We start from the raw sequence: 1,153,433 nt of genomic DNA, 5'->3' as shown, positions 1-1,153,433 counted from the left end.
ACACGGATCACCTTTCAGAGGGAAATTTGGTCAAGGCATAGTCCACCGCGGTGACCAATCGCGGGTTAGTAGACTTCACACATCCTTGCGATGCTTTTCTTTAAAGGCTTGTGAGGCGTATAGTATAGATGATACGAGTATATTCAAATATTTTCAGAAAATCAAAAGTGCCTGGGATTTGAACCATGAATCTCCCAATTAAACGACCAATTTTAAAACAAACTATCTATCATATTATGTAACTAGAATAATTTAATAATTTACAAATTATAATGTTGTTGGTGTGTTTTAGTAACAACCGAATCTGAAATCATAAGCGTAGGTGCCTATTAAAATTAAATAAATACACAGTTATATTACACCAGGTATATCCTTCCACAAACTAAATCTATATTCGATGGTTCTTACGTGATGAGTTTGTTCAGTAACAAGATGTTTTTTTATCAATATTTAGTTTATTAGTATTTTTATGGCTATCGTCATGAAACAATTAGAATTCGATTCAATCATAAAATATCAAAGTAAATCTTATTGATTGATTGACTTTTATATTACGAGTATTTATTTATGAAATTCATTAGCAACGCATAGTTTAAAACAAAGTGACTTACATATGACTTATTTACTTGAATATTTTATCTATTCATTCATAGATTTATCTATTACTCGTATATATTCCGATTTTTATTCGACCCTCAAAAATGTATACCTAAACCATACCTAAACAAAAACTTCTGGCTAATTAGTAAACATATTCTTTACTTTAATGTTACATAAAATTTAAACATACTAATCATATTATTTTTATTTTATTGTCATTTTCAAAATACAGACATGTTCCATTTCATTTAATTTAATGCATAGAGAGGATACAACAAATTGACAGAAATTTATTCACTAGTGTAAAATACTGATAAGATAGCTTTGCCCGCGCTTCGTTCGTATTTGAGTGCTTTTAAGCTGATGAGCGCAATATCCAAATAGTTCCCGCTTATCAAAAACAAATATGTTAAACGCTTTCCTAAATAGCGACTAAAGCGATACTATAAATACGATATAATTATATATCACTAGATACTAAGTATAATATTTGGTGTAAATATATGTTTTTCACTGTTAATTATGGTTCCGTACCCGGGTAAGAATGGAACGCTTTTCCGTCTATCACAGGGCTCTATCTCTGGATCCGTAATAGATAGACAGTTGAATTTTAAAGAGGTACTCCTTACAACAAACCGCTATTTTTCTACATTTTTAGATCTAACTGTTAAACCGTGCTAGGAATTTGATTTTTTACAATCCCTTTACAAATACAAACAACAACATACAAAGAACAATAAACATACTTTCAAATGGTTACTTCATAAAAACAAGTTAAACATAATGAAGATTTGGTGATACGGAAGCCTCCTTGTGCGAGTTCCATTCGTATTTGGCGAATTTTTTAACGAAATTTAAGAAAAAAATGTTACTTTGGCCGAAGTTGATACCGTTAGGTAATTCCCATGAAAGCGTGACAAATACATATTTATCGTCATTATTCTTGCGTTTCGGTGGAAGGGAAGTTTCGGTTGACTTACATATGAGACTATCTACTTGGCAATGCATCTGAGATCGATTTAAGTGAGAACCCCCTGTTCTATATCGAGATGATTGCAGATGTCTGCGAGTGTCAATAATCTTTACCATCAGGTTATCTACATGGTTATTTGCTACTTTAGTATTTTAAAAACAGTTAAGTTCTAAGACATTATTAACCTACTCACAGCCAGTTAAAGTAACCAATCTAAAGATTTTAGCACCATTCCCACAATCATTGCTTATATTATGTATGTAAAGTAGAGATTACAGTGATACCCATTTCAGTTTATACCAATAATCCGATTATACGAACAGGCAACAGCAACTCCGAGCAATGCATCTTCACTTAGCTGATCCGGTGCACTTCGTTTGGAAAAGCCGATTGCATTGAGTTGAGAATTTACTCGGTCATAAATCAATTTACATTAAGTAGACAGATTATACTAGGTAGTTATAAACCAATTTTGTATTGGATCTAAATTTCGGTTATTATCTTGGGATCCTCAACCTAAAGGATCTAGAGAATTTGAAATTAAGATCGCATTTTGTACACCTTGTTTTAAAATGTTCTATAAATAAATACTATTTCCTACAAAGAGATACAAGAAATTTTAATTTATTGTGATAACGTACAACCATGAAAAAGATAAGTGTGTCCGCAAATAAACACATTTGAACTTTTTCCGGTAATGACAAAAGCACAAAACTTAAATTCCTTAAATAATTAATAGCAGGATCCATATTACCATACCCAATATAACGTAATGTTTATACTTATTAGCATAAACCTACAGTATTATAATCAACACTAATTTTCCTTAGATAGAATACGTTTTAGTGTGGTGAAGAAGATATTATTGCATTTACAAATACAATTCAAATATACTCGTAAACAGCCATCTACTGAAACACACGAGTAAAACTAAAGCCCGTTTTAAAATGAAATGTGTGGAATATGGAAATCTTTAACCATTTAACACCGAGAAACATATATCAGTGTGTATGAGACCATTATGTTCCCAAGTACAGGCAAAGTGTTATTTCGACCACGTCCCGAACTTGGCTAAGTGGCTTAATAAATAATATTTAGGGATTTAAATGCAAATGCATAAACATCGCTGCGAGGAAATTTGAGAGTTCATTAACATTACAAAAGAGTCGGAGAAGGCTAAATATGTTTACTGGTTTCTCGCGTACATAATGAAATTTTGTACCGAAAATCTGCATACCAATGTCTACGGAATGGGAATTATGTTATGTACAATGATATTTAATTTATGTCAATGTTACGTACTTAAAATGATGGTTAAATACGGATAGATTTTATACATGCATTACATATAGGAAGATCATAGAATCTAATATTAAAATCGTTATACAATATACCACTTAATTATTTAATTCCGCCAAATGTATATAACACAAAACGCTTTAAATTAACTATACTTAGTCACTAACTGTGGGTTCGCCTGAATCCGCATAATTTTTAGTTGAGTTACCTGACTACCGTTCAATAAAATGTATGTATCACTTAATGCTATTTAGCATTAAGTCTGCCTTTTGTACCACAACTTTTTTGGTTGATAAAGTATAAATAAATAAATGCAAACAGCTACTGAACCTCAATGGCGTCCTATGACATTGTACCAAAATAATAGAAAGAAATTGTGAATACAAGATAAACACAATAAGGATGAAATAACGAGGATAAAAAGGATAATGAGGATAAAAAGAACGAAATATTTGTGTTCTAGGAAACCGCGGGGCTGTTATTTCGACGTCTCTCGCTCGATGAACTGTGTCAAAACACATTGCTACGAAACTGCCTAACTTGTTTGCCACGTGTATGTAGTATTGCCATATTGAAACTGATGTAATTTGGGATCAATAGTTTAAAAAAAATCATAATTTCTTTGAATAATAGATTTAAGTTAGATAGACATACTTAAGGAAATCTTTTTGAGTGCGCGCTGGTGTCTTCTGTTTCAAAGATTTTAACGGGACTGAGAGAGAGTTGTATTTTAGTACTAGGCTGTAAAATATATAAGCAGCGATCTGTGAAAAATAACTTCATACATGAAGTCTAGTCTAGAATCTAAACCTCGTATGTACAAGATGTCGAATATGAGAAATATATAAAGGTGGAGTTCTATGACATGACCTTTGGTGCAAAAAGAGCTCTTTTGGAAAGCCGGCGATGCGTTGCATTAATGCAGGTTTAAAGTTCGTTAACTGAATCCTCGTGGGGTAGCAATGTGTATTCATCCGTATATCTAACCTAAATCATTTTAAAGCGATAACAAAAGTTTATTGCCTATAAGGTGCCGTCAAGACAAGGTGATGTTATAACATCCTTACTAATATTATTAATCCGAAACTAACTCTGTCTGTCTGTCTGTATATCTGTCTGTCTGTTTGTCTCTTCTTGACGCCTAAATCACTGAACCGATTTTAATGAAATTTTGTACAGAGATAGTCTGAGACTCTAAAAAGGACATAGGATAGTTTTTATCCCGGAAATCCCAAGGGGACCTGGGAAGGCGATCTAAGATCGATTAATCGGAGAATCGATCTTTTGGACCAAAAAGTCGATTATTTTAATCGATATTAGTAAGGATTGAATCGTAAATTATGAATTTGATCAAATGATGATCTTTACCAAAGTTGTTGTCCATGAGCCCACGAAGGTTTCAGAGTTGGTACGACCAATTTTCGCCCTATGGCGCCACAGTCATTCCAATGAAGGTACGAATTTTCAGTTTTATGTATGTTAGTACGTCATATTATTTTCTTTTAAACGCGGGCGAAGCCGCGGGCAGAAACTAGTCTTGTATAAAGTAAAAAAGAGTCACTACATTATAATTCAACATACTTAATTATAATATTACCACAAACTATGATTTTGCAAATATCACAGTAATTCTAGGAAATCTCGCACCTCACTTAGTGTCTGGCGACAGTACCCACATCAAATTCATCTGCCATAGTCGCCCACAATCCCTCCCTGTGAGACCGATAGCAGTACGCACATATCAACGTTTATATGAAGTGGGCTAGTGTACAAATGTTTACGCTTCAGAGCCCACGCGTGACAAACAGGAAAGAGACGAGATTAACGGAATGTTATTTCCGTGTGTAGAAAAAATGGATCAATAACAAAATAACTGAGAAAGTTTAGCTCAGTTTTATCTGTAGCTAATCTTTAACTTCGCTTTACATTGTTCTCTTTTATTTATATGTTATGCGTGTTTAGAAGTTCAATTTTTAAGAGCCATTGTTGACATCCAGCCAGCGGCACCACTGCCACACCTATTCCCAGCGGCACCACCGCGGTACACCTATTTGGTGGTAGAACCTTTTGTGGTTCGACTCCAGCGGCACCACCGCCACGCCTATTTCTACCTAATAACAGCAGTGTTAGGCGCTGCTGTGTTCCGGTTTGAAGGGTGTGGTAAGGGAGACAGACTTTTCCGAGGCGTTCCAGCTTAGTCCTCAGGGGTAGCGGCGCATCTGTGGCCGACCTCAGGTAGGAATATCTAATCCTATTTGAGGTGGATTACAGATGTCCATGGGCGGCAGTAGCCACTTACCATCAGGTGAACTGCATGCTCGTCTGCTACTCCTATATTATAAAAAAAAAACATATTAAATCTTTCATTATCCATATCTTATTTCTGACTATATACATATTTAAGAAGATATATGGCATGAACGATCACCATAAAGTGGAACATGAAGTAACTACTAAAAACAAAAGAATTAATATGTGTTAATATCTCATGTCATTAGTTTCATCATCGCTGTCATTATCATCATCAATAGCATCATCTCAATCTTCACAGTCTTACCATCATTTCTGCATATATGAGTATGATTCTTTGCATAGTAGGTACGAGTATATGAAATCACATAGTTAAATCGTTTGCATTAATTTTCTTCTGACTTTTCAGTAATTACAAATAATTTATTTTCCAAAGCAAACAATGCACACATTACCTTGATTTAACAAAGACTTCATTTATTGGCGCTGTCGAACCAATATACATTACATACTTTCTTCTACTTAAGAAATCGATCCATTTCTGAAACAAAGAATGCGCACTAACATTTTCTTGATTTAATAAAGATTTTATGTATTAGCACAGTCGATTTAATTGTGCTAGTAGCTTAGTTCAAATGAACGATATACATAGCAGGTACTTACTCCTATACAGTAATAACATTTAGGTAGGAAGCACATTAACCAGATTAAAGGCGTTAAAATGGTTATGACGTAATAGCCTGTGATCAACGGCTGTCGTAAAATGACACGCGCTGGTACTCAGATTTTTTTTGCCACCTTTCTAAATTACCTTCTACAATAAGACTAAACGAAAAAGGTAATTTAACATTATTAATATTATAAGGTGGCAGAACTTTTTGTAGTTCGACACCGGAAGCACATCCAGACCTATTTCGCTGATTAGCAGCAGTGTTTAGCGGTGTTGTGTTCTGGTTTGCAAGATGTACTTGAAGTGTGAAAGGCTTGAATTTAATCTTCAGGGGCAGGGCCTCAGATTCAGCCAGCGTGCTAATTTGTTACATCTTCTATCTCATAAGAAAACTCTGTTATACTGAGCTATATGGCCTATAAACAAGTCTATCATGCAGAGAGGTCTACGATAACACATATCTAATCTTTGAATTAATATAAACAAGAAAGAAAGATCTTGTAAATTTCTTAAGGCATAGAGTTACAAAAATTCATATTCTTAAATTAATAAATTATATTCAAGTGTATGTCTGTTACATTCATAATGAAAAGAATCCATCGTATGTTAATAACTCATATTTATTGTTAGTAAAACATCCACCGAAGTGAAGTCCGCTGGAAAATAAGTTCCTAAAACAAAATCATGTTTGCGCAACCCATACTAACGTGAGATACAGCCATCGCAGATTTTATTATTCAATTACCCATAACCGAATACAATTTGGGAAGGAAACTCATCCACTCAGTGTCTTTGGGTGTTTGTGCGATGGTTCCGTGCAATGTTTACGTGTCGCGTGACCGAGTCGTAAAGGGACACGCACTCACACTCGGATTAACGTTTCCAGATGATTACGATTTCAGGCCACAGACTCAATATTATGTAGATATGTACTTGGTAAAGTCTTTTAGTCATTTTAGTAATGGCATTTTTTTATAAGAGTTAACATACGGTTGCGTACGTTTGGAACGTAATTATTAATTATTATTCATGTATTATTATGAATGCTATTTTAATGCTGTTTCAATACATATACATATATATTTGTTATTTACTTGACGACAACCAAATGACGCATCCACAAAGAAACCGCTATTACTGATGCATTGATTCTCGTTTGGCAAAATTTTATAAGTTTAATTCTATAAAAATATTAAGGGAATATCCTTTAATTCTGGTTTACTGTACGGTATATGATTATAAAAACGAATACAAGGTCCTGATAAAACTCAGGTTTCCAGACGAATTTTTTGATGGCATTTCTATCGAACAACAATTCTATGACCCAAAAACCCCCGAGTCGACAATAAATCCGCTCACGCAATCTCCGTTACAACTCTGCGGGTATAAAATTTTAACAGCCCGACAAATCGGTTGCGATGTTAATCCTCTACCCATATTCCAAACTCGATAACTTTGAAATGGTATAGGTGTTATCATAAAACTTATCTTTATTTTTTTAAAACGCATAATCCTCATGGGTCTATTCCCGCCCAGGGGAGCAAAAGGTATGTTGGGAGTCCTACCGACTAAAACTACGCGACGTTCTTTAAGGCGCTCAGTGCCGTGTCATGTGCTGTGTCATGAGAAGCGTTAGCATTACATTCATGGCCTGGCAACATCTACCAGTGCTGGTGTTAACTCCAGCCACGTCCCTGAACAGATGTGCGTATAGAACGTATACACGACAACTCGACCCTTAAATATCGGATTTGGATTTTCCTTAAGGCGGAGACGGCTCTAATGGCTCGTAGGACAGAGAAAGGGTGACTTTCAACGAAAGTTGCCCTCCGGCGTTCCGGGCGTCTGCGACGATGTGAGGGGAAGGTGCATCATCCTACCTGGTCCTCTTCGCCACAAGGATCGCACCGAAAACTAGTATTTATATGTGTTAAGTATGTAGATAATTTTAAATAAATAATTAGCTGACCCGACAAAATGTTAAGGGTGAACAACCCTTATCATTTAGGGGTATGAAAAATAGATAGTAGCTGATTCTCAGACCTACTGAATATGCATATAAAATTTGGTGAAAATCGGTAAAGCCGTTTCGGAGGAGTACGGTAACTAACACTGTGACACGAAAATGTTATATATTAGATTAAATTTCTTTATAGTCAATGAAATATTTGTATTTATTGTAACCGCAGTGTAAGTAGGTAACTGTCGTTTTACCCAAGTAATGTTTCTCGGCGGAGGATCACGTTTTTCGAGAGAATGTATGTCTCATTTGTTTTTAGGCACCCTGTAGCCTAAATGGCTTGACGGATTCCAACATATGTGTCTTTGGATTCGTCTTGAATTGGGGAGTAACATAAATATATTTAAGCCGTCAGAGGTTTTATATTTTATATAATTTTAATGATTCTGTTGTTAATTTAAACCTCTTAGAATCACGATCAACCATGTTATCGAGTTTTCGCATACATTATTTAACCCTACGCTCGCTCTTCGTACAATCAGCATACAATATTCAGGTTGTTAGCGTTCCCGATTGGCTTAACAGTGTAACAAGAGTCTACGGGTATGTACCTAATAATATATTGCTTTTGATTGAACCTAAGTTAGGAAATTTAGTCACCGGGGTTACCGTAAGCAAACTTTATTTATGTGAAGGCAAATGTTTAAATTATTAATTTATAGATATTTTCAACTCCAACTGAATTTGTCATATAAGACGATAAAGAGATATAATTTAATGTAAAGGAAAACAAAAAAAAAACAGTTAAATATTAGACATAAAATGAAGTATTCTGAATGATTGATCAAATGAAAAGGATCACCAACCTTTTCTCTTGGAACTGTCTGACCGCTTGCTGGAAGTAGACTTTGATTTGAATAAAGCGAACTTGAAAAGCGGATATACGTTTTAACAATAAAAACCGATTCAATGGATCATAATACAATAGGTGCTTTATTATTAATGACAATAATGACCAAAATAACCAAAAGGAAATAATCAACAATGATAAATAGAAAAGACAGTCTTATCATAAAATCATAATCGCTTCCATACAAACTTAGCTTACGTTAAAAACATTTATAAATATCACAATTAGAATTAAGATTCTAATGAATGGGAGTTATATGTACTTGATTCTCTAGTGACTTAAAAAGTACGAAATAAGTCAACTGCAAACGAAAAACTACACCTGAAACAGATAATTATGCTGGAAATGGTTTATTGGCTAGTTTTAATATCTTTTTATTGACATTTTCCTAAAGCTGATTATCAATCAGTAAGTAATAGTACATAACACATCTTTTCGAGTCGGCTATCGCTTATTCAAATAAGGTGTGACATATCGATAACATAACATATCAATTCACACTATATTATGTATCTACACTCCGCCGTCGGGATCAAAGGACTCATAACTTATGATTGCATTAGCAAGACGAGCGTATTGGAAACATATACGGTAAAGGGATCAAAGACTCAGAAATACCCGATAGTCACATTACTTTTGCTATCTTTAGGATATAAATGTAGATTTAGAAGCCACTATTGAGGGTTGTATTTAATACGAGTATGTCGCACGTGGTAGAGATAAATCTTTTTTTATAGTAGGTATAGGAGTAGCCGACGAGCATACAGGCCACCTGATGGCAAGTAGCTACTGGCACTTATGGATATCTGAAATCAACACCAGATAGGATTAGATAATTCTACCTGAAGTTCCATAGATGTGGCCGCTATGATGCCGCTACCCCTGAAGACTGCAACAACTCGGAAAAGTATGTCTCCCTTACTACACCCTTCAATGCAGAACACAGCAGCGTTCAACATTGCTGTTATGAGGCAGAAATAGGTATGGCGGTGGTACCGCCGGAGTCGAATCACAAAAAGTTCTACCACCTTCAGTATCTGTATCGTAAATAACTGCGCCACTCATGGAACAACTCATATCGTCTTCGTCTTCAACCCATTACTATCCCACTGTTGGGCACGACCATTGTCTGCCGCGCTTAAGAACGCTAAGGCCTGTACATTTACTGATAATAATAATAATAACCTTTATTAATCAATAATAATTTTACATAATATTACCGCTTTTTATAATCATTTGCAATGTACATTAGGTAATAATTAGCTGACAATCTAGCCGTAATGTAACGTGCGATATACATCATTGTTAAGTGCTAACACATAGTGGTTAATAGTACCTATACAATTTTGATACAGAATAATCAAATCAAATATCAAATCAAATTTTTTAATTCAACATAGGTTCTTTACAGAGCACTTTTTGAATGTCAATACAACTACCACCACTTCAAAAGGTGTTTCGTTATGGAGAAGAAGAATTCAATGTTTTCCTAAATATGATTATTTGCTACTACGGTGGGGGATCCATAAATATAAATTGGTTTGCTATCTTGAGGCGCCCGTCATATTAGATTGCAAATGACGTCACTAAGCTAACGTCCTGCGTCATCCAAACCAAACGTGCATACAATATTTTGGCTAAATTCGCATACGAGTACATTCAGCTTCAATATTTGACATATAAAGGAAGTTAAATAAAAACCTGTTAAGATTAACACATTTATATATCAGACTGTACAACACCAATATTTAATAAAAATCACAACAATATATGGCTTCAAAATAAAGTAAAATAAAATACAGAGTTCATTAAAGTACAATGGAAGAAACTCCAGCCTTAACAAAACGGGAAGCACGAAGTATTCTCTTTCATGTAAAGACCGATATGGTGCCTATTGTCAGGTTCAATAATTCAATATCGGGAGCCTGAAAGAGGGAATGTAACAATACATTTCGAAACAAAAGGTCGGATTAACGTCGTTCACTTTATGATCTGGAGGCACGGCAGTGCCTCCGCCAAGTCGAGCCAAAGCCAAAAAAAGCGGCACGGCCGTAGCATACTTTTCTCGAAGCAATTCGGCCCATTTTCGACCCCCTGTAACTTCGTTGCATATGAAGCTAGAAGCTTGAATTTTCAGGAGCCAAGCAAGCATTGTGTAGACACGGTATATTTCAAATTTCATTAAATTTGAACCAGTAGTTTAAGAATTACAAGTAGTCAAAGTTCGTAATTTTGTCACTCACTCACTGACTGACTGACCGATCATCAAAACTTTAAGGCACTTCTAGCAGACATAGAAGGTTGAAATTGAGAATACAATTAGTGTTTAGTATATAACTCATGGGAAAACTAAAATATTTTGCAATTTCTGTCCAGTTATCTAGATACACCAACTACATTAAATAACTTTGTATCCTATATAAGTTATATAGGATGACAAAGTTACATTTGCCGTTAATGAATCTGTGTTTCTGTCCGCGAAATGTAAGAGTAGTAGGGGAGCCGATGATGTTAAATGGGTAGAAACTCGAGCGCCGATAGGTCCTATACGATTGTGTAGATTACACGTTAGAGTGAAGAAAAGGTTGTGTGATATTTTTCGATTCACCGTGGGAATAGTGTCTAGATGATTCGAAAGATGTTAAAAGCAGAGTCAGACATACTCAAGGCGCGGCAGGTTAGTGATAGAGTATATATCTCTGATGCCGGAAATATGTTTATCTGCTGGTTTGGGATAGTCATACGAGAGGTAAAAATGGAAAAAAAAGTAACCAGCGCATTAGATTTTCAAAGGGGATATGAAGCTACCTCAGATGAGTCGCCCATTCGAAAAACTGACGATTCGATTCGAAAGACTGTCAGTGACTCTTCGAAGATTATTATACAGGATAAGATTATTATACAGGAAATTCCAACTGATGTTTTACTTATCATAACCCTTCATCTGACGATTTAGTGGAGGGGTTTTCTATACTGACGATTTGAAAAAAAAATAGAATGAGAATGTATGAAGAATAATGTATTTTCCATAAAATTTGCCTTTTCCTTTAGTTTGTTATACACCATTACTTTCCAGGGATCCAAGCTAATAAATGGCGCTATCAGATAGTGCATATTTTCTAGCATTATTTCCTTTATATTAAAAAAATTACCGCACTCGAGTATGTCCAGGTATAGATTTTTTTGCAACCTTATTACTCCCTAACGCCGCCCTCAAATCATCAGATTATAAATTTATTGTTTTCAGAATGTAATTAAGCTACTATAGATAATACATTTTTTTATTAATAGTCTGATGGACTTCCCTGGTTGAACCCCCCAAATGGATAGTTTAAGATACTCTATAGGATGTAAGGTATCTCCCATATCTTAATCTGCCGCGTTCGAGTCACTCTCGAAATCCCGTCTTGGGCTCCCCTACTATTATAGGCGACGTCAATTGTTTTTATTCTCGAGACAAAAGACGTTTTCAATTCCAACTTCAATTTAAATTCAATTCAAATAATGGGTGAAGTGCGAATCGAACTCGTACACTGAGGGTTCCGTACCACAAAAACATTTGTTTATTTTATTTTTATTTTTACTAATTGATATTATAGCAGCCATATAATGCATTGTGAACATTTCAACTGTAACATCTATTACGGTTCAATAGATAAAATGAAAAACGCCAAAAAATAGCAGGTCCTTATATATTTGTCCCTGTAGTTCCTGGACTAAAAAAGGGCTTCGATATCCCGTGCCTGTCGTAAAAAGCGACTAAAAGGGGGCTTCCGGAGTTGGGAGTGGCAAGAGGGAGCTCGAACCGTCCAATAAGTGTCCGCGGGAAGGACGGCGGTATGTGTAGTCGCATACCGTCGTGAACAAAGTGTTTGAAGGTGATAGAACCCTTTGTGGTTCGACTCCGGTGGCACCAACGCCACACCTATTTCTACCTAATAACAGCAGTGTTAGGAGTTGCTGTGTTCCGGTTGAAGGGTGTGGTAAGGGAGACAGACTTTTCCGAGGCGTTTCAGCTTAGTCCTCAGGGGTAGCGGCGCATCCGTGGCCGACCTCAGGTAGGAATATTTTATCTTATCTGGGGTTGATTACAGATGTCCATGGGCGGCAGTAGCCACTTACCATCAGGTGGACTGCATGCTCGTCTGCTACTCTTACATTATAAAAAAAAAAAAAAACACCGGATAGTTTAGGAGGAGCGAAAACTGTTCTCCCAACGCAGAGCTCGATCGAGGCATCGCGCTTAGAGGACTTCGGTTGCGTTCAGTCGGAGATCCCGGAGTTCTCCGACAAACGTTGAGGACGGCCACCGAAGGATTTTAGTGCGGCTAAAGTCCCACATAACCCGGCGTCACTCCCACGTCGTTGAGTACCTTTTGAAGGTTTCCTCCTCTTCATAAAGAAAAAGAAGGTCTTTGTATGGCAACTCTCCTTTATTTGAAAGTTTTTCTTTTTACTTTTATTACTTGTTGTTAAAGCGGCCACCATTATAAATATGCCGTAAAAAAATTTAAGTTTCTATCTATTAAGGATCCAGAAATAGAGCTCTATGTCAGACAGACAAACGGACAGCTTAGAAATAGGGTTCCGTTTTTACTCTTTGGGTATGGAACCCTAAAAAGTTATATAATATCAAAAACATTCCGAATTTCTGACAAATGTCATAAGAAGAAAACTAGATGTTACGGCTAATGTGCCTAAATCAGTTAAAACGCAGATTAGCTTGTCCATTACCTAAAGTACAAAACGAAGATTGTATCAATTTTTACCCCTTGACGTCGACCCATGCATGCTATGATGCGTCGTCGTGTCATGAATTTACGACAAACTTTGTATATTTTCACGAAACAATATCGCTTTGCGGCACGATGTCGCTATGTATCACACTACGTCGTCGTGTCGTAAAAAGGCATGTGTTTTAGTCCTAAGAACAAGTCTGAAAAGATGTTTCAAATTTTAACTACATAGTTAATCTGCATATTTTCTAGCTAATCTTAAGACTGCCTAGTTAATGTGTATGCTAACGTATTCTACAATCTAACGGCAACATACACAAAATACAATAACTGTCGTGAGGTAAAGCAACTGTCACCGTATTATAAAATAATAATAAGTTTGTTTCCAAGGAAACAAGTGTTTAGGCAAATTTCGGCCTTATTGCGCATAAATAAATGTCTATGAAAATAAGCTTACATATAAAAATTTACAATGTTCACAATGGAAAATCCCTAATAACTTCTAAAAGGATTACCCTAATTACACAATTCCTTTTGCCCTATCCGTTTTAGACCTAAACCTACCAAATGGCATTAAAGACAAACCAATATATATACGAACAAAAAATCATGTTTTCAACTTACGTAATATTAGGTACCTAACATTTCAACGCAATATTACAAAAATTTAGTTATATTCATTTCAAGTGATTCGAAATAGGAAACTGTTATATAAATCGAGCTTAGATAGCCACTTTATAACATATTCTTGCCATGATCACCAAAAATATCAGCTCCTAGTGGCTTGATAATTGATAGCTATAAAAAAAACGAAAATCCACAGTTTAATGTTGAATTTAAACAACCGTCCATTGCACAATTAGGGTATTTTTTTGCTCCATTGCTTGCACAAAACAGTTACAAATGCGTGTAAAAATGAACTGACGAGTCGAGTCGAGTCCCCCCGAGATAACTAGTCGGTAAGTGGTGTCTATGTGTGCGTTACTCCAGCCCACTTTGTATGAAGATTGACTTCTGTTAGTTTTTATTTTGTGGTAATACCTACCCGGAAAAAACGTGGAAACTATTATAAGAAACCTTTTTAATATAAATTATTTGTAATCTATAATCTATATATATATAAGAGATTTCCACGTATATAGTCACTCATCACGATATCTCTGGAACCATTAGAGCTAAAGACTTGAAATTTGGTAGGAATATTCTTTTCACCGAGTAGAGGTCAGCTAAGAACGGATTTTACGAAATTCCACCCCCAAGAGGGGTTGCGGAGGTGTTAATTAAAAAAATTCACATTTTAAAACTACAGCTCTTATAGGTATGAAACTTAGTCAGGATATTCTTTTTGGCATGTTTGAATTTTCTACAAACTAATTTTATGATATTCCACCCCCAGAGGGGAGTGCGGGGGCGTTGAAATTTTTTTTTTTTTATCTTCCAATCTATCGCTTTTAAAACTCTGAAACTTGACCAAAAAATTTTTTTAGCATCTATGAGTTTACTAAGAACAAATTTTATGATGTTTCACCCCCAGAGGGCTGTGCGGGGGCGTTAAAAATTAAAAATGTTTTTTCCAATCTATAGCTTTTGGAACTCTGAAACTTGGCCAAAATATTTCTTTTGGCATGTTTGAATTTACTATGAACTAATTTTATGATATTCAACCCGAAGAGGGTTGTGCGGGGGCGTTAAAAATATTAAAAAATTGTGTCTTCTAATCTATAGTTTTTAGAACTCTGAAACTTGACCAAAACATTTTTTTGGCATGTTTGAGTTCACTAATTTCACCATTTTTGGAAAATCAACCCTTAAGTTGGTAAAATAAGGGTTGACAGCTTATTTTAAAATTTGCCAGTTTGAAAGCCAGCACTATGAAAGTTAGCCATTGCTCTACTGGTTAAATATAGTGGAACTTTAATTCCACTATTTATGGAAAATCAACCCTTATGTGGGTTAAAATAAGGGTTGTAAGTTTGTATGAAAATCCCCCAGTTTTGATGTAGACTGTATGCAAATCGGTATTTGGGTTTTCGATAGAAAATAATTAAACACCTATTTCACCATTTTTGGAAAATCAACCCTTAAGTTGGTAAAATAAGTGTTGGCAGCTTATTTTAAAATTTGCTAATTTGAAAGCCAGCACTATGAAAGTTAGCCATTGCCTCACTGGTTAGATATAGTGAACTTTAATTCTACTATTTATGGAAAATCAACCCTTATGTAGGTTATATAAGGGTTGTAAGTTTGTATGAAAGTCCTCCAGTTTTGTTGTAAACTGTATGAAAATCGGTATTTGGGTTTTCGATAGAAAATAATTAATCACTTATTTCATTGTTTTTGGAAAATCATCCCTTAAAGTCGTTAAATGGGGGTTGAAATTTTATTTCAAACTCCGTTAATTCGGAAGCAAGGACTATAAAAATTTGCATTTGGCTTTCCTTTTGGAAATAATAGAACTTTTTTAACACCATTTCTGGAAAATCTACCCTTAAGAGGGTAAAATAGGGGTTGAAAGTTCATTGGGAAGTCCTCAGATTTTAAAACAAAGTCTATGAAAATTGGTATTGAGCTTTCTGATTGAACACCTATTTTACCGTTTTTGGAAAATCAACCCTTAAGTTCGATTAATAGGGAATAGAACTTTATTTTAGAATCCGTTAATTTGGAAGCAAGGATTGTAAAAATAGCATTTAGCTTTCTGGTTCGAAATAATAGAGCTTCTTTAACACCGTTAATGGAAAATCTACCCTTAAGAAGGTAAAATACTGAGTCACTGTTTTTTTTAGATCAACCCTTAAGACGGCTATAAAAGGGTGTATGCATTATGCCTTTCTGTTTACACATCTGTTTCAGCATTTTTAGCAACTTAACAATCAACCCCATTAGGGTACTATAAGAAAAGAAAGTTTCTTTAAAAACCGTTATTGAAGTTATTTCCTTTGGCGTATCTGGAAAAAAAACAGAGTGCAGAGAACTTTAGTGTAGGGCGAAAATCCACGGGCCGTCGTAACATATGTTTTAAAGATGGGAATGTATTGCGCGTGCTGAAGTGCAGAAACCCTTAAAAACCCAGCGGTTTTTTCCGGTTCCGTACCTAAAAGATAAAAACGGAACCCTATTACTAAGACTTCGCTGTCTGTCCGTCTGTCCGTGTGTCACAGGTCTCCTCTGGAACCGTAATAGATAGACTTTTGAAATTCTTACAGATGATGCATGGCCGCTATAACAACAATTACTAAAAATAAAAAAGTTGAAAACAAAAAGGGGTCCCCATACAACAAACTGCTATTCGATATTTTACCAGCTAACTTTTAAACCGTTAGAGGTAGACAGTTCAAATTTTCACAATGCGTGTACTTTAATGGCTGCTGCAATATTAAATACTAGAAATAAAAAAAATTAGAATTTTGGTTGTACGGAAACCCTCCAGGTGCGGGTTTAACTTGCACTTGGCCAATTATTAGTAACGCGCAGACCCGCGGGCCACAAGGGAAAGTCGCGGGCCACACACAACCCGTGGGTGTCGGGTTGCCGACCGCTGGTGTTGAATATTAGCTTTCAGAAATTTGCTGATAAAGTATTTATTGATGCATATGTACATAGGAATGTTTTTGAAATTCTACTAAGGAGGTAAAAGAAGGGTTATATGTATGTATACGGGAATCTTTTAGGTTCGAAGTTAGAAACGTGAAATTTCAGATAACGTCTATTCAGACAAATACACGTCAACGTGGACGGGTGCAAATTTCATATAAGATAATGCGTAAGTTTATTCAAATTGGTCTACATTTTGGTATACTGATTAGGTACATCGCAACTACTTTGGACACACTGCGTGCCAACATTTTGTCCTGCCGTGGAGTATGGTTGTGGTTATGTGTGGATTAGTGATGGTGATGTGGTAGACACATAGACCTTAGATTTAATTTTTGGGCTAGAACAGGGCTAGGGAATTTTTGGGCTAGACAGGCAGGGGATACCCCTGCCTGTCTAGCCCAAAAATTCAGGCAGGGGATACCCCTGCCTGTCGTACGAGACTAAAAGGGGACTTCTGGAGTTGCGGGCGGCAAGAATGGGAGCTCTAACCGCCCAGCCAGAGACCCTGGAAAGAACCACTGTATATAAGGCCCGATATAACATGAACGGTTCCTATGGAATAGTGTAAATAATAATTATTGTATCCTACATGATACTTATATTTTAAAGAAAGTTTCATTACAGTCCACTAATTAGAGTTTTAGTGTATGTTTCTGAAGAAAGCTTGACCAATTTAGATACACAATGACGAAAAGAAAGCTTTTATTAATTAAATATTAATGCTACTTTATCGTTAAAATTGTTAAAGGTACAAATTTACGATTTACAAATTTGTATGTCATATCATATTTTTTTACGCGGGCGAAGCCGCGGGTTCTGCTAGTAGCTATATATAAAATTATATTGTACGGTGAGTTAAGTTTTAAATAGAAGTGAATAAAAATATAGTCTAGCTGAAAATATGTATTATTAATATACTCTGCAAATAATAATTCTAAAAATAACTACAGTTGAATGCAAAAGACAAATGCAGACTAATAATTTTAGTATGAATTTGTTAGCGGTGAGTAAACTTATTGAAAAAGGATTTACTGTTAATTTCTTGAAAAACGGTTGCACTATTAGTAACTCTATGGATAACATCATCGCAACTGGCCACAACGTACATGGTATATATAAATTTAAACAATTTGTCAAATCACCGATATGATATTTGACAATGTCAAATAAATATTGGCATAGAAGACTAGCCCATATTAATCCGGAATATAAGAATATTATGACCGGGCTTGATGATGTGAACATTACGACGGATATGACGACTAGTAAGAAACCATTTCCAAACCTCTGAACGCGAACGAACGATATACTGGAGATCGTACATACAGATTCATGTGGTCCCATGGAAGCTACTTCACTCAACGGTTCAAGGTACATGTTATTATTTATCGACTATTATTCACGAATGACACATGTTTATTTTCTCAAATATAAGAGTGAGTATTTACGAAATTTCAAAAATATAAAGTGTTGAAATGGGAACTAGCAAGTCGAACAAATGTAGGTATGAGATCAGATGGATGAACGAAATTTTGTAATAGAGCTTTCAATATTTTCTTATCAACAAATGGAATTCTACATCAGAAGGCGATGCTATATACCCCTAAACAAATTGTTGTGGTTGAAACAGCTAACAGAACTATTATTGTAAATGCGAGAAGTTTAAAACGAATGTTATCATTATTAAATAAACATTTCATTTAATTTCATTTCAGAAGTCAGAAGTATATTATAAATTGAACCGAATTTGAGCAAGAGCAGTAAATACTGTGGTTTATATAAAAAACCGGAGTCCGACGAAGTCAGTGAAAGATTACCAATGATTTTTGTCGGATATTCAGAAGAAAGTAAGGGATGTCGATTATTTAATACGAAGACACGTTAAATCACTATAAATAAATAAATAAATAAATCACAATCAGTAGAGATGTTTTTTCCTGAGGACAATGGGAATAATTTCAGTTGTCAAAATAGTAACTTTTTTTGATTTAATTTATTGTCATGTTCGAATGAAAGTGATGATGAATGGCAAGATTATTTACATAACTACAAAGACTAACTACAAAAATTTAATTGGCTTTAAAAAATCTGTTGTTGAGATTCAACTAGTAGAAGGTACCGGAAAGGAAAAGAGTAGAAATATCTACAAAAAGGAATGAGATGCCATCAAAAACAATGCTTGTAAAAAGATCCAAGTCTCGCCATTCAGTTCTTCTACCGTAAAAAGTTTTGAGATCTATGTAAAACCAAGCCGGTAAATGTATGCAGTCCCTACTTAAGGGACCTTCTGTCTTAAGGTATTATCTCACTATCTAACCTAACAACATCTCATGGGACCATACCAATATTAAAAATCTTTTATGTTCTAAATAAATCGACGTGGCAATCGTACTAATGTTACCTGTGTGATGCGATATGATAAGATGAAAACACAATGTGACTTGCAGTACGATTGCCACGTTAATTTATTTAGAACATAAAAGATTTTTAATATTGGTATGGTCCCATGAGATGTTGTTAGGTTAGATAGTGAGATAATACCTTAAGACAGAAGGTCCCTTAAGTAGGGACTGCATACATTTACCGGCTTGGTTTTACATAGATCTCAAAACTTTTTACGGTAGAAGAACTGAATGGCGAGACTTGGATCTTTTTACAAGCATTGTTTTTGATGGCATGTCTTTTTGCGGGTCTCTGTAATATGATAAGGCCGCGGATAAGCCTTCGTACCTTTCCTTTCCGAATATGCTTTGAAGCTTAATTCAACTAATGGAGTTCAGCTTTTTGGATTCTTTTACTTTTGTATTTAACTTGATCTTTTAGTAGATATAAACGTAAATTCGTTTGTGATTTTTGTAACACAAAATAAGCTGGGGAGATCGGAATTTGGTAATGTCATAAATGAGGTTACACGGAAATAGCTGCTATGCAGTCCAACTTGGCTGAATAATATAATAATATCCTACCAAAAATAAGTATGAATAACGATTAGCTCTACTCCCTGCTTAAATATAACCAATAGTACTAACTAATGTGCAGGTCGAATAGGTATGACTTTTAGTCTAAAATCATACCGCTAAGCCTATGTGGTTGTTACAAATGAAACTAATTTAAAATGCCTACAGTGCCAATATCTTTTTTACTACACTTTATATAAAGTAATATGGATGTATTAATATGGATATGAGTAATGCATTAGTTATTCAATGAGATGCATCCAGTTATATCACCGAAAAACGCTTTGAACACAAAGCGATGCTAATAGTATTGCCTATATCGATACATGAACAATTGTGCATGTATCTATAGCACTTTTATCAATTCAAAATATGCTTTCAATGAAAAGAGTGGAAGTGAAATATAATGGCTTCAAATTGGGCTATTCATCGCTGGTGCTATTGAAATCCATAGAGTAATAGCCAAATGGAAATTACTTACGCAACTCAACACTCAATACGGCAGTCGGTATACATTAGATTCGGATTTTGGCAACACTTAAATGCTTATTCAGAAATGCTCATTACGGCTTAGACTTAATTAAGTAATAAGAAACTACATTAGAGTAATTCGTTTTAAGACTACAGTCAGAAACAGCTGAATTAAAGTAAAAGCCTTAGTTATTTTCTCTAGCTAGAAAAGCTAAGGGCTCCCTGTTACAGGCTCTATAATATCCCATCGTCTTCGAATGAATACTGAGTGTATTTTAATGGATAAAACAGTGGCTTTATGTATACTCATTGAAGTTATTGGTGTACTTTTAAAAATAGTATAATGAGTTGTAATAAGTACCGAGTACACTTAACTCCATCTCTGATAATTTTTTCACCATTCTAAAAGTCATTTCTATTATGTATCACCTCTGTGTCAAATCAACCAAATCGTATGTTTGATCTATCTACGACACGTAACACGCAATGTTAATGTGAGTTATTCATGAATACGAATGAATTCCAACTGTATAAAGAATCATAATTTATTTTGATGCAGTCTTTATGTAAGCTATTCTCACGATACTTAGAATAACCGCCACACCTATTTCTGTTTTCACAGCAGTGTTTAGCTCTATTGTGGTCCTTTTAAGGATATTGCAAAGAAGATATTGTTAGCCGGGGTGTTCCTACTTGGTCCTCAGGGATAGCATCTGTGTATCTTAGGTAAAAATATAATCCTATGTGGGGTTGATTGCTGATATCCAAAGACGCCATTCGCCACTTACCATCAGGTGGACAACACTCATTTACTACTTTAATATTATAAAAAAACTTAGAACGGCTAGAAATATGTTGCTAAAAACTACAAGGGAAGGCCTTGTATAAGTGTATGCTAATAACAAACTCTTCAAACCAGAACACACCAAAGTAAAATTGAGCGTATAGAAAACAATTCCTATAAGAAAACATAAAACTCCATCACGACATAACTCAATTACAATTTAATTGCACATTAAAGCTACGTAAAGCAATACGTGTAATGTATAAATATAAATTGGAACTCAAATCCCACATAAGAAATGTACATCTCACAACGCTCGAGGCCTATTAGCAGATCGTACGAAAACAATTAGGAACGCTGCGGCATTCTTACTTTAACACACATCTTGCTATGAACTTCAAACGATTGAATGAAATATTTGGTGACCTTCATGATGAAGTTGTCATCATCAATCTGACATGCAGAGAGTTCCAGATTCGAGCCCCGGTCAGGCAGACTATTTTATTTTTTTGTACTATTGTGTGCAAGGCAGTAACAACCTCATTATTTGAAACTCCTTTTAATCGTGAGGTCCAAGTTCATATCCCAAGATCGCACTTTTGTTTTTTGTAGCTATATATGTATTATAAAATAATATCCACAGACCTGTATTTTTTTTAATATCACTTGCTTTAACGGTAAATGAAAACATCATGAGTAAATACACTACTGAAAGTAGGTACTATAAAGAAATGAAAGCGTGTGAAGTCTACTAATTCACACTTGACCAGCGCGGTGGACTATCAAATTGTGACCTAAGCCTCTCTCATGCTATGAGACCTGTACCTGGCAATGAACCAGTAATAGTAACAGGTTGAGGACGTTTGTGTACTCGTTAGAAACGTTTGCCACTTGCTAGACCTTCCAACTCTCCCAAGGGACCCTAACCAAGTGGAACATGTTTGCAAGAGTTTCGATTTTCTGTTTTCTATATCAACTTATAAGAAAATTGGGGTCCATTAAAAGTGTTTAACAATGAAAACAAGATCATTTCGATTTAATAGAACTTCGGACAGTTTTCGAAATATATCCTTGTAGGTACGAACCAATGAGTTGAAATCGTAATTCTAATCAACCTATACTTCATTGAACCTACTAAGAAAAAGAATCGCGTAGATTAGTCCTCCGTAATAGTTGACGATGAGACCCTTACCTAAATCCCAAGACAAACAGAGCTCATGTATGTTTAACGCAGTAATTGTAAATCGGAACCCAAATGTGTGTGTGGAACACGCTCTCAAACTCCTTAATACATTTTGTATTATACGTTGTGTATACAGCAGACGAATGTATATTTATTCGGAAGAGATATTTAAATAAATAAGTTCCAAGCTTTAAGCAACTAGTATGTACCGTTTGGTGTCTAAAAGAGCACCTTTTATGATATAAATGGTATAGACGAACATACAATCTACCTAACTAAGTAGCTACTGTCAATGGAACAGGAACAACCACTGCAAATCTGCAGTCACCTTCAGAGAAGATCACATTCCCTCCGATGCCACCTACCGTACCTCCTTAGGTCTACTTTGGGTCCACCACTTTAGAACTTTATATTTTAGAACCACCACTTTCTATTTCACGTCGTAGAAGGTATATATGGGTGTCGGACAGTTTATTTCTGTCAAAGTTTTCTTCTACTACGAACATCACGAAATGAGGCACCTACGGCACAACCCTATTTTCTAAGGCAGTCGATAGCACACAGCATTTTTAAATTTTCATTTTTAAATTAAAAAACTGTGTAGTAATTGCTAGGGTGGACTTAATCTAGGCAACGATAAAACGAATAGACCCGTGACCAGCTGTGGGATAAAAAAATACAATTTAATAACAACGCTTTGGGAACCACAGATATTCTGTTTTTGTGAATTAAGTGTATCAATAAGTTCTCCTGCTGACATTTTTACTTTTGCAAGATTTGCACCTGGGCTTCAAACAAGAAATGCCCAAACATCATTAAAATTGCCCGTTTTCTGTTCTATTAATAAATACAGAGCCGTGGGCTTAAGCTACCCTTGCGTCAGTCTGTCCCCGCCAATCAGCGCTACAGCCTACACGGTTGTCCACAAGGCCTACATTAATAATGCCGACCGCTTTGAATCTCGCCGCTTTGTAGGTTAGCCGACGAATTTGATGACATGAAACGTGTGGTGACTAAGAAAATATTGACCTCGTTTTGCAAGTATCACATGTAGTAAGACTGTGTAATTTTAAGAGTTATGAATGTATTTCAATTTTAATTCAGAATAGGTTCTTTACAGAGCACTTTTTGAATGTCAATACGACTACCACCACTTCACAAGTTGTTTCGTTATGGAGAAGAAGCGACGAAAAAAACTCCAAGAAAAAAATTAACATTTAACTGTTGTGATAATTATTATATTTGTGCTGCACTGACAAAGGTATAATTACTTACCTATTTTCAAAAATTTACTAATTTTCTAAAGAAATAAGATAGTTCTTAATATCATTTTGTATTTTAGTCTATACATTCTCGTCAATAGATATGGACGAAAAAAATGGACGGGCCCTTTTAAAGTCCATTAATTATGGTGAAATCATAGGCAATTCTTGCCATAGTTTAATTTAGTAATCTTTTTTCATCTGTGAAATTATGGTTACATTAAACATTCAACATCATATGGATTACCTGCACTCTATTCAAAACAAATATATACATGTTCCATACATGTTTCAAATTATGCTCTTACACTTCAGTGATTTGGTACTACTAAGTACATAGTATGTAATATCTGTTGCACATTATATCATTAAAAATAAAAAGCTTTACATAAAAACCAAGTCTAACATACTTCTTCCACTTTCACCCTCTGTTCTCCCAACCTTCACTCAGTGGCAAGTTCGTCCACACACCGTACATTAATAATGACGAGCGCTTTGAATGTCGCTCCGCAGATTAAACAGCGAATGACATGAGATATATTGTGTTGACTTAATGAAGATAACCGTATATTTTTGCTAAACCCTCAGAGATTAACAATTAGCCGGCAGACCGTCGCCGACGGTCGCCTACTGTCGTCAGCAATCGTAAACGATAGGCGGCGGCAGTCGCCAGCACGGGCTGTCACTCACACAGATTACACACACAGTCTTAAGTTTTCGCTGGCGCCCATAGACTTCTCTAATCTACTCCTCCCATTTGGGATGGAATTTCCATTTGAGGTTGACACTTTGTCTTACTATGCCCCCTTCAAATCACAATATACAAGCGGAAATACTGATATTTTAAAGACACAATAGGTATACTGTCACAGTTAAATTACACAGAGTTATATCAAAACAATATTTCCAAATCACTGAACTGTAAGAGCATAAGTTAATGTATCCGACGGCGTCTTATCTGCCTGACAGTATTATCGACAAAATCCTCTAAATTGATACAAGTATCTATAGGGAGATGTTTTGTTTTGTTTTCAACTCTGATCAGAATTGTATTGAAAACGTGATCAACTGATCCAATCATGTGAGAAATAGGCAATCTTTGGATTGATGTTTTTTTATAGAACGCTGTTGCCAATTGATATATTCATATTAGAACGTGTGTGTGATAGACGCGGTTCACCAAGAAAATGGAATAGTTCTTCAATGTAGAAGGTATGTTTACGTATTTTTACGGCTAAATTAGCCAATTACATTTTTCGGAAAGAAGAACTAACCATGAAATATAAGTATTAAGGGTTGATGTTAAAAAGTAAGTCTCGTATCATAAGTATCATAATCAGTCTCGAAATACGAACAGTAACAAAAAATCCTGTGGCGACCCCGTGCAACTCATCAAGATAGCGCTTTCCGAATCCGCTATCAAAGTTTTTTCAACATTTTGTTTATATACAAGCTCCGAACTGAATCAGTTGGAGCATAGCCGTGCTCCAAATTCAAAGGCGCTTTTGGTCAAAGGTTCTATCCAGAAAACGTGTTCCCTCGTAGAAACTTAATTACATAACAGATTGTGTTACATTCCTCGATGTGGAGCACGCCCAAGTATTTGTTAATTAATTCTATGTAACTTAAGATTCCAATCAATACAATACCACGTCGCAGAGGACATTATGTTTTCTTGAAAACAAAAACCTATAGTTGCTTATTATGAATCACAGATATAGTTGCCAACATGGGTTTGCTTTAGAAGCAGCAAGAATTTTAAAATAGTCATAGATCTTTAAATAAAACACATTGTTTAAAAAGGAAAAATCGTTACATTCTTTACACAATTCTTATTACCAACTCAATCTCATTGCCATAATTTAATAGAAAATAAGTCAAGAAAACGCGTACTTTAAAAGAAAGTTTTAAGAAAAAATCTGCTTAGACGTTAAAGCTTTTCGAGAAAGTTCATCTCAGTACTTAAGCTCTTATTGCAGCATCTTCTTAGCCTTTGTTCGGCGTAAGTACACTTCTTCTTTTTCCTATTCCCTTGCTTACTCCTTTGCATTTTCTTAGTTCATTGGATTTTGTGTGAATATAACCACTTTTCAATGTAAGTTCCCAATCGATATAATAAAGATAGACGAATATATTAAAATGTCTCATACAAATTAATGCAACTCAAAACTTCAGAACCAAATAGAAAAAAGCTTTCGTAGATTGCATTGCATTTCTGTCTTATAAAACCATTTTAATACCATTTTTAATTTTTATAGGACATGGCTAGGCGAGACGTTCCGAGTTATTTTCAAGGGTTCTGCATATGTAGCTGAATATTTGAGATATCCATGGGCAGCATTTTCCACTTCAACAAATCGCGGACGGCTCACGTGTTGTTTCAATAAAAAAATAAACCACCATCATACATGCTTCCGCCTCAGTTAACTGCAATGCTTGCTTGCTGTATTCTGAGTCAAAAGCTTGTGAGCTTTAGAGTACAGCTCATTTCGAGTCATTTTCAAGAGTCATATAGCTCTGTAAATACCTCAAAGGAACGTACTCCATGATTGGCATTTGAGTCATCTGGAAAATCCAGTGAGCAATACCCATGTATGACGTGTTCAATGTTTTGCAACTTGCAAGGGGTAACGCCAAGTGCCATTAAAAATTCAAACCCCGTACAGATTAATATCTGTACGAATATCCAATCTAGTGCCTATCAATTAAAAGTATAACATTTTGTAAGGAATGAAACAACTCTCATTTCTAAATAAGAAATAAACTGATTAAGTATTGGCATATATTTTTATTTGTATTTAATTTTCAGTAATCAGAAACAGATAAGCAAAATTCATACATGTTACATACAGCGTACAACCCTATATCATAGATGCATAATCACATAATTATGAAGAATACATGCGTACTCCCAAACTCGGAGAAGAAAATGAATTTGAACTGAACGTTTTTCTTGGAGGACGTCGGTTAAAAATACAAATTTACCGAAGTTTTCTGCAAAGAAGATTCTTACAAAAATTCTCACTATGCCACATTTTTATCTAATACTTAGTGTAACGGTGGTATAATGATTCTCACATGCATGATTACGGCTACATTGCCGAGACGTCGTAAAGTGGGCACTAGATGTGTCAAGAGGGTTGGCGCGTTTCCAAACGGGATCGTGGTCTAAACTGCCCGAAAACTCCTAATAGTCTAACTTAGTCAAGTGTTACGTATAGGCATGTTCCAGCTGCTCCTTAATATAAACCACCCTTAGTGCTGGAACTTACCATACACACATGATTCACGCTGATGATTGTGCTAGAACAGGAAGTTTGTTCAAAAAGCACGGAATGCGCTCCCAAACATCGGCAACGCATGTAGTACTGTATACCACGCGAAAGGCTTCCTAACTTAGTTATCGATGCACTTAAAGGCATGAAATTTCGTATATAAATTCATGTTAGTATTCTAAAAAAAGTTACAGAAAGTTATATCCAGTGGTTTCGGAGATGTAAATCATTACATGGCTGACAAATGCGTTTATCGTTTTCAAATGGATGTCGTCGTCATTGATCCATTACTTTTCCATAGTAGGTCTCCTCTCAGACTGAGAAAGGCTTAGGCCATAATCCAAAGCGCTGGCCAAGTTCGAATTGGTCGACTTCATACACCTTTGAGAACTTTTTAAGAACTCTCTATGTCCAAAATGTATACTAGAATGATGGTACAATGAGTTCTCTGTTTCCATGATGACGGTATCTGTTACAGACACTGGACGCTAGGTCTGACGAGCTGGTTGGCTTTCTTCCAAATGGAACGTTGTACGATCACGCCCCAAAAATTCCGAATGGTCAAAATACGCTGAGTTAGCCATGTCCTACATAAAGACACTGGTTCATTTTCGAATTATTTGTATTTGTTCCGTTTATTGTTATTGTTTTTTTTACTTATAACGATTGTTATAAGAGTATAAAGCGAAGTCTTAATAAGGCCACTGAATGAATCAAATTACCTTGTGCACTAAGTTCAACTTAATAACTAACTAATGTCTTAAATATCAGAAAACTCCGTTTGGATATTCTTTCACTGTTGTGCTTGGGTCTTCCCTCAGAGTGAGTTGTCCAATGAATCGGTAGACTTCACCTTTGCCAACTTCTTTTTTGTTTGTATTTCCATCACCATTAAAGCAAATGGTAATTTCTAATATGCATAAAACTTTGAAAATTAGATGTGAATGTCTAGGATTCGCATCTCTGACCTGCGATTGAAAGGCCAAAGTCCATTAGACTAACACTGTTACGCTCTGAATTAGGCTCCAAATAATCTACTTATTCACCGCATTTATATCTACGTACAAACCAAGCTATATTTTCTAATTACTTGTATATTTTAATGAATCAAAGTAACAAAGTTTTGACGGTTAGCTACACGTTACATCGTCATAAAGTGAGCGAGATGTGTCAAGCGGATTGGCGCGGTTCCAAGCTCGCGGTTAAGAAGTCCGAGCCTCAACTAAACGGTGGACAGCACAATAACTTGTACGAGTCAACGAAACTTCTATTATAAGACGCCAATCCCGGCAAGTGAGAACACAACAACACTCTGTTAAATTTGGCGTAAAGTGTTGGGGCGTTTAAAGTATTTTAAAGCTAGCCTAGAAAAGATATTTGTGTTGGCTTTCGTGTATTTTTATGATGGCTTAAAATATATTTTGTGTTGTTTATTTTTATATTGCATTCTACCTATTCAACATATGGTACATATTTTACGTCATCTAGCCGATGTATTTGTAAGAATAAATTAGTCAGCTTATGTAGATATCTTAAGCGATAAAATGGTAGTCTACACAACTATTGTTTTGGCGATAGTCACCAATGCTTAGTCAGTCTTAACAATGTAACATTTAGTTTCAAAATTGTAATCAGGAGTTAATTCACTTTCATCACTACATAGCCAGTTCCATCAATGTTGAAATGTTCATTTGTACATTTGATTTAGATAACACTATAATTAGGTTTACAAAAGCAAATACGATTCAATCACAAAATCAGGTTTTAGTTGAAGCCAATTACCAATTGTTTTGAGTGTTCACAGTATCGTACTTTGAAAGGTTAAGGCAGCAAGAGTAAAAGCAACTGCCCAGTCAGCACCTCAGAAACACTCAAGTTTCCGACCTTTAGGAACCTAGGACCTTAGGAACCTCAGGAAGAACTTAGGCTCCTTCGACACCCTTCCTATCCTATCGATCCTAAGTTCTTCCTGAGCCTGGCAGACACCGAGGTCTGAAGACTGCAGTTGCGTTCCGATGGCGAGTTCACGACTCGTCTACGTAGCGCCGAGAAAAGTAATCGAGATGAATTTAGTGTGGTAAAAAAATCCAAGCGGTCCGGTCGGTTTCCCAAGACAACATCGTTACCTTTTTAATGTTCTCACATCACCAATACGGGGTAAAATAATTACTTCCATTATTTTTGGAATTTGTTTACAAATGTATATCTGAGATCTCCACGCAAGAGGCAGTAACCGAAGAGGGGTAAGTTTGTTGTGAATAGGTAAAAGTCGAAGACCTCCCTAAATCTACAAAGTTTTCTTTCGTTGACAGCGTCGGCAACCTTTCTCTATAAGTTATGGAAGGGACAAGTACCTTTCAGGACGTGTAAGGAATTGTTCGTTGTGTTCAGATGTTTTAGACTTAAGCTTTGTACCTATTGCAAAATATTTTCCTTCATTCGTTTTTCATATGGATATTTCGCTACCCGCATGGTGGATTGGTCACCATGCTGGTTTACGCGAAGGCTTCCGAGTTTGGATCCCGGCTAGACGGATACTTAATGGAAAATTTTGATTTCTGTTCTAGGTCTGGTTCTCAAAGAAATCATCCTCCTTTGGGGCTCTGAGTTTAAAATGCGATATTAAATAAAATATCATAAAAATTAAGAAAATTAAAACTATTTATATATTGCTGTAATTATTATAATGTATCACAACTTTATACCAGAAATATCGAATACGCATGACATTTATTCCCGATATAACTATGTTATCATGATTTAGTTTGAGTTAGGGCACACTGTATTATTTGAACAGAGTAACTTTCCAACTGAATTCCCAGGAGTTATTGATTATACGATCAAGTTTAGAACTATGTTCTATCAAATTAACTATTCAACTATTGCCAATATAGATTACATCCATATTAAAGTAACATTGATTTAAAATAATTGTAGAATCAGCATCTTTCAACCTGGGAGGTATTACTGCCTAAACCTATTGTGAAGTTATTCTAGCGTTTCGGTGGAAGTGAATATCGGCTGACTTATATGTGAAGTAATCTTAGTCTTCAGGAGTGACAATGCATCTGTAATCAGCTTTAGATAGAACTGCTCTTCTTATAGGATGTCAGTTATAAGATGTTTATAGAAAGGAGTGGTCCCTTACCATTAGTACTGCACGGTCGTTTAAAATAAAGATGCAAATAAATTACTTTGCAAAACTTTTTCCAGAAAATACGAAAAACAAAACTAAAGGAATGAATGCAATAAATAATACAGGTCAAACAACCAACAACAGGACACATTTCATTAATATTTCCGAGAAAGTCAACGAAACCGCGACATTATTGCGAGCCATTCATAATGGGGAAGTATCCAGCCTGCCCACAGGACTGCCGACCATAATCAGGGATGAATTGTACGCACGAAACATTTGCACCATATGACTAGAAACACAAAGTGCGAAATCGGTTGCGTCGCAAAAAATACTCCGGCTACATTCAAAGGATATCGCTAGCTTTTTGGCTTTGCATACAGTCAGCCCGTAGTTTACTTTTGAATAAATAACGTTACGTTAAATTAAATGGTTATGCGCCTTTAACTTCCATTTAAACAATTGCAGCTGGAAAGCGCAAAGAACCGTCGTGTTGAATTTAAAGTTAAGTGTTCAGTCTCGTTGATTTTTCTTATTTCGACTGCCGAAGTTGTACGCATTGCAGTCTTTTCGTTTGAATTTAGTGTGAATATACTCCAAATTGTTAGAATCATAGATTTATTCCGATTGTTTAATACTTGAAAAGTTCTTTAAATGAATACTTCTTGTTATGTACATACATAACAATATGATACATTTTTATAAAATTATTAAATATTAGTTTATATTTTAGTGTTGGTACAATAGAAAGTATTTGTTGAAATCAAGCCTGAAGACGCACAAAATAGTGGAGCATTATACATGGCAATCGTTTCTGATCTCCGCCTCCGACCAAGCAGAACTTCAGCAGAAAAGATGCGACGATGACGAAGATGCGATGTAAAAACTTAGATCAATCTATGGACTACTTAGTAATTCACACAACAAGCAATTCACAAGTCTATATTTTTACTATTCGTGAATTCCAACGAGTATGCTGGCAATATACTTTTCCATTTTCATGTCAAATTATATATTTCAATATGTTTGACATCGATTCCTGGTACGCATAAAAGACATACATACAAAACACTTTATTAGCACGCCGTCGCAAAATTCCCATATCTACACTCTAATCCCATCGGTAGGAGCTAAAAAGGTTTCCTTACCGCTTCACATCATATCCGCACAACACTCGCCCTTATCTCCACGCGATTACGGCTAATGTTCCGTGCAATATAATAACGTTCCCAAGGACCTGAAAAACCCATCATGCATAACAACCGATGACGCAAAAGTTAATTAAAGGTTTCACACGATCAGTCAAAAATAAATTTGCCTTAAAATTTTAGTCGTCTGCTAACCTATAAAATGTACTCTATAACTAAACGAGTAAAGTAGGTACGTTTAGGGGCCAATAAAAACGTTAAACGTATAAGTGTTTGTAGAATATCATTACACGGGAGACGTCTTGATTTAAGGACTTACTACCACCTAAGATATCAAGAATCCTTTGTTCTAAGACCTGCATTATCACTACCGTCGACTAAAACCATACAAAACAAAAAACTAACTACCCAGTTATCTGATAGCACAAAGCAGGTACTCATTTCTCATATTCAATCGAACGCTAAAGCCTAAGTAGTGATTCCTCGAACGGTTTACAATTTACATCGTCATTTCCACACACTTTTACCCTTTCACTCGAACAGTACTATCATATTCCATTGTTCACAAAATATAACTTCGCAAATCTTCGCAAGAACCCAAAAGAGCTCCGAAGCATAATAACCGATGACGCGTCACTCAATAAGAGGGTTCCGGGTGAATTGACGCGCTGTCAGAGATAAAGTGCGTTCGATATATTCCCTTTGCAGTACATCGGAAAGGACTTTGCAATATATCGAAATTTAACAGGCAGTTACATTGTTATCGTTGTATTATTCTGGAGTGGAAAATGGCAGTTTATCTTGTAGAAAATATAACCTTTATAGTCAAATTACCTGCAATATTTGCCTTTTCGCTGTTATTTCAAGAAACCATCATTTGAACCGATTAATTGAAGTGTAGTTACGTATATATGTACAATATGCACCAGTTGTGTCGGGACAATAAGTTACATTAGATTTAACTTGCTTACATTTAAATAAGTTTGCAAATCAAATGGGTATGCCAAACTTCAGCTCAATCTGATGGGGTTACTAGTTTAAAATTCTACTGCAAGATTTGAGCCTTAAATGCAAACAAAGTCATAAAGCAAGTTAAATAAAAACATATATAAATGATAACAAAATTTGATCCACGCATAGCAAGTCAATAAAAGCTTTCAATAAAGAGAATCGCTAGTCTACGATATTCGAGTATAACCACAAACATTCAATTAGTTCCCACTGTACATCCTCAATACTCGTACAAGAAGAACGTTAGTATGCCATGTTCGCAATATACGAATTCCAAATAAAAAGAAAACTATAAACGCTCTTCCCTGGCTTTTACGAGGTATAAAATAAAACAGTAATACGCTGTGTACGATAGTTTTTAATAGTGCAATATGAATTTCGTGGTTTTTAGTAGCGGCGCATCTGTGGCCGACTTCAGGTAGGAATATTTATTCCTATATGGGGTAGAACAGATGTCCATAGGCGGCAGTAGCCACTTACCATCAGGTGGACCGCATGCTTGTCTGCTACTCCCATAATATAAAAAAAAAAACACGGCTATACATTTATAACAACCAAACCTAATTACTTATACCGAATTGCCTCAGAAACATGAAACCCATATGTATAGCTACTAGTGATGACCAATCAAACTCCTCACCGAACCCAATATTGCCGACTATGTAAATCAGTCACGTTATACGTAAGCCGCAAGAGAATAATTACACACTTTGAATAAGTGTGATTATTATAATTGTGTCCATAGTGAAAGGCTAGGAGAATATCTATCAGAGCTCTATAGTGTGAAAACTTAAATTCGCTTTAGCCTTAGCTATATAGACATTAAATCTTTCTTTAGCCAGGCCTTACCAAGCATTCAGCCCATAACCGTTATCTTTCAGCTTTTAACCACCAACAGATTTTTGTTTAATATCTTTGATCATTATTACAGACATGTAACACCGACCGAAATAGGTATAATAGTGATGTATATACGAGAGGAACAATCACCGCAACTAGACCATATACCTATATAAACTAAAGAAGACAACAGTAAAATCTGTTCTCTCGACAAAAATTTGACTTACGTCTGAAATTTTCTGCAAATAAACGAAGCGACAGTAACAAAACAGAAAGAATTTAATATCCACCGCAGCGCTCCGCTTGTAACAATTTGTTTTCTTCCCGCGAACATTCTTTTTCAGGGCTTCCACATACTTACTGGGTTTTACTCATCCGTTTGTTTATTACGCATCATTCGCTACATGCTTAAAATTTCATCAGTTAGCGGTATGTAGAATTTAGGAATTTTAATTTTTTAAAATGCATACTGATGGTGTTTATTTTTATATAATTGATGCTATTTTCAGTATATATTCTCAACCGAAATTGTCCATATATCAATATGCTGTCCGTATTCTTCTTTCCTCGATGTCTCAAAAAATATTGTTGTTGGAAAGTACCTGTGCCTGTAATGTAAAAGACGTTATAACTTACATTTTATCTTTTAAAATAACTAACATTTTATTTAAATATGTACGAGAACTTAGTTACTTTCATATTGATTATATTGATAACTTAAATATAACTTTGTTTAATGCAAATAATCATATTATTTAATATCGTCATTTTAAAGCGTCATGCCGCAAATTGTAAATATCAAGTTTCATGTTGCCAATCTATAAACCTGTACAAATTCGCAGGTATAATAAGTAAATATTCACCAAGCGTACCCTATTTGTGTAATATTAGGTATGTAAGAAACAGAAGCCCTGTTAAACCTTTATATAAATTGTTGCACCTCAGCACTAGGAATTTTCATCTAGCAAAATCAAAAGCGCGAGCTGCATCCTGATGGGACGCAGCAGAGAAAATGTAGCCATTCTAGCAAGAATAAAATACTTTCTATAAAGATGAAATTTATATTATACGTTCTAACTATATTTCAGATTAAATCTATTTCTGAATACATTTGTTTATTTCTATTTGTGTACTTGTCTTTGTTTTCATAAGTTTGCCATGGATATTGTAAAAATACTTACGTACGTACAACTAATTCAAAACATAAATAATTCACGATTACAGATGAGATTACGAAACCCCATTAATCTTCCCTGCCCAAAAATCTGAAGTTGATCAAAGCGTCTTTTCATTAAATTGTTTAGTTACATTTTGGATTTATATTCCGAGAACAATATACATATTTCATATATTTAGTTTCAATAAGATTACCATAAAGTTTACTTGTAAAATATCTTTGTGTACCTTCAAACAAATAATTCATTTATTCAATATTTACAAAGGATTAGGTACTATGTAAACTAAAGTCTATTGAATAATTTAGAAACAAGGTTGCTTTGTAAAACTCGTCTAGTCAGGTCTTCGGCGAAGTTTAAGTCAATTTCGACATCTAAATTGCGGCTTAGCTTCGTACGAAATTCTATCCAAGTGAAACTTGAGTAATGAACACGGTTCACCTTCACGCAAACTTTCAGTAACTTACAATTTCTAGACGCGATCTAACTTTATTTGCGGGTTGTTTTGTACTGGCAACAAAAGGTTGTGTCGTTATATTATACTAGCTATTTGACGCAACTGTACTCACATGTATCTATATATTTGCGCCTAGATTCTATCGTAAGGCATCCTGGTCATCATGAAAATAAGTTTTGGGTTTTCAAACAAAAACTTAAGCTACCTAAAACATGATATATAGGAAACACCACTGTCATACCTATGTATTTCTCCCTTACATCGTACATCACGTTTGCGTTCTAAGTTCAATTGACTCCAATAATATTTTCGTTTGATTACAGATGTCCATGGGTGGCAATGGCCACTTAATATCAGGATGTTTGTTAATTTAATGAAAGAAGTTAATAACATCGTTATTTTACTTAACAAGTGAGCCTAGATAATAATACTACGCCAGCTCCGAGTAAACAAGGTATAATTCTTCATTTTGCTAACCTTATTATCTTATTTTCGCTAGTATTTTCAATCAACGGAATTGCAAAGTCTGCAGATTTATTGAGAACAAAAACATTATTTTTTATTTCCTTACATTATAAAAGGTACATAAATATGTAAAATCGTAATGTATTTAGAATTATATGCATAACGGAATAAATATTAAGATTAATTCATTCTGTCTTCATCTGACATAATATTTGTGTATTATAAAATGAGTTATAATTTGTATAATATTGCGTATAAGAATCGATCATGCTATGAAATATCAAGAGAATTCGCCATGTACACTTACAAATACTTACATATTATACTATAGTTCGAATACACCCAATAAACGTAAAATATTAAAATGATTACGTGAACTGAATGATGTATCACTTGAATAAATTAGCACAAACTTGTATAGTAAAATTGTGAAACTCACGCATTTACTCCGTTTTCATTACCTGATTTCCCAAAGGCTGGCTTTTGAGCGCTGATTCCCACGACCAATTTCCGATGACCTAGCGTCACTAGAACAATTCCTAGGCATAAGGATCAAGCCAATTTACAATTGGCAATGATTTCTCTCGCTTAATACGAAACTTACCAGCCTACCTTTGAGACCTAATGAAAATGATCCTTTTAATAAATTGTTTTGTCGACAAATTTGCATGTCTACTTTTCAAGAATGATAAATTTATAAAGTTAGGAAAATAATTACTTGTGATTTAAGATTTATTAAACTATTAAACTTTATTAAACTCAGTTTGATCGTCACGTCAGTGTTTCATTTCTAAAGTACTATTAATTTATGAAAACTTATTTATTATTTTTTTCTTTAATAATTTGACAAAATTTGGTTAGGACCCAAGCATAGGTCAGAGTATAAACTGGTTGGGATGACTCCTTTTATCAGTCATTTGCTAGAAGATGCTCTATTTTGAAAGCATGAAAAATCGCTGAAATATCCCACCGATTTAGGAGGGAAAAAACAGCCTTACGTAAAGATCGAATTATACAACCCGAATTGTCGTCATAACGGTTACACATTGAGGCGGCGTTCATGAATAAAACACACGCGTCGGACGTAACCGCTTTATTAGCGCTCCGCCGCAAAGTACCCGGATCTGTGTGATCCATCCGGATCTAAGAGCTCCCTCGACCCGGTTTGACATATAAATCTGTACGCGTCACTTTCACCCTTAGCCAAACACAATCGGGCGACGATTGCTGAAACGGCTGAAAATATTTTGACAAGAATTTGTAGAGAATAACTTACTTTTTGTTTAAGAGGGGAGAAATAATATTGCCAGACAACACCTTACATTTAGACATGATTTGATAAAACAACGGAAATATCCTATGAATTTGGGAGGAAAAGATCGAATCTTACGTAAAGATCGAATTATACAATCTAAACAGTTGTCATACGGTTACACATTGAGGCGGCGTTCATGAATAAAACACACGCGTCGGACGTAACCGCTTTATTAGCGCTCTACCGCAAAGTACCCGGATCTGTGTGATCCATCCGGATCTAAGAGCTCCCTCGACCCGGGTTAACAAATAAATCTGTACGCGTCACTTTCACCCTTAGCCAAACAAAATCAGGCGATGATTGCTGAAACGGCTGAAAATATTTTGACGAGATTTCCACGGGAATTTGTGGTGAATAACTTACTTTTTATTTAAGAGAGGGGAAATGATACATAGCAAGATAACACCTTATGATTCGACGTAATCTGAAAAAGGAAAATGAAATATCCATCGATTTAAAAGGGAAACTTGCCATCAAATTATACCATCTAAACTGTTGTCATAGAGTTACACATTGAGGCGGTATTCATGAATAAAACACACGCATTGAACAAAACCACTTTATTAGCGCTATACAACAAAGTATCCGGGATCTGTGATCCGGGGCTAAAGACTGACCGATCGCGGTTAGCGTCCAAATCTGTACGTCACTTTCACCCTTAGCTAAAAGCAATTCGGGCGAAAATTGCTTAAGTATCTATACACGCGTGTAAAAGTTTTGTGATTGTTCCTAAGGATCTGTGGGATCCGCATAAATATCTGTTGCGAGTCAGTCAATAGTTTCGTCACTCGTCGATGTTTTTTCTTTATGGGGTATGGAGGGTATGAAGTTATGTTTATTTTTCCGCCTTACAAATCGTTTATTGGTAAACTTTGTTGTTTTGGCAGATTATTTTGCTGAACTGATCAAATTACGTTTTTATTACGTTATGACATATTTTTTTACTAAGTGTTAATCATTTTAGAAAATTTTACTTATTTTATATACAGTAAACATTCTCTTGTCTAGGTATTCAGAAGTAAACTCCGCAAAAGGACCGCCGTCCCTTAAATGTAGGTATGTTTTTATTTTACTTACTTATATTGAATTTATGCGCTGCGTACATAGACGTGAAATAGAATATTATATTCACTTACATCTATGGTTCTCGCCTACACGCTACCAAAGCTAATATTCTTCATTGTTATGAGTTACACGCAGGAATATTGCAGAGATATTAATGAAATTTCTCTATGTTATGTGACCTCGAAATATTTATATAAATGATTTTAGACTAAAATTATCGCGGAATTGAGACATTTTATTATGTAACGGGTACTCACGATATGCGTTTTTTATATAAATATGAGTATCTACGTCTCTATATACTCTTATTCTGGTGTTGAAACACAGACATTTTACAGACAGCAATTTCGTATTGCTAACATATAGTTCTCAAGAAAGAAGGATTCTGAAGTGTGTAGTAGTTAACTTCACTTTTTCGAGATAAAATGTACCAATATCAACATGTAATACAACTTTAGCCAGTATCACACTTTCTTTACCAAAGACATTGCAAAAATCAGATCACACTATATAACTCAAAGCAAGACTAAACTAAAATAAAAAAGAGAAAGTATTTAAAAGTGACGTAATTTATCTCCAACTATGTATAATCTTACATGAATCAGTGTGATGTGGTTGCAACAATGAATGCCTAATCAGGGCAGTGGTTTTGGTTCAAAGATGACTAGAGCGAATCACAAAGCACGCATTCCCCTTACCATGGATTTAAGAGCCAAAGTACGATTCGACTAATCAGTGATTGACTAACTCGTTAGCACCGCTTTGTCTGCGTTCAATTAAGCGTTCAACTGGTCTATCAGTTATACTCTAGTGGTAGCCTTTTGTACTGGATAACAATTTCAAACATGAATTTCTCATTTTTCGATAGCATGTTTTTTTACTGCCTGCAATATTGTTAAGAAAAACACTGTTTTATAATATAGGAGTAGCAGACGAGCATGCAGTCCACCTGATGGTAAGTGGCTTCTGCCGCCCATGGACATTTGTAATCAACCCCAGTTAGGATTTAATATTCCTACCTGAGGTCGGCGTGTATTATTGAGTACATGTCCTTTCCTCGCAATGAGTGTTCCAGGGGTCCAAGATATGTTGTATTTATGATAAAAAAAATACCTTAGTCATCATCATAATCCTTGCAACAAGAATTTTAATCTCTGGCATATGGTATTCCTACTTAATTCCCAGAAGTACCGACACATCCGATACATTTATTTATTTCCTTTAGTAAGAATATCCTCCTGATATGCACCATAATATTTGTATAAGACATTTGAAACTTGATTTTATAAAAAATGAGACGTTAAGTATAAATAAGCCTTTAAGACTGGCCAACTACGAGTAACTTTAGGTATATTGCTTCGAAATTCCCTCGTACAAGATAAGGGTCTGTGGCTAACGACGCCACGTGTACGATAGAGCAATTCAACAAGAGCATTATAGGCAGCTGGCCAGATGGTTCTACATGGCACTCTAAGGCCGGTACGGACACGGCTATTGCCCGGACAAGAACATAAAATCTAAAATCACTTACTTATAGTACTAATTTACTTTGTAGACTAGGTTAAGTGTATTAGGCTCTAGGGTAAGATCGAAGTAGATCAGAGTGCTATTCAGCCAAGTTGTGTTGATATGTCGAAAGATAGAATGTATTTTGTGTCCATTGTTAATCATCTTTATAAGACTAAATATTTACGATGATGTAGAATTAAACGATAATATAATGCTGAAGTTCGATGCTAATTAATATTTCATTTTCACTTCTTTACGTAGGTAAATGTAGTTTCAGTTTTCTTTACTACTAAACTAATGAAGAAATCGATTTATCACCAAATGTAACTGCAGAATTCTATTACCGAAGCCTTGAAGTTCATTTCATGTCACAAAGTACATATACTCGGTAAGGTTCGTCGCCACTTCGATGGTCACATTTTATTGAGTGAAGTGTGACAAAAGAAGAAGATATAATTATTGACACCAGTCCTTTGTTCTTAGTTCAAAGTCAGGTCTTTTAGCTGGTGCTAAAAGAACTACTTTGAACAAAGGCATGAAATAATGTATTAATCGAACTGCATATAAATGTATGTTTGTAATCAAATTACAAATATTTCATTACATTACAAAAGGAATGAAACGCAACAAGATGTCACAGCTCGTAAAAACGAAATATTCATCGTATGTGAATCAGGAAAAAGGCGTGAGAATTAATATATGATTACATGAATAAAAAGAAACATTGTTGCATTCATCCTATATGCATTGCAGAAAAAATATGTGTTACATGTATATGTATATGTATATTTTACCAATTACGGACTAATGTTTTTCGAGTATATGTATGCAATGTGCATGTATGTACATAGGTGTCTTTCATTGGCACGCCTTACAACCTGTACCCTTACCATGAGTTTTTACGTTTCGACAAATATGACTGTTTTGGTCTTTGTTTACGTATGGGCCAATACGATTTCCTAGTTCTGACACAATCCGATAGGGGCGCTGATTGGAATTTGTATGGGCAAATACGTACTGTACTTATTTTGTCTTGACTTAGCGGATTTTACCATTTTCTATTACAGTTTGACGAAATGAAGTAAGATGTGAGATTTGATTCATAATTTATTTTAGGTAACTTATCTAAAATTTACTATAGATATTTCGCCAAAAATAGAAATAAATTAAATTCCGAATGAAATACCAATTTGTAGTTAATATTATTAAGAAAGTAATGACATATTTTGGGAATCGCGCAAATACCTCAAAGGCAATTTGAGCCCTTATTACGATCCATTTAAAGATAAATTCAATTGAGAAATATTTTGATATACCATTAAATTAGTATCTCCTATAACTAATGCAGAAATTGGATATCAGTCACAGTTTTATAAATCTAACATAAATGTTACCCGTTTTATTAACACATTTAATTTGAGATTAATATGTTTATTTTTCTTTTTACTGACACCCCAATAAAAATGTATGCAGAATATCCTTCACGTGGACTAGAGAGAATCTTAATTCTGGCTATTGTTTAGTTAGAATTGTTTGTGTGTCGAGTTCGGGTACTTTAGAGTGTACAAACCTAGTTGGAGGCACGCCAAACCGCTTGACACATCCAGTGCCCACTTTACGGCGTCTTCCTGTAGCCGTCATGCAAAGTATGAGGGCACGGCCAGGGCCGGATTTGCAAGTCTGATACCTTATTGCAATGAAGAAGCGGAGGTCCCTATTTTTCGAATAAAAGTAAAAATTTTTGTTTTCTTCAAGTATTTTGAAATAATTATCGTCACAAAATAAAATTGTTTGAAACAAAAATGTAGTGAGTATGTAAGTGCAAGTGTTGTCGGTAAAGTGCGAAAAATACTGATAAGAAAAAAGTATTTGTTTATTTCTATTGTCGAACCCCTCTTTAGTGGATTCCTAACTCCCAAATCCGGCCCTGAGAACATCGCTATAGCATCAAAACTTTGTGTTCGTGTAAAATGAGATAGAATACGTCTAATGATGGTAGCGCTAGTCGAATAAATTAAATATTACATTTTGCGTATTTTGCATACCTATTATGAGAGAAAATCGTTATATACAAGAGAAGACCCCTCAGCCATGCAGATTATCTATAGATAGGATCTAACAGATCGGATATGACTTTTACCAACAAAAAGAGAAGAATTAATTCCAACCAAATTATATGAAGACACAATGACACTTGTAAATATAAAACCAAAAAATCCACCAACGACATACCTTTTGATAACTATTAATCTGGCACGCTACAGGATTTCGGTTCAATCCCCATGATTAAAAATTGGCGGCCGCGAGAACAGATGAGACCCTTTGGCTTTCAAATGTGTACGGGGGGAAAATCCTCATGTGTATGAAAGCGACTGCAATCAATACTCCCTAGATTATTGTGAAATACTTTTAGGAAACTGCTTTTTATTTAAGTAATCAGTTAAAATTTAGTAATTACTTCATTAGAGGGAAGAAACCTATGTTTAGAAAAGCGTCAGGTAGAAGTCAGATGGAGTGCATGATCTTTTGCGTCAATCATCTTAACCCGAATTAATATTTCAAATGGAAATGTTTGTTTGTTTGTTTGCTATATATACACGCCTTAACTACATAACAAAATATCGTTACCGAGGGATAGATAAAAACCTCTTACTGCAAGCGAAACCACAAGTAAAAGGTAGTATAAAAATATATATTCAAAGTTATGTCCAGTACAACTTGGATAATTTCATTTCCCACAAATATTCGCAATAAAGCTAAATGAAAACCACATAAAGTTATTTCCGGAACGAATAACCATATAACTATATACTGACTCCAATATTATGAATGGCCCGCAATAATGTCGCGGTTTTGGAGACTTTCTCGGAAATATTAATGAAATGCCTCTCGTAGCTTCGTTGTTATTTGACCTTAAATTATTTATTACATTCATTTATGTGCCCGTTCTATGCCTTTGATCTTCTTGAGAGGGAACGTTGTACATTTAATAAGGCCCTACAAACCAGAAATTATGCTAAACAAGGACGCACAATCCCTTGCTCTGTTTGCTCTGTAGTTTCCAAAATATTTAGGATTTAGATCCAAACACACAAAGCTCCTCTTGAATATGAATTTGATTATAACAACTCTCGGGAGGCTCTGCAAATAATTCTCATTTGCTTAAATGTTAATAAGTTTGCTTAAATGTTAAAATTAATAAGTTATATTCACATGTCTAAGTTAATTAAAATATAACGCAAATTATTTGGTACATTTTTATTATTAATTTGATTCATGCAAAATCATATAATCTTAAGAAGTAGCAACGCGTCTGAAATCGATTCATAGAAAAAAATTAAGATATTGATATGGATTATAAAATTAACTCTATTAAAGTTATCTATACTTCAAATGCTCAATTATTCCAAAAACTAAGTGATACGGATAAGAGCGATAGTAAGCTAATATACTCGTACATGCGACAGCCCACGCTGACGACCATCGTCAATGGTCGCGACCATCGTTAACGACTGCTACCGAGTGCATATTTCCATAATTAGAAGCTATCCTATTTAAGTATTACTTGGATCTATAAAACCACTTTAGTTCCACGCAATATTAAAAAAAAACTTATGTCACTGAAGAAATCTTGGCACTACCAGGAATATATATAGAAATACCAGTTAGATCACAGAATTAGATACATCAACAAGAAAGACATTAAGAATTCCTGCAATAATCTGATAATATACACAAAACATATTTGTTATAACGTACACAGCACATTCTCGCATGACAAAGCCCTTATCAATACGTTTCTAAGTGAATTTTATCCAGAAAATTCTCCTACGGCGTATAAAGTACGAATATGATACGCGAAATCTCGATAAAACAGCTCATATTGGCGACATGATATGTACTCGTATTATCATAATACTTGAGATAGAAATTGTGTGTTGACGTATCTTATTGGACTCTCGCTAAAATTGAGTTTTCTGTACGTTGGAGTATTCAAAATAAGTGCGTTATAATCATAGTCAAATAAGAATTACTTTATTATGTTATTATATTCAAAAATCAGGTATTTCGAATACCTCAGAGAGAGTATTATTTACAATTTGTAGGTACATTTTCTTTTAAGTAAGTTCTCATTTAGTTTTATTACTTTTTGTGTTATTCGTAAAAACTTTGCTAAAAAATTTCAAACCTAGGTACCTACTTCAGAGTCTTCGAATATTGTCGAGAATTTCAGGTCCATTTACCTTTATTTAGTATCCGTTGTTAATATTTTTATAGTAATAAACTAAACTTTACATTACTTAGGGTCAAATTAGTGTTTAATACTCATTTTATATTGTTTTAATTTTGATTTTTTTGAATATGATGACAAATGTATCGGAGTCTCTGTTACCAACCTTATTTTTAGTATAATGAATAGTTTAATTACTTTACTTAGAATTGTTAATTAACCTGAAGATTTTATATTTTAAATCGTATCTTTTGTAATTATAATGAAACTGTCGAATAATGAAAAATGTACTAAACAAAAGTAGCGCTCTCAGACCGCAATATTTCTTGTATGATTGAAAAACGTTGGCTTCGTCAACCACAGATTTAATATCATCTTATAAGTAGTGTGTATGAGAGACAAGATTCCTTACTTCGGACAAAATGCTTGGTATGAAGATAACATCATGTCTGACATGTGTATCCGGCCTAAGAATAGTGTTCTATTGAAAAGCTCGAATACACCATACATTCTCATGTTTTCTTTTCCTTTACAAGAGGAATTCGTATATTGCGTCTAAACAGCTATTTTACTATATTGAATCTGAGATTCTGAGACGATTCCTTCGATAGAATTCTTAAGCGAGTGTTTTTTCGAATAGTAAAACAAATTCTTTCGTTTTTGTAGGCGTTTATTGTTTTTTAACAAGAGGCAGAAGATTATACTGTTACGAACTTAAAATATTCTTTCCTTAGCCATGGGAAGGTAGACATGGAAAATTTACACAAAAATAGTCTTTGTTGCTTTGAACCGTCTCGTTCTAAACAGATTAACTTGATTGTCTGATGGCCATGGACATTGGACATATATAATCAACTTCATGTGATGTGATGGTCAAGTTTTGTTGAATATAAAATGTCTTAAATGAAAGGTAATTCTTCCTATACTGCTTATCCAAGATTTTCTGTTTTTTCAATTCTACGGTGCATTTGGAGGACATTCAATTACCGCGCTATGACCTTTATTTACGCGCCACAGGCAGTAAGGAAGTAGATCAAGCCGAATCGAATACATTTGATCTCGGTAGCAAATACAGTAAAGTTAACAGTTGATACTCTCTAAACAAAGAGTTCTTACTCTTTAAGAGGTTTTGCATTACCAATAAATCTATGATACACCATTCGTGGTTCCATTCCGGAGGCACAACCGTCACGCCTACTTCTTCCTAATAATAGAAATGAAAGAAAAAAATCATACGTATTACTAATAAAACTAGTTAGTACCTACCTAATTATTACAAAAACAAGAACAGGACTTAAAAATAATTAACCAACTAAAAAGGCAAGTAATGTAACCTACATCATTTCTAAAATTAAGGCAAATCTAACTACACCGTATGTTATGTTAAAATATATAAAGCCATTTGGATCCCAAAGAATTAGACATACATAAAAACTAACGCTCGAAAAACCTTACCCCCACTGTTGGGTAGAGAAGATAGTTATTTCAAAATTACAGAAAACACTAATTCATTTATTTATATGTAAAGATTACATATCTAATATAAGTACAGAGCAGAAATTGCATTTCGTTTGAAAAGGAGATTGGTTTCTGCTTGCAACTCGGTTTAACATCCTGTAGTTTGCGGAAACGCCTCTCCGGAACCGTGTTCTGCATCTCTGAGTAGCAATACAATTTGACTTTAAGAGTTATTCGGATTCAAAGAAGCGGCCTTTATCAAATTTTCAACTGGAAAAGTTCAATAGGTTTCATTTGTACCGTAAAGTAAATGGCAAAATAAGGAACAACATGTTTTAGAAGCAAGTGAGTCTTTAATAATAATAAGTTTTAATGTTACATATTATTATGCTAATATATTATAATATGTGAATAGCAAGCAAGTGTTTTGCACTGCTTTTACATTCCTCTAGAAGTAGTGGTATTTCTTGACTCCTAAAATCCTGCTACTGAGCTCCCAGTACACCGCTTTTGTCATCGCTAATTCAAATGTACTCGACATTTAAATTGATTGAAATTGCTAAAAAATAAAAAATACGTCAAAAAGTTAGCAGTTGTTAGCAAAAAGTAAAGAACGTCGTCATCTACATTATTGTGAATTGGCGAACAAAACAAGGTCATTACCAGAATGTTTTTGTAAGATAAATACCTAGTACTTTTCTTAACTAACAGCTGTTACAATAGCTGTTAAGTATCAAACATAATCTGCTCTGTTCCAGCATTGCTTATACAGTGAATCACAGAATAATAACTGTTTGTAGTACTATTATACTCTGGGTTATAAGACAATGCAAATTAATTCATCTGTTAGTGATCTCAGTTACATTTGGATTCCAATTCCTTATCTATGTGCCATAGTGGCTTTCAAATCAGAAGATTCTGGATTTGATCACCGGATAGGCAAAAATAAATTTAGTTATTAGTTTTGACTACACCAAATATCCTAGCGTACAGAGCCTTAACCTAATTTTTTATACACAGATTTTATTTTTATATTTTTATTTTATTACGGCAGATTTATTTCTAAAACAAAATATTGTATACTACGTCAGAAATCCCTAGTCTCACTGTACAATAAATGTAGTATGACGCTCTAAAAGTTCGCGAATACAAAAAATTGCAAACATAACGGTATCCGCACTGAATGTGAAACACATGACGGAAATGATTTGAATCTCGATCCTATGAATCCTGTCACGTTGGAAAATCAAGCGTAAATAATAAAAATTCATTTCAAATCCATTTTTTAAATATTGTGTACCATGTATTTTGTATTCGTCATGTAAAAACTATATCCTTTTGACGTTTTATGGGAATAATTGAACAATTGTTACAAATATCGCTCGTGGCGACATTGACCGTAACAAGTTGACATACAACTAGCAATCATTCTATAACTTTATCATAAACAAAGAGTTCTAGATAGTCATCCACGCTCAGGTAAAGGACTTTCCTAGGTCGTAGCCCAGATAATATCAATTAGTAATAAAGGCATAATTAACTGAGCAAACTCTCACTATATTGATTCTCAATAGATGGCGCAACAAAAGCGATATTGTTTTAATTCGTCCTGATAATTGTATTTTATTTATTTTATTTAAAAAAAAAAATCTTGAACATAAAACAATATCTAGATGCGAACTTCTTTCCAAATCATTAGAGCCAACATTGAAATACCAATTACATATTATATGTATATGTAGGTAGATATATAGAAACACTCGATTATAGTTATTACAAAGATATATAACAAAGTACCTTTACAGTATCAAAAAGATTCTCTATCTTCCGCGGGTACCTATTTTATTACACAGTGTTTAGCTGAATCAGCCGACGGGTAGGTTCGGGTACTTGAGACCACGACCCCGCTTGGACGCGCGCCAACCGCTTGACACATCTAGTGCCCACTTTACGACGACTCCGCAACGTGTTACCGTCATGCAAAGTATGATAACCACACCGAAGTTACAAGTTAAAAGGAATTAACTGTTTGCGTTGAAGACGCTTGTTTTAGTAACGCCTGCGTCTGATTATGGACTAGTTTTATTACTCTCACTTCTTTAGTTGATTCGCATTAATTCTCTAATTTCTAGACATATATTAAAATGTATATGCGAAGTCCAAAATTATATCAGGGAACTAAAATCTTCATTTCATCTAGCCTAAGATCGAATCATGAATCATGCCGGCTAACTTACGTATAGTATTGTCGACATCGAATTGAGACTTCTGTAGTATTCATAAGTGAACTTTATTTCAAAATATAATTTAAAAAAGTCAACGTATCATCAAACGTATTGTTCATTTACAAAGCATTTTTTAAAATTCAATTTGACTTCAAAATCGTAACAAAATTTGTATTTTCATGATAAGAAGCGCTACAATACAATTAAGACTGAACTCGGAATTTCTTAACAAAACTGGTTCCTTATTATTCTTATACACACCAATAACCTTTGATATCTGAATTTTATGCTAGTTTACCGTTCATTTCCGACAAGAAGACCTATATATCCTCGAGCCTTATCTATACTAACAGGGTACCGTAAAAAGGGCTAGAGTTTCGGCCGGTTAGCAATTTCTTACTTGATTAGGCCGCTTGATGGCTTTTCTAACAAAGAACTCGGCCGGATGGGAGACAAAACAAGTTGGGATACAAGTCGCTTCGCTGATACTGTAGGCAAAGGGCCAACCGACACTCATTTCTGTGCACTGGTGTGAAAAGAATGGGTAATGGGATGTTCATATACCGAACGAGTGAAGTTTTTTTTTAAACTGTAGTACAAAACGAACGTTCAGTGCATCTGATAGTTCCAATCGATGTTGTATTTTAACATCAGTAATCAACTCCCGATATATTTGGAATCCCATCATGATCATGATCATGGAATTTTTGCCAACCTGTTAGAAGTGATTAATATTACTGGGAATTAATTCATATAAGTGGACGATACCACGATACCAAATACTATGTTTGAAATCTAAGTAGTAATGTTTCCATCATACCTAACGTCTCTATCTTATACAATTTCAGATCGCTGTTAAAAAGCAGCAATATTTATAACATTGGTACTGTTACTATCTCTTATGATTAAATTACAACAAACCGTATATATACATGGCTGTACCTTACAAAACCCTTTAAAATAGAGCTCAACACATAGCCACGCATATCTACGTCGCTATTATAAGGCACAAAAATATATGACGGTGTCCTTTTTTTTTTTTTGTTTACGAGGGGGAAACCTTCAAAAGGTACCCGGCGCCGTGGGAGCGACGCAGGGTTATGTGGGATTTTTACCGCACTAAAACCCCCCCGGTGGCCGTCCTCGGCGCTGCGTAGAGGGCTCCGGGATCTCCAAAGGAACGCAACCGGAGTCCTCTTAGCGCGTTGCCCCGTCGGGCTCTGCCCAGGTGAGCTTGACGCTCGCCACACCGTCTGGTGCGTACGACGGTATGCGACCACACATACCGCCGCCCTTCCCGGGGTCGCTTACCGGGCGGTTCGAGCTACCCACTCTTGCCGCCCGCAACCCCGGAAGCCCCCTTTTAGTCGCCTCTTACGACAGGCAGGGGATACCGTAGCCCTATTCTGGTCCCGAAACTACAGGGACATATGACGGTATCCTAACAGTCGACTACAGACTAGACGGTATGCTCGTTTGGTGACTAAAAAGAACAAAACTCCGAAACACCAACACATTTAATTTTAAGCTAGTCCTCCACAACTCAACTCTGGATTACGTTCGGCTGGCGTCATTCAAAACAACTCAGCCGCACCAGACGCACGTGTGTTTTTATTTGACCGTGTTTTAAATTCTACACAAAGCTTAAAACAACTCTGCTAGCACAAACACGTCATATTGGTACTATAAATTAAAACATACATATTTTGTGCAGATAAATAAAATGTTCTCTACCTCTCAGCGTTGAAGCAGCGTGGTGGAATATGTTCTAGTGCCTCATGACTAACAGTGAGAAGTTAAAATGATTGCAGCCAAATAAAGCAAAGTCTATTTGTCTGTCTTTATACATAGCCGAAATGACTAAATTGATTTTGATGAGATTTTTGCACAATGATAGAGACAACTTTACAGAAACATATAATACATATAGATAGTCCAGAACAGGGAATATTTATCCCAAAGATACAATTACGAGTATTTCATATTACAGAAACCTATTGGAAATTTAAAATAAATTAAACTTTTCCCTAGACACAAATAAATTCTTAACTCCATTATCTAAATACGAGATATCATTTTCACAGAACAGTAATCCATAACTTACAAGAATAACATCCTATAACGTAACATTATCATATAATACGTATGTTTATCATACATTCTTATATGATTTTAGTACATAACTCCAGCCTCTTCATGGGCACTTATACGAGTTAATAGAGCGAAGAAAGCAAAAGATGAACGATTTTGTTTTTGTCGTGCGTTTAGTACTGCCATTACATACACTACTATTTCCTATAAATTACATACCATAAATTATTTGTATGGGAAATAGAGTGGTGGTTACTTCATATGTACTTATATTAAGTAATAATCCCTGTTTGAAGGTGGTAGAACCGTTTGTGGTTCGACACCTAATTCTGCCTAATAGTAGTGTCAAGCGCTGCCGTGTTCTGGTTTGAAGGGTGTGGTAAGGGAAAGATACTTTTCCGAGGTATTCCAGCTTAGTCCTATTTATCTATTGAATCCTATCTGGGCTTGATTATATATGTCCATGGGTGGCAGAGACCACTTACCATCAAGTAAGTGCTCGTCTGCTACTCTTATATTATATTTAAAGAAAAGTATATTTTCTGCTGATTTGACTCCTCTTGTTAAAGAGGGCATGCTCCAGTTAAGTTGAAAAGCCCCAAACGAATGTCAAAAGCTTTGAAAGCTCAAAAGGCGTATTATGTTCTAGAACTAATTATAGCAACTGGGACTATAGAATTTTTAAGCTCTTAACGACAAGAAAATTTCTCATTATATTCTACCCAATACCCATTCAAAAATCGCGGTCAATCGCCCACTTTTAAAATATTCTTTAGAATTTAGCAATCCTTAATACTTTATTTACCTGAATAATATTAATAGTAAAGAAAGGTGGCAGTGCGCCGCCAAGTCGACCCAAAAAAGTGACACGGCCGTACCATTCGTTTTTCGAAGCATAAGATACATACTTATAAATATCCAAATCTATTAAAATAATAAGCGTAAAAATATGAAACGTTAAAGACCTGCCACTTAACTAGGACATGAAGAACACTTCATTGTTTTAATGTGTTACTATTATTTGAAATCTATTACAGCTAGATGTCCATACACACTTCAAATCAGTGTTACTGCAAAAAATACAACTATCGTATAGTGCTTAACCAAACAATGATAAAGTTTCTATCGGTATCTACTTATATCAAAGGTACTATCCCTATCAAAACTGCTGCAAATATACCCTTCCCTTCGTGTTAAATTCTGTAGCCCTTACTTAAACAAGATATTTGACTAAGAATCTTGAATTGAGGTCAATAATTACGAAAACGTAAGTAACCTTTATGATGATTGTTGTGTAGCACGCAAAGTCAACATTTTGTTTATCGGTATGAACTGTTATATAAAACAACCACCCAGTTAACTTCTATCCGTTATTTATTCAAGTGAAATTGCAAAGAACCGGTGGTACTTTTTACTTGAATATTTATCAATAACAGTATCCATACAAAACCGTAGAAATAAGGACATTTGTTCTAAGCGGTCTAAGGCCTAACATATTTTATTTATTTCTGCCTATTTCACTTTCGTTCTCCTTCTAACAGAAGTAATACTGTGTTCAGGTATAAAGGAGATAGTAGAGCAGAAATACTTTTACAAGGACATCCAGCTTAGTCAGACACCGACCAATCTCACATAGGAGTACATTCTTATATAGCATAGATTATAAATAGGTCGTGTCCATTTACCAATATACCGTATATTCGTTATATAAATTTTTAGTAAATTATATATTATGTTTTGTGTTTTTGATTTTCACAATCTAATTAAAACACTACCAGTAACTATAAAGTGTTACAACATAAAATTAATCCCGCTATAGATACCTACTCGTAAGTTTAGGGCCAGTTAAATCCAAAAGCGGTACTTAAAGTAAAATATCTCGAATGTTCAGTCCCAAACTAAACTATCTAAAATTATACGAGCGCTAGTAAAACAGGATATACGCAAACAGCTAAGGGGTTCAATAGACAGCCCCTAAATCAAGATATGAATACAAGTTCGGATTAATGAAGGTTTCATGGTCGGCCCTTGACAAAGGCAGCGTGCTGTATTATCCGGATACCTCTATATAGATGGTTCCGTTGATAAAAGGGATGAATTCTTATCTCGATCTGGTCCTTCTTGGATGCTACGGTAATCGAAACTTTTGTTGTATGCTGATAAACAGGAAATAGATATATCTTCCTAGTACTCGTATTTCCTCGCTGTATCCATTTGTGTATTAAGAAAGATATGTCAACAATTTCACTAACAAACTATAGGGTCCTGTTGAGTACGAATATTAGGACAAAGATTCATAGAAATACCGCTTTCTATCCCACATCACAGGTCCACGCTAAGATTTTTCCCGCATTGTGGTTGCCGATAACATACAAACCAAGACTAATGCACAATTATTAATATCCAAAACAGAAATCTAAATTCATTTAGATCTGCCTGACCCAGTCTAGAATCCGGAACTCCTGCATGTTAGACCGGTATAGTAACCGTTCCGTCACACAGTGCTCCATAGTAATATGAATAATATTTTGCTTGCTTCTTTTCTTAAATATCAAGACTTATTTTTGCCGTAAGGAACTCCTCGTGCGCAAATTCATGACAACACACACCACTCGCCACCGATCAGCTGGATTGCATAATTCGTTTGCAACTACAATTTAATAGAAACTAAAGAGTTAATATTGCAGTTACTCCTTAGGTACACACACACACCACCACCGCCACACCTATTTCTGCCTAATAACAGCAGTGTTAGGCGCTGCTGTGGTCCGTTTTGAAGGGTATGGTAAGGGAGACATACTTTTCCGAGGCGTGCCAGCTTAGCTTACCTCAGGGGTAGCGGCGCATCTGTGGCCGACCTCAGATAGGTATATCTAATCCTATCTGGGGTTAATTACAGATGTCTATGGCCGGCAGTAGCCACTTGCCATCAGGCGGATTGTATGCTCGTCTGTTAGTCCTTTATTATAAAAAAAGGTACACGCTATTTGCATACGAGGCAACAGCCAGAAAATTAAAAGATATTCGAGTCAAACACATAAATTAGAGAGAAAACAAACATTTGCACGTAGGTGCAGTATAATTGCACACGCTACTAATTTACAGCTTAGACAAGGAGCAGTAACCTAAGTCCACATCGTTAATTGGCATCTGACTCGAGTACGGTTTGATTACTGCTTCTGAGTTAGCAATTTCATTTGAAATTCCATGCACTAACTGTAGACACCTCAGCGCAATTTGATTTGTAATTGCTTCTTGTGAATTATGTTGTTGTGAATTAAAGTCAACGAGGAACTTTATAGGATCAATTTAGTTTTACCTACCTATATTTAATATGTCAACTGACATGATTATTCTACACAAGTAACTAACATAGATTTTTATTAACGAATTGATTCGGCGGAGATGTGATTATTATCTACATGGAAGTGATTAAATCAACGTGTGATCGCGGCTTATACCGTGCTAAGGCTCAAATCTATTCGACTAATTTATTTAATTTCAATTGCAATCTTGCATATTCTGATATTCCTACTACTTACTAAAGTAAAATTCTGATATTCCTACTCGATTTTGCAGTATAATATCTCACAAGGTAACATGGAAATCACAAATATTTGTATACTTGCACTGGCTGTCTCAAAAGGCCAAAATCACCTGAAACGAACGTACACGGCTACACGTTCCAAAATTCCAGCTCAATCAAGGAACAGAGACCTAAGTCAACAGCGGTAATTGGCATCTCACTTGAGCACTGACTTTGAGAACGTTTTGATTTCAAAGTTCCTGAGTTAGCCGTTTGATTTCAATTTAGATGCACTAACAGTAGATGAGTGCTTTGCTAAGTGCACTTTGATTTCCATTTGCTTGCTAATAGGTTATGTTGATGTTCGTTAAACCTATGTTGAGGAATTCACTTGGCTAGTTTAAGGTTCAATCAATATTTTTACAGAAAAGATTAATTATAAGTCTTATACACTTTAACACCATCTCAGATATTTTTTTTATTTACACTTTAATTGTTGTTATTGGAGTGGTACGTTTTAAGTCTTCCCTACAATTCTATGTAGTTAGTGTAGTCTATGTAGCTTGCGATCTTGCATATTATCACGAGGCATATAATAGTAAAAGCAAAACTCAGGTATTCCTTCACAATCCACTTACGAATGAACAACACAAGCCAGTATAACAGATTGATTGACGGTTGACACGTAAGACAGACCGACTTACTTTTCCTCCCCATGTCCGGTCTGTTGTTACTATATTTACCAATATATGTCCGTTACCTTTGTCTTTCTCCACGTTTTTGCTTTTCACAAAATAACAGCCGAAACTTATTTTTTGTTTACGAGGGGAAAACCTTCAAAAGGTACCTGACGACGTGGGAGCGACACCGGGTTATGTAGGATTTTTACCACACTAAAACCCCCCCGGTGGCCGTCCTCAACGCTTGGAGAACTCCTGGATCTCCGACAGAACACAACTGGAGTTCTTCAAACGCGATGCCCCGATCGGGTTTTGCCTTGGAAGAGCATTTTCAGTCCTTCCATAGCATCTGGTGTTTACGACGGAATGTGACCACACATACCGTCGTCCTTGCCGTGGTTACTAGCTGGACGGTTCGAGCTCCCACTCTTGCCGCCTGCAACCCCGGAAGCCTCTTTTAGTCGCCTCTTACGACAGGCAGGGGATACCGTAGCCCTATTCTAGTCCCGGGACTACAGGGACAAACAGACAAAACCTTCAATCGTCGTTTCTTAAGTGTCTCTCAGAACGAATTATGTAAATTGAAAAATTAATTGCAATCTTCATTAATTTTATCCTTGTTGTTAATTAACTTTGCACGGCCTTTGGGTAAATTAATTAGAGAATGGAATTCTAATTCGCAGCACATAATTTGGAAACAGACATGGAATTTCATTCTCGATTTAAGTCAAATAATCAATATACCTCTCCCTACACCCTCTAGTCCTTTATCAAAATAAATAAATATAGTTTAAAAAACTAAAAAACACGCTTTTATGATAAAATCAACTAAAAGCAAAAAATAATCTTCAATATAGGAATCAATTAAGGAACAGTAAATAGTATAATTGTGAAAAGAGCGTGGGGTGCTCCATTTATCAGGTTCGAAAAGCGCCCCACACTTTTTCCACAACTATAATATTTACTGTTTCTTAATTGATTCCTAGATTGAAGATTATTTTTTGCTTTTTAGTTGATTTTATCATAAGAGCGTGTTTTTTAGTTTTTTAAACTATATTATTTTATTATTTTTTGTTTGTAAAAAATCAAGTGTCTATCTATTACGGTTTAAGAGATAAAGCCCAGTGACACACGTACAGACAGCGGAGGGTTTCGTTTTACCCTTTGAGTACGGAATCCTAAAAATCATTCTACAAGAGGGCGTTATAGATATGTTTCAGTGCATTTGAGTTATAGGGATATAACATTATTATTTTCTAAACTAAAAATCACGCTATAACAGTTATTGAAACTCAAAAGCAATTATCTGCAATCTAGTACCTTGCGATGAACTTTCTCACAGGCGCTTTAACAATCTCGCCTCGAAAAACGTTAATCCTGAGGATGTTGATAAGGACAATGGTAAAAAATTATTAAAATCGTGTGTTGTCATCGGTTTTTGATAATTCTTCAAAATTTTAATTATACTGAACGTTCAAAGTGGATAGAAATCGGGCTCAAAGATTCCGTTACTGTTACGTACATACATATATACAAACGTACAACCCAAGCTAATAAAAGCGTGTTAAAAATGGTATCAAAGGCATTACAAGATAATCAAATAACTTTATACTTTCATACAATCCGACGACACAAAAAATAATTTCTCATACGAAAGAACTCGTACGATTCAAATTAAAAATATCTCGACATCAAAGAGAACATAATACCTAATGACCATATAATAAGCGATGACAACACTCGCAAAAAGATCTTAGAAAAAAAGAGGGGAAATTTCCGGATGGAAGATTCGACCAAAAAAATGCGCATTACAAAAGAAATTATATTTAATACGTAACAGCCGCTTCTCCTGTAGCCTCGTTGAGCGAAAGGACGTTAAGAGGCCCTTTGTGACTGCCTCCAATGTTTTTTTATTATTTTTCTTTATCTCCCAACCCTCAGAAGTAGGGCCGCCTGTAAAATAAAATATTTGAACCGTGAAATAATAGCCACGGTAATTTTTAGCCCTCATTAAGAAACGCTTTATTATTGCAGAAGACAAAAAAGAAGTTTTCGTCGTTAATTTAGCGTAATTATTAATACGCCCTTGTTATTATAAGAGGGCGCCGGTATAAGTACACGCTTTGCCATAATGAGACTTTCTTCGTAAATCACGTTCTCGTTAAAAGTTTGAATTCTTTAACACTTTAATGATTAAACTTAGTCCTTTAACTCGCCTGATCAGTTTGTTAGAGCCAATTTATTTTGTTGTACTATAATTATTTTTAGTAACAAAATAATATTTAGAAAAAAATTGTATATAAAAAAAAAACATTTTTTATAGCTCACAAATATAAAAAAATGGTGGCACACTGAGTTACTGTTGGTCCGTTTTTCATTAGTTCCGTTCGAGAAAAACCCTAAGAAAGAAAATATGTAAGAATTTATTTGTCTAAGCTAATCTTAAAATAATTGCAAGTATATTAAGAATCTTGATTATATTTATATTAAGCATCCCAAATTCAAATTATAGACACCTGGTCTCTTTAAATAATTATTTTGCTTTCTTAAGAACTTCTAAGATTCATATAGTTCCTAAGGTGTAATCAAAGTGTAATTATAATTAACCTTTGTTAATTGTGCCCCGAAACAGGCATGAAAATTAATGCTTGACACCCACCTCATAAACCTTATTTTTGAAAAAGTCACAATATCAGTGCCTATATTAAAGCAGTATATATACATTTAGTTTTGACAAAATTCAACGATACAATAAAGCGCCATCTGAAATAAGTTCTACGAAGTTTTACACTACTCAACTTATTACCAAGCGAAGTGTCTTAGTATTTATAATAATTTTACTAGATGTCGCTATTTTCCCAGAGCCATGAAAACACAAGGTACAACGCTTACTGAACAAGAAGGTTGTTAATTTCTTCAAACGACAATAGATGGCGCTAGCCACTTGATTTTAGGATTTACAAAGCGAATGAAATTATGTTCATCATATAATTGTTAGTAGTGTTTGAATTTTAAAAATCTTAGCATTCTTGAAAAATATAACAATATTGAATTACTGTTAGATAGATGCTACTAGCATTAAAATAAATAGTTTCTTTAATCTTTGTAAGTTGGACAAATACTTGCCTCTGTTAAGAATGTACTTATGTCATGAAAGCATATAATCATTGTTTCTACAAATGGCACTTGCAATACTGTTATATTCAAGTCCAACCACTCTAATAACACAAGTATCACGTGATACAATCTAATCCACTCATCAAAATTGAAAATTAAATCGAAGCGTGACTAAATTTAGTTTGCACACCGGACATTGTTCGCATTGATGAGATCCTTGATAAGATAACCATGGGTTCCCGTACATTGAATATGTAAACTTACTAAATATTAAACTAAATCTACAATATAACTTATGCCATTATTACAAAATAGTTTCTGATAAATTAGAATTATAAGCAATTGGTAAGACTTTGCTATCGTTCAATTCTATGAAGGTTTAAATTTTTCGAACAAGATTTTTGGAATGAACCTAGATTCCAGTTACTATCAATGTTATCGATATCCTTTACCTCAAGTAAAGTAATTAAGAATAATTTGCTTGAAATATTGATCATAAGTTTTGAACTCGATCATGCTGATTCGTTTATCAAGTGAAGAGCTTCTAAGAACTAAAATAAGGTTTTTTTAATTATAATAGTTTTATTTTATAAAATATCAAAATTATCTCAAAGCATAATACACCTCTAGCTGTATACTTATACTTTCAATCCATCTAATTAACACAAAAATTTAAAAATTGTTTCAGTAAACTTGTGATATAGTTAATTTCTCTCCATTATAGAATCGCACTGTTCTTTTAAGCAAATGTGTATATTAAACTACATATACAAATAATTTAACTTTTTAAAATGTATTAATATTTTTATATTTTACTATTTTAAATATTCTTGTGCTCGTACGAGTATATCTGAAATACATTCATGATTAAATTTCGCAAATAGCACCAGCGATTTCAACCTGGTGGAAATTTGTATCAGTGGTATTATCACGCACGGGCGCATTACAGTAATTCATTTTAGCTCTAGTATCAGTATTGAGGTGGAGTGGCTGTGGGAGATAGTACCGCTTTGTGTTTTACTCACAATAAGGGAATTTCGTGTGTGGAAAATACCGCGATTGCAGTAATTGTGTTTACGATTCAAAATGTACTATCGTGGTACACGAATTTGGAGAGCATAAATATCCTGTTTAAGCGTTAGGAGAGTAAAATTTTACATTACGATTACAGTAAACAAAAACAATTAGATTAAGATTTCCCACAAGTGCACATAATATGTAAAAATACAATGTACATAAATATCAACATGTTTTTTTAAAATTAATGATTCAAATGTCTGAATTATTTTCTTATTATTATTTTTTTTTTATAGTATAAGAGTAGCAGACGAGCATGCAGTCCACCTGATGGTAAGTGGCTACTGCCGCCCATGGACATCTGTAATAAACCCCAGATAGGATTAAATATTCCTACCTGAGGTCGGCCACAGATGCGCCGCTACCCCTGAGGACTAAGCTGGAACGCCTCGGAAAAGTCTGTCTCCCTTACCACACCCTTCAAACCGGAACACAGCAGCGCTTAACACTGCTGTTGTTAGGTGTGGCGGTGGTGCCGCCGGAGTCGAACCACAAAGGGTTCTACCACCTTTATTAAGAGAATACTGCTAATAAAAATAACCATTACAGTAGAGTTGTGAATTAAATGTAATCTTATGACAAGTACATAAATAGGTACGCATCGCACTCATCTTTCATGTTAAAAAGTAGCAAATTATTTTTCATCTCACATAATGTTACTTAGTTTATATTGCTCTCTCTCGAAGAAGGCTAGCGTGGCTAGCGTGGTTAGTACATACCTACACTTTAATATTCTGGGCAACGGTACGTCAGTAATGGGTCGATAATGGTGTGAGCATATAACTACACATGAAACTTTACTTTTATAGCTTACTAAACTTAGCAATCTTGGTCGCCTTAACAAGTAGCCGTTTCTCGTAACTACATAAACGTGTAGCTACTAAACTGAACTTAAATTGCTAGACCGGTGCGAAAACTTTGTAATGTAACGAAGTTTGGTTAGCTACAAAACGGTACCAATTTAGGCTTTCCGTTAAGCCTGAGAACTAGATAAAACAAACCTTTACCCTTACCATGAGTTTTTACGTTTTGACAAATATGACTGTTTTGGTATTTGTTTACGTATTTGCCCCTACAATTTCCAATCAGCGCCCCTAGTGGATTGTATCAGAACTATAGTGTCAGTAACGTAACTTTAAATGTCTAAATTGACAAAATGACGCTTTATATTTTGTCTCTCTCTGTTTTTTGCGAACATGTGAGCACTTAGTTATTGTTACGTTTACTCAGTCTACTGAAGCAAACGTAACGTAAAATTGTGGGATGTTTTGAAAACTTATGGTAAGGGTACTTGTCAGTGCAATATTCAATATCCAACAAAATTATAAGGATAAGTTAGTTACACCTGAATATGTAGACGATGATATTAGTTTTGTGTGAACTTTGTCGCACTCAAGCTACGGACGCTACGGCGTAGCATCGTGGAAACTTGTATCGTCTACGACGAGCGAATGTGTTTAATTTAACTTTTAGATCTCGATATCAATAAACACAGAGTGTAATAAAAGTATTTTGTTTCATATTTACTTCGCCCGCGGCTCTCTGTTTGTTGGCATGCGTTTCAGTTTGACAACATAAAACAAGCTTAGTCAGTGCAATATTGGTAATACGACTAATTTATGTGAATAAGTTAGTCGCACGGGAATGTAGGAAGACGATATTAGTTTCGTGTCAAACTTTGTGGGTCTCGGGCTACGGATGCTACGACGTAGCATCGTAGTGCTCGTAGCGGTGACGAAGAGCGAATGTTGTGTTTAATTACTTTCAACTTTCAAGTACAAATATGTGGGATTAATGAAACATTTTGTTTTAGACTATATCTTTCCTTTATTTGTTTTATCTTTACAACGAGACCGTGGACATACAGTAAGACCTTGATTAACCGGACTCCTTGTTGTCGTTAGGCATTTGAATAATCATATATCCGGATAATCGAATGTATGAAGAACATCCAATTTTTTGTACATGTAGTACATAATGGTATGTCCTTATTAAAGACAACAATAACATATCAACGAAAATCGATGTCTATTAATAAATTATTAAAAGATACATTTTCCAACATAACATGTATTTATGTACATGCATATTTTCTTAGATTTTATACATACATAATTGGTTGCATTTGATAGTCCGGATAATCGCAAATCCGGATAACTGAGGTCCGGATAATCGAGTTTCTACTTAAAAATTCCGGAGCCCCTATCAATTATAAGCGACCGACTTCTAGACGAACTGTTTTATACAATATATAGTAGCATGGTAGCCACCCAACCACGTCATCAATAAACTGCGCTTATTCCGAGTAGGTCTTACACGTCACGTAAACTGCGTGAGAGCCTTACAGTTGAATGAAAGAGTGGAATCGTAAAAGGCTTTTGGATTGAGAACGCTGAATCATCGCGCGCCGAGTGCGGAACTAGTGATGACGCGGTGTAACGAGCTAGGGCGGGACCCGTTTATTATTTATCGATAATTTAAATATAAAAAATCGTAAATCGTATACACATTTATGCGTATAGTAGATATGCTATATTCCGATATGTTGCCGTGTTTTTCGAATTTTAATTATAATGCTATTGGGTGGCGTTCACTGTCTCTAAAGAGAATATATGTGTCTATATACACACGGTCCCAAGTCCTATCTGAAGTTGAATAGCGATACGTCGTAATTTCTGAACACTAAAATAGACCAAGAAGCATTCCAAAGCACTAATGCAGTAACACATCTATAATTAACTAAAGCCGGTCATTATTAATTGATCTATCCTTCATTATGATATGATTATATAATATGATTTGAACATCGAATTTTGACAATTTCTTCGTACTATACATAGTCATTTTACAATCTTTGGTAGTAAAAATAAGTATGCAGAATTTTGTGCACTGATTTTACAAATCGATACATACAAAGATAAGTTTAATACACAACTGAATTTATACGAATGTTCTTGGCAGGGAATATGAAAAAGTAACGGAAACAATCATAAAACGAGGAACAAACGTTGTCAAAGTACGTAAGTAGTTGAGCATACTGAATGTAAAGTTTAAAAATATAGGAATTGTTAGATAACTTCAAACAAGAAGTTAAAAATGAGGCAGTAACTCTAAAGTCGTGGAATGATAGCATAAAAGAAGTCTAATAATACTAACTTTTATGTTAACAATCATATTTACTGACGTTAAATAAGTTTGCGACCATTCAATTGCACAATAACTATTATAACTTTAGAACAATGAAAGTTTCGAATTGTGTTTTTATGTTTCATGAAATGACCGCAGTAAAGATATTTCTGTGTTTTAATGTATTATTTCAACGTTGTGGTTTTGTGTATAGGTCTGTCATACAGACAGTCGTAAAATTGTTTTTTTGTTTTATAATATAGGAGTAGCAGACGAGCATGCAGTCCACCTTATAGTAAGTGGCTACTGCCGCCCATGGACATCTGCAATCAACCCCAGATAGGATTAGATATTCCTACCTGAGGTCGGCCACAGATGCGCCGCTACCCCTGAGGACTAAGCTGGAACGCCTCGGAAAAGTATGTCTTCCTTACCACACCCTTCAAGCCAGAACACAGCAGCGCTTAAAACTAATGTTATGAGGCAGAAATAGGTGTGGCGGTGGTGCCGCCGGAGTCGAACCACAAAGGGTTCTACCTGTAAATTTGTTGAAAATACATTCAAATAACTTTATTTTTTTTCTATTAATCTTTATTTGTGTCCACAAATATGTACGATATTGTAGCACTTTAAAAATAAAGTGTTTATTTTTGCCTTATACATTAATGGGATATAAATAACTTTTTAACTACGTATAGACTAGTTTAAACTAGTTTAAACTACGTATAGTTTTCATTATAACACTCCAGATCACCTTCCATAGCTACGACAGACTGGCGCCAATACAATAAGCCATATATTGATCCTACAAAAAATATCGATACACAAAATATCACTTACAACACTGGCCGCAGCCTAAGAACTAGTGCCTAATCTTGCGCGGGATCTCAAAAGGAGGGCTTGAAAGCGGCACACTGGTGTCTCGTCGCCTGATGAAAAACCAGCTCGAGTGTCTGTGAGCCCTTTAATATTCACCCCTTGCTTTGTTTTGGGCGATTGACGAAAATCGTCGCTTGGCCTGTACCATTATGGGTGAACATTGGGTGGTTATTTGTATGAAACTTTCGGCCGGCGACTTACATGCATAACGTGTTACATGTTATTGTGTGCGTTATGTCGTCTACTAATCCGCGCATGGATAGCGTGGTGGACTAAACCTAACTTTCAACTCACAATGCCACGTGGATACTGTGATCCATCAAAATGAAAGTCTTCCAATTGTAACAATAAAACTTGAATACTCGTAATAGTTGTTGATAAATTGGATTTGTTGATATATTGGAAATACAATGGATGTACTCGTACATTGCAATACAATAATATCATAGGCACGTAAGTTGTATACTTGTCCTTTATTAAAATTTACATCACCTTCCCGTTAAACGTATTCCTTAAGGTAAGATCTATTTTCCTAATATATTGTAGGAGTGTGTAGTTATATTGGTTCCGAAAATATGTAAAATTGTAAGTAGAAAATTTATTTAATTATCCTGAATAATTAAGTCAGCGTGTATGAAATTGCTCCATTTAAACTGTTAATTAACTTTAATTCACCATTTAAATTTATATACATCCTCAATGAGAATAATTTATTTGTGATTACATATAACTAAGTTTAAAATTATAAGGAATTGGAATAAATTGCTCGTAATAACATTAAATTTATCAATACATACATGTTTATTTTAGTTTACAGCTTTATGGACCTATAAGGTCCACCTTGTAGAAACAACAAGACCTTAATTAACGCGACGAAACCCAAATATATTTGGTTTACATTTTTTTATACTACACCAATTGATAGAATGTAATACATACTAATATGTATTGGAGTAGCAGACGAGCATGCAGTCCACCTGATCGTAAGTGGCTACTGCCGCCCATGGACATCTGTAATCAACCCCAGATAGGATTAGATATTCCTACCTAAGATCGGCCTGAGGAGATGCGCCGCTACCCCTGAGGACTAAGCTGGAACGCCCCGGAAAAGTATGTCTCCCTTACCACACCCTTCAAAACGGAACACAGCAGAAATAGGCAATATGCAATAACATATTACATAATATGCAATAACTTTACAAAGGTTCAAGATTACTTTGTAACGTACCTTCTACTTCAAATTCTTTTAAGTAAGATGATAATTTTATAATTTTTATTTTTCATACCCTGGTAATGCAAAACAAAATGCTATATTTTATTGCGATTCTATACTTTCATAAATTTCAAATTCCTCCATATGTTTTTTTAGGTTTTATCAAAGTTCTATGAGAGCATATCTTAATCATAAAACCAATCGTGACATATATTAATTGCAATAAATTTTATGTATAAGTACTTTTCAGTTCCGGTTTAATAAATGAATCCTTTCCACAGAAATGAAATCGCTCATACTGTAGATAGAGACAGTACTACCACAGAATACTAAACAGTCAGAAAGGTTACCTTGTTAAAAAGGAAACAATGTTATATATTAATTTTATTTGGTTACTGTAATTTACTGAGAAACCGAGACAGGTATCACTTATTTTGACCTGTCAAGAAAAACAAACAAACATAAAACCTAAGAGTTCTTAAATAATATTTATAACAGCTTACATTTCCGTATAAGAACGGTTACTACAATATATTGTTACATTTCATATTTATATAAAGATAGATAAAAAATAGACAACTTGTATTTCCATCCGTCCCCTGAGCAATGACTCTTAAAGAATCCCCGTTTCATCATTTTAGGTTATTTATTCAGTATTATTGTTGATATAACCTCAAGGCTCGAATGACTGTCCCTGTAGTTCCGGGACCAGAATAGGGCTACTCTATCCTCTGCCGACGAGGCGACTAAAAAGGGGCTTCCGGGGTTGCGGAAGGCAAGAGTGGGAGCTCGAACCGCCCGGCCAGCGACCCCGGGAAGGACTCCGGTTGCGTTCCGTTGGAGATCCCGGAGTCCTCTACGCAGCGCCGAGGACGTCCACCGGGGGGTTTTAGTGCGGTAAGAGCCCCACATAACCCTGTGTCGCTCCCTCGGCACCGGGTACCTTTTGAAGGTTTCCCCCTCGTTAACAAAAAAAAAGTCTCGAATGACACTTCTACTGAAAATTCATTCTATGCACACAAACGCGTCGAAAAAATCTTAATAAATCGCAACATCAATCAAGTCGCAACCGCCAATGAAAAATGGCTAATACCATTAAAATATAAACGCACAATTATTCCCCGACACGCGACTTCCACCCATAATTACAACATTTAACTTGCATCAATCATCTAGACGATTTTGTTTCGTTTTTAATAGCCAGCCTTTTTTAGGCTGAAACGATGGAGCTATTACTAAAAAATTACAACCATAGATCATTAATCGGGTCGACAACCTAAAAAGCCGTCGATTTTAATCTACACATACACCATTAAAACTGCCTTTGAAACTTTAATTAACACACTAGAAAAACACGTGAAAATATCAAAACACTCAATTTCACAGAGATATAGTTATTATGAATTTGTTACAATATGTTTCTATGCTCATGATTCTATGCTTTCCACCGATGTTTTTTTTTTGTAAGGACGTTAGCGCGCCTGACTTTGATTTATCTTAATTGTAATGTTGTGCAAACCTATAATTTAAGTGCATTTTTTAATTTTTTTCTTATTGTCTTATTAATATTAGATTAATTTTTATGTACTTAGTTGGTATGCCTTCTTTAATAAATAAATAAATAAAAATAAATTTCATTACTCAATCAATATCACACTTTACTTTTTGGTATCGCGAAACAGTTCTTCCATTTCATTTTATGGGTATGAATAAAAGACGTTCATCTTAGAATTCAGGAAATCTGTTTATATATAGGTTAGGTTAGGTTAGGTTTATATATAGGATAGGTTTAGGGTACAACCTCTGTTCTATATGGAGTTGATTGGTGGATATGGTAACACGACATCCACGAGCAGCAATTACCGTTTAACATTAAGTGGAATGCTTTTACTTTTACTACTTCAATATTGTTAAGAAAATCATATATGCGCTTTAAATTTCAATAAAAATAAACAAGAACTACTAGGAACAAACAAATATTGTTATTTTTTCGTTCTTATCGTCGTACAGCAATTCCTGCAAAATTCAAAACCTCCATTTCTGTCGTTACAATATCGGTTTCATAATTGTATTCCGTGTCAATTTCCCAGTAACCGTAATTGACCAATCTAACATTACATTATCGTAAATTACATCGGAATAGCATACCAACCTTGCAAATAATATTGAAACCAATACGTTACAAGCACTATTTCTCCCGAAAAGAAGAAGTGAAATGTATGGCAATCGTTAAGGATGATTCAGACACGTGAAATTACGAGAGCATAAGTAACGTAGGCGTTGCGCTACGTTACGACAATTGAACACATAAACTACAAGAATAGAAAGGGTGGAAAATTCGAGATGCTGTCGCATCCTTTCTGTGTCTCAATGAAGCGAAAATTTTAACGAATACGACTTCGATTGATTTATAGCAACAATGTGACAGAAAATCCTTTATGTAAATCATGATCATCTTTATTATGTTTTTTGATTAATTAAATCGGACTTTTTCTTTATGCTTCGTACGTTTTTTACATGAAAATAGGTGCACGTTTTGCCTCAATCTCACCTAGTGGTCAGTTACAATAAGGCCCAAGATTGAGCATCCGTGCCTACTCATTCAGATTTTACTTAACGGTATTATTTTGCAAACATTCTGCGTACAATAATATTATGTACATTGTGAAACAATGCTTCAAAACTAGATGTATTTAAAGCATATAATTTTATGAAAATTCAACATGCTTTTATGTATTAATACCATGGTTAAATTAAATAGTAATGAAAAATTGAATCCACTTTTATATTTGGAAAGAACTTAAAATTTCGTACGTACAAAGCGCACAATTATGAAACCTCTATACAATATTATACATCGAATCGTAGTCGTATCGCAGAGAATAAATATTTACTTTAAGAACAATGTCACTTTGCCATTTGCAAACAGGTGCAACACTAAACCCTGACTCAAGAACACTCGCCGAATATTTATTAATTTGAGACTTAGCTGATGACGCTGATGTGCGTAACTTTATTAAGTTAACGTTTGTCAAAACAAAATTCCACACTTCAGTCCCTTCAATTACAGTGTAAGTTCAAGTTTTTAAATGCTCTCATACAAATGAAATGTCCCTCCTTTTTGATATAGCATAGAAACTGCGTTATTGTTCATTACATTACATTTTTTGTTTGACATAACTTATATTGCGTTACTGACAAAAGATGGCAGTGCAGTTGGCTAACACTTAATATTTTAAGGCATGTTCCACCTTAAAATTTTGGGATAATTAATTTTGAGTATTTCAAACATATTGTAACCTCAAGGGTAGTCTCTTGCGATAAGTAATATTTCTCTTTTGAGAAGACTTGTCTTTAAAAAAATAGAATAATACGTAATAATATAATAGATTAAAATACTTTGATAATCTTCAAAAAATGAACAGTATTTAAGTTGCACATAAATGTAAATGCAATTTCGACGTTCAAATTCTTTGTACAGTTGCCTGCAGCGCGGGGAACGAGTTGCGCGAACAATTTGTCAACAGAGAAAGCTCAATTTATAGTTCGCAAAAGAGTATATAGGTCAGATTAAGCGGGCACGATCCGTACATACTAATACAGGTGCTAACACATATCCCGAGGGGAAATCGGGGTGAAAGCCTTTGAATTATGCACTGCCACGTCAAAGGGAAACCTCGCTCTAACGGAACTAATAGAACCAATCTATTTCCCTTTACGGTACATTTATAACTGATTCAAATGGTAAGCAAATCACTTGCATTACTATATAAGCGGACCTAAGTGTGTTCGGCCTCTGCCTTATGTTATATTGAACGGGGCTATCATTACGTTTGTATCACATCCGCAATTGCTAACGGGTCCGTTTGACGGATTTTGCATAATTATAACCATATATTCATAGCTGTAATTCGCATTTGAATAACGTTAATATCGTATACAAGGTTTGGTCCCCTATTTAGCCGCCTAAGGGGATAAATTAACAAGAAAACCTTTTTAGTACTCTATCAATATCTAAAAATCGAATGAAACGTGGTTACTGGGTAGAGAAACATTTTTTACAACGTGGATAACCTGTTTCAAGAACATATAAAAATATTAGTACTGAATTTAATAATTAACAATTTACTTAACAAAACTAAAGTGGCTACACTACTAAGACAGGTAATTAGTATGTACTTACGTTGAAGCTTCCTATCAGGTTCAGAAACTTAATCGCATATGAAAGCGGCTAAGTATTCAGTACATCGGATATTAACGGGGTGTAAACTATCCTCGAACTTTGCACTAAGTTATTCAGTATTTGGCGAACTACCAAGACACGTTGAACTCTGCAAGAATGTCTCCTGGGATACAGGGACGATTTGCTCCCAATAAATTATGAATGCTGACATCAGAGTACGTCAAACTCCTAAAATGGATCGATTTATCGAAAATCTCGTTATAGGAGCATACGTGACTAAACGAGTTAGGACTTAGAAAGAGTAATTTTAAAGTTCCTCGTAAGTCTACAGCACGGTATAATAAAACTATTACGTGTGGAGATTGCAAAGCGTCGGAATTTCGCGCGACAAATGCACTGTCAAGTTCGTTCGAGTTTATGTAACTTTGTGATAGAATGAAGTCATTACTTTGTTCTCACGTGTACAATGGCGTACAAAATGCTCAGTATGCATCAAAAGTCGTAGGAAATGTACAATCACGTGCAGCGTGTTCGAGCGTGACATTCCGCGCTTCAGCCGCTCGGGTTTAGAACAAAGAACCCACAGGGTACAAGTTCTTTTTTAATAACTCCGCTTTTGCGCATACTTTTACATTGTTATTGACGCTTTCTGAAGTTGCCCTACAAAAGAAAATAATTCCCCACTTGAACAAAAATCTAAAATCATCATGTCTGCCTAGCCGGGAGTCGAACCAAAATATTTTTAGCCTACTGCAAACTGGACAAATAACGCCATTCAATCTATATGAGCTATAGAATAAATAGATAGAATTTATAAAATAATGTGTCTAAAATGGCTGTCTAAAGAAATAATTATTTATCCCATGCTCTCACGAGCTGACATTGTCTAATGATAGCCATACAAAAGTACAAAAACGAAACAATCGTTTCTTACCCACATTAGGGTTTTTGCTGAAATCTGCGTAGTAATATATCAGAAGTTCACACAATGGCATACAGAAAGCACTGGACCGCCAACAGTTAACCTAACTGTCCACAATTTCGACCCACGTGGAATGGAAAATCGTGCTCCGAATACATGAAACAAAATTGATATCAGTACTCCTTTCTTTTAGGTGTAATATCTTTTGTCTATGTAACGAAACATACATCATTTCGGTCGTAAAGTCAACGCCGAAGTACCGCAATAGTACCTTCCAGACATGTCCTTAGAGTTGGAGTTTGGATACACTTATGCGAATAGATGTCACTTGGCCGATCGCAAGACAATTAGGGTCAATACACACGCCAGTTATTGCTTCAGTATTGTAGTGGTCTAGTGCAAATGTGATTTCAAATCCCTTTCAGTAAAGGAGGAAAATATTGATATATTTGGATCAATTTCTCCTCAAATTGGTCACTTTCTATGCACTTTTGAAATCACCCAAGTAATATTAGACCCCTACCTAAGGTCGCTTAAGTACAATAAAAATACAGGTATGTGGTTACGTTGTTACGTTGTTCTCCATGAAAGCTAGCTGAACCCCTTATTTTTACATATACCATAGGTACCGGCGTTTTACCCCATTTTTTAAACCAGAACATGATAGCACTACAACTATAATATAATGGGTGTGGCGGAACTGCGACCCGGTCAAACCACATAGGAAGTTCTGCATCTTTAAATAATATCTTCCTACAAATAGAATAGGATGATAATAGATTGTAGGTAACCTAGCGACCGTGGAGCAAATATTATTGAAGTCAAATTCCGCCTTAAAATTCAGTATTGTAATGAGTTACTACGAATGATGCGGTTAGGGAGTTGAAGTTACCATCCATTCCGTAATTTGATACGAAACTTCATAATTGAGGTGTAGATTACTTCTGTCCTTTGTAAATACCTACGGGGTTTGTATTTTGAATCCCGAATTTAGTAACTTATCTCAAGGTCTGCCTCGGATTGTTCTTGTATCATTTTGATCTCACAAATAGATTGAAGTAATTTAATTTTTTTAATATTTTACTGCGATTTAAAAATAAATCTAGAAACAGCAGTGCGTTCACCAAATTCGTGGAACACACACAATTGCAGAGATTAAAATTTACATATTGCAGTTGGGAAATATGGAAAATTTACGAGAATATAATTTACAATATTCAATACATACTTATTCATAAAAAATAGGTACCTAGACATAGATTATTGCTATTAAAATGAAGTACCTTATTTACATAAATAGAATGTTTAATAATACAAAATTCCCTAGTGGTTAAGAAGCTTGGCCTTTCTATCGAGGGGTCCGAGGTTCAAATCCCAGGCACGCACCTCTGATTTTTCAAAATTATGTGCATATTAGAAACGAATTATCACTTGCTTAAACGGTGAAGGGACTACAATCACGTACAATATAAAGACGTACGCACGACATCGTGAGGAAATACAGGTATTTCCTTTTACCTAAAATATTTGAGTATGTGAAGTCTACCAATGCGCATTTGGCCAGCGCCTAATCCTTCTCATTCTGAGAGGAGACCCGTGTCCAGCAGTGGGACGATAATGGGTTGATGATGATGATGATGATGATGAATACAAAATTGTCAACTTAATAATATGAAACAGAATAGAGTTGATAAAATATCTTTAAAGATCGCACAAAGAATCCCAAGCAAAAATAGTCCATAGCTCTTTTGAACACGATGCACAACGTGAGAGCCAGCGAATAATAGGAGATTCCTTTAAAAAGGCTGGAGAAAAATCAACCAAAACCACGATTGCAAAACCTTACAAAGTCATTCATATCATAGTTGGGAGAAAATTAGTGTTGCTATAAGCAGGGAGCTTACAATAAGCTCTCGACGTGTTGCCAAGTGTACATGAGGGTGTGTTTCAGTCACCCTTAAGTATATAATGCGGAGTAAGCCACAGTAAAAATGTGGTCAAGGGGTGTTTGCCACTTGTAGAATGCTTTCCGACCGCAATGATTGCTTGTTGTTAGCGAAACAATGGGAGCAAATTAGTTATGAGAAATCGTTATGTTATGGGGTCTAAGTGTTTGTGTCAGCATTAAAAACTTAAATTAGTTCTTAGTTACCTTTTTGCATATATTATTTCTTTGTTAAGAATACTTGAATAAAGTTTTTTTACTCGACTGTAGAGAATAATGTTTTTAAAGCGTAAAGGGTGGAAAGTTTTGAGTGACAGTAATGTACTGACGACAATCCTTTGGTTATAATTATAGATATTTAGCTTACACAATATATTTTCTATATGTAGAACTCTTTGTGGTTCGACTCCGGCGGCACCACCGCCACACCTATTTCTACCTAATAACAGCAGTGTTAGGCGCTGCTGTATTCTGTTTTGAAGGGTGTGGTAAGGGAGACGTTCCAGCTTAGTCCTCAGGGGTAGCGGCGCATCTGTGGCCGACCTCAGGTACGAATATCTAATCCTATCTGGGGTTGATTAGAGACGTCCATGAGCGGTAGTAGCCACTTACCATCAGGTGGACTGCATGCTCGTCTGCTACTCCTATATTATAAAACAAAAAATATATAAAAAGTGACTTATCATTAATTAATAAAATTTTATGCAACCTCGAATTTCTTTGTACAAAATACAACTAAAATATTGCGATAGGTTTCATATTTTAATGAACGGTTGGGCATAAGTTGATTTACAGCTTTACCTCTTTATATTAGGGAGTCACATATTTCAGAGGCTAATGGACATTAAAGTGTGCTAGGGAATTTATGATAAAATTTTAGTAACAAGAGGAAATATATTTACGCGGTTTTAGTGAGTGATTTGAATTGCCTTTTCATCAAAGAAATAATTGTACTCGAACGAACTTGAAAATATATTAAACAGAAATAATTAATCTTATGATTATTTTTATGTTACAAGACTATATAGTAATATGAGTCTTTTGGTGTGTTTAGAAATTATAAGAATGACTTTTAAGAACACCGACATCTAAAAACCACACCATAAATGGCGCATGTTTTGCAGAAAAGGCTAGCGAAAAAGTAACGTAAAATTTCGTACTATACGATACGATACATACCAATCATTTTGTATTCATTTTCCCCTTTACAATAGTTTTAATTAGAACCGTATTATTAGCAAATACGCCCATTATGAATAATCGATTTCTTTTACTACCGAAGATCGAAATTTCACTATTTCTAGTATGTAGAACTTGTTAAATGTCGATCTCTGGTAAACAAATTAGATTGAATATTAATAACGGGCGATAGGCACTAAAATAAACGGCCATCTCGGTCGTCATTAATCTAAAGCGGTTCATGTAAACCGCAAGTATTATGTAGCGTTTAATTTAATAGGTCAGGCTGAAATATTATTAAAATAGGTCGCTTTGTGCGCTAACAAATTGGCGGCGAGTCAGTACACGGCCTTGTTTGTATACGAGCTATGAAATAAATTTACAACGTATATCATGTTTCTTATGTATTGTTAGTGCTGTTACAAGATGTATATATGAAAGGGTACATAGTCTCTCAGTTTGTGTAGATCAGAGCTGGTCTTCAAAAATAAATTGGTATCTGTCATGATTATGAGATGTCAGCTTGTGTTAATCCCTTTGTTATCATTAATTAGTAGTCATCAAGCCTTGTTAGAGGCCTGTGTATCTTCAAATCAGGACACTATAAAATAGTCTATTAAAAGAAGAACGTTAATCAAAGACCGAAATCTATTCAAAAAGTAATGTATACAATTTCTTATCCTGAACATATATAAAGGTAGCTTGAAGAGAATGATGTTGAACAAATCCGCGGTCAGAAATAAACCTTCCCTAAAATAGGAATAAAAGGCAGTATAGAATTTTACTTACTATACTTTTGTGAAAAATGTCCAGAAATGTAAAAATTGTTGTATAGCATTTACTAAACGTGATTTTGCAAAAATGTGGTCTCCACTGTGACGAAATATGAAAATCATACATCAAAAAGTTCCATGATATTAAAGTCTTGCATCCCCGCAGAATAGGGTATTCGCTAGTATATCGTAAGAATATAAACTAAGATGTTGCACATGCATGTTTCAGAAATATTCTGCAATATTCATCGTGAATAACTTATTCTCGTGTCTCAAAACCCAAGACTTGTTGGCCAATTTTTATTATCACCATCTTCATCCTATTACTGTCCTACTGCTGGACATGAGTGTCCTCTCCGAATGAGAAGGATTAGGCCATAGTCCATCGCACTGGCAAATAGCGAATCAGTAGATTTCACATACCTTTGATTTTTTTTAAGGTCTCTCAGGTATACAAGTTACCTCGCAGTTTTTTTTTTCAACATTAAAGCAGAAGATAATTAACTTCTAATACGTACATAACTTTAAAAATCTAAGGTGCTTCTCTAGGATACTGGTTCTAACACCTTCCTTTTAACCAGTTTCTTATCAGTTTCCATAATTTATTTCACCACCTATATAACATGTTCAAGGTCTACGTGTTTTGAATATTAAAGACATTGCACTACTGTAATAGCGACCCAGTTTCTTTAAAATTAAACTTTGAGATTTAAATCCATGTTCACACGTGAGAAATATGGAAGAAAAGAATGAAATTGCCGTTTTCATTTATATGAGAGCAATTCCGTTTCGCCGGCGCCTATAAATGTGAAATAAACTAACGTAGATGCTATTGTAAAATTGTTATTTAGTAGTCTTACCCGTGTTTTATTTTTGAAAAATATGGCCCGTAAAATTGACGTTAACAGGGATATAACAGGTTTAATCGAAAGCTCGCGAGCTTTATAGGTTATCTTATTGTATAAAAATGGTTTGATTGATTCTTTTTTATTATGATATGCGTAACATATGCAACGTATTGCAGCCGCTTAGTGGAGTGTGTTTCAAGCCTCTCCTATTTATTGAAAAAGATCCGGCCCTGCATTGAAAAAAACATATAAGAGTTGCTGCTAAAAATAGATGCTGACCTTTTTCTTAATATAATAACTTATTTGCTAAATAGCCGTCATCCACATTATAAAAGAAAGTGTCATAATAAATATCAAACATGTATGTAATGAAAATAAACCATACACATAGTAGGTACGCCGCAACACAAATACGTTATTATTATACAGCTATAAAATGAGTAAATCTCCAGAGCGAGATCGTTAGAAAACAATAAAGTATACGATCCGATCGTTAGCAGACACAACAAATGTTTCTGAACCGACGATACACGTGTTTTATTTATACCGCGATAGACTATAAACGTGGGAGATGAAATATACATTATAGATCGGGCCTCAATGACACGAATCGATATGTCATAATGCTTGGATATAAGATGTATGACAAAAAACATTTCCTGTAGACGTATCATTGATAAAACTATTTGTGCATCTACACAGTTTCATACAAGGACCGTTTTATAGTTATCGATCTGTCCAATGTTTTGTCTATTGAAAATTAAATTTTGATAATGTCTGCTTTAATAAGCGTTTCTAATCAAACTAAATGATACGTTAAAACATAATACATAATAATATATTAAATATGTGCGCGTGATATCAAATGGGCAGTTTAGTTGCGTTGTGTATATGTAGACTTGAATATTGTATAGTTGATATATAGTCCACTGAAATGTTACAATTTTGGAGTTTGGAGCGCTGTAACAGCATTTTGAATGAATGAACTTTAAAAAAATATAGGGCAAAATTTCTCTTATTTTGCTTATAACTTCCTTAATTTTGCAATTTTTTTGTAAGTCACATAGTTTCTGAGATATCGCGAAAAAAGTGTTTTTTCAAGGTAGCAGCCGGGGGACATAGGGTGGCGACCTCACGAACTTAAGGTTAAGCTTCTGTTGACCCCCACCCATGTGTAACATTTCAATGGACTAATATACTATATGGTATGGTATGGTACATATCAAAAAGGTGCAGAAAAAAAAACACGCTTTCTACACTCACAGCCCCACACTAGGATTCCCTGTATCATGGATGGTATGGACACACACAGAGACAAATACACATACACCCAGACCCAGAAACAGAAATCTAAATTCATAATTTAGAAATCTGTCTGGCCGGGGATCGAACCTGGGACCCTTTGCGCGTCAGACCGGCATGGTGACCGCTTCGCCGCGCGGGTCGTCACCTTTCGTAGATGACCACCATATGGTCGTCTACGAAAGGTGCTATACTGTTGAAATTGATAACGATATTCAGTAGCTCTTTATAGCTGTAATATATATAGTGATAAAGAGCTACTAAAACTCCTTGGCACATGAAGTAGTTTTCTAAAAGCTATTCCAACTATCGGAGATTGGTTCCAAGCCTTAATTTCTTGATTGCGTAAAATCATTCGCTTTGTAATTTGGTCCAGTTCTGCAAACTTATTGTTCTGTCTGGTGAAGCTGAAAAGTCCAATAATGCATTTACTTTTACAAAATAAAGCAGATCTACGACGCTACTATAAATCTCATCAAATTCTGCCTTCTAATAACAATGCATTGATGAATTCTCCTTTTAAGTGTGACAAGGCGAAATAACTTTTTCCTAGCGTTCTGTCTCAGACTTTACTAAAAACAATGCGTCTAATCGATTTCAAGTATCAGTCCTGTTTGTTTGTTTACAGATGTGTTACATGCCTAGCGACAAGGAAGATCGCTGACGTTGCCGTGTTCATCGGTTCACGTGTAACCCAGATGATGTAACGCAGATCGATGCATCGTTCGTGTCAGCATTGCATCATCTCTTTAATTTATTAGATTAAAAATTTATACATTATTACTTGACATACAGCATCGGTCAGACGATAATTAGGTGTAAGTTATATTGTAATTTTATAATTAATTAAAGTTAGTTTCAATAGTCTTTGTTATTTTTTTAAGTCTTCCGGTTGTCTCTAACGTAATTGATGTCCATAGACGGCAGCGATCACTCAACATCAGGTGAGTCGCGTACTCCTGTACTGTTTCTATTTAATAATGAAAGAAAGTTCACGGTAATACTGGAGCTACGATGAAACTACTAAAAGTAATATTGGAGGACATCACGTTTTGGAGACAATACAAGACTGACACGCAGAGCGTTCGATTACAGATTCGATTCCCAGCCAAGCACATCTGAAAAATGAATTTATTTCTGGTCCAGGCGTATATGTACACGTACTTGAAAGTCTCCACAACATCCGCGACCCAAGGAATTATACTACTACTACTCCTACTACTACTACTACTAGACTATGAAAGCATAGATCTAGGTAGAGAGTGTAGAAATCATCTCGTTAGGATTCGCCTTCAAATCATCTTCAGGATCTGTTAGTTATTGATCGAGTCACGTGCCTTGTTGATACCGTGACATTGTGGAACTAGTTGCGAAGTATCGCAATAGTTGTATTATGCACGCTTCACGCCGGATGGGCCAAGTTTAATTGAAGTCCGTGAGTATAGCAAGCTGGTCCTATTCAAACTATTCATCTGCATGTTGTATGATAGTAAAGCCTTGTTTATTATGAATAAATAGTTTCCTGGTTACTGCGGTTAACTTATATAGGAAGCGATTGTGATAGTCTTTAGGAGTGACGGAATCCTTCTATATGGAGTTAGTGAAAATGTGCATTGGCGTTTGTGACTACATTCGACATAGATAAGTAAAGATTACTCACTCCTAACAAGAAAATGTACCCAGTTTTGAGAATTGAAATAGTTGCGTAAAAATGTTTTGCCACGTCTCCGTGCTAAAATGTCCCTAAAATATTTGAAATAATTATTTATTTATTATGTAAATTACGCAGTATTAGTTATTTATTCGTAAATGTTCCCTAAAATTGTTTTTATTTGTGAAGAATTAAAAAAAAGAACTTACTAATAAGCCGTTTGTGGCTTCATTCAATTTCAAGGCGGCGAAGTATCTTTACTAATCTATGTCATTCGATTACTACTTTAATTTCTAATTTCGTAAAGAAAAGAGGTGCAATCACGAATTAAAATAAGACGACTTTACTTACTTACATTTTCAATGCCTAAATAAAAGCGTTGGTAATAGTTTTGTTATTTTTACATATGTGAGACATAACAATAACTTTAAATTTTTGCGCGTACATAATTGATTTTTCTTTCGTACTATCCTAGTAATGATATACATAGATAATTCTGTAAATATAGACCCATGTGAATATCAAACTCATTTAAACATTACCTTATGTTAATAAAGTAATTTAATTGTTAGAAGATAAGATTAAGCTCAGTTCGCGGAAGCACTACACGAGAATATCTCCTTATAAAAATTATCTCGTTGCGGATCCAATTCTTGGATCTTGGAGAACACTCGAGGCGCTTCGATAAAATTAATAATTTATTCCAATAGTCTGATGCAATGGAATACCGTCGCTTGTTCTTGCTTTGTCCTCTTGATAACAGGTAAAACTATGAGTAATATTCAATATGAAGTTATGTCTATAATACTATTATGTAGTAAACAGGGTGGAATAATAATCAATCTTTGAAGTAAAAGATTTAATAGTCTAAAAAGGCTTATGCTCTTTTCTTCGAGTTATATTTAAGACACATTGGGGTACTTTAAACAAAAATATTCTTTGTTTATATTTCTTTAGTAATGATTAGCAATGTAATACTTATACTTAAATGTTTTAATGAATTTTATCTTTAAAACGAAAATTGTTATCAATCAAAATGGAATCATCATGAATTCAATACAAAATACAATAATAAAATTGACCTAACATAGGATTTTTAACAAGTAAGCATAAGTTGAAACGTGTAAATACCCAATACTTCAAAATAAATGTTTGGATATCCATCAAAATGTATTAAATCTAGGCTTCGCACATCAATCATACGTAGATCCCTCATGCCACGGTAACATGACCAAAACATGCGCTACGAGCGGTCGACAGTCAAGTTTTTATTAATTGAATTCATGAAACTCGTTCCGCTGGAAAATACGCTCAAAAATCCCGGCCAGAGCCTTCTGGCGCAAATTAAACTGTGAATATCACAGGAGTCTCTGGCGCGAGCAATGCATTTCGCAAATGCAACGTACCTACCTAATAGATGAGAGCATCTATTTATGAAGGCGCGCCATCCGATCTGTTGTTGTATTTTTCTACCACTTCCGATGAAATTATTTCCTCCGACGTCTTTTGTAGGGTCGGTTCCTTTCGCTTTACTCGAAATCGGACTCCGTTTCAATCCATTCGGGCCACATTTCGATTAAAAGAAACACGAATTGCACCGAGACCAAGAGGACTGACGACCCGAAAATCAGAAAGGAAACTATACTTTAAAGAGCATTCGATTTTCCGGATATGTTCTAAATTATGCAACCATAGCATAGTAGCTACAAAGTTAGATTACCATATATAAAACTGTAATTGTACTCCAATATCTAATACATGCGATTAATATGTAGGTATATTTACAAATCGAAAAATATTTTTGTTGTCAATAATATGAGTATTTTCTTAACGCACTCAAGAGTCAAGTTCAATCTGTAAATTTATCTTTAAGAGTCGCAAGCACAGTTCCAACCTCGGCGAGGATTCTATCCATAAATTGACATTGTGTATATTCACTTAAGCTGTATGTCCATTTAAAAATACTGCTACTTAAGCTTTCATAGAGCGTTCCACCTTAGATGTGTCTGCTTTGATATGGGATTATTATAAGCTGATACAATGCAATTTCAAGCTCGCGACCGCATAATAAGCTGTTTACGTAAATCTGGCTTCCGATGAATGCATAATGTAATCAGTGACTAATAATATGCGACCTGCCAACGCTTACCGGTAGATGATTTAAACTGAAACCACGATCGTTTTAAAAATATTATTATGCCTACCTTATTTATAGCAGCATTACTTATACTAGGGCTTCAACGGGTGTGGTAAGGTTTTGTATGTCTCTTATGTAGGTCGTAAGTGTTAAAAATCTACAAACGCAAACGAAATAATTGCTGGTAACTTCATGTGCGAGTCTATGTTTTGGCGGGGACGCTAAACCGTTGGTCTCAGTTATTATCATTAGATAGCATATCAAACCTTGTTTTAGTCTCTTTTGTATATTTTAACACTTGTGACACGACCAATTTGCATTGGAACCGCATGGAGGAAACATCTGATATTCCTTGAGATGGTGAGAGACCAGACTTAAGTAGTAGTGAATAGCCACAAGGATGTAAGTACCTAAATTGTCTTTGGACAGCGAAAGCATGATAGCTTGGCTAACAATGTGAATCTGTTGTGTTTTAGTTTAAAGGATTAAGTACATATACTAACAAGAAGTGTTCCAATTTAATTCTATGTGCAACAAAGTTATTAGTGATCGACCACCAGTAGGACTTCGAATCTATTTGTTGTTATGTTTATACATGTATATAGTGACCGCTTAATATCAGGTAGTACACATGCATGTTGCTTATATTGAATAAAAATGACTACAGTTAATGAGCATATTTACGTTCATAAATGCTGAAATTTTATATAATTTTATCGATAATGTATGTCAACAGGGCAGAAAATTATAAACGGATAAACCATACGCTTTAAATTTTCGATGCGATAATATGACACCTTTGGGAGATTGCCGTACATCGCATTCGTATCAATTAATGTTCATTGAAATTTATGTCACTTTTTAAACACACTCAGTAAAAGTATGTATTATATTAATTATGGATTTGTAGTACATATCGTGTAAAAATCCAAAGTGGGTAGATACAGGGTATGTAAGTTGCAAAATGCGTTTGTTTCACAATCACTGTTTTATATTTTCAGTACGCTCTGAACATAAATATTTTGTTTAAGTCTTTAATTTTCTTGTATACATTTGAGTATTACAACGCAAAATTAAGACTACCCATAATACTATGAAGGTGGTCGAAGCCTTTGTGGTTCGACTCCGGCGGGATGACCGCCACACCTATTTCTGCGTAATAACAGCAGTGGTGTTAGGCGCTGCTGTGTTCCGTTTTGAAGGGTGTGATAAGGGAGACATATTTTTCCGAGGCGTTCCAGCTTAGTCCTCAGGGGTAGCGGCGCATCTGTGGCCGACCTCAGGTAGGAATATCTAATCCTATCTGGGGTTGATTACAGATGTCCATGGGCGGCAGTAGCCATTTACCATCAGGTGGACTGCATGATCATCTGCTACTCCTATATCATAAAAAATACGAGTACATTGATACAATAAATTGAAACAAATATAATAGTAATTAAAAATTATCTTTACGTTGCGTATTGCTAATGAAAATACTCCATATACAATATTTTAATTAAGCATTAATTCGAGTGTAATAAAGCGTAGGATAAACATAATTAAAAATGCCAGCAACAGCACCACCGATTTTCCCATAATATAATTAAACATAAATAATTGAAGGGAACCGTAATTAGGGTCGCCGCCGTATTGATACGAGATAAGAATTTAAATAAAAGCTTGTTTAATATAAAAAGTAAGATTGGACTTAAAGAAGCTATGATTACACCTTATTTCTTAAGATTCTAGTGTTTTAGTTTATTAAAAAGAGTTTACTTAAAAGTAAGCAAGAATCGAAAATAGAGTTAATATCATAACGTGTTTTTGTAATAATTGCAGAATACATATCTTCAGTTTAAATATTTTACTTTTTTAATATGTTACATGTAAACATTTGGAAATTAAATATTTTCTAGTTCAATATACCTTATGTTCAAGGGTTTCTTCGGTGAATTCAAGAACTCTCAGACACGTAGGTTTCGTCACGACATTTTCCTTCAGTGCTACAACAAATAACACTTAATTTCAAAATCATCAGAGGTGCTTGCCAGAAATTCGAACCTCGAACCCCGGATTCAAAGACCGAGTTTTAACCACTATACACACTACAAATATATAATTTCTCATAAATAGTAGCTAAACAATAAATTTTATGTATATGAATATATCCCGTCACACATCGTTATACGTAAACATACTGCAAACGATGGTATAGGTAAAGTTGTAATAAAAAGGCCAGCACTTCTTTATTTTGGACTTTGACAGAAATACGAAACGAAAAATATGAAGGTTTTAGCCGGACAGGCTGGACTCACATTAGCCACGTGGCTATATCAAAGCGATGTCTATGGATTAGTGACGGATTTAATAAATAGGTAATTTGCTAATGGCATCCGAGTGGCTCTCTCCATTTATACCGACACTGCGCTTCTATATTGGAGATTGGCAACGAAAAACAAGACCGGTTTGAAAAATAGAGTTACGTATAGGTATATGTATTTGTTGTCTGCAAACCGTTATTAGAAAATGGATTGAAATTCTCTTTGTCTTAAATTTCCTCTTTTTTACAATTCAATTATAATGATATTTTGAAAGTACTCTTTTTTATAAAGAGAACCTCTCTATTCTATGAATTAAAAAACATACATTCGACTTCTCTGTCACTACTAAGTAAAAAATAAGTTTAAGTTCTAAAGTCGGCGCACCAATATATAAAAAGCATATATACGGTCGAATTGAGAAACCTCCTCCTTTTTTGAAGTCAGTTAAACAGATTCTCGGAATTTGCTTCAACCCCGATCTAGATTTTTTGCAAGAAGCTTTAGTGTGGGTGTCGTAACAAACATTTTTTAGAGTTACCACAAGTGAAATTATTTGCTAATCTGCTTCTTAAAATATTACTCACCTCAAAAAAAAAAGTATCATTTTAAAATTTCATAGTCGACAACTATGGTAAATGTATAAACGCTATCTTAAATTTATTGACAATGAGAATTCCCTTTGAACTCAGTGGTAACGAATTTTCTCGGTATCTTTTTGCATAATTTTCTAGATTTTATCATCTGTACTAACGGGCTCACTTTAATTATACTCAGACAAAACGTGATGAGACCGATCCTTTTAAAATATTGAACATATGTATTTTTTCAAATAACTGTGTAGCTTAGAATAATACTTTTTTTTGGTGAATGTCGTAGGAGATGACTAAGGATTAAACCTACATATGTGCAGCTTGGGCAGAATGTGCAGAATGGGCTATTGTCACTCTGCGAGGTTTTTTGTACCTACCTACGCCATTCGCGATTACGGCTGAAGTCCTTCACCTAGGATCATTTGTAGCAGTGCAGTTTAGGGTATCATTCCACTAGAAATGTGGGAAGTAACCAAGCTTTGGATGTGCTTCAAATACCCCAATAGGATTGCTTAAATTTCATTCGTTAAGCTTAACTTAGCTCTGGTAGCCAAGCTATGAAGAGATTCTACCTAATGGTTAGAGGTACGGATGTGAGCTAAAGATCTTTTTATAGCACATCGTACTTATCTATACCATACTTTTTAGCTTTGCTTATCTTCGACCTCGCACACCGCCAAGATACCTCGAATTAGTGGAAAGGCACTTAAAAGCTGACAGATAGTTATTGAAAAAGAACTGTGAATTAAAGTATCTATATCTACTGCTAAAACGTTTCGTACTATTGGTATGGAGCTACCGGTAACGACTATGGTTATTGACGAATTTTTGTGTTGATTGTATTAGCATAATAATATGAAGAGAATTACTTAAATAATACAAGCAACAAACAAATATAACCAAACAAGATAATTAACAAAATTGTTATTTAAAGTTGAACCAAATTGCAAATTGTTTCTATATGATCATGACTTTATAGGTATTATTAATAAGAACTTTGTTCTACATATACTCATATCAAATACATACTATATACTTAATAATACACCTAATTATATTTTCACCAAGCACCCACAATACATACCAAACAATCACTTAAATCAACTGTAAAATGTAGCACGCAGAGAAGAAATCGTAACTCGTCTACGGAACGTAGCGTTATCGGCTACGAGTGTAGCAACAGTTGCATCTCCGCCGCGCGCCGCTACACTCGCTTTACGTCAAACGAAGTTATATTTCGTCGTTCTTCACTTGTTCCGCGTGAAATTCAACTTCATTTATTTGTCAACTTCACTTCAAACTGGATGCTTCGGACAATGTTTGAACAATGTTAGCTTGTGTAACGTTTTGAAGTGAGGACTTTTATACATGAACTTTAAAATGACTGATAGAAATTTTGTTGTACTTTTATTATAAAATGTTAACTTGCATTAAGCAATGATTCCTGTTATAATTATGAGTGACTGATTTACAAATGTGAGACAATGAAGCTTGTACTGGCAGTTAACTTCTTTCTCTACTATACAAAAGGTAATTTTTAATACTTTTTTGGCAGTAACTTTTAATATTAGCTTTCATTACAAAAAAAGTGTAAACATATGAAACAATATTTTTACATATCAGATTTACACACAACTACAAGGATTTTAAGAAAACCAACACTTTTTGTAGTTTTAAAATTTATATATTCTTTTTTTTTCCTCTTTATTTTAAATGCACATTTGTGTATCTAAAGTAATAAAAAAATACATTGCATATAATATAAAATAAACGACTAGACTCAGTGAGTCATTCTGACCACGTTGAAAAAGTAGTCTTGACCAATTAAAATTACAATAAACAAGGATTACTCGTTAAAATGTCTATCATTTTAAAGGACCAAAAAATAAGAAAAAAAAACTTTTAAACAGTTTTTCGATAACTTATTGTATACTAAGTTAATATTCTCATAAAAAATTAAGAAGAATTAAAATCGGCTTTTCAGATAAAATATACCTTTAATGGTGTATCGTATTTGCATGTATCGCGTTATAGTAATTCAAAATACATTAACATCAAGTATGTCACGCAGTGTCACGTAAGGTTTCTGTAATCTTGGCAGATTTAGGCCAAAGATGGCACACGACACTAGCGTTACGAATTACATATTCATTTTAGAACACGAGTATGTATTGTAGATTATCTTGTAGATGTAGCTACAGAGACAGCTATCGGAAATGAGGGAGTTTGGGCGCTTCCGTTTAAGCCGTTATCTACACATGCTTGTTATAGTACCTTGAATAGTATTATCTTCATAACATAACACCAATGCAATAGCGTGATGTAAATAATAATAAACATAGCTAGAGTCTTAGTTAGTTGTAATAAAAATAAACTTCAATAATATTAAGTCAGACCATATTAGAACAGCTTGTTGGAATTTGTCATCCCAACTGTGAAGAAAGACCCTCATTAAGCTTTGGAACATAAAAAATACAATTCAGTAATTGGCTATGCGCTTATTTCCTACCTCATTTCCATAAAATAAACTTAAAGATTTCTTTATATTCCAGTATCAATATGTCTACGGGTAGTGGGCGTATCAGTGCCCAGTCTGAAGCAGCGCGGCGAATCAGTCACGCTGACGTGTGACTACGACCTGGAGGGCGGCAAGCTGTACTCGGTGAAGTGGTACAGAGACAACGAGGAGTTCTACAGATACATGCCGCGGCTTACGCCCCCACAACACGCACACCGCCTCGACGGAGTGAGAGTTGATGTAAGTAGCTTGTGTGTGTGTGTGTTATATGTGTAATAATGATGACGTTTGACTACGACCTGGAGGGCGGCAAGCTGCACTCAGTGAAGTGGTACAGAGACAACGACGATTTTTAAAGATAGCTGACGCGGCTGACGCCCCGCAGCACGCGCATTGCATGCGAGTAGCTTGTATATGTGTTGTATCTTGTATGTATAGTGATGATGATGTGTAACTTCGAGGTTTTTTTTTATAATACAAGAGTAGCAGACGAGCATGCAGTCCACCTGATGGTAAGTGGCTACTGCCGCCCATGGACATCTGTAATTAACCCCAAATAGGATTAGATATTCCTACCTGAGGTCGGCTACAGGTGCGCCGCTACCCCTGAGGACTAAGCTGGAACGCCTCGGAAAAGTCTGTCTCCCTTACCACACCCTTCAAACCGGAACACAGCAGCGCCTGACATTGCTGTTATTAGGTAGAAATAGGTGTGACGGTGGTGCCGCCAGAGTCGAACCACAAAGGGTTCTACCACCTTCAAACGTGGAGACGTGGAGGGCAACAAGCTGTACTCGACGAAGTGGTACAGAGACAACGAGGAGTTCTACAGAAACACGCCGCGGCATGGAAATCGCCTGGACAGAGTGAGGGTTGATGTCAGTAGCTCGTAGCTTGTATATTAAGTATGTATAGAGATAATGAGGTATGACTTCGACCTTGAGGGCGGCAAATTATACCTGGTGAAGTGGTATAGTAACCACGAGGAGTTCTACTAATAACTGCCGCGGCTGACGCGATTTAGGGTTGATGTGAGTGGGTTGTAGTTGATGTAAGCTAGCTAACTTGTAGGGTACATTCATGTGTGAGCGTTGTGTGTATGTTTATTTATTTTTATTTGTATTTTAAATATACTTTTTATTTATAAGTATGCACTGAGTTTTTATAAATAACACTACATAATCTGAAGAAAATATATATACCAATTATTGAATAATCTTCTAACAATAGTGACTTGAAATGGTGGCAAAGCTATTATATGTTTTACTTGTCTCGCAAGAATTGCTAGTCACCATAAAATACCTATAGGAAAAATCTGTTAGCAAATATACACATATTGTTAGTGCTCTGATAGAAGCATCTTATTTATTACACAAAGAGATATTTATTTCGCGCTACGAACTTTGCATCTTTGTCGCGATTGGAACGAAATCCTTTGAAAAATGCCGTATTTTATAGCGAATTTTATGTTATTTTTCGCAAAGGTTGTATTTATAAAGTGTTAGAATTCTCGTTAAAAGGAAAAATAATGTCACAAGAAGACGTTTTTGAACTCTTAGCCCCACTCCTCTAGTCGTGGGTGCCATGAATAAAAACGAAGACAATAACACAAAAACAGACACAAAACTGAAATCTAAATTCAACAATTTATATATTTTACATGTATGCCTGGCCAGTGATCGAACCCGGATACAACAGTGAAGTAGAACATGTGGGTGGTGACGCCTTTTGATATCCAAATACTGGACACCATTACCGTAACCTTTATTTCTGAAAAAAACCCTTAATAGCTTGGAAAAGGGGATAATTGGTGACAAATAAGAATTAGTGGCCAATACATGTCGAATGTTTTAGACCGCCAATAAGATCTCCGACAATTTTTTCCAACTGCTATTCTATGTTAACTAGTAGTCACCCATCCAAGCCCGACCTCGCCCAACATTATTAAACTCTATCGATTCTATCTAAACAAACTGCAAATCTCTGCACACCTCTAAACGCAAACAGCAGTAAATAATTACAGAACACTCAACATTAACTGACACTACTGACTTAACATAGATTGACCCGATGCGGACACGTTAATGAAAGTCATTTGTGAACACCGATTTAGGATAATGTTCACGGACATAATGACTGAAGCCGCACAAAATGGAAACTGCGTTCTGTATGCGAATGAAGAGACGTTAAGCGGAATAGGCGAATGAACAAACATGCCATAATTATAATCTGTTGTTCAATGACGTAGGTATAATGACCGACACGACGCCTAATCTCATATATCTACCTTTTGTAATATTTCTTAATCTCAAGCTCTTTTTCTTAAGCGTGAGTGTGGCAATGATGGTGGTGTGTGTGGTAATGATTTTGAACTGAAAAAAATAAAAGCTTTTCTTTGGTAAATTAAAATGTACACTCGTAACATAATATATAATGATAGCACGGAATCGTACTAGCTTCAAAATCAACCATTACAGAATTTTCTTGCACTTTAGCAATAGCGATGAAAATTAATAATTAAGTCTGTCACTACTAACCCCCGAGCTGACCCACTCCGGTCAGGGAAATGCGAGTAATTTGTTAACTGTGATGTTAACGGTCTAACGCTGTCTTGGAACTCAATAGAGAGGGCAAATAAACAAAACAAAAACACAAACACTTAAACAAACCAAATAAGAAACAAGTAAAAAATTAGTTAATAAAAGAAAAGTAATTGCAACCTTAGAATTTATTTTTTATTTGGTACTTAATTTAAATGTTATTGCAAAATTATCGAAATAATGTGTAACTCATTTAGTTTTCTCTTTCGAACTTTAAATAAATAAACCCATATACCTAAATGAACGTTAATTATTTCAAACACAATCTTACAAATTGAAGCTGACTGCAAAACCTTTATTACATATTCCAAATAAATACTATGTTTTATTCCTGAAAACTTTAAGGGATTTAGATATAGTCAGTTCAACTTAACAAACCCAACCGTAAAGGTAGTAATGAATAAATACAACTGTCACAACAAACCGCACTGACTGACTGGACCAGTCACGTTAATGGAAGTCATTTGTAAATGGCGATGTTTACGACCAACGCGTACGCGGCTTAATGAAAGAGGCCGCACCAAATAGGCAACGGGCAAAATAGGCAGTGGGCAAAATAGGCGAAAACACCGTTGTTGCAAATGCCGTTGCATTTATCGATTGGAACACGCGTTTCGGCTTAACGGTTCGGCACAGGTTTGATTATAAACGACTAACGAATAGCGTTAAGTCGGATCATGTTATTGGAGCCATCTGCACAAAAGCTAAGATAAAGATTGAAAGGGAGGATTTATTATATATTTTATATTTTCTACGCATAGTAAATGTAAAGCCTTCGTCTTTAGTGTCAATTAATGTATAGCAAGGTGATAACATTTTTTATTTCTATTCCAACTGTTAATGTATAAACTACAAACGTTTCAAGGGTAATACCCTTGAAACTCAACGTACCTCAAATCAACTTTTATTAAAAGGTTTTTATAATATTTGAATTTATTACTTTACTTCTTAACTGACTTCCCAAACGAAAACAGTATGAGGTTGTTTTAAACGAAAGTGTTAAAGTAATATAACAAAATAAAAAAAATAATTGTCTTAAAAAAGCAATGGACTAAAAGTTTGCTATTACCGGTACATAGCTTTCTTATTACGCTATCTGACAAGTGGATAAAGGCACTAATATTTTTATGCAGTGCAATTTTCGTTTATTGCAATCCTATATGAAACGTCGTTGATTTTTTTATACATATTACTCATACACTTATTTTCAATAAATGAACTTTTTCGAATGAACAAATTACCTTTTTCGTGTTGTATTTAGTAAATTCGTTACGACTTATTTTGATACCCTTTAAACCTATTCGTTAGGTATTCTAGAGATAAAATAGATTAAAGTAAGTAGAGTTACAGAATATTATCTTTATCAGGTTTGTATAATCATTTCAACGATAAAGACTATTAGAATTCCTCGAAACATAATAAGCCCTTAAAATGTTATTCATACGAATGAAAATTGGTCTATTTAACTGTAATTTAATAAACCCCTGTATTTAAATGTAGACCCGGAAAGTAAATTAAATAATTTTATTACTTGATTGGATAATTAATTAATTAATTACAGTTTCTCTTCCTATGTCAAGGATGTCTTGCTTCGTAATAAAACTTATGAACAGTTGCTTCCCTTCTTTGAACATTTATAGTTATCAGAGAGCCTGAAATATATAATTAAAATCCGTTACGTAAAGCCACGCAACCTTATATTAATTATAGTATGTGAGTGTAGCTTCATTAGGGTAAAATTGATCTCTAAGCACTGGTTGTGTCTTTCATCGAAATCACAGCGTTTCTGAAATAAAATTGAGTCGCACTAGCTCAATAGAAGTCTAATTAATGATTATCTTTGAAAAATTGAAAAAGACTCGAGTTTCCCTTTAACAGATCAGGCGCTAGGCGGCAATTTAATATTTTAATTAATTTAATAAATTACCAATCAAATCAGAAAGTTGAACTCTTTCTGCCCCTGCTCCACTTATTTTTTTATATTATACTAATTTATATCAGAAATAGGTACACTCTAAATACTCTACATTGCTGGTGAGATTCCACGAATGTCGTACTTACCTACATATTATTGTTAATTACATTCCAACTCTATCCTCAATATTTACAACGAAATTGTGTTTAATGTCAGTTAAGTAGGTACATCCATGTTACCTAGTTATAAACGACAGTGACCATATAAAATCTGGTAGACTGATTTGTTATTTCCATTATAAAGTTCTAAAATAGATCTACTAGTCACCTATTTGTTTTTGTATTTATATTCTATTAAAATTAAAACTTGAAATTCTTCAAATGTTCCACAAAAGCTTCAAATTTATTGTACCAAATACAAGTACGAACTCAGTGTGCATGTTAGCTATAAGGCCGTCTTCAGTAGGTACTTTGGTTGCGTAGGTAGGTACTTTAGCAAAGCTTAAGACTAAACTTGTGACATGACGCTTAGCCGCTTACAAACTATGCGTGAGTCTTGTGGGCTTGCGGCTAATGAGGACTTCAGTTAGAATTCCTTTAAACACGATTCTAGGGTTCCTCAATCTTGTTAATAAATGTTAACAATGCATGTTCACAATTATTAGAAAGCAAAGGATTTTATATGTATATTTTTTACAGAAATACAAAAATGTGATCTAGCGGAAGCTAGACTAATAAGCAATTTAATTATATTTTAAACTTTTAAAACAACTATACGAGTATAGCTATGCTGAGTGTATATAGAAGTGAAATGTTAAGGTTAGTCCACCAAATGGCCAAATCCGGAATGGTAGAGTGATACATCTCTGACAACTTCATGCAATATTTTCTATCGTTTAAACTATATTTCCTCCTTTACAAACGCATACATAAAACTGAACAGAACGTGTTTAAATATACCCAGTATCTGTTCCCAGCTAGAAAAGTCGAGTGCCCGTCGGGTTCACCTCCGAGAAGTTACACTGAAGTCCCGCGGGCTGTACCGATGCGAGGTTTCTGAAGAGGCACCCTCCTTCCACTCCGCACAATCTGAGACTTTCATGGAAATATACTGTAAGTTTACGACTATTGAACTTTCTTACGCGTAACTACCTATTATGATACGGTGTAATGAACTTTCTTGATGATTTAACATATTGATACTAAAAGTAAGCAAAGAACTAGAATAACGTGCTAATTTTGATGAGTAGGCCTATCTACTACAACGAATCCAATAAATACAGCGAAGTTATTAGTAGATATGCTCTAGTATTGGGTAGTAAAGATTTCACATAACTTTAATATTAATTTGTACCTAAATTCGCCAAATTCGTGGTACAGCAATAGCACAGTGAAAATCAGAAAGGTCTGCTATGCAAAGTGTAGGTTGACGAGGTTGACCCCAGTGAGACTGCTCTAATTTATGAAATGAACTGTCCTATATGGTGTTTGTGTACATGTCTTTGTGTATCTATAACACACATAAAATTGTGTGGATTATACTTAAGTTACTTATTTATTACGTACTGTATAGAGAAATGTAAAAACTGCCAAAAACAAGGTCATTATGTAGGTAGTTAGGTATATACAAATTGCAAAGATATGGGATTTTATTTTTCCCAGAAATATTTCAGGTTGATGGTATGCAACCGAACATTTTTATTACAAACCAAAGCCTCCCTTGTTAACAGTACATAGGTATACCTACATACGCGTGAAAAAATAAAATTAAAATTCAACACCTATTGGAAATTCTTTTCACCTTTCACGCTTTGTACGCTTTCATTTTGAACGTGTTTCTGTTTTGTTTACATATACGATACACATCTCTATTCCTATCTCAGTGAATGAATACGTTGCTATTAAAACTTTGATAGAGGTGAAGCAGGATAGGCAAAATCTTTTCACTAGAAAAGATACGCTAGTCACATATTGTAATTGTTATAGATATTTTTATATTACGTTGAATAAGGTGCCATCGATTGTCGAAAGACGTTTGTATCACCCAAAGTTGCCAATACTTTGCTAATTCTCATAATTGTTAATTCATTGCGCCTTGTACCTATCTAGTTGTTGGTACCTACGCACATTATTTATATTAATTTTAGGTACATACTTAATACATTTTAGACTCCTGACCCAAATCTAGACTAAGCCTAAGGAAATGTCAAAAATATTTCAAGTAGAAGTACCTATCGTCAAGTTTTCTCGTTTCTTTTTTTCGTCCATAAAGTTCCGACCATCATAATTTCTTAGTAGATTTCCAGTCAGATAGGCAGCTGATCGTAAATCTCACATCTGAATGCAATGTTTGTATGAGAAATCATATTGCGACGCCAAAATCATTCCCATGGAAAGCATCTCGGCAGATAGGCGGCCGATCGTAAAAACAAAAATGGCGAAAATGCAATATGGAAATGAGTGTCATTGCGCCGAATAAATTTGGAACAGGATAAGAGAATGTTCACGCTTACTTTTAGTATAGGTATGATTTGTTTCAGTCTATTTATCCCATTAGGGAATAGGTTTTTATAAACTTTTTATTGGGTATGAATCGCCTATATTAAGTTTGCTAAGTGTTTTATTAACTCGAGATTAAGTAAATTTAGTCAGTAGGTACCTACTTATGACAGAAATAACCTTCTATATGAAATCAAACTCATCTTGAAGGTCTTGAAGTCATGTAATAATATAGTCACATAAACGGTACAGAGTAACGATATAACAATTATACGTAAGTAAGTTCACACTAGTGATTAGAAGTATTATAACTACACAAGTATCTCCGTTATTCGACTGCTCTTGCTGAAGTCTCCGACCAGAATGTCGCTCTCTGTTAATTCGAGCGCCGCCAAGGTGTCGTCCCCACTTCACCTACCCGCATCTGTTTTTAAACTGTAGTATCAAATGAGTCACTTATTACTTTAATGTAACGTTATAAAAATGTGATATCGTTAATATCCAAGCTTCTTATTAACGACGATAACATTCGGCCGTCCTGCTCACACGTTCGTCCTCGATCGTGTATGGTCTGATGCAAGAGCTGCAAAAGAAAACCAGTTGTTTAATGCCTAAGTCCAGAAGAGTTACACATTTTCTTGTAATACCGACTCGCACGTAAGAGGCCCGAACTGTTTATCAAAAACATGGCTTAAACTCTACGCATTTTCTTGCAATACCGACTCGCATGTAAAAAGCCCGAACTGTTGATCCGAACCAAGGCTTAAACTAGGTGATGTTCATATAGAATCACACTAGTTGTGTATTACCTAGGTTATAAATCTGCCCCAACAGTGTTCACCACGGATTTCTGTTGCAGGCATAGTTCATAAGGACTCTTTACATAAATGTCATATGCGCGACAGGTATTGAAGCGAATGCATTAGACCATTGTTAAATAATAAAACACACGGTTATAACTAGGTGATGTTCATATAGGATCACTCTAGTCATGTATCACCGCAGTTTTTATACCTTGTTTACGATAACATTCGGCCAGTGCTCAACTCAAATTTACTCTAAAAATGCAATATTCACTCAATGTAATACATCCACCCAACATACATACATACATACACCCAACCATATGCATCACCAAGAGACACCCGCGAACATTACACTGCTCGAGGCATCTGCACTAATCCATCTTAACTACAGATAAATAAAAATCAAACTAAAAAAGTTTCCTACACCTACAGTAATGACAACATCTAGCTGCCCACTTTACTTATGTCTGGATTCTAAGTCCAATAGTTAAATCTCTAACAACTATTGATTCGATAAAGTTACGCATCAGAATAACGACGTTAATCTTATTAGTCCATTTCGGAATGCTCAACAACCTGTTCAATAACTGTTATACTGATAGATAGATAGATCTATAGTTGGCCACTAAATGAATCTGTGCGACTCAAAATACTATTATAAAATTATTTTATTACTACTTAGTACTTCTTTTAATTATTACAATGTTATTTTATACAAATAGTTGCCTTTCCAATGTACGTCTTTTATCAACTGATGAAGCAGTATCAAAATAATAATATATCGTGAATATTTGAAATGAATGATATCAAAGTTAAAGACTAAATAATGGTAAACAAACCATGAATTTCACACAATATAACACGTATAAGTTGTATGAACCCAATTTTTTTACGTTATTTATCACAAATTCAAATTATTTCTTTCAAAGTAGGGCCACATAACCCACTTTTGAAAGTCAGAAAGAAATTTCATTACATTAAATTGAATTTATATTCAGTTATAATAATACATACTATTACATGAATTTCAAAATTTAATTAACAAAGCAAAGGACCCATGCGTTCACGTCAGCGACATACTTGTCAATTGTGTATGGCTTAACTACTTAACTTTTTTTTTTTTTTTTATTTCACCAAAAGTTTTAAATTAAGATTCCCATAAGGAAGTTATAGTTTGGGCTATTTTACTGTAAAAGTTATGCATTTTACTAAGGAAGATTTGCTAGACTTTACGCAAACGTAGTTTTTTAAAAAAAAAAATCAAATAATGTTATGGAAAGAATAAACACATTAAAATGGTCCGTTAATCTAAACGGAGTTTAAACAGACCTTGTCTTACATTGAGTTCCTCGGAAGCGGATTTTTTTTTTTCCGTAGGTAGTTATCAAACGGATAGTGTTATTGAATACACACTCGTAAACTACCTACCAAGAAAAATGACTTCAGAAACCGGCCATTATTTAACTATACTTATTTGTGTCTACAACTGATAAAAGATTTTTTTTAAACACGCTTTTATTTTTGCCACGCTTTTATTAACTTGACCTGTATGTATGTAACGGAATATTTGAATTCGATTTTTACCTACTTTGAACGGTCAGATTTATTTAAAAATTTTGAAATACTTATGACATGACATGATTTTAATAATCTTGTCCGATTCTAATTTTGTCTCATCACGATCGTCAGATTTAAAACTATAACTGTTTTACATAACATGTGGCTCCTTATCAATCACAACCTAAAATTTCTATGACCTGAAAAAGGTCTATTAAAGTTGATCATGATTTTATACCAGCCAGCCAAACAAACAGTTAGTCAAACTATCTTATGATACACCTTATTACCGAACAATTCATATTTATTATATATATTTCAAACGCCTCGGCTTCACCTGACTTTTATATAGTTTGTAATAAAAATTATATTAGTGCGTAATATCTGTATAGATTATATTAATATAATATGTATCATTTACAACCAACACTCTCAAGGAGATGCTCGATGTTTCTATAGAGAAAACCTAGACATGACGCAATTGTGAACCGTATGAAATTTATATGAAAAGTAAATTATTGTATAAGAAAATCCCATCGAAATGTACCTATGCTTTTATTTGATTACATTATTATTCATTTGGCTATGATATACATATAATAAGAATGAAATCTTCACGTGTTTACATCGAATATATTTGAAAAAGAAAAATTGTCTGTCGGTTTGTATGTTTGAAAATGCATTAAAACCAAAACTACGAAGTTGATGTCAAAAGTATACATTTTTTTTTTAAAAAACATTACATGACCAGGTAATGGAGAATTCCAAATTACTAACGTACTCCGTGATCTTGACAGAGGGCATTGTATAATTCAAATTATATTTTGAATCCACATGAACAAAGTCGCAGGCAAGACTCGTTTTAAAAATGCAATTCAAATTATATTCTGACTCCACATGAACAAAGTCGCAGGCAAGACTCATTTTAAATATGGTATACAAGAGACTATCTAAATTTATGTAGGCTTCAGTGACCGTTTCTCACTTAATACGTATAATAACTTAATTGCTGTAACTTGTAAATAGAACTAAGCTCAAGTTATAAAAGCATCAATTTATTATTATTATTATTATTATTTTACTTAAAATAATTTATTCTCAATCCCATACAAAGTGGATCCCGTTTATCATTTCGTAAATGGCTCACATAATTGATAATATCGATAGTCTAAGCGTCTCAACGTTTAAGGTACAAACTTCATTTACCAGTATTTGATAGTGCCCAATTTTCAAACCAAAAGGACGTGTAATGTGTCAAATTCAAATTGAAATTTAAAGATTTAAAATTACGAGATGTAAAGAAATATTAATACAAAACGAAACGTTGCATACTAAATTTAAAACAGACATTTAATATTATGTATAAGTGAGTCAGTCAGAAGTAGAATGGGAGATAAGAGAGATATTTTTATATATAATATTCCATGACCGCTGCGCATAAGTTTCTCAGTTTTCTTATAGATCATTAACTAATGTGCATTTATACTTTATGGGAGTCAAAACACAGTAGTACACAGTACTGCGTGAATTCGCCTAGAATTGATGGAAATCTAAATTTGGCAACGTACGTATGCTTCTTTCATAACAATTACGTATCAAGTATATGAAATCAAAAGGAAACTTTCATTGATTTATAAAATGAAAATGTGAACAATGTAGATGTGAATGCAAGTTTATTTTTAAATATAGTCAATTAATATCCAAAAAAAAAAAAACAATAAACCTTAAACTCATTTACCATTTCCCTCCTGGGTACACTCAGCCACTCAATGCCGTGGTCGTGATACTTTTTTGCAGGCAGTTAAATATGTACCACGTAGATATTATACATTTCTGTACAATTATGAATAATCAAAATTTTGCAACTTAATAAACGTGTCACTTATATCAAGTAGGTATACTGTACTCTGTAACTGCGTTTGTTGCTACCGCATAGTCCCTTCCATACAATAATAACAAACGCATATAAGTAAACCCCGTTTGAAACATTAAAAGTTATCAAAAATAAATTCAAATCTAACCTGTATGCAATTTCTGACGTACATTAGCCTATATTAACAACCATTAGGTTCCCATATCTATAAAGCCTGACATTTAAGATTAAAGATCCTTAAAATATTTTAATAAGTACGTGTATTTCTATATATTTCAAAGTAGGTGTAACTTTAGAACAATTAGGATTTACTTTTTACACCACAGAATTTAACCAAACGGACAGATTTACCACAAGAACTGCCTTGCAAAATTACTTTTAGACACTTCTTCACAGAAAATGCACTTATTTTGAAGTAAACACCTCAGTTTACAATGTTAACAAGTAATTTGATAAGAGTAAAGTTTGTTCACAAAATTTAAGTATATCATTTTCAGAGGGTATTAACATTTCATTGAATTACTAGTCTCAATCTATCCATTTTCTTAATTCAAATGAGTTTTCCCTTACATCAACGACATTTATCTACCCCCATTTTTACTTATTCTACCAAGATGAATTCACATATGACATAATAATGTTTTAACTCACGGTTTTTATTCCTGTGTCAAGTATGTTCGTACTTACGAATCGCCGTCCATGATTGTGAGCTGGTTCTTGTACACTTCTGATGAAATCAAACTCATCTTGAAGGTCTTGAAGTCATGTAATAATATAGTCACATAAACGGTACAGAGTAACGATATAACAATTATACGTAAGTAAGTTCACACTAGTGATTAGAAGTATTATAACTACACAAGTATCTCCGTTATTCGACTGCTCTTGCTGAAGTCTCCGACCAGAATGTCGCTCTCTGTTAATTCGAGCGCCGCCAAGGTGTCGTCCCCACTTCACCTACCCGCATCTGTTTTTAAACTGTAGTATCAAATGAGTCACTTATTACTTTAATGTAACGTTATAAAAATGTGATATCGTTAATATCCAAGCTTCTTATTAACGACGATAACATATATAACTCATTCTGTCATAGTTAGGTTAGTATTATTTAGTTTTAGTATTTTATGAATATAATAAAAATAATTACTGTATACGTAATACCTATACCAAATTGAATGACGGCAACTTTGATTTGTAATAGCGATTGTTATCTATTTACAGTTTTCCCGCGCGAGAGTCCTCGTATCGTAGGACATGAGCGTCCTTACGAAATCCTGGAGCCACTCGACGTTAACTGCTCTTCAGCTAAGGCGTTTCCAGCTCCTGATCTTCAATGGCATATTGATGGACAAAAAGTGGGTACACTAACAAACATCGTGTAGGTACATAGATAAGTAATGTGTCTAATTGTGTAGGTATGACAAAGTTTAAAAAGCTGTCGTTATCTGTAATGTTAATTTAGCTACTTCTTTATATTATAAAACTGTAAATCTGTAATGTATCTACTGTAAGTCAACTAAATACAAATTCAAGCCATCACGTAAAAATTCCCTTACAAGCCTATTATTATAAAATAGTTCGGCACAATTTTAAGGTTCATGCCTACCTAAGAGGGTAATTATCTTAAGATGTATTCATTCGTAATAATTACTGTAATATTACATAGTTGTATATAATTTTAAACTAAAATTATCGCGGAGTTGAGACATTTTATTATGTAACGGGTACTCACGATCTGCGTTTTAAAATTTCTTTATTGCCGATATTTCGACCCAGATGCATGGATCGTGTGCAAGTCACAAATAGTACAAAGTACGGTGCGTAAGGATACTATTAGCACAGTATAAGTATATCCTTATACTGTGCTATTAGTGTTGCGTATCATGATATGGAACCTACAAAAGAAAAACGAACTAGACGTAGAGTAGATAGATTAATCTACCACTAGTGCTTACTTGTCAACGGTTTCTCCCCGCAGGTCGTGAGTACCCGTTAGATAATAAAATGACTACATAGTTGATTGAAGGTGATTATGACAACGATGAATTACAGGTCACGGACCAATCATTACTGATCGCATACGGCGCTAAACCTGCGCCACAAGGTTTACTGGTCTCCACACTAGGACTCCGAGCGCCAGCCATGCCACATATGAAACTACGGTGCGTCGCCATCATAGGACCGCACAAACGGGAACGAATTGTTACAATAGGTACTTAGTATTTATGAAATAATATCTTAAGAACAATAAATGAATGTAGGTTTTACCTTTCACACAAGTATAGTCCTCGCGAAACTGCTAGTCCGCTCTGAAGTTGTTGCGAGCAGGTGTAATCATACAATTTGCTATGGCGACGCGATTCATTTATATATTCAGAGCGGACTAGCAGTTTGGCGCGGACTATACCTATGTACTAAGTCACTTCAGCCCATGAACATCTGAAATAAACCCCAATAAAGATAATTATAATAATAGAATATAGCAATCATACCAAAATCCAATAACATAATCTCATACCCCACATTTGGTAATTAAGTTGGAGCGGTTCACGTTCCTGACGTATTTAGAATATTAACTTGTATCATTATTTTAAGTCCAAATGAAACTTACGTAATATAAAAATATACTGAGTATTTACAATAAGCATGATTATGGTATTAAAGATCAAAGAATACTAAAGATTTTAAAAATACCTTAATCAATGATGGACTTTGAGATTTTTTTAATAAAATTAAGTTATAAAATAACTATCTTTGTATAAAATCCTGTAAGAAAGTGACGTTATAATACTATTTGCATTAAACCAATTAATTTAGGTACTGCCGAAGTAATAGTATTTTTTACGTAACAATAAACCTATATAAAAATATAATATAAGTAGTTAATACTAATTAGTCTTGTTCTAATCCGAATGTACCTAGTATACCCAAAATGAACTTGGCATAACCGTTCGCCTTTTTAAATTATTTTTTATTACTTTCCAGAAATCAGCTCCGCAAATCGTCACAAAACATCGACATTCGTGACCGCAGTACTGCTCACCATTATAAGCCTAATTTACCAAAAGATATTGTGATACTTTTAATTATGTAAAATGTAATTAATATTTGTACATAAAGGATAATTTAAAATATACTGTGTTCATTAATCCCTTTTATCAAAAAACAAACGATGTTTGTGTCGTTTAGAACCATATTTATTCACTTATTCAACAATACAAACATTAAGACAAAATATATCGTAGGTACATACACTAATTTTTCAAAATATAATTAATATACTTTTTTCGAGATACAACGAAACGGAATATAGTTACGTTAGTACAAAAATAACTTAAGCTTTATAAAAATAATCGTTAAAATTAAGTTCCGATAAGTCTAAGCTACGGACAGAAAAATCTAGATTAAAAATATTGAACCACATAACAATGTAAAATATGAGGGAATTTATTGACTCATATAATACAATAAAATAGTTCGTAATCAATCCACGTTGGAACAGGTATTCCGGTATTCCAAATCTCTCCCCTTGCAGAGAAACACCAATGTCCAGCAGTACATCATAAAGGGCTTGTAGCCTAAAAAATTTAAGCAACGTCGAATAAAATAAAGAATAAGCTTCCGCAAAATTTAGTTTCTTATATCAATAAAATAAATTCGGCCGTTTCCAAAATTTTGTCCGTGATAACAGATAGACATCACGTTTTGAAAACTTTTATGTTTTGGTATCGTGCACATATGGCCTTCCAAATTACATTACGCCGATGTGCCTCTGAGCTGATTCAAATATTCAGATCACATGAATAAGAGCATCGAGCTGTACCTCAATGCAAACTAATCGCTCATGGATTACATACATTACATACATAAATCGGTTTCATAGAATACTCAACAGTGACTTAATCTCATAGAGACTGTATGTTTTAAGTAAACGAGTCAATGTAACGTTGCAGGACTAAATGGTGCTAATAAATAAGCCGATTTAAAATTTTAACACAAGTTTAAATACTAGAACCATAAGCTGAGGTATTTTACGGAGTTTCCCACATCTATCATAAAAATAATAAAACATAATTTATAGAGAAGAAAGGTCCCCGAGTGGCGACTACTTTTAGGCAAAAGGAGCACAGGTCCCCGACCAGGTGGACCGAGGACCTGAAGAAGACGGCGGGAAACCTCTGGATTCTAAGGGCACGGGACCAGTTGGAGTTGCGCCAATTAAGGGAAGCCTAAGTCCAGCAGTGGACTTTAAAAGGCTGATGGATGGATGGATAGTATAAAAAAATTGGGCTAATCCAAAACGATGAATCTAAGCAGTAAAGTTTAGACTTATACTTTACAAAAAAATATGAATTTTATATAGACTTAAATAAAATTTAACTCGAGTTCTCTTAAACAATATTAAAGTAATTTTGAATACCAGCTAACAATTTCTATAAAATTTAAACATTGAATTTAAACAAGTGCATCATGATATAAATTAGATTCAAGATTTTTTCGTGGTTGAAGTTAAGTTTCATTATAACCAAACTTAAACATTAGAACTTTTGAAATAAAGAAATGAGAAGAGAAGGAGTATTCTATTAAAGCAGATCATACCGTAAATGGTCATTACAAAAATTTCCTGAAACATTTATTTCTAGACCACATTACATTTAAACTACAGGTTTTCAAATCTTTGTTTGATAAACGTAATAACAAAATAAACTGCAAATAAAAGGTGGATTATATCAATTGAATAGATCATATATTATTATTGGCTTCATTTTATTTAAAAATGTGTGTGGCGACCTCTGGCACCGGTTAACGCGACGGTTTCAAATATTTTTCTATACCAAAAATTACTTCCTATGGGCAATTTAATAACTTAGTTTATGTATTTACCACACTATAGTAACAATGAAAATTTTACTAGTAGAATTTCTTTAATGAATAGTAATAGTTAATATTTACTTTGCATTTAATTGAAGGTACATTATGATTACGCACGTTTATTTCTTCTCTTCTCCTTTCATAATATACATCATTCACAATACATATTGAACTTAATGTATTATAAAGTTACAGAATATTAAATTTTAATAACATTGCAAGAGATCTTACAATATTTTGTATCATATAGTATTTACGGACTGTAGACCTTGGTGTTAAAGCAAAAGCACAATTTATTATATAACCCTGATTAATTAGCATAGCAGACTTAAAGAAATGCACTTACTCACAAATTTTATGAACATCTTAATGTGACTATAAAATATGTATAATCATAATTAAATAAAAGAAATTTCATATAAAGCTCTTATCTCACACTGCCGAATATAAAAAATATACAGAATAGTGGCATATGATTGTATAGCCAATTAAAAACGCCATACTCAATTAGTTTTTTAAAGTCAGTACCCCTAGAACATTATTGGCCAATCTTAAAAAAAGTTAAATATTTAATCTCTTATCTCGCAACTCACTTTCGACAAGCTAACAAAGAGTATTTGGTGGAATATGATCCCTGTATGTTCATCCCATTTTATGCAAAATTTGATGACTTCTACATATTTTTTATATTCTAAGCATCATATCATGTGTTTATCATCTTATGTGTTTATCTTATTAAAACAGTAGCGACTTCATTATATTATTGAAGATGTGAAATAAAACAAGAATATGTCATTCAGCAAAATAAAGGCACTGTGCTTTAATACACTCTAAGATAGCAATGTTTTGTGAGCTCGAGTGGTTTCAACAACCTATAGAACCGGAAAGCCATAAATGAGAACAGTTAACCCTCCTGCCCAAAGTCTTCCATGAACTTCTTCAGCTTGATCATATCATCATCATTGACAGTTGGTTTAGAAGTCGCCAGAGATCTTAACATATCAGACATTGTTACTGGTGGCTCACCCAACTTATCGCTTGGTACATCCATCCAAGTCATCTCTAAAGCCCCTGGATCACCAGGAGAGCAGGGCGTCAATAGATCATTCACAATTACATTGGGGTCTGTTGGACTAGGACCAGATATCCTCTTAAAGTGTGTTGCAGACTGTACTTTTCTCACCGGTTGCATCAGTGCATCTCTGACAACAATACTTATATCTGCACCAGAATAACCATCTGTCTTTGCTGCTAACACCTTCATATCTTGTTCTGACAACTGGTGCCTTGTGTTCCCCAAATGCAGTTTAAACATATCCAATCTGGCGTGTTCTTCTGGCAGAGTAATGTAAATACGCTTCTCAAATCTCCTCCGGATAGCAGCATCGAGGACCCATGGGATATTTGTAGCTCCAAGAACCAATATACCATCCATATCATTACCAACACCTTGCATCTGAACTAGAAACTCAGTTTTGATTCTCCTAGCTGACTCAGATTCATTGTCAGAACGGGATGAACACAGGGAGTCTATTTCATCAATGAAGATTATACTTGGTTTGTGTTGACGTGCCAATTCAAACAAATTCTTTACCAACTTTTCTGATTCACCCAACCATTTAGATACAAGATCAGATGATGAAACTGAGAAGAATGTGGAGTTGTTGGCTTCTGTAGCCACAGCTTTTGCCAAATATGATTTACCTGTACCAGGCGGTCCAAACAAGAGGATTCCCTTCCAAGGTATTCTTTTACCTGTGAATAGATGAGGAAACTTGATAGGCAGAATAACAGCCTCCTTCAAAGCTTCCTTAGCAGCTTCAAGACCTGCAACATCATTCCATTTGACGTGGGGTTTTTCAACAATAATTGCCCCCTCAAGCTTTCCCTGTAATTTCTTTTTTTCTGGATCATCTGAGTCACTGTCGCTATCACTTTTTTTATCTTCACTCTTGGATTCCCCATCTTTGACAGGCTTCTTCTTTTTATCTTTCTTCAGATACTCCTTTAGCTTCTCAGCTCGGTCTAAATATTGCAGGCATTTTGCTCGAATACTTTCCTTAGCTCTTTCTCCTTGAGCTTCATACTTGACAGCGTGCAGGAAGTATTCCACGCCATGTTCGTAAAGCCGCAGTGCTTCTTCATAATTTTTATTCTTATCCTCCTCAGTAGCTTTAGTTACAAGATCAATAGCCTTCTGCAAGGTATTTGAAGATGCCATCCTTCTGTTAAAGTTTTATACCTGTAACCATACAAAATTAATTTCTTAAGGGTGTATTCAAAATATTTCACAACTATTTATACAATGTCTTTTTGTCAGAAGGGAATTCTTATAACTTCTAACTCTTAAGATATTTTGTATAAATGCTGCACATTGATTTGCTTTTAGTTGTAATGCAAAAACCCAAACACAAAATAAGTGATATTAATGTACTGGAAAATGTCAGTCAGAATTGCATCCTATGCAGTTTTCACATATTCTCAGACATGATTGCCATCATTTTAAGAATACTAATACAGTAATTATAAGAAAAGATTTATTAACGCTATCCTACTGCTAAGCAAGTCTCCTTTCAAAGTAAATCAAGGGCATTGGTAAATTTTATATACCCTTTATGATTCATTTTTTTTCTCCATAATACCAACAGATAATAATTTTTTTTTTAATTCATTTATTTTTCAAACAATTCATGCCTTTCTATCCCAGACCAGCATAAGTGGAAATATATTACCAAGCTCACATAACATAGAGAAATACACTAAACAAATAGAGCTTAGAATATTAATATGTACATATAGATATAAAGAACAGGCTCAAACTTAAGCAGCATAATGAACCCCTTATACCATATGTGGAGGATAATGATGATTGTAAGGTAGACCCAATCCTATGTGTTGATTACAGGTGACCATGGGATGTAGTGACTACATAAATTTAGACAATGTTTGTATGCTGTTGTCGAAAATGTAATGATACCTACATTTGGTCACACTCCTACTGTCTCATTAGGCCTATATACGCTATAAATACAATTAACTAGGAGCCATAATATAATAAACGACCTTTTGAATAAGGAAAATGAGTCATGGTCTAAATATTACAGTCAGGCAAGTACCATTGGAATACTTAACTTGTATTAACATAAACAAACAAGATAATTATAATGAAAATAAGCCAAAAGTCTCTTTTCAATACCTTATCGTAGCGTAAAACTGCAATAGCGTAAAGCAATGATGACAAATGGGCAGTCACGGCAAGTACAGACGTCACGCTTTGTAATACATATTACACAATTAATAATAGAGATAAGTTACTCACCATACGTTAGGAATATTAAACTGGAAATCACAAACTTAATAAACCTTCACAAATCAAAATATTTCGAGAACGAAAAAACATTAACTTTAATTTTAAGATGTTGTCGCTAAGAATGACATTGATGTCATTGATATTGATGCTCTCTTGTTGCTATATTAAAAAAATATTGGCTATGAAACTTAACCAATGATGTAATGTGTTAAAAATAAATAATTAAAATTTTAAATAACAATTACTCTAATATTGCTGCGTACTATAAACGTATTATTTTGTTGTGGCAAAAATAATATTGTCACAGTATGTATTTAGCAAGATTTGTACCACAAAACTCGATAGATACTTTTTAATACTGGCAATAAATCTTCTTCTTTTGTATACTAATTTAAAAATATAATGACCGCAGCACGCAATTAAGTTTGAGATAATAATGGTTATTATGTGACTGCGATTTTTTTTGCGGATTTTCCAACACATAACACAATTTTCTAACATGCGTTGAAAGTCACCACACTCGAATGATTAAGAAAAAAATTGTAGATGATTTTTAAGGTATTTATGTACAATATTAGCAATGCGTGTAATTACTAAATATACAATTAATAATATACATTACTAAATATACAATTACAATATTAAAATACTGCGTGCTGAAAAGCTTGTAATTTTATTACGAAATTAAAAATTATTTTCTAAAAGGGGTGAAATAAAAATGAACCTACATTATGTAAGAAATATATATTTATTTATTTAATTATAAATAATAACGCATTACCACAAAACTAATAAAAAATGGCTTTATGTCTTTAGAATTTCAAACTTCAGTCCTCCGCTATTGAGTTTATCAATAATAGTTGTATCACAAAAGGCACTTCCTAAGCTAAGGATGCCACCCCTGAAAATAAATAATAATAAGTAATACTATAAGTTTATAATGCGGGTAACTGCGTCCGTATATTATGTATTAATACAATTATTATGTTATTATTTTAAGAATTTTTTTTAATAACATCACAATTAATAAACAAAAGTATTTTAAGGGAATACATAAACCTTATTAAAAAATATACTCAGTTTAAGTACCTACCGGAGTAGATAACTTCGTGTGTATAAAATTCAGACGTATATTTTTCTTACCTTGGCATATGATGTCTTTCCGAAAGTATTGTTATAGCTGACATTAAGACACTCAAAGCCGTGGTCTCGTAAGCTGGGTCGGTACCAGAAACCTGCATTAAGTATAATATAGATAAGTTACTTGTTTTGTGGGTATAAATTAATAGCATCCACATAACTATATATTAATGACCAAAAACTATTTAACAAGCACTGAAACGGACCTAGGGTAAATGCGCAGATAAAATAATAGCCTACTAAATGGCGCATCTATTATTTTTAATAGTCGTCGCATGACAGCATCATACTTATATAGTTTAAGTTATTCTAAATACAATAAATAAGTCCTGTCCTGCCAGCCTTACCGCGTCCTAAGATTTAGGTTTTGGTAAGTTCCCATCTTTCACGTGTGGGTATACTGGTATTATATTTTGAAACGGTTGAATTCTACCCGTTTCAGTTTTATAGTGAAGGCACCCACTGAGCACTTACTAAGTCGCGTCTTCGTATCGTCAATTATGTCATGAGAAAATAATACAATAGGCTTTGATAGTACTGTGGGAAACATCTACATAATGTCATGTAAGTAAATTCCTAATTATGATTTTAATACGCATAAAACCAGGATTTACCGCACTCACATCTGATTAATACACATAGTATCTTATCAATAGATTTGATTTTTTCATTTTATTTGAATAAATTGGTAAGTATCATGTAAATACCTGTATCGTCAAAGATTGATTAGGATCCATTGAAGTATCCGCATTATCCCAACCTTTACCGGTCATCTTAAAAGAAAATTTAAGATCATTTCGCATTTGTTCCGATGGACCCTTGTGTGATATTAAGCCCAGGGTAAAGAAACGTGGAAATTTCCAGAGTAAGTTTCTGAAGAACTTTAAACGACTTGCATAGTAATAAAAAAATAACGCTGGAATGACGATAAAAAAGTGTATCAAAAGCGGCATCGTTGAATACATTTTGAAATATACTGGACGTTTTCCTTTCTTGGATTGTAGATATCGCTGCGACATTTCAACGATATCTAGGTCTGGGCTAGGATATTTGTACCACCAACGGCCATTTCGTTTGTGGAAAAAGCTCCTGGAAAATAAAACACGTCCTTAAATTTAAATGTTATAAATACCAATTATATTATGCCGAACGTAATATTTAAACATAGGTAATTAACTAAAATAACTTTTCATAAACCAAATCTTATGTACCAAATCTATACCTACATACCTACTTACTCGTAACTCGGTAAAATTTGTTTGATAAAGGTATAATTTTGCATATTATCTGTTTTGGTAACACAATAAATTATTGCTTGCTGACCTTATAGAAAAGCAAATTGATGAAAATCGCAATAATTATGTTAATGGACTAATTTGTTTAAGGTATATAAATAGGTCAATGCTTATGAAACTGAAGGCATAATAAATTTAAGTATTATTAAATGTATAACTATAAGACATAAATACCTAATAACAGGTTTTGAAGATTAATTAAAATGTTTGGACTAATTTGACAAATTATATTCAATTATCTATTCTATGTACTATTTGATTAATTTCGCATACATGTGTAGAATACTTACAATAATAAAAAATAAAATCATTCATTAACTTCCCGAGTAACTTATCTAATGATATAAAGATAAAAATAGTGTTTAATTGGAAGATGAAATAGAGACACTCGGGTCTTAATTTGCCGCCTATCATGCAAATATATATATATATATAAATAATTTAAGGATAACTTCAACTTACTTTTTGTTTTCTGGTTGCTCTGGTTCTATGACCGGTTCTGGAAATATTTCTTTTTTCAAATCTGTATAACGTTTATTATTATGCCAGTCGTATACAAACGATTGCCAAGTGCCGTAATGCACGACTGAGTTCTTGCAACCGCCGAAATAAGCTCGTCTTGGTATTTGTAAATCCATGTAACAATCGACACTGTGCAAAGTACCTGTAATGTTTTGAGAAATAACTCATTCAATGATATCCTCGGTTATTTAGGGTTTGTCCGACTAACGGTAGAGTAAATGTTGAATTGTAATAAATCATAGCTTAGCTATTTTTCAAACTTGCTAGGCAGATTTCAAGAGGGACATCCGAAAACCGTTTAGAGTCAGATTTTAATGTGTTTTTCATTTCCGATTCGAATTTAATCCACTAAATTTTATCGGTCGGTAGGTACCTGCCGCTACTAAAGCCTACAGGGGTAGACCAAGCTGGGAAATCTAGCTAAGCTGCATCAGACCCAAATATCCAGGCTGTTAATAGTTAAAAACTTACCCATAAAATGTTTTTCTAAATACATAAGCCCTGTGACAGCAGGCATGGAAATGAATCCACATGCTGGTATGATCAAAACCTCTGCGTCTTCCGCTGTCTTGTTATATGTTCTGTATATGTTAAGGATATGCTAAAACAAAACATTGCATCAAAGGGTGCTCGAGTTTTTAATCATAAGCTCTTAATATAAAAAACGAGTCAAATAAAAGTTACCGCTCTTGACTTTGTCCGGTGAAGTTAATTTTCTTTTTTCGATATCTCAAGAACTATACATTTCTTTGTATGAATTAATAATTTTTAATTATTTTTATAACAAGTCAGATAGACTATTATTTACAATACGGGTTTTAATTGCGAAAAATCCATTAGCACCGCCCGTTGCTACTCCAGATTCTTAGACAAGATCGATGTAGAGTTAAGACCAGTGTTGACTGTATGATTGAGTATTTATGATTATCTTAGCTGTACTTTGATTTTTATGAGTTTACTCATAAAGATATACTATAATTATTTACATACGTATAATTCAGCGGATATATCAACATAGTGCGTCCCCGTTGCGATGCAAGCCTTGACCACGGTCTCGCTAAGATCGGTGTTGGGGCCAGTACAATTTATGATGACTTTAGCACTCCGTGTCACCTTCTTTATTGCTTCTTCTTTTGTGACGTCACTTTCGAGAACCAAAATTTTTGAAGTATCAAATTCTACAAATATCAAAGATATTTTATGATTTCATACTAAAAGGTGATATGGACCTAGAAATTACCTACTTAAAGACACTAAACAATTAATTCGTCTTTATGTTTCGTTTTTATGTAGTAGGTAGGTATAGGTACATAAAAATATGTATAGGTATAATGTACCTAATCGTAAGTATTGTAATTACATATATGGTTTTTTACAAACTCTTCACAGACCTTATGTAGGTAATGGCACAGTATAAGGATATATGGTATGTTTTTACCGACACTCGTTATCCTTTTCAAATTATGAATAAGTAGGTACGGAGCAGTTTTAGGTAAGTATTTTAGGCCATTATATATTTTATAATGCATAGTTATAGAGTTTTTATAAATATAAAGCTTCAGAAAATAGTTATTGAGGTACATACCCAGTTCCCGAATTTCACTCAATAAATTTTGCAATTTATCCATAGACCGGCCGGAAATTCCCCATCGTATATCAGAATTAGATTTCAAATTAAACGACACCATTTTTTTCACGACATGCTTCCCTGTGAAGCCTGTGGCACCGAGGTCTTTTCCGAGGTCTTATCTATTCGATCCATTAGAACTTTGTATTTAATTAAACTATTATAATACTTTACTCCGTGTGTCCATTAAAAACACAACTAACACACTGTTCAAACATCGTATAACACGCTTCGAAGATATCACCTTGAGTAATTGCGTTACAAGTTTTTGCTGTACCTATGATAACATTATTGTTCTGAAGCCCTCCTAGTTTAGTGGGTCCGGCGTTCTTAAAACGATCCGCAAAGCTACGCAACAGCGAGCGCGATCAATATTTGGATCCAAAATCGTGTTTCGTAGTAAAGTAACTTAAAAAAAAATACTGCCTTAGTAAATTGTAGTGTAGGTCTGTTTTGATTTAAAATCAAATCATTCCTAAATAAAATCATGTGAAATTAATTTTATTTTGTAGTTTTTACTCACAATTTCACATCAGTTTTTCATAGCTAAACATTGTTGTGTACCGGAGCAGAGTTAGGAGATATGCTCCTTTATCTCTTTAAAGACCTGTGCCAATTAATTAGGTAGATGGTAGGTACTAATGTTTTTTTTGCTACCAGTATAACAATAAAATAATTATAGGCACTTTCCTACCGATGACCCCTACACTTAGTTTGAGTATAGATAGTATAAATACTTTACTGTAACGGTGTCTGACGGGTCCACTGATTGTGTACATAATAATATTATGTAAATAACAGAACCTTTCAATATTAGCTGGATCTGGCGTCTAGTCTCCAAAGACAGTCCTAGTTACGCCAATGATTACTTAATCATAATACTTATATTGATTAGGTACTTAGTACCGACTATAAGAATTAATGTTTTGCGATTTAAAAGGAAACCTTGCCTTGTGCCCTTCAAGCTCATATTTAACACTCATCGTACACTTGAAATTGCGTGAACCGTGAAGTGTTAAGTAAGTGGAATATAGTAAGTTGTGTAACCGACCTTCATTAACATTATTCGTACACCAGTTAAATGTAGATTAGAAAGGAATTCTGCTGAACTAAATATGCTTAATTGCGAAGCATTATATTCTTAAAGGTTCTTTCTAATAGCTGGACGCCTTTTTTTTTTTATCGAAGGGGAAACCTTCAAAAGGTACCCGTCAACGTGGGAGCGACGCCGGGTTATGTGGGATTTTTACCACACTAAAACCCCCCCGGTGGCCGTCCTCTGCGCTGCGTAGAGGGCTCCGGGATCTCCAAAGGAACGCAACCGGAGTCCTCTTAGCGCGTTGCCCCGTCGGGCTCCGCCCAGGTCAGCTTGACTCTCGCCTCACCATCTGGTGTGTACGACGGTATGCGACCATACATACCTTCGTCCTTCCCGGGGCCGCTGGCCGGGCCGTTCGAGCTCCCACTCTTGCCGTCCACAACCCCTGGAAGCCCCCTTTTAGTCGCCCCTTACGACAGGCATACATACCGTAGCCCTATTCTAGTCCCGGAACTACAGGGACAAATAGCTGGAGGCCTGGCATGTTCTTATTTAGATTTTGGGTCTGTATTTTATATGGTTTTGAAATCGAAATTTGCAGTTGTTCAACAATTCACAGGTGATTACTAAAATATGAGGGGTGCCATACCCACATAATAAAAGGAGTCAGGACCACTGCAAAACTAGTAGTATGTCATAATGAGAATTTTTAGTGATAATAGTGGGATGAGTTGTGACGTTGTCCCTATGATATAAGTACATATTGCCTAATAAGTACACCAGTTAGTGCCCACACCTTGGCTGTCATGCAAAAATGAGTGTTAAGATTTCAGTAATAAATTATATTAAAATTGTGCAAGAAAATTACGAATACTTAATTTACAAATAAACTGAATGTCATGCCATTTTTAATTGCATTTTCACTAGAGTCAATAAAATGTAACAGTGTTGATACAGCACATGAAATTTAATAAAAATTCTAGTTACAAGTCACTTGGAATGGTGACCATCAGAATGGCCGGTCACTACCCATATTTTACATCGAAATTATTACTAAAAGTTGCTACTAATCGTTAAATGATCGCTACCTTCGACTAAAAAAAATAAACTACTTTATAAGGTGACTGGTCTTTCCGACATCAGGATGGCCAGTCACCTATCCAGTGAGAAGGAACTACGCATACGAATCAGGTTTTTTTTTTAATCAATAGTTGCTACCAAATTGCTACCTTCATATAATGCATAAAATTAAAGGAGTAAATCCGAAATTCAATACATTATTCGTTTATAAACATACATTATACAGACATCGAAATAGTAAATCCTTAATATTTTTTATCCTAAAAAGCTATGAGGCTCAATAATATGTATATGAAGGTAGCAATTTAGTAGCAACTATTGATAAAAAAAAACTCGATTCGTTGGCACAGTTTCTTCTCACTGAATAGGTGACCTGCCATTCTAATGTCAGAATGGCCGGTCACCTTTAAAAGTAGTTTATTTTTTCCTAATCAAAGGTAGCAACTTTTAGTAATTATTTTGATATAAAATATGGGTAGTGACCGGCCATTCTGACAGTGACTTAGATTGGCAGGTAAAAACGTATAAGTATAGAAAATTATATTATTTATACAGGTAATTGTTAGACTGTAAATAAGTTTGATGCTTTACTTTATTTAGTATGCAGCAAAAATAAGTCATAACTGATTAAGATGGCGGTCCCATTAGAGACAAAGTTGTAGACATAATCTACTATACATTAAAACCAAAAATTATAAGCAATAATATGTATTATCTAATACAAATTTCACATTATTAGCTACCCATAGTAGCTTTATACAATTTAAATTTTCCTACAAACTTTTTGACTTCTTCCTTAGGATAAGGCTTAAGAGCTAAGCAAGTAGGGATATTCTCTGGTTGTTCAATCCATAACTTATGGGCTATTGAGTTCTCTTCTAATTTGTTCGCTACTTTTTTTAATGAGGCTTCATCAGGAACCTGAAAATAGTTGCAATGTTATATTCTGCTCCTTCATCTACCTACTATAATTAACACTATTCTTAAGGTTCCGTGGAATTCCATATTTTGGATACTGCATAGAAAGTATTATTCACACATAATTATGTACTACATAATATGCAGTACTTGTTCCTTTAAAATAGAAACATTTTAATGCAAGTAAAACTCTAAGGGATTATTTACAGATGTCCATGTGTCACTTCCTATTATGCAGACTGTATGCTTGTTCGTTTTATTAAAAATATGATATTAATGAAAAAATACATGATTTTAAGAGGTCAAAATTTGAAAACTCACTTCCAAGACCACTTTGTGCATATTATCTAGATCATTTAAATATTGAATAGTACATTCGTCGTCTTTGTATAAATGCAGAACAGCAGTCGAGGCATGGCAGGCCTGTGCCACCAGGGCTCCAATAGACCAACCTAATTCTTTCAGTAAATCGCTCCTAAGCAGAACATATTGAACAATTGTAGCAGACATTATTGGATATGAAAAAATATGTAGTATTTTTTAAATACAAAATTATTAACAAGTATATTTATGTTCTTTATTCACTGTTAGCTTAATATATTTATTTTCATTTTAATTATTTAATTTCTAAAAGCTATAATTGATAAAAGTTAAACGCTATTTGATTGAAATCCAATTGAAACTTGACAGATTTGAGAATGAGATTTGACAATAATTACACTGCAGCACTGCACTGACATTCAAAAGTTCCGGGGCTACCAGTAGAAAAAATAAATGAATAATTGGACGATGAAAATGAATAAAGAGTAAAAGTATTAAACTATGTCCTATGTCGGATGCATATTATCCTATATATATTATTCGGAAAATAATATATTAATGACTACAATAAATTAAATATTCTCAGTGTATTTTAATAATTTCATAAGTAAGTGTCCCTAACACTTATTGAAATGAATAATATGTATGTGCTGTGCATTACATACATATTCATTTCCAGGAATTTGGGGTATCTTACCCAAATATGTTGTTGTATGAACTCTAGAATCTTAAGGTCGGATTGTTATTAGACAAAAGTTTTCGCTCAACGTTGAGGTTTACTTTTTACCCGACTGCCAAGGAAGGGTTATGTTTTTCGCGCGTATCTTGTATGTTTGTCTTTCTTTATTTGATCCGATCTTACAAACGGCTGGATAAATTTCGACAGTTAAGGTGTCATTAAATTCGTCTCAATGACCCGAGTGTCCTTAGATAGGTGTTAGAAAAAAAAAATCAAAAGGGCGAATTTTTGGCGCGAAATAGTGACACATTTAAAAAAAAAAGTTAATGGAACCTATCGAGTGGGGTATCAAATGAAAGTAAATTAAACGTAGACTATAAAAACATTTTTGTATATATATAAAACAGCAAGGTGACTGACTGACAGACAAATTAAATGACTTTTTCAGTTTTTAGAAATCAAACTACCGCCAAAACCGCTCAAGTTAGAGTTCTGAAATTTTGCACAAAGGTTCACTATATAGCGTAAATAAGTACTAAGAAAGGCTTTTTGGAAATTCTTCCCCTAAGAGGGTAAAATAGGGAAAAACGGTTTTTTTTTAAATCCTTTAATTTTGAAGCAACTGCTACAAAATTTTGTATTGGGCTTTCTGAATAAGAACAAGGACACGCCTGTTTATCCCCATCCGAAAAATTAACCCCGTAGAGGGTAAAATAAGGGTTAAAAGTTAATTTAAACAATCGTCAGTTTTGAAGCAAACACTATGAAATTTTGTATTTAGCTTGTTGGATAAAATTCAATAAATAATGAAATTCTACCCAATACGAGGTAAAATAATGACCGGAACTTTGAATTACTGAAGGTATATATTTTATGGAGCGTAAATGGTGGATTGTTTTTGCGAAATAGTAAGATGTTTTAAAAAAAAGTTAACTAAACCTATCGAGTAGTATATTAAAATAAAGGAACTTAAAAGAGATTACACATACGTTATATAATATATACATATGTATAACTCATCGAGATGACTGTCTGACTAAATGAGTAGTGTTGCTGTGATAAAGATCAACGCAAAGGGAAACCGCTGAACTTAAGAGTGCTGGAATTTTAATCATAGGTTCTTTTTATAGCGTAAATGAGCGCTACGAGGACAAAATAGGATAATATTGTTAGAACATATTTTGTTTTTGAAGCAGATACCTCCTATGAAACTTTGTATTTGGCTTTCTGGATTAAAATAATAAAACGCCTATTTCTCCGTTTTTGGAAATTCTACTTCAGCTTGCAGTCGGGTTTTTTGATTTTTTAATAAATTACTTGTTTTAATGTTACGTTCTTCAATCACATAGGAATTAGTAATCGAAAGTTACGTTACATACTATATACGGATATATATTAGGCAGAATGCAGAGCGAATGCTATGCAATGCGAATGCAGTTGATTGAAGAATGCGTGCTGATGCGTTGTGGACACTTGTGGACCAAAGCAACACCATGAAGTTTTAGTCGGTACCTAAGTCACTTATACCTGTTCTGTTCCATCAAATGTTTAATATTATATAATAGTCCCTGAATAATTATTATAAGATAATATCCCTTTGTGCCCCTGTGCCTTTTGAAAACGGAATTAAGCAAGAACCCTGGGGCCTTAAACCCCGATGCGTTTAATCTTGACGTTTGAGCATCTAATCATCTTATCGTAGAAAGAAAGCATTTTCAGTTCAACATTCTGCCATTTATAACATACGTAATATTTTTATACAGAAGACTATAAAGTACCACTAATTAACTGTACCATTCATAGTCTGTGCTGTCATTTAAATTTTGTCCATGACGGTTGACATTGACATAATAATAAACATCGCGACATTGCTGTGGTGCGAATAACTTCAGTAATTTACAAATTTAAAACGATAATTCCAAGGGAAATAGATTACAAATATATTTCAAAGGAAGCCTCAACATTAAGTGAATTACAATGGCCTCTGGTTTAGAAAACTATGTGAACCAAACCGTATCAGTAATAACGTCGGACGGGCGAAATTTTATCGGCACATTGAAAGGCTTCGACCAGACGATAAATATAATTTTAGATGAATCCCACGAGAGAGTGTTTTCGTCTACAAGTGGAGTAGCTCAAGTGGTGCTTGGTCTTCACATAATTCGCGGTGATAATGTCGCGATAGTGGGACAAATAGACGAATCGATCGATAGCAGATTGGACCTGGGGAACATCAAAGCAGAACCCTTAGGATCTATAGTACACTGATGTATTATTTTTAAGTATTAAATTAGGTTTCCAATTTCTGTGTTTTATTTTCGTTCATAATATAAACAATAAGTTTATAACCTCAAAAGTTAGTTTTAATTCAGAAAATGATAACTGTAATCAATCACATCTTTTTACATTTAAATTATTTAAAAATGTGGCCGGTTGTGTACCTATTATGAGCATTTAAATGTTATTAATTGTGAGCACTGTATACTGTATATTGATATAATAATGACTCACTTAAAACATACAAACCAAAAGCTTTGGTTAACAGAAATGGATAGGAATAATTTGAATATCAAAAATTGCATTAAACTGACATTATAATAAACTATTATAGATATTGAGGATAGTGAAAATTATATATTTTCAGGTTTTACACTGATGCTTTCTATACATAATAATTATAAATATAAATTGTTAACAACGAACCTGTTACTAAATATTCCCCATCATATAATCCTGAACATTATTTATGATGGTAATTGTTTTAGCATGTGTTAAAAAATAAAACAATAATTTCCTTGTTACATATTTAATGAGTAACATTATATACAGCAACAACTTCAATATTTACATTCATATTACATTAATATTATTTACACAGCATACAATTTGGAACATAAGGCTTATATATAAATCACTAAATTTCATCACATCAATAAATTTGCAGTTTGGACACATAGGAGGTTAAAAGATACATGATAAATAAAATTCATAATTAAGATGTTAATGTAAATTACTTGAAGGTTTATATTATATAATAATTTAACTTGGCAGGATAAATAAAGACATACTAATAAAGTACATATTTATTAATATTAAAAACTATAAACAATATATTCAAATAGTAGGTATAATACCCGGCACGAGTCGTGAGCACAGGTGGGCAGTAGTGGGGGTAAGCTCGCGCATGTACACTTTTGGCACGAATGAACATGAACAGAATGACACGCGAGCCTCCAATAGATGATGTGCATTGACTGAGGAACCAATCGCGTGCAGCTCGGCACCCCGCCCCGCCCCGCCATGACCGAAACATTAACTACTGCGCAGCTGTCAGTTGTGCTCACGACTCATGCCGGTCACTATACTAGAATTTTATTTACCTCTATGAATCTATGAACAAACACCAACAAAAAGGATTGTCCCTTTTTTAAATAAATTATTTACTATGCTGTCTAGCAACTAAAATTGTAAGATATATTGATTCCTAATAATAAGCATAATATTACTACATTAGATCAATGTAAATTAAAGTATAATAACTAACCATAGTTTACCTTCACAATAAATTGAGTGTATGGGTATAATACATCTAGCATTTTGTGACACACTCATACAAGCAAACATAAGTATCATGGATTTACATATATTTGTATTGCATATTGACAGTGTACTAAATCTACTATCCTACTTTTATTAAAATGGAATTTGGTAACTCATTATCACTATACATACAAATTGTACTTCATTACTACACAATAACCAATGTTATTGTCTTTGGGGATTACGAATAATCATTATTACTTGATGACTTGCTCACTATAACAATATCTTGATGCCTGTAAAAACGAAGGCGAATCATTAGACATAGAAATTTTTATTTAAACCAAGATTGTTTACACGCTTAAAAAGTTAACATTGTGAAGATATTTTTTCTTAGGAATTAGGCTGTAAATCAAGTTTCTAAATATATAATTACTAGACTCATGTATTACTTTTTAACCAACTTCAAAAAAGGAGGAGGTTTCTCAATTTGACCGTATATATGTTTTTTTTATCTGTCAAAATGAAATAGGCAATACTGAGCAAAAATTGTCTATGTAGGCGTCACTCCTTTTGCTTGCCTGATTTAAGTGTGAAGCCACCTTATTTATAAAAATATAATGTTACACATTACAACAATTCTTTACGGGTCTTCTATAATACAATACATTAATTAAATACTTAAAATATACATAATTTCTATCTGTCTTTGTCAACTAAAATACTAACAAAATAAATTTATAGTAGTTAGTATACAAAAAGTTGAACTTTTACATTTATGTATTTTCTAAGTCTAGGTCTAAATATAACTATCATTAATTAGATACTAAAAATTTGAGCACATTTTACCATGTAACATTAGAATATGACATGTCTATGGCATAAATCACACACTCAATTATTCAGATTTAATTATTGTAATTTCTATCCCTTGTCTGAAATAAAAATACGAAAAGATAATACAAAATGTAAAACATTCAAATAAAATGAATTAAAAAGTAACAGAAAAAAATAACATACACTAAAATTAATTGACAGAATACAATAAAATAACATAAATACTTAAACAAAATAGATTAAATTGACCTCACAAAATTAACTTGTGCATTATTGCTGAAATTAGTTAAATTTAATTCCAAAGCATCTAATATTATAGAAAATACTGAATTTGTAGCTTTGATTTCGGTATAAATTGAAAGACATCTGTAATCAAGCATAAACAGGGCCACAAGAGAGATCTGCCCATGTGGACTAAAGTTGGAGTGGCTTATGTGTCTCTCCCTTACTACATACTAAACAACAGTGTTTGACACTTCAGTCTTGAAAATCAGAGGATTTTATCACGTTCGTTTAGTATTAAAATTTTATATTTATATACATATCATCAATTTAATAGATATGTACCTTAAACCTCATTATAGATGTTTTTTGGCTAAATCATAGATTAGTAAAGATTACTCACTCCTTATAAGAAAATGTTAACCAGTTTTGAAAATTGTAATAGTTGTGTAAAAAGGTTTTGCCATGTCTCCATGCTAAAATGTCTCTAAAATATTTGAAATATTTATTTATTATGTAAATTACGCAGTATTAGTTATTTATTCGTAACTTTTCTCTAAAAATGTTTTTTATTTGTCAAGAATTAAAAAAAAATTCTTCTTCTTCAGACTTCATTCAATTTCAAAGCAGCGAAGTATCTTTACTAATCTATAAATGTGTATTGTATGTTTGATACAACAAATTTTATAAAGCATTATTACCTTTGTAGTTTCTCCTTATATTTTTGAGTGTTGTACTTTTGGAAGAATTGTTTCCCATATTCGAATGTTGCTATCATGATGGCACAAGCGGGTGCCACTTTAAATATTCGAGGTAGCAATCCAGTGAACAAACCCTTAAAACCATGGTTTCTATATATATTTTTAGCTATATCCTTCATATTCGAAGCTCTCTGTCGTTTTGTGCCATCTGCAAAATTTAATAAGCATAATTTTTTATATAAATAAAGACGAACACACTTTTTCTTTTAATTTTTTTAACAAATTTAAAAGACTTCTTGGCATTATGCCACAAGAAAGAGTTTTGGGCGACGTTTTTATTTTTTTAAGTATAATTTATTTACTGTTTATATTTTAATTTTTAAATCTTAGATTATATTTAGTTTACATTTAATTGAATATCTTTTAGTATTATAAATTTTATAATAATAATAATACAGAGATAACATTGGCGAAGTGCTTCAATGCCACAGAACATAAACAAACCTGTATATATTTCTTTCTCCCCAAGCTCTATTTGTTGATGTGTCTTCACTACATCAAATGGCAAAGTAACAAATGCAGCAATCTGAAAAGGCGAAACAAATAACGTTTAACAAATCTTTTTTATAAAACAGAAATAGTTTTAATAAGACATTAAAGATGATACATACACTGCCAGCCACGGAACCACAGAAGAAATTGAACAAAAACGTATTTTTCTCTGAATCAGGTTTATTGAATACCCTCTTCGTCGTCTCAAACATAGTCCAATAGATGCCTAAAACACGAATTAATATGAAGCTACAAATATATAAAAAACAATTTGTAAAGATTGTATAAAGATATAATTCCAAAATTCCACGTTTTCACTACATATATAATATTTTCCAAGGTTTGCAAATTTAGAGCATGATTTTACATCTGTGTATCTGCAAATTAATCTTAGTGTAAGGCTTGAGTAAAAATGCATAATTAGAAAAGGGTTAAAATGAAAGTCCTTAGTAATCTGTTACATACCTGAAAAAGGTACATCTCTCAAGAGAGTGGATCCCAGTCCACGGAAGAGACCTCTGTATCCCTCATATTTTATTACTTGCCGCAATGCCGCAGTAATCTCTGAAAAATACTTTCAAATAAGCATGTACAATCTTACCTTCATCTCAGAAATTTTGAACAAACATGTCTTTAATAATGTAATCCTTTATTCAAGGGCCAAAGATAATTTATTATTTTATAATGCTTAATGCTAGCATTATAGGGCCCACAACTTAAATAGAAAATTATACTGTTACATGGCCATGTGGCATCATGAAATTCTTCAAATAAAGTAGGTATTCTTCTTTAGCATTTGCATTTAAATTACATAAATAAGTAATTAATTGATTAAATGGCTTGTTATCTATTCTAGTGTTGAATATTTATTAAGGATTAAAAAAACATATTATACATTGTAACATTTTATACAGAAGAATGAAAAACATTGAGTTGCTTAAACCTAAAAAATATTGCATCAACCATGATAAATGATATTAGTTTTATTAGGTGATTTATTCTCCTTGTGTGATCTTATCAGTGCCTGTCATACCGTTTGATAGTTGCTATATCATACATAATAGGATTTTCTATGGAATAAATTGAATTAGGCTTTGAAAGAAATAACTTTTACACATTTTTTTAATAAAGTTTCCTGAGTTTTCACAGAATTTTAATAGTAGAAAAATCTGGTTTTATTTAAGGTAGAGTCATAGTCTACTACTCTGAACGATGTCAACAATGTAGTTTCTTTAATGTTTTCCATTAATATTGAAACAAGCAATACTTAAATAGAATGACTATATGTACTTGAAAACATCCTCAAGAAGTAGTGATATTTAGTTATGGAACTTCAGAACTGAAGGCTGAAATGGATTTTATGGGATTATAAGATTACCTGAATAAGTCAATTTTTTAGACTGCATTTTTGTCCTGATAAGTTCTAAAGGACTGACTATAGTAACAGCAGTCATTCTGGCAGTAGCACCTGCCATCATCGGTATCCACATAGGCTGGCTCACTACATATAGAACATAAGAGCTCATTAATATTTATCTTATTTTGAAATTTTAAAGCTTTATTAAAATCAGTATTGAAGTATTTTTTAATATAAAGAAGCAAAAAATAATAACATAATTAATCTGATATTATAAATGCTGCTGCTAGAGGAGTGTGGACAATCTGTGTTCAACCCCAAATAGGAGTGAATTCTTATCTGAGATTGGCCTTAGATGCTTTTCCTGAAAACTAAAAGTGGAATACCAATCTTTGTTCTTCTGCTTCCGTACCCTCCAGGTCAAAATAAATCAAGATGTTATAAATTGGACATTGGTATCCTTCGACAGAAATAAATTAATATTGGTTTTTATATGTGCAAAACAGTAACTTGTAAATATTATTATACATATACTTACTATCCCCAGTCAATTTGTTGTACATAGTTTTCGTCTTATATCGTAGTTGCTCATATGATACAAAGTAAATAACAGTACATGGAAGTGCTAAAACAAGGGTAGGGCTCAAACCAGACCACAATGCTGGAACTCCTTCTAATTTTGCTATTTTGTAAAAGGCATCCTGTAAGAAAATCATATTAGTAAAGTTATTTTCGATTTTGAGGTTGAACTGTATCCACTATTTATCTATACAGATTAGGTAGAAATTTTAATAAAGAATGAAATTAATCAGAATGAAAGACTGAGAAAAAAGTAGACATGCAGTATATTTATAAACCGCAAACAAATTTTGAAAATATTGAATCTCACCATGGTTCCATGGAAATGTACACGTCTTGGTATCCATGCTGTCTCTCCACATGGGCACAGGTGTTCCATCAGGCCATTGCAATACAAGTAACACTTATTTGAAAGCAAAGCCTTTTGCTGTGCCTGGAGTCTTATTTTTACCACATCTAGTGGAGTCACTGTAGATTACATTTACTATATTATTTATAAAGCAACATGATAATTTTTATTGAATTTAATTTAAATTTAAATATGCTATAAATATGCAAATAGTCTTTCATGTAAATAAAATGAACCAAGTGCTTTTGAGTCCTGCCAATAAACGGTAGTCGAGTGTCATGCCAGAAAATTATAAAAAGTATTGTAGACAACATTGCGAATTAACTATTAATTAAATTACTAACAAAATATTACTGCGATGTTTTTATGTGTTTCGCACTAACTTGCGTACTTTCTCATTTAAATTAAAATTTACATAATTATAATGTGATGAATTAACGAAATAACAATCTCAAATAAATAATTGAATAAAACTTACTAAATAGAGAGGTTATTAGTGCACCAGAACAAGCTGATGCCATTTGCTGAAAAGGAGTTATTCGAAACTGAGGATCGTCTTCTCGAATCATGGCATTTATCGTTACAATCCACACTAATTTATAAAATTACAACGCAAACTTATGCACACTACAACCTCCAATTCCAATCATATGTTTTTTAATTTTGACAATACGCAGAAACTGTCAATTCTGACAATAATATTATTTTACCAAATCTTTACAGATAAAAATAATAGTTGTATGGCATATTGCTGGCAGCACACAGATAATATAGAATCGATAAAAAATCGATATTTTTAATATAGTAAGAAAAAATGATAAATTATGTATTTATACCATAGAAAAGTACAAATCACGCGGCAATTTCTTTCAAAACTGAAATCATTGCTTATTTGTTGTCTTTTGACAATCAATATATTGTTGGGGGCTGTTTCTTCTCCTCGTGCCATATTTAGATCATCTACAGACTGCATAATATAATGTACCTCTCTTGATTTGTCTATGACTGTGAAATCTGGCAACATTTTTAAATGTTCAAACATAATCATTCGTTCCATTGATGCACGGCCTCATTGCTTGACAGATAGACAAATTATCTCATTCAGAGACTCATTCTCACATTCACATCTCGCTCGAAGCTCGAACGAATCTGCACATTATACATGGAGGGCGTTACTACAATATTTTAAAAATACAACTTATTTATTGAACAGTGACACAAATTTTTCGGGACTCTCGAACTTGTAGATGAAAAATATTTTTTGAAATGTTTTCCTGTGTTCCCCGGTCTTTAATGTAAGTACCAATTCGTTTATTTTTGGAGTTTACATAACGTGACACCTGTATTTTATTCGATTTGTATACAAATTCTAGGCTGTCGTGAAGAAAATTCTATATTTAATCGTTTCTGTAGTTTACTACGAGTAAAATTGATTTTATTTAAACGCAGCATTAGGAGTTTTATGTGAAGAATTTGATTTTGATTGGTTACGATATTTACCGCGATACAGGTAAAAAAGTGAAATATTTGAATATTATTATATTCTTTTCATGCCTCGCAAATCCTAAATACCATTATTAACTTTGATAATTCTTCGCGTCTTAGCCTCCTTCATTACGCTATTCTGTGGAGTTATTGATCGATCGTGTGTTCGTACATAACGTACGCTTACCGATTTAACTATTATTAATATAAACATTTTATTTCAACCGCAAAACAGAGATGAAGATGTAAATTGAAGTTCAGAAGTTATCTATCTAATTCATAGATTAGTACCTAATTAGATAGTTTCGTAGTTTATTATTTTACTGACTTCATTTTTATTTAGTCTGGTTATAAAGAGTCGGGTTTTGTGTCATAAATAATGAATTTCCTTTATCTTTTAATATTTATTACAATTGACAATAAGGTTTATAGAGCCTTTATTATTGTAGCCCCATTAATATTTTAGAGAAAGACAGTCTTTCATTCACTATAAGCAATCATATCTATCACATTACTGAAATGTTGGAAATGAAATACTTTATTTTTTTTCCTATTGTGTATATTCTTTATTAAAAGAACTTACATTCTTTGTATATTTTAAAAATACGACAGTTACAGTTTTAAGCTTACACAAAATTGATGTATATGTTTGCATCTCAAAACAAACTCTTTGATGTAGTGTGTATTATGCCTAAAATTTTTTTTTCCTATATATGTCCTTTGAATGTTCTCATTTTATGTTTCTGTTGTAACTGTCATACTCAGCTGTAAAAAGTGTGAACAGGTGGTTTTAATGTTAAGTCATTCCAATTAATTAATATTTTAATTATGAGTGTTAACATAAATGTAAGTAGACAGTTAGCAATTCGAGAAAAATGTAGATAATAAAAATGTTTGCGATATAGGTATATAATTTTCAAATAAACTCTTTTAGAGTTCTTTTGAGCCCTATAAAAAACACTTCCTAAAAAAATATTTATTTCTATATAAATATATATTCCTTTAAATAAATATACTTGATTAAAAATATCATTTACCCAGCCACAGCAATTGTAACTGATAATCATATAAACAGTTACACTCTAAATCCTGCCATACTTCAAAGAATTTTCAGTGAAATCTGCTTTTCCTTATTGCTTATTTATTATTATGATTTCCTTCCTAGATGTAAGTGGTTGGATATGAAAAGTCTATGCTAGTTATTTATAATTAATCTAACCATTGTTTGTCTACCACAGATTGAAATTAAACTATTCCTGCCTGCTTTCTAGCAGTAAAATTCTACAACAATTCAATACAATTTCTGTTGTAAAATTTCGACCTTTCATTGGCAAACATTTTATAGTTTGATTAATAATATTAGGCGTTAGTAACTACATATAAATCCATATATTGCATTAACCAGGTGATTCTTTTTCTCTGATCATTCCTCTGCAACTTTGTTTGATACTTTACATACAACTATAGTTGTAACATTGGCAAAAATATTAATCTTGAACTCTTGTCTATTATTAGCTTGTGCCATTTCAATTGACTTGGCAACGTTTCTATGAATGTGCCACAAAATGTGTTAAGCAGCCCACATAAAATAGCTAAGATTTTAAATCTATTTTCCATTGTTTACTAATACACAAACATAATGTTAGGTATATATTTGTTATGTAAATTTAAGACAGTAAAGCTAAAAAAAGGGAGTTAAGCTTATTTGGTGCCAAATATATGTAATAAGAATGAGAGCATATATAAAACTCCTGGGTTTGATCATATATTCATTGGTACCTTTAAGGAGCTTAGTATTACAACATCTTAGAAAGTTCAACTTTACCATCAGCTCAGGCCATGTTATAATTACTGCTATAAGCAGAGACATGTAACTTCCACACCTGTCTATTTTCTTTCTGACCACAATGAATTCTACCACCTTCACAGTGACATTGTGGCAATATATCGCTTCTATAAAAAGCAATGTGAATATTCTCTTAATTTAACCATTGAAGTGGACTTGAGACATTGCTAATCTTTTTTGCAAAGACCTTCACTCCGACATTAATACCACGTGTTTACTTATGTTTGTGGTCGTCAGCTGATCGGAGCGTGAGTGCTCTGTGTTCCACAAAACACTTGTATAGTGTCTATTGAATTGTGAGGCGAACATATGAACATCAATGTAGTAGCTTGCGCAAGTACTAAGTAGGTACTAGTGCTTTTGGGCGAACGCCACGCTAACCATACATCGATCTTTAGTAAAAGAAATATACAATCAAAATCGTTATCAGACATGATGTCAGAACTGTTTGTATTTGGCCGCGACGGCATTACCATTACACCTGTTTTACCCTTTTACCGTTATTACAGTGTTTTAGTTTAAGGGTACGCAAACTTATGGTAGGCAGTGCATGTTAGTCCTCTGGAGTAAAAACGCCCATGAACTTCCTTTTACTAACGTTTCTCGACTCCTGACCTATTTTCGACGTCTGACCTATTTAGGGGTGGTTGAAGACGCTATGGGCGGCGGTGCTACAATAGCTATTACATAAGAACCTGAGCCAGTATTGATAGCTTAGTCTCATCTGCTCTATGTAAAAAGTGTTTACACGTAGAAATTTGATGCACAATATTAGTAATGGCGTCTATTATGCATCGTCTGCAAACAACGTTATTCTTATAGTCTGATTGTCATATTAGTGGATATTAACTGAAGAGAGGAGTAAATACAGCGCATTGGTTACAAAGGAATTTCTAGTCTGCTATAAAAAATATTTTGGCGTCAAGATACGGTCGTTGCCCGCAATACGTGTGCGGTCATTACACGTCTTAAAGCATCTTCATCATTGTCTTTCACGTCTCAGAGAGTGTGTTTTTTAACATGATTCTATTATAGTAACGATTCTGTGCTAAACTAAATTGCGTTTGCAGCTAATTTATATGATAACTACGTTCTTCCCGCGAAACCGTACGTGTGGGTCTAAACACCTATAATGATAATTTATGTGACGAGGTTGACACAATTTTGTGATGCTCCACTTTATTATACGTGATATATACATGGTTCTATAATATAAGTGGCAATAAAGCCCACCTGATATTTAGAAGTCATTGCCGCAGAAATAGACCTCAAAATAATTGTTGTCTAAAACCTCCAAAATCTAAATTTCCTCTGGAATAAAGTGCTATGTTTCTTAGAGTCTTTCTGACTTAACATAATTATAAGCAGCAAGAAGTCGCTGTTATGTAAGTTAGAAATAGGTGTGGTGTAAAGTTACGTAATTCTTCATCGCAGACTCCATGAGACCCACGCGAGCTCATAAAAAAGGATCTCGTCCAAATTATTTATCCCAAAAATATACTTGAGTTAAAGGTATTTTACTTCTATATATGATGATATGATGATTTCTCGTAGTAATTACTCTTACTTATGTTTAAAACATACTCATTATTATGAAATTCGGATAAGCTCGTTCGAGTTCCAATGGCTAAAATAAATATCCTTAGATGGGATCTCTTATGTTTTGTTTATGTGTAGCTTTTTATTATTTCATTCGAAAACAACATTATTGTTTTATTTGGCAATTACCTAATGTATTTGATCAATGATAGTGATGAAAAGGTTTAATGTTACGTAAGTGCCCTATGTAAGTACAGCTTACTCAAACTAATCTGTAATCATATGATAGCCATGATACGAAATTGCGCATTTTTATCTTACATACAAAATATTAATGCGATAAATATTATATCATAGATATCCATGTAAGTATCAAAGCATAATATACCTAATTTGAAGTACCGTCAAAGGGCTTAGTTACGTCACAAATTTATTTTGTGGTTACGTGTTTGAATTACTTCTTATTACACTATTGAGGTAGTTCAAATATACCTTTATATTAATAAATCAATAGAAATGATACATAGATATTTCTTCTATTTGTAAACAGAGCATTCGCGATGTTATTGATGGACGAAGTCGTCTCCGTTTCTTTGTTATCTTCACTGAAATTATGTAGAGTACGTCTTTTTTTAAGTCTGCCCTAAAAATTCTAGAAATAAGAAGCAGTTGAAAAAAGATTAAACTACTCCTCATAGTAGATATTAATGTGGTGAGATACTTATATATGGCTCAAACACTTTCTTTACTGTTTTCTACGTTGAAGGATGTCTTCTAATCTCGTCTCTCGTCCTGAAGATAGCACCGCATCTAGATACAAGTAGGAATTCCTGTTTGAAGTTCGTTGTAGATGTCCACGGGCGGCAGTAATCATTTAACGTAAGGCGGATTGCATGCTCGTTTGCTACTTTCATTACATAAAAAGGCCAGTGGCGCAATTACACGGATGAGAGGACGTTAGACAGGTCAGGATTGTACGAGACACCGCCATGACGTCAGATCTTAAATCATTCACCGTAGCTCTATCGCCACGTCAGTATCACGTCATCGGATGTAGTTCATACAAAGGTATCACTAACTGGTTTTGACAATGCCTAGATAATATTTCAATTTCGGTAAGAAATAATGTAATCACTACGTCGGCTTACTGACCGACGATTGCCGGTGTCAGAGTAAAGAACATCGCGAGATTCACTTAGTATATTGAATGTTGGTAGCCATTTTTGTGTTTTCAAGATTCGGAAGCCATGCCAAATCTTTTTACCTAAGATAGGTACGTTAATAGATGTTTAAATTTGATCTCAATTGATAGCAATAGTCTTTGAAAATCTCGTCCAAAATGCTTGACTTGGCCTTTATTGATAAATCCTTTTATTGGTCGATGCAATGAAACTTCGCAATAAGACAGATGACCCTTACGATAGAAAAAAATTGTAACAACAGAGAAATGCCATTGGATGACCAATGCCATGGCCTCGATTTTCTACATATGTATACGAGCTCTAGCTCGAGCTACGAGCTTTAGCTCGTATACTTGTTTGGTAAGCCCCATCAGCGCATCATGCTCTGACTAAAAATTGACGGGAAATCCCTCTTATAGTCAAGAGTACAACAAATAGTTGCGGTCAAGGCTACCATTACGCGGTTATTTTAGTTCTCTCGCGAAGATTACTCATCTAAAGTACCTACGTATCAACATGATGGTAAAGCCGGTACGTCCTTACAGGAAAGTTATTTTGGGGTATAACGAATAACGATTGACATTCCATGTAAATTTTGTAACAAAGTTATGCCAATAATGCCCTGAATTATTATTTTGGGTATCGGAATACTTTGAATTCGTAAGACGCGAATTTCCTACTTTCTTTGACGCAATTGGGTACTTGACAGTTATAACAATAAAATATGAAATATGTTGGATATGATAGCTTATAAGTAAACATAAATTATGCAGTATTTCGTTTATTTTTTAATATGTTCTAAGTATTTTAATTTTTAAAAAGAAATTTTCGATTTTTTATCTGTGGATTTTAAATCCCAAAACGGCGACAGTGCTGCCTCAAATGTCATGTGACGTCACTACATCGAAACCTGTCGATCACATCGAAACCTGAAGTATGTGTAACGTCGAAGTTTATTTCTATATTTTCAATGTGTTGACGTCACGCTACGAAATGACACTTGACCGCCTGTTTTGGCGTAACGTTCCGTTTACCGTAATAAAAATATGTTTTTTATTAATAAATAGCCCTTTTTCGAAAAAATGATCAATGAAAGGCATATATAATACGTATATGAATTCATTAAAACAGTTTCCCAAAAAGTGTCAAGTAGCCAATTATATACCGTTACTGGAACGCAACTTAAGGGCATAAGTAAAACAACTTTCGTTAAATTTTGCATAACGCGACTGACTTACGATCCCTGTAATTATATTTGCGATCTCATTAGAGCAAAGCATTCGAGTCTCTTACGATAATGAATTTTCGTGATCCCATTCCGTCAAAACACTTACTTCGCGAGCGTGGTCGGAAGACCTCGAAAATCTAATCGCTCCGTCAAGGTCGCGCCGTTATGTAATTGCCAAACGTAATTGGAACTATTGGTGACGTCATTCCACTACTTCGAAATTGGATAAAAATATTAGTAACGAAACTGGGGTTTTGCTCGCGACTTTGCCTGTATTTGAAGTTTGGTGCTTAAGGAAATGTTTAGTGGGAAAATGATAAGGATAATTAATAACACCTAGTCATGGTTAAATAATCGGATTGCAAAATAAATTATACTCATTGCAGTTTTTGAGGAAATATTTTTTATATTAACATCACATAAAGGTGATGGAGCATGCGGTGTGTCTGAGGAGGCCTCTCACTATTCACTGCCTCATATATTTCTGCCTTACACTGGCTGTGTTATAGGTCGATGTACTCTGTTATGATTGATGTGGTGTAGTGTTCTCATCCACTTTAAAGGTAGCAACATATCTTTCATCTACAACAGATTAAATCCAAACATTTTTGACTTTGATGACACGTGTCCTTGGGCAGCAGTAAACGCTTTCCTTCCATACATTTCTTTTTGGAATTATTTATATGAAAGAAACAAGAAAATTCAGGTTCTTATTATTATATAAACCTATAAGCATACTTAGTTCTCATTGAAAATCGTAAAATCTACAGTACGAATGTGCTAACAAATTGGCAATATTGCTGATAAAAATGATGACGAAAAATCGTGAGCAAGTCCATTGTCGCCTATAAACCTTATGACTAATGGTAGGTGCTGTTACTAACTGCTGATGATATATTATGCCTATTTATTTCGCTGACTTCATTAATCTACAGTTTATCACGGTTTGATCGTTTCTCTATTGTTTATTATTTTAATATTATGTACTTAAAAGTCATTTAATATTCAGGTAGATTATACTCGCACGTTTCTTGTAAAATATGATAGGAAAGTAAGTTATTTACAGGTCTAAAATTAATATTCACCGCGATCAATACGACAACCTTGCTACGGCTACTTCTGGATCCCTGATAAATTCAATAATGTCATATTATAATATTTACATCTAAATTATACACGTTCAAATTACAACTCATAAACAATAATATTAAAACTAAAAACATGGTATACCCAAAGTATTGCATAGATAAGACAGGTAATCGCCGAAAATTCCATTAGAGTAATGAAATCAATACGCATATGTACTGATAAATATTTAAGCTCATGAACACTCCCTTGGCGTGACATGAAGTACTAATTGCCAATTTATCCAACTAATTACACCGGGACAAATAAAGCACCTAATAGCGGAAAATTGTTATTAACGTATTCCGAATTACGGAATTTACGAACAACAGTTTGTTAGTTCAACAAGGTTAGTTGCATTGCATACATAGACTAAAAAAATCGATGTAGCGTCTGGCACTAAGTATCTGTTAGACATGCATTCTGCCGAATCGTGTAGAGTCTACACTGTAGACTTATGAATACCCACACTTATGTAGATTGAGTTTAATATCTCCAGAATCGAGAATCTCATAAGAGTCGGTACTTTATATAACGCCTGGGAAAACAAATATATTTGTGCAAATTGCAAATGTAATTCAACATACGTGAAATATATGAGAACATTTGAAAGTCATTGACACAAGTGGAAGTGTGAGGTAGTCTTTTTTATTTTGATCTAGAGTTAGGTATGAAACAGTATTGTTTGAACACGGTGGCATTGAATGTGAATGACGGACTCGTATTGATTCCCATCGGACATGGTATTTATGTCATTTTAATATTATACCATCGTTTGTGTGATTACGTCATGTTCCTACTGGTTGTTTTATTAAGCTCTAGGTTTTCTCCACTTTCATGTAGAGGTCCAAAAATAGAGCAATATAATGAGTTTAATTGTCTACACAAATTTGCTATTAGGTTAGAATATTAAAATTTGTAATATCATGAGGATAGGCCTATTAATTTTAAAAGCTTAAGTCACGTACTAAGAACAGGGTCTTTAGGGCTCGAACACAAAACTGCGATGCGACGCGATGCGAATTCGCAACGCAGAAAATTGCGATGCGAATTGCTGCGATGCGATATCGTGCGGCGTAGCGTCTCTCAGGGTGACCAACAACAACAACCACTGTGCGATGCGAATCAATTCGCAAGTTCTTGCGATGCGTCGAGGGAGCTCGCAGATTTTTGCGATGCGACGTCGCATCGCAGTTTTGTGTACGAACCCTTAGATAGATCTTTACGTTGTCATAGGTGACTGTGAGTAATAGTTTTGCGAATGACGAGTCTTCTTCTAATTCTTATCGTTGTAATATTCGTTTTTTTCTGCTGTCTCTCGTTTTATTTCATTTTTACTGTGCTATTAGCTCACGAATATAGGTTAAAAAGTACAAAGAAATACAACAATTTCTTCTGGCGTAGTCTCCTCTATCACACAGATCGCTTTACTACCTATGTTCTGCGATATGATAGCCATGCCATAATAGGTATACAAGACACGCGTAATGTTTGTCTACAATGTTATCATTTAACATCTAATCATACTAGGTGATATGGAACGTAACGTTATCTTACTATATCTCAGGTTATGAATCAAATTTCCTATACCTATTCAAGTCTTCTGGATGCTTGAGATCAGTTGAACGACTATCTTCCATCGGAGAAAATCGGAGAAATGAAAGTATTTTATTTAGAATAGGAAGTATTTTTCAGACAATTCTTTTTTAATATGAATAATCTAGCACCGTTTCCGAAAGTGCGCTTGTATTTCAGAAGAACAACCAGCGAAAGAAACTCCATATATGTTTTCCATAGAAAATATATTGCTATAATTTTAGCCAATGACGCCGTTATGTTTTTAGCAGAATTAGCATGCCATTTTAATACATAAACTCAAGTGCGTGAATCTCGAAGTACAGTAGTGTTATCTGCGACTTAAATATATTATCAGCTGATGAATCGTTACCAAGGTGTTGTGATTTACGTCCCACTGTAAATAATCCGGATTAGATCGTAGATAGAGAAGCTACCGCACCTGTGGATGCGAAATGATTACGTTCATTCACTGATTCTTTCTGACGCAAGCTAACTGTCGTGTTGTGGTATAGTTTTGAGTAACGCGCTTGTCTGGTCTGCTTTGATCGAATTGTTCAATTGGTTTCATCACAAGCCACTAGAATTTGCGATGTTGTGGTTTTGTCAGATATTTTCAACAAAATCTGGGATAATAAGTCTCCTTTGTCGCATTCATGCATTATATTTTTTTGTCTTCCTCCGAACTAAACATACTCTAAATCATAACAGTTTTATTTATAAAATCGCAGTATCAAAGGAGTGTGCCGTTCACGTGTCGTATCGGCAGTCAATTCCAAATAGGATCGGAGTCTATCAGACGCTAGCCTCAGATGCGTTGCTATGACTAACGACTATATCTCTTATTCCGTCATGTCGGAATACGTTTTAAGCGTTGAAACGTTTTAACGCGGATTGACGGTAGACGAAAGTAGGGGTGACGGTTGTCGGGATACCTGGAAAGATAAACCCTTGTTAATTTTAATGATTATAAACCTGGAAATACCTACTGAAGTTTCTGACGTACGTCTGATGATTGTGCTAACAGGAAGAACTCAGTGCGCAATATTTGAAGAATCTCACCGTCTAATTACATCTCTCATTTTTTTCAGCCAGCGACAAACACAAGGTTGGGTCACTGCCAGGTTTCGTTTTTAACAAAAACGGGTTATGCGTGCGTAGAGGGGAATATCTGCATTGTTGACGCAAACCATCACTATCATACAGATATTTACCCGCGTCATAATTGAATATTATCGTTTCTTTAATATCGCACACCTTATCAGATAATTTAATTTTAATCAACCTTGTACCTACTGTAGCGCAATGTTTACGTTTGTTTATTTTTTTTGTTTAGTTAGTACCTTTCTGTTCACGGCTTTGCTTGTCTGTGTCTAATCTAATTTCGTCTTCCAAGGAAGCTTTAAATCCTTATTTCTTCCAGTCGGTTAAGTCGATTGCAAATGAACTATAAATAAAAAGAAAGGTTTAAATCTTTTATTGTTTAAGTCTGTTCAATCGATTGCTAATAAAATAAAAGATGATGTTGTTACAACCTACGTCTGTAAATTTCACTAAACTAATACTGTATCGATGGTACGATTGAGCTACTATAAAAATATCATCGCGTTTTCTCACTATTTGTTTGTAAATATTTTTAAAGCAAACGTCATATAGACAGGATCTACAAAATTAATGCAGTAAGCTTATAAGTATCGCAATATGGACTCAATTTAAAATTGTTTAGAGAAACTTAAACGTTCGTAATTTTTGCAAACGATACGCGAGTATGCGATAACAACAACAACACCTTGAAATACCTACTACGCGCTAATTCAGTCGCCATGTGAAATGCATTATTCGTTATGACATTTTTTTCGAGGTCATGAAAATGTTATATCTTTTTAATGATATCAGTAGTCCAATTCCTTCACCAAGTCGCATTGGAGCAGCGTGGTAGAATGTATGAAGCTGCTTGGTATTTATTTATTTTTGTTGACAAGGGGACTCCTTCAAAAGGTATTCGGAACCGTGGGAGCGAATCTGGGTTATAAGGGGAAATCTTAATTCTCCGGCAGCCCTCTAGATTTCCTAACGAATACAATCGGAGTCCTCCGAGAGTGGTGCTCTTATCGGGTTCTGCCCAAGTGAGCATTTACGCTCACTACACCTTCGGGTGTATCCGCACAATGTGGATACTGTATTGACACATAATTTACATTTATCTTTTTGTCACAGATGTTGCACAAACGCTTTAGGCCCGAATCGGGCTCTAGCGTTCGCGCTAACGAAATGCCCAGCGTTCCTAGAACCCTCAATGCCCCAATGCCGGGAGTACCACGAGGTAACCGGCAATATCATCTGCCCCAATATGGTGAGAGGTATAGACCACTTGAGGGATCCACGGCTTAATAAGGTAAATCTTTACATAATGAGCTCTATTTTGTTTTAGTATAGATACCATGAAATAACTGAAGATTATTGAGATTATCATATTTGTCTCTACACATATTTCTTTGTTTTTCATTTTGCGTTTTCATTTTTGTACACTTGTTTTTTCCTTTTTTATATGAGGGATACAAGTGCCCATAGTAATAGTCTTATTGGGATTCCAAGAATAACAAAGAATGTGGTTATGAAACCGTATTCTTCATAAAGTCTTAAAATGAGCTAAGGGCAAGTCACGAAAACAATATTTATTATCCCCAAACGAAAACACGGCAGCGGAAATTGTTTTCATTCCATCTCAGTTGATACCAAAGCTCAGGATTTATAAGAATAACACTGTAGTGTAGTGTTGTTCAAAATGATTTATAAAATAATTTTCTTTGACTATAATAGAATTATTTAGACTACGAAAGTTGCGTTCCTAAGTAAAGACAAAACTCTTCAGACGAAATTATGGAGTATTTACACAGTTCACGCAGACCTTCGGGACCGGTCGGAGTGATTGCAACAGTTACAGCTAGGGGAGATCTGGGTTGATTACATAGAATTATTTTATATCCATGTGATACTTATCCTTTATACTTTGCAAGCTTTTTTAAAAACATATATATTTTTAGGGTCTCGCATTTACATTAGAAGAACGCCAAGCCCTCGGCATTCATGGCCTGTTAGCAGCAAAGTTTAAGTCCCAAGAAGAGCAACTGGACATCTGCAGGATATCCGTGGACAGATACGAGGATAATCTGAACAAGTACCTCTATCTCGTCGAGTTACAGGTGACTAAACAAGATAAAGGTACCATTGATTGATGAATTACTGCTTGTCACATTTGTATTGAAACTGGATTGTAATACGGGTTGCATGTGGCTGATTTTTTATGCTATTGTGCCTGCTAATAAAAGGTTATGAACCCCTGCTGCATAAAGGTGGATTTTTCAAACATTTTTAGCATGTATGATGATTGCATGTATGAGTGAGCTTATATCGGGCTTTATATTAACTTTTGATTTGAATGTGCAAGGTCATGCTTACGATTTATTAAATATTCAAAAATCGATTTGAATTTCCTTAACAAATACAGCACGTTTAACATTTTTGAATAAAAAAATAGTTCTTTTTTTATTTCACGTAGAAACTAGTTAGTAACCACCGAATTGACTTCCTTAACTAACAGTATAAAACAGGTTATAAGTTGCCGGTATACCTTCCATAAATATTTATTTGCTAGTTACCATTTTTATGACATTTCCTTTTAAGCGCTGAATCATCTTATTGCATAATTCGTAGCGCGATACTCGCAATAATGTTTACAGTTTGCTTGTTTTTTTGCAGGACAGAAATGAGAAGTTGTTCTTCAGACTTTTGTCGGAAAACGTAGAGAAGTACCTGCCAATTGTGTACACGCCTACCGTGGGTCTTGCCTGCCAGAGATTCGGGCTCATTTATAGGAGGCCTAGAGGTCTCTTTATCACAATTAACGACAAGGGACACATATTTAACATCCTAAAAAATTGGTAAGTAATAACATTACGGGAGGTCGCCCACGGCAAAACTTTGCAGCGATTAAGTAGTGCGTTTTTTTATCGCACGTGTGAATTGTTACTAAGGTGCGACTGTTTCGGGCGACATCGGCTAGAGCGGGTGACGCGACAGTATCGCGCTATTTTTGCAAATGTAACGCTACTGAATCGTTGAAAAAATTGCTGTAAACGATCTATCTAATAATTTAAATATACGTGGAATTATGTGCTTCAAAATATTGCAAATGTTTGATTATGAACGAATACAATAGCATAATAACATAAATAAACCTATTCTTTCATAATTTCTCCACTGTGTAAGAGTGTGTCATGAGTCGAGTCAGTGTTTGCGGATGTTGAGTCAAGTGACATAAGCATCAAATAATATAAACTAAGTTTGTATGTATATGTTATCCTACTCTGTGTAAAACACATCGAAGTAAGTGTTTTCCGCATAATAGGATAATCCGGAGTTGATCTTTCCATTTAATACATAAGTGTAATCCATGTAGGTATAGGAAAATGAATTATGGCTCAAGTTTTTTCAAACAGCGACCCAAACGTTAGTATTTATCCTGTCCTTAGTTTATATACGATATAAATCCGAATCAAATTCGAAGATTATTTTTCTCTCATTTTGTTCTTATTTAAATTCGAAGTCGAGAGTGCTTCAGTAGTAGCATAGCAATGTATAAGCCACTACGCTTGTGTCGGTCGGTCGAATCTTATTAAGAATTCACTTTGAATATAAAATTCGATACGGACGTTCGGTTACGGAAAGTATGACATTTTCCGTTAACCTAGAGCATAAAGAATTGTATTATCGTACGGTTATAGCGACTTCCCTAAAAAGCAAAAAAACTGAATGAAAATTGTGACCCCTACATTTCAAAAGTAGGATATTTCTTGCACATTTTTCTTCCCTTTTTTCATCTCATCTGATTCTGACTTTTTCGTCTAATTTTTATTATGAGTCAAATGGGACACGACTCAGTTTCACCTTCTGCGATATAGTCATGTCTGCGAAGGAAGACGCCGAGCGAGCAAGGGAGCGCGCTGAACCCGCTCGGAGAAGGAGTCGCCGCAGGCGTCGGTAACGCCCACCGGCGCGGTGTCCCTGTAGTTCCGGGACCAGAATAGGGCTACGGTATCCTCTGCCTGTCGTAAGAGGCGACTAAAAGGGGGCTTCCGGGGTTGCGGACGGCAAGAGTGGGAGCTCAAACCGCCCGGCCAGTGACCCCGGGAAGGACGGCGGTATGTGTGGTCGCATACCGTCGTGCACACCAGACGGTGTGGTGAGCATCAAGCTCACCTGGGCGGAGCCCGACGGGGCACAGCGCTAAGAGGGCTCCGGTTGCGTTCCGTTGGAGATCCCGGAGTCCTCTACGCAGCGCCGAGGACGGCCACCGGGGGGGTTTTAGTGCGGTAAGAGTCCCACATAACCCCGTGTCGCTCCCACGGCACCGGGTACCTTTTGAAGGTTTCCCCCTCGTTAACAAAAAAAAAAAAAAAAAAAAAAAAAAAAAAAAAGGGACACGACTCAGTTGAAGGTGGCAAATACATAAGTCTATTTTCTGGCAAGTTCCAAAGTAAAAATCGTTTAATATTGACCATAAGCTCGTAAATACGATTGATAAATATCAAGCCTAATTTCACGATGCATTTAGCGTTTGTGATTATTGATACGTCCTATCAATGAAACATTTGCGTCATATGCGTGAAATGTGATATTCCAATATTTACAATGAAAACGTCAATTGGTACGCAAATTGCGCACGCGCTTTTTACGTGTATGATAAGTTATTGTTTTACGTTTTACAATTGACGGCGTTTGATTGATTGTTTTATTATTAAACAAATCTATTAAGATGTAAATGATAGTTGCATGTAATATACTTGTGATTAGATCACTGCAGGTTGATTAGCGGTTATCTGGTGTAATTACATATACCATGGCCCTTATTTGCTACTTTTGACTTCACAAAAGCTTTTGGGCTTTGGTTTGAAGGGGTATACGATAGATACTATTCAATATAACAGTATAATAGGTATAGGTTTCATGGTTTGTATATAGGTACTACTCCTACGGTCTTTTTTTGTCTCAGTTAACCGTTATGTTAAAAGTATGAATGACTAAAATTCATTCTGGAATCGACAACGAAAATGAATATAAAATTATTACAATATGATATCACTTAAAATTCGAATGTTTTTTTTCCAATAAAACAGTCTAGGTACTAGTTGGAACCGTATAATTTTCCTTAACAGTTTTCTAACTACGTCATACGATAAGTCAACTCAAGAAACGATAAGTCATAAATTCTCCTTCTTTATTATGTTTGTGTGTATGCATTAATAGTTCCACTTCACTTTTCCTGATATTCACATTCATGAATACAAATATTGATATGTGGTTAGTATTGAACAACTTGTTTCTATCTACATTCTACAGGAATATAATCTACCAAGGATAATGGACCTTATAAATTAATACAAGTGACGATATTACTTAATATGATAAACTGAAAATGTCAAAGAAACTAGTTTTCTATGGCTCTTGATATAAAATAGCTTAAGTTAGCGAAATTGAAAAAAAACCTCTAATTAATCATAGTGCTCAAATTTCTGTACTTATATAATTATATGTTACAGATAGTAACAAGTAGTATGCGTTCAGTTCTAACGGTGTGAAATTGCACTGTAAGTTCTATGTACGAGTACAGCGAAATTATTATGGTTGTCCGCACATTGCGGTAAATAATTGCAAGGGGAATTTGGCTCTGCTATAGAATTGTAGCATTTCGTTCCGGTGTGATATTTTACATTTCAATAATAATGCAATAAACCATTTCCACGAACTATGAATGTTATTTTCTCAGAAGAAAATGATACATATTTGAGAAGCTCATTTAATATATCAAATTTCTATGGTAACATGGTATATGGTTTATGGTATATTTCTATGGTAATATGGTTCTATGGTAATGGATAACAAATGGTATTTTATGTGGGTTATGTTGCGACAAATTGTATTTTATAACGATGTAAAGGTGTACTAACTAGCTGTGTAAGAATCGAGTACACCTATCATCAGGTATCACCATGTAAACGTTTAAAAGCAAAAGGGTTAACAAATAACGGTGTTCCTATTTGCGTATGATATGTATAATAGAATCTGACTGATAAAAGATTGAGTGTGAGGCCGAATTGAATGAAGCATCATTCTCATTGTCTACGAAATTATATAATTACGCAATGAATGGCTGGGGGACGATAACGATCTCTATGCATGAGAGCACCTGGATCGCGCGTGACAACGATTTATGCGCTTTTAGCATTGACTTAGCAATAACATTGATATCGGGTCTAGTATTCATTTACGAGAAAATGTCTTAAGAAAACGTAAAAGTAAGATTTTGTTAGGCATACTGATAGAATACGTCATTTGAGCTTTTTATTTCTATTTTGTTGTTATAAATACAATTCGTAGCAATAAAGTATGTGCCACCAATTTTATACATTGTATTGGCGAATTATTGCATAATTTTATGACAAATAAGGACAATACGCATTGTAATACTTTATTTGGGAGGTTTTCCGGTATATGATTATTTTTGTCAATACAGTTGATAATATAATTATTTATTATATCATAATTAACAACTAAATAAAATATATTCTTTTGTTTTAGGCCAGAGCCCGACGTAAGGGCGATAGTGTTTACGGACGGTGAACGAATCCTGGGTTTGGGTGACTTGGGAGCGTACGGGATGGGTATTCCTGTGGGCAAGCTGTCTTTGTACACGGCGTTAGCGGGGATCAAGCCTCACCAGTGCCTACCCATTACGTTAGACGTTGGAACTGATAATCAGGTATGTATTATTTGTTATTACATGTGTACATTATGGTATATTATACACACATAATTAACGATCGTTGTCGATCACACGATCGTATTTAAGACGGTAAGTCTCATTTGCTTCCACCAATGTACTATAGCACCAACGGGCTGCAATAACCACTTAAAATGACATTTGGCTCTTTTTAAATAGTTTTTTTTTATTATAAAATTCAATTACAGTATAAAACTGATCTTACGATTCTCCAGTTATTTTCCCTATCAAGTGAATAGCAAAATGATGAATTTAGCGATCCAGAAGTATTTCTACATTCGTCCAATTACATTTGAGGTAAAGATTTGGCATTATATAATGATCGATTTAGGAATTAAAACTGTATAAATAAAAGATTAGTAAAGGGATTAACTAATTGATGTGTAATTGTACGTTTGGGACAGCTTATCATTATCACCATATTAATTGATAACACTTTTATTAAGTTAACAGTTAAATAAATTGATAATAAACATTATACCTAATTGTATTTTTATATCACCAATCTTTATCGTGTTTTTGCTGGGATTTGCTTAGTATTGGCATTTGTAAAGTAGCATTCTAAGTTAGGCCAAGGTTACTCTAACTGTATTTTGCTATCGAAAGGAATTGTTGAAATGCATTTAAGGCGAATTTAACATTAGAAAGTGTAAAGTAAATGGTGATTAAATATTCGGCTTGATCAAGTAACTATCGTAAGATAAATATTTTTTTATATTAGTAAATTTTAGTAAGACTGGACTGGTAATTTTTTATAGCTTTCCAGCCTTACAGCTTTGCCCGTTATCATATATTTTGAACAATAGAAAAAGACAATCCAAACCCAGATTAAATCAGTAGTTTTCGAAAAACCGTGCACATAAGCCCATCAAATGGTCGAATAAATAATTGTCTGTGAATTTTAATTTCTGTGTATGTTTACCAAGTGAAATGTATATATTTTTAATAACCTTTATAATTTTTTTTTCAAGGATCTATTAGAAGACCCGCTGTATATCGGTCTTAGACAGAAGAGGGTGCGTGGCAAGGAGTATGACGAGTTCATAGATGAATTCATGGAGGCGTGTGTTCAGAGATATGGACAAAATACGCTTTTACAAGTAAGTTATATTGATATATTGTTTCTTTATTTTTCATAGTTTAAAAATAGAACTATATTTATATATTGTAGGCATAGATTAGTAAAGATTACTCACTCCTAACAAGAAAAAGTACCCAGTTTTGAGAATTGAAAAACTTGCGCAAAAAATTTTTGCCATGTCTTCGTGCTAAAATGACCCTAAAATATTTGAAATTATTATTATAAATTATTTAATTGTCATGAAAATTACGCAGTATTAGTACGTACGTACGAATAAATACGTAAATTTTCTCTAAAAATGTTTTTATTTGTCAAGAATTAAAAAAAATAACTTACTATAATAAGCCATTTGCGGCTTCATTCAAGGCGGCGAAGTATCTTTACTAATCTATGATTGTAGGTAATATTATTAGGTATACCTTTATTACGATTAATACAACAATAGCGAATAATTACGTAAGTATCAAGTATCGTTCAATACTGATATTTTTTTGAAGTCTCATTTTTAGTTTTATGTACATTTTTCATACAAGTAAATGGACCGTGTGGTTAGATCTTCAATTGTAATTTATGGTATCAAGGAAAAAAAAGAGGATATGGATCTGCACCGAATTATTATATTAGGCGCACAGTTAAATTCGTCAGAAACGTAAATATTTGTGACCGGGATGCCGGCTATCGCTCCCGGTACAGTGGTATCGGTAAATTAATGTCTTATGTTTTCCTTGAAATTTGTAATACGACACATAAAAGATAACTTTGTCGAAGTAACTTACACCTTTCAACCTAATTCTATCTTTTGCTTTGGTAATTCTCTGAATTAACCTTCAAATTAAAAAAAAAACTTGAGAAAGTATTTGTCGAGGATAATGTGCCAAATGTTAGCAGTACTAAGGTCATTTGAACAATACCGATACTCGATCATGAGGAACAAACTCAGATAGTAGGAAGAGGAAACTACATAAACATTGTAGTTTGCAATCCTAATGCAATCGTATGTTTTCCGCCGTTCTAAATCGTTTATCCTAGTAGATTGTCGCTTCAATTTTCTAAAAGCAATTTTCACGTCATGACACGCGAATAAAAACAAATGATCTCTCATCGTGTCGCGTTCGCGCGGTCGCGTTGGGAGATGCATTTTATTTTATTAAATACTGTATATGTTAGGTTAGAAACTAAATATAGAAGTAAGTAACTAAAGTACAGGCTAATTTTTGTTAAAGTCACATGGTAATCATTTCAAGCCATTGATTACTGGATGACTAATGACGTAATGACTCAAAAAAATTAAAACCAGTTTTAGTTTTCGACTCACGAAATATCAGTCGTCATATCAGTCTGTCGGTTCCGGGTTCGCCCTCCGGTCAGACAGGTATCGATTATAAATTTAGATTTCTTTTCGGGTTTACCGGTTCCTATACTTCCAAATATCGGGCGGCGCTGTAATACTACAGCAGTAACAGAAAGCGTTATATTTAACAAATAACATATTATAAGTTTATAAAAGTTATTTGGAAATTGGCAAATAGGCACTTCCATTTAAACAGCAGCATCATTTGACACATAGTAACAGAATAGTTTGATAGGAAATCCCCTATATATGGAATCGGCAACAATCACGATATGCGTAGAAAAATCACAACAAATCTCTTATCTTCAAGTAATTGAAGTAATGACATAACGTATACTAGATAACCGTGGTTTCCTTTGAAGCTTATCACTACCCGTATGTGGAGTGCCGTTATCTTATCTTGATAATTCTTCGATCACTTACACTCATACATGTCATACTAACTACTGTTGACGTGTGATTTTAAATTGTTAATACGATAATGTAAAGATTTAACGGACTTTTTGTTGCATATTGTTGACTTTTCAATTTCTACTAATTTTTGAAAAAATATTTCAATAATCAGTTTAAATCGATCTAATGAGAATTTAATTTTTTAAAGAATTTAATTTAATTTTTTTAAGAATCCTAGCTGACTTTAAGATCATATCTTGTATGTTTTTAAGAATTACGCTACAACAAACAAACAACAAACAAGTCCGATTTCTTATAATTAATATAAGTAGTAAAAAAATATCCTGCACTCAGTAAATTAGTGACACAAGATTACACAAGATTATGTTAACAAGATTTCACAAGATTATGTTAACAGTCGATAATAGCGGAAGCCGGTGATTTGTTTTCAGAAAAAAATAGTTTAAACTTGGTTGCACTGCTATTGTCCTTTAAGAGAAAGAGCAATTACGTATTTTACGATTCATTGGATAATAGCTCATTATTTTTTTATTGTTAGAGGAAATTACAACGCCGCATTGTTTTAGTGCTATATTGCTCAATTATATGGATGAGATAAATGTAAATGACAAGTATATTACAATGTAAATAAATAACTCAATTTACATACATTGTGAATGTGCATGAATGTAAAGATTATTATGGCTTTACTTTATAATTATGTTTAAATGGCCACTTGTATTCGTATTCTATGTATAGTCGACTTTGCTAAGCTTAAGTCGGTTAATTAATCTATTATAGATCTATGTTTAAAATTTCATGTTGTAAAGTGGATAATTACTTTAGTAGTTGCGAATTTTTTGCTTAGCCGGCTGGTTGGAACAAATTATACTGTCTCGATTGTGATTGGTTACCTACCAAATTAAAATAAAATAAATAAATTGCTTCAAACTTATCTCTAAAATTGCTTGGGTATTGTATATATAAATTTACTACGTATTGTAAATTAGATATACAAAAAACAACGACAGAAATTGTACAATGAAACATTTTAAAACATACAAATAGGAGTTTTAATGGTATTCATAAAATTATTCATAATATTGATCTTTAAACACATATCTGATAACTGATTATTATGCGTCATACCCCACCTCACAAACTAAACCACTTCACTACATTGTTGCTCTAGGGTGCATAAAATATATGTTACATCAAAATTTGTGTTTTATTAATAAAATTTGCATCTTTTATGCACAGTTCGAAGACTTCGCGCTCGGTAACGCTGGCCGTCTTCTCCAGAAGTACCGTAATAAGTACTGTACATTTAACGATGATATCCAAGGGACAGCCAGTGTGGCAGTTGCTGGTCTAATGGCCGCTGTCCGGGTCACCAAGCGGAAACTCAGCGAAAACATTTATTTGTTCTTGGGAGCTGGCTCTGTAAGTTTTAATGAAATATATTTTATCGATATTTTAGAGAAGTAAAGAAATAAAGTCTTTCAATGGTAAACTAGGAATTTTGCTTAACAGTACCTACAGGGCATTGCCAATATGAATTTTGTTTTTCTTTTAATTACGGTTCTGTATGTTGTAGTGGGTTTAATATATGCCTCTTAAGAGCAGAAGGAAGAGGGAAGATTAACTTAAAAGGCGCATTCTTCAACTTTAAACTTCGCCAAGAGCTTACTTTAACCTTTTTTATTGTAAAGACTTATCGTTTTTTATTCATTGCATCTTACCCCTAGAATGACTCACTTATGGTTTTCACAAGGCATCTTAATATGCATCCCAAATACTTGCTAAAATCTATTTTCTCTTTACAGGCAGCAAATGGTATAGCAAACTTGACAGTGGCTGCCATGGTGGCCGATGGTCTTACTGAGAAGCAAGCCAGGGATCGAGTATACATGTTCGATATAGATGGATTACTGTCTACACGACGTGAAGGTGGTGTTCCCGAACACGCTAAGGCCTTTGGGAAAGACATTGAGCCCGAGAAGGACTTTGAGGCTTGCGTAGCTAAGATCAAGCCCAGCTGTCTTATTGGTAAGTGACATAATTATTAGATCAGTATTGTGGGTTCTTTGGAAAATATATTTCATTAGTTAAACGATGTTTATCATAGTACCTGCAGGTATATTAACATAGAATAAATGTAGTTAATTGTACGTAGTTCGAAGTTGCTAGTCACAGGTAGTTGTAGTGTAGATTTTAACAATGACTTTTTTAAACATTTAGTAGGACAATAGTGTCTGTAACTTATTTAAAAGATGTGGAGAAAAGTAGTCAGTGTAAGAGGTAATTCGTGAAAGCCGTATTTTTAAATTCACAGGAACAGTACAGTGCAATTTTTTTACGACAAGAATAGAAAAAGGTCATTTTTGCATATTTTATAATATTATGAACGAAGGCATTCAGTTTCTAGTATCCTGTAGCAGAACATAAAAAATAGTAAATTAGTATTACTTACAAAATAAACATATTTCCGTAACGATAACAATACCCTATTTAGTTTATATATAATATAATTAGCGTCGTTGTGAAATGTTCTAGTTCAACATTAACACAAGGAAGTTTTTCTTTTCTATTATAATATTATGCAACTGTTATTGTTACTAGTGGGAATACTGGTCGTATTGTTGTATACTTTATTCTATGGATTGTCTTATATTATGCTAATAGAAATAACACACACATTTGTTATTCTTTTGTTTTAGTGGATTGTATGGTTTTATTGTACTATAGTTATAAGTACATACACTAAGTGTTAATATATATTTACACATTTATTTAAGTGTCTATTGCTATTCAGCTGTTTCGCGTAAAGTACGTGTAGGTTTGTAAAATGTATGTCTATGACTTGTGAAAAGTCGTTGCATATCGGAAAATTATTTACTAATATTATATTTCTTTTCAAGTGCTCCAATAATATAGTTATATTTAAACAAAGTAGTGACTCGTGACTATTGTTATATCGTACGAATGTCTTACTACAGCAGCACTTGTAGTTATGTATGTATGTATGTTGTGTATGTATGTATGTATGTAGGGAATGGTTACAATGGATATTTTAATTTTAATTAAGGATTTATTATATCTTTCTAATCATCCCCGACTGTATGTAACATAGGCGCAGTTGTCCTTTTAATTGTATACCTATTACTTTGTGAATATTATGTGTATGCCATCTTAAATTATTAGAGGATTTCATAATTAATACTTACAAAAATATGTTTTCTTTTTTCAGGTTGTTCGACAGTCGGCGGTGCGTTTACACCGAACGTTCTGAAACAGATGGCCAAGAATATCGAGCGTCCTGTAATCTTCGCTCTGTCGAACCCGACTAGTAAAGCGGAGTGCACTGCTCAGGCAGCGTATGATAACACTGATGTAAGTAATAACTTTTGTAAATAATATTAAAATGGGAGTGTTGTGTTATTTTATTTAATTATTTAAAAATAAAAATGTTGTTTATAGGCATATACTGATAGCATCGGTAATTTTTACAAAATATGACTTATATATTTCTGTTTCAAATGTTCCTTTATTGTTCTAATTAATTTTGTAAATTTGTCAAATATCTATATATATATAAGAGATTTCCACGTATATAGTCACTCATCACGATATCTCTGGAACCATTAGAGCTAAAGACTTGAAATTTGGTAGGAATATTCTTTTCACCGAGTAGAGGTCAGCTAAGAACGGATTTTACGAAATTCCACCCCCAAGAGGGGTTGCGGGGGTGTTAATTAAAAAAAATCACATTTTAAAACTACAGCTCTTATAGGTATGAAACTTAGTCAGGATATTCTTTTTGGCATGTTTGAATTTACTAAAAACTAATTTTATGATATTCCACCCCCAGAGGGGAGTGCGGGGGCGTTGAAAATTAAAAAAAAAAATTATCTTCCAATCTATAGCTTTTGGAACTCTGAAACTTGACCAAAAAATTTTTTTAGCATCTATGAGTTTACTAAGAACAAATTTTATGATGTTTCACCCCAGGAGGGCTGTGCGGGGGCGTTAAAAATTTAAAAAAAAAATGTTTTTTCCAATCTATATTTTAAAATTTGCCAATGTGAAAGCCAGCTCTACGAAAGTTAGTCATTGCCTTACTGGTTAGATATAGTGGAACTTTAATTCTACCGTTTTTGGAAAATCAACCCTTATGTGGGTTAAATAAGGGTTGTAAGTTTGTATGAAAGTCCTCCAGTTTTGATGTAAACTGTATTTGGGTTTTCGACAGAAAATAATTAAACACCTTTTTCACCATTTTTGGAAAATCAACCCTTAAGGTCGTTAAATGGGGGTTGGAATTTTATTTCAAACTCCGTTAATTTGGAAGCAAGGACTATAAAAATTTGCATTTGGCTTTTCTGTTGGAAACAATAGAACTTTTTTAACACCATTTATGGAAAATCTACCCTTAAGAGGGTAAAATAGGGGTTGAAAGTTTGTTGGGAGGTCAGCAGATTTTGAAACAATGTCTATGAAAATTGGTATTCAGCTTTCTGATTGAAAATAATAGAACACCTATTTTTCCATGTTTTGAAAATCAACCCTTAAGGTCGTTAAATAGGGGTTGGAACTTTATTTTATAATCCGTTAATTTGGAAGCAACCACTATGAAAAATTATCATTGGACTCAATGAAGCATCTGAGTCACTGTTTTTTTAGATCAACCCTTAAGACGGCTATAAAAGGGTGTATGCATTATGCCTTTCTGTTTACACATCTGTTTCAGCATTTTTAGCAACTCAACAATCAACCCCATTAGGGTACTATAAGTAAAGAAAGTTCCTTTAAAACCTGTTATTGAAGTTACTTCCTTTGGCGTGTCTGGAAAAAGAACAAAGTGCAGAAAAGTTTAGTGTAGGGCGAAATCCACGGGCCGTCGTAACATATATTTTTAACATGGGAATGTATTGCGCGTGCTGAAGTGCAGAACAGCGGTTTTTTAGGGTTCCGTAAAAACGGAACCCTATTACTAAGACTTCGCTGTCTGTCCGTGTGTCACAGGGCTCTATCTCTGGAACCGTAATAGATATACATTTGAAATTGTTACAGAGGGTGCATAACGGTGGCCACTATAACAACAAATACTAAAAATAAAATAAAGTTGAAAACAAATAGGGGTCCCCATAGTCCCCATAAAACAAACTGCTATTCGATATTTTTCCAACTAACTTTTGAATCGTTAGAGGTAGATAGTTAAAATTTTCACAATGTGTGCACTTTAATGGCTGCTGCAATATTAAATACTAGAAATTAAAAAAAAAATAAAATTTTTGTTATACGGAAACCTCCAGGTGCGGGTTTGAGTTGCACTTGGCCAATTGTTAGTAACGCGCAGACCCGCGGGCCACAAGGGAAAGTCGCGGGCCACACACCACCCGTGGGTGTCAGGTTGCCGACCGCTGGTGTTGAATATTAGCTTTCAGAAATATGCTGATAAAGTATTTATTGATGCATATGTACATAGAAATGTTTTTGAAATTCTACTAAGGAGGTAAAAGAAGTGTTATATGTATGTATACGGGGATTTTTTAGGTTCGAAGTTAGACAACGTGGACGGGTGCAAATTTCATATATACGTAAGTTTATTAAAAATTGGCATTTTGCACATTTTGGTATACTGATTAGGTACATCGCAACTACTTTGGACACACTGCGTGCCAACATTTTGTCCTGCCGTGGGGTATGGTTGTGGTTATGCGTAGATTAGGGATGGTGATGTGAACTAGAACTAGGGCTAGAACAGGGCTACAGTATTTCCTGCCTGTCGTACGAGACTAAAGGGGGACTTCTGGAGTTGCGGGCGGCAAGAATGGGAGCTCTAACCGCCCAGCCAGAGAACCTGGAATGAACCACTGTATGTAAGGCCCCATATAATATGGTCGGTTCCTATGGAATAGTGTAAATAATAATTATTGTATCCCACATGAAACTTATATTTTAAAGCAAGTTTCATTACAGTCCACTAATTAGAGTTTTAGTGTATGTTTCTGAAGAAAGCTTGACCAATTTAGGTACACAGTGACGAAAAAAAAAGTTTTTATTAATTAAATATTAATGCTACTTTATCGTTAAAATTGTTAAAGGTACAAATTTACGATAACAGTTATTTCTATGTCATATAATATATTTTTACGCGGGCGAAGCCGCGGGTTCTGCTAGTTTAATATAAATCTTAGGAAAGTATTTTAAAGAAGTCTGATAAAAGTTATGGTTTATTGATGAAGAACATATTTTTCAGTGTACGCATTTATCAACGTATTTCATGTGAATGAAATCAGTTTGATTGTTCTGCTATTTTAGGTTATTTATCATAAGTTCATGACAAATATGTACGTTCTTACAAAAATTAGTAGCTTTGTTCATGCAAATACATTTGTATTGCATTAATAGTGACGTCCAATGTATTGGTTTCATTTATAGTCTGTTTCATAATTAGGTATCCAAAATGGAAACAAACAAAAATCACTGCCAAAATTAACAAGAAACAAAAACTTTCACAAATTCAACAAAGAACGAAAACTTTAACAATTATACACAAATTAACAAACCCGCTATGAAAACGAGAAAACATTCGAGTTCGATCACAATCACGAAAGTGAATAATATTAGCTACGAAACTCAAAAATGATGGCACAATAAATGTTTTGCATTCCGTGTGTGTTACTATTATCACATTTTAATTTTCTACCATAAACCATGTTTTTTATTATTATCACAATATGGAAAGAAATTGATGTAATATAAATATTAGAAAATATTATGTAATTAATTTTAATATATCTCGATTATTATTTTATTATTGTTGTATTACTTTAATATCGTCAAAAAGAAGAAACTACCATTTGAAACGTATTTTCTTGATAGGTCAACACCTTTGTTTACATTTTGGACACCTAATTATGAATCAGACTATAGGTATATATTTTCATAATATATAATACCTGCATCAGGGGCGTTGCATATTCGCGTCCGGGTCGCCGTTCCCACCGGCGGAGTACGGCGGCAAGCAGTACCACACGGGGCAGGGCAACAACTCCTACATCTTCCCCGGAGTGGCGCTGGGCGTCATCGCCACCGCTACACATCATATACCGGAGACTATGTTCTTGACTGCTGCTAGGGTAAGTGTATTAGATCTTTACATTTTTTATGTTCTGTATGCGTCGCAAAGTAGAATAAAAAAATGAGTTATTGTGTAAGTCGGACGGAAAATATAGAAAACAGCAATTGTGACCTAAATAATGAAAAAATAGAAAATAAATGAAACGTGTTTACATTACCTTAATTCTCTTGCCTTTTAAAATGTATATATTTTTTTTGTAAAATATGCCTTGCAAAGTACAAATAGAAATTTATATAGAAAACAGCAATTGTGAAGTATTAATAGAAAACAGCAATTGTGAAGTACGAGTAAATAATGAAAAACATGAAAATAAAAAAAATGTGTTTATTATTGCAATAAATATTGCCTTTTTTAAATCTACAATAAAATACATTACAAAATCTTTTTATAAAATGACTGTCTCTATATAAACTATAACTTGGATATTACAGTTATAATATGATGAGCATCTAAAACAATAATATTAGTTATATCATAAATTATTACAATAATTATTAAATGAGCTGGCTTTGTTACAAGTTCCCATGCATCTGAAAGCATTTAATAAATCTTCATCATGCATATCATACGAATTCCATTTGAATATTATTGCTCAGTATTATATAATCCCTGATGAGATATATATTTTTTTTTGCCTCTAGCATCATCACCTTCAATTTTCTGCCAAGTAATAGCAAAAGTTGGCAAAAGATTAGACGTTTGACGTCATTTGTATAACACTTACATTTTCTAATGTTCTAAAAATATGAAACAATTGTGTTTGTAAACAAGAATAATTTTAATGACCGTTGAACTAGTGTATTTCTAAGTTTGACACTCATTTCATGGCAGCCAATATTTAGTTTTTAACTTTTGGTTTCAATTTCTTGTTCCAACGGAATTCTAAATAATAATCACTTTTGGGTCTGTCTGGCAATGACCGGTGGACTGCATGCTCATTTCCTAAAAACTTAAGTAACATATAATATGTTGCATTATAGCAGATTTTATAGCCATATACTAATGAGAACTCTTTAATACTTCTAGAACCCATATCCTATATTATTTATTTAGTTCATTGAAACATACTTGTATTTTTTATATTTTTATACTTTTATTGCAGACTCTGGCAAATTACGTAAGCGCAGAAGACCTGGCGATCGGCCGCATATATCCCTCACTCGCTGAGGTGAAGGAGGTGTCACTCGCTATCGCCATCGAGGTTGCCAAAATGGCTTATGATGAAGGTATGTTTTGTTTATATACTTATTAAATTTTCTTATCATTAATAGGGATGAGTTCTATAATCTAATGTATTGCTGTTCTATTCATTACATCATAGACTCATGACTCATGATCGAACATGATTAGGTATTAAATATATCAAATCATATAAAGGCGATTTTTAAATGTTTTGATATATGATTTACCTGGTGCTTGGCAATGCCAAGAGAATTTACATTATATGAACTGCATTGGTGTTACTTTATGATGCATAATATAGTTTCCATTTGATAATGGGATAAACCATCCTTATTCTGAGAAATATACTGAAATAAGTTCAAATAAGATACATTAACTAACTTATTACATTATGGTACATATATTTTGTGTATGCACGTGGATAAAATGATAACGGTATATAATGCTGTAACCCGACTTTTTTCCAATCAGGGGAAATCTAAATGTAATTATTATAATCTTAAATACTTCTTACCTACATAATATATTGTCTTATTGTGGGTCCATGACATCCACAACATGTATGACATAACTTTTATTAACTTTCATTTCACCAGGTTATGCGACCGTTTATCCAATGCCTAAAGATATAGAAGATCGCGTTAAGATAAATCGTTACAATTATTGCTATCCATCGTACATGCCGCATATTTATACTTGGCCAGAGTGTACAAAAACTGAATGCAAAAAGAGCGAAGGATGTGTTGTTCCGTGCCATTATATGACATAAAAACTTATGTTGATAGAAGACAGAATTTCATTTGATTTTATGCAATATTTTTACATGTAAAGTACAGAATTTATATCGATATTATTGACAATATATAATTGGATGTTGAAGAAATAATAAATAATGCAGAATGATCGGTAAACTAAAACATTACCTATTGTATTACACAATTACAGTAGATTGAGTCACCTATTGTAAATGTTTTTAGAATAATTATTGTCATTAAACTATATTGCGTTGACGTAGCGTTTAGGTAGATATATAATATTATTAGTTTGAGTTTTGGTAATGGAAAAAATGTTTGCTTTTTTTAAAGTGTAAGTTTAGTTAAGTCCCTCTTTTAGACATAATATTTGACAGAGTGAACATCGAACTAATCATACACGTATAAACTTAACTCTTTGCAATTATGAAATACGGATTAATCATAGAAACCGCTGAACAGTTAATTGTACGATATGTCTTTCATTAAATACTTAGCATTAAATTTGTATATTAGGTTTTAAAACTCCTACGGTTTAAAATTAAAATTGCCTAAGAATTGATACATTTTAATATGTTACTTATTAATATTGTACAGGTATTTTCATAGTACTATTTTGGGAGACAAATATAAGGGATAGTTTTAACATAGATAGATAGTATTTAGCAGTATAAACTTGAGCCGTAAGAAAGCATTACTGCTTTCACGAGTACTAGAAGTAATTTATTTAATATATCGCGGATCACTTGTTCTACTGCAGCCCACCAGTGGTCAATGGGCCAAAAGTGTAGGAACAGTATTAAAGTATACATTTATAATCTGTGTTCCAGGCCTAGCTTCCGTCTACCCAGAGCCGAAGGATTTAGCCAAGCACGTCGAGAATCAAATGTACAACCACTTTTACGAGAGCTCCATGCCAGTTGTATGGGATTGGAAGCCCGAAGAGAAGTTTAACGTTAGACCCATCCAACCAGTACCTAAGAACATCTAAACAAATAGCTGTATGAGGTATATATCTCATGTATTTTCAAATTGGATTGCAAATCGTTCTTGATTGTAATGTATGTTAGAGAATCGCGTACGGTACAGATTGCATTAGGCGCACGTCGCCGAACTATTTAAAGAATAGTGTTCAATTTTATGTCCACTTTTTACTTTTTAATAATTTACACAAAGTATTATACCTCCGTATTATAAAGTAGTGTTTATAACAGTCGACTAATAAACAGTTCATGACAGCTTCGTAATATCCATTAAATGAAATGGAGACTTATTTTTGCGTAAATAACCAATCGTGACAGCGTGAGGTCATAAATGCCCTCTGATTGGGTACTAATTAATATTACTATTGTGAGGTTATGTTACATTATGTGAAATATTATTGTGGGTAAGTTTATAGAGATATAATATCGTGGATGCCGATGATCGATGGAGAATAATACGTTGTAATATCGGGTTCTCTATAAACGTGCCTTGTTTTTGAAGCACATTTAATGTAACTAACGAACAATAAATCGTGAAAATAAATACGTATATTAGATATTTAAAGTGTTCTCATGTAGTGCTTAGATGTCATTTCATGAGTATGAAAATTCGCGTATATGTATGTAGTGAGTAGATGGTTCAGCGATTATACTCGTATTATTGCAAATTTTCATTATAAGTATTGGCGGACTTATTATTATAACTTTCAAGTGTTCTCACGGGATATTCAAACGCACCAAACATATAATGTACATTACTTTCTATATAACTAACCTTTATGTATTGTATTTCTTTAGTAATGTTTACCTATGTTCACTAGGCAGGTCCCATTTCTATCTTAGCTGCTATATTTTGGTACAATGAGGCGATCCAGCTTGGTCCTCAGATTTTAGTTAATTATGATCTCCTAATTTGATGTATGTTCAAATGTTCATACGGATAGTTACATTACACGTGTACCATAAGTCCATTCGTTACTTCTATGAAATGAAATGGCGTATTTCATAAATCAATCTCCTATACGAAAACAAAGGTTGTATGTACAATATGATCGTAAATAATATTAATGAACCTATTTAATGGCGTGTTTAAGTATTACTTTTTAAATATGTTATTGCAAAGCAATGTACCGTTACATATTATTTTGTGTAAAATCATTTCTTTTCTGTATTTATTATGTTTAAGACGTAAATGTTTTATTGTTCATTGTTTTAAGGCGTTTATTTATTTATTTAAACTGTATTCATGGAACTGGCAGGAGATAACACGGGAAACGGGATACATAGTGAAAATCAAAGTCTAGTCACCACAGCATTAAAATTACGAATACGCATTGTATTCATGCATTCTACATGTATTATTATTAGGTATAATATACACAGTAAATGTGAAATAAAGACATTATAGAGAATGTAGCATGACTAGTATTGTATTTAATGGAAATATGTCGCCACCAATAATCTGTGGTGTTTGAGTATTCGAAAAAGAATTGTACGTTAATTATGGAGAAAAATATAATTTAATATGTCGATTATAAAAGAAACAAAAAACAAATTGAAATTCTATAATCCTTTCGATATAATAACTCGTATAAATTCTTAAACTAACGCTTTTAAAGTGTTATAAGAATGTTACATTATTAGTAAAATTTACACAAATATTTAAAATAATAATAACAATCAAATAACTAAATGTTAACAAGATTTAGAATATTATTTGACTATCTAATTTTGTTAAAACACCTCACGATGACAATTGATTTTTTTTTTACTTAATAGAAATAGAAACACGGCATTTTAGTCCAATTATAACTACTTTCTGAGATTTAATAACATGTGTATTGTGGCATATAACATTTAATAATGTAATAAGCAGAGGTAATAAATCTTAAAATATATTTAAACACTTAAATATAATATTTAATTTGCGTCAGTTACATATTGAATATAAATAGAAATTGTAAAAAAGCAAACACTAATTCATGTGTTTTTTTTTGGCTTTTCGGTTGGGAAGTGGTAAGATGGTTTCGTGAGGTGTCTAAATTAATGATTAATAGTATATACACTTCGACTTGAAAATATTTAAGTATGTATAATATGTTTCGCGTTCAGTATTTTATCAAATAGTGAGAGATAAATTATTTTCGCTGAGCGAAAATTAACTTTTATTTTGAGTTTATCAAATGTCATTGTGTAAGTAATTTATGTTACAATTAGACCTGGTATCTTTTGATACGAAGTGATTATGTTGCTGTGACGATATGTAGGTAATATTGAGTCCTCACTATATAACATAACATGTTATATTAACATAACAAAATAACACATTGTGTTATATTGTTATTACTAACCGTTAAACGTATTAAATTGAATTGTTTAACCATTTGTTATACGGTGTGGATCCATCTTTACAGTGTTAAACTAACGAACTGTACAAATTAATAAAAAATATGTTGAATTTCTGTTTGTGTGTTCTGTAACTTTACATATTTAAAACATACACTCTACGATTTGCAATGTTTTATTTTCTTGCGTTTTCACTATCAGGGTTTTTCTTTTAAGTTCATAATTATCTTTTAAGTCAATTATCTTCGATCTTTTGACTTTTCCCCTAAATGTATTTCTCCTTCGAATGCAAGACGTTATAGTGTATGTTTAGTAGGCTAATTGTTAAATACAAAAAAAGAATGGAAGTTACTAATTAAACATGTTCAAAACAATTGTGGTTTTATTTTACATATCCTAATGTCATATATTTCATAGATTTTTTTTTAATAAAGAAGTTTTTAATTTACATGTGTTTCCAGTGTAGAGTGCGTCAACATAAAAAAATATTTAAATTTATTTAACACTACGACGCAAATGCTATTAGATTAAATTTGTTTTTTTTTTTCATAAGTATATCCGAGTTTAGGATGTGACGTTTTTAAACAAATAACATAAGGATGACCGTTTACAATTGTGAATGATGTGGGTAGGATTAATTTAAATATTTTTTATTTACTACAGATCCTTTTTATCTTGTATTAAAATGAGACTAACTTAACGTTTAAGGGCCTTGTATTGTCACGCACGCGTGTCTCACCAGCACGCGTGAATTAACTCTGTGCTCCTTCGCGACACGTGAGGCAACCACGACAAGAAAAGTGCTTATAAAACTATAGGATGCAAGTGATACGCAGAAGAGCAGCTCGCAGGCGGACAGGACCTTTTCTTGCCTTAAAACAAAGACATTTTTTTCATCATAGAGTAAGAAAAAGAAGAAATAGTGATGATTAGTGATTGAAATTGATGTCCATAGATGGTTTATTTTGATTGATATGCGTCATTTTGGGCTTTTGCTAATGGGTGACATTCATTTTTGAAATGCTTTCTTCGATTTCGAAGGTATTTATGTAAGTATTAATTTGGTTTTGATATTTAATAAAAAATCGAAATGACTGCTTTTAATAAAATTATTACAATTAGTTTAATAATGATTTATTGTAAAGTTGTACGACTTCGTGGTTTGGCTTTGAGAGTATCGGGGCATATCTAAACACTAGACTAGGTACTGTAGTAGCTCTGCTGTATTTTGGTTTGAGGGTTAATGCTGGTAAGTGAATTCTTCCGTAAAAACACTACTTCCTTTTTCCAGACATGTAAAATTCCTTCAAAAAAAAAGAGTCTTAGGTCGTGTTTTACTGGAGTTTACTAGAGTTCGGGATTTAGATATAATTACAAGATATTTCAATGAAGTAACTGGAAATATAATATGTCCGAATATGGTCAGGGGTATTGACCATTTGAGAGACCCTCGTCTGAATAAGGTAATAAACTGCATTTATTAAACGTTCTCTGAATATGAACAGTACCTACTGTTTTAAGAAATATAATAGTATTGAAATGTAATGAACATTAATTAATTATTGTGCCTTAGAATTTACTATCTCTGCCGTTTATGCCTACACAGTAGGGTCGACACATCGCCTTTTTTATCATATTCATCCATATAGAAAATAGGTATATGTTTTCAGACGAAATCATCTTCAACTTCAATCATAACTTTTTCTTAGCATGAAATTGATTTACTTTGTTTATAATGTTAAAATTTCTTAACATTTTCATTTAATAATTAAACGTAAACAATCAGTCAGCCCTAACAAAATTATGTAATAACATTCGAGGATCTTAATTTTAATCGTCAGGGCAAATTAATGGCATACTTTGTCGCTCAGCTATTCAGTAAACGAAAATTCCTTATTGAGTAATTTTATTATTTCACAAGATTCTGCACGAAAATCCGCCGATTTTCCATTTTTTGTGATTATTAGCATAAATATATTTTGGATAAATCTGTTTAGCGTTTGCGTAAGGCTGAGACCGCACTGCGATTAAACGCAGACTGAATAAAAAAAGCTGAAAACGCCAAAACGCATACGAACACGCACTGCGGTTTTCTTTTGGCTTAATTTTATTTCAGTCTCATCATAGATTTCAGGCGAACAGCACGTGTTGTGGGGTTAGAGACTGAATAAAAAACCAATGATATTTAAAACTATAGATATGTTACCTGCCCACAAAACAACACAAATAAGTGTTACACTAAACACACAAATACACGTTTTTCTTTTTGCTTACCCGAAAGTAACTCATTCATTCATACGTAAATATGTACGTAAATTTTGCTTCTCTATTACTACTTGTGGAAGGAATACGTTATCTCTATTTTGTCAGTTACGTAATTATAGCGGACCAAGCACGAAAAACAATCAAGATATAATGATTTCTCCTCATTTACTTGTGAAATGTGATTCCATGAATCTTGGGTATTTTTTTGCATAATTTGTACATTTAAGCATTGCCCAAGAAGGCATTTTGAGGCTTAGAAGACTAAAATAATGACGTTAAACGTATACAGTGACATACATACGTGTCAGTTACTACGCCGCCGCGAGAGCGGCTGGAGTCGATTCACTCCAATTGGTGTATTTTGTATATTTCATGTTTTACCCACTAGTAACATATCTTTAGTTTATATCAGTGCCCCACCATACAATTACTATGGGAGACAAAAAACCGCGCTTTAAACAAGCCGCGGTCAAAATGTAACAATAAATCAGTCGACTGAAAAAGTCACTAGTGCGTGCACTTGTATAGAAAGCAATATGTTTTATATTTTAGCGGTTTCAGTCTTGCGATTAAACGCAGACTGAATAAAAAAAGCTGAAAACGCCAAAACGCATACGAACACGCACTGCGGTTTTCTTTTGGCTTAATTTTATTTCAGTCTCATCATAGATTTCAGGCGAACAGCACGTGTTGTGGGGTTAGAGACTGAATAAAAAACCAATGATATTTAAAACTATAGATATGTTACCTGCCCACAAAACAACACAAATAAGTGTTACACTAAACACACAAATACACGTTTTTCTTTTTGCTTACCCGAAAGTAACTCATTCATTCATACGTAAATATGTACGTAAATTTTGCTTCTCTATTACTACTTGTGGAAGGAATACGTTATCTCTATTTTGTCAGTTACGTAATTATAGCGGACCAAGCACGAAAAACAATCAAGATATAATGATTTCTCCTCATTTACTTGTGAAATGTGATTCCATGAATCTTGGGTATTTTTTTGCATAATTTGTACATTTAAGCATTGCCCAAGAAGGCATTTTGAGGCTTAGAAGACTAAAATAATGACGTTAAACGTATACAGTGACATACATACGTGTCAGTTACTACGCCGCCGCGAGAGCGGCTGGAGTCGATTCACTCCAATTGGTGTATTTTGTATATTTCATGTTTTACCCACTAGTAACATATCTTTAGTTTATATCAATGCCCCACCATACAATTACTATGGGAGACAAAAAACCGCTCTTTAAACAAGCCGCGGTCAAAATGTAACAATAAATCAGTCGACTGAAAAAGTCACTAGTGCGTGCACTTGTATAGAAAGCAATATGTTTTATATTTTAGCGGTTTCAGTCTTGCGGTTAAACGCGTGCGTTTAATCGCAGTGCGGTCTCAGCCTAAAGGTTACAAATAAATAAAACAAATTGGGTTTATTTATATTGTGACGGTGGAGAGCGCATTAAGAACTGAGTTTTGTGAGATTTGAAAAAAAAAAATCGTGAAGTTGAGTTGTGTAAAAAATTAAACTTGTGTTTAGTAAATAAATCAGCAGTTGATTACCACGATAACTGGGCCTAAATCCTTCTCATTATGAGATCCGTGCGTAGTGGGACAATAAGATGATAAATAATCATAATGTATTGGGTGTTAATATTTTAGGGTCTCGCTTTTACGCTTCGAGAGAGACAGGCTTTGGGTATTCACGGGCTATTGGCGCCTGATTATAAGACACAAGAAGAACAGCTCAATATTTGTAGAATTTCAATTGATAGGTATCAGGACGATTTGAATAAGTACCTTTACCTTGTGGAGCTTCAGGTAATTAACGAAATAGATTTTAATTAATGGTTAAGCCTATGCCTAGTCTAGTGTTTTAGTTAATTACATATAGTTGATGAGTAAGTAGGTACTTTCTTAATTATAATGTACATCATGTTTAATTTCTTTATTTGATATGAAGTATTGTGAGTTTCTTAAACAAAGTAATTATTTTCAATTTAGGAGATATATTTCACGTATCTATTATATTTTTAGGATACCAATGAAAAGCTTTTCTTCAGCCTTCTAGCCCAGAATATTGAGAAATATCTGCCTATTGTTTATACACCTACTGTGGGGCTCGCTTGTCAAAGGTTCGGGCTTATTTATAGAAGGGCAAGGGGCCTTTTTATAACCGTCAACGACAAAGGTCACGTTTTGGAGATTTTGAAAAATTGGTAAGGTTGCTACAGTTCCGTTCTAAATATAAAATAATAATAATTCAAAAAAATACATAAATATTCTCTGTGTACTTAACAGAGAATATTTATGTATTTTTATACAAATATCTTCTACGAGTAAGAAATATACAATTGATAACATGAATACCTATAATCCGTAGAAGATTAATGTGAATTCGAAACTGTCAGGTCAATTGGAATTGTCAATATGGATGATTGATACTCGTTGACGTTATGTATACAGTTAATGTTAGAAAGTTCTATGTGCCCTCAGTATAAATCGATCTAAAAGACAGTCCTACCAAGCAGTAAGACCGATTATTGTTTGCACGGTACCTATTATGATTGATCACGCTGTCAAATCGTACTGACGTCGCCATTGATCGTTTTGCTGTGGTTTTGCCGTGCAATTGACAATCGGTCGTTCATTCGCTTACCAGTCTAAAGATATGGCGGACGTATCGCACTCACAATCCAATATAAATAATGTAGAAGCGATTGAACCCATTACGGAGCGAGGGTTCGTTTTGCTTTTAATATCATTATATCGCGAGTGTCCAGAGTTATGGAAAGTGAAGTTAAGGGATTACACCAACAAAACGAAAAGGTGTCTCGCATTGCAAAAAATACTGAATGTATTAAAAAAATACAGGCCCGATTACGATGAGGACAAATTGAAAAAGAAAATCAATATCTTGCGAACGAATTTCAATAAGGAATGCCAGAAGATATATCGTAGGCAGTTACACGGCGGATCGAGTGATGACGCAGAACCAACTTTATGGTATTATAACGATATGATTTTTGTTAAAGATCAAATGGCAGTGGATGGTTCTGAAATTTGTGAGGTGAGTAAATTTAAAAGATAATATATAGGTAATATCAGTTATATAACAAAACTTTTATTTATTATAAAAAAACTTGGATTGTTTAACAAAAACTTAGATTTAACAAAAGGGGCCTCGACGGAAGACGCTGGCGCGCAGACGCATTCACTCGCGCGGCTCCAAAGCAACTCCGCTTTATTCTCAAAAACACGGCGCAAGGCATAAGCTCAGGCGCATGCGCGGTATCCTTGCACATCGTACGATCGCTCCTGATTGGTCAGGCGCCGGCAAGGACATCGTACGATGTTTGGGGATCCGTCGGGCAAATCGAACCTTCTTTTTTTTTAAATAATAAAACCGAAAAGTGTTCCCGCGCTACATCCTCCCCCTATAGCCCTACTTAGCGCCCTCGCAGTTGGGCTAGCATTCCGCGATTAATCGACGAGGCCTACCGCGCCTACGCTTTTCCCTCACTGGAGGTTCGATTGGACCTACAAATGGCGTTAAATGCGAGACGTGATATCTACCTATCTCATCATCGCTACGCGTACTTTGTAGCACGTAGGATGTGGGGCTTACTTTACATTTGATTTTGTATGGGCCGTCGCGACGTGGCACAAACTTCACGGACTGTCCGCGACCTACCTCGTTCTGCCCCTGAGTCCTTAGTAAAACTAAATCTCCCACTCGATACGCGGGCGGCGTCCTTCGTCCCTTATCAGCGTTCCTTTTCTGGGTATCCTGCGCTCTCTCATGGGTATCTCTGGCGTCTTCCAACGTGCAGGCTATCCTCTTCAGGTATGGAGTAATAGCTGGCACAAAATTATCATTCTCAACGATAACTCTCATATCCGACGCAGAATCTGATGGTGCTCTCAGCTCTCTCCCAAAGGTAAGATAAGCTGGGGAAAATCCGGTGCTAGCAGTGATCCCAGAGTTCATAGCGAACCTCACCGACGCAAGATGCAGATCCCACGTAGAATGGTCTTGACCTACGAGTATGGCCAGCTGAGGTTTGAGGTCTCTATTTTTCCGCTCAATCGGGTTGGCTTGAGGATGATAATATGGAGTGAGTGACTGAGTTATCCCCAACACGTGACAAACCTGCTGCGTCACCTCACTCACGAACTGCACACCATTGTCACTGATTAGACGACGTGGCACGCCATACCTAAGAAACACCTCGTTGGTCAAAGTTAGAGCGCACTCGGCGCTGGTGGCCTGCTGCAGTGGAAAAAGTTCCACCCAACGTGAACTTACATCTTCCACAATCAGGATCCATCGATTCTTCCTAGACGTCTCAACGAGGGGTCCGAAGAGATCCACAGAAACTACTTCGAATCGTCTGGACACGGCCGGAGTTTGCAACAATCCCGCCGGCTTCCTGTTATCCGCCTTATATCTCTGGCATAGTGTACATCCTTTTATATAATTAGTCGCAAATTTGCGCATGCCGGGCCAATAAAACCGCGCGCGCACTCGGTGCAATGTTCGCTCCACACCTAAGTGACCTGCTGTAGGTGCATCATGTAAATCCTCCATCACTTTCGCGCGCTCATGCTCTGGCACTACTAGACACGCTTCTTCATCTTCGTCGGACTCCAAGCTGTACCTGTATAAAATGCCGTCAGATATAGTGAAACCTTTATCTGACCAGGGTCTCCCCCTTGAGGGTTCGTCAGCTTCAAGATCGTCGATGATCTTGCACACCTCTGGGTCCTTTCGCTGGTTTTCACGGACGTCAGCTTTGCTTCGCCTCGGCATATCTACAATTGCCATATACATATCGGAGTCCGGGTCTTGCGCACATGCTGGGCGTGACAGCGTATCTGCCACTACGTTAGACCGACCGGGCGTGTATTCGATGACAAGGTCGAACTCCTGCAACACCAGAGCCCATCGAGCCAGTCGTCCGCACGGTGACCGTTGGCTCATAAGCCAGCGTAGTGGCTGATGATCTGTCCGAACAGTAATCTTCGCTCCTTCTATATAGCCACGGAACTTACCTACAGCCCATACGACCGCCAAGGCCTCGCGCTCTGTCGTCGAGTAATTTCGTTCAGCGCTAGTAAGGAGTCGGCTCGCATACTCTATCGGTCTTTCGTCAGGGCCCTCCCCCTGCATCAAAACCGCACCTAAACAGTATGCACTGCTATCTGTGCAAAGAATAAAAGGTTTCGTCTCATCTGCTTGTCGCAGAATTGGAGCACTTACCAAAAGATTTTTAATATGCTCGAACGCTTGTTTTTCTTCAGCACCCCACTTCCAGGAGCTGGTCTTCTTCAATAGGTTCGTGAGGGGTCTCGCCACCTCTGCGTAATTATTGATAAAACGACGAAACCAACTTGCAGTTTGTATAAAACACTTTAACTCTTTGACATTATTTGGGCTTCCCATACTCTCAATCGCAGCAGTCTTTTCGGGGTCCATTTGGATACCTCCCGGAACGATCACATGGCCCAAAAACTTTACCTGATCACACGCGAAATGGCTTTTCTCCCTGTTAACACGCAGCTTGAACATTTCCAGTCGCTCGAAAACCGCTTCCAGATCTGCTAAATGTCTCTCGAAGGGCCCAGGAGATAGTACTACCAAATCGTCCAAGTAAGCAAATAGTTCAATACCTTTCAGGTTAGATCGAAAACGATCAATGAGCCTCTGAAATGTAGCTCCTGAATTACGCAATCCCATTGGCATACGTTTAAACCTATACGTACCTAATGGACTCGTAAAAGCTGTCTTGTCTTGATCTTCAAGTGCCACGTTCACCTGATGATATCCCGACCTTAGATCTAATGTCGTCATGAAATTACTAGTCTTGGCTGCATGCAGTATGTCTTCCATGCGAGGGAGCGGGTACCGGTCTGGCTCGGTGACGGCATTGAGTTTCCTGTAATCAATACACAGTCTCCATCCACCCCCTTTCTTCGATACTAGTACGACATTAGAGGCCCAAGGGGACTCACATTCCTCGATGACGTCATCTCGAAGGAGCTTCTCTAGTTCGTTCTGTAGAGCTTCTTTCCTATTTTGGGATAAACGATATGGCGGCGACGCGATTGGCTCCTGGTTTGGCTTTACCTTTATATGATGTACTGCGAACTCCGTTGCAGGTCCATTCAGGGCGAACTGCGCGGTTCTTCGCTGTATAAAATCATCTAAAGTACGTCTCTGCTGGTGAGTAAGTTTGATTCCCTCATCGGCGCGCAAGGAGAGATCTGCGGAACTGGCGAACATCAATTCTTTCGCGGGGGCGTTCCGCGAGTGCTCTTGCCTAAAATAATAGTGACGATCGGGTTCGTCCGCGAATGTCCACTTACCCTGCGCAACGTCCATCACTATACCCGCACGGGACAGAAACTCGATACCAAGGAGTGTCCTAGTATTATCGCCAGGCAGTACCAAAAAAATCCGTCTGTATCTCGCGACCTTCTACGGTCACTGTAACGCTGGCTTCCAATAACTCCCGTTCTACTCGAGAGCCATCTGCTAAACGTATCCTATATTCGACATTCCTAAATTTTATGTTAGAGTCTAATAATATTTTATACAGGGACGGACTGGCTATGCAATGTGTAGCACCAGTATCCATAACTGCCACACCTCGACGACCCATAACGCTAATATTCAATAACGGTTGAATAGCACTCTTACTTGTAACGGTACTAAAATCGACATCAAAGTAGTGTTCGACGTCAGACTCGCATCTGACGTCGTACGTGCACTTGACCTCTGACCTTCCGTCGACATCAGAGTCCTGTACGCTGTCGACCCTATCATCGACGTCAGACCCGTGTCTGGCGTCGGACGTACACTCGAAATTATACCTACTTTTGACGTCTAACTTCTGTACATGATCAGACCTACCAACGACGTCGGACTCGTGTCCGGCGTCGGACGTACATTTACGGTCACATTTACGCGCGGTGTCCGAACCTAACATTTTCGTTCTCGTCGCTTCGACAACAGCAACGTGGAAATCTGTGGGCTTAGCGTTATAATTATTACACACGTCGCATTTCGACCTAATCACGCCTACTTTCCCACAACCATAACACTTAATTACTTTATTCGGTCCACCTACTCGTGACTGATTAACACACTCATCTACTGAATGCCCGAATTTTCTACAAGCGCTGCAACGCGGTCTCCTTGTATTACGCGGTAACTCAGTCGAATCAGTAAGCGCGGGAAAACTTTCATTGGACTTACCCGAGGTTCGCTTTGCACTTGCCTGACTGGATTTTACTTCTCGTGCCGCGTCTTCCGCTACCCGTGCCCTCTCAATCAAATGATTTAAATCTATCACACACTCGCGGGGAACACGTTTGCGAATACGCCGGTCTAGGAGTCCGTACACAATGTCTACTTGTAACTCGTCCGCTAAACGATATGGCAATTGCGCAATAAGGGACCTAATGCCATTAATAAATTTGTCACTTTGCACTTCTCTTTGCTCGCGGGCAAACACCTCACGCAACACTTTGTACGCTGGTCGAGGAGCACCATACATGGCCCGCAAACGCATCTTCGCATCCGCCCACGTAGTCACGTAGTCTCGTACGCCGCGCCACCACACGGCGGCGTCCCCGGAGAGGAGCATAGGCAGGCCTCGCAGCGCGTGCACGTCGGAAACATTGGCGCACTCCTTATACACTCCCACGGAGTCCAGAAACGCCTCCAGTACTTCTGGGTCGTTTGATGCGCCGTCAAACCGCGCCGTACACGCGGTGAAGTTGCCGCCTGCGGCCGGTACTGCCCCGTGGTCTATGAACGACGACGTCATCGCAGCCGTCGTCGGACTCGTCGGGCCAGCCGCTACCTCAGGAGACGACGCCTCGGAGTTCACGACTCCACGAGGCGCCGCGAGCAGCGCGTTGATAAGCGCCTTATTTGCCTCCGCTTGCGTCTTCGCGATGTTTTCCAGTAATGTGGACAGAAATTGTTCAGAAGGTCCATACTGCGTCGGCGCCGTCGCGCCGGTAACAGGCTCTTCCCCAGTGGAGCTAGAGTCCTCCACTGGAACGACGTCCTCCTTCTCCACAACACGCTGTCTCGTCGTCGGCATTTTCCACTATCCGAAACTAAAGAATACGTTCGGCCGCTGAGTTGGGCGACAATTTATAACAAAACTTTTATTTATTATAAAAAAACTTGGATTGTTTAACAAAAACTTAGATTTAACAAAAGGGGCCTCGACGGAAGACGCTGGCGCGCAGACGCATTCACTCGCGCGGCTCCAAAGCAACTCCGCTTTATTCTCAAAAACACGGCGCAAGGCATAAGCTCAGGCGCATGCGCGGTATCCTTGCACATCGTACGATCGCTCCTGATTGGTCAGGCGCCGGCAAGGACATCGTACGATGTTTGGGGATCCGTCGGGCAAATCGAACCTTCTTTTTTTTTAAATAATAAAACCGAAAAGTGTTCCCGCGCTACAGTTATTTTATTTAAAAAGGTAGCATTCGACGTATATTTTAACAGTCGTGTCGTAAAGACACACAATGTTACTTTGAGTGCTCTGAATTTCAGGCGACGAATGAGACATCTGAGATAATACAGACTGAATGACCACAGTGAATGTCATTGAAAGTAGGTAAATAAAATGGCGACAACACAGAGTTGCCGCTCTAAAAAATAGTTTATTTTATAATCATACTTGGCTAGTGTCTGTCTGTTATCAAAAATCTTAACTTACAAATGAAGATAGGTTCGAGTTCTTTATCAAACAAGTTTAATGTTTTAATTTTCTTATTGAAATATTACTTATAATGTCGTTGTAGTTGAACGATTGTTGAGATTAAAGAGTTGATTGAACTCTTATTGCTTTTCGATGTAACTTGTCTTGCCCTTATACGTTCGGCACCAAAAAAACAGAAATGACTAAGAAACCTGAGACTTAAATAATAGGTACAGGTATTACGTATGTATTTATTTTATTTGATTATTATTTTTGCACAAGGTCGGCATGAATCTTCGATCACTAATAAGAACTAGATACACAATCAGCGACAAAAAAATGCCGCGACGAAAAAAGCGCACCCAAATGTCTATTTGGGTGCGCTTTTAGATTAGGTCAGAATGTATAAACCATTTAAATTGTAAAGTCTGTTATTAAACGTACAATTCTTACTACTGCATGCCCACTTGATTTGTTCGGGTAACATGGTGACTCTGTTCTAACTTGAATGGAGACGCTATTGTTTTATATTTTTTTATTTAATTTAATTTTTTTTTTTCTTTTTTTTTGTTATATAAAAATATTTGTTTTGTATAATAATTAAACATATGCCCGTATTACCTAAAAGGTTAGGCAATGAGTAAATAGTAAATGAGTGAAATTAAATTATTAAGTAATTATTTAATATTTATATACAGTATTATTTAATATATTTTATGATGTCTTTTCATCCAACTGCTGCGGCAATAGTCATAGAATTATTATAATAAAGTCTATTGACGAACGATACACTAAAATAAGATTGCCAAAAAAGATACGAAAAAAAATAAAAATCCATCGAAAAGACTGTTTTCCAATAAACTCACTTTATTCAAGGGAATTAATGGCAGCCTGTTGATTCCGTATTTTTATTTTTACTCGACTGCCAAGGAAGGGTTATGTTTTTTGCACGTATCTTGTATGTATCTTTATAAGAAGACTTTAGCTGCATTTTATTCCCTCGGATATAACATACGGCTGGGTGAATTTCAACAGTTAAGGTGTTATTATATTCGTCTCAAATATCCAAATGTCCTTAGATAGGTGTTGGAAAAAAATCTAAATTTAAGAAAAAAATATACAACGGATTTCTGTCACTACAAAGTAAGCAAGTAATTTAATTAAAAAATCAAAAACCCGACTGGCTAAAACTACTACTACTACTGCTATAAAGGCTGAAGTAGAATTTTCAAAAACAGTGAAATAGACGTTTCATTATTTTTATCAAGAAAGTTTCATAATAGGTATATGCTTCAAAAACAAATGTTCAAACAATATTATCCTATTTTATCCTCGTAGTGCTCATTCACGCTATATAAAGAACCTATGTGTAAAATTCCAGCACGCTAAAGTTCAGCGGTTTCCCTTTACGTTGGTGTCTGGCGCAGCAACTTACGCATTTAGTCAGACAGTCACCCCGATGTGTTATATATATATATGTATACATCATATAATATGTGTGTAATCTCCTTTTAATTTCCTTTATTTTGATACCCCACTCCATAGGTTTGGTTAACTTTTTTTTTAAATATTACTATTTCGTGCCAAAAATCCGCCATTTTGATTTTTTTTCTAACACCTATCTAAGGACACTCGGGTCATTGAGATGAATATAATGACACCTTACTTGTCGACATTCATCCAGCCGTTTGTTAGATCCGATCAAATAAATAAAGACAAACATACAAGATACGCGCGAAAAACATAAACGCTGACGGCACGCGCACCGTCAGCGCTGATGGCCGAGATATATGAACTTCTAGGAAGCGTTTTTGAGTGACGCGTAGCTATCAGCGCGCACGGCGGTCAGCGCTGATAGCTACGCGGCCGCACGCGTCGCGCGTCGGCCCCGCGTAGCTGTCGGCGCTGGCGATCGCACGAGCGCCTCTGCTTTCAGTGAGCGTTCTAGTGACGAGCGGAGCGGACGTCGTCAGCGCGTACAGTCATGGCGAACCACGAAGTGGATACAGGTCGAGTTATCGATGAGGTACGCCTGAGGAAGAAATTGTGGGATGCATCCGATCCACTCTACAAAAACAAAGATGCAAGAAACAAAGCCTGGGAGGATATTGTGGACACATTGTTCGAAAATATTTCAGGAGATGAAAAACAACTCTCTGCTCAATCAATGGATGAACATGGAGTCTTCGTCGTCGCCGGTTTTTATTTTTTTGGGATAGATAGTACAAAGCAGCAATAATTAATACCCTCTGCATTTTCTTCGTCGTCTGTACAGTAAGGCGGTCAGTACGATACTAAACCCTTCCTTGGCAGTCGGGTAAAAATAATTGAAATAAATGTTGGTTTACTACATATTTCTTTAGTCGGCGGCAATATATTTCGTTGGGTAACGGCGTAAACAGCTTGTTGATTTTTTAATTAAATTACTTGTATTTGGTTATATTTTAAGTTTAAATTAACTTATAGTTGCTTATAGTTATAATAAATTGTGTCGTCATATTACTTTCATTGATAAATTATTATTATGTTCATTAAAATTAATTACTTCGACCTAATAAAAATATTAAGTTATAATTTATAATAACCGTATAAAGTAATCACAGTTCGTCTCCACTAATTCCTTGTCCAAGTGACAAACCTGTAAAAGTGATAGCTTATGACAGCTAGCTTATGTCGTAAAAATTTATTGCTTTTGGTAAGCAGTTTTTGAAAAACACCGTTATAAATAGTGATAAGGTTGATTTTGCATTAATTTTAGATTCTGTCGCTTAGAATTTTATAAACACGTTTGACGCCACTTTTTAAGTTCATTTTTGTATGGGATTATGTATTTAGTTGTTATTAATGATCGAAGGCATGAATGCATGTTTACATCGTGAAATTTTACTTGAAACTGAATGCATTTACTGTGCTCTGTCTAATATAAGTTTCTGTTCGACATAATGGTTAAGTGATGCTCAATTTGCAACATTCCAACTATTGAATCAATTGTCGGCAATCTTTTAGATATGTTCCTATGTTAGTTTAAATGGTTTAGTTTAGTGCGAATTTAATAAGGTGAATCATACACACTGACATGTTTTATACGAGAACTTTATTGAAATCATTAAATTATTTACGTCATTTTAATTGCAAATGGATTATATACATCCTTACTATTTACCTACTGTTTACTAATACTCTATTGTCATTAATAGCGTAACAATTTTCTTACAGCAAACATTGGTCGAAGAGTCGACGCCAACTCCACCACCATCGCTAATACCGCTTGGAAACCCTATTAGACCACCATCCTCACCTGAACATACCACGCCAAGTAAAAAAATCAAACGAACTCTAACTGCACCCTCAGAAGATCAAATTGATATGCCAACTCCGTCATATTTCAAAAGACCGGAATACGAAGCAGACATACTTGCTAAGGGATGGGCCTTAAAATTATCCCGATTAGCTCCAGAACAGAGACTTTTTGCTGAAAAGATTATTAACGATACCCTCTTCGAAGCCGAAATGGGGACGTTAACGCGAAACGGCGTGAAATTTCTAACGTCTTCAGCGCCAATCAAACCGCCACCCCCCGACGAATGCGGCTAGCATTTAAATCGAATTCTCAAAAGAACTCATAGAATTACCCACCCCGTCGCATGTTAATAAGCGGAATATGAAATGGACATACTTGTTAGGGATGTGGCTATAAAATTATATCAGATTAATTAGAAGAGGTAGACAGTTCTCTTCGAAGACACATCGAAGCTCTATATATTAAGACGTTAGGCTTATGGTTACGTTATTATAGTTGCCATTAGAGAATACATGACAATAAGGTGCATGTATTATGTGATACATGGTATAGGTATTGTACTTATTAAATTTAATTGAATTGAAAAATAAAGTGATATCAATGTTATAGTCTTTCATTTTATATATTCTTCCAATTTCTAATAATCTGTGATATGTGTTATGTTAAGTAGTAAATTAATATAAACACTTTACAATTCAAACCCAATTAATATTAAAATCACTGTACAAATTTCACAGATTTTGTAATATAGACTTAAGTATGTACATATATAGTAATTATAATGCTAATAAATGGTGTAGCTAATCAATTGCTATTTTGTTTCAATTATGCGTGTCTGTAAAACATGCTATAATGATTGTAGGCCGGAACATGACGTAAGAGCGATAGTGTTTACGGACGGTGAACGAATCCTGGGTTTGGGTGACTTAGGAGCGTACGGGATGGGTATTCCTGTGGGCAAGCTGGCACTCTACACAGCACTGGCTGGGATCAAACCACACCAGTGTCTGCCTATAACCTTGGACTTCGGTACTGATAATCAGGTATAAATTGTTTTATATACGACACAAGGGACAAAAAAGTGTTGACATGCTTATTTATTTATATATATGTCGATTAAAAATTACTAGGTAAAAAAAGTCCTATAAAAGTAAATACTATTAGATATACAAAAGTCATATAAAAGTAGAGATAGTAGATAGAGCACTTGCTAGTACGTAGAATCTGATGGCACCTTCTTAATAACATCGTGTAAATTACGTTCGCCTGCTTGAACGCAAACAAGATTAATGAGAATCTAATCCTAATAGACTCAGCTATAATCGTGTTTTCTCATTATTTTCCACGATCGGGATAAATACTGTAAACCATATAATATCAGTAGGCACTTAGGTACGTGTCTATTCCCTAGGGTCTATTCACTTGTAAATCTAGACATGGGGAGTTTTCTGCTGTTTTTCTGTGCTGATTTTCACTTAGCAACCTTAGATTTTATTGCGATATGTAGTCCTGTTGAATTGTCTACATTTGAATGATAGTTCGTTTAAATCAATTATATTTTCATATATAAACGCTACGAATACATAAAATCGTCTAATATTTTCGATTAAATATTCTCAGAGTCTTCTAGAAGACCCTCTTTATATAGGGCTGCGCCAAAAACGAGTTCGCGGCAAGGACTACGACGATCTAGTTGATGAATTTATGCAAGCCTGCGTTCAGCGATACGGACCGAACACTCTCCTGCAGGTAATTTATGTTTTACTCGTGGAAAATGGGAATTTACGTTTTCTTTAAAAGGTTTAATTAATAGTACCTATGTACTTTCACATAAACTATATATCTAAATAAAAAATATATACTTTCTCATAAACATCTGTTCATGTTTTGCGAAAACGTCAGAAAATTCTGCTCATACGATTGTACTCAATATCTATATGCCTTACGTGTAGTTCTTAAGTGTATCACGCACACACAAGTAGGTATGTACTATGTATCGATACGTTCATCAATTTTAAAAAGAAATATTTTTGATTTTATTTGGCGTACGATGTTGTAGGTATATAGACATTAAAACCTTTGATCTTTCTATATGTTCTATCTCTAATCTTTAAGTATTGGCCCTTACATTGTAAACAACGTAACATATTATTTAAAAAAAAATACTGTTTTAAAATAATATAAGCTCATAAGTACAAGATAACAACTAACTAGTTTTCATTGAACTTTCATAGATTCGTGACTGAGAAAAGAAAGTTATATGCCAATAAGTAGATCTGGCACGGAAGCAACTAGAATAAATAGTTTCCTTAAGGGAAGTCGAGTAGGTATTCGGACACTGGCCAAGTGTGGTAGTTCCTTATGAACAGAACTAGTTTGTATCGTAAATCTTAAGCGACGACGCTTTCAATTTGGTACACTTTACTTTATACTTAAGTGTCTATATATGTTAAGAACAGGACCTATGGATATATTTGTTTTTTTTTCCGACTTACAAATTCTCCATTGAATTTGGCCATTCCTAATAAAACTGACATTGGATTATTAAAATGTAAGATTAAAGTTTAAACAAGAAGTGATTATAAGTATGGGAATAAATTATTATTTCGATTAATGGGACTACCTATGTAGGTCCTCTACTTGTTCCTTTGTGCATATTTTGGATGTAACCGAAATTATGTGCGCAGCTCCAAAAAATAGTGATACAATAGAGTTCATACAATAGGTTAATTCAATTAATTTTCGCATGAATTTACTTATTACTATTTCGATTGACAAACAAAAATAAAACTAGGGTATTTATTTAATTCACTCCTTAAACGTGTCAGCTCTTCTGTAATTTCTAATAAGTGTTCAAAACTTCTCACATAACATCAGTATCCATATCCATTTTTCCAGTTCGAAGATTTTGCCCTAATAAACGCTACGCGTCTTTTGGACAAGTATCGGGATTGTTATTGCACCTTCAACGATGATATCCAAGGTACCGCGAGTGTAGCTGTAGCTGGTCTGATGGCGGCCGTGAGGGTCACGAAGAAGAAACTTAGCGAGAACATTTATATGTTCCTCGGGGCTGGATCAGTAAGTTGGACAAATTGGTACTTACTGTTTCTTTTGAAAATTGGTAAGGTTTGTTATTTGATAGAGCAGAAATTGGACGTGCGGTGTACCAGACCATACATATTCTACGTGGGCCCACGGCGCCCATTGGAGAGAAAATGCGTAATATTGGAAAGCAAGTGTAATTTTCACGTGATGTCATCCTAGTGAATAGTCATCCTTGCTAGGTCTCAGTCTTCATTTCGTAGGGCAAGTCCGTTTTGCAAGGCAAATCGTAAGTACTGGAATGTTTTATTATGACTGCCTTACAGCTAATTATGCCTAATTTAATTAAATGTCTTAACTACATTACGAAATTACGGTACCCCAAGAACCTCATCATTGAATAGGTTTTTTTTTTTTTTTTATAATAAAGGAGTAGCAGACAAGCATACAGTCCACCTGAAGGTAAGTGGCTACTGCCGCCCATGGACATCTGTAATCAATCTCAGATAGGATTAGATATTTCTTCCTGAGGTCGGGCACAGATGCGCCGCTACCCCTGAGGACTAAGCTGGAACGCCTCGGAAAAGTCTGTCTCCCTTACCACACCCTTCAAACCGGAACACAGCAGCGCCTAACACTACTGTTATTAGGTAGAAATAGGTGTGGCGGTGGTGCCGCCGGAGTCGAACCACAAAGGGTTCTACCACCTTCAAAACTGATCTTCGGTACTGATCAGACATGGTTCTAACTGACAAATGAAATAAATTATGTACATAGTTCCTTGGCGTATTTCCCACAAAATCGTTTTAAAAAGATTAATTGCTAAACCTTTTGAGAAATCATTTGGAGTGGTGTATTCGGTAGTAATTACGTTAAGCGGTGTTTCCTGGGCTCCAGCGCGATCATCTATTATTTTCAAGAGTTATTAACGTCTGAATATTCACTTTACTAGAAAAATAACGAAGATAAGTACGCCCATTGTTAGATTGTTTGTGGGGGAAGTTGTATTTTACCGCGTTCTTTTTTGTGTAATCAAATTGCCGGTAAACAAATAACAAAGAACCTCTTATGGAGTGAAATCATGAAAAATGATTCGAATGATATTTTTAAATACAGTTAGAACTTATACAGTTGTACAAAATAGTAAAATAATGACAAAGAAATTATTGCAGTTTTTGATTATTATAATTTTAATGCGTTGCATTGCGCTTACAAAGATTTTTTAATTAAGGACCCAAAACATCCGGGATATTTATAGTTTAACTGACTCCTTGTACAATTACGCGTAAATCTCCCTTAAAATTACTTATTACAAAGAAACATTTAATAAACGGGTTATATATAATTGTATGAAAGTACAAACATAATGTGTGTATTACGAATATTTTGGTGCTATTTGGTACATATTTGTAGGCAGCAAATGGGATAGCAAACTTAACTGTAGCGGCGATGGTCGAAGAGGGCTTGAAGCAGAAGGACGCTCAGAACAAGATATACATGTTCGATGTCGATGGACTATTGTCCACTAAACGCGAAGGTGGTGTTCCTGAACACGCGAAGAACTTTGGCAAAGATGTGGAGCCTCAGAAGAACTTTGAGGAGTGCGTCGCTAAGATCAAACCGACGTGTTTAATTGGTTAGTCGCCTGTCTTTGTGAGAGTCAGAATAGCATGTGTAACACCAGAATGTATTTAAAAACTTGTTATTACAAGCTCATAATCCCTATTCAAATTCCTAAAGCCCAGGTTTTAGGATGCTTATTCTAAACCTTTATTAGTCTTGTCAATAGGTACCCATTTGCATTCATTTTTTTTTCGAAATTTCTGACTTCTTTTTCCGCTGGTTTAGATTATGCCTTGCCATTTGGCAAACAGACAGTTAGAGCTGATCGGAAGCTAGAATAGTAATGTAGAAGTACTTACGTTACATTGCAATTTCTATTATTAAGTAACAAATTATCTAGTAAGAGTAAGCTTTGCTCTTTTGACCCACGGTCACATGTTGTGTATAAATAATTCATTCATACTTTTCAAGACAGTAGTTTGCATAATTTATTGTCAGGTCTTAGGATATAATTAAATTCCGCAAGGAATGCTAAGTGGTAGGAATGAAGGAAGAGAGAGTCTGGAATAATTTAAAGCTCTTAGTATAATTTATTTCACCATGAATATAAAATGTATTTTTTATTGGTTCAAAAGATTTTTATGATTATGATACTTCTAAGGATTCATTTAATTATAAGTAAGTCTGAGCTATATTTTGCATCAGAACGCCGCAGCATTAGTATTGTAAGCTTCAGGGGATTGTTTTAGTTTGCTATATATTATAGTATGCATAATATAGCATGGTTAGGATATGGACCCCGTATTTTTTATGTAAAATCCGAAATTCATACAATTTTTACTACCATTGCTTTCAAAGGACTGTTGAAAGATTCTGCAAGGAACTCCTATATTACTTTCTAGAATTAATTTCAACCGACTTTTGATTCTCATACCTAAAAAATATATAAAAAGTATGTCTATCTAGGTTGTTCAACGGTAGGCGGGGCGTTTACTCCCAACATTCTGAAAATAATGGCGAAGAATTCAGAAAGACCGATAATATTCGCTCTTTCGAATCCCACAAGCAAAGCCGAGTGTACTGCGCAAGCTGCTTACGACAATACAGAGGTTTGTTGGATTCTTAACTTATACGTAAATGGTTGATAATTCAATATTTCTTCTCTTTTTTAATTAAGAAGAAAACGATCTTGTACTTCAGCTGATGGTATGTGGTCACCATCGCACATGGATATATGTTGCCAACTTCATACAGAATAGGAGTTCTCTTGGAAGCCGATCACCCTAATGGCCTAACTCTAATTAATATTATAAATGAGAATGTAAGTTTGTTTCCTACGCTTTCATACCTTACTAGAAAACCAATTGTCATGTCAGGGCTCCTTAAATAGGGTACCCATAAGTCCCAAAAAGTGTACTGTCACCGACCACTTACGCGAGTAAAGCCGCGGGTAAAAGCTAGTATTATACAAGTCAGCCCATTGTACTAAAACGCAAGAAATCTACTACCAGCTAGAAGTATCGCTACTTCCTCCCCGATCGCACTGCACTAGTTCTGCCACATTTCAAAATCTTATATAATTTTAAAATATATAATGCACAGTTTATTATTCAAGGGTAAATGTATGTTTGCGTCGGGATCCCCCTTCCCGCCAGTACAGTACGGAGGCAAGGAGTACCGCACGGGACAAGGGAACAACTCCTACATATTCCCTGGTATCGCTCTTGGAGTGATAGCGGTTCGAGCTCATCGAATACCTGAGACTATGTTTTTGACTGCTGCCAGGGTATTTATAAAATCCTACCTCTCAGATAAGTTAGTTCCTTGTAGATTTTGTCTATAAATTTTCTTTATTAAATGTCGAATAGTTCTAGTTATTGTTGGCGACTATAGTGTAGAAATTGTATTAGCAAAGATCTATTGCTCAATAAAAAAGTATATAATAATTATACTAGTATTTGAAATATATTTCAAGTAGAAATCTTAAATATATATAACTCAAAGGTGACTGACTGACATAGTGATCTATCAACGCACAGCCCAAACCATTGGACGAATCGGGCTGAAATTTGGCATGCCAGTAGATGTTATGACGTAGGCATCCGCTACCAAAGGATTTTGATCAATTCTACCCCCAAGGGGATAAAATAAAGGATGAAAATATTACTTCGTAACGCGAGCGAAGTCGCGGGCAACAGCTCGTGCAATATAGACCTTGTCTATTCGTAAAATTATATTTTCTATTATTCATTAGTATTTCATGTTTTCCCACTAAGCACGAACACATACCAACGTACAAGCTAAATGTGGATTGAATTACTAAACTTAGTACATTTTCTGACATGAAGGTAGCGAAGTCCTAAGGACTTTTGGAAATACTTTCGCTGAGAGAGTTAAACATCTAAGCTTGTTTATTAGTAATGTTTCATATGAAGCAAAAGTTACGAACAGAAGCATTTATTGATAAAGTTAAATTTTTCAGACGCTAGCAAACTTCGTGAGTGAGGAGGATTTAGGTATCGGACGCATTTATCCTCCATTGTCTCAAGTGAAGAATGTATCGGTGAGCATCGCCGTGGAAATTGCTAAGATGGCCTATGAAAAGGGTGAGTTTTATAATAGACGGTTTAGTGGAAGTTCGTAGATCATTAGTTTATTTGACAGCTCAGTGGCTTGAAATGTTTATTTTACTTGCTAATAGCGCTGATTCTTGAATTCAGTATGATTTTTCTCAGTTTAAATGTTTTGACCACATAACTTCTTAAGTCTCACTGCAGAGTTTGAGTCTTTCTATAGGAATATCCATGCCCGGTATGTAGTGTACTTCACCATGTTTCTCTATGGAGGTCCTTCGGTCACATATATATCTTTATGATCCTCATGTGTCGAATGTTCTAAACACACACACTTATTTCGAAAAGTTTATTACTTTCTTATAAATTGGTTTAATTTAGCAAGCAAATTTTAATATTGAAAGTTTTAAGACTTTTAAGTATTACTCGCCACTACCATCGTAACACCTATTTCTGATACCTTTATATGTGGACGACATTGGGCAATTTATGGGCAGTTGTTACTTACCAGCTTCCTAACCTACCAAAAAATCGTTGTTAAACCTAAATTCAGTTTATTACCCACTTGGAAATATTTCTTGGTATTTATATGTATGCATATGAAACACCAGTAGAGGTCAAAATGCAATCTGTTTGCGGAAATTCGGTTTCCTGACGTACCCGGTGCGGCGGAAGGCGATCTTGGTATCTGGTTGAAAATTGTTGAGCGGATTCAGTTCAATATTGAATTTGTTGAAGTTTACGATGCTGTTTCCATCGATATTTACTTATTGGTGGTTGAATTTTACTTCCAAGAAACTGTTTGCCATGTCTATTTGTGGAGATTTGTAGGTAGTGGAGTTCCGTGCTTCAACGGTTTGCGCAGTGTAGTTTTGCTATGTTTGTGTTAAAATGTAGTTTAACGCAGAATTAATAATATAACGAGTTTGATCTAGTCCACAGTAGCAAAATCCAGGGACAGGTTAGATTTCATATTTTTGTAAAGTAACTTCCTACAGCAAATTTACAAAGAAGTATAATCATCTTGTCTCATCATTATATGTAGGAATCCTGCCAGAGGTTAATCGTAATTATGTTGTGAGGAATAATTGTTTTGTGTTAGTATCTCAAACTTATCTTAATTTTCAAATCAGAACATAGCAAATGATGAGTAAAATAGTAATGGTTGAAATCATTGATGGTAAAAATAGTTAGAGCTACGGTTTCGGCTCAATTGAACTATAAACAATTCTATTACCATCAAAATATTGTTATTTCATATTTTTTTTGTTTATTTTTTAGAAATTGCCACCGCCTATCCCATTCCAAAGGACTTCAAGTCATTTATATGCGAACATATATACCAATTGGAATACGATAGTAACCAGCCTTGTTTTTACGACTACCCTAAACTACCTGATATTCAAGTGAAGACTGTAGAAGATGCTTACAAAGGCATTATGTTAGTGTTCTATTTAAATGATAGTTGTGAAGTGGTAACTTTTGTGGGGTTACGTGAAGATAAAAAAAATCATTTATAGTTGATGTGCTGTTTACCAATCCGCAAAGAAGCATAAAATCCGCGTATCATCCGCATAAATAAGCAGTGATAGCCTAATGGTTTAGAAATTTGGCCTTTCAATAAAGGGGTCCGAGGTTCAAATTTTAGGCACGCACTTCTGATTTTTCAAAGTTATGTGCGTATTAGAAATTAATTATCACTTGCTTAAAACGGTGAAGGAAAACATCGCGAGGAAATCTGCATACCTTAAAGATTTATACAAAAAAATCTCAAAGGTATGTGAAGTCTACCAATTCGCCTTTGGCCAGCGCGGTGGACTATGGCCTAATCCTTCTCATTATGAGAGGAGACCTGTACTCAGCAGTAGGACAGTAATGGGTTGATGGCGACGACGATGACTTACCAATTCCCACTTGGCCAGCGCGATGGACTATGGCCTAAATCTCTTTCACTCTGAATGAGCCCCGTGCCCAGCAGTGGGACAACAATTGATATTTACATCTTGAATAACATCCGTCAAACCAGAATTACATGGTGTAAATATGTTATTCAAAACTGCGTAAGACCCCACAATGGACAGTCCTCTGTCCAGTAATGCAATTATAAGGATTGTTTTTAAAGGATATGTTATATTCTAAGGCATTGACTAATTAATATAAGAGGAATACGTGAATATACCTACTTGTGTTATATAAAAATAAAATTATTTTGGTTTTTAAGTGATGTATTTTTCTGATATATTTTCTTTTCTTCCAGTCCTGGACTAAAACCACGGAAAGGATAATAAAATTAAAAATGTTGGTTTTAAGAACAATTAAACTATTTTAAAGGAGCCAAATTGGTAAGTTACTTGCACGTTATTTGATATACTAACAGCCAACTTAGTTGATAAGTCATGGTCATATTTTGATTATTATGGTATACTCGTAGTACCATTACGTGTATGATATTGATTAAGGTATATTAAGTTCTTTAAACTTAGAATAGATAGTTTTTAGAACTAATAAATACGCTTTTTCAGGCAACTGTATATTGCACATTGAAGATATTGAAATCTCTATACATTAAAGAAAAAATAATCTTGGGACTAACGCGAAAATAAATACAACTCTCCATAATTGTATGTAACACACGACTCTTGATAACGAAGTGTTGAAGATTTACATAAATATTATATTTATTATGTACCTAATATTTTAGGTAATTTTAGTCAATAAATTAAGATATTATTTATGATGTGTTGTGACTGTTTCGTTAAAATATTTGTATGCAAGGTTATTAATTAATTTTCTTAAGGTACAAGTTATGCCTAGAATATCAATAATTTTCTTGTTTTGAGATCAAATACCAATATCGTAACGCTTATTATAGTACAACAACTTTACGCCAACAAGACGGATTAATTATTGGAGATTGCCAATAGAGGCTGTAAGTTTGCTGTCTGTAACTTTTTGGATTATGGGTATAAAGAATAACGCCCATCTTCTACCGACAATATTTATTGAACGAATTTATATTGGAGTACGTTTCAGTCTTCTCCCTATTTTAACCATTAAAATAACAAACGAGCATGCAGTTCACATGATGGTAAGAGATCACTTGCGCTCTTACGCCGTTTGTCCACCGCCACCGTCACCGAGCGATACCGATAATTAATGACCGCGCTGGAGTAGCGTACATATATTTACTATAGCACTATACTATAACATGGACAAGCGCCACGGCACGTCCGTCACCCGAGCACCGTCATCCCGGCCGCCGATATTTCGAGTAGATCGGTGTGACCGCTAGATCGGCACCGAGATTTTGACGGGCCGATGTGCCGGCAATATAAAACACATTGGAACTTGTCCATACACTGCTGTCATACGCGTGACAGCTGTAATAAATATCGGTCGCGGTGGACAAACTATCGCCGTCACGACATATTAAAATCGGCCCGAAATAATCTCGTTCTCGGTATCGGCTCGGTGACAGTGGCGGTGGACAAACGGCCGTAGACATATGCAACTAACTCTATACAGAACACGGTTCTATGTGAAGCTGACAATAGATGCGTGGCCACTCAGGACTAAGGTAGTCGACTCATATGTAATTCAGCCAGTATCTGAAGGTGGTAGAACCCTTTGAGGTTCGACTCCGGCGGCACCACCGCCACACCTATTTCTACCTAATAACAGTGTTAAGCGCTGCTGTGTTGTTTGGATGTGGTAAGGGAGACAGACTTTTCCGAGGCGTTCCAGCTTAGTCCTCAGGGGTAGCGGCGCATCTCCGACCGACCACAGGTAGGAATATCTAATTCTATGTGGGGTTCATTACAGATGTCCATGGGCGGCAGTAGCCACTTACCATCAGGTGGACTGCATGCTCGTCTGCTACTCGTATACTATAAAAAAATATCTACACTTACCACAAATATGTATGTGTGGTAGTGGTATCTCCCGGACGAACCGTATTGGTTCTATCACCTTTTAAATTATATTATGGAGAAGCTTCGTAGCCACAATAATTTAATACAGTTCATAAATATCACCAATACCGTAACAAAACAATTTGTATCGTTTTCATTTATAACGTAATTATGCGGTTTTTGAACATTATTCATGTTAGGTTATCCAATCCTTATTTATAGTTTAATTTGCCAAAACTAATCAAGTATTAGCTTGTGATTTTGTACAATGTTATCGCAGTTTGTATGCATTTGAATGTCGAAATGTTGACATAAATTCGCGTGGACATATTGAAATATCTCTGAATATGAATTTTAATGCTTGATGAGTTTTTTTTGTGAAAGAAATAGACGGAATTAAATTTTCTTTTTACTCAATTGTAATGTTTTGGAGCGTACTCGTATATAATAATATGCATAGCTCATTCTTTGACATATTCTGTGGCAAAATGGCTTAACAGATTTTAATATATGACGTGTCGTTAGATCGTCTAAATTGATAAAGTACATAAGCTATGTTTTCAAGCAGTCGTTTAAATACGAGTAATTCTGACTTACGTAAGTCAGAATTACTCGTATTACGGTCACCGTCGCTTATATCACAGTAGTCCCTATTGCTGCCGCCCGTGGTTATTTATATCCAGACCCGATACAAAATAACCCAGTCCCGAAGATCGATTACAGATACGTTACGTGAGAGCACTTTGTTAGAATTCTACGTGCAAGTGTCATAGTCTTGCTACATTCTGAAAATTGAGCTACCTCAAGCTTAGAGACTTGGTAAAGTGGGAATTAATACCTAACATATTTTGTTTATAGTCGAACTTTTAAAAGGTTTTTTATAGTATGAGTCCAAATTTAAAATTACCCAGCTAGTTTCGTACCATTCATAGTTTAATCACTTTGCGTATGCGGTTTGTGCAACATTATTCATGCAAGGAAGCGGAACTTCTATTAATCGTTCGGTTAAAATTGTTGATTGCCAGCTGTTTCTCAAGGTCTTGGGATTTTGATTGTAGGTTACTGTGAAACTTAAATCTGTTTTCCTAAAATTTTACCAACATAAACCCGTTAGTGTGCCACTCTAGGACATAGATCAATTAATACATGTTAAACCGAACTTAAATAATTACGTTTTCTTATAATAATGTGGATATATCAGCTTATATTAGAATGTCAAATAAAATCTTAAAATATCTTGCTAAAACTACTTACATTTTAAGTTGGTATAATATTCTGTGGCTCGGTACCCAAGCCTGTTTATGCATAATAACAGTATCACTGCTGTTATATCTGCGCTGCAGATAGCCATGGCCGGTAGTAGCCACTTACCACCAGGTAAATTTTTCTACACGCAGTCATAGATTAGTAAAGATACTTCGCCGCCTTGAAATTGAATGAAGCCGCAAATGGCTTATTATAGTAAGTTCTTTTTTTGAATTCTTGACAAATAAAAACATTTTTAGAGAAAATTTACGAATAAATAACTAATACTGCGTAATTTACATGATAATTAAATAATTTATAATAATAATTTCAAATATTTTAGGAATATTTTAGCACGGACACGTGGCAAATCTTTTTTACGCAACTATTTCAATTCTCAAAACTGGGTACATTTTCTTGTTAGGAGTGAGTAATCTTTACTAATCTATGCACGCAGTCAAACTCGCGAACAAAAAATTTGTCGTTTCTCTAAAAATTAAGCGTAACTTCATAATTTTGTCATCGCTCACCCCAACAAACAAAAGACAATCTGCAGCACCGGAATAATAATGCACCAAGTTATTTAATAATTGCTTGCTTGTTTTATTGTATTGCACGAATTCGTGACCGTAGCCAATCATCGCAGACAGAGAACACGAGAGACAATATTTTCCAATTAAGACTGTTCAGTCAATCCCGCCCGGCAATATTCATTTTAATTTCACTAACGAAAGTTTACAGACGGATAAGAAAACTTCGTCTAAATAATATGAAAATTTGCGTTATATAACAATGTTCACACTATCTTTACAAGATGTTCTGGCGTTCTTTAGTAAGCGTGGAGAAGAAATGTGAATCTATATGTTGTTTGCTTTATGCTATCTTTTTTAATATTACAATTAGATACACACGTTGCAATAGATATCATCATAAAATGCACCCGGCTTTTCACTGAATTAGTACAGATGACTTACATATTAATTACAGACTTTTATAACATGTGGACGCTATTTATTTAAACCCATCTGTCTCAAAATATCCCCAAAAAAGGTCGCTGCTGCAATTAACTTTCAACGATTTTTAAAAAGTTTAATCCACCCGTTCAATATACCCCTAATATAGTTTTCCGCCAAGGTTTATAAGCGTTTTGTCTACGCAATAAGCGTCTCAATTTCGGCAGCGAAACTTCACAGACGGGTAGTTGTGTTCGACAGGACAAGCAATGTTGTGAACATTTTCTGTGGCAACGGTCCAGTGCAATAGACGCGAACAGCTGGCGGTATAATCCCCGGATATTGTGCCAGCGGAACTGGGCATAACAAGCCTGATACAGCCGAGTGTTTCGCCGGTTTTGCACTTGCGATTGAGCGGTTTTTTTTGCGTGCTACATCGAAGAGGAATAAAGTGTAATAATTTTCGGATGTTATACTCGTAACAGAGATGAGCATCAGAAACCGGCGCAGACTTTCGGAAGTGGGCACTTATCAATAAGAATGTTTGTTAAAAAAAAACTCGTTAGTTTTTTAATTAATACAATCAGCAAATCAGATATGCAATCCACCAGATAAGATTATACTACTATTTGACGTCGGCCACTGGTCATTTGCTACCCTTGAGGATTAAGTTGGAATGCCTCTAATAAGTTGATCTCCTTAACTCTTTTTAAACTATGTACTAAACTTCCAACTATGAAGTGAACCTATCTTCTTAGTCTTTTCAATTTTAATATTAAGAAACATACCATTGTTTCCAAATATGGCAGTAGCGGAGCTTGCTATACTAATGTGAATCCGCCCTAAATATATCGCGTCATGTTTACAGTGTACGAACAATATCAACACGTGATGGTAGAGCTCTGCAAACATATGACACCACGTCAAACAAGCGTACACCCTTATCTTACTGAGTAGGTACTTCGTGTTGGAGGTCAGTCATAGTATGGGTTTCACGGAAATGACTTATGTTTCAAGTGTAAGGAACAAATCTGTAAACTTTTCGTAAGTAAATTATTGCATAATTTTATTATTGCACCATTGATAGCCTCTTGGTCAAGAAACTCGGCCTCCCGCTCGAGGTGACCGAGGTTAAAATCCCAGGCACGCACCTCTGATTTTTTAAGTTATGTGCGTATTAAAAATTAATTATCACTTGCTAACACGATGAAGGAAAACATCGTGAGGAAATCTGCATACCTGAAAAATATTTAGAAAAAAGTTTTCAAAGGTAGGTATGTGAAGTCTACCAATACACACTTGGCCATCGCGGTGGACTATGGCTTAAGCCTTCTCATTTTGAGAGAAAACCCGTGCCATGCAGTGTGACAGTAATGGATTGATGATGATGATGATGGTGATAATGATGATTTGTATATGAACTGATATAAATACACAATCAGGAATCGTACAAAATACAATGTAACGTCCAAGGTCTTAAATAGTGCTAGTTTAACAAAATGGAATGTAAAGTTTCATTTGAGATGTTGGTGAAACGCGTGGTACTCGTAATCTTTAGACTAGACGTAAGTCTAGCCAAGAGCCGAATATTAATTAACCATATCATGACTATTACTTAAAGATTTCTCTACTGAATTGGAGCGAGTATGTATTTGACAATGTATGTGTCCATGGCATTGACTGGAAAAGAAATCTTAGTGTGGAGCTATGAGCATAAAATGCATTTTATTTATTACAAACTAATGTTTTTCAGTAAAAGCGTATTGTATGGCGTAACATATTGTACATATACGAAATATGAAGGGTAGAACATTTCAGACATGCTACACGGTGTCAACAAGCGTACAATATAGTGGCGTATCCGTGTGAGGGCATGCAAATATGTGTTTGACTTCACGAAATATGTGTTTGACATTGTCCTCACGTTGTTAAAGGGATGTCAGTACAAGACGCTACAGTTATAAAGTATCAAGTTAAATACAGACAAAAGTAGTTAAGTGAATGTGGTAGAACACTTTACTATCTTTCTCGCGGGCTCGGGTAGGTACATTTATTTTTTTATATTATAGGACTAGCAGACGAAAATGCAGTTCACCTGATGGTAAGTGGCTACTGCCGTCCATGAACATCTGTAGTAGATAGGATTAGATTTTACCCGAGGTCGGCCACTGATACGCAGCTACTCTTGAGGACTAAGCTGGAACGCCTCGGAAAAGTATGTCTCTCTTACCACACCCTTCAATTTATACTACAGTAGCGCTTAACACTGCTGTTATTAGGTAGAAATAGATGTGGCGGTGATGCCGCGGGAGTCGAACCACAAAGGATTCTACCAGCTTTGAATGTTTAATTCTCAACAACTACCACTAGTTTCAAGATCCAGGAGTTTTCGTATTGTACCTTTTACGCTGGAGCTAATTATATTCGATTAATTGTAATCGACATTTTCTAAGATTTGCGTGTAACAACATATAATTTTTATAAAAAACTAAGTTTTGTTTTTACCAGCTTATACGGCTGTGTTTGGTCACGGGTTTACCTAGTAGTAACTCAAATTTAATCTAAAACGATGCACGTTAGCTTACATTCCTAGCCATTCTAGCCTTGAAAAGCTTCAGCGTCATGCACAGACTTGCAGAGAGATATGTACATACTTTGACGGTCTTGAATACAAAGGAGGAGGAAATTGCTTTGTCCGAGCCAATGGAATATCTACTAAGAAAGGGAGGTCTGCCGAAGGTCGGGATGACCGATTGAGAAAAGTTAGTGGTGGAGTTTAACAACCTAATTGCTTAAATAACCACTGTCCTCTGCTCATAGTTTATTTTTTAGCATCCTGCCTTTGTGGTAAAATATGGTAAATATATATTTTTTTGGCGGTAGAAGAATTATAACATATGTAGTACGGACCGTATGACTGGATGTAGTTATGTAACACAACCGGAGTCCTAACGCGATGCCCTTCTATCAGGCTCCGCCCTGGGGGGAGCAATTTAAACTCCTTTCACATCCTCTGGTGATTACAGCGATATGCGACCACATAAACCGCTGTCCTTCCCGGGGTCGCTTGCTGGACGGTTCGAGCTCCCACTCTTGCCGCCCGCAACCCCGAAAGCCTCTTTTAGTCGCCTCTTACGACAAGCAGTGGATACCGTAGCCCTATTCTGGTCCCGGTACTACAGGGACAATGCCTGCCATATGCCTATAAAATATTAAGTTCACGCAACTACGTATTCTTAATGTTTATACATATGGTAATGCCTATACATATGGTATATTTTTTTGTTTATTAATTAAATTTCCTTAATAAATTTAATTAATAACCCAAAAAAGTAATAACAGTCTAAAACAAATTGATAGTATTAGTAAGTGTAAAAGCATTAAATTCTGAGGGCAGCCTTGAAAGAGTAATAATTTATAACTGTACGGAATAAATAATACCTTCGTGTATATTTGTATGAGAGCCAATTTCAAAGCCAAATAAAGTGTCATATATTTAGTTCATAAGAGCATTAATACAGCGTAATTGCATGCAGGCGGTTTTTAGAACATTACTCACATATTGTTCCACGGTCCAGCCTCCACTCCCAGGCCGTTTCCAGGTCACTTCCTCGGAAATAATTATGTGGATATTCTGAATATGAAGTTTAGTATATACTTTGAGGTACTTGCCAAAATTATATTTGATATATTAAGAGGAATCATAAGGGTTATGGTAAGTTGCAATTGTTTCTATATTATACAGTAGGTTTCAGTAGAATCGAAGGCAATGTAGGCCTCGGTGATTCGATCACGAACTTAGGGCCAGGCACTGCGGGCGACTTCGGCTAGCACTATCAATCTGATGAATATTAAGTTGAAAACAGATGTCTATTCTCACTTACCAAATGCATATTCTCATCACCTTTTCGTATGTAGTCACTAAAGTTCGTGGATCTGTAATGGAGTCTATAATATGTTATCAACATGATGGTTTATGAATGTTGAAGGTGCGATCACATGCACATTGACGATGGTAGGACTGTCGTCATTTGACGTACTTGTCAAAATATAGTGCTCGTCTTTGTCGTCAAGTGGAAATAAGAGTTCGACTATAAGATTTGTGATTTTAAACTAAAAGCGCTTTGTATGCGCTGCTCGCAGAAGCAGACAGGTGCGAAGTGATGTATGACTGGTACACGCTTTGTTCTATCCACTGAAGTTTGAATTCAATTTTAGCGTTATCTCAGAAATAGTCTTTTGCATCCTAAAGTATTCAGTGATCAAGTTAAGCGTATGGAACTTTGTAGTAGTAACCTCACGACTTACAAGCTGTTTGTGGAGTTTATAATCAATGGGTTTTGGAGCAGAATGTGAAATATTAACGTGATTTATTCTCACCTTACTTAAACAACATCCTTACTAAACTGAATTCTGAAATCTTAACCTACCTGACTTTAAATATAGGTAGGTACTCTACTTTAATTGTTGTTATTGTAATTTATAAATCGAGAATCGTAAAATACTCATAAGTAATTAGTACCAAGGCAATAAGCAGTTCGGAAAACCGTCGGAAAACACGAATTTACTGAGGTCGCCGTATATGAATCACGGAATAAAAACAAAGCTATATTTTAAGCGTTGCATCAGATAAGTGTAATTTAACGGACTTAACGAATGGTCAAGCTTGCTTTGAAAATGTAATTGCATTGTATACCGGGTAACACAAGTTCTCACGTATTTTTGTAATTGCGCAACTCGTACGTGTTTTACACTAATGCATATAATAAAGTAAGGGTAAACTTTGTGGTTAAGGGTTTATGACGATGATTTCCCAAAATATTTTTTAACGTGGTCACCGCTCTTGTGAATCTCAGGAGAATCTCACGCTGCTTCCTATCTTGTGGATCTTATCGTCTGGTAACTTCCTACATGTCTGGGAATCCCTCTTCCTCTTTCTTGATACTATTTATGGCCACCACGAGGTACAATTGATTTTGGCTGACTTATTTTCCGTTATTTGATATTTAATCCTTATGAATTCATTCATATTCTGATCTATTTAGTCAATTACTTATAGTAATCAAATCAGTATATTCTATATCCTCATATAGCCTAAATTCTGAGATTCTGATAAATAAATAATTATTCCCCCTTGTGATATAAATTGTGGCTCCTACGTGTAAGTAGAGGTCAAATATCCGATAAAGCCATAATCGTGTATCCAACGAAGTATAACGATTTGATATTAAAAGGTTAGGTGGGGAACCTCTTAGCCTCGAAGAGCCTATATTTCATTAATCACTATAACAAGTGATTTATCGTCGTTTTGATGTATGCCATTATGTTATAATGTATCTTTACTAACGTTAAGGGCCTTCAAAGTAATGTGTTCAAGCAGTGCTTGCGAAGTTATTGATATATGTATATGTATATAGGTACGGTAATAATATCACATTAATTAATCGGATTACCTATTTGTAGTGATATTGATGACCATTGAGAAATAAAGTATACTGTAATTAAATTGAAACCAATCTCTATAAGGTACAATAAAAATGAATTGAAAAGAGTTTTAATACTATTTTTAAGTATATATATATTTTTTTTTTTTTATTCATTCATTGCATCAAATATGGTACATTGGATGGTATATTTTTACAAAGTTCTGCACATTTGGCCAATATCGGCATGCAACAATTTAACAAAAAGAAACTCAAAAATGGTAATAAAAAATAAACACCGATAAAATCTGCCGTTGCTAGACTTATGCCGTTAAAAATTATGAATTAAATATTGCTTTAAAATTATTAAAGTATAAAATATATCACAGTGGTTTGTAGAAACCTAATTAGGTAAATAATCTACCCATTGAGCCTGTTATGATTTTCACAGTCCGTAATTATTCAGTTCTATCGGTGCATTCACCCCTTTATGTTTGTAATTCGTTAACTGAGCATAAATTCGAATTTGCATTTTGGTATCAGCAGATTGTAACTTCGTGGAATATCAACGATTCTGTTTTAGCTCTATCTTTGCTCTTCCACAAAATTAATAAGCCCCAATATTGTTTCAAACTGCAACCACTGCAACTGAAGCTACTGATTTCATAAGAAATTTAACTAAATATTGTTGTAGTTTATCGGTTAAACATACTTAAATAAATATTATTTAAATAGTGATTAGTTAAAGTTACTTGGTACTTTCTGGTATGGTTAGTTGTTATACGTTTAATGTTAAATTCATAGCGAAAAATTGCTAAGTCTATGGTTTGTATTTGGCGTCCCTGTTAAATCTATATATATAAAAGAAAGTCGTGTTAGTTACTCCACTTATAACTCAAGAACGGCTGAACCGATTTAGCTGAAAATTGGTAGGGAGGTAGTTTAGAGCCAGGAGAAGGACATAGGATACTTTTTATCCCGTTCGACCGCGTTTCCTTGAAGTCATTTTATAACTCAAGAACGGTTGAACCGATTTAGCTGAAAATTGGTAAAGAGGTAGATTAGAACCAGGAAACGGACATAGGATACTTTTTATCCCGTTCGACCGCGTTTCCGTGAAGTCATTTTATAACTCAAGAACGGCTGAACCGATTTGACTGAAAATTAATCGAGAGGTAGCTTAGAAGCAGGAAAAGGACATAGGATACTTTTTATCCCGTTCGACCGCGTTTTCGTGAAGCATTTTATAACTCAACAACGGCTGAACCAATTTGACTGAAAATTGGTAGAGAGGTAGCTTAAAACCAGGAGACGGACATAGGATACTTTTTATCCTGTTCGACCGCGTTTCCGTGAATAAATAAGAGTTGAAAGTTTGTATTAAAGTCCCCCAGTTTTGATGCAAATCTATATGAAAATTGGTATTTGATAGGATTTCGATAGAAAGTAATTAAATATCTATTTTACGATATTTGCAAAATCAACCCTTAAGTTGGTTAAGTAGGGGTTGGAATTTTATTTTAAAATCCGTTAATTTGGAAGCAAAGACTGTAAAAATTTGCATTTGGCTTTAGAAGACACTTCGTTTAGAAGTCGGCAGATTTTGAAGCAGTCTATGAAAATTGGAATTTAGCTTTTTGATTCAAAATAATAGAACACATTTTTCACCGTTTTTGGAAAATCAACCCTTAGGGTCGTTTAATCGGGTATGGAACTTTAATTTAATATCCGTTAATTTGGAGCACTAAGAAAATTATCATAAGACATAATGAAGCATCTGAGTCACTGTTTGTTTTTTTAGATCAACCCTTAAGACTGTTATAAACCGCCTTTCTATTTACACACCTGTTTCAGCATTTTTAGCTATTCAACAACCCGATTAGAGTACTATAAGTAAATAAACTTTCTTTAAAAAAAACCGTTATTGAAGTTATAGTTATACAGTTATTTCTTTTCGCGTGTTTGTAAAAAAAATAACAAAAAATACAACCGACTTCTATGTCACTACAAAGTAAAAAATAATTCGAACGAAATATATTGAGCGCCGACTTCAGAAATATGTACTAAACCAACATTTATTTGAATTATTTTTTACTATATAGTGACATAGAAGTCGGTTGTATTTTTTGTTAAATTTTTTTTTACCCTTTTTAGTGATGACATAATAACATTTATATTAATACAATATAAAATTGTATAAACGTGATCATGAATTAAGGTAAGGTCTGAATTTACATTGATTGGAACCGCCCGCTCGCAGGGCGCTGCCGCGCCCTGCCCGCTTAGTTTTATATTGTCTTATGTGTTCCAACCTAACCTAACTAAATAGTCAATGATGAACTGGCTTTGCAATTTCATTAGAACCTCCTACACCAAATATCTTCAAACACGACTCAATTATTCCCATCGGTTGAGGAGTTACATATTTTGTCTCCGAGCCACATTATCAGACCCTTAAATAGTCAATGATGAACTGACTTTGTAATTTCATTAGAACCTACAATAAAAAATAACACAATAAAAAAAGAATTATTAAAATCGGTTCACTAACGGCGGAGTAATTCGTGTACATACATAAAAAAAGATACCGGCCGAATTGATAACCACAGATAACAGATAACACAGATAACAGAGTGCAGAGAGGTAGAGTGAATTTTATTTAATTGTATTTTTTATTTTCCTGTTCTCCTGTGGCCATTTCCTAATATTTACCAGTAGTTTATGGACATAATACATAAATTACACGAGTGAAACCACGAGGTACAGATAGTCACTCATAATTAGGTGCTACGAAGTTCACCGGGTCATCTATCTATATATATAAAAGAAAGTCGTGTTAGTTACTCCACTTATAACTCAAGAACGGCTGAACCGATTTAGCTGAAAATTGGTAGGGAGGTAGTTTAGAGCCAGGAGAAGGACATAGGATACTTTTTATCCCGTTCGACCGCGTTTCCTTGAAGTCATTTTATAACTCAAGAACGGTTGAACCGATTTAGCTGAAAATTGGTAAAGAGGTAGATTAGAACCAGGAAACGGACATAGGATACTTTTTATCCCGTTCGACCGCGTTTCCGTGAAGTCATTTTATAACTCAAGAACGGCTGAACCGATTTGACTGAAAATTAATCGAGAGGTAGCTTAGAAGCAGGAAAAGGACATAGGATACTTTTTATCCCGTTCGACCGCGTTTTCGTGAAGCATTTTATAACTCAACAACGGCTGAACCAATTTGACTGAAAATTGGTAGAGAGGTAGCTTAAAACCAGGAGACGGACATAGGATACTTTTTATCCTGTTCGACCGCGTTTCCGTGAATAAATAAGAGTTGAAAGTTTGTATTAAAGTCCCCCAGTTTTGATGCAAATCTATATGAAAATTGGTATTTGATAGGATTTCGATAGAAAGTAATTAAATATCTATTTTACGATATTTGCAAAATCAACCCTTAAGTTGGTTAAGTAGGGGTTGGAATTTTATTTTAAAATCCGTTAATTTGGAAGCAAAGACTGTAAAAATTTGCATTTGGCTTTAGAAGACACTTCGTTTAGAAGTCGGCAGATTTTGAAGCAGTCTATGAAAATTGGAATTTAGCTTTTTGATTCAAAATAATAGAACACATTTTTCACCGTTTTTGGAAAATCAACCCTTAGGGTCGTTTAATCGGGTATGGAACTTTAATTTAATATCCGTTAATTTGGAGCACTAAGAAAATTATCATAAGACATAATGAAGCATCTGAGTCACTGTTTGTTTTTTTAGATCAACCCTTAAGACTGTTATAAACCGCCTTTCTATTTACACACCTGTTTCAGCATTTTTAGCTATTCAACAACCCGATTAGAGTACTATAAGTAAATAAACTTTCTTTAAAAAAAACCGTTATTGAAGTTATAGTTATACAGTTATTTCTTTTCGCGTGTTTGTAAAAAAAATAACAAAAAATACAACCGACTTCTATGTCACTACAAAGTAAAAAATAATTCGAACGAAATATATTGAGCGCCGACTTCAGAAATATGTACTAAACCAACATTTATTTGAATTATTTTTTACTATATAGTGACATAGAAGTCGGTTGTATTTTTTGTTAAATTTTTTTTTACCCTTTTTAGTGATGACATAATAACATTTATATTAATACAATATAAAATTGTATAAACGTGATCATGAATTAAGGTAAGGTCTGAATTTACATTGATTGGAACCGCCCGCTCGCAGGGCGCTGCCGCGCCCTGCCCGCTTAGTTTTATATTGTCTTATGTGTTCCAACCTAACCTAACTAAATAGTCAATGATGAACTGGCTTTGCAATTTCATTAGAACCTCCTACACCAAATATCTTCAAACACGACTCAATTATTCCCATCGGTTGAGGAGTTACATATTTTGTCTCCGAGCCACATTATCAGACCCTTAAATAGTCAATGATGAACTGACTTTGTAATTTCATTAGAACCTACAATAAAAAATAACACAATAAAAAAAGAATTATTAAAATCGGTTCACTAACGGCGGAGTAATTCGTGTACATACATAAAAAAAGATACCGGCCGAATTGATAACCACAGATAACAGATAACACAGATAACAGAGTGCAGAGAGGTAGAGTGAATTTTATTTAATTGTATTTTTTATTTTCCTGTTCTCCTGTGGCCATTTCCTAATATTTACCAGTAGTTTATGGACATAATACATAAATTACACGAGTGAAACCACGAGGTACAGATAGTCACTCATAATTAGGTGCTACGAAGTTCACCGGGTCATCTAGTAAACATTAATTATGTACTTTAAATCAAATCAAATCAAATCATTTTTTTTATATTTAAAATAGGTTCTTTACAGAGCACTTTTTGAATGTCAATACAACTACCACCACTTCACAAGGTGTTTCGTTATAGAGAAGAAGCGGCGAAAGAAACTCCATAACACACATCTTTTAAAAAAATGTTTTTTACAATGTTAAACTTAACCTAATGGTACATGTGGAGCTGGAACTACTTCAGACTACACCGTTTTGTCAGTCAAATAATCACTTAGTTTATAGCACGCTTTTTTACATAGCGTTTGTTAAACGACATGTTTGAACTTCTTTTCTGTGAGATTCAAAATGTGGTCGGGCTTTAAGTTCGAAGAATACGGTTACACAGATAAGATGTGGCGTTTCACATTAGCCGTTAGTCCTTTATATAAGCAAAACACTCTAAAGCTAGTGAATTAGTTTTCAAGAGTTTCAAGGTGGTAGAACCATTGGTGGTTCAACTGCCAACGTTACATCATTGGGTTACAGTCTTATAACAAACAGCTACTATCTAATAGATGCTCTATTTTGGTTTGAGGGAATCTTGATAATAGAAAACGCATTTACGAGGTGTTCCAACCTTGCCCCTATGTGGTAGTTATGTATCTATGATGGACCTTAGATAGGGATACAATTAGTTTAAAGACAAAAATATGCTTAATGATTAAGTTTTTATGAATCGGTTTCATAAAATAATTTATAGGTTTACCTTGTTTTCTATGAATTTACATGCAACGTTTTCATTTCCAAACAAAAATCTGTCCATTATTTTGTGTTTACATATCACTAAGGAGCTTAATAGTGTGATGTGTGTGGGAATTCTGCCCGCTGAAGTGTCGTTAGCTTCGAAGTGGGTTCCCGTGTCTACGACTTCGGAGATATAAATTGTAACGCGTGTTGCTGAGGACTTGTAATTAGTTGTGGGTCTAGTGCCCACAGCGGGTGTGATTAAATGTTATGTAAGGCTGATGATAGTAAACAGTTTTAGCGATGAATTTTGAAGGTATTTTGGAACTCTTTGTGATTTGACTCTAGTGTCAATGTTATGCTATTTCTGTGTTATTTTGTAAAGTGCTGCCTTATTTGACTATTTACATGGCAGAGCGATTATGATACACATTTGACACGCAGAGATTTCTAGAGGCTGTATGGATAGACATCATCTTAAGATTTTAATATCAGAAGCCTTTTTAATATCCGACCGGATGGAGAGACACTCCAAAAGCAGCGTAGTAAGGAACTCAGTGTTATACTATTCTATGAGATAATATTTTCTTATTGGAATTTGTCTGTTAGTCCACATTCATGCTATATACCTACTACACGCTATTTTACTTAGAACGTATTAATTCTAATCGTTCCATGTTACGTAGTATCTAGTCTATTTGAAATATATTTTTTTTGATATTCTATGCTTTTGTTAGCTATTTATTGGGTATATTAATCTTAGTACACATACATAGTTACATACGAGTATATGCTGTAAGCTTCGACGAACTGAGCAAGAAGCCATTTCGATGGATTAGTTTATTAAGTGGAGCGGCGCTGTAGTTTGCTTCAAATGCCTTCACGAGATCTAGATATAGTACACTTCTGAATGTTCTAATGCTTTGTGTTAGGTTTCTTAATAAATTGTTATAATCTGTAGAAATTAAGGCATTTATTTAAATGGTAATTTTATTCGCAATACACAAAAAAGTAATGCTTATTAGGATATTATGATATGATTCGGTATTCTGATAGTAATTAAAACAAATGTATATTTATAGAGCGAAATACTTATTTTTATCAGAACGCTAATATAATTCAAGTATCTTAAAGAGTTCATAGAGGAACTGCCAAAATAAAACCATAACTCATGTTTTCATTACTCGTATTTGAAACAAAGTAAAACGTATCATCATGTAAATTGTATTAAGAGAATATAACTTAAGTTACACTACACACGCCTTAAGCTACTTGCTTTGAGGAAATGAACAAGGAGCTATTCGACTGACTATAAATCAGTTTGGAAACTGCTGCGTAGTTTGTACGGTTTAAATGTTTGTACAAGGTAAGTAGAAATCCCTCTCTCATCTTTGTTAAGTATTAGTACTGACCGTTGTTCTATTCTACACTCACAATAACTTAGCGTAACGTACACTTACAGTTCACAATTTTTTTGGTTTAAAAATCCGAAAGATATATTTTAAACTACTTTTTAAATTGAATACTATTTTAAAATTAGAGATTTCGTAACATAGGTACATACTTAAGTAAACCATATTTTAACGTATTTTTTTTCATATCTGAATACTTAAAGTTACAAATTTACATTTACAACATATGCATTTACACAGCTAGGAGCACGGTACTGCACCCGCCAATTTCAGCAATAAAGGGCACATCCTTTTTTGAAGCCGTTTCAATACCCCGGCTCTTATGTATGCACGCTATTTTTTCATACTATTTTTTAATCATTTACATAGAATCAGCAAAAATAATTTTGCATTTTTATAAACCTAGTATACTTAACATAGACCCTTAGTAGCCCACGTAATTTAAGTAATCGTGTTCAAAGCCACGCAAATGCAAAGAAAAATAAGACTTCATTTCAAGGTAATTAGCTGTAGAATAATACCGTTCCATTTCGAATACGGTTAAGTTTTTGCGTGGTACAAGTCCATTATGAGCAAGCTAGGAATAAAGGCTTCATATCCTGAGTCACACTACTGCATTATTGTTATCAATTCACTTTACAGTACGAAAACTACTAATAATTTGCATTAAAGAACGGAATGACAGAAAAGTTAGTACAATTTCTCGTAATAAAAAATAATGGCCGTGAGAAGTACCTAACTATTCGAGTCGTAAAAGAGTTTTATCCTGGCTAATGAATTTCATCTACTGATTTTTAAATAGGTAGTGAATGAGTCATTTGGAATTTGTGTTTTAAATTAAGGAGGAGGAGAGAGAGTTGCGTCATGCGATTGGCGGGCAATATGGTAATCATATTGTATCTAATAATATTGGTAAAATATTTATTTTTCCAACATCATTGTTGCTGTTGTCATTGAACTAAGCTGTGACAATGAACGTTCTAACAAGAGTATATAAAAAACTTGTCAGACTCTAACAATTACCATCATCTTCATTAATTTTTAATTTAAATTTACATTTATATTCAGGGTCTGGGTGTTCGTCTTCATATGTATTCATGGCGTTCAACACGGAAACAGTTGAAGTATGAGTGTAGAAAGCGATAGAAAACGTTATTTATTTTTAGTGCACCATATACTGTTACCCTTAGTTATTTTTTACAACAAACTAAAATCCACTAACATATTAAGTGATAATAATTTAAGTTCGTAAATCTTTTCGCTAGGTAATAAAAGTATAATGAGGTGGATATTAATTCAGTTCACGTATTAACTTAGCATGATCGCACTTCACTACGTTGCGTGAATGCGGCGCCAGAAAATGCAGTTACGGGGAAAATGGTTGCATGCATTGAGAATTATAGTTATAATCCAGCTAATTTATTTATATGACTGTAAATCAACTTTACTAAAATGAATATTGTCAAAGGTTTTGGCAAACGCAATCGTAATACATCTAAATGCAATATCGACATAAGTAATCATATTGCATGTACAAAGCATTGATAAAGCGGGCAAACATATGCAGGTAGCCATCTTAAAACTAGTTCTTATTAAAATTCAATATGAATATGAGTAATTTCGTTCTGAGGATACTACTATTTATACGCAACGTAAACTATTTGCAAATAATTTAGTATTGACAAATATATTGCACAGACAATATGTTAATTAACGAATTATTAGTTTGTATGCATTGTAGTAAAGTGTTGTATGCACAGTAGTGACCCGTACCAAGACTGTGATATAAAAAAGATTACATACAAAATATACGGTATGTGAACAATTTCTTCTCTCTTCTTCCACGAGAATAAGCGTCTTTCTTCTATAAGGCACCATATCAAACTTGGGGGTTTCTCTGCTTTGGTTGTGAGTGCTAAATATTTTATCGTCATTGCTATTAAAAGTAATACACGATAAATATGAGTGATTGCATATAGAGTGCAGCGCTTTAAAACTATTTATGTAAACTGGTCGCATGAAGAGGTTAACTATTCAAGAGCCATTATAGTTGTACTAAAGGTAGGTATGTAGCTGTCCCTGTAGTTCCGGGACCAGAATAGGGCTTCAGTATCTCCTGCTTGTCGTAAGAGGCGACTAAAAGGGGCTTTCGGGGTTGTGGGTCGTAAGAGTGGGAGCTCGAAACGTCCGGCTAACGACCCCGGAAAGGACGGCGGTATGTGTGGTCGCATACCGTCGTGCACATCGGACGGTGGGGTGATTTAATCTCACTTGGGCGGAGCCCGACGGGGCAGTGCGCTGAGAGGACTCCGGTTGCGTTCCTTTGGAGATCCCGGAGTCCTCTACACAGCGCTGAGGACGGCCACCGGGGGGGTTTTAGTGCGGTAAAAATCCCACATAACCCCGTGTCGCTCCCAAGGCACCGGGTACCTTTTGAAGGTTTCCCCCTCGAGAAAAAAAAAGGTATGTATATAGTATACTCCTTGAACTTTTAGAAGTCTAGACTATGCTCTTTAAACCTAGACAATTCTATGGTTCGACTGTTTGGTCCATCGTCACACTTATTCTGCTTTATAGTACACAATCTTAAATTATGTTGCAAATAAACAATAAATTATTTCTCTTAAAATAAAATAACATAGGTACTAGCTGACCCGGCAAACCTTGTGTTGCCATATAAATAAAAAAAATGTTTAGGGTGAACAACCCTTATCACTTAGGGGTATGAAAAATAGATAGTAGCCAATTCTCAGACCTACTGAATATGCATATAAAATTTGGTGAAAATTGGTAAAGCCGTTTCGAAGGAGTACGGTAACTAACATTGTGACACGAGAATTGTATATATAAGATATAAAATCTTAAATTATGTTGTAAATAAATAAGTTGTCCAATAAAACATTTCTTTTAATCAAAATAAATTACATATGTATTACAATTAAGCTAAAATATAATGTAACTGCTTCATCCATCCTTCTCTGAAGTACACACGTTCTATACAAACTAAGGTAATTTCGAGTTGCATAATGTATTCCGTGAATGTCATTGTATTGCAAATGGACTTGCGTGTAATTTGCACGCTTGCATATTAAACTTGCTCGCACGATGGCATTGTGTTTTCAAGTTTAGCCGCTAGAGCAACAATAGTCATGACAAATTAGGGGCAAGGCTAAAAGTAATCTGAGTATGTTACTTGTGTGTTAATATTACAATTCTATGAATACATGTTAAGCATTTAGTGCGGTTTGGTCGTAGTGGTGTGAGTTTGAGCTGTACTCTTGATTTAATTAAATTACCCCCTGTTTTATGGTGAAGGAAATCTTCGTGAATCTTAAATGTTCTATCGCGAAAGTGTATCGAATAAATCGTGAAAGTCTATAAAAACATTCCGAAGAAGTGTGAAGGCTACCAATTAATGCATAACTTGGTCGACTATCGTTAATAATTAATTGAGGCATAAGGTGGTTATAAATTGTCATAATATGTATTTGTATTTATTATATAGGTAAACTTACTAAAAACCTTACTCCTTAAAAACTTAGAAATCTGCTTTAATTCAAATAAATAACTTCAGAATACGTTACATTTAAATGTCCGATTGAAATCGCAACGTTTCTACCTATTCATAACGTAGATATGAATAGTCATAGATTTCTATTAGCCTTTGATCATAATTATGCTTCGTTACCAGCCAATCAATCTATTAATACTAATGTAGGTCGTATTATTATAATAATTTAACCAATTATCGAATAAAGTAATTCTCAGAGGAACTTACATGAGGCTGCGATTACATTATATTATAATGGCAACATTTATTTGAATACTAATAGAGCGTAAATTAAATTAATAAGGACAACAAAAAGTTCCAAATGAGCTTGCAGTCCATCTGGTAGTAGGCGATCATTGTCACATGGACATAGGTATCTTGATACCTTGGACATTGATACCTTTTTTTTTCCTAACGAGGGGGAAACCTTCAAAGGTCAAACTTCAAAAATGGGATTCTTACCGCACTAAAACCCCCCCGTTGGCCGTCCTCAACGCTTGTTGGAGAACTCCGTGATCTCCGACGAAACCCAACCGGAGTCCTCCAAGCGCGATGCCCCGATCGAGCTCTGCCCTGGGGGAGCAGTTTTCGCTCCTCCCTTCGCTTCCGTAGCCCTATTCTATTCCCGGAACTACAGGGACAACCCATTGATACCTATCAATCCCCAATACGATTAAGGTGCTACTTCGTTGTTGAGTAAGTTGGAATGCTGTTTGTACTCTTTAAATTAGACAAAAACAGCGCTCGACACGTCTGTTGTAAGTCTAAAATTGGTACTAAGGCTTAGTTAATCCCTAGATTGAGCTGAAACTTCAACGCCCTACATAAATCTACGTCTTTATCAACCTTAAATAAGGGTAATAACACAGGGTTTTCAATAACAGCCTTGCAGTTTGAAAATTGTTTTCTTACCCCAGGTTTTAAATGCAAGTCACATATATTTTTTCAAACTTATACTCTAGTCTAACGTATTATAAAACACAATTGTACACCACGAAACATGTTATTCTGCTGGCCGCGTTATCAAGCGATTGTGTTGTTGCTAATATAATATTAATTAGAGTGAGTGTGCGTGACAGGGGACACGTGAAAATGAAAACAGTTTGTGCTGCGTGTAGGCGACAGAAATGCGATTTTCATGTTTCATTCTCGATACAATCAAAAGGAAATAACAAAATCGAAAGGTGGGCTGTGACCACGAATTGAATTGGAATAGGAATTGAGGAAAATTATAATAATTTAAGTTGTGGTAATATGTTTCTTGCTATATTTATGGGTAATATTTTGCTTTGAAAAAGGTAGTGACAGACTAGTGGTTGAAATATGGTCTCACAATCGAGAGGCTTGAGGTTCGAATTTTAGAGAAGCACTTTTGATTTGTTACAGTTATATGCGTTTACAAACTCAATGTCACTTGCTATAACGATTAAAGAATTTGATAATGATTAAGATAATGACTGAGTTAAAAAAATCTCTAAGGTATGTGAAGTCTTCTATTTCGGACTTGACCATCGGTGGACTGCTGTTTTTGTTATATTAAATACTTTTCCGTTACGAATATACTTAGGCTTTGTAAAAAAGGGTTTCAACTTGAGGAAGTTGGTATAAATATATTGGTAGAAATTACTAATCAGTAATTTAAGTAAAAGTATTTCTAACTTATAGACAAAAACAATAAATAGGTACTATCACGTCATAGATGAAACGTACATTTCAAATATTAACCACCATTGAACTGAATATTATTTTACCATTAATGTCCTAAGCCCATAACCTCTTATTAAATACTTTCTTGTTAATTACTTTAATAGCATGTTGTGATTACGAGTGTTTGTAATGTAACTTATTTAATAAATAATATTAAAAACGTTACCTAGAAAATATGAATGAACAAATAATCAGTTTATTTTATAATTGCGAATAAATAATACACCAAACAAAGACTTCGTGGAATGCCCGAACAGTCACGCGACATACAATTCTATCAATCTAAATAATAAAAATATGAGACACTTGTACCAACGGAAAAGTCTAGCGAGTAAGCGAGCGAAATAATATCCTTTTTTTATAATATAATAGTAGCAGACGAACATGCAGTCCACCTGATAGTAAGTGGCTACTGCTGCCCATGGACATCTGTAATCAACCCCAGATAGGATCAGATGCGCCGCTACCCCTAAGGACTAAGCTGGAACGCCTCGGAAAAGTCTGATTCCTTATTTATTAGAATAAAGTCTTGCTACCTTATAGCCTAGCCACCTAACTTTAAGTTAGCTGAGCTCCCAGCTTAGCTGGGTTAAGATGTTGTTACATTAAAACTAATTTCTTAATAAATGTTAAATTTACGTGTTGTAGAAATTAATACAAAAACCTCAAGTTCTATGTGGTTTAATTGCAGTGACGCTACTGCGACATCTCATTCTTCTTTACAGCAGCTGTTTGTTTATACCCTATGAACATAAGACTATTGTACCTTTACCACCCATTATATCAAAAAGGCCACGTAGGAAGTAAAATGAAAAATCTAGTTATAAGAGCTAGTAACCATAATCTAAAGTCACTCTCAACGCATACGCAACGCATGATATTTTTGTATCATACAGCATTTAAATTGAATTTGTTTATTATTAAATCAAAAAAACTTAGCTTATTATTTTAACGCTGTTTGTGAGACAAGCTGGCAATGAACTCGTTTTTGTCGTGATTGATTGACAAATCAATAAATACGACAAACTCGCGCTTTCTGTTGAAGTACCTCTTCATAAACCGATAAAAGTTATATTAATCAATTGTTGAGTACTTTGTTCAACGTTTTTATTGTAAACATTAAAGGAAAAATAGGAAAATTATATTTATATTAATCACAATATTATTAGAACCTTATCGGTACAGTAATATTAATTCGTAAATATGTTTTAAAATAGCAATATTTTTTTTGTATTAATATAAAATCATATAAATAGCCGTTTATTTACAATCAATTTAAGTTATTAGCTTTAATTTAAAAAGGTGAAGGATCCCTTTACTTGCTTAAAATTTTGAATTTAAAGAATATTTTTCCAAAAGTGTAAGAGAACCAAACATAATATGTTGTTTTATCAAGCGGTTATTACAAGCTTATCCTAGCGTATATTTGACAATATTTACTGAGCAAAGTCTCCATGCAATATCCAACCAGTTTATTCAATGTAGGCGACGGAGAAATGCAAACAGGATTTAATTTATTTATCCAAGATGTGGTATAGGTATCGGTAGGTACAAGTACATAGTAAAACTGGTAGGGTTGTCTAATAAAGTTTAAGTAGTCGTTCATCACGTGGTACAAAGAAGTCTCAAGTACGGAATGCCTACTAATAGTACAAAAGTGGTCGAATGACATTCAGTGCTACGCGAACGCTACGACGAAGCGGTCGTCTATGCCGTCCGTAGACGCTCCACGTGTAGATGCGACGCGCGAAAAACACGAGAACTTTTTCCGGTGTAAAAACTTAATTGTAAATAGTGTAGTGAGTTATAGTTAATAGTAATATGTAGTTGTTCCTGTAAATTATGCTAGTAAAGTATTAAGTGACATTAGAAGGCAGTGGCTGAATAGTGCACACGGTAACCTACTTACATGCTTCGTTATAAAGCGGAGGTGAGTAATGACTTGAATAAAGTGACAGTATGAAATTTTTAACATTCTCATTCACTGAAATAAATTGTGTAATTTTAATTTTGAACATGCGCATCCTGAATGCAGGAAGTATTCTTTTGTTTTGTAAAGTGAAGATCAAAAGTATAAATATTTTTTATTGATAATAACACGTATGTACATACATTAAACATGTTTTTTTTTATAGAAATTGATAGCTTGTTATTGTGTCTCTGTGCATTTGTCATAGTAATATGTATATGTGAATATCATAAAGACAAAACGGCTAAAGTGATAATTAATATTCAATATTAATAAACTATAATAATATCAGCTGTTTATGTTTGATTTAGTATACTCAAGTAGATTTTTGACCTCAAATTAATATACGGTTGAGGAGACTAAAAACTGTTCGTAAATACTTTATCATATCTAATATCCCGTCCTACCGCTATAATTATCGTGAGATAATAATTATGATGAAGAAATAAAGAAAATTTGGCTCAAATTTAATATGTGTTACAATTTGTGAATCACATAAAATTCAGGCCAATAACTTTTCAAGTTATCGTGTTAAATATGTTTACATGTGGATGAATTAGTTTAATGAACATTAAAACATATTTTATAAAGTATATTCAGATAGCCTGGAAATATTACACTTGCGTAAAATGCTACCACGCATGGCACGGAACTTCTTATTCGTACGAACAGTCTTAGCTTCAATTCGGGCGAACCTGATCTTATCATGAATCATAATATCGGTATAACTTATCTGAATATATTATTATAAAACTATGTATTTTTGTTTCAGTGTGTAATTATTATGTTATTATTTTTCACCTTTGTTTCCAGTGCGTCCTGTTCCATTGCGCCCATCAGTAATAGTAAATTAAATAAATATAAATGTCAATCGTTTATACTAATAACATATAATAATATAACTAACAACGTTTATAGTAAATGGACTATCATTAACTTTGATAATAATCTGGAATGCCAACCTGCAATTAACTATTGTCATTTATATATCGATATACTTACGATGAGCTATGGAGTACATCGGTACTCAATAGCTATATAATCATAATAGCAATTAATATTAATGATATCGTATTTTAATAGATTATACTTTATCTACTTCAAAAGAAGAAGAGATTAGGAACCTTTTGAAGAAACGGATTGCGACATTTTATGCATTTCAAGCGAGAAACAATTCTTGTGTTTCGGCGGGCGGCTGGTGCCGGCTGATTTATATACCACCGACCATCTTTAAGTTTAGGAGTGACAATGCATCTGTGATCGGCTTCAATAAAAATCCCTATTATACATGGAAATTATAGATGTCTATGGATGCCACTGACCATTTAACATCAAGTGGACAGCTTACTATCTTAGATTTGAATACTCACTCTGAAAAATATATACAGTAAATAAAGTAAATGCCACAAAGCCTTCATTGAGAACAACACACTATTCAATAATATAAAGCAAATAACTTACTATAATAAGTAATTCCGCAATCCACTCTATAACTCTATACATAAACTTAAACTAATTCATTATAAACATTAAAAGTTAGATATCTGCACCTTTACCCACTGTTTTTCTTTCTTCAATCAGGCGCGAGAATAACTCTCTGAAGAACAGCTTCACTTCTTTGTTCCATTCCATTGTAATAATATTAGATCGTTTTGTACTTTTTGTTCATTTATAGTTGCTAGAGGTTGAACGTCAGCTCTCTGAAATGTATTTAGAACAAAGTGAGTTAAGATCTTTATGTTATGGAGTTCGCTACGTTTTAATTATATTATGAAGTTTGTTTCGCCGCTTCTGTTCTATAAGCACATTGCAAGTGATAGGTTGACTTTCTAAGAACACAGTGAAGAATTTCTTCGAAAAAATATTTTGATTTGATTTGACCTAAATATACTTAAAATATAATAAAGCGGCATATATAACTGAAAATACGATATAGAGGGACCTTTATCGTATTTGTATCATTTGTTATTTATTCAATCAATCCAATTTTTGGCTCCAAAAACGCATTTGATAATTTCTAGTGGGCAGAATTGTTAAATTTCGATGTTTCGGAGATAAAATTAGTAAATTGTATTTTATTAACAGGTGTAAGTAAATATGTAGTTTATATTCATCCGTATAAAAAACAATATGTTATTTAATTAATTTATCTAGATCAGGTTATACAAACCAAACAATTTATCATGTATGCGTTATACGAGCCAGAAAGCTGAATCCCTAACACATTGTTTAAAAAACATCCATCAATGAAATGATCACATTTATTACAATGCTTATTGTCGGAACGTCGTTGTATGGGTGCCAACTAACATGCCTATACATATATTTATAAGCTACACCAGTAAATTATGAATATGAGATAGCGAGATACTTAAAAGCTGTGTAATATTTGTTTGGAAGTTTATTTCTGTTAAAAATATTTTAAAAAGGTTCAGGGATTATTTTTTTTTTATCCTGTCTATTTATTTTATTTCCTTGCTTACAAAATAGTGAGAATTATCTACTTGTTCTTTATTTCTTCTTTCTCAAAAACTACAAACATATTATTACCTTAGCAAGTAATTTATTTTGTCAACAATACATTTTTTTTTAATTTTTAACAACATATTGAACATTTAATGTTTTGTTTTATTCCCGGAGCGCTATGACATGGGGCTCTTCAAAAAAGGTGCAAAAAGAGCTCTCATACAAAGCCGGCGATGCATTGGCGACTACTCTGGTGTTGCAAATGTCCAAAGGCGGCGTTGGCTACTTTCCATCAGGTAGCACGTCTGCCTAATCGTTAGGTTAAACTATATATAAAAAAATTCGTTTATTTTATTTGTGAATACTGTGACATTGCAATATCAAGTTCGTCTGATATTTGTACGAGTAATACCGAAAAGGAAATCGTATATCTTTTGGACTTAAACCAACTGCGATTGGATGAATGATCCAAGATAAACTTTTATTTCGTTAGTGTTTGTTTTACTAACTCAGTTTGTAGACTCTACTAATGCCTTTAGTCGTAAATCCGTTTCATTGTATTGCCCACATCGGCTAAATTGTAGAAACTTTGTAGACATAATTTAAGGGATAAAATAGGACTAGAGAAATTCGTAGCGAACTTTGTATTTACTTTTCTTATTATTTGGGGATAAAATACCCTTCAATAAGTCCCGCGGTTTGATAAAATATATTTTCATTTAATTATCATCATCAACCCATTATTGTCCCACTGCTGGGCACGGGTCTCCTTTCAGAATGAGAAGGATTAGGCCATAGTCCACAGCGCTGGCCAAGTGCGTATTCGTAGACTTCACATACCTTTCTAATACGCACATAACGTTGAAAAATCAGAGGTGCGTGCCTAGGATTTGAACCTCGGACCCCTCGATCGAGAGGCCGAGTTTCTTAACCATTAGGCTATCACTGCCTGTCCCTGTAGTTTCGGGACCAGAATAGGACTACGGTATCCCCTGCCTGTCGTAAGCGGCGACTATAAGGGGGCTTCCGGGGTTGCGGGTGGCAAGGGGGGAGCTCGAACCGCCTAGCCAGCGGCCCCGGGAAGGACGGCGGTATGTATGGTCGCATACCGTGTCGCCAGACGACGTGTGGCGAGCGTCAAGCTTACCTGGGCGGAGCCCGACTCTGGTTGCGTTCCTTTGGAGATCCCGGAGCCCTCAACGCAGCGCCGAGGGCGACCACCAGGGGGTTTTAGTGCGGTAAGAATCCCACATAACCCTGCGTCGCTCCCACGGCACCGGGTACCTTTTGAAAGTTTCCCCCTAGTAAACAAAAAAAAAAGGTTATCACTGCCATTTTATTATTAGTTACTTAAATAATTATTTTTAATACTTGCCTTTTTTTTGTTTACGAGGGCGAAATATATATAAAATCTGTTTATGCATCAGTCTCCAAAATGTTTTTAGATTTTACTTATAGCAATTTGTGACCAATTTTGAATAATCAGAAACTAGAAAACGAGATTCCTCCATTTAAACGAATTAGCTAACAGGTTTGATGTTAAGTTTGGTACATCGTTATATTTTTAATACTCACACGCAGCCCTTTAAACTGTAAACGTAAAAATTAATTGTCAGTATAAGGGATTCTTAAATGAAATTTGTCAAAAACACACGGCTAAAGTATAATTAATTGTGATTGTTTTACAAACTCATACATATTTAGAACAACGTTTTAATGACGTCACATGTTACTCTTTACATAAATTATACGCTTCACGATGACATGTTTTACCCTGTCATAAGTTGTTGACCTCGCTTTATGCATTGACAAGTATTGAATTAATCGCAATCAGAAACAAACATTATTCAACGTGCTGGTTACAGCGACTTTGAAGCGACAAGTTATTGTTGTGGCTAAGTCGTTAATGCTGTCTCCGCGTTATTAGTTTCAGTTGATTGACATGCTGGTTTATTGAGCTGATGTGGAATAGTTTACATTGATTGTATGAGCAACGTTCGTAATTCAAAAATTTATTTAATAAATTCAATAAATGTTTATAACAACGAAACTAACTTTCATACGAGTATTTTAGCGATGGTAAGTATGTCTCCCCTATGTAGGATATTCAGTTTATAGGTATTACACAAATATACAGTATTTATCAAAATCGGCCTCGTAACTCCTTTCAGCATTTTTCGCTAATCCCTATAGTTTCGGATTTGGCCCTGAAGGCCCGTTTGAAAAATTCACCCTGTATATGTCACATTTTACGAAATTATTTTACCATTTGAAATTATTTATCACTTTATTATTTAAAGATCCGTGTGGCGAGGAGCTAGCATGCGACACAGAGAAGCAAAGTATTGCGATCTAACAAATATCTACATTATGAGTATAGGAAATCATAGTGTAGGTTTATGAACGTAAAATAATCGTTGTCGTACCTTAATGATAAACATTTTAATAGAATCTACATAAGTACTTAAAATCTCTTCATATTTATAAAAGTGTGTTAGTTCACATTTGATCAGTGTTTGGGACTATGAGTACAACCCTTCTCAATCTGAAAGCACAGGAAATAGTAATTGCATGACGATTATGAACTCTCACTTAGCTTACTTGTATAAATGCATTGACAGTATTAAATAATTGTTATCTAAGCGAAACACACAGCATTATTCAATGATCAGGTTAGAGCCGACTTAACGGCTTAGCGAGTTATTGTTTGGAGACTCGTATAAAGCCCGCGTTAAGAGATAGAGCTGACTGACGTGTTGGCATATCGTGAAAATGCAGGACAGAATTAAATACATTTTATTTTCAGTATATAATCTTATACACAAATATTTTTTTTACAGGTTTTAATGTCAATTATTGATATCAATAGGTACATAATGAAAAAATGTATTTCACGAGCTTTTGCCTGCGGCTTCGCTCGCGTTACGAAGTAATATTTTCACCCCCAATTTTATCCCCTTGGGGGGAGAATTGATCAAAATCCTTTATTAGCGGATGCCTACGTCATAACATCTACCTGCATGCCAAATTTCAGCCCGATCCGTGGTTTGGGCTGTGCGTTGATAGATCACTACGTCAGTCAGTCACCTTTGAGTTATATATATTTAGATTATGGGTAGTGACATATGTTCATACGAAGATAACAATGCATTTTCTAATTCTATCACAAATATTTAAATGTGTTGTAATAATTTTGTTGTCACATATAAATCGTTGGAACTTTGTCCAATTAACTTTTAAGCGATCTTTCATTTCATTTTAAAAATATATTAAAAGGCATGAGCATGTATTTTTTTTAATTCCTCACGGTACGACAGCTCAATTCAATTAAAAAGAAACTCAAAATCAGTGCGTTTATAAAAAATATGCAATTACAAAATAATATCGCAATAGTTAAGTTCAAAATAGTTAGTGGTGGGCATTAACTTAGTCGATTAACACTAAACACGCCTAGGTGTGGTCGTTTAGAAGTGCACAGAAGTAGGTGCCGCCGACACTTAGGCGTTGGCGGGTTGACTTAGTTACAGCTGCTTCTTGGCTGCAAGCCATAACTGAAGTGGAGGTCTGCAATACCTATAGTTTGTTTGTTACGGTTAATAGTTGTTAAAATTGTAGAAAGAACACGAGTTATAAAAGTTGGGTAATATGTTTCCGAACTTAAGGAAAACACCTGTTTGTTTTGGCGTATATTTAAATCGGTGAAAGATTTGATTTGATGAGATTTTTACGGGAAGATTTTGTACTATATTTTGAGTAAAAAAAATTGTGTTTAGCGTATTTTATTAGTATGCGAAGTTTTAATACGTGTAGTAAGTCTTCTAAATTTCAATTTGTGTTGCATAGCTGCATGCGGTGCGTATTTACTGCTCATGAATAATAAAAAAATAACAATATAATATTATATGATAATTAGTTGTAAATACATTGCTATTAGATCGTTAAAAAGCTAACAAGACTGAGAGTTCTATTAGAACAAGTTCTCAAAAGTATGTTTAAAGTTTACCAATACGCTAGCTAAGTTAGCGCGGTGGCCTAACTTTTTATGAGGAGACCCGTGTCCAAAATTTGAACACTTATGTATTGATAACGAGATGGTTGACTCTATTGTAATTATTACTATTGCTAAAAGCGAATAATAAATTTTACGATAGACTTGTTGTCAACTTCAATTTGTGATGCAGCTTTGCATGAAGTGTATATTGCTGGTCAATAACTCCAGAATGGATCATTGTTTTCATCGTTGAGCTATTCCTATGGTTGCCCAAAGATTTGTGGCCGCAATAAATAATTTTCCATTTCTCTTCTAGACAAAATTTATTACCTGCAGCTATGTACGGCAAATTATTCCTTTGTTCGGTAAATGCCCGAATTTGTTTGGTATAGATTTGTTTAGTTCTAAATGTACTCGGCTATCCGCTCTAATGGTTAATCGCTCTAATTAATTGTAAAGTGTACGCTTAATTACCATTTGATTGTTGTACAAAGTTTCGATAAACAGATAATGATTTATTTTAGTTGTGATAAGTTAAATATACTCGTAGAAATTAAATTGTTATCAGTTATGGGGCTTTATACTTTAGGATACGTTTGAATTATGTATTTTCAATCGTACAGCGTTAAAACGGCCTAGGTGATTATTTACTTATTTTATCTATAAAATTTGTCAAACTTTCTAGTTGAAACAGACAAATCTTATAAACTCGCATAAATAGGTCATGTGTAATATTCATTCATTGAATTTCTGTGGACTGTTTTGTTCAAAACTTTATACCTTATTTTCGTTGCTTTATATTTTCAAATGAGGGCTCTGGTCTACAAATATAATTTGTTCTTTTAAGTACCGTATTCGAGAGATTTTAATTAATTTATTCGTTTATTTCTCTTTTGGTGAGCATCATAAGTGCATCGTATTCTTGTCATATAAGTCAAAATTATTATCAGTAAGTTACACTTGACTTATAACTTCACGTTTAAACAGGTGCATCCTTTGTTCAGCCGTGGCCCGGTTACGTTGCGCGTCGCTTGCATTGTGCACTTGATATTGTGATACAATAACTGTGTCGCCATTCACGATGAGTGTGTGTACAGTTATGTGAAGTTACTCTGTAGATAAATCTCGTACATTTCACTTTTTGCCACGGTGTGTTACCATTTTCTACAGTACTGAGTCTATAAAAAAAACTAGGTACCTATTTGGTTACTCACTAGCTAATTTATTCAAAAATGTCTGAAGACGTCGTGTACTCACAGTCTAAAACTATGACTTGTATTGTGATTGATAGACAAATACCACATTCGTAGCCGATAAATTGACCACTAACATGGTTGCTTAACTCAAAGTTGATCAGATCTATTGCTTACAAGATATATAGATACACTTTCAATAGAGGCTTTTCTACGTACTTTTTTTTCTCATATAAGTCAAAGTTATCTATTAGTTAAAGTTCTAACTTCCAACCTAAAATTACAGGTCCACAGATCACTTAATGTAGTTTACCGTTAAGTTAATTTTTTTGAATTGTTCATATGCAGTATGGATTCTAAAACATCTATATATATAAAAGCGAAAAGATACTCACGTTCAAAACGTATTAATTAAGGTTTTGACTAAACTACTGAAGCTACAATCATGAAATTTAAAATATAGCTTCATTTTATGATGTAGATGCGCACTAAGAACGAATTTTTTGATATTCCACCGTTAAGGGGGTTAAAAGAGGGTTGAAAGTTAGTATGAAAGTCCGTCAGTTTTAAAGCATTCTGGATGAAAATTGGTATTTAGCTTTCTGATTTAAAGTAATAAAAATCTAATCTAAGGGTTTTTCCAAAATCAACCCTAAAGGTGGTTAAATAGGGGTTGACCGCTTATTTTAAATTTTGCCATTTTGGAAGTCAGCACTATGAAAGTTAGCCATTGCTTTACTGGTTAGATATAATAGAACTTTAGTTCTACCGTTTTTGGAAAATCAACCCCTATGTGGGTTAAATAAGGGTTGTAAGTTTGTATGGAATTCCCCCAGTTTTGATGTAAACTCTATGAAAATCGGTATTTGGGTTATGGATAAAAAATAATTAATCACCTATTTCACCATTTTTGGAAAATAACCCTTAAGTTGGTAAAATAAGGGTTGACAGCTTATTTTAAAATTTGGCAATTTGAAAGCCAGCACTATGAGTGATAGCCATTGCCTCACTGGTTAGATATAGTGGAAGTTTAACTCTACGATTTTTGGAAAATCAACCCTTATATGGGTTAAATAAGGGTTGTAAGTTTGTATGAGAGTCCCCCAGTTTTGATGTAAACTGTACAAAAATTGGTATTTGGGTTTTCGATAGAAAATAATTAAACCCCTATATCATCATTTTTGTAAAATCCCTTAAGTTGGTAAAATAGGGGTTGACAATTTATTTTAAAATTTGCCAATTTGAAGGCCAGCACTACGAAAGTTAGTCATTGCCTTACTGGTTAGATATAGTGGAACTTTAATTCTACCGTTTTTGGAAAATCAACCCTTATGTAGGTTAAAAAAGGGCTGTAAGTTTATATGAAAGTCCTCCAGTTTTGATGTAAACTGTACGAAAATAGGTATTTGGGTTTTCGATAGAAAATAATTAATCACCTATTTCATTGTTTTTGGAAAATCATCCCTTAAGGTCGTTAAATGGGGGTTGGAATTTTATTTCAAACTCCGTTAATTCGGAAGCAAGGACTATAAAAAACTTGCATTTGGCTTTCCTGTTGGAAATAATATAACTTTTTCAACACCATTTATGGAAAATCTACCCTTAAGAGGGTAAAATAGGGATTGAAAGTTTGTTGGGAAGATCGCAGATTCTGAAACAAAGTCTATGAAAATTGGTATTCAGCTTTCTGATTGAAAATAATAGAACACTTATTGTACCGTTTTTGGAAAATCAACCCTTAAGAGTGTAAAATAGGGGTTGAAAGTCTGTTGGGAAGTCCGCAGATTTTGAAACAAAGTCCATGAAAATTGGTATTTTGCTCTCTGGTTGTAAATAATATATCACTTATTTTTCCATTTTTTGAAAATCAACCCTTGAGGTCGTTAAATAGGGGTTGGAACTTTATTTTATAATCCGTTAATTTGGAAGCAACCACTATGAGAAATTATCATTAGACTGAATGAAGCATCTGAGTCACTCTTTTTTTTAGATCGACCCTTACGACGGCTATAAAAGGGTGTATACATTATGCCTTTCTGTTTACACACCTGTTTCAGCATTTTAGCAACTTAACAATCAACCCCATTAGGGTACTATAAGTAAAGAAAGTTTCTTTAAAAACCGTTATTGAAGTTACTTCCCATTGGCGTGTCTGGAAAAAGAGCACAGCGCAGGGTTCCGTACCTAAAGGATAAAAATGGAACCCTATTACTGAGACTTCACTGTCTGTCCGTCTGTCTGTGTGTCACAGAGCTCTATCTCTGGAACCGTAATAGATAGACATTTGAAATTCTTACAGAGGATGTATGCATGCCGCTATAACAATAAATACTAAAAATAAAAAAAAAGTTGAAAACAAAAAGGGGTCCCCATACAACAAACTGCTATTCAATATTTATCCAACTAACTTTTGAACCGTCAGAGGTAGACAGTTCAAATTTACACGATGTATGTATTTTAATGGCTGCTGCAATATTAAATACTAGAAATTAAAAAAAAAATGAAAATTTTGGTTGTACGAACCCCTGCAGGTGCAGGTTTGACTTGCACTTGGCCAATTATTAGTAACGCGCAGACCCGCGGGCCACAAGGGAAAGTCACGGGCCACACACCACCCGTGGGTGTCGGGTTGCTGACCGCTGGTGTTCAATATTAACTTTCAGAAATTTGCTGATAAAGTATTTATTGATGCATGAACATAGGAATATTTTTGAAATTCTACTAAGGAGGCAAAAGAAGTGTTGTATGTATGTATACGGGAATCTTTTAAGTTCGAAGTTAGAAACGTGAAATTTCAGATAACGTCTATTCAGATAAATACACGACAACTTTGAAGGGGTGCAAATTTCATATATGATAGTGCGTAAGTTTATTCAAATTGGCCTACATTTTGGTATACTGATTAGGTACATCGCAACTACTTTGGACACACTGCGTGCCAACATTTTGTCCTGCCGTGGGGTATGGTTGTGGTTATGCGTGGATTAGTGATGGTGATGTGGTAGACATAATAGACCTTGGATTAAAATTTTGGGCTAGAACAGGGCTCCAGTAACCACTGCATATCGTACGAGACTAAAGGGGGACTTCTGGAGTTGCGGGCGGCAAGAATGGGAGCTCTAACCGCCCAGCCAGAGACCCTGGAAAGAACCACTGTATGTAAGGCCGCATATAACATAGACGGTTCCTATGGAATTGTGTTAATAATAATTATTGTATCCTACATGAAACTTATATTTTAAAGAAAGTTTCATTACAGTCCACTAATTAGAGTTTTAGTGTATGTTTCTGAAGAAAGCTTGACCAATTTAGGTACACAGTGACGAAATAAAAACTTTTATGAATTAAATATTAATGCTACGTTATCGTTAAAATTGTTGAAGGTGCGAATTTACGATTACAGTTATTTGTATGTCATATCATATTTTATTACGAGGGTTCTGCTAGTACCTGTATAAAAACGAGTGGCAGTTGATAAATAAAACTATCCCAATATCCTATATAAAGAAGTATTCGAAAGTCGTGGTATATCTTATCCCCATTTATCCTAAATCACGCAGTTTCATCACAACCATCTTTGAAACTCATCATAATAAATTGGAGGAGGGAAATTAAATTCCGCGGCATCCAAATTAAATAAACCCAACTTTTGAAGTTTGCAACTTTAACTACTTCTGTGATAACTAACTACCTAACTAAGCGTGAGCTTAACGTTTTTAATACCTTCAAACTTCGCAGTTACGTGTATTCGAAAATTTACTACCCTCAAAAACTTCTGAAGTTGAGCTTGTGCTTATTAAGCTGTCGAAAGTCGAAAGCTCGACTGCGAATGGCGCAGGCGGTCAATATTTGTCAGTAGGAGCGCCAGTAGTGCATGTGTTATGATTGTGTAGGTATTTTTAATGTTTTTAAAAGAAAAATGATGTCGCAGTACACCGTATTTGTATGGTACTTATATACGAGATGTAGCAAAATTTGTACCTACATCGATTTAAATTTTATATTGTGGATGTATTTTTTGCTTGTGGACTAGTTTTTCAACTTGAAGCAGGAATCCTGAATATTTTCAGACCAATAGCCTTTGTCACTTCCAATGAAGTCTCCCAACTGAGCGTGAAAATACGGTCAACGTCGCTCAGTTATTTTGTATATACAAATAACAATCATAAGTTACTAAATAGAAGTCAAGTTTTACATATTTGTAAAAGTGGTGATGATAAGGCAGTGATAGCCTAGTGGTTAAGAAACTCGGCCTCTCGATCGAGGGATCCGAGGTTCAAATCCTAGGCACGTACGTCTAATTTTTCAAAGTTATTTGCGTATTAGAAATTAATTATCAATGGCTAAATCGGTGAAGGAAAATATCTTGAGGAAACCTGCTTACCTGAGAGATTTATAAAAAATAAACTCAAAGGTATGTGAAGTCTACCAATACGCATTTGGCCAGCGCGGTGGACTATGGCCTAATCCTTCTCATTATGAGAGGAGACCCGTGCCCAGCAGTGGGACAGTAATGGGTGGGACTAAATAGAACTCAAGTTTTATATATATGTAAAAATGGTGGGTTTAGGAATAAGTTTGCAATATCTGTATCACGACTATTTCTGCTTTACAAAAGTATTACGCAATGCTATGCTTTGATTTGTGGCAAGACAACGATACTTAAAAGAGGCCTTCCAATTTTATCCTTAGAGGTAACAACGGGTTGGAAACCACGTGACCATTGACCACCAGTTGGACTGCCTGTTGACTGACTTTACTACTTCTGTACAATGAAATAACACTCGTTATTATATTAAATGTTGTTTTAGTACACATTTACATGTACTTATCTAAAGCAGAATTATTCATACCTGTAATTCGTCATTCATATCTGTAAGAAAAACTTGTGGCTACATCGTGGCAGTTGCGTTCAGGCGGGTTACTACCATATCTTAAAACAAGATTATTTTAATCATACATTGAAATTTCGTATCACGATCTCGTTAAAGTAAGATTTTTTAAACAATATTAAAACAAGCGATTTTGTGTGAAATCATTCATTCTTTTGTACCGAATTCGTACCATGAAGTGGCACAAAATATCATATGTTGTACTTATGTCAATTTTTGCAATGACGATTAACGTCAAACGTTCCTTTGCACTGGATAATAGTGTTACACTTGAATAACGTTTTAAAATATATTCAACCAAAAATAATTATACACGAAATTTAACTTTTTAAGCAAAATATGTCAATTTCAGTTACTTTTATAAAACTAGTACTCGAAAACTGGATAAGGGTGTCTTAATATTTACTTAATTTAATTAATAATAATAATATGTATATGTCAAAGAAAATTTAGTAAGTCTGTATGACTGCGTATGACGGAACACAGTCAAGACTATGGTGCGAAAGAAGTTGATGTCTCGTTTTTTCTTGGATGAGGAATAGACAAATTATTCATTACTAGTGGTGCCCGCGGCTTCGCCCGCATTTTAAAGATATACTTTGACAGAAAACAGAAAATTCGTACTTTCATTGGAATGACAGTGGTGCCATCTGTAGAAATTTGGTCTTACCAACTCCCAAACCTTCGTGGGCTCTTGGAAAACAACTCTGCAAAAAATCATCACTTGATTAAATGCATAGTTTCCGATTCTATAAAATGTATATAGACAAATATTCATTTTTATATAAATAGATAGATGTTCAACTAATGGATAAGTAAAGTAACTGTAGGTAAAATCGAAAATCGAATTTCGATCTTCCGGGTTAAAAGATCGATTCACTGAATCGATCCATTATTGGAGTCCGTTCTGGTGGGATTTCCGAGATAAAAACTATCCTATGTCCTTTCTCGGGTCTCAGACTATCTTTGTACAAAATTCCATTCAAATCGGTTCAGTGGTGTAGCCGTGAAGAAGAGACAGACAGACAGAGTTAATTCCACATTTATAATATTAGTAAGGATTAGTAAGGAAGTAAGGATTTGCTGACGGATACATAATTTCAGTGCTTGTTTGATCCTGATAACCTTCTTTTTCGCTATCCTCGAAAAAATATCGAAGATAGAACGATTCTTAGGGCCTCGATTTTTTGTAAATAGATTTATTGCACTTCGATTCGAATCGATTCTAAGATCGATCTTTTTCGGTAAGAATCGCCACCCCTATTATAATCCCAATAAATCTATATAAACAAATATAATATTGCAACCGTCTCCGATTGCAAGAACTCATTAAACTCATGGTTATTTAGAGTATGCCAAAAGACCCACTAACGTAGGTAGAATCCATTACCGGAGACCGATTAAAGAAATCGACTTTTTTGGTCGAAAAGATCGCTTCTCTGATTAATAGATCTAAGATCGCTATCCCTAGTTCCTGTGGGATTTCTGGGATAAAAACTATCCTATGTCCATTCTAGGTTCTCAGACTACCTTTGTACAGAATTTCATGAAAATCGGTTCAGTGGTTTAGGCGTGAAGAAGAGACAGACACACAGACAGAGTTACTTTCGCATTTATAATATTAGTAAGAATAACGATTAAAATAATCGACGTTTTGGTCCAAAAGATCGATTCTCCGATTAATCGATCTTAGATCGCCATCCCTAGTTCCCGTGGGATTTTCGGGATAAAAACTATCCTATGTCCGTTCTCGGGTCTCAGACTATCTTTGTACAAAATTTCATTAAAATCGGATCAGTGGTTTAGGCGTGAAGAAAAGACAACCAGACAGACAGACAGACAGACAGAGTTACTTTCGGATTTATAATATTAGTAAGGATTTTACATCACTCGGCAGGCATAGAACAATATTGTTACGAATCAAAATAATGTTGATGTAATATTGAAATAAAACATTCCGGAACTTGGTATTTTTTGTTTGTACAGTAAATAAACAATAGTCAAATTTTCATAATATATTTGACGTCCCCTTCAAAAATTCTTAATTTGGTCGAAACCGACCTGTCTGGCATGCATTCTCTCAGCGGTCAAACTATACTTTTTTTTATTATATAGGAGTAGCGGACGAGCATGCAGTCCACCTGATGGTAAGTGGCTACTGCCGCCCATGGACATCTGTAATCAACCCCAGATAGGATTAGATATCCCTACCTGAGGTCGGCCACAGCTGCGCCGCTACCCCTGAGGACTAAGCTGGAACGCCTCTGAAAAGTTTGTCTCCCTTACCAAACCCTTCAAAACTGAACACATCAGCGCCTAACATTGCTGTTATTGGTAGAAATAGGTGTGGCGGTGGTGCCGTCGGAGTCGAACCACAAAGGGTTCTACCTTCAGCTTCCTTACACCACCTTACAGCACCTTCATACTCCTAGTTCAATTTACATACGTGTACAAGTAAAGCAGAACAAAAGTTAGCGTCAGTCATATATGTAAGAAAAACTTGTGGCTACAGCGCAGTTGCGTTCAGAACTAGCGGACAGTTCCCAACTCCCGCGATGTGTCTGACGTGTCGCAACGGGAGTTGTTGGCTTGAGATAAACAAATTCTACTTTTAAACTCAATGAGTGAATTACAGTTTACTTTTAGTTTAGTATTTGGGACAATTTGATATGCTATCTTAATGTTATGAATTGTTATTCTTATGACTCCTGAAACATCACGGTTTGAGGAGACTTTTTGATTTAACAGATTGCATAATGCAATTTACCTATTGCCCAATACCTAAGATGGGAAAGGGATTTTTTTTAGCACGTCAAATAATATTATTTATTTAATCACACCTCCAATTTTCAATTTTATAGGTATACATAATACATTTATTACAACCAACCATGTCCGGCTTTCCATATGTAATCTACACTTTAGCCCAAAAGCTTTTAAATTGGTTTTATAAATTGTGTTTGTGATTGTTTCAATATGTTTCTTTTATATTATTACGTTACCTACTCAAGACTACTAGCAATTATTAGTCGGGTTTTAATAATGAAACTCGACTGATTAAAATTACAGCTTACGCCCACAATACAGACGAAACCAACGACACCTTATATATTAAAAAATATATTTCACTTTGACCACTACAAAATATTATATTTTGTTTAAGTCACCCTGACACATAATCACCTGGGTAGGTGGTTATGTGTCAGGGGTTCAAAGTGGAAAAGACTGTTAAAAACCATAAAGTTGTTTTATAAGCTTGAAAAACATTACCCTCTCTAATCGGTTAAAAAGCATCACGTTTGGTCGTTTGCTTATGGCATGTGTTTGACAGTTTCGGCTCTAAAACGGCAAGGTGCGGTCTCAATAGCGAACATCGATCTCGGCTGCCTCGGAACATTATTAATGGATTTTAAATTGCCCTTTAAGCACGCTTCCGGCACGCCCTATGTGCGAGTGTTGCTAAATCGATGCAATACTAACTTTTAATTTATTTTGTGCGGCAACTTTAGATGACGAAAGTTGAGATTTGAGTTGTTTACAGTCCTTTATTTTTGTTAATTGGATTTTAACATAAATTTAGCTAAAAAACTAGTTTTTGATATCAAATTTCCTTACGTGGAAGAGGCACACAAAGCAGATTTATACTTTAAAAAAAATCCAAAATATGATGCTTTTTCGGCTCCCTTAATGTAGCTAACTAGCGACTATTAGCGACAATTAGCGACTAGTAGACATGGGTGACGATAAGTTACGTTCGTTAACTGTATAAAAATAATGTAGAAACATGTTTACTATTTTAATTGACCTCTTTAACATTATTATTAAAGCGCATACTAGCGCAAACTGCAACCTTGATTCGGCGTAGCTGATTTTAATCGAAATAAGTGCGATTTAATTAATATGAACTTTCCACCTATGTAAGACTCACCTTTTGCAGCTTTGATGCACACATAAACACTGCTTTATTTTATATTGAAAGAAGAAGAATTAAAATTAAAAAAGAAGAAAATTAAGAAGTAGGTAACGAATTTCACACAATAAACATATCGCTTCGTATGAAGTACGTCAGTATTTTTTGTTTTTCTTTCAGTTTTCACTAACTTTAGTAGGTACCGCGTTTCTTCTTAACAAGTAGAAAGAAGTGGCTCATGACACTTATTTTACCTTATTTCTTTGCGACACCGGCGGCGGGCCAAAAGCAAGCTAATTTTAGCTTAAGTATTTCGTGACGTATCTCACATTCATATTGGCCTTACACGTATTAAGAAAACTACGTATCTTTTTGTTTTACGTAATTTTTTATCTCTCTTAATCTTAACATGTCTCTATGTGTGTTAACATATATGCATATTAGGTATGATACTGTGTGTCGTTAACATTGTAATAGTTATATGTTTTTTTGGCTACGATTTTGTTTCAACCTAACAGTGCTAAATGCTGGTTTATTCCGGTTTAAAGGGTCTGTTAAGAAATACTTAGTTATCCGAGGTGTTTCTTATTAGTTATCAGGGAAAGCAATGCATCCATAGCCAATCTCAGTCTCTCTAATCTTACAGGACACGTGCTTCAGTATACGAATAGTAACGGATTGAAAATTATGATGATGATAAGGCAGTGCAATTGCATTAAGTTTATTTCCATCAAATTATTTGCTAGCACGATCTCAAAATACACACACGAGTGGGTTAAATCTAGAACGTAACAAAATATAACTTACGAAATGTTCATACACGGAGATGTCACGCTTCATGTCACATTGAAACGTGACCAATAAATATAGGAGTGAGCTACTGTAATATGCCGCTCGCCTAAATTCTGCTTGATATTATACGAGTATTAGGCATCGGGCATGTCTAAAGCGGTGGCCAAATAGAAGAGTTATAAGAGCTACGAAATTAGTTACGAAATAGGAGTTACTTTTGAAGCTTTGTTGCCGCTAACATTTCTGCTATATAAACAGTGAGCAATATTATTTTGCATTTTTAATAGTGTGTCAAGTGACGCATGAGTACCAATTTAGTACGAAGGGGTGGTAACAGCTTTATGTCAAACCTGTTCATCACTGACTACGGATTCTGATGCTGCGCCTTGACTTAAGTTATATCACTACTATATATGACGGAATTCTACACGAACAAAAAATGACGTTCCTATTATTATTATTATATATCACATATAATGTTATTGCTAATGTTGTACCCGGAATCGCTATGGCAAGTATTGTGCTACGTGCGTCGATAGTTTATCAAAATTTCGTCAATGATAGTCGAGTTTTAAACTGTAACACAATCGCAAAGCTGTGGATAGATTGTGAGTGTGACCGATTCTTTACATTGATCCTAGTTCTTATTTGGATCCTGTGCGGTTCGATATGCAAAATTGAATTTGTGGGCCACATGTACTAAAAGTTACGTTGCCTAATGGATGAGATGTCGCCCCAAATGTTTGCTTACGTAACATTCAATTTTTTTCGTGAATAAGTACAATACCTACGTTCGACGTTATTACGTATTACGTAACTAGATTACACGAAAAAGTCATATTTATGCGTAACAGCGTCGCTGTTATGATGTTTCGAAGGATCTAGTTGGGAAAAAATTTATATGTGGCTAAACGTAGTAATAAAATTTATTACCCGATCGTTTAGTAATAATACGAAATCTTTAAATAAATTATTTTATAAGTCTAAAAGCAATAACAGTTTAGTAACAAGATTCTAGCCTCTTATTAGGCCTGGGTTCATAACGGCGCCATCTTCGATCTTCAAAATTTTCCCATTTGACTCTTTGGAGCAGTCGCTGTTGCTTCGTTAGTATACTTACATCTTTCAAATCAAATCAAATCAAAATTTTTTTTATTCAAAATAGGTTCTTTACAGAGCACTTTTTTAATTTCAAAACAACTACCACCACTTCACAAGGTGTTTCGTTATGGAGAAGAAGCGGCGAAAGAAACTCCATAACACACATCTTTAAAAAAAAAATGTTTTTGACAATGTTAACTTAACGTAATGATGTGGAGCTGGAGCTAATTCAGACCACACCGTTTTGTCAGTCAAATAATCACTTACTTTATAGTACACTTTTTTACATAGCGTTAGTTTAACGACATGTTTAAACTTTTTTTCTGTGAGATTCAAAATGTGGTCGGGTATTTTATTGTAGTAGCGAATACAGTTGCCCATGAAAGATCTAGCCATCTTACAAATCTATGTTTAGGAATTGCTAATTTATTTCTATTTCTGTTTTTTTTTTCTGTCTTTTATTTCTATTTTTTTCAAACATATCAGTGTGTTTTCTTACATACATAATATTTTACTTTGTTTTGTTTGTTTATCTTTAACCGTTCGTCAATAACATTATCATTTACATCTTCACTCAACCGGGCTCCGACCCCCGAATTTTACCTATCTGCCAAACGATGAATAGGGTTTAATTTATTATTAATTATTATGTAAACTGCGTTATTCAATAACCTGAGAGTTTCCTAACAAAATTTATTCACGGGTTGAATTTCATTAATCACGAATAAAATTTTCCTACTGAATGGAATTTATTCAAAACGCTTACCTGTTCTAACCCAATCCAAGGTATTGCTTAATTACCATATTAGAGGGGAATACGTTTCTAAATGTATTTATTCCGCCTGTATATTTTAAAAAGGAAACAATAGCTTTCACCTCCTTGATTTCACGTCCTTTTATTTTCTTTTTGTTCAATCAAATTATTGATGCGAGTGCCGTGTTGACTTGAGGTATGGAATAGGATAATGTCGTCTCAAATTACTTTGTAAGCTGTGCGAAATTTTATGGGGAAACGGGAATATTTTCAGCGAATTTGCTTTGATGGTACATGACAATGGTTACCCGAGAGTGCGTGTGAGTTGTCTTTTGATCTTTTCGTAATAGGTATTTGTTTTTTTCCCATATTATAAAGTGGTATATTTTTGGGACTGTATTTTAATTTTATATACATTTTTCACTTTAGAAATATATATTTAACTAAAGAATTATTATTAAAACAACATACCCTACTGATTAAAAATATACAGTACCTACCTATGCCCCAATGCCTGATATAACAATTCCATTTGATCCAATGACAATTCATATGATTAAAAATCATATTGTCGTTGGATTTATCTAGTGTTGTGGGAGTGACATGGCCAATATTACTCCAGTTAATTATTTTAAGCAGTCTTAGTTTTTATAATATTTACTAATTATGATAGTTTTCTTAATTATCCAAAATATCGCAATTCCATTTACTAGAAAAACATAATAGAGTTTTCTACTAGACTCTTCTTATTGGCAGATGAAAAGCTAAATTAAGGGCACATCACTGTACTAGGGAAGTGACGCGTACTTGGTATTGAATGGCGTCTTTGTTAAGTGGAACAATACTGGCCGATATAATGCAAGTGCGCGGTAAGTAATTATTGTTGTAAGGGAAGTATTGAAAAAGGGATGAAACTTTGTGCACGCTAAATTACAATTTCAGGACGGCTCGGATTGTTATTTTCAAATAAGTAGTTTGTAGGTACTGTTTCCAATTCCCACATAACATATATAAAATAGGGAGAGTTCGAAGGTAAAGAAAAACTTAAAAGTAAGTGCGACCGACTTTTAATATACCAAACATAATACATGCAGTAATTTTTGGTGAAATATACAATGTGTATAAAAATAAAATTTCTTGTTATTTCCTTATTGGATGTAAACCTCTCCCCACTCGTGTCTCCCCACACATCCGGTGGGATTTGCAGTAAGTGATTAAAAGGCACAGGATGTCCTTAATATGCGGCTAAAGGGTTATGTGCCCTAAATTATGGAAGCAATGATCAAAATACTCGGACAGATAATGGTTATTCAATATAATTAAAGTGATAAGTGATAATTATGATTTGATTCGCTAATCGCCTTTTTAAAGTGTATACGATAAGTAAACAAAAAAAAATATTAATTCATGTCTATATATTTTTAAAACGACTGTCAATCTGGCAAATCCTCAATATTTTCTGAAGAACACTACCAAACAAAGAAATCATAACCATCTATAATATAGACGCTTTCTTCACTTACGGTGTAATCATATATTTGTAGAACGACCGTAAATTTCGTAAATCTTTAATATTTAGAATACTACCAAAAAAGAAACCATAATGAACTAAAAATAGAATAGAGACAAGAAAGCAAAAAATCGTGTTAAAATAGTAGCGACTAATTAAGTGTCACACAATAAGCGGCTTGTGCAAACTACAGTAGTGTCGCAGGTCGGAGCCCATTCAGCCCATTATAAATAACGTTACGGACGACGAAATGAAATAACGTCGGAGACAAAGTGCTTACAACTTTAATACGACTGGTCCCTGAATAGGTACTTTATTGTTTGAGAAAGGGGTCGAAACATCTTCCTTCAGTTTTGTTTGGTAATTTTGATATAATTAGTCTACTCAGTCACTATTATCACTTTCCAAGTGTTATTTAATTGTTGACGCATTGAATACGATGTATTATTTTTAACCGAATTCAAAAAGGAGGTGGTTATCAATTCGGCCGGTATATTTTTTTTTTACGTATCAATACGTCATTTCAACAATTATATTATATTTCACATTTTGTGTTAGTATCTCGTCGAATAAGTATGTATTCACTAAATGTAACATGTATAAAATGTTTATAATGCTTCGAATCAGGTGCTTGGTGTTCGAAATTGGGATCATCAAACTGGAATGCAGAATTACAATACACTCCATTGTACCTATCCCTACTGAACCTTCTATAAAACACTAATTTGTGTAATATATATTTGATTAGAAATTAGAAATAAAAAAATACGTGTGGCACTCGGAGACTGCCGCGGTTAAGCTATTGCATAGCATTTTTTATGCTATGAAAACGCTCAGAAGGAATTCCAGAAATACAATATATTCTTCCATAATCATCAACATTTACATTAATACATCTTTATACATTTTATCATATCTCCATTATATAAGACATTGCAAATATCAGCTGACATTTCATAACTCCAAGCAAGACTGAACATTCTAAAATATAAAATAGAAAAGTATTTAATAAGAGACGTAAAGTATTAACAAAGAGCAATATAAATGGATCAATGCGATGTGTAACATTTGGCCGACTGTTACAGGCACATCGTATTGATCCATTTATATTGCAGGTTGTTCATATTTAAAACACTTTGTACACAAATTATTTGTACCATAAATCATAATGGCGTTTTGATTTTGTACTGTCAAGTCTGTCAGTTGTAATTGTACGTTTAAAAATTACAAACACTCTTTTACGTTATTTTATTAATCCAGAATTCAACATAGCTTATGTTGATAAAACATATTATTTGGATAATGTGGTAATATAATTTTGAATTTTATAATGGGAATATAAAATATACTTCAAGCAATTTTAAGATTTCCGCACGGATTATAAAAAAATGTGTATTACTGCCATCTGTGTTCAAGTTGACGAATTAAGGTTATCAAATAAAATAATAAGGAATGTAAAATAATACTTTATTCAATTATATCCATATTTTTCTATTGACAGTCAACAACTCGGTTGCCTGGAGACTTGATATCCAACAGTCCTCCACCGCTATTTTCACTAACACCACCAGGGGCGCCGGCAGCATTTGGTCAAGGTGACGGCGCACCAGTATGCCATTTTCAGTTCTGACCTCATAATGGAGTCTACCTAATCTTCGGATGACGACTCCGAACTCCCATTTAACTCATGGGTTGGTGTAACTGCGGACTTGTACCTTATCACCTTGTCCGAACTCCTTCGTTGGCGGTGCATTGTAATGTAATCTGGATAGTGGGGCGGATTTCTTAAATAAGGCATGCACATAGGTTCTTACCTCTCTGCCGAACATTAACTGATATGGTGATAACCCTTTTGTATTAGGTGTACGTCTCAAGCGTGCCTTGACAGTTAACAGTTTATCAAATAAACTTCCGCTCTTGCCGATATAAAAGAACATTCAGGTATTAGCCGATTATTTTCATTTTGTACATTCAAAAATTTAAATTTTAGCTTTGTATATATTTCTTCAAATTCGTACCTGTATTTTATTTCCTCTTCTAAATTTTCTTCTTCTGTAAGCCATTCAATTTTTTCTTGAATCGCGTAGAATTTGTTCAAATTTTCTTGTAAAGAATTCAGTCGTATATTTATTTCTTCATTGTCAATTTTTTCTATTCCCGAAATGTAATTTTCGGTTCGTTTCATTAACCCACGTAATGTGGCTCGTATTTTCTTATTGTTTTTTAGTTCATTCGACATCTCGTCGCCAATATCAAATAAAATAATAAGGAATGTAAAATAATACTTTATTCAATTATATCCATATTTTTCTATTGACAGTCAACAACTCGGTTGCCTGGAGACTTAATTTTCGACATTAATTTTCGTTACGGAATTTCTCGATTCGGTCGCCGCGCTCAAAGCCCGCGATAAAAGCTATGCAATAGCCTTAATATAATAATAATTTAATAAAATAAAGTAATATTCGTTAGTTTAGCCACTAAAATGGACACAAAAATAAAATAATAATAGGTATTATGTTATTGTTGTGTCAATTTTCCGGTGGTATTAACACGTTTGGTTACTCACCCGTATATGAATTCTTTTCCGCTCGGAAACAGTTAAATCAACAAATAATTTCAAAGTGTGCCCACAATTCACAAATTGTATCCGAGAGAATAAACAGTGAAACACCACCGGCTGACTTAATTTGTTTAATTTATTCTAATTAAACAGTGCGAGCAAGCCATTATAAATCCAATCTTTGATATTTGCGAACGCAATTATGAGCACAGATACAATAGAAATAATTAATATCTATGTAAAGTCTTTTGTCAAATTAATTAATGCAATTAATAAAAAGAGAGTATCCTCCTATCGTCTCTCTTTTATGCCAATAACAGCCTGAATTCGGAGATCCAAGGAACCACAACCGTTTGGTTAGCATAACAATGAGGTGGATTTTCGTTTCGTAATTGTATTATGAAGTAATTAATTAACAAATTAAAGCTACGGTTCTAACATAACTATGGTAAAGAGAATTAAGAAGTTCTAGTTCTGATAGTAAGTAGAAGTATATCTTAGGATGATTTTAGGGTTGTTTACTTACTGAGTAACAAAACACGTAATATGTAATTAAAATAAGCGCATGAATTTGAAAGATTTGATTAACCATCCCGGTAAGATAATATACTGAAATTCATCAAAATACCACAATATAGGCGGAATACTAATAATCTTCAAAAGTTCAGAAGCGAATTGTGTATCACGTAAGTGTATAAATATTGTATTGGTAGGCTCAGTTCCTTCCGCACTCATTACCTTCGTAACGACAAGGTAAAATTTTATACTGCTATAAAAAATCAATTTCCCAAATGGATAACGTGTATTATCACATGTTTGCATAAAACAATGTGTGGTATATATGATAGGATGTGTAAATGTAATGTGCTATTGATTCGCCGCTTTTATTAATTTACTCGTAATTGATATACTATAACCAAACATGAAAAGAAAGTGAAAAATGTGATTAAATAAAAAATGATATGATGAAATATGTTTTTTTTATAATATTATACAAGTAGCAAACGTACATGTAGTCCACCTGATGGTTTGTGCCTACTGCCGACCATTGACACATGTGATCAACCCCAGGTAAGATTAGAGTTCTACCTGATGTCGGCCACAGATGCCAATATCGTAGCTCTTTACACTGTTGTTATAAGACTGAATTAGGTGTGCCACAGAGGGTTCTACCACCATTGAAGACAGACAAAAACGCAAAAAATGTGTCCATCCTTTTCTTCCATTATGAATTATGGAATTCAATATGGAAATTTTTGCCGACGTCGTGTCGTGGCACGATATGGTGTTGTCTTTTTTAACTATGAATGTACACGACACGGTATCATTTCGGGGCATAACGTTGTAACGTGTCCTAACGTTGCGCCGGCGCCGCATAGTGTTTATGTCCTAACTTGAAATGCTTGACTATATTGATGATATGTTGTATAAAATGAAGAGATGATATTTCCACCTCACTAGCTTTAAATTTTTTCAAAAATTTAAATATGAAGCATGCGCCATATCTTCTGAATTCTGAATATGAGGGATGAGCAAACTACGGCCCACGGGTCTTTTCCAGCCTCCAAACTATTACCGATTAATAAATATCAAAATAATTTTATCAAAAAATACTTTTTCTTACCAGAATATATATGTATTTTTCAATAACAAAAATAAATAAAAAAAAATTGTCCGTCCATAGATTATTATTTTAATGAATATAAGCGCGTAGGAAAAAGTTTTCCCATCCCTGATGTCACCTATATACAAACCTAACCTATACTGTTCAATATTTTTCACTTGCATCTCTAACTACTATTTATAGCACTCCTCGTTCGACATGGCAGTCAATAACAATCTTCTTCTGGAACGAAAACAGGTCGCTCCCACCCTTATCTAAAGTTACTGCGCTATAACTCACCAATCGAATGCAAAACAAGTAGACGAGAATTGCTACAGATCTATTTTTAGTAACAAAAAGAGTATCTTTAATAACATTTAAAAACATATTGCGATGTTTCAAGTATTGCCAAGCGAATTGGTCAAGTAATAAAGCTAAGATGTTAATATTAAGCTACATATTTTCGACATAGCATGGCCTATGGCCACAGACCTATATCTACCCAAAAAACAAATACAGGTCTGTTCATATGGCAATACATCATTTATTCTTTTATTTATATGGTGTATGTATTTCATATATAAGTAATTATGTGTGTCGTGGGTACACTTTTTAAAATATATTTACTCTACTCACGTTTATAAGGAGAGTCCGTATTAGGACATGATCAGTAAATATTATAAAAACAATAAAAAAACGCCTCCATTAAAAGTTATTAACTGAAAAGGAAACACAATTCAGACGAATCTGACGACACTTCATTTGTTTAAATCCGCCAAGCCGTGCTGCAAAGCTTGTCCACTAATGATACGTACATACACATATCCATACGCTCGAAATGCAATACGTCCCGCAGTGTTGCAAGTGTTGAAGCACAAAATAAAAGTACAAAATATTTTTTTCAAACCCATAATACTAATCGGTAACAAGTAACAAAAGTAACGAAAAGTTACCAAAAGCCATAACTCACCGCGATGCAAACAAGTCGGATCAAGTTGCTACAAAAATGCACTCTACTACCGAAAATACACTCCAGGTGGAAACTCCATTTGTCAGCGAAAGAAATTCAGTTCACTGTTGCACGATCATGACAGATGGGGTGCAGTAGCGTGCTCCGTGGCAGGGGTATGAAAAATGTGCCATAATAACAGCCTGCATTTGCCAAATGCGTCGAACCTCGCGTGTCGGTGAAGAATTTGAAAGTGTACATAGATTTTGCTGCATTAATTGGTTGCTTTGTTGTTGGAGAACAACAATACACGTGTGGGAAGCATGTTCTCTCGTTGGAATGAAACAATAATACAAAAATAGCCTTAATTATGTCGCCAATAATTATGAGTCTCTTCAGTTATAATAAGATGCGTGGGTTTACTACTGAATACTTATAAGCATTGTCGTTGCAAAAGCAATGAATAACGCATACTTATACGGATCAAAGTTTTAAAAATAATTAAAGTTTTTTATTTTAAAAACCCATCTGCATGCAAACATATATGAGTATACCTACGAAGCTATAGCCAGATTTTGTTGTTACATTAATGTGAAATGTACAAACTATGACTACGTATGTATAAGAATACATACAAAATGTACAAGTTAGAAAAAAATAGCTAGCTTTTGTAAGAATTTTACATAACAAAATTCCGAGCTGAGCAATGTTAAGGATAAAATAATAATAATACATAGGCGACTCCAGGGTAAAAAGTAAGCCACTGGTAATCCCTAAGAACAAAATATATGAGAGAATGTATGCGAGGGCCGCAAGCGAAAGCACGCAAATTAATAAAACGGAAGAAATTAAATTCCTTCAAGTGGAAATATACGAAATTGCAAGATAGACATGCAACCTTAGAAGGTCGATTTTGCCGGAATGTCATTTTACGGAGCTTATCCTAAAACGGTTGTCATCTAAATTCCTTTAGAGAACTCTTTGTGAAGACATCGAATAGTGCGAGGTTCTGAGGAACAAATCTAATTGCGATTCTTCGTGCTTAGACCATGTGCTTCACTGAGACTTGGTGAAGGGTAACAGATAAACTATCTCTGACTATTCTATTCTTTATCCTTAGTCAAATTAAGAGTGCTTAAAGGGCGTTTTCCTCCCACCATACCTTCGTAATTGGGTACATATAAGGTATGTGATTTAGGATGGACATTCACGTAACTAAGTATTCTATTTGCTTGAGAAAAAAATTGGTGAGTTATGTCAAAAGGTTTCCATTATTTTTCCTTAAGGTCGTTAGTATATTTCTGCGAGCGGTATGCTGTTGTATGTAAATTTCTTCTGTTTCGACTAATTTGTAATGTTAAGAAAGAAAACATCAAGTGGTCATATATTGTACTCATTTCCTATTATTATAAAACATAGAATGAGGTGAGACTATTCAACTTCGCTTCACTCGATCCTCGTTTTTAGACGATAGTCTAACAAGTCCCTATGTCTCGATCGAAAGCTACGGTAACAGAATTTATATGAAATAAAGTGGTGATGTCAAATGAAGGACATTGAAGGAAAGGGAATTTATTTAGTGGAATAAAAGCGATAATTCGCTTTTACAATCCATTCTATTGTATTCGTACATGCTGTCTTTAAATATATTAAATACAAGAATTAGTTTATACTCGTATAAGCTCCACATAAAGTCATTAACTTCCTTTCCGTCTTTTCTTAAAATGGTATATTATTCTAGCTTATTCTAGAGTACACTTCTTACATTATTAAGAACATTTTGTAGAATTTTCGGGAATGTAGATTCTGTTACAATGATTTCCATCACAATCACGTATCATCACAACGATTTCTAATACTTTTAGGTAGGAGTTTTGTCCTATTTCTAAGTTAGTAGAATAAAGAGAAAAACCTGGTGACGCATGACTCTGGGACAAAAGTGATATATTTGAGGAAGCACGAAATCCCTTAAACTATTTGTAAAGCTGATTGCTCTTTTGTGTGAAAGTTTGGGAAATTTACATTCTGTGTTGACCGGGTTTTATGCGAAGTGACGCAAGGGATCGCGTAATGATGCACGATTCTGGGAATTTTTATAAGATAGAAGTAGCATACGGGCATACTGTCCATTCTGATATCATATAGTATTGGAGTCATACCTGCCGACTAAGTCTGGATGTCTTGTATCTTTTCTTTACCCCACTATTTTAGAACCTGCTGGATTAAGACTACTTGGTGCCCTTAGTAACCAGCGCCTGCGGACTCGCTTATCCTTGAGTAAACTAGCATCAGTCTTTAAAAACATTACATTTTCATATAGCCTTACCTTTCGGGTGCAAGCATTTTTTTGTTTTAATGTTTCCGGTGGTCCCTAAACATGATGATCTAAGTATGCTTAATTTACTTATGGGCTACCTCGACACTAGTCAGAACATAGCAGTGCTGTTATTAAGCATAAAGTAGATGTCACTGTAGTCCCGGGACTAGAATAGGGCTACGGTATTCTCTGCCTGTAAGAGGGACTCAAAGAGGGCTTCCGGCGTTGCAGGCGCAAGAATGGAAGCTCGAACAGCTCGGCCAACGACTCCGGCAAGGACGGCGGTATGTGTGGTCGCATACCGTCGTGCACGCCAGACGGAGTGGCGAGTGTGAAAATGCTCACCTGGGCCGAGCCCGACGGGGGAACGCGCTAAGAGGACTCCGGTTGCGTTCCTTTGGAGATCCCAGAGTCCTCTACGCTACGCCGAGGACGGCCATCGGGGGGGTTTTAGTGTGGTAAGAATCCCACATAATCCCGTGTCGCTTCCACCGCATAGAGTACGTTTTGAAGGTTTTCCCCTCGTCAAAAAAAGGCATATAGTGGAGGTGGTCCCTTTGATGCCAAAAACGAACGTTCTACCACCTTTGAACAGGAACATTGGGACCAAATTTATTAGATAGAAAGAACGAACGAAGATAAACGGTGGGAGCCAAATATTTTTTATGGTTTCCGATCGGGAGCGCGCCAACGTATCCTATATTTTTGCCTTAGTTTTTTCGAACGCCGTAAATCGCTAAGTAAGGTACATTTTATGTTTAGTTTCCTATATTTATACATCAATATCTTATCCATGTGTAATCGATTTATTACAACAGGATATGTTGCGTGTGACATTTTCTTTATGTGTTTTATTTGTCCTGGGGCCATCAAACTCTATTAGATTGAGAATTATTGTCCGTAGGTCACACGTTTTCCTTACGTACCTAGTCTACTACTCTACTACTACTATCTACTACTTACCTGGAAGGTCGTGTCTTGCTCGCCGTTTAAGATTTTATTCGTCTAGATATTATGTTATGATATGTATTATAGTTTTCTGTTATTTTAATGCAGCTTTTATGTATTTTTTGTTTCTCTGTATCGGCGTTACAAAAATGTAAATATTTTAATTATTTATGTATTTCTATCCTTGCAACATTAATATTTGTAACCTGTGGTTAATCCATTTAGGAACATAAGCTCCAGCAATTTATTTAATGACTACCTGCATGCATATGCATGTTTATTCACCTAGAGTTTTTTAAATAACTGTATTTTTTTATAGAATGCTAAAGGAATTATCTACATTATATTATAATATTTTTGGCATTTAGTATAAATAAAAATATTATTTTTAAATATTTATTTGGAGTTGTATTGTGAACGGACACAAACATATTTCTTGTTAACACAGTTACTGTGACTGAATTATAGCTTCTGAATAATCCAATATCGGCCTGTATTTACACTGCGACGTTGATGAAGTAACAGCATCGACTTCTAATTGGCATTGTTTTAATTTGTTAACTAAAATGAATTACATACTTTTTATGTTAGGATAGGGCATTGGGTTAATTTTTAAGTTGGTTTTGATATTATTACTTCATCCTGTTTCACCTCATGATTATTAGTGGAAGACAGTCGTAGCTTCAATCCTTTTTTATGTCCCACAAATGGACAGACGTTAATGGGTAGCAGTGACTACTTACTATAGTACTACTTACTTCTTACTTACTTACTTACTTACTTATAATTTACTTACTACAGTGACATCACGTCGGCAGCATACTCCTTTGCAATCCTATAAAAATACTATTCGTTGCTATACGGATTTTAGAGGGCTCAATAATAAATAAATATGATGAAACGGATTCCAAGCGCCGACTTCTATAAAGATACGACATGTATCTCATTGTTAGCGTTTTTGAAAATGAAAAGAACTTAAGTAATATTTCTATACGTTAACATACGAAGTTCGGATATTTGTGAACAAAAATTGTAAGTTCATTAGCAGTCTATTTGTTGAGTTAGTCCACATAGCAATATGTGTCACAGGCACGCTGATGCGTACAGCGTCGTTGTTAGCGGCTGTTCACCGCTAATAGAATTTATAAACCACGATAACAATAATAGATCGGAAGACACGATGTTATAAAATTGTTATTAACACGTATTTTATACGGTAGATAATGTTTTCCGAACCTATTTCTCATATTTTGTTACTGTCTACACCTCCAATGGCTTATCGCATTTTAACATACGAAATGTCGTTAGATTCGTCTAAATCGTGGGAGAGACATCGTCTGCACTACTTTCCTTTTCAGTAAATTATTTTCGAGTAGTAGGTTTTTGTTGTTATCAAAAAGCACGGAGTGCGTTACCATTCCTGTAATACTCACAAAATTGTATAATAATTACTTGTATAACATTTATTTTTAGATTAGACGGTAAAAGGTCATATATTAAATCCATGGGTTTTTACCAACCACATGTAAAATAATAATTGATATTATTTCTGACAATCCTATCTCATTTCGCCAAAGTTAAATGGAAATTAATCCGACATGTCATCAATCACGATTTACACGTAAATGTCATTTGATATCACTGATAGACACGTGCTCTAGTTATTCTACGAAGCACGAACGACAAAGCCTCCGAAATCATGAACAATGTTTACAATGTTAAAGTACCTAAATCCAAATACTAGTGCTGGCTTTTTCCCGCAAATTAATCCGCGTAGAGAAAGATTGAAGTGATGGAAATAAAATGTTTTTACCATTCAATCCGTCTTTTGTATAATATATTATTACATAGTTTAGTAAATAACAAGAAAACGGTAATAGCAAATGTGCTGCCAAACTTAAAATACTTAAACTTTTTCTTAGAATTTTCTTACTCTATTCATCCCATAAATGATGAATCGTCTTGGCTTACCCTTAAATTTAAATTCAAATCCCATGTATTCGAAGTTGATTCATATAGAACTCTTTTTAACGTCAACCAACTAGCACCGCTTTAGAAGGTGTTTCGCTCGGAAGAATAAGCGAAAGAAACTTCATACGTGTGCAAATTTACATATTATAGTATCATTTTATCAATTTACTCTTGTAGGTATGTATTTATATCTCCTTTAGCGTTATTTTCTCTTACATCTTGCTAACAAAATACAAATAATCTTAGATTTTAAGATACCACCCGGCTTTATCGTTATCCAGTTATCTTAGATTAGAACACGAAACTCGGAATGCAGTACAAACTTGGAGTACAATACGCATTTCTTGTGAATCTTCAGCAATTTATCTCGAAGTAATTTCATTCCGAACTCCTTTCGGCATTCGAATTTCTTATGTTGATGTTTACGTGTTCTGGAACGACTTGACATTTGCCAACGTCTGAGTATAGCGTTTTTATCGTTGATGTGTTTTGCACGCACACCTGTTTATGTGATTTCATTCACTTCCATATACGATAGGTATATGTACCTATCGTATATGGAAGTGAATGATATTATGATATTAAGGAAAGATAAACCTTTGTATTTTGATGGTGGTAGAACCCTTTGTGATCGAATCCAAAAGCACCAACACACCTATTTCTGCCTAATAACAGCAGTGCCCAACGCTACTGTGTTTCTAAGGGTGTTTTATGTCTCCCATACTTAACCAAGGTGATCCAACTTTGCCCTCAATTTCATTATTCTTTACGAATTTCTCAAATTAACCTCATTTCATCTCATCTTAAACAAGTATCAATATACATAAAAGTAAGTATATGTATTGCGTGGTATCTTAATGCCTTTATGTAGCTACTATAAAGTTTTCTTCTCAATTAGCCTTAACTAGTCCATTGTTTAACGTTCAAAGTACCTACTTCCCGTGCGCCGAGCAATGCCAAATGGTTTTAATTATCCGACGTTCCATGAACGCTTCCGTTGCTCAAATACTCGGTTCCCGATGTTTTAAAACAATAATGGATGTGGTCGCTTTGTTTAAATTTTCATGGCTCCAACTTTAAAAATTATGTGTTTTGTGCATACGGATTCAAGCCACTTTACCTTATTGTGGAGTTGAAAAGGAATTAGGGAAGTAGATTTCGTTTCATAGGTGGTGAATAACGCAGTGCAGCGGTGCAGCAGAGATGAATACGGTTCAATTCCCGGTCATGTCATACATAAGTAAGCACAAAATATTATGTATGAATTGTTTTTACTTTAGAATGTGTTTCATCTCATTATTATTTTGTTGATTGTGTTTACACTTCTTTATGTAACTTGGCACGTATACGAAATAATTATGTTTCCAATATTTTTATTCAATGCTAATAGATTTTGATTTTGTTACAATATTTTTTTTAGTTAATTGGTATAAAATGACACTTTTAAACTGGACCCTAACGCCAAGGTTCTGTAAAAATGTATTAAAATAATTAAATGTATTTTGTAGGTATACAAATTACCTAATACTTTATTATAATATACCTAATACAAAAACATAATAAAATATTCTGTGTACAAATTGGTTACTATATCTGAAATGTAGTTAGATCAAACAACTTAAATCATCTATATCGACATACTAGGACCCACGTCTTATTCCATATTCTGTTAGCAAATATGGGGCGTGTGTTTCAGTATCTATCTCAAGGCTAATCGGCATCAGTAATAATATATCAGTTGTAGGCTAGCAGTGGAATTGGGTAAATCGGCTAATGACTGGGAAGTTCGTAGGATGTAGGGTGTAGGTAGTTGTAGTACGAAAGTAATTGGTCAATCTGGTATGAGATGCTGATTGAGGGTGGAGATAGACAAAGAGTCTTGTATTATTTGAGAACATCTTAAAAATAATTTATCAACATAAGACCTGCTACCAAGAAATTTAATTCAAGTGGTCATAGTAACAATTAACCAAATAAAAGTAACATTGGCAAATTTCTACCGTTTCAAATAGTTCATTCTATCTAAAATAAGTTTATTATCACATTGGGTATAAAAATATACGCTTTATGAAATAGCACAAATAGCGTACGTAATAGAATCATCCGATCTTGCAGAAGAGTTCCTTACATAATGTAAATGAGGACTAAAACATTTTTGGAAATTAACCTCATTTGGAATAACATAAGGAATAGAACCGTTAATAAAACCAGCAAAAAATAAAATCCGAAACCTGTATATTTGGTCATATATATATGGACAAGCAGTGATAGCCTAGTAAGCAGTGATAGCCTAGTGGTTAAGAAACGCGGTCTCTCGATCGAGGGGTCCGAGGTTCAAATCCCAGGCACGCACCTCTGATTTTCAAATTTATGTGCGTATAAGAAATTAATTATCACTTGCTTAAACGGTGAAGGAAAACATCGCGAGGAAACCTGCATACCTGAGAGATTTATAAAAAATCTTAAAGGTATGTGAAGTCTACCAATACGCACTTGGCCAGCGCGGTGGACTATGGCCTAATCCTTCTCATTATGAGAGGAGACCCGTGCCCAGCAGTGGGACAGTAATGGGTTGATGATGATATGGACAAATTCAATTATCCACAGCATTGTCAGATATAGCTGTGTGCCGCAATTCTTTTTATACTATTTTAAGCCATTCCTGGGCACTTCACGAAACACCTGATTCGCCGATTCATCCTACGCATCCATTATCGATTGTTGAGCCTTTTCTTAGGCCAGTAAATTATTCAAGTACCAGTATAAATGATTAGCTGCCTTCGTAGCTCACGCAACCACTATGTTCTGAGGCTTAGGTTGCGAGAATATTGTATTATTCAAGTAAAGTGTATTGATACATTGATAGTAGGAACACACATATGAGAAATGTGTTCATTTGTCAAAATGTTATGTATATTTTTTAATAAATGATGAATTATTTAGCATTGTAGCCGAAAGATTTTGATGAAGAGATGTCCATGAGTAATTTACAAACTCGTTTTATTTATGAATCATTAATATTTGAAGAACATTGCTATACATAAATGTTTTATATATCAGTTAATTTTAATTATTGATTGTTAATTTTGGCCTTAATTATGGGTACTGGAGAGGGCGTGTTAGGAGTTGCTCTAATTCATCGAATGTTTAAGTATCTATTTAAAATTAAATTCCAAAAACATTTTTTTTTGTGATTTGTTAAAAACACACAATATACGTTTGTAGTCTCAAACAACTACATCTTTTCTTGATGTAGTTGTTTGAGACTACAAACGTATATTGTGTGTGTGTGTTCTGATATACGTATAAGTCAAAAGTAAATCCTTTGTGCATAAGAATAAAATTCCTAAACAGCGCACAACGCAGGTTCCACTGCAAGGCGCACAGCTCTCCTCTGAAACTTACACCAACTTTAAACTATTTCCACTCTACTTACTAAGTATAAATCTTAAGCTTTAAAGTTTAAGCCGGCAACGTTACAATTTCGTCTTTACGACCATTTTTCTTTCACGATAAGTTTTAAATAACAATATATTTAAACCTTTGTATAAATTATTTCTGACGTAAAAGAAAGTTTTTAGAATGTACGATTTTATGGGATTTTTCCCTGGGAGCTATAAATAACTCATATTTTTTCATAAAAAAGGACCCATGCATAGTGCACAATGCTACACACAGGCAGTAGTAAACGAAGGAGGTCATGAAAATGAATTATAATAAACAATTATCAACATAACTTGCTGTGTGTATTTACTTGCGATTTTATGTGAGTCGATGTAACTCACTCCTCAGGCATAGGAAACCTTTAGGTGAAAGATTGGTCTGATATCACTTATAAGGTAAACGGACGTGAGTGTATCTACGCTTTTTGTGTGTCTATATATGGGCTAATTTTGGAAATTATACAACGGATTTGGTTGTATTTTTTCGCACTGCTGACGGGATAATCAACTTTTATTTCGATTTCTTACAGTCTCTTATTAAAAGTTGTTTGAAGATATTTATTATAATAGTTAATTATCCTGCATCCTTTGAGGATATTAAAAAATAATATTTACTTTCTGTCTACATATGTGCCTAGGCACACGCCATATTTAAAAGACACGTGCACGACCACCTAGATTCTGTCAGGAAAATAAATTCATCATTGCCTGGCCAGGAATCGAATCCGCAACCCAAACTATCGCCATTTTTACGAAAGTCTTTTCTCCGTCAACACTTACGAGAAAATCATAACACAAATTTATTGTCAAACCTATTCACATTTATTTAACGATAAATATTCCTTAGTCTGCTTCCATATATTATCGTAGCATCGAAAAAGCTATCGACACGCGCATTTAGTGAACATGACAAGCTTTTTAGGTACATAAATCCTACATTATTGGGAGATATTAGATTTTGTCAATATACACAATTTATTACTCGGAAATACTATACATTTACCTTTATATGCTTTAAGCACGCATCGAAAGATTAATATTAGTTAAACAAGTTATTTTATGTATAATTGAAAAATGGTCCATTTGTTGTTGTGGCCTAAATATATCTATGACCGACCTCAGATAAGAGTAAGAACATACGGAGTGTTATTGCCTCCATAACGGCGGGGGCTACGTAACTGCAGAAAACATAAAATCTCATGATTTTTAAAATAAACCGATGTCCGTAGCAGAAGCGGAATATAACGCTCAGTGAGTTCTTACCTTACGTAAGTTCTGTACTTTAATTCTATTTACACTAATTTATACTAAGCTGGAATGCCTCGAAAAAGTATATCTCCCTTACCACACCCTGCAAAACAGAACACAGCAGTGCTTAACGCTGTTATAAGGCAGAAATAGGTGTGGCGCTGGTGCCGTCGGAGTCGAACTACTAAGGTTTCTACCACCTTTAAACTACCTACCACCTTGCCATTTTGTTTTGTTTTTTAAATACATTATAAATCTGCCTTACAGTTTAGCTGTAAAGCCAACCAAGATATCGTTTATTGTGGCTAAACTAATCATTAATTTGTGTTACGCGCATGACTTAAAAATGAAAGGGGTATGTCAGGGATTCGAACCCGGACCTATCCGTATCCGGTAAGTAGTTTATTAATTCAAAATATTACTATAAGGGCTACGACATCACAATAACTATAGATTTAAATTTTCAGTTTGATACCACCATCGTTATATGAGCTATTCAGTAAATTATAATTAATTAACCGTCTTTATCCACAAGTCATGCATCATCATTAATTTTAACCACGGTTCAGAAAAATATAATGTCCTGTTTATTTAATGATGAGCTTCCTTTCGCGGGTCAGCACGAGTAAGGTTTTATTGATTTTCCGTAGGGATCCCCTAATTTTATAGTTGTGTGTAACTTTATTTCAAATCGCTTTACAGAAACTTGTATTAGCAACCGGAAATATAATTTTGAAAAAATGGTTTTGTATGTTGATAATATTTAAGCATGGATAATTACAGTAATTACAGAAGATGACATATACGAGTACATATATATGCCCGAAAAACAGAACTCGTTTTTACCCGTTTGCGCAGTCGGGTAAAAAATTAGGTATAATATTGATTTCCAATACAAAATATATTTAGCATCACGTATGAAACCTTATTCCTAACGTTGTCAATCCCTGACAGTCATTTGCTAAGCTGTCCTTGTGAAGCAAATAAAGCGATTGAGTAACTCCGTAGACGGAGGCGGGCGCGCAATAAAATGTAAATAGCCACAGAAGTGTTAAAAGGAGACGCGGTAAAAGTTTAGCTCACGCGAACTGCGAAACTTACCACTCGATGGCATACCTTTGAACTGGCGTGTGGGGCAAGTGATAAGAGATAATAATAATTGATATTATTATTTTTACACTTAAAATCATACTGAAGTGAAATATAAAATAGTACATTTTATTGATGTATTATTTAGTCTCTATAAGTCTTATATAAGTGAGGTGGACATTTTGGTGCCAGTCTAGCGAAGCAAGACTTTGTCTGGCAGTCAATGATTGTTAGCGTTTATAAGTATACCATTTAATAAATAAACTTCTAGAGTAGCAATGCACCTAAAACTAACTTCTACTATCTTAAACATATTAGAAGTATGTAGATAAAAATACTTAAACCGAAATATATTCATAAAGTTATACTGAGAAAGTATTTCTATATATCTACTGTAATCGCTTTAAACTTAATCCATCGGCAATAAACGGTGCCCATTTTGTTAAGGAAATTCGCCGTAAATGCCTTCAGCGAGAAATATAAGTATTGAGGTTATATTGAGGCGAATTATGAGGATAGCATTAATAAACATTTACTTCATAATTCTACTTCGCATTGAGAAGGATTTATGACGTCAAGCGTGCTGGGATCAGAAATAAGACGGTAAGCTGGAGTTGAACCAACATTACGAAATTATTATTATAAATGATAATTACGAAATATTCTTTGTTTGTTGCTTACTTTAATTATATCGAAGCGGTGATATTCTAATGGCAGTAGCTTCACGTTCCGATTAAGGGATCCTAAACCCAAGCACGCATTGAAGTTATGTGTTTGTTAAATATTAATGAACACTTGTTTATTCACCGCCAGAGAGTTCTTTAAAAAAATCTCCAAGTGTCGCGAAGTCTACAAAGACCTTGACCAGCGCGGAAGACTATGGCTTAAATGTGCCCAGCAGTGGGACAATAATGGATTGACGACTGTTATTATATACGTTTACAGTTGCTTTATTTATAAGACATTTACTTGAATGAACAACTGTTAGTAATCTAAATAAGTCTTTTTTGCGGCAATGTTCTGGTTTTAATGGTATAGTGACTTAATCCGACTTAATTGGAGTAAAGACAAACTCAAATAAGACTCGCAGACTTCAAATACGACTCCTCTTCGATTTAAAATAGCGTGCACTATCCGATGTGATCCGATTACTACTTCTATTGAAACGAGTACCCCTTTCATTAACTAGTTATTTTATCACGAAGCTATTTACTCCAGCATTACGTTGCTTCTTCAACGTAATAGCAAGATATATAAATATAGATTCTTGTCAATTAATTTGAAGATGGTAGAACCCTTTGTTGTTCGATTCCGGCGTCACCACTGCCACACCTATTTCTGCCTATTAACAGTAGTGTTAAGCGCTGCTGCGTTCTGGTTTGAAGGGGGTGATAAGGGAGACATACTTTTCCCAAGCGTTCCAGCTTAGTCCTCAGGGATAGCGGCGCATCTGTAGGTAGGAATATCTACTCCTATCTGGGGTTGATTACAGATGTCCATGGGCGGCAGTGGCCACTTACCATCAGAATAGCATGCTCGTCTGCTACTCCTATAATATAGAAAAAATCCAGAACCATATTACAAAACAACGATTATCTTTATTAACCAAACTGTGACCTATTTGTGACTTATATAGGTAAACAGTTTTGTTTACAAATTTTCGTTCTACCTTTAAAACCATGTTTGTTCTATTATATAATATAGTTTGTTATCTATCTCCCAGGCCAACATTAATTCTGGCAATGGCCCAGATTACTACGGGTACCTAGGTAATGCTTCGCACGACGCTGCGAAGTTTTTGCTTGTAGTTTCAGAGTTCTTGCCAGCTTATTTCCCCATCATGTACAGAACTTACGAAACTGGTAAACGGTTACGTGTAAATTCTTTATGGAAAACTTAGTGGGTATTATACATATAGTACTCGTTGTGTGATGCTGAACAAACTTCTTTTTTTAGATAAATGTAAAGCAAGATACTGGAGCTAATGCCTTATTAATTATATGTAAAAATGATGGCATTTAAAAAATGGGAAAAGAGGATAATTAATATTAAAAAAAAAGAAAAACCCACTGAGTTTCTTATCGGATCTTCTCAGTAGAGGTGGCGTTCCGATCCGGTAGTAGTTTAAGAAAATATTGTAACTGACAATTTGTAAGTGCCGCCGTTGGCCTATACAAAATAAATATATTTTATTTCATTATACACCTCTATGTTTCTGAACTTAGTGCATAGAGTCCTGGATTCGAGTCCCAGTAGATAAGTAAGTGTCTAATTTTTATTTCCTTTCCGAGTGTGTTTGGAATTTTACATGCTATTTTCTTACCAACTGTTGGTTAAAAATAGAAAGTTATTTTAAAATCTTCATATCATTTTTGAAGATCAATTTGACGATAGATCTATACGCGTATGTGTCCTAGATTTCTTCACACTCTTTCTTTATGTAGGTATATGAAGTACTACAGATTTGTTCATGCTTTAATACATTACGATATAGCGGTTTTTGACGACCCGCGTGGCGAAGCGGTCACCATACCGGTCTGACGCGCAAAGGGTCCCGGGTTCGATCCCCGGCCAGACAGATATCTAAATGATGAATTTAGATTTCTGTTTCTGGGTCTGGGTGTTTGTGTATTTGTCTATGTGTGTGTCCATGGCACCCACGACACAGGGAATCCTAGTGTGGGGCTGTGAGTGTAGAAAGCGTTTATCTTTATCTTATGTGTTCCGCTTATCTATGTAATTTGTATATGATATGTAGCCTTAAGAACACATAAATACGGGCAAATGGTACCCTAAAATTGGAGTATGTGTCGAAAATTTTAATTTTAATATTTTGCCGCAGTGCATCATAACGCAAAACGTCCATTTCGTGCGTCATTACGTTGCATGCATGATGCATGTTCGCAATTCATGGTGTCTCTTCATATTGAGAGCCGGTTTCCATAGGGAATAGCTCCCATTTTACAACTCTGCCCCGTTTATTTGAGACCCGGTATCTTAAAGCTCATCTTGTACTTATTTTTCTAGCTTTCGCACGAATGATTTAACACTTTTCAAAGATCATTCTTCAACACCCTCATAACATACTTCTATTCATTATTATTTATGCTAATCTTCTAGTAGGCATTCTTATTTTTGACCTATTGTAAAAACAACTGAAGCTCTACCCATAATTTTCTATGTCGTGGGCGCTACGCACAAACACAAAGAAGATAAACAAGGGCCAGTGAACAAATAAAATTAATTTCGAGATTTGACTAGCCGGGGTAGAGTTAGGACAATCCGTGTGTTAGATCTGAATGATGACCGCTGGACTACGCGAGTCGTCAATGAATTTTAATATGAAATGGTCACCGAAGTATATGGATATAATTGACATCAATCCCAAGTAGGATAGCACTGAAGTTGGTTGATGACATAACAATTTAGTAAATGGGTTGCAGTGACTATTTACCATCAAAAAGTCTGGATAATTGTTTGCAACTTGAATTTCATAAAAAATCTAGTTTTAAATGAAAATTGTAAAATGCCTAGTACAGACACTACATTCCTTATTTTTTTATAAAAATGGCATAAATCTGATTAAGGTTTTTGCTAAGCCCCATTGTCTTTAAACATTTTAAAAAGTTCAAATAAAAATGGGGCGTTACGTTTGAATTTATGCTCATTCCGTAAATCCGCTGAAACCGCTTTAAATTGTTCCGGCGGCCGCTCTTAAAACCTGCGGAGCGCATTGTCAGCAGGATGGCGCTTTTTAATGTACTGCTCGATGTTTGCGCTTTATACGCTGTAATCACTTGTTTTGTTTAGGAACGTTTTTAAATTTTAATGCGGGTCTAACAGCGCTTTTTCGCTTCACGGGGTCTAGCTAAAGTACAATTTTGAAACATAACTAACGGCTTCGTTTTTTACTTTCCGTAAGGTCGTGTGATTAGTCTAATAGAAAGTGATGAATATTGGTTATTTACTAACACCGTTATCAACAATAATTCTAAGCAATATTTTCACAAAACGAATTTTGATAGTTTATGTAGACAACATTTGTAAAGAACTTCGGTTGGCAAAACTGGAAAGGTGGATTATTACTAACGGGCGATATCTACACACTAAACCACGCAAGATTTCGCTCGCTCATGTCTCGTGACTGACTTTTATTATAAAACTTGTTCCATTTTACGAAAGATTGTTAGACACTACCATTCACATCTACACAAATATCCCTGTACTGTAGATACTATTCAACTACAAATATTATTAATTCTAATCTCAATACTTACCTACTCGTATGTACAATGAAATTGTTACGTGCGATACTGCGGATCCAAAACCAACGTTATTTTATTCGTAAAACAGCTCGATGGTGCAAAAAATGTACCGCTCGTCAATGTCAGTTTAGGAAAATAATGTCAGCCCACGCGGGAACAATCCGTATGACACTTTTATACCAGTGTAGGATATTCTTTATTTTATTATTAAAGGTAAAAGAATTATTCGTATCTAATATCACATCTATGTGTAATGTTTGTCATCAACCCATTACCGTAGGTACTACTGCTAGGTACGGGTTTCCTTTCAAAATGAGAGGAGTTGTAGGCCATAATCCACCGAGCTAGTCAAGTGCGAATTGATAAACTTCACACACCCTTGAGAATATATTTATACAGAACTTTTAGGCATGCAGCTTCACGATGTTTTACTTCATCTTTTATGTAAGTGATAATTATTTTTTAATAAACACATAACTTGAAAAATCACAGGGACTTGAGCCTCCCCTATTACGAGGCCGAGTGTATAACCAATAAGCTATGGCATTAACGTATAAAGTTTATCGCTTAAAATATATTTATTTAACACTATGAACCTAACATTTATTTTAAAAATCGCAAATAAACACTTCAATAATTTATTTGCTCCTTCAAATGCACAGACACAAAGTTCATAAGCCAACAGATGCTTCACAAAATCACTTTGTATGCACATTGCATTGCTCAAGTGGGAGTGGAAGCACTCGCTACCCTTTGATGCATTAAGCGAAACCGTTCGAATACGCATTAGGCGCAAAGATCTTTCTTCCTTTGACATTTTCACTTTGCATTCGGGTCTTTTTTGCTTTCTTCGCAATTTAAGAACTGAAGTCACTCGTGTGGGGATAATCTTTTTTTCAGTGGCTGTACTTGAAATAATAACAAAAAGCTATGTGTTAAAATAATTTAACCAATCTGCCTATAATAATAAAAAAACATCTATGTTTGTTAATTAATAACTGGTCTTAGTATAAATGATAGAAAATATAAAATATTTTTTGTGCATCCTTTAAAATTAAATGTTACGTAGATAATTAAACACGTAGACATGAAAATTCATAAATATAATTTTCTATCATTATCACTACAAACTCGTTCTCTTTTTTTTAAAGACTACAAGCATAATTTAAAAACAGGTAAAATAAAAGGTATCACGTACACTTCGCTTAGTAATAGAACATGTTCACTTTCTACATTTATAACAATATAAATTGAACGAAATACAAATGGTATAACTACTGCAGTAGATAAATATTATAAGACGTTTTTTTTTTTGTTGACGAGGGGGAAACCTGCAAAAGGTACCCTATGCCGTGGGAGCGGCACGGGGTTATGTGGGATTCTTACCGCACTAAAACCCCCCGGTGGCCGTCCTCGGCGCTGCGTAGAGGACTCCGGGATCTCCAACGGAACGCAACCGGAGTCCACTTGGCGCGTTGCCCCGTCGGGCTCCGCCCAGGTGAGCTTGAAACTCACCACACCATCTGGTGTTCACGACGGTATGCGACCACACATACCGCCGTCCATCCCGGGGTTGCTGGCCGGGCGGTTCGAGCTCCCACTCTTGCCGTCCGCAACCCCGGAAGCCCCCTTTTAGTCGCCTCTTACGACAGGCAGGGGATACCGGAGCCCTATTCTGGTCCCGGAACTACAGGGACAAAATATTATAAGATGTAGTGTAAAGATAACAAGACAAGTTGGTAAATCAAAAAACCGAACATTCAGCGCGAACGTTCGTTTCATTCGTGTATCTGCATTTCCTTTACACGCTATCAAAGGGCTACAATTGAATAAACACGAGTGCATCAAAGGAAAACTACTTTTTATAAAGTTTAAAAGCTGGGAAGTCTTTGCAACTAAATAGGGATGGCAGATTTGTTCACGTACTTTGCAGTTGGAACATTATTGAGCTGATTTGTTCAAATGCTACAGTAACGGGTGGAATTTCTATACAGATAGTTACAATACGATTCGATTCGATCTTTGTAGTATAAACAGACTTTTAAATCGTTATTTGGATGTTTGACCAATTGTAGAATCTGAATCCATCGGTACGAAACGTACACTACGTGTGTTATGATTTTTTTAGCAACGATCTTTTGTTACTCCATATTTCAATTTATTCCTTAAAGGAAAGCAATAGGGAAGCTACTGTTTCGTTTCTCTAGTAGTGATTACGAATGACCTCTAAACTCTAAATTAACTACGTTTCTCTTTTGCATTTCATCATAGAAACAAATCTTTGCCTAAATATACTATCTTGCCTATATTATTGTTATGATCTACTGAAGTGTGCAATAAAGAATATATCTATCTATCTATCTATACTTAATAATGCAGCTACCTTTCGCGTTAATGTGTTTATTTAGTGATAATTCCTTAAATTATTTTATTAAATTCTTATTCCACATACTGAAAAATATTACAAATTTAAAATTAAAATATGTATGTACTTTTCCAGGAAAACCATTTTATTATGTTGTTATTATAATTACACTGCAGATTGAAATAATTAATTTCACATAAACACATAAAATATTCTAATAATTTTATTAACGCACGTAGCTATATATATAAGTAAATTGGTTTGCAAAGGATTACGACATTTGCGTCTAAAAAAGGACTAAGGAGCAAACGGGCGCGAGCAGATTTAATATGAAGCTATCTGCATCTGACGTCTCATACATATGTATACGACGAATCTTCCATAAATTTCTTGGACTAAATATTCAATTGGCTTTTTTTTATTTTGCGTTTTTGCGTTGGATATTACACCGGAATCGTTTCTATAGCCATAACATTGACAAGCGTGAAGGTGGTAGAACCCTTTGAGGTTCGACTCCGGCGGCACCACCGCTACACCTATTTCTGCCTAATAAAAGCAGTGTTAGGCGCTGCTGTGTTCCGTTTTGAAGGGTGTGGTAAGGGAGACATACTTTTCCGAGGCGTTCCAGCTTAGCCCTCAGGGGTAGCGGCGCATCTGTAGCCGACCCCAGGTAGGAATATCTAATCCTATCTGGGGTTATAATAATAATAAAGTATTATTATTATTATAACCCCAGTATTATTAACATTTTTGTTCAAATAAAGTATTATTTGAACAAAAATGTTACAAAGTTAATATGATACATACTAAATTAGCTTAGTGTTTAATAAAATATTGCAGAAGGCATTGTCTGCCGTGCTAGGTGTTACCCTGTAACTGATTACAGATTCCATGGGCGGCGGTAGCCACCATCGGGTGGATTGCATGTTCGTCTGCTAGTCCTATATTATAAAAAAAGTGTAGTAAGTCAAACATCATGCTCAAAAGTGCTACGCTGTTATGATTTTCATTAAAGCTAAACAGCATCTCAAGTGTGTACTGAAATCCTATTTTTCGGGGTCAGTGATTCCGGAAATAGGGCAATAAGGATGTACAGGGTTCGCTTTTACGCTAATTAAATATAGGATATTTCTGGATAAAGAACAATATTTATGAGTGAAATTATTATATGCGAGGATTATTACCGCTTGATAAAAAGAGTCTAGCATAAGGAAATGATTGAGTTGGCATTATTCACAAATAAAACGAGACCTAAATTAACTACAGATATTCACAATTAAGAAGAGTGCCAGGTTGAGTATCCATTCCGGAGTTTCTGTAATGTTTTCACATATTTCTATACTGCAATAGAAAACACTTCGGTTACTTCCAAAAAATAAAAGTAACTGCCTAATATGAGTAATTATTATATTCAAATTTAAAAAAAATAATCAATAAATTTCTAATTTATAAAAGAAATATGAGTAATGTAACCACCTACTCTATTGTTGTAACAACTCATCATCTAAATAAAAAGACGAAAATAAAAACTTTTAAATTAAAATAATTAAATTTAATATTTTTTATAATTTAAAAAATACTGACAACTATTTAATTTTTGATTCAATTCATTTTGGGATTAACTTAAATAAGATGACTGCAATTATAAGTGTTTGGGTCACAAGCCCTATCAAATTAAGTTTTACTAAGTACACACCTAATTTTAATAATATCATCTTCAAAATATTTAATTTTGATATTAATTATCCACTTTTGTAACGATAAAAGTTCCCGCCGGGCGCAAAAACTGTTTCTAAAACCATTAGTACACGTCAACTTCTTTTGAAAATTGGCGTCTCCATATAAAAAGTTGTTCTTCGTTTGAAGAACAGCGTCTCCATATAAAAAGTTAAGACGATCTTGTTAGTGAGACAATCTTAATTTTTTGCGCAAAACTTTCAAACTCCGGTAAGAAAACTTGTTACGCTAAGTGGAGGGAATCTGATTTCGAAGTGTTTTCTACATAAAATTGTCGTGCCGAATTTACGGTACGGAATTTGAATTTGCTTTTTCAATAGCCTTTATGTTACTTAGTTTTTATAAGCAATTTCCTGTTTCCTCGTCCTTAGGATACATCTGAGGCCAACAGGAGCAAGTCTTGTACATAAATATTCCTAATAGTTATTGGTTAGCTTTATAATTTTGCACGAATGACGATACTTAAAATAAAGTAAATATAATTACTTCCTGTAGTGTATTACTTTGTGGGTAGATTGTCTCGTGCGCATACGATACGGAATGAGAGCGGACTGTGTGGGGGCAGTCATGCTAGACCGTCGGTGAGGACGGGCGTGTTGATACATCAGCGAGCCAAATGGAGTGAATGGATACAATATATCAAAACAATTCACTTCATTGTATTATATATATAGTTTAAACCATATTTTATTACAATTTTCTCTTAAAATCATTGGTTCAATTAAAAAACATGCCGTCTAATTGTGACTGTCATTTGTTATTGTAATTTACCTTGATTCAAATTTATAAAAGCAATATTTTAATCTGTCTTTTTATACTAATCAATGTCATACTCTTTAAAGCAGAGCGCTAACGTTAGAAGCACATATGTAATTAACTAATTAATCGATGGACCACACCTGGAGTCCCATAATTGTAGGCTGCATCAAATTGATGCGATCTACCGGTTCACGTTGCTTAGATAATAGTACTATGTGAAGACATCGGACTAACGTATCGCCTTCAAATCGACTTGCATGAGTCTAGGAACCAGGGTTGTTATGGAGTTCAGTTACCGAAACTATCGGATATCCAAAATACGGTTTGTACCCGAAACCGTAAAAGAAATGAATATAAAAGTTTTAAATAATTTTGGAGTATAAATTAGACATAGATACAGTACCCGCGTGCATTTTTATACAAATAAAATCAAATAGTTACCTGCATTTTTTGCATTTTTCTGTACCTTGAAAATCTAATATCCGTAACTGAAATGATATTCGAAACTATCCGATAATCGGAAATAATTCTATAACCGCGACCGTATCTGAAATCGGTATAGTATTGTTCGTAAATCCCGTTCAGATCCGAAATTTCATAATCGTACATGCTTTCAACATACAGTTTTGAAACTACGAATATACTTTATTGAATAGGATAATAAGTAGGGTAAGACAGCGAATTTCCTCTCAAACGTCTTCAGAATTAAAATAACGGTCTCTTAGTGCCAACTTTTCAATATAATTCGTAATGCAAGCAATGAAAATGCTAACTAAGTGAAGTGTCGAGAGTATGATTTATTGACAGCGGCGAGCGCTCGATACTCGAATATTGTTCCCAATTTCAGCGATGTCGCGCTGTAAATTGTTCCAAGTAACGCCCAAACACTTTTTATCCATACTGTACTGTGTAATTAATACCGTGTCGCACATCGTTCGGTTACCGAGTAGGTAGGTAGTGTTACATCGTAAACTAAACTCGAATTTGAAGCGTATAGAAAATATGATGTTCGTCTCAATATTGTGTTTGAGGTAGTTTTTCGGTGAAATAATAATTAAATGTTTTTGTTTATTTTAATTTAGGTAAGAAGTTGTGATTTACTTTTTGTCCATTTTGTCATGTATTTCAACCAGCAGTGTCAGTTGCATTTTGCCAAATCCGCTTTTAAGAAGGCCCTGCCTATAAGGTAAGGCCTTCTTACTTTAAAACTGTGCTGAATTGTCTATTATATTGGCATATATTTACGTTCACAGAACTTAGTTTTGCATATTGTAGTTTTGAATTATAAGGAATTATAACGGTGTTAACATTTCTTAACATTATCGACATTACAATCTGTATCGAAATAATATGCGAGTAAAGTGTTAAGCGCAGTTTCAAGCGCATAATTTATTAACACCAGCAAGTGTTCCACACTCGAATATTGTTCCCAATTTCAGTCATGTGCTGCTGTAACTTGTTCCAAGTTACGCCCTAACACTTTTTATCCGCAATGTTCAGTGCAATAAATATCGTGTCGTACACCGTAAGCTGAAGTCAAATCAGTGTAGTGTAGTCGTGAGCTGAGCTCAAAATAGCGTGGATTTTTTCTGGAAATATGGCTAGTGCTTCGTCGGTTGTGATTTTGCGGTGCGTTCCGCTGAAATATTGGATAAAAGGCGTCAGTGTATTTTCTTGTTATCCCCATTTTACACGCGTGACTGTATCTTTATGACTAGAAGTCACTGACATGTATAGGCCATTGTATTCATTTGTGCTTTGTAAAAATGTGTTGGTCATGTGTTCCTACGTCGTATGAAAAAATGTATAATCATAGAGCAGTGTGCTTAAATCTCTAAAAATATCTTAACAAATTTACTTTTAGAGATTTTGCTTCTAGGTGTTAATCGCCCGAGCTGTAGAACAATATTTTTACCCAATTGCAGAACGTAATGCTTTTTGAGCGTGTGTTTGTCTTATTCTTTAGTACACTGTACAATTCATACGGCTTGAAGAATTTTAAATTAACATAATAATATGACCTGTCGTTAGATTAATTTAAATTGTGGTAGGTAGTGAGATAAGCTACATACTTCCCTCTTAAGTAAATTATTTTTAAGCAGGTAGAGATTTTGGTTTAATAATAATTACTAGTTACGTATAATACGTAGTGTAAACGAATTTATTATAGAAAATCCCTGTATATTATTGTTTATTACAAAATAGTACCTTTTTAATTAAGTTGAATAATGAAGTATGACTCGTATTCAATCAATTCGCCCGTCCATTCGTCACGTAAATATTCACTATAATCCCAGTTATTATTTCATTCAGCAATAATCATATCAAGTGAACTCAATTTATTGTGTTTGTTTCATTAAACATGTATTGACATCACAGGCGATAAATGTTCGCGTGAAATATGAAATGTGCCGGGCCTTTTATCATGTTTGTTTGGTAATTTCGTCGTGATTTTACAAGTGTATTTTGTTTTATATGTCGGGATATAGTAAGTAGTAATACAGTAAAAAATATGTATTATAATGTCAGTATTTTATTAACTAACTAGCTGATCCGGCAAACGTTGTGTAGCATAGTATATATGAATAAAAAAATGTTAATTGTGAACAACCCTTATCACTTAGGTGTATAAAAAATAGATACGATCTCAGACCTACTGAATATGCATATAAAATTTGGTGCAAATCGGAAAAGCCGTTTCGGAGGAGTTCGGTAACTAACACTGTGACACGAGAATTTTATATATAAGATATAGTAGGTGAATATACAGTCCATTTAACAATAATTAGGTATATCAGAACAGAAATGTAAAATAGTTTAACATTAAGATGTATGTCTAACCGTAGATGGAACCCGGGACTTTTGCTTAACTGCGTGTTGTGGAAAATACTGAGTCGCCAAATCACTTTCCTCTTGTAAGGGTTATAGACGTTGCCGTTGGCTAATACGTGTTTACGACTGCTTTAAACAACTTAGGCAAACGCTACTATACGCTCGATTGCGCTCTACGGTGCGCCAGTGTGGTCGGACAAGTTGTCTGCCAGCCGGCGCCGTGCGCGGAAGCTGAATTCCGCGCAACGTACGATCGCAATCAGAGTCGCCCGTGGGTATCGTACCATATCGTATGAGGCGGCGACAGTCCTCGGGCGGTTTCCGCCCCTGGACATTCTGGCGGATATGGACGCACGGGTCTTCCATAAGATCCGCGTCCTCCGTCAGGGGACTGAACCCTTCAACGAAGAGACGATCGGAGCGCTTCGGAGGAGAGCCAGATGGCGCGCTCTGAGGTGCTGGCGCGAACGGCTCCAGGAGCCGCGGAACATACGCCAAAGGGTGGTTGACGCTATCTTACCGAACTTTCGGGCCTGGCTGAAGAGCAGGGGTAGAGTGACCTACCGGCTTACTCAGATACTCACCGGACATGGCTGTTTCGGTGAGTATCTGAATAGGATACAAAGAGAGGAGACGGCCCAGTGCCATCACTGTGGGCACGACGAGGACTCCGCACAGCACACGCTGCAGTACTGCCCAGCGTGGGAGTCGCAGCGGCGGATCCTTGTCGAAAAAGTGGGACAGGATCTGTCTCCGTCAGCCATCGTTGGGGCAATGGTTCAGCGCAGCGAAGCCTGGAACGGCATGATCACCTTCTGCGACGTGGTCATGTCTGCGAAGGAAGACGCCGAACGAGCTAGGGAGCGCGCTGAACCCGCTCGGAGGAGGAGTCGCCGCGGCCGTAGATAAGGGCCCCCGGCGCGGTGTCCCTGTAGTTCCGGGACCAGAATAGGGCTACGGTATCCCCTGCCTGTCGTAAGAGGCGACTAAAAGGGGCTTCCGGGGTTGCGGGCGGCAAGAGTGGGAGCTCAAACCGTCCGGCCAGCAACCCCGGGAAGGACGGCGGTATGTGTGGTCGCATACCGTCGTGTACAACAGACGGTGCGGCGAGCGGCATGCTCACCTGGACGGAGCCCGACGGGGCAACGCGCTAAGAGGACTCCGGTTGCGTTCCTATGGAGATCCCGGAGTCCTTTACGCAGCGCCGAGGACGGCCACCGGGGGGGTTTTAGTGCGGTAAGAATCCCACATAACTCTGTGTTGCTCCCACGGCACCGAGTACCTTTCGAAGGTTTCCCCCTCGAAAACAAAAAAAAAAAAAAAAAAAAAAAAAAAAAAAAAAAAAAAAAAAAAAAAAAAAAAAAAGGCAAACGCTACTAATCCGTGAGTCAAATCTTACGACATTCATTTAATTTATACTAAAGCACAAAAATAGATTTAGGTTTATCTAAAAACAACAGAGTCCAAATGAAATTTTCAATTACGCCGAGAGAGTCCTTAACTATAACAGCCCCTTATCGTCTAAGGCTTTCCGGTCTATTAAGCCAGAAGTTCCATTCACCTTACACTCTTCACCCGTGACCATCCGACCTTCCCGGCCCCATTAACTCGAGAGACCAGCAGTTAGACATTGGGCTTGGATTGTCGCCAACCTGACGTAACAACGCCCCTGATTTGTTAACGTCTGTATAGAACGTTTAGATTTGAGGGTGCAACGGCTTAGATTTTAGGTTACGTTGCAATATTATGGGCTCAATTATCTACGATATGACTCTGTGATGTAGGCCGAATTACGATGTTGCTGTGCTATTATTAATCTGGGTGTAGATGACTTGATTGGCAATTTACAATATGACAATAACGTATATACTTAGGTACTTACGTAGGTTCATTTTGGAAGAGCAGAGACTTAAATTTCACCTCTCAATTTAGGGTTCAAGGTTCGAAACTTAGGCACGCATCTCTGATTTTTCAAAGTATTATGAAGTCATTACCTTTGCTTGCTATTTGCTTTAATGATAAAGAAGATATCGTAAGGAAACCAATGTTATCAATATTGGGTTACAAATGTCATAAGAAAACGAGAAAATAAATAAAACCTAAAGTACATCACGTAGGACAAGTAAATATCGTCTTTGCCTTTGTGAATAGTATAGAGAGATTTTTTTTTTAATTCTTATAGTAAGTGTGCTCTTAAATTATCAATTTTTGTCATCAGAATTAGCGGTTAAAATTTGTACACCGCGACTGTTTTATATAAATTCTTTATGTATCTATGATATTTATAAATATTGTAAGTTCTGTACTAAACATTGTGCTTTAAATTAATCAAATTGAATTCAGCTGATTTATATACTCTATCTACATTTTAGTAACGACAGATTAGGTCCAAGTTTCCACAGATTTGGGGAAACCGTGCCTCTAATTAGGGCATCAGTGGGTAGTTGGCGAGCCGACGTGCTTATTACTATTACCGAGAAAGGGTCACGCAATGCCGTGTTCTAATTAAAAGAGTAGGTAATAAAGCCAGGTGGAGTTCCACTTTCCATTCTAGTGGCAAACAGGCTCTCGACAAAATCCTCCGGGATTGCAATGGGCCTTTGATTAACCTTAGTCGACGTATTTGCTCCAAACGACTTGTTTACTATCTAGATACGCATATGAGTTTATTTTGATTAACACATCTTATTTTTGTTAATAATAAAAGTAATGTAATGAAATGATAGATTGCGTAATGGTGTTAGTATAATGAGAACATATTGTAAACATCGTCGGTATATCCCTTATTAATAATTAGTACTTAGTTCTTTATTATATATGTACCTTTTGAGGAATTTTTATAATTATTTTTCTAAACAAAAAATGTCTCATCATTTTTAATGGTGATGTCAGCTTCATCAATGACCATTTTAGTAACAACGAACCATACATAAAGCTATTTGGTACATACCTGTTAAAACCAAATGCGACAAATTTTATTCCGTGAAAAATTTTAGCCGAAAATTCCAAAGGCAGTCAGCTAGAAATTCTCGTACATTGTGTCCATTTTGCGAAAGTGTTACGGTGGAACGGCTAGCCGCCACAATCGGAAGGGCACAATTATATTTATTTACCGCTAGGGTTGACACTTGTTAAGTATGTTATTTAAAAAAGACATATATTATCCTATGATCGTGTGTTAAAGGAGACAAGCGTAACTCCGTACAGTGTGTGCAGTAAGTGACTAGTGTAGCTCATGTGTGTGTTGCGCCCGCGGCATCGGGTACCTTTCGAAGGTTTCCCCTCGTGAACAAAAAAAAAAGTGTGGCTCATGGACATCCATAATCAACTACAGATAAGAGTTCATCCCTAGTTAAGGTCCGATTCAGACACATTGCTATCTCCGTGGTTATGTCGGAAGCCCTCGGAATAGTACTTGTTGGAGGCCTTTTAGGTAGGTTCAAAATATACGAAGGGATGGCCATTAACTTGCACAATGTATTGCAGTCATAATTTAGCCAATTTTCTTGGAAAATTAATTAAAATCAATCAATTAATTTAAGTAACTGAGTAAGGATTGAATACTCCATTTTGAAAACAACGTACCAGTAAGTAAAAAATAAATAATGACTTAAATACAACATCTCGTAGTCTCGAAAATATCACATTTATTAATTTAAGTATCTACTTAATGAAATTGAATTATTTATTTGTATGGAAGAAAATGAAGTTTGGTTATGTCATTTTATTTTTATAATCTCTTAGCACAATACAAAACATTCCTATTCTTTTTTGTATAGAAATAACTCATAGATATAATTTATATTTTTAAGGAAGCTTTTATTCAAATCATGTTTAACTCGCTTATTGAGATAAATCCAACAAGTTGTTACTATGGCCAGCATCTTGTTCCGTCATCAGATCATTTGCATATTATGATATAATTATGTGATCATCAAAGTTCGTCAAGTAGTCCAATTATCTGGCCAATCCGTTAAGTGGCAGTAGTTAAATAATTAATTACAGATTTGGATCTAAAGGTACATACATACATATCAATATTTGTATGATCACTTCTTACACTAGGAAACAAATAAAGAGGTTGATCGAAAGTAATTGGTAATACTTATAAGTATACTTTTTCATGGTGGTAGAACCCTTTGTCGTTCGACTCGACATCTATTTCTGCCTAATAGCAGCAGTGTTAGGCGTTGCTGTGTTCCGTTTTGAAGGATGTGGTAAGCAAGACATACTTTTCCGAGGCGTTCCTGCATAGTCCTCAGGGGTAGCGGCGCATCTATGACCGACCTCAGGTAGGAATATCTAATCCTAACTGGGGTTGATTACAGATGTCCATGGGCGGCAGTAGCCACTTACCATCAGGCGGACTGCATGCTCGTCTGCCACTCCTATATTATAAAAAAAATAAAAATACGAATTCAATAAATAGCACAAGTCACAGCCCTATCATGGGCTTCAGTGAACTGTGCCCGTCTCTTGAGGATTATGACTGATTTTGCACTAAGATGGGCAAGAGTGACACAAAAGCTATTGTGACAACTGTCTTGCGAGATGTCTACAGTCTATTTATAGGGTCAGCCCTTTGTTAAGTTGCCGTAGTAATAACTATAAAGGCACAATTGAACTACGTAGTTAAATATTTATTACCAACAACCCATTGTTTTTTCTGTTTATATTATAGTCTACTAAACTCACCCTCGGACACAACCCACACACACACACCAACGGAACACAGCCGGAGTCCTCCTAACGAGATGCCCTTCTATCGGGCTCTGCCCTGGGGAGAGCAATTTACGCTCCTCTCACATACCCTGGTGATTACAGCGACATGCGACCACACAAACCGCTGTCCTTCCCGGGATTGCTTTCTGGACGGTTTGAGCTCCGGTTTGAACTCTTGCCGCCAGCAACCCTGGAAGACCCTTTTAATCGCCTCTTACGAGAGGCAGGGGATACCGTAGCCCTATTCTGGTCCCGGTACTACAGGATCAAAACAGCAAAACCTATTCTGAATGAAATTTTCTATTGTAGATGAATTTACAGGGAGTAAGTAACGTAAGGTATTATTTTTATATTATTTAAAACCATTAACGAATCTTGCGTAAAAAATGCAAAAATCATAAACTTAGCTATAAACCTAACATAAAAAGCACACAAGTAACATACAACAGTACAGTCGATAACGTATCTTTAGACAAACTAATATAGGCTTGACGTATAACTGGCGAGGGGTATTGTTCCGTTTCAATGAACTTTCACACCCCCGCTGAAGAGCGACCGAAATAACTATGCACGTAGAAAAATCACAACAGTACACCTTATATGTTGAACCTAGCGTTCATTTTCGACGTGAGGTCTATCTTTAGTGCCTATGAGAAATGGTGTATGAGGTTTATTTATGGCGCTTGTTGTGAGGCAAGTTATCTCGACGAGACACTGTTTTACCTGAAATTTATGACGAACCAAAAATGTTATGCTTATCTGTCTCACATGAATAAAGTGTCCGTTGAGTCTTGGCAATTTTTTTTCGGTTCTTTGCTTAGGATGAAGCTCGGGCCTCTATTGTTTTCGGTACTCTAAATATTCTCCAGAATCCGACGCCACACTATTTCCTTATTTTTTTATGTCGTTGTAATATAAAATACTTGTTAAGCCGTAGGACTGTAGCCAATCTTAATTATGTATTGTTCTTTATTACGTAATATTTACACTTAAGTTTCCTTTGAAATATCCACAATGCATAATATTATTTTAGCTGTTTAAAAGTGCTACTTCAGCGGTGCATCAGAATGGCTGTAATGGCATTTTTAAGTGACGTTTTTAAGTTCAGTTACTCTTTTGTCGACTGTATCATTTGCGAGTCTACGCCAGTCGTAATTTCTGAGATATTTTTTATGATCTGTACTGTTTGCCAGACTGCTAATGTAGTCAAGTGTTTATTTTAATATACCTCCTATTTTATATTACAACCTCTGTAAGCAAATGGTGAGAACAATATTTTTGAAGGTGGTAGAACCCTTTGTGGTTCGACTTCGGCGGTTTCACCGCTACACCTAATTCTGCCTCTTAATAGCAGTGTAAAATGATGTGTTCTGGTTTGAAGGGTGTGGTATGGGAGACATACGTTTCCGAGGCGTTCCAGCTGAGTCCTCAGGGGTAGTGGTGCATCTGTGGTCGACCTCAGGTGGCAATATCTAATCCTATGTGGCAATATCTAATCCTATCTGGGGTTGATTACAGATGTCCATGGACGACAGTAGTCACTTACCATCAGCTGGACATGCTCGTCTGCTACTCCTATATTATAAAAAATTATCTGTACATCACATTTGTTATTGAATAAACCAAGCTTATTGGATAGTGAAAGAGAACAATTTTCACTTCGACGCCTTTTACATTTTATGTTCGACAGTTACGTCGATTAAGGGCGAAAGGCTATAACCTATTACATGGGCCGCCGATGAATCTTTTTATATGCTAATTGAAATCACTAAAACAGCAAATGTTCCTATAAAACAGCAGTAAAATCTGTTTATTCAAATTGTTTTTTTCGGCGATAAAAGTTAGAGAACGTGAGTAAAGTAATTTTATTGCAACTGCCAAATTAAAATTTAGATTACAGTTCTCGTTTGTGGAATACGTTTGATGAGTTTCATTGTCATTATTGTATCTTCATTATCATGATTGTATAATCATTGTTACGAGTATATTTTCATCATTATTGTATCTCCATTTGAGGATGAGAATACCTAGGCCATATACCACTGCTGTCAAGTACAGGGCACTAACCTAAAACTTCTTATACCAATTATTATTGACCGTATTAGAACGTAATGGAGTATGCTGCAAACCTTCCTTATGGGATGAGTCCCTTACACAACAATGGGACATAAAAAAGTTTGGTATCAAGATTCATTTCTGATAGAAAAATAATTATTTCGTATCAAAAAAATAACACTAAAATATTAAAATATTTCAGATGTTATCTTTGACAAAGAGATCAAGCAATTCGTATCTACCCATTAATTGTATCCCTTAAAATAATCAGTATCGATCGTCCCAACTGACGATTGTTAAGCTTGTACGAAAGTTTGTTTCTAATTAGAAGCAATTAGGTTATTCAAATTACATTTTCGTGTAGCAATTAACAACGAGATAATATCAGGGGTATGTAAGAGAAACAGGCTCGTTTAGTGGCTGCCTCACGCGATTTTCTGTTCTATATAGCCTTTATTAGGACTATATAAAATACGTGACAAATTTTATTATAACTATTAACATATATACTACTTAATTTGCATTTTTATATAAATAAAATATTTACTAAATTGGAATTATTTATATACAAATTGATTGGTTATCGCGAATAAAATAACGCTCTTCAAACCCGTAGTAATATTTTAAGATAATTTTAAGATGTTTTGCTGTGGTTAGGTACTATAAACGATACGACACATATAAAATAGTGAACTAAATACATCATACTTGCATCTCTATCTATGTGAGGTCTATTTGATAACTATGGCGACGTTTTATTATGTAACTTACGATATGCGTTATTTTATTTCTTTGTTGCCGATATTTCGACCCAGTTGCATGGATCATCGTCACGGAAAATGCATATCGTGAGTACCCGTTACATAATAAAATGTAAATGTGTAATGTCCCGCGATAATTGTAGTCTAAAATCATAAACTATAGTGATGAAAGAATTAAATCTTAGTAAAATAGTCTGTAGCACGTGTAATATTAAAAGCTTGGACGTAAATTAATATAAAATTACAACAATTATTTAGTTTATAGGTTCATTTTGAACATTCTACTATTGGTATCAACTATAAAAGAAACACGAAGTATAATTTCGGATAGAGGCTATATTTATAAAGAGCCACTCTTGGAATTAAGCGTCCGCCTGCTCTATTTTAGTTCTACGTTTCAATTTGAACTTCTTCCAGAATTTTCACTTTTAACTCTATTTCAGAATATATTTGTTTCAATTTTAAAAGTTAAATTCCTTTTACTTTTAAAGTTGTTTAAAAAGTTAAAAAATACTTAATAAAAAATATGAATTCTTTATTAAATGTAACATTTTTATCAATTTCGAAAGTGTAAGAGTTTCCGTATTCATCATTATTATTTACTATAATTATTTTAAGGTGCTTAATTCTTAAACTAGATTTTGACTTGAATAATAAAATTCACTATTATTACCTTAATATTTTTCTTTTCCCTATAACGAATACATAATAAACATCTGGCATAATAAAACAACAATAGAGTTTATATTTGTATTTTGGATGCAATAAACAATAATACAACATAGTAATCTTAACTTTTGTTATATTTCCAACATAACCTATTATTCTTAGTCTCGAAACCCAAACGGCGGCCATAAAATCATGCACGTACAGAAGGCTGTTATTATACGAAAATGGGTGCGGAAAACCGACTGAATTTTCACATATAGCGTCATAACGACACCACGCACGCAACAATTCATCGTCATTAGACCTCCGTCGACTGATGGGATTTCCTGATTGCGTTCCTTTTACCTTGTAAACTTATTGACAATTAATTATGATAAGCAGGGAGTCGCTATATCAGAGAGATGTGGAAGTTTATGAGTAGACCTATAATAAAATCGTACATTATATTGTTGTTTTGACGATTCGTGTGGCGGTGCGATCGCTATATGTATTTGTCATGCAAAGAGTACCTGGTTTTATGTGTCCAGGTAGACATCTAAATAATGAATTCAGATTTTTGTGCTAGTTGTGGGTGTTGATGTACTCACCTTTGCGCGTGTTGACGTCACGTACTAGTACTTACTTATACAAATTTTAATAGATACAATATTTAATATATTTTTATTACCTCGTTTATAAGCTACCAGATTGTATCAGAATCGATAGAGACTATTAGGACAATATAGCCTCCAAACTGATTTTCCTCAAAATTAGGGAAAAGTGGATTATACTTCAATATACCCAACAAACCACAAGTTTAATGGGAAGAAGCGATTCGTTATTAATAAATGGGGTAATACCCTAATGGCAAGCAATAATCAGTGAACCGTAAGGCTGTATACATGTAAGGTAATATAACTTTGAATTAATTATATCGAATGTTCGTAGAAACCGCTATTATGATCCGAAAAGTGTGTTTACAAGTGAAAATGTAAATAGAATACGAGAATATTTTCTTTGAATTTACCGTATAATAGATCGTTCAAACTTATTTGGTTTCTTCTTGAATAAACTCCATTACAGGAGGAATGAAGAAAGAATAATAATAAATATGATTTTTTTCGGTAATAATGTACTTACGATAATCTTTTATAAGTTAATTAAGAATTTCAATTGATACAAAATTCCAAATCTTTCTAATGCGTAATAGGAACTTACATTTTAAAGTTGCGGTCTATTGCGAAACCCTAAAAGTAATTTAACGAACTAGATTACCGCAAAATAAAATATGTAACCAACCTTGTAGATTAACTCAAAACAAACTAAATTAGCCCCACTGTTAAAGCGGTACGGCCCTGGTGTTAGAGAAGGACAACGCTATACACACTTCTTCAAGTGTGACAAGGAAGTTTCATTAGAAGCACACTAATTGGGTGCAAAGGTAAATATTATTAAAAAGGTAAGCGGAAACGTGAGGTTTTAAGTTTTCAATTACGTCAATTAAAAGTGTCGGGCGCAGCTGCGGGTGGATTTACTTGAAATAGCGTTTTTACGTTCCGTCAAGTGAAGTACGGTTAGGACGTGGCTGAGAAAGTAAAGGGAGTTAGAGAAAAATGTAAGATGTATAAGTATAAATCAGCATTGAATACGAGAATAATCGTCATTAGAATTTTTGCAATAAGGAACGTAATGTGTGTCAGGTAAAATATTATAATTGTTTTTTGCGCGGATTAACATACTCTTTAGTTTTACCTTAAATATAACTATTTTGCTTTACAAAAATATCTAAAGATTGCTACCAATTTTTACTTACAATATTTATTGTTTTGATTGAGAAGCTTGTAGAAAGTCTTGTAGCTCAATTTTGGAGACGCCACCGCTGTATCTATCTCTGCTGTGTTTTGATTTGATTTGTATGATAACGTAGAGATACCTACTTAGATTCATTTTATTTCAATTTAGTCCTCCGAAATATATAGTAAAATATAGTACCGTAGTATATACCAAGTACTACCTCAAGGGTAGTACTACAATCCTCTAATGTTATTTATGAAAATTGGCGAAGTCCATCTCCAGCTTTCTGTATCGTATAGCACGTGATATCGCACGTGAGATCATTTTAAATGAACGGGGTAGTAAAAATGGGTAAGTAGGGGATAGTGGAAGAGTGAAGAAAGTGCCGTGGACACTGTCTTTACGTGAGGTTGGTTTAAATCAATGGGATGGGTAAAATGGGAAAGTAGGGAATAGTGGAGAAATTTCCCTGGACACTGTTTTTAAAAACGGGTGAAACCGCGCGGCGTAGCTCGTAAAAATAATAATGCAGTATATTTAAAGCTCAAATTAGATGCCTGGCTGGCCACCTCCGTTGACCTATTTCACGTAGCGCCTAGATTTATATTTCATTAGTGGGTCAAGAATACTCACTGTCTCATTAGGGTATTGTTATACGAAGACTTAATAAAATTACATGGACTGTAGTACCTACGGTAAAATTTTTCCTTTCATATTGTGATGTAAGTATACTGGTATGTAGTAGTATATACCGTCTCATGTGAGGTGACCATTTTAATTAGGAACGGAAACACATCTTTAATCGACTTCGCGTAGAACCCATGAACTAGGTGTACTACAAGCGTTTGCCACTTCAATCTAACACTGACTGACGTGACATCGTCATAGAGCGAAAACAACTGTAGATAGAAGCAAGAAATTTCAACGCCATATTTAGGCTTTTATCACTTAAGTATTTTTTGGATATTCCACCATTAAGGAAAGTTCAATCGAACTATCAGTCTAGGGGATTAAAATCCGCCAATTTTAAAGCATGAAACATAGTATTTTGCTTTCTAGTTAGAAATAATAAACTACCTGTTTCACAATTATAAGAAAATCAATCCAAAGGAGGAGAGGCTTAACGTTTGTATGTTAGGAAAGAGGAATTATAATTTATGCGCATGAATTAGCTGATAAAAGCTTCTCTTGTATAATAAAAACAGTTAATTATTTGTGCAAACATCCTGAAAACGAGCTTGAAAAAAGTATCTAGCATAGTGATTGCTTTGCCAACGATTGCGATATTAACCACATTCTTTCCTCGAGTGTGCCGTAGCGTGAATTGATTTCCATTTACATACAAAACGTTTTACCGCGATTACTTTGTTCTTCGCATTTATTACTTACTTATCTAATAGTATACACATGTAAACAAATTAGCAACTCAATATAACTTATTTGTGTGTCAAGGTTTCCTAGGAGGGGTTTGTAACTAAATAAAATTATGTAAGAATGGTTACAACATTGGTTTATTTATACATATTCAATTCAATTCCGTTTATGTGTAACAACATAGTGGTAACTATATTTTCATCTGTCCTAGTTACTTAAAAAAATTTAAATATTTGCTATAAGCATTTAAAGTACAGCCAATAGAAACAAAATAATAATTATATTCAATATGAAATAATTATGTGGTAGACAAATACTATAAATATAACATTTTTTCTAGTCTTCAAAACAATAGTTAGGACAGTTACATAATAAGTAAAATTATACACCTAACGATAAAAAATACTAAAAGAATTTTACTTTCAGAAATCGCTAAACAAATACCTAATATTTTTTTGTGTCTCCATTATTAAAATTTAAATGTTAAACAATAAAATATTGATTGTAAATCCGGGCGATAAACGCGTTTATCGTTTGTTTCGGTTCTGTAAACAAATTAGTGACGAAGGTAGCGCAAATAATATTCGCTGGTTACGATCCGAATAACACGAGTTGTCAAGGTATTTCGAGATAATTGGGGCTGTTCATAACTGTTGTTTATATTGAAAACAAAAACAGATTTGTGACTATAATTCTGTCTATAAATATTAAAATGAATAGGTACTTAATACGAGTGTGGTACAAATTGCATCTAAAAATATATGGCCATCTTATGTAAGGTGGTAAAACCCTTTGTGGTTCGACTCCGGCGGCACCACCGCCACGCCTATTTCAGCCTGATAACAGCAGTGTTAGGCGCTGCTTTGTTCCGTTTTGAAGGATGTGGTAAGGGAGACATATTTTTTCCTAGGCCTTCCAGCTTAGTCCTCAGGGGTAGCGGCGCATTCGTGGCCGACTTCAGATAGGAATAGCTAATCCTATCTGGGGTTAATTACACATGTCCATGAGCGGCAGTAGCCACTTACCATCAGGTGGACGGCATGCAGTCTGCTATCCCTATATTATATAAAAAAAAAAAAAATATTAAAGTGTCGGTGTTTTACCCAAATCTCAAACCCCTAATTTTATTTAGGTCTGATGTAGAACTTTGTTTTTTAGCCTGGCAACCATATACACTGTTAATTTTTATTTCTGTTCTGGGTCTGGGTGTTCATACTTCATATATTCATTGTACGTCCATGGCACCGACGATAAAATAGTAAGCACGTTAATTATGACGTTTCGAAATTTTGCTAATTATAAGTGCCTACGAATTTTAGAAATCCTCAGGATAGGATCCAATACCAGACAGAAAGCTTCTTAATATATGACTATTAAGAAGTTAGAAAGTTCCTCGAGTGGCGACCATGTTTAGGCAAAAGGAGCACAGGTCGCCTCTCGGCCATGTAGACCAAAGACCTGAAGAAGACGGCGGAAAACCGCTAAATTCACAGGGCAAGGGACCGACTGAAGTTTCGCCAATTAAGGGAAGCCTATGTCTAGCAATATACTTCAAAAGGCCGATAGATAGATGGATGGAAGAGATTACTATCAACGTTATATAAAAACAACTAGAGTAGTACTTTAGGATTGCTAAACTGCTTATAATGCCGAACTTGGCAGATAGTTTCTGCGTTTACTTGTGTATTGTATAAGCAAAACCGTAAAACTAAGAGCTTCCCTCTTGACCTTTGTAAAGAAGGCCAAACATCTAGTGACATTGTAAGACGAGGTAAGGGGCACTTACTTACTCCAATTAAATTTGTTCGGCTCGAGTCCGTTGAATTATAAATTGTTCCCAATGGAAAAATGCGATAGGAAAATTTAATAACGCTCCATTGTAAGGCCCGTTCCAAGAAATATTTTGTGTAACAATTTTTTTGAAGGTCGTATTAGGAGTAACTAGAATATGAGGCCTTTCAAGGTTTTATTAGCCTTTCTTATTGAGTTAAAATGCCCAGTCATTTTTATACGATTTAGGTTTCATATGCGATGTTAGCGTGGTAGATGTACGGTAAACCTTGAGCTTAGACAATCCATATTTGCGGATACAGGCCGCAAACATCCTTACTCATTAAATACATTAAAGTATAGATCGATTTGCTACTATTGGCTTTGACATGAAATGTAGATTTATTTAATTATCGATTTGCAATATACAAATAAAAAAAAATTAAACAGTAATAAAGATAAAAATATTGTCATTATATAACACTGCAATATTTTAATATATAGCGATATGAATCATAGATGCAAATGAACAGCTCTGGAACTTTTTCACTTCACACTGTAATTCCACGCAAAACTTTAGCCTAGTTCTGGCAACGGTTTACGGCCCACTCGTATCATTTCGACTTAGCCGATCGATCATTCGTATCTCACTTTATTTACATAAGACCATTATTTCGCGTCAAAGTGATGCAAAATGAGCAACATTCAACTTCAGCCAAGATTTTATTCAAAAGAGTATGCTGATAAATTACGAGCGCGCTGGCGAAGACAAGGCTGACGCAAGTGCGAATATCACTATAGGCTTTGTCTTTAAATCGATAAAGGCACCCTTAGACTCATCCCGCCGCATCAACGAATGGCAAGTTGAGCGATGTGTCTTTGTCCTCGCGAAGTAATTTTACATTGCAAGAAAGAAAAATTGCTGGCACGATAATGAAGCAATCACTCCGCGTGGATGACATATGGAGCCAAGCCCGTCTAATTCTGTCTGTTAGTAGACAAAGTATTGTTTTATAATATAGGAGTAGCAGTCGAGCATGCAGTCCACCTAATGGTAAGTGGCTACTGCCACCCATGGACATCTGTAATTAACCCCAGATAGAGTTACATATTAGGTAGGGTACCTGAGGTTGGCCACAGATGTGCCGCTACCCCTGAGGACTAAGCTGGAACGCCTCGGAAAAGTATGTTTCCCTTACCACAGGCTTCAAACCAAAACGCAGCAGAGCTTAACACTACGGTTAATATGCAGAAATATGTGTTGGTGGCGCCGCCGGTGTCGATCCACAAAGAGTTCTACGACCTTTATACATTTAAGTGAAAATAACCATCGATATCTCGTAAGTACTAAGACAAATACCTTACTTCGGGTAACGTCAAACCCAAAACAAAGTACCTCATCACAATCGCGATAAGCCAACTCTTTGAAGGGTGTTCAACGGTACCTCGAATTTTCCTTTGGAAAATATTTTCTATTATAATAGAGTAGGTCCTATCTACGTTTCGTAGAGTTAGGGCGAATAAAACAAATAATTTATTTTTCAAATAAAAGATAAGTTATTAAAAAGTATTTGGATAATATAACGCATTAGTTTCTTAGTGGCTGTTGAGTTAATATTTTAAATTAAAAATATAACTCATATTGCTTTTTAATAAAAAAAAAAATTATAAGTTTGTCTGTGTAGTGTGCGATAAGAACCTACGATATAAGTTAATGTAAGTTCGATATTAAATTAGTTATGATTACTTCATTTAAGCAAAAGGCCTTTGAAAACCTCCGAGCTTCCGTCTTTTTATTTTACATCTGTCTATTAATTATTTAAATCTGTAAGTTTTTTATGCTCATTTGCTTTTGCGCGTCACACTACAACTTTACACAATTTTCTTCTTTGGGCACCCATTTTACCAAAACACAGTTACAGCGTCAAGCAAATTAAATTTAATATTAATAATAAAGACGCAACTGATATAGTAATTTTTCAGGCTTCAAATCGACATAAAATAACATTTGTCACTAAAACACAATTTGTACCTGCGACGGAGTTTCCTGATTTTCCCCTCATTCAATCACGTGACATTCATTTATATTGATGGGTGACAGCGCACTTCACCTTGACATGGCTTCGCAGAGTACATTTCAAATAGAAATGGCATATCACACATGTGAATCCCAAAGCATTTCAGGCGGATAAAATAATTTGCTATATACGAATACATTTGCAAAGTATTTCTACAGTCAATTATTTAATGTTTAAAGATTTTTTTTATAAGGTATAAGGATATTTTTGTTGTGGTAATTCATATCTTGATACGTAAGTAATTAAAGACTATACCCAGATAATTCTGGATAAAATGCGTGATTAGATATCTAAGCAAATTATTCCGCATTTTATTTTTGGTTAGTTATAAACTGAATGCCAAAATTGTCAAAGTAAGTAATTGTCGTAGGCATAATTTCGTCAACCTATGAGCAATAAGTATAGATCGCAGAACCGTTTTCTACTTTTTCGTAGAGAGGTAGATATTTTAACATAAAATTCGTAGGTATTTCTGTTTATTATGTATTCCGTGACTCTCTTCGACGTGTTTTGTTTCACAATTCCGGTTACAGGTATTGCTCTGTCATTCCACAAGGACTGTTCATCTTTATGACAAATAGTGTAAGATTGAATATTGCTGGCACCAACCAGATTCAAGAGAGCAATCTGTCTACAATTGACTGATTTCTATGTTAATATTCGTTAGAGCTTTGGTTCTTTACGTTTTTATTGCAATTCGCTCACTTTTCTTGAAGTTGTCGTGAATTTAATATTTGAAATCAATTTAAAGCAAATACTATGCATGTGATCTTCAAGTTTGCATGTGAATATAGAATATCCTAATTTGTTTTGTTGCCTACTATAGGCCTACATATAAACATAGTTTTGTGATTGTGAGCTCTATGATCGACTTCAGATAGAATCCCTGTTGTTTACGGTAATGGCCACTTACATAAGGTTGACTGCGTGCTTTATTACTTTATTAAAACATCAATAGGCCTCCCCTAGTTACAAACCTCTTTTACATTGTACATGAATAACTTCAAAGAAATGGTTGCTAACATCTCCTGTATATAATACGGTAGCCCTCTACTACAAACACGGATGTAGAGCGAGGGTGCTATTTTAATCGCAGGGCTTATTTCAAGCATTTGTGTGTAACACTTGTCTGATCAGGCGTAAAGCCTTCCGAGTGCATTCGCGTTATAGTCAGGCATGAAATTCAGTACCTTTTTTAAGGCTTTGTCTGAACGCCGAAGCCGTTTTTCGTGAAAATAATAGACAGTAATGACGTATTAAACACGCTTCTAAAATAGCTTCTTATGTTGCTATACTGACTTTTTTTGGTACTGTATGTAACATGTTATTATTTATTTGTAATCTGCTTTGCGTTAGTTAACTTAGAGTTAACTAAATAAATATAATCTATTATATATAAAACTCAAGTTCAGGAATAAATGTCTTTACTGTCTATGTATATAATTAAATAATGTGTTACTACTTTGGTAGTCCCAAGTATTTGTGTTGATTATTTCACGCGCAATCAATAGGGTATCGCAGATGAAGCTCACAAAAAGATGATTTGTGGTTGCGTGCGGTACCGTTCGCAGATTACGTTCGACATGAACGCTCGTAATGATGACGGAAATTAGGGAAATTACTTCGTATTAACAGAGTTTTTGGTAATGGTTTACACTTAGTCTTTTTGTACTCGTATTAATATATCGTTTTATGTTTGTATTTAATTTTGTTCGAGGTTCACTTGTGTTTGAGGTTTAGAGATTATTTTTAGGGAATGATCCATAAATAATTCGTACTGTTCTAACCTAGTAAGCAGTGGCCTAGTGGTTAAATTTCAGCCTCTCAAACGAAGGGTATGAGGATCAAATCACAATTACCCTTTTGATTATTCAATGTTATGTGCGTGTTAGAAATTAATTATCACTTGATGTATAATAGTGAAGGAAAATATCTTGTGGAAATATACACGTCTGAGCGTTATTTACAAAAATAAATTTAAGTCTACCAATTTGCACTTAGCCCGCGCGGTGTACTATGGCCTAAGCCACTCTGAGAGGAGACTCATGTCCAGCTGTGGGATAGTAATGGGTTAACGAAAACAATTATAATACGGTATAGTTAATATTGTGTATGTGTTTGGGAGTTTTTTATTTATCAGGAATAATTACCAAATCTCTATTTTTAAAGGAAATGCGCACAAAACAAATTCTATTGAAATTTTATCTCGGATTCAAAATAAAACACAATTCGATGTAAATACAACAAACTTTTCATCAAAGTGAAGCCCATCAAATTATGCAAAGTCTTAACAGGTAAATCGCCCTTTTACGCAGATTTTTTCAATTGATAAAGCCGTAAAGGGAAGGAAATGTTGCAGTAGCTATCTCAATTTGAATATCGGCACTGTTTTGTCTTTCATGTATTGAAATTGTGAACAAAGATGAATTGGGTTTACTCTTAGCTAAGATTATGTAGCTGATTTTGTATAAACTTATCTCTTAGATGCGCGGAGGGCATCGGGGATGGTCGTTGACTTCGTATGACATTGGTGATATCATTATGTCAGGTTCAAAGTCCTTCGAAGTTTAATTTCGACAAAGCTAGAAAACTTGACTTTTAGCATATGAAGTCAAATTGTGCGAGTGACAGGTTACATTACTTCCCTTTTCACTTTATTATTATGTTATTGAATTTATTAGTCTTCCAGAAAACAGAAATGTGCAATATAGAGAATTTATATGTAAATTGATTAAAACTTTGTAAACAAAAAAGTTTGTCCGTTTTGCTAAAATATCCTTAAAGTATTTTGATTAAACGATATCGGCACTGACACTTGTCTAAATGGACTTGAAGATATGTAGTGAAGTTTATTATGAAGTTGATATTAAATTCCTTCTTCCACTAGAGTTACTTCTGCAACTTGAATAAGTCCACGCTCTCAGCCATTCACAGCAAGTCTCGTTTTAATAAAGTTTATTCTATTCTATTCTAAAATATGTGTAAGGTTCATACACTGGGAATTCCGTACGAATATCGTAGAGGGTAAAGTTTTCATCAATCTACATAACAGAGACATAACCGCATTGTTGTTGTTTGATGCACTTTGCAGATTTTATTGCGCAGTCTAGACACAATGTACTCTGTCTTTATTCACTGTACAAATGGAACGACGTACTTTAAATATATGCGTTCGAAAGAATACATTTTCTCGTATGTTTGTCTTCATCAGGACTGTGTAAAGTCACGCTGTAAATGCGTGCTATATGGTTTCTGGATGTGTCATTTAAAACACTTTTTATAGTTAATAATACTTTTATTAATCCGTATATATACGGGCTAAAATTAATCTATTAATGTTAAAATTTTAGTAGTAGGTAAGTTCCATAAGTCCAGTAACATTTTGGTATTGTTGATCTGTTGCAAAAAAAAAAGGATTCAACAATAGTGGTCCTGTCAAATATTCGTATTATATTTGTTAAGCTGGAAGTATCCGAACATGCTTGAAGTTACTTATATTAGTATGTACGAACGCAGATACAGCTGATTTCTATTTATTAATATAGGATATGACGTTGTTTCAAACTCTATAGAATGAAGAGGTAATAAAATGGACACTCATCGTACTAATCTGAACTTCGACAGTATAAAAGATAATTATTGAAATAAGTCATAAACAGAAATTAATAACATTTCTGCATGACGGGAGCCAGAATGAAACTGAATTCCTTTATTAATTTTCACTTCTGACGCGCGTCATAGACCGAAAATGTTTAAGTTACATTCTGCTTGGATATTTATCAGATGACCTGCTTTCAGCCAAAGTCTAAATGTAGACGTCTGTAGTTCGTTGTATAGACCAATTTAGTGATTGGAGTGCTAAAATTAAAACAGTGTCAAAGCAGGGCACATTTACTTTTCTGGGTCAAAGGGAAGTAATATGCTATTTTCTTTTTTATAATATAGGAATGGCATGCAGTCCTGCCCTTGGATATCGCAATCAACCCCATAGAAGATAAGACCTGAGTTCGAGGGTTGGTTACAAATGTGCCGTTACCCATGATGACTAAGCTGGAATACCCCGGAAAAGTATCTATTCTTTACCACATCCTTTAAACGAAAACACAGCAGCGCTTACTACTACGATTAATAGCCAGAAATAGATGACGCTCTACCACCTTCAAAATATACACGCTGCTCTTGTAAATTGAAAAACTGTAAAAAAGAGTTGTAACCTGGTGTTTTTAAATTTCAGGTACTCGTGAAAACTGAGGCGATGTCGGGTCGTCATGGGGCGAAGTGGTAGTGCGATGGAGGTAAGTAGACTACACATTATTTATTATTAATAGCAGAAAATCTTGTATTTGTTAAAAGCATTTTTACTGCTATGTTACGGAAATAAGTTACTAACTTACCTAATAATAATTATAATCTACTAATTGCCCACACAGTAATAACTAAAGGAATCATTATCTTCAAACAAATTGAGCGTTTTCTTAGCCTTAGGATGGTTCCATTTGAGCGAAAGTAAGCAGTGCTTGTGACAGCCCGCGCTGACGACCGTAGCGAGCGTCGCCGGTGACCGCTACCGCAGCAGTCTACTATTACCGACTATAGTTAGAAACTACCACCGTCTGTCGGCGAAGGCTCTCGCTCGTATACAGGGGTCCTTATTCATAACACATGCGTCTATAATACTCTCTTACTACAGATATTTCTACATCATTGCATCAGATCTACAAAATAACCAAGCTACGAACATACTCCAAGAAGCATCTTGGCAGTCGTTGAGACACAAGTGTCTTATGTCCCGTGACTGCAAATATAGTGTTATGAAAAGTATTTCTCTTCCATTCCGCTTGACGTAAAATTGTGTACATTTTTTTCCCGACGATTTCTATAAAAAATCGCGAGAGATAGGACAAAGAGTTTGAAACTCGAAGTATTGTAAACCATTTCACAAAGTATGGGATGAGTTAGGAGCAATAGCGGATAGGTACATCCTGTTACTCATTATTTTCACAATTAATATTACCTTACTACTGTATGAGGCCTCGTTTCTGAATGAAAATAACCTTACCTTTAATTCCTTACGTTGGCTTGGTGTGGATGACATATCGTTAAGTTCACTTTGTGGTAAAAAAAATTTGAAGTAATCGGCTTTCGCTACGTCTAAATCTGGTATATGAGATATTTCTGCTCTGTTCTTGTCTGATTAAATGTACTCGTTATTTGTACGTGCAAAATGTGAAATTTACTATTTCTGGAGATATTCTCAGAAAGCTACGATACTAAATGTGTCTCTCTTTAAAACCATCAATTCCTAGACAACTGCTCTGATGGTCTTATTAGTTAATGAAGGTGTCTTATGGTGTTATGATAGTTTTATCACTTACCCCGCCCGTGATAACTAAGTATAAAAAATAATAAATAATGGTGGTTGTCTTTTCATTAATTTCAAAAGCTCGCTCCGCGAGTGCTTTTGCGGCATACGACATTAAAACTGTACCGCATCTGTGTTCCTTGTCTCAGTTCAGTTTATAACTAAGGCCCGGGGATGTTGCGCCGACAAGCGTCGCTCGACACCATTATTTTATTCTTTTTTAAACTTTGGCGCCGGAATGCTCGTCGTGGTTACCGACATTTATTTGCGTAGATGGTGATTTTCTAATTGAATAAGTAACTTATTTTCACTTACTAGTTACGTTTAGTCAGAAATATGTGATTAAGATAATTTCATGCCAGCCGGAGATAATTTGAAAGTATGAATAAACTACTTAACGTACTTGACATAATACTAGGTATTACATTATTAATAGGAGGTATGTGTGTAAATATTTATTGTTTTACTTGTTTACCAGCCACACAATACTCACAGTAAGGTTTGTTTGTGTTATGATATAGTTTAAAATTTATCTTATTACATTAGACAATAAAGTATAAGTCGTGAGATGAAATTAGTTCACACGTTTTTCAGCAACACTTTTCTTATTGATACGCAATATTTTTACGTCGTTGTGCTTCTTTGTAACGGACAATTATTTACTATCTATTTTAACCTTAACTTAATTAAAATTTATTACGATTTCGATTGATGGTCACGCAATAAAATACAGGCAATCCTCAGAGGTTCACACATGTGGTCGATCGAATAGGATTTAACTCTATATCGTTATAGACGCATATGGACTGTGAGTTTAATTCCAGTTAATACTTCCATAACATAAAAACGTAGTTAACAGTACAGTGCAGTGCGGTTACGTTTTAGTGTTCATTCCGGTTACGACATAGCTTCACTGACGAACACCTGAGCTACATTTGATTTATTGCCGTAGTCCTATTAATGAAACTACAGCAGTAATATACATCTAGTGGTTACTAATATTATAATTCGATTTAATTCATAACTATAATCTGGTATATCCATTTATTTACTATGTAACAGTAAAAATTAAAATGAAATAAAATAAAAAATAAAGGTAACATGGTGTGTAAATCTAACTTGCACTGTATCAAAGAGGTAGAAACGGACGAATTAATATCTAAATAAAATCATTACCGTGTTACAGATAAGTAAAGGAGATACGTCGATACCACCGGAGTATAACCGCAAAAACTTCCTTATTGTTTACTAAAATCGTGTAATCACAACTAAAACAAGTAATAAACATAACATATATATAAGGTTTACTTAAATCTGAGAATTCATGTAAGCCGTCGTATGCAAAATTTAATTTTCGTAAATAGGCAAGTTACGTCGCCTACGCTTAGTAGGAAAGTTTTTGTCTCTAAAGAAAATAATTTAATCCATCTAATCAACTTAAAAAGAGCGCCTAATGTAATTTAAGCAGATAGATCTTTTTTTGGGTTCCGTAGCTTAAAAAAAATGTTTGTTTTTTTCATTGTTCGTTGATTTCTTACATACTTATTGTCGTGCATCGATTAAACTTTTAACTTGTTTTCTATTATAAAGTTGAAGCGAATAACCTTATGCAATGTATGTTTATATATCGTAAATTTTACCTGCAATTAAAATTTTATAGGTACTACTATTTTTATCTAGCAATCGAATTAATCAAGCTCCAACAGAATGAGGAAGTAATGGATATTTTATAAGATCACTCATACGTCCAACCACCTGTCTGTTAGCGCCAATATTTCCGGAAATAACTTCAGGAAAAACGTTTTTTTCCAACGTATCTTTATTATGAACTCTTTGTTGGCTCACTGCAGGATACCGATCGTCAGCCTTAATGAAAGGATTTAAAAAGCTATACCTTTATACCTTTCACTTAATAATTTAAAAATGTTAAAGGAGCCGTAAAGGAAGCTTTAAAAAATGCCGATAACTTATGAAAGAAATTATTTTGAAAAATATTGAGATGTAAATAGAAACACTTTTCTATTAGGAGTATTATTGAATTCCATTCTTCTTATGCGTTAAAAATATAAAAATACGAAATCAATTCCCAAAGAGATTAATTAACAAAATGTACGATATAACATTGTACTAGCGGTATATTACGTTATATTATATGCCACCATATATCTTATTTTTATTTTTTTTTGTGTACGGAACCCCCAACGCGAATTAAACTGAAGTATTACTGAGCGACTTCCGCACTTTACTTAGAATCTCATCATGACTGCGTATAAACTAGTTACTCGCAACTGGCGGCCCTCCAGAAGAACGATCGCTTTTATTATTATTTTTGTGAGTCAACATGCAAGCTCGGATATAGGACACTAAACGAGAAATAAATAGAGCTGGTACAAGTACGCTAAGTACGCTGAATTTGTTATTCATACTTTCCTAGTATACAATTTCCTTGCTCGCAACATTCGTTCATATCTATAAAATAATAATGAGGTCATTATTTACCATGCTTATTGCTATTTAAAATAATCGAATACAAAATGATACAAGTCTTTAGAGTTTAATCTTTTAATTGGTAACTAAATAAAGTCTAAAAATGTCTACTTTATTTATACGGTATACCAATCACTTGTTTGTAGTTCCTCTTGTGTGACTATTGTAGGTCCCACGAAGCAGGGAATCCTAGGGTTAGTTATTTAACATTAACTTAATTTACTCAATAAGACGGCGATTGTTGAAGGGAAAGAAAGGTACTAGGAATACGTTAGACGTGAAAGCAACGAGGGGAACTGAGATATTGAGAATAGAAGAGCTACACAAAGGCGAGGAGAACAATTATGGCATTAGTTAATAACATTTAACATGTAATAAATAAAACGCTACAATTATAAGGCAGTTTGTGGACGAACTGCCTGTTGCCTAGTGTATTCCGAACCTTAAAACCACTATCAACTACAACCACTCCCGACTAACGCTAATCCGCTTTAACGTACTCGTATACACGGCAACCGGTTTGCTTATGATAAAGCTATGTTTTTATATTCAAAACCTGAGGGTTATTGTTCTAAAGCATTGCTACGGAGAAGCGGAATAAATGAGCCAGTGATAGTTCCAATCCCCACTATTATCGTTAAACTTTATGTTGAAAAGCAAAATTCTAGAACGTAGACGGAAATGTCCGTAGCCGGATGTAGTGAACCTAATGTTGATAATAGTGTTCTTATTGCGTCATAGGAGTTAAGTGAAAATCTATTTTCGTTACAGATTAAATTATTATTTTTGTCAGTAACAGACAGTCCTTTTGATGATATAGAGTTGAGCGCATTACTTTTTCTTGTGGTAGATCAAACTCAATGTAGGAGAATAACATCAACGCCGATCTGCCAAATTAGGTTAATTTGTACACAGACATTGAACGTATCAGACACGGGTCGTGGCAATCAAAATCATAAACTATACTTCGATACGTAAGCTCTGTTGCTGCGTGGCGGTGTACTATAGATAAATATATTAATACACAATATGATATCAGAGCATACTTTTTGTCAGCCACGGCACGCGTCTGACACGCTTTATATCTCTTAATTAATAACTATTTGTTCTCACTCCGCTTTATGTGTCATAGCGCTTAACATGTACTTAAATAACAATAATATACGCTTATACTGTAGAGCGAAGAAAGTAGAAGATCCAAGAAGATAGAGGTGTTTATTTTTATATTATTTTTTATAATATACGGAGCAATATTTTTTTCAATCCTGTATAGTATACGTACAAACTTTTAATTGTTATTTTTTTGAACAAACAAAAAATATAAACAAACACACAAACAGAAAAATGAAATTGTTAATTGTATGTATCGTGTATTGTAAATAAATACGAGCAATAACACAACGCACTAGATTTTATACGAATCGTCGGAATTGGTTCGCGGATTGCATTGCTGGATTCTAACAAGTGATCAAAGCGGGGCGGGCTTAATTGATTTTTCTAGCCGCGGTCATCGGTTACCAACAATCGAAATGTGTAGCGAGAATTTAATAATTGTATCTACTCGGAGTAACTGAAGTGTTGCGATGTTAAAATGTCTAGAAAGAAAGAAATAAAGAAAGATAGAAACCATTTATTTTACATGCTATACAAATTACAACATACAAAATTATGTATGATTTTTCCATCCAGATTTTTGTAGCTATTTCTTATAAACGAACTGTATTTTACATTAGAATAGTGTCGAGCCAGAAAACTAAAATATATATATTAAGTTATGAATGAACTGTCGAACGAAATACAGAGCTTTGTTCACGATCATTTACACCCAAAGTTTAATCAAAATCTATTTCTTAAAAAAGTTACTATGTATTTTAATGAAATATAATTCATTATATAAGTTTAATAATATAAATTTAATATTAATTGTGACAATTAATAGGTTAAATAAATATTGCTCATTTTTCGTAGTAGGTAGTACAGTAAATAAAAGGTTTATTTTAACGTGTAATAAGTGAGGGAACCAAACGCAATATTAGAACAAATATATGAAGCTTATTTCTTATTTAAAATCGGAAATTTCTAAATATCATGCTTGAAGTACTAAAGTACCTACTAAAGTTTAACTAAAACCATTTATTCAAAGTCGATTAATTAAGAACTCTTTTGGACGTCGACAACATATTTCGGAAAATATTCGGGAGGTGGTAAAGAAATGGCAAACTCTATACATGCTTCATACATTGTCTATATTTTTCATTTCGACCGTTTTTTTCCTTGATTGAAACTAACATTCCAATATTTATTGCTGAGAGCGTATAACAAAGAGTGGACCAATAACATACTTTGTAGTTGGCTTTGTTTGGGATTTATTTTGTGGAATTTGTGTGGATCTTTCTTTGTCGGGATTCAGTTCACATATCTAGGTTTCCAAATGTATGGAATAGCTTTGCGTTGGGTTCGTGAAGTCTAACGAGTGATCAAAGCGAATCGCCAGCTTAATTGATCCTCGACCGATATTCTTTGCAGCTGGATTGCAAGAGGAACGAAATAAGCCACGCTTATACTAGAAGGTGGTAGAACCCTTTGTGTTTCGACTCTAGCGGCACCACCGCCAGACCTATATATATATATATATATATATATTCCATATATATATATATGAAAGTTGACGCTGTTAAAACACCGTAATGGTATATCGAATCTCTCGTCTCTAGTTTCTTCTACGCGATCGCCTGCAGCAATAACAGTGCCTTTTGTGTTACACTATTTAAATAATTTACTGTATAGTCCATTGTATGTGATCTACAGTTACAGTACATTATCAAAAATGGCGGTTTTTTTAATAATGTTTCTCATTGACACATAAGAAAGGAGAGCGAAAGGAATAAAACTTCCATCTTAAATTATTATTAGACCTTTGCGTTAACAAACATTTTACCGTATATTACTGTGTCGTATTTTATCCACCTATCTGTCTTTAAAATTCCGCTGCTGGTCCGAGACCCACTGAATCCAGCGGTTTCAAGCAGTCTTCAGGTCATCTGTTCACCTGGTCGGGGTTTATAGTATGGATTTAAATTAAATTTTCTAATTTTAAACCATTACGGGTGTATATACGCAATTACGTACAGTTTGCTCTAAGACAGTTACAACACTGTGGATTTCAACATACAGTAATATTGCGTGAAAAGACACCGCAAAATATTTACTACATTTGTCCCTCCCTAAACATACCGTAACGCCTGCCTTTACTGTTTCGTTAACTACAAAACTTGGGGGTCTAATTAAGAAATTACCTAAAGGATAATTTTACTGCGGCAGTCTCGTCAGATTTCGCAAAGTTCCAGCCACATTATAAGTGAAATTAAATCCCACACTACTGAATATAAGCTTTCAGTGACAAGTGTAAAGAACGGATTATTTTAATTTGATATTATTATCTTAAAGTGGTTATAGCTTTGTGCACTTTAAGGTTAAGAGTAGTGGCACAGTATTACATAATAATATATAAAATACTTAAAATTTATATAATATTCACGATTCCAGAACTAGGTAAATTAAAATTGACTAAATATAATCATATTAAATTGTAATTGATCGTTAGCTCCTTCACTGTTGACTCAACGAGACCAGAAGATAGATAATCCAAAGTCTTCGCAATTAAAATATACTAATAGTACAATTAAATCTTTTATTCCTTACGTCAGCTATGTGGTCGTGCTGGTATCTGATCTGAAGATTACAGAAAAAACATCGAAGTTAACATAAGTTGTTTTGCACCGCTACTTGTTAAAATTGTTTTATAGAGATCAGTAGTCCTGCCACAACGGTAACGCCGCGTGGCGGAGCGGTCACCATACCGGTCTTATGCGCAGTGGGTCCCGGGTTCGATCCCCGGTCAGACAGATATGTAAATTATGAATTTAGGTGTCTGTTTCTGGGTCTGGGTGTTTGTGTATTTGTCTATGCGTGTGTCCATGGCACCTACGATTCAGGGAATATTAATGTGGGGCTGTGAGTGTAGAAAGCGTTTAATTAAAAAATATATATAATATACTTAGTTAAAGATCTACAACTGCGTACAAACTAGGAAAAGTTTCACTGTCCCACAAGTGTCCTCCTAAAGTATCATCATACATTTGAAACTTGAATATGATCTTGAGGTGATAGCGCTTGTAAGTGGTGCTTCAACTTTGTGGCTCGCAATTGGCGTGGTCGAGCTTTGCAACGTACATTGACTGAAATATGCGAGCGTATGAGCCATCCTTGGAACTTTGTCTAGGGTTGAGCCATTTCGATGAAACTGTAGATGTACTTTGAGTTACAAAGTGGTTTGTGTGGTTGTAAACGTTGTAAAATCAAAAAATAATAACGAATTTACTGTTAATGGTGTGTAATGAAATTAAAAAATTGGGAAGTCAGTCTTTAGTTTGGTATGGTTCGGTTTTAGTTTCCTATAATTTTAAAACATCGGCTTTTAACCAATATTATCAACTCTATTGAGGGTATTTGTTATTGTTATTTAAAGGAAAAACCGGCACTTGATAACGTGTTTATCATCTTTGACATAATATTAGTTCAGGAAAGTGCAGTAAGACTTCTAAGAACTGAGTCACTACATTAACCCGTGCTAGTGTTTTTACGTCAAAACGTACGTGCTTTACAAATCCGCGGCTACTACAATTAAACGTTGCTCCAAAAATCTTTTGAAAACCATATTGATTGCGTGCCAGCCCTATTCTTACTATTACGATTCCACGAACACCAAACTCTCCACGGCCCGAATTCCTTTTTATTTCTACGGATATAAAGGGCGCTGTGAATACTCGGTAAGCCGCCTGTCGTCAAAGGCTTATTCCGGCATGTTAGGTTAAATATCGCGAGGCCCGGTTACATCGTTTTGAAGCTTGTGAATAAAACGAACAGATAAAGACTTGATCGATGGAAATGTGATTTGAAGTGCGATTACTAAGAACTAAGTTCGTCTCTTAGAATTCAATATGTATATGAGACTATTACTACTTCTAGTACTCATCAATTCTGGCCTATAAAATCATACCGTGATTAAACATTTGGTACACTAAAATTGAAAATATCATTTTTTTAATCAAGGGATTTTGTATTTCATATTTCTTAGTTTGAACAGGCATTACACTCTATTATTATTTTAGTGGCTACTACCGCTTCTGTAATTAATCCCGGATAAGATAAGATTAGGTCATAGATGCTACGCATGGCTACTCCTACGGACTCGGTCAGAATGGTTCCGATAAGTACGTCTCCCTTACCACACTTTCAAACAGGAATACAGCAGCTTCTAACACTTATTAGGCAGATCAATTTATGAGTTATTCTTATTAGGAAGAAATAGGTATGACGGTGGTGCACTGGGAGCTGAAGCACAAAGGGTTCTACCACCTTCAATGTAATAATTATTTGAACAAAGGAACATTTCTTACAAATTGAATTACTTCACTCAATAGGTCTCGACGCTCCGCAGGTGTATATTTTCTCCAACGTAACCAGTAATTCCCTTACGAGCTTCCTTGTACTTAATTGCTTTAGTACGTTCTTAGGTTCCTATAAATTACTACATTAGTCTTAGTCTCAAAGTAGTTTTCACTTTACAAAGTGTATATTTTCTCTAAGGTAACTAGAAATTCCATTAAGAGCTTCTTTGTGTTTCATTGCTTTAGTAAGTTCTTAGATTCCGTTGAATAATAAGATTAGTTTACATTTTAAAATCGTTTTAGTTACAAAGCTTCCTAATCAAGTATCTGTTTATATTTCTCCAAGTGTTTTGGATTCCTGTACATTTGATTTTTTAATAGTTTGAAGGACGGTAGAGCCAGTATAGTTGGAGGCACCTTTCCCACGCCCATTTCAAGCGACTGACATATACTATGAGACATCATAGCTCTCAGAAGTTGCAACTTATCTGCGATCCCTGTCAGGTAGAACCTGTTCTATAAATTATACAGTTGGTCACAGATGTCCATGAAGAGTAGTGATCACTTACCATCAAATGGACTGTAAGCACGTACACGTATTCCAACATATAAAAATATTAAATTACTCTCAAAGTAGTAATTATTTAAGAATATTATGGTACCGTGCAAAGCTTGTGTGCTAAAGACAACTTTATTTTTTAAATCATAGACAGGTTCATTAAATAAAAATTTAACTTATTTATTTGTGTAAATAATAAAATTTTAATCATATAAACTACATAATTCCAAACCCGCTGTATAACAGCACTCACATTAGAGTCATATGTAATATGTATGAAATTATAGAAAGCGTCCGGATTTTACGAGAAAGTTTCAAACGCCAAGTTATGTTAATTCGACTTGAATTATGTGTAATTACCTGCCTTAAGACATGAGGCTGTACAGGGTGATGTGGATAATTGTTTAATTTACAAAATATTTCATCAGTGTTGTTCTTGTTTAGAACACTTGTCTTACAAAGAAGACAAGAATTATTATTGGTGCATTTGACGTATTTATGTAAAAGAAATTTCTTGCTTTTTCAAATGCCTCAACATGTCATATTATGCCAATATTGTACTAAATTCTTCTTGAAGCATTTTAGCTCTTAAAAATGGATGCAAAAAGAATATTTCACTAAGGGCCAATTTCACCAACGTCGCATAAATCTTATTCCCAGAATAAGTCGTTAGTTACTCGCGAGTAAGCCTATTTTACGTTTTACCAACATTTATCCTAGGGACCAAATCTCTATACTGGAGTAAAGTCGTATACCGCCGATTTCGGCCGAATAAGCTGCTATTCGTAGATTAGTAGTGTCACTTTTTCTGTCACTGTATTGTATGTTGTACTTACTACTTACATCATTGACTAAAACCTTGAAAATGGCATGTCATCTGAACGCACCGAATAGTGAAACCGATAGTGATAACGATGATTGGTAAAGAACTTAACACAAGTTCTGAATACAACAAAACAAAAAGCGCGCCTAGGATTACTGTCAAGTCAGCTGTCAGAATAAAGTATTATCCGAATAAATTTAAGAATATGCAGCGCTATTGTGCAAGTATACATTAAACTGTCTGTTTTATTTGGATGTATTACGCAATCATTCAATTCATTCGTTCAACATCACAGAGTAACTATGCGATAATAAGATATCTGTAGATTAACGTGGTGAAACGAAATTCAAGTTAACCATCGATTAAATCGGCAGAGTAAAGTTATACCGGGATAGCTATTCTAGTTTAAATTCAATCTTGGTGAAATCGACTCGTGTGATATAACATGTTTAATTTTGTTGGAGATATGAAACTTGTACCTAGTTAATATTTTACAGTGAAACATAATATCTAAACAGCTTCAAAGATTACATCGAAATTTTCAGACAAATATGAACCAATATACAATACGGTATTCAGAGAAAAATCTAGTGCAAAAAGTGTTCCAGTCACGTCCTACAACGGTTAATATACGAGTATGATGCCAATACCTACTGTCTGTGGCGCTCGGTGGCGGAAAATTGAGTCCAGTTCAACTTTCCACTTGCTATCGACATACGATTGCGAGGACCTGATTAAGAACTTGAATCGAGTAGCGTTTGTGCTGGAAATATTATAATTTCTCTAACCCTTTCTTATTTTATGGCTAGTTTTATGTTTCTAGGTTATGCGCGTGTTAAAAATGATTTATTACTGTGCGCTAGAATTTGAGTTTGCTAAAATCTAGATGTTTTTATTAAACTTCAAGCAGCATAGGATATTGTTATGTTATTGTATATCGTACTATGATATTGTTACGGCGATGGTTCCTTCATAGTCGTCTTGACGGATTTAATTATAACCTAGTAATTATAAGTAAAGTAGTTACTGTCACCTATGCCTGGCCTGATAACGGAGGTCTTATGTGTTGCGTGGACGTATGCTACTCCAGAGGACTAATATGGCTGCCTCATATTTCTCATTATTTGACATCTACACCTTTCCATTGAAATATAAAAAAACTGCGTCGCATTAGTTATACGAAAAGGGTGGCGGTTGTACTTCCCGGTCAAGCCAAAAAGCCACCACCCTTAAATTATACCGATAAATTTTTGGAAGTTCTACTTAAAGCTAAATTGTTTAAATCTTTTAATTCTGATAGAAACTTTTGTCCCATTACGGTATAGTAATAGAAATGATTAACTGGTAGATTTTTTACAATTACAGCTTGTTAAAAAGTTTTCGTGACTACCAGTTACTGACATTTAAGACAAGGCTTTGATTATGGCGTAGGAGCTAGAAGTTTTTAAGATTAATTATCCATCCACAAATACAAAGGCGAATCTTTGAAAACTGAGAATTATCGGTGAACACAGGTTATCCTTTTTTGTTTATTTTTTTTATAATATATGAATAGCAGAGGAGCATGCAGTCCATCTGAGGGTAAATGGCTACTGCCACCCATGGACGTATGTAATCAAGCCCAGATAGGATTAGATATTCCTATCTAAGGTCGACTACAGATGCGCCGCTACCTCTGAGGACTAAGGTGGAAGGAACGCCTCGGAAAAGTATCTCTCCCTTACCACACCCTTCAAACTAGAACACAGCAGCGCTTGACACTACTGTTAATAGGCAGAAATAGGTGTGGCGGTGGTACTGCCGGAGTCGAACCACAAAGGATTCTACCACCTTTTTTTTTTTTTTTTTGTTGACGAGGGGGAAACCTTCAAAAGGTACCCTATGCCGTGGGAGCGGCACGGGGTTATGTGGGATTCTTACCGCACTAAAACCCCCCCGGTGGCCGTCCTCGGCGCTGCGTAGAGGACTCCGGGATCTCCAACGGAACGCAACCGGAGTCCACTTGGCGCGTTGCCCCGTCGGGCTCCGCCCAGGTGAAATTGAATCTCACCACACCATCTGGTGTTCACGACGGTATGCGACCACACATACCGCCGTCCATCCCCGGGTTGCTGGCCAGGCGGTTCGAGCTCCCACTCTTGCCGTCCGCAACCCCGGAAGCCCCCTTTTAGTCGCCCCTTACGACAGGCAGGGGATACCGTAGCCCTATTCTGGTCCCGGAACTACAGGGACAAAGGATTCTACCACCTTCAAAAACTTCTTTTCTTTTTACGGTTTAACGGTAAAGAAGAAGTGATACTTACTGTTATCTTGCTATTTCTCGGTACTATTTCCAAGAGACAAGGCGAACGTTTGAAATATGTACAGTATTGTACAGCTTAGCCGTGTAATACTACGGTATTCTTGATAAATATTATGTGAATACCTTAGTTGCTACGGTCGCTTGTGGTGCATTTCTGAGAAATGTATACTGTGAAAACACTAATTGTGGGAGGAAGTATAATTATAGCGTAGTTAGTGCTACATAAATTATAGGGCTTGTATCGTGTTAGCAAAACAATTGTGTTATTTAAATCTTACTGCTCGTTTTCTTTTCTTTTTAATTTTATAAAATTGAAGAAGTTAATAAGTATAAACTATACACTTTTGAAATTACTTAATATGATTTATAAGTTGAATTATCAAGTCTTGAAGTCGATCACAAATATGTTGCTACCCTTGAAGACTAAGGTAAGAGGATTTGTATAAGCGTTTTTTTCCATATCACGTCGCTTAAACCAAAACAAAGCCGCTTTTAACACATTTTATACAAACTTTTCTACCAATGATTATTAATCATGCAGGTGGTACATGATCTAAAATATTAGGATTATTTAAAACGATTTTATTTCTTGGCTTGATTTTGGGATAGGTTAATCTAGAGCGGACGTGAGCAGCATCATATAGTAATAAAATGAGATGAGTTGAGGTATTATGGATTTCTTTAAGATTGGTTTAAATATTCCCCAATTTTAGTATTTCGTCGTTACATGCTATAAAAATATTACGTCTTATAAGATAAGTCGTAATTTTTTGTTCTCAATGAAGTTGTTTCTCAATCAGTATATTTTTATACTAAAATAGATTATATTATTATTACTTTGTTGATCTCTAAATATACTGCTGTTTTTTACCTCTAAACTAATTTAATTTAACTTTAACGAACCTTTGAATAAAATAAGCGTGTATAGGTAATTTGAAGCGCAGATACGTTTTATTTTAAACAATGTATACCAGCAACATCCACTTCAATCAGGTAGATAGATCCGATTAGAAATAAAAGTTAAACGAAACGTTATCAGGGTAAACCAATACAAAATCAAACCAATCCGATAAGTGATTGCAATTCCAAATCGACGTTGGATCCGCGTTGAATCGCCTGAGCGATGTTAATCTGGATCCGTTTAAACTTGGTGGAGATTAAGTAGTTTGTGAATTAGCTCTTGACCCGGGAATCAACCAAACAACCCATAGATTTTCTTCCTCATTTAACTTTGCCTCGTCTCCATCTGATGGATCCAGATAAGCTTGGGAAATACGGCTAGTTGGGAAGTACGCAAGCTCTTACGCTTGAGATTATTTAGCCAGATTACTTATTTGGGTACGGTTTATTAGTGTACGGATAATATACAGCAAGTGCTTCGGTTGTAAATGGAGGTTACGTGGGTATGTGAAGATGAATTACATATTTGAGGCCTTGTACGTGTTATATTTTAAACAACATTGTTTTTTATATTTATGTTTGTCTTGTCTTCGGATACAAAGGTTTTTAAATGTAAATTCCTATACTATCAGTAGAGAAAAAATAACATTAAAACACCTTAGTTAATCTATCTATAAATTGTTGTTTGAATCTTAACAGATACTATTACATGGCGATAAAACATTTATGGAAAGTAATAAGCAAACTTTTTTCATAAAAACTTATGACAAGTAACCTCCAAAGTTATTACTTTCTCGCTAAGTTTGTGTATGGTACTTATAATTTGTAGGTCGTGTAACGATGCGCATTGATCCTACGATATGTCCTTATACATTATGGTCCAGAGTTCGAATTCCAGGCAGATTTTTGAAAGTTATGCAAATCAATCAATTAACACAACTTAATTGTCCTGTAATTCTGTAATCTTGGTTTTCATACAAATATTTGAATTTAAATATACTCTCTTTGAAATTTGTGGCCTTATAGAAAAGTTTTAAATTTCAAAGTGACTTATTACGTATTTTATTGTGTATCCTCCTCCTTTAGTTGGAAATCAGTTTAAAAATATTACCTAGGTAAATAATATATACAAAATGAAATAACAAATACACATTTTAAATTTCTTTCTTAGTAAGCATAAACTAAAGACATGCCTGAAGTACTTAGGTATACTGTTGTATTAAAATTTCGTGTCAACAATAACTTAACATAACAATAACAACAATTTCAACAAAAGACAAACTTTTATCGATATCGGGAAACCGATATAACCGGAGGCAGATATTGATCTCATTTGATATCCAAGTGTTCCATCAGACTTGTTTACGTGACCTTCTTACATAAATACTGCTCTCAAATTATTCCTTCAAAATTTAAGACATCATAAAAGAGATTATGTGTGAAGCGACATTATAATTCGCAAATGGAAACATAACATTTAAGGTTTTATTAAACAACAAACAACGCTGAAGGTGCAAATTATTTAGTAGCTCTTAAAGATAATAGGGATTGATAACGATTGGTCGTTTTTCAAGAACCAATGTTTGTTTTATGTTTTCTGAATGAAAATCTTATCAATTATTGGTTGCTGAAATTCATCCCATTTACGTTTGCATGTCGCTTCACAAGGTAGGGGACAAGTGATATATTTATAATTTGATCGGATATTCAAAAAAAGTGGTGGTTATCGATTATTGTAGGAATCTATAGGGTTGTTGTGGCTCATTCGGTACTATTTAGTTTTATATTAATATTGTTTCCTGAAATTTAATCATGCTTAAAATAATCTGAGAAATATAAGGTATTTCTATAAGGGCTTACAGAAATACAATTATCATAAAATGGAATGGGATTTTAATAATTGATGTATTAAAGTAAACTATGTCAATGATGAAGTTAAAGGTGGTAGAACCCTTTGTGGTTCGACTCCGGCGGCACCACCGCCACACCTATTTCTACCTAATAACAGCAGTGTTAGGCGCTGCTGTGTTCCGGTTTGAAGGGTGTGGTAAGGGAGACAGACTTTTCTGAGGCGTTCCAGCTTAGTCCTCAGGGGTATCGGCGCATCAGTGGCCGACCTCAGGTAGGAATATCTAATCCTATCTGAGGTTGATTACAGATGTCCATGGGCGGCAGTAGCCACTTACCATCAGGTGGACTGCATGCTCGTCTGCTACTCCTATATTATAAAAAAAAAGATGAGGTTTAACTCTTGTGAATAAATTGTAAGGCCCATCACTACCGACATTAGCCATGGCGCGACATTATCGCGATATAAACCGGAGATTTGATGACGTCTCCGAGCACTTTAGACTATTGCTACAAATTATACAATGTAGAGCGTCTCACGCAGTTCGAGCATGATACGTACCTCTTTTACATAGCATTTGTCCTAGTTTAAAAGTAGGTACTATAAACAAATGATCATATTTTTTTATACGCTGGGTCCGTTTCTTTCGCATAATTCTACTGCACGATCAGCTTCGTGCATGATACTTAGCTCTTTCGCACTACGTTTGTCCTACTTAAAAAGTACTAGGCACATATATAATTATTCTCTTATATATCTTTATATTTATTCTCTTTTCGTGTAGGACTACACTAAAATTAAGAAAAAAAACAAAGTAAAATATTGCAAAAAACATATATTGGTATCATAAATTAGTAAAGATTACTAGTGAGTAATCTTGTTAGGAGTGCCTAACAAGAAAATGTACCCAGTTTTGAGAATTGAAATAGTTGCGTAAAAAAGTTTTGCCACGTCTCCGTGCTAAAATGTCCCTAAAATATTTGAAATAATTATTTATTTATTATTCAAATTAAGCAGTATTCGTTATTTATTTTCGTAAATTCTCTCTAAAAATGTTTTTATTTGTCAAGAACTTACTAATAAGCCGTTTGTGGCTTCATTCAATTTCAAGGCGGCGAAGTATCTTTACTAATCTATGATTGGTATAAAAATATTACGTCATGAATTTTATTGTGAAAACATTTTATGTTGTTATTCATATTATATGTTATAAGACTCCGATTAGATACGCACTTGTGTATTACTATATTTATATTATTTGAGAGGTTTCAGGTTGACATTTATTTTATCTGATTTTGGTATTTTACTCTTCCAAATATTCCGATAAAATAGGTTCAACATTAATATGTATTATGTTCTAATTTTATAAAGCTGTTATCATAGATCAGATTTTATCAGATAAGTTTTATTGTATACGCACAAACCAATTTTTTCCCAATTAAAAATGCATTATAACTCCTTTGTTTCATACCTATAGAACAAAAATATGAATTCAAAATGAAGTAATTAGGAAACAATACCTACGATTATTACAGAAATTTCAGTCATTGTTCGAGGGTCATAATCCTTAATGAAAAAGGGTGCCGATGAAACAATACAATAAGCGGAGATATTAATAAAAAGTTTGAGGCGTTCGGCCTTCAGATGAACCCTTTTTGGAGGCACCCTTTCATTGAAGCCGTGCTGATAAAGAATGAATAAAAAAGCGGCTTAAATAAAACGACTTCGATATCTGAGTTTTATACGCAATTATGATTAGCAATTATTTAGCGATTAGCGATTAATTGTAAATATTAGCTGCGGATAGTGTTAGTGTTTGCTGCTTTATTCCGATTTTAAGGATATATACTAAATAACGATAAAAATTATTGTGAAGTGATCTTTGCATTTACTGAAAATTTGTTGTTGGAAATAGAATTGGAATTTTACTGATATCGTTCGCTACTAAGAACTAAGTTGGGTATATAGTAGCATTTAAAACTGCTTATATAAGGTAAATACGATGGTAAAACCTCTGTCATCAAACCTCGCAAGATTTTCCCACCAAAACCGGCTCATTCCTGTACAGATAGCGTCTAAATCATTGATCTAAATTTGACAAATAACGTCACTGTATTCCAATCTATCATGTCCGTACCAAAGACCAATTTATTTAGACATGCCTCAGTACCTCAGACGTGTACTTACTAGGATCATCATATTTGACACGTGTCACTCAAAATATTACCATAAGGCGAGTCAAGGGCTTATCGGTGATTGAAATCTATTTCAGTAATCATTCTTTGAAAATTAATGAAAATAGCGTTGCTTTTATTTGCACTAATGGATACTAGTCTAGATACAATTTGGTATTTTATATTTACTCGAAAGTACATAAAAAAGTTTGTCTTTTTTGAAATATTGTTGCTGTTCTTTCTTATTTCAATTTATTACTAGTTATAATAATGGCTGTACGGTATTGGACAATAAAATAAATTATATTGTCGAACTCAAAACGTTCAGAAAATATATGATTTATAAACTTTTTCAATTATTACGAACACAAGCAAGCATCCTATTTACATATGTGGAATATGCGTACTTTCTCGATATTTCCGAATTTTAACGATTGGCGCGCATTAACGAATAATAAGTTCACATCAGCGAATAAAGCACAGAGAATAAATATCAATAATCAGTCTTACTTTTTGGGACTGTTAAATATGTTTTAAATAATTATCCAATTACTGTACTGTTCATATTTTAATTAATTTAAAATTGAACTGTTTTACGTTACGGCGCATAAACGAGTATTTATTTTCTGAAAATTCAAATGTATCTGAAAAGTAAAATAAAAATGTCGTTATCTTTTATTTACGTTACCTCTTTATAAGTACATTCGTATAGGGAAAAATTCAAAGATTATATCTCATTTCACTCCTGCTATTTAGACGAATGTACTCGTAACACCATAGGTATGTTAAATCTGTCAAGTCGTGTGGGCTGTTGGGCGTGCCAAATAATGAAACGTCTTTGTAGAATTTATCTTCAATAAATTAAAAATAATCAAAATAATGTATAACCGATTATATAAGACTACTAGGTATATAAGTTATTCCTATCGCATTATAACCAACTTTCGATCAGAGTTTTGTTTAAGTTCTTCAAACATAAACATGACTAGATAAAAGAAAGTTTTTCATACTGTTAACTTATAATAGTCCACAGGGTACTTCTTCTTTTGTATAAGTTCCCATTACAACAAAAGCTACATAAGGAAACCGTTTCGTATGGTTTTATCCTATAATATCATTTCACCATTACATCCGATAAAACGTCATGAATGGCATTCTAGTGCCTGCAGTGTTGATTTTCAGAAGTGTGCTATCCCGAGCCATCGCCTGCCGATGACACGCTCTTATATCGCTCCAATCTGGTGTTTCCTTTTCAAGGAATATTCCCTTATATTTTATTTATATGAATGAGATAAGTTTTCCGCAGGATCTAATTATTTTACCACGAATAACTCTTTTGTTCTATATTTGTTCTAATTTTGTGTGAATGTGTTTTCAACAATTCTGTACCCCTACCATGAGTTTTCAAAACATTCCACAATTTTGCGTTACTATTACTCAATCCATTGTTCGGTTCCGTTTGCTTCAGTAGACTGAGTAAACGTAACAATAAGTAAGTGCTCAAGTCTTTTTGTCTGTCTCAGATGTTCGCAAAAAAGAGAGACAAAACATAAAGCGCCATTTTGTCAATTTAGACATTTAATGTTACGTTACTGACACTATAGTTGTGATACAATCCGCTAGGGGCGCTGATTGGAATTTGTATGGGCAAATACGTAAACAAATACCAAAACAGTCTTATTTGTCAAAACGTAAAAACTCATGGTAAGGGTACTGATCCAATTCCGATTCTTACGATTAATTAGCCAATAGTAACATACATATCGATTTATTCACATCCCACTTTCCCAGAGTTATTTATGCTCGTATATAAAATTCTCGTGTCACAATGTTAGTTACCGTACTCCTCTGAAACGGCTTTACCGATTTTCACCAAATTTTATAGGCATATTCAGTAGGTCTGAGAATCGGCTACTATTTTTCATACCCCTAAGTGATAAGAGTTGTTCACCCTTAACATTTTTTTATTTATATGGCAACACAAGGTTTGCCGGGTCAGCTAGTATTATTATAATATCATGTTTGAACCGTTCACGGCCGTTTGTACCTATATCTTGTGTAATGTAACTGCATCTTTAATCTAATTTACTTTAAAGCTTTCTTTTCAACACTAATACATTGCTACTTTTAAGTACGTAGTTCAAACGTCTCTACTTATATATGACCGGTCTTAAACTCCTCTGGCCTTTAAATTAGCAACCGCTTATCTGCAAGGTTAGTTGTAACAAAAGCGTTAAGCTTGAAATTCACCGTCTTAAAATGTTCAAGTACTGATATAATTATGTAGTTTAAAAATATAATGTGAGACTAGTTGTAATTGTGAGTTATTTAAATCGGTAGCAGCCCACAATTTCTGAGGCAATGTTGTTCAGCTTCAAACTCCCATTAAATCAGTACCCTTGGTAAGAGTTTTTACGTTTTTACCAAAATGATTGTTTTGGTATATGTTTACGTATTTGCCCATACATTTCCAATCAGCGCCCCTATGGAAATATATGGGAAATACGTAAATAAAAATAAAAACTATCATTTTTGTCAAAACGTAAAAACTCATACCAAGGGTACAGATATTCGAAGTTTATGACTTTAAATGCCAGAGTCGCATATTAAATAACTGTTTTCTGTTACGTTTAAGGAAAATAAAAAAAAACTGTAAATTTTAGATTTAGCTATTAGTTGGCAGTCTGTGGCCTTAACTCTTTTCATTCTTGAGACCACACTCATTTACAGAAGTGGGACAGTAATGGTTGACGATTATGAGAAGATATTACGCTTTCTTTTTTTCAAGCAACGATACACATTGTTCTTTTAACCTAAAAGGTCACGGTGCTAGTAATTACGAGATGCAAAGAAATACACCTGAGGTTTCTTTTGTAGGCACGTGTTATTATAGGCCGAGGTTGCCTCTTTCTCTTGGAATATAATTTTCTTTGCCTAACGTCGGGCGTATAAGAAAAAATTGAAATAGTATGCTTCCGCGATTGCAAAATTTAACAATCGTTATTATTTCATGAGAGTTGTTTATTGATTTTTGTCACCGTTTCAAAATCATATAATTAGTAGAATATAAAACTTGTCAAAATACAAAACTAATAATACTTTCATAAATTTCACATTATTATAAGTATATTTTTAATAATAGTTTAAACCATGTTTTCTTTTACACATTTTTAATTCTGAGGGATTGCTTCATTTCAGGGCATTCGTAATGAGGTTTAGACAATTTTATTCATTTCGTGTCTCAGAAATAGTAATAAATTAATACAGAATTTAGTTCTATATCAGAGTTAGGTAGCAGAACCTTTTGTCCCTGTAATCTCGGGACTAGAATAGGGCTACGGTATCCCCTGCCTGTCGTAAGAGGCGACTAAAAGGGGGCTTCTGGGGTTGCGGGCGGCAAGAGTGGGAGCTCGAACCGTCCAGCAAGCAACCCCGGGAAGGACGACGGTGTGTGTGGCCGCATACCGTTGTAAACACTAGGTGTGTGGGAGGAGCGGAAACTGCTCCCCCAGGGAAGAGCCCGATTGGGGCATCGCGCTCGGAGGACTCCGGTTGTGTTCCATCGGAGATCCCGGAGTTCTCCACCAAGCGCCGAGGTCGGCCACCGGGGGGGTTTTAGTGCGGTAAAAATCCCACATAACCCGGTGTCGCTCCCACGTCGCCGGGTATCTTTTGAAGGTTTCCCCCTCGCAAACAAAAAAAAAAGGTAGCACCTTTAGTAGTCAAGTTATTTCAGATTTAAATAAAATAACCCAATTTATTCACTTCTTCATTCACATGCTTCTTAATTTACTTTTAATAACAAAGACTGCTTCTCAGTGGTATTATCATCACACCGCGACGTTCTGTGTTGCCAAGAATAAAACAATTGTAGAACAAAGTCACAATGAATTAAGTATTCCGTGTCATGCGCTTTTGTAAATGTTATTTACTTCACCGCTGTGAATTACAATGGCTTAGTTACGTGTCAAGGGCGCACCTTAAATAAAAGAACAAGGTCTGTCTCATATTTTATGTGATGAAAGTAGCAGATTATATGCAGTTCATCTGATATAAAGTAGTCAATGACTGTTGAAAATGTCATGTACATGCAATTCACTCTGTCTCTATCTCAATCTCAATCTAGCGTTTGGGTATTTACTTGTTGCAAAAATAAAAAATAGGTACGCTTGGGACTCAACCGTAGGATTCAAAAGTTGCTTCGCGTGGCGTTTAATGGTAGGATTCAAAAGTAGCTACGCCTGATGCTCCAATCATAAGATCAAAAGTAGCTACCCCTGGCGCTCAATGGTAGGATTCAAAAGTAGCTTCGCATAGCGCCCAATAGTAGTATTCAAAAGTAGCTACGCCTGGCGCTCAATCGTAGGCTTCTAAAGTTGCTACGTCTGGCGTTATATCCTAGGGTTCAGTTGTAGATACGACCGGCGCTTAATTTATGCGGGGTCGCGTTCGTTGATTACCTAATTTTTACCTATCCTATCCTATCCAAACTATCTTATTATGGCTTAAATTTGGAGTCGATAAAATGGTTCGACAGCTATTTTAGGCATCGGACCCAATGTGTTATTTTGGACCAAAGACAGAATGCACAGAAAGACTACTCCACTAGTAAAGAAATAGATAGAGGAATAGCACAAGGCTCCATATTAGGGCCATTGCTCTTTATACTGTACACTGCAGATGTAGTTAAGAACATCAGACATTGTAAATACCATATTTACGCAGATGATCTGCAAGTCTATATTTCTTTTAAGCCTTCTGAAACACAATCTGCCGTGAATAAATTAAATGAAGATTTGGAACGTATCTGTAAATGGTCCAACATAAACACCCTAACCTTAAATCCACAAAAATCAAAATATCTAATCTTAGGAAGTAACAAGAAAATTAAAAAAAATTGTTTCGAATGACCCAAAGGTGCTTGTGAGTGGTAAGTCTGTTGAAAGAGTCTCAGAGGCGCGAAATTTGGGAATATTAATGGACGAGTCCTTACGTTTCGAAAACCATGTCATAAATGTAGCTCGAAACTGTTTTTATAGGCTTAAAGTACTTTACCGAATAAGAGATTTTACAGGTACTGATTTAAGAACTAAGCTATGTGAATCATTAGTACTTTCGAAATTAAACTATGCCGATACCGTGATAGGCCCGCGACTTCTAACGCGCTCTGAGAAGCTGATACAGCGCGTACAAAATGCTTGCATGAGGTATTGTTTTAATATATCACCGCGATCGCACATCACACCCTATATAAACAATGCTAATATATTAAAAATGAAGAACAGGAGGCAGCTTCATTTTGCTTCCCTACTATTCGGCATAATAAAACATAAGTCGCCGCCATATCTATATAACAAATTACAATGGTCTAAATATATCAACACTACACACCAAACCCGCGCTGTTAGTTTTAGGTTATGCTATCCAACACACTGCACTGCTGCGTTTCGTGGTAGTTTTAATTACTGTGCAACGAAGTGTTGGAACAATCTTCCTCCACCAATTCGTAATACAAAATCGTTAAATAATTTTAAAATTAAATACAAACTGCATCTTTTAAAGTTTCAAAAATGTCAGCAATAATTAATCTTTCACGTACACAGACATTCTCTCATACACATGCACTTACGCACTCACACATGAACATACACACGCAAATACACGCAACACACGCACACACACTACCCACTCATACTCACCCACGCCAATTTCATGCTTACACTTATTTCTTGCACTGTTCACTCGCATCAAATATATATATATACAGATACTACAGATTATTACCAGTATTATTAGTAGCTATAACACAAATTTTATCTATATTCATATAAATATCTATGTCATTTAATTATTATAACCAGTACGTATAGCACACACCACTTGTCCGAGCTGCGCGAAAAATAATACGGGGTTTCACCGAAAACCAGCAGCCGCGGTTTCCCGCGACACAGGCTGAGTGTAACCCTTTTTCGGTATCCATCCTCATACTTAATAATTTTGCTCACTTGTTATGTCATATATATTATGTTATATCTGTCTGTTTGTTTTATGTATTATGTATTAAGTACTATGTAACCTTAATTGTAACAGGATGTTTACCGAAATAAATGTTTTCTTTCTTTCTTTCTTTCTTTCTTTCTAATTTATACATAAAACCTTTAATATTGATAATAATGTGAAACGGTAACATATCCTTAAGATTTTTCATTGAGAAATTGACTGATTATTGTAGGATTATATTATAGGTCACGTTAATTAAGTAATATATCTATACTAATATTTTAAAGAGGAAAACTTTGTTTATTAGTTTGATTGTAATGAATAGGCTCAAAAACTACTGGACCGATTTTAAAAATTCTTTCACCATTCGAAAGCTACATTATCCACGAGTAACATAGGCGATATTTTATATGAAATATATTTGATAAATAGATTTTGAGGCGGTACAAAGTTTGCCGGGTCAGCAAGTTTATTATATAGAGTCGATCGTAGAGATATTATTAGCCAACCTGAAGGCTACTTTAGTTTTAAAAAATCCTGTAAATACATATATTTTTCGTTATCACATTTTAATGTAACATTCAAGTAGCTAAGTATAAATAGGTGCATTTGAGAAATACTGCCTGACTTTACAGCTTAATTTACTTTTAGTATAGTTTTACGTAGTAGTTAATCTACAATGGTCTTCGTAATAAAGTACGCTTATTTACTTTGCCGAGAAACAAAGACTGGAGTGAGATTATCCGCATTATATAGAAGAAGACAATTAACTGGTCACTATTCGCATTAAATAAAACTTTTATAGATAAAAAAGTCGTTTGAAAACGAGTTATAAGTATATAAATAACTATATTAATAGTAGTATATGAAATTTGAAATGAATTTTAAATAATTTTTAAAATTAATTAAAAACGAATATATAATATAGTTTTACTCATACTAAAAAGATTAAATAATTCCCACCAAAAATAAATAATTACCCAAAATGTGTTAATATTTTTAGAATTAAATTTACCTTATATTTCTTACTGTTCTTCTGTCTTTAAATAATTTATTATAAGTTTCACTTAAAATGGTCTAGTTATTCCTGAAACTAGTTACGTAGAGATACAAAAAAGGCATCATGCTGATTAATTTAAATATATTAAAAAAAAAACATATTCTTTCCTTTACTCTAAAATAGAGACTTCAATACACTTCTTCGTAAACAGCGTTATATAGATAAGTATTCATGCATAAACGAATTTTACGACAACTTTTAAAGCAGATAGATGTCGTAAAAATTCACGCTACTTTTACGAAGATTAGATAGATTTCTATACTAGGTCTTATCTCTTAAGTTCTCAATTTATATAGTGCTATCACCTTTACTATGTACGCTTAACTTACTTATTATTATGATGGCAAGAGATTGTGTTGATTCGTATTAAGGCGATAAAAATACATTTTTTTAAAATATAGAAGTAGCAGACGAGCATGCAGTCCACCTGATGGTAAGTGGCTACTGCCGTCCATGGACATCTGTAATCAACCCCAGATAGGATTGCATATTCCTACCTGAGGTCGGCCACAGATGCGCCCAACCCCTGAGGATTAAGCTGGAACGCCTCGGAAAAGTACATCTCCTTTACTATATAGGTGAGGCGGTGTTGCCGCCGGAGCCAAACCACAATGGATTCTACCACCTTAAAAAATATAATTTTTACGATTCGGACAGTGATACTTAGTATCATTTTTACAACAGCGATAGAACCAACCTTCTTTGGTTCGACTTCTGCCTAATAACAGCAGCGCTGTGGCATTCTAGTTTGAAGGGTGTGGTAAGGAAGACGTACTTAGTCCTCATGTGTAGCAGCATATGCATCTGCAACCGACCTCAGGTAAGGCAGAAATGATTACAAATGTCCATAAACGGTAATGACCACTTGCCATTAGATGGAATGAATACTAGTTTGCTACTTCTGTATTATATAAAAGAAAATTATACAAAGAGTTTTCGTAGCATCGGTACAAGTAAAATGTGCTTATAAAGAATACCTTTAAGGACAGAGTACAAATTAACACAACAGTGAATTTACATGTTTAAAAGACCACAATCTGAACGTTGGTGGCATTTTTATTACGCCAAAGCCTTGAATACTTACATTTTATCAAAAGAGTAAAATTCGCGTGAGAATATTCAAGTCAGTCGGGTGTCGAGGGACAATATAAAGTTGTTGGTTTATTTACGTGCAACGTTTTCATAGTTCGTAAGAAATAGGTCAAGGGTTCAGTTAATGTTAGTGTGTAAAAGAAACAAGGTAGGTACTAGGTAGGCGTAGCGATTATGAATAGCCAGAGATCGCAAGTTGTTACGGTGTACGGCTGTTCCAATAGATTCTTTTTCTTACTCGCCTTTTGCGAGTTCTATCACTTTTAAGTTCCTTTAATATAAGTAATATAGAAATAAACGAAGACATAGCTTCTTTATTTTCTTGTTAATTAGCTAATGTCTTGTAAAAGTTCATTACTAACAAATTTATATGTATCGAATGGCCTAACGTAGTAGTAGCCATTTCGGTACCATGCAGAACTCGGTGCAGTAATTATCCCTACCGAATCGAACATATTAAATAAAAACGCAAAACTAATGCTACATTCATATGTTTTTACTAGGATGTTGACAGTTAATGATTTTTAAATTAATATGTTTCAAATCATAACATGAAACTTTATCACTGAATTAATCCATCCATTTATTCTGAAGTAACAGGGATTTAAGTTCGTATTTTTCCACTGCTCAGATAAATAAGATTATTTGTAATTCCCTTTGCGTCACTAAGTTGTACCAATATTCACAAAGTCGCCTCTCCGAGTTACGGCTGAAATTAGTCTCATTAACTCCTGCCTTATAATTTTCCGCTTTCTCGGCCATTTTATCAAGTTTACATCAAAACAGCATGTAGAGTGCTGTTTATTTCGTTTAATTTAATTTTGTACTTTGTTTTTGGAGAAATGTTCACAAAGTTGTTTCCTGAAATGGCGTAGGACAATATTAATGGAATTCTCCCCCAGAATGGCGGAATGGCGAGTTTAATTAGATTCATTAAAGCGCCCAATGATGAGCTGCCGTATTTTGTCGCATGATGTCCACATAATATCATATAACATCAAAATTTTAAGGTGTTTTAAACGCTACATACGAAAAGTCTATTTGTATGCTTTGTCAGTATGAATTTAGGAATATAGCTTTAAAACATTAAATAGTAAATACGGCACTAAAGTTTATTTAATTAGTATCTAAAGGGTATTGTTACATTTTTATTTAGAAATTACAAAGGAAAGGACTTTGATATCAAATGGCGAATATAAAAAGTTTTATTAATTCTACCTCAATAATATTGACGGATAATGCATGCCACCCAACTACAAGTTTTTTTTTTACTTAGAAGGATATACCGTCTTAATATTTGTTTATATCAATATTGAAATGGCAACTGAAGTTAGACGATATTATTTAATTTTATAGCAGTAATTTTATATCAGGTATTTTTCATTCAAAATACGGTAACAAAGAAAAATTACGAGTATTTTTCTCTGCAGTCAAACGACTCCTAAAATATTAAACGCTGTATTATTTATTCAGATTGGTTGCGAATAGTCTTTCTGTAGGAAATAGCTACCCGTTTGCTACCGTAAAGAGAATATTTTGCAGAACAAGGTTATATGATAATGAACTCCTTGACATTATAGACTTGGTTGGATGGATCAAACTCGTGTAGGTTAACAAAATATAAGTAAAAAATACTCATAAAATAAAAATAAAAACGTTTTCTGCACCCAAAAATCGGCGTTGGGTACTTTTATGTTCCGGTTTGAAGGGTATGGTAAGGGAGACATACTTTTCCAAGGTTGCAGCTTAGTCCTCAGGGGTAGCGGCGCATCTGTAGCCGACTTTAGGTAGGAATGTCGTGTACTATCTGGAGCTGATTACAGATGTCCATGGGCGGCAGTACCCACTTATCATCAGGTGGACTGCATGCTCGTCTGCTACTTCTATATTATAAAAAAAACATTACCGCCATAATAGGTCTAGAACGCCACGTATAAATACAAAAATCCGCAGCTGAAACAGAAATCTATAAGTTTTAGATGATTCATAACAAAGGCAAGATAGATATAAAGATATCAAACCTAGAACCCTCTTGTGATAGATTCGTTATGCGGGTTGTTTCAAGATTTGGGAACATAAGGATTAAACTTCAAACTATAACACAGTTTTACAATGCTCTTATAAGACTGAGGTCCTCTGCTCTCAGATAACGAAGACTTTTGTCACTTTTAAACAATTTTTGTCATGTATTGATATGACCCAAAACATTTGACATGTATTTAATTATATATTCATAATTTTACTATTCAGAGTAATTTCACGCTTTATAAACAAAATCCTAGCTATAGGGGGTCTTAACAAAGCTCAACACCTCACAAACCTCGTTTGGATACTTTACACTACCCTTCGCTACTAACGTACCTTAATGCGCTCTCCTTAAAACCTGGGAATGGCGGACGCCGTTAGACTTTTATTTTCGCTTTCTCGGTTGTTGTGGCTTAAAATAAGTTGACATTGATTTTTATGTAAGTATGTTGTAAATATATATGTATGTATGTCTTATTCTTTAGTGGTACAAACTTATTTTAGTAGCGTTTTTCTGAAAGTGGTGTTTTTGATCGCCTGCAAAACCTTATAGTATTTAATTTTTATTTTATTACAATAATTTCATAATTGTAATACTTACTTGTTTATCCTCTTCATTTGATAATTTTTGAGCAGTTGATTTTTGTTTTTTAAAGTTATATTACTCATACATGTTACGCAATAAGATCTAAAAATGGCGTCCACCATTAGAAATTTTCTCATCCATTACTTTTAAGTAACTAATATTCTTATGGCACTGAAAGAGATTAAAACCCATAATAACCCGACAAGTTTCCAATCATGAGTATAGGCTTTATCTTTTTATTAAGGGATTAATTAATTTAATTATTAAACTAACGTTCTCTCTGATAAAGTCTTTACAAAAAATATTCAAAGTGACTTTTAACGACTGATTTTTTCGAAGCTCGTCAAGATACTCGTCACCTTTCTTTGTTAACTAATGTGCCTTAATGTGTACGTCACAAAAGTTATAAATGGCGGAAGCCGTTAGAGTTTCATTTCCGTTTGACACTTCGGCAGTTGTGGTTTGAAAAAGAGTAGAAAGTTATTTTTCATTTTTACTAAGATTGTATGAACTATTTAATCGTCTTTATAAACTGTTAAGAAATTTATAAATTAAATTCTATAAAAATAAAAATCAAAGAATAAAAAAAATGAAACGCGCTAAAGTCCATTAAATTCCGTTACTTAAAGATTTATTTTTATTCTCCGTCGCTGTATTTGAAGTAAAAGTGTAAAACTGTACTTACTACTATCTTACAAAATACTCAATCAGCATTTATTTCGTGTTTATGCGTTTTAAATTTAACTATTCACAGTAATGTGACCCGCAGTGATGTCATTAGAGAAAATCCGGGCCATAGCGGGTCTTAACAACGACCAACACCTTTCGAAGCTCGTCTAGATACTTTACACCAACCTTGTTACCAACGTAATGTTCCCTAATGCCCACCCGCTTTAACCACCGTATTTTAAGTAAAAGTGCAGAGGAATTTCTAAAACACTGACACTACGAAATACTTTTACTGTATTTACTATTTTACATTGTGTATTTTGTATTCTGTATTTACTTTTTATATATAGAAGAAATATGATTATTTCTATTTAGGTATTTGTATTAATTAGGTCGATGAAAATAAATTTAAGAATAAAAACTAATTTCCTACGCTACGTCTATACCTAGCGTGAAGCAATTTTGCGTTTCAATGGAAGGGAGTGAATGCTGGTTGACTTACAAATTTATGAGGTGTAAGTAATCTCAGTCCTCAATTTGGAAATGCATCTCTATTAGGCTTTAGGTAGGGCTCTTGTTCTACTCGTATATGGAGTTGGCTGCAGTTATACATGGGTGGCAGGTAATACTTACCAATATATGTATTGTATGCTTGAGTACCTTATTATTGTTTAACTCATTACTTTATTAATTTTTAGAACATACACACAAAAAAACACCTAACGTATATAAAACACTTATTAACAAATTGACTTGTCCCAATCTGTTAAATTATTAGATACCACAAGTGTTGATTGCAATGAGGACAACAAGTAACGAGCTGTTCTGAGGGAAACCCAAGTTCCTCAGTTTAATTGTTCATAAGTAACGGAACAGCTTAATGAGGGAGCTCTGTCCGAGAGTTCGAGAGCTTGGGCAAATGCTGTAGCTTACACCTTGCAGTATCGAGATACTAGATTTTAGTAGTTGGATGTAGGTATTATTTAGCAATCAATGTAGTTAAAATTTCATTTGCTTCAGAAATTTAAATGAAGTTACATATTATGTTAAATGTGAAAATATATTTAATGTCTGTAATGCTCAAGAGTTTTGTGAGCGCTAAACATTTTAATCTCCATTTCAATTAAATTCTATGAAATTTGTTCGACAGAGTTGGAAAGTGTCTTTCAAACACTACAATACTCGATTCTCGTAGCTTAATTTGTTTAAAAAGTATTTTATTCATTTCCTTCTACCTTTCTAAATCTAAACATTATAAAGATGTTATATGTTAATGTTCAATATATTATGTATAACCTCTCTAAAAAGAATGTTTATACATGTATTTATGAGCAAATTAATTGGACACCGTCAAGTGGCAGTTGATTGCAATATCGACAACTAACGACTCTTTTGAGGCGAATCCAAGTTCATTAGTTAGTTTAATTGTTCATGACTAATGTAATTAATGAGGCAGCTGTATCCTAGAAGTCGGCAGATGTCTTTCCAAAGTGCTTTCGCCGTATTGTGAAACTCGATTATGGCAGTTTACTTTAGAACCATTCCGAATAAATATTCACCTGTTTAATTTCCAATTAATTAGACTGTTAAATAGTCTGAAAAAAGAATAATTTATGGATTGAGTGGTAATGCATATATTAGAAGGTAGCATTTAATACTTAATGGTTAAATACTAGACCTAGTAAATTACTATAAAAAAAAAATGCTGGCTTCCATTCCCACAGTTTAGGTGAATTTAACGACATCTCATATATTTATGTTAAAATCCTTTGAGCTGTTTAAGCTATAGAGCGTGCAGAATACTGAGACATTGAAAACAATTACCCTATTTTACTGACAAGAAACCCTGCCAGACAATCAGTTATGATTTGACGACGCTCATAAACACTGCACTGTATACTTTAGATAATATTAGACAGTCATATAAGTTTGTTGATACACAACTTCCTGAATCTACTTCCCTTGACACAAGCGCCCTTACTTATGACCGAATGAGCTGTGACGAGGTGCGAAAGTGGGAAGTTTCAAAGAGCTCTTTCATTTCGTCATATCCCAACGAGCCCTAATTGGGTTTCAAGCGTCATGTCAAACAAACTCGATACGAAACTCACCTCATGATGGACAGACGTACAACACAGCTTCTATTAATAAGTTTTTTAAACTATTAACACGAGAAAGAATCAAAATATTTTTGAATTTCGTGAACAAATAGAACGAAAAAATAGAATAGCTTTAAAGTTTTGTACAGTTTCTAGTTTTGTTACTTTTAGTACGACTATTCGACGAAATTCTGTTTGTCCTTCCTCCGACAAAGACGCTCTTACTTAAGTCTGAAGGAGTCATGACGAAGTATGAAAGTGGGAAGTTTCAAAGAGCCCTTTCATTCCGTCATATCCCGACGAGCTCTAATTGGATTTCAAGCGTCATGTCAAGTTGAACTCTTAATACGAAAGTCGTATTATGATAGACGGAAACTTATTACATAAGTTTTTGTAACAAGTGTAATATACAGGGGAGGTGAAGTTGGAAATACTATATTATGTAAGACTTTTTTTTTATAATATAGGAGTAGCAGACGAGCATACAGTCCACCTGATGGTAAGTGGCTACTGCCGCCCATGGACATCTGTAATCAACCCCAGATAGGATTAGATATTCCTACCTGAGGTCGGCCACAGATGCGCCGCTACCCCTGAGGACTAAGCTGAAACGCCTCGGAAAAGTCTGTCTCCCTTACCACATCCTTCAAAGCAGAACACAGAAGCGCCTAACACTGCTGTTATTAGGTAGAAATAGGTGTGGCGGTGGTGCCGCCGGAGTCGAACCACAAAGGGTTCTACCACCTACGAAAGACTAAAAGATGCCTTAACCGTCAACAAAATGGAAAAATCGACATTAGAAAAAGTTTAGGTTAACATCATTGGCTTTTCGATAAAATAAAAAGTATGGCTTTAATGCGATGTTTTACAATAAAATATCTTTCTTTTTTCTCCGAGGCTGCGTATAGAAAAAGCAATGCAGAAAACAAGCATATTCAAATCTAAATAAGCGGTTACAGCAAAGGGGCAGCCTGCAAATGACATACCGTTTATTCTAAGCAGAATTTATATATTCTGGCACAGTCCTATGCACTGGAATTGGTTCACTTCATAAAATAACAATAAAGTTCCTTACGTCCAATACACTGGCTTAATATACTGAATATGGAAGTTAATACGAGTCATATGTTTTCCTACGGAAACGGTATTTACATTTCAAAGAAGATATGTACGAGTACCTTGATACTACGCCTTCGTTACCAACGGAATTTCGGACAAAGGTAAATATTAAGTTCGTTAAATATGTAACTCTACGAAATCTTTCGACCAGTGTGTTTCAGTAACTGGCGATAACTGTGTTATGAATATGCGCTCCTGAATAATGCCTACTTGTGTGTAGAAATGTTCACAAAACTGTTTTTAGGAAGCTATGCGAGCTAAGAATCCCCTAACTTTCTCTTCATAATGGTTTTTCCAGAATATCCCACGAAACCCAATAAATACTAAAGAAACGCCTAAAAATTACATTTATTCGATATCTTATATTATAGTTTTTTTTACTGGCGAACACAGTTTTTCTTACATATACTTTTAGTACAAAACGTGGTCAGTGAAATTGCGTTATATTTACTCAAATGCTCCGTTGGGAGTGGAATTCAGTTGCTACCAATTAGTCCGTACAAACAGACGCACATTTAATTGCACTAAGTCCCAATGTTTTTGTATCGTAGGGTAAAAGTTTTACTCGTATTAACGATTATTTATTATTCGTATAGTTTCTTTGAAGAAATTACAATACTTATTTCCCACCAATTACAACATCCGGATGAAACATAGTCATTCCTCTGCCAGGATTACTAAGAAAACAATCAACGCTTCAATTTATTTATTTACTTAGGCTTGTTTTAGAATTAGAAAATCGTTAAGGATTTTCTGACTGTGGTGAAATCAATTCCACCAGTGTAGCCATACCCCGATAGAATTGAGTCATTCCTCTGTCAGACACCCATGATTAACATTTCCGTCTATGTTATGTTTCATTTATTTCCTTAATCTTTCCGACTGAGTTCCAATCCGGATAAAACTTAGTCAGTCCTCTGACATTATTAACTTTACCGTCTACGCTACATTAGCGCCGCAGACCACGAAGCCACAGTCAATCTATGACATTGTACCATTGTACAAATAGTTCCTCAGCGCCGACTTCCTTTTACTAGAATTCTTGGGGTCGAATTATTCAGAAAGTTCACTCGTTAAATCTCTGGAGACATGCATAACTTTCCGAAAGCGAAACACGAAGAACGGTCGCAACTTGAAAATAGTCGAAGATATATTGTTCTTGAGTTTAACTATAATAATGGCGTCTTGTCTGAACGTTTTATCTTTTAGTAGATATTATTGAAATGTATTTTGAAAATTATATCATAAATGTGAGAAGAAGACGAGACATACTTAGCCGAGGCGTTGCAACTTGTTACTTAGGGGTAGCAACGCATATGTGGCCAACTATAGGTAGGAATTTAAACCTATCTGGGATTGATTACAAATGTCCATGGGTCGCATTAGCCAGTTGCTATTGAGGTGGACTACATGTTCGCATGCTACTTAAATAAAACCAAGATTTACAAAAAGCTATGTGTCCTCAATATGATTTCATCTATTTATTTCTAAGCTTAACACTATTTATTCAGTATATCTAATCCATAACAATATCCCCATCACAGCGTGCAAAACGTAACAGCTACATTTTAAATTCCATGCAATATTTTGGAGCACAATGATTGATGGCCACCAATTTAGGACAATTCCCAACGTGTATAGAAATACAGGCAGATAAACCAAACGATCCCATCCATACAATGTTTCCAACAAAATAGAAAAAATGCGTGCGTCAAATTTAGTTAAAAAATGATCGTTTTAATTGAATACCGATCAAACAAAACATTTACATTGAAACTAGTGTCAGTTTTGTAGTGCAATTCAAGGTTTATTTGTTTTTAGATAAGAGCATTTGAAATATACTTTTTGAAATAGAAGGGTACTTTAATTTTAAACGTGTTGAACATTTTATTTATATTAGAATTGTTTATATCATGACATACATGGAAAGCAATGCATCTGTAGCCGAGTTTGGGTAGGCCGACCTATCTGGTGTTGACCTATTTGATGTTGCTACTTCTATAAACATATAGCAGTGCTATGCAAAATTAGGTACATGTCGTAAAATGCAAAAAATATATTTGTTTACATACCAGCCTTTAATTCCCTAAGTCTGGGTTCAAATGGTTCAGGTACTCTTATTCGGGGCTATACGTAGGTATTAGAAAAATAGCTAGTAACAAAATATGAATTTGTGTGGTGCGATTTGATTTACTTTACCACTGTCCTTTCATACTACGGCTAGTATACATTAACCTAGTTGCGTATTTCCTCCTCGTCCTACACATTCTTCAATTCATTAGTCTTTACACATACGTTACAAAGGCAGAGACCGGACTTGGGAGGTATTTAACGAATGTTTAGAGATGGCGTATTCGTAGTTACGTACGAATTTCTTTTGCGTTTAATTTGAAAATAGAATGTTAGAATATATTTTTTTATACGCACAGCTAAGCGTATGATGGTGGAAGTTTTTTTTTATAATATAGGAGTAGAAGACGAGCATGCAGTCCACCTGATGGTAAGTAGCTACTGCCGCCCATGGACACCTGTAATCAACCCCAAAGTCTTTGACATGCCCTGCAACCCAAATGAATTGAAGAATTTGAAAACATTATTAAGAATGAGTTTTTTTAATTAATAATCTCTAGTTAAATTAATTAAGAAAAAGTAAATAAAAAATATAAATGCACTAATATAGCAAGTCTAAAAAATATTTAGATGTTAAACTTGCTATTTAGAACCAAGGAAGTACATGTAACGTTTAAAGTAGAAGTAAATAACTACTACTGTAATTACTGCACAACTGTACAAATTCGACCAATTTAATACTGTACTTGCTTCTCACACTCAAGGCGGAGGAAGTGAAGTGTTCACAAGCGCAGAACACATAGAAGTGATAGCACTTCTCGGTGTCCGGCCCGAGAGCTGTAACGGTGTAACGTTTCAACGTTGAGTCGAGATTTATAGCACTCGAGAAGTTTAAACTGCACCGTTCTTACGACTTAAGAGTTTTTAGCGCTTAGTTCTGCTCGTGATAGTACGTGTAAGTGAAATTGTTGAACTTATTGGTGGGTATCGTTAGCACGGAATGCAAGTTTTTAAGTGTTTTAAGCAGTGTATTAAGAGTAAGATATACAAGGGCACATAAACTATAACGACAACTTGCTTACGTGAGTAAGGTTTTTAGCTTTTTAAGAACAAGACACTTTACATAAACTGATAGGGTGCATAACCTTCAACACAAATAATACCTTTAATTGTCTACATTTTTTTATCCTTCTTGAATAAAGGCCATGTTTTGAAAATAGGATATAAATTACATTTCATCTTTAATTCGTCAAGTGCGCCTTCAAACACAACCAAAAATAACGTGGAACACTTTTAGAATTTTATGAATATTTATAAACAATGTCGTGAAATAATTGATAAATTAATAGATAAATAGTTTTGATATGCTATTATAACGTTGAAAACCAGACCTCCCTTGATTTCTAGTCACTTTCAAGATAAAAGGCCGAATTTCATACCACCAGGCCATTACTGTGTAACAATAGTCCTAACAACGCTAATAATTTCGAGCAGGTACCCGCATCTGTCTTATAACAAACAATATTTGTATCCTTGGGATATAGCCAGGATACACTTTAATCTCCATATTATTTACAGGTAGATTGTTACCGCGGCTTCGTTTGTTTTAATAGGACGTTTTAGCTTGCTATTGCAAATGTTTTGCTTACGTAAAAATCAAAACTAATAATTTTCGTAAAAACAAAAAACCCGAATGATTAAAGTTAATCCTTAATAATTAATAATATTTAATAACTAATAATTAAAAATAATTAATTTTCCACTCTTACAATTTACACGAATTCAAAGATTTGTAATATGTTAAAATTCGTCAAGCCGTTTGGGCGATAGGTCGTGCCAAAGAATGAAACATACTCGTAAATATCTACTTACCTACAAAGATATGCTTTAATGTCACAATTGCGTAAAATGTAACAAATAATGCTTTACTGTAAATATTTAAAATGCATCATTAGGCGATGATGTTTATGGTTTAAGAAACTTTATTCTCATTAAGAATTACAAGAAATCCACTTACATGAGAACATATTTGGTACTTATTCTAAATTACAATTTAGGTACAGTTCAGCATACACATTTATCATATTTAGTAGCAAGACATTTAAATAGTATTAAAAACAACTCTTATTATTTAACACAGATTTACATAATTCATATTGTTACTGATATGATATATGATGTTTACATAAACTAACGTTGTAGAGTTCTCCGTCTTAAAATGTGACAAAATCAATACACACTATTAAACATTACGGAACAAATGATAACAATAGACAAATAGAACAGAATCACGATATAAATTTCACAAAGAGTGTATCGTAGAACGTGTAGCAAAAAGTATCAGAGTATTTCACAGCAAATTTCATGGAACGAAACGCCAAACGTACTTATATGAGTACGTGTGTCAACATGATATTGGAGGAAGCACTAGTATGGAAATCAGAGAATAGATTGATTTTTCCGGTCGGCATCCGGCGAGCAACTCTGAATCACAATGTAAGTTTGCGGCAAATCTCGCACGCCTCAGCTTATTACTTTCAAAGTTTGGGGCGAATTAGTTCTAGTTTTAGCATAAAATATTTTTTTGAACTTTGAGAAAGTGATGATATTAGGAAGGCGTGCAAGATTTATTTGTTAACAAATAAACAAAGTCGGAATTAAAATTATGACCACTCGAGATTATATGTTAAGACCGATAGATAAGACCGATAAGACCTACGTATGGTACATGCAACTATTTTTTGTTTCCAAACTTTGAAATAAATGGTAAATTGATTTCCCAGATGGTAAATTACCGTGAAAGTAAAGTGATTTTTGTTAAATAAATATATTTGATTAACAACTAAAACAGATGCAAATACAATTAATCTTTATTGCACACAAATATAACTGACATAGCCCAATGCGGTTGCCACCTACATAATCGCATAACAATAAAGATAAAACAAAAAACCGTACAAAAATCTTGGCCGACACTTAGTAGTTAGATGGCTATTATATCCTCATCTCAATAAGTTACGTTGTTTTCCGATACAGGGCCACAGAAGGAAACCGTTTACGGGCTATCATTCGGCCGTTTGCGCTAAACGCCATATTGCCTCTTTTATTGCCCAAGTTGGCTCTTTGGCGGGATGATTTGTACCAGTTTACGATACAAATTGTTTATGGCTATGGTGCTAAACATATTTGGCAAGTTCGCATGTCTCCGGGGGAACGTCCTCAAGTTTTACGCCGCTGGGTATAAACATCATAGACCTTTTAGGTTATAGGCTTATAGTTTTTTAGGTATAAGCGTAAAAACTACTTGAAGGGGATGTTCAATAATACATGCTGAGAATAAAACTATTTTAATGTTATTTATTGTAATTCAGCACGTTTTCACATTAAATTACCTCTCCGCTAATAGATAATTTGTAAACGATTATAGGATAGGTACATATATTATACATGAGTACTATAAGAAAAGTTTGTGCATGTTAGTTTGTTGCTTCCATTCTTTTTACGAAAATTAAAATTTTTAGAGGATCTAAGGATTTTTGTTCAAGGTGATTTTTGTTGTTGTTGTTGTTAAGAATTCACGTTAAAACGCCTGAACGGATTTGGATGATATTTGGCTTACTGATAGTTTATGGCTTGGATTAACACATATACACTCTTTGTCTTTGTTAGCTGCGAACGAAAGCTAGTAAATAATATAATAACCGTCCATTTACTCTGTAGTAAGTTCTAAATTAGAGCTATTTCATTTTATAGTAGAGGGTAACTAAAAGTTTTTTATTTCAAGTACAGTCGTGACTGAGTGTTGGAAGGATTAAGCTGGCTCGATAGAACTCAACACAATGTCGTATTGTGAAAGTTGTGGGCAAGATCTTTAGAGCTTGAAGTTCGGCCTGAGGTCTAGAACACGGACTGAGTGCACGTTCCTTGAAGTAATTAAGTACGTTACTCACATATGTGTAGGTATAGAAGGGCTTTAATAGAAGAGATTTATATGTATGAAAGATTCTTCTCGCAGATTTAATTGAGTATCTTTCTTTTATATTTCTCTGCGTTGATTATAAATATTTTATTGTGTTATTTATTAGGGAGTATCAAAAACAGAGCATAATTGACAGTCGCGAAGTTTATAAAATAAAATAATTTTGTATACCTGTTTTAACCGACTTCAAAAAGGAGGTGGTTATCAATTCGGCCGGTATCTTTTTTTTTATGTATGTACACGAATTACTTCGCCGTTAGTGAACCGATTTTAATAATTCTTTTTTTATTGTGTAGAGACGAGCTGGAAGTTGGTCCCATTTAAATATGGTTAGGATCCATCGATGGGTTCTGGAGAAAATGAGGGAAACTACTCCACCCATGTAAATATAACAGCCATAACTTCGCCGTTTATGAACCTATTTTAATGCCTTTAATTTCGTGTGTGGACTATTGCTACAAGTTGGTCTCATTTAAGTATGATGAGGATCAGAGTGGGTTTTGGAGACAAAATATGTAACTCCTCAACCGATGGGTATAATTGAGTTTTGTTTGAAGATATTTGGTGTAGGTTCTAATGAAATTGCTAAACCAGTTTATCATTGACTATTTAAGGGTCAGGTAATGTGGCTCGGAGACAAAATATGTAACTCTTCAACTGATGGGAATAATTGAGTTGTGTTTGAAGATATTTGGTGTAGGTTCTAATGAAATTGCAAAGCCAGTTCATCATTGACTATTTAAGGGTCTGATAATGTGGCTCGGAGACAAAATATGTAACTTCTCAACCGATGGGAATAATTGAGTTGTGTTTGAAGATATTTGGTGTAGATTCTAATGAAATTACAAAGCCAGTTCATCATTGACTATTTAGTTAGGTTACGTTGGAACATATAAGACAATATGAAACTAAGCGAGCAGGGCGCGGTAGCGCCCTGCGAGCGGGCGGTTCCAATCAATGTAAATTCAGACTGTACCTTAATTCATGATCACTTTTATACAATTTTATATGGTATTAATATAAATTTTATTATGTCATTACTAAAAAGGGTGAAAAAAATTTTTTAACAAAAAATACAACCGACTTCTATGTCACTACAAAGTAAAAAATAATTCAAATAAATGTTGGTTTAGTAAATATTTCTGAAGTCACTGTTTTGATCATTTACATAACCAAGTAACGAAGTTAAGCAATTTCAATCGCGGTCAAAACTTGTATAGCCACTGATAACCTAACCTAATCTAACCTAACTCGGAGGATGAGTGTCAGTCCCAGTTGTTATAATTAGATCGTTAGAGTTATATTACTTTCCACTAAAACACATACTTCCAGGTCTTTTCCAGCTATGTGAAGAGTCTTTGTCTGGCAGTGAGAAATAAGAGTCGAAACTAGCTAGCCAATATAAAGTTTGGCAGTTGTGGAATGTATCAATTTAAAACTTGAAAGTATTTTATTTTGGAAGATTTCTATTAGTTTCAGTTGTTCAAAGTATTTACAAGTTTTTGTTTAATTGTTTATATATGTCATATATTCAAGTCTTTGGGATAATACACGTCAGTCAAACGTTTATACGTTAATCATATCTACGTTAGAAAAACATTCGCTTTGTAGTAGAATTGTGGACAACCTCAAGGACATCACCCAACGCAGAGATCCGTACACAACATAGGCGAAATAAAGAAAAACTCATAAGCCTTCAATTAACCTACAAATCCGGCTAAGAGACCCTTTCAGTACATTGCGTATAATAAGTAGCGGTGATCTTTCCACAATGACGCCAATTTACGCAAATAGCTGTGCAGTACTATAGGTTGTTTAGATAACGGCCCGATGTGCGCCATTGGGGATCGCGTCCCATCTTGTTACTGCAACCAGATTTCGCTTGATATTTTATTTGTGGACATTTTGTGGCTGAACGGAAATTGTCTGAGCAATTTATGGCTAAGCGTCTATTGGATAAGTTTATTTTAACTTGTATGTATCTTTTGCGTATTCCAACATCTTTGTAAATTTTCCAATTGGATATTATAAGGCTTCGATCGATAATTTCATAGCTGCCATGTACTGAATTTAATCCTTTTAAAGAGAAGGTAAAATCAGAGCAATTAATGTTATAAAGTGGAAACTTTGTTTGTTTGGTTGGTTGTAATTAATAGACTTAAAAACTACTGGATCGACTTTAAAAATTCTTTCACCATTCGAAAGCTACATTATCCACGAGTAACATAGGCTATATTTTATGTGAAATATATTTGATATATAGATTTTGAGGCGGTACAAAGTTAACCGGGTCAGCCAGTAAATAATAAAGCTAAAAAATAAGTTTCTAAAATATTAAGTTCTATGTTAACTATTCATGAAATAAAATGACAAATTATTTAAGTTTATGGGTGTACCCAGTATAACAAGAGTAATCCCAGAAGGGATAGCAGTAGACGAGATAGCAGTAATGGCAAATTGCCAAGGGCCCGAAACTGAAGGGGATCCCGATCACGGGCAGTACTTATAATTTCTTTATCTTTTCCTGAAAATCGAATTCGGAAACTTGCACCGTATTATACTGTTAGAATTTTGACCCAATTTATTTCATTGCAAAATAATGATATGTTTTTAAAGGTGGTAGAATCAGTTCAGTTCAACCGGAGAAGTACAATCACCATACTTATTTTAGCGAGAATCAATTCTTGCATTTAGGAGAAAGCATGTTGATATTGTATAATTCAACCCCGTTATACGTATGTATGTACATTATCAGGCAACAAGTTTATATATTATAGTAGCTGACCCGGAAAACGTTGTGTTGCCATATAAATAAAAAATGTTAAGAGTGAACAACCCTTATCGGGGTATGAAAAATAGATACTAGCCGATTCTCAGACCTACTGAATATGCATATAAAATTTGGTGAAAATCGGTAAAGCCGTTTCGGAGGAGTACGGTAACTAACATTGTGACACATGAATTTTGTATATATTATATATAAGTTTATATATTATTTAGTACTCTAGGATTGACAACGGATCTGTAGTGGACTTTAGTTACAACCTATATTGCATAATTACATTTACATGGGTGGTAGGTGGACATGCTCAATCATTTGGTAGTTCAATCCATTTAAAAATACTAGCTTTAAAATGTCTTTATTATGTTTAAAACCAATTTAATGTTCTCCTTCATTGTAGGGCAAATGGTTCTCTCGAAGTGAATTTGGAGGGAAGGTTACAAAGTTTTAATGATAAGCTTTAAATATTACGCGTCAAATTGACAAAGAGGGTATGCACGAATTTGATCTGAAATTATCAGTGAGTTAGAAAATTGGGTTCGTTCATATTGTCTTCATTAAATGTGTTAACGGGTTATAATCATCTAATCGTAAAAAGGTCTACTTTTAGGATGATCTTTGTTTCTTTTTGATGACCTGCGTGCCGGAGAGCGGTGTCTGACTCACAGAGGGTTCCGGGTTGGATTCCCGGGCAGATAGATATGATGAATTTAGATTTATGTTCTGGGTCTGGGTGTTTATGTATTCGTCTATGTACGTATCAATAGTAACCACAATACAGGGAATCATAGTGTGGGGCTTTGAGCATAGAAAGCGTCTTTTAAAAGCCTTTTTGTGTATAGAAGCGGAAAACGGATGTGCCAATTTACTAGACTTTAAGCAGAAATGAACACGAAATATATTTTGAAAGGTAATAGGGCAAGTATTGTCAAACTATTAAGACCATAAAGCGCTCCCAAGAAGAGATATACTTCATTTACAAAATTATTGCTTCCATTAAATGAAATTGTAAGTGTTACTCTAAGCAACAATAAAACTATTCTTCTCTTATTTATCATAAATGTTTGACTTTCATTAAAACAATTATTTAAATAAACAAAGTTACATAAGACTGGCTTAAGTAAAAACTTTACCATACTGTAACAATAAAGAAATTTTGCATACAACTCAGACACTATTACGAACAATAGACACAATGAAATAGAAAAGGCTCAAAGTAATTTTAAAAGTGTAGACAAAGTATACAGTTCTGTGTCATAAATGTGTAAGTACGAGTACTTTAAAACTTTGTAACACGTAAAGGTGGCTTTATTACGTTGTATTGCCAAGCGATTTTATTTGAATTGCGTATTAGCTGGAAGTAAACCGCTTGCTTCATCTCGAACGAGTAAGCGATAGACGATAAAAGATAGTTATTTGAATGTCGCTACATTATGAATTCAGAGCTTATTTCGTCAAAATGCTTAAAGGATTTAAACATAATATGAGGTGTCGTTTGATTGGTCTAAATTGTGAGAGCGATATAGGGTATGATTTTAAGGTCCGTGTTTGAGTTTATAATATTCTTTTCTAGATTAAATGAAGTACTTGTATAGTCGTTTTGAAAAACAGTTGACATACTATTTCTAAAAATAATTTTAAAACTCGTGTTAGTTAACAAACATCGGATATGACCATAATTATTTTTATTATTTAAATTATTATAGTAAATTCGAGTATAGTGTTATGAAAATTCTACGAGTAAGTACTTAGGTAGCCTCGATAACTTTTTAAAATACTTGCCCTTTAACCATTTTATCAATATAATATAGCGTCATTTTGGAAAATTTCTACGGAATTAAAACACATTACCTGCTATATATCATCGTTACTAGTTTACCGGTGGTGATGAGACAAGTCTATAAAACCGGCGGGAAACTTCCAAACAAGACAACGTGTGCTCATCGCTAAGAAAATGTTATGCTTTGAGCAATATTCGAATATTGTCAGGGCAATTGTGTTATATCGTAACTTTTATGGGTTACGTGAATATGTATAGCATATGGATTTGTTACAATATAACTATGTATGTGGTTGCATAGATATACATAAAATGTCAGATTCTTTGTATATATATCATTTTAGTCTCGATGACTACTGAACACATTTCTAAAGAATTTTTCTGTCAATGTCAGAGTTAGTATAATTTTGTATGTAATGAAAAAACCCTCGTAAATATGTTCAGTCTACCTAAGTCTGAAAAAGCGCATTGAGCAGTATATTTTATTCTTTAAGATATAATAAGTATTACAGTTTCTGGCTGTGGGAAATTCAACCATTGCGGAATGATTATCACAAATATTTATTTAATGTAATATTGTATATTTTATTTTATTATTCTTATATTGCTAAAAACAGATAACATTAACAAACATTATACATTACCTTACAGAATTTAGTTTTGATATATGTAACAATACTAAAGTTTATGCTTATTATTTTTATGTTGAATATATTGTTCATTTCGAACATTCGAATTTCAAGATCAAACAAATACCTCATTTATAAAATTACTTACAAACAAGATTTCCTTCTCTTTTATTTCTTCTAAAAATCCTCTCATCCACACTATTACCCGCTAACAAGCGATTTAATCAAATGGAAACGCAAAGTCCGGGGGCGTTTCATCTCAATTAGGCAGAGATTGACGTCTACTTCCCCCGGGTATTGTGGCCATTATTCATCATTTACTGGTTGTCTCTTACTGGCCCATTGGGATTCGCCTAATTCCTGATACTAATTGGTTTATCGGTAACCAATTTTAGATTACTTTTTGTATAAACTGAAGATGTTTGTAATGTTATACTTAGATTCGTTTGTGAAAAGGTTTTTTACTTTATTAGTCCATTTGGCAATAGAAAGATGGCAACCTTCTTTATACTTATACTTATGCATAAACACATAATTTTGTACAAACTTACAGAATAAAAAGTATTAAAAGCGAGATGTATATTTCAAAATCATATTTGCAAGGTGGTAAAACCCTTTATGGTTCGATTCTGACGGCACCACCGTCACGCCTATTTCTGCCTAATAAAAGCAGTATTAAGAGGTGCTGTGTTCAGGTTTGAAGGGCGTCGTAAGGGAAACATACTTTTCCGAGGCATTGCAGCTACGAGTAAGTCTTCGGTTAGCGACCTCAGGTAGGAATAGATATCCTACCTGGGGTTGATTACAGATGTCCATGGGCGGCAGTAACCACGTACCATCAGGTAGACTGCATGCTCGTCTGTAATTCCTATATTAAAAAAAAAAAACTGCTGGTCCTCATAACTAATGAGTTATTTAATTTATTACTTTATTGTAACGTGATTTTTCACCGATAAGGTATTTTCTTATATAATTCAAAAAAGATATAATGATGGTCCTTCCAAGAAGTAAAAATTTATGTAATTGAATATATCTAAGCGGATTGGTTTTCAACTTTTGATGTTATTAAAGTGATCTTAACAACTTCTTTTGTAATAAGGGTCGTTGAAAGTTTATATAAGTGAGAATTTTATTATACAGAATAATAAATATTTAGTTATGAAATAAAAGGTATTAGAGATTAGAGTAGAGTAGAGAAGTAACAAACGAGCTTACAGTCCGCCTGATGGTAAATGGCTATGGGTGCCCATGGACATCTTTAATCAACCCCAGATAAGATTCGATTTCTACCTGAAGTCGTGCACAGATGCATTGCTATCCCTGATGGCTAAGTTGCAATATGTTAGGTTAGTATTTCTCACGTAACACAATCTTCAAATTAAAAAAAACAGCCTAAACCTGTTGTTATAAGCAGAAATGATGTGATAGTGATGCCTTCAAAGTTCACCGCAAAGCATTCTACCACCTTCAACTATGATGCTTCATAGCAAAGAAAAGATACACAATTTAAGTTAAAAACTCCTATTTTTGCCGCACTCTTTTATTTTTCAGTCCTCACTACCGTCTACTTCAGAATTAACGATGAAGATAAAACACGTATATGATAGATAGCTAGATAAAGTCATGAACGAGGCCTCGGATATTAGTGTACCCTAACCAACGTACTTATAAGAAAGAGGGATAGAGAAAAATATTAATAAAATTTTCTTAAATAAAAATATTAATGAAATTATCTTATCCATTCCAAAAGTATATTATAAAAATAACATTGAACCGTTACGGAATGATTCTCAAAAATATCTGTATAATCTGTTTTATAATATATTCAACAATTTTTATATCTAACAATGCTACATTATATAAAATTTGTATTCCTTACTATTTCTTGCGTTGCTAATTACTCAATGGATGTGAGGTTAACCTCAGGTAGGTCTAATCTTTTGGGGGTTAATTAAAGATGTTCGTAAGTAGCAATGGATTACATAAAGTAAATTGCTTGTTTGCTATTTTTATATTAAAAAAACTAATCAGCGAAATCCGAGAAATCTTGTCTTATTCTATCAGAATATTTCAACACGTACGCAATATCAGTTCGTTTCCAGGATTTCACTGAGAAACATTTATTAATTTCCCTGACATAATGAAGAAGTGAAATATATTACAAAAGGTGAAAGTTACCCGCAGGACAGCACGATTCGTCTAGAAAGTTTAATAAAGCAGTCCCTCATTCAAATCCCCCATTTAACTTTGTGCTGCCATAAGTCCACGGATTAATCCCAAGATAATACTCAGCCCGTTTTAATAATAGCAATATTTGTAATACTTCTTTGTAGACATATCCATGGTATTATTTATAATGAAGTCTCAAATATCAGGACCTATACATAATACATTTTCCAGAAATGCTACTAAGTTTTTACTAGTATAAATAAAATGTGGTAGGTAATGCAGTCCATTGTCGTCTGTATATTCTGTAATTGATTAAATTTAAAAGGGAATCAGCAGAATTTAATACATATTTGGTTCGATTCCGGCGGCACCACCGCCCCACCTCTTTCTGCCTAATAACAGCAGTGTTAGGCGCTGCTGTGTTCCGTTTTGAAGGGTGTGGTAAGGGAGACATACTTTTCCGAGGCGTTCCAGCTTAGTCCTCAGGGGTAGCGGCGCATCTGTGGTCGACCTCAGGTAGGAATATCTAATCCTATCTGGGGTTGATGACAGATGTCCATGGGCGACTGTAGCCACTTACCATCAGGTGGACTGCATGCTCGTCTGCTACTCCTATATTATAATAACATCTATAACGAACAAATTACGGCGTTTGCTGAAGCAAGCTGGGCAAACATTTTTATCTGTATGATTTAAAAAGTGTATGCTTATGATTTAGCAGTAAAATACCAAACCGAACCAAAGAGTAAGTTGTAACAGTAAGTGTTTGTCCACCAACTACTTTTATATTTGGCATAATATTTCTCATTCTGACGGGAAATTCGTGGGACCATAATAGGGAAAAACAAATAACAGCCAATAAGTAACGGTTTATTCGTTAATGGTGCTATTGCGATGCGGTCTCTGTACCTTGGGTAACAAACACGAATACTATTACATAAACACCCAGCCAGAACAAAAATCTAAATCATCTGCCAAATAACCGTTATGAACCAGTATAGGGACCACGGCGCCGCGCAGGTTTTTTTTGGAGTTTACTCCTTAAGAAACGATTTGAGTTATAAGGCCCGGTACGGAAATTTTATGAGGAGTAAAATCAAGTGTAACACGAAAAGTTGAGGCGTAACGGAAACCAAAATATGAATCAAGAGTGCTTTTATTAATTTAAAATACAGTAAGTTCAAATCCCATATGAAAGTAATTATTACAATAAAAATAATTAGCAATATATAAAACATTAAAACGTCATTAACTAATTTGTTTACATTTTTGCATAAATTAAGTTATAGGTTTGATCATTTATAAACACTGTGAAAAATATGAACATTGGCGCCATAATATGATTAACAATCTTTTATGAACGTTTTTAAAGAAGAGTAACATATAAAATCAGTAAGCAATTGAATAAGATATAATATTAGCAAAATAAGTTTTTAACATAAAGAGGCTTTTGTAAGTTACTGATATATTAATTTAACTTATAAAAATGGGTGCATTATTGATCAGCACCATCTATCAACGATAAACGGGCAAAATCAAAACAGTATTATTTAATATTTATTACAGAATTGTTGCTAATGAATTATGTTCAAAATAAGTTATATAAAATTAGCAATACGTTTTAAATGAATTCTAGAATTATAAAACATTCAGAAACAATCCAAATTACATATAATAACATGTTTATTGAGTCTCATATAAATTTCATCCGTAAATTGCAACAAGGATATTTTATAGATGGCAAAGAAATTATAATTATTAAGTTTTAAGTTATAAAACGTTTAACATTGTTTTAATTATAAATAATTATATTATATTAAAATTTACTTTAATATAAACAATTATATTAAGTTACCATTATAATATTTGGAACCAAAATACATAGATTGATAAACTTGCAAACTTACAATTTATAAAACTTGCCACTAGATGGCGCTATTTTATATTATTTTGTAACATACTTTATGTAATACGCATTATTGAAGTAATATAAATAATCCGAATAATTACAGATATATGTTTGTTTCTCTTATCATTTTAGCAGATGCGTTCATTTACCTACCCTTTTTTCTATTCGATATATATCATAATTATCATTCGTAAGGAGTAAACTCCAATCGTGCGTCGTAGCTGACACACACACACTTTTTTTTTTATAATATAGGAGTAGCAGACGAGCATCCAGTCCACCTGATGGTAAGTGGCTACTGCCGCCCATGGACATCTGTAATCAACCCCAGATAGGATTAGATATACCTACCTGAGGTCGGCCACAGATGCGCTGCTACCCCTGAAGACTAAGCTGGAATGCCTCGCAAAAGTATATATCCCTTACCACATCCTTCAAAACGGAACACAGCAGCGCTTAACACTGATGTTATTAGGTAGAAATAGGTGTAGCGGTGGTGCCGCCGGAGTCGAACCACAAAGGGTCCTACCACCTTTAAAAATTATCAATGAGCTAACAATAGTCCAGGAAGTTGGAAGTTAAATAAAACGATCTGTCATTCAAATCCCCCATTTAACTTTGTCCCGGCACAAGTCCATGGATTAATAGCAAGACACTGCCAGTATTCGGGCCTTTTTAATCAGGCTCACGACACTCATCCTTAATTAAATCTCTTTATTTCAAGTCCCGCCATATTATGCGATTTATATTTGGATTTTCGTATGGGTTGGCTTTCTGTAAGATATTAGGTATATATGGGCGCAAATCAGTATCTTATGTTTATATTATAACATTTAATGTTTAAAATAATTATTTATGGGTGTAAATCTGTATCTTACGTTTATATTATAATATTTAATGTTTAAAATAATTATTCGTAATTACAATACTGTTATTGATCTAACCTCAATGTCTCTTAGACATTGCACTGATTCTTTCGACTGATTTTAAAACATTGATTTTGTAATTTATTTTTAATAATTCATATTGTTGCAAACCTTCAAAGTAAAAATCAATTAGATTATTATGACTCCAATTTTATTGTTTTATAAACAAAACTTAGTTTAATTTGCATCCTACTAGTAGCGCCCTCTTTTGGCGATTTATGAAAACTTGTAAGGAATGTTTGCGTGTTGTAACGCGCTTGTTTATTAAAACAAATATAATTTGTGTAAGATAAATTTTATTTGGAGTAACATAAAATTCATTATTAATTTTTATTATGTCAATTTTGATTGTCAATGTGGAATTAATATTTAGATTAAAATATGGACGATTTCCGGTAGTACTTCAAAACACTTTGTTAGTCATACCAAATAAATTATGTAAATTATAATAATATTAAAATACTTATTCTCGTATTTTTAAAACAATATTTTCAATGTAATGTTATTTTATTAACAGTTAAATTTATTGTGAATCACGTCACTTGTTATAACAAAACAAGTGATGTGAGGTACTTATGCTGATTGTCACTCGAGTAGTATTTAAGTCCACGCGCTGGTACATTCGCATTTAATCAGTCGTGTAAGCCGTTACTCTGCCCGGATTGTAAATAAAAGTGAATAAAAGTGATTCTCATATTAAAGTCGTTTCGTTCAGTTTATTAATAAAGTGCGGTATTGGGATATCGTCGACATATACGATAATAATTAAGTTCTAATTGATTCATATTATTTATGTTAGACGATCTAGTTATGTAAGGTCCCTGAAGACATATGCAGGAACTTGCACAGTGAATAGTCGTGACTGAAAACTGGAAGGCGTCTCGTATGTACTATGTAGCGGTGGACGCGTAGGGGCTTATTAATAAAAGGAATTAATAATGAGTAGATATAATAGAATGTATTATAAATTATTACAATAGCCCATGAACATGTATAACGAACAAATTACGGCGTTTGCTGAAGCAAGCTGGGCAAACATTTTTGTTATATGAATACACAGGCAGTGTTGATACTTCCACTAACAAAATATGGGATACCATTAACAAGGTCTATTGATTTCAAAAAATAAACCTGGAAGGTTTCTGTCGACATTTTTTTGTTAAATCATAGGTACTATTGAAACTGACATTTTAGTATTAACTTTATAGGGTTAAAGGACTTAAAGGGCACAGACGTGGAGTGGGAATGATTCCAAGATCGAGAAGCCTTCGAGCCAATTTCTATTTCCTTAAGACCGGTGTGAGTAAGCTTCATAAACTCCACTTCCGAACCGGTTAAAGGCGATCCCGCCAAATTTATATCACACATTTACATTTTCGACGGGAAACGAATGTGTCGGTAAAAACATAAACTCTCGCGTTTAGTTTCGTATAAAATAAAACTAAAATTTTGCCAGCAGCTGCGCTGAATTTTAAGTGCACTTCGGCCACACGTTTTAGAAGTTTGTTTAGTTTCAAACTTTAACATGTGCTGTAAAAATGACCAAGATAAAATATTTTCTGATACTATTTCTCCTTTTATAAATACTAGTGAAATGAAAAACGAGCGTAGTCACATGGTCTTAATGGCAATTTTATACAATGGCTTTAACGGCCATAAAATCAGTGTTGCCAACTTCATACATTTTTTATGCTCTAATTTTCAATTTATGAATCTGACACCAAACAAACTAAAAGTAAAATCCAATAATGGACCCATAGATAAAATTGGTTTGTTTATGTTAGAACAATCCGAAGCAAATTACTTTTCATAGATTTCATTCCCTCTACAAAATTTGTTTCCATCGTACGTGTGCACATTCATTCTAAAAATTTCATTCCATTCAAATGTAAATATGAATTCATACCCGTAGATGGCACTCTGGGATGTGTTCGTAAAGCCATCTTCACATTGCAGGCGTCTCCAAACCTCACATTGAAATCGAATTCATGTATTATTCATACATTTTCAATTTTATTTAGCTACCAACACTGAATAATTTCAAACCTGTCAAGCGTACATTTTACGTAATTGAGAACGTTTATTACAATATGACAGCTAGTGAATATTTATGATGATTGCGAGAAATGTACGTTGTACGAGAAATAGAACGTAAAGTGAATAAATATATCAACATTTCTTAAAAATATAATTTTCGACGTAGCGTGGTAAACGCTAACCACATGAAAGGTGTTTAATTGGAGCTTTCCGGATTCAGTTTTTATCATTCCCGTTGAACGCAGGATTATTCTGGGATTGTTTTTGTGCCCCCGCAATTTGAGTAAACTTTGCCAGGGTATTGTATAGCTTACGATTTATAATTCAGATAGGGATCAATTATTCTAATTTATTTGAGCAGATATCCAAATAAATTATGAATGACCAATATTAACTAATCTTGAGTTTTTGTTACATAGTATTCGAGTCACTTAACTATAACTCAAGTGAATTAATAACTATAAGTCAAATAACTATCGCAAATTCATAGATTAATTTACCTATATTATGTTATCCAGTATTAGCAAATCCTCGTTTAACTTTTTTAATATATAGAATCGGTCAAGTCATAACTTATGTTTGTCCGTTCCTGGAAAAATATAAATAAAATGTTATAAAAAGAAAGTATTTCAGTGTAGTTCAATAGAACGGTTTACGTTCATAGAATTTTTTTCTTTCTTTCTTTCAACGTATTGCGCTAATCGCTCAATGTTTGAAGAGTGCTTAACTTGTATATCCCGGACTTTGTTTCTCCGAACGCGGGATTATTGCAGGACTGTTTTTGTTTTGCGGCAATTTGAGTTATTTAGCTTCGCTGGGATTCCACGCGATTTGTTGTTTTGAGAAGAAACGTGGACGATTTGATTTAACTTTTGTTGAAGCATTTGATTTCCCATAATCAATATTATTAATGTTTTATCATGAATCTACTTTTTATTAAACCTATGGTTATATGGAGCTAATATAAGATTAGAATCACCTAAAGGCAATAATAAATCCGATGGTAGGTACAATTCAGCAGAAAATGAAAATGCCTTATGTTTACTTATGAGTAAAGATATTTGTCTTATTTGTATTATTGTAATACAAACGTGAAAATTTGTGAGGATGAATGAATTCTTTCAAAAACTAACATGGATAGGCAGTACCAGTACCATGGATTTGAATGAAATTTGGTACGCAGATTATTAATGACTTGGTTTAATATATAGGATCATTAACATGACTAATAGAAAAGGAGGAGCCGCAGGCGAAAGCTAGTTTCAATAGATGTTTATTTTGGAAGACCTCTTAGATAATGTTCATAATGCATCCACTGTTTTCTGCCAGACTTTCCGCATGGCAGTCAAAGGAAATTTTGTGGCTCTGTTTTTGTTGCCGGCATCAAACGGAGGCATTACGGGTGTTTCACTGCTTTTTCTTGATCGTCTGGCGAACGACTTTAATGACACAGGGTATGTATGGTTAAGTAGATAAATAGGGAAAATATTCCTTAAAAAATGATATGTATTAATTGCACTAATTGCATTAATTGTAGTAAAAATCGACTTCAATGTTTTGGCGTCTCTCTAGATACATTGAAGATGGAATTAAGTCACTTTATTAATAGATCCTTCTCAAAAATATTTTATAAATTTTCAAATATGATACAATTCGAACGGTGGAGTGGCCAAAATAGATGTGTGACATGCAGGGTTCCGGGTTCGACATTGATCGCCCTCCGGAATCCGTGAGGCCGTCTACACATTCGTCTTTACCAAAAGCCAAACCAAATTAACATCATGTGAAAATTTAAATGTTAACGCCAAGTCATTTCGTAGATAGGATTATTACGGTTCGTTTTTGTACGGCATTGACGGAAAGGTATTACGAATTGTTCCGAGGCTTTACTACAATTGTATTGTGAGCGATTTTTGATGACAATGAAAAGTAAGGATTTATGAGTATTAAGTGGTATATATAAACTATTGATACAACTCTTTCTGGATGACTTAGTGGTCATAGCAGTATTTTTTATATTGACTTGTAGTCGTAAAGTGATATTTTTTATATTATATTCTATTTTGATAAGTGTTGTTTAGTTAGTTGTATAGTCAGTAATAGTTGTATTAGGTGTGACTTTGCGAAAATCCATGCATAAATTTAGGATTAAAACTACTTCGAAACCTTTCCTTCCTTTACTTTATATTTTTACTAACAGATAATTATTCATTTAATATGAATAATTAAACTATAACCTTATATCAAGTTGTAGAAGGAAGGGTTGAATAACATTATAAAAGGCCTACATTAGTACGACAGCGTTATTTAACGATTAACCGTCGTAGAGTCAACTTACCCTGATGATGCTCCTGATGGAGTGAAACACGTGTTGGTGGTGGTATTTATTGTATGGGAAACTGGGGACACTTGATCCCCCCTTTTGTTTTTTGACCACTATTTGGTAAATATTGATCCGATTTTAGATATATTGGTACTGAAATACGTGGAATTTCATTGGCTATACTAAGTATAAAAGCTAATGATATCGGTATGTAAATTTTATAACCAGCCCATAAAAACTTTGTATAGGGAATGATACCATGTGTCCCATATATATGTCCGACTTGATCCCCCCCCCCCCCTCTGGAACACTTGATCCTGAGGGAAATAAGTCTCCTATATTTTCATATGATACCAAAATGATAAAAATATGTTAAAATTGATTTATCATTGATTTATTTGCTTAGTAGATAAAGTAGAAACAACAACAACAACATATCCACTGTTTTGATAAATCACATATACGAGTAACTATGTTTTCAGCTAACATTACTTAATGTTCCTATTATCACAGAATCTTATGGTTGATATTTTTTTTCCTGCACCTTATATTGTTTTATATACTCTAGGCATAATGAACCCTGAAATTATTCAAAAATAAACATTAGTGGATGCTTGATGCGGGGGGATCATATCTCCCATAAGAAAGTGTACCAAGTGTACCCTAGCTATACTGTGGTTATAAAAAGATATTGTAAAAAAATCGACTACTATTAACACTTTTCTATGGAACAGACGTTTAAAAACATAGATAATGAATAGTTTAAAAGTGTTACTTACCCAAAATAAGTTTACTAACCAATTATTTAATCAAAATGAAAACTTACGAAAAATATTTTCCTACGACACGAAACACACAATCATCCGCCATCTGCTTAAATATCGAATTGGACAAGAGTACCAAGTTTAGAAAGTTATAACGTATCATAGACAACCAATGTTGCCACACTAAAATCATATAGCGTTCACAGAAGGTTTGTAAATCCAGTGTACCAAGTCTCCCCAAGGATCAAGTGTCCCCAGTTTCCCCTATTTATTGTGGTGTATATTTTAATCTATTGCATCTGCACGCATCCTTTGTGGGAGGGGAGGTGTTACATACTGCGTGGTTTAAATGTATACCATCATACATTGGAAGCAGATTGTTGCGAAGTAGTCTTAAGCCTAATTTAATATGTGTTATTTTACATATCCCACTCGGGATTTACTCTAGTCTAGTTACAATTAATTTGCACTTTCATATTATAATTATAATAAATTAATATATTATAACAAATTAAAATATTAATACTTCAATCATATCCCATCATCACAATTTTTAAGTATTCGTCAATTAACTTAATATTATATCGATTCTATCAAAATAGTTAGGTTAGCAAAGTGTAATGTAATGACATGTCGTATTCACGGAAGAGAACTATAGTTGAGAAATTCAGTACATAAGTATACTAAGAAATGAATGTATAAAGCTCTTAACACATAACTCATTGTGATACATTGTTGCATTACTCACTAAAATTTCTTACTACAGGATTTCGTAGGAATAAATTTACTTTTTCGCTTTATGTCGTGCAGAAAGTGGAATTTTAATGCAATTTAGTTTCATTCTACTTGTGTATGACGGAATTTTGGGTTAACACACTCTTATGTGAGCTACGTAATGAAAAGATTATTTCCCATTCATATTCCTATCTACAGACATTGGTCGTTTCATGTCAGACAAAATCATAATTTTCATGACATGTGTCTGCGCTGGCGTGTAACGGAATATTTAAAAAAGTTCATACCGATTGCCGGATATAACCCTCTTCCAAGGTGTACTTACTATAATTGGGGCTCAGCTTCTCTCATTCAGCCATTAGCAGCTAGTCTGGCTCGTATTTTGTATAGAATATTAAAGTAGCAAACGAGAATACAGTACGCCTGATTGTAAATGGAAACTACGGCTCATGGATACCTGTAATGAACCCCAAATAAGATTATACCTACCTAAAGTCAGCCACTGATACGTTGATATTCCTGAGGACAAAATTGACGACTCAAATAAACATGGTTCTCTTGCTACATTCTTCAAACTCAAGACACTGTTATTGTCAACAATACACGTGTCGAAATAATTTATATCTTATATATAAAATTCACAATGTTAGTTACCGTACTCCTCCGAACCGCTTCACCGATTTTTACCAAATTTTATAGGCACATTCAGTAGGTCTGAGAATCGGCTACTATTTACTTTTCATACCCCTAAGTGATGAGGGTTGTTCACCTATAACATTTTTTTATTTATATGGCAGCACAACGTTTGCCAGGTCAGCTAGTTTTACAATAAATATAATAAAGTAGCAATAGCAACCGAATAGAATCCTAGGCAATTAATTCAAATGTTTACAAAGACTGTATCCATATACATAAATATGTAGGTATGTTTGGAAGTATTGCACTTGGAACGTAATCAAGTCAGTGTAATCTCAGGGCAACAATAAGCCGTTACCATTTTTCTACTGCTGCCAAATTGGCAAGGCAAGCCCTTACCCATTCTTCCCCACCCCTCATTGTCAATATAAATATTGTTTTGTCTTTCTATTCGTTTGTATGTACTTATAATTTATTTCATTGTGGTTTTGATTTGACGTTAATTATAAAAACCTTTTTATCACCAACAAAGGCATTTGTATTAGTGATAGGTACTAATTTTTTTGTAATATGAAATTTGGTAGTAGTAATATAATATTGATTATAATAATCATAGGAATTGTTTTCTTACATTTTTAGGTAACGTTAACGTATTAATCAGTATTTTTGTGACATATGTATTTTATGACATACATAGGTAAATGATAAAGTGTTTGCCTATTTTTTTCATAGGCAAGCATTTGGCGACTATAATAAATAACTTATAGTTGCTTAAAAATAAGACAGAATAGAATAAGAAAATAAGAAAGAAAGAGCGCTTAAAGTGAAAATAAATAAACGAACTAAATATCCACTCGAAGTAGACAAAAGTGGAAGATTCCTAGACTATGTATCAGTTACGGTACTAATTTAGCAGATAGGTACTGAACGGTAAACCATTTAAAGACTGAACGAACGACACAGTAAAGTCGAAAAATTGTTCCCGTTGCAAAGAATTCGGCGTTAAAACTAGGTTTCAGTGTAACGCTTAAAAGGCAGCCAAAACGATCATTCCAATTATCCGACGGAAACCACTCTTTGTCAAAAATTGACTTCTTTGTCCCGCTCATAATTCATTTGTGTTAGGTAGTAGAAGCCAGTTTCGGTGGTTGTATTTTATTTTTGTGGAATGGAACTATCTAACGGTTTCCACCTGATGTTCATTGCTATTTATGGTTTATAACCATAAATAGCAATGAACATCCAAGTACCACGACGACCTGCGTGTCGTAGCGGTCATCATATCTGTATGATCGCAAAGGATTTTGGGTTCGATCCCCAGCCAGATCTGAATGATGTCTGGATGTTTATGTATTCGTCTTTGAGTGTGTCCATAGCATCCACGATACGGGGAATCCTAGTGTGGAGCTGTGAGTGTAGAAAACGTCTAAGCGTTGAAAGTGTTTATTAACTAAATACTCGTAGGAGACGAGAATTCTGTTTAGTAGCCAACGAGCCACAAAGGTAAAGGGCTATTTCCACACATCTGTAATAAACCCCCAGATAGAATTATAGTTTTACAAGTATGTCACTCTTACCACACTCTACGAACCACAACACAACGGCGATTAACCCTGCTGTTATCAGGCTGAAATAGATGTAGCACCTGAGGAGAACCAGGGTTTTACGGCTTTCAAATTAATTCCACATTAATGATTACTTTAAGCTCAACAATAACTGTTTATTAAGGGAATGGGATAAAACGAGATATACAATAATGCTAACACTTTAATGGTAATTATTTTCTTTGTTACAGTTATCGGCGACGTTGCTAGTGCTGCTACACCTATCGATGCACGTTGTCGATGAGGGCCACGCTGTTAATCCTAGTAAGTTTTTATTTAATCTTTAATTTAAATTTTACGATGAAACCTTATATTAGTTGTGTGAAGCTAGAAATTAAAGATGTCATTATCATACTTTTAATAGGCTACAGAGCAGTCATCTGTTATTAATTTCGGGTAAAACTCATGTAGTAGTAAGAGTTAGTTAAATATATCTATTTTTTACAACTAAATGCTAATATTAATAATGGTGTTACATATTATATATAAATTTCTCGTGTCACAATGTTAGTTACCGTACTCCTCCGAAACGGCTTTACCGATTTTCACCAAATTTTATATGCGTATTCAGTAGGTCTGACAATCGGCTACTATCTATTTTTTATACCCCAAAGTGGTAAGGGCAGTTCACCCTTAACATTTTTTATTTATATGGCAACACAACGTTTGCCGGGTCAGCTAGTATTATGTAAAGTTCTACCACCTTTATCGATTTGTATCACAGTACCAGTTAAAATTAATTTCATCTTATTTTTAAATTAAAACCAAACAGAGAAACATCCTTTCATTCGATTTACATTTAAATTAAAGCCAGTCTTATTTGTTTGCAATTAATACTAGAACAATACGGCAACATACAAATACAATAAGGCAATAAGGCAGCATTCGAATACCTAAAACCTTTGTCAAATACGAAGTCGTGTAACTATACGCATAAACCCCTTTGATTAATGTGAAACTTATGTTCAATACTATTGAATGTAGCATTTTAACGACAATTACAATAATAAATATTTAACACACAGAATACGTAAATTAATTTTCCTTGATTGGTATGTTTCTAGGCTACAGTGACAATAAATTATCAAGAAGATTGATTAAGCATGAAGGTTTTCTCACAATTGTATATTTATTATTAATATAAGTATGTAAATAAAAATCAATAAAAACACACACTAAAATGATCTCTAAGAAATTAGCGATGGGCTGTAGCTAATTACATAACATGTAAAGCAAACAAAAGGCTATACAAAAATTAAGCTTGCTTAGCGTTCCCTAACTCGACTCTTGACAGAGCTACGAACACTTCACCTAGATGTAACGAATTTATCCCAGCTTTTTGTAGCAATCTTTATGTTAGTGTTGAAACAGGTCTCATTTCGTTCGTGGGGAAAATATTGGAATGCTCAAAGCGGAAAGTCGTTCCAACTCGTGAGCAGGTTAATGTTAACTGGAACTGAAAAACTGAAGGAAAATGCTTTATTCAAATAATTATAGTTCAAAAAACTAAAAACACACGCTTTTATGATAAAATCAACTAAAAAGTAGAAAATAAAGCTTGGGGTGCTCCATTTATCAGGTTCGAAAAGCGCCCCGCACTTTTTCCACAATTATGCAATTTACTGTTCCTTAATTGATTCTTAGATTGAACATTATTCTCTACTTTTAAGTTGATTTTATCATAAAAGCGTTACGCTTTAACGTTATTGAAACTAAAAAGCAATAATTGTTGCAATCTAGTAACTTTGCGATAAATTTTCTCTAAGGCGCTCGAACAATCTTGCCTCGAAAATCGTTAATCCTGAGGATGCTGATAAGGACAATTGTACAAAATTATTAAAATCGCCTATTGTCATAGGTTTTTAATAATTCTTCAAATTTTTTAGATAAACTGAACGTTCAAAGTGGATAGAAATCGGGTTAAAAGATTCCTTTACATAGTTACATACATACCTACATACAACCTAAGCTAATAAAAGCGTGTTAAAAAAAAATTGCAATACCATTTACTACTCAATACACACTAATATACAACATACGTACATGTTGTGTATAATTGACCGTTTGATTAGTCAAAGAGCATTCTTGATTACGTTTGAGAGTGAGCTTTAACAAAACAACCCGAACAACGCTTTAGAAGCGATCGTTTAGCTTAATACAGCTCATTGGATTCGAATACTATAGCTGAAATGCGGAAAATCACTTTACTAGTTTTGCTCAATACAGAACTGAATATGATTTTTGCATCTATACTAATATTATAAAGAGGTAAAGTATGTCACTTTGTTTGTTTGTTTGCAAGGGCTAATCTGCGGAAACACTGAACCAATCACGACAATTCTTTCTTTATTCTTTCACAGCCAGAGGGCTACACCATTCAGAAGTGCTATAGGCTAAATTTTATTATGATTGAACAAAAAAATTATTGGGAAATTGAGAAATATGTGGTGTTTTACTGGCGTGCATTAGCTAAACTGTTCGGCATAGATATAATGTTTATCAAAAATGTTGTTCTCTATTAGTTTTCACAACATAATTGCAGCATTGCATGCATTGGTATTTCATACAGCATTGTATTCATAACAAGACGACGTCGAAGCTTGCAGTAGGTGTTGGCACAAACCCTTCATTAAAATGATAATAAATTAGGGCCGCAATAATTGGTATTATTTTCTTCAGCTCTGATTAATTTGGGCGCGCGGCGTACATTGTGTTGGATCTTAGTGAAAGTATATTCAATTTACTTGATTTCTGGCATTCAACTGTCAGGCTTCTTTAAGTGTGTCAGGTCACAGCTCGATATGGCCTGATTTATGTAGCCTATTTAATTCTGAGCTCTCAAATTACTACTTTGCTGAATTTAGAACTCGTAGCCAAGTGGATTTATTGTGCAAATTAGGTATTTCAAATTCGTTATCCTATCATTGCTCAGTCTCCGAATGTTTACGTTTAACGAGCTAAAAATAATTTATAAGACTCATTGAACTTGTAATTTTTATTATTACAGAATGGTAATAATTTCTAAACACTAATAAACACTAATAATTTCTAGTAGAAGTCAGACACACGTAGATATAAGTACATAAATATCTAGACCGAGAAATAATATGCAAAATTATTTGATTTCTAACTGCAAGTGAAACTTATGTTAGGTTAGGTTAGGTTAGGTTAGGTTAGGTTTTATAGGTTTATTAGGTTAGGTTTTATAACTATAGTCACAGTTTCATTCCAAATGATATACATTTAAATATGTAAATTATTTTAATTTATTAGGAACAAATTGATGGTTATTACAGTACTTTGTAAGTAAGTACATTAGTGCTAATAAGCATAGTGAAACCACCTGTAATATGTTGATCCAGCATTGTTTACTCACGACGGGTTATCATCCGTAATATTCCGTCCGCTCATACATAATTCAGTCTCGCCGCTCATTATACGACGAGTATATTCCATCTATTGTTTCCACTTATAAAATAGTTGCGACTTTGTTTTCAAATTATTTAAATAAGCCTTGAAAATATCAGATCTGTTTTATAATTCATATCATATTGGGTGTAGAAAAGTTCAAGGTAATGAATTAATGCTACGTAATTGTGTTAGAGACTATCATAAAATGGACAAATAATTGTCTATATTATTGTTATATGCTTGTGGAAATATTAACCTGTATCATGTCTCAAATTTAGTTCTTACTTAACGTTATGACATCGAAATGTAACATTTGATCCAAATATAAGATAACACAGACTATATTGAGGGAATGCTAAAAATAACTGCCAAATAGTAACAAAATGATACAATATACAAAGGCGAGCAATTAAACTAATGACTCCTATTAACGTAGCGTCTGATCGAAGTAAGATAAGCTGTAATATGTTGATATACCATTGTTTACTAGTGGCGGGTTATCGTCCGCAACATCCCGTCCCTTCATACATAATTCAGCTCCGCCGCTCATCATACGTGCCGTATATTCACGTCAGTTATTTTCATTACATAATTTAAGGTGACTTTAGCTATGGATTTCTAAGACATATTGTAATTCATTAAAAATGTACATTATTCATTTTAATCCCCTTAATCATAAAATATTAGTAACTCTTATTTAAGCTATTATTATGATTATTATTAGTATGATTTGTCGTAGTAAAAAATGATAAGTCAATTTTCTTGTATCGTCCTTCCTTTAACATAAGAACAAAAATAATGGTTTTGGTTTATAAAACATGGAATGTCTATGTTTATGCGATTTTTTTTACTTTCTTATAATGAAATCTATACCAATAAGTTTGCCATTAGTGCTTAATACACTTTCTCCTCTATGGATATTTACCACAACAGCTTTTTTGCACGTTTTTTGAAGAGCCCCATGCGAATAGCCCGAAATTCATTCCAGAATCTCTCGTATTATGGAAATATACAAATATTTGGTTCGTACCTAAGTCTTAGCAAGGGTTAAGATCATTGATGTCTCAAGTGAAAGCGTGTCAGAAGCTTTTAGGCTAATGGTCGTCAAGGGTCGAACATCTAGTTATTGACACGTAAACTGATGCTGTACAGTGTAGGTACTATGAAATGTATCTAACATTGTATAGTATACGCCATTTTATGTCAGGGAAATAGCAGATGGGTATGAAGATAGTCTGATGATGATCACTCTCCGCTTCAGCCTCTTAAACATAGGCACTAGGATGGTGGTGGTAGATGATGGTAGGTCAAAGATAGGAATCATAACCTGTGTTTATTATTGTAGCTTTTCTAGCTATTTTAGCTTTAACAAAAATAGGAATTAATGTAACCTGTTTCAATCCCACTGTTAAAAAAAATCCAACGACACTTCATACGTTAAAGTTATTTTAATACGTTAATATTATTTATATTTAGTCGCTCGGCTTTAAAGTGTGCCAAATACGAGTATAAGACATATACGTCCAAAAAACATTACCCTCTGCATCGGTAAAAGGACCAGAGTAATTTTGACTTTAAATATTATTCAAACCTGTTTATATTGACTGTTAAAATCTATCAATTGATCATGAAAACAGTATGCACATTCACTATTTCAATTTTATAAAAGAAAGCAATCACTTTTAAATAAGTATCTACAGATGATAAGGCTCTAGACGCCATTCGAAGCACTAGTCGTCTTGGGAGCTTTTAGGTTAATGGTTGTCAAGCGGAGAACAGTTCTAGTAGGTAGTAATTGTCGCGTTAACTATGTAGTGAGGTCGTAAAGGTTATTTAGGTTTTTAATTGCGTCTAGCCTCGTGTTTTTCGAAATTTGATCGTAATAATTTTTATCATGTGTACTATGTAACAAACTATCATGCTTCACCTCATGACAAGAGGCTATTATCGCCCATGGATATCTGTAATCAATCCCAGGTGAGATTAGAGTCCTGTCTGAGGTCTTAAAGACGTGTTATTACTTTTTTTTTTCTTAACGAGGGGGAAACCTTCAAAAGGCACCCGACGACGAGCGACGCCTGGTTATGTAGGATTTTTACCGCACTAAAACCCCCCCGGGGGGCGTCCTCAACGCTTGTTAGAGAACTCCGGGATCTCCGACGGAAAGCAGGAGTCCTCCAAGTGCGATGCCCCGATCGAGTTCTGCTCTGGGAGAGCAGTTTTCGGTCCTCCCACACCATCTGGTGTTCACGACGGTATGAGACCACACATACCGCCGTCCTTCCCAGGGTCGCTAACTGCACGGTTCGAGATCCCACTCTTTCCCCCCGGAACCACTCAACCCCGGAAGCCCTCTTTTAGTCGCCTCTTACGACAGGCAGGGGATACCGTAGCCCTATTCTAGTCCCGGAATTACAGGGCAAGACGTGTTGTTACCTATGAAAACTAAGTTGGAACGCCTCGCATATACAGGGTGAATTTTTAAAACGGGCCTTCAGGGCCAAATCCGAAACTATAAGGATTAGCGAAAAATGCTGAAAGGAGTTACGAGGCCGATTTTGATAAAAACTAAAACTGCATCATTAGTTTTTTAAAATATTTTTTTCCTTAGCCGGGAATCGAACGAGTTCATTTTGAAAAAAATGACACCTCTATATTATTCCACTATCTGATAGTGTCGCTTATAAGGATCAAATTCTGGGAAGTAATGTTATGTGACAAATTAAACCATACCTTTCAAACCAGAACCGAGCAGCGCTTAATATTGCTGTTATTAGGCAAGAATAGGTGTGACGGTAATGCCGCTGGAGTCGAACCACAAAGGGTTCTTCCACCTTCAAAGGAAATGAAGTAAAGTAAAAGTAAATTTTATTTCTATAAAACGTAAAGTGGCGAATGTAGATAGTTGATAAAATGATATCTTCCACATTTGTGTATTAAAATCGCATACCTTATTACACAAAAAATGTTTATACGGTCACTACTATTAGTTTTACTTAACTATGAATATTCATCAAGATTAATTATGTGTTTACTTTGCACCCTTTACAATACTGAAGTTACAAATGAGCACGCAAATCACGTAATGTTAAGTGGCCACTGCCGCCCATGGGCATCTGTAATCAACCCCAGATAAGAGTTCTTCTATTATAGATAAGACAACATAGTTAAAAAATAAACAATAAATCCAGTCGGTAATACTGGATCTAATGTAATATGGTCCTGTGTGTGGATGTAATGTGTCCTAAAATTTTAGGACAAGATCCGAAATAAAGTTTTTTCGTCCAACGCGGAGTCGGGAGTGACATGAAAGTATGAAGTACAAACTTGATTACATTTTAAATGAACCCAACCCGTTGGGAACAGATGAAATGTCAGATATAACGAACTCATTACCCAAGTTGGAGTATTTCACTTAGAGATTATTATATTATACGGTACTACGTTATGAGGAATACTTTATGTAATTACGAGCGTTAAAGGTATGGTTTTTCATTAAAACTTATTGATTCACTAATTAGTTCTTTGCGGGATTCTTTTTTCTACGTCGTGTTGATTAGAGCATCATGTGACCCCGATTTGGTATGGTACTACTACTCAAGCCTTTCCGCCAAAATACATGTAATATCACGGGACATACAAGAGCTAAAGCAATTATGTGGCTGTTCGACCCACTTGCAATGAATTTATGGAAGGAGGTAAAATCCTTTGTGGTTCGACTCCGGACACATCAACAATATTCTAATGCCAAATAACAAGTATTAAGCGCAGGGCTGAATTTAGAGATCTAGAGGCCTTGAAGCAACAAAGGAGTGGAGGCCCCCTGACCCCAAATTATTTTCCAAATAAAATGAACAATTTTTTCAGTTGAGTTTTTCAATAAATATTTTATTGTGAAACGCAGGTAGATTTTTCTAGTATTCATTTTTGTACAAAGTACTGTAGATAAAAGGTAAAATAGCAAAAAAAATATCAAAGGAAAAGATATATTTTTTACTAGTGTTTAAAAAATTAATTAAATTAAAATTAGTTAAAAAGAATTAAAAAAAAGATCGTCGTCTCTATTGTGGGGGCCCCTCTTTTGTGGAGGCCCGAGGCTACCGCCCCGGTTGCTCACCCTTACATCCGGCCCTGATTAAGCGCATCTATCGGAATATTTATCTGCGTTTTAAAGCCTCCTTATAATCTACACTAATATTATAAAGAGGAAAGCTTTGTTTGTTTGTTTGGTTGTAATGAATGGGCTCAAAAACTACTGGACCGATTTTAAAAATTCTTTCACCATTCGAAAGCTACATTATCCACGAGTAACATAGGCGATATTTTATATGAAATATATTTGATAAATAGATTTTGAGGCGGTACAAAGTTTGCCAGGTCAGCTAGTAATAAAATAAAGAACGATATCTTAACCCCTATTGCAACAAGAGTACCATAAGTTTGTTAAGTTACACTGTCTGGACACCCCCGGCTATGTTTTGTTTAATATTCGGAGATGTTCGAACATTTACCGATTTTACGTTAAGTCTACGTTTGTACGAACATTTTGGAAAATACATTGTTTGTTTATAATCTAAAGTAAATACGCAATTTGTCTAACGCGTACGTGCGCGTAATGATATTCGCATCCTATTTAAGTAAATTTTTTATAGAAATTACAGCCTGTGAATATACATAGATAACAATAAAAACATATTATACATATTTGAAAGGCAAATTGCTTCTTTCTACCATTATATAAGAAAGCATTTTTTCTATGTGGAATTGGAATTATGAAAAAGCTGATTACTCAGTACACCACAGATCCGACACTGCTTGTGACGCCGTAAACCCCGATAAAACGACGTGAGCTGGGAGAGGAATGAGTCAGAGGGATTATAACCCCCGTTTTAGCTAGGAAAAACGCAGTCACACGCAACCATTCATATTTAATTTCACCAGCGGAGCCACTCTAGCTTATTACCTGGAGTATTCGAGTCACTGTTTTAAAAATCATTCCCATTCTTCTTGAGACTTAATGCCGACATTTTCACACTGACTTGCTTTTATGTATGGAAATTATTTATGAGATACAATGTCGTTTCGCATGGCCCTGCGGTTCCCGTTACGGCTTGACGCGCCGACAATTCAGGGTTCAATTCCTGGTCTAAATTCTGGCCAATTCCTGGACATCTAAATGATTAATTGATATTTCTGCTTATTTGTGTAATAAAAACATTATATAATCATCTCTTGCTTCATGACTGCATTCTTTGATTTCAATAGTTGTAATAAAATCAAAGCCAAAACAAATGTTACCACCATAACAATGATTTATCAATAATTTCGGTCATACCACGGATATGGATTTGTATTTTTTTTTCATATCTTACTTAACCTGTTTGTCCTATTGTCAACTTTATATCTTGTAAAAATATAAGTAGACCCAAGCTCCTCATCTCAATATGACGTGACCAAATCATGTGTTATGACATCTTCGTGCGATTTGGCTGATTTATTCCACTTGAACTAACTAGTTCTTCTATTTTATGATCGTCTCAATATCTTGTTGCAAATCCTAATCTACACTTTTTGTTTGCACAAAAGTTTTTAAATTACCAACATTTTTATATCTTCATCTTTTTGCTAACTGTACATTTTGGTATCTTTTTATAGAGATTAAAAACGCAAATACAAATGATACGAGTTATATACATACATTGTCCGTTTGTTAAAGGGAAGTTTTAGTAGCATTTTTGCTTATTTCAAACAACCTTTGTGGAAAACTGCACTGATGCGAGACTGGATTTTAATTTAACTCCACTAATTGGATTCATAGAATTATAACTAATCCGTGTAGGTTTTCTAGTTTCATCTCTCTTTGAATTTTAATTTTGGTCTTGATAAATATCTAACGGAATCAAATTAATGTAAAATTGGTATTTATGCTCGCGTGGTTTTAAATAAGTCCGATGAGTATTATTTAAGTATTAAAGTTGCGTTGTTAGACTAAATACATTTAAAATTGAAAATGCAATGCGAAACTTTAATATACTCGTACATAGAGAATTATAATTTGAACGTGTTTTGAAAATGTATGCATTTCTGCTGCAGAATATGGTGTTGAAATTGACTTTTACGACAGATACATGTTTTGAAAACTGTCATCAAACAACATTTTATAGCAGCGTTTCGAGACAAATGGTTCCCAGGAGGGACATCAAGGAATCACCTGGCGACGCGTTATGTTATGAAATGAGGTTCACGTCTGAGCATACATTCTGAACATTTCTGAAGTCGTGATGTGTCGTCTCGGACCATTTATTAGGGACTCGCCTGTCTGCTCGCTTTATAGTTTAACTTTCGCTTCGGATGGATAATGGAAAAATATGAGGATAATATGTCGTAGAGAGCTTTGCAGACAATGAGGATGCATGCGGTCGGTCGCAAATTGTGACTGAGTTTGTGACTTAAGCGCTTAGGAAATATTAAGACTTTTATGTGTATGGATGATAATAACTTACCTTTATCGTGTCATGTGATGTGGTTGTGATTGTGTTGTTTAGTGACACCTATAAGTACCGCCCCTTTTCGTCCTGGAGGCGTTATGGGATCAACTCCCACGGAATGTGGGTAGCAACATCTTTAAAAGTTATTCGTTTCCTAAAACTATGACAGTCTTCCTTCTTGGGAGAGGCTTTTTTATGACATTCAATTAATCTAAGAGCTGATATCTGTCAGCCATCCGTTGTCTTACAGTATAAGACTTAATATAATTTGTATTTGATGATCGTATCAAAAACACTCTCCAGTTGTGTTGGTGTAAGAAAATTTATTTACTTACTTAAATGTAAGTCATCATTTATATTACTTTATATTAAATATGAAAACAAAATAATCTTAAAACCTCCATTCTTGTACGGTTGCAACAAAATATATTGTAAAAAACAACACGAGAGAAAAAACAACCTCTAAATAACACCACTATTATCTCAGCCAAGAAATATTGCCAAGAAACAGATTCATCAATAGACATTACAAATGGAATAAAATCGTTACAAATAAGAAAAAACGCAGACATTCGAGCAGACTATAGCAAAGGAATTGTTCGAGCCAAAAATAACGCAGGAGACGTCTGGGTTACTCTAAAACAATATTATTACGGTGGATTTGAGCGGTATTACTTAATTCCACTCCATTGGATATTGGCTTTCTTGGTTTCCCAAGCGCACTACTATTACTATTGTAAAATAATTCTATAATTATTTTCATTTCAGTTATAATTCCAACTGGAGTAATTGGCCCTCTATAATATTTCTTTGTTGCGTTTTAATAAAATCTTATTAGAAATATTATAATAAATATAGCAGATTATTAACGATTAAATGTTACTCGAAAAAGCTTCGATTGAGGTCACTCAAAGTCAAAGTCAAAGTCAAAGTCAAAGTTACAGATGAGGTTAAAAACTGCCCGAGTGTTTATGTACTTAGTAAGCTTATGCTGTCTCATATCTTAAATATAATGTTTCTTATATTTGGTGTACAAATAAAGAGTATTTGTTGTTGTTGTTGTTGTTAACTATGGTTGTATGGCATCAGGGCCGGATTTAAGGGAGGGCAACCGGGGCGGCAGCCCAAAAAGAGGGGCCTCCACAAAAGAGGGGCCCCCCACAATAGACGTCGGATTTTTTTAAAATTCCGACTAAACACTAGTAAAAAAATATATATATCTTTTCCTTTGATATTTTTTTTTCGCTGTTTTACCATTATCTACAGTACTTTGTACAAACATGAATACTAGAAGAATCTATCTGCGTTTGACAATAAAATATTTATTGAAAAACCCAACTGAAAAAATTGATCATTTTATTCGGAAAATAATTTGGGGCCAGGGGGCCTCCACTCCTTTGTTGCCCCAAGGCCTCTAGACCTCTAAATCCGGTCCTGTATGGCATACTGATTACCAAGAAAGAAAATTCTACTATGAGATACCTTATAAAATTGTAGCTCTTACTTTCATTAACATCATTCTCACTACCCATCATAGAAGACCTTGTAGGTCTTGATAATCATAACATAGTCGAAATTACATCACCTGTCTCCATATTCAATTATCATCCGAAGCGAGTGTAACACGATAAAGCGTGCACGACAAGCGTGTGATAAATGGCCCTCAGTGACGCGTGTGGAATGGCACGCCACGTGCTCGGCACGAACTTCATTTCATAACACATTACTCCCGCGCCGCCAGGTGAATCGCCTTTACGTCTCTCCTAGGGACCATTTGTCTTAGGAGTGTAACAAGGACGCTGAATAGGTATGTTGCCTACTGGCCTAGCATTGTAGTATATGGAATTTAAACGCCCTCGAAGGAAAAGCTACATTTTAATACGCAAATAACATAGGCATCCGTGTTATTAAATTTTAAATAAGAAATTAAGTACAGATGTTATGACTTAACATTAATTGTTAGTTTAAGAAGCAAGCTTTTGAAAAAAAATATCTAGGAATTGTCGCTCTAGCTGCGTTTAGAATTACCTTAATATTTATATCAAGCGTTATTTTTAGTTAATTTACTCGTAGAAATGCAGATGTTCAGAAATGACGTTACGCCTGTTAACACGATCTTACTGATACTGTCGTTGATAGCAGTAACTTTATTGCTAAGATAAACAACAATAACAAGGTTAATCAGTACCCTGTCTGTCTCGACGTTGCTCCAATTTTAGCCACGAACGACGTTACGACCAAAGTTTTAGCGGGAAGCCTCTGACAACATTCCCAATATCAGGGTACTGTCGCACAAGTTGCTTTTAATTACCTTAATATTTATAATTACTAAATGTTCTGTGTGTTGTAAGTTATTATAGTTAAGTTGAAAAAATTCAGAACTAACATTAAATCTGAGGTGATAATTAACATGATCTTACTGATAGTGCTGTTCACATCAGTAAGTTTATTGCAAATATAAACTACAGCAACCACGTAACTCAGTACCCTGTCTGTCTCGACGTCTCCAATCTCCACCACAAACGATGTTACGACCAAAGTTTGGCGGTAAACCTTGGACAGTACCACCGATACCAAAACACCGGTGTTTGTAACTTTTAAAACGAGGAAAACAAATTGTAAAACTTTTCTAAGAAAGAGAAGGATTAAAGGTGTAATTTTTAAGATTTTACAATATTTTCTAATTACAGACTTCCAAAACTAAGACGCGCAATGGATTTGTAGCTGAACTAAATATCTTCTTCTTTTACTCAACCTTTGGCCACCCTTTGGTAAGCGTAAGTCTCTTTTAATGCACGCCACTTTTTTTCGGTTTTGGGCTTTAGTTGTCAAATCCACCACCACCACCACCAGCCAGAACTTCCTCCTGAGGTATTCCCAGAGCGCTATGACATGGGGCTCTTCAATAAAGGTGCAAAAAGAGCTCTCCTCCAAAGCCGGCGATGCATTGGCGACTCCTCTGGTGTTGCAAATATCCATAGGCAGCGTTGACTACTTTCCATCAGGTAGCACGTCTGGCTAATCGTTAGGTTAAAAAATAAAAAAAAACTACTTAAGCTATGTCGTCGGTGCAGCTCATGAGATGTCGCCCCACATTTTCTGTTTCGTCCTAAAAGACATAATAGTTACACAAGTATCTCAGTTTTAGAACAAATTTAATAATAACCCAACTGTTGATGTTAACGTTACATAGATTCACGGTATTCATACAAGTATTTACGTGCCTGCTCATAAAGCCTTACGTAAATTGGGCTTGAAAACCATACAAATTACGGAGTGCCTTAAGTTTGGTCTAGTGAGCCATAACACTAACTTTGTTATACAATAAAGGATCTTTAGTGTAATTTTATTCAACTAACTATACACAATATTCTGTTATTCGTGTAGTATGAACGCTCTGCGCAATAAAGATGCGGATTAATATCCTATTCTCAGTAGATTAAGAGGAGATTCTGTTTTACCATGGAAGTAAAATATGCTGATAATTGTATCTAGATTAAGATAGCGGTTACATATTTATCGTTTGAAGACATTATTGTGTACTATTTTCAGAAAATTTCAGCTAGATAAGTATCGTAACTTTTCTGCGTTTATCAAACTCTGGTTTCATGTATTATGGATGCCAATCAATCACATAAAGAAATACTACTAGCAATTTTTATAGAAACATTAATTCCGATTAATTAGAAATAAATAACAGAAAAAGGACAAATTAGACGAATCCAACGACACCTCATATATTAAAACTCTGCAAGTCGTTTGGGCTATAGAGCGAGTCAAAAAATGAGACATATGTAGACATACATATTCTATGTATGAAAACATTGCCATCCCTATGTCTTATATATTTACTACTTTGGCAAAGGGAGATCTCCCGCCGGGCTAGGTGATCATGCCCGGGGAGCGGCCGTGCTCCGACAGTCGCAGTTCGGAACTTGTATATATGCAGGATATTTAGAAAACTTCGATAGCGTGATTCAGAATACTCGTGGCGCCATCTCTTGTCGAGTAGCGGGAGGTCGCCACATCACCCCCTGCTCAGACCGGAAGTCTATACCAGTTGATTTCGGTGTTCCGTACTTGTGAAATCTTCGCCTAAGCTTACAAGCGCCCCAGAACGCCCTCTGTCTGCGGTGAGTCGAGATGTGAGGGAGAACCAAGGCCTTGAGGTTGGAGCGAAGTGAGGAGGGCGAGTAATGGCTACTCAAGCCGTCCGTGATAGCCGTGATTCAGAATACTCGTGGCGCCATCTCTTGTCGAGTAGCGGGAGGTCGCCACACTACCATATCTAAATATATATAACTCAAAGGTGACTGACTGCCGTAGTGATCTATCAACGCACAGCCCAAACCACTGGACGGATCGGGCTGAAATTTGGCATGCAGGTAGATATTATGACGTAGGCATCCGCTAAGAAAGGATTTTGATCAATTCTAGCCCCAAGGGGATAAAATAGGGGATGAAAATATTACTTCAATACGCGAGCGAATCCGCGGGCAAAAGCTCGTTCTTCATATATTTAAACTGTTTATTAATAGTTTGAAATATACGAGCACATATTATTTTACATACACAAAGCGTTCCAACTTCGTGTACCAGTAACAATACATTTGTAATCGACTTTTATGAAATACAAAGTCAAGTTATTAACCTCATATTACTGCTAAGCTATTACCGACGCTAAAGAGATTACAACTCATTCCAAAACTTTGTTTAGGCTCTACGCCACAGAAATAATAAGATCATTATTTAGTGTCAAGAACAAGAAATGCGGAATAAACAGTTGATTATTTCCACCGAAATATTGGCGGAGTAAGGATAAAACAAAATAATTAGTTTTTGGAAAGGTTGGTTCGTACTAGCTTGATACTGAAATTGTTAATGGGAAAGTGGGTTGAATATTTGTTTTGGTCGATTAGTCGACATGTTTGTAAGTTAATCTGTTTTACGAGTATGTATCCTTTTTACCAGACTACGTTGGGTAATGTTTACAAATTAGGCATCTTGGTTTGAAGAAGACATACTTTTCCAGGACATTCGAGCGTAGTCCTCAAGGGTAGCGGCCAATTTGTGGCCGACCTCAGGTAGGAATGTAATCTTATCTGGGGTTTGTTATACTCGTAGATGACTACGTACCACGTGTGCACTTGCCATCAGGTGGACTGCCTCCGCGTCTGCTCTTCCTATATTATAATACGTTTCCTTACAATATTTTATTTTGCAATTAGTTGTGTTCTGTGCTTCATTTGCACAAGCTTTTATTTATATTATAATCTCGTTTGTGCCGTTTGCGGTAGAGACTCTGGGTCCGTGGGGGCCAGAAGCACGACGGTTCTTCAAAGAAATGTCGTCGCGTCTGGTTGACGTTTCTGGAGACCCAGAGCTGGTGCGTACTTTGGCCAAAGAATAAGTTTGTCCCTACAACGCGGCAACGCAGCCAGCGTTCTTGGGACTCTACCGGGAGGCAGTGATTTGGACTCATTGTTTTATATTTAATTATTTAAGTTTTAATATTTCTTTTTTTGTTTAAATTATATTTTTTGTGTATATTGTATATAGATTTTAAGTTTGTAAATAGATAGATATATTATATATAATTGTTACTTAATTAAAATGAATAATAAATGTATATTATATTTCGTTTTATGTAAAAAAAAGTAGCAAAAGATATTGCAGTCTAAATGCAGTCATTGCTGGTAATTATTAATCAACTTCTAATAGAACTGGAGTTCTGTCTGAAATAGAGATTCCTATTGCTATTTTCTTAGCTTTGACGACAAAGTTGAAACCATCTAGCTAGTATCTCTGAAAAGCATACAAGTTATACTAGTACAAAGTAAATAACGTTGTTGTTAAGGAATGTAAGGCACAAACAGGATAAATATATTTACCCAGAAAATATCTACATACCTATTCAAAAGTTATAGTGATTGTTATTGCAAATAAAACCTTAATTTGGCATATATAAAACCGCAGGGGAGTCTACCCATACAACCACTTAAAGGGTCGGATTACCGGAGCCTAACCACTACATTTTAGTGAGTTCGTAAACACAAATTCACTTAACCGAACTCCCTAACCGGTTTATTAATAGCCCGTACACACTTTGTGAATTAAGTGTACAATGTATATATTGTATATATTGGTAATGTGTGTACCTTACGCGTCATATTTTACGACTGTGTGTTCATGCGGGTAAAGAAGAATCTTTATGAATGGAGAACCATTAAACGGCCGATAAAAGATAAAAGGTACATGGATATTTAAAGTTATTTGAATTCGAAGTCAGCAATCCTGATGATATAATATGGTTCAAATGATGACGAATGGGGACTAAGTAAAAATGCAAGTTTAATGTGTAGTTTAGTGTTTTTTTATGTACAAGAATTACAGAAAAAGTGGCAATTATAAAACTCTAATAAGTTATTACTACAATTCGGTAAGCCCGGAATGAATTTTATTGATTAATCAACTAATTTTGGCTAATCAATAAAACTGATGTAGATTTATCTGTTATTTTTTTGTTAATTAAAATATGACATAAATCTAATAGGTTCACCTTTAGGTGCTTACTTACTAGAACCTGTTCTAGAACTGATAGAGATTAACCTTAGGTGCCTTATTTGTAGAAATTAACACTTAAATGGAAGGGCCCATTTAAGCCCCGCAATGACAACAAAGTCAAAGGTAAACTGAAAGGGCTGAGGGTTAAGGACAATCGCAAGCCAGTTGTAGGATTACTTGACATTGAAACGTTAAGGTTTGATGTTTAAGTCTTAAGTAGGTTCAGTATTGACTTTACAGCTTTAATCTAGGACAAGACTCAGGTGGATTGCCACTTCAGAACTTAGTTGCCTATTTCTTTAACACTTGACTTAATGTAATTCGACGATTGTCTGAACGATGTCGTATATCTTAGTGAAAGGCATCCTCTCAAAATACGTTAGTTAATTAACTATTTTACATATTATCCATCCCTTTTCTATAGAACTTATAAAGAAGTCTCTCAGCGTGCTATGGAACTTGGTATTTCGCTACTCGACATAACTCGGAACGATGAAGTCCATTCACGAAGTAAACAACGTAACATAGCTCGTATACTTAATATATCAATGGACCTTTTTTCGTGTAGAAACTCTTCATGGGTTCCTCTCAGTCGTGGGTGTAGCGGAGAGGATATGCCGGACTCCTACCGCCTAAAACCCCACGGAGTTCCTCTGTACGCCCGGGACGACGGGACGACGCTAGTAGCATTGGTCGGCAGTCCCGAGGGTATATTACGTCGAACGATGATATTAATTTGTTCATACTGTTAGCTTTTAAAAATCTAATTATTAAAATATTTTATATCGTATGTCATTTAAATATTTATTTACATATTTAACTGTGAAATAAACGAGTTGAACAAAACATAAATTGAAATTTAAACACTGTCAGTAAATAAGTTATATCAAAACAATTGAGCTCGAGAATTTCTTGTTAAATTAGAAAGATGGAATTCAGGAAACGAGGGCAGCTATTTACCTAACATTAATCGAATTCGCTAACTTGAATAAGTTTGATAAGTAAGACATTCAGGTCGCGAGTTATAGCTCACTGGCAACTTGAAACTTGCGAGATCTTTGCAAGTTGGTGCGATGTTCATAAATTATCTAACCTTAATTTGTAGACATTTGTATTGTGAGACCTTGTCAGTTTTAAATGGAGATGATATTGTATTCAGTACAGCCGCGGAAAAATATTATATGTTTTAGTTCCAATTTAATTTCTTACTGAGTGGATAATTCGAGTATTAAATTGTTTTCTTTTCATGTTATAAAACTAACAAACTGAAAACATAACCGTCCGTTATCAATAATCAATCGATCTAAATTTTACCTACCAAACATAGTGTCGATTTCTTGTAGGCAGCAATTATCCAACATCGATCTTTATTAGAGCAAAACATTAGAAAGATTAATTATAGTTGACAACGGATTAACCTAAGTCAGTTATCCGTTCTTTCATGGTTTCATACTTTCACAGTTTGCGTGAACGGCTGTTTGAATATGTAACTATGCAGTTTACATCAATGTAATAGCATATCTGTTATTTTAACCCACTAAATTTAACACACACATATCATTCACTATAATTTGGCTATTTATGTGAAAATTGTAGGTATATACTTAACTAAATATTCTTTGTAAATATACTAAAGATGAATAAAGTCCCAGGATTACCTCCCCAGTCTTTCCAATTTGTCAGAACCGAACGGAAGGCATTCCCTAATTAAGCCAGTCACAGTAACTAATTGTCATAATTAGGACCTGACGTTTGCGTAAATAATAGACCTAATTTTGCGTCTTTGAGTCTCAATTTCTCCTATGTTACTGGTATTGAATTAGAAATTGGCTCTATTATACCCACGTCTACTCAGTCATTGTAACATTCAATTATTTTCTCTACGTACGTGTGTTTTCTGTTTTATTTTGTTCACTTGTATTAATAGAAGATACCTTTTGATGTTTAAAAGGTAAACACTTTGCTATAGATTTTATTTTACCTTGAAATAAAATGAAATGTTTTTACGGGATTGAGAAATTCCATATGCACAGTTTAGCTTCACAAATTTACTTTGTTTATTCATATCTATAAGGTTCTCATATAGTAGATACAAATAAATTTTATTAATAAATTTACTAAATTCCTTGTAGGTACATCTGGGTTAGAGTTTTAAGAGATTAGAGTGTTCACGTAATTTTTTCCTTCGGAGATTATTCAATTGGTACTTTTGTGTTAAACTAATGCTATCACTTTTGTCTGTTTAGTTCTATTAACAATATTATGAACAATTCAATTAAAACAAGAAACGCGTTAAAATTTAAAACGTAAACCTTCGAGTCAAACCAACTGATGCAGCAAAATAATATCCACATTGGCGTTCTTCACGAAATAATATTTCAGTAAATAAACAAACTGATCGTTATTTTCGTGAAATCAACCAAAAGCGATCGAGAGGCAATATTCGAGGTTTATAAATTACGAGATCATCAAAGAATATTGCTGTGTTTCCAATCTAGTTGGCAAGCTGAATCTATATCGAGTTTCAAATTAATTTCTGGCGATCGAATGTCGAATATCAATAATTTTGACATTTATTTTATAAGAAATGACATTTTTATACCTTATTAGATAGGTGCTATATGATCTACGATTTATATTTTATGTGGTATGTTTTATAGCCAAAGTTATGCTTGCTTTGAATTACATCCCAAAATTTAGTGAATATTCTGATTATGTTATACAAGAGCTCTAATCTAATTTTCTGTATCAATTGTTCGTATTCGTATCACTAGCACTGACAATTACGGCCTCTATTATATTAAAACTAGCTGACTCGGCAAACGCTGTGTTGCCATATACTTAAATAAAAAAAATGTTAAGGGTGAAAAATCCTTATCATTAGGGGTATGAAAAATAGAAAGTAGCCGATTCTCAGACCTACTGAATATGCATATAAAACTTGGTAAAAATCGGTAAAGCTGTTTCGGAGGAGTACGGTAACTAACATTGTGACACGAGAATTTTATATATAAGATTTGCAATTTGGGTGCAATTGTTCTTTGTTACACAATTAAAACAAGATAGACAGATGTTCCTTTCCTATAATCCTTAAGTCACGCCGTTATAAATTAAGACGAGCTAATTACAAACACTGAATCGCAGAGTAACCTCGTACATAAAATGATATAAGTACACATCATGATGTTATTCTCTTCATCATATTAATAAAATTGAAAATATTAAGACATCACACTCATGAAAGGAAATATAATAATGTTATAATATTACATAGCTTTATAGTCTGCTAATAAATTTCTTCTTAAATATGTTTATTTTTATTTTAACGGAGAAGCAATATTATAGAAAGTTTATATCTAAATTGTAATCCTTTGCAAATCATTAATCACATACAGATGATTGAGCTAATCAATAGAAACCGTAGTCAAATCAAAGAATATCTCTTCGTGTCTAATTCAGTTAGTTACTGAACAGAACCGAGTTTCAAATTAATTTCTGGCAGCCGAAAACCGAAGTTTGTCGGTCCGGCGCTGGGTGGACCAGCGGTTTCTATTCTATAAGCAACATTGAATGATAACTATTGATTTGATAGTTGGTAATTTGTATATTTCAATAATCCTAGATTAGGTTTGTTATACATACAAAATTAGTAATGAACCTACGTATAATCGTTTATGCAAATATAAATATATTTTCTCGAACTAATAAGAACATATTTGGAACATCTGGTACACGATATAATTATCAGCTTTATCTACTATTCAGATTAAGCCGTAACCATGAAATCTTATTTTTTTATAATATGGGAAAGCTGAGGAGCATGAAGTCATCTGTAATCAACCCAGATAGGATTAGATTCCTACCTGAGGTCGGCCACATATGCAAAGCTACTCCTGAGGACTAAGCTGGAACACCTCGGAAAAGTCGGAAAAGTCTGTCTCTCTTACCAATCCCTTCAAACCAGAACACAGCGGTGATTCAGACTGCTGTTATTAGGTAGAGATAGGTGTGGCGATGGTGGCGCCGAAGTCGAACCACAAAGAGTTCTACCACGTTCAAAATGTATAGATTCATGTGTGGAAACTAGTTACTAATATTTATCATCTTCCAGTACCCGCTAATGCATACACGTCAAATAACGGTGGGGCATGTCTGGCGATGACGTCTTAAAAGGAACTTGTCTCCCTTGTTAGACGTTGTAATAAGACGTTGTACAAAGGGTGCCATAATATCAAACGACGTTCTCTATAATTACATCATCATAGAAAATATTTGTCTTCTTATAATGCCGTAAACAATTGAATGCCTTGTAATGCGACGTGTCCGTAACTATCCGTATTGTTTTGTACTTTTTTACCATAGATTAGTAAAGATACTTCGCCGCCTTGAAATTGAATGAAGCCACAAACGGGTTATTTTAGTAAGTTCTTTTTTTGAACTCTCAAATAAAGACATTTTTAGAAAAAAAATTACGAATAAATAACTAGTACTGCGTAATTTACGTAATAAATAAATAATTATTTCAAATATTTTAGGGACATTTTAGCACGGAGACGTGGCAAAACTTTTTTACGCAACTATTTCAATTCTCAAAACTGGGTACATTTTCTTGTTAGGAATGAGTAATCTTTACTAATCTATGTTTTTTACCATCAAAACTATCTAAATATTGTTTGGGGTTTGATCGACATGACAAGAAACAACACTAATTTATTAATTTTCATTTGTGTGTTGCTATCATCCGTATATTATTAACTAGGTACCACATACAAGACCTATATCTTTAATAACGAAAATAACTTATTTATTTAGATTTCTTCACTCGAGGCTCTCCTCACTTACTGCAGGAAACCATTCTATATTATTGCTTCACATTGCTTCAATGGCGAATGACTGATCCCAAACAACGTCTTTATTTTTGTAAAATACTTCAAACACGCGTTTCATTTAAGAATTTATTTTTATATAAATGGAACTGCAAAGACTTGATGCAAAGACGTAATGACTGCAAATACGTAACGATTGATTTCCACAAACTCTTCCATAGATTCTGAAATATAGAAGTAAACAAGAGGAATACAAGATAGATGTTAGTTGACCCACTTCAAGAGTAGCTTAAATTTGGAGTAAGTACAGTTGTTTTCGAGACATAAAGCCAGTAAAACGCAAAAGTTTCGGGTAAACAAGAAATAATAAAGATCTGAAAACTTTCATCACAACTGTCTGTCGTTTGGAAAATATTCAACAATAATAGTAATGTAGCGAAATCAGTTTTTGTAGCAAAAAAACTCTGACATTTCCAAAATGTTATTCGAATCCAGTATTAAGATATTTTACGAAACGACTTATAAGATTTACAAAAATAACATTTTTAATATTACATTTTTGATAGCATGCGAGTATTCATATTGGTACAAAAAAATACCCTAAAATATCAATTGCAAAAAGCAACATGCCGAAAATGTAATTCTTTAAATTATCTGTTTGTATCTGTTCAATTGTTTCCATTATTCGAATATTTGCGATTAAGTGACTTCGGTTGACTGCTGTTATTCACTCACTCTTATGTATATCTGGCCTAGAATGCGCTTTTGACTCTTCTCGTTAACTGTATTCCTTTAACGCTGTGAAAATCTTCACTCGATTTAACAGTAAAACGTATTGATGCAACGCATTGACCATGTTAGTGTTTCATTTGCGGGTACGGCAAAGGAAATATGTTATCTATTTAATGAAGCCAAAGCAGTATTTTTTTAGTAAAACATATATGCATGTATGCATATCTCATTCTTTGGCTCTATAGCTCAAACAACTTGACGGATTTTAAAACATGAGATGTCTTTGGATACGTATAAATTACGGGAGCGAAATATGCTACTTTCCTTTCAGTAAATTATTTTTATGCAGTCGAGTTTTTTGTAACAACAACTAGCATCAACGCAAATCCAGTCAACTTCGTTTACGAGTCTAGTTTTATCTAGATGAAAAACACTAGTAAGAAATTTACGAGTGGTAAAGGTGATTTATTCCATTCTGGATTCACTCACAGTTTGATTCAACGTTTAGATTCATTAATGTACTCGCAATATTTATTTGTGCAGTTGTTTTACGGATATTTAATAGCTCGTATAGTTTATTGTTTCTGGAATTTAACAGCAATGGGCTGGCAATGGTAGATGTATTTTATATTAGGTAATTCATTTTATGAGTCAGTACTTATTTTAAGTTCTATTGCCAAGTATATACTTTAAATTATAGTTTTCTATTAGCCTTCATTTACTTTTAGTGCTTTATAAAGATAAAGAATTATCCTACGGGGTTTTTTATGTTGTTTGCTTTTAAGGCAAGTAGGTAAAAATAAGATAGGTAAAATCGAAATTGAATTCAAAGCTAGACCTTGTTTTTGTCATTTCACTTTGTCTAGGGGATGAATTTTCTAAAATCTTTTCTTACTGCTCATTTATATAATTCTTCTTCTACTTCATGTGCCTCTTCACTACTGAAGGTTGGCCGTCAGTTCCTTGTACTTCTCTCTATCCATGGCCAGGCGAAACTATTGTTCGACGGAGGTGATGCCTGTCCACTCTGATGTTTCTGAGACACGACTTTTTCACGACGATTTATGTATAATAACAGTATAAAAGTAATGTTTCAAGGTGCTTTATTTCGGTGCAGTTGAGATGCGTGTGTAGGTGAGTATCGCGTGCGGGTGAGATGAGAATGAGCGTAAGATGCGCGTGTGGGTGAAATGCGTGTGAGGGTGAGATACGCGTGCAGACATAAGCACGCGCGACAGGAAAACTCACTGCTGTGAATTTTACAAACGAGATTAATAGACAAACTCAACGCTGAATACCAGTGGTAATCAGACATGTGTAATATAATTAATGTTGATGAAATACTTAATAACACATTCCAGCTACGTTCTACCAATTATAATGTATATAGAAACGTCGAAGCGATGTTAATGAAGTAAATGAAATTCTTCGTTACGAAATAAATTTCATTAACCCATTTTAGTCTGGAAGGAATGCCTTTCTAAGTTGCTCCTAGTTTATTTAGTATTCTGCGATCATTCGCTTATTAAAGGCTGTTACTCTGTAAGTAGCAATTACCTTGTTAACAATTCAAGGGATGTTCGTGGTTACATTTCTTTACGCTCTCAGCTTTATTGTAAAACTTAGAAAGTGTTTAATAGGGATATTTAAATATACTAGTCGTATATACATACAGATTTTGAATGTTGATCAGTTTAATTATGACAAATAATAGAAAAAGTTGACCAACATGATTATAGAGATATGCTTTTCTCATTTACTAGACGAAGAGACAGGCGTATAGGGGGAAATAAATTCCCTACAATAATTTTAATACTTGATACACAAGCGTGAAGAACACTATTCAAAGTAATTTTTCGGCGCAGTTCTCGATGTTAAAAAAGTAATTATGAATACAGATGAGCCCAAAAACTGAATTTAGCAAAAAAATAAACATATCAAATTAAATTTATTAATCGAGTTTCTCTTGGTTAAATTTACTCTAAATTTGACTAAATTCGAATAGTTCGAAACAACGAGCTTCAGTAATTTATTAGTGAACGAATTAACCACATTAATGAATGTGTGTCGCCTGATAAGATTTGCTGTGCGATAGGAAATTGAATTTGAGCTCTTAAGCTGATTACATACGTAAAGCAAACGCTGATACGTACTAGACTGTAAGGCCGACCGCCTATTGGCTATCGCGTGAACGATAGTTGCGTAAGATACCAAATTGTCGCTTAAGATATTGAGCACTTGCTTAATCCGCTAGCGCTCGGACGTTTAATTTGCCGTTTCAACGACCGACAAGCGATAAAGGTTTGATCTTATTCGAAAAACTCTGTCGGTAGTCGTCATATAGTTATATAGTCTGTATAAATGCTACTAAATAATCACCGACTAATTTTTGAAAGTCGCGTTACCACTAAATAATTGTTCAAGTAATAGCATGCAGTAAGCGGTCACGGTTAAGGACTACGGACACGAAGATAAATAAAAATACATTTTAGTCCAATTGTTACAACATTGTTTGAAGGCTTATCGTCTAACAAAGCCCTTAGTGTAATCTGTAGGTATTATAAGTTATTGTTTATTTAGGTCGTAGGACCGGCTACCATCAGACGAATTATGCGTAAATTGGAAATCAAAGTTATATTTAAGCCTCCATTAGAGCCAGATTTAGTTATTTGTGTCACTTTCTAAATTTAGCTTAATGAAATATTGAGTACATATTTTTAACCTTTAGATGGTATTTGGACAAAGATTTATATATTGGCTGACACTTTTATTTATATTAACGGTTTAAAGGAAAAATATATATAATTGTAGACATGGTTTCAATCAAAAAATATTTATATATTTTATTTTATTTTATCGTTAAATGGAGTACAAAATCCTAAAAAAATACATTTCGTATACCACAAATATCTTTCTATCTTCAGCCCACATCGGTCCACTATTGGACATAGGCTTCTGCCAAGGCACGCCACTGAGCCCGATCTTCGGCTCTCCTCATCCAACTAGTTCCCGCCTCCCGGCGCAAATCGTCGCACCACCTTGCAGGAGGGCGTCCCACACTATGTTTGCCTAGATGCTGTCACCACTCTAAGAGCTGTCTACTCCAGCGTTTGATCACAAAATTATATGTTAATATAACGTAACTCCATAAATTTTAAAAAGTTTAAAATGGCGGATTTTCTATTTCTTACAAAATTGTGGGAAATAGATGTAAGAAATGCCGTCATTTTTGCATATTTCATAAAGTCATACATGATATGTTTTATTTACATATTATGTGTAAATTTGCTCTCAAGTTCATCAAAATTATTTTTACAAACAATTTTTTTTCAAGAAAATTAAAAATCCTTTTCCTTTCCGTCAACTGAAATAGTTACCGTGAAAGTGATTTATGTGAAACGCCACGTTCATACCGCGTAGTGTGTAATCACCCTTACTAACGATCTGATGAGTGTTGCGGAGTGTCTATTCAAAGTGTGAATTAATTCACTGTACGTTTAAGCGCTCAATATGTTGGAGGTGAGTGTATGAATATGTCGTGTTTAGCGGGTAATGACTGTAATAACACTCCGGTGTATGTAAGAGTATTCGAATCTTCAGTAAAATAGTTTCGCGAATATGGTATGCATTCTGTTACGAAGAGTATAATACATTTTCGGAGGTAATATCTGCATTATGGATATATGTAGAAAATGGTTTGTAACTAGTCTGTGTGGTCTCGGGTTCGATTTCTAATCATGTTAAAATAAAAAGTATCATTTGTATGTTGGAATCTGGTCGTTTATATACTGTTGTGTCTTCAAGTGTGTACGTAGTACATAATATCTCGGATTTATAATAATTCTATCATGTAATATATGAGTATTTTGATTACAATGCTCTTATGATTATTTGCCAAATTAGCAACTTTTTTACGACAGAAAAGACCAAATGCCTATCTTTTCAGAAGTTAACTGTAAGTTTATCCAAAATTAGCCAGGTTTAGTATTGGAGCAAAACATAAAACTTCTAAAAACGAGTAATGTACACGCGTTATATGCATTAATCATTTTTAGGAATTTTCCTCCATTCACGGCACTAGACAAGCTACTTTACATACATTTACATTATTTATTCGTTCTCCTATTCATCGCTGTTCATAATGAAGAAAAACGGACTATTTCCAGCGAAGCAAACTTTGCATACCGGAAACTTTCAAATTTATGAACATTCAAAACATAACTTGCAATAGAATTTTTGAGGGATGGAAGTTTTATACGAGCCCATATAATGTTAATTTGACCACTCGCTAAATTTCTGAATATGAAATTGACTTTAAGTCTTCATCTTCTAGAAGTAAGATGGAGATTTTTTGTGACTCGCCCGAGATTGCACCAGTGATTTTTCCCGATATTAGGAATATACTATCGGGCAACAATTAAGATTGGTAATCCATAAAATGTAAAAGGGCCAGTCATGATCCTGAATTGAATAATTTATTAATTCTGCACTTTTAACCTTTGGGCCCTAATATAAGGTAATTTATTATAGGCTTTTAACTAAGTAGGCTTTTATTTTGTTTGCATCAAATCTAATACTTTTTCCTAAAGTAAAAGTATCCTATGTGAATTTATAACATCAGCTATCTATTGGTAAAAGTTCCATTAGTCAGTCTAGCCGTTTCGGAGATCAGCCAGAACAAAAAGACGGAAAAACAAAAAAAAAAATTAATACTTAGTAATGAATTTCTTTTAATGGGTGTTATTTTGACATTACAAATCGACATTTCAATTATATTTATTAGTATAAATGGCGATGCAGTAACAGAATCTGATGTATTCGAATTCAGCTCAAAGTCATCTGATAGGTGGTATCTACTAAAAAGCTTATGCAAAGAGTATTTGATATTCGCAATATGTATCTTTTCAGAACACATTTTTATTTAGCCTTTTCAATATTCTCTGATAGACTTATACCGCAAATGTATTATGCTTTTTTATATTGATTGTATTCATATTTCAAAAGCGAATGGTTCGCAATTCTCTAGTTAATATTTTCATAGCAACTTTAAATTTTGGTATATATAAGTATGTGTGTGGCGTGTTTATAAGGGTGTGGTGTTACTTAGTATACAGTAAAAATAAACTTACTCCTACTGGTAAAATTTAACTTTATAAAATATGAATAATTATCACAATATAAATTAACATTAACTGTTGTAGAACTCTTTCCACCTAAGCAACGAATACTATGAAATTAATGGGAACTACTCGTATGTCTATCATATTCAATGTTTCGCTAATATGACGTTATTCTGACATAATATGCCGTGTGTCCATCACCATAATATTATTAAATTTTAATTAAATACGCATTATAATTTTACTCATATTATAATTCAACTTCGATCTCCGACAGGGACCTAAATCTCAAATTACTGGGCTATCGTGCCTAAGTATCGGCCTTACCGTACCGAACTCAATACAAACTTTGGATAAGTACATATAGTAGTCCTTCCTAATAACAACACACAATAAGGTAATCAACATCAAAAGCTAATTTATTATCTTTTTCCAGGTTGTTCCTGTATCCGCTACACCTCAACCCATGGCAAGGAACGCGGCACCTTCAGCAGCCCAGACTACCCGCGCCCCTATCCCGCCCACATATCCTGCCTGCTTTACACCTTCCTCGCCGCTCCTCACCAGATCGTGGAGATCGTTTTCACGGACTTCGACGTCTATAAGGAGCATCTTGAGTGAGTAATACTTATTATTCTAATTGTTTATATACTTTTTCCCTAGTTAGGGGTGTTTAAACATTTTTAGTAGAGTATATTATTAATTTATGATTATATTATTAAGGTTTTGTGATTATATTACCTCAAACATAAAAAATAAACCATTACTTCAAGCTTCTTTATGCTCTATAATGTTATTTTCTATCACCTTTATTATTCTTTGGAAATAGCGCAGTGGAAATTCAAAACCGACATCTTATGAAACTTTCTATGAGCAACTGAAAATTAATTTAAATTTCATTCAGAAGCCGGCACTATAGCCGACAGTAATTCATCACTTGAAACTTCCGTGTCTTTTACAACTAAATTAGCTTTAATTAAAACGCCGAGGCGTTTCTTTCACGGGATAATTGCATTAATAGTCTGTGCGATTATACCACAGAATTATGCTATAAACGTTTTATTGGACGGTCGATAGCAATTTTGAATTCTTTGGCTTTCATGTTCCGCTTCAAAAGGATCGGCTATAAACTCGACTGTTGCACAAAATAGTCCAATATAAGTCTCGGTAGTTTTCTAGCGTGACTATTATTAGGTAGTGCAGTATTATTAGGTATTCGTTGAATTCTGTTATTTAGAACGTCCTTTTATGAAGTCGGATACCACTTTCCTTGTGTGATTCGACTACGGCGGCACAACTGCCATAATATATCTGCTTATTATGCGCTGCTATGTTTCGGTTTGATGTGTTAAGGGAAACGGTTAAGAGAAATCTAATCCGAGTTCCAGTTTAGTTCTCAGGGGACGCAACGCATCCATGGACTACCCTTAGTAGGACCCGCAGTTGAATTTCCTGGGTTCTTATCATTTTGAATACAAACTGTCTAAAGTTTAGAATGTAGCGAGAATTAATTTATCTATGTCATTCTATTTGTGTTATGAATATATTACGTTGGATGTAAATTTTACTAGAAATTTAAAGCAAACTTCTCAAGCATCTACGGTATTTAATCCACTTGGCTTTATCGTGTAAAACATTGATGTAATTACCAGGTGTGTAGAAATATCGACATAATCTTTACGAGTATGCAGTAATATTAAATTGGATTGTATTACCTATATTATTTGGGTTTCTAGAAAAAGGTAGTAAAAAGTGAGATTTTAATATAGAAGTAATAATTTAATCTACCTAGTTGATAATGTATAACTTATCGGAGTAAGCACTTTCGTTAGAAAGATGATTTTCAATAGTCAGCTTACACTACTTTGACTTAAGAAACAAATTTTTATAACAGTAGCTAACCAGCAGTGTTTGTGGTGTGTATCCAGTCATGGATATCTGTAATTAAACCCTGATAAAATATAAAACGTATCTAAGGTTTGCCATAGTTGTGTTCTTCACCTGATGATTAAGTTGAATATACCAATTTCAGGATTTACATTCTTAGTTGCCCTAAGATAATGAATAGAACATCCATGTGTTTTTTTTGACTAGATGTTGCACCTTATCTACCAAAGCAATCAGATAAGAATACTTGAATATTATTTTTTTATTTCAAATCAAAAAGTATTTTCAGAAATATAAGTATTTCATATTTTATCTCGTTCAATACTGACTTATTGTTATAACATACAGGTTATGAATTACAGATTTTGTATTATATAATTCAAAACAAATTTGTTTGGATCATGTACATTATTTATTATTAAAACACACAGTCATAATTAAGCAAACAACATTTCGCAAAACATAATTAATTTCAAGTGTAAAACCAATTCCATTTAGATTAGATTTTGTAGTGGGTTTAGTTAAACTCAAATACAGTTCATTTTCGAATGTTGACCATTACTAACATTAGTTTGTAGTGTTGCCGTATTAGTTAGGGATACAAGTTGGTGATGTTATATAAATATTGATATTTATACCAATGGTCTGAAATATCTTTACAGCGAAAATATCGAAAATTTCACGCGATATTATCGATATATAAAACTAATCCAAATATCGATTATTAAATATCGATTAATTGGATTAGTTTTATATCGTATCGTATATTTAGGTTTTATCGATAATACCAAACTTACAAAAAATATTCATTTGGAGCATTTTTTGGCAGATGTAGCCATATTAGTATACAAAATATTTAAATTTCCAATAAACGTTAAAATTTTTCAATAAAAAACTGATATCCAAAAATGTCTATATTAATATATGCATTTTTGGGCTATATCGATATTCGTTTAATTCCCGTTGGAAACACGTGTTTTTGTGACAGACTTTTTGCATACATATTATGCTGTCACTGTGCTTTTAAAATAACTTTTAAAACATGAGTACTTAGGAACATAAGGAAGTATAAAATTAAAAAAAAAGATCTTACAGCTAAGGTACAACAATATAAAGTTTGAAATGAAGTTTTTTTTCACAATACAATTATTAAAAACTTAATAATACAGAAACACAAAAAACCTTTCTTTTTTTTCAAAGTTTAAGTTTTGTGTACACTCCTTTCAATATTTTATTTGTCAGTTTCATTGACGACTAGTTAACAAATATCCTTCTTAGAATAGCGTTATGAAGTATAGTCCGCGCCAAACTGCTAGTCCGCTCGGCTCTGAAGCTCCATGACTCTCTAAGTAACGGAGACTTGTGTCCAGTGGAACGTCGCCAAGACGATGTAATAGCCTGAATTATTTTAGTGACGTCACACCACCTACGCACATAATTTAGTACTAAGCTGAGCTTATTTGCTTTAAGTATATAAACATTGAATACACACAAAGATCGATACACAAACACTAAGATGTACAACAAAAATCTGAATCCATTTAGATATATCGGGCCAGGATCAAACCCGGAACCGTCTATTTGTTAGATTCGCCACGTTGGTGGTCATTCTTCTCAATATTTCTTGATACAGTATTTTTACTCCGCGTCATTGGATATGTTTTGTATAATGTAGATATACATGAGCATAATAAGTACAAATTCCATTTTACCATATTGATTTGTTATTCGCCTTTTGCATTCGTTAGCTTAACCTTTAAACACATTTTTTGTAAAGCTTTGAAAACTTTGGTGTATCGCTCTTAAACAAAAGTTTCGTAGTGACATTTTTTGTATTATTTAGCCTGAAGTTTTGTTTTGTCGGTCTTTCTGAGACCGCAGAGTTGCGTACAAAATTGTTTGTAATCAATCATGTTGTAGCCCCCTTTCTGAACAATCGGCGCTTCGTCCAAGGCGTAATCGGCTTCTTTCTCCGTGAAACGATCACCCCAAGTCATAAGATCGTGACGGATTCTGTGAACAATTAATCAAAAGTTAAACACAATGAATTAATTGCAACTGTTTTTATTTTCTGGCAAACGCTTGTTTTATGAAATGTCACGGAGTTCGGGAAATTAATGTTTACGATCGCGCCACAAAAGTGATGATGATTGTCACATAAACCCCACATTATAAACATCATAAACAGAATAATAATAATATTTTCATTAAAACGTATTACTCGTACCTCAATATTTTAGAGAATATATTCAAGGTTTTAATCCTAACCACACGATCCAACAGCATATATTTTAGGAATTTTATAAATAGAAAATTCCCAAAACTGTTGGAAGATATGACTAATTAATATGACGTAGGAAACTAAAAACTGGCTTTAATAAATAGGTTACGAACAAAAATCTATCACGCTAAAGTATTTTATGCAAAAAACATTTTTCATAAAAACTATTTACTGTTACAACACCTTATACATAGCGATATGTAGACTTAACTGTGTAATGTAAAGTGTAACAAACTTATACGAAAATATGACTAACATGATTGAACGATCGTTTAAACGATATTAATAAGGCACTAAAACAATTTATAAGGTAGTAGCTACATGGTTTGGTAAGTGCTTTAATGGAATATTAATGTTTCACTGACGGATGACATGACGCAGGAAATTCTAAGTACTTTGTTGAGGATTTTTTACTTCTTTTGAATATTCTACTTTTGGAATATTTTTCTTTTTGTCGCGAAGTTGACATACACATTTTCTCGTGTGTAATAATTGTCACAATGATTGTCAGACGGTATGTAATGTAAATGTATCTTTTTATGCGTAGTGTGTAATTGTAATTGAATGATTTCTGCGATGTTTCCAAAATAATTTTTGGTATCATATTTATAACATTGTCATGTTATGATAAGTTATACTGGTGCCTACGTCACCATTCCTCCATCGCACCACTCTCCGAAGGATGAAGTTTCATCCACACCAACTGGACTCGTGGCGGTCCTCCACGGTTCGGTTTGCACGGACGTTCTTGCCACGGACGTGCAAGATGTGGAATGAACTTCCTCCCGAGGTATTCCCGGAGCGCTATGACATGGGGCTCTTCAAATAAGGTGCAAAAAGAGCTCTCCTTCAAAGCCGGCGATGCATTGGCGATTCCTCTGGTGTTGCAAATGTCCATAGGCGACGTTAAGTACTTTCCATCAGGTAGCCCGTCTGCTTTATCGTCAGGTTGAAATATATATAAAAAAAGTTTTCACAGATTTTGATAAACCATTACCGTACAGTTTAATTTTACTAGATATTTTATTATATTGGAGTAGGAAACGACTATACAGTAAAGTTTATGGTATGTACTACTTGTGGCTACTGTGGCTACTTCCGCCCACGGATGTTGCGACTCCTGCCGTAGCTACCCCTGAGAGCTGAGATGAAACGCCTCGGATAATTATGTCTTATTTAGCATATTCAAAGCTTAACACAGAAGCGCTTAACATTGCTGTTATTAAGCTTAAATAGGCATGGTATTAAATAGTACCACTGGAGACGAACCACAAAAGGTTTCACGATCTTTACTGCAGAAGTAGTCGCGTTTTTTGCGAATTAAAATCTTATGCTAAAATTGTCTCGAAAATATTTTCTTATTCTCTGTTTTATAATAAGAAGCAAATTGTTAATGATTATGTAAATGTGTAATAATATTGTGAGATGTCTGTCTCCTAATTGGTTTCCCGAGTTTTGAAGCTTGAATAAAATTAATTAATACAAGTTTTATTGTTTGAGGCTTGCTCTCTCCCTATTCAATATTTAATTAACTTAGTATTCAGGTTACAAAGAAACCTTTATTTGACTGCTATTGAAATATCTTATGCAAATATTGTAAAGGAATAGTCTGGTGGAATGAAGATCGGTTTTGATATTTCGAGGGAAGTTCCTTTGTCTAACGTACGAAACCAAAAATAAATTAAGTTAAGTGCATTTCAGCATGTGACTTAAGAAATATTTAAGATAGATCGGTGTATCTTTTGAAATTCCACCCGAAACAAAAAAACATATGTCATGTTAGTTAAACTGAGCTTAGAGTTATCTGTGAGGATTTTAAAGGCGTGAAAAGTACCAAATAATATCTGTCAGGAACTTAGCCAAGAAAATTTAAGGATTATTCTATACCCACTGGCGAGACAGTAACGAAGTAGTGAGACATTTGTTCGAGAAAAACGAAAACCAGAACCTTCGTAGCACCTTATCATTAACCTAAATATATTATTTTAACAATTGGAAATCGCCATTATTAAGAGATAAAATAACCGTAAGTAAGTTAATTGTATTAATAACTATTAAATAAGATAATTATTCAGTTGTCAGTGACATTGAAATTCATAAAGATCTTTGGTCGTACTTTAGTCGCACGACAAACAAAATACTTTCTTATTCATCTTGGCGTCAAACTTTCCGCTACATTTTGTTACAGCCTATTACCAAGAGAGCTGTAAAATCCAAATTAATGTTTCTAATTCTGAGTTTTACGTAGAATATAAAGGATATAAATACCTTAAGGTAACAATTTTACTATAAGCGGTTATTTGGTAAATCATGCACAAGTTTTAATTTTTAATAATATTTTCGAAATAAGTAGTACTCTTTTGGTACTTCTAAAAGTGTTATTTCGCAAAAAAGATCTAAAAAATGGTGAGAAATTTATTGAACACGGATCAAAAATGTTTGAAAAAAAACATAAACAAAGTAATAATAGCATTTTTATAATTTTTTTGCGGGAACGGTTATTAATTGCAACAGGAATATAAAAACAATGTAGGTATAATTTATTTTATGGACAAAAAATCACTAATGTTACCCCAAAATGAAAGTTAACATATATTTTATCATCTAGAGAAGCCCCTTTACGAAGATAGTCCATAAAATATTTCCTCGAGGTACAACTGACTACCATTTTACGGTTTAACACACATAAAAACTTTGCACGTACCGCATAATATAACGTATTCGTATTGCCAGCAAATTTCCCAGAAATATGCGAGTCTATTGGATATGTCGTAAAACAGAGATTGAAGTGAGAATTTTAATAACATGTTTCTAGCTAGAATTTGAAGTGGAGCGTGTTATCTAAATTTTAGAATACGTGTCTAGGATATATTTTTTGTAGAAAGGGAATAGTGAAAAAAGTTATAAGAGATGAAGCTATGTTAAAATTATATACAGGGTGTCCCGTAAGTACCACGACAAACTTGGGGAGAACATATGTGAGGGTCTTCTACGGGACACCCTGTATAAGAAAATAGTTCAGTCTAAATCTCTCTTGTCCTTAACAACAATTTCAACAATACGGAGACAGACTTTATAATTAGACTTAAAGTTGTGTTGTGTAATCGTATTAGCTTAAAAGCTTAAAAGAGGGAGAAGAAAATTTCGAAACCACTGAATACGACCACAAAATTTATGTTGAATAATTAATTGCAAATTATTTTTGTAGTTATAATAGCGGGTCTGGGAAAAGTCACAACGCCGTCTATCTAGTCAAAGATCGTCCTATATTTAAAGCTAAAAACAACCATACAAACTCAAAATATTTCATTAAATCGGTTAAATGGTTTCAAAGATATACGAAAACGGTCACCGATGATTGCCTACCTACTTATATAAAAATAATAAATCTGTTATAAAATCATTGCAGTGTATTTTATAGTTACTTCCATTCTTGGTTTGTACCTACTGTAATAGATATGAATATATTTATTATTATTATTATTATTAAATCATGTATACAACATCCTAATTTACTTTTGATCCGGATTACTTATATCCCGAGAGATCCAATGGGATCCTCATTTATTAATACGTAAACACGATACCATGTAATTACAACTTTGTTATGAAAATTCCCGCAACTTCATAGTGCTATCCTCTAGGGACGAGACAGAAGTTTCTGCTGAGATTTCTTGGAGATGAGTCAAGTAACGGCGTATTAAAATTTAATTAGTACGCAAAGATCTCTTAATGCTTGAAAGCAAACACTTTGTGATTTCAATAACTTTTGCACACGGATCGGGTTATATTTCAAAATTTCATCTATATCGCTTCAGATTATAAAATACCTCTGGAGATAAAAAGCAGATAACTTGCATTTTAAAATTTTGATCTAAAAGTAGACTCGTGCTCAGCAGTGGGAGAACAACGGGTTGACGATGACTTAACGAAACGATAGCATTACAACATATGTAACACAAATAGTGGCTTCATTACGCAGACAGATGAAAAAGTAATGCTGACATGAATGGAAATCTACGTGACGTGGAACTAATGAGAAATGGTGGTATATAAAACAACGTCAGTATAAAATACATGAAAATAATAAAATACAAATAGTAACTCTCATAATATTATGTAGAATTTTCCACCTGATGCTAATTCCCAACTGAAATCTTAAATAACACAAAATCTTAACTTGAAGTGCCTTAAACCCGCAGTTAATTAGCCGAGAACTATGGCTTGAGAATGTTTTAGCGTATGTCGGACTATTTTGAAATTGTAATTTGTACGGTGATAAAACGAGTATGGTTCAAACGGGAAGGTATAGTCCGCGTAAAACTGCTAGTCCGCTCTGAATATAGAAGAGAATCGCGTCGCCATAGCAAATTGTATGACTACACCTGCTCGCAACAACGTCAGCGCGGACTAGCAGTTTGGCGCAAACTATACAGCTGTTACATCTATTTCTAGCATGAAGGAGTTTCTGCGTTTCGGTTCCAGGGTGTAGATGCCAGCTGACTTACATATGAGGAGTCATCTTAGTCGTTAGAAGTGGCAATCGCTCTATTATCGGTGGTCACAAGTATGTATTTGTACGTGTGTGTGCTTTTAAAAAAAACAACAAGTTTCAAAGGTGAAGTGAAATTTAAGGTCTGGTAACCCAGTTGCGTGGTTGATCACGGGCCTTTTCATTTTCAGAAGAGACAAGTACCAACATTAAGACAGTAATGAACCAATAATGTCAAATTTTATCACTAACGATATAAAAATAAATAAGGAACGATAAATTATTAAAGAACGCTTACACAAGGAAGTTTGTAACTAAGGCTCTTTAATCTCACTTTGGTTCCATAACCATTAGTTCCCCGAGTGGCATTTTGCCATGAGCCTTCAACCGCTAATGCAATTTGGGCTACAGATTACTGAAACTGATCTGATAGCACAAGAAGCAGTGGTTTAGTTAGCGGCTTTAACGATTAGCTTGCAGATTAGTTCCTGTGGTTTGGCTGCTACCCATGGAAACAGAATGATTTGCTACTAAGGTCGCTGTTCTATTGACGAGATGTAATCAAGAAATAACGAAAAATAAGCAATACTATTAAAAAAACCTAGTTTTAAGTAGTAGTTAAAGAATTGCTCCATTCTGAGATTGGTAGAGTATTTAATAAAGAAATATAATGTATGAAAGGTAGAAATATTAAACACAGCAACGAAACCATTTATATAATTTTTGTGTAAAGGCTTTAAATAAAAAAAAAATGTGTGTGTCAGCTACGACGCACGATTGGAGTTTACTCCTTACGAACGATAATTATGATATATATCGAATAGAAAAAAAAGGGTAAATGAACGCATCTGCTAAAATGATAAGAGAAACAAACATATATCTGTAATTATTCGGATTATTTATATTACTTCAATAATGCGTATTACATAAAGTATGTTACAAAATAATATAAATAATAATAATAATTGTGTTCAATTTATACACATCCAATTTTAGGATGATTGATTTCTTTCACTTTGAATTATAATATCATTCTTAAATACTGTAATTATCGTAATACGCAGGCGCGCAACACACACGTACAAACATACGCACACATTCAACTCTCAGACTGGAGGTAGTGAACTATACAGTGAGACTACGAAGTATCGCGCAAAGAGGAGACCCCGAAAATGAGATACGCTGTGTAATGTATTCCATCTCATTCTTTTACACGTTCAATCCTACAGATATATATGTTTGTCTCTTTCTACGTTACGCCTCAACTTTTCGTGTTACACTTGATTTTACTCCTCATAAAATTTCCGTACCGGGCCTTATAACTCAAATCGATTCTTAAGGAGTAAACTCCAATAAATTCCAAAAAAACATATGCGTCTCCTATTTATCCCGTTACCAGTTAACCCATTTTCCATTTGAGTATGAATAATATTTTATTACAACCTGTAGTAAAAATATTATTGATACTCATAATATAAATTATTCATAATGGACGTAGGCGATGTTATCAAAAACTTGAAGAAATTCAGTTCAATATTAGGTTTTTCCAGTAAAACTTCCCGCCCTTTAAACCACAAGTAAATCAAACTATATCGTTTATTCGCATGAATATAGGTAAATACAGCTATTACAAAAAAAACATGTAGTCAATATTTCACCTCTATAGGTATTCAAAATTAATTAAAAAATTTAAGTTTAGTAACAGTCATTGTAATTAGTTATTAAGTAATCCAACTGTAATGAAATTAAATTATAAGTATTGTTTACCACTTATTATAAATAAGCCTGATTAAAAGTATAGCCTTTGGTTCCATTTCTGCAATTTAGACGAATCCAACGACATTCAACGACATCATATGTCCATCGAGTCGCTTAAGTTCAAAGAATGAAACAACATACATACACGCTCAAGAAACAGTATCATCTGCTGTAAGGAAAAAAAAACATACATACCAGGAATTTTGTAATATACCTATCCATATTCGACGATATCGATAGATATATAATTCAACACCAGTATTCGATATTCCATTACTAACGTTATGAGCAGGAAGGGAAGTTCCACACAAAAACTTAATCACTAGCGCACATCCAAACTTCGGCATCCAATACCACCGAGATTAGACAAGTTCGCCTGTTATATTAATTAACGCTGCAACTTTTTCGTGGATTCCCAGTTCGTACTGTTTGGTCTACATAACTGACTTCTAAGTGGGTCGGTAATGGTATTTTCATAGTTTCGCTACTACAAAGATAATTTAATACGAGCTTTTGCCCACGGCTTCGATCGCGTTACGAAGTAATATTTTAATCCCCTATTTTATACCCTTGGGGGTAGAATTGATCGAAATCCTTTCTTAGTGGATGCCTACATCATAACATCTACCTGCACGCCAACTTTCAGCCCATTCCGTCCAGTGGTTTGGGCTGTGCGTTGATAGATCACTATGTCAGTCAGTCACCTTTGAGTTATATTATATTTAGATATATTTAGATTGATGGAGGAATAAGTTGGATGACGAAAAATATGTTCTCATTCTGAGAGGAGACCCGTGCCCAGCAGTGGGACAATAATGGGTTGATAATGATGATGATATAATGGTGTTGAAATATTGGTAAAGAGGTTATCAAACTTTTTCTGCTTAAAAAGAGACAGTGCCTTGATCCTAAATTTACCTGTTTTAGTTTTATAAATATTCCTGTTATTTTAAGAATTTATTTTCATAACACATTTTTAAGAAAAACTATGGCGGGTTTACACCAAAAATAATCCTTGTCTTTGCTTGAAGTAACATCCCTTCTTCTACGATAGACTATTATAAGGATTATTTGATGGGAAAGACATATATGTATCTCACCTTTCTTCGGGTATAAGTCCCGTATTGTCCTGATCCCAACGGGATAATGCTGCGACCAACGTCTCTTCGGAGTCCAGTTCAAGAGTCTTGTAGCCTAAGAGGTTGACGAATGCGTCGAAATCTAGTGGGTTTGTTGCCTGAGAATAAAATGTTAATTAACATTTTGTACCATCGCGCTATAATGCTGTTTAGCTAAAAAATATTTAAGTACTACGATTGTTCAAAATTATGTATTTCCGGGTATTTGTATAAACCGAGTATCTGTATTGTTTGCTTTATGCACTAATATCGAAAACATAAAGATACAATGATATTAAACTCTTATTCTCAAATTATCCTTGATTTATTTTCACTAAGAATCTAATATTCTGCTAATCCTAGCCTAGCATTCCCTCTCCAAACAAGATTATAATTGTGATAACCGCACTAGTGTACTAGAAGACTAAAGTTACAATGTCAGAATGATCGTAAGTTATGATGCAAAAACTTAGATTTTGGAGCAATGACTAGGTTTAAACAAAATCGGATAACAAACACGACCTACTGAACTGAAAATATCTAATGAGGCAGAAAATTAAACAATGTTTTGTTGGAACGCGAAAACGAAGAAAAATGGTCACATTATTTAAATAAATTGGAAAGGACGAGGCTACTGTATGGAACGATTTAATAAGGAAAAGATTTAGATAAATGAGCCTATTAGTGAAAAGAATTTAATATATTTTCTTTTAATTGAAGATTGTTTAAGACAATAATAATTCTCTAGAGGACGAACAACGAAGGAATAAATTGGTCTTTATTTGGTACGCATAAGTTTTTAAATTATTATGTTGTTTTATCTACTGGGAATTGGCTATTTTTCTGTGTATTGTATTATGTTTTGCGTGTAAGATAAATTGTATGCCTATCTCATTATATTTTTTTTATTTGTTTAAGAAAATATTTACACCTATAATAAAAAAAACAAACTATTCATTTCCACTTCACATGTTGACAAAATTTAAAAAACGTGTGTTGTTTTAAATATAAATATTACGAGTACCTACTTTCCAATCGCCCAAACTTCGATCAAAATATATATTTTCAAAATAAAAGCGTTACGAAACGATAAACACCTTTGGCAACGAGGCAAAGTGTTCACTCAGACAGATTTGTTGAAAATCAAGGTATTTCACACCGTATGGTATTTTTAGCGAGCCAAAACAGGCCATAAATTCGTTTTAGCTCTACTTGAGCGGGATACGTAAGAACGATAACAGATTTGTAAGTCATATTTTGTTCAATAGGTACCTACTTCCTTATTATAAACGCTTTGGTATAAATGTTATATATGCTTCTATTTTCCTTATACTGTGTTGATGTACATACATAGTATTAACTTATAGTCCGCGTAAAACTACTAGTCCGTTCTGAATTTAGATATGAATCGCGTCGCCATAGTAAATTGTATGACTACACATGCTCGGACCAGCTTCAGAGCGGACTAGCAGTTTGGCGCGGACTCTAATACAGATAAAACTTCTTACGTGCGTTCATAAGGATTTTACGCACACGTTTTCATTAAAATTATTTAAATCAAACGGTCGCATGTAGACCTCATTGCTGCTACTGTTAATGAATGAAGAAGATTTAATGCTTAATATCTAAAAACTATTTAGCGGCATAGTACCGTGCAGTACGTTCCAACCTAAGCATACGTATGTGTAAACTATCTATCAATTATTTCCAAAAATATGTTATCAGCAGAGAAATTTCTAATTCTTAAAGCATAGTTAAAGAATGATTTAATCTTACCTCAGAAAGCATATTCCTCACTGCTTGTTCGTCGACTTTTTCCCCTAGACTGACAAAAGTAGCTCGGAGGTCATTTATATCAATGCAACCGTCGCCGTCCAAATCGAAGAGAAGGAAAGCCTGTAATAATACATTATGATAAGGTCCATCTACTACTGTGTATAAGTATTTAGGGGTGCTATGCGCGTTGCTTTGTTTACGCAAAGAGTCGCACTTATATACTTAGACTCACGCTTGCTTGCTATGGAGATCAACATTGTCACTTGCTTCAACAGCAAAGGAAAACATTGTTAAAGATTTTTCCATCGTCCTTAAAGCCAGATATTGAACCCAAAATGATCTCAAACGCATATAAGTCTGATAGAATGATAAAAAGACATTGGTCTTTTTTATCTGTACATTATATATACTTCATCATCAACCTATTGCTAACTCATTAGATCATCTTTTACAAAAAATATATAAAAAAGTTAAACCATATTCCACATATTCATTCTCAATTTCGGACATATTATAAGCTCTTAATTAATTCCACTACATCCTAGTTTACTAAATGTATATAAAATCATTAAAGATGTGGAAACAATCATTAAAGACGTAGTCTATTTAAGTATGAATGCCAAATTCATGTTTTTAACACGCTTTTATTAGCTTCAGACGTATGTATGTTGGTATGTTAGTATGTAACGGAATCTTTCAACATGATTTTAACCCCCTTCAAAACGTCGGATTAACTCGAAATTTGGCATACTTATTAAGGACCGATGACAATTCAATATTTTAAACATTAATTAATAGTTTTGTACCATTGTCCTTATCAACATCCTCTGGATTAACGATTTTCGAGGCGAGATTTTTCAAACACCTTCAGCAAAGTTCATCGCAACTTTAGATTGCAAATAATTATTGCTATTTAGTTTCAATAGGCGTAAATTTTATATCGTGATTTTTAGTTTAGAAAATAATAATGTTATTTCCCTATAACTCAAATGTTCTGAAACATATCTATAATGCCCTCTTGTAGAATGATTTTTAGGATTCCGTACTCAAAGGTTAAAACGAAACCCTCTGCGGTCTGTTCGTCTGTCGTTGGGCTTTATCTCTTAAATCGTAATAGATCTTTCCACTTGATTTTTTTACAAACGATGAATAATGGTGGTCGCTATAACGAGAAATACTAAAAATTAATAAATAATTATAGTTCAAAAAACTAAAAAACACGCTTTTACTTTTACTTTTACTTTTTAGTTGATGTTATCATAAAAGCGTGTTTTTTAGTTTTTTGAACTATAATTATTTAAAATACCATCTTTATGTCAGAAAGATTTTATCTTGAAAATAAATACGTGTTCTGTCTTTCAAACGTCCTGTGGGTACAAATATAATATGTTCAGAGACTTAGGATATGACCTTTCCGACTCATTGGCTTTTAGATTTATGATAAATTTAATCAGGAAGATTATTGAATTAACTCATTAGAGCATAAAGCAAGTTAATGCAATATTTCTCCACTAATTCTTATTTAAGCAACATTAGAGGTTTCAGGGGAGGAAGAGAATCCATCCGTGAGTAAAGTCCGTATGCATTAAAAGGACTCTAACAAAATTACACAATATTGTCGTAAATATCGTTTAAACTAAGTCGTTATTCGACGAAAATAGTTGTTTCATAGTTAATGATTACTTAAGAATCTACAAGTAACAGATTTCTCGATTTAGGTTAAAATTTCATTGTTACATCATTGTTTCTTGGAAAAAGTAATCATGAACTCATCATTAAATTTTCTGCACAAGAATTTAAACGATTTGTCACAAAACTTATACATGAGCAACGCCGTACACGGGTTTTCGATATTATCATAACAGAAAACCGCAAAAAATATTTTTTCTTTGTAAACATTACTGCCCGGGATTACTCCTCTCTTTCAGTAAATGGTTGATTAAAACCATTTCAGTAATTCCAAAATAGTCAATACGAACATTTTAAGCAAGAACCAAAAATATATTGTGCAAATCATATGAGAATAGTAGGTACTTTATATTTATTTGTGTAAATAAAGTAGGCACTTACCTCTTTCAATTCGAATATTTTGGACTCGTCGAGCTCCGCTAAGACATTGGCGGGGATGCACAAAGCTTCACGTGCTTTAGATGCTGATCGAGATCTCGGCGGCTGCGGTACGGAGATTTCGTTCGCACTCTCCGATAAAATGCTACTGCCGCTAGAATTTTCAAACGTTTGTAATACTCGGTGGAAGTTATAGTAAAGTTATGTTTTACAAAGGAAATGTTAAGTTGATTTGACGATGAATACTCTATTTCCGCACAGTAGTTTTGCAAAATACTTTGTACACTATATAGTAAAAAATGCTTTATTCATTTACAAATATATAATATGAATATTATACCATAACATGTTTTTATCGATACGCAATCAATAAAGTTTTAAAAGTGATAGAAGCCTTCATGGTTCGACTCCGGAGGGACTACAGTTACATCTATTTCAGCCTCATAACAACAGTCTTACGGTGTTAAGCGTTGCTAGTATGTTTATTGTCGCATGTTAACAATAGACTCAATTCATACTTTGCCAATGACATGTAAATATTAAGGAACACACAACTTAAGTAGTAATTGCCGACTATATAAATAATTTTATATCTATAAATAATAAAACTCAAATAGGATTGGAGAACTGTATTTAATGCCACACATGCGTGTCTCCCTCTAAGAACTAAATTGAAGTGTCTCGTATGTCTCTCCATTAACACCCCCTTCAAACTAGAACACATCAGCGCTTGACACTATTGTTACAAGGCAGAAATAGGTGTGGCGGTGTTGTCTGCATAGAGAAACCACGAAGGGTTCTACGACCTTTCACGACAGAAATCTAACACCTGTATTTTCTTATTAATCAAGGCCAAAGGATTTACAGGACGAATCGAAATTTGCCCTTGCCGATTTTTACGACTTAAATTTCGAAATCCATTTCCAATCAGCTTACAATAAAAATATTATAGAGTGAAATGGCCTTTTCCTGTTCGCCGGAAATTAAAAATTAGGAATAGGTATTGCGTTCATGGATTTACCTAAACAATATTTTACAAAGTCAGACGGTATTCTTGGTAAGCCTTGTAACAAAAGCAAAATTTCTAATTTAGAAACTCCCTAGTTTGCTAAGCTTCTGTATAAGATCTTGATAATATCCTGTGTAACTGTAATCTACGACCATTTGCGGAAACCTAATCTTAATATTTATTGGACTGTTAAGAGTTTGTTTCGAAATAACTGTGTTATTCTAAACTAATTCTAAGGATAATGTTGTATGATTATATGCTTTCTTTGGCTTATTCTGAGAATAGATAAACCGATTTTCATAAGACTTACTTAGGAAATAAATTTGATATAAACAGGGACTATATATGTGTGTGATACTAATCACCCACAAATAGGGCGGAAATTTTAATAAATTGAATTTTTAATCAAATAAATATGGAAAACCAGATTTTAATACTCACTCTTCTGTGGCAGCTGATTGAAGTAAGTTCTCTTTGAATTTCCTTATTTCTTCCTGGGCTGAGTCTGGTTCTTTTTTGCTCTTGCTTTTTTTAGTCTAAAATAGGAATACAATGCTAAATTATTACTGTTTTTAAGTTGCCTTCGATAACACTTAACTTTATTTAGCAACGGTATTTAACGTAGGTCAAAAGTTAAAATAAAATTTTGTAGTGCAAATTGTGAAACTGTGAAAAAAAAAGTTTAATTAAAAATAGAACAAAAAGAAAATAACTTTCCATTACCTAAGAGCGCTATTAGAAATATTGAAAAAAAGTAGAGCAAAAATTATTCTTTTCACCTCGACTCACAATTTTTAATTTCACTAAAATTTATAATTTAAAATAATAGTAAGGTTTTAGGTAACAATTTAGGTGTATCGAAAGTATATTAAACTCACTTTAGTCTTTTTCGCGTCCCCGTTTTGTTCGTCCATAGCAACCTCCTGTCCGTGTAGTCGAGCTGAGTCTAGCAGATGCTACGTCTGAACGAGAAATCGCAAAGATTGTAACTAAACAAATTGTGGAATTAAATTTACATTGCAATTTCGGACACCGAGATAATCATTTATCTCGCTTGGTTGCTCGCAGATTTCAGATTAGTTGAGATGGTTGCTCCGACTAATTAATCTCTGGACCAAAACTGTTCTTCGGTTTTCAGGTCAATGAGTTTTTCGTTCTATGTTTCCGCCTATTTGACAGCTAAATGGGATGGAATTCTGGCGATGATATCTTAATTAAGACTTGTTTCAACTTCATCGATTCTATCAAGCCTTCCCGTCGTTATTGGACTTGATATTTCCGATTAATTTCTGTTAAGCTTCAATTGAACTGTAAAATTGGCTCACTTCAGTCAATTTTATTATTCGCTAAATTTTGCTATCAATGCTTTCTTTAAAAGGAATTATATAACAAATTTCAATTTCACTCATTCTCGAAAATTAATAATCTATTTCTCCGAACATTAACACTCGTATTGAAGAAGTAGGTACATAAATTTTAAGAATTTTCAAATTACTTTAAGTATGTTATGATTTGGGTTGAATAGAATAGGTCTGATTTGTTATTAAAGGCAAAACAACATAAAATCTAACCAAACAACAAACGGACCTTCTAGGTAACTGGTTATAAAATCTTATATATAAAATTCTCGTGTCACAATTTTAGTTACCGTACTCCTCCGAAACGGCTTTACCGATTTTCACCAAAGTTTATATGCATATTCAGTATATCTGAGAATCGGCTACTATCTATTTTTCATACCCCTAAGTGATAAGGGTTGTTCACCCTTAACATTTTTTCTTTATATGGCAACACAACGTTTGCCGGGTCAGCTAGTAAATTATAAATAAATGCCCCATAATAAATATTTAACCTAATAATATCATTCATGTCTTAAATTAAGAGATAATGTAATTTCGAATGCATGGTGTTTGTAAAGACACATCATTAATATTGGTGTATCATTAACCTAACATCATTATTTCCTTGGTTTCCGTAAACTATCAATAACAGTGTCGTTACCAGGATGCAGCGTCATAATTAATTGTTACAGATTTCAGAGTTCTTGATATGTAGTAAGTAGGTACGTCATGTAGACTGGCCCGTTGAAAGAAATCTGTATTTTAATAGATTCTGAAGGTATGGGTATGATTAATTTTGTCAACCCATTAATGTCAATTTCAGTGGTAGGTAACTCTATTACCTATGAGTTTATTCCCAAAACCGCTACGGCATGCGCTAGTCTTACATGTTGGCCAAATTTGTTGGCCAAAGGTGTTTGAGATTTTTCACGCAAAACCAGTAAATATTACTATACAACATTATTGCAATAATTTCGTCAAGTACTTGTAATAAAGTGTCATGTTTGTTTATTCAAAAATAACAAACATTTCCACCAGCCACGAAATAAATACTTACAAACATATTGCAGCTAAAATCAGTTATAATGATGACAGTAGCTACAGCTTTACGACGTGGGAATATAGCAACTAGAGATAGACAAGGAAGCAGTGTAGTAAATGATAATTATCCAAATGACTAATTTGGTGTTGAGATTAATTTGAATCGTGTCTAATTTGAGCAATTGGCCTCGTCCTCGATTTCCATATAGTGTACGTACATTGAACAGGTAAATTAGTTTCAATAATGCGTCTTAAGGGCGTTCAAGCAAGTGCACTTTAATTAGGTTGTTCCTGTAACAGGTGCAAGTTCCCAGTGGATTACATGGCACGGAGCAATTTCGATACTGTGTTTGGTTAATACATGATCAATACCCGGGTAGTTCAAGTTTAATCATTTATAACATGCAAGAAGGTGACGTCACGTTCAACAGATTTGGTGTTAAGACTAAGTAATATGAAATAACACCGATATTATTGAGGGATTACTAGTACTAGTAGTACTATCACTAAATAACAATATAATTAAGATTTTTGTTACATGACTTCGAATTTATGCGAATGTACTTATTTTTTATTTCACATTAAAGCACCAAATGAGCACGCAGTTCATGGGATGGTAAGTGGTCACTGCCGCCCATGGACATCATCATACATATAGGTGTAGCGGTAGTACTAAAAAAATACGTACTAGATAGCTGGTTGTGCTACTATACCTTACTTATCTTTTTATAAAAGAGAGAAAGTATACAGCTTATTAAGAAATTAAGTACTTTTGTACTTTTTTTATTACGTTAATATTGTAAATAATTAAATGTAACTTGTAGAATTATTGAATAAAACGAAAAAAATTGAAATAATAAAAGAAATTAAGCAGATAAAATAAAATTATAAAAATAATTAAGATATGTACTCGAATATAAACAACACCTGTCCCCCGTCACTTTTGCCGTCGTAATTTGTGCTTTCATAACATTGTCATTATATTGTATGGTCGTTAAAGGCTACAATTAATTAAAGACGATGATTAACATTAATAATTAGACGCTTGGACTTCAGCCCTATTATTAAGCAACCCTATATTTAATTTCAACATGAATTTAAAGTTACTGGTGTATATTTTGTGGGGCAAGTAGGTAGGTAGAATCAAAAATTGCTTATTTTCAAATGTTGACTCACATTGACGCAAGGACTAAAATTGGTTGTTTTCGAATGAGACTCTATGACGCAAGGACAGTATTAAAATGTCAAATTTACGATGACAATAATCTACTAAAATTACATCCAGTGGATTTTTAAAAATTACATCACATCGCTTTAATGACCGAAATACATTACCGACATATGATAATATTAAGTAACATCTGCGTTAATTGAGGAAAATATATTTACTTTTCTATTTCCAATTTATGTCTCATCGTGTTATTAGTTGACTTCGTAATGTGTCAGAAGCACCCAGATTACGATTATTTATGTGATATCGTCGTCTGGGGTTTGATTAATTTATCACATGTTCAGAACGGGGCTTATCGTGTGACCAATAACGCCATCAGTCCCTGTCCAGCTGTAAAAAGCAAAAGAGATTGAATCTAGAACGAGCGCATCAGCATTTCATGTGAAGTATTTTAACTTGTATGATTAGTTCGTATGTTCATGTGTTAGGATCGAATTTAGCAACTAAATTTAAACCAGTTAAACCCGCAATGAGCTGAAATTTTGCTAATTTGATTTGATGACAATTATTGCACTCCTATGATAATACCGATATTAAATGGAAGGGTTTTCTGAGAATATCAGAAAAATACGACGTTACTCAATTGATTGTTTTCATTTTTTTTATTAAAAATTGTAACTAAACAATAAAGCAGACGGACTACCCCTAATAGAAAGTAACTACCGCTCCCATGAAACAGACAGAGAAGAGACAATAATTCAATATAATTTATATACCACATCTCCTAGAAGATCTATTGTCCGGTCTGGTTTGTCTAAATATTGTAATATACATTTGCCTTAAGTGCGTGCCTGTAACACGAAGAATCTCTTCTCTGAAGAATCTGTTATTATATGAGGAAAAACGCAAGTGCGATTGAGTGTTCACAGTCATTATTGTTTTTCGACGTTCTAAACGTATAATTTTACGTTAATGTAAACTCCGCCGGAGTTGTTTATCTTAATTCGTTGGACGATATTTATGAGCCGTTATTTTTAGGTTATATGTTAGTTTTAAACTATTTATAATATGTAAACAAGTGATGAGTAACTAAATGTATTATTTTGTTTATAGTTGCGAAAGGAACGTGAATCTGAGGTTTGTTTTAAAGTATTAGGTATGTACTCGTATGTAGGACTAAGTGACCAATTAGTTTCGAGAAAGGCTTCGACTTTTGAAGGTGGTAGAATCCTTTGTTTTTCGACTTCGGCGGCACCACCGCCACACCTATTTCTGCCTAATAACAGCAGTGTTAGGCGCTGCTGTGTTCCGTTTTGAAGGGTATGGTAAGGGAGAAATATTTTTTCGAGGCGTTCCAGCTTAGTCCTCAGGGGTAGCGGCGCATCTGTTGCCGACCTCAAGTAGGAATATCTAATCCTCTCTGGGGTTGATTATAGATGTCCATGGGCGGCAGTAGCCACTTACGTCTGCTACTCCTATATTATAAAAAAGACTATTGTATTGATAAATCAGTGGTGGTGTCGGCGACTAACTAAAGTTATTTAATTAAGAATTGTAATTAACTTGTTTTGTTATGTCTGTCTGAATATATTTTATATGTTATATGAGAAAAATAAGTTACGTAAGTTTAGGGATAAGACACGGTAGATGGCGCTATCGGTCGCATTTGTTGTATTTTATTACAGTTTATAGGTATTTTTATGAAAATAGTATTGTAGGTTAAGATTTTGAGATTTATACATGTTTTATATTTCTAAAGTTTATGTTATCTCCTAGAATATGTTTCTAGCGTCATATTGATGTAAGAATAGTAAGAATCAATTATGATAATTTCGAGATAATTAGGATTATTGACATGTGAAATGACGTAACTTGTACATTTTTGGAATATTTTCGGGAATAACTTTGTAACTAATTTAGGTATGATAATGTAACCTATGTAGCTAGATAGGGCTAATTATGAGGATTCCAACGATGTATAATACATATGTGTAAATTTTGGGAAATTAATAAAGAAAGGGTGAAAACTAGGTCAGCCAAAGTGAAAATGACATGAAAATGGGCCTAAAAAAGCGCGGCTCTCTTTACGGTATTGCTCTGGGGTAGCTCAGAAAACCAGTTTTCCGGCTTAAGCATGGTCTCAGCAGAGAAGAATACGAAGAAGACTCCTGAAGAAGAAGAAGACTCCTGAAGAAGAAGAAGACTCCTGGGGAAGAAGAAGGAAAATCTGAAGACGGAAGCGTTCCTGCGCAAGAAGAGGAAGTAGGGGTTAGGTCGGGATAGGGAAGAGGCTTTGGCTGGCCTACACTCTTGTTTCTATTGCACGTCAATTATTGTTTCTATTGCACGTCACCCCTTCCCCGCACCTCCCCTCTCTACGGCACGGGACAGGCGCAACTCCCCGACGCGACGACTATCACCACGAGCGGGCTTCCGGCGCCGGACGGAAGAAGGCCGTCCGTACAACATCACGCCCGCACCCCTATACGGTCGCAGGTTAGGTGGCGGCGTGGCATACCACCACACCGCCGAACACACAGCGCCCCGCGACATCAGCTGGTCCTTCGAGCCGGATCATCGTGCTAGTCGTCACATCGTCGGGTTACTGACGCCGCCATGCCAATCACACGGAGCCAGAGGGGAACCTCGCCGCCGAACCAGTCGACTGCGCCCCGCGCCACGGACAGCGCGCAGGGGACAACTGACTCTTCGGGGACATCGGGCACCGCAACTGAGGGTACGCTTACAACATATGAGTCTAGAGTCACTTCAGGCACCTTGGCGACTGTTCCAGCTGCTCCAGGTGTTCCAACTGCTGCAACAGCTGGAACGCGGAAAACGCGGTCGGTGAAGTCGACGAAACGTCGGGAGATGGAAGCCAAGCTGGAATTGGCGCGCCGACAGCTGGAAGAAGCAAAGGCAGCTGCAGAACTCGCCAAGGCGCAGTGGGAGCTGGTCCAGGTGGAGAATGAAGAGTCCGAGGTCGAGGATGAAGACTGGTCGCATAACGCGAACATCCACACATGGGTGCAGTCGACGGTGGAGAGGATGTCCGGGGAGGGGCATCAGGGGGAGGTGTCCGGGGAGGGGCACCGACTGGGGGCGTCCGGGGAGGGGCGAGCCAGTCAACCTCCTGTCACTATCGTCAAGCCTGAAGACCAAGCGGAACCTTCAAGCAACGGGACCAAGGAATTGGCTGAGGCCATCATGAAGGCCATTAGTGTTGCTCCGAGGAATGCATCGCAACCTAACTATATACATGAATTACCCGACTTCGATGGAAGAAGCGAAGAATGGATCGCCTTCAGGACGGTATATGAGGACACCGCACCGCTGTTTACGGAAGCACAGAATATGGCGCGGCTGCGGCGGTCAATTAAGGGCACGGCAAGGGAGGCTATCAAGAGCCTATTATATTCAGAGTGCCCTCCTGAAGAAGTAATAGAAGCTCTTCGTCGAAGGTTTGGAAGACCAGAAGCCCTGATCCTGATGGAACTGGAAAAGGTAAAGAATCTTCCTAGGATCAACGAAAATGCGCGCGACATCTGCGTGTTCGCCAGTCGAGTGAACAACACCGTCGCGACAATACGGGGGCTAAGAAGACCGCAGTATCTACACTCACCGGAAATGGTAAGGATTATCGTGAGCAAGATGCCGGCGGTATTGCAGTATCGGTGGTATGACTTCGCCGCCGACGCAGAAGATCAAGATCCAGACCTGATGCATTTGATGAAGTTCCTCAACAGGGAAGCGGACCGGTGTGGACCATACGCGACGCAGGAGACTACGCAGCAGCTGCGCCAGCCTCCCAGACGTCAATTCACGAACACCACGTCCGAACAAATAGAAGGAAAGAAGACCTGTCCACATTGCCAGTACGAGCATCACCTCTTCGAATGTCGCAAATTTCTACAGCTGCCAATGAAGGAACGGTGGGACGTCGCTACCAAGTCGAAGATGTGTTTCAAGTGTCTCCAAGGACGACATCGGAAGGAAACATGTCGGCGTCCACTGTGCAAGACATGTAAGCGGTGGCATCACTTCGTGCTTCATGACGAACGTTGGGATAACCCGAAGCCCGAAGAGAAGAAAGAAATTGCGAATAACGTCATGCTCCCGGTGAACACTGCAAGGACAGCGAAGGCATATTTGAAGATGGTTCCTGTTGAGCTATATGGACCGAAGGGAGCTGCCCGGATCCTGGCGTTACTGGATGAGGGGTCGACTGTCACGCTTCTCGACTCTGCGGTTGCAAGACAAATTGGCCTCAAAGGACCCGTGGAAGCACTCACCTTGGAGACAGTAGGTGGGAAGACCATCTCCAAGCAAGATTCAATGAAGGTCAACGTCAGATTGAAGGGAATGCACCAGACCAAGAAGAGAACCATCACTGGGGCCCGTACGATAGATGACATCAACCTGACGCCTCAGAGATTGGAAATAAGAAGGATTGAAGAATGCGCTCATCTCAAGCCAATGTCGAAACAATTGTATTATGAAGAAGAGTCACCCAAGTTGTTAATCGGACAAGACAATTGGGAGCTTATCGTGTCCAGAGCCACACGCAAGGGGAAAAGAAGTCAACCCGTAGCATCATTGACCTACCTAGGGTGGGTGCTACACGGGTCCGATGGAGCAGCATCAAGACCTGTGAACTTCGTAACCTGCGCGCACGTTTCTTCTAAAGAAGAGGATTTAGAAAAGGTCATCAAGGAACATTTCGCCGTGGAATCGTTGGGGATCCAGCCACGTCGACCGACCACAGACATAGAAGAAAGGGCTCTGGCAATTTTAGAAGAGACAACAAAGAGATTGGACAATGAGCGCTTCGAGACCGGCTTGCTATGGAGAAATAAGGAAGGGAAAATGCCGGACAATTACAAGCAAGCGGAAAACCGGTTAAGAAACATCGAGAAGAAACTGGATGGGGATCCGGCGCTGAAGCAGGAGTATGAAAGACGGGGAAAGAATCTCGATAGTAACGACGCAACGAGGGACGTGCCCAAGGACTTCGGGAGCGGACACAGATGGTTCAACGGACTTTCATTCCTGGCACAAGAGGAGGAAGATTTGCCGAAACCACGTACCTTCAAGGCGGAGCTCACGGGAGAAGAGAAGGAGAGGTCAACTGTGGGGGCAACGAAGCCCGTTGATCGACATCCAACTCCGAACCCAGTTAAGTTCTCAAGTTGGACTCGACTAGTAAGAGCAACCGCGAGGGTACTTCAGTTCGTCGACCTGTGCCGGAAGAAGAAACTCGCAGTGAACGTGTCCCGCAAGTCTGAGCGTCAAGATCCTCCCTGGAAAAGAAATAAAAAGAAAGCCAAGGTAGCAATGAAGCCCGTGAACAACAAAACCCAAGAAAGAAGATTCATTTCCCTCAAACCCGACCAAATAAAAGAAGCCGAAAAGATCCTATTACGAAGAAGCCAAGAAGAGAGCTTCCAAGACGAAGTACGCTGCGTCAAGAAGATGAAGCCATTCGAGAAGAATAGCAGGCTTAAGAAATTGGATGTCGTCATGGAAGATGGACTACTACGACTCCGAGGAAGAATCGACGCGGCAAGACACACTCGGCAAGATAAGAAACCTGTGGTGTTAGACAGCAAGCACCGCATCACCAGACTGTTCATCGCGTACTACCATGAAGAATTCAACCATGGTAACCACGCGACGGTGATCAACGAGTTGAGGCAGCGCTACTGGATCCTGGAACTACGGTCTGCGGTGAGAGCGACGGTTCATCGGTGTCAGTGGTGCAAGGTGTACCGCGGCACGCCACGACTCCAGCCGATGGGGAATCTCCCGCTGGAACGGTTACGGCATGGGGAACCGCCGTTCACATGCACCGCCGTGGACTACTTCGGGCCCATGAGCATCACGGTGGGTCGGCGTCATGAGAAGAGGTGGGGCGCTCTGTTTACGTGCCTCACAACCAGAGCCGTCCACGTGGAACTGGCAGCATCTCTGTCAACGGACTCCATGATCCTGGCGCTACGAAGAATGGCAGCAAGGAGGGGGATGCCGAAGACGATCTTCAGCGACAACGGCACCAACTTCGTGGGGGCCAACAAGGAACTTCAAGAAGCCCTCGCCAGCCTCAACAAAGAAGACCTCATCACCACAGCCGAGCAGATGAGCATCAGGTGGAAATTTATACCACCTGGGGCTCCGAACATGGGCGGGGCATGGGAGCGCCTGGTCCGTTCCATCAAAACGGCCTTGACGGTCACCCTCAAGGAAAGGCATCCCAAGGAAGAAGTCCTGCACACTCTGCTATTGGAGGCGGAGCACCTGGTGAACTCAAGACCTCTTATCGAAGCCGACGAAGACAACGAAGAAGGTGCCCTCACTCCCAATCACTTCTTAATTGGGAGATCCTGCGGCACAAGATTGGGAGCATTCACCGACGAAGACCTCACCGGCCGGCGCACATGGAGGACGGCGCAGCGACTAGCCGACCACTTCTGGAGCAGATGGGTGAAAGAGTATCTTCCAACTCTGATCCCGAGAAGAGTCGACGCAAGAGCTGCCACGAGGGACTTGCAGTGTGGAGACACGGTCCTAATAGTGGACTCCACGCTGCCACGAGGAGCCTGGCCGAGGGGTGAGGTGGTCCGAACCTTCCCTGGGCCCGACGGTCGCACCAGGGTATTGGAGGTGCGCACTACGGGGGGCGTGTTGAAACGTCCCAGCTCCAAGTTGGTGCTGCTGGTACCAGCACGGCGTGATGAAGAGCAAGCGGTCGACGACACAGGCGGTGGAGCATCGACCAGCGAGCCAGACTGCGGGGAGGCGGTCGTCACGTCGAGCCACGAGCATGGAGTCGCCGGGCCAGGAGTTGGTGCTACGCACGAGGGGGAGGATGTCGGCGACTAACTAAAGTTATTTAATTAAGAATTGTAATTAACTTGTTTTGTTATGTCTGTCTGAATATATTTTATATGTTATATGAGAAAAATAAGTTACGTAAGTTTAGGGATAAGACACGGTAGATGGCGCTATCGGTCGCATTTGTTGTATTTTATTACAGTTTATAGGTATTTTTATGAAAATAGTATTGTAGGTTAAGATTTTGAGATTTATACATGTTTTATATTTCTAAAGTTTATGTTATCTCCTAGAATATGTTTCTAGCGTCATATTGATGTAAGAATAGTAAGAATCAATTATGATAATTTCGAGATAATTAGGATTATTGACATGTGAAATGACGTAACTTGTACATTTTTGGAATATTTTCGGGAATAACTTTGTAACTAATTTAGGTATGATAATGTAACCTATGTAGCTAGATAGGGCTAATTATGAGGATTCCAACGATGTATAATACATATGTGTAAATTTTGGGAAATTAATAAAGAAAGGGTGAAAACTAGGTCAGCCAAAGTGAAAATGACATGAAAATGGGCCTAAAAAAGCGCGGCTCTCTTTACGGTATTGCTCTGGGGTAGCTCAGAAAACCAGTTTTCCGGCTTAAGCATGGTCTCAGCAGAGAAGAATACGAAGAAGACTCCTGAAGAAGAAGAAGACTCCTGAAGAAGAAGAAGACTCCTGGGGAAGAAGAAGACTCCTGGGAAGAAGGAAGAAATCTGAAGAAGGAAGCGTTCCTGTTTAAGAAGAGGAAGTAGGGGTCAGGTCGGGATAGGGAAGAGGCTTTGGCTGGCCTACACTCTTGTTTCTATTAGGGATGGCGATTCTTTATGAAAAAGATCGATTTTTAAATCGATTCGAATCGTAGTCTAATGAATCGATTCACGAAAAAATCGAGGCCTACAAGATCGATTCTTAAAAAATCGATCTTTTTTTCAAGTTTGCGTTTACAATGTAAATTTATATCAATTTTATTAAAGACAAGATTAATATTGAAATTAACGATATCTTATCAATAAAATCAGGGAATTCGATAATAACAATTATTTTTATTACCGTATCAAACTATAAGATCAACTATAAAAAAAAATAAGTATTTATATACTGAATGTTTTTATTGATTGCAAAAAAGTAAAAAATAAGGTAAGAGTTAAAAGCTTAAATATTAAGCATTGGAAATTATAACTGGGAACTATAGTTCCCAATGCTCAATATCTAAACTTTTTAAAAACAACAGTCTGTCAAGCCTCTTGGGATCCAAGCGGTTACGCTCATCACTTGCGATGTTTCCAGCAATTGAAAACAGGCGCTCACAAGGAACGGATGATCCAACGATACTCATATACATCATGGCGATTGGGTGAACGTGATGATAAATGGAGCTCTTTTGTTCTTGCCAGTAAAGTATAGGATCATACTTCAGGTGCACAACTGCCTGCGATAAATAATGTTTGAATTCTTCATTTAAGCCTTGATTTTCCTGTGCAAGTGCATTGCATAAAGAGAGTTGCTTTTTCACAAGCAACTTATGAAAATCCCATATTCCGTTTTTCATATCCTTATCAGTGCTTTCTATTGCGTCGACTTCCTCACTATTATTTTGTGGAAGTGATTGTCGTGTAATATCCAAAATTGAAGTGTTTATTTTATTTATCGCTCGAGAACAGGCTACATGGTCAGTAAAATGAATTTTTTTAAATCTAGGATCTAAAATGGTCGCAGCAGCTAACAAATGAACTTGTTCAACACTTCCAAATCTTTTCTTCAAGCCGTCCACAATTAAAGTCCGTGTTTTAGCACCAACATCCGTTGAATTTTTCATTGTATTATATGTTTCAGTCAGACAAGACACGATGGGTATAATTTTACTGGCTGTAACGTAGTCTTCTCCCGATATTTCTTTAGTTATTACTTCTAATGGTCTCAATATATTTATAAGATCTTTTATAAATTCTAACTGCTGTGCAGTTAGCATTGTTGGTGCTTTAGAATACTTGAGTAATATTGGCGCAATTATTTCGGATAACTCAACAAATCGTTCCAATTGATAAAAAACAGAATTCCATCTGGTACACACAGACTGAACAAGCCCCAAAGGCTTTGTTTGATGACCCTGAGCTTTCTTTAAAGAATCAGCAGCATTTGTATTATGTTTAAAATATGTGGTAATATCTTTGACAGCTGTTAGTAAATTCTTGGCTTCTTCCAGTCCATCCTTATTGTCAAATGGTTTTGATGCTACTAGGTTTAATGTATGGGCAAAACATGGCATGTGTTTATTTTTGCCATAAACATTTGTGACAGCTTTAACGATATTAGCGCCATTGTCCGTGATAAACGCTACCACTTTGTTACTTGTGATGCCCCATTTTTCCGTCATATTGATAATTACTTGTGCTAAGTAGTCAGCATTGTGTGGTTCTGTTAGAGCAGTTACACCAAAAACTATGCTCAATAATTTACTTTCATATATACAATGACCAGTTAAGCCTAAGTAGCTTTGACTATTATGCGAGTCAGTCCAAACATCTGCAGTTAAAGATAGTGCTTCTACTTCTTGTATTTTTAGTTTCAGTTGTGTCGAAAGAATGTCATATTTATCGTCAATCATGTGGGTCATTGTTTTTCTGGCTGGAACTTTATAAAGTGGTGCCACTACTTTCATTAAATATCGAAATCCTGTTTTTTCCACAGTATTTAAAGGCAACCCATCTTTTGCGATCATGAAGACTATTGCATTGGTTATTTGACCTCGCTTAATACCAGTATCTGAAAATAAATAAAATAAAGTCTTAATTATTGCTCCTGTATGCATCTCACTTTCATAAAAAAATATTCAAAAGATTTTAGTTTCATGCCTTACCTCCAAATGATTTTATATTTGTTAAGCAAGATGTCAATGTTTGCTGTTTTAAGACTGATACATTGGTAGAAGAAGAAGCCACGCTTTCAGCATCCGAATTATCAACATTTTGCAAATCTGGAACTGGGACGATGTCTAAAGTCATGTCATCAACAACCTAAAACGAAAATACATAGTTACTTCGATTTATTTAATATCGATTTTTATTTTTTTTTTCGAACTCAGTACATTGGAAAACAAATAATGTGACATAAGAAATGGTTTCACTAACTTGATCATTTCCATCATCATTTCGTGCATTACCACATTTACCACCACCACTTTCACTCTTCTTTTTGAGACTTACGGTCTGAATTGTTGGATGACGTCTTAATAAATGATTGCGCAAGTTTGTTGTGTTTCCCTTAGTTTTTACGTCCTGATGACAATATTTGCATGTGCCTCCGAAGTCTTTTTTAATAAAATGATTCCATAAATCACTTCTACCCGACATGCTGAAAAAATACATTTATTCCTCATTTATTATATGTATTAAACTTGATAAATAATGATATTTTAAGTAATTAGTCACTAGTTCCAAGTAATATTCAAAATCCTATTCGGATTAATTAGCATAATTTCTTAATGAATTTAAAAGAATATTTTATATGAAAGAGTAGTTTAACATTTTATAAAAAGTAACCTTTATAAAAAAATAGCACCAAATGTGAATCGATTAATTAAGATACGAATTGCTTTAAAAATCGATATTTTTCGGAAAGAATACCATCCCTAGCCTGGCGATTACTTGATTGAAATAAAATTAGAGTAAAAGCGATAGTTTATTTTTAAAAAGATAATGAGAGCTTTACTATTTTTTCCAAAATCATAGATATATTATCCTACTGACGTTAGTATAATATATCTATGATTTTTTCTGTAAACAAGATGAATAATTTGATGCTTTGAGGTTAAATAGATAATTGGGCATAAAGTAATCGTGAATGAAGTATGAACACTTCCATCAATAAGAATTCCACATATTACTTATTAGTTATTTCAATGCTGATTATTCCTATGTAAAAGTAAATTTAAATGATAATCACAACTAACAGAATAAACTGAAAATAATAGCGTCAAAGTAAAAAATAAGAAGCGCTGCGCTTTACTTATTTACTTACCTACTCTCAATTAGTTATTATTTCGCAACAAACACTACATGAAAATCTGTTGAAAATCAATCATGAAAATACTTATATTACGCTAATAACAGTATTCAATAAACGACAACAACAAATGAATGAATAATGCAATATCAATCGTCACAAATTATAGATACATAAAGTCAAAGACTACAAACGTAACTTTTTTATTAAAGAGAGGCAAGTAAAGGATATTAAACATACAGCCATCTCGCGAGTTTATGAGTAGTTAACTCTTTAACCGGCAGCACTCTTATAATTCAGGCACATTCAACTAATTACAAATAATTGTATGGTTTATACCAAAACAGAAAAAATCGAATGACGATTTTCAAGGGTGATATATCGATTCAGTGAATCGACACAGTACTTCATATCGATTTAAAAAATCGATATTTTCTGCTTGAAAAATCGATTCTTCGATTAATCGATCTCAGATCGCCATCCGTAGTTTCTATTGCACGTCAATTATTGTTTCTATTGCACGTCACCCCTTTCCCGCACCTACCCTCTCTACGGTACGGGACAGGCGCAACTCCCCGACGCGACGACTACCACTACGAGCGGGCTTCCGGCGCCGGACGGAAGAAGGCCGTCCGTACAACATCACGCCCGCACCCCTATACGGTCGCAGGTTAGGTGGCGGCGTGGCATACCACCACACCGCCGAACACAGCGCCCCGCGACAATAGGTGGTCTTAATTGACTGTCATGAGGTAGTTAAGTGCCAAATAGTAAAATACTACCTTAGCCAATTATATGGCGCTATAGTGCGATTCGAAGGGTTTATGATCATAAAATAGGGTGTTGCACCTATGAATATCACTGGATTAACGTCAGCATATAACATCTGTAACCAACTCTAAACAAGACAAGTGCCTGAGCTGGAGTCAAAAACTGAGAAGCATTAAATTAAAATGTCTTACGTAAATATATCTAGGTGACTTACCTTCAAACTATAAAACAGCAGTATTACACTGCTGTGATAAAAATAGGTGTAGCCTTGGTAACGCAAATGCGTTCAAACCACGAAAAATTATAATTTTGCACCTAAATCCTAATTTTTCGGATAGACTGCAACTGACTAGTAGCAAAGAGTAACTGATTGAACTTTCTTTTTTTTTATAATATAGGAGTAGCAGACGTGCATGCAGTCCACCTGATGGTTAGTGGCTACTGCCGCCCATGGACATCTGTAATCAACCCCAGATAGGATTAAATATTTCTACCTGAGGTCGGCCACAGATGCGCCGTTACCCCTGAGGACTGAGCTGGAACGCCTCAGAAAAGTATGTCTCCCTTACCACACCCTTCAAAATGGAACACAGCAGCGCCTAACACTGATGTTATTTGGTAGAAATATGTGTGGCGGTGGTGCCGCCGGAGTCGAACCACAAAGAGTTCTACCACCTTCAACTTGCTGCTACTAAAAAGGATAACTACAGGGCGCCCTCTTGCACGGAGGCTATTAATGATTTTTCAAATAATGTACAGGACATAACTTGTATTGCAAAACCGTAAAATTTTGTATATCTCACATTTATTACATGAGAATAAAGTACCCATTTATATTGCGTTGATAACATTATACCAATGTTGCGTAACACTGAAAAATGCGATGTCGTTTTCGGCTTTTTGTTACCGAAATTTGTGTGCGAACTTCGAAGAAGGATTCTGCGTCGTTTGAATAAATTGCCCATATCCATTAACCAAATTTCTTATTGCGTTTAACGGTTTTAACCAGATTCCTTACCCTTCAGGATTCAACTGTAAATGAATTGCAAGTAAACGTCACATTGCTCTCTATTGTAGTTTTTTGTCGTCGTTGAGATGTAGATTCATATTTTCGAACTGTTACAACTACCTTCAGTACCCTTACAATCAGTTTTTACGTTTTAAAAAAAATGACTGTTTTTGTATTTGTTTAGCGCCTAGAAGCATCAAATTAGCACACGACTTTGTATGTCGATAATTCAAACCTAGTTGATAATTCAATAACAAGACAAAAAATCTCCTTAGTTTATATAAGCCCACCATTAGCCAAAATTCCGGGATTTCCGAGATCCCTTTTCGATGTAAGGGCGTTAAGCGCTTTAAATATACCTACATACTTACTCTACGTATGACATTAATCCTGGTAAAGTAGTCGTGATATTCGAAAATCCGATGTAAGGTATGTATCCGACAAAAGTGAGAATTCGATAGGAATGTTCCGAGTCGATAATCATGTTAAGTCTAGTAAAGGATCGTCCAATAGGCGCTCTCTTTAATTTTGAAACACTTTGGCATTCCTGTGTCAGTTACTCCCTGTTTGATTTATATTTCTTAACAAGGATTTGTACTTGTTTAAGGCAAGAGTGAGGTCTATTAGGCAAAACTGATCGTCCATTAGCTACTATGTTTTGAGTGATAGTTGTGTAGGCTAAGATACTTATTTTGTCGCTTTAGCCATGATCAGTCGCTTTTATCTGCACCCGCGTGGGGACCATTGCTGTTTGAGCGACCTAAGAACGATATATGATTGATTCGAAAAATCTGTCAACAGTCTTTTAGATATGCTTAAACTAATAAATAGTCGGCAAGAAACTTTTTATAGTCGCGATAACCAGTACTGAATCGCTAAACTATCAGTTGCTAAAACGATTGTAGCCAATTGGCAGTCAGCTTTACAGTATCTTAAGTAGGATAATTCAAATAATCCGGCCTCAATTGCTCCCTGCTAGGCAAACAGGTAATAGTTTTAACCAAGTTGGCAGGTTTCACATAAAAATTACATTGTTGACAATTTTTAGGTATGTATGAAACCCTACGGTGTTTAAAATCATTAAAATGATTACTTATTACCAATGACTACTTCTACAGTACTAGGTACTTATTTACTTAAAACCAACTAATTTAATAATTCATCAATAGAATTAATAATGACTGCCGTGTTACTACTATGTTACTGTTTGTTCATACACAATTTATGCATGAATTGAATTTTATAATTAACTCACAAACCTGCATAACAGGATTGCCAATACACGGAATAAATACAAAATTTAATTTCAATAACGTTCATAACACCAATAATAAGCTATCGATGGAGTAATTACAAAATTCAAATTTGAATTTACGGCTCTGTGTTTGTCGTTGAAAAGTATGGGAATTGTTTGATGAAATTTTAATGTTAGGTACATTAAAATTATACACAAATTTAGTTACAATTGCCAAACAGTTAAATTATAATTCTAAATATGGATTTTATATGACAAGCCGAAATACAACAAAAATTTACAACTTTCTTACGAACCTTTTCTGAAAACTTTTCCAGTGTTGAAGCGAATACTATAAAAAAGAAAAAGGAAAATAATGTTCCAGTAATACTAGTAAATTCCAAAGAAAATGTACCGGATAAAATTGTCGACGGCAGCTTAGGTAAGCTATCTTGAGCACTTTACAACGAGGCAAATTATAGCGCCTAGTTAACTTAATGGAGGATAGTGGAAAAAACTCGATTAGATAAAGTTTGTAACAGTAGTACTGTCGTGTCAGGTTCTGATGCTGGAACATTACCACTATTTAACGACTCTTAAGAATTTGCCAATGAATTACGTCCAACCACCAAGTACCAATCAACAACCAATTAGGCTATTAAGTCCTAAATATATGGTTTTGATATTACCACAGGAATGAATGACTTTGCTTGTGACCATGTTGCTGAATTGAATCCCTTGGCTACTGACACAAAATTAGGTACTTTTTATAATGTTGTGGTAGCAAACTAGCAGTGCCTACTGTTGTCTCTATCACATCTAGGTACTTCTTAAGATGTTTAGTAGTTTAGCACTATCGACTTATTTACGAAGGCAGCACGATGTAATAACTTAATTCAGATGCAGTAGTATGAAAGACAGAAAAACTTTATGGCAATCGGTTTACTAATTCAGAAGTACCTCCATAAATAATATATGATCTAAGATCTGAAGCTAAATCGAACTGGACCGAGCTGATAATAGAATAAACTCATTTTATAATGAAATTAGTACATTGGGTAATACATTAAAAATGGGTTTGCTAAAAAAATCCTGGACAGGATAATTTTAATTATTTTTTGAAAAATTAAAATTTAATTGAAAATTAAATTTTGCAACATCAAGATAATAAGAAAATTCTATTCTGAGTGAATGTTAAAAACATACAGAATGTGCAGGCTTTGGGTTGCCTATTATTTACGTGGACGAACTACTGGGTTGTCAGGTATAAACAGGTATTTCGCTGGCAACTACTTTCACTCATGTTGATAATAGATAAAATTTTATATCAGTAGAAGCGCTGTTTTATTGTGAACACGTTGATATAGGGTTGTCTGCAAAATGAAAATTAATTTTTCAAAAAATAATTAAAATTATCCTGTCCAGGATTTTTTTAGCAAACCCATTTTTAATGTATTACCCAATGTACTAATTTCGTTATAAAATGAGTTTCATTCTATTATCAGCTCGGTCCAGTTCGACTTAGCTTCGGATCTTCTACTAATATGACTTGACGGACGATGCGACGTGACACGTAACAAGTCATTTACACTTTTATTTGTGATATGTTGACATAATTATTACGTTTTTATCGTATTTTTTTGCCCGCTCTGAATTTATTCTGTCAGGATAGGTGTAAAGAGACTCTAAACTTAGGTTTCATCTTTACTTTATAATTTTACGTAAAAATCGGTACAGTTATAAAATGCTAATAATATTTAAAAAAATAACAAAGCTTCGTCAATAACAAAGCAAAATCCGTACTTCAGAACGTAAAAATATTTATATTAAAATTTTAAAAATGTTGGGTTTTCCAATCTACCTAAGTCATAAATTGCCGTAAAACAAGCATCATAAATTCACAGATTTTCCTTTTATCGCTCAAAGGGATACAAAAATTCTTTAACTGTAAAATGTTCTGTATAGACCGTAACGAAACGGGAATATTGAAAAAAATTTTTGCCGTTTATGAGTGACTAAATATTTTACTATATCCAAGAGATAAAGAGTTTATCGGATTTTGTAGTTTGTTCAAAGGATTCGTTTTTATTTGCAGTAGCGCAGCATTTAAGAGTAACATTGGGATAAGCTTTATGCATGCTCGTGGCGCTCGTGTATTTATTTACAAACCACGCACGGTAAAACGCTGACAGTCCTATGCTATAACTGCAGATTGGACATTTAAAGGTAGCTTTTAATTATTCCTGTCTTATCACCTAATGGTCGCTACGGTGTCTAGTAAGACTTATATAAAATGACGCTATAAATATAGCTAGTAGCCCTGAACTCAGGGTATGCATGTCGTCGATGCCATCTACATAGACATGTACACAAACTTAGACCCAAAACAGAAACCTAAATGCATAAATTAACTGGTCTGACTGGATGGGGATCGAACGCGGAATCATTCCGACTCATATGGTACATGCTGCAATTTTTCTGTAGATGAAATGAAATGTTATATTTATTTGTTTCCATCTGAGTTACTTACAAATAATTTGTTATATTTTAACTCATTGATGCAACCATAATTGAGTAGTACCAGTGAGAGCTGAGCAGCCTAGTCTTTTTATATTTTATAGCGGCCTGATTAAGTCCTCAGGGATAATGATATCTGTAATAAAGTTGGGGATCAGTGTAAGGATTGCACGAAACAATTATGGTATGAAGCGACAAAGTAGTAAACATATTAGGTACCTATATATCTTGTTGCCGCAAATGGCTAATTTTAAAAAAGAGCAACTTATCTTTTTCAAGTACTCTAACATATAATAATAACATATTAATAGAATAAAACTATTTCGACATCCAATTTACAACTTTTATTATTCCCGCGCAAAATAAAAGTAAAAAATCAAGAGCATTATTTTTCTTTTTTTATGCTAACTCATACAATCGTACCAGCCAGTAACTATACAAATGGGCAGTTATTATTATAAAAATCATGAAAATAACACAAAATATCAATGTGGATAATAATATAAAATTTGAAAATTTCAATTACTATAAACTCTATAATAACATTGCAGGAATACTTTCAATCAAGACGGTAGCCCTTCAATATCTATTTTTGGAATGTCACTTGAAAGTTACATTTAATGAGCGAAAGGCTGAAAGAACCGAATTTCGCCAGAATTTAGTAAGTGAGTTAGAAGTTAAAGGGATTAGGGAATTATAAATTTTCCTCTTTAAAGGTCACCGGTTGGTTATCGCTTCAAAACTTGATTGCTGATCGGGCGATGAAGCTCACCTCTATGTATAAAGACGCAAATAAGAACTCTAACTTGGTACCACACGATTCATTTTTAACGTTACACCCACGATAATATCTTCGTCTCCTAGAATTGTATACTTATTATTGTAAATTACATTAGGAGAAGTCGATTTAAATTGGATTTGATTTATTTTAAGATATTTTTCTAATCAAATGTAAGTATCTAATACATAAAATGTGTATAAACTTAAACTATAGTAGACATCTTTTGGTGAAGTGCGCTCTGCTAAACTGTTCTCTGTATTAATTCAGCAAAATAAACTATTATGCTTATAGTTAAAATAAAACTATATTTATAATATAGTTATAAGCTATACTGGAGTTGCCATGTCTACCAAAACTCCAAAATAAACGTGTAAAAATATTATATTTTTCATATTTTTATAATACTAAGCTTTATTAGCTATGTTAATGCCTGGAACTCAAACTGTGTCATTCGACAAAAAATAATAATATTAAATAGTAAATGTCCTACTGTTTACAGTATTAAAGGAAAGGAAAGACATAAACCTGAAGTGTCTACACGTAACAATGGCACACTATGATGAAATGTAAATCGAATTCAACCCTTTGTTAACGATAATGAGTGAGGAAGGGGCGTCGTCCCGAAACTGAGCAGTCCCGCCAGTTTCACCAGACCTTCCTGTTCTCGGTCTTGGTTCAGAGAAACAGTTAATTTTGATATGTCTCGCGGGTCTTGTTACAACGGATGTGCAGTGCTGGAGGTGAAACGTCCAACCCCCTCGGCGATTGTTACTAGCGCAATTACACGAAATAATATTCTTGCTATGCAATTTCGTTTAAGGGAATGGAATATTCGTGGATAATTCCGATTGAGCGCGAACGTAGCTAGACGGCACTGAGAGTTCAATGGCCTCTCGCAGCAAATTGGTTAATTTTCCACGTGTCGTATATCTCGGACTATCGAGTCCCGCTTGTTACGGCACTGATTGCTGTTTTTGTTGCAATTTTACAAATTATACACAGCGTCGGGAATATAAATTTCGCCAGGAGATGCTGGTATAAAGTTTTATTAAAATTGATGTGTTTTTTAATCTGGTATTTTTGCCAGTAATTTAATAAAGCAGTTGACTCTGGAAATAGAGCTTATTATGAAATACAAAACTTCGACAAAACTATGAATTTATTCCGATAGAAAATAATAACAACCCTAGATAGTTGTAATTCTTTAAAAGTTAATTCGTTAGAAGACTGACGGTCACGGTAAGAACGAAGACCAAATTTATTGTGCTAAGTAAAAGTAGTAGTTCATGTAGATCAAGACATTTGAATCAAATAACAATCTTAATGTTAATAAGAGAACCATTACTTTACAACGCCTTACAATATTTTCCGAATAAGTTAAGAGTTACATACAGTAGGAAGCAAATGTTAACCGCCAGCTTAAGAACACATCTTTTTAATATTACGTTCTAAAAATATGCATCAATCTTTCATAGTTATATTCTTAGATTATTTCGTGGGAAACATCTCAGCTTATTTACGAAACCGCTTCACATTTACACGAGCGTGGGCGTTCAACCTTTTATATGCAGATGTTGAATACTTGATGCAAAACCTTGAGTCCGTGTCAGAGTATGACGTAATCTCTAAATAACGAAATAAACTTTTAAGTAAATAAAATCATATTTGATCATGAAATGATTTTCAGAGCTTCCCGCATAGTAGAGGGATCATACACGACATCCTCGGGAAAACTATCTATTGATAAATTGAGATTCCTGGGTGCTGGATGCTCTAGTCCTGAGTGTTTTCAAATTCATCTTAATATATCTGTAGGAACCGTAACACAAAGAAACTTAATCTGGCCGTAAACGTATAAAAAAGGGATATTGTTATAATTACAAACAGATAACCATACACTATAAGGCGATAAATTCAGCTTATTAATCAATAAACAATTAGACTGCACTGGAATAGAATTTTCAACACGTATATATTTGGTATACAAAATATGATGATATTTAATGATAAAAGGTATTTTCATAACTTATCCTATAACAAGCTCATAAAAGTGTGCAAAAAGTCACAATGACAAACGTTATAGAGCCAAAACAAATATGATCAAATATTTGGTTTCACAGATTGGATCAAATACTATTTGTTTTTGTTTGTTTCATCAGCGTTTTATTCAAACGGTTTGAATTACGAGTTTCACTTTTTCTATTGAACTTTATTGATACCATTGATAAAGTTTGAAGCTTTCGTTCATAGTGATGGAAATAAAATAAAATAAAAAAAAACTTTAATTAAAAAAGGAAGATGATTCTATTATAATATGTACAATTCTTTGAATATGATGAAATAAATTAATGCTTTCTTACCTGACTGTGAAGGGTCTTTTTAATCGTATGTATGTTTCATTCTTTGGCACGCCCTACACTCCAAAAGGCTTCACGGATTTTAACACATATTGTCGTTGGAGTTGTCAACATTGTGGGCGTGACGGTAGGCCATTTTTAAGCAGTCTGCCTTTTTTAACACTTACATTTATTATTATTATACTCTTATGCTGATTACATACGCAGTTTCGTCCAGAGACAAAACAAGTTTCCCTAAGCGTAAAAAATTAAGGTGTAGAAATTTGTCAGAACTGATTACGATACATCATCTATATTAAAGGTGCTAATGTATCCAGGTCTATTCTTATCACTCTTTTTATCCCTTAACATAAATAATAAAATAAGGTCCTAACACGAAACGTCAAGAGGCAAGAATTGTATCGCTAAAACAAGTTGACATTCCTCCACAGAACTCCACGTTCTGAATATTTAATGGAATAAACCCTTATGCTCGTACGAACCTTTTGAGAAACAAAATATAATGTGCTTCGCATTTGAGGCAGTAGTTTTTCTTTGTACAAAGAGATTGTTGCAATGTTAAACATGTTTTTTGCCGAAAAGGACAATTACATTTAGGAAGGCACTGGGGACTATCTATAACATATTTGTATTATAGACCTACTTCTATTAGTCCGGTCAAGTTAGCAATTGAAATAGCTAAAATTCCGGGAAAGCTGAATTTTCGTAGAGACCTTGGGTTTACCATTACAAATAAAGTGTTAAAAGTCCTCATCGATCCGACGTGTGCGTCGGCAATTATTCGGGGTCAAACGTCAAAATTTTAGGTTTTTTGGATTTTCCTCAAAAACGGTAAGTTTTATCGAAAAATACCTCAGGCCAAAGTTGTAGCTCTTAAAATTCTCTATAAAATGGTGCTTATAATTTTTTTCTCTAAAACCAATAATTATTCAGATATTGCGCTTGTAAGAATTACGTTTTACATTATATCCACCCCACCTGTGAAATAGCGTACTTAGCGGGGTTTTTTAACATGGTTTCCCTGGGGGAGTATCCCAAGAACCTTTAAGATGCTATTTTCAGGGACAGTACTTATTTAATAGTATGAAGATTATTGATATTGGTTATTGAGTTCAACTGTCGTTCTAATTTTTTGTTACTTTAATCTGATTTATACTCTTCATATTCAACTTCAACAATCACGTTTTCTTCAATTTCTTATTCGTTCTTCATCTTTTTCTTCCTCTTGCTGAATGTTTAGAAATTGTTTAAATGGAGACTAATCAGTTGTCTCTTCATCAGATCATATACCTCTGTTGTATTTAATTAAACATTTGCGCAAGATAGACCTTGGCAATTGGTACACGCTGAAAACACTGTACTGCACTGCCACATTTGGCACTACGACCTTTTTTGCAATTGCAAAAAATAGTGTTAAGAAGTTTTTCTCGTGTGGAGGTCAGTAATGTTTGAATCGATTCCAAAGTATTATTCTTAATTTTGAACCCCAGTCTTCAGAGTTCAGTTGATTGCCTTGCCATGTCTGACCTGATACAAGTGTTGAATTGTACTTGTTGAACTGTTTGTTTTATTTCACAAATATTAAATGTCTGTACTTATCCACGCATAGATATATCTATGTATCTACGCAATATTTTTTTGGAGCTCCATAAAGAAAGAAGAAGAAGCCGAATTCCCTTCGTAATTTGATTGTTGCTTGAGGTGAAGAAACAATCCTTGAGTCCTGCGGCGTGTACCAATTACCAAGGTCTATCTTGCTCAAATGGTCCATTAAATACAAGAGAGGAAGATTCATGTGATTTTGATGACAGAGGCAACTGATTCATCTTCGTATAAACAATTTCTAGACATTCAGCAAGAGGAGGAAGAAGAAGACGAATAATAAATAGAAGAAAACATGATTATTTAAGTGGAGTATGAATTTTTCGACTCCGGCGGCACCACCGCCACACCTATTTCTGCCTCATAACAGCAGTGTTAAGCGCTGCTGTGTTCTGGTTTGAAGGGTGTGGTAAGGGAGACATACTTTCCCGAGACGTATTAACTTAGTCCTCAGGGGTAGCGGCGCATTTGTGACCGACTTTAGGTAGGAATATCTAATCCTATCTGGGGTTAATTATACATATCGATGGGCGGCAGTAGCCACTTACCATAAGGTGGACTGCATGCTTGTCTGCTACCCCAATATTATAAAAATAAACTACTCAAAACAAAATAGGGCCCACAACGTTTTTTTGCATTAATTTTAAAATGCTTACAATTATTCAGTTTTTCTAATTAGATATGGTTGAAGTAGGGATTCATAAATTATGTGAGCTTAACAAATTACATAATTTGTTTATTTTTTTAAATTTAAACACAAAGAACAGTTTTTGGCGATATTTTGGTAAAATAATGGGATTAATGAAATTGAAATTTTATCACTGTATTGGGACCATATGTTCACAAGTCCTAAGTTTAGTAGCGTGTGGGTCCTCCTCTGCTCCGTACGCACTCCCTGAGTCTATTTGGAACACTTTCGATAAGATGCACTATGTTTTGTTCTGGTATTTGCTCCCAACACAATTTTAGTGCGTTTATTAGCTCTTCTTGACTGTTCACGCTGCTATAGTTTTCTTTGAGGCTTCTTTTCAATTGATCCCATAAATGTTCGATGGGGTTGAGGTCAGGACTCATGGCTGGCCAAGGTAAAACTGAAATATTGGCATCAGAAAGTGCAGTCTGTGTGATACGCGCCGTGTGAGCGCGAGCATTGTCTTGCATTAAAACAAAGTTAGCGCCAATTCTTTGTGAAAATGGAACAATATGAGGACGGACTACTCGTTCGACGTAACTAGCGGCGGTTACGGTACCTCCATCCAGAATTACCAGCTCTGTTTTACCGAGCAAGCTTATTCCACCCCAAACCATAACACTTGGACCCCCAAAACGGTCAGTTTCATGGATGCATGGTTCTGAGAAACGTTCTCCTTCCCTTCTCCACACACGTACTCGTCTGTCGTCACTATAAAACTTGACTTTACTTTCGTCCGTAAAGAGTACGGATCTCCAGTTATCCATTGTCCAATCCAAATGTTCACGCGCAAACCTTAAGCGTGCTGCACGATGAGCTCTTGTCAGTTTGAGCCGGACAACACGCAATCTGGAACGTTGGCCATCTTCGTGGAGACGATTTCGAATAGTTTGATCGCTCACTTGTCTTCCAGTAGACTGCCGTAACTGATTTTGTAAGGCTCGGGCGGTGATTGTACGGTCCCGACGGGCAGTTAATCTGATATATCTGTCTTCCTGAGCCGTTGTGGCTCTCGCTCGCCCTGATCCAGATCTCCTATCAATACTTCCGGTCTCTTGATAACGTTCCCACAGGTTTCGGATAGCTCGTCGGGACACACCGATGCTTATTGCAACAAATCTTTGGGAGTGCCCTTCCTGAAGCATAGCAACTGCTCTTGCTGCAGTTTCCATGTTCATATGACGACGAGGACCAGGCATATTGATTAGAACTAACGCCGTAATCAAAGGAAATGATTTACCAAATAAGCTTCAACAGTAACGTTTAGAATACGACTGAGAACGCGAGCGACAAAAATACGCATTTAATCACTTTCTTTAACCCTACATTTTATTTGACTACCTACTTAAGAATAATGTTAAAGTTATCGGTAGAAACGCTGGCACAGATTCATAAACATGTCAACTATACGTTTAAGTACTTGAGTCAAGTTACGATAACCGTGCAAAATATTTGTAAACAAATTTGTAGATGATCGTGGGGTGGGCCCTATTTTGTTTTGAGTAGTTTATATTAAAGTAACAAAAAAATTAGAACGACAGTTGAACTCAATAAGCATTATCAATATTCTTCATACTATTAAATAAGTATTGTTGCTGGAAATAACATCATAAAGGTTCGTGAAATAGTCCTCCCAGGGAAACGTTAAAAAAAACGCGCTGAGTATCCTATTTCACAGGTGGTGTGGAAATATGTGCATATCGTGTAAAACGTACTCGTAATTCTGACAAGCGCGATATCTGAATAATGATAGGTTTTAGAGAAAAAAAATATAAGGAATATTTTGTAGAGAATCTTAAGAGCTACAACTTGGTCCTAGGTACTTTTTCGATAAAACTTACCGTTTTCGGGAAAAATTCAAAGAACCTAAAATTTTGACATTTGACCTCGAATAACTGCCGACGCACACTTCTGATCTTTGGGGACTTTTGACACTTTATTTGTAATGGTAAACCCAAGGTCTCTACAAAAAAATGGCTTTCCCGGAATTTTAGCTATTTGACCACTATTTTTATGTCTAACTTGACCAAGCTATATACGAATATTGAACATTGATTGGTTTTTTACATTGGTGGTATGTAAAAAAAATATTTAAAAAAATCTTGAATTTGGTAGACCATTGATGAACACGTACATATTGAGGAAAGTTTTTGAGGAACAATTAGTAAAAATATTTTAATCATATTATAATTTGTCTATTTTTGGTGGCACATATACTATAGATAGATTTCTTAATTATATATCTGAATACAAACTTACGTCTAAACGGGTTACAGCGGTTTTTGACAAACCAATATTAAATGCATATTGTGTAACAATAATTACATTACATCCTTCGATCATTAATAGGTAATTACATTAGTGATCAAATATTACATTATACGAAATAACATTATATTTCTTTTACTAATTTTATTGCTGCCACTACAAAAAATAGCAACCGTTTGAATGTTTTGGCACGTCCTAAGGGGATTCTGTACCGTTTCCTTCATAAGCTATATTTATGAACAAAACGGTCCGCTCCGCTCAAAAATATAGTTTCCTTACTCGTTATCGGTATCAGGGTTGAATTCAACATACATTTTTATAGCACCATTATCACAGATATGGTTTTATTTATTTTCTTCCCGACTTTATTTATTGTCTCCGATATTGAAACACAAGGAATGTTGTAATTTAATAACATGAGACCGATGCCGTGATATTGCATAAACAAGAATGTTGTATCTAACATGTTAATATTCTGAGAGTAAGCCACTTTATTGCAAACAATAGTTACAGATACTTTGGACAAAAACAAAGATACTGTAAATAAAAACAAAGATATTGTATTATTTACTGTCTCATCGGTCTTTATAATATGAAGCAAAAGTTTTGGTATGTATGTATGTTTTATTTAATTGTCTCCATGTAAATAATAAATAATTGCCACATATTTAATATTAAAATGTAATTATTCTTTTATCGCTCTCCGGTCGATTTGTGTTAGAATATTAAGTAAAGAGACATTAGTGTCATATTAATACAAACGCGTCAAGGAGAACGCTTTCATATAATATCGATGAAAAATAAATCCGCTTTTTATTTTACTTTATTTCCAATATAAATATTTGAAGTGTTAGAAGTTTAAAAATTACTGACAATTTTTACTTGTATTTATTAATTAAATTCTTAGCTCTTTCAATTAAATTTTATTACAAACATATTCAGGTGAATTTCAATTATATTTTAAAGCAGCTTATTTGTCATGCGAGTAGGTCAATTCTTAGCTTCTAACGCGTGCTCAAGGAATTCCCGGGATTATTTCGAGCAAATATCCAGACACTGGATTAAATTTTACGTATACACCTAACGAGCGAAGCGGTCAAAAAGGAAAGGATAGAATCTGTTTCAGTCGACAGCTGGTAAATGAATTTCTCTTTTTTTTTGAGAATGGATTCGTTCCCATTAGAAAGCCCGATGTAGTCCATCGCCAGCGATTCTTGCAAACGAATCGTCGAATTCAGTCGCCAATGCTTTTTCGCAACACCTGCTAGAGACAGTTTATTTACGTTTTCTGAGCTAGTATTCCAAAAAGCGGGTTTAACTGGACCGTACATATTCAATGGCACGTAACTGCAAGAAAATAGGAATACTGATTTCGTTTCTTATAAAGACTATTTTGTAATTACAATCCATATTTACACGGTTATTTTTTTATCTACGCAGGTCCGTCAGTACAATACGCTTTACTGTCGCGCGTTCTCCCACATGCGCGTTCCGCCTGCATGCGTGCCACTTGCATCCTATCGTTTCATGCACCCATACATACGAGTCACGAAGAGACTGCAGCGAATTAATTCATGTGTACGGGTGGGACACGCATGCGAACGTAAATAGGTGTGACAGGAAAAGGCGCCTTAGAAAAACGCTACCAAGCATGTTCATGATAAACTAAACGCTTTGCATTAAATTTAGATGATTTTGGATAAAAAATCAGCATACTGGTAATATACATATTAAAATATGCAATGTTACATTTATTGTACATAATGTTTTTCGGTTCAATATTTACAAAATCGTACGTAGGTATGAATACGGAAAACTGATATAATATTTTTAGATTGTATTCGGGTATATTTACCCGGAAGCTTTTGAATGAATTCCCAGATGCTTCCAAAACAAATAAAGTTAAACAAAACACAGAATCTGATGGTCTCGATAAAATGTTTAGAGTGTTTAACAAGGGACGGAATAAATGACAAAAATACCATTTCCTTTCCGTTTTTTAGGGGTAAAACATTTTTCTGATCGTCTAAATTTGTACCGTAATATTGCGAAGCTTTTACTTGTTCATTTACAAAATGTTTTCAGTACTGTTTTAAATTAGTGTATTAAAAGTAGATTGGCCGATTGGCGATTTTAATTATTGTCCTTGCTTTATAAAATTCATAACCAAGCAAGAAATATACTTATGTTTTTTAAGTATTATAATATAATTAATAAATACATTATATTGGAAGAAAATTGTCTGATAGAAAAAATCTATTGGGAGTTGAACAACAATAAATTATTACATACTGTATGAAATAGAAATAGTGATCCAAAAGATTGCAACTACAGTTTTAATATAGAAGTCAGAAACTTTTATTTAGATTAGAATTGCTGCTGTTTCTCAGATATGAGCCCCTCTTTATGTAATTAGTTCAGTCTTCAATATCCTGATGGAATTCTCAGTTAACATTCGTCAAACAGTGTTTTGACTTTGCCAAAGTACAGTGCATTAAACTCTAAACAAAATTACGTTTTAGTACATTTCACAGGGACTCACATAAAAACTACAATTAAACGTACCAAAACAAAGGTTTTAATGTTGAAGTGCTTGGAACAGTCCCTTGAGCGTAATTTTCCTCGAGCCGCAAATAAGAGACTGTGTTTACTTTAGTTTAGTGATCCCAATTCACAAATTTAATCTTTTCTTCTACTATTTCAGGAGTTAGCGTCTATTTCTGCCTTACAAGTCTATTTCCGTACTAGGCGCTGTTTATGTTAATTAAGCGCTATATTTCCTTCGCTGTTAAGCCTTAAGTAAGTTTGCTTAAGCTTCCAATGCGTTTGTTTTATTTCTGTCTGGACTATTCACTTGGATACGAATTCTTTTACGCCTCTTGTTGGCCACGAGACCTTTTTTATCGTCTTATTTTCCTCAATACTATAACAAATTCTTTTCTAAGCAATAGTTCTTTGCTATCTATGTCTCCTTTGTTATATTTTGTTACAGGAAAATTTCGTAAACTGTGGTCACCAACGGCCAAACTATCAGCTTTAATACGTATTGTTATAATAAAAGGTTTGCTATATTTATATCCAGTTTCTATGTATTCTCTGTTTTTTTTATTGTCAAGATTAATGTGAGGGATAGTGATAGGATGTGCAATTAATAAACACTTTCGTGTTGCGATAACTTACAAATGTTTTACTGGTATGACTTATAATGATATTGTCATTATAAACGTTCCCAAGATTTCTGACTGCTGGTCTTTCAATTTTATTAATAACCTCTCTTCCCTTGGGAAGTCGGTTAAAAAACGTAAACAAGAAAATAAACCACTCGTTCATATGTGTATTTAATGTATCGAGTTTTAAAAATAAAAGTTTCGGAGGAACTCTTTGATTCTTATACGAGCTTCTGATGGAAAGTTTGGAGATGCCGGCTTAGCTACACTATCTTGTTGTCGCTAAGTTTGACCCTGTTTCTAAGCATGTTGCTTTGAAAAATTTCTTCTTTCTTTGCTATGAATTTGGACTTTTTCCCGTTAAGGTTTTTGTTGATTTCATTATTTAATTTACTGTATTTATATGACGTTAGCTTTTCAGGGGAATGTTTAGAAAAGGATCCAGTGTGGTTCAGAAAAAAATAGATTTAAACCTACCTGCTAGTTATATCAATATAATACTTGCTTTACAATGTGGTATTCGGGGACAAATACTATGTAACCAAAGGCAATTTCTAATAACTATAATAATAGCGAGTAGTATTATTACTAATCAATACTTAAGTATTTGGCCTCTAATAATATTTTCCTTTAATATTTTACAGGATGGATTCAATATATTCCATCTCTGACAACAAAGGCTTAAGCATTAATATTCTGACGTGATGCTTCTCGTACGGAACTATTAATCATAGCTAACGATACAAATATAGACATTTCAATGGATTTGACTTCATCATATATTGTGAAGTAACGTAACGTTTGGGAAATATATAGATACATGTATGTATTTATGTTCTTGTACGATTAACATTCATCTTGTTTTTATTGTATTAAAATAACAATTATATTTTGATGTTATCTTATATAAAAGTTGCGTATCTATATAAACGTCTGCAAATTAACTACAGCCTTTGACGTCAATAACTAAAAAAATATAACTGGAACCTATTATTTTTTTTATCTATCACATATGCCTAGACATTTTCTATCTATCGCATTCTCAGATGTTGTCACGAGGACTAATAATGCATTGCACATGAAAAAAAAATCTGCTCTAAGGAATAGTTAAAACCAAAACAGTACAACGCTACAACAACAAGAGTAAAACAGTGTACTCTTGTTTTTATAGTAAAATTAGATATGATGATGTTGTTATCACAAATACAGTGTGCCTAGTAAGTGGCTATTGTCGCCCATGGACATTTGTAATGAACCCCAGATAAGATAAGATTCTCACTTTTTTGCTTATAACTTCTTTAATTTTTAATTTAGGGAAAAAGTTATATAAACATATTTGTAGGCAAAACAATTTGCTACCAATTATGACCTTACAATGTTTTTGTAAAATGCGTAGTTTCCGATATCGCGAAAAAAGTGTTTTGCAAGATGGCGGCCGGGGGACAAGGGTGGCGACCCCACAAACTTGAGGTTAAGCTTCTATTGACCCCCACACATGTCCCAAAAATAAAATTGCGCCCTCTAAGAAATGCAAAGCTCATGTAACATTTCAATGGACTAACCTTTTTTCTGAGTGTCTTCTTTTCTATATAGTACCGTAGAGTATATACCTTTATTGTGGTAAATATGGGCCATACCGTACCGACCATAACATGATGTAACTTCCGCAGAGAACAAATATAAAATAATACTTCGTGGACTCCAAGTAAGCAGCATTTTACTACTTGCAGAATTTCTTGTACGAGTGTTATGAATATTTTTATGATTCCAGGAAGTCATATATTATGACCTAAACTGAGAACCGTAATGTAAAAGTTACGGTGTTAGAAGAATTGCTTTTAGGTAAGTTTTTGTATGTAGTAAAAATAATCTTGTTACTAGAAAGTTTTCCTTTATTCTCGCTATGAGTATAAATGTAGAGACTGACTATTAAGGGTACTTGGTATGTTTTGACATTTCTTTTTTATACTTAGCGATAAGGCAGACAGGAATTTTGAAGAAAAAGTAGTTGTCTAAGGAATGCTCATAGATTTTTGTACTGAACAAAATGAAATCACACCTTTTTACAACAAACTGCATCGACATGAACTTATGTTGCACATACAATAACACTAAAAGCGGGAGGTGAAAGGTCCGTGTAATATTATGGCAATGCATCTGGTGCAGTCCTCATGTAGGAATCCGATCGTATTTGGAGGCAATTACGAAACTACATGCATTTTATTATCACTTAGCAATTCCTACTAGGCGAATCGCATGCTTTTATGTTAATTTAATTTCATTACAAAATGTATTAATTATTTTAAAATAAAGGTACGTTATTTAGTACGAAAAACAGTTAACAAATGATTTCCCGAGGTCGGTATTATGAATAAGTGAGGGGTTAAGCCCGCAAAAGGCTTTTACGGTGCAATTTTTTACGCCGATATCTGGCGAAACGCGAGAGTCGTGTACTGAAGTCACCGCATGTGGATATCCGTTTGTGGTCCAAGTTATAAACTTAGTCAAATAAAATTTTGTTCCACTACGGTCTATCTGGAGCTATAGCGATCTCTTACACTACTGGTACAACTAAATTATTTTTAAGTAAAGTGTAGTAGTCATAAGTAGTAGTAATAAAATTTGGTCTTTTACATTATAAACTGTGATATTTGAAATTAATTACCACTTTAATGTTATTTATTATGGCTAGACATGTAACTAAATCGTATCGATTCGCGACTGTACCTACTTAAATTTAGATTTATTTTATAGCTGTTAAAATATACCAATTTTAAGCGATTCAATATACGTTAAGAACACACTGTTTAAGTACAAAAATAGTAAAAAAACTGTAATCGCTGTCGCCTGTCCCTTAGATAACGTGACGAAAGAACGTCAAGTGAATACAGGTTTCATTTCGCCACCAGTATTTACGGTGCCCCGGGGTCGGAGGTACCGTAGCGTTACTCATTTCAACGCAAACATCCCCGCACCGTACTGAACAGAAACATTTGAGGGAGATGGCGGAGAAAAAATAATAAAATTCACAATGTTTTCACAAGAACGCTTTATTTTTTCACCCACTGAACAAAGGATTACGAATTATTCACTTCACAGACGGCAAAGCTGGCGAATTCCGCGAATTAAGTCATGAATTAATTTATACATTTTATTTTTTAAAGTCAATGAAAAGGCCATGAACGACAATTTTAAGCGTTTGACGCTTTTTTTGCGACCTGACGTAACTTTAGAGTTTCGTGAAATTGTTTGAGAATTATCGGATCGAAGTATGAAATCAAACAATTTGTATAAAATAAAATAAATAACGGTAGCTAAAGATAAAGTGAAACGAAGTACTAATACAAACTTAATAATGGCAGTAACATCGGTGACTTCACAATGACAATTACCATTTATTATATGAATCCAAAGGCGGAAGTGTATAAAGCAGTGATAGCCTAGTGGTTAAGAAACTCGACTTTTGATTGAGAGATCCGAGGTTCAAATCCCAGGCACGCACTTCTGATTTTTCAAAGTTATGTGCGTATTAGAAATCAATTATCACTTGCTAAACGGTGAAGGAAAACATCGTGAGAAAACTTACATACCTGAGAGATTTATAAACAAAAAAAATCTCAAATGCGCACTAAGCAAGCGCGGTGGACTATGGCCTAATCCTTCTCATTATGAGAGGAGACCCGTGCCCAGCAGTGGGACAGTAGTGGGTTGGTGATGATGAAAGGCGGCAGTAGGCACTTATCATCAGTTTGACTGCATATTAGTTTTCTACGTTTCTATTGTAAAAAATAACATAAAAGAAATATCTTAAAACACAAAACGTTATTGCGTGCTCTATTGCGCCGTCAGCCGGTTACTCGATAATAATTGAACACTATCAATTTTAACATTTGATAGGCATATGTATGACGATGTAAAATTTTAGTATGAAAAGCGATTTAAATTTGCACGATAATGGGTTAAAACTGGCTGACACAATAACGTTTTATGAGACTTTACAAATAGCTCCAGGTTGAAAGCTGGCAACCTTCAATTAAAATACCAACCATATTGATTGAATTTTATTGCTTTGTGTTGGCCGCTCTGTTTACAACTGAGCGAAATTTCGTGCATGGTTTTACACTGCAATAAACGTTTTTGTATCCGTTGTTCTACACATATTAAATTTATGTACATTCTTATTTATACAAATAAAAATGTTTGTTTTTTATTGAAAAACACTTGTTTTTTATAATATCAGTGCTTGTTATAAGAACGTTCAAATCATTTTTTAAGGTTCAGTTTCTTCTTGTGTATATTAATTAATTAATTAAGTGTTTAATGTGGAAAAACTTAATGCAATTTGTTAGGATTTTGTTAAAAAAATAGACAAATTTAAAGGGTGTAAAGAATATTATATAATAATCGGTGTTGGAAATATAACAAAATAAAGCACAAAATTTCACGCGAGTAGAATTAAATTGGAGTAAGAATCTGTTATGTTATAAATATTTTTTTTCTATTATACTAATAAATATTTCGTTATACAATTATATATGTTATAATTATATACGTTATACAATAATTATATATTATGCAAGTCAATTTTACACTCAAGTATAATAATAAACTTCATTTTGAGTGAGCCTACACTAAACGTAAAAATAAAATTGCGGTAATGAAATTGAATATCCAATTTCCAGGATACAAAAGACAAATTACGTATACAATAACGGAGTCTCGTGATAAGGGCTCTTGCTCATTACAGCCCCGTCATGCTAACATGTGTGCGAGATTTATCACCTTGTTAAAAATTGCGCGGCACGCAACGAAAGGTCGCAATCGCGCTGACTGATAGCTGTTTCTAACTTATTGTAACACATATAAATAGAGTAATAAGGGACCCCTTACATAACGTATATCAGTTATTTTAGTTTCCTAGTTGAGATATAGTCACTTTTGGTTTGTCGATTTGTTTAATTGTTCTTTATAACCATCATGTTTTCATGTTCACGTTAAGTGGAGCTACATTATATTTCAAAGCGTTTTGAAGTTCCAATTTCCAGTACACAAAAGAGAAAATATCTAAACAATAATAGCGACTCGTCATAAGGGCTCTTGCTCATTACAGCCCCGTCATGCTAACATGTGTGCGAGATTTATCATCTTGTTAAAAATTGCGCGGCACGCAACGAAAGGTCGCATTCGCGCTGACTGATAGCTGTTTGTAACTTATTGTAACACATATAAATAAACTAATAAGGGACCCCTAACATAAAGTCATATCAATTATTTCAGTTTCCTTGTTGAGGTATAGTCACTTTTGGTTTGTAGATTTTTTAATTGTTCTTTATAGCCATCTTATTATCCTGTTCACATTAAGTGGGGCTACAATATATTTAGAAGCGTTTTGAAGTTCCAATTTCCAGTACACAAAAGAGATCTAATATATAATATCTAAACAATAATAGCGACTCGTCATAAGGGCTCTTGCTCATTACAGCCCCGTCATGCTAACATGTGTGCGAGATTTATCATCTTGTTAAAAATTACGCGGCACGCAACGAAAGGTCGCATTCGCGCTGACTGATAGCTGTTTGTAACTTATTGAAGTACATATAAATAAACGAATAAGGGACCCCTTATATAATATCATATCAATTATTTTAGTTTCCTAGTTGAGATATAGACACTTTTGGTTTTTAGATTTTTTAATTGTTCTCTATAACCATCATGTTTTCATGTTCACGTTAAGTGGGGCTACATTATATTTTGATGCGTTTTGAAGTTCCAATTTCCAGTACACAAAAGAGATCTAATATATAATATCTAAACAATAATAGCGACTCGTCATAAGGGCTCTTGCTCATTACAGCCCCGTCATGCTAACATGTGTGCGAGATTTATCATCTTGTTAAAAATTACGCGTCACGCAACGAAAGGTCGCATTCGCGCTGACTGATAGCTGTTTCTAACTTATTGTAACACATATAAATAAACGAATAAAGGACCGCTTATATGACGTCATATCAATTATTTTAGTCTCTAAGTTGAGATATAGTCACTTTTGGTTTGTAGATTTTTTTAATTGTGCCTTATAAACATCATGTTTTCATGTTCACGTTAAGTAGGGCTGCATTATATTTCGAAGCGTTTTGAAGTTCCAATTTCCAGTACACAAAAGAGACTATATCTAAACAATAATAGCGACTCGTGATAAGGGCTCTTGCTCATTACAGTCCCGTCATGCTAACATGTGTGCGAGATTTATCATCTTGTTAAAAATTGCGCGGCACGCAACGAAAGGTCGCATTCGCGCTGACTGATAGCTGTTTCTAACTTATTGTAACACATATAAATAAACTAATAAGGGGCCGCTTACATAACCACAAAGGTACAGACGAGACACCTATAAAATATTAATTTTTAGTTTGTAGAATTTTTAGATTATTCCATCAATATTATGTTTTTATCTTAACGTTAAGTGAGACTACATCATACTTTGAAAAGTTTTTAAATATAAATTAAATTGCCTAGACTAAAGTTGAAGATATAATTTCCAGTACACAAAAGACAAAATAAGTACACAATAATAACGACTCGTCATAAGGGCTCTTAGTTATTACGACCCGGCCATGCTAACATACGCGCGAGATGTACCATCTTATAAAAAAAAGACCCTGTAAGCAAAGAAAGATTTCATTCGTGGTGAGTTATAGCACTTTGTAAGTTATTATAACATATGTATTGTAACTATTTAATGTCCTGTTTACACAATTCTTGTGCACTTATAAATGTGCGGGAGAAAGGGGCTCTCAAATAAAACCATGATGAACTGGTGGTTCAATATTTGTCTTCCTAATAGGCTTGCGTAGCAATGACAGCAACGACCAGGGTAGTCCGTACCTACCGTGTTTTTAATAAAAATAGTAAAAATTTTGATTATAACATATTTTTTTCTTTACATATATGAATAGAATGTCACAAACAGTCGCGAAACGATGTCCTCTCCTCAAGGGACTCTTACTCGGCTGACTGATCGCTGTTTCAAACTTATTGTAACTGCCTTATGAGATTGTGGGCGTTACGAAGGCTACAGATTTATCACTGGTTACATTTGTATGTCAAAGATTTTAGAAGAAAAGCTGCGTTAACGTTTTTGCCCGCGGCGTCGCCTGCGTTTAAAAGAAAATAATAAGACATACTTGCATACATAAAACTGAAAATTCGTACCTTCATTGGAATGACAGTGGCGCCATCTGGCGAAAATTGGCAAAAATTTTGCTAAAGATCATCAAATGCATAGTTTACGATTCAATTCTTACTAATATCGATTAACATAATCGATTTTTTGGTCCAAAAGATCGATTCTCCGATTAATTGATATTAGATCGCCATCCCTGGTTCCCGTGGGATTTCCGGGATAAAAACTATCCTATGTCCTTTCTCGGGTCTCAGACTATTTTTGTACAAAATTTCATTAAAATCGGTTCAGTGGCTTAGGCGTGAAGAAGAGACAACCAGACAGACAGACAGACAGAGTTACTTTCGGATTTATAATATTAGTAAGTATAAGGATTAAGTGAATTTTTAAATATAAAAATTCTTGCTTCTAGAAAAATGAATACATAATTTATCAGTCAGTTAACTAAAGCACTAATGGATACCTAAGTAATGCTATACTGACTAAATTTTATATTTTAATTTTTAATTTCCTGCTGTAGAAAAAATAATTAATAAGAAATTAGTTTTTGAGCCTTTGTTTCTATATTATGATTTATAAGATTAAATAAGATTGGATTTTCAAAAAAGTACACTGCTTCTATACGACAATATAAAATTTTATATAACTGTTATGCATCATTATGAAAATCCGTTAACGTCATTCCAGACTCGATATGTTTGTAATCTCATCTCATCATCAACCCAATATTGTCCCACTGCTGGGCACAGGTCTCCTCTCAGAATGCGAAGGATTAGGCCATAGACCACCGCGCTGGCCAAGTGCGTAATGGTAGAGTTCACACACCTTTGAGACATTTTTTTTTTATAAAATCTCTCAGGTATGCAGTTTTCCTCACGGTGTTTTCCTTCACCGTATAGCAAGTGATAATTAATTTCTAATACGCACATAACTTTGAAAAATCAGAGGTGGGCCTGGAATTTGAAACTCGGACCCCTCGATCGAGAGGCCGAGTTTCTTAAACACTAGACTTTCACTGTTTCCTTGTTGGTTTAGGTTTTGGTAGGTTGTAATCTCAACCAACGCAATTAATTCAATATCTTTTAAAAGATTAAATGTAGTCTTAAGACCCATCACAAACACACATATAAATGTATTGTTAATATTACTTTGAGTAATATCCTTCGTTTCACTCCGCTTCTTGTTAAAATTACTTTGAGTAATATCCTCTGGCCCGTTCTTCGGGGACACATTTGTCTTTTTACTGATAGTTGTCGCGAACTACGCCCATACGGTTTAGCGATTTATTATCGCTCAGCGTTGTGGAAAACAACAGATTGTTTACGTGATGCTATTTTAATGTGTATTTTAACGATGGTTGATATAAGTTTAGAAAAAAGGCAAAGCTTTGATGGCCGATTTGTGGTTTTTTAAATCCTATTTACAGTTGATTATAGATTTTTTATTAGCGGATATCATTTACTATCGCGTAAAATGTATGCATGTTTTATTTTAAATTTTACTAATATTTTAAAAATAAGTAGCAAACTTACCTGCTGTCCAATTGATCATCCATCTGAAATCAATTCCAAATATTATAAGTATCTTCTTCCTCACCGTTAAAACAAATGATAATTAATTTCTAACGCGAACATAACTCGGAAAAACAAAGTATCTAAGATTTGAACCTCGGTCCCCAGATTTAGAGATGGAATTTTAAACCACGGAATTATACCTTGCTTATTCACTTTTCAACAACTATGGAATAAATTACAATAATTGAATGATTAAATTGAATTAACTATTAATTTAATGGATGGAAATCAGATACTAAACAATGCAATTGGTCATTATAAATTGAATACATTGACGGAAATTATGTGTTATACTATAGTCAAAATAATTTTACGCGTATCGAAAGAATTGTTAGATATTATGTTGTAGTTAATCGTTATCAAATTTTATGAATAACTTGTAAAATTATAACAAATACTCTTCTGTTTAAAAATGTCTAAATAAGTCTATGTCCGTCCCAATTGTAAAAATATAACGACACCTAATTTAAGTTATAATCCATCAAGTCGTTTGACTGTACGGCGTGCCAAAGAATGAGACATACGTACATACATACATACACACATAAGCTAAAAAAAATACCCTCCATATTCGGGTAAAAACATACAATGTTAAAACTGGCACGGTTGATTGACAAGAACAATGAAGCAGGATTGAAATAACGCATATGCAAAGCGAAGCCAAAACTATTGGTAAATTAAATTTTCACCTGCGGCTTTTGTGTACTCATATGTTCGTAACTTCCTATATACTGTTTTATAAAAGCATTTTTACTTTTCACCGATGGGTACGTGTTCACTCCTACAACGGATGATATGGAAAATATTACTACATAGAGCATTAGTAGAACAAAATATGAAGGAACGGCCAATATGTGTATGGTGTTTTCACCTCATCTTTAAAACAAAGTTGTACTGATTATCTAATGATAACGATAGCAGCTTTACGTACCTTGTAAATCACAGAAGCTCACATAAGAAGGTCAGAAGTTGTCACCTATCCAGCTTCTGACCGCTTCCAACATTGCTTAACTTGTAGATATCGCACAACGTATGAAACTACGCATGCTTCACTAAAGAGACTATGTTATTTTAAAGCCAACATACCTACAAACTTACTTAAATAAAAATATCTATCAGACATCGAACAACAAAGGTTCAAACCAATACAAAGATTCATCGCGAATTTTCCTCTTAATCACAACTCGGAAAAGGTCTGATTTATAAAAATCACAGCGACGGAATGTTAATTTCCGGAATATAAATAATATTTCGGTCTCTCGCAAAATCTTTCCGTCGATGGTTGAAATCTCGGGGAATCATTTTAATCTGGCTGAATTAATCGGGCTGGAGTAGATACTCTATAATATCCTCCTATTAATGGGAAAACAATGAAACCTGTAATAAAGACATTATTTACAGTAGCTTATGCCAGAGATTTCGTATCTACGCATAACTCAAAATGTAATAGAAAACAAGCCTAAAGCCAAGAAAATATTTAATATTTTATCTTCTATATTTTCCAGAAACAGCTAGGTAGCATTTTTTTACTATCAACCAGAAGGCAAATACTAGTTAAATAGAGAATCAAAGACGTAAAAGGACCCTGTTATATTGCTTCTAGCTTCAGTAGCTTAGGCTCTACGATGATGCATCAGTCCGTCAGTCAGAACAAGGTTTTTTATCAGTAACTATAGCTTTACATCCATGTTATATTTCATCGGTTATTTGCTTCTTTAATTTTTTAAATCTATATTTATTTATTTATTAGCCTTAAATTTAAAATTGACTCAAAAAAATTGAAAGGCCGTAAAAGACATAGGTATTTTTTTTAAACCAGTCAGTCGCAAAGTGTAATATGTATAAGTGTAAGTCATTGGAGTCTCCTTTGTAGCTCAGTATCGATGAAATATTAATCACTAGTTGACCCGGCAAACTTTGTACCGTCTCAAAATCTATTTATTAAGATTTCATATAAAATATAGCTTATGTTACTCGTGGATATTGTAGCTATCGAATGGTGAAATAATTTTTAAAATCGGTCCAGTAGTTTTTGAGCCTATTCATTACAACTAAACAAACAAACAAAGTTTTCCTCTTTATAATATTAGTGTAGATAATAATACTCGTGGCATAATCGGAAAATTACAAACAAACAAAGCTTGATAAATAGTGAAGAAGTGACAACGATGCAATCTCTATCTACCGTGTTGCAGGTAATTGGAACATGTTCAACCGTACCACGTCCATAGTAACATATTGCCTCATTGCTGTAAGGGCTGACGTTTCTACTTTTCTAATTAGGAACAAAGTGAAACTAAAAAGAATTGTAAGAGTGTTTTGCAGACATACGAGTATTAAAAGGGGAATATTGTAAAACCTATTGTTCTTAGGTTGTCTTGTGTATATGCGCAGCTGATGGTAAGTGGCTACTGCCGCCCATGGACATCTGTAATCAACCCCAGATAGGATTAGATATTCCTACCTGAAGTCGGCCTCAGATGCGCCGGTACCCCTGAGGACTATGTGCCTAACATTCTAATTTTTAAAGTTGTTCTAACAGTGATATTTGATTATTTATGGATGTAATAACAGGGTTATCTTTTATTACATTTCAACAGATGATACCAATAGTCTATACCTTTTTTACAAGGTTTTATAACAATACCGTAGAATTACAAGATAATTTAATTAATTAAAATTACTTTTGTTACACCTATATTAATACAAAATTTAATTTCAACGACTATAAAGAAAACAAATTCCAGCATATTTTTAAGTCTCAAATAAATAGATGCCACAGTAAAGTGAAGTCTAAGTTCTGATAAATTACATAATTAAGAAAAATAATAGATATAAACACAATGTCTTAAATTAATTTATTGAACGAAGTTGATGAACCAATTTGTTATCATAATAGAAAGAGCCAAAACGCTATTATGCTATTATTTTACCGGGACTTCATTAACTTTTATTTGAGGGCGAAAGAAAGCCTAAAAACGAAAATTAAGACTAAGCAAGAAATATTAGGCTTCCAGCTTTCTGTGTTGTCTTAGGCAATATTGCTTGCTATATAATTACTTACATTAAACGAAAGTTGCCTCAAATTGGCCTCGGTAGTTATAAATTTGTAATCAGAAAAACATGTTGTTGGTAAAATAATTTAGAAACAATATGTACCTACAAATAATACTACAAAACGCAATATTAATATAATACGATTAATACGAAAACTTACTAAAACGACTAATACTGAAAATTACATATTGATCGTTACTCAAAATAACAGGAGGACATATTTTACCTCAACCGGCGATCGAACCTGGAACGTATAGCATTCATAAATGTAACCTGATATATTTACCCTAGAACTATTCCAGTTTTTTTAAATTATAACAAATTATTTATATCCGCCATAAACTCACGAATGAGTAATTTTTCCGCACCAGTGAACAAATAAATTTACTTTGGTAACATAAACGTTTTAATTTGATGTTTGAATCAGCATCAGAAATATGTTAACAACATTCAGTGTTGATAAACTTATATTTCACCTAAGCCCTACTCATAAAATGCGCAGTTTATTATGTAAACAAATCTTGCGAACGATGTTAGCATTCTACAAAAATTGGCAATACTATCTTCATTTAAAACAGGATATTCATATTTCTTATCTAAGATCACCTTTCTGCTACACGTTAATACGTCATCCGAAATGTAATTTGTATCGTAAACTGTGTTATTACTCAGAATTTAATCTTGTAGATTATCTGGGAAGTGGCACGACAAATATAAATAAGCGTACATCTATCTTTACCCGATAAGTCACTTGTGGGACAGTCAGCTGCCAGCGAATAGTATGTTACGCGATGACTTCGAACTGGATTGGGGGTCTGATTGATTAAGACATACCAGAATCCGTAGAAATAATGATATACGAAAGAAAAGCTCTCCTTACTTCTCAAAATAAAACCAGTTCAAACTGCTTCTTGAGAACGATTACTTACTGGACTAATTATATTCAGCTACTGACTGAATGTCAACAGCTTATTATAGCGTTTTTCACATGTTTTTTTAAACTCGTTATTTTGAACTCGTGGTAATGAAATAACGCTACCGATCGTGTTATGTACCGTCGTACATCAGCTCCCATGAAATGTCAAATAGCTGCTGAATCCTATGGAAGTATGTATTCGACAAGGCAATTATATTACCGTTAACTAGCAGCGTGACAAGTGAGATGTACGAGCTCTAAATTGCAGCTTGTCTGCAATAAAGTCACTACAGCCTATAGAAATTTACCCGTACGTTGCCCATGGACACTTAGCCGACAAAGCAAGTTATTTACGTCAACAAGCAGTGACATGCGGGAAATATTCGAGCTGGAAATGACAGTGTATCTCATATTATAGAGGCACTGCATGCTATGGACATACGTAATTAACGTTAACGACACAAAAGTTAGGTTACTGACAAATTCTGTATGGACGTGTCTCAAACGCAATTTCAAAGCCTTTCATAATTTCTATAAGGAAACGGTAACAAAATCATTGTTATCATTTCCTCATAGAAAGTCTATAAAAGTATATGTTACCCACAAGCAATTCATAAAACATAGAACCATTTGACATTTTTTTAATTATGTAAATATAAATTTTAATAGCGATCTTCTCCAGTAGTAAGACAAGTGCTTTAAGCCGTAGACAAGACAGTAGGTAAGTCATGTGCCGCTCCTATGTCCGTACACCGTTAGTTTTAAGCTCGACGTGGATTGTTTGAATTCTTGCACAACTGCAAAGTGGAATGTACAGTGTGCATAAAAATTCTGCTTAAAATACATACATAGAAAAAATAACGTGGATGTCGCTTGTATATTAGAGCCCTTATTAAAGTCTTGAATAATCCGGAAACTATCCGTGTGGCATACTGATATAACGATCATCGTGTCAGTTCATGTCTATTTTTTTATAAGTTCCTAAAGAACATGGAAGCTACTTAATGGTAAGGGGTCACTGCTGGTAATGGTCCTTGGACATCTATAAACAGCTCCAAACTTCTTTCAGACTAGCTCAGACTTCTCAGAATTTAGTTGGTTGCCTCATATTAAGTCAGCCGACATTCCACGTCCAACGAAACGCACAAGTTCTTCACGCTAGAAATAGCGGTGGTACCTCCCAGGTCGAATCATACTGATTCTACTAGCGTATAATTATAAAATAATATTTTAATAACGTTGACAATTATTCCCGCTATGAAATTATACGTGATAAATCGTTTACGCAGGTGAGCGTGACGCATTTTCCCGTCTTTGAAATGCATGAGTGTAATTTCACTTGCAATATCATTTCTGTTGCATTAGATTAATGTTTCATTAGTGTTCACTTTAATAGCTTCGTCTGAAACGGAATGGCTCAAAATATTTCAAATGTTTCCTGTTTTGTGGTGATTTATTTTAACGCGGAATTTTGCGGAATAATTATTTCGTAAGGTTTTGAATTTTCATGATATATTTTAATACTGTGGCGAGATACTTTCATCGTATGAAAACCTGGCTTTAACAATTTGGTCAGTCATACGTCGAATCAATTTAAAATTTAATATAGGAAATATCACTGCCAGCCAGTTTACGATAGTACCGGATTCATTAACACGAATTTTAATATTATAAATCCCAAGTTTATTACAATACTACAAAGTGACGTCACACACAAGAACCTATTACGTGTACTGTGTTATTAAGCAATAGTATTCATTACTATTCATATTTCTCATACAATATTTCTTACGTCCTTTTTTTTGTTATATTGCTTACAATTACATACGAATGTAGTTGTCAGTACGGGAGAATAGTAAGTACTTGGAAGCTAGTCGGGAAATGTGGAGACGTAGTACACTACGAGTAGTACGCTACGAATCAATCGCTGCTAACAATTGAAATGCTTCCTTTGCTGGGAATTTATATGTAAGTTCTCATGCTATTTTCTTTAGTCTTTAGGTCAACGTTATTAATCAATTGATTAAAATATAGAATTTCACATATGTACTCCTGGTAATTATAATTGATTTCTCTTTAGTACCTACTTAAAGCATTTTATAAAATAAAAACCACTTAACACAGTAAGAAGTAGGTACTGATAAGTACTACTACACTTCCAGTATTAACTATAATTACGACTACGGAAATTACTTATAAATTTTCAATAAAAGATAAGTATTCCTATGCTTGTATGTATGAGAGCTTTAGTGCGAGAAGCTTAAAACCACTGACAAACATGCAAAACATTGCTATGTCACATGGTAATGCCACAGTACAAGAAGCAAGGAAATGCGCACATATATAAATCCTTCAAATTAATGGGTAAAAACGGTGTTATTTAACTCGTAGCATGTTTATGAACTAATTCCTTCTTGCCTTCCTTATTCTTTCACTCTTTTGTGTTGCTTAGTTGGCAGGTAACTTATCTATAGATTTAAACATCATTGACCAATGGTTAATAAATGCGTCGTCGATACACTTTGCATTTTTAAATGAACTCCACATGGCACATAAACATTATTGTAAGCACAATTAGAACTTTCTTAATTCCATGTATCAACTAATTATCTTGGAATTGTAGAAACCACCATTGGAAATTCAATACATGCGAAGCATGCAGGGATTAATGCTTCGATGTGAGAAGCCGCGGAATGCAGAGACCTAGGAATGCTACGGACCGATGGGTGCATACGATTGAAAGCTTTCTGCGATACATTTCGGGTGTAAGTTTACATGGTATGTTCCCATTTAACTTTTTAAATTGGTCTCCTCTATTATAGAATCGTATCGTTAACAACTACTTCTACTTATTTTTTTAATCAAAATGAAAGTTTAAAATTGAATCTATTCTTTGATATTATGATTTGAAAATATTCAAGGATAGTTGTAATTCAACTCAAATATATGCGAAATTTGTAAAATTCTTCTTTTGATAACTGTATTATTGCTTTATTAATTAATGAAATAAAGAATTGCGTTTAATTTATTGCAGTGTATTTTGATGAATCGACTTTTAAGTTTGTACTTAAGAAAATATGTTTATATATCATTGGTCGTAACAACAAAGCAAGTTTATTCTTAAGTTATCGTAGCATATAAACAAACAGTAAGCTTGTTAACGTATTTCGTGTAAAGTGAGAAGATCAAAGTAAACAAGATGTTACCTGCAATCCTTGGGGAACGCCGAAAGACATTCGCGACATTCGCGGTATATAGAGACAGAGCGTTAAGTCTACGTAAAACATTACATTATTATATCCGCGTATAGTAAATCGAATATTCTAAGTTCATTCTGGCAATATAAACAATTATTTTAAACAAAAACTTAACTGCTTAAACATAGAGCCTATAATATTTCCATTGCTTAGAGGAAACCAACGATTCATCTTATTATTTATCATAAGTTAGAATCCGTCAAGTCACTGTAAAGCGTGCCAAATAATATAAGGCTTTTTACACACTTAGGATGCGAATTTTTCTTTTGTCCTCGATGTCATGGAAAAACACAAAGATGTATACACCCACTCAAACGGAAACAACATCTAAATTAATCAGTTAGACATCTGAATGAACGGGAATCGAATCCTGAACCTATTGTGTATCAAACCAATATGGCGACCGCCCCGCCACACGAGCTGTATACAATATGATTTTCTTATAAGATTAAAAATTCCGTTGATATGATCCCTTACCTTTCTAAATATTTTCTTCTAAGATAATACGATCGTATATTGGAAGTAGACCCTTCCAATATGGGTCAGCAAAATTTTAGCGTATCCTTTTTAAAAAGGCACTACCGTTATCATTTTCCATCAATATTTTTCATGGAATAGATCGTACTATTTCTCACATATTGTAAACAATATTCCTTTGCATTGCTTAATTTTAATTTACAATATTTATCGTAATTCTAACCTACCTATAAAGTCGTGACACAGTTTCCTAAAATACTTTGAACCGCGTGTCCAATCCCACGCACCTTTGTGGACGCAGTTAACAATCACGTAAAAACTATAAATATCAGGGAACAACCTTTTACGGTGCCCAAGAAAATTACACCAGGACCCGTTTCCTCTTCTCCATCTATCAGAAACCCAAAAAAGGGACCTCAATTTAGTGAAGTTTCAATAAAGATCTCCTCATTGATTTCAATAGGCCATAATATCCATCCATAATACCGTGACTTTATCGCGGGCTTCTCTCATATTTCCCCCAATTTATAGCGGTACGCCTTTTGCGGTTCTTGACACTTCTTACGAATATTTGGATTGGATCGAATTTATTTGCTATCAACTTACCGATATTAAGTCGTTTCGCGGTATTAAATAAAGTTTTATGTGCCGGCGATTTATTAAGCGAGGTATGTCGGTGCGTCTCTACCTCATATTGGATTTCGCTTTGTTTTATGTCTCTGCTCCTGTAATCGTTTATTTTTATATAGTGGACATAGCAAACATGTCCACCTGATCCAAATCTAAACAAAACAGCACTTGACATTGTTTTTGATAGACATTAAAAGTGCTCTTACTCAAACAACGAAGGGTGGTACCAATTTTAATACAAGGAACATTATATTGAACTGTCGTACTAATTAAACCACTTTCATGAACGTCGTGTTAACATAATCGTTTTATCACCAAGTTAATCCTAATTAAAATTAAAATTCTATAGTTAAAGCCATCCTGGACTACGACATGCTACGCTGTTTCAATGTGGCTGGATGGAATAACGGCTTGATTAACCTGTCTGCCGCAAACTAATGGACCACTCTGTAGGTTGCACACGTGGATTTAGACCCAAAGATCCTCACAGATTTAGCCAAACAACATGAAGAAACTAACATACCTCTTCAGTGCAATACTTCGTAAAAGATGTTACTGTGTGTATATTTTAAGTATTTTTGATATTGGATGAAAGACTAGGGTCAGTAGTGAGACATTAATGGGTTGACGTTGACCAAATACAACCAAACAAAGCAAAATTTACTGTTATCACACTTATATTACTTTGTAAGGACGTCAGCTATGCATTATAATTATGGATTGCGAAAGTAACAATTGTGTATTAATACACATTATTGTTATATTTGTTATATTACAAAGTAATTTTTACATTTCCTATGGTATAATTCATTTCGCTGATGACAGACTACAGACCATAACATAATCGGTCATTTATAAAGAATTTTTTTAATATGTACAAAAAAATAATAAATTTTAATGCCCACCAAAAGATTGCTACTGAAATAAAATACATTGTCATTTCTTATGTTTCGCGGATTCAATGTACAGCACTTAAAGAAATAAGCACTTCGTGTCCCTTATATGTAAGATAAATTGTATGACATAAGAAATGAATTACATGTGAGACCCGAAAACTAATATATCCAACAGAATCCACGTAGGAATGGTTCTAGATTTTGTACATAACAAAAAAGTTGCGGCAACGGAAAATGTCTATCTGAAGAAGAATATGAATTTGACCAAATTCTCCAAAATACATTTTCTTCAAAGCAAAATGGGTTAATGCTTGCTGTTTTTCGTTCTGAACGTAAATTCAAGAATTCATATTGAACAAGATAAACGATCTCGCAAGTTCACGTTTTGAAGTGTTACTCTATGTAATGGAAATGGGAAATTGAATAATATATTAGAACGAGCAAGTGTTATCAAACATTGATAGTCAGTACGTATTCCGCGATTTAGAGAATGACAAATCGGTGTGCTGATCATATTAACTTAACACTTATGTATGTAATATGTTGTATAATAAAGCCTAAGATGTTAAAGCTTTTGTACTGTATGTAAACGGACAATGCAACTTATTTTGTAAGGACGTCAACTATGTATTATTATAATTATTATTATATATTATTATAATGTAACAATTATGTGTTGATACACAAAATTGTTATATGTATTTGCTAATCATTATATCAGTGTCACACCATAGCACAATATTTCGTAACATTTACATTGTTTCTTAGGAGTAATGCATTTGTGACAAATTTAAAAAAACATCTTTATTCAATTGAGAGATTGTTGCAGTTGTTCATGAGCAGCAAATGGTCACATTTACCATCAAGTGCCTGCATGCTAGTTTCCTACTTCAATCATATAAAAAAATGTTCTATTCAGCTGATGTCGGATGGTTTCCAAATAGCGAAAGCGACGCGATTTCAAAAATAATCTTACCTTTACAGCAGCAACACATGTACCACTATTAAACATAGATCCCACAACTGTAGGAGACTTTAAACACCACGCTGAGTAAATATAAATAAAACTCCCATGAACAGTTTAGGTGGAAAAACTTTTACCAACACTTTGCTATCCGAGAAAATTCAAACCGAAACGCTGAATGATTGCATGATACATCCAACTTAGAATGGATTGTGGGAAACGATTTAATGAAAACTCAAAAGCATTTTTGTGAAACCAGATTGCGTCGCAAAAATAGAATTTTGGATTGAAATGCTTTGTTTTGATAGCATCGTCGTATGTGGAAATAAAAGCTTCAAAAGTGAGAACGAATTCTAGCATGTGTTAATTAAAAGTGGTTAGATTTCTTGAGTTAATTTGATTCCAGTGTAGCACTGCCACTGTAATATCGATATAGGTTCTCTAAAAATTGTTATCACCTGAACTAAAATTAACTTTTTGATTGTGGTAGCCACAAATGCGCTGCTACCTCATTGGATTTCCTACACCTGCGCGCAACTACTTCAGAGCGGACTAGCAATTTGGGCTATAGGCTCTGTGTAAATGTTTCCCCCCAACAATATCTTTTAGTATAAATCACAATCCACTTAATTTTACCAAAAAAAACTATAATATAGGACTAGCAGACGAGCTTGCAGTCCAATTGACGGTAAGTGCCTACTGCCGTCCATGGACATCTGTAATCCACATAGGATTACATTCCTACCTGAGCTTGACCACAAATACGCCGCTACCCTGGAGGACTAAACTGGAATGCCTTGGAATAGTATATGTCCCTCTTAACTTACCCTTCATACCACACAGCAGTGCTTAAGACTGCTGTTATTATGCAGAAATAGGAAACAAACCGAATTATATCAAAATTCGTCGTTTCCTTCTGAAGAACTTTATCTATTGTTAAGACGAAGTCAGTATGCAATTCGGTAATGCTAAAGTTTGTTCGAAGCTATTGGCTTTGAAGTAGCTACGTAATCATTATTACTGTAGTTTATCTGCAAGTTCTAACAACTTTATCATACTTGTACAAGATATTAGAAACGCTTCCTTGATTGAAATAACGAGCTTAGTATCTTTAGAATCCGAAACCGTTCATTAATAAGATTAGTTTTGGGAGTGCTGTAAGACCATTTTATAATCTTGAAACTGGTTTCAACTTTGGAGTTAGCAGTAAAATATATCAAATTCGTGTTCTTCTAAAGCCGGCAGTGCCGATGGCGCCGTACTTTAGAATGCGGAGACGAAGAGTAGTCGTGTAAACAAGTCTAATATTATACTTTTTGAAATAGGGATAGAGGATCGAGTTTCATAGTTTTCAAAACACAACTTTAGTCGTCTAAGCATAATCTGGATCGTTGAGTATCGGACTCCATATTTATATTGTTTACACATTTTTTTAGAACGGCACTCATCATCAACATCATCAACCCATTAACGTCCCACTGCTGCGCACGGGTCTCCTCTCATAATGAGCAGGATTAGGGCCTAGTCCACCGCGCTGGCCAAGTGCGTATTGGTAGACTTCAAATACCTTTGACATTTTTTTAAATAAATCTCTCAGGTATGCAGGTCTCCTCACGATACTTTTCTTCACTGTTTAGCAAGTGATAATAAATTTCTAATACGCACATAACTTTGAAAAATCTGAGGTTGATTTGAACCTCGAACTTCTCGATCGAGAGGCCGAATTTCTTAGCCACTAAGCTATTACTGCCTGTTATGGCATTACATTTATGCAAAACAAGATAAGGTCAACCCAGATAATAATTAGTTTTCCTTGAACTAAAATATGCATTATGCATATTCCAATTCGATAAAAACTACCACTTTGTTATACGGAGATCGGGTGAAACGATATCGATAAAAAACACCCTTAAAACTTGGCAATGTACCAGCTAGTTAATATGTAAGAGAACTTAATCAAAAGTTCTTTTAAGCTGGATATTCACGGACACTGCCAATTAATTGATTAATAATGTAATTATAGCTGGCTAAAGCAAAATTGTCTTTATCGAACCTTAAGTAACGATCCCTTAATTAGTTTCTTTTACTTATGCTTTTAGAAATCCCTCAATACCTAGAGTACAATCTAATGTAATAGTATTGTGCTAAATACTAAGTGAAGGTTAATTAATGTATGTACTTTGGAAATTTAAGATATAGGGCGAAACTTAAGTAATATGTAATATATATAGTCAGGATTAAGCTCGATCATTAATTGAAAGAATAAGTGTCGAGAAAAGAAAAAGTAAGGTTCATGATTTATAATATTCTAATATTAATTATCAGAATGGTAGAAATCATTTATGGTTCGACTCTGAAGGCATAATTACCGCCGTGTTAGCAATAATGATATTATTAATTTTATAACAGCAGTGTTTAATAAGACAGACTTACTTATGTGTGGCGTTCCAAGTTAGTCCTAAGGAATAATAACGAATTTGTGTCCGACCTTAGGTAGACTCTAATATTATCTGGTTTTGATTACAGATATCTCGTAATAACAATAATTGGTGAAATAAATATAGTTCAAAAAACTAAAAAACACGCTTTTATGATAAAATCAACTAAAAAGTAGAAAGGTATTCTATTTCATTCTTTCATACATGCAGGGTAAGATAAAGATGTATGTTGATCTCTTTCTACTGAAAAACGGAGTTACTCACTGACAAACATACAAGTGAAGCTAATATAAAGCGTGCAAAAAACTTACCGCTGTCGCTCTAGAATCTATCAAATTGATAGGCAATAAAAGATTTTCTGGCCGCAGAATCAATTTAGTATCGTCACTTTGTATACGAGTCCAAAGCCCAATTCAAATAAAAATGCAAAATTATACTCGTTGAATAGAATACGCTTCAGGTAACTAACGGGAATTTCGCAGCCATACGTCACGTCGCTATCGTGTTTCCACAGGGACCGACCCGCTCCAGAGATATCGTGGGTAATAAAATTGAATAGAATTTCCAGATGCTAAACCTTCGCCAGTTGTACATAGTTGTCGTATGGAAAATAGTCTACGATATAGTAAATATCATGTCACGGGGTGGTCTATTTTAAAACAAATACATACATTATTACATACATTATATATTTTAAGTTTGTGTTTTTTTAATAATATTTAGCAGCATAAGTCTTCGATATTAACCCATTACCGTTCCTATACAAGGCGCGGGGTCTATCCTCATGGCAAGAAGGACTGAGCCAGAGCGATGGTCAATGTGAGAATTGTTAGTCACATAATAGATGATTGCTTTAAATAATTTTTACGTGGGTAGATTTTCTCATTATGTTTTTTTCGTTATGTTTTAGTAGGAATTTGTTTCGTTATGTTTCTCGTTTTGTTTAAATTAATTTCTAACACACAACTAACTTGGAAAATCAGAGATGCGTGCCGTTTCAAACCTCGGACCCCCAGATTAAGAAGCCAAGTACCAATCAGTAGACTATCGCAGTAATCACTTTATATGCTTTCCGAGGCGTTCCAGCTTAGTCCTCAGGGGTAGCGGCGCATCTGCGGCCGACCTCAGTTAGGAATATCTAATCCTATCTGGGGTTGATTACAGATGTCCATGGGTGGCAGTAGCCACTTACCATCAGATGGACTGCATGCTCGTCTGCTACTCCTATATTTGAAATATATATAGATCTCGGATTCTCATGCTAATATAAAACCTCGTACGTAAGATTGAGAAGTCGAGTTTCCAAAGTAATACATATCTGTATTAATAATACAATATTGTATTAGTAATAGAAACATGTTTTCAAAAGATAAAGATAAGTACCGTTTTAAAATATCCAAACTATGAGTCACATTCAAAGCGGGCTGGAGTTATTTTTGGCCGAACATGCTGACGATAACATCAATGGCAAGATCGCAAGTGCAGCGTTCTGTCCAAATAGCCGTGCCGTAAATCTTTTACATACATTATGTAAGACTATTACGAGGTTCCGAAAATTTACCATTGTAACATATTGCTCATATTCCGCGCTAATATCTTACCTGGACACCGCAGTGGTCAGGAGCCAACGTATGCTTTGTAAGGGTTCGTTTACATTTGGCGATTATTTTTGGATGTTTTTGCAATTTATACTAGCCAAAGTAAATATTATTTTTGTGCGTTTTCGAAAGTGTTAGAACTTTCAGCAGTTCGAATGTAGTGCTCCAGTCACTACGCATCTAACCAACTAACTGGTCCTAAGCAACTAACTGGTTAAAAAGATGTAAGACAGAGATTTTAATATAAGAAGTTCTGATTATCAACGGTTATTGATCGTATAAAGGATTTATGAACGAATATTTAAAAAATTTTCATTAAATAATATCATTCGCTATCTTGTGTGACGGTATGCCATACTATGATATAATAAAAATAGTTGTTATTATTCGAGAATTTAGTATTTTTGTTTTAAAATATACCTAAACATATGAAACGTATCTTCGTATTCATTATATCCATATGGGCGTGATGGTGTCGCAAATTTAATAATATTACCCTCTCAAAGATGCCCAAAGTGCATAAAACAGTTCTCTTCAAAAACGCATCATGTGTATTTGCCCTAAGCCTAGCTACCGTTATTAATACGTCCTGCGCGGGCGACTCCAGATTTATGTTAAACGAATTCCTTGGCCCTGATTTACGAGACCAAATCCATTTGTAGAACATTATGGCCCGGCTTACACTCCATTGCCGGATTTTAAGGGTTCACCTCACTTTACGCAAGACGCGATTAAGGTATAAGGGGTCTTTTTAATGTCAGCAGATAGTCACATTCTTTACAAGATATATGCATTTAGTTTTTTGATAAAGGTGAAGATTATGATAATAATGTGAACAGTTTTACCTGGACAAAATAATAAGTAAATATAAGTAAATAAGTGTTTTAAGATAATTATCAATCTTAATGTGCAGCATAAGTTTTCATAATTGGATAGCATCGGGTCAAGGATGTAAGCCTCATATCGGTAAGTAAAAAAGACGTTCCAACTGAGCTCTCAGGAGCAACGAATTCAGTATAAACTTCAGGTTGAAATCCTGTCATGTTTTGATTTAATGAAAGCTTTTCATGACCTGCAGGGCCGCGGTTTTGACATAAGATTACTACATAGGTTACAACAAAGAAAATAAACTTTTAATCGTAAAACTAAAACTACCTTTTTATTCTATAAAAAATATTTCAACCCGAAAAATACGCTAGTCAACTAAGTACACTTGTTCGTGACAGCAAAATCGGCGCATCACGTTAAAATTACGTTGCGAATTATTAGCTTTAATACGAAACTGACCTTTTCTGAGAATTCGCTTATTGCCAACCATTAAATTAAAAAAACCCGAGCCGTGTTGTTGCCAGCTAATATGTGAATTAATTTTCGAAATAAACCAGCTCTGAAATTCCACACTGGGGTAACTCGACATATTGTATGTAAATTAATATTTTTCAGAGGAGCATTTCGAAGGCATTTATTGCTTTTTAAGGGCATATAATAACTTATTCATAATAATAGTATTATTGAGAAATTCAAAATCAACGTCCAATTTAATTAATTCTTTATGATATTTATACGATAGCATGGATAATGGTCATCAAAAGGCTTAGTTTTAGGGTTTAAAGGGTTTTAGGGCACGGGGGTTTTTGGGCTGGCATCGGCACTAAGAAGCGTCACTTCCCTTGAAGTCATAAGGAGCTATTAAGGAGCTATCTGTAGCGTTTATGGGATTAATCTCTATACATAAGTAACAACGGATTTCTGTAAAGATATTTATCTTAACCTTAGACATGTTCTATGACACATAACAAGTAAAGCTACATTTGCAAAAGTAGCAACGCATCTCCAAACAATATCTCTTAGAGATATCATTTTAGATCGAATATATACCCAGAAAAGTTACTTAAACCTAATTACACATTTTCTATCACTTGAAAATAAAAGCAGTAACATTAATTACTTTAATTAAGTCTTGTGACGTCAAAACACCTTTTCCGTGCAATATAAAAGTTTCTGCTGAAAGTTTTCTAAACGAATATGTGACTGTGAACCCAAAAGTTGTTTGAGCGAACCCTTAAAAGAACACCCAATTAAAATTTCACGCGCACCCTTGCTATTCAAAATTTAACCATGTATGACACAGAGGTAAAATTAGATTGTCAGTTGTTTACACGCAAAAATATGCAGATTTAAGCCTTTTTCATCCTACTTAGCTTTCTCTTTTCCTTCATTAATTAAACAATCTACGTATGCGCCTGCGAGATAGCATTTTGGAAACACGTTACAACTAGAGAATTATTATAATAACGAGCTTTTGCCCGCGGCTTCGCTCGCTTTTCATTCCCTATTTTATCCCCTTGGGGGTAGAAATTATCAAAATCCTTTCTTAGCGGATGCCTACGTCATAACATCCACCTGCATGCCAAATTTCAGCCCGATCCGTCCAATGGTTTGGGCTGTGCGTTGATAGATCACTATGTCAGTCAGTCACCTTTGAGTTATATATATTTAGATAAAAGCTTGTAACAGTAAATTTTCTGCTTAAAAATTAAGCCTATGTCCACATTACAGTCTGCAGTCAGTAAAAAGTATGAACTGGAATGCTGTTTATCACGTAAGTACGAGTAATTTTAATATTTAAATGAGTTGCAACACTTATTTAGTTGTGTTATGTAAATCATGTCAAATAGTGATTTTGACATGATTTAATTTACGCAGTCATGGTGTAATTTACGCAGAACAATGCCGACATGCTCAGTTAAGTGGTGCACGAAATCGAAGAAAAAGTGCGGAGAAATAATGTTTCATTCGTAAATGATCTAAAAACTACATTTTTTTTAATATTTTCCAAACACGAAAATAGATGACAGTGACAATGTCAATTGTCAAAACTGGTTACATTTTCCTGTTAGGAGTGAGTAATCTTTACTATCTATGACTTCAGTATGTATTACTACTGCAACCGAAGTTATCATTCCTCTAAGTTCTCTTTTTAATTTTGGTTTTGTGAGTTACGATGTTTCTGTGTCCTTCCGTTCCGTTTCCGCTTGACGAAATTACACCACCTCAAAGAGATGCTTGTGGCACATTCCACAGAAGCACGCTGTAGTAGTTCTCATTTCGCAAAATCACGTATCCCGTGGTATAGTGTAACCTAATATCGGGAATATTCCAGTTTAATATATATACAAGAAATAGTTTGAAGGAGCGGTCACCGGTTCCGATTCGATTCCCGGTTAGACAGATATCTAAATGATGACTTTAGTTTCAGGGTCTTGGTGTTTGTGAATTGTCCATTGTATCCACGACACAGGAAAAATCCTAATATTGGCCTGTGAGTGTAGAGTTTGTGAGTGTGAGCGTTGTTTTATTATTAATATAATATATAGGTCGGTATTTTGTTTATCCTCGTATTTTACCTTAATAAAATTGAAATTGCAAACGAGTCACTGCCGCAGATGGGCATTCAGATCTGTATTCAACCCTAAAGGAGATTAAAATCCCACTTGAGGTCGACCACAAATGCATTCCCACCTCGCCGGACCAAGTTGAAAGGACTTGTGTAAGTGCCTCGCCTTACCACAGCTTTAAATCAAGACTTAGCACTTAACACTGTTGTGTAAAAATGTAGATGTTACGGCAATATATCCACAACCGAATAACCACGGCTTCTACCACCTTTTATACAATTTCATTTTACAGTTAAATTCAATATTCAAAATATAATTACAATATTGTTTGTGTTTCAGTCGGTCATGATTACACACAAAATCATAATTTTCAATAATTAACCACGTTGAAATAATATTTTCGCCAATACAAAAGGTGGTAATACCGCTCAAACTCGTTTCGGTTTGATATTTTACCTACAGTACGGACCTTTCAAACATTGATTAATATTAATGACTTCCTTGGGGAACTAATTTGAGTGGATAATGGACCTTTTGTACACGATGGAAAAGTAATTTGTACGAACTCAGCAACCTCCCAATTAGAATTCCGGGGTTGTAGGTTTTTCCGCTAAATCATTAAATTTTTGAGCTTCACAATATTGGGACATCTGACAGCTGATTGACATTGCCACTTTGTGTATAAATAATTAAGGGATGAATACAGAGTAGAACTATTTCAATGTAGACACGGATATCATATATACCTTTATATATACAGCATTATTTACTCGTACCCGTACGTTTCAAATTAACATATAATGTTTTTGAAATATTGATTCAGCGCTTTAATTATGTGACAGCATCAATAGTGTTTTTAAGTAATAGAAGTAGGCATATATTACTTAATTGAAGAACATAAGTTCTGTTGAACACAAATTCTTCAATTCTGTTAAAAGGTAGAAATAAGTGAATCTGAATTCCAGCCACTAAATTTTTTACCAGCTATGAAAAGGCATACAAACATGAGTTATTTCAGTAGTTTTACAACCCAACTAAATAAATATATCCCCGTTAAATGTATTTGTACTTTCAAAGTAGTTCACGTCGATTAGTATTACCAAAATTACGCATCAGCATTAAAAGTGACGAAACCTACAAATATTTGGAAATTGGAATTATATTCTACTCTGTAGACCAACAAATATAATACACGAGAAATATTTCATATTGGACACTAGAGCTGTAAACTGTCACACGTTACTATATCAGAGTAAATCCGCAGCAGGGGAAGAGGATCACGCCTGAATCTCGGGGTTATCTATCATGCTCTAGTTGACTTGTACAGTATAAGAGTAATCTTTCTAATAGTTATTTACCTTTAAATTTATGTTAAGATCTTTAATCAACTATAATCAACAATAATAAGCAGCATTTAAATTAAGGAAGGTTATTTCAACGGAATTTAAATTACCTTTCCTTTCTAGTTTGTATGTGAGGATCAAATCTTGCAAGTGAATTTTTAATCAGTTAATCCCAACCTTGGAGCTGATATTTTCATATATGTTTGGCTTGGATAACATCATTGTTTGGTTGATTAGTGACGTCATTCTAAATCCAATATGGCTTACGCTCAAGATGAAGATCTAAAGGTCCGGCCAAACAGAACGCGTATATTAGCGCCGCACTAGGCGTCAGTGCTAGAACGAAATCCTGACGCCGCGCTTTAGCGCCGAGTTGTGTTCTACTGAGTTACTACTGAGCGGTCACACAGAGCGCGTACGCGTACGCTTGTCGCAGCGCTAGGCGTTCTTGTCGCCGAGCGTTGTATTTTTTTACAGATTTGCGTACACGCGTCATTGTATGGGAAAAATTACGGACAGGCGTACGAGAACACGCGTACTTGTACGCGCTCAGTCTGACCGCTTACTAGTAACTCAGTACAATACAACTCAGCGGCGTCAGGATTTACTTCTAGCGCTAACGCCCTAGCGCAGCGCTAGAATACGCGCTCTGTGTGGCCAGGCCTTAATCGTTTATTTATTTTTATGTAAATAAATATAATAGGTATCAAATAGTAAGAGTATTTTGGTGAAGCTTTTAGATTTTCGTATTATCTTTAACACGCTAATCAAGAAACGTTACTTAAAACTTTGTTTTTTTTTGTTTTACACTATAAGGGTAAAATAATTTAAGAAAAAATAAAATCCTGACCATAATCACATTATAATGATCTAAAATACAAATACTAAGTAACAATTTACCTACGTCACGTTACGTACTTTAGTAACAAAAAAAAATAAACGTTTATAAATTTTATGACCTAATCAATTCTTGGAACTTGATATTTGATCTATTAGTACCCGGCGAACATAATTCCATAAGCTCGATGAAGTCGACTGAACGCAATCAATAACAATAAATACTCATCCAATTGGAAGGCAAACTTTCCAAAGTTAATATCCAGTACTTTGGACTTGGAGCGCCACTTTACTCGTCTGTCCTATTGCAAGCGAATAACTGGCGGATCTTTGTATCGCTTCAAAAATTAATGATTTTTTTTTATTAGAGAAATATTAACTTGGCAACATAATATAATGGTTGTTACGTAAACTATACGTAGTAATAAACAGTGACGGTACTTTTATAGCAAAATTGTTATTTATGAACTCATCTCTATCCTATGAATATACATTGTATGTGCTTACTTTGTGAGATCTACTACCATTCAGAATTAAACGTATGACGATGACTAATAAATCGTTCTTGACACTGATTATCACAAATGGTTTATCCAGAATATTTTTCGTGTCCGTTCAAACATGTTATCATTAATTTTCAATAAATAGGTTCTCTATCTAATATTCAGTCTATTTCGAATAAATTTCATTGATTTCGGTATCAACTGTAGTTCTTACTTCTGTTCTCTATTTTTATTATTATTAATTCGTGATTTAGTTTGCATTAGAATGGGCATTCCAATGCAATACAATATGGTAAAAATTATATTCCTATTTTAAACATTTACATTTAAGTTTTTTAATTCCCTCGCACTTCAGTTCCTCGCCGTCGATAGAACAAGTACATTAGACTTGGAGCGCTTTAGTAGAGCTTTCTGTTTGGTTCTAGCTCCATAATAGTGGAGATTAATAGTTTTGCATATAGACCAAGTTTGCGAGTTCCGTTTGTATTCGAATTGAATGTTTGAGTGCTTTACTGAAAAGAAATAGCTGGAAGTTGTGTTCTGTTGTAGAAAGTTATGTATTTTCAAACAAGGACTTCGGAAAATACCTTATTTAATTTCACTCGGGTATTTTTTCATGAATAGATCTTGTCTTGATAAATGTTAATATAAATTTATGTAAGTAAGTGTATTGCTTTTAATAAAGTTTTTATGTTGTTTAACTGAGGTTTAGTATGAGAATTTACCAAAGTATCCCAATTTTATTCAACCTTTGAATCAGCGGATTAGGTAATTGAAGTGAAAAATAATAATTACTTGAATTCAAACACTATTATGCCAATTAAATTATGCCAATCAATTCAAAACAAACTGCCAGCGTCTTGGGAACCTTGCCCAAAGACAGTGATGGTGACAATTTTTATGGTAGTGTTTTTGTTTTTATATTTTTGTTTTTCATTTGTGTATATTTAAATTTGGGAAATAAGTTGTTTTATATTTACCTAGGTTAATTTTAAAGTGTTTTCAAAATTAAAAATGTAATAAATCTATAATGTTATTAAAATATAATATAATAATAATAATATAATATAATAATATATAAATTGTATATCCGCGCAGTACCCAAACACAATTATTATTACATTGAAATCGATTCTACAAAAGCAAATTACATAAATTCAATTTTACTTTAGTTAAGTCATTTTTACGTCAGAATAATGAAGTTCTCACATCTTTTCACTGCAATTAAAAGCTCAGAATCACTGGTGAAAGAAAATCTTAAGTTGGTTTCGAAGTGAATTGAGTTACATCCCTCCGAGCATTATTTCACCCCGACGCTACGAAGACAATGATTTAAATGCTACGTAGGACATCCTACTTGCTGTTTCTTTATTTTACACTATTATTCCGCATATATTTACCCAATTGCGGAGTATAGGTAATGCTTTTGGAACGCATATATATATATATATATATATCTTATTCTTTGGGATGCTCACCAGCCCAAACGGCTTACCACATTTGAACATATGAGGTTCATTTAGTGTCGTCTAAATTGTAGGAGTTACATAGGTGATATTTTTAAGTAGCAGCAGTTAAATTTTTTGCTATAGTAATTACTAGGGATAACTACTAATTATAAACGTCACTGGATAAAACTGGTTACAGATGCCCATGGGTGGCAATGAGCACTTATCGTTATGCGGACTGCATGCTTGTTTGCTATTATTAATTATTTATTTTTAAATACTGTGGCAATATAAAACCCTCTGTTCCTTTCATCTGTCCAAAAATGTTCTTTTGCTCTAAATTAAAATCTAAAATAAGAAAAAATCGTTCAAAATTCGGGACAATATTTAACCCAAACCAGGTCCTAATTTTTCCCATAATCCTGGCAACACTAGTCCTAGCTAAAGATTCCCCGCCGACTTAATGAAGGAATTCCGTTTTTATTATACAGCGGCCGTCACATCTATCTTGCTTTCAGCTTTCTGTGAAATAGTCAAAATTCTTTAAACTATTGCTTCCTCTTCATAGCCTTCGAGGCACCGAGAGTCCTTTGAAGATCCGTTTTCCTTTTTAAATAGGTCAGGAATAATATATTTTACAATAATTCTAATGGTATTTTTACTACTCCAATAGCAGTTGTTCCTAATTATTTCACAGTAACTCTTTAAACAAATGAGTACACTTTCAATCCAATCCTGAATTCAGCTCTACTACTGTTACACCATAAGACAAGCAGTAACAATGTATTATGTGCTAACACATCTATACTAATACATCTATGACAGCTGGACATCTTGATATTAATCAGAAGCGTTGACTTGACGTGAATGTCAGTGAAATCCTAACCGACCTGTTATAGACATAATATTAGGTATTAATCAATCCATCAGCCCCTAGAACTATTCCTTAAAAACAAGGTACTTGGTAGTAATGATAATAAGACTTTCTTTCCTAGTCATTACAATTAGCTGTGCATTGATATGTATGATAGGGTTGGTGATACACATCTGATGGACTTTGTCATCTCCCACAAACAAAGAGTAAGTCGTGTTATATGATATCAATACAACCCTGTATCCTTAGTATGAGTTTTTACGTTTTTACAAAAAATACTGTTTATGTATTTATTTACGTATTTGCCCATTCATTTCCAATTAGCACCCCTAGCGGACTATAACAGTACTGATTGGAAATGGAATGGGAAATACGTAAACAAATACAAATACGTCATTTTTGTAAAAACGTAAAAACTCATACTAAGGGTCCAGGAGGGAAAAATATACATTATGGGATAAACATTATATAGAAGAGCGTTCATATAATGTTTCTCTGTCAGATATCAGAACTGATTGGAAATGGAATGGGAAATACGTAAACAAATACAAAAACAGTAATTTTTGTAAAAACTTAAAATCTTATACTAAGAGTCCAGGAGGGAAATATATACATTACGGGATAGACATTATATAGAAGAGCGTTCATATAATGTTTCTCTGTCAATTTCAATCTTCAACGTTTAAGTGCAAAAAATGGATGTTAGTTTTAACATACTTTAAGAATGAAAATATACGGCGTCTAGTTAAGATAAAAAGGCCATCAGTCCACCCCCATGCTGGGTCCGACGCCGACTAATGCACTTACACTCTGCGGGAGTGGTGCGGTTTCTTATACTTTCTTACTTACCTTCACTTTGCAACCTTTCGCCTTACTTGCAACCTCACTTGTAACTGTTCAAAGCTTTTAAACGGAACAAGCGCGTCGTTATTTCGAATGTTTGTTTTGTAGCTTTGTCGACGGTCCACTTAGTTACAGTAGCTAAGTGTACCGTCGGAAATACATTGACCTTAAAACTCATATAAACACATACAAACAAAAACACATACAAACAGGCACGCCGCAAAAGTAACTAATTCCAATTAAAATGATTCTGCACTCATAAATCTCCACTGGGAATCCTTATGTCGTGGATACCACAGACATACACAAAGACACAAAACAAATCTTAATTAATCGTTTAGATGTTTGATGGCCTAGAAACTTGCACCGGATGCTCTGCATGTCAGGCAGATATAGAAGCAGTTCTTCTACTAGAGTCGACCAAAATTATACATCAAAAGTAAAATCTGCACCAAAACGGTCAGTATCACATGTCAAGCAGTCACCCTAATACCATACCATACAATTAATACGAGAATCATACCTTAATAAGACTCTTATCGATCGAATGAAATGAAAAAAATGAAATGAATGAATCTGAAGATTAAACTTAAACGGGTAAAAAAATAAAGGCAAAATATTTTTTTTCTTAGAAAAGGTTAATTCAGATTTGCTGCAGCCGTACATTTAGAATTTTAAATGACCATTTTGCAATTTAAATTGAGCCCGGATATAAAATGAACGTCCAATAGCGATGTAAGAAAAATTAACTTCGAAAACACAGTTCGTTAATTTGAACTGAAATTTGATAATGTCTATATCAATTTTGATGTAAGAATATCTAAACGTAGATAGTAGAAAATAGATCGTATTTGTAGAACGATGCGAAGAAGCGATTTCTAGTTCTTCATGTAATAAATTAAACCTCAGAATTTACTTGTAACCAAACACTAAAGTAATCAACACACACAATGACATACATTAGTAAATATCTTTTAAAAAAATAGCCTCCGAATGATGCGATCTGATTTCTTGTTAGTTGGTTAGTGGAGAATAATCTATCTTATTTAAGGATCTATCGAGGTCACTGACATTTGAAAAAATGGAAGTCACTGCTACATAAATTATGTCTATTAAAATAGTTGTCAAAAAGTAAAAAACAGTATCCTAGTGATTAAGAAACGGTGAAGGAAAACATCGTGAGAAAAAAAAGTGAAATAATCGTGAAAAAAAGTTTTCAAAGTTATGTGAAGTCTACCAATACGCACTTGGCTAGCTCGGTGGACTATGGTCTAATCCTTCTCATTCTGAGAGGAGACCCGTGCCCAGCAGTGGGACAGTAATAAGTTTATGATGATGATGAAAATAGTTGCGATTTCCAAGAAAAAATACCATTAAACCTAATTACTATATTGTCTAGTTAAACGTAACGTATTGATACATTCCCCTGAAGCACTTACGTAGACGCAAACATCTTTACTCCGTTATTATTAGCATACCGTAAATAGCTAACTGCCTGTATTGAAATGCCAGGCTCTAAATTACATTGTGCAAATACGCCAGCGCCGGTGTTTCCATTTGTCCTATTATTGTTGACGTAATCTACTATAGTATGCTTTGACAGAGCAATAGTAATACAATAGGGTAGTCTAGTGGTTTATTGGTGTAGGTGTTCTATTCTCCTTCATGATATGACGTGAGAATATCAAGAAGTCAGTACTGAAGGTGTATATTAATGTACTAAATTGAACGTGAAATTGTTCAACAGGGAAGGTACTACCGCCCTACCTATTTCACGCGTGAAACAGCTCGCGCTTGTGTTGAAATGTGGGTATCGACTGAGTTATGTATGAGGCTACTATCTTAGTTCTTAGGAATGGCAACTGACTATACATCTGTGATCGACTTCAGGCAGAACCCATGCTTTATACTCGTATAAAGTTGGCAATGGTTGGTTGGCGATCACATTACAAGCTCATCTGCTACTTCAATCTCATAAAGAAAAATAGGGTTTTTTGGTCGCAATCAGAATATTATATCAGAATGTTGCCATAATTTCTGAACTATTTGAAATATAATTGTGTTAAATTCCAAATAAAAATTGAGATCGCAATGAAGTCAATTAAAAAGATATGAAAACTCATATCGTAAAAATAAATATACTGCAATTGCGGTATTAAAACATAAACGTCATAAATTGTCGAAACTTATGGGACAGTCTGTCCTCAATCAATTATTATCTTTATAGCCTTTTCTGTCCTATATTAATTGAGTTCTTTCTTATTTCGCCTGTCCTATATTGTACCATAACTGTCATTTTTTCATTAGTTTACGAACGATAAAAGTATAATGAACAGCATTTTATTACGATTTTGTGTAAGACGACTCCTAACAGCTTAGTATATTTCGTAACACATGAAGTTTTCAATATTTTTTTTTATAATATAGGCGTAGCAGACGAGCATGCAGTCCACCTGATGGTAAGTGGCTACTGCCGCCCATGGACATTTGTAATCAACCCCAGATAGGATTAGATATTCCTACCTGAGGTCGGCCACAGATTCGCCGCTACCCCTGAGGACTAAGCTGGAACGCCTCCGAAAAGTCTGTCTCCCGTAGGGTGTGGACCCTTCAAACCGGAACACAGCAGCGCCTAACACTGCTGTTATTAGGTAAAAATAGGTGTGGCGGTGGTGCCGCCGGAGTCGAACCGCAAAGGGTTCTACCACCTTTACGATACAATACGTACTACAATACAATATTGTACTTTACGATAGTACAATATTTTACGATTATTACCTATTTTTGCCTCATAGTAACTATTGGCGCTATTTTATTTTGTTTGATAATTTTAAGGCTAGGTAGAGTAAGCATACTAACTAGGAAAGCACCATTGAGAAAGTAATAATTAACAAAAATTCATCATCAGTCACCCATTTCTCAAAACAGTTGCGGGAAATATTCGTAGGTTTGATAACAATGTTCATTCTGGTTTGAAAGTTTCATCTGCGTCCAATTTTTTATGTGAACATTGAATGAAAACCTAATTTAAAATTGTTAGTGTTGTTAAAGTCATGTGAGATTTTGTTTGTCAAAGTCATTTTTTTCGAAATAAAATGGCTTGGCGATGGATAATAATGGTAGCGGGTGTATCTATATGAAAATTACTTTTTTATAGTGAAATTAATTAAACTAGTAAATTAAAGGAATTAATCTTTTCAGTCAATTAACTTTAAAAGAAACTTATTAGCAGAATAAACCAATAGGACTTATTTTCAGAAAAATAGCTACATTAAGCAAATAGTAAAATTAACTTCAAAACAAAAAGATTTCCATAATCATGGAAAACGTACCGAGGTAAGTAATATAATTTCAAAATTGTGCTACAACCAGAACAAAGCTGCAACAATAACTGTTTAAAGAAAATTGGTGTTCGTGATAACTGGCTTATGCACGAATTATCTCATAATAGCTATTTTCCACTAGTAATTTGAACACTGTTTTTGCAATTGGTAATTTTACGTTAAAGTTCTCTCTCTGATGTCTCTAGCTGAGTCTAGCTTGTATTATTTGATTTCTTGATGTTACATTTTTTTATATATTTTCCTTATACACAAACAGACTAACTACTTCGGACACGTAATGAAGTTAAAAAAATTTAAGAAATATTAACAACTACTAAAGTCGAAACTACAGTGAATATATTCAAGTATCCAACAAAAGTCACCGAAAATTTTAATGCAAAATTGCTCTAAATTGTTAAACTCATTTCAATACAAGAAACATATTTAGTTATAAATGCGTTCATAGAAACGGAAACACTAGTTACTACAAATCTATCAGCAAACATTCTATAAGAGCTGCGTTTATCGCTTGAGGAAATAACCCACGATGGAATTGTGATTCGAACGAGTCGAGTATTGACTTTATACCGAGTGTCAAAGCTGCAGTTCAGCGTGGCTATAAAAATAAGTGTCCTCTATTGTGATAGATTGGCAATCGAATCAGGAGGCGCTGTCCTTAGACCAGAGGGATGAGTTCCATCAATCACTGCCAAAGCGTCTCGTTGGAAGTTTCTTGTGAACTCAGACAGTTTTTATGCATACTGGAAGATTAGAGAGGCGTTGTTTTATAGGCTTGTTCGTTGGGCTGATGTCATTTATAATATTTACTTTAAATTCGTTTTTCGATGTCTTTTTATTGAGAGTTTAATTCGAAATTCCACCAATGTTTCTGACACGTAGAATAATTCAGTAAATTTCGTAAAAGTATATTCGTATAGTATATATTTTGTAAAAGTAATATATATTATTTTTGGGTTTCCTTGTATGTGCAAGTCTCTTTGTATATTTTTTGCGTTCGAAACCTTTCATTTGTTGAATCCATTTTACTTTGTACGAAAAAGATTAAAATATTGTGATACCAACTGGTAAATTCACCAAAAAATGTAAATTTTGTCATGATTCACAATATATAACATACGTAATTACAAGTTATCCATTTTTTACCAGGCGAAAGTTGGTGCAAGTTGCAAGTTTTGGTTCTAAAAACTTACTGGCCATAAATTGCGGTGACTTATCTAACGGTTAAGCCTGGGTTTGCTTCCCGATTTCAGCCAGAAATTTCCCAGATGCGTCGTTTATTCCCTGGTTAAGAGCCAAGTATCGTTTTCTACCGAAGTTTGTTTAAAGTCCTTCTACAATTGAAATTTATTTGGCGATATTGCCATTTTATAAAACATATTTTATAGTATTTTTGGTATTGGTTTCATTAATTCAATAAAAGTTGAATTATATCACTAACTCTACCTAACAGGGTAATTATATTTAAGAAGACTAACATAATTAGCATATTAATTCTATAAACTGTTTTTTTATAAATTTTGAAATACATCTTAATTTATCATCAGCATTGTTTCATGTCAATGCCCTGAGCCTAAATTGAGAATTTCAGCTATTATACTTGTTATCAAAATAAAAATGCATACAGATCAGTACCCAAACACAAAATTACATTATTTACAAAACTACCCTTTTAGCTCCCTGTCACGAGGAAATCCTGAAACAATACTAGTGTATCGTCCAAACTGTTTGAACTAACGCATTAGTATGCATCTGGCACAAGCGATCACATAGCGTCCGAGCTGCATCGAACCTGCGATTCAACCATGAATACAGTAACCGAAAATGATATAGTAGCCAAAGTACTTCAGTAAGCCAGCTTTCACAATGTATTCTGTACTATGTAACTCTATTTACATTAATCGACGATATGTAGAGCTTACATTGAGTTACATTGTAAGTAACATTAGCAACTCTTTTCAAGATTTCTGTCCAAATTAAAATAATACTACTGTACAGAATATTATATACTTTCGCCAGCGCACCATAGAAAAAAATGGGGTCTACTGATTTTTTAAAATACAAAATATACCAAATATGTATTACAGCGTAAAACCGAAAAGAATCGAGATATTAAACTTTTTATGTTTTTTTTTCTAAATTTTCAAATCCTTTCTACATTTAAAATCTGGCATCAGGATTACTTGTGTCGTGTGTCGTGGGGAACACAAAGACGAGATAACACTCGGACATATATAGGACTTAATAATAACGTATTCGCGATATAATCAAGAAACCCTCTGCACCAATACAATCAATATGTTTAAAATACAATATTGCATATAACATAGGGCTATCTATAATGGCTTTGTTACAGGATCAGCATTTATAGGCGCAGGTATCGACTACGTCACTATTTACACGGCGCCCGTTAGCATTCATTCGCACCCGGTGCATGTTAATGTTCTATTCATATATGGTCCAATACATAAGCACCAATACAATAAATATAACTAAAACATACAAAAGATATTGCATATAACATAGGGCTATCTATAATGGCTTTGTTACAGGATCAGTATTTATAGACGCAGGTATCGACTACGTCACTATTTGCACGGCGCCCGTTAGCATTCGTTCGCACCCGGTGCATGTTAATGTTCTATTCACAAGCTATAGGCCTCGTGTATTGTATTGTTCCTGAAGCCAAATTGTAGCAATATTGTGCCGTATGTTTATGAAATTAATATACAAGCTGTCGGTGGTAAACAAGCTATTGAGACCAGTAGCTATGAAACTTGATTGCTAATAGAAGAATCTGGCTATTTTATTGCCCTCATTTCTGGAGAAATATGAAGTTTCACATTAAACAATGGATAAGTAGGATAAACAAATGCTACATTATATTAATGTTAAAAAACAATTCTGTAAATAATATACTTTGTATAAAATATTTTGATTTTTTATTTTTTGACAACGACAAGCTAAAATGATCTTAATAAAAGAAAAGGATGCCTTTTAATTATATCTAATACGTTTACTTACATATTAGTAATTATTATAACGACTGGTTTGTTTATAAACAACTATGGAGCTATTATTGCCGCAAAATTTATGAAAAATTCAAAATATATCGATGCATGCATCGGTCAACCGTTTGCATGTTGAACGCCGTTTGCATCCGTTTGCACTCCATGCATATATAAGTCATGCCTAAGCTCTGCTGTTCATACAAGCAGTGAACATTGTGGATATTGATATTGTTTCTGCAGGTAAATTGTAGCTATGTGCGATTGCAATCAATTCAAACGTCTGATTAGACGTTTGAATTGATTACGTAAAAAATATTACTAGTATTGCCAAATTTTATTCTGTATTTCAATATTTCACGCAAATAGACTACTTTATACAGATGCAAAGGAATATCAATAAAAAATTACGTGACTTTCGATGCCGGAAAAAACTACTAACTGAAAAAAATATTATCTGTGTGAAAAAAGTAGCAAGCCTGTACTACATGGTATTAAGTAGTCACTGTCGTACATGGACATATGTAACACCATGTATAATATAGCTCTGCCTGAAATTAATTAAGACTAGAGACTGAGCTGGAAAGCCTCGACTAATTAAGTTATACAACTACCTACCTAATACCTTACCCCATCTCTTTAATAATAATATAACGGAACAACATTGCAATATCAGTGAATGCAATAATCCAATCGCAGAAAAGCGTCAAAGAGCAGCACAACTTCAAGTAACGGGTTAGTATCGAAATAAGTCGATGTAGGCATTGGTTCCGTCGTGTTTGCACGACGAACGCCGTTTCCGTTCGTTTGCGCTCTATGCATATTCATGCGTCGCTGTTCACACAAGCAGTAGGCATTTATCCGTATAGCTGTTAGGTATATTAGCTATCTACAGTTATACTATTTATTGTTTATATGTCTTGATTTACTCAAAATTTTGTTATGGATTAGAATCGACTCGACTTCCTGGCTGACCTCTCTTGTTAGAGAGCTATGAAATATAGTCGGCGAGTATAATCAATATACTTCAGGTTACACTGGAAAATCTACGCAATAAAATTTACTATTTACGCTTACCTATGTTTAAAATATTACATTTACGTTGTTCACAGAAGACTGCGAATCATAAAGCTAAACTCTTAACTTATGTCTTATGTGTTATCACTGAACGACACGCCAGAAAATCTGATTTAATAAATATAATCTTAATCATTTAGATCAATAATAATTTAATAATAATAGTACATTTAAAAAGCCTAAAGAGTTAAAAATATATGTCTGTTTTTGTTCATTGCTGAATGAGCTGATCTTGGAAATCTATATCTTACATTATCGTTTTACGTATACCGCATTAACCGTTAATATTTAATATACCTATATTATATTGAACTTGAAAGCTTTTCAGTGCTTTTTATTTTGAAACAGAAACCCGAGACCTTGTTGGTTATTATTTACAAAAACCCGAAGCTTATACAGGCAAACCCCAAAAGACACTAGAATATTCTGTTTGTGCACGGAACGCTAAGTCTGATTAGTTTCCTCAGCCGAAATACTGTCCAACTTGGATATATTTCGTCCTACTCTGCAACGTTGTAAAGCTGCTTTGGATTTCACTGAAAATGAATTTCCAACATGACTATCAGAATAGTGACGCATTTTATGTGCACGTCTTCTAAAAATAAATTGTTTTTTTAAATAGATATATTTTTAAAATAATAATGTTTGTTATACACAAATTGATGATTGTTTCTACTGGGTATCTAGTCGTTTGTATTATTAAATCTTTCTTGTTTTTTTGCAATAAGAAGCTAAATTGTAAAATATAATAGACGATAAATTACCTCTTCTTTAATGTTTGTTTTACAAATTTGTAGCGCAACCTATGTTAAAATATAATTAAATTCTTCCTTAAAATTAATTTATTCATCTGGTGATATGTAATGTATAACCATTAATATATAACCAAAAACCCTTCTCTTTTTTGTGATTTCCATATCTGTGTATGAAAGTTTTAGCTGTGGGCGAAAATGCTTTTTGCTTACGTTAGTTTCACTCAAGTCTGAATTTATTATACCTTTTTAAGTCACGTCTGAATGAGACATAATGAACCATATTGTGCTTAGTTTTTATAAAACATAGTTCTATGTAAATAAAACCATAAATAATTCAGTTTATATTCTTGAATAGAGATCAGTGATAGCATAGTGGTAGAAACTCGGCCCCTCGATCGAAGGTTCGGAGGTAAAAATCCCACTCACATCTGATTTTTCAAAATTATTTCAAAGTTAACGGCGAAAGAAAACATCGACAGGAAATCTACATGCCTGAGAGATCTAAAAAAAATCAATAAAACGTATGTGAAGTCTCCTTATACGCATTTAGCCAGCGCAGTGAACTATAGCCTTTTTTTTTTGTTGACGAGGGGGAAACCTTCAAAAGGTATCCGACGCCATGGGAGTGACGCCGGGTTATGTGGGATTTTTACCGCACTAAACCCCCCCCCCCCCCTCCGTCCTCAGCGTTTGGTGGAGAACTCCGGGATCTCCAACGGAACACAACCGGAGTCCTCCTAACGCGATGCCCTTCTATCGGGCTCTGCCCTGGGGGGAGCAATTTACGCTCCTCTCGCATCCCCTGGTGATTACAGCGATATTCGACCACACAAACCGCTGTCCTTCCCGGGGTCGCATGCTGGACGGTTTGAGCTCCCACTCTTGCCGCCCGCAATCCCGAAAGCCCCTTTTAGTCGCTTCTTACGACCGGGATACCGTAGCCCTATTCTGGTCCCGGTACTACAGGGACAGTGAACTATAGCCTAGTCTTTCTCACTCTGAGAAGAGACCTATTCACAGCAGCAGGACATTCATGAGCTGAATAGTTATATTTCTGACTTCAATATACTGTTTTAAACAGTAATTATAAAACAAATACCAAATTACAAAAACACAACACCCATTGACACTTTACGATGTTAAGTGCAATTAACACGTAGGCGACCACGCGCCAACGAATTATATGACATGCACACAATCACTATACCGTGTCAATTCGATTCAGGTACAAATGTATCATTTCACAATTTTATGGACTTCAATTGAAAATGATACTAATATGGGCCGAAGTATGAAACGGATTTTATTTTTACGAGTGATATGATCAGGATAAAGGAAGCTTTAATACAATCCATTATCAAAACGTGTACTTTAATGACAATACAAATATATACAATTTAAAACACATTTCCCACATATTCTCATCGGATATCTCACATAAACTTTGCCTTCCCTCAATTAATATAAAAAGCGTTTTTACCAAATTGTATCGATATATTTGACTTCGCCAATGGCATAATATAACACAAAGGTTATATAACAACATAACCACGTGATAACCACTCAACTACAAACTAAAATCAATCAAACCACTAATTAAATGCCAATTTCAAAACCCTTTTAACACAAAATGACCAACAGACATAAAATCAAAATGGAACACTATTTTCAGAACAAATTACAATAAATAATAGCAATTTTAATTTAATACTTGCTACTTTTTCTATTACTATTTACATAGATTTTTTAAGTTATATTTAATAAGCTTGCTAAAGTTAGGCGGCTAAAATATTTTATTTATTCGTACTCAACTGACTAAAAGTTTACAAAAGAGTAGTTGAAATATTAATCTGTACACTCAATGTATGAGGTATACATCTATACTATATGAGTTATCATATTTATTGTATTTGAGTACTTCAAAATAAATAACTGAACCAAACAGAAACAGAAATTCTTTATACTCCTTATAATGTATTAAATTATGCTTATATCAAAATCTATCCTTCCATCAGTCAACATCAAATCAAAAAGTGCTGGCTCGCCGGATCAACCCGCGCTCTGTCGATATTTCACCGTCATTTGTACGAGCCAAAGCTAAATTTTTACAATGGCTTTTGTCACAATATTATTTAGTTACGCAACCCTTATTGCAAATAAGGGTGATCAGAAAGAATCATTGCAAAATGAGCCAAATGAGTTATTAGTTAGTTAATTGTAGTTGAGTTATTAGTAAACATTCTCATAACTTTTACCCAAATACCGTTTGTAATGTTTTTCGAGTGCATGTATGTGCGTATGTATGTCTAGTTCTTTGACATGCCCCAAAGCCTAACATGCTAGGCGAATATGACGATATGAGGTTTATTTGAATTATTCATTGGGGAGTCTTAATTGTGACAGTGAAATAGGCAATATTAAGTACACTAGGCTACAATGGGTATGTACCCTTTTCAGTTTATTATTATTAGGATATTAATATTTTAAGCAGTCTCGTTTTCTTTTCTTTTATAAAAATTACAATTTTATTTTTTATAAATTTAGTACAACATTTGAAGTTTTAATCGAAACTTAATAGAAACAATTCGTCTTCTTACGCCGTGCGTATATTATCCTTCTGTCAGTCAACGTTTCAACATCAAAGAGCACTTCGCTCACGCCGACATATTTCACCGCCATTTAAATGAGCTAAAGGCAAACGTAACAAAGAGCTCGGCGTAGAATTTTGTATTGGGCTCCAATTTGCTACTGATCGACATGATAACAGCCCAAGGCCCTGCAACATGATTTCAACCTTGCAATTGCGAAATTACCATTCTAACACGAATAAGAAAGCGAATTGTTAAATGGATTCTGAATTTCTCCTATACCTAAGGTTTTCCCCACTATACGCATACAATGATATTGTTTTGAATTTTGCAAATATACTTCGAATAAAGTATACCCGATAAAAGAACAGCACAATAGTGTGTAAGGTCCTTTACACATTGATGTTGAATTTATTCTATCAAGTAAAATTTAATATTAAGTGTTACAAGCCCGATATTAGATTACTTATACAAAGTTTATCCAATCGTCTACTCGTCTATTGTTCTTTAATTGTTAACTTTATTATCTAGTTCCATAGTCAAACTCGTTGTAGTAAGATGATTAGATTTATTTACTGATAAATTGGTACTAATTCTTCATTCATAGACAATTGCCTTTAAATACCATTGAAGACCTGAGATCGGCCACAAAAGCGTTACTATCACTAAAGACTACATTGGAATCTGTCTTTCTTTTATTACACCCTTTGAACCAGAACACAGCATCGTTCGACACTGTTGTTATAAGGCTCAAAGGTGTGTGACGGTACTGCCACTGAATTCCAACTACAACAGGATGTAACACCTTTCTTGTGTGATGTGTCTGCAGATACGCTAAATTGCTTTAAATTTTATCTGTATTAATATTTAAAAATACGTAAGTTTAAAAGCTGCTGTTCAATGCTATTAATAATCTTATGTTCTTGACCAAGCTCCTAGCGGTCACCCGTTCAACTCTTAACCGCGCCTAACGTTGCTTGACTTTATAAAAATGAAAAGTATTTATTGATTCACAATTATGATAACAAAGCTCCTATTTATTACTATTCTATTTCTGGGTGAGGGTTTCCTCTCAAAACGTAATCAATGGTTTTCTCGTGCTGTTTTAAATATCCATTAATATTTTTAATTTTTTATGTGTGCTTGAAATTTGAACGGGATCCCGTAAACAGTCACTATCCCGCGATCGAGATTGACTGTCAATTCCGACCTGGATCACTTTGTGAGTAGACAAAGTGCTTACCAATAGGCAATCGTCCCTGTAACCGAAATGTAAACCTGAAACAGAGCATCTAAATCGAAACTTGAGAACTATTTGCGGGTTCGTCTGTTGTCGACGTTGATTTGATGGATTTATTGTTTCGTCGCAACATTAACTTTGATTCAGCGGCTGTCGACCCAACGTTTGTAGTTTAATTTGTTTGTTCTTGAAATATCTAATTCGTTAACCTATCCTTTGCTACTTGGCTTTGTTTACTTAATGGGATTTAACAAATTAACAAGTAATTAAGCTTCCAATAACGAGGATTTGTTGACGGTGAAGTACTAAGATTGTTTTGTAGGAAACATTAATATACTGTTTAAACGTTAATAAATAGCAATAATTGTTGTTGTTGAAATTTCGATTTTGGTAGGTAAAATTTGGTTAGATTGAGTATTGAAAACGGTCGTATGTATTTTTATGAAAAAATAATTAGCTTATTTGGGTCATGGTCTAATATTTGGAAACTATAGGTGCCGTACCTTCGCTTGGGCGGTGGTTGCTAGATCTACAATCTTGTGGAATAAGCTGACATGCGTAACCAAGAGGGGTTCAACCTTATACCAACAACCTCTTACTGGTATTCCAATGCATCTTTGAACGATCTCAGGTAGCATTTTACTATTTTCAGGGGTTGATTACTGAAAGAAAACTAGGAAATAGCAGAGTTCAACAGTATATTCAGTGCTTCGCGACCGTTCTGTGTGAAAGCTACAGCAAGAATACCGATGACAAATTTTCTAAATTCAATTCTATTTTGATATTATATTTTCTAAATTCTATTTTTGGTTTACAAAAAGTATCAATATCCAATAATTACACATGCCTATAGGCGGTAGTGCAAACTTAATATAAGGTCGACTGTATTCATTCGACCAAACCATTGATTGCTTAATATTATTAAAATAATAATTATTCCAAACGTAATGACTCCGCAAGGCTTTATACTGAGTACCTATTTTGATCGCACTAAATATTTGGGGTCCCCGCGTAAAATTGAAAAACCGCAACCATTGCAGGCAAAGCCGCACGAAGCTCGTATGTAAATAAATGCAAACGTAAACACGTTAGCTAAATCATTTCCGGCTCAAAGCAGTCGTAATGCAGTGCAATTTCAAACGACAAAGTAACCATTACCGTTTCTGACAGTACTAATTCAATTTACTACAAACGTACGAATGAAATATTCAAATAGGTATTCATCAACATGTTTCGGTCTCTGTTTCGTTAAGTTTATTGTGAGAACTAAACATCGTAACAAGTTAAATGAGCTCAAAAATATACATAGTTGGTGGATTTATCCGATACATAACTAGAAAGTTAATGATGAAAATGTGAACATAATCGATGAATATATTTTATGGCATTGTAATAAAAAACCGTTACCTTTAAAACAGTGTAGGAAGAGTTTAAATACAATACAATACAAAACTCTTTATTGTACTCTTTGTTGTATTAAATTTGTTTTAAAACGCTTTTATTTTTATCTGATTGAGACTTTCAGACCAAATTAGCCCTTTATACACGTCTATGAGCGGTAATGACTAAGTAAACACAAGAATAAAACCACAACAGTTTATGGAGATCGCACATGTGTCAAGGATGGGGTGGAAAAGAACTTTTCAATTTAAGCAATATCACTTTTATATTTCTCTCCTAATAAAAACACCAACCTCATAATGGCGTCGGATGATTCATTTGAAAACAATTCGCAGTTTGCTCAGTATCGGCTCAATTTGCAATTCGCAATGCGTCGTATTCGCAAACAGGCACAGCTCCGTTCATTTGCAAGCAAGCGCTGCGGCGCCTCTATTAGTGTTTACATTTAGGATTCGGTGAGTTAGGAATACACACATTGAATCTACACCATATTTACTTGTAACGTCATACAAATTCAATATACATATAAGTAAATAAGTTTATTTTAACGGTTAATAAATATTTTAAAACAGTTGATGACCTTTGTTAATATTTTTATTGTATTACAATTGTTTGCCTGTTGACTGATTCGAATTTTTTGTACACGTGTACAAATTTAACTTTGTAGGGACAGTAAGTAATCCGTAGAGACTATACACTTTGTCTGCCGTTTCTTCAGTTACAGGAATCTCGGTTTACGGACGGTCATGTATGGTCAACCTACGTATCAACCTACGCATATTTATGTCATGAACCTTACGTATCTTTATTGATAAACCCCGAATTCTGTACCTGAACATGCTCTCAGCACAATGTAGACACAATATTAACACCAAAGAACACTCCCTTTATAAATGAACACAGCTGCGCGTGTTTACGAATACGACGCATCGCGAATCCGACGCATTGCGAATTATAAATTGAGTTGGGACTGTACGATCCATACGTGCTTGAAGGGTTAAAAATTAATGAAGGAGTGTGAAGAGTGCTACTGTATCATTATGATTTAACTCTGACTTGATGAAGCTTAAAATAGCTACTTTTTAAAGGTGGCACAACCCTCTGTTGTTCGACTTCGGCGACACTACCGTTACACCTATTTCTGCGTAATTACGGCAGTGTTAAGCGGTGTTGTGTCCTGGTTTGAAGACTGCGGTAAGGGTGACATACTTTTCCGAAGCATTCCAGCTTAGTCCTTAGGGGTAACGACCCACCTGTGGCCGATTTAAGGCAGAAATCTAACCTTATTTTGTATGTAACCACTTACCATCGGGTGTAATATATGCTCGTCTGCTCCTCCTATATTTTATACAAAAAAATAGATGAACTTATTCTAATTGAAATCTAACTTTAAAAGGGATTTTCTAATAAAGTACCCTACCTAAATCGATAAGTCTGAAATCAACGGCGCGTGAAATCTTAAATTATATTCAGTTTGTCAAACTAAGAAAGCGCGACTTAGAATATTTAAATGAAGCTTACTATATTTCAAACGAGGTAATTCTGAAAGATTTAAGTAATAATTTTACGAGAGAGGAGCCTTTTACCCTTTATATTTGGTTTATTCTATAAATTTCATCAATTCCTTTATCATTATCATCAATCCTTTATTTGTTTGTTCATTAAAACATGGGTATATTCCTAGATTACGAAATGTTTATAGGCATAGTCCATCACCTATGCAAATTGCGTACTGTAAAGAATTCACACTTCTTTAAAACTTTTTTTATATTATAGTTCCTTCTGGGATTAAGCACGTAATGAATAATTTATTTCTAATACACACCATACTCGACATGTATTTATTTCACAGTTATACATCAGTACAGCCGTTGATAGCGAAATATTTGTCAGCAACAAATAGCTTCTATAGAGCGATAAATATACTAACAACTTATACTTTTTCATACAGAAAATACAAAGAATCCATGGTTAATTTATCACAACAATTAATTAATTCCATCGCTTCTTGCTTGTTTGACCACTGTGATAACTTCTTAAGTCCCATTATGTCTCGTTTAGCACGTTAAGCGGATTATATTATGCTCTCCCGATTATGTACATTCAGGCAATTGTCCCTATGAGGCTATAATCGCATAATCGATTAGGATTAGCCTTTATAGACTCAGATGAGATTAATAAACCATATACCACTTAGGCAAAATATAAAGTACGTTTTATAAATAGTTATAAATAAAATGAAATTTAGAATAGACATTTTGCAGCAAATACTTGGTTGACATATAAAAATTACAAAAAAAATGTTAAGACGTTCTACTGAATGCTTCTACCGATTTTGATCTTGATGAATCGTTTTCTATAAGTATATTGACTACTCAGTAACAGAGAAAACGCCTATTTCTGCTTAATAATAACAATGCTCAACGCTGATATGTTTCGGTTTAAGGTATGTAATAAGGGAAACATTATTCGAGGAATTCCAACTTAGTCTTCAGGAGTACCATTGCATCTTATCTTTTTTTATCTGGGGTGATCAGCAGATACTCATGGGCAGCAGCCAGTAATCAGGTAGCCTGGATGCTCATTTTCTATTTTAAAATCCTAGAAAAAAACGTGAAATATGTAATCAATGTATTTTAAATTCATCGCAAAGAACTAGGTTTATAAAAACTGTTATGCAATTGCTATTCATTATTTATGCCTGCTTAATGGACACGATAAAAGCAGTTTACGTTAATGACATAATTAAAATTAATAACTTTAAACAGTATGTATCACTCAATATTAAAATAAAATAATTATGTATCGGTTTCCGATTTATACTGATTGCAAATGGCCGAAGTCAAAGGATTTATTGAATCAATCACTCTTAATTTATTGAAAATATGCACAAAAATGTAGTCAAAGATTTGTGGATAAAAAGCAATATAGTTATTTATTTCTAATTATTAAGTTTTATCCAGGACATTTTATTAAATGATGTTAAGTAATTTGGGATCTGGTTTGAAATATTATACTTTCCCTATTTTGTTATTAAAGCAAATAAGGATACATAAGAAAACTGCCATTTAAAATCAACCTAGGAATCCGAGAATCAAACCCAGAATATAGTCGTGGATCGTCTACATATTTCACTTCACGTCAGATTAATTATCACAAAATCTCGTAAAGGCTAAATACACATATCACATAAATGCAGAGAAACACAGACAAAGTCACAAACATGAACGTGTAAACTAAATTTTAATAGTGTGGGGATACAATTATAATTCAATATGTGCTTGTGCGAATCATTGACGATAATGAGTATTTAATTTGCAATCGGCTGTAACGGATATAAATTCATTGGCTTTCAGATAACCAGGTTTTCGACCAATGCGTAACTATAAAGGGAATGAAACATAGATTTATAGTAACTGAATTTAGTGCTACTTTACATTAATTAATGGTATGTAGGTAAAGTTCTATGATTTGAAATATTGAAGACAACCTTTAAGGTGGGTCTTAAGGCTTGTGACAGAACGCCTGGCACACTTCCTCTTAATAAGTACATTTTTGGTTTACTATAGAAGATAGTATTGCCGGCTGCCGCCTATAGTATATTTAAGTAAATTTTAATTATGTAAGTAATATTTTAAAATAACATAGTATGCAAGATACTACATTTTCATCGCTAAATCAGACGTGACGATTATGACGTGAACTGAGTGGGAGATAGAAAAGTAATTAACGTTAAAGTGTTGTAATTAATCATAGTTTTAGACAGTTATATTTATATATTTAGTAAGTTGATGACAAAATACAGTCAGTTGGTTAAAAAACGACATCATAGCAATAAAATATAGTGCAATAGTATACATTGTATATCTATAATCCAGTGCGTCGGCGACAATGTACATTATTTACCTAAATTTCTCAAAATACTACATTTTTGCAATATTTTCTTCAAACGAACTTTCTTAAAAATAACAGGTTCATTTTTCACACATGCCATACCTTGTCCATTTCATTTACAATAAAATACATTGATTACGAAATTACAAACAGAATTACGGTCACATTGGTGAATACGAAGAGGGAATATTTTGAATATAAAAAGGGAAAATATACTTTATTGCACTTCAGTACAGACAAACAATAAATGGTTGGCTTCAGTGGACATAAATTTGCCCAGTAATTCCCCCTGAGTCTCTGCATTGTTTTCATTTATTACCCGAACCAGTAAAATTGATAGTACATTCATCACGATATTACATTCAAGCAACGATTTATGGGTAACATTTTGTATATTACTCGGATTGTTTAAATTTTAATTGTTCGACGCTTACGAGTTTTTTTAAACACTCATATTTAATATTAATCGTGATATATCGTAATATTTATATCAACTTAAGTCGGGTTTTTGAAAGAAGGTTGAATTAGTAAAATACCACCGAAAAAACATTATATATATTTCTAGCATTAACTGCGTTTCGGTGAAAAAGTGTGGATGCTGGTTGACTTACATATTAGGTGTATATCTTAATCCTCTCGCGGGGCACGGCATCTATGATCGACTTTAAGTAGGTAGGTGATCTGCATGGAGATGGGCTGGATACCAGATGGACTGGACGTTTGCTACTTTGATGTTGTAAAAAATGCGTAAAGTTGATTAAACTTACTTGCTACTAAATAAAACACTAAATTCAACATCACGTCCTATAACATAAACCTTTATTGAATTACTAAATAAGGCCACCGTCGTCGGAGCTGGTCTAGAACAAATATATTATGTACTTGTATTAGAGTATCAGTCTTTCGACCGTCGTCATTGTCAGGTTACAGTGTATGTCTTCTGACGGCTATCCAGGCTTTACCCTCGAAAATATCGCATGTAATTATCCTCGAAATATTAATCTTCGCACCACTTTTATTTTGTTTTGTAAAAGAAGTAAAATCCCGTTTAGGATGTTAAGTAATGTTGTCCATAAACTTGTATTCGATTGATACAAAAGTTCTAACTGAAGTTCATATCGTATAAATATAAGACATCTCATACCTGTGGATTAAGCCGCAATGCCACATATTAGCGTACCAGGCCCAACAAGTTATAAGCAGCTGTAGTTACACCCCAATTCGGGTTAAGTTGTTCTGACACAACCGCCACATCGAGTTTTTACATTATAACAGCAATGCCAAGTGTGCATTTAATAGACACTGATACGTAGCATAAAATTTAAACACGCACTTGTGACCATCTCAGATAGGACTAATCTTTTCTGGGGTTAATTACAAATATCAATGGATGACAGTGGTCACTCATTATTATTTAACTGCATTCTTATTTGCTATTTCAATTTCAAAAAGATTTCCCGTTCGAAGTTTATCTTCATAGCTTTTACACAACGTTATTTCATAAAATCGAGACAGCGCGCCATTTTTCAACGAACGCCTTTCAATAAACTGTAGTGGAATGACAGTAATGCATGTTCGTCTTAAAATATAACGTCATTACGGTCTTGGGTTCCAGCTACTTGAAGCTTGGACGTGGATTGTTTATAAGAAAATGCCATAAATAAAATTTTAGAAGATTAACGCTTTTATACGGTATCCGTTGTTTATCGGTTTAGCTCTTTAATAGATTTAATGCTTTGACGAGCAAATCTTTTAGTATTTTCTTGTATTGGTATGTAATAAATATTTAGTAATTTAAAGGCAGTTAATATTCCATAATTATGTAGAAACCATACTTGATTAGTTTTGTTAAAGCTATTACAATTTTTTAAGGTGGTAGAACCCTTTGTGGTTAAACTCCGGCGACACCACCGCCACACCTATTTCTGCCTATTCAGTAGTGTCAAGCGCTGATGTGTTCTGGTTTAAAGGGTGTGGTGAGGGAGACATATTTTTCCGAGGCGGTCCAACTTAGCCCTCAGGGGTAACGGCGCTTCTGTGGTCGACCTCAGGTAGGAATATCTAATCCTACTTGGGCTTGATTGCATATGTCCATGGGCGCCATGTCCATAACCACTTACCATCAGGTGGACTGCACGCTCGTCTTCTACTCCTATATTATATATATTAAAAAAACAATTAATCTCTTTGTTACAGCTGCGCTCGTGGCGACTTCCTGAAGGTGTACTGGGAGGTGCAAGGTCCAGGTCCGCCCGGGACCATCAATGAGCGCTCAGCGTGGGCCAGAGAGCTTTGCGGTAGCAGAGCTGACGTGCCCCCGGCGCTCTATTCGCCAGGTCCGGCCCTGGTGCTCGAGTTCCACACTGGATCCAAGCAGAATAATGCCAGTGGATTCATTGGGACTTATAGCTTTATTGATAGACGTGAGTATACCTATATATTTACTTACAAGAAATCGTTACGGCTGCTTGCGATGTCCTTAACTGATTCATTTTGTTTCGTTATCTTTTTTCTAGAATTCCAAGTAAATATATGTTAAGGCATAAAGTGTACATAATCATCCCATTACTGTCCTACTACTGGGTACGGGTCTCCCCTCAAACTGAAGAAGTTTACATCACAGTAACTTTGAAAGAGGTGAGTGCATGGGATTTGAACCTTGGTCCCCGCGTATCAGAGACCGAGTTTTATAATTTTAATGATAATAAAACATAAATATGGACAAACACACAAACAAGTACCCAGTAAGAAGTGTTATATTGACATATGATATTTTTACTGGGTTATGAGTAGGGTCGACAGCGTACATACATATTTGGTATCTCCTAAAGGAGAAAGAAAAGGTCATACGTGAGGAACGACTGCGGATTAAATAATGTGCAAAATTGACACGGTATTTTTTTATATTTTACTTTCTAATAAATTGGTTACATTATTTAAGAGAAAAGCGGTGCATACTACTCGATTTAGAGACAGTTTCTTTTTGAAGTGAAAACTTCTTTAGCGGCGTTGTGCACCTTTTGTGGTGGGTAACAATGTTAAGCTCGTGTCAGGACACGTGACCCGATCGAAAATTCGTAAAGCTGTGATGATTCTTCTGAGTCGCTCATTCATTGCTGAATGTCGTGCCTGCTGTGGTGGTCTACTGTGCAGGTGTGCTGCAAATTTCGCCAAAGTGCTCTGTCTTCTGCTAGTCTTAGGCATTCTGTGACAGACCTCTTAGTTAAGTCCTTGATCTGATCAGACCATCTTGTTGGCGATCTTCCTCGAGGTCTTTTACCTTCCACTTTCCCAACAATCATAATCTTCTCCAGGCAGTCGTCTTTCCGTCGCGCTATATGGCCAAAGTAAGATAAAATTCTTTGGAGGCAGATGGTTGATAGCCTTGTTTTTACTTTCAGCTCCTTTAATATAGAGATGTTTGTCCTCTTTGCTGTCCACGGAATACGGAGCATCCTCCGCCAGCACCACATTTCGAAGGCGTCGATTTTTTGCCTTTCATTTGCTCGCAGTGTCCAAGTTTCCACGCCGTAGAGAAAAATAGAGAATACCAACGTCTTGACAAGTCTTACTTTGGTGGTTCCAGTAATATTTCTGTCACGCCATACTTTTGTCAGACTTGTCATGGCACATTTTGCCATTTGGATTCTTCTCTTTATCTCTAATTCGCACCCTCCTTGGTCACTTATCATGGATCCCAGATAGACAAATTGGTTCACAATTTCAAAATCGTTAAGCCTGGTAGGGCGAGAGAGCTTGCTGCCTCTGTCTACTATCATTATTTTCGTTTTGGCTTTGTTGATAGCAAGCCCATACTTTTGACTCTCTCGCTCTATTCTCTGAATTAGCTGTGCCATTTCGTCTTCTGAAGATGCAAACAATGTAGTGTCATCGGCGTACCGCAGGTTGTTGATCTTGTGACCAGCGATTGTTATTCCACCCTCCCAATTCTCCAAGGCTTGTCTCATTATATATTCGCCATATATATTAAAAAGAAGTGGAGAGAGAATGCATCCCTGTCGTACACCTTTTTGCGGTTTAAACGGTTTGGATAGGATGTGGTTGACTCGTACTACTGTTTCACCATCTTCATAAAGGTTGCGTATGAGATTTGTGAGATGATCAGGTACTCCCAAATCTTTGAGAATATTCCACATATTCGCCCACTTAACGCAGTCAAACGCTTTTGAATAGTCCACAAAGCACATGATCATAGGTACCTGGAACTCTCGGCTTTTCTCGATCATTTGCCTGATGTTGAGGATTTGTTCTCTTGTTCCGCGGCCTTTTACAAATCCGGCTTGTTCTCTAGGTATTTGCCATTGTAGGTACCCTTTAAGACGTTCGTTTATCACGTGTAGAATAATTTTACTGGCATGTGATATTAGAGCCACTGTTCGGTAATTCTCACATTTCTTTGTTGAGCCTTTTTTATGTAATGGGACGAGAATTGACTCCTTCCAGTCTTTTGGCCATTTTTGTTTTTGCCACACCCGGTTGCAGATATCATGTAGGTACTTAAGACCATTACTTCCAAGATGTTTGAGTTCCTCTGCGAAAATGGCGTCACTTCCAGGGGATTTCTTGTCCTTCAACTTCTTGATGGCGTTCTGCATCTCTGACAGTAGTATGTCGGATTCTAACTGTGTGTCAGTGTACCTAATGGATACGCTTGAGGCGTCACTATCTTTATACAGGTCCTGACCATATTCCCCCCACCGTGAGATTACTCCGTCTATATCAGTTATTAATTTTCCGTCTCTGCTTTCGACAGCCCAGGTTTTTGGTCTAAAGTCTCGAGTAAGTATCTTGATTTGCTTAAACAGGTCTCCGGTGTGCAGATGTTGCGCACAGTTTTCAATTTCTAAACAGATGTTATTGAGATAGGTGTTTTTATCTCTCCGGCACAAGAACTGAACTTTTGTGGATAGGTGGGAGTATTCATCCTTATTGTTGGTTCTTTTCAGTTCTTTTCGTTTTTCAATCAAGGCCCAGGTCTCATCTGATAACCATGATTTCCGTTGGAGACTGGGTTGGCGTTCTCGAGCTTTATCTTTTTCTGAAAGCATAAGATTCTTGAAACTATTCCAATCCGTATCTACATCGCCACACATTAGAATTCTAGAGACTTCGTGGGAAAAACTAGTTTCGAAATGTTGGAGTTCCTTTTTGCAGAGAGGTGTCACTTTGTTTTGGATGTTTCTTTGACAGGTTTTAAGTTTTATACGCATTTTGGTTACTAACAACTGATGATCACTCCCACAGTCAGCTCCAGGAAGCGTTTTCGCGTTAAGTATTGATGTTTTCCATCTCTGCTGTATAAGGATGTAGTCGATTTGATTTCTGACTCTGTCTCCAGGAGAAACCCAAGTATAAAGTCGGCGAACATGATGCTGAAAGTGCGTATTCATAATGGAGAGAGAGTTCTCTGCGCAGAACTGTGATGATAGTACTTTTATATTGATAATTAAAGCAATTCTTGCAAATATATCCCCTAACCATTCCAAAATATCAAAAAGGCACAACTTAAATATTCAAGTTTTTAGTTTTGCCGCCGTTGATTTTTTTTAATGCTATCGTATTTTATAGGGCGAAATTAATATTTCTGTTTTCAGATGTATAAATTCCGTTATTTGTATTAATTATAAGTGTGAAATGAAACATGAGAATCGCATAAACGTTGAATCTGAAAATTCAGTATTTCGCATTCAATATTCGTGATTTAAAAAATGGGCCAAGTATGAATCATAATTGTACAACAAAAGTTCCATATGATCGAACAATACAAGTAATCAAGGTATCGAAATGTACATTATAATCGACATACAGGTTTACTAACAGTGGATCATAACAAGGGTTGCAATTATATACCAACTTATTTATATTAGTTAATAGAGCAATATTACAAAAACAAAAAAAAAATGATTGCTTCAAAATAACAGCTTATATCTTTATCTTATATATAAAATTCTCGTGTCACAATGTTAGTTACCGTACTCGTCCGAAATATCACAATGTTAGTTACAGTACTCCTCCGAAACGGCTTTACCGATTTTCACCAAATTTTATATGCATATTCAGTAGGTCTGAGAATCAGCTACTATCTATTTTTCATACCCCTAAGTGATAATAGGGTTGTTCACCCTTAACATTTTTTTATTTATATGGCAACACAACGTTTGCCGGGTCAGCTAGTAACATATAGTAACACCTCATATGTAAAAATTGTCAAGCCCTTTGAACTGTAGGTCATACCAAAGAATACATACCGATCACATACGATCGAAAAAAATGTTACCACAGTGAGGTAAAAACAGCTTCACATAATACGAGCTTTACATCCGATATCTAGTCTTTTTGCCTATAGTTCACGGATGAAAAGGCACGCATTTCCTTCATCGGCTCACAATATAAAGGTACAAAGCGCTACATCGCACCTCGGTTCCCTGTCATCAACTTTCCATTACCGTGGAAATATTTGTACAATATACTTAGAGAGGTGAAAGAACTTTGATGTAAACTAGAGGAACTAAATATGCTATTTTTGCAGTTAAATAAACAATCTTAAGTCTTAAGAAATTAAAAGGAGTCAATTAGTTTAGTTCCTATGTACGAGTCTGTCAAAATTTAAATTGTTTTCAAAATATGTATATTCGCCGAATTTACGCACATGATAAATGACTTACCAGTAATATACTGGGTATTGGGTATTTTTTATTACTTACATTGTTTTTTTTCTATAATTTCAAAAGTCTTGTACAAAATCTAAAATTACCTTCTGATCTTCCATCTGACTAGCTTTTTTATTTTATAAATTACTGTGTCAAAAACACTGTATTTCTATAAATGTGGTTATAAACTCCGCTATGTACTTTGTCAACATAACATTTCGTTAACATTAAATGGTATTTAATTCGTAAATGAGGATATTACGTGTAGTTGGGCCGGAATGATGGCTGACGTTTGCGAAACGATGCGGGTTGGTTCCCAATCACAGATAATGCTAAAGAAATGAATTTACAAGAGTTAAAGTAAAATCACAGATGCTTTGTTATATCGTAAAGGCAATGGCAGTAGGTAATATTTGGTTATTCACTGTAGTAGGTTCTTCTTGTGTAGTTACTACTACACAAGAAGGATTTTTTGAAAGTTTGTTGGTAGATTAGCCACTATAAAACAGCGTCAGTGACAATTAAAATCGGCTACCTATCATACGTTTTCAATATATTTTAAAAAGACAAATAACATTTCAAAATTAATAAACATCCCTGGACATTTCCCTACTACACCTAGCGCTACTCCTAACGCTGTAGTGATGCCACAAATTGCCATAAAACATTCCTGGCTGAACTTAATATGCACCCACTTGCCACTTAATTGACTAGAGATCTAATTCGTTAATATAAACATAAACATAATTTTGAACAATATATTTTTATTTTTTTACGACACTTCCTACAACGTATTAATACAAAGTAAAATATCTCTTACTTTCGTAATCTAAATTATCTTTCCTTAACGTTTGACTATTATTATGTACAAGTAAACATAAGAGAAACTAAAGGCCGCTACGTATGCATAAGCATCACGATCCATCATTGCCTGGCGTCATGTCCGCTAATCGACGATGCCACAAATTGCCACGAATTATCCCGTTACGCCTACAATCTAAGCCGTGATCATGACTAAATACCACTCACTTTCTTAATTTGGAATCAGGTATATTATCTAGTCGTGTTATTTGAACTGTTATTACAAGTTTACTAAACAAAAGCTGGAGGTGGCTCCTATATGCATAAGCATCACGATCCATCACTGCCTGACGTCGCGTCCGCTAATCGACGATGCCACAAATTGCCACAAATTATCCCATTACATTTACAATCTACGCCGTGATCATGCCTTAATACTGTTGTCATTTCTAATAAATAAAATAATTAATGCATTATGCAGGATGTCTGTAAACATTTCGTCTCTCATAGCTCCACACTCATCATGTATTATCACATATCAGCTGAGCGGGGATCAAACCTGGAACTCTTTGCGTGTTAGACCGATATGGTGAATGCTTTACCCCCGAGTTTCCTATGTTACTTTTTCATTTTAATAATTCACAAAATTACGTTAATCCTTTCTCGAAAACTGTATTTTTATAAATAACGTTTAATTCCCATTACATATTAAAAGTGTAGTTACAGCATAAATGTAATAAAGATAACTACTTAGTTCCTTTATTCATTCATTTTCTTGAGAAGATTCACAAAGTAAAAAACTCCATAAAATAAATAGGGTGCTAATAAACTGATAATCTACGGTACGTACTTCGACCAAAAACACGATGGGCATAGCGATAAGCTAACCGTATCACGCATCCATTAAACATGGTTATCCATCACTGCCTACAACGTCGTATCCACTAGTCGATAATGCCACAAATTATCCCGTTCAACCCCGTCAATCTAATCTATGTTGCGACTATGGATTGTAGCGGCTTCGTCTAAATAGTAATTTTGAAATTAGTTAAATAGTACTAGATTTTTTATAAGTAAATACTTATATAAAAAGCGTTCTGCCGCCTTCAAATGAAGGCGGCAGAACGGTTTGTGGTTAGACACCGGAGGCACCCCGGAGGCACGCCTACTTGAGCCTTAACAGCAGTGCCAAGTACGGTTTGTACCCATTTTTAAAGTATGATAAGGGAGACACTTATGCGTATGTAGTTTCTTTTCAGGTATCATTATTTTTTGACGTGACAACGTCTTAAATTAGGTTGCGGCTGGGAGTCACTTATGAAAAAGTGTAACGCCCGGTAACGTTACGATGAGTCACCGAACGAGAGAGAGGCCCGCCGAATGCCTTGCGTCTCTCTCCCACTCAACTATGATCGGTCTGCCGCGCGCGCAGCACTAGAGAATTAGGCGCATTGAAGACGTTGTCACGTAAAATCTTCGCCCGTAAAACCGACTTTACAGGCAACCATTTTTTTTTATGTAATACTGACTTAGCAAACATTGTGTTGCTATATAAATAAAAAATGTTATCACTTAGGGGGTGAACAACCCTTATCACTTAGGGGTATGAAAAATAGATAGTGGCCGATTCTCAGACCTACGGAATATGCATATAAAATTTGGTGAAAATCGGTAAAGCTGTTTCGGAGGAATACGCTAACTAACATTGTGACACGAGAATTTTATATTAAGATTTAACCTATTTTATTAAAGCATTTGTATGCTGACATCCGAAATTAAACGAAAGGACAGAAAACGAAAGTAAATGTTAACAGATCTATAGAGGCACATACAAGCTGTCAGTTACAATATTTTCTTAATCTACTAGCCAACTTATCAAATTTCCGGCTATTTCCTCTGAACAAAACCTATAACCACACGTATGTACAGACGAAGACGTATTACGTGAGCACAGGTGTGGAAACCCTGAACAAACATCGATCTGACTTGACTAGAATGTACACAAGACTCGATCCTGTGTTACGGAGTAATCCGTCCGCAGTTTTTATAATACTGGTGTAACAATCGAGCATGCAGTCTATCGCAGTAAGAGGCTACTTCCCACTGACATCTGTGTTCAACCCTTAATAAGATTAGATCCCTATCTGAGCTTAGCAAAAGATGTGTAGCTACTCCTTCTTTTTTTGACGAGGGGAAACCTTCAAAAGGTACCCGACGCCATGGGAGTGGCCGTCCTCGGCGTTTGGTGGACAACTCGGGGATATCCAACGGAACACAACTGGAGTCTTCCTAACGCAATGCCCTTCTATCGGGCTCTGACTTGTGGGGAGCAATTTACGCTCCTCTCGCATCCTCTGGTGATTACAGCGATATGCGACCACACAAACCGCTGTCTTTCCCGGGGTCGCTTGCTGGACGGTTTGAGCTCCCACTCTTGCCGCCCGCAACCCCGGAAACCCCTTTTAGTCGCCTCTTACGACAGGCAGGGGATATCGTAGTCCTATTCTGGTCCCGGTACTACAGGGACAGTGTAGCTACTCCTAAGGATAAGTTGGAACGCCTTGGCCTAGAATGTCTTCCTTACAACACCTTTAGAAATCAGCAAACAGCAGCGCTTAAGACTGCTGTTATTAGGGCTGTAATATGTGTGGCGATGCTCCCACCGGAGTCGAATCACAGAGGGTTCTACCACCTTCCGAAAGTATACGTCACTAACTTCGGTGAATGTTTATTGTTTATAAAAACTTTTCTAATGGCAGGTCTCAACTTGGCATAGGTGTACTGTATTTTTTAAACAAAACTAACTAAACCCGGCGAAGCTTCGCCGTAACTCAGGCAGACATTAATTATTAGGATAAATAAAAGTTTCGATTCAGTTCATGTTAGAACTTTTTGATAAAAAGTAAATAAAACACTGTTACCTACATAAGAATGAAATGTTGTGTATCAACTTCAAATTAATCCAACTACTACTTTCGAGTAGTCTTCGAGTTTTTCACATACATATTTATTAAAAAGCTGAAGTAGCGAACTTGTAATTCACTTGACTATAATATATTACCGTCTACGGACATCGGAAATCATCACCAAAGATAGTTAATTGGACTCCTAATGAGGTCCACCGTACAAATATTGTAACCATGTAAGTAAATACAATGTCGATATTGTCCTGCAGCCATAAAACAAAAATACGTAATAAATGAGAATAGAACAAAGGTTTCGCCTATATTTTGTAGTATGTAGTATGTATTAAGACTACATATATGTCACGACTTGCATTGCAACCATACTAAGTTGACTTTGCATATATGTGATGTTTACCTCTGCACTATGTATGTTGGTTCATTGTTCACACATATGTATGTTGGCTAATACTCGTAAGACATTAATATTATATTTATTCTTATATCGAGTTTACGGGTTCCAAATGTTTAAAATACTCAAAAGCCAACTGACAAAAATAAAATACAAACTCAACGAAAATATGAAAGATACCAAATAAATACGTTGTGTCCCTAAGTCATTGTTCTCTGTGATAATGCTCTGCCCGTCGCTGACCACACGTTTCACTCACGTAAAGACACGAACATCGTGCTTACAAACGTAAACAAAATTATTTGGCAAATATAGATAATACTGTTACGCAAATACACATCATGTGAAGCCCCGACGTGAAACGAGCGCGGAATATATTTGCGACGAATTTTGCGACAGCAAGAATTCTTTGTTTGGTTAGGTCACAAATAAATAGGTGTCACTTCGTTTTCGCCTTCCAAATGCGAGCTACAAAATCAGGTGTAGAAAATGTCCTGAGTTACAAAATAATCCTTACACAAATAGAGAATAATTAAGCATTGAAATCCTTTCAGATCACGAAAAGATTCTGATATGAGTCACTGAAGATTATTAAGATAACGAAAAATGTTACCAAAACGTATTTGATATGTTACTCTATCAAACGTAATATCGATGTTTGAGATACTAGATGGTTAAGAAACTCGGCCTCTCGATCGAGGGGTCCGAGGTTCAAAATCCCAGGCACGCTCTGATTTTTCAAAGTTATGTGCGTATTAGGAATTAATTATCACTTGGTACACGGTGAAGGAAAACATCGTGAGGAAACCTGCATACCTAAGAAATTTAAAAAAAAAAATCTCAAAGGTATGTGAAGTCTACCAATACGCACTTGGCCATCGCGGTGGACTATGGCCTAATCCTTCTCATTATGAGAGGAGGCCCGTGCCCAGTGAGACAGTAATGGGTTGATGATGATGATGAAGATACTAGAACCCTTCATTGTTCGGCGGCACTACCGCCACATCTATATCTACCTATTTACAGCAGTGTTAAGCACTACTGTGTTTTGTTTTGAAGGATTTGGTAACGGACATACTTTTCGGAGGCGTTTCAAGTTACGAGTAGTCTTCAAGGGTGGCAACTTCAGGTTCCTATCTAATCTTAACTGTGGATGTCCACATGTGGATCTTTACAGCTGTCCAACAGTGACAGTATTCACTAAGCAAGAGTTGCACAGCATGTTCGTTTGCTTTTCAATATTAAAAAAAAAACAAGTTATCGCTTAAAATATTTCACAAGCTCTTCATACTAGAGCAACTTTTCTTCTGAGACATGACGCGAAGTATGGGGAATATTGCACAAACATCCGCACTACATGACTAGAATTCCTTCAAAACCAATGCTGCTGTACAGAATAAATCTCCACAGTACAAAGTACCTACAAGTCGCAATATCCGGCGTTCGTGTTCGTTGGTGCTACTCGAAGACGGGACATCCTTACAATGGATTTATTTTTTACTCAGATTTACCTATAAATTCTCATTGCCCGAAGTCGAAAGTATTCGGGTCATTTGTATTGCCAATAAGATCTGTAGTTTAAAGACGAGGTCTTTTATTATAAACACACTCCAGAAGCGTTACTCCGCATGCTATAGAGAGAGATATATGCTTGATATTCTGCTACGCGACAGAATTCACAACGATGAGATTCGTAGATGCACTGAGCTTACTGACATATTTCTTAGAATGCATAAAGACACTATTACACCTATTTCAGCCCAATAACAGCATGCTCATGCTCATCTGCTATTCCTATATTATGAAAAAAAAACTGGACCATTAAGGAAAGATTTTCGACCAAATCTAAGCAAGAGTACCTACAAAACGCCTCGACAAGGTGGACACCTAAAGAACACAGTAGGCAACCACTAGATTCAGAAGGCACAGGGCCAGTTGGAGTTGCGCCAATTAGGGCAAGTCTATGTCCAGCAATGAAGCAAAATGCTGGGGGATGGATGGAAGATTTATCTTTTAGGTTTACAAACTCCCAGGAGTTTTTTATTATACGAAAGAACGTCAGATATTTTATAGATAAAATGTAGCTTATGACACTTAATATTAAGTCAATCTTTAAATGAAAGTTGAATCCAAATTAAAGTTCATCCAAACTAAACTCATCCAAATGAATAGGACTCATTGGAAAATATTAATCCATTAAAGTTTTGACATTGAAAGATTTAAATCTAAAAATGGCTGTTATTAAAACTGCACTTAAATTTTATTCGAGATAAATTATTTTTGTTGCTTAGATTTCTTTGATGTTAATAAAATACAATTTCAACCTTTCGACAGAGACGTATAACGCGGGCACAGGTGTGGAAAGTCCTGAACAAACATCCGACTTAACTCCTGGATTGAGTCTTATGTGTATTCCACACAAGACTCAATCCAGTGTTACGGAATAAATCCTAACACAGTTCGGAGTAAAAGTCGCAATATCCGGCATTCGTGTTCGGTGGAGCTATCACTAAGACGTAGGTGGAATATTGCAACTTGGTATTTATGGGTTTGCAGTATTTCTTTGTGGAGGGGAAACTGATCGTTACGTGAAATCGTTTCTGGAGTCGCTCTCAGAAAAGCTACACGACAGATTTAATGTGTGAACCATTTTCGTCCTTATACTTTTCAGCGAAATGTTAATGTATGTTTTATTTATATATTTTAAAATCTCACAGATTTGTTTCCACAACGTTTTGTACAATAAAGTAAAAATACATTATAATTAATATTTTGTAACTTTGAAAAGTTGGGCATGCGTGCATGACATTCGAATCTTGCACTTCCATCACCACTACAAGCCAAAATCCTGATATTCGGGCTCTCATTTCATCACTTTTAACGCCATTACAGAATTGTTTCATTCATTAAGAGTTGAAGCATTAATAATTATTAACAAGCTATAGATCGTTTGTGCGCAACTCTTAAAATTATTTCGTAGATTGCCTGTTAAAAGCGTATCTTCAATTAACAGCAATTATTTACCTCTTGTATTAAATTCGTATCAATCTCATACCGATGATGAGTCAAGCGTTTACTGAAATGAGTGTAGTGACTCAATGAGTGTAGTGAAAACTTACCATTTCTTTGGAACGTGTGATGTTATATACCTCACTGTTTATTGAGTTCTCAAACAACACAAAATCTAACTTAATTGTTACGTTACCAGTCAATTAGCAACATAATGTAGGCTATTATTTTGAAAATTCACCCATACCGTAATCATAAAGTTTACACCAAAAACACACGGATTCTGCAGACCATTAAAGGGAAACAATAACGAAAATATTTCAAACATTATCTAACCACAGAGCACCACTGGAAGCATCATATAAGGGATCTGTCGTATTAACTCCTAGTAAAGGATTAAGCGAAAATAAATTAAACAGAACGAAGAGACTTGTTGGTAATTTATTGTTATATTTCAAAATATTCAGCAGTCATTTTCCAATTGGTCATTCGTACCATTTCATGGTCAATCTAAGTCCTACTACATAAATATTTTTTTCTACTTTTAAAGTTTTATGCGTATGAACAATTTTGCTAATACTGACATACAGTCAAACCTCGCTAATATCATCGGATAATAAAAATTGCAATATAATCGTTTAGCGTCGGCAATGAGACAAGTGAGTTGCACTATTTAATAAATCATTAGCAGGCGGTTATTTATCTATAATTTTCATATGCCCCGCCCGCGGCCACCCGGCAATATTGTTTCAGACTAAGTAAACTTCACTATACAGTGGTGGAGTTGGCTGAACGTTTTTGTTCAATCTAAATTTCGACCTCAACACGAAAGTTCATATACAGACAAGTTTTTCTACTGAGTGCGAAGATAAATCAATTTTGCGGTCTCTTGGCTCTGTTTAGGTTTCTCTTGTTTTTACCTAAGTTTGGTTTTAGTTTGAAAAAGCCAATTATAGAGGTGTCATCATTATTTTAGATAGAACTTTAGCTCTTGAATAAAATAAGTCTAACGTGATAAATTATAATACGTATTAAGGTCTAAAAGGCTGTCATACGGGCCTACTATTTTATTAAATTATATAAATTTAAAACACGATATGTTAGTAACCCCCACATAAATTGTAAGTACTCTGTAGGGATGAAACAAGTTGTACTTTTGTTAAGTGTTTTAATTATATATATGCCTTTTTGTTTATGATAAGTTCAGACATAAACAAGGGTTTATACTTAAAGCCGATCTTTGAATCGCTACTATTTCGGGCTAACATGGTCCCCTAAATTGTAAGTCAGCCGTCATCCAAACCACCCAAACGCATTTCTTCACACTTCACGCTAGAAACAGACAAAGCACTTGTACCTGCAGACTAAACATACTATAATACAACGTTTCGTACACATTCCAGCAGTGGATTTAAAAGGGATAACGTATGGATATGTCAAAACTATTACAGGAAATTCGTTATCCATTGAATCCGCACTCACCTGCAGAGATTAGTTCGCTCACATTTTACCGTCGAGGGATTAACTAAAATTCGCTTTTACCTACCTCGGTTTTAGCTCGGAATGAAATCCATCTACCGTTTTAGTTTAAGCATTATTTATAGAGTTCCAGTCTACGAGCCCAGTTGGTTAAGCTGACTATCCAGCCACATTTATTTTGGGAGAGTGGTCCGCAACTATTAAGTTAAAACGGGCCGATATTTAAACGTTTTTATATAGACAACAGGTGCTATTAATAGTGAGTCGATAATGTGTTGAAATTTTAGTAACTGACTGGGGAAGGTAATGTTTATCGATCGTGCTTATGTGCTTATGTCATTCTTTGACACTACAGCCCACGCCTCGACGGATTTAACGTATGAGGTATCGTTGGATTCACTTAATTGTACGCGTGACAAAGGCTTTTTTATGATAATTATGTTTATTATTGGAAAAAGGTAAAAGTTACAAAATTAACCGAGCTTGCGTTACACTGAATCATTTAAGGACAATTCTACGCGATTTTCGCTGTATCTTCTCTTAAATATTTCACGTACCTATCTACTACCTATAAAGCCTGTAAAAATATACGACTGGAAACATTTAAATAGGATCAAGTTGGCTTTCCGATGGATCCGCGCGGCGCATACATATTGAACAGCGTGGCTCCGAACAATTTGCAGAATGAAAATATCAGAAAAAATAACTTTAAGCTCTATCTATGCCTATAAAAATACAAGTATTTTCCTTACAAGGACAAGTCCTTGGCTATCTGTTTAGAAATGATTCATCATTTTCACAGTTTTTGGAAAATCAAGAAGGTAAGGTAGGGGTTTACATTTTTTTATTACATTATGATTAAGCGTACGAAGTCGCTGGCAAAAGCTAGTTACTAATTATTTATTTATGTTGCTACACGAGTTACGTGTAAGGGACAGCCCTACACGTTAAGGCTGCATCTCGCCAGCCCTACACCGTGCTCACGCTGCATTGTGCCTTCGCGGAACGGCCAACGCTGACGAGGCGCGTCGCTCGTGCAGGTGGCCGTCCGCCATGGGAACAGTTCACCTCCATTGCGAAAAGTGACTCTACCTATCACATCTTATATTTTTGTTACAAGTTGTGTAAAGTTTAAATAAACCTATTAATTTGTTCGCGATATAGACTATTTCGATTCTTTCCTCGACGTCCAGGTCCCATAACTCAGGACTGTTTCATTATTGTGGTAATGAACTGAAGAAGAATGAACTAATTAATAAATGAAGGTACAATAAATTGGAACACCATTAAAGTGTAGGTTATAACGATAAGCAATGGAATATTTTAATATACCTAAAACCTCAAATAAGGGTTTAAACCTCTCAGTGATTGATCTTGATATGTAAGGACCGTATATGTATCATATATTTGTCGGTATCTAAGTCATTATCTTTGTAATTTATGCGTATACTTAGATGATTACACTACATGTATCTTATTTGATGTTTTCAAACTGATAATAGAGTAAGAGACCATACGCCATTAATATAATGTTATCAGAGGTCACGCTAACAAGTAAAGGTCAATAATCGCATCAGTACCTATTTCAAAGAGTTTAGAATAACTTTGATTTGACTTTAGTCACAATTTGTTAATATCTATTTTTGTCAGCTACCAACTCAATTGGATTACTGTGTATTAATTAAACTAGTGGTCTCGATTGAAGTTCCAAAAATATACCTTGACAACAGCGCCACCACTCGGTTCCAAAAATATCCTGTCTTTTAACCTGAAATTACATCACCACCTACACAATCACAATTTCAATATTATCGGTTGATCACTTTTAGGGTGTTCGACTAAATTGATCCGTGATATACTTATGCTCGTTATTAATAATCGATCTATTCAATGTTTTGCCTGTTAAATATCGACATTTGACAATGCCTATCAATAAATTCTAATCAAGTGTTAAAGATTACAACCAATTTGCTACAAACAGACAATGTACTTAAACCTTGACGTGTCGTCTAACTATGAGTAGGTCTAACGTAAAGGGGTTTATACTCGTAACTGTATAAATAAACTTTATTTATTTTACATAACTTATTTATATTCAAAACAGTGCATGTATTAGAAATGCCACCTCACGACTTCGCTCCTTGGTTTATCTGAAAAAGAAGAAAATTTATATTGCTTCATTATATTCATATTTCGCTTAAAGTTAAGAAATGGTGAAGGACAATAGCATACAAAAACCAACTAAGACATAAAAAGCAGATTGTAATTGTACAATGTCTATAAAATCCATATTTTAAGTAGAATCACAGACTTAATAACGAACAACGGACGAGCACATAGTACAAAAATTACTTCTTAACGTAGTACAATATAAGCTTCGTAAAGATAAACTGACTTTATTAAACTACGCAAGAACACTAAATCTGACTCCCGAAAACAGTATCACAACACATTGAAGAAAATACTGCTTTTATATTATACTAGCTGACTCGGCAAACGTTGTGTTGCCATATAAATAAAAAAAAATGAAGGGTGAACAACCCTTATCACTTATCGGTATGTAAAATAGATAGTAGCCGATTCTTAGACTTACTGAATATGCATATAAAATTTGATGAATATCGGTAAAGTCGTTTCGGAGGAGTACGGTAACTAACATTGTGACACGATAATTTTATATATAAGATGATATACAGTCTTTGACACTACAATAAAGAGGATTACAAAGAAACCCTATATGATACAAGAGAACTATTATAAAAAACATCCCACTGTCTGAAAAGATGGCTTTATCTAGGTCACAATTTAGAAGATCCAATGACACCATATATATCAAAACCGGTCAACTATTTGGGCTGCAATGCATGACAAGGAACATACAAACATACATATGCTCGAAAAACATTCCACTCCACAATCTGTTAAAAAGTGTGTGTGTGTCAGCTACGACGCACGATTGGAGTTTACTCCTTACGAATGATAAGAGAAACAAACATATATCTGTAATTATTCGGATTATTTATATTACTTCAATAATGCGTATTACATAAAGTATGTTACAAAATAATATAAAATAGCGCCATCTAGTGGCAAGTTTTATAAATTGTAAGTTTGCAAGTTTATCAATCTATGTCTTTTGGTTCCAAATATTATTATGGTAACTTAATATAATTATTTATATTAAAGTAAATTTTAATATAATTATTTATATTTAAAACAATGTTAAACGTTTTATGATTTAAAACTTAATAATTATAATTTCTTTGCCATCTATAAAATATCCTTGTTGCAATTTACGGATGCAATTTATATGAGACTCAATAAACATGTTATTATATGTAATTTGGATTGTTTCTGAATGTTTTATAATTCTAGAATTCATTTAAAACGTATTGCTAATTTTATATAACTTATTTTGAACATAATTCATTAGCAATAATTCTGTAATAAATATTAAATAATACTGTTTTGATTTTGCATGTTTATCGTTGATAGATGGTGCTGATCAATAATGCATCCATTTTTATAAGTTAAATTAATATATCAGTAACTTACAAAAGCCTCTTTATGTTAAAAACTTATTTTGCTAATATTATATCTTATTCAATTGCTTACTGATTTTTATACGTTACTCTTCTTTAAAAACGTTCATAAAAGATTGTTAATCGTATTATGGCGCCAATGTTCATATTTTTCAGTGTTTATAAATGATCAATCCTATAACTTAATTTATGCAAAAATGTAAACAAATTAGTTAATGATGTTTTAATGTTTTATATATTGCTAATTATTTTTATTGTAATAATTACTTTCATATGGGATGTGAACTTACTGTATTTTAAATTAATATTGCTAATTATTTTTATTGTAATAATTACTTTCATATGGGATGTGAACTTACTGTATTTTAAATTAATAAAAGCACTCTTGATTCATATTTTGGTTACCGTTACGCCTCAACTTTTCGTGTTACACTTGATTTTACTCCTCATAAAATTTCCGTACCGGGCCTTATAACTCAAATCGTTTCTTAAGGAGTAAACTCCAATAAACTCCAAAAAGCTCGTTTTTAACGCCGATACTTCGAATTATTTAGTGACTATATTCCAATATAGCTTAGTTAATATAGCGTAGTTATTAAATAGTTAGTTATTTCTTACCGCCTTATTAACGCCGTCGACGACATTGTTGAAGTTTTTCTTAATCTCCTCTGGGTCTAACAATCCTTTCAGTCCCTCTGATAAATTAGTGAACGCTTCCTCCACCTTCTTCTTGACACCATCGAAGGTTTCATCGGGTTTGGTCTCAGCATCTCGTTTCACGAAGGCATGTACCTGGTATCATCATAAACATCTTCATCATTATCGTCAGCAATGACCTACTACTGTCCCATTGCTAGGCACGAGTCTCCACTCGCAAACATCATCTATCCTTTATAGGATAATTTATAGCTATTTATATACAAATGAGACAAGTCAAAACGAATTTCGATCTCAAATATTTTACGTTATCTTATTATTATTACGTTATCCGCCTCTGATTAGAATGCCTCATATTAGTGGGTATCTCGGCTACACTTCTTTCAAACCAGAACAAAGCAGCTTCACATCGAATGAAACTCCACATCACATTTTTTGATTTTTTTTAAATATAAGAAGTAGCAATCGAGGACTGATGGTAAGTGACTCTGATGGATATCTCAAATCAATTCCCAAATAAGACTAAATTCCTACGAAAGGCCGTTGTACCTCTGAAGACTAAATGGGTACGCTTCGAATAAGTATGTCTCCCTTACCAAATCCAAACCGAACACAATACGCTTCACACAGCTGTTGGTAGGCACAAATTGGTGTAATGAAAATGCCTCCGGAGTCGAAACACAAAGAGTTCTACCACATTTAAATACATGTAAAGGTGGTACAACTTTAACTATATAAGAATATGTTTATCAATATTATAAAAGAAAAAAACTCACGCTGACAAGGCACACGGCCAAGAAAATGATGAAGTGTTTGTTCATAATGATGTTCTAGCAACCTTCCAACTCGACACAGAAGCACACACTGACCGGAGCGCACTCCAAACCCCCTTTATCTGGACGATACGCCACTGTTTATCCATCTTATCATGAGGTCATGTACCAGGAAAGCTAATTAATAAATGAGTTTGCAACGATCACTAATTGTTGCGTTGATATGAATTGAAGCAACGGAAATGAACTATTTACTTAATGTATGGCTATTTTGTTGTAGTTTTCCGATACACCTTTTGTTTGTAAACTAAATAGAATAAACATTGTGTTGTTACAACAAATTATTAATAGGTTGTTATAATAATGTCAATATTAAAAATATATAATAGACGGTATCTTAAAGATATATTTTATGACATATTATTACATACACATCAAAAAAAGTCCTACGAAATATCTTAAATAAATAAAATCTATATTATACTAGCTGACCTGGCAAACGTTGTGTTGCCGTATAAAAAAATGTTAAGGGTGAACAACCCTTATCACTTAGGGGTATGAAAAATAAATAGTAGCCGATTCTTAGATCTACTGAATATGCATATAAAATTTGTTGAAAATCGGTAAAGCCGTTTCGGAGGAGTAACTAACATTGTGACACGAGAATTTTATATATAAGATGTACCTAAATGTTCTACATAAAAATAATAAAATTCGAATAGTTTGTGATAAATCGATGTTGCTCTTCTTTTCATTTGAATAGTAAAAAGTTAAAACTTTAAAGTTTCATTCAAGATAATTTTAAATCTCTTTATGAAATGTTAAATTTGATACTTACATTCACAATAACATTTATAATCAAAGCTTAAATTCAATCCGAACGGGGTGGATTTATTGATCTAGAAAAATATTATTAGTAAGCTACTCTATTTCGTATACACAGATCATACATACGAGTATATGATGATCCGCGTGGCGGAGCGGTCACTACCTACTATACCGGTATGACGCGCGGTGGGTCTCAGGTTCGATTCCCGGCCAAACGCATATCTAAACAATGAAATTACCTTTCTGTTTCTAGATCTATATATTCGTCTATGTATATAATTAGCGAATCCAGGTGTAAGGCTGTGAGAGTTGAGAAGAGAGCGTTATATAACATGTTCCACTCCTAGGGAATACTCGTACTAGTAACGTTACATTGCTCTTGTGCACAAAATTATATAGTAAAACAGGTGATACTATCGCCACCTTTACAGCATACGTGTTTTCATCAGCATTTTAATCGAGAGCGAGTGTCACGCTCCGTGTACTGTGCACACTGAACAATGTATCACAATAGTACCCACTTTGAAATACAAAGCATTGTTGATAAATTCTGGGAAAATATAAAATACAGGATAGCCTAAGTAGTTGACAATTGCTATATTTGTAGTTCAAACTAACATTGTCATATAATTACCTGACAGGAAAATGCATATTGGTACACTTCACATACTATTAAGGAATTTTTTGATGAATTTTCAACCATGTAATTTTTTTTTGTGTTCCTATAGTATTACCTTAATTTTAATTAGTAGTACCTTAATTGTTAAGGGAGTGCTAAATGCACAAACCTGTATCTGTATTGTACCTAATCTGTAGCTAGATGTTTCTTCTTTCTCATATGACATTTATTTGGAAAATTATATGTAAGTGGGCTTCAAATCTTTGTTTGTGTGGCTGGAATTCATAGCAGTTTATTACCAGTGGTGATACTAGGGTCCAGCGTATCTAGCGCTAGATTAGAACGTTATTTCGATCAAGGGGAATATGGTACACGGTGCGGTGGGAGCGATACGGAGTTATGTGTCCCCGACGTTGTGTAGAGGACGGACACCAAGGGGACACAAAACGCAACCGTCGCCTCTTACTCTGGTCCCGGAACTACAAGGAAAAGCGCTAGATAATATACCTGTAGGATCTATAAATAACTTGAATAAATATTTAAATGAACAAAACTTAAGTCATAACTACAAAGGACATAAATGAATCTTTTGCAGTAGGTATAATAAATTATTTATATAATGGACTTTGTAACCATTACTTAGCACTCATTACTGCAGCGGATAACAAGTCGTTTGTTTGTACTGTAGTGTAAAGTTTACACAGTATAGTTAGCAAGCTAAAATAACAATAATAAGGATCTTAGTATGCAAACAAATGTATAATTATAACGCTAAGAGGACTCCGGTTGTGTTTCCTTGGAGATCCCGGAGTCCTTTACGCAGCGCCGAGGACGGCCATTGGGAGGGTTTTAGTGCGGTAAGAATCCCATATAACCCTGTGTCGCTCCCACGGCACCAGGTAACTTTTGAAGGTTTCCCCCTCGTAACCAAAAAAATAAATGGATACCAAACCTATTTTGAAATGCCTAAAGGCTTTCCGCCACATGAATTTCATGCTCGATAGCTATTTTAATAAAAAACCTCTCTTATTTCAGCTGTAATAGCCACATAACACCAGATTGACTCACCCTAATTATGCAAGTCAATACCATAAAACAACTCTATAAGTGTCTATTATCTTGCAATAACATAAAAGTTACCCCAAAATCATAAAAGGCTATAATACCAAACCTTCGAGAAGTGCCTAAATAAATACTAGAAACGTTCATTCCATAAAGAGGGTTGGGCAATGGGCATCCCGTGCCTTATCTGTCCATCGCGGACAGGTAACGAGTGTGCAAATATTGTGGCCTAAGATAACTACGCCAATCGTGGGCCCTTTATACATTTCGTGTATATCCTCAATAGAGTTACATTTTACCAATTGCAAGCTTGCTTGCTTGCAAATTTTCGACTAAGGTAAACTTGCCTGTTTTTTGCTTTTTTATAAAATGTACATACTCGTTCTGTATACACTGTACAGTAGTTTAGTTTACCTAACTTATTTAAGTAACTTGTTTTTACCCAACTGCAATGGGTAATATCTTTCAAGCGTAGGTTGTACTTGTATCGTTGGACTTATCTAAATTCTACAATTTGTCCTACGACACAGGCTATTTTTAAGTTATTGTTTTTGTTATTATAATAATATTTGACATATACATTATTAACATTCCTATTAATTTGCAATTATAAGACATTTTTGTGTTGTATGTTATATTCAGTAGAAAAAAGCACTAAAGCTTTCTTTGTATAAGGTATTTACCTATTTTTCCTTCTACTGATTATATCATGTAAGTTAATATAACAAATGTTATGGACTCAAAAATCTAGAGCAAAATATCTGCCAATTACAATCAAAAATACCTGTTTTGTTTGTTCTTATTAAAATAACTTAAGTTTTTTTACGACAAGCTTTATAATTTACTACTTCAGATGCTTCATACCGTGATTATGATACACTAGTATACAAGTCACGCTACAAGTGCACCATTACACTAAGCTTCGTGGCGTGAATGTGTTGTTTATTATGTCGTGCTACAATAATTACGTCGTCTGGTCTGCACAATAATGCACATGCAGCTGAAGCCGCGCTACATGGTGTACACACCTTGCATGCTTGTTGCTCGCTCGTAACTCTAGCATGTTTCAACTTAGAACACGAAATTTAAAAAAAAATACGTAACAAAATTAAGGCTATTTTATTAGATATTATAATATCTGGATTAATTACTTATTATGCACTGAGGTAAGACTGTCACTGAGGTAAGATTTTTTTAAATAACTTAAAATCATCTTAGGGACATTAGTATTCACTCTATTACACCGGTCTACAGAATTTTTGAGCATGGGTTATACATACGTTATTTTTATTCCTTTTATACCTAGAAATAAGAAAAAGAACAGATAATAGTTCTGAATTTACTTTTATGTGTACAAATTGGAAAATTCAAATTAATGAAAATATAGGGTCTTCTAACAAGGACTTCTGAACTTGGAAAGTTGATAACGGTCATCTTACTGAAGCTACATCTGTCAAATTAGTTTTAAAATATTCAGTTTGTTTTGCCAAATTACCATGGACGATTATAGCATTCAACAACACGAACAAATAATAAAATTATTGTATCAAAAAGCTATTCTGTTCAGGCAACGCGTGCTACAATCGTCTGTTATCGCGTGGTCGCCATAATCGTCCTACCGACGGGACTATTCGCAATCTGGTGGATAAATTGAATTCCACTGGGTCATTAAATGATTGACTAACATCCGTATATCAACGAAACGGAAGATCTGCCGAAAACATCGCCGCTGTCCGTGAGAGTGTCCGTCGCCCATAAGAACTCTGCCTTTTGCAGACCATAACCATAAAAGCCGTGCGAACATTTGAACGATGTTATATTCTCACATAATGGCAGCAATAGGTCCTTCAAACGAATAAAAAAATTCGATAATATATCACACAATTTGTTTTATATAATTTTAAAGATCAATGAAAGAAGATACATGAAAATGGACACAGTTGATTTATTAAAAGATACACAAACATCAATTAATGATACATTCTTATAATAGAAATTTTAAAATAGAATCCAAGTATATATTAATGAACACTAAACAGTCGTTGGTAGATCCGGATAATATGTTTTCTTTGATTTTTTATCTTTGAGTGGATTCACAATACAAAAATAACAATCTAAGCGATGATCACTGAATATCCTCCAAATTCTTGGCACTGCAAACTTCATTGCTCTTTTTTTAACCTCGGTACCAACCTACCATAAAAATTTGTACATAAATCGTACTTTTTCCCTCTTTCTTTCATAAATTCGCCGCAAATATAACAAAATGAGTCGGCGTCTCGTTTACAACTTCTCGAAGTCATTTTGTACAGACAGATACAACGAAAAAAAAATTACGTTATTCCACTGAAATAAGCTATCACTTACTTTCGTACACAAGGAGCGATGCAAGAAACACTACACTCCGCCCCCTTGCCACTCTTTTGACAACGTTAGTGTGCCAAGACCGACTTTATTGGACTCGAAAATAAAAAAATGTTAAATTGCTCTAATTTTTATAAAAGCAAATATTTTCGATTTGTAATTTCATTTTTTGCTTATATAATCAGAATATATTAAGTAAAACTCATGCACAAAAAAAAATGTTGTTGACCTACTCGTATGTTATTTATGACTAAAATGCACCATCGTATGCACATGACTTTGCTTGCGGGTAGCAGACTACGTAATTGCACGACATAGTAGTAGACGTAATTATTGTAATATAAAAAATAAGGATGATGAGTAAATACTATTGATTATTGATTAGAAAAATAGCGGCACAATATTATATCGTTCTATAACTCTAACTCTAAACTCATTTGCCAGGATAAAACTTATTATAATTTATTAACGTCAAAATTCATGATGGTCTATAATATTTTCACTATTTCATTATCTTCATAGCGTGTACATTATACCCATACACTTATAATTCACCCACCTACAAGTGCACCATTACACTCAAGTGTTTATTATTTCGTGCTACAATAATTACGTAGTGTGCTACACGCAAGCAAAGTCATGTGCATACGATGGTGCATTTTGATCACAAATAATAAAGCTAACTTAGCAAGTTAATTTTATTACAAAATCTAAGTAAATAATATGACATTGAAATGTTGCGCACATTAATACAAATCTCTATATGGAACATATGAAAGCTACAAAATATTATATTTTGGAAAATGGACAATCTAACTTCATATTATGATGCTTTAGTTATTATTTAAAAAAAGAAAGTTTATTTACGAGTTATGCTAATTAAACATCATTATAGTTCGTTTTAGTTAAACATCGATCTATCGTTGTCCCGCTGCTAGCCAAAGGTCCCAAAATAACATTGATTTAGAACATAGTCTACTAGTTCAATTAAGTGGGGTTAGTAAATAAGGACGTAAAACATGAGATCTCACATATGCAGGATATTTCTTACTATATTTATCTTTACTGATCGAATAAGTAAACCAAGGTTAATAAGTAAGAAAGGGGAATGGAAGATTGAAAATTTATAAATATGTATTTGTGTTGATACTCCATTTATAGACAGCTTTGGACAAAAAGACTCAGGTACGTAAGAAAAATTGTTGAAGTCTTTACACAAATCCAATCGCGTGTTTACTTGTTAACCTTTATATACAGTCACGTTTGCGAAACAGTTCGAGTGGGGCCATCTGATTTTGCAAAGTTTGTAGAGGTAGACCTAAATAAATATCCTTGAAATCCTTATTTCAAATCTGGAAGTACTATAAAAATATGTTTGACTTTCATGAGTTAAAGGGTGAATTAAGTGTATTAAGTATTCTCTGCCGATAATATCAAATTATTTTGTTCAATAATAATTTATTTTATCCAATAATTTCATTTACAAAATTATTCCTTACATATTACTCCACGTTGCAGTAAAAATTATGGAAATGCAAAATAAAATCATGTATTTATCGCCATACCATTTTTAATTACAACAATAATTATGTTAGCGATAATATCGTTTATTTCGGTAGCACATTGGGTATCCACGATATACGTCCAGGGTATCTCTGATTTTACTGTATTATTTTAGACACTACTTAATTTTACAAAAAATATTACTTACAAATTATTATATTATGTAGCGGAAATAATGGGGATTTAAAAATGAAATAGCGTATCGGTTATTTATTGTTATAATATTTTATGATAACTACATTTTTATTCCGTACTATCTGAATTGTGAAAAGCCGCTTTTATGAAGTTCCTACTAAAATGTGGCAGATGGTGATGCTTGAGTACTTCTAGGGGCAGTTAAATCTTCGAACTAGAACAAGAAACAAATAAAACATTAAATACATAAATGATTCACCAAGCACGATTTGAACTCATAGAGATTCCGTGCCACCATTAATTATTTTTATTCATTTTAATATTTTCAACAATACTTAGTTATATGAAACAACAATAGATGGCGTTGGGGTGATTATGATTGATACGTAAGCAACATATGATAAAATTAAAATGACTATATTAAAATATGTTTTATGGTTCTTATTTGTATTTATTGTAATACCAGTTATAGTAGTAAATCGATTGTAAAAATTTCAACCTTCTTCCTAGTATGGTTCAACAGTTAGATCGAAAAATACCGGTTTGTTGTATGGAGAACCCATTTAATATTCAACTTTATTTTATTTTTAGTATTTGTTGTTATAGCGGCCACCGTTATGCATCCCCTGTAAAAAAATCATGTGTCTATCTGTTACGGTTCCGGAGATATAGCCTTGTGACGGACGGACAGACGGACAGACAGCGAAGTCTTAGTAATAGGGTTCCGTTTTTACCCTTCGGGTACGGAACCCTAAAAAGAACTATAAACATCATTGTAGAGCACTGTGTTCTGATTTGAAGAGTGTCGTAACCTTAAAACACTTACAGAAGTGCTCAGGGATAGAAACATATTTGTGACTGACCATAAACCTCCAATCCAGTTTGAGGGAGATGTTATTAAGAGCTATTGATCCTGTATCATGATATAGATGGAACTTTATTTATATATCAATTACTTAAGGAGACAATATTTATTAATAAAGACCGCTATATTTATTAATAATTACCGCTTTAGAAATCCTGCTGAGGTGATCGCTGATCGCCAAGAACAGGGGCTGCAGCTGCTTCTCGTTGACTTCTCCCACGGTCTTTGCGAAGCTTTGGTCAATACATTGTCGAAACTGGTCAACGTTATCCTGGATCGAGTCCAGGAAGGGAAGAGACGGAGGCGTCGGCGTCACATCTCGCCGCACAAACGCCTCTATCTGAAAGTTAACCACGATGCATTATCAGCTTATGACCTAATAAGGTTTCTGACAGGTATGAACTCTGTGCCTGTCACTTCACTGAGCACGGATTTTCCATCGGAATTTCTAATTTCAGCTACTACGTGTGTCATATAAAAAATAAAATATTTCACTTAAGATCCTGCTGTTGCATTGATGGATACAAGCAGTCTCGTAATACAACAAGGACTTAAATTGTTTTCCATACTTGCCATTGATAGATTTCATGAACTTTTGGCCATTTAAATTTCTTCACTAAGTATCTTCACTACGCATTGAATAGACTTTAAACCATAGTCCAACACACTAGTCCAATACGGGTTGACAAACTTCACACACCTTTGCTAACTTTTTGAAGAACTTCAAGTATTTTAGTTTCTTCATGAAGTATAGTATGACCTAGTATAAAATCCTTAACGATTTTAAAAGTATTTAGCAATATTAATAAACGTGATTCATGCAGTGTTTCGAGAGCACTTTGGTTGGACGGAAAATTAATTATTCTTGAATTATTGCTTCCTGAACAACTCGTTTGTGCGCCCGTTGCAAGTGAACAATATTCATTAAAAACTCGTTCATCTGTTTGAATGCAATTTTAAATGTACTTATACAAATGACTAACGTTAATGAGATATGCAGACGGACATACATAAAAACATAAAATAAAACATAATTAACAAATATTATCAATGCGAAAGTAAATTTATTTATTTGTTCGTTACACTTTCACGCCTTAACTACATAATCGATTGTCATGAAATTTTGTTTTGCAAGTTGCCAGGGGTTCAGAAAAGGACATTCCCATTACCTTTTGACCCATTAAAAAGTACTGTTCCTAAAGGATAGATGGAACCTATGATCGCTAAGTAAGTGATATATAAAAAGTATACTCACGTCAGCAACCACGATTAACACTGCAAATATGAACACAACTCTAACGATCATTCTGAACGCAGTAACAATTTGCAAGAGATGACCGAAGATGACTACCGATGATCTAATGCTTCTCGACCTTATGTAGCATCGTACCAACTTGTTCAGGTAGTACGCATGAATTGAGATGCAATTAGATGCGAATTAAGAATTGACGTAGACGTTCATATCGTCTATCTATCGAAATGTATGTTAGTTTAATCCAGAAATGTTATGGAACGAGCAACAAGGGTATTTTATTTAAATTGTAGGGTGGAATACAGGTTAATATCACAATATTTAATCTATTAACACGAAGTCATAAGAATTTGAAGTTATAACATCGTTTTTTTAAATAATAAAAAATTGGGGTTAATAGGTGTAGGCGACTATTAAGGTGGAGTGGTCTAAAGTATAACAATACGGTGCGCGGAAGTTGCCAGCAGGTACAACATACAATGAATTTAAATTACTACTCTGGGTCTGAATATCTGGGTCCTTGTGTGTGAGTGTGTGTGTTTATGGCGAAAAATACTTTTATATTATAGTCAGACCAAATAAGCCATACCGTTAGAACATACGAAAAAAAACAGACAAAACTTACTAAGAAATTATATTTATTATGTTTCCACAAATACAAATGATTTGAACTCGTAATTTTAGTTCAGTTATCGTAATACTGATAGCAATTTGAAATAAAACAATGTTTAGTTAAGTAGGTATTATAACAAATTAAATTATTTGCGTTAAACTTTCTTATCTTTATGACGATAGTATTTTTAATGTGCGATGAACTTAGATAAATATAATATGAATTACATTTTAAATAAAGTGATATATTTTTTTTTCAATGTAATATTCACAGGATACTGCGAGTAACGTTATAATTATTTTTTTGTAGTTTTCGCAAGTACAAAAAAGTAGTGAAACGTATGAAACCCTTCTGATATTAAACTGCCGATTAAACCACGGCCATATATAACCCATCTCCAAACATAACTGGGATCCTGAAGCTGAATACAGTTAGCTTCTCCTTATAATAAGTCATATGTCGATCTTGAATAATACAACTACATAATGAAACATAATATAACCACACTAACAATGATTGCTGCTGATAAACTAAGGCTTAAGGCCCGTTTTGCACTGGTTTATAAAAGAATACAGCATAATATATGGGACAATTGTACATGAAGTACCTATAAGTTTATTTTCAGTAAATAAATTATTAGCGTTAGATTTCTATGCAAAACAATTTTTATGTAAATTGAACATAATGTTAAAAATAATCATATGTAAGTTTAAATACTTTTAGTGACCAAATATCACAGTCGGTAAACATTATAATTTAAATAGAAATTGTTTAATGGTCGTTGATCAGCTGAATCTCCATTTGATCCAAACAGTCGAACCCTTCGATTTTGCCGTTAGCACCAGCGAACTGAAATAAAATGACAACATTTTATTATTTCTTCACTTAAATCAATTGAAAAGTATCGAATTTGTATTGTGACTATGAGGACATAGCTTATTGTCACGTTGTTACTCATTGGGTTTAAGAAACAAATTATCACTCGGTTTTATGACAAAGTAAACGTTTTTCAGATAATCTATATAGTCCATACGCAGTGATATCATAGGAGCTTAAATTTCCTCCGTCAGCGAGGTTAAAATCCCAGGTGCCTCTGATTTTTTAAATTAATATGCGTATCAGATTAATTAATCTCTCGCTTAAACAGTGTAGAAAAACATTGTGGTCTCCTACATGCCTGAGATTTGTTAAAAAAGTTTTCAAGGCTTGGTGAAGTCTACCAAGCCGCACTTGGTATGCGCGGTGGACTACACCCTTCCTATCCTGAAAGAACACCCAGCAGTGACACAGTAATTGGTTGATGATGAGATACTGGATAATATTCCTTGAAATTAAAGTAGCAGAGAGAGTTTAAGTCAGTATGTGCCTTTACTGTTCCATAAAATAAAATATCATCAAAGAATGTCATTTATTAAATATTTCATTAAATACTCACTTGCAGATTTAAACAAACGCTAAAATGTATCAGTGAATAGATTATACTTCGCAAATATACACGAACTAATGAAGTGGAACAGTAAAATTCCTCTACAAATTGTAATCCAACAAATAGTTGAATAGGTAAGTGGCGCGTCAGTGTTTACCTATTCGAGTATGGTAATTCTAAAAGCACTAACATGAACCCACTTTTAGTTTTAGGGCATGCGTACACTGGATTTGAGTGTCGATGATTTTTGAACCGTATTTCATGCGGCCTGTAGTAATAGGACAAAACACGGGAAAATCGGAATTTTGTACTTGGTGAGAGCTCTTCTTGATTTGATACTTTTTGATTCTGAAGGCGGCTGCACCATCGCCACACCTATTTCTACATCATAATAGCACTGTTAAGCGCTGCCGTGTTTTGGTTTGAAGGGTGTGCTAAGGAAGACATACTTTTCCGAGGCGTGCCAGCTTAGTCCTTAGAAGTAGTAGCGGATCTGTGGCCGCCCTCAGGTAGAAATATCTAATCCTATCTGGGGTTGATGACAGATATCCATGGGCGGCAGTAGCCAATTACCATCAGGTGCACTGCATGCTCGTCTGCTAATCCTATAAATTAAAAAATATCAGAACGACCTAGATAGGACTTAAGTCCAACTTCGGTTACATCTAGATATGGGCGACTTGGTCCTCAGAAATTATAATTTATTATCACATCTATTATACACTTCACGTAGAACCCCTGTTTTAAATGTAGTGTTTTACAGATGTCCATGGACGATAATTAGAATAACTACGCACTCATATGTTACTCCCAAAAACGGATTCGCATATCACTGAACCAGATTAGGTATTTATAAACTCGGGGTTACGTTTTACTGACGACGTTGATCTTAAGTGAAGTTATCATATTTTTACACAAGGGAACTTTAAATATATTTGTTATTAAATTAATAGACAAAATGACACGTCATACTATGACGGAATTTCGATATCCACGTCGATCTAAAGCTCATGAAAGTATAACTGCTCTTGATCTTGATTTTGGATGAACTGATGATATAACAATCCATAATGTATAACCTAAAATGTTGACAAATCCTGATAATTTAATACATTGGTGTTTTGTAAAAGTCAGGTGTGAATCTAAAATGTCGGAGAATCGTATGTCTCTAGACAGAAACGAACCTAGATGAAACTTGTTCTATTAAGAAAAAAATGAGTGAAAATGTTTTGTTCACATATTTGTATAAAAAAATCCGCTGATATGGGACAATCCTGCGATCCAGTACTACGATTTGGAATTATGTGTACGCCTGGCGTTAACATTTGTTGCCTGTACAAATACGAATGTTGGAGTTTGTTCACTAACTTTAAGTATAAAGTCAAACAGGAAAGTTTCCGAGTATGGATGCGAATTACCTTTACGTACCGTTGCTTCGAAATAAATAGGAGTTTTGAAGATGGGCCTTTTTCAAAAGGATTTTCCTCGGGTACTCATCGTAAAAGATTTAACTAATTGAATAAAAGAGGATAATGGCTGGATTTAGAAAATTTGACTGCCCATTATAAGAGTCGAGTTTCCCGATCCCGGATAAATATAACGAATGTAAATTTTTGGGTTATATTATATCGAGAGAGAAAATAAATTAGTAATTATTTCGTACCTTAAAAATGTTTAACGTTACATTTTTCCTAAGCCGTCTTTTAATCTGGCGAAATTTCCTAAAACTAATTTTCATATTATTATACTTAAAATAAATAATAATATTGTGATATTAAAATTTTTGGATTTGAAATTAAACATCTAAATTTTGCTTCAAAAATGTATTGTAAAATTTTAAACACTTACAGTTAAGTAATTATTATTACAAGTCATTCTTATTTATTTCGAAATAACTTAAAAAAAAAAACAAAAAAATATTTTATTTTACCTTCATACTATTTGCCATACCACATATTGTTTAAAACACTTGTTACAATAAGTAATTGTGGAAAACATAAAGTATGCAAATTAAGCAAATATTACTCATATAATTGCATGAAAAAACGTTGTTTTTCATTTGTTTAAGAAAACAAATGAAGATATTCTTTTAAATATTAAAATAACATGTAAACCAAAAGTTATTTTTATAATGAAGCCCATACAAACGGACCCACATTTTAAAGCTTTTTTCGAAGTCAGAATTGTTAACTAATTAGTCAGTTTTAATAGCCAAGTCAATCAGTACTCAAAAAAGTAGCAGACATAAATGCACTGAACCTGCTGATAGTCACCACTACCACGAACACCTGTACCCTTACCATGAGTTTTTACGTTTTGACAAATATGTCTGTTTTGGTATTTGTTTACGTATTGGCCCATACTATTTCCAAGTTCTGACACAATCCGTAATCCGGCGCTGATTGGAAATTGTATGGGAAAATACGTAAACAAATACCAAAACAGTCATATTTGTCAAAAAGCAAAAACTCCTGGTAAGGGTACTGTAACCAACTCCGATAAGAACTGAAGTCCTACATGAAGTCGATCACTGAGAAAGTTTAAACTCTTAAAGGAAGTGCCACCCGTCCCTCTTAGTTCTAAATTTGGGCTTGTAAGTCTGTTTTACCACAATGTTGAACAAAATAGTGTTACACTGATTGCAATGTGTGCGTTGGCGAAAAAACGTGTAAGCGCCGTAGGCGAATAAGGAAATTTTACAAACATTTTTCCTACATAAATATAATAAAGCTTATATAAGTTTGTAAAGGTTCTCCTACATTAATAAAATTATAAAAATAAATCCGACGAAACGGGTGGATGGTTACTAAAGTGTGCTTGCTTTTAGAACGTTACCACATTAACGCTATTCTGAGTAGCCATCGAATCCATAATTTCGCGTTCATCGCCGTTCAAATCGAAAGTACTAAAATACCTTAACTAAAATACCGTAACTCACTTTACCTTTATTTATTCTATAGAATTGGAAGTGCCTTCAAATTTCTCTTCCTCCTGTCCCAGCACTATATCGATTATCCTTACCAAAAAGTTGAGATACGGCAGTATAGCGTTCATCTGAGCGTTGAGCATCTGATCCTCTGTCTCGAGGTCGGATATCACTCGTGCTAGATGGTAGTTGACAGCATCAGATCCATTATTGACGTACAGCTGGAGTCGGTTCTCCGACCCAGTTTGCGTGCCGGACTCTGTGTCGCTCGTTTGTGTTGGAAGACATTGGGTCTGTAAACATATATAGTTAAGTGTCACAGATCGAATCCGAACACCAATTTAACTCACGAAGGTTTTAAGTGGCAGTAAAGGATCGGTCCATATGAGTGTAATTACTGACAAAAATTTGGTAGTTACTGTTACAATCTAATATAATTTATATATATATTTAACAATAAATTGAAAATCTATGTGATTAATGCATTTAATTAATGTTACATGTATTTATTTTTTACTTTGAAACTATTTCGTAGATTTACTTGGCAAACATTTCAGTCGTGCCTTGAATACTTCCAGGAGTACCTACGAGTACTATTATTATACTTGTGTTCGGTACAGGTGGAAATGTATGGCTGTATGCCAAGCACTCAAATGTGGAAGCAAGGCTTTAGGTATTGATTCGATTGCAGGCTTAACTAAATGTAACATCAAAATGAATGATGTTTACAATAAAATTTGAATTGCAGTAAATCAAAAACAATTTCTATTGATAACGTTGACATTTTGTATTGTTTACATTTTTTTCTTACTAAAATTGCATAAAAAAAAATATTGTAATAATTTTATTCTATTTTTGATAAATTGGAAAGAGGTGGCTTCACATGAGGACTTTTTACAAAGGGTCTAGCAATTAAATAACACATTTTTTTCGAGACGTAAGGATACAGTTGAAAATTTCAATTATTTCGCTACAAAAGTAAATTGCCTTGATATTATTATATAGTCTGAATAAACCAACAAAGCTATAGTTTTTGTAAATAAAATCAAAATATCCTGTATATTTCCAATTTTAAATATTCGCAACACTCACGTAATAAATGACGGAGACTAACAATAAAACGGCACTAAACTTGAACATTTTTGCTGAATTAACAAGACCAGCACTATGCATGTAATGAACTAAAAGGGGTTTATATTAACACCTGTTTAAATACAGTGTCGTGTTAGTGTACAGCAAACGCATCAAAAGTCACGTTCAAGTTCAAAATTATCTGGTGTACGTGGTAAACGAAATGTGGCTGAAATTAAAAATTATCTACTGTTAGAATGTATGTTTTTGTACTTTGTTTTGCATAATAAAAGTGAGTCAAGATTTCGGACGTAAATAATTTTCTATAATTTTCGTGTTATTAGAGAAGGTCGGGGTGGAAGTTTTGACAGGCGGTAGAAAAGTTCGGCCGGGGCGTTATCATCGTCAAACCTATTTTTAGCGTGATGCAATTCTTGCGGTTTCTATGTGGATGCTAATTTAATTAACACATAATTAACACATAAGGCAACCTTCTTAGTCCTAAGGAATGGCGACACGTCTGGGATAGGCTTTAAAACCCCTTTTCTACATGGAGTAGGTAACAACTGTCCACAGGAGGTAGTGAACAAATACCATCAGATAGCGCATGTTCGTTGCTGGTTTAACTAGCATTAATAGCACATATAAAAATGGGATAATTGGGAAATATTGGTGTCGGTCGGTTATCTTTTTTCGGTTTTCATTTGGCTTATGCCGATTTTTTTGTTCGGTTTATCTTGCGTACGTGGCAAATGTCCGAATTATGTGTCATATTTCGAAGTAATCAAACTTACGACACAATTATTGCAGTTTATTTGGAAATTAAAAAATCGTTTATTATGAATGCAAAGATTAATCAGGTTCTTCAATATTTTTGTTTTGTTTTGGTACTGTTTTTTGTTAGTTTATCAATACAACACGTAAACATTTTTTGTCACAAAAAATATTTTATGAAATTTGTTTAGGTAGATATACAGTCGGAGATCCTAGGTACATGCTTCAAATAAATACCGTTTAAGCCTATTATTTTAATATCAATGATGCGTAAATAAATAGGAAAAAGGTAATTACAAAATATCTTTATTTGTTGCTTTCAAACTATCAAAAACATTTCATCATGCTTAAATCACTTCTTGGTATTAGTTTATTATTGACACTACACTGTCGTTTAATATAAATAGATGAGTTTGCTTCGACTCTAAGATAACTTCAATAAACTTTCTTATCAAATCAGCATTTAATTGTTATAATGATAATTGCTAATTAAAGTTAGTATCTGGAACAAGTTAGTGTATAGGTTAGGATAGGTTAGGTTATAAGTTATAACCTTGAACGTCACTATCAATCAAATAAATCACTTTTAAGCAAAGTCAGGAAGCACCACTCCTTAGTCCATTGTCGATTAGTAAGTGTTTGCATAATTAGAGAAACAATTACTTTATCGTAATGTTTACTTATTTCCTCTGTATCTGAGAACGTGACAACAGCGTGCTTAGAAATGACTCCATTGGTATAAACAGACACGTAAATAGATAAACGATGATTAAATATGGGTGATGTAGGTTTTAATTGAATCATAACTATAAATTTTATCAGTAACAATATGGTTTTATTTTATATAGAAGTATGATCATACAGTACATCTGATGGCAAATAGACATCGCCGCCCTTGGATATCAGCTATCAACTCCAGATAAGATTAGAGTCCTATTTAAGGTTGGCCAAAGATACGTTTCTACCCCTGAGGACTTAATTTACACGCCTCGGATGTCTACTTTGCCACACTATTAATGCTTTGTTGTTATAAGTCAGAAATAGGTGTGGCGGCGGTGTTGCTGGAGGATGGGGTCTACCACCTTCAATATATAAAATATCGGCAAAATTTATTTTATTTAAATCGTAACTTTAACAACCATTAAACTTGCAGTGCTTCCACTAATGCTTAACAATACTCAGTATAACTTTTCATTTCAGATTACTCTTTACAAGCCAGTCATTAGCGCGTAAAGCCACACACATAGAGCTAGTCGCCGAATATAATCACGTTACCTAATTTCAATTTCACATGTGACATTTGGTCCGGGACATAGGCCTGGTGCAATATGGGCCGTTAATTATGGTTTTGATTATTTATCACGCGATAAATCTCGCTGGCAGAGGGTGGTGTCATCACTGCTTAGCTGTTAACCAATTAACTCGAATGTTATACTCAACCAATATTAATTTTTAACACGCTTTTATTAGCTTGGGTTGTATGTATGTATGTAGGTATGTATGTAAGTAACGAGTAACGGAATCTTTGAACCTGATTTATATCCACTTTGAACGTTCAGTTTAATTCAAATTTTTGAGGAATTATCATAAACCGATGACAATACACGATTTTAATAATTTTGTACCTTTGTCCTTGTCAACATCCTCAGGATTAACGATTTTCGACGATTTTGTGGAAAAAGTGTGGGGCACTTTTCGAATCTGATAAATTTACTGTTCCTTAATTGATTCTTACATTGAAAATTATTCTGTACTTTTTAGTTGATTTTATCATAAAAGCGTGTTTTTTAGTTTTTTTATTAATAAATTCATACGGTTTTTATAAGTAGCTACACCGGTCGTCTCTATTGTTAAAATAAAAGTATATTTCTTGGATTACATTTTAAGCGTGTATTTTACTTTCATCTGCACTCTTTTGAACGGTAATGGGTAATCTGCGCATTGAAATTTTTTACATATTACGATTACGATGAAATAATCATCGTTATTATACTGAAATGTATGCACACTTCTATGTACAGGATTCCCCTCATAATGAGAAGAACTAAAACCTATACTTTTTAATGCGATAATTTAATTCTAATTAGCACTTTACCTCTTAAACTCGCATATGGTTAGGATTTGAACCATGAATGCCTAATGCACATTGTTTACAAGATGATCGAACAGGAATGTTAGAATTTCCGTCGAATCGTACACCGTAGAAATATATAATATATCTACTAATCAATTTGATTTTGATAGCACAGAAAAAAATTGAGCTTGGAATTCTTGTATTTGTCTCACGGAAAAGCATATGGTGCCAAAATTCAACTCATTTGGTCCAGCAGTTTGGAATCGACTAGTATGACAGACGGACGGAGAGATACCCGAGTGATCCTAAAAGGGTTCCATTTTCTTTCGTACGGAACCCTAACAGTGGCCAACAGTGAAAAGCAGAATTCATACCGCGATCAAGCTTCACGTATGTTTTTATTCCCGGCTAATTCCCAAATGCGCAGATTTTACATCAACAGTCCCATCACGTACACAATATCATGCTGTAATGGTACAAAGGAAATCATATCATGAGACACTCATTAGTCCTCATCAAAGGAAGGGCTCAATCGTTATGTGCGACGCCCAAACGTTTATTGGGGTCACCATCAATTTGCTGCTTTAAGGATGCTCTTTTTTTATTTTTTATGTGGTTTAAGCAGAAAAATATTACTACTGTGACCTAGAACTATATGTAATTTGGAACGTGGGTCCTGAAATTGATCACAAATGTATTGTTTTCGCTGACTATAATCATTATAAATACTACCTGATTAACTATGTTGAACTAGTAATAGCGCTACTTTGGTTTGAACGATTTGGTAATGCGCCTAATATACCTACATATGTATCTAATATACGTATGTACGAGCAATGTTGAGTTTGTAATAAGATTTCTGTTGTATTTAGAATAATTTAGGGGCCAATGGACTACAGTAACCAGTTAATATGAAGACAAGATGCTTGTTTGCTCTGTTCCTATCGCTTAACAAAGTAAAGAAGAAATAAATTATAAAGGGTTTGCGATTCTGTATCAATTTATTTTATATGTCAGTGACGGTAAGAGTGTACGCATTCTTAATTAATGAAATTCGCAATTCCTTGTCACCCGACAACATATGTATGAGCGTCACGTAAACGTGTCGACTCGGGTAGCATATTCTGGTACAAAGGATGTGCGGCAAACTCGGTTAAACTAGAGAAGATAGGGCATAAAATTCCACACAGTTTTCTTTCAAGAAAATTGAATATTCATGTCGGTACGATCTACCCTGATACAAAAGCGATAAAACCTCCACATTGAAAAGCGAATTTTTCAAACTTTCCGCACGAGTTTGCTCTTTGTAATCGAACTCGTATCGAAACTCACGTCCATTATATTGCTTCAGAGGAAATAACGAATAGAGTACTTAATAGAATTACGTTCTTATACTAATTAATATATTTTGTGTGTGTGTGTTTTTAATATACGTAAAACAGACATAATGCCTGTAATAAGTATAACGGCATTATCAAAGCTTATGAAACATGTCATGATTTGCGATATACTCGTAATATCTTGTTTATTGCTACGAGTATGATGAGCATATACGCAGTTCACCTGATAGTAAGTGGTCACGTCTACTCGTGGTCATCTACAACTAGTCTACAACAAGCTAGTCAACTCCATATAAAGCTACGTAGAATAGGGATTCTATATGAAACCGCTCACCGTAAGTCAGACGACATGCTTCCAACGAAACGCAAGAGCTACACTAGAAATAGACGTGGGACTGGTACCCCACTGGTAGAACCTTACTGATTCTGCCACTTTTAAAATTAATATTCAGTATAAAGTATTCAAACCCACCTATTTCTGCCTCATAACAGCAGTGTTGAGCGCTGCTGTGTTCTGGTTTGAAGGGTATGGTAAGGGAGACATACTTTTGCGAGGCATTCCGGCTGCAGTAGCCACTTACCATCAGGTGGACAACATGCTCGTCCTATACTCCTATATTATAAAAAAATACTCTCTATGATGCTCTCTAAAACAATCTGATCATCCTCATCTAAACTCAATCAAAATCTATAAGAACCCAAATAATATATCAAATGGAAATAATAAACACTAGAAAATGTTTCTCAACTTTTATAAGGGCCTATTAAATCGCCCTAATCTTACAAGGCTCACGGTATTAACTATCTACTTCCAAACTTTTTCACTTAACCTTGTGGTTCGTTACAAAAATACAGGCAATTTTATTGGACAAACAAGATAATATAGCGATGAACCGGGATAAGCGACTAATTGGGTGATCGTAAAATTGGGTAAAAAAATATTATTGGTATACAGTAAAGCTGCCTTAGCCGCTACACGGATTGAAAGATTTAGTTCCGATTTTAATGTAAAAGTTTATTGATCACATTGCTATTTTTACCCGACTGCGGTTTTCAAGTGTATTTCTGTAATCGTATGTGACATTTTTGGCCTTGTCAAGCAAAAATAGCTTGAAGGATTTTAAGTCACTCTTTTTATTTTTCCTTCAATTCATTTCAAACATCGTGAGGAAACCTACATATCTGAGAGATTTATAAAAAAAAATCTCAAAGGTATGTGAAGTCTACCAATACGCACTTGGCCAGCGCGGTGGACTATGGCCTAATCCTTCTCATTATGAGAGGAGACCCGTGCCCAGCAGTGGGACAGTAATGGGTTGACGATGATATAATCTGATGACGAGTAATAATATGCATTTTTTTTTCAAAATCCGTTATTTAAGTTGGATGATAGAATTAGACGAATTATTTTATCTCTTTTACACGTTTGTTCCTTAAAAATACTAATACTGTAAAATACCTACACATTTTATTACAACTAACAAAGGATAGTAAGATGAATAGGTAGTAAAACTTTATGTAAACTGCGCCCATGACAATTCTTTGAGAGTAATACGGGTGTTCACTTCAAACTTTGTACGGACCTTAATAAGATTTATCTTAAGGCTTATCTCGCTCCCTTGTTTGTCGACAGTACTTGGCCTTTGCATAGTTCAAGGATAACTACGATTTATGGATTAAACTTTAATTGGGATCATAACCGATGTATGTAAATACCTAAATCGAATTGAAGTTTCTTTGTTAATGTCTAAACTAATTTTATTACTGTATCCCTTTAAACAAATTCTAACTTATACACATAGGTACCTATATAAAATATTTTTTGTTATTGTTATTATTTTTTTAACCGGTAGATCTAAATACTTACTGCCGCCCGTAGTTATCTATAAACGATCCCAGATAATATTAGAATCCAACAGTGCTATCCCTGCAGACTAAATTGGAACGCCTTGGATAAATATGTCTCCCTAACCACATCTTCAATCCAGAACACAGAGCATTTAACAGATTGTATTAAAGGTTATATTTTATTCAGGGAAATACAGGAGACAGCGCCTCGAATACATACAAAAAAATCAATGGGTTGCACTCCTGCATGTATTGCGCTATCGTACACAAACGACAATTTATATTACATCAAAAATCTTACGAATTTTTGATCAGGTCACGTGTCCTGACGCGAGTTTTACATTTTTACCCATCACAAAAAGTGCACAGCGCCGCTAAAGAAGCTTTTACCTCAAAAATAGTAAGGTAAATAAGGTATTTACTACAGATATTTAACTTACGATTTTCAGATTAAACTTGGCAGTAAATCTGAAGAAACTATCTCTTTTTGTGTTACAGTCTCGTATTAATCTAAAACACCTGCTGTCGACTGCAACTTAATTAAATAATCTATCGAGAACGGAAGCAATCTAATCTCGTATATGTAGACATAGTAATTGAAAAATCTTTTAAATTACATATATTTTACAAGAGACGACTCTATAATGATAGCCTATATGTTTGAAATTTGGTCCATCATATGAGAGGTTCGGGCTTCGAATCAGACGTGCATAGTGCATACTTCTGAGTTTTCGCTGTTATGTACAAGTAACTTATCACTTATTTTAACAGTGAAGGAATACTGTGTACAGTGAATTTTAATTCTGTGAAAAAATATTCTCCAAGATATAAAGTAATTAAAACCAATACCTACCATGACCCTTCTTGTCGTTAATTTAGTAAAAACATCGCAAGTACTTTTTACTACTAACAATTCTGGTAACTATTTGCAAATTAAGTTTCATTACTAAAATCAAAACCGTTTGATACCTAAAAACTATATAGACCATGTAGGTCTAGTAGTAAAAGACTCTTTGACTACATTTCGCTTAGTTAAAATCCCAAGAGACTTACTAACTATGCAGAGTCCACTAACTCCAAATCTGTTTCCTAATGATCGCCACTAAGGGAAAGGAAATGGAGAAAAAAGAGGCTTTTCGAATCAGAGCGTTTGACGTTACGTAAGAGCTTGGATTAAGAACCCTCGATATTTTCTAGGTGACTCTCAGATCAAAAAATGGACTTATTTCGAACAATTACTGAAGAATACCGAATAAGTATAGAAATGAAATTTTCCAACCTAACTCTCAAGAATCAGTAACGCATTCTCCTTAAGTAACATGTTAATTCTATTTGGTAAGAAATCCAAGTGTTCCTGGGTGGCAATCACGACTAATAGCGGGACTGCGTGTTATTTTCTTATTTCAGTTCAGTTCCATTAAACCATACCCAAATAAAATTGGACATCACATGAAAAGTTCAGATTTGCAAATTTCACGAAATTGGCGACAAATGCAACTTGTACTAAATCGCCTAAATGCAATATTCCACATTTTTCGAAAAATGATTGTCGGAGATCGAACCCGGAACTCTCTGTTAAACCGGTATAGAGATTGCTTCAACAAACGAGCCGTCAAGTTAATATAAAGTTACGAGAACTTTCCATCGCCCGAGGAACTACCGAAAAATGAACTATATGAAATAGAATTTTCCGAATGGTTTTCCCGCTATGTGCCCATTTTTATTATTGTTTTTACCAACTGTACAGCCAAATTAAACGGGAAAAACCTTTTATTCCTGTACAACTTCATAATGAACTTTACAAATTAACTCTTGATTCAAATAATAACTTTACCCGTAATTATTGTACGAAGTTTGTTGTAATTTTACAAAGTTTGAGAATATTTTTATGTTGTCTGTTAATTAGCTTGACTCGAATAAATATACTCGTAAATGTTAGGATTCCAATAAGTTTCTACGAATTTTTTTAAAGTAACTTTGATACACAAAAAACTGTTAAACAGTTTTTGAATGATTTTTCGGCGTCACCGAATTATTATTTTTTGATATAGAAATAGATACTCCTATATTATAAAAAACATAGCAGACTAGCAGACAAACATGGATTCCACCTGACGCTTAGTGGATATCAATAATCAACCCCAGATATGATTACATTTCTACCTGAGGTTGGCCACACATGCGCTGTTACCCCGGAAGTCTAAGCTGGAATGCGTCGGAAAAGTATGTCTCTCATACCACATCCTTCAAGCCAGAATACATCAGTGCTTAACACTGCTGTTATTAGGCAGAAATACAATAAGGTGTGTGATACAATGTGATACAAATACATGAACAATGCTGTACTAAGACTATAAAATGTATTTTGCACGCCAAATATGGCAAATGTGAAAACTTTCCAATTCTGTACAACCTACTAACCACATTTATGCAAATAAATAATTATGACTTATAAGTCATAAGTGATGCTATTTTTTAACAATGTACTCGTAGTATCACACACCATTTTGCGTAACAAATATTTATGTGGATGATGAGACGATGATAACGCGACAAAAAAAGTCACGTATACGTAAATTGAACATTAAAACTTGTATGATTTTCTTGTAAACTTAGAAAAAAATAATCAAAAAAGTTTCCTGAACCAGATGACCTGGCAATAGTAAAAAAGTTATGACCTCCCCGGCAGTTAAAGGCATAATACCCGGTAGTTACATTTTAACTACGCTGAAAGAAAACAAGTAATCCGAAAAACATCCTTTTTTTACGTTGTCATTAAAAGAAAGTTAATTTTCTTTTTATTTTCTCATCCGGCGTCTTGAGGTACATTTTTTTTGGTAAATTATTGTACTTCAAGTATTAATAGGGTACTAACAATATATTAAATAGAAAACCTTTTTAAGATTATTATGCTAAGAACATTGTAAAGTAAAATTATGAATTAAAAACGAACTGAAATTACTGTATTTAAAAAAATATAATAAAGATAATTTAAAAATAAACACTAGTATACATAAAACATTTAATCTGCTAAAAAAAAGAATTTGGTGAATTAAAGTACAGTGGTGTTATTTTAGCCCAAGATAAAAAAAAATATAAGTAAATAAACTCTGGTATAACCAAACTTATTATCCACATAATTGTTCGTTACTAATTGAATTTCTGAGGCACTAATTATAGTTACAATGAACCGGGCCTATTCACCTGGGGCCCTAATAAGCTGCCGTGTTTTGCATGGTCCAATTACCCTTAACGGACCATCTTATAGGCCCTAACCTAAAGGATACAAAAACATGATGTGAAACTCTTTGTAGTTCGACAAATAGTTATAATGTTGTGTATTCATTTATAATGTAAGATATATGAGATAAAATATAAGATATAGGTATGAAAGGAAGACATACAGAAGGCATACCTATATTGTAATGCACAGAATTGATAACGTATCTGTGGCTGACCTCAGATAGGACGACAATCCCACATGCGGTCGATGACTATAGATGGCAGCGACGGCCTTCCAAAAAAAACTTTAGTTCAATCTGTTTTCAGGAGATCGATCAGTGAAGATTTATCTAACTTTCCTCCAATATCTCGTACCTACAATATCATTTCGTGAAAACTTTACATCTTTTGCTATTTTAATAAAAAAATAAACGTGAAACTGATTTGTCGACCTTGACAATGAATGCAATTTCAATGCAATTATTATTCACAATCAAAATCCAAAAACCACAAGAAATTAATGAAAATAATCTTACAATGGTGGCCAAGTAGCGATGTTGTTCATAATAACTTTGTCTAAATTTCTTTATTCTTTCACTATTAGTCGTTTAAATAAATAAGCCCCATTTACCTACAGTTTTAATACCCTGTGTTCAACATTTGGGCCAATTACCCTACAAAGGGCCGGGTCTTCATAATTTAATATCGTTTCAGGTCGTTTTACCATCGGTCTGAGGAACAACGGTAAAATAAATGAACAGACTACCTGCGCATCGTAAACATGCTGTTAAGATTTCTATGGGTTTTAGGATGATAACAACGCTCGCAATATTAGACTAGACTAGACTAATAATATTATTATGACGTGTTGAATAATATTTGAACTATTTAATGACTTTATACCTTAAACCGGACATTCATTGATATACTAAGACTCAAGTATGAGGCGACCATAGATATAGCGAAAAAAAATTAAATCTATGGAGGCGGCTTACTTATTCCTCAGGAGTTGCTTACGTACTCGTTTCCTACTTTATTGTTATAAAAAACATAGTCTTGCTTAGGTAGATCGTAGCTGAAGTACAATGATAGGCAACGTTGTGCGCGATAGTAAGTCGTAGTGGCTAAATGTCATTACGAGCAAGTTGTCGTATTGCATTGTTTAATCTTTTTTAGATGCTATAAACGGTTAGAATAGAGATAAGTATCTTATGGTGACTAGACATTGTAGTGCTCTGTGTGTTATTAATATTACGTTGAAAACCTAGTATTTCAAAAGTATTTTCTGTGCTTAAACGACGGGAGTTGAAATATGCGCTTTGTGGACGAAAAAGAATAATCTCAAAATGTCCATTTATTCATTTTATCCGATATCAAGTGTCCTTTCCAGTGTCTTTTTGTGTCTATCAAGTGTTTTTTACGTTTCACTTGCCGTTTGTCCCCAGGTCTGTTCGAGACGGAAGGTGTCAGAATACCGGGCACGGAGTGCGACTATCAGTTCAGCCGGTCCGGTAACCGGCCGAGCCACGGCCGCCTGTACAGTCCCCGCTACCCGTCCATCTACCCCAATAATGTGCGATGTTCCTATCATTTCCATGCCAGGTTAGTTCAATCTTATAGTCAACAAGAAAACCTTAAACAAAGTAAAATAATTATTTAATTATAGCTATGTACGTTCTCGACCCATTCGCCTTAAAAAATATTAAATTTGGATAGAAGCTACGATGCAACAGAGAGACAATCTAATATACATTAACATTACGAATAACACCCCTGTATTTTTGCATCGAGAGTTAATAAATAACACAGATACTTAAAATATTCATTTACTCCACGATGAAGACATAATTAATAGCATTAAGTCTCATCTTCTATAACATTAAAGAAATATATAAAGTTCACGTTTTATAGTTTTTGTTCATAGTAAGGCAGATTCTAGGCACTTTTCACTTGTAAAGCGTTCCCTCGGAAAATTTTAAGCTAAGTGTGATCATGAATAGCGGTTAGCGCTGCTTGTTTCATGTTTCTTTTCTCTTTCAGACCAAAGGATCGTGTTAAGGTAGTTTTCGAAGAAATTTCCTTGCAAAAGGGTGATATAAGGTGAGTTTTAACGGCTTGTTCAAAGTTTTATTTGTAGGTAATGCACATTAGCTTTAGAAAGTATAATAAAGTAGCATGTTAGAGTCTATTTAGAGTTAGATGGATATTCATTTTATAAATTTATTTTATAGAAATTTCTGTTTAGACATTTCTTAAATTACATTAAACATTACATTAATTATCTATCTATTTACTTCATCTCATTCGTATCCTATACTTATGTTAGCAACTACCACGCAAATTTCATGCTTCCCATGCACCTATGCACCCATCACAACATATCGTCGTAAGGACAACCACTAAGAATTAGTTTTATTATATTGATAAACCTTCAAGTGCTTTTAACAGTCGTGCCTTTTTATCTTATCCTTTAAAAGTCGCCTTTTTTATCCAATATGATTTTAATAGATCGGAACGTGACCTTATCTAAGAATATAACAATTTTCATCGTCTGTATAAATATTGTATATTTTTTAACTGTCTATAATATAATATTTTTACACATTGAATAGGGCCATTGCTACTCAGATTTAAGATGTAATTTTAGTAGTAATCATCTTTACAACAATGCTTATAAGTTCTAACATAATGTCTTCGCTCCTAACGCTGACTTTGCAAACTAGACACTACAAATTCCAAAGTAATATAATAGCAAAGTCGCCAGAAACGAAAATTTCTCATATTTTTATAATATCACGGAGCTGTCGTAAAACTTTTCCAATAACCAAAAGATGGGAGGTCTATAATAAAACCTAGATATCTAATAATAATCGTGCCTTACATCTGGGAATATTGAATTTTACTACGTATCATGCACCGTTGGACTCTCGTAAAAGTGACGTAAAGTTCGCGACACCCGGCTGTATTGTCTTGTCACTTAGAAAATGTGTTTTGTAACGTTTTGAAATTATAGCCGTTAGGTACTCGTAAATAATTTATCTTGGCCCATATATTTAACGATCAAATCTTACGACTACTTGATGCTTATACTTAGGGCAATACAGCATACAACTACGGCTAAAGCCAGCTAAGCTATTTGATAATACATATAAAAGTTTTTTTTAGTCTAAGACTTTACAGCCTCTATGAGGCGTTATATTCAATTTAATGTGACGTCACATACAACTAGCGGACAATCAATACGTTTCCAACGATATCTCATTTATCAGATTATTACAAGGAGTTATAATTGAACATACATACCGGCTTAAATCACAACCCTCCTTTTTGCTTCGCGTAGTCTGGTAAAAGTTGAGCGTCGTCGTGTGCAGTCAGCATTTGAATGTGGGACTACTAGTAGCTTTAAATACGCGGCTTCGGATTGCAAAGCCTGCCAAAGAATAAGACATACATACAAATATATACTCAAAAAACATTTGCATTCCCAGCCCTACAAAAAGGAAGCTACTTTTCCCAAAAGCTTTCCTTAAAATAGTGTGCACTGATACATAAATAATACGCAGTCAAAATGACAAGCGTAACTCCGCTATGCACTGGAATAGTCATCCCTGTATTTAACAGCATTACCATAATTGAATTATGAATATAATAGACCGCTACACGGCACCGTTAATGAGCGCGACCATAAACTATATCTAGTCGCTTAATTATCTAGATAATGCGGCCGCTTTGGGATAGAATGTACTGTAATGGCCAAAAGGTAGAAGGTTTTAGTGTGTATTTCATTCTAACATTATTTTGTTCATGAAATAGAAATAGTTTTTCGAGTATTAAAAACTTTTGGTATATTGTTTTGCAAAGTTCTAGTGCATATACGAGTAGATTAGTCTCGAAATATTTTGAATTTTATGTTGATATATTTTCTGATTGCTGATATGAAATATTTCCTATTAAATAGATGACTTCAGGTATGACTTCAAATCGCATGCCTTTTAGCTTCATAAAATTCATAAAAACGTCACTAATCCGTGGCAGGCGTTTAATAAGAATTCATTTTACGTTTTACGGGTCCATGTCTTGTAAGTTTTATTAAGAGACTTTTTAATAAAACGCAAGTCCATCAAACTTTAAACAAGATAACAGACAGGCAGATACATTTTACGAGCAACCTACAACGCCCTAACGCAGGTTACAAATTATTAAGTCGCATAAAACCGGATAAATATTTCAGAAGTTACGGGCCTCAGAAAAGATTGAGTCTGAATACTGTAACGAAGTACTAGACGTTGCGAAGAAGTGGGTCTCACTGAAGTCATAAAGAAAGCTAAAGTGACGTAACGTGAGAGGATGAGAAAGAAAGGTGTCCCAAATACGGCTAAGGGCAGTTACGTACGAGCGACCGTAAGTTAATATGAGCGACTGGCCGCGCTGAAGACGGACGTCAAAAGTTTGCGACAGTTGGTGGTAGTCGTTGGCGGTCGCTAATAACCGGTGCTGACGGTCGTCGACTGTCGCCGGTGGTTTCAACAATAGCCGGCGACTTTCGCCGACCGTTGTCACGAGTCATTACGATCGTAAAACGGCGATCATGTTCTGTCATCGGTCGCTAATGACAGTCGGCGATTGTCGGCGACGGTAGTCAGCTCGGCTATCGCTTGCGTTAACTTAAAGTCGCTCGTATTTACTAGTTACTAGTTAAATCCCTAACTAGTAGGTAACTAGTTGAAGGTTGTAGGACCCTTTGTGGTTCGACTCCGGCGGCACCACCGCCACACCTATTTCTGCCTAATAACAGCAGTGTTAGGCACTGCTGTGTTCCGTTTTGAAGGGTGTGGTAGACATACTTTTCCGAGGCGTTCCAGCTTCGTCCTCAGGGGTATCTGTGCATCTGTTGTCAACCTTGGGTAGAAATATCAAATTCTATCTGTGCGACAGTAGCCACTTACCATCAGGTGGACTGAATGCTCGCGTGCTACTCCTATATTATAAAAAAAGTTAGAAGAAACTTACCAGTTTCTTCGATTTGTTGGTAACGAAAAATTTTTAATGAGTAACTTGTCAATTGTAACTGGAAATAATTAATAAGTCTAAAGCAACTAGAAACCAGTAAATAAAGAAAAAGCTAGCTAGTGAAGTTATTTTCCAACCAATCGATAACGGTTTGAAAGCCATCAAATGCTTTTAAGGCGGATTGATTAATTACAAAGTAATTTACGCAATAACCCTGTTACGAGTGGGATTGAAACGAGCAATCACTTCAAATCCAAAGTTCCATGTAAATGGTACTGAAATGGATGAATTGTTTAAATACGTTTAGTGTAAAACCGAGTTATCTTCACTACTTATCCCAATGCAAAGCTTTTTTGTTAATACTTCAAATAGTTGTTTTGGCGTTAAAAATTTAACTATTAATAGGTGAAAATCCCATCAAAATACTTTCAGAAAATTTCAAGATCAACCACTAAGGACAGATAAAAAATTTGAAAATTGTTTTAAAATGTTTATTAATAATCGAATTTTTGACATGAAATTGAAAATAATAATTGCTTACGGCCGCCTAAGTGCATTACAGTTGTGCAAGTACATCAATGCATCAAACTGAAATAGGGCTGCCTGAAACATAAAATTCTGCCTGAGGTCAAACATAAAATAATTACCGCCGTGATCATGACGCATTGCCTCGCGCACTCTTCAGTGCAACACATAACACTGCTGTTATAGTACTACGGCTAGTCCGCTCTGAATATAGAAATGAGTCGCGTCGCTATAGTACAATGTATGACTACACCTGCTCGCGACAACTTCAGGGCGGACTAGAAGTTTGGCGAGGACTATATCTTTATAACTGCTGTTATTTCTACTTTTAGAACAATGTCTGACGGTTTTACCACCGCAGTTGAACCACAAAGAGTGTACCTTTAATTTTTACGTTATAAAGCAATATATTATTTTTATTGCATTTGTATTTGATCACTTGTAATCACACAAGTTTGACTTTTCCATCTTTACGCTAAACTCATCTAATATTAAGTACGAATGTATGTTCAAACTTTTTGCTTCAGTTCCATAGAGATAATTGCTTTATATTAAGCTAAACAACTAAAACCATGACCATATCACCGAGTCGTAATATCAAACCCTTTACGTAAGACACAGGACCCGAATAGACCCAAACTAAATTAACTTTACTGTACAACTATCTCAAACTTTAGGATATTGTGTTATTGTTAACTCAGTTAAATTAATTAAGACAAATATCTTAGTACGGAACATAAAGGGTCATTGTTGTATACATCGCATCGCAACAGAATAAAGTTTAAAATGAAATTTTAATATAGGTATTATAATATTATTAATAACAAATAACAATGTATTCTCCGCGGTTCCATCCGTTTTAAAAGTATAAATACTCTAAATATTTCAAGGGATTTTTTGAACGGAAATTTATTTCGCTTTTAATATGATAAACCGGATGTTTAATGACTAACTACCGTTATCACATCGTCTAACTGTCAGTGACTCACCTTTATCTGCCTAATAACACTGTTAAGCGCTTGTGTGTTCTGGTTTCAAGGGTGGTAAGGAAGTAGTGACTTATCCAACCTTGTAGATTTACCATCATGTATACACATACGTCTGCTACTCCTATGCTATAAAAAGCCAAATATAAATTACACATAATTATACTAATTTTGTTTCATAAAACAAATACCGTCCATGCTCCGTGCAATTATTGCATTATACCTACAATCTGCTTACCAAGTAAATTCTTTAATAACACATGCATTACTAACAAGTGGGACCGCCGTTCCATACTGTGCTCCAAAATGAGCTTTACTTAATTGTCCATTTTGTAAGTCCCTCTTTGTACAGATAATAAGACTAATGAGATTTTAAATCGGGCTAACTGGACTTTGAGCATAATTTAGAAGTTTGTATTAAATATATTCATATTTGAACATTTAACTTGTTGAGTTATGCTTAAAGAGTTAATACGATTTATTTATTTTAAACTCTATGTAAATGTAAATACCCGTAATAACAAAACTAACCTGATGTATAAAAAATATACAAGAAAAATATTTTTTCTAAACCTAGTTATATTAAAGAAATAAAGACTTTTTTAAAGAAAATATTTTTTTCTAAACCTAGTTATATTAAAGACTTTTTTAAAGAAATAAAGTGTATGCACTTGATGGTAAATAGACATCAACGATCAATCGCTAGTAAGATTAGAATGATGTCAGCTCTGTCATCAATACTCTGAGAATGAAATAAAATGCCTCGTATAAATTAATGTAAATACTCGTATCTCCTTTACTACGCACTCACCAGAACATAGGAGCCTGGCGCCTGTAGCGATGATGACAAGGATATTGACTACCGTCGAAGGGTTCTTCTACCTATAGTAACATTATAGTATTCTTTATTTAATGTAGTTAACAAAAGGAAAAAAGAAAAAATAAAATAAAATTTATATTAAGAAAAAGTCACTCAGACCTTTTAACCTACTCATCAGACGTATCAAGGCTTTGGTCTCAGTAGGACTCCAATCTTCTCTGCTGATTTTCATGGGCGAAAGTGGCCATTTTCATTGGCCATTTTTTTGTCGAGTGCTACTTCGATTTCATATTAACAATTCATATAGAATTAGAGTTTCTACATACCTACCTACATGTTCTAGTCTAAGGTCAAAGCTCTCTGGTGTGCTTAAGTAAGCTTACACCGCAAACCCTAGTCTTAGTTAATTAAGTGATGTAACGTGATAAGAGGCCCTTAGTCGAAGGGACAAATAGAAGTACTTTACTAAAATATCGATGTATTGTTCGAAAGATAATGTTACACAGAGTACTGGGATATAATAAAATGTAAACTATAATAGATATTTTTAAAGTGGTAGAACCCTTCTACTCCGGAGTCACCACTGCCAAAAAAGATTCTATCTAATAAAAACGACGTTCAGCGCTGCTGTATTGCGGTTCGGGGGCTACGTGGTAGGGTAGTAGGGGAGATATTCTTATTCGAGGCATTTCAATTTAGTTCTCAAGGCTAACATTAGTATACGACCTCAGGTACGGAGATAATCTTATCTCGGATCGATTACGGATACCCATAGGGGGCATTAGCCACGTAGCATCAGATGGACTTGACCGCTTGCTACCAGTATATTATAAAAAAAATTACCGGCTTTAATAAGTAATACAGTTTATTTTGTAAATCATATGATAGTTAGTCTTATAGATTAAAAAAATCTTTCCAAGGAATAGTACCTGCTATTAGTGCAAAATTTTTACCACACTTTTGCGTTTCCACAAAATCCCTAAAATACTTTTATTACCTAACGTCTCCCTAACCCTCACTTAATGAAGTTAACCGTGTAACCTGTTTACAGCTGCCTCCGGCGGGCGGACATCATCAAAGTGTTCGACGGTCGAGACAGCAACGCACCAGCTATAGCTATGCTTTGTAACGAATTAACAGGTACGTTTTTAATTCATTTCGAAATTACTTTGAGTAGGTACAAAGGATACTTGTGACACTATCGGATCCTTCGCTGTACGTGGCTGAAATACACGACACTAAGTTGCTATAGTACATAACAGTTACGTGTAGATCCAGAAAGTTCAGCGTTAGGTCAAACCTTGTTCTTATCGTGGATGTTTTCAAAATTATCTTAAAACTACTGATAATTAATAACAATGCTTGACAATGCTAGAACCTTTTCTTTTATTGTTTACGAGGGAGAAGCCCTCAAAAAGTACCCGGTGCCGTGGGAGCAACGCATTATGTGGGATTCTTACAAGACTAAAACTCCCCCGGTGGTCGTCCTCGGCGCTGTGTAGAGGGCTCAGGGATCTCCAATGGAACACAACTGGAGTCCTCTTAACGCGTTGCCCCGTCGGGTTCCGCCCAGGTGTCTCCGTCTCAGACGGCGTAGCCATGGCGTCCCGGTAAGGCAGCCCCTAAACCTACAATATGTTATTACATACTTTTTATTGTACAATAAGATTAAAAGACGCTCTGAATCCAAACGAGCAATTATATTGTACAATAATAAGAACTGCACAATGTTCAGTCGGAGAATAGTATTGATAGAAAATAGTAAAAATATTTCGCAATACTGACTCTACGATGAAACAAAAAATATGGTGCAATAAAAAATAAACTCGTTCAAACTTTCGGTCAATCATTGCGCTATTTTCAATATTAACTACAAACGGTCAATAATATTGCACAATTCGCAATATTGCACAATATAATTGACATTTTAGGCGGCCTATAAGATAATTGCCTAAGACCAATTAAACTGAATTAAAAACAAAATAATTTTGTCAAGCGAAGGAGACTATGACTCCAGCAAGGTGTAGCCACGGATCAATGCTCGTCGAGTATGCACACACGCTCATGTGCCGTCGCCGTCGTCACGTGACGTCCACCGTCCCTCTCTGAATAAATAACGCCGCGTCAAAGTGAAGCTCACTTTTGGTTAGGGTTGCGAAAAGAACAATAGAATTCCACTTTGTAACGCTCGAAGATCTTTATAAAAATTCTTTATATGAATTTTGCTTTTTAAAAATATACAAATTATGATGTCATTCAGGGCATCTATAGAAGTAAAGTCAGGAGATGAGCGTCAGGGTTCCTGCAATGTTATTTATTTAAAACGTTCAGCAGCTGCGGCAAACATGGTCGCTATGCCAAAATCTCTCCTTGTATGACAGGCTTCAAAGTATTGTTGATAGAAAGAACATACTTAGAAATTTCAATTTAATTTCGACATCTATTGGAAAGCGATCACAGTCACCAAAAAACGTTTGTAAAATGAAATAGAAAAAGCTTCAACCTGCAGTTTTTCTCAGATAGGATGTTTTCCCTGAGACCTTCCTTGGAACGTCTCATCATCTCTCCAACATTACTTTCAAAATATAACAATATACATCTCTTATAAGCCATAATGATTCCACCGCAGTGAAATTATAAAGAGTTCTTTAGAAAAAAGTAATTAGCAACCCTAACGCATTCTTCCAGTGGCGCTAAACAGTGATTGCTCGCCTTCAATACCTAATTTCCAGGGGTCCTCAACTTCTGTATGCAAACAATGTTGGCCGGCACTTTACAAGATAAGAACGTAAAGCTTGCTTCAGGATGTTTTCAGACGTCTTTTTCTGTGTAAAACTGTGTACATAGTTTTTGCTAAAACTATCCATACCATATAAAGACGTTGTTTTATGTTATCTTCATATGTTGTGGGTACCATAGACTCGCACAGACAAATACACTAACACTCAGATCCAAAACAGAAAGGTATATTCCTCATTTTGTTGTTTGCTTGGCCGAAGATCAAACTCCGAATCTAACGTGTTTAAACCGTTTGGTGCCCGTTATACCACCAGAGTACATTCATTCACGTAAAATATTGCATATTTATTTTATTAACAAGGTTAAATTTCACTTTCGACGTCGAAGCAAAATTTTGAAACAAAAATAATGTTACAAAATATTGGTATCGTGAAATAGGTCAAATAATAAATTGAACCAAATTAGTGTTTTGTGTATCAATTCAGACGAAAATTTAATTAGGAAACCACAACAAAGCTATTCAAATTCGAGACCTGAAATTTAACCAAAAATGAAAATTTTAAGTTCGTTAAATATTAATTATATCAGAACATTTACGTAACGTAATGACGTTCTAAAATTATTTCTAATTGTAAATGGAAAGTATCTCCTGCTATGTTATTTCCCAAAGTTGTACTACGAGTACATTTAGACATATATATAATACATTTTACATTATATCACGGTAAAATCTCAAGATTTAAATGTCAGGCACGCGCCTCTGATTTTTCAAAGCTACATACCTATGTACTATTAGAAGTAACTAGCACTGTACGTGAGCCCGCTTTCGTAGACTACGTAACATACCCACTTATTCAACACTTTCAAAAATAGTATAAGAACGCGGAACGCCATGCCTCAATTATTCGTCCTGTGGTAAGCTAGGAAAGCTAATGTTATCGTTACCAAATGTGTACTAAAACTGAATCAGAGACATGTCCGTAATAAAATAGAATGGTATACGTAAATATCACCAATCTTGATTTGTAAACACACACACAAACAGACAAACAATAATACATTATGTTTTATCATTTTTTGTGGTGATTAAGAAGATAAAGTACAATATGTATTCATGTTGAAACGAAATACAGTTTAATACGCGTATCTAAACATAAATGCGGGTAAGATCTCAATTTTGATAGTAGAATTTAATTGCAACTAACCCTCAACATTTTCTAGGTTACGAGGTCCTTTCAACGGGTCCCTCGCTGCTGCTGCAGTTCACAGCCAACTCCGCAACTCCGGGTCAAGGTTTTGCTGCCACGTTCCACTTCCAGCCGCCTCCAGACTCCACGGCTGCAGGTTACCTCCTCTATACATATTATATTTAATTAGCAACTTTAAAAGATATAATGATTTTAAGTACGTAGCAAAGCAAACATTTACAATACAAATGGTTGAAATTGAATCAGCTATTTTACAGGTCTCGACTAAAAACGAAATATAGAGACGAAATAAACAATGTTACTACATTGTTTATGTGAAGTCTACCAATACGCATATGTATGTGAAGTCTACCAATACGCATATGTATGTGAAGTCTACCAATACGCATATGGCCAGCACGGTGTACTATGGCCTAATCCTTCTCATTTTTAGTGGTATCTCCCGTGCCCAGCATTGGGACAATAATGAGTTGATGATGAAATAACGATGAAAGCTGAAATATAGATCGGCAGACGAGAGACTGTGTATATAATATATTTAATTCGTGTATTATGTAACTTATCTTTTGGACCTAAGATTAGGTACTTGTGAGTACATTAGTTACATCTAAGAAACAAACTTTTCATAAAACGATAAAGTAATTACTATTTCAATTAAATTAAAAATGTATCCACGAGAGTCCTCCGAATATCGAGGCATTATTTCATTAGGTATATCAAGTAGCACATAATTAATATGCACCAATTAACAAAATTATGCTAATGCGTTCGCGTATTACACGCATGTGCTAATACTGCATATTGATTAAGTAATTAGCGCATTATAGAGAATACCCAACTGACACCTAAATATTCTCCTAATATTAACAATAGAGCAATATATTGACATTGCTATGAACCCATATACTTAGTCGTAAGCTTGCATGTTGTTATATTAATGTTTTATATGAAACAAAATCAGTTAAGAATCTACTTATCTAACTAATTCCAACTTATTAGATACTTACATATTAAATACTCATAAAAATGTAACTTTCTTATATATTAGGTACATTATTTAATCGTACATTCGGTATAAATAATTGGCTTTATTTAACACATTAAAGATAGGTAAGTACAAGTAACATAACATTGACAATTTTACCCAAACTTCTTAAAGAAATCGTTAAAAATCTAAAAATCAAAGTCGCATTTTTAAACTAAATACAAGAGTCACAAATGTTTGTCTAACAAACACTCTTTACCTCTCCTTTAAATAATATTTTTTAATTTCATTTAAGCTTTCGATCTGATTTGTTATAAAATTCCCATCATAATTTCATTAGCCTCATTCTAACCTCTTAAAAACCAAGTCACGTACATTCTATGTATCATAAAAATAAACAAAAATAAGTAGCGACCTAGTGATAATACTTAATTGTAACCCAGAAAGCCAAATTGTATTTGTTCAGTCTGTTTTCAGAGGCCCATAAAAAGTATTGTTCTCCATTATCCTTTTGTGCATATAAAGTTAGGAGAGTTTGCAATAAAATGCGTCCGGACCAGTTAAATTCGCGACTGCGCCAACAAGGTATGAATAGGAATGTTGGCTCAAGTCCAGGATTCTCTTACTAATGTAATTTGGGTGGAGTTCAGAATGGTAGCCTACAGTGGCCTGTTAGAGGGGCAATATGTGTAATATTTATTTTTAAAAAGTGACCAATTATTTTTTGGCTTAAGTAATTTATAAAAACAACTTTTAGAAACGGTCAAAATTGATTTAAAAAATAATTATATTTAAAAGCCAAGTAATTAAAATGTTCGTTACATTTATGTCGCTTATTTATCTTAATCAATAATGTTAAAGTGCTTTTGTATAAGTCCGAAAATGTGTAAAGTATTAAGCTTATTTATATTGAGCACTTTTGAATTATTAATTTCTGTTTAATTTTCGTTGATACTGGAAAGTACGCCATCTAGCGACTATGTAATGTACTAGAGAATAGTCGTAAAGAGTGAGAATAGCGCCATCTAGTAATAGATTTGAGAACCATTTACACTACCAGCGAAGAGAGATACTTTGTGTTTTATTAGATAGACACTAGATGGCACTATTACCGTTAAAATGAAAATACAGTGTGAAAACAAAAATGTAAGATGGCGTGATAGTGATGTATTTAAATAAATATACGTAAAATATAAGTGTAATCAATAAGATGATTTTAAACTGATGATTTATGAATTTATTTTATAATTGTAAAGGACAATTTGAATAAAATTCGGTTTTCTTTTTCAGACTCCGACCGTTTATTAAAGCTAAGTTTCGGCAAGGCGTTCGAGTCCCTGGGGCCCGAAGTTAGCGCAACAAGTAAGTGCACTATACATTCTAGCTAATTGGTTTCCTAATAATTAATGTTCTTTATGACATGATATCTTCAGTCTGCGGCGTCACATACTACACACGTTGAATGTACTTGCATAAGAGCAATGTAACACAATGGGCACTTTTGGTACCTACTACTAGCCATTTTTATTTTTATATAACTTTCAAAGTTTAAGCAGTTAAGTTATTTTTTAAATAAAGAAATAAATACCGGATAAAGAACATTAACTAACGTACTTATTTACTTTATTTAGACTATCTACCTGTTTGCGATTATTACACAGTTCCCATTTAGCTTTTGTTGATAGATTTATCTATTATTATTATTTGAAATTAAGAACCCTTTAAAAGTTACGATTAAATCAAATCAAATTAAAAAAAATCAAATCAATTTTTTTTATTCAAAATAGGTTCTTTACAGAGCACTTTTTGAATGTCAAACTACCACCACTTCACAAGGTGTTTCGTTATGGAGAAGAAGCGGCGAAAGAAACTCCATAACACACATCTTTTAAAAAAAATGGATTTTACAATGTTAAACTTAACCTAATGGTACATGTGGAGCTGGAACTACTTCAGACCACACCGTTTTGTCAGTCAAATAATCACTTAGTTTATAGTACGCTTTTTTACATAGCGTTTGTTTAACGACATGTTTGAACTTTTTTTCTGTGAGATTCAAAATGTGGTCGGGTATTTTATTGTAGTAGCGAATACAGTTACCCATGAAAGATCTAGCCACCTTGCATAATCTATGTTTAGGAATTGCTAATTTATTTCTATTTCTAGTATTAAAGTTATGGTGGTTACTATTTTTTTCAAACATATCAGTATGTTTTCTTATATACATAATATTTTCATAGATGTATTGACTATGTACCGTCAATATGTTAATAGTGGGAAACAGTTCTCTCAGGGACTCACCACGTCGCAGACCATATATTGACCTTATTGTTCTTTTTTGAATAGTAAAACAATTTGTAAGTGCCGTCGTTGGTCTATACAAAATAAATATATTTCATTTCATTTTCCTACTATTTGACGCGTTTTTTTTATTTTATGATAATGAGGTTTTAGGTCGTACTTCACTTAGAACTATCGGGTATGTACCTAAGTAAGAGTCTTCGTTATCTTTTACCTCATGATTAAAGAAAAATATTATGCTCTCCTTATCAATTTACTTACTATACCTACAGTTAACTAAAATTGCTCGCTATCTGTCTCTATGAGATTTACAAAGTATAATTGAGTTACATAAGTTATAGTTTTAAAGGTAGTAGAACTCTTTGTGGTTCGACTCCGGCGGCATCACCTCCACATCTTTTTCTGCCTTATAACAGCAGTGTGAAGCGCTGTTGTGTTCCAGTATGAAAGGTGTGGTAAAGGAGACATACATTTCCGAGGCGTTCCAGTTTAATCCTCAGGGTTAGCGGCGCATCTGTGGCCGACTCCAGGTAGGAACATCTTATCCTATCTGGGGTTGATTACAGATGTCCATGGGCGACAGCAGCCACTTAACCATCAGGTGGACTACATGCTCGTCTGCTACTCCTATATTATAAAAAAAACATAAATGATTGTTATGAACTTATAGTACCTACCTACACATTGCCTATTAGCAGGTAGGTACGCGACATAAAATGAAATAAAAACAAGAAGGTAAATTAAAAGTTGTATTCAATTGTCCCAACTTTTGAAAGGTATAATCAAATATTCAAAATAGTTATTTTACGTAACTTTCAAATTGGGTCAGTTTATCGGCGTGAGTAATAAATTAGTTTGACTTTTCAATGGCTGGCACACTGAGTGGCTTTAGCCGCCAAATAAATTTAGCCAATACAGGTCAAAGATTAACCCATATTGTGTTTCGAATATACATCAATGTAGACCATACAATTTATGAGTGTATGCTACTGTGTTTAAGAGTAGGTTCATAATGAAATTCTTATTTGATGCAATCGGATATGTGTCACTGCATCAGCTGTCCACCTACCTGCCCGTTTGCTACCAGTCATAGACATCTGTATTCATCTCCAAATAACATTAAAGTGCTACCATAGATTTAATACGTAAAATATCATTGAGTGCTACCTAAAGTCGGCCACAGATGCGTTGCTACTTGCTACCCTTGAGATATATAGCGTATAAGCATGTCTCCTGTAGTGGTAGTAGCAGTGGTAGGGACCTTTCAAACCAAAGCACTTAAAACATTTGTTAGTAAACAGAAAAAGGTATGTAACAAACTTTGATAACCTATTGAATCCTTTCAGAGGATTAACGAGCCTGTCGTAACCATCTATGTGACTAATATTTGGAAACTTAGCAATATTTATTACTTTGAATCTGACCAGCTTAACACAATTTTTGTTTTGTCTTTAAATGTATTATATACTTATCGCTAAGATAATATTATTATTTTTGTCTATTATCTAATTCAGTAACTTAACCGACCTAGGCAGGAACCTAATAATCGTATACTATGAAACATCATTAGTTTATTAAGCATGTACACCGCACAATACCAAGAGGTAAGCCTTGAAAGCCAAGTTATATCTAACTTCATTAGGATTAAACAATCCCTAAAGGAGTAACGAAACACGTAGAAAGTTACTCTCCTCAAGTAATAGTACATACAAACTATGTTTCTGGTTCATTTGAAAACTCAATAGGTAGTTTTAATAGGTCTGTTTTATTTCATGAGGAACTAAATTGTTTTACTAGTTGATAATAGTCTTTAGTTTTTTTTTTATAATATCGAAGTAGCAGACGATCATGCGGTCCACCTGATGGTAAGTGGCTACTGCCGACCGTGGACATCTGTAATCAACCCCAGATAGGATTAGATATTTCTACCTGAGGTCGGCCACAGATGCGCCGCTACCCCTGAGGACTAAGCTGGAACTCCTCGGAAACGTATATCGCCCTTACAACACCCTTCAAACCAGAACACAGCAGCGTTTAACACTGCTGTTACGAGGCAGAAATAAGTATGGCGGTGGTGCCATCGAAGTCGAACCACAAGGGATTCTACCATCTTCAACCTTTCCTTTTAGTGTTTGTAAATAAACGTGTGTTTGTAATACAAGATTTGCTCAGCGTGCTTCTATCGTCCATTTTGTGTAAACATTGTTACGTGTGTCTAATCTTTGCATCTCGTAACATTCCTATTTATGTGACATAATTGAATGACATATACTTTGAAACGCGCTTAGCTGGCGAAATAGACCCAAAATACAATTGCTTTACTTAAGTGATTATACATTAGAAAATAAAAACTAAAGTAAAGAAAAATCCTAAAAAGTAAAGTATTTTCTGAATAATAAAATATATGAAAGTAAGATAGCCTTTGCTAACATAATCAAAGTAATTTGTCATATTAAAAGAAGTATACCTACTTGAAAAAAATGATTAAGAGCTATTTCATACAAAATAGGGAGCAGGTGTATTTTCCTCTTACTCGGTGATTTGACAGGTAGCTTACGAAATTCAGGTTTTATCAACCATTCCAAGAAAGTTATTATTCTAGATATTCCAATATCTCAACTTAAGGTATTACAGGAGAGAGATTGAATAAATGAATTGCTTTTTAGACAGTTAAAAGCTGCCTCAATACTATGATTGTGAAAGTAATTTTAATGAGAAATAAAACTTAAGTTAAAACTCGGCTGTTTAAAAATTGAAGTGATTAATTATTTATTAATTAATGTATTAAATCTATATATTAAGAGGTCATTGCCGCATATGGACTTCCGTAATCACACATAGAATTGAGACTTATATTAGATGGGCGTGCATATAAGTCTGTTTCTAGGTACTACTACTTCTTGTCCCTGTAGTTCCGGGACTAGAATAGGGCTACGGTATCCCCTGCCTGTCGTAAGAGGCGACTAAAAGGACGACGGTATCTGTGTTCGCACACCATCGTAAACACTCTGCTCCTCTAGGGCATCGGGGCATCGCGCTCCAGTTGCGTTCCGTCGGAGATCCCGGAGTTCTCAAACAAGCGTTGAGGACGGCCACCGGGGGGTTTTAGTGCGGTAAAAATCCCACATAACCCAGCGTCGCTCCCACGTCGTCGGGTACGTTTTGAAGGTTTCCCCCTCAAAAAAGAAAAGAAGGTACTACTACTTCTAAACTTAGTTTAACGCGTGATCAGTTATGCACGACTAAGTTATTATGCTTCGCCTGTCGACACCCAGCAAATCAGAAGACAGCAATGCTTACATCGTTGTTTTATTTACATTTCAAAAGCCGAAGAAATATTCAAATTTTAAATACACTTTATCTCAAGTATCTAATTATTAATGTAGTATGTTACAAACATTTCCCAAGTCAAGGAAAACCCAAAAATGGAAGCGAAATCAAAATTCGATTAGTAGTGTAACATTAGCAAGTTTATTTCGAAATTCGTCGATATTTTTCAATAGTTACTTTTTATTGAGGTCAATCACGTGCTTGATCTTGAAACATTTTCGTTTAAGCGCTGTTACTAAGTCATGATGTTTGATGTCTGAAATTTTTATGAGAAAATTCACGTTGGAATTTTCCTCGTAATTGTGGACTTAAATATTTGTCATGCTCGTGCTATTTCGTGCATTTGCGCGATGTAGAGAAATGTTATTCTGATTCTACTGAAACTGAAATGTTTAGAGATCGTACTGAAAAGAGACTGTCCCACTGCTGGGCATGGGTTTCGTGTTAAAATGAGTGGGCTACATGGGACAAGTGTATTTAGCCTAGTCTAAAGGATCTTGATCATTGTTCCCAATGCTGGCCATGTGTTGATAAACTTTACAATATAATTGGAATCCTAATTTAGAACTGTCATATTTATAGATTACGATGCATTTCTCGACCCTTAAAGCGATAATGCATTTTCAAGATATTTTACCTAGGAATCCAACCCTGGACCATGTTAGGAAGCGAGATTCGAACTTCGGAGACATCACTATTAAACACGTCGTCTTGCCTTTCCAAAAGTCAGATAACGTGATTTATTACAATGACCTGATCCAAAAACGTAAACTTGAACCTCTACAAAATCCAAAATACGTAATTAACATTCACAGAAATAATTGTCACAGTACAGCGAACAAGAGCGCTTAATGATCGACAAAATGAATTACTAACGACCGCGCAAAACGGTTGGAATAACTGCTTTGTTAAGTGCTTAATACTACAAGTATATGACAGTTAGTGTCTATAAAAGGACATTATTCTTTATTTCTATTTAACTGTTACTTAGAAGGAGGATAATGGACAAATAAGCTTGTGTAGTTAAATAATAAAAAAGGCATAAGACACTGATTCCCTTTATTGTCGCGCGTGTTAAGTTTCACACGCGCGTCTCCCGAGAGGGACACGCAAATTAACCCGCTGCAATCTCTTCGCGATGCGTGTACCTGTATGTATATAACAATAAAATGCAACTTGAACGCGTTCGGTGAGGGCGCGCGTGCGGGCGTAAATACGCGCGTCATAAAATAATTCGGCAAGTACGAGTCAGACTCGCACATGAAGACTACCGTACCACCGAATGTTCATTATTTTTACTTATTTTTATTCATTTTATTATTTTCAACAATACTTAGTTATATGCACAACAATAGATGGCGTAGAGGTGATGATGAATGATACGTAAATTTTCAATAATACGAAAGTATTATTTGCCCCAACGCCATCTATATTTGTGTGACATAACTAATTATGTCACATAAAAATAGATGGCGTTGGGGTGATGATAAATGATACGTTAACAACGTATAACAAAATTAAAATATGTTTTATGGTTCTGATTTGTACTTATTATAATACCAGTTATAGTAGTAAACACATTGCAAAAGTTTCAACCTTCTTCCTAGTACGGTTTAACAGTTCGAAAAAATCCGGTTTGTTGTATCGAGACCCCCTTTAATATTCAACTTTATTTTATTTTTAGTACTTGTTGTTATAGCGGCCACCATTATGCATCCTTTGTAAAAATTTCATATGTCTATCTATTACGGTTCCGGAGATATAGCCCCTGTGACAGACGGACAGGCAGCGAAGGCTTATTAATAGGGTTCCGTTTTTACCCTTTAGGTACGGAACCCTAAAGCACTAAGAATGGTGTAGATTTTATGAAGTGTTTAGCTATGAATCAAACTGTCAATTAAAACTACAAAGACAACAGTTACTTAGTATGAGACACACTCAAGTGTGCACACGTTACTATACGTACGCACTTAATGATAGATTTTTTGTTGGTAAATATCTTATAAACGTTTATTACAAGTACTCTTAATTTTTACAAGTGTGACATATTTATTTAATTTATATTACCATAATAACAAAATAAAAACATTACCATAATTGAAATAATAGAAAATAGAAAAAATATATAATATGACGATATTTTAAATATCATAAATATTTTGCGGTGGTACGGCCCTTTGTTCGCGAGGTCGTTTCCGGTTATAATAACTATGAAAACAAGAGTTCAAGAAACTGCAAGTACGTGTCACGTACGGTTTATGAGTCTTCCAGAGAACTGTTCCTAAGAACATTGGCACTGACATTCGAAACGAAGCATGGTGTTCCAATATATTTCTTGAAATAATGATATAGGCTCATGTACCTATTTGTTAACAAATATTTTCTACTGACTATTTACTACTAACTTGCTACTAATGAAAATCTTCTAGATACGTCACATGGTAGATTAATAAGTATCTATATTCCACCCTATAATACAAGGCTAGTAGCAATCAGGCTTTATAAATTAGGTACAAAATCGGTACCAACTCCTAGTTAGATCATATAATTTTGACATCCACATCACTTGGGGAACGACTTAGAGACTTCATTAAAATGTAGAAAATTGTTTAAATACAAAGTATTCATAATTAACATTACTCAGAAATAAATACACGCTAAGTCATAAAACTGAAGACCTGTTAATTGGACGCTCGCCTAACAAAGGAATACTTTAAGAATTTTTTGATCGAGGCCACTTATTTATTAAGCGTTTTTCATTTTAGTGCGAATCATTAAAATTGTATCTGAAAACGATTGCATAAAGATAACATTTTACCTACTGATCGAAAAATTAAAAATACATGGAATACATATTGAATGGAGTCCTACTTAATTTTTTTTAATAATTCATATTTTGTTCATTAATGGCAACAGAAGCATACTGTTTAAGTAAATAAAGCGTGTATTTTTTTGTAATCTTTTAAACGGAATGATAATTTTATAGAAATTTTATATGTAATATTGTGTGATCATTTTATAGAAATTTTACTAGTTGACATTGAGTAGACAGGTATAGGTGCAATTTTTATTGTCAAATGTACAGTTACCTTATGAATCGCACTGTTTGACAGCCTACCGCGTGTCTAAAACTTAATGTCAAATGCCTTAACATTGCTAATAAAAGCGAATAATGTTCAAAGCTTGAAGTTTCGATACTTTTTTTCTAGATACAAAAAATCTCGGAAACCACCTGAGCTGATCTAATAATATATTCCAAATCGGACACTTCAGCACCTCTGCCCATACATTCACATTCGTAATGCATAGGTTCTGGCCTTAAATCCAGTTAGAGTGGGTCCAGTCTAGGTATCCTTGGCCCGTTTTCCGTTGTAAGCATGTTTAATGCAATGCTGCAAGTTTTATACTTTATTTATTTACGCTTTCATCTCTTATTCGGATTGCCGACGCGTTGGTAGAGAACTAATGCATGTTGCCTTAAGCAGCTAAGTCATGAAATGTATGAAAGAAAACGTATTGTTGTATCTTTTGTAAACCTCAAAAATAATAGATATGCTTTATTACTTGCTGGAAATTGTCTCATTTTAAGTCATCATTATCCTTACTAATATTATGAATCCGAAAGTAACTCTGTCTGTCTGTCTGTCTGTCTGTCTGTATGTATGACTCTTCTTTACGCCTAAACCACTCAACCGATGTTAATGAAATTTTGTACAAAGATAGTCTGAGACAGACGAGAAAGATCACAGGATACTTTTTATCCCGGAAATCCCACGGGAACTAGGGGTGGCGATCTAAGATCGATTAATCGGAGAATCGCATCGATTTTGGACCAAAAGTCGATTATTTTAATCGATATTAGTAAGGATTTAATCGTTAACTATGCATTTGATCAAGTGATGGTCTTTAGCAAAGTTGTTGTCCATGAGTCCAAGAAGGTTTCAGAGTTGGTACGACCAATATTCGACAGATGGCGCCACTGTCATCCCAATGAAGGTACGAATTTTCAGTTTTATGTATGTTAGTATGTCATATTACTTTGTTTTGAACGCGGGCGAAGCCGCGGGCAAAAACTAGTTACTTATAAGTCAATAAAATAGAAACACGTTAGATTAATAGTATTTTAAATATTACATTTCAATAAACAAGACTTTTAATACATACGATTATTTAAAAAATGTTTTTTTCTGTGACGCATAAACGCAAGATGTGGAAATGTTCGCTTCTATGATAACATAACAGACCATTGAATCTATCATAAATAGTTTAAACAGGTCATTAAACAAACGCTGTATAAAAAGCTGTTATAATATGAATGATTAAGTACTCAAACGATAAAAATGTGAGGTCTGAAATAGCGTCAACTGTACTCAATAGTGTAAAAAAATATTTATTTTTAAATAATGAAAATATATGAGATTAACACCTATCGAAGCAGTGGTAACAAAATATTGTGTGATCCACATACTGTAAGACCTAATTCTGTTTAGTTTCGATTACAGCATATTTCTATGGATGACACCATGGATTAACATTATGGATTACCATTTACCATTAGATGAACTGTAGCGAAAAGGCCCTTTTGTTGCTTCAAACAAAAATAAAACAAAACTAGCTTTTATTGTACTCAGTATTGTAATAATTTGCTATTTTCAAACCATATGTACTTACCTCAATATTATAGATAGACATTATTAATTCACATCGTGATAATACGACAAAAGAACACGTCTTCAAATACCGTCTACATTATAATCTTTTTGTAAATAGTCACGACAGAACAGAACAAAGAAAATATTCAAGAACCATTGTTCGCATAATCCAGAGCTGAAATACCTAAATGTTTGCTAGAAACTTAAAGCCATATAAAATTCTCAAGGCCTCCATACAATTCTCTGATTTAGTGATGAACGTAAAAGATCCCAAGTTTGAAACCTAATTCCCAAATGTGAGTAAATTTTAATGCCGTAACTTCGTTGCCTTGGAACCCTCGGAACTCGGATCAACCATTATAAGCAAATACTTGAATTGAAAGAAAATTGGACGCTGAATACGTTATCGGAAGTTATAGGTCTAATGGAAATTCGTTAGTATTGACTACAAATATTAAACCGTCGTTTCGAAAATTTCTATAAACCTACTAAGTTTACTGGTCGTCTTCAAAGTTAGAGTGTAATTGTATTAATGACTGGCGAATAGGTTTCGCCTGAGAGCGCTTTCTCTCCGCCCTTTAACCAAATATGAAATACAAGTACAATGTAACGTATAAAATGTTCTGAATAAAAAATCAAGAGGACTAAGGTTTCTATATAACAAAAGGTGATGTTTTTAGCATTCCTATTTCTATACTTACTCTATCGTAAGATTGGCACGTACATTCATGAAGCGTTGTGATATTTAAAAAAAAAGGTTAAAATAAAATAACGAATAATAAGTCCACCAAATACCTACAAGCCGAACTTTTACAAAGGATCACGAACAGCAAAAATTATTTTTGACATAATTTAAAAAATCAAAAACCCGACTGCACCAAAAAGGCTGAAGTAGAATTTCTAAAAGCAGTGAAATAGGCATTTCATTATTTTTATCCAGAAAGCCAAATACAAAGTTTCATAGTAGTTGTCTGCTTCAAAAACAAAAGATGTTCAAACAATATTATCCTATTTTATCCTCGTAGTGCTCATTTACGCTATATAAAGAACCTATGTGTAAAATTCCAGCACGCTTAAGTTCAGCGGTTTCCCTTTGCGTTGATCTCTGGCACAGCAACTCTCTCATTTAGTCAGACAGTCATCTCGATGTGTATATACGAGTATATATGTACTAGCGGACCCGGCAAACGTTGTGTTGCCATATAATTAAAAAAATATTAAGGATGAACAATCCTTATCACTTAGGTGTAAAAAAAATAGATAGTGGCCGATTCTCAAAAACAAACTTAGTCGTAAAGCTTATTATAAAATTTCTGATTATATTAATGATAAAACAGCTTGGGACTGATCAATAACATAATTATTAGTTAATTAAGAAAATGTCAAAGTGTAGCGTATCTTGCTGAACAAACTTCTTTTTTTTAGATAAATGTAAAGCAAGATACTGGAGCTAACGCTTTATTAATTATATGTAAAAATAGTGGCATTTAAAAAAAAATTAAAAAGAGAATAATTATTTTTAAAATTAAAAAAGACAAACCCACTGAGTTTCTTACCGGATCTTCTCAGTAGAGGTCGCGTTCCGATCCGGTAGTAGTTTAAGAAAATATTGTAACTGACAATTTGTAAGTGCCGCCGTTGGCCTATACAAAATAAATATATTTCATTTCATTTCATTTCATTTCATTTCATTTCATTTCATTTCATTTCATTTCATTTCATTTCATTTCATTTCATTTCATTTCAGACCTACTGAATAGGTATATGAAATTTGGTGAAAATCGGTGAAGCCGTTTCGGAGGACTACGGTAACTAACACGAGAATTTTATATATAAGATATATAATATAATGTATGTGTAATCTCCTCTTAATTTCCTTTATTTTGACACCCTACTCGATAGGTTTGGTTAACTTTTTTAAAACGTGTTACTATTTTGCGAAAAAAATCACCATTTACGGTCTATAAAAAATATATCTTCAGTAAATCAAAGTTTCGGTCATTATTTTACCTCGTTAGAGGTAGCATTTCATTATTTTTATCCAACAAGCCTGATACAAAATGTCATAGTGTTTGCTTCAAAATTGACGATTGTTCAAATGAACTTTTAACCCTTATTTTACCCTCTACGGGGTTGATTTTTCGGAGGGGGATAAATAAGTGCGTCCTTGTTCCTATCCAGAAAGCCAAATACAAAATTTTATAGTAGTTGCTTCAAAATTAAAGGATTTCAAAAAAACTGTTTTCCCCTATTTTACCCTCTCAAGGGTAGAATTTCCAAAAGGCCTTTCTTAGTACTTATTCAAGCTATATAGTGAACCTGTGTGCAAAATTTCAGAACTGTAAGGTCCTTGGTTTAGGCTGTACGTTGATTTCTGAAAAATGAAAAAGTCATTTAGTTAGTCAGTCAGTCAGTCACCTTACTGTTTTATATATATACAAATATGTTTTTATAATCTCCGTTTAATTTCCTTTCATTTGATACCCTACTCGATAGGTTCGGTTAACTTTTTATTTTAAATGTGTTACTATTTCGCGCCAAAAATCCGCCATTTTGTTTTTTTTTTTTACTAACACCTATCTAAGGACACTCGGGTCATTGAGACAAATATAATGACACTTTAACTGTTGAAATTCATCCAGCCGTTTGTTAGATCGGATCAAATAAAGAAAGACAAACATACAAGATACGCGCGAAAAACATAACCCTTCCTTGGCAGTCGGGTAATAACACATTTTTTTTGTACACCATTTTTATATTCGCTAGCAAAGTTAAATAATTAAAAAGGGCGTGCAATATAATTATGCTTCAAATGTAACTTTGATACATTTCCCTACTTTGTTTTGCTGCCTTGCTTGAAGTCGTTATTTTAATGATCTAACTTCACATACGTGAGAGCTCGCGGGAGAAAATTAGATGAAACATAGTTTTTATGTGAAGGAAGTAGCAAACGGGGATATAGTGCACCTGATCTTAGGCGCTGTACAAAATTAAGCAATGTAAGGTGCGGTTGGCAATTGGATGGATAACCACTAGTGGCAAACTTTCGTGCGCGCTTTTATACTTCGAAGGGCACGCTAAGCTGACGGTCCAAAGCATGTAGACAAGCATGCAGTCCACCTCATGGTAAGTGGCTACTGCCGATCATAGACATAATGTACTCAACCCCAGAGAAGAGAATACCTGTGTTCGGCCACAGATGCGCCACTGCCCCTGAGGTCGAAGTTGGTATGTCTCGGAAAAATATATCTCTTTAAACCAGAACACGAAAGTGCTTAACGCTGCTGTTATTTGGCAAAAATAGGTGTGGCAGTGGTGCGCCGGAGTTGAACCACACCAAGCTACTAAAGGATAAAGAGATATTCTGAGAAGAAATCATGGACACCGGTTTCTTCTTAAAATCTCTATTGTGGTCGACACATCGGCATTTATAGATTGATGACAATTCCTAATATCCCAAATTGCAATCACGTTACGTATAACAGTTAAGAACTGAACTAATTGCATTGGCGCTTCTCAGCTCCGCGGAAGTGCACTTTCTGAAATTCATTACGACTCCGAGAAAGGAGGAAAATAAAGCCGCTATGAAATTTTACCAAGATACGTGCTTGTACGTTCTCGTAGGTTTTCCGCTTTATGGATAAAACATCTAGCGATATAAATGTACAACAACCACGGAAATGTGATTACAGTGTGATACATATCATAGTATAGAAAGGCAAACATGAATAAAAATGATATAAAAATAAAGTATAGAGAACAGATCGACGTCCAACATTAGCCAAATGTATTTAAGCAATTTTTAAATCCAATATCGTATGAACGGCTTGAATTTTATTTTCTTGATATCCGTAGCAGTGTATCAGACAAGAACGAACTCAAACAAATTGGAATAAAAAAATATGCAAATTTCCTTTAACATTTTTGAAAATGACATGTTACTAAAAGGGTTGTATTGACCTGTTACAAATTTAACTGCCTGCGAGTAAATTCCATACAATTCTCCGCTTTGCATTTGATCAGGTTAAAAATCGAAAAAGCTTAAACGTGTATGCACGTAAAATCCGATGTTTTCAATGATTCAGGGAAAGCTTTGTGAACTAGACTACAATTCGGTGTAATTGTCCTACGGGAACTATGTCCTCTTTACGGCTCTTAGGTACTTGTTACACTAATACCCTAAAGCGAAGTGAGATAAAATATTTTCTTATTATCAAGAAGCACGGTGTGCTTTACGAAATTCCAAGAATGCACATCGTACTATGTGTGTAATGTGTATACTACATGAAAAGTTTCATCTATATTTCAAACGCTTTATAAAATTTTACCCTATTATTATTATATTTCTTATGTACTGAGCCATCTTCATCATCATCGAACATATGGGCACAGGTCTCCTTTTAGAATGATACTGAAGACTACCACTGCAGCTGTTATAAAAATCATTGCAAAAGTGAAATAAATCCTACCTTTATGGATATCTGTATAACATAGTTATCTAATCACGATGTAGAGTGTTACCTACAAACCTCCTTCTATTTCGATATTGAAAACCGAATTTTTGAGAGGAAAAATAAGAAAAGACAGTTAGGATGTCATGTCAATTGTGTTGATACGAAAATTAATATTTTATGTTTAAATCTTTCATTATTGTTCGCTTACTTTCGTTTGTTAATTGTATATATATAAATCTATAATATAGTGAGTCGTGTAAATAGCTTCGGAGTATCATTTCCAACAACACCACTACACATCCTATATTGGTGACCACCGACTGAAGCACGCCATTTAAGAAGATGGAACAGTACGCGATACCTGTGGAAGCTGCTCTGAACCTTATGGCAAAGCGTATAAGCGAACTTATTAGCGAAGTGGCAGAACTCAAAACTAGTCGGATGCCACGGAATCGGTTGCATTCACGTCCTAGATATAGACATCGCTCCCATAGTCACTCGCGATCGACGCAAACGCCATCTTACCATCCGCACTGCTGGTACCACTTCACTTACGGGTCACGCGCGAAGAAATGCGTCAAGCCTTGCAGTTTCGTGGACTCGGAAAACTCACTGGGCAGCCGGAATTAGCGGCCAACCACTGCCCTTCATCTACAGGCCGCCTTTTTATTACTGATCGCTACACGAAAATGCTATTCTTAGTGGATACTGGTTCAGACCTGTGTGTTTTCCCGCGTTCAGCTTGCAAGGTGCCCTGTACCAAATCTAGCTTTGACCTTGTAGCAGCCAATGGTTCCGTGATTCATACATATGGTCCCATCCACCTGGATTTGAACCTTGGACTCAGGCGTTCTTTCAAATGGAAATTTACGATAGCCGATGTTACAAAACCAATAATCGGAGTAGATTTTCTAACTCATTATAATCTTCTTGTGGATTGCAAAAATCGGAGACTTATAGATAACACTACCACTCTCACTGTGTCTACCCTATGCATGAAGATTCCTGAGGACGTCGTGTCAGTTAAAGCAGTAGCTGGAGACACCCAATATCACGAGATCCTGCGTGAGTTCCCAGAGGTAACTCGTCCTATGGGTATGGTTACAGCACCCAAACACAACACAGTGCACCACATCAGAACCACACCTGGACCTCCTGTCACCAGCAGACCACGACGTTTGGACCCAGTCCGTCTCAAAGCTGCTAAACAAGAATTCGAGGGTATGATTTCTTCCGGTACTGCTCGCCCTTCAGAAAGCCCTTGGTCCTCAGCCCTGCACCTGGTTAAGAAGAAGGATGACGGATGGAGACCTTGCGGTGATTATAGAGCTCTTAACGCCCGCACCATACCTGACAGGTATCCCATCCGCCACATTCAAGATTTTTCATATCAATTGTCTGGATGCACCATTTTCTCCACTATAGATTTAGTAAAAGCCTACAATCAGATACCTGTCAACCCAGATGATATTCCCAAAACAGCCATAACAACTCCCTTTGGCTTATATGAATTCCCGTTCATGACTTTTGGACTAAGAAATGCTGCACAAACTTTTCAGCGATTCATGGACGAGGTTTTACGCGATTTTGACTTCTGTTATGGTTACCTAGATGATATTTTGATTTTTTCATCTTCTGAAGAGCACCACAAAAATCATCTACGCCAGCTTTTACATCGTCTCAAGGAGTACAGCGTGCTTATCAACTCCGCTAAATGCACATTTGGAAAATCTGAGGTGCAATTTCTTGGATATCTAGTCTCAGCAGATGGAACCAGACCTATGCCAACCAAATTCCAAGCCATCCAAGACTTTACTGCACCTAAGACGGTTAAGGAGCTTCGCCGTTTTCTCGGCATGATTAATTTTTATCGCCTAATGCAGCTCAGATCCAGGCACCACTCACCTCAGCACTAGCTGGTCCGAAGATTAAAGGTGCCCATCCAGTACATATGACGCCCGAGATGACTGAAGCATTTCAGCGTTGTAAGGATTCGCTTGTCCAAGCTACGCAATTAGCACACCCAGACCCTTCTGCTGAACTAGCCATTACAACTGACGCTTCTGACTCAGGCATAGGCGCTGTTTTGCAACAAAGGAAAAACAAAGATTGGGAACCACTTGCTTTCTTCTCTCACAAACTAACACCATCGCAAAAGAAGTATAGTCCATATGACCGCGAATTATTAGCCATATATGAGGCAATCAAGTATTTCCGTCATATGATAGAAGCAAGACACTTTGTTATTTACAACGATCACAAACCCTTGACGTTTGCATTTTCCTTAAATAGAGATAAATGTTCACCAAGACAATTTCGATACCTTGACTTTATCTCCCAATTCACGACTAACATTAAATTTATACCAGGTCGTGACAATGTTGTGGCCGATACACTATCCAGAGTAGAGGAAATTGGCTCATCTATTGATTATGAGGAGCTTGCACGATCTCAGGAAACTGACCCTGAACTGCAAGACCTGCTTCAACATGGGTCATCTTTGCGACTTGAGAAGGTGCAGATCCCCCAGTCGCGTCGAACACTTTACTGTGACACTTCAACAACATTACCACGTCCATTCGTAACACCTACCTTTCGCCGACAAGTCTTTGACTCCCTACACAGTCTGAGTCACCCAGGAGCAGCAGCTACAGTGCGACTGGTAACACAAAGATTTGTCTGGCCAGGGATTCGCAAAACTTGTAGAGAGTGGTCACGTGAATGTCTACACTGCCAACGCAGTAAAGTTTACCGCCATACCTCATCTCCTCTTTCCCCTATCATTACCCCTACTTCAAGGTTCTCTCATATTCACCTTGACATCGTCGGTCCACTACCACCTTCATCTGATTTCACATACTGTCTCACCGTCATCGACAGGTTCACGCGATGGCCTGAGGCTATCCCGCTCAAAAACATTACCGCTGAGACCTGCGCATCCGCCCTTGTGTCTGGTTGGTTTGCCCGATTTGGATGTCCACTAAAAATCACCACAGACAGAGGTCGACAGTTCGAGTCCCATCTATTCAATGCACTTTCATCCATGGTTGGAGCTAAACATTTCAGAACGACCGCATATCATCCATCAGCCAATGGTATGATCGAACGTCTGCATCGCCAATTAAAAGCTGCGATTATGTGCCACAACTCTTCCAACTGGACTGAGGTTCTTCCCTTCGTGTTACTCGGCATACGAAGTGCATGGAAGGAAGACCTTCAGACATCTTCAGCAGAGCTGGTTTATGGCGAACCTCTTCGCCTTCCAGGTCAGTTCATAGCTCCATCCAATGACCACACCACTGGAGACATCACTACTCTAGTAACTCGTCTGCGCACTAGCCTAGCTAATCTCACACCAAAACCAGCATCTTGGCACAGGAATAGTCCGTTCTACATCCCACGTGACTTGAAAGATTCATCACACGTCTTTCTGCGGCAGGACCATGTTCGAAGACCGCTGGAACCGCCTTACTCAGGTCCTCATAAAGTCGTCGAGCGCAACCCTAAAGTTTACAAAATTATTGTGTCAGGAAAGACAGTCACAGTCTCGATTGATCGACTTAAACCAGCCTATCTGATGCGTGAAGCAGATGTACTGCCTGATGAATCTGCTCAACCAGCTCCAGAAGTCAAGAGAACAAGAAGCGGAAGAAAAGTTACATTTCCAGATTATTATCGATCGCAGTAGCGATCTCGGTGGGGGAGTACTGTAGAGTGTTACCTACAAACCTCCTTCTATTTCGATATTGAAAACCGAATTTTTGAGAGGAAAAATAAGAAAAGACAGTTAGGATGTCATGTCAATTGTGTTGATACGAAAATTAATATTTTATGTTTAAATCTTTCATTATTGTTCGCTTACTTTCGTTTGTTAATTGTATATATATAAATCTATAATATAGTGAGTCGTGTAAATAGCTTCGGAGTATCATTTCCAACAACACCACTACACATCCTATAACGATATCTAACAACGATTGCTTTGCTGAGGAACCTGAATTATTTTGTGTAGTACTAGACTCGTCATCCATTTTTTTACAGTAAAGTATGAAAAGAGATAATTATAAGAGGGGTATAGCGGATATTGTAAAGATTTTCATGTAAAAACTTTCGATCTGCCAGCTTGCATTGATGTTTGGCTGATTGATTTCAGTACAACTCATTACCAATTGTTATTAATTTATCGATGCCATTCCTCCTGCCTATTACTACTAAACAGTTCAATGTCGCTTATCGTTTAAACTTTAGCAGTAAGACAGTTTTGAAATACACGTATTTCATATGTAACTCTAAAAATGTGAACACGGAAAGTTGTTGAACATCATGTTTAAAGCTGCCCTGAAGTTCGAATATTTGTTTTCCGACATGTGAAACTGTCACTGGGACTCTTATTCTATAAATGCTTTTACTGTTAATTATAGCATTATTATTTTCAGACTAGTTGGTTATTTAGAAACAAAACCAAGTCCTTATACATAGTAACGGTTCCTTTGTATTAGATTAAGTAGCTAAATATTATAATATTTGCTACAAAATTAATATTTAAGTAACACATTATTAATATACTATTCTTACTATATAAGTTATTCTTACAATTATCATTTTTGGGAATTACAAAAATCTCTTGTTTAACTTAAGGAACTTGTAATAAGTAAGAAGCCTTTTTGAACTTTGAAACAACGGGACTTAATATTAAGTCCAGAACAATCTCAACATTACTGGGACATTAAGGCGGTACGTCTTTATGGATATGTCACAGGCAACTGGCTTAATTAATTGTTTAAATTATTTGCCTAGCCTTCTTACTAAATGACGCCATTCAACTAGATTCCTAAATAATATTCAGCTTTTCAACTAAACAGCTAGGCGAGTGTTAAACGTTACCTTGTCGTCTATTGTTTACTCGTGTCAACGTTATCTTGTTTCTCGTATTAGGGTGACCAATTGAGCATGCATGTAGGTTAGGTCTGAAGTTACATGAATTCCGACCTCTTGCAAGGCGCCTGGCCTTGAGAATAAAGAGGCTAGGCTTTTAATTGAATGGCTAATTAAGCTAGTTGGCAACGATATGTAACACGACAAAAATGAAGATATAGGTAATTTTGATAAATTCAACTGTTTTGTTAGCTACAAGTACGTCGGTTTTCATGAAATACCTGTACGATACACGCTCGTAACGTATACAAAATACATAAATGCAAATTGTCGAATCAGTGAGTGAACTGCACACTGTTTTTATTTTTTAATGAACTCTTATATTTTCGAATTAACTTCCAAAAAACTGTAGAGCATAACACGCTGAGAGTTTGTATTAAGGTAAGCGAGGCATTTGTGAGTGACTTATGACCTAATTCCAGTGAAAATCTTTATTAAATCGGACACAGCTAGATCTTATGAAAACTGAGCACAAATTTGTTACTTTATTGGATGTCCGCTATGATTGAGAAGAAAAATGTTATATCATCAGTTATTTTACTTGTACCTCGACGTGAAAATTCGGTAAAATATTGACGAAGTACGCTTTCTCTAATAATTCGCATTGGAGCAAGGTGATCAGTCTGATCCAGGACTCCCTTAGACTTCCCCGTTGCAGGTAGAGATCAGTGGCCAGTATTTTTTAAATTTAATAGTAGCGAAAACTATCATCTAGTCCATTTAATGGTAGTGTAGTAATCTTTGTCACAGTCATACTTGAACATAAAGTTATAATAATTGAACTACCATACAGGTGGTTTAAATATATTCCTTAACTCACCTTTCAAGCCGAAACACAGCAACGATTAATACGGCTTATACCTAATGCAGAAATAGTTACGGCGGTGGTACCACCGGAACGAAACCACAATAGGATTTACCATCAAAAGTTTGCACTAAGAAGATGAGGCGCTTCGATCTAATAAAAGTGAATAAGAAAATCAGAGCTCCACTAAAATTTCAAAGTCGAAATGTTCGCTTCCGAAATCGTTTCTGTAAAACTCTTATTTATTTTCAATTTATTTTTAACGTAACTTCATGCTTTTAGTTTGTTCAATCAATTTGATGCCTGTTATTATGGAACGGTCGTTTTTTCATCTCAAAGCTTAACTGGTTGACTTGACCTGATAGTCGAATATTGATTGAAAAATAAAGTGTACGACGATACGGAAAATAAAAACGTTTTTGGAATTTCTCTTTGAGAGCAACGTAAAAGGTAAGTGGATTTTAACAAAAATGTGTGTTTATGGGATTTACGTGTACAATTATGTACACACTGTATGTGTTTCAAAGGGAGAAAAGGTTATACGAGGTATTCCAAGTAATTTCTCAGAAGCAAAACACCTATGAGTTATGACCGGCCTAGGTAGGGACGGTTGTTTACATTTGTTCATGAGGGGCGTTTTCCACTTACCATCACATGAACTGCATCGTTTATTACTTCTATATACTAGGTGACCCGGCAAACGTTGTGTTGTTATGTAAATAAAAAAAATGTTAAAGGTGAACATCCCTTATCACTTATGAAAAATAGATAGAAGCGGATTCTCAGACCTACTGAATATTCATATAAAATTTGGTGAAAATCGGTAAAGCCGTTTCAGAGGAGTGCGGTAACTAACATTCTGACACGAGAATTTTATATATAAGAAAAAAAAATACTACGTTGGATTGAGTAAATATTTCGGTTAAAATTGTTTTACTGTTAGATTCTGGAAGCTTAGCATGTCATGAAAAGTTAAAATATTAAATCCCTTATTATTACTTACAGTGGAAATTTGTTAAATTCGCAATCGGAACATATTCCACCTAGGTCCTCCAGAGTGCTACACAAGCATTTCTGTGGTCTGGTTTCAGTAACAGAACTATTGTAATTACCGAATTTGTTCAAGTGGAATCCAGATCGCTCCACCTGGGCGATTTTAACTTTGTTGGACCAACTTTTTATTTGAAGAGGCTTTTGCACATTTTGAGCGGAGTCGTTTAACGTTTTAAATTGAATATATATTATATGAATATATTTTTTTGTATGTACAAAGAATCTAATAGAAACTTTTGAAGGTGGAAGAAACCTTTGTGGTTCGACTCCGGCAGCACCACCGCCACACCTATTTCTGCCTAATAACAGTGTTAGGCGCTGCTGTGTTCCGTTTTGAAGGGGATGGTAAGAGAGGCATACTTTTCCAAGGCGTTCCAGCTTAGTCCTCAGGGGTAGCGGCGCATCTGTGGTCAACCTTAGGTAGGAATATCTAATCCTATCTGGTGTTGATTACAGACGTCCATGGGCGGCAGTAGCCACTTACCCTCAGGTGGACTGCATGCTCGTTTGCTATAATATAGGAGTATTATAAAAAAAAAACTTTATAGTTTCTAATTAGATTCAAGCCTAATAGTAAAATTAGACTAATAAACTTAACCTGTTAAATAATTATATCTATGTGGAAGGAAGTGCTCACTGACATTGCTCGTCTTTGTTACATATAAAAATCGCATTAATTTCAACTTAATTACATCTTTATGAGCTTACATGATCCCGTTAGCTCTTAAAAGTATACTTCTAAGCGTAAATAAATATTTTCTCAAAAGGAGGACTTTACCTCAACCACTTTTCAGAGAGACACTTAATTCTTGAATTATCGATGATATCCAAGAAAAGGAGGGAGATGTCACATTTAAGTTCAAGGACACACGTCACAACTTCTACGAAAACTGTTTGTTTAGAACCCTTAAAAAAGGTTTTCTTGTCTACACGGCCAAATCTTAGAAACAGCTGAACAAATTTCAACTGGACTTAATAACCAAGATTAAATAAACTTAAGCTACTTTTTGTCCACAAAATACAATGGTACTATGATAATGAAACGCTTTAAGATTTTGCTAGAGTGGTTATAATATCATTTGTAGTACCGCAACGGCTGCACGAACACTTAAGCCGTCCCTTTGTGAGCAAAGCAATATGTTTTGCCATATGAAAAGGGAAACGTTATTGTTTTTTGAACATTTCTATCCATCTTGTATATAGATATGATTTGCAACGAGACTATGGAGCTAACAAGCAACAGTTCACGTTGACTACTGTCACAGATTGTCGCCGCATGTCGTCAGCGATCGCCAGCGACAGTCGCCGACTGCCTACTATTACTACGAACGACCGCTGACGTCAGGCTTCAACAATCAACAACCATCAATGATGGTTGTTAACAACATTGGACAACTATCGGCGAGCTGTCGCTAATGTGTCTCACCCCTATGGTGGGTTGGCATATCCAGCGGCGAGAGATAACCCTTTCATCATCATCATCAACTCATTAATGTCCCACTGCTGGGCTCGAGTCTTCTCTCAGAATGAGAAGGAATAGGCCATAGTCCACCGCGCTGGCCAAGTACGAATTGGTGGATTTCACATACCTTTGAAAACTTTTTACACACTTTATATTAGCTTCACTTGTATGTTTGTCAGTGAGTAATTCCGTTTTTCAGTATAAAGAGATCAACATACATCCTTATCTTACCCTGCATGTATGAAAGAATGAAATAGAATACTTTTCTACTTTTTAGTTGATTTTATCATAAAAGCGTGTTTTTTAGATTTTTGAACTATATTTATTTTTTATTTTTAAAGATTTCTCAGGTATGCAGGTTTCCTCATGATGTTTTCCTTCACCGTTTAAGCAAGCAAGTAATTAATTTATTATACATAAATAACTTTGAAAAATCAGAGGTGCGTGCCTGGGATTTGAACCTCGGACCCATCAATCAAGAGGTCGACTTTCTTAACCACTAAGCTATCACTGCTATCCCTTGCCAAACCATAATATTTTCACCACGCAGTAAATACGGTAACTAACAACTCCATAATTGCACATCAAAACTCAAGACTACGTATAGTCCATTGTACTGTCCAAGATCCAATATCTCAGCTTCGTGAGATAACTTTAGATCATTTCAGTTTCCCTGAGGACAATACAGATCTGACCTCCATTGTAGTTATCAATACGCATATTACGTTCATATGATTCAAGAGTATGAGTTTATAGTGGAATTCTCGAATGCACAGGTGATTTCATCGAATTCATATTTTCCATCTTATTTTTGTACATTATTATACAGTTGTACGGTACAGCTATATAATATTAATTGATTGTAATTTCTTTGTATATATTTTCTTCTCATTTCAATATTTTTAGGGTTTCGTATGAAAAAATATGGAACCATTATAGGATCGCTCCTGTGGCTGTCCGTCGGTCTGTCATAGCCAATGAGGTCCAAGAGTTATTATTACTACTACTACTACTACCCAAAGATATAGATATAACGTAAATAACTAAATTTTGAATTGGGTGTAGTTTTATGGGGAGAAAAAAATTAACAAAAAAATAAAACCTACTTCTATGTCACTACAAAGAAAAAAATAATTGAAATAAAAGTTGGTTAAGTACATATTTCTGAAGTCGGCGCTCATATTGGACACGCTGTTTACGTTGTTATCAAACAAAATATATTAGAAAGGCGACTCTATACTTTTTACCCAATTTTCATAATTTCCGACACTTAAATAGGTTCATTAAATTTTTTCGTCGCTTACTTAAACATTTTGAAAAGTAACTTAATACTAAATTCATTGTTCACACAGTCGTTAGATCTATGGCGTCCTTTATGAAGCTTTACTTTTCATTAATATTCAGGAACTCGCCGTCTATTGTTATTTCGTCTCTTCGAATAGCTTCGTATTTCTTCATGCAATTTACTTGATGTAACAAATCCCTTTGCTTATTTCTGTAATCCTGCAGCATCTATATGTAGATTAATAGTGGTGCCCTTTAGGCAAGTTTATGGACTATTATGTTGATATGTTAAACGTTAAGTTCGATACAGACAAGGGATTTGTATATGACTTGAAGGGAGACGATTTGCTTATTGTTTTTGGTTTAAATGATACGCTGTGAAGCCCAAAGTGATAGGCAAATGGCCCGGCGGATTGCGCGCGGTTAGAAGGTAGGTGATTGTTTGTGGTTACATATCATGCACACTTCTGTGCTTCGATGACGTTAAGCCATTTGTCTCAATTGTTAGCATTACCTATAAATACGTATCCGAGACCTTGTCTCAGAAACCAGGCGGCTTAAAACACTTATGCAGGTTGACAACCAATCTATATTTTCTCTACCTGTCCTGTTTAAGTATTCTCCAGGTCTCTTCTGATTGTGAGATATAAAAATGCAGCAAGCGTTTTAAAGTGCGACTTAATATTATTCATATCATTGGTCATCATTCTCATCATCGCACTTAGAATGTCTGAAGTAAGCTTCGATTTCGATAATACATGCAAATTCTCTTGGTTTACATCTCCATAAACAATCATAAACACTTCCTTACTAACCTTAACAAATATAACAACAGAATATGTACAGACACTGTTTTTGGCATTGAAATATATTCGAATGTGTATGAAAAATATTTTTAAGAAAATTCAAAGGTCCAATCTTGTACAGCGCAGCGAAGTGAATCAGTTGATAGCGGTTGAAAGCTTAAATTTACTGACGGTCGAGCAGACCTTTGTCCAGTACGGCGGTTGCTGAAAACTTGGAACATTTTAAAGATTTTATTTCTACTACCTGCGCATCTGGAATTCGGTGTTTGAATGCTTTGGTTTATTTATTTCGAATAACAAACAATTTCCATACGTGTTTTGTGTTTCCAATTTACGCCAAAAAAACGCAACATTGATTCATGAAAAATTTTGATGGTTAATATTATAACCACGCTAACCATGTCCTACATAATTATGTTGTTAAAGAGCTAATTTTATCTTTTTTACATTATTTCAATTATTTTAATGTTTTTGTTTTCGAATTATTGTAGCACCAAAACCTCAGTAAAGGAATAGTAATGAAAAAAAATGCTAATTATTATCATTGCATGCATATTTCTGCATAATTGAGAAGTTTTTCTACATTATTTTACGTATTAATGTAAATGTGATTTTATAACTACGCTAACAGTAGCATTTGTTACTGCATGGCTAAGTTCAATGCAAATATAAGTTTTTTCTTATATAACTTGTTGAATATATGAATATGGATTTATTTCAACAGTACTTGTAGTTTGTCGAAAACTTAAGGCATTGGAATAAGTTTGACGAAGCCTATTAAAAGTTTACGAGATCTCACGTCTTCGACTCTTCTACCGTTTTGATTTTTTCGTAAGTTATATTATAATGTACTATTATTATTAGGTGCGTGTGGTAAGGGAAACATACATTTCAGAGGCATACCAGCTTAATCGTAGCGGGTAGCGGTGCACCTTTGGCCGACTTCAGGTAGACTTCAGTATTCTAATCTGGTCTGAGATTGATTACAGATGCCATGGACATCTGATGCAGCCCCTTAACATCAGGTGGACTGCAAGCTCGTCTGCTAACCCTACATTATAAAAATGTTTAATCTGACCTGTAGTTTTTGCACTTTAAATTTCCTACCTGGTTCAGAATGTTTGTGTATGAATACCAAACACACACAGAAATCAATTACACAGCCCAATTAGAATTGTTACTTATGTGCAAGCTGTATTTAAGTTCATTTTTATTCACAAGTGAACAGAAAGCTTTAAAGCACTCCTTGTTTCTATTAACATAAACGAATAATTTAACTATTTCAAAACTGTACTAAAGTTGGGATATATTTCCTAAAATAAACAAACAACATTTATCCACAAAATCAAAGCTAAATCTAGCGAAAAACGATAATTTCCCTCGCCGCAATACAACCGCGCTGGATATGTAATAAAAATAAATATTTGTTACAACGGTTGCAGAAAATTAAATTGCTACAAATGTGGTCATTGTTGACCGATACACAATACACATATTACTATGTTCTAAGTAAATAACAATTACCATTATTTCCACTAAATTAAAGTAAATATCAAACAAAACCCAGGCACCTCTGATTTTTCAACGTTATGTGCGTATTAGAATTTACTTAAACGGTGAAGGAAAAAATTCGTGAAGAAACCTGCACATTTGTGAAATCTAAAAATAATTTTTCAAAGGTAGGTGAACTCTACCAATACGCACATGGCCATTGCGGTGGACTATGGCCTAATCCTTCTCATTCTGAGAGGCATGCGCAGCAGTGGGATATAGGTTGATGAAGATGATAATAACAAAAATGGTCATCTTTCATCAATTTTTAAGTAAAGAAGTTCAAGTTCTGTTTCACGTTCGACTTACTCAGTCACACTTAGTATTATGTTGTGCGCCTCCTCTATTCATCCGTACGTTTTTTTTTACACGGATATTCTAAGACTAAGCATTCCAGCTTAGCTTCGTCATCGTGAAAGGTAGCAACAGATGTAGCCGACTTCAGCTATGACTAAAGTTATATGACTTGGACTCAAGTACGCTCATGGACGTCTTAAATATTTAAGGCTGATATCAGACTCTTAACTAGGACTAAGATAACTCTTATATCCACATAGTAGGTAAATTGAATACCTTTTTTGCTACTTAAATTTCCAAAAATCAATAGCACAAATATTAAAACGCATATAATACTGCTAGCTAGACGTTTAAGTCTTCTGCATATAATATTCCACAGAGAAATTACCCACATAATATATTATTCGTCAACAATTCTACAATTTTCTGAGCAAACATTAGTATAGAATAGTTGATAGTAAAACAAACAACAAACTTTAATCTGAGAGCAATAATGTAAAAGAAAATACATAATTAAAAACATTTGCCCGAAAATGTATGAGGATTTAAATGGAATATTTCGTAGACAAATATTTAGGTTCGCAAATAAAATTTCCCTCTCACGTATCATTTAAACGTTAAACCGCAAACGCCAGGCACAAAACAAATTCAAACACTAAACTGTACACACGTTGAATAAATGCGCTGCAAACCAGCCTTTGCTTTTATACACGGCGACTTTGCAACGATTCAATTGCGATACTGGTGGAATTGGTAGTCGTGCTTTTCTATGCTACGACCTTTGCAAGAAAATATTTTTGTTATGATCGAAGTTTCAAGAGTCGTCCTTCTTTGTCCGTTAAGGTAAAGACCGTCAACTTGAAATATTTTTGGTTTAAGATTAGATGAATAATAATTAAATTGATTTCGTGTGCAATCCACACGAATGCAAATTATTAATGTATTAGTAAAAGTATAACTTTCTTCTTCTTCAAAGTGTTAAAACTAGTCATGTGAGCCTAAAATATCCAGCAATCAAAACCAGTACTCAAAATTATACTAAAACTAAACCATGCTTCAAATGTTTTAGTGCCTCATTTTTTTATTCGTGATCAGCACCTACCAAGTTCTCTATTCTGATTTGATTTGTGTAGTAAGAGCGACCGCTCACCATAGCCTTACTAATACTAATACTAATTACTTTATCTATACTTATCCCTGGCGTTCTAACTTACTCCTCAGGGGTACCAACGCAATTGTTGCCAAAATCGGGCAGGAATCTAATCATATCGAGGGTTGATTACAAATGTGTATGGGCGGCAATAGGCCATTTACCTTCAGGCGGTCTGCATGCTCATTTGCTACTCCAATATTACTCATACTAAAAAACACACCTTATTAATAATAATTCAATATTTAAAAATACGTAATTCTATGTAACTGCGCCGTTATTTTCCATATGTTACATATTTGAGCAAACTCGCAGGCAACGTAGCCAGCAAATGAAACACTTTGTCAATAGAAACTTTTAAACAAGTTCCCCTTTACGTATACACGTCAACTCCGAACAGCGGAGTTTCTGTAAATATAAGTGCAAATAACAGTAGAAAACTTGAAAAAGGGAAATATTATACTTACATACATAGAAGACAAAAATATAATGCAATGAATTACGGTATTATGAAGCAGTCTCAAGGTAAATCATAGCCTATCCGTAGGCACCACGGCAACACCTTTTTCAGGCTTACAAAAGTAGTCCATAAAAATGTAGGAAATTCGCGATGGTGTCGTTTTAAATCATATTTATGTTGTAACATCAGTGCTATGGAGATGTAATGAAGAACTAAAGTACGGGAAGTAAAGACATAAAAAATCTTAAAACGTCAAAGTTACGTCGGTTTCAGCCCTTTTAGTCACAAGGTTGAAAATTTGTCTCTTCTACTTCTAGGAGAGGACTTGAGCGTACTCCACTAAGCCCCGGTCAGTAAGTGTGAAGCCGTAAAGTGTAATTTACCATCTGAAAATTATCATTCATCTTCTGCTATACGAATCTATAAGTGATGAGAAGATTTCAACACACACAATTTACTAAGCACACATATTATGGTAAATAAGGTAACGGGCGTAACGACAATATATCATAATTAACCCCCTGCTTTCTACTTAATAGTCAATACAAACTTAAACAAACCCCCCTCGGTATTACGTCAACAAAAGCGGAATAGCGCGGAGATTGTAACGTGTAAATAACGCGCTAGCGTATGTAAATTGGGAAAATTGAGGAATTTACCTTCGCTTTCGCAAATGTACGTACATCGTAATCGATATTTTGATAGATACTTCGAAGTATTCGTGTATTTTGCTTGCTTGAATTCGTTGTGGTCCAAATTCAACGAAGTCTTAATGTTAGCAGTACTTATAAGCGAAAACCATTTAGTTTACTCTCAAAACTGGTATATTAATTTGTATGAGGTATTACTCTTAAATTTAATTGCTTTCGTTCAATCTCGTATCCGAGGAAATAAGTTTTTTGGTAGTTTACATCAAATTTCTTTAATTAAATCTAATAACTGTGGTAGATTAATTTTCGAATTTCTTTTAAGTTTCTTTCGCCTCCTTCCTTCTTAACACAGGTTCATATTGGCTGTTATTTATTGCTGTAGCTTATATAGTCCAGCAGCTTATGTAAAATGTAACTGGAAAACCTTAAGGAACATCAGATGGAGTTAGGAGATGGAAAGGTGATATCTAACCGACTTCGGCCCTTCCTCCACGCAATCCTTTGAAGCTTAATGCAGTTTTCTAGGCCTTCTCTAACATTGGGACTCGTTTAACAACCCAAGTGAGACATAAAATACGTTTGGACCCATTATTACAAACTAGGTTATAAAGCACCCTAACACTTGAATAAATAACCTGTATATAAAAGTTCAATATTTACAAAACGCGGTCGCTAGCTCAAAGCAAGTATTCGATACTTACTTTGATTTCAATAGCGACCGCGCATATACCAATATTGCGATACCTACCAATACACTAACGTGAACCAAGCTCGCTCTGACTGTATTGAAAAATGATATAACATTAGATTAAAATCTGTCAAGCGCAAGCGGTTCTTAACAGAATAATCTACATCATAACCTTCAGTCCATCAGCTGATCAAATACATATTACTAGACTGTTTAGGAGTAGGTTAACCTTTAATAACTATGCAGGCAGTAATCATCATAGTCTTGAAACATTATTTAAGTTAAAAATTAATAGTATTACGAACGTGGCTTTGAGAAGTCTATGGAGTCAAACCCGAAATTTCCTCCACGGGAGATCGATATTTCTTAAAAAAAAGTCAATGACTTGAATACTCACACAAATCGTGTCTCTGAAAATTTGTAATGAATATTTCCTTTCCCATGATTGTAAACAATACTTATACAAATTAATATATTTTCAATAACGATGCACCCCTTTATTGCTTTTATTTATGACCAAACTTTTCCTGTAAATCAAAATCTATTTTCGAGACCATCGTTAAAAGTTCGTTTTACAAACTGTCCAATCAAATAAGCACATCGCCTAAATGAAGGTGTCTGCGTAGTAAGCAAAAAAATCGCTACTCTGTTCCATTTACAAGGTAAACTTTGTATTACCCCGTTAGGGGTATGAGATTATGTACCTGTATGTATAGACTATATGTATTTGTGCTGAAAGTGTTAAGTGTTTTTTTAATCGCAGCTAAACACGAATATACATTATTCTGAACATGAAGTACGAGTTTTCAACCTATTTTATCTAAAGTCATCATAGACTCCAGGAACATCCTAAGATAATATCGTAGCTACCACTTAGTTTTTAAATACTTGTCGCACTTATAAGAAGACTGGTGATAAGGTAGGTAGTACTTTTACGAACGAACCGTATTAACTCCTATCCGAAGATCTTCTAAAGAACAAACACTTTTGCTCTCTTTTTTTTAAATTAAAAATGATAATTATGTCTCCTATAGTTAGATCTAACTGACTCTACAAAATTTATACCGGTTTTTAAACAACAGCTTAATTAGGCAACATTCATTCATGGCAGCTAAGTATACTCGTACTTGTGTAAAAATACAAAATTGACGCAAAACAACTAAAGAAATCTCAAAGCTACCAAAGTATATAAACCCATTCTTCTCAGTTAATGAACTCTCCGCATTCACATAATTTCTGAGGCATTTTCCTTATTATCCAGTTGAGCATTGTGTTGGAATGTAAGTCAGCTATTATAGAGTCGATCTAACACGAACTAAAAACGAATGCCCGAATTGCCGCATTACTGTATTATTAGAGATTTAGCAAATTTAAACATTAATATATTATTTATTTTCTTAGCAAGCGAGCATGCAGTCCATCTGATGATAAGTGCCACTTATGAACATCTGTAATCAACCCTATATAAGATTGGTCCTACCTGAGGTAGGCCATGGATGCGTTGCTATTCCTGAAGACTAAGTTTGAACGTCTCGAAAAATTATGTCTCTCTTGCCTTGCCTTAGTAATCATTCAAAATAAGTATCAAACAATTTGATTATTTGCAAATAATGCGACTAAGATAAAAAAAAAGCTTTCTACACTCACGGCCCCTCACTATAATTCCCTGTATCGTTGGTGCTACGGACACACACAGAGGCAAATTTAAATATCTGTATAGACGGGGATCGAACCCGGGACCCTCTGCGCGTCAGACCAGTATGTGAACGCTCCGCCACGCGAGTAATCAAGCTTTTAAAATTAGGAGCAAAAGACGCGAGAACTAAAATATATCTGCCCAAAATAGTACTAAAAAGAGGAATGAAGCTTCACAGAGCATGAAAATAATTCTTAAAAAAGGGGAATAAAAGAAAAGGTACGTACATTTAAGGCTACATTTTACTAACAATGTATTCCTGAATCCGAAGATAAAATTGGACGTGATTTATTCGTAGAGCAAAATACCAGTGTATCTGCATGCTAATAATGCTCAGAGCTGGATTTTGTGGTCTGAAGACATGTGTCACAAAATTAAAGTTACTAAAATTCTGGTGGAAAATACTATCCGAATTCAGTTCAACTGTAAAATTTGGTATATTCCCATTTAATCAACCTTCCTGTGTAATATGGTTTTAACTTTGGTATTACAAAAATATTTCTACCGCAGTAAAGTAAGTAATCGTTAAATTATAAAGATTAAGAATAGTTTTTTAATGGTTAACTAAAATATATAATTCCCTTGTGTTTAACTGGAGTAAGGAAATGCCCACCCATTGTAAGAACCCAGCGTTAAATGAATTTAAGGTGTACAGTGTACAAACAATACATTTGATCTTTACAATAATTTTGAAAAACATTGGCTTTATTCACTCATATCACAATCTTAATGGATATCAACTATTAACAACATTGTTTTAAATCAATAACGTACTGTATTGCGGTATAATTTTACTCTATGAAATTTACGACGCTTTTGAAGACTGAAAATGTGAATTTTTAATCCATACAGCCGCTTATGTAACACATCTGTATTCGTTGTGGGGCGGTCAATGCAATCCGTGTACATCTGTAAATAACCCCAAATAGAATGCCTTATAACAGCAGTGTTAAGCGCTACTATTTTCTAGTTCTAGGGAAGGTAAGGCTTACACGAGGCATATAACTTACTTCTGAAGAGTGAGAACGCTTCTCTGGTCGATTTCAGACAAGACCAGTGTAGTTTACTTCAGTACGTATATTCAAGTTTACTACAAGTCTTTGGCCGGCTTAAACCACTTACAACCAGTACCCTTACCAGGAGTTTTTACGTTTCGACAAATATGACTGTTTTGGTATTTGTTTACGTATTGGCCCATAGGATTTTCTAGTTCGGACACAATCCGCTAGGGGCGCTGATTGGAATTTGTATGGGCGAATACGTAAACAAATACCAAAACAGTCATATTTGTCGAAACGTAAAAACCCCTGGTAAGGGTACAGGTAGACTGCAGACTCGTTCGCTTCGCGCGAACATTGCTATAAACAAGAGAAATAGGTACAACAATGTTTTACCACTATGTAATCATGCAAAGTTCTACCATGTTTTATTAAATATAGAAGTAGGAAACAAGCACGAGTGCACATGATGATAGGTGCTTCTGTTTATGGACATCTGTAATCAACTCCAGATAAGATTACGGTCCCTACCCGAAGTCACTAACAAATGCGTTGTCCTCAGCACTAAGTTGGAGCGAATCAGATAAATATGTCTTCCGTACCACACCCTTTAAATCAGAATACAGCTGCGCTTAACACTGCTGTTATACTACCATAATTTAAATAAAGCATTTTGAAATAGTCAAGTGGTTGGAACGTAGAAATATTTACAATAACTAATTGTAAATGCATCGTCGATCGTGCGGAAACGCTGCCCGGCATCGCTCTATCGGAGTCTATCGGAACAATATTGCACAGATAAAAGTTATTTTTAAACTGGTGTATCAATTCATATTATCATCGTTATTCGTTATATCAATGTATTAAAATTTCGTGTACTAAAAATCCAAATGTGACAGTTTCTAGTAGACAAATATTATAAAATTTCGACCTTTGATAAGCAAAACTATGGATTAATTGATTGTTATTAATAAGGCTAACGCCTGTTTATAATATTTTAAGTTTTCTTTTATATGAAATCATCCTAAAAGAAAAAAAATATCCTATCTGTTAATAATGGTGCCACCTCTGAACGACTTAGCCAATAAGGTCATATTCACACGATCAATACTGCTCTTAAACGTCTGTAATATCAACCCTAAATAGCGTTGACGTGTACTAAGAACTATGAACTAAATTGGGATACCTTGTATCTGTGTCTGTCTATAACACAGCAGCGCTTGACTTACGCACAAAGGGTTCAAACAGCTTTCAAACAATATCTCCTCTCCAATATATCCATCTCCTATATCTCGCAAATAATATCATTTTATCTTCCCTGCAAGTAATTGCAATAATTCAATTCAATTAGTAAATTGAAATTCAATTAACCTACTAACAATTACAAGGCCTTCAGACTGTACACAAAAGCAGATATCGTATGCTCCAATTATCTTAGAAACTAGGACATTAATCGAGAATGCAGTAACATACTCATACACTTAGCATCAGAATTGTTGGTATTTGTTCCACTTTATTTATTCAAAGAAAAAAATAAATGGCATAAATAAATTTTATTCAATTGAGTGAATTTATTGATTCAGCACAAAGAAACGAAGCAAGATAAGATCTTGAGGCGACTTTAAGTTAAGGGAATATTTTATAAAGTTATCCCACAGGTTCGTATAATCTTGGCATTAAGCTTAAACGTTTCTTTGGTCGCCGTTACAATTAATGTAATATGATAAACCGAATTATACTGACCACTTTACGGTAATTAAATTGCCATTCTTCTTGTACTTTACTCTTTTATAACATTGCAGTTGCAACCGAAAAATAATATAATTACTTATATAAATCTTAAATACAGTGTACTTTTGTATTTATTTCTAATATAGGTACACTAATCTTAACGAACTATACATAAACACCTATTTTTTAAAGACCTTTATAATATAATTGAGTCATAAACTTAATAATAAACTTTTTTAAACATTGACGGGGTTTCAATTTTGATTTGATCGAACAATTCTTAGTTAACATCAATTTAGTTGCCACGCGAAGTAATTCGGTTGCTTATGCTTCAAGACATCACTTCTGAAGCGTTCAAGCCTTTGCCTATCAGAAAGGAAGTAATATGATATTTGTGAATAGTATAGACACAATAACAGGCTTTATAGTATGTTAAATTATACTTCATAGTGTTATACTTGTAATTTTAGTAAAAAAACAATTTACTGAGTAACTCACGTTTGTTTATTGAACTTTTGCTCTACGCATATAAAACCGATAAAATAATTCATTTTACTTCCGAAGACTGAATAAATAAATCGTTAAATTAAGGGTGGGTTGCATCATGTAACTTTAACATTTACAGAAGCCTAACCAACCATCAAATCCATGGTTAAAGACATAATTCGTTGCACCATTTTAGTTGAGGTTGAAATTACGTCATAACTGATATTTAACTTTAATCGCTCAATTTCGATCGGTTAAAGTTACTGTATTTGTCATCTTCCCTATCTGTCAATTTCGACTAAAAATTGTGGTGACAGCGACACAAACATTCCATGGCTACCGTCAAAGTTACTGTTATATTTAACTGTAACGCAAACTTTAACTGGGCTTTCGATGCCACTCACCCTAAGAGTTAAAAAGTTACAAGTAATTAATTAAAAAATCAAAAAACCCGACTGCACTATAAAGCTAAAGTCGAATTTCCAAAAACTGTGAAATAGGCGTTTTATTATTTTTATCCAGAAAGCCAAATACATAGTTTTATAGAAGGTATCTGCTTAAAAATCAAAAGATCTTCAAACAATATTATCCTGTTTTATCCTCGTAGAGCTCATTTACGCTATATAAATACCCTATGAGTAAATTTCGAGCACTCTAAAGTACAGCGGTTTTCCTTTGCGTTTATCTTTATCACAGCAGCACTACTCATTTAGTCAGACAGTCATCTCAATATGTTTTATATATGTATAATGTATATATTATGTAATGTATGTGTAATATCTTTTAAGTTCCTTTATTTTGATACCCTACTCGATAGGTTTGGATTTTTTTTTTTAAACGTGTTACTATTTCGCAAAAAAATATCCACCATTTACGATCTATAAAAGATCTATCCGGTGGTTATATTACCTCGTTGGGGTAGAATTTCATTATTTTTATCGAACAAGCCTGATACAACATTTTAAGTGTTTGCTTCAAAATTGACGGTTGTTCAAATGAACTTTTAACCCTTATTTTACCCTCTACGGGGTTGATTTTTCGGGAGGGGATGAGGAGGTGTGTTCTTGTTCCTACCCAGAAAGCCAAATACTAAATTTTATAGTAGTTGCTTCAAAATTAAAGGATTTCAAAAAAACTGTTTTTCCCTATTTTACCCTCTTAGGGGCGGAATTTCCAAAAAGCTTTTCTTAGTATTTATTAACGCTATATAGCAAACTCATGTGCAAAATTTCAGAACTCTAAGTTGAGCGATTTTGGCTGTACGTTGATTTCTGAAAAATGAAAAAGTCATTTAATTAGTCAGTCAGTCAGCCATCTTGCTGTTTTATACATATACAAATATATTTTTATAATCTACGTTTAATTTACTTTCATTTCATATCCCACTCGATAGGTTCGGTTAACTTTATTTTTTAAATTTGTTACTATTTCGCGCCAAAAATTCACCCTTTTGATTTTTTTTTTCTAACACCTATCTAAGGACACTCGGGTCATTGAGACGAATGTAATGACACATTAACTGTCGAAATTTATCCAGCCGTTTGTAAGATCGGATCAAATAAAGAAAGACAAACATACAAGATACGCGCGAAAAACATAACCCTTCCTTGGCAGTCGGGTAAAAATTAATTTCCTCGGAGATTCTCGAGACATTCTATCAATTCTATCTATACAACCCAAATATCTTCTTTCCATCAATTTTAAACCATTACATCGTTTTGAGAAATAAGATAACGAATAAAATAGCTTCTTAATGTAGATCAAAATGCTATTACTTTATCCGTACACGCTGCAATGGGTTTTCTAATTATTTGGCAATATTGGACTTCCTCAAGTGATGCATGATTTCAACGTTCCAGTTGAGAATTCTATTCAGAAACCAGTCATCTAGAGTAATTCCACATCGCTCCCGGGCTTTTGGTATCAAGCAAGTTTATACATTTCGAGAGGAATCTACTCGTACAATATAAGATAGTATGTACATTGTACAGTACAAAGGCCGCTAACTAATAGTACATATTAGGTATACTTTTGTAATTTTAACCCACTTGATGCACTGTTTGTAAATTGGTATAGTCCGCGTTAAACTGCTAGTCCGCTCTGAATATAGAAATGAATCGCGTCGCCATAGCAAATTGTATGACTACACCTACTCCCAACAACTTCAGAGCGGACTAGTAGTTAGTCGCAGACTATACCGATATAATATAAATAATACCAATATAAATGTACACTTTCCACACATTCCGCCTTAGTTATATAAATAACTAGATGACCCGGTGAACTTCGTACCACCTAATTATGAGTGACTATCTGTACCTCGTGGTTTCACTCGTGTAATTTATGTATTATGTCCATAAACTACTGGTAAATATTAGGAAATGGCCACAGGAGAACAGGAAAATAAAAAATACAATTAAATAAAATTCACTCTACCTCTCTGCACTCTGTTATTTTTTTACCGACTTCAAAAAGGAGGTGGTTATCAATTCGGCCGGTATCTTTTTTTTATGTATGTACACGAATTACTCCGCCGTTAGTGAACCGATTTTAATAATTTTTTTTTTTTTTTATGTTATTTTTTATTGTAGGTTCTAATGAAATTACAAAGTCAGTGCATCATTGACTATTTAAGGGTCTGATAATGTGGCTCGGAGACAAAATATGTAACTCCTCAACCGATGGGGATATTTGAGTTGTGTTTGAAGATATTTGGTGTAAGTTCTAACGAAATTGCAAAGTCAGTTCATCATTGACTATTTAAGGGTCTGATAATGTGGCTCGGAGACAAAATATGTAACTCCTCAACCGATGGGAATAATTGAGTCGTGTTTGAAGATATTTGGTGTAGGAGGTTCTAATGAAATTGCAAATCATTGACTATTTAGTTAGGTTAGGTTGGAACACATAAGACAATATAAAACTAAGCGGGCAGGGCGCGGCAGCGCCCTGCGTGCGGGCGGTTCCAATCAATGTAAATTCAGACCGTACCTTAATTCATGATCACGTTTATACAATTTTATATTGTATTAATATAAATGTTATTATGTCATCACTAAAAAGGGTAAAAAAAATTTTAACAAAAAATACAACCGACTTCTATGTCACTACATAGTAAAAAATAATTCAAATAAATGTTGGTTTAGTACATATTTCTGAAGTCGGCGCTCAATATATTTCGTTCGAATTATTTTTTACTTTGTAGTGACATAGAAGTCGGTTGTATTTTTTGTTATTTTTTTTACAAACACGCGAAAAGAAGTACCTATAACTTCAATAACGGTTTTTTTTAAAGAAAGTTTATTTACTTATAGTACTCTAATCGGGTTGTTGAATAGCTAAAAATGCTGAAACAGGTGTGTAAATAGAAAGGCGATTTATAACAGTCTTAAGGGTTGATCTAAAAAAACAAACAGTGACTCAGATGCTTCATTATGTCTTATGATAATTTTCTTAGTGCTCCAAATTAACGGATATTAAATTAAAGTTCCATACCCGATTAAATGTCCCTAAAGGTTGATTTTCCAAAAACGGTGAAAAATGTGTTCTATTATTTTGAATCAAAAAGCTAAATTCCAATTTTCATAGACTTTGCTTCAAAATCTGCCGATTTCTAAACGAAGTGTCTTCTAAAGCCAAATGCAAATTTTTACAGTTTTTGCTTCCAAATTAACGGATTTTAATATAAAATTCCAACCCCTACTTAACCAACTTAAGGGTTGATTTTGCAAATATCGTAAAATAGATATTTAATTACTTTCTATCGAAATCCTATCAAATACCAATTTTCATATAGATTTGCATCAAAACTGGGGGACTTTAATACAAACTTTCAACTCTTATTTATTCACGGAAACGCGGTCGAACAGGATAAAAAGTATCCTATGTCCGTCTCCTGGTTCTAAGGTACCTCTCCACCAATTTTCAATCAAATTGGTTCAGCCGTTGTTGAGTTATAAAATGCTTCACGAAAACGCGGTCGAACGGGATAAAAAGTATCCTATGTCATTTTCCTGCTTCTAAGCTACCTCTCGATTAATTTTCAGTCAAATTGGTTCAGCCGTTCTTGAGTTATAAAATGACTTTACGGAAACGCGGTCGAACGGGATAAAAAGTATCCTATGTCCGTTTTCTGGTTCTAATCTACCTCTTTACCAATTTTCAGCTAAATCGGTTCAACCGTTCTTGAGTTATAAAATGACTTCAAGGAAACGCGGTCGAACGGGATAAAAAATATCCTATGTCCGTCTCCTGGTTCTAAGCTACCTCTCCACCAATTTTCAGCCAAATCGGTTCAGCCGTTCTTGAGTTATAAGTGGAGTAACTAACACGACTTTCTTTTATATATATAGATTTATAATAACATGATTTATTATAATACCTCCCTTACTAAGTTTTGAGGGAAAACTTACACAGACCAGAACAATAACTCCACAAATTAAAAGTTTTGAAAGCTGATATCGTCGTTTTATTTTTACTGATATGAGAGCATATAAATTGAATTGCGTTGAAAATATTAATACTAAACATTGACTACCTTTTTATTAAGCACGTGTCTCCTTTCAATGTGACACAGTTTAGGAAGTAAGTTATATGTTTCTATGTTTTCGATCACCTTTAATGTATATGAAATGAAATGAATTGTATTAAAATTTACCTATACTGGAAGTTCAAATAAATTTATAAGATACATATCTCTCTAATTTTTTAAAAGCCATGTTAGTATTAAAAATACATTGTTAAGTACTTGGCATAACGGCGAAGAAAAACATTACAAGAAAAGATACATTTTTAACGATTCTCAATGTTCTCAATAACATTGGAAGTTTACTAATCCGCACTTGACCACTGTTGATTAAGGCCTGGATTATGCTCATTTTAAAACATAGGTACTCAGTAGAAAATTGCCAGTTCAGAAAATACCCAGTAGTGAAATAATAATGGTTTAATGAACTTGAACGAGAAAAATGTGTGTTAAAAATTAAATGAAGTGTAAGTTAGGGTGATTTTATTTTCAAAGGCCTTAACCAGTGTGGGGAGCAAATTTTTGGTTCGAACCCTCACAGTAAATGCGGTCTTTGGGATTACTACTATGGATTAAGCATTTGGGTCTCTTTCAGTGTACGTACCTGACTTTTTATACTCACCTCCCTTTTGTAACGCTAAATATAATAATCATAATATAACATATTATAATTATAGTTATTTTAAAGTTTCTCATTCTAAGTGATGTAAAAGTCTTATGAGAAATAAAGATTCTTAAACCTTACCTAAACCTAAAATTATTATTGTTATTTCATAGGCCTATCTATGAATTCTGTTATTATCTACAAGCACAAAGACCAGCAGAATTGAGCAGACACAAATCGAATTAGATTATTCTATAGATATATCTGACCCCAAACTTTTTAAAAATTACTTTTTGTTTGTATAAAGTTATGATATTAAGTTTTACCTATTTACCTTTGAAAAACCCGGCCTAATAAGTAACCACTCACTGAAAAGGAGGTCGAAGCATTCAGTTTTATTTCAATTAATAATTCTCAAATGAATTAATTGAAACGGCTCATGAAACGTTTAAATTGGATGCAATAAAAGTGAGTAATTTTATCGAAGTCTTAATTAACGGGTATTTTGCGATCAGTGCAAAGTATAAACGAGTCCCACGGGAACATTTGTTCGTTTTAGAGCACTTGTCTGGATGATCTTAAATAGACCACGATGCTGTTTTTATCTTAACACAATTAATTTTACTCTCGGCTGATTTATGTGATATATGATTGTTGTTTAGTTCATATAGTAAAGTTCATTTTTTTATTTCGAAAACTGATCTGCCACTTAGACTGAACTGACTGACTTAGGTGGTGGTCTGAGCAGTGGTCGATCCACCCAATGGTCTAATATTAAAGATAATAATTATATATAAAGTTTCTTTTCGGCTAAGATTTTTGGAGGCGGTAATACGAGCTTTAAAAAAATACAATCAATATAAAAATAAAGTCTGATTAAAAATGCTGCCATTTAGTTTGAGTGCAAAGGGTTTGCCACTACTCTAAAGATCCGCTGAATGAAAACTATTGAAAAACATTGTACAACCAGTAATCAGCACGTAGCTAAGAATGTGGTTTGTACGTGAATTGTATAAGAATGTGGTATCGTTAGCAATAAAAATAAAAAGGGTCAGGGGTTGTATTTAATCTGAAATATCTTACTACATAACAATAAATCATGTGTATTATTGGATTGAATTGAAATTGAATATTGTTTGTTTGATATCAAACTAGCTGGGTCTGTCAAATTTCTTGTTTATAACTTCAGTAGTTTAGGTTTGGTGATGATGGATCAGCCAGGAAAAGTCTAATATGTATAGAAACATTCATAAATTAGCTAAAATTAATACTTCCAAGCTTAAAATAAAACAAACGACTATCAAAAGAAAAATAAATGCAAACAAACAAAAAGCACTCAACGAAGTCATTGTAGAAATAATAGATTACTGCAGTACGTGTTTTCTTTATTATAACTGCAGCTAGAATAAATAGCGTAATGAATAAATGAATGTTTAATGTTGTTGCTCGGTCAGTGCGTAGAAAATTCTCTGTGTCGCAAGATTTTCTCAAGAGAATTCATAATTAGCATTTCATTTCTAAAGAAATACGTCTAATAAATGTTATAATGAATAATTCTAATAAAATATCATCAAATATTTCCATCGTCCAATTTCCGGCTCCACCACATCAGATCCTCGTCTCGAAGGTTTATGGAATTATTAACTCGTTAAAATAAACCAAGAGAACTAAAACTCAAAAACACAAATGTTGAGGATTCCACTAGTCATATTCGTCTCCCAATTCTAGACAGAACCAAATGAAACAATTGAATTGCCATCAAATGTATGTTACGTTACAATTGATGCGATAATTTGAACTAGGTTAAAATGCATTTTCAAATTTGAACCATTAATTACCTAATCAAAGCGGCTTAAAGTATTACAAGATTTATACTCACAAATTACTGGCAAATAAATGTCATTACGCTTTGTTTTTACAGGAACAATAAAACCACGCAGTCCTTGTAGAGGTGATCAATTACTGCAGCGCTTGTTTCCTTTATTATGACTGCAGCATGAATAAATAATGCAATGAATGAAAGCTTAATCTTTTTCTTTAGTTCGCTCCGGGCAAATGTATAAAGCATTAGTTTTACATTATAAAGCCGTAATTAAGACCATTGGAAATTCATCAGATTGTAAAGTGAGAAGTTATTTTTTCTTGCTACGTTAAACTTTGTGCACTATTTAAGGAATGTCTACACTCTACACTTTGTCATAAGGACATTAGTTTAGTTAAAATATGTATTATTCAATTCAAATAACAAAATATCGCACTCAATGCTCCTCTCAAGCAAATATTAGTTACGTCAATTTAAAAAAAAAAATCACTCATCGCTCCGGACTTATGTTCTAGGCCCGGCTTTTTGATATTTTTTTAATTCTAATGTAGTACAAATTAATTTTCCTTTGACTAATGTTTGAACTGAATGTGAGTTGATTATCTATTTTATGGGCGACAGTCTGTGTACTTAATATTTAGTAAGTTACAGTATTTAGTAACTAAGAGTCTTCTTACTAAATTTTTATCACTAACATCGATATGAATTGTAATAAGTCACAATTAAAAACATTGTGACAAAAAAATAACATATCGCAGAACAAATATATCCCATAGGTACAATTTGCCATACTTTATTGAAACACTGGCAATAAATATTCTCGCAAAAAATGGGTCAGAGTGATTTTTTCACCGCAGATAAAAGTTGAAATACATTTTGATATTTCTGTTTTACGAGTTGTCTGGGGTAGGTCACACATAAATTCACTAGCGTGAACCTAGTGTGACTGATATGAAAATGTAAATAGGAACCGCCGCGTTGGCAATAGAATAAAAATTTAACGCGCCCACACCGCACCTCTATGTCAAGTGACACAACTAATATTTTTTTGTGAAACATTTTATATGAATGAGCATACAATCCTACTCAAGGCCAGTGCCGCCCATTGACTTTACATGCGTCTGCAATCAACCCCAGATAGTATTGAAGACTGAGATCGACCACAGTTGCGTTGCTCTTACAAATATCTCACATTACCACATCCTTCAAATAAGAACACACCAGATTAATACGATACATATTAATACTATGATTAGGTATAAACTAGTTTGGTGGTGATGTCTTCAGAATCAACCCACGAAAATATACCTATATTGAGGTTCTAGACAACATGAAATACATTATTTTCAATTATAGTCTGATTCATAATTAGGTGTCCAAAATGTAAACAAAGAAATGTCACTGTCAAAATTAACAAGAAACACAAACTTTAACAAACTCAACAAAAAACGAAAATTTAACAAATATACACAATGTAACAAACGCATTATATAAACGAGAAAACATTAGAGTTTGATCACAATCACGAAAATGAATAATATCAGTTACGAAACTTAAAAATGACAGCACAAAAAATGTCTTGGATTCCGATTGTGTTACCATTATCACATATTAATTTTCTACCATAAACTTTGTTTTTTATTATTATTACTGTATGGAACGAAATTGAGGTGATATAAATATTAGAAAATGTGAATTAATCTTAATTTATTTAGATTATTATTTTATTATTGTTGTATTACTTAAATATCGACAAAAATAAAAACTACCATTTCTAACGTATTTTCTTGATAGGTCAACACCTTTGTTTACATTTTGGACACCTAATTATGAATCAGAGTATAGATTTTTTGTGCTATAAGATACTTACGGACACATAATTATAACGCAACACATTCACATCAATTTGAAAATCGAACCATTTTTCGTGCTCTTTTTATTGTGCAACGTGGAATAATTGAAGCAATATATAAAAGAGATTTTAATGCAGAGAAAATATGCTAGAAACGTACTCAATGTTCCTGTTCTGTTTCGTCGTTAAATCCTTTTATGAATAACTCAGTTTCCGAAAAATTCAGTCACTTTAACTGTAAAGGCGCAAAACATATTGGTGCTTTCACAAAATTCCATCACTAGAGTCGTAAATAAAAACTTTCTTCCCAACTCTCCTGGCTCGATCGGCGAAATATTTATCGACACGAGGGTTTACGTTAAAATACGACACTTGGAAACAAATATAAATATTTACTTTAAAATTCAAATAGCTATACGATAGATACGTATTGTTTCCAACGCAAACTTTTCGCATTAACCCTAAACACTGAAGTAGTCCGATAAGGAATATTTAACGTTTTTATAGAAGTTCTAGAGGCGGTGAAAAAAGAAGTAACTAGCAAACAAACGGAGAACGTAGAATAAAACAGTAAATACAGAGGCTCGAGTCTGCACTGCGCAGTGTTCGCCGCACGTCGCGGGCCCCGTGTTTCAGTCGCGCGCCGAGTGTCGAGAACTCTCGACCTTAAAGTCGCAATCGACACCATTCCGCTAAAGTGACAGACCCATTCGTATTTCCCATACGTAACGGATAAAACTTTCTAATATGTGAAGTGTCGAAGTTCGCGAAGTTGTAATTTCAACGGAGTATGCATTAATCGTCTCATCTAAAAAGTTGTGTGCAACTTGAAGCGATGATTAGGGAAACTTATCAGGGCTTGTTTCTCAGTTTCGTTTCCATTTCGTTTTGCTGTCAGCTGACTGAAACTATGGCGAAGAGCGCCAGCAGATACATAGGTGAGTTATTGAAGCCATTTGGCCTCATCGCGAGTAAGTGTGCATTTACTACCAATATCGTTTCATTCCTACATTCAGCGCGCGTTTACGCGATCGTGAATTTATTTACCGGTAATATAAAGTTTTTATGTTATTGAAAATCGTGATTTACAAATTAATATTTAGTGTATCTAAGTAATGTACTGTGATTTCATAAAGTTTAAGTTTCAGGTAACATAAACTTAAAATATTAATTTCTTTAAATATTGATTTGTATTTTTTTTTAATTCGGGTTCTTGGCCACAGGTTTTTACTCGGAATGTACGCTCATACTTTAAAGTCGTATTCAATTATAATTATCAAGTGAGAATAGATACATTTCAACTTTAACGGCTATTAAAAGCGCTTGTAGCTTTGTAACGCCGGCATGTCGCAAATAATATGCCACAAGTAACACTGCATATGGACCTTAGATATGATACCTCGTCTGGCATATTTATGGAAACATAATATAGTAAGCACTTAATCCTAGTTATTTAAAATATACCCTACAGTCGCTAATCTGTATTTATTGCCTTCAGTTAGACAAAACTTTTAAAATAAACGGCTCTACTTAGCCATGGTCTATATTTCATACCTAAATTTTTACCTAACTTATTAATTTTCATACCAACCCCTATCTAATTTGTACCTATTCCTTTAAATAAACTAACTGAATTTAAATGTACAAATGACAATAAAGTATTTCAATAGAGATTTTTAGTAAGAAACGATATGAATGAGAATTGAGATTCATCTCCCGAGGTACCGCCGCCACATCTTTTTCTGCCGCATAACAGCAGTGTTAAGCTTGTAGAGTGTGGAATGGCAGATATACCTGCCAGAGAGTTTCCATCTTAGTCCTCAGGGATTAGAATGCTGTGGCCAACCTTTTTTTATATAATATAGTAGTAGCAGACGAGCATGCTGTCCACCTGGTAAGATGGTAAGTGACTACTGCCGCCCATTGACATCTGTAATCAACCCCACATAGGATTAGATATTCCTACCTGAGGTCGGCCACAGATGCGCCGCTACCCCTGAGGCCTAAGCTGGAACGCCTCGAAAAATTATGTCCCCCTTACCACACTCTTCAAAACGGAACACAGCAGCGCTTAACACTGCTGTTATGAGGTAGAAATAGGTGTAGCGGTGGTGCCGCCGGAGTCGAACCACAAAGGGTTCTACCACCTTCAACCTCAGGTAGGGTTTATTGCATATGTCCATGGTCGGCAGTAGTCACCATCAGGTGGACTGCATGGTCATTTCCTACTTCAATATTTTTAAAACTAAAGCATTGTCTAACTATCATACCATATATCCTAACTATAACTACGTGTGTTTGTTCAAGAAACATACTATCGATAGGTAGGTACTTTACGGGATGCAGCGAAATGTTCAAGTAAGGATGAGATAGGCAAAAAGAAGGATTGCTCGCACTAACAAGAAACTTTTTATTAACGTCGTTAAGTACACACTTCCCTAGACGTAATTTCGCCTTGAATTGATTTCGCAAGTAACGTTTAAGCCTAATTACAATAGTGTTTAGCCCTTTTAAAATGATAATGTAAATAAAGTTTACACTTTGATTTTTAATATATTCAAATAAATTACAAGATTCAAAAGTCGCGTCACGAATATTGTAATAATTGTAAAGATACAAACATTAATTGATAAATGTTAATGTAAATAAATTATAGACCTATACACCATATGTATGTGTATATAGTGATTCAGGTATTTTTGCATTTACATTACATATTTTGGACAGTTAAGAAGTTTGTAGACATTTTATTAGACCACAAATTAGTTCATAAGGATTTGAGAACTAATAGCTATACGGGATAAATAGCCATAACTTATTCCTGAAGTTAAACAAAATATTTTTTTTCCACTTTTTATTTTAGTAAACTCTTCATAATGAATGTTTCACATTAATAGAGTCCTGACTCGTTTGCCTATTTAAGGCAATCCTCGCTTAATGGAAATGAATGGGTGGTTTTTAAATCATATTTTTTATCTTTGTATAAGTAGCAAAATTTTATAAACTTAAGTGCAACCATTTTAAGTAGTCACTACAAACTAAATAAATTCATGATTATCATAACTGTTTTAAAGGTGGCAGGATTCCTGACCTGTAATTCGGTTAAGGAGGCATTACTGCTATATATTTCTCTGCTATGATTACATTTTGCTAGTAAAATTTTATAAAAAAATGCATGCTCGTTTGCTTCAATCCAGTAGGATGTATTGCCTCTGATAACTAATTTAGAACGCCTCATTAGCGATTGCACTGATTAACTACATTGGAATATACACATCAGCACTGCGGTCATAAAAAGAAATAGGTGTAGTGGCGTTACTTTTGCAGTTCATGCAAATTTACCACACATTTTTAATTTGAAATATCATAGAAGTCAGTGATATAAAAAACATATTACAATTTTTAACAAGTTTTATTTATGTCATTTACTATTTAAAATCGCTTTATCCAATGTTTTGCTTATCATATATCAACATTTGACAATTTCTGCATACTAGAAATTGTCGTTGTAGATTGTATAAGGTAACAATAGGCGTAAAATGGTATTTATCGAGATTTATATCATATGTACCTTGCATTAGTATATTAATTATTTAAATATCTAAAAAGCTCAATCGGTTACGTGGAAGTAGGTAAAACTTGTTGCAACCCTTAATATTAATCAAACCAGGTTAATTAATCTAAAATAATACCAAACTTTTATGAAATAGAAACAAGAAATAACAGAACACAATATAACTAAATTGGTCTACAAGATAAAGGCCACGTTTCAACGAACCAAAATGGAATTTGGCACGTTTGCTTCTCTGGCCAAAATCTAACCGAGCCCGTAGATGTGTGAGCAAAGTTTGAAAATTGGCAGCGACGTGCTTATCAAAACATGACCAAAATTTATTCATAGTCGTGCACTGACTTTATGATGGTTTTGATATTTAGAAACCATTGTAAGTAAGCAATTTGTGGGCTGGATGAAAAATATAGTTCTGACGCTGGACAATGATTCTTGTCCGGTAATGTAAGCAATCTCAATGCTGATAAAAGATTATTTGAATTACGAATCTTCTCTATGAGTGAAGGCTTTATCATCATCATCAACCCATTACGGACAGTAACTGCGGGGCACAGCCATCCTAATTCTTCTCATTCTAAGAAGCCATAGTCCACCGCGCTGGCCAATTGCGTATTGATAAACTTTACATACCTTAGAAAACTTGTTTTTTTTAAGATTTCTCAGGTTTTCCTCGCGATGTTTTCCTTCACCCTTTAAGTAAGTGATAATTAATATCTAATACGCACATAACTGAAAAACTAAAGGTGCGTGCTTGGGATTTGAACCTTGGATCCCTCGATCAAGAGGCACAGTTTCTTAACCTAGTGGTTAAGCCATGTGGCTATCACTGCTTTTTTATGCCAACGTGTTTTAAGCTAGCCAAGTTCGGATTGATAGATATACTACACCTTTGTCTCTGTAGTTCCGGGACCAGAATAGGGCTACGGTATCCTCTGCCTGTCATAAGAGGCGACTAAAAGGGGGATTCCGGGGTTGCGGACGGCTGAGAGTGCGAGCTCAAACCGCCCGGCCAGCGACCGAGGGAAGGACGGCGGTATGTGTGGTCGCATACCGTCGTACACACCAGACGATGTGGTGAGCGTCAAGCTCACCTGGGCGAAGCCCGACGTGGTACAGTGCTAAGAGGACTCCGGTTGCGTTCCGTTGGAGATCCCGGAGTCCTCTACGCAGTGCCGAGGACGGCCACCAGGGGGGTTTAATGCGGTAACAGTCCCACATAACCCTGTGTCGCTCCCACGGCACCGGGTACCTTTTGAAGGTTTCCCCCTCGTTAACAAAAAAAAAAAAAAGATATACTACACCTTTGAGAACTGGTTTTTAAAGAACTCACAGGCGTATAGATTCCTAACAATGTTTTCCTTTACCATAGAAACAAGTAAGAATTGATTTCTAATACTTACATAACTTTGAAAAGTGAGAGCACGCCTGGGGGGATTCGAACGCCGGAACTAATTTTAGAGAAGAAATTGCAAACTACTAGGCTATCACTTCTTGTATTAAAAAGAAGAACCCTAGGAATATTAGGTCAGCAATTACTCTTCGTGATGTTTGAAGTTCAAAAAATCTTTTACTATGGCTCTCTTGTGTTACTTTTTTATAACATAGGAGTAGCAGACGAGCACGCAATCTACCTGATGGTAAGTGGCTACTGCCGCCCATGGACATCTGTAATCAATCCCAGATAGGATTAGATGTTCATAGACGGCTGTGGCCACTTACCATGCATGCTAGCTTGCTACTTCTATATATAAAATGAAAAAATCTGAACATATAAACAGAAGAACCTTTCTTTGAAAAATCACTGAATAACAGTAACAAATTTGTACAAGACTCGTCTGACTCATAGTAAAAAGAAACCTAAACAAAATTTAAAACATTCTAATACTAACTATTCGCCTTATAAATAATTATCGGAGACAACAATGGAACCCCTTCTAATTATATGAGGGTTGACGACACCCCTATCCCCAAAGGTTGCATAGGGCAAGTATAGAAAATTGGCTTTAAATATTAATTTTATATCTCTACTCTTAGTTTTTGATGAGGGTGGGTTTAATTATCGTCATAATATACAAGAATTATGATCTTGCAAAAGGTGATTAAATCATATTTTATGCTGCAATGATGTAATGTAATATCAGTTTTTCTATTTTAAAGTCTAGCACCTGGGAAAAAATATATTAACGGACTCCATTTTCTACATTATTACTTCCAGCGCTGGAAATCCTTATTCGTGTAGGGTATTAAAAAAGAAAGTGAAACAGTGATAGCGTAGTCGTTGTACCTCGGGAACCTCAACCATAGGGTTCGAATCCGAAGCACATACAAATTAATTATCACTTGCAATAACGGTGACAGAAATCACTCCGAGAAAATTGTAATTCTTTACGTCTAATTGTTGTTTAAAAAAAAGTTTACAAAGGCATGTGAAGGCTACCAATGGCAAATTGGAATGGCCAGCGCAATGGACTATGACCTGAACCCTTTCTCACTTTGTAAGGAGACCCGTGCCCAGCAGAAATATCAATTGAAGACTGGTATAATTATGTCCACGAAGAAAACTTCTTTAAACTTTATATTCCGTATATGGCATTTGCAGGAGAGTTTTTATGAAATCAATATAGCAAAGAAACGTAGGTCTAGTTCACCCGGTAAACGGTCACTGCATATGGATAGGTAATTGTAATTAGACCTAGATATAGTTAACGCCCTAGCTGAGGTCGTGTGACTAATTTAGAATGTATGATATGTTAAATACCTGTGCCTTACTACACCGATCAATCCAAAACACATCAGTGCTAAACCTCTGTTATAAGGCATAAATAGGCAACGCTGCACATAAATTGAACTACAAAAAGTTCTACCTCATTTATAGTCATTATTGTAGAACCCTTGCTGGTTTGACTCCGGCGGCACCACCGCTACACATATTTCTGCCTCATAACAGCGGCGTTGGGCACTACTGTATTCCGGTTTGAAGTTGTAAGGCAGACATGCTTTTCCGAGGCGTTGCAGCTTAGTTCTCAGGGGCGACTTCAGAGATATGTACTAAACCAACATTTATTTCAATTATTTTTTACTTTGTAGTGACATAGAAGTCGGTTGTATTTTTTGTTAAAAAATTTTTCACCCTTTTTAGTGATGACATACTAACATTTATATTAATACAATATAAAATTGCAAAAACGTGATCATGAATGAAGGTAAGGTCTGAACGGTCGTCGGTTCATAAACGGCGAAGTTATGGCTGTTATATTTACATGGGTGGAGGAGTTCCCCTCATTTTCTCCAGAACCCATCGATGGATTCTAACCATATTTAAATGGGACCAATTTCCAGCTCGTCCCTACACAATAAAAAAAGAATTATTAAAATCGGTCCACTGACGGCGGAGTAATTCGTGTACATACATAAAAAAAAAGATACCGGCCGAATTGATAACCACCTCCTTTTTGAAGTTAACCGACTTCAAACATGAAACATGAAAATATAAATTATAAATGAAAAAAAAACATGGCGACAAAAAATCCTATAGCATTAGCCTTGTACGGATTACTGAAAGGTCAAAGGTTCTTTCTACTTGTTGAACATATTTTTAGGACACGGAAAATGTAATGTTTATCGCAATCTACTTAGTATTTAATTCCTACTTTCTATAACACCAACACATCATCACACCATCTTAAATATGTTATCATTAGAATATAACTTTCCTTTTCAATATGCTTTCGATGTGTTGATAAAATGTATTACTTATAGTATATCTTCATTTTTAGATAACAAATTGATACATAAATATTATTTCCGGGCATACATTTTGTCTTGCTATTTAATTATCGAAATACTTGAAAATATATTTTTCCTTGCCCTGTCACTATAGTTTAATCGTGAAAACATGGATTTTCACGTAAAGGGAATCTATGTAAGACTGTTATTTGGTTTAGCTTAAAGAAGTAGGTTTATAAAAAATCCTTTAAATAGTCTTCCCGGCGGTCCTGCCATAGAACTCGCCCAACCCCAGTAGATTCACTTCAGTAAAATATAAATCTTGTCCTTTCTTTCCTTAAATATTTAATTTAATGCTCGTATTTCTCTCATTCTGACTTCGTGTCAAGGTGAAAACTCGTTTATTTTTAAGTTTAAAGCAGTGCAAGCATGAGAGGCTAATTAAATTCGTACAGTGCTTTTTATTCTGCGGTTGGTTGATATAATTATGTGAAATAAGTAATTAACGAGACTTTTTACGGAAATTGACATACGAGTACCTACTTCACATGATACTTTTTTTACCTTTGTGTTCATGCATACGTGCATGTGTGATAGCATATGTACATGCATGTGTGCGTATAAATGTGTGTGTAAGTTCTGCAGTTTCTTTATGATGACGGTAAGCAAACATATATTTTATGGACATAGATAATACATATATGTGATCGAGATTTATTTGTGTATAGTTATACGTTTCCACGCATTCATTGCGTGTGTACATTGCGTGCATGTAAGTTAGCACGCATATGCACATAGGTGTTGTGTCTTTGGAAGCTATAAGTATCTCATTTGCCTTATATTTTACAACATTTACGGACAGCCTGAAAGTTGCCATATTACATTCAATGTAAAGTATATCAATCTACACTTGGTTCTTGTGGTATACTAGAATCTTAAACTAATTCCGTGTAAAAGCACCTGTGTCCAACAGTAGATCAGTAGTTGATAGATGGTAAACAGACATCTAGAGTACCTATAACGGCTTCTTCAGTATCAAGTACTTGTAAAATTCAATTTCCCACTAAATCTCATGCAATGTTCAATTTACACGTTCCTTCGTGTGGTTTACCTGCAACATGCTTTCACACTGTATCCTTTGTGGTACTCGCCTAGTGTACAGTACCCTTGGTATGAGTTTTTACGTGTTTACAAAAATGACTGTTTTTGTATATGTTTACGTATTTCCCATACATTTCCAATCAGTTTTTATAGAGTCCGCTAGAGGCGCTGATTGGAAATGTATGGGCAAATATGTAAACAAATATAAAAACAGCCTTTTTTGTACAAATGCAAGAAATCAGACTAAGGGTGCTGTACAATTTTTTTTTCAGTTGTCTTTTTAAAATTCAATTTCTTCAAGGTAAAGTTCAAGATCAGAAAGAATACGCTGTACATTTCTGACTGTCGTTGTATTTTCGCTGTTTGTAGCAAAGAAACTTGTTTATTCTTAAACGCTATAAAAATACACGCTGTTATTATAGTCGGTAGAACGATCTGGAAAAGCTAAAAAAAACTGTTGCTCTTGACCTAGAGCGATGCCACTTCAGCGCTGGCAGGCTTTTGCTATTATCTGCTAAACTATAATGAATTTTATCAAAAGCTAAGCTAATGAAGTGGAAAAACTCAAAGGGTATTCAATACAAGAAGTTACCGAATCTTATAACTTTGAGAAACTTTTCAGATTGAAAAACCAAATATTTTTTGATGCCTGAAGCAAAATACGCGATGTAGTTAAAAAGCTATTTACTTATGTAGATGATATCCAATATAGAAAGTTGGGCCATGGTACTTAGTGCGGTCGCGAGTTGGATGATTGACCGTCGTCGTCTACATATTACTGTCCCACTGCTGGGCACGGGTTTCCTCTTTTAATGTGAAAAACTTTAGCCAATAGTCCACCTTACTGGCAAGTGCGAGGTGGTAGACTTTTACTTTAACTAGATATATGTAACATATCCAAAATTGAAAATGACTCTGTTAGTAACATTAGTAAACTTTCACGTTTCCGCTACTTTATTTAGAGTAGCTTACCCAAAAATGCAAACAGCGATAGAGGTCAACTAATCCAATTACACGTACATTAAATGACACGAAAAACACGCCACACTGCCCACCTTCACTGTCTTATTACTCCTCTATGTTATAACAACTAATTAGTCACAAACATCAAAATACAAAGAGAAACCGCAGTGTATGTTTACTATGCAACTGCTTCTCATTATATCATTAATGTTTCAGTTATTAAAGCCGCGCACTACAGTTGTGACACAATTTCGCGGATTTGTGTAATTCTGTTAAATCCATCCAATTTATAAATAGGATTAGGCACATTATTCAGCATGATGAGCGGTAGAATTTTAGAAAATTATCATAGAACCATAGGTATTATTATACTGTTAATTATGTTGTAGCGTATATGTGTGTGTGTGTTATGTGGATGCAATACATGCAAGCCTATGTTAAAACTCGTATTGGAGTATACTCTAGACTTCCCCCAGTTGTGGACTTAAATTGTATTGCAGCATTTAAATCTTTTGACAATATCTTTCAACTACACTACAGACACATCTTGCAAAATACAGCAGCGTAATAAAAATAGATTATTCACTCTCACAGTAAGGTGTGACAGGTGAAGCGCATGCTTCTAATTAACTCAAATTATTAAGTAGAGAGAGCAATGATGTAGGTAAACAAATCTGAATTACTCGTCACCTCTTAAAGATAAGAAGATAATCATTACGTAGACTTTTTATATGAAATGTATTAGTATGTGTGTCTATTGAAGTATGTTGAAGGTGGTAAAACCCTTTGTGGTTCGATTCCGGCGGCACCACCGCCACACCTATTTCTACCTAATAACAGCAGTGTTAGGCGCTGCTGTGTTCCGTTTTGAAGGGTGTGGTAAGGGAGACAGACTTTCCCGAGGCGTTCCAGCTTGGTCCTCAGGCGTGCTTGCATATGTGCACATGCATATCATAGCTAAAAACAGAATCAGTCATGAACTCATGACGATGGTGCGCTGCATTCAATGACGTCAATGATCTAAATTATCTCCTGTTGCAAGATTAAACTACAGTATCATTGTCTATTTACACAAATATTCATACTTATTTGCACAATAAATACACATTTATATTTACAATTTTCATTTCATGTGACAGACATAACATGCGATGCAACTCCGCAACTATTTACTTATCCAAGATTTCTCTAAATTAGAGATGATTCGAGGGATTTGTATAATTCCGCCCGAAATCCAACCCGTTAATACATAACCTGTATACACTCGACGGACGAAATTCAGTTTGGAATAATTCGTACAGCAATCATATTTATCATGCCAGCCAGCGGAGCGTAACAGTTTTCATAAAACTTTAATTAACAGACAGTGAGGCGTGTTCTGCTAAAATATGAAATAATGCGACTGTTTACGACGTTAATGAAACGTATGTAAATGTACGGGGTTTTCATTTTTCGGCAACACACGCGCACTCCATTTATGTGGGAACCTTTATGATACGTTTTATTTTTTCCGTTTCAATTTTACGTACTTTGGGTATTCGGGTTTCTTGCATAAAATATTGTTTATATTTTAACAAATATTTGTATTAGCAGATACTAATGTTTAATACTTATATATACTTTATATGCTTTACTCTATAGACCAAACAAGAATATGTTTTGTAGAGGATTTTCCAATATACTTATTTAAATGTAAATTTATTTACGTTACTCTACATGACAAAACTTGAGGTTATACAATAAAGTTAATACAATTAATGTAATAATTCTTCAAGTATTGAATTTACTTCAAAATTTTAAATATTGCGTATTACGTACGCGTTTATGATAAAAAGTTAAAACTATAAAAATTTAATCTGAGTAACATTTAGTACGGTATAAAACATTTTTATGGCAATTGCAAAGTGTTCCTTTTGTGATGACAACATTACACCACAAAAGGTCCGGTTCTTTATTTACAAAGCAATTGTATTGTTCCTTTATGTAATTTTGCAAAAGCAACCATTTTGTTGCTTTCGTTATTGTATCATGTAACGCTACCTTCTGGTGGACTAGTTCAGTGGGTGAAGTTCGGTTAAATTTGAACTAAGTTTAAGCACTTCAAGAAAACGGGTGAGAGCTTCTTGTCGTAAGCAAGAACGGGCTTATTTAATGCTAGCTTTTTGCTTCTATTCATATTTGGGCTATACCTAGATTAAATATTTAAATTTACATAATTCGGAAATGACTCGCTGAAACAATGATAGCTTGTTTTTGTAGCCAATTACCTTCTTAAGAGGTCTCGATATTATATGAAATTTACTAAAGTGCTTAAGTTGATTTCACGTGACTATCAACGTACGAGCGAAGCTTCTATGTATTTCATTTTATCTAACATTTCAAAAGAGTCGAGTATTTCAATATTGCAATAATGACAAGTTAACGTATATAGAGTAAAATAGTAAGAACAAATGAGGTAGATACTGACAGAAATTTATCAAAATGTACAGCTTTTCAAAGTGTTCACTACTCGTATTTTGTGACACAATTCCATAGATTTGTATAATTTCTCTTGGAATCCAACGTGTTTATGCGGTCAAAGTAAACGTTTTGGAAATCTCACTACAAACAGAAACGGAAATCACATTTATTATGTATAAATAAATGTATTTATGATCGCAGTAAAATGTCTTTAAATTTAATTTAAACCACTTTATCATCTATTTTAAAGGTATACGATAGTGGAAATATGAAAAGACAGACATAGTAATAGTGGTTTAAAATTCTAGAGGATATGGGGTACCAGACGCATTTTTAAGTTATGTGCAAATTAGAAATTATTATTAATTTTTGCTTCAATGGTGAAGATAATAATCGAGAGGAAATTTAATTTACAACATGGTTCTTAAAGACCTGTGAAGTTTATAGTGTAAGAATTAGCAAGCGTGGTCGTCTATGGCCTAAGCTAAAACTTCCGTACTCCTTGCTCCTAGTACCGGAATAAAAATAGTTTGATGAAGAATAAATTATTAAAAAACTTAAAAGCAATAAAATACTTCTGAATAAATATGCTGAACATGCAACAGTTTTACAAGTCGTAAAGTCGCAATCCAATAACAAAGATTGGATAGAGCCATTTTGGATTTCATGCTTTATTCAATTAAGTACTATTGTACGAATAGAGATATTCTAAAATGTTTTAATATAGATAATAGCTAGACAACGGTTATTAACAGGTCGATGACCCCCCAAAAGCCGCGGCAGCTAAAAGGTACTTTGGCACGAACATGACAATTGCCACATTTGTTTAAGCGTATTGAGGTGGAACGCTATTCAAATTTCGGCCCAACACAAATATACCAGTTTCGGCTTTTATTTATTCTTCAAGCTCATATGTGCTGAACAAAGTCTTTCTACAATCCAATAAACTCTGAACTGGATATGCTTTGAACTGTTTTATACAGTATAGCAATGTAAAGTAGAGTTATAGGAGAGTTAAATATACACTTTTTCGCTTTTTATTCAGATTTAAAGGGTATTACTAAAATTCATGCTATAAACTTTTTATAGCATGCATGATGCAACATACCTGATACCTGAAGTCACGGCCGCTTCTGGATTTGTATAATCAAATCTAGATGGAATTGGTATCTTACCTGACGTCGACACAAATGCATTGCTGCCCCGAGAACTAAATTGGAACACCTCGGATAAATGTCATATATGAATATTTAGATAGTATAATTTGAATGTAAGTTTTTAGTTATTTATTTTACTTTAATTAACATGGTACAAAACCTATTACGTTAATTAAAGAAACACAGCCATCTCGCTCACCATAAATCAGGCACACTAACAATAATTTGTCCATTCATCTGAAACCAAATCGTTTACTAATATGTAAGTACTACTTACATAAGGCATTTTAATTCGATTCTCATGCTTAAATTTTTATATTATACGACTATTGTCAGCTCATCAAGCGCTTTCATACTATCAAGAACATGTTCGTAGCCGAAAGGAAATGTTAAAACAACAATACTAAAAAAATTAAATCAGTATAAGTATATACTAGTCCAGATTTTTTGTAATACTACTTGACCGCTACAATGTACTTATTTATAACCAAGTTTCTATAGATCCCAATTGGGCCTGATAGGTCAATTGAATTACGCTCCATAAAACTTTTCGTATAAAGGACGATATATACTCATATGAAAAAACAGGAAATACGAGCGGACTATCAGGCCATTTCCTATAAGTCAATATGTTTGTAAAGTCATATAAATAAGTTTGTGAAGAAAAAAGGAACTATTCTGAACACAATTAGTTACGGACCGGGAACGGAGCCAGATTTAATGTGGAAGTTCGCTATAACTGGGGCAAGGGTTTATCAGTATCGACGTACCATTTGAATTTGTGGAGATAAACGCAAATTCGAATTGTATGCTTATACAAATCGTGATTGAAATATTGATAGGTAAGATATGTATGATACTATTTTTAACTTATATTTTGTTTAAGAAAATAAATAAGTGTTTCGGAGTCACGAGGAAACGATAGCATCGCGCGGTACAAATAGTTTATCGTTACAATATTTCACTATTTATTTTTTGGTTATCCCACCATCCCATGGTTATGGATGAAATTAGTATTTTCTTAAATTAGCATATTTTAGGTGAAGTTATAAACTTGTATCTCGTAAGCAAGTGTACTATCTGCATAAGTGTATCTAAGATAGCATCTCACGTATCAGTATGTATTTAGTTGTTGTATTTTATTATTAAATATTACAAAATAAATATTAACTACAAAAAATATATTGATATATATTTTGTTAGTTTGAAAATGATCAAAATTTTTCGCCAAGAATAAATTAAAAATAACATTTGCCTTATCTAAAATGTGTGCAAAATAACATTAAAAATCTTACAACGAAATATCATAGAGAGATACAGTATCCGCAAGTTTCACCACTAGAGCGCCCAAGAGCCACAAATCCCGCTTGTCTCTCGCAGAGATCTCGGTTTCAATTTACTAGACGCGGCGCAATAACAGAGAATATCATAAAGAGTGGTATAATGATCTTTTATAAAGCTTTCACCCTTTCGTACCTCTGCGGAGTATTCAGTCACTTCACTTCTCTAAAAGAGCATTTCACCACACCGCCCCAATGTAACTGTGACCAGTGTCAGATGTCTTTTTACCATCTATGGGACCAATGCGAAGATTTGACAATTCAGTGCTAATAGCCGAGACCACCAAATATAATTCGAAGCACGGAAGCACACATGAAATTTGGCCACAAGTGGTCACCCATACAATTTCTAGCTGCGACCACTGCGACGCCTGTCTGTTTAATATCAACTGTGTCAAGCGCTGCTGTATTCTGGTTTGAAGGGTGTGGTTAAGGAAAAAAATATCCGAGGCATTACAACATAGTTCACAGGATTAGCAATGCTTCTGTGATCGACAATAGATAGGAATCTAATTTTATTTAGAGAAAAAACAGTGTTCTTCACTTGTCCGATGTTCCTTCCATCTAATCGCTATCTATCGTTTTCGATACCAATGCTATATATAAACTTCAACAAGCCACGTCTTTCTTTATTTTATCTTGCTCTTAAAACTAGAACAAAGTTGCAATACCGTGGCTGCTTTGCGAGTTTAAACATTCGAAAGGGAGTTTTACGAAGTTACGGGTAACTTGTTGCAGTTCAAAAGACTCAAACTGGGAATAAATTCAGGTCATTTACATTTCATTTATTTTGTTTATAGAATGTATACACTTTTTACAATATAGGAGCAGTAGAACAGCAGTCCACCTGATGTTAATGGCTACTACCGACTGTAAGCATCTGTAATCGACCCCAGATAAGATTAGATTCCTATCTGAGGTCGGCCACAAATGCCACAGATGCGTCGCTGCCCCTGAGGACTAAGCTGGCATGCCTCGGAAAAGTATGGCTTCCTACCACATCCTTCAAAACAGAACACTTGACACTACTGTTATTAGAAAGAAATAGGTGTGGCTGTTATTAGGCAGAAATTGATGCCTCCGGAGCCGAACCACAGAGGGTTTTACTACATTCAAAACATTGCTCTCTCTATCCATATCAACTCATTCTAGGCAAATACTGCGCAAAAATTACATAGTCAGGCTTTAAACGAGCTGAAAGTCGCATCAAAAACATATTAAACTCTACTTTGCTGGATGCAGATTTTATATGCCCAAACCTACAGCAGTTTTTGTAAGAAAAAACGAGCGAACGGATAATTTGTGAAGAAAATTCCCTAAAAACCACGGTTTTACAATTTTTTATACTTAGAATTTTTTTTATAACATTGAAGTAGCTAATGGGATACTTACCATCAGATGCTTGTCAACCTGATGGAAAGTGGTATCTGTATGCGACCACGTTCAGGACAGAAGTCTTACATGAGGTTGATCGGTGATGCATTATTGATCTTGATGATTAAGTTGGAAAGTCTTTAAATACAATATAAGGAAATAGTTTGTCAAGTATTTTATCACATATTATACGTTTTGAAAACATGTATACTTTGAAAAAAAAACGATTTTATATGGCGCAGACGAAAGCACGACACTCTCACCGACGCACACGCACCGACTTTAGAAAGACTATTGATTCAAATGTCAAAATGTCACAGTCAAATGACAAAAAGTAAGCCTATTAGCACACACAACAGAAATACAGCTCAAATATTAAACGTTAAATAAAGAATGTAGTAACTATTTCTGCAGAATTCCAGATTCGAACAATGCACGCGACTCTCGAGCGAGCACTTGAGTGGTCTCGAGCTTCTTACGTCTTTGGGAACCAGTGAGCCGGTCTCAATAATCGTCGCAAATTGGCGAGCAGTTTAACCGAAAACTTGAACGTATGCATGTACGTGTAACGTTTCGAATAGTCCAGTTCAAAGACGGTCTAGAATTGGACGCCTCGATTGGGACCAATTGAGAGCAATTTCCTTTTCTTTGTTGTTTAAAAGTCGTTTACGTTATGTTAATGTATAATAGCATAATTTAGGGCTCGAACACAAAACTGCGATGCGACGCGATGCGAATTCGCAACGCAGAAAATTGCGATGCGAATTGCTGCGATGCGATATCGTGCGGCGTAGCGTCTCTCAGGGTGACCAACAAAAACAACCACTGTGCGATGCGAATCAATTCGCAAGTTCTTGCGATGCGTCGAGGGAGCTCGCAGATTTTTGCGATGCGACGTCGCATCGCAGTTTTGTGTACGAACCCTAAATTATAAGTAAGTACCAACAAACTGAACTGAATTACCATTTCGTAATGGTTCTTGCCTCTTGGAATATTAAGCTTAGTATCACAGTACGTGTAAAGAGGCAGTCGCGAATCACGAGAGTAAGTACAGCTCCCGATGGAGCGGCATTGCCGCGGCAGTTTTTAGTGACGTAATAATACATTTGTATGACAGGGTCTTCAAAAATACAATATTATATACATACATTGATATCAATTGGAAATTGCTTCGATGGCTACTAGTGAGATAATTTCATTTACTCCCCTATTTCGGATTACTTTATAAGCATCTCTCCCGATTACTGCTTGTCAAACCTCCTTATTTATATAAACTTTATTTATGCCAAATCTGACACTGATCCAAGCGCCCAATGTGCTTAAAAAGCGCTATGTATTTTTTCGCGTTTAGATATAAAGATATTATTAGCTAGAAATGACTGTGAATGGTATATCATAGTACCTGTTAAGTGCGCTGAGCGAAACTCGAGAGCTGAGATATCTCCCGACGGAGGTGGAACTGTCTCTCGCTTGGGAAACTTTATACAATATTCCTATTAACTGTTGTAATGAAAGTCGGTGTCTTCGAGATAGAATAAATAGATAATTGTCTTTATAAAGGAACTCGTGTAGTTTTTAATAGAATACAATCCTATCTTTAACTTTCGCACACAATTTAATAATACACATTTAATTAAATAAAAATAAATTGTAATGTATTTCGTGCCAAATGATGTCATCGTTTAAAAGTTGTGACATTAAGTGTCAATAAATAGCACTGTTAACGTGGTTCATGCATTTCGTAAGCCGTCTGTTAAGGCTTATGAAATGCATTATGCCGTTCCCAAAAAGCTCAACTGATCTGAGTCTGATATACTGACTGATATATCTCAACTGATGACAATTGATGCCATTGTTAGCGTGATTGTAACAGTTGGTTTGTGAAATAAAATCAGCCTGATAACAAGAACACGCAGGACAAAGCTTGGCCGCTCAGATAATGGTACATTATGACGGTACTTACCTCAGGCACCAGGACAATGGCCGACAATGAGGTAATCTACATTATGTATTAATGCGTGAGTTAACAGTTAGGCTTATTGTGACCGGGTTCACGTGAATGCAAACTAAAACACTGAAATAGTTCTTTCAGGTAAACATGAACTCCGCGCGAGTTGCGCGTGCTGTTGACTTTACGTGAGCCTCGACATTTTGACCGGGATCTCGCGTTTTGGTTATGTATGGGGTTTTAATGTCTCGGTTTTATGGTGAATGAAACATTTTCATACATGTACAATAACAAGTGATTTGTAGTATTTTAAATACGTGTACGTTAGAAGCTTTTTGCTTTAAGTTAATCCCAAAAGTATAAACTGAAATTTAGCATAATTATATGTTTGGCCTGGATGACAATGCATAATTAGCTTCGTGACGTCATTCTTAATCCACCAACCAAACCAATTATTTTTTATGCACCTCGTTTAATATAAATTTATTCATATTCGTCTTTGATTTTTTTCAATTACTCATAAAACAAAACAAAATAAATGTTTGATAATATAATACCACTACCACTGCTATAATACTACTACCAAACTATGTTATTCCTAATTAACAATTTAAGTACAGGTACTCGTATGTATTTTACAGATAATACAACTAACAAAATTCATAGAAAAATGCATTATTAACGTTTAAAGTCAATAAAAAAACTAATAACTTAACTTTATAAGTATTAACACCATTAAGAGCTTCAAAGAGCAGATATAACGTAACTTCAACACGAATAGTTCGGTCCACGCAAACATCAGTTCCGAGCAATAGAATATACGTTTCCACCCTGTTAACTTTACGGGAATCCACTCAACAAAGTCAACATTATACGCAGGATTGTTGAACCATTTCAGTTATATGGACTCACTGCCTTTGTTAATGATACCCTAGCCTATTGGGTATTAGGCTACTTTGTTAAATGTAGCCTATTGGGATATTAGCCTACTTTGTTAAATTTTGTGATACTCGATATAACGTTCAGTTTGAGTGCGTAAAGCGATATCTTTAGTATGAATAGGGTTTTTGGCATAATTGAGGGAATATACGTAAAATGTAAACAATTTTAGTCTCAAACTAGACACAGGATTGTATTTTAAGCCAAATTTGATCTGAGGGATTTTTATCTCATCTTAAATACACCTGAAATAACCTTCATATAGCTATCGTCAATCCTAACTATGTTGAGAACCAATAATCTGGACATAATCGGCTCTAGATACTAAAACCACTCTTAAAGCTTCCGCCTGGCTAACCAAACCTAAGTTTATTTTGTATGCTTAAATCCGAATTTTCGGCTGAAAATTACCTGCTTTGAATCACCAAGGATATCTATATCTAATAGAAAGGATGTTTATTTCGAATAGACTTCACAAATATTGGATCATATTAGTCATGTAAGAGCTAACCTCATTAAACTCTGTTAAACCCGTCCAAAACATCTACATTGACATTTATTCTTGTCGTCCTATAGTTACGTAAAACTTCGGTTAAATGCGAAACTTTACAGATTTACAAAGCAAACTTCCTACAACCATAACGACAGTAATATGTAGCGGGCGTTCAAACCATGCATCACACAGAAATATAGTGTACAAATACTTGTATTTATAACGTTAACGGTAGAACAAACACGTTGGGTCCAGGTAAATAAATGCGAATATATTCGTATACACTCGGTTGACGGTACGAGAAAGTCAACAGTTTAAAGGGCAGCCGGCGCTTTAGTTATGCATAGACTGGGACCGCGTTTGTTAATTATGACACAACCCTATCCTACTGGAAATTGGGCTACTTTGCAACTAAGCGCTGCTCGATACAATACTAACGTGATGTATTTTATAGTTGACATAGTAAGGGCATTTATTAATGTTTGTAATTAATTTCTTTGAATGGAAACTTAGGATAGCGTTTTCTTATTGGTTGTATTTAATTTGATTTTTTAACAAAAAAACTAAAACAGAAATTTTCTATTTTAATATAAGTCAAGTATAAAACACTATATTACTGTCTAAAAACGAGTACCAATACTCTAATTTAATTATTTTTATATATGATAAATTACAAGGATAAATACACTTCACAACCTTTTACATTGTGCAAATTAAAATTAAAGCTGTAATGTAAATCCGTTTTGTACAAACATAAAAGTTACTTTAAACGACTAGGTGACTTTTAGAACAATCTTGCATTGAATTCGTTATATCATTCAAGTTACCCATCAAGGAAACAATAATTTTCATTTCAATTTAATTGCTATGTCAAAACCGTAAGAACGCCAATTACGCTACTTACAAAAAGTTCTTTATTGCTGAAGATAGCGCAATTTGTAAGAAAGTTAGTTCGTAGCTGAAGCGGGAGACGTGACTGTGCAAGTTTTGGGCCAATTTTGCATTAAAGTCATTATGACACTATGACGTTTGTGCTAGATTCGAATTTTACATATTTTGCGTAAACATCAATTTTCATAAATTATTTAGTTTCATTTGTAAACCTGTAGACTATTTATTGCACTACTTTATCGCTAACTGGTTTTATAAAACCATACGAAATAATCTATGTTCATAGAATATAATTGCTAAGGCAATGTGGTAAGAAAATCAATTGCCCTACTTACAAGCGTTTTTCGTTGCTGAAGATAGCGCAATTTGTTAGAAAGTTAGAGCAGCTCGTAGTCGAAGCGCGAGACTTGACTATGAAAATTTTGGGGCAACTCTCTATTAATTACATTTTATATTATACTAGATGACCCGGTGAACTTCGTACCACCTAATTATGAGTGACTATCTGTACCTCGTGGTTTCACTCGTGTAATTTATGTATTATGTTCGTAAACTACTGGTAAATATTAGGAAATGGCCACAGGAGAACAGGAAAATAAAAAATACAATTAAATAAAATTCACTCTACCTCTCTGCACTCTGTTATTTTTTTACCGACTTCAAAAAGGAGGTGGTTATCAATTCGGCTGGTATCTTTTTTTTATGTATGTACACGAATTACTCCGCCGTTAGTGAACCGATTTTAATAATTATTTTTTTTATTGTATAGTTGGTCTGAATTTACATTGATTGGAACCGCCCGCTCCCTGCCCGCTTAGTTTTATATTGTCTTATGTGTTCCAACCTAACCTAACTAAATAGTCAATGATGAACTGGCTTTGCAATTTCATTAGAACCTCCTACACCAAATATCTTCAAACACGACTCAATTATTCCCATCGGTTGAGGAGTTACATATTTTGTCTCCGAGCCACATTATCAGACCCTTAAATAGTCAATGATGAACTGACTTTGTAATTCCATTAGAACCTACACCAAATATCTTCAAACACAACTCAATTATTCCCATCGGTTGAGGGGTTACATATTTTGACTCCCAGCCACATTATCAGACCCTTAAATAGCCAATGATAAACTGGTTTTGCAATTTCAGTAGAACCTACACCAAATATCTTCAAACAAAACTCAATTATACTCTAATCCTCATCATATTTAAATGGGACCAACTTGTGGCAATAGTCCACACACGAAATTTAAGGCATTAAAATAGGTTCATAAACGGCGAAGTTATGGCTGCTATATTTACATGGGTGGAGGAGTTCCCCTCATTTTCTCCAGAACCCATCGATGGATCCTAACCATATTTAAATGGGACCAACTTACTTACCTTAATTCATGACCACGTTTATACAATTTTTTATTGTATTAATATAAATGTTATTATGTCATCACTAAAAAGGGTAAAAATTTTTTTAACAAAAAATACAACCGACTTCTATGTCACTACATAGTAAAAAATAATTCAAATAAATGTTGGTTTACTACATATTTCTGAAGTCGGCGCTCAATATATTTCGTTCGAATTATTTTTTACTTTGTAGTGACATAGAAGTCGGTTGTATTTTTTGTTAATTTTTTTTACAAACACGCGAAAAGAAGTACCTATAACTTCAATAACGGTTTTTTTAAAGAAAGTTTATTTACTTATAGTACTCTAATCGGGTTGTTGAATAGAAAAATTCTGAAACAGGTGTGTAAATAGAAAGGCGGTTTATAACAGTCTTAAGGGTTGATCTAAAAAAACAAACAGTGACTCAGATGCTTCATTATGTCTTATGATAATTTTCTTAGTGCTCCAAATTAATGGATATTAAATTAAAGTTCCATACCCGATTAAACGACCCTAAGGGTTGATTTTCCAAAAACGGTGAAAAATTTTTCATAGACTTTGCTTCAAAATCTGCCGACTTCTAAACGAAGTGTCTTCTAAAGCCAAATGCAAATTTTTACAGTCTTTGCTTCCAAATTAACGGATTTTAAAATAAAATTCCAACCCCTACTTAACCAACTTAAGGGTTGATTTTGCAAATATCGTAAAATAGATATTTAATTACTTTCTATCGAAATCCCAAATACCAATTTTCATATAGATTTGCATCAAAACTGGGGGACTTTAATACAAACTTTCAACTCTTATTTATTCACGGAAACGCGGTCGAACAGGATAAAAAGTATCCTATGTCCGTCTCCTGGTTCTAAGCTACCTCTCCACCAATTTTCAGTCAAATTGGTTCAGCCGTTGTTGAGTTATAAAATGAATTCACGAAAACGCGGTCGAACGGGATAAAAAGTATCCTATGTCCTTTTCCTGCTTCTAAGCTACCTCTTTACCAATTTTCAGCTAAATCGGTTCAACCGTTCTTGAGTTATAAAATGACTTCAAGGAAACGCGGTCGAACGTGATAAAAAGTATCCTATGTCCGTCTCCTGGTTCTAAGCTACCTCTCCACCAATTTTCAGTCAAATTGGTTCAGCCGTTGTTGAGTTATAAAATGACTTCACGAAAACGCGGTCGAACGGGATAAAAAGTATCCTATGTCCTTTTCCTGCTTCTAAGCTACCTCTTTACCAATTTTCAGCTAAATCGGTTCAACCGTTCTTGAGTTATAAAATGACTTCAAGGAAACGCGGTCGAACGTGATAAAAAGTATCCTATGTCCGTCTCCTGGTTCTAAGCTACCTCTCCACCAATTTTCAGTCAAATTGGTTCAGCCGTTGTTGAGTTATAAAATGACTTCACGAAAACGCGGTCGAACGGGATAAAAAGTATCCTATGTCCTTTTCCTGCTTCTAAGCTACCTCTTTACCAATTTTCAGCTAAATCGGTTCAACCGTTCTTGAGTTATAAAATGACTTCAAGGAAACGCGGTCGAACGTGATAAAAAGTATCCTATGTCCGTCTCCTGGTTCTAAGCTACCTCTCCACCAAATTTCAGCCAACTCGGTTCAATCATTCTTGAGTTATAAATAGTGTAACTAACACGACTTTCTTTTATATATATATAGATATCAGTTACGCTATTATATTATGTATAGGTACAGGTTAACTTTTAATAGATAATAGTGTTCACTGTTCGTTTCAAAGAACTAAAACTATTATTGTAACGAAAACGGTACACGTTAACGTCATAACTGTTTCTAATTTAGAACAGCACTGTTATGAGCTGTCTAGTTGATGAAGGGTGTCGTAAGGAAAAGACACGTACATCAGACATTCTAACTTAATCCTCGGTGATAGCAATGCATCTGTACCCCACTTGAAGTATTACTTTTATCCTATTAGGGTTGCAATGCCTAAGGACGGAAGTGTCCATATATCATGAGGTGTCTGATCAAGTCGGCTAGTAATTACATCAATTTCACAAAAAAATGTAATGCAATTAAAAAGGCAAGACCACAAGAACGTCAATTACGCTACTTAAGAAAAGTTTTTCATTGCTGAAGATAGCGCATTTTGTAAGAAGTTGGAGCTCTTAGTTGGAGCGTGAGACGTGACCGTGCAAGTTTTGGAGCAATTTTGCATTAGAGTCAGTTGTTACTTCTCGGTCACTGTGACAAGAGTTTCATATACTAAGTACTATACAAAGATCGATTAACGATACTTATCTGTCTGCACCTCTATAAAGCTTTTTTACAAGATACGAGTAGCAAACGAGCATGCAGTCCACGTGTAAGTAAGTGGCTGCTGCTGCCCATGAACATCTACAATCAAGCCCAAATAAAATGACATCCTACCTAAGGTCGGCCACAGATGCGCTGCTACTCCTGAGGACTAAGCTGGAATGCTTCGGAAAAGTAGGTGCCTTTTACTACACCCTTTAAACCAGAACACAGCAGCACTTAACACTAATTGGCTTAATTATTATTTAATGAATTTTATTTAATTACCATTCATTAATTACTGCAATGTCTTTTGAATTTCATATTCAATCAGAATTAATCACATTATCGACGATAAAATCTCTTCAAATGTTAACAATAACGAAACCCTTTATTTTTATAACGAATTGAAGAGATTCAATTTGATTTACTGTAAATTGTGTATTACTGTATTTTCTCTACTTTGAACGTTCAGTTTGATCGATATAAAGTTTCCGATCCCAGTATTCCAGACTTAAGGGTACGTTTTCCGGAAATCTTGTGCACTTTATGACTTATATTACGTGTCGTGAAACACAATGCAGTAATTTAACAGATGGTTCTGCCAAGACTGTTCCTAATGTAGTTACTCTACAGTTATTACTCTTCTAAACTGATTTAATACGTAGTCGTGCCACTCTGGTAATATTGTAATAAACCTTCTTAGTTGAGTAAAATCAGAAATTGTTACAATGTATCTACACTAAATAAGTAACTCTCTTCTTTCGTCACATTGCTATAGACATCTTTCTTTCCTCAATATTCTAGCCAAATTTCATCAGTCTACTCCATTGTCTGGTGGAAAAAAGTACGGATTACTTACCAATATGAGTTAGGTATTTTAAAACTGCCTGAAAAACCTACATGTTCTGAAAACTGCTATGCAATTAAAACAAACACACTAAGATTGGTTATATCCTCCTAAATAGAAGTGTGCTTGAAATTTCATCACAAATCGTCACAATCGTCAAAATAGTATTTGTAAAGACTTGTAAAAACTTTTTCGCGTTTAGATCAACATGAAATGTTAAGATGTAAAAAGCTATCGGAACTTAAACATTTTTAACATTGTCAATATTCGTATCACATTCATAGAATAATATAAATTGTTCCATAAACTCCAATTGTCATACTGAAAATGGTAAGAAGATAAAATATTAAATTAAAAGAAGAGTAAATTGATTATTTCATTTTTTTATTATACTTTAAATCGAATTTACTTTCACGCGAAAATTTCACACAAAAATGAAATTCCGTAAGCAAGCTGAATTTTTGGTTGAAACACCAGAGACACAGAATTATTCCCTCATTTTCATATGTTACCAGCGAAAATGAACACTGCATTTTTTACTATACGCAGGACCTAATTGGAAAGAATCCTTTATTTCGAAAATGGATATAAAAAGTGGACAACTTTTGTTTCAGTGTTATCACTTTTTATAAGTTGGTTACACTGCATTACTTAAGGATGTGTCGTACTTATCGCTTGTAACGAGAAAATAGAATATCTTAAAGACGCACAGATGTAAAAAAAATTAAGGTAAGTGTCCCACATAACCATGTGTCGCCCCCACGGCACCGGGTACCTTTTGAAGGTTACCCCCTCGAAAAAAAAAGAAAGATGTAAAAAAAATGAGAAATAAATATAAGAAAGTTACGGTTATAGTTATAGTCAGTTACGGTTATAGTTAAGAAAAATAGTTCAAAATCGATGATATCAAGTAATATTACAACTTGTTAACAAATTTATTTAAATATTTCACGCCTTCATTTAATTCATTGATTCTAGATGGTGATGAAAATATCAGTTTATAATTCAAATGTGTTCTGAACTAAAGATACATAAAAATATTGTATTTATTCCTGATTGAACTAAATACATTATACTAAAAGTTTCATTTAATGAAAATTAACATATTTTACCAGCCATAGGTGATAAAAAATCAGTACAAGTACAAGATAGAAATACAAAACCACCACTTATACCAAATACCATTCGCATATTCCGAACCCACTCTAGTTAGACAGCGACCGTTTTTACTTGAACCTAGCTTAGAATTTCTCTGAAGTTAATAGTTAAAATGTAACAATAAGAGTTTGTTTTTACGAGCACACTTACTTTTTACAACAGGTTTTCATGGTGTGCGAAAAGTGAATTTAAAAATGCATATTTTATCACACGCATGTAATAACACATTCATTCTGATTTTCTTACCGTAACTGATATGAATAAGCATGCGTTATGTTTATATTTGTACTGAATTAAATGTATATGTGTATTTTCACTCTCCTTTATGTGATACTAGAACGAAATGTGAAATGGGCGTTTACTAGTAGGAACACCTGATGTTAAGTGGTTATGTCATCCGTGGTCATTTGTAACAGCCTTGAAGTAGAACAGTGCTTGTGGTCAAAATGAATTTCTCTTCGGTAAATCGAAATATTGCTCGCACATTAGGGTCTCCTAAGATACATCGACGCGTTATCGTCTTGAAGAGAACAAAAAAAAGTGTGTGTGTCAGCTACGACGCACGATTGGAGTTTACTCCTTACGAATGATAATTATGTTATATATCGAATAGAAAAAAGGGTAGGTAAATGAACGCATCTGCTAAAATGATAAGAGAAACAAACATATATCTGTAATTATTCGGATTATTTATATTACTTCAATAATGCGTATTACATAAAGTATGTTACAAAATAATATAAAATAGCGCCATCTAGTGGCAAGTTTTATAACTTGTAAGTTTGCAAGTTTATCAATCTATGTATTTTGGTTCCAAATATTATAATGGTAACTTAATATAATTGTTTATATTAAAGTGAATTTTAATATAATATAATTATTTATATTTAAAACAATGTTAAACGTTTTATAACTTAAAACTTAATAATTATAATTTCTTTGCCATCTATAAAATATCCTTGTTGCAATTTACGGATGAAATTTATATGAGACTCAATAAATATGTTATTATATGTAATTTGCATTGTTTCTGAATGTTTTATAATTCTAGAATTCATTTAAAACGTATTGCTAATTTTATATAACTTATTTTGAACATAATTCATTAGAAATAATTCTGTAATAAATATTAAATAATACTGTTTTGATTTTGCTCGTTTATCGTTGATAGATGGTGCTGATCAATAATGCATCCATTTTTATAAGTTAAATTAATATATCAGTAACTTACAAAAGCCTCTTTATGTTAAAAACTTATTTTGCTAATATTATATCTTATTCAATTGCTTACTGATTTTATATGTTACTCTTCTTTAAAAACGTTCATAAAAGATTGTTAATCATATTATGGCGCCAATGTTCATATTTTTCACAGTGTTTATAAATGATCAAACCTATAACTTAATTTATGCAAAAATGTAAACAATTTAGTTAATGACGTTTTAATGTTTTATACAGGGTGAACTTACTGTATTTTAAATTAATAAAAGCACTCTTGATTCATATTTTGGTTACCGTTACGCCTCAACTTTTCGTGTTACACTTGATTTTACTCCTCATAAAATTTCCGTACCGGGCCTTATAACTCAAATCGTTTCTTAAGGAGTAAACTCCAAAAATCTTTATGTCCATAATATAAAAGTGCAATTGAATAGAAACCTTCGTACTTTGAAGGCACCACTGCAGCGTACTGGTTTGAAGGGGGTTATAATGGAGAAATACATATACGACACGTTTTAACAAAAGAGCAACCCTCAGGGGCAGCCAAGAATTTGTGGTCGACTTCAGTTAGGATGAATTTTTCCAGTGTACCTGAACGGCAAAATCCGAACCTATAAGAATTAGCGCAAAATGCTTAGAAAATAATTATGAGTTTCTCCAGCCGGGAATCGGACGAGTTCATTTAAAATAAAACACACACACCTAGTTGTATTATTTCGTCATTGTATAGCTTATAAAGTTCAAATTCTGGGAAGTAATGACAAATGGCAAACTAAAAATGAAAGCTTATGTTTAAGCTACAATTTTAAGTTAACATTTAAGTTATATGGAAAGTAGTATGTAATATTTAATTCTTTTAATTTATATACTCTCGCCATAAGTCTTTGACTCACAGTCAAATGCAAATGTTGTTCACTGTTCTGTACCTAGTTGTTCGTGTTACATATTCATGTTAATCTTCTTTAGTAAGTATTTTACAAGTCATTAGAGAATGCAATGAGAAAATGCATATTTTATGAGGAAAGTATATGTTAATACTTATTGAGACAATATGAAGCTTCAATGTAGTTCTTTTAACTACGATTTTACACCAAAACGAATATTATAAATGCAAAACCAAGCGGATATTTTTAAATTTTGAACTTTTAGAACTCGAGAGGTTTTGTCCGAGTATTTATGAACAAGATTATAGTGAAAAGCTTTTTTCTTTTCTTTTTATTGTTGTATAACACAAAAGAAATAATACCTATTTCCTGCACTATCTTTGAGTGGATTGATTTATAATTTTGATGAGACTGTTAACAAATTGATTTAATAATTATTAAACACGGTAATAATACTACTTGACAATCGTATATAAAACGTTATTAAGACCCATTATTAATAATCAATATATCAAATTTTTGCGTATCAACGATCGAAATTTGACAAATCCTAAAAGGCAGCATTTGTCAAATGTAATAAATAATCTATCCAATTTTTGCCCACCAAAGATTGAAATTTCACCATTTCTAGAGGGCGGCATTTGTCAAATGTAATAATCAATCTATACAATTTTTGCCTACCAAAGAAAGAAATTTGAAAATTTCTAGAAAGCAGCAATTGTCAAATGTCGAATTTTAGAAGGTAATCGCTGGATAGATTCACTATTAAGAAAGAGCTTAATCAAACACAAATAGCATAGCATCTATGTTACTATAATATTTTACAGCAGAATATCGTATACCGTTCGAGCCTTTTAGTCACAAAGAAAACAGCTCTCATTAAATTTGCTCTCTGCCCGTGATAACTCTTAATGAAACGAGATGTTATCTATTCATTTGTATAATTAAATTCTTGAATACTTCTGATGTTCAGAAAATGGATATTAAAACAACATTGGCACTTTTTATTATTAGTCTCCCACAAATGTATTGAAACAAAGGTGGAATGTTAAAAGTATTCTCTGACAGCCAACCTCAGGGAAAACAGAAAAAATACAGGTGATTTATTTAAAAGTGTATTTTTCGTAATAATGTGATGTATACCAATGCGAATTGGTAGAATTCATTCACCTTTGTGAGAACCTTTTTTTTATATGGTATTATATATGGCGATATTTTTCTTCACCGTTATATGAAGTGATAATTACTTTTTTAGTACGCACATAACTTCGAACTTCTGACCCGCTAACTGAAGCAATGAGAGTCGTCTACTAAGCTACCGCTGCATTATAAGTTATTTAATATGTTAGCTTTGAATAAAACAAAACATACGAAGCTTCTTCCCTCTGTAAGCACTTTACACATTTAAGGAGGTCTACCGTCACATTTATTTCGGCCCTAAAGTAGGCAACAAGCTATAAAGTAGCCATATTTTTCCAGTCTCAATGTTTTCTCGAAGCCTTTTGTTTTCGTGGCTATAAATAAATCTAAAGTAGGAGTATTAAAGAAAGCGAAAAACGTGAGGTGCTGACTACACTTTTCTGACATGCAATATTCAAACCGTGGTCAGACACTTTAATAAAAAATAAAATATTTCAGATCTGTGTCTGGGTTATTTCTATGAAACCATTGCAGTCACATTAAGTAAGGACTTCACTAGCATGAAGTCATAAACACAAACAATTACAATAATAAGTACACTATACCCATACTTACAACAGAAAAACAAAATTATCAAATAGACGTTACTATGACTTAACCGGGAATCGAACGCGGATCTCTTTGCATAGCGACCGGTGTAGTCACAACGCCACGTGGGGAACACGAATATTTCATCGAATAGAGCAGTGCATTTTCCCGATAACATACAGATTTCGTAATGTACCCAAGCGGGTACATATCATAATTTATTTGTTCCGTTCGGACACTTGGGCGCATCGTAAATAAGTCCAACCCTCTAACTCTCGGTTCTTTAGAGCCTCTCTATAGAGTAAGACCAATATATGACAGCGTAGTTTAGGAGCTAATAGCCGCATTTTAGTACGGTTGTTTAAGTACAAAAGGTGGTTTATACTTTATTGTGCAAGGACGTTGGGGAGTTGCCTTGACTTTGTTTTATATAATATCGTTGTAGGCATAAAATACAATGTTGTTGTGGTTGATAGTGAGTGTAGATATCAAATAGATATTATCACATACACACGTGTTAATAGCCTGCCAGTTTAATTCTTAGGGTTCGGATATACGAGCGACAGCCCGCGTCGCCTTCGCCGACTGTCGTCGGATATCTAACGTCGAACACCTATCGTTAGCGACTGCTAACGACAGTCGTCAGGTTAACGCAATATTTAATTACTGTTGCTCGTATGTTATGTCCATTAGAAACAATAACGATTATATGATCGTCATTGGGAACGGCCCCCTTTTTCTAAACCTGGTATAATCCGCGCCAAATTTGTCGTCCGCTCTGATGTTGTTGCGAGCAGGTGTAGTCATACAATTTGCTATGGCGACGCGACTCTTTTCTATATTCAGAGCGGACTAGCAGTTTGGCGCGAACTATATATATATGTACAATGTACATATTATATTTGTGGACTTAAACTCAAATATCGTTGCTAACTGAAATAAGTAATTGCTGACATTATTCTCCCCAAATGGCCGATAAAACTATTTGGCATTGCAAAGATCAGATTCCAGAAGTCATTTATGTCTGGAACTTATCTCAATGTGGAATTGGAATGCCGCTACTCGAACACTGAAATGCAGTTGCTTTAATTATCTATGTGCTAACATCTGGAAAACAGGATTTCATAGTGAATAAATAATCAAATCCGAAATCCGATATCAAAATTCAATATAGGGAACAGCGAGATATGCTGAAATAAATAACAGTGCACATTTGATTAAAAACTTAGTAAGTTTTCATCGAAATCAGCCCTGTTACTAAATAGAGGATAAAAATTGTACAAGAAAAAGTAAGGCTTAATGATAATTACAAGAAGTAGAAGCGGTATTTGAACTTTTAGGTTTTCGACTTTCATATTTCTATTTATGAATTGCGATGAGTTTTTCAAGTCATAAAAAGATACCCTTAGTTTAAGTCAACGTTCCAAGGAAATCTTGAAGAGTTGTTAATTTAAAAGAGCGGCATTTCGACATGGTGCGAATTAAATATAGTGCATTTAATCTGCCAGGACCTCGGGAAAAATTCAGGTTTAAATCTGACTGAGAATAATCAACGAAGCTTCGACGCTCTCCCAGATTATTTTGCCAATTACCTTGTTGTTGTAGCACTTTTTCGAAAATACGTTTGCTAACCTGGATTTTTGGCTACACTGTTTTTGTCAGTTTGTCTCGCCCTCATGAAACTCGAAATTTTGAAGACGGAATTTACCAGTGAAATGCAGTTTAAAGAAGAATGGGCAGCTTTTATTTTGGAACGTTTACTAAAAATAGAACAAGTTCGGCATGGTGTGCTACACCGAAATCTGTGACAAAACGGGGTCGTCCAATTTATGTATTCTCGAGAGGAAGAGCGATTTTGTATAACTTTTGTTTGTACGTAATTAATGAAATATTCACCGACAATATTTTATGAAGTATATTTTAATGTAAAGCGAATTTCACTGTTTTTACTAATTCAATTTCGTAACGTGGTACGGTATGTTCGAATACCTAATTTGAAAATGCGAATAAGGCTGACTAAGTGCATATATAAATAGACAACAAATATATGATGAAGCTCGTTCTGTTAGAACCTTGATAAATTAGATAGAGAATTTAACTCTAACAAAATCAGCGAGGACTTCGACCCGCTTTCATTTCAAGAATAATTGCCTTGTTAATGAAACACTTTGTACCAAAAATACATTTTCCACGCGTAAGTTTACAGGATTTACTGTCGTTTCAGTTTGTCTCGTTTCTATGAAATTCGAATTTTTAAAGACGGAATTTACCAGTGAAATGCAATTTGGAGAAGAATGGGCAGTTTCTATATCGGACCTTTACCAAAAATAGAACAAGTTTGGCATGGTGGGCTGCACCGAAATCTGCGACATAGCGAGGTCGTTCAATTTATGTATCAGAGAGCAGGAGTATTTGTGTATAACTTTCCTGTACCCGTTAATTAACAGAATATTGTGTCAATATTTTAGGGAAAATGTTTAAATGTTCACGAATTTCGCTGTCTATATCTTAACTCATTTCGACTTATTGGCATCGTAATTGATAAATGTACTAAGTATTATGTTGATGTATTTACATCATTATCATTTTGAAAACTTTTTGTGTATACGTCAATTAACAAAATATTCGAAGTCCAAATATAACGAGAATTTCACTGTTGACAAAGATTGTACCGACAAAGGAAATGATAGCAGAATGGTGCCTCATTTTTGAATTTTATTTTGGAAAAGAAAATCCGATATATTCCACTCATTGTACAAACAGCCCCAAAACGGTATTATATAACGGGCTTGAAACGGATATTTTGGACTCTTTTCGTTATTTTTAATGAAGGTAATACGGTCTTAAGGTTTCTTTTAAAATGGGGAAATAAATATACGAGTTGTGTATTATGTTACAAGAACAATGACCCATATTCGTGGGTACCGAACAACGTGATGAAAGAAGTTGCCGGCAACATTGTCTGTGGCACATGTCTGGCTTAATTAACGAGCATTCGGCGTGTGATTCGGTTTTAGTAAACCAATTTATAGTTCTAACTAGATTTTTGCTTTGTGTTTTAACGAGTATGTTGTATGTTTATATTTTATGTTGTACACATATTGTTATTTTCCTTATGTTATGATCTATTATGTCATATTGTTTATACCACGATAATTTAATGCTCATCCTCAACCTATTATTGTCACCTACAGTGTTAATCAGATGTTTTTTGGTAGAGTATCCGTACCTTTGAGGACTTTGTAGACTACCCTTGTAAACGTTGATAACCTCATTACCTTAAAGTAAGTGAAAATAAAAATCCTACCAAGGAAGGAAAAACCCCAAGAAGGAGTTGGCATTTATGTAGTATAAGGTATCACTATTTACTTTTAAGTAACAATAATTACGCTAATCAAATCAATCCTACGTTTAGTACATTTTAGTTACACATCGCTAATATATAATGATGCATCGAACTTACATGAGCTAACCACTGGATTCTACTTTAACTTCAACTTAATACTATCTTCCGAGCAAGTTTCTAGCGAAGACAGATTAATCTACCGTTAGTAGCTGTCATCAACTCTGTGACCACGATCCATGTATATGAATCGATATATGAGGCTGCTAGAACCAGAGTGGCCTTACTGCATTTTAATGAATTTTGACCTACCTGTATTTTCGTAATTTAAAAATGTTGTGTAGTCCGCGTAAAACTGTTAGTCCGCTCTGAATATAGAAATGAATCATATCGCCATAGTAAATTATATGATTACACCTGCTCGCAACAACTTCAGAGCGGACTATACACTTTTACTTTTCTCCATTTTGTAAATCATGTTTTTGTAGTTAGGCTACTCTGGTTCTAATAGCCTCATATATGCATATAGAAAATCCTATCGTACTTACATGTATACGATTATGTATTTTATTGTGACATATAAAAGCAACATTCTATTGTAGTGTAAAAGCTGTTTATAGACGTATATTAACTTTTATCCCCTTCAATGTGGAGGGGCGTGTCGCAGGGGACGTTCTGTAACCTGAATACGACCCTTCTATACCGGATGCTTAGACCTACATTATAACATATCTACATCAGTAAACTGTGACATATATCGCGTATCTTCTATTATTCACAACGGCATAATGGTTGTGATGATAGTCTGACGACAAAGAGTGAAGGGTTCGATTCCCAGCCAGGTGAAACGTCAAATGACAAATGTGGCCTCGTTAAACAAACCTAAACTTAAACTCAAACTTGCATTGAGACTATAATTTACTGTTATTATTTAATTTCTAAGTAAGAACTATGAAAACTGAGGAAGAAACTCGTATGACTCAACCCGCATGGGAGCACGTCGTATAGCCCTTAGTATGAGTTTTTACGTTTTTACGTTTTACCTTAGTTCTGACACGGGCGCTGATTGCAAATGTATGGGCAAATACGTAAATAACACGTCAAAATGTAAAAACTCATACTAAGGGTACAGGACTTCGCTAATAGTGCAAAGAGAGTCAAATCAATATCTCACTAATTTGTGAAGTATCTCATCAGCAATATGACAAATCATTTAAAAACCAAAACCTATCCAGGGCTCCACAACCTTCTGAACAGACTTAAGCCATAAGTGCTTGCTACGAGTGCTACGTGTATTCGTAGCCCAAAGCTTTCGCTACGAGTAGCTACGAGTATTGCTTCGTTGGAATTTACAATTGTAGTATCTTTAGGGAAAATATATTTATCCAGATTTATGTTTGTACATTCTGTTAGACTAAATTATTTTCATATAATGTATTATGACATAAGGTATAATTTTTATCCCATTTAGTTAATATTATAACTGAAATGAATGACAGTCACCATCATAGAAAAAATCATTTAATGGGAATTGGCATTGATAATATGACAGTATTTTGTCAAAAGCACCACTCAATACAAATACACAATAGTGCACATATAGCTAGTGGTGCCTAATAAATGCTTTCATATCCGAATACAATGTAGGATACGGACAGGACAGTCCGTTTTCAGATTCTAGATACGTGATCAAAGGAACGGTACTGTCTCTGAAACTTTGTGACATAGGTGCTGACTGATAAGGGAGCCCATAGTTAAACTATGTTTTGGTGAAATTATATTTTGGGCGGCATTTTGCTTATTAACATAGAGAAACAATACTTGAATTGTATGCTAATATACTATTTGTAAGACAGAAGATGAATATTTTGAAATTTTAATGAAAGGTATGACTTTCGATTCCCTGTTTTATAAGGGCCATGAAGTTATACAAACGCCATACATGCCATAATCGCAATAAATTACAAAATATTAATTTAATAATTAAGTATTTTGTCTGGAAAAAGAAGCGAACTTGAACTACAATACTACTCGTGATATAAAAAATATCCTGTAATAGTCATTATTAGCTGTATTTTATATTTTTACATAAATATTAATTAATCTACATATCATTGTTATTACAATATTACCATCCATTAGCGAATATTTATACAAATTACAGCACTTTACCACTACAATATACCCACATTCGTAATTGCTTCATATAATAATTTTAATATAAGTAATTACAAATACAATTATAGCAGTAACTATCTAAATCTGTTTTGGCTACAATCCGTTTACCACTCGTCGATAGATCCAGATCTATTTTCCTGACGCAAAAACTCGCGTTTCCATCATGAGATTTCCTCAAATCAGTGTTAAGAGCGAGCGTACTAGTGAAACAAAATATACCATTTTTTTTGTAATAAACATATTACAAGTTAATTATTTAATTTATCTAGCATTAGAATTACACGCCAATTGACCATAATATTATAAGGAGTATGCCTACCAAAACTACGTTTGTCTTGGTATAGGTCCAAAGTCTTTTATAAATTCTTATTTGAGCAGCCCGCCTTGCAATTTACCCAACATGTCGGTCTGACACGTGAATGTTTAAGATTCCCGGCCATGCTTTAATGACGAATTTAGATTTCTCTTCTGGCTCTGGGTATTTGCGTAACCGTTGTGTAACCTTACCGTTGTGCAAACCCTCCTATCATAGTGTGAGTCACGTAGACGAGTGTCACGTATTCATTGTAGATACGTCCTCAATCATCCTTATGATAAGTAAACTGAACTTACTGTGTGAGGTGACATGTAGAAAAGAGACAGCAATAGCTTGATGAAACATAATACACATAATAGCCGTGCATTACACAGCATTACGTATTTACAACGCCGGTTATCCACTGCAGAGATGATGTAATATCAGCTTCGTTACAGAATAACTTATTACTGCATGCCCTGACACTATCCGCATGTACGATTTAAGCGGATTACCCATACTCGTAATGACGGGCAGCCGATTTAAATCTTTAAAGCGCTTGATGAAATCGGAAGCTGGACTGGATCGTTATTTTAACAGATATAACCTATAATAAAACTACATTGACTTTGGTTTTTACAGGCTAATTATCTTTAGTGAATATGAAATATGTCCGCGATTCTATCTTACGTCAGCCACAAGTCTATTGATAGTCTAAAACTTAACGTTAAAACGCTTCATGTTATTTTAATATTACAGGAGTAACAGACGAGCATGCAGTCCATCTGACGGTAAGTGGCTATTGCCGCCCATGGACATCTGTAATCAACCCCAGATAGGATTAAATATTCCTATCTGAGGTCAGCCACAGATGCGCTGCTACCCCTGAGGACTAAGCTGGAACGCCGCGGAAAAGTCTGTCTTCCTTACCACACCTTTCAAACCGGAACACAGCAGCGCCTAACACAGCAAATTAGGTAGAAATGGGTGTGGCGGTGGCGCCGCCGGAGTCGAACCACAAAGGGTTCTACCACCTTCAAAACGCTTCATGTAATTTGAATTTCGTATCCCGTAATTTCTTACAATAAGGCAAAAATATAATACACTCCGCCACGGTCAAACCAATCGAATATGTCAATAGACATTTTTGACAATATTAGGTAATCCAACTTACGTTTCCAGGTAATATCAACTTCATACATGGTTAAATGTAAAGTAACTCTAAAGCCATAAAAAAAAGGATGACGACTTTTAAACAACTAAACGTAATTTCTTTAAAAATAGCTAATATTCTCTCGATCAAGTCACCTGCAAAAAAAAGCTAAATAATCGTTTTATTCATTTAGAAGCTACGATGACACAAACAGACATACAAATACACATATTAAACTTTTAAAATAACTCTGCGTCGGGGGTTAAAAATGAGTGCGATCCACAAAATTTTCAGTCCAAACAGTAACATTAGCCAGTAAATTGATGTTCAGTTTATCTCCGTAATGGAGTCTAGCGCAGAGGGTTTTATCACCTTAACATGTAGTGAGGATGAACGATGTATTATCCACTTTAGCGTATAAGTTATTACTGACCTAAAGGTATGCTTGAGTTATTGATGAAGGTTAAGCGAGCTCAAAACAGATGCTAAGTATAATAATGTTTATGCTGATATGTGAGTGAAATCCTTTTTATGGTGCACTACTGGATTTGTATGTCCACTAAGAAATCTAGAGTATACTGCACCGTGCTGTTCCGATGCCGATTAGTGGAAGAGTGTCTAGGTAGTTGTCCGAGCAAGATTTTTTTCAAATCATACGAAAGTCCTCCGCTAAAGTACTATAGGTATTCAATAATATGAACCGCGTTTAAATCTAATAAAGTAAATAGTAAGAAGAAGAATAAAAACGATTAGCACAGCTGTTATAACAACTCATGCTGCTATTTGACAGAAACAAGTATAGCAATGATGCCACCATAATCAAACCATAAGCGCGCTACCGCTTTTGAATTGTATATATTGTGCATATTATACATGGGATTTTTAAAGTTTACATTTGTGTTAAGTTGTAAAGTTGCACAAGCGTGCAAAAGTGCAAAACTTTTCAGTATCCTATCTGTAGACAATCGATAGAGTAAAGCTTAGTCTTTCGCCGTTATTTTAAAATCTAGCGCCTCGGGTAAGTAGATACTTAGTTTAAGTAAAATAAAAGTTCAAAGTTTTCACTACTAAGACTTTCAGGTGAAACTTTTGAAACGGAGACGCTGGAGTTGTTTAAAAAGCATTTTTACTAAAGCTTTTAGGCTTGGATTGAATCAATAGTGCTTTTAACAAATTTGAATACGATAAAACGTATTAGCGCATTTTTTATTTCTGTAACTAAATTAAAATGTGTACAATTATTTGCCAGCTATAGTGAAATCTCTGTTTATGTCCTGCTGGGCAAAGTTCTTTTCCCACATCTGAAGGAAGGCTTGATTTTACTCCATTTTGCTACTCCAATTCGAAGTAAACTGAAATACGGTGACTATTTGTTACACTGCCGCCTCATCTGTTTCTGCCCTATACCATTTACCATATAACCTTCCAGGAGTGTAGCACTATAGTACTCTTGATTGTATTATATGAAATTTTCACGAGGCATTTTACATAGACCGCAGAGGTAAAAATGCATTTTAGTCGAAAATTTCCAATTTAAGTTTAACAAGTGCACTGGATGCTTATGCCACTTCAATTTCGTAAATGAAATATCAAACATCATGAATATTGGTAAAATACTTAGTTATTTGAGTATTGACTGTAATTACATACTTCCGTAGGCTACTTCTTATTTAGTTAGATGACGGCGCTCTTTTAACTTGCAAAACTGGATGTTCCATTTTTTCTTGTTCCAAACTTTTTAATGAATCTAGTGCGCGAAGTTTGTCAAGTTAGACGTCGCTAACTTAGTTATTTCCTCTGCCAAGAAATGTTGCAATACTATCACTGGAGCGTTTTAACATTCTAAGTTATAGCTATTGTTCAATACATTTTTATAGTTGCAAAAAAGAGTGTGTCTCTCCATTATCACACCTTTCAAACGTAAACCTTGCTGAGCTTAATTCTATTATACGATAGAAATAAGCATGTGGTGTTTCTGAAGACGAAGAATTCTTTAAATGAACGAATTATGAAAAGTTCTACTACTAAATCCATCTAATGTGAATTGATCACTCACCCTATATGTGTAGACTACAATTCTACCCAAAACAGATCTTAGACGCGTCGTTACTCTTAAGATGTAGATTGCAATGCGTCATGTAATTATGTTCCTTACGACATCCTTCAAACGCGAACACATCAGCGCAAAAGGAACAGTAACGTAAAGAAATATATGTATTATTGTATGTTATAGACTACGGGTGGATTAACCTTTTCAATGTTGTTTTTCATATGTACCAATCCATTGCGATTACCTACAGAAACAGACAAGAGATGACAGAAATACCCAACCTAACCTAACCCAAACGTAGCCTTCTAAGGATATATATAATATGACCCAAATGTCCTACGCCATACTTCAAACAATAGTAAAACTTAAACAATCTATTCTCCAATCATTCACAATTTCCTTCATCATCACATCACCTTTGATCTCCGAAGCAATGTGTCAAAACTTTACGGTAATAAACAACTTGTACATACATCACACGCAGTGTATGCAAATGAGGTAACTATTGACGATGCTAATGATAGACGAAGCTACAATTTGTCACAGATAACAAACGTGCACCCGAATTCAGAACTAACTAATTAGCTAATCAAACAGTTTGGTATTTAAATTAACGAGGGCATGTGTTATAATATCAGAAATTTAGCACCTGATTTTACGAATTTAGGTGTTATTTGGACATTATTATCTTTTTGATGCAAATAAATGTGTTATTTATACTGTGTGTACATCATTATAATAATACTATATCATTGAAGGCTGAAAAATATTTGTTCCGATTTGATTTAAAAAAGTAAGTTGAAACTTTTACTGCTGTTAGGTCACCTAATGCAGTTAACATAGTAAGTTGCTACTGCTCCCCATAGACATGTAATTCATCTCAGATAAGATAACACACCTGACATGGTCCGCAGATACGTGGCCACCCCTGAGGACTAAGTTGCAACGCATCCAATAAGTATGTTTCCCTTATCACACCTTTTAAACCGGACACAGCAAACTTAATATCGCTGTTATTAGACAGAAATAAGGTTGTTTCGAAATCCAAACACATCTAGAGTTCTACAAAATTACATAGGCGTTGAGGTGATGCCTTCAAACCGTCGACAAACTTTATAATGTGCAAGAATAATTAAGTAAAAAGAATTTTATTTAATCGTCTTTGTAATCACGATAGCAATTGGCGTAACAGTTTTATACAAACAACGTCGTTAACTTATTAACTACCGTTCGTTGAGCGAGCGAAAAACAGGATACACTCACAAAGTCCAGTAATTTAAATGTCGATGCCCATTTAAAGGAAGTAATACGATTGAATACATTTAATTTTCGTTTCAGAACTCAATACGGAATGTCTGGCAAAGTTACAAACGCAGCCACATCTAACTTATGTAGAGTTACACGCGCGTACTTCCTAAATTCGGTTACACATTAATTTTCCGATACATGTGTAATTGAATTTGAAATATTATGTTATATTCCATTATTGAAAGGCTTCAATTATTTTTACTTACAACTCTTTTAAGGATATGTTCTTCGTTTAAAGCCCCACACACAGAAAGTCGAATAAACTACTCTGAGAAAAGTCTAAATTTAAATGTATATTTAATGTAGGGAACATATCAACTATAAAAAAAACAGTTTTCTTCAGACACCTGGCCCTCTTGGCACCTAAAACCCTATGAGCGACAGATTGTTATGGTGACCGCTCCGGCACGATGTTGTTAGTACAAAGATAATTAAAGTCATAATTGCAAAAATAATCATCCTATATCATCATATATTCACTCTTTAATAATAGTATTAATAGGAAATTAACGATAATCACAAACCAACCAACCAAACTTGAACTAAACCAACAAAATAAAATTTGTTTTTCGACCACTTATTCATGTCACAGGTGGGACGCGCTAAGTGTATTTAATGCCTTAAATGCTTTACCAGTGCTTAGAAACTTTAATGATTAATAAATAACCATTTCCTGTCAAAATATAAATTAACTTTCCAACTTTAAGTCAATTGATTACCTATTACTTGAATATTTTATAACGGTTTGAGGTGATGTCGCAATAACGATAACTGTTATTAAACTATATAACAATAACTGTTATTTCTTAACTAGTTGTACACCACGGTATTATTTTGGGGCTAAACTTTTATCGGCGCTTAAAAAGTGTTTCATTAGATTGTAGCGTAGTGTTACATAGCCAAAAACCTTTGTTATTAAAAGGAAGTGCAAAAATATTTTGTTTATATATTTTTTTTAAATAGTTATTTAAAAAAGGTTTAAGGTTTAGCACAAACAAAATTCAGTTATAATATGAAGTACCAAGACATAATAACAAAGATAAAAACAAAAAATCTTTGAAATAATCTTAAAAACTATAACTGAAGCAAATTCGTGTATCCTTTGAACGAACTGTTAATTTGAACTTGCATTCTCTCCTATCCGTGAAGTGTAAACCCGCATGTCCTTTTACTAGAACTGTTTGTTACCAAGACTGCATTAGCGTTCAACGATTGATTTATCACTCTAAAATTACGAGATATCTTCTAGATTGCGTTGATATTTTGGATAAATCTCGAAATTGAAGTTCAATATCCTTCGTTTAGTTGTAGCTGAGTCAGTTATTCTTCGGTTTCATTTCAAGATCTCTAAATAACTTTATATTTCAAAATGTAACTAACAAATAACCACAAAATAATACTTAATAAGCCTTCCTTAAAAGTCATCAGACAGATATCGAATAGAATTCATGTGTCTGTCTATTACGGTTCCAGAGATATAGCTCTGAGATAGACGGGCAGACAGCGAAGTCTTAGTAATAGGGTTCCGCTTTTACCCTTTGGGTACCGAACCCTAAAAAATGTACCAAAACTTTTAATGCATACGGAACCTCAGAACCGCGCTTAATCAGACTTACGTTCATTTAAAATGTAATTTGTGGGCCTTATCGTGTGAAAATGGTCGGACGGAACGCTCTGAATAACGAACAAACTTACGGTTAACTTAATATTCGGGTTAAGCTTCATTTGTTATCATTGTATGTGTAAATGGGTACGAGTGCCTAATATTCCTTAGGCGTGGATATATTAGTTTAGCAGACGTGAGCCCCATTGGGAATACTCGCAGGTTTTTATCCATATAAAACTGAAATGTCTGTGTGTTGTTTCATAATTTTATTTTTGTGACGGTTGGACTGATTTTGACTAAATCATTACGAAATATAGTTAACTCTTTTTTATATAATGCTCACGAATTTCTATGTATAAACCCAAAAATCTGAGAGTCAAGGCAAATCTAATCTAGTTAATCTAGTCTAACTGAAGTCGAGCCCGGAATATTCTGCAAAGCAGTCCAGTGCGATGATCGAAACTTCACTTACTTGTTGCTGCAAACCTAGCCTTTTTTATTTGCCACTGCTAGCCACGGATGTCTCATCATAAGTTGTTGCCTCGTATACTACGAAATTAATTCATATATGTAAATGCGTGTATTATTTATTAGTTTAGCTTAATATTTGCACCAAAGATCTGCTGTGACGTCATGCGGACCTTTGTGTGTCGAAATGTACTAAAAATACTATATTCAATATATCAATTGAAACTAAAGTATAATATAAATTAGATTCCTCCGCCAACATGTTGCACATGTCGCCTACATTCAATGACAATAGAAACGCTACAAGGATGTTGTACAGACAATAGTTCGCAGATGGGAAATCTGTTCCCCAAGGCTTTCTTTACATAATCGACTTGTACTACAACTGGCGCAGTAAGCTCGAGGAAAGGAAATTAAAAGTTAAAAAAGGAACATGTGATTCTTATGAGTATGTATGTATGTATTTCTTATTTGGATTTTACCCGACTGCAGCGGGAGTTTTTTGGAGAGTATGGATTTATTTGTATGTATGTCTCATTCCTTGGCAAGCCCTGCAGCCCGAACCCCTTGACAGATTTTCACATATGAAGTGTCGTTGGATTTATCTAATTTGTGGGAGTCACATAGGCTGTATTTTACGCAGTCTGATTTTATGTTTATAGTAATTGTCTAGTTCTCATTTATTTTAACTTTATCTTTCAGGTTACGTGTGTTTTTTTTTTTTTTTTTTTTTTGTAATATGAGAGTAGCAGACGAGCATGCAGTCCACCTGATGGTAAGTGGCTACTGCCGCCCATGGACATCTGTAATCAACCCCAGATAGGATTAGATATTCCTACCTGAGGTCGGCCACAGATGCGCCGCTACCCCTGAGGACTAAGCTGGAACGCCTCGGAAAAGTCTATCTCCCTTACCACACCCTTCAAACCGGAACACAGCAGCGCCTAACACTGCTGTTATTAGGTAGAAATAGGTGTGGCGGTGGTGCCGCCGGAGTCGAACCACAAAGGGTTCTACCACCTTCAAAATATATCACCTGTATATCACACATTTTATGATTTTATTGGCATGTGATAGTGTACCTATGTTGTCTTATTACCTACTTTCTTTTGCTTTGTCTTATTGTTTTGAACTTTATTTCATTCATTCTTTGTTTCTTTCTGGTTAATTTTCTTCTTCTTTTTTTCTTGCATCTCTGATTAATTTCCATCTTCTCGAGATTTTTTACTCCTCATTTTTCAGGAGTATGGGAGAGCAAGAGAGAATTAATCAGTCATACTGCTTCTACTGGAGTTCTACTAATATTACAGTCTTTTCAAGTAGGTCTTCGTCGTCAAACAGAAAATTACATCTTTAATTAGTTTAAACAAGCATGTACGACGTACGCATGAATATTCAAAACATTTTCAAGGCGTAGAACAAGCCTTTTAAGCCTAACTCGTGTCTAAGCACTTAACGTTACTTTAATCTAGTTAACACTTACTAAGTAATGACGTGTTACGCTTATTTAACGATGTGTGTAACTTGTCGATTACAAATCGGTCTGGCACAGTTCTAGGTTCCTTTCCGATAAAAACCTAATTAACGAATTTAGATTTATCTTTGTTTTTCCGTGTCCGAAACAAGGAAGAGAAGGTAGAAAAGATTGAAGGTCATAGAACTCTCTGTGATTCAATTCAATTTCCGGCGGCACCACCGCCACACCTACATACTTTTTGTCTAATACCTACCATCAGTGTTAACCGCCTCTGTGTTCTGGTTTGAAGGCCGTGGCAAGGAAGACGTACATGTCCGAGCAATTCCAGCTTAGTCCTCAGGGGTAGCAGCGTATCTCTTACCAACATCGAATATAAATCTAATATTATCTAGGGTTGATTACAGATGGCCGCGGGCGGCAGTAGCCACTGCCATCAGATGGACTGCATGTTCGTCTGCTGGCAAGGTGTTAATTTATCTCGAAATTTTACTGTTCAATTTTATTAAAATAGGCTTCATATTTAACTTTATTAAAAGCGTAAAGCCGCAACATTATGTATGACCACAACAAATTACATTAAAAACAAATGGCACGGTCGTTTTATCGTCCATTATAAATGTTTAGTTTATGAGTAGTTATTTTATGGACTGAATATTCTGGTAAATAAATCATATTATGAATGTAGATAGGTAGCTACTAGGTATAAATATACGTATAAGTGAAAATTACGTGTCTGCCGGCAGTTTCAATATTACTGCAATATTTAGGTAGAGTTAAATAATTATTTTCTTAAGGAGTAGTAGATACGTCCTATTAATTTTTCTTCACTAAAACCCCCCCGGTGGCCGTCCTTAGCGTTACTAAGAGGACTCCGGGATCTCCTACGGAACGCAACCGGAGTCCTCTGAACGCGTTGCCCCTTCGTGCTCCGCCCAAATGAGCTTCAGAGCTCGCCACACCGTCTGGTGTTTACGACGCTATGCGACCACACACACCGCCGTCCTTCCAGGGGTCGCTTGCTAGACGGTTCGATCTCCCACTCTCTCTGCCCGCAACCCTGGAGCCCCCATTTAGTCGCCTCTTACGACAGGCAGGGGATACCGTAGCCCTATTCTGGTCCCAGAGCTACAGGGACATTACATTGCCTATCTACCTTACCTTAAAGGTAAGGTAAGGTTTGATAAGGTAGTACGCTTAAAACATACGTGTTACACTAAAACACAATACTACCTTTAAAATTACCTTTTGATATTCAATATTAATCCGTAATAAACAAGAAGACGCTTTTAAATATAGTATTAACACACAACACCCTAGAGTCGTATTAATTACGGCCTCAAAAGCTTTTTAAATATCAAACGCTTTCCCGAGGGAGGAAAAAGGTGTTATTTGACGACGGCGCCGTGGTGTCGGTGTGTGAATAAAGACATTCAATGCAGGAAGCAACTCTGCACGACAACTGAATAGGAGATTGTGCGTAGTTGTACGGTATCAAGCTTCCGGACAGTTAGACTTATACTGCCGTGAGTTATTCCCGTTCTATCTGTATGTTACCTACCAAAGATCGAAATATGACACATGCTTTATATGCTCGTTATTAATAATCAATCTATCCAAAGTTTTTTGTACCAAAGATTGAAATTTCACAATTAATTTATACTAGACAATTTAAAATTTCGATCTTTGGAAGGTAAAATTGAGATAGTTTGAATATTAATAATGGGAGATAATAGATATAGTCAAATTTTGATCCTAAGGAGATAAGCTATACATAAATTAGTAATAGCTTTCTAGTTAAAAAGGAGTCCGTGTTCATTAGTAGAATAATCATGGTGTGATAATGATTTCCAGCAGTGAGACTTTAATAAGTTATCCATGGATGATCTGCTCATTTCAGTTTTTTGTAAGTATCTGACGAAAAGTAGCTATAATCAACTTATTTTTGCGAATGATAAATTTCATTTCATTTCGTTACAATCTCTTATAATCTCATCTCTTCTAATATTAAAATGGTCTGAGCAATTTTTTTAAGATAACCCCACCATTATACAATTTATTTTCTGTATTAGATATTTGAATCGGTATTTTATCCAAACACATTCTTGAATATTGAATTCGAAAGTCAGACTTTTCCATCTATTTAATATATGACATGAAAACTGGAAATGCAATACTTGCTTCAGAATTTGTTTACACGAAGACGGCCAATATTTGAAGTCGAGACTATTAACTTTTCAACGAGTGATATCGTTCGTCTAGGTTACAAGGATGCAACTTTTTATATTATTTCCATTATGCTGTTTTCGAGATGAGAAAATCTGCATATAAATAGGCGTTTATCCTTTCAGGTAGTAACGTCTATTTATCTACGTGTAAAATTTTCAATACTAATACATAAATCTATTGTTTTTATGTCAATTTAAAATAAATGATTATATTATAAGCTTTTACCCGTATGTAAGTATCTTTAAATTATTGTTTATTTTCGAAATAGTTATAAACCCTTTAAGAAGGTGAAGGTGGTAGAACCATTTGTGGTTCGACTCCGGCGGCACCACCGCCATACCTATTTCTGCCTACTAACAGCAGTGTTAGGCGCTGCTGTGTTTCGTTTTAAAGGGTGTGGTAAGCGTGACATACTTTTCTGTGGCGTTCCAGCTTAGTCCTCAGGGGTAGCGGCGCAACTGTGGCCGACCTCAGGTAGGAATATCTAATCCTATCTGAGGTTGATTACAGATTTCCATGGGCGGCAGTAGCCATTTTCCATCAGGTGGACTGATTGCTCGTCTGCTACTCCTATATTATTATAAAAAAAAACTTTTCTTTCTAGCTATTTTATTACAATTCTTTTTGTCCGAAAATTTTGGATCTCTATCTAAATCTTATAATATTTTTATTCTAAAAATATGTTCATAATATTATGACTAAGTAATAAAGCATTTAGAATACCTATTATTTATTTTGCCACAAGATATGCCACCTTTCGACAAGATAATCCTAGCTAAGCTTTAACTTACGTAGATTTCCGGAAGCGAAACCAACTGAGCTTACTCCGTGGAACAATAAGCTCAAGTAACCAACCCCTGCTACGAGTGCCGCATTCAAACGGAAGCCTCGTAAAGCGCCTTTACACTGGAACAACAATGTCACTTCGCACAATCCAATAGACAACAATGTATATATGTGTATACATGTTGTTGTTGATGAGTGTGGTTGTCGACAAAAAACTTGGCTTTAAGAAATAAGAGATGCTCTTGACTTTGAATAATTGTTTTATCGTTTCCTTTTTTTGCACATTTTTCCTTATTAAGCCCTAATGTCCTTAGAATGGCATGTAATATACTATCATATAAAAATACCGGTTCTTTCGTAAAGTAGTTAAAGAATTTAAAAAAAATAGGTAATGGTTTCTAAATTCACAGTCACAAGGAACAAACTAGAAAAGGTGGTCAGGCCCAAAATAAAATTATTCACAATCATTTGTTTTAAAAACAGAAGTATTATACAAAATAATAAACCTGACTGCTTGGAAAGGTAGCGCATGTATAGCGAATTTAGACGAATCCAACCACACCACAACTCATATGTTAAAATCCGTCAAGCTCTTTGGGTTGCAGGGCGTGCATAGAAATGCTACATGCCTAAAATCATAGATTAGTAAAGATTACTCACACTTAATAAGAAAATTTAACCAGTTTCGACAATTGAAATTGTTACTGTCATCTATTTTCGTGTTTGAAAAATATTTAAAAAATTTAGTTTTAGATCATTTACGAATGAAACGATTTTTCTTCGCACTTTTTCTTCGATTCAGTGTTTTTCCACCACCTACATGTCGGCATTGTTCCACGTAAATTACGCCACGACAGCCATTTAATGGCTTCCTTCAATTAGAAGGCGGTGAGATATCTATACTTATCCTACAGTACTTAAAATCAGTCAATACTTACAGTATATTAAGAATATGGATAAGTAGGGCAAGCACTAAAATACTGAAATTTTGAAAAGATAACACGTGGCGTGCGAAGTAATTTGAATCTCGTTAAGATCGTAAGAAATGTAAATTACTCTGAAGTGCGTATTTAGCGTGGAAGGTATTTGCTACCTTCAGTTGAAGCGCTCGTCTACAATTTTATGTCTATATGCATATGGAAAATTTTAAGCCCGTCTGTAACCTCGATATTTCTAAAAAGGAGGGGTTGTAATTATACGTTGCCGCCCAGCGACATGTATACATGTCCGAAACGAAATGTACCGTAACCGTCCACGGACATGTATACATGTCCGAGTTTAGCACCTTCGTATTTGGCTTATTTTAAATTATCTATGTTTTATTTGTGGCTAAAAATACTTTTAATATGTAGTCTGTGAACCTATTTTACCGATACAACGCATTCGTTCACGTCACTAGTACAAAAAAATAAAATTATGACATTTCTATTCAGTGACTTCACTGGTGTTGCGCGTAAAGTGTGGATATATATGTTTGTCTCTTTCTACGTAACGCCTCAACTTTTCGTGTTACACTTGATTTTACTCCTCATAAAATTTCCGTACCGGGCCTTATAACTCAAATCGTTTCTTAAGGAGTAAACTCCAATAAACTCCAATAAAATATGTAATCTGCCCTACATATTGATGGATATATTCTTATTTGTATTACATTTCCTTTAATAAATATATTACATTTGCATTATATAAGGTACCTATACAGGACCTTTATAATATTAAGGCAAAGGGTTCTCCTACGTAGTCTATTAAAATTACTGTCCTTATTTCATTACTATCATTGCGTCTTAATATTACAGTACTGAACCAGTCAGCCACCCATTTAAGCCATTCATATTTTGTGTTCAATGTTTACGTCCCGATCCAGGAGTACGTGAATCTAATTTTAATGAAGAAAGAAACAAATTCCATATTAAAATTGCTTATAGCGCCGCCCTCGCGTCATAATTAACTACAGGCCAGGGACAGCGGGCATGAATAACTAACGCCTGCGTCGCCGTACTCCAAAGTTGACAGCCACTGGCTTGGGTGCGCTAAATTTCAGCACTGACCGTGTAAAGCCAGCCTTAATTATTGACTGCTCCGTTTTATACAGTAATATTAGATTGTCTTAGTATTCACTGATTTGTTTACGTTTGGAAGATGTAAATGTAGGTGCGTTTATAGGTAATGTAATTGCAGTGCAGTATCTGTACCCTTACCATGAGTTTTTACGTTTTGACAAATATGACTGTTTTGGTATTTGTTTACGTATTTGCCCATACAATTTCCGATCAGCGCCCCTAGCGGATTGTGTCAGAACTTGGAAATTTTGTGAATGGAACAGCAAAGGGTTGCACCATCTTAAGGAAGTTGCCTACTATTTGTCAAACAGTTAACTTAGTAACCTATTATTTGTGAGGTATTTAAACCATCTCATTTTGAAGCTACTGTAGTGCTACACGAGTTGTTAATAAAGTAAGATACAAAATGTTTGTAGCAAAACTCACCGTTTATTTAGATTTCTAGGTCAGTTTATTTCCGTGCACTGTTCGCTAAAGTATCGATGCCTGTAAAACGAGATGAAACAATATCTGAAGTGGACTTTACTGTTTTAAAAAATCTTTTTCTAATATTTTAGGCAACAAATTGCAAGATTTCAATTATATTAAAAACCTTATGTACTAACTTTCCAGGATTTCAGAAAGTATCTCTACTCTTTTTCGTTCAGAAATCTCTACGCTGTACATTATTAATGAAAACTAGAATTAGGGTTCGTACACAAAACTGCGATGCGACGTCGCATCGCAAAAATCTGCGAGCTCCCTCGACGCATCGCAAGAACTTGCGAATTGATTCGCATCGCACAGTGGTTGTTGTTGTTGGTCACCCTGAGAGACTACGCCGCACGATATCGCATCGCAGCAATTCGCATCGCAATTTTCTGCGTTGCGAATTAGCATCGCGTCGCATCGCAGTTTTGTGTTCGAGCCCTTAGATCTTCATTGTTACAAAAAAAATATTTTAATTTTAGGAAAACGCTATGTTTAAAGTGACGATGATCTGTAATGTCTATTTTGTAGTTCCGGTACCAAAAACAGTCCGAAATAAATATGACTTTTAACTATCTTTTTCACAAGCTTAATCATTTACTGAGGAATCTCTATATCGTTTGTTTTTCGTGATATTTTCCTGAAGCAAATCGAATATACGTAGTAAATAACGTATTGGACAAAATTCCCGAAACTTTGGATTGAAATACGGATTTGCGTCGTCGGAAGTTCTCCAGGGACGGAGACAACTCTATTTAATTTTTCTCATACCCTGATGGTACAAGAGCATGAATTTCTGGTCTAAATCCTTCGTGCAATTTGAACATCGTATTCAAAACTACAGGAGATAAATAAATACGATCCTGTCTGGGAGCAAGTACAAAAGATGTTAAGACGTTTTTCTTCGCTTCAGACGCTCTCATCCTGGTATAAGCTCGGGATTTACGCGCGGAGTTGTAAGCCCCGCGAATTGTTTTGTTGGAGTGATAGTTTATTTAGCGCCGTTTTTACTGTGGTATTGATGGTTTTTTATATTATTTAAGTAGTAAATGAACATGACACCTATGAAGAAGTGTAATTGCAGTGTACGATTGCAAGTAGGTAATTTATTTTCGAAAAATATAGGTTCGATAGTTTGTATCTGTCGGCCAGGTACCTACCTCGTAAATTCTTCTTGTCTCCCCTGCGCAATATTAATAGTAGAAGAATAAGAGAAGTCTCGTTATTCTTTAAGAGAGGATTTTCTGCTAATATTCATACAACCAATGAAATTAACGTATACTAAGTTTCTGTTGTAGTAGGACCAGTATAGTCCGACGGCAAAGATATTACCGTCTCACTTTTTTCTAGCGTAGAACAGTTATTTATTTCGGTCGAAGAGTGTGTACGCTCACTGTCATACCTATATATGAAGCGAGCATGTAAGTCATGGGATCTGTCATCGGCGTCAAGTAAACTTCTTTACTTGAAGTTGGTTGCAGATGCCCTTAGTCGGCTGTGATCACTTACGACCCGATGAACTGCATGGTGCTTTGTTTACAGAAAGACACACATATTTTACGTTTAAAATATTAAAATGACATTTTAATACTCATATGAGATTACAAAATGGGACCTATTCCTAAAATTTTGTCTTTTCTTATTTGTATTGCATTTATTCACTAGCTTTGTACCTACTTATAAATTCTTAGTTAATAAATTTGTTTGTTACTGAATCCGAAATATCGGAATACGCCGACCGCATTGACGAAGGACGCCTAAATAATTGATCAATCGTATTTTGTTGTAGCCTCTTGATTTAGACCCACTGAATTTTATTAATTCAATGAAGCTATCCTAATATATTTACGATTTTATTTTAAGACTGCTCGTTTTTAATGTAGTTTTTGATTTAGCTTCTTAACTCATTAATTGGAGAAAATTCTTAATCTATTTTGAGATTTTAGTCTCAAACTGAGTTTTTGTATTCGTTCGTTTTAGTTCGTATTCGTTATAACAGTAAACGATATTATTACCACGCTTTTATTAGCTTGACCTGTATGTATATACATATGTAACGGAATTTTTGAACTCAATATTTACTCACTTTGAACAGTCACTATACAATTATCAAGAACAGAAGACAAGACACTGTTTTAATAACTATGTTCCGCTCAAGCGAGTGCCTAAATGTCCTTAAGCCCCTACAATGATATGCCATTATGAGCGTAAAAGCAGTTATGCTGTTCACATATTCATATTTCATTTGAGTTAAGTAGAAATACAACTCACTACAGACTTTGAACATACTTACCGTGTAACAAACCACAATTTGTAACCAAGTTCGGTGTGGAAACAGTCAAAAGAAACTTATTTTGAGGAACGGGAAAACTTACGTAAAGTTGTCACGAACGTGCTTAAAGCTCGTTTGGTAACATTGTGCACGGGAGGGATGCGCCGATTTGTATGGCTCGAGTTTGTGGCTAGATTACATGTGTTCCATAGGGACTCCATTGAGGCATATTCAATCTTCACATATTATTTCAAGCCGATATTAGTATGAATATTTTATGTGATTAATACTGGCTTTAATCTCAATCTCAGTATGAACATAGACTACCTAGAATATAATATAGTTTAAATTCATAGTCATAGTCAGCACTGAATAATTAATTGTGTTGGGACCTCTGTTTCTTGTATAAATATTCAAAGTACAAGTAATAATATTTGAGCATTACCTACTGTCTATCAACATCCATTATCAGTTCCTAAATTTATTCTTAAAAAGTATATTTATTACAAAAATTGAAAAATAGCCCTACCTAAAAACAATTACAGGTAACTTGCTAGTCTTGGTGAATAGCGGTTAGCCTCCCTTGCAACGTGATATAAATCAACAGTCCAACTTTAAGGGATAAAAGGCATGGCAAAGATACCGCAAGGGAATAATTCTAGGCAATTCTTATTGAATACTGGTACTTTTATATCATACATATTTACATAGTTGCATTTAGTAAGAGTGTTTGTATACAATTTACTAGTCAATAATATTAGACGTTCCGCCGTGTTATAAAGTTGGGATAGAATCCACTTTGCAACAGTCAAATATATGATGATACATAAAATAACAATTATAATAAAATATACACCACCATATACATACCCATAGATACCACAAACCCGTATTTCGGTTCACAAATCACGGTTAGTTAATTCTACAATAGTTCATCGTTAAGTCTTAACGTTTTCATTCGATCTTTATATATTAATATTCTGAAATTCCCACAAAAGTCAGAATGCAGCAGCGTGGTCGTTGATTGCCCGACATACATGTAAACAGCCTTAATCTATCAACGGTAACAGAGTAGATACGTACACATATTGTATGCAATAAGGATTAACTACATTTCTGGGAAGTAAACAGACTATTCTATTCCATTAAGATGACAATGCCTGTGCCGTTGCTCAGTAGATTACAGATGCACATACATTCCATTGAAACAACGGTACACACGTGTTATGTATAGATAATAATGGCTTCTGTTCTATGAATAATATTTAGGTTGAGTTGATGCAATTCAGTTGGATGACTTAATTGAAAACTTGAAATATATTCCACGATCTTCAGTGCAAAGTTCAAGAGTTTGAAATCTTTAAATCTCTTCGTAATTTTAGTTTTCTTTTAGGTTTACACGACTACAGAAACTATTCATGTTTTGACTATATCGGCAGAACTTTTTCTACTTTATAACAATGCTTTGAATGATTTCTAGTACATTTCATTTTTACTTTTTAGGTAAAACTTTTTAGGAAAAAAGTCTCCATCCACGCCTATTTGTAATCGATAGACGTTCCTAAATAGCAATGCCTTTAAAAACAGTGCTGTGCACTAAACTTTACCGTAAAGTGGTACTATTTAACTCTCTGTTCATGTGGCAGTATTATATTTAATCTGAGAGAGTCGCACAGCCACTTTCGTTCATACATATAACAAGAGTACGTAAGCTACTGTTCGGTATTAAAGATTAAAGTTGCATTTGTACACAACCACTCGTGTTCGGTATTGCCGTTCAGAGCTAACAACACATTGGTGACCGACCGCAGGTTTCCACCCGTACTTACTGTAGCTTAACATCATGTGAAAGCTTAGTGGTTTGAAATTCGTTCTCTCATGCTGGGTCCGAGATTGTAATTACAATTGCATACTTTTGATTTTTGCGAGACATTTAATATTCTAAATATATTATAGCTTACTTTAATGATGAAAAACATGGTAAGGAAACCTAGCTAAAGAGCTATAAAGTCTAAGATATATAAAGTCTATCAATCCGCACTTAATTACCTTCGAGATCTAAAGCTATATATTTCACTATGAAAAGACAAGCATGCCCAGCACAGCTAGACAGAGAGACCCATGCCCAGCAGTGGGATAATACTGGATTGATAATAAACAAAAGGCGAACTTTATTATAAAAACCTTTTATACAAACGATCGCTTTTACGAGTAATGGCACATATGATTCTACAGCATTAACATTACAATACCTTAACATAAAACGAGTATAAAGTTAAAACGAGGTTAATATTTTAAAACATAAAACTTACTCAAACTGAAGTCGATTTAACCATCCCATTTCAGAATATCGTTAAAACTTGACCGTCGAGAGTCTTTTCAAACTAAACGACGTCTAAAGTGAAGCTTAACTATCGCATATTTCAACATTTTCAACTTTTGTCTGCATTAAATGCTAAAAAATTTGAAGACTTGAATAAAATGAGGCTTTCCCCATCGTTTTTAGGTCAGGACGATGATCTGGTGGAGTAGGCTATTTCTGCCCTAAATCAGTACATAGCTTTAGGATTCAATTACGCAAATACATGATGTGAAACGCGTATCGTGACAGACAGTCTCCTATAATAATCTTATATATAAAATTCTTGTGTCACAATGTTAGTTACCGTACTCCTCCGAAACGGCTTTATCAATTTTCACCAAATTTTATATGCATATTCAGTAGGTCTGAGAATCGGCTACTAACAATTTTTATACCCCTAAGTGATAAGGGTTGTTCACCCTTAAAATTTTTTTATTTATCGTGCATCGCCACGTTTGCCGGGTCAGCTAGTAATAAATATAGTAGGTATTTATATCTACCATAAGACAGCCGCAAAAACACGAGCCGTATCTTTCAAAATATTGTACGGATAAAGATGAGTTTGTCTGCCACGTCATACTTTCAAAACCTTATTGTGGTTGGTTTAATAGTGGGGAGAATTATAATATGTATCGGAGAGCGATCATATACATGAGTAAGATTATATAAGGCAATCCAACTTCGGCTCTACAGAAAGGCGATGTTACGGTTCAGAGCTGGTTCAAATATTCAAAGCACATGAACGAGATCCGTTGAGCCGCAATTCGGTGCCAAACTCACACAAATCTTTATTAAGCCCATAGAATCGTCAATAGTCAAAGAGTTTTAAAATTGAACTAAATGTGTCTAAGTCACACTGGAACCAAAAATAGTTAAACCATCATTAGAGATCGATGCATCAGTAATTTTGTCGAAAATATTTTTGCCTGGTCTAGAATGCAATAACAGACTAGCTCATATTAAGCCAAGCGTACATAAATAAAGAAAAAATATTGCAAGCTAGTAAATAAACTTCAGAATTTCAATGTGCAATACAGTGCTGCCGACTGCTCGAAGGGCCGTAAATAACGTGCGGATTCCAATACACTCGATATCTACTGTATTTTCGCAGTTTCTACAATTCAATAAGACTAATACGAATATACGCGACGTTGGAAAAAATATATGCTAGTAAATGATTATTTCTATACTTCCACACAAAGGCGACTACACAAATAGCCAGACCCAGAACAGAGAGGAAAATTCGATATTTAGGTTTTATTTTATTTATAATATTGAAGTAGGAAACAAGCATACAGTAGGTACACCTAATAGTAAATGGCATGTGCCACCCAGCAACATCCAATTAATTCCATATACCCTTAGTTCTACCTAAATCCGAACACAGATGCGTTGCTTGAGTACTAAGATGGTCTCTTTGTAAGTCAGAAAGGATCCACGCCCCTCCATCGAAACGGAATACCAGACAGCTACAAATAGATATCAGCTAGGCTGTGGATCGAATTCGGAACCTTCTTAATTCCGACGTAGTGAACTTTGCGCCACGCGGGTTATATATACGCGATATTCTGACTTCAAACAGCTGATCTAGGAAGATGCTTTATGTTTTTATATACTTAATAATTCCTATTATATTATTACCATTTATTTCAATAATATGTGTAGTATGACTATTATTCCTTTTCATTATATATGCCGTTCGCCCTTACGTGGGAGTCACATACTAACAGACTGTGTTGTAAAATTGTAATCAGTTCAAAAGAAAGAATAAGACATTACGGCTCTGTAAATAAAAATAGGTTTTCTATATACAGCTGCCGCCTTAAAAAATATCACGACTATATATAAATAATATTGTGACATGTGGATTACAATGAATCCGATTCCATTATAACAGATTTTGCAGGTAAGTTTTCTCCTAAGCTCCTAGTATCAGACATACGTGAAACCTAACAGAATAAAAATAATACACTAATATATACGTACTACAAACTAAAAACTCCTACTAAGAGTACTGCTTAGTAGGAGTTTTTACTGCTCAAAAATGACTGTTTTTACATTTGTTTAAGTATTTCCCATACATTTCCAATCAGTTCTGATACAGTCCGCTAGGGGCGCTGATTGGACAAATACGTAAACAAATATAAAAACAGTAACTTTTGTAAAAACATAAAAACTCATACTAAGGGTACTGTTCGTAAAACGTAGGTGTACTTATGCAACGTGAGTACACTACACTTCTATATACCATATCCACATAAGTTAGGACTTGTAGGTACTCCAAATGGAGGAAAGTCGTAGTTTCGTTCGAAATTTCGCATATTTCCTACTCGGGATTATTTACGGACTCTGTTTCGGTCCGACTTTACGAAGAATGTCATTAGTCATTTGTCAGCTAAAGCCTACCGTGTAAGAATTTAATCCTGGTGAAAAAGAATTTACAGTTGTTTTATCCGATCGATGAAGTAAATATTACATAGCAAATTCAAAATCTATGTCATGTCTAGGTAGACTCATAAACATCAGCTATCTGTGCACAAAATAGATCTACATTGTAAAGGTGGCGATAATTTCGCACACGCAGTTCGAGTCACCAATACATCAAGCTCAGTACGAAAAAATTACAACCACATTTAGATGTCCATGGGTATATAGGCACTACCATTCGTTGGATATCTGCTCGCTCGTTTGCTACTTCAATATAATGAAAAAAATAAAACCGTAGGTATCTACTACCTTTCTGCTACTAAGTACTATTATTGTTTTTTTTTCTAAAAATAATAATACTAGAAGTGGTCTGCTCATTAAAATTGATGTACGTTCGTAAAAAATTCTAACTCAATGCCCGAAAGCCTCGCTGGAATAAAAATTCAAGAAGGTAATACTGAAATGGTCCTTGTTTTTTTACTTCAGTGGAGCTGAATTATTAGAACACTTTAGGTACTGAACTCCAACTTGCATAGAAAAACAGAGCTTATGCAAATCGAACAGAGCGAGTCCACTTGACCCGATGGATGTCGAGAAACTTAGTATTATTACATTAAATTATTTACTGTTAAAGTAAATTCGTACTCAGACAAATTATACTCATGCTTAAATACTGTTAAAATAAACCTTATATTCTGCCTTATAACAGCAATGTAGGTATAGCGCTGCTGTGTTCTGGTTTGAAGGGTGTGATGAGGGACATATTTACTCGAGGCGTTCCAGCTTAGCTCTTAGAAGCAGCGGTGGATCTGTGGCGGACCTCAGGTAGGAATTTAATTTTATGAATAAAAAATTTAGGCGACATATCCACCATGAAAAGCTGCTAAAGATGACGCGTCGTGTTCATAACGTTGACGCTAAGATTCCTTGATAAAAGTATACCTAGACAGAGAAAAGACCAATCCGGTGTGCCAGGCTAAGAATGGAATACGGGAGAGTAAATTATTTAATAAACACTGGAATATTCACTTGATTTAATTATGCTTTTAACTTGCATTTCAAAATCAATATGATGAAATCGTTTTTCTCTTTCAATGTAAGCTTATTAGCACCCATTCGAGAGATCTGATTTACCTGACTTTCATAAATACTTAAAACTTTTTTATATGCATTATAAGTTAAAATGATCCTGATGCTGTACAACTAACATGTTAGTGGACTGCAAGCACGTTTGTCTAATCATTTACACAAGAAATGTAGTCCTGCGGTCTCATTAAACGTCGCTCGCAAGAAACGTGGGAACCACAGTTGCAAGAGAGTTACTCGTATAAACCGAATTCAAAGGTCTTCACTCCTTTGAATTTTTCCATAAAATATAGTGAGAATCTTTAATAAAATCCGTAATATTTTATGAACTTTATTCTGTTAAAATTATAATATTCTTCGCTTCTGAAAATTTTATTATGTTAAAAATCGAAATAAGACCTATATTTTTATTTATGATAGGATTTTAAAATTAATGTTTTTTTGGTGTGCTATAAGACCCTGTACATTTAGACTGACCTCATCGTCCAGTGGTTACTGAGCCTGACTGTTAAGAAAGAAGTTGTGGATTCGATTCCCATCCTATACAAATATTCGCACCCTATACCTACTACATTAATAAATATACATCCTTAATACTGTATGTGACTTATATGTTTCGTTATAAGTTGTCTCAAATATTTTTTATAAATACTATGTATTTAATTATTTTTTTATAAACCTAACATGCAGAGAGCAGTAGGTAGCGCTCGCCAAAGCTTGTTTTACAAAACATATTCTGGTAAAGCGACGTGCAAGATTAATTCAATTTACAAAGTTGGTTAAAAAGAGGCGCTTGGCGAGCCGGTCGCGTTATTAAAACAATTAGTTGAAAGGCGGTGAATGCCTTTAACGCAGATTGGATTATAGTTAACGTATACTCGTAAAGAGAAAGCTTTCACGGCCATTGGTCGATCATTTTAAAAGGTTGATCTTTTATCAGATTTGTTGATTGTTGAACGATACATACATTAATGCACTAAAAAAAACTATGTTTATATTCTTGCAACCTTAAATATAATTTAATGCTAGAACTTAAATGCCGCAAAGTGCAAAAATAAGAAAACGAAAATGTTTAAAAATTTTAACAAAAATGTTTTCATTTTATTTATTTTTTGCATGAAATTACTAAAACGTTCTAGATTCATGATATGAAAACAATTGTTTTTATGGAACTGTAATAGTCTTTGACTGTAATAATTTATTAAAAAGAGATGGCGATTAACAGATTTTTTAAGCAAACTAACATTTCAACTATGGTCGAGCGATGGCGCGCGTAATCCAATTTAAAATTGCGAGCCACACGCCTAATTAACTGGCGGTGGGACGCGCTTGAATAACTAACTAACGACCAACGTTTGTAACTGAAAACGTTGACAACCACTGGTTTTGTAACGGTGATTGCAGTAATCTTTCGACTGTTCCTACTGAGAATGCATACGTACTTTGTTTAACGGTTTTCGTTTTTATTAAACCGTTGTCTATACAATTATTTGCTAGTTATATCCAATCACTAAATGGAAAACTTATCACCGTATGACAACAGCCAATTAAGGTATAACACTTGTTTGTTTATTAATTATTATGAATGTAACTACCTATTATAAGTAAATATTAGGATTTTAATTTCATTCCTTTAGTTTTTACCCCTAAAGTTTAAATAATTTGTACCTACCTAAGTATATTATTAATACCTAAATTTAAATAGGTTACAAATTAATATTAAATACCTCAATTATAAAATATTAAGGGAATAAACTTTAAGTGGCCATAAGGCTGCAGTCATCCTTACGTCAAGTGGTCAAGAGTTCTTCTGACTAAAGCTATGGACTAAAGAAAGAGCTCTGGAGCATAATTCACCACAATACTCCAATGCGCATTCTTCAATCTTTACCCATACATATTCATGCACCTGAAGTTAGGTATTTACTTAACTTTTTCATACACTTTTATTAAATGAACTCGTTAAGCATACTAATGAGGTGCCTAATAAGTTAGAAACAAAAATATTAAGTTTATTTTGTCTTCTTGTAATATTATGTAATTTTTTCTTAGTTAAAAATTCTCAATGATTACACAACGCTCTTGATTTCCCTTGTAAAAAGATACTGAAAATATTCAGTGGCGAATTTCACGGTCTGTGACCTATATTTCCTTTACGATACGAACAACTGCACACAAAAACCGCATTTAGGTCTTTGAACAAAACAACTCTGTAATCTTGATGTGATGATTTCCCAGTGGAATAACAGCAAAAGTGCGGTTATGCAGCGGCAGCAGAATGGACAACTAAAAGTCATTATCTGGTTAGTTTACAAACATTAAATTTTATAAACTAGTCATAGCACGTAGGTAAACGCCAAGAAGAATGAAATACGCAAAGTAGTGATTAAAGGAAGTGATGCACTTCTTAAAAACGGATCATAGGTGCGTTGGTCTCCTGATTGCTAAATTAGAATACCTACCTCGGCTTTCAAACCAGAACACAAGAGGTATAAGGTAGAAATGTCCACTAATTAAGCTTCTTTTCGGTACAATTATATGAAGAAACAAATTCATAAATATTAATGTATTTTAGAAGCTACTTAACAATTCCTTTGCAAATTACATTAGTACCTACATTGCCTTGCGCAAAAATTACATCTGACACTTACATTATGCAGTAGGTACCTAAATGTCAACGCAAATATACAAAACTTGATTAAAAATTTAGATTAATTTGCATGAATTTCAAATTGACGCTTTATAATTCTGTCTACCGCCAGATCCTTAAGATATAGGTACGGGAAGATTTATACTGACATCGTGCAATCATATATTATTAAGCAATATCTACATATTATATATATATGCTATTAACATATGTCGATATAGACGTGTTGCCTCCCCTGAAGAACTAAGATAGTCTCCTCATATGTAAATCAGCCGGCATTCGTACCCTTCTACAAAAAAATCAAGAACTCTCCATGACCACACCCTTCAAACCAGAACACAACAGCGCCTAACACTGCTGTTATTAGGCAGAAATAGGTGTGGCGGTGGTGCCGCCGGAGTCGAACCGCAAAAGGTTCTACCACCTTCAAACCCCTAACTCGCCGGTCGAACCTACTCGATCCTACAACTTTTCTAGTCCTATCTAATCTGAACTCAGTTACAAATGAATTGCTATTATTGAAAACTAATTAAAGCCTTGTGAGCCAATATAGTTCTCATCCTCACTATCATTAAAGTATATTTATGCATTATAATAAGTAACTAACTACCCAAGGCTATGTTATAGAAAATAATTATTCAGGTAGAATAGAAATTTTGGCTAGGAAATGTTCCTTTTTGTATTTTAAATAAGTACCAACCTAAATGTAGGAAATAAGATAGGTGTCCAACTAAATCTACCTAAAACGCCTACTTGGATAGCTTAAAATACACTGCAGTCGTATTCGCAAGACGTGAACCGGATTCTTTTATAAATATTTGAAACCCAACCCCGAGATATTTGCCTTCGGCCACGGATGGAGTGCTCCTCGACGCTATAAAGCTGAAATAAAACTATAGCTGATAGAATTTTCATTTCAATAGACTATTTACTACAGCGCACTGAAAAAAAAATGTTTTTTTTTGTTTAGTTCGTTGCAAATATTCGTCTATATCTCTGCTTATATTTCAATAGAATATCGTACCCTTTTATATGCTACTGTGACTTACAGTCCTATAGTAGGTAAGTAGTTCTTACGCTACTGTTTGAAGGCATATTAAAAAAATGTACCTACATGAACTTTTTTAAGGTCGTTATTTTTGTAACTCAATATGACTTATTCCACAAAGTTAAGGTAAGTAAGACTTATTTACCTTTTAGGGATAATTATTACTCACCCACTCTATCATTAAGGATTGGAGGTTGGTAACATATAACAAAAATCAGTTTTAATAAATTTATTTCGAATTTAACGTGTGTTTCATAAATTAATAACTTATTTACGTGTGGCGTGTGTATATAAATATTACGTCGCAACAAACTCCATTTAATTTTTGTCCGAAGCTTTAGTTTATAATATCTGAACCGTGTTCGGCTTAGCTGTTTGTGAAAGCCAGCGGGCGTGTTAATAATTAATATGTTTTTACACACCTACCGAACTACAGTATGAAGCTGAGTTTAAAATTTAAATCGGCAACACGATACGCTTGCAGGCGTTTCCAGTACGGCAATACGGACACGCGGCATATTTGTCGGTCTCCTGTGACACCGCACTTCCTGTGCCGTTAAAAATTCAAGTTCATAGCGACCTAAACAATGTTCAGATACGGTTTTATACTAGCGTTTTTCTGGCACGTATTTCTACCAAAATTGTGTATTGTTGACTAGTGCTACTCTTTGGAAACATCGCTCGCGTCCGCCTGAATGATTTTAAAATTTGGATAGGACTTTATGATTAAAGTACACTTACCTACTGACGTACGCTATATTAAAACTGTAAATGTAAAAAAATTGAAAACCGTGCGTATCATGTGGATTTCTCCACGCGTATAGTTCTATTATAGTGGCGAAATTATATAATGCGGAGTGCGAACTCAATACTAATATTTACACAGTACACACCATTTACAAGATAAAAGATACTTCATTTCTTGTTACTATAAGACTTATAGTTTGACGTCATATCACCACTCATGCCTACACTTAGTGTAGGCATGAGTGGTGATATGACGTCAATTCTAATTGGACGAGGCAATTTAATATGTATCTCATACTAATCTATGATGTATCTAGCCAAGTCCTAAAAATCAAGTTGATCACGTGTTCACTTATCATTTAAGTTATCATCGTGTTTAATTTGATATCCATAATAATAAATGATTTCAGACTCATAATTATATAATCCGTTTCCATTTCACTGTTAGATACACTACATTTATCTGAATAAAAATATTTTAGTGAAATTTAAAATAACGCAATATCTATTATCAAAATAATATACCCAAATTACAATTTATTAAGACAAATAGAAGGTGTTGCCTTCTAAAGACCTATAGGACCTATAGGTAGAAACTACAAAAACACCAATAGGTACAAAAAGTTTTGGCTTCCGAAATTCCTTTTTACCTAAGTAATGTAACAAAAATCCCTAGCTTATAATATTAGTGCATGATATGCCTTTATTGTAGGTAGGTACATATTCGGTGCACCGATATTCGACTACGGTGTAATATTCTCTACACTCATAAAAACTTGGAAAATTGAATTCGCTTACAGATTTTTGCGATAACCATACTACCGTAGGAACCTGTATTGTTCGCACCAATTACATTTTCGATTACCTGAACGGCTGAATGCAAATTTCATTAAATTGTTCGGGTAGAGGTGTCGAAGGAGAGTAAATTAATATAGGGACAGCTGCAGCAGTGATAAGCGCTGCTGTGTTCCGTTTTGAAGGGTGAGGTAATGGAGGAAAGACTTTTCCGAGGCGTTCCAGCTTAGTCCTCAAGGGTAGCGACAAATTTGTGACCGACCTCAGGTAGGAATATCTAATTCTATCTCGGGTTGATTACAGATGTCTATGGGCGGCAGTAGCCACTTACCATCAGATGGACTGCATGCTTGTCTGCTACTCATACATTATAAAAAAAATCCATAGGCGGAAGTAGCCACATATGTACCACCAGGTGGCTCGTCTGTTACTCCTATATTATAAAAAAATGTGGGAACATTTTTCATTCCAATTATTCTAATGTTTAGTAGGAACTGCGGTATGGATATCTGTAATCAACTCTTAGGACAGGGGCGCTACCCAGACATTAAACCATTTTTTTTCCTTGACGAGGGGGAAACCTTCAAAAGGTAACCGACGACGTAGGAGCGACGCCGGGTTATGTGGGATTTTTACCGCACTAAAACCCCCCCGGTGGCCGTCCTCAACGCTTGTTGAAGAACTCCGGGATCTCCGACGGAACGCAACCGGAGTCCTCCAAGCGCGATGCCCCGATCGGGCTCTGCCCTGGGAGAGCAGTTATCGCTCCTCCCACACCATCTGGTGTTCACGACGCTATGCGACCACAAATACTTATTTATCTCCACCAGTCTTCACATATAAAAAATACATAATTATGGTATGGTGTGTTAAATTTTTGTGGTGTAATGATAATTTAAAGGTGGTAGAACCCTTTGTGGTTCGACTCCGGCGGCACCACCGCCACACCTACTTCTACCTAATAACAGCAGTGTTATGCGCTGCTGTGTTCCGGTTTGAAGGGTGTGGTAAGGGAGACAGACTTTTCCGAGGCGTTCCAGCTTAGTCCTCAGGGGTAGCGGCGCATCTGTGGCCGACCTCAGGTAGGAATATCTAATCCTATCTGGGGTTGATTACAGATGTCCATGGGCGGCAGTAGCCACTTACCATCAGGTGGACTGCATGCTCGTCTGCTACTCTTATATTATAAAAAAAAAATAAAAATAATATTTTTTTAGTTACAAAAAAACTCCCTTTAATAGTTAATTTTCGTAAGCATTTTATTCTCATACCACATAATATGGAACTAAAATACGCATAATCAAAATCAGATAGTTAATCGACAACATATAAAACCAGTTAAATACATCATTGTAAATATAAACTTAATTTTTAAGTAACATAATACATACAAACTTCATTATTAATAACATATTATTCGACTCTGCCAACTCTGAACCATTAGGTTAGTACATTTAACATTTAAAAACACTATGTATTCATGGCTGTAGCAAAACTGTATAGTTCGTAGTATCACAAAGTTTCACTTCATTTATGCACTTTATCAACCAACTCTTTGTAACATGCTTAACGCTTGATGGTAAACATTTTTTCAATTTCATCATCTGCTTAAATTCAATTTCATTGTCTCTGTGAACTAAATAATCAACATTCATGCGTTTTATTGATTTCACAACAATACCACCATATGCTATCCAATGCCTTTCGAAATGCCTTCTTTCAAATTCTGGAAAGCTAATAAAATCTGGATGAAAACCTAATCGCTTATCTTTAAAAACATCAGGTAATGGATTTTCAGGCAATATATCATTCTGGTCATCAGTGGCATCAATATCATCGTAACTTATGGTACTTGTACTGCATGCACTGTTTGAATCCGATGAAGTAGAAGCATTTAAATCTCCAGTTTTTCTTTTCTTCCTATCATTTTTCTCTTCCTTTGGATCTTTTGGGGTAAAATAGGTATCTATTTTTCGTTTAACCGGACTGTTCTTCGGTACCTTCATTGATGGTGCATCGTCATTTGCTGTAGCCGCAATTTTAGTGAGAAGCGATACATCAGTCTTCTCCTTGGACGTTTTATACAACTGTTTAAGTTCTTCAAAATTTGTAGCCGTTTTCCAGTCCTTGTCGTCGCGTATCCTTGTCACTCTAGGGAATCTAACAGACACGCCATCTGCTATATGTAGATTGGACTTCGTCAACTCAGTTCCTGAAAACAGACATAATAAATATTTTTAAGTATACCAATGCTTTGCGCGAATCAAAAAAGGACTCCAAATTGTCTTTATATTCTAAATGGGATTTATTTTTTCATAGGCATACATATTATAATAATATGTGTATAAAATGACTTAAGTACAGTAAACAAAGGTCATATTGTACGCGTAATATATACAATATGATATTAGAAATTTATTAGATTACTTTGTTTGTATTATATTAAAAATATCATACATATTTGTCTACATAAGAATAATAATAAATCTATATAGAAATAAGAAGAAATCAGTGGCGTAGCATGCTTTAAAATGGGGCCCTGTATCAGACTTTGTTGGGGGTTCCTTAAATTTCAATCTGGCGTCCTTTTTTTCATTTACATACTTATACATTTCACATATCCTTATACATTACACGGTCCTGACTACGTATTTTTTTAGCTGATAAATACACATGATAAGGGCGCCCTGTATCATTAATACGGCTCATACGGCGGTAACTACGCCCTTAATATAAATGATAGCTTATCTAGAAAGAAAAACAAATCAAACCAATATAAAAACACTCACCAGTGATTTCCCAAACAGGTTGTTTCTTGGGGTCCTTGGCAACAAAATCTGGAATTAAGCCCTTGTTACAATCCAACCAGAGAGGAGTTTTCGTTTGATCCTGGGATATCTTGATCATGAGTGGTGCTAATTCCTTTTGCAACCTTTCTAGAGTACTGTCATCGTGACCTGTATGTACCTTGGTCACTGCAACCCATCGATTTCTTGATGTGTCCAAACAACCCATCAAAAATACAGACATCATCCCGCCTTTTTTGCCTGATCCTGTAAATTTATAGAAATAAGGATATATATTAAAATTGTGTACAATTTAAAAAACAATTTTATTTGTATTCCCAGATGTAACTTTTGTCACCCTGGAGATTAAAACTTACTTAGTTACTTTCATTTAAATGATAAGCATACTTACTGTTAAATTTATTAATACCATGCCATAAAAAGACCATAAAAATAGATCCCTCTTTATATATGTATGTATGTCTCAATGTTATTATAATATAATATTCTTTTTAACCAACTTCATGTTACATAAAATACATAGACATTATAATAATTTCTGAGCTTGAACATTACACATAAATAATATGGGATAGCATCTAGATTTAAAGATCAATTGAAACAAATATATTATAATTATATTAATTACTCATAATTTTGGTATCATTATTTTTACAAAGTTTTTGTTTATGTATATAATTCTTTAATAATAAACATAATATTAAAACTATATGGAAAGAAGAATCAAACATGTTTACTTACCAAACCAAGCTCCAAGTACAACAAGGTCAGCTGTATCTGCCATTGCACCATCAAACAAGTAATCCTTCTTCACTTTAAGCCAATGTCTTTTACCAGGCTCGTATGTAGACTCCAGGTCTTTCAACACAAGCCCTTCCAACCCCAACTGTAGAACCTGGAACATGTTATGTCAATATTAAATAAGCAGATAAGGTAAGACAGACATTATACAATTATACATATAGAGGCATTACAATTTAGTCCGCTAAGGTGGCTGACCACAGGTAGGACTCTTAATCTTATCTAGGGTATATTACAGATATCCATAGGGAACAATGTCCGCCATCAGATGGACTGCTGTCTGAATGCCAGGTTGCTCATACTTCTATATTATAAAAAAAAAAAAGTAAGAAATTATTTCCAAATAACATCTTTTCTCAAATTAATTATTTTCAACTCCAAAAACTAAACGCATGACTTGTGAAGATAATGACTGATTTATAAACATAAACAATAACAGACCAGGACAGAAATTGGATCGTCACATGCAGCTGGTCCAAGATGTTACCATTAACTCTATGTCATTAACACGTGTAATACCACTGCCCTATGAAGAATTGGCCACTAACCTATGCTCTCCTTTACCAATTAGTATAAGAGATGAGTGGTGTATCCAGTAGGCCTCCTGTAAGAGTATGTTAGTCTTAAGCTTTATATTAACCTGATATGTTGTTGTTCATATAATCATTGAAAAAATATGCAATAAATAAATATCACCACAATTTTTCACACTCACCTTTGCAATCATTTTCGCCAAATCCGATGGTTTCTGGATTAATTCCTGTTCAGAAAACATAACATGATTCCTGACTTCAACCATGTTCTCTTTTAATATACTCCGACGTTTCTTAATAGGCCAGTCTATTAACGCATCACCATTATAGTACAGACAGTCAAAAACATACAAACACACTTGAGCATCTTTAAATTCCGCTTGCTTGTGTTTCCCTAAAGTACCAAAGGGTAAAGGTTTACCAGTATTAACATCAACCATCAATACCTCTGCATCCAAGATCATATCTTCGCCTTTAGGAAATGCTTGGGGCAGGTAAGCTTTGAAATGGCTGACTTTATGTGGCATCACTGGTTTTAAGGCACGTGAGAAATATTTAAACTCGTCACCCTTTTTGTGTACTTGGACCCTCTCTCCGTCGTATTTGATTTCAGAGAACATACCGTTCGGGCACTTTTTCATTGCCATTTCTATAGATTTACAAGCTTCAGCCAGCATCGGAAGAACTGGTGTCATTAGAGTTAACTTTGCTTGTACAGTGTTTAGGGATGCCCCTTTCTGTTTCACTCCTGCACTTTGTGGCAATACTCTCTTTAAAACCATGTCGAGGTCTCTTGATGTTTGAAACACTTGATATGCATCTGGATGCACCCCTTCAAGTATATGTTTGGGACCAGCGTTGATCCTCAAGTCTCCTTTGATTAATCTGATCAACATTTTCAGGTCATTAAGTGTACACAATTTGACTATTTTCTTAAAATGATATATCTGCTCGTCTTCTCTTGTTAGTTTAGAGAGCTCTTGGAGAAAGTCATCCACGTCCTGTAAAGTTAAAGTACTGTCTGTTGCAGGCTGTAATGTTTTTGCCTTAGTAAAGAAATGTTGAATTGTGTCTGCTACATTGCCCTGTTCTAAATGAGTCAACATATCATCATGATCGGTACTGAAAATTCGAGAGAACAGCTTCACAAGTTGCCTACTTTTTAAATTATATACCCTTTTGGACACTTGAGGCAAAAGAAATTTACACCAAAGTGCTAGATCACCTTCATAATTGTTCCCATTAGAGCCTTTAGTAAAAAACTTATTAACTACTGCAGTTTTATCTGTGTAAGCATCTACACGGGCTATATTTTTACACAGGGTTATAAATGTTGAAAATTTATTGTCCTCAGTTTTTACAGGGGACACACTCAAGTCAGTGTTGTCCTTGCTTGAACTCTGAATATTTTGGATTTTAGATTGATTTGATTCATTCTTAATTACTTTTGCTGTATATTTTCCATCATTTTTCTGGGCATACACTTGTTCCAGCTCATTAATTTTCTTGAGGAGGAAATTTTGGTCTTCTTTCGTCAATGTAGCCCAGTTGCCGATGTCATCTATGGAATCGATACGTTTGGTTGCGGGGCGTTGTTTTAATAGCACATTCATAAAGCAATCTACATGATACCATGATTTCATTTGTTGATTTTCCCCGTACGGACTAGCGACGATTTTAGCGAGGCGCAATTCGCCGCTAGGAAGGTTACCTTTACATCCTTTACAAGAGGCACGTGATCCCTTAGCTCTATCAACGTAAAACGGCGTAAAATCTGCCATCACTTGAAACTGTACTTTATCGTGTATGTACTTCTATTGTCCTGCCACTTATATAAGTATACACTTTTTTAAAACTATTCACTAATATTTCTTGTGAAACAAAACACAACTTGAAGCAGGATTAAACTAAACTGTAAAAATAGGAAATCACGCTTTATAAATACACTTAAACGTATATTTTTTTCAATATTACTTGGTATAAAATATACTTTATTATTGTTTACTCATACATTTCATAGAAATACACTGTAATTTGTGACAGTTGAAAGCCACAAACCAAATATCTGTCACTTTGCAGCGTTTTGTTATTGCATGAGAAATGAATTAACATTGGCATTACCAATTTGTGAACTAATTTATTCTAATCCTTAAATACATAATAATGAACATAAGATACTACACACTATTTTAACAATACTTTAAACTCGCTAAATTAATTCTTTAAATTCAAAATAAGAATAATTTTCTTCACTTCGACTTAGTTTTACTGCAGAATCAAAACGACTCGATTGATTTTTACGACGCAGTACGGAATGCGCATGTGCGATAGCTGAGACGTTCCGATTCAGGCAAAATGTTAACATCAAGAACGTTAATGTCAAAACGTAGTATTTCTATGTAATAGTTTCTATTCTATTTCTATTCCGTTAATTTATGGGTGCGGACTATACTACCATATTTTAAAAATCAATATCTATATAATTTTATAAATGAACTGCTACTAAAGCGATTGTTAAAAATCTTTTAAATTCTCGTTTTTATGTTAAACTTCATAGATATACTAGCAGTATATCTATGTTAAACTTAGAGTATTTTTTATAAATTAAAGAGTGGCGAAACAGATAATTGAGATATCTAGGTGGTTACTGCCGCTCATGGATTTAGTGTAGTCATTTTCAAATGGTCCCATTTGAAGCCCGCACTGGAAGTCGACTACTGATGCGTTGTTATCCCTGAGGACTAAGTAAGAATGCTCGTATAAGCATTATCTTTTACCAAAACCTTCAAACAAATAAATATAGTTAAAAAAACTAAAAAACACGCTTTTAATTCTGATTAAAGTGTAGGGTGCCTTTCGAAAACTAATAAATGGAGCACCCCACGCTTTTTCCACAATTATACTCTTTACTGTTCCTTAATAAGCTAATAAAAGCGTGTTAAAAACATCACCTATAACAGAGCCGTTTTAAGTTTGAAATATTACAACAATTATTTATTACACCTCGGATAAAATATTAGTAGGTAATAAATTTTAAGATTAGATAAGTTCTTATTTGAAGTTAACGCGATTCTTATGAAAAAAAAAGATTTTTAAACTTAAATACCCAAGTGTTGCGATATGGTGCCGTCACAGTTCAACAGTGATTGATTCCACAATCTTAAATTTCGTATTATATAGAAGATTTTTCTTCTTTTCAGCTTCGTCTTGCCACCAAGAATTCAACAGTGATGGATCAAAGCACGGCGCTCTTACTTCGCCCCATTATCCTTTGGCTTACCCGCCAAATACACATTGCCACTACGAATTCTTTGGCAGAGGAAAGGAAAGAGTTAGACTAATATTCCAAGACTTCTTTTTGCACAAACCCGCTGATGGCTCGCAAGAGTGAGTATTATAATCAACATGTTAACTTTGCTAAGCGAACTTATGTATCTTATACTTCTTTATATTTTCAAGCATACTTATCTCACCATAACTAATTATTTATTTTCGCGTTGTTGGTCGTTTCGAAGTAAAAATAATTTAGACTAGGGCAAATTTAGAGATTTTATACACTTTATAAATTTCTTTAAAGAGCTCTCAGGCATAGGCTAGCTACGGTATTTTTGTTCAAAATTAAAGAATAATATGATTACATATTATTAATTTCTCACACACCTAACCTAAATGTGGAATAGGTACCTAACCTATAATGTGGAATCATGTGTGGAATTGGATAAAAATAAAACTGAATAAGTACTTGTTAAAAATCTTTTTTTTTCCTTTACGGGTACCTTTAAAAATATAACATGTAAAAATGTAATAGTTATAGTTATAGTATAGTTATAATATAGTTAGTATGTCATCATAAAATTACGTTTATGTTATTTGCAGCTGCACCAATGTAGATTCGCTGCAAGCCTTCGTCAACGTTGACGGTAGAATGGAGAAGGTGGATATTTTTTGCGGCACCGATCTTCCCAAGCCGATTATGTCGAATGGCCCGAAACTTATGCTCGAATTCCGAGGGATACAATCTTCTAGGCATTCGAGAGGATTTAAGATATCATATTCATTCGTAGAAGGTTAGTATTAAATCTTAAATGTCTAAGGCCAATTAGTATCACTCGCATTTTGACTGATACCGATGCATTCTAGGGAATTTAAAATATTGTAAGCGATTTTTAAATCGCAAAAGACGTAATGCTAGCGCGTTATGACGTAAGAATGTTCTTAGTTTTATTACTTTCATTTCAACGTTATTATTGTGGAACGTAAAATCAAGATTTGAGATAAGATACAAAAAAATTGCTTGCGGATTATCGAATGTAGAACGTTTGAATATTGTGAGAACTTCTGGGAACCGTTAAATAATATAATTCATTATAATGTCTAAAACAAACGTAAGCAAAATTATTATTGTACTTAGTTACCAGCGCCATTTGTGCTCTCGGGGTGTTAACTCTAATGGAAGGAACCAAACTTAGCATAGGCTTCAAACTTTCAACATCAATATTGCCTACCATATCGGATACACGAGTAAACTTTGCTTCAAACAAACCTAATTATTCCCGGGGATTAGCTATGAATATTAACTGGGATGCGACATTCGCCAGGCCTGAAATATGTAAACGGGCACAGAACTATGCACATCAGATAAATTAGTCTCCCACTGTGAATATTTGTTCTGCATTTCTGCTCCATTGTAGCTTTATCTCGTGCTGTACGAAATTTAGTCGGCAAAATATTAATGTCTAGTTAAAAGTTTTAAACATACTTAGTATGTGTTTTTTCGCTTAGATTTCTGTAATAAACTCTGTAATCTGTAAAAACAAAATAAGGATGGACCAAAGCTATTTAATCCACCTTTAATAACATTTAATTCTTTGGTTCAACATAATCTCCTAGATTAAAATTGGCTACGGTCACTCGTGGATATGATTTCCAAATATGGCAGTTAATCCCATCTGAAGTCGATCATAGATGCGTTGTTACCTCTGAGTAACTCTGAGGAAGAGGCTGGAATCCAATAATCCATCACATAGATCGAATCAAATTAAATTTTTTTTTTTATTCAAAATAGGTTCTTTACAGAGCACTTTTTGAATGTCAATACAACTACCACCACTACAAGGTGTTTCGTAATCATGTTTCATAAACATGTACTAAATCCCTTACAACACCTTTAAAACACAATACAGCAAAAAAGGCATTACTTATATATTACTTAAGGTGTGGTCAATGGTGTCGTCTCTGCCCAAACTATAAGGACCTCTTTTCTCATTACAGATTTCGGCATCACAACCGGGAGACAACTTAAAGAGTTTCCGTGTGCGTTCGTCTACAATAGCACCGAAGCGCGAAACGGGACCTTTGCCTCTCCTAACTCCCCGGGACCGTATCCTCGTGACACCGAATGTTCCTACTTTTTCCACGGGGGTCAGACTGAGAAAGTGCACCTGCACTTCACCAACTTTGACGTTGAAGGTGTATTGCCGTAAGTATCACATTTTTTAATTATGTGTTTAACCGGGGAGTACAATAGTCTTCAAAAAGGTTTTTCGGTTTTTATACTACTTATTGCAAAGAATCATTCATTTCATCTGTTGATCTCATATGATCTTGGCAACAGAAGCAATGTTATCTTTGAGGACAATGTTGGAATGGCTGTGATAAGTATGTCTCTCTTACCACCCTTCAATCCAAAACACAGCAGCGCTTAAAATTGCTATTATTAGGCAGAAATAGGAGTGGCGGTGGTGCCGCCGAAGTTGAACCATAGAGGGCTCCACCGCCTTCAAACCTTTTCGTGCAGGGTCTTGGGTTTGGTTCCCTAGCTATGAATGTAGAAATAGACTCAGAAAGGTTTAAAGATACCAACTGATACATTTCAGGTGCGAAGCGGTGTCAGCGAGTGACTACGTAGAGTTCTCCAACTACATGACTGAAGACAATAGATATGGTAGATACTGCGGCCAGATGAAGGAGTTCCACGTGGAGTCGGAGAGGAACTTCTTCAAGGTCACCTTCAGGTCTAATGATAGGCTGGACGGCACCGGCTTCAAGGCCATCTACCAGTTCCTGGAGTCCACGGACGAGTACCGAGCTCCTGTATTTGATAAAGCTTCTGATTCTTTGCGTAAGTATAGTATTAACGTACTAAAACGTACTAAAATGCAGTATTCATCAACAACCCATTACTGTCCCAATGCTGGGCACGGGTCTCCTCTCAGAATGAGAAGGATTAGGTCATAGTCCACCGCGCCGGCCAAGTGCGTATTGGTAGACTTCACATAACTTTGAGATTTTTTTTATAAATCTCTCAGGTATGCAGGTTTCCTCACGTTGTTTTCCTTCACCGTTTAGCAAGTGATAATTAATTTCTAATATGCACATAACTTTGAAAAATCAGAGGTGCGTGCCTGGGATTTAAACCTCGGACCCCTCGATCGAGAGACCGAGTTTCTTAACCACTAGGCTATCACTGCTTTTTGCAGGCAAATGCAGTATTAGATTCATCATAAGTCCATTACTGTTCCAGTGCTGTCCACGTATTTGAAACCGCTCAGAATGAGATAGATTTAGGTGGATACTTTTTAAGGACTCTTAGTTTAAGTTTTACACGGTATTTTCTTATACCGTGACAATTAATTTCTAACTTAACTCTGAAACTAATAACATTGAACAATCAGAAAAGTACGCGGCAGGAATTCGTGCCTCGGGGGATACCAGGTATTGAAAGGCTGAGCTCATAAACACGGGTATCACTGATTTTTATTCGGTAATCATAAATTTTATTCTATATTTGTATTTTGTGTTAAGAAGTAAGTGTGTTTAAATCATAAATATCATATTTTAAAAACAGTGATAGATTTTATTATACCTAAGGTTACCTACAACCTACCTATAATAATTAATTTAAATAGGTATGAGTACATTTCCGCCGATGGAAACCGAAAGCCGTCTATTATTGCGTCAACTCTACAAATAATGATTTACGAGTACCTGCTTCTTCGTTATTTTGGATAGAGAGACAAAATAGAAAATTCTCATCATCAGAATTTTGCAAATGATCCGAATTACTATTGATTGCGGGTATTCCCAAATTCACTTAAAGTATAGTCCGTTCTTACGGCGAAAAAACTGAATCAGTTAGGTGGTACACATGGTAGCGGTGCTGCAGTAGAATCTCTGAATATTACCTATTGTTTATATGAAACATCTGATAAGCGTGTCAGTCTTTCTGTTGGCGGCGACGTGTCACGCCATCTTGCGAGGGTTTAGCTATTTATGTGTCTAAATATCAAACGATTAATATACCTACACATGAAATTGTTATAAAAACTGAATAAGTTTATCAGTTTATTTCCGTTGGTGTCGCATATTAGTATTGTAATTCAATAAATTTATTATAGTCAAACGTATGTTAAACATTTTACCTACTTGGTTTGGACTCTAATAATTGCATTGAGAATATAAATATCGCCGATGTCGCCATCTATTACAAAAATCAATGTAGAAGTTAAAGAAAGGATTAGGATTTCATTTATTATACTCTTTATCTAGATTTTCATAGTTTAACAAATTTTACTACAAATTTCATATTTCACACCTGCCGGGCGTCAAATCACATACTGGTCTTTTTTTCAATTACCTTTGAGTACGGTTTATACAATATCCATGTATAATACAATTTGTTAAAATTATATTTTTTTTCCATTTTTCAGGTTTACTGGGATTCTTGCTCCTGACTTCTATCATCACGACGCAGCTGCATCACCTGCTATATCATTAAATAAAGTGATACTAGACTAATTATGTATAGCTATAATTATCCTGTACATTTTGTACCATAGTTTGTGCCATACACCCGTAATTTATGTAGGTACGCAGTATTTTCTATAAAATTGTATTCTAAGTTCTCCTCTGTACCGACTAAAGCAATACAACACAATAAAGTTTATTCACGCGGGCACGTCGTAATATAAATAAATTAATAAGTAAAATTATTTAAATTTATATGCAGTTTTTTTATTCATATACTCGTAAGTATTTGTAGCGCGTGTTTACAAATACCATTTTCGATATGTATTTCCAATTAATTGTTTGTTGCATGTATTAGATTTTATTAAAGTGTTCGATGTAATTACAGGAGACATAGTATCTAAGTGACAAAACTCCTTTATGAAATAAACATTAAAAGATAGGTACTTCTATTTGAAACATGTAGATGGCAGCACGTCGGCACGTACCGGCAGCCGTTCGATATCAATATTTAAATAAGAATAGTATGATTACCGAGTTTATTTCACGGTCCCCGTTTAACGCAATACCTTTTATTTCCGCCTTTTAAAAGCAGTTTTCAAAAGTAAGGTGGTACATAGTAAGGTAGTACATAGCTTACTCACTGACTTACTAGATTCAAAATTGATTAATTCCTGCTATTTGGGGCTAGTCTGCTGCATGTTACCATAATTTAACATTGGTGTTTTTACTTCTCTTACATCATCTTTGCTCTTAATAAAGTGAAAAGGCATTACGCACACGAAAAGGCATGTTTCAAAGTCTTCTTGCTTAGCTGTAAGTTTTGGTGGCCATATGTAATAAATGACTTATTAGAACGACCTTACCGCCTAACCCTTGTATTTACTCTTAATAGCCTCAGGAAATCAATACGAGGCTGACATCATAAAACGGCGTATTTTTTATTACATAAACAAAATAAATGCTATAATTATCCAATTAATGATACAGGCACAAAACCTGAATAGAGTATGAAATATTTACCGGAATTATTAAAAGATCATTCGACGAAGACGAAACATCGAAAAAAGTACTTAAGTATAAGAACGTATTTGTAAGGTTTCTCGCAATGACGAATGTGAGAATAATTGGCTCAATTCACGATTAAGCGCTTACAGAAGTATAAGAATATTTAAGCTGATATTGACCTATGACTGTGAATAAAAAGGCGGTCAAGTGCGATTTGAAAATGTATGTTTTATATAAATGTATAGGTAGGTACATACTCATGTGCTCATGTGTATACAAACTGATAAAACTTATACAAAAGACGAAAATAATTATTAAATCCAGTATAGCAAAACGTATAAACAAATGATATTGATACGTCGAAAAATACATACATAATATCAATTTATCGGGTAAAAATCTCTGTTTTGATTATTCTGCAGAAGTGATTCTTAATAGAACGACATCAATTATCATCTCAGATAGATATTTTATTTATCAGATAACAACATCTTAATGATTTTTGCACAATAATGCTCACATACTAAACGTCAATAGTTATTGAATACATGAATGTTCTCATATGGACGTGAAGGTACGTACATATTACAGAAATAATGTAATGAAATATATGTGAAATACTGACATTTTGTAAGATTACTTTCTGCAATGTTACCTATCGGTATAACAGTTATCTGTCAAGAAAATTATAAGAGGTACAAGTAACGTACGGTATGCATAACAAAGAATTTCAATTAGTCGCACTCGTAAGTGCATAATTTCTCGTCGACATTTTCTTCCTGCCCGCACCCGGTTAAACTTTACCGCGTAGCTTGCGTAATCCGAGAAACGAATGTTGCTTACTCGCTTCAATAGCGGTTTGCAGTTGCATTAATTGCAACCACTGCGTGGACAGGTGTGGCGTTACTATCGCATAAGTCTATCTCGCTCGCACCTCCCACTCGATTGAAGCCTGTTTTCGTTGTACGCGTGTGACGTCAGTTTGAGTTCGGTCGCCGTTCTCTTCGCTACGAAGTTGTTAACTGAATGACAGACGTTCGGTGTACGCGCGAACTTTTTTCACGATCAAATACATTGTGATTGTAAACGATAAGTTTGTTGTAACGTGTTTGTATTGTGAGAACGAGGGTTTTTGTTGGAATTTCGTTTGGATCGCTGTGTTCCCCCTGTTTGTGGTCACAGGTGTCGCATTCCTACCGGGACGCCGACGCAGGCTCAGCACCCATACTGTGGGCAGGTGGACTCGACAACCCTATTTACTAAGTGAGTACCTTTACCTGCTTGTCACATTATAATCTTGTATGAAGTGGATCAAACTTTCTATATCATGTCTTATTGGAATGAATCGACTGAATCGTACCGATTCGCACATTCAATAATTTAGGTCACGAACTGACTCACTCACTGAACTTAAAAGTTTCAAAGAGCTTTAAAGTACAAATATGAATTATTTTGCTATTGTTTCACAACTACATTCTACACCGTCGATTGCTTAGAACCGAAAATCCATTTATATGTGAAAATCGTCACGACCCCAGACAGAGTAACTTATTATCACGTTTTTGCTTTGAACATTTTACCTGGTTCTGATACTTTATATCGGTTATAAAATATAACTGAGCATTTAGTAAAAATATACATACTATTCTTGTGTATGGTGTTTGTGTCTCCTGCTATTGACCACGTGACACGTTTGCTTGCGACCCCTTTGGAAAGGGCTCAAAATTGTACATTTACCTACTTATGGGGACAATAAATAGGGCCTATACATTTCTAAATAAGTTGTCTCCTAGTTATTTTTATACCTTGGTTTTTATATTATGTTGCTTATATATAAATCACTTTAACATACGGTTTTTTTTTATATTTGAGCCTAACGATAAAGCTGACGTGCTAACTGATGGAAAGTAGTCAACGTCGCCTATGAAGATTTGCAACACCAGAGGAGTCGCCAATGCATCGCCGGGTTTGAAGGAGAGCTCTTTTTGCACCTTTTTTAAAGAAATAGAATTCGAATTCAAATATAAATAAACAAACGAAGTTCTAATCCTTCGTTAAGTATAATCGTACAGATATGCAAATAATTTTAACAGTATTATAATTTATAATGTTTCGAGTACCAGGGCACCATGAACACGCTGCAGGCGAAATGGTTATCTATTAGATTACTTTGTGTCCGCCTAGCGTAGTATGAACAATGGCTGTTAGTGTTAGTTTAAATGGACCTATTTATTATAATATTGCGTATACATGTACGTGTAAACTTTTAGGCGATTCGGAAATAAATAGGTTAAAGTCTAGGCCGACGCCAGCGAACACGTAACATTTGGTGGTCTCTATACGTGTGTCACTTATTTTTTGAAAAATAAAAACAACTTAAAATTCTATTAAAGCTTACCTCCTATGCTCCTAATATAAAAATGTAGGCGAGGATACTTTGCATGCAGTAGATAAATAATTATTAAGTTTTAGCATATAGGTACTGACAAATTAAATAAAAGAAATGTCAAATGTAGGTACATATTTGTAAAAAAACTGCAAGCCATTTTAAGAAGTATTATGAATCGTAAATTATAAAAGTAATTATAGTGTAACAAAGTAGAATATAAAACGCTTACCTAATACCAATTACTCATAAAGCATTTTAATTGTTTGAAGTGCTTACTTACGCATTCCATACATATCATGTTACTTACAGAACAATATGCCTTTACAACTTAGATGCAAGTTTGTTATTCTATCACTGCATCAAATTAAAGTATCAGACGTGCTAAAGGAATTTAGCGACATAATTAGGAACCTAAAACCCATTGAATATAGTTATTATACATTGAATTTCCGCGGAACGATGGAAAAGTATGTAGGGAATAAAACAGGCCCTTTAGGACCCATTTAATATACAGACTTTAAACGTGTCGTGTCGCACAAAATTATATTTTTCTATACAATATTTTGGAAGGCACGGCTGGCGTCTGCGCGGTCGTGTTACGGAAGATTAAAAATAAATACGTTGATAAATACGGAAGATATTATAAATGCGATATCATACACGTTGTTATGATATGAATTTATTTTGTCACGGATCATGTCTGATATGTACACATTATGGTGCATTTATGATGTCTGTAGATACACAGAATTTGTAAAATATAAGGTAACTGTTTAATAGGCATTTTCGCGAGCCACGCGTGGAAGCATGTTATAATAATTTTTGGTTGGTTTATAAATAGATATTTAAACGTGACCCCTGACGATGGCGTAACGTGACTGACAATTGATCGACTGTTATAAACGATTTATGAACGATCATGAATCCAACCGTAATCCATTCGCAAAAGTTGTTCGTGTCAAGCGCTATTGTTAGATCATTAGTCGCTTATTTAAACGATCGCTTATATTTACTTTGAAATTCTTCTCCTCGAGAGTTACTTAAACACTATTTAAATACTTTATTGTATTTGTTAGCCTATTCTCTCTTATGTTTTATAGAAATTAAACCTACATGAAGTAAACCAGCTTGAAGAAACCGAATGATTGAATGTCTTAGGTTTTCCTAATGATCCAAGAGGTGTATAAAGTCTACTAATCCGCACTGGGCCGGAGACACTGCAGCTTTGGGAATGTAATGGGATTAGGTGCCATTATATTTAAAAGCTACACCTATAAATATTCAACTCGCAGGCTCTTTCATGTGCGGTCTGAGTGGTTTTGCAGTAACCTTGAATATTTTCCGATTGAGAAAAAATATAAAACCATACGCAACAAGTTATTTATTAAGTTTTTGTGTTATTGACTATTGTGTATAATATGTTGCTTAAATAAACCAAAAAAACATATACCTACGAACATTCGAGACCAATAATATTTTACCATCATTCTTCTGAACGGGAATATTATAAAGCTGCCTCTAAATATGACTATTTTTTGTTGCAAAACCTGCCATCAACCACTTGGTAGGCGTCAATCACACCATGACTAAACTTTGTTGACGATGGGTTAAAATCATGGATGAAGTAAGACATAGACTCCTAAAAAGTGTACGGGTAGATCTGTAGTTTCTATTCCTTAACTCGTTTTGTATACTAGAAATTGTCATATTTCAATCTTTGGTAGACAAGAATTGTACTAGATTTTTACATTTATTTCAAATCCCAACACAGTGCTCTGCTGCTGCTATAAAACAGAATAAGATATGTCATTTATGCCACTGTACTTGAAAAACAAAGTTTTGCCGTAAGTGTAACTTACCTTCGTTAGGATTCTATTTAGTACCTTTATTCATGGTGTAGGTCATTTTACCGCCAAACATTAAAGAACATTGTTTGCGTTGTTAATCAATTCTGTAGGGCGCTGAAGCGTGAATTTTTGAAAATGTTTCACTTTGACATTGTATCGGTTTTTGTTGCTGTGGACACCAAATAATAATTTGTTATATCAAGGCCAAGATTCGTTTTGATTATCTAAGCTCTATTGTATGAAATATAATAGGCCTACTTTATCTAATAAAGTAATATTCCAATAACCTGAAAATGCTCCGTTACTGTAAATATCATAGATAAGTATCTCACCGCCTTGTAATTGAAGGAAGCCATTAAATGGCTTAAGTGGCTGACGATGTGTCAGCCACTTAATGGCTGTCATAGACTAATTTACGCGGAACAATGCAGACATGTGCAGTTAAGTGGTGCAAAAACACGAAATCGAAGAAAAAATGCGGAGAAATATCGTTTCATTCGTTGCTCTAAAAAAAATTTTATATTTTTTAAACACGAAAATAGATGACAGTGACAATTTCAATTGTCAAAACTGGTAACATTTTCTTGTTAGGAGTGAGTAACCTTTACTAATCTATGGTAAATATATTTAATTTAATACTTATAAAACCTTTGGTGTCCTTTGTAAAGTTTAAATCGGCTACACATAAAATGTGTTGCAAAAATTCATTTAATTATAAAATAATCACTGTCGTATAATTTGACTTATTACTCTTTGAGATACTTGTATGTCAAATAGCAATAATAAATCGGAGAAGTGAAAAATGATACGCAAAATACATACACACCCTAATTAACACCCAGATCCAGAACAAAATAATATATTGTCTGTTCGGGGATTGCACCCGGAAACTTTCAAAGACTGGTATAGCGACCACATAAATATATATTCTTAAATCCATTTTATTAATTACGAAGACAAATGACATTTAGCATTAATTAACACTTGAGATGACTCTGTGATTAAAGATAAAATCGTAAATTGGGATTATTTATAATAATTCTGGTGAAACTTGTTTAACGACAAACGCCTACATACATTCTTGGAGCAGTTTGTTGATGGCTTAACAAATATTTGCACTAGGACCTTGAAATTGAGATTTAAATATCACGAAATACTTAAAAAATTGTTTATACCAGCCTTGTGATTTAAAAGTTCACTTAATTGGCAATTATTATATATTAAAACGATAAAACTTTTTTTATATAGGCCTATTTCAATTTATATAAAATCTATAAGAAACTTATTACATAATGATTATTGTTATTTCTAAGTTTAAATAACATAGGACGTCAAAATTAACAAAGCAAGATTTTGGTATAAGTAAATAGTGTAAATAAGGGATTTGGGTATGTTTGCCAAAAAAAATAGCTGTCATATTCTGGTTACGGACACACACAATTAGGTACATATTAATAACAATGTTAAACGTTAATCATGAAAATTGTGTAATTTATAATTACCGTGTTTTATAATCGTTAAATCCAAAACACTAAAACATACTTAAAATTATATTGTGATATTAAAACGACAGCGTTAAAATGATTTCGTTCGATACGAGCCTGAAACAAGCAAGAGCAAATTTAAGAGACGCTGCTAAAGAATTGCAGATAAAGTTATGAAATATGGGACCATAAAGCCAGCTTTTTATCAATACGATCACTAATGGCGGAGGAAAATTATAGGTGTGGATGCCGATCGTGTGAAGACGCAAACGGATGCTGTGGAATAAATATTTCAACTAGTTATTAATCGTTGTGCTCGAAGTGGTATGGTCTTACATTCATACGTTCAAATGGTAAGATAAATGTATGGGTAAGGTCTCGCGTGTTTTATTACCGAGACTTGGTATTAAGGATTGATTGAAACTGGTTTAGGTACTATTAACGATTTTTTTATTTAGTAATGCTAAGGTATCTTATCGTATCGTAAATTTTGATTGAAAGTTATTTGATTACTTGTATAGCAATCACTTACATCATAGTTATATATTATCAGTCTAATTTTTACTTCGTTGTGCTATTCTGAGCGTTTCCTGACGATCTAGCTAATGTCTTGCATTGGCTAGATCGTGGTGAAAATAAAAAAAAATCTAGGATACCCTTCTGGATTCATAGCGAAACACCTTCCGAAGCGATTATAGTATGTTGACGTTCAAAAAGAGTTTTATATGACTCAATTTTGAATAAATCAGACCTGAATTTGAATTATTACTTTTATGTCCATAGAAAATTTACCTATATGTTACCAATATAAAGATGTTAGCAATTGTTAAGAGTATGAGAACATACCCGTGACATTATTACTGTATAATAATTCACAATCGTATTGTTATAATGAGATCAAATATACTCGCATTCAATATAGAACAAGGGCAGTTGATAGTCTTGACATAGCCGTCAAGCGTAGAGAACTATACGTGTTAATAAGATGCAAATAAATTTAAATAGTAATAGGAATGTTGGCTTCTTTGTAGTGACAGATGGTTCTGATAATCCGATGGACATTGCCAAGTGCAAACATATCTCGTTGACCTTAGTAGCCGGCCTATGGGCTATTCATTAATTTTAATTGGAGTATCTGCTTACGATATTTGAATTTCTACCACTTGATACGTTTATTTGTTTATTTACGTTATATTTACAGTTTAATAGTAGCGGATCATTTCCTCAAATTGCAGAGAAAAGGTGTCTTTTGCGATTATTATTGTTTTATTAACGCAATAATTAAAACTGTGTTAATCGGCGCTTTGTAACCTTTCCATATTATAGGGATTTCGTAACATATATTTACAATTGGCGCTTTAACTTCGTTCTTAGAGGAAACAATACTTCTGTGATTGAGATCATCTCGATTTCAATATTTGCAGTTAAATACTGATAAGGCTGTTCATCCTGAACATGTAGTACATATATTTCTATGTAATGGAAGAAACACTATTAAACTATCTACTTGTTATCCTTCTGTATTTTATAGCAATAATGTACAAAATAAGGAATCTGTCTGTTATAAGATAAACTGCACAATTACATAAACGATAAGAAGAAAATAACACGCTACTACCAGGACAAATATTAATCATCTTGATCCAAACTTAGGAAACCGCCGTTTACCAAGCATAGACATCGCTTGGGGCGTAGAAATATTAAGGTGGATTGATACTTACTTTGGAGATCAAATTAAATTGAAATTCACGCGGTGCAGCGATGGTTCCAGGTTTGGTTATTGTTCAGACAGATTGAAAATTCTGGATTTCGGTGTTAATGTACTGGTTTTGTGTGACCGTGACATTTTGTAATGTGACTTTTACTCTGTAACATCTTATTCAAATTTAGCATCAGCGTGTTTGTGTCCGCAAAACAAGAAAAGTAGTCTATGGATTGCCTTGAATTTTTATCACACAGTTATATTTTTATATGTGCGCCTTTTTATATATATTTTTACATATACCGAATCTATAAAATAACATCTGACTCTATGTACGAGTATTATAACAAAATGTGTCCGGTTTTAGCTAGTGATAATAAAGGTGGAATGTGACTAAGGAATTTGTACCACTAGGATATCATAGCTGTAACGTTCGAATTCATACATTACTTGCAAATCCTGATCAGTACCACAGTATCCTTATACTGTGTCAGTACCCACCCTGACGTCATTGTGGCCAGACACCAAGGATTAATTTCACCAAATATGGCTGATCTAATAAGCGGCTCCATTCCATACTGTGCCGTATTTGGACTGGCTTCAAAAGTTTCAGATTTCGTGATCGCTTTCAACATTCTTTACACTGTTTGTTTTTCTTTAAATTTTCATTTAGAAGTGTTAGTTATTCGCACATTTGTTTCATAATATATTTACTCCACTTAAGGGCTCGAACACAAAACTGCGATGCGACGCGATGCGAATTCGCAACGCAGAAAATTGCGATGCGAATTGGTGCGATGCGATATCGTGCGGCGTAGCGTCTCTCAGGGTGACCAACAACAACAACCACTGTGCGATGCGAATCAATTCGCAAGTTCTTGCGATGCGTCGAGGGAGCTCGCAGATTTTTGCGATGCGACGTCGCATCGCAGTTTTGTGTACGAACCCTAACCTGTCTCTCAGTAAGAGATTTAACCGTTAGCAATAATCTCTAAATCCATACTTTAAACTATTTTATTTTATATCTATAACATATGAGTGTTATAGAAAAATGGTTAATCCATTTCTGCGTACTCATAATACATACATGTTTACATATTATACACATACGCCCTTCTGAAGTACGCAGGTTGCTATCTTAAAGAATTAGTAATAAAAATCGCAACATAAATTTAAACATTTAAAAAAATGGTTGATTGATGCAGGCAGTGTTCATAGACGTTGATATGCCAAGGCGTAGGTAAAAATTCCTCGGATCTCAGGAAAACCCAGAACTACTCATACAGGGAGGTAAAACATTTGCATAAGTCTTTCTTAGAAACATAAACGTGGTACGCATATCGCTATTGGGCTATTCACTAGAAAGTACGTTTTCCTAAAATGTGTATATACCTTTATTGATATTACGTTATTGATATACTCTAAGTATTATAATTCATTTGATAATATCGGAGAGTAGCGAGTCCACAAATCTTCATTTATGTCGGTTCTCGACGTACAGATAGCATCAAACTGTGAGCAAAAAGAATGTGAACCCTTTTTATGTAGGAACAGTAGGCTCGTAAGGATGCACCATCCTTTATTATTTCTTAAACGGAGCCCAAAGTCTTTTAATACGATAAGACTTATAACGCGTGACTTACTTATGGAATTATGTAACATTTTTATTACATTTTGTGATTACTTAATTCTTTTGGGGCTAATAATCGAGTGTCCGGAAAAGTCTTCCATTATTTCGTTCAAATCCCCTTTAAATAGGTTCAAATGTTTCCAAAATTAACCATAATTCTGATAGAGGTAAAATAGATAGATGGACACAGCATAAAAAGTAAACTATATTTATTTTATTTGTAGATATTTTACAATTATAAAAAGTTTAGGTCTTTTTAGATGTGCATAATATGTCTCGCATCATCGGCTGCGCTGTTATTTGGAGTAGAACTTCCATTTCGTTGCTGTTTTTGCTGTAAATAGTCAATTTATTTTTTTGTCTTAAAATATGCTCTTTCAAATGCATCCGATTTGACTTAAGATTAAGATAACCCCTATATTGTCAACAATTTCAGTTTATGATCCCGTAACATACGGCATAGTAGGCTTATGCAGGTTAGCTACGCGCGCTATGCGTAAGGCTATCATCGTTACATTACTTAAGATATCTTTTATGGTCTACTAGTCTACGGAGAGACACGCTTGCTTACACCATATTTGTTGTTTTTGAAATTGGATATTCCACATATCTAAACTGTTGACTAAAAGCAAAAAGGAATTAGCTTGTCGGAAAAGATGCACATATTACAAATTATCTTATTTATGTATGTTTTAAAAAGAAATGCTGTTTTAATATCGCGTCGTTGGGTGAGGTCATGCTGACAAGTAAGATTTAGCTCTGAAGTAACTGTCATAGGCATTAAGATCTTACTGAGAGAATGCAGAGGCGTGTCGGTACTTAAAGTTAACTAGATGTAATATTAAGATGATGACCAAGAGAATAAACATTGTAGGTAAGTACTTATCTTCTATATGTTGGTTTATTTCTTGGCATTTTATTTATGCTATCCATGATACAAGTAATGCGAGTTCATTGTATATTCTCGTTATCAACCTATTATTGTCCCAGTGTTGGGCAGAGGTCTCCTCTCAGAATGAGAAGAATTAGGCCATAGTCCACCGCGCTGGCCAACTGCGTATTGGTAGACTTTACATACCTTTGACGTTTATTTTTGGAGAGTGTGGCCGAGTTTCTAAATCATTAGGCTATCACTGCTTGTATATTCAGATGGTTCATAATTGTGAAAAGTTAAATACAATTTGTTTAAAGAGTGTGGGGTAGGTCACAGACCCACGAGGAGTTCAGATTAAGTCCCGGAGGACTGGGTCTGTGACTTCGGAAAGTAATAACGCATTTGTGACTAATCCTAAGTGGAACTCTAATTTTATTTGAGATCGTTTACAGATGTTTTAAGGTTCCAATGACAACTTACTATTATATGAACTGCACGGTCGCTTTGCTATAAACATTTTCTAAAAATAATATATAGAAATAATTATGTTTAAAATATGCGAGTGCATTTGCTGCGTCATGGACTGGACCATTAACCGATATTGTCTTATGATGGATGGATTGGTGGTCGAAATCAATAACGTGAGGGAACAAACCTAGAAAATTTCGTTGTAATTTCATTGCTACGATAACCATAAAAGACAGCATAGCGCAGACATCGCGCTTATTTGTCATTTACCATAACTTAATTAAGTAAAGCTACGGTCTTAAATCATTAGACGTCACAGTTGGTTACGGAAAGGTATTGTTCAAATCAAACGCACTGAGGAATGTTGCGGCCGGGCCCAAAATAGCCTTTGAAAGTGGGACGGTGGGCCTAATTTATCTGATGTGACAGCTCTGAGAATTTAGACAAGCTGTGGACCACGTAAGCTGGATAGCGCAGCTGTTTTGTATAAGGTGCACGAACCGCGGGATGACAAATTGGATAATTAGTTTAGAATCACGACGTTGTGCATTGTTGGCACTTTCAAAGCTCTTACTGCAACGCCCTAAAGGTCAGATTTGATTCTCAGAGGACCATTCTTTGTGAACAACGGTAGTTATTCACTGTGTGCTCGTTCGGGAAGAAATTAAATAAATTCTAACTCCTGATTACGTGGTTCATTATGAAAGTCCGCGCGCACGACTCGACTTCTGATTGAATGTTATGGGGCTTAGATAAATGGGTCATTAGTTTTAACAGTTAACCGATATCGGTTTATGCCATGTTCCGTAATGAGTTTTCGCATTACATTCGTACATTAAAGGAGTAAATCGTCCTTTAATGTTTTTCGTCCTTGTGTCTTTTAAGTAATAGTAAAGAATAATATTTAAATGGAATGTCAATCGAATCGATCTTCTTAATTAAGTTTTCCGAAGTAGTGAAGTGAAACAAAGTTGTGAAAAATGTATTCGCAATAGTCTCAATCTGAAGGCTGCAACGCTTTGAATACCCAATTAAATTCCACGGTGGCTTTAAGTTTGAAATTGGATCGGGGATTCTTAAGCAAATATAGTAATTTTATTCCATCTGATAGAAATTACCAATTCAGAATTAACTTAGGGTGAATAAGGTATGGCTTTTGTATTTTATCACTGCACGACTGACTTCTCCGGTCCTTGGGAACTAACAACATGCGACTTTGAATATATTGTGTAACGAAAGGTGGTAGAATTCTTCATGGTTAGACTGACGGTGCCACACCTATTTTTATCTTATAACAAGTAGTATAAAATTGTCGTGTTCTCTTTTAATAGGAATGGGAAAGTAGAGTTAAAGCGACTTCATCTCAAGAGTAGGTTTCATCTATGATGTATCAATTTCTAATTATAATTTTTTCAATACGCGCAATTATTAAAAAAATCTGAGTTGCTGGGATTGCAAATCTGGACTAAGATCCAGATTTGCAATCTTCTTATTTTCAAACCGCTCAGGCCTCACTGTTTAAAACTAAAATTTAGTTTAGTTAGTACTAACATTAAATGTTAGTATATATTTAGTTAGTACTAACATTAAATGTTAGCATTAAATGTTAGTACTTATACCTACATAGTACGAGAGTATTTAGTAGAATAACTTAATTCATATCATACTCTTAATTTTAAACAAAACTGCATTTAGTTTTCATCCTAACAAATGCGCTTTCCTCAAAATACGCGTGCCTCCATTTCGTGACTGAGCTCAACGCCCAGCTGACGCAAGATCGAACTAGAGACAATGGTCGGCTACCGACGCGGTTGAATTATCTTCGACTTATAGGGCAATGACAGAAATATTTACGTGGGCCAGCATGTCAACTCTGGGAACGCCTATTTTGGATAGATTGTATTTTGAGGGTTTGCCACCTTGTATTTTGATTGATTGTATTGGTACTGCTGGTAAATTTAATTAGGTTAATTAACTTCGACTAACGTTCAGGAATATGATAGGTGTTTTTGTGTCCTTAGCTTATGCAGTTTATTTTGTAAACAGGATACCAGGTACCTTCTATTTTTTGTTTCAAATTCCTACGCAATTGCACTCTGCATTAACGGGAATATCGTGTAAGAGTTTCGTTCGATATTTGAACAATATTCTAAGAGCCAGTCGATTTCGTCGTATTTGAATATATAAGAATACGTGACTGATGTCTAAGCTCGAGTACCACATGTCAATATCTTTAACTAAGTCCTTCATATCAAAATTACAGTTTAGTACAACTAAAACTCCTAAGTATAGAATAGACAACATAATTATGTCCTTTCAAACCAATTTGGCAAACAAATTGGTAACGTTAACAGAAATGACTCGATATTCCGACATGCATGTCAATGTACGTATGTTAAATACATCAACATACCGCAAAGGCAATTGACTCGCCGTAGTAATCATATGACAAACTTTCCCAATGATTTCTAGATACATTAACGCGTCCATATAATTTCCTAGATGATTATGAGTGAGGCAATTTTATACACGAATTGAGCGCTATTTGCGGGTTGCTGATGGCGGATTAATCATTGATGTAACTTCTTTTATTTTTTATGTTAATAACGATTTACGATAATAGCTGTTAACATTTGCATGAAAGTGTAATGGTATGGCTTTACTTATTTGTGTTTTATTTGACGAGACTGAAGATCAATACAAAATATGGTAAGGTGGTAGAACCCTTTGTGGTTCGACTCCGGCGGCACCACCGCCACACCAATTTCTGCCTAATAACAGCAGTGTTAGGCGCTGCTGTGTTCCGTTTTGAAGGGTGAGGTAAGGGAGACATACTTTTCCGAGGCGTTCCAGCTTAGTCCTCAGGGGTAATGGCGCATCTGTGGCCGACCTCAGGTAGGAATATCTAATCCTATTTACGGTTGATTACAGATGTCCATGGGCGGCAGTAGCCACTTATCATCAGATGGACTGCATACTCGTCTGCTACTCCTATATTATTATAAAAAAAATGGTACCTATTGGTCTTCATTGCGCTGGCAAATAAAACAGAAAGTACACATTTTCACTCATCAGTCGGTTTTAATTACATATCAAATGATTCTATTATGTGAAAATGTATCAGCCTTTACACTTCAAAGTCTTGTGAGGTTATATGGGTTTAAAGCATTACATATTGATAAGCACAAATAATAAGGCCAATAATATTCGTAGCCATGATTTTGTCAAACATTGATATACTTTTAGCAAAACGTTTATCAAAAATGGCAGACAAATCGTTATAATTTTATGAATAAAAGTAAGATAGATTTGTATTCCTATTTATACGTTAGTTAGTAAGTAGACGTTACGTATTCCGACAGTATAACTCATTGGTGACAAATAACAACAGGCGGTTTGCCGCAGTTTAGTGTTACGTCGCGATTGGCAGCCAATAATAAAGCCAATAATATTCGTAGCCATGATTTTGTTCCATGTTTGACATGTATATCCTATTCCCAAAACAATTATCAAAAATGTCAAAATCAATTAGAAGTTTATGAATAAAAGTAAGATAGATTTCTATTACTATTTATTCAATGTACGTAGACGTTACGTATACCGACAGTATAACTCATTGGTGACAAATAACAACAGGCGGTTTGCCGCAGTTTAGTGTTACGTCGCGATTGCAGTGTCGGTTGCACAGTTGCACAATAGGTTTATGTTGGTCGAACTATTGTAAAGTGATTGACACATACGAAATTTATTCTTATAGACTGAACTGTGACAGTCTTTTGTTATCATTCCGGCTTTCTAAACCCAGGTTTGTAAATATTTGTTTTTTTTTTAATTAGGTGCGTATTGCCTTTTTTGTTACGTGCGAGGTACCCCTCTGTATAATTAGAGAATGAAATGAGATTATTTTCAAGTATGGATCCGCGGAGAAAGTTATCAGTTACTGTTAATTCCATAGATTAGTAAAAAATACTCACTCCTAACACCTAAAATGTCACCAGTTTTGGCAATTGATATCGTCACTGTCATCTATTTTCGTGTTTGAAAAATATTAAAAAAATTTAATCATTTACGAATGAAACGATATTTCTCCACACTTTTTCTTCGAATTCGTGTTTTAGCACTACTTAACTGCACATGTCAACATTGTTCCGCGTAAATTATACCATGACAGACATTAAACGGCTGACAGAATTGTCAGCCGTTTAATGGCTTAATGGCTTTCTTCAATTACAAGGCGGTGAGATATCTATACTTATCTATGGTTAATTCATGTTAGGTGTTTTAGACTGTTCCAAAGATCTTTGTCAAGACTGCTCTCCATACCAATGATAACATACGGGACGAAAGCTTGACGTAACCTTCGAAGTACGGAAGTGCGTATGACATTTATTAATTAGCAATATTTAATTGTCACTTGTAGTAATCATAAATAAAAATATCATGAACACGTTTTTAGGATGCTCATTAACGTTGTCGTAATTAAAAGATTCGTCAAGATTAAAAAAAATTGGTCAGGTGCAAGTCGAACTTGCACACACGGAAAGTGCCGTACCACAAAATTTCCATTTTTTTTACTTTTAGTGTTTGATATTATAGCAGCCATCGAAGTTAATGCATTGTGAAAATTGGAACTGTCTGCCTATTACGGTTCTTCTAAAGTTACGAAAACCTTCCAAAAAGTTGCGGTACGGTTGTATTTTCAACTACATATATATAGCGGCCATCCTTATACATACTTTGTAAAAAAGTGAAAGTCTATCTATTACGGTTCAGTAGTTAGTCCTGTGATAGAAACACAGGCGGAACCTTATTACCAAACCTACGCTTGCTACAGGACAGATAGACAGACAGCGAAGTCTTAGTAATAGGGTTCCGTTGTTACCCTTTATGTACGGAACCCTAAAATGTGCCCTTCCCCATTACTATAACATAAGAAACTCTCAACCTTAAAGTTGTTTACAGAAATTCCAACATTTAACCTAACTTAATGCAAGCGTTGTCTGAATATTACAGATTCAGAGCAGATGGCCATCGAACTTGAATTTCATTTAGCCTTTGGCCAGTGCCCAACTCGATATACCGAATACCGATCCAAAGGTAGAGGTAAAGTAGACTATGAACCAAACAATACTATAACAATGGCACTAATAAATTAATTTCTTTTTATAATATCAAATTGAAACATATAATACACGTAGTCTTGCGGCGTGTGTAAGTTGTAACTGATCTACAAATCAAGCATAGACAGACGAGGGTCAAAGTTGCATGGGTGACCGCTAGTGGCTATATTGTATGTGTGCTTCCGTGTTTCGTTATGTTAAGCCATCGATTCCGGTTGTTATAATTGAATAGCGGTCTATAAACTTTATCGCAGGATTTCTGTTATTTATAAAATACTTCTACACTGGTCGGCCATTGACCTGTCCTATTAATCCGTCCGTCTTCGTTTCATTTATTTTTCATGGTTAAGTATAAGTTTGCTACATATTATGGTTTAGATATGCAGCTCTTTCTGACATTAAATACGATGTTATCTTATCTGACTTGTTAATAAAATGATGCAGTCAGTATAACTGTTTTACCTATTTAATATCGTATCGTATTTTGCGTACTAAAAATTGACTAATTTCGATCTTTTCAGGGAAAAATAGGATAGATTGATTATCAATATCAGATATTAAAATAATTTTCGGGAAACCGTCATTCTGCAAATACTCTATCAAAAATTCACTTCGTCAACTAGTTCGATCATAGACAGGTGCCTAAAAGATAGGCATCGCGCCGCCCCGTAGACCTTGATGAACGACATTTAACTCGCATACCGATATCAAATTGATATAGAAAGGAATTCTGAGAATTGAGATATTGCATGACGTTCGGTGCGGGATAAAGGCGTGTGTTATCGACTTAGTATGTATGCTACTTTTCGCTGAATACTATTTATAAGGTAAAACACTAATTAAAATAGTTATTAGGTGGTATAACTTTTATATTTATTGACAACTTTGCTTCCATGACACATGATGTTACATAGCATAGCTTAATAACAGTTGTGATACTTTACGAGCTCTTTTAATATAACCGACGTGGGTAGTCCACTAAATAAGTACATACTATAGTAAAAATCCGCGCCAAACTTTAAGTCCGCTCTGAAGTTAATGCGCGAAGGTGTTAGTCTGAGAGCCAATGCGGTCGAACACAAGCATATACGCTTCGCTATCTTCGTCCCGCTAATATCTACAATTTGCTATTGCGACGCGATTCGTTTCTATATTCGGAGCGGACTAGCTTTTTGGCGTGGACTCTACATACCTTCCCCTACACTTCCCATTGAACTAACGTGGTGGATTTTTCATGGTGGATTTTGAAGACCCTTGTAACAGGATGATAGCTAGAACATGAAAAGTTTTGCATCACTATTTTTTTATGTAATATGCTAGATACTTTATCACTTGTCAGTCGATATTTCAGGCTCGGATCAAACAAAGGCGGAATGCATGCGATAGTTGTTGGCCTCAGTACCGAACGAGGACAGCGTAAGGACGCGATTGATAGCGTAGCTGTTTTATATCGCTGAAAGTTTTATCAGTGCAAATAAATATAGATCAATCTTTAATTGCAAAATACATAATATCTTAAATATCATGCTTAATTGCATGAAAATGTATTATTTTGGAAAGTACAAATATAAAATCTTAAAATTTTTCTTCATTAATGCTGAGGTTAATATTGGAAACCGGTTTGAACAGGATTGGACTGACTGTAAGGGGAGTTTCACGCAAATGTACTTTTCAGGGGGTGAAATAGAAAGTTCGTAAATTTGTTTGTGGAATATTATAAATATCGGTACAGAGTAATAAAATGACATGCATGGGTACGTATCTTATTCAACAACGTGCATATTTGGAAAGAGTTATAAGTTGTTATTATTCTATTAGTTCCACTTACGACAGGTTACATTAATTACCTAATAATTTCTGTACCAGTTCGTTATAACAAATTGATAACGCTAAATTTCAAGTAATAAAGGTTTGGAAGAAGCTTATCGAGCAATTTATCAATTAAGTGTAATGCTTCATTAAATTACCTAATAATTCCTATAAACTTTCTGACACAAACATACCTTCGATTCACTTTATTAATATCTAATTGATAGCGTGATCTAATTGCCCTTGATGACTAGTAGTATTGAATTTTCAAAATAAGAATGGATATTGTCACGTTTTAAGGTTAAATCTAGCACGTACAACTTTAGATAAATCTACTTACAGAAGCTCATGATACTCAGGTTTACGGAAGTAATAACTTATACATAACTCCATGATACAGTCACACATTGAAATTCCTTCATGATATCTATTTGTCCACGGTATCTAATTACTTTTAATCCGAAACTTTATATTAATCTTTTTATTTCAAACGCATAGCCATACTAAGTCTTAAAACTCAACATTACTCCAGTAAAAATAGCGATATATTGCCCTTGCAGAATAGTGTTATATTAATATCTTTCATATTTTATATATAACCTAAATAAGAGAAAAAATTACACGTATTCCATTAAACTGGCCAACTAGCCAATTTAACTAGTAAATACAATATGCAGTTCTCCGAACTAGTAACACCTACACTGTGATAGGCACACATTCGAATCACTGCGATATTTGCTCGCGTGACCAAACTGACCTTGACGACTAGTGTTATATAAACATTTTTCATAATACGAATACGAGATACCTATTGTCATAAATTATAGGAAAAAACAGACCATTAAATTAGCCTATATTCAGTAAAAATGGCATGAAGTTTAACGAAGTAATAAGACTTACAAAATTTTGTCAACGCACACATTCGAATCATTACGATATTTGCTCGCGTGACCAAGTTGCCCTTGCCGGCTAGTGTAGTATTGTAGTTTTGACAAATGGTTATTGTTTTTGTATAACAAATGTAACACATAACTATTTTTAATAGCTTAACACGTGATTAAAACTCCGGGCGTCGAAGCTGTCGCTTGATGATAGAGATTGTCATTAGTCAAAATTATTTGAGCTTGTATAATGTTGATCTTGTCAGCTTATTTGCGAATGTACTATTATGTTATTGTTATTGATTTTGAAAGTGTTGTCTTTGACAAAAGAAAAATAACTATTAACATTGTTTTAAAAATATTTTTATAATTTGTATAATGTACCTATTAAATAAGTGTCACTTCATGTCCTATGTTAGGATTCCCTCTGTAGTGGAAGTATGAGTGGGATATATGTATAGTCAAATAGACAAACTAGATCCAAAACAGAATTCAACACATGATTTCCTTCTTACTTTTCTAATAATAATATTTAAATAAACGAGATTACTAGTAACATAATATGTTATTATTAATCTTGCCCATATTATGCATAATAAATTTACACATAATATCATTTCAAGATTTATCATAAAACTTGTTTTTACAAAACTCTCCAGTATTTACTTAGAAACGACATTTGTACTTGCAGGTATAAAAATAGGATATGCATTTTATAAAAAGTTCTGCATATTTGCTTGAGAATTCCATCAAAAATTATTAGTTGGTTTCGACATTAATCTACGCATGAACCGGTTTTTGTTAGTAGAAGACTTGGTACTTAATATATTCTGTCTTTGGAAAATGACCGTTATTTTGCGTGAATATTAACTGTAAATTTGTGAGTGCATGTATATGTTTCTAATAACTTAAATCAACTTCCATGTTCTCATTGGACACTTAATTAAAAATGCAAATCAACCGTAAATGTTTATAACATCCAACTGTTCTTAACAAAATTTACTAATTAACCTTTCGGTAAGGCATCAACATAAAATTTGATACCAAAGGGTTATTGAATATGAATATTCATGAGAAAATAAGTGGGAATAAATTGAACGGTAACCGGACTTGCTAGGGAACTATGAAAATTGTAAATATTTGCGTTCGTGACTTGTCGGTTATTCTGTTCAATTATATTGCTTCGGGTTATAACTTAAAAAAAGAGTTACTTCCAATCGACAGCTAACGTTAATCGTTAACTTAACGTCGGATACCTAAATAAAAAGTTTTCTATATTTATAAAACGTGTGAACTAAAATTTGTTGAAATCTATGGATAATAGTATAGTTAGTACAATGTAATATGAACTATCCATTTGTGACTACTCTGCTTTGCGAATCAGCATAAGATTTGATGTTCTGCTGACTTAAACGTCAAAAACTAAACGCTAAAAACTAAATAACGCCAAAATACGTTCGTGATTTGAACACGAAATTTAAATTTGAATGTATCTTCAGTCTATACTATTTGATCGTTTATACAACACAACAGTACCCTTACTTACCATAAGTTTTCAAAACATCCCACAATTTTACGTTACGTTTACTCAATCCATTATTCTGTTCCGTTTGCTTAGTAGACTGAGTAAACGTAACAATAAGTAAGTGTTCAAGTCTGTTTGTCTGCCTCACATGTTCGCAAAAAAGAGACAAAACATAAAGCGCCATTTTGTTAATTTAGACATTTAATGTAACGTTACTGACACTATAGTTCTAATACAATCCGCTAAGGGCCCTGATTGCAATTTGAATGGGCAAATACGTAAACAAATACCAAAACAGTCATATTTGTCAAGACGTAAAAACTCACAGTAAGGGTAAAGTACGGTATTCGAGTCCGTATTTTTATATTTTAAGCATATAAGGTGGTACACATTCGTATAGATTTTAACCAACATTAACTATACAGTTTTATAGTTACCTTTGTATAGGAAATAAATTCCGACATCTAAATAAACTCGTTACACATTCCGCGGTATTTTCATATCCTGAGGCAGCTTCGAAGTTTGCATCTTTATAGCTTGCTCCTTGTGTCAGGAATGATATATAGTCATAATAATTTAAGTTCTATTTAAACTTCGATTTGCAATCTCTAGACTAAGCTGTTACAAATCCTTTACTCAGTGCATTTAATTTATATACGGTAGGGTCATAAAATCTTATATTAATAGATATGACATAAAGTAGAGGAACAGAATATTTGCGATTGTTCGACTTCTAAATATTTAATATCTACCAATTAAATTATTTCGCTTATTAATTTAATAACAATTTTACAATATATATATTTCGTCTCTCGTAATTGATGTTTTTAAAATGTATTTTGCTATTATGTAGTTGTTGTTTATTAATAAAATGACTTGTAGTTGTACTATATATGTAGAAAATAAAATGTAAATATGTGGAAAGTAAAGCAATACAATCAACTGATAAATATTTCTGTAAAGTTTCTTTTATTCTTCTTCCAAGCTTCATTAGCACAGCTCAATTAAAAACTAGAATCCCTTTAATTGGACATAAACCGAGGAGCAATTTATGGTCCCGGTTTTAAAAGTAAACTGAACTGTCACTGGGAGTCGTGATGAATTGAATCGCATCATTGTGACTGTTGTGCTGTCTCTGTTTACCTTAGTATTTTTGTGTATTTCTATCCTTGTCTACAGCGTTTTGATTGGAACGTCAACCTGACTGTGACCGTGTTCCAATGGGAAGCACGATTTTGTGATGGTACGCCAATTTAAACTTCGAGTCGTGTGCTGCTTGGCCTCACTCGTTACTTTACTGTACGTCTAAGTGTTATAGGTACTATAGATTTATAGTGACTTTGGTTAAAATTGTTATTAGGTACACGCCAAATGATTGTGCTAACTGACCTCACGGGATTTTAGCAAATCGACTATAGTTTAGTCACGCTTGGATTCAGTAATTGAAAAAGTTATTTTGAGTCATCGAGAACTGAATCTTGCTGATCACAAGTATCTCAAAGGAAGGGTTAAGTAGATAGTCTTCCTAGCTATGGACTATAGTCTAGTTAAGTCTAATTTAAGGCGATGTCCCAAGGCGGGATTATATACTAATTTTAGACTCATAATAGGCATGTAAGTATTCACAATGTTTTCGTTCAACGTTTTAGTAAGTTTGTATCTGATTTTAACGCAAGCAGCAAATTTAGCTTCATTGTAAATTTTAAAGGGGAGAATTCCCTTAAAATGTACAATGACATCCGTGTCATTTTCTATTACCTTTGTAATTATCATCACCTGCTTTCATTAAATGTCTACGACGAAACCATCATTCCCTTAATTGGGTTTATAGTCATTGTGTGATTTTTATATTGTTTTGTTTCATTCCGAGTTCATTGTTCGTCGTGCACCCGAGATTCAGTACCTACATTGCTAGCGTTTATAGACGTTTAATTAGGTCTCTAATTGCTTTTATCGCCGCCTTAAATGGGTATTGATATGTGAGGATCTATTCTTAGTGTTAAGTAAAAAGTTTTTAAGAATTTTGATTGCATTCTTTTATGGGCAATTTATCACAATTTGTAGGTTTTATGTTGTTTGTATATTTATCTCTATGTAGGGACAAATCGATTTGAATGAATGAAAACTTTAAGGAAAAATATAAGCGTTCGACGTTTAGAAAAAATAAAAAGACGTAGGTAGAGTCGCACGAGAAAGCTCGTTCACTAATAATATTGTATCTCTATCTAATACATAAGTTAGAGGTCGTTCGCTTTTAAATCGCTGATAAGCGCTGGGTGTCGTCTCGTGGCATTTGCCGTACAAAAGACATCAACGGGTGCGAGTATCGATTGTAGGAAATGATTATGTAGAGTTCACTGAATTGATTTGGGAACAATAAACGGGTTCTAAGAATGATGTTCCTCAGTGGTAAATACGAAGAGAGAATCGTCGATAGAGTTGCTAAGAATGGATGTAGAGTCATTTAAAGAAATATAATCTTGCATTTCATTATGAGTGACAATGACAAAATTGTTTTCGTAAGCGAAGATCATGAATTTTATTCAACGTTATTAGTTTAATTTAAAACATTTGATTTTAGATATTTTGTGGACTATTTTTAAGCCTTATTTTGTCTTGGTTTTGGTTAAAAATATTAATAGTCGCGGTAATTTTTGTATGTAATACGTAAACCATTTTTCTCCCGGTTAGAATTGATCGAAACCGTATGACCATAAACTGAGTCTTCGGTTCGGACAACTTTTTAATTTATTTTCGAAACATCTCAATTGTGGCGACAGGACGACGATGGAATTAACTCGTGGTGATCGTTACAGTTCATTAGTCGTGAACATCGGGCACTCGGGCAACTCGGCTCTGAGACAGGTGCATAGACTGCGCTATATAAATATTTTTTGTTCTCAGTTTTTGTCTTATGTTGAAGATCCGCATAGTGGTTGCCATAGCTATCCGAAATACAGAGGGTTTGAGTTCGGTCTCAGTGCAAGGAACATTTAAATTGAAGTTTTTGATCTATTGTGGTTTTAAATGTACTTTGTGCCACTTTTATGTGTTACCATGATATCCAAGATGCCATGGTAACACATAACACGTAATGTAGTAGTATCTAGATGTAAGCATGTAATTATAAAAACAAAACCTGACTGCTTAAAAATAACCTATGTTCACTCCCGTAATATAGGCCAACAACGACACCTCAATGTTAAAATCCGTCAATGTGTTTGGGCTGTAGGACTTGCCAAAGAATGAGATACATCACCCTCGGCAGTCTGGTGAAAATGATCCACAATTTCAGTGAACACAATTAATTCTAAGCTTAATGATAAATACTATTGAATCGATTCACTATCGAAGTCCTATTATTCTCTACAATACAAAATCAATTAATATCCTCTTGTCATATTCTATATAACATCAACCTATTATTTATTAAACAATATGGGCACTTGGCATATTCACAACCATTTACTTTACCGCGAGGCGCATATCCAATTTTGATATATCAAATCCAAGCACACAATCTTGACATTTAGTGATGCGAGCTAAGATCGTTTCTACCGTCCTCTGACATATAGCCGCAACCTGAACAATGAGCAATACATAAAGACGTTTCTTAGCTACATATTCAACTACAAAAGATACCAACACGTTTGTACTATTTTCTTAGTCGCATCTAGTACTTTAACGCTACTTACTTTGCTTATCTGGGCACGTATTGCGGAAATTATTTCGTGATTCGATGCCAGGTACTATCTTTATTGTTATTAGACACAGCAAGAAACATAATTCCACAATATGCTTTGAGCGCAACTTATCGACTGAAGCTCGTGTCGGAGGTGATTTAGGCGATAGTTGGCGGTTATAGAGCTAGCAAAGTGCAGAATGTACCGTAAAGTACACGGTTTCTCCACAAGCCACTATAAACCTTATAGCGGTCATCTAAACGTTATAGTCGCGTGCTTTAGCTTCTTATTGTACTGCTTTCCGTGTCATCGATAAAAGACAATGACAGCAATCCTCAAGTCCCGACATCGTTAATAAAGTCGTTATTATAAAGAGAATGTACGAAATATGGGTCGAAAATTACAGGTCGAAAATTACAGGTCGAAAATTACAGGTCGAAAGTTATTCGACACCAATGCGAAACATTCGTCTTGTGCCTACAACACGCAAGTGCTGTTTAGATTAAATTTAAGCGAGCGTTTGGCAAATACACTTAACTCTTTCGTCTGTAAATACAAGTACGCCCAACCTTTTATAAATTACGCCATACGCTTCTTCACAGTTTAGTTATTTTGTCAATCTCATTTGCATGATGTCCTAACTCTTTAAAATGTTCTTAGAACTGATTTGACATAAGGACACTATATTTGTAAACAAGTTTTTATACAGAATTGCCATACATACTTTTTTCCATTTTCAAACAATTAATCTTATCAAGCCAATCTAATGATAGTGGGCAGATGCGTTGTTGTTATCTTCTTTTTTGTGAACCATTTCTGTTTCGTTGGAGGCAAGACAAAATAAATTTCCTTGGTCCCGTCCTGCGTCCTGCCACAAAAGGTGCATCCCGCGGCTTCTTTGAATACAGCCGTGCACCGTGTCGGGATGTTCGCCCTCCTCCCGTACCTCATGCTTCTCTTAGGGCTGAGAGCAGTTTATTTTATGTATGTAGTAGCATATTTTTCGTAAATTGTTTTGGGTTTCGTTATTTTCGTGGTTATCGGATTTTCCAAAATCTTGTTGAAGAACATAATCTGATCAAAAATAGGTATATAAATAATAATGTTCCAATGTCGAATGTGTTTCAGATATTAATTAGTCCAGGAGCCCTCCGGGTATTTAGTAGGGCTTTTAGTAGGATATATGTTTTATGTGCTTTCCTATCAGAGTACCTCACGATTAAAAAAAAAAAATTGTTAAGTACTCATCAAAATTGGGCAATCACCAAATGGAAACTTGGTATTTCTTTACTCTATTTACCTTTATCGAGAATTTTAGTATAGAAAAAGGGTGTCGACAAAATGAAGCTAATCACGAAGTTTCAACCTGTTCATTTCAATTAATCAATAGAAAAAAATGTTCGAGGGCTCGTGATCCAAATCTGTTTATTGAAGTAAAATTGCATCCGGTTTGGTTTGTTACATTATTTTAGTTTTATTATAAGACAGCCACTATTTAAGCAGAATAAGTATGGCAACCCTGTCTCTTTACACCGAAACTCGGAACAACGGCCAATCGTCTTTTGTTTGCTAAACGCACTACAAAACCAACACGTACACGAAATAAGGCCAGTCATATTGACTTTTTACGCCATGGACCTGGAGAGGTGTTTTGTAAGTGTGCGTTCATGTATTTTGTCAGCGTGTGAGTGCGTGAGTAATGATTATGTGGCTGTTGATTCAGATGTACGTTTTTTGGATTCTATAAAATGAAATGAACTCCATAGTTAAATGTCATGGTTACAACAATAATACGCAGCTGTTCATTCTTGATATACCTTTTTGTTTCAAACTTTTTTTAAGTCTTCAGCTTCACTTATAATTCTTCGATTATCTATTATAAATGTCTATGATAGCTGTCAAAAAGCGTTCCCATCTTAAAATTAAAAAGCAATCAGTTATATTTCGATTATATCGTTAATGTCTTAATTATCGACAGGTTCATCAACTTATTTGTCAATCTCCGTTAAAAATCAATTTTTCCAGTTCATAGGCCTTTGTTCAAGAATTACCGCTGCGCTTCAACCGGAGTTTATCAAAGGTACCAGAGCGGGTAATCGATCAACCGATAATGGTTTTACAACTTAATCCTATTTACGGTGCAACGCCTTTGAATTGCATTTCTCACCATGGAAATAGCTTCGAATGCTCTTATTTGAACAATCGCTCCGGAAGATATCTGAATTACGAGAACGCCGGAGCTGTATGTAAATTATTATTCTGGTTCTTCTTACCTTTTAATGTTAAATAATTCTTTACATTCGTTCTTCCTCTTACAGAGTCTAATACAATTGTATGTGACACATGAGTCACAAGTTACTATGACGCCCTATTACGTAGATTATTTGAATCTTAGCTTGTCATACATGGGATGACTTATAAGATATCCTAGTGTATTAGAATACCACTTTCAATGTTTTCGCCCAGTCACTATTAACACGTTGATTTAAATGTAGTCTTATGCCTCTCTTCGTCGATAAGAAATCTTATGATTAGAAGCCCCATAACTGATTTAATCTAACTCAAGCAATCCGTTTTACCCACCCAACATTCTAAAGCCCTATACATCACAGTCACAGGTTGGCTCAACATGGTAAATGTTTGTATGTCTAACAGAATATGCCAATTCACCGCTAACGGTTCGCTTTAGTTGATATCTTGCATAACGTGCCGGATGGAGCAAATAAACAGTATCTACAGATCTTGCAGTTTGACAGACTGGAGTTTAAGTACTTCATAAATCATTTCTCACTGCCAGAAATTAAATTAGGTTCGAATTCAAATAGCAGTTGGAAATGCCACTCACCGTGTGTTTTATGCGTTTAACTTTCATTTTTGTTACACTCTAATACGTTCGATATTAGGATTTAATAATTAATTTAAACTTTCCGGCGGTTAAGTGATATTCATTATCTCAACATAGTTTAATGTTAATTTAACTAAGAATATGACATAATTTTAGTAATCAATAACATTAATCCTTAAAGATTGCCAATTAGTCTCCTTCAGTGCACTGATGGTCATTTCGACCAAATTAAACTTGGAGGCTTCATTTGCATGAGTCAATTAAAAGACGAGTTAAAAGCCGCAGCCAATCGCCTGCAGAGGTGACCGTGTCTCTGAAACTGATACTATCGTATTGCTTTTATTTCAGAATTAAGCTTGCCCGTTGAATTATATTTTACATTTTTTTGTGGATGTCGACTTCGGTAGACGATATATTGCAAAGCTTTTTTTAAAGCTACAAAGTGGTTTTGCTTTTTTCTTTATATCGATACGATATTAAATTTCCAATTAAACTAAATTTGAATTAGGTTGTTATAGAAATGTACTACAATAACGCTTTCTTCAAAAATTTGAATACATTACTCAATAATATGCATGAAAATAATATAATGGCCTCGTGACATGATTTTGCGATGTCTTAATGATATAGGTGGAAGATTTTGGAATGTTTTAGCTTTCTCGAACCACACCTTAACTGGTTCACGTAGTATTAATTCCAAAATAATTGTTTCTAACCCTATTATTACGGACTCGGGGATCGCTGCCGGCTACGGAGCAATCGTCCCAAATTTTTGTGTACAAAAAGTCGTTGTAGGCGTGGGAATTCCAAGCCTTTCGGCTTCGATCCAGTTTATTATCAGCTTAATATCTCTATCAGAGCAGATTGTCTCATGTTTTTTCTTATTAAAAACAAAGGACCTTTGCTGTAAATTCCACTAACTTCATTTGCGTTCTTAAAATTAATATGTCTAAATTCTATTAAGTCAATATTTTGAAAATTGAGTCTTGAGTGTATAGTATTTGTATCCTATATGATTAATTTGCTATTATATTATATATTATATATCATAATCTTATTATTCTTTAGAGATTCCGAAGCTGCAACTTAAAAGTCTGACTAATTTATGTTTTTATTTAGTTTCGTAACATCTTGTAAAGTGTTTTACCTTTGTAAACAAGTTTCCTGCTTCGCTTCGTGAACATAAACTGAACAACGACCTGTCCTCGTTCTAATTAGCGTAAATTAGTTAACTTGTCTACAGACACGAAGCCTACAGGTTTATCATGTTTCAATTTGGCTACAAGATTTATCTATACTGCAATATGATTAGACTTGAAATTAGGTATTTCATCACAAATTCCGAGACCGAAATTCACTAAGGCTTTCATTAGATAATAGCTATTGCATTTTGTTATGACTAGGTAACACAATTTCTTGCTCTGTCTTATGATTTCTTTTTTATTTCTCAAAAACAATTACTTTGATGTTAGTGTTTGCAACAGGATATTTAAGCCCATTTACGAGGAACCCAAAAGGAGCCGTAATGTGATATGCATGCGTCACTTACTCCGGATGTGGGTAGGACTCCGTAATGCCATCTGACTCGAAAACCAGTTTCTACAACCTTTTGGTCTCTTTTTAGCCGGTCCCATCTGTTTGCGATTGTGGTCATTAGGGTCTGTGGGTGTTTTGTATTATGATTGTTAGGATTGATTGTTTTTGTGATCTCTTCTGTGTAGGTCCTTGCCTTATTACAGTTTCGGAGAATTTCGATGTTGGTTCACTATTTGGGACTGTTATTACCTGATTAAGCTGTGTATCCGATTTATGATAATTGGGAGGAGGAGGATAATCTTTGAACAGTATTGTGTGATAAATCATGCTATTACTGTTTTAGTTGACTTATCCAATTAACTTGGAGTTTTAAAGTTTAAGCTTTATATGTTAACTCCTTACATTGAAATTTAGAATCGTATTTCTGATATTAAATTTCCGCAAGTCCATTCAACGTCAAACGTTCTATCCATGCTGGCTGCAGTTCACATGTTCCATATTCTCCCGCTCCCACGTTTGCATAGCATCCCGCGCCATCAATCATGTCCGCACCGGAACAATGGGCTTCGTGATGCGTTCCGTTCTATGCCCGTCGCGGATCCCTCAAATTAAATGCGATGCTTTTGCAGGCTTCAATCTAATTGTTTCGATATGTACATTTAGTGTTGAAAATCTTCTTCTTTTATAAATAAAATCGAATATTGTTTTTCTATGTGGGAATGTTCTTATTAGTGATCGAAGGTGGGAATTCAATAAGTTAGAATTTTCGTTAAATTTGACGTATTATTACAATATATTGGTCAATATAAAATCTTTAGTTTAAATGTGATATACTTACTTTGATAATCGTTAGGAAATAGGTATATTACAAGTAAGAGAGTGTTTAAATAAAATTAATTAAAGTTTTCTTTATGGTAAAAAGAATAGCAGATTTTTTCTGTAACAATATGGTAAGTATGCAATAACAAAAACATGACAACATACGTATTGCGATGACAGCTGGAGGTTTTGCGGTACTAAGTCATGTGGCAAGTTATAATGCATCTGCTTAAGTTACACGACACCGACCTTAAATTGCAACTTAATCTTAAAATATAATAATTTCCAGCGTTCTTTGCTTGTCACATATATTAGCAGATATCCTAATTCTATATATTAATAAAATGTATGCAACATTGAAAGTTATATTTATTTAGTTATATCTATACATCTATACATATAAATAAAATTGGAGTGTCTGTTTTTAATATTGAAATAACCGCTTTTTACTACATGCATATGGATATACATACGGTACATACATCAAAATAACATTTTTTACCATTTTTGTATGTCTGTTTGTTTTGGCTTATCTCTGAAATGGCTGGACCTCTTTTGACGGGACTTTTATTGGCAGGTACCTGATGTAATACAGAGTAACTTAGGCTACTTATATTTTATATTATGTATATTGTTAGATTTATTTTGAACGCGGATGAAACCGCGGGGAACAGCTAGATATAAATGTATCTTTTACGAGGTTTTCAGTGTATTTTATTCCGAGTATGAGATGAATTGTGTCGATAACATTTTCAATAGAGTAACCTTGTTTAATTGTGTCCTTAGCAATGTCCAAGGAAATAGTCATAGTTGTTAAAATACTTCGCGAATCTGCTCATTTGCATTGCTTTGCTAACAGTAACGGACGCTTTCGTACATTTCATATAAACGATGCTTTGTTTAGATCTCCCACGCATCTAACGGATCTTCCCTAATAGGCTACTTCTACGTGCGAAAATACGATGACATATATCGTACGTGAGAAAGCAAAATACGTTTTTGTTTACAAAGATGGTGCTTGTGACTCATTTGGGATAGTAAAAGTGAGTAATTGGTTGATACAGGTGGGCCGTATGTAGACTACGTAGTCATTTCGCTGTTTGTAACCTCATTGCAATTTTTAGTGTTATTATTTGGTTTCGATGGCAATTTAATATTTTTATCCGACCGCGGAGCATAGGTAGTGAAATTTATATGTTCACACAATTTTGTAAAAGCGGATTTTAAATCAAATTATAATTACTATACAAGGTATAAAACAGGAAACCATAAAGCATCTTCACAACCATTAAGAAAGATAATATCGAAGTAATTCACAGTTATTAATTATTATTGTTAAGATGTCGGCACAAAGTAGGGAATGGTAAAACAGAGGTGAAAGTTAAAAATGAGAAAGTGACAATGATTGTGAATGATCACTTGATGATGCTGATCTGACAATGTGTTAATAACATAAATTACGGTAAAATAGTAAATGATAACGATGAAAAAAACGAGATCATGATATTCAATAAACTTATAGGTACCTATTAAATCAAATTAGAGAATTAACCACATGTGCCATATTGCTTAGTATAATAATGGGATACGATAAGGATACTATGGCCGTTATCTATTAAAAATCTTTTATTAAAACCCAATGAAATGCAAATGAGAAGAAATGAAGAACGTTATCGATTGAAAACAAAAATTTAATTCCAGAAAACCTTTACATTTCGTGACTGTACAATCAATGATGTGATCGAACAGCTACAATGTGTCTATTAAATATATCATTAAACACCATTTACGTAGTTCGTAGCATAAACATAATGACGGGTAATGTCCCTACAAATTATGGATCCTAAGGTGTTTCGTAAGCAAGAAATTGTATATCATTTTCTGTGCATATAACATTAGCGATGCGTTTAACGTCTGTCACGGTTCTCATTTGTCAAGGTTTGTTTGGGTGTATTAAAATATATTTGCATGTACGCAAAGGTGGCCGATATGTCAGAATCCAAAGGTTGAACTGCCATGATTATCTACGTATTTCTTGAATAAATGTTCTGTTATGTGTAAGAAGAGTAAACCTACCTATGTAAGTATATGAACGCCTCTTATCATAGGGTTTACGCGGTATTCCATACAAATTGTAAACAGGTGCATTTTTTGTATGAATTTGACTTTGATTAAAATAATGATGTATCTTTTACTATTTTTTACCAAAATATCTAAAACTCAGATATTATTTAAATTCAAAAATGTTTTTAGTTAATTAGTGGGAAACTGGTTTCTTATGACGATATTTTGACTTTTGTTATGAATTTGACTTTAATTTAATATAATGATGCATCTTTTACTTTTTTTTACCAAAATATTTAAAACTCAGATATTATTTAAAGTCAAAAATTTAATAAATGGGAAACTTGTTTCTTATGACGTTACTATCGTTACGTTACGTTACGTTATGTTACTAATAAGTACTAATGAAACTTACCAATCCACCTCATGTTAAGCCTAATACTTAATTATAACCATATATTACGCCTGCTTTATTTACCCAATCTTGTCACATAGACAAAACTAGTAGGTACATTACATGCCAACACTAGGTACTATAAGAATGTCGGCGCGGTTTAACTACTGTGAGCTTTTGCGCAAATTGTGACAACACTTCCTAATGTATAATTATTATAGAAATATAATGTAATGTTATTGTAAGAGCAGAGCCTTTGATAGGATTTAATAAGCTATTGAAATACACAGCCAGTCGTTAAGTTAGCTAGCTATTCAGATATCCAATTATAGATATTTATGTATAGAAAATCGCATTATATCAATCCGCTCTCGTTGCGACAATGTAGCATTTGTGAAGAGGTAATCACTTCGCTCCATTCCACGTTATTCAACTTGATAAACTCAATTGAAAAGATGGAATATAATTTTAAATAGATTAACTCCATGCCTGCATGTTGGACTTTCAAATGATTAACAATTATGTAGTCTGCTAAATGATGTAGCTAAACATTGAAATTAATTATTTATTACACAAAATTTTATTTATATTTAATTTATACTACTTACCAAATATTAAAAAAATACCAATATAATAGATAATGTTTCCATAAAAATTGTCCGCAAAACTTTCATTTTAATACTAAAAATCATAATTTATGTTTTGTTAAGACAATTAGAGCATTAGTAAGATTTTTAGTTTTTCATTTGTATTTTGGATCTTCACTCCATACTTTATGTTACATAAGGGTTACTAATCACAGGTTCCCAGACACGTGCAATGTTGCATAAATCTGTTGTGTGGTCCGATTTTGTTAAGAACGGTGTTCACGGTATGATTGAAAATTTCCTTGGAAATGTAAACAGTTACAAAACTTATATACTTTATTGCAATCTTGATTTGTCGACTAAATGTACTGAAATAATATAGTAGGTATATACGTATTTTGGGAATATTTTTGTAAATATTACGTATTATGTAAGGTTTATGTAAAGTTTACCGCAAAGAGTTAACAGTAACAAATTAACAAATTAATTTGGTTTTTAATGACATAATAAAAATGATATCTTTAGAACTTGATTGATTTGAGGTTCAGAGAAATCATGAACGACATACCAACGACAAGAAAAACACATTTTGACTGAGATGAAATGTCTTCTACGAAGTTAATGGCTGCTACAAAATACAATTCTGCGGAAACACTTAATGATACGTCTACTTCGCAGATCTTCTAAGGTTATTGTACTGTTTATTTAGTTATTCAAAGTAACAGCGTTAACAATGTTAGTACTATTCCAACCAAAATTCTCACTTAATAGTGTCAATAATTGCGCACAGTACGGTATATTAGAATAACAATCTTTGTAATGTATGCATTAAATCTATAAATATTGATGATTTTTTCACTAGCTGACCCGGCACAAGTTTGTTGCCATATAAATAAAAAAAATGTTAAGGGTGAACAACCCTTATCACTTAGGGGGTATGAAAAATAGATAGTAGCCGATTATCAGACCTACTGAATATGCATATAAAATTAGGTGAAAATCGGTAAAGCCGTTTCGGAGGAGTACGGTAACTAACATTGTGACACGGGAATTTTATATATAAGATAAAGGCAAACAACTCATTTCATATGAGATATTATATTTAGAATATATTTGATGTTCACTTCTTTTGAAACCGTAATTTATAAATTTGACAAATATTTTTCAGTTCTATTTAATTGTCATACAAGTATAACTGTAAATACTTTACTGCAATATCTACACTCTGTAACACTTACCTATAATACTACGGTACTTATATTACACAGGTACAGCCCTAAATGATTATAACGGACAGGTGACGCCTGTCTCCTGTCGTCTCGTCATGTAGGACAAGTTACATAAGAAATATCCTTTCAATTATACGTGAATGACGTGGATGGACATGGGATGATTTTGAGATTTTCTAAAAGCTTCCCAGTTCCTGTTGGTTAGCGTTTGATTATTCTTCGCTGTCACATTTGTCTTATTCTACGTCAATAACCGTCGCCTTAGCTCAAGATATTGCGATGTATTTTATAGGAAGGATATTATTTAAATGTTTTACTAAGTTTTATATAAATTCTGTTTTGTGGTACTTGTTTGTTCTACTATTTAGTGAATGAATTAAATATTTCATTTAATTTATTGACTATTAGTCTTTATACGACAACGACCATTAGGTACTGTGCCTCTGCTGGGCATGGGTCTCCGCTCACAGAGAGGGGTGAGTGCTGTAGACCACCGCGCTGGCAAAGTACCAATTGGTAGACTTTACACACGTTAAAAAACTAAGTAAATATTTTATTTACCGTTAAGACACCGTGACATACAGAGGAATTTCAAAAATCTATACGAAAGCTACTTCATTCATTGTTTTGTATAATTGTACTATTGTATTAAGACAATAAACAGTAATTAGACCAAAGTAACTTAGTAATACTAGAATTTATGTACTTTGACACAAAAATGACGAATAGCCTATGTTTATATTACAAAAAAAAGATACGAGTCCAGAAAGTACACGCAACAAGTATTTATTCTTTTGTTACCTATTTCATTTTTTTTTCTTTCCAGGTAAGTGAGAACCCGGTTTAACCTGTCCAAAGTTTCGCGGAACAAGTAACTAGTAAATAGTTAACAACTAGCTACCGTAAGTCATCGACCATAATATTATTGTAAAAAATTCTCCCACGACACCATGTTTTGACACCAACAAAACCAATATTAGTCTTTTTAATGGGTTCGTTCGTGCGTGAAATCAGCATTACCATTGCTAAGAAAATTTTTGAATTTTAATTTTTTGTTGCCGGATCTAGCCGGTGTGAAGTTAATTGAAATTAATTAATTATCTGTTCAAAGTTAGTTAAACGAATTATTTGCTTGGGAGCACAGTATGCTGGTAATATTATTATAAATAATTACGTACCTTTCCTATTAATAATTGAATAAGGGAACATAAAATGACTAAATATTGTTTGCACGAAAGGAAAAAAGCGGATAAAGCCGATTCTTGGTATAAAGGCTTATATTATGTTTTCCTATATATATAAATTGTGGTTTGCATGTACCGCAAGACAACCTTCAATACGTGTAAAATACCAATACAGCAAGTTATTATACATAAATAAAATACAAATCTATAAGTAGCTTTTCAACTCTCATTATTCATGACATTTAACTTTTGATAATCTTTTTATTTTTTTCTTAGTATTTCTATAAATGATATTTTCTGAAGCAGTTTTTAGCTTTAATCGATGACTCAATCTATTACCTCATCGTCATGTCTGGTGAATACATAAATGTGTATAGTAAATAAAGAATTTAGTACTTGTCTGATTGTGAGCGAGGAAGCGAGAAGCGGTGGAATATACCCATCACGTAAATAAATATCATTTGAAGGACACGTTAAACGCGTGGATGCTTAAGCTGGAATATCTTATAACCCGTGTAACCTTAGATCAGGAAACAGCTGCGCTGCATTGAGTTTCAAGATGAAAATAAATATTGGAATGGTTTATTTTTTACCGGGACAATTTGCTTTTTATGTACTGAATAGATCATGATGTGGCGACAATTAACATGGTATTAACCCATGGTACTGACCTATTGGTAATTCCTGTCTATTGACATCTCTAACGGAACTAGCCGTTTCAATTAGATTACCTCTCTCTCTCTCTCCAAGTGCGTATTGGTAGACTTTACATACCTTTGAGATTTTTTTTTATAAATCTCTCAAGAATGCAGGTTTCCTCACGATTTTTACCTTCACCGTTTAGCAAGTGATAATTAATTTCTAATACGAACATAAATTTGAAAAAAAATATGTTGGCTTAAACTAGCTATCGCTCGCTGTCGCTCAAACACAACCCTTAAACAGATGATTATGCATTCCAGTCAACATGTAATTGGTACACACGGCACCCTAACGGTAGCAGTCAGCCGATGAATTAAAGAAACGCTGCAAATCCATTCAAGAGGTGTCTCGGTGTATGCAAAGTACCAATTAATGAAACTCACAACATTCCTGTGGGACTGAATCTATGTATGGAATGCGCAGAAAATGTGGTTGCTATGCGACTATGTGGTTCAGTTCTGGTGTTCCAGGTGTAATGAGGCTGATTTAATGTGTTTGTTTCATAAGTAGTTTATATTTTGTTTATCATGTATGATGAGGTTTAAGCGTTTTACTTTGATTAAAATTTCGTGAACTAATTTCTTGTTATAACAGCAGCGTACCTCTTTTATGTGATGGTTTAAAAAGTAGGTAGATATACACAATAAATAATTAATATCAATTTCTAAGCGTTTACTACTGACACCATTAATTTCAGATTGTTCATATTTGTATTGAACTCATCACTTAGTCAATGTGATATGTTGACTACTTTTCCATTAGGCTTCAGTCTCTTTATGTTCATCACAGACGCCCATCATGACAGTGACTACTTAAAAACATCATTTTTCATAACATTTGCTTCATCAGTATGATAAAAAATGCTTTCTATAATTTCAAATAATTTACTCATGACATATGTATAAATGTACTTGGGCTGTAGAACTTGCACAGCATAACAAAATGTTCTGTCTTCAACATTACTAGGTTATGACACAAGTCATTGAGTTGTAAATGGTGAAATAATAGACACAGTGCGTAAGGAAAACGCATATTGATAAGGTACAGAGATTATTTACGACTGTGTCGATAAACTAAATCAAATCGCATAGTATGTGTCTAATGATAATAGCGGTTGGATATTTATTATATGCGATATCTGTTATAAATTTTATTACTGTTAAATGTTAAAATAACTTTGTCAACGTTTGTAAAGTGGTAGAACTAGAATGGTTCGACCGGGGAGGTTCCGTAAGTATATCGTTGGAACGGGAGAATGTAGATGCCGGCTGACTTTCATATAAGGCTACCATCTTGGTTTTTAAGAGTAATAAGGCGTCTGTGATCAGCTTCAGGATAAACCACTGGTCCAATAGAAATGTATGGGCGACAATAGTAAAACAGCTCTACAATGTAGTAACATTGTAGATACATAGTAATACATCGTAGGCCCCGAACTATCAAGTGGACTGCATGCTCGTTTGCTACTTCTATATTAAAAAACAAAAAGGGAATGTATCAGTGGGATAACGGTACAAACAAACAAAGGATGCTAACTTATCATACCAATCTGTCCGTTTCAAAAACTCATAATGGTCCTGGCAGTTGACTAAAAAGTAACTTGGCGCCAAAGAGCGGTACCACTAAACGATTCAAAATATAATTCTGAATACAAATGCTTATATACCGTTACATTTTATACTATACTTCACACCACATTAGCGAAACTACACACGCTACACTTAGGGTTGTCAAATACGAATAAAAAACTGATAAAATTTGTATATTGTTTTAATATCTCATCTTACACTCTAAATATTTGAATCTTAATAAATATTTGTATGATAAAATATTTAATTATTATTAAATTTGCGATTAATATTCCTTTTGCTGTTTATTTCAATAATATTTGCAAAAACCTATTAACTAAGCAACAACTACGTAATCTCAACACGATCTACGCATCGGCTACTTATAATTGCAAATACGTCAGGCGAAACATAATCCTAATATTATGATGCTTACTTTTTATAGTCGCTACACGCGTGTTATTATGCGACAGAATCTTGATAACATCTATGTTATCTACGTCGACTGCTATGTGATATAGAATCAAATGCCTGTAACTTTTATTTTGATTTCCAACCCTGTATTACATTAAGTATCCATTATTACTACCGTGATACGTAATCTCATAACACGACCTAGACATCGGCTACTTAAAATTGAACATACGTCCGACGTAACATAATCCTAACATTACGATGCTTAATAGTCGCGTCGCGCGCGTTGTTATGCGACTGAATACTGATAACATCTGCGACACTTCTATCGCCACGTATATATCGATACATCTATAATTCGTTGCAGTTTTCTCAGAGGATTTCGTAGCACTCAATTATAATTCTCTTTTAATTTTATAATTTTTCCACGGTAGAAATTATCGTGATAATTTAATTTATTATTTATGTGGTTTACATTATACTTAGGCTTAAGTGTGTATTATTATCTGCATAAGGATATCCAACTTTATATAAAGCAAATAAAGTTATTTAATAAAAATATTGATAATAGCAAATATGACATTTTTTCATGTTGATATATTCGTCCGTTGCAAAAGTAAATAAAACAATATGACTCATTATTAACATTTGCTATCTAAGGACCAACTCTTTTCGAACAATTAAGCCTTACATTCGTTCCCTCAATGATATTATATTATACTTCGTAGCTAAATTTGCACGTATATAAAACGTTGTTGGTAACATAATCTTCGCTTAATAGTCGCATCGCGCGCGTGTTGGTATTCTTGTCATGATAGTAATAACATCTGTGACATTTTTAGCTCTTAGATCCCTTATACATTGTATGATCTGTATCGGCAAATTCTTTGAATTATTTATAACTAGTTCATGCGTGCTATTTCGCTTGTCGTATTACATTTAGAGGAGCTTTTTATGAACTTGTTGGCTGAAATTAAAGTCTGACATTTTTAAATCCATCAGAACTTTTCGTCTAACTTATTACGAATTATTAAAAAACTATGCAATCCAAATGGTACTTTATTGATATAAAATTCGAATAAGTATAGCAGAATTGTTTAATCTAATTACAAATTTTTATTTTTTCTTTATAGTATGATGTTTTGTTTCTGTCTATATTGTTAGTGTCGCAGAAATAAATAGCTGATTTCTTTTACTTTGTTACATAAGCAACTGGTGACAGATAGTTACAAAGCATATTTCTGTATGCTTGTAACCTTGAAACAATCACTAGTCAAAGTAGGTCTAATAAAAACATTAGACTAAAATGAAAGCTAACTTTTTATAACAAAAAGTCTTTGGTATCGCCGTTATGTCTGTACGCTGAGTGGCTGACAAAATCATTAGCATATATTACATAATACCTAATGTACATATCTTAAATTATGTTCACATATCTTAAATTATGTTCAAGGTGGTAGAACCCTAAAGTTAGCCTGCGGCGAAACCACCGTCACACTAATTTAAGGCCTACAGCGGCAGTTAGCGTTGTGTTCTGGTTTGAGCAGGTAATACAGATTCATTTCTTCGAATATGTTATATCCCAGTCTTAGAGAGGAGCAACGCTTATGGTGGTCTTTGCCAGGCAAAATTCCTGTTCTATATAATTGAAGACATTATTTCATGCATAGACAAGCCATGTCTTACCACTCACTGCCTGCTACTTACTAAGTCTTGTCAAAAAAGCTAATTGCACCAAATACTGGTAACCATTCACGTTAATTATGAAAACTATTAAAATACCTATTAAATTAACTACATTGTCAGTAAAGAATCATTTTACAGCTGCGCGTGCGATTTCCCACTAATATGCAGTTTATATAATTTGATCGGCACACTATAACATCAGTATGATCGTATTGCACGTAATTTGCGTCAATCTGTCACGTACATTGTGCAAACTAATAAAATAGTTATTTGAACACGTTTATGTAACTTTACGGTCATAACATCGGTAATAAATAGCAAATCGGTTCAATATTGCAGATTATTATAGTTTACTTTATTACAGTTACATTTATTGATACTTCTTAACAAGTAGGTATATCACGCGCGTTTTGGTCAAAATTTTAATTGTGCGTACCTACCTACTTTAAAACTTTATCTGCTAAGTATTTTCTAAAATTATTATTATAAACTTCACGAAAATCCAGTGTAAGTTACTAAAAACTCTGGTTTTAATTTCGAGTAAACGTCACTTCAGATTCGTCTTGATCGTTGGAACTATTGGGTTTATAGGTGTCACATCAATTAAAGTTTGGGCCAAGCAAGCGTCCTTGCGGTCAGTACCTTCGTACGCTATCTGTGGGGAAATCTTGGAAATTAGTGAACCAATTTGTGCACAATTTTACTGGAAATAATATATTAGGTGCATGTACGAATGAGGGTTATACTTTTATAGGACGTAGACTATTTAGAAAATACTTTTTGATTGTAAGAATCATCTTTCAATACAAGGATCATCCTTCATGGAAAAAAACTTGCGAAAGAAATTCTATACCTATGTTCAAAAATTGAAGAAGTACGTGGGAAGAATGCAGTGTACAATTAATATGTTCCTTAACTATTTTATAACTATCAACTATATCATTGGACGTTGAACCTTACACAAACGTTACAGAGTTGAATACACCTGCCATATAAGTCACTCATTAGTATTTTACGGATGCATTTAATCAGCCTCATTACTTCTTAACTCGTTTCCTCTACTGCCGCATCATTAGAGTAAACGCTGGGAGGTATGATAAAAGTATGAAATGCGTATCCTGTAGCGTGAGTAAAACTCAACGGTAAACATTCTTAGGGCCGTCTGTCACGTTTGTTAGACTTCCTGGCACTATTATATTGCATTTAAAACTATAGCCTATGTTTTGTTGGACGGGCTGATGCTTATTAATAATAATATATTATTAGTATACAGTTTTGTACCTATTTAGTTTTTTATTTAATGGAGACAATCTTTAAGGCTATCTAATTGCTATACTCTTCATACTATATTGTATAGATCATGGACACTGCTCTTTTGAGATGTTATTATTATGATAACATTAGATGTTATTATTAGAGTAAACGCTGGGAGGTATGATAAAAGTATGAAATGCGTATCCTGTAGCGTGAGTGAAACTCAACGGTAAACATTTTAACCACTAGGGTATCACTGCGTCAAAAATAGTCTAATTATTTATTACTAAGGGGATTTTTGAATGAATGGGAGAATCCTTAATGCTATCTAATATTATTGCTATACGCTTCATACATTGTATATAGGGAAGACACTGCTTTTTGAGGTGTTATTATTATGATAAGATAAGATGTTATGATTAAGTTCATGTTACTTCATATTTAAAGACTTTCCCGTTCCCCATCATCAGGAATTAGACAATAAACATAGATTTGTAAGCATAAGGTAATATAACGCTTAATAAGTGCCCAAAGTATCGTCGTTAAGTGTCCTATGTTATGTCGAAGTCAAAATTTCTCTCATGGTCAAAATGCATTGCAATATCGGAATCGTCACGGTACCTGACGCTGGGTCACCGCCCGTGAACTCTCATTTCCTCTGTAGTAGTTTAGATCCGACGCCATATTTGGGGCGTGAATACAGCTGGTCAAACGTTTGGTTCACCATGGATTCGTCAATGAACTCTTCGGAATTAATGTATGAATGAGTATTTATGCGGTATCATTAAAATCTTCTTATAACTAAAGTCTTTGTTTCCTATAGGAACATAACATTAGATAAGGCTTATCTGAGTTTTAATCAGTTTTGATTTATTGATAACAAAAATGTTTAATCAGACAAATACACATTAATCAAGGAAAAATCGGAGAGTTCTACCAATGGACTTGTTTGTAGCTATCTAACGTTTAAACATTGTTACATTTTAATTGTCGCTATTTTCACATGTATTCACACCTCGAGAGCATGGTTATGCTAAGGTATTGTTAGTTTCCAATAATGGTCACCCATGTATAAATATACCCTGTGTCGGAAATTTGACGAATCACTTTCAATTAAGCTGCTACATGAGTAGTGAAGGCTTCTAAAAGCACAGTAGGTACCTATACTGTGTTTACGTACGTACATGTGTGATGTACGGCATCACGGATATGGAAGGATAAGTAGTTGGCCGCAATATCTAAATAGGAAGGTTCATCTCTGGGAAAGCTTTCCAACACGTCTCTCTACGTTCACAGTACTTTGTTTTGTACGTTTCTTTGTTTACAGCATAGTGAGCGGTAACACTCATACATGTGTGTTTTTCAGTTAAAATTTTTCACGAGCATTCCTATGTTACGAATAGTACGCTAAATGCCCTCGTTTTTTTCATTAAATAAAAGCTGATAATATTGAGCCTGCTTTTGCCAGAAGTAAATAAGCATCGTCCATATCCACAGGAATATAGGACTACCTAGGAAAAAAACAACGTTTAATGTGTAGTTAGTTACCCACGATTATATATCGATTGAGACACCGATTTCGAGATATTGCATCAAGAAAATTATAGGGTTCTAAGTGTAAGTGGTAAGACATAAAAGATAATAAACTGAAAGGTTCTAACGGTTATCATTTATATTATCATACTGGATTAGGTCGCTATTACGGGTGTCGCCACATTTATCGACGTAAAATCGATTCATGTTTATTTTGGGTGAATTCCGTTCTCGATAACATGGCCTATGAATTAAATGTTGAGTCATGATACAATTAAAGACATGGGCAAAATGATTATGAGAAAATATGCGCAGAATGTTCAAGTAATCAATGAGAACGAAATGAGGGGAAAAGAAAACGACGTACGTATAAAATAAGCTACAACAAATTGATGATAGCACGACCAATGAGTTCACCAATCTTGACCACTCTTCTCAAATTTCATAAAAAATAAAAATGGAAATATTTTATTTAAAGTAAATTACTTACAAAACTCTTTTCGGTCGTAGATAGCTTACCACTGCAAGCTGTTTATGGATGAGGCGAAGTGATATACTATAGTACACATCCTCATGAAAAATATATAATAAAACATGTAAATAATATTTAACACATTATTGTTATCACATGTCAAAATAAATATTGGACTCGGAATCCGTTGATTACAAATTAATCTAACACTTAACTATTCTAACTCCAATGCACCAATGCCAATCCGTCTGGTTTAAATATGTATCTGTTTTATAATTACAGCAAAAACTGCCTCTAGTCTCTTCACTCAGTATAATTCTGTATGAATAAAGAGTTATAATTATACAATTACCATACACAAATTGGCTTATTGAAAAGTGTGGAAATCTTTTAACGATTCGACATCGATAGGTGGGGGGACTCCCTTACACGGAGTAGAAAGTGAGACCCACTTCTCACTACAAGACACGATACAAGACTGCGTTTACATTCTTCCGGACTGTCTTGTTGCTTTAAATGAAGCTTACGACTATAACAAACTAAGTTTCGTGACCGTCTTGTCTGAATACGGTGCGTGCATAAACTGAGCCGGTTTACAACTAGGTGATAAAACGCGAACAAAACACCATTATGTACTAAACTGTAAAAGATTTTCTTTGGGATACATACGGGAGCTGAGTCGAGAATAGTCTTCAATACCGAAGGAATTTAATGTTTATTCATAACAATTGCATTATAGTTAGGTACATAACGTCCACCTGAATTGTGCTGAGTTGTAACGTTGTCTTTCTCCCTAACTCAGAGCACATAAGCAAATGATTAAGTTTTAACACATGTAATTATTTACAATATTAGTTAAATTGATACTATGTTGTTGGATTGCTTAGCGTGCTAGGGAAGAGCTCAGTCTGCGTCTTTTAACAAACTATAGAAGCCAGGGAGGCACTAGTTCATGTCATAAATTAACCCAATATTTAATGAAAAACAGAAAAAATAGTATAAACACCGTGTTATAATTTTACAATTTATTTATACTGTAGGTTTTAATCGTTCGGTTCTGGTTTATCGGCCTGTCTATAAACGGACTCACGAGTGCGTAATAGTCATCGACACGCTTGTAGTAAGCGCCGACGTGCTTGTTTTGCGTCAGAAACTTCAAACCGAATATAGTGTAAATGTGGATAAAGTAACATTTGAATATTTAACGTTAAGTTTCTGTCCTTTATTTACATATATTACTCGTTTATGCCTTTTAGCGACAGTGTACAGTGCTGCTGTAATTTGGCTTAGGTTCTTAAAGTATGAGTTTATACGTCAGGCAACACGACTTTTGGAAAAATCAACGCTTGTTTTAATAAATTGACGTAGCAAAGAAGTATACCATATACCTTAATGGTAAGTCTTTGCCACCCGAAGTCGATGATGAAGCAGCTGTATTTAAATCACTTTAAAAGAAGCATTTTTATCACGCAGTTTATTCTAAAAAATAAAATGTCGCTTTTGACAAGAAATATGTTTTTCATCGCCAAACTTTTCAAATTACAGAATTTCCTTTCATATAGAATGCTTTGTACCCAAATTAAAAAAAGTAACTTGAATTTAAATGATTATGTAAAAGACGCTTTATGGTTGCGTGTGTAAGTAGCTTACATTCTCAATAAACCGCAGTTAAAGCCAGTATTGGCTTGATGTACTGTTCAATTAACATAGATAACCATCATTCACAATAACCATAATTCTAAAACGCAAATGATTATAATTACGTATATCTCCGTAACGTATGATTAAGACCTTGTTTACACATCATGTTGATTCCATTACCGCACAGATGCTATCAGACATATAATAATTAATCGTACTCGTGGGTAATCATTTTTAAAACGGTAAATCTGTGGATTCGATGCGGTATCTATGCAAAGAATTTATGCTAATTGATGTATAAGCGTAACATTATTCGTGGGCCTGGTTTTACGTTAGATCTATTTGACTGATGTAATGAAATAATTTGTTGGAATTGATTTTAAAAGAGGAATATTAAAAAAACCCTAAGCAGAAAATATTGAATGTATCAACGTTGATTACTTTTAGACTTAATTTGTCTGTCTGTGTGTATATAACATAAGGTGGGTAAACATGGTCGTTGTACGTCAAAAACTACGAAATATAATTCGATCTAGTTTTCCCTCTTGTATTGGTATGCTTTACTCTTGCATTCATTACATACATCTGGGTTCAAATTAAACTAATAACGCGAGCGAAGCCACGGGCTAATGCTAGTCTTTGATAACATAGACTAACATTGAAAGTAGAGATTTGCTTCGCTGCTTAACGTTTATGATCTCAAATAACACGCCTCGTATGTCGTATAAAACCTTCCTACGAGAGAGTGTGGTTATTTATAAATTAGTAAAGGTACTATCACTGTTATAAATAATTATGGAATCAATTTTACTGTGCGGCCATATAACGCGTAATATTATGTAGTTAAAATGAATCGTATTATATTAAATGCCCTGTAGGAATTTGAAATACTAATGAGAATTGAATTCATGGTCTGAGAATGTTTGATAAGTAGCATTATCATTTGTAATAGTGTAACATGAATTCAACCCTACAGGGAGTTTTCTTAATTGCAGTGTATAAGGCAACGCGTTATATGAATGAATTGAATAAATTTAAATTCTAGAAATATATTATTTACAATGTTTACTGACAAAGATACGAGTACAAGTAATCCTAATTATAGCATCCACCTGCTAATTAGGGTCTTCTGCCCTGGGTACTGATCGCAGCATACCAAAATAACAATAGACTTATCTGTAAAAGCCTGACCACTTTTCCGTGAACCTATTAGGGCTCTAAGCGATTACTCCATCGTAGAACAAGTACGAGGATTCTCTAGGAAAGTAAGAGCATTTAGTTTGACAGTCGGCCATCTTGGCTAGATGTCAGGGGTCGAGTTTCGCAAGGATGAGTGGGTGATTTCGCACGCGATCGTTAGATCTACACGTAACTATTGTAATTTTACATTATTATGGAATATGCTAATGATTTGATATTTCGCAATATTCTCGTAGGTAATGAGGAAACTACTAGTTTGGTTTTCATTAAAAGGTTTATGTAGGAAGTAATAGTTAAGCGTTGTGTTTTTGTTGCTATAAAGATCTTGACTATCTGCTAACGAGTTGAGATGTAACGTTTCTTGTTGGGCTTTAGTTGCCTACTTTGTAAAATGCTTGTGCACTATTGATTATTTGAAACGCAATGAAGCGTGTTCTTCTCGTAAGGTGTCTTAATTGGCGCGGTGTTTTTGTTTGCAAGACGTGGAAGATTACGATTCAAGTCCTTTACTTGTCAATCCAATACGGTGACTGCTCCCCCAGTGTGATAGTACACAGACTTGTGCTCTTCATTATTTAAAAACGGATTTAGCTAGAATTTTGCTTCTACCCTTGTGTGTCTGCGAACTCCCATGATATATAAAATACGATGCGAAATTATATTTGTGTCAATGAGGAAAATTTTGTCGCGATACTACGATGCAAAAATATAGAACAAGCAAGATCTATTCTTCGAAAATATTTCGTTATTGATATATATCGATATAAAATTAAATTAAATTTAATACTTGTATATAGTATATATTTATATCTTAAGTATTACATTAACAATAAATAACAACTAAGCAGATAACATTTTACTTACTTAAAGTCAGAATTGTAAAATATTGTTAAAATCGATCTAAATCTTTTATAACGTTGTATAAAACCGATTGAGTTACTCCAGACAGTTATACCAACAATAAATAAGACTGATACTGGCATTTGTTCCATTTTACGCCAAACACAATTCTTGTAATGACACCAGCTGTTTACATTAACTTATTAGGCCTCTCTATCGCACTTGGGTAATTACCGATAGAACGAAAAAGACAGAAAATCGCTGATGTAGTTTCGTTAAGACACATATAATAAATTCAACAAAATCGACAGCTAGCTACCAACTGATTATAAGTTCCAAATAACTGCGTAAGTTATCGTTTTAGCTTTAGAGCTTAAGGCACCTGATTATTATAATATGGATACAATTAAATGCCTTGTAATTTTAATCTAAAATGGAGCCACATTTTTCATCTTTCTATATATACGAGTACCTATGGGAGGAAACGACTAATAGTATTAATGCAGACGTGTAATTATCTCCTTGCAAACTTATTTATCTTTAAAGGCCGAGCGCGATAATAACTGCAAAGCTCTTGTTTCCGATCTAAACTGACAGATGAAATATAAAACTATTTAATGTAAGAGCTTAAAAATCGATTCAGTCTATATGTAGGAAATTCGTAGATATTTCTGAAAATCCTTCTTGAAAAATGGTGGCATTAGCATTTAAAGCATTAATAGATAGATTTCTGACTGCCTGAAGTTGGTTGACGCTGACCATCGAATTGTTCACTTATACGCAAAATACATAAACATATATCTGTAGTTTGTGATTAATCAGAAAAAGATTGAGAGGAATTGCTTACATAGATACCTAGAAACACTAGTCAAACAAATGCATGTATGCGCATATTCTGAAGCGATATATCGGCATAAAGAGACAAATTGAAACAAAGGGGACGCCGCTGATGCTTTAAACCAAAACAAAATAGATTTAGGAAAGGGACAGAATATAAAAAGAGAATGTAACTGAAAAGGACAACTATCTACTTGAGCATTCTGCTTTCTGATCAAACGTATCGCACGTAAGTTGGATGTGTACAAGCCTTTGGCGAAACAGGAGAGTAGGTAACATTGTTCATCAATACAGGGTTGCCTAAGAACGTAGCTTTTCTTAAGTATGTGTTATCTTTGTCTAATAAAGTTGAATGGTGTTGCAAAATGGATATATTGTTTTAGGAATTCAAAGTTGGTCTACGGAGTCTATCGGTCTGTGGCGGGACTACTAGATGAGTTATACGTAGTACGTATAAATATATGGACTACAGTTCTAACAAAAGTTAAACATAATTATTTGCAATTAACATTTTGTATATCGAACAAATATTATCGGTATTTTCGAAATGAATTGTAGAGATATTTTCTTAGGTGATTCAGATAAAATTAATTTCAAAACATTAAAATATTTCTTCAACAATTTGGTATAGTCCTGCTCGTGCCACAGCCTTTACTTACTTTAGAGAAAAACAAATTTAATTGTATGCTTACTTAGAACAATACCGTCCACCCATGCTCATCCCTATCAGCCCTAGATGCAATACTGAAGCCGTGTGATTTAGTAAAGGACACGCCGCCTCGAGCGACAGTTTCGCAGAAGATCAGATTAAGCTCGCCTATAAACCATTTAAAAGGCATTTACTTTACGTCACAATGCACTTGCTCAATCCGCTACATGAGAACTGAATCCGACAATTTTGAAACAATTGTTCCCCGTGTTCCAATCGAATTTCGTGATACTCAAACCGTTTTAGCGACATTTGTGTACAGTTCACTATTCAAATTTTGGTCCGTGTACTAGTAATTGGACCCAAAACATTTTGGGAGGCATAATAATGTGCATTATTTTATAGCCTCGCCTTTTAAGCTTCCATGTTATATTTTGTAACGCAATTGGTATGCTGTTTTGTATTATTTAGTAGTTGGGCGGAGGTTTCGTGTTTCGTGTTAAATTACAACTAAACACAATTTCCACGGATATAAAAGCGCATAAATGGCGTTGCTTATACAGTCCCATGCTTAAGGAAGTTCATAACTTATTTTATTTATTAAAAGGAATGTTACAATTAAATGACTGATATGTGGATTAATCGGATTTTATTGGATTGCTTTGAAAATCTTTACATTCACTTTACAATGTTCCGCAGAGTAGAGAGAATAGACAAGTGTCACAGATCATGAAAAAGACATTAGATGGAAGGCACGAAATTTTTTAATTGTACAGATAATATATTTTAATATTTTAACACTTCCTTCAAATGAGAGCCTTCCTTCAAACACAAAATTAATTTTTAAAAAATATATATTAAGTTTCTATATTTAACATACCAATGTTACCTCTTAACAACTTAAATCTATCTCGAGGTAATGCTTTTGTAAAAATATCAGCAAACTGATGATCTGTGCTTACATACTTTAAAGAAATAATTTTTTCATTATACTTTTCTTTCACAAAGTTATACTTAATGTCTATATGCTTGCATCTTTTGTGAAATTCACTGTTTTTAATTACATTTATAGCACTTAGATTGTCAATATGTAGGCACACAGAGTTTTGTTTATACTCTCCTAAATCACTTAATAAGTATTTCAACCACATTGTTTCTTTGGTGGCTGCACAGGCAGCCATAAATTCAGCCTCAGTGGTTGATAAGGCTATAGTTTGCTGGCGTTGACTGGACCAAGTTATTGCAGCTCCATTTTTTATAAAGACATATCCTGTCATAGATCGCCTTGTTGTTATATCATTGGCATAATCCGCATCACAATAGCCAACTAGATCTGAAGACAGTGGCTTACACTGATAACTTAAACCCAGGTCAATGGTCCCTCGTAAATACTTCAATATTTTCTTTACAGCACTCCAGTGAGACTCATTATAATTGTGCAAGAACTGACTTACCAGACTAACTGCATACATAATGTCAGGTCTGCTCACAGTCGCTAGGTGTATAAGAGATCCAACTGCTTCTCTGTATGGTAGATTGTTGTCGGGTACCGTCTCACTTTTCTGGAGCTTCACATGAGGATCTGCTGGAATACTGTTGGGATTAGCACAGCTCATGTTAAACTTTTCTAATAATTTTTCAATGTATTTACTTTGATGAATAAAAATGTGTCTTTTATTTCTATATATTTGCATGCCCACAAAATTAGAAGGAATACAAGTCTTTATGTCAAAGCTTGTTTTCAATTCATCAATTACTTCTTTCAAGACTAACTTTTCTTTTGACATTAGAAGGCCATCATCTACATAAAGGCATAAATAACATTTAATTCCTTTAACTTGACCAACATAGACACACTGATCAGCCAAGCTTTTGACAAAACCGAACTTTTGTAACACTGTGTTAAATGTATCATTCCAGCACCTGGGGGCTTGTTTCAGACCATAGATTGATTTATTAAGCTTACACACAGTATTAGGTGGACATTCTAAGCCCTCAGGTGGAACCATGAATATATGTTCTTTCAATTCTCCATAGAGAAAAGCTGTCTTTACATCAAATTGAATTATTTCAAGGTTTTGTTCAGCAGCTATAGATAAAAGTAAACGTACAGAGTCATACCTGACCGTAGGTGAGAAGGTTTCATCATAGTCGATTCCTTTGGTTTGTGCATATCCCTTAGCACACAGACGGGACTTGTATCTTGGACCTGTTGGTTCATCTTTCACTTTGAATACCCATTTGCATCCAATCACTTTGGCATTTTCTGGTTCCTTGACCAATGTCCATGTATTATTTTGACTATGTGATTGTAGTTCTTCACCTATTGACATTTTCCATTTCTCTGCATTGGCCGATTTCATTGCGTCTTTGTAGGTCAGAGGTACATCTAGACTTCCTTCATTGTAGCATAGATATGTTTCAAAATCTTCAGTTTTAGATTGTAGTTGTTTGTTTCTTGGCCTTAATGTGACATTAGAGACTGGTAGGTTGTCAATTTTCCTGTCTGGTACATAGATGCTGCTGTTTGGTGATGAATCATAAGATTCATACTCTTCACAACTACTGGAGGAGTTTGTGGAACTTAATTGTTTACTGTCACACGATAATTCTTCATTTACAGACTCCTTCTTTGATTCAGTTAAGTCCACCGGAACATAGTTTCTTACAACAGTTGATTCTAGAAAAACTGCATCTCTGCTTTTCACAATTAATCCAGAGGTAGGAATTATGAACCTGTAGCCTTTGGTGTCACTACAGTAACCAATGAATATGGCTTTCCTTGCTTTTGGATCCCATTTCTTTGTTTTCTCTTTTGGTAAGTGCACCATGGCTTCACAACCAAACACACGCAGGTGACTAACACTTGGTTTTGTTCCAGACCACATCTCCTCAGGAGTTTTATATGACAATGATTTTGTTGGTATTCTGTTTAATAGATAAGCAGCAGTTTGAATGGCTTCTGCCCAATACTGTTTAGATAATTTTGCATTAAGTAACATACTTTTGGCTTTTTCTATTAAAGTTCTATTTAATCGTTCAGCAACTCCATTTTGCTGCGGTGTATAAGGCACTGTGGTTTGATGTACAATTCCATTACTTTTTAGTAGCTCAGAGACACTGTTGTTAATGAACTCGAGGCCATTATCAGTTCGAAGGCACTTGATTTTACATTCTGTTTGATTTTCTACATATCTTTTAAATTCTTTCAATTTCTCGATTACTTCTGATTTCTTTCGTAGGAAATAAACAAATATCTTCTTTGAAAAATCATCGGTAAAGGTTAGGAAATACTTTGCTCCGCCAAGAGATTCTGTCTCCATTGGACCACACACATCGGAATGCACTAGTTCAAGGAGTTTTGAGGCACGTGTACCTTTGTTTTTGAAGGGCAATCGTGCCTGTTTTGCTTCTAGGCATGTTATGCATGTTAAATTGTTATCCTGTTTCTTTAGTACTTTCATACCTTCAGTATTTTCAATCATTTTATTTAAGTCATTGAAATTCAGATGGCCCATTCGCTGGTGCCATAAATATGCATCATTTTCTACAACATCAGATATGTAAGCATGTTCGTTATACATATTTAGTCGATACATATTGTTCACTAAATCTGCTGTTCCCACTATAGTGTTATATTTGTTCAGAATAACACATCCTTTGCTATTGAATTTAACTTGGCCACCATTTCTAATTATTTGGCTAACAGATAATAAATTAGTAGCCAGCTCTGGCACAAAAAGCACATTCTGAAGTATAACTTTACTGCACTGACCTGTTTCATCACAAACATCTAGACTCAATTGCCCCGAACATTTCACTGGTAAACATTTTTCATTGGCAACCTTGATTGTTTTGATTACTGATTCTTTCTGATGTGACAATAAGTCACAGTGTCTGGTCATGTGTGCAGAGGCTCCGGAGTCAACATACCAAGCATCACTGCTGTTATTAGAAGCAATGAATGCAGCAGCATAACTTGAGCTTTCTGCTTTATTTTTCTTCTTGGACTTACATTCCGTGCTGATATGTCCATACTTGTTACAGGAATAGCACCGAGGTCCTTTTGGAATAAACTTTTTATTTCCTTTCGTTATGAAGTTCGTCTTAGTTGCAAATGCTGAAGTTTGACTTTCACTCATTTTAACATCTTGTAGAATTTTCGATTTAACAGAATCTGAACTTATTTTGAGTCCTGAACTTTCAATTGCAATTATCATGGGTTGATATGACTCGGGTAGACCGGAGAGCAATAAGGTTCCTAACCACTCATCGTCTACTTTAAACCCAATATTTCTCAGTTTGTGTGCTGTCGTCATAATTTTACTGACGTACTCCTCTACATTTTGGCAACCTGTCAGTGTGGTTGTGCACAGTTCCCGAAGCAATCCAACACGGCGTGTCAGCCCTGAGTCATCGAAGGCTTTGGCAAGATTGTCCCATACTTCCTTCGCGCTTTCAGCCTCTTGTATGTGAACGTAGTTAGTGGAGTCAACCAACAATATTATTTTTGACTTCGCTTTGGTATCGCGTTTGGAGTCAGTACAGCCTTTCTCAACGCAATCCCAGAGTTCCTCGTGCTGTAAATATGTTTTCACAGCAAATCTCCACGTTGAGTAATTGTCTCGGCCGCTTAATTTTTCTATTAATGTTAACGGATTGCTGGAAGACATCTTGTACGCGTGAATACTTTTAGGTTAAGTATTTGCCGGCTTGCCGAAATCACACTTTTACAGATTACTAATCTTTTATGATCACTCGGGCTATTCTGGGCCCATAACCTGTTACAATTAAATGACTGATATGTGGATTAATCGGATTTTATTGGATTGCTTTGAAAATCTTTACATTCACTTTACAATGTTCCGCAGAGTAGAGAGAATAGACAAGTGTCACAGATCATGAAAAAGACATTAGATGGAAGGCACGAAATTTTTTTAATTGTACAGATAATATATTTTAATATTTTAACAAGGAATATCCGTATTAGTCTAAGGAGCACTTAATCAATGCAACATATGTAAACATTTATTGATAAAATTTATAATAACCTCGATTTTACAAATTCGATGTATTATATCGGTATATGCATTCGTGACTATCGAGCTATCACTGTTTTAGTAACCTAATACCATATTTCCTAAAAACAAATATAACTTTTGAAAATAGATAATACCAATACTTCTAAAACACATTCATTTACTCAAGTTCTTTTTTTATAATAAATCTGCGGGACAATATTTGTAGAAGTAAATATGACACAAGTACTTACTCTCACTAGGGGTTCAATCTAAAGGTATATAATGTGATCGGTACAGTAATAAAACTTCACATTGATTTACACTCTAACTCGCCTTCCTATTAATTTTTAGTTCGGTTTAATATCTTGAAACGAAATATTTAGATTAGATCGATAAATCTCAGGGTATTACAATAAGCTCCGCGGTAATACTAGAAATTTCTATTCGGTACTAAAGCTATGATCCTTTCCGATACAATATTATTGCCCTTTAACATTATTTATTGATATTTGATTTATAATGCAAGGGTGGCCAATAGATATGATCTTTGAAGCGAGATAAATAGAAAATTTGTGTTGGACAATTTGTGTTTTTTGGACGTACCTACTCGTATATGCTACGTAGTGACCGTTCCAACGTCCATAGTGTATGTATTAGTACGTAGTAGGGTACGTAGGATTCCACTATGACTCAGAAATGTTTCTAGAGTTCCCGGGAATTCTTGGGAAATTTGTGGTCAGAATTCCCGAGTCCCGAGAAGAAGAAAATGCCGGGTAATCAGAAAACATAGGACGTAGTCTTGCTGCATAGTGTCTTATTTTAAAAACGAAATTGTTTATAAAAAATGTTTATAAAATTGAGAGACAAAAACGTTACACACCATAAGCCGAATGAAGCCGAAGTACAGTTCGACCACTCATAAAGATTTCACTTTTTTATGTTATTTATACCTACATGTATTCTGTTATCAAGTAGTCGGATTATCTTATACGACATCAGAAACAGCTTTAGATCCCGCCAGACGTACAAGCCGGCATAAATTAAGATATCTTCGAGATCATTATCGTTACATGGTGTATATGTCGATTTTATTCACATTCACTATAATTTTCATGTCCTTATCAATATTCAACCAGATTTGTTACAGTATTATCTGGTTAAGAATCTACTTGACCTCTTGTTAGGGAGATTAGGTTCAATATCTCAGTCTTAGAGACAAGGGATTAGATTGATAAGTTAAAATTAATATTCATTTTTATTAAGTAAGTTTTTATAAGTGTCGTAGTTATATTAATCATAGATTTGATAAGTTTCGTATCACCTAATGCAATGAACATTAATAGGCACTCAATATATTCAAATTTTACCATATCAAAGATCTAAATTTAACAGTTACTAGTATGCAGAAGTTGTCAAATGTCCATCTTTGCAAAAAACTGGATTCGTTGACTATATATAACGGTGTAACTTGTTTACATCAGTCAGAATATTTTGTGAATATACTTATCTTATAATGCTGAACTTATTAGTTTCTAATTGCGTCTTTCTTCAAGGTACAATTATACGCATATGACACTATTTCAGATTTACTTCAAAAAATATAATCAATATCAATTGATAAACATATCCTAAAATTTCCAAACGCATAGTTCCAGACCTTTAAAATTAATTAATTGGCGAATTTAGGCCTTTGCGCATGGCAGACCGGCATGGCGATACTTGGTGGGTCCAAAAACAATAGTGTTATTGTTTTTGGACCCACCAAGTTAGCTTAACGGAGCTTAACCTAATATAAGTTGACAACACAATCGTTTTCATACAGACCGATTTGTGATAACTTCATATACCTCTATAAGATCTTATCAAGACACCTATATCTTATAGCTTTTGTTTATCATGTACAGGTGTTATCTCATACAGTATCTCGTGAGAGCATCAGGCTAGCGAGATTACATGGACTTAATGTTACAAAATCATTTGGTTGTGGAAGTTCTATACATGTCTTACGTTTTAGGTCATCCTACTCGTTGTATAATAATGGTAATGATTACGTTTTCATGTACAAATACTTATATTCAAGATCCTCGCATTTTTGTCCGACACTCCTATTAAAACCTAAAACATTAAAAATATTTTAGTGGGTATTTTCTACTGGGAATCTTATTATCTATGAGGCGGTCGTGTTGCTTAATAATAATTATTTCTTTATGAATCACTCATCATCGACATTTTGACGTGACAACGTCTTAAATTAGGTTGCGGCTGGGAGTCACTTATGAAAAAGTGTAACGCCCGGTAACGTTACGATGAGTCACCGAACGAGAGAGAGGCCCGCCGAATGCCTTGCGTCTCTCTCCCACTCAACTATGATCGGTCTGCCGCGCGCGCAGCACTAGAGACTAAACAAAATATATTTCTATAGTTAAAATTTGTGCAATTCTTATTTTCATTCAATTCCTTGTTCCTATTGTGCAATTTAATTATATTCATATCAATAAATATTCTACCGAGAAAAAGACGTTGTCACGTAAAATCTTCGCCCGTAAAACCGACTTTACAGGCAACCATTTTATTTTAATTATTTCGTATTGGCGCGAAACTTCATCTTTACCATAGACTACTTAACCCCTTTTTTGGATGTTATGTATAAATTAGCTATTTTTATTTATGAAACGAGGAGTCACCACCTTTGAAGTGGTATATTTACATTAATTTTAGAACACTAAATTTAATCTCAAATTCCAAGTAAATTAAACAATTCGCGCACGAACCGAACAATCAAAAGCAATTAAAACAAAGGGAAATTGTGTAACACATATTTCAGAAACCAAATCTGAGCGTATTTCGTTAATTAGTGCCACGGTAATAAATCACTTCGATCTTATTGGAATAAATAATGAACTTAGCTTATTCATTTAGTTAATTATGGAAATTTGACTCGCTTCATTGATATGTAAATTAAGCCGTGTTTATAATCATATCAAAGTAAATTAATATAACGAAAGTTGATAGAATGTGATATATCTTTCAATTTATGGACGTATTAAATGTTGTTATGATATAGGTATATTTTAGAAGAGTTTTTAATAAAAATGGAAAAAAAATAATCTTTATTAGTACATATATTTTTAAAACACAATCATATTAGGCAGTATGCCTGTAATCGTAAAAAATATATACGCGACGAATTAAATAGGTAACTTCTTTCTTTTGGGAAGTCGGTCAATGAATTGTTATATTATATATTTATTATTAATTCTGTACTTATTATTAAACCCTTGCAGCTACAACATAAAATTCGTTTTGATACTGATCGGTGCATGGTAGTCCAACTGCATCGAATGACTGCGTGACTTATTGCTTATGACCTCGTGCATCTGTTGGTTTTGTGCCAGTTTGTCACAGAGCCCATACATACATCACGGTCTATGATGCTCATAAATATCGATTTCATGGAACTAATCGCAGATTCTCTATGTCAGAGATTCTCAACATTTTGTACGGTTCCAAAGGTACAAAGAGAAGGTTCTTTATTATTTGTGTAATAACATTAAAAGACGATAGAGTAAACACGACTTCTTCCTTTTATAAAATGCTGACCGACGTTATGTCAATATTTAATTGCATACTTACCTTAAGTTTTTATAGACATTAAATAAATTTTCTAAGCATTCATAGATTAAAGGTACACCTTTTAGATAGGTAAATAAGGGGAATGTTTTCAAGTGTATTAAAATAAATTGCTCTAACAAGTATAACTTTATATTGTAATTACTGTGTAATATTAAATTTGAATGAACGAATTGTGATATTCTTTATATGTTAGTATACTTAACTTTATGTGATTTCTTTAAGACATAAAAATATAAACTCATTTTCTTTATCCAAATATTTGTATAGAAGCTCCGTAAATAATTAAGATTTAAGTTTAAGAATTATCATCATTTCAATCGTTAATTATAATAGTAATTATAATTTAGCATTAGCTAATAGCACTAATTTACGATAACTTGGTAACTGAATAAGTTTGAGAGTCTCTGCATATCGTCTCTTCGTAATCTGGATACCGTTGTAGATCCATGAATTAACCTCCACGTTTGAAACTTGTACACCGGTGCCTATAAATATTCTAACATCTTCCCATGAGTTATATGGCTTCGTGTGATGGTATAAATCACATTAACATGCTTCCTTTATACGTTAATATTGCATTATGGTACTCCATAAAGTTCTACGAATGTTTTACAAAATTCAAGAAGCAAAGGATATTCCATTACATCTTAAGATAAGTGCCGCCTATTGACATCTGTATTCAACCCCGAATATGATTAAGGTAGGAAGGAGACTGATGTCGGCCAAAGATTCACTACTACGCATAAGAAGTCATTCCATATTTCTACTTAATAACAGCAGTGTTGAGCGCTGCTGTGTGATCTGAAGGGTGTGGAGGTGGTGGGTCGAGACATACTTGTCTTAAGCGTTCCAGCTTAGTCCTCAAGGGTAGTGGCGCATTTGGCCTTCAAATAGGGATCTAATCCTATCAAAGGTTGATTACACATGTCCATGGTCGGTAAACATCCCTACCCATCAAGTGGACTACATGCTCCTTTGCTACTCCTATATTAGAAAAAGACTGAGTTAGAATGCCTCGTGGGTGCATCCGTGAATTCTGGGAACGAAAACACAGCAGTGCTTAACACTGCTACTACGAGTATAAGTATGACTGAAGCGTCTCCCAGTTATACTACAAAGGGTTTTACCACCTTTAAACTGACGCGCTGTATACTGACGCATGCGCATATTTAGCCGGATGATCGGCTGTCGACGAGCCAGTGACTAATGGTCACGGTTTGTAAGAAAAACTGTACGGCATACATCGGTAAAGTCTTAAACGGGTAGTAAAGTAGGTAATTGCTTTAGTGCTAACGAGTAACGGACGAAAAAATATGTAAACCGTTATCTCTGACGCAGGATTTATCTATTTAAGGATTACAAATGGAAGATAAAATAAATGTAATATCTATCCGTATTCCGTACATCAGTAATTAATAGATATCATGTAAATTTTGTTAACTGTAGTTAATGTGTATATAAGAATTAAAAAAAAAACGTATTTTTATGTCTGTACGTGAGTTGATCTTGGCAAGGCTGAACCGAATTTAACAGTATTTAGATGAAGTGACAAACTAAATTTGTAACAAAATATATTTCAAGGATGCTTCCCGGTCCGGAATTTAAAACCAGTTCAGAATCATGCATGCATGCCCGCATGCCCGATTGTTTATTCGTCAGTAAAATAAAGATAGATACAGACGAGTTGTATCATCTTTACAGCGTCAAAGTTATAAAATATTCATAGAGTAAGGTTCCTTGTTTTGTCGGTCTATGCCATCGCTTACATTAGGTTAGTTCTCTCAGTGTTTGTCAGACAAGTGCTTAACTTATTCATTGAGTCACTTTCAAGGATTCCTCGATACTAGATTGACAAAGAATAGGCATGATATTGACACGTCGTAAAAAGTAAACGTGAGGTTTAAATTTTGTAACCAATGTTGAGGTATTTTTAAAATTCGAATCCACCATTAATTTATGAGAAAGGTGGAATATATTCGTTTTTACTACAGGCAAATAGGCACCCATTTCGCCCTTATAAAGCGATGATGCTCCCTAAAAACAATAAGCTTGTCTAGGAAACATTTTTCACCTCAGCCCCTTTGTAGTTCGATTTCGGAGGCACCACCATCACACTTGCATAATAACGGCAATGTTAAACGATCGTGGGTTCTGATTTGAAGGGTTTTGTAAGGCAACCATACTTACCTGTGGCGTTTCAACTTAGATATCAACGGTAGCATCGCATTTGTCGCTGATTTCAGAAAGGACTGTTCTTGTCTATACCAAAACACAATCATAAGAATAATTTTATGTTGGTTGAAGGGTTTCGAAGATTAGCGTATACAAACTCAATGAGACGACTTTATATATATTAAGATTGTTGCTACTATTACGTCTGTTTTGCATTCCATTTTCGTTCTCTCGTATTAAGCCGCCAATGGACATTAGTAATCGAGCATCGAGAGCTTTCAGCGCTTTTAAGCTTATCTTCACGCGGCGCTTACACAAACGCCGCCACGTTCAACTGGTTTGCTTTTCCTAGTGAGGTAGCGGTTGCTAAAATAAAATTCAAGAATGAATAAAGTAAGGAAATTAAATATTTTTAACACACACAGTATCTATACACAGTAGATACTTATGTAAAATATATTATCCCATTTAATGAATGAATTTTCATAGACATTTTATGACTACATGCTAATCTAAAAATCTAAACGGTTTGTGCTTCTAGAGTATTTATAACTACAGATTGTATTCCTTGCACTGCGCCGACCCGCGCAGGAAGGAAAAGAGTTAAAGGAAAAAGAGCTAAGAGTTAGACCATAGTCAATCACGCTGGCCAAGTGAGAAGCTTTTTCCACTTGACGATGCTTGCTGTAGCTGAGTTTAAACTTCTAAAGTAGACACGCTACTACAGTATCGCAACATTGTAGCCACGAATTGTAGTTGATACACGAAGCCTTTATACTCGGATTTAAATGTTAACTTTGCACGCTAGTCCACAATGCAATTACAAAGAGGACATATGTAATAAATAGTTTTACTAGCTTATTAACGCCAGGACCCGCGGCCCCGTTAGGTTCACATTACATTGAGATGACGACCATTCATAATCGTTAATGATGCCTTAGATTAGAGTTCACATTGTAATGCAAAGCAGTGCGGGTTATTGCTCTTGGGTAATTGTTTATTCTGTCTATTTTATGTAGGGAATGTGAATTAATCATGTGTTACTTTATGAATATATTATATTAATTTGTGATATATTTATATTAATTTGTGATATTCTAATAAACAAAAATCTGAGAGGACACTTTTCAAACATATTTTTGTGTCTAAACAGCAGTGTTAAGCGCTGCAGTCCTGGTTTGAGGAAAGTGGTAAAAGAGATATCAATGGTGTTAGTCCTCAAAGGTAGCAACGTATCTGAAGCTGAACTCAAGTCTGTCTTATGTGGAGTTGATTGAAGATGTCCTTGCGCGATAGTACCCACTTAAGAGGTGACCTACATGGTCGTTTGGTATTTCATCATTATAAAAAACAGACAAATAATTTTATTAATATCAACAAGGCTTAGTTGCATGCTGGTAAATATTTGCTTGTGCAACCATCATAATCATAAGATTGGATAGTTAAAGCAATTTGTTCCCGATCGCTGTAACTACTAACCGCCTAAAGGAATTTACTGAAAGTGTTTATGCAATTGCTTTGTGGAATTACAAAAACAGCTTTCCTTTTCGTTGTAATTTATGCTCGTGCGCAAATCTTTTCTTACAAACTTTTAAATAAAGATAGCGATATGTCACAGGTCTTTATTAGTATTTACCATGAAGGGAATGAAACAGAAATTTACATTAATTGTTTAGATGTTGGCCTGACCTGGAATTGAATTCGGAACCCTATGCTTATCAGAGTGATGGTTGCCGTTGGGGCCAAATGAGCCCACGAAAATAGCTCGAAGTCTAGCAGCATTTTCGCATTTTGTATCTTGAAGCTTTTTACCTGCTACTATAAACAACAGGCGTACAAGTGAATTAAATGCATTTTGTATTTGTTTTTTTGTAGAAACGCTAGACATAATTTATTCCAGGTGCTCATACAAAACATAATATTGATAAAGTACGGTTCTATGTTCGGCTGTATTAATTCGAATACTTTAAATATAAATGGGACTTAATTTTAATTACCGTCAAGCACTTAAATTAAATTCTTTCACATGTATTAAATATACTTACGATTGACTCTTAACATATTTTATCTTTTTAAATTAGCATACAGTTCCTCGACATAACCATAGAAGCATTGTGGTTAACCGCTGTGGGAACGTGCGTCTAAACTTCTAAAGCCGTTAAATACGACGATCGAAGCTCATCCCTCGGCTTGCGCTATAAATTCTCCCCTGCTCCCATACCGCACCAGATGTACTCTACCTACATGTTGTATGGCTTAAGTTACTAAAATTCAGACGGTAAGTTAATTTTCTTACATAAAATAGAAGTAATAAAAAAGTAATCCGTCTACCTGAAGTGCGGCCCACGGTCATCCATATAATTTAGCAGTTAAATAGAATTCCGCAAAGGCCTTTATTATTATTAATTTGATTTAATCAATTGCAGTTAAGGATTTTAAGCTAAATTTTCCATTAATCCAGCCTTCAACAAATAAATCCCGATAAAATACAAAGACTGAGGGTTTATCCCCAGACTTTTTTTTCATCGGGGATTATGTAATTAAAACGAGTGAACTACGAGGGTACGTTTTTAAGTTCGCGGAATGAGGGACAAGGAGCGAAAATAAAATGTCAAAATTATTTTTCTTTTTCTACATATTCTCCTGCAAGACGAATGCATTTTTCAGATCTTTGTATTAACTTATTTAAACCCTCATAAAAAATGTTTTGTCCTTGTCGGAAACATACGAGGAAATTGCGTACTTTACTTCTTCGTCTGTAGAAAATTTCTTTCCACGAAGCTCTTTTTTCATTTTTGGAAAGAGATAATAATCGCTGGGAGCCAGGTCTGGACTATAGGGCGGGTGATTTAAAATATCAAAGCCCACCTTATGCAGGGCAGCCAGTGCAATACGGCTCTTGTGTACGGGCGCATTGTCGTGCAACAGCAGGACACCTCTGGATAATTTTCCTCGTCTTTTTTCTTTCATGGCTTCTTTTAACCGCTCCAAGATTGTTGCGTAATATTCTCCGGTTATGGAGACACCTTTATCTTTGTAATCTATTAACAAAATTCCTTCTGCATCCCAAAAGACTGTCGCCATGAGTTTGCCGGCCGATTGTGACACCTTAAACTTTTTAGGAGGTGCTGTACCCTTTTTATGCCACTGCATGGAGTCTTGTTTAGACTCAGGTTCATAATGGTGAACCCAAGTTTCATCTCCAGTAACAATTCGATTCAGTACAATATCCTTATCTTCTCCACAGAGGTTCAAAAACGCACGGGAACATTCAACGCGCTGTTGTTTCTGAGGCGGCGTGAGCATTCTCGGCACCCACCGCGCGCTGACCTTAGTCATGCCAAGATGGTCATGCAGAATTTTAAAAATGGTTGTATCCGATACTCCAACCATTTCTGCAAGCTGTTTCTTCTTTAGCCGAGCATCTTCCAGTACTAATTTTTCGACTTCCGCTATCGTTTCCGGAATGGTCACCTCAACAGACCGTCCTGGTCGTGGGTCGTCTTCAAGTGAATCCCTGCCTTGCTTAAAAAGGTTGTTCCACTTGTAAACCATCGTTTTTCCAGGGCAAGAGTCCCCGTAAACCGATGACATCTCTTCCATTATGATTTGCACAGACTTTCCTTGCTTGGTAAGGAACTTTATAACGGCGCGATGCTCGATTTTCTCCATACTTCCAATTTTCTTCCGGATTGAGTTGTTTAATTGTCGATAGTTTTAAAACTAATGATGCAATTGTGATAAAACTTTATATTTATACTATTTATGAGTCACTTAACACGTACCGCCCTTAACGAGCCCGCTATCCCCCCTCCAACCCTGCCATTCCGCGGACTTAAAAACGCACCCTCGTACATTTGTTTCATAGCGTTTTTAAAGAGATAAGTTCGCCGAAGCCAATGTGTTTACTTTTTTAAAAACCTTTATAAATGCCATAGCAACATTAGTATTTTAGTAGTATAGTTGTCTCTGTGTTCTTCACACTGGACAACCGAGACATCAATATTCTATTACGTGACTAAGCGCTTAATACCATACTTGAATACATTTGTCACACTACCGGCAAGATATCTTATTAATTTTTACACATTAAAACCACAAAGCCCCAATCGCTTATAACTTAAAACGAGCGTTTATAACTAATGCACGCCCATTCGTTGTCAAACTGCAAGCAAACGCGCGGATACCGAACTGGTTGCGATGTAGGAGGCTCGTTGCATTGTTCCAGTCACGGGAAATTAATGAGAGAAACGAAAGGCAAGTCAACGTGTGATAGTGGATTCAGTGCTGTCCTGTTAAACTGGATTATGGGGAAGACAGGCTTTAGTACCTGACTTTGGATTACTTGCGGTTTTTGTAAGAATCCTTTATGGTTTTGGAATAAAGGTTACTTCCGAATATACGCACGAGGAAATTCGCAATAGGTTCAGTAGTTTCGATATCTTTAATTTACATAATATAATTATCTAAATAAATGCGTAATTGTTCTTCACTCGATAAACTGATAAACGCCCATTAAATCTACTTAATTTTTGTCTACCAAAGTTCGAATGTAGTCGTCTTGGTATGTTAATAAAATAAATTTTAGAATCTACAGATATTCCCATTTGATTTATCTTTGTACATTGGACATTTGTGGGGTTCTAGACTGGTTAAATAGACAAGATACTGATAGCTGTGGACATTACAAATCCGTTGTTGATTTGGTTTGTATTCGCATTAGGGTTAGGATGGATTGGATTTAAGAAATAAAGTCTAATGTTTTTGTTATTTACTTGTTTTTTTTGTGTTTTTGTTTGTTGTATTGGTTACTTGGTTATATGTTAGTACCCAATTTATATATATTTGTTTTTCCCAACTGTGGCGGCTAATGGTTTTCGTGCATATGTAGATTATGTTATGTATGTACGTCTCGTTCTATGGTACGCCCCTACAGCCCAAAGGGCTAAACAGATTTTAAAATCTCAATTATGGGAGCGAGAGAGAGTGAAACATAATTAAACACCTAGCGAAGTGGCGGTAGATATATTCACGCTCAAAAAGGGCTTCTAGAATAGATTAGAGTAGTAGAGAATCTATTTTGAATAAAATATTTTTGACTATAGTTTTATAGTAACTACTGATTTATCAACTTTTTACCTCAAATTCCATTTTTGTTTAAGTTGTAACAAATCAAATGGTTCTTATCTATTCTACCGTTCTCATATTATATGTGTTTTCAATGTATTCCTGGTTTACCGCTTCCGCCTGCCCGTTTGCCTGTAGAATTGTTTTCCCGAACAATTGTAGCACAAGCTAAGGGTACTTCATGTCCACTACATTCAATACCTGAATAGCCGAGCCCGCTTGCTGTATTCCTCTTATAATCCCAACTTACGACTGCTATAGAACCTAATCCTGTATAAAATGGAGCTCTGCTATGTACATGGTAACAGGATCTAAGCGTATAATAGGGGTGTTGGAATGTAAAGCATTTTACGTGCGTCTCATTCGTTTTAATTAATATAACCGGGCGCATTGTTATTATATGATTACTAGCTTTTGCTGCTTCCTACTTTCAAGTTTATTTTGCTTTAACATTTTTTGTAATGGTTTCTTTTACTCACATTTTTTTTTACAATTTGTAACGATTTAGATCAAATAGTAACAATAATAGGTATTTGCGGATTTCAAATTAATTATCATTTGCTTAAACGTTGAAGAAAAATATCGCGAGGTAACCTAAATGCCCGAGAATTTGTAAAAAAATATTCTCAAGCGTGCACTATAGCCTAAACCACTCTCACTATAACAGGAGACCCGTGCCCAGCAGTGGAATAGTAATGGGTTGATAACGAACATCTAATATTATGCCATTCGAAAGTGTGTAAAATAAAATTGTTGGTACGCAGATTCTAAACATAAATAAATCACAATATTACGAGGAGGTATTGTTCACAAAACAAAAGAGGGGTTTCTGGTAACTCAGCGTGCGTGTGTAACCAAAATTTTTGTCAAGATAAACTTACGTCATTCATATTTCATTATGTTTTATCGCTAGCTGACGATCGCAAAAATCGCTGTCTGGGATCTTTAAAACACGAATAGCGCAACGTGATACAATGTTTTTGAAAAAGGACCCAATTAATTCCCGACAGAAGATGTAATTTATCTTAAGAAGTATTTTATAGGTACCGTCTACGTTGTCCTTACTATAATGTAGTATAATAATAGTAATTTGTTCTTTCGAATATTTGCAAAAAGAAGGCAGATAAGCTTTAAGCGGCGAAATATTTTGAAATCGTTCTATATTCCATATTGCCAAGCATAAATCAAACATTAGCCGATTTGATAGATTGATGTGAAATTGACTCACGTGGTTGTTGTGAATATGTTGCGCCACTAGATTTACTACGAAATGTGGACAGATTGACTGTCGGTTACACTGTCGTCAATTTGAGGTATCCCTCAAACTGAACGTATTGTAACTCGAGTATAAATTAGATGTGTTTCCAAAATGCAAAATCGTGAGCTGAACTATTGCGTAGTCATCAGTGCTCTAAAGATTGAGAAAATGTGGAGACGGTTAACGAATTACAAATTACAAGTTAAATATATTATTATTAAAAGTCATTGTTGTTTTAATAATAGTGACATATTACGATATATTTTTGTACTAATACGTGACTAATTGATAAATAAGTATTGCAGTTATTAATTCTTATGCTATTTCACTTGGAAAGGTGGATTTCTCACATTTGGGTGTATTCTTGGTCACCAAGTTTTCATAATAATCGATTAAATCAATTAAATCAATATATAATGGGTACATAATTCTATCGATATGTTATTTGTCATGATTTATTATTGTGACACCTCTATGACTTTCCATGACAATGTGTATTTTGTTGTAATAATTCTTAACAGCTGTATGACAAGGCGTAAATGCAACAGTCACGTAATAAGTACGTCGGGGACTTTATGACTTTGCTATGCTACTCTATATGGCGTTACAATAATGTTTTGCGTGCATTCACTTTCGAGATCACGAGTTTTGCTTTCGGAACTGCTCTTGTCGTCACGCTTGTCTTCATCTTCATTATTTATACAACCTTGAACAACTATATCAGTGAAATAAAGTCTTTCAACGTGTATTTCAATATATGAATAGTCTCAACCCTAATAAGTGTTTTGGGTCAAAGTAAGATTAGCGAGGGATAATGAAACAACCACCAAACATTTCAAAATTACATGACTAAAAGCAATAAAATTATTATCAAACACTCGCAGCAGGTTCGCCATTAGAAACAATAAACGTTTATCTTGAGTGTCCCTTTCAATTATCTAAATAAAATAAATCAATGTTTATTGGTCGAGACTGTTGCTATGTATAACTTATTAATATTCAAGATGTATCAAATAGCGATAAAGATACAATTTATTGTGACACGAAAATCTGTCTACACAGCGGCATTCTGTCTCTTGTGTTTGCGAACTGACCTTATGAATATATAACTAAAGTGGCTTTAAATATCTTGTTCACTTTCAATAATACCTTTTAGGATATCAGTATTAAAGTTGAGTTTGAAACGAATTAGAAATACGAGATGCGTCATCGATATGCGCATGCCCAGTCCCGTTAGCCGCTCACCTGCGCTCGCGCTTCTCTAGTTATGCTAATAGCTGAACTCGGCTAGCTCTCTACAGGGAATCGTGGATCTTCACTTACTGGAAGCGCTGGTATGTCCTAAATGTTTGTGAAAACTTTGCTCCTTAGAGCAACTTCATCGACTTGTTTAACCTGTGAACTATCGACTTTAGTATGAGGGTTTATTTTAAATTCATCCATTCTATTCGAACTGTCGTCTTCTTTAGTATGTACTTAAAAGTATTGACTATAATGAGCACATTTACAATGAATGCCGTTTGACGATGATGTAGTGGACCTTATTTGTACTCCTTTTTACTTCGTAGCGTGGGAGAGCATCCAAATCATCTTCAAAAAGGCACTTGAAACGTGGGCGTGTTTTATCCAATCATGATTTATTTTATATCTTCGTCTCGACACATGGAAATAATCTAGTCGCTGTTCGCCATGAACGGTGCATGCCGTGGGTGGACGCGAAACTTAACGGAAATCGATTCGAGCATCGTGTTTAAATCGAATACTCGACACCGGGGTTAAGTGTATTGAATAAGATGTCCCTTAGTTTACTTGAAATAACAACACTACTTGTAAACTAACTATCTTTGTTATAACCAATGAAGTGAAACATCCTTTGTTGATTGTAAGATAATCCGATTATTTGACGCAGCTTTGTGAATTTTATTACGATGTACACTTTAAAATTTAATTAACAGTATAATCTTATCTGAATCTCTACAGACACTATTCATTACGTATAGCAATTATGTGAATATTTAAATAAATCATATGCTATATTTGTTTTGTTCCATATTGTAATTAAGTTCATATGCATTGGCAATCATCAATAATAATATGCAAGACATACAAATTGCCTTTGAGTCTATTCATGTACTCCCTTAAAATAAGAAAAGTTGCGTCATGAAGTTGACTAATGAAGGTGGCTGATGTTGGCGAATTACATGGCATTAATGAGGGTCTTTGAATTTGGATGGCAGAGTTCATTATATTGCACAAAACGTGCTATTGTATATATGAGATTACAAGGGCTACTGATGGTAGTGCAGACATCTTAATGGTCCGTCTTGAAACCGATTTGGTAGTATCGAGATCAACTCATTGACTTGCTAAATCGATCTGGGCTTTACAATGACGCGTATCGATCCGTGATGTAACTTTTTATTGTACGCTCGCGAATTCGTAACTTCGATTCGTTATTGTGCTACAAATTGTACTGTTATGTTTTTATTGTGTTCCAAATTACGTATATCTACGTGCCTCATTATATCGCCCGCATGTTTAATGGGCTTATCCATGTTTTTATTGTAAACGGTGTTTGCTGTTCCACTTTTTATGATCTCTCCTACAAATTATTGTCCTACCTGTTTTTTTTTATTCAGACATATTTTACCTAACAGGTCTATATTAAAAAAAAAAGAGTGAAAAGGGCGTGCCTTATTAATCACGTTATCCTATCACTTCGATACTATTGTAATAGCGTATTTCCCCATATCATATCTGAATGCTTCCCGCTAAGCAATTTAATTGATGTGTTTCCATTCATCGCCTATGATTCGATTAGCGGTGTCGATGTCAATGCGTTCGTGTGTGTCACCGAACGGTTCTATGGGAGATCCGCTAGCTGATGCACGATTGTGAGTAAATTTCGTCGGTCGTGCATGTATTCAGAGTTGATTTGTGCTTCAACGAAGGCATTCAATAGTATTATGCGCGTATATAGTAAGCATGACATTAAGTTACACGTATAAAGAAACTGATTTAGTTTCGTAATTGTGTACGTTTGTAGGAGTTTAGTGGAGTGAAAAAGCTGACGTTCCAAATTATGTTTTCATGTCACGGTTACCGGAATTTATAGAGCTTGACCAAACTATTGTTTTAGTTTCAATTTCTATGGAATTATGCTAGTTAACATATTGCGTAATTTGTAGTGTTATTTTAGTAATAATATGCTTTTAAATATTATACGTGTTATTGTTAAACGCTATCGATAAAGAAGGGAGATGCTAATGGATTTTACTTTGCACCTTTATTCGTGGAGGTCCCAGTAGCAGACATGTACTAATGGCTTCCTTTGGAAATTGATATACAAACATTCAGCTTGTTTAACGTTATGGTTGAATAGTTAAGGACAATTTACGTGTAATCCGGTTCTATTAATTCTTTCTACATTTTTTTAACAATAGGGATAGGTTCGTTATATTCTTATAAAAACCCTTTGCTTTATCTTTGTTTATTTATTTGAATTTAACTTTTCAAATATCACATTTTAAACTAAAAGCTTTGTAAAAATGTATAAGACGTCTTCTACTTCTATATTATGATTGATATCGATTTTTTGTATCGTTTCTAAGCTTCACCACCTGTTCGCCACCGCTCCGTTCAGTCACGTTAAATATTTTTTGTGTAATCTAACTGCTTGCTACTAGGAAGCTAGCGTTTTGTTTTTATCTCAATTTATTTCCATTTATTACGTAGGCTCGTTCTCGTAGCCCGAGGGTGTGGTTGTTTTTGCTCTTACATAGCTTACGCTGGGAATTCTACTTATTAAATTGCTTCATGGATTCTGCTGTTCGCTATCATTTTTCTTATGGCCAATACTTGTTCTTGCATTGAAGTAATTTATATGGATTTGTTTGAACCTATAAATAAGCAATGTCACTTATGTTTCTAAGGGAAAATTACTGTTATTTCTGATATAATAACGTGTAGAATATGCGAACATTACTCATTGCTGTCAAGTCAGTTTTTATTCTGTTCGCAATTTAATCTAACTTATTTTAAGATAATAACTGAAGTATCCGAAAAAAATGTACATTAAAAGATAATCAAAATATTTATTAATTATTAAGTTTGTCATACCAAGTGATAAAGATTAATATCCATGTCAATTTTAATGCCCATATGACAACAATTTAATTCGGTGCCATTAATTCGTTATAACCGAAAGCTCTGGAGTGGAATACCAAAACCAATTCACATATGTTGTAGTTAATAAACATAAATAAATTTTCTTAAGCACATACCATAGATATAGTTAACAACGTTGTACGACACAGCTGTACAGTTACCAAGGACTGCGCTGGGTGGCCTCACGCGCTCCAGTCACGCCCACTCCGGCCAATATTGTAACACGACTTCGATGTTATGACGGTTGTAATGAGGGCTGGGCTCTACATGCTGAACGCTTGATAAATTGGCGTGATGGAAGTTCAAGCTCGCGTTTCATTAACTATGGGAATATGTCTGGGGAAATAACAGTTATTATTAGTTATTACTTATTACTAAGTAGCTGAAAAGTGATGAAATAATTTATTACCACTTGTATACGGAGTAATTCGTATACCAGTTTGCTCTAAGTTTGATTATTGGTTCTACAGAAATTAAAATGGTGAATTTAGATTTTTGTTTGTTGTCTGCAAGATATCGTTGACTTATGGCCGTAATTAATATTCAATCAATTCAATTTATTTTCTGCTAATGATCGAATTTTCGAAAAGTACGCAGAAATACTTTATGTGTATTATGGTTATCTATTGTTCTACGTAAATATTATTTTATAATTGCTGTATAAATAATATAATTTATCCGTCCGTCTATCAATCTTAAGTGCATGTTCGCTAGTTAAAACAACAATTATACAAAGTGATGAGTGAGAGTGCAGTAGATATATCCGATTCTAAATAGATCCTGTCGACACGTAACATTTCATTTTACTGAATCGTGAGAGTTCATTTAGTTGTATAATTATTCGTTAAATAATTGCATACTGTATGTTTATTTCATTCAAATATTCTAAGAGAGCAAAACATTTGGCCACCTCTTGACTCGACTGTCGTGACGTGAAAAGAATGATTTTTAGGTTACGCTTTTAATATATTTTACGATCATTCTTAACTTAGCGTATCTTTTAGTAATATAACGTTATTTTATCAGTACATGAGATAAATCAAAATATGAGGACCAAATATACAGAACCTAAGTAGCCCAAAGCCCAGTAAGCGGCCCAATTTTTTGTCTGCTATATTAAGCTTGATTTTCAAATTATGTACCTTTTATTATCGTACCAAAAACAACAAGCAAAGAAACAAGAGAATCACCATGTTGGAAGCCGCCTGAAAATTATGTTGTAGATCCTACTTGAATGCAACTTTGTTGCAGCATCCAGTGCAGGTTGGGATATGATCTAAATAACAATTTATCTCGCATCTGGATCGTGCGTGATACTGTTCTGTATACGATTTATATTTTGTAAATTAAAATATATTGATCCGCTTTGAGCTTACGTATATGTTGCTAGTAATAAAGTAGGTAATATTTAGTAGTCACTCTATTATAATATAGGAGTAGCAGATGAGCATGACGTCCACCTGATGGTAAGTGGTTACTGCCGCCCATTTTGGTGGTTAATTCAATAAAACTGTAATACTGTTTGACAGACGAATTTTCTAATTAAAGTTGAATTAAAACTTTTACACTGAAGTTTCACATATAACGCAACACTAACAAAGGTGTTTTTTGTAAATTCATTCGCTAAAGGGACAAATAAACGATGAAGTCTTGCGGTAAAATAACATATTTCATAATAAAGAAGCCTACTACTTCCCTACCTTCCCTAGAATTACTTACTAGAATTATTTACAATGACTTCTATCGTTAGCGTCTACACAAATCTGTCTCTAGCTTAATAACTACTTCAACTTGCCTGAAACCCAGTGGCTATTTTAAACAATTGCAACGTCAGTGGGCGGGAGGCGTAGACTGAGAAATTGTAGGTAGCGAGTCTAGACTAGAGTAAAGAAAACAAATCTAACTCGAGCCGGTGTCACGTAACCCGTAAATAAGAGATAACTATCTCCTATTAGTTGTTTCATTTGCATATCGAGGCATGCATTGGTTTATTAATTGTGGCCAGTAGTTGTAGATCTCGTAAATGAGACGTGGTTACCAGGTAAGCCGTCATATTAAATCTTACACGGGCAGATGGTAATTATAAACAACTTGGTTTATTTACTCTTTCGTTGTTATTTATAGCTAATAAAATTAATATCTGCTTTCGGTATTAAATTATTGGATACGTTTCTGTAATTTTAGTGATGTGTTTTCATATTCGTTTGATTGTAACCGGTTGTCAAGTTACATATATTTGAATAAATATCGTTATTTATAATATTGTTACTGCAGTATCCAATTTTGAGCTAATTAATATGGAAATTTCATGTAATTTATTTGATGTAATGAATTTCTATCCGCGTAAGAAGGTCTACGTAAATGCGTACTGGTTCAATTTGATAACATCCTGTCTAGAAAATAAGAGAATATCTACCTTTACCTACGTTTGTTTTCAAACCTAAACCTTATTTGAACGCTACCCTTGAAGGTAAGACCGGTCGAAGCGACCCCGTTTCATTTCAGACTCGTGAGTTACTCTAAACACTGTGACGGTTTTGCAAGGGAGTCTTTACATATTATATTACCTATCTGGTAAAACAATTTGTAAATTTTTTTTTCGTTTACATTAATATTATTATTAGCGACGGGTAGTCTTATCTGCCTTCTTTTTGTTATCGAGAGGGACACCTTCAAAAGGTACCCGGTGCCGTAGGAGCGACACAAAGTTACATGGGAATGTTACCGCTCGGTGCTGCGTAAAATACTCTGGGATCTCCAAAGGAATGCAACCGGAGTCCTCTTAGCGCGTTGCCCCGTTGGGATCCGCCCAGGTGAGCATGACGCTCGCCACACCGTCTTGTGTGCACCAAAGTATGCGACCACACATACCGTTGTCCTTCACTTTTGCCACCAGCAACTCCGGAGAGCCCGTTTTGTTGCTTCTTGGGACATAGCCTATACAGGTCCCGAAACTACAAGGACAAGTCTTATCTGCCTAGGCGTATTAACGCATCTGAGTTCAACTACAGGAATCTAATCCTTCCTTATAGATTAAATACTTTATCGGCGACAGTAGCCAATTACCATTAAGTGAACTGCATGTTCCAATGCCACTTCAATGTTATAAAAACACGTATCTATATACCTTTACAAGCTTAATCCGATTTATCGCTAACAAATATGTTGCCTCCCCACTAGTAAACTCATTACTCACGAACGTCAACTTCGTACAGCTTTATTGCTTGTTTGCCGATCATTTGTAAGTATCGTGATGCATGCCACTCACTAAAATATGCCGGTAAGTCTTGTATTTCACGATAATAAAGCTCGTTGAAATTTGGTCAATGTGTTACGGTGAAGAATGCTGGGAGTGGCGGACTGAACTTAGCTATTATTAAGTTAGTACATTAATGTTGAGAGATTTGGAGATAAGATAAGCGTAATATTTGCAATAAAACTCTTGCTATGAAATGATAATATGTTTTATAACCATCCAATTAAGCTTGGAAATCTATTGCTGGATATATACTATCATAGTAAGGGGCCTTAATCCAGGGCTTGATTGTGATGGTATCCGCAGTAGAATAATAATTGAGCAGGAAATTCTTGTGCTTTCAATATGACTCGCCTCCTGCGACATCCACAAAGAGAGAAGTTTGGGCTGAAGGGGGAAGTGACACAAATTTAAATATGTTATGTATGTTATTTCTACCTTATAACAGCAGTGTTAGGCGCTGCTGTGTTCCGGTGTGAAGGGTGTGGTAAGGGAGATAGACTTTTCCGAGGCGTTCCAGCTTAGTCCTCAGGGGTAGCGGCGCATCTGTGGCCGACCTCAGGTAGGAATATCTAATCCTATCTGGGGTTGATTACAGATGTCCATGGGCGGCAGTAGCCACTTACCATCAGGTGGACTGCATGCTCGTCTGCTACTCTCATATTATAAAAAAAAAAAAAAAAATGTACCTAAGTACATTTTACTGCTTTTGGTATTCAAGTTCAAGAACCGTTTAATGCAATATTAATATATATTTTTGTATAACATGAAATTCTTGATCAGAATAATAATATTTAAATGGCAAAAAAATGTTTAAAGCTGCAAGAAGAAGCGAAGAGCAAATATCATATTTTACTATTTCACTATACATGATTATTTTTGCTTTTTTTCCACAATTCACGGAAAAAATACGTGCACGTGATTCCTAATCATTTCAATTTGAAAGTTTTTAAAAGCTCACCTTCCAGTATGCAAGTAAATCTTCAATTCACAAAACTAATTTAATCCCTTATTCACATGTTTTACACCAAATCAGCCTTAACATTGAATACTAAAAGCGTTTATTGACTGTAATGAGAATGACCAATTGATATCGTTTGCTGGCATCACGGTCTATTGATCCCGAATTGGTGTTTAGTATTCAATGGGCATTGTATCGGCATCTCTATAATGCTTTCCCAGACTCTGACATTCATTCGTAGTAAATAAACAATAGATACTTTGCAGTAACTAAGTTTAAGAAGTTAGAGCTCTAAGTGACTTTAACTTGATATTGTGATACTAGGTACATTGTTAATGGTGTCAAATTTAGTTGAGTCTGAAATTAATATTTATATTAAGATACGATCCACTTTCCTGTTTTTACTTCTGTATAAACTTAGGCAATGCTGGCCTTGCCTACTCGTGGAAGTATTTGGAAAGTATATCGTCTGCTTTTTGACTTAGTAAAATATGGATGTTGGGTGTAGTACCGAATTCTTGAAAAAGTAAACATTAGTAGCGCAGGTTGTTAGGCTTGTTGTTCGGATTTGTGGTAATCGTTATTATTTCTTACCATAAACGATTTGAATAACTAAAATCTCTTTTAAACTATTAGTTTTTTTTTGCATAAATTTAACACATAAAATTGCGTTACTCATACATAGCGTAATTTTTTGTAGCACCTTCAGTTCGGACGTTCTCAGGCCGAATGCGTTATCAGGTCAATAGGATTAACCAAACAATCTATTACAATCGACGTATTATCTAACTCAGTCTTGTAATCCCTGTTTTGTCACCTGTCCTACAACAAAAGGCTTCACGTATGTAAATTTAGATATTGTGCCGAGTTCGTTTGCCTCGCGATTTAAATGTGCCTAATGTGTTATGCAAATAAATGTAACTTAGAATTCCAGTCAGGTTCTATTACAATTGTTTTATGACCTGAAAATGCATAACAATCGCGAAGATTTGTTAGTTTAAAGTCACGTTCTTCGCGTAAATATGTTGCTTTATTAAACTCGAGATTTTTATGAATTATGCGTAACACATAATAGAATTTATCTTGGTGTTGTAGAAATTAAAGGAAACGTTGATTAGGAATGAATGTTGGTGGGAGAACCCTTTGTGGTTCGACTCCGGCGGCACCACCGCGACACCTATTTCTGCCTTATAACAGCAGTGTTGAGCGCTGCTGTGTTCTGGTTGAAGGGTGTGGTAAGGGGACATAGTTTTCCGAGGCGTTCCAGCCTAGTCCTCAGGGGTAGCGGCGCATCTGTGGCCGAACTCAGATAGGAATATCTAATCCTATCTGGAGTTGATTACCGATGTCCATGGGCGGCAGTAGCCACTTACCATCAGCTTGCTTTTATAGAGGCAAGGTTGAGAAATTAACATGAAACATTCCGGCCTATTTTTGTTGAGTAACAATGCATCTTTAGCTGCAAACTCAGATCATCTAGAGATCATCAGAGAATCTAGAGTGCATCAAATCTCAGGTAGAATTCCAATTCTATCTGGAGTTAATTGCCAGATCATTGCAAGTGATCATGAATGCCGTTGAACATCATCAGGTGCGGTGCATGCTCGTTAACCACTTAATTCCATTTATTCCTTAGAGGTAACAATCTGTAGTCGACTTTATTAATCAAATTGTCAATTTCCTTGTGTATTATCCAATAAAAACGAATAGGTTGGATAATTATGAACCATTCCTAATAAATATTCTCGCGTGTCTTGCGTAATAAAGAAGCTGTTTTTAAATGTTTTGTGACAAATGTGATAATGAATTGTGAAGCTAATGCCACTTGAATTAATTAGAAACGCAAACTCAATGTTTACGGTTAGTGGTGTCACAATACCGTCAGATTTAACCAAGGTTTAGAGTTCCGAATAGTTCGCGTGACTCCGTAATATAAAAGCTACATGATAGCTTTAATAGAACTATTTCGAAGTCTTTGTGAGAACGGTATCACCTTTGGTTATACAACGCTAACGCAAGCAATTCCCGTTTCTATTGACAAAATGTTTTGGAAACGGGTTAACAAATAAGCAAAAGAAATGAAAGGTTTATACACTTTAGGTTAACGCAATTTAGAATCAATTATACAAAAAAGAAACCGGTCAACTGTTAGGCGTTTATGCGTTTTACTATGCCGTAAACACGATTTTGATTTTAGAATAGCAATTAAATAATTTAAGAAATATTTTGTTTAATAAATTCACTTGGTAACTATACTGGTTGCAGCGCAAGATTTTTGGGTTTGATTTCTAGTCATATACAGAATTAATATAAATAATGTATGTTGATTTCCTGTCTTGATTTAAGTGTCCGCGTATTTCTTTTAATGTTTATATATGGTACCTGCAATATGGGGAATACAGAACTAACTAAAATTTTAAAATTTTATGCAAATAATTTACAAGTTACGGCATAAATAAAATGTACTTTCTTTTTATGATTGTGATAAATATGTATTTGACATAATCTTTTTCAAAATGACAGTCGACTCTTATCTAAGTTAATGTTGATGTTTTACTTCACGATAATAATCAAGTTTAACAGCTATTTCCGTTTTAAAATACGTTTGTCAGACTGTCTCGTCTGATAAAAACGACTAAAAGCTATAGAATAAAGACTAAAAAAAGTCAAGACATAACTAACTACACTATAGTAATCCGTAGATATTTCGATTATTCTTACTATGAAAGACTAAATAGTATACACGTGCATCCGTATAGGTACAACCATTGAAGTATTACATAACTTAAAACTTCTTTGATCGATAGTTCTTACTAACAATACTACGTAGGTATTTCACGTTTAGTGCGGTAGTGCCGCTCAATGGTAGCGAGTTGGCGAGACGCGTCTTCTGTGCCAATGACCCACAACAACTTTTTGTGGTTGTAACGGACCGACACACTTGATTTCTTATTGACATAAAAGTTAATGACGAGTTCCGAAGGCAGCGACACTGTTTGGGTTGAATCGCTTTCCTACGTTTATAGCTGTTAATCTCTTCGCGATTTTCAGACAAATACAGAAAATTGATGTTTCTGCTGGTAATGTCAAAATTAAAAATTTTTGGTACTGTTTTGATAGTAAGGCAAAATAACAGGTTATTAAATGCATATGGAAGTATTTACTCTACATATAACAAAGAATTTTTTTTTGTCTCCCTGTCTGTTTATTGGACTGGATCTGTCTGGACCGATTTTGAGGAAAGTTTCACTAGTAGTTAGCTGATACTATAAAGAATAACTAAGGCTTATTTAGTTTAGAAAAATAACTAGGGTTCCGCGCAATAAATAAAATAAGATCCATGAGATATCCCGAGTATTTTAACCGCGTGACACCTCGTCAATATAGGTGTAAGATACAATTCTTCTAAAGATTTGATGTAAGATAATCTCAAATTACTAACTGATTATGATACATTATTATTATTATAAGAAGAATACTTAGATAAAGGTGATCGACTATGCGTTTTTTCCAGATAAAATCGTGCCTCTAGATTTTACGGCATAAATAGAGTCACTCCTAGATTAAATGCATTCATCATAAATATTATCTCTGATATATTAATTACTCGTAAGCTTCATAATTTTAGGTAAAAAATAACAATCAAAATGCAATGTAAATGTACTAAGTTTCATTTGTCCTGTACAAATATATTTATCTTCGTAGAATGTTTCGTCTATTATAATTTTAAATTCTTAACTGAGTTCCGAAGTAACAATTTCATTAATATTAATAGAAGTATCGTACTCGAAACAGAATTGCAAGCAAAACACTCGCCAACAGACGTTGATAAATTTTGTTTGCAGTTGATTATTTCTCCGTTCGCTGTCCAACTGTTATTTCTATGTCATCGAAGTTTGATGGGCTACAGAATTTCCATATCTCTGATCTATACGGCCAGTTATTTCCGTCTCCAATTGGTTGGCTGTCATTTTCGGATTTAATTACAGGCTGTTATGGCGATCGAGTTGATGATTGAAGCAATTTGTGTGCAATCGTGTCTTAGGCGGGCCACTATTACAAGTTTACTGTTACTAAAATAGTTGTATTATAACATTAGATATACAGTCAGGAAGATCAGACTAATAGGGTTTAGAAGAAGAGTGTTTTTGTTTGTTTTAGCTATAAAATTTATGTTTTCTTGGATAGTTGTTATCAGTGCCGGAGTTTTCAGGGCACTATTTTTGGTCCAGTTTACTTCCTTCTCGATTTATTAGCAACAATATTACTAAACAAATCTCGTTTGGATCTCTGATCATAGATACTATTATGCTAGTAATTAGCTTCCTGTAACAGTTCACAATTGTTCTCCAATTACTTATCAGTGCGCTGTTATCATTGAGGCAAATATAGGCCATATTTCATTTCCTTAACTCCCAATATTTAGCGAGGCACGGAGCCGTCTGTATGGTATTTTCGGTCAGAGAAATGGTTATTGTTGAGAGCTTGAGATATTTATCGTAGTTCGTGGTCGATTTTCACTGTTGTCTCAATGTATAATTAAACGGCTAGATTTGCTTGCGTAGTTAGGAAACCCGACCACGACACGGCTTTGTTTGTTTCTAAAGGTCTTAAACTCCGGCGGTAATCCAATTAAAACCACGTTTTATGTCGGAGTCATTGAGATCGGTTACACGTGATGCTAAATCTTGTTTGAAGTAGCGATTGAACAAATAGGGTTCTATTACAAAAGAATAGGAGCCAGTTTTTTTATTTAATGATCGGGTAAGTGATAACGGAGACCTGTGAGAAAGAAACGCTCTGAAAACGACGGATTCGTTCGCTTACGGATGCAGGCCCTTCTGCGTGCGAAGATACTATTTACATAACAATTTAAACCGCAAGCAACTGCTACTAGTCTATTAGTTTTTATGATTATTAGCTTTTAAGGTGTGTTATTTTCCTATAAACTTTATCATAGCATGGTACGCATTTATCATTTGATAACTATTATAGAACCCATTCTTAAATGTAGCCATATGAAACAATTTGCAAGTTGTATTGTCCAACACTTTTGATTAAGCCTTATATAAACTAGACTAGATATATGACTGATATTACGTGTTGTATCTTTAAATGCATTACTGATAGTGATTACACATACAGATTCATCATGCAAGCAACGTAGGCACCATTACAATTAATCTTCAAACAACATTAACATATCATCTTTTCCGGTAATGGTATGTCATTACCGTTTACTTTTACATAATGCCTTACTTCGCTGACCCGATGAAACTCAATACCACATTCCACATTCTTACGAAATAATGATTGGTGGTCTCTAAACAATAAACGATAAAGATTAATTTTAAGTGCAATTTGTTAAGCACACGGATATACATTTGCATATAGTTCATGTCAGCTTCGAGTCGTCTGTCATTCACGTAGAACAAATTCATGTTTTCAATGAGGGATTGTGAAACTGTAATTATCATTTGTAACAGGTTGCCTTCGATGATCTTTCCACCTTTTAGCTTTCTATAATTGAACTTGTAATGGACGTTAGTGTACAGTATTTATTTACGAACATGGTTATGATCGATTAGTATGTTTTTGAGAGATATATGGTTGCACTAGCAACAAAGTGGCCAAAATTTCGGCTCCTAATAATAAGATGCTTTTCAAAGTAAAAGTTAAATTTAATAGCGATATCCTTGAGACCAAATTAAATTATAAGATCGAACCTACGAGTATCGGACAAGTTGATTGCGAATTGCTAGATGCAGATTAAATCGTAGGTGTGCAATAACGGTAAGGTGGCCAGCTTGAGGCTTAGCATCATTATGATTTTAATAACGAAATCACGATCGTGGGAGCACATTTAAACTTCTGGAGGGAACTAGCACGAGCACCAATTTGCTTAAACGTATTTTGATGTTTAGAGCAGTGGATAGGGTGGTATACCACTCGGCCTCTCTATATCGAGGTTGAAAGTCCAGGCATGCAAAGACACCTCTGATTTTTCAAAGTTTAAAAAATTTGTATTATTAAAAATGTTTGCGTATTAAAAATAATTATAACTTGTTTAACGGCGAAGAAAAACTTTGTAAGATAATTCAGTGACTCACGGAAAGGTAAATAGAAAATGATTAGTTGACCTCTCACTCACCTTTGACTGTTTTGGGTAACATGTTTGAATTATGATCACAAATTATGATTACATTATACAATTATATAACATTGCATGGTATTAAAATTGGAATTTGGAAAGTATCTATTTTGAGCCGTTTGAAAAACAATGACATTTAATCATTGCTGACGCTCTGTTATGCTGACAATGATACTTTGAACTATCTAAATTGGTCTTTAGTTTAGTATTGAAACAATATCTTAAAATACCTTAACATTGTAAAATAAAAAGTAGGAATTGTATCCTTCAAATCTTCATAATTTAAATTCCAAGTATTACTATTGCCTTTCTGAGTATTACCGCAAGAGAGTATCCTACTGATGGCTCCGAGGAAACGAACTGTGCCACGGCACTCATGACTTTAATTTAGCGAAATTACTTTAAAACCACTAAACATTCGTTTAGCTGTTCCGCATACGATTGTTTACACTAGCTTGCGTTAGTCACGTAGCTGAATGCTGAGATCACGAATCCACGATCGAGATTCTCGTCTCGAGGTAATTTTGCTGGTTTTGGTTTTCTGGGCTTTGAAGGCTAATTAGCAAAAAGTTTGGCCAAATTCACATCCTGGAATTTCGGATGATGATGTCATGTTTCCACGAATTTTTGACATGTCACATTAGTTTTAATGTATTATATATTTAATATAAATATTAAATTATCATCACAGATAGCATCAACGTTCTTAATATAACATATAAGCCTTTCAAATGTTATTAACATGTTTAAATTGACTGTCGCCTTTTTAGTTTAATTCAATGGTGTCACCTTCCCACTACGCAAACTTTAATTGAAACATACAATGCGACGTCCATTTTAAATTCAAGGAAGTTAACGGCATTATTACGCAAAGTTAATGGCACTGGAATATTATATAGCTATCTCCGTTACGTTGTCCATTCAAGCTACAAGCACACGAAGCTTTCCAATTACGCGATGTCGTGCGTCGGCGTGGACGTGACCGGCAGAATCAAAAACATTACCTCAAAACGCACTACGTAGTCCTTTTGCAAGTCAAGTGCCATCAAGCAATCGAGAAAAAGGCGCATATAGACCGGCAAAAGTGTTTTGCGTCGCCGCAGATTGCATCTGAGCTATTACTCAGTATTATTACAAACCGCGAAAGGAAACGACATGACGCAAAAAGTCATTCGTCTTCCGAACGTAATCTGCTGAATGCACTCAACTTAGGATCAAATGCTTTCTGATTTATGTATTTCAATCGTCCCACAATCCCACGTGGAAGGCGCATCTTTGTTCCCATTAATCTATTCAATATTTCACATATGGTAGGGAAGCGATTACGAAACAGTTTATAGAACACTTTGCCGATATTGCCATAATAAATATAAAGGATTCCGCTGTATTTTACGTCGGATCACTGCTATGAATAGACACAATTACTTACGTGGAGGCATCTGATAGATAAGATGGAGATAAAGGTCTAAATGAAGTACTCGATGAGTCACTCTTGCTCCGTCTAAGAGCGGACAATCACATTTAGGTTACACTACGGTCAGTGCTCATAAAAAAAGGAAAACACGTGTCTCGTATATGAACAAGTTGCCTTATAGAACAGGATGAGTTGACACAAGTATGTCGGGCCGCGACATTCTATGTGATTCTGATCCGGATTTAATAAAAAAGAGGCATGCAGTGATGCACCACTGGTTATTGCGGTTACTTATGAAACTTAATTTTCTCAAGAGATTTATCTCTTAATCCCATTGTACGTAAAATGACTTGAATTGTAATGTACGGCGTGGGTCTTATTTTCGTAATTGCAGTTGTTCTGTGAATTGTAATTTCATAAGACAAACGTTATTTCTCACTTCATTAATGGTTTGGAATTCCACAAATGGAATTGTTAATCTCTTTAGAACCTAAGTAAAGGCGAGATATACAATAATTCCTCATTCTTGAGGTATTGTGCTACACGATTTTTAGATTTGTATTTACGTCCATTGTTATTTGCGTACCACACTATTTGGTGTTTTTAGGAGCCTAAGTTTTGTTTCTGATCTGTAAACAATATCCAGCGCGTAATATTGAAATTGAATTAATATATATCTTTCAAATAGGAGGTATTTTCAATCTGCCCCAAATTTTTATGAACTCTAAGGTGTCTCCTTTATAATAATTGACTTTTCTCTTTCTGCATTATTGTTTTGTTTTTTCATATTATATACTTTTTGATATATCAACAATGTATTGTTAAAACTAAGCCATTGTATTCATTGTCCGCAGGTAGGAAGATGAAGTCGAGATTATGAGGACGGCAAACAACTTTCAGGTGAGTCTGGAATGTAAAGCAAGTTGTACAAACATGTTGTCATGAGCACATAATGGTATAATCGGCAATATCTATGTATATGGAGCGCCTGTTGAGTAAACGGAGGGTGTGGCGACGATTTCTAAGCCCAAGGAATTAGTCCACAACCCACGCGTCTTTACAGAATACAATAATTAACTTATTGTGACACTTGACGATGATTTAGAATTCCACGTTCTATTTGAGGATGTTTTACGATCGACGAGTAACGGGAAGTAAGTTGAGCGAGGGAATAGTAAAGAGACGATCAAGTTAGATGATAAGAAGAAACCGCTAAATGGTGACAGCCTAACAATAAGTATGAACTGTTTGGTATTGTAAATACAGTCACGCTTGTAGCTATTGATACGGCTTCAATTTGTAGATGAGTCCTATTTGAGGTCGAGGATAGAAACTTTGCTTTTCCTAAGGAGTTTATATGTAATGTTACGGCGATGCTGCCGCAGTCTTTTAAATTTATTAGCGGAAAATGATCTAGATAACAGTAATAGCTTTCTCGTTGAAAATGAGACGTGGCCTTTGATACAAAAACGATCGCTAGCTTGTTCGCTTCAAGTCCGAGAAAGGTACAAGTGAACACAACAACGGTACAAGCTTTTGTTGTGCTAAACTAAAATCTATTTCTATTGCAAGGTGCTCGACCATTCGGGTTTGTTATACCATATGACAAAGAGCCCACCTTTACATTTATCAGTGAAAATTATGTCTCCGATTTACGTCCTGGCAACGTTTTGAAATATTCGCGCTTGAATTTACAATTTATCGTCTATTCATTTTTGTTGAGCTAGCGCAATTCTTCGAAGTACTAAATTTCATTGAGTGCAAAGTTTCATAACACACTTCCTGCGTTATTCATGAAAGGGGTGCAATAGCGAATATAATATAGCGTAAATATTATAACAATATAGTAAATCTCACCCTTGATTTTTATTGTCATAGTTCTTTACATTAATACTAGTATGCAGTTCTTATGTTGTCAGTGCAATTTATTGACGTTAATTGCTTAATTAGTGCCTGGAAAATAGTAGCTAGCCCTGCTGAAAATAGAAGGCATTCTTACGTATGGCGACAAAGGTAACGCTGGTATTTTTCTATTCAAATCACGAAAAGAGTTTGTTCTTTCAAAATAAATTAGTTTTAACAAGACACTCTAAACTAGATCGCAATAAAATAAACTTTATTTTTTTAATTGCATAATTAATTTAAAACAATTTCAATAAATTATACACTGACCTTTTCACCACATATGGTGCGTTATGGTTGTTAGACCAAAACATCGTATCTAGATTCTGGTTAATTAAGAATTCAAATATGCACAGCCATAAATTCAGTTTTTTGTTTAAATCTTGTTATGCGTTCGCGCTACTAACGTTCTGATTTTATGCCTTTAAAATATGTATTTTGGAAGAAATTTTAATTAGTTTTAAAAAAGGCCAGAGCTATTATAAATATTTTTGCCAACAAAACACGAATTTTGTCAATTTTTAGTAGGCAGGAATTGTCAAATGTCGAAATTTTATAGGAAAATCATTAGATTAATTGATTATTAATAATGGGCATAAATGTAGATGAATTTTTTAATTCATATAATTGAATTCGTGATTGGGTAAATGTCGATTCAGATTGTCAATGAAAAAATACAACACGTAATAACTTTCCAAAAAAAAAAAAAAAACATTTTATACATGGCATTTATTTCGACATTACGTTACCAATAAATTACAGGAGCCCATTAGATGGCTGTTTGCCTTTTCGATTTTGTAATGTGGGTCATATTTAAGATTATGATACGATATTGGCTATTTTACCTTAAACATTATGTTGTGTAAGCTTAGTACCAACGAGGTACAAATTAGTGTTGGTATAGCGGTTTCTTCGCTTGTTTGTGGGAGGTGTTACGAATTCTGCCCCCGAGGCTTCGGCTAACAATACACGCTCGTATCTATGGGTTGCGACAACCTGCGCTCGTTTTGAATCGTTAATATTGTGGTGAAAATTTACTTGAAATTGGCTTGAAATTTCTTGGAAGTATGGTATTGTGTGGTGAGCTTGTTTAACCTTTTGTATGCGGCAATGAGTTGTTGAGACAATGTATTCTATGATTGAGCTTACTTTCGCTATTCTTAGAGTTATCGATATCTACTACTTCAATCGATATCGATATCCTCTTACTACTGCAGAAATAACTATAATCTTGTTTTTTTACGTTGTTGAAATAATAGGTCCACTCTAGTTTCGTATTTATAACCAAATTTGTTTAATATGAATCGCTTTAAGAAGTAAAAGTCTTAACTTTACTAAATAAGAATAAAAATAATTTGTTTTTAGTTAAGTACTTTATTTTTCTTCTGGGTCCATAAGCTTAATGTAAAGATTATAGTATCCGACATACAGTCATTTATTAAAATTGTATTTTGATAAAAAGGCACGAAAATAGTAATTATTCGGCCGGATCTTACACTATTACTATTACCGCCTCTATCTGTACAAAATCAGCGTGCACCCGTTTTGAATAGCTAATGTAAAGATGACGAGATTGCGGACCTTTGAAATGTGTATGACCACAGTTTCATTCAATGAATTTTACATGTATGACTCAAACGTGTACATATACCCACATTGTGTAAACGTTGTGTATATTAAAATGTTATGAAATGATTTATTGCACAATTATGATGATTACTATTACAACATAATTTAACACCTTGTCGGTATAGCAATATCTATTAAGTACAGAGTAGGTACATATTTGGCTACAAAAGTAACAACTTATCTTTATTGTTATTTCACAGTGGATAATAACAACGAAAAAAACAACACTCATTTTGAGTTTTATACCCTTAGTATACTTTAAGTAGGTCTTAAGTTATAAATTGGAAATCTTAGATTTCAGGACATCACCTTTATAGCTGCAGTAATAGTGCTTCGACGGTGAACCGACCCAACGGTTCCGATATGGCATGTCCTCAAAAGCAAGGAAGCGCGTATAAAATTTAGCCATTAGCCACCCATAGACCTCCTAACCGCGCACTACGATACTTTTCTATGTAAATCAATTGCGATTAGGGGTGTGCGAATATCGTTCGAATCGAATCGAATCGAATATCAATATTCGATTCGAAATTCGAATCGAATAATTCGAATTTTCGAATTATTCGAAATTCTTCGATTAATTCGAAAAATTTCGAATAATTCGAAAAATTTCGAATAATTCGTAAAAATTTCGAATAATTCGAAAGTTTTCGAATAATTCGCGAATTAAGGGGGTATTCTAGTCTAGAAGCATGAATTTCAGGTAATTTTTTGAAGTGCCGTAAAAAAAGGCAATCAATATTTTTACCATCCATTTTTTTATAAGTTATTTATTAACATTACAAGAATAGGATCATCCCCAAATTTCAATTTTTACTATTTTTAAAAAATTCGAAAATGTAAAAAAAAAAACTATATTAATTGTTATATTTGTGTAACTATATGGTTTAAATAAAATGTATATTGATTATTGACTGTTAAATTTTTATTCGAAAATTGAAAATAAGAAACCCTGAAAAAATTCGAATTATTCAAAAAATTTCGGATTATTCGAAAATTTTAGAATTATTCGAAAATTTTCGAATTATTCGAAATTTTTCGAATTATTCGGGAACTTTCGAATAATTCGAATTTTCGAACTATTCGATTCGAGTTTCGAATCGAATATTAATATTCGATTCGGAACGAATAATTCGTAAGTTCGAATTATTCGCACACCCCTAATTGCGATTCAAAAATGAAGATAATATTTGGTCTTACGTTTGGGAAGTGACGATTAAATTAAACGAAACCTAGGTGAAAGGTGAATAATTCGGTGTCATGGCATTTGCGCCAAAACAAGAGTTATTTATACTTAAACAGCTTGCCCAATCGTTCGCGTGATGTACCAATGCAATACCGAGGGATAATTTGAACACGCCATGAAAACATCACTGTGGCGAAAGCTTGTACATCTTAGACAGTAAGCGATTATTGCGAGCTACACGAAAGCTTGCTGAAGCTTAATCTTAATCTATTTGAGCTTATGTAAGTTAGGTGTTGGAATTGTTGAGACATAATTAATTTCGTTGGTTTATTTAACATTTGTTTTTAGGGTTCCATACTTAAAGGGTAAAGACTCCGCCGTCTGTCCATCTGTCACAAGCCTCTATCTCCTGAACCGTAATAGACAGACATTTGAATTTTTACAGAGTATGTATATCGGTGACCGCTATGACAGCAAATAGGTACTACAAATAAAAAAAGTTGAAATTAAATGGGCATTGCCATACAAAACACCGCATTTTTTTCCACATTTTTCACTTATCGATTGAACCTTAGTACAGTTTAAAAACGGTAGACATTTTTTAACGGCTGCTAAAATAACAAATATTAAAATACTTTAATGCACATTTTATGTACCTATAAATAAAAACAGAAATGTATAATATTAATATTTTCTTTATCTTATTGAAATTAAATTACTATTCTTCAAATTATGAATCGTAAAACACATTCATTGTCCCTAGCTTTCCTATTTCGCTCAGTTGTAAATGAAGTCATATTCACGTCATATCAGATTGACATCAGAGCAAACCCGTTTCAGGCCGCCCAGGCGGATTTATCGTTGAAATGGATTAAATCATAACACCAGCTTCCATTACTTAACGTTCATATTGAACAATGGTTCAGTAAATTGGCTCATTGACTACCAAATCACCGGACCACACGTAATGCACGGTCTCTACTCGTAAATCTGTACCAATGGTAAGTTTATGGCTAATAAGTGCGTAATTGTTAAAGTTAGGTAAGGTCAGGCGTGGTCGGCAGTTGGATGGGTGACTGCTTGTATTTAACTTTTGACGCGCTCTTCCTCTGTTGTAATTGTTGTTGGATAACAGTAGTTAAATCTGATCGGAGGCCTTATGGGCTTCAAAACATTCGACCGTCACTTGTTCATATTGAATCAGCGTAGTGAAATATATTATGCTCAAAGACATCCAGTATGTCTGCATATCCAGTATTTATGTCTCCCCCAGTTTAGAGTGACACAAAAAAGAACTCAATAATATAAGGTCACAGATAGTATTCCTTGTATCACAGTTGTTCTGAGACAAACCGAGAACGGAATTAATTATTTAGATTGCTGCCTTAACGGGCATTGAATCTGGAACCGTCTGTTTGTCAGGCCGTGTATGGTTACCACTGCGCCCCGTGGGTCGTCAATGTAATTGATATCGACTTCAATAAAGTAGAGATTAAAATACATCATTAGGTACTAAGCTTAGCATTTAATGTAAAAATAAAGTAATACAAATTGTCAAGCTTAAGCTTATTTTATTAAGCTGGTTTAATAATATTCATATTTATGGGTCTTTATGTTTCTGATAAATCCTACATATACAGTGATGAAGACCACGGCGTTATTATGTTACTTACAAATACAACCTTGTATCTTTACCATTAAATTTCAATGTTTTGAAAATAAAACTTTCTAATTAAAATGTTATAGAATGAATAACTTGGTAAATAAAACCGATAACTTTTCCAAAACAACATTATAATTGTATGCTGGTAATTATTCGTAAACGTAAGTCGTAAAAGTTGAAATCGAGTCTTCCAATGTTAATAAAAAAGTATTTCCGTTCTCAACTACCATGTGAATTTCCCATAAGGTTCCAGTTTTTCTCGACTAAATTACACATTTACATTTTACAAAAAGCAGTGATAGCCTAGTGGTTAAGAAACGCGGCCTCTCGATCGAGGGGTCCGAGGTTCAAATCCCAGGCACGCACCTCTGATTTTCCGAAATTATGTGCGTATTAGACTTAATTATCACTTGCTAAAACGGTGAAGGAAAACACCGTGAGGAAACCTGCATACCCGAGAGATTTATAAAAAAAATCTCAAAGGTACCTATGTGAAGTCTACCAATACGCACTTGGCCAGCGCGGTGGACTATGGCCTAATCCTTCTCATTCTGAGAGGAGACCCGTGCCCAGCAGTGGGACAGTAATGGGTTGTTGATGATGATGATGACATTTTACAACTTGCTAGCATGTAATCGTAACATAAGATGAATATTTTTTCTGTTGGACATTAATCGCCTATACAGTTTTGACAAAGAACTACATATAACACTACATTAACAGGTTTCTGGTTCCGATTTCTCGATAAAAGCGAATCTCTCTTCTCTTCCTATTGAGCTAAACAATTTTGTCGATAGTCCTTATCGATACTATTACTAACGACCATTGTAAGGCCGCTTTTATTGCCCGTACTGTCATCAGCACATTCATTGTCATCGACCATGTTTGGAGCAAATCATTGGTAGCATTCATTGTCACCGTCCAAGTTCGGAACAGATGCCCGTATGTTTCCATTTTCAGGTTTGTTGCTAACGGTACCGTGGTTGACCTCCTTCCTGAGTGATAATGCTTCTGTAACCTACTCTTGATAGGAAGGAGCAAAGGGATTTTATAATTGGTTCGATAAATTGTGAGCTGGAAACCGATTGGTCAATAAGAACTCCAGTTGCACAGCAATGGGATAATAAAAGAGCATTACAGTATTTTACCGCAAAATATTTATCAAGATTCCGCTTTATTCGTTCTATTGTGCTTACGGTTTTATGTTAGTCGCTTATCTGGAATTCTACTGGTTTTATTACTTAATTATTCCCATTGCTCCTAATGTCATACGCCTTGCTTCATTTGTCGGCCTTTATATAAAGGCTCCAGGAATTTTGTTTAATAACTTTATTATTATTTGATATTATTTAAGAATATAAAATTTCTAGCTATCACTTGTAGTAAAGAAAGAACGGTTTCAAATTGTATGTCACAATTTTATGTTCATCAATCAGTCAGATTACTATTCATACCAACTATTTACACTTATGATATATGAAGCATTGGAGTAGGTCATAGAAACCAATCGCCATCGAATTCAATTTACATCGGCATTTCTTTAGCATTCATCATTTCTTTATTGATGTTAAACTGCATTGAATCGTGTACTTCTTGTTATTTAGCGCTTGGCTAGCGTGCGCGTTGTTTATGTCATGTCGTTCGCTAGTCGCCGTACATTCTGTCTTTGTCAGCGGTCACCATCATCAATTCAACCGGCTGTCGCTCTACATCTTTACTTCTCTCCTAACGGTTAGTTTATTCAGCATCGCCGTTTTAAACCTTTAAAGGGTTGTTTTGTTCACAAATGTCAGTCTTGCCACGGATTTATTTATATTGCACATCACAATGGTAGCCGTATCTAGGATTGTTTGTAGCGTATTGTCCGATCGCTTTTTATTGACGACAACTTTATTCTCATTGTTGTCTTTAATGCTATAAGTTTTCCTTGTCGATAGGAGTTTACGTTTTAATGTATCTTAAATGTCTGTTTTAACTCAAATGTTTTTTAAACATTAATTAGGTACATGTAGAAGATTTTTTAAATGATTATGACTGGAGATTGTAATATTATGTTTATACATACATACATTATATAATTGTGCTCTATGTATGTATTGTAATATATATATTCCTAGGAAAGAAGGAAATAAAGCACTGTTTACGAAAACACCTTGAAACTTTTTGTATATTGTATTAGACAAGATTTATCTATAAGTTTATCTACGTCTGTTTGGTTTTATTCTTATTTGCGATCGAATGAACTGACAATCTACCGTTATCAATATAATCTTAAGATTGCTGCTACACTCGCGCCGCATCGGATTTCGCTTCGACTAGTTATTAATTAAAATAGATAGAGTAATAACATTCACGATTAAAATTCTTCGCTATTCGAGAACCTAATATATTTAGATATGTATCTATTTGTATAGTTATTGTTATATACTTGATTGGAATATTTGAGGACAAATTTATTCGTCACGATTTCTAAAGAACAACAGCTCATTTAGTCTCCACTGGACTCGAATGACAATGTCTTAAAAGTAAGCCAAAACCAAATTTTTCGCAAGTTATTTTCGCAATCCTTTTCTATACAATGTTTGCAAATCACCTTCACAAAGTCTTTGTAGCTTGAAATTGTTTGTTCAAATCATTGTCCATGTTAAGCTGTTTAATTTAGAAAATATTCAAATTAGTTACGACTGTCCGCCTCAGAGTTGTAGTAGTCCAATTAAACTTATCTTAAAATTATTTTATAATGGACGAATATTTTACTGCATTGCCCACATAGTTTTTGTTGGTTTAAACATAATTATGAGAAGGTCCTTAAAAGTTTCACCCTATTAGCGTTATTAGGGTTGAATGTAGGTTTCTGTTCTGAGTCTGGATATTCGTTTACGTTTCTACATATATGTTTCTGTACTCACGATACAAGGAGAACTCAGTATCATCCGTAACGTCAAAACATGTTTTACAATTCCCACTTCTCTAGACAAAACCACCTGTTGACATTTGTATTCCACGTGCACTTTTTGTCGCATGATCAATATTGGAACATTAAATATAAGACACGCTTGTTATGAGTCGTCTGACGGGTTACCGTCCCAAATTTGGCTCTAACCTGTTCCGTAAACACGATCACCGCTACCCAACGAGTTCGATGCCCGTTTTGGGCACGTACGAGTGTTTTCATAATTTATATTCATTTTCGTCCGTTGTGAATTATGTATTTTCTGTCTCGTTAAGCGTATTACAGTGATGGGATTATTACCACTTGATTTAGATGTTCGTAAGTTAGAATTAACACTTAATGTTTCGTTAAGTTTCTCAGATTAATATTCATTATTCATTCACTTTACCGCCCATTACTTAATACCTTGTTTCAACATATAGCAGTTTTAAATTAGATCTGTCGAACATTTGTATACTCTTCATATTGACATAATTATTGTGTATGTTTTTATAGGGTGTTTATTCTGTTACTTACATAGCAAAAGACGACGTCGTCGTGCGCCCATTACTGACCCCTGCTGGGTACAAGAGTCCTCTCAGATTAAGAGAGATTTAGAGGACCATACATAATCCACCTCGCTGGCCAAGTACCTATTGTTGGACTTCACACACCATTAAGAACTTTTTTAGAACTCTTTAGTGTGCAAGTTTTTTCGCAATGTTTTCCTTTACTTCTTCGTCTCCCCTTGGTGCTGCGTAAAAAAAAAAAACTTAGCGGTAAAACGAATTACAGTTTTCTTGCCTGTGTACTCCAGGTTAAAATCGTTATGTTAAATAGGTAAGTATATTCCTCTCCCGAGTTTACACCTCGTTTATAATCATGGGTAATGTTGCTAATCTTACGACGGAGCGTTAGCATGACTAAGCTATCATTATTTGGCTAAGAAAATAACTCTATTAGAGCAACTGAGCCTTGAGCGTCTGATGTTTAGGGTTGCCAACTAGCGAAGAATGAAGAACGTTAAATTATTTATAACTGAAGAACGGCAAATATATTAGAAAATATAAAAAAATGTACCTATATATGTAAAACGGTTACATTAAAAGCGCTGAAATATCGCCGCATAGTTTCAGAAAACTGAAATTCCAGTGTCGATAACCGATAGCCGCTTTAGTACAATTCGAAATTTTAACATGGAGAATCAATGTTAAAATTTCGAACGAACACCTATGATCTATCTCAAAATACTTACAAAATCAAGCGCTGCAATTGGCTTTATACCAAGGCGAGCACTTACACCATTTAGTCCGTATGTAAACCTTCTTAAGTAAGACGCTGTAAGAGCGACGCTGGATTATGTGGGTTTTTTATCGCACTGAAACCCCCCCGTGGCCGTCTTCAGCGCGTGGTGGAATCCTCCGAGCACGATGTCCCAATCGGGATCTACTCTAGGGGGAACAATTTACGGTCCTCCCGCACCACCTGTGTGTTTACGACTGTTTGCGACCACACATACCGACGTCCTTCCCGGGGTCGCTTGCTGGACGATTCGAGCTTCCACTCTTGCCTCCAGCAACCCCGGCATCCCCTTTTTGTCGCCTTTTACGACAGGCAGGGGATATCGTAGCCCTATTATAGTCCTGGGACTACAGGGACAAGTATGTATAGAATCTACCACAAGTATAAAAATATTCAAATCCATTAGATCCTATAACTTTATTACACGAAAGTAAATCCAGTCCCTAACGAGTAATTTAGATGAAAACGTGTTAGAAAATGCGCTGAAGTATCGCCGCATAGTTTCAGTAAACTGGTATTCCAAAACCGATAACCCTGTCGAAGATCGCTCGATCCTCAGACTCTAAATTCCATTCGTGGCGATTGCCGATAAGCGATACGTAAACTGATCGCCGCTCTAGTACCGTTCGAAGTTCTATCGCTAAATTATCGTTCACGTTTCGCTACTGCACCAGCGCCCTAGTATTACGGTATACGGCATAATGGTGTTTAATATGAATCTTACACGAAGGGATTTGGTACGGATATGATGTTAAAATGCCTTAGTTATGATAATGAGGAACCTAGGAAGCGAGCAGATCTGATTTGGGTTAGTCCACTTCGACCTACGACCAAGAAATAGCTGCTATTGTATCTTGTATGAATTGTATCTTTGGAGTTACTGGTAGTATTTTTATTATAGTTAAGTCTACCGGGTAAATTACATCGGTCCGGTTGTAAATAATGAAATTCTTTAACAATTTAATGTGAATTAAGTGATAAAAATAAGATTATAGTATTTGTTGAAAAAAAAAATGGTATATAAACTGCTGATAAAAGTTTCATGAACAGTTTGATTCAAATAAAAATAATAATAGCTTAGTTATTTATCTGCTGAAATACTTATCTTTATGTTGGCGCTAAGTCACGTGCCAGCTTTTTATGATAGTGTTTAGAAACGTAGGTATTCTATAAATTGGATACAGTTGCACCAATCTGGAACAAAAAGTTTGTCCGAGTTCTGTTATGTCACGAGTTTGGTGTAATTTTGATCATTCACTTTTTGGTATCAATTGTCTGGTACCATTTTTTATAATAAAATATAATGAACACTACCTATAACTGGAACGAGCATAAAAAACATTTAAGTTGGTCCAGGATAGAATCCAGGACCCGTAAGACCGGTAAAATTTGCTGCGTAACTTGAATATTAGACAAACAATTAACTTATTGTTAATAAAAAGGTAAAATGTAACCTAAACTATATATTTTATGTAGTTCATGTTTCATGCACATTTAATTTGAAAAGTGAAACTGTTTAAAACATCATGCTGGGGCATATTTCAATCTCATTTGAATTTCAATTTACCTTAACAATAAATTGAATTAACTAAAACGGCATCTTTTTATAGCCTTGAACATCTTTATCCTATTAAATATCTAATTCGGAATCAATTCTCAGAAATGCTCATGCATTAATCGGTTCTGAATGTGACCTTATGTTTGTGACCTATTGTGCTACACATGATTGATTGTTACATGTTCAGTTTCAAATTATTATGCTCTTTGTGAATGCATAAAGCTTATTAATTGCCAAAAAACTAAATCTCCATTTTACGTCATATTTTATATTAATTATTTCTTGCTTAATCGTCTATGAAGTATCCTAGTTGCCAAAAAAAAATCTATGCAAGTAACTAATGTAATTTGTTTTTATTAGTTAAAAGTTTCTCTATCATAGATCGTTAATCAAAATCAGCTAAGTAACCTAAGCTGTCTTAAGTAAAAATGAATAAAACCCGAAAATCGAAACGAAAAAAATTCACACATTTAGATTTCTTGGAATTTAATAAACCTTGTGTCCAATGACAACTCATAATTATGTTAAAATCGAAGCCGTTTCGGCATCATCCCATGCCAAAGAAATAAATATACATACACTTCACAAGGGTGACCCTCCTATCGTGGTCTGGTAAAAATAGGAGATTTCTCTACAGTGATTAAAAAAAAGCAAAGCGCCTCTATGAAAATGTTGAGGTTTTTAAAAGAAGTAAATACTGAATATGTTTCCTTTTTACTCTAAAAACTTTTCGTTGTCACTCAAAAATAGCAAAGAAATTAAACTCGAGTGACGTACAGAAAGGCTAGTTAGTACCTATTTAATATTATATGACCCTATAAAAACACGCCAAATTCATCATAATTGTCAACGCGCTAACAATAGCAATGTCGTTTTCCGCTCAAACGTGACTCCGTGACATTCCGCTCTCTGAGAAAACATTTTAATCACGAATTTTTACTATTGCGTAAGTGAGATTAAGTGATACTATTGTCTTGTGGTGGTCAAACGGTCTGCGAATTGGACCAATTAGCGAACGCGCTGAATTTCGCATCGAATCTTAGTCAAACTACTGTTTGACTAGTGTCGGTAGCGCTGTTATCACTTTGTGCAAGAGTACTCGTAACCACTCTACTGATTGTATTGTACAATCAGAAAGTTCAAACATAAGATCTATGTGTAACGTTTCAATTTATTATAATACATTTTACCAATAACATTTTTGATTACTTGCGATGTCTCTTAGTTTATTATCTATCTATATCTAGTCCCAGGAATGGTAACGCACTAGTTTTATATGGAGATGGTTACAGATTTTCAAGGTCGGCAATACCGACTTGCCATCAGTTAGACTGCAAGGTCGTTTGCTTCTTCAACCTTGCCAAAATCCGTCGTAGTAAATCTTTCTCCCAGTACGTTACATGTATTTAGAAGTTCCTCCCCCCATACCAGACCAAAAGACCTAATAATATAACAATGTCGGAGTCCACAGCGCCATTCTAATTCTGGTAACCTGTTTGATATTCGATCACGGAGCTCCTCAGCGTGAGTTCCTGTTAATAGCAGTATTATCATAACACGATTAACAAACAGATATAAGCTTGATCCTGAATCCGCTTTATAGCATAGTCAACATTCTACGCTTAAGCTGACCATTTCTTAATAAGCTTGAAGAAGAGAAGATAACTAACAGCTATCCTATAAATTTACACCATATACACACAAATATTTATGCCTAATAACAGCAAAGTAACGCTGCTGTATTCTGGTTTGAACAGCTTTTCCGAGGCGTTCCAGCTTAGTCCTCAGGAGCAGCAACGCATCTGTGGTTAACCCTAGGAATCTAATCTTTTCAGGGGTTGATTACAAAGCCAATGCCCGACTGTAGTCACTTACCATCAGATGGACTACATTCTTGTGTGCTAATCATTTTAATATAAAAAGTTACCGATAACCAATTAAATCCTAAACGGTAACGATTACAAAGCATTTCAATAAGCGTGCGGTCCCAACTCCCAACTTGAGGCAGTCGTGACGTCACCACAAGTAGGTCCTCTGGTAGCTAACGATACGTACGGTAACATACGGTTATGCGGCCGTGTACATGCAAATCCGCCTTATCCATTCTGAGATATCGTGTCGCGTTTTGCATATCGAAACGGGATATCTGCACGGGGTTAATCAAATATTTAATGAATCAATTGCGATTTGATATGCCCGTGGCCTTTGAACGTACGATTTAAACTCATTTCAATACCGTTTCGGTCGTATTGAAATCAACTGTTTTATATTAGCGGGATCGCGTTGGTTATCAAATGGGTTGTATTGAGTTCTATTGTGAAATATAACAGGAAATATTTGTTACAATAACAACAAAAAATGAATTTGAGTATTACAATCCTCATCAAACTGTTTCATTCCTTGGTGTCAATGTTTTCTTGCGCCGTTTAAGTAAAGAGGTTTTATTATATTAAATAATAGTTTTTAATACGCACGTAAGTTTTAAAATCATACGAATTTGGTATTGAAACCTAAGATTTCTAACTAAGCTGTCACTGCTCATTCATCAGAATTCTATGACTATTCTGCAACTTATATTTTCTATTTCAAAAGACATAACCCTGTTTAGGTTAGAGTTAGTGAATATTTCATGTAGTTTATTGGCTATGCGTTCCTATTCGTAGGCAGTGGGCGTGGCGGCTTCCACTAGCGCTATGAAAGGTGTCCATTTGTACAAGACCGCCCTCAAGCTTAAACTAGACTGTTTCTGACAATTTGTTGCAAAAATAAATGGCGAAAACATGGTAATAGAATGAGAATGTCGTCGGGTTCAACTAAATAGTATTTATGTTCTAGTGGCTTGTAATTGCGGAGAATTATTTACCATGCTACCGTTCGCGGTTAATTTGCATGCAATTCCATGCAGGGTTTTTTATACATTGACTGATCAGTATTAGGGGTTGGGGTTTTATCAATAAGAGAATTATTGATAAAACCCCAACTTCTAAATATAGCCTATGTCACTACAACAATTTGCACTAACATTAATATGTAGATGAATCTAACGACACCTCATATTTTAAATCCATCAAGTCGTTAAGAACGCCTAGTTTAATGGTATCTTGCATCGTCAAATCGGAACATAATAAAAAAAATACTACTCTCACAGCCCCACACTAGGATATTAGTTGTATTGTGGGTGTTATAGACACACAGAGACAAATACACAAACACCCAGACTCATAAACAGAAACCTAAATTCATCTATTAGACATGTGCCTGACCGGGGATCGAACCCGGGACCCTCTGCGCGTCAGACCGGTATGGTGAGCGCTCCGCCTTGCGGGTCGTCAAACACAGATATTACTAGACGGAAACGGAAATAAATGCGAATAGGGATTCGCATACTTTTAAGAACATCATCGTATTCTAACAGTCGTATTCACGCACAAAATTTCAAAATATCACACGTGTGGACTCGGAACCCTGGACATCGTAATATAATGGATAGTTACTACGAAGCAGCTATTAAATACTTGTAAACTTTTGATTAGTAATTACACGTGTTGAGTTTATGTCCGCTAACACTGGTTTGATCGAACCCGCGGGCTATCGACTCCCGCAGCGTAACTACTAAGCAACACTGTTTCATTTACGATCCTGATATCTGATTAATTAAGGTTGTGTAATATTAAAGGTAGTAATTTTGTCTAACAATTGTTACTGATTGTCTTGAAATGTGTCTGTTTTTGAGGTGAAGACTTTTTTTAATAATAATGATAATAACATTTATTTGCAGAAATAAGGTACAATTTAGATGGCATATTACATGTATACAAGTCCTCTTATTTTACCTAATGAGGCATGCAAATTACAATAGCATACGTAATATGTAATTATTACGTGCAAGTCACTATGATCAAAAAGTTAATAGTATTAAGATATAAAATGTCATGTCAATATAATTATTCAAATATTTAAATTTACATAAATACACCTTAAGCTGAGACACACCTTTAGCGTGGTAATTTTTTTTGTGATGGGTAAAAAATGTTAAACTCGCGTCAGGACAAGTATTCGTAAAACAATTCGTAAGGCGGCAAAGCAAACTGCTAAAGTCAAGATGTCATCCGGTGCAGCATAGAAAAAATATGTCAATGGTTGTCAGTTTGATTTATTATTTATTATATTTTATTATTCAGGTTAGGTTTTGAAAGTTTTCACTTCTGCTGGAACTATCGGAGTGCAACCCGTAGTTTTTTTTGCCATAATCGTCGATTAACGGTAGGGTTTTGACTATGCTTTTGATACTTATTTCCTAAACATTAAGTAACAAGTAAACATACAGTCCACCTATTGTTCCTTATATTATTTGGACTGCTCATGCCTTGAGTGTCCTTGTAAGTGGAAAATCAACTGCAAATAAGATTGAACTGAGGTCAGTCAATGAAGCGTTGCTACTGCTGAAAACCGAGTTGGAATGCATCTTAAGCTTTAACCTACACAAAAACATACATTGATGAGGAGTTAATATATCGATATTTTATATATCATCAATATATGTTTTTTGAAATAGAGCTTAACCATAGAAATGAACTGATTCTAAATATAGGTGAATAGTAGTAATTCGGTTTTTAAATGTTGCTAGATATTTTGTTTTTGCACTAATAAATTAAGTCATTTATCTCAAGCTAAGTGCACTACTGAAAAACATGTTTCATTAACCACCTGTTGTTTACTTCCTACATCTAATCAACCGTTCTCGATTCGCGGGCAGATTTAATTACCATTAGTATTGGGTATTTAATAAATAAAGCTATGTACACTAATATTTAGTACAATACTTACTAAATAAATAAAACTATGTACATTAATATCTTCTTTATACCAAATTGAATTATGTATTCATCGCTATAGCCAGTATCACCATTATACTAGGATTCCCTCTATCAAGACTAAGAAGGAAACATACAAACCTGAATACCCAAACATTCTTACCTAAAACAGAAACTATTATTCATCTTTGTTTGAGGGGGCGAGGATCAAGTCTGGAAACCTCGGAATAGAAAGGTATCCTTTTATGATATTTATCACAGAAAACAACAGTAACGAAAAAGTACTCTTATAGTTATTTTTTCTGACGATTTCGTATCGTTAATCGATAAATTTATTTTCATAACTGTATACCCAAGAATACAATAATAATCAATACCTTATCTACTTTATGCTATCACGACTAGAAAGGATTCATGCCAGACAAATACATTCTTTAAAGAAATACTTTCACAGAGAAAATAAAAGCTATTGCAGTATTGTTCCCGATTTCTATTAAAGATTTAATTGCTTACCATTGTTGTGGATGAAAGTGTATGCAACCCTCAGACTAAAAAGGAAGACTTCACTTCACAGAATATTGCATTGAAGTAGAAATGCACCTAAGAGATGGTAGATTTCGTTATTGTTGCGAACCTTAACTTTTCAAAAAATAAAAATTTACCTACTTAACGACACGTTGACATTGGTTTTCTAACATACTCGTACCTACGTATGACATTTTTTCTATTTAATGCAATTAATTGTATATTTGTTTAATTTGAGTAAACTATGCAAGTCATGTCTTGTAACATACTCAATGTAACATACATTGCTTTATGCAAAAGATTGACAATTCTTTTTTGATCTAAGATAGCGTAGGCCTTCCACTAATTCATCTCTAAATTCACTAGTTACTCAAGCGAGAGCAGCCAAGGAGCGATCTGCCTTAAATTCAATGGCTTCCCGCTGTCTTTCAATTCATCGATATACCTGGCCGTGCGGCACTCTGCATTAGTTACACTTAACATTACCCAAAGTACAGTAACAATCCAGTTATAAACAGTACACGCAAACGTTATTCATTTAGCATTCAAATTCAATTCCCATAGCCGTCCGAAGATTCAATGTTAATAAGCTAACAAGAGCAAGTCGTACAATGGCTTTAAATCAGCATCTGTTCACAATCCGGAACGATATCCAAACAAGGTAACTGCGACACAATATAAATCATAATACCAGTCGAGATGCAGACGCATATTCAATGAACTGAGCCTGGTCACTGCCCAGTTCAAGTAGAATAGGCAAAAATCGGATAAGGTTAGTTGGGGTAAGATCGGAGCACTGCTGCTTAAATAACAATAAATTTACTTGGTTTAAGTACAGGTGTCCGTACGTCGCAGTAGCCACTTACTATCAGGTGGAATGTATACTTTGCTATTTCGACATTATGAAAAAAAACTTTAATCAGAAAAGTCGACGACTCTCTCTCTTAAATTCTCTAAACTTCATGTTAAGACCCTAATATTAATAAAATCTAACACTTTTATTTTGATAAAATAAAATGTTATAAATTTGTTAGTGCCGTGGCGGCCTATCGAATTATTGTAGGGGGGCTAGTAGCCTATTGAATGGGATTCTAAAAGCTTAAAGATTTTCATAACCTTTTATAGTGAGAGAACCGACCTTGGTACATTCAGAACCGTCTTTATTTGCTCTGTTATTATCTAAACATCAATATCGACCTTGTTCCAAGATTACTTTTATACAGTGTGCATTATTTTTAATTGACGTATAAATTGATTTCGTGTGAACTATTAATTCAGTTTCGTAAGATAAGTACTTTATAAGGTCTTACGTACCTTAATTTTCCTAAATCATTCGCGATGCTTAACAGACCTAACACATATTTTTATGGTTATTTGAAGGCGGTAGAACCCTTTGTGATTCGACTCCGGCGGCACACCTATTTCTACCTAATAACAGCAGTGTTAGGCGCTGCTGTGTTCCGTTTTGAAGGGTGTGATAAGAGAGACTAATTCAAGCCACGTGTAGAAACTAAAACTAAGCAAGCATCTATTACTAAGCAAACTGGATGCATAAATTGATATGCAAGTTGACCAAAAGCATAAAATCGAAAGTTGTCACACGAGTGGTAAGCAAATGCAATTAGTACTAGACGTTTCGTTCGCATTGTCGATAATATAAGACTTTCCAATGTCAGCTTACTTTACGTAACGTAATTCATATGATAAATCATTGAGTATTAATATAAGCGATACTTTTGGCCATTTCATACGGCAAAATTAATGGGATTTGCGGTAATTTAGCTACATGGATAAAATTTATTGCATGTAATTTATTAAATAGCATAGGTCGCGATGTGGTGTCCATCTTGCAAAATCTAGCACGACTCCCTCTCTTCCCTTAGATAAAACAGGCGATTAAGGAATTGAATCCAGGAAATGGTTATCTTGTCTTCCTGACAAGTTGTGCTTTACTGAGGTTATTAATACACAAGTATAAAAAATATAAAAAGGTCCTGCATAGAGGCGGCTTATGTTCAGCAGTGGTTTTAAAGGAAAAGGTATTAAGGATCTGGTCATTGTCGTATATTGGGATCTTAAATATTAAAGCGTACAAATTAGCTGTTTATATAATCAGTATTTACCAGTAGCTTGAAAGTGTCTTTAGTTCAGTCGGTCACACATCGATCAAAAAGTATAATAGTTATGAAAAATTACACAAACGCTATTTGAACATAACTTGTACACAAGTTTAGTTGACACCTTTAAAAGGCAGTCAAATACCTATTTGATTGCTTCATAACTAAAAGAACTGAGGCCGCATACCGCTGCACCCTTTCACTGCCCGATATCAATATATTGATATAGAGATACCAAAATATAGTAAAAAAACAACTAACATTGTCCCCTTTGTTGATCGCTATCTGAATATAAATAAGCTCTTATAAGGTTTTTTCTTATGTTTTATATAGTAAATGCAACATTATCCGCAGCGGCCAAATGCTATCTATACCTATTGTAAAACTGCACAAAATATTTTCGTTATATATTTTTAGTGAATGTAGATAATTTGATTATTACGTATTGAAATAACATTATGTAGTATAATATATTTTTAACACAATAGATATTTTTAACCGAAATGTCTGTGGGTTTCTTTGCTCATTATGCTCATTTGTGCGATATGAAATGTAAAGACAGTTTTTGATTTTTTGGACCACAACTTTCACGCAATAATGACTGGATGATCGCGAAAACACATTTAAATATACGTATACCGTATGAGGTATATATTTAATCTTTTTATGACTGTTTGATCACAACATAAGTGGCACATGATATTTTTACATCTATAATTCTAACTGAAAAAAAATTAACGAACTATGCACTGATCTAGTTCGTCAAATCATGATTCACTCATAAGCCGATTGAGCTTCGCTTAACGTTTTCTTAGAAGAAGCGTTGATTTTTTGTTGAATTATCCTATAAGCTTTATAACTGATGTGGCATATTAAAATAGACATAAGACAATATTTTTTCTATGTTAGTACTAAGATAATAGATTAAACAAAGATTTTTTGTTACCATAGCTTAATACAAGCACTCCGAAGCGAACGTAATACCAGAAAAAACGGCAAATAAGATCGAAAGAAAAAGTTTTTACCGCCGTTTCACCACAGAGTCTGTGTGGCGTTATCCGTACTTCTTACTTTTTGCCCTCAAATGTGATTAGAACGAGCGTGACTTTCGCAATTTACCGTTTCGTGTCGCGCCAAAACGCAGCCTGACCTCGCGGTCGCGAACTCGGAGAAACTTGAGCCTAGGCCTAACGAAAACGAAACCTATTAGTTTTTGTAACCTGAACCCGAGCTGTATTGGTTAGCCACGATTTACATACCGACAAATGGACCGATATTGAGTTATTTATGTGCTAAGTGAAATATTGACAGCGCTTGCTTTGATTGTTAGTAACGGAGGTTATTTTTGTGCTCTTTGTGTAATATTTGTGAAGCTAAGTGTAAAACGATTCACACAATGAAACGGTAGGTATACACTTCAATGTAAGCAATATAATGTTTCCACATTAGAAAGGTCTATTTTATTTCATAAGCAATACTTGATTTTGATAATGCATGCTCTGAGAAATGGTTTCTGATGCCTAGCATTTTTTATTATCAAATCATGATTTCCAACAAAGAATCTGAAAGTCTTATCTTGTAACATTCAATTTCGGTTATAATACGGCGGCTGTCAACAGTGTAATGCTTACATACCGAAATGGATTCCACGATCTCACCACTTACGATTTCATTGGTAAAAGATCGTTATCCAAAACCATTATCGTCCGTATTATTACGAAAATGGCTATCGGATCTATCGACTTATTTGGTTGGCAAAATCGAAATCGCGTTAGTTTCCATTGACCAGTGTTAGGTGCACTAGGTTATGCTCGCTTTCATTTTCTAGGACATGTACTACTGGGATTCTCCTCGTTTATCGATATGCAATCTGGCCCAAGATTATGATGAAGAGAATATAAGAAAAAGTGATCATGTCTGAACTAGGTATGTCAACTTTTTTCTGTACTTATATTCAAGATTATCAAACGAGAAAACTTCAGCCTTCAAACTAACATAATCCAATATTGATTCAGCTGAATCAGTAGATTAAGGAAATTCTGCAATTGCTTCTGTAACTTATGCTGAAATATGAACTATGTTCATGAAACTTAGTTAGTATCACGACGATAAGTGAATGGAGGTCCTCATACAAGTGTCCCGTTAACGTTCCACATCGATATAACCCATAAATCATGTACTATTCTATTAAAACTATCTAAGCATAGTCCAAACGCGCAATTTTGTACGATATGGGTTGATTATGCAGCTTCGGTCCAAGATGTGGTGTAAATTGACGATGCAATAGTAGGTTGATAGTCTTTGAACCACTTATTTCACAAGAAAGGAATGAAAATTGACGCTTAGTTAGCAGAGAAAATTGTAACTAGTATTAATTTAAGCTGATAAACTGGACTTCAGATTCAGTAATTTGCATAACTTCTTACAAAACCATTTTGAAATGACTTAGGTTGCCGTCATATCTATTAAGAGTTGTTTGATTAGCATATTTTATTTATCGGGATTGTTTGACTACAAATTCTTAAATTTAAAATTCCTACGGTTTTATAATCTCTTGCCTTTCCATTACATTTTTTTATCTGAATTTTTTCAAAAAAACCTCGATATATTTTTTCACCAAATAGGTTTTACAAAAATTGCTGATTGGATGAAGTTTTAATTTAACAACTTTTAAAAAAGGACTCTCAAACATAACATGTACCGCAATTGTTTCGTTGATAAGGAGTGCTTTATGTAATCTTTTTGAGCAAATCGTGCAAAATTCTGCGTTAAAGGGATACCGTATGTGAGTAATAAATATTAGAAGATAATTAGCTAAGGTTGTTTTGCTTGCTTTAACGTTTACGATGCTTGTGTTTAATGCGTATGAGCTTATGTGTGTCGGTCGTAAATTGATCCTAGATGTCTGTAATAACTTAAGATGGTTGTTAACGTACCTATTTACATATCATATTTGTAGCCCGTTTGAGCACTCAATTTATTAGTGCTTACCAACATAGTAAGTGCAATTTTGAGCGGATTTTCTTGAATAAACATTTTTTTGAGAATTAACGTTTTACTGTACAAATTATCAAGTAACACAAAATAATGTCCGTTAAAAGCATAGAAACATTTGATTGATACAAAAGAAGTATACGATTAAGTTAAGAGAGACAAAGCAGGATAGAGGGAGAGAACACGTAAATTTCCAGCGATGAATCATTGTAGATCCTTGAAGCAATCGCGGCGTGACTCCGGCGTCGTGACATCAATGTCCCGATAACGGGTAACGGCGTCTTGAGTATCTCGTAAACCTTTAGGAGTGGAGAAATTATTCGGCTTTGTTTCCACCCCTGCTAAAGGATTTTGTATATTACGGTTCGCATGCTTAGTTGATAAAAGTAGGGGTTTTAGTTTAAAGGAAATATGGAACAGAATCCGGAAAGGAAAGGTCAGTATCACAACAACCGAGACTCCATTGTAGTGGTTTTTATCTATTGTTTTATATATAGACCTTTGAGAATGTCTAGAAATGGACCAATTGGTTGGTTGTATTGTTTTTTATGTGTTGTTATGTTTAAAGTTAAGGACAAATAATGTTAAAACAAAGTTTATTTCCCTTGTTGAGATAACATAAAACTGGGACCCAAAGTCATCATGTCAGTTCTCGGAGTATTAGCGTATTTTTTACGAGGGGGAAACCTTAGAAAGGTACCCGATGCAGTGGGAGCGACACAGGGTTATGTGGGACTCTTACCGCTATAAACCCTCCCCGGTGGCCTTCCTCGGCGCTGAGTAGACTCCGGGATCTCCAAAGGAACGCAACCGGAGTCCTCTTAGCGCGTTGCCCCGTCGGGCTCCGCCCAGGTGAGCTTGACGCTCGCCACACCGTCTGGTGCGTACGACGGTATGCGACCACACATGCGATACCGCCGTCCTTCCCGGGGCCGTTGGCCGGGCGGTTCGAGCTCCCACTCTTGCCACTCGCGACCCCAGACTCCCTTTTAGTCGCCTCTTACGACAGGCAGATACCGTAGCCCTATTCTTGTCCTGGAACTACAGGGATAAAAAAGAATTGGTCAAGATTATGCCCTTAACCATTTATGTGTTCCATCCTTGTCAAGGGGAGTGTTAATCGTCTTTCCTTTAAATAGACACAATATTGTATATCTACTTATTACAAATGAACGCAATACATTTAGTATATTTTGTTTCCTTAAAAGGGAACATTTTGTTGTACTTGCCATTGTGCTAAGGACCGAAGTAGATGGATTTGCTGCTGTATCTCCTGGTTATAATTTCTACCGCCTATGGAATCCATATGGTGGTAGGTTTGGAAGTAACGGAAAAACATTCAAAATCGTGACGTCAGTACTCAGATAACGGAGTCGGAGCCTTGCGTAGGTCGTAAATATTTACAGACTAAGGAAACGTTTACTATTATTTCTAAATCATCTGAAGTATTTCTGATACATATCACGTTTTGGATATGATTTTCCTTCTCTTGGTCTTACTGGAGTTGTTGCTGATTGAAATAGATATGAAAGTCGACTCTATATAACGAGATTTAACCGACTGCAGAGGGTAATGTTTTTCGATCGTATATGTATGTCTTATTCTTTGATACGCCGTGCAGATTTTGATCTGCGTTCTGATTGCCGCTGCAAGGATTTCATAGAAACTTTTTAGCTTTTCAGATTATTATTTTTTATTTATTTAATGGGGTACTATAAGGTTCAGAAATCTCAATATTATTTCGTTAACTGTTTCGTATATAATCATGTTGTTGTTGTACAGAGAGATCAAGATCAGGTGGGTATTCAATTGGCTCAAGTGAAAATCTACCAAAACACCGTAACTAGGTGAGATAACAAAAAGTTGCCATGGGCCAAAAAAGTTAACGATGTACTTTGAAGTTAACAATGTACTGCAGTTTAGTACCTTCGAATAAAGTCAGAAAAAATGATCGGAAGTGATTTAGAAAGTTCGCTATGAAATGGTCAAATAATATGAAATCCGCTCTTTGTTATAAATATGATCGAAAATATATAATTGAAAATTTACTTTAATGGAAAATTCTAAGCTAGTGAAAAAGGTCGTTAAAGCTACCAAAATATACCCTAGTGGTTAGAAATTAGGAACTCCGTGCAGAGGAAAGATTCGCACTGCAAGACGTCCGTAGTTCAAATCCCAGGATTTACCAAAATTATGTGTATAATGTATATTACAAATTAATTATTAGTTGCTTAAACGGCGAAGAAAAACACCGTCAGATCATTACGCTTGAGAGTTCTCGAAAAAGAGTTCTCAAGTACTCGTATGCGTGAAATCTAGCAATCCGCACGTGGTCAAAGCGGTGGACTATGGCCTAGACACCTCTTAATGATAGAAGACCCGTGTCCACAGTGGTACACTAATAGGTTGATGACTAAACTTCAAAGTACTGCAAAAATGTTGGGTGTTGCTACTCCATTTGATATGTCTAAGATTATATACTGAGAGAACCCTTAAATATCGTTTACCCATAGGCAGATTTACATTCATTCACCACAACGTACGGTACCATCTATCTGATTTATTCAAATATGGCGAATTCAGGAAGTTTACCCAAATACGATTTATTAGACTTGTTGAACAGTGGTTTTCAACCTTTTAATATATTTTGGTGTGGTAAGGTACTTGAGGCGTTCCAACTTAGTCCTCGGGGGTAGTAAGGCAACTGTTACCGACCTCAGGCAGATCTTATTTGGTGTTGATTACATATGTGTGGATTGAAGGTGGTAGAACCCTTTGTGGTTCGACTCCGGCGGCACCACCGCCACACCTATTTCTACCTAATAACAGCAGTGTTAGGCGCTGCTGTGTTCCGGTTTGAAGCGTGTGGTAAGGGAGACAGACTTTTCCGAGGCGTTTCAGCTTAGTCCTCTGGGGTAGCGGCGCATCTGTGGCCGACCTCAGGTAAGAATACCTAATCCTATCTGGGGTTGATTACAGATGTCCATGGGCGACAGAAGCCACTTATCATCAGGTGGACTGCATGCTCGTCTGCTACCCTTATATTAAAAAAAATGTCTATGAATGGCAGTGACCGTTACCGTGAAATGGACTGCATGTTCGTTTGTATAAAAAAAAACACATTGAAACAACAGTAGGTATGATTATTTTACGTAAAAAACAAAAGCTGAAACCAGAATTATACTCTATGAATGTCATTTAAGTGTATTGTGTATACAAAGAATTATTGAAGACTATAGTTTTATTTGTAGCGTCTACAAGAAGAAGGTACATAACCTATGGAAATAAACATCTCGCAATTAGTAATTTACAACATCTGTACACGCAATAATAAATGTTATTAGAACTGGTTATCCATTCGTTTAATGAATATTAATAGAATATGTAGAAATTGAATAATTGTGAGAAACATTAATAAAAGTATATCTTTATTTCATGTTATGTCAACTGACGCGATGTAGTATTAATGCAGTTCTTAGGCGTGTTAGATTACCGTTTTGTTGTAAACTGGTGTTTTCGATTCCGCGAATGCAGTAATACACCAACATCCTTTGGCCTTAATAATGTTATCATTTAAATTTACATACTTGTGCAATAAATGATTTTTATTATAATTGTAATAAAATACCAGTAATTTAATTAAAAAATCAAAAACCCGACTGCACTAAAAAGGCTGAAGTAGAATTTTCGAAAACGGTGAAATAGACGTTTCATTATTTTTATCCAGAAAGCCAAATACAAAGTTTCATAGTAGGTATCTGCTTCAAAATCAAAGGATGTTCAAAAAATATTATCCTATTTTATCCTCGTAGTGCTCATTTACGCTATGTAAAGAACCTATGTGCAAAATTTCAGAACTCTAAGGTTTCGGCTGTACGTTGATTTTTGAAAAGTGACTTAGTCATTTAGTTAGTCAGTCAGACACCTTGCTTGCAAATTATATTGTAACTTATAATATGTAACAAATAATTAAATCTTATTTAAATGTGAAATAAAACTTTGAGAACCGTTCTCGATTATTCAAAGGCCGTTAAAGATGGTTGAAGTCAAGACGGTTTGTATGGCTTTCAAATGTCACCGCGAGTCAGGTCGCGGCCGACGTGGGAGATTCGCATTTGCTATAAATTGGTGTTTATGATACTGTAGTATCCGAGAATTTGCTGCTTATTTTAACCGAAATAACGCGCACGTTTATACGGTTTACACCTCTGTATATAATTTTTCAATTATTGCATCGGGAGTCAAAAATAATGTCAATTTTCCGGTTAAACAAAAAATGCACGGTGATGTTAATAGATTGATCATGGGTTAGTTCTCGTCCGTTACTAATAATCTATCTATTCAGTGTATTGCCTACCAAAGATCTATATTTAAGAATTTCTTAATACTAACTATTGCCAAATTTCAATCTTAGGTAAAATTGAATAGATTAATTAATAATAACGGATAAAATTAAAAAGAGTTACTTAAACCAAAAACAGCATGCATAATTCAGAAATAATATTCTCAGTTATCGTAAGAGGTATAGGCGTATTTTCTCTAGTAATTTCCCTTTTTTAGCACTTAGACGATTACTAGTTAATGCGCGTGCGCTTAGTGAGGTCGTTATCGTTACTTCAACGTCCAATCAAACTTTTTATAGGATACAAGTCTGCTCTGCTCTGGTCAATGGACGGCTCATTACGTTACCTAATCAATTGCATCAGTCTTGAAAACACTCAGGACAAGTTCGAAGTTAATTTTAACTTGCGATGGCTTTGCTTGCATGCATTGGGGTTACTTTCGCAATTTTCATGAGTGATTCTATCCGTAAGAACCTATGTTATATGTTTTGTTAAATTTTCAACAGTCAATATTTGCAATGCCTGCAATTATTTTATGTCCCACTTTTGGGTACGGGTCTCTTCTCGGATTAGGATTGCTTAGAATGAGTTGTACTGAACCAAGAACATGGTGGTGGGTTAATCGTACCAGATGGATATTCAATGTAAGTATCACTTATTTAAGATGATCTTTTAAAGTACGGAAGCGCGCTTGAAACTTAGCCACAGTGGTCACCCATTTAACCTAGGACTGGTGTGGTTCAATTTTGTTGATCGGTACAACAACAACAACATAAGCCACAAAGGGGTCAATGTTTCGTGTATGAAAAAATTGACGCCCTAAATTTTTGAAATAAATTTCATGTCTATCAATTTTCTTAAAGATCGTTAGGTTACTCCGGGTTAAATATACGGAAAACAACCAATGTCAAATTGTTTGTGTATTCATATTATTAAGACCCAAGCAATATTCACGTCTGCCCATAAAAGGGTATTGTGAACGCTCGACATGTGCTATCGGCAAAGTGAACGGTCGAGATTCAGGTTTTTGCCTTCGTTTTTTGTTTGGATAAGTTTACGCAATGCTCAAGTCGGGTTTTTAACGATTATATCTACATACGAGGTGCAAGTTCTGTGCTGTAATTACGATTATTAATCAATAGCTGATATCGCCTTTACGGAAATCTGGTATAAACTAACCGGGTAATTTGGACTGCTTCATTTCTATATATATATAAAATACGTATGTAAATGTACGTATACACAACAAACAGTTTATTTATTGTAATGAAATTATAATAAGTTGTTTCACAACAACTAGGTATGAGTGTAGTGAAGTACTAGCTGTTTTACAAAAGGTGGCGTGTGAGTAGACAGTTTCAAGCATTCAAGTAAAGACGAAACTGTTGCCGTAATAAATTAACTATGTCGTCACATTTAGGTTAAAATGTAGCAAACTTTATAAAAGTATGAATTGTATGTGTGGTGCTTATATTGTTATCGGTTTTAGTTCACATGTAATATATTTTCGAGGTAAAATAATTTTACAGGTTAAATAATTAATAATTTTCTTTATAACATCTCGTTACAAAAATAACACATAGAAATAGATTATAAAGTTGCAGAAAGACTTACGCAAAAAATACTACTTTAAAATGCGAATATAAATAATTGCACAATTTACGACTACAACTACGATGGTCGTCGCAACTTACTACCCGCTGCTATTGAAGTACGTTATAATTATCAGGAGCACTGGAAATAACAGTAGGAAATCACTTATAATAGGAATTAATAGGATTAGTACTAGGTAGCGAACACGCAACGTATATTGATAATATTTTATTAATTCCCAGCATGAGATACGACGGCCGTAATGAAATCGTGTACGTTCGTAATGACCCTGGGATAGAAAGGGATAGAATTATGCGTAATTACAGCATTTTATGATTATAGGGATAAGAGGGAATTTATGGCAGCGAGCGCAGATCATTGAATAATACTGATCGGAGATTTCGATTTAAACATTGATTAAATACTGATCTTACCACACGGAACCTAGGTATATCCTGCAAATGTATACCGAAATCATTTTTTTTATCCCATTTAAAGATAACGGCAAGAAATTCACGTTTTAAAAGAAAAATAATGTTTTCAGTTCATATGACCGACATGAAACTTTGAGTATCAAAATCTTGATTTTAAAGTATCTACACAGTAAAGATTTCGAATGTTGTAAAAACATTCACTAGAAGAGATTTCATTTACAAAAAATCTTGTTCGCTAAGCTAAATTTGACATTTACCACCTATTACGTACTAAGTATCTCCAAGCGCACATCCTTATCTTTCTTAACTTTTCGCAGTCATTTGTCCCTTTCAATATGAAACAACTAGCTGACCCGACAGACTTTGTACCATCTCATAATCTATTTATCAAATATTAAATTTTATATTTCATATAAAATATACCCTATGTCACTCGTAGATAATGTAGTTTTCGAATGGTGAAAGAATTTTTAAAATGTAGTTTTTGAGCATATTCATTACAACCAAAGAAACAAACAAAGTTGTCCTCTTTATAATATTAGTGTAGATAAGTAAAGTAACAACGCAAATCTTATTCTCCCCTAATATTTATGAAGGAATGTAACGCAAGAAGAAATCTTGCGTTACATTCCATGCCTAATTTCGCTACATTACAAAGAATAAACACGTTTACGTACAGCATGCATTTAGTAGCTTCAAACTCAGGTCTGCTTAAACGAACCACTCTTTGTCAAAAGAGAAATATTTAGGTCATTACTCAATTAAAACTTTATATGTATCTATATGTAATTCCCGAGACCATCCTATATATGACGTCGCTTCCTAGCCAAAGATTAAATAATACAAAGTCTTACCAATAAATTGTACTCATAAAAGTAATGTTCATAATGTAGTATATTACATCCGGTTCGAGTTTGTTAAGCCGTGATCTTTACTATTTACGATACATGACCACAAATGTCACGCCGTCAATTCGACGATTCATAAGCAATTCTAGTACATAGGTCACTATGATTTGATCAGTGTTCTAGAGTTCTAGACGAATACGACGACTACATATGTGAACGTGGTAAAACTTTCCGTAGCAATAAAATAACCGAGATATTATCAATACGATAATCTCTGCTTTGCTTTTATGAGTTCTGAATCCGAGGATTGGAGGATTTAACCTTTACATTGGTGATATTGATAGGTGCTATCACCTATGTACATTAAAACATAGTATAGAAATATACTATTGCACTGTGTCGTTTAAATACCTGAAGGTGAATTAAAATCACTGGTAGTAGTGTTAATTATAGGACATCTCAAACTTGACCACTTGAAATATTGAACTCTAAAAAAAGAATTTTACGTGACACTAATACGCGTAAGTTAAAATAAAAGACGTCCGATATTTTCGACACTTCTCGTGACCGTTTAGAAAACAATAGACAGACTTTTACTTGCGAGACCCGTAACTATCTTAGGGTTCGTACACAAAACTGCGATGCGACGTCGCATCGCAAAAATCTGCGAGCTCCCTCGACGCATCGCAAGAACTTGCGAATTAATTCGCATCGCACATTCCTGCGATGTTTCGTCACACTTGTTGACGCCATTTTTAGTTCGTCCTGAGACAGCGTGTGGGAAAAACGTACAGACCTATATTTGTTGGGTGGGAAGACGTATGTAAAAAAATGACAAAGTACGTCGTTGACTTTTTTTATATTACTGATTGAGGAACGCCCTGTTCTTTGGGAAACTAAATATAAAATAAATGATATGTGATAAATGGATGAACCCAAAAATTTTCTTTGTTACTCTTTCCTGTATCTCTTAAGCAATAACAAAAGTGCACACTTGTTTTTACGATCCATGTCACGACCTAATTTTCAATATACGTTCCGTACGGTTGACGGTTATCGAAAGAATGGTCACCCTGGGAGACGCTATGCCGCACGATATCGCATCGCAGCAATTCGCATCGCAATTTTCTGCGTTGCGAATTCGCATCGCGTCGCATCGCAGTTTTGTGTTCGAGCCCTTAAGTGTGCGTCTTTAAACAGTTTAAGAAACTTAAAATTGCAATTTTAAATTGTATACGATTACTACAGCGCTGTGAAATATTGGTCCGGTTCTCAAATTGCATTAAAAATACAAAATGACTATGTGATACTGATAACGAGATAAGTAACTGGTTTTCATGCTGTTGTAATGTCGCTGTATTTATTTATGTTTGCATGTGCTTTAGACCCCGAACAGGTGGTAAACAATTTAGAGGGCGAGACGTAAAAGAGGGATAGTTCTTTTAACCTTTGTACTCGTAGGTTGCACAATACACATGTAGTTTTATTAAATAAAAGCATTATCTATTTGGGTTTTCACCTTCACCTGTTCCGATAGAGATTTGTTAATGCGCAGTTGTTCGGACATAAATTGACCGTTTTCTGAAATATATTGTTGCAGAGTAGAGTACTTATTGAGTATACGAGACTACATTATTGAGTCGACCTTCTTCAAGCTCACTGCAAAAAAAAGAAAGATTTATTCAACAACTTGCTCATGTAAACTCAAACAGCTAAAATTGCCTCAGGTAAATTGCTATTTGGATGATAAATTTATGGTGTTAAACTGAACATTTCCGTTGTAAACAACGTAAACAAAAGGCATCGAGACATATTTTATGGCCTGGTTATAAAGGATTACGCAAAGGTAATATCTTAAATTATTGAGGAATTTATGAGACAAACAACCTTGCATTTGCTATTATACTGATTTCATAACTTAAAGCTTGTTTGCGCTAATGCTAGCTAATTTGAGTAAGCTGTTTATTGTAGATAAAATTTCGTATTAGACTTTGCTTGGATTAAGGAGCTTGCAACTCAAATAAAGTCTCTTAGTATATTGACTTTCGTTGCAACGCAGTGGAGTCCGGATTAGAATTCATAAATCTGCATTAGGAATGCAATTTTTTTATGCATCGAGATTTTATTACTTATAAGATTATTACAATTTTTCATTTCATTTTAGTGTTTGTATGTAAAGAGACTACAGAGAGAGAGAGAGAGAGAGAGACAGTTAATTAATTCTATTAAAATTTAAATTTTCGTGTTTAAAGAAATTCTATATGATGTACTTATAATAAATTAGTTTCTCTGCAAACTGTTTTATTTTTGTTAATAGTTAACATTTCTTGAAAAACTTTGAATGGGTGCACCTTAACAACCTGTTCAGCCGATTTTGGACCATGTCAATCTTCGCAACCCACGCTACGATGGCGAAAGTAGATTATATGAAACAAAGTGCTTTATTGTATACCTGAGACCAATGTATCGTCCCATTACATTAATGGAGTCACTACGTTAATATTACAAATCGATTTCGCATATAGTAACGCTTATGTCGCAAGGTTTGATCGATTGTTACGTTTCTTGGAAAGAGACAATTGGATCTTTGTATTACGCGTGTTCGATACTTGTGAAATTAGGACGTTGGTTTTTGAGAATTTATTTGTACGATTTTTTACAAATGAAGTCTGTAGCTTTTAATTATACTTAGTTTAGAGCATGATATTTAGTTTAATCGTTCATTTATGTGCGTTGTAAATCTCCGGAAGTCTGCAAGTCTTTCCGTTTGAAAAACTTTAGATAGAAACATAAAAAACATAGAAAACAAATATTTATTGGAAAAGACGACAGTTCTATAAGATATCCGGGATCCTGATTCATATAATGTTAATTAGTTATTTTTGAAGGTGGTAGAACCCTTTGTGGTTCGACTCCGGCGGCACCACCGCCACACCTAATAACAGCAGTGTTAAGCGCTGCTGTGTTCCGGTTTGAAGGGTGTGGTAAGGGAGACAGACTTTTCCGAGGCGTTCCAGCTTAGTCCTCAGGGGTAGCGGCGCATCTTTGGCCGACCTCAGGTAGGAATATCTAATCCTATCTGGGGTTGATTACAGATGTCCATGGGCGGCAGTAGCCACTTACCATCAGGTGGACTGCATGCTCGTCTGCTACTCTTATATTATAAAAAAAAATTAGATAAATCTATTGCTCGTTAGTGTCATTATAAAATATAGGAAATAAGGAAACAAGAAATACTGCGTTGCCTTGAAAGACGATACAGATCATAAAACCAATCAGGATCCATTTGATAGGCTGTAACTAATAGGCCCTTATCTGGTGAAGGGCCAACCCAGAAGAGCTCGGTTTAATGAGGTTAAAAAGGTTAGATGGGTAACACGTTGCTAAATCCAGATCCCTTTCAGATGCCACGAGATTGAAGATAAAGGTCAGAGTATGTTGGAACTAACAACGCTGATTTTCGTGAAGATGGCTGGTAGAGACTGGTGTAAATGTAGGTTGGTTAAACCTAGTGAACGTACATGCGCGATGAAAGGTGATTAAGACCCTAAGAAGAGGCTAAGACGAATATAGGAATACCAAAAAGAGGGTCTTCCTGAGAAGAGGAACAAATATTGTAAGATTCCAAAAAATCAAACGCGGTAAAAGAAGACAAAATACGTATAAACTGCTTCTTATCTTTTAAGGGAATTGTTTGCATTTTTAGTTTGCATTCCAGATTAGGTATATGGATTATTTAAAAGAGGTGAACTTCAGGATTGATGTGACTCCCGACCTGTTTAGATTTAGAGATTGAATGACAGTTAACAGTGAAAATAACAATAAAGTTAAGATATTCTCCTTATTTGGTATGCTACTTATAAGGTTAATGTAATATTCATATCTGTATTTTTATTACATGTAAACAGTTGCACAATTTAAATAAACTGCTTTGAGCTAAATATTGTCTGACACATATGGATGCACCTAATCTACATGCCAACTCCATTTGTCATTATCATGCTACTGGCCAGCAAAAAATAACAATGTGTGATTAATTGGCATCACTTCCATTCAATCGCCTTACTCGATACATTTCTGACGCAATCTCGAACTACCAAAATTATGATAGCTGCCTGAGTCATGTAAGCGACCGGTTCCCACGCCCACTTTAGCCCACGCGCTTTCGGACTGGCCAGTTGACATCTTGCAAGGGTGCTCGTTAACTTTAAATGGTGCAGCAGATATTGAAGACTTATATGTATCTTTATTGCCAAGAATATCGTACTGTTAGGTTCGTTAAAGTGGTCTTGAGTAATTCTGGAAATTGAAGTGTGGGGTTTGTGTATTCTTTATTCATGATTGTAAAGTCTTATAGGATCAACAGAATTTGTCCATTCTTTAAATACATTGAAATATTCGTTTACCGCAAAGACGCTTGCCGTAAGCTTGACGTCTTGACGAAACTGGTACTTTCATTGGTATTGGTACATTAAAATAAATGCGTTAAATATCTGAAACTAAGGAAAGCTTTTTTAAAATTTGCTGTTTTATAAAAACAGTTTTCGAAAGTTTATTTATCTTTTCAATATTCACATTTTGAATTAATCTTTCATTTGCCTTTTCAGTTACATTGGATTACAATAAAATATTATTATCTTGTGTACTTATGTTTTCTTCAAACAGGTTTGCCTACATATGTATTATTTCCGCAAAGTAAATAAATATTTATATTCTTTAACTACCTCATTCTCTTACATCCGTAGCATTCCTGGCGCTCGGCATATCGTTGTTTGTCTAATTGAATGGAAGACAATATAATGTGTAATTGGTATTACTAATTACTGAGTCGGCGCTATTGTTGTGTGGCGATTCTTTCTCACAATTGCCATTGTGGTCGAACAATGTTGGGAGCTGACCTCAGCCTGATGCAACGCTTGCACGATGGTAGCATCTGATATGTGGCTGTCTCCAGATTTAGTTGATAGTCCCTGGGGGAACAATGCGTATTACATTGAGCTAGGACTTGTGAAATCAGATTTTTCTGTAATTTGTTTGTGCTGTGACGTTACTCGTGGTATTACTGTGACTGTTATTAAAGCCGCTGTGTGGACATTTCCGGTTTAATCTTTGAATGTGCGTTGATTTTTGATTATTTACCAAGAATTAAAAACTATTTCCTGTTAATACTATGAAAGTATTTTTATGAAGTAACTAAATTCCTTCTTCTTTGTTTCAGATGGGAAAGTGGAACAGATGATCTAAGGAATGCGAATACGTCGGCATAATAATTGTTGCGTAAGTTTAACTTTTTATATTTCTAACACAAAATGTGGTTTTAGTTCTAAATCAATATTTCATTTTAATTGTCTCAGATTGATAATAATTAATATGTTTATAGCCCATTAAGCTATTAGTGTGGGTTTGTAGATTTCGTGTGTGAAATATAAGAAATCAAAAACATTGTGAAAATCTATGAAGCGTGTAGTATTGCATTTAATGTTATATTTTTAATCTACAATACAATTAAAAAGTAATCAACACGCTATCTAGTAACTCTTCTTGTATCTTGTATAGGTAAAATAATTTAACAATCTGTTTTAAACTTCTTCTAATTATCGTATTGATTTGAAACTTCGCGTATTATTTAATAGAGTAGCAATAAAATATCTTTTGTAATATTTTTTTTAACGCAGATCTTTTCAAAACGGTTAGATTTACATTTACATTAGAACCCGGATAAGTGTTTAATCAATATGGCACTTACATTCCACGTATTATCGCGATTATTTGAGCTCATTCATTATGATACGTACTTTACAAAGTCAATTTTGCTTTATCGCGACAAAAGGCGATTAATAACTAGATGTAAGGCCCAACTAAAGGCATTATCAACAGGTACCATTATACATCAAGCTAATAAATCGTCACGCGAACTTAGCTATCATTAATTGCGAAACCGACTTGATTTATGGTGACTTTAGCAAATATGACGCGTATATCTTATATAATAAATTGAAATTACATGTAACGTTAAAAATTATAATTACATTATAAATTATATTGACATTTGACATATTGTTAACGGACACCTTTTAATATTTTTTGTAGTTTAATATGGGTTATTTGAAGTAAAAAAACACACAAATAAATAAATGAAATCATACGTTTTTTTAATCGCATTATATTTAAAATATTGTCGCAGTGAAACCTACTCGTTTATTAAGTTTTAGGACAGTCCGCTTAAAAAAACAAAAGATGGTCATAAAACATGTACCACTAACACTAACCACTTTTTATACTTTTTCACTTCATTAGACAGATGGCAGAACAGGTTCTAAGTAAAATTTAAGGTAATAATTTTTAAACCTCGTATTTTACTTAACTAACCGTTTCTAAGTGTGATTGAAATGAAATTCAAATTATCCCCAGACGAAATGACATGATTTTACTAGTATCGTAATGTTTTATTGATGCATTTACGAGGCGATTACGATTTATTTTTACGAGACGTTCCAACTTAGTCCTAAGGGGTAGCAACTTATCTGTGGTTAACCTAAGGTAGGAATCTTAACTTATCTAGGATTGATTACAGATGTTCATGAGCGGCAGTAGCCACTTACCAGCAGATGGATTGCATACTCACATACACGTGTACCGCACTCATGACGCCGTTTAAAAAATTAAAACCAAACCAAAAAAGATTCAAATCCTTTCTGACTAATCGGATATAATAAACGTACGAGTAACACTTGCTTCCTACCATTTACACATTGTAAAAAATAATTTCAATTTCTTGTATAAATTAATGAAATATGTCTAAGCTGGCGCCTTCCTGCTAAGTAAAACGAGTACTTGCAAAGTAAGTGAAAGTAATCGTTTATTAATAAAACAGATTTGAGATTAACACTATCGCAGGTTGCGCGTGGGATATCTTACAACAGATAACTTGTGCCAGAAGATCGATTTATTAAATAACGTCGACTCACGAAGACATATCTATTGATCGACTTATGTAAATTACTTCGCACGAAATATTTGTGAGTTAAAGTAATAGTTAGTTTCTGTCTCGACTGCGGTATAAAGGATTTAGGTGCTATAAAAGTAAATAAAGTATGTGGTCTGATAACGGGGTTTATGTTTTAACATTGGGTTGATTGGTGTATCGTAGAACCCTGAAAGTGTGCTGTTGCATGTCACGGGACATAAGAAGTTAAAGCAAAGTTCTGATATTCCTGCTCGATCCAGTTGTAAACAAAGAACACAATACTGTAACATTTTACAGTGGTAGTGCGTATATGTTAGCTTAAGCTAAAAAGGAGTAAACTTTACACAAGGCACTCCAACTTGATACTTACATTTGTCTTGCATTTGTCTTGCAGTGACTATTTAACAAAAGATGTATGCCCTAAAAATACAGGGCTACTAAAACTTTGAGCTTCTTTTGTATTTTAATGAGTATTAAACGTTATACGTTATAACGTATATACGTTATTAGTATACAAGAAATAACGGCGACATTCCTGTATCGTTCAATATTATATTACCGCGTTGCAAACAGATGTGGTGGGCCAACCGCGTTTTAATCTGACACCGATTCCTTGTTTGCGATTGACTACCTACTTGCAATAATTACGCAAATGCTCCAAGAATTAAACTTACTATTCAAACAGTTTATATCTTAACTAAATATAAATCAAATGGAAGTAATTCTTAAGATATAGAAGTGCTATTTAAGCTCAAGCTTTATATATACTGTGAAGTTTGAATATACTACTATAAAATTTATGTTTATCTATCTATCTATGTATCGAATTTGAAGGAATTTTACTTAAAACTATTAAACCAAGTCCACCAGTATTTTAAACCATTTCTGCGTAACGATTTAATAAACTTTTGCACAGAAAGAAAACCGAACGTAAAAGCTAGATCTGACTTTTATATGCAAGTTTATATAAAACTGAAATCCATTCATATTAAGTACTTAGTAAAAATGATAGCTTTATTAATGTATGCCTTTATTTTTTTTTTTTTTGTTGACGAGGGGGAACTTTCAAAAGGTACCCTATGCCGTGGGAGCGGCACGGGGTTATGTGGGATTCTTACCGCACTAAAACCCCCCCGGTGGCCGTCCTCGGCGCTGCGTAGCGGACTCCGGGATCTGCAACGGAACGCAACCGGAGTCCACTTGGCGCGTTGCCCCGTCGGGCTCCGCCCAGGTGAGCTTGAAACTCACCACACCATCTGGTGTTCACGACGGTATGCGACCACACATACCGCCGTCCATCCCGGGGTTGCTGGCCAGGCGGTTCGAGCTCCCACTCTTGCCGTCCGCAACCCCGGAAGCCCCCTTTTAGTCGCCTCTTACGACAGGCAGGGGATACCGTAGCCCTATTCTGGTCCCGGAACTACAGGGACAATTAATGTATGCCTACTTACTAACTATTGAGGCTTGGTTACATATCATTGGTCATATACATTTTAACATGGAATAAATCAATCCATATTTACATTACCGTAATTACGAGTACATTCAAAATCATATTTCTCCGAGTCACTGCCAGTCGACCAACGTGTAAATGTAAGTGGATTTACATTTACATTGCGGTTGGTAAAACAAAAAGAGTGAGAGTATCGAGGACTTGTCGAGAGAAAGTTGGTTAAAAAAACTAGGCACTCGCAAGACTTCATGTGTCGATGGTAATTTATCAAGCATACGCAGATCTTGGTACTGTACCGATCGCTTAGACGATTAGATGAGGTTAGGAAAGTTAATGTTTAACTTTAGGGAAAGTTGAGATAGCTTCTAGGTGCTCTCAAGTTAGGCAACACATTATATATGATAATGTATAAAAGATTGCTAAACTCGAATTTTATATGTATCGAACCAAAGGTGCTTTTACACAACAGCTGTGCAAGGTAGCTAAGCGGTGTGTGATATCAAAACTAAGCTATTAAGACGTCCTGAAAAAAAATAAACTACACGGATCGTGATCCTTAGCTCGCTTCCCTTCACACAAGAAACATACCCTTCAGAGCTAAACTAATGTAAACAAATGAAAATTAGAAGAGTAAGTAAAAGTACTAGTTTTAATGGTTTGTGCATTTGTCTCTATTCGGGCTAATTGAATTAATTTGAGCTGAAGTTTACATAAAGACATATTAATTGGAGTAAGTTTGAAATTCCTACCACCCTATAACTAGTCAACATCATACGTAAATAATTTATTGGTTAAAGTAACTCGGAAGTTTTTTTTTAATAAAATAAATAAGAAAAGTACTTTGCCTTACAGAAGAAATTTATGAGGCGGTTTTATTAGGTTGGTCTCGATACAAACTTACAGAAAATTTGTATAGCATTTACGAGATGATAATAAAATTCAAAACATGAACTACTGGTGATGTGCATTGTGATTTTATTTAACTTCCTCATAGAATCATCTTATTTTATAGTATTTTGAAAATTTAGTACTAAAATTCGGTTTTTTAAACGAAATTACAAGTAAATCAAATCCAATGACATTACTCCAGTGCAGAGCGCATGACCGAAAAAGTATCTGTATGATCACGACAGATCGTGATCATACAAATTGCCGATATACCACCGTTATTAATATTTAATCTATCCAATTACCAAAGATCGAGAATTGACAATAACTAGCCAGCTTTAGATATATAGATTTAATATTACCTACTAACGGGTGCTAAACTATATACGCACTAGTTGCAATCCTGTGTGATAAAGCAGTCAAAATAGGCTAAATAAATATGGTAGGTATTGGTGCTTCTGTCGCAACATCGTTTTTATTCAAACCTCATGATAACTTACAAAAGCGGTTTCAAAACGCAGCAGAACTTCGACTAATCGTGTTTCGTATCGAATCGATTGTGATCGAGTAACCAAATCGATACACTGACGCGACTCCCACTGATAGAGACACTTGATACCATTCGACACCGTGTACTTATTGAAATGCTAATTAAATATTGTTCATTTTCTATTTCAGCGCACGCTTTAATTGGTTTATGTTTATGTTAATTGGATAACTCAAAATTAATAAGCTAAGTAGGCTATAGGTAGTTATTATAATGAAACTATAATAGATTTTCGACATACCGTTATTGTTTACATAAACTTAAACACTTTCTAACCCTATAGTTCGTTATTTGATTCACTTCCAGTACCATATAATACATTAATTAAAAACGGCATGTAGGTATACACACAAACAGGCACACACAGTCACATACACACACACATCTTTATTAATCAAATGAGTCTAAATTGGTGTTCTATTCCTATTACATAAAATGTATCCGACGAAAGCATTATCATTAAATTATTTGTTGTTTGTAAAGAATACTAAGATTTTTTCCAATGGACATAGTAGAACAACGATGACTAAGTTGCATCAATCGATCATAAATCCCATTATTCCTATAAACGTTCCTAAAAACTATTAACCGCATACTCCCATTCAACAAACCATCTAATTCTCGCATTTATATACGAGTAGCGATATTTTATTGACTCCGCCATACATTATTCACATCGACGGTAACTGTTTATTACTTGGTGTTTATTATCGGAAAAAGTGGCGTATCACCGAAAACTGCACTATTCTGGACCTTATTGTATGGGAGTACGGGTGGGGGGAATGCATTTAGTCAATGCAGTTATTGTGTGGCGGATTTGGACTTTACGCCGTTGGAATACTTTCTGATTTTGTTAGATTGTTGTATGAAGGAAGTTCATACACCTGTCTTATAGGTGGGCTGGAGCGCCACGGGTGGGTTGCCAGTCGAAGGAAATATTCCTTTTTTGTGGATGTCCAAGGAGGTATTGAGAGTTGAGTTAAGCACTTTATTACAGGATGCACTTATGTTCATGGCGGTTTTCTGTTTAGAATTGAGTAGAATTATTCCTGTCGAATGAATATTTTAATTGCAATTATTTTAATACGTATAATTTAGGTAGTAGTAAATGAGCATGCAGTCTGTCTTGCGGTAAGTGGCCACCAAGTAGACCATCAAGTTCAATCCAAGCCGTATTTAGGATCGGGAAGAATGTGTTGTTATCCATTTGAGATGCGTCGTTTAGTTTTTAAACACCCTTTGAACTGCAGTGGTAAACACTTTTTCTAGGCGGATGTCCGGTGGTAACAATATAGCAGTGAAGCTATGAAAGGTTTTACTTGAAATCATTAATTTTCAAAATTTAATATTATGCAATAATATATTCCAAACAATAAGTTGTTCTAGCAACCATCTTTTAATAGTGTGATGCAAAACTCATAGTAGTGTTAAAACTTTTTCCTACATTCTTATGCTGAGATTAGTTCTATCTTTACCTAGATATTAACATGATCCTAACTCAACTTCATACCGATACGGATATTTCAAAACGAAATATAAATCAAAAATTACAAACAGCAATTCAAGCATCATCCAATCTCACTGTTATTTCGGACAAAAACTAGCGCATACGATTAGGGCTTGACCACATTGTGAAGTGAAGATATTACCAATTTTACGGCGCATAGGTTACATACCATCAGTAGAATAACTAAAACGTGGTTACACGATTCGTCACACGACCGATCCCGAACCACATTCCATCTGCACTTGAATCAGCGACATCTAGTCCCATTGCGTATGGCAGGATGAAATGCTTATGTAAATTGAGTTGACAGGCTCAGTTCTTAAGTAAACATTACAATATTTATAATACAACTTTGATTAAAATTTGAATAGACTCCGACACCATAAGAAAATCAATTTAACAAAATCAATTTAACGCCAATGAAGAGTTTATGAACGAATTCCCTAGATGCTAATCATTTTATAGAAGTAAACATATTTTCATCAAACGACTTAGCAACTCCAATGAAAAGGAGTCAAATAAAGATAACTCAATCAAATTGATCCACGCTTTTTAAATGTGATACGCGTGAAATGTTCTTAAAGCGACTATAATACTTATCATTTTAATTTATGCATACTGAAAAGTTGAATAAGTCTATAGTATGCAAAAATAACAGCCTCTACGCAAAAAGCAAGAACTAAAAATGTAAAAATATAAACTTGACTTGCTGCAAACCACTTTTACACTAAATTTAATATGAATCTGAGTAGTCATCGCGTGGGCTTCTAAATGATGGGAGTTTAGGAATATAGCATTTGGCTTCGTTGACACTTGAAACGAGTTGTATTACATACTAGTTTTCTGCATTTAATGTAAATTCGGTCCTACTTTATACGATAAGTCAAGTTGTCCTACGCGCTAAGCAGTATTGATTAAATGTTTGTAATTCGCGAAATTTAAGGAATTCGAAGCCAATAAGAGTACTTTAACTTGTACTGTGGCACATATCGATACCAGAAGTATCAATTAACGTAAGGGACATTTTGGCGAAAATGAGTTATATATATCATTGGATTCAGAATTTTGAGCTCTATTGTATGGTATTATTGAAAAAATTCTATCGTCAAAAGAAAATCCCTTACAGTAAAAAAATTTGGCCTGCGTAAAACGATTTATGACAAAAAAATGATGTAACAGACGATTACATTTTTGTTTTCTCTAAAAAATACAGTAAGTCATAGTATTAAGTAATTTACACCCTTACCTTAAACCGCAAATCTGTCGATTTAAGTAACATGTCCCTTACATTAATGAATGATTAGAGTTTTTTAAGAATTATTCTCTTACATTATTATCTAACAAAACTATCTTTATTTTAACAAACAATCAAACGATAACAATTTATCTAACAAAACAATCTAAAAATCTAAAAGTTATACAAATTAATTACCTTCTAGCGGGGCATACATACATGCCAGTTGACAGCATGCATGCTGTTATTGAGAGGGAAGTAAGAAAACTAATTGTTTGGGCACCTTCGCAATGGCCAAGTTTTATAGAGAGTGCTAGGAAACGGCCTCAACCATATAAAGTGAGTGTCTTAGAGCATACAGATTTCATCAACTTCCAGAATCTGGCGGAATCTGTATTCACTCAAGCTACTCTTAAAAATAAAGACCTGCGTATAAAAAACATAAGAGTGTGCACATTTAAAAAGAATGCGAAAATTGAAGTTAAATATACAATGTTAGAGACTGGTGATACTTATGACATAGAAGTCTCCAAAGAATTACCTCCAAAGAATTTTAACGCAAGAGGAAAGGGTAAAGGGATTGGGAAAAGAAGTGCTGTTAGAGGTAAAAATACAAAAAATATAGACCAAAAAAATGAATCTGCAGCTGAAAGTACTAGTAATGACATAAGTCAAAGAAACACAGACAATTTGCCATCTCTTTATAATGAGAGGCTCCCAATTTCCATTCCAAAATACAATGACCTCAAAAAATTGTGCGACACCGGTATAATACCAAGAAGATTTCATTGTGAATATTTGAACCTTCCGAATAAATCGCCAGTTAAAGATACCCTCAATGAAACCGACGACGATGAAGATGTGATGACAGCTGATGATGATAACTAGATAAAATACCAAATAGAAAAAGTTATTCCAACCGAAATGGTCGGAATAACTTTTTCTATTAGGGAATTAAGCTATTTTAATTTCACCATTAAAATAGTTTAATTTACCAATAGTTATCATATCTGTCTGCTCATACCTAATTATTTATTCTTGTAATACTAGGTATATATTTCTTATATTAATATTTATATCATTTATATTATGTATTTTATTCATTCATTTTTCAGACAATTCATATTTTTCATCTGTCTTTCGTTTCCAATACGTTCATTAAATTACTAAATAAATAAGAATTCTGAGAAAACTATTATTTTTATCCATTTGTTGATTATAATTATAAAGCTAATTAAACGTAATTATTAAAAGTACAGACTGTTAATTAAAAGAGATAATGGTGTCAAAAGATAGCCATACACGTTGGGGTAGACCTGACGAGTTAACCTCTCAGGTCTACCGTAGCGTGTATAGCCTACTTTATTTTTACATTGATTACTAGGTGTGTAAGAACTTATACTTATACTTATTAGAACTGTTACTTTTAGAAAAGTTTTATAGACTGATTAGTGTGTCAAATATAATTATAACGCAGACATAAAAGTCGGAAATAAAAAATTGTATTAACAATAAATCGTTTTTTTTTGTATCCCTAAATTTCATTTAAATCTGTGATAACTAAGCTGAAACTAACATTAACCATGCAAATAACCTATTTCCATTGTGTTAAAATACCTTAATTATAGTAGATAATCTATGGTTACATCAAATTGCTACACTGTAAAAGTCCTTTACAACAGAATTACGTATAATTTTCTATTGCTCTTGTTGCTTACACTATGCTAGTCGGTTTACACATAAAATATTAGTAACGTAAGGTACAACTAAACATATTTTTTTAATGTAAGGGACATGCTATATTTTAAACCGCTGGGTATTCCTAAATCTTTCGTTTATAGCATGAAAGAAGATGATTTTCTAAGAAACTTTGATCTAGACACAATTAAAATTGAAGTAGACAGTAAAAAGTTATGGACACATAAACAAAAATAAAAACGTTTTTTGCCTCTCCTGAAAAACCGTGTTTTGTCCCTTACATTAATTGATACTTCTGGTATCGATATAACAGATATACGAGTACATAGAAATATGGCCTTAGGTTTCGTCACAGCTAGGCCGAACTAGGGCCACATTCCATTACCTATATTCCGAATTAAGCGACGACTTGTCCGATTGCACGCGACAGGACAAAGTGCCCGATGTTTGCTAAGGTGACAGCCCTAGATAACTCCCAATATTATACGGAATGAATATGCAATATGAGATTTGTTGTTTGATCGCATAGTCCTTTGGTACAAGGAATGTTTATTTGAGAATTCTGCTTGCAATTATTTTGAAATTAAATGTATATAACTATGTATGTTTGAAACTTCACTCGCGCGAATCTTCAATCTATGTTTGAATCTTTGAGTTGCGAAAGTTATTAAGTAACCTAGACGTATTTAATTGCCTATCAATGAGTCTGCAGACTATTAGGAGATACAATCAGGCATGTAAATTTCTTAAATAATATGATGACAAAGATATGTAAATATCTTCAAATTTTGCATAATGCATTAAGTTTTTAACAATATTTAGGGGTCACTAAGTTAACCAGTCTTAATCATTAACATCTACGTCTATAAAGTTTTATGTTTATGAACAAGAGTGTCGTGATTTTAAACAAATATTTGACGAAGTGAAACACGTCCGTCTAAAAGAGGATATCATTAAGAAACGTGAACAGAATCCGTGTCCAATAGGGTTGAATTATCCTACAATTTACAAGTTAAGCGTCCTGTCCGTATACCAATATAGAACCTTAATTAATGGTGGATGCGCTCATAAACTTTACGACGGTAGACCCTAGTTTTTACTGACTTGAACCGAAGTACAATTTATACAATTAGAGTTTATTTATTACTGAGAACAAGTCCGGTGCAAGTAAATAGTCGTAAGTTTATGTTCGTTACGCTTCTGTATTTGGTGAAATGTCAAGTGGTAGAGACAAAGTTGTAATGCGAAGCCGAACGAATTGTATTAGCCTGATTGTAACGATGTTTGTATTGGATGTATTTTCGAAATCTTGTTAAGGGTTTGTTTGTAACATTTTGGCAGTTAGAAAATGCACTTTAATTCGATTAAGGATTAATAGTACCTATGCAATGGATTTCTCATGTTGTATATCAATTAAACTTCATCAATCATCTAACCTTTTAGTGCTAATTAGAAGGCACGGGCGTGGGTACTTGGTAAGTAGAAGGGTCCCTCATCAATATCATCACTTAAAATTACGTAAGTTATACATATGCCTATGCGGCATAGATCTAACACGGAATCCTTTGCAGGTTTTAGATCTGTCATGGCTCACTACTATCCGGAGAGGTTAAAGGTTTCCATTACATAGTATACAAAAAACATGCCAGTAACATAAGACCAATTCGAATATAATAAACCACGAACCCAAATATTAACCTTCTAAATGCGATCCAAAATCATCCACGAAATCGATATTATCAATTTCGTTATAGCATCGAAAGTAAATTTGACTTGCGGTCGACCGCGCTTCGACCTATTGACCATAATACGGTTTTTACGATACTAGATCGCGTGGAATCGGTCTGTCTAGCTAGCTTAACAGTAACAGTATTTGTTTTATCTGTGTCAGCTTTTCCAGATAGATTTTTTGCGTACAAACATATTTTTTGTTTTATAATCCTTCAGTTCAGTGCCCATAGTATGAGTTTTTTTTCAAAAATGTCAGTTTTGTATTTGTTCACGTGTTTACTATACATTTCCAATCAGTTTTGATACAGTCCGCTAGGGGCTCTGATTGGAAATGTATAGGCAAATACGTAAACAAACGAAAAGGCATTTTTGTGAAAACTCATACTAAGGGTACAGTTCAGACTAAAGAAGGTATCCATAAATTACCATATTACGTATGCGTATTCGTACAATGGAAATCACAGAGAAACACAATGAACGTTTTCAGTTATGGAACGCTTAAAAATATTAAGATTATCGAATAAAAAAAAATTCTTCACAACATCACAAAACTTGTTATAGTTTTAATTTACTCATTTGTGCAAATTGTGATATAATGCAATATTCTACATGGTATTGTCTATGGTATTTTTTCTGGTCTGAGGTTACTTCATAGTATCTTAACGTTAGATTGTAAATGAGTTGTTAAACATCAATTGTTTACATATAACAAACTAATTTCAATATTACATAATGTATGTTTAATTATGTTTCGTATGTTACATAATACTGTATAAAGTTATATAAGCATTTTGATACAACTATTTGCTAAAAGTCATTATGAACATTTAATGACTAATAAAAGATTGATAAAATGAAGATAAGCATTTGATAAACAAGTGTAACATTGCTTTATTTTATTTTTTAATTAATCTGATTTTATCTTTAGAAATTTGTTTGTAAACAGACATCTTAGTCTTATTATAATCTATCTTTTGTATATTAAATCTACCAATGACTTACAATACTTCAAAGTATTTAAAATTATTTAATATATTTTTAACTAGTTTTTGCCCGCGGCTTCGCTCGCGTTTAAAAGAAACTAATATAACATACTAACATACATAAAACTGAAAATTCGTACCTTCAACTTTGCTAAAAGATCATCACTTGATCAGATGCATAGTTTACGTTTCAATTTTACTAATATCGATTAAAATACTCGATGTTTTGGACCCAAAAGATCGATTCTCCGATTAATCGTTCTTAGATCGCCATCCCTAGTTCCCGTGGGATTTCCGGGATAAAAACTATCCTATGTCCTTTCTCGGGCGTCAGACTATCTTTGTACAAAATTTCATTAAAATTGGTTAAGTGGTTTAGGCGTGAAGAAGAGACAACCAGACAGACAGACAGACAGACAGACAGACAGAGTTACTTTCGGATTTATAATATTAATAAGTAAGGATTGCATTTGATCAACTTCTGGCATAGTCTTTGATTGAGGATTTAATTATATGTAGTTTATATAATACTAGTTTTTGCCCGCGGCTTCGCCCGCATTTAAAAGAAAATAATATAACATACTAACATACATAAAACTGAAAATTCGTATCTTCGATTGAATCGTAAACTATGATCAAATGCATAGTTTACGATTCAATCCTTACTAATATCGATTAAAATAATAGATTTTTTGGGTCCAAAAGGTAGATTAGTTCCCGTGGGATTTCCGGGATAAAAACTATCCTATGTCCTTTCTCGGGTCTCAGGCTATCTTAGTACAAAATTTCATTAAAATCGGTTCAGTGGTTTAGGCGTGAAGAAAAGACAACCAGACAGACAGACAGACAGACAGGGTTACTTTCGGATTTATAATATTAGTAAGGATTTATTTTGTAAGTGGTCATGGGAAGTAATTAATTTTGAGCTATATTATGCCTTTTAATGGGAAATGGCTGCAGGATACATTTTAAATAGTAATTATGTCTGAATATTTTTTGTCTTATACTTAATTATGTCTTAATTATGTCTTATACTTAATTATATTAAGAGCACTATTTTTACGTGGTTCTGATGTTGTCAGAAAATGCATTTAGCAGTAGGATATGATACAACCAGCCGGTTCAAACAAGATCCTAAGGTTAAATATGACTAAAAAAACTGTGAATGTTGTAGGAAATTTATATGAACGACACTTTCGATTTTCATCGCATCGGCATCACGCCTACATATATTGCCTGAAGCGGTAATCTCGCTTCTAGAGAAGCAATTTTTTATTGTGTATGATACTTAAACTTATTGGCTCGGTTAATGAGTTGGTTGAACTATTGACTAGCGTGGGTGGTTGTGAGTGGATTTTATTAGCTGCGAGCTTTCGCGGGTCTGTTTGCATGGCTTTTAAAAATTTACACACAAACGCTAAATATTTTCGAAGTGAAGTCTTTTTGTGGAATTGGTTCATTCGTTTACAAGTAGCTTTAGGATGAAAATTGATTGATGAGCTATAAGGTTTTATAAAGCACGGCCTGGACAGACAAACTTTTTAGCTTATGGACGTAACAAACGTATAAATAGATGCTTTTATGCGTACAGATCCATAAACTATTTTAATTATTGTCATGAAATTTTAATACCAAGTGATTATGCATTTCACATCTTTCAATCCAAAAGCAGCAGCTAAACACTTTTATTATAAGGCAAACATAGAAATCGCGGTGGCGCCTCCGCACTAAAAACAACGATTCTAATAATTATAAAATACATAAATAAGTATCTAGTGTGTTTATAATTCATAACTTATAAGAACTTATAATTCATAACTTGCTAAATGCGGCATGTAAAAACGTTTCGAAAGAAATATAAATAAAGGAGACACCGGTATATTAAAGTTACGTGTTATTTATTAACTCTTAATTAAGAAATGTCTTGTGTTGTGTATAAAGGTATTGTTGGGTAATATTAGTTTATCGCATTTTTAACCTATAATAAACAACGTTGTAACCGTGTTTGTAATGTTAATAGACTTCGGGTTTTAATTTATTTAACTTATGTTAATGAGAAGTTTTAAATTTAATGTGATTTAACTTTTAAACTTTGTAGTCGCCGCAACGGTTAAGTTTAGGATGATATAACTAAGTATCTTAATGTACTTATGTAAGCAACCTACGTAATTAGATAACTGCCCATTTCATTATGCATATTCATAAAGAAGTTCGAATAGTAAAATATAGGTATATGTTTTATTTATTAGCTCTTAAAAATCCATTAGATATTTGGGTTTGAAAGGAATAGTTTGACGTAGTCAACCCAGTGATCGCAATTGATGTAACAGTGTTTCAGAATTTAAAAAAAGACGTTTTCACACTGCGACTTTTTTTCATTTATATACAGAAAACACAACATTACTTCTGTTATAACACTGCTGTAGTCCTTTCCACTATTTGTTCTTAAATCATAAACTATGCTAAAAGTAATTGGTACCTAAATTGCGAAGATGTAAAATTGTGGAGGTAATTGTAAAGTTGAAACGGGTGACGTCTCAGACAGTTTTCCTCACGATGTTTCCCTTCACCGTTGAAGCGAGCCATAATTAATTTCTAAATCCCACATAACTTAGAAACCATTAGACTATCACATTTTCATACAGTAATTCATTCAAAACCATTTTTATTTATTATCGTCAATAATATTGTAATAAAAGTCCACATCATCATCCACCCATTACTGTCCCACTGCTGGGCACGGGTCTCCTCTCAGAATGAGAAAGATTTGGCCATAGGCCACTGCGCTGGCCAAGTGCGTATTGGTAGACTTCACATGCCTTTGAGATTTTTCTATAAATCTCTCAGGAATGCAGGTTTTCTCACGATACTTCACCGTTTAGCAAGTGATAATTATTTGTAATACGCACATAACTTTGAAAAATCAGAGGTTACATGCCTGAGATTTGAACCTCGGACTCCTCGATCGAGAGGCCGAGTTTCTTAAAGAGGCCTAGTTTCTTAAAAATCCACAGTAAGTACTTAATTATTCAAAGGACACGTGCGCAGATACATGAACTCATGACCCTTTTTAGGAGATTGCGTGTCATAAGGTCGCTTCGCACGTTCGGCCTTTCCCACATATTGTTAGAAGGTATAAATATTTAACTTTTTATCTTTAGTTGGTATTCCATTGTATTCTGTCATTTAATTTCTGTGAGTTTATATAATAGGTTAAGTAAGTAACATACAGTTGAAATATATCGACGGTCCCTACGTATAAAGCGACATGTCAAAAACGCAGGTTTACAGGAGAGCGTAATTAAGGTTCAAATCACTGTAGAAATAATTATCTATACAATTCTAAGAATATTTTTTTATAATGTTGTTACAGCTTTCGAAAGTTGGTACTAGTATTATTAAATTTTCATTTTTTTTTATTTTTACCAGAAAAACTGATAGATTACTGTTTCTACGTGAAAACGCAAATAAAAGCATGCCAGATAAGTCTGACATACAACTTTATACGTAGGAAACATGAAAACGGTCAGTGGCGGATTTACCAATAGGCTGAGTAGGCTTCAGCCTAGGGCGGCATATTTTTTGGGGCGGCAAATTTGGGGACCCAATCGTTCCTGCCTTAAACGTGCCGTGTCACGAGCGGGCGTGAGGAGCAAAAAAAAAAAACGGGAACCGTGTCACGAGCGGGCGTGACGAGCAAAAAAAAAACGGCCGTGTCAACGGGAAATTAAAACATGACAATTGTAGAAGCAGGGGCGGCAAAAACTGTACAGTACTGTACTTATTTTTTTTTTAATCCGCCACTGAAAACGGTATTGATATCTTACTCAGATTTTACACTGATGTCTTACTTTTGTGGGTTAGAAAAACAATAACATTTTTTTTGTGTTCTTACTTATTATTTTAAAACGGAAAATATGCTTTTTAGACGTGATGTTAAGTTAGACATGACCGCGTTCACGCCGAGTGGCGCGCTTTTTAAGACATCGTACAAAACGATAAGTATAGATATCCGCATTTACGACACCTATTTCCTGTAATTGTTATACTTGTTCTCTTATACGAATAGTAAATCTAGTAAAATACATCATATTTAAAGAAAAATCTTATATAGGCATAAGCGTATGGACATCTAAAGCCGAATATGCAATAAAAAATGCAATTTTTGACATGTCGCATTATACGTAGGAACCGTCGATATATTAACGTGAAAAACGTCACTAGTAGGTCTTAGCCAAGGTGAGCTTAAGGGTATCACACAAGAAAAGCACCGACGCGATCTACTGTAGATCCGAAAGCTTCTATATGCCTCGTGCGACCATTGATGACGATTTTGTAAATAAAATTTCCACATAACCTGATTTTTCTTCTCACAAATCAGAATCTTTTGAAAATTTGCCATTATTGCATCAAATAAGCATATAAGCTTAAAAATACTGAATAGGTACTATACTAATAAACAATGGTAATTATTATTTAGACCACAGGGTACCGGTTTCAAAAGCTACCTTTCCCAAAAATATAAGAGATACCGGTAATTGAACTCAATTACCGTTACCATGTCAGCAAAAACACGAAGTCATAGGTCGGAACTCATTATTGAAACTGACGAAAAACAATTAACTGTTAAACGTACGCGATTGCTTTTAAAAATTGACAGATAACTTGCGTTGATAATTAGCATAAAACGTTTTTATTTAACCTATAGCCTTGTGGGTGGAACACTACATTGCAGCATAATTAGTTTTGCTACATAATTTGAACTGTTTTATAGTTTAAATATATGAGTAAGCAGCACATCAGGAGGTCTGAGTAAGCCTTGTAATCTCGGAATATACATTGTTATACTCGTATATTCTACGGCAAAGTTCGATATAAATCTTTTTATCATGCAAAAAGTTAATATTCAGTAGAATCAGGTGTACATATTATTGCCTATCGTTTTTATGTTTATAGTAGGTACGCAGGTTTTATTACGTCTACGGTACTTGATTTCTATACAAAAAGTTCTTGTAGAAGATAATATTATATTCAACTCTTTCAATAACCTCCAGTAATATAACCTCAAATATACCAGAAATAAGAAGTACTATTACGAATTAGTATTGCACTATTATTAGCACCTATGTGTTTACTAAGCTCATTGAAAGCTGCAGTTGTTCGGACGTACATTGCAATTGCCTTTTGCATGTACAGACAAGCGACGTATAACTTCAAATCACCAAATATTACTTTTCTAAGAACTTATATGGCCACTTCTCAAGTTATGAATAATCGAGGCCAACGGTATTAGCACTTGCACCTCGCTTCCTGTAGAAAGTTTAAACATAAATGTAAATAGCGAACCTCGCTAATAATACCATCTTGGTATGCCTCATGCCGGAGGTCTATCCTACGTCATGACGTCAAGAGATTGCGGTTGTTGTAACTTGTATAATAATTGTGTATATAATGTTGTATAGACGAAGAAATAATGGCGATAGTTTTATTATGTAATGAAAGTAGCCAATGAGGATGCAGTGTGCTTATTCAGTGTTGTAGCTCGAAGACATAATAAGACAGGCGTAATATCTACATAAAGTCATTGCTACTGATACTTATAAAAAGTATTGGTAAATATAATTATTATCAGGGTTCCCTGAGTCATGAGAATTTCTGCTTGGTCGGGAATCGAATCTGGAATCGTCAAAGTCAATTGGTTCATCTATTTGATGGATTTCATTTGCTCTTACAGCGTTTTAACGTAGGCCACAACACTAATACATCCCTTACGAAGGTTTATGCCGCGAGTCTGAGAGACTGGTCCATATAGCAAGACAAAGACTATAGAAATATGTATACTTACAGGATTCCATTTTACAACTCACACGTATATACATAAGACGTGGCATACCAATAAGAAATTAAACACACAAAGTATTAAATAAAACCTTATTATTCTGTGCACAAAGGTTTAATACCGTAGCCATTATTGTAAAATAGAGAGATTAACACGCTTATGTTAATTAAAGATTGACCTTCCCTCGCTTTGTGAATACAATTATGCACCTTCTTCCTTATATAATTGTTAATACGTAGAATTGTACGAGCTATTACCAGTTAATTGAATTGTTAAGTATATTTTATTGTTCAAGCCATGAACTATACGCACAGACCGGTCATATTTTCTACATTGTAGCACAATGTTAAGATATAAAAAACTAGCTAATTACTTACCGGATATGTGTACTGGGTAGATCAGTTCTACCGCATAATACGTTTGTCGTATGTATTTACAAGAAGTTATGTATTTTTAACTTAATTCGAGATTTCTCAGTGTTCGATTCACATTTATATTAATTGGGGTATCCAATATAACGATACATATATATTTTTAAGTTTCAGCCGACGAAAATATATATATATACAACTGTTTAAGTGGGATAGATAGACATGTACATATATATAAGTATATATATGTATATGTATAAGTATATATATACATATGGACGGTACACCTTCCGCCTAGGTGTACCTTTTTTTTTGTTCACGAGGGGGAAACCTTCAAAAGGTACCCGATGCCGTGAGAGCGACACAGGTCCAAAGGAACGCAACCGGAGTCCTCTTAGCGCGTTGTCTCGTCGGGCTCCGCCCAGATGAGCTTAATGCCGCACCGCCTGGTGCGTACGACGGTATGCGACCACACATACCGTCGTCCTTCCCGGGGCCGTTGGCCGCCTAGCTGTTCCTACCTACGTTTTTACTTACGGTTTAGCTGTAGGCTTCTGATTCTGGTACAAAACCATTAAAGGTTTTTGGAAATGTTTGTCTTTCTGTCTGTTTGTTTTAACGTTTAACGACGACGTGAAACGACTGAGCTGATTTGGAAGGTACTTTCACGCAAAGATAGAAGATAAACACAGTAACATTGTCTACTTGTTACTTTAATAATGTTAGGATTGTTACAATTACGAAATTGTTAATTGAAAAACTTGTAAAAATCAATTCAAACAGTACATTCTATCAAATTCATATTACTTATACGTCATATATCATAAAATGTGCTCTAGCTTATGTTTAAAAACCGATCAAGCAATCTCACAGTGCACAACATATTTTAAAACAATCAATGCACATAAATCATTTAGCGCGGACGTAGAACAATTAAGAGGAAATAGCAGGCCATTTTCTAGATACGAAGTCGTTTGATACGGATCTTTCAATCTCTTGTTCCGAAGATCGATGATCCGATTCGATCGGATCATTATATTTTATCAGCGTTATCATTACGTTTCTCGTCGTGTGCTCAGTATAATGATTTCCTTGACAATTGATTCATTTAAACTATCTGGGTTGTCTACACAAGGGCTTCGTAATAGCTGATGTATCTTATACGTCAATAGCACTTAAAGACATGATTGTTTTAAACTAGCATTCGGGGTATGATTTTTTAAATTGATAAACGTGTGAATCTATATCTCCATAAATATCTCTGGTAGTAATAAATTAAAAATAATTTGTATATATTTTAAGCTAGAATTATTTTCTTGTTATTAAGTTAAGGAGTTATTAACCTTGTTTTAACATTATAAAAACTTACGCTAGTAATAAATTACATATATCATATTTACATATATGTATATCTTTTATTCCATGAACTAAGATAATATAATTATGGGCGAATTTCGAGCAATGGGCGACTATTAGTATGATTTATTATTTTCCATTACTATATATTTTAAGTACCTGTCAATAAGACTGTCAAACTATGAATTAACCACATTGAAGGACAAAATGCCCTTCACAATAATGTTGTTGACAACTTGTAAGTGATATTCATTTACATCAATAGTACACTTAACACTTCATATACGGAGCCAATTAAAATTTATTTGCTAAAATTTTATGCAAATAAACCATTTCTTATCAGTTGTTGGTCATTATTCTTCACCCCGTTGAAGCTTAAAGCCAGATGCTGTGGCTACATATTTGTACCTTAGAGCCGGTCCACACGGCGCGTTGCGTCAGCGTTGCGTCGACGTTGCGCTGTGGGTGCGTCGTTTTACATACTAATAATCATAGTGTTCACACGGTGCGCTGCGTCGACGCAACGCTGACGCAACGCACCGTGTGGACCGGCTCTTATAGCTCTAATGTAACGCATATAGGTTCTGGTTTAAAGTATATACGTTGTGCATTTAATATTGCAAAAACATTTTGCTTCCGAATATCCTTCTAAATTATTCTTAAGAAATGGCATTACAGATATAACAGATTACATTTAGGATTCGTGCTATCTTCGATTAATACTCATGGGTTGCTGTGTCCACTTCATATTCGGTAAAAGGGCGCTCCTATTTAACAACCCTTAATTGTCCTACTACTTGCCACGAGTCTAATCTTAGAGTGAGACGGATTTAAGCCATAGTTCTCCATCAAGTAAGGATTGCTAAACTTCACACATCTTTGTGGAACTTTTTCCCTTTCAACATATCTCAGGCGAGTAGATTTTCTCACGATGTTCACCGCTGTAGCAAGTAATAATAAATTTCCAATAACTGAGAAATCTAAATTTCGAGCACAGAATTTCAACCTCGACGTCAGTCACCATTTTTAACCACTAGGCTAGGTTTCAAGACAGTCAATTTAAACAACTAGGCTATTAATATCTACTACTATATCTTCTATTACATAACCTAAAATAAGAATACACAATTTTCATTTACTGTCAATTTACATAGAGTTACGTGTCCGTGTCCATACTTCTATTTCGCCTAATGAGGTTGTTACGTACATATTAACTTGTTACTTTAAATCTGTCTTGTTAGCATATCCAATTCGTTCTCTCATTAGTTTCGCGTTCAACTCTATGGTCGCTAACGCTGAACTAATTTGAGCAATAGCTTTGTTTTATTTGTCGTGTGGTTTTGTCTTCGTTAATATTTAATTGTGTGCGAGTATGTTAGCTATTATAATGTTTATTATTTCTGGTGACGTTTTTGTTGTTGTTTAAGAAAAAAATGAAGGGTTTGAGTTATGTATGTTTAAATTTTCTTATTGTCTGTAGGTGTACAGTTTACTAATGTCTAGTCCGCGCCAGACTGCTAGTCCGCTCTGAAGTCCTTGCGACCAGGTGTAGTCGTACAATGTGCTATGGAGACGCGATTAATTTTTATATGCAGAGCGGTCTAGCAGTTTTACGCGGACTATAACTATTAATTTAGCAAGTTGTACATTTTAATTGTAAATGTCGGATCCGGATCGAACCCGGATCTCTTAGCGTGTTACATCGATAAGGCGACTACAGCGCCACGCGGGTCTTAATGCATTGAGATTAAAACATAGAATGATATTTAAATAAAGTGTAAATAATTCATCAAACATTTAATGTTTATGCGGGAACGGGTCGAACTTGTCAAAATTATCGGCGATCTCTGTTCTAGAACTTCTACGCGAAATTTACTGTTCTACTAAGTCATGCGCCTACGCAGAACCGACCGACTTAAGTAACTCAATGTTTTGTTGATTATTAAAATAAGCCCGCTTTAAAACATAGTTATTTATCTCCTATGTTGTCGTAGAAGTCCTCGTGATCTAATATCTCTATAACCTTTAAAAATAAAACTGGAATAAATTTACTCATACTAAAAGTAACTTGTACTTAAAAATAAAATTGTGTACTGTTTTGTATAAATCATAATTTTTAAATGCTTGTCAGTAGTTATTTGTCAATATTTGTTACATTATAAAATCCAATAAAATGTTTGGAATAAAAAAGTCACGAAAGACCTTAATCGATATATTATAGTTAACAGTTCGACCAATGCGGTTACACTTCACGATAATCTTGAATTATGTGAGCTATTAGAATATATGGCTCTTGAACATCTGCTTGTAATATATGGGTACCACATAGACCAATTAACGAATAGAAATGGTGTTACGATTTATTTCCTATAATAATTGCCAGTACCAATAAGGTATCAATAAATACTCGTAAGAAACTAACAATGGTCTTTATTTCCCGCCTTTCTTTATTTTAGAATTATTTTGGTAAGACTTACGTTACCAAAATAATTCTATTTTATTTTGTTTTTCTGTTATTCCTTAGACCTTTAGTAGTTTCAATAAATCATCAGAAATGTAAATACTATTTCACGCGTTTTTTGACATAGGGGTGCAAAAAGATCCATTATTTGGTGTGTAAAAATCCATAATGGGGTTCTGAGTGTACTTTTGTTGCGTACATTCTATAGAACATTGAGTATTATGTTCCATTAAACACTTAAAATGCTTACTAAAGTGTTGAGGAGGTAAAGATTCTATTCGTGAATTTGACGAAACTAAAATCGCACAAAGCTTCATAGACAAATGTATAGCTAGCTAACTAGCTATATTTGGTGTAACGCAGAATTGGAGTTTGATAGATAACTTAAAATGTCAAGTATAAGAATATCCGCGGTGTATCAATAATTTTATTGAAAAACATTTTTGTTTTTACCTGTAGCAGAGTGCGATTCACAGAAATGGACACTGACTCTCAGACAAAGTATAGCTTATATTGGTTAGTCTGGGAGCATGAAATTATGAGCAGGGTATAACTTAGATGAGGACTAAGGAAAGATTTTCAAAAATTTCACCCATACTGCGGCTAAATATGGAATGAAATTGATGCGAATCTCAAACGACTTCGTTCCATTTTAGACAAATGACAATCAATCGGCTGTCTGTATACAGGCATTTCTACTTGACATCTGGTCTATGGTTCCACGCAACGGGACTATATCAATGGGGCATTTGTTCCATCCTTAGAAGCATGCTAATGTGATGGTTTGTCAACCGATAACTTTATAAGATTAATCTGATGGATGTAACCTTTGATATGGAAATGTGAAAGACAATAGTAAATAACCTCGCGTCTTCAGTGTTTCTGATTTTAGATAATTTTGCTGCATTCTGGAACTATTTCTCGTTGTGTAAGGCTAATAAAAGACGCCTTGTGTTGTGGGTGCTATGGAGATACAAAAAGTTATAGTACATAATGTTAAGCTCGCGTCAGGGCTCGCGGCCTGATCGGAAATTCGTAAGACGGCAAAGCAAATTGCAAAAGTCAAGATGTCATCAGATGTCAGCACAGAAAAAATATGTCAATGGGTGTTAGTTTCATTTTTTATTTATTATATTTTATTATTCAGATTAGGTTTCGAAAGTTTTTACTTTTGCCGGCACTCCTGGAGCTCAACCCGTTGATTTTTCTTTCTGTCTCCTCGTCTGGGGATCCAAGCTTAGAATATTGGGACAAATCAGTATGCCCACTGGTGAATTCCTTTCAACAAATCAAACTTCTGCCAAACGAAAAGCCCCGATCTGCCACTGGTTGTGATGATACTGACATGCGGGTATAAGCGTTAATCATAATCAAAACTTATTGTATAACTTTTCATGGTGGTCTATTACCCCGTAAGCTTAACGAACTTTGGTAATGAGAAATTCTCGATTTTATATCTGCCTCACGACCATAACAAACTTGATCGAATTGACCTCTATGACCTACGGCGTAGTTGGCACTTAGAGTATGCTACCGTGTTGCTTGGACATTATTAAATGTGACAGCCGCGTTTCATAAGATATGTTTGAATAGACAGAGAGAAATTAGTATTTTGACTATATCTATATGTATTTATTTATCCGTGACAATAAATAGATAAGTCTCCAATCCACATCGAAGCAACATGGTAAAATATGCGCTAGACCTGTGTACGTTGTTGCAAGGTGCCCATGCAGTATCAGCCAAATCCCAAATTCTTCGTCGATTACAAGTGTTTTACATATTTAATTATTAATTATACCTATATGATTGAATCACTCCTTCCATGCTCCATTGGACGTAATACAAGACGACTACCACAAAGGAATTCAATCCAGGAGATGAGCAAAATAGTCCTATGAAGTTATTCATCTATCGATTACCAAGATTTTACGACAATAAGAAACCTTTTAAAGGTGAGACCAATGCCTCCCGATGGACTCATAGTTATTGACGCAATCATTTGTTAGAATACTAATCCAAATTGAAACGTAACTAAATGTTTTAAACTGAACTTTTCTTAATGCCAAACTCATTACATGTAATGGTTTAACAGCAGTGCTAAGCGCAGTTGTTTTCTGTATAAAAGGGCTACAGACTTCACAACAGAGCTTAACACTTAAGGGACATGTAGTTACATGAGGCACTCCAATTTGCGTAAATGGGTAGGTATAGCAGCGCGTATGTGACCCACCTCAAGTAAGGTTCCAATTCTTTTTCGGATAGATCAAAGTCCATTTACTTTTCACGAAGACTGTATGCTCGTTTGTTTCAATTACATAAATATATATAAAGTTTCCCTATACGCGCTACAGTAAATAACCGCTCTTCACACAAACTCCATAAAGTATATTAACTAATAAATTACTATACCGACAAGGTTCTAAATTGAATTGTAATTAACACAACCGTGCAATAAAGTAATTAAGCACTTAATTTCAATTTAACCTGAACTTTTCAAAATGTCAAAGACATTCTCATAAGACTAATGGGCGCTTAAGTTACTTTCAGTTAGTTCTCATATAAATTACCACTCGTTGAATGTAAATGTACCGGCGCATTTGTTTTGTTGTCACGTCTGCGTACTTTTAAAACATGATATAATATCTCCGGCTAATATATTACTATTAAGCCGACACCGAACAGTATCAAGATAGGAACAGGTTGTAGCAAATTATGGGTGTCGTTCGCCGATGCCGTCTTCCGATAATTTATAGCTGCTTTCTAAACCCTAGGGTTAATTTCTATAGTTATGGCGAGTTTCATTATAGATTTTGTGCTAGTGCAATTTTCTTACGCTATGTAGCTTTAGTTTTACCAGGATTTATTTTGTATTTCGTAATAGATACCTACCTACACCTACTTAGGTTAACTTGTAATTATAAGGAAAACTGTGAAAATCACTCATTACTTTTTATAATAAATAAGTAGCAAATGGACATGCAGTCTACCTGATAGTAAGTGGCTATTGCCGCCCATGAGCATCTGTCACCAACTTTAGATAAGAATAGACTCCAACCTAAGGTAGGCCCAAGATGAGTTGTTTCCGCTGAGTACTAAGTTGAAACATCTCGGATAACGCGCCTTGAAATCGGAACTAATAATTTCTGTCTAATAACAGCAGCGCAGAACCCTGCTGTTATTAGACAGAAAAAGGGGTGGCGTTGGCGCCTCCGGAGTCAAAGTACAAAGGACTCTACCACCTTCAAATTACTTACTGACAATAGTTCTTAGAATCAATACGCTTACTACTTGTCATTTTACTAACGCACTTACCAACGACTATAAAACATTATGGCCAGACTTTATGTGTAGTTTGCTTTGATTTAATTTTCTTGCAATCTGTACATAGCAATTTCGCAAGTGCTTTTGCTAGTAGCTAGAACTGTCACTCTACATTTATTACAAAACAAACAGACTTAATGTTTCTCCGTAAATTATTAACCTGCGCTCCCAAGTATCCAGTAATATTCTGTCTGCTAGAGAAATTAAATAAATAGAAATGACTTTTACCTATTCCTTTATTGCAATAAATTTCAGTTTATTTATTTTACCTATTCTTTATTAGGAATTACGGAATTACATGATTTGTGACATAGAAGATATAAAAGAAAGTTCGTAAAAAGAACAAAATAAAAAAATGTGTACGTCGGGAAATAATGTGCCGAGATTTTAATAACTCGTCAGAAAATTAGCAAACAGTGAACAAAGTTAATAGATATGAGGTTCCAGATACCACCCATAAAATTAGCAAAAAGTTAATGTATTATTATATTATAATATTATCTTGTATTAGTGGTATGACATAACATTAGTTTTTTTTTATTTCTATATATTTATTTTATGGTATTTTTTATTTTATGTTTAAGTGCAAGGTTTTACGATTTATAAAATTTTAATTTATCAAACGAAGATTTATGTTTTTTTGTAAGTTGCTACTTAAAAGTTAGCAGAATACATCTGAATTATAGAAATAAACGAATAAATCTGCGGCACGCCTCCGCCACTTCTAAAACATCTGGTCCATTACTTCAACAGTACAGAAAATGTCAAATCGTGATTAACTCAGTCACAATCGAATAGAAACTCATTATGGTACAATACAAATGAATTATTACTTCACTTCAAACATAATTACGGTCAATATTTTGATTTATGTAATATGAACGTTAATAATATCTGACTGTTAATTTATTTCATTAATTTCGTTTAATATATTTAACTATTTGTATTTGAAGACTAAAGCTTTTAAAGTTGGCACCATAAAGTATGCTGATGGGTTTGTAAAGATGCTAAGTAATAGACCGATCAATCTAATCACGATTTGTACAATGCAAATATTTAATCAAAGTCAATACATTTCTACACCTGTCTACAATTTTTCTACAATCTTATTTCATGTTGGTTTTGCTTTGGTGCTATATACATCATTGAGACTGTACTTTTTACATCTTCTCGTAGAATGAATATGTACATTGAGTACGTATTTATTATCTGGACAAGGTTTTACCATGCTGTGGGTTTATGTGGTGACAATAGACAAACCATACTACTTTCTAAGTATCCTCGAGCACCATACCTCAAACTTTTTGAGTCATGAGTGTCATGGGACATACATAAAAATAATACATATACTATTATCAAACGTAGCTATATTTCACATACCACCATGAATATGCCTCAAGCCAATTTCAATAACGCAAGTGTTCATTACAATCGATTAATGTTAAAAACTGCAAAAAGTATACTTTACACCTAACGTGCTCCACATACTTTGAAAAAGAGATCAATTCGCGAATTAATTGTTACAATTTCGTAACAAGAAACAATCTAAATTGATTGACCGTATCGCAATAAACTAATCAATAACTGACACACTTAAAAGATAATGGAACTCGATCAGTGTCTTAAAACTTTATTGACATTTTTTTGGTTTTATTGGCCTGCTTTGTCGTTATGAAAATGAAATGTTGTGTGCGTTTTATTCGGTTACGTGGTGTGTAGTGTGCACTTGTGTTCGATGAACTTTGTTGTTATAAGAATAATTAAAAAAATCTTTCTTAAGGCTTATTACATCTTGTAAGAAAGTATTTTACCAATTTCTTGATGTTATATCCATTGGTTAAAAACTTTAAACCCCTGGTTGTTTGTCAGTCAGTCACTTGTACTATGTAGATTTCCAATCAATCATAATTATTATTGCCGTTATAAGAAAGACGTTTTGCCGCTATAATTAAGCCACGTGAATCTACATTCATAATTAGTGTTTGCCTGGCCAGTAATCGAGTCCGAAATCCATTGCTCATACTGATGCAAAGACAGCCAGAGCTGTCCGAACACGTGGGACTTCGCGTCTAACATTCGTATTACTCGACGCCACATTTTTATTTATGCTAACCCATGAGAATTTATAACACAATCTTTAATTTCTCAACATTGTTACCTAAACCCCATACACAGTTCGTGTTGGACCAAAATTACAGGACGTCGAGAGCAATAATGGCGCTGCTACCTGTTCCGCAGATAATGAGCCACAGCGGCTGTGTAGTGGAATGCAGTCAACTAGATACTTGCTTGGTTTAGTATCACGTAAGGACAATGACCTCCGAAACTAACTCCTAACTTGATTAAACGTCTATAAGTGTACTGATCTTATTTTGGTTTAATTATTTGTACTCACTATTAAAAAAAATTCAAATTCTTTGTGATCGTTTCAAGCTGATTTGATGATTAGTTACCACGGTGACATAACACAGATCTTTAAATGTTTCATTTTCAATTCGTCAGTGCAAGTCTAGTTTTAAGCTGGAATTAGATGAATCGCATGGAAGTTTTGCAGAACTCATCTGTAGAACCAGAAGATAGTGACGGTACATCACGTCATTTTATACGTCGTCTTTGTCGTAGTATATATTACTTGTCAAGATGCTGTTGCGTATCTCTTGGATTTAATCCCTAATTAGTAACCCTTCAACATGTGCGGAAAGAGGTACGTGATCTTTTAAAACGAAATGCACTTTATTTCGAGAGGTTTAAAATTTCGGAAAAAATGAATTCTTTGGCATCTTGTCATTATCGTGATTTTAGGTGGGTAAGTGGATGTGTAATGTAGTTAGCAAATTAACGTCGTGATTTCAGTCAGATTACGTACAATTAAGTACGTGATGATACTTTTATCTCCTTGACAACTATTCAACAGTATGTAGATGTCTAATTATAGTTTGTCTTTTTTAATGAACATACTATATTTCGCTACATTTGCAACAGCAGTGTTAAGCGCTGCTGTGTTTTGGTTTGAAGGGTGTGGTAAGGGATACTTATCCGAGGCGTTCCAGCATAGTCCTCAGGGGTAGTGGCGCATCTGTGGCCGACCTCAGGTAGGAATATTTAATCCTATCTGGGGTTGATTACATATGTCCATGGGCGGCTATTGCCGCTTACCATCAGGTGGACTGCATGCTCGTCTGCTACTCCAATATTATAAAAAAAAACATAATGCATCGAGTAAAATGTAAATTATATCACTTTTAACTTATATCTATATTAATAGGTAATTGGGAAAAGAAAAATAATAATAGGAATTTAAAAATGTAGAGTATGTATTGTTTGCGATAGACTCGCATGGTACTAAATAGCAATTTGCCTTAAAAGAGAATTGTCTATCCCAATTCGGAATGTTTCTTACATTCCAAATTGGTATAGACAAATATTGCGTTTAAAATATCCGATATGTATATTAACAACATTATATTGCAAAGCAATTCAGATACGTTACGATACGATCGTATTCCCATACGATCTCTATCAGCATCTATAAGCGACGGTATAAAATTTATTGGCTAATAGATTCCGGCGATTACCATCCGACGCGGCGCTGTACACAAAGTAGGAATAGGAAACGGTTTTACAGAACCACGGAGCCAGCGGAATTAAGGCTCTTTAATCGCAACTGAATTGCCCCTTTACATTTAGTCAGATTGTTCCATGAGTACATAGTATCGGGCGAAATGTTAATGGATTATTCCCTTAAAGGGCGAGGACTTGTTCGAGCGAACACGGGAAATAGCCACCCGCTATCAGATGTGTCTAGACAGGACAATTGCGATCTAAATATTCATATGACCTGTCAATTACATTATGTATTACAAAATTCAAGATATATATAAAAGATTTTTTCTGTAACTTGAAGGAAATAATGTTACTAAAAATAATAATATAATTTCATTGTTGGAACTCTACATCCTTTCTATGCTCAACTCTGGTAACCTAAATACAATGTCATTTATATGTAAGCATGTTGAAAAAGCGACTAGAATCTCTTTATTGTCTAATTAAACTTCAATTTGCGGGGCAAATTTTATTATATTGTTACCTTAAATAGCTTTCAAAGCTACGGGTTTCATGATCAAGTATCTTAAATCGTAAACCATGTGAAAATTGATAAAAAGTACATCTTCCATCTTTCAAATTCCATTTCTAAATAATCTCTTTGAGTATAAATAAATTATTGCGTGCAGGCCAAATGTTTATATAATACTTCCGTGAACATTCGAACATGTTCAAGCGAATACGGGATACAGCCGTCCGCCATCAGATAACACAGGACAATTCCTGTGTTAATATTTATGTGGTTCTTCAATTATAATTATTTTATTTCATCATACTTAAGGCACGAAATAACTATCGTACAGTAATATCTAATCTGACGCGATAGGTGGGACTGAGCAATAACCGCGTAAGTCGTATCCGCGTAACTCGGGGAATGATTTCGCCTGACAAATCCGAACATATATATTAAATTATGAGACTATGTAGAAGGAAGGAAGTATATAATCCATAATCGAGGTATTCAAGTAAATGACAAATCGACGAGATTTGAAAATCACGTAACTCCGAGTTCGCGTAAATCGGGGAACCGTAAATCGAGGTATTGCTGTATTCCAAAGTTTTAAACATGAATGAAAGTATTTGCGGGCGAAATGTGAATATAATATTCTTGTAAAGGGCGATTTGAACTTGTTGAACACGGGAAATAGCCACCCGACATCAGATAAAAGTTGGCAGGACAATTCCTGTGTAAATATTCATGCGATCTGTCAATTATATTTCGTTTTATCGCATCACGTTTACGACTCGTAAATACTGGATGCACCACGATTCATCTCAACTGGATTGCAACTGACGATCGAAATATATGATTATTATTATTTTGAACGTCTTGGTGATGTTTGTTTATAGAGTATACGATAACTATTTTCAACAATATTGGATTGAGTTAAGTTTTAAATACTGAAGGATGTAACTAGTTGTATTTGAATGTTAGTTTATTTCGCATGCAATTATTTTTGTATTGTTATGAACATAGGACATTTTATTTTAATAGATGATAGATACGTGATTGTCTCCGAGGAGAAGTTAAAGTCATATAATGATGGCTACCTAAATAAACTGTTAAAACAAAGGACTGAAACTGCCACACGTAGTACATAGCGGCTATAATATTTTCATTGCTTACCGAACACCAATACCAAAGTTCATTCAACTTAATTGTCGTCTTCAAATCGTTGCAACTGTTTTTGACTACTTGAGCGCAAACAATAGGTCGTTCCATAGTTTGTATGAGATTTACACCTTTACCGACTGTGTTTACTTATTTGTTGTATCTTAACATTGTACGAGGCTTTTACGTTTCGTACTTACAATGGAGATTGTAATGTCGTTACCCTGTTTGCCTTCGGCCTTTGTTACTCTAAAAGGATAATTGTAAAGTTGATTAATCTTCTATTAATTTCTTTTTATGGTATTGAAATCGCAAATGGGCATAGTCCATAATTTTAATTTTCATTGCGGTGTAGCTACTAGTGAAGTAGCACAAGAGTAGATAATATTTCTCATTTATAAGACGGGTGAGTCTTAAACATTTGCCACTCCTGTATATTAGTGTATTTATGAGTAATAAAGAATTTATTATCTGTTAGTTGATAGCTATCTTAATAAGTTAATAAACGTACAAACACTGAAAACGGTTGATCAGGTTGACTGATTTCATTAGGATTTCCGAAATTATAAAACTGATTTTTTAATTCGTTACCACGTTGGTACTTAGTATCATTGTAAAAAAAACATATGTTTCTTACTTCAGTTTGTCGACTACGTCACTGACTCGAGTTTGCTTCTAAACAAATTCTAGGTAATTCGGAAAACATCATGGATACCTATGCACATAATGAAAACCAACCTATTTGATTTAATATTTCATTAAATCTACGTGATGTTATATAGTTTTTGTCTAGTTTAGCATTTAATCGATATTCACCTCACGTAGATGCAAATGTTAAAGGGGAGTGTAAATCAAACTGGTGAGTAAAATCACACTTGCTGTGCGCACATGAAATGTTTCTACTCTACGAGTACCTGTGCATCTGTTGTATGAACTTTGAAGTAAAGTTCAGAAAATTTGTTAGCCTTTTCACTCTGTTGCGGTTAAAAGAATAAGGTTAATCACCACTTACTTTTACATGCCTGTATACGAAATATAAAGGTGTATAAACTATTCGGAAGTATTTTCGAGTTAATTCGTCAAATTCGGTCCAGTGGTGAAGTGAAGAGTTATTGTGGATATCATTATTATCGTATGCATAATATCTAAATATGCAATCATAATATCATTTATATTAATGATATCCGTCGACTTTATTTATCAGTTTGCGTGCCTCACGTTACTGGAGATCGGAATCCTAACGAGGATGTGCCAGGCGATGTAAATAGTAATATTAATCTTTAAATTCTATTTTCTTTATTAAGATTTACCTTTAATAATTTTTCATTCATGAAATGTACACTAGCATTTGTCCTTGTATTATTATTAATTGATATGTATTTGACGATATTAATTTTAGTCGATCAATATTTTAATATTTTGGGAAAAATTATCTGTATTTACGAAATATAATGTGCCGTTTATTTCTTATTTCATGCCGTTAAAATGATTCATTTAATATGTTCTAATATTTTAATTATTGCTACTGCCTATACTTTTAATCAGGTGTTATTTTCATGTGCCTCTGCATGATATGGTACACATAATAAACTCTCAAATATTTATAATAAAAAGGTATAGGTACATTGAATTACTTCGTATACGTTTCGAAAAGTTGTAACGTCCCAGTTCTGTAAGTTAAGGGTCAATGGCAGTCAAGAGTCAGGCTCAGTAGCGATGTGATAGCATCTTATCTCGTGTATCAGTCGCATCTCTTGCGGTAATGAGACAGAGCTTAGTCATTCACACTTAAACACAGTTCCGTTTATGGAAATGTTATTGTGTACCTACTACTGGCAAAACGTGTATTAATTTACGGAAACTTTGTAATTTTCAAACGTATTTGTTTATTATGGGTACTCTGTTTTACGTCGATGTTAATTGACTGTCTCCTAGTTTAACAGATGTCGTAGGATCGATGAGATTCTTACTTATTAAAACCTTAATTAGGACTTTTTTGGGGCGACTACACATGTTATTAGCCTAGTCGTCTGAAACTCTAAATGTAGAACCCGATATGCGATATTCGTAGGAAAAGTTCTCAAATCTGGAGTCTATCAAAACGCACTTGGCCGGCGTGATAAATAATATCAAAGTCCTCTGAATCAGAGAGTTAAGCCATGCCTAACAATGAGAAAGTAATAGGTTGATAATGACACGTGTCCATGAGTGGCAGTGGTATCTTAGTGAGATTTGGTTTATATCAATAACAACATTTCCAATATGCCGTACCATTTAATAACTTTTAAGTGCTAATTTCTCACCACCTTCTACGATATCTGTTACACACACTAGTGTTCATATATCCCAAACACTGATACTGGTGTTCATTACTTAAAATATAAATAGAAAAGTTATTAGATTCTCCAAGGTTCGCTGAAATGGTCATTTGTATTGACGCTATAGGATAGACGGATACAGTAAACTTTGTATTCCTTTTCTCCCCTTTCCCTTTTATAAATACCATTATGATTTCTTACGATGAGCCTAAGCTTTATATAAATACCTACATGTCTTGACACTGTTCAAGTTTCTTATTTTCTTTACGACCTTTTGATTAAGCAATGCAGAACTCGTATCCCATTGCAGCTCTCTAGTACATATTTCGCATACAATTTCACTTAATTTTATTTCATGTACAATAAAGTCAATTATTATAGCGCTTTGACCAACGTATCATAAATGATTGGTAATTTATGATGATTTTTGTCAGACATAAATCAGCATCAATCTTGATAATGCTGTCAACATTAGATTTATCTTAAGCAACACACGACTGCTCACGAACTGCAGCTAACCTATTGATCTTTGCCAGATGAAGTTATTACGTAAGGTCATGCAAATCGAGAAGATGCACCAAGGCTTTATGTAAACACTTTCTCGCTGGGAACGGACAACTTCATTAATTAGAAAATATAGCTGCTTTGCGGATTAGGATATGTGGGATTATATAAGAGTGATTTGGTCTTTAGCTATATATGGAAAGCTTCTTTAGTTGTTGTAATATTTATAGCTTGTTTTGGCAGTTTTATTAATGCACAGGAAATACTAAGTAGAATATAATAAAGCAGCGTTGCTCAATTGCCAAGGGGAAATTGCATAGTTTGACATTTTATAATGTTTCCGACATTAAGTAATAAAACATAAAAGTTTCTTATTATCTTTAAACATTGTAAATTAATGAGTTAATTACAAGTTACAATAGAAGGGAACTATATACGTTTCCCGTGGAAAAGAACCTTTTAGTTATTACTATTAGTAAAGTACCTTAACTTCGGAATACCAATTTATGTGAAAAAATTAACAGACTTTACTTTAATTTTTACTATTTACTTTTTACTTTACTATCTATGTTAGTTTAAGTTAAGTCATCAGATCTACGGGCAGCAGTGACTACTTAACTCAGGTAAATTGTACCTTTGCAACTTCTACGATGTTCCAAGTCTGTCAGTTACTGTGTCGTCTTTTGGATTTTAATTCCTTTGCAGATAACTAAAGAATATCTACTAAAGTATATATTACTTACTAAACATACCTTAACAAAAGATATTATAAGATAAGTTTTACATACTTTTCTCTCAAATAGCTACATCAACTTTGTTGTAATATTTAAATTTAACCCTTCTTTCTCAATTGGCACAACACTATATGTAATGCACATCACTACTGCTCTGTGTTGTCTGTGGTAGAATCTCTCACATTAAACACGTTCCAAGTTAAAACTTATTTTCATTTTAAAACTATTTCATCAGGTTACGGGCCCAGGCCCACGCAGTTATTCCAAAATATAAACTTTAAAGTGAAAGTAACAGTAATTCAAATCAAATCTAATTAGTAAAAGAGTAGTGAAGTATAACCTAAAACTGACAACGTGTTCGTCGTGCAAAAGTGTCTTCATCAGCAAAAAATGTCTTCAAATACGATGACTTTAATAGAAAAACTGACCGGAAGAGATAATTATCCTACTTGGAAGTTCTCAGTAAAAACTTACCTCGAACACGAGGAACTATGGGATTGCGTCGAATCGTCAGACAAAGTCGATTTAAAAAAGGACACTAAAGCTAAGTCCAAGATAATTTTATTAGTTGATCCTATAAACTACATACATATACAACAAGCTAAAACGGCGAAAGAAGTGTGGGATAATTTGGAAAAAGCTTTTGACGATAAAGGACTGACCCGCCGAGTCGGACTGTTGAGAGATCTGATCACTACCACGCTAGACGGATGCCAAAACATCGAGGACTACGTAAATAGAATAATGACAACTGCCCATAAACTAAGAAACATTGGTTTTGTAGTAAATGATGAGTGGTTAGGCACTTTACTACTGGCCGGATTGCCAGATGTTTATCAACCAATGATTATGGCTTTGGAAAGTTCGGGTTTGGCAATAACAGCTGATTTAGTGAAAACTAAGCTCCTTCAAGACGTTAGAAAATCAGAGAATGCTGCGCTGTATGTTAATAAAAGTAGAATTAATTCGCAGAATGCCAAACAAACTTCAGACAAAACAAATAAAGCAACCAAAGGTCCAAGGTGTTTTATATGTAACAAATATGGGCATATAAGTAAGAATTGTAGAAACAAGAAAAAGGAACAAAAGTCAAATGAAAACTCAGGCTATGTGGCAGTATTTTCTGCATCAACGAGCAATGACGATGGCTGGTATGTGGATTCAGGGGCATCAATGCATCTAACAATGCATCGTGACTGGCTCTATGATGAAATACCACCTCTGGTTGACACTATTAAAGTGGCTGATAACAAGAAACTTCCTGTAAAAGCATGTGGTAAGGTAAACCTACATGTTATTGACAAAAATGGCAAGTCTGAAGTAGTTGAAGTACACAATGTTCTTTTTGTTCCTGAATTGGCCACCAACCTTCTTTCGGTAAGCCAAATAATTAAGAATGGCTGTCATGTGCAATTTGACAAAGAAGGTTGCAGAATTATTAACAAAATGAATAAACAAGTGGCAGAAGCAAAACTGATAAATAATATGTACCGGCTCAATACATGCAATGTTCCAGCATACATGTCTACGATTAAAACTAATGATGCTTACTTATGGCATCAGAGGATGGCACATTTGAACTTTGAAGACCTAAATAAACTATCAGAAAGTACAGGGGTAAAAATTGAAAACAAAGACAAAGTTGTATGCATTTCATGTTTAGAAGGAAAGCAGTCGAGAAATCCTTTTCCTTCTGAAGGTAACAGAGCAAAAGAATTGCTAGAACTCATACACTCAGATGTCTGTGGCCCCATGGAGGTCCAATCACTGGGAGGTGCACATTATTTTGTTACCTTCATCGATGACTTCTCCAGGAAAGTATGTGTTTATCTAATAAAGAATAAGTCAGATGTTTTTGAGAAATTCAAAGAATATAAAGCCATGGTTGAAAAACAACTTAATCTATCGATAAAGACTCTACGCACAGATAATGGCAGAGAATATCTAAGTAATGAGTACAAATCTTTCCTAAAAAAATGTGGAATTACACATCAGACATCCACACCTTACACACCCCAACAAAACGGGTTAGCAGAAAGGATGAATCGTACATTACTAGAGAGAGCTCGTTGTATGCTATTAAATGCCAAATTACAGAAGCAGTATTGGGCAGAAGCAGTATCCACAGCAGCTTACATAACAAACCGCTGCCCAACTAGAGCGCTGGCATTTCTTTCACCTGAAGAAATATGGACGGGTAAAAAACCCGATATTAGCCATTTGAAGATCTTTGGATGTGATGCAATGGTTCATATACCTAAAGAGAAGATCAAGAAATTGGACTCAAAGGCAACCAAGATGGTATTCATTGGGTACAGTGAACAGACCAAAGGATACAGGCTTTTTGATCCTAAAATAAGGAAGGTGTTCATTAGCAGAGATGTCATATTTTTAGAAAATTCAGTGGTAAGAAATTATGCTCATATGCCGCTGTCAGAATTTACCTCAGAATCTGATATACACAAAGCTGATTCTCATAATAGTGAATTAAAGTTAGAAGCATCAGAACAAAGTGAAACAAGTGATGAGTCATTTCACTCAGATGAGGGATCTTTGTATGATCCCAAGGTAACAATAGATTTGAAAGAAATCCATCCAAACGTGACAACCAGATCAAGAAGTAGAATAAATAAAGAGGGTAATACTTACTTATGCACAGATGGCATTTCAGATCAGCAGGATGTCCCTCAGACATACAGTGAAGCAGTATCTATAGATAATGAGAGTGCAGAAAAGTGGAAGCAATCAATAGATGAAGAGTTGTTGGCACATAGAGTAAACAAGACTTGGGAGTTGGTGGATAAACCACAAGGTATGCGAATAATTGGCTGTAAATGGGTTTTCCGTATAAAAAACCTGCCATCTGGTCCGCTATACAAGTCAAGATTATGTGCTAAAGGGTGCGCCCAGACCAAAGGTATAGACTACTCAGAAACTTTTTCACCTACAGTCCGGTATGATTCTTTAAGGGTTTTACTTTCAGAAGCTGCTCAACATAATCTAGAGATGGTTCAATTTGACGTTAAAACCGCTTTTCTGTATGGAGACATAAAGGAGAACATATATATGACACCACCTGAAGGTTTGAAAGCATTACCAAATCAGGTATGTAAACTCAAGCGTTCACTTTATGGCCTTAAACAAGCACCTCGGTGCTGGAATCATAAGTTTGACAGTTTACTAAAAAAATTTGGCTTTGCAAGCAGTCATGCAGACAAATGTGTTTATATTGGTAATGTAAACTATAATATAGTATATCTGCTATTGTATGTTGATGATGGGCTCCTATTATCAAGCTCGAAACAATCTCTGGATATAATGATATATGAATTAAGCAAAAATTTTGATATTAAACAATGTGAACCAAATAATTTTGTTGGACTACAGATTGAGAAGTCCAAAGGATGCATATTTATACACCAAAGGAACTATATTGAAAGATTATTGTGTAAATTTAATATGCAAAATGCTAATTGTAATGTCATTCCAATAGATCCTCATACCACACTAGAAAATAGCTCAGCTGCACCAGACAAGAGTTTACAGTACAGGGAAGCTGTTGGCTCTTTGATGCACCTGGCGATAGTAAGCAGACCTGATATAATGTATGGAGTCAGTCTGGTGAGTAGATATCTCAATTGTTATGATCACACACACTGGAATGTTGTCAAGAAAATTATGAAGTATTTAAAGGAAACACAAAATTATGGCCTGTGTTACACAACTTCACAAAGTAATATACTACAAGCATATAGTGACGCCGACTACGCAAAAGATATGTGCACAAGACGATCCTTAACCGGATATGTATTTATAAAAAATGGAGCCGCTGTGACTTGGGCAAGTCAACGTCAACAAAGCGTTGCTTTATCCACTACGGAGGCTGAGTTCATGGCAGCATGTGCAGCAACAAAAGAGGCTTTATGGTTGAAAAGACTTTTGAATGATATTAATTTTCATCAAGATAAAGTTATTTTACATATAGACAATCAAAGTGCAATATGTTTAATTAAAAATGTTGACTATCACAAAAGATGTAAACATATAGATGTTAAATACAATTTCATTAAAGAAAAATATGCTGATAAAGAAATAGATTTAAAGTATGTATGTAGCAAAGAGCAATATGCAGATATATTTACAAAGGCTTTACCTAGAGATAAATTTCAGTATTTAAGAGAGAAGATAGGAGTGTTGAACATTAGTTAATTGTTTACTTGCAAACATTGCTTAACATTTTTATTTTTGTTAAATTAAATTGTTCTTAAGACATACTATGTAATTAAGAATAGTTTGTGCCTAATATTGTTAATATGTTATATTTCTTAATGTAAAAGAAGGGCTGCAATTTGGTAAGAGTGTTGTAATATTTAAATTTAACCCTTCTTTCTCAATTGGCACAACACTATATGTAATGCACATCACTACTGCTCTGTGTTGTCTGTGGTAGAATCTCTCACATTAAACACGTTCCAAGTTAAAACTTATTTTCATTTTAAAACTATTTCATCAAACTTTGTATGTTAAAGCTTAAATAATTAATGGTAATCCCGAGCTTAGTGCTAATAGCTTCCTAAGACGATGTGTACGATAAGTAACAAGCAAGGATTCACTTGTATATTTATTACAATTCCTTCGCTCTGGGTGGCCTAAGTATCGTGTGTACTATTGTCTTAGAAAATACTTTTACTAAGGGTCTTCTCACACTTGTCGACATGGAATCGCTTACACTGGTCAACTCTGTTGCATATATTAGCCTAAGTCTTAATGACGTGTTTGGAATTAATTATGGCAGATGAAGCGACGTGACATCATCACGTAAAAGTTATTAATATATCAATATACGGTTAAGTTCTTAGTAAAATTTGCCAGTTTTTTTTAAAACGTCTAAGATTTAGTCGTCGATATGCGAAGTCAAGATGTTCTACCATCTAATAGGTAACAGTTGAATGAGGAAGATGTATAAAAAAACAGGGTTTTAAGGCTATGTTATAGTCAGAGGCAAAATATTTTTTAGTTAGAATATTCAATTGCAAGTTAAAGCTCTTCTTTCACCTTCTGTGCTGTAAAATGCTATAAAACTGTTCTACTTTAAATGTAGTGGTATTAAACTATTAGATTGCAAAACTCTTAAAGCCCTTTTCCCACCTCGTAATATCCTCTGTTCTATTTTTTATAAAAGTTCGTTAATCGCTTACTCGCTTGTAGCAAAATATTTCAAGCCAAGCCTTAAGTCTGACGAAATCGCTTCGCTAATAAAGGAACTTAAACACGTCAATGTTGCCACATTTCAACATAAACTTTACGGTGTTAACTATAAAGTGCAAATTGGACGCATTCGTTCGCATGCTCTACACCTGTTTCTGCAAAGATCAAGAAACTTTAATCTGGCCTCTGAGTTCACTTAATGCGAAAATAGCTTATGGTCTGGGAGCTTACTGTCATTTCTCATTACACAAAATAAATATGTATTTCAACTGTTTAGCGGTGACAACCTAGTTGTAACGTCGTCTATCAATTGAAGAGTCCAAGGTTCGGAACCCAAGCACGCTGATTTTTGAAAGTTATGTGCATATAAAAGGTATGAGAAGTCTACTAAGGGAGACTTGGCCAGCGCGCGTATGTACTTACATACATTCTTGTAAATTTGCTAATTCACGCTTAGCGTAAAGTAAATGTATAAGCAACGTTTACCTAATTACATTCAGAAGTCTTATTTTACGTCAATTAGATCACTAAGCAACATTAACGTGTACACTTGTGCATGCAACGTAAAAACGTTATCAGCTCTTTGTCCATAAGGTTTCCTTAGAAATCGCCGGCTTAGGGCGTTGTATTGGCGGTATTTAATGAGATCGTTCAGATAGAGCCAAATGCCACGCTACAAGGGACTAGCGATCGACATTTCCACTTCACGACTTCATTGAAATGTGGCTACACCTTCACCGCTCCTAAGTAGAGCTTACTAATTGGTCTAATAGGCAAAACGTTTGATTAGAGTACTGGGACTAAATGGTTGTATCGTGATTATACAGCTTGTTACATGTCTGATTCTGTTTGGATAGGCAAAACAATTGTTTGATTCAGAACAATAATTGGTAATTTTACATTTATTTTAATTAAATGTTATACATCTCTTAACTGCAACGGTTCTGGCTCTTCTATTTTTGCCTTATTAAATATTCGCATTGCGATGCTGTGGTTTGAAAGGAGAAAGGTAAATATTTTCAAGAGGCATTCAAACTTTGACCTCAGAGTTGACAAAGTGCATCTTATACTGACGTCATGCGGAAATCCTATGAAATGAAATTTATCTGATATTTAATAGAAAAAGTTTTCTTTACATTCCTTTCATGTGACGTCACTGTTTTATGTTTTCCGCCACCGCCCCGCTTTGCAGCAACTAGTTAAAGTACTAAACTTCTTATAGTTTGTCACAATATCTTGGTGATTTAGATATCTGGAGATCATCAAGATCATCAAATAAATATTATTTGATTTTAATGTGTTTGATATTTGTCTATTTCTGTTTTAGATACAAATATAGAACATAATCTTAGCAAATCGTTCGTGCATGAATCATCACACCACACGAAGCAAATAAAAGCTGGTATTATAATAAACGGTCTATCATTTGAAATGCTCGAACAATCATCGCCGTTAGCTAAGTAAATCGAGGGGAGGATACGGAAGCAGATGCTCTTGATAGTGCAAATCTAACGGTTTTGAGTTTCAGCTCAGTCTCAAGCGCCGTGTCTCTTCGTGTTTGTTCACACAACAGAACTATGTATGGTTTGACAAATATAGCTGTTTTTAGCATTCTTAATATGGTAGTTAATAATTCTATGGTAGTTTTAGATTTTTTCCAGCAAAAGTTACAATCCAAAATTAATTTATGGTAAAAATTTGCGCTTTCGCTACATTTGTGGGAACTAGTGTATAATATTTTTACGACTCCATAGTAAAATTAGAAGTTCAAACTTGGTTGTTGTCACTTAAAATTTTTTGACAGATTACCAATAATATCTTAATTATAATATCTTATTAGTGGTACAAAAAAATTGGTGTGCCTATTTTACTAATGTTTCTTCAATATTGTCAACTGTAATATTGTAAGCTGTAACATCTATACTTTTAATAAAACAACAACACTTCGTCCAATTATATTATAGTCATGTGAGTAATCATGGAAAACGTTTATCATACAGGGAAGATTAAAACCAAGTTGATGAGTCTCGTACTAAACCAGTTAAGATTAAAGGCAATAAGTGCACAATAATTTATGGCTCGTTGGTGTCTCGAGTACGCGTGAAACTAGCAATTTCCATTAGAGTATCAGCCATTTTACATTAACTATGCTGTTGATTAGAAAATTCACACACAGCGATAATTGAGGCAGCGTTAGGCGTAAGACTACGGAATTAAAAGATTCAACTTCAGATCAGATCTACCATGTTATATTTCCGTTTTATTACTTTTATGTCTTATCAAATATTAAATGTTGTAATGGTTTTTTAAAACAGTACTTATTTTACGTGTTCGTTACTTACTTTTATTTATTGAAAATTGTGTTCTGACGCCTGGAATATCCTGCAATCCATTTTCTTACAAGTTATTAAATGGAACCATTAATTTTATATATTCAATCTCGCAGTGGCTCTATGTTTAAAGGTTTATTATTTGTATCTGTTTATGGCCATTATTATTATCTATAATATCTGGAATTGTTCTGTTGAAATTTATTTCCAGTGGTATTAAAAGCATTCGTAACTTCATCTTCCCCTTTACGAACAAGTTCTACACAGAATGGGTAGGCGATAAACGAGATTTTTTTCGCTAAACTAGCTAATATTCTCGTTAAACAAACTGATTTTACTTTAAAATGTAATTTGCATATCTCTCTCCTTTAGCTTGAACGTTAAAACATTTTCCCTTTCATTATTATTCTTCTTTAAACTTCTTTGGATCTCTTCATGATTTAAGGCACAGTTAAACAAGTATGCAACGCACCTGATATTAATTTGTCAACGCTATCTATGGTTATTTGGAAGTGACTCCAAACACTCGGAAGATTATTATAAATAAGTTGCAGCTTCTGAAAAATTATTTCTTATTATTCTTTTGTATCTCTGTAAAATTGTTCTTTTCTCGTTTTAGTTATAACACATCCCTTGCATTGGAACGTGCGCAGGTATAACCGCTAGTCTTCCAAACAATGGACGCCAGTAACTGTGTATTACAATATAAATTCCGAACGAAATTATAGTTTTCCACACCTATCCAGTGTTCCTTTTTCATTAGAATTCCGCGTGCGAATTGGCAGCAAGGAATAGCCGTACCGTTAGAATTGGAAATCCTCAATTTGTTTCAGATGTACCTCATAGCTTGAACCAATTCCGAATAGCTTTTATACTACAGCAATAGATTGCTCTCGTGGTTCTTACATTTCGCTTAAACGGGCACAAACTGTTTCTATAACTTTTGTACTTTTATCACGATGTTACATTATATGTCTGTACCAACATCATGTTTAATACGCAATCCTACCAATGATTCATTTACGATTTATCCAAATTCTTTCATAATAAGTCTGCTGACTTCTCTTTGACAGTGTGTTTCTGTAAAATTCCTAACTGTAACCGCACCAAAATACAAAACTCATTCCAGTATTTCTTGCGTGGGGTCATTATTGTTTCAAACTTGTATATTTGCACTACTTTCGTCACGAAACAAAATGTCAATCGGATCCAAAATATAATTTCATTACTCGTATTTTATTGCAAACAAGTTTTTCGAAAGGAAGCTAATGAATATTACACATGAAAGGCCAAGCCAATGATCCGGATCATAATTATAATTAATTGCGTGTAATATTTTTTGCCACCCGAGAATATTATGTTAAGGTACATAATCCTTGCTTTAGTCATAGATTAGTATAGACATCTCACTGTCTTGTAATTGAAGGAAGCCGTAAATGACAAAATAGCTGACTGATTTCCCATTACGTCTCCGACTGTCATGGTGTAATTTACGCGAAACAATGCCACCCTGTACAGAAAAGTGGTGCAACACGAAATCGAAGAAAAAATGCGGAGAAATGTCGTTTCATATGTAAATGCTCTAAAAACTACATTTTTTTACTATTTTTCAAACACGAAAATAGCTGACAGTGACAATTTCAATTGTCAAAACTGGTTACATTTTTTTGTTAGGAGTGACTAATCTTTACTAATCTATGGCTTTATAAAGTACGCGCAATTCAATAAATATGAGTCATACGTTACATCTTATGAACGTGTTCCGTTTATGGTGATCGGTTCTTTGTACCGGTTTCAGGATTAATAGTAAATAATAATCGACCATCGATTCGCATTCGCATCGTTAGCGTTAAAAATTACTGTTTATTACTGGGAAGATTAAATTTATTCACTCTATATACTTTGGGATAAATTCTCATGTTTAAATTTAATCTATATGGAAAGCATTAGATTTTTCTATAATGCTTAAATTGAATTAACATTGCATTTCACTGAAGATGTCTGCGCGACTTGCGGTGACTTAAAAAAATCTAAGAATTGACAACGTATTCGACAAAGATTAATTACAACTACAGAATATTCCCCATTCTAAAACTTATTTATTAACAATTCATAAAATATTACTTACGCTTACCCTCAATCCGTATCCGAAGAGTCGCAACGTATGCGCCAAGCTTATCTCAATTGTGAAGAGGGTGCCCAGCAGTTGGACCAAAAGGGTTGCAGTAAGAAATAGTAGGTCTCGAAAGCTCCCTACATAAACAAGGGCACTGGCGTCTCTAGCGTCAAAAACTAGCATCTGTTCTCCCTATTATATTTTAATGAAGGCCCCAATCAGCGGAATGTATTCATTTATTCAAATTTTGATTATCTAAAGCCCAATTCGTATAGATTCAGGATATTTCTGTGGTTTACTCGCTTAGAAAATTATTTGTTTGCATTGAATTGAAACAACTTTCGATTCCCAATGGCATGGCATTACTTATTCCCTTATATTTAGAAATCTAAATATTACATCGTAAATCCAGGCTCCGGGCTTGCAGTATTTAGAAATTATTTACATATATTTATTGCCGTCTTTAGCATAATCGAATATGTTCTCTTAATCCGAGGATGTTCAGTATAATTTATTGCATAGATATTAATATTTACAATGTATTACGAGACTATCTCTGGCTCGCAGTGTATGTATCGTAGTATCATATTAATACATTTTGCTTTCCTTGTAACCTTTTCTATAATATCTTTTTAGATAGTACACACACATGTTCATTATTTATGTCCTTTAATTTTCGGATAAATATTGTTTGATGTAAAGGCTAATTTCTGAAAGTGCCGAGCCATTTTTCATAAATTGTGATCGTGATTACCACGATGATGAAATCGCAGATTTAGCTACTTAAAAATAAATCTTGTGTAAGTAAATCTTTACTTACTATAATACAATGTTTAGATACGTAAAATACAGACGAATATACGTAAGTACGTATATGTAAATAATCTACTTGGAAGTATTCGGTACTCGTCATGAGCTTCCCCTATTCTCCGTGAGTAGCAGGTTATTCAGCGCGAAACAAATAATTCTGCGCCGGCATACGTGGCCACTGTTCATTAGTGTTCATATACTCATCGTTGTCCAGCGAGTTACTCGGTAGAAAGTTCGCGAGTGTATATGTAAATGTTGCATAAGACTTTAAAAAGCCGTTTTTTGAGTTCCTGTCTGTACCTTATGTAAAAAAGGGACAAACTGAATGAAGCAAATATGTTTCGTTAATTACGTAATACGATTATTCGGTGATTGGCTTATAACGTGTCGGTGCTTAAACGCTTAAAATAGTTCGTAGTATCGTTAACGCGTTTTGGTGTCAAAAAGGTTTATGCAGCACGATGGCTTCATCTGATATGTGCTGAAGGCAGCTCGTGATTGATAGGTATTTATATTGTTTCCTTATTATATTGACAGAGTTAGAAATAAATAAATTAAAATATATTAATGCATACCAGTTGGTTGTGATTATACGGTATACCTACTTAAGATAAAAATAAGTCATCTCAAGCACTGTAAAAAACAACGACGGTACACCAAACAATAATTTGTATTTTAAATAAGATTTTTACAAGTAGAGGCATTTTTAAGGAAAACGTCCAAATACGGATAAAAAGTTTGTGTTTGCATAAACATCCCTACTACAGTACCTACTACACCTCGGAGTTGTGAGGCAGATGTCATTGCATGTAATATTAATATACATACTCATGCACCGGATTTGCATACGAAAGGGCAGTTGCAAGTAAAACCTATGTCATTGCGACATTGACATGGCTTATGAATTCAACCAGGTATTCTTCTTTATATGACACTAGCTGATCCAGTGTCCAGACAACAACAGTCATTTGTCTGTGTGCTTTCGTATATTTTTTTTTTCTACATAAAAAGACTGTTTTAACATCGGGTTGATAAAAAAATCGTTGTAATAAACCTACCGCGAATGAATACGATCAGTGCGACAAAAAATCTACGATTTTTAGCCTTATTTCAGGTAATATGAAAAAGTGTGTACGTAAAATAGTTATTTAAAAGCAGTGAAAATCTTTGATACCTTTAGCTTAATAAAATACCTATAGATATAAGAAAAGTTGTAAGATTTTAAAAATATGACGATAGAAGTAGTAACTACCTACAACATTGTCTTTGTTTACGATGTCGTAATTTGTGAATGGATTAACCATTACACTGCCTCCGCAAACAGAGCGGATGTTCATTTACTGACACAAACGCTAATACTTAATCCTGTATCCTATTAAAGGTTATGTTATTAACTAGTATAAAATGTCATTGACTATTTATAACAGAAAACTCATAAAACAGATTTTATTAATATCTACCTCGCTAATTATAGTACATTACATTAGTACAAGCACATTTGGACTTTCATTGTTAATTTTCTGTTTACCTAAATCATACAGTAACGATGTATCCTAATAAGTAACGGCTATTATATTAAGCCAAAAATCTCCGAACGAAGCAAACAAGTATGGTAAATGATTACTGCAATAAACTCATATCTGTTATCAACTTCCGACAAGATTAGATTCCTACCGGAGGTTCGCAGCAGATACGTTGCTACCCCTGAGGCCTAAGACGAAACGCCTCGGATATGTATGTATCCCTAAACCTACATAATTCGCTACAACATCCAAACTCCAATAAAAGCATCTAATAATATTTAGAAAGTCCAAATGTTGTTGTTGTTGTAGTTGTTGTTGTTGGATGTTCTGTGTACTTCGAATACCTCTAATCGATACTAATCGTACCCTTCTTCTTTCATCGTCACGTTACTTATTTATCGCTGGCCCCGCCCTCTAGGCTGCTAGGTACAGCGTTCATGATTTACTCGACGAGATAATGTCTCTGGGTAATTCGAGCTCGCTTTGCTGTGAGTTACGCGGACGACTTTCAAGCTAAGCTAAGCTTGGGTAATATAATGAAATATGATTCTAAAGAAATATCATCACGGAATTCATAAATTTTATTACAAAACATTTTTAAGATACTACCAAGATGGACTTTATAATATGCCAATAACAATAATATGCCACCCCTATTTCCACCTTACAGCCGAAATGGCAAGTGCTGATGTATTCTAGTTTGAATAATTGGGAGGAAGGTACTTACACGAGGTATTGATTATAACTTAGTCCTCCGCAACGCGTCCGTGGCCGACGTCGAAGTTTAAAGTACTTTATAGTATAGTTATCGCCAAACTACCAGTTCGCTCTGAAGTTGGTCCGAGCAGGTGTAGTCATAAAATTTACTATGGCGACGTGATTTATTTCTATATTCAGAGTGGACTAGCAGTTTTACGCGGACTATACCTCCTTGCGCCCAAATTTAAAGTGGGGTAGTGTTAACACAACACTGCAATTTATTTCTCGTTAATTCAAAACTATCTTCTCTTTTGCTTTTGCTAATGCGAAATTTATCTCAAAGTGCCCTCGACAGAAATATTTTCGACAGAAATCTTTACACATCTCATACAAAGAAACTCACTGGAAAACTGTTCACCGATAAACAGGCCATGAGTTTCTACGAGTGCAAATTACATTAGCCAGATAATCGGATTTGTTTAAGTAGCAATTTCTTTGCAAGGCTATTTGATTCTCTGTTTATCAAACACATTTGTGTGTTAAGTGGCTGCAGTACAGAGAACAGTTAAACTGTTGTTACTGGCTATTAGAAACGAATTATGTAAAGTAATGTGAGGTGCCTTTTGAATAAAACACATTTACTTATCCCGTCGTGTAGCGACAACTTTGTTGCATCTGAATCACTGAAAAGTTTTGAACTTTAGTTTAAAAAAATATAGGTACAAAATATATAATTAAATATTTATTGTTAAATGTTTAATGCTTATAGCTATTGATAGGATAGAAGATATTGATAAGATAGGAGCATATTGGAACTTTATGTGTAGCAAAATTAAACATTTTTTATAAACGCCATACAGAAGAATTAAGTTAAATTCATAAAAGAATATAAGATAATCATAACATGGGTGTGTAACGTTAAGGAGTTATTATTTTACATAGAATATTATTACAAGTTGTTTTACAAAAAATAATACCTAGGGATGTCACGAGATATAAAATTGTTTTTATCCGTAAATAATTAAAAATGTTGCAAAGGAAGTAAAACTATTCTCGATCTAAGTTACTCGGACTATTTTACAATGTTCGCTAGTTTGCATAAGTTAATATATGTTTATTTTTGCAGTGAGATGGCGCGGTGGGCGCTCCAGCACAGAACGGTCTGGCTCCTCGTCTTCCTGCTCCACGTCGCGTGGGCCACGCCTGGTAAGTAAATCTTGTTGATAAAATCTTTTAAGACTTCCCTTGCAATTGACTCAGTGATTTGACGGTATAGATTCTATCATCTCGTGATAAATCTATGTTAAACCAGTGACACCTAAATGATCGACACTGTAGAATTAAATTGATAGTTTTAGAATGGAATCTTGAAATACAGCACTAATGGTAAGATTACTATTGTCAAGTGATTAATTATATTTTGACCAATAAGCGTGCGAAACATGCATAAAATGCATAGTCTGCTAAATTTTAACAAATACAACCCATTATGTCTGGTATGCTAAGTTTATCGAATAGTAATACTATTTTTGTATCAACAAAGAACTAAGCATAATTCATATCTAATATAATATAATATAACTTAATATACACGGCTTAAATTAAATTTGGTCTGCGAGTATTTTACATTCTAGTGGATGTTAACACGTGAATAAAAGGAGTCTTACTTAGGAGGAGTTTTACATCTCTTAGAATATGGAACACCAGTATCATATAAGTAAAAGACTACAGATGACACTGTTAGCGTGATCGTAGTGCGCTCTTTAATTAAATCTACCTGAAGACAAGACAATCATGCAAAGCGAAGCCTGTTCGCCCAGGTACTTTAAATTAAAATGTCATTATGATAAGAAGCTTATCTACACAATAACTTATGAAATCGTTTCCTGTTTCTGCTATTTCCAGACATACATTCCACGCTCATTATCGACTCCTCCAACCATTTAACTGTTTCTAATCTTTCCCACACACGCACACACCATTTATCTAAGCTTCGCTCCTCCGTATAATTAGACCCTTAGACCAGATCCAATTGAATCCGATTAACTAGAATGACTATCTTCACAATCGATTTCTTTCCAATATCCGTTTTGTTTAATCGAGAATGGGTGATAAGTTAACGATTAAGGACTTTGACGCTAAGATAATATTTTTTCTGGCATATACTGTTTTTAAGCTACCAAACTGTTCTTATTTTAGTTCCAAACTTTACCAAGACTTTCGATATTTCTATTTCTATATTTAGGGATATTTTTATTATTTTCAACATCTTACACATCCGAAGAAACAATTATAAGTTAGCGACAAATTATTTGTCGTTAAATGTTAATAAAGGTAATCGCTTTTGAACAAGTTACCAATGATAACAACAGTATTGTTGTAACTTAATTATACTGCGTTTATACTGTATATAGATTTAGGTCCACCTTTATCAAGATTATTTTTGGTCGTTTATCTCTCACAGACACTTGTATTACTTTCGAGAGGTTATTCATTTCAGTTAGTCCCTTGTTTTAGTTCGGAGCTAGATGTTTATCTTAAACTAAATTTATCTTTTAGTTTTTGATAAGAGATTTGCCGCTCATTTCAACGGTGACGTAGCACCCATTCAACGCTCTCATTGAATGGTAATATCCGAACTGGTCAACAACACAATAGTGTTGTTTGTTTATTCAGTACAAATAGAATGAACAAACATAATCTGATTCAGTCTCGCCTGAGCTGAGAGAAAGTTTTAAATTTTTATTTGTATACAAATATGTTACTGTTATTATAATTTTAAAGGTGTTGTTATTTTAATTCTATTTGACTATATTATTTATATTATATATAATCATGTTATAAACGTTACGTCTTTAGAAAACCTCAACTGGAATACCACTACCTAACTATCTACCGACAATATTGCCAACCTAATCGAAAGCAAAAAACATGCAACCACGCAAACAATTCGCGAATGTTCAAAAGCCAACTACTTTTCTAATTGGAATCGTAAAAGGACTTGATACCCCGTACTGCCTTAACGGGAAGCAAATCAAACATGCGATTATTAGGAGCATAGTTACTAATTAATAGTTGTATATGGTCTAAAACCCTTTATTCGAGTGAGTGGCTGTAGTTTAGTAAATAGCGTTGTAATTGGTGGTTTCCCAGGCACACCCGTTCAACGGAATCCGGTCGGTTTGTGTATGATTTTATAGCCGATAAGATAAATCGCTGGCATACAATGTTAAGTAACGCAAATGTGTTGCGTTATCTAAGTTACGATCGCGAAACTGATGACTTATCTCTATTTATATTTATATTAACGTATAGCTTTCTACATTCACTGCTTCACACTAGGCGTATGATGCACAAACACTCAAACATTCTGACCAAAACGAGGAATCTCTATCGTATAAAACTTACGATAATCCGCGTGGGTTCGATCCCCGGTCATGCAGATATCTAAAATGATTAATTTATTTCTGGTCTGAATATTTATGTATTTCTTTACGTAGGCATGTGTCCATGGCACCCACGACCCAGGGAATCCTATTGTGGGTTGTGAGTGCAGAAAGCGTCTTTTTAAAAAATACCAAGATCTTTCACTAACTGTCACCACGGTCTTATGTGAACCTGGATTATATTGTAAGTTTTATCAAAATAACTTGAACAACAAACAAATAGTGTGGTCAAAGTTTGAACAAAACACGGACACTAATTACTAGATAATCATTATGTCTTTTGAAGCACTAATAAAATTTATCCTTCGAAGAATTCAAAATCTCGAGCAAGCCAAGCCATAAATCAGTTTATTACAAGGAAATAAAGTAATTATTGTACTGAGAAATCACGAACAGGTCTATGAAACTTCCTTCCAGATCGTATTAAATTATGAACGTCAAAACTCCCAGTTGCATAAATTCCTACGGCTGCACATCGAAAGTTGCTAATTTAAAGCGGCATAAAACCCAATAATAATCATAGCTTGGAAATATAGTACCAATAAATACTGTTTCATGGAAGCTCGGATGATATCATCCATCTCGTATTTTAATGTTCTAGTATCCCGTTATTTATAAGGCTCCATTTTGCGGATGCCCTATGAAAGTTATAAGCGTTGTATTTATGGCTCGTGAACCACAGATTATGTGAAAGATGGCATAGAGAGCAAGGTACACAAAGTTAGTATAATGTCTTTTAACGTCATCTTGTTTTAAAGTACGTCATCATGTCCGTGAGTTAAAAGATTTTTCAGAACTATCAATATTTATGAAAAAAAAAAATGAAAAGGGACGTTATCTACGTCGTTCCTACAATTTAAACAAATCAAACGACACGTTATATGTTAAAATCCGTCAAGTCGTCTGGGCTGTAGGGTGTGATGAAGATTGGGACGTAATTCTATATGAAAAACGTTACCCTCCCCACTCGGGTAAAAATACAGATATAATATGGTTTTACCATAACATTATTTCTGTTTCATAACAGCAGTGTTAAGTGCTGGTGTGTTCTGTTTTGAAGGGTGTGGTAATTGAGACATACTTTTCCGAGGCGTTCCAGCTTAGTCCTCAGGCGTATCGGCGCTCTGTGGCCGACCTCAGGTAGGAATATCTACTATCTGGGGTTGATTATAGATATCCATGGACGGCAATAGCCACTTACCATCAGGTGGACTGCATGCTCGTCTGCTACTCTTATATTAAAAAAAAACAGGATAGTTTATTAACGTGAACTATCTATTCTTTCAGAGTTCGTACGCACTGTCTGTTTTTAATGTAATCTTAGATGAGCACATCATAAACTTAATAAGATCGATTTTATGGGGATGCTCTAAATATTAGTTATTGAGCCTGTAAGAACTAACCGCAGTAATAAAGCCGCATTTAGTAAGACGCCCACATTTTATATGATTGTGTTAAAATATGCAAGGCTTCGTTTCCTATTAATTTTTCTACTTTTTTGATTGGTGTAAATTCTTAGTGATTTGACTGCGGAAGTATCAACGCAGCACAATTTACCTTACAACACCGGCATGGTAATACAGCGATAATAATATGAGGGTGTCTATTCAGAATCTTTATCTTAATTAAAATAAAAATAAGTTTGTCTTATTGTTAATATTGAATTAATTATGTTTATCTGTTGTGCAGGTCCATGTGAAGTGGAAACTGGTCAGTCGAGTATCATCGTAGACATAGAAGAGAGCAGAGGAAACCGTAAGTAACCGATTTTCCTATTTCAAACGACTGTTAATAATAATGTTTGTAGTGAATATTTTTTTATTGGATACCGTCATAGATAAGTATAAAATGCCATTGGCCAAAACCAAATAAACACGGTATGTGTTTATTTGGTTTTCCTAAATGGTAAGTAAATAAGTGAACAACAACTCTTGAAATTTTGCGCGTTATAAGTGTAGTGCTTTTTACATTATACGGTATTTTTTAATTAATATTCGTAACTATTTTTACTTAAATCTTTAAATACTCACAACTGGATAATTTATAAAGCTTCTTTAAAATCATGTCAGAATTGAACGGTGTTCATCTGGTCATCGTTCCATTTGGTCGAGATGAATTTACATTTTATCGGAGCACTGAATACAATATTTTTTTCTACGTTTAGTAAACTCAGTTTCATTCTGAATTGAAAGAATATAAAATTATTACTTCAACCAATTTACAAGTTTTTTTATTCCCACTCATAATACAAGTCAAATGTCAAAAGCGTTATTTTTCTTTTTTATGCTAACTCATAAAATCGTACTAGCCAGTGACTATTAAAATGAATACTTATTATTATAAAAATAACACATCATTAAATACACACAAAATAATTAATTAAAATGATACTATGATAAAATAAATTGATTGTATTTCTAACAGTCTGTAGTTTAAATAGTTGGCTGACAAATGCTTATGATATAATACCTACCTAATATCAATTTATTTTTAATGAAAAAACAAATATTTGCATAATTATGACCGAGAAAAACATATATAGTTTCTTTTTTATTATTATCTATGTAATAACCTTTGCATGCTTTTTGTATCATTTGCATTCATCTTAACATAATAATTTGTTGATTAATGATAATTTCATTTTTTGCACTATTGCAACTAATGATAATGATAACCTTGGTTTTTTAATCGCGCCAAGAATTGTAATCAAGTAAATTATATTGGTATTATAATTATATTTTATTATGTTATTGGTTTTGCCGTAGGAAAGTACTGAGGTAATAGAGATTGATGTTCGGTCTGCGTAATTTTTGATAATTTTAATTTAAAGTACCATATTTGTTAAGTCAAACTCTGTCGCATTATTTGTAAGGAATGTTTGCTAATTTATTTATTATTGATGATGCAAATTAAATAAATAATGTGGTCAGTTTTCTCGAGGTTACATTGTGGAGGCACTTTCACACTAATTTACCTTATAACATCCACGGAAATATCCTCATAACATCAAATAAGCTGCATGGTGCTAAAATTTCATAACGTAATAAACATAGAATTCCTTATAACATTACAGAAGTCAACCAAAGCACAGTACCAGCAGAACTACCAATAGTGGGCGAGCCAGACGTAGACGTGGTGCTGTCCACTGTCTTCCCCAAAGGTCCTACGTTGTTCCAGCTGGATGGCAAGCGGCTACAACTGCTGGAGCCACTAGACAGAGATGCCGATAACTTATCTCATATGGTGTTTCAGGTAATTTTATGTGTTTCTCACTCTTGCTGTCCATGACGTCTTTTATTATTTTGGCTCATAATTTAGTAGTAAATTCTAATAAATGAAATACGTCCCGGTGTACACAATTACTAGACAATTATCTCCTTTATAACAAATGTATTGGATGAAGTCTTGAAGTAAAGCAGATATACTTATGAGTTCCCAGTCCTTATGATTATCAATGTACCTATCAATGTTCGTCTTTTCCTATATTATTCGTTACAGACGATCTTTAGTTGTAATGGCCACTTAACCAGTGGGCTGTATTCCCATTCGCTACATGATAACTCCACATTGTCACCCGGTCATAGTGCAATGCTATTTGGGAGGATAACTATGAACGCCCTGTATAATACATATATTTCTTACGGTCTGTAGTAACAGAACTCTGTAGCGTCTGCTTTGCTGTAACACGAAAATGATACGTGGACTTACAATTACTTTGTTAACATACCTATATATCTTAATTGGATTTCTGTATCCTATTTCGTAATTGATTTTCTTCTACATAGCCTTGTTATAAAGTCAATTTAAAAGAGAAACGAGTGTTATTATGAAACAGTGGCACAGTTATTATCGATCACATAATCTTATCAATGCAATTTTGAATTTAGCAACAGTCAAAAGTCTATTATTCGTTTGAACGATTTATATTGTTACGAATAATATATAGGCGTGTAATTTGTCTATCATATTTATTAAGTATGCTTGATCGTTATCTCACGTAGGTAATTTTGAGTACGTTCCACTTACCACTCGATTGTAACACCCTCTGCATCGTTCCGCCGAAGGTCTTCGCTAGGGATCACTCAACGTTAAAGATGACGTGACTGTTCGGTGGGTCAGAGTGGACTTCCACCAAACCACGGAGAGTTGTAAAAAAATAACATGTGCGTTCCACTTATATCTAGCGCCTACGGCACCCATGGACTTTTGAAATATTAATGGAACGGGAATTCTAGCAGTCGAGGTCGAAGGCGTTTGCGGGCATTAAGTGGAACGTACTATTTGTCTCGGCCACTCAAATATTGTTTTATTCACATCAAGAGAATCGAATTAATTTGATTGCTTCGGGCTATAGTTGTTAATTAGTCTCAGATAACAAACGTAGTCAAACTGGCTTTGAACATAAACAACAGTTCCCGCAAAATTGGTGTCAATCTTTACGATCATATTCCATACGTATCTAAAATTAGGTATGTAATACAATTAGTTTCTGTAATTTCAAATTAATTGGTTATAGGTATTATCTGACCGTAAATTTTACAAATATTATTTCTGAAGCGTTATACGTACGATTAATTTAATGATTACGATTAATTTAAGGTTAGGGTTGTGTCCATATGCATGTGCGAATATCGCGTAAAGCCCCACAGTTGTGTATATCATAATTGATAGGCATATATGCTGATATGCATATTAATAGATCTTTAGATTGAGAACTCACGAAGCGTTTTTATTTCGTCTCTGCGTGCGGACGCGGAACGGCGCCAGCGAACGGTTACATAGCCGCCGCGGTTACGGTGGTACCCGCTCTCGGCCGAAGACGATCGTTCCACCGCTGCCGTCACCAGACCGTCACCAACCCAAGTTCACGCCATATTAAAGTTTGCCCGAAATAATCTTGTTCTCGGTGACGGCGGCGGTGGACAAACGCTCTTAGACGGAAAGAAATCGCTATAAGTTGCCCATCACTACAGCGGAAACAATAGACATACGCGCATGTCGCGGAAATAAATCGCGCCGTGAAAACTAAACCTGTCATTTTATTTTACCAATGACGATCGAATCTTGTGCCTCTGCGTCCGGGGCGGAGGCGGAAGACAAACGTTCCGTGAGGTCTCAACTTTATGCGTCGGTCCCAGTTGTTTTCAATTAATAGCAGTCGTTGCACCTCGTCGTAAATTTATATATGACAGAGGTTTGTCAATAATTCCTCCCTTACTCCTTCAATCCGCATTGTTGCAACGTGGAGTTGCTCCAAGTTTCCTTCAATTGTAGAAAGAGATTATCCAGCAACAGCCAAATTCCATTTGCCAACAAAGATCAATACAATTAATCCACTAGACATCGGCTTTAGCAATTTCTACATAATAAACGTAAGTACTAACAGAGTTGTTTGTCCACAGCTGGTTTGTCAAGTGAAAGCCACGAAGAAGCGGCGTACGATCCCAGTGATCGTGAGAGTATCGGATATCAACGATAACGCGCCGGTTTTTCAAGGCACGCCCTACGAGACTAGTATATCGGAGGTGAGATGACGTTGCCGACAAGTTGTCTGGTTGTACAACCGATTTGGTTTATGTTTATCGAGTTTTATAAGCCTATATTGAGTAGTTTTATGTCAACTATGATATCACATTCGTATTACAATCAAAACTACCATACGAGTATTAATTACATTACCCGAAACTTTTCTGTTACTTCACCGTTATTAGTTGTACCTAAGTAGTTTTTTAAAACGGGTTATTTTTATTTAAACGAAAAAAATATTTCATTATTCAAAATAATTTGAAATAAATAGCGCAACGTAAAGCCTCAATTCTTATTTTTATGATTATTGTAAATATTGGAAGCTTTCAAAATCTCGCTAGTACAGGCTTTATTATATATTTTAAGCTGTTTTCTCTGACAAAATGATAATAACTACATAGATTGTGAACAATGAAGTTACTATGACAAAGGGTTCTACATCCTCTTCATTTAGATCCTCATTTTTTTACGAAATGTAAGGTGATAATTGTCGATTTATTTCCAGTTAGTACCAATAGGAACGACGATATTCGATGGCATCCGCGCGATGGACCCTGACGCTGGCGTCAACGGCTTAGCAGAATACTTCATAGTACCAGGAGACAATAAGACGTTAGAAGCAGAGAACGCGGCGGACGGTTACCGCCTGTTCGCGATACCGCAACCGCATCAGGGACAAGTTACTGTCAACGGGACTTTGGATTACGAGCGCACTCAGAAGTATCTAGTCACTATTGTTGCTTCTGTAAGTATATTATGTGTTTGATAGACTTAAAAAAATATATAAGGTTTTGTCATATACATATGAATGTTACATTTATTCCGGATGGAGTATTCAAGTAGACGTGAATGTATAATCAGTAAAATAGTCATTTCCAGTCGGAAATCAAACGAAGTCATTATATTATTGTCCTTTATTAATAATCAATTTATCCAGTTATTTCTTACCAAAGATTGAAATTTGTCAATTTTTTGCTGGGCAGAATTTTGAACTTCGATTTTTGATTGGCAAAACATTGAATAGATTTAAAATTTTAGCTATAAAATTACCCATACCTTAAGTAAATTATGTACTGCTTTAAAGTTCTCTAAAATAAAAAAGATATACATATTTGCACAGTCATCCTTCATAACATATTTTTTTCTCTTTTCAAGGATCGCGCCCGTGATACAAAGAGACGGTTGTCTAGTACCACTACACTGACTGTGAATGTGTTAGATGACGACGACCAAGACCCATCCTTCATCTACAAGGGCTGCACGCTCCACGAAGGCGCTTGTATCAACCCTGAGTATGCTAGCTATGTGAGTATTTTAGACAACCCTTGTTATCGTATTGTTAAGTTATCTAGAGTGTTTAAACTTGGTTCCGGCCAAGTAGGTACATATGTATCTGTAATATTAGTCACATATGCTTTTTTGGGATTACATTTTACAGGCGATAGATAGAATTCTTCGGTACAATCGGTATACCTATTCCGGTATCGGTATTCCTATCTTAAAATAACAGTGCAGCACTATTTTGTTCTGAATTTTATTGTGTAGACAGGCAGAAACATTTGTACATGAGATTATAACTTATTCATAGTCTTTGGAGGTAGGTCTCTAGTCCTATTTGGAGTTCTAAGAGATGAACAATATACATAAGCGCTGTGTCCCTTAACAAGTTTGATACAATAAACTTAAGTATATTAAGGTATACATAGTACAATACTTTAAGTCAGGTCTGAAGCAAAGAATGAGCACTCTGTACTTTACTTAGAACGAAACTTAATTCTGCCCTAATGTTCGACTCAACAACGCAAATTCCAGGTAAACAGCGGAGTACTAGCCGGCATCCTAACCATCGAGCCAGAGAAGATCCAAGCGGTTGACATGGACACGTTAAATGCTAGAATCATGTACAGCATAGAGAGCGGGGAACCAGACTCCTGGGCTACGTACTTCGATATAGACCAGAACACCGGTGCGGTGAGGCAACTGCTGCCAGTCGATACGAGCATTGCGAAGAAGTTCCAGTTGGTTATTAAGGTTGAATAACCTTTATTTATATAATTCGAGTAAACTATTTACAATTATATTTGAAATTACAAATAATGGGAGAATCTTCTCGGGTTATCTACTTCAATATAGAACAGAACGGGGGAAGTGAGATAACTACTATTGGACCGTCCCTACCTCTGAAGTCATGCAAGTTTAGCCATCTAGCCAATCTATTAAATAGCAATAAATCTAGTTTGCGAATAGGTACAAAATCGTTCCATTTCATTTCGTTTTTTTTTTCATTAATCCACATAGCAATCTATGGTGAAGTTATGATCTAGTGTTAAAACACTAAAGACTTATGAAGTTGAGGAGTGAGATCCGTATCAAACAGTGGAACTTAAAAAACCCAGTCTGTAATCTATATCTGTAGTGTATGACTATGTTTTGTGTATATGAAGGTGTTTATATTTTCACAATGCTATATTTCCAGGCTGAAGAAGCATCAGAAGCTCAAAGGTTTACCACAGCAAAGCTGACGATCACAGTGCGGCCCGTGGACGCCAGTCCGCCGGTTGTCGAAGCAACATCTGATGAAGGCCAAGTTGAGGAGAACTCGCCCAAGGGAACCAGGGTGCTGGACTCGAACCAACAACCCATACGACTGAGCGTGTCTGATCCGGATTTGGTATGTTTAGCCGACAGTTATTTTTTTTTTTTTCGTTTTTCTCTTTAGTCGTTTATCAAAGGCAGACCTTCTGCCTGGCAAGATAATCCTACAGCAGCCATACTTGGGTAGTCACAGTTTGATGCTTTTATGTATACCAGATGTTTAGAAAAACTTCGATAGTGATGATTCAGAATACTTGCAGCGCCATCTCTTGACGAAGTGCCTAATGTCGCTAGTATTAGTAGAATTAAAATAAAATAAAATTACTTCATGGCCATATTACACTGTCTACTGTGTTTACAGTATAATACTATGAAAAGGTAGAATAATTGCCATTCCAGTGGCGTCACCATCATATCAGCACTGTTAATACTTGCATTCTGATTTGAAGGATAAAATTAAAAACATGCTTAAATGAGGCGTTCCATCTCAGGGGTACTATCTCCGGCTGACTTGATTTTAACCTTATTGGAGGTGTATTGCGTTCTATACGGTCACCATACCTTTTTTGGATTAACAAATAGGTTCACATAGATACAACTTAATATCAGATGGAATTTGTTTCTATAACAATTACTAACTTACAATTATATAACAGGGACCAGGCGACCCAATACCAAAGTATACATTTGAACTGACGACAAGCTTCTTCGACATCGACAAGGACGGTTACCTCATAGTGAGTGATGAGAGGCTGGACCGAGATCCGCCGAACCCTGGGAAGTTTAGATTCCAAGTAAGTACTTGTATACGGCCACGATTGTTTTATCGGTATATATATTGTTAAAACGCTCAGAAGGGATTAAAACTACAATATATTCTTCTATACTCATCAACCTTTACAGTAATCTTCACTAATTTATCACGCTTCCATTACAAAAGCCATTGCAAAAAATAAGATTACGTTTTATAACTAAAAGCAAGACTGAATATTCCAAGAATATAAACATAGAAAATATATTCAAAAGTGACATAAATTATCACATAACCAAGAGTTATGTGGTCTATACAGGAATCAGTGTTGTGAGTGTAACAAAACAAAATATAAGAGGAATATTTTTGGATAATATATTAAATATTAAAAGTACATTACAAGTAACTAATTGACATTGTTTGTTTAGAGGTCTTAGATCCGAAAAATGTTAACGTTGTTTTTAGTTAAACGTGCCCTCCAAAGTACGGATAGGACAGAAAGTTTTACCGCGCTTAAAGTGGCTAACCTTTGTATATCTACTTAAGCAGTTATTCGCGTAAATATATCACGGATATCGTATTAATAATTGCAGGTTGTGGCTCGAGAAGCGAACGGGGGAGCGGCTTCAGCACCCCTCTCGTTGGCGGTACAGCTGTTAGACCAGAACGACAACGCACCAGTCATCCCCAAGACACAACCCATCACAGTACCCGCTAGTTTAGAGCCTACTGCTGTTTATAAGGTAATCTGGTTTATTTAGCAATGATGAGCACAGATATCTCTAATATTGAGGAAGACGTGGAATATATTCCACGTTGCTCCAATGCGGAACGGCCTAAAATGTGACGGTTACATGCCTCCTACAAGATTTAACGTCTACTATTCAATGCCAATCAAGACTTAGTTAACATGTCCTCTGAAGCCACTAGAGGTCACCCATCCAAATGTTATCAGCGCCCGGCGTCGCTTAACTCTCTTAAGCATTTAGATCTAAATATGTGATCCAATCCTGGTATTAATTTTAATATTTTATTTTGATAAATAATTTTCAATTTTTATGTACTTATTACTAAGATTGTGTATAATTTTCCAGGTGGAAGCTACGGATATAGACGAGGGTGAGAATGCACGTATCGTATACAGCATCTATCACGTATCTAACAATGGCGGGAATAAGTTCACGATTGATCCCAACACGGGGATTATATGTGAGTTGCACTTTTGTACGAATTGATATATGAATATATGTGACGTTAATAATCGATACGTTTCAGAGTAATCTTTTAGAAGTAGTAATTCGCTGTGATTTTTTCGTAGAACATTATGTCCGGATAGTTAAAAGTGAGTTCTTAAAAGTTTGTGAATGTGAATCGTGATAGTAAGATGATCTTGATATGAAAGGTGAAAGACACATAATAATTAATAAGTATACCTTTAAAAATATTTAAGAACAATGCTGAGCTGTAGAGATCAATTCCGTTTCGTTTCTATTTTTGTTACGAATAATACTTATTTGCTTGAAATAATCTCCAAAAGTAGAGCGATCGTGCCAGGAAGTGGAGGGGATAGGACGAAACTAAACGGATTCGAGGCTTGTTCCAAATTTTGTATGAATCCTAGAAATAACAGAATATAATCTGCATTGCATGGTTTTCAATGTTGATATTGCACTATTTGTATTGTTTGCATGTTAAAATGTTACACTTGTGTGATTGCAAATATTAAACGCATGGTTTTCGTCTAAACACTAGTACACAATTATATTACGAGTATTTTGCTCTATCTTAGTGAATACCTAAAATAGGGTACACTTAGGTATATAATTATAACATGTTATGCTAATAGAATATGATATTTAAAGTCATAATCGAAATATAATAAAGTACTAGAACTATAACCATTGATACAATTTGACATTGTAAATGCTTTAATTCAATGGAGTTATAATTCCTACTTAAGATTGGCTATAGAGTCTCGGTTCGGCCTCGGACAGCTACATTAGAACACCTAGTTTGTGTATTTACTACATCCTTCAAACAAGGACATAGCGATGTTAAGCATCACTGCTGTTTTGAGGCATAAATAGTTGCAAAGTTGTAACAGAATTCAAACCACAAAGTACCCATAAGTGTTTTAAGTTATCTTGAACAATAATAAAAAGCCAATTTAACATATTCCAGCGAGCACAGGGCGTTTGCAAGCCGGCGAACAATACAGCGTGACCATACGAGCAATGGACGCCAAAGGGCTAAGTTCACAAGGGATTGTAGAACTGTTAGTGGCACCGGGCCCTAACACCAGACCACCGCAGTTCTCGTCCAGAGATTACTTCGCTCCCGTGTCAGAGGGCGCTGCGATCAACTCCACTGTTACTACTGTTACAGTAAGTAATCAATATTATATTTTATTTATACTAAAAGGAATATTAACTTATCTTTTAAGTTCGCAGAATTGAATGAATGATCGAATTAAATCATTCCGCGCTGAATACGAATCATTCGCATGGTTAATTAAAGTTAACGAATCATATGATTCATCGGTATCAAATAAAAGATGATTATGTTTTAGCGTTTCTAAATGTTTCTATATGTTGAGGAAAATAATCGATTTTGAATGAGTCTACTCCTATGTGTCTACTCCTTCAAAATCTAAATCAAAATTTAATTAATGTAGTAAAGCATTGGTATTTAACTATTAAAAACTTATTACTTCAACATAATATAATTTAAAAACTGTAATACTCAATATTTCTTTTTTTTTTAATTTTGCATTTCTATTTCAGGCCAAAGACCCAGAGAATGAACAAGTAACGTATTCCATCGTGTCTGGCAATGATCTCCGCCAATTTGCCATTGGATCCAACACTGGCATCATAACAGTCATCCGAAGATTAGACAGAGAAGTGCTAACAAGATATCAATTGGTGAGTGTCCTGGCTTGATTTTACATGAACTCTATCCCTGAGAACTAAGTTGGAAAGCCCTTTAAACGAGAATATAACCGCTATTATGCAGGAATAGGTGTGGCGATGATCAATTGATTCAGTATATCACAAGTATAGTTAAGTATATATCTGGGCTTGTTTACAGATGTGCATGAGCGTATATGTATGAAAATTGTAGAAAATATAGTATACCTTTATAATAATAGTATGCAGCTACGTGATAAATTAATTGTAATTTTTCAGATGATCAAAGCAGAAGATCCGGGCAAGTTGTCAACAACAGCGACTGTGAACATTAAGGTTACTGATATCAATGACAATAATCCCAAATTCGATGAAGATTCCTACACTTTCCACGTAAAAGAAGGTAATATTAAAATACAGATTACATTTAACCCAAAAACCTTTTGGAGTAACCTAGAACGCGCGCCGTTATGTTACCGTACTTGCCTGAATTTAAATTATTATTAACATAGTGTGGAGCACTTTAAACATGTGTTACAATATCGACAACTCCAAAATATTTTGTATATTGTGAAGTAACGTTAAATGCATAGTACAAAAATTGAAAAATTCTGTTGTTTTATTTATAATGCATTTATTTGCTACATGCGAATCAAAAAGATTTTTAATCTTTGCGGTTTAGAAGTATTTTTTACAATTTAGAAGAATTATTACATATTTAACTACAAGCTTAAATGTTTTTATTCTGATTTTTTCAGGAGCGTCAGGCGAGTTCGTTGGTCACGTGCACGCTACGGACATAGACGAAGGCGTGAACGCCATGATCAGTTACTCCATACCATCCCATCTACCGTTCTCTATTGACAATGCCACTGGGTTGATTAGCACTAACACTAAATTGGACTATGAGGAAACTAAGGTGTGATATTTTTCTTTAAATGTACTTTTAGTACATTTATATATTTATTTACAAAATTAAAAAAAAAAGAAATGTACTTTTAGTACATTTATGATTATTTATACATATGTTTATTTACACATATTATTTATACGGAGCGCTTACCTATAATAATCAGAAGTTACCTCATAACTAGTGAACCAGATAATATGCATCTGGTTTGCCTGGTGATACAACATAGTCTTCAATGGTAGCTATCTCGGATTGATGCAGATTTTACGGGTGCCAGTGGCAGGCTCCTATCCAAAATGTACACAACTAAAACAAATCGTAGATTATCTGTTAGTTTACCACTTCCCGGGTAATGTTCGGGGAACATTATTTTGTATTTCTAATTTATTAATTAAGTTATGTTCTCTATGTCTAACGTTATCTTCTTAATTTAATTACCGCAAACAGTATCTAAATACATGTATGTGCATTTTTACCACTTTACTCTTATTAAAACTACGGGACATCCTAATTTCTACACGTAATTATAATAATATATATACAATTTATTGATATCAATAAATTCTATTTAAATTCCAGGACTACGCGTTTGTAGTAACGGCGACAGATGGCGCTATCGACAAGCGGTTAGGAACAGCGTCCGTGACGGTCATAGTCCAAGACATTCCCGACGAAATGCCCGTGTTTCAGCAAACCTTGTACTCTGTGCACGTTCCCGAAAATGCTCCTAACTACCCCGTCGTTAAAGTTCATGTAAGTATAGTATCGAATTTGTGATTTTATTCGTATTTGAAAGTCGGTATTTTTACCCTGGAGGTTCAATGTTCGAATCACCAGTACACATTTCATATGTTAAACATATATGCGCATTGGAAATTAACTATCACTTGGTAATAATTCATTTTCAATGAATACATAGCATATTTTTTTCATTTTTACGGAAAAGACATTATGTGGAAACTTCTATACCTGAGACTTCTACAAAAAAGAAGTATGTAAAAGTATGTGAATTCTACAAATTCGTATTTGGGTAGTACATAGTGTACTATTGCCTAAACCCTTCTCACACTAAAAGAAAACCTGAGTCCAGCAGTATCGTAATGAGTGTCAAATTGCAAAAACGCTGCTTCAAGGCAAACACATTGGTAGAGGACTTTAAACACACAGTAATAATTGGACTAACAAAATTCCTTCATTATAATTACAGGCTGAAGATCCAGATACAATGCCAGAAATAACATACACTATTCTCCGCGGTGACACCGAGTTATTCTCGATAGACCGCAAGAGTGGCTTGATAAGGACACTCAAGCCCTTAGACAGAGAGGCCGCAGCTAGACACGAGTTGTTGGTTGGTACTGAGGAGAATAGTGGACAAGATAACGGGGCTACTACCACTGTTGAAGTTCTTGTTGATGTGAGTGTATTGAAGTTTAAAGTCATACTGGTTTGTGTGTATGATGTACGCACATATAAGTGCGTACAAATTTTTGTATCTGTATACATACCCCACACATTGACACAATGAGCATACTTATGCACACATTTAGACAAACATAAATACAGAGATTCTTAAAGAAATTTAGAGGATGTTATCCAAACGCGTGGGGCATTGCTCACTCACACATAAAAATCACATATGTTCGCATTTGTGGGCTATTTTAGCCAATTTTGACATTTTTTTAAAATATTTTTTAAACTTAGGGTAGTCTTATTATATAATAACATAATAATTTCTAATTTATACAGATAAACTGAAATCAATTTGTTTCCAAAAATTTTGTTACGCAGTACTCACACTAGATTATAAATTATTCGGTTTATTTATTACTAATTACGTTTTGTCTTCCAGGATAAAAACGACAACGCTCCAATATTTACATCACTAATCCGACCGGTGACGATAGAAGACTCCTCTTCAATAGGCAGTCTCGTTGAAACAGTAGTAGCTATTGACTCCGACTCTACCGCCCCTAATAATAGAGTTCGGTACAAGTTGGTCGGGAGAGGCAAGTCCTCTATATACTTCCATGTAGAGCCCGATACAGGCGCCGTGAGAGTTAGAGATGATCTCCGAAAGGAAACTGATAGCGAATACACTGTGAGTTTTGTTTAATGTATAGTAAAAGTATCAACTAAGTACTAACCACTATATAGGGTTCATAATAATAACTAACTACATATAGGGTTTAATATGAAGTCGAGCATAGATGCCAATCCCAAGGTTTAAAATGGTTGCCTTGTACGCAAAGCGGTCGGCATCCCTTTCTAGTAAAATGTGTGATAGTGATACTTTTTTGAACATACCATACTTCTAAAAGTTGTAAACATTTTTGGGGTTCGCCTCTGCTACACCTATATCTGCCTCATAACAGCAGTGTTAAGTGCTGCTGTGTTCTGGTTGAAAGGGTGTGGTAAGGGAGACATAGGCGTTCCTGCTTAATCCTCAGGGGCAGTGGCGCATCTGCGGCCGAATCCAAGTAGAAATATCTAATCCTATCTGGGGTTGATTACAGATGTCCATGGGCGGCAGTAGCCACTTACCATAAGGTGGACTGCATGCTCATTGCTCGTCTGTTACTCCTATATTATATAAAAAAAATATTACTTCATCAATCATTCTAATCGTTTACACTTATTTATGGCAATAAAATTATTATTACATATGTTTTTACTTTTTTTTTCAGGTTGACATTCAAGCTTACGATCAAGGGGATCCCGTTATGTCCTCAGTAACTAGTCTTACTGTGTACGTCAGTCATTCTGCCACAGTCCCTCCTGATGTAAGTCAAATGATTACTCCAATATTAATAAAAAATATCAATGGTATATTATTGTGAAATTACGACCTGTATGCGGTCACTGCATCGGTCTAACATCCAAAAGATTCTGGGTTTGATACCCGGTCAGACACACTTCTAAAGAGCTTAGATTTCTGTTCGGATCTTGTTATTTCTGTGTTTATGTGTATGTATGTGTGCCTTCTACGACATAAGGATCTTAATGATTGACATGTGACCAAGTTGTTCCTTAAATTTAAATATTTTATTCATTTAGGTATTCAAAATTATAACATAAGTATGATAGTATGTTGTTGCCATATTATCTTTATTTCCATCAATCAACATCAAGCTTCTTTTTTAATTTGAGGCCACATACCATATATAGTTATATACCTATGTATGTAAGTTATTTAGTTTGATCAATTTATATTCGGTACGGTTTTCAAAATGGAATATTTTTATTTATCGTTTATTTTTAGGTGGGATTAGGTTTTGCAGACACCGTGTATACGGAGCATATAGCTGAAAATTCACCGAACGGTACCCTTGTGAGAATATTACCGCTTTTGAACAAAAGAGAACATTCACCTGACACTCCGCTCAAATGTCGCCTAACAGAATCGTCACAAAAAGGTAATTTAAATTATATTTAAACTACCAGTACCCGCGGCTTCGCCCGCTTTTATCATATATCATAAAAAATATAGCTTATAGTACGCCTAAATGGTGTAACTTTCTGATCGTGAAAAAAATTTCATGATCGGTTTAGTATTTCCGAATATTAGCCCTTACAAACAAACAAACAACCAAAGTTACAAACTTTACCTCTTTATAATATTAGTAAAGATTTATTGAATGTCTTCGAAATATTGCACTAATTTTACAATAATCACTCTGTAATTATGCGCCTGTGCCTTAAGTAAAAAGCAATGTACAAAATAGCATTTTATGAACTCTAAATAAGCGTAATTTGAATCATTATGAAGAGTTCTATCGCCTTTTTTACACCTTTAATTAATACCAACGCACATATATGCGCTCAGAGAATATTTTCTTTGAGCGCATATAAGCGCGTACTTGGTGACCCTTACAATCCAAATGGCTAGACGAATTGTAAAAATATAACGCGTCGTTGGGTTCGTCTAAGTTTTGGGAGAGACGAAGAACATTTCTAAGCGGTCAAATTTTTGTTTTTATAGTATTTATGTTTATCAATATGAGGTGTTACAGGTATCTTCTATGTGAAACTAACCGAAGACCGCGATTGCGCTATATACCTGAACACGAGCTCACTTGACTACGAAACGTTATCCGAATACTCTTTAGAGGTCCAACTAGAGTCTATCCAAGGTCTAATCAACCCCGAGAACAGTAAAGCGGTTATAAAAGTTCACGTAACAGATATGAATGATAACGCACCGGTATTCGTGTTTCCTGAACAGTCAGGTATCGCTGGTGCGAAGGGGAAGTACTTCGCGATCGCTACGAAGGATATGCTGCTTGATACTAAAGTGTTGCAAGTTAAGGTATATTTAAACATTTCATATTCCGTTGAACATCTTAATTAAATATGTACAGGTACAAGTATTGAGATGTTGCATAAGTGTATGATTAAATTGTGTAATGAAATGTAAATGTAGTATTTTGAAACCTGGCATGTCTTTTTTAAAGAATAAAAATGGTAGTGTTTTATGATATTATAACTGTATTTTTAATATTCCTCTTGCTACCTGCCATATCGTTAATATTTATGTCTACTCATTTTTAATTGATTATTTAATGGCTGTTATAATTAGTTTAATGATCGATTACGTGATGCGCTCTATACAGGAACGTACGATTGCTAGTTTTAATTGACCTATTATTTAATTGCCAGTCATTATCATTTACTTTTTACATTGCATTATGGTTTTTATTACGAATACCGATCTTAAGAACGAATTAATTATTCAATTACCCTTCATTCTCTATCAGGCCAAAGACAAAGACAGTGGGGAGTACGGCAAAATCGAATACCACAAGAATTCATGGACAAAAGCCGCTGAAGAGTATTTCAATCTCGATGCCGATACAGGAGATATTAGTAATATAAAGACTTTCGAAAGTGTACCTAAAGAATACCTTCCATTCAAGTTTAGTGTGTCGGCGAGAGACAACCCTAATTCCGCGCAGGATTATAATATCGCAAGAGCTAGTGTTGTGGTAAGTTTAGTGCTTTGTTTACTTTGAATCTAGTTTGAGAGACGATATGCGTAGTTTCATCCGAAGTTTTGGCCGTTTTGTATTTATTTATTTATTTCTGTTAGATAATATTTTTGGATGGGTAAATAAAGGTAAAGTAATTCAGTTTCAATAGTGATTTTATCAGAAAGTTATGTGAAACTTCATGGCAGTGACATATTCCACTTGTTTTTTGAACAGTTCTTCAGTATTTCTGTTTAAAGATATAAGCATTTAGGCCATTGTCAATACCTTTATCGTAACCAATTCCTACGATTTATTTCCTTCGCTGATAAATCTGATAATTTAGTCGTAATAAGCACATCGAAAATCAGAGATTCGAACTTTAGACCCCTGTCTGGGGCTGAACCTCGGGCTGCTATATCGTCACTTACAAGTATCAAATTCCAGATAAATCTCCTACAAAAAGAGAACCAACTAGTAGTCGAAGTGTCTAACATGAACCGTGAGACAATGCGACGTCACGCGCGATCTCTCCTTGCAACTATCGAAGACAAGAGTGGATTGGTTGCTGGATTAGAGAAACTTACCGCTAGACACTTTCTGGGGGAGAACGGTACTTTGGAAAGCGATGACAAGGGTACCGATGTGTGGTTGTATCTAGTTGATCCGGTCAGCGGGGAAATACTCACGAGAGAGTCTAAACCAGTAAAGAAGTAAGTTGAAAGTCAGTTTATATGTAATAGAAAATTATGTTTAAACATACCTGATGGTGCTAAGACCTATTTGTATTAGCCCAAATATGGATGGGTAAATTACATGAATTTCTTAATGAAGTTGAAGTAGGAAACAAGGCTTTAATGGCAATTGGATATTTATTTCCTAGATAAATTCGATTATTCTTAATTATAAACATATTATCCACATTGTCTTAGTTGGCAAGAGAATTGCAGAGTTAATTTATAATACGTCAACTCTAAGATGATACAGCAATGTACGTCGATTCTGTTATTGTTATTATTTACTTAAACTATTTAAACGTATAGAAGTATTATATAAAATAAAATATATTATTTTTCAGAGCAATCGACAACGGTTTCCACACAGCCGTATCAGCGTACCTCAAGTCCCCGGTATCAGAAGTTAGGGCTCCACTAACACCGACCGAAGTGCCCAAGAAGCCGCACATAGCGATAGCACCGCTGGCATCGGCGTTGCCCGCGGCGCTGCTCGCTCTCGCCGCACTTGTACTGGTCGCTGCGACTGCCGCTACTATCTATATATGCGCGTCTTGGAATAGGTAAGGACTTAAGACTTTTATTATATATTTAAAATTAATTTAAGCAACATATGGAGTTAAATTAAATGTAAGGTAGCAACGTCAGAAAATAAATTTAAAGTACGTAACAAATATTACAAAATTAAGTTAAACTTAAGTTGGCAAAGTCAGAAAGCACTTTTGTTATTAGTAGAAATAGGTGTGAAGGTGGTACCGCCGGGGTAGAAAGGTGGTACCGCCGGGGTAGAAAGGGTCTACCATCTTCAAACGTGGTGGTGTATCATATCCAGGCTTTCAACAGTTCTGATAAAAGACGCGTTCTCACCAAAAGATGTCATTACTATTTTTTTAAAAGATGTGTGTTAAGGAGTTTTTTTCTCCATAGAAAAACACCTTGTGATCTGGTGATAGATGTTAGATGTTAGACATTCAAAAAGAACTCTGTAAGGAACCTATTTTGAATTAAAAATTATATTTAATTGAATATCTTATTTACTTACACAATATATGTATATAATGTAATTTGTATACGGTTGTACTATAATATTTACTTACTCAAAATTTGTTCTCTTTTGAGCATGAGCAAAATGAAGTTTTTAAAAACAAGCGACAGTTTAGCCTTAATATGAAATTAATAACAAAAAATATATTCCCAGGTATAAAAAGCACAAAGAGCAAGCTCTACAACAGTACGGGACATTGAGTATGAGTATGGCGCCGCCCCGACCGCCCTCAGGGTACGAATCTAGCGAGGACGAACCAGCACCCAGATATGAAACACAGGTATTCCCTTAGCTAAATATCTAATAACTACTTTATATAGGTGCAATAATAATAATAAGTTGTGAATTTAATTTACGCGTATTTTTTCTATTGCTTTAAATTCAAAGTTCTAGTGTAAGGTTCAAGGCAACAATCGATCGAGTTAATTTCAATCGCATTTCTACACGTATTATTTTCAATCAAATACAATTTATCGATAAATATCTGAAATCAATACGCATACGCAAGCTTTTTTTTACAAGGTTATTTTGTTGTATTATAATTTATTTTTTTAAATAGTAATTTTTTTTCAATACAGATTATTAATTTAAGGACAAACAAAAAGCTCTTAGTAGAAAACAAGTTTCTAAAAGTATTTGGAGTAAAATTATTATTCATTTAAAATTTTATACAATTACTAAACATTTTTGATATCTTAAGTTAGTGCGACAAAGTAGATTGATCTTAATTATTCAATTTTGATTCCATGACAAAGTTTTATTTATAACAATTAATATAAGATGCAGATCAAGATTCCATGTATTATTTTTGAAACATTATGCTATTATGTATGATTTTTATTTAAATTACAAAAAGTCTTACGTATTATATACTTAGGCTTATAAACTTAGTCTGTTATGTTTAAGGTGCTGAATATGGCGGTAGACGACGCTGACTTGCAGTTGGATTTCAGTCCGAATAACCACGCATTTAATATCCATAGTGTACAATACTTATCGAAAGATAACGGTACGTATATATTTCAATGGTTTAAATATTTAATGTCTTAAAAATATCATTCGATTAAAATACATGCAGATTACTTTTGTCAAGTTACGATTCCCTCTAATGGCAATCGTTTAAAAAGTATCAGCTATTTCGTATACAGCATCGATATGTAGTATATCGATGGTATACAGTAAGAGGGCTGTTTTATATTTACATATACTATGTAACAGTAACATCCACAGTTGATACTATGTTGATACGAGAAAATTACTATGAAATTATGATTAATTTCATAGTCATTTTCTCTCAAATTTCCTTTCTGTGTTTTGCTTTCACAAATATATTTAATTTAATTATTAGTATTAAAGACAGACTAGAAAAGTAAAGTTGTGACAATTATAAGTAATCTGAAGTTTCAAAAAAGTATCCCCCAAAACGAAACGATACGTTTATGAAAAAAATAACGTGTATCAAATTGTTAAAAAAAAAACACCTAGTACGTTAACAATGTTATTTCATAAAACTTTTCATTCTAAAAAAACCAGGCGAACGAAGTCCTACCCTATCCGAAACTGCTACAACTGCGCGAGCGTCGAGCGTCAACGAAAACGGTGGTACGCTTAACAATATGCACAACCACATGTTCGATACAGCCAACAATTCAATGGCCAGAAACACCCAGACCCTTAACCGACGGACACCAAACACACATGCATTGAACAACGCTCTCGGGACCCTACCGAGGGTCAATAATAATAACGTGGGTGGGGGATTACTAGCCGCGACTCTCGGTAGGAAAATCAACGGGAACAACCATAAGAAGAAATCGTCGCAACCGATAATGGCGTACGATGAAATACCTGGGTTGCAAAGGTAAGGAATACATGTATGACATTAAATAAAACCTATGTCCGGCTATAATTTTAATAAGTTTTATTTTCCTTGCAAAAGGAGATTGACTACGAAATCTAGATATAATTTGGAGACTTCAGCAAAATTTGAAGAAACTTCCGATCTTAATTTTCATGAATTATTGTTGTCGATTGGCGATAATGTTAGAAAATACTGAGCACACTACTGTGACACGCACAAAAATGTTTTGTTTTTGTTTTTACTACACTTTTATTAACTTTATTAGATTTGTATGGATGTAACGGAATTTTTGAACTCGTTTTTTACCCATTTTGAACGGTCCGATTAATTTAAAATTTGAACAATTATCAAGAACCGATGACATTTCACGATTTTAATAATTTTACCCTATTCTCGTCATCAAGATCGTCAAGAATCAGGACCAACGATTTTCCCTGTGCGATTTAAGCGTGGTTTTTAGTTTTTAAAGTAAAAATAATTGTTACACTGAATAGTTTCGCCCGATTTTTTTTTCCGATTAAAACTTTGTAAGAATTCTTTATTAAAGCATTTCGATCGAGTTTTCTGGTAACAAAAGATTTTTTTATAACGACATTTTTCTTCACAGGGCTTCAGACAACGATAACGTGACTTTCGGGAAACGGAACTTTACAGGTTTCTCGTACGACCAATCTCCTGTCGAAACCACCACCGAACTATAGTGGATAGAGTGAATAGTGAATCTGAATTTATATGGATAAGTGATCTACCATCCGTCCAAAATAATTTGTAACTGCTATAACGTATAATGTTATAACCGTTATACATTTATAACAGTTATAACATAACGGTTTAATATAGTATATGTAAGGTTCAAAGATATAAGTCTAGATATCACAGTAAAGAAAAAGGGAAATCATTCATCATTTTGTTATTAATTATGTGTACGTATTCTGACGTGCTTGTGTGCGTGAGATGTGTTCATGGCTATAGCGACTAATTTTAGTCTGTCTTTTTTACTTTCGCCCAAACCACCTAATCTAGACGTTTATATCTTTGATGAAGATGTATGTTTTGTGTTCAACGAAGATATTATATATAAATATTTTATTGTGAATATGTACGGAATACGACTGAATATTGCTTCAAAAGGTAGTTGTTAATGTGAATAACGAATTTTTAGATGTTCTTTTTTATCTTATTTTTAAAATATCGTGTACTTAGCAAGGGCTAGTCCGTTACGATTGAACAAATTGTGAATAATAAAATAATTATAATAATATATGTAAATAATAAAGGCATTATTGTTAATGTATATTAAGGTACCTGAGAAAGCAGGTACATATATTTTGTACATAATTTCTCGTTCTATTTTTACATTTTTTTGTATCTCATTGACCTGGTTTGTCAATTTTTATAAGAAAAATAATAAGGAGTATGAAATGAAAGCGATGAAATGTAAATATGACGTAAACATTGCCACAACATCTGCATAATCAATAGAATAAAATTTATTCGTGCCATAGACGAAGTAACCGAATAGACTCTTCACAGGTTTGTTTTTTCATAAGATGATATGTGGGACTGCGGATTCTATTATTATACTGGACAAACGTACGAAGGCTTTATGTATGTAAATGTAAGTGAAGAGAAATGTAGAAAGCGTTATTATTATGTGCTTTGATGAGAGTCTTTGGTTTATTCTCTATGGTAACTGCCAATGCCGACACCGAACTCAATTTTGATAGTTTATATACAAATAAAGAATTGAGTGTTCTTATTATGAACAGTTTTATAATAATACTTATACTATGTATTTAAAATGATTTTTCATTTGTGATACATTTTGCCAGTTTCACAGAAACAAAAATACTTAAATATTTTCTACACCTGTAACTTATTAGGACATTTGTACGAATTTTGTGCCAGTTACTTTAAAACTGTAGAATAAGAGCCGGAATAAATTTAGCATAATAATGAAGTTTCATATTTTTTAATCTATACATTCCATAGACATAGACGTTACATAGTAGCGTAAACTAGTCTATGGTAGAATGTTATTTTAGAAATTTTATTAAAGGAAATGGCCTCAACCCTTACCGAAGACACGTTTACAAAGGGCTATTCTGAAAAAGAAACGTTTTATAAGAACCAAAACTGAATTCGTGGTAGCATTTCAATGTTACACATGGGCACTTTCCGATTTGATGTAATAATTTAATGTATATTGTAAAATTTTGATACTCGCGAATAATAATCCGAATCGCTCACCGAATACGAGTATGTAAACGGCGCGTACGAATACAGGCGCATAATCCTTTCATTCTTAAAAAAATCACTTGTTATAATTACAGCTGTTAAAGCAACTTGGGTATCGATATCGATATTCGAATTCGTGTTAGTATTTTACAGAATAGCTATCTTTGGGAAGTAACGGGTTGCTTAGTAAAATCGTGATTTGTGCCAAACATTTTTGATTCCTCAATCATATTTATTGAATTTGGCTTTGAAAATCAAAGTGTTACCTAATGATGTCTTGTAACATAATATTGTAATATACTTAATAATACTGTTTCGATGTTAAAATACTGAATGTATAATACTTGTGGATAGAATTGTTCATATAACTTTTGGAATAAATTCTTTTTTATCATGCATGTCTTTTATTAACTTTTAAGGCTCAATATAAATTATGGAATAGATTTATTTTAATTTACGATATTTGATTAATATTATAAACACATTTAATAAAACTGTTTAAACACCGGTACAAACATATTAATTTTTAAAGAATAAGTACCGCTATACTCCATTTACTTTAGAGATTTTAGAAAATTTCGTATTTATATATATTTAAGTCAATGATACTAATACTTAATTTATTACAAATAACAGCTTCAAGAATCAAAAACAGTTTTTCTAAAAAACAGTTTACCAATTAACATAAGCTCGATTTGGAATAATCTGGTTAAAATTTAAATTTCCTTCCTTTCAATAATCCTTCTTCGTTAAATCGTACATTTTTAAAATTCTAAAAAAAACGATAGAATTTAAAATTTAATGAATCCGTATTTCCACTACCTACTCTTTCAAGCATTTCAATTTATCTGCTGTATTTCACGAACGCGGTTTTTGTGTGCGAATATTTTAATTCTATACCCATGTATTCAGTTGCCAACTTTCCAGTTCATATTTCGGGATCACACCGCAAATTGAAAAAGTGGCCGGTATCAAAATTTCAGGTGCCCCGTGGAACAAGTTTCGTACATTACACATTCGAGTTGGTGAATATTTTATGCGTGTTGCTTGACCGTACCTGGCATTAATTAAAACGGAGGGCCTGAGGGTTAAGGGTCTATACCCTTAAAAAGGAAGTCCTTAAAGCTCTTTAAGGTTCAGTCCTACAGCCCGCGAACCTAAGAATGAACTCGACCCTTACTGCATTAATAAGTAATGACCATTAATAAAATAAGTACTTTCGTACTATGATCCTCGAACCCTAGTTATTTGGGTCTAATAAAATATACTTAGGTATGCCCACGTCACTTAGTACTGCTGTAGGTACATAATTTAATAAGGAAACGAGTTACATGTAATTCTTCTGTTGCTAACTTCAAATAGTACAAGAGTTCTATCTGAAGTCAGTGTGTATTGCATTAAAGACTTTCGAAAACTAAGATGGAACGCGTCGGAAAGCTGAGACTGCCTACCGCATCTTTCAAACCAGAACACAGCTACATTTAGGTACCTACCAGCAGATGGATTGCAATATGTTACGGTTTTATTGTAACAAAAATAAAGTCGTGATCACGACCTTATTATATGAATAATTCATGTAGTGGTAACTCAGATTTTTCAGTTATATACGTATTAAAAATAATTATCACTTCCTATAACGCTTAAGGAACTTATCGCGAGGGAACCTATATGCCTAATAGTTCTTTTAAAAAGTTCTCCAATGTATGTGGAACTTACTAGTACCCTTACCATGAGTTTTTACGTTTTGATAAATATGACTGTTTTGGTATTTGTTTACGTATTTGCCCATACAATTTTCAATCAGCGTCCCTATGGGATTGTGTCAGAACTTGGAAATTGTATGGGCCAATACGTAAACAAATACCAAAACAGTCATATTTGTCAAAACGTAAATACTTATGGTAAGGGTACAGATCGGATTTGGTCAACTGAGTAGACTATGGCCTAACCCTATTTCACTCGTAAAGAGACTCGTGCCCAGTAGTAGCTTAATAATGAATTGACGAAGACTACAAGATCTGTTATAAATCATTTATTCACACAACATTGAATGTTATATCCTGAAGACTTATCCTAGAACGGCTTATCGGCACTTACGTGACCATAAAATAGATTTAAAATAATGACACCTTTTATTCTGTTTAACGTCTAGGCCCTCTCTTTTTCTGGTTGACTTATTTAGCAATAGAGAATCGGTGTCCCCGGATTTTCGATAAGCCATTGCATTCCGTCCAAAAAGCTAGGATTTATTTCCACTTTTCAGTTTTATGTTACCCGCCTTAGGGATCTCAGTGGCTCAATACAATGAGATAGGTATTCTCGCTTCGAAACACCTCGCGATCGTTTACAGTTTTTATGTGGATTTTTCTTTTATAAAGATTTGTTCTAGATGTTTTTGTCTATTGTTAGTCTTTAAAATTATGCAGTGAAGCGATATGACAGGTAATAATCCTACCAGTGGACCTAAAACCGTCTTAGTATTTTTACACTGCAGATAAATAGTAAATACTGCTGTAAGATATATCACCGCTATTGAATTGGAATCCTAAGTGTTTTGTTTGTTTTGATAATCTGGAAGGTTACAAAAAATAAGTTTTTCATGAACCTTTATCGACTTCTTTTTTCACTGCTGGTTTCCGTCTCCTTTCGATGGAGAATATCTATAGTTCATCTTGTTAGCCAAGTACAGACTGAACAAACTGCACTGACCTTCTGGCTTAATGAATTAAAATTATAAAAAATCGCTAAACAAATATAACAAACATAGGTAGGTCGAATTGAGAAATCTCCTCCGTTTTGAATTCGTTATAAATAAAGTAAAATTACCAACCAATACCTACTTTTCCTACTGTGACTCAAAAAATAAATATAATAAGCAATGACGTATACGAAAATTTCATTATATGTACATATTTTTTTTTTTTTGACATTTATGTACATATTAATAAAATCTATTTAATTTGCGATTGTTCCATATATATTTTTCTTAATAGGTATTTAAACAGGTGTGTTCTTCAATGAAGTAAATAGATCTTTATTCGAAGACGTATTAACAAAAAACACGTAGGTACTTAAGTTTGGATATCCGTGTAAAGTTTTAATTTTTAAGTATTGTTAATTTTCTGGGAAAAAGCAGATACTGGGATTGGTTGACTGGCTGAGGTACGTATCTACTTTTCCTAGTAATAACTGTAGTTCTTGAGTAAAATATACCTACAAATACAACTTATACAACTTATACTACCTATACAACTTTAAGATAGTAAGAACCCTCATGTAGGGCTCGGTCAGCATGTAACTTTTATAATAAAAAATACATTTGAAATTCCTTAAACAAATAATACCAAGATATCTACTTATAGTAAAATTTCAATATTTTTTACGCAACCTACAAGGACGTTGCAAATGAAGTGTTTTGTGCAAACGATAGTCTTTTGCTGTTGTACACGCTTATAACAACGGTGATATTCGCCGAAGGACCACTTGTTTCGTGATACTGTACGATGGCGTATGTGTATTTAATTGTTTTCGCTGTAGCGACTGCTTCGTTCTCGCCAGGTGCGTTTATACTTCCTTACATACCTACTTACATCGCTTACCATTAAATTCGTCGTCGATTACTCATTACTGTCCCACTGCTGGGCTCGGTTCTCCTCTCAGAGTGAGTGGGGTTTAGGTCATTATCAAGCGTGCTGGTCTAGTGCGATTTGATAGATTCCAATTTGATAGACAACTTTGAGAAAATATTTTTAAAGAATTCTCGGATGTGTATTTATTTATTTTATTTAAAAAATATTGCATCACCTCTAAGAAGACGTGTACACAGGGCCGGATTTAAGGGAGGGCAACCGGGGCGTCAGCCCCGGGGCCTCAACAAACACACATAGTTTTCATTTTCATTAATCAGAGGCTTTGGGTTAGAAGTGTAGAACCTCGGACCACGCGATTGACAGGCCGAGTTTTAACCGCTAGGTTATCACTGCTTCGCCATTAAATTGTTATCGATGTAAACGTGAAAGTAGTTATTCATAAAATAGTGTTTACAGATGTTTTATTGATTAGAATAACTTATATTTCTATTAAACAATGTCATTCAATATATATAATGAAACGCATAGAAAAGGAGATTTTTGTCGTAGCTACCCTGTTTGCCTGTGTGTGTTGGTAACCACAATATCAGAGTAACTTTGTATAAAATTAAGATTCTTTTGCTCATCTCCTAGATATAAACCCGTATGAAATTCACGGAAAAAAGAGCTTCCTTTTGCCAATACCTATTAGGGTCATGTTTAAAAAACGAAACAGTGAAAATCAGGTTTTGACGTCATGATTATAAATACACAGATACTATTATTTTTGGTATTGTATTGCCAGACAAATTTCCTGTTTCGAATTTACGTGCCATTTGTAGGTAGGTATTTGTGGTAAAGACTTAGTTTAAAACTAGTCTTATTGGAACGATTACCGAGTACCTCCATCTATCCATCAGCCTTTTGAGGTCCACTGCTGGATATAAAAGCCTCCCCTAATTGGCGCCACTCCAACCGGCCCGTGCCCTTTGAATACAGCGAGTAGCTACAATTACATATATGTAAATGATTTTAAATGACTGTCTGATCGGGAAACTTGAACACTGCGTTGTACCTTGTTTATATCACCGTTTAAAAAATAACAATTCAAAGTCATTCAAATCATCAATAAATAAATAAATAAACAGTAAATAAATTCACAGCGTCAGGGACACCATCTGACCGTCCGCCACCAAATCAAGGTTCAAACAAGCAAACAAGTGCCTCTGCTGCCGCATATGCCCAGTCTTCGAATGGTGAATCACGTGCCAGCGCTACTGCAAAGTCCTATAGCTCATCTACAAACTCAGGCTCCTCAAGTTACTCATCTGCTTCCAGTTACGCTTCCTCGAAGACTACTAATGGACCTGGTAATTAAAACAATTTGAAGCCGCTTCTTACACTCATAGTTCTTCATTAAGATGATTTGTGGGTGCCATGGACACATTCAAAGACAAATACACAAACAACTAGACCCAATATAGAAATTCTTCATTCAGCCATTTGTCTGACCGAGGATCGAATTTGGAACCCTCTGCGCGTCAGACCGGTATAGTGACCGCTCTGCCCCCCGATTCTTACTTGTAATATTCTGAATTGAATTCCACTGAAAACTACATAATATTAGACCCTTATAGGTATAGTATGTCGATCGTGCAGTCTGTTGTGTATGAGCGCGCAGAACTTTATTCGACCATGCAGGATTTCATTGTATACGTCTGTGCGCAGAGTCTGTACGATCGCGCGGAACTTTATTCCGCCATGCAGAATTGTATACTTCCGTGGAAAATTTTATTCGACCGTGCATAGTTTGGTAATGCAAATTTTAATCGCTCAGATTTTAATAGCTGCATAGTGTGTCTATTTTATCTAAAAATTAAAAATTTAAGGTGTGTGAACTCTTGGTCGGCGTGATGACCTAAACCTAAATTAGTTATGAAACTTACAGGACCAGGAGAAGTACGTAACTGCACTTACAATAAATGCACGCCTACTTGTTCTTTGCCGAATCCTACAAACTGTCCCGAGGACAGCAATCCATGCAACTGTCCACCAGGGACAATAATATCAGATGTCGGCGGGCAATGTGTGCAACGAGAGGAATGTCAAAGTAAGTTTACAGATTTTCTTACCTTGATTTACGCGTTCGCCGAATGTTCTCGGATGGCCCCGCTTGGGTACTTATTCTGGGTACTTTATTTTCTAGATAACCAATTTACGTTACCTCGCGATGTTATCTTTCATAGAATGAGTTATCCTTCAAAATCAAAAAAGACCTTCCTTTCTTCGTGTCTGAGACACTACGTCGTTCCTATCGTCGTCGTAGATCTATAAATTTCAGTTATAAAAATATTTTAATTTAATCTATTATATACGTAGATTATCAAAACTGTAAGGGAGATTACAACGCATCATATACAGACTGTTCTCTCGGCTGCCCGTCTACTTGCGCCAAGCCCGATGGTGCGTACTGTAACACCACGTGCGGAACCTCCGAATGCAAGTGCGATCCTGGTTACCTTCTATCCGAGAATAATGGAAAGTGTATTAAGCCTGACGACTGTGCCGGTAATTCGTTTTTTTTTTACTTTGGTCTAATATGTTAAAACAAACTAAACATGTGTACTTGCATGTTCTATGTTATTTACTCAAAGTAAAGCGTTTTGACTTTTATAATCAAAACAACGCTAATCCAAATTACTTACCACCTTTAAGATTGTAAAATATATTTAGGCAAGTATTCAAAATTCAGAAAAATAAATGCACATGTTTCTTGAAGGTGGCTACCCATGCAAGCAAAACGAGACATTCGTAAACTGTTTAGTCGATTGCCCCAACATCTACTGCCCGGTGAACGACGGCCGGTATACCGTCGCTTGTGGAGCGCCCTTTAATTGTCCACCTGGATGTGATTGTAAGAGAAACTACATGCGAAAGAGTGTGGACGAATACACATGCATTCTTGCGTCGGATTGTCGTGAGTATCTCTTTATCTCTAGTATATCTAGTATTTCTTTTTACAAAAAAGAAGTAACTAGCAAACGAACATGCAGTCCACCTGAAAATAAGCAGCAGATCTACCTAAGATCGGCAATAGTTGCGCAAGAGTACCTAGTAGTAGTAGTAATTAATATTACAGTTCACCTGTTAGAAATCAGATATAGGTGTAGTGGTTGTTCCGTTGCAGACAAACCACATATATGACAGCCACCTGTCACCTTATAAATGATCAATGTACTCGTACTTCAAAGAAATCTGTCACTAAAAAAGACAGTACTCCTTAACTGATGTTGTAGTACTGACACACGTAAATGCTCCGAGTTAATTAAATGAAATTAAAAAAATGATAGAAAATCCTGCAGAAATCCTCTTCTTCCAGCGCCTGTAAATTGTACTCGTCAATTCGAGGAATGGAGTTCATGCCCAAAGCCATGTTTCTCAGACTACTGCAGAGACAGGTACAAGGTGAGCACACCTGAAGACTGCCCATACTCGGGGGAAGACTGCAGGCCTCAGTGCGTATGCAAACAGGGCTACTACAGAAATGATAGTGACATTTGCGTTCCTGCTGAACAGTGTGGTAAGTACCAATAAGTCTTCGACTAAGAATGCCTTCGTTATGAGATTTGATAGAACAAAAATATTTGTTTGACAATGTTTCATACAGTAATTTGACAACATACATATACAGACACACACATATATATATATATATATATATATATATATATATATATATATGTATATATATATATATGTGTGTGTGTGTGTCTGTGTGTATATATATATATATATATATTGTCAAATTATATTAATAATTCACAGAACCAGAGTTGGTACGAGATTGTACATACAACATATGTACGCCTACTTGTTCGATACCGAATCCTAAAAACTGTCCCCAAGACAGCAATCCATGTAACTGTCCGCCAGGAACCATAGTATCTGATGTCGGCGGAAAATGTGTTCAACAACAGGAATGTCAGAGTAAGATTCTAATTTCAGGAATTCATTTTAGTCCTCAAAACAGCAATACATCCGAGATCGACCTCCAGGACATATTTGATGTCCTGGCGGTAATGGACTTCTTTTTCTTTAAAAATAATTTCGCGGTTCATTAATAATGTTCTGGTTTCAGATCACAAAATCACTGTTTCCAGATTTTCCAAATCAAATCCAAAAACGGTGCATTAAATTTTTCATATAAGTATGCATTTTGTTTAAAAAGGCTGTTATTTTCAAATCATCATACACTTCGAATTAATGCAGTGTACACGATTCTTAATAAATTGTATAATATTCCTAGAATACACAAACTGCAAGGGAGACTACAACGCATCATACACGGAGTGTTCTCTCGGCTGCCCGTCCACTTGCGCTAAGCCGGATGCCGATTACTGCAACACTAAGTGCGGAACCTCCGATTGCACGTGTAACTTCGGTTACCTTCTATCCGAGGATAACGGAAAGTGTATCAAGCCTGACGACTGTCCAGGTCATTAATTGGTTCTAAAATTCATTCGAAGCTAGGTTGTGTTAGGTAGCTGACAATATCAGCATTTTTGGTTTAAATCCTCCTATAATTTATTTGGACTTATCCCAAGTCTTTTGAATAAATTAGCGGCGTAAAGCGCTGTGAGTACCATTAGAGTATCCTTAAAGGAAAAATACGATACCCTATCAGCAATAAAATTTAAACTCATCATTTCATTTTTTGGTCTAGTCAGCACGATATCTACCTCAGTCAGTACCTACGTACGATACTTTCCGCTTTGACAATGGAGAGCATAATGAAATACATAAAATGTTGCATATTTTTCAAACGAAACTTATATTAACCTTAAGGTGGCTACCCATGCAAGCAAAATGAGACATTCGTGAGCTGTGCAGTAAGATGTCCCGAAATCTACTGCCCGGAGAATGATGATCGGTATACCCCGGTCTGCGACCCACCTATGAACTGTCCACCTGGGTGCGGTTGTAAGGGAAACTACAGACGAAAGAGTGTGAATGACTTCACATGCATCCTTGCTTCGGATTGCCGTAAGTATTATTTAGTGGTGATAGTTTTGTAATGTGTTTCTTTAAATATTTTCTTATAATCTGAATGTATCTTGTATATATGGTATTTAGCGTCTGGTGTTTAGCATGTCCCATAAATTTCAGTTACGACATGATAAGCAATCAATGTAATTTATCATGGAAAGACGAAACAAAAAATGTATAAAATCAAATGCAAGTAACTTAAGAGGAGAAACGTTTAACACATATTGACCTCGTAACTGAGATATATTTTCAACACGTTGTTGATAATAAAAATGCATTTGTTAAACAATCACTTTCAAAGTTTTGAATGGTTTCGAATTAAATGTGACAAATCCATATAGAACGTGGAAAAACACAATATTTTGCAAGTTTCATAAAACAATAATAATATGCTAATATAAAAATAATTTAGTGAAAATATCTTTATTCCAGCGCCGGTAAATTGTACTCGTCAGTTCGAGGAATGGAGTTCATGCCCGGAGCCATGTTTCTCGGACTTCTGCAGAGACAGGAACAGGGTGATCGCACCCGGAGACTGCCCGTCCTCGGGACCAGACTGTAGACCGCAGTGCGTCTGTAAGCAGGGTTACTACAGAAATGAAACTGAAATTTGCGTTCCTGCTAAAGATTGTCGTACTCGTAAGTATTGATGGCGAATATATACTTCCTTATTTAGACAAAGATTTCCGATCATTGCTAAGACAGGAAAAAAGTTGTCATGCAACAATTTTCTTAACAGTATTTTCTTTTCATAATTTTGACAACATATAGAAAAAAATAAGGTAATCAATTCATTGCTGTTCATTTTTAATTGAATTGTAAAACTTCGCGTAATTACTCCACATTTCATCACATTCTACTATTATTTTTTAGTCTTAATTATCTACCTTATCGCACTCTACATACTTAACTACTAACCAGAATGCAGGAAAGTTTATATATACTACTATTGTAAGGTCACTTCACTTGCTAAACGGTGAAGGAAAACATCGTGAGGAAACCTGCATACCTGAGAGATTTATAAAAAAAAATGTCAAAGGTATGTGAAGTCTACCAATACGCACTTGGCCAGTGCGGTGGACTATGGCCTAATCCTTCTCATTACGAGAGGAGACCCGTGCCCAGCAGTGGGACAATAATGGGTTGATGATGATGACTATTGTAAGGTAGAAATAGGTTAAACGGTGGTACGTCTGCTGTATCACCGTAGATATTTATAGCTATTTTTAGCTAAGTGGCTGGACAAAGCTTCATGCTGACATAGTTTGATTGATTTGAACATTTCAATTAGTATTTTGTATCCTTCTTGTTTAAAATACATACTGATCATAAAAACTCTTCATGTGACGTGAGATGTCAAATAATGAGTTTTGTAGGAGATAATTATAATTTTAATAAGATTGTATAGACTAATGTAAGTTACAGCCGAATCAGAGCTGGCGTAGAGCCAAAAGTAGTGAAGAGTGTAGCTATTTTAACCTGACATGTGTTCAGAAAACTTCTCTAAACTGCCTACCATCTAATTTAAAATTAGATTTAACTCATTTACAAAGTGTTACATTAACAAAGCAGTGATAGCCTAATGGTTTACAAACTCGGTCTCCCCAACGAGGGGTCCGAGGTTCAAACCCTCTGAGTCACATCTCTGACCTCTAAGTTTTCAAAGTTATGTGCGTATTAGAAATTAATTATCATTTGCTTAAAACGGTGAAGGAAAACATCGTGAGGAAACCTACATACCTGAGAGATTTATATAAAAAAATCTCAAAGCTATGTGACTAGGGACTATGGCCTTATCCTTCTCATTCAGAGAGGAGACCGTACCCAGCAGTGGGTCAATAAAGCGTTGATGACGACAAAGAGTTAAAAACGTTCATAAGTATCCTTTGTTGGGTTCTGAGATTTTTTAATACCATGAAATTCCAGCACGAGTTGGTAGAATGTGAAGAAATTGTTTATATAAAGATAATAAAATAGCTCCAGATAAAATTTTGTAATAACTCAGAAAGCTCTATGACATACTTATTATAATTTAAATCGTAGCCTATCAAATAATTATTATTTCCGATTCTTTTTTTCATTTACTTATTAAGTGCTTAATACATATTCATACCAAAGTCTACATTGTTAGGTACTGAGACGATTTAATGCCATTCCACGATTTGATAGAATATGAGTAAGTAAAAAATATTAAGTGATATAAATATAAATACTCGTACCTACCAAACTTAGTAAAATAAAAGCTAAAAATTTGTATTTGAAAAATAATTCTGTAGCAGTTGAATCAGCAGGCAATTTCAAAAGAAAAGTTTTATGTAAAGAGAAAAGACTGGTTTCCTTTCATGAAAGCGTCTGTATTCTAAAAGCAGAGCACAAGTACCTACAAAATGAAAAAAACTATAGTCTACTTAAAATAAATTTAAAATACGACTGAGAAATAAAATAACTATTTAAATATACTGATACGGTAGCGTTTATTTAAACAATCTGTTTTGTTTCGTATTGTTTTCTTATATTTTTAAGAAATAAGTGGCTATTATAACAGGTGTGTTCTTATATCGTACGTAAGCGAGATTATTTGTCGTCTTATTTAAGAAACTTCTGTATTTTGGGGATCGGTACAGCTATTAAGCTATCTGGCCGATTTAGTCTATCTGACGGCAAGTGGTGGTCACCGCTCGTAAACATCTGTAATAATCTTAACTTATATGTACCTCTGAGGTACATATAAGTTGGAATGCCTCGTGTTTGTACTTATATGTATTTTTATTAATCCCTTCCAACCAGAACACAACAGCGTTACTGCTGAGGCAAAATTATGTGTGACTCTACCAATGGTAGGTTCTAAAAGTTTTGCTCTTAAATTCAAAGAAAAAATCCTAAAAAAATCTATATATCTATGTATATTCTCCAGAATATTAATTGGCCAATTCTAACGTTGAATTTATTATTAAAGTACTACCTACTATGAAATAAGATGTTTTAAATCTGTTAAGTAATCTTGTATGAGATACGTGTTTGACCTTATCAATATGGTGCGTAACATGTAACAAGTCCTCTTTGTTTTTGGACAATGGTTTCACAATGGCGAAGGGTTCCTCAGATATTATCTTTGACCGTAATTTTCTTAGAAAATTGCTTAGGAATTATTTTTTAGATATTTTTTTCCAACGGAAAATTTTACGGTTGAAAAGAGTTCGATGAAGTTTCTGCTGATCTGAAAATTGCGGGCAGGTCACCTTACATATACTGGGCGATCCAATATCGATTAAGCCTAAGAAAAAACGAGCACAATTGTAACTTAGTTATTTAGTGTGACTCCTGTTTCAGTTAAATATTTATTAGTTGGATTTGATACCAGATAAACTTACGATGTGTTGTGAGGCCACTTATTATTTATCATGCTCGTCACATATAGGTATTATCGTTGCATAAAGACATTAAAAAAATGGTTAATTTCCCCGTAGTCAATTGGGTGTAAAAATGAGTCATAAAGTGTGATAGTAAGTGAAGCGATATTATCATGGTAAAAAATATTTTTTGGCGACCATTTCCTTTATATTGAATCTATTGTTTCTTTTACTTACTTTAAATTTAGACCCTCAAGATAAAAGCTTTTTATAATATAGGAGTAGCAGACGAGCACGCAGTCCACCTGCCGGTAAGAGGCCACTGCCGCTCATGGACATCTGTAATTAACCCCAGATAGGAATAGATAATCCTATCTGAGGACGCCCACAGATGCGCCGCTACCCCTGACGATTAAGCTGGAACGCCAAAAAAGTATGTCTCCCTTAAACCCGAACACAGCAGAGCTTAACACTGCTGTAATTGAGGGTTAATCTTCAAGAGAATGTAAAAGATTTAATATGTATTAACAGGAAGTCAACTATTATTTACAAAGAAAGTATAATTTGTGTCCTCTACTTTTATATCCAATCGTACCACTATTTGATTACTCATGATAAAATGGCCTACTTATTTATTATGTTTATAAATATTACTTATCTAAGCATGTCTATACAAATATTTTAAAGAGGAAAACTTTGTTTGTTTGTTTGATTGTAATGAATAGGCTCAAAAACTACTGGACAGATTTTAAAAATTCTTTCACCATTCGAAAGCTACATTATCCACGAGTAACATAGGCTATATTTTATATGAAATATATTTGATGAATGGATTTTGAGGCGGTACAAAGTTTGCCGGGTCAGCTAGTATGATATAAATAAATAGATAATATTGGCAATGATCTCGAGTATTACACGAACTTGTTTCTGATAATTGCAAAGCCAATGTGAAGGTCAAGGTCACACTAAAAATAAAAGTCAACTGTGAACTGGCTATATGCGGTATCTTTATATTTCTAGTTGGTACATACTTTTAATAATATTTATCATTAGAATACCTTCTAATATTCTACTTGTTCTTTTAAAATGAAAAGGCCATATTTGCCAACGTTATAAATAATCAGCATGTAATAAAGGTTTCTATAACTTTATCTTTATTTTTTTAATATTTTGCCATATGTTCATAAAAATAGATGCTTTCTGGCTAAATAAACGCATTGGACATATAGGTAATCTGTAATGTTGTTTTAGCACCAAATTATACTAAATATGTAATGAATAAAATAAATAAACTTAACACAACACAATTTAAGTAGTTTTCTACGGAATCTACGGTACAACAAAACGTTGTATTATCCAAAAACATATTATGCAAACGATGTTATAAACGGTGTTGTTCAACAAAAGGCAACACTTGTTTTGTGGTATTGAACGATGGTGTTGGTGTATTTGATACTTTTCGCCTGCGCGTCGGCTACGTACACTCCAGGTGTGGTAATTTGTCTTTTGTTAAAATAATTGTTCATTACATGCCAATTTAGTATCGAACTGACCATGAAAAGTTATGGTTATTATGGTAATATCGGTTATCAACCCAGCTAGGTTTTTGCGATGTTAAATTTGCTAAGCTATTATAATATACTACTAATTCAATTTTGTTAGCTATTTGTGTTAGTGTATTCTGAATTGTAACGTTTTGAATTATGTAACTGTCCTGACTTTAATTTTTCGTTATTTTTTAATTATTAATTAATAAATAAAACATCAAATAACAAGACGGCGAACATAGGTATAATTTATTATTGTAAAGTTTAATTAAATCGAATTAACAAACGTAAATAAATAAATTGAGATGAACTGAATTCATAAATTCGATCTTAACATCCACGGCCCTGTGGCGCAATGGATAACGCGTCTGACTACGGATCAGAAGATTCCAGGTTCGAATCCTGGCAGGGTCGCACGATTATCGATTAAGGTACTTTTTTATATTACAATATATTTTCTATGTAAATTAATATTTGTTCTAACAAAAAAAAAATCATTACTAAGAAAGAGCAAATTATTAACAAAGTATGTGTTATGTTTTTCGCGCGTATCTTGTATATTTGTAAAATTCTTCATGTAGGGTAATTAATATCTATATATATAAAAGAAAGTCGTGTTAGTTACTCCACTTATAACTCAAGAACGGCTGAACCGATTTAGCTGAAAATTGGTAGGGAGGTAGTTTAGAGCCAGGAGAAGGACATACGATACTTTTTATCCCGTTCGACCGCGTTTCCTTGAAGTCATTTTATAACTCAAGAACGGTTGAACCGATTTAGCTGAAAATTGGTAAAGAGGTAGATTAGAACCAGGAAACGGACATAGGATACTTTTTATCCCGTTCGACCGCGTTTCCGTGAACTCATTTTATAACTCAAGAACGGCTGAACCGATTTGACTGAAAATTAATCGAGAGGTAGCTTAGAAGCAGGAAAAGGACATAGGATACTTTTTATCCCGTTCGACCGCGTTTTCGTGAAGCATTTTATAACTCAACAACGGCTGAACCAATTTGACTGAAAATTGGTAGAGAGGTAGCTTAGAACCAGGAGACGGACATAGGATACTTTTTATCCTGTTCGACCGCGTTTCCGTGAATAAATAAGAGTTGAAAGTTTGTATTAAAGTCCCCCAGTTTTGATGCAAATCTATATGAAAATTGGTATTTGATAGGATTTCGATAGAAAGTAATTAAATATCTATTTTACGATATTTGCAAAATCAACCCTTAAGTTGGTTAAGTAGGGGTTGGAATTTTATTTTAAAATCCGTTAATTTGGAAGCAAAGACTGTAAAAATTTGCATTTGGCTTTAGAAGACACTTCGTTTAGAAGTCGGCAGATTTTGAAGCAGTCTATGAAAATTGGAATTTAGCTTTTTGATTCAAAATAATAGAACACATTTTTCACCGTTTTTGGAAAATCAACCCTTAGGGTCGTTTAATCGGGTATGGAACTTTAATTTAATATCCGTTAATTTGGAGCACTAAGAAAATTATCATAAGACATAATGAAGCATCTGAGTCACTGTTTGTTTTTTTAGATCAACCCTTAAGACTGTTATAAACCGCCTTTCTATTTACACACCTGTTTCAGCATTTTTAGCTATTCAACAACCCGATTAGAGTACTATAAGTAAATAAACTTTCTTTAAAAAAACCGTTATTGAAGTTATAGTTATACAGTTATTTCTTTTCGCGTGTTTGTAAAAAAAATAACAAAAAATACAACCGACTTCTATGTCACTACAAAGTAAAAAATAATTCGAACGAAATATATTGAGCGCCGACTTCAGAAATATGTAGGTACTAAACCAACATTTATTTGAATTATTTTTTACTATATAGTGACATAGAAGTCGGTTGTATTTTTTGTTAAATTTTTTTTTACCCTTTTTAGTGATGACATAATAACATTTATATTAATACAATATAAAATTGTATAAACGTGATCATGAATTAAGGTAAGGTCTGAATTTACATTGATTGGAACCGGCCGCTCGCAGGGCGCTGCCGCGCCCTGCCCGCTTAGTTTTATATTGTCTTATGTGTTCCAACCTAACCTAACTAAATAGTCAATGATGAACTGGCTTTGCAATTTCATTAGAACCTCCTACACCAAATATCTTCAAACACGACTCAATTATTCCCATCGGTTGAGGAGTTACATATTTTGTCTCCGAGCCACATTATCAGACCCTTAAATAGTCAATGATGAACTGACTTTGCAATTTCGTTAGAACTTACACCAAATATCTTCAAACACAACTCAAATATCCCCATCGGTTGAGGAGTTACATATTTTGTCTCCGAGCCACATTATCAGACCCTTAAATAGTCAATGATGAACTGACTTTGTAATTTCATTAGAACCTACAATAAAAAATAACACAATAAAAAAAGAATTATTAAAATCGGTTCACTAACGGCGGAGTAATTCGTGTACATACATAAAAAAAAGATACCGGCCGAATTGATAACCACAGATAACAGATAACACAGATAACAGAGTGCAGAGAGGTAGAGTGAATTTTATTTAATTGTATTTTTTATTTTCCTGTTCTCCTGTGGCCATTTCCTAATATTTACCAGTAGTTTATGGACATAATACATAAATTACACGAGTGAAACCACGAGGTACAGATAGTCACTCATAATTAGGTGGTACGAAGTTCACCGGGTCATCTAGTTATTTAATAATTGTTATTATGTAGCGCAAGTGAGCACGAAGAAATTTGCCAAGTGATGCTGTTATTGTCCTACAAAGTTCTCCACCGAATCGCTAGATGGCGTTAATTCGGAATAAAGTTCATGGCAAAGTTACTAGATTGCAATCATTATTACTTTTTACTTTGATTAACTATAAAAACGTGATTTTTAGTTTTTTAAACTATAATTAATTTAAAATTTCAGTTTCACGTCCAAAATGTGGTAAGAATGAGGTAGCGGTACCATGTAAGACAATATGCCCGCCACAGGCATGTAACATCTCATACACAACATATTCTTGTGAGAAAAAACAAAAATGTATTCCCGGGTGTGATTGCATAAGGGATTATCTGCGAACAAATGAAGGTGTATGTGTGTTGAATGACAATTGTCCTCCACGTACGTACCTATATTTTATCTTATAATCATTATTTTAATGAATACAGGAATCGTGTCTAGTACGTTCTAAATTTTTGTTGGTTTACATATAAACGTGTTTTAGAAATTCTTTAATAGCAGTCGTAAACAATTCGTAAACAATGTGTAAACTATTTTTTGTTAACATGAATTTCTAATACGCAAATAACTTCGAAAAATCAGAGGTGCGTTGGGATTTGAACCTTGGATCCCCCGATCGGAAGGCCGAGTTACAACCATTAAGCTATCACTGCTTTTTAACGCCTAAGCGGCTGTCTTTATTATGATTAGCCTTGATCATCTTTCAGGGCCTTTTTCCTTGTCTTTGTAGTTTCGGGACCAGAATAGGGCTACGGTATCCCCTGCATGTCGTAAGAGGCGACTAAAAGGGGGCTTCCGGGTGGCAAGAGTGGGAGCTCGAACCACCCAGCCAGCGGCCCCGGGAAGGACGGCGGTATGTGTGGTCGCATACCGTCGTACGCACCAGACGGTGTGGCGAGCGTCAAGCTCACCTGGGCGGAGCCCGACGGGGCAACGCGCTAAGAGGACTCCGGTCGCGTTCCTTTGGAGATCCCGGAGCTCTCTAGGCAGCGCCGAGGACGGCCACGCCACCGGGGGGTTTTAGTGCGGTAATAATCCCACATAACCCTGCGTCGCTCCCACGACACCGGGTACCTTTTGAAGGTTTCCCCCTCGTAAACAAAAAAGGGCCTTTTTCCTATCACGCGAGTTTTTGCCCGCGTGCAGTGCTGGTCCCCATGCGTGACTCTCATATCGTATCGTTTCACATACACTTCTGTTCGAAATGATGTGACTCTGGCATGCTGTGAAAATGCAGAGGGTTAGTCACGCATACGAGTGAGAGACGTATGCGGACATAAATTTGCGTGACAAGAAAAATGCCTCGAAATAGGTTACGAGTTTTACTCCATTTATTGATATTTTTGATGACTAAGCTGAAACGTCTTGTATTGCGCCTTGCCTTGCTCAGTCAGAACCAGGACGTGGGTGAAAACTGTTACGTAAAGAAATATGTGAGGTAGATGTAATAGAGGTCTATTTTGAAAAGACTTGAGATTGCATGATTAGAGATGTTTTCTTCAAAGTTTGTTTTTTAATGTTATGTTAGTTACCAAATATTCTATAACGACTTATTTATATCACATTTCTGATTTGTGTTATTAACTAAAAATGTTTACTGAAATAATTACAATAATTATGCATTATTCACATATAGGAAAATTACATATTCAAAGAATCGTGATGGCGTGATAATTTAAGGCTATATAATTAGTAATTAACATCGTTGTTGTTTATTTTAGTTAGTAATAACTAAGCAAACAAAGTTTTTGATATTTGTTGATCCAACTCATCCAACTAAATTCTCATCAACAAATCAGCTCTCAGATTTAGATTACTCTTGCTGTATCTAGAAGTTGTTGGAATTATCCTGTTGAAATATAACTAAAAGTAAACTTAAAGAAAAACAATACAAATCCAAACCAATGTGGAAGTCTTGTATTCCTTCCATTCTAAGAATGGAAAACTACACAGAACGTCAGTGTATAAAATACTTAATAACACTTGTGATAACACTAATTTCATGATAGCAGGTACCAGACGTGTTAACTTGAAGTGACACATTTAGACTTACTGCAATGATTGTGTTTGTGTGTGTGAACTCTAGTACTCAGCACAATAAGAATATTATTTAAAAATAATGGATTTGGTTCTGTAATCGATACAAATGAGATCGCACTTGTATTTTGTAAATTTGAAATTATAATCTTTTTGGGGTGGGTGGGAAAAACGTTGACTGTGATTTTTGATAAAAATCGATACCATAAAGTTGACTAGTAAATATTGCAAGTTTAGCAGAAAACAATATTTTTGGTATATTAAGATACATGAGGATACGTTATAATAAGTTGCATTACTTTTCTTTTCATAACATGTTGGGTCGTATGGTGTCGTATCATCTTGTACCAATATTTTTTTGTATTTTTAGTTAGTGATAGTTTCACTTCACTGAGTCTGAAGTATAACTTCTTACTTACATAAGAACACACCCGCTTTGTGGGATTCCATACTTATCCGATCAATCCGTGTATTGTAGCTAATCTATTTTAATTCATAGCCCCAGGGAACAATAATCCTGTACCACCGAGCGAAGAACCTCCAAAGAGTCCATCAGGCTCTTCAGCCACCGCGTACTCCCAGTCTTCGTCATACAGTTCTTCGAGCTCATCTTCAAGTCATGCGTCTGCTTCAAGTTATTCTTCCTCGCATGTCACCAATCATGGATCTGGAGGTATGTTGCTTATTTTAATGCACTTATGTACGTAGTTATATAAAACTGAGCATCACCAACATTTTTGGGTCATAGCGGTGCTTAATGTACTGTACCGCGATTATCTCTTTCTACCGAATCGTACGGGCTAGATAAGCATGATTTTATTTCTGTTGGAAATAAATAAAATAAAAATAAATTAATAAAGTAATAATATTGAGGAATACAAACATATTGCAGTTAACTTTATATGTATCCGTATGTATAATTTACGTAATATATATTGTACCATAAATTAACTAAAAGTTTTACTTACGATAAATTGTACTCCGAAGTCTATCCTTTACATTTATATTGGAAGTAACATTTAATATTTTATATAAAATAGTACCAGTTCTCTTTGTATGTTTGTAACTGAAACATTTTCATTGAAGCAAAGTAACGTGCTACTTTCCTGACTACTGTGGTTTTTATGTCTTTAGAAAAGTAGTTTTAGTTGCAAATGAAGAACATTTCAAAGCGTATTACAAATTCAGGCTTCTAATGTAAGATATACACTTTGTACGTTAGTAACTCTTTGAAGCAATGATGTAACTCCTCGTGTTTTAGTCAATATTGTAAAATGTATAAGTAGATACACTACATTATTCATTTTTTTCATCGTAATTTTTGAACGATGGTATTACTCAATCTATCCTAATTTACCAAAGATAGAAATTTTTCATATTCAAGTGTTTTAAACTTGAAAATTTTTGATCAAAAGTAGATTAAAGATTGAATAGATTTATTATTGATAACGGTAAACCAATTAATTTTCTTCCGCTGCGCACTACCGCAAGAACCGATGCGTTCATGGTCTAAGCCGTTTGTCAATTTTATTAAAACCTTTACTAATTTTAACTAATTAAATAATGCTTACTATTTAAATAATGCTTTATATGAAGATTAATTTTGTCAGGCTGGTGAAAATTAACCATATGCATGTTGTTTTAATGCATACTAATTATTATTAAAATATTGGTCCGTTAGTTGTTGTTAACTTTGAAAATAAATAAAGTTGATATCATAAATGTTTACGATAAAGGTATCACCAAGAAATAGTTATTATACGAGACATTATCAAGAACTAAATAGTATGTATGTATTATTGTATATATTATTATATCAAGTAAAAATAATACAACACTCAAATATCTGTTATATTGCAAAATTATTTTACGGTAAGAGTTTAAAACTGGAATATTAATCACTCTATCAATATTGTTTTTGCATTTATAATTATTTGGCAAACAAGATAAGTAATTGTCGCAATTTCATTTATGACCACCATTCCATAGTTATTCAAATATTTATTTAATGACGCACATTCTACCGATATGAAATTATTTTAATGTACCATTTTATTTATTAGGATAGCCAACACATTACATATGGGCACATGGTGGAATAATAAGCGACTTAACTTTATAAATACTTCGTTTTTGTACGAATATAAAATAGATGAAGGTGGTAGAACCTTTTGTGGTTCGACTCCAGCGGCACCACCGCCACACCTATTTCTAACTAATGACCGCAGTGTTAGGCGCTGCTGTGTTCCGGTTTGAAGGGTGTGGTAAGGGAGACAGACTTTTCTGAGGCGTTCCAGCTTAGTCCTCAGGGGTAGCGGCGCATCTGTGGCCGACCTCAGGTAGGAATATCTAATCCTATCTGGTGTTGATTACGTACGTCCATGGGCGGCAGTAGCCACTTACCATCAGGTGGACTGCATGCTAGTATGCTACTCCTATATTATAAAAAAAGAATATAATTTCCAAAATATGTCCTTTCCAGTACTCCATCGATTTACGAATTGCGTGCATATATACATATACATATAATCCTTAATTTATACGTAAATAACGAACGGATAAATTATGCCATGGTGAAATTTGAAAGATCTGGGGTCTATTGCCCAGGTTCTTCACAATAGAGGGTCCTAACAATAAAGAGAATATCCAAATTTCCTGGAATTACTTAGTACCTTTTAGGTTTTTTAAACAGTATGTTTACTCGCTACTTACTTAACTAATAACTACAATATTTATTGAAATAATTTTATTTATTGGCAATCAATTTTCGAGAGACTCGAAAAAAATGTGTTCCATTTATTCGGAAAATAATTAACGGAATCCGGATCGGATGCCCCGGGGCCTTCACACCTCTTCTCAATTTGGCTCTGAATTTGATATACCAAAAATAGTTCAGTCTTGCAACATAATTGCATTGCGAATTCACCTAATGTTTCCTGAGGCGTTAGCTTCCTTTGTTGATCTCTATTTTTTCTTTCCAGGTACAAAACCGCAATGTGGTAAGAATGAGACGTTAGTGCCTTGTAAGACGCTCTGTCCGCCACAAGCATGTAATATCTCATACACAGACTATGTTTGCGATTCGGAACAAAAATGTATTCCTGGATGTGATTGTATCCCGAATTATCTGAGAAACGATGATGGTGTATGCATATATAATGAAGAATGTCCAGGTATGTATGCTTTGTAACATTCTAGTTCAATAAAGACATTCCTGATCAAATAAGTGTTTATAGCAAATATTTAATGCCTAAAATTTATTTTTATAACAGATCGAACCTGTGTTCTTATACGAGGTATTTCGGCATAGTCTCTAAAATGTTACACGGGTTATTTTTGATTTGCTTAATTTTTTATTTTAATAAACATACCAACCCTTTTTTTTGCGAGGGGCAAAACCTTCAAAAGGGCAACCATAGAAACCTAGAGAAAAAAATGCCATTTTAGTTTCTATCTTTACCGTAAATTTTATTCACAGGACCAAAACAAGTACTTGATTGTACATTCAATGCATGCACGCCCACATGTTCGCTGCCATACCCACAAAACTGTCCACCGGACAGCAATCCATGCAACTGTCCACCAGGTTTCTTAGTGTCGGAACAGGGAGGTAAATGCGTGCCGCGAGAAGAATGTGAAAGTAAGTTTTTTTTTAATATAATATGAGAGTATCAGAAGAGCATGCAGTCCACCTGATAGTTAATAGCTACTGCCGCCCATGGATATCTCTAATCAACCCCAGATAAGATTAGATATTCCTACCTGAGGTCGGCCACAGATGCGCTGCTACTAAGCTACTGCCCTGAGGACTAAGCTGGAAGGCTTCGGAATGCTACTGGAAAAAATTAAGGGATCAAAAAAAAATTCCAAATTTTTCGGTAGTTTTCAACAGGCCGTAACTTTGAGAGAAATGGTCGTACAGGAAATAAAAAAAAAGGAAATTGTAGCTCCAAGTGTCTAGTTTTTGGATTAGAACTTCAAAATTTTGTAGCCTCCGCGGTTTCTGAGTAATCGTAGAAAAACCAGCAACAAAAAAAGTTTCAAATTTTTTTTAGTTTTTTTTTGGTCTACGGGCGTGGAAAAATTTTTTTTAGCTTAACCACCATAAGGATCGGATACTTTGTTCATTTAGCTTTAATTTCTTTTTTTAAACACCCTGATACGTCCACTCCTCGCTGAGATATCGGTCTTCAAATGGAAAAGGATCTTTTTGTCTTTGATTATCGATATCTCAGCAACCAATGATCGTACAGAAAGTTAAAGATGGGTTTCAAGAACTTGAATAAATTCCCCTTAACGACTGTCCATTGTTTTTTCGGAGTTTTTTTTTCTTTTCTTTTTGAAAATTTAAGCACTTTCTGGAACAAAAATGTGGAAAAAGCTCGGAAAAACAATTTTTTTTTCTCATTTTTAAAAATTATGAGCTTTTCAGAGCAAAAAACATGATCCTTTAATTTTTTCAAAAATTCGATCAAGTGAAACAAAAAAACGGCTGGCTGGATTAATTTGATTCTTTGTAGGGTTTTTGTGGACATATTGAACTGTAAAAGGCACACTTAACATTAGTGGTTTCCTCAATATTTACGATCCAGCGCTTGATTTTCCAAAAAACCACCAAAAGCCCTTTTTTGTTGCATTTTCAAATTCATGTGACAGAAAGAAAAAAATTTTTTTTCGAAAAAACAATAGACAGTCGTTAAGGGGAATTTATTCAAGTTCTTGAAACCCATCTTTAACTTTCTGTACGATCATTGATTGCTGAGATATCGATAATCAAAGACAAAAAGATCCTTTTCCATTTGAAGACCGATATCTCAGCGAGGAGTGGACGTATCAGGGTGATTAAAAAAAGAAATTAAAGCTAAATGAACAAAGTATCCGATCCTTATGGTGGTTAAGCTAAAAAAAAATTTTCCACGCCCGTAGACCAAAAAAAAACTAAAAAAATTTTGAAAATTTTTTTGTTGCTGGTTTTTCTACGATTACTCAGAAACCGCGGAGGCTACAAAATTTTGAAGTTCTAATCCAAAAACTAGACACTTGGAGCTACAATTTCCTTTTTTTTTTATTTCCTGTACGACCATTTCTCTCAAAGTTACGGCCTGTTGAAAACTACCGAAAAATTTGGAATTTTTTTTTGATCCCTTAATTTTTTCCAGTACTATATTAAACCAGATGTCACCCTTCAAACCAGAACACAACACCGCTTAACACTGCTGTTATGAGGCAGAAATAGGTGTGGTGGTGGTGGCGTCGGAGTCGAACCAGAAAAGATTCTACCACCTTCTATTAAACCTGACGATTGTTTATTGTTAAGTTATTTATTATCATGATAATTATATTATACATAGGCGATATAGCGATCACATAGTTACATGAAGTGTGAAACTCACTGAAGTGATCTTGCTTAGTATTGGCAAAAGTATCAAATGATCATGATCATGCAGTTCACTTGATGGTTAGTCGGTACTGCTGTCTATGGAAATCTGTATTCAATACCAGATAAAATGAAATTCCCACCTGGAGTAGAGCATAACATAACATAACAAGTATGTGTTCCTTGCCACACCCTACAAACTGACCATAGCGGCTCATAACACTGCTGTTATTAGACACAATTTTGTGTAGTCATGGTAAGTTAGTTATTGTCACTCTTGACATACTTATGGCATGGATATGAGTATGTTTATGGTATGAGTATGTATGTTAACGGGGTGATATATTTTGTCCACGTTCTATCCTAAAGTTTAATTGATTTCAAAATTCCAAGAAATTAAACCGGCAAGAATTACTTTAGTGCCCCTTAGATCCGATCTTAGATAATAATATTTGTCCCACATTCCTTCCAGAATACGCCAACTGCAAGGGAGACTACAACGCAACGTACGTGAACTGTCCTATTGGGTGTCCGTCTACCTGTGCCAAACCGGATGCTGAGTACTGCGGCACTGAGTGTGGCACCGCGGAATGCGCGTGTGATCCTAGTTACATTCTGGACAAGAAAGATGGGAATTGTATTAAACCTGACGATTGTCCAGGTAATGGCATGTTTTATGCACATATGAGGCCAATGAAATAGTCATCGCTACCTTGACATTTGAAATTATCTGCAACATACACGCGCGTGAATCTTTATTTATTTATTTATTATATTATATATTATTTATATTTACATTCCAAAAGTTCGTACAAATTATGGGAAACAAAGTATTTACTTTAACGGTGCAAAAATGTTTAATAAAATACCTAAAGGAATCAAGGAATCAAAAAGTTACAATATTTTTTAAAATAATTTAAAACAATATATAAAAACTTCATTTTAATCCGGCCCTGTAACATTCTGTTCACAACAAAGTAACTACGAGTATTATTTCATTATACCCCCCTTTTTTTTCTTTTAACAATATAGTGCACAAAACTCCTTAATGTTTTAGTATTTTACTTACTGCATGCTCACTATTTGTTTATTTTAAATTAAGTTCGTATCTCATAAAGTGAAATGTATATTTCTTTTGAGAATAAATGTCTTTAACCAGAATCTAATAAATGTTTTGCATACCAAAGATCGACAATAGACTAATTGTTTGAAAACAAAGATAGTCATATTTCAATCTCTAAAACGCAATAAATAGATAGATTGAGTATTAATAAGAAAACGGATTATTAAAAAAAAGAAAATGGTAGCGGATTGTTTTGTCTTCGCCTATTCAGAATAATATACAGATAAGCATTTATCTAATTTATTATAACCCAAAGTTTCTCTTTAAGGTGGCTATCCATGCAAGCAGAACGAGACATTCGTAGGGTGTTTGATCAGGTGTCCCAACATTTACTGTCCAGTGGATGATAACCGTGGTATTCTTATCTGTGACCCGGCCAGGAATTGTCCATCTGGATGTGGTTGCAAGAGGAACTATTTACGGAAAAGTGTGGATGACTATACCTGTATTCTTGCTAGGGAATGTCGTAAGTATTGGTAGTAATATTTGATTCATTGGTTGGCAAACGAGATTTCATCTGTTTTCACAAGAGAAAGTACTTCCCAGTAACTTTGCAAGAATAACAGCAGTGTTAAGTAAGAGTATGGCAAGGGGTCACGCTTAACCGAAGCGTTCCAACTTAGTCCTCAGGAGTTGGAACATTTTTTGCGAAACTCAGGTACGAATCTTAATCTTATCTGGGGTTGATTACATATATCCATGGGTGCATTGGCCCTTTACCAACTGGTGGAAGTACATTTTCGTTTGTTGCTTTAGTATTATAAAAATAAATGTATCTGACAAAAATTTAATAATACCTATCTCAGATGTATCAGATTTCATGGCGAGATTGTAGTAAAACTGCTATAAGGGTCCATTTATGGCATTTACGGAAGATATGGAAAATCATTATGATATCCCTTTGTTCATTCAGCGCCGGTAAACTGTACTCGTCCATTCGAGGAATGGAATCCATGCCCGGAGCCATGTTTCTCGGATAGCTGCAGAGATAGGAACAGGGTGAGCGCGCCCGGGGACTGTCGGTCTTACGGGCCGGACTGCAGGCCGCAGTGCGTCTGCAAGGAGGGCTACTTCAGAAACGGAACTGACATATGTGTCACTGCAAAAGAGTGCCGTAAGTAGTATTAACATCGTCTACCTCTAATATTTTGCCACTTTCATTACAATTCCAAATATATTTGCGAAATAAGGAACTTGTCACAAACATGTTTAGCATACACGCATTTTGTCAGAAAAATAGTTTTTCATGCACAGAAATTGTCAGAAACATAAATTGACCATACATATGTAGTTCGTCACAAACATATTTGCCAAATACGCGTTCATAGAAAAGATGTGTGTCAAATGAGCAATTCCTCACAAACATAATTTAACATATATGAAGTTTGTCACAAACATGGTTGCCAACATGCAGTTTGTCACAAGAATAGTTTGCCACACACGAAATTCGTTACATATAGTTGGGCTAACCAACCTTACATACAACCAACCAAGCCTTAATTATTTTCACCTTAAGATACAACATTGTGAAGACAAGAATATATTTTTCCATGCGATATATAATATTTTGCATTGCATCCTTTTCGTCCTTCGCATTAAGGTTCACACTATTAAGGTTTACACTATTAAGAAAAATAATTAAGTAAAATTCTTTGATATGTTTGTTTAGTCTTAAGTCATGTTATTGTAATTACTGATTTTATTTATTTTGTTTCAGCCCCGGGTGACCAATATTAAAGTATTGGAAGAAATTGAACGAACCTAATGAAAATGTCATAATTTGTTTTAAATAATAACATATATTTGTTTGAGTTTAATATTTTATTATTAATTTAACTGATATTACTGATTTTAATTTTAATTCATAAATTTTCAGTCTTCTTATAACTTCAATATAATAATAAAAGGAATCCATTTGTTTTTGTTTCGGTAAATATGTTCCATAGTAAAAAAAGTTTCATTTAGCTTCAGTGTTTCATTTTCAAAACTGTATTTCCTCTCTTTTCAACACTTTGAAGACCGTACTATTTTTTTTTCGAAATAGCAAAAGTATATGCACGCCACTTAATGGTAAGAGGGTATTGCGCCCATTAACATCCACAAACAATCCTTAATCGATCGAAGTATTACTTAAGGTCATTTAGGTACACATGCTACCCTTAAGGACGAAGTAAGCGATGTCTCATGGAAATGTCGGTCCCTTATCATACCCTTCACACCAGTACACGGCAGCCTATTACTGCTCTTATAACACCGAAATAGGGAATAATATAATAATGTAAGTGAATTTTGAGAACTAATTTTTGAGGATAAGAAACATGACACGTTCAACCAAATTTCAATATATCTGAATTTAGAACAAGCCTAATAATGTTAAGTATCTACTTTATTACGACAACGTGGTTTCATAGCGAGAGCTTTAATAGATGAGGTGAAATGTTCTGATACACAGGTAAGCATCTCAGAATGACGCGTGGTATAGGCAATATTCGCCTTAATTCACAGATGATATAGGTCATATGTAGTGTCAACATGAAATGAAACCAATTTAGCATAGCACTTACCATACACTTTAGGCTTAATGCATACTAAGTGTTATATGTAATCACTTAATGTAACGTTCAGTTGACAAGGCGATTATGACCTTACGGCTTTATGAATTAGACATGATTGAGGTATACACCTATTATTCATATTGGCGTGGTTATATCTTCGTGTATTGTCTTTCTATAGGTTATTATATATATTATTATTATTATATATTTTATTTAGAAATTCCATTCGTTTTCTTATATATTCCTCCATTTGCGTATCTACAATTGTACTTTACGTTTATTTTTATAATACCAACGGTGTCCATTAAATTTGAAGATAGGTGGGAAAATACCAGTATAAAAATAAAAAATAGATATATTTATTATGTCAACTAAAGTCACTTAGGAATTAATGGATCAATTACATTTATTTGGCCAATACGCTTTTTTCAAAAGCGAGAAATTAGTGAATTAAAAGCTTAAGTACAGACAAATCGATATATTCATCATTCATTCATTCATTGATTGCATCGATATCAACAATACCGAGTCAACAAAGTTTGTCTCATCTCAGCGTGAAACATGTACAAAAAGCGTCTATCCCAATACAATTTGGAAGCGAAATCCACAAATTTATTAGCAGCAAAGTCTAGCCAGAACGCAAAGGGTAAAAACTACTAACATATGGGAAATAAAACTCAAGCGAGGAAGGCGAAAAGTACCGTACGTACACGGAAATAGGATAAGAGGCTTTCGGAGGAAAACCCGATAGAGGTTGAAAGAATACGGAGACAACTAAGGAAAATTGGAAGGAAATCTGCGGATGTTAGGCGCCGCGGATATTTTATCGGATGCGAATAACTTTGTTCGGATTTACTAGCTGGGAGGCTGTGGGACACAGCGCACTCGTATTTTAAATTATTTTGCTAGTGGAGGAGGAAATTTTGATGCCTAATCTACCACTTCCTTTTAAACCGAAGATGATTATTCTGTATTTAATTATGTATTTTATTTTATAGTGTAATGTATATCAAATTTGATTTTAGAAAACCTACTGACTTGTAGGAAGCGATTACGAACTAAGCTACGAACTAAATAATCTGTGGAGGCCATTCATACCATATACTGTTCGAGACCCTATTTTTAGGAGATTTATAACCATTAATAGAGTGCTAAGCTCTTATGGATAGCAGCCTAGCACGGACTGAGAATACAAGTATGTAAATCATTGTAACAAATTATCGGCCCAGAAGAAAAAGTTACTGCATATTACATAAAGTTATCGTAATTGAAATAAAGCTTAAGAAAAATAAAATAAAATGCCTTTCAGCACTTCAGAAACATGATATGTATGTAGTCTTAACACTTTGTAGAACTCCTTAAACATCGTGGTAAACTTAAGTATAAGACTTAAGTAAAAGTGCATAATACCTGTTTGTAAAGACCGTTGTAAGATACAGCGGTAGAGTTGGCGTAGAGCCAGGAGCCGAGTGAAGAGCCTTTAAACTTATTTTAACCTGACATGTGTTTAGAACTCACTGTGATGGCCTAATGGAACGAATTTCTGCCTCTCATTTTGGTAGTTTTAATCAAAATTACTCTTAATATAATCCAGGCAGAGTTTTTTGATCATGTGGAAAATATAGAGACAAAACATGAGTATACAACATTAAGACATACAATATAATATTTTTTATGTGATAACTAGATGCCGCAAACAAGGATTTGAACGTTGAAGACTACTACTACTTTTCTAACAATCTTCATGGTTAAGCAATAAGCTACCGACTTTAGTTAAAGACTAAACCTATATTAAATTGGATTACAGATTTCCATGGTCGGCAACGACCATTTATCACAGACTATATGCTTGTATCCTTCCATTTCTTAAAAAAATACCCTAAGCTAACCTAGGTAGATCGCTTGAAACGGCTGTCGGCTGTCTCGTATACGAGGCGACCATCTTAGCCATCGGGTGGCACTATGGGCAGCAGTGACAACCATCAGGTGGACTGTATGTTACTTTGCTGTTTTAATATTGTAGAAGGTGGTAGAACCCATTGTGGTTCGACTCCGGCGGCACCACCGCCACACCTATTTCTACCTAATAACAGCAGTGTTAGGCGCTGCTGTGTTCCGGTTTGAAGGGTGTGGTAAGGGAGACATACTTTTCCGAGGCGTTCCAGCTTAGTCCTCAGGGGTAGCGGCACATCTGTGGCCGACCTCAGACAGGAATATTTAATCCTGTCTGGGATTGATTACAGATGTTCCATGGGCGGCAGTAGCCACTTACCATCAGGTGGACTGCATGCTCGTCTGCTACTCCTATATTATAAAAAAAAAAATATTGTTAAAAATAAAAGATAACTTAGGGGACAAAAAATCAGGCCGAAAATCAAACTTGGAACTACAAGACAAGTCGGTATGGAACCTGTGCACCATGTGGGTCTTAATTGAAAGTCTTATTAAGCGAAGAGTTAGGTAACACGCCACATGTGAAAGTCAGATCGGAGTTGGCGTGGAGCCAGGAGTCATCTAGAACCGGTATATTTATGCTACGTCTCACCTGCACGAAAACAGCGTTTAGAAGTCAAGATTCTACATGATAATTCTATGTGTAGGTAAATAGGTTACCTTTTCGCTAAACCTAACCGCTAAGTAATAATTAATACCGTAAGGTGATATCTGACGGTGCTTTATTGAGTAATTTTGATTTATATGCTAAGTATCTTAATTTTTTTGTGATGTGATTCCATATGATTTTAATGTATCTATGAATAGTGTACAAATCAGTAAATACTTAGAAAGGCTACGGAAAAAAAAACATGCTTCGACCATGATGGTCGTAGCATTTTTTTTGCATTTGTATGAGTAAGTCGGTTGGGTAAATTTCTGTGACTATAATTTCTCGGGTTGGGCTTTTTTTCTTATCCACCTTTGAAGGATTATAAACATTTTTTGGAAATTTTCGATACCGTGATTCAGTTTTCTAGAGTTGCTGTGGGTCACCACACTTTCATTATTTAATATAAAAGGTTTATATATTATACTTTGTGGCAAGTTAGTCCGCCTGATAAAGTTTCGTGAACTTCAACTTACTGTTACTAGTATAGGGATGCAATTATACTGATTTTACCAATAGTAATCCGCCTTGGTACAGAGAGAACGAAACTTTCTGTATTTTGCCGTAGTTCCACAAAGTTCCCTCGGAACTTTCTGGAACTTTGTTTTGAAAAGAATCAATGAGAAAGAACGAAGCAACACTTTACCGAACTTATTGTATCTGTAAATGTAAAGTTGAAGTTCTGTAACAAGATACAGTAAGTAGTTTTATAAAATGACTTTTTTTTATTGTTTGTAATACTCCATTTGTGCTCGTAAAAGTAGACCTGCAATTAATAGTGCGACACTGAAAACCTATGTTTAGATAAATTTCAATTTTATTTGAGGATGAATAGGTGCCGTACATTTGAAGGTATATGCTTGCGTGCGTGTATGTAAGTGTGTTTTCATTCTTTTGTGGGTAGATGCGAGCAAATGTACCTATATGTGAGTGTATGGATGAATGTGTTTGTGTTATTGCCTTTTTATGATTGTCGAGAAGTTTAAAACCCAAGTCTTAATACTTATAATAATGTATTTTTTCTACTAAAAGGATAATTTAAGTTTGAATACTTTCAAACGTAAAAAAACTATCCCTTATAAACAACGAAGAAAATCATATTATGAGCAAAGTTAACAAAATCGATGATAACATAATGTCAACACTTTCATTAGTATGGCTGGCGATTGATGTTAATTACTAAGTTAATTTTCCTTATATAGTTTTCTTAGAAACAAAGATAAATGTTTGGTAAACCATATCTATATATATCGCGCTCTCCCATAAACTGAAAACATGTTCTTATTTGAAAACATATCATTAGATGTAACATTAGCATTATTTATTATCATGTCGAAAAGTGCGTTTACTATTTTAATCCTTATTTATTATGTTTTTACAATCAATACCCAAGGTGGGTAATGTACAGTATATAGTGTGTTATAATTCGATTCATATTGAATTTTGTTCTAGAAGTCAAATTCTAGAAATGTGTGAGCAACCCGAAGAAAAATATATTTATTTTCAGATAATAGCAGTAATGATAAAATTACAGACAGTTAAAAAAATATTTAAAAAATCTTTATTTTATATTTTAATACATTAACATCGTCACTGTAAACAGTGTGGTGGTTCTGAGCTCGGCTGTTAAGTCTTTGTATGCGTCAGTAGAATAACAACGCAAAGAATACGCCGCGTAGTTTGGGATAATTGAAATATATGTAAAAAATAAATTTATTTTTAAGTGATCAAACGTTCCATATGCGGAAGTGACGAGGTGCGAGTAGAATGTTATCACTGTGGGCCGAAGACATGTCAAGACCTCGGACACCCCATGACATGTAAAGGGATAATGGGAAGTTGCAGATCAGAATGTGTTTGCACTGATGGGTACGTCAGAGATTCCAGCGAGAAATGTATATTGAAGAAAGAATGCTGTAAGTACATTTTTTTTATGTAATAATAGCCATGGATGTGACAATCAATTAAATGACCTGCCTGTTGTCTTATCGTCATTGAAGTCCTTGTCAGTGTTATTGTAGTCATACACCATAACTTGAACTAAAATCACCATCGAACCAAAAATGTAGTCCCTAATCATTTTCATTTATATCGCCATCAACATAGCCTTAACTAAAGCATCATGTACATATATGATGAATATTGAATATGTAAATAGTGCACCTCGTCATCTATAACCATCCTTTTCGCAATTAGAATGAAGTAGCATTGGGGTGGTCACCGTCCTTAAAGGACTGATATTGACATTAATTTGCTCACGTTTACTTCAAATGTTTTTGAGCGCAAACACAACTTCCGCATAAAGTGGCTCAGTGTATGTTACAGAAACAAATATAACTGTAGCTTCATTGCAGATAAACCACAGAGTTGTCCCGTCTAAATCAACAAAGTCTATATTTAATTTACTAATCGTAATATTATTTAGGAAAATACTGCGATACCTTATCTTCGTTGTCAGAATACCTTGTTTAGAAGTTTTGACTTCAAGTAATTCTGTTTTAATTATAATTTAAACAAACTTGCCGCCTGTTGTTGAAAGTTTTTAATTTAACACAAACTTAATTAAAAACTCCACTACTTAGTTGAAAAAAGGAGTTATGTAAGTTCTAATGATAACCTTAAATTTCTCCAAAATAAGCAGCTACTTTCCTGCCTTCCTCCTTGTTTAAGTTGAAAAAAATTCAAATTAAAAAATATGATGCCGGTAAAACCTGACACCACTCGGCTTGAAGAGCCAGAAGTCAACATAATCTAAACGTGCCGGAGTCAGTCTGCAAAAAGTTTGAAATAATCACAAGAGACTTGCTATCTCGACATGGAAAAAATGTAATGCACTCGTGAGTAAAGTGGAAACACCACTTGGACGAAGCAGATTTCATTTTATTCTATGTACTCATACTACTATTCTAGCGCGATATATAAATATTTTGATCAAAAATCTATATTTTATTATCTCGCTCAATCTTCAAGCGACTGTGGTAAACCACCAAAACTCGTCAAAAGACTACGGTTACGTCACCAGGCCTTTTTTTGTGACTCATAAAACAGTGTGGTCTGTAGTAGCTACAGCTCCACATGTACCATTCGGTTAAGTTTACCATTGTAAATAACTTTTTTTAAAGATGTTTGTTATAGAGTTACTTTCGCCGCTTCTTCTCCATAACGAAACACCTTGTGAAGGGGCTGTAGATGTATGGACCAGGGTTGTTGCTGATGCAGGTTTTTACTAGATCAGCGGATGCTGATGCTGATGCTGATTTTTTCAGATGAATATCAGCTGATGCTGATGCTGATGCTGATATTTAAAAATACTAAATAATTAATATATTTTATACTGAGGTATTTGTACGTCCCTTACGAGATTAGTTTTTTTAACCAACTTCACAAAATGAGGCGGTTTCTCAATTCTACCGTATATATGTCTTTTTTATATGTCTTGTTTATTCGCGGATAACTTCGTCGTTTATGAACCGAACTGGATGATTTTTATTTTGTTGAAAAAAAAGATATTTCCAAAGTAGTTCCATTATAAGAAAATAAGGGTCTGATGACCAGAGAAATCGAGGAGAACTTTCAAAAATCGTAAGGGCGACTAGTGCATTTGTAAAAAAATTAATTAAAAATACAATCGACTTCCATGTCACTGAAACAAATTTTGTCTCAGCACATATCTCTGAAGCCGGCGCTCATATTGAACACGCTGTTTACGCCGTTATCCAACGAAATATATTTAGCACCGATTTCAGAACCATGTACCAAACCAACATCCACTTCAGCTACCCTCCACTCTACAGTGACACAGAAGTCGGCATTTATTTGTTATTTTTTTTACAAAAACTACACTGTGTCATATCTTTGTTCAATAACGAAATATTTGGTCATATTGCACTTTTAACTGGATGTGGCATTATGAATTGAATACATAATTCTGTTATTGATTGATTGAACTATGATCGAAAGTTATTGATGTCTGACCAAATTACGTTGTCAATACAATCGAATGATTGTTTGATGACAACTTGTGTTTATAAACTTCTGTGATCGGCTAAAACTCCACGTGATTTAAGCTCGGTCCCGCCTTCAACGAACACGTTAAAATTTCAATATCAGCATTAAATATCAGCATCTTTTGTTGCGGATGCGGATGCTGATGCTGATATTTAAAAGAAAGCTGATAATCAGCGGATGCTGATGCTGATGCTGATATTCGCAACAACCCTAGTATGGACATTCAAAAACTGTGTAGAACCTATTTTGAATAAAATAAATGATTTGATTTGATATATTAAAAGACTACAAAGTCATCACTACCGATAATATTCCGTATTCAACCGAATGCCGCTACATCAAATGCGTTATTAAATTTTCAGCTAGTTGCGGCGGTGATAGAAACGCTACAACCGGTTGCGGCAACCACTGTAGCAACAGGTGTTCCGACTATAGAGACGTGAACAAGACATGTATGAGCGGTTGTCGGTATAACAGCTGTGATTGCAAAACCGGTTACGTGTACAATGATAGGATGGGTGTGTGCGTTCTTCCTATTGATTGTTGTAAGTAACACAGGTATAAGTAGTAAGTTCTCTGTTAATATTTTAGATTAACACTTGTGCCAATTAATATAGGTACATCACAATCTATAATATCGTAAAAACTTCATACTTTGCCTTGGTTGAAATATAAAAAAGCTATTACAATAATTTTTTTATACATAATTTGTGACTGCCGATTTACATCAAATCAAACTAAAATAATTACTTACGGAAGTTAATTATTTCGGGGCTAACCCAGGCGCTTTCACAATTATATTTCCGTAATTGCCAAATCGAATAGTGAAATAGCTACAATGTCGAAATGACCTAATAAGGGTGTTTTTATTATTTTTTGGTTTTATTTATACTACTTACTGTTTCTTTTTCTTTACAGAACGACAGTAACGCAATGAAAACAAACATTTTCGTAATCTCAGTGGTGTTCAAGAATTCAATCTTTTTGGAGTCGGTCTCCTTTGAGAAATATGCTGGAATATTTTGTATGTATCACCAACATACATCCACATGAGCCTACGTCTGCATTAAATTATATAGTCAAAACATAAAAAAACCTTTTAAATTTACATCTCGACCAACTGCAAATTTGAGGTACTTAAAGTCAAATCCAATGAATAGCCTAGATTAAAATATTTCACGGAAATTTCCAAACTACTCGTGCACGATGATAGTCGGGAACTGGGTGCTTAAACTGTATAGGCGAGTTTCAAGTTTTTCAGTAAAAAGATTATTGCCTGTGGAAATTTTTGCGCGAACTTCAGCGGAGAGCTATAAATTTGCGAAAAAAATAAAAAAGATCTTAGGTATCTATCTGTGTCGGAGATCGAATCGAAAGAAAACTTCCAACACCTTTCTTCGGTCGAAGATTGATGATACTCTGCGCTCTGTATTTTTTGCTTTAACTGCAGCTTGGGAGCATTTACACGTACTTAGAGAATAATTACAGTGTAGAATCACACGTTTTTAGATTTCATCAACGGTCAGGAATGTCGGAATGTGTTACAAAAACTTTTGATCTTAATTGTTATTTTATCGTACTGAAATACCTACCGAATGAGCATGCAATCCACTCGATGGTAAGTGCCAGCCTCTTAAGGCTACCAGTAATCATCAGAAAAGATTCTTACCTGATTAGATTCCTACCTGAGGTTGCTCAAAGATGCATTGGTACCCCTGAGCAGTAAGTTGAAAAGCCTCGGATAAATATTATGTCTTCCTTACCACACCATTCAAAGCGGAACACTGCAGCACTTAACACTACTGTAACTAAAAAGAAATATTAAAATATTCGAAAAATTTTGTACCTACACCAGAAAATTACTGTAGCAAAATAATTTATCTGGCAATCACGACTAACATAAGCAAATACGGGCGGACAAACAAAAATGAAAAGTCCGAGTGAAACGTGTTGACAAAATTTGTTTAGTTTTAGTACCGAAGTTAAATTTCGTCCGAGGCGTAACGATGTTGCTACGTGAACGCTGTTTAATGGCGGGTTCTACACAGTTTTGCAATTCCACCCTTCATGTATACGGCTAATGATATGGCCTTTAATCTGACGCTATGGAGTTTAGTAGACGCGATTTGCATGATAGTGATTGCATGGGGTCATGTCAGGTCAATGCAATGCATTCATGAGACGCCTTGTTTAAATTCCTCCTAGATACAGCCGGGAAGATAAAGGAAGAAAGCCAAGATTTATGCTTGTAGCCTGTGTGTATATGTGTGTGTACTGTTTACTCTTGTGTGTATTTTTACCCGACTGCCAAGGAAGGGTTATGTTTTTCGCGCGTATCTTGTATGTTTGTCTTTCTTTATTTGATCCGATCTAAAAAACGGCTGGATGAATTTCAACAGTTAAGGTGTCATTATATTTGTCTCAATGACCCGAGTGTCCTTAGATAGGTGTTAGTAAAAAAAAACATAAATGGCGGATTTTTGGCGCGAAGTAGTAACACATATAAAAAAAAAAGTTAACCGAACCTATCGAGTAGGGTATCAAATGAAAGGAAATTAAACGGAGATTATAAAAACATATTTGTATATATATAAAACAGCAAGGTGACTGACTGACTGACTAACTAAATGACTTTTTCATTTTTCAGAAATCAACGTACAGCCTAAACCAAGGACCTTACACTTCTGAAATTTTGCACATAGGTTCTCTATATAGCGTGAATAAGTACTAAGAAAGGCCTTTTGGAAATTCTACCCTAAAGAGGGTAAAATAGGGTAAAACAGTTTTTTTGAAATCCTTTAATTTTGAAGCAACTACTATAAAATTTTGTATTTGGCTTTCTGGATAGGAACAAGGACGCACTTATTTATCGCCTGCCGAAAAATCGACCCCGTAGAGGGTAAAATAAGGGTTTAAAGTTCATTTGAACAATTGTCAATTTTGAAGCAAACACTATGAAATTTTGTATCAGGCTTGTTAGATAAAAATAATGAAATTCTACCTCTAACGAGGTAAAATAATGACCGAAACTCTGATTTACTGAAGTTATATATTTTATAGACCGTAAATGGTGGATTTTTTCGCGAAATACGAGTAGTAACACGTTTTAAAAAAAGTTAACCAAACCTATCGAGTAGGGTGTCAAAATACAGGAAATTAACAGGAGATTACACATACGTTATATACCTAATATATCTTATATATAAAATTCTCGTGTTTGTTACCGTACTCGTCCGAAACAGCTTCACCGATTTTCACCTAATTTTATATACATATTCAGTAGGTCTGAGAATCGGCCACTATCTATATATTTTACCTCTAAGTGATAAGGGTTGTTCACCCTTAACATTTTTTTATTTATTTGGCAAAACAACATTTGCCGGGTCAGCTAGTACATATATACTCGTATATACACATCAAGATGACTGTCTGACTAAATGAGTGAGTTGCTGTACCAGAGATCGACGCAAAGGGAAACCGCTGAACTTAAGCGTGCTGGAATTTTACACATTTTTTAGGTTCTTTATATAGCGTAAATGAGCAATACGAGGATGAAATAGGATAATATTGTTTGAACATCTTTTGTTTTTGAAGCAGACACCTACTATGAAACTTTGTATGTGGCTTTCTGGATAAAAATAACGAAATGCCTATTTCTCTGCTTTTGGAAATTCTACTTTAGCCTTTTTGGTGCAGTCGGGTTTTTGATTTTTTTAATTAATTACTTGTTCTTTGTGTATTCTAAACATCTATGTAAAATAATTGTCAATAATAATAATAGGTTTTGAAGCGGTAATAAAATAGCAAATATACGCGGTTGTGATACCTCAAGAAATTTTCAAGTTATAATGACGTTAGAATTGGACTTCGTGAGGCAAAGCCGTAGCAAATCAAACAATTACTGTTTAGACACGCTGAGGGATCTTCATGAGTGACATCACCTTTATAATAACGATAATATATTGTAATGCGTTTTAAACTTATAGGTATTCCCATTTTAATGCGAAATAAAATAATATAAGACATTCCAACTTAGTCCTCAGAGCAATCACCCGTGGCCGATCTCAAGTATGATATCAGACCTAACTGCGGTTGCTTAAAATATCTGTGGGCACAAATAACCACTTACAATCTGACAGTTTACATGCCCGTTTGCTATTTCAATGTCATAAAAAAAAAATTACCGTGTAGGGGTTTTAACAAAAATGGTTTTATTCGAAAATCGAGATTAAAATCGTGACTCTACACTTGCTAGTCACCGAGAGACGGGGTGAGGCGCGAGACGTGGGTGGAAGGCCAGCGCGTGGGCAAAGAGCGCTCTCATTGGTAGTTATTACGCGGGAAGTTTGAAAATACAGAAGGAAGCACAGATTATAAAACAAAAATAGGGAAGCGCGCGCTACAACCGACAATTAACAATCTCATTGCAGGGGCTACATTTATTTGCTGCTGTCATTCTATAAAATAATTATAGTTTCAAAACTAAATACCACGCTAATAATGCACAAGGAAAATCGTTAATCCTGATTCCTGACGATCCTGATGCGAAGAATGGAATAAAATTATTAAAATCGTGTATTATCACCGGTTCTTAATAATTGTTCAAAATTTTAAATTAATCGTACCGACCAAAGTGGATAAAATGAGGAGTTCAAAGATTCCGTTACATACATACAGGTCAAGCTAAAAGCGTGGTAAAAACTAAATCAGGGTCATAGGTAATGTGGATAGCATTTTATATGAGACAATATTTATAATTCACAGATGTAACAAGCATGAAATATTACTAAGTCGTGAAATTCATTACGGAACAAAGGATTTGGGGACAAAAAGTTGATCCCAAGATAACAAATACAAATGATAATAAAAAGAAAGCTATTTTTGCCGCTTTACGCGACTTTGTTTCAAGATTTCTTTTGAATAAATAAGTTGTTAATTAATTTTATTGTCTGTTTTGTTACAAAATATAAATAGAGGATAATAACGTAATAAGTATTGTATAATATTTAAATAACATTTTTTTAATAATTTACGAATGTGTATTAAATTTCATTCACTCGTGAAGTGAGACTCCTGTACTTCAATCGGATATAAAATTAATTATATGTATTATAGAAAAAAACTTTAGTATAGATATAGATTTTTTTAATTGCAACTACATGATGATACAGAAGGGTAGAAGACAAGATGTATATCACAATACTTACCATTAGGTGAATTGTATGCTCGCTTACTAACTGAATATTATAAAAACGAACATAATAAAACATCCATACGGTTACATTTCTGTAAATTTACCGCATAAGCACTATTTAAATACGACAGAACTTGCTCAAACATAATCCAGGGCAATAATCTTCATTTAAATATAACTCAAGTTTGCACAGCGCTATACAGTAATGTAAGCCTTGTATAAATAAGCTGAAAACGCCAGTTTATTTTCGTCGTTGGCCTGATGAAAGCTGAAGTGAGGATAAGCTGAGCTTTCAATGGTTAAACACTTGGTATAACGTAGCGGTTGAATCGCGACTTTACGCATGTGTAGTTTGGTTTATGCAACAAAATAATCTGACTTTTCCAAAAAAGATTCTTTTTTAATCAACAGCCGCTGCTTGAATCGATTTAGATGGTTTAAACTGTGTTCGATGTAGGTTGGTTAGGTTTGTCCCTGTAGTCCCGGGACCAGAATAGGGCTACGGTGTCCCCTGCCTGTCGTAAGAGGCGACTAAAAGGGGATATGAGAGGAGCGTAAATTGCTCTCCCCCCATGGCAGAGCCCGATAGAAGGGCATCGCGTTAGGAGGATTCCGGTTGTGTTCCGTTGGAGATCCCGGAGTTTTTCGCCACGCGCCGAGGACGGCTACCGGGGGGGTTTTAGTGCGGTAAAAGTCGCACAACACCCGGCGTCGCTCCCACGGCGTTGGGTACCTTTTGAAGGTTTCCCCCTCGTAAAATAAAAAAAAGGATTATTACCGCAGTAAAACCCCCCCGGTGGCCGTTCTCGGCGCTGCCTAGAGAGCTCCGGGATCTCCAAAGGAACGCAACCGGAGTCCTCTTGGCGCGTTGCCCCGTCGGGCATCGGGGTCGTGACGCGCGCCACACCGTCTAGTGCGTACGACGGTGTGCGACCATATATACCGTCGTCCTTCCCGGGGCCGATGGCTGGGCGGTTCGAGCTCCCACTCTTGCCACCCGCGACCCCAGAAGCCCCGTTTTAGTCGCCTCTTACGACAGGCAGGGGATACCGTAGCCTTATTCTGGTCCCGGAACTACAGGGACAACTAGGTGATACCTATGTATATTTTTCTCAATATTATCCATAAGAACAAAATATGCGTTGGGTCGCCAAATTAAATTTCCGATATATTATATTTTACGCTCGGAGCGCAAATGTTTGTTCAGGCCGCGGGTTTGTTGTCCGACGTCCCGTGTGTGAACAGATTTACATACTTCAACAAAAAATACATAGGCACATGTATAATAGATATCGCTTTATTTCTAATGTAGAGTTACATTAGAAATAATTTTAATATAAAATTATGCTATTAAAGAATTATTAAGAAACTGTGATAAATTTTGTGAACAATATTACGAACACATTCATAAAAAAATCCATATGTTTTACGGAGGGTAATATTTTTTGAGAGCATGTATGTATGAATGTATGTCTCATTCTTTGGCACGCCCTGCATCCCAAACGGCTTGACGGATTTTACCATATGAGGTGTCTGTATATTCATTTAAATTATAAGTGATGTGGAGTATATTTCTAAGCAGGTGGTTTTAGTTTATTTAATAACTGTGTAAAGCAGTTGGAGGACGTTTTTGACGTGACAACGTCTTATAATTCGATGGAACCGTCTACACGCACCAAAAAACATGACTCATGCGGCGTTACCTCGCTCTGAGGCGTTCCATGTAAGGCTTGAAGTGCAAGCGAGAGCGCGGAACGAGCGACAAAGAGGCACAACCGACCTCCGCGTATTTACCTCCTTATCTACAAATATTAATACAAAATATGTATCAAAAAAATAAAATTAAATTTTCTATTGAATACTGCAACCATTCCATCAGTATTTTCTTATGACGTTGTCACGTTCAACTATCGTCAGTAAACCGACTTTACAGACCTCAGAGCAATGACTATAGCATAGAGCCCGAGGTAAAATAACAACTACATCGCGTATACTGTATCTCTTTTTTAACGTAAACGGCCTCTTACAACTTTTTATGTTGCAAAGTAAGGAAACGCGCATAATATTTAGCAAAAAACGGGCATCTAATGGGCGACATCGTTTAACTTCATGGCAGGTTCATCGGTAAGGTATAATAAACAAATGACGGGGTTTTATACGAAAAATTTCAAAAAGTTCTATATTAACTAAATAAACATTTTATTCACTTCAAGAGATTTATAAATAAGTTATTCTTTTTTAATGCCGTTAATGTGTCTAGTTTTCTATCAACTAGAGGTCGGGTCGGTCCACACACAAATCTATGCGAATTGATGAAGACACAATCCGTTAATCCGTCGGAAGTTTGATCCGTCCGAAACCAAGGTTTAACTGCTACCTAATGATAACGACACCGACAGTTTAATTATCCCACAAAGCTATACAATCCGTAATTTACTTAAATGTTTATTAACTTGGCATATTGTTGTTAACGCGCTGAATGCTACACGACCGCAAAATCGCCACTGCGCTACAAACCACATGCCACTTTATTTAGTGCGAATATATATTGTACAAGTAACCAGTAACAAAAATATTGTGCTCGTGTACCTATTATATTATTTATTTTATTCATCCTCATGGAATTATTATTATTAAGTATTATTTTTATTACAGGAGTACCAAATAAGCATGCAATACACCTGCTGGGAAGAGGCTATTGCTCATGCTCTTCTATCATCAATCTCAGATAAGAGTTCTACTTGAGGTTGGCCACAGATGCACCTCTGAGGGCTAATTTGTAACACCTCGGATACTTATTTGAGGTGTTTCAACTTAGTGTAAGACTACTTATGTCTATCATACCCTTCAAGGAACACAACAACGCCGAACACTACTGTTATTATGCAGAAAAAGAGTGGCGTCGGTCTCCGGAGTCAAACCACAAATGGTTCTACCACGTTTAAAGCGACTTACTTATTGTTATTGTTAATATACAAATAAATTGCAAAGTCAATAATATCTCAGGGTGTTAAATCTCTTACGATGGAGCAAACTTAAATAATACGAAGATTACTTTGGAATTTGATTCAAACTGACAAGAGAGAATATTAAAATATCAATTTTAAGCCCCGGCGAAGTTTCCGATTTTCTCGAGAACGCCATAACTTTTGTTATTGTTTAGTCGTAATGAACAGGAATCGTGTTCATTATGCTTTGTAATTAATGTCTTATCTACGTACCTATTAAATAATTATACAAATTATTTCGAATATATCATTAATATTTAATTGTGAATATTTAATTAAAGATACATATTTTCTGTAATAAATATTTTTTTAAATTTTTTTTTTGCCTCTACATTTCATTTTTTTTTTCGTTGATTTAAAAAATGGCAGATTTTGATAAGACTTCACGATAGCGGCATAGGCTATATACTTCTAAAATAATTAGGGCCTCAGTAAAATTGGATAACCACCTGCGAAGCCGACGGGGACAGAACAAAAGCTCGTAAAATACAAAATTTATAACAAGGTGCACTTGTAAATAATATTCCTTTTTTTCTTTACTTTCTACCTTTGGCTTTATTACTCTAGACCGGGATATTAAAATTGTTTCCAGTTTAAAGAAAGAAACAAACAGAAAGCCGGCTCTAAGCCGCTGTTTACACGGACCTTCAATTTTGTTCTCTGCAGTGTAATCCACAAAGATTGTTTAAATTAAAATGAGATTATGATAATCTGTAACCTTACTAACCGTTGATTGTTGTTTATAAAAATATGAGCTATAATTTTCCGTAATCAGAATTGAATTAAACATTTCAAGGTATGTACGTAAGCCATGAATAACATTTTTTGAACCATGATATATTATGGTAGACGCATCTACCCAAATTGCAATATACTTATTGTGTGTAAAATGATATTATAAATATAAAAATTATGTAAGTATGTTAATATTTGTACTAGTATTGTAATTTCCAATGCATATAGAATACGAATATAAAATTATATTCATCATTGTAATTTACTACTTAATAGAAATGCTTTTTAAAATACAGAAAGGATATCCAATTATCTTTGCCTTAACTTTATTATTGAAAGATAAACTTATGGAAATACCAACAGTAAATGGAATAAATTACGAATGAAGAACCCAACCCAACTTTGTAGAACTAGTTTCGGTTACAACGGATGCAATTAAAGATGGATTCCGCAAAAAATCTACTCAGCGGTTCCAATATGAAAGTTTACTATGAGAGAGGAAAGTTTTAATAATTCGCTGGGAGAAGCGACGAGTTCCCCAAATCAGGATGCATTCAAGGGTCACACTACTTGTTTTTAGGATTGTATTGTGGCCGATGAACCAAATGACTTATTTTTGTCATAACGAGTTTGCGATGCTGAAAATATTAATATAGTAAAATATAAGTACCTACTTTACTCATAACTTAATAACTTATGACATAAGTAGGGGTTACTTCATAATTAATATGGACTTAAAGAAACTTTATGATAACATTTAATTATGAGGTATATTAACGTAAACAGTAGTTAGGTTTATATTCTCCGAACGGCAGCATATTTTAATAAATTTATTATTGAGTACAATAAAATTATCATCTGCTGAACAACAAACAAAAGCATTGATTGTTATAAATTGTTCTTCATTGTTAGATAAAAAAAATAATCGGGACGTTATAATCATGTATGATATAAAATAAATTCAAATTGAACATCAATTCACAAAAAAATTAAATAGAGTACACGTAGTGTGGTTCTTTGGAAATTTTGTAAATCGCTGAATGACAGTCTTCATTCAGTATCCCCAAATTGTGACACTCGTTTTTCTATTTGATTCTGCTGCATCATTTTTTATAGTTGACATTATGTGTACCTATTTATACTTTGAGAGACTATTCTCATGTGTCGAAATAATCTTAGGATCATATCATATTATTATTGGCTATTAACAGTTGGGTTCAGAACTGTATGATTACTTCGACCTTATAATGAATCGACCGTTTGTAAAGGTTGTATAGGAGAGCTTAGTTAAGTAACACTGATCTTATAAAAAAATGTGATAATAAATAGCCAGTGCCGGCCATGTACATCTACCACAGATAGAATTATAGTCCTCCTTAAATCGGCTACAGATGCGTTGCTACTCGTATGTCGCCAACCTCGAGGGCTAAGTCAGTGAGCCGGTTGTTAAGGGTATTTCTTTTACCACACTTTTCAAACCAATACGCAGTACTTAATACTGCTGTTATCATGCAGAAATAAATATACTTTAAAAAACTAAAAGGAGCACCATTTATCATAAAAAATAAAAATATCATAAAAGCGTGTTTTTTTTTTGATATTTGTTGTTATAGCGGCCACCATTATGCATCCTCTGTAAAAAATTGAAGTATCTATCTATTAAGATTTAAGATATATGAGCCCGAACATAGAGATAGAGCAGGACAGACAGTGGAGGGTTTCGTTTTGCCTTTTGAGTACGGAATCCTAAAAATCATTCTACAAGTGCATTATAGATATGTTTCAGAACATCTGAGTCATAGGGACATAACATTATTATTTTCAAAACTAAAAATCACGCTATAACAGTTATTGAAACTGAAAAGTAATAATTGTTGCAATCTAGTAACTTTCCGACGAACTTTTTCTAAGGCGCTCAAACCATCTCGCCTCGAAAATCGTTAATCCTGAGGATGTTGATTAGGACAATGTTAGAAATTATTAAAATTGTGTATTGTCATCGGTTTTTGATAATTCTTCAAATTTTTGAAAACACTGAACGTAAAAAGTGGATAGAAATCGGGTTCAAAGATGCCGTTACATAGTTACATACATACCTACATACATACATACAACTCAAGCTAATAAAAGCGTGTTAATAAAAAGTATAGCCTTGATGATTTAGGAACCACGGGTTATATACTACCTATCTTGTTTCATTGAGGAAAATTCGTTTATTATAGTTATCCAATTTATCAATCCATACATGTTTTGGTAAGTAATATCGTATATTTGCAAACATATTAGGTGAAGCGATAGCAAACAGCGTAACTCGAAAGGTTTCACTAATATTCGAGATGATAATCGCGGTGTAATGATGCTCGAATTGATAATTGCCAACCGCGAATACTCCTTTGACAATAATACGGCCCATTGCCTTACAGATCAAATGTTATTTGATAATGTTAAGTGGGTGATATACTCTTGAACTGTAGGTGGTAGAATCCTTTGTATTTCGACACACCGGAGACATCACCGACACACTTATTTCTGCCTCATAACAGCAGAGATATGTACTGTGCTCGGATAGAAGGGTGATACAAGAGAGACGTACTTGTCCGAGAGGTGCTAATTTATTACTCGGGGCAACGCATCTGTGTTCGACCACAGATAGGACTCTAATCTTATCTGGGCTTCTTTACAGACATGCCCTTTGAGCGGCAATGGCCACTTAAAATAAGGCGCATGCTGGTTTGCTATTTATATATGTGTCATTAAAAATATAGAGCTAGCTTAAACATTAAGATAGATTCGTTTAATATCTAAGAGTGGTAAGCAACATAATGTCCTTACAGGCACTATCGTGAAAATCTTAGTCACACGTGCTATGCTGTTTATAACTGTCTAGTTATGAAAAAATATACACTCGTAGTTTTACAGCATATTTAGCCTGCATTACGATAATTACTATTCATTTAAAGTACAATTATACATATAATAACTTCGCCGGAAGAAAATTGGATCGTGTCCTTGTAATAAAGTGAAAATCCTCACCCGCACTGATACTGTTTTATTTTGATTAAGAGGGAGGTCTAAATAAACAGAGGACTGTGGCTCGCCTTGATACGATAAGCTGGATGTATGACCTCCTTGTTCCCTACAATGGGAAGCGTTTATCCTGCGGTAACTTGACTTGCGATAAAATATCAAAAGGCGATCCCAAAATGAATGGAGTTGCACTTTACACGCTGTGGTGTGAAGTTAATCTTCATCTACATTGAGTTGAGAATTGTAGTTCTTATAAAAATGTGTTTCTGTTTAAGTTAGGCTAATATCATCGCGGAATTTACACATTTTATTACTTACGTAACGACAATTAAAATAAAAAACAATATGTATGATGGTATGATGGTAAGTGCCCACAGCTGCCCATGGACATCTGTTATCAATCCCAAATAGGATCGGGGTTCTATCTAAGGTCGGCCGTAGACATGTTGATATGTATCCAATTAATAAGTGTTAATGTAACTAACACGAGTAAACTCTATCAGAAGCCCATCTCATAATTTATAAAAAATATGAATAAGTTCTACTACATTTCTAGGTGATCGTCGATAGTTGATATCGAATTATATACTTTCATTTACTGTCGTTGAAACATAGTGGTTTTCTGCTAATGTTTTCCAGTATAGATTAAGATAATCATTGCAGTTCATATTGCTTACAAATGTGTAGTTATAATCAGAATTAATAAAAATAACTAATGCTAATAACAAAGACATATCCGAATTTCAACGGTTATAGGAAACCGGATCTTTATATATTTATGTATACCCACAAAATATATGACCCCGCCACAACCTTGTAACCTATAAATCTTTTTAATATCTTTACGACCGGGGCTGGATACAAAGCTTTCTGTAACAAAAGTAAAAAAGTCAAAAAATATGGAAAAACTTGAAAAAGGACAGTAACGAGGCGAGGAAGTAGTTTGAAACTTTTTAATAAAAATCTTTGATGAATATAGTTACTGGTAGTGTCCTGGGAAAGTTTTTCCAGGTATGGATGTTAAATTAAAGTGAACCGAAACAAAAAAGGTTGACACGACCTGATTCAAACTTTGCGGTAAACAGATAAAATATTACCATTTGTTTCTTTCCATTTGTTTTGTTATGTAGATGTCAGCGTAATCATTTTTCTTGAAACTGTGACTTATGAATGCCGTTTTGTTATTGGGAATTCTATTTTTGTTGTTTTTGTGATTACCTGTATGCAAATACAATAATCTCTCGAAATTTATATTAATATTAATTCCATTATATCAACCGCCGTGTAGTCTACACAAAGACGAATTTGATGTAACCATTTTCATTTTGTAAGAAAACCCGTGTCAATCAACAGAAGTGGTAGAATCCTTCATGCTTCGACTCCGAAGTCATTAATGTCACAAAACGTGTGATTATGAATCGTCACGTCATCAACACATCACTGTCCCGTGGTTGGGCAGGGGTGTCCTCTCAGAATGAGAAGCATTTAGCCATAGTCCACCGCGCTGGCCAAGTGCGTATTGGTAGAATTCACATACCTTTGAGATTTTTTTTATATAAATCTCTCAGGTATGCAGGTTCCTCACGATATTTTCCTTCACCGTTTTAAGTAAGTGATAATTAATTTCTAGCGATTATGAAAAACTTAGAGATATTGATTGATGGAGAAAAAAAAAAAATTAATTAATTTTACATTAAAAAATTACTAACGAATACGCACTTATTTAGGATATGAGATATCTTCGAAATGTGGAATACATAAAGGATTACAGGATTATAATTGTACTTGTACTCAAAAGTGATTCTAAGTGTTATAGAAAGAGATACAACTGTAGGTACACAAACAGTGTATAAGATGTAAATAAACCATTTCAATAAGTAAGGCCGTGGAAGCAATCCGAAACTTAATTTACGGATAGTGATAGCGGTAAATGTCGTGGTGTGTATAAATAAGTATGTATGTATGTCGAATCTTTAAATAGTTTAAAATTTACCCATTAATTGAAGTCGGATAAATAATGGAAGCAATTTTCTATTTAAGAAATAGCTCAAAGATAGGAATCTTACTAAAACGACGATTGACAAATTTGTAAGGGTTATCGCCACAACCTTGGAGACAACTAAGAACCTTCGCGACGCACTTTCATCAATTAGACTAATGTCGCTTTTAAAATCTCTCCCGCCCAATAAATCAAGATAATCTTCGAACACAAATTCAGCTGTAATAAAGAGTCCATTATCAAAATTATATTTCATCTTTATCTTACGTTTTGTCGAATTTCGTCCGCCATTGTCTGCGACCGACGCTTTGTTGGACGAAACGGTCCGATTTCCTTTATTTTCACAAGAAATCAGTCTCACTTTTTCTCCAGTACAAGCTTTTACCCGCGGCTTCGCTCGCGTTCAAAGGTTGATGACAATAGTTGTTTTAATCTATTCTTCGCTAACAGTACTTTCTTTCGGGATACACCGCACCTACGAGTATGTCCTTTTCTGAATCTTTGATAACTTTAGTAAAAATTTTCATGACAATCGGTTCAGTAGTTAAGGGTTCGTACACAAAACTGCGATGCGACGTCGCATCGCAAAAATCTGCGAGCTCCCTCGACGCATCGCAAGAACTTGCGAATTGATTCGCATCGCACAGTGGTTGTTGTTGTTGGTCACCCTGAGAGACGCTACGCCGCACGATATCGCATCGCAGCAATTCACATCGCAATTTTCTGCGTTGCGAATTCGCATCGCGTCGCATCGCAGTTTTGTATTCGAGCCCTAAGGCGTGAAAGTAGTAGCGTAGCAAACAAAGAAGCAAACTCACGTTCGTATCAGTTAATATTAGTATTAAACAAAGGAAAATCCGGTTCTGGTTTCTACGTATCATAATGTTGAGTGGAATTTTCAACGATGTATCACAGTGATAACCTAGTATCCTAGTTGCATCTAAGCTATTATTGACCTTCGTTTCTTGGTAGTTTGCGTATCAGAAACGAATTGTGTGTTTTAATGGTTGAGGAAAACGCTTTAAGGAAATCAAAAGATATGAGACTGTTCTATACCTACTGTTCTTAAGTATGTTCGGAGTCTAACAACATGCTCCTTACATGTTCGACGAACCACGCCCAAAATATTTTGTTTTGAAATGATCTGTGTCTAGCAATAAGATTATTTTGGGTAAATAATATCTGTATTATGCATGTTTCAAAAGAATATTTTACAATGGGCTATACAGAACTCAAACAGACTTGGTTTGAGAAATATGCCCGTTTTATATAATCATATTTTTTATCTTGACGTAAAATTAATTCATATTTTTGTTATCTATTCATAGTTTTACTCTTAACAAGATACAATACAAATGTACCGCGCATAATATTTATGGTCTCATATTTCCCGTCGACACCCGAGGTGACAACAATGGCGCTCAACACCGTTTTTATCTGTTGTGTGTACGCACGTACATATAAATGGTCCATTAGTGAAATGATATTCCTTTTAATGTCCAACAAACATAGTGGTTACATAGATATACATTTTTTTACAATATAGAAGAAGCAAACGAGCATGCTTTTGATGGTTATTTGTTACTGCCGCCCATGGACATATGTAATCAACATCGAGGGCTAATTGGGGTTGGTCACAGATGCGTTACATCATCAGCCTCGAGGTGGCGCGCGTGATGTTCTCGCGTGTACTTCAAAGATGACGGGATGGAGTAGCTCCAGCTCCATCCCACACAGAGATGGGTCCTGTTCAGGGCTGGCGTCTTCGGGGCCACGGACGAATGCTTGGCGTAAGCGCAGTCCCGACAAAGGGTATACAGAGGAACACCGTGGGGTTTTAGCTGGTAGGAGTCCGGCACATCCTCTCGGCTACCCCCGCAGCTAAGAGGAACCCTTGATGGGTTTCCCTATGTAAAAAATTGGTCACAGATGCGGTGATATTCCTGAGGACTAAGTTGGAAAGCCTCCGCACACAGCAGCGCTTAACATTGCTTTTATTAGGAAGATATACGTGTGGCGGTGGTGCCACCGGAGTCGTGCCACAAAGGGACCATGTTCATAATGCAATTGTTACAGAAGAGAGTTTTACTTTTTATGACTGATTGTATTTCCAAATCTGTAGATAGGTGTTTGTTTTAAGTATCTTGCACATAAAATATCATATTTAAAAACGGCTAAATGTAATTTTATTTCAACCCGTTATACAACTAAAGATAAAAACCACCGCTTAAAACGTATCTTCTGAACCCATTTTCTGTAAATAAAAGGAAAATTTTAAACTAAGTACGTTACCATAGTTTGTGACAAAGCCTTGGGTACCTCGTTTTGAGAGTTAACGACAAAGAAAAAGTTGCCAATATCATTAAATGTGTAACAAACTAACATTTACTTGAGGTTTTGCAAGCTAAGTTTAAAAGGAAACTCATAGTTTACGTTTAATAGTATTTTTAATACTAAAATGTATTTTAAAAGGGTAGAACGAGTATAGTTTGGCCGTGTCGGTATCACCGCTACACCCATTTCTAGCGTGAAATGTTTTTGCGTTTCAAATCAAATCAAATCATTTTTTTTAATTCAAAATAGGTTCTTTACAGAGCACTTTTTGAATGTCAATACAACTATCACCACTTCAAAAGGTGTTTCGTTATGGAGAAGAAGCGGCGAAAGAAACTCCATAACACACATCCTTTAAAATAATGTTTTTTACAATTTTAAACTTAAGTTAATGGTACTTGTGGAGCTGATACTACTTCAGGTGGATAGGTCTAAATGCTGGCAGATTAATAGGCGACAATGCCACCATATTAGTTCTAAGGAGTGGCAAAGTAGCTACGCTCAGCTTCAGGCAGAACCTTTGTTCAATATTTAGTTGATTACAGATGTCCATTGGCGGCAGGAGCAACCTACCATCAGGTACATATGATAATTTGCAACCTTAATTACCACGCTTTTATGAACTTGACCTGTATGTATGTATGTATGTATGTATGTAACGGAATATTTGGACTCGGTCTTTACCCACTTTGAACGGTCCGATTAATTTAAAATTTTGAACAAGTTTCAAGAACTGATGACCATACACGGTTTTAATAATTGTATCCCATTCTCTTCATCAGGTACGTCAGGAATCAGGAATAACGATATTCCTTGTGCGATTTTGGCGTGGTTTTTAGTTTTTAAACTATAATTGTCTTATAAATCAATAAATAACATAAACATAAAATATTTATTCAAAAATTTTGTAAAAAATACTTACTACTACTTCTACAACCGTTATTCAAATTTTTACGACGATCACAAACTTTAATAGGAACATCTCATGTCTCTTCCAGCAACTTTACAACCGAGATTCGTCATAACTCTAATGGGCTTAGCGAAAAGAATTGCTTGGATACCTACACTTTGGACCTTATTGTGTCGTGTTTTTACAAAATACCACCTAAACCACCTTTATTACTGGTCGTTACTATATACATTCTCTTACACTCTCGTAAAGTAGATATAAAAGTTCGGAGCATCCATCGTAATCTCATCCAGATGGCATATGGTACATCAAATGTAAGTTAATTTTATGACGTACCTGCCTCACTGCGGGATAATCCGGATCTTTATTGCCACACATTAAATCCTAAAGGAAATTAGATTGATCAGTGAAATAACTCTGAATGCCTTTTGATAAAATCTTTACTCATAGGCCGCTTCGCTTCATTTGGTTTTTGTACTGAATGATTACATGTTCCACATACATTTTTTTTTACAAAATTGTAGTAGCAGACGAGCACGCAGTCCACCTGATGGTAAGTGGCTTGTGCCGCTCATGGACATCTATAATCCTTCCTAGGTAAGATTAGGTATTTTTATCTGTAGTCGGCCACAAGTGCGCCGCTTCCCCTGAGGACTAAGCTGGAACGGAGAAGTATGTCTCCTTTACCACACCCCCAAACCAGAACATAGCAGCACTCAAAACTGCTGTTTTGAGGCAGAAATAGGTGTGACGGTGGAGCCACCGGAGATGAACTACCTTCACTTCACCTTCTGTAATCAAGCCCAGATTAAGAAAGTCCACAGATACGCCGCTACCCCTGAGGAAAAAGTATGTCTCACTTAAACATCCTTCTAATCTGAACACAGCAACTTAAGCGTTTCTGTCTGTTCTGATTTGACTGGTGTGATACTGACACTGCTGTTATTCCCTAATAAAAATAGCTGCTAAAAAAATAGTGCTGCCGGAGTGGAACCACAGAGGCTCCTACAACTAAACTAGGTGTTCCTTTCTTTATCCCCTTTAACCTTTAACCCTTTCCTCTAGTCTCCGTTTTTGTTATTGTTTTCAAAAATATACCTTATATATTTTATGAGAAAATGGAGATGGTTGGGCGTTGTGATTTACTGGTCACTAGTTACGAGTTGCGACGAGCGTGCCACGTGACGCAAGGTTGTAATTGTTACGTAATTCCAGCTGCTCTCAAAGCTTGCATAATGTAACGTTATGTTAGATTTGTGTGCAAAAGTAATGAAAAGGTTTGTATGAATTCCTACTGATATTTCCTTATGAGTATAAATAACAAAATGTGTAGATTAGTTAATTCGTAACGATAAACTGACTCAAACCAATTATTAGTTTGATCGTCAAAATGTAACAATAATTATGTTAATTCATCAATATTCCTTAATATGTTCACATGTAGTAGTGTCGTAAATAAATATTGTAATGGCGATATTTAAATACTCAGTAATCTGAAAGTAAACAAGTTATTAAGTCTATGGTCTGTTATCTTAAGAAATATAGTTACACGTGTATTTACACAAACTAGTTTAAATAAGAGTATTTTTGTCATTTTAATATAATTACATTAACGGCTGATCCGAAACAGGTCCTGTAACAACAAAGTTAACATTGATTGATAGACTATGCATAGTACCTAATCTTAATTAAATCTAAAAGGTGTGCAATATGAAGTTTTGCACACCATGTATCTTAGAAAATATTTTTGAAATTTTATCCCCTAAGGGGCTACATAGGATAAAAGCATTATGTACATTGAGTTTTTTTAACACCGTTTTATCGTATTTGGCTCAATATGGGTTGGTTGCCAGATAATATTTTAAGCAGTAAGGTCACAGCTTGAAGATGGTATAAACCTTTAGTTGTTATTAAAATTCGGAGGCACTTTCGCCACCTTTGCCTCTACCTTATAGAAGCTGTGTCAAGCACTGCTGTATTCTGGTTTGAAGGGAGCGGTAAGGAAGACTACCTCAGATATTACTGTAATCGTAATACTTGGGGTTAATTAATGATGTCCACAGGCAGCCGTGTACTTTTACACGGTTTAGGGGTTTTAGTGCGGTAAGAGTCCCACATAACCCTGTGTCGCTCCCAAGGCATCGGGTACCTTTTGAAGGTTTCCCCCTCGTCAACAAAAAAAAAAATAAAAAGAGGCAGCCGTGTACACTTATTGCATGCACGTTTGCTACATATTATAGATTACAAAAAAATCTTTGTTCATCTTTTGTATGTATATAATTTTGAGAAAAATTCCTTGAATTATTTTTGACTCATATTTCTACTGTCTACCTAACATTTATACAGTCTTAAAAACCTACTATAGTTGATTTATCGTATAGTAATAGCTAAATAGGCAGACGGTGCGATAAGTAATAAGTGCCTACTAATAACTCGGGGGTAAATCTGCGGTTATCATTGAATCCCAATTTAGGTACTTATTAAGCGAGGAAATCAACATATAAATAAAGCGAACTAGCTAATTATAATCAGTAATTTGACCAGACGTGATACAATTCACTTAACACTTATCTAAACATTTTAATTTTATTTTAATATAAGATGAGTTCGCTTGTGGTGTTTTTCTTAATGTGTGGATGTTTTTTGTTGATTTCTACAATGTCATTGGATTTGGATAAACCATTGGGTTCGTATATGTTCAGTATGCCAATATTTCCAATACCAATATGTCCAATACTCATATAAAGTATAGACTAAGCAGTGATAGCCTAGTGGTTAAGAAATCCCAGGCATGCATGTCTCATTTTTTAAATTTATGTATGTATTAGAAATTAATTAATTAATTATTCCTTGCTTAAACGGTAAAGGAAAACGTGGTGAGGACACCTGCATACCTAAGAAATCTAAAAAGAAAAAGTTTTAAAAGGTAATGGAAGTCTATTAATACGCACTTGGCTAGCGCGGTGGACTATGGCCTATTCCATCTCATTCAGAAAAGAGACCCGTGCCCAGCAGTGGGACAGTATACGGTTGATGATGATGATGATGATAATGTTGTTCTTGTTGATCATGATGATAATAGACTAAACACACTATAATGTAAGATGTTGCATAAACTACAAAAAAATATGATATACGGACTCCGTTTATTATGTTATTCTGTGTCGTTTATTATGAACGTACTTACCTACTTAAAATAGGAGCTCACGTTAAACTGATTTCATTAAATGTTTTATTGTTGTATTTTCTACTACCGTCATCAAAGCGATAATAAAAAATATTAATTATAATTAGTCGCCTTTGCTGTTGAAGCATATACCAATCACTAATGGAAGTAAACATATTTCAGAATGCCCAATGAACGAAATTTACTACAAGTGTTCACAAGAGAAATGCCCCGATCACTGAATAGATCTAAAGGTAGCTAAACCTTGCCCTCTCTTATCTGAGAATTGCTATTCACCAGCTTGTATGTGTAAGGAGGGACTGTTGAGAAATCATGCAGGTGTATGCATACCACAGTCGGAGTGTTTTTGATGGTAAGATAATGTTTTACATTTGTAATGTTTATGAGATCGGTAAACTTTAACGGCAATTGACCAGTCGGCATTATTTACAGATTAATATCGAGAAGAAAAGTCAATCAAGGGTATCAAATATGGAATAGTGATTAAGACGTACCAAATTGGACAAAAATAAATAAATTTAATTCTTGAATTATGTTACTGTCATTTTATTCCTCTATCCATGAGCCGTTAAAAATCAAAAATTCATTATATTATCCCTTTTTATAATCTTAATAATTAAAGTTAATCGAAAAAGTTAAAGCTTATGCATATCCACCTACTAAATAATATAAAAAGGAGAAATTGAACAAATATCTTCAACAATATTTATAAAATTGTAGATCTTATATTTCCCAAAATTGACGATATTCCTGTAACACTTATTAATTGAAAGAAGGTTTGGAAATCAACTAAAGTAACTTAAGACGCATTTTTTAATTCCCTAAGGGGACTGTAGCATGAAACATTTTTATGTAATATATTATAGGGTTCTTTTAACTATTTTATTTATTCAGTCTTAAAAGATTGGCTGAATAGCTTGGCAGAAAATACTTCAAGAAGTAAAGACACCATTATTGATTGAATTTAAATAAATTGATTTACCGTAACTTATATAAAAATTAAATAAAATTAGGAAATTGCGAATCTCAATCACGTCTAGTATGGTATGTAATGATATGTTCTTACAGATTCGTAACTTCACCCTGACTCATATCTTTCCTAAGTAATTAAATTTTAATTATTTTATTTTAAACTTAGTATTACATTTACTCTAAGCGGATGATAGCGGCTATAGGAATTACCGTTTTTACAATAGAACCAAAATGAATATTGCAAGGCCTTGTGTTTGGGAATATTGTTTTTTTGTTGTGACATTATGTCGTCATCTACTTCTGCCATTTAAATAGCCATTATAAGTAATATAGAACAGATAGTACTATAATTATAGTACCTAAGTAAATAAGCTAGGGTAAATCCACAGCTAAGATAAACACTCGTCGTTTTTTAATCAGCATGACCTCATAATATAAATAAAGCCAACTAACTAGTTGTATTCAGTGATTTGACGAGTCGTGATACAAGTCAAGATGAGGTCGTTTGTGGTGCCTATTTTAATGTGCGGAATGTTTGTGGTGATTTCTTCTATGTCGTTGGATCCGGATGTACCTTGGGGTATGTAATATCTTCTATCTGTTATATGGGATTCATTTTTTGTGATTGCCAATAGCATCTTGCTCATTTTATATGTATTAATGTCGTAAAAATATTTTTACGACATTAACCGATTAACCTCCCATTAATCGGTTGCCAATACTGTTATTTAATCATAAACTGAGGCAATTTAAAGTTATAAAAGTCACCTTTAAATTGGAAGTAGGTACTAAAAATAGAATCTTACCTCATACTGTTTAGACAAAATGTGGTACAAACGAGTAATATTGTAGGAACATCTTCTGCTCTAATCTCTCAGCGAGATAAAAACCATACCTACCAACAAGTTTAATGACAATAATTATCTAATAAGTTGAACAAAATCGGTTTAGTGGTTTTTCGCGATATTAAAACAAATGTACATCAAATTTACATAATGATGCTAGTATGGAGTCATGTATACAAATTAAAAATATTTTATAATAATCTTATTGGTCTCCGCTGTGCTGTTTTTAAGTACAAACGGGCTAAATTATTAACCTAATAAAAGAAATCATTTCAGACTGCCCAACGAACGAAGTTTACTACAAATGTTCAAAAGAGAAATGCTATGAACATTGTAACGACCTGAAGGTACATCCACCTTGTCCTGCCTTGTCTCCGGATTGCTATATACCAGCTTGTATGTGCAAGAGTGGAATGTTGAGAAACCAAGCAGGCGTATGCATACCAGAGTCGGAATGTCATTAATGGTAAGATAAATCAAGATTAACACTTTTAGAAATATTTAACCCTAATAATAAAATTTTTACACCTTTCGACGGATTATCGTAAAAGTGTAATAATACTTAGGTGTTACCCACCTAGTAGCAGTAATAGCGTTGTGGTTACGAATGAGGTTCAAATCCCAGGCCCTGATTTTTTAAAGATATGTACGTATTATAACGCCAGAGTTCGCAAAAATATAAATAGCTCTGGGGTGCGTAAAGTCTACCAATTCGTACTTGACCAGCGCGGTGGAATATGGACTAAACCCCTCACTCAGAGAGGAGACCTGTGCCCAGCAGTGGAACAGTAATGGGTTGAAGTTGAACGTGACGCACCTGAATGTTATTTCATTTAAGTTTCTACACATCGATGCCTTAATTCGCAATTGAGGCAACTCCACACAAAAACATTTTGTCAAAATGTATTTTTTATTTAGATAGTAAATGGCGTTGAACGAATACAAAATTAATAAAAAAAAACATTTTGATAAAAAGTGGATCGATATACACAATTGGTACAAATAGGTTATTTTTCATTAGACCAGGAATTTTATATCAAGACAAACTATACATTTCACTGCCTTTATGATTTAATATACTTTAATTTCTTTACAGGTAATTTACTGAAATAAAGGCCACCAAATACGAAGAAATGATGTATATATAAAATAAACCAATACTACAGGATATTAAATATTTGAATTGTATTACTATCATTTTTTATTTATCAGTCCTCGTTCTTTCTATGATTCGTTAGAAGTCATATTAATCCCCCTTTTTCATCTTAACTATAGTTAAATTGTACAAAAGAGTACAACAATTTATTGTTAATAATGATATTTTTAACACTAAAGAATAAATATATTATTAGTATAGATATTTATTGAGTTATACCGCTGAATATATTTCTTTAACAATCATTTTAAGTTCTTCCATATTGTCTTTCGAAAATTGCAATATAGTTATATTTTGTCTGAACTGATTAAGGGCAATGGCTATACCAATATAGTTCTTTTACATTTTGTACACCTTACCCTGTTTTACTTGCTACTGAATTATGTTACCTTAAAATCAATGGTTGTCTGGAAAAGATCGCTATTTTAGTGATAAGACCGCCGGTTACACCCTTAATTATTTATGATTGTTGTTTATTTTATTGTGTATTTGGTGTGCAATAAAGAATTGTTTTATTGTATTGTTCTTGCACTTAATAATATTAAAAATCAGTGATTGACAGACAGCTCACATTCTACATGATGATTTTTACAGACGTAGCCAAAGGATAAGTCAAGCATCTCTCGATATCTTAAAAAGGATTTTTTTGTTATGAATGTTTCCCCTAAATAATGAGAAAGACTTATTATAGTAAGATTTTTTATACTAATGGGGTACCGTAATAAGAGAAGTTAATAACATTAATAAATGATCTATCTTGTTTTTGAAAAGTGTCAAAATGATATATTACAATTTCGCCAGTGTGAAGAATAGAAAAAATATTGAAGGTTTTTCCGACAAATATCATTTTATTACAGTACTATTCTATCAGTTCATGTATATATCAAATATTACTCGTGACTTATCGTTAATTCAGACTACAGAAGTCTAACTAGTTTAGTTATAAATTGAACAATATTTAAAATCACGCCTTTCTGTTGCTTTTGTGTTACGTACCAAATACACTTGGATAAACATTGTTAAACACAGGATAAATAGTTACATAAATCTATTGTAAAGGTCACTACATATCGGGAAATAAATCCAAATATAAATTTTGCATATTATTATCTTTTTATTATAATTGCAAAAATATATTTTTTGTTTGGTATTTTTTATCGCTTAACTTACCGATTATGACAGGATCCATACGTAAAATTTGGTAGTACGGAACTTCCGGTATACATTCGTCTTGTACTTGGGAAATTTTTAAATTCACCCCTACTTACACAGTAATTATTGTTATTGGTTTTGTAAAAGGACCTCGGGGACCACAAAATTCAAGCGATGGCCGACGCTCGTCCACAGAGGCGTCTGAAATTCGTGACAAAATCATTCATGTCACAATCAACCATATATTAATATATTATATCAATTTAATAAAGATATCGAATCACTTACTATTTTTGATTTATTTAATAATGTAATAGGTATTGAGTTTATGAAATAAGCGTTATTAATAAATACAACGTGTACGTCAATTTTGTTAAATAGAAACTAAAAAAGTTTTCGTGTTTCTTTTGTGTTAGGAGTGGAAATATTTAGCGGCCACACCCATGTTTGTTAGTATTTAATCAGCTTGAGTCAAGATTACAATAAAGTGGCAGGTATAAATAATGCGAACTAACTAGCGTTCAATAATTTGGACACTCGACACAAGTCAAGATGAAGTCGTTTTTGGTGCCTTTGTTAGTATGTGGAATCTTTGTATTGATTTCTTCTATGAGCGTGGATCCAGATACACCTTGGGGTATGTTACATGTTTTTTATGCGAATATTTATTATAATTATTTCTGAAAAAACATTTTCGAAATTTGTATCGATGCCTTTTGGTACATTTTTGTACGGTTTGATTTAAGAGGTTGAACCGATTTAAATACGACTACGAGTAATTTGGCATTAACGTGTTAAATTTGGCGACGTACTTCGTGCTTTTTAATAATAATAATACAGATTTCTTTAAATAATGATTATAAGATCAGATCAGATGTCCTTCGAACTTTAATAATTGTTAAGTTGTAATGTAGACACTTTTAAATATTTTTTTGATTTAAAATCTATATATATAAAAGAAAGTCGTGTTAGTTACACCATTTATAACTCAAGAATGACTGAACCGAGTTGGCTGAAATTTGGTGGAGAGGTAGCTTAGAACCAGGAGACGGACATAGGATACTTTTTATCCCGTTCGACCGCGTTTCCTTGAAGTCATTTTATAACTCAAGAACGGTTGAACCGATTTAGCTGAAAATTGGTAAAGAAGTAGATTAGAACCAGGAAACGGACATAGGATACTTTTTATCCCGTTCGACCGCGTTTCCGTGAAGTCATTTAATAACTCAAGAACGGCTGAACCGATTTCACTGAAAATTGGTGGAGAGGTAGCTTAAAACCAGGAGACGGACATAGGATACTTTTTATCCTGTTCGACCGCGTTTCCGTGAATAAATAAGAGTTGAAAGTTTGTATTAAAGTCCCCCAGTTTTGATGCAAATCTATATGAAAATTGGTATTTGGGATTTCGATAGAAAGTAATTAAATATCTATTTTACGATATTTGCAAAATCAACCTTTAAGATGGTTAAGTAGGGGTTGGAATTTTATTTTAAAATCCGTTAATTTGGAAGCAAAGACTTAAAATTTGCATTTGGCTTTAGAAGACACTTCGTTTAGAAGTCGGCAGATTTTGAAGCAAAGTCTATGAAAATTGGAATTTAGCTTTTTGGTCCAAAATAATAGAACACATTTTTCACCGTTTTTGGAAAATCAACCCTTAGGGTTGTTTAATCGGGTATGGAACTTTAATTTAATATCCGTTAATTTGGAGCACTAAGAAAATTATCATAAGACATAATGAAGCATCTGAGTCACTGTTTGTTTTTTTAGATCAAAACAAAGTAAAAAATAATTCGAACGAAATATATAGAGCGCCGACTTCAGAAATATGTACTAAACCAACATTTATTTGAATTATTTTTTACTATGTAGTGACATAGAAGTCGGTTGTATTTTTTGTTAAAATTTTTTTTACCCTTTTTAGTGATGACATAATAACATTTATATTAATACAATATAAAATTGTATAAACGTGATCATGAATTAAGGTAAGGTCTGAATTTACATTGATTGAAACCGCCCGCTCGCAGGGCGCTGCCGCGCCCTGCCCGCTTAGTTTTATATTGTCTTATGTGTTCCAACCTAACCTAACTAAATAGTCAATGATGAACTGAACTGAACCTGAATGAGCCTGAACTGGCTTTGCAATTTCATTAGAACCTCCTACACCAAATATCTTCAAACACGACTCAATTATTCCCATCGGTTGAGGAGTTACATATTTTGTCTCCGAGCCACATTATCAGACCCTTAAATAGTCAACGATGAAGTGACTTTGCAATTTCGTTAGAACTTACACTAAATATCTTCAAACACAACTCAAATATCCCCATCGGTTGAGGAGTTACATATTTTGTCTCCGAGCCACATTATCAGACCCTTAAATAGTCAATGATGAACTGACTTTGTAATTTCATTAGAACCTACAATAAAAAATAACACAATAAAAAAAGAATTATTAAAATCGGTTCACTAACGGCGGAGTAATTCGTGTACATACCTACATAAAAAAAAGATACCGGCCGAATTGATAACCACCTCCTTTTTGAAGTCGGTAAAAAAATAACAGAGTGCAGAGAGGTAGAGTGAATTTTATTTAATTGTATTTTTTATTTTCCTGTTCTCCTGTGGCCATTTCCTAATATTTACCAGTAGTTTATGGACATAATACATAAATTACACGAGTGAAACCACGAGGTACAGAAAGTCACTCATAATTAGGTGGTACGAAGTTCACCGGGTCATCTAGTAAAGTATAGAAATAGGAAAATCTCGTGCAACTGTTTGCAATATTTACCATCAATCTTCATCATGTAAAATTACCAATACCATTGTAATTACCAATACCATTATTTAAGAACAAAGTGAGCCACTTTAACATACATATTAGACGTTATGTAATATAATGTAACAAAATCCAAAAACGAATAACATAGGAACCATCGGTTATCATGAATGCACTTTAAAATAGGAGGTCTCCTAACTGGTTTCATAAATGATGTGTCATTTTAAGTTGTACATTGCTGTCGAAATATTCGAAAAACGTTGACGTATAATTTGGTCTCCGTTGTGCAGATGACTTATAAAGTAATACAATGATTACTCTATTTTTTTCAGATTGTCCACCGAATGAAGTTTACTACAAGTGTTCACTAGAGAAATGCTATGAATATTGTTCGGAACTAGGAGTACCCAAAGCTTGTCCTGCACTAGCTCCAAACTGTACGGCACCAGCTTGTATGTGTGACCAGCGGATGTTAAGAAACAAAACTGGTGTTTGCGTGCCAGAGTCAGAGTGTGATTAAAGACAGGCAAACTAAAGGTAAGACAGTTGAAGTTGGGAAAACCTTTGGTTCGATTTGGGCGGCATCACTGCTACACCGATTGTTGCCTAATATCAACAAAGAAGCTACTGTATTCTACTTAAAGGATGTGGTAAGGGACACATACTTATGCGAGGCGTAAAAGTTGTCCGTACCACTACAGATGCAACTAGCAACGCAACGTAAGTAGTCTGTTGCAAACCACAGGCAAAAATCCAATCTTATCTGGGTAGATGTCCATGGAACGCAGTAGCCACTTATCATTAATTGAATAATTAAATTATACCTTATTGATAGTACGATTTCATTTAAATTACTTATTTATGATTTTTGAAATGTTATTTCTTTTAATGTAGTAGGTAATCCTATTTAAAATACAGTTTTTGTATGTTTTTATATGTAATACAATGTATTTTCTTTGCACATTATCTACTGCAGAAAGAAAAAGAAAAGACCATGAAATGAATTAAGTACGGAATAATGATTGCTAAAAAATCCTGGTTTAAGTGTGAACATACATTAAGCTTATGTTATCAATTGCAGATAACAATACAAGTCAATCAATCAATCAATACAGACAATTTTAACAATAAGTTGCACTTTGTTTTATTTAATGAAGAAAAGTAGATGAATTGTCTTTTAGCACTGCAATTTCGCTGTTCGTGATCAAATAAATTGTTCGTTTTTGACTATTATTGAAGACAAAGAAGTCTTGACATCGGTCTGATGCAAGGTTTCGAGTTCGATAGTTGATAAAGCAGATATCAGAATAAATAATTTAGATTTCATTGTGTACATCAATAATACCCAACCATCAAAGAGTCACGAGTCCTAATATAGGCTTATGCGTATGTAGGAAATGGCAATACCATATTAAAAGTAAAGTCTAGTATAGTATATAGGCTTCACAAATATTTTTGGATGAGAATCTAACTTGGAACAGGTAGTTTTTAAACAGGTGGTTATTTAAACGCCAGCCGCTTTATGACCAGTGCGAGCGAAGCCTTATCCGACAGATCTTATCTTAAAAATAGTATCTTTATCTTAGAATATTATTTTTCCTCTTTATACATTATTTTATTGTTATTTTTTGAGAATGTGTTATACTTGGAACTTAGAATAGGTAATCGGGGATTTTTCCTTGTTATTACATAAATCCGTCTTTGTGTTTTGACGAACTCGTAATCCCTAAGAAACTGTTAGGTCTATTTTTGCTTGTCCCTGTAGTTCCGGCACCAGAATAAGGCTATGGTATGCCCTGCCTGTCGTAAGAGGCGACTAAAAGGGGGCTTCCAGGGTTGCGGACGGCAAGAGTGGGGCTCGAACCGCCCAGCCAGCGGCCTAGGGAACAAACTCCTTTACAAAAGAAATGGTCTATTTTTGCTATTTTTGTGTAATATTTTTCACATATTCCTCTAGTGAGGTATCTTATACGTTGTACTCGTAGCTATACCTACTTAAAGTGAAATATTTTACTTGATATATGTGACAAGGGAGGTAAATGCCTTTTAGAATCTCTGCAAGGACACAATAGTTATATTCACCCGAGTTAGTGGACGCAATGGTGCCACCGTTGTCGAACTACAAAAGTTGTACAACTTTCAACTTCTGTCTTGATTAGTAAAACGAACTGTTTAGTTTTCAACATTCATAAGCCCTACAATGTATAAGTACAATAATGGTTTGGTGAATCTTTTAATTACAGTTAAGAATTAATAATTTTAGTTAACTCTCAATATATTTGATGATATGCTTAGGTTCGACTCCGAAGGCACCATCGCCATACTGCGATAATATCTGCTTTATCACAGTAATGATGAAATAAAAGGTGTGCTATATACCATACTTTTTAGGCGTTTTGACCTAGTCCTTACAGGATGCATCTCATTTGTGGGTTCATCATCAACCCATTGATGTCCCACTGCTGGGCACGGGTCTTCTCTCATAATGAGAAGGATTAGGTCATAGTCCGCTGCGCTGGCCAAGTGCGTATTGGTAGACTTTACATACCTTTGAGATTTTTTTTATAAATTTCTTAGGTATGCAGGTTTCGTCACGATGTTTTCCTTCACCGTTTAGCAAGTGTTAATTAATTCATAATACGCACATAACTTTGAAAAATCAGAAGTGCGTGCCTGGAATTTGAACCTAGGATCCCTCGATTGAGAGGCCGAGTTTCTTAACCACTAGGCTATCACTAGGCTTAGTGGGTTATTTGAGGTTAATAACTGTACTGTAAAAATATTAATAAAAAATACAAACACACATATACCTACTTGACTTTGACGAACAGAGAAGAGCAAATGGATTCGAATTTGGATTTAAGCAAGAGCCGGAGCCAAGCCACTAGGCTATTACTGCTTTCCACGGTATTCCCACAAAGCCATTCTCCTAAGAGACACTGCAAATGGCCCGTAACAAGCCTGTAAGCGAGTTGTATGCGTGAAACGAGATACCGTTGGTACGTACATCGGTGCAACGGGAAATTGATTTTAGAATTGTCTTGTTTTGTCATTCTATAATTAAAATGAACGTTTTTTTTAAGTTATATGTATGCTTTCAGTCCAAGGTCTTAAAGTGAAATTTTCATGACACATAAAAATGACAGGCACCTAGGGATATCTCGTAATTTTTGTGTTCTATTAAGAAGCTGCCGCCGATGGAGATCTGTAATCAACCCTTGATAAGACTAGATACCTGAGGTAAAGTACAAATGCGTTGCTAACGTGGTGTGCTAAGTTGGAACGCCACAGATAATTATGTTTCCCACCACACCCTTCAAATCGGAACACAACAGCGCTTAACACTTACATTATGAGAGGGAAATGGGTGTCTACAAAAAATATGGTCTTTTTAAGTTCACATAGTAACCGATAAAATGGCTCGTAGCAAGTTACGTACGTTGCAGCGGTGTTTAAATTGATTTTAGAATAGCTTGAATGTATTGAGGCTGGTTCAGTATTGGCTTGTAAAATAAAATAAAATAGGCATGGTTTTATAACGAAACGCTGTAGTTTCATACGTTTTGGGCAAAGTCAGCCCGTTTGTTAAGTTGTGAATTTCGTAAAAAATATACATTTAAATGTACATGCAATGTACTTTACAATTTATTTTTAATATCTGTCCATCTCTGTTTTGGAAATCATTATTAAATAATAGTAATGCAATAGCAGTTGGCATTGGTATAATTTAGTTTTAATAGTTGTAAATAACGTTAATACAATTTTCGGTCAAAAATTTGACTTCTAGCTTTCTACTCGTATCTTTGAGGCATAACTTACAGAAGTTCTGGATTATTATAACAACTAGCAGAACCCGCGGCTTCGCTCGCGTAAAAAAGTATGACATACAAATAACTGTAATCGTAAATCTTTACGCAGGGGGACTAGTTTAATTTATTATGGTCTCCTTCGCTGCGGATTTCACATAACAATATAAATATTTTTCAATCATTAACACGCTTTTTATAACTAAAACATGTTCAGGTTCGTATTTTCATACAATATTCATTAAAAATGTTTCATTATTGCACAACATTCTGGGTTAAATATTTTCAGAAAAACCTATACAACCATCGCCATTGTATGATTCAATCCGTCTTTAAAAAACAAAGCTTCGAACTTGAGGCAATCGCGCAGAAAATATTAAAAATACAGGTACAATAAACAAACAAAAGCGCAGCGAACAATTATTGTACACAAAAACGAGAATTAACATGTTTCAAAAAGAACATTGTTCTCACAACAACCACGGGGTTGTTGTAATTCCGCTATGCAACTGTTCCCGCGTACATTTATGGGATATCTCGTTAATATTTTCCGGTATTCCGTGCGTGAACCTTTTCAACTCTGTTGAAAATTCATAAACAGTCAGTTGTAATGGGCGTAGTATTTAAATTGCTTCATGCATAGAGAAAGGGAGTTGCTACGCGTGCTAGGGATGTGCCCAGATTAATGCTGATACGAATAGTTGTTAGCTAAATCGATGTTGATACGCGCGCTAGGGATGTGCTGAGTTTAATGCCGATACGAATAGTTGCTAGCTAAATCGATATTACTAAGCTTGCTACGCATGTAGTGTTTGATACTGATAGGAATAGTTGCTAGCTATTTGAAGTTGGCTTTGTCTACCGGTTTGATGTTGCTTTACGTCTACATGTTCAGTCAACTGGCAGACGCTTCTAAGATGAAGCCTATGCTAACATTTGTCTAAGCTGCACTTGATCGCATTGGTTTATTGGTACAGTGGTCTTCGTATCACAGAACTATGTTAATTGGTCCAATAGTGATGCACATTATCTATCTTTATAATTGGTCAATTAAAAAAAACTAGTACTTTATACGTCATTTTTATGTTAAAAAATGAGCAGTTATCTTGTTCTATGGAATATTACGGTTTTTGACAAATGAAGATAAATTCTTTGATACGTATTTTGGAAACGTGTGGATGAAATCGAATTAAAGTAATAATTAATTAAACGAATAAATCTAGGCGCGCTTGTAATCAATTTTATAAGGTGTTCCTCCTAAAAAATAGAACTCATTTTTTTATCACAGAAAAACACTAATTATACTTTCATTGGACTAGACAAGGATAAAAGTTTAAGAACCCCTGTAACAGTGTAACATGACAAAACTACCCTACTTCCATAAATCGAAATCCTTCTAAACTCCCACAAACGGCTTTTGTATGCCACAAAGGCTATTTGCTGTAGAAAGCACACACGAACATGGACGCAAGCCTATTGTTACCATTCTGTTTCGCTTCTACCAATTTACACAAGCATGAACGATACAGTGCTATGTAGTTTCAGTGGGTGTTGGGTCTGGAACAATTAGTTGGTTTGTACTTGGCTTAACTCATTTGTGAGTTTCGTGGTAATAGCATACATATTTATGTACAGGATGTAATGAAATAACGCTTTATATTCAGATTCGTACTCAGCGTTGTGGGTACAAAGGAAAATTATACACCCAGACCGAAAAGATATATTTTCTAAAGATTTTTGTAGTGGTACGATTATAAAGAATTAAAAAGAAGAAAGCAGATCGGCAAAATTATGAAAAATAATTCATATTTGAAAATTTAATCTGTATAATTATTATTAATATTAATTATACATTCGTAAAATATGAATAAATATTTTCATCTTATACTTGTACATATGCCGTGAGTGAAATAACTTTATATACATTACGTAAACTCTGGTCCTAGCTTTACCAGTACAGTCTACAGTCTCTGGTCTGCAATAAACATTTCTCCACACAGATAGTTCGTGTGAAGTTATGACATATCAGCCACACACGTTGGTTGGCGAGTGAGATATCGAGACAAAACAAAATATATACTTTGGGATTCTTTCTGGAGTAGCTACTTTTGTCATTTGAAACATAATCTTGAATCTTAAAAGAAATATCACAATGGGCTACTTTGTATATTAGGTGTCGTAACACACAAAATACAAGACTCACGAACACAAAATTACACGCACACAGAGACAAAGAAATATACAGACACACAGACATGACATCTTAATCCAGAATAGACATGGTAGGTATAATATATAACTTCTTGACCGGACATCGAACCCAGGGCAAACACAATGAGCAATATTGACAATGGGAAGTCGAAATGGAGAGGGTAAGGGTTAACAGCGGTTTAACTTTTGAAAACAAAACATTACAACTAGAATCACTCATATATCTTCTTTATTATTACTTTCTTATAGGCTACCCCTAGTTATGTGAAGAGACCTGTGCCCAGCAATAGAAAATACGATAATAGACAATGGACTGATTACTTCACAATTCCATTAGTTCGCCTTACTATGATATTATTTGAGCTCCCAAAGTCCCTCTCCCAAGTGCGCTAGTTATAAACTTTGAATTGCGAGATCGTGTCTAGCTATTGAAATGTGCGAATTGGACAGTGGACAGTTTCACTTAAGTGAATGTCCACTGTCGATAAACGGTCTATAAGACCTTACCCCTTTACCAATATCGAAATCATTTGCATAAGTTGTTATGGCTCGTTTGATGTACATTGACGCTTTTGTTACAGAGCCGAATTGTGCGGGTTGAGTAAGCATTCAATGTATACGACCCATACAGTAACATCGTTCAGTATCCCAAAATTTAATAAAAGGTGAAGGTGTGAACCGTCTTTATTAGTCGCTATAAGTTTTTCATTTATTGCCTGGGGGTTTCTTTTAAATAAATTACAAAAGTAATATTTATTCAGCGGGTGAAACGTAATAAAAACCCTCGGCTTCAGTTATTAGAGTTAGTAGCTCTGAATTCATTTTATTGAAACCTTTTGGCGATTATATTTCAGTATAAATCTAAAAGGGTGGTTAAAGTAGCAAAAGTCGAAATGAAAGGGTTAGAGCTTTCGTGCCGACTTTTGCGTTATATTCCACATTTGAAACTTTAATTACGGTAAGGGTCGTTACACATTATCGTTCTGTCTAAATACTCGTATGTAAATATTCCGGTTACTATTTAATACAATTACATGTCAACTCTGTGTAATTCATCTACGTCCCTTACAATTATAAGCCCTCATTTTGAAACAAATTATACAAGTTCCGTTAGTATTCTTTGACATGTAATTCAAACTTAAGTATATGTCTGTCAGTCCTTTGAAGTACACAACTAAATAAGTCTATTCAAAACAAAGGAATTTTACATATTCATTACACTAAACTGTCGGTAACCACAGTAGATAAATAATTTTGGAAAAAAGGTTTGCTAATATGCACATAACTTCAAAAAATCAAAGGCCTTGAACCCATCCCGAGAGGTCATGTTTCACACTAATACTAATGCTTACCAATACAATAGAAAACAACGCGCAATGATAAGCGGCCCCTGCCGTTCATAAACATCGGTAAGCAACCCCACATAAGATTAGAATCCAACCTGAGGTCGGCCACAGATACATATCCCTGAGGACTTAGTTGGAACGCCTCGGATAAGTGTGTCTCCCTTACCCTTTAAACCAGAATATAGTATCGTTTAACTCTGGTGATATTGGGCAGAAATAAATATGTCTTATTGCAGTACATATTCGTTCAAGCCACGAATGATACACGATAATGTGTATGTACCTTAACAGATCTGGGCTTCAAAAGGTCTACAGTTTAATTAGATCTTAATGTGAAATGTAGATAAGTAATTAGTAGGAATGATAAATGACGAACGAGGTTCTATCATTAAAATTAATTACTTTGGTATAAAATAATATTATAACACATTTTATTTTTGTATACATATTTTCAAAAGATAAAATTTAAAAGCTTAAAATCGATGCGTTGTATTTTTATTTTTGTGTATTATTTTATGCTATAATAGGAGTAAATACACAACCTTTTACAAAACTGAAGATTTTTTGTATATTTATACGACTTCAAAAACGAATAAATACAAAAATGGATTTATATGAACATTTTAACTTTTCTTTGCAAATATGAAGCACTTCTATTGGTTTTAATTTTGAATTATTATATATGAATAGTATAATACAAAGAAGATTGATGTTTTCTCATTTTAATAAGAATGTTTTTTTGTTTTTGCTTATAACTTTCCTACTAAAATATTTTTCTTTTGTTTGTAACTTCGTGTAGACTGAATGTACCCTGGTTATTTATGGGTCCCGTAGCGAGCAATGAATAAACCGCGTCTTATTTCAAGAAAGATATTAATATTATTAATTTTTCCTTACTTTCCATTTATATGATAATTTTTATTGTTCTGAGACAAAAAGAGATATGCTCACATTTTTTCTGTAACGACATATTTGTATTATACCTATGTATGTACGTATAACATGTATATATGTTTAAAAGAAGATATTTATAATAACGATATGTGTAAATGCTTTTCACTCACTCAAATGGAAAACCAGCAAGAGGTGAAAAGAAATGCGATTAGATTACAAATTTTATTAAGGAAACGATTTTTAATAGGATTTAAGCAGCAAACCTTATGGTAAGTAGCCACCGCCGCCCATGAACAATCGACAAACCAATTTCATATGGAAGAGAGGTTTTGCCTGAAGCCAATCACAGTTGCGTTTCCATTTTTGAGGAATACAATGGTCGCCTTAAATGTAAGTGCTACGCAAAAACTGCCTCACGACAGAAAAAAATGGGATTGGGGTGACTATTGAACTGTACCACTGTACTGTATTACTGTCTAGGTAGTTGTTTCACAAGTTTAGAAAATGTGCGAAATGGAGATAAGTTTTCTGCTTCACTGTACTTTGTAACAAAAGTTTCTGACATTGCTACAATAAAACGTGATAGATGTTTCTTTTAGCGAATTGATAAGTTTAGAACTTGACTGATGTTTCTTTTAAATCTATTACGTCATATGTACTCGTGTATGACGTAATGGATCTCCTCGTTCGCTGTGTCTAAGCCATTCAGGTGCGAGTGTAGTCCACCACGCTAGCGTAATAGCAGACCTCAATTAATATCACGCTTTAATTAACACCCGTTAATCCTGTTAATAGTTTTAATTACGCTATTGCTGAGGACGATTCAATTATATCCACTGAGCTGAGTACGACTCTCGTAATTAGCTAAATTGCGTTCTTATTTAGTAGTGTTAGTGCGGGCTCTTGAAAATATTATGAGATGAATATGGTATGGGCTACAAGAGTTATTTAGCTATTAGAAGATTAGTTGCGATTATCCCTTTGTATTCGTAGATATGGTACAGTAGCGTAATTAGTACAATCCGATAATTGGCTAATGTAAATTATACGAATGACTGATTGAACGATTGAGTGAATGAATGAATTGATTAACAGCATCCAGTCCAATTCAAATCCCTACCGGATATATCTGATCCGTATTATCCGATTAAGGAAAAGTGTTGGAACTAACAATTTGTAAGTGTAGGCTTATACAAAGTAAATAAACGTATTTCAGTAAATAAGCGAAAGTATGAGTTACTTATTTTATAAATATTCATCAAATAAAAGCACTTACAAAAACAGGTTAGTACCCTTATGAAAAAATTATAGCTTTACTTAAATAATTGTCATTAAAAAATAAAATCATCATTTTCACATAAATAATGTGTTGTACATTTTTTTACATCGATTACGCTTAAATTATGTTGTAACAAATGTTACTGTTGGCGTTTTACTTATTTAATCTTCTTATATCTAGAATATGGTACAAAGGCGGACTTAATGCTACAAGCATTCTCTACCAGTCAACCTTTAGGTTAAGCAGAGATCAGCGAGGACGGCACTAGCAAAACCAAATATATATGGTTGTGGTAAGAGTAGTCTTACTAAAAAAACCAACTGAAAAAAATTAGGCACAGAGATAATCTAGATCGCCGAGGTTCTAAGGAATGAATATAAATTAAATTAAATGAACCCCATATTTAACCCCTTAAATTTAACCCCTTATTTAACCCCTTGTTGGAAGAAATAAGTGCTTTTATCCCCCGGATAAAAGCACTTATTTCTTCCAACAAGATTCACTGCTATGAAAATTCATATTAATTTCCTGTTTTCGCGTAACTAAATTTATGAATCTACTCTTTTTTCGACAAAAATAATTCTTCGTTAACAAATTCAGTAAACCAGACAGTTGAAGGGCGCTTCATTAATAACAACGACTTAATCCTTTGCCGAAAAGCCTCTATCTTCAAGAAGCCTCTCTTAACTATACTTAATATTTACTAGCTAAGGTTCTTAAGTAAAATATTCGCTCTAAACATTAATATATATTCTCAAATATAAAGTATAAAATATTAACTTCTACACAGACTCATGTGCTATATATAGAGTTCTATAATAGTCCTCACATGTAGGAATGTGTCTGAGAACCTATTCGGAATTAAATCAGGTGGATTATATTCCTTGCTACTTAGAACATATCAATACATGCTTGTTATGCTCAACATTTTGAAGTATATTATTGTGTTCGAATTACCTTTACGTTAGCGCCGGTTATTAATCATCAATCTTTCCAATCATTGCCAAAGCAAATAACCAAAAAGTGATGCTTAGTTGGAATTTGAATTATTGAAATTTGACAATGGTTATAGTATGAAAAAATTGTCAATTGTCGACCTTTGGTGGGTAAAATGTTGGAGGGATTGTTAACGGGCGATATTAACTAATTACAATATTATTACTATAACCAATTGTAATATGAATATTTAGAACGCCATCTATTATTACATGTATGAAATAAAACTGTCTTTTTTTATTTTTTTTAATATATAGGAGTAGCAGACGAGCATGCAGTCCACGTGATGGTAAGTGGCTACTGCCGCCCATGGAAATCTGTTATCAACCCCAGATAGGATTAGATATTCCTACCTGAGGTCGGCCACAGATGCGCCGCTACCCCTGAGGACTAAGCTGGGACGCCTCTTGTGAAATTTCAAACAACGTATTCGTTCACACTATGTAGGTTTTCGAAACACGTTAAGAATTCCGTGCACCTACTTAATAAGTTAACTTAGTCGTGAAACTTTTACGTCGAGTAAGCTGGTAATTAAACAACTTCTGCGCAAAACAGGAACTGTCAGTAAATTGCAGTGAGACTATTTTGCAGGAACTTCAAGTTTGAAGTTGAGCTGCTCTTATGCCCTTTGGCTGTTGATTTATAGTTCCTAAAATTGGATAGGCTAAGTGGCTACCGTAGCAGTATGTAGACATAAACTCGTATAAATATCATACTAATGAAGCGAATGTGAGGGTATACCTTCACATCCTTAAAACACCTAAAATCCTTTGTGGTTTGACGCCGCAGGCACCATCGCAACACCTCTTTTTTCCAATAACATTAAATTAAATGAAATTAAATAATATTAAATTCTTGCTGATTTCTGTGTAAAATGAGACATACTATCCGAGGCGTTCCAACCTAGCCCTCAGGGGTATCAACATACCCATTCAGGAACAATTCAACAATTCAAAAGTCAATGAAAAAACATTAGCTTACTTACACTTGGAATCAATAGCGAAAATGGTAATAACTCTACGAACCAGTATAGTAAAGTGCGGTAATTACCACCATCACTGCTCAGTGCTTGTTAAATACTATATTACAAGTTACAAGTAAGCCACAACTTCAAAGTGAACTGAATGTAAAGTGAGTTGGTCCGAGTCACTTTGTTGTTGGACTCTACAACAATTGGGTTTGGAAACTGAGTATTGTTCATTTGCCTTTAGTACAGTGGAGATCAGAAAGGTCGTTACATAGTTTTGATTGTACAAAGGGTAGGACTTGAAACCAATTCCTGTAAATTATAAGGGCAGTTAAACATTACTTATCAGATTACAAATGCGTAGTTTCATTCATCAGTTTTTGTAAGTTTACTACGCCACGTACTCCCTGAAAGGATGTAAGGGAAGATCTTACATAATGCGTTCCAACTGTGCTCAGGGGTAGTATGTGGCCAACCTCAGTTAGGACTCTTATCTGGGATTGATTACAGAGGGCCACAATGGCCACTTAGCAACTGGACGGTGGACTGAATGCTTGTTTGTTACTTCTATATTATAAAAAAATAAATTGATATTTTTGTTCAAAGTCTGACGAATTTAGGTCCCTTTTGATCTCTTACGACTTACAGGAGAAAGCGATGTTATTTGTAGCTACTATAAAACACTTATCTTAAGATATTGTTTTATAAGCAAGAAACTATGTTTGTGTTCATACATTAGCTTGAGGGGTTTAATATGAGAGACTTAATTAAATCCTCAGGAGAAAATCTATGATCGGCTTTCAATAGCTTCGTAGATACGTATCAAGTGTGGAGCAGGTTATCAGATTTCACAGGTAAAATGATACCATGGGGTGGAATTGTTTTATATATGTATGTGGTGACAATTATAATTAAGGTTCTATATTCATAAATAGTCATAACCCAGTGATTACAACTCGCTTTCTCAATAGAGAAGCCCGATGTTCCAACCCCAGATTTGTCGAAGTTATGTGAGGATTAAAAAAATGTTATCACTTACTGTAAAAGGTAAAGAAAAACTTGACACAGTTCTTTAATAAATGGCCTGTGAGGCTTGTGTGAAGTCCACCAATTTGTACTTGGCCAGCGCACTTGCGCTTGATCTATGACTTAAACCTTTTTTTTATAATATTGGAGTAGCAGACGAGCATACAGTCCACCTGATGGTAAGTGGTTACTGCCGCCCATGAACATCTGTAAACAACCCCAGATAGGATTAGATATTCCTACCTGAGGTCGGCCACAGGCGCCGCTACTCTTGAGGACTAAGTTTGAACGCCTCGGAAAAGTATGTCTCCCTTACCACACCCTTCAAAACGGAACACAGCAGCGCCTAACACACCTCTCTCACTTAGAAAGAAGTCCAGCTAAATAGATATCTAAATTTCTCATTTAGATGTTTGCGTGTCAGACCGATGTGGTGACCGCTATATTACGCACGTCAGTATAAAATATTAGCACATTATATTCCCCGCAGGCAACTTTAAAAGATTTAGCCATTTTCCTCGCTTTTCTTTACTTATTTTGACGTAATTTAAACCATAAATCAATTTCCGACCCCATAGCGTGATATTAAAAGACAAGTTATAATATTATCCGGGAGAAAATATGGGTTAGAACTGTAGTTTCTTTTATACCGAAAATTATATTTAAAGAATGAACAAAATACGTTTTTGAAAACTGTGTTGTATGATGAAAACCAATTAACGATGAAAACTTTTTCTTTCATTGGAATGTCCATAATATCCTTAAGTTTATAGGTCAACCGACAAACCCTTCTAGGTCGTTGAGAATTAGACACAAACATAACCGTTATGGAGTTGGAGTGTGTTGCGAGGAGCTACTTAGAACGAGAGGATAAAGCAGATTCAACATTGTGGCTGAATAGTATAACTTGCGTCTCGACGGGTAAGTTTTAATGTCTCAAGAAATGTTATCTTCCAATTTCTTCTTTAATCATATTTTTATACATTTAATATTCATCATAATCATCATCAACCTATTATTGTCCCACTGCTGGTCATAGTCCACCGCGCTCGCAAAGTGCGTTTTAGTAGACTTCAGGATACCTTTTTTGAGATTCATTTATATTTAGTAGTATTAACCTAAATTTATTTAACTTTGAGTTTTATTCTATCTAAGATTGCGTTTCATAGAAAAAAAATATAATATAATTATCCTTCATAACAATATTTATAACAATCCTCATCATCATCATCAACAACCCGTTACTGTCCCACTGCTGGGCACGGGTCTCCTCTCATTATGAGAAGGAGAAGGCTATAGTCCACCGTGCTGGCCAAGGGCGTATTGGTAGACTTCACATACCTTTGATTTTTTTTTATAAACCTCACAGGTATGCAGGTGTCCTCACGATGTTTTCCTTCACCGTTTAGCAAGTGATAATTAATTTCTAATACGCACATAACTTCGAAAAATCAGAGGCGGGATTTGAACCTCGGACCCATCGATCGAGAGGCCGTGTTTCTTAACCACTAGGCTATCACTGCTTCAACAATATATATGTATACTATTGTATACCTAATAAAACGCGTAAATATTCGTACATTATACGAGTACGTTAATAATACGTAGAGCCCTCCAACTTTAATTTCCGTGAATGCAAAGCTTCTTGATCTACGGGCTCCATTATCTAACAAAACTCACTTAAGGGGCGAAGTTCCGAAGTTTAACCCCAATAGGTATAGCGACATATATTCACAACTGTAATCCTATTATTGTCTATCTAAACAAGCTCTCGATCAGGGCCAAGGAAATAAAACTTGCATTTCCTTACCCATTGTCGGCCTACCGTAGTTCCGTGAAAGTTTTATGTTCTCTCTTATTTGGTACGAAATCGCTTTATTGCGATTTTGATAAGGATCTAAGATTCGGGTGAGTTCACGCATGTTTCCTTTCCTGTTTCTGTACCGATTGGGTTATGTTATCGGTAATTAAGTTTAAAATGTTTATAGATGTGTTACATGCTTGATTAAAGATATGTTTTTTTGGGTTGTTTCTTTTCAGAAGTATTAGTTTTTGTTTTCGATTTGTTTTCGGTTTTATATGAAAGTATTGTATGTCATGAATAAACGAAAATTACTTTAAGTGGCATAGATTGCTCACTCTTAACAAGAAAATGTACCCAGTTTTGAGAATTGAAATAGTTGCGTAAAAAAGTTTTGCCACGTCTCCGTGCTAAAATGTCCCTAAAATATTTGAAATAATTATTTATTTATTACGTAAATTACGCAGTATTAGTTATTTATTCGTAAATTTTCTCTAAAAATGTTTTTATTTGTCAAGAATACAAAAAAGAACTTACAAAAAAAAGTTTGTGGCTTCATTCAATTTCAAGGCGGCGAAGTATCTTTACTTATCTATGTTAAGAGGATGCAAGAACGATAATTACATTTTAATGTAGTTATTAAAATATAAATTACTATTTCCAATTTTGTAAATAAATTCAGACACGTGTGTTTAAAAACGGCGCATTCGTTGATTAAAATAAATATGTTAGCATATTGTATTACTATTTTATTTATAACTAACGAGTTAAGTAAACTATTTTATAAGGCACATACCCTTATTCTGAAGCGTTAACAAGATTACTTAAAGAAAGTAATTGCGTGTAGCCCGATCCGCGATTCAGCGAATAATTTTGAAAGGACACGTTAACTGGTGCTATTACTCTTCAAATATATGGCTACCTATCTGCTTACCCACTTTACGCTACCTTCGTAAAGGTAAGCCCAGGTTAATGGTAGCTTGTGGTGAGAAAGTTTATATATTGTTATATTGTTTGGTGGTTGCAATTTGTTGAATTTATTAAGATTGTTGTAGGTATAAGTTTCTTTGAATGTAGGTGGTGCGAATAGAGATGCTGAATTACTTAATTCGACCTTGTTATGCTATAAAAAGACAGGCAACGCCTTGTAGAAAACCGACTTCAAGTATAAATTGCATTTCTATGGCTTTGAATGTCATGTTTGATATTAGCATGTGAATGTTGCGAATTTAAACTGAATGTGGATCTCGAATTTAATGGAAAAGCCTAGCATTCATTTTTCCATTTTAATAACACCACAACTGAAACTGAATTTCAAATTAACGTAACCATTAATTTGAAATTCAGTTTTATTTTTAGTATGTTCCATTTTGTTCAATTACATCTTACTTTCGAAAAAGGTTCTTGTGAAAAAAATTTTTTTATGTAAGATTAATTCATATTAAAGTGCTCTGTAATTAATATTAAAGTGTGCTTTTGTGAATAAAAAAAAAATATTTTGATTTTGATTTGACGTGGTAAGTGAGTAAATAATTAAGATACGTATTGTTCAAGAAGTTTGTGAACTCGGTTTTTGTTTGTCAAATAATTATATTCGTACTCGATTTATTTGACGCAAGATTTATATTAATGATAATTCGTATACACGCTGATTGCTTTTTTAAAATACGGGCAAATTGAATTATTTTAAAACAAAATTCATACAGCCCTCCACATAATAATTTAAACCAATAACCCGCACTCGGGACCCATAATTCAAGTTAAATGTATACAACAGAGACACAATTTGCAACCCAAAAATGTTTATTACAAGAGACATAATGTTGTTTTGTGTTGCGTAAAATGTGAATTCCGTTTACGAGGTGTGACCATTAATTGTGAATTACGGACGGACGAAGTGTCGGGATAGTAATGGACGTAACCGTCGCTCCTTATTCTTGCATACTTTGTACGTGATGTATTTGTTTTTTCTTTTTTGCAATTTTTTAGCAGTAAGCGAATGAAAAGCACTTTAATTTATTTACTCTACTTCAAATTATATACTTTAGGATTCAATTGAAATGTTTTTATGTTATGACTCATTAATCTTATTTAAAGGAGCGGGTCTATACGTTTGATATTTATACGGCCGAAATGGGTTTTGCCGCAGATGACCGAATGTTCAAATGCAAACAATCACCTTTCGAAAGTAATAAAAACTCGTTTAAAAATATAAATGGACTAAGCTAAAAGGGCCTTTTTGCTAGACCGAGGTGCGTTTATAACACGATGTGAACTCTATAAACTGTCCTAAAACGTCAATCTACTTCACGAGGTGTGAATGCGACCATTATCGTAGAATGTTACCGACGAGAGGACGAAGGACAAGTAATTCGCTAAATAATGGATGTACTTGGACCCTTGTTTCTTATTCTTGCTCTCAGTTTGTTTAATATAGAAACGTTTATGTCACACTGTTATTTATCATGGACCCGTTTTGTACTTTTTTATTTTTGGCGACACAGTCTTATGTGATTTTTTAATGAAATAGTTGTAACAAAGAATTATGTAGTCTACTTGAATGTAGTTGCAATAGTCTTTTTAAGAGTTTAGTTCAGGTTCCTCGACTAAATTCCCTAGTTTTACGTGTTGCTACTATCAAATGATGTTTATTGTTAGGTCGATGTGAACACCTGCGCTGTTATTTATTGTTCAGTTCCAGTTTCGGAGCGAATTTCGGTTTTCATTTTTGTATCTGTGTGAAATTGTGTCGTTATGGAGTTTGTAAATTATCAGAATTAAAAGTCAGTAGTTGATAATTTTTACTCGACTATGGAGATATATGAATAATTATTTTAAAGCAGTCTTTTTTGTTTTAATAATAATTACTCGTTTTTCGACTGCGATGGTGTCAGTGTCGCATCATTTCTGCCTTATAACAGCGGTGTTAAGCTTTTCTTGATTCATATTTGCAATGTCAAATGCAACGGTTTTTGCAGGCAATGTCTTGCAAAGTAGAAGTAGAGACGAAATATGAAAGATATAGCCAACCAGATTTTTTTCGTGGCGTTCCTACCTCTTAACTTTAAGTGGTAACTTCAAAGATGACATACATTTACAGATCTCCTTTGATTTACAAGAAAAAATATTTACTGTTGTAACGTTCATTAAAATTTGTCGCTTCGTTTAGTTTTTATGGGCGACTGTCGTTTATTACACCATACGACCACGACCGCACGACACGACAACACGATAATATTAGTGTATCATCATGTCAGCGACCGATTAATAAATACAACATTTATCAGTTCACATAAACAAAACCTGATGTTTTAATCCTGATGTTAGGTTAATAACTTAAAAAGGATCGAAAAGAGAAATAGGTTCTTGCCGCCTGTGTGATTAAATGTATTATTTTTGTAATATTATTTTAAGGCCAGATACGACTGTTTTAATATTAATATCGTGATATGTAAATTATCTTTCTTCAGGGTTACTGCCGAAGACGTGAGAACACGGTTCTGACCTCTTATTTCGTCTCAAATATTTATTCGCATAATTCAAGAAGCTCCTTCAAAGCAAATAATGGAAAAGAGATGTTATAAGTCTTTATTATACCCATCTAACTTTGACTTTTACGATGTATGGGTTTTTAGAAATCGATATCAATTTTATGAGTTCATGCAGGTTGTTTGAGGTGAAAATTAAGTTTATATTTATAATATTTGCCAGATATGCATTAAAACTGTGGGTATTTCTAGTGCTTGTAAGTAAGATGACATAGTAAAATGAACTTGTACTTTCAAATTATCCTTTTTAATTGAGTAGGCTAAATGTAATTGAAATATTATTTTTATACAATTATTCAAAACTAAAATAAGATAAGACAATAGCTAAATCTGATTCTAGTATGTGATGTGTGTTACGACATTTTACAACCCAGGAAACATTTGCAAATAGACGACGTTTGTGCATTAACTAATTGTAAAATCTACTGACAGCATGTGTATATTAAAATAGTATTTATGTTCACATTGTATGTTTCATTTATATTAAGATCTATTAGACCTATTTACTACTATATATACTCCAATATTTTCTTTAGAAACTTCTCTTGAACTTTTGCTGTTAGAACTTAGAGTGTAAGGAGCCTACGCTTCTTAACTGAAAAGGTAAAGTCAAAAGTATTTTCAGTCATTGCCTTTCCACTTGTGTGTGGGTCGTGTTAAGTTATACCATTAATACGACAACTTAGCTGGAGTGCGCAAAATTATGGCCGCCGATTTAACCCTCACAGGACATTTGTTCCACGTAAAGGAGAAATAAAACTTGCCCTCAGTAATGTCGCTCCTGTAATAATTAAGGCGATTTGCTTTGTGGCCGTATGCCAAGGACTAAGGGCGATGGAACTTTTTTAATAAAATCCCCTTTTGCCCTTCTCACTGGGCATAAATTTAGATAGGGAATGCCCGAAGAAAAAGTCCGTGCTAGCAAATAATTTATCTGCTCACGAACAAAGTGTCCGGAACAATTAAAAGGACGCATTTCAATGGTCAAAGCGAAAGTTGAAAGTAGCACAATTCTAAAGAAATGCTTATTATATTAAAAATATTATATCGGCGTTAAAAGGGGTAGGCGCCTTATCTTTTATACTTTTTGTTTAAGATAAGCAGCTATTTCTAGGTTAATAATAAGCCAATTCAAGTCAGATAAGTGTAAATAAATTTCAAATAATACGTGACCCTGTTCTAAAATCGACAATGGAGGCGTTGGTAAGGATAATGAGATAAGCATGGTATTGGAATCTATTTATGGTCTATTCCATTTGATGGTAAATGATCACTACATGCCATGGACAACTTTAGCCAACTCCGTATAGAATAGGAGCTTCTGAAGCCTAATACCAATGAAAGCCTAGTGGTTAAGAAACTTGGCCTCTCGATCGAGGGGTCCGAGGTTTAAATCCCACGCACCTCTGATTTTTCAAAATCATGCGCGTATTAGAAATTAATTATCACCTGCTTAAATGATGAAGGGAAACATTGTGAGGAAACCTGCATATTTAAGATATTTATTAAAAAAATCTCAAAAGGTATTTGAAGTCTACCAATACGCACTTGGCCAGCGCGGTGGATTATGGCCTAATCCTTCTCATTCTGAGAGGAGACCCGTGCCCAGCAGTGGGACAGTAATGGGTTGATGATGATGATGAAGCCTAATACATTTACTTTGCGACTCCCTAACATGTAAGTCGGCCGGTACTCATATCTTTCTACTGAAACGCAAGAGCTGATTTACGCTAGAAATAAATGTATCGATGGTACCTCTTCGGTGCAACATTCTACCACGTTTATCTTATAATAACGATTTATTAATAAGACGTAAATTACACGGCTATTTGATATTTGTTACATTAGAAATTATATTAAATGCCATGTACGAATATTTTGGACAAACTTTGTTCTACATTAAATACAGGTTCTGCAAATGTTTTTGCTCCTTTAACAAATTTAAAAATTTTGTGAGGTAATGGACGAATCTAAAATGCGTAAAAATTTCTCCGTTCAAATCAGATTAAGAGAAATTCTTTTGGAACAAACTTCGCAATTTAGGCGAAAATGGACTTCGATCTTTATGCCCGTTAATTATTGCGTGGGAACGGAAAAAATGTTAAGTGGAAAGTTTGGGATTTATTTATTTTCCTATATGTTTTCGCAATTATGTGTCCAGAAAAGCGGCTCTTGGGTAAACGAGGTTGGGTTTTCTTAAAATGTGGAAATGTTTTTCTTTCGGTAAATCAAACACGTTTTCTGAAGACTCCTGTAGTTTACAAAAATGTGTTAGAGTCATTACTTATTTTCGTTCAAATGTGTCGTTGGTAATCGCATTATTCACGATGACTTTATGTTATGAGATAATTATATGGTCTTAAATAACCAGAATAAGTAAAATCATTGGTAGAAAAGCAGTAGCGCAAAGTGTCAGGTTAGTCGGTGTTGGAGTATAAGGAAAAAGCAATACTAACATTTACTTTTATGTGAATACAAGATTATTAATAATCTGTAAGGTATTAATAAACATGAATCTAACCCATCAACACACCGAAAAAGACACGGACAATACAATGGACCTACGTATATCCTAAGTCTGAACTTCTCCTTCTATCGTCGGACTAGTAGGTATATATTCCTGTATAACTATATCCTCACTGAATGAACTTTGTTTATGAAACTTGGAGTAAATTAGAGGAAATAATAATAATAGGGCAACTTGCATAAACTTGCATTAGCGTGTAAGTGAGTTATGACGTATTGCGGGATGTAATGCATTTCCTGTGCGCCTAACTTTAGTTTACATTCTGTCGGGGCCAGAAGTAAAGGAACTTTAACAGGGAATATTAGTTTGCGCACGTTATGTTCAAAATGCAGTGATAGCCTAGTGGTTAAGAAACTCGGCCTCAAGATCGAGGGGTCCGAGGTTCAAATCCAAGGCTTGCACCTCTGATTTTTCAAAGTTATGTGCGTATTAGAAATTAATGATCACTTGCTAGAACGTTGATGGAAAACATCGTGAGGAAACCTGCATATCTGAGAGATTATAAAAAAAAAATCTTAAAGGTATGTGAAGTCTACCAATACGCACTTGGCCAGCGCGGTGGACTATGGCCTAATCCTTCTCATAATGAGAGGAGACCCGTGCCCAGCAGTGGGACAGTAGTGGGTTGTTGATGATGATGATGTTCAAAATATATTTTAAGATGCCATGATTTACATACATTATCTAATAATTATAGCAATACGTTTATATGGGTGTAATTTAGTTATAATTTTTTTTTTGTATTTATTAGTTTTTGTCAACAAGTTTTGTGTTTCAGACGTTTCAAGTGTTTTATACTATAGACATTGATATAAGGATTTTCCATATTTGATTATTTATAAATTATTTATGTTATTAAGTGTTACGTGCAAATATACAGAGTGAATTTTTCAAATAGGCCTTCAGGGCCAAATCCGAAACTATAAGGATTAAGTAATGATGCAGTTATAGTTTTTTTCAAAATCGGCCTCGTAACTCCTTTCAGCATTTTTCGCTAATCCTTATAGTTTCGGATTTGGCCCTGAAGGCCCGTTTGAAAAATTCACCCTGTATATATTATATGTAATATGGAGTAAGTAATACCTGCAATATTATTAAAAGTCAACGAAAATGTACAATAATAATGAAGAAAGTCTAAAAACTTTTATTTTTTTCAAGAGTTGACAAAAAGAGTGCGGTAACATATAAGAAACTGAGCTAAAATAATAAACATTAATCTTTACCACGGAAAGTCACCTTGGAGACGATCGAACTCATAAGCTCTTAATATCAGAACAGCATGGTGACTGGAATAGCGGTTTGTAAAAACTTATGTTCAACAGAAACCAACAAAAGTTCGTAAGTAGTCCAACGGTTTAGTTTACAAGAAACAAAAGTTACCTTTGTCGTAGTTGCACAACACGGCATTAGCAGTGTAAGTTACGTGTCGTCTGGGAAGTATATTTTCTCTATGCGTCGAAGTTAGTTCCTCTTGGGGCTAAAAGCAATACGTATTATATGTAGGTACATCAATAGATGTTTTAGCACAATTTTAGTATAGAAAATTAGTATTATTAAACAAAAGTTACCATTGTCGTAGTTGCACAACACGGCATTAGCAGTGTAAGTTACGTGTCATCTGGTATGTATATTTTTTCTATACGTCGAAGTTAGTTCCTCTTGAGCCTAAAAGCAATACGTATTATATGTAGGTACAGCAATAGAGGTTTTAGCACAATTTTAGTATACAAAATTAGTATTATTAAATAAAAGTTACCTTTGTCGTAGTTGCACAACACGGCATTAGCAGTGTAAGTTACGTGTCGTCTGGGAAGTATATTTTGTCTATGCGTCGAAGTTCGTTTCTCTTGAGGCTAAAAGCAATACGTAGTATATGTAGGTACATCAATAGAGGTTTTAGCACAATTTTAGTATAGAAAATTAGTATTATTAAACAAAAGTTACCTTTGTCGTAGTTGCACAACACGGCATTAGCAGTGTAAGCTACGTGTCGTCTGGGATGTATATTTTCTCTATGCGTCGAACTTCGTGCCTCTTGAGGCTAAAAGCAATACGTAGTATATGTAGGACTGTAGGTACATCAATAAAGGTTTTAGCACAATTTTAGTATAGAAAATTAGTATTATTAAACAAAAGTTACCATTGTCGTAGTTGCACAACACGGCATTAGCAGTGTAAGTTACATATCGTCTGGGATGTATGAATATGTATATTTTCCCTATTCGTCAAAGTTCGTTCCTCTTGAGGCTAAATGCGACAATAGAGGTTTTATGCACATTGGAATATTAGTACTTACTTAAAACATTATTAGCAAATATTTTTTAATTTCTGTATTGATTATTTGTATATTACTTACTAAAGTTACCTTTGTTGTAGTTGCACAACACGGCATTACCAGTGTAAGTTACGTATCGTCTGGGAAGTATATTTTCTCTATGCGTCGAATTTCGTTTCTCTTGAGGCTAAAACAACACTAGAGGTTCTATGCACACAGGAACTTTAGTACTTACAAAATATTATTAGAATTTATTTTTTACCACTACTTACATTTTTTTATTTTTATATTACTTTAAGAAGCTAAAAGTATTAAACCGATGTAGTCGATGTAGTCGAGTAGTCGATGAAGCATATCATTTGCTCTAAACGTAATACTCGATCAAAATTTTAGACACACTATTCTAAAATTTATGGTAATTCTTAGAGAGCGTATCACATGAATACTTGTGGTCTGAGCGAAGTTAGAATAATAAGCAACGGAGTAAAGTATCTGTTTTGAATAAGTTGTACAAAGTTTTGAACTGATATTAATGTATGTAGTTTTGTCATTGTAATTAATGTAGAAGGTAAAACTTTAATGTTGTAATGTATTTATGAACCTACATTTAAGATGTATTACTCAATGTTGGAATAACTTCATAAATAAAAAACGATTTCATCATATAAAGGAATGTTATGGAAACATTGTGTTTATGTTAAGAATGAATACGAAATTCATGATTTCGCCAGTTAAATTAAGATCTCTGTTGTCTCAACACAGCAATCACTGAAGAGATATATGTAACTAACCAGTCGTACGTTCTGAACTTCTTAAGCCACGGGAAACTCTTAGTGAAGGTTGAATTATTGTTTAGAGTTGCGCAAATAAAGACGATGTATCGATAGTTTAATTTCAAGTCATGGATAAAATCATTACTATTAGCGGGATCTTGTACTATTGAAATATGAGTATGATAGTTTATCGACCGAATAACCAAGACAAAGTTTTCTGTGACACCGGCAATAGGATACTAATATAATAAAAACTTGGAGAAAAGAAGAGATTATCTTATGTGTATACACACACAGAGAGAAATACACAAACACCCAGACTTAGAAGAGCTATCTAAATTTATCATTTAGATATCCGTCTGATCGGGAATTGAACCTTAGACCGGTATGGTGACGGCTTCGCCACAAGGGTCGTCAAAAAGAAGGTGACTGTTATATTGGTCTTCAACCTAAGAACCAACTACTTGTGAAGTTATTCATTCTATACTTAGAGTATGCCAGTATATCAGAACTTCTATAAATAATTATATTGATTTAATTAAATTGCATTTCATTATACTAACGATCCTAATTGGATTACCCTTTGCGTTACGAACATACATAGAAATCAGAAGCCCTTCAGTGAATCCTATATAGGCCTAGTGTGATTTAAGTAATCAAACTATGTTTTAAAGGGCTAGGATTTTAAATATAATTTACAATGTTTTTAGGATTGTGTATTAAAGAAACAAAAGACATATAGGATCACTTGTGTATCTGCCCGTCCGTTTATCACAGCCAATTTTCTCTGAAAATATTTTAGTTTATTTATTTATACCTCAAAGCGTGTACCTTTATACTTTGAGTTGAGTGTACCTTTACATAGATAATAGCAACGTAACGATAAGCGTATGCGGTCGAGAGTTGAAGGAACGACCACTAATGGCTAAATTTCAAGTTTCAAGGGCATGTTAAATTGTTTATCTCGCTAATTATTTTTAGACATTTGTGGTTAAATATTAAAACCTTGGCCATTTATGCGTGGCATGGCAATATCCATCACGGGTTTGTTATTGATCTGCTAAAAAAATACATTCGAACAGCGTGATAGCAGGTATGCTTCAAGCATCTATGGGGAGAGAATCGAGACAAGAAGTGGCATATAATTGTTTTATAAAATTGATTGAAACGAGCACGCAGTCCACCTGATGGTAAAGAGTCATTGCAATCCAGAAATATCTATAACCGACTCTATTTAGAAAAAAAAACGATCTACAGGTGATCACAATGGAATCGTTAAAACCAAATGGTCGCTTCATATGTCAGTAGACGTCCAAAAAACATACACGTCATTGTAGTATGAATATTGATCATGTGAAGTGAATATACATGTAAATTAACCCGGAACACAGAAATTTCAGAACAAGACACGTTAATTAATTATCTATGTTAATAACAGTCATAATCACATTAAATTGGATAAAGCAAATTTTATTAACGTGTCACATATACGTCTTAATTACGTACCCCTAAAATGATGAATTTAATACCCAGTACAATAAGGCGATTCGTACACTAGATCACTTATTTCTTAAGAAACTGCCCATGAATTCGTATCCATCAATTTGTGCACCACGCTTTGAGTATATACATTAATTATTTCGTTCGTAGTGATTTTATCAAATAATTATTTATCCATAATTATTGTATTTTAAGAAGAACATTAGTGGCGTAGAACATATTAGGCGGAATTGGTAATGAAAAATGTATATAACCTTTTTATTTACAGGTTTTAAAAACATATCTTCTAGACATATCTAACTTTGGCTAAGAGATTGAATTAAGTATTTTTTTTTATTTAGTGACACTTGGCTACGTGAGAACTACACATAAATAGAAAAATCTGAACGTGCATTGGAGTAGCAGGTAAGGGTTTACAATTCTGCAAAAATTAAAATCTTTGAATACAAAACGCATATCCGTTGCAATATTTATAAAAAGTCCACAATAAATATAGATTTCTTTAGTTTATACAAAGTTATTTTATTCATTTTCTTAGCCTAGATTGACACCAATTGATGTAATACCAAGAATAAAAAAAAACTATTTGTTGCACAGTGCGCGAATCGCCTTACACGTACAACGCTTAAAGCTCTGTACTCCAAAAGCTTGTTTGCGTCAGCTCATATTAATTTTAGTGCTCAGGTACTATCCCATGTATACGAGGATGAAAGTGCTGCCGGTAAGTTTATGTAGTGTGTTATTGTTCACTGATATTGAGTTCACTGAGCTTTTTGGCCAAATTTTGTTGTGAATTTTGCGAATTCAGCTTTATGCAGTAGGATAGATTTAATATATATTTTTTAATATTTTAAATTAAATTAAAGTGAGGAAAGTTTATAAGTAGTACAGGATGGTAGACTGTTAGTAGACTAGTTCAGGGCTTTCAGAATTTTTTGAACCAATTATGAACCTTTCTGCTGCACTTACCGTTATGATTACTTAAAACAAGTGATAGTAAATTTATAAGAGGTATATACCCAATTAATAAAATCACTCAACCTAAAATAGGAGGTGCTTACTTTCAAATCCAGATTCTTCAATTTATACACGACATCGTAATATTTTATCGAGGGAACGTATTTTTTATTAATTATTTTATTTTTGTTATTGGAACAATTAACATTTTCTCATTTGAATTTTTGGGTTCCGGTAATGTACAGATTGATTTTGTTTGTAAAAAGGGACGTTAATTGCGTAATTTTTCATGAGGTGATTATGGCAATTTTTCGGTCCCCTCTCTTCCCTTTGACCTTTAAAGATTTGCCTTGACCCCCTCCTCGTAATCTCAAGTAATATTGTTCAAATACGTTATTTTAAATCTAAAGTGGCAATAGATGCTTAATTGAGTTGGATGATTATTGGATTTATTCAGAAAAAATATAATTTATTTAATTATTTTTATTTAGGACTGACTATTAGCTGAGACAAATATTGTATACGATTTAGCAGATAAACATATTTTGCTAAATTTGACCTAGTTCTTTAGCAATTATACACTGGTTACTACGAAAAAATACATGATATTTACCGAGACCTCCCTTTCCTCCACATGAGATTGGGTTAGATCCCCTCCCCTAAAGCCTCATTAAGGGACGCCCTTACATACATATTACATTACACTGCATGGATAAACAACATTAAGTATCTATAAGGGAAGACGAAAGTTCGTAAGTCCACAAGGAATAAAACAGGCTTATTTAACTAGCACCGAAGAGTTCTCGTGGACGAAGATTTTTTGCACGCAAACTTTCAACTTCCATTTTTCAGTGCTCCAAATACTTTTTAAGTCACTTACAAATTTGGAACCTCTTAAATAATTAAGTAATGCCTTACCCAAGGTATAATAACGAAGAAAATATATCCTAAGTAAGATTTTTCTTAAATTTTGATAACGCGAAAAAGAAGTTTTTCCCTATCGTGTTCAGTTTGTTTTGTCATATTTTTGCAAACCAAACTATCTTATAATATAGTATACTTGTTAAATCTAAACTAGTACTTACGTGGGTGCTTAAAATACCTAACTAAATATACACAACACTCAATAGTTTTGAACTACTTAAAAACAGTATAATGAGCAATTTTACACACCGCTGCCATATATGCCATAGTGAAACACACGCTAGTTGATTTGACACTAATTTATTAAGTAAATACCCTCTTAAGTTCAACAAATATACTTCACCTACTAACAAACTTTCTAGGTCACTTGCTTATATGTATAACGCTTCTTACACTCATAGACCCACACTAGGTTTCCCTTAGTGCTATGAATAAACAGTGATTATTACACAAACATTCAAACCAGAACAGAAATCTTAAATTATTTCAGTGTTTAGATTTGAACCTGGCTGAAATTCGGATTTTAAACCTCAGAGTCAATACCAATAATAGTAAACTCGCCAAAAGAATCTGCATATCCAAAACACTTTTGTATTCGATTCAATACTAGTTATAAATGTGATAAGCTCAGTAATTCTCAGGTCTAATCAAATCAAATTATCTAGCATAACGAATAGTTAATTGATAATAATTGATGGCAATTGGTAGTACAATTTTCTGTTCGATCAATAGCAATGAATCTGTCATACAAACGTCACGTAACGTCACGTTTGCCACTTGATTATTCCAAGCGTAAGCTCCAAAGACGAACAGCACGCGCAGCCGACTGTATCAGAACTGATTGGACATATATGGGAAATACGTAAGAAATACAAACAGTCATTTTTGTAAAAAAGTAAAAACTCATACTAAGGGTACAGATCTAGATTTCAAAAATATCTTTACATGCAAGCGTTCATGATCACATTCGAAACCTTTGAAATTAGATGATGACTAAATTTTCAAAAGTAACTGAACACCAATGTTTGCACAAACTTCTTACCATTACAAATGTAACTTTACAATATTTTGGAAATCTAGATTTCTTCATTTAATTTTGGAGCTAACTCCACCATAATTATTACGTTTATAACCATCCCATATTAAAACAATAAAACACAAGTGACATAGGCACAGCGTTATGAACCGAAAACGTTATAATTTCCAGAGATTCTTCCTCGAGATAATTATAATGGAATAATAATTCCATTATCGGTAATGGGATAACGGCATAAAATGATATTAGGATATTTATAAGACTGGCTTAATATTTCCTATCTACGTTAAGTATCTTTGAAATCTGTGTTATTTTTTACGTTTAGCAAACAAATTCTACCATACATATTTAATTAAGAAAATCATATATAAAGGTTACTATAAAACTAAATGTGGATACTTTCTTGTAGGTTCTAGTGTATTATTGTTGAATAGGGCATGAAAAGAATTAGATAAATTGTAGTCACAGACCAGTACCTACCCTTACCATGAGATTTTACGTTTCGACAAATATGACTGTTTTGGTATTTGTTTACGTATTGGCCCATACAATTTCGGAGTTCTGATATTATTCTCTAGGGGCGCTGATAGGAAATTGTATGGGCAAATACGTTAACAAATACCAAAACAGTCATATTTGTCAAAACGTAAAATCTCATGGTAAGGGTACTGTATTTCTTATTGTAGTGATGAAAACATAATAAATTAGGATTATTTAAAATAATACTTTATTTAAAGAACATTATTTTATATGTCTCTATATATTTTTTTCAAACTTCACCATTTTCCTTATTTATACCACAACTTTCTAATGTTATCATGAAACTGTAGATACCTTGTTTCAGTACAGCAGGTTTGGTTCAAGTGAAGCCATATTAATTTCGCGTAAACGCAACATTCACATTAAAAAGCTCCGGATAATCCAATTAAGGAGCGGAAAACAACGAAACGTAAAAGCTAATTTTAATAAAAGGACGAATATACGAGCTTTGGAAGTATCCATTTGAAAATAGACACCGGAGGAATTTACCAAATAGACTCCTAAACATAAGATAATTTTTGGTATTACATCAGCAACATAAATCTTATGCTGATTCACTTTGGACATTGAGCTCGTTTAAGTACATGACCCGCTTGACAAAAATGACTGTTTTGATATATCTTTACGTATTTGCCCATACATTTCCAAGCAACGCCCCTAGCGGATTGTATCAGAACTGATTGGAAATATATGGGCAATACGTAATCACAAACAACAACAGTAATTTTTGTCAATATTTGAAGGTGGTAGAACCCTTTGTGGTTCGACTCCGGCGGCACCACCGCCTCACCTATTTCTACCTAATAACTGCAGTGTTAGGCGCTGCTGTGTTCCGGTTTGAAGGGTGTGGTAAGGGAGAAAGACTTTTCCGAAGGCATTCCAGCTTAGTCCTCAGGGGTAGCGGCGCATCTGTGGCCGACCTCAGGTAGGAATATCTAATCCTATCTGGGGTTTATTACAGATGTCCATGGGCGGCAGTAGCCACTTACCATCAGGTGGACTGCATGCTCGTCTGCTACTCTTAAATTATATAAAAAAAACTCATACGAAGGGTACAGTACACGCAACTCAAGTACGTGTGGCATGCATGACAGGAAAAAGTATACGACAGGATGCAAATGGTACGCATGCGGACTAGATCATCATCAACCCATTACTCTGTCTGTCTCACTGCTGGGCACGGGTCTCCTCTCAGAATGAAAAGGATTAGGCCATAGTCCACCGCTCTGGCCAAGTGCGTATTGGTAGACTTCTCATACCTTTGAAAACTTTTTACTACGATGTTTTCCTTCACCGCTTAAGAAAAGTGATAATTAACTTCTAGACTGCGGACTAGATACGCACGCTAAATTCGTGTGTCAGGAATAAGGTATTTATTCGAATGAAACATTCGTATTAATAAGGAGTCTGTTTTTATTTAATTACTTAGTCAATGAACACACTTTTCAATTTTCACTCTAACTAATTGGCGTTTCTGAGACAGACAACCGACGTCTCTTTTTATTGCGAATTTCAACATTTAGACAGATTGGATTCGAATTGTAAATTGGTCTTTGGTGCGTTTATATGGAGGAAGAGTCTCCAATTTTATTGGCTTATCGATTGATAGAATATTTATTAAGCTACTGTTACTTTGTGCATGAGTACTATGAGATTGTTACATTGATCAACTTGTTAAATTAACAGGTCTCTTATTTCATCAGTGATAGATTAATTAGGGTGCTGGTTAATCACATGAAAAATGATTTAGATATCGAAATAGTTGAGGGTTTTTGCTACTTTTAACAAGTAGGTGGTTCCATAAGACTTAGAATATATCTCCTTTTTCGAAAATATATTGTAAAAAAATAATCTAGGATATAATAATTAACTACGTAATTATAGTAAAAATATTCATAACATGTATTTCAATTTTAGAAACTAGTAGTGTTTAATGCCATCTCCTAATAATAATTGTACATCATTTGACAACCTTAATACGATGGAGCTTCTATATAAACGCACCCGTACTTATAAGAACCAAGAGGTTTTATCAGCATGTTATAAAAAGACTCCCTCGATGTTCTCCCAAATGTAATTTACAATAGAAAGGTGAAATGAGCACTCTCAGATAACGAATAATTAAATTCAGGAATACTGCCGATATCCATTATGTTTGAACAGCGAATGGAAATACTTATGAAGAAAACAAAGCGTAGACTCGTTTTACTGTTACGTTCCTTGTTGGTGTTTGCCTTTATTGGATTTGGTCTATACTAGCTCATATCCCGTGTGTGGTTGTTTAATTTTTACGCAATATGAAAATAATTTAAAACGTAAGTGGATAGTTGTTTAAAAGGTACAACTAGTAGTTTGTTTCATAATATAGGAGTAGTAGACGAGCATACTGCCGCTCATGGACATCTGTAATTAATTCCAGATAGGATTAGATATTCCTACCTGAGGTCGGTCACAGATGCGCCACTATCCCTAAGGTAGAAGCCTCGTGGTAAGGTGGAACACCTCGGAAAAGTATGTCTCCCATACCACACTCTTCAAACCAAACCACAGCAGCGCTTAACACTGCTGTTATGAGGCAGAAATAAGTGTGGCGGTGGTGCCGCTGGAGTCGAACCTCAAAGGGCTCTACCACCATCACTAGTATGGGTCGACGAGAGTTACAACCGTTCCATGTATTTGTAGTGTAAAGAAGTTCTGCGTTTCGGGTAGCGAAGTGGATGCGGGTTGATTATTGTCTTAGTTTTCAAGAGTCAACACGCATATATGATCGGATTTAGGTAGAATTTTTGTCTTATATGGAGTAGTACAGTGAGGTGGAAGTGATCATGTACCATCAGATAAGTGGCATACTCATTTGCTTCTTCAATTATAAAAAAAATGGTGTAAAGGTAAAAATATTTTTTTTGTTAAATTATGTGTTATATGTGTGTTACACCATACACAGCCATATACACATATACAACAGTACACATTCAGCCTATTATTTCACCGCTAAAATTTATTACCCTTAAACAAACCAAGATTCAGGCAATATATTTAGCTGATAAACTGACCGTTGATTGTGGTTAAAATTTCTATCCGGCCGTCAGTCCGTCGCGGTTAACCTGTACAGAACTAGCCGTTAGATTTATTGGGTTTTCATACGAGATTTACGACTGTCATTTATTATTCAGTATCTGCGGTACAATCAGATTTATGACACACTTTTCGATGGGGTGAAAGCCCTTGCTTCACTGTTCTATTGTAACGAGAAGCTAATAGTATTAGGAAGGAAGTTTGTCTTTTACTCATACCTATGTGATATTTTCGCAAAATTATAGTGTTGAAAAAAATGTAAGAAGTAAGTTTTAAAAAAATAACTACCTGTATTCGCTTTATCATTAAACCATTACTGTCTTACTGCTGGATACGGGTCTGGTCTCAGAATAAAAAAAATTAGACCGTAGTCCACCGCGGCGGAGGTACGAATTGGTAGACCTAACGCAGCGTTGAGAACTTAAGATATCACAGATATATTATGCAGTCTTCCTAACGTTGTTTTTCTTCTTCATTAAAGCAAGTGATAATTAATTTTTAAAATTATTAAATTGGAAACACAAATATCAAATTCTGGTAAGAGATGATAAAGTAAAGGAAAATTCATTTTAAAGAACAATTTTTCCAGGAATTTACGAACGAGAATGTTATTGTATAATCGTGGTTAGTGAGACCTATCGGTATCGATATAAATAATGTATTTTATTGTTGTCCTGGTGAGAAGTTTGGCGGGCGTTTTAGCAAATTGAAATCATATCGTATGAGTTAAGTGCGTGGTGGTCGGTTATTCAATATTAGTTTATAGTTATTATAAAAAGGGATGCGGGTATAATTCTGAACGTCCATTATAAAAAAAACTTATAGACACGGGAAACGACCAATCTTAAGTAGAAGTCATTTTATTTTACGATGATAATTTTATGATATTACTCGTAATTTAAATCCTAGTGTGGTCGCTGCGAGTGTAGAAAGCATTGAGCGTCAAAGCGCCCAGAATTGTATTATGAATAATGGAGACACACTAAAAAGGTTTTTAATATTAACATTTATATATTCGTCATGTTAATTCGCTACAGTGCCTTAACAGAAATAACTAAGAAAAAAATATAACTTAGATCAAAAACGTAGTATTTATAGGTCACGTATACTAAGAATCCCCTTATGAGGACATCGTTTATACGTTTACTGAGAATGGTCTTAAAATATTTCTACTAGACCTTCCACAAAATATATTATTAGTACCCATTTATCACATCTAACAGAAGATTATATCAAACAGAATTCTATATAAGTTAACCATTGTGCGCCTTACGTAAGTAGCACCCTCAAAGACTTGTATTACCTACTGCAAAGGATCTGTCCTTTGAAACTACCCTCTACGATAGGACAAAGTGTATTTACTCCGTATCTATTATTTGAAGTGTACTTAGCAAATAGGTTTCGACTGTTTATGTATTTGCTATTTTTAAATTCTGGCGAAAAGTAGGGCATAACAATTATATCTATGTAATGAATATTTGAATTCCCGATAGTAGCTGTACTTGTCCTGTCGCGTGTGTCTGTGTCGATACGGGTGTCCCACACGCACGCATGCTACTTGCTTATCGTTTCATACTCACAAGTATATGAGTCACGAAGATGCTGCAGCGAATTAATTAATGTGTGCAGGTGGGACGCGCATGTGGGTGTATACACGCGCGACAGGAGAAGCATCTTGTAAGAGCAGTGTTATATTATATTTCACACCCGCTTGTGTGTCAGTTGTCTAAGACAAAGAAGAGATTTCATTAATAAATTAATAGCGTGGTAATGGATATTTGGCTCGGCTTTTTTTGAGATAAAAATAATTATATTAATTTAATATAGGAATATAGACTTTTTGGAATATTACCGTACTCCAAATGGGTTTTAATATATTTTGAAGAACTCTTTGTTAAGGTATGGCAAACAATCCAAACTATTGATTTATTACTGTTCAAATTACAATTAAACATTATTCGATCAACATCTATCTTAAGACTCTTCATTCAATCTTACAAATTACCTACTTACCCCAACCACCTCAAGGTCCTTACTCAGAAATTGAAGAGCCCTTAGGAAGGTTTCAATCACGAAATTCAATCCAAGAACACTTAATGTGATCCATTGTCCATTTCCCCCGGTTGACTGTAACTTCAATTTAAACTAGATTCAATATCTTCAATTAGCAATTAATATAACAGTGAATATTTATCGTTCCTTGTTTTTCGTAGTCTTAATGCCAATAAACTGTACACAAAATTTAAATTTAAGAAATCTACTTTGTCCATATTAAGACACACAAGAACTTTTATCTTTTATAATTATCATCAGAAAACGATTCGTGTTGCGCTGCTACAAATGGATCCTCTATCAGTGTCAGAAGGCACCATACTAGACATGTGTGTGTATTTCACATATATTTCTGTATATTTTATAGTCACCTCAGGCATGAATTTCTAAAAATCAGAGAGAGAGATATATATAATATCTGACTTCTCTATCTATCTATACTGATTTATGTCTCTCTATCTATCTAGACTGACTATCTATAAATGTACTTGGAGGTACTATCTGGGTCGGTCGAACCATAATGGTGTTACCTACCCATTCCTTACAAACAGACAATTCAACCTAACAAGACGCTTCTGCCGAACTTACTTTAAAACCCTCGAAACCCAATCTGACAAGTTAACTATTAAGTCACTTCTGTTACCCCACGTCCTTGCAAAGGACTGAAGTGTTCTCAGAAAGGTTTTAATCAAGGAAATTCAATACAAGGATACTTAAAGTGTTCCTTTGTCCATTTTCGCCTGTTCTAATTCCAATGGTCTCGACTGGGACGTTAAGCATGCTCTATTATTAGTCTTGATAATACAAATAAAGTTACTTTACTTACGTACTAAATTAAAAGAATAGAATAATATTCGCTGTTATATATTGCATTAATTACGTAAATATTAATTAAGTTCGTATTGTACATTAAAACAAATAAGTAAGTACAGTAAGAGTAAATTAAACTTACGTATTTTTTTTTAAGTTCTTACAGTCTAGTTGGTTAGAATTTTAGAATGTTTTTAAAGTTGTCTTTCAGACAGCGTGGAAGCTGTTAGGGTGAAATCATAAATTAAATTATCTAATGGCTATTCATTTTAAAATCTATGAAGTTATATTTATTTTTAACATTTTTTAACGTTTGACGCAGATCGTATCGTTATATGGTGAAATAATATCTTAAGTTTCACGGGCATTTTTAAATCGGAAAGAAGTCCCAACAAAACCTTAAGTCTTCTTTTACAAAAGATTCCTTGGCTCTTCCTTGAGTAAAGGGCCCACACGGCCAAGTTCCTGAAGTCCTAAGCAATTGACCCCAAAGTTTCAAAACATTTACCCCAAGTTACGATCTTTGTTATAATTTTTGACGATCTACAACAACTTCTCACAAAAGCGACCAAAATGTTCAGGGTAAAGTCGTCAAAAATAGATGACTAAAGGCACACACGAAGTTAGAGTTCAGAACTTAATTAAGTTAGTATACTATTCGCGAATACCGTGTAAACTGCCTGTAACTTAAATAACAAACTACACAGTTCTGAAAGCGTCAACTTGTTCGACAATAAAATTACGTATGTTGTTCCAATGTACGATGACACTTTATTTAACCAACTAACGCTTTTAACACCTTATAATAAGGACTAGGGGACGGGCCTTCGTAAATAAAGAAAGTGGTCGAGGCACCAGTATGAGCTTTGGGTTCTATACGGGCGCATGCATGTAAGATATATGGTACAGCACTATATTTGTTTGGCTGTAGTTGATGATAAAAACTTATTTATAGTACTTGATGAACTGTGGAAGTATTAAGTAATAATATACAGTGATTGTATCATTAATATTAAATCATGATAGTTTAGCTCAAGTAAGACAATATATTACAGTTCGTGCTACTTAGCACAGTTAACCTTTGGGTTTGTGACTGCAAGGTGTAAATTTATAAGAATTTTGGGTATCGAAAGGTGCTTCAAATTTTTGCAAATCCGTTTAGGACACATTAATGGCAGACTTAAAAACTTCTTGTAGAGAAGTATCTCGTTTATCAAATTCTATTGATTTCAACATATTGGGTTTTATGAGAAGTGTAGCATAAAAATATTGATATCAGCCGTAAATAATATTGCTTTTACATAATATAAGTAATAATAGTCGACGGAAAAGATGAGACTTAAGTAAGTCATAAATTCACCACTTTGAATAATAAGATCACCGTTCATTAATCTACATTAGCCAATCTTCTTCACAACGTATACTTACTGGTAAACGATTTATCATTCTATTTATGAAAGAAAGCCCTTTTCATAGGTACTTAACTTGATTTTTGCGTGAATAAAAATAGAAATTATTGTCGGAGCTTATATGTCGGTTCGCGTTGGGGACTGCCCACATTCGTTATCGCTAAGCCGGATTGCGCTCACACATAACTCTAAGCGAAATGTTCTACAACATCGACCAAAAATACGAAATAGTAAAATAAGGATGACGCTTCGTGGGCCATTGAAAAACAATTTGTATATGTATGAACAACTCATTTTTCCTTGAAGTCAAATTAAATTTACCCGTATAATTTTAATTACTCTTGATGCCTTTTCCTAAACGTTTCATTATAATTATATCGGTGAAATAGAATGCTGAGAGAATTCGGATTACAACCTAAACTGTTAAAAAGCGACAATGCAGACATGCCGCTTTTTAACAGTTTAGGTTGTTGTCCTTATTGACGTGCGGTACTACTAGCGCCATCTCTTGATTAATTACTGAATTAACAGAACCTCGACGATAAAGAATGCTCAAACTAATTTGCGTACTATTGTCCGTCTCCGACGTATACAACGATGTTAAAATACATTGGAGTTTCTCATTTTGTCCTTCCTATTTAATACGTTCCATATTTCACTCTAGAGATGAAGATTTTTTTTTATTCAGCCCTATTTTAATTAGAGGAAGTTTTTTTTTTTTATAATATAGGAGTAGCAGACGAGCATGCAGTCCACCTGATGGTAAGTGGCTACTGCCGCCCATGGACATCTGTAATCAACCCCAGATAGGATTAGATATTCCTACCTAAGGTCGGCCACAGATGCGCTGCTACCCCTGAGGACTAAGCTGGAACGCCTCGGAAAAGTCTGTCTCCCTTACCACACCCTTCAAACCGGAACACAGCAGCGCTTAACACTGCTGTTATTAGGTAGAAATAGGTGTGGCGGTGGTGCCGCCGGAGTCGAACCACAACGGGTTCTACCACCTTTAAACGTTTTTTAGTTTCAACTCTATGAATGAAGTCTAAGATATTTCATTAGTTATTATAGCTACGATGATGTCTTGACAAATTGCGAGACTCCCTAGCACGTGTTCTATTTCCGGGAGCTAACAAAGAGTTTTGAACTACGTCATCATCGCGTTCTAATGGCTAAAGTTGAGTGCGATGAAAAAGCCAAAGCATGTGGCAACCGCAAATTAACTCTTTTTATAGTATGTGGCTCCTGAGTTATTGTCGAACACTTTGTTTTTTCATTAAGACTTAAGAATTTAATCATCTTTATTTTCGAAGGATGATTTCAAGGTATTTCAAGAAATAATCACTGGATCTTTAGAAAAGTCACCTTGTTATTTGTGGTTGTTTTGTAAAGACACGCCAATGGTTCTCAACTTTTAAAGTTAAAATGCTAATAGGTAATAGTTATGTATAATGCTGTTTTTGTTTGTTATTTACATTTATTTTATGAAAAATCAACTGTAAACTTATTACTTTCAGGAATTTATTTAGAAAAACGAAATGAACTACCATAACTTTAAATCCTCTTGCCGAAGACAAAATTTATAATTGCATTTGTAACACTTTCTACCACACACGATATACTTTAGTGTGAATTTTTAGAGTCAAATTGCACGGAGTTGTACTACAAACAAAAATTGTATTAACTATTTATTAAGGTTTGAGCATCGCTGTACGCATGATTGAAGTTCGCAGAGTAGTTTTACAATCCTTTCATTTGTTTAGCGAAGCATCAGGCTTTAAGGGGATAAACTGAAAAGCTATTTGGGTTCAAGTGAATTGCGAAATCAATTTTATGGATTAGGTAAGCTTATTGATTGTGTCTTTCTGTACATATTTTAAATTGTCACCTTTTATATTTGGTTACTGAAGAAAAAAAGGATGAAAAGATTCGCCAGATCTATTTAAATTGTCGCATTGTAATATTTGTCAAATTTCCTGTAAGAAAATAGTTTTTTATAGGAAAAATACGTGAAACCTTATTTATTATGTTGAGCGACGGCAGATAGATGTATCTGAAAATTGTAATGACGAAAATTATTTGATGAATAACTTTCCGTTATATGGTTCGCTCGTAACATCTATACATGATCTTAATAATAGAAATCAGAGTCGATTTTATTAAGTCGAAGACTAATGTAATAATGTTGCATATTTGTGTAAGGTCACATTTATTATTGTCTTTTATTGCGTTAGTTCAACCTTACAATAATAAATTAAATTAACAAATAGCTAAAAATCTTTTACTCGAAAAATAATGCTAGCCTTATAATATACCGTTACACTGTATTCATGATAAAAAAAAGAAAATAGGAAAATAGTGGGAAACAGCATATCTCAAAAATTATGAATGTGAAGATCTTCGAATTAATTAAAAATAACTAACTGGATTCAAGTCTTTCATTGGAGATATCCTTTACATTCAATATGGTAAGGACGAAATACTTATCTCAGGTGTAAAAACTTAGTCATCAGGCGCAAAAACTGTGGCCGACCTCAGGTAGGAAGATTGTCTTATCTGGGGTTGATTACAGATGTCAATGCGGCAGTATCCATTAACCATCAGATGGACTAAATACTAGGACTATGCATTCTACTTCTATATGAAAAAAACTTATCACACTTTCTTGGTCAAAATGCCTAAGAAATGTTTACGTATTAGATTTTTTCCCTAAATCAATTAAAGATAAAATTTCTTGGACACTTTCGTTTGCAAACTTTGCTATTAGAATTTCTCAGACGCCCACGCTACAGTTTACGTAGTTCGGTTCGCACTAAATATTCTAACTCACTACTTAGTATTTAAAGTTAATATTTTACTTTGCAGACCTTTCGCATAAATTTGTAAACAAAATAACTTTCTAAGAGCTTATTTTGTAAAGAATAAAATAAATGTGAATTTATAGTGAACTTTATGGTTATAATATTATTGTTAAAATGCGTTTAATACTTAGTATTATGAATATTTAACTTCATTAATTACATAAAAAAATATTGCTTGGTTTAAGGATTATTTTGTACGGATGGAAAAGCGACAATAAAGCTCACCCAAGGTTACGTGAAGTTATAATAAAAGCTCGGGAAGTATTATTAGGCATAGGTGTGTTTGTGCAAAAGACGATTTCCGGTATTGTGGAAATTAATTATCTAAATTAATTAAATAAAAATGTTTACAATACCTTAAGCCAATCCCACCAATACTAGAATTATAAACAACATTTAGACCTCGCCAACCAATTACTGTCTTATTGTTGGTGTAATTATTTCTTCCCTTCTCTCTATTTAAAAGCACCAATGGCAGATGGTAAAACTACTGGTTTCTGCTTTCTAACTACAGTTACTCTAATAATGAGAAGTTCATAAGGCCATAGTCTATCACATTGACCATGACTTTATGTATACCTATGATATTTTAACCCGTTTTATTTTACGTGGGGAAATCCATCATGGGTTCCTCTCAGCCGGGGGGCAACAGAGAGGATATGCCGGACTCCTACCGGCTAAAACCCTACGGTGTTTCTCTATACGCCCTTTGTCGGGATTGCGGGTACGCAAATGATATTTTAACCCTTAATTAACCCCGTTACGGGTTGATTTCTATAGAGAAAGCTAATTACTAATTTGCATAGTGTTTTCTTAAACATTGGCGAATTTTCGTCTATTCAGCTCAGTCATTTCAGGTTTTTTATTTATTTCTCTTTCTGGGATTGCATACTCGGAAAAATGACATAGGGAAGACATACGACTGAGCTACCATATAAAATTGCTTTGTAATCGCAATAAGCTAATATTTAAATCATATGATAATAGAACACCCTAACACAAATATAATCCTTTATTTTTCCTTTTTCAACTTCCAACTACAGTAATGTGTTGAATAAAGTTATTATTCAGTTCACACTCGGGTCTAATACAAAATGATTACGGACACGTAGGGTCCCCGAGGCGGGCAAAGAAACCATTGACAGAGTGCGGTTCCCGACAGAGCAATACGTTTTCATTTTCCACTTCTACAATCTATATATTTGCTATTTAAGCAAAAATGGGGATAGAAATGTATTGGAGATTTTTATAGAAGCAATTTTTGTGAAATTGTAGTAGGAAATACATTCGATAGTAATTGTTCATGATTACCCTATTGTATATTTAATTAATTAAAAATAAATTGACGTGTCTTTGTAAATGGCAAAAATGAGCGTGGTGTTGTGGAGGTGCCTTTGCAACTATTCACGAAAGGTTCTGTTCCCTTTTAACTGATTTTACTTTTATTTTTGACATACTATTAGACTATACATTACTGGTGTACCAATTTGAGTTAATATTTTAAAAATATTTTTTTTGGGGGCACGGCAATGCCCTCGCCAGGTCGTTAGCAATATTTTTAGTTGTGTAAATGAAAGCAGCTTAAGTTTTTTGCAATGTGTTCGAGATCAACGGTTTAAACTGGAAAAGGTTAGGTGACTTTTCATTAATATCTTTATTACGTATTTTTACCATTTTTATAAGAGTATTTCGTTTGTAAAGAGAAAGTTGCTTACTTGTGGGGCGCCAATTTAATTCTAAAGCATAGGATAGTCTGCGGCCAATTACTAACTAAAGTAAGAACTCCAGTTGTTCTTGCAATTGACACAGAAAGCTTTGTTGTAACGACAACTTAAAATCAGACGGACTTTCTGTGTTGTAACATAAAATAATAGTTAATATATATGAAATGCAAGGCAAGAGATGCTTGTGGTGAAAGTTTTAAAGGGAATAAACACATGGGAACATTTTTGAACTTCGTTCTGGCTTGCAGATTATGATTATGCTTGCAGATGTCCTCGCGATATTTTCTCACCGTTCAAATCTTGGACCTCTTAATTACGAAACCAATTACGTTTAAACCCATAGACTATGACTGCTTGTTTATTTTTCTATACTAATATTATAAAGAGGAAAACTTTGTTTGTTTGTTTGATTGTAATGAATAGGCTCAAAAACTACTGGACCGATTTTAAAAATTATTTCACCATTGGAAAGCTACATTATCAACGAGTAACATAGGCTATATTCTATATGAAATATATTTGATAAATAGATTTTGAGGCGGTACAAAGTTTGCCGGGTCAGCTAGTATTAAATAAAATAATTTCTATTTCTATATAAACTGCCCTATACTTCATTATTATTGGTTTGTTCATTTCATATCGAACGTCTAGTTCATTAAAAGAAACATACGTACTCGGTAACTATTAATTTATTAATGGTCCAATAAGACGATAAAAGTACAGTTACGACATAGAAATGTTTTTCTTGTAATTTAGAAAATTAATTGCCTTGACATAAGTGAACAGGTCAAGTTGTTCATTAGCAGATACTAGCTCTTGCTCGCGACTTCGTCTACGTGGTGGTCAACAACTGTAGTTTATATAATTGATGAACTCTAACTTATTTCTGTTATGTAGTAAATAAAACATAATATGTAACGTTTGTAGTACAGGATAATGTAGCTTTTCTTTTGTGAAGAAATGTGAATAATTAGAAGAATCATGCTGTTGTTTATATAATATAGGAGTAGCAGACGAGCAGGGTGCTCAATCCAAAACACAGCAGTTAAAACTGCTATTATAAGGCAGAATTAGGTAAGGCAGAAATATGTAAGTCGAACCACCAAGGGTTTTACCACCTTCAAATGTGGGCTTTGTGCCTTAAAACGCAAATAAAAATACAACATTGCAACATAATAATCCAAATATCTTTTTTGCAGTACAGGTAAGCATCTGTGTATTAAAAAGCACTCATTTTTTCCATTGTAACGTAAAAATGTGTGTGGAGCCATTTATTTGAAGGAACCGCTCATATTTTACACTCTTGTAAGACTTACTGGATGCGAGCCAACGCTTGTTTTGATTTCCAGTCGGGATCCATTTTTAGAAAGTTTTACAAAGCCGCTGTCTTATCTACCTGCACTTGTTTGAACGCACTTGTGGTTGGTTTAATCTTACAACTTTTACGGTACATTTCTGTAAATAAAATCTACGATAGGTGTTTTTATAATGTAGAAGTACTCGTAGCAAACGAGCATGCAAATGGTCAGTGGCTATTGCCGCTTATTGACATGTATATTAAGCCTCTGATAAGATTAGATTCCTAACTGACGTCGGTTTCAGATGCGTTGCTTTCAGTGAGGATAAAATTGGATTGCCTCGGACGAGTATGTCTACCTTGCAACACCTTCAAAGAGGTGCATAGCAACTCTTAACACTACTGTTATTGGGCGGAAATAGGAATATTATCAACGACCTATTATTCTCCCACTAGATCAATAGACCATAGTCCACCACGATAACAACTTGCGGTTTGATAGACCATAATTGGTTCGTAAAGTTTTTCTTTATTTACTGAAAAGCAGTGTTACATACATTTAGTTACATACATTTAGTATATCTTGTTAGGTAGATATGGAAATAGATTGAGTTGAGTTGTTTTCATCCTAAGAAAGTTTTTATGAACCTCTTCATTATTATGTAGCATCACAAAATTCTAAATTTTCCAATAAAGATAGTGCAAAACAAATTTTTAGATGACTGATGAGTGATGCTATTTGAATAAAATGAAAGGTTCTACTATTTTAGCGATACATATATCTTGTTCTAGTACACAAATGACGTAAGTCGTATTACGTGAGGAATCCTTATAGCTGCGAAGCCGTATGTGCAAGAACGCAAGTAAAGCCGCGGATCTAACGTGTCATTACTTTCCCATATATGTAGCATTTGTGTTGCCACTTTATTACTTATGTAATAGGAATAGTGGAAAATATTTAATGGATTTTAAAGTATTTTAAGCGAACTTTATGCATCCTATTTTGTATCTAATTTAAATCAGCGTTAAATGTTGTGTTCGAGTTCGGTGAAACATAAAATATACTCATATACAAAGCAATTATCTCATGATCTTAAATTTAATTCCAATCCTATTGCATAGTTACAGATGTTCATGAGCCATTGTCACCATTCACCATCAAGTAGATTGGAGTTTACTTTACAATGACATAAAAGTATTATTTTGAAAGCATACTTGAGAAAAAACCTAGTTGTTACAATCAATTATTTTTTTTAGTCAGTATGCTTGGTGATAGATATGATAGATAGAGGTGATAGATAGAGGATAAGGAACCTCAAATTTTGTAGTACATATGTGCTACAAATTAATATTCATAATTACAATACTCTGGACATACATTCGTGTCCGCGAGATTTCAGACATTATGTTTCAATCGAAAAAAAATATTCAATCCAATATAATGAGTTAAAAAATAACACCTTACATCTAAAGTGTACTTGGCAGAGCTTGAAGTTATCAGTCTCACGCGGGTTCGCGGGCGGGCGGACGTCTACGCCGTAAAGCGCTACGGCGCTACGTACAACGCTACGACCGCTACGAGTTTCGTATACCATTTAGCGTAGACAATTGGATTTAAATACTTGGTCAGCAGTCGGTTTATTGATTTTACTCCAATAAAGTAGTATTAAGTGTTTTGTGCGGTGGCGCCTTTACCATACTCAAAGCAAGTAAGTATAAAGTATAAGTATTAAGTAGTTTGTAAGAGGTTTACAATTCAATGAAGTGTATAAAGTTTGGTGACGCTCTTCCGGACTTTAATTCTAATTGTTGTGACTTTGAAGACTTTTGGAGTTCATAAATTTTGCTTCAAGTCGCTTTTAAAGTACTCTGTAAGCTTGTGAAATTTTGTTCAACCTGAATTCATAATTTAATTTAATGGCTCGTTTTAAGTACACGTGGATGTGCCCTTAATTATTACTCTCATTACAGTCAAATATTTTTCCTTCCTTTTAAATAAAAACTTGACGTTTGTTGTCCCTCAAAAATATTTTCATATAAAATAATTACGTCACATTATTTGTTTCGCTGTTTGTGTGTATGATAGTGGACTTAATTGTTTTAAATTTCACATCAAATAAAGTTCCACAAGACACACAATAAGTTTTTATTTAACTGGCCCGGGCTCGGGCCGTGACTAGTATTAAAAACTAGTATTATTTTAGTAGTTTATGTAGACCATAATCGCATTACTACTGATTAGTTTCCTTTCTTAAATATCTTACGTTTACGTTAAATATGTATATGAGAGACAAATAAATGAAACCTATGAATATGAATTCCATAGAACCTATGTTAAAACTATTGGATTCTGATAAGGCAAAATGCTTATTTTTTATTTCTATTAAATGAAAAAACTATGTCATTAAAAACAAGGTCACAACGCATATAAGGGCCTGTTCGAGGTGACATGTGCTCACGCACTACGCAGGGCTCTTTCAAGTGAAAGAAGATAATCCTATTTAGTTCCCACGACAATGGGTACAATTTTTGTTAGTTGGTTTAAGAAATGTTGAGAATGAAAGGGAAAATTATACCGGCTTTCGAATAAGTAAATAAAGTACTAAGTATTCAACTAAAAATATATCTTATTTTACGTAAAATGTTGGATTTAGTATAAATATTATTTATTGTACTATCCGTCGCAAGAATAATATTTATACTTGATTTATTTTTATATACGGTATTATAATACCGTACTGTATAAATTAATTTTAGTGTTAAGTTTTTTCGGTACAGTATTGTATTTTATAGTATAAATACGGCAGAGTACTGTAGAGCATTTAAACTGTTTTATTCTGTGTATTAAACCTTAGAAGTGATCGTGAAGCTTGTTACACTCTCGGATAATTTGAATTTATATTCATGGTATTCATATTAGTTCATATTTCAATTAACTAAACAATCAAAATATTTATGTAAGGATTTAAAATAAATAATTTATCAAAAATATTCCAGAGTTGAGGTCGTTGCTTCATTAAGTTTTATTTGCGGTCAAACTTTAGTTATTTTATAGGCATTTACAGAAACATATATAAATACGTTTATTTTATGTATTGTTTTTATAGAGTACGTTATAATAAATATAACTAGTAATGTATAAATATCTAGTGAGTTAGAATCTCAGCTCATAAAAGAAAAATACTAAAAAAACATCTCAAGTTATTTTATGGGTCCATACCGGCATGTATAAGAAAGAAGCCGGTTAAAGACTTTTCCTTTAACATTAAAGAAACTATCCGTCCATAAAACTTTCGTGTATAGAAAAACGGTTAACATCAAAAACGGTACGCACTAGTAAGTTCTTATACAGAGTTCTAGTCACTTTCACGTTCTATCGAAATGAGGCCGCTATAAGCTTTCTAGGTTGTTGACAACTATCACAATACTTGTGATAGGACGCATAGTCTAGCTGAATGGTTCGAAAACATTAATCGGTTGTGACCTATTTGCGGGCTAATGTTACCTAGTTTTCATGTGTTGAGTGATTACCTTATAGAATGTGTGAATTGATACGATTTTTTCATACAGGCACAATTTGAGTAGGCAAATATAATTTAAATAAAAAGTATTATACTGTCCTATAATAAACTTGACAGGGTCAAAATACACCTATAGCAATATTCTCTATGTCTACCACTGGATTGATGACGACAAACAAACTTATAAGTATGTACATGCAGTTAGAGCATATAAGCTCTAAAACTACAAAACTCACGATCACTGTTACGTTAAAATACCCAAAAAATCCGCAAAGCTATTTTTTCTATTCCAATCCAAAGTTATTAAGCCAAACCGAAAGATTGATATCGAAATTTGATGGAAACAATATAAAAGAACATCGCTGCACACGCACACATTTCAATATTGCAGAAACCACTTTTGTTATTAATCCGCGAAGCGTGAAGTTCTATGAAATATTAAAATCGCGGCGTGGATTACTTCTACTAATGGCGGTTACGTTGGCTGAATGAAAAACCAGACACAGCTGAGCTGGATAAAATTAATATTGTATTTCTATTTTATTTATATCAAAAGACCAAAACATCTGCTGCATACATATTTGCACGCTCAAAAGAAAATCTGTTTTACGAACGCAAAGGACGTAAAGGGTTTTTGTGTTAATATTTGTGGAAAAGAATTTTCATGTGTAGTGCACATAGCCCCGCTTGTAATGAGCGTAAATAAAGCAATAAGTAAAGCAACTTCTGAAGTGGTCATTTGACCGTTAGTAGTTATTTTTTTTGCTTCTTTGCTTTAGACGGCATATTTATCTTTTGGTTCTTATTGTTATCATTGGGTAGTCGTTACCATTTTTAGATTCATTATGGGTGGTCAGAAAGCACCCGTCGGGCTAGCTACTACGAGTAATCTGAATCGGAGCAGCCTATTGGACTATATTATAGGCCTTCATTAATTAAAGGGAAAGATCGGTATCCAACAGTAGGGCATAAAGAGAATTGACGCTATTTTAAGATACCAATAATATCATCAACCTATTACTGTCCCACAGCTGGGCATGGGTCTCCTCTCAGAATGAGAAGGATTTGGCCATAGTCCACTGCGCTGGCCAAGTGCGTATTGGTGAACTTCACATACCTTTGAGATTTTTTTTATAAATCTCGCAGGTATGCAGGTTTCCTCACGATGTTTGCCTTTGCCGTCTAAGCAAGTGAAATTATCACTTTGTATTACACACATAACTTTGAAAAATCAGAGGTGCGTGCCTGGGATTTGAACCTCGGACCCCTCGATCGAGAGGCCGAGTTTCTTAACCACTAGGCTGTCACTGCTGTGACGACTGCTGCTGTCACGAATAATATAACAAGCTTTATACAGGGTGAATCTCCATAAAGTGCACATATTGAAACAGGTAAAATTAAACCGCATTTTGTCGACAAAAATAATATAAAAAAAATTAAAAAAATTTTTTTTTGGGTTTTACGACCTTTTGAATTTTTTTTTGGGAATTGTACACCTGAAGTAAATAAATCGCTATAACTTTTAAACTAAGAGGGTTATCAGGTTCAAACAAAAATAACAATGATTGCCAATGATAGGCCGTACTGATCCATGAAAAAAGAAAACAAAAAAAAATCATCTTCCCATGTAAAAAGTGTCAGATTAATGCAAAAAAGCACTTTTTTTAGGTAAAATTTTCAGTAATCATCAATTTCCTCAAAATAATCCAGGCATTTTATTTTTTTATTATTATTTAATGCAATTCTACGTCGTATTAGCTTTCAAACACTAAAAAAACCACGCCTCTAACTCAAGTATAAAGTTTGCTAGGAACGTTTCAAAAAAGACGCGACGCATGTGCGCCCTAATAAAACTGGTATAGTCCGACCCATAATTAGATGTCCAAAATATAAATAAAGGAAACTATCAAAAATATGTTTCAATGGTAAATTCATGGTAGTTTCTTATTTTTGACGATATTAAAGTGATAAAACAGTAATAAAATAAATCTTTAATAATTAAAAAAAAAACACTAGTTTGTATTAAAAATGTTATTTATTACCAACACCCTTAAGAACTGCCTTTGTTTAAGCGCTCGTAGGAAACTTTATACTTAAGTTAGAGGCATGCTTTTTTTAGTGTTTGAAAGCTAATACGACGTAGAATTACATTAAATAATAAAAATAAAATAAAAAGCCTAGATTATTTTGAGGAAATTCACGATTACTGAAATTTAACCTAAAAAAATTGCTTTCTTCACACTAATCTGACTATTTTTTTCTGGGAAGATAAATTTTTTTGTCTTTTTTTTTTCATGGATCAGTACGGCCTATAATTGGCATTCATTGTAATTTTTGTTTGAACATGATAACTCTTTTAGTTCAAAAGTTATAGCGATTTATTTACTTTAGGTGCACAATTCCAAAAAAAAAACTTCAAAAGGTCGTAAAACCCAAAAAAAATTTTTTTTATTTTTTTTGTCGACAAAATGCGGTTTAATTTTACCTGTTTCAATATGTGCACTTTATGGAGATTCACCCTGTATATTTCGCTTTTATATATAGGTACGATACTTGGCTTTATTTTATACTTCAGTTGTTTATTATAACGAGCTTTTACAAACTTCAATAACGTACCTACAATTAATTATTCATAAATTATAATTAATTACAATTATAATCAATGACATTGGCGAAAATATAAATAATATACTCACCTGATCTTTGCACAGAACAGGTTTCCTAAGTTCGGTTAACTTAAATTAGTTTAATCACAGAATAATATAGATAGTAATTTTATTTCTCCAGGGTTTATTTTGTGAATTCAAAGAATTATGAAATATTATATTCTAAAAGCTTAAGGATTAACGTTATCTGCTTAGCATCTACTAAAGTCTAAATCTATAAATAGAAAATCTATAAAGTCTAATTCTATAAATAGAAAACATTTGATAACATGCTCCACAAAAGAATACAAGATTTTTAGAATTTATTTTCAATTCTATCAGTAGTTATTGGTCACAACCGACACAAGCCGAGAAAAAATATGTATTTTTGTACCTTTCTATAACTGTACCAACAAAAGAGAGAGGCTGAATCTATAGAAACAGTGTTGACGTAAACATAGACCACCTTTTGTAATAATTCTGAAGCGCATAAAGAAACGACACTTTCGAGTTATTAAAAATATTTTAGGCCTCCAACAGACATACTACTTTTCGTATTGGCGTTTGACGATTTTTCTGTTTATGGGAAGCAAGGTGCAGCGAATAAACGCCTTACTTCGCAGACGGTTGGTGTGGTAAGGGATACGTAACTTTCCGAGGCATACCAGCATAGTCCTCAGGGATAGTGGCGCATCAGTGGCCGACCCCAGGAAAGAATGTTATCTTATCTGGGGTTGATTTCGGATGTCCATGGGCGGCAGTATCCACTTACTATCAAATGGACTGCATCGCTCGTCAGCTACTTCTACGTTATAAAAAATTGTTTGAGTGTCGATCGCCATTTTATGAGAAAATGCTAGATGTGGAATCAAGTCTGTTATATATCTGGGACTTGCACAAAACCGAGAATCTACAAGTGATTGCAAACCTACACAAACCAAGTGAAAAGCTGTATCCGCAGGTTTAAATTTGTATCAGTTTATTGAGGTTTGGCAAACGTGCGCACGCGGCATGATAAAAATATGGGCTAAGTGCGAATCGGACACTAACATCTTTCTGTTATGTATTTATCAAAATGAAATTTTACTTTAGTCTTTGTACTGGTTCGGTTAGTACAAATATAATGCAAATCGATTCACTACTGTCCTACCCGCACGGCGTCCACACTAAGAGTGACGTACCAGATCAACTGACAGCTACTCGATGTCGCCAGATGCGTACCAATACCGCACGCCATACCAGTACTCGTACTAGTACTCCTATCTATGTTTAGTGTCTAATTATGAGCGTACTTACTAATACACTACAGTCTTTACTTATGTTCTAAGTCTCTTTTGTAACATTGAATGGTACACTTTACGTTGAATTTACAAACTATTAAATAATATTAATTTATTAAAATAAATAATTAGCATGATAGTATTTTTTTCCTAAGCCAAAATCAAAGATACAGCCAGCCTAAAATACAAAAGTGGTAGATATATCATAAATTTCTAGTAATTAAACTCTTCGCTCCAATTTGATTAAATTATCCTCTCTGACTGGAAGGTAGAATAATAATTAATTACAGACAATATCCTGGGGCAGAGGGTTGTTTATAGATAAAATAGAGATACCAGTGGCCCACGGAATCCATTTAGAAAATATGCCCAAGTCACGGTGAAATTAGACGCAGGCTGTAACGTTATTAATGAGTTTCCGATATTACCCCCGTTCACCCTCTGAATTTAATAACTTACCCTTAGGCGCGATCTCCATTAGACGAAAAAACGACAATATCACAATATAGCGGTGTGATAAAATACTTTATCAAACTATTATCAAACTATTATGAAGGTGGTAGAACCCTTTGTGGTTCGACTCCGGCGGCACCACCGCCACACCTATTTCTGCCTCATAACAGCAGTGTTGAACGCTGCTTTGTTCTGGTTTGAAGGGTATGGTAAGGAAGACATATTTTTCCGAGGCGTACCACCTTAGTCCTCAGGGATAGCAGCGCGTCTGTGGCTGACTTCAGGCAGGAATATCTAAAACCATCTGGGGTTGATTACAGATGTCCATGGGCGACAGTAGCCACTTACCATCAGGTGGACTGCATGCTCGGCTGCTACTTCCATATTATAATTATAATAACTTACACTAGCCGTTTAGGGATTTCGTCAGACGTAAAAAGGAAAGCTTTCTGAAATATAACCTTTTGTTCTTACAAAATTAAATTCTTACAAATATCACCTTGGGCATGATTTTCATTAAAAATAAAAACGTTATCTTTTTTAAAAATCTGATTTTTCTTTTGTATTACAAATAATAACTCCTTGAATTAAACAATAAGTTTGATATATTTTACGTGTTTTTCTTGAGTTCGGTCTGTAATTAGAGTAATGTAATTAAAAAAAAACTGTTTATTCTTGTTACGAAAATAAAAGCAGACGAGAGTCCTGATTTTATCTCAAAGGTTATGTGTGAACATGCAAAATTGTTTATGTCTTTAACGCTGCGCTATCACTGATATTTCCATTTTAGCTTTATAACTACAGTGTTTTACGTGGTTTCTATTATTGTATGCTGAGGTTTGACTAATATAGTTAATAATTGTACCGTGACTTCAATGCCAAGCTTTTCTATTAGCAGAGACTCACATTGTTTTTAATTTTAGTACACTACATTTGAAAAAGCATTGAAAGCCTAGAGGCTAAGTAACTCGGGCTCTTAATTAAGGGGTCCGGAAAATCTTAAAAAAAAAAGGTAAAAGTAAAAGTGTGTGAAGTCTACCAATTGGCACTTGGCCAGCGCGGTAGACTTAATCTTTCTCCTTCTTAAAGAAGACCTGTGCCCAGTAGTGGGACAGTAATTGGTTGATGATGATGATGACATTTGAAATGTAGTAACATAGTAACATCTCATAAATTGAATTAACAAAACCGGTAACGGTAAACGGCAGTTCTCTGCTATAACCGACCATATTAAGTTCGAAGAAACTATACTTATACGGAAACTGTATTTGTACCTACTTTACACCCACGTGGATATGTTTCTTTTCTTTATTGATACCACCGTATGTATCGTGTTCTGAAAGGAACTATAAATATCTTTGCTAAATGGATTGGAAAGTATTAAGGTGGGTATTGTAAGCGGTCAGTAAGCTGCAGTGAGGTGAAGTATGACTTTTATATAATAGAACGTGTAAAAAGGTTTCCAATTCAATTGACTAAATCGTTAATGCAGATCATGAATATAAATACATTTTTAATCGTGTTTGTGTAACAATTCCAAGATGTGGTGGTTAAATTTATCGTTACCCATTACTGTCCGACTGCTGGGCAAGGATCTCCACTCACAGCGAAAGAGATTTAGGCCACAGTTCAACGCGCTGACCAAGTGCGAATTGATAGACTGCACATTTGCACAATGCACCTACCCTTGAGAAATTTTCACCTCACGACGTTTTCCTTTACCAAGGAAGTAATAAATAATTTGCAAAGCGCACATAATTTAGACAAGTCAGGTGTGCTTATGTGGGATTTGAACTTCAGACCCCCTGAATGAAGGGCCGAGTTTCTAACCACTAGGCTATCTGAATTATGTTAATGGATTTTTTGTGGTAGTTAATGTTCTCTTAACATATACTCTTAACAATAATTCTGATAATGACCTACATCAGTTGGTCGTTTGTAATTAATGTTACCTGATGGTAAGCGATCACTGTTGCATATTGACATATACTTTTTGTCGTGACAACGAATTATAATTCGATGGAGACGGCTGCATGCACCAAAAAAACATGACTCATGTGGCGTTACCTCGCTCTGAGGCGTTCCATGTAAGGCTTGAAGTGCAAGCGAGAGCGCGGAAAGGGGGCACAATCGGCCTCCGCGTATTTTACCTCCTTCTCTATATCCATATAAATATCTATCAAACAAATAAAATTAAAATTTTCTTTTGAAAAATGCAACCATTCCATCAGTATTTTCTTATGACGTTGTCTCGTTCAAATATCGTCAGTAAACTGACTTTACAGACCACCGATTTTTTTTAAACATCAAATAGGCTTAGTCTTGCCTGCGGTCCGATAAAGACGCGTTAGTAATCCTGACGACTAAGTATGACTTTCATAGTTTTGATAAAAGACATGCCCAGCAGTGGGACACAAAAAGGCTACGCTAAAACATAATTCATAATGACCACTAAATCCACAGACAAGGATGTAACATGACAGACTGTTAAAAATACATAAAATAAACATTAAAACGTAAGCTTTAGGTTGTCCGTGCCTTCTCAGACCTCTCTGGTATTATGAAGGTACTGAATTTTAGCTCATCCAGTTTGATTTATGGCTTGGATATAAAGACAAATGGATAAACTGGGGTGTACCATTTCATTTTATGTTTAAAATTGAGTAAACAAATTAGGCGCTTTTATGCGAGTATTACGTTTATTTTTCGTTGTGTTTTTTATTTGTTTTGGTTAAGGGCCGGAGTATTAAAATTACTGCTGAATAAAAATCTCACATTGATTAAAATACAACTTACAATTTAGTCCTGTGTGTCTAGGACGTAAAAATTGGTAAAGTAGTTCCTTACATAACATCGAAGAAACCTAAAAAATATTTTTTGAAAATTTGTCTGGGGCTAAATAGAGTTTGGTTGATGGCCCATAATAAGCCTATATTCATATTTTTAATGAAATTTCAATGAGCTTTTATTCGTAGGTAATTCGTGAACTCCGTAAGGAATTTGTCTAATGATACGTTACTTAGTCGCGTCGTGTTGTTAGGATGCCTGAAGTAATTTCTTTAGTTCCCTGAAGATTCCATATTTTATCTTAAGCATCCAATCAAAACTAATAAAAAAATGATGAATTTAAAAAACAATAGTTATTAAAATGAAGATTTTATTACAAACGTTATATACATTTTCCTTTTAACTATTTCTTACGGAAAACTCGAAAGCCTTAAGATTTTTAGCAACTAAAAGTATTAAATTTATTGCTTAAATAGAAATGCGGCTTATAGGAAAGAATTAACCTCCTAATTGAATCACGCAATCTTACACATTTTACACATATTTTGAACATAATTAGTTATTTATGTCATAACATGATTATAATCTTTTGAAACTAATTTGAAACGCATATTAATTGCCCTTAGTCACGCCATATTTATATAAGTCAAAGTATTAAGTATTAATGTAGTAGCAATAGACGTAGGGTTTGCTTTAACTAAATCCCGCGTGCTTTGTGTGGGACTAATCCCGGTAGTGAATTAATCGGGATCCCGCGCAGGACTCGCACCCCGCGAAATCATACGTATGTGACTCAGCGCGCGACCTTAACCATTTTGATTCAAGTTTGAGACAAGTCTGCGCCTTTACCGCTAAAAATATCCCATTATTCTTAGCAAAATGGTTGTTTCACCGGTGCATAAAAATACTCTGAGGAAAGGTGTCTATAAACTGACTTTAAAATTCTAGACAAAAAAATATACAAAAATTCATGAAAAAAGGCATGAAAGTGTGGTAAATAACCTAATAAATAAACAAACTTACTTTGGAATTTATAATATTAGTTAGGATTCATTTCATAAAATTGATATTATTTTTCACTTTTGGCCATACTTGCTTGTTTACTAAATAGATTCAAAGTACTTAATTTATTTTATGAATTAAAACTAAGTAATAAACGTACCAAACATTAATTCATTTAAAACGAAATTATAACAGCATTTATTTTAAATTTTTGCCCTTAGAGTGTTATCAAGTTGAGATGCTAATTTAGGACTCAATAAACTAATTTTACATTTTCTTTGTGTCCGTTCAAGACTTCATAAGAAGTTGGCGTCTGAATTCGCAAACTTCTAATTTGTTACAAAAATCTCGCATTCACAAAAGAAGGCAATTATGATGATGGTCTTACAAGAGCTTTTGTTTTACAAGTTAGGTCTAAGTTCGCTATATTATTAGATGTATTGATTTTTATGTTTTCCCCAGTATTCTAATTTCTCTAATATTGAATTATACAAATTGCGTAGAAACTTGTAATGGTGAGGCAAATGAGCTTAATGAGTTAACTTAAAGGTACTTGAACTTTTTATGATCCATGCCGGAGGAGGATAGAGTGCTCTGTAGATTGGCTAATTTAGAAATAGGTGAAATTTTATGGTAGGTACTTGAATATCAAGTTTTGTAAGTATTGAATTACTGTTATTTTGTGGGATGATATGTTCGCCCAGCGGCAAAGTCATTTAATTAAATACTATTAGAACTTCCTCTTAGTCGTTTCGCTCTTATCAGAGCGGTCGTGGTTAACAATTAGTGTTGTGTGTGGGGGCTAATGTAACTCGCCTCACGACATTTTGCTATTTCTCTCTATTGGTGGTCAATCTAGAGCACTCGTGTACAGAATATAATCGCTTTCATATTTCAACACTATGTTCTATGGACATGCGGGTGAGACACCGTCAGCCATTGTTATTCTGTATTAAAGCATAACATTAGAGTCTTATGCTGGATTCTGATGGTCCTAAAAATTACGGACGCGGTCTACCCTGCACCGATGCTCCGTGGAAAGATTGTCGTCTATAGCGCGGACTGAGCAGTAGCATTACCATGAGTTGGCATAGAAACTATAGAAATGGTAAATAGAAAACTATTGTCATTTTGCTAGTGAATAACATAACTACTATCGTTACGGTATTTCTTGACAACGTCTGTCAAATTAATGACTCATGGGACCGAATTTGTATGGCAATAGATCATAATGACATTCGCTAGCGATTTGATTTCGATAGGTTTTTTACGTATCGAGTTACGTCACTACGGATTTTAGTTCTACGAGTAACCACCAGAGGCGCTGTACAATTTTTCATACATTTATTTTACGCAGTCGCTAGCGAGTAATACTTTTGTAAACTCATGGTAGTCCTACAGTGCGTTGGATTTACCGCGAGAATTTTGCATAATTTGTCACTTTGTATTTTGGAATATAAAAATAGCTTTGAATTGCAACACTGATATGCAGTGTTGGAAGAGCTGTGGTTCAATCATCAATGATCCTCGTATCTATGGACCCTTGGCAGCCGCTGTTTGCTTGCTTATAGTGTGGCGCTGTTGTCTTTTTATTGAAATAATGATAATGCATAGATAAATACATAGTTAGTAATCTTTTGTATTCAGGAATAGGAATAGAATTAAGGTAACATGGGTTGACTAATCTTTTTGATAGATAATATAATGATAAAATTTCATGTCAGACATACTTTTTCATTTGCTATTGCTATCAGACCGAAAATGAAGGTTACTTTAAGAAAAAATCTTTTTCAATAATATATTTTATTAGCTTGCAAGCACATAAATTACCAGTTCGAAGTCATTTTAAAACAGTGGATCGATATCCAATCAACTATATGTTGTTTCTGCTAGAGAAGCATTAATAATGGTTATTAATATGCTATTGAAATTCAATCTGCACCTGGATGTAATTAATATGCGGCCGCAAAATTCATTAACAAGAGAATATTAATTCGATTCTCGTATTAACTAACAACTTCATTTTCTATTCGCTGTACCATGATTCGTTTATCCGAAATAATTAGAGCTCATTGAATTATTCATTAACGCCTTACAGTCTATTAAGCCCATTTTAACATTTATTCAACTAAATTATAATTGCTTTAACATTCATTCGTTCTATACTTTTTGTTTTATTGAAAAACGAGCTTTTGCCCGCGGCTTTGCTCGCATTATAAAGTAATATTTTCATCCCCTTTTTTATCCTACTCGGGGTAGAATTGATCAAAATCCTTTCTTAGCGGATGTCTATGTCATAACATCTACCTGCATGCCAAATTTCAGCCCGATCCGTCCGCCCGATTCAAAAATATAATATCAAACTATAGTGGTAGTGACTAAGACAGCTAGCTATTTTTGGAATCATCTTAAACTATAATAATATCGTTATTAAAATTAACATAACGGTGCTGAATTAATTTTATATTGGTTAATCAATATTGGAACTTAATTTTAATTAGGTAAATAAATAACAAACATGTAACTATTTCTATAAAAAATCCCTTCGCACCTTGATGTCGCCGATGATCTAAGAGTTTGAACTTGGACAGTCAGAAAGTAAATTAGGCTTGGGTACACATCGACAAGCAACAGCAACTAAGCTTATTCCTATAATTCATTGTTTTAGTTCATAGGTTAAAATCATTTTATGTTTTAAAACTTCTTACATACGAGGTTGATAAAAATTATTATGTACGTAGCATTGAATTCAATATAATCTTAATGAAAAAGCACACTATGTTCTTGCAAATAAACGGAATTACATAGAAGCTGTTTTTAAAATGTTTTATTTATAAATAAAGAAATAAAAATATAATGTTAATTCTACGTACAGTGTATGCCTTCTGTTACACAGAAAAGCAGTGAGCTATTAATGGTTAAAAACAAACTCAAAGAAGCCTTAAAAATCCTTTCAGCACTATTTTCTATTATGTTCCTCGCAACCAATACAAAAGGTTGCGCTTGTAATAAAAAACGTTTAAACAGTTTTATTCTTGTTTCAGAATCATGCAACCGATTGGAAAGTGGAATATGAAGGTGAGACAACAATTTTCTTCTTCAATTCTTTTACACCTGTGTCTTCTTTATATTCATTTCCGCCAGCTGTTTGTAAAACGGTATTGTATTTTAAAGTAAACAAATCCCTTTATAAGAATACGTTTTGTGTATGTCATGAGATATCTTCTTCATTTATTTATGTGTTTATATTGCTTCCGTATTTCCAAGTAACAGTTTATTCGTTTCTAAGTATAGTCGTTTTAATAATTAATAATATGAATAAGACTTTTAAGTAACTTTATATATTTACAATAAATCAGTCTTAAGCTAACATGATTACATTTATTACATCTATTTACATTACATTACATCTATTTTAATCACCCGTTTTTAAAAATCAATCTATTCAATGTTTTGTTTCCTGAGCTTAGATTTTTGTCAATTTCAACATACAAGAAAAAAACAATTTTTGAATTTTGGTAGGAAAAAAAATAATTATTAAGCAATAACCGATTTTGGTTATGATTTTATATATTATATTGATAAGGAGCGTTATACCGATAAATATATTAGAAGTAAAAGTGATAAATATTGTCATATTTAATTATTTTGAATTTAATTCTAGTTACGTAATTATTTTCGTAGTAAATTATTTACAATATTAACCTAATAGAAATACAAAAATTATTAATAAAACAGGATTTAAAATAGTTATGTATGAAAAATAAATTAAATATAATAAGCTTCATCCAAATTGCTGTCCTTTGGTAGAGTCCCCAAAACGCTGGTGACATTACCTCGTTGAATAGCTAAGCTAATTCTTTGCCCGAGGTAAGCGCCAGCCCTCTGGTCATTGGTGCACTCGATCATACGCCTTGACAGGTGTTGAATTTAAATGTGTTAAACTTGTTATAATGTTACTACTTTTACAAGTCAACAAGAACATTATAATAAATCCCACTTTCAGACTTATATATTCAAATGACGTAATATGCTATGAGGAAGTGGCAAATTACGTCATTTTAAGGGTCGTTATGGTGTACTACGCCGTAGCGCTACGCAATATTACGTAGCTTCCCACATTTGAGACATCAACAACATAATGAACTGTGTAATATTATTCTTATTTGTTTAATGTTTTATTTTAAAAATACGAAACAATTTGCAAGATCGTGCAAGAATTCACCAATACATTATATTATGTTTTAATTGTCAGAATGTGACAAGAAGTAAATAAACATTTTAAGTACACTACGGATAGAATAATTTGACTATGGAAGGACTATAATATTATGATTTCTAGTATCTATAGGTATTAGTAATATTATTTTACTTGACTATGAACTCAAAGTTATTACTGGATAATTGATCAAAACAAACAGTAGGGTAGACAAACAATATTGTAGAACTAATAACTAAATTTATATTTGAGCTCTAAATTCTGTATATTTTCTAAATTATTAAAAGCCTGGTATCAGAATGGATATCATTTTTATTTATCTATCTGATTGGGAAACAAACGCAAGACCTTAGCGCGAACCGGTACTTTCACCACCACGTCACGAAAGTAATAATAAAATCCAGAATAAAATTCATGAACGTGTTTAGATTTTAATGGGTACTAAACGGCTTTATTCTCATATAATAAGACCAAAACTAACGTAGGAGCAGCTATAAAATCCGAACTAATTCGAGGCTAAGTGCCGGCGTACGGTACTCGTTAAATTCGATCAACCGTTTAAGCTCCGTAATAAAAGTACTGACTTGTACGATTGTACGTGGATAGTTTCATTCGGGTATTTTATTTGATTTCTTTATGTAGATTTGCAATTGATGTATGACGTTTATTAATAGAGTGGTATATTATTATTTTGAAGAAAATTTGTTCTAGGAATATGGAGAGAATTAAAACTGTTTTAGAATTCTGTAATTAGGGAGATGTTTTTTTTTAGGAAAGCGGTATAGTCTGCGTGAAATTGCTAGTCCGCTCTGAATATAATAATATGAATGAATCGTGTCGCCATAGCAAATTGTGTCACTACACCTGCTCGCAACAACTTCAGAGCGGGCTAGCAGTTTGGCCTGGACTATACTTTATTCTCACTTTAATAGAAAAGTACCTGGTCCCATTGGGAAAATAAATTCTGACATCAATATTAAGATCAAAGTAAGTTTTCGGTTCGTTCATTACCGGTTCAGAAAAAATCATAAGCTTTTATTTTTCTTTCTGTGACATTACTACATGAAATGCTAGAATACAATACTATGTGGTAATAATACATTTATGTAATATTGTATGTAAAGATCCATTTGTCTTAATAAATGTAATTTGTAATTTAAATTCTGACCTAAGATATATTTAACATTTAACGGTTTCTGTTTGGGAAACAAATTTGATATAATGTTTATTATTAAAATAATATTTGAGTGCTACTTTCAGTAAACCGTTTATGTCATATTTCTGAAACCCAATTAACTATTACCACAATATATAATTTTGTCAATCGATTGAATATTTATCAATCTGAAGCAAAGCCATATAACATCACTAGTCTAACACATGAGTATTAGGGACGACAAGCCAACCAATTTGTATGCTAACTACGCTATTACATAACCATTAAAGGAACAATTTCGGTTTGGTCAAGACTGTGCTAATTGGATGGAGTCAACATTGGCCAAGATTATACATATGAGTATATTCTATACAATCTACACTGTAAATGTAGGCATGTTAAGAAAAACACTGAAGATGGTTTGAATGTGGTGGAACCGTTTGAGGCATTCCAGCTGACTCCTCAAGGGTAGCGGTGCACTTCATCTTCAAACTATTATTGTACTATCACTTAAATCTCTAAACATACCTCACCATGCTGTTTGACCAGATAGGATGCTACTATTTTTTATAAATGAACGAATTTATATTGCATTTCTGTGAGTCAATATATGGAAGTGTAAAATGTATAATTATATTCTAAAAAAAATCTTCGAAAACAAATTATTTCACTAGAAACTATTATTACTCTATCACTTAAATCTCTAAACATACCTCACAATGCTGTTTGACCAGATAGGATGCTACTATTTTTTATAAATGAACGAATTTATATTGCATTTCTGTGAGTCAATATATGGAAGTGTAAAATGTATAATTATATTCTAAAAAAAATCTTCGAAAACAATTATTTCATGAAAATGTGAGTATAGGGCGATTGAAAATCTATTTATCAGTCTCAAATCTATCCGTTATCGCACTTATAGAAGTACTTTCTAAAATATAAATTAAAAATACAGCAATATGTAAGGGTATATTTTCATGACAATACTTTTAGTTAATTTATGTTAATAAGAGTCTATTTAATTGCTGGTGAGCAGCAATGTAGCGGGAAACTATATAAAAAGAAAGAAGGATATTATGTTTTCAGAGAATAAGATGTCATGGAATGAATTGTCAAAAAAATAAATAATGGAGTTGTAATTGAATCTTTTATTATATAAAATAGTATTTCAGGAATAATGAGCTTACAAGTATAATACATCAATTTATCCAAAAGACATTACGTTTTTACGAAAATTAATACATCGTTATTGGGCTGTATTTACAAAGTACTCCGAAATTAATTTGAAAGTCGTAAAGGACTTGTTTCATATCGAATTAAAGCGAATATTGAATGCGAGAGTTGGGAGAGACATATTCCTGTCATAAAATTAAAGTTTTAAATGGGCTATTTTTAACCGACTTTAAAAAATGAGGTTTTTTGATTCGACCGTATATATGTTTCTTAGGGTTCCGTACCCGAAGACTTCGCCGTCCGCTCCGTCTGTCCGTGTCTCACAGGGCTATATCTCCAGAACCGTAATAGATAGACACATGGAATTTTTACAATGCGGTTTCTACTTTATCTGGTATTATAATAATTACAAATAAAAACCATAAAACATATTTTAATATAGTTATTTTAATTTTATTATACGTTGCTTACGTATCATTGATCATCACCCCAACGCCATCTGTTTTTGTATCATATAACTAAGTTTTATTGAAAATAATTAAATAAATAAAAATAAGTAAAAAATAATGAACATTTGGTGGTAATTCAACTCGTACTTGGCGAATTATTTATATTTGTTCGTGGATAACTTCGTCGTTTATGAACCGGTCTTGATGTTTTATTTTGCAATGTGACTATTTGTACAGGTACTGGACTAATAAATTATATTTATTCGTACATTTAATCATTTTTTTTTAAATATATTTATTCGTACATTTATTCATTTTTTTTTTCTTTAAACAATGTGACAAATTCAATTTTTTTTTAAATATATTTATTCGTACATTTATTCATTGGTTAGGTTAGATTAGGTTAGGTTAGGTTAGGTAAGGTTTTTTTTTTTTTTTAAATATATTTATTCGTACATTTGTTCAATTGGTTAGGTTAGGTAAGGTTAGGTTAGGTTAGGTTTTTTTTTTGTTTTTTTTTTTTATTTATTTTTTTTTTTAATTGATTTCGAACGGGCTGATGGCGATCGACGTCATTTTTTGATGTTAAGAGCTTAGTTTCTAAAATCGATCGGTAGAGCCGTTTAAAAGTTATTAAAAAAAAAACATTTCAAAAATTTTTTTTTGTAGTTTTTTTGAGATTTCTCAAAATCTACCGGTTCGAATCGGATAATAATAAATTGTTTGTCCAGTACCCGTATTAATAATTATAAATTATTCGTACGGTAACCGTATTAATAATTATAAATTGTTCGTACAGTACCTGTATTAATAGACTCAGCCTTTATTTTGGTTGGAACGAAGATATTTTCTATCCGCATAATATGGGACCACCTTGAAAATATCTTGTTCAATATATATTTAGTTGGATAACGGCGTAAACAGCGTAAAGAAATTAGTATTCTACCTTAATGTATACTATAATAAAACAAAAATAACCTATGTTACTTGCAATAGTTGTAATTTAAACAAATCCAACGACACCTCATATATTACAAGCCGTTTTGGCTGGAGGGCATGCCAAAGGCATACATACATAAATACGTACGTACGCTCGAAAAACATTACCTTCCGTATTCGTACAAAAAATACAATACTGCTTCTATTTTACAAACTATTATTTAGTTTAATCTGTAATTGAGCAAGAATTTGGCATGCATCTTTATTACGCGTGACAATGCAATCATATAAATTTAGTTTTGTTGTCAATCCAATATGGCCGCGTAACAAAATGGCGGCGTACATATTTCAAAACAATCCACCCAATATGGGTGGATTATGGTGGTATGAAAGGGATTTACTTATAGAATACAACTTGATATAACAAGACACATATTTTTATAAATAAAAGCGTGTTACATTATGATTGACAAACAAAAAAACATGTAAGTGTTATTCAGATTAATTATTATCGCATCATAGTATGCAGCATATCTTTGGTGATGCAACTAGTGCGTAAAACAATGTACATGATAAATAAACTGCTTCAGTATAGAGATGCGGACCTAATCTCTTTTGTCTGAAGTTGATTACGTTTTGTTGCCAACTCGGCAAATTAATTCGGAACTGTAATTTCGTAGGGCCTTTTGATTAATAAAAACTGTATTTCTCTACGTCCATGATTCCAGGCTGGTATTCTGTGTTCATAGATTAGTAAAGATTACGATCCTAATAAGAAAATGTAACCATTTTTGAGAATTGAAATTATCACTGTCATCTATTTTCGGGTTTGGAAAAATATTTAAAACATGTAGTTTTTAGATCATTTACGAATGAAACGATATTTCTCCGCACTTTTTCTTCGATTTCGTGTTTTTGCACCACATAACTGCACACGTCGGCATTGTTCCGCGTAAATTACACCATAACAACCATTAAATGGCTGACAGGATTGTCAGCCGTTTAAGCCATTAAAGGCTTCCTTCAATTACCAGGCGGTGAGATATCTATACTTATCTATGTCTGTATTCTACATGGTACGAAATGTAAAGACAAGGCTATATACAAACAGGCCCAGTATAGGTAATGTTTTTGGATCGAACCTGTCATCAATCCATTACTATCACATTGTTGGTCACAATTCACCTCTTTGAGTGAGAAGGAGAGTCATAGTCCAATTGGTAGGCCTCACACACCCTTTAAAACATTTTTTAAGAAATTTAAGGCTTCCAGATTTCATAATGATGATTTTCTTCACCATTACAGCAGCACAGCAGATAGTTTTTTAAAATCAGAGGTGCATAGATTTTGAAGACTCCCAAAAGAGGTCGAGTTTCTAACGACTAAGATATCACCGCTAAATATATGGATCGGACCTAAAGTCGCCTAAACATCAAAGATCGATTTGGAGACATCTGTGCTGTTAAGTTTAAATTAATTTATGTAAGTATAACTAGAATAGACCTACACATAATTCAAAGGGCTTTTGGAGTGGATAGCCTTAAGAAATAATAGGTACTTAAGTTACAATTTTAAATTTTTAAATCATTGATACATGAATTCACAGAAACTATTACAGTAAAACTATTGCTGCTGTATTTTACTTTATTATATTTTATAACATAAAATCCGTAACCATTTTAAGACAAACAACATTGTTTCTTTTTTGCCCATCCTTGTAGAAGTTATACAAATGGTTCAATAAACATTCTTCTAGCAAATGGATCTTAATTAATTCCGTGAATGTTCACAGCCCATATCATAAGTTCCATAGGACGTAGACGCCCTTATCTCTTTCCTCAACTAGATTACAAAGCGTTGCCAACTTCGTAAATTAAGTTGGAAGCCCACAGTGACTAAAACGTTCTTTGCCCTTATAATTAAAATACTGGTGATTAACAATTGTTATAATTTAGAAGACTATAGTTAAACTAAAATAATAAAAAGTTATTAATAAATTTACGAACAGTTTTGGATAAGAAAAAATTTAAAAAATCCAGAATTTTCTTTCTAAGCCAATCAAAGTCGTATTGTTATCACTGTGAAATAATTTAGGTTCCACAAACGTTATACCTTCTACTATTATAACTATCAATCTATCCCGAGTCTTTTGAATCTAGTGATTTTCTGCCGTTCTCTTCAATACTTTTTGCCATATCGTATGTTCTTTTACCATGCTTTTATTAGCTGGATCTGGAGCATGTATGTAACTAAAATATTTAACTTGATTTAAAACCACTTGGAACGGTCCAATTAATTTAAAATGTTTCAACACTTATAAAGAACCGATGACAAGACACGATTTAATATAATTTACCACGAATAATTTTTTCCCATTCTCCTGTGCAGGATCGTCAGGACTAACGATTTTCTTTGTGCCATTTTTTAGCGTGATTTTTAGTTTTGACACTGTAAATATGTTATTTAATATACTCTTTAAACAGATCTTAAGAAATACTGCTTTGCGGCACATACATATGTATATTTTTTATAATATAGGAGAAACTGACATCTGTAATCAACCCCAGATAGATATTGCTACCTGAGGTCGGCCACAGATGCGCCGCTACCCTTGAGGACTAAGGTGGAACACCTCGGAAAAGTATGTCTCCCTTACCACACACTTTAAAACGGAACACAGCAGCGCCTAACACTGCTGTTATTAGGCAGAAATAGGTGTGGTGGTGGTGCCGCCGAAGTCGAACCACAAAGGGTTCTAGCACCTTCAAGAAATATGAAAGCGTGACAGAAATGTTTACACAGAAATCTTAACATGAAGCGTTTCAACTTAGTCCTTTACGGCTACCCAGAAACCAACGTTAGTTCTATCACTTTAGCAATAAGGACCAGTTTGTGAAATAGTATTTTCTTTAAATAAAAAAAGTACCTAAAAGGCCTACAACAATCTATCAGTTAGGTAAAATCTATCCTTAACATCGAAGGTGCTAGTCGAAATGCGTACAAGATTTCATACGGTCGAGTTTACATCTAAGCCCTTTAAACCCCGAGGGGTAGCGAGGAACCTTAATTGGGTTTAATACCTAAATATATTATAGGTTATCTGCCTAAGAAGTTCTAGCTTCGCTCGGTAAACATTGTTAGTTAGATTATGAGGTCTCTGGAGTAAAAGGCTAATTTTCTATTAAAAGGCCATTAAAATGTCTATTGCGAAGTTGGAAGTACCTAAGCTGTTCATAGCTTTAGTTATTAACTCGTTTTGTTTGTTTGGGAAGTTTGTTTTATTTGTGTGGAAGAGCATGCGCAACTTTCTCTCTTCCTGTGGGTATAAAATGATACGTAAATAGCTTAATAATCTTAAAATTATTAAGACTATAATTAAAAAAGACCCAGGCTGATTTAAAATTACAAATAATATTTGTAAGTGTTTACAATATAATAATAATATTGAAGTAAAGTTGGGTATTAAATGTTAGTAATAAGATTATTCGTAGTATAGGTTTGCTTTGTTATATTTCTGTTTAATCCCTTTTTATTCGTCTTATGTGGACGTTGTTAATGCCTGCTTAGTCCTAAGCCCCTAAGGTCGACTAGTAGAAAATGCTTTTAGCGTTAAGCGCACCCTTTGTACTATATTTTATAGGTATAATAAACTATCGAATAACTACATTTTCGTCATAAAATAATCATAAATAAATCAAATACGTTGCAATATAAGTTGGTAGAACCCTTTGTGGTTCGACTTCGGAGGCACCACCACTACCTCACCTATTTCTGCCTAATAACAACAGTGTTAATAGCTGCTGTATAAAGTATATGCTGCATAAAGGGTGTGGTAAGGGAGACATACTTATTCGAAGTATTCCAACTAAGTCCTCAGGGGTAGTCACATACCTCATAAGTAAAGACTGCAGTATGTATTGTATAGATATTTCGATTACAAAGTAAAATTCCGACAGAAATATATTTTATTTTCCAATCCCATACGAAAAAGGTCCTACATTTTTAACGTAAATGTTATTGACAACGTGTTAACGATGGAGCATATCCGTTGATAAAGTGTTTCGCTTAACAAAGTATAAAAGGCATTCCTTGGTACGGGAAACTGGGCTTTAATTCTACTGTCATAATCGTGAAATTCGTCCTTGGAGTACGCCATTGTCGTACCATACATCATGCAAACTACATCAGAAATCGCTTTTGTAAATCCCATTGAAAGTCTGTGAAAAAATTCAACTAGCGATAGTTAAAATGGTGTTCAGATTTGAGACCAATTTATCACAGTATTGACAGGGTTTACGCGTAGCGGATTAGCGGTAGCAGTGGTTTAAAATGTTTAGAAACTCTCTTGTGAAATAGATAAAGCTTTTTATATTAAACTAGCTGAACCGGCAAACATTATGTTGCCATATAAATAAAAAAATGTTAAGGGTGAACAACCCTTATCACTTAGGGGTATAAAAAATAGATAGTAGCCGATTATCAGACCTACTGAATATAAATATAAAATTTGGTGAAAATCGTTAAAGCCGTTTCGGAGGAGTACGGTAACTAACATTGTGACACGAGAATTTTATATATAAGATAATTTTTTGATACTTTGTAAGTATATTTCCAAATCCCGAATATGCAATGGAGGTTTTGAGTTTATCTTCATTTGTTCATATAAGGCGTTTAGAAAGGAATGACGTTTGCCGGGTCAGCTAGTATATCTGTATATTTCTAATGGCCCTTTGACCCTGACCCTGCAATTTATCGTTCTGACCGACGAACCTGCGCCATGATTGGTGAGCGCAAATCAACCCTTAGGGCAGGCATTGTTATAAATCTTGAGCTGTTTGTTCGCTCGATTATATATACAGTATACACACTAGTAGTAACTTAATATTGTGATATCGACCTGCGGGTGTGGTTGTAACGGGAGGAGTAGACGTTATAACTATAGTTATACTGCCTATTCTGATGCAGGTTTTATGTAATCCGTTTGTTATGCTTAAGTTATGACGTATAACGACATTATTCGAAAAAAGCTGTCAATAAGAATCAAATGAGTAATTATTATGTGGACAGATCCATTATCGACTCTTGTCAGTACCCTTAGTATAAGATTGTACGTTTTTACAAAAATGACTGTTTTGTATTTGTTTACGAATTTGCCCATACATATCCAATCAGTGCCCCTAGCGGACTGTATCCAAAGTGATTGGCAATGAAATGGGAAATACGAAAACAAATACAAACCAGTCATTTTTGTAAGAACGTAAAAACTCATACTAAGGGTACAGATTGCTGTTGACTCTTACCTCCTATCAAAATGAGAACGACTAAGAGCATAGTCCCCCACGATGATCCGGTGTTGATTATGTTAGACTTAATATTCATAGTATTTTGAGGTTTCAGAGACGTTAATTATGTTAATATGTTTAGTCCACAACTTAAGAATGCGATAATTAATTTCTAGTAAACATATACTACCGTAAACCAGAGTTCTGTGCATGGACTAACATGAGACGTCGAAATCATTATATGAGTTCTAACATTGGTGATTGTTTAAACCAATATTTTTATAAATCCGTGAAATTTTTAATATATTGTATACGTAGAAATTTATTTCTAAGCCGTCAAATAAAAGCTAACGATATCATAGAAGGAAGACTATAAAGTTTTAAGTTTGCAATGTTAGAAGCCACGAAAATATGTCTTTTCTGAAAACTAACTTACATATAAAGCGAGAGGATACATACATTTTTCTTTCACTAAAAACACTTTTGAAACCTTTTTCATGTTCGAAATGTGTATAAATAAATGAAATTGAATTAAAGATATTGTAATTAAGAACCACTTTTGTTGTTTCGTCAATTCGGAAAAAACTTCTTAGCGTGACGTCCTTAAGAGGGCTATGAATGGACTTTATTGTTTCGCTTTTCAAGTGTCATTTGTGGGAAATGTTAATATTACAATTGTACGCTTCATCGCCGAAACCATTGTTTGAGGAAAATGATAAAGTTCTCTGGCAGGGCTGTCGAATTTAAGACAAATGTACAGCACAATTTGTTTCATTTGTTCAATTAAATCTATTAAACATGTTTATTGTTCGTTACTTAGTTACTGTGTTTAGTGTACTAAGTTAGTGTTTGTGTTATGTAGTTAAATGTATTTTCATTGTACGATCCAGCTCGAAGGCCAGAAAATATTGTGCCGTCCAGCTTGATAGCCACACCGAGTTGTAGGTATGCGGACACGGCCACGCAATCCTAAGGTGGTGTGGACTGTATGGTGTATGATTGTAAGAGGTATGACCCAATCCTCGTCCCAGCAAATGAGTAGATAAAACCATCAACCTTGCCTTCCAAGTCGATCTGCGGACTCGAATCTTATCAAGGGTGAGGCGCACAGCGCTGCCACCGGGCTCGAGGAAGCAAACACGGCCTGATATTCCTGGGGGGTAGTTGCTTTCCATTTCACTATGCACACGCGGTAGCCGCGTAGCCGTGCGCTACGGCACGGGGAAAACAAGAGTGCTAGATGGCGACTGGTCGCACGAAGCGACATTGACAAGACAACTCTGATTGAATATTTGCATCTAAAGTTAACAAGGATTGTTGAATTTTTTAATATCTTTACATTGTTATTTTAAGTATTGTATTATTGTATCATAAATTACGTAATATATGACAAGGTTATATATAAAATAACACAAACGGTCAATAATTATCTCTGAAACAACAGTAAATGATAGAAAGAAGAATTTTATAATGTCGGGATATTGAACACTTGTAATACTGTTGTTTGCCTTAAAAATAACTATCCAAAGAAAATACGGTATATATTATTTAATATAATATATCTTGCGTGAATTTTTTGACTACCTTTATACTAATAATCATTATATATTATGCCAAAAGAGTATGAAGTAAAAGAAGAAATTGTTAGACATGCGTATCTTGCAATTCAATTAGCATCTAATGTGTTAAAATAGAATAGATTTACTCTCGCTGGAATCGAACCCGAAAACCTACAAAACAGGCGTCAATATGCGTCCGTTAAATTCTATTATAATGTTAGTACAACTGAAACTGACATGCCCCTATTGTCTCTATAAATGAGGCCCATTTTCGTCACTGTTAGCGTTAAATTTTCACAAAATTTGTTAAGCTCGCGACTTGTTTGAAAAGTGTTTGTTTTGGTACCTACTTACTTAACGGTTGTTTGGTTAGTTAGACAGCGTCGAGCCATCTGTTAGATTTATAGCAGGCCATTATAGCCGGTATTGTGTTTACGCAAAGGCTTTATTAGCATACACAATGCGGATAGATGGTGTGCGCTTATGCTGACTACTGTGCAGTATAACAAAGTTATTACGGGAACCGTGGCTATTAAAATTGAACAAACGAATTTTAAGAGAAATTAATTGCGTAGAAGAATAAAATGATAATGTTTTGAGCGGAACGCACGTTATTTTTAAATTCAGGTTCCATAAGTTTGTACCCAAGACTCAATAGTAGTAGAAACTTTTGTAGTTCGAATGCGGAGGCATCATTACCAAACCCTTTTCTGCAGTATTCTGCCCTGTTCTTTTCTGCTTTAAAGGGTGTAGTAAGAACCATATTTATCCGAGGCGTTCTTACTTAGTAGCTTGTTTTTTCTGTTCCATGCTTAGTAGGTACTCAGGGATAGCAACACACTTGTGGCCAATCTCAAGTAGTCAAACCTTATTTGCAGAAGATTACGGTCTTCAATTGAGGGTAGCCACTTACCATCAGATGGACTAAATGTTAATTTTCTACTTCTGTAATAAAAAAATGTTTTTTTTAAACGCAATGTTGTGTAATTTGTATGTCACAGGATCTTTACATAGGGGAACTTACATTTTATATGGGAACGAAAACGGAACTCTTACATACTTCCCTAATAATTAATAGTAGAGCGAATTACAGTGACGCGTAGCTGGGTTCAGCTAGTGTTTAATAAGTAAATTACTGCCTTATCACAGCGTAGCAGTTCTGTGTGTTGTTTTGTTAGGTGTAATAAGATAAACACACATTCATCATTCAGGTTATGTGCTCATTTGTGACGTAAGAAAATATTATCATAGTGTGCTCTATACCAAATTCATAACCTATGAAAATATGCACGAGAAATAAAACTGATGAGTTTTTATAGTATTTCTGTATATAATTAAATGAAAATTGTTCTGTACTGAGGTTATAATTATGTCAAATTCCATATTTTATACCCGTTACAATTTAAATCAACTGCTGGATATACGAGTAGGTTTCCCGTAGAAAAAAAAATTGTCAAAATCATCATGTTTTACGTGTTTGTGAGCAGCCGTAGAGTCAATGTATGACTTTGAGCTATGTACGTACACACAAACACACATGCTTATTCGTTAGCTCGCTTTCTCTCACGCACGTACACATGCAACAATGTACACTTATTACAAATTACCAAGAATTAATTATCAGGTGTCACTAAAAATTTACTTTTTATAAAAAAAACTAAATATTTTAATTTTTTTGTTATTATTATATAAATTCCTGTATGTAAATTAGAAATCTGTAGATCCGATAACCCGTGTTATAAAATTCGCTTACTCAAGTTACACTTCACGGTACAAAATTGAATTCAACGAGTCGGTACTGAGACGTCAGCAGTTTCCGTTCCGACGCGGATAACGAATACCGGCCATTCCGATACTCGCTGAGGGAAATGTTAAGAAATAAGACGATAAATCCTATTTGGATTTCGTTAAGAACTTTACTTCACAATCCTGGCGACCACCTAGATATCTCGAATTTTTAGACAAAAAAGTACAACAAAACGCAAATGTGCGACAGTTGCAGATTATTTCTCATTTTTCCGAATAATGGATTTGTTTATTTTTATTATTATATAAAATCTTGCGTGTAAATTGGAAAACTGCATATCCGACAGCCCGTTTTATAAAATTCGCTTACTCCAGTTACACACGATACAAAATTGAATTCAACGAGTCGGTACTGAGACGTCAGCAGTTTCCGTACCGGCGTGGATAACGAATACCGGCCATTCCGATACTCGCTAAGGGAAATGTTAAGAAATATAAGTCCTATTCGTGCGTCGTTACGAAAGTGTTAGAGTAGTAGGAATACGATAATTTTATGAATTTAGAATAATGCTGATAAAATAGCTCTGTTGACTGTGTTGATTGATCAAAGTTAAGCAATGGTAGGCGCGGTCGAGAGTTGGATGGGTGACCGCTAGTGGCTAAATTTCAAGCGCACGTCCTAGCTTCGGTTTTATTAAATAACAGCTTATTGAGTCATATTACAGGCCTTATAAAGATACAATTTAACACGAGTGTACATTGTACCTAAGTGTTCCCATAATGTATGTACCGTATGTAGCGTATGTACTCACATACCTTTTTAAAAGCAGCCTGGCGTAGCATCCTTAGCTTAGAAACTTTTGTCCAGCAGTAAAATATGCACTGCAACAGAAAAATATGTATTTTTAGGTTATAATTTGATATTGTTACATTAGTCAAAAGATAACAAGACTGATAAGGTTAAATTGATATTTTTTTGTTTAGCTACATATTCTTATTTTATTAAATTTATCATTAAAATAACTAAACTTTAATTAGGTACCTAATACATTCGAAAAATCAGAACAACACTTAAGTCTAACCGAGACCTAAATAAACTTGCTCACTTTATGTTCCAAGGTTCCTAACACTTGTACATTTGCTTAAAACTTTGTCTGTGAACTAAAACAACTTGTGCTAAGCAACTGCGGCGTTTATACGACTTTAGGGACAGTTAAATAGTCAGTGAATGGGCATTGTTGAACTAGTGCAGCCCGGTTAGGTGGAAGATGCCAATTAAAGCCATGAAGTCTAGTGATAGTCTAGTTGCAAATGTAACCTCTTTTGCTAGGGTTTATCGTTTAGAATCTTAGGATCCTTTTCATAATATAGGAGTAGCAGACGAGCATGCAGTCCATCTGATGGTAAGTGGCTACTGCCGCCCATAGACCGCATAGGCCGCATTCTATAGTAGTTTCTGAAATTTGACGACAGAAAAGGTCGTCAAGAGAATAAATTTAAAATGACGCAGAGGAAAACTACGTTCTAAGAAGGTCCGCGGGCCGCAAGTAGAGGTTCTAGAGAGGCCCGTGAGTCTTTCTGCGCCTTTAAAAATCTTACTACGAGTACTAATTAGAAAACTCCCATGTATATACTATATAAACTATATATCTGCCTATTATTATCTTTGCTAAGTTCAACTAAAAGTTTAATCCACACGATAATAGGCAAACAGAAATATAGCAGCAAGAACTTCTGTTATGCCGACACCATAGTGCATCTTGTCACCAAGGCTTGTAACGTACTCGATATTATACATTACATCTGTAAATCTAGATCCAGTACTAAAATAACTAGTTATTATTTTACAGTACAACACATTTGTCTAGAAAATAATTAGCAAGTCCCGTCTATTAGGTACAATTAATTTAAGCAATAGTTTAACTAAAACATTGTTTGTGTGTCCAAGCGTTATTTCTCGCCAATAAATTGAATAATGAATAAATTTGTATTCATTATAGGTCCCAATTCATAAATTGGAAATCTAAGCAATTACCCGTCCATGAGCAGTCAGCCGTGAAGGAATATAAACGAAATAATTATTGGAAACTGCTTAGACATGAAATAACGCCTGAAATTCTGATGGGCGATCACTCAAACTGAGTGAAATGTCGAACTTTCAGAACGAAATATTTCACTTTAGTTTCTATTTAATTAATGTTATGTATGTATGTATGAAATATAAATTATTGTTACTCGAAAAACTGTCGAAGAAGATGAAATCTAAGTTGAAGTGGAAGTTCGAACTTATACAAATAAAGTTTAAATGTCTGATTATAATGTCAGAATAACAGCTTCTCACTAATTGCGTTTGAATGTACCTATACATATAAGGTAATTATAAGGAAAAAAATCGGTTTTGCTGTCTATCTGTTCGTTACAGCTAAACTCCAAATTACATCTGATATCCACGGATTGCGAGGGAGGGTTGATATTACTATTACTAGACTATAAGCTTTAATTGATCTCTTAATGTCCTTGTTACAGCTCATACAAACAATGCTATTACTTGTATGTTAACTAGTTTCCCCTATAAAATTCTGAGTCATAATAACTGTAACAAAAATATGTCGGTATTTTTGTTACGCTGCGCAGAGTTCCGTTGGCTTTGCGGTAACGCAGTGCGTCACATTAACGGTTTAACTAATGTTAACTTTAACGCCATATTTCCTAGATGAATCCAACATGTAAGCAGTTTAAAGCTCATTAGTAATAATCAATTTTAACCAGTTTTTTCTTACTAGAGTTCAAAATTTGTCAGTTGTTCTAGCCAATATTCATTGTTATATTCCACTGTGCCTTCTAATGACAATTTGATTAAGATTTAATATTATGTAGGAAGTAGCAGCGTAAATAATTTGGAAATACGGGAAGAGGTTATAGAATTAAGAGTCGTTTGAATAACCCACTGTTATTTTTACTAGGCCACGTTGTGTTCTTCGAAGAAGAGCATAAATATTTACACAAATGGTTCAATGCACCTTGACGACTAAGATAGTTACCTCATATGTAAGTTACCGCAAAACCTTTAGCATCCTGTTAGCATCTACAGCTTTTTATCGAAACTCAAGAACCATATTCGTTCAAACATCATACATACTATAAATGATTCACAAAGTAAAACCTCGTTTCTGTCAAAGATGGATAAAAATTTAGTTCCCTGGGATTATTGATTCTGAGAACTAAAATGAAAATTGTTTTTTCCTCTCTTTTTTATTTTATTTTTATGATAACAACTCACCCAGGAGCAGATTCTATCAATTTAATCGTTATTCCCATCGCGACAAATCCGGAGGTTGTATGGAAATATCGATATCGGAGGCTTACATTTTTAAGTAGATAGCCTCAAGCTCATAAAAATGTATGACAGAGGACTGGGGCTTAGTGAAGAGCTAAACAAAAAGAGTGTAGGAAAATAATACCGAAGATCCTGCCTAAACAAATAATGTTTTGGATATAAAGTAAAGCCGTAGATATATTAAATGTTTATATAATTTAAAAATATTGTTATATAATAAATGGAGCATGCGGATGAAGCAAGGCATGAGTTAGTCTTTAACCAGAATCCGATGTTTGGAAACCACTCAAAAGTTTTTCCATAAGGCTTAATTACTCCTATGAAGCAATAATAACCAAAGTAACAGCTTACTTCGGTTAATAATTATCGATCTATTAAATTATTTGGTATAGTCCGCGCCTAACTGCTAGTCCGTTCTGAAGTTGTTGTATGTATGCAGGTGTATCATGCGATTTGCTATGGCGACGTGATCCATTTCTATATTCAGAGCCCACTAGCAGTTTTACGCGGACTATACATAAAAATTGAACAGATTTATAATTAATTACGTACGTTAACATGATTTTAGAAGCACGAAAGCGTGCATGATGTTTATCCACTAGCGGTTACTGAGAGACGCGCCCGACATTGCTGAACTTTGCTGATCGGTTATTATGTCTAAAAGTTGCGAAACTGTGGGCGCTTCTATAAATCTAAAGAATATTTAGATATATAATCATTCATGTCAAGGAACCTCACCAATAAAATGGTAGTGGTATCCATTTGCCATTTGACTGATCGATTAGGACCTACAATATGAGTAGCGAAAGTATGTGCTCTTCTTTAGATATAGAGATCACTTAGAATCATTAACATCTTATTAAAGGCACTTCAACATTAAACCGTCTGATGGGTTCACCTCATGCCATTTTATAACTTAAAAGAAGTATAATATTCTATGTAACACATTGAAAAGTTTTGACAAAAAAGCACGGAACATAAACAAATCACAGCGGAAAGCCCGTCGATCCTGAGTCGAGAGCTCCTTAAGGAATAATAGGAGCTCGTCTAGTCACACATAAGATATCGTACGCACGTACGCTTCCCGGCTTGTCAGACCCTGGTTTAGTGGAAGTTGGATGTGACAAGATTTTATATTCCATTTCAAAGAGGAAGGAAGATAGGAAGCGACTTTAAATGAAAGGATGGAGTGGCACTTCAGGATATGCTCTTACCGTCTATCAAAAGAACTAATTGTTTATTAGATTTTGACCAAAAGTAGAATCTCTCGGCTTGACAATTTTTGATGAGAGAACTATGGTTAATATGGACCTACTGGAAGTCAAACAAACATTCAAATTCAGAACAGAAATCGGGAAAAACGGGATTGAACACGGAACACTTTCTATAGTTAACGCTCAGCCATAGAAGAAATCAATTAAGAATATATGATATATCCTCAAATAGCTCAAGATTAAGAATCACAGTTTCTATCATTGCGTAAGAGTAGGTAAGAATGCCAGACGCCTTATTACAGTTACATCTTTGTTATACGACGTAATAATATACTCCAAATAAAATAATAAGTTCATTTCTTCAATGTGTCAAAGTTACCTGTTACATTTCTGACTCTAAAAAGGAAGCGTCATTTTAAAAAAATAACTGACTTGACTTTCAACTTTGAAATATAAAGTAGATCGCAGAGTTTCATAAATTTCAGTAGCCGCTTCCTGAAAAGTAAATTTAAAGTTAATTTGGAACTAAAAGCTACGATGGCAACGCCAGTAGATAAAAAGAATAACTAAGAAAAGATATTCTTTTTCGAACGCTTTGCGACGTGGAAATAATTTCAAAAAGTACATGCTTATTCGTGCAATCGTCGTAAATTAGGTATAATTTTATTATAAAAGAAATATGATACTTCATTTTATTTTTACTCATGCCTAAGATTTCTTATGAGTCACTAAAATAATATTAATCTGAACTAAAACAGTTTATAATACTTATTAATAATACAGAATGGATCCAAATATCGGTTCCAAACAAAACTTGTATCATCAAACATTACATTTAATTCGATTTTTACACTTTAATCATTCAAGATTCCACGTGGATTAACGCAACGAAACAAACATGCACACCCAAACATAAATTAAAAAAAACTATTATTAGATTAACCTGACCAGGTATCGAACCCATGTTTGTTAGATCGCTCCGCCACTATATCATCTTGTGAAAGTAATGTCTAGGGGTAGGAAAAACATAAATAAGTACTAATTCTTTCCACGTTTGTACGTTCAAAGGTATTTGATACTTATGCTAATAATTTTCGGACTCAATATAAAAATGGTGAATTTGCAAATTTGCGTGTCAACTGAAATTGTGATTGACAATGCGATTTGAAAAATGTTTGTAAACAACGAAAATAAAAATATTTTCCCGGTACAAAAATTGGGATAGTTATATTAAATTTTTCCAAACATTTTTAATTGCCTCGTTCCAGTGTATATTTTTGGGTTTGATTCCAGGTTTATATTGTCTTTCTCTCTCCGGCTTCGCTCTCTTTTGTGGGTACATGTATGTAAACACACTATACGTACATACGTATATGTGTGTCTTCCCCATTTGACAATCATAACTCTGCCGACAACCATTTATTGATCAATGCTATCAAGTTTTGTAGGTATGACTAATATAAAAATGTCATCGAAACGTGTTTGCTATGTGATTTCTCCAATAGAAGTAGAATATAACTTCCCATAAAATAGGTACCATGGAGTCTCAGCCACAGATTTGAAATGTAGCCCATCTATGAAATATTTTAAATAAAAATTTAATGAAAAAAATGTTAACATGCAATCATAGTATTCTTTAGTGAAACTTACGATACGTTGATCTACCTTCATTACAAATAACATAAAATATGAAACAAGGTAAGCAAGGGAAAAAAATGCAATATAATTCTGACGTAGACGTACGCATTGAATCAATCATTCAACAATGTTTTTTGTATTTCAGTTTCCCCTGTTCATACAATCTCGGATAAATTGAGCGAAAGATACGAATTGGTAACGTTTTAAGGGTAACCTACCTACTTTGATCATGTCATATTCCCGTTACGTCGAGATGTACGTTATATTTCCTTTTAGGATATTCGCACACGGGGACACAAGTTTCGCGACTGTGATTTTGCGATTTATCATTTCTGCACATGATGCAACATAGATGATGTGAAGGTCCTCATTCAGAGGAGAGGACTCAATTTAGGCATATTGTACTACAGTTTATTAGCATGTAGTCTTGTAATGAAGATAACACTTTTTGTATATTTCAAGCTATTTTTTTCTGGAATAAGAAAATAGAATATAAACCTGGTTCAGTTATTTGTATCACTTAAAATGCATAGGTGTGAATTTAAAATTGATAGAGTAGTTTCCACAATTTGCATGTACAGACAACGATCAATAAGCCATCCGTTATATAAAATTTGGTTAAAGTAACCTTATAATAATATGTACATTATTTTTTCAGGGTAACATATTATTATTATAAATGTTCACAATCGAGACGTGGAATAACAAAACATAGGGAATCTTCCCTAAAACATCCTTGTATGCGAAACGCCTTAAAAATTGTACATGATACACACATCGATCCATTTCAGGAGTTCATTTAATATTTATTCCAATCACATTCCCGAATCATCAGTGTCTTTACTGCTGTACTTTGGTTTAAAGAATATTATTTTATATTTATTCGTACATAAGGAACTTCAGTCCCTAAGAGTAAAATATAATATTTGATGGAATATAATCAAATATGATACTTCGCGTTTTGTCATAACGAAAATCAATACAAAGTTATTGCAAAATACCTCTGGAACAAATGATCAACTTCCAATTGTATTTGAAGAATAGCTGTTTCTTGTCCCATTTATAGCAATTTGAAGGATGTGAAAGAATTAAAATTAGGAAAGTAACTAACCTTACCTTTACTGGTGGAGAGGATTTTTAAATATCATATCATATTACGAAATTAGATTAGAACAATCTATATACATTATATTTAGAGGATATAATATTCACTAAAACTTACTTTAAGTATATTTCCATCTACCCATCCATTAGCCCTTAAAAGCCCGAGGGTCATCATTAATAATAAGCAAACAAACGACGCTGCGCCTAACTTGCGAATTTAACCTTTAATACTCCTACAATATCCATGGGAAGAGAGAGAGCGGTATTAAAGTAATATATGTAGCGTATATGGCTACATATCTTTATTCATCTTGAAGCAGACAGATGGTCTGCAACAAGTTGCCGTCTCTTCCGTTAAATAAACTACGTAGTCCTGCTACTGCACTGAATCCACTCGGCCTGTCAGATTTCTATACTTTAATTTAGTATTTTTTTAATAAGAACTCTTATACCTACTGCAATAGCATAATAGCAAACATAACCTGCTATAACAAAAAAGTGCTTTCAGCAACTCAAATGAAAACAGTTGCAAAAAAATTGTACACTCTGTTAAACGCTACTGTTGTGAGTCCATTTAAAAGAATATTTTTGTACTGGAAACTCTGAACTGAAATGAAATTAATAACACGGGAACTGTAGACCAAAACTCAGTACAAGTATTTTCCCACCGGGAGCTCAAAACAAAAAGAAATAAACATTTTACATCCCGCAAAGCTGTATAATTCACGGCGCGGGCTAAGAGTTAATGAGACGGAAGACTTGATTAAAATATTAAAACGTTGTCTGGATTAAGAAGAACAAATGAGGAAAAATATTGCGATGGCAACAAAAGATAAGTATGAATACTTCAATTAATGGTAATGGTAATTGCAATATTATTTCTTCAAGATTTGTTAATCACAAAAGATTGATAGCAGTAACAGATGTCAAATAAAACGATTTCGAAATATTGGACGCTTAATTCGAAGATTTAATTTGTAATTTGAATAAAATGTCCAAAAACTTAATCATGATGTAGATGTCATTTTGAGTATCAAACTTAAAAAGAAGATTTGTGGTTCGTCAAACAACTAATTTAACTAGTATTAACATTAGCTAAGTTGTGGACAGTTTATAAGTATATAGATATTTCTGATTGACTCATAAAAACTTTTATCTTAAGTTTTATCAAAATATACATTCTGATGCAACACGTTCGTAGAATAAAATTCTACACTGTACAAAGTCTTTGAGGTCAAAGCTTAAAACTTCAAAAGGCTTCTGATACCTAAAGTCTCCGCTTCACTTTTCATCTCAACGAGATTGAAACTCAGAGCCTCCGTTCCAACCACTCTCATCTATGACAGTGTTAATAAAAAGGAAATATGCAGGAAACCCGTGGAATCAAGTCATTCTGGGTGTGCTCAACGCCATACCCTAATCCTCTTATCCTAATACGAGATGTCGAAAGCCTTTTTGTACTGCACGTGTATCTGTATCTAACATGAACCTTTTGACGCACGAAGTAAAGATCAGTTTAGGCGAGTCGTGACAGGGACTCAAAGAGAATCTTGTATGTGATACGCTATTTGTACCAATACGCTTATGTTCGCTCGATCCGCGTCCAATATCGTTCACAGATCATTGACTTTTCCTACGAATATAACAAAGCCTGCTTACGACGAAATCCTTCACAAAATAAGAATTTTTAAGTATCAAAAAAACCCTTTACTTGTTTATAACCGAGCAATATGATATCTTATGTCGTGTGTACTATGAATAACGAATTCACAAACATCCAAATCTAGAACATTAAATAATTTTTTTACTTATTTAGATATCTGTCTAGTTAGATATCGAATCTTTGGAACTCTGCAAATCGCGGTTACGATGACCACTCAGCCAATTATTTAACATAGTAGTAACACTAAGTACTCGAGCACTACGTTGAAAAGTATTCATCTCCTCAGAAGGTGAAATTAGATATTGAGAGTGTGGTGAATACTCCTCAAAGCAGAACAGGTCTCCAAACCGGATTTTTCTTACTAGAGATCATAAAAATACTGAATTACAATTCCTTTCCAAAGTAACTTTCGAGTGGTCGGTACGAATACTGAATTAATATGCAATTTGAAGCTTGTAAAACCGACTTGGGAAGTAATTGGACTAGCCTCAGGACTTTGACATTTGCAAAGTAATTTAGGATCTGTTGAATGCGTTCATTGTGATAGAGTCGGAATATTTTGAAATGAATTCGGGTTTAACTTTGAACATTGGCACATACCAAACAATCAATAAAATTCATATTTGAAGAAACTATCAGAAAGTATACCATTTCTGTTAGTTTATCGAATGAATAGTTTTCTGGTATTACATAAGTCATAGATCCTATGTCAAGTTACGAATTTATATTTTACGCATCACTGCATTCATTTAGAGTACGATTTATGGGAATCAGCACACCAATATGATGGGTACCCACATGTATATTGTTACTTAAAGAATAAGCTAGCTGCCGCTTCCAGATGGAACTATATTCGCAAGCGGTCCTAAGTAAAGTTACGCGATACTGTGTAAACAATTTCATCACAAACGATAGTTCACTTCATCAAAAAACACTTTTTTCAAAATAATTCAACAAAAAGAGCGGAAACAGAAACTGCTACTATAAAATAGCTGTTACACGATTCACTTCGCTGACCACGCTCAGCGAAGCTTAACAAATGCTCTGCACTTACAATGTTTCACTGAAATGTTATTGAATTGAAGGCTAACCTTAGGAGCTGTTGTAATGTAGCTGAGTAACCTTTATCAGATGAGTAGTATCACATAAATCCATTTTTGTCTCATTTCTGAGCATAGTTAGATTGGGTCAAGTTGAGGTCACGTATGGAAATCCTTTGGGTAGTTGCGCGCCAGATTTAAGGATATTAATTAAATCGTGGGTTTGAAATGATGTCATAAAATACATCGAATTATTTGCCTGCCTTCTAAAATTGCCGTTCCGGGCGAGAGTTGTATTTTGCTGCTCGGGAAATAGATCGATGAGAATAGTATTGTAATATATCAAAATAATACTGGCATAGATAAATGTCTTTGCAATGTAATAACAAGAAAAAGGAAAAATAAATGTTGTCTATGTTCGCTACTCAAATTGTTTTATTAGGTTATGGGCCCAGTCCCATATTTCGCGATAAAAACCCGTAAATTCGTTATAAAACCGATTAATATTAACTCTCAGTAATTTCCTCGAGTGTGAACTGTGTTTGCCAGATAGATTTGTTCAGATCAAAAACTGTAAAGTTCAAATTTAGTGTTCTACGGTTACGTGTTTTTTTGAACAATGGCCGGCAGCTACATTGTCAACGTACCGAAGCTCAAAGGTCGTGAAAATTACGACGAATGGGCGTTCGCCGCAGAAAACTTTCTCGTCTTGGAAGGAGTGGATATAAAGAAAAGTGCAACTGCCGAAGCTTCAGGAACAGCAACTATTCCCGATTCTGATGCTCTTAAAGCTAAAGCTAAATTAATAATGACCATAGATTCGTCTCTTTATGTCCATATTAGAAACGAAAAAACTGTCCAGGACGTGTGGAATCGTTTAAAATCTCTATTTGACGATTCAGGATTTCAAAGAAAGATCAGTTTACTAAGGCATTTAATTTCAATACGATTAGAAGATTGTGAATCTATGACATTATACGTGACTCAGATTGTAGATACGGCTCAAAAATTACGAGGAACGGGTTTTAATATTACTGATGAATGGGTTGGATGTTTACTATTAGCGGGATTGACAGAAAAATTTGCCCCGATGATAATGGCCATAGAACATTCGGGAATGGCGGTTAGTACAGATGTGATTAAATCAAAATTGCTTGACATGAGTGCTGCGGTTGGCAACAATGGAGGAGAAGGCGCGTTTTTATCGAAAGGTTGGCAGCAGCGTAAGAGAAAAGATGGCGCTGCAGTTGCAGAAAACTCGAAAACGTCAAATTCAAAACAACCTGTCAAAACAATTCGGTGTTACAAATGTAAACAAATCGGACATTATAAAAACCAGTGCAGTTTGAACAAAAACAAAGATAATAAAAACAGCACAGTGTTTAGTGGATTTTTCTTCAACTCGACGTACAAAAAGACAGATTGGTACGTCGACTCCGGCGCCAGTACTCATATGATTTCAAGCAAAGACCGTCTGTCAGATATTTCGTACAATCCAACCATGAAACAAATTGTAGTAGCTAATGAAACAACAGTACCAGTATTATGCTCAGGAAATACAAAGTTGACAACTATTGTAGATGGTTCAGAATATGATATTACTGTGAAAAGAGTTTTGTGCATTCCTAACCTCACAACTAATCTTCTGTCAGTGAGTGAGTTGATTCGGAACGGAAACAAAGTTATTTTTGAAGAAAGTGTTTGCAATATATACAACCACAAAAATATACTTGTCGGAAAAGCACATCTAGTGAAAGGAGTGTACAAATTGGCCATAAAACAGGATAGTTTCTTGGCAGGCTCAGCAATGCAAGTGAACAGTATGTTGTGGCATAGAAGGTTGGGCCATATAAACAGTAAGGATCTGAACAGTATGAAGAATGGTGCTGTAGAAGGGGTTTCATTTCCCGGTAAGGCTGAAATTGACAAGTCCCAGTGTATCACGTGTTGTGAAGGGAAGCTAGCGAGACTACCTTTCTCGCATACAGGTTCCAGAAGTGACAGTGTGCTAGAGGTAGTTCATGCGGATGTTTGCGGTCCCATGGAGACAGTCTCGATTGGTAAGTCAAGATATTTTCTCCTATTTATTGACGATTACAGCAGAATGGCATTCGTATATTTTATGAAATCTAAGAATGAGGTGATGATGTACTTTAAAGATTTCAAAGCTATGGTTGAGAACCAGAAAGGTAAGAGCATAAAAGTACTAAGAACAGACAACGGTGGAGAATTTTGTTCTTCTGAAATGGAAAGTTTTTTGAAGAAAGCAGGTATATTGCATCAAAAAACTAATCCATATACGCCTGAGCAGAATGGCATGTGCGAAAGACTAAATAGAACAGTGGTGGAAAGAGCTCGTTGTCTTCTATTTGATGCTAATATGGATAAGCATTTTTGGGCTGAAGCAGTCAATACTGCAATATATTTACGAAATAGAACATTAGCATCAGGTTTACAGAAAACTCCGTATGAACTCTGGACTGGCAAGAAGCCAAACCTTAGCCACATCCGCGTATTTGGAAGCACAGCAATGGCTCATGTCCCTAAAATAAAAAGGACTAAATGGGACAAGAAGGCAGAGAAATATATTCTTCTCGGATATGCAGAAAATATAAAGGGATATAGGTTATACATTCCTCTAACTAAAAGCATAACCACCAGCAGAAATGTGATTATCATGGAGACCAGATGCAACTCAGACATGATACCAGCTGTGGTAGAAGAAAAAGATAAAGAAATTGCAAGGGAAGAGGAACAATCTGAGGAGTCTGAGGTTGATCTGACAGATAAGACATATGTACCGGAGGATGAGGAAACAAGGACTTCGTCTGAAAGTAGCTCAGAAATATATGACAGTGCTTCTGATGAAGGCTTAAAGAATCTTGAACCTGTTAGCGCACCTATCCAACACAAGCGTATAAGGAAAGAACCAGAGAGATTTGGGTACAGTAAAGCATGTGTGACTGTAGACAGTAATAATGAGGATAGTCTTACCTATGAAGAGGTCATGAATGGCACAGAGCAGGCACAGTGGGTTGAAGCAATGGAGCAGGAGTTACAATCGTTTCGTGACACTGAAGCTTGGGAGCTAGTGGAGAAACCTAGTAATGCTAGAGTGGTTCAGTGCAAATGGGTGTATAAAAAAAAACTAAATAGTGATGACACAGTGAGATATAGGGCCAGATTGGTAGCGAAAGGCTTTACCCAAAAAGAGGGAATAGACTATAAAGAAACCTTTGCCCCGGTTCTAAAGTATTCCACTTTAAAATTGTTATTTGCAATAAGTGTTAATCTAGATTTAAATATTACCCATTTAGATGTCACAACCGCATTCCTCAACGGTGATCTTGATGAAACTGTGTACATGCAGTTACCTCAGAATTTCAAACATGAACAGAATGTAAACAAAGTTTTAAAGTTGAAAAAGGCCATTTATGGATTAAAGCAGTCTGCTAGGGCTTGGTATAAAAAGGTTGATTTTTGTTTACAAGAATTTGGGTATAAAAATTCTGTTTATGAACCTTGTTTATTTATAAAATCCTATGAAAAAGTAAAAACTTTTGTAGCCTTGTTTGTTGATGACTTTTTCATATTTTCTAATTGTAACAAAGAAGTTGATAACTTGAAAAGTCAGTTAAGTACCAGATTTAAGTTGAAAGACTTAGGACAATTAAGGCAATGTTTAGGTATGAATATTAAGATTGATAAAGGCAAAATTTGTGTAGATCAGGAACAGTTTATAGAAAGATTATTGTGTAAATTTAACTTAGAAAATTGTAACACAATAGATACTCCTATGGAAGTTAATTTAAAACTTATTAAAGCAGACAATGTAAACAGTAAATATCCTTATCAACAGCTGATAGGAAGTCTCATGTATCTTTCAGTAATGTCAAGACCAGATATTGCCTATTGCATAAGTTATTTGAGTCAGTTTAATAATTGTAATAGTGAAACACACTGGAAGCACGCCAAAAGAGTCTTAAAATATTTAAATTCTACAAAATCTTATGGTTTAATGTATTATAAAAATGATTCAGATATAATTGGATATGTTGATGCTGATTGGGCCTCTGACACTATGGACAGAAAGTCATTTACTGGATATTGTTTTTTATATTCTGGATGTGTTGTTTCTCACGAATGTAGAAAGCAACAGACTGTGGCCCTGTCGAGTACAGAGGCCGAGTATATGGCTGTCTGTGAGGCCAGTAAAGAAGCTATATTTCTAAGAAATTTATTATATGAACTTATTAATAGGAAAAATGTACCAATTTTATTGTATAATGATAACCAAAGCGCTCAGAAACTTACAGAAAATAGTATGTATCACCGGAGAAGTAAACATATCGATGTTAGGTTTCATTTTATTAGAGAGGCTGTAGATAAGAAATTCGTTAAAATTGCATACTTAAATACTACAGAAATGCCTGCTGATTTATTTACAAAAAGTTTATGTAAAGTAAAGCATTACAAGTTCTTACATAAAATAGGTATTGTAAAAGTTAAATAGTATACTGTAGGAACAGTATTAATTAGTTGTGTTTTGTTTTTGGATTATTTTAATAAGTGGTGGTATTGTAATATATCAAAATAATACTGGCATAGATAAATGTCTTTGCAATGTAATAACAAGAAAAAGGAAAAATAAATGTTGTCTATGTTCGCTACTCAAATTGTTTTATTAAATAGGTCTTCCAGTATTCCATATGAAATTTTGCCGTTCCCTAAAATGTCCCAGAGATCGGATCCTAAGACGTGATTTAGGACATGCTGCTAGCATAATGAGGATTGACTTGATACACCTCCGAAACTTACTTTTGGAGAACTTTCAAGGCAAACAGGCTGGGACACGATATTGTTCTTTATAAGAATTTCTTCATAAAAAAAGTGCACATTACATCAAAAAGACGAGGTTCGAACGCTAAGTCCTCAACGTGAAAGGCTGCAAGTTAACGAGGAGGCTATCACTGATTTTGATTAGCTTAATTTACTTCATTTATTTTCTACGATACTAAAATATCGAATATTACCTGAGATATTCCATATAACCTCTTATTAAGGTATTTGAATGAGCAGTTAAATATTACCAACATGAAATTATGCAGTATTCCCACATAAAGTAATATTTACATCCAGCGAACGAGGCACGAAGCAAAATAAGATTAGAGTAAACTCAATTTCATCGTACCTCGGACATTCGATCTTTACGTTGTATGTCGCTTCAAGGGTCTTTTAAAGGGTAACTTTATTTAGGGTTACTGAGGTCATCGTCACACTATCATCAGGTCTATCCAGAGAAATATTTTGAAATGCTAAGCACGTTTTCACTTTAGTGAGTTTCGATTAAGTCAATTCAATTTTAATAATCTAAATGTATATGACCGATACTCTATACTCTCGTTATTGTATACATTGTATAACTTGAGTTCGTGAGTATCTAATCGATTTGTACTTTATGCCATAAGTTTAATATATTAATTTCATGAAAGCAGAAAGGCGGAGACACTCATATGACAGGTTTTCAACAGTCTTCAAGAGCAGCAAACCATCTGTGGCCAGTCTCAATTAATGATCTCAATGCAAGACTTCAGTTCTATTTGGAGCTAATTGCAAATGGACGTAAGCAGCACCTACTTGTTATTAGACGACAGAATAGTTGTCCACTACAATTTTATGAAAAAAACAGTGTAATGCACTAAACCAACCAAAATAAAATAAAAATAAAATTGATAGTAAAATGTAGCATAGTTTGTATTGGTCTGTCTAGAAATACCTACCTACATACCTACGGCTTCCTAGCGCAGCATCAGAATTTTTAGACCATTTTCGTTTGAGTCCAACCCAATTAAACTGAAACGAGGTTCGTACCGTTTAGAGATGGAAAAATTTGGCTTTGTTTCGCCATCCCTGTGAGATGAGTTCAATTTTCAAAAACTGACAAATCAAAGTCGATATTGAGATTGGGAGCAATAAGATTGTATGAAATTTCCGAGCACAAATATAGTTCAAAAATGCAACAGAAGAATAAATTAGCTGTAGTTATGATTTACAAAGGAAATATAAAATAAACTATGCAGTTAAATAAAATTGAACAAGCGAACGAATTCTCATCTATTTTCTAGTTCACATTTTGCGGAAATTGAAATAAAAAGCAGGAATAATTTTTAACCGACTTCAAAAAGGAGGTGGTTATCAATTCAGCCGGTATTTTTTTGTTATGTATGTTACACCAATTACTCCGCTGTTAGTGGACCGATTTTAATAATTCTTTTTTTATTGTGTAGTGACGAGCTGGAAGTTGGTCCCATTTAAATATGGTTAGGATCCATCGATTGGTTTTGGAGAAAAAGAGGGGAACTCCTCCACCCATGTAAATATAACAGCCATAACTTCGCCGTTTATGAACCCATTTTAATGCCTTTAATTTAGTGTGTGTGCAATTGCTGCAAGTTGGTCCCATTTAAACATGATGAGGATCAGAGTGGGTTCTGGAGACAAAATATGTAACTCCTCAACCGATGGGTATAATTGAGTTTTGTTTGAAGATATTTGGTGTAGGTTCTAATGAAATTGCAAAACCAATTTATCATTGACTATTTATGGGTCTGATAATGTGGCTCGGAGTCAAAATATGTAACTCCTCTACCGATGGGAATAATTGAGTTGTGTTTAAAGATATTTCGTGTAAGTTCTAATGAAATTACAAAGTCAGTTCATCATTGACTATTTAAGGGTCTGATAATGTGGCTCGGAGACAAAATATGTAGCTCCTCAACCGATGGGAATAATTAAGTTGTGTTTGAAGATATTTGGTGTAGGTTCTAATGAAATTGCAAAGCCAGTTCATCATTGACTATTTAGTTAGGTTAGGTTGGAACATATAAGACAATATAAAACTAAGCGAGCAGGGCGCGGCAGCGCCCTGCGAGCGGGCTGTTCCAATCAAACTCAGTAAACTCAGACCTTACCTTCATTCATGATCACGTTTTTATAATTTTATATTGTATTAATATAAATGTTAGTATGTCATCACTAAAAAGGGCGAAAAAAATTTTTTAACAAAAAATACAACCGACTTCGTTGTCACTACAAAGTAAAAAATAATTGAAATAAATGTTGGTTTAGTACATATTTCTGAAGTCGGCGCTCATATTAGACACGCTGTTTACATCGTTATCCAACGAAATATATTGAGCGCCGACTTCAGAAATATGTACTAAACCAACATTTATTTCAATTATTTTTTACTTTGTAGTGACATAGAAGTCGGTTGTATTTTTTGTTAATATTTTTTTATACTTAACAGTCTTAGTTGATAGAAAGAAACTTCTCATTTCAAGAGTAAGTTCGTGTCAGCAAAAGAAAGGAGTTCATGACGATTATAATACTTGGATAATTTTAATTTTGCCATCTTTGAAAGTTAAGAAAAGCTTCTGGACAAAGAAGTTTTCTAGAATGAATTATTTTGTCAATCTACATCGTTGTACCTGTCGGTAACTACAGTAGTAAAAGGCGGTAGAACCAGTATGATACGACCGGGGTACCAACGAAACGAAACATAATGTGTCTTTAGAAATACACATAATAGGTTATATGTATTTCTAGCGACATATAATGTTACGTAATTGCGACCTTAGCCCTACGAATTGGCAATGCATATGTGATAGACTTCATGCACAGCTCTTCTTGTGCCGCTTCTTCTCCATAGCGAAACACCTTCAGAAGCGGTGGTAGTTTGATGACTTTCAAAAAGTATTCTATATGAATCAATTTTGAATAAATGAGATTAGAATTTGAATTTGAACATGTTCTATATGGAGTTGGTCACAGGAATTAATAGGATGCAGTGACCACCTACATCCTAATTTCGTATTTCAATCTTTAAAAAAAACACGAATAAGGAATTTGGAGGTACACTCAGTTTCGGGAACATGGAGATAATGGTTTTGATTCCTTAGCTGTTACTACATTAAAGAAAATAGAATTTTACTATTTGTCGTTACCATATAACATGGTACACATCACGACAATGTTTACCCATACAAATATGTGCATATTGATCAGTTTAAACAATATTCATGTGTACGCAAACTACACAAGTGTCGTATATTATCGTGCCTATATTTTGATAAGTATTGGAATGTTCACTACATACATGATAAATTGGCCAGCATACCAGTTTGAATCCTCTGCTGAGTAATGTCCGTTATTAATCGTTATCACCTATCAATGCAATATTCTATCGAAGGTGGTTTTTTTTAATATTTTTCGGCTTATACGAACTAAGCATTGAACCGTAATATGTGCATATATGTAAATTCATTTTTTTAAAGACGCTTTCTACACCGAAAGCCCTACACTAGGTTACTCTGTGTCGTGGTTGCCATGGACACACGCAGACTAACACACAAATACCCAGACCCAGAACAGAAATCTAAACTCGTCATTTAGATAGACATATTATGCCTGTCTGGCCGGGAATCGAACTCGGAACCTTGTGCAGGTCATTTGGCAATATGAAACATCAAACAGTTCAATTTTCACAGCAAATTGGCGTTTTGTATTAAAGGGTGTAAGGCAGAGATATTAATATGCTATGTAATGTAATCCCCAGCAACAGCTACATTATATCCGTGATTGACCCCAGGTGGAACCGTGGAACTCTACTCCTACATACGATACATTACAAATGACCGTAGGTTGCAAGACCCTTTGGGTATACTGCACGCCCGTTTAATGTTTCCATTACCTAAAAAAATAACCATTTCAAGGGAGTATGGATAATTATTATACAACTAGGACAGGTGATGACGAGATATGAAAAATTACGAAGATTGTTCTACCGCAAATCCTTTACGAATCGTACAATGATCACCACGCACAACGATTTCAATTACACCGGTTATATTAAAATCAGCGAGTCGTAATAAAAATGGTTGACGTCAGACGCGACGCAGGCGGTAGTACCTAGTAAAAGTACTATAACTCTTTAATATACATGTGATAAATGATATTGCACGGACAATGGGAATACCAAGAAGTGTTGACATCAGACAAGTTGGTCGTAAAACTACTATAAAGCTGTGCGATTATGGTGGCTTCCTGAAAGTCTATAAGAAATGACGTCACACAATCATGAATCCATCTATCGAAATTTTCTAAACATCTTGTAATTAAACACACTAGAATGTTTTAAAGCTTAATTCGTTGGTTGAGAATTTTGAAAACTAGTCGAACTGCTGCCCTCATTAATACTCAATGTATAATCATTTTGCCTACGAAAGATCTGATAACTTCTAGTATGCAGAAATTGTCACATGTCGATCTTTGGTAAGCAGAATGTTAATGTCTCCGTCAAGACAATTGTAGGGTAAACCAGTACGTATTTGCATTTTTGTAGAAGGATGAGGGTTTGCATTTATGTATGCGGTGATCATCGTAATCAGGATATATTTTGTCAAGTTACATGCTTCACTTATAATCCATGTTCTACATATATAAGGTTGCCTACAGTACTGGCGGCAGAGACCACTTACCATCAGATAGACTACTTACTCCTTTTAACTTATATAAAAAAATGTGAAAGTAAAAACAAGTCTATAAACCATCCTCCTCCAAAGAATTCTTTCATACTTTGGCCATATAGTACTACGGAAAGACGACTGTTTGAAGAAGATCATGGTTGTTGGGAAAATGGAGGGAAAAAGACCTCGAGGAAGATCACCAACCAGATGGTCTGATCAGATCAAGGACTTAACCAAGATGTCTATCACAGAATGCCTATGACAAGCAGAAGACCGAGCACTTTGGCAAAATTCTCAGCACACTGCTAAGACGACTACCACAGCATGCACGACATTCAGCAATGAAGAAGCGACTAAGAAAAGAAAAATTATTCCATTCCTATAAGTCACATTGTTCAAGAGAAAAATAGGGCAAAGTCATACACACATATATTTGTTATACATTTACTAAGACGACGGATATCCTCCTTATTATTGGATTAGCGAAGACAGCATAATCCCGACTTACGCCTAATGCAAATCCGCTACATGTCAGAACGTGTCAACATGTCCCATAATATTATGAACTTAATTTTATTATGTTATTACAGTTTAATAATACGAGCATTATGTTTATTGCGTACGATTTATTTCCTCTTCAAAGGGAGACTTTGGTAGAATTTGGGAAAAAATAACAAATGTAATTCTTTGCAAGACGTGACCAATGAATACTTAATTAGAAATTAGTAATTAAATAATTTATAATAAATGATAAATTTTCAATTATACTCGTAGAAACGTGGCTAATACAAATTTGACTGGCATTTGTTCGAAATGAAATTCTCTGCAACTTTTTTGATTGTCCTCTATTAGTGATATCTAAAAGCCGTTAATTACAATCAGTCTTACCCAATTTTTCCCTATCACATTCTAAATTTGCAAAATATCGGCAAAACCTCTCACTGGGCTAGGTCATTATACCCGGGAATTGGTACTGTTCCAACAATTTGAGTTCGGAGCTTACAATACAAATGTAAGAGTTGAGAAAACTTCGAAAGCGTGATTCGGAAAGCGCCATCTCTTGATGAATTGCGGAAAGACATCATAATGTCAATATTTAGATCTGTAGACAGAAATTGTATAGAATGATTAATAATAACGGGCATAAGTTAGAACTCTTGAATAATTTAGTGGATCTGCAACAATTTTTAAACAACACAGCACCGGCACACATCTGCTATAAAATTGATAAATACATCCCTCCATATAAACATAAACATTACTCTTACATAGAAATATTAGGAAATAGCAAAACTGTACGGAAGATAAATTTCGTGTATAAAGCGCGAACTTTAGAAAGATGGTGTAAACAGACATTGTTTATGGATTGTAATATGTGAAACGTAGCAGCGAATCTCTGAAAATATGTTTCCTTGTTATATTATAACTATCTTTGTTCCCGTGTAAAGTGTGTGAAATTTATATTCATATCATACATACATCTGGGTAACACCTGCGATGCGCTTCTCGAGGACAGATCTGAATGCATTGTCCTGTATATTTTGGATAATTTTGGAATAGATGTTAAGGAAAACGTATTTAAGTTCTAGATTTGTTTTGTGTTTGATTTATCATTTAAATTTGCTACTCAGAGCAGAAATGCGTGTGTGATCTCACATAGGCCTTCAGTTCTATGTCGGGTTAATCACACATATCCATGGTTGGTAGTGACTAGTCACTAAAGAGTTGAGCCTACTGCCTACAGGTGGACTGAATATTTGATGTCTAATTGAACTGCATCAAGTAAGATATAACATATACTGAAAACTAAGTAAAAGTGATACTAAATAAAAGAATAAAAGTAATCTAGGCTATGAGAATTTAAATATATAAATATTAAATACATTTTTTTTCCAAAAAATTGGACACTTCGCAATGGTCCGCAATGGTAGTATTTTGGAACGAATGTAACGATTTCAATTTGCAATTAAATGCACAGAAAAAAGAGCAAACAGTCTAATCGATGTTTCTAAAGAATTTTGTTTAACACTTACAAATACTTCACTCGGAAATATATCACAAAATGCAAAATTTTGCTAAATTCCCAACAGCTAACCCTATTCTATTTTCCAGACGTCGACGGCGCTCATTTTGCTGATACACCTATCTCTGAACACCGTTGATGAAGGGCACGCCATAAATCCAAGTGAGTTGAACCGCTTTTATTATCTCCTATACCGAAACAATGTATCTAAGGCAGCTTTGTACCTATAAATAAAAATATTGACTTACTACTTGTTAAAAATATAGTTGTAGCAATACCAGTTGTAGCGGCCATAATTGCGTGGCTACTCCGTAGTTGCAATGCCGCGTATAAATCCATCCTTTACCATAATATCATTCCATCCAAACCAGAACACAGTAGTATATGCATTTATAGTCTAATCACGAAGGGTTATTTCAAGAACCTTCAAACGACTACACCTAATGTAGTGTTTTAAGAAGCACCTTTATAGGTGGTAGTCATTCAAAGTCTTTCAAACATTAATGTAGACATCGTGGAGAAATATCTCAGTAATTATTCAAAATATCAAATGTATTATATAACTACCAAATTTAGTGATGTAATTTTAATTCTGAATAACATATTTATATTAAAGGTATAATATCGAGTAAAATTCCGTAAATATCAAGAAGTCAAAGCAATGTTAACACAAAATATTCTCGTCATATTTTATTAAGATTTTTCAAGAACGCCTTATAAATATTTATTCTTTAAATTTGTAGTTTTTAATACATTTATTTATAGCTGTTATTAAATATATTTTAAATTTCTGAGCTGTTTATATTCATTCATTCATAATTCTTTGAGATATTTATTTTCAATGTTTTTGCTTATTAAACCCACGTCAAGGTTGTCTAGTAGAGATATTTATACCGTAAAGGCATCTAAATAAATCGGACTTAGTATGTTTTTAACTAGTTCATAATTATATACTTTAGGTACATTACCTTTTTATTAATACGAATAACTTTTATAATGTCTGTATATGTATAGTATAAAGTATAAGTTTTCTACGTTAATATTAAAAATATAAGATACTTTTGTTTCAATTAAATACAATGACAAGTCAAAAAAAATATATAAACAGAGAAAATTAGGGCACGACCGTGTGTATGGACGAAACCGAGTGCGGTCTTTATTAACAAAATCTTCTGAGAATTAAATTACAAAAACAAAAAATAAATCATTTTAAACCACAATACTTTCTACAAAGCTTAGAGAGTTGAGTCTTTATTAGCAATTCATTAAAACAATGAAAAAGAAGATAAATGCTGCATTTTAAACATGTAGTCCAACCGGAGATTGGCGAACGAATCGTTGGAACAAGGTTGCCTTATTGAATAGAGATAAGGGATTTTACACATGCGAGAGCGGAAATGAAGAATTTATGGATGGCAGAACCCTTTGTACGGTGGGAATGCTAGATCTGCCTTTGTGCAGGGTTTGACAGAGATGGCATAGGAATAGCCCGTTACACGTTAGGTACACCTGTTTCCAATACAGAGTCAAAATACGAGTATTTTAGTTTATTGCTTTTATTACAAAAATGCTACTGCCTACTCTCTACCCACCTTATCAACCCAACCAAGTAAAGTTTATGAATATTTGACAGATTAGTTCAGTGACTCTCAAATAAAACATAATGAAACGAAAGTCGATAAAATTATGGTTTAATTTACATTATTTTACATAAAGAATATTTTCTTTATCTAAATTATTGTAAATTCGTCTAAAGTAATAATTGACGAGGGTTATTTCACATTCACTGTAAAATACTTTTAAAGTAAAGTAAATATCGATACGTGGTACGTTGTACACTTATGTTATTTTATGTCCAATCTAGCATGTTGGTATAATACAATAGAATAATATACGTAAATTTTATTTACAAATTAGTTTATTCAATATATCAGTGACATAAGTAGTACTCATTAATTTCTGTGGCATCAATCTGGCTTAGATACTTTACATAACGTTTTTGAGAAATATTAAGTTTGTTACACTCTTAGATAAGTATAGATATCTCACCGCCTTGTAATTGAAGGAAGCCATTAAATGACTTAAACAGCTGACAATTGTGCTGTCATGGTGTAATTTACGCCGAATAATGTCGACATGCGCAGTTAAGACATGAAATCGAAGAAAAAGTGCGAAGAAATATCGTTTAAGTTAATAAAGATCTAACAAATACATTTTTTAATATTTTTCAAACACGAAAATAATTGACAGTGACAATTGTCAAAAGGTTACATTTTCTTGTTAGGAGCGAGTAATCTTTATTTATCTATGTATTATAACGAACGGAGTTTTTGAAGGCTGAGATTAATATCATGATACATAATACTCGTATCGTATTTTATAACCAGTATGTTATCCCATACGTTAATCTTTGAGTTATATCTCATTATTCTCTCAGCTTCTCCTTTTTACGAACTGCAATCTTTTAGATCATTTCTGGTACGATAGCTATGAATAATGGCTGTTAGTTTTGTAAGCTTTGAAATATTATTCTTGAAACTAGAGCTCTTTATCGTCTGTTATTTTTTGTAAAATGTGCTGTATTTTCTATCTGTGGCTTCGAATTATATAAAAATAGCTGAAACAATATAAGATTTACTAATTAAGTACTGGTAATAATACAACAAAATAACAATTAAACATTTTTATTACGAAAAATAATTATTAATCAAACATTACTTATTCTTTCCTTCGTCCATTACTAACAGTTTACGTTAAAAATAATGAACCTGAGCTTAACTACACATAATATTTGAACTAGAATAAAAAGTAAAATGAAAATACTAACAAAAGCCGTTTCTTTAGGCCTTCATTAAAATCCCGAGATAAAAAAGGGATAAGGGAAAGTAAAAAGCGTACTCAAGTAATACCAAAGAATGTTAAACTTACAGCTCAATAAATGGGAATGGGAGCTCAAAAATGGCTATGGCCGTAATACAAGTAGCAAAACATCCACTGGATCCATTAGACTCGGAAAAATTCAACGATACTTTCAGATAACGGATACCGGATCAGATTTAGGTTGAAAGGTAAAACTTTTCGTGATTCGTGTCTAATGGTACTACTGACACTTTTTGGAGCAGTAGATACACCTACTATTTACCCGTTATTAATAATCAAACTGTCCAATGATTTTCCTGCCAAGAAATTAATTGTAGAACTTTTTAAATTTTGATAGATGAAAATGGATAGATGTGTATTAATAACCGGGGGTAGTCAGTAGGACTACCATGAGTTTACAAAAGTATTACTCGCTAGCGAATGCGTAAAATAAATGTATGAAAAATTGTACAGCGCCTCTGGTGGTTACTCGTAGAACTAAAATCCGTAGTGACGTAACTCGATACGTAAAAAACCTATCGAAATCAAATCACTAGCGAATGTCATTATGATCTATTGCCATACAAATTCGGTCCCATGAGTCATTAATTTGACAGACGTTGTCAAGAAATACCGTAACGATAGTAGTTATGTTATTCACTAGCAAAATGACAATAGTTTTCTATTTACCATTTCTATAGAGGCGTTTCTATGCCAACTCATGGTAATGCTTCAGATGACGTATCGTGTCGTGAAGTTACGTGATCTAGCTATAGTCGACCAATCACGACGATGGTGACTCTGCGGGCTCTTTTACTCATTCGAAAAAGAAAACATTAAGGATATTAGATATGAACCAATCACATATGCTACATGTATTAAATAAGAATTTCTCGTGAAATATATCTTTGTTTATTTTCTAGTTATTTTACAACAAAAAAATACATTCTTACTGTATAAAACTTTGTTTTTCATAAAATGTATTCAACAAACAAACCCTGTAATAGTTTTACGAACGATTATAATATTTTCTTGCAAAAATATCTCTACCCATCATTGGCCTGATATTCATGCGCCGTTTATTACGTCCGCAGTTTAGGAATTTGGTATGGAAAAAGGACAGTATTGCTGAAGATTTTTGCATAAAATATTCATGTGGACGAAACCGCATTGAGCGGCATTTTCCACTCATCTTTTTACCCGACTGTTATACGGCGTTATTTCCACGCGTTAAATTTTATCGTGATGAATTGTATTGTTCTGCAAATCAGAAAAATACAAACGATTGAAGTGTTTCGGGTGTATTCCGGTCTTTAAATACTTTTTTTACAGTACCGTTAAATACCTCTTTGTTCTTGTTAAATGATTGCGTTTTTTTTTTTCTTTTTTTAAGTTTAGAAATAGCAAATGACCATGCAATTCACCCGATGATTAAAACCTTTGGTCTCAGGTACGTTGCTGTCGTTGAGAACTATGTTAGTGCCTCGGATAAGTTCACCTTCCTTACCACGCAATGAAAACCAGAGAATACAGCAGCGCTTAACACTGCTTTTATTAGGCAGAAATAGATACGGTAGGGTCTCCAGAGAGAATCTCAAAGGGTTCTACCAACCTTTAGATCGCGGATTTTATTATCAAATGTATTCAACTTACATATGTTCATCGATACGTCTGATGATCTGTCATAGCTCGCCAATATCTCACTCTTGAATAATTTGAACTCTTGAATAAATTGGATTAATAGTCAATAAATATTTTGTTATCACTATGAGGGTCAAATGTTGTCAACTTTTTTATTATTGTCTGTAGTCATTCGTATATTTTTTTACTCATTCCCAGGTTGTACCTGCATCCGCTTCACATCAACCCATGGGAAAGAGCGGGGTACCTTCAGCAGCCCGGACTACCCGCGACCCTACCCTCGGTCCACCTGCCTCCTCTACACCTTCATGGCTGAACCGCATCAGATCGTGGAACTCGTGTTCACTGACTTCGACATCTATAAGGAGCACCTGGAGTAAGTCAATTTTTTATGAAGTTTGGTAGCTATCAATTTAACCTAAAGGTAAGGTCTAGAAACTGTACACATTGTAGAAATTTACCTAAATTCAGTTAGAAAATGTACTAAAAATTGCGTGAAGTCTACTAATGCACAATTTGATTGGTAGTCTCTGGCCTAAAACTTCTTACGAGACCTGTGCTCAGCATATAAAACATATAGAAGTATAGAGGCTACCAAATATAAATACAAACACATTTTGAAACACACTGTCTGAAATATTTCAAGGTAAGTATATCTATATATGTATACCGACTTCATTTATAATTTCTTTTACCGTTTCAAAGGATGTCAATAATATCATTCCAATATATTCTATAGCTCAACGATGTTTTTCTTGAAAATATTCGTATAATTTGGAGGCCAATACAAGCTTGTGAGTAACTTGATCTACTTTCATAATATATTTAGAATCATTTTTATCTACTTATGTGTGGTTTCCTAATTTTGTATTTATTCTGTTTCAACTCTTTTTTCTGATTATGTGTTTAGTGTATGTAGTGGCGAGTGCCAAGTACCTACATCTAATTTGTGTAATTAATTAATTCGTACTCGCGCCTATTCGTCTCTACTCGACGAGTCGGTAAACCTGGTATAAAGGTTGTTGGATGGCTGCAATCGTTTTCATGTCCCACTGATGGGCACAGATCGGCTGTGGTGATTAACGCGATGATGGTTTTACAAACAATAGTATTTGTAAGTTGTTATTTTTACTTTTCAATAAAGACGGGATAAATCGAAGGATTATTTATTGTTTTTCTTATAAAGAATATCGTGTAGCCTAAAGGCATAAAATTTCCATAACGTTCGTACCCATAGAGGGTGATAAAACAATTGATGTCAGGACATCCATTGTATACTACGCTATAAACTTCATTTACATGTGAACGATGCCTCAACCAATTTCATCTTTGTGCTCACAATATTTATATTTAAAATGCTTAAATTTAAGATGGTACCAGCCGTTACTTAAGAATTAATAATCATCAGTTATTTAAGATAAGTAAAGTTTATTTAGTAGTAGTAGGATTCCATTAAATATTATAACATTGTATACGAAAAATCATAAATGTATATAATTTACGTATTAATTACTTTGAAATTGTATGTTGTTTTTTATCTTATATTTTCTACTATATATCTCTCTACCTACATTAGTGTGTGTTAAAATATAAAGAGCAAAGTAAACTTTTAAATAATTTACGCTAGCATTATTATTATGTATGGAAGTAGAAATAAACACTTAAATGAACTCATTATTAAAGCCACTAGCGTGCATCTTATTGAATTCAACCCTAAAATGTCAGTTCCAATGAGCTTCTACAAGCGCTTAAGCTACAAGCGTCGGATTTGATTATGCATAATTACTTACTAAAGATTAAAACGGGAGCGGAAACTTTGCACTGTTATAATTGCAAAGTCAAACGTTTTAACCCTTTTGCTGTGCATTTTTCCTACAAAGAGCAAACAGTTTCTTTTACAGTATAAAGGCCTGCTTTATGTGCAATTTTCATTATTGCTTTGTGCTTATTCGTTGCCTAAACGTATGTTTTTCTAACAATTTTTACTGTGATAATTACTGTAGGATTGCCTTTTTGGACCGGCATTAATCGTGGGTTGTTGAACTTTTACATTATTTTTGTAATATATCTCACACGGTTCACGTAACTTTATTTTGGGAATATACAAAAAAATCATAAAAAAAGAAATAAACTAATATTATGGTTTGTCTATTTTTTTTAAGCAAAACCTAAGATATCTTGAAATATACGTAGACCATGTCCTCTGACATAAAAGTGCAATAAAAACCAATTAAGCCATTTAAAAACTTGCATAGAGACAATATTAACAAATTTGAATTACCATATCGCGTTAAAGCATAATTAGTAATTTATACAAGGATAAATTATTTTAAATTACGACAGAGACCGCAATTTATTTTATTAATTCATTTATGTAAATAAATTTATAAAATAAATTGCGGTTTCTGTGATTTAAATAATGTACATTTTAAAAACAAAATTACATTTATAGGAACATAAATATTGAAATTATTTTTCGAATATTGAATCCTTGATTCAGGATTGGAATTGAAATTACAACGCAAATTGAAATGTCGTTGAGATGAGAAAGATGAGATTCAAATATCGGAATAATTTATTCGATATTAAAAGATGTTTATCCTGTATTTTATCATAAATTGTAAACATTTGCTTCGTATCGTCTGCTATGTCATGAATTTAATGGAACCATTTTATTTACATTGGAAATGATTGTTTAAAGACATCAAAAAGACATGTTGGAAGATTACTTTGAAATATAAATTAGAGCCGGGACAGTGTCGTCAAATGTGATCGATGTCTGACAATAGGACATAAGTAAGTCACATCTGATTCATATAATCATTTTTTAAATAACACAATTCACAGGTTTATTAATACACAAAACCCGATGTAAATGAGTCGATACGCTGTACTGAAAAAAAAAATTTTGAAATATTCAATATTCAATGTTACTCGTGTTACTAAGAGGAATCTCAAATATTAATGCATCAAGCTGTTTCCGTAAAGAATTCGATATACCTACATACATTCGAAAAATAACTTAAACTTTAGATTAGTCCATTACGATGATCTCAGATATTACGATTAGATTCTCTGTCTTCAAAGCTGTACATTCTGGCAGGATACTTTCCGGGGTACTATAGATAAGTAATGAGATTGTAATGATGGTAATAATTGTGAATGTTATTTAATATTATATCTCTCTTGTAACATAAGGTCGGATTTTACTCGTATAAAATATCGTCTTCGTTATGAAGAGTTCATTATAACAGATTTGAAGTGAATGAAATATGGGATATCAAATATGAAATGTGGATACAAATATCGAATGATATAAACCTTGACATGTTTACAATTTTATAGAGGTTTAGTTTCCGGTGGCACAACATTCATGTCGATAGTTATAAACATATAAATAAGCCACATAAGTATGAAAAAACAGTCTAAAAATCCGTACTTCAGTTTCATATCGTCAGTAATTATTTTCACTTCAAACTGGATTTCATCCTCTATTCAAAGAATTTAAATATATTATTATATTTAAACTTTTAACCTAATCATGAACAATTCCGTTTCATATTGAACTTGTGTACAGCTGAAATAAATTACACTTCCAAAGTTCAATTCACATTAAACTATCGCTGGAAAGCCGAAAAGAGAAAAGCGGAAAACAATTAAACCAATTGAATCATTAAGAGCAAAAATCTTCCCCCGAATGGCCCAATTCACGTCAGATCGTAAGCCAATTACAAGAAAATTAATGTTTCCTACACGGCGTTCATCTATTCCCGTACTAATAAAACTCACAATAAATTTACTTCACGAAAACATAAATGGTTAAATGTTTAAACGGTAATTTATATAATAGTATATTGGTAATAGAAGTATTTAATTTAATATAAAGAGTGTATACAATATATGAGGCGATGTTAATGAAAAAATCTGTTTTGATTATTCCGTAATGGTGCGCAACAAATTCCGGTTCCGGCCTAGTTCGTGTTGCTTATGGTATTATTATATTATTATTGTGAATTACTGTTCTTACATCATGTAATGTGTAAAATTTACTAATTATGTTGCTACATCTATTTAATAAATTATTTCATTTAATTTTGTTGATGTAGCTGGGGATAAAGTCTTTAAAATGAGTAGAATTTAGAGAATAAAAGAAGGGGAGTATAGCCCTTTGTAATCCTCAGCAGAGACAATGCATATGTAATCGGTGGATAACTGATATCCATACAGGGCAGCGACCACTAACTTAAAATATTAAAAACAATACTATTTTCTCGATAAGTGACAATATCATAATTAATATTCGAGAACCCAGGGTAGCGACGCCTTTCACAAACTATCTTTTGTTTTCTCATCGTGTGTCTCTGTCCCCGTACGCTACTGATGCCGTAAATTGCGGCACGCTTCGGCGGAAAAGGTATTTCATAGCGTATTCTTCATTACATTTTGGTTGCCTCGTTGAACGTAATTACGAGAAAGTTTGTCTGTACTACCGGTCTGTTATGCAGATACCGGGGACGATACTCGGGCAGAAGATGAATTTGGATATCTATTTTGAGGTAACGTGATTGCGACTTTGATGAATTCGTTGCGTTTAAGTAGAATCTGTGTCAGACTATAACTTAAGAAATCGTTTTTAAAAGGCCTAAGGTTAAGGTTATAGGTGTGGCGTAAGTATAACCCTTCCTTAATTAATTTTTCGTTAACTTGTTCTTATAGCTGTCCCGGGTGATATTGCTGTCATTATATAAGTATTTTCTTCAACATACTTTACCATCAATGGTATTGCATAGTGTAGCTGTACTTAAAATATCTGTTTTTTGAAAAATAGATGAGAAACAACAACACAAATAGCCTTTTAATTTGTTGATACACTAGCCGACCCGTAACAACTTCGTTGGGATTCAGCGCACGCGGTAAAGCATCACATCTTTCTCAATATCCGCTGTGTTGATATACATGTGCATTTTTTTTTATTATATAGGAGTAGCAGACGAGCATGCAGTCCACCTGATGGTAAGTGACTACTGCCGCCCATGGACATCTGTAATCAACCCCAGATAGGATTAGATATCCCTATCTGAGGTCGGCCACACATGCGCCGCTACCCCTGAGGACTAAGCTGGAACGCCTCAGAAAAGTCAGTTTCTGTTACCACGCCCTTCAAAACAGAACAGCAGCGCCTAACACTACTGTTATTAGGTAAAAATAGGTGTGGCGGTGGTGCCACCGGAGTCGAACCACAAAGGATTCTACCACCTTCATTTTTCTAAAAAACAAACAAACAAAGTTAAAAACTTTACCTCTTTATAATATTAGTATAGATTGATACATTTGTATACATAACTAAAACCTTGTTTGTCTCGTTCTGAAGTACTATCATTGCTGTAAATTACATAGCGTTGGAGAATAATCCAATCATAGAGATTAACTCTAGCGCAACATAGTGTGGCGTATCATATTGTTTTTTACAATTTGGATACAGATTAATTATTTATGTCAGGGTGTATCTTGATACTCCACCTCCACTGCCATATATAGATAGGTAACTTAAAAAATATACTCGACAAATATATAACCTCTTTCCTTTTGGAAGTTGCTTACAAATTGATCTTTATTTCCTTGCTTTTTTCTGCCTCGAAATGCTATCGTAGCCAGAAATAACTTGACTTATTATTACAAGCATTGCAAAGTGTAGTCTATATTTACATAGAAAGCTTTTGGTCATTTCAGCCGTAGCCTCTGACGTATTTATGGGCAGTATAGTAGGAAGCTAATATGTAAGGGAAGCAACTTACTATCCATTATTTATTTGCACTTTGTGTCCGAAAGTGCTATCGTTGGCATAAATTACTCTGTGGTCCATTATTAGGTATTGCATAGTGTAGCCTCTCATATTTATTGATCGTAGTGGTCCTAATATTGAAGGGAAGCACTTACGATGTATCCTTTGTTTGCTTGCACTTTGTCTCTGTCCCGGACCGCTATTGTTGCCATAAATTGCTCCCAGGAAAGAAGCATTGCCTGGTGTATCGGCTTTTTTCTTTTTAGACCACCTATTAGTCCCGCGACACTTTGCCAAAATATAAACTCTAACCGTGAATAGAAAGCTTTATTAATGTTTAAGGGTTCGTACACAAAACTGCGATGCGACGTCGCATCGCAAAAATCTGCGAGCTCCCTCGACGCGTCGCAAGAACTTGCGAATTGATTCGCATCGCACAGTGGTTGTTGTTGTTGGTCACCCTGAGAGACGCTACGCCGCACGATATCGCATCGCAGCAATTCGCATCGCAATTTTCTGCGTTGCGAATTCGCATCGCGTCGCATCGCAGTTTTGTGTTCGAGCCCAAAATACTAAAACGATTGCGCCTTTCTCAGCTGTAGATATAAAACAGTTTTTTAATGAAAATTATATAGCGTTTGTTTCGTTTGTATCATATACGTAAATATTTATTTTTATTAACCTTTTTTGTTCACACCGTCCCCATATACATTTTTACATACATGAGAATTCAAAAATATTTATTCTTACAAAAACCGGTCTCTAGGTTAATAAAAATTTTAATATCGAAATGAGATAAGGCGACACGACAAAATATACGTATACTGTAGTGGCGTTACTTTTTATTTTGAATCCCAAAAAAGTACTCCGGAATTTTGCAATCTTTTTTAATGTATATCTCATTTTATATGCCTCCTGTATTTTTCCTTTGAGGACGCTTCTTGTAGCGCGCACTGATTTCTCATAAATACTCAAATAGTGAATTTAATATTTAAAGGGAAACGAAATCTGTTACACCTCATATCTTATTCAAACCCATGCCGTAGAAGCGAAAGAATAAAGAGTAAATGAATTCCTTATAAAATTATCTTTTAATAAAATATAAATAATCAAGACGACTCCTATTATGTACTTTTTGTCTGTCGGAATTAATATTAAAAGTTCATCAAATAAAAAAGTCATCAATCTCACTCTCTTATACTGTCACATTTCTACCCGGACGTGACGTTTGGATGACGGGTGACTTACATATGAAACGACCATATTAATCCTCCCAGCAACCTCAGTAGCAACGTATCTGTGTTCAGCTTCAAGTAGAACATATAGCGCGGCAGTGACTACTTAACATTAAGTGTACTGCATGGTCATTTTATAACCCAATCTTGTAAAAAAAAATCAGAATGAAAAAGTAACGTATACCTACGTAAGTTTCGAGGTATTTGATCAGCCCCCTGAAGAGCCGTAACAAAAAATCTATTTGTTATCTGAACACATACAATAGTGTTTATTTGTTGTTAGAGAAATAAATAAAAAATCGAGGCAATAAACAACACAGTCCGAAATCGTTGCGTCAAAACCCCAAATTTAACGTTCGTGTTCTAAAAATGATGTTGTAAAATTGGGAAACAAGAAAAAAGTTACAACCGCTCGAATAACGACCGCAGTGAATAAAAAATATAACGCGTATTCAGAATTTATTAACGTCCATTTAGATCAATAAATGCGAAGCTCTGCATACAAAACAAAGGTATATACTTTTTGTACGTCATGCTTATTGAAAAATTGATGGTTCATATTTTTGTACCCTTAATCGTCAGTATTTTTTATAAGATTAAAGGTGCTAACATGCAGCATAAAGTCTACCTGATGGTAAGTGATCACTGCATACCATGAACATATTTTTAATTTATAATACATGAGTAGCAAACGAGCATGCAGTCCACTTGATGTTAAGTGGATACTGCCGTCCATGTCCATGGACACAGAAGCGCCGCTACCCCTGAGGACTAAGCTGGAACGCCTCGGAATAGTATGTCTCCCTTAGCCTTCAAAGCAGAACACAGCAGCGCTTAACACTACTGTTGTCAGGCAGAAATACGTGTGACGGTGGTGCCGCCGGAGTCGAACCACAAAGGGTTCTAACCTTCGAACCATTTGTAACCAACTCCGTTTAGAATAGTGGTTGGTTACATATGTACTACTGATATGGTCTCCTCATAGATAAGTATAGATATCTCACCGCCTTGTAATTGAAAGAAGCCATTAAATGACTTAAACGGCTGACAATTCTGTCAGCCGTTTAATGGCTGTCATAGTGTAATTTACACGGAACAATGCCGACATGCGCAGTTAAGACACGAAATCGAAGAAAAAGTGCGAAGAAATATCGTTTAATTCGTAAATTATCTAAAAACTACATTTTTTAATATTTTTCAAACACGAAAATAGATGACAGTTACAATTGTCAAGAGGTTACATTTTCTTTTTAGGAGCAAGTAATCTTTACTAATCTATAGGTCTCCTCATAATGTAAGCCAGCATCCACATATTCACACCGATACGCAAGAATTGCTTTACACCAGAAATGGGTGTTGCGGCGGTATTTCCCATAATAGAATAAAGCTCAGAAAATTGTTTATTTCCCACCAAAAATGGGTTTAAAGTATATTTTAATGTAACCAAAAGTATTTTAAGCGTACCGTAAACTGTTGTCATTATGACAAGAGGGGAATTCGCAGCAGTGTATCTAAATAATGATCACTAACAATGAATTAAATAATTTATTTCAATATCTATTTTTTTTATAATATAGGAGTAGCAGACGGGTATGCAATCCACCTGATGGTAAGTGGCTTCTGCCGCACAAAGGGTTCTACCACCTTCAAACATCTAACTTGCCGTGGTTTAACTCGGAACTTTCGAACTAGTATACTAGCGTCCGAGCTACGTGGATCATCTACTAATAACGCAATATTGCACTAAACTATCATTATAAGATAGAACTACTTACATTTACATTAAGTAACTTGAATTTAAATTTCATCTAGGTCGTTGTAATATGGATGCTTTTAAAAATCCATCTCCTTCACAAATTAATTCCAGAGCCCATAAATAATTCTTCAGGCTAAATAAACGATATCCAAGCTTCTCTTCTCAGCACTTTTCTCAAAACTGACGAGAGGAAAGCGCTCAGAGATTACAAATAATTGTTACTTGATATACTTGAAACGGTGTATCCTTTACTATTATTTCCTCAGACAAACCAAGATAGACTCAGCCTAACGAACAATATATTGAAGCACATACATTTTTGTTTGTTTGCATTTATAAGTACTAACGAATCACGCGGATTGCGTTCACGAAGAAGAATAACGCTTGAATAATTTTGTTTTAAAGGCTTGGAAAAAATAATACGTAAGCTGTTGTCAAATGACTTAAAAAATAATTTCTTTGATATGAAATACAAAGTTTAGGTTATAACAATCCTGAAATCTATCATTGCGATTAGTTACTTAAATCCAAGATTAATCTTTGGCCTATAACTAATTCTCTGGATTTACCTTTACAAATGTCACAATTAAAAATGCTATATGACGAAATCGTGTGCAAGACCTCGTCTTTCTTTTTGATTTGTGATACCGCCGGATAACCTTTCGTGAAACGCCATTGATTGTAACGAAGGATACTCGAGGTTTTACAAATATCAAATATCTTTTAGTATACATTTCTAATACTTTAGGAAGAGTAAGTATGCCAACCACGTTCACGTGATCTGTCCACAGAAAGTTTGAAAGTACATATTAGTATTCTCAGTTAGTTCAAAAAGTTGTAAAAGAGGCATGTTGAAAGACTGAAATCAAGACGTTTAGCGGCGCCAAAACATACTAAATTTAAGAGACCCTCTTAATCTCAAAAAATAAGGCATCTTTAAGAGTCGTTAAGTGTAAACAATTATATAAATTTCAAGATAGTTCAGATATTGGCGTTTCAATTACGGCAGCACAACTGCGTCATTCTCTACCTTTAATGGTACCCTTAGTATGAGTTTCTACGTTTTTACAAAAATGATTGTTTTTGTATATGTTTACGTATTTCCCATACATTTCCAATTAGTTCTGATGCAGTCCGCTAGGGGCGCTGATTGGAAATGTATGGGCAAATACGTAAACAAATACAAAAAAGTCATTTTTGTACAGTACCCCTACCAGGAGTTTTCAAAACAACGCAAATGTTTACGTTATGTATGCTCAATCCATTCTTCTGTTCCGTTAGATTCAGTAGAATGATTTGTCAAAAACGCACCACTGAGTAAACATAACAAAAGTAAGTGCTCAAGTGACCTTGAACTTTTTGTCTCCCTCAAATGTTCGCAAAAAAGTGAGACAAAACATAAAGCGCCATTCTGTCAATTTAGACATTTAATTTTATGTTTTGAGTATTACTTGTACCGCGTCAAATGTTGTACCACATTATATGAACATTATGCCAAAATATTATTGATTAATTATATAACAAATATTTACAAAAACACATTTGCAAATTTAAATAATTTAAAAATGAATATTTTAATATAAAAAACAATATAACACTTTAAATAAATATTTGGACTAAGGGTTCGTACACAAAACTGCGATACGACGTCGCATCGCAAAAATCTGCGAGCTCCCTCGACGCATCGCAAGAACTTGCGAATTGATTCGCATCGCACAGTGGTTGTTGTTGTTGGTCACCCTGAGAGACGCTACGCCGCACGATATCGCATCGCAGCAATTCGCATCGCAATTTTCTGCGTTGCGAATTCGCATCGCGTCGCATCGCAGTTTTGTGTTCGAGCCCTATAAGGTTTATGTTGCCGCCTTAAAAAAAAAATTCAAATACAAAGTTTCATTGCGAAGTTTGTAACTGTCAAAAATAATAAAAGAAAAAACTGTTTGAACGAGAAGGCATCGTATTATCAACAAAAAAAACTGGATATAATATAATGAGGACAAGCACGTCACAATAGTCACGTCACGAGCGCAGCGAGGATAAATATATTGATGTCTAAACGCCTGTTAAATTAAATGAACAAATACGAAATTAAATACATAATTCGTTTTTAAACTACATCATACAGGCGTTTAGACATCGAAATAGTAATTTAGTAATTATTTCGATGTTATAATATGGGTAATGACCGGCCATTCTGACGGCCACAGAAAATTGTAGTGTTTGAATTTTATATATATAAATTTGGTTAACGTTTCTATTAATGTTATTATAACATTATTTCCTTTAAAAAAACTTTAACAATTGTGTTTTTTCAAATTAAAAAATCTTTAATAAATATATATATAGTTACGAGAGAACCGTATTTTTATTAATATTCTACATTCCTATGCATTTTTAAAAAATGTGTATTTATTACACATAGCACCTATTGTATAAAACTAATGTCTTACAAAGCAATAATGATGATAAGGTTGGAAATGAAAGTGCCGGGTTGCAGTTCATACTTTTTTATTCTACCACTGCTTCGGAAGGTATCTTATCTATATGTAGGAGAAAGAAGAATAAGTAAAAAAAAAACTATGTGGTTGCTGCGTGTAGCCTGGTAGCCAGCCTGTCGCGTATCTGGCGACCCAGGAACAGCATGTCATCTTCTGCCTGCTGTGGATCCAATGAAGGCACAGCAATGACTGGAGTTTCTGAAAACAAAATATTTTATTATGTACCTTTTAAAAATTAAAATTGATTTCATACAAAAAATATATATATTACAAGGAATTTAACAACTACCAAGTATTTCTTCATCAGACAGGAAGTCTTTAAAGTCTAGTGCAATATTATGTAACACTGAACATGCAACAATGATTTTTGCACATTTGTCTGGCTTGTAGTGCAATACTCTGTCTTTATGCAGACATCTCCATCTGTTTTTGAGTCGTCCAAATGTATTTTCAACTATGACTCTTGTCTTGCTGTGTATTGCATTAAATGATTCTTGAGAAGAATGTGGTGTTGGGTTTATGTAGGGCGTCATGAGCCATGGTCTTTGAGGGTACGCAGAGTCACCTGTAAAAATTAATGGAATCGAAATTATTAATAAGCATAATAACTGAAACCTGACCTACTTATTAACATATATCGCTTTACCTAAAAGCCAAACCGATTCGCCATTCCGGTGTAAAGATTGCATAAATGTATTAATGGTGCTATTATTCCATATGAAGGCATCATGACTTGCTCCACCAAATTTGGGATTGACATATAATATTCTGCCCTCATGATCCGAAACCTGGCAAAACAAAAACTTGTATGTTTCAATTTAGTCACTTGCTATATAAATTTCATATTAATGCCTATACTTACTACTTGCACATTAATGGAGTGATAATGTTTCCTACAGAAATAAAGGTGTTCCTCGTTCCTTTTGGGTTTTTTTATTTTGAAATGGGAGCCATCAATGCTTCCTAAGACACCCGGGAAGCCATACTTGTGTTGTAGAAACTAAAAGTAATTCAAAAGGTTATTCAAATTAAAATTACATGTATCCCTAAAATGTAGATGGTATAAATAAATTGTTAAATACTGACTTTTGTGTGGTACGCTGTCTATCTTCAGGCAAACATGGAAATTTTATAATTTTTTTTGTCACATGAGGGTGATTTAATGCCTCCGTGACCTCTTGCACGTACCCGCTAATCGTCTCTTGCGACAGGTAATTAGCCTCGCCAATGACACGCTGGTAATCGCCATTGGCGTAGAATAGTAAAGCGCTAAGAACCTAGAAATATAACAATTTTGTACATTGTATTGTACGACAAGTAACTATTAGGTATCTATAGAAAACAAAATCTTACCTTAGTCTCCAGCGACACCCTTTGTGATTTCCTTAAATCAGTATTTTCCCTTAATACTGTGCACAAATAGGTAAACCCCCTCTTTGAGAGCCGGTACAACTGGATGAACTTCTTCTCCGAGACACGAGATACGTTGCTCCGTTTCTTTAAATATAGCCGCTGCCTCGCCCGATGGTCTGGTTCCTCCTGCTGCTCAATCATCTTCCCAGCAAAATGGTATTTAGCGGCAAACATTTTCAAACAAAATGAGCAAAACACAAAACACGGCGAAAAGTCCGCTGACTGACAACTCGGTTGTCCGTTAATGTAAATGTCATGACGTATTTTACGGATTGATAATTGTCAAATAAGCAACTCATAATGCCAAATCGCGATTTGACGGCTGTTTATGTCTCAAACGTAACGTAATTATTGTAAAAAAACGGTTTTTGTAACTCGTGTTCCGACACTATACTTCGGAAACAATCCGCTAGGGGCGCTGATTGGAATTTGTATGGGCAAATACGTAAACAAATACCAAAACAGTCATTTTTGTCGAAACGTAAAAACTCCTGGTAGGGGTACTGGAGTAGCTATGCACTTGTCACCGTCTTTCAGTAATACTACAATTTAATTTAATTTATTCCAATACAAGAATTGTGATTAATTTCATTTTACTCCAATACAATCGTTAAATATATTTTCACGTAAAATATTCTTTAAGCAGAGTTTAAAAAAGGTTTCTAACGTAAGCAACGCTTGTTTTGAACCACTTTAAAATTGTTGCAAACATCGGAAAAATTCACAAATCCACAACCAGTTTTTACGAGTTTTATGAAAAATCGGCACCGTGGCACGTACTGGACAATGGAATCAATGTTGAGATTATATAAAACTGTTGTTTGGTTCAAATTCGTTACATGACTACGCGGATATAAATCTTAAAATAAAATATTTAAATCTTGGTTAATTTTGAACAGCAATATTTGTAATAAAAGTATTATTAAGAAGGTACTACACAAGCCATGTCGCCAAAAGGAATTGTTGCTTGGTTGTTGCAAGAGGGGCTCAATGTATTCTATTTCTTAATGAAAAATGCAGTTCATACCGTTTTACAAAAAAATTAACTCATCCTTAAAATATTTTTATATTTCTCGTAAATAAACGGTATACACTGTGAGTTGTAAGTCATAAATATGCTGATTAAACTTACTTGAAACGTATGTAGCGATGCGAAAGATGTATTCAAACCGTCCGTATAGTTAGAAGAAATAAACGTCACATAAATCCGTGTTGATACAAGGCATACGTTTAGCTCCACAATACATCGCTGGAAGCAGCGTGCATCTAAAAGTCCCGTCAGCCTCATTACAAGAAATGGAAACAAGCAAAGCAATCCATTACGACTGTCGAGATCTCGAGAGTTGCATGCACATCTTAAGTATCAAGTCGGTTCTAGATACCGCGATTTATGAGTCGACGTAAAGTAACAATCGTTGAACAGTTCCAGATTTGTGGGATGTTTCTTGTATGGTTTTCTTGCTTATTGACAAAGGAAAACTACCATTTTGCAACCTGTAAACTGCATTTTCATATTACATTTTAAAAGTTCGATGGACTTTATACGTCCTGGAGAAATGTCGGGTCTATTATGGTCAATCTATTCGACTTCAATTTTTTATTTTTTCTTTCTAGAACTTCATATAACTAGGAACACAAAAAGAAATGATACCCTTGGTCCGGTAGAACCCTTTGTGGCCAATTTATGTTTTAGAAGTTTATTTACACTGTTATTTACGAGTAAATTATTTTTGGGCTATCTACTTTTTTCAATGCCTAAAACACCTAAGCTGTAACAAAAGTTCGTTTCATTTAAGATTAAGTACCTACTTCAGATAAGTTTCTTCCGCCTACTTTTCATCCGCACTTAAGACCAATTCCCAATTAATTTATGCTGAGGATGATCAATTAGTAAATCCATTTTTCTAGAATACGTTCTTTGCTTCCCCAAAAATTGTAAGCAAAAGTAATATTAATAACAGGTAGGTGACATTTTTTTATTAGCAGACGGGTATGGTCCACCTGATGGTAAGTGGCTACTGCCGCCCATGGACATCTGTAATCGATTCCAGATAGGATTAGATATTCGTACCGGAGGTTGGCACTGATGCGCCGCTACCCCTGAGGACTAAGCTGGAACAGCTCGGAAAAATATGACTCCTTTACCACATCCTTCAAACCAGAACACATCAGCGTTTAACACTGCTGTTATGAGGCAGCATTAGGTGTGGCGGTGGTGCCGCCGGAGTCGAACCACAAAGGGTTCTCCCGCCTCTTTGATAATACATTTTGAGACTAAAGAAATTAGAAAACACTAAACTACACAACCACTAACAGACGACCCGCATCGCTCAACTCTTCTATAACGCTTTTGAGTGAGATAACCCAGAATTGAGATAAGAGCAAGACCCTCGTAAAAGTCCCACGATAAAAGGAATTGTCGCAATTGTACCATTTATGACAAACGAGAAATCGTATGGTACTATTCTCAAGATCAATTGCTTGTTTGCGACCGTCAATGGGTAGCCGATAACTATCTCGATTACCTTCGGGAGTATTTTGTCATCCTACAGGAACTATTGACCTAATAATATAGTATGCGAACAACGGCGGAGACTTGTAGATAACATTGTTTACAGATTTATGTGTTTCGGCCTCTTATACTGAAACTGTGAAGTTCAAAATCAATCCCTAGGCACCTTTGATATTTTGAAGTATATCATCGCCTGAATTTGTTATCCTTACGAGTGGTAACGTATCTATGATCCGCTCCAGTACCCTCACCATGAGTTTAAAAAACATCCCACAATTTTACGTTACGTTTACTCAATCCATTATTCTGTTCCGTTTGCTTCAGTTGAATGAGTAAACGTAACAATAAGTAAGTGCTCATGTCTTGTTGCCTGCATCACATGTTCGCAAAAAAGAGACACAAATCATAAAGCGCCATTTTGTCAATTTAAACATTTAATGTTACGTTACTGACGTTACGTTATAGTTCTGATACAATCCGCTAGGGGCGCTGATTGGAAATTGTATGGGCAAATACGTAAACAAATACGAAAACAGTCATATTTGTCAAAACCTAAAAACTCATGGTAACGGTACAGATAGAACTTATATTCTATATGGAGTTGGTTATAGATGTCCATGGACCGCAGGTGGCGGTGGTAGAACCCTTTATGGTTTAACTCCGGAAGCACCACCGCATTCCCTTTTCCTGTTCATAACAGCAGCTTTATGCGCTTCTGTATTCAGGTTTGAAGGGTGACTAAGGATAAAGGACTTACTTATCAAAGGCATTGTAATTTTGTCCTCAAAAGTGTCAACTTATCTGTGGTTGACCTCAAGCAGGTCATTAATATACTATAAGGCGGACTGCGTGCTAACAAAACTTCATTTCCAGGCTTATGTCCAGCTCTCCTGTCCTGTCATAGAAACTGATATAGATTATTTCTATAGCGATACCAATAATTTTTCGTAGATGTAAATATTTACCAGTTAAAGTACATTTTGTGTTAGTACGCAGCTACGTAGATAGTGATTTTTTAAGATTTTGTAAGCGTATGCCGATAAAAAGATATGTTTTACGGCATGTAATCCTCCCAATATGAGCAGACTTCATAAAATTTTAACGCCTACGTGAAAGCAAAATCCGTATATACAAACGAAGTATATACTTCAACTGATTCGATTTAATCGCTTATCGTGGTAATGGAGAACATTCAAAAGTAACTATTTTTGAAAGCCTTTCCTATTTTTACGCCATTACAGTATTAAAATCATAGGCAGTGTCTCCTTTCAGCGGGGTGATCGGAAGTGTCAATAGTATATGAAAATAAATATAATTAAAAAAAAACTAAAGTACACGCTTTAATAGAAATCAAACTAAAAAATATAAAATAAGCTTAGAAAAATTGTAATGAAAAATTGTATTAACAACAAAAAAAGATATATTTAATTGTAAAAAGGGCGTGGGGTGCACACTCTCGGTAGTTATAAATATTTTGATATGAAGAAATTCATGTCAGATATGTCGACCAGACTTGTCCTCGCTTCTGGTGACCAAAGAGGCTACTTATATTATTATACAAGGGCTACTTCGTCCAAAGATTGAGCCTAGCAGTGCAGCAAGGGAACGCCGCCAGCGTTTTGGGAACCATGCCTCACACGGCTATTTTAGATGGTTTGTTTTATTTATAGTGAATATTTTTTTTTATTCCCCTTTTTTGTATATATGTACATAAATATAGTTATAATATAGGTATTGTAAATATGTATTTTTTTATGAATATTGTAAAGTAGATATAGAAAACTTTGTTTGCAATAAAATTTCTGACAAATATAATTGCTGGTATCCGTCACAAACCGCCATTATGGCTAGCCTCGTATTGGTACTGTTTGTTGGGAACTACTTTGAGAACAATTATATCCTGACTCAGTAAGGAAGTGGTAAGCCGCCCAATTATCCATAGGAAACAGAGCGTAAAGATAATATAGTTCCGGAAAATTACCGTCAATACTAGGAGTTTGATTCGGGAGTGTTACTTGTCCTTTATTTGTGCATGAATGCCACGCATAGTACCCCTCGTCGTATTTTCGTCGAATATAGAAAGCGATTTGATATCGCTTTGATATCAATAGTGATATCTTTAAATAAATATAATGTATGACAAAATATTTTTAGGTGTTTTGGGAATACTTAATTGTGAACTTTTAATGGTTGAAAAGTACAATAACAAAAAATCCTACTGCTTAAAAACAATGAACTGAAAAGGAAAGTTATGCTGCCTGTGTCGCTCCTACAATTTAGCAAAATCCAACAGAAATATTACCCTCTGCTGTCGGGTGAAAACAACTGCATTCAAACTGCAATATTGCTCTTCGCTTGCAGATTCAAATTTCAATTTTGCAAAATGCAAATTTTTTGTACCTAAAGATAATTAAATTTGTCTTTTTGTATAATAAAGGAGTAGCAGACGAGCATGCTGTCCACCTGATGGTAAGTTACTACTGCCCCGCATGGACATCAGTAATCAACCCCAGATAGGTTTAGATAATCTTACTTACGTCGGCCACAGTTGCAGTGCTACCCCTCAGGGGTAAGCTGGAACGCCTAAGAAGAGTATGTCTCCCCTACCACATCCTTTAAACCAGAACACAGCAGGGCTTAACACTGCTGTTATTAGGCAGAAATAGGTGTGGCGGTGATGCCCACGTTTTGGAAACACAAAGGGTTCCACCACCTTCTTCTTACTTTTATAGTAATTACTCTCGTGTGTTTTAACGTATATGATACAATAAGTACAGCCAAGGAAACATACGGAGCACAATTACTCCGAATAAAGATTTTGTGTCCAAGGAATCAATTAAATGCGGATTTCTTCCGGCCAATTAATTATTTTGTTCGAGTTGTATCATTTTTCCTTGTGTTGGAGGAAATAATTTCTCTTACTCAACGTGATATAGTGTTTTTCCTGAACATAGTAGTAACAGACCATATTAACAATTTCGTTAATATATATTTTTTGCTTCTATATTAAATTTTCCCACATAATAGTTTTTGTTATCAACCCCAGATCTGTAATCAACCCCAGATAGGATTAGATATTCCTACCTGAGGTCGGGCACAGATGCGCCTCTACCCCTGAGGACTAAGCTGGAACGCCTCGGAAAAGTCTGTCTCCCTTACCGCACCCTTCAAAACGGAACACAGCAGCGCCTAATACTGCTGTTATTAGGTAGAAATAGGTGTGGCGGTGGTGCCGCCGGAGTCGAACCACAAAGGGTTCTACCATCTTCAAAATCCGTCATTAGGGAATAAGTTTATAATAATTCCGAGATTTTCCTAATCAACTATGCTACCTCTGAATATCCATTTATCTGTGTTTATCAGGTAAATCAATTTTTTACGGTAGTTTTAAACGTAATGCTTTTTGAGCCATGAACGCTATGAGAAGTTAATTTTTATTTCAACATTTTATTTCAACACATTTGAGTAGGCCAAATCCTTCACTACTTATATATGTTTTATTTTTTGTATTTAATATCATAAGAAGTACCCACTGAAACATAAATACACAACAATTATACAAAAAAGGCGTATTTTCCAAATGACGATATAATATGTACTCGTACTTATAATTTTGTATTCTGCAGTAATTTCAATTTTAATTTAATTTCTACAAACTATGAGTGGAGCATAATTATATCCTCTATTATTTTTAATGTTAGGCTTTGTAATTTTTAATATATGGAAGGGGGATGTTTAATTTTTAACTGACTACGAAGAATAGTGTTCTTCGTGGGTATGTTTATATTTATGACTCATTCTTTGGCTCGCCCGGTCTTGTATTTAACATAAGAGGTGTCGTTGGATTCGTTTAAATTGTAGGCGTTACTTAGGCTATATTTTTAAGATGTCGAATGTTTTGTTTTTTTAATAATTTTCTAATAGTAGCTATATTTTCTTTCAAGTTATAAAATAAAAGTTTATCGTAAAATATCTACGACTTACTGATTTTTGGATTCAGCTTTCCTTTGAGTAAAATAATTTTTGTCACGTTCTATAAGTAGGTACTAAAGTTTATTCGTACTTTGTCGTGAGCTGTCTCTTGCCGAATAAAGTTACTTCGCGACACATTTTCAATTTTAACTGTCAAGTGTTGTGAAGTCTATAAGTTTAAACTTAAAGATGATTTTTAGAAATCGCTCACTTGGAAGAAGAAAGAAAGAAATTTCTTTGCTTATTGATATATTTAAGCAATGATGGCTTAGTGGTTGAAACGCGGTCTCATAATCGACGGGTCCGAAGTTCTAATCTAAGACACGAAGGATTTTTCACTGAGATTTTTTAAGTTATGTGCGACGAGCGTATTATAAGTAAATTAATACTCGCATTAACGATGAAGCAAAATGTCGTATTCTCGTGACTAAGGTCTTATATCTTACTAGCTGACCCGGCAAACTTTGTGTTGCCATATAAATAAAAAAGTTAAGGGTGAACAACCCTTAACTTAGGAGTATGCAAAATAGATAGTAGCCGATTCTCAGACCTACTGAATATGCTTATAAAATTTGGTGAAAATCGGTTAAGCCGTTTCGAATAAGTACGGTAACTAACACTGTGACACGAGAATTTGACATATAAGATTATCATACATTTTAAAAATTGTAATATATTTTATATCTATTTTACAAATATTATTTATGTATCATTTTCTAAACTATGAAAGAAACCACAAACCAACATACATAATTATGTGCAAAAAGTTTTTTCCCGATATTTTCAAGAGTGTGTAAAGAGAAAACTCGTTTAGCAGAAGTCAACGAAGAAACGTTAGAAAAGTAATGAATTTAAAACACCGCATACGAATCCTCGTTTTTTATTAAAAAAAAACTCTAGCTACTGAACCTGACCTATTTTATTTTACCTTGACGCAATTTACCTCGCCCGATGTCGAAAACACTTGTCACCGCTCGAGCATAGTGCATAGTGCTGTTAGTGTATTTTTAACCAAGACGACTAGTTTTATAACATCGTGTTGATTAGTGCATATAACCGCGAATGGATATGGTCATGGTAACTAAAATTTTGTCAATAAGTCTATGTAAATTCGCCTGAGACATTCGCTGATCATATAAAAGTTAAAGCTTAACTTTGATATTCCTGATCAATCCATTTATATATGTTCTCGGTTGGTACACGTACAACAAATGAACTAAAGTTCATTGCGTTACCCGCCAGCAACTTTTAAACCAGTCGGTACTTGGTTTTTACTGCCAACTTCGTAGTCCGAGATGCTCCAAGTACTCCAATTTATGACCAGTTAAGAACACAAGCCTGCGTAAAACGTCACAGAAGTAGCAAACGAGTATGTATACCATTCGATGCTATGTGTCCACTGCCACCCATGGATATCTGTTATCAACCTTAGATAACATTAGATTCGTATCTGAGGTCTGAGATCTCGTATGTGGCCTACATATCCGTTGCTCCACCTAACCAAGTTGGAATGCTTCGGATTAACATGTCACCCTTACGACGCCCTTCAAAGAAGAACACAACAGCGCTTAACACAGCTGTTATTAGGCAGAAATAGGTGTGGCGATAGTGCTACGGAGTAGAACCACAGAGGGTTCTACCACCTTCAAAATACCGCAACGTGGATAAAGCTTTCTAGTTGTACATTTATAATACAGTCATAAATGTAAATTGAAATTTTATTCATCTACAGGAATGCGAAACCAGGTTATTCTGAAATAAAACATTTCTGTCGTCGAAAGGAATTCTCAAAAACTTAAGGTTATGTAGTACTTTCATGTATTAATGCTGTTAATGTAAAGTATTTCAAAATGAAAATCATAATGTTGTGTTAAACTTTTAAGCTATTTGCCCTTTTAACATTTTATAAGCTATTTAGCGTCGGCGCTACTTGAGTTTTATATATTGATAACGAAAAATGTTACATTTTAATGTTTAAAAATTCTGATCTTTGAAGAGATCGAATCTATGATCGAAGTTTGACAAAGTTTAGTAGGTAGGCAAAACATTAGATACATTGATTATTACTAAGTGACTATAGTACTATAACTACTAACACTACTTATATTATTTTAATATAAAATATCAAACGTTTAAATCTTAATGATTGCAAATATATAATTGTATATGCATTAAACTAATTGCATACAGATGAATGGAACTGGATCATTGCTTACCGCAAGTAATTCACCATAAACAAACAAAGCTTACCATGACCTCATTAACTATGCTTATTTTAGCTTCACTAATATGAGTTGCGACTGCGACTTGCGACTGGAGCGCACATATCCCCTTTATGTATTATGGATACGCTATGTTTATAAAGTTTTATAAAGGTAAGTATCATGGGGCGCGGTGGAGATTTAGATGGGTGAGCGTCATCATAGGACACGTCATGCACTCTTCTCATCGAGTCTCACATATTATTATGCTACGGATAGGGAATTTGAGTTTCGATGTTAGCCTTTTTGTGCGAGTCTCTTATGATTAAATAGAAACGTAATTGCGTATATTTTCTTATAATAAAAAAATATTACTAAAATATATTAATGTGCCCACGAAGACTTCTGAGTCGGTAGGTACGACCAATTTTCGATAGATTGCATTTTAAAGAATTTTTTTTTTAAACCATGGGTGAAGCCGCGGGCACTACTAGTATAATATTAAAATCAGGACACAAATATTCCAATCCTTTGATAAAATACAAGAGACTGTAAGAAATTTGAAATATGGCTTCTGTCTGATAACTTTTGTATATCATCAAAGTAATGTCATACTGTATGAAAAGAATTCAGACGTTGGGTTATAACTTATTGAAGAGAAGGTATCTGTCTCAAATCAAACTAAATAAAATACTTTTGTTCCAAGAAGAAAAGATTATTAGAGAATTTTTTTGAACGTCAATACCGTATCTCTACAAGGTCACGTTTCAAAGTCAGATCTTCTCACAAACGACTCGGTTTTACAAATAACCTTTATGAATATGACAGGCTCCACCGGCAGTTAAGTGAAACGGCATTTGTCAAAGACACGAGCTCCAAAGAAGAGCTCTTGCTAATTACGTAAGTGTGGAGTTGTGTTTCATCATTGTTTATTAATAGTTACGATTTGGGGAAAATATTGGGCAATCTCCTATAAGAATTATAATATATTATAGAATAGATACAATAGATAAGTGGTTAATAACTGAACGAGCTTTAGGTTGTCAATCATTGTTTCAATATTGTGGGTCAATATTGAATTATAAATTACATTAGCAAAATTGAATATCTATCGGTTAAATTATATTTGTGTCATTTTTGTATCAATTAACTTAAACTGGAATATGTATATATTATTATACTTGTTACATTATATATTATGTATATTATTAAAAACAACCTTCAAATTTATAATAAAACACGAGAAGATAGTATAACAATTGTATATAATAGGTATTCTTACAGAAACTACCTCGGCAGCAACAATAGAAATATTTTATACGAAAAATGTAATATATTATCGTGTAACGTTATCTTCAATTTATATCCAAGTTAATTGGTACAATAAATTCTTTGTAACAACAACATCTAACCTTATACCGCGATCCAGGGATCGTCCTAATTAAAATCGAAAATAGCAGACATCGAAAAAAATCCTATTACGATCCGTCCCGCTGCGAAACAAGGCTTGCTCTTGATTGATCCAATTTTACGGTCACATATTTAGCTAGCTACGTCATCTTATTAATTTGTTGTTCGTTACATTTTCGGGTCGAGTGAGCGCATATTTGAATATTTTTGCTTTTGCCGTCGGCAGAATTATTTTAATAACCTCTTCAATTGTATATTAACAAAATGAAGTGCTTACGATACGACTCTATAAATATTGGAAATAATATAATACACCGTTTGACTATTGATAGATACATCCAAATGACAGTTTATAATTATCACAGAAGAACCCATCGCGGTTCGCTGTGGCGACACTACCATTACACCTACCTCTTATAATAGCAGTATTAAGTGCATATTGTTGTTTAAAGGACATGGCAAGCAGATAAACGAACCAAACTAGTTCTCACTTCTCAGAACTCCAATATAATTTGTTGTTGATTACTGTCGCAAATGGGTTGTCATTCACGTCTTACTAGAGTTAACTGTGTGCTCAAATAGCTCAGTTTCAATGTCATGATGAAAGGATACCTGTGTGAACTAACAATAAAGTTATAATAACTGTCTTCAGTAATCATTTTGGAGTCAAGAGCTTATTATTAATTTGAATCATTCTTTCCAGCTGTATACGTGGTGACTACCTCAAAGTCTACTCCGAAGGTGGCATTCACGGGCCAGGACCTCCTGGAATTAACGAGTACTCCGCCTGGTCAAGAGTGCTCTGTGGGAATAGAGTGGACGCACCACCAGCTCTCTACTCCCCTGGACCATTTCTCGTATTGGAGTTGAACTCTGGAGAAAAGGCGTCCAATGCGTCAGGGTTTATCGGAACATACAGGTTTATAGATAGGCGTGAGTATCAAAACTTGTTTTGTTTTTAGTGGTAGAAGCATAGATTAGTAAAGATTTCTCACTGCCAACAAGAAAATGTAACCAGTTCAGTAACACTTGAAATTGTCAATATTAAAAAAATGTAGTTTTTAGATTATTTACGAATGAAGCGATACTTTAGTCTTGTTTTTGCACTACTTTACTGCACATGTCGGCATTGTTCCGCGTAAATTACACCATGACAGTCAGAGACATAGTGGGAAAATGGCTGACTGTTTGTCACCCATTTTGCCAATTGTGGCTTCCTTTAATTACATGGCGGATATCTATACTAATCTAGGGATAGAACTATTTATAGCTTGTAGCTACATACCAGCAGCAGAAAACATCTTGTCTTATATGGTTAGGTCATATAACATGTTTAAATGACTGACTTAAATGCTAGAGTATTACGAAGGTTCCTCCAATGCGTCCAATTTTGCCGTAAATCAACTGTGCTTATACTGGTGTTTCGGGTTAAGACGGCTGTATACACGTAACATATTAGTTCTTAGTAATAAAAACGGTTCACCATACAACTTCTAATCAAAACTTGGTTGGTAGGTAAATTGTAATTTATAGGGAACATAGAAAGTTATTCTACGTCTGAATTTAAATCAAGATCACAAAATATTTTAGAATGATACCAAATTCGTTTAACTTTATATACTCCGTACACGTCATCGCACAATGATATTTTAAATTTCACCTGCATCCCGTATAATAAAATCCTTTACGACCAAGAATAAAGATAAAAGTGGGGTTTAATGCGAAATTTTCGATCTTAAAACGTTATTTTCTTTCATTTTAAAGGTAATTTTGAAACAGACGGCGTGCAGATCCCGGACACAGGTTGTGACTACGTGTTCAATTCTCAACTGAACAAGCCGGCGCATGGCCGCCTTTATAGCCCTAGATATCCTTCCAGCTACCCGAGTAACGTGAGATGCACTTATCATTTTCACGCTAGGTAAGTGGAAGATATTGCCTACTTATACAACTGACTTGTGCGGAATAAATGTAATATTGAAAGCGGTGTTCTTAAAACTTAAAGCATGTTAATATGACTTTTAATATAAGGAATATATTTGACAGTAATAGAAGTATTACTATTATCTAAATTAATAAAAAGTGTAATCAGTTACTTTGGAATATCATATAAACAGCGTATATTTTCAACGTGTTTTTGTTCTAAATTCAAAATGATTATAATACTTATATAAGCTTCAAACTTGGTAACGTAATTTTAGAGTTCATTATAATTTAAATAAATTACAGTGTGAAACCACAGAGCTCTAAGAATCCCGAAATTCATATGAAATACTTAGCATTTTGGTACAACTATTATATAAGTATTTATCATGTATTTTATGAAAATTACAAAAACAATAAAATACTTAGTATTCCTTTATTCTTTATTTTAATTACTCCACAATCATAATTGAATTAGCAGTTAAAAGCTAGCCTATTGAAAACATTTTGTTCGATCTTTACAGCAAAATAAATTTACGTTCAGTGATTCGTGTAAATTAACATTTTATTTCGTAACTTGTGCCTTTGTCAATTTCAGCTTTTGTGTTCAATATAATATGAAACTAAAATAATTATTTTCTGTTTAAGGAAAAACGAGAGAATAAAAATTATTTTCGAAGAGTCGTTCTTGCAGAAGGGAGACGAAAGGTAATAAAAGTAATTTAGTTTTATTGTAGCGAAAATTACATTAAATTACATTTTTTTTTTTGCATTACAGTTGTCTAAATAGGGCCGATATCATCAAAGTATTTGACGGGAAAGCCGCAACGTCTCCAGTTTTAGCGATGTTGTGTAATGAAATAATAGGTAATGTATTAGTAATTAACTAGTTTTACTATTTATCATACATAATTATGTGAAGGCACCTATTATTAACTGTGTGGTTTTTTACTATTCTTGAATTTCAATTAAAATTAAAGATTTTATCTGTTATTCGAAAATAATTTTCACATTCTTCAGTGGTAATTGTATTGACATATAGTGCAGAAATTTACTATATGTTTGTCTGTATGGTGTGTTCTTAAAGAATAAGAAAAATACGATCCTAACTATACTTAATTATATAGGGGTTTAACTTAAGTAACGTTGGGAATGAGAATTTTCTAAGGTAAATCCTCAGTAAATTATTAGATTTCTAACTATATTTGAAATTAAAAATCCAAAGGCGCGTAAAGACAAATATACCTACCTATTAAGTCCATAAAAAATCAATCTCACGTACATAACAATATGTTGTTATGTGACGTAAATGACGTAATAATTTTATGTTTGGCGTTCGTTCAAAACCGGGATTATAACTGGCAGTAAAGTGGGTTTTGTACGACACCACCTGTTACGTCTTTATATTGTGTACATAGATGTAGGAACCAATTAGACTCCTATTAAGTAACCTTTTCTAAAAACGTAATATAATTTTCTGTAAAGTCGCGATCTACCAACAAAGATAATTTTGCGCTATAGTAGATTTGGAATGAATGTAACAAATCTGAATTTAAGAAGAAGAAATAATGTAAGAAATAGGAATTTATTGACATATGAAAAAATAAAAAAAAATATAAAAAAATGTCTCATGTGGTCTACATGAGACATTTTTTTATATACTACACAAAAACATATTCTTTAACTTTAAGATTTTATTGTACGTGTATACTTTAGAGCTGTAACTCTGATATTGAACTGAAATTTATTTCAATTCAACACATTTCAACACATTAATTATTATTTACATTCGATTAAAATACATTTGAATATTTTATCACTCGGATCACTCCAATTAAGGATAATTGAATCAATTAACTAAGTTTCTGTGATGTATCTTCTGAGGATATCCCACAATTACCGTCATAAATTAATTACGAGTGGTTATCGATGAATATAATTGTGGAAATCGTTCGCGTGTAATTATTGTAAAATTGTACCGTATTTATTGTTTTATTATTTCGCATTATATCTAATACTGCTAATATACCTAAATGTAGAGTTTATTTCTGTTGCTCTTTTATTTACCTATAAATGTTATATTTTGTTACTTGCTATTATAAAAAATATATTACATACACTACTTTTTTCAGGTTATGAAATTCTCTCGACGGGTCCAGACCTCCTGGTACAATTTACTGCGAACTCAAACTCCCCGGGACAGGGGTTCAAAGCTAGCTACCAGTTCCTAATGGACGACAAAACTAGCGCAGGTTTAGTAAGCATTGGTTACTGATTGTGGTATTTAAACTGTGGGTTGAATCGCTATGACAGACGAGCTTTCATACCAATAACGCGTTGCGCCATAACTTGCTCAAAACCAAAACCTAAATGCCGAACTAAAGTTGACCGCATAAGTTCTTTGATCTCAACAAGTGATAACAGGTAAAAAGGTACAAAAAGAGCTCTCGTACAAAGCTGGCGATGCATTGACGACTCCTCTGGTGTTGCAAATGTCCATAGGCGGCGTTGACTACTGTCCGTCAGGTAGCACGTCTGCCTAATCGTTAGGTTAAACTATAAAAAAAACTGAATCTACAAACGACTTTGCATATGCATCCCGTTTTTAAAAGTGTCATTCCTCGTAGATAAAAGCCTAAGGTCCCACTGCTTTATTGGCATATTTATGCGTTTCTCATTGAATTATTTTTACAGTAAATTAATTAAATGAAATTGAAATCATTATTTACGGCCGTATTTAGTAAGATAACCTTGTAAACTCGTATTATTTTTTTATATTTTTACTAAAAGACACGAGCATAGAAATTAATTAATAGTAGGATCTTGGGCTATAAAATATCGCAACCGACCGTGTTTGCCTACATCATGAACAAAGATACTATTTGTAACATGCTATTATTACTTAGAATTTGGTGTGGAGAGGGTGCCGCCAGAGTTGAACCATAAAAGGTTCTCCCACCTTACAAATATTGCATTATTAATGACTATATTTCTTACAGAAAATGACAATAAGAAGTCAAGTGCACCGGAGGCGGCGTCTGCTTTGGGCCCAGCTGTGAGCGCAGCTAGTAAGTTTTCTATTTTACAGTTTGTTTCTATTTTACTGTTTTGGTATTTGTTTACGTATTTGCCCATACATTTCCATTGGATTGTATCAGAACTGATTGGAAATATATGGGAAATACGATGAAATACTAAGGGGTACTGAATACTTCTTACACGACTAAAATCTTGAAAGTTTAAAAATATAGTTATTTGTATCAGGCGTTACTTTGCAGGAATCCATGCTATTACGTTAAGATTAAAACTACTTCGCAACAATCCGCTACAAATATGTATGATGTTAACAGACTTTACGACGGTTAATCGTTATTAACCGTCGTAGAGTCAACTTACCCTGATGATGCTCCGTTTTGGAGCGAAACACCTGTTGGTGGTGGTGTATATTTTTAATTTTTGCATCTGCACGCATCTTTTGAGGGGGGAGGGTGGTACATATTGCATGGTTTAAGATACATTATACCATCATACTTATTTGTAGCGGATTGTTGCGAAGTAGTTTTAATCTTAACTTAATAGTTTAAAAATATCTTAAAATTATATTTAAGGAAATTTTCATGTTTGATATTCTTCATCTCGATATAATTAATTAAAATACAACCTTTCATCTGTGCTGTAAGCATTCCTATATTTCGATCATGAAACTTACAACATATTTTAAATTCAAAATTAAGGAAAGGTCCTTATAAGTCATTATTGATAATATGAACATGTAATTTATGAATGTAATTATTATTACGTAACCACAACTATAATTTATATTTGTTTACCAAAAATTTTAAATTTGAAATACATATAAACTTTTACTTTGTATCTAATATTATTTTTTACTTTATCAGCTATCACGCTTATACTTCACATCATTGTAATTCTAATCCCATTTGCACCATAGCACATCTTAAGAATATTGGCTCATCACCCCGAGGCAGAGTGCGTGGTGATAAAATTTGAAGCCAGGCGTGAAATGACAAGCTCGTTTCAGCATTACGCCATCATGAATTCGGCAATAGCGGAAAATTGATCCTCCCTCTTTATAACGCTTTATCCTTAGAAAACAGTGTCACTATGACATTGCCTAAAACTGAAAATCTTTATATAAAAATGAATGTTTGTCTGTATGTCCTCAATAGAATCGTAAACTATGTATTTGATCATGACATTATTATCTTTAGCAAAGTTGTTGTGCATGAGCCAACGAAGGTTTTGAAGTTGGTACGACCGATTTTCGAAAAATAGCGCCAGTGTTATTCCAATAAACGAACAAATTTTTCAGTTATATGTGTCATGTTATTTTTTTTAAAAAACGCTAGTGCTAGTGAATTATAATTTCATGGATAACCGTATCGATCATAGCTTATTGGGTCTTGAATATTGAAATATTTTGGCACGATCAGTCATCGATGGGTGACCGTTAGTGGAATTTAATAGCAAGCACATCTGTGCCGTCTTAGACATACTCGTTGATTAAATCTTGGTCAGAAAATTAAATGATGAAGTGGTGATACCTCTCAAGTGCTCCCCTGTGTGAAAGTGGTAAGACTTGGTTTATAATACCGCCGTTTTGATGATTGAATTATGGTAACATTGAAAAATGGTAACATGCAAAATGTCAACTGGCCTTTTAGGAACATCAGCAGGTGTTAGATCGTATGACAACCAAAAATAAATACGAATATTGTATCTTTGCGTCATTTTGTAAAATGCGGTATAGTGTTGAACAGTTAATTGTATCAGGCATTCATCAACAACCCATTACTGTCCCACTGCTGGGTACGGGTCTCCTCTCATAATGAGAAGGATTAGGCCATAGTCCACCGCGCTGGCCAAGTGCGTATTGGTAGACTTCACATACCTTTGAGATTTTTTTTTTATAAATCTCTCAGGTATGCAGGTTTCCTCACGATGTTTTCCTTCACTGTTTAGCAAGTGATAATAAATTTCTAATACGCACATAACTTTGAAAAATCAGAGGTGCGTGCCTGGGATTTGAACCTCGGACCCCTCGATCGAGAGGCCGAGTTTCTTAACCACTAGGCTATCACTGCTTAGTCACTGCTGTATAAGGCGTTACTTTGCGAAAATCCATGCTATTAAGTTAGGATGAAAACTACTTCGCAATGATTGTTGTATTGATTAGTAGCGGATTACTAATATGTATGATGGTATATATTTTAAACCATGCAGTATGTAGCACCCTCCCACAAAGGATGCGTGCAGATGTAAAAAATAAAAAAATATACCACCGAAACATACCACCACATATACATACGTAAAATATATACCACAAGATATATACCATCATACATATTAGTAGCGGACTGTTGCGATGTAGTTTTAATCCTATCTTAGTATAGTGTTGTATCACAAATATTGGATTATGCAATGTAGATACATCATCTATGCACGACGATGACATAAACCTATCGATCATGAAACTAGCAATAACTCAGAATGTTTCCAAGGGTTTCCATACTCTGGGAATTTCATTGAAATGATAACCAACAAAGTCATACATCATCAGTTAATGAAGTTAATTGTGTTTTCAAATTCATACGCCGACAATCTCTGTTCCAGCCTCTTCGTGCCATCAAGTATTCAGCTCGGATAAGACCAGTAGCGGGAAATTGATCTCGCCATTGTACCCCGCGCCTTATCCACAGAAAACGCAATGTCATTATGACTTCCTGGCCAGAGGGCGGCAGAGGGTCAGATTAGTGTTCGAAGACTTTAGCCTTCAAAAGATCACGGGGGATATTATCGAGTAAGTTTAGTGAATAGTTTGACATGAAGCGTATTTCGAGAAAGATTCTAGAATTACTATGTGTCTAAATATTAGTAAGTATATTAGTTGTTTGATGATGGATGAATCACTGTACATGATGATAACACTAATCACATACAATAGTAATAATAATAGAATAATCTTATTCAGGACTGTTTCTCATTAATAAGCGTAGCTGAGTCAGCGACAACGGAATAATTTGTCATATCAATAGTGATTCCATTATTAGAGAGCAAAAAATATGTTGAATATAACCCAAAATAAGTTAATAAAATTACAATTGTACTCGTAGTAGATAAAGCTACAAAATACAGTGCAATTGCTCCAATTTTCCATTCAACAATAATAAAGCGATCATGCTCATTTATCAACATTTTAATGAAGCATCGTTGACCTCTATATTCACGGACGGTTAAAACAGTTCGCGCATGATTTACGGTTGTCACTGCGTTCAGCGGTTAAACGATTAACATCAGCTGTTTGCGGTTGCCACTCACTTTCATACCCGAATTATTCCGTTTTACCGCAACTGTGGTTTATTTTTCGTACCATTGAACTGTGTAGAAATTCGTTAATTACTTTATCCTTGGTCAATTATACATTAATTGCTATATTTATCATTGCTGCCTTTCATTTACTGGTGCATTGTATGTATCTTTCATTTATTTATTTACATTGCTTACAATGATGAAATTGCTAATTTGTTTTCTAAGTTCACCCCTTTTGTATTCTTCCACAATCGGACTAATTTTCGATATCCTTCTATTAATAGATCTATTTATATCGCCTATCTACCTATCAGCAGATCTATAGATCTCCATCTACATTTAAAATGTAATTATTGCTTAATGCTTTCCCTGGAATTTCGGGTCAACCAGCCTTTAGTTTAGACATAACTTCTCCAAATCAACACTAATGACCGGCAACAATTTACTCAGTACCCTTTCGGAACACGTCATTGTATATTTATTAATGTTAATGTAACGCCATTCTGATGGCGCAAACCATTTCCTCCATTTGAATTTGTTTCTCAGTCATCTATCAAGCGTAGTCCTTGGCACCAATATACATGAAATTATGGTTATTTTGACTATTTGTTCGTGTTGAATAAAAATATAATGAAAGGAATGGCCCAACTTAATTTTATGCTTCGTTACAAATAAGGTCAAACTTATAAAAAACCTTGGTAGTAGGGACATGTGAAAGTCGATTGATCAGAAGATTGAAATGAAGAATTATTTTGTAGGTGGTAAAAGTCTTTATCATGAAGGTCGATACTAGGTTCACTGTTTCGGAAACTATTGCACTTAGTATTGGCAGAATTACCCATTTCTTTCCCTGAATGTCATAAAAGGTAAAAAAGAGACTTTATCGTAGGATAAGCCATCAGTGTCTCTCTGAAAAGTTACTCATCTATTGCGGTTACTAATACACTCAGGGAAATGCGGCGACTACGACAAAACCCATAGATGGATGATTTCATAAACCAGAAAGTACTTGACTTACTTCTATTAAACAATTTAAAACGTTTTGTGTATTTTAAGTTTATCTATAAAATGTTTTTTCAGCTGCGAAAGCATGGACTCTCTAGATATATTTTTGTACGTGGACGGACGACTAGAAAAGATGGCTTCGTATTGCGGAAGCGATATTCCGAAACCAATTATGTCGAATGGACCAAAGTTATCTATTGAATTCCGCGGAATATATTCATCGAGACATAGCCGAGGATTCAAGATTACGTATTCTTTTGTTGAAGGTAATATTTTCAAACAGTATGGTAAAGTGGAACCTTCCTTTCAATTGTAGTAGCTGGACTGAAGGAGTTCTTCACGCTTATTTTGGTTTGAGAGATGTATGACGATAAAAATATATTTTTTACTACTTATCAATGTATTAAAGTACATTTACTTTAAACTTTAAAGATTAATTAAGCTTTCTTGATAACACTATCATTCTCCAAGATGTAGGTTATTTTCCAAAATAAGAAATGTTTGAGAGTGAAAAAATGCACAAGCGGTTCTTGTATTCTTATATATTTTTAGAAACGATTAATGAATTCCTACATACATATTTTATTTACATATAAAACAAAGATGACATTATACCACGTTTCTAAATTCTAGATTCTAAGCTTAACATTCAAGCATTGAAATCAATTTGAAGGTGGTAGAACCCTTTGTGGTTCGACTCCGGCGGCACAACCGCCACACCTATTTCTACCTAAAAACAGCAGTGTTAGGCGCTGCTGTGTTCTGGTTTGAAGGGTGTGGTAAGGGAGACAGACTTTTCCGAGGCGTTCCAGCTTAGTCCTCAGGGGTAGCGGCGTATCTGTGGCCGACCTCATGCAGGAATATCTAATCCTATCTGGGGTTGATTACAGATGTCCATGGGCGGCAGTAGCCACTTACCATCAGGTGGACTGCACGCTCGTCTGCTACTCTTATATTATAAAAAAAAACTTTTAATGTTCCGATGTCATTAATCATTTATAATGGGTAATTCAAGCAAATTCGTTTACAGATTATGGCATATCTACCGGAAAGCAACTACTTGAATTCCCGTGTGCCTTCGTATTCAATAGCACGGACCGGACCAGGGGTGTGATGACGTCACCGAACTTCCCTGGCCTCTATCCGCGGGACACTGAGTGCAATTACTTCTTCTACGGCAATAAGAATGAGAGGATACATTTGCGTTTCACTCATTTTGACGTAGAGGGTGTTGTTCCGTAAGTATAAGAAGCTACTTTTCACCTAAATTATTTTAATTTGACATTTACACTATAATTTCAATATTTTCGACAATTAAGAACGTAAAATAATGTGACATATTTATTTTTCTACACGAATAATTACTATTTCGAAAATACATAATTTCTTTATAAAAATATTATAGGTAACTCTACTATCAGTCAGCCAAGTCAAATCAGTATTCAACACTTGACGTTTTTCTTTACACTACCAAAATAATAAATATTTCTCAAACAAACCTAGTTATTTAATTAAAAAGTTCCCGAACAATGTTCTGTAAAAGCAATAAACAAGCAGGATCATAGCCAATCGAAAGTAAACAGTTGTTCAATTCTGCGGGAGCTTAAAAATATCTTCAAACACAACTCGAATGAATCAGTTTATATCTGCGAGTGCCGCGAAATAAATCAAAGTGCCAAGTGACGTAAAGTATATTTTAGACTATAGGAATATTCTACTTGTTCTGAAGTTCAATATGTGCTCTGTGTTCTGTTTCAAAACCAATCAAATGCATAAGACTCCCGATGAAGTGTTTGAATTACTGAGTAGTTAGATATTTAAACTTTGATACAAGTGGACGTACATCTCATGAATACACTTTGAGATTTAATAATGTAACAGTCGGTGACGTATATATAATCATTTGAATCAATAGAACTATAATGCATTATGTTACATTTTTGAACTCGACATAATCAACCGACTATCCTTTACACCCTGTTGGATAGGGCAGAAGTTAACTAAAATGACACAAAAATAACTGCAGAATTTTCAGGATGACCCGGTAATCTCCACCAATGTATATTTAAAAATAAATATAAATAAGGGTTTGCTTTTAACATTTTACAAGTGCATAATGATTTGGGTTTAAGGGCACATCTATCATTACTAAAACAACAAGTAGAGTTACAGCCAAATCATAGAAATTCAACTTCTCAGCATTTTATAAATTCCAGTTGCGAAGCGTTATCAGCAAGTGACTACGTACAGTTCTCGAACCAGATGATCGACACCAGGAGTCCCAGGCACTGCGGACAATTGAAGGAGCTACTTGTGACGTCGGAGAAGGATTTCTTCCGCGTCACCTTCAAGTCGAATGATAGACTGGACGGCACTGGCTTCAAAGCTAACTACATATTTTTGGGGGATTCGGAAATGCATAAGATTACAATGTCCAGTGCGGTTGATGGAGGACCAGGTAACGTTTACTTACTCTTTCGGAAGCGGAATCGGGGGTTTGAGGGGGATCGGGAATTCCATTCCCAATCCTCTAATTTATCGAAGTTATGAGCGTACTATAAATTATTTTTTATTTGCCTAAACTGTGAGGAAACCTATACGCCTAATAGCTAGATGAAATAAATTCTCTAAGGTGTGTGAAGACTGCCAATTTGCCTTTGGGCAGTACGGCGGACTATGGCCAAAAATCCCCTTTAATGCGCTTACGCGATAGCGACTCTTTACGAAACCCTTTAAAGGTAACAGAGCCCTGAGCATACATATTCTTTTATTGGTTTCTTTATTTCTTAATTGAGTATTTCTTCATGTTATTTCGTTAAAGTCATGAATAGGAAATAATAATATTTGACTGTATTTATTTTAAAGACGTTTTTTATCGATAAGCCAATTTTAGTCTCATATTTTTTTGTACAACTATTTTCTTATGAACTATGTTAGCTAATGAGGGTGATCTGCTGAGATTGCAAAATAGTTGAAGTGTATAGTCTACTACGATATTATTATATCGTCAATTAATATCATAGTAATATGATATCAAATCATCTAAGATATTACGGTGTCAACTTGATTTGATTGAAATATGGATTTAATTTTCGAGGCTGACCTAAAGCCGAGCTTACACGAAGCTATAGTTTCGAATATCTTGTGCTAGTAAGCTTGCAAACTGATAACTATCTTCGTGTAAACAGCAATTGCTTGATTTCCATTATCATTATTAACAACCAATCAGCGCCGCATTGCTTATGCTAATTAAACCTTCATATCATGTGACCTGTGTCCCATGGTTTCACCCGCATTTACAATTTAAAAAAGTGTAAATACTGTGGAGATTTTATAGACTTATTTTTTTTTAACGCGGTACTCTAACTTTTTCTAAATTTTGGGAAAAACATTTTTGTAGGTAATAGGTATAGATTGAAAATCAATCGTTGTTTTGGATATTTAGTTCACTGAAACTATTTTTTGGAATGTGATTTTATATGTCACACTTGCACTTGCACAGGTTTATTAATATCTGTAAGAAGTACTTCTTACATATATTAATAAACCTGTGACCGACATCAGATAAAACTTCAATATTTGAGTTTACAGATTTCTATGGGTAGAAAGAATATTCCCGATGTAGTAATGAAAGTTGTTGTTGATATAACATTCTTGTAATAAAATAAACAATTGCTTCCCCTTGTTACAGGTATTGCGGCACATACATCAAAGCTTATATTCTGGCTCGCTGTTGATGTGATATTAATTATACTCGTATAACGAAACGTCGACATCTTTGCAAGCCTTGCAAGTAAAGTTACTGGGAAATAAATTATTACTGTTGCTACCTTTGAGTTTTATTCGCTCTCATTTCCGTACGTTATGTTATTACGAGAAGTAATTGGTTTTGAACATAATTCTATATTAACGTTATGAACAGAGGCTTAAATTTGCCTTTTAAGTGATGTAACTGTTACTGTATTCATGTTTGAGTGTCGGTGAGTTTAGACAGATATATCAAAAAGAGATTTTAAAACTTAGTTCCTAGTGCTGTGACACATATGGGCTCGACTTCTGGTAACTTTTTACTGCTGGATTATGGATCTTTTGGTAGGCAATAAGCAGTAATTATCACTTTTGGATAGGCTGCAAAGCGGCAAGTTTACAAGCATTTCTGTAGTGGCAAGGTTACATGCTATTCTATGCAAAATTTAATACCTATTCGATAATAAGATATACAATCCATTAGTCATGGTCTCTTCCGATAGGAAAAGCTAGAAAAATTAGGACTGTTCAAGAGTGAACTGGAGAATTAAATTTTCATAAAACTTGATAATGTTGAAAGTTTGGTTTATAAATCCTAAACAGGTATATTTCTTAACTTGCTCCCAGAAGGATCTGTCTATTAGACACTAAATTCGCCTGTCACATTCACCAAGCCATATGGGAATCTGTACTCGAAGTTTGTGGAGCAAACTCAGGAAGTTTGTGTATAAATAAATAATTAGTGGTCACTAGACATTTGAACCAGTAAAGTTCAGTCCGGTTTATGCCTAAGCTCCACCAGTTTCATACATTGCAATGATCTTTAATAAACGAAGTGTTCTAATTCGCCGATTTATGCATATGTGTTTTAATATGGAAGTGGCAATGCATTTATGGCCGACTTCAGATAAAAATCTAGTCGTATCTGTGGTTGATTACAGATGTCCATGAGCGGTAGTGTCCACTTATCATGAGGTATACCTACTCCAATTTCGTTTACTACTCCTATCATATAAAAACAAAACAAAACCGACGCCCTGAAGACCTATCCAAAGCATGAGATGTGCATGAAATTTAAACTCTAGTAGTTCCCGTAAAAAATATCATCTATATGTCCATGGCACGGTCATGGTCCACAACGCATGGAATCCTATTGTGTAACAATGAGTATAGAAGAGAAAATTAATTTTTATTATTATTCGACGTTATAAAAACACAGACAAGTTGATTTCTTTCAATTTTCGCAATCCATAAACTGTATGCAAATTGGGATACTTCACAGAGGGTCCGAAAGATTTCGCGGGGTATTTGCATACCCTTATGCGGGTAAAAGGGATAAGGGTTTAGAATACGGGAGAGCTCACGATGTGAAGGGATGAAAACCATTGCAAATAGACGGCGAAGCTATAAATCACGTGAGTTGACATTCAATCAGGATGTGCCAAGAGAAAATTTTGTTTTTTATGCTATAAACCAAACACGATCTAGTTTATGGATTTTTAACACAACTAAGATAATAGCCTATTCATATTTCTTACTATACTATTTCTAAAACAATTATTCGACCGGGGAGGTACTATCGTCACAACCATTTGTAGCAGCAGTTTGTACGTTTCGGTGGAAGAGTGTGGATGCTGAATGACTTACATATGGGATGATCATCTTATTCCTCAGGTGGCAACGCATCTATGATAAACTTCAAATAGAGCCCATGCTCAATATGGATTTGATTACATATGCTGCTATATTTGTTTGGAGTACCTCCTTCAATCATAAAAAAACCAGTTTTTTGCAAATTCCCTTTAAGAGCCGCTGCTGATCCGCGGAGCTCAATAACTGGAGAAAGCCTAGAGCGTACCTACTCCAGATTTTGGTTCCAATGGGTCAGTGGTAGTCCCTTACCGTTATTGGCCTGGTACTGGTGGATTTTTATACGATATGTGCTACACAAAGGCCAACATGATTTTGAGGGAAATGTTCATATGGTTTTAGATGGTTATACTCGTATATTGGTCAGGTGAGTTCAAAAGTTACAATATGTCTAAATATTCCAATGACTACTTAATATTCCTAAGCAATTAAATATTAAAAAGCTTCAATACGCTTTTCAACATGTTTGCTTAATCAATGGGTAGGTAGAAATACAATTTATAATAATTGATCTCTTTTGGAAAACAAATCCTTTGCAAACAGGATCCCATATTTCATTATCTCGTTGATACAATGAAGGTTAACAAGTACGAGTATATCATACTTAGACAATGAACGAAAGGCTGTAACAGACGGATGAACAGACGCACGAGTAATCCTAAGTGATCCTAAGGGTACCGTTTTTCGATTTTACGTACGGAGCCCTAAAAAAATATACCTTGCATACACATATTAACCAAGAAAGAGCAATGCAAACGGAAATATACGTAGCGCAACTTTATGCTATGAAAGTTACTTGTTATATCAATTGCTCACAAAGTGTGCACACATTTTTTAGTTTTTATTGAGTGACGTCATACGCAACATAGGATAGAAAATTGAACGGCTGTTGTTAAACAATCACAAAATTAATCGAGGAATGGGAAAAACAAAAAACAACATCATTCGGATTTTTCCGTTTCATTAAACAAAGGTGAAGGAAATCGAAATGAAAGCCGCACAAAGGTAACCGATTCTCGTTTTGCGCTTGACTTAACCGGTGGTTTTGTGTCTTCTACTCAAAAGAGGATGAAATTCTGTTATGAAAAATTATCCCTGAAGATAGCCCTGCGGTTTGAGGCTTCCCAAAGCAGAGGTTAAGATCAAGAAACAAAAGAGTTCTTCGAAGTCACATAATCATAATCTCCTTTACTGAACGTACGGCACAGATTTCTTTTAGCGTGAGAAGCTCGAGACTATAGGCAACAAATATAATATAGGTTTCGTCGACTTCATAGACCTTTGAAAATGTTATGAATATCTGCATACTTTTTATATATTCTCCAATTTGTAGGAAAATCCCATAATAAAATAGAAACACTGTATAAAAAAGAAAAATCTTCGGGTGTGTGCGAGTGGATCTGTGTGTGTTACCACATAAATGTATTGTAGAATTTGGGTGCCTCTAATTGTCTACATTGTTCCTCATAATTTATGAACGCCCGAGCCTAATCCGGTTAAGAAAATTAATCTATATTAAGTCAGACAATTAAGATTTATTATTGAAATTAATTTCATCCCTGTTGTTGTGTGATGATGTGGTATTTATGTTAATAAATACAATATTATTGAGAATGTACACGTATCGACAAACATATATTAAAGAACATAAAATTATTATTTTTCTTTATACTTTCTATTTAAGCATGTCCTTCCCTATAACGTAAATTCCCTATGTATGTATGTATATGTTGACTAGTAACTCGCCGAATAATTTGTAAACATTGCGCACAAATACGATAATACAAAAGACCCATGATTCTTTATTGTTATGTATATACGACTATTCGTCTATAGTCGACAAATATCTAAACGTTGTCAAAAGCCTTTAAATGTTACAGCTTTTAAATACCTTAAGAAAAGTCAGAAACATTTACAAAACCAATGCTGCATTACTTTATATTTATGTTATATTTTATTGCGTATGAATAGATAAAATGCCAATATATACGAGCAATATAGATTACATAGAAATATAAATTGGATTGCGTGGTTTCAAAAAACGAGGAAATAATAGAAGGATTATTAGAGTAGGAAGACAAATCCTCGCGTTAGCGATGTCACGACTGGGGATTGATTGATAGGCAGTCTTGAACGGCCTAGTTCCGGGAGAGATGAGTTATTAATTGCTGTGATAACTTCAGCAACGATTGATAAGAAGACTGTTACGGGTGAAAGATCCAATTTTTTCTATCGGCTAAGCTAAGGAAGGGTTAAAGCATCCTCCAACACTATATTCGAGAAGTGTTATAACTACAGACTTAACGCTACTTATCTATAAGAGAAGTGATAACGTAGTGGCGTTAACCCAGCCTTTTAATCGGAGGATCCGGGGTTTAAATCCGATACCTGTAAATTTGTAAGTTATCTGTATATTGGAAATTAATTATCACTTGCTATAACGGCGAAGGAAATATCATTGGGCAAATTACACACCTAAGAGTTCTTAATAAAAACTGAGGACCTTTCAAACACATAGTAGCTCTGCACACTGTTGATTAAGCTAAAAATTTTCTATTCGCGGTGCCTCCAGAGTCGAACCACAAAGAGTTCTACCATCTTTAAGTCGGACCACATAAGATTCTGCCTAAAGCTTATGATTTTTTTTATAATAAAGGATTAGCAGACGAGCATGCAGTGTATCTAATGGTAAGTAGCTACTGCAGCCCATGGACATCTGTAATCAACCCCAGATATGATTAAATATTCCTACCTGTCGGCCACAGGCCCCTGAAAACTAAGCTGGAACGTGTCGGAAAAATATGTTTCCCTTACCACATTTTCTAAATCAGAACACCGCAGCGCTTAACTCTGCTATTATTAGGTATAAATAGGCACGGCGTTGGTACCGGAGTCGAACCACAAAAAGTTCGACTACCAACAAAATGCTTACCATGTTTGCCTTTCTGAAATTAGTTCCCAGTACGTTGCGCCAGCGGGTCGTCTAATGTAATTGTTAAAACACTGTATCCGTACGATGTTCGGTTGGGACTTAATTTCCTGTGACACATTTCCTTTGACACTAAAGGATATCCTTTTAACGTAACGTCTCTTATCTGTTTAATACGTTTTCAGTTTAATACAAACTTTACACTATTTTACACTTATTTCTGTCTTATAAAAGCAGTTAAAGGCACACTGTAAGTTACAAAGCTGTAATTTATAAACTTAACGTATAACTTCAATCATGGGGTTCATTATAGATTTTTATACAAAACACGATCAATTACCATCATGTGTATTGCATGCTGTTCTGCTACTCGAATGTCATACAACATTGTCTACTTAATTATTTCTGTCTATTAATATCACTAGGCCGCACCGAATAGCACAATAATCTTGAATATGAACTACCATGGTTTGTGACACGGATGATAAATGGTGGTTCACACATTTAAGTATTTTTTTCTCTAATACCAATAGCGTTAAGTGTTGCTGTGTTCTGGTTTAAAGGGTGTGGTAAGAGAGACATACTTATTCGAGACCTTGCAATTTAGTCCTTAGGGTAGCAATGCATCAGTGGCCGACCACAGATAAGACTCTTATCTGGAGTTGATGACGGATGGATGTCTAATTGTCCATGGAAGGCCAGTATCAGGTGAACTGTATTATATTAAAAAAAAACATATACGTTCGGATTATTGTTACTGGAATAAGACGAAACGTATCGCAGACCAAAAGTTCTCTACGTCGAAGTTCTATTGATGTAAAAAAAGGTTTAAGTATAAAATTTCGCTAACATTGCACGGGTCATCTAAATAATTCATAGCAGGACCCGCTGTCCCACTTGACTACAGTACCGTTTCTAACGGAATAATGTATGTTGCTATTTGCTTGCAAAAATATTTTTTATTTAATTTTTAATGAAGGAAGAGTGAATACATGTCGTAAATATTAACGACTAGCGAAGGCAAGACAATAAATAACAATGATATCAACATTAGGAAATAAAACATTAGGACGATATCGAATTTTGAAAAATGAATGCTTAATGCTAATAATAGACCATTTATTGATTGCATCAGAGAGGGATTGCCTATTAAAATGGTAATCAACTGCAATGAAAGGTATGAGAAATTTAATATACTTCGACAGGGAAGGTACCAAAGCTGTTTGTAGAATGTGTCTTACATAATATATGAAGCCACAATTTTAGCCCTGAGCAGTGGTGCCGTATTTGCGATCCGTAGTTTCAAGTAGAAGAAGAGGTTGGTTGCAGATGTCCATGGGCGGCAGTTATTAGTACCCTTACCATGAGTTTTCAAAACATCCCACAATTTTACGTAATGTTTACTCAATCCATTATTCTGTTCCGTTTGCTTCAGTAGACTGATTAAACGTAACAATAAGTAAGTGCTCAAGTCTTTCTGTCTGCCTCACATGTTCGCAAAAAAGAGAGACAAAACATAAAGCGCCATTTTGTCAATTTTAGACATTTAATGTTACGTTACTGACACTATAGTTCTGATGCAATCCGCTAGGGGCGCTGATTGGAATTTGCATGGGCAAATACGTAAACAAAACAGTCATATTTGTCATAACGTAAAAACTCATGGTAAGGGTACAGTAATCATCAAGTTGACTGCATGCTCCTATGCTAATCAATATTACAACTTCTTCTACACACATAAATTCACGAATAACCAGTTACTAGTACTAGTTAGCGTCACCCACACGGTTCACAAATAGAATCATTAAATGTTTCTGAAAAGCTAATTTTGGTACAGCGAAGTTAGTTTAGGTGAAAAGTTTCTTGAATCCAAAATTAGGTTTTGCGGCGTGTAGAACACAATCCTACTAATGTTGCGGTTTAATCTTAGTTGGTGAAGGTAAGCTAAAAGGTAAAAAGTAATTATTTAACGATAAAGAAAAACATCATTAGGCAACATACTTAACTAACCGAGTAAATAAAAAAAGCACTTGGCTATCGTAACCTAATCAAACTCCTTCGCACTCAGAAACCAGATTTACCATTTAGCTATGCCCACTAGTGGGAAAAAATGAGATGGACCATCGTCCATTCTCCTACCATCATCCAGCCTACCATCATAGGTAAGTATGATTTCCATTAATTTTCCTTAACTGTTTCCAATTGTATGTCAAATCTCCTGATGGTTTTTAGCGAAAAACTTCATTAAATCGTTAAATCATTTTTTTTATACAGCTTTCTCCTGAATTATAGTATTTTGATAATTCATTAGTTGTTAATATGTAGTTGTGACGTACCGCGTGGCAGAGCGGTCACCATAACGGGCGGACGCGCAAAGTGTTCCGGGCTCTATCCCCAGCCAGATATTTCTAGGATAATTGAGTTATCTATTCAGGGACTGGGTGTTTCTGTATTCGACTTTGTGTGTCCAAAGCATCCACGACACATGAAAACACAGTGCAAGGCAGTGAATGTAGAATGCGTTTTAGTTCAAATTTAAATAATTTCACCAAAGTAATAGAAACTTTAATTTAAACATGTAACTAGGATTTGCGCAGTACTTATTATGCTCTAGTGCAGAAGTAGTAAACATTTTTTATATGTTTTTATTATTAAATACGAATTCCATTTATAAATCTCAAGACTAATGATGGTTGTCATTTACCACAACAGTTAATCTTTAAGTATATTAAAGATTAACTGAAATGATAATAACATTTGATTAGTACTCAGTACATACCTATTATATAACCAAGCAGATATTTGGTAAATAAACTTTCGATCTAATATTGTATTATACTCTTTAATTAACTGGTGCACGCCTATAATTGACTATAATTGACTTACATGCATAGAATAGATGTAGGTGTATGAACTTATCAGTCATACGGTTTGTTTGTTAAACTGTTGCGCGGTAAAATAAAATAACTAACAAAGTTCGTATATATTTTAATGTGTGGTAATGTGTGATGTTTGTGTTTTTTTTTATAATATAGGAGTAGCAAAAGAGCATGCAGCCCACCTGATAGGAAGTGTTTACTGCCGCCCATAGACATATGTAATCAACCACAGATAGGATTAAATATTCCTACCTGAGGTCGGCTACAAATGCGCCGCTACCCCTGATTACGCCTCGGAAAAGTATGTCTCCTTTACCGCGCCCTTCAAAACGGAACACTGCAGCGCCTAACTGCTGTTATTAGGCAGAAATAGGTATGGCGGTGGTGCCGCCAGAGTCGAACCACAAAGGGTTCTACCACCATCAAAAAGGTAAAAAAAAATTTGGGACCAATAGAGTATAAAATCTTAGTCATTTTACAACAGATTTAAAATCGCCGCTTTGTTTTAGTATAGTCATATTCAGAAGAAAGGACTACCAGAATCACGGGTAGTCCGGCTAAATTAAACTATATAGATATATTTTATCATGGCGCCTAAGAAAACGACTCAACGCCAACATTTCGTCATTAAAATTATTTGTGTATTATCTTCCAAGCCGCATGTTGTCGAGCCCTTCTTTTAAGCCTTCTAGTGATAGAGGTGATTACGTCAACCGGTCATTTTGTGTCATTAGCCGCGCGCTAACGACCGCGTCGTCCGATTCAATTCCATGTGTACGCGACCCTTAAATGTGTGACGTTTGTGTAGTATATGTAAATCCTTCACATTATTTTTTAATTACGACTTATTAAAGTAAAGTTTCTGTACGCTCGCTTGACTCTGTTGCATGACGAGAGCGTTACGAAATGTGTGATCGGGCGGGGCGAACGGAAAATTCGTATATTACTGCAGGGGAAAGAGGGACTTTCTCTCTTTATTTTATAGTCAGTTACGTTGGGTATATCATAGACACATTTCGTATATCTAAGAGACAGTGCAGGTCTACTGTTTTATTTCAATCGCGTTATCTAATGTACACTCGTGTTTTTTATGCTATTTTATAGTTTTTTATATATTTATAGGTATTTTCATGAAACTTACTTTTTTACTGTTTTTTTACGATACTATACATTTAGTAAAGGGACATCTTCCGACGGGCTAGGAAATGATGCTCGGGGAGCCTCCGTGCTCCGACAATCTCAGTTCGGAGCTTGTATATGTATATGCAAATGTTTAGAAAACTTCGATAGCGTAATTCAGAATACTCGTGGTGCCATCTCTTAACGAGTAGCGGGAAGTCGCTACAATAAAAATGTAAGCAAATAGGTACAGGTATAATAATTATATCATAATAATTATGTATGAAATTGAAAAAAATACATACTCACTAAAAGTCACCACTGACTACAAATTTGAATAATTTTTGATCGTTTTAAAGAATAATTTAAGAGTCCTGATATTTTGATTCCAATGGAACCCAAGTTTCGTAAATGTTGGTACATTGGTAAAATATGGTTATTTTTATGGTATACAGTAATCAAATACAAAAAAATGTCGATTGATACTTTTCTTGATATATATTATTATTTTTTTAGTGCCAGGCAGAAACTTCAAAAGGGGCCATGGTAGCTTAGGAGAGGCACTGAGTTATTTGGGATTTATATCACACTAAACCCCCTGGGTGACCTTTTTTTAGCACTATGTCCTCTACATAGTCCTACTACGGAATGCAATATGAATCTTCTGAACGCGAAACCACTGTCCTGCCCTGCCATGCCGTGTCGGTTTCAGCTCGAGAAGAACACCCCGCTTGCACATTAAAGTGTCTACAACATTAAGTGTGCAACCACACGTGCTGTAATAACGGGGATAACATAACGAAACTATTTTGGTTCCGAAACTAATTAATTTATCTGCAAGCTAGCGGTGTACTTTGTTAAAAGACAAGCAATTAGGCGAGGGTCGCGATATATCACGCGGACAGGTAGCGACATGTTGCCGGGACGGTGCCGTCTAATGGTCCGGTGGTTACACTTGAGTTTTATGATATATCTTTATCCGTTACTCTTTTTATTATAATATGTAGACGAGCATGCAATCCACCTGATGGTAAGGGACTACTGCTGCCCATGGACATCTGTAATCAACTCTAGTTAGATAGATATAGATATTCCTACCTGAGGTCGGCCACAGATGTGCCGTTACCCCTGAGGACTAAGGTGGAACGCCTCAGAAAAGTATGTCTCCCTTAAAACCAGAACACAGCAGCGCTTAACACTGCTGTTATGAGGCAGAAATAGGTGTAGCGGTGGTGCCGCCGGAATCGAACCACAAAGTGTTCTACCACCTTCACCTTCTTGACTCTTGCTACGTAACTTACAAATCTAATTTACAAATCAAATTTTGAAATTATTTTAGGTACATTTGGTCGCAACAGTCACAGGACGCAATTTTAATTTTGGAATGTCCAGGCGAGGGTTAGTGTGAAGCTAAATCCTAATTTGTGGGATCGCAACTCTTGTCTCTCGGTTGCAATCTTCATAAAGAGGTGCAAATCGTTTTCAACTTTTCACGCTCTATAAGACACACTGTTCGTCGTCTAGATTTTTCTTACTCAGAACAATTTTAGAGGCTCGACATGAATTATCTAAAACTATATAACGTATTATCGTAATATCAAAAATAACAAAGTTAATAATGAAAATATATCGATAATTTGGTAACAATTTTATATTTATAACTTTTTCACTGGTCATTTTACAGAAAAAATGCATATTGGTTGGTTGCTTAAGAGATATTTTCAATAAAATACTTTGTAAATACATTTTTAAATTAAAATTAAAATAATAATATTTTTTTCTAATAACTTTGTAAGGCGTAATATAATTTACATTTTACACCATAGTATAAAATATAAATATTTTCGAGGTACATAATGTATTTCTAAAAGACTTACACTTTCGGAAATCAATCATTTCCTAGAAATAAATATTAATGTCATAAGCTCAAAGAAGTGTGACTTAACCTACAATAATGTTATAACGATTTCAGGGGCGATTCTACGAAAATTACCTTAGTTACAATACCAGATTTTCATTACATCGACCTAGCCATAATGTTGTTAACCTCAAAACTCAAAAAATCCGCGATACATAATAACAAAGGTTCTTAAGTATCCTGTGAGAGATGGTTGCAATTTCTCTAGAGGAAAAAAGGGACTTTGTGTAATGACGATAAATTATACAATTTGTTATTCTGGTCATACTGAGAAACGCTGGGAAAATCACCCAATGCTTGGGTTTGATAACCCTAGTAATCATTTGACTTTTATGTGGTTGAAACACAAAATTCGCCAACAATTTCTTGATATTAAGAGGTAATTTCATATAATCATCAATTCAGGCAGATCACAAATGAGTAGCTACTCGTGGTGCTTGCACCTCTCACCAAGTAATCTCTCTGAAAGCCGGTTAACACACACGTATTGGTCTAAGGTATGATGTAATGTAATGATTGCGAACAGACTGATTATTCAGTCACACAAACACAACCATACATACAAACACAAACATACATACATTATTATCGGTTAAAATAATATCTCTCTTCTTTGGTTCGCCGAAGTAAATAGAAAATTAGGTAGCAAGCAGTTAGAGTCGGGACTCTGATGCTTCATTTTGAGATCTGGGTTGATAGAAGTTTGTTGTTACGTTAAATGTATCTGAGGAAATGAGATAAGGACTGAAGACTGTTTTTTCGAAAAAACCGAGAGCCTTAAATCCGTTACTACAGCAGATTTTTGAAGTTCTTCATTGTCTTTAAACAATTTATAGAGTCTCACAGAACAAACATATTAAGCATAAGGTAAGTTTAGATGTAGGTATGTTGATTTTAGAAAAAAAAACATCATTAGGTGTCTCAATTATATTGTATTCAACTTTACACATTGAAGAAGCTTACATAATACTTTTTGTGTTTTTACTTTAGTGCTTAAATTCCATTTTCGTATATCCAGCATTTTGTTGTAGGAAAAAAATATAAAGGGAATAATCCTGAGCTTTTCTTATAGATTGTCAACAAAATATATTTATCTTAACGGAGAGGTACGTCGATTGGTATTGCAATAGTACTACAATTAAACTACATCAGGTAGGTATATACTCGTACATCTATACCGATATCAATTAGTAAAACACGTTTCCGTCTGTTATCTATACATATAAATAAAATTGGAGTGTCTGTTTTTATAATTTAAATAACCGCTTTTTACATGCATATGAATATACAAACGGTACATACAACAAAATAACATTGTTTACAATTTTTGTCTGTCTGTTTGTTCCGGCTAATCTCTGACATGGCTGGACCGATTTTGACGGGACTTTTATTGACAGGTATCGGATGTAATAAGGAGTCACTTAGGCTACTTATATTTTAGAACTAGCTAAAAACTATAACGCGGGAGAAACCGCGGGGCACAGCTAGTCTCAAAATAATACTTATCAAAGTTTAAAATAAAAGTTTTTTTTTACATTTTGGTTTGTTTTTCTATTCGGATTAATTTGACAACCCGTCGCTACATACAACTTGGGCAATAATTTCACTCATTTATTTTTCTTACAAGAAATAGTCACTTAAGCTCTGATACATAATTATTGTATAATAGTATTTTTATTGAATACTAAAAATCAGCACACAAACGGACAGTTTCAACGTAAAAAGATTGTTCTTTATCTGGCTGGATGTCACGAATAACAAAACCTGTAATCGGGAGATATTCTGGGTAGGCTTCTATTTCGATCTCGTTGTATTTAGGTGTGACTACAGGAGGACCTGCCCGATCCTCATCGAATTCCTATAAACATTTTAATTTACAAGGTTTATAATAGAATGGTCAATACAGTATTAGGTTATATTACATCAATTAACATAAAACAATGTATATTTATTGTATAGAGTTATTTTATGTTATTTTCTTTATAATTTTAATTTTTTGCACAAATATAACACGTCTCTATTTCTGTAAATGTTGTACACGCCTATAATTGGCTTGTATGCCAGTGTATTTTATTTTATCACATAATGTTATTTGTAAAATTACTGTATGTTATGCTATTGGCATTTCAAATGTATAGGTAAATGAAATAATTAGATAGTCATTTTATTTGCCAAGTAACCATGTAGGTGTATCGATAAAAAACATATTTTTCATATTACTGAATACGCTAAGTATATTATTTAGGAATACTGTTATCTACCACACAATGAAATTTATAGTTAAATAAATCAGGTTAAAAAGCGCTTTATTTATATGGTGGCGTAGAAGCAAAATAGTTACATAATAATAAAAACAATAACAGCATAACATACCTCACACTCATCACGGGGCGATAGTATTTTATAAGTTAACGAATCATCCACAGTTCCTTCTATATCTATGTATTTTTGATTCCAAGACAGTAGTCGCATATTTCTCGTTACATTAGAAGATCTTACAACCACGTTCTTGCAATGAAATCTAATGATTTGTTTTATTTTTGATTTAGCCTGAGACTGGAACCATTTCAATTGACGATAATTAATCTGAAAGAAGAAACAAAGGGTTAATGTGACCAGTCTTAGCAATTTAAACGATGACATTACGAGGAATCTGTTGTATCTGAATAAAGATAATATTAGATCTATTTTATTAATACTTACATTGTAGTAGGTGGTAATATTAAACGGATTTTCGGTATTCAGTTTTGTTAGAATGTATTCTTCATGCGCGGGGTTGATTGTAATCAATTTTCCTGGGATTTCATGGTCCTCAATAACAACGTCATTTAAATCCAAACATGTTAGTTTGTCTTCGAATTCACACTTTACATGAAATGGGTCGTTTTCTTTTATGTAATAGGAACCTGCAATAAAAATACACTTTAGTATGAATATTGTTACCATCAACGCGTAAAAAATATTTTAATTAATTTGTTATTACTAAAAAATCTTCATTTTAAAGGAGGACCTTTTAGAGTAGTAGTGCCTAAGTAGGATATTTAGAAAGAACTATTTTATGAAATAAAAACCCAAGTAACAAACCATTGGCATAAGTAAACAAATATTAGCCAAAAATAATCAGATTATAAATTCATAATTATGTAATTCTACTAAAATTCGTGCACATACGACTTCATTCACATGGATGCAGGATATAACGCTATCAATGCAGCAATCTGGTGAACTAAATCTCTACGCTTCATGTAATGTTAAAAATCTTCTGAATTTAAATTGTAATAATTTTGGATAGAATTTAAAGTGAAATAAAGACTAAATCCTAAGTTGTAATTTATTGAATTCCGTTTAGTAGTTTTAGCGTAATGTGATTTCACACAAAACATTTACAAATGCTAGAAATTTCTTTCAGTTCTCCTAACTACTTTGGTTATAAAGACATTCGATGCAAAGGCACACAATGCTTAAATTCTTATTAGGTATATGTGTAAATTATATATGTTAGTAAATAATTCCATAGATTGATCTACTATTGATTTTTAATCACGATAACGGTATACATATAACCGTTTAGATAATAAATTATAATTGCACGTTTTATTATATTCGCATTTATTTCACAAAGTTTACCGTATGTCGCGGGCGGTCCTCCAGATCCTATTAGGTCCTTACAAGACTTTGCAGGGTTATCTTCAGTTTCACCAAGCGCAGCTCCTGATTCTTCTGGATCCATCGGATGTGCAGACTCTGCAAAAATATGAGAAAAATATTTTACATACGTCAGTAAGTTTAAAAATAACTACGATTAATTTTCGTTGTTCACTAAGAAAACAAAATCACGGCGTTCCCAGGTTATTTAGTTTCGTATGTTCTACATAGAACAGTGAGAAAGAACTAATAAGTTTGTTGTTTAACAAATAATGACACCGAGGACAGTACCAATATGAAGTAAATATTATTTAAATATAACTCGGTAGAGTACTTGTACATTAATTTGATATCAGCGTTTGGTAAATATAAATTTCTCAAAACGTGGGTAACGAAGGAAACAATGCCCGTTATTAGTGTTGAGTTCAGAACTTAGTGCTAATATGGGTATTGTTTCCTACTACTTACTTTACGACGACTTTTTAACTCAACACCCAAATTGAAGAAACATAATATATAAATTATTTATAAACCCTAAAAAAAATTTTTTTTTCCTTTTTCAAACTTTGATATAGGGGAACCTGTTGAACCTAGGACAGTTTTTTAGATATTATTTTTTTATTATTATTTGCCGTATAGCACACCAATCAATTTTGCATATTTTAAAAGGTCAATTATTTGGGTACTCACTACCAAAATATCAGACATGTATTTTTTATATTTACATATAATATTGAGAGTTAAAAAAAATTGGGAATTGAGGCCAAGGTACAACAAACCCTATGTACCTGGGCCAGTACTACGGTGTACCTAGGGCACATTAAGATTATGGGGGGTAATTTGAATGAATCAGTAACATTTATTAACCAAAAGCGTTTTATTTGTTCTATTACTATATTTAACAAAATAAATGAGAAATTCTAAACAAATTCAAAATAATATTTACAGTTTTTTTAAACAAAAGCAACTAACTTAAAATCAATGTTTTGTCACATATTACAAATAAAATAAAATAAAATATATAAGCAATTAACTTGATAAATTATTAATATTTCTCTATTAACTTTTTAATCAGTCATTAGGACTACCTTTTATGAGAATGCTATCAATGTAAAAATATATTATTCAACCTTAAGCATTTAGAAGAAATCCTAGTACTTTTGTATCTCTGGAACATGGTAAATCTCTCTGTTCTTATAAACTTTTTGCGGGATTTTAATTTTTTCTATATTGTCACTGGTAATGGCCTGTAAAAAACCTCTTTTACAGGCCATTACCAGTTTTTAAGTAATTTTTGCATACATTTCAGTAATACACCCTGTTCGGATATTGATTCTACCTTTGCCACAAAATAGGAACATTCACATATAAATATGACATAGTCCCCAATTTTCTTTATTAACGTGATCACTGTTCAACCTATTCTATCTTCGGTTCTCATCTTCACTGTTATTGTCGGAGGCCCTTTCAGATGTGTCACTCGTTAAATCGTTGGTAGAATCTTTACTAGTTTCTGTTTCGTATAAAATTATTCTTTTGATCTCTTTTGCATTATTCAATGAGTTTTTATTCATTAACCTAGTTTTTTCCGAAAGATTTGTGGACCCTGATTGATAAATTTAGTTGTAACATGTTTTTTAGTCTTTATATTTTCAATTTCTTGCTTTTCTGGTGTATCGGTCAAAACTCCGGATCTTCCTTTTTGTCTTCCTTTTCGTGCTTCGTATTAAAACTGTCGATATCAACGTTTGCGATTTTTCGTACGAATATTGAAGGAGTTGGCTGACTAACAGGCACCTGATCAATTTTGGTGGGTAATTTTTCAGTAAGTCGACCTTAAGAATAGGATGCGGGAATAAAATTGTTCTTGGTAACCCAAAACGTTTGAAAGCACCGAAAGTGGAGAATTTCTTCTCCTTAATCATTTTAATGGCATTTGTCACATCATTCATATGAATAAGCGTTTTATTCTTCATTTCTTTACTTCTAGGCATGATTTCTGAAATAATAAAGATATTTGATTTGGAATAAATTACATGAGTGTGAAATATTTTATTAAATATTTTCAAGGCCAAGATACAACATCCAGGTTGTACCTTGGCTACTGACCAAGGAACAACTGATCGACAGTGACCGAGGTACAACACTACTCCCACTTCAACAAAACAGTAGATTTTAAATAGTTTTGAGATTACTTATCTAGTAAGTTTTTTATTGTTTTAACACTTGTTAAACTAAAGAACCCATAGCATGTATAAAATCATTGACTACTATAAACCGTTTATAAGTATCAGACTTCAAAATACATTAGAAATACTTACTTTTTCACCAAAAAAACTTTTGATCGTCGATAATACCAAACACCGGCTTAATGGCGGTATGTGACAAACTTCACATTGAATAGTCGGTAGTGCTGTACCGAATACCATGGACAGTCAAATTTAGTATTGCGCGAATATTTGAAACGAGCCCAGTGGTCTAGGTACACATAGTGCCAAGGTTCAACAGGTTCCCCTACATTTTTACTTGACAATTTTATTCGCAAAATAATAGGTGTCTTCGTTTTATGGTTCACCGATCACATTATACATACTATCACATTGTTTATTATATAGTAAAGAAAAGAAGCCTGCAGCCCACCTAATGATAGAAGGCCTCTGATTCCTTTAAGCATCTGTTATCACCCAAAAATAAAATTGTAATACTATTTGAAGTAGGAATAAATAGATGCGGTGCGGCCCTTAAAAACTTGGCGGAAACGCATTCAAACCAGAACACAGTAGCGCTTAATATTGATAAAGTATATTATAAGACAGGAATAACTGTAGCAGTGGTGCCTCTTACACCGAACTCAATGAATTCATAACAACATATTATAAAACAACGACAATATTAAAAATATGAAATAAATTCTGTTGGAAAATGGTGTAAAAATAAAAATATTATTAAAGAATTCTTACTTGTAACACATTCGCCTTTTTCACCCTTTTCACCCATTTCTCCTTTAATTCCCTGTAGAAATACATAATTATTTCTTGAATAACTTAGAATTTATTATAGAGATAATATGCAATGATGGTATCTATAAAGAAGTTGAAAGAAAAGTATTCGACTGTTACCAAGTCAACAGTCACCAAAAACCGCCTCAATAATATTAAAATAATACTAATACTACTCATGTAATCGATATATATATATCAAATATATCTGATAAATTTATCAGAAAATAAAAAAATGCAATGACGGTTCATCAATAAAATAATAATAATAATAATTTGTTATTGCTGGTTATTTTATTTTGTCTTTGGTGTGCAATAAAGAATTTTTGTATTGTATTGTATAATAATACATGCCTGTCATTAATAATAACAGAACCATCCAATGTTTTGCCTATTAAAGATCAACGTTTGACAATTTCTGCCCACGAGAAGTGTCGAATTTTGAACTCTGGTAGGCAATAATTGGTAAGATATATTATTTTTATGGGAGGACCATAAATCTCAATTAGTAATGGACAGACATAACTTATCAGTATTATTATGACAATAACATTAGGCAAATGAATTGGCAATAAATTAAGATTTAACATAACTTTATTTCACTTTGTAATGAGAAATCAGATTACCAACATAGTATAAATAAAATTGTAATATAAAAGAAAGTAAGCTTACTGGTTCTCTGTCCATACCATCCATGCATTTAATTATTTTTTATCTTTGTCGTGTAAGTGAAACAACGAAAGAATTGAACATGAATTCCAAACAAAGTAGTAAAATTATTAATGTGGCGCTTTTTAATGTAAGTGGAGGCTTTAACAGTGTATGTTCCGCAATGCATTTATTATTAAATGGAATCTTATTTTGAAATGAACAAAAGAATTCTAATACATATTATACAATTAAAATAATATTATGTGGCAATGAATACTCACTTTGTCGCCGTTTAAACCTCGATCCCCCTGAAATTAAGTTATTATTGTATGAATAGTTTTAAATTATCAGAAAAATAATTATATGATACAAGTAAAATGTTGTTAAGTAAAAATAAGTACTTATTGGGACCTTTGGGACCGTTTAAACAGTAAGTCAAAGTATTATTGTAAGCACGAACCGAATTGTTGTACAGTTAAAATGATTGTATGTATGAAATAAATACTTACCGTTTTACCTATAGGACCGTATAAACCCGGTAATCCTCGATCCCCCTCAAATCAAAGTATTATTGTATGAATAGTTTTTAATTAAGCAGGAAACTAATTATATGGTACAGTTACAATGAGGGTATTTATTTAAAAAGTACTCACTGTTTCACCTTTAGGACCGTTTAAACCCGGTAAAACCCGATCCCCCTGAAATCAAAGTAAGTATTATTGTATGAATAGTTTATAAATAAGCAGAAAACTAATTATATGTTACATTTAACATGGTTTTATGTATGAAATAAGTATGTACTCACTGTTTCACCTTTAGGACCGTTTAAACCCGGTAAACCTCGATCCCCCTGAAATCAAAGTATGAATAGTTTATAATTAAGCAGAAATGATAACCCAAGCGTCATTGGGACCTATACGAATGTATAGATTAGATATTATAATGAAGATTTTTCGTTTCAGCGGGGGGTTCAGTTTTTAAAGGGTTCCAAATATGTAAAAAAATCATTCAGATGGACATACTCGAGCGGGGCAGATTAGTGATAGAGTATATAGTTCACATATCTATGAGGCCGGAAATATGCTAATCTGCCGGTTTGCGTGGGGGGACAGCCGTACGAGAGAGTTATAAATGGAGAAAAAAATACTCCAGCGCATTAGATATTCAGAGGGGATATTGAGTGAACCCAGATGAAGCTCCCATTCAAAAGACTGACAATTCCGATGAGAGGAAAGCTCACAGTGACTCTTTAAAAATGCAATAAATACAATCTTGACATACTCGAACGCGTCAGATTATTATACAGGCAATTCTAGCTTGAAATTTAAGTCATGATAACTATTAATCGGACGATTTAGTGAAGGGCTTTTTTATTCCGACGATTTAATAAAAAATAGTACAAGAATGTATTAAGTATCATTTTTCTTCATTAAGAAAATACATTTATTCTCCTAAAAATTAGCCTTTTCCTTTAATTTGTCATAAACGATGACTTCCCAGGGATTTATGCTAATAAATGACACTATCAGATAGATAACGACACGGTCAAATAGTCAGATTATTATAAATTTATTATTTGTAGCATGTAATTAACCTACCATTCCTTGATCTGACGCGTTCGACCATCAAAAAAATTAGAGATGTATTAGGTTCTTAACGCACTGTCCCTGTAGTTCCGGGACCAGAATAGGGCTATGATATCCCTTGCCTGTCATAAGAGAAGACTAAAAGGGACATTCGGGGTTGCGGGCGGCAAGAGTGGGAGCTCTAACCGCCCGGCTAGCCACCCCGAGAAGGACGGCGGTATGTGTAGTTGCATTCCGTCGTATACACCAGACGGTGTGGTGATACAATCTCACTCGAAGCCCAACGGGGCAATGCGCTGAGAGAACTCCGGTTGCGTGTGCGGTAAAAGCACATTACCCTGTGTCGCTCCCACGGCACCGGGTACATTTTGAAGGTTTCCCCCTCGAAAAAAATCCATTAATAAACAATTAACAATTATTTTGAAAGAAAAAAGTGTAAAAAGTACATTATAGGCTGAATATATAAATTCTGAAAAAAAAAACATTTCAAATATTCGAAAAAAATGAGTTTGTTCCTGATAGTATTTTATTTTGCCCTAAGCCACCATACAAATTAAAGATGAAACAAAAACTTTCAATTTAGGCTTTTAAATATTTAGAACATCATTGCTTCTGTACCTAGGTATTTCAAAAAAGGATGGTAATTTTATTCCACCATATATTTTTGAAGCAACAACAGCTTAAGAAAAACATTATGTATAGCACTCTTGAATAACTTTTTCAAAGTTCACTATTAAAAAGTAATAAAATCAATTGAATTTTCTTCACAGACGTGGGTGCATGCTGTTTATTTATAATAGGTATATAGTGCATTTTATTATATAATTCCCTTTTTTATCGACAACCTGCAGAGGTTCAGCCCATGAGTATAAGTCTATTTACCTCACTTACTTTACTATTTTTTTTAATATTTTCAATTATTAAAACTAACGTTATATCTTACGTTTTTAAATTGTATTTTAAATTGAATTAATAATTCGATATGAATTCGAACTAAAAAAAAGTATACTTACGCTTATTTTGTTCTCATCTGATAGACCTGAAAATAAAACCAATGTTAGTTCTATTTTTTCTTAAACATTGAAGTAAAAAACTAATTGTGCAGTCCATTTGATCGTAAGTGGCTACTGTCGCCATCTGTAAACAACCCCATATAAGATTCCTACTATAATATATTCCTACCAGTAGCCTTACCATGAGTTTTTAAAACATCCCACAATTTTACGTTACGTTTACTCAATCCATTATTATGTTCCATTTGCTTAGTAGACTGAGTAAACGTAAAAATAAGTAAGTGCTCAAGTCTTTTTGTCTACCTCACATATTCGCAAAAAAGAGAGACAAAACATAAATCGCCATTTGTCAAGTTAGACGTTTAATGTTGGGTTACTGACACTATAGTTCTGATACAATCCGCTAGGGACGCTGATTAGAAATTGTATGGGCAAATACGTAAACAAATACCAAAACAGATATTTGTCAAGACATAAAAACTCATGGGAAGGGTACAGATGTCGGCTACATATTTTACTACGCGGAAGGGTTAAACTCCTCCATTATCACATCCTTCATAGCAGAACACAGCAGCGCTTAACTTTGCTGGTTCTCGTGGGTAGAAATAAGTGTAGTGGTAGGGACTCTAGAGCCGAACTACAAAGCTATCATCTTCAATGATAAAATATACATCAATGTACTTGTGAAGTAGTACATTTAGTCAATAGTAAAATAGGATGTAAATAGGTAACCGAGCGCCGACTATTATTAGCTCTATCATATGATACAATTTATTCTAGCAATTATTATCCTTACACTCGTACTTCAATATTGCCCCCAATTCCGTCCATAGAAGCAATGACGTATATACTCCATCTGAATAAATTAAAGCCTATTTTTTTTTAAAGTGGGGCTAAGCAATTTTATTCGTGCCTATATTAATTAAACCCTGATAATGGATTTATGGCACTACTGTTAGGTACCACTAGGTATAATCACTATAAGATATAGGAGAAGAAATACTTACTTTTGAAGTGTTTAGACGAAGGACTATCTTTGCTGCATTCCTGAAAACAGGTATTAAAATGTTGAAGTACGTTTTTATCTATCTATAGCAGGGGTTCCCAACCAGTGGTCCGTGGATCACCAGTGGTCCGCGAATAAATTTAAATTTAGCGGGCCGTTTATAAAATTTAGCTGTTCGAAAGTAAGTGATGATTGCGTGTAACTTTGAGTTACAATGTTAGTTCTAGGACAGCTGAACTAGTAAAGATGATGCAAGTTCCCACAGAAATTACATTAATACAAAAGTTTATGTATGTTCCTATTGAGTTTTTCATTAAAAGGTAAAGATTATATTTGATTATTACAATTTATTTTTATTGTACCTATATAGTGCTCCCTAACAAGAATGTCATATAAGTGGTCCCTGACCAAGAAAAGGTTGGGAGCCTCTGATCTAAATTTTTCTCCTTGCCACTGTTTAGCGCGTTCGACTCGATTCAATTAAGCTTAAACAATAATTAAAATTAACAAACCACACTTTTATAGTAGAATACTTACTACTTTCACCCGGCAAACATCTGAAATAAAACAAGATTTTTTACTGATAGTTATTTCTTTTCCAAGTGAATTGTTAAATCTTAAGTGATTCTTATATTAATTATATTTCAAATATTCAGGCAAACTTGGGACTTTTACGCGTTATCACGTTCTCAATCGCATAAAATATATAACAATCTTACCAGATTCGTCAGTTGGGTGCCCATCACCGGATTCATTTTTCTAAAAAAAAAATCGTACGTTTATTTAAATGTGCAGTACATTTTTCGTAATTCCTAATGTTATTCTTTCACGGTCTTTTACGTTTTACGTATGAAAGAAATTTTATAGTAATGGTCAAAAAACTTGTCGCACTTTCCAACGCCATCTTGAAAAAATCGTTACATTTTCTGTCACTTTGGACTGTCACGGCGCCATGGATGTTTACAATTTTACATAAATTGAGGAGTGACTTGTAAACAAATATTTTAATAATAATAAGTAATATAACGAATTGAATATAATTCATTTAAATAAATGGTGAAAATGAGAGATTATTTCCGTAAACCACACTCGATTAATTAATGTTAACTATATAATAAAAATAACTAATCATAAAAAGAAATCACTTCTTACGTGTGTAATACACACTCATTTTTTCTTATGTCGTGGACTTTTGAAGTAAAGTTTTTTCTTTCTTTCTTATGTTTTTTTTTTTTTTATAATATAAGAGTAGCAGACGAGCATGCAGTCCACCTGATGGTAAGTGGCTACTGCCGCCCATGGACATCTGTAATCAACCCCAGATAGGATTAGATATTCCTACCTGAGGTCGGCCACAGATGCGCCGCTACCCCTGAGGACTAAGCTGGAACGCCTCGGAAAAGTCTGTCTCCCTTACCACACCCTTCAAACCGGAACACAGCAGCGCTTAACACTGCTGTTATTAGGTTGAAATAGGTGTGGCGGTGGTGCCGCCGGAGTCGAACCACAAAGGGTTCTACCACCTTCACGTATATCTAATGTATGTATATCTAATTTAATTTATCTGAATAACAAGTACACTCTCTGACATACCCCGTTAGCAGAACCCGGACTGGCAGCTGAAACCAATATTTTATTGCACAAGTATTAACTTAGTAGCACCTAAATAGTAATAATAATATAAATCAACCCATTACTGTCCCACTGAGTGCTGGGCACGGGTCTCCTCTCATAATGAGAAGCATTAGACCATAGTCTCAAGTATGCGGGTTTCCTCACACTGATTATTAATTTCTGATCCGCACATAACTTTGAAAAATCAGAGGTGCTTGCCAGGGTTTTGAACCTCGGACCCCTTGATAGAGAGGCCGAGTTTCTTAACTTCTAGGCTATCACTGCTAAAGAATAAATAGATAAACAGAAAAGCAAAAAGCTAGACATACCTTGATGCGCCACCTGTATTACTGAAATTAAAATTAAAATAACGTATGGATACACATCCATATTGCAAGAATCTAAGCGCAGTACTGAATTTACCTTCAAAGTACTTATTTTACATCAACTCAAATTAAATAACATACAGGAAAATAATTAACTATTACGTTATAAATTTATCCTTAAATTCTATAAATAAATTGTTGTAATTAATTAGTAACTATAAATCTTTACGTCAAAATGTATAATATTAAGACGTATTTAAAACTATTAGGTAGGCATGTCTAAACATTATTTTTTATTTCAGTAATTAGTGTTTGAAATGTTTTTATTTACAAATAGTAAGTTTTACATTTAAATGAAGGTAAAACTTGTGGTTCAACTCCGGCGGCAACACTGCCACACCTATTTCCGCGTAATAACAGCAGTGTTAAGCACTGCTGTGTTCTAATTTGAAGGGTAGGGTAAGAGAGATATAATATCTCTGAATATTTCGCCATTATGTCGTCATGTATGGGTTCTACAATGGAAATTAATAATAAAATAAACACTTCTAAAACATACTTTTCTGAGGCGTTCTATTTTTGTCTTCAGGGCTATGGTCCGTGGGCGGCAGTAGTCACCTACTGCTCTTCTGCTAGTCCTATATTATAAAAAAAATAAGCATATAACATCTATTATAGATATATAAATAAATAAACTTATTTTCATAAAAAGTAACCCATTTTATCCAGTAATGTAACTACTTAGTGCATAATATAAACTCTTTTTCGGGTTCCATATCCAAAAGATAAAAGCGGAAACTATAAGTACCAAGCTTCCTCTGTGTCCGACTGCCCGTCACAGGGTTCCTGAACCGTATCTAATAACTAGACAACTAATTTTTATTAGACTGTCTATTACTATCTTCTAATAACAACAAATATTAAAACAAAAAAAATAACAAACTTAAAGGGGATTTTTATACAAAAAAAAAAAAACAGTATTTTAGGCGTTTTTCGTTTTTTTTTAAACAGATTTATTTGTTACTCTTATTACCTACATAGATATACTACTAATAAAGACGTAGTAGTATATCTATGTGTACCAATAATTAAACTCTACTACATCAAAGTGTGTCCTGTATTTGTACAAAAGTCCAATGCTTGTATAGAAACCAATTAAGTAGAAATAAACACAGACAATTACGAGGATAAACTAATAATATTAAAATTTTCCGCATTTATTTGGGTCTATATGCCCTATCGTCATTAAATGTTATTATTAAGGTCAGCACAATTTCATAGGCCCATTTTGACACATACCATCGCAACGGCACTAAGCATGTGATATGCAAATCAATAACAAAAAAAAGAAATATTTTTATCGATTACAATCCCATATTATTACTTAATATATTGTAAACAGAATATTTGTGTAACATTTTTCTAGATCATCTAAATATTTAATAAAAATGAGAAAAGAACAGAAATTATATCGTAACTAGTTTTTGCCCGCGGCTTCGCCCGCGTTAAAGAGAAAATAATATAACATACTAACATACATAAAACTGAAAATTCGTACCTTCAACTTTGCTAAAGATCATCACCCGGTCAAATGCAATCCTTTCTCGGGTCTCAGACTATCTTTGTACAAAATTTCATTAAAATCGGTTCAGTGCTTTGGGCGTGAAGAAGAGACAGACAGACAGACAGAGTTACTTTCGGATTTATAATATTAGTAAGGAAGTAAGGATTTAAAAATTTAATAATTTTCAGGAGATTAAATAAAGCATAGCCCATGCTATTGTAACCTGTATATATTATTGGCAATTCTGCGAGTACTTTCGATTATTGAAAGTTATTCGATTATAGTTTTTTTTCGAATGGGCTGAAGCCGCAATGGTTTGTCCATAAACCAGACCAGTGAAATGTTTAAGATATGTAAAAAAATCATATTCTGGACTGCATTCTTTAAACAACCCACTTGCAATACGATTGTCGACATATTTAATACGACTTGTCGACATATTTAATACGCGCGGTCCGAATCGTCAACGACCCGGTGATCTCCGATCGGTTAGAACCTTTGAGTTTGCGGAGGGACATAGGTTCCCTCTGTGTGTTCTACCGGCTTTACAATGGTGGGTGTTCCGAGGAACTATTTGACCTGGTGCCTACGTCACCATTCCTCCATCGCACCACTCGCCGAAGGATGAAGTTCCATCCACACCAACTGGACTCGTGGCGGTCCTCCACGGTTCGGTTTGCACGGACGTTCTGAAGGTTGTCTTATATTGGGATTTTAGACCATTATAGGTATAATCATTTCATTCTGTGACGTGCAAGTCTATATTTAGAAAAAATACGTAGTAGTTGCGCCATCTATGGCCCAAACATAGTACTACGCGCTCCCGTAACTGAGGAAACACACGGAGAATGTAAAATTTCAGCCAACATAACCATCAAGTAATGCTTCAAAAACGCGATAGATGGCGTTCATAATGTTCATAATGAAACTTGCTGCAGAACGGTCGAGCTTATTCACATGTTTTGCAGTTTAATATTTCACTGGAGGTTCGGGCTCTCATCAGACAGAGCTTGCGCTTATCCCATCACCTTCATGTGTAAGCGACCACACGTATCGTCGTCTGTAATAGGATCTGCCTGGTTGGTAGTCGCCTATATATACGCCTATATATATAAGACTAGCACGGAATACCACTTATTCTGTCCTCTATTCAAGCTATCGCTAAATAAATGGCACATAACCACCCAAATATGAATATTCAGGTATTCGGGATCATGCAACGGTAGAAGAGAATCCACATGTGGGCTGATTTGCAATCGATAGTATGGATTTAGAACGTACAATCGATAAAAATGTCTTCTAGTTTTTCATTTTTCAAATTTTACCTTCGAGTTACAATTTCTTTGCAACAAAGTTCAAATAGCTGTTTGGTGCGTCTATTTGATTAGGGGATTTGATACTCATAGCAAACATGACAGGATGAATAGTAGGGGACCTGACAAACACACGTGAATTACGAAAAGCAAAAACAGGCGATTATTTTCCTTAGTCTATTTTCCATAATAAATTTTACATGTTATAATTCAGTGAAGGTGGTATAACCCTTTGTGGATCAACTCCGGAGAAACCATTGCAACACCTATTGTTTAATAATAGCAGAATTAAGCTCTGCTATGTTATGGTTTGGAAGGGGAGATAAGGAAGACACACCATATCGAGACATTCCAGGAAATTAATCTTATCAGCGGTTAATTATAGATGTGATGCTTTTTTAAATAAAAATGAAAATCTATATAATAGCTGAAGTCATTTCACTACTTAAAGTTTCATTGGACTTCTGGGTGTATGATAATATAATAAATATTTATAAGGATTATAAATCTATTTATATTTAATAACAAAACTCTACGTGACTAATTTATATATTCTACAACATGCATCTAGACCTAGAACCATAATATTTTCTCTATACAATTTGTTTTTTCATTACAAACAATTTTGAAGTCGACTGGGTAGTACCTATTGCGGTCAACAGACATAATAATGTAACCAATGGAACACGGATTGTATGGGTAGACCGATTACAGATGTGTTGCCACTTCTTAAGACTCTAAGATAATCTCATTTGTACTATACTACATGGAGTTCATCATCATCATCAACCCATTACTGTCCCACTGCTGGGCACGGGTCTCCTCTCATTATGAGAAGGATTAGGCCATAGTCCATCGCGCTGGCCAAGTGCGTCTTGGTAGACTTCACATACCTTTGAGATTTTTTTTGGAGTTTACTCCTTAAGAAACGATTTGAGTTATAAGGCCCGGTACGGAAATTTTATGAGGAGTAAAATCAAGTGTAACACGAAAAGTTGAGGCGTAACGGAAACCAAAATATGAATCAAGAGTGCTTTTATTAATTTAAAATACAGTAAGTTCAAATCCCATATGAAAGTAATTATTACAATAAAAATAATTAGCAATATATAAAACATTAAAACGTCATTAACTAATTTATTTACATTTTTGCATAAATTAAGTTATAGGTTTGATCATTTATAAACACTGTGAAAAATATGAACATTGGCGCCATAATATGATTAACAATCTTTTATGAACGTTTTTAAAGAAGAGTAACATATAAAATCAGTAAGCAATTGAATAAGATATAATATTAGCAAATAAGTTTTTAACATAAAGAGGCTTTTGTAAGTTACTGATATATTAATTTAACTTATAAAAATGGATGCATTATTGATCAGCACCATCTATCAACGATAAACGGGCAAAATCAAAACAGTATTATTTAATATTTATTACAGAATTATTGCTTATGAATTATGTTCAAAATAAGTTATATAAAATTAGCAATACGTTTTAAATGAATTCTAGAATTATAAAACATTCAGAAACAATCCAAATTACATATAATAACATGTTTATTGAGTCTCATATAAATTTCATCCGTAAATTGCAACAAGGATATTTTATAGATGGCAAAGAAATTATAATTATTAAGTTTTAAGTTATAAAACGTTTAACATTGTTTTAAATATAAATAATTATATTATATTAAAATTTACTTTAATATAAACAATTATATTAAGTTACCATTATAATATTTGGAACCAAAATACATAGATTGATAAACTTGCAAACTTACAATTTATAAAACTTGCCACTAGATGGCCCTATTTTATATTATTTTGTAACATACTTTATGTAATACGCATTATTGAAGTAATATAAATAATCCGAATAATTACAGATATATGTTTGTTTCTCTTATCATTTTAGCAGATGCGTTCATTTACCTACCCTTTTTTCTATTCGATATATATCATAATTATCATTCGTAAGGAGTAAACTCCAATCGTGCGTCGTAGCTGACACACACACACTTTTTTTATAAATCTCATCGATATACAGGTTTCCTCACGATGTTTTCCTTCACCGTTTAGCAAGTGATAATTCATTTCTAATACGCACATAATTTTGAAAAATCAGAGGTGCCTGGGATTTGATCCTCGGACCCTTCGATCGAGAGGCCGAGTTTCTTAACCACTAGGCTATCACATGGAGTTGGTCACAGATATATGAAGGGCAGTGACCACTTACTATCAGGTGCGTTGCAAGTACGCATCTTAAAAAATCCAGCCAGCGATGTATCTCAACATATAAGAAGTTCTCTACGAGAAATGTGCAATGTTGTGAAATTATTTCAAAAAGCACCCAAGGACTCTTGATATTTGGGGCGGATATCGCGCTCATGTTTAAAACAACGTAATGGTAACACCGAAGTGAATAGCTTTGCATGTTATTATGAGCCACAATCAGGGTTGCTACCGATAACTATTTACCCTATTATAATAGGGTATGTATGTATGCATGTCTAATATTTGATACGCAGTTAAGCTGTTTGGGCAGCCCAATTGTGTTGTTTTTTTTTTACTTAACTAGTCTAACTTACTTTTTCACTGATTTGAATTATTCGCTTGTATTCATTTAATATTTTACTAAATTTATTTTTCTTTCAGTCTTCAGAAAGTAGCATTTATTAATTGCCTTTATACCGTGATATTACCAAGCATATATTAAATTGTTGGTAACCCTAGCCATACCAGCGGATACATTAACGTCGTAAGCGAGAAATAATATGTAGTTTTGGCTTTACCTCCATTTTATACCATCTACAGTTCCTTTTAAACTTCAGGATTTGAGGTTTTAGGATGTCAAAGGGTTACTTTATGAATTAGATTAATATTTATTTGGATTTTATACACAGACAGATCCTTGCCGAAGTTACAATTTTTGCTTTGGTTTTTCCCTGTCGGTGCCGTTGTCGATGCTGTACCGGCATCGTGTCGTCGCAATAAAGAATCGCTGTACGGATGCGTTCCGCTTATGTACACAAGATAGAAACAAATTAAAAAAGCTAACAAATATTTCTTTGTTAATCTTTCTTTAATAGTCTTTGCGGTAAAATGTTTGCACTGTTGGTATATGCAAATGTGATTAGAGCCTAATCAGTGTCAAATCTGGAACTGGGTACAGTTTTTTTAAGTATTTACTCTTTCACTAATGAAATGCACAATAAAGTTTTTAGTCTTCAATTGTTAACAAGTATCAAATCGGTGTCATGCTTGTAAAATTATATTTAGTATCATAATTTTAGGTATATCAAGAAATAACACACTGTGTACCTAATGTATCTACACTAAAGAAGAAATATGAATTTCTAAACTGTCTTTTTTTAAATTAAAATATATTTTAAAATGTATGTACGATGTTTTTATTACATATTTTAAAGATAAATTTAAAACGCCCCTGTGACCAGGTGTGAAGAGTATTGTAGGGATACATACTAATCCCAACTTAGCTTCCTCAGAGCTATCAATGCACCTCTGGCTCTAATAGAACTCTTTAGAGTTTTTACGTTTTGACGAATATGACTGTTTTGGTATTTGTTTACGGATTTATTCATACAAATTCCAATCAGCACCCCTAGCGAATTGTATCAGAACTATAGTGTCAGTAACGTAACAGTGTCTAAATTGACAAAATGGCGCTTTATGTTTTGTCTCTCTTTTTTGCGAACATGTGAGGCAAACAAAAAGACTTATTGTTACGTTTACTAAGTCTACTGAAGAAAACGGAACAGAACAATGGATTGAGTTAACGTAACATAAGTTTGTGGGATGTTTTGAAAACTCATGGTAATGGTAAAGGTGGACTGCATGTTAATTAATTGCTACTTCAAATTATAGAAAGAAACATTAAAATGTTAGAATCTTGCGAGAAGAACGTTACGTCAGCATATAGTATTCAATCGAAGGCGTAATAAAAACCTCCATTAGGATTCTGAAGGTATAGATCTACGTTCATCTGATATTCATGAGTACGGAATCTACGATATACGACATCCGTCATACAAAGGAATCCGTTGGTTTGAATTAATCTTTATTTCATGAGTTCCTTTGTTGAACATGTATTCACGCAGGTGTATTGATATGTATATATACTTCAATATACTGAAACAAGAGAATTCAATTTTAATATTTTAAAAGACAAAGAGTATTTGTCTTTAATTACACGGCATTTGTGTCGTTTTTTCAGACACTTTTATTAGCTTCACCTGGTTTTATGTGTTATGTATGTGCCCTCAGCTGAGGGCTAAGGCGCGGGTCTTCGCTGACGTCAACCCTGTGATTCATCGGTCGCGAGACCCGCGGGTTCTAATCTACGGTGAAAAAAATTTTTTTCGGCAATTTTTTTAACTATAAATGTAACTAAAAAATTGAAAAGTAAATATAGTGTCAAAACTATATTTATTTTGTCATATACATGCAGCAAACGGGCTTGTAGTCCATCTGATGGTAATAGGCTAATGGCAGCACATGAATACGAGTATCTATAATCGTCAGGATACAGATGCTACCTTTTTGCGACCTTTGAGGACTAAATCGGAACGCGTAAGAAGAGTCGCTTTAAAACAGCAATGTTGAGTGCTGCTGCGCAGCAGGAGTGCTGCTGCGTTCCGATTTGAAGGGTATGATAAGAATGACATTTATATTAACCAAGGCGTTGCAATTAGTCCTTAAGGGTAGTTACGTATCTGTAGCCGACTTCAGGTAGAATTCTTATTTTATCTGGAGTTAATCACAAATGTTCACGGGCAGCAGTAGTCCCTTAATGGATGGACTTAAAAAGGACCGCATGCTCGTTGGATACCTTTATTTAGGTTGGTTATTTTTATTTTTAGCTCCTAACAATCTGAGGATTTCACGAGAAAACGGATAATTAGGATATCTACAGACGTACTCTTTAACGATATTACAGAAATAAAGCCCATTTTAAATGAAAGCCAAATTTTACGTATGAACATAAAATTTACCTTATAAACTCCTTAAAAAGCAATCCTTTTTACGATACCATAAAATTGTTCCCATAAAACAGAAACAGCGCCATAAGAGCAGGAACTCATATGACTTGTCTGTTTCTGAACTGTCTTTTTTAAGCGCTTTATATCATTGAGCTTCCAAATTAAGAGCTGCAATTGTTAAACTTATTAATTTTTATTTTTGCTTATTTATATTCTACTGTAATTCATAATCGAAAACACATTGAAAGTCAAGTGTACATTCACTTAAATACGCAATTAAAATTATAATTCATTTTTAGTATTCTGCCTTACCTAGGGTACAAGACCTAGACCTAGACCGTGGGTTACAACTCGGAACCTTTGTGGCGGAGCGGCATCATTGTAGTTTTGCCGCTCATTCTATGTAAAAAATGACTGTTGTAGTTACCCATTATCAATTTTATGAGTATTAATAATAAAATCTACATTTACTATTCCTTTTCATGGAAAATTCAAATGGCAACTCAGAATTTATTAAAAATCATAAATAGTTGTCGGCGAGTTCAGAGTTAAACACTCATTTAGACAGTACCTTATTATATATTTAAAAAAGTATATTACATTATTTACTTTGTTTTAATGTTTAATATTTAGAATGGATTACACCTGGAACTTTAACTTTAACTTAAATCAACGATGCAGCAATTCATGGTTTGCATAAATTTAGTAACGGTTAACATTAAGTTATAACTTACATTTATAATTAACTCTATTTAATGCCTAAAGGCTATAAGGTCTTCAACCAGTGCGTTTAGCCGGCCATGTCCTACCTTCCGAAACGTGGACTCTGACTTTGGGACTAGTCCACAAGCTAAAGGTAGCTCAGCGAGCTATGGAACGAGCTATGCTCGGCGTCTCTTTGCGGGATAAAATCCGTAATACGGAGATCCGGCAAAGAACTACAGTAACCGACATAGCTCAAAGAATTAGCAAGCTGAAGTGGCAGTGGGCTGGTCACATATGTCGCAGAACTGATGGCCGATGGGGTAGACGAGTTCTCGAATGGAGACCACGAATCGGCAGACGGAGTGTAAGACGCCCTGCGGCACGCTGGACCGACGACCTTAAGAAGGCTGGTGGTAGTGGCTGGATGAGAGCAACGGAGGACCGAGTGTTGTGGCACACCTTAGGGGAGACCTTTGTCCAGGAACGATAAAGGCTAAAATGATGATGATAATTAACCGGTTGAAACAAACGTTACTTTTATATTTATATTCAATTTGCTAGAGTTATTTTGAAGGTCCATTTATATGTAATCCATGTATGTAGAAACAAATAATGATGTAATATTAATAGTTACATGTTTAATTTTAATTTAAGATGTTTTAGGTATTAATTATTCTAATCGCATCTATTCAAGGAAAAATTACCGTATTTTCCGTAAATACAACGCTTTTGCGGAATTAATTACTTTTTCAGTATTAAAAGTAATTTAAAATAAACTTTATTGAAAAATTGCGTATAAGTTATTATTTTTCTTTCCTATTTTTCTATTTAATATAAAAATAATATGAGAGCATAGTGATAGCCTAGTGGTTAAGAAATTGGGCCTCTCGGTCGAGGGGTTCGAAGTTCAAATCCCAGGCACGCACCTCAGAAGCTAAGTTAATTATGCTAAAAGATGGAGTAAAACATCGTGAGGAGAGATTTATAAAAAAAATCTCAAAGGTATGTGATGTCTACCAATACGCACTTGGCCAGTGCGATGGACTGTGGCCTAATCCTTCTCATTATGAGTGGAGACCCGTGCCCAGCAGTGGGTCAGTAATGGGTTGCTGATGATGAATATAGGAGTAGCAAATGAGCATGCAGTCCACCTGTTGGTGAGGGGCTACTACCGTAATGAACCCCAAATAAGATTAGAGCATTACATGAGGTCGGCTACAGGTGCGTTGCTACCCCCAAAACTAAATTAGAAGTCCTTAGATAAGTATGTCTGCCTTAAATAAACACTTCAAACCGTAACACAGTAGCGCTGAACATTGATGTTTTAGACAGAATTAGGTATGACGGTGGTGCACCATAGATATTTCTGCCACCATGACACTTGTACTGTAATTAATCACTTTCACAAATAACAAATATACTACGTATTTGTTTCCACTGAACTAGGACTTTAGACGCAATCACCAGCGCTTTGTCAACTTCGTATCTCTACAAGAGATGAATACGTCAAAATTAACGCCTAGTCAGTTTCATCTTTCACTACAATTTCATACTGTGAACACTTGCGTCACTGATGGCGAGTAAATGACAACGAAGGTAAGTGATAAAACAGAATTAATAAAACCTGGTCTTAGTTGAGCACTGAAAATATTTAAGGAAAGATAAAGGATACGCTGTACCTTTTTGTAGCTTAGTTATATTCAAAGCTGGTGGAACCCTCTGTAGTACGACCCCAGCGGCACTACCGCCACACCTATTTCTGCCTCATAACAGCAGAGTAAAATGCTGCTGTGTTCTGGTTTGATGTGTGTGGTAAGGGAAACATACTTTTCCGAGGCATTCCAACTCAGTCCTCCAAGGCAGCGACACATCTGTAGCGGACCTCATTTGGGAACTTTATATCATCTAAAGTTACGGATGTCGACGGACGGTAGTTAAACTTACCATTTGTTGCTTTTATAAAAAAACGTTAAAAAAAACGTTTCCTTCCTTACGTGTTATTAACAAAAATATATTGAAAAATATCCTGATATCACAATTTTGCTTTTCGTTTTTGTTTTGCTATCATCCATTTCTATTATAATAATCGCGCCAACGATGCCATCTGTTGAGACGTGTAAGAATCTGAACTTCGGACACCTAATATCATATGGTACCTCAATATACTGATAGAGGGCGTTAGACGGCAACAAAATATGAAAAAACATGATTCAAACAGGCTAAAAATAATTTAAGTGCGGCGACTCCCAATTAGACGGGCACATAGGTAAGAATTAATTTAGAATTCTGCTTTGGATACTTATGTATTCGTTTTTTAAAGTTTCTATTTTAAGAGCTTTCTATAGCCATCACTCACTAAAATCTTTTCTTTAATATTTATTCGTCGGCACTGGCGTAGGTGCCTTAATGTCTTCCTTGTTCCCGGGAAATATGATATAATTTTTCTCCCACGAGTGCGCTCTTATTCATTCAAACTACTGTTATTTAAATTTTAACACCGCGGATATGAATTTTAATGTCTAGTTTCAACGCTTTAGTTGCTTTAAAAATTAAAATTGAATTTGAAATTTGCGGCCAAGGACTCGTTGTTATTCTGTCGAATGAAAAGTTAATGCAACATACTTATTTGTGCCACGTTGCATTTTTTTTTAATAATTTTAGTAATAGCAGACCAACTGATGGTGTGGCAAGAGTGGGAGCTAAAACCGCCCGGCCAACGGCCCCGGGAAGGACGGCGGTATGTGTGGTCGCATACCGTCGTACGGTGCGGCGAGCGTTAAGCTCACCTAAGCTCACCTGGGCGGAACACGACGGGGCAACGCGCTACGAGTACTCTGGTTGCGTTCCTTTGGAGATTCCGGAGTCCTCTACGCAGCGCCGAGGACGACCACCGGGAGGGGTTTAGTGCGGTAGAAGTCCCACATAACCCTGTGGTGCTCTCAGGGCATCGAATACCTTTTGAGCGTTTCCCCCTCGTGACCAAAAATAAAAGATCAACTGACGGTAAATGGCTGCTATACAAAGTTAGATTTCTACCTGAGATCGGCCACAGATGCGCCGTTATCCCTGAAGACTAAGCTGGAAAGCCTCGGAAAAGTACGAGTATGTCTACCTTACCACATCCTTCAAACCAGAACACAGCAGCACTTAACACTGCTATCATTAGGCAGAAAGAGGTGTGGCCGCCGGATTCGAACCAGAGGGTTCTAGCACCTTTGCAATGATTTACCATAGCACTCCAGTGTCTTGGATAATACTTTACGTATGAACATGACCGTGCAGTTTTAACAGGTATTAAATAAAAAAATATTAAGCACTTATGAAAAATTTCAGTTTATGTTTGAATTTAACAGGTCACAGTTGGTACGGAGAGGTGAAATTCATTATCACTAGTTGAAACGGTGTAAAAAACCTACAATTAAATAAAAACATAATTATTATGTTATGATGGTGGGAAAAACATATTTTCATTATTAAAGTATTTATTTCAATACCTCGCTAAGCGAAGCTGCAAATTACTATTAATACGGACAGAATATTATTTTTCCCTGCCATCTGCAAAATGACACAATGAACATAAATAATTACGGAATTACATTAATCCATTTAGAGCAGGCGAAACCATTAGGCGAGGGAACACACTACCGAAAAGCCCGGTGGAAGGTTGCCACTTAACCAAATTGCGTGTAATAAGACAATCGCGGAAATCCGTCACGAATTCTGGGAGCGACGACCGACAAAATGAGATATTTGTTTGTGGTAACTTGAAATGAAGGAGTAAATGGAATTTGTTCCGATGCGTTTTTGTATAGAAGTAGCAAACGAACAGGCAGGCATCTGATCGTAAGTAGGTACTGTACCCTTACCTTGAGTTTTCAAAACATCCCACAATTTTACGTTACGTTTGATGAATGGGTTGAGTATCCATTATTCTGTTCCGTTTCCTTCAGTATACTGAGTAAACGTAACAATAAGTAAGTGCTCAAGTATTTTTGTCTGCCTCACATGTTCGCAAAAAAAAGAGACAAAACATAAAGCGACATTTTGTCAATTTAGACATTTAATGTTACGTTACTGACACTATATTTCTGATACAATCCGCTAGGGGCGCTGATTGGAAATTGTATGGGCAAATACGTAAACAAATACCAAACCAGTCATATTTGTCAAAACGTAAAAACTCATGGTAACGGTACTGTTACCCATGGACTGCTAGTAATGTAATCAACCCAAGATAAAAGGTCTACCTGAGGTTGGCCACAAATGCGTTGCTAACTTGGAAAGCTTCGTGTAAATATGGCTTTCTTAGTATACCTTTCAAACCAGAATACATCATCGTTTAACGCAGCTGTTATTAGGAAGAAATAGGTTATTAGGCAGAATAGGACGAAGTCGCATTACAGAGGGTTCTGCCAACTTCAAACACATTTAATTTGTATATAAACTAAATTACCTCCTTTACCTTGTTGTCATAAGTATCTGAAGTTTGAAGAGGGTCACTGAACCGTAGTTAAGATAACAGTATTATCAAGTTTACGGCTTCTAACTATGTTGGCGGCTCCGTTCTCTCTAGAGACCGGCTATACTGCTTGTTTGGCAACAGAGTTTTGTAGAGATAACTAGAACTCAGTTGTAGGTACACAATCTTTCCAGTACTTTGATACGTTTTATTTAATTATGTTTTATTTTTTAACGCCTTAGCACCTCTGTTGTTTAACCTGGCACTTGATCACATTATCAGACAAGTCCTAGCGCTCGATGGTGGAGTATCGCTCAATGGTCAACATAAGGTGATAGGCTACGCAGCAGACCTTGCGGTACTAGGACAGAGGAAGGAAGAAGTAGTGCAAGCAGCTCAAGTACTAGAGAAAGAGGCAATGAAGGTGGGCCTTAGGATTAACCACGACAAGACGGAATATATACATATACGCCGGCACAAAGACACCAGGAGACCGAGGACAAACCTAAAAGTTGGTGCTGTCACATACAAAGGTGTGGGTAAATTTAAATATTTGGGCAGCATTATAACGGACACTAACACCAGGGAAGAGGAAATAGACACCAGGATCCAAAATACTCTTCGTTGTAGTGCTGCACTCCACAAGGTGCTCGTGTCCAAGCTTCTCAGTAAACGCACTAAACTCCACATTTACAAAACAGTAATACGACCTATACTGTTGTATGGACGTGAAGCTTGGACACTCACACTAAAAGAGGAAAACAAACTCCTGGTGACAGAACGTAAGATCCTAAGGAAAATCCTAGGGCCCACACAAACAGAAGAAGGAATATGGAGAAGAAGAAAGAATAAGGAGTTGGAAGATCTAGTGGCCGAGCCGAACATCATCGGTGAGATAAAAGCACACAGACTCCGCTGGCTGGGCCACGTTGAAAGAATGGGAGAGGATCGTGCTGTAAAGCGAGCGTACTTGGCTGTGCCGAGTGGGCGCCGTCCGGTTGGCCGCCCCAAGTATCGCTGGAAAGACGAAATGGAGAAGAACCTGTGCGACCTCCGCATGGACGATTGGCGGGAGACGGCGCAGGACAGACCGAAATGGAGGCTCTTATTGTCGGAGGCCAAAGGTTCTTCTTTATCTCGTGGAAACGATACTATGTTCTTTTCGGAACTTCTGGCCACTTGGATACATAATTTCATGACAATCGGTTATAACTATGTAAGTAGTTAAGGCATGAAAGTATACAACACAAACTCACGTTCGTATTTATAATGTTACTTAGGATAGAAATAAAATTATAAATTACAATTAACGTAAGCGTCAGCCACTTGGGAGTAGAATTTAAAGGACGTCTTATTGGGTTAAGTTTGCGACCGAAGTGACGTCACCTAACTTTTTTGTATACTACTAGCTCTAATAAATTAACTAGTCTATAGCGATAAAATTTACGGTTAAAATAATCTGTAAATTTTTCGATATAATTACCGGTACTTTACACCATTAAGGGTTCCGACACTAATGAACGGACTACCCACGTGGGGAAGTAGTTACGAGTACCATACCGTCTGACATGCTGAGGGTTCCGGGTTTGTAAATGTAATAAGCAACTGTACATATAAATCAGGTTCAGGTTAATATTTAATATTATTTACCCTTTATTACTAAAGAGTACTTATGTACTCTTTATTACTAAAACGTGAGAAAAGGCACTGGAAAAGTTACCTCGCAAAATTGTCTGGCTTATTTAATTTCCGGAAACCTTTTTCACCCCTACCAGCCCAGTGGGTCCTTTGTGTAAGCTTCAGATGCAATATTGAGATTCATGCAATAAACGAATCCACTGGCTATAACAGTTTTCTGTTTTTCGGCGAAATTTAATTTTGACTGCAAGTTACCGTAAAAAAAATTGTCTATGTGCAAGATTTTTTTGGAGTTTACTCCTTAAGAAACGATTTGAGTTATAAGGCCCGGTACGGAAATTTTATGAGGAGTAAAATCAAGTGTAACACGAAAAGTTGAGGCGTAACGTAGAAAGAGACAAACATATATATCCACACTGTTCGAATTCGGAGAGAGGTGAGGGGGCTGAGGGGTTGTTACTAACCACACTTGAATAAAAAACACACTTATATGTTCCACTGAATATAGATTAATTAATTTACAAGGGGCCTCTTATAGTATCTACGAAAGGTTCTCAACAGCGTGATTCAACGGCTGTTTTAGCAGCGCCATCTAGTTTAATATTACGGAACTATCATATACAAATTATTTAAATATTGAACACAAATTTGAATATTGAACACACACTTTACGCGCAACACCAGTGAAGTCACTGAATAGAAATGTCATAATTTTATTTTTTTGTACTAGTGACGTGAAGGAATGCGTTGTATCGGTAAAATAGGTTCACAGACTACATATTATACTTGTAGATGAGGCAGCAGTTCTACTGGATTCGAACCACGGAAGGATTCTATAACCTATCACAATTTAACCATAGCTTGATTTTTACTAATCAATTGTACAGTCAGCTTCATTAGTAGACGAGCAGATCAAAAGTCCAAAAATACCTATACATATAATAATAGAATCATAATTAGATGAACATCGTAGAGTGTCAAAATAAGATGAACACTCAAAAGTAGCTGAACACCGTATGTGTTTAGTTACTTATGAACGCTTGGGTGTATAGGTATTTTGAAACCTTAATCTGTCCATCTACTTTTGGAGCTGGCTGTATCTCAGATAGTACCAGGTACATAAAATAAGTTCCGGCAAATTGAACGAGTTTGTTGGCTCATAAACTAGAACAGCACCAACTTTCCCTGTTTATCGAAGGCACTTATCGGAAAGATGTTGAAGTTGTAAAAACTAGACGCATGGGTGCATCGTTAAAACTTCTCTCGTGGTACGGAACAAACTACGATGCATCCGTTATCTTCACGTTTCTTGTTAAGTAATTGGCAAAGGTAGGTAGTAGTCTTAGATAAAGATAAAAATATATAAAACGCTTTCTATACTCACAGCCCCACACTAGGAGTACCTGTGTCATGGATACCATGGATACACGCATAGACAAATACACAAACACCCAGACCCAGAAATAGAAATCTAAATTCATCATTTACATGTCTGTCTGGCTGGGTATCGAACCCGGGACCCTCTGCGCCTCAGACCGGTATGTTGACCGCTAAGCCACGCGGGTCGTAAATGAGGGTATAAATATTTTTATAATATAGAATAAGTAGCATACGGACATACCATCCACCTGATGGTAAGAGGTTACTGCCACCCGTAGAAATATTTAACCAACCCCTGATAATCAATCAATAAATAAAATAAAAAGATGTAAATGTTTAAGCTAGTGTAATATACGTAAATCATATATAGACCTTCCTAAATAAAATCCGCTGAAACCAACAAAAATGTTCCCGTCTCCGTAAATCCGCCGAACTATTCGATTTGTAAACCAGTATGAAAAGTACATAGAATATTAAGTAATGTCCTATAAAGTTTATTTCACTCACGTACAGAAGAAGAATGGGAAACATATGAGCACGCGTTGGCAACGCGGTCACGGATACACCTGCACGGGCGAAAATATCCTTTCAATAGTATATGAAAACACACGCTTGAGTTTTCCTGGCGAGAGACGCTGTAAAGAAATTATTAACATTTCGAATTAAGATTAACATTTCGAAAGTTTGTATAATTATAGTATAAGTAATTTGAAGTAAAATTACTCCTTTGTTCCTAATGTTTTGATTACATTCAAAGGACTTTTAAAACATTAAAATGTTGTTTATTATCAAAGCAATCTCATCAATTAAGCTACATAAGAACAAAGCGAATTTATTCTTTAAATGTTAGTTATTTTAAGCAACTAAACTGTAAAAGAATGTAGTAGTTAAATAATAATATTTTTACTCTTATACACACAATTTAAACAACTTTAGATGTTCCAAGCCAATTTAATATTGCGTATGTCCTAATTTTTATTTTCTTCTTTATTTTATGTACTTGCACATACTATCTAATTAGGGTATAGAATCAAGTATTGATCACTTAACGGATAATCATGCTCGTTTAGTGCTGCCGACTAATATATATTAAAGCGTATATTACGTTCGCGTAGCGTGTCCACCCCAAACACACTGTCGTATGTTTCCACTTCAGGTCTTGTTTTTGCACCTGACAAGACGTCACGCAATTCTACCCACGTAATGCAGCCTGTCTCGTTTATATTGACGTGTTATATTTCGTAGCCACGTTTTGTCCCACTTTTAACACTTTTTATGTTACCTCAGCCAAGATTATTAGGTTTTCTCGATTCAATTCAACGCTCGACAAATCGACATCAATAAAATTCTTGCGCTAAATATAGACCACTTGACGGTATATTGTTTAAATGTACTATATTTGTGTGCGGTTATTATAACAGTAGTCAATCTGGAGATCCGCAGTTCGGACCCAGGCATGTACTTCTTATTTTTCCAACTAATGAGCTTATAAGAAAATTATGTTAAGAAGTTGTGCGCTTATAAACGTAACATCGTAAGGAAACCTGAGAGTTCTTTAGAAAAAAGTAGTTCTCAAAAACACCATTTCCTTGAAGTCTACCAACTCGTACTTGTCCAGTGCGGTATATTATGGCCTGAACCCCTTTTTCTCCTCCGACAATAATGAGTTGACAACTATTATAAAAGTGAGATCAAAATCAACAATATCCTAAGTCAACACAGCTTTCAAAGTACAAAGCAACTTCTACGGTACTATGTTTATTTAGTCATGCCGTATTTGACCCCAAGTCTTGTAGTATACTTGATACAGAATCTTACAGAAAGTTTCGTAGTATCTTGTTGATTGGCTGACTTTCTTGTTCTACTTTAAGTTACAAACGAACGGGTAATTTTGATAATGGTCACCCATGGTACGACTATTCGTATTCTATTCTTTAACAGAATAAAATAGAATATTCTTTATTGCAGTAATAGCCTAGTGATTGAAAAACTCGGCCTCTCGATCGAGGGGTCCGAGGTTCAAATCCCAGGCACGGACCTCCGATTTTTCAAAGTTATTTGTGTATTAGAAATTAATAATCACTTGCTTATTAGCTTAAGCAGTGATAGCCTAGTGGTTAAGAAACGCGGCCTCTCGATCGAGGGGTCCGAGGTTCAAATCCCAGGGCACGCACCTCTGATTTTCATACGCACCAATACGCACATTAATTTGAAAATCAGAGGTGCGTCTCTGATTTTCAAATTAATGTGCGTATTAGAAATTAATTATCACTTGCTTAAACGGTGAAGGAAAACATCGTGAGGAAACCTGCATACCTGCGAGATTTATAAAAAAAAAAAAATCTTAAGGGTATGTGAAGTCTACCAATACGCACTGGGCCAGCGCGGTAGACTATGGCCTAATCCTTCTCATTATGAGAGGAGACCCGTGACCAGCAGGAGACGTTAATGGGTTGATGATGATGACTATTTACTGCACACTTGTAGTCGAAATTAACAATAAATAATACTAATAATTTGAAGGTGGTAGAACCATTTGTGGTTCAACTCTGGCGGTACCACACCTAATTCTGCCTCATAACAGCAGTGTTAATCGCTGCTGTATTCTGGTTAGAAGGGTGTGGTAAGGGAGACATACTTTTCCGAGGCATTCCAGCTTAGTCCTCAGGGGAGCGGCGAAACTGTGGCCGAAGTCAGGTAGGAATATCTAATCCTATTTGCGGTTGATTGCAGGCGTCAGTAGCTACTTACCATCATGTAGTGTTACACACACTCATAGTTATATAAGTTAGGTTAAGCGTAGTATTAGAGGAGTTACAATGAAGACCTCATCTAAGCAAGACGTCTCATTTACTCACAGCCTTACGAGCCTTAGATCACTACAATCAGGTGGAATGCACGATCGTCTTCTACTCCAATATTATACAAAAAAATCCTTTGGTATTGGACGATAGCGACTCCAGCGGCAAACTCATGTATTGCGCTTTGAAGGGTGTAAGGGAGACATATTTATATGAGGAGTTCTTACTTACCATAAAATAATATAGTCAGATCTAAAATGAAACAATGCGGGACGTTGACCTCGAATATCCACGATTCACACTACTTATTTGTAACGAGGTTCCCTCTCAACACGAAATCGGTCTTAATATCAGCAATTACAGAAAGTGCCAGGTAATTACATAATCATTACTGGGTGATGTGATCTCCACGCAGACGTGATAATGTGTAGATATGGCATTAAAATTACGTCTATGAATTATTGAAGTATTCTAAATGAAGTAGTCTAATACCAACATAAAATCTGTATGAAAATATACATGAAAATGAAATTGTATCACAATAAATTAATAAGCATATGCCTCTGTTAAACGGACGAAATCTAACAGTAAATTATTTGGTATCGATATAAGTATAGATAATCTAATCTAATCTAATCATTTATAATTAAATAGAAAATTTAAATCAAATTGATTAATAAATATGTACAAGAATATGAATGTAAATCTCTAAAAGAACCTAGAAATATGAAGGGAGTAAAACATGTAATTATTTTATTAATACGTTATTAGTGCACAGTTCAATAGGATCGCTGTTATCAACATTCTCTTTGGGTTCAAAACAGAAGCGAAATTAATAAAACATTTTAATAAAATATATGTTTATGTATCTTTTTGTGATAACAGAGGTCCCTTAGATTACTGCCTTTATAGTGATTTTTATCTTGTTGAGTATACGGGTAATAATAATCATCTCAAGTAAAGTTTCAACAATAATCACTTTACATTAAATTAAAATAATTTCTTCCCGTTGTATATTCTCTGGAACTTGGCGTAATTAATTACATTAATTGTTTGCGAAGGGAAATAAGGTGGCATATTGCGTGGGTAAAATTGAATAAAGATTGTCTTACGCTCATACATCTATCAAGATACGATTCATTCATAAAATATCTTCTAATTTTAGTACGTTCTACTAAAATATACATACCTACTTTGAGTTATTCTATTTTTACAAGATTGAAGTAGCAGACAAATAAAAATAGTTTTAATTTTTTAAATTACTTTTATTTCAATATCTTAGGCCGTGGATTGATCAGCCGCCCTTCGTACCTAAAGGTGAATGGTCACTGCTGATATATAAAAAACTATAATTGGTCGCGACTAAATAACTACATACACTTGTCGGAAAGATTTGAGTTGCAGTGCCGTATGAAGTCGAGGTGTAATGATGATCTTATCTACGGATGAAGAGAATAATACGATCCTTTCAAGTAAGATATAAAGTATAAATCAGCATACATTTTATTGGTAAAAAAGGGACCTGTAGGTACCCTTAGTACGAGTTTTCAAAACATCCCACAATTTACGTTTAATCAATCCATTATTATGTTCCGTTTGCTTGAGTAGACTGAGTAAACGTAACAATAAGTAAGTGCTCAAGTGACGATGAACTTTTTGTCTACCAAAACAGTCATATTTGTCAAACGAAAAAATTCATAGTAAGGGTACTGACATCAGTGGGATTACACGTACCATTGGGTTCGTTATAAAATAAAAAACAGACGCACATTTAATAAAAAATGCCGTCGAAAGTTTGCAATAAGTAAGCCATTTTTCACCACCTTCATCCACATTCACTTATCACTATTTACTCGAGACTAGCGGGCTAAATTAGATTGGCAAACGTCTTTAGTAATCTGAAGCGTACTATCTAGACACCTAAAGTCATCAATCAACGTCGAGATCGATTCTGACGCAGTCTTAAAGTGAATCTTGGCTTTAGATAAGAACCGAAATAACCTAATGCGTACCTATGTTCTTAGAACTGAACATACGTTGCAAAAATAAAATGGCTAACTTTTGCTGCTAAATATTCAGTATTCTGAAACTCGTAACATCTACTACTTCATCTACGTACTACATCTACGTACTTGATTTTTAACCATACAATTGTATATAAACAAAAATAAACTTCATACATATTATATTAAGAGCTATCAGAAATTACACAAAACGTTTATATTCACGAAATGTGTTAGTGTTAGAAATATAATTTCGATTTGATTAAGTATAATCTAACAGCTAAAAAATAAATATATTTCCAAAAACATGATACTATTTTTGAATAATATTATACGTTTATGTACCATAACTATGCTTCGATAGACTAAGGCTATATTTTCGGTTTTCGGTTATTACACTTTTGAATGATCTATTTATCATCTCGACTTGGTGGGGTCACTGCCGTGCCCGTAGATAAATAACTATTAAAATTGTTATGTTTAAAACAAACGAAACAATAGGTATATCGAATTTAAATTCAATTTATTATTAAGGTGCTTTGCATACCAAATAATAGATAATAAATTACTTAAAGTGAACTATCAACAAAGACATCCATCAATGTCGCGACAGAATCAGACTCGAAGGGATCTAAAGTTAATCCTGGCTTTGGGCGCCTAATGCCGCGATTTAACACCTCCATTTAAAGCGGTGGGAAAATTTTACTATATCTGAGTAAAAGTCTGCTTTTGAACGAACCTTTTGCATACTTTTTAGGTGAAAGAAATATCAAACGGGACACTGCGTCTTGCTTACGGTTTTTTATTATTTATAAGATTCATTTAGCAAACGAGCATGCAGTCCATATGATGATAAGTGGTCACTATCGTCTATGGACATCTGTAGGATAATCCATAATTATAGAACAGGTTCTACCTAAAGCCTATCACAGTTGCGTCACTATTTTTTACCGCATATACATAGGTGTAATACCCCGGTGTCACATACACGATGTTACATACCGACACTCTTTGAAGTCCTGCTTCACGTGATTATATAGGTACAATTATTATCTAGTATTGTAAGTAGCATACGAGCAAGCAATTAATAATAATTTTCGGCCATCCATGCACATAAGAAAACAGTAACAGCACCTTAGAAATAGTTCACACAGGCTTTATATCTTTAAATACTAAATTAAATGCGTCATTAAACAAATGTAGCTAAGACATTAAATTTTGTTTTTCATTACACTTTGTTAATCCGTGAGAGCAAAAAACGCCGAATCATCCATCTTTACTTCAATACCAACAAAAGTGAAAAACACCATATTTTCAACACAATATTTCAGGGCATTGAAACTTGCGGCGACAGTCGATCTAACTCATCAATCTAACAAACTATCATCTCTTTAATTAATGGCCTGGCAATATATCAAATGTCAAGGGTTTAGGGTCAGAACACGCTGCGAATATAATGCTATGTATACTGGATTGCCTTTTGTAGTTTTTAAATAAATAACGAATATGGTAGAACGGGTATGAATAGACCGAGAAGGTACCACTGCTATTATCATCGTACAGCAGGTTTTGCGTTTCGGTGGAAAGGTGTGAATGTCGGCTGACTGACCGTTACAGTTCTCAGTTAAAACTTGTGTTTTATAATCTTGTAATTTATCTGTTTAAAGGTGGTAGAACCCTTTGTGGTTCCCACCTTACTTGTGGTACCCCACACCTATTTCTGCCTCATAACAGATGTATTCCGGTTTGAAGGGTGTGGTAGGGAGACATATTTTTCCGAGGCGTACCGCCTTAGTACTCAGGGGTAGCAGCGCATCTGTGGCTGACTTCAGATAGGAATATCTAATCCTATCTGGGGTTGTTACAGATGTCCATGGGCGGCAGTATCCACTTACCATCAGGTAGACTGCATGTACGTCTGCTACTCCAATATTATAAAAAAAATATGGATATGGTTAGAGATCTCTATGGGCAGAAGCGACCACTTACCATTAGGTGGACTGCAAGTTCGTTTTATACTTGAAAATCTTTTAAAGATTGTTAATAAAGATATGCTAAAAAAGCACTACCTACCGCAGAAGGGTAAGAGTACACTTTAATAAAAACATTTTTAAATAACTAGAACAATATTTAACTTATTCTATATGTAAAAAATAACAAAAATATTTATTTAACTAAAACAAAAAATATTACATTCCCTTCAATATGCTCCTCAACGAAACAATTATACGCTATACCATTCAAATTCAACCCCACTTGACTTAAACAAGTCAAATTAGTAACCCATTACGTAAATACAAATGCCAGGAACTTGAAATTCAGCAGCTGCTCTGAATAGCTGAAAGATTCTATTGTACAAACAATAATCTTCAGCTTCTTTGTACCAACTGAACAAATGCCTTCAACACTTAACTCCTAATATAAATGTTTATAAGTAAATTGAAGTGTCTGTCTGTCGTTTTAGCATAAGTTTATAAACAAATCAAAAAAAGACAGCGTTTTTTATAATAATTGAATAATTACACGTTTTTTTTTATTTAGTTGTTTAGAGTTCCGTACCCAAAGAATAAAAATGGGTTGTCCGTATGTCAATTGCATTTTATTTTCTGGTTGCTATGATAACAAACACTAAAAGTAAAAAAAAAATGAAATAAATGTGGTACTTTCTGTGCGAGTTCGACTCGTACAATACAATACAATACAAAAATTCTTTATTGCACACCAAAGACAAAATAAAATAAACAACAATTACAAGTAATTAAGCGTACAACCGGCGGTCTTATCACTAAAATAGCGATCTCTTCCAGACAACCATTGATTTTAAGACAACAAAATACAGTAGCAAGTGAAACAGGGTAGGGTGTACAAAATGTATATACCAACTTTAATATGTCAGCAGCTTGTATAGAACAACAAAATAGCAAAATGAGAAGAGGAAAAGAGGAAAAGGTAAAAGGAAAATAAAAGATCAAAGAGGGAGAGATTAAAGGGTTAGGTAATATTCCTTCACTTGCTTTTTAAAAGAGTCCAATGACTGTGCACGTCGGATAACAATCGGTAAGGAATTCCATAGGCGCACAGCCACTGCAGTGAAGGATTTACCGTAGAAGGATGAAGAAGAAGAAGGAGTTGCGAGGGAAAGATTTTCATTAGAACGAAGTAAGCGAGAATTGTGAGATAAATGAAGGTAGTGAAAACGCTCCTTTAAATAACAGGGACTGTTTGAGTTAAACAAGACGCAGTACAAAGCAGACAGAATATGAGTATTCCGACGAAGACGGATTGGGAGCCACTTGAGCTTAATACGATACTCGGAGATATGATCATATTTGCGAATACCAAATATGAATCTAATGAATAAGTTTTGGATGCGCTCAAGTTTATTCAGTTGCTCCTCTGTTAGATCTAGATAGCAAACATCTGCATAGTCAAGGATAGGATGCAGTAATGACAGTGACAGTGAGATTTTCGTTGCAATTGGTAGAAAGTTGCGAAGCCTTCGAAGAGATCCCATAGCCGAAAAAACTTTCCTGCTCACTTCATTGACTTGAGGAACCCAAGAGAAATATCTATCCATGTGGATACCCAGGTTTTTTATTGTTTCTGTCAATGGTACATGGACACCATCAAATAAGATTCCAGGTAGGTTATCATAATCGACCTTGTTTAATAACCTTGAACTACCAATGACAATGGCTTGGGTTTTCTGTGGATTTACCTTCAATCCATGCAACTGACACCAATTCGAGATACAAATCAAATCGTTATTAATTACACCGATGGCTTTTGGTAAGTCCTCAAGTGGACATTTATAATATATTTGTAATATATTTGTATCGTACTTGATCAATTATTTTGTCTCTTATGAATACATGAGCCAACTTTATCAGTACTTTTACGCACAGATAGAAAACTTAACGTACGTACGTCCTGTACAGCAAAATAAGTTTAATCCTGAAAATATTTCAGGAGGCACGCAGGCTTGTTTAGAATAAGCTAAATTGTCTAGTTATAATTAAATGCCTATAACTTTAGCGAGTATTGAGTCGGTTGAATGTTGAATTTATCGAATACAATGGCAGCCTTCGGCTTCGGTTGTCGGTTAGAACTCAGATCGGAACTGGATTTATTATACATGCATTGTGTTTGATTAATTATAGTACGAGCATCAGTAGCACATTATGTGTATATAGATTGTAATAATTATTACTTTTTAGTTTGATTAACTTTAAATGCGTGTCTTTAGTTTTTAAATAATTTATTATTATTATTTAAAAAAGATTTTGTTATTTTCTAAAAAAATCATGGCTATTTAAGATAATTTCCCTAAAACCTGAAAGCTTATCCTGAGATACACGTGTCAAATTGAAGCGCCCATTTAATTATGCTCACGTAACAACGGCAAGTGGCTTGACCTTAGAGTTTCTTGTAAACAAAATTTAATTAACTAGTTCTCTCACGGAACAATGTTCTCTCAAGTCTCAACTACGGCCGAGTAATATTAATGTTACCTGCAAAATTAGGCTACTTAAGCTGTATCTCTGACTGTTGACTTTAACTACTTAAGAGCATGTCATTACCTCGTTATTTAAAACACGCGTATGTCTGCGACTTCGTCTCCATAGTCCGTAAATAATTATTATTATTCATTTCAAGGTGGTAGAAGCCTTTGTGGTTCAACTCTGACGGCACCACCGCCACACCTATTTCTGCCTATTAACAGTAGTGTCAAGCGCTGCTGTGTTCTGATTTGAAGAATGTGGTAAGAGAAAAATACTTTTCCGAGGAGTTTCAGCTTAGTCCTCAGGGGTAACGGTGTATTAGTAACCAACGTCAGGAAAATAACTTATCTTATTTGTGGCTGATTACATATGTCCATGGGCGGCAATAACCACTTACCATCAGGTGTATTGAATGCTCGTCTGCTACTCCTATATTATATATAAAAATGTTACCATTATTTGTCAACCAAACATGGAAACCACGTATAAAGGGAAGGTCAAAATTTACTCTTTAATTAATAATATCTCGTTGCTTTGTTTGATTATTGGTTCTCGTTATAATTGTGAAACATAATATATATTTAACAATTGAAATTCTCTATTTTACCATGCAAGTTCTAAAGTAAACAATATCTTCCTTTCTCATTTATAAATAAACCACATAATTGTCCATTTCAGAAAATAATCGTCAAATTCTTTGGACAGAAACGGCAACTGCGCGAAGTATTCCCAGACATTCATCTTCCGAGGACGTTTATTTTATCTTATTTGCTCAACACGTCCCGTTTATTTGATTTCGTGATTTAGAGGAAGCTTCGCCATTGTTCAAATAGTATAATCTGATAAAAGTTTACGGTTATAACGCGAAATACTCGACAGATGGTAGGGCTGCCGCTTTTTAAATAAATTGTCAATACATGAAAGATGTGAATGGTGTGAACTGTAATCTCTTACTGTGCATTCTTCTTTTTGTGAATCCAATGCGTATTAGATGTCAATTTCTAGATAGTTCTTGATAAGTAGAGTTGCATGACACTTACATACATTAGATCTTAAAATAAAATTTACATTTGGCAAGCAGACTGACAAAAACTAATTCTTCTAAATTTAATTTTGAAAAAAAATAAATTAATAATAATACAACAGTTTTAAATTTTTGAAAATAAAAAAAAAAATTAAATACGCGGCAACCTTATTTCGATCCTAACAAGTTAGTCAATGAGCCTGATGTTTTAAATTACTAAAGTAAACTGAGATTATCCCTCAGTGGCGCAAATTATTTGGCCGAAATTAGTTTGGAGTTTGAGTACCTCCATATTGTACACATTGCGGAGTTTGAAATAGGCCTTCATATTATTATTAATTAATTACTCGTTTATGTTAGAATAATATAATATCTAGAGAATCTAGGCTAATAAGTATTACATCAATTGCTTAGTAAGCTAGATTCAACCTAAATATTCCTTACAGAAAATTATAGATTTTTATTTCATTTCATTTCATTTCATTTCATTTCATTTCATTTCATTTCATTTCATTTCATTTCATTTCATTTCATTTCATTTCATTTCATTTCATTTCATTTCATTTCATTTCATTTCATTTCATTTCATTTCATTTCATTTCATTTCATTTCATTTCATTTCATTTCATTTCATTTCATTTCATTTCATTTCATTTCATTTCATTTCATTTCATTTCATTTCATTTCATTTCATTTCATTTCATTTCATTTCATTTCATTTCATTTCATTTCATTTCATTTCATTTCATTTCATTTCATTTCATTTCATTTCATTTCATTTCATTTCATTTCATTTCATTTCATTTCATTTCATTTCATTTCATTTCATTTCATTTCATTTCATTTCATTTCATTTCATTTCATTTCATTTCATTTCATTTCATTTCATTTCATTTCATTTCATTTCATTTCATTTCATTTCATTTCATTTCATTTCATTTCATTTCATTTCATTTCATTTCATTTCATTTCATTTCATTTCATTTCATTTCATTTCATTTCATTTCATTTCATTTCATTTCATTTCATTTCATTTCATTTCATTTCATTTCATTTCATTTCATTTCATTTCATTTCATTTCATTTCATTTCATTTCATTTCATTTCAGGAAACGTACCTTACAACAGAGGTGGTAGAGCCCTTTGTGGTTCGACTCCGTTAGTACCACTGCGACACCTATTTCTGCCTAATAACGGTAATGTTAAGCGCTGCCGTGGTCTAGTTGGCAGATTGTGATAAGGAAGACAAATTTTGTTCTTGGCATTCCAACTCAATCTCTGAGAGATAGCAATTTGTAGCCGATCTCAGGTAGGAATCTTATCTTAGCTGAGGCTGATAACAGATGTCCATGGGCGGCAATAGCCATTTACCATCGGGTGGACTGCACTTTTGTCTCGTATAATCACGTTTTTCTGTTTCGTGACTATCATATGTTAGTTGGTCACATAATATAATAATATCATGTCATATAATTTCGTATCAATAAAATATAATTCAATCAACCAACACAAGCTTTAAGTAATAGAATTTGACCTACTTCTATGCACTCAAATATACTTAAGCTTTCATCATTAACCCATACTGTTCCACTGCTGTGCACGGGTCTCTTAGACTAAGAGGGGTTAACATAACCGAAGCTTTAGTGCACAATAAAATGACAATGATTCGATTGACCTCAAACTATAAATGAATTGAGCTAACCAAGTAGCGGAAGTTACGATTACTTCGGAGGTTAAATTAATTGGCAGAGAACTGGTACCGTTTAACTAAATTAAGACCTTGCTTGTACGAATCTTGAACGTTTGAATATTTAGAGGGTGTGTTAACCTCAATAGAATATTCAGTTTTGAATTTGATGGCGGTCTGGGTCATTACTCTGATAGGAACCTTGTTTGGTTTTAGGACAGAATATGTTACTTTGTATGAATTATTGGATAACTACAATTACGGCTACAGTACTAAATATACTGCTCCACTCTCCGTCTAAGTCATACAATCACCCAGACTCAGGATATCAAGACATGATATTTAAATTTTGACTGTAACTAAAAGGATACTATGAGTGAATATTAAAAAAAACTGAAAAACACGATTTTATGATAAAATTAACTAAAAAGTGGAAAAGGCGTGTTTTTAGTTTTTTTTTTTAACTATTTATATTTATTTTTCATTGTTTAGTTCTATTTATTGTTAAAAAACATTTTTCGCCGTGGATTAGAACCCACGACCGATGAATCACGGGGTTGACGTCAGCGAAAAACCGCGCCTAAGCCCGCTCAGCTAACAAACACACTTAAAGTGGGGATACATACTAACAGTAATAAGCCACTTGCTCAGTCCAAACGAGGGTTACACACAAACGCACAAACTCACAAACATACAAACATACAGGTGAAGCTAATAAAAGCGTGTTCAAAAGCTTTGTCTTAGTTGCGAACTTAATAATAATACAACTATATCATATAAATTATAATATTAGTTACTCAACAACACGACATTTCAAAACAAAACCGAAATTGAAGCTCAGATTTCGCGAACACAATAGCGAAGTGGCAATTAGATGTTCAAGATGTGAGCGTTCATCGTATGTAGCGTGATATTAGCATTATGTGATACGTACGCAAACTGGCTTCCCTCGTCGTATCAGTTCAACGAATCATAGTAGCATTATCCAGTTTCTATTGTTTAAAACGCTTAGAAACGATTTTCAAAAATATAATATATTCTTCCATAATCATCGACATTTGCAATAATACATCTCTGGCCACTAAATTATTACACTTCGATTAACAAGTAATTAATTAAAAAAATCAAGAACCCGACTGCACTAAAAAGGCTGAAGTAGAATTTCCAAAAGCAGTGAAATAGGCATTTCATGATTTTTATCCAGAAAGCCAAATACAAAGTTTCATAGTAGGTGTCTGCTTCAAAAACAAAAGATGTTCAAACAATATTATCCTATTTTATCCTCGTAGTGCTCATTTACGCTATATAAAGAATCTATGTGTAAAATTCCAGCACGCTTAAGTTCAGCGGTTTCCCTTTGCGTTGATCTTTGGCACAGCAACTCACTCATTTTCAGACAGTCATCTCGATGTGTATATACGAGTATATATGTACTAGCTGACCGGCAAACTTTGTGTTGCCATATAAATAAAAAAATGTTAAGGGTGAACAACCCTTATCACTTAGGGGTAAAAAAATAGATAGTGGCCGATTCTCAGACCTACTGAATATGTATATAAAATTTGGTGAAAATCGGTGAAGCCGTTTCGGAGGAGTACGGTAACTAACACGAGAATTTTATATATAAGATATATTATATAATGTATGTGTAATCTCCTCTTAATTTCCTTTATATTAACACCCTACTTGATAGGTTTGGTTAACTTTTTTTAAAACGTGTTACTATTTCGCAAAAAAAATCCACCATTTACGGTCTATAAAATATATAACTTCAGTAATTCAAAGTTTCGGTCATTATTTTACCTCATTAGAGGTAGAATTTAATTATTTTTATCCAACAAGCCTGATACAAAATTTCATAGTGTTTGCTTCAAAATTGACGGTTGTTCAAATGAACTTTTAACCCTTATTTTACCCCCTACGGGGTTTATTTTTCGGAGGCGGCTAATAAAGTGCGTCCTTGTTCTTATCCAGAAAGTCAAATACAAAACTTTATAGTAGTTGCTTCAAAATTAAAGGATTTCAAAAAAACTGTTTTCCTCTATTTTACCCTCTTAAGGATAGAATTTCCAAAAAGCCTTTCTTAGTACTTATTCACGCTATATAGAGAACCTATGTGCAAAATTTCAGAACTGTAAGGTCCTGGGTTTAGGCTGTACGTTGATTTCTGAAAAATGAAAAAGTCATTTAGTTAGTCAGTCAGTCAGTCACGTTGTTGTCTTATATATATACAAATATATTTTTATAATCTCCATTTAATTTCCTTTCATTTGATACCCTAGTCGATAGGTTCGGGTAACTTTTTTTTTTAAATGTGTTACTATTTCGCGCCAAAAATCCGCTATTTCGATTTTTTTTACTAACACCTATCTAAGGACACTCGGGTCATTGAGACAAATATAATGACACCTTAATTGTCGACTTTCTTTCAAGCGTTTGTTAGATCCGATCAAATAAAGAAAGACAAACATACAAGATACGCGCGAAAAACATAACCCTTCCTTGGCGGTCGGGTAAAAAAGACATTGCAAAAATATAAAAATAGAAAACAAAAATAAAACGGCGAAATATCATATAAGTCGTATTAAGGAATATAAGGAATCAAGAAAATATTAAGGCGTGCATGATCTCTGTATAAAAATAAACTTCCACTAAAATTCTTTACTTGAAGCTTTGCGCTAAAATGTGCAGACTGCAAACATACGTGCATTTTTACTAAATTCGCAAATTTTGTGTGTCATCTCGTCATAATTTGTGGTAGGTTTATTTTTTCACGGAAGCCTGTGATATACCCAAATTTAACCCGTAATTCGTTTGAAATAAAAGTCATGAGAACTTGCAAAGGGTTACTTTTACGAAACTGCTTACAGTGGACAAAACATTTCTTTTTACAATATGTAAAGATTTATAAGACCAAGAATATGTTTAATGCTGTTCATTCCTACAGTTCTTTAACATATTCGAAATTAATGACCATAATCACTTGCTTAAATGGTGAAGAAAAATATCTTGAGGAAACCCGGAATGCGATAATTGACGACTGGTGGTGTGGTCACTATATAGAGTACAGTACCCTTACCATAAGTTTTCAAAACATCCCACATTTTTACGTAACGTTTACTCAATCCAATATTCTGTTCCGTTTGCTTCAGTAGACTGAGTAAACGTAACAATAAGTGCTCAAGTATTTCTGTCTGCGTCACATGTTCGCAAAAAAGAGAGACAAAACATTAAGCGCCATTTTGTCAATTTAGACATTTAATGTTACGTTATTGACGCTATAGTTCTGATACAATCCGCTAGGGGCGCTGATTGGAATTTGTATGGGCAAATACGTAAACAAATACCAAAACAGTCATATTTGTGAAAACGGAAAAGCTCATGGTAAGGGTACAGGTTGATTAGCAAAAGATTCCGGGTTAGATTTCCAATTAAGCAGACATTTTAATCACGAATTTAAATAAAAGTTTTCTATTCTGGATCTTTGTTAGTCGTAGTGTGTTTTAATAGCATAGATTCTCTTATATGAAATTAAATGACATATTGGATAGCGATGGCTTAAAATCATCTCTTTGTAAAATCGATCTATACTTAGCAATGGGGTAATTATCAAATGATGTCATCACTATTAAGTATCAACCCCTATTTAAAGAGGGAGGGGTGATATAAGACCGATCATCCTTTTGTTTGTTCTGGCTTTCTGTCAAATAACAGGCGCTATAGGTACAATTTTCCCGTGAAAACACATCCAGGGCGGAAGCAAACATTTTGTCCGCCATACAACCGTTCATTTCCGCCGGAAATCAAACCAGCAAACCTCATTTCTATTGGGAAAAAATATTGGTCTACAAGAAACTATTGGCCATGAGGTAGTGATACATTAACAACTTGTCATAAATAAGTAATTGTGACGTATAATATAACAAATTTTCTATATTATGGGTGTTAAAAATGAAAAAAAAATTTTTTTTACATCCACAATGACGATCATTAAGACTTTTTCTATTTACGTACTTATATAAATTCATCATTTTGATGCCTGGCCCGAAATCGAACCGGAAACCCTTTGTCACCCTTGTTTATAATATTCGCAGTACAGCGAGCACTGCACCACATAATATTCGCAAAAATTCATGATATTTTTTTTAAAAGAAAAGACCCATAATCGTCGTAATCCCTTTTAAAAATTCATACGAATAAGGAGCCTTCTAGGAAATTTTCCGACAAATAATTTCCCGTTTAAGTACTACAATAAAAGGGAAACAAGCGTGTGTTGAAAACGCCAAGCGGATTTACACTTACGTCGACACTTCTATTAAGTTGCTTGAATTTCTCGCTTATTCTTTATGAAATAAAGTTGTTTATGGAAGTACCAGGTTTATTGCGCAAGATATATGATGTTTGCTAAATAAAGTTTTAGCAACACATGAGGTTGCGGTTTGATGCTAATTTTAGAACTCGTACATACATTTAATTATGTAAAAACATTGCGACATGTTTCGTAGGTCTAACTTTTACGTATTCAATTTCATAAGTTGTATCATAAATACAGGGTGAATAACTACAGTTTGAAACGATGCTATATGCGTTTTAAGGATAATCTATGAGATAAGAGTAATTTATTTTATTTTCGACCGCCAATTTTATTTAAATATACTTAGACGTCCGCAAACGAGCACACAGTCCGCCTGATGATAAGTGGCAACTGTCCCTCATGGATATCTGTAATCAACCTTAGGTAAATTTAAGAGTATTTTCTAAGGTCGACCACAGATTTACTATCTTTGATAACTAAGTTATAACGCTTCGGATAAGTATGTATGTAGGTATCCCATACTACAACCTTCAAAATGAAATAAAGCAGCGCTAAACACTGCTGTTATTAGATTGAAATAGGTGTGGCGGCGCTGCCTTTGGAGTGCCAATTTCAAATTACTGTTGCCCATCTAGAAGACGCGAAGTTCCTCTAATTAAGAGCAAAAAATAATTAAAGTTTTATTTTTTGTCAGATGAGATATTTTAATTATCCGGATCCCCATCCATCAATCCATCCATCAGCCTTTTGAGGTCCACTGCTGGACATAAGCCTCCCCTAATTGGCGCCACTCCACCCGGTCCCGTGCCCTTTGAAGCCAGCGGTTTCCCGCCGTCTTCTTCAGGTCATCGGTCCACCTTGTCGAGGGGCGGCCTGAACTTCTGAATTCTGAAATCCGGATCCCACGGGAAATCAAAGCCTTAGGCCTTGGGCATAACCATTACAATAAATCGATAACTATTTGTTTCTTGTAATGTTACAGGGACAAAATTGAACAAAATGTGTACAGAAGGAATCGCGCGAAATAGGCCAGCGTTTATCCGCTTTGGGTCTTAATTCTTTTACTATTTTAATTCTTTTACTATTCGCCACGTAGGCAAAGTTGAATGCGTTACCGATAAAGTTGTCCAAATGTAGGAAATAAAACAAAAATGGAAAAGAAATAATGCGTTTTCATTTATGTGGTCGATTATTTTTTCCTCTATTATAAAAAATATATATATAAACTTATAAATTAAAATAATATTGTTAGAATTTTCGACGCGTTACTATTCCTAAGATGAAGTTCGCCAAGTTGAGCCAAACGAATCAGTATTAGTAAATATAAAAGTACCTGCATGTTTTTTATGTTTTCCGATTAATCTAATTTACTTCTTAATTGTGAATTAAGGCCAAGACCACTGATTATTTCAAATCTAAATAATCTTTCGTTAGTAGTCCATAGTTTCCACAAGGTCGGGAAGGTGAACAGAAACAGTATGGGAAAAGAAAAGTTGTTACGTACTTTGTAAATAGAAAAAGTTTGATGATGTTTTCGTCATGTTTACCACCTTGGAATATACGTTTCGGCTTCCATAATACTGATTTTCTTATAGCTCTAGCAACTGATGTTCATGTTGTAAGTTCGTGCATGAGGAATAAAATAAAATATCACATATTAATATATGTAACTTATTGACGATCCGCGTGGCGGAGCGATCACCAGACCGGTCTGATACGAGGGTTCTTGGTTCGATTCCCTCCCAGAAACCTGAACAACGAATTTGGATTTCTGTCCTGAGTCTGGATGTTTGTGTATTCGTCCATGTATGTGACCATAGCACCCACGACACAGAAAATACTAGTGTGAGGTTGTGAGTGTGAAAAGTGTATTTTTATACAATCTCAAATTAATGGATATACTCCTATTACTATTTTAAACACATCCTGTTTTCAAAGTTCATATGAAGCATGTAATTAGGATAAACCAGCTATAACTGCAGCACAAATAATAGTGTACAAAGAATATACAAAAATGGTAATATCAGTCGATAGACCCAAGTTCATCTGCTAAATCCTTAAAACAGACCTTGTACTAATCTCTAAAGATAAATATATTACCTAGTAATATATTTTTTATCTAAATCCATTTTGCCAAATTTGTACACCCAAATCCGATTACCATAACTCATGCGTAATTCAATGCAAAGTTTCCAAAGCGTTTCAATCTTGCGTCCATAAAAGTTTTAAAATCTAATAAAAGTGCCCAATGCATGCTACAAGTTCCAAACTCGGACCGCGTATCGATATTATTGGAAAAGTTTCTTTCATACAAAAAACTAAATGGAAATTACGTTTCCCTGTTTGTTTTTTAATCGCTCCACTCCGGAAGGCTGTGGAATTTACGACACGCCTCTTTTGTGAAAGTAAATTTATTGATACGTAAGCATTTTCGCTGCCATATTATTTTGCTTGTGATTTAAAACCACCGAATTATTTTTAAAAGCCTCGAAAATTTGTCGCAATATTTTTGCTTTAATTTTATATATGCCGATTTATAACTTAACTCAGGAAGTTAAACTGAGTAAATGTTTTTTTTTTTTATAATATACGAGTAGCAAACGTCCATCTGATGGTAATGGACATCTGTAATCAACCCCAGATAGAATTAGATATTCCTACCTGAGGTCGGCTACAGACGCGCCGCTACTCCTGAGGACTAAGCTGGAACGTGTCGGAAATGTATTTCTTCCTTACCCCACCTTTCAAACCAGAACACATGAGCACTTAACACTGCTGTTATGATGCAGAAATGGGTGTAGTGGTGGTGCCGCCGGAGTCGAACCACAAAGGGTTCTACCACCTAAAGTATGTCTATATTCGCACGCGTGTCCCACCGCCAAGCGTGCTACTTGCATCCTATTCTTTCATACGCACACGGGTCTCTAAAAGACGAGTGAGTCATGCGTGTATTTTGGAAACCCGTGAATCAGTAAACATGGGCGACAAGAAAACGCCTAGTGTGGACGTACGCCTAAACATAGCCCCACGGTTAATTGTGTAGAGCGTAACTGTTTAAAGTTAAAGTACTTGTTACCGTTTTAAGTGGTATCCTATTTACATGCTAATGTATTGTTTGTTCAGAATAGAATATGAAACGTAACACTAAGTGCTTAATAGGTTCCCGGCTTCCTCTACGCAGCGCCGAGGACGGCCACCGGGGGGGTTTTAGTGCGGTAAGAATCCCACATAACCCCGTGCCGCTCCCACGGCATAGGGTACCTTTTGAAGGTTTCCCCCTCGTAAACAAAAAAAAAAAGTGCTTAATAGGTTAATTGAACCGCGCAAAGTCCACGACTTTTGTAGGCCGTAATTGGTCTACATAATTAAGGCCTTCTCCAGAAAGCATGTTATGAAACTATTTTCCCCGATTGATGTTTAAAAATGTCTTTCATGGGTTAGTCACTACCTAAATACTGCAGCATCACTAAATCTGTACCGCTAATGTTTATTAGATACTATAATGCTTTTATAATAACTAATAAATAATTTCATCTCATCGTTATTACTTATTATTATCTTTTTATTGACATATTAGTAAGAGTTCATAGTACGAGACCCGAGCGCATGATTTATACATCCATCCACTTTTATATCGAAGTACTCGTATAGTAATTAAATAATAATACCGGTTTTCCATAGCGGAAAAATAAAATTCTTTGTATTTTAATATTTTGAAGATAAAATAAATAAATTAAAAATAAATAACTAAAGAATAATAATTTATAAATAAATATAAATTACTTGAGGTCTACGAAATACAGTTTCATTGATGAACAGATCACGCAGTCGGATCTTAGACTATAACATTTACCAATAACTAATGAACAGAAGGATACATGAAATACCTTTTTTGCCAAGCGCAAAAGAAACTAACATTATTATCTATATTTCAGAGAAAAACTCCCACTACTAAGAACCTACTTTTATTTCAGCGATTAATTACAGTCTAGATTTTCTCATCTACTTTTCGTTATGTCACGAGCTAACGGCTACAGATAGAAATGAATTATGGCCAACGAGATAACGCTTTCAACTAGAACAATTGCAGTTGCTCAGATTAACTCCGGCCATATTTCTGGAGTGATATTTTTGGTGAAATATGGGAGTACAAGTCTTTCTGGTTCGACTACTCGTATGATGGAACATACCCAAGTGTTTTGACATAATAGAAGCAATTATCTCGATATTGCGTTGTTTGCTTATCATTCTTTGATATGTTGCTTTTTTGAAAATATTAAGTAAACATCACTTTAAAAACACAAGATTACATCGCCTATTTTTATTGTAAGAATCAAGAAAAAAACATCGTGCGCCGACACCATGAACGATAGAGTTTTGTAACGACACGACGTAGCAACATATCTGCTGCAAATTTAAGTGTTTTAGCCTTACTGCAATTCATGAATAGTTACGAATGTCAACTGAAAGTTTTCTTGTAATCTAATCTTTAGTTGTGCCACGTTAATTTGGCCTAAAAAGATTACTTGAATACGAATAATTCCGTCTAATTCCGACGGAACCGAAATATTCAAATCACCTTGATACATACTGCCGTTAAGATAATAGAACAGAAGTGTCTTTCCACAATTCGAAATTTCATTTTTTATTGAACTGATATATTATTATTATTTATATTGGTATTCTGCCACGATCTGCTATAAAAATATTAGTTTTAGAGCAATTAAAAAGTTAAGGTTAACTACCCAATCGAAAACTACCCTATAATAACATTACTGTCGCTCGTACCTACATCTGTAAAATCAACCTCAAATAAGACAAACATCCAGAATTTAATTATGTGGTTGACAAACACAACATCAATGTGTAGTAGTAAGCTCCTTTCCAAATCCAACAGGATTGCCTGAATTTTTTAAAGGCGTTTTGCGATTTAACTGCGGTGCCGTATCACCTACTTAAGTTATGCGAAGATTTTTCATAATTTTCCCCGCTGTTTGCATTCAAGTGCAGTTTCGGAGTTATGCGCCATAAAAACGCTTACGTACTACGTAGTTACGCTTACGTAAACACTTAATGTTTGCTACTCATTTATTGAAGAAAATTAAATAAAAATGAGCTGGACTTTTAATAATGCACCATTAGTAATCAACTAAATAAATCGAATATAAATACAAATATAAAAATTGTCAATTTCTGCCAATTTATCAAATTATGATTTTTGGTAGGCCAAATTATCTAGCGAATTTGAAACAGTCAAAACAAAATAATAAATAACAGTATCAATAAACTTCTATCTCAGTATGTAATAAAATCCACATTAATACAACAAATTATCATGTGGAACCCTTAACACAATTTAAACTCAAACTTAACCGTCTTTTAAACTACCGACTTAATCTCCAGCCAGTATTTTGAAGTCGTTTATTGCCTAAGTTTTCGTTGTGTGGAATATTTATTATGCATTAATAAGCATTTTAAGAAAACTTAACGAAATATAAATAAGGACTTGTAATTAGCCCGATTATGGATGTCTAATGGTTTATCGCCGATTTACATTATAATTTTCTTGTTATACTAATTAGGATTAACAACCATTATTAAGCGGTTATTGACAGATTTATCTAGTGTTAAATATACAGTTCACATTTTTAATAGTAGTAATCCAATTTTACTAGTGTATTGTGAGTATACGGTCATTACTCACCTAGGAATTTCGGGTGATACTGATTAAGCTACACCATTCTTACTAGTTTTAGACCTAAAAAATAAACAATGTGTGCATTGGACGTTGTATAGAAGCCCGATTTTTTCATATGAGTTTCATGTGTATATCCGTTGTATTGCCATTGCTCTTTGTCTATATACTCTCGCTTTCCAGGTTAAAGTAAGTATTGTAGTAATATATTTGATTCGATATTTCGTAGACAAATCATATATTGGTTATTATTACAGGTTAGATAATGTCATGTTATTACTGACTCACATTTTTTACTTTCATTGCAACGAGATGTCTTTTTAATAATAAACAGTCTAACCACAAACCTCACAGTCACAACATATTGTTGTCAAGATCTTTTAAAAGTTCTGTGACTTTAAGAAAGCGACTGTAACTTGTTTGTACAAAATCAGCAAAACGAGGCGAAGAGCATTACGAAAGGGTTTCTTTAAATTGCAATGCAGTCCGAAGATTTTTTTATTTGCAACGAGCATCCAGTAAACCTGCTGGTAAATGGCTACCAACATCTATAATCAACCCTAGATAAGATTACATTCCTACCTAAGGTTGGCCACAGACGCGTTGCTATCCCTGAGGACTAAGTTGGAATGCCATGGATTAGGATGTATGAGCAACAGCGGCGCTTAAAACTGTATACTCGTACTACACACACACATACAAATTAAAGTAGCTACTGCGACTGATTAACATCTGTAATTAAATCCAAGTAGAACAGTGGTAACTATGCCGTAATAAAATCATTTCGTTTACTAGCTATATCTCAAAAAACCATGTCCGAAATTAATAATTCATCACTTCATAACTCCAAATAAGTATACCCTAGGTCCGTTCATAAACAACTTTGTTTAATTTATAAACAATGTATTCCCAGGGCGGTTATAATTGCATAAGTTTAGAACCTGTCTAAGCAAACATGTCGATGTGAGCTCTAACTTTTCAATTTCGAGTAAGGTCCCTAACCGCCCTCTGGAGATCTAAATTCCAAGTTTCATAGTTTGTAGCTAACTGAAATTCATTAGAATTAGTATCGTCATCAACCCATTACTGTGCCACTGCTGGGTACGGGTCTCTTCCCATAGTGAGAGTGCTTTAGGAGCGAAGGTCCGCGCTGAACAAGTTCCGTTTGATAGATTCCTTTGAAAATTTCTTTTGGAGTTATCAGAGGTGTGTAGGTTTCCTCACGATGTTTTCTTTGCCGTCAATTTTATCAAATATCTTTCTTTTTTTACATAGAACACTCGTCATAACTACACAACAATATGATTATTATTATGCAAACATAAAAAATAACTGTTAAAAATATAGCCTTCGTCATTCATACGATTTAGGCGAATCCAACATATCATAATTATGGTAAAATCTGTCAAGACGTTTGCCTGAAGAGTGTGTCAAACAATGAGACATATATACATATGCAAAAGAAACATTATCTCTCCACAGTCTTGTAAAAATAACATAAAGATATAGCTAGTACAAATACACTGGAACCGTTATATAATGTTCACCAAAAGATACTTCCGTAATGACCTACTTTTGAGGGAGCCCTTAAACGTGCCCTACAAAAACTTATGTTATAATACATATTATTATATATAGATGACCCGTAAAACTCTGAGTGGTCTAAATGACCGAAATTTGTCAAGACGTTAAGAGGTAACTTATAGTATCGCCATGAGACTAGGAGGGCGTAAGCTCACTTATCAAAGCTTAACGAAGATTTATTCGGTAACTTGACTTATTTCTGTTGGGTCTTATGATATACGAACTTCTTTTCGTGACTTCGTTCGTGTTTAGGTTTTTATCTTTTTGTGGAGGAACCCTAGATATCTGACTATTGCTCAATGACTCTTTTTCAAAAAATACGTTGTTGCCAAAGGTTAATTTGCTTTTAGCACCATGTAATACGGAAACAATAATACCATGTTTTGCTGTGCCTCAGTTTGGCGTTATCAATGAAGAACTTAAAAAATACAGATGCTCAATATTTTAATGAAAAAAATGTTTACCATTTCTCGTAAAGTCATATTTAGGTATCAGTCGCATGTCAGACGAATATTCAAACGGGCAGACCGAAAAAATCTCATACAATTTTTGTTTTAAATAGGTCCACAGCTTAGTTGTCCATAATAAATATTATAATCAGGAAAAGATCAGTTCCATGAAACCGCGAACAAACGGAAATTTTGTTATAGTATACATTTCTTTGGGCGGACCTCGGATATAATTTTTGCGCTCACGCGGTTTTGACCGGCCATTTGTCTTAATAAGATAAACAAATAGAAAAGCGTTACGGCCGCTCATTATATCGGCTCATTTGAGCCGGTTTGAATTATTTCACGTCGTTATTTCATGTTTTCTTTGTTTTTTGACCTAATTCTTAAGATGAGGACCTAAGTAACGAATTTCAAACGAATAATCCGTAGAGCATTATCTGTTAAGTATTCGCCTTAACACATATGGTTAGGTCAATACCTAATAATGTAAATACTTTAATAATGTGACTTACTTAATAATATGACCATGCCTTAAATCCCATTATTAAAAAACCATCCGATTATGCGCAGCCGTGTAACTCTAGAATCCATTATTAATAAGGGTTTAAGGTGCTAGAACCCTTTGTGGTTCGACTCCGGCGGCACCACCGCCACACCTATTTCTACCTAATAACAGCAGTGTTAGGCGATGCTGTGTTCCGTTTTGAAGGGTGTGGTAAGGGAGACAGACTTTTCCGAGGCGTTCCAGCTTAGTCCTCAGGGGTAGCGGCGCATCTGTGGCCGACCTTAGGTGGGAATATCTAATCCTATCTGGGGTTGATACGATATCCCCTGCCTGTCGTAAGAGGCGACTAAAAGGGGGCTTCCGAGGTTGCGGGCGGCAAGAGTGGGAGCTCGAACCGTCCAGTAAGCGAGCCCGGGAAGGACGGCGGTATGTGTGGTCGCATACCGTCGTGAACACCAGATGGTGTGGGAGGAGCGAAAACTGCTGCAGAGCCCGATCGGGGCATCGTGCTTGGAGGACTCCGGTTGTGTTCCGTCGGAGATCCCGGAGTTCTCCAACAAGCGATGAGGACGGCCACCGGGGGGGTGCGGTAAAAATCCGACATACCTCGACGTCGCTCCCACGTCGTTGAGTACCTTTTGAAGGTTTCCCCACGTTAAAAAAACAGAAAAGCTACCACCACATAGGTCTGAAGGTGTAAATTTACTCTGAGAGTTAATATTTTTTTATTACATACCGTATCGTTTATTATACAAGTTATCTCTATAGATAACTTTCTAACTACTACACATAACACACAACTACTAAAAATATAAGAGCCATTCTATAATAGCTCTTATATTTTTGTAAATATTATTTAGCACTCCAAAATAAAATAAACACACCAAATCCCAGACGGGAATTCAGGAACCAATCGTTCGACCTACGCGCAATAGGAGTAAAACACCTGATTTTAATTAAAATATTTGGACAAAATAAAATCATTTTCGCTTTATTATTAAAACAGACAGTCAATGGACCAAATATAAATACATCCTTAAATTGTACAATGAAATAATGAGACGGTTATTAGAAATATTATTATCTCTACGACTCCCATGCAAAGAGGAATCTTTAATATTATTTTCCAGGAAGAATGCTTCTTGCTCCACTTATTTTACAGGTTTTCGTAAAAAGTATACACAAATATTTTTATTGGTGCTTAAATTAATGGGCTATATTATTCATCGTTGTTTCTATAAAATGCTCTCATTAATATATATATAATACTAGCAGTTAACCGCGATTTATTTTATTACGAAAATCGGTTCAGTAAGAACTAGTTTTGAACGCCTATGCGTACGTACCTATTCACAGCTTCTAAAAGAGAACATAGGATTAAGTAACGTAAAAAGACACCTCTACTTACGACTTCAGGCAAAACTGGTATTGTGTTAAAACTTTTCCTATAAGAAGAGTCATCATCATCTACTCATTATTGTCCCACTGCTGGGCACGGGTCTCCTCTAAGAATGAGAAGGGTTAGGCCATAGTCCACTGTATTGGTAGACTTCCCATACCTTTGAGGTTTTTTGTTATCAATCTCTGTATGCAGGTTTCCTCGCGATGTTTTCCTTCACCGTTTAAGCAAGTGATAATTAATTTCTAATACGCATATAAATTTGAAAAATCAGAGGTGCGTACCTGGGGTTTGAACCTTGGACCCCTCGATCGAGGGCCGAGTTTCTTAACCATTAAGCTACCACTGCTATTATAAGAGTATTATCTTTTGATGTTACGTAAAAACGTAACCTAACTTAACCTAAAGTAAAAATTATAAAATAATGAAATTAATAATTTAATCCCCGTGAAATATGCAAACTTTTTTGCATTTCAGTGGGCAAGGCAGACGGGCTACCTGGTGGAAAGTAGTCACCGCCGCCTATGGACATTTGCATCACCAGAAGAGTCGCCAAAGCATCGCCGGCTTTGAAAGAGAGCTCTTTTTACACCCCTCTTGAAGATCCCCCCCACCCCCCCATGTCATAGTCCTGAGGGAATACCTCAGGAGGCAATTCATTTTGCAAAAATGACCGTGCAAACCCTGGAACACCTCAAGAGTTTGAATAATGTGTATTGTTTTTACCGATTTCGTTATTTAAATAATTGAAAAGCAGTAATATATTTCAGGCATAATATAATTAAAATCATCGTGGGAGTATTATTAGCAATTTATTTAGCGATACAATTAAACGTCCTCATAGGAATTACTTGATTTATGTTTCACAACGCCCGCCGACCTGATAGGCGCGCCTGAAGTTCAGATGTCAATGTCAAGACCAGAAATAAATTGTTTTAATTTTCGCGAGAAGGCCTCGGGAGATTTACTTTCACTGGATTTTTTTGTTCAAAGTTCATTTACCCTGAATTTTATCTACATTATAAAATTATGATTTCGCCTACAGCACCATAGTTACCATGTAATCAGTGTTTGAAAATTATTCGATTTATTTTGTGTTTTTAAAATTTTACTTTTGTTTAAAGATATATTTATTGAAGCTAAAACGCTAATATTATCTAATAAGCAATTTACACTAACCAAAAAATGTCGAAGACGTAATTAAACTTTATTAAAGCATGAATATTGGAATCCTTCAATAGATGACAGAACATTCTTCGAGTTAAGGCTTATTTCATTTATTTTTAAATTTCACTAAATTATAATTGTCAATGCCTGATAGAACTAACTGAAGAATGGGTGTAAGAAATATTGTAAAAGTACCTTTTTACCTCTAGAACATCCTGAATTTTTTTGGGGTAATATTTTTATTATAAACATATATTGTCATAGTCGCCAGCTATAAATATCCTTATTTTTGTATTACAGTAATCCGAATTTTAGTCTTCAAACTTTCTTTAACCTCTAAAATCAGAAGCGTCGTCTTAGAAACATTCTTTTTAACCACCATTGGAATAATTTTTTATTGCTTCTTTATTAACTTTTAGACATTGCTTAATAAGAGTACATTGTAATGATACAAATTGTGTATTGAAATAAACGAAACGAATATTCAATGCAAAAACCACCGCCAAAATTACCTGACTTGACAAAACCTGATTCTATTGTTATGCCTGAGCACTTAATTTCACGAGCTAAAATAAACAATAAATTCCCTTCTCGCCTTTACCTTTGTATTCGTACTAAAAGCTCTTAATAGAGCGAAAGATTAACAGTACTACTATTTAATTAAGTCACTACCTTAATACCATCCAAGTTTCGCAATTAAAGCTCGCGGTTTAAATTCTAAACGCCATTGTTATTACTGATGTGGGCTCACGTTTTGTTTTGGTCTTATGGAAACCGTCCTTTAGCTAAGATTGTTTAAAGGTGGTCGAACCCTCTGTGGTTCGTATCCGACGGCACCACCGCCACACCTTCGTCTGCCTTATAACAGCAGTGTTAAGCGCTTCTGTGTTCTGTTTTGAAGAGTGTGGTAAGGAGACGCACTTTTCCGAGGCAATTCAACTTAGTAATAGGGGCGCATCTGGTGCTGATCTCAGATATGAATGTGGTCTTGTCTGGTGTTGATTGCAGATGTACATGGGCGGCAGTAGCCACTCAACGTCAGGTGGACTGTATGGTGGACATATATATTTTTTTGTTATTTGAATTGGTCTTAAGAGTTTAATCGGAGAGCTTAGAAAGAAGCTTAGGTAGGTAGTAAGGAAGAGTGGGAAGGAGCAAAGATTCGCTGAATCTAGATTTAAAATGTAAATTAATTCTATTTAAAGTAATTCTATTTTCGGGAGTTTTAAAGCCGCCCTTAGGCCTCCGCCTCCGCGAAGCGTCACAAATAAAACAAAATTCAATGAAAATATTTAATACCATTTTTATATATTTATTTCTAATATAAGTAGAGTACGTATATTACTTTAAATATGTATAAAATTACGTTTTTATACATTCGCACATTATTTTTCGAATCATATCAAACGCTATCATCAAGTCTCCTAACAGGTATTTACTTTTTTAAGAACAAACCATAATCACTTATTTCATTTACACTAATTCTGTGTAATCATGATAAAAATACGTTGAAATGTCTACATTTCTGACATCCATACATTAAATAAAGTCGGTTGAAAATTTCCCCGCGAAACAAATTTCATCCGGCGGTAAATTACGTCAAAAGGAACAAGCGTCATTTTTCTCGACCTCCCCGAAACTGGTACAAGCGCTGATAGCTTAATAGCCTCCTTACCGCTTCGCAAGATTTCCGTCGATGCAGCAAAACGGCGAAATGGCAAGCAAAATATTTCTACAAGTTGTGCCGCGATTTTCGGAAAGTTTTTCCGCCTATTAAGTTAGGTACTTAAGCTTTTAGACCTGACGACTACGACTGACGACTAATGATACTTCGTAATATGAATGTTTACTTACAATATTTTAAATGAATGTAAAGATTGTCCTGTATCATACAATAAATTGTTATTGTTTTTTATTAGAAGACGGAATAAAGTTTGCCCTATTGTATCTTTTTATTTTTATAGAGGTGCAATAAATATATAAATAAATAAAGTAACTTAGCACACTAATCGGCGTATTAAAGCCGTTTTATGGATGAATTCAATTACTCAAGATGTCAGGAATAGTTTTTTTTGATGATTTCAATATGTATTTTAAACAACAAGGGATGAGGATGAGGAGTCTTCATTTGTTAGACGCCGAAAAATAATGTTGTAGTCATTTTTGTGCGTTGTTATAAAAATATATATACGTCGAACAAATGACTTCTCTTTTTTGGGAAGTCGGTTAAATGATATTACAGTGATATGTCGTGGTCGTAAGGAATGTTGGTTGATGAAATATTTTGATGGGAAGATTATTCAAAATGATACCTTTGTTGGCAGGTTGTGGAGTTATACGGCTGGTGAAATCTGTTATGAATAAACATCAGTTGAACAATGTGATGGCATTAACTCCGAAAGGAGACAATTGTTGTTTATTCGTATCGTCATAATGATGGACCCTGTTTTGAATGTTGACATTAACATATGACGCTGTTATACATAGATATGAGCACCACGGGTTCATGTATGCCTATTTACTTATTGTATGTTATGAAATTTGTTTCGTATTTTCTTCTCGGTTACCAAATATGTCTGTAAAACAATGTTAGCGATAATTATGTTTAAAGCTATCGTATGATAAATATAATAATACGAATACAAATAAAATAATCACAATGATATCGCTTTTTGCTCCTTATATACGAGTAACTAATTATTTTCTATTTATAAAAGCGTTCCGAATCACTTCTTTATGAATTTTAATATTCTTACGCTCGTGTAGATTGTTTGACTACTACTCTCAACACTTATGTAACAATTTACTAGAACTGATATTAGTATTTGACTTTGGCATTTAATTTTCAGCACGATGGAGATATGCTCTGTAGAATTACATTCAATAGATGTCTAAGGAACATCTGTAGAGTTGGTTTGCAAATCAGAATTGATTAGTTAGCATTGGATATTCAACATGTTAACAGCAGACTCCAGGTAATTAATATTCGATAGAATTTCATCAAGCCAATAGTGTAGAACATTTCTAATATGAAAACCTAGGTAATGTAGTATTGAAATGTTTGTTGCCATACTGTTAATCCTACGAATATATTTCGATGTTAATTAAAGATCTAAGCTATGTAATTTCTAAAGTTAGGTATGTACATAAGAGGAATGTTTAGTATAAACTCGTAGACTTCAGTATTTACAAGCAACTAGCAACCTCCGCATAACAATCCACATATAAGACAAGAAGTACACAAAAATATACTTATGAGTATTCCAATAGGATTATATCCTTTATGTTAGAAATATATTCTAATTAGTTAATCATAATATTATTTTCATTAATTATTTTGTGTTATTTTCATTATGTATTATTTTTATAATAATAAGTGCCTATATATTTTATATAGTCAGTGGCTGTATGCGTTACACGATTGTATGCATTAGCATAAAAAAGAACGCTCTTGACGTTGACATTATATTTTGCGTGGGAATAATAATAGTTGTAAATTGGATCAAGAAATAGTTTTATATTATTACTAGCTGACCCGGCAAACGTTGTGTTGCCATAAAAATAAAAAAAAATGTTAAGGCTGAACAACCCTTATCACTTAGGGATATGAAAAATAAATAGTAGCCGATTATCAGACCTACTGAATATGTATCTATACTTACAATAAATCTGTAGAGAGGTCAATTCTGTACATGAAATATATTTCCAAAATAACTATCGGGGGGTGATTAGCGATTGATACTGATGCCAAAAATGCAATCAGTAAAATTATTGTCTGTCTGTCTGTCTGTCTGTATAACCGCTATAGAAACAAAAACTACTTGACGGATTTTAACGAAACTTGGTACAATTAATTTCCATACTTCTGAGCTGGTTATAGTATACTTTTGATCACGCTACAATCATTAGGAGCAGAGCAGTGATGGGAAATGTTGGGAAAACGGGAGAAGTTACTCCATTTTTTAAGCTTCTGTCGCGTGTGCAACCTAAATGGTTAAAGCTACACAGAAATCATGTATGACGAAATGTTCTCCTTAAAATTATATAAAACTTATCCCACGACAGCATATGTCTATCTTTTATGACTCACAATAATACGTGTAACTCCCGATAGCTTAGCAGTTCAAAGCTTTCTGATTATATTTGTCTACTCCTACGTTTATAACACTCTCAGTCATCCCTAATTAAAAAAGTTAACACTATTAACTATTCCATAAAAAAAGGACCATAGAAATCATACCCCTGAGTGATAAGGGTTGTTCAGTTGTTCACCCTTAACATTTTTTTATTCATATGGCAACACAACGTTTGCCGGGTCAGCTAGTATAAAATATGGTGAAAATCGGTAAAGCCATTTCGGAGGAGTGCGGTAACTAACATTGTGACATGAACAACGAGAATGTTATACACGTAATATAATAGTGTAAGATTAAGTATAAGATTTGCCACTAAATGTTGTAATAGGCAATTAAGCAACTAAATTAGGTATATGCGAGTCCTACACCCTTCATAGGAGAAACAACTAAAGGTTCTCCAATGGAGACCACGTCTGGGCAAAATATACCTTAAAAATAATAAAAATGTAAGTTTATAAATATTCCCTCGAGACATTATACTAATCGTGTAAGTTTTCTACATCCCACACATGTTTGGACTAAGAAAATCTGTCTGCGTTATTGCTGTCCGAAGACTGACGGCAAACTTTACGGAAACGTGACAATACTGGTAAATGCGGCTACAAAATTGTTCTCAAAATACATGTTACATAAACCTTGAAAAAGACTTAGACTTAGACTTAGACGAGCTATAAGTAAGTTTAAAAATGTCAATTCGAAAAAATAGGAGATTCGTGGGAACATAGATAAAACCTTGATTGCAAACAATTGACACCTATTTCTGCCTGCCTGCCTGTGGTTTTGGAATTAATGCATGTCTTTTTACGAGAAACAATTAAATGTTTTTCGTAAAAAGACATGCATTAATTCCAAAACCACGTTTAAGGCAGTAAAAAATACAAAATGAAAATCCAATTTTGTACGACGACCTCATAAAGATAATGCTCTAATCGTTGTAGTTGTGGCAAACGTCGTTAGCACATTATCTTCTTGTTATTAGCGATTCTAATATGAGCAAATTTTGACATAAAGTGCGACTGGCCATCGCCATACACAAGTTATATGACTTTTTCGCGTTAAAAGTCCATACAAATAATTAATGTCGCTCGTTACTACACTTTACTGTATACACACGGATATACAATTCTTTTAAAGGATCGGTACAACTCAGTCATGACCCTCTCAATTACTTTTAGTAAAATTGACTTTAAAAATCTTTAATGAAATAAATATATAAAAACAAGTATTATACAAATTGCATTTTTTATTATTGATAACTTTATAAGTATTGGAAACATAAAAAGCATCTCTTCCTATATGGAATAATCTCGGAAACCACTAAACACAAATTAAATTAAACTACACTTATTATAGACTTTGGACGTATTGAAATGTGCTACGAGTGTTCGTATCGTATTCCGATCATTTGAAACTTATTATTTTAAATATTTTTTAAACAAAAAAATGAATCTATAATCTGTTTGTCTACTCTGAATCCATACACAGATCCGTCACATAGTTTCTGGAAATCCTCATGTGAGCTATTGTTACACCTGTATCTGCCACACAATGACATGATTGGTTTAGATCAGAGATTCCCAAACTGTTTTAGCCTGTAGCATTTCACAAATACATTCTGCAGCCGTAATAACCTCAATAAAATACATAAGTATATGTGAATATGTATTGTACATATTGAAGTATACATTGAAGTAATATTATTTACTATCGTGTAAAAAATATTTTACATTTATTTTTCCATTAAAGTTAAATCTTTTATTTTCTACCAGGTTAAAAAATATATTTATTTCTATTAATTTATTATTTTTATTAAATTGAAATCTTTTATTAAGTATACAATTTTTTTATTTCTTATAATTACCGACCATCATCATTTAAATAGAGATATTACCTTTAAGATAATACCTTTGAGAACCTATGATTTAAAGGATTCAGATGATTGGAATTGGATCACGACCCTCTCAGCCACGTGTCGATGCTTAGCAAATTCACCCCGCACCCTCTCACCTGGTAAATGGCGAAAGGATCCGTATTAGGGTAGTTTTTATGAATATATGCTATACGCAGTATATTGGATAAGGGAATTATTTTCTTATAAGCTCATATGATAAGGTACTTAAGATGTGTTTTATCTTGTAACAGGCAAGGTTTTCTTCAGTCCTAACAAACACTAATATAATAAAAATATTATAAGGAATTCAAGTTACTGAATCATCTCAGCTGAGTTCCCATTTCGGTAGTAAAAGAAAAAATATTTTGACTACCTTCGTAGACTTAATATAAAAAAAACATACTAATGAAACTATATTACGTAGACTATATTGTAGCATAAATAAACATAAAAGAAAACCTATATAAACAATACCCATAGGAATGCTAATTAAAACAGGAGACTGTCGACAGAAGTGCATATGTTTATTGCATTCGTCATCAACCCATTAATGACCCGCTGCTGAGCACGGGTAATTAATTGGGAGAAATACGTTCATAGTCGTTCTAGCTTAGTCCTCAGGGGTAGCAACGAAGAACGTAGTCCGCAATGTCCACGGGCGGCAATGGGCGCTTACCATCGAGTGTACTATATTATAAAAAGAAAAATCGGTGCACAAGTTACTTGCTACAGTGAGCACAGAACGCACAGATCACTGACCTTTGGAAATCCGTAGAGAATTTTGTACCAATATGCGTCCTAAGATTTCTTGGCAGCGGGTTGGCATAATATCCTCATTGACATATAGACGTTCAATTTCCACAGCTCATACACTACCGCGAGATCTGCTGAATTTTCAATAGAAAATATATATCTCAATTATATTTCTATTTGAACGTTTATATGAATTCAGCAAGTTCGGAGGATACAAGTACCCCTAAGCAGACTAAGGTAGATTTCACAAGTTTCTTTTTCTGCAATATGGGAGTAGTAGACGAGCATGCAGTACACCTAATGGTAAGTGGCTACTGCCACCTTTGGACATCTGTAATCAACCCCAGATAAGATTAAATATTCCTACGTGGAGTCCGCCACCGGTGCGCCGCTACCCCTGACTATACTGGAACGCCTCGGAAAAGTATGTCTCCCTTACCACATCCTTAAAACCGGAACACAACAGCGCTCAACACTGCTGTTAAGAGGCAGAAATAGGTGTGGCGATGGTGCCGCCGGAGTCGAACCACAAAGGGTTCTACTACCTTCACAAGTTGTTATTTAAGGTTTTACTAATAACATCAGAAATACGCTACTATGATATTCCAACTTAGAATTCGAATTCCAACTTATGGGACTTATAGAACTACTTGATGGTAGCAACACGTATGTGACCGACTTGGGGACATATATTAACCAGTAGTGGATTACCTACACTGTCATTTGTCTCCTTTTGCTGCTTCGAATTCATAGATCAATGAATCAATAATGGTAAATATACATACTTAGGGCTGCACTACTTAACAATTTAATTTCGCAGTGTTAAGATCTAATTGAAGAATAATGAATAATTATTTTGAGAGTGAATGATATTTAACTGTAACAGTAAGTATTATTGGACTTGTAACGAAAATAACCCCACAAATAAATAACTTTACATAGGAGTTTCACTGTTGGATATCTCAGTAAAGTTTAGTAGCACTTAAATTCTTCACATGCTGCATATCACTCCGCGACGGGCACTATAAAACATAATCCTAAACCGGATAAAACCACACGCAGTTTTATTATAGCACATATATTTAAAGGAGAAATATATATTGAATGATAACTGTTTTTTGTAATATTCTTAACCTTCCACTTATCGCTTTGGTCGAAAAAAAAAAGATACTGACCTTTTTTTGTCGGCTATTCGCTGCATTTAGTCTATTAAAAGTAAGATTAAAATGACTGAAACAATACCTGGTTTTATTTATTTTTTTATATTTAAGATGGATTGTATTAATACTTGAGTGTTATTTTTTATACAATACAAAAGTTTTCATAACCCTTTATTTATACTATGGTATGGCATGGTACATGGTGCATACTACATACTGCATAGTTTAAAATATATACCATCATACATATTTGTACCGGATTGTTGCGAAGTAGTTTTAATCTTAACTTAATGCTTCTGTTGAGTTTAAAGCAACATTCGTCTTAATAGCTCTAATATTTCTAAAATATACTTACACACCAACGTGTATTTTGTATATATAACATTGCTTCCAAGAATTTGTTCCTTATAATCGACACTATCAGATAGTGAATAATATAGAGGTGTATTTTTTTTCAAAATGAACTCGTTCAATTCCCGGCCAGGGTAACAGATAATCGGCCTCGTAACTCCTTTCAGCATTTTTCTCTAATCCTTATAGTTTGGGAGTTGGCCCTGAAGGCCCGTTTGAAAAATTCACCCTATATATTTAATTTATTTGTATCACATAGGAAAATACTCATATTACATATCGTATCGCAAACGTATTATGCATTTATGTATAAAGGAGCTTATAGTAGTATTGGAACTATCTCACTAAAGTTTAGTAGCCACTAAACCTCGCTGCATATCAGTCTGCGAAGACCACTATAAAACGTAATCGTAAACCGGATAAAACAATACGCGTTTCATTACTGCTCCGGTATCTGCAGATACTATATGACGATCATATTACTAAAATATAGTGTTAGTATGTTATGTGATAGATGGATCAAATTGACTAAATTCATCTAATTTTGGCGCTAGGAATTATATAATCAACCTCAAGCAGATTGATTTGAAAACTTGAGGTTGACACTTTGTTACTCTTACAGACTAAGTCCGAATGCATCGTACACGAGTCTTGCTCCCCTTTCAAATAATAATTTATTACTATTATTATAAAATGAATACTGGTCAGTAGAATAATACCTAGACTATAAGTATGTACTACTGTGATCGAACCACGGACGTACTCTACCACGTTCAAATAACTATTTGATATTTGTCGAACAAAATGGTTCCCTCAATGTTTTACGATTAGTTAGTCTCCCACACCAGATTTCTGACTTTCGTTGGATCGACCGCGGTGGCACCACCGCTACACTGTTATCTACTTAATTACAGCAAGGAAAGGAAAGGAAAGGCAGTAAGGAAGACATCATTTTTCGTGTCATTCCAGCTTAGTCCTCAGGAGTAGCGGCGCATCTCTGGTCGACCTCGGGTAGGAATCTAATCTGAGTTTAACTAATATTACAGATGTCTTAATTATGTTAAACGAGAATGTCCCTTCTCCCCCTGCCTTATAAGTACATGGGTTATATGTAGTAACTATTTCAAATCAACTGGATTATAGTACTTTATTGCTAATTTCACAATACACTATGCAGGAAAGTTATCTATTGAAATTGAATTAATTGTTATCTTCACGAAACAAATTTAGCATTTAAAATACATGTAGGTAGGTAAAGGAGTATTTACACATAGGTAGGTGATATTAGTTATTTACATAAAGATCAATATATATTATTGATAAATTGACGAAAATTAATGACGATTAATGACGAAATCGAAAACTATATTATATAACTATATATTAAGTTACGAGGCCAATTTTGATAAAACATAAACACAGGAACTCGTACGATTCTCAGGTAACGAAAAATATTAAAATAAGTAATGATTCAGCTTTAATTTTGTCAAAACCTTATATATATATATTTGCGGATTTCGCCATGAAGGCCTATTAGAAAAAAATCATCGTGTATAATGTCAAGAGGCGATAAAATACTATCTTATTAATATTAACTGTTGAAAATTTAACACCTATCGCAAATTTTCTACATTTACTCAGGGTCGAGTGGCAGAACATGTCACAGATACAATAACTTCGCCCTTTTGTAACACATCTTTCTTAAAAGTTGATGCACAAAGTAAGTATATATACAAAAAGTAATTGGGCTTTTCTTCGGGACGACACCACAAACATAATATAAAAATAGACGCCGCAAATGTACGTATTATATTTATTTATAGATAACAAATTGTTCAAAACTGACCCCGACTTCCCGGGTAAAGAATCACCAATAAATCCACGTGAAGTCATAGTCGGTAGAAAAAAACTGTAACACTTTGTTTCATTTCAGATGGTAATATTTTGCAATATGTTTACTGATTAAACTGACAAAATAAAAGAAACGCCCATTTAAACTTTTAATCTAACTTTAACTTTACGACAGGCAGGGGATGAAGGGGATACTCTATTCTAGTCCTGAGACTACAAGGACAAAACATTTGTAGCCTAGTGTATAAGTACCTTTAAAAGAAAAAAAGTGACATTGGTAGCAACATCAATGTCACTAAGATAGTGTTGGTTAAACAAATGAATTTATTTAAAAAACTCAAAATATCATTTACACAAATGGTTCATTTAACTCGTCATTGAGATGTAAGCATTAATGATTACAAAGTCAAATGTGAATGGTGTGTATACATTTATCTTGGGAAGAAAAATAATATATTATTTTTAGATGTAATAAAATGAAGATATACAGCTTAAACATTTCTGCTTAATAATTTGGTAATAATAAACAAATTGCGCTCTTAACAAAATGGAGAATGGTAAATATGAACATGAAGAAGTTTTCACGGATGCTGGTATTCCGTTATGCCAATATGAGAATAATACACGGAAGCCAGTCATACGACAGGTAATAAACATTAAAATTATAGGAAGTGATCCTTACTTCAGCTACTCTTACGTAATTAAGCATAAGTTATTAAGTTGATTTCGAATGTAAATAAAATTAATTTACCTTTATCATATTTTATTAAAGATTACTTGTGTCGATGTTGTGACGAAAACATCGAGAACATAATTATAAATTCATATTAATCTAATTTGTCCACGAATAACCTCAACTTAACCTAATCTGGAAGCCTGTGTTGGTATAAAGCCGAAATAGCGACTCTTGTGCCACCAGGATCGTCATCTTAAGTCTGTTTACCTATAAATTTAGAAATAATCTCATTACAGTGCATAGTATGTATTGGACTGTGGTACATATATTTTATGCACGGGCTATACCTGGGAGCACCCACTGTGCTTATAGCACAGGTAAGGAGGGAAGCCAATTCTACAGATGCAATCACAGACGAAATGTCCTCCTGGTTATGTAAGTATTTCAATAATACGCATGTGAATAGTTATAACAATGTTCTTCATTTAAAACTATCATTTTCATAAAAGAAAAAATAAAACAAATTTAAATGTTTTAATAATTTACGATTTTCTTTTTGTTTCAGCAGCAATCCAAATGGTGTGCGGCATACCAGTATCACTACTGGTCCCGTGGCTATTTTATTATATAGGGCGGAAATATACTTGTTTCACCGTGTTCCTACTTGCATCCATTGGCTACATCATTTTCTATATGAGCGCAGATCTATATCACGTTTTGATAAGTCAAGCATTTTTGAGCTTCACTACACTGGTTCGGTTAACACATTTTTACCCATCGTGATTGTTGAGTACACTTCGCCAAAATATAGAGGAGTGTTCCTAACTTTTAAATCTGCTTCAACGTTTTGGGGTATTTGGATATCTAACGCCATTGGAACATATTTCTATTGGAAGAACATTGCTATTGTTTCCTTTGTGTGTTCGGTTTATATGCTATCAGTGTTCGCTTGGCCAGAGTCTCCAACTTGGTTAGCAATGAAAGGCCGTTACGCAGAATGTGCAAAGTCGCACCGATGTTTGAAAGGTGTCGACACAAATTCAGAGATGGAATTAGCAAAGCTTATTATTTTATACAAGCAATCTAAAATTTTATCTAATGCAAATAAATGATATTACAAATATCACGTGGTTCCGAACCACGTGGTCGATTATCACATCACGTCAGTTTTACAAACCAGGATTGCTTTGTTTGTTATTATTTGTACAGTACCAATTTACAGGTAAATATGTTATAAGTATCTACGCCATTGAAGTACTCAAAAGTTTAACACAAGATGAATCGGTTGCTTACAAAGCAATGCTTATTTTATGTCAATGTATATTGTGAAAGAAAATCACATTTTAATTATTTTGTTATTAGCTGCTTTTTCGGTAGCAACAGCCTGTGGACCAATGATACTAACATCATCAATATACGGTGAAATAGTACCTTTACGTTATCAGACTTCGATAACGACTATAAATGGTGTTTTTACATCAATACACGCATCGTATTTACTGAAAATTTCACCATTCATGTTTAAAACTTTTAAAATGCACGGTACTTTTCTTTTCTTTGCCATCTCTTCAACTGTTATCGTGATTACTTTGTACGTTTATTTACCAGAAACTAAAGATAAAACTGTACAAGAAATTGAGCAGTATTTTTGTGAAACTCCTCAGGTAACAGAACAAAGCCAAACTTTGTTGCATAGGGAGGAGATGAAATAATACAAAAGGATAAAATTACCAAATTGCTGCTACGTGAACCGTTAACACAATAGTGATCTCACTATACAATCAACTATATAAGATAAGCCTTTAGATATAAATATACAATTATACATTAAAAGTATTAGCACTAATGTGACTTCGATAAATTATATTCTCGCCCAGTCTTCCTCGATATTTTATGATGATATAAGTGTGTTAACGACACGTCACGTCAGTCATGGCAAGGAGCGACTGATGTCTTTTCTCCCAATCATGTTTCCAAAATCAAACGGAAAAACGGATGTTTTATAATACTTTTTCCTTCTGTCACAGCTATTAGTTACGTGTAAGGGATAGGCCTACACGTTAAGGCTGCATCGCACCAGCCCTACACCGTGCTCACGCTGCATTGTGCCTTCGTGGAACGGCCAACGCTGACGAGGCGCGTCACTCATGCAGGTGGCCGTCCGCCATGGGAACAGTTCACCTCCATTGCGGAGAGTGACTCTACCTATCACATCATATATTTTTTGTTACAAGTTGTGTAAAATTTAAATAAACCTAATAATTCTTTCGTGAAATAGACTTTTTCGATTCTTTCCTCGTCGCCCAGCCAAATCGGTAGGATGGGCGTCGAACTCATAACTGGCGCAGTCGAAAGTTCCCGAATTGTGCGTGTTTCGGACTATCGAAATTAATCGGGACACCAAATCTTTCAACGAGATCGGGACGTCGGGGAACCCTGCTTAGGTCGCTACATCCGAAAATTGATGTGCAAGTACGAGATGAAGCTACTACTACATTATCCGGTACTGGCACCCTTCGCCTAGGCCTAAAGTTTATCACGAATCATCATGCGAGAACAAGGAGATCTGGATGCTCACGCTCACGTGAGGCAACCAAGATATCTCCAAAATCCCCGAAGGATCTATAACTCTGCTTCACGCGTGTGCACGCAACCCCACCGGCGTCGACCCGAAACCCAGCGACTGGGAACAATGTCGCAGGTAAAGATCTAGGCGCGCACCATATACTCCAACTCGCCGCTGTACAGCGCGCGCCTCGTGAAGGAGATCCTCACTGCGCCCGACTTCAGGAAGCACTGGTTACCGGACGTGAAGCTGATGGTGGACCGTATCATCGCGATGCGCACGCAGTTGCGCGCCGGCAACATCTGCTTCACCGACCTCCATCAAGAGGACAAGAAGGCTGCAATATTTGCATTAAACGTGGGAAAATAATTGCTCAGCTGGGGTGGGGGAAGTTACGTGTAAGAGATAGCCCTACACGTTAAGGCTGCATCTCGCCAGCCCTACACCGTGCTCACGCTGCATTGTACCTTCGCGGAACGGCCAACGCTGACTAGGCGCGTTGAACGAACAGTTCACCTCCATCGCGGAAAGTGACTCTACCTATCACATCATATATTTTTTGTTACAAGTTGTGTATAATATAAATAAACCTATAAATTCGGTAACACTTACATTCTCAGATTATTTTTTATAGGATTACAGCCAACAATCATACAATCCGTTTATCAGTACTAAAAAAAATTAATAATAATAAATAGGGAATAAAATAAAATGAAAAAAAGGGAGAAAGGAGAACATGAAAAAGAAATAATGTGAGAAAGAAATAGAAAAAAAAGAAATAAGATATAAATAGATGAGAAGTAAATACATTTTAAAATAAATTACTACGTGAAAATGAAGAAAAAATGTGTAGGTGTCTACACAATTTTACTAATATCTAATGATGAACTAAATTACAATTGTTAGCAAAGACATTCTTTTTAAAAGTGTATTTAGCCCACATTTTTCTAAGTTCATCAGGAAGAGCATTCCAAAGCTGCGCAGATTGGAACGTGAAAGAATAAGAGAGAAACCCAGACCGGTGAAGAGGCAAAGACAGAGCACGAGAATTAGAGGAACGAAGCTCCCGCTCGTGGAAATCACAGAGATAATGAAATTTAGATTTCAAGTATTCTTGAGTGACAGGGTCAAAAAGAACTGTGAAAAGAGAATTAAGTAAATGTAATTGTCTACGTTCACGAATAGGGAGCCAACAGAGCTGGCGACGAAAAGAGGAAATATGGTCGAATTTACGTAGACAAAAAATGAAACGTATGAAATGGTTAACAAGACGTGCAACTTTATTAAGATGATTTTCGTTAATGTCAGAGTAACACACATCAGCATAATCAATGATGGGAAGGATTAGAGGTTGCACTAGATACGTCTTCGTCGAAACGGGTAAAAAGTTCCTGAAACGGTTAAGTGAGCGCAGCGTTGCGTAGACCTTCCGATTAATTTCACTAACATTAGCGTTCCAGTTTAAAGTTGAATCCATAAAAAGGCCTAAGTTTTTAACCACTGATGAAAAAGGGATAACATTATTGTCAAGAGTGACTGGCGAGACCACGCTTAAATTTAATTTGCAAAGTTGACGCGAACTACCTATAACAATCACCCGACATTTAGCATGATTCACACTGAGACCAAAATTATGTGACCACGTATTAACAATCTTTAGATTATTGTTAATATTGTGAATCCCAAAATCGATGTCATCAACATCGACATGTGTGTAAATCTGCAGGTCGTCCGCATACAGGTGGTAAGAGCAATCATGAGATAAAGTAATGAAATTTATGAAAACGGCGAACAATATGGGAGAGAGAATTCCACCTTGTGGTACCCCAGACGTTAGATCAGACCAATCAGAAAACACACTGTTGACTTTGACAACTCATTACAGATGGAACATAATTTTACTTGAAACCGATCACAGATACTTTGCCATTCCTAACGACTAGGATGGCATAATGTAACATTTCAAATGATAAAAGTTAAATTAAATATCATTTAAATATTTTAGTATAATTGTGTAGATAGCAAAAGAGTAATTTGGTAATGTAAACATTTCTTAGAATAACGATATCATAATGACTATTAGCATTTTAAGCATTACGTGATTACATAAAAATAAACCATTAAAATAGTTTAAATAAATAAAATTATATTAGGTATACGATTTATAGTTTTATTTAAAAACACGTTGCGTACAAAATAATGATAAATACACTTACAATGAAATAGTAGAAGCCTTTCTTATTCAATTAATTTAATCATATTTGGGTTATAAAGGAGTGGAAAGAAGGACACTTATACTCGTACAAGCTCAGGTAGGATTGTAATTTGGAATGAATAAAGATCTCCAAGGCGCCTGTTGCCACTATTTGAAAAACATCATGAAATAGCACAAAATAATTAATTAATATAATATTATAATTGAATTATTAGAATATATTTCTAACAATCATGTAAATTATACTTGAACATTTTTTCATTACAGTGCATGATATGTATTGGTCTGTGGTACCTATACTTAATGCAAGGGCTATATTTTGGAGCACCTACTGTACTTGTAGCACAGGAGAGAAGGAAAGCCAATTCTACAGATGCGGTCACAGACGAAATGTCTTCATGGTTATGTATGTGTAAAAATAATGTAATTAATGTAAATTATAATTTTGTTTGTGTTTGTGCTAATAATACATACCTATAAGTACAAGTATAGTGGTATAGCTATATAAATACATTACTTATGGTTTTTAAGGTGGTAGGACCCTTCACTGGCAGAAATAATTCAATGAAAATTGATTTCGCCATAACGTTTAATTTTGCTCGATGTGCATGTTGATGTTATATGGGTTAAGAGAAGGATACTATCCTTTCCAAGTCATGCACATTTTACGTAATGGAAATTATTATTATTTGTTCTAACGACGAAGAAAATTTTAATTCAAACTTACTTCCACCTTAGTACTCAGGGGTAGATAATCTTTGAATACTTATTAAGTACTTCAATTGATATTTTTCGGTTGAACCTAACTATTGTCCTAAGATATCACTAGCAAATAGTTACAAAAACAGAAATGCGAAGATCAAAACACATTATCTTCTGCAGTCAGCTAAAAATATACTTATTATAATATACTGTACCACTGTAAAAAAAAGTGTGATAAATAAATTGTTTTTTTTTTGTTTCAGCTTCAATGCAGACAATGAGTTCTCTGCCAGCATCAATAATCCTCCCATGGCTTTTTTACTATATAGGGCGAAAATATACTTATTTTATTGTATGTTCATTAACATTCATAGGCTTTACTGTTTTTTTATACTAGTACAAATTTATATCATGTTTTGATTAGTCAAGCATTTATAGGCATAAGTACTGGAGCATCAAACACATTGATACCCATAGTTTTTTCTGAATATACATCACCTAAGTATAGGGGAATATTTCTGACTTTCAAGTCCGCTTCTACATTTTGGGGCATGTGGATTTCAAACGCCATAGGAACATATTTTTATTGGAAGAATATTGCTATAGTTTCATTCGTGTGCTCTGTTTATACTCTATCAGCATTCGCATGGCCCGAATCTCCACATTGGTTAGCTATGAAAGGTCGCTACATGGAGTGTTCTAATTCCTATCGATGGTTAAGAGGTAGTACAGAAGATTCAGAAAAAGAATTAGCAAATTTAATAAGTTTCCATAAACAATCCAGAATTTCACAAGTAGCAAATATCAGCGACACGTCTATCATGTCGTATTTCCATACCATGTGGTCAACTATCACATCACGCCAATTTTACAAACCAGGATCACTTTGCTTGTTATTATTTGCTCAGTATCCGTTTACCGGTAAACTTGTTATTAGTATCTACGCTATTGAAGTTCTTAAAAGCTTAACGCAAAATGAATCAGTAGCTTACAAAGCAATGCTTATCTTAGATGGAGTTACTGTATTCAGCATGTATATGGGTTGTATATTATCACGATATTTCAAACGTAGAACCCTTTTATTATTGTTTTCCTGCATTGGAATATTGTTATTATATGTAATGTCGTTATATACATATCTAGTGACCTTATCTATTGTACAAGAAAACCATGTACTAATCATTTTGTTATTGAGCTGTTTTTCTATAGCAACTGGCTGTGGACCAATGATACTAGCATCATCAATATATGGTGAATTAATACCTTCACGTTATCATACTTCAATTTCGACAATAAATGGTATAAGTGTAGTTATAATACTGTCATCTATCCTTAAATGTTCACCATTAATGTTTAAGACTTTTAAAATGCATGGAATGTTTCTGTTCTTTGCCATCTGTTCCACTGTTATCGTAAGCATTTTGTATATTTATTTACCAGAAACTAAAGACAAAACTGTTCAAGAAATGGAGCAGTACTTTAGTGAAACACATCAGAAAACAGAACAAAGAATAGAAAAAAATAATTTAATGCTTTGAAAGGATATAAAATAATACTTTGGCATTAACAGGTTGACAATAAATTATTTAAACAAACCGATTTAAAGTATGTAATGTTATTTTACTGGATATTATAATATATTAATAACATTAAATAATGAAAAAAATGGTTTTATTCTATGAAAACGGTTATTCTATGAAAACCTGACGTCCATTTTGGTTTATGTATATTATTATGAGTTTTCCATAAAGGAGATGTTTCATTTTGGCCTCTAACTTGTACATTTACTAGAAAAAGGAAAAAATATCTTGATTTTAGGAAAAATAATAATTTGCCATTAAATCTCTGTGTACAGCAATAAAATAGCTATGGAATATACTACAAAAATATAGCGTCTTGAATCACTTAGATTGTAAAAAGAATTCAAAAATCTAATTAATGTGTACGATGGTACTCATGAACGTATTAATAGTTAAATAATAAAGGGAAAGGTTGATATTTGCAAAATATCACCATAAATGTACAGCTTAATAATTGTAGTGACTGTCTAATATACAATACAATATATAATGTCCCTTACAACCTTACATAGTAAAAGTGTTTTGACTGAGCAGAATAAAATCTTTAATATTGTAAAGTGCGATTATTGTGTGCTACTACAAGATAATTTGCATTGTGTGTGCGTAATATATGTATACCCAATCGCTAGAAATTGATATATTTCAATCTTTTCGTTCAATACAGTAATTGGTTCTTATTAGTTTAGTCTGGAAACTCAAGAACGCGTTGAGATTTACACAAATGGTAGGTATACATAGGGTGTCAGCACAGTTCGATATAAAATGACATTTTGATTATTATTAGTTTCTAGAATAAACACAATTAAGTAGCTGAGCCGCACTTTCAAAATGTTATTTTCAAGAAAAAATGACATTTAATTCACCTGTTGATTAAAAGCCCATTTTGTCGGTGTGACGAATATTTCAGAATCTATACGTTAATTTTTTTATGAAACAACTTTAATAGTCCTACTATTTCCAAACATGTTTCTTTCGTTTTTGTAGTTAAGTATATGCATATTTAAATAAGAAATGAACAATCGGCGTAGTAAACCATGCATGCATAATGAATTCTTATAGTATGGACAATGATTTTCATTTATAAATCTTTCTGTTTAGTTCACGTAGGTCTTAACACTAGCGTTCTCGGTCAAAATGTACAAAACCTGCAGTGTTAAAATTAAGGAAACTAAATAAGTTTCTCATTACATTTATTTTTCGTATACATTTAGTGAACGTAATATATATCTAACGTTTAATAAAATGTAGGTAATACAATTTTCTACGCCCTGTATAATAGGTTTATGTAAATAAGTACTTGCTATGCGAATATCGGTAGTGAAGAATCGTTATCAAAAAGATACAAATAAATATTTTTTCAAATGTAAATAATGAGCCATTATTATTTACTTTAATTACTTTAAACAGACACATTATTTACTTTAAATTTGAATATCAGTGTTATACATAAAACCCGTAGCTAACTTTCAATACGTTTTGCATTTATTTACTACTTTTAAAATAGTAAAGTCTACTTAAAATTTAGTTAATTATTTATATACACGAAATAAATTGAAGTTTCGATAATTGTTATAAGACAAATTGTTCTTCAGATTTATATTATGGAGAAAGGTAAATATGAATATGAAGAAGTTTTTACTACTGCTGGTATTCCGATACTCGAAAGTGAGAAGAATACATGGAAACCGGTGATGCGTCAGGTAAGTTCAGATAAAATAAATTTATAACAACGTCTACCAGACCATCGGACATAGATTAAAATTTTATGAGTATATATTTAAATTTACGATGTGCGTATTGAAATTTTTTTTTACCCATCCATATTTTTCCTTGTCTAGGCAATTACATTTTATACTATGTCTAGGTAAATAATATTATAATTCGAAGAGACGCTGGCCTATAATGTGTATATAAGTAACAGTTAATAAATATTAAATACATAATGACTTCAGTTATTTTTTTCTCTAATTTAAAAGTTAATAGTAATATAGTATTGATGCGAGAAATGTATACGTAACTTAATAACTATTAAAATATACTACTTTCTCATTACAGACCATGGTATGTTTTGGAATATGGTACTTATACTTGATGCAAGGGCTATATTTTGGAGCATCTACTGTACTTGTAGCACAAGTGAGGAGGGAAGCCAATTCTACAGATGCAGTCACAGACGAAATGTCTTCCTGGTTATGTAAGTATCTCAATATTATTACAATAGGAACTTTATGGTCCGATACCAAGACCACCAACGCCACACCTATTTCTGCCTACTGATAGCAGCGTTAAGCGCTTCTGTTTTCTGGTTGTAATGGTATAATAAGGGACTTGTACAAGGGTTCCAATTGAATCGAACCTTTACCCTATTTAGGTTAATTTTATGAAACATAGATACCCATTTCTCACAGTTGCCACTTACCATCAAGTTGACTGCATGCATATTTGTTACTTCACAGGAAGAATAATTATAGTTAAAAAACTAAAATCACGCTAAAATCGCACAAAGAAAATCGTTGATTCTGATTCCTAGTGACATAAAATTATTAAAATCGTGTATCGTCGTCATCGGTTCATGACAATTGTTCAAAATATTAAATTAATCGGACCGTCTAAAGTGCGTAAAAATCGAGTTCAAAGATTCCGTTACATACATATAGGTCAAGCCAATAAAAGCGTGGTAAAAATAAAATACTCGTAGTTCATTATATTGTTGTGTGCGACCAGTTATGTTCCTTGATGGTACTTACGTGATATCTATTTTTAATATATTCTGGTTTAAAGGACAATAAAACAGGTATATAACTATATATACTCCAACCTAGTACAATAGTAAAACATCTCAGATCGGTTAAAACTAGACATTATGTATATTTGCAGTAATTATAAATGTGACTACCTCGTTTGTTACAAAACTTTTGTTAAATTTTTGTAATGTTTTATTTATCTTTTTGTTTCAGCATCGACGCAAGTCAAAAGCTCTATTCCAATAGGATTAATCTTCCCTTGGCTTGTTTATAAAATAGGACGGAAACGTACATATTTAATTGTATGTAATTGTATGTTTATTCATATCCATTGGCTCCATAATATTTTATACTAGCACAAATTTATATCACGTGTTGATTGGTCAAGCATTTATAGGAGGAAGCACTGCTGCGTCGAACACGTTTTTGCCTAGCATGGTTGCTGAATACACAACACCGAAGTACAGAGGTATATTCCTGACATTCAAATCCGCTTCTGCGTTTTGGGGTATTTGGATTTCTAACGCAATCGGCACATATTTCTATTGGAAAAATATTGCTATAGTTTCCTTTATATGTTCTATCTATGTTTTAACAGTGCTCGCTTGGCCCGAGACTCCAACTTGGTTAGCCATGAAAGGTCGCTACACAGAGAGCGCCAAGTCACATAGGTGGTTGAAAGGTGTAAATGAAAATTCAGAGAAAGAATTGGCACACCTTATTAGTTTCCACAAAAAATCCAAAATTATACCAAATAATAATGACGATGTATTAAACATACCATGTTTCCATGCCATATGGACAACTGTCACATCACGACAGTTTTATAAACCGGTAATAATATGTTTGCTATTAGTTTCACAATATCAACTTTCCGGTAAGCTTGTAATTAGTATCTACGCTATTGAAGTTCTTAAAAGTTTGACGCAAAACGAATCGGTTGCTTACAAAGCAATGCTTATCTTAGATGGAGTTACTGTGTTTAGCATGTATATGGGTTGTATATTGTCACGATATCTTAAACGTAGAACAATTATGTTAATATTTGCGAGCTCCGGGATATTATTACTGTACATATTATCATTGTATGTATATTTAGTTTCGTTATCCATTGTACAGGAAAATCATTTTTTAATTATTTCGTTATTAACTGTATTTTCCATAGCAGTTGGATGTGGACCTATAATTCAAGCCTATAATTCATCAATTTATGGTGAAATAGTACCTTCACGTTATCAGACTCCAATTACTACTTTAATCGGTTTTAGTTGATTATTATTCTCTATAGCGTGCAAACAAAAATACAATAAAATTATAAATCTAGATATCTCCAATGAAAGGTAAATCCCAGTACATATTTTTAACTACAAGACCTTCACACATCATTTTGCGCTTTTTGCCGTAATAATTATTTGTTTCTTTTTTTTTAAAGTATTGCCAGTCGAATATATCCAAAAAGATCTCTATATTTTCACGTTATTTGTTTCTATAACATAATGTCGAATAAAATACGAGTATATACCACAAAGTACGAAGTATTGTTTTATTTCATCAACAGGAAAATCAGTTATTATATTATGTATAATAATACATCTTCATGGGGCACAATCATTATATTCTCTTAATTAATGTGACTTTGTACTAATCTGGAAGAATTGCAAGTATGTCAATTAATTAACCCAAGAATCCTATACGGGGCGTTCCAAGTCCAAACGGATCGTAAATACATATATTTTAAGAATATACGTATTATACTCTTATGGTTTTCTAACTATTTTGTTTCTTCTTGCGTGCAGAAGGAAATGAAGAATTAGAATTAATTCTTGGGTTGTCTACAATTATGCCAAATATGCTTAAATTTATGTAATTTTTATAATCTATATGGGGATTTTTAGTTACAAAATCATAGTTCTTTAGTTTTCGGGTGCCCCAGTACCCCAGTAACAATTAATATGCCAAACTCTGCAGTGCTCGCTGGTTAAACTAGTACATATTCAGCTCATCAAAAAAGAAAGACAACGCCTCGTGGAGCGTTTCATTAAAGCTCAATTTGTACTTTTGTACGCAACTATGAAGCCTATCTATAAAAGCAAACTATCAGTGCATATCGAAAATATTATTGCAAATATGTATTTTCGTATTCGTTTTGTATTAGTGACAAGACTTTATGCCTTGTTTACTCAATAAACGATTTTAATACCGTACGATAACGTAGTTAATTTAAGCATCCTATTTCCATCAAAGCCAATCCACACGGCTTCCACGATCCGTGTATGTACGTGGCTTGTGTATACCATACATCAGGTAGAATTGATGCAGTATTTACACAAATGCCATAAATATTGTAGACATGACCTAGACTTATAGAAAAATAATATTTTTCATCACCATGGACGCATAATAATTTAAATTGCATTTAAAATTAAATACTCGTACATTCAAAGAAATTTCAACTTTCATATCAGTCACATCAAATAATGTCTTTCTACTAGAAAAATTGTTAACAAAGTTTTATATATTGTTATTTTGGTATTAGTAAAACAAATTGTGTCTTCGCTTTTTATAATGACGAATAGTGAATACGAATATGAAGAAGTATTAACGGATATGACTAAAAAAAAATGTTAACAAAAAAATATTAGACACGCTGTTTACATCGTTATTTAACGAAATATATAGAGCACCGACTTCAGAAATATGTACTAAACCAACATTTATTTGAATTATTTTTTACTTTGTAGGGACATATAAGTCGGTTATATTTTTGTTAATTGTTTTTTTTAAATAAAAACACTTTTGCTTCAGGACATATGCCTAAGAGTTCCTAAAATTGTCAAGGGTGTGTGAAGTCTACCATTCCGTACTTAGCCAGTGCGGTGGATAATGGCCGAATTTTTTGTTGACGAGGTTGATAACTTCAAAAGATACTCGACGCCGTGGGAATAGCGATGGGTTATGTGGGACTGTTACCGCACTAAAACCCACCGGCGACCGTCCTCGGAGCTACGTAGAGGACGTTGGATAAATCCCTCTCACTCATAACGGTCACCCATGCCAAGCATTGTACAGTAATGGGTTTACAACGATCGGTATACACGAACCAATACAAATGAGCAAAATTTTCTGTTTCAGTATTTTCCTCGTGTATCTTTTTATTTCTGTGATCTGTGAAATAGTATTGACACAAATGGCATATTGTATAATTATTAGAGACCGGATAATATGCAACATAAAAAGCTTGAAATATGCATGCAAATATGCATGAAAAATGCCTAAAATATGCACGAAAACTGACAGAATATGCAACATTAAATGAGTTTTTTTTGTTTTGTAAATATTATTCCTTTAGATTTAAGTATTTTGTTAGTAAATACTTGTCTTATGTTTTACTTTATTATGTATGTATCTTTTTAATTTATTGTTATTTGATAAAATAAAAAAACTATTAAGTTTTATATTTTTTATTAAAAAATCAGCATACATTTATAGAAAACTATCCATTGATAGATGTTAATCGATACAGCAGACATGTAACATTATTTAATATTTTTGTAAACATTAACAATCAAGTATTGTTCCAAATGTTCAGTGGTAAGATTATGTCTTCGATCATTCAAAATATTTTTATGGGTCGAAAATGATCGCTCCACATCTACTGAGGTAACTGGGCAGAATTTGAACTTGGGTGCTATGTTAGCGCTTATATTTTCTGGCAAAACTTCCGTCGGTCCATTAATAAAGCTATCAATTTGACACAGATGTTCAAAGCCTGGATTATTGTTCAAAATGTTTTCAAACTTTTCTTTAAGTTTATGCGGCAACGTACTTGGCAACGTGGAGTTAAGATAGCGGATTTTATTCATTGTTTGAATGGATTCATTCAATGCCAAACCATGAGTTTCAAGCTTTTTAATACTTTCGGGTATGTGAGAAAAATTGGTGCAAATTACAGCTATGTTTTTTTTTATGGTTGAATCGTTAAAAGCTGCCTGTGACTCACAAATTGCTCTTGACTCGGCACTGTTAAAGTCATTTACCACACCTTGGATGGCCTCAAAATGTTCATTGTTCACGCTCGAAAAATACCTACTGTAAATTATAGCAATAATATGCATCATCACTAGATATTAGTAAAAATATGTTATTAGCCTTGAAAATCGCTTAAATATGCAAATGCATATGCAAATATGCAAATGCATATTATCCGGTCTCTAATAATTATAAATAAGCTAGACCTTAAAATATTTGATTGCATAGATGCATTTATTTAAATATATTTATTCGCTCGTGACACGTGATTACTATAAATTAAATTTTCATTCATATAAATTTGACGTTAAATAAATACGAATAAATAAAGTGCCTCATTTTATTGACTGCTGATAAAAGTAAATTTAAAATAATTTTGTAATGGAGAAAGGTGAATACGAATATGATGAAGTTTTTATTAATGCCAATATTCCGATAATTGAATATGAAAAGAATACATGGAAACCAGTAATACGTCAGGTAAATGTTGGAAATAATAAATTAATAACAGTTCTGGAATATACAATTACCAAGCTGTCATCCCAATATTCTCAGTCTAATATTACCTCGTGATTATTAACTCTTATTATTAATTATTATTAATTATATTACTATTATTAAATATGCTACTACATCATTGCAGACCACGATTTGTGTTGGAATATGGTACATGTACTTCATGCAAGGACTATATCTGGGAGCACCCACTGTACTCGTAGCTCAGGTGAGGAGGGAAGCCAATTCCACGGATGCTATCTCAGATGAAATGTCTTCCTGGTTATGTAAGTACGTTGGATATCATCATACCTGCATAATTTAAGTAAATTTGCTTTCGAGATTATTAAAAACGAAAATAAGTATTTAATTACAAAAATATTGTATTGTATATATTTTGATTTTGTTTTATCAATCTGTTTTAATGTGTTCTTAATAACTATTTATCTCATTTTCAGCATCGATGCAAGTTTTAAGCTCCATGCCTATCGGGTTAATACTTCCATGGCTTTTTCACAAAATCGGACGAAAATATACCTATTTCATTATGTGCTTATTTATATTTATTGGTTACGTATTGTTTTATACTAGCACAAATGTATATCACGTGTTGATTAGTCAAGCGTTTCTAGGCGTAAGTACTGCTGCGTCGAACACGTTTATGCCTGTCATGATTGCTGAATACACAACACCGAAGTACAGAGGTATATTCCTGACATTCAAAAATGCTTCCACGTTTTGGGGTATATGGATTTCTAACGCTATTGGTACATATTACTATTGGAAGAATATTGCCATAGTTTCTTTCGTATGTTCTGTCTATATGCTAACGGTGCTCGCTTGGCCTGAGTCTCCAACTTGGTTAGCGATGAAAGGCCGCTACACAGAGAGTGCCAAGTCACATAGGTGGTTGAAAGGTGTAAATAAAAATTCTGAAAAAGAACTAGCATACCTCATTAGATTACAGAAAAAAACCAAAACAATACCATTGTCAAGCAATACATTAAACATGTCATGTTTTCATACCGTGTGGACAACGGTCACATCACGTCATTTCTACAAACCAGCAGTAATATGTTTGCTATTAGTTTCGCAATATCAATTTACCGGCAAACTTATTATTAGTATTTACGCCATTGAAGTTCTTAAAAGTTTAACGCAGAACGAATCGGTCGCTTACAAAGCAATGCTTATCCTAGACGGAGTTACTGTGTTCAGCATGTACATGGGCTGTATAATATCACGATATTTTAAACGCAGAACAATTATGTTAATATTTACGAGTTCTGGTATATCATTATTGTATATAATATCACTGTACTTATATTTAGTAGCTTTGTCTATTATACAAGAAAGTCATATTTTAATTATTTTATTATTAACTGGGTTTTCCATAGCAATTGGTTGTGGACCTGTTATATTAGCTTCAACAATTTATGGTGAAATAGTACCTTCACGTTATTTAACTTCAATCACTACATTAAACGGTTTCAATGGTACTATACTCATGTCAGTTTTGTTAAAACTTTCACCGTTTATGTTTAAAACTTTAAAAATGCATGGTTCTTTTTTATTATTTGCCATTTCCTCAACTGTTATCTTAATTATTTTGTACATTATATTGCCAGAAACCAAAGATAAAACTGTGCAAGAAATTGAGGAATATTTCAGCGAAAAACAAAAGCCACTAGAAAATAGTCAAACTTTATTGAAAAGAAAAAAATAAAAAATAAAAGTAAAACAAATTTTAGATAAAAAAAAATACTCTCACAAATAACATAATACACATGTTATAAAACAGTAAAGTTATGTGAATTACACACGGCCACCACAGTATTTTTGGATTTAGGTAAACCAATGAAATAGTTGACTGTTTCATCAGGTTTTGAAACAATTATTAAATCAGCAATTTACCTATTTGCCTAAGTATTTATACACATGGTTCAATGTACATTATGGTTTTTGCAAAATAGTTTTTTTTTTATAACATGAGTTAAGTATTATGTGTACTGTATGTAAGTTGTATAGTATGTATCATATGTTGTTGTGTTATATTTAAGGCCAGAAATAAACGATTTCGTAAAATTTAGGTGAAATGATTTGTTTTATTGAATGTACTATGTAAAATTATATGACCTATGTACAATTACATGTCTTTTTCCGTCTAAGTATTAATCTATCGATTGTATAGCTGTATATTTTAAGCTGTCTAAAATAGCCGAACTCTGGTTAAACATTTTGAAAAGTTATTATTATGATGGGTTAATTCTACCATCAATCTACTTTTTGGCAATGCGATGGACTATGGCCTAAAATGTCTCCGTTCGCAGTAGTAACGATAATGGGTTTGTCGACAATCAGCAATATCAGAGTAAATCATTTACTTGAATAAATAAACTTATATTTAAGCCACTCAGCGTGCATTTCAAGTCAATCAGCAAACTGTTCATGGCATTTAATATGCAGCCAGGCTGAAACAACGTAAAGTACAATGTGATCAGCGTACATTTCAAGCCAGTCAGCGTGCTATCTGACTTAATCAACTTACAGTTCATGCCAATCAGCATGCAGTGCAAGTCAATCAGCGAGCGGTCCAAACCATTAAGCATGCAGACAAATAAAACAGTGTATAGTACAATATGATCAGCGTGCCTTTCAAGCAACACTAGCACAAAACACCAGTAAATGAACACTACAAAGTCAAACTACAGTAATTTCCAGTAAGACTAACAAACAAACATGGAGCAATCTCTCGACGCATGTCTCCTGATGAAACTCACAGTTTGTTCGAGCAACAGAACATATACTTAGAGGTTACCCTATTATTTGACACAAGTTGTTTAATTTATGTTCATACATATATTGTTTTAAATAGTTCATAAAATCTTATGTTTAACTTCACTAAATATTTTATTCTATAGGAAAAAAAAGAAAATACAGTAATAAATGTACACCCATGAAAGTTACTTATTTATGTGTGTTTATGTTAGTTTAGCAAAAACGTTATTTTAATAATAAACAACACATCTAGATCTGATTTCCATTTGCTATGTTAAATTCTAAAAGTAGAGGTATTGTATTTTTTTATAAAAAGGACGATCAGAATGCAAGATAATTAAATTGAAAATCTGCTTTAGTTTTGATGAATATTTGATTTGAACTAATACTACAAGTATAAATAAACCAATTTATATGTATAAACATAAACAAACTTAGTGGTATTCAAATTTGTAGTTTATTTTCCTATTTCAGTTTCAGTTAAGCTGATTTGTAAACAATTTAATCGTATAACGAGGATTTGTATGCGATTATAACGTGTAAAATTTAGCTTAATGTGACTGAATTAATGAAACTGGATTATTTATATTAATGTTTATAATTTTGATGTAAAAAACGTTTTATTTAAAACAGAATACATTTCAAAACACCCGATAAACATTCAAGCCCCATAATTTATCCTTATTGTACGATAGCAATACTGTACTAAAAGAATGTCTTTAATATCGACTCTTACCGCTAGCGATAAAAGTTTATATCCCAATAACGACATGAGATATTACACATAATATTATATCAAAAGCGAATATCATAAGAATGGTAAGATATATTGAATAAGAGGTGCGTTTAGTTTTTTTGGTTTTAAAAAATCCATTTTACGTTTTTGAGAGCATTATAAGATATTGATCTCAACAGTAATCATTAGCAATTGTTCAAACGTATGTATCTTTTCCCAACCTTGCAAAATTTGGATTATTCGGAAAAATCTCATCTAATATTCATGACGTTTCTGAAGCAGCCCAATACAAGTAAATTTGCAAATAGTATCGTAGCTTTTAAATAACTTTCGTAGGTTTTTCCTAAATGATTTAAAATAACAATGTTATTCCAAGGCAGAACATCGCATATAGATTATCCAATAGCGGTGAGGCTGGTCGATTTAACACCCGACGGCAGCCGACTCCGTCTGGTGTTCGTATCAATGATTGCTTGTAAAATCTGTTGAAAGCCGGCTGACAGTGGGAGAGAAATAAAATTATCAGAATGTCTCTTTTTACGTTGGCAGCGTTATGAGCGATGGTTTCATATCTTTTAGACTTGAATTCACAAGCTAAGAAGGATGCAAATGACTTTTCGTACAAATTGTCTCAAGTTATTTTAATGAAAATAATCGTTTATGTAACTTCTGTTCTATTACTCATTCAGCGTTGATTTTCGAAAAATGATTAAATAGGTGTTTCATTATTTGCCAGATTTTAAATTTCATTTACCTTGCTTCAAAATTGGCGAATTTTCAACCTCTACTTAACCTTTGGGATGCCATATTAAAAATTCCTTCCTTAGTGCCTATGACATAAAAGTAATCTATTGTGCAAAATTGTATGCTTCTATCTGCAACCTTTCAGGGTCTGCGATAATGCATTAGACAGGATTAGTCTTTTCATAGGCATAAATAGTAGGTAGGCAATATAAAGTAAAAAAAAGGTCCCTGTAGTTCCGGGACCAGAATAGGGCTACGGTATCCCCTGCCTGTCGTAAGAGGCGACTAAAAGGGGGCTTCCGGGGTTGCGGACGGCAAGAGTGGGAGCTCGAACCGCCTGGCCAGCAACCCCGGGATGGACGGCGGTATGTGTGGTCGCATACCGTCGTGAACACCAGATGGTGTGGTGAGTTTCAAGGTCACCTGGGCGGAGCCCGACGGGGCAACGCGCCAAGTGGACTCCGGTTGCGTTCCGTTGGAGATCCCGGAGTCCTCTACGCAGCGCCGAGGACGGCCACCGGGGGGGTTTTAGTGCGGTAAGAATCCCACATAACCCCGTGCCGCTCCCACGGCATAGGGTACCTTTTGAAGGTTTCCCCCTCGTCACAAAAAAAAAAAAAGGCAATATAAAGACGTATATCATATTAAAAGTTATTTTACATTGCCAAGTATGTTTACGTGTGAATGTTATGTGACCATTTGTGTACACATTTTAAATAAAAGAAATTCAATTATGATTTATATGCACTTGAAATGACACCAAACACTTATGAATGTCCCAAAGAATATATAATTATTTCAATACCTAATTATATCAATATGATAATGAGGACACTCGTAAAGGTATGTTAAAATAGGTGCACTTGCATAAGGCTGGGTTCACATAGTATTGTACTACACATTTTAATTTAAAACCGCAGTTTTGATTTGTATATCACTTGCATAAATACGGGTAAAAGTTAAATTACGATATTTGCTTCGTAAGTATTCGCTAAGTTTACGGCGGTGACCATATTTTGTGAACGTATTGAGAGCAAAATAAATATAAATGGATTTTAGACTTTCTTAAACTCAATAATAGATATTGGCGGGAGTCGCATAATCGATATATTTAAAACTAAATAGATATGTGTGCGAGCATTCGATATTGCCCTATAATTATAATTGCCCTATAATTGTAATTGTAGAACAACTGGCAGTTATTACCAGAATATAAGATAACCAAATTTTTTATGACTTCTACGATGGTACCGGTATCTTTATGAAGTCACTCTTTCAAAAATATTTTTTATTGTAGTACATTGTTGTACTAAGTAGTATTTTATAAGAAAACTTAAACATATGAAGAAACCCTTTGTGGTTCGACTCCGGCGGCACCACCGCCACACCTAATTCTACCTAATAACAGCAGTGTTAGACGCTGCTATGTTAAGCTAATAAATATAGATCTTTGTATTTCTCGAACAAATAGGTATGTAAATTGTGTACTAAAATATTTCATATTTTATTTTGAAATAATATTACAGTATTCTTAAAGATCTATTATAAGAAGATATTGTATAAGAAGTGTCATTGAAGTGCGTATTTACTTAACGATAATATACTTGCGTATTTGTATATTTAATTGGAATATAATTCTCACTGTCATTTTGATATTTTACGATTAAAATTACATTATTTGGCCATCCATACAAGTATTATATTGCCCTGTTGCATAATACATAATAATGCATAAAAATAGTGTTTGTGTATTGTGTATTTGACCATTGACCATCCAAATTTATCAGTTTTATAATGTTGAAGTAGACCATAGACTACAGATCAACCCCAGAGAAGATTAGATTCCTCCCTGAGGTTGGCTACCAAAGTTGGGGACCAAGTTAGAACGCTATTTTGATTTTTTGTATAATAATATGAATATTACATTTTCAAATATGATCGTCAAATAATAACACATAATGTACTCGATATGTACGATATATTCGGAGCAAATGTACACTTAAAATACATTTTAACGTAACTCTCTTCACCAGAAAGTTCATCAATCATGTAGAGATACCGGTGCGGTACTCTTTTACCCTTTTATGACGATGGAGTCGGAAATGAAAAAATCGCTCGAGAGATATTCGTTCACGGATGTAACCTTTCCCTGGGATTTTTTTAAATGTGATGAAAATAGATAGGCATTTTTACGATCATGCGTTTCCACTAGTTTAAAGGCATCTGTTAATGAATATAAGTAAGAAGTTTTGAAGTGGAAGTTTTAGTTGAAGATGGTAGAACTTCTCAGTTCGAATGTGGTGGTAACCTCTTATAGTAATGGAGAGCGAGTATGTACTAAAGTTTTGCTTGAACTAAGTACTAAAGAAGAAACTTAAGTTATTAAGTATTCTGATATAAGAGTATCACTGTCAGTGTGGCCGACTTCGGCGAGGCTCCTGTCCTACTAAGAGCTAAGGCTTAGCACCCACTACGAGTAAACGTCGTTTAACAGTAAGTCTGAACCGCAAAAAATGAAACACATTGATTTTCATACAAGTGCACGCACTAGTGACTTTTTTCAGTGACTGTTTTAAAAAACGTAAATTGTTACATTTCACTCGCTATTTCTTTAAGCGTGTGTTTGTTGTACCTACTCCTGGGGGTTACTACCATCTCTTAAGACAATATTATTGTAATCATACTTTTACTTTTTTAGGAAATTTAACTTTTTAAGCAAAATATGACAATTTCAGTTGGTTTTATACAATGGATAAACAAAAAATTAATAAGGGTTAAGTTCGTTCAACTGTGTATGACGGAATATTTTACTGTTTTATGGAGGAAATGAAACTTTCCTGAACTATGATGGTTTTTAAAAGAAGGTGGTAGGCCATCTGGCGTTGCAATGAGCCTGCCGCGCGTCTAAAAACCGGTCACACGCGCACCTATAGCGTTGCTTATATTATTTTTCAAAACAAATATACGAACGATCATACACGCTTGTTTTAGCGGAAGCCCTAATACATACCTATATAACCAAAGTTCACTTTGCACCGGATGCACTCACATTCAATTACTTTAGCCTTAAAAGGAAATAACTAATGGAAACCAATTATTCTGGAACTATACAACTAATCCGCTTTGCTTATTTCCTTAGAACGAAGGTAATCTATCATCATCATCATTATCAACCCATTATTGTCCCACTGCTGGGCTCGGGTCTCCCCTCAGAATGAGAAGGATTAGGCCATAGCCCACCGCGCTGGGCAAGTGCGTATTGGTAGACTTCACATACCTTTGAGATTTTTTTATAAATCTCTCCGGTGTGCAGGTTTCTTCACAATATTTTGTGAAGAAACCTGCACACCGGAGTCCTAAGAACCTATCACCGTGTAGTAAGTGATAATTAATTTCTAATACGCACATAACTTTGAAAAATCAGAGATGCATGCCTCGGATTTGAACCTCGGACCCCTGAATCGAGAAGCCGAGTTTCTTAACCACTAGGCTATCACAGCATTTAATTTAAGGTAATTTATAATCAAACCAAACTAAGAAAAACTCCGATTTCCTGAAATAAGCTTCAACCTGACCCAATTTTACCAAAAACTGATTTATCCTCAATTAAATTGACCCTTGTTTACGTTGCGAAGGTATTTTTTACGCGCAGTCAATCACAATCCCGTCCGCAATAAATTTTATTGACGCTCTCCGACGAGTGTTAGACAATTTCAACCCATGTCCAACATGGCCGTAAACGATAAAGATATCCTGACGTAAATCAAAGTTATTTACGGTACGTTATAACTTACGATTGTAATTTCCGCGTTAGTTTAATGATTTTTACAATATCAATCCATTGTTTTCGATAAGTTTCTGATTAAGAAAAGGAAAGAGCGTAGTATACGTAAAATTTGGATTAGTATTCTTCCTAATCCTTCTCAGTATTTTTCCCTGCGTTATTTTCGCAAAATATGGCCCCACTGATGGGCTCAAGTCTTCTCTCAGGTTTAGGGGTTGTTAAGGCCAACGTCCAACTCGCTAGCCCAGTGTGGATTTTACACACTCTTGTGAAGACACATTTACAAGCCTCATGCGTGCGGATTTCCTCAAGACTTTTTCCTGCACCGTTTAAAATTTTTTTTGCCGTTATGCCAAGTGTCAGTTAGTGGAAAATCCACACATGGTTCCGAAAATTTAGATTTACAAAGTACGCGCCACTTGGCTATCGTCGATTCTGAATAGAAACAAAATCTCTATTAATATCTCTATTGGTAATGTTTTTTAAAATAAATTTCATTTCAAACATGTTGCACTCGGGTACTACATTTTCCAAAAACACCTGAGCTGATGTGCCAAAAGGGAGTAAGGAATATTGCAGTTGCATGTAAAGCTTTCCAGCTTATTCCTTAGGGATAGGCTCACGCTTTCACGGCCTAAAGCTTGTATATTATTCACACTAAAATGTTGGAAAACACAAGGTATTATGCTAGCATGTTGTATTTTAAATTGTTAACAATAATAACTGTTTTTTTATAAAATTGAAATAGCAAACGAGCGTGTATTTCATGTCAATAGTTTTTGTTATTTATTTACTGAACCGTAATAGGTAGACATTTTTTTACCCTCAATGCTATTTATGTACGAAATACTAAAAATGGTCGAAAATTTTATAATACGCGTGCGAGTTCGATTCACAATTAGCTGATTATATAATATTTCTGTCTTATATTAGCCGTTCTTACTCTTACTAGAACGTAGAGCTCTTAATGCTAGTGTTAAATAGAATGTCATAGATGTGACTACAAAACCTATCACCATCGAAAATCTTATAAAGTTATTACTGTTATCTACAAAATGTACACAATACCCCAAAGAGGCTTACTTAATCATAATATTGACAGATTGACTCGATTAGAATTAATTAGAGAACAATATGTGTGGCTGATGAAACAAGATATATCGTGGCGTTAGTAGCTCACACGTAAGCGACCGCAGGTGCGACTAATCAAGATAATCATGTAAGTTCATCACCCTGACAAACACATAAGGAATAGATATACGCTCAATTAAATACGTCAAGGGTGTTTGTTACTTAGTAAATATCCTTAATATAGATATGAATGTGGTAGGACTTTTGTGGTTCGTCTCCTGTAACAGCACCGCCACATCTATTTATGCAAAATAAACGGAGTGTTAAATACTGCTGTACTCCAGTTTAAAGAGTTTAATAAGGAGAAAATACTTACATAGTAAAATAAGTATTTACTATTACTACTACTACTAGTTAGTATTTACTTGATAGTAAAAACTAACTAGTAGTAATAGGTACTTAATAGTAAACAGTAAGCATTTGCATATTTTATTATGACACTTATCCCGTATTTCAACTTAGGGGTCACTATGACCTTAGGTAGTATACTAATCTTATCAGACGTCGATTACAAAGGTCCATGGGCGGCAATATTCATTTACCACCAGGTTATCAGCCTGTTTGTTCGTTAATTAATATAACAGTCGAGTAAAAATAGAAAATAATGAGATTTTATTTATCTGTGTCATAAGGTGAGTGACTATTTAGTGTAACATATTTTCAAATCGCCTATTAGACTGGGTAAATATTTTACTCCTATTTGATGATGAAAACAGACTGATTTTCATATCATCAAAGGACAATGCCCATGAATGTATGGACCGCCGTCCAGACTTGCATCAAATTGAAACTTGTTGTAGACGATGTATAATTAACCAAATACTACCACCAATAATTATTTTTTAGATTAGCACCCGGGTTCTGAACTTATTTACCGAAATGTAACATAACCTCAACATCGAAAACATCCGACGATAGATTCATGGTCGGTTTTAACTGATGGTAGGTACCTATAATGTAGTTCGAATAACATATTCCATTTACTTTTAAAGGTAGTAGGTAAAAAAACCTAAAATAATCCTAAAAACCTAAAATAATGAATTCCGAGTATAAAATACCGCCATTTTAATTTTTAAGAACAACAATCAACATTTCGTCTTATTTTATCTAAAATGGAATCCCCTGTTCAAAAAAACTATTCTGATCGACAAACTATGTAAAAAAAATGAAAAAATTATTTTAATATTACTTTCATTTTGACACATGAGAAAAATCATTAGTCAAAACACTAATTGATCTTATTGAATTTCGAGTTTAAAATACCGCCATTTTAATTTTCAAGAACAACAATCAACATTTCGTCTTATTTTATCTTAAATGGAATCCCCTGTTCAAAGAAACTATTCTGATCGACAAATCATGTAAAAAAATAAAAAAATAATTTTAATATTACTTTCATTTTGACGCATGAGAAAAATCAGTACCAAGAATGGGCATTCTCCTTTGGTTTCGTACGACCGCATCCGTGATTGTTGTACTCGTAATGTCTCGTTGTTAATTCACTTCATTTCTCGACAGTTAGCTTTAAATAAGGAAAAATGCGGATCCGATCGTTAAATTTACCACGCCTCACTTCCACAGATAACGATCTCTTCAAATCAAGAGGCAAGTATTTATAAATTAAATATTATTATTATTTACGGATTGATTTTTATACGGATCCCAAATATTAAACATGAAAGTAATGTGTACTATTCAAATTGCATAGAATTAAGAAAGTAGCAAAGTTGAATAAATCAAAACAAGTCAGACTCGAGAACAGATTTCGTTTAAAAATTCAGAATTTAATCTCGACGCCATACGAGCTGCGAGTAAAATAAGAAAGTACAGAAGCAATAATTTCTTGCTTGAAATCTACTTACGAAATGGAAACATATTCTCTTTCGTACCTCTAGTCTGGAAGTGGCTATAAAATTGTTAGTAATATTAGACAGGTTTGAAAGGTGGTTGAAGTTTTAGTGGTCCAATTTCTGAGGCACTACAACACTTATTTCTGCAGTGTAACAGAGCTCTGCTATTGGGATTGAAGGGTGTATTAGGAGATATAGGCTTTGGTTTAGGCATCTTGTATTCTTTTTTACCCAATTGCAGAGGGTCATGGGTAATTATGCAGTTTGGCTACTTTTCCGTCGGGGGAGGCTAACATTTCCTATTGAATTGGTTAGGTTCGGTAGGAATATATGAGACAATATACAACTAAGCGAGCAGGGCGCGGGAGCGCCCTGCGAGCGGGTGGGTTCAATCCAGACCTTACCTTTGTTCATAGTCACGTTTATACAATTTTATATTATATTAATATAGACTTTAGTATGTCATCACTAAAAAGGGTGAAAAAAGGTAATTACAATATAGTAATATGCAATGTTAGCCTCCCCCGACGGAATATCACCAATGGTGACTAATTGAAGCCACCCATGCTAAAAAAAATATTGCATTGTTTTTGGGAAAAGTAGCCAAACTGCATAATTACCGGGTAATGTTTTGGAGCGCACGTTTGACACGTCCTACTGCGTTAACGGCTTGACGAATTTTAACATATGAGGTGGATTTTATTGTTGGATTCGTCTAAATTGCGAGAGTAATAATAGATTTTGAATAAAATATTCTACATTTTATCCCAAAAATATTTGTATACCTGAATGAAATTTGCGCGCGAGAGCTCGTTAAAATATAAAGTTTCAAAGTTAAATCAAAACTGAATCTTCCTGTACTTGAGAGCTACAGAATTTTAAATTAAAGGTTTTAATAGAGTACTTCAAACCTCGAGCATTTGATCTCTTGATTACTTTTCAAATAAGATCTTATCCGATTTTCATTTTGATAAGAATCCAATATCAATTTGCACTTGGAATTCGATCAAATCAATCATAGATTCTACTTAACTTATGCTTTTACTATTGCTGTGAAATTGATTCCTTCTTTGAAGCGGCAAATATATACGTAAAATTTTTGAAATTCGTTTTTGAGTTTCATTTTTACATTATTATCACATTTTAAATATTAACTTTGAAATACTTGTGACTCCAGACTAGGTATCAAACATTATTTTTACTTCAAAATGATATGTTTTTATGAAATAAGTACAATAGCAAAGTATTTATCATGCGGCAGGTACCAATTACAAAAAAATATAAAAGGATAAGTGGGATGTACTGATAATTTATATTAAGCTTTTACGCTAGTGGTTTTTACTACGTGAAAAAATGTTCTACCTTCACATTAGGAAGCTAGTTAACTAGGTAGGTAGGTGTTTGCATCATCTAATACACTTTTTCTTTAGTAAAAAATTAGTAATATCACCAGTGTACAACGGTCACAAGTCACCAGTGTACAACGGTCCTTACACTGTAATAAAAGATGATACGCCTAACGTCATTAATGTGAAAGGCAAACCTGTTACCGTACACAAAAATAGGACTAAGCGATATTATGTCTAAGAATTTATATATTATTAATGTACTATCTTTGTATATTTGTTATTTTTGTTCTAAATTTCTTAATATGGTACGTAGTTATTGATATTTTAAGATACTTCACTTGTAAAAGCTATAATTCTTCATTGAATTAAATCAATATCAGAATTATATTATGTTGTAATTATAAAAAAAAATGTAAAATTTCATTTTATTTTCCATAAAAAGGGAAGGTGTACTGTGTGCTAGACATGCAAGTGTATGCATTATAAGATCGAAGACAGTAATAAAAGATACATCATACGGACAACACGCCCTTTATTTACGGACCACCATCGAACCACATTACAATAAAAAAATAACCATAATCACTAGCTACATAATCTTTCGTAAAATCATTAGTCATAAATTTAACTACATCAGATATTGCTTCATAAACGGGAAAAATGGAGAATTTAAATTTATATTAAAAAATGAAATCCAGATAAAGCCAATATGTCTGTATAAGGTACAAATGAGCTGTTTACATACAGTGTACATTAACACGTCCTCGCAACAGTTATTGCGAGCCAGTTACGAATTATTGCAATTAATTTACGGGCTGTAAGCGAACAATTGCAATCAATTTATTAAATTGCAATATGATACGATTGTACGATACGATTGTGATTCAACTTGGTCTGTTTATATTAAATTATTTTCATGTTATACAAATAAACCACAATAATATTTACTACTTATTCCATAATAATATGTATTTGTGGGCAACGAATTTAAACATTCAGACCCGGAACAAACATCAAAATTTGAAAATTGTGGACATAACTGACCAAGCATCGAACTTGAAACCCTCGGTACAACCACAATAGCAACCCTTAGGGTCCGTTCACACCGACCGGCTCGAAGAGGAGAGCACATTTTGATTACGTTGGAAACAGAGTTTTAAGTAACTAACTGTATTAAAGTTTATTTTTGAATGTGCACTTCTTTTGTTATTAAGAATGCTTGAACGCGTTTCGTGTGAAATAATAAGAGGAGCCGACCAGCTCCAATTGCGAGCGCACCCGCGTTTAGATCTTTACCAGCCGGTCTGTGTGAAATAGTTGGCGGCTCCGCTCCGGCCAATACCATGCGTATACGATCCGGTCTGTGTGAAAAGAAAAATGTGGGTTGATGCTCTCCGAGCCGATCTGTGTGAACGGACCCTTATTAATCACGAGTACCGAAGTGTAATCGAAATAACAATAAATGTAAATGTAAGGTACTTAAATACGAGCAGTTTTTATCCTTAGTGAAAATACGTGTAATGTAGTTTAAATTATTATTCAAAATAATTAATTTCTTACAGTTATACTATGTCCTATACGATATACGATCCAGGTTTCTTGTTAAAGATCTGTTTCCAGCAGTTCGACATAAAAAAGTTTTAAGCGATATATAATATATTTAATAAAATTACATATTATATAAATGAAAACCAGAAATTCCAATAAGTTATAAATGATCACAAACGAGCTTACAGTAAGCCTTCACACGTCCCCTCTACAGTCATTGCAAGTACTTACATAAACGTTCGCAATTAATTTACGGCCTGTACGCCGGTAATTGGGATCAATTAATTGAATTATATTATCATGTAATTTTGATTTTAACAACTTATATGGGTTAATCCTTTTTAATTATACTATTAATGAGTATACGGTGATGGTGATGGTAGAACTGATATAAGTTGACCAAAACCACACCAATATAACGTCAAGTATTCTCGAAGCACTGGACTGAAGAATGGACTATTGATGCCGTCTGACTTATATATAAGGCGATATGATATGTTTATGATATGTGAATAACGTCAGAACGTTGATGCCTGCAGTCAAACTCCTTCAAACTTAATAAGTGAAGTTTAATAAAGATATCCACGTACTAGTCTATACTATACTAGAGATAGCTCTATCAACTTGACATAGATTGTCTTATAACACTGTTTCAAACTTCGAAGTTGCAACGTGTGCTGATGAAAACTGGCTATTATATAGCAATCTAACTAAAGTAGGTGGAAACTTGGAGATAGTATTCATGAGAAGCATATTTCAATGCATAAGAATATAACTTTCTTAAATAGTATTATATGATGTACCTACTTCATGTGTTTTTATAAGAGGTGAATAACTGAATAAGGAACGAAATCCAAATGGAAGCATCATCTTCATGTGAAGATTATCCGTTATCTTATCCGTTAACGCAAGTGACATTAAATTTTTGATAAGCATATCTTTATATATGTATATATTTCTTATGTGCATGTGTACGTCACTGAACTCCTCCTAAACGACTGGACTGATTTTGATGAAATTTGTTGTGTGTATTCAACGGGACTTGATAATGGTTTAGATTCACGATTTAGTCCATGGGAAAAGGTTTTTTTTTTAATTAATTTTTAATTCGTAAGTAGTTATGTATAGAATCGGAAACTATGCATTTGATCAAGTGATGATCTTTAGCAAAGTTGTTGTCCAAGAGCCCACGAAGGTTTGGGAGTTGGTAAGACCAATTTTCGACAGATAGCACCACTGTCATTTCAATGCAGGTACAAATTTTGCAGGTACGTTTTATGTATGTCATATTATTTCTTCAAAATGCGGGCGAAGCCGCGGGCACCACAAGTGTATTATATAAATTACTATTATTGTTGTAATTTTCTGATACCCGCCTCGGAATACCAATGATCTCTTATTTATTGCCCTGAACATTTCCCAAAGTTTTAAATTATTTTCCGATTATTGTATGAATGTTTCTACAATAACTTACACGGAGATGCACTTAGGGACATCCAAAGATGGTCTTTGGAATAAAGAAGGATAACAGTAAGTCCGTTGGAACTCCAAAGTAAACAACCCTGATCCATTATCATGTTCCGAAGTACATCGGTAACTTTGATTGTACCTATTTTAGGAATTAATCTGCCTAAGGGGTGGATCTAATAAGGAGCTTGTTAGCAGAGGATTGTTCCCGGATCTTTAGTATTCACGGGACACTTCTCAAGGGTTGGCGGCTAATGTGTTCATTTAACAAGCAAATATGTTTGTTCTGTTTAAATTGTTTGTGTTTTGTTGTTCAGTTTTAGATGGTTAATTATTTCTAAATCAGCAAAGAAGACTTCATTTCTTCGTCTTTTTTAATTTATCGCATTTTGCTGTAAAAAGAATTATAGTCACACATGCCCTCCACTGGTCATGTCTCGTTGTAAGATGTTACCACTTAGAGGAAATTATTTAAGAATCGCGTAGGTTTTGTACGTGATATTAAATTAATTTATTGAAAATGATTACTTACACCAGTGTGAACCTACTACCACCACCACATCATTATGCCTCTCATTATGTTCTTGCCTGGTTAATCAACTGGTAAAACTAAAATTATTATCAACTGGTAAACTATGATTATTAATATAACCATGATTAAACACAATAAGCCAATTTCAATGAAATAAAACAACATTATCTTACAATTCATCTGTTTACTAACCTCTCCTTTATTCTTTTATAAAAGTAATAATTAATATTAATACCTAAATAATATTTCAACGTTTTTCTAATAAAGTTCGTTTTTGTTCTGACGACTTATTTCCACAGAAATGTTCCTCAATTTCACGTACAGTTTTATTTTTAGTTTCCGGTAAATAAATATATAAATAACTTACAATTATTGTTGAGCATATCGCAAAGAAAAGAAAAGTCCCATGCATTTTAAAAGTTTTAAACATAAATGGAGAAATTTTAAGTAAAACAGCCATTACTGTCGCACAACCAAATCCGGTTGCTGACATTATTAAAGTCTGATAACGTGAAGGCATTATTTCGCCATAAATAGATGACGAAAATATCATAGGCCCACAGCCAGTTGCTATCGAAAAACCACTAAGTAAACATACAATTAAAACATTATTTTCTTGTACAATAGATCTAGAAACTAAATATACGTAACACGACATTGTATACAATAATAATATTCCAGTACTGCCAAAAAGTAACATAAGTGTTCTGCGTTTAAAATATCTTGACAATATACAACCCAAATACATGCTGACCACAGTAACTCCATCTAAGATAAGCATTGCTTTGTAAGTAAGGGCCTCGTCATCTGTTAAATGTTTTAGTACTTCAATAGCATAGATACTAATAACAAATTTACCAGTGAAATGATATTGTGCAAGTAATACTAGGCACATGAATCCCGGTTTATAAAACTCACGCGATGTGATAATCGACCACGCTGTATGAAACCACGATTTACGAATATTTGTCATGTCGTTTTTATTTAAAATTTGTAAAATTTTCGTATTTTTATGGAAAGTTATAAGTTTTGCTAATTCTTTTTCTGAGTTATCATTCACACCTTTTAACCAACGATGTGACTTGGCACTTTCTGTGTAACGGCCTTTCATTGCCAACCAAGTTGGAGACTCTGGCCAAGTGAGGATCGTTAATACGTACAATGAACATGTAAATGAAACAATAGAAATATTCTTCCAATAAAAAAATGTTCCAATAGCATTAGAAATCCATATGCCCCAAAATGTGGATGCAGACTTGAAAGTTAGCAAAATACCTCTATACTTAGGTGATGTATATTCACTTATTAAGACAGGTGTAAATGTATTCACGGCAGCAGTACTTGCGCCTAAAAATATCTGACCAATCAACACGTGATACAGATTTGTACTGAAATAGAAAACTATATAACAAATAGATGAAACTAAACAAACAATAAAATATGTATATTTCCGTCCTATTCGATAACAGAGCCAAGGTAGGATTAATATCATTGGTAGAGCAGTAATCACCGGCATCGACGCTGAAAAAGAAAGAAAATAAGATTTCAATGATAGTAGAATTGTTGATGTTCATTATTGAGACTTCGACACACTCCAGTATGCAATATACCAGATCATTGCTTAAATAATATTAGATATTGCAATGCATCTATGACTTAGGAGATCTTAAATTATATATTTTTTACATACGTCCACAAAATATTAGGTACAATATACTAATCGTTACATAGCTAATGTAAGCTATGTAACAATATGATTTAAAAAGCAAAACATATAAAATCTGATGTAAAGTGGTAAAAAGTAAGTTCAAGTTGCCAAAATGTTAATTATTTCTAAAACGTGGTCGCTCTAGATGAAAATATTTCGCTATCTGATATTATACACCTATCTTTATCCCGAAAATTTCTAAGAGTTCGTATAATGGTCGAGAACAAAAAAATGCACAGGAGATTCATTAAACTCATAATTTGAGATACTTACATAACCAAGATGACATTTCATCGGAGATGGCAGCTGTCGAATTAGCTTCCCTACGTACCTGTGCTATAAGCACAGTAGACACTCCCAGGTATAGTCCTTGCATTAAATATATGTACCATACTCCAATACATATCATACACTGTAAGTGAACATAACTAATATTTATTATGAAAACAAAACCCTACTCATTAAAATTAATTAACTAGAAAAAGGAAGTGCTGCCACAACTCAGACAAATCCAACGACACCTCATATGTTAAAATCCGTATAGGCGTTTAGGCTGCAGGGGATGCCAAAGAATGAGACAACATCATTCTTTGCTGTTGGGTAAGATGCTAAGGTATATAATTATGTAAATAACATAAATATACCTTTTTAACACGGTTTTATTAGCTTGGGTTGTATGTATTTATGTATGTATGTACGTAACAGAGTAACGGAATCTTTGAACCCGATTTCTATCCACTTTGAACGTTCAGTTTAATTCAAAATTTTGAAGAATTATCAAAAACCGATGCACAAAATAAATTTAGCTTATAAGTCCCTTCGAATATAAACTTCACAACATAAACACTAAAATTACAATTATAATTACCTGACGTAACACCGGCTTCCATGTATTCTTGTCATGTTCATATATCGATATACCAAAATCCGTGAAAATTTCCTTGGGTTCTAATTCACCATCCTCCATATTTAAAGATGCATTCACATGCATTTTTGTCTATTAAATCTTTATGATAATTTTAGGCTAAAAAATATATTTTACTAGATAATTATTGTTCTCTTCTTTCAATATCTTTAATTCATATCTAAAATTAAATTAAATAATTAGACAAATATTTCACACTAATAGAATTTTCAATTGTACCAGTACATACTAATTTACCTTGACTAGCTTATAACATTTCAGTAGTTCAATTCAAAACAATACTAATATAAAATAACACGTCAAATATATAAATAAATATTTTTTTAAATGAATTAACCAATTCTTTACACAATTACTCGTCAGAGTTCTTGCACGAAAATATTTTTTATATTCGAATTAAATTGAAGACAGTAAGCGCTGTCTTATCAATGTGTAGTCAATTTGGTTTCGTACAGTTGTTTAAACAAAACAGGTTGTCTTTTATAATATTAATTGGCTATAAAAATGCTAATGTTCAGTACTATATATGTAGTAGGTATTACTTTTATAGCTATCTATGTATAAACTATTTTAATTATTGATCGTTTTTGAACTATTCATTGTACACAAATTCATTATTATCCAGTAAATGTAACAGTTAATGTTCCCAGATACTAGCTAAACTTACTTACTCACTTTAATAAAAATATCTTTGTATTACCAAATTTTATTTTAATTAACCTTTTTTTTCTTTTTTTTTTTTTTTTTTTTCTCGAGGGGGAAACCTTCAAAAGGTACCCGACGACGTGGGAGCAACGCCGGGTTATGTGGGATTTTTACCGCACTAAAACCCCCCCGGTGGCCGTCCTCAACGCTTGTTGGAGAACTCCGGGATCTCCAACGGAACACAACCGGAGCCCTCCAAGCGCGATGCCCAACGGGCTCTACCCTGGGGGAGCAGTTTTCGCTCCTCCCACACCATGTATGTTTACGACGGTATGCGACCACACATACCGCCGTCCTTCCCGGGGTCACTTGCTGGGCGGTTCGAGCTCCCACTCTTGCCGTCCGCAACCCCGGAAGCCCCCTTTTAGTCGCCTCCTACGACAGGCAGGGGATACCGTAGCCCTATTCTAGTCCCGGAACTACAGGGACACCGCGCCAGTGGGCGCTATCGACGCCTACGGCGTCTTCTTCTCCGCGCGGGATCGGCGCGCTCCCTGGCCCGTTCGGCGTCCTCTTTAGAGAGCATAACGCGGTCGCAGAACGCAACCACGCTATCCCACGCTTCGCCAGAACGGACCATCGCCGCAACAACATTTTCCGGGGAGAGGTCCGGCCCTATGTGCTGCACCAGGATCTGCCGCTCGGGTTGCCACGCTGGGCACTCCTCGAGCGTGTGCTGCGCAGAATCCTGGGCATGTCCACAATGGTGGCACCGCGCTGAGGCCTCCCTGCCTATCCTGTGCAGGTACTCACCGAAGCAGCCATGTCCGGTGAGCACCTGTGTCAGTCGGTAAGTGACGCGTTTCTTCCTCTTTAGCCAGGCTCGGAAGTTGGGCAGGATCGCACTGACCACGCGTTGGCGTGCGCCCCGTGGCTCCTGGAGCCTATCACGCCAGCGTCTTAGGGCGCGCCAGCTGGCTCTCGTCCGGAGCACTTCGACCGTCTCATCGCTAGGAGGGTGGGCACTCTGGCGGAGACCGCGGATCTTAAAAAAGATCTCTGCGGTCATATCCGCCAGGATGTCCAGGGGCGGAAATCGCGCCAGGACTGTGGCCGCCTCATACGATATCGTCCGGTATCCTCGTGCGACTCTGATCGCGATCATACGCTGCGCGGCATTCAGTTTGGCCGCGCGGCGCCGGCAGCCCGACAGTCTATCAGACCATACGGGCGCACCGTAGAGCGCGACAGAGCGCACGACGCCTGCGTAGAGACGGCGGACTTCCTCCCTCGGTCCCCCTAGATTTGGCAGCAGTTTGTGCAAAGCACCCGCTACCTTGTGAATCCGGGGGACCAGGCGGTCGAAATGCTCGTCGAAGCGCCAGCGGCTGTCCAACACGAGTCCCAAGTATCTCATGCACCTGCCCACTTCGACATCCGCGTCACTCACCCGCACTGACATGCAGGGTGGTTCCACGCCCCGCCGCAGGCCGTGGAACCATAGCGCTTCGGTCTTATTGCCGGCAATGCTAAGGCCTATTTCACGTATCTTCGCGACAACGCGTGCCACCCCTAGTTCGGCCAACCTCGCCGTCTTCTCAAAAGACTCACCCTCGGCCAGTACGAGAGTGTCGTCGGCATAGCAAATAACGCTTACACCAGGAGGGAGTTCCGTCCGCAGTACGACATCGTATGCGAGATTCCACAGGAGTGGCCCCAAGACCGACCCCTGCGGAACCCCGCACACGACACGCCTCTCCCCGACACTCCCGTAACGGCCCGGATAGCTTATACTCCGGTTCGACAGATAGGCCGTCAGCACATCACGCAAATAAGGAGGCACCCGATGGTATACGAGGGCCTCCCTTATCGCTTTCCAGGGCAGAGTGTTAAAAGCGTTAACAATGTCCAGGCTTATAGCCAAAACCACTCTGCCACTGGATACGGCCTGCTCTCTCACTGCGCGAACACGGAGTATAGCATCGACAGTCGAGCGTTCCTTTCGGAATCCGTACTGACTGTCGGATAGATCCGGACCGCTGCACGCCAAATGTCCGCTGATACGGGCGGAAATAATCCGCTCGAAAAGCTTTCCCAACTCGTTCAGCAGACATATCGGCCTGTAAATAAGTAATTCTTTTGTGGGTCAATGTATACGTTTTTATAATAAACTGCCCATCAAAATCAGAAATTTGTCAATTAATAAATTTAAAGTTATTATCAAAAGCACACTTAGTCGTAAAGCTTATTATAAAATTTCTGATTATATTAATGATAAAACAGCTTGGGACTGATCAATAACATAATTATTAGTTAATTAAGAAAATGTCAAAGTGTAGCGTATCTTGCTGAACAAACTTCTTTTTTTTTAGATAAATGTAAAGCAAGATACTGGAGCTAATGCTTTATTAATTAAATGTAAAAATAATGGCATTTAAAAAAAAATTAAAAAGAGAATAATTATTTTTAAAATTAAAAAAGACAAACCCACTGAGTTTCTTACCGGATCTTCTCAGTAGAGGTCGCGTTCCGATCCGGTAGTAGTTTAAGAAAATATTGTAACTGACAATTTGTAAGTGCCGCCGTTGGCCTATACAAAAAATAAATATATTTCATTTCATGTACTTATATGAACTAAAATATATTTAAAGTCTTATTTCATATTTCATTTCATTTCATGTAGGCCGAGGGTGAGTCTGAAGGTCTACCCGGTTTGTGGAGGAGTACCACCTTCGCCTGCCTCCATTCCATTGGGAAGCGACCGGCACGTAGGCAGTCAGTGAACAGAGACCGCACTCTCTCTCCTAGGACGGTCAGGGCCAACACCCAGGCCCGACCCGGGATTCCGTCAGGGCCTGGTGCGGTGTTTCGCGCGGCCAACCGTTTCACGGCCCATCCTAGTTCTGTTTCACTGACTGTCAACTCCTCCGTCCACTCGGGCAGCACCGATGGCTCTGTCGCGGCATCGGGGCTATCGGGAGTGAAAGGAAACAGGTTTCCCATAACGACCGTGACAAAGTCGGGATCCATGGTCTCCGTTAACGGCGGGACCCATGGACGCAGCTTTCCAAGCACCATCCTATAAGGGCGCCCCCATGGGTCCCTATCCAGCCCGTCCAGGAGTCCCGACCAGCTTCGAGACTTGCTATCAGAGATGGCAATCTGAAGCGCCACGGTCGCGTTGCGGTACTCCCTGTACCTTTCTTCCGTCTCTTCGGCACCGGCAGTCCGACGTCTGCGGGCGCGCGTGTACTTGCGTCGGGATCGCAAGCAAGCTGCACGCAACTGTGCGATGTAATCGGACCACCAGTATGCCGGTCCCCTTCTGCCGGATCTGACCCGCGGCATGGCGGCGTCGCAGATAGCGGCCATATCTGCTCGGAGCCGAACAGCCCGTTGCTCGAAGTCTGGGGTCGCGCCCTCGGCGGCGGTACCGGACCAATCCACGACGTGGGCGGCGGCAATGAGCATGTCTCGATCGAGCCGCTTCAGAGCCCAACGTCGCGGGGGACCTTCTCCCAGCCGACCATTGTGAACCGGGAGCTGTAAGGCCACATCCAGCGTTATGTGACGGTGGTCGGATAGCGTGACAATTTCCTCCGCCACCCGCCAGCCCGTCACCAAACGCTCGGCAGAGGCAGTCGCCCATGAAAGGTCCACGATCGACTCCCCCTGCCAACGCACACACGTGCTAACCGAGCCCCGGTTCAATAGGCGTAGGTCCAGTTCCGCCGCCCATTCGAGTACCGCGTTTCCCCTGGCGTTGTCCCTTTTGCTCCCCCAGGCCCTGGAATGGGCGTTGAAGTCGCCGAGGACGAACACTGGGCGGGGCAGGCAACCGCGAATGCAGTCTCCTACCCGGCCCAGGAACGCCTCGTACGCCGCCAGACTGCAGTTGGGGGAGATGTAGCACCCTATAACCGCCAGGGGGCCCCAGTCCACAGCAACTATGCCCTGCCCCGTATGTCGCCTCGAACATGGAGGGTCGGTTTCTCCGCCAGCCCAATATACGGCGACCAATTGGGCGTTATCACCGAACCAGCGCGGATGGTCCGGTACCCGGTATGGTTCTGCCACCACTGCCAACGAGACTGAACATTCCGTGAGGCACTGCAGGAGCAAATCCTGGGCTCGACTGCAGTGGTTCAGGTTCCCCTGTAGCAGCTTGAATGATGGAGCAGCGTTCATTATGCTTGCTCCATCATTTCCTCAGACGGGCGATGGGCCGATGCGCTGGCTTCCGCCTGCGCAAGCCCATCTGCCCGTACGGGTTTGGCAGCCATTCTCTTACCCTTTCTTGTCGGGGGTCTGCAATGCTTACCACCCAACCGGTGGTCTGCTTTGCGGCCAAACTCTGCGCACACTATGCACTTAGGTGTCTGTGCCACGCATTGGCTAGCCTTATGGTTGGCTTCGCCGCAGACATAGCACAGAGCACTCCTATCGACCGTGTTCGTGCATTGGTGCCTAGCATGACCCATTTCTAGGCACCGGAAGCATTGCAGAGGCCTGGCACTGAGTACTTCCACTCGTGCAGACACCCAACCGACTCGGACTCGCTTCTCAGCCGCCAATTTCCTGATGACGACGAGCGGGCAGCGCACCCAGACCGTTCCCAATGACGTGCGTCCCCTTCTTATTTCTCCCACTTTCACGTCGGAGACATTGCAGCCGCCAGAACTGGCGATGGCGCTGGCCACGTCTGCTTGGGTGACGGAGTCGTCTAAGTCCATCACCCTAGCTTCACCCAGCTTCATTGGCCGCGCCACTCGAATGCCCATGTCCGAAACGGCCTCTTGAATTTTTGCCGCAAGGAGATTAGCCTTCTCGGAACATTCTTCCCCGGCAACCTCCAATAAAAGCCCGCCATTTAGAGCCCTCCCCTGCCTAACATCGGCGATTCCTACCTCGGAGAGGTTGACGCGCTCTTTAGCAGCCGCCATTGCTTGCGCATAGGTCACAGTACTCCCTTCGGGTACTGTGATCGTAACTGCCGCGGTCTTTGGCAATTTGGGTAGCCGGCCTGCTTTCGCCTTCCTCTTACCCTTCTTATCCAGGGCTGGTGCCTTAGGGGCCGCCTTGGACCTTTGGGTTCCCAGAACGGCCGGGGATTCCTTTATCGGTTCTCGACTTTGTACTTCTCTTCGGCGATCCGATTCGGGACGAGCAGCTGCCCGAGCCTTGGCTCTCGTCTTTCGGCCAACGACGGTGCTCCAGGCCTCCTCGTGTAGACCTTCTGACCGTACTGCCGGCGCCGATCCGACCGATGCCAAAGGTGACACTTTGGCCACTTGACCTGAGGTCTCAGTCCCCGACTTCTTTTTACCCTTGAAGGGACGCTGCGGAGCTGCAGCGGGGGCCACCTTTTGGCCTAAAGGAGGCCTGATTGCCCTCCCTGGGAACAGCTCGTCCTTAAAGGCGGCCAATTTGCCCTCAATGAGGTTTCCAATCCGCTCCATGAGGAGCACCTCAGAGCAATCCTGCTCTCTGGGCTGGGGTTGACTTGCCGTAGGCCGGGATTGACTACTGCCTCGGCGGAGCTCAGCCAGTTCGACCGTCAGTAGATCTATTTTACTGTTGAGCTCGGAAAGCTGTGCCCGCAGCATTTCGTTCTCCCTTTCAAGAGAGATCGATGAAGCCCGCTGCATTACTTCTGTGGCAGCGGCTTGGATGTGGCGGACGGCCAACCTCATGGTTTGCACCAGACTGCCCTTGATGTTGCGGGACTTGTCGGTCGCCTTCTCGATTATTTCGAGGTTCTCGAAAATACGAGAACCAAGATCGGGCGTTGGCTTCGCCACCATCTCTTGGCCTAAGTCCTCAGCACTAGGCAGGGCTATTTTGGACCTCGTCCTCGCCACAGGGACGGCTGGGTCCACGAAGCAGTCCTCGACTGCTGACTGCTGAGCCGGAGGCTTTGCGGTCTTCCTCTTCGGCTTGTCACCCTCGCTACTGCCGCTTCCAACCGGCATTCGCTTTCGCGAAGCCAGTGTGGCCGTGGACTGCCCAGATATAGCGGACATCACTGAGCAGTCCGAAAATTCTTCCGCCTCTGATGTGCACCTCTCAGATTGACGTTCTGACAATCTGGTTTTTCTTACTACCGGCGATGTAGTGCGTAATGCCGGTGTCTTTTCCTCGTCCCCTTTTTTATTCAATTTTTTATTTAAAGACGCCATAATTGATCCCACGAGTATGGGGGAAAAGAAGGTCCGCCCGGGCAGTGCCCCCTGTACCCGGGTAAGCCTAGGTGTAACCCGCCACGGTGTCGGCCTTTACCGTGACGGGAGTCGCACTAATGACTGGCCACCCGCCAGCCATGCATCCCCTCGCGGTGCGCTGCCGCTTGGGATTGGGGTAATTTTTTATAGAGGTTTTCTTCCTCACGGTCCAGCCAATTAAGGCAAGACCCTCGGTCCCACCCGAGGCCGCGAGACATGACCACGACACCTCTGGTGGGTGGGATTACGATATACGACGGTGACTAGGTACAATCAGTACCTAACCCGCCCGGCGGCAGGGTAAGTGCACACCGAGCCCGTCCCGGTTTCTCCACTGTGGGAGAAACGCCCAGTGCAGGGTATTCCCGTACACCTCCCCCGCCTGACAGACTCGTAACAAGTCCCGACGAGGGGTGAGCCACTCTTAGTCTGGACCCTCCCCACCAAGCCTGCCCGGTATGGGTATTCCTGCCGGTATAGCCTTGGGGATCATAGGGTCACTCAAGCCCCCCCACCACGACAAGGTGGTAGCTCTTCGGAGGGGTATTTTAATTAACCTAAGGTGCTGTCATTTTATCAATGTATAGCATTTGTACATTTTAATAAATATGAAGAGATTTCTTCAATATCAATTAATTTATTCAACGTAGTAAAGTTGTATGTGGGACTGTATCGATTTTAGGCTTATAAGGTTTAAACCTATACTTGTTATGTTGTTTGATGATGAAGACAAACGACCGGAAAAAAACTTACATGAGGTCTAAAAAAAGTCCAGATGTATAAGTAGGTCCGGGAAGGACGACGGTGTATGTAGCCGCATACCGTTGTAAACACTAGGTGTGTGGGAGGAGCGTAAACTGCTCCCCCAGGGAAGAGCCCGATTGGGGCATCACGCTCGGAGGACTCCGGTTGTGTTCCATCGGAGATCCCGGAGTTCTCCACCAATCGCCGAGGACGGCCACCGGGGGGATTTTAGTGCGGTAAAATACCACATAGCCCGGCGTCGCTTCCACGTCGTCGGGTACCTTTTGAAGGTTTCCCCCTCGAAAATAATAAAGAGATGTATACGTAGGTACCATCGGCACTTGCGCAGCGTAGTTATTATGGCCTAAATCCTTTTCACTTTAAAGGGAACTGTATAAAAGAGTGAGAATGGTTCAAGATCCTTATTGCTTTAATAACTAAATGATATGAAAAATATCTAAGTTGTACCCATAGATTAATATGGATACTTCGCCGCCTTGAAATTGAATGAAGCCACAAATGGCTTATTATCGTAAGTTCTTTTTTTGAATTCTTGACAAAAAAAAAACATTTTTAGAGTAAATTTACGAATAAATAACTAATACTGCGTAATTTACATGAATTTACATAATATATAAATATTTTAGGGATAAATTAGCACGGAGACGTGGCAAAACTTTTTTACGCAAGTATTTCAATTCTCAAAACTGGGCACATTTTCTAGTTAGGAGTGAGTAATCTTTACTAATCTATGGTTGTACCCTATTTTTTTCGGTGTCTAATGTTTTTAAACGATAGTTGTAGCGGCCGCATTACGAACTACGAAAATATCAACGTCTACATCACAGATCAAAACTCATAATCCAACAGGAATTTGCCACAAAAATCCCTAAATATTGTCATTAAATGTTGAAAACATACATTTGCTCGTACACCATATTCCGATTATTTTAGAACACGAATAGATAATAAGCTTCGAGGTAAGAGGCTTACACATCATGTTACATCGAAAGTACAAGGTATAAGAGCTGACTTCTAGATACATCTGATTTGTAAATGTAAGTACATTTGTAGATACGTCGTTATTTTAAAAATGTGGCTGTAAAATATAATGCTTAACAAATTATAAAATATAATTTATTGATGTTAAAATATTTCGAAATATTCTACGTTCAAAACGATTTAAGCTTACAAGTTATTATTTTGTATATTTAAAACAATTTTTAAACTATTAAAATTATTTTTAATAAAATATAAAGTATTTTATTGTAAAATTGTTTACATTTTCCTTCACGATTTAGGTATGAAAACATTTTTTTTTAATTGTTTTAAAACTTGTGTTTAATGAATGCCTATGGGTTTTTAATCGTTAGCTCGTTATAACCAAATTCCTTATTAAATACTTTAGTATATCCTGAAATTTTCAAAACAGATAAAGGTAGGAATTATACATTGGAACCTTAGTCTAATACGTTTTATACATTTTTATGTGTGACTTTCAAAACGGAATCAATAAAGTACAGCTCTTTACGATAATGGAGAGTTAAAGAAAAAATATTTTTATCTTATTGTATTGTTTTATAAATGACTTCAATGGTCAATTAGTAACATATCAAGATGGAGTGCATTGGACGATAAGTGAGAACGTAGTTTTAGTTCAGGAAATTCGGGATCATTTGAATATAACAGCAGTTCTTGTAAGCAATTCGGATGTTTTTGAAAAATTAAGTATTAATTACAACGTTTATATAGGCATAGGGTGAAGACTTTTGTTTACTTTTTCTGAAAACGGGGAGGAGTAGATTAAATATTACCAGAATTATGGTTACGTATTTAATGGACCTCTTTTGAGCGCATAATAAAATCCAAAGTCCATTATTGAGTACAATAATGCCTAAAACAGAATAAGGAAATCGAAACCTAAATATATAATAATAAAGACTGATAAAACATATATTACCTTATGTTAACAGCAAAATTTTATTCCGCGTTTAACTAAAATATTTCATTCTGTAATGTGTAAGTGAGCATTCTACCTTAATATACATGATAATTATAATGACGTCATGCTTTAATTATACAAATGGATGTACGTTTTATACGAGTAATCTGTGAACTTTAAATATTATAAATCTCGTTCATTAAATTTAAAACAAAGTCATGCTCTTGACCCAGTTGCGTGATTTTATGCCATTAAATAAAGTATATTTAAATTAAATTAATTTCGAAAAGAAATATTTTGTTTGATGCTATAATAGTACTCTTTATTTATATTTCAAGTTTATAAAAGTAGGTCTTCAATTTTTTTGTACTTTATGTTACCTAAAAACATTAAATTCCGCTATGAACCTCTTTGACACCAAACAACATTGGATACTAGAATGTCACAGTAAATGACACGAATAATATTATACGTATAGAAGTATTAAGTCATAGTTAACTATAATTGTTATTATAACAACTTGAAAACCGAGGAGATTATGACGCTTTTGTGATAGATGGCTCTGTGCGCAAAAAAACATTTGAGCGATAGGAAAAAAACTGGGAAAGTCGTCAACACTACTTACTGTATGTAAGGGTTTTTACGTTTTTACAAAAATGACTGTTTTTGTATTTGTTTACGTATTTCCCATACATTTTCAATTAGTTCTGATACAGGCCGCTAGGATGTTAATAAATTTCTAAAAACGTTACAATTATCTATCTATTTATAGATATTATACATATAAACGTATTATATAAAAGTAGGCGGGACCTAAGCTTTTTAACCCTCAAGTTTCTAAGTATATATAACAAGTGCATCTCTTATGAACTCTTAACTAAAACTTTAAGTACTGTCATAAATATCAAGCATCATCGTATATTTGACACACCACTGCACTCTCAACTCTTTTGTTTTACCAATTCAGATAAAGGGACCATAGGTTAAAGGGTTAATTTCCGGCATCGACGGCTAAGGTCGCCACTCCAAAATGATCCTCATTTCTTCACTATAAAATAGGAACAAAAATTGACGTAATATTTTTGATGGCGTGTCATGACAATGTGTTAAAATGGTAGTAACTTTCATGACTATTTTATGGAGCTCAAAAAAGGAAATAAAAAAATTGTTTAACGCAGTTTATATAAAAATACGAGTATAATAATTAAACTAGCCTTCAACTGCTACTTTGCGAGGATATCAGATAACAAATAAACTAGGAGGTCTTAATTTTAGCAGTTAAAGTAAAATGAGTTGCATAAAAACCTTCCCCATAAAAAAGTACTTATATATGCCAAATTTCATGGTGATCGGTCAAATGGTGAGTTTAACGACCTCAAATATACCAACATATTTTTTCTACGTCTAAAAGATCCATTACCTTTAAATATGGGATCCCCCAAAACTCTTAAAGCGTCGTATAAAGTTGAAACTACCAGAATATCCGGAAGCATACATCACATTATGTGGGGACATACATGGCCAATATCGGTAGCAAATTACGTTGTCTTCATGAATATTTCATTCCCGTGCTCCCGTTCTGATATTATCTGAAAATTAAATGTGACTCCGGTCGCTACTTTAGATTTCCCTGTCTCAATAATTCTGATTAAAGTAGAAAAGTAAAGGAATATTGGTGGTGGAGTATCTGGGGTATATCAGAGTAGCTCTCCAGTACCGCTACTTTAGCAACAACCATTTGACATCCTATTGTGTAACATTGTTTTCATTATACATTCGGGAGGTGAATTTGAAGTGTAATATTAAATTCGAGAATCGGCATTACCAGTGACATGAATGTGGATAATTACTGTAAATGACGAATACCGACATTAAACGTGTAATTGTCGTCTTGAAGTGGTGGTCACTTCAGTCACAAAATTGAATTATTTCAAGAATGATCATAATATAAGTAATAAATATTACATTTTAACTTACTTCTACTACATTGAATGTATACGAATTTGCAAGGTTATTAAAATTGTTTTGTATTTTATAACAACTCTGGATTCTTAATATGAAAGTGATAGATGTAAAACAAATAATGTAAATAAAATTATTATTGGACGCAATGAACCTATGATAATAGAATTCCCATAACAAATAATTGTTTTAAATATATTTTGAAGTATTACATACATATAATGCCTTATTACATCTTAGACTAAATTTTAGATAATTGCATAATATTCTATTCTAGAAAACTATGATATTACTACAGAAAGTTCTGTTGTAAGCATACAATGACTTGTTTCATTTGTAGTGGCTGCAATTAAGGGAAAAATGGTCGACAACAGTAACTTACATTTAAAGGAATACTACGAAGGAAGAAGGAATTCTCGCAATTAGCGATTTGAAACAATAGCGTTACTTTGCGAAACAATAGATGTGAAGGAAAAGGATCCTTTATGTACTAAAATTAGCATTATAATTGCTGATAAAGATGTCTCCTTCAAAAACAGACTTTACTCTATGACATCAGTTTAGATATTTTGTTTAGAAATGCTGTCTCTAAAAATATAGACTCTAAAAAGGTAAGACACTAGAGAATGAACTAGCCAAGTATGTATGTGTGTGTCAATGTTCCATCAGGATTGCATAATTTTCATTGCTTTAGCTTTACCTTATTTTTTTGTTTACGAGGGGGAAACCTTCAAAAGGTACCGACGACGGACCGGAAAGGACGGAAAGGACGACGTGGGAGCGACGCCGGGTTATGTGGGATTTTTACCGCACTAAAAATAATCATTAAATTATCAACTCGGAAGCCTCTCACGGCAACTACTCCTTAAGGAACATGATATGCACCATAATGCACCTTACAGTATATAATTACGGTGATGTATCGATAATCAGTGATATAATATATTCGTACCAAATCGAACAAACCATGCGTTCTTGATTTGTGATCGAGTCGCATCTGTTTAAATGAAAATAATTGTTGAGATCTATCTAGGTGTGGTAAGAGAGACACACTTTTCCTAGACGTTCCAGCTTAGTCCTTAGGGGTAGTAGCGGCGCATCTATGGCCGACCTCAGGTAGAACTATTTAATCCTATGTAAGGGTCGATTACAGATGTCCATTGGCGGCAGTAACCACATACCATTAGTTGGACTGCATGCTCGTCTACTACTCCTAATATTTAATATTATTAAAAAAACCTTTTTTCCACGCCATGGTAGATGTTGATATTTTATTTAAAAGAAGTATATATGAATTAAGTTTTAACCATTATTACGTTTTTTTTTATTTGCCTCAGACACGTAGTGGTTCTTTCTAATTAAGTTTCGTATTTGTTTCATAGTCTCCACAAAGGTCATAAATATCACGAACCCAGTTTACAATTTTAATTCCACTTCAAACTTTCCTTAAAACAAACGTCTTGTGATTTGAAAAGAAAAAATCCACCCTCATTATCCCTAGCGTCGCGACGCGTAGATAAGCGCAAAGCCGACGGTAGCGTCTCGGAAGATTGCATTTTTCATGTAATTTGCATACACTCTGCCTCTGGTGACGACAGCAGAGTCAAATTAGCCAGACATTGTTACAAACTACGCTAATTATGCTCTAAAAAGGTTATTACAGTATAAAGAAAATAACAATGTTTTTGAGAAAATGTGATCACGATATTATTCGAGGTAGAATATTGTTAAACATTATAATAATAGTAACGATGGTACATTTCACGTGTAAGTATTAAATTATTACATACATAGCAAATAATATTATTTTTCATATGTACACTACGATGTAAGAGTACCTATGATCATCCCATAAATGTGATTGTAAAAAGTAATTGGGCATTTAAATACTATCTAAGGGTATCGGTAATGCATAAAAAATATAAATTGTATGTAATAGTATGGACTATGTCTGAATTAAATGGAAATAAATAAAATAGTAATTCCGGCTCCATGCTTGTTTTGATTGTCTTATTTCGTTGTTCCATAAATTATTGTATTAGAATATAACTAATATACAATAATCATCTCTAGGAAATGTCGCAAATATGTGCAAGCCACGGCGAGAATAATCGAAATCGAAGTTCACTAAATCTATTATTGTGACGCGACACGTTGGCAGCGAAGACCGAACTGACTACTTACTAACTAAACTAAACGGAACTAAGACACGATTGACTAACTTCTGCGACAAGTTTCTGGATGCCACTAATGGTCGTGTCGACGCTCTCGAATGTCGAGTCCGGACAAAGATGTAATTATTAGCATCGTAAGAAAGTTAGCTAGAGGATAAAACAAAGGGAAATGTCTCAACTATAATTGGACCGAAACTCTGCTTCATCAGATATTCTTATATGTATATTCGTACATACAAAGATGACAAAATAAAATACATTATTTGCTGATTGATATTTTAACAAGAATAAATATTCGCATGAAAATATCCGCATCTCTTTTGACATGATTAAATCGTGTCTACTTGGTAAATAATTGTCCGAGGAGAAACAACATTTTTGAAGGTGGTAGAACCCTTTCTGGTTTGACTCCGGCGGCAACACCGCCACATTTATTTCTGCCTAATAACAGTAGTGTTAGGCGCTACTGTGTTCTGTTTTCAAGGGTTTGGTAGGGAGACATACTTTTCCCACTTACCATCAGGTGGAGGGCATGCTCATCTGCTACTCCAAAAAAATAAAAATAAAAACTTAAATATCTTAAACTTATTTCAGGTATGTTAATTGTCCCTTTTCACTTGATTACATTAACGAAATTAACATTTTGTTTTTGCCTATAATCAGGTAAAACATATAGAAATATTTCTTATTGAGAACTAAACTGGAAGGCCTCGGAAAAGTATGTCTCTTTTACCACACGTACGTCGTACATTTGCAAGACCAGGTAAATCTATTTTTTTAACTGTCTATGAAGCTGTAAAGGTTAAGGACCCCTATTCGGAACCATTAATATATTTCCTCAACATGATATAAACTACCAAACAATGGGAAAACATAGTTACTGATAACGACTTTAGTAATAAAAGTAATAATAAACATGCAAGGTCAGTGCCATAAATAAAAGCTGATAAACAAACAGCTAAGGGAGGCAGAGGAAAATAATATTCTACATCAATGTTGTCAACGTAGAAATGGCTATATCTTTAGGCTTCCCTTTCCTCACTAAGGCGAGTATAATCATATTTATAGTTAGATAAATACAGTAAAAAATTGCATGATCTTCGTGGTCTTGCAACTAAGTAAAAAAACAACGCACAGAACAAATAAAAAAGTATAAAAATGAGTTACTGCAGTTATTAAAAGCTAAATGGTTTTGCTTATCTACTGGCTGCTTTGTGAATTACAAATATAATACAGCATCATACATTTTATATACTATATTTGCTGGAATAGAACAGTTGGAAACTTAATTAAATTTGAATTGTATATGGCAGAATCATAATAATACTCCGAATTGAAATCCAACATTGTAATATTTCCCTTCCAAAGCTTTAATGTATGTAATGTATGTATATAATGCGAAAAATTAAGATACTACTACTTAAAACCAAAATATATGCGTAGATTAAGAGCAATTTGCAAATAATACCATAAATTGGCCTGCTTACCCTTAGTTCGCGCCACAAAGCTTTAAAGCCTTCATAATAATAAATGCTATATATTAATTTATTTTATAAGATAATGCCTTTATAAGATTAGCAAAATAATAATGACGAGTAGCCTCTGCCGCATATGGAATCCTGTAATAACTCCATATATGTATAGAACAGGGATTCTCCATGAAACCGCAGATGTGTTGTCATTCTTGATAACTAAAATAGTCGCCTTATATGAAACGCAAAAACTTTCTAAACTTCCCTCTATCGAAACGTGTGGCTCGAAATAGGTGTGGCTACCATCGCTCCCTGCTCGAGCCTTACTAGATCTACCTTTTAATCGAAACTTAATTTAATTCAAAGTATTTCTTTTATTCTAATTCACAAGTTACAAGTCAGAAAACATTTACTTAAATATATTTTTCAGTCTGATCTCGGTCGGTGCAAACATTTACTCAAGGAGTCTTGACACCGATTCCTTAATCCGAGTGCTGAAAAAACTCAGTTTGCTTTCAGAATCGCTAAGGAGAGATGTCTTTGAGGATTACCTGGGAATCTATTTTCGTTCCAACAAGATCAGAAGCACAAATACACCGCCCAGTTCACGTTCCTTTCAGTTAGAATTCTAGATGGAATTGTGTTTTATTACCGCCGGTAACCGTTACCAATGTAACTGGTAACTTCGTTTATTCTTGAGATTTTTGTTTTAGAAATAAAAGGTTTATGAAACTTTATGATTGTGTTGTTACATTTAATTCTGGATGAAATTGTGCTGTAGAACTGTCGTAACAGTATCGAAACTGGAAACTGCTATTATTTCTGAGGTTTTTTGCTTAAAACGAGTTGTAAATATCTATTACGATTATGTTGTTTTGGTCGTTCTTTATTTCACAAAATTCCAAAACATATATTTTATAAACAACATTTTTTCGTGTACTACGACAAACAAAAATCAAATGTCGACGAGTCTATGATACACATTCAAAAAGCCTAAATACAACTAAGACAGACATCTTTTCGGTGAGTTGTTATGGCCATCTGGATTAATCATCAGATCTGGATTAATATCATACCAATTGCATAGTGTTATCATAATTATTGATGTTTTTTTTTATAATAATATAGGAGTAGCGGATGAGCATGCAGTTCACCTGATGGTAAGTGGTTACTGCCGCCCATGGACATCTGTAGTCAACCCCAAATAGGATTAGATATTCCTGCCTGAGGTCGGCCACAGATGCGCCGCTACCCCTGAGGACTAAGCTGGAACGCCTCGGAAAAGTCTGTCTCCCTTACCACACCCTTTAACACGGAACACAGCAGCGCCTAACACTGCTGTTATTAGGTAGATATAGGTGTGGTGTAAGTGTAGCCGGAGTCAAACCACAGAGGATTCTACCACCTTCATCAGTTATATTAAGCATTCCTTTCAATTCACTTTAGTTAAGAAGTTAGTAGTAGGTAGAAGTACAAAAGTTGAAAATTGATCTATACCTAGCAAACAAGTCCATAAAAAGCTTGTTACGAAAAAAGATAAAATAATGCGGCTTATTTTTAAATATGGTTAACCTACTGATATTGAGAGATATTCCTACGAGATTCCACCGCATAATATACATACGTTTTACGCAGTTTTATGTTTTCCTTTAATTTATTAAGAATTAAGAAGATTATTAAGAAGGATGTCAAGATATCGGGCAAAAGTGGGTCAAAGTCACTTTTGTTTTACACGAGTTCCTTTCAAATAAAAAGACGAAGCCAATAAATTATCTCCAGTTACTGTTTTCATTTCAAAAGTTACGTAATTTAATTGTATGATGTTAGTAATTTATCTAAGGTGGTCATTGCTGCTCATCGTCTCCTGGGCACTTCAACTGATTCGATGGATGATTTCGATGGACAGATTCGGATCTCATACACGCTTCTCTGATTTTTCAATGTTCTGTGCGTATTAGAAATTTATTATATCCTGCTGTTATGGTGAAGGAAAACATATTGAAGAAACCTACGCTCCTCTCTTAAAAAATATAAAGTGTGTGAAGTTTACCAATTTGCACTTGGCCAGTGCGGTGGAACCTGTCCAACAGTGGGACAATAATTATTAGACGACGAAATACGACACATTTTATGAGACACCTTTTAAATAACAGAACTGAAGTCTAAAAGTCAACCATGTCCTAGAAAAGCCGCTATTGAATAAAAGCTACACCGTACTAAAACACGAAATCAATCGTGGAACGCATACAGATCGACTGGGGACGAGCAGAACATGAATACTGCTGAAAGGGCCCGAGAGCATTCATTCGTGACTATCTACGGTATAATATCCTGTGCGTGGTTTTTGTGGATTTTAAATGCTACGGCACTTGATAGTAAATCCGCATGGTGTAGTAGTCATCTGGTTTGCTTATCGGATTATTCCATTTCAATTTAGCTACATGGAAATGTTTTTTTTTAACGCATATATATGTCGCGCAATTGTTATTATATAAAGTACTTTCTCATAGTTGACTAGTGTCAAACGTCTTGCTGAATGTTCGGGTTATGACGTGTGATATATGGTAGGAAATAGGAAGCGTTCGATAATTCCTGCGTATGTTACGACTATTAAGTGTTTAAAGCATGGATGCACAGACCGCGGCCCGCCGGTTGAATACTGGTGGCCCGCCGACAGCAAAAATAATACTCTCGTAAAAAATATTGCGGAATAATTAATTGAAAAAACTAAGCGCGTGCGCTTGATTCAATTTACTTTTCGAACAATTTTTTTTTGGTTTTGGCCACCGGGGTGCCGCATGCGGCCCGCGGGCCGCGGTCTGTGCATCCATGGTGTTGGGAAATGTTGCCACCGTAATAAACCGGACTTATAAATTGTTAGCCTTTGCATCTAAACGTCATATTTTTTCTCTTGTCTTCTTGTTGTCAAAAATGGCGGAATAAAAAATTAATGTTACTAACTAATGAAGCTGCAGTTATTTCAAAACCCCAACATGGTCCATCGTAGCCGAATCTAAAATATCGGAACCAAAGTAGAAAATTAGTGGATAGTGGATAGAACGAAGCACAGTGGATAGTAAATCAAGTTAATTGCGTACGAAGAAAAAGCCGGTACAAAAGCGGGAATAATAATATGCACCCAGCATTCGGTCAAGTATAATAAGTATTATTCAGTCTCTGTATTCATTGTAAAGTTTCCAGGTTGATTTCGCTTGACTCCCAAATGGCTGACCGAGAAAAGGAACTTATTAAAAAACGAGCAAGTTTTAAAGGCCGTTTAACCATATTTACCAATTATATCGATTCACTTTCTGGTAAGACCCTTAATGATCAAGATGCAGCGGAATTGCAGTTGCGCATTGGTAAGATGGAGTCGTTGTATGACCAATATGATGAGATACAGTTAGCATTGGAATGTGTAATGGAGAATATAGAGGGACAATATTCTGAACGCTCTGATTTTGAGTCTATTTATTATAAATCTTTAGCTAAGGCTCAAAATTTGTTAATTAAGTATAATTCTGTAGATAAGTCAACAAGCAGTGAAAGAGGTTCTAATACAAATAATCACAAACTCGTTAAATTACCTACAATAAACTTACCGAAATTTAGTGGCTCATATCATAATTACCTTGAGTTTCGCGATAGCTTCGTAAGCCTCATTCATTCCAATGAAGATATTGATGATATTAACAAGTTCCATTATTTACGTGCATGTTTGGAGGGCGCTGCTGCGGTGGTTATCCAGTCAATTGAGTTCTCTGCGGGTAACTATGCCGTAGCTTGGAAACTTCTGTGCGACAGGTATGATAATAAACGCTTACTTGTGCAGAATCATGTGTCTGCCCTATTTCAAATTGAGTCTGTTACAAAGGAATCATCGGTTTCATTAAAGTATTTAATTGATGCTGTTAACAAGAACCTGCGGGCTTTAGAATCGTTGGGTGAACCAGTTGACCACTGGGACACGCTATTGATTTATATTATTACTCATAAGTTAGACCAGAAATCCTATCGTGAGTGGGAGGAGGTAAAGGGTCGCTTAGATAAAGATAGCATAATTACATTCAACACATTTATGCAATTCATGAGAAATCACGCTGATTTAATTGAGACCTTGGAGGTATCTCGGAATAAAGAGTTTAGTATGGCAACTAAGTCTAGTCCAAAAATAAAAAGTATGATTTCAGTGCGTAATTCTAGTACAGAAACACCTCCTAAAACCTGTGTAAAATGTAATGGTGATCATAGATTAAGTAATTGTCCCCAGTTCCTAGCATTAAGCAATGATGCCCGTTTGAAACTATTGCCAATTTATAAGGTTTGCTTTAATTGTTTTCAATCTGGTCACTTTGCTAACCACTGTAAAAAACCTGGTTGCAAGGTGTGCAAGCGCAAACACAACACTCTTATTCATGTATCTGCGCGTAGGTCAATAGGGAATTCACAAAGTGTAAGCAGCTATGAAAGTGAGAAAATATCCACGCCATTATCATCCACTGATGATAACACGAATAATGTTTCTTTGTCAGCAAAGGTAGCACCTTCCTATATAGCAAAGCAAAGCGAAGTATTATTATCGACCGCTTTAATTAAATTACACGATAATAATAATTGCGAACATATTGTTCGTGCGGTCCTCGATAGCGGCAGCACGTCGTGTCTTATTACTGAGCGGCTTTGTAAGCATTAACTGCTAGTTAGTAACAAAAGAGATAGATAGAACAATTATGGGCATAAATAACGTGGTTTCACACGTAGGCGAAACATGTCGTGTTAATATAAAGTCGCTTGACAATAGTTTTTGCAGTGACATTAATTGTTTTGTTTTGCCATTAATTACACATAATGTACCAGGTCATGAGATAAATCTGTCAAATCTTAATATACCGTCTAATATTTGTTTGGCTGACCCTACGTTTTATACACCAGGTGAAGTGGATGTTTTAATAGGTGCCGATCTCTTTTGGGATTTGTTAGGGTCACAAAAAATAAAATTAGGAGATGGTTCTCCTATACTTTGTCAAACCAGTCTAGGGTGGATAATATCTGGCCCCGTGACAAGCAGTCATATTTCACAAACACCAAGTTATATTAGGTGCAATTTTACTAAAGCTGTTGTCAGTAGCGGTACTAATGGTATTGATGACATTAGAAGCGACTTAACCCGATTTTGGCAATTGGAGGAAATTAATTGTAACTCGTCGCATTACACGGGTCAACATGAAATTTGACTTTGATTGCAAAGCATTAAATTTCGGTAGTTTAGGTCGTAATAAGACGGAAAAAAAATATATGGCATGAAAAACTTTGCTTTTGTGCTCAGAAGACTGATTGAACGAAATTTTTAAAAATCTCGGATTTTAATTTTTGATTGAAAATAAAACTATTGAAATAAAAATGTTTATTATTTTTATTAAGTTTTACTATCAAATTAGCTTACAGAAAAGTGGAAAATAACTTAAAAGTGCACACTTTTACTTTTTCTTTTATGTTCATAGCTACTTTCTCTCAATAAACCCCAAATATAGTCGCCCATCATGTTTTCATTGTATTGGCCTTGATAGCGTTGTTCAAAATTCATGATGTCACAAAAGCAAACTTTATACCGAAAAAAGGTATTTTCTTTTCGTTTTTGTGCATAACTAACTGGAAAATAATAGTATAAACTTTAGGACAAAGAACGAAATTTTTTTTGTAGAGTTGTGTTATTCATCAGAGGAGAAATTATGTGAACAACATTTCGTTGACAATACCTCACGTCGTGATGATGGGCGTTTTTGCGTGCGCATTCCAATTAAGCAGGATCCTGTTGTTTTAGGAGATTCCTTTCAACGTGCTTCGCAGTGTTTGTCGTCTCTGGAGCGCCGTTTAAAATCTAAGCCTGATTTAAGCAGAATGTATTACGATTTCATGGCAGAATATAAGTCGTTAGGTCATATGTCTAATCTTTGACGCGGCGCTCTAACGAATAACTTAAAGTAGTATCGTCTCTGGTGAAAAAAATTATATTTCTCTAAATAAACCAAGTTCTTGAGACTTAAAAGTGGTAAAAAGTGAGCAGTGCATTAAACTATACAATTTATCTTAACAATACTGATTAACAATTCGTGTTTTAACCCAATAAACTCAAAATAACACAGTGGAAAAAACCGTTTAATACAAGTTAAATAATAAGCATAAAACATTACTCGTCACCGACGTGCGCAGACGCAGGGGAATCGCACGGTTGTGCGTATGACTTAACCGTGAGTTTCGCTTACACTTAAGTACAACGATAAGAAACAAAAGAGGTCCGTCTTAGCCGTCATAGAATACAGCGGCTGTTGCAGTTTAGTTTATGCCCATTAGTACGAGCATCTGAGAGACAAATACACATCGTACTTTATAAAACCGTGTTCACAATATTCTAGTCTTGCATTTCGAAGAGTAATATTTACCATGGCAAGTGCACTTAAATGCGCCGGCTGCCTACAAAATTTATCTGATGCTCCTGTCCTACAATGTTCGCGGTGTGTGGCTAAGTACCACCATTCTTGCGTGAATATTACTATTAAGGATTATGAAGCCATGTCGAAAGAGTTCCAATCGAAGTGGGTTTGCGTAGCATGTCGCAGCAAGGAACGCAAAGGAGGCGACAACTCGAATACACCAGTCCGTGCTACTTCAAAAGAGACTGAGTTTGTTACTGTTCGTACGAAGGGACGCAATACGGCCACCTGCTCGTGTTTAACGGCCAGTAGTATTCGCGACATCATCCGCGAAGAACTGCAAAAAACATTTATGCAGCAAATTAATCCCCAAATTTTGGAAGTTCGCAATGCCATCACATCCCTCGAAACGTCGATTTCTTATTTTAATGAAGAAATACAACATATTAAGACTGAATGTGCTACACAAGCTGCTAAAATAGAAGATCTTCGGACCAAAAACGAATCTCTTCAAGGTATGAATCATTCTCTCTCTTTGCGGTTAGCTCAACTAGATCAACTCTCACGATCCTCTAATTTAGAGATACAGTGCGTGCCTGAAAACAAAGAAGAGAACTTGATCAAAACAGTGCAGCAGTTGGGTAAAATCATTAAATGCCCCGTCAGCGATGCCCAGCTCCACTATTGTTCTCGGATAGCTAAGATGAACACTGCAAGTCCTCGGCCACGGTCCATTTTAGTTAAATTTAGCTGCCCCCGCCTACGAGATGAATTTCTAGCCGCTACTAGTAAATTCAACAAAAACAACAAAGATGATAAATTAAATACTAGTCATCTGGGTATTGGCGGTGACAAGAAAATACCCATCTATGTAGTAGAACATCTTACTGCAGAAAACAAGACCCTGCATAGTGCTGCTCGCAGCAAAGCAAAGGAGTTGCAATACAAATTCGTGTGGGTGCGGGACGGTAAAATATTTATGCGCAAAAATGAAGTCTCCCACATTGTGCATGTAAAAAACTTGGACTTGTTAAACCGTTTGTCATAAGACCGCTATAATTGCCATTCTGTTACTTAGGGGCATGTTATATAATTTAAACATTTATTATCAAAATGTAAGAGGCTTAAGAACTAAAACTGCTGAACTGTTCCAAAATATAATTTGTAGTGATTATGACATTATAGTTTTTACTGAGACGTGGTTGAACAGCAGCGTTTCTGATAATGAACTGTTCGATGATAGGTATGTCTTGTATAGGCGAGATCGTGAACATAGTGGGTTCCACAGAAGAAAAGAGGGGGGTGGTGTACTAATCGCTGTTTCCAAACGTCTTAAGTCATCTCGGTTATCTGGACATGAGTCTGATTGTGAGGACCTATGGGTTAAGCTCGAGGTTCAAGATAAAAACGATAGAATGAAATACTTGTACATTTGCGGTGTATATATTCCACCTCCAGTACAAAGGCACTTGTTAGAGCATTTTATTATCAATTTTAATCGTAATCTTGAAAAACATGATGGGGACGCCATTGTTTTTGGCGATTTCAATTTAAGTAGCTTATCATGGCATAAATCAGTCGATACTGCACTAATAGCTGATACTTCGAATAGTATATTAAACAATATGATAATCGACTTCATGGCACTTAATGGTCTAACACAATATAACTCAATACTGAACAACAAACACAAAACTTTAGATCTTGTTCTGAGCACATTGACTATCTCTAAGATGGATATGTGTTCCAGCCCTCTTTCGGTAATCGATCCGCTACACCCACCTCTAGAGATGTGCATTGCAATTAAAGTATCTGAAAGTCTTAAAACAAAATGCGACCCTAAATTTTGCTTTCACAAAGCAGATTACAGAAAAGTCATAGACGAGTTAAATAGCGTTCCTTGGTCAGATGTACTGGCAGATTGTGAAACAGTTGACGAAATGACTACGATTTTCTACCAAAAACTTAATTTGATCATCGCTAAACATGTACCTAAATCCAGATCTCGGAATAAACACAAATATCCAATATGGTTCTCTAGTTCTTTGGTCCATTCGCTTAAAGAAAAGCTAAAGTATAGAATTAAATTCCGTAAGTACGGTAATCCTCGTGACTTACTTGCATTTGAACTTCTTAGAGATAGAAGCACCAAGCTACGCGATTACATATATAAACGATACTTGGAGAGGCTAGAGATGTCAATGTCTTCTAATCCCAAAATAATATGGACGTTTATTAAACACAAACGACGTGGAAATAGTTCATACCCTGCAACAATATCTGCCGGATCCAATGTTGCTACCACCGGATCTGATATTTGTAATCTATTTGCACACCAATTTTCCTCTGTCTATAATACTGATGCTACTATCTCTAATGTTTCTCGAATGCCTCTTTGTGTCGTACATTTGACTACTTTAAGTGTCACTAAGGAACAAGTATTTAGGGTTTTAAAAAGACTTGACATTACTAAAGGGGCTGGCGCAGATGGAGTGCCTTCCATCTTCGTTGCGAAATGCGCTAGCGCACTCACTTTACCCCTCTGGATAATCATAAATGAATCGTTACGTTCTGGTATATTTCCTAGCGTGTGGAAGGAATCACTGGTAATCCCTTTGTTGAAAAGTGGTGATGCCAGCTTTGTAGAGAATTACAGGCCAATTTCTATCATTCCTGTATTTGCAAAAGTCTTCGAGAGTCTAGTATGTCCTGTTCTTGCTTGGCATTTTAAAAGACTTGTTATGCCAGAACAACATGGCTTTGTGAAAGCAAGATCTACCGCAACCAATTTAGTTTTCTTTGTCGAGGACCTTGCTGAGGATGTTGACCGTGGACAGTCTGTTGATGTTATTTACACTGACTTCAGCAAGGCCTTCGACAAAGTGAGCCATGAAATATTGTTAAGAAAACTTTCATCTTGTGGAATTGCCGGAAATTTACTACAATGGTGCCGATCTTATTTAGAGAATAGGAAATCTATGGTTGTGGTGGGCGGTTACAGGTCCGAGCCTTTTGTTACACTATCTGGTGTTCCTCAGGGCTCGCATCTGGGACCCCTGTTGTTTAATTATTTTATTAACGACATCAATGAATGTTTCGAACACTCGAAATTTTTAATGTTTGCCGATGATCTAAAATTTTATGCCAAAGTAAACTCAGTAGAGGATAGTATATCACTTCAGATGGACTTGGATAGACTCGTGTTATGGAGCAAGTTGAATGGTATGGATTTAAATGTTAAAAAATGTCAAGTGATTTGTTTTACTAGGAAAAATACAACTGTTCCTCGTTCATATCTTATAAACGGCGTACCTCTTGATGAGACAGACAGTATTCGGGATTTGGGGGTAACTCTAGATAGGAAATTACGTTTTAACATTCACGTTGATAATATAGTAAAAAAAGGATTTAAAACATTGGGTTTTGTTTTGCGAACTTGTAGAGAATTCAAAAACCCAGGTACTAAGATCGCGATATACAACTCTCTTGTTCGCAGCGGACTCGATTACTGTAGCGTGGTTTGGAATCCATACTACGATGTATATAACAAACGCATAGAGAGGGTTCAGAAGCGGTTTTTATGGCACTTAGTCTATAGTTGCAATTTAGCTAAAGTTTTACCAAGCTATATTGACCGATTACGCTACTTTAGTCTGACATCTCTATACCATCGAAGGAACCTGCTGGATAATATGTTTCTCTATAAACTCGTTAATGGGCATATTGATGATAGTTATTTGGTTTCTCAGATAAATATATCTGTGCCAAGAGTATTGCCTAGACATATGAAGTACACTCCTTTTCTAACTAAATCGGCCAAATCTAATTTAGGGCATAACTCTCCTTTAAATAGATCAGTCAGAAGCTATAATGTCATTCATCACCGCAATGCAGACATTTCTCCATGCAGTGTACATGGTAAAGAACAGTTACACCCTCAGAATAGCATTGATATTTTCTCAAATAGCATGTACAATTTTAAGCATAACCTAATTAATATTTTGAAATAAATTTCTAAATTTTTAATTACTTTTATGACTGTTTATTTTCTTTTTGTATGTAATAATGCAATTTTTTTTTTCATCAATGTATTTTTATAATAATAATCAACATTTAATTTATAATTGTTATGAGAAATTTAAGTGTTAACATTTTACAATTATTTCATTAATTTATATTTACAATTTTATTCAATTCTTTCCATTTAATTTGTATACTATTTTATGTTATTCTATTATTTGCATTGTAGTTTGCACCTATAATTGAGGTAGCACTCGTACCTGTGTCTTATTTCCTTTTGTGTACCTTTACCGATTGTTGGTGTATACTTTGTTGGTGTAACATAATAATAATAAATAAATAAAAAATAATAAATAAATAAATAAATGTCTGTTTTGCGGCAAAACGGTATAGAGAAGACCAGAGAGCATAAAGCATATTACATTCCACATCACGGGGTTCTCCGTGAGAACAGTACCACTACAAAACTCCGCGTAGTGTACAATGCAAGCTCTCCTAGTACTTCTGGTATATCCTCTAACGATATACAAATGGTAGGTCCAACTATTCAGGACGACTTGTTATCTATACTCCTTCGATTCAGACAGCATAAATACATTTTGTCAGCAGATGTGGAGAAAATGTACCGACAAGTAGTTGTTCACCCGTCGGATAGATATTTGCAGCAAATACTCTGGCGCGATAATTTAAATGAACCTGTAAAAATATATCAGTTAAACACTGTCACTTACGGCACGGCTAGTGCTGCATTCCTCGCGACTAGATGTCTGAAACAAATAGGGTTAGAGTGCACTAATAATAAGATAGGTGAAATTATCATACACGATTTTTATGTCGACGACTTGCTTACGGGTTCTGACGATTTAGTTGAGTTAAACTTTTTACGTAAAGAAATAACTGATGCTCTTGCTTCAGTAGGTATGCATTTAAGAAAATGGAAATCTAATGCGTCTTGTTTTGAATCTGAGGTCGCTCAAACGTCACTTAATTTAAATATTGGATCTCAACAGCCCAGTAAATTATTAGGTCTTAGCTGGCACGCAAATTCTGATGAACTTTGCTTTCCAATAAGTGATGTTATTCCAAATAGTAATACAAAGCGTAATTTATTGTCAAGTATTTCACAAATTTTTGATCCTTTGGGTCTTTTAGCGCCTTGCGTGATTAAAATGAAAATGTTGCTGCAAAAATTGTGGTTAGACAAGTTAATGTGGGACGAACCTCTGTCGCCGGAAATTGTAAAGCGTTGGCATCATATTGTAAAAACGTTACCTCATTTGAATGACTTGCGTATCCCGAGATTGGTCGTCTGTGATTCGTATCACACGATAGATTTGCACATATTTTCTGATGCATCCGAAAACGCATATGGTGCTTGCGTGTATGTGCTTAGTACCAATAATGAAGGAGTCATGGTACGTTTATTAATGGCAAAGAGTCGTGTAGCACCAATCAAACCAACGACTATACCAAGACTGGAACTGTGTGGTGTCTTAGTGGCTGCCCGGTTGTATGAGAAGGTCCTTAATTCACTTCGACTGAAAATTAATCAGGTTTATTTTTGGACAGATTCCACCATAGTGTTGGGATGGTTGCAAATGTTGCCTTCTAAACTTCAACCTTTTGTTCGGAACCGCGTCGCTGAAATTCTAGAAAGGGCTGGTAACTGCACGTGGAGACATGTACCCACTGATCAGAACCCGGCAGACCTAATATCCCGTGGTGTGGATATTGGTTCTCTGCTGAATTTAGATTTATGGTGGTCTGGGCCTGAATTTTTAAAACAGAGTCAGTCTCAATGGCCCGTTCAACCCACACGCAAAGATAAATTGCCAGAAATTAAATTAGAAGTTTCCTTTAATGTCGTTGATATTGACAATGTAAATCAGAGTGGCTTGGTCGATTTCAGTCGCTTTTCAAATTTTTTACGTCTTGTTCGTTCCGTAGCATACGTCATGCGCTTTGTAAATGCTTGCAGAAAACAAACATTCAAAACTAAGTTCATTTCAAATGAAGAATTAAATTATGCTATTAATTTAATAGTTCGTATATGTCAAAACGAGTCTTTCCCCGAATATAAATTACTTTTAAATGACCAAAATATTCCTAAAAAGAGCTCATTGCTTAAATTTAATGTTTTCTTAGATGATGATAAAGTAATGCGCGTTGGAGGTCGCCTTGACAATTCAGACTTCTCTTATGGTAAAAAGCATCCAATATTAATACAGTCCACGCATGCTTTCACAAAACTTCTTTTTGACTATGAACATAAAAGGTTAATGCACGCTGGTCCCCAGTTGCTATTAGCCACTATCAGGGAGTCATATTGGCCCATTGGTGGTCGAAAATTAGCCAAGGCAACTTATCATAAATGTGTAAAGTGTAATCGCATGTCAGGTAAAATTATAACTCCTTTGATGGGAAATCTACCGCGTCAGCGTCTGGTTCCAGGTGGTTACGCATTTGAAAATGTAGGCGTTGATTATGCAGGTCCTATTATGAGCGCAAGCCGTCAAGGCCGAGGTTGTAAATTAGTTAAAGTTTATATTGCAATTTTTATTTGTTTTACCACAAAATCTGTTCACTTAGAGCTAGTAGGTGATTTAACGAGTAACAACTATTACTAAGTACTAACTAACTACTAGTATTAGCGTTGAAACGGTTTATTGCACGTAGAGGAAAACCAAGTAATATTTATTCCGATAACGGTACTGCATTTGTTGGTGCATACAACGAACGACCTATCCAAATTTTTAAAGGCTCATAAAGATTCGTTGAGCGAAAATATGGCCAATGAACGCATAAATTTTCATTTCATACCAGCTTATTCTCCTAATTTCGGCGGTCTTTGAGAGGCAGGTGTAAAGTCAACCAAGTTTCATTTACGCCGAGTGTTGGGACATTCTAACTTGACTTATGAAGAGCTGTATACCGTGCTAACGCAAATAGAATCCATATTGAACTCCAGACCACTGTCTCCACTGTCATCAGATCCAGCGGACTGCACTCCACTGACTCCTGGACATTTCCTGATTGGACGCCCTCTTACTACTTTGCCCCAGCCGAGCTACAAGGAACAATCAACTTCTCGCTTAACCCGATATCAACGTATAGAGCAGCTGAGGCAGCATTTCTGGACCAGGTGGTCCAAGGAATATGTTTCCGAATTGCAACAAAGAGTCAAATGGCGTTCCTGCAAGAATGGCTTAAAACTCAACTCGCTGGTGGTTGTAAAGGAAGATGACCTCCCACCATTGAAGTGGAAACTTGGAAGAGTTGTTGCTGTTCATCCAGGAGCTGATGGGATTATTCGAGTAGCAGATATCAAGACAGCATCAGGGATAATTCGGCGATCATTTAATAGAATATGCCCGCTACCTGTGACATGTTCTGGTTGAAAGATTATCTTTCAACGCCCGGGGGCATGTTGGGAAATGTTGCCACCGTAATAAACCGGACTTATAAATTGTTAGCCTTTGCATCTAAACGTCATATTTTTTCTCTTGTCTTCTTGTTGTCAAAAATGGCGGAATAAAAAATTAATGTTACTAACTAATGAAGCTGCAGTTATTTCAAAACCCCAACGCATGGTTTAAAGTCTACTTTCATGTAACTGTTTGTTTGATAAAAGTCTTCCAAATTGCAATTAGCCAGAATAGTAAGATTACTGACTTTATGATCATATCTATGACGTCGGCAAAAATCATCACGTGCGAGATGAAGTAAAAAATCAACCCGTTCTCTTTATTACATGTAAATATGAATATTTCAGTAGAAAGACGGTTTGATTGCATTCACGGTAGACATCTTTCTCCAAGTGGCACTTGTGCTCACGGCCGCAAAACTTTGTGCATTGCAAAGTTAGTGGCCACTGCGGGAATTTTATTAGATTTTCTTCACAGCAATATTATTTTGTGAGGTTGCGATTTGGGATGCACACAGTGTCGTAAAGTTGTGTCTAATAGACACCATCACATTACGTTTTATTTCATCAAGCCCCAAAATTTCAGATATTTAATTATAGGTTATTTTTCGGTGATTGTGCATATAACAGGAAAAGGTTTTTAGTCAACAGCAATAACCATTTTAGTTAAGAAAAATAAGAGCTAGATTAAACGAAGAGAAGAAAAAAAGGAACAAATAAAGTTCAAAAAAATAGCTTTTCAAAGAAACGATAGAAATGTGCTACAAATGAAAGGTTCATATTATTTTATTTTACCTTACCCTAAATACAAAGTAAAGCAGATCGGTTCTCAAATTACATTAGTATCGAATTGTATTCCTGTTCATTTACTTCCCCGGTTTATACGGTCCGTTGGGAAATCGCACAACCTTCAACTCGGCTGAGAGTGATATACTCGTAACAAATCTTGTAAAAACACGCGAACGAATTGTTTCGTGATATATAAAAATATTTGTAAAATTTATTTAATGCATATATTTCTTTAAATATATTTTTAGGTAACATACACCACACTAAGCTTCCGTATGGCATGGTTGACATGGCCACACACAAAAACAAACGTAAACATCCAGAAAAAAATCTAAATTCATAATTTTGAAGTCTGGCTGATTTTGAACTGAACATACACTGACATTATCATGTTTATTAATTACTCGTTACCATATAATTACATTGCTAACGTCAAAAATCAGAATTAAGTATATTCAAAATTGAGAAAGAAATTGGATTAAAGGCTCTAAATTATGCCCTATCGTACTATCGTGCTAAAAGATTTTATGTCCTAAAATATGAATCTTATTTCATAAATAACTTTATTCTAAAAAGCTACAATTTTTCGCAAAGTACTTTAATATTAATGCATGTACCTACACCAAATAAGCCACCGTTTAAATATATATTACATTTTTATAAAAACACATACTTAAATAATTTGAATTACAAAACAGTTCGCGTCGGGTTTATGAGCGATTAATAAATTTGCTAAATTGTAGACGGATTTTTTCGGTTAAGTAAAACAATACCCAGAAAGTTAATATCGCCAATATCACGAGCTTACATTAATAAATCTGAAAGAATTTAGGTATCCATAACATAAAATTTAATATGAAACCATTATGTTTATTATCCGTTATGTAATGATAAATCGTTGATATAATAATAATATATTGAGCAACAGTAATCTGTGATAACCAAGTTGTTAAAAACCTCGATCTCCCTTTTGGGAGTCTGAGGTTCAGGTCCCAGGTATGCACCTCAACTTTTTTTTCAAAGTTGTTCGCGTATTACAAATTGATCACTTGCTTAAGCGGAATCATGACGAAACTTGCACACCTAAGAAGAAATAATATTTTTTTGTGTGTGAGAAATCTACCAATTCGCACTTGACCAGTGCGGTAGACTATGACCTAAATCTTATGGCTCTTTCTGAGAAGAGACAGTAATAAGTTGACGATGAACAGTAATCAACAAGATGCGAGTAGTGGGAAGTATTATTTATTCATCCAGTCTAGATCAGGGCCAGACAAATGCACTTGTATGATTGTCATGTTAAATTTTGGTGTAAATAAAATTAACATCGTGTGTACAATTCTAGCCACTCGAATCAGATTATCATGATGCTACTCTGTTCTGTTCCTATATTTAATTAGTTTTCATAGACACACATCGAATATTAAAGTTTGCTGCATATTTTATAACTGGATTAAAATAAATTTGAGTGGTGTAGAACGGCTTTATGGGGCGATATCCATACCCAGCAGTGGGGCATATCAAATATTAAAATTAAGCCGTAAAACATAAGATTATAGAAATAAAACACAAAAGAATGAACCCATTTTAAAAACTTACCAACATAAAATTTATTTTGAACAACAATGGAGCAATGGTACTGTAATTAATTGCAATTTATAAAGCAATTATTTTGCTGAACTAATTGAAGTGACTTTTTCCATTGAAGTAGATAGGTTTATCCAGGATTCTACGGAATAAATGTAGGTAAATGCAATAAATTTAATTTAACAATTCTTCTTTAGATAATTGAATTGTCCTAAAAATGACTAGTGGTGTGTATGAAATTGTGCATACTTACTTAATGATTTACTTTCTACGTTTATATAAACAGGTGTTATGAAACTGCTTTTTATACCTTATTTAATTTTATTTTTAAAAAATGTTCAAAGGTCTTTTACGCCCACTAAGGTCATCTCGATATGACACCCTGACATTAGTTAACGCCCACGCTAAGGACCGAATTATGAATAAAATGGTATAAAGAACAAAAATCTCGAGGTAAAAACAACCAAAACGTTAACGGTAGAAAAAAATGTACTTCTAAGTATAAGACAGATAGATAAAAAAATATTTCCCTAACAGCTTTTGGCTGCAATACTTTTTATATTCCATTACTAGGTATGGAGGTCTTCACATGTAAAGAGACTTGGAGAATACTCCACCATTCCGCTACTATACATTGATACATATTTTATAATAAAAAAATATTCTCATTATATTAATTCTTTAGTAGGCAATCAGTGACGACTAAAGCCTAAAGACTAATACCTAAATGCAGTAGTGGAGTAGGTTAGGTTAAATTACATTTTTTTACAAGTTAACCATTATTTAATCCTGTTAACGCGTGTAAAACAATAATCCGTGTATACTGTTCGAAGGACAATAAACCTATTTCGCTTAGTTGCTTAAAAATACGTATAAGAATAAAAACATTACGCGTTATCCATAGTTTTCTATACTCTAAAACACAATCACATACACGCGACCTATTTCACGCTTGTTCTATTTCGCGGAGAGGCCCGAATCTCAGGGGCTCTTGTCCCTACCCTGGGGGCTAATGGAACTTCCTTTGACGAAGAGTTTTGGGCTCGTGAAATCGTATGATGATCAGTTCTGTCGCTGACTTGATGTGGAGGACGGCACCCGTTGCGTACATTTGCATATAATTACGTTTATTTTTAAGTAGTCCTTTAATTTATTAGGGGTTTGTTTTTAATATTATGTATAATTTCATGGATATTATTTGAAAATAATGATAACATGAAGTGCACTTTTTCACTTCACGAGTAGTGTAAGCCGTACTGTATAATGTATATACCAGGTTACAATGGTGGATGTGGTCGGTAATTAGATGGATTGTTAGTACTAACATTACATAATAACACATGCTTTCTTATACGTAACTTTATTCTAGTTGGTATTGCTGGATATTAATCGTTAAACTTCGTCGAAAGTCGTCGGAAGTTTGAAAACGTCTAACACAGACTCTGAACAAATCCTTGCCTTCCTCCATTAATCTGCTTTCAAGCATTGTAGTGGAGTATACTCCAGGTCTCCGAATAGCTATTAGAGAGGCTTGCGTCCAACCGTGGGATAACAAATAATACTTAATGTTTTCTATTCTTATAGCCTCACACCACGTAGGTCGTCAATAGGTAAAATTATTGCAGCACAAAAATTATAGTATTATACCCACTTCGGGGATATACCTATTGCCATACTTATACCACATATAACAGTAATCTATCATGGACGAACCACATTTTATACCAAGTTTACTTTTACATTAAATAAAAGACATAAAAAGTAACACAAATGCTCCCGTATCCCTTTCCAAGATCCCTTGCACACTTTAAAAGATATTTTAAAGGAAAAGCACCAAAAAGCAAGTTTCCAGGTAGCTAAATGTTTTTAAAACACTTTTCGTAACTCGAGAGCCGTTTCTAAGTCGAGAGTCGGCTATTTCACGTTTTAAAATAGCAAGTGCTGTTAGCTCAAGTTTTAAAACTGTTTTAGAGGATTTTTATGACATTTTTGTATGTAATTTATATAACACATAAAATTAATGTAAAGGAAATGTGTTGAGTTCTCCGCTTGTTATAATAGCAGTGTTTCTTGCTAGTGTGTTCTGGTTTGAAGTGTTCCAACTTGTTTCAAGATGTTCCAACTTGTCGATAGGAGTAGCAATGCACCTACGGCACAGCTCAAGTCGGACTCCAATAATATTTGGCGTTGGTCAACAACTAAGTTAATTAGTTGATAGCTAGAAGTAAAAATTCATAAAAAAATAATGCGCAAATATCACACTTTATATTTTCAGTCGTACCTACTTCCTAAAATCTCCGACCCCTTTACTACTTATTCATAAATAAGAAGACTTTAATTATTACTATTAACATCTAAATGCTAAGTAAAAAAATAATAATATGTTATACTAATCTGAATTTTAATTTTTAAATTCGCTAAGGTAAAGTGCTCTTGACTAACGCGGTAGGTGAAGGCCTAAATCCCTCTCATTTTGGCATAATGAGGTTCGAAGTACGAGACTAGATGATAACCTCTTTTATTCAGCAAATTGGTAAATAATGAATGGAGTGAACCGGAAGTTCGAATACTTGTTATACGCCTTCTTAACGTCAAACAGAAATTCTCTCTGAATTTCATAAAAATAGAAATGTGCTTACACGTCGATACTTCAGAAGGGGTCGTTAAAACGACAGTGACAGTAATGGCGTAACGAAGAAGTTTTAGCAATAAATTTCTCCATTCACGCTATGGGTCCGAGGTTCAAATCCTGAGCATGTCTTATTTTTCGTAGATTCTTTATTTAATCTTTTGTATCTTTTAGAAAAAATGTACAGATAGAAAGGCGGACGGAAGATATGTGCTTATGAAATTAATTTATATTTGACTGATAAAGGAAAACATTGTGAAGAAACTTACACACCTGAGAATTCAGTAAATAAAAGCCTTCGGACAGCGAGTAAATTCGCGCAGCCGTGGGTTTGATGATGAATTATGAACAAAAATTGTAAACTCCCTTAAGGTTTCCATTGAAAAACCTAAATAAGCGTGCAGTATTTCGGGCACTAATCACGATCGGCCACTAGCAAACAAACAAACAGACGAAACCACACAAAATCAGTATGCAGCACGCATGTATTAGCAGAGCCTAGTGTTAGGACGAAAGCGGATTTACAGAGATGTATCGATACCGCTTGCGTATTCAATGAGTGATTCTAGTTACTGTACTTTGCTAAACTCAGTTTGAAAGGTACATTTGATATAATTTTGTGATATGATTTTGTGATTTCCTTTAAAGCTCTATATATTCGATAAAGAGCTACAATTCACGGTATAGATCCCTGTTTATGTTCTGATAACTTCAAGAAATACAGACACACAAATGCACTTCGCACTGATAGAGTGATTACTGATTAATAATTCAGCCTCTCATTCGGAGTTCCGAGGTTCAATTCGTATTTGAAATTAATTATCAATTGCTTAAACGGCGAACAAAAACTTCGTGAATACGCCTGAGAGTTCTAAAAAATTAAAAATAAATCTCAAGGGTGTGTAGTACACTTAGACAGCGCAATGGACTATGGCGTAAACACTTCACTCTGAAAGGAGAACCGTGCCTAGTAGTACAACAATAATGGAATTTATACTAAATCATAATAAACCCTCCAGTAACCGCTTAGCAATTTATTTGACTAGCTTTAAGATAAAGACACAAACAAAGTTTAAAGCTAAAGTTTACATGAAGCTGCTGCGAGTAATCTTTACATTTTTCATACACAGACACCAGTTTATCCTCAAAACGAATTCCTTGAAAATTGTAGCACTTGCTCAACTTTAAGAAGACGCTTAGGTTAAAATATGGCGGATTCTGTGGTTACAAACAGTAATGAAATTGGAACCTTACTTTGAGCATGTAAGGTTTATTTTAACTGTAATGTTGAAGGTTGTATAATCTCGAACTGCGTCAGCTTCTATTAGTTAAATTCGAGTAATAAGTCAGTTGAGCCTGGTTGAGGCTGTAATGTTTACTTATAGTAAATACAAAACATTTTAAAGCTTTTCATTTATATACCTACGTACCGTTTTTGAAGTTAACCTTTATGGTTCGATTCTGGAGGTACCATCTCTATATTTCATTCTGCATAATACATTTTGAACGCTGATGTGCCCTGTATAGACAAGAATGGTAATGGAGACGTACTTATCCGAAGCGTTTCGACTAATTACTCAGGACTTCTTTAGCGGACGTCAAGTAGGACTCTAATTTCACATAAGATTTGATTTTTTTTATAATATAGGAGTAGCAGACGAGCATGCAGTCCACCTGATGGTAAGTGGCTACTGCCACCCATGAACATCTGTGATCAAGCCCAGATAGGATTAGATATTCCTACCTTAGGTCAGCCACAGATGCGCCGCTACCCCTGAGGACTAAGCTGGAACGCCTCGGAAAAGTCTATCTCCCTTACCACACCCTTCAAACCGGAACACAGCAGCGCCTAACACTGCTGTTATTAGGTAGAAAGAGTTGATTACCGATGTCCATGGGTGGCAGTGGCAGTTACCATCAGCAGGTCTGCATACACATTTGCTACTTCAGTATTATTAAAAAAGTTAGTCTTTCAACTCCGGACATTACCTTTGTAAATCAGTTACGATCTAATAAACCGCTTCATAAATTATGTATAGTTTAAATCCGTATTTAGTCCACATTCACTGATAGTATTCATTAATAGTTTATTAGATCGGATAATATTTGTTAAGCAATTTATGATAATTCAAATTATATTTCACATTACAATTAGCAACTATTCCAAACAAACACCTCAAAACCTAATTTATTAAACAAACAACATATTCATTTTCTGATTAAACAGACTATTTTCGATACACAAAATTCATTCATGTAATTTCATTTGACAAGTTAATTGACAAATCTAAATACACCTCTTCATTAAAATAACGTTTTGTGATTCATAATTAAACAGTGGAAATGATCAAATTTAACGGTGAATTAATTAATTCGATTTACTGCGTCATTGCCGAAATGGGAAAGTGTTAAATAGACTGATTTTTAACATTACACAAAAACAAAGAAAGAAATTAAAACTTGTACTTCTTTGAAAAACTGCAAGAGTCTGATTTCTGCTTAGTGTCGCAGTGACTATAGAAGATTAAGTGGGCCGTATATTCAATTAGTACTATAATTTTATTAACCAGGGAGTCATGTGTCTCACACAATTTAGACAAATACGTTGAAATTCATTAAGCCGTGAGGGTTGCTAGATGTGCCAAAGAATGAGACATATCTACGTACCTACGCTCCAAAGACATTACTCCACAGTTGGAAAAATAATATTACACGCATGTATGATTTTAAAGTATCATTTTTGGATCCTACATATCAAAATATTCTACAATTAACATTATAACTGTTCAAAAGACAAAGACCGCTTCTTTAACACGAACAATCCACTCGGTTCTATAGTGGACAATTAACCGTAATCTCCATTGTTCATTCCTAGGTGAAATTATATTAATTGAACCAAACAGACGAACATACAGATGGACACATAAAAAACCAAAACAATACCTAACAATATATCAAAATACCCATAATTCCTAACAATCCGGTAACAACTCAGGCCCTACGCAGATTTTCCCCGTAGCAAACGACTTTCCCAGAATACTAAGTAGAAATGTAATGTAATTTGTAGATTTACAATAGCAAAACGGAATTTTACTTCTACTATTGTATTATATTCACGATCTAACATAAAAGTAACGTTCGACAAGGGATATCTGTAGCGTAACCATGAGATATACGTAACTTGAATAGTCTCGATCTTAATATTTTAAAGCCTTGAGGAGCCTTTTGTGGTTCGATTTCGTATCACCACCGCCACACCTGTCTATGGGCGACATATATCAATTACTATCAAGTGGACTGCATGCTTTTACATACATCTGTAACACTGCTCTTAGGCAAAAATAGGTGTACCTAAGCAATAGTGCTGCCGGAGTCAAATCATAGAGACAAGAGAATGTACAAACTTGAAATTATTAAAATTCAACTATTATCAATATTTTTAATTTATAAAAAAATAAAGATTTATGTAAAAAACATAGCAATTGAACTGTTTACTGTAGCTAAACTTTCAACCACCAAGCTATTACTTTTTGTCTCGATTTAATTCTTATGAACCTGGTAGCCCTACATGATACCAGATACCGCATTCATTACATATCGATGTTACCTTATCTGCTATAAATATGAAGATTTATGGCCACGTTATTTTGTACGAAATTACCTTGTTTATTACTTTTAATAAAACATACAAACTTTTGGCTTTCGTGTTTTATTGTATTGATTTTTGATCAATCATTTTGTTACATGCTTCACCAAATATTACTTACTGCTCTAACTAAGGAATTATTGTTAAGTGAGATAAAGTTAAGCAGTAGTAGCCTTGTGGTTAAGAAACTCGGCCTCTTGATCGACGGTGCCGAGGTTCGAATCCCAGACACGCACCTCGGATTTTTAAAAATTACGTACTTATTAGAAATTAATTATACCTCTTTTTATTTATGTTTATTTAAATGTAAACAAAATATATATTTATATAAAAATACATTCATAACTCACCTAGCTAAAGAACGAAGACTTGAAGAGTACGGTGCCCAATAGTGAGTAAGTAATACTTTTATTCCCAGTACAAAGTCATAGTAGATACTATACGGAGTTAACCTGGCCATATTCAGAGCAGTTATTGTTTCCCTTACGTATGAAACTTCCACTTTGTCCTTGCTACAGTATATTTTCCACAATGCTTTTATTGCGAAACTTTTGT

At 34.6% G+C, this 1,153,433-nt stretch overlaps 22 protein-coding genes, 2 non-coding genes and 1 pseudogene across 36 annotated transcripts; 13 read left to right on the top strand and 12 right to left on the bottom strand.

Annotated features, from left to right (window-relative positions):
• Nucleotides 1-81,699: 81,699 nt before the first annotated feature.
• Nucleotides 81,700-97,405, top strand: LOC140757995 (uncharacterized). The gene is made up of 6 exons (XM_073093933.1): nucleotides 81,700-82,034; nucleotides 83,057-83,262; nucleotides 88,514-88,649; nucleotides 95,493-95,626; nucleotides 96,324-96,483; nucleotides 97,257-97,405. Exons 1-6 carry the CDS (start codon nucleotides 81,989-81,991, stop codon nucleotides 97,346-97,348), a joined length of 774 nt encoding a protein of 257 aa, XP_072950034.1. The 5' UTR covers nucleotides 81,700-81,988; the 3' UTR covers nucleotides 97,349-97,405.
• A 2,528-nt stretch (nucleotides 97,406-99,933) lies between these two features.
• Vps4 (vacuolar protein sorting 4) lies at nucleotides 99,934-102,601 on the bottom strand. The gene is made up of 2 exons (XM_073093932.1): nucleotides 102,463-102,601; nucleotides 99,934-101,385 (listed from the first exon to the last, which is right to left on the bottom strand). Exon 2 carries the CDS (start codon nucleotides 101,362-101,364, stop codon nucleotides 100,048-100,050), a length of 1,317 nt encoding a protein of 438 aa, XP_072950033.1. The 5' UTR covers nucleotides 101,365-101,385; nucleotides 102,463-102,601; the 3' UTR covers nucleotides 99,934-100,047.
• Nucleotides 102,602-103,225: 624 nt separating this feature from the next.
• Nucleotides 103,226-107,138, bottom strand: LOC140757990 (saccharopine dehydrogenase-like oxidoreductase). Its single transcript, XM_073093926.1, has 7 exons — nucleotides 106,996-107,138; nucleotides 106,401-106,588; nucleotides 105,882-106,011; nucleotides 105,351-105,552; nucleotides 104,301-104,682; nucleotides 103,597-103,688; nucleotides 103,226-103,354 (listed from the first exon to the last, which is right to left on the bottom strand). Exons 1-7 carry the CDS (start codon nucleotides 107,096-107,098, stop codon nucleotides 103,258-103,260), a joined length of 1,194 nt encoding a protein of 397 aa, XP_072950027.1. The 5' UTR covers nucleotides 107,099-107,138; the 3' UTR covers nucleotides 103,226-103,257.
• A 2,710-nt stretch (nucleotides 107,139-109,848) lies between these two features.
• On the bottom strand, nucleotides 109,849-110,773 carry LOC140757989 (putative peptidyl-tRNA hydrolase PTRHD1). Its single transcript, XM_073093925.1, has 2 exons — nucleotides 110,396-110,773; nucleotides 109,849-110,077 (listed from the first exon to the last, which is right to left on the bottom strand). Exons 1-2 carry the CDS (start codon nucleotides 110,582-110,584, stop codon nucleotides 109,892-109,894), a joined length of 375 nt encoding a protein of 124 aa, XP_072950026.1. The 5' UTR covers nucleotides 110,585-110,773; the 3' UTR covers nucleotides 109,849-109,891.
• Nucleotides 110,774-112,910: 2,137 nt separating this feature from the next.
• Nucleotides 112,911-113,376, top strand: LOC140757996 (U6 snRNA-associated Sm-like protein LSm8). The gene has a single exon (XM_073093934.1). It carries the CDS (start codon nucleotides 113,052-113,054, stop codon nucleotides 113,340-113,342), a length of 291 nt encoding a protein of 96 aa, XP_072950035.1. The 5' UTR covers nucleotides 112,911-113,051; the 3' UTR covers nucleotides 113,343-113,376.
• A 1,066-nt stretch (nucleotides 113,377-114,442) lies between these two features.
• Nucleotides 114,443-119,906, bottom strand: LOC140757993 (solute carrier family 25 protein Shawn). 3 transcript variants are annotated; one of them, XM_073093929.1, is made up of 10 exons: nucleotides 119,690-119,906; nucleotides 119,173-119,330; nucleotides 118,822-118,984; nucleotides 118,305-118,427; nucleotides 117,392-117,490; nucleotides 117,046-117,152; nucleotides 116,879-116,960; nucleotides 116,375-116,582; nucleotides 115,464-115,549; nucleotides 114,443-114,910 (listed from the first exon to the last, which is right to left on the bottom strand). In XM_073093929.1, exons 1-9 carry the CDS (start codon nucleotides 119,778-119,780, stop codon nucleotides 115,513-115,515), a joined length of 1,068 nt encoding a protein of 355 aa, XP_072950030.1. In that variant the 5' UTR covers nucleotides 119,781-119,906; the 3' UTR covers nucleotides 114,443-114,910; nucleotides 115,464-115,512. The 3 variants fall into 3 exon arrangements, with proteins under 3 accessions (XP_072950030.1, XP_072950029.1, XP_072950031.1); XM_073093928.1 differs by lacking the exon at nucleotides 115,464-115,549; XM_073093930.1 differs by lacking the exons at nucleotides 115,464-115,549; nucleotides 118,305-118,427.
• Nucleotides 119,907-120,309: 403 nt separating this feature from the next.
• On the top strand, nucleotides 120,310-152,639 carry LOC140757992 (NADP-dependent malic enzyme-like). The gene is made up of 12 exons (XM_073093927.1): nucleotides 120,310-120,506; nucleotides 131,408-131,585; nucleotides 132,235-132,393; nucleotides 132,950-133,131; nucleotides 136,829-137,009; nucleotides 138,002-138,130; nucleotides 141,116-141,298; nucleotides 141,682-141,904; nucleotides 143,106-143,248; nucleotides 146,830-147,000; nucleotides 148,105-148,228; nucleotides 149,767-152,639. Exons 1-12 carry the CDS (start codon nucleotides 120,478-120,480, stop codon nucleotides 149,925-149,927), a joined length of 1,863 nt encoding a protein of 620 aa, XP_072950028.1. The 5' UTR covers nucleotides 120,310-120,477; the 3' UTR covers nucleotides 149,928-152,639.
• Nucleotides 152,640-153,186: 547 nt separating this feature from the next.
• LOC140757988 (NADP-dependent malic enzyme-like) lies at nucleotides 153,187-176,476 on the top strand. Of its 2 annotated transcripts, XM_073093923.1 has the most exons (14): nucleotides 153,187-153,314; nucleotides 153,557-153,728; nucleotides 156,205-156,363; nucleotides 156,580-156,761; nucleotides 167,435-167,615; nucleotides 168,193-168,321; nucleotides 169,471-169,653; nucleotides 171,031-171,253; nucleotides 172,147-172,289; nucleotides 172,796-172,966; nucleotides 173,663-173,786; nucleotides 175,035-175,194; nucleotides 176,011-176,095; nucleotides 176,276-176,476. In XM_073093923.1, the coding sequence occupies exons 1-13, from the start codon at nucleotides 153,286-153,288 to the stop codon at nucleotides 176,036-176,038; spliced, it is 1,884 nt and encodes a 627-aa protein (XP_072950024.1). In that variant the 5' UTR covers nucleotides 153,187-153,285; the 3' UTR covers nucleotides 176,039-176,095; nucleotides 176,276-176,476. The 2 variants fall into 2 exon arrangements, with proteins under 2 accessions (XP_072950024.1, XP_072950025.1); XM_073093924.1 differs by lacking the exons at nucleotides 175,035-175,194; nucleotides 176,276-176,476.
• Nucleotides 176,477-199,134: 22,658 nt separating this feature from the next.
• On the top strand, nucleotides 199,135-622,616 carry Sol1 (CUB domain-containing protein Sol1). The gene is made up of 15 exons (XM_073093921.1): nucleotides 199,135-199,374; nucleotides 267,548-267,608; nucleotides 324,404-324,476; nucleotides 351,790-351,970; nucleotides 450,308-450,534; nucleotides 493,786-493,942; nucleotides 494,381-494,440; nucleotides 500,733-500,821; nucleotides 503,642-503,764; nucleotides 505,904-505,975; nucleotides 617,816-618,002; nucleotides 618,492-618,682; nucleotides 619,887-620,094; nucleotides 620,492-620,736; nucleotides 622,325-622,616. Exons 2-15 carry the CDS (start codon nucleotides 267,582-267,584, stop codon nucleotides 622,390-622,392), a joined length of 1,908 nt encoding a protein of 635 aa, XP_072950022.1. The 5' UTR covers nucleotides 199,135-199,374; nucleotides 267,548-267,581; the 3' UTR covers nucleotides 622,393-622,616.
• On the bottom strand, nucleotides 354,396-368,782 carry LOC140757986 (myosin regulatory light chain, smooth muscle). The gene is made up of 6 exons (XM_073093922.1): nucleotides 368,620-368,782; nucleotides 368,183-368,277; nucleotides 366,736-366,886; nucleotides 364,666-364,785; nucleotides 362,872-363,008; nucleotides 354,396-355,253 (listed from the first exon to the last, which is right to left on the bottom strand). The coding sequence occupies exons 1-6, from the start codon at nucleotides 368,653-368,655 to the stop codon at nucleotides 355,076-355,078; spliced, it is 717 nt and encodes a 238-aa protein (XP_072950023.1). The 5' UTR covers nucleotides 368,656-368,782; the 3' UTR covers nucleotides 354,396-355,075.
• LOC140757807 (uncharacterized) lies at nucleotides 375,128-378,172 on the top strand. The gene has a single exon (XM_073093677.1). The coding sequence runs from the start codon at nucleotides 375,215-375,217 to the stop codon at nucleotides 378,170-378,172; it is 2,958 nt and encodes a 985-aa protein (XP_072949778.1). The 5' UTR covers nucleotides 375,128-375,214.
• LOC140757987 (uncharacterized) lies at nucleotides 380,194-381,137 on the bottom strand (annotated as a pseudogene).
• On the bottom strand, nucleotides 465,440-477,177 carry LOC140757753 (uncharacterized). Its single transcript, XM_073093631.1, has 4 exons — nucleotides 477,050-477,177; nucleotides 475,937-476,134; nucleotides 467,547-467,720; nucleotides 465,440-465,536 (listed from the first exon to the last, which is right to left on the bottom strand). The coding sequence occupies exons 1-4, from the start codon at nucleotides 477,098-477,100 to the stop codon at nucleotides 465,513-465,515; spliced, it is 447 nt and encodes a 148-aa protein (XP_072949732.1). The 5' UTR covers nucleotides 477,101-477,177; the 3' UTR covers nucleotides 465,440-465,512.
• LOC140757751 (uncharacterized) lies at nucleotides 477,729-483,259 on the bottom strand. The gene is made up of 3 exons (XM_073093630.1): nucleotides 483,104-483,259; nucleotides 482,107-482,304; nucleotides 477,729-478,508 (listed from the first exon to the last, which is right to left on the bottom strand). Exons 1-3 carry the CDS (start codon nucleotides 483,182-483,184, stop codon nucleotides 478,431-478,433), a joined length of 357 nt encoding a protein of 118 aa, XP_072949731.1. The 5' UTR covers nucleotides 483,185-483,259; the 3' UTR covers nucleotides 477,729-478,430.
• On the bottom strand, nucleotides 611,708-616,666 carry DNAlig3 (DNA ligase 3). Of its 2 annotated transcripts, XM_073093919.1 has the most exons (5): nucleotides 616,327-616,663; nucleotides 614,798-615,616; nucleotides 614,023-614,176; nucleotides 613,264-613,527; nucleotides 611,708-612,686 (listed from the first exon to the last, which is right to left on the bottom strand). In XM_073093919.1, exons 2-5 carry the CDS (start codon nucleotides 615,509-615,511, stop codon nucleotides 611,953-611,955), a joined length of 1,866 nt encoding a protein of 621 aa, XP_072950020.1. In that variant the 5' UTR covers nucleotides 615,512-615,616; nucleotides 616,327-616,663; the 3' UTR covers nucleotides 611,708-611,952. The 2 variants fall into 2 exon arrangements, with proteins under 2 accessions (XP_072950020.1, XP_072950019.1); XM_073093918.1 differs by having other exon boundaries at nucleotides 614,798-616,666.
• A 1,669-nt stretch (nucleotides 622,617-624,285) lies between the features above and the next one.
• Cad99C (cadherin 99C) lies at nucleotides 624,286-810,681 on the top strand. Of its 3 annotated transcripts, none has more exons than XM_073093915.1 (31): nucleotides 624,286-624,632; nucleotides 704,250-704,295; nucleotides 738,454-738,512; nucleotides 786,178-786,257; nucleotides 790,187-790,252; nucleotides 791,571-791,749; nucleotides 793,900-794,022; nucleotides 794,529-794,768; nucleotides 795,179-795,328; nucleotides 795,836-796,054; nucleotides 796,500-796,694; nucleotides 797,275-797,412; nucleotides 797,963-798,112; nucleotides 798,464-798,578; nucleotides 799,551-799,753; nucleotides 800,153-800,293; nucleotides 800,558-800,681; nucleotides 801,037-801,197; nucleotides 801,768-801,941; nucleotides 802,396-802,605; nucleotides 803,041-803,289; nucleotides 803,876-803,971; nucleotides 804,451-804,604; nucleotides 805,202-805,497; nucleotides 805,946-806,173; nucleotides 806,603-806,868; nucleotides 807,234-807,452; nucleotides 808,088-808,214; nucleotides 808,826-808,943; nucleotides 809,468-809,795; nucleotides 810,403-810,681. In XM_073093915.1, exons 4-31 carry the CDS (start codon nucleotides 786,182-786,184, stop codon nucleotides 810,494-810,496), a joined length of 4,839 nt encoding a protein of 1,612 aa, XP_072950016.1. In that variant the 5' UTR covers nucleotides 624,286-624,632; nucleotides 704,250-704,295; nucleotides 738,454-738,512; nucleotides 786,178-786,181; the 3' UTR covers nucleotides 810,497-810,681. The 3 variants fall into 3 exon arrangements, with proteins under 3 accessions (XP_072950016.1, XP_072950018.1, XP_072950017.1); XM_073093917.1 differs by having other exon boundaries at nucleotides 624,288-624,632; nucleotides 808,841-808,943; XM_073093916.1 differs by lacking the exon at nucleotides 624,286-624,632 and adding an exon at nucleotides 657,140-657,157.
• Nucleotides 727,070-727,160, bottom strand: LOC140742438 (U6atac minor spliceosomal RNA). The gene has a single exon (XR_012102280.1). It is a non-coding gene; the product is annotated as a U6atac minor spliceosomal RNA (small nuclear RNA).
• Nucleotides 810,682-815,461: 4,780 nt separating the features above from the next.
• Nucleotides 815,462-838,773, top strand: LOC140757981 (zonadhesin-like). Of its 5 annotated transcripts, XM_073093908.1 has the most exons (18): nucleotides 815,462-815,591; nucleotides 816,766-816,972; nucleotides 817,551-817,712; nucleotides 817,982-818,170; nucleotides 818,382-818,579; nucleotides 818,982-819,182; nucleotides 819,428-819,589; nucleotides 819,909-820,097; nucleotides 820,448-820,645; nucleotides 821,081-821,287; nucleotides 828,458-828,652; nucleotides 830,808-830,981; nucleotides 833,290-833,481; nucleotides 833,787-833,948; nucleotides 836,158-836,346; nucleotides 837,077-837,274; nucleotides 837,722-837,922; nucleotides 838,526-838,773. In XM_073093908.1, exons 1-18 carry the CDS (start codon nucleotides 815,537-815,539, stop codon nucleotides 838,543-838,545), a joined length of 3,099 nt encoding a protein of 1,032 aa, XP_072950009.1. In that variant the 5' UTR covers nucleotides 815,462-815,536; the 3' UTR covers nucleotides 838,546-838,773. The 5 variants fall into 5 exon arrangements, with proteins under 5 accessions (XP_072950009.1, XP_072950013.1, XP_072950012.1 ...); XM_073093912.1 differs by lacking the exon at nucleotides 828,458-828,652; XM_073093911.1 differs by lacking the exon at nucleotides 830,808-830,981.
• TRNAR-ACG (transfer RNA arginine (anticodon ACG)) lies at nucleotides 825,887-825,959 on the top strand. Its single transcript has one exon. It is a non-coding gene; the product is annotated as a tRNA-Arg (tRNA).
• A 1,151-nt stretch (nucleotides 838,774-839,924) lies between the features above and the next one.
• On the top strand, nucleotides 839,925-873,800 carry LOC140757834 (uncharacterized). Its single transcript, XM_073093704.1, has 4 exons — nucleotides 839,925-840,009; nucleotides 843,690-843,881; nucleotides 846,336-846,518; nucleotides 873,613-873,800. Exons 1-4 carry the CDS (start codon nucleotides 839,925-839,927, stop codon nucleotides 873,798-873,800), a joined length of 648 nt encoding a protein of 215 aa, XP_072949805.1.
• Nucleotides 873,801-916,409: 42,609 nt separating this feature from the next.
• On the top strand, nucleotides 916,410-1,005,040 carry LOC140757978 (suppressor of lurcher protein 1). Its single transcript, XM_073093905.1, has 15 exons — nucleotides 916,410-916,623; nucleotides 929,647-929,680; nucleotides 964,764-964,836; nucleotides 969,373-969,550; nucleotides 992,657-992,886; nucleotides 993,718-993,874; nucleotides 994,525-994,584; nucleotides 994,655-994,743; nucleotides 996,009-996,128; nucleotides 996,876-996,944; nucleotides 999,511-999,697; nucleotides 1,001,287-1,001,477; nucleotides 1,002,242-1,002,449; nucleotides 1,003,428-1,003,669; nucleotides 1,004,903-1,005,040. Exons 2-15 carry the CDS (start codon nucleotides 929,651-929,653, stop codon nucleotides 1,004,971-1,004,973), a joined length of 1,905 nt encoding a protein of 634 aa, XP_072950006.1. The 5' UTR covers nucleotides 916,410-916,623; nucleotides 929,647-929,650; the 3' UTR covers nucleotides 1,004,974-1,005,040.
• An 11,325-nt stretch (nucleotides 1,005,041-1,016,365) lies between these two features.
• LOC140757977 (uncharacterized) lies at nucleotides 1,016,366-1,028,423 on the bottom strand. The gene is made up of 14 exons (XM_073093904.1): nucleotides 1,028,297-1,028,423; nucleotides 1,027,947-1,027,972; nucleotides 1,027,073-1,027,112; nucleotides 1,026,891-1,026,910; nucleotides 1,026,355-1,026,394; nucleotides 1,025,348-1,025,373; nucleotides 1,023,554-1,023,598; nucleotides 1,023,402-1,023,446; nucleotides 1,023,030-1,023,056; nucleotides 1,022,059-1,022,110; nucleotides 1,019,081-1,019,197; nucleotides 1,018,157-1,018,359; nucleotides 1,017,827-1,018,039; nucleotides 1,016,366-1,017,311 (listed from the first exon to the last, which is right to left on the bottom strand). The coding sequence occupies exons 1-14, from the start codon at nucleotides 1,028,355-1,028,357 to the stop codon at nucleotides 1,017,138-1,017,140; spliced, it is 1,089 nt and encodes a 362-aa protein (XP_072950005.1). The 5' UTR covers nucleotides 1,028,358-1,028,423; the 3' UTR covers nucleotides 1,016,366-1,017,137.
• Nucleotides 1,028,424-1,087,359: 58,936 nt separating this feature from the next.
• On the top strand, nucleotides 1,087,360-1,089,374 carry LOC140757750 (facilitated trehalose transporter Tret1-like). The gene is made up of 2 exons (XM_073093629.1): nucleotides 1,087,360-1,087,496; nucleotides 1,088,056-1,089,374. Exon 2 carries the CDS (start codon nucleotides 1,088,344-1,088,346, stop codon nucleotides 1,089,328-1,089,330), a length of 987 nt encoding a protein of 328 aa, XP_072949730.1. The 5' UTR covers nucleotides 1,087,360-1,087,496; nucleotides 1,088,056-1,088,343; the 3' UTR covers nucleotides 1,089,331-1,089,374.
• A 7,032-nt stretch (nucleotides 1,089,375-1,096,406) lies between these two features.
• On the top strand, nucleotides 1,096,407-1,098,598 carry LOC140757749 (facilitated trehalose transporter Tret1-like). 2 transcript variants are annotated; one of them, XM_073093627.1, is made up of 3 exons: nucleotides 1,096,407-1,096,625; nucleotides 1,096,789-1,096,927; nucleotides 1,097,099-1,098,598. In XM_073093627.1, the coding sequence occupies exons 1-3, from the start codon at nucleotides 1,096,527-1,096,529 to the stop codon at nucleotides 1,098,364-1,098,366; spliced, it is 1,506 nt and encodes a 501-aa protein (XP_072949728.1). In that variant the 5' UTR covers nucleotides 1,096,407-1,096,526; the 3' UTR covers nucleotides 1,098,367-1,098,598. The 2 variants fall into 2 exon arrangements, with proteins under 2 accessions (XP_072949728.1, XP_072949729.1); XM_073093628.1 differs by lacking the exon at nucleotides 1,096,407-1,096,625 and having other exon boundaries at nucleotides 1,096,801-1,096,931.
• Nucleotides 1,098,599-1,112,738: 14,140 nt separating this feature from the next.
• Nucleotides 1,112,739-1,115,590, bottom strand: LOC140757980 (facilitated trehalose transporter Tret1-like). Of its 2 annotated transcripts, none has more exons than XM_073093906.1 (4): nucleotides 1,115,430-1,115,590; nucleotides 1,115,136-1,115,352; nucleotides 1,114,541-1,114,679; nucleotides 1,112,739-1,114,080 (listed from the first exon to the last, which is right to left on the bottom strand). In XM_073093906.1, the coding sequence occupies exons 2-4, from the start codon at nucleotides 1,115,256-1,115,258 to the stop codon at nucleotides 1,112,807-1,112,809; spliced, it is 1,536 nt and encodes a 511-aa protein (XP_072950007.1). In that variant the 5' UTR covers nucleotides 1,115,259-1,115,352; nucleotides 1,115,430-1,115,590; the 3' UTR covers nucleotides 1,112,739-1,112,806. The 2 variants fall into 2 exon arrangements, with proteins under 2 accessions (XP_072950007.1, XP_072950008.1); XM_073093907.1 differs by having other exon boundaries at nucleotides 1,115,136-1,115,291.
• Nucleotides 1,115,591-1,153,433: the final 37,843 nt, after the last annotated feature.

Source organism: Epargyreus clarus, unplaced genomic scaffold (genome assembly GCF_041222505.1).
Source record: "Epargyreus clarus isolate Ecla_fem2 unplaced genomic scaffold, WU_Ecla_fem_2.2 ptg000005l, whole genome shotgun sequence".
NCBI classification, from domain to species: Eukaryota; Metazoa; Arthropoda; class Insecta; order Lepidoptera; family Hesperiidae; genus Epargyreus; species Epargyreus clarus.
The sequence above is the reverse complement of the archived record's forward strand: the minus strand, read 5'-3'. Positions and strand labels throughout refer to the sequence as shown.

Bases quoted from the DNA above. Each gene is read 5' to 3' on its own strand.
- LOC140757995 (XM_073093933.1), top strand. From the start codon at position 81,989: ATGAAGCTTGTACTGGCAGTTAACTTCTTTCTCTACTATACAAAAG. The intron at 82,035-83,056 runs GTAATTTTTAAT...TTTATATTCCAG, and splicing joins CTTTCTCTACTATACAAAAG to TATCAATATGTCTACGGGTA. The intron at 96,484-97,256 runs GTACTTAGTATT...ATTACTTTCCAG, and splicing joins GGAACGAATTGTTACAATAG to AAATCAGCTCCGCAAATCGT.
- Sol1 (XM_073093921.1), top strand. From the start codon at position 267,582: ATGGGGCGAAGTGGTAGTGCGATGGAG. The intron at 450,535-493,785 runs GTGAGTATACCT...GTTTGTCCCCAG, and splicing joins TTATAGCTTTATTGATAGAC to GTCTGTTCGAGACGGAAGGT. The intron at 505,976-617,815 runs GTAAGTGCACTA...TCTTCTTTTCAG, and splicing joins GCCCGAAGTTAGCGCAACAA to CTTCGTCTTGCCACCAAGAA.
- Vps4 (XM_073093932.1), bottom strand. From the start codon at position 101,364: ATGGCATCTTCAAATACCTTGCAGAAGGCTATTGATCTTGTAACTAAA.
- LOC140757750 (XM_073093629.1), top strand. From the start codon at position 1,088,344: ATGTGGATTTCAAACGCCATAGGAACATATTTTTATTGGAAGAATATT.
- LOC140757807 (XM_073093677.1), top strand. From the start codon at position 375,215: ATGAAGGAACGGTGGGACGTCGCTACCAAGTCGAAGATGTGTTTCAAG.
- LOC140757749 (XM_073093627.1), top strand. From the start codon at position 1,096,527: ATGGAGAAAGGTGAATACGAATATGATGAAGTTTTTATTAATGCCAAT. The intron at 1,096,626-1,096,788 runs GTAAATGTTGGA...ACATCATTGCAG, and splicing joins GGAAACCAGTAATACGTCAG to ACCACGATTTGTGTTGGAAT. The intron at 1,096,928-1,097,098 runs GTAAGTACGTTG...TCTCATTTTCAG, and splicing joins TGAAATGTCTTCCTGGTTAT to CATCGATGCAAGTTTTAAGC.
- Cad99C (XM_073093915.1), top strand. From the start codon at position 786,182: ATGGCGCGGTGGGCGCTCCAGCACAGAACGGTCTGGCTCCTCGTCTTC. The intron at 798,579-799,550 runs GTGAGTTGCACT...AACATATTCCAG, and splicing joins TCCCAACACGGGGATTATAT to CGAGCACAGGGCGTTTGCAA. The intron at 808,944-809,467 runs GTACGTATATAT...TAAAAAAACCAG, and splicing joins ATACTTATCGAAAGATAACG to GCGAACGAAGTCCTACCCTA.
- LOC140757988 (XM_073093923.1), top strand. From the start codon at position 153,286: ATGCTTTCTTCGATTTCGAAGGTATTTAT. The intron at 167,616-168,192 runs GTATAAATTGTT...AAATATTCTCAG, and splicing joins ACTTCGGTACTGATAATCAG to AGTCTTCTAGAAGACCCTCT. The intron at 169,654-171,030 runs GTAAGTTGGACA...ACATATTTGTAG, and splicing joins TGTTCCTCGGGGCTGGATCA to GCAGCAAATGGGATAGCAAA.
- LOC140757978 (XM_073093905.1), top strand. From the start codon at position 929,651: ATGCAACCGATTGGAAAGTGGAATATGAAG. The intron at 994,585-994,654 runs GTAATAAAAGTA...TTTGCATTACAG, and splicing joins TTGCAGAAGGGAGACGAAAG to TTGTCTAAATAGGGCCGATA. The intron at 996,129-996,875 runs GTTTAGTAAGCA...TATTTCTTACAG, and splicing joins GGACGACAAAACTAGCGCAG to AAAATGACAATAAGAAGTCA.
- LOC140757993 (XM_073093928.1), bottom strand. From the start codon at position 119,780: ATGATTCGAGAAGACGATCCTCAGTTTCGAATAACTCCTTTTCAGCAA. The intron at 116,961-117,045 runs GTATGTATCATC...TCGCCTTTTCAG, and splicing joins GTGGTTCCGTGGCTGGCAGT to ATTGCTGCATTTGTTACTTT. The intron at 116,583-116,878 runs GTTTGTTTATGT...TAAATTTTGCAG, and splicing joins GGAGAAAGAAATATATACAG to ATGGCACAAAACGACAGAGA.
- LOC140757753 (XM_073093631.1), bottom strand. From the start codon at position 477,100: ATGATCGTTAGAGTTGTGTTCATATTTGCAGTGTTAATCGTGGTTGCT. The intron at 476,135-477,049 runs GTGAGTATACTT...GTTAACTTTCAG, and splicing joins TGTTAATCGTGGTTGCTGAC to ATAGAGGCGTTTGTGCGGCG. The intron at 465,537-467,546 runs GTAAGAAATAAC...CTTCTTTTTCAG, and splicing joins TCGACGGCGTTAATAAGGCG to ATAAACCAAGGAGCGAAGTC.
- LOC140757751 (XM_073093630.1), bottom strand. From the start codon at position 483,184: ATGCATAGTGCTGGTCTTGTTAATTCAGCAAAAATGTTCAAGTTTAGT. The intron at 482,305-483,103 runs GTGAGTGTTGCG...ATATGTTTACAG, and splicing joins TAGTCTCCGTCATTTATTAC to ACCCAATGTCTTCCAACACA. The intron at 478,509-482,106 runs GTAAGGATAATC...ATTTTATTTCAG, and splicing joins TGCCGTATCTCAACTTTTTG to TTCGCTGGTGCTAACGGCAA.
- LOC140757980 (XM_073093906.1), bottom strand. From the start codon at position 1,115,258: ATGCATGTGAATGCATCTTTAAATATGGAGGATGGTGAATTAGAACCC. The intron at 1,114,680-1,115,135 runs GTAATTATAATT...GTTCACTTACAG, and splicing joins GGAAGCCGGTGTTACGTCAG to TGTATGATATGTATTGGAGT. The intron at 1,114,081-1,114,540 runs GTAAGTATCTCA...TTTCTTTTTCAG, and splicing joins TGAAATGTCATCTTGGTTAT to CGTCGATGCCGGTGATTACT.
- LOC140757986 (XM_073093922.1), bottom strand. From the start codon at position 368,655: ATGGACGAACAAAACGGGGACGCGAAAAAGACTAAA. The intron at 368,278-368,619 runs GTGAGTTTAATA...TTCCTATTTTAG, and splicing joins GGGACGCGAAAAAGACTAAA to ACTAAAAAAAGCAAGAGCAA. The intron at 366,887-368,182 runs GTGAGTATTAAA...TGAAAATTCTAG, and splicing joins CAATCAGCTGCCACAGAAGA to CGGCAGTAGCATTTTATCGG.
- LOC140757990 (XM_073093926.1), bottom strand. From the start codon at position 107,098: ATGGTGTCGTTTAATTTGAAATCTAATTCTGATATACGATGGGGAATT. The intron at 104,683-105,350 runs GTAAGTTGAAGT...TTTATTTTCCAG, and splicing joins GAGCAACCAGAAAACAAAAA to GAGCTTTTTCCACAAACGAA. The intron at 103,355-103,596 runs GTAAGAAAAATA...ATTTATTTTCAG, and splicing joins GAAAGACATCATATGCCAAG to GGGTGGCATCCTTAGCTTAG.
- LOC140757977 (XM_073093904.1), bottom strand. From the start codon at position 1,028,357: ATGGATGTGTATCCATACGTTATTTTAATTTTAATTTCAGTAATACAG. The intron at 1,026,911-1,027,072 runs GTAAGATTGTTA...GTTTTATTTCAG, and splicing joins GCACCCAACTGACGAATCTG to ATGTTTGCCGGGTGAAAGTA. The intron at 1,023,447-1,023,553 runs GTGAGTACATAC...CTTTGATTTCAG, and splicing joins ACGGTCCTAAAGGTGAAACA to GGGGATCGGGTTTTACCGGG.
- LOC140757992 (XM_073093927.1), top strand. From the start codon at position 120,478: ATGTTTTCCTGTGTTCCCCGGTCTTTAAT. The intron at 141,299-141,681 runs GTAAGTTTTAAT...TTCTCTTTACAG, and splicing joins TGTTCTTGGGAGCTGGCTCT to GCAGCAAATGGTATAGCAAA. The intron at 143,249-146,829 runs GTAAGTAATAAC...TACCTGCATCAG, and splicing joins CAGCGTATGATAACACTGAT to GGGCGTTGCATATTCGCGTC.
- LOC140757834 (XM_073093704.1), top strand. From the start codon at position 839,925: ATGTACAAAAAGCGTCTATCCCAATACAATTTGGAAGCGAAATCCACA. The intron at 840,010-843,689 runs GTAAAAACTACT...TTTATTTTTAAG, and splicing joins GTCTAGCCAGAACGCAAAGG to TGATCAAACGTTCCATATGC. The intron at 846,519-873,612 runs GTAAGTAACACA...TATTTTTTTCAG, and splicing joins CGTTCTTCCTATTGATTGTT to ATTGTCCACCGAATGAAGTT.
- LOC140757989 (XM_073093925.1), bottom strand. From the start codon at position 110,584: ATGTCTGCTACAATTGTTCAATATGTTCTGCTTAGGAGCGATTTACTG. The intron at 110,078-110,395 runs GTGAGTTTTCAA...AACTATTTTCAG, and splicing joins TGCACAAAGTGGTCTTGGAA to GTTCCTGATGAAGCCTCATT.
- LOC140757981 (XM_073093908.1), top strand. From the start codon at position 815,537: ATGGCGTATGTGTATTTAATTGTTTTCGCTGTAGCGACTGCTTCGTTC. The intron at 816,973-817,550 runs GTAATTAAAACA...TGAAACTTACAG, and splicing joins GAAGACTACTAATGGACCTG to GACCAGGAGAAGTACGTAAC. The intron at 828,653-830,807 runs GTACGTACCTAT...TTTAATTCATAG, and splicing joins GAATGACAATTGTCCTCCAC to CCCCAGGGAACAATAATCCT.
- DNAlig3 (XM_073093918.1), bottom strand. From the start codon at position 616,396: ATGGCAGATTTTACGCCGTTTTACGTTGATAGAGCTAAGGGATCACGT. The intron at 614,177-614,797 runs GTGAGTGTGAAA...AACATGTTCCAG, and splicing joins TGGCGAAAATGATTGCAAAG to GTTCTACAGTTGGGGTTGGA. The intron at 612,687-613,263 runs GTGAGTGTTTTT...GTCTGTTTTCAG, and splicing joins ACCTGTTTGGGAAATCACTG to GAACTGAGTTGACGAAGTCC.
- LOC140757996 (XM_073093934.1), top strand. From the start codon at position 113,052: ATGGCCTCTGGTTTAGAAAACTATGTGAACCAAACCGTATCAGTAATA.